At 46.6% G+C, this 1153433-nt stretch overlaps 1 protein-coding gene across 1 annotated transcript; it reads right to left on the bottom strand.

Annotated features, from left to right (window-relative positions):
• Positions 1–249955: 249955 nt before the first annotated feature.
• On the bottom strand, positions 249956–1048131 carry BMS1 (BMS1 ribosome biogenesis factor). The gene is made up of 23 exons (XM_069611034.1): positions 1047848–1048131; positions 999635–999845; positions 969499–969689; positions 905385–905464; positions 888280–888468; positions 850810–850952; positions 806917–807038; positions 806472–806668; positions 801041–801180; positions 799627–800390; positions 736322–736423; positions 704871–705022; positions 657486–657567; positions 612180–612256; positions 588120–588299; positions 587455–587643; positions 536041–536221; positions 432463–432521; positions 398269–398391; positions 359661–359808; positions 319112–319287; positions 253138–253299; positions 249956–250790 (listed from the first exon to the last, which is right to left on the bottom strand). Exons 2-23 carry the CDS (start codon positions 999808–999810, stop codon positions 250566–250568), a joined length of 3858 nt encoding a protein of 1285 aa, XP_069467135.1. The 5' UTR covers positions 999811–999845; positions 1047848–1048131; the 3' UTR covers positions 249956–250565.
• Positions 1048132–1153433: the final 105302 nt, after the last annotated feature.

The raw sequence follows: 1153433 nt of genomic DNA, 5'->3' as shown, positions 1-1153433 counted from the left end.
CCGGTGGGTGCACTGAAATTGGAACGCTTCGTGCACCAATAAAAAATGCAGTTCTGATCATTAAGATAGCAAGATAATGATAAACACAACGCATAACCACATGATGGTACGGTAGGTCAACCGGCAGCACTTCCTTCCAGAGAAGCGGGGGTGCCCCTCTGCATGTGGGAGGGTCAGGTTACTGTTCTGGGTCTCCATCTCAATCATAACAAAATGTCAATCTTTTATTCTTTTCACTCACTCCATTATTATTTCTAGAAAAGATTTGTATCATAAAGTGTCTGGTGCTTCGCAAGTGTCCCCCCTCTTGCGGGTGACGATTGTCTCTGGATACGGGATACAGTTCCCTTGCTAGACTATGGAAAATAGATTAGACTAACAAACTTTGGTGAGTCACATTCATTGTGCATATTCAAAATAGGTGAGTTCCCAGTCCACCCCCCGAATCTTCTTCAGTCCTGAGGACCTGCTGGAACCTGTTCAATGTGTAGAAATGGAAAAAATGGCAATTAATCAAAATCAAAAAATAAATAGGTGAAGTTCTTGTTTCTGCTCCCTCGATCTGTCCCTCGGCAGAAAGATGAAGTATTTTGCCTCTGTCTCTTCGATCTGTCCCTCGGCGGAAGGATGAAGTCTTTTTTGCCTCTGTCTCTTCGATCTGTCCCTCGGCGGAAAGTTTTGTTGGAATCTCCTCATATAATCTCTATGAAAGTTGGACAGCTCCACTTGCAGCATGATTCCATGGAGGAGCGTTCCCATATGAGCAACATTAGCTGGATCTCTGATGAAGGTGATGACGTCAACCTCGATAGGTCTCCCCACCATTTCTGGGAAGTCAGTGACTAGACGAGAGAGGACGTTGTGTGCCAGTCGGCTGTCCTCGGGTGACAGGGATATTTGTCCTGCCTTGGGTTCTGGATCACAGGCCCTTCGCTTGGCGTGAACAGTCCTTGCACTTTCCTGCTGCGTGGATTGCGACTAAGTAGCTTAGTTTAGACCACAGCTGGCTTAAATGTTCAGAGTTTGCTGGATCTCTAATAAAAGTGAGCGTGTCAGTGGTTCTCCCAACCATTGCTGGGCACTCCTCTATGATGCGAAAGAAAAGCGTATTGGTGAGTTCATCTACTATTGCCTGTGGTGGAAGCATTTGTGTCCTTATCACTGGTAACACAATGAAGGCTTCCGCGATGACAGCAAGCAATTGCCGGATTACTTTCTTGTTGGCAGGATCTTGGATAAAGTCTGTGACACTGGTGACTCTCCCTACAAGTGACGGATATGAAACTAGTACTAACTGGAAATAGGTTAGCACATCCCTTGTGATATTTCTGCTGGGAGACACCATAAAAGCTGCAAAGCGACGTCTTGATCTTTGATGATTCAGGATGCTGTGTTTAGCTCCTTAGGGCAAAATTCCTTGATCACAGTCTATTTGAGTCTTGTTTCTCAACAACGCTTTAGTGTGATTTGATTTACAAGTTCCTGTCAACAAACGTGTTGTGGCTTAGATGCGCAATTTTCTTCTTCACCCTGCAACTAAGATGCACAGAGTGTCCGTTATGTCCTTATCCCCTTTTTTGCTTAGAGTAAATGTCCTGTTTAAGCCACGACTTAACAGGTTCTTTTGTCTTGGCTTTGCTGCTCATGCGTCCTTCTTCCTCGTCATGGATCTCGTCTGCAGGTGCTGAGGGTCTTCCCCGTTGTCTGTAATTTCTTCAAGGTGGGGTGCAGCTTGAGGGTTTTCTCCGATATAGGGCTTAATGTCATTGAGAAAAATCCATGCTCTCCTGCCTTGCAGTTTCAGAGCTGAAGGAGTGCAATCCTCCACGATGAAAGGACCATTGAATCTTGGCTCGTCCCACCTTTTCCTCGTGTGGTTTTTCACCAACACAGCGTCTCCAGGGAAGATGAGTGGAGCACGTAGACGTTGGACTGCGTCTGTTTCAGCATCTCCTGCTGTGTTTTGTGCTGCGCTGCCCCCTTTTCGTCATCGCTGTAGTTGGTCTGAAATTACTGTAAGGCTGGATGTCATGCAGTTCAGATATTCTTGCAACTCGGTTCCAATGACCTCTCGGGTTGACTGGACATCACATCTAGCTCTGTCTCGGGGGTTAAGGGGGGTATTCATTCTCCTTCCTGTGACTATCTCGTGCGGCATAAGATGATGGTCGGAGCCTGGTTGGTTCCGAAGAGCATACAATGCCAGTGGAAGGCAATGTAACCACCCCCTCTTTAGAGTAAGCTTCAACTTGGCTATCCTTTCCTTTAACAAGCCGTTGTGCCTATCACAAAGACCATTACCTTCTGGATGATACACAGATGAGAACTTGTGCTTTATACCAAGCAGCAAGCTAATCTGTTCAAAGACTGTATTTACAAAATGAGCCCCATTGTCTCATCTCATCACCTCACACACACCCCATCTAGGGAACACTTCCCTCACCAGAAATTTGGCTGCACAGGTAGAGTCTGGGTGTGTACATGGACCTGCTTCTATCCATCTAGAGAATGGACACACCACTACAATTAAGTACCTGTACCCGTTACACACTTGAACCATGTCGACATAGTCGATATGTAAGTGCTGAAAAGGCCCATTTGGCCTGGGGAGGACTCCTCTCACTACTTTTAATGTGTGCCCAACGGTGAATTGCTGGCAGATTATGCAGTTCACCATAAAGAATGCAACATGCTGTGCTAAATTCGGTATAAACGAGTCTTCTGCGAGCGTTGCTGCTAGATTCTCTTTTGACATGTGAAATGGGTAATGCAATTGCTCCAATGCTATTTTTAGTGGGACTAAAGGTATTACTGGTTTACCAGTGTTGTCTTGCCGCCACAGGCCGTCAGAGGGGCTTAAAGAACACTCTTGACGTTTCCACAGGTTCTTTTCGTCCTGCGGTGCCTCCCCTTGAAGCTCAATTAGTTGCATCTGCCCCATATTCCTATAGGTTTCGGGTGTGGTTCGTGCCACCATCATTCTCTCATGGGTACATGCCACTTCTACTTCCATGATCGTCTCACTTTTGGATGCCATACGCTTGGCTTCCGTGTCTGCTGCATGGTTTCCGCGTGACACGAAATCTGTCCCTTTGGTGTGGGCGGCGCATTTCACGACCGCTATGCCCACTGGGAGCTGTAGTGCCTTGATCAGCCTGTCCAATAAGGCTGCATGTTGCACTGGCGTGCCGTTCGCTTGGAGGTAGCCCCTCCTTTTCCAGCGTGCTAGTCCTGTGTGCACTGTAGACGTCACATAGGCGGAGTCACTATACACTGCAACCTCCTGGTCTGTGTGATTCTCAATGGCGAGTATCAACACCAATAATTCTGCAGCCTGTGCTGAATAATGAGATGGTATTCGTGCACTGACGAGTACTTGAACTTCTCTGTTTGCTATGTGTTTCATTACGGCAACGCCTGTATATCTTTGTCTGTCTTCTCGGTTGATTCTCGAAGATTCGTCAATAAAAACGATCTCTCCTCCCACCAGGGCATTTTCTTTTACCCTGGGGATTTCATCATAGAATTATTCATAGTTTGCACAGTCATGTATCGGCTCTCCTTCAGTGACTGGCTCAGCTATGAACGTTGGTGGGTTTACTATTTTACATCAAACTATTTTGATTGATGGATTAGATATGATCACTTCATAGGCAGAAGCTCTTTGAGATGTCAACGTACCCTTTGGTTTCTCTGAAATGGCAAATAATGAGTGCTCGACATATAATGTCATGGAACATCCCATTACAATGGTTGTCGCCTTCACAAAGCTTAGCTGCGGCAGCTAAGCTTTGATCGCATGGAAAGTGGCCTCTCATGACTGGGTCCAGGCTCCCACTGTAATACGCCTGGGGCATGTACCCCAACGAGGTTCTTTGAGCGAGCACTGCCGTCATAACGCTGCCATCTGTGTGTGAGAATAGGTAGAATTCCTCTGCATAATTAGGAATCCCGAGAGCTGGTGCCGTACAAATCGCTCTCTTGAGTTCTGTAAACCCCTTTTCCATTGCCTCGGTCCATTCAATCTTTTCCTTTGTCACCTGGACCTTCTTTAAAGCCTGGAGCAAGGGCTTGGCATACGAGCTGTAATCGAAGACCCATGCTCTAACATAATTGCACAGGCCTAAAAAGCTCTGCATTTGCTTTATCGTGAGTGGCTTTGCCGTGTTCATGATAGCTTCAGCCCTTTCTAGGGTCACCTTTTTCCCCTCATGCAAGATGAGTTGGCCTATGTACAGCACTTCCTGTTGACAATACTGTAGCTTTTCCTTGTCAACCTTATATCATTTCTCAGCCAGTATAGACATTAGCTGAACAGAATCGCGCCTGCATTGCTCTTCAGTGGTGCTGCAGATTAGGATGTCATCCACATACTGCAAGACAACACTATCTAATGCAATATTGCTTAGGCCCATCCGTAGGACTCTGTTAAATATGGACAGAGACTCACAGTACCCCTGTGGCAACCTTGTGTTTTTCAGACGCATTTGTCTGAATGTAAATGAGGTCAAATCTTGAGAGTCACGGTGCAATGGGATTGAGAAAAAGGCATTTTTCAAGTCAATCACCGTGAAATATTTTGCCTCAATGGGTATGTTACATAGGATTGTAGATGGATTAGGGACTAGAGGGAGCTTGGCTTCAACAATATCGTTTAATGCTCTTAAATCTTGGATTAAACGCCAAGACCCTCCTTTTGATTTCTTGATGGGATAAATCACTGTATTACAGGGTGACTCTGACGTCACTAGGATGCCCTGATCCAACATGGTGGAAATTGTCTTCGCAATCCTTTCATCCGCCTCTCTGGACATGGGATATTGTCGCGCTCTTGGTAAAATTGCCCCTAGTTTCAGTTTAATTTTCACTTCTCCCAACCCCTTCAGGAGACCTATGTCATATGGTCCTGTAGTCCATACTGAGACAGGCACTTGGGCCATGTCGTCATCAAAGTATTCCGGACATACCAGTGCCAACATCATTCTCTGAGGCACTTCTCTTTTAATCATTTTTAACCAAAATATGAGACTCACTTCCACCCTCGTCTCTTCTGAGTCTGGTTGCTCTTCTAACAGATCATCATCGGTGACGTCAGTCACTCGATACCCTTCTTCAATGGTAATAATCGCACACCATTGTCTGCCTTCATCATCGTATTCTTTGACCAATGCTACTTTCCCTCATACTGCTGCAGCATGTATCATCAAGGGAAATACCTGTCCCTCCTCTTCGTGCATAGGTATTCTTGGTCTGAATAGAAACTCATCAGGGGTTCTCATAGCTCTATCTGCGAAGCCTGGCAATCCTGCCATAAGCACACGCATACCATATGCGAAGACCTCTGGCTCTAGAGGCACGGCCCTCATGGCTATGTGTCCTAAGTATGCCCTGATTATTTTGCACACGTTTCAATAATGTATTCCTGGAGTGGAGCATACTATGCCCTCCTCCGTAAACGAGATTGTCACATTCAATTTTGTCATTAAGTCTCGACCCAAAATTTTTTACTGAGGTCTGACTTGAATACAACGAAGGCACATTCATTTCGTACTCTCCTACGGAAACTGGGAGTGCGTCTGTAAAGGGAACTCGGCTGTGAGCTCCTGTAAAACTCTGAGTATCTATGGCCTCGCCGGACAAGGAAAACTTGCCTTCTCATATGCACGAGCGTGTTGCACCCGTGTCAACTAAGAAGGAATATTCTTTACCCCCTATGATGACATTCACCCTTGGTTCCCTGATAGGGTCTGGTGTCACTGATAGGATAGGGCACATCAGGGTTCCCAGTGAGCTGTCCTAGTTCATATATAAGTTCGGTCCACTGTACACTTGTGGATTCTCTCCATTCCCAGGGTTGCCTCCCTTTCCAGAGTTTGTGCCCTGAGAAGTTTGCGGTGGTGCCTGTTGGAATTGCCCTTGCAGCAAGTTCCCCATGTTCGGGGGTTGAACCCCTTGTTGCGCACCTTGCTGCATGCCTGGTGCCTGCTGCTGCACTGTGTGATTCTGTGCACCGCCCTGTTGTGAGATTGAAGGCGGATTCACCATGCCTGCTCCTATTCCTTGGCCATTTTGCCACACGCCTTGGTTTCTGCATGAGCGTGCCAGATACCCTGTCATTCCACATAGCCAACACACTGGCGGCGGTCGGACTATTTGTCCATTTCACATATCCGGATTGCCCATTTGCATGTTTTGAAAGCCTCCTTGATTACTTTGGAAACCTCCCTGATTATTCTGCCATCCTCTTCCTCTAAATCCCCTTCCCCTTGGGTACAATCCTACGTTACCCTGGTTGTTCTGCTGTGGGTTAGCCACCTGTTGTACGTTCTGTTCAGCTGAGCTAGTCAGCATGGCTCCTTCAAGAGCATACTTTGATCATTTCTTTTGCACCAGCTTTGCTTCCTCACCCTTTCGAGTAGCCTCCTTTTTTTGATTCTTTTCTTGCAACAATGTACAGTAATGTGCAATAGTGAACTGTATTTCGGCCCAGGGTTTAGCCTCAACTCCTACCAATTTCTTAAGCTATTTTTGTACTGGCTCTGGTAACCCCTGGCACAATATGTGATAAAATACAGGTATAGATTTCGTCCAAGATTCATGCGTTTCGAGCACCCACACGTCTTGGAAATTCTGGATATAAATCAACGGATCTTCTGACTCCTTCATTTTTCGAGTCATTATAGCTCCTATATCGGAAGTGTCTGGGTAAAGCACTCGTAGCGCTTTCCATACTGCTGCTCTGCAATTATTAAATGTCACTTCGTCGTGTGTAGTGCTAATTATGGTTACACCAGGGTACCCTGCCAATTTCCACACATCGTCTGCTCTTTCACCAAGTATGGCGATCAGGAAACCTTTAATGTCCTCTATAGCTAACGTGACACCCCCTGTCATTTTTTCTAACTTGTGTATCCACTTCCCGGCTCCCGATGTCAGCATTGGAAGCTTGTTTTTCAGGTTTTCCGGATCCATGTGTGGCCATGGAATATATTGCGGTCTTGCTTCCCCTTTTCTAACAGCGGAAATTGGAATGTGCAGCCTTCTTTCTCTTTCCCCAGAGCTCTTCTGTCTATCGCTGGGGTAACATTCCCGCATCGCCGTCTGCCTGGCAATGTCCTCAACCTGTCTACATAGGCGGGTGCTGACACCCCCCTCTGACCATCGGGTGTTCCTTCTTGCCGGTCAGACTGTGTGGCAGACTCTGATGCCCTCGGTGCAGACTCGCTAGCATCTGACCATCGTACCCCTTTGTCCCTTGGGAGCCACTTTTCGAGCCGTCTCCCTTCTTCATTTGTCTTGCACTCCGTCTCCTCTCCGGAGTCGGACATTGATTGTTCCCAATTCACACAATTCCTTGCGTCATCGTCGTTCTTACTGATTTCTAGCCTATCCAGGGAAAGTCTCCTGCTCCCACTACTTCGGGTGACAGCCTCAGTGTCATACAGCTGAGTGCTTTCCAAGCGCTCGTCTTCCCCTTGGGATATTGGTTCTAGCCCCACTTCATCATATATTTTATCGATCGTTTCCCCGATGCTTCTGGTGTCGAAGTCATCTTCAATATTTGCCCCACTCATGCCTGGTACTGAATCGTAAGCAGGAAAGAATTCTTCACTGTCTTCCCATTCTACAACAGGATCAGGTTTTTTAACAACCCGCTCCAGATATTCGAGATCGTATGCCCTCTGTCTACACTTACGTTCAATATCGTCATCAAATTCTTTGTGCTTCCTCGCCTCTTCTCTGACCTTATCTTCTTCCCTTCTCCTTTCATTTCTACGTTCATTTTCCTTTTCGAACTTCCTCATCTTCTCGTCTCTTTATCCTTTTTTCATGTACTCTTTGCTCTTCCTCCAACCTTTGCTGATTCTGTCTGTACTGGTCATAGGCTGCTTTCTGTTTGCGATCGAGCTGCTTTTCTTGCTCCTCCTGATATAGCTGTTCTCGCCTTAGCCTATCTTTCCTTCTTATCCTTTCGTCCCTTACCTCCTTTTCCTTCTCCCTTCTCCCTTCTCTGTGCCTCATCAGACTTCTCTCTCTGTCTCACATCATCACTTCCTTTTCCATCGAGTTTCAACAATATCTGTCCTCCCAATCATTCATCTTTTGCGAATGCTCTCTCATCAGTTCTGTCTTTACTTCCTTTCCATTTCTTTCCCTCTCTCTCTTTATCGAGAGGTGCACCTGTCTGTGCCTGATCCTTACTCTCATCATTGCGTCTCTCCTTGTCCTTCGGGACTGCGGAGGTAAGATTCTTATCCTGATCCTTCCTGTTATTGTCGTCACTACTGTGCGTAGATGACTCATATGCGGGGTTGCTGTACCCCGTGGCTGCCTTAAGCTCTCGTAATGGGTAGAGTCCCTCTGGCTTACTTCCCTTGGTTTCTATTTCAGGTGGGGAAGGTGGTGCGGTAGGCGTCTCACCCCTCTCCGTGCATACATTTTATATCCAGTCTGCGGGTGGCTCTTCCTCCTTCGACTGTTTGAACATTTTCCAAAGTTCTAGAACAGCAAGGCGTTTTTCTAGTTTTTTGCCTGAATATGTGGCATATAAGTAAGTCGGCCTATGTTGTAAGACGGCTTTAGATAAGGACCCATTCTGTGGACACGGCATAAACATCTTGTGGGCGGGAACCTTAACCCACTTGGTACTGTATTTCCTAAGCTTGGGTGCATGTTTAGGCAGTTGTTTACATAAGTGTGCTAATGGAGTAATGTCTTCCATGCTTCAATCTGTTTCTAACAATACTTTCATATAACTTCACCACTCCCAACAATATGAGCGAGCACCAAATATCGCAAGCTCCAATCCAATCTTTTCCCACCAAAACCTTTGTTTCACCACTTTATTCAAGAACATCAATTCATGTGCGATTCTCTCTAAACTATAGAACCGCGTAAAACCCCTAATCAATTTCAAACAACAAGGAGACAAATTTCCTTACGTGTGACACATTAACAGAACATGTATGACAAACATTAAACAGACTAGACAGACACCAGCTGGACACAGATATCCCCGCCTTCTAATCAATACCCCGACATGGAGTCGAAACAAACTCCTTTTACGACGTCTTTAACCGTCATAGTAGCCTAGTCGTTCCCTATTATGTGGGACTATGAGTTCACGTTTCTTCTGACCGCTATATTAAAGCGCTGGAACAAGGCGAATCCTCTCACTTTATCTCAGGTGTCCGCCCTAGTATCCTCTGTTTTCTCTCGGGTGTCTACTCCGGTAACCTATGTTTTCTCAATTATTCTCGAGTTATTATCCCCTTAATATATACAGTGTTCTGTACTTCTGACTATTTTGTTTTTCCGCCTCCCTCCGTTATCTTTCCCTTACTTGTTCTAATATAACATTTGCCAAAGCATTCCATTTTTTGTTTCACCCACTGCTCGCATTGTTCCTCTCTCGATCCTCAGGATCACCGCCTCCGTTACCGCCTCTTTTAGTCTTTCTCCTGATCCACTGCCCGTAGGAAAGGAAGGGTTTATGTTTGTAAAACGGGTCCCTTCAAACCCACTGCAGTTTTTTGGACAAGTTTAAGCTTTCATTGTCCACGGTAAGCTTCACGGTCTACTCGGCCAAATGGCGAAGGACTTGTGATATTGCCAAAGACCTAGAGTTACTTTGTGTCGATGGTCAATAGGTGTCTTATCAATAATCATTAATCAATAGTTGATGGTCAAAACCATCCCCTGCTACCAAGTGTACAGGAGGGCGGAGCAACCTCTGACGGGCCCATGGGATCAGAGCTCACCCTTGAGTACTTTAAGATGAGATAACTGCACCTTGAGGAGGATGGGGTGCAGGATTCTCTTACTCCAACACCAATCAATAAGGACAACTCAATGGTTTGGCAAAGGGACGTCCGTTTAATGACAAGTACAAAAAACGGGGAAACAATGGAAATCAACAGTGATGCGATCGCCCGTCTCGCTTCAACTCCCAAAATCTTCATTCAGACAGCAATAGTTATAGCAAATTTTCGTCATCGTTGACGTGTTACACTCAAAGTTTGTCATGCAATTCTATTGGTCAGAAAAGGTAACTTAAGTATAGGTGCTATATCTGTATATGGTAACAGATCTACGCCCATCCCTCTACATCACTTGTGATAGACGTCACTACAAGTACGACGTCTCATTGGTTCTACTATCTATAGGAACCTAGATTATTTGTTCCATTGTGATTGGGTAGGTTCACCCCTAGACATAAATCTCTACTTTAATTAGCAGCATGCAGAACGGACACCCAGATGCAGTGTGCCCCAAGATTCACCCTGCCTCCCTTCCATCAATCAGTACCTTAGGGCTATGTGTCAATTAGTTGGCTGAGGATGGCATCGAAACTGTAGCTTCTTATCAGGAAAAGTTATGGCATCCTCGGGTTCTGGGTGACCTCAGACGTTGGTACCTCTTCGCGCTTGGCTGGTCACGTGTTAGTTCACCGTGAATCTGCTACATTTTCCTTCTTTTTGTGTATTTGATTCCCCTTCGGCCTTGCCACCTGCCTGAGCCTCCTTATCTCGACCTTCACGGGGCAGGCTGCTACACTCTTAAGTTTCGATTCTTCGAAGTTGCTGCTCTCCTCCCTTTCTGGAGTTCACCTCGAATTCCCAGGCATGAGCTGCTTCTTGCTCAGTTTTGATTCCGTCATTCTTTCTAACTTTAGCTGGAATATGAATCTTGGCCTGTTTGACCCCTAGCAGCCTGGGCTTAATTCTGCTTTTGTAAAATGGAGTCGCACTTGTATAATGTGCTTCGTTGAGGTAGATATATAGTTGCCGCTTGCCGCTCTATTCTTCTACTAAGCTTAGCAGGCCGTACTGTTTTCTTAGCTTCTTGCGTTCCAAGCCTATTTACAGGCGTTTCGCTAGTTGCATATTTTCATCCTTCTTTCATGGTTACGTTCTTTGTGTTGCAACATCGTTTCTTCTTTTAAGTCCATTACACCAGTATTCCTTATATTTTGTCTTTACGTGTCGTTCTTTGCTTGTCGTTTTGTACATTAGTACGCCTGTCAAGGCCCTTGGGTCGTCACAACTAGGAACTAGAAAACCCTATTTCACCTCCAGACACTTGTCTGAAAGACAAATCCTGGTGCACCAGCATCCAAAACGCCCTCAACAATAAAATCTCTGGACTCCAAACCAAAATTGAGGACAAACGCCAACAACTCTCCAATAATAAGGTCACCAACCCTAGTCTACCCACGCCTAACAATACTAGTTTGGGCTTCTCGTTTAAGAAAGTCACCATTACGGAAGTCCAAAAAATCATCATCTCCTTGAAACCTTCAAACTGCAAAGGAGACAGCTGTCCTGCCCAGATCATAAAAGATGCAGCTAGAGAGCTCTCCCCCTTCATCACCAAACTTATCAACCTATCCTTCACCAATAACTCGATCCCTAGCAACCTAAAACAATCATGGGTTCTCCCACTCCTGAAAAAACAATCCCTCGACCCAGCCATACCCACCAACTACAGGCCCATCACCACAGTTCCCTTCCTACTAAAAATCCTGAACAGAGTTGCATACATCCAAATTCAGGAATACTTGGAATCCAACCAACTGCTAGGAATACGTCAATCTGGCTTCAGACCTCAACACGGAACGGAAACCGCCCTTGTTGATCTCAAAAGCCAGATTGATGAAATTAAAGACAAAGGCAATGCCGCAATCTTACTCCTCATAGACCTCTCAGCGGCCTTTGACCTGGTCAGCCATGAAATCCTTTGTAGCCACTTAGCCACTGCAGCCCACTTCTCCTCCTCTGCCATCACATGGATACAATCCTTCCTGGCAAACAGAACCATGCGGGTTTTCTCAAAAACAGCTGCAGCAGACCCCATCCCCATCACATGCGGGGTCCCACAGGGATCCTGTGTATCCCCCACTTTGAACAATAAATTTACAAAGTCTCTATTTGACCAACTGGATCGTCTGGGTGTCACCTACACAAATTACGCTGATGACACCCAGATACTCCTCACCATCACAGGCAATTACCAAGCAGACGTCGCCCGAATCAACAAAATATTCTCCATCATTCAGGCATGGATGGACTCGCATGGCCTCTGCCTGAATAATGAGAAGACAGAGCTCCTCATCGTCAACTCCCCCAACACCCTAACTAAACTCAATCCTAGCTACAATAACATCACGATCGATGGTCACACCATCCCCATTGCCAAAAGCGTGAAAACCCTTGGCTTCTATCTGGATGCCAACACCAACCTCTCCAAACACACCAATATGACCGCCTCAGCCGCTGCTTACACCGGAAAGCTCATTAGGGCCAGTAGACCATTCCTATCACCCAACAGCTGCCTCACCCTCGACAGAGCCCTCATACAATCCAAATTGGATTACTGCAACAGCCTGTACATAGGTGCTAACCAATCCGTATTCAACAAGCTGCAGGTACTACAAAATAATGCTCTGCGCGCAGCCCTCAACATTCCTAGACGAGAGCATATCTCTGCTACTAGGAAAGCCTGGAAATGGCTCTCCATACGCCAAACAAATGACTTAAAAACCATCTGCCTCACGTACAAGTCCCTCAATCACCTAGCACCACCATACCTAGCTAACAAATTCACCATGAAACCTGCTACCAGATCCACCAGATCCTCCAACACTCTATGTTTGACAGTGCCCAGATTCCACCTAATAAGAGCTGGAGGGGCAAGCTTCACAGTATTTGCCCCCCAACTCTGGAACACCCTACCTCTCAACATCAAAACTATCAAGTCCTTCCAGATCTTCAGGAAGCAGGTCATCAGCTGGCTCCTAAACAAAGAGTAGCCCCACTAACACCAGACCTCACACCCCCTGCGCGGTAACTGGCTCATGTACTATATGTATATTGTAACTGTATATTGATAAATGTATATATATGTATGTATTATAAGTATGCACGAAGTATGCAACACAAAGATACTTCTCAACGCTGTAACCGTATTCTTAAGCGCCCTTCTACCCCTGGGTTTGGAGCGCTATACAAATAAAATAAACAAACAAATAAACCATTCGCCTTCCATTAAGGCCCTTTGGGTCTCTTCGGGGACACTGTTAAAGATGGCGTCTCTAGGGCGCAGAGTACCTGAACTTCCGGTAGTTGATCGTGGTTAGGTCGCCAGGCTGTCCGACAGATGACTGCAGAAGGTGTAACGCGAGAAAGCGGTGCAGCCCTCTCCCTGGTGTCAACAGGGCTAGGGGTGGACCAGCTCCCAACGCCACAAGTGTGCACCTCCCTGATTCTCGTGGCGCCGGGGCAGTCTAGAGGGCCGGTGCTTGCGGACTGTATGCTGGAACCTACTTCTGAGAGGACCCCAAAAGTAGGCTGAAGATTTAAGGCTAATGTCCACAAAAGAAGTAGCAAGGTTCCAGGAAACGGCTGGGGACCAATAGTTGAGCTGAGTAGATAGTCCAAGGCAGTGACTGCAAGGCACAAGGAAGGCAGCAGGCAAGTTGGCTGGTCTGAGGAGAGTAGTCCAAGGCTGTAGCTGCAAGGCTCAGGGTAGGCAGCAGGCAAGTTGGCTGATCAGGAGTGAATAGTCCATAGCAGGGTGTGGCTAGGCTACAGGAAAGGCTGCAGCAGGCAAGGCTGTAGAGAAGCAAGGCTGAGAGGGAAAGAGAAGAGCTAGGCAGCCTGAGGGTACCAAGGGAAGGGAGGACCAAAACCAAGGAAACAGAAGGGAACAGGAGGAACAGGAATCCAACAAGGAAAATGGACGCAGCGGAAGGCTGCAGGAGCGAAAAACACGATCCGGAAACAAACCGCGTTGAGACGCGTTGAGTCTCAAGATTCCATCCCTTAAATAGGGCTGGCAGCACCCGGGAGGCTTGGAACGCAAGCCGTGCTGTCCCCGAGTGCTGCCGTGCCCAGAACGAGGCTTGGGAAGCAAGCTTGTGGCTCCCCAAGCGTCTCGTGGACTGCGCATGCGCGAAGAACAAAACGCGGCCTTCCGCGCATGCGTGAATCCCGAGACACAGAAACCCCGGAAGCGCTGAGTGCCGCAGAAGACCGCGGTCCCCCCAGCCGGTATCGGGGATAGCAGCGCCAGGATGGGGCGCGCCGGGACCCATAGTTGCGCCCCCTACCCCAGGTAAGTGAAGAGGAGCACCCCCTACGACAGGTAAGTGATGTGGTAACAGACACTTTGTAAGTAGTCTTCATTTCGTGTCAACTGCTGGTAAGGTTGTCTCAAAGGGTACTGTGCTGCCCACGGTTGTCTGGTTATAGGCACGTCAACATGTATTGCTCTTCTGATGGGCACTGGGCTGAGCCCTAGCGCTGCTCTCTGTTGGTTTATTTGCTCTTCATACGTCACATATCTTGGCGAGTATGTTCCTGGTAAAAATGGGTGGCTGGAGTGCAGGCCATATCTGGGACCTCCTCTACACTTTAAAGCAACTATTTGCAGTTTCCGGTACTGGAAACATCAGTTATATGTGAATTTACCGAAGACAATTTCGAGTGGTTTCACCAAACATATAATACCGAAAAAATACCAATTTTCTTTTTTTTATTGGGGGGGTCTCCCTCCAATCCGCCCGTTTTTCGATCCTTGTAACCCCGCCACTACCCCCATCCTCACCCATTTTAACACCTTACCCCACTCCCCATATATATTTCATTAAAATGTTCGGTATTTTTTCGGTATTATGGTTTTCGGTAAAACCTACCTCTCTGTTTTGTTTTCGGTAAAATGACTGGGTATCGAAACTACTACTCTCCTTAATTAGTTCATCATGTTATCAAAATACTTTAGCGTATTTCATGCACTTATTATTTACTCGGAGGGTAGCTCAGGGGTAACACAGTGCGGAGCAGTACAGGTTCGATACCCAGTACCTGCTTACAGGCTGGACTCTGGCATTAAGCCCGATATAAAAAATCAATTTACTAAAATAAATGGTGTTTTCAAATTAAACCTTCACTACCGATAGGACATATGCATATATGTCTTAATAGCCATTGTAAATCCCTAAGACCAGGTGGTGAAAGGAATAAAATAAATCTCTCTGAAGACCCAAATTAAATTAGTATACACATGACGTCAAAAAAAGATGTCATGTTAACTATTGTGTAAATGTATAATAACCTTGCTTCGGCAGTTATGTTTTGGAAATGGGAGATTGGGAAATGGGAGATGTTTAGTGTTAAATTCCGTTAATGATATATGGCTTAGTAGAGGTATGCTTTCATTAGAAAAACTTCAGGAAAAACGATCATACCTCATGAAGCCTTTTGGAAATATCTCCCGTCATCACCTTTACAGGTTATTGACTTTATTTTTAATCCAATGCAATAACAGCATAATATCATTCACCAGTGCAGAGTGCTTCTACTGATTTAGGGATCATTATGGAGAATTGGAAGACTGAGCTGGAGGATAGTTTGACAATCCGGGACAATGATATTTTGAAATACAAAAACAAACATTTAACGCCAGTGAACAAGCAATCATAAAGTACATCGATCTAAATATAGGGTACACAGAGTGACTCTTTAATAGAGGACAGATTCTGGCATCTGCATGCATTATAGGCCATCCTCCAAACACAAACAGCACCCATTTGCAGTAACAGCTCTGCCCTGACTCAATGCCGAGGGGTTTCAAAGCTTGCTGGGGGGGGGGGAAGGGGAACCATATAATTATGGTACAACTGACCATGATCCAAGCATAATATATCCAGTACGTTTGCACACTTTAGAATTATCAAGATGACAGATGCCAGACTTGCCCTGGCTCAGCCGTTGATTGAAACTACAGTTCCATTGGCTGATCAATGGTTCCCAGAAATAGTGCAGACCTACTATAGGGAGAAAACGGTAAAGCAGGCATGGATTGCACAAGAAATATCAGCAGTATATATGACCACCAGTGGACAGACTGGAGAAACAGTGATAAGCTCAATCAACCTGGATTGACTGAAAACACTATTGCATGTGCAAACTTTATTTGGCTGTGGTTGTATTCTTCTATGGTATTTTTTAAATATATTTCTTATTGATGTGGTTAAAATAATTCAACGTTTCAATGTAATCCTTTCAATGCAGTTAAAATTAATCAGTTACAAATTAAACATTTACAAAATGAGTTACAAAGTTAAAAAAGAGAGACTTGAGGACACCTTGAAACAGGTCTCTTTTGGCAATCATGATTTATATTTCCCAGGGTTTGATCGCATCCTACATAATGTTTTGAAATGAAAGCAATACAACAATTTCATATCGTTTTTATTTTTTTAAAATTTCAAATACACGTGAATAAAAAATTCGATTTATCTTACTTTGTGAAAATTCATCATTTAAAAAAAAAAAAAGGAAAAACGGCAAGCATTAATAGGCGCTATATAATTGTAACTGCTACGATATTTGTAGCTATATTACTTATTAGAAATGTATTATTTATACATGTGCCGCTTATGGAGCAATACATAAACATTGAAATAAAGTTCTCAGGAAAATTAAACAAGTAATAGGGAATGAGGTCATTCACTGCCTACTGGCAGTACAGGGGCACCCCTTACCTGATAACAGTAGTCAGAGACATAGAGGAGGCTGATGTTATCGGGCAGGTGGTTTTGCACAGTCAGGAGAGCCCGGTCAAGCGTCAGCTGAGTACCTAAGAAAAACAGAGACATTATACCAGACACCTTAGACAGAAGCTTTTCAAACAAGCATTGGCAAAGCTAATCGGATTGGCTTTTGCGTGGTGGACATGTCTTCTGTGCTGACAGGTATTGACATCTTACTACCAAATACTCACACATGTTGCAAGTGATTGCCATTACATGCCAGGGCAGTGACAACATGTGCTAGTAGTATAATGATGCAATGATGAACTGACATGAAATGACAGGTATGGCCATCATTATCCTGGTATTGCTGTGATATTGCCAGGTACTCGGATCATTGCTGGGTATTAATATTATTTTTTCTACAGGTACTTGCAATATTTTCCGTTTTTGGCATCAGAATCACAAATGCTCAAATAATTTTGGAACTATTTCTTTCAAAGAATATATCGCCATGTACTCCTACTGTTTTCCAAGTATTGCCACTGTATGCAGAGACCCGTGCATTTGCCGGATATTGGAAAACGTGAGTACTGAGAGCATATTTGCAGTTATTGCTTGCAAATAGGTAGGGACACCATTTGGCATGCATTGCAATCACATGCACAGTTAATCATAAAGTATTGGCATCATGTGCCACGCACACGCACTACTTGCTGGGTATGTGCATAATGGAAAGATTTGCAAGTTGTGGATTCGATCGTGACCACTCTTAAGTTCAATATGCAAAATGAATAAGACAATATAATTTGTCGTAGAGAAAACCGACAGCGACCACTCTTAACCCTCCAGCTCATCCACCAGAGTTGGAAAAAGATCATTCACATTCAGATTGGTTATAAAGGAATGAATAATAGGCCTTGAGAACGAACCGTTGGTCGAAACACGTGTCGGCTGTCCAACCTTTTGAATACATTTCTTCATTGATGGAATCTTTTCTTGTGGAAACATTCATATTGGGACTACACTTGATGATTATTGAATGACTTATTTCTCAACTTGAGCGCAACCCACCTTCCCAATACAACTACTCTGACTATGTGCATCAGATAATCGCAATGTGTCACCAGCAGGAGCTAATCGCTGTGTGGGAGAACAGTGACCCGCATTCCACCAACTTTCCTGCCTCCCTGCTCTCCCCACCCTATCTGACTCCCCTACAAAGGCAGTGTGTCAAGATTTGACGAGAGACAGATGAAAACGTCATTCATAGCAACTGCCCCTCCCCCGCCTCAATATTGCAAAGGATATAAACGCTACTCACTGAGACAGCCGTAACCCAGGGATGTACAACAAATGACAAAATCAATGTGAGCTTAAGAAGATGGTACAAGAAACCAGACATGATAGAAACATACATGCATCCATTGGCCACGAAGCACACATGCACTCTTCATGAAGACATTAGGTCATGAATGCATTTAACATAAAGAATATCGCTTGCAACCATATAGACATGAAGAACATAGCATAACCAATGTATACGCTGAAATATAACACGAACGGTACACGTATATAGCTCATTCATGAGAAAACGCAACAGTGATGAGCGGTCATCTTTTACAAAATGGAAGTCGCAGCAGCATTGAACTGAATGGGATGCTTTGAGATTGCATAGTAGCTCAAATTGCTGAAATACAGACCTGTGCAGGACAGGCAGTAGCTGAGCCGCCCCTTTCCAAGGTTACGAAGATATTAGGGAGTGCATGGATGGTTCAGGAAAGAACACGAGATAATAATTCACAAAGCATAAGACATATTTCTCTTAGATTAATTGAAGAACAGCAAGCCTTTGAATGCGAGGTGTCTTCATTATATGCTCCAAACTGTATATGAGACAACTCGACTGAGTCCCCAGTGGTTGAGAAGGTAATAATACTCATGCTCAAATTAGCTAAAATCCCAATAGGTGCAGATTAAAATGATTAAAAACATGGTCTCCTCACACATGACCTATAAATGTAAGACACTGGGCCACATTACAACAAGGGCGGACCCGTAATTAACGGTGCCGGTAAGGGACCGGCACCGTTCATTACGGGGCGCCTCATTACGAGGTCTGCAACGGCTCCCGCTCTGGAACGCCTGGTAAAACCAGGCGTCCTTAGTGGGACCCGCTAGCAGACCAGGATGCTAACAACGGGCCCGTCATTAACAGGCCCGTTGCTAGCATCCTGCCCTCTGGGGGCTCAAATGGGAATGGGGATGTACCGGGTCCCAGGAAAGGGAATTACTGGACCCTCCAAGGTCGGAATGGCCCGGTAATTGCCTAATCCTGGAACCCGCACCCGGTGCACGGTATGGGGTAGCCATGCCGCTAAAAGCGGCATGGCTACCTCCATACTCGTAATGAGGCCCACTGTCGGTTCACTAGTTCCAGACAGTGATAAGAATCTGCATCGACTCCCTTAACATTCCCAGAACAGAGGCCCCCAGCAAGGCCAAATACAAAGCTAAGTGCCCTGGCTGATCGCCTAAGGATAGAGGGAGGTATTTTCTTTAATTGAATAAAGACAGTCTACTGACCTTCCTCGCTTCACTCCCATTTTGGTTCATGTGTTGATGACCTGTCAAATGCTCAAGGTTGGTAAGACAGATGCTAACCAATCAGAGCTCTCAACCTTATGTCGCTCAGTATATGTTGTACTAGCCAATCACTTTTTCCAAAGATTATGTCTTTTTACCTTTATCAATTTAGGTATGGTCTGAGGTGGAGCCATCAGACATTTGTAACCAATGAAAAGACTGACCCATATATTTTCTATATGTAGACAATTCCCCTAACCAATCCCTAAACCCTGTAGACCTTTGTAACCAAGATTGTAGCATGATCTCAGCAATGATGTGTTTCTCCTTTATAATTTGTTGTCCTGTATGAGAATGTGCACTAGCACCTTGGAGCGTATCTCATGTGCAGAATAGAATTACCATAATACATGACCTCAGACTCAAATAACTAGACAGCCTCAAAGAATATGGAAAAGTACTACTTTATTATTAGCTCGAATAAATTAGGGAAATCTGGCAAGCATAACAAGTCGCAGCTCACACACTCTCAAAATATTTCTGTTACATGAAAAACATTATACCTTGATGTATGTCAGCTATGACATCATCCTACATGGCAAACAACAAAACCTATCAAGGGGAGGGATTATTTAGGGGAACATATACACCTATAGTATGTGTAAGTGTTAACATAATTGGCTGCCCCATATTTAGTGGGCACGCCTTGAACTACCCCTAAAATACGTATAATAATGATTATAATGGAATTACTAACAGAGGATTGGCTTCTGCAACACCGTACAGCATGCTGCTCCATGACCTCTCGTGATTGGTTAGCATAGTCTCCCAACCATGGACATTAGGCTCGCTAGCAGCACGTGAACAAAACGAAACCCAGGTGCCAAGAACGACGTCAGAACACTGCCCACTTTGGTCAATTAGCCTACCGTCTCTCATCAGTTAGGCCACAAGCCAAGGCTTCTCCTTTATAGTTGACCTTGCTGACTGTTTTCTTCTCTGGAAATTTTAAGGCAGTCAGGTTACACCACTATCCTTATCTGAGGCTTAATCAATAAACTGTCTTCAAGTTCCGAATCAAGTGTTAGTAGACCATGAATATGTCCACTTCGTCCTTCTATTTACTGCTATTTGATTTAATTGTGCTGGGTGCTATTACACTTCTTGGCCTCTGGAGACTTGGCCTTCCATCTTGCATATGCTTTTCGTATACTTGATTGTCCAATGCTTGAAGATGTTTTTGCTTCTGCTTAATCTAAGAGAAATGTGTCCTTCATTTATGGCATATCCTGGTTAACTCCCTTTGTACTTTCCAATTATGCCTTGCTGTGTCATCCTTAGTTTTAGCAAAACAGATATTCTTTGTTTCTTGCAGGAAGCTGTTTTCTGCATCGTTTCTGATCTGCAGCCCTGGTTTGTCTCTGTGGTAGTTTCAACATAATTTGACGTCCATCTTTCCGTCATGGCTGCTTTACTCATGTTATCGTTTCTACTGCAGTAAGCTTCTATGTAGCTCATCTACTTTGCGTTTCTGCCTATATACATTTGTTGAGCTTCATCTTACTTGTCTTTTTGGCATAGATGATTTTGTAATCTCTTTATACCCGATTACTTCGTTACTTGGAATAAATCTTCATTTTATAAGTATCTGCATATCGTTTTTGTACAGCCTAATATCTTCCTTTTATGACATCACTATACTCATGTCAACTTGCACTTACAGCTCTTCTATGTCCAATGCTGCATGTCGACATCCTTCCATCACTTCAGTACGCGGATAATTCGATACGGTTGTCGGTGTGCATAACATCTCTCAAACACTTGATGCAGCACTGGGACAGTACCTGGTGTCACACATAAAGCTCTTCTACTGGTGTTTGCCCAGAATGATAGAGGTGAGGGGGTGGGAACTAGGGATGATGTCAGCTTCTCATTTACAAGAACCTCTGAGAGCTCTTGACACTTGTGTGCTTATATGCGGTCCATGCTTTATGTGGATTGTTAATAAAGCAGGCTTTGCCATTTACTTTGACTATTTCCATTATTGGGTGTGAGATTTCCCAGTCTCCAGTTCCGCTTAGACTGGGACTTTCCAGTCTACCATTACATATGGTTGCGGTCTGGGTGGTTGGACAGCACACTCCGATTGGTGAAATTCCCTGCTGTGGCCAGAAAGACTGCAAGCTGACCTGTGGAGACTGCTGAATCATGTGTGAACTGAGAAGGTCAACAGGAGCACCCTTGGAGAAAATCCTGCCCGATCCCCACAGGGTACCCCGCAGGAAGGAAGGAGACTGGCTGATTGGGGGCAGATTAATACCAAAGCCTCGGCTGATCCACATTTGTAAGTATATCATTGATTTGGCAAAACAGAAATGGGGGTGGAAATTGTTTATATAGTGGGGAATTGTGAAATGATAAAGGATTGATGTATGAAAGTATACCTGTAGCCAGATTACAAAAGGCAACACGTTAAACCCTGTGATGAGGTATTAATGATAGATTACCTGAGATAAGGTTGAGGAAGAGCATATTGCAAACAGGAGCTGTGATAACATCAGATGGTCAGCTACGACCAAGCTCAGATTTTTACTTGGAGCTATTGTGTAGAGGAGATGCAATCTTTTTAAGTACATGGGAGCCTGTTATTCATTGTCCTGGGAAGTCCAGCCATCTGGTACATTCAGTTTGGGAGCAAGTAATAAACAAGGTGCAAGGGATGCTTAAGAGCAGAATTGACAAATAGTTTATGGGTTTTCGATCAGGTTCTCAGAATGTTCCCAGAGGCCATGCATGCTCAATTGGTAGTTGCATAAATAAGTGTGAAATAAGGATGATAGCAACTCTGGGTGGATAAGATGTTTATCACCAGTTCAAAGGGAACTTGTTTGTTCCTCTAAACCCTCCTCATATTGTTGAAGTGTCCTTGCAAAGACCATGTGCATCACATTCGGGGTTAGAGGTTCCCGGCCAGTTGGAACTTGTAATGAATTATATTTGTTGTGTGAATGTGTAACTATGGGACGACGTCATGACCTACCACAGAAAGATCCCAAAAAAGGTGTGTGCTGTAAATATGAGCTGATGGAGTTGGAGGAAAGATGTGTTGAAGGAGGTTGGTAGTTAGATAAATGTGTCCAATGAGAGTGTGGGAATTAAAGGAGATTACATTTCTTTGTATAGGTTTTGGCCAATCATGTGTATGGGATGATTTGTAATAAAGTATGTGGCAATGTTTTAACTGTTGCAAAATGTGTAAACGTGTGCAGTTCGAGGAGACTCGGGTTAGTGTGACTCCACAGCATCTTCCAGCTCCTCCCGGCCATTTGTACAATAAACTTGCTTTACGGACAAACATGCCCTCACTTTTTAATAAGCGGGCCTATTTTGGGATAAGGTGATCAGTGGTTCATCCACACATTTGGCATCCTGGGGTAGGACCCAGGGTCTCTGAGATGTTGGGGGTTTCCTGTCCGCACAACTCGGCTGCAGTGCTTCTCTGTGGGGACCAGTCTTCTGTGCATGATAAAAAGAGAGGTCCACTGGTGCCATATTGGTTAAAGGCCTGTCTGCTTCCTGTTGGTGTGATGCCATGGTCCAGACGTGCAGGGCATATTGAAGGAGCACCACTTCAGAGCGCTTCGGGAGTCATTTTCACATGAGTGCACTTTGGCAGTTAAAGCAAGAAGGTAACAGGTGGAAAAATAGGGTATTTCTTTGAATTAAGGGTTTTGGTAAGTGTAGAGTAGGCATGTATGCGTGGAGTTAGACTAGGTTAAATGGGTTGAAAGGGTGAGTGTTTTGGAGGAGTGAAGGAACTGTTTCATGTCGTAAGTGTTTTTTCTATGTATTTTTTACCTAGTATCTTCCTGTAGTCAGGGAAAGACAGCATTGTGGTAAAAAAATGCTGTACTAGTGATGAAAAGAGGGAGAAAGCAGTGTTGTAGTGAAAAACATTGCACTCCGTGGTACTTGAGTGAAGGAGACATATTGATGAGGAAAAGACGATTTGGGCCGGCATTGTGTTTTTCATAATATGCTGTCTTTTGTGTAAGAGTGGGAAGTATAATTAAAATGAATCAACAAGTGAGGTGATCGTGGTGAAAGCGAACGAGGTGAGTGATTGTGGGGAAGATTAAGAAACTGGGAAGGGAAAAAAGGGGTTCCTTAGGTTGACGTTTTGTGCTGCGTTTCAGCTTCCATGTCTTAGGTTTTTCGATTTTTGAAGTAAAATTGTTACAGTTAGATTGGGTTTGGAGTATGGAGACCCCACTGAATCACTTGTGTCAGGTACTTCCTGACTTTTAGGTAAAGATTTTGAAGTACCATTCAAAATGGCTGCGGGAAACTAAAGGTAAAATGCACCATTTTGGGCCTAATGGGGGGGACCTATGATAGTGAATTTCGGAAAACCTGTATACTTTCTTAATCCCATCAGGCATAAGGGATCAAAGTTCTGAAGGATACATGAGAAGGGCGGGAAGGCCCATGATGTTAAAGTTGCAGAAGAAGGCCCGAGAAAGGAAAGTGCAGGAATTCCTTCCGCATCACCCCCCATCCCATATGTGTGCTATGCTTTATTTCCCACAGAAAAATACACCAACCCTGAGTTTGAACCTCTATTCTCTCCAGCTGGCCCTCCAGTGGTTGCGGGATGGACACGGGGGATGCCTCCATAAGCGCCTATTTCTGAACGATGGGATACCAAGGAAAGTGGAAGGGTAACTACGTCAATGGTCAGGACCATGGAAAGACTGAGAATGGAGAGCGCAAAAAGACTAACTCCCCCGACTGCTAGGTTAGCAGAGAGATTAAGGGTGGAGAAGCGAGAGAGAGTGAGACCAGCAACTGGAAGACTAGATGAAGGGCTGGGAATGGGCAAACAAGCGGAGACTGTGCTTTTTACCACTAGGATAGTGGGCAGGTTGCAATTGGCAGTGGAAAAGCAGGAGTGGAAAAAATTAGAAGAAGGATTGAGGCTAGTGGAGGAAGAGGTAGTGCTGTTTCGACAGCAGAGAAGTGAAAAGTGGGAAAATGTGAATAGGCAGGTAAAGGACGTAAAAGAAGGAAGGTGGAGTCATTGACAAGTTCTTGTTAGATTGGTTAGGTCAGTTATCAAGGAGGTCAACATGGTCCTTGAGGACGAAAGTGTCACTACAGGTACAGGGCTTAAGCAAGGAGAGTGCTGAGTATGTTTCCGTACCCATAGAAATGCCAGGGGATGTGATAATAGGAGCAGGAGAAGAGGATGAATGGGAATGAGATGTTGGGCAGGGAGAACAGGGTGTGGTTCTCCCACCTTCTGCTCCAGTAGCAGTGACAGAGATCATATCCTGGGGTTATAGGACATGCTGTGGTACTCGTATGGCCGTAGTGAGCAGCAAGGGAAAGACGGTTAGAGCCCCAGTAAAGGCGAGTATGACTCCATTTCAATTGCTCTTTAAGGGTCAGGGAATGGCGTATTATGTCCCGTGGTCACACACGGACCAGAATAATTTGATTTATGCATTAGAGAAGTACACTGCCAGTGTCATGTTGGCCGTAGGGGACAGGAAATGCGTATTCACGGCTTTAATGGGGGAACAGTCAGACGAGTTTGGGAGGCAATCAGGGTATTCGGGAGTTAAATACGAACACCCATGATGGATCAACCTTCAATAATTACAGGGCAGAGATATGTGGGGGCCCTGCAGGTTATGTATCACAATACACGAGGGGACTCATCACGAGTTTGGCGGTTACCCTTAAATGCGGTGGTAACACAATTATTGCCGCATTTAAGGGTCAGCCAAATCACGGACATGGCAGATTTTCCCCCAGCTCTGAGCAGGGAGCAAATCCGCTGATTTTTGGGGGTAGAAAAATCCACAGGAAAAGGGATGGGTTATCTTGGCACAAGAACAGTCATTTAAAAGGAGGCCATAACACCATTCAGCAAGATTGAATGGGACGGGGATGAAGGGAATCCCTCCAATGGCATACATAGGAGTGTGGGAGCATATCAAGCTCTCAGAGGCATTTATTAGGTCCGCATAGGCCCGAGAAAAATTGAGACAGGTGTGAGTGTCTGATTGTAAGATGTTGGATGAAGGATGACGCATAATCAATACCATGGTAATGAACAGAAACATGGTGCAAATACTTCACATTTAATAAGGCAGTAGCAGCACTATTCCTAGATTTAGCAGTCCAACCCTATGCTGATTAGGGCCTAAGTCCCAAAAGTTCCAAAGAGTGTCAATCATTCCAGGAAGGGGTAGACAGGAGGGACGATGATGCAAAAGTTCAGGATCCCTGCCAGGATGATGATGACAGATGCGTAGAGCTGGAAGAAATCAGCTGCAGTGCTGGTCCCACCTAGCTGGCCTCCAAAATCCCATTTGGCTGGAGCACGTATGCGCAGCGTTACTATGGCTGCTTTGTGGTTCTGCTCACATTTGAGAGAGGCAGGGAGGCTGTTCCAGAGGAAGGCTCCAGCCGAGGAGCTAGATCTGCCACCAACTCTCTGCTTGGAGAAGATTCTGACCCTCAGAGAGTTGGAGGTGGATGAGCGCAGAGCACGAGAAGGAAGATGTTTTGGAAGGGAAAGTTGGAGGTAGAGTGGCCCCAGGCCTAAGAAGACCTTGTGGACGATGCAGAGGGTCTTGAACTTGATCCTTGCAGCCACGGGGAGCCATTGAAGAGATTTCAGCGCTGGAGAGATACACTCCCTGGGCTGGAGGGCAAGGACAAGTCGTGCAGTCCTGTCCTGGATAATTTGTAAAGGTCGAAGAGTAGAGGCAGGAAGATTTAGAAAGAGGCTGTTGCAACAGTCCAGCCTAGAGAAGACCAGAGCTCTGGAGACAGTTAGCTTTTGGGGTAAGTGAGAAAAGGAAGGATACCTCTGAAGAGGTGCAGCTGATAGTTTGACTTCTTAGAGACATCAGAGATTTGAGGAGAGAAGGAGAGGGTGGCTTTGAAGACGACACCCAGGTTCTTAGCCTCACAGGAAAGAGCAGGAAGAGGGCCCAGAGTGGGCAGCCGGAGAGAGGGAGGAAAGGAGGTAGCGGGTGTCCCAATGAGGAGGATCTGAGTCTTACTGGCATTAAGGCAGAGATCATTGGTGGCGCACCATTTCTGAATTGCGGCCAGACTGTCTGGTATGAGAGAAGAAGCAGAGGTGGCTGATGGGAGTCTGAAAGAGAGCTGAGTGTCATCTGCATAACATTGAAAATTGGAGCAGAAAGTAGCGATGCAGTGGGCAAGATGTGTCAGGTAGTGGTTGAAGAGTCAGGGAGAGAGGTTAGACCCTGGGCAACACCAGAAGTAGAGAAAGAGAAAGAAGAGAGGAAAGACCCCAGTTGGTCCTGAGCAGGTCAGTCGGTGAGGAAAGAGGTCAACCAGGCCAGGGCCTAATCAGTAATACCAAAGTTGTTGCGGAGGCAATTGAGCAGGGTGGCATGGTTGACTGTATCAAAAGCAGAGGATAGATCGAGGAGAATGAGGACAGAACAGAGATTATAGTCATGATTGGAGAGCAAGTCTTCACAGGTGCTCAGTAGAGTTGTTTTCTGTGCTTCTGGCAGCTCTGAAGCCAGACTGGTGGTCATGGAAGCAACCAACAGATTCAGTATATAGATTAAGCTGGGAGATGACCAGCTTTTCCAAGAGTTTTGAAAGAAAGGAGTGATGGAGATTGGCCGATAGTTAGCCGGAGAGGAAGAATCAGTCGAAGGCTTCTTCAGAAGGGGTTGCACAAGAGAGTGCATAAGGGGAAAGGGGAAAGTTCCAGTGGCAAAGGAGTGATTGAAGAAATCGGCCAAGGCTGGAGCAAGGGTGTCAATGTGGTCCTTGTTGGTTCTGTATGAGCTGGGGAGAACCTGCTTTGACAAGTCTTTCATAGATCAGACTTGTCTAGAAACATCGTCAGGGATGAACAGGTGCAAGGAGGAGAAAGGAGGAGGAGAGACAGCCTCAGGCAGGCCAGGAGTGGTAGAGGAGGAGGAAGAGCAGGAAGAGACGGTGGACAGGATGTGCTGAGTTTTAGTAGTGAAATGAGAGGCCAACGCAATGCAGAGGGTCTCGGGGAACAGGAGAGGTAGAGACTGCAGCAGGATTGGCCAGCTCCTACCAGATTTTGAAATGTTCGGCTGAGTTTCAGATGCTGCAGAGATGCGCAGAGATGCAGACTTGGATGTAGGCTCACATTGAAACATTTATTCTTGAAGTTGTTGCAATGACCAAAAGAACAAGCATTACCCAAGCCAAAAGGTGAACCCTTTCCATAGTGAAACCTGCCCTATTAAGAACTATCCATCTGGTTTACGAGGTTGTTAAAGGTCCAGTATTATCTGATACAAGTGTGGCATCATTACCTGAAGCTGGAAGAGTGGCAATACAGTTTAAGGTTAATTACTGGAACCAGGAAGGTGTAAACAAATCTAGGGAAGGGAGCAGGGGGCTTGTAAAGACAATCAGATGTACCTAAGTGGCAGTAAGGCAGACAGAAGAGGCAACAAGGCTGCCCTTTTCTTGAAGTATAGGAAAGAAGAGTGCCTTGCCTACTGGTAGAGTTTGAAGGGTCTTGTCTTTATATGCCTAATCATTCTGAAGTACACAATTGTAGAAGGAGAAGCAGAAGCACCTAAACTGTGGTGGTGTATTAACTGCCAGTGGATGTCAAATTGAAGTTGGTTGAAGTAGTAGTATATTCTGTAACAAAGGAGACTGCTCCCACTGTACCAGTAGTAGATTGGTGGTTGTCAAGTGCAAGGCAACAACCCAAGGAGAAGCATCCTGACAATCATACCATAGTGCATAGTCTTAATCAATTGTAAAGTTGTCAAAGAAAAAGTTGTTAACCTAATCTTTGAACTGGGGCTAATAATCTTGGAACAAGATCATCCAGGATTACCATTCATGCTATTTTCTTGGCTGATCTTGGAAGGGGATATTTTCAACTGAAAGCTAAAGAATTGTTACCAATGGATTTTTCTTTGATGGACTTTTGTATTGACTTGGAACTCATAAGAACTGTTTCAAGACTTTTCTTTTCATTTGAACATTTGGAGAACTTACTTTGAAATATCTAGGGATCTACCTAGGACAGGTGAAGGTCATCTGAAATACTAGTTAAATATTGTTTATTCTTTTATGTTATTTATGATTGTCTTTGAATGTTCTGTTGTTTAGTGTGAGGGCCAGTTTGTTTATGTTAGGAGTTATTCCCTTAGCCTTTAGACCAGGTAAGGAATTCCCTGATAGAGTAGGATTAATGAGGATTTTTTTGCCAATTTGCTTCTTAATAAAATGTGTATTCTTGAGAAAAATGTAAGAAGGTGTCTGCCTCGCATTACTGACCCCTCACAATACTCAGACTGAAGCTGTCTTATGTGCTCCACCAAAATAGGATGTTTGTGTGGCGCAGCGGGTAGATTGCGGAAAAGGCGGGTGGACGAGTTGAGTTTGTTCTGTGGAGGAGAATGCCCATAGTGGGACCGATGTGAGAGATGGTTGTAGGTTTTTATTCCCCGGGAAGATGGTTTAAAAGAACAAGAAATTGCTTTATTAGTTAATGTATTAACTAAAGGGGGAGAATGTTGGGTGGTCAATAAAGGTCCCAATGAGAAAGAGGGGTTGTGCGCCACATTGGTGACTGGGGTGTCAGAGATGTTGACGACATGTTGTGATTTAGCATGTATCTAGTGTAGTTAATAAGGAAGGTATTAAGAGTTACTTTTATTTATTATTTTTATTTTTTTATTATGTTACTATGGTTAAATAAACCTTTTAACACATACATAAGAAAAAGATAAAAACATGATGTATAAAAATATAAAACATAAATTGCATTATTATCCTTACTGTTACATACATTTAAAATACAATACAAAATCTAAATAAAAGAGATTCAAGAGTAGTGCTTACAACCAGATCAATTTAACAACCACATTTGTTTATATGAGATATATTCAAACCCATCAAGTACAACAATCCAAAGGGTCCCTATGATACCTAGAGCATATGTATTCCAACATCCATGCAAGGGCTCTAGACTAGTTATACACATTTTTTTTCCTCCAATAGATTCTGTATTTTCATCCATGCATGAGATCCTGTGAAATTCAGCATTGTTGAGTTACCCAAAAATATTAGGCCCCAGGATTGGTCCGATGCAAAACTCTTTAGCTCATATTTCATCCTAAGTTATCCCCTATTATATATTACACCCAATTCAAAACAGCCAGTCAATAGGTGTTTTTTGGTCTCAATCTCCACCTTACAAAAACTACATAGCCTTTTTGGATACTCAATACCCTTCTAAGCTCAAATTCTCTATAGTGTGGGTAACATGTCAAGTCTCAACATCATAAGGAACCTCCCCTCCCGAAAATGATTGGTAAGGTGCAAGCAGCAGGAATTTACCGTGAATCCTTGTTTAAAATAAAGTACATATTTTTGATGCTTAGCAAACATTATAAGATTAGCAGCCCGGTTCCAAACATGACCAAATTTCATAATTTGTTTTTCCATCACAGCAATCTGCATTTCCTTATCCATCGTAAAACCAATTTTGTTAAAAAACAAAAAAATATTATATCATTTTTTCCATTCATTCAATACACATCTATTATATTTTTTGTCAACATGGAGAAAAGATCTGAAAAGAGTGACTCATGGTCCTCACATTTAAATAATATTCGTACATAAAAGACCAATACTCTGGTTACCAAGTGTACCAAAAGGAGTCAAGAAATGTGGATTTTGCAGCATGTGTAGATACGCGCACTCTGACACAGATGTTTTCTTGGACTCAAGGGGAACGACTACCTCAATCAAAGACACTATCAACTGTCGCAGCAAATGCGTTATATATGCCATCATATGTATATGCAAACGTATATACATCGGAAGCACCATATGTGAACTTACATTCAGAATACGAGAACATTTTCATGGATTTGGCAAACTGGATATGACTGTGCCACTGGCACAGCACTGTCAGAGGAAACACCAAATGGATGATAAAACACATTTGAGATTCATTGGCCTTAAAGAGGCTCGTCTGGGAGAGAGAGGAGGAAACAGAGAAGTCCTCCATCGCCAGTTGGAAGCCCGTCTTATTTGCAAGTTTAGAGCGACTGAGTTTGGACTGAATCAAGAACATGAGATGGGCCATTTTCTCTAATTTATGGCCATCACAAACTTAGCATGTGCATGTCTTATATTCTTTAATAATTCACAAATGGACTTGTATATTTGTGGTTACACCAACCTATGTATTTTGGATGTATGTAATGTTCGCTAATATCTTTTGGACATAGTTATGCCACTATCTTTAATGATTATTGAAACAACAAAAAAACAAAAACTGTGCCTGAATAGGACACTAGATATATGCGGGGCTTTTTCACCACGTTATGGGCATTCCTGCACTGTGATAATTTGTGGTCACACCAACCTATATATTTTGGATGTATCTAATGTTTGTTTTTGCCTTTTGGACATAGTCATGCCATTATTTGTATTGATAATTTGTATTGATAATCGAAACAAAGAAAAAAACTGTGCCTGACTGGGGCACCAGATATGTGCTAGGGTTTTTCTACCCCTATGTTATGGGCACTTTCGTTCAAGTTCTACTATGTGTAATATATTGGTAAATGGGACCTTACATTATCATCCTTCATTGCGTGTAACTTTTAATGCAGCAAACGTTAGTTCAAACATGGCGCCCACGGTGCCATAACCGAGGAGTTAACTTTGACTAAAAACAAACGAAGGACTGGAGTTGCCACAGCAACTTATGTATACACCAGGCAGGACAGCCGGTGCAAGGACCAGACGGCAGGAGACTTTGAGTGAGACTGAGGTGAGCACAACTAGCATTACATGCAGGAACTGATAGAATTTGTGTTTCTTATCATTACTTGACAATACAGGATCGCGGGTGGGGGTGCATCCATATGGCGGTTGTGCAGTCGCACCCGTAGTACTGTTTTGTGCCACGGCTGTGGCTGCGCGAGTGCTGTGTGGGTTTACTCACTGCACGTGGACCTTTTGAGAGACTCTAACCACGAGGACAAGTGATAAACAAATCACATACGGAGTATCAATGATAGTGCATGTAGGGAAGTTTGCAGATTATTTTAAATTCGGTTTACCCGCATATTCATAAACAATAAATGTATGACTTAAGTGGCTATACGAATAGAAACACATTAGATTTTTTTAACTTAATACCTTTACTTCAATTATTTCAGGTAATTGAATTTTTTGAAGTGCCATTATATGTCGGGTGTCTGACTACCATGAGGTAGCTTGCACAGTGTGATAAATGGTCTCTAATCCATGACTTGTAATCTGACTTTACATATAGGGATTTATCCCGTGACCTTTCTTGTTGCCATCTTGAATTGAAAATCTAGATATGGAAGATAGGTAAGGTTCCCATAACCACAATTACAAACAATCATGTTAAACAAATGAAAGACATATTATACAGAGATGATACGCTCGTATAACTTGTACTAATTGGATGTACTTGTCCACTCTCCCCCTCTCCTATATATATCCCTTAAACCTCCACCTCCTTCACCCCTCCTTGTTTCTCTGTGATTCGTAAACTGTATTTTGGCAATCCCCAACATTATTTTCTTCTTGTTATATTTAATGTACTCATGGATGCTCAATGGTTACCATTTCTTTGCTTGTGAATGTTCATAATTTATATAATCTTTTTTTTGGACAATAATTGATATTTGATTATGTCAGTCAAGACTTGCCCTGATTTGAAGAAGACACGTGTGTGTCGAAACACGTGTTATCTGAAAAGGGCAACCTATTAAACGCATATGCTTTTCACTCAAATTACAATGTGCAGCTTTCTGTTTACCATTCATTTGGGTGTTTAACGATATCAAACCAAGTTCATGAGCCAATCCCTCAACTGGGGTGCTCTTCCGAAGACACAGTGCTCTACACCATATCTTCCTTTCTATCTTTTTTTTAACCAAGAACACTCTTTTACAGTAAGCATCTCTAAACCATACGACATACAAGGGATAAGGCATGTTTTATATAATGTAACCAGACCTTCCATAGAGAAACCACTCTTACATCTTATACAATTAGATACTGCTAGGAATCACTTTTCAATTTTTTGATGTACAAAAGTTTCAATCACTAAGACATTCAAGGTATCCGATGTGATCACCCCTAAATATATGTATCTATGGACAACCTCAATTCACACATCACCATTTTCCAACATCTTTTAACATGTTATTTCCTATGAGGACACATTTCCATAATTTTTGTTTTGCTATGATTTACTTTTAAATTATTATTCTTTGAGTATCGAGCCAGCCCATGCATACAACGCTGCAACCCAATCAGCGTTTGATCCAACAAGGGGGTGTCATCTGCGTAAGCAAGTCAGCTTACATGTTGATGTCTAATTCTGGGCAGAAAATTGGGGCATTCTTTAAGAAAAGAATCCAGATCTGAAACATATAAATTATATAATGTGGGAGCCAAAAAACAGCCATGCTTAAGGCCAAAGTTAGTTGCAATTCTTTCGCTCAGAGTACCCTCCTGGTTTAAACATTTCTGCACAACATTATCTGAATATAGCTCCTGAATAAAGTGTAAGAACAAGGCATTTAGATTCCATCTTCTCAATTTATTCCAAAGAATCTCTCTGTCCAAGTGTCAAATACAGCCTTAATATCTATATATATATATATATATATATATATATATATATATATATACATATATACATAATGATTTATCTCTATCTTTAAGCCTCTCACAAACTAAATACCATAGTGTCCATACATTAGATAGCGTGCCAATACCTTTTCTAAAACCTGTTTGTTGTTTAGGCAACAAATTACCCCTTTTTATCCAGATATTTAATTAAGTCAATAACACTTGAGCAAACAATTTTGAGCAAGCGTCCGACGTAGCTAGCATTCAATAATTATTTGGGCTATCTCGCACTCCCTTTTTAAATACCGGAATAAGTATAGAGGCTTTCCAGCTGATAGGCATAAAGCCAGTATCGACTATCTTGGTAAATAGGTCAGAGAATAGTCTTGCCCAAAATAACGGCCTGTGTATACTAGATTAAGGATCCCATCCAGGCCTGGTGACCTAGCGGGATTCAGTTTGGCAAATATATTACCTATTGTTTCAATATCCAAATTTAGGATGTCCAAATCATCCTCCTAAATAGTGCAGTGCCTCCTTTCGTAAGCAAAATCTAGTTAGTAATATAATTGACCAATATGTTCCATCCATATTGATTTCCTTAAAGGGTTAATTTATTTTTCAACAACATTACAGTTATTGCAATGAGATTAATATAGGTCCCAAAATCTGCATCCATCAGTGTGTTTAAGTATATTACGAACATAGAACTAATTGACTGACAATGTATAGGATCTATGCTGCATTTTTATATCTAGTTTTCAAATTAGCTATGATTATCTTCATTTTGCATTCATTCATAGTATCCCTCTTGACCCTTTTAATTTCTAAAATGAGGTTCTTCTTATTCCTCGCACTCCATGTGTATGAAACATTAGCCAACTCAGACTTTTCAATATACAGTTGGCTTAACTGGTTCATATATACAAACAGGCCGTCTAGATACTTAGGCCTATCATTCTCTTCCAGTTCTTGCAAGAGAATGGCACCCAATTGTTTTTTTGACGTGGCTAGAGATAAAGCTAAATTGGGATCACCCTGCCCAAATCATGCATAGTTAAGATCCCTCCTAATAATAAAGTGGGAGTTAATATTGTCCCTAGTCCACTCATCAATCATTTTCTCCAGAACCTCAATGACCATAACCGTATGTTGGGTTTAAGTATTACTTTTTGTTTAAGTTGATATATTTTAGATTTGCACGCGTACAGCAAGATGTCAAATCTGCTGATGCAATATAAATGCAATGAAGGTGTGTGGTGTGCCACGTAGCTCCTAAAGGTGGGCAGTGAGGAGCTTCATATGCGCACGTGAGATAGGATATTTGTAATGGAGAAACCACTGTGAAAGGAGGTGGTATTCTTGAACAATCATGCACAAACATACATACAGGGGGGTCTTTAGGGAAATGTGTTTGGGTACATGTTGAATATACAAATCTGTATGCCGCAAGTCTTCTCACAGCTAGGGATTGTGCGGGGCCATAAACCTGGGATGGCGAGATGAACTGTGTGACTGGGAAAACTGGTTGAGAAAGGTTGAAGATTGAGGAAAGCCAGCAGTAGCTGTGATAATATCAGATGGTCAGCTATGGCCAGGCACTGATTTTTACTTTGTACTATTGCGGAAAGGAGATGCAATCTTTTTAAGTACATGGGAGCCTGTTTTTCATTGTACAGGGAAGTCCAACCATCTGGTAGACTCAGATTGGGACAGAGTAATAAACGCAAGGGCAGAATTGACAAATGGTTTATGGGTTTTGATCAGGTTCTCCGGATTTGCACAGGGGCCAGGCGTGCTGATTTAGTAGTCATATAAATAAGTGTGAAATAAGGACGCCAGCAAGTCTGGCCGGATAAGATATTTATCGCCAATTCAAAGGGAACTTATTTTTTCCGTCCCCTCCTCACATTGTTGAAGTGTCCTTGCAAAGAACTTGTGCATCACATTTGGGGTTAGAGGTCTACAGTCAGTTGGAACTTGTAATGAAAAGGGGTATGCTGTAAATATATGCTGATTCAAAGATATGTTGGAAGGGGATTTGAGTTAAATAAATGTGTCCGATGAGAGGGTGGGAATTAAAGTAGATTGCATTTCTTTGTATAGGTTTGGCCAATCACGTGTGAGGAGATGATTTGTAATAAAATATATGGGAGTGGTTAAACTGTTGCAAAATGTATAAGATGTGTAAAAATATGTGGTTTTAGGAGACTCAGGTTAATTTGACTCCACAGCATCATCTAGCTCCTCCCATCCATGTGTACAATAAACTTGCTTTACAGACAAATGTGCACTTGCTTAAGAGGTGGGCCTACTTTGGGTCAAGATGATCAGAGGTTTATCCACAAACTAGATTTTGAAGATAGAGAAGATGATGAACGCAATGAAAGTGATGATATGATGCCTATAGTTGAAGAAAGGGAAGAAGCTGGAGAGGAGGAGGAGGAGGGGGAAGAGGCTGCACGAACCCCCTCCACAGGCCCAAGAGCAGGGGGAGAAAGAACATGGTTAGGTTTCGGGGACAGAGAGAGAATGCCAGAGGCTGTAAAAGCTCTGGGCTACTGAAAATGTGATCAAAAAGTCTAGAAGAAAGAACACCTTATGTGCATAGGTTGAGAAATGTATCGGGATGGAAGAAAGTAACTTAACAGATGTCATACCTAAGTTATGGGGACTGGCTGCAGTTGGGCAGAATATGGAGCTCACACAATTCCCATTGTTAGAAAAGGGGGGATGAAGACCACAATACATACCATGGCCACAAATGGACAAGAATAATTTAGTCTGTAAACTGCCAACTTTGACCTCAGGAGTGGGCAAGTGGATTTATGAATTAGAAAGAATGACAGCAGGGATGACTCTAGTGATAGGTGACATAAAAAGCTTGCTGCCATTGTAGGGGACAGTGCTGATGATATTTGGAAGTGAGCAGGTTATCCTGGAGTAACAGCCCAGAACACCACTCATGATGGAGCACCATTTCACAATTGCAGGCCAGATGCATGGAAAGCACTCAGGGTGCACTATCCCGATTCACCAGACACAGAGGCATTGCTAGGGGGGCTAAGGGGGCTATAGGTCATGGTCTTTTGGTTGTAGCCCCGGATAGAATCTCAGGAGATACCACCAAAAGGCTAGCTAGCCCCCCAGTCCAGACTGTTCCGAAATTAGCATAGCCCTGGGTCTTTTCCAGACCTAGCAACACCGATGGTCAGACATGAGGTCAATAATGATGCGCAAAATGTGTGATGGCAAAGATACAGTTAATTACATTCAGGATATTCAAGAAAAATTGTGGCTTGAGACGAGAGAGCCGTAGGACAAGATTATGGGCCTAATTCACAGACACATTTCATAATGGTAAAACCCCTTGGAAAACGATCTGTGAATCAGGCCCTATATCTATTTTATCATCACATATTGTGTCAGGGATTCCCTGCGCCAGTGAAGAGACAAGTGAAAAAGATAGTGGGATGGAAGCAAAAACCATGGCTAGAAATTAAGTTGACTATAGTACACCATTGCCGGCTGAGGCAAGAGAAAATCAAAAAGAAACTTAACAAAAGAAAGCTGGAGGAACCAAAATTAGTTCAGAAAAAGTTATCAAAGTTTTCAATGGAATGTGAGGGGTCAGAAATGTGAGGCAGACAACTTTGTAAACAGACATTTGGTAGTTTTTCACTCCTCAGAAAAGTGTTCTGCGGAAAAGACATGTGTTTGTCTATTCTGACAACATTATTCGATGAATGAGACGTTTTTGCTTTGCTAACCCAAAGAGACATTTTCATTTCATTTGAACAATATATCTCCAATAGGCCTCCTGAATTGGTTCAGGGGACACGAGTCAACTCTTGAATACAAGAATTGCTTTACTGGAATCACCTGTTTGAACTTTCACACTCTTTCTTTTGTTGGGTTGGAACTAGAGACATTTACCTTGCACAGGTTTGTATATGTTAGTGTGAGGGTCAGATACTATTTGGACACAAGTCCAACTTGCTTTAGCTTTAGTTTCACATGTGGGGGTATTCCCATTAGGATAGGGACAGATAGGCCTTCATCCTACCCCTTTTTGTTTAATAAATGTGGCGAATGTTGAGAACCCTACAACTTTGTGTCCGTCTCTCATTTCAGGCTCCTCACAATACACACTTTTGTGTGCGTATGTATGTGTTTTGCTAGCGTTTTCTTTGCATTTACAAAGTTGTCATCAAAAATTCGGAAAGTCCATGCAGGGGTGGCTACCTTGATATTTTGCTGTAGAATTTCTTTCCTGACCCTCAATGTTGGCAAAGTTAAAAAATGTGAAATCCTAAGAAAGGAGTGGTATGACAAGGATTGCTTCAAAAAGAGAAATAACGGCTTTCCTTCTGGACAGAACAACTGTAGATAGGCAGCGGCTGCGGGAACTCCATTATCATTACAAATTGTTGCTCGAGAATAAGAAAAAGTCTTTTGAGCAAATTCATTGGGACAAATGATTTGATGCATTGAGTCTGGGGAGGATAGCTCAGGTGCAACATACTCGTCTTGGAAGCAAGATGATGCGTAGCAACACAGGTTTGGAAGCAACATGATGCGCAGCAAAGCAGGTTCGATCCCTGGGTCCACGTTAAGAAACCTCTGAGTAGTAAGCATGTTATAAATAACCAATTATAAATATAATGCAGCGAAAAGGTGGTGCTTCCACAACATTTTGGAAACTGGTGTCGGGAAAAGAAGTGAATGGGGATGAGGCACTGAAATATAGTAGTGGACATCAGGAATGGAGGAGCATTTTAGGGGGTAATATAATGCTCTCGAAGTAACTTCTATTGAATCTCTCTCCCTGATTTCCAATGGTGAAGATACTGTGGCACTAAGTCTGGGAAATGCCTTGACTTAGCTGGATTTAGAGAGGTTTTGGATTCTTCAAAGTCCAATAAATACCCTGCCCAAGACCATCTACCCGTGGATCTCGATAAGGATGAGCCCTTAGTGTGGGTACCCATCTTGTGCAGGTTTTTTAATGCTGTGATAAGTCCCAGCACTATCCCCCAGTCATGGCTCTGGGCGGTTGTAGTCCCAATTTGTAAAAAGGGAGGGTAGAGATTTACCAAATGCTTATTGCACGATATCCTTACTGGACACCGCAGATACACTTTTTGCCGAAGTTATTTTTAATCATCTGAAACAATGAGTTAACTCTAATGGGATAATTTGCCATCTCCAAGCAGGGTTTCATCTGGGAAGGAGTACAATCGAACAAAATTGTTGCTTTTTCCTGATTCTCAAATGTTACACTGCCTTGAAAAAGGTTCTGCAGTCTTTGTAGATCTCAAGACCGCATTTGACAGTGTCCCCCGCAATGAATTATGACACCCTTCAGTAGGAAGGGCACCCGGAGTATATGTAGTATATTGTCATTGCTGCCACAACTAGAGCAGGTGCTCAGTAACAGTCTAAACAGTGGTAAGGTGAGAAAACACATATGAACATATGATGATTGACACAGCACCCTGTGTCACCAAACCTGGTAAAGTAGTTCATACTGGAACTGTGAAACAAGCAAAATGGTATGACAGTGAATGTCACCATGTCAAAGCTGAACTTATTAGGGAATTGAAAAACCCCTCTGCTAATGCAAAATACGGGGCTGAGAGAATTGAGATCATCCTACAAGAAACTGGTGAATAAGAAGAAGGCTGATTTTATAAAGAATGATTGGCAGGAGCTCCTGGATGCTGTTAACTTGCTAGCAGAACTTGAGAATCCCTTATTCAGGTGGCCAGAAAGGGATGGCACTCTCAGATCCCAACACTGGGGGAGGACGATTGAGGGAGGATCACCTGGGTAGGGGAATCCGTGGTTCTGGCCGGGGAAATGTCCCAGGTAAGACGCTGTATTATACCAGGGAGGAGGATGAAGTCCTTGAAGCCTTTATAGCCTATTCCAAATTAAACCCCCTTCCTCACAGTCATTCTCCCTTATCAAAATCCAACAACCCCTCCTTGTCTGTGAAACCAATTAGGAACCTGAACAATGTTACTGTGTGGCTACATCTCCTAGAGTCCCTATTTTCCAATTACCTACCTGAGTACTCCCAGTCATTCTTCTCCCCCTCCCTCTGATTATCATTTTCCGAGCTCCCAGTCGACGGTGAAAAAACACTATAGATCCCACAATCCCCCTACTCATTTCACAGATCCTACAAAACCCACCCTTCTGAGCTCACCACAATGACTAGAATGAGGGATATAATTTCGTATGATACTTTTTTTCCCATCCTGCCCAGCAGTTATTTAGAAACTCTACTCCTCCCTGTTCCGACACAAACACTTTCTCATACCGTGAAAGACAGCAGATGAACCACAATGCTGTTTACCTGACATGTCCCAACACAAGGGTCAGGCAGAGTCAAGCAATTGCCAACAATTACACCCACCTGACGGCCCTTACTCTTCCCTATAGGGATAAAAGGTGAAGCATGAAAGCACATACTTAGCAAGGCCGAACGCATGAGGAAACAGCTACACCGGACCAGCAGTTCAAATGGAGAAGAAAGGTGGCGTGACCTGGAGGGGCGACGAAGGGGTAAGTGCTCTTACCATTTTCCATTCAGACCTGCAAAGACTCTGAAAGGGAAATCATAAGACCAGGAAGTCCAGCTGGCGCGTGGTGTGACAGGTGTCAATGGCACACAGGGCTCCTCCTTGCTGATAGCCAAAGCCGTGGTGCCGTCCTTGACTACTGAGACAAGAAACTCTCAGTTCAGCAGAGCAGGTAAGTCGAAGAAGGCAGATACTAAAACCGAACTGTGCTGGGCCCAAGGTTGCAGGTGGCAACCTTGATGAACAAAGACTTGTGTAACTAAACTTTAAAGAAGCCCTAGTAGAAGGTTCCAGAGCAGAGTGGTCAGGTATAACGGGGCGCTCATTCGAAGGACTCCGACTGAAGTCTTTGTGGGTTGTGTTGTTTGTTGAGACTACGAGAACCAAGAGGCCTTAGGAGACGCCATTGTGGAATGCCAAAGTGGTCCAACGGGGGTCAAGCATAACCCTTTGTACACTCGAAAGTCCTTGACACATTGGAGAAAACTAATGGAACTGTAAATTGGTGCAGCGTGACTGGGGGCTAAGAGAAAGCCTGACTTTGGGCTGGAAAACAAATGGAAGTGAATTCAGAATAATGGTAAAGCACCTATGATATTTGTGGTGACAAATGTGAACCCAGTCAAGGGATGCCCACAATGACAGAGGGATGCCTGTGAATTGAGGGTAAACAGGGATATACCCTTGAACATTGTGACAACAAGTGTGAACCCAGCTGGGGGATGTCCACAATGGATAGTTGTTGAGAAGGACATTGAGATTGTTTGAATGCTATGATTTTGAGTGAAAGGCCATAGTGAACCCAATTGAGGGAGGCTAACTTTACAAGAAGGATCAGAGCCTGGCTGAGGGAGATCCAAGGGGCGAAGAGCAATCACCCAGCGTAAAGGATTACCAAAGGAACTTTTCTTTCATTTATTGTTTATTGCTCAGCAGGCCTTCTAATGCAAGAGACTTTGCAGGAAAGAGACTTAGCCCTAGAAGGTCCTGGCATTGTTGAAAGGGACCTGTAACCTTGTGCTGGTGAAGCCCAGGAGTGTGCTCTGCTCAAAGGTCTTGCCTTGTCCCGTACTAAAAACGTGGAGAAGGGAGACTCCAGCCCTACCATCCTGACTGATCATTTGGCGAACACTTCTTTCTTTTCTTGTGAACATTATCCCACACTACTTTGTAATTTAGTTGTAAGGATTGGCAATCGTTGTTTTAGTATAGGCCCTTTTTTATATAATAAGACGACACTAGGACTGCCTTATTATTATTCGATGGTCGTACATTTCTCCCATCTTAGATTTAGGTTTAGATTAGGCATTTTTCTCACCAATTATACAGTTTAATAAACACCCTTGAACTGTGATCACTTGTGTCTGTCTTTACTATTGCCACCATGTATTCCTTACAGTAGGGACAATGCAATCTTCTGGAAAAAGGTAGCGGGAGCAACCAGTGAGAAATGTAACACTATAAATGGGAGTATTTCCGAAGAAGCATGGCTAAACCATTTTGTGGATCTCTATTCCTTCGTTTTTGCCCACCCCTATATTATGTGGCTTTGCACTGCCGACACAGAGCCTGATTCATGGAACTGTGCAAAGTGTGTGCTTGCAGTGCAAATTCAGTGCAAAGTCATTTTGCACTGCAAAAATACACTTTGCACAATTCCATGAATCAGGGTTTGCGTCGGCAGTGCAAAGTCACTTTTCAGCAGTGCAGTCACTTTGAACCGTGCAAAACATTCCATGAATCGGGACCTTATTAATGACCGTGTTTGCCTGAGAAGCCAGTAGCCAGCCGTCAACCAGTAGCTACTGACAAGATAAGTGTGGTCTATGTGGGGAGTACAACAATCACTGTATTCCAAAAAGCACTGCCTCTCTTATTACCCACACAACATAAGGATACCAAAATCAGCCAGCTAGTAAAGAATACCCCTTCACTGCTGTGTAACAAATGCTCAATGGTATTATTCACTATTGTGTCCCATACTGAGGCGTTCTCCATTTATTCACATAACTCAACTCTAGGTGTTTGCACTTCTGCTCTGCCTCCAATTTTATGCATTCAAATTCTGGCCTGTTGAAGTTTAGACATGTGTTGCACCCAGATAGAAGAATTGTGAAGATTAGCCTTGAGTCACATCCAGACAACTGTAATACTGGCTAGCGTCACATCAAGACAGAATTGTGAGGGTTGCCATTGCATCACACCCAGACAGCTGTGATATTAGCTTGCGTCACATCTAGACAGAATTGTGAAGATTGGCACTGCGTCACATCTGGACAGAATTGTGAAGACTGGCATTGCGTCACATCTAGACGGTATTGTGTGGTTTGCCACTGTGTCACATATAGACAACTGTAACACTAGATTTCCATCTTGCAACCTTTGACGTCATGTCACCCTATAGTAGCATACTTCACAACAAAGGAATGGAAACCACACATCATTTTATGAAAACCAGATCCATCTCATACTATCAACAGTACCTCATGCTATCGGAAATGCTCAAATTTACACTCAACAATAACATATTTACTTTCAACAACCACATTTATAGACAAACCCAGGGGACAGCTATGGGTGCTAAATTTGCCCTAACCTATGCCAATATCTATATGGGTCATTTTGACCTTTATCATGCATGGAAACACACTCTCTTTACCGACCACAACTGTGTAGTGTACTGGGGACGGTGCATGGATGACATCCTGATAATCTGGATTGGCACAAAATCTCAACTAGAAGGATATCACCACCATCTCAATAACAACAATTACAATCTCAAACTAACTATGCAGGAGAGTACTACCAAAATCCAATTTCTGGACCTTGAGCTATATGTTGAAAACAACACAATCCAAACAACACTGTTTGTTAAACCAACAGCAGGCAATAGCATTTTACAAGCCAACAGCAACCATCCTCAGCATATCATTAACTACATCCCAGAATACCTGAGAATAAAAAGGAAATGCACATTGGAATCTGAATTTAACAAACATGTGACTGAGGCAGAAAGCAAATTTAAATCAAGAGGATAGAAAAAACAATTACTCAAAAAAGCTTGAGACAAAACCACCAACATATCTAGACCAGAACTGCTCTGAAACAAAACTATCACTCAAGACCCAAAGTGAACTCCACCAAGATTCATAACTACCTAAAGTAGTGAAGCTCTGAAACTAAGAAACATTCTTTCCAAACATTGGAACATTCTCAAAGCAGATGAAGATCTACTAGATCACCTGACAGATACACCCAATTTAACGTTCTGGAGAGCACAAAACCTTAAGAACATACTTTGCCCTTCTCATTTTCAACAGGATCATAAAGAATCAGGTCTTGCACAATTATGGATCAAGAAAGATTACTAGGCAACTACAAATGTGGGACCTGCAATATCTGCCAATTTGCAGAAGACAACAAAAAAACGACCAAAAAAACTATCAAAATGCCCAATGGCAGAGACTTCACCATACGAGACTTCATCAATTGAAACACCAAATTTACAGTATATGGAATCAAGTGCCCATGTCACAAAGTCTACATAGGCAGCACAATAAGGAAACTCAAGCACAGAATAGCAGAACACATTCGCTATGTGAAAAACCATGACATGACATCACCACTGGCATACCATTTCTATACTGCACATCTGAAGGAAACAATTGAGGCAATAAGATTCTTTGGGATCCAAAAAGTTAACAGACCCCAAAGAGGGGGCAACTGGGAACAACGACTACGACTTGGATTGTTGCCACTCTGGCTTAAACTCAGACAGCGAAATGGCACATTTCTTCTAATCATTTAACTTGCTTTAAGATCTTAACATAAATTGTGTTATAGGTAACATCATTAGATTCAAATCTGTCAAATGATCAACAGTGACTCAATGTTTTCCTCTTACCAGTCTATTTGACTGCATACATTACCTCTTTACCTTACAACTGATAACCTATATAAATACTATTGTGGCCAATACATGCCTTTATGGATGCCATACACTCTGTTAAATAATTTCTGTGGCAAATGTTACCACTATCCGCAAAACTATTGACATAAAGGTTCCGCCAAATCTAAATGTCAACTCTAACCCAATTCAAAAAGGTGATTTTTATGTGATCCATGCCATTAGGCTAACCAACACCGCGTAACGTCATCACGTAATGTAAAGCGTCATTACGCTATTTAAATTCCGCATAACGTCATCTCGTAACGGAAAATGTAATCACACCATTTAAATATGACTAGCGCAATTTGAAATGGCATCTCAGCACACCGCGGCTATCATACCGATGTTTGTGTGCCATGAAACTGAAGGTAAGCAGGAGCGCAGTACGAATGCTTGCCCAAGAACCCCACTCTACCTGCTCCAGAAATAGTAGATTCCGCTAAAGAACTAAGTAGACTGGTATATGTTATTTCTTCAGGACCAACTCATCAAGTCAAAGGTCCGTCTGGCAACGAAAAACGAAAATGAGGCCAAGTAAATTTTCACCGCAGTGGTATCCTTGTGCCTCACCTTATTAAGAATTAAGGTAAGCTTGATACTCATTCCTAACTGAGCACAAACATTGAAGCCTCTAGAAAATATAATCCAGTTCTCAATAAATGTAATATGTCACTTTTTCAAACTAGGGTGCATCTCTTTAAATAATTGATAACAAGTATTAGCACATTTGAATGCTTTGGATACAAGAAGGCGCAAAACCCAAAAGGGAAATATGAATTAGCCCGTGTGTTATGACTAAACATGACCAGTAAGTACCTCAACTTCTGACTATAATCTATTAGCTCCTGAGAACCAAAACTTGGCATTCACCAATATTAAACATAAAACTTAGAAGCCAGGCAGTTTTGTTTGTTTAGTCGTTCAGCCCAACTATTAGTCTCACCTTAAATGTGAGTAACAAGCAGAGCACATATGCTTTACAGATAACTAGTCGTTTTCACGGTATTACCCAAATTGTTCGAACACAATTGTTCGAATTACCTAATTGACCGAAAGTCGAGGGTCCGAATTGACCGTTGCACAATTGGCCGCACATATATATATATATATATATATATGTATATATATATATATATATATATATATATATATATATATATATATATATATATATATATATATTGGTTTGGTTATATATATATGTATATATTTATATATATAATGGGGGGTTGCGGGGGGTTTCCCCCCGCATATATGTAACAATTGACCTTCACAATTCGGTCAATTGTGCAAAGGTCAATTGTAATTCGAACAATTGTAGTTCGAACAATTCGTATACATCCGTTTTCACAACTTACCATGTCTCATTTCTATTTTCCTTATCAGCAATCTACTGAACTGTACTTCATCTATGTGGTACAATGAACAAGACAAAGTTCCAACAGAACGAAAAAAGATCCTAAAACAAATAGACAAGCAATCAATTACCCTCCTGAGGAACCAATACAAAGCCATTGGAGAAACATGTGTCGAGGGAATTAGGAAACAAGTATTCTAAAGGACACTACTAAGAAGCAATACTAAGGACCCCAATCTTGTGGGCAAAAGCAACACCAAGGACCTTTTTGTGAAGCAACACCAAGGATCCCAATTTTGGTCCACGTTACTACAGCAAATCCAACCAAGAGGACACATATGATTTGAGGACCTTCATGTGAAGCAACATTAAGGACTCTAATTTGGACTCAAATTATTAAGGAACATTTAATCAAAACAATAATCAAAAATAGTTAAATTAACACTTTGTAAACTTCCCTTCTGTGAAGCAACAATAGGGACTTGAGAAAATACTTTTCGATTTTCAAATCAATGAATACTCTACTAAAGAGTGATTATTGTGGAAAGATTACACATCAATACTGTGCATTTGCATGTTATTCAAAACCTTTGGAAACAGTAGGCGCAACACAAAAGGTAATATATTCATCTCTATAGTATTTCTTTCAAACATTGGGCAACCTCAATGATTTTATTACCATGCAGCCACAGATACCCCACCAGAAATTATTGAAAGCTAACAATAGTCAGCTCGCTTTTAAGATTGCGAAAAGGTTGCAAATCATTTAAACTGTAACACTAGCTTGCCTCACATTTAGACAGAATTGTGGAGATTAGGTCTGAACATAGTGACCAGCAATCTCTGTCCCCCATTACGTTGTCTGGCCTTATCATATCTCCTGTCTCCAATAGCATTTAGCCTCACTGTGCCAGATATCCATACCTCGTATTTAGCCTGATTGGGCCAGATAGCCATACCTCGTATTCAGCCTGATTGCGCAAGATAGCCATACTTCGTATTTAGTCTGATTTTTGTAAGATTGTGCCAGGCAAGTCTCAGACTTTCGCTCCAGAGAGACCACAAATAACAAGACCATGCCGTCCACATTGGACAAAGAAAAAGAACGCTGCAGCTGAACTACATCAAAGCATATGGTACGTATACCTTACACCATGTTTGTGGACACAGGCTGCAGCACGGCCATCCATGCACCATAGAATGCAGCTATGGCTATGCCATTCCGGTCTAGCAGCGCACATAGCCATCCACACTGAAACCCCTGATGTACCTCAACACTTCTGCCAGTAGCTTACAGCGACTACCAACGAAAATAAAATTTGGTATAGCCGGGCACACATCGAATCTTCAGCAATAGCACTCTATCCTAAACCACCAACAACACCCAGCCACATGCCTGACCTCTGGGCTGCTTACTGGAGCCACCTAAGCCGGCAAAAATGCACACAAACATCTCTTAATCTAAACTCTTAGAACTTCCTACACATTGACTGGGGTCACCAAGGGCGTTCCAACCACAAAGCCCATTGAGGCCATACAAATGGGGAAAGAGAGCTACATAAATAATTAACACAATACAATGTCCTGATTCGCAATGTCTAGCACTTTGACATGGGGCTCTGTTGGTGTCTATGACTTTGTAGATTAATACTTTTTCAGGGATCAATAGAAATGCATCTATAAAAGGGACAGCTTGAATTGTGACAGACTGATCACTTTTCTTTTCCCTTTGGATATCTTACAGAGGACAGCGCAGGGACGAGGTATCTTAGCTAAGAGAGGCAGCGACCCCAGGAGAGGAGCTAAGCAGTGTACTGCAGTTTACACCTTAATTAGAATATGTTTTCTTCCCAGCTAACTTTCATTCAATTCATTAACGTGTATGAAGGGCATGCATTCCATTAACTCTTTTACAAAATTCTAACCCAACGTATTTCCTCAAAAGCCACATTTACAACGGGTTGTTGTAAACTCTTCATAGAATGCAGTGGGGAAAGGTGACAGCTATAACCTTCAGGGTACAAAAAAAGAACACAAATTATGCTTTTATTTATTTATGCATTTGTAAAGTGCACAAAACCCCACTGGCATTGCAGCGCTGGTTACATGGGCGGGGTGGGAGGAGGGGAAAGGGCGCCAGTTTACCAGTCAGCACTGATTACTGGAGGGGGAGGGGGTAGGATAAAAAACACTGTCACATTTCTAGATATGATATGATAGGTTATTCATAACGCGCTAAAGACACAGAGGTTTCTAAGCACGGACCCCGGGATCGAACCAACCTGTGTTGCTCCGTGTCGTCTTGCTTCCAAGGCGAGCGCGTTGCCGCTGAGCTATCCTTCCGAGTCTAGAGAGTTACATAGCTCAATTGTCCTAGTCATTCAGAGAAAGTCTGGGGTATTAGTCGCTTCAGCTACATTGACAAGGTCGTTTTAAGGTCGTCTATTAAGGTCAGATAACCGTTCTCTGAACTTATAAACAGACGCAGTCAATAACAATAAAATAACATAGCATTCCACACTTCCAAATCTCCATTGATTCATTGGCGGGGCGATATGAGTGCAGATTTCATGCTGTGCTATTTTTTGGACTTCCTTTAGGCGCCACGTGTGTTTTCGGACTGACTTATGTGTGCGTTTACTTGGAGAAAAAAAAAGTCCTGCCATTCGAGCAGTCGAACTACCTGCTTTCACACGTGCCTACCTGTCAGAAATTCTCCTCATGTCCTTGTTGGCTAATCTGCACGCGCTCCTAATAGAATCAAACATCCAAAGTGCACTTTTCTATCCTGTGAATGAGTGTTCTGGAATGTGTGGCAAGCCTGCATGGGAGGTTGTGGGTGCTGCTTGGCGTGAGACGGAGAAGGTGCCTGGGAACTGAGTGTGGTGGTGTTTTTATTTATTTATTTATGTATTTATTGTTTGCTTGTTCAGCGCTTATACAATAAAAAAAATATATTGTTTCAAGCACCCACAGGGCAGGGAGGGAGTGAGGGTGGCAAATACATTACAACACAATATTTAAGAGCAGAGGGGGAAGAGATAGAGGGACGAACCTACCATGCCTTGTGAGTATGCAGAACGTGCAAGTGCAGAAAGGAAGAGGGAAGAGGTGGTAAGTGCTGGGGAGTCCAAGCTCGTGGGTGAGTCATAGATAAGGCCTAGGAATGTTGAATGCTACACGGCCTGGGCCAGAGGAGGTGTAAGTGCGAGCCTCCAGAGCAGAGGGTGTGCAGATGCAAAGTGCTGTGGATAGACAGGAGCTGGGAAGAATTGGCGTGGGAGGTGAAGGCCCTGAGGATGCATAAGGACCAAGGACACCGATTCAGCAACTGTGGGATTAGCAGAGGAGAGAGGAGGGAAGGAGGAGGAAAAGAGGAACTTCTTAAGGAGCTTTGGGAATTTGTGAAGATCCTGCTCAAGGCGCAGGGGCGCTGGGGGAGGGGTTATTTTTGGTGGGTGCTCTTCACTGTGTACCCTGGAACCTAAGCTCTACCTAAGAAGAGGATACAGCAATGTGAGACTTGACCTGAGGCTCCTGCGTCATCCGTCAAACCTGCTACTAGATGAGTTGTGAAAGAACCCATATATCAGCACTCAAAAACAGTGCTGTGAGAGGGGGCAGTCAGGAACACTCACTGTCCTTCAAATATTACAATTCCATCAATTCTCATATTTAAAAAAAAGGAAATGATTTTGACACCAATTGACCAACAAGGCAGCTCTGCACAAAGAGAAAGCCCTCCTACCTGCACAGCAACTGTTGCCGGACATGTGACACGTGTCAAAGAATGTCCACCATTCTGTTGCTGATCTAAAATCTAATGTTGTATACCTTCAAACACATTAAACAAGTGAAAGAACACTCTCTGAAGCATTGTGGGATATTATAAGTTACATTATTTCAAAAACTGAAAGGAAAAATAACTCCTGTTTTTGGATTTGAACCCTAGCATGTGTGCGTCATGGTCCAAGAGCCTACCACTGCACTACTATTATCTTTCAGAATGTGCCTCTCTGTTCGTTGTGTGTGCAGGTGGGAGCATGGGATGTGTGGCAGGCCTGCATGGAATGTTGTGAGTGTTGGCAACACTCACAGCACTGTGATGGTGTGAGCTGAATGTGATGGTGGGTTTGCTGGGTGCTCTCTTCTGTATCCTGTAACTTAAGCTCTACCTAAGAAAAGGAACAAAGCAACGTGAAACTTTACCCAAGGCTCCTTTGTCATTCTCATACCCACCACTAGACACACATCTATCATAGCCAGCCCTGCTGGTGATTGGGTTCAATGTGATCTGATCGAAAAGTTTTCATCAAATTTCTTTTTTTTACTTGTCGATTTTGCCACAAATATGTGTGGGAGGGGACCCCCCCAGAACAGGCCACCACCCTATCCCCCCCCTACATTAGTTATTTGCCTAAACCAAACCCCCAACAAATATATTTGGGGCAAAATCTGTTGTAAAAAATTAGATGAATTCTTCTTTGACAAAATCTTCTGCGGCCAAAACTCCCTATCCCGTTGATTGACATGGGAGGAAAACACTTAAGCAACTGTGTCCAGCTGAAAAATAAAAGAGGAACGTATCTCCACAAAAAGCATGTTTCAGAAGGTCAAAAGCAAGACTGAAAATAATGCAAAATCTGAGATCAAACAAGGCAAGATATAGGCCGGTAATGCTTCAAATAAAACATTTAAAAAATGTAATGAAAAAAGTACACAGGTGTTCTGCGGATACTGGTCCGAACGTTTTCTCTGGGGTGGCCATGAAGGTTTCAGGCCCCATGATTAGTGACCTGCAAGGTTTTTCTATGAATCTGGAGCACCAGACTGACTGATACCTTAGTATTCTCTCATGGGGGACTCCAGGTAGATCCATCCCCATGCATCCAAAATCAAAAAGCGTCCCCAAATGTTCCAGGACTGGATTTGGAATAGTAAATTACCCTTCTTAGACCATTTAGAGGACAGTACTGATATATCCAACATTTGTCATTTCCACTTCTCCCTTCAGTTTCAAGCAGGGAGGACCTCCCGCCAACTCCCAGATGTAAAAGGAGTCTGCTCACAGTAGGGGCACTACAGTGTGATATGGACGGTAGGCCTCTGTGGTCTTATCTATACGGTCTCTATCACTCCAAAACACCAACAGCACTCCCTTAGTGCCTGCAGTCAGAAACCCCTAGCTGAGCAGCCACACTGACGGATCCTCTCATCCAGGGCAGGGGGTGGGAACATTTACTGTCAGCAAAACAAAATCAGGCATATTCGCCCTCAATTTCGCTACACTGGCAGGGTAGATATTTGGCCCAATTCAACACCTGTGGGCAAATTTCGTTTTAAGATGATTTTGTCCGAATATTTTGGGCGTATTAGTGGCCAAAACATTTTGCATACCCCTAAATGGTTGAAATTTCAGGAAATCCCACCCAGAAATGCAATTTCGTATCTGAAAGAACCTGAAATGGTCAATTTCGCTCCACTGGAAAACTTGGTGAAGCAGGTGGATTATTCCCAATGTTGGACAATTTCTCTATGTAGCAAAATCTGACCATTTCAGCCACCCCTAGTCTGGGGGACACATACAAATCACATGTTCTCCCTCCTCCAATTAGTTTCTATTTCACAGATTGTTTCACTTTATCACACCTATATCCCCACCTCCAATTGTTCTCCGTCTTTCAGTGCAGATCTTTCTTCCTTCATCTCCCTTCACACTCCAGGTCTTTGCCTGAGGGCCAGGCTGAATGAAAATATGCCAGTGCTCGTGGGGACCCATTTCAGTGATGTTTGGAGGGCCTCTTGCCTAAAACCAGCCGTGAGGCAGCCATGGTGTGCTTAGATAATAATGCAGACTTGAAGAAATGCAGCAACTGGGTTAATAGCTGCAGATTATCATGGGACAGCCAGCCAATAGGGAGCTGAAACACTAATAATGTCCACTGAAAATCTATTAATCAATCTTTGACAACTGTGTGCTGGACTAAAAAGGCAGCAAGGTGATAAGAACATTGCTGGATACTGCAAGTGGCTGGAGGGAGGTGACAGACTGAAGTGGGGCAAAGGCAACCTGTAGCATACACGATGGAAACTGCACATTTCATGTACGTTTTCAAAGAAGTATGTTAGTTTGTTGCAGGACTGCCAACCTTGGACAGCTGCTCGGGGCCCCTATGAGGCCCAATTCAACAGAGAAATCTGAAGTGCCTTGACGTCCTCCCCCCTTGGGGGCCGCACCTAAACATTATTATTGAATGTGTGCTATTCGTGCAAGAAAAAAACAGGCGAAAGTGCATAACATCAGAAATGAAGGAAGTACAGCAGCAGATCATTTCACAGTAATGATGAGGTATTGCTGTCGCAGAGATCAAATATTAGCAGCCACCACACAAGCAATACCCAGTGATCCTGGTCCAACAGCAACTCTGCATGCCCCAGATTGGCTACCGGCCTGCTCCCCTAAACTTCTCATTCGGCCAATATGCACCTCCTTGTTTTGCGTCATATGCGTCATTTGCGTTAACATTTAACATATGTCCCATAACATTTTAACAGGCATACCATCTGAAGCTCTGTTGGCAGCCATCTCAGATGGCAGTAACTGGGTGAACCCCACATCTGTATGCATATAGGCATGAAGTGGTTTGCACTGGTGTGAAGAGGTCATGACCCCAGTGCCCTCAAACGGGCACGCTTCACAAGAGCCAGCTCCACATCTCAGTCGAGATGCGAACCAACTCGCAGGTACTGCTGGATAAAATAACGAAATGGTTGTCCAAAATGCTGTGTTTCCTGCGGGGTGCAAGAATTGGCATGGCAAAAAGAAAACAAGTAAAAAAATAAATAATATTTTTTTTAAAACAGCCATTTTTCGATGGCTCGAGTGTTGCGCAGAGTACATTTAAGGCTGCAGGTAGCAGTCAAAGGTTTGGCACAAGTTCTAATTCGGCGCGGACTACCCCTCTCTCTGAAGTGCACCCCCACCCGGCCCCTGCCCTTGTCAGCGTCTCACCTGCCCCAACGCCATGTAAAGACGCCATCATCAGCGTCAGCAGGGCTGCGGCCCGTAGCTCCTCCATGATGGCGGCTGTTATCAGCACTGAACCTTAGCCCTCCAGGGGCAGGCCCAGAAGCCAGCGGCCGCCTTGGAGAGCGAGAACGCTTAGCGCAGGTGAATGACAGGGCAGAGCCATAGGAATTCGGCTCACCCTCAGCGACTCCAGCCAGCCAACCTTAAGCAGATAACAATGCATTCTGTTTCTCTTTAATGACTAACCAGCGACACATCAGATGGTGTGCTCGTAGTTCATGGCCAGAAGTAGAGTAGCCCCCCCCTTCATGGAGCTTTTTTTTGTTATGACATCCAGGCTTCTGAAAAGCTTATAGAGTTAATCACTTGTCAAGAGTAGACTACAAGGAACTTGCCGCCATGAGGAGTCCAAGGGGTCACGTGGCGTCCTTCCCATCCATGATACTACTCTGCAGCTGATCAACATTCTCTAAGGAAAGCACCCATGGTGGACCTCCATCAAAACCCGGAGGAGTTGGTGGGCATTGCCTTTGGATGGTTACGGCAGAGGCATGGACTTGGTATGCATCAGGCGGCCTCCATGAAGCCTCCCAGACCAGAAAAAGACCTTTGTAAGGAACGGCCTGATTAGCTCATTACTCTGTCTTCTGCTTCCTGCTTCCACTATGTATCCTGCAGTGGTGTGCCTGAACCTGACACAGGCAACCATTGGTGCAAATGAGTAAAGATGCACATTTCCCCTTTCTCGTCCTCATCATAAAAAGCCCACGCCCAAAACTCCTCTTGCCCCTGCCATCGGGGCCAGTGGCGTCGCCAGGAATCAAATTTAGGAGGGGCACAGAGGGGGCCACAGACAAAAGTAGGGGGGGGCATATAAGGGCAATGTGTGACTTCAGACGAACTCCTGCAGATAATCTATTGTGCACACCAACTACCACACCCCACTGCACCTCCACTTCTATCAGAATGTAGGCACTAAACCATGAAGTCACTACATTCTGATTGGAGCGGCTGCTCTTGGCTGGGGGGGACCTTAAAAGCTCTTCAGTGTTGTACGGCAGCATTGGTTGCGGCCCTGTGTGTGTACTGTGCTAGTGGACACAGCACAGCAGACAGTGCAGAGAAATTAGCCCAGCTGAGGTAGGAGGGGCACAAGGGCGGGGGCAGGATTTCAGAGGAGGGGCCTGGGCCTCCACCGCCGCCCCCACCGCCGCCCCCACCGCCCCTCCAGCGACACCACTGATCAGGGCCAACCCTAGGATTTGGGGACCCAGGGCGACAACAGATTTGAGGCAGGGCAAGTGGGTGGACGGTGTCTCACCACTTTTTTCAGCGGGCACCTTGATATGCTAATTTCTGGTGACGCCACATTCAAAATGTATGTAATGATTCCCGCCTCTTTTTTTTAGTACTTGACTCCTGATTTGAGTAGCCCTCCTAATTTGCATGTGTGGTGACATCACATCTCAGAATTAGTCTTTGATACTATGGGGGATCATGAGAAGTTGCATTAAAAGAAGCTTCCGGAAGAAGTACAAGTGGCAACTACATTTATGTAATTGGTCACTTATTATATAAAATGCAATATCAGGAGTCAGGCTTTTTTGAAGTACAGGTCAATGTGCGTTGGAAATAGGGTGCAGGCACCACCAGGGCTCAAGTCGAGGGTAAACGCGGGGGTGGACAGAGTCCCCCAACTTTTTTCAGGAGTCCCCCCCATTTTGTTTCAGATGGCACCTTGATATGCTCAGGACTGGGCACCCCTATGTTCTCTATCAAAGTACTAATAGTCAAATGCAATTTAAGGTGTCCTCCAGAAGCTGAAAAGCACTATTCCAGAAACAACAGAGGAGTAGAGTAAACTCTGATGATCAGAATACTACTGCAGCTTAAGCATCCTTAACAGGTAAATACAAACGCAAAACATGAATACATATTTTTGTAGCATCTTTTATTGGTGCATCTCTTGATGTTTCAATTTTGAAGAGGCAGCAACAGCTGATGCATTTCGGACACACGCTTTGAATGTCATAGGGTGTTCGGCCAAATGCCTGCAGGGCCATCTTCATTTATTCAGGTAGGGGTGAAATCTTAAAACTTTGATACTCTATTATGTTCGTGATCAGATGTATACATCTTGTATATTACATATTCACATGTGCGATGAAGTTGCACGCTTGGTTCACTGTGCCGATGCAGCGCGAGCTTGCTTACGGTGGCTTCTCCTTTTCCAAAGAGGGATGCCATTTTATGCAAGATTGAATCCAGGGCAGTAGGAAGCAGTTCACATCAATTAGGAAGCGACTTTAATTAGCACACTCACAATTAGTCATAGTCTGATATTTACTTTTGCATTTCATACTTACTTTTGCAGGCCCACAGTTCATTCCATTTTACGTGGGAGACAGGTACAGAGATCCCCCCAAATTTTCTGTCATTTTTTCATGACTAGTGGTTTGAGATTTAGCACAGAGTAAGAATGACTTCCTGCCTTGCATGTTTCTCGAGCGTGACAATAAACACCACCAATTCTGCTGCTTGTGCCGAAAAGTGAGACGGTAGTCTTGCACATGCTACCACTTCAAATTTTCCATTAGCTTTGTGCCTTACCACAGCTGAACCTGAATGCCTTTCCCCATCAGTTAAATCCATTTTTTAAGACCCGTCAATAAAAAGAACATCCCCCCCCTGCTAGCTCATTCTCCTTTACTCTTGGGATATCATCGTAGAACTCCTCAGCTATGAACATGGCAGGTTCACTATTTTACACCCGACTATTTTAATTGCTGGATTTGATATAACTACCTCATATGCAGAAGCCCTTTGAGATGTCAATGTACCCTAAGGTTCCTCCAAAACATCAAACAAAGCATGCTCAACAAATAATGTCATAGAACACCCCATCACAATACTTGTGGACTTCTCTATCGCAAATGCAGATGCTGCCTGCAATTGTTCAGAAGGAAAGTGCCCTCTCATAACTGGATCTAAAATCACACTGTGATATATATGCCAGGGGTTTATACCCCAATGTAGTACTCTGGGTGAGTACCGCTGTCATAACTATCCATTTTGTATGTGAAAACAGTATGAATTCCTCATCATAGTTGGGAATTCCTAAAACTGGAGCTCTACAAATTGCTTTCTTCAATTCTTCAAACTCTCCCTTCATTTCCTCAGTCCATTCTATTTTTTTCTCATTCACTTGTGCTTTCTTCAGAGCCTGCAAAAGGGGTCTTGTGTTTGAACTATAATCAAATACCCATGCTGTAACACAGTTGCACAATCACAAAAACTGCTGCATTTGCTTTTTTTTAATTATTTGATTTAGTTGACAATTCAACTTTACAAATATGTTAGAAAAAAAGAATTCAGTTATTAACAATATAATACATTGTACACTCATAAATGCATTCACAAAGTGTTTAAAAAGATCAATGTGGCAACATTCACTTTTAGGTTGCATTCAAAACAGAGCAGTAGATGTTATCATTTATCTACATTATACATCAAGTTAATTATGTAGATACTTCCTTAAAAAAAACAAGAAGAAAACAAGTTAGCAAACATGTAATACCCTTTAGCACACACATTCTAATTGCTATCAAGATTCACTACCTTGTTACCAATTTATGAGTCTTAAAATCTTTCTGTTCATATGGAAAAGCAGCATCCAAGATGTGAATCGTTGCAATTCTGACAGATATTTTAGTAGTGTCAAAGATTTCCGTCCAAATTTCAGCTTCAGATCAATCACAATATTTTGGGGTCATGCATTTGACAAGTTTGACACGCTGAGATACAAAAGCTTTACATTTCAGAATAATATGATGCAGAGTTTCTTTGATGGATGTGTCATCGCAAAACCGACAATAGCTTAGATGTATTTTAACAATGCCTCGTCTTACCAATATTTAATTAACTGGCCACACATTCAGGCGTAATCTTAAGATTTTTGTTCTTAAACTTGGGGAGGGGCATTTGACAAGATAGTCAGCCATTGTACGTAGTCGCTTATGACAGAAAAGGTCTCTATCAAAATCTTTAAGCCTCAGACATTTTTCTTGAGTCATTAGCCAATCCAGTTGGTAAATTTTGACCTTAGCACGATTGGGATTTGTTACCAGCAAATCAATTGAAATGTCTGCATCTGCAAGGGCATTTACAATGTGTGTTCTCCATTTCAGAGGAATTGAGTGATTAGAACTTAACAGATATTCAGCTAAAATAGCTAAGCTATCTCTTTTGGAGAAACCCATGATACATCTGAACAGTGTGCCCATTTTCCAGGTTACTTGAACTTGGATTGACAGAAGACCTAGTTCATATCTTAATAACATATTGGGTGTGCTTTTAGGCAGATTTAAAACCGTTTTCCAAAATTTAGCTTCGGGTTGATTCCAGAATTGTTCAGATTTAGGTAACATAGATTCCAACCCATACGTAATAACTGGTACTACCTTATGCTGGTAGAAAGATATTATGGGAACACACGTAAATTTGCCAAATTTGGCGTGAACAATTTTAGCCTGCGATGTCAGCATCATTAGTTTGGATCGTGTTGCTGTTTCAAGAGATTTTTCAGATGTTGCATTGTTAAAATTTATTCCCAGATATTTATAGTCTGAGACCACTTGTAGTTTGTGGCCGCATATTATCCACTGGAATCTATTTTGGGAGGTTGTTTTAGATCTGCCCAAGATAACAATTTGTGTTTTGTTTTGATTTACAGTTAGATTATTTTCCGAGACATACTCATCAAGTACGTCAAGCAAAGTCTGTAGCCCAGTTGGAGTTTGGGAAATCAAGACAAGATCGTCCACATAGAGGAGCCATGCTATACATTGATTCCCTAACTTTGGGGCATCAGAGCGAGCTGAGGCAAAAGCATCAGCTATGTCCAGTAGAAATAAGTTAAACAGTGATGAGGTCAGTATGCAACCTTGTTTTAAATCTCTGGTTGTTGTGATTTTCTTAGAGAGAAGGCCTTCGATGTTCAACTTAATTTGTACTGAGGTGTTTGAGTGCAAGAGGCTCACAATTTTTATCAGAGATTTTGGACAATCAAATTTCAACAATTTTCTGATAAATAGATCTCTATCAATTGAATCAAAGGCCATGCAGAAGTCAACAAAGGCAACATATAGAGGTTGATTCCGCATGGCATATGACAACTTTAAAGCACTCAGAATGGTGAGATTTATCGATGTCCCTAACCCTGATACGAACCCAGTTTGAAACGGGTCTCGCCGCTGATTTGAGAGTGACCAAGAGTTCAAGTCGCGTAGGACTATTCTGCAATTTTTTTTACCGGGAACATCCAAAAGGGCAATCGGGCGGTAGCTCATGGGGTTTTGTCTGTTTCCTTTTTTGTGGATGGGAACAATGATAGAATGTGTCCACAATATCGGACGTTTTTGATTGCGGATAATTAACCTAAACAAGGTGTATAAAATAGGAGTCCACAAATCAACATTCTTTTTCAAAACAGCATTAGATAGTCCATCTGGTTTGCAAAGGTAGTGGGCGCCCCTCTCTCGACAGAACAGCATTTGATAGTCCATCTGGACCTGGTGCATGGGACATGCTGGATTTATTGATGAGATATCGAATGTCGTCGTCATCAAACTCAAGGCCGAATACAGTATCAGGCATGTCCATGGTCCCATGCGCAGATGGAGCAGCATATAGATTTGAGAAATGTAATACCCAGTCATTCTCGGATACACCATTTATTTGGGTGGTAGGTTGTGGTGTTACAGAGACTGAATTGAGCATTTGCCAAATTTGAGATGTATTCTTGTTTTGTAAGTGGTTTATCATGGCTTCACCATCCTTTTGATGTTTAGTGAGCTTATATTCCCACATCCAATTTTTGTAAGCAGTTTTGATGTTTCTCAATGCTGTCTCTTTCACTGCCAATGGTAGATGTTGAGCATGTCTTTTTTGTTTTCTGAACAGAGCTTTCCTGAGACAAATTGCATTGTCAGATGCTTGGTTTAGTTTCCCATGGGGTTTCTGCTTAGTGGCATACAATTGCATTAGATGATAGGGTGCCAGGTTATTTACATTGGCAAGGTCATAATCTCCCTTCTCATACATTTTTAGATGATCACTATATTGAACTAATGCTTGTTTGGACCATTTTAGCCGGTTTAAAGAATTGTTAACATTGACTACCCCCTTAAAAGTTTGCCTTTGTGGAGCTGCAGCATGGGTCAACATAAGCTTGAAAGTCAATGGCCGATGGTCACTGTGATCAGAGGTTTTTACTGCAAAATCCTTTGTATGTTGAAACAGACTTCTAGATACAAAAATATAGTCAATGATGGCAGACTGTTTCCTACTGCACCAAGTCGCTAGAGGGGGAGAATCAGCCATACTCGTACCATTTAACATGACCAAGTTCCAAGCTTTCGAAAATGTGTTCCATAATCCCACCCGTTCTTGTTTTCTCACTGTGTTTTCATTCAATAGATGTAAGTTCAAATCCCCAGCAATAATAATATAAACAATGCCATGTATCAGGACAACGTTTTCCAGAGTAGTAGTTAAGTTTTTAAAACACAGTGCAGTTGTAATTCCTAAAGGATTCAAATAAACATTGATGCAGGCAATTTTAAAGGCGTTAATGTTAATGATGGAACATTGAATAAACGGGTTAATCGCAGGTAATGGAACAAGATGTATATTGGCTAATGTGTTTATGGCAGTAAGTAGACCAGACATAGGCCTCCCTTTTTGTGGCTCGTAGAGCTGGTTCAAGGTGTGTGTCATAGTTGTTCCAATTAGGGGGCGTAGAGAGCCAAGTTTCTTGCAGGAAAATAATATCATAATCACGCAGAATACTCTTAGGATTATTAATATGGTGGCTATGACCTCGCATATTCCAACTTAATACAGAGACACACACTTGCTCTTTTGTCTGTTCTAGTTATACTCTCGTAATCTGGGTATAGTCTTTCTGTTCAGGCGCATTCTCTCTATCTAGCGTTATAAGTTGGTATATAACAGTTTTCTTTTGGGTGTTTTAAGGCATGATTTTAGTGGATATTTTGTATATGAATTCAGTGAGATCACAAAGCCCAAAATGAACAACACCTCCCGAGCAGCCCAAATGATGTTGTGTATGATCAAAGAGCGAGTCCAAACAAGGGCTATACTAAGGTTAACCTTGTCTGGAAACGCAATCTGATCAAGGTCATCCAATTCAATTTCTCTGAGAATCACTAATACTCTGACAGTTCATTATATATTGACGGTCTTGACGACAAGTCAGTAGCAAGGAGTGTCTGTTCTCAAATTTGGGGTTTATCTTATTTGGAATCACTTTCGGTTGTCGTAAAGGCAGGGTACCAGGAGGAGGAGATGCATGTCTATGCATAACCTGTATATTTGTGGTGTTCTTGTTGGGATTTATTTTTGAAGGCACAACATCATTTGTTTTTGAGTTTAATAACCAAAGACGAGCAATTGAGTTTTTAATCTCATCAAGATCATTTTGGAGCATATTACCATCATTTCTCATACCCTGAGCCACACCTTGGGCAGATGGAGGCTCAGCTAGAGCAAAGGAGACTCGTTTTGAGCTGACATTCTTACATTCAGCGACTGACGTTGCTGACAACGGTATAGGTGCAATGGCAGAAGTACATTTGGCAGGGCCATTTGCTACAATGGGGAATTTGGGAGGCTCAAAGCTTCGACTCTCTAGATAACGATCAATCTCTCGTCTTCGGTTTTGTCTTGATACTACTGCAACATCAGAATCCTCACTGTTGTTGTTTCCTATTGCAGGTGAAGACTTTAGCATTCCGGTTGCAGAAGTATCTTTATGGGTGAGTTGTTTAGTAGGTTGCTGATCTTCAGCTAGTTTTATCAGTTCATCAAGTGGAGGGTGATCTATGATATGTATGATCTATGATCACCCTTGGTAACTGGCACGAGTCAAGAAGTTTATTCTTTCTCAGGTTGGTCAGCACTGCATATTATTTTGCTATGGATCTCGAGACCACCTGTGTTCGACTATTGGCACATGTCAGGTTGTTGATGAATTGTTTTGTTGACAATGTAACCACCATCTTTGAAGATTTCACATTCTTTGATTTTTTTATTTGGGTTGGAAGTTTTTTTGGCTTTGATTTTGGTGCTGACGCTTGATTAGCAGCTTTCATGTCAAAAACAGAGTACGTGGATTTCGGTGTTTGCGTCAGCCGTGATGTTTTATCCACAGGGGTCAAGTGGGGGTCAACAAGTGGGATGGAATTAGAATTTGTCGCTGTACATTTTTCTATTATGATTACAGCCACGAAAGGAACAGATGTTTTCATTTTATGAGACTGTACTTCTGCTGGAATTTGTTGAGTAGTTTGAGAATCTGGAATAAGTTCCACAATGTAACACTCATCTTCCTTATCTGTGTGTTTGTAAACATCTAGACAGGCCAAACCTTTTCCCACACTAATAGTCTGTTTCTCAACCAGAGATTGTAATATTCTCTTTTGCATATCAAGAACATTATTAAGTTTTTCATTAGACTCACATCTCAAACATGCTACATCAATAATTAGTGTCCCTTGCTCAGATTTAAGTGAGTCAAAATTGTCTGTCAGCCCTCTGAGTGTACCGTCAATGGATTCAAACAATTTAGCAAGTGACATTAGCGCGATGTTCATAACTTTAAGCGTTAGAAAAGAGGTTTTAGGAGTATTGGGGGTTTTTGGCGGGACCTGTGGATCATCATTTGTCCTACGAGGGGACGGAGGAATAAATGAGATATCTAACAAAGATGCATTGCAATTAGATCGTTGGAACATGTCAGAAGATTGTGACAAACTGGAACCTTCTGTGCTCGCTGAAAAACAAGTTATTTAAGTTCAATTCAATTACTGCCTCGTTAGGGTCTCTAGTTGCAGTTGAAATCACTGGGAGCGGAGCTCCTGATAAAGCATTTTTCAAAAGCATGCTGTCTGACATAGAACTGGACATTTTGTCATTTTCAGCCGTTTGAGGACCGTTAGTTCGAGCAGGCAGACCAGATACACCAGACATTTCTTCAGAATGAGTAGTTGCCACGTCATTTGGCAAAGTTATGACAGGGGCCTTTATAATAGGGATTTCCACTGAATTAGCAGTTCCTACTACTCCAAATCTGTATTTACAAATGTCCACGTTATTCACATTTGATATTATTTTCTTGTTCAGCGCTTTAGTTTTAGGTCGCGCAGTTCGCTGAATTGATGTAGAGCACATGTTACTAGGCGCTACATCTGTTTGGATTTCTTCATGAAGGGACTGGGACTCAGACATGATACGGTGCCTAATGTTATCAGGCATGGCTGTTGTGAGACGATAAGGACCATTAAAACGCGAGGCCATGGTCCTAAGAAAGCACTGGAAAATGCCAACGTTATTGAGAAAAGGATGTTCACACTAATAGTTTTTTACACTTGCAGAGGCAGGTAAGAACCAGGATTGGAAGAATAAGCGGTCCCGCGGAGGCCCCGGATGCCGCGGCAAAGCGGCACTCCACAGGACTCGCTCGGGTGCGCTGCATTTGCTTTATCGTGTGCAGTTTTACTGTTTTCATAATCGCCTTAGCTCTTTCAGGTTTGACCTGCTTCCCCTCATGTGAGATTAACTGACCAATATATAATACCCCTTGTTGACAATATGGCAACTTCTCCTTATCCAATTTATATCCCTTGTCTGCTAGAATAGTCATTAACTGAATCGAATCCTGCCTGCACTCATATTCTGTCGTGCTACAAACCAAAATATCATCTACGTACTGCAGCACAACACTTTGCAAATCAATATTGCTTAGGTCCATCTGCAGGACCCTATAAAAGATTGATGGAGACTCACAGTAACCTTGGGGCAAACAAGTGCTCTTCAGCTCTGTTTGACAAAATGCAAATGACGTAAGGTCTTGGGAGTCCTTATGCAGCAGGATTGAGAAAAAGGCATTTTCAAGTCAATCACCGTGAAATATCGTGCCTCTGCTGGGATACTACATAAAATTGTTGCCGGATTCGGAACCAAGGGAAACTCTTTATCTACAATCTGGTTAATTGCCTTCATGTCCTGAATGAGTCTCTATGACCCTCCCTTTGATTTCTAGACAGGGTACACTGCAGTATTACACAGTGACTCTGACCTCACTAAAATACCTTGTTCTGTCATGGCTGATATGGTCTTAAAAATGCCCTCATTTAACTCTCGAGACATTGGGTACTGCCTTGCTCGAGGTAAAGTTGCTCCTGGCTTCAGTTTAATCTTAACCTCCCCTATCCCCTTCAATAGGCCTACACCATAGGGGCCTGTAGTCCATAAAGAACTTGGTACTTTTTCCAAATCTTCATCAAAAAATGCTGGGCGCTGCGCACTATCACCATTCGCTGTGGGATTTTTCTCTTCTCCATCCTGATCCAATAGTAATACTCATCTCAAATACTACTTCATCATCAAATGGATCATCTCTGAACATATCTCCGTCTGTGATGTCAGTCAATCTATACCCTTCCCCAATGTCAATCACTGTTCTGCATGGCCTGCCCTAGTCATCTGTTCCTTCGAGCATGGCTAATTCCCCTCGCACTATGGCTGCATTTAACTCTAGGGGGCTAGTCTGTCCCCCCTCTTCGTTCATAGGTATCTGTGGCCTGAATAAAAACTCATCAGGTATTCTCATAATCTTTCCTACTAGGAAAGTAGCCTCGTCAATAAAATGCATACGCCATAAAGAAAGACATTTGCCCTGTAAATATAAATTTGCCCACATTCATATAACGTATCTCTGGAGTAGAACACACTCTGCCTTCATCACTAAAAGAAATCGTTATATTTAGCTTCGTCATTAAATCCCAGCCCAGAATATTAACCAGTTTCTGCTTTGAATGCAATAATGGAACAGACATGTCACACTCTCCTATGGAGACTGGTAATTCATCAGTAAAAGGAACTCTGCTTGTAGCTCCAGAGAAAGCTTGCGCATTCATGATATTTCCCGACATTGGATAATTGGCCTCTCGTATACATGAACGAGTAGCACCAGTGTCTTCTAAAAAAGAATAAGATTTGCCTCTTATGGTCACATCAACCCTTGGTTCCTCTTGGGGGTCTGTTGTCAACGGAAGTACTGAACACATCAAGTCACCATGTGAGCTGTCCTATTGTGGGTACATGCTTATCCCCGTACCCGTAAAAGGGCTTTCTCCCACCACAGTGACACCCCCTACTATATGTGTCAATAACTGTCCCATGTTTGCATTCTGCTGTATCTGCATGGGTGCGTGCTGTGACTGCCCTTGCAGCAGATTCAATGGTACTTGCTGTGGTTGCAATGCCTGTTGTATTTGCAGCACTTGTGCTTGATAAACTCTCTGATCTTGGCCAAACCGATCCCTATTTTGTGAGTGATATGCTGGAGGGTAAGCTATCCCCCCTCTTGAGAAGTTCCCATTCTGTACAAACTCTTGGTTTCCACATGTTCATGCGATGTGCCCTGTTATTCCACATGTCCAACATACAGGAGGAGTTCACACATTTTGATTATCTTTCTACATATTCTGAAACCCGCCTTGGTTATTTTGAAAGCCACCCCTTCCTCTGTAGCCCATTCCTCTGCCTCACAGCATAAACCCATTCCCTCCTTGGTCCATTTGATGTTGATGCACCCACTGCTTGCTGTATTCCTAATCCCTCTCCGCTTGTCAAACCCGCCCCTTCCATGGTGTACTTTGACAATTTCTTCCGAACTAACTTGGTTTTCTCAGGTTTTCTAGTATTTTAATTCTTATTTTTCTCTTGCAACAGCTGACAGTGATGCACTATAGTCAACTGTATCTCTGCCCATGGCTTCGCTTCCATTCCCACTAATTTCTTGAGCTGTCTCTGTACCTGTTCTGGCAATCCCTGACACAGAATATGGTAAATACTGCCACTGATTTCTCCCATGGTTCCTCGTTTCCAAAGTCCAGCGTTCCTGAATACTTTGAATGTAAGCAAGCAGATCTTCGTCGTCTTTCATTTTATGTGCCATAATTGCACCCATATCTGATGTATCAGGATACTGTACCTGAGTGCTCTCCAGACATCTGCTCTACAATTATTAAATGGCACTCCATCGCTTGCTGTGTTCCGTGCTTTGACACTTGGGTAACCTGCTCTCATCCAAATGTTACCAGCTTTTTCCCCAAGAATGGCTGCTAGGAGATCCTTAATGTCCCCTATTGTCAGAGTATCCCCTCCTGTCATCTTTTCTAGCTCACAAATCCATTTCCCCTCCGCTGCCATTAAACTGGGAAGTTTACATCTTAGGTTATCCTTATTGATCTGTGGCCAGGGAATATACTGAGGTCTGGCCCCTCCTTTCTCCAATAAAGAGAATTGTGTGAATACAAATCAGCAATCGGCTCCCATCATCTACCTATCCATAGTAGAGACAATGGTTCCTGATCGCCTTCTACCTGGCAATCCCCTCAGCCTGTTCACATATGGTGGCGACTCTCCCTTCTCACTATGCAATCATCCTTTACGTTGCTCTGGATACGCCATGGGATCTGGCGTCCTATTCTTAGGTTGTCTAAATCAACCCATTTTACTTCCTTGTCTGTCTGCAGATATCCCTCAGGACCACATGCACTTTCTCCCTCCACCCCTCGGAAGGCTTCTCTGGCTTCGTCTGATATATCTAGTCCCCAACTAGTATGGCTTTCTTCTCTTTCACCCTTTTCTAAGGTCAGCCCATCTAAGGACAAGGCTCTATGCTCAAGACTAAACAGGCTTCCTTCATACCCTGTGGTTGGGTGATTTTAGATCAATCTTATTTTCCTGTATGTGTCGTGATTTTCCTCTTGCTCTCATATCTTGACAGGCTCTATTGATCCTATTTCCGATACTCCCTCGAAATTCTTATCTAATGTAAATTTAGATGGCTCTGATGTTGCTCCCTGCGACGAGAGGCACTTCTCTATGTGGCTCCATGATATTACTGGATTCAATTTCATTAACTCTTTCTGAATGCAATCAATATTGCGTTCCCTTTGTCTCCTTGTTTGCTCTTTTTCTTCATCTAATTCTCTTCACCTTCTCGCTTCCTGTCTAATCCTTTCCTCTTTTTGTTTTTTCTCTTCCCTTCTTTCATTCTCTCTACGCCATGGGTGCAAAAATTACAGCCCGCGGGCCAGTTGCGGCCCGCCACGCCAGGAACAAAGACTTTCCTAAGCCAGCGAGCAGCATCGGCCGCCATCCATTACGAAAAGTCTTTGTAAGCCTTACGGGCCGGACAAAACACTGACCCTCATTGGCTCAGTGCACACACACCACGTAGCTCCTATGAATCACATAGTGCGTGTGTGCTGCACCAATGGAGGGCCAGCACTATGGCTGGCGTGGTCAATAAGGCTTGATGCCGCAAGGCATTTCAACCTTGCCACACCAGCCATAGTATCAGAAACCTCACCAGCGTTCCAGCTAGCCTGCCTTCCAGCACGTCCATCATAAGCACATATTTTGGAAGGCGGGGGGTGGGGGGGGGGGAGGGGGGGGTTTAGGTCAGATCTGTCCTGTCCTGCCTGTATGTTTCTGTGTGTGTGTATGTTGAGAGGCAGGGGTGGGGGGATGTGTCGTGTCTGCCTGCATGTATGTTTGTGTGTGTATGTTGAGATCAGCGGGTGGGGGGGTGCGTCAGGTCGGCCTGTATGTTTGTTTTTGTGTGTATGTTGAGATGCAGATGAGGGGGTGGTGTCGGGTCTGTCTGTATGTTTGTTTTTGTACGTATGGGCAGTGGATGTTGAGATGCGGGGCTGGGGGTTGTCGGGTCTGTCTGTATGTTTTTGTGTGTCTGGGCAGTGTATGCTGAGAGTGTGCTGTGAGCTGTGTGTGTATGCATTTTAGTTTGTATGCTGAGGTGGGGGTTGGGGTTCAGGTCTGTATGGTGGAATGTATGCACGGTGTATGCTTGTTAGTTTGTATGCTGAGATGGGGTGGGGTTTCGGGTCTGTATGGGTGTATGTATGCATGGTGTATGCTTGTTACTTTGCATGCTGAGATGGGGGTGGGGTTTCGGGTCTGTATGGGTGTATGTATGCATGGTGTATGCTTGTTAATTTGTATGCTGAGATAGGGTGTGGGGGGTTCGGGTCTGTATGGGTGTATGTATGCATGGTGTATGCCTGTTAATTTGTATGTTGAGATGGGGTAGGGGGTTCGGGTATGTATGGGTGAATGTATGCATAGTATATGTTTGTTAGTTTGTATGTATGCTGAGATGGGGTGGGGTTTAGGTCTGTATGTATGCTTGTTAGTTTGCATGCTGAGATGGGGTGGGGGATTCAGGTTTGCGTGGGTGTATGTATGCATGGTTTATGCTTGTTAGTTTGTATGCTGAGATAGAGGTCGGGATTCGGGTCTGTATGGGTGTTTGTATGCATGGTGTATGCTTGTTCGTTTGTATGCTGAGATGGGGTGGGGGTTCGGGTCTGTATGGTTGTGTGTATGCATGGTGTATGCTTGTTATTTTGTATGCTGAGGTGGGGGTTCGGGTCTGTGTGGGTGTATGTATGCATGGTGTATGCTTGTTTGCATGCTGAGATGAGGGTCGGGGGGTTGGAGTCTGTTTTATAACAGACTATTTCAGCACTATTTTATAGAGAGGACTTGAACCATGCTTAAATCATATACCATCCAACCAGACAATATATGAATGGGTGGCAACCTGCTCCCATCTACCCATTAAAAGGGAGATGGTAGCCTAGAGTAAAAAAGTAGAACAGTGCACAGAGTGCTGTCCTTCCATGCTGGAATAACGCATTCTGGTGCAGGAACGTGCTTGTACATACAGCCATCCAATACATATTGGTGCCGCCAGCATTACAAACATGAGTTCAACTTACAATGATGACATATTGTGGGCAATGGCATTAACAACATGTGGTAGTGCTGGCAAGAACTAGCGAAAAGGTGTAGACAGTGTGATATTAAAGACTTTATAACAGCATAACTGAAAAAAGCAAAGAGTTTCAATCATTCTCTGGAAGGGCCACACAACATTTGTAGCAGTAGGGGAGGAAAGGAATGTTGCTCTGCTAAGGTCCTACCAGCAGAGATTACATTATTCGCCCTGGACCACACACCTCGTTAAACAGTGAATTTGAGATGTTAAGCTATTCTTGTCATGCACCCACCCTCTGGGACTCAATCACAGTGTCAGCAAAACATATCCTTTTCAACAACACCCAACCATCAACTAATTCCAATGCATGCACAGTCCACAACTCAAAAGATGCCAGCACAATTGCTGGCTACCCACACTGTACCCACACACAAGTACTTCCAAGGAGTGCTGACAATGCACTGTGGTGAGGCAGTGCGATGGCATTGTTGTGTTATGTTATGCTATGTTAAACGTTCTTGTACCGCACACTGTTGCCACCTGTATGGTCTGTTGGCACTCTGGTGGATCTGTAATGCAAGACGTAGGGCAGGGTTTCTTAGTAGGACTGAGCGGGAGAAGAGCAAGAGAACTGTGAATTTCTGTTGGCTGCATCAGTTCAGAGAAACCGGCCACTTAGCATAGGTGCGTTTTCAGTTGATAGCCGTCATGTGGTGTTGGGTGATGTTTTGTAATGTTGCGATCTCATCTCCCAATTCCAGATAGACAATGCAGCAGACAGGGGAACGATCAAGAAAGTGCTTGGATCCACCTTCATGCAGACAGCCTAGAAACTGGGAACAAACATAGACTTTAGGCTCCCGACCAGGTAAAAACTGTTTCTTATTACATTACAGTAGCTGTACCTCCACCTCCTTCGCCTTTTGTTGAAACGTGACCCAATGAAAGCTATACTCCCAAGAGTATGGCTGACCCAAACAGAAAAGTATAGCGGTCCAAAATACTGTTCCCACCACTGCCCTCCTACATTGAGCACTAACTTTCCAGGGCATGCACATCTTATGGCAGTTTTAGTTTTGCAAAAATGATTTTTCTAGAAAGATGAGGCTTCTGACAGTGCATTTGTGCCGGTTTCTACATTTTGTGCTCTGGCTCAATGTTTGTTTCAAAGGTGGGATTTGTACGGTGCAGCTCTGCCACAATTTCAAATGACCACTGTAGTAGGGCCAGCCAATCCCTCCATTCACCACCTTAATCTCAAACATAGCAGTTTGATATGCTATGCAGCCTGCTATTACTGCAGGAAGTATCCATCAATAAGTGCATTAAAAGGTATGCTGGCAAGGCTATGTACTTTATCTGAACTTGTTCTTTTGTCGCTTCTAAGCTTGTCTAAAAAGTATACAATTTGTATATACTCTAGACTTGGACCGTCATAGTGGGAGCATAACAGTGGAGTTTGTGTCTTCACTGAAGTACCATTGAACCTGCCCTTTACTGTTGGTACTCCATCTCAGTACACAGGCCCCAGGGAGCATTGCATCACTGTTTGTGCTCCAAAGATGCCCTGCCAATGTCCAGTGCAGTTTAAAAAAGAAAGATTGATGACCAGGAGCAGCGTCAATTTAAGGATGAGTGGACTCAAGATTTTTTTCATCGAGTCCAAACCTAATGTGTGCTCGTCTCTCATTTGTCACGAGCGCATAGCAGTCCCCAAGGAATATAATATTCACTGCCATTGTGAAACAAAACATTCACAATATAATGATTTGCAGGGGGAAGCGAGAATTAAGAAACCTGGGGAGCTAAAACACAGCTGACTAAGCAACAGGGTGCTTTTGTCAAGAAAAAAAAAAGAAACTGAATGGGCCACCTTTGCGGGTTATAAGGTTGCAAAGATTATTGCAATGTCAGCACGGCCTTTCACAGATGGGGATTTCGTAAAAGACTGCCTAATGGAGATTTGCGAGGCAGTGTGTAAAGAAAAAAAAAGATGCTTTTACAAATGTTCACCTTTCACGGATGAGTATTCAGCGGCGTATTGTAGACATGGCTGACAAATGTTACAGCCAACTGAAAATGCAATGTAAGGATATCCAGTTCTTTTCAGCTGCCCTTGATGAGAGCACAGATGCAAGTGACACAGCCCAACTCTTAATTTTCATTCGGGGTGTCAATAACGAATGCAAAATATTTCAGGAACTGGCTTCCCTGGTATGTTTGCCTGGCAGGACTACTGGTGCTGAAATTTGTATTGCCTTTCAAAAAGCCATTGATGATTTAAAGTTGCCATGGGATACTCTGGTGGGCGTGACCACTGATTGAGCGCCAGCCATGGTTGGGGAGCAAAATGGTTTTATTGGCTGCTTGAAAAGACACTTGGACGAGAAGGCTGCCCATAAAAGAAATTATCACTGCATCATACATCAGGAGGCATTATGTGCAAAACATTTGAAATTCACAGAGGTCATGGACTTCATTGTGAAAACTGAATTTTATCCGTGCACGCTCTTTAAATCACAGATTGTTTCAGGCGTTTTTAGAGGAGGCAAAGGCAGATTATGGTGATGTCTTATATCACACTGATGTTCGATGGCTTAGTCGTGGAAATGTTCTGATACGATTCTTTGCTTTACGGCAGGGAATAAAAGCATTCATTGATGAAAAGGGAATGGACACTTCTGTCATGCAAGATATTAACTGGGTAGCTGGCAGCTTTTCTGACAGGCCTGACATGCCATTTCAATGATGTAAATTTAAAGTTGCAAGGAAGCCAAGATCTAATATCTGATCTGTTTGAGGGAGTTTGTACTTTCGAAATAAAGTTAAGACTTCTGACAGCCCAACTGGAGAAAGGGATGCTGGTACACTTCCCAGCATGTGCAGAGGTGTTCCCCCATGAAAAGTATGTAGGGTGTTATCGGCATGTGAAGGTCCTGAATGAACTACAGAATGTTTTTGAGAATCGGTTCACACAATTCAAATCAAAGTGAGCCACTTTTAAACTTTTTGCAGACCCTTTCTCTGCTGATGTTGACAGTGTGCAACCTGAACTGCAACTGGAACTGATTGAACTTCAGTGCTGTAGTGCCCTCAAAAATAAGCACAGAGAGATGCCTCTATTAGCCTTTTATCAGTCTCTGAACACTGCTCAATTCCCCCAATATGTCACGCGAGGCATTAAAGATGGTGGGCCTCATTACAACCCTGGCACTCACGTAAAGAAGGGTGCCGGTACGGGACTGGCACCCTTCATTACGTGAGCGCCGATTACGAGGTTCCCTTTGCCGGACCCGGACCAGACGTCTGGTAAAACCAGACGTCCATTACGGGTCCCGCGAGGGGAAGAGGGAGGTAATAACAGGCCATTTGTAATGTGCCCGTTATTACCTCCCTCCCCATTCCCATTGAGCCCTATGGGGGCTCAAATAGAAATGGGGAATGGTTCCTTCAAGGAGGAATAACCGGGTCCTCCAATGTTGGAATGGCCCGGTTATTCCTCATTGAGGGAACCCAGTAATGGAGCCCGGTTTGGAGGCAGCCATGGTGCTAAATAGCACCATGGCTGCCTCCAAACTCATAATGAGGCCCGGTATCTATGTTTGGCAGTACTTACATTTGTGAGCAGGTTTTTTCGCAAATTAAACTAGATAAATCCAGCCTAAGGACAAGACTCACTGACCAACATCTGCATGCTATCCTGAGAGTAGGAACAACATCACTGGAGCCCCAGATCCAGAAACTGACAGCTGAGAATCCCTGCAATGTTTCTCACTGATCAATTATGTCTGGTTCACTGTTCATAATAGTTCATTGCTCACATAAAGCCGTGCCAGTTGTTGTGAAAACTGGTAGAGCTTTTGCCTTCCAAATCTAAACCAACCTAACTTGTGAAATGTTTGAGCGTACTCTTTTTATCCTGTATGATTTGCATATTTATTCTAGTGACAATATGTTCTTTGCAAAGAAAGAAACAATAAAAGTGGAATGGAAAATGTGTACTACAAAATGTACGTTTAAAATACAAATAAAGACCGGTACACCTCCAAAACAGTGTTCTTTTTCTGTGTGTCTAATAAAAATTGGGGGGTTTTCTGTGTGTCTAATAAAAATTGGGGGTTGAAAAGGCCTCCCGCACACCCCCTGCCCCTCCCCGACTCCCACCCCTACCACATTTACCTTTCGGCCCACTATGGGCAGCATGTAAGGTATATTCGGCCATCGGCCAAAATCAGTTGTGCACCCCTGCTCTACGCTCTTCTTCATCCCTTTGTCTTTGTAATCTTTAATCCTGTAATTTCTGTGCTTCTTCCTCTTCTCTCTTCTTTTCTTGCCTATCTCGTTCTTCGATTGTTCTCTGCCTGTTGTTATACTTCCTTTGCACCTCTGCCCTTTATTCCTTCTTTTCCTGCTCCTCTTGATACGTCTGTTCTCGCCTCTGCCTATTCTTTCTCTTATGTCCATCCTCTTTCAATCTTTTCTCTCCTTCCCTGTCTTTTCCATCCTGTTCGTCTTAATCTTCCCTTTGCCTAACTTCCTCAATACTTTTCTCATTGAGCTTGAGCAATGTCTCTCCACCCATCCACTCGTTCTGTAAGAGCGTTACCTCGTCAGCTTTCTCCTTTTCTCCTTTCCATCTCTTAATCTCTGTTCTATGTCTGCTGATATATTGGGTCGTCCACTTTTCTCCTCCTTGTCTTGTAAGACCTTAAAGATCTCCTCTTTTCTCTTACTTTCCTCTAGAAAAGGCAGGCGGTTCATATATCGGATTACTATATTCCATTGCCTCCTTTAGTTCCCTTAACGGATACAATTCTACATCTTCTGTATTATCACCATTTACCATTTACTTTGAGCAAGATAAGGGGAGCAGAAGGCTCAGCACCTTCTTCCCTACACTGATTAAGCCTCCAATCCTCAGGAGGCAGGTCTTCCCGTTCATCTTGGTACATCTTCCAAAGCTCTAAAATAGCTAACCTCTTTTCCAATTTCTTCCCTGTATACGCAGCATGCAAGTAGGTGGTCATGTGTTGCAAAACCGCATTTGACAGTGATCCCCCTTGAAGTCATGGCATGAGCATTTTATCTGCTGTGCCCTTTACCCAGTCCACATTATACTGTCTGAGCTTAGGTGCATGTTTTGGCAGTGTCTTGCACAGGTGCATCAGTGGAGTAACATCCCCCTTTGTAACATGTCTCAATTGACTGTCAATTACACAGATACGTTTCAGAACAAATATGAGCGTTCTCCAACCTCGCCGCTCAAAGCCTCTACTTCTCAATTATCTCAACCTATCTGTTCAGTCGGCACCGACAATGACTAAAAGATAGAACACAACTTTTTATCTCTTCGTTAACCTTACAGTTTTACTCTTGTCACTCTTCGATACCTCTTTTCAACTTCAAAATACACAGACAGACAGACTAAGGCGCGATAACTTCAGATGATTCCTGACCGGACATCTCCTCATTGATATACAACAGGAGCTCTACTAGAATCCCATCACACAGGTGTCGGCCCACACGGCAAAACTTCAATCCTAGGAAGGAACTTCTGCTAATATACCGCAAGTTAGCGCCATAGCCTCCGCTTCATCTCTCAACACCAAACTCATCAACACCATTAAACCCTACCTATCCGCTCCCAACTGCTTGGCCATAGCTAGAGCAACCATAGGCGCTAAACTCGATTATTGCAACGCTCTCCTAGCTGGCACCTCCGCCAAGAACATTCATAGACTGCAAACCACACAAAACAATAAGAGCCACATTGAGCATCCCAAGAAGAGACCATATATCCCATGCCAGACTTTAAGCACAGTGGCTACAGGTCAAAGACTGTATTACGCTGAAAATCCTTACCATCACACACAGATGCGTTAACAACACTGCTCCCACCTACTTATCCGAAGCTATATCAAGGACCACTTCCACTCGCCCCACCAGAGCTCAGTACACCAACCAGCTACACATACCGCGCATCAAGAGAGCCACAGCTGAAGGTCTTGGCTTCTCATATATTGCACCAAAACTTTGGAACTCACTCCTTGACACCCTTAGAGCAGAAACCTCCATCTCAGCCTTCCGCAACAACCTCAAGACCGCTTTCCTCAACGCGTAATGCCTTATTCCTGTGATGTATATTGTAATAAAAACACAAATGTAATATAACTATATTGTAAATTGTGTATATATATATATTGTATCACTGCTCAAACTATTCATTATGTAACATATGCATGATTCATAACTCTGTAACTAAGCACTGTACTGTAACAAGTGCCACGATGTCCTCGGGCTGTTGTGTGCTATATAAATACGAATAAAACAAACAATATATATTGTTACAAGCAATTCAATTATAAATCAGTGCGTGACTTATTGGAATCAGCCAAAGCACGGGATTGATACAGCTTTGGTTTATGCCTTGATAAAGACAATGTGACGAAAAAACATTTAGGCTGTTCAAGACTGACATGTCTAACAGACTGTTCTAGAGAAGTCAGACTACAATAATAAAATAACTTCTTTTCCTAGCGCATGTTACTAGTATTCACTTGTGTTAGTTTATCTTCAGTGGTATAGGGTAAAACCACTATATTAGCCTGCAGCTAGCATACAGATTGACCTTTCGTTGGTGTTTAGCGCACTGGGATTTCAGTTTACCCATTCTTGTAATTTATGTACATTACACATTTTGTAGACATTGCCCCGACGATGACAAGTTGCATGAAATGCATCAGCTGCTGTTTCTGCCTCTTCAGAATTTAAACAATAAAAGATGCTACAAAGGATCCGTTTATGTTTTGCCTTTGTAGTTACCTGTTAAGAATGTTTAAGCTGCAGAAGTATTTCCTACACATATGGCGCATCCAGATCTGATGATTCTGATCATCAGAGTTTTCTCTAGTTGTCAATGTGCGCTGAATCACTTATAGGGCCTGATTCATGGAATTTGTTGAACAGTTCAAAGTGACTTTGTACTGCTGAAAAGTGACTTTGCACTGCCGACACAAACCCTAATTCATGGATCTGTGTGAAGTTTTTTTGTCAGTGCAAAGTCCGTGCAAAGTCAGCGCATAGTCATTTTTGCAGCACAAAATGACTGCAGAGACTTTCCACTGCATAAAATATACTTTGCACAGTTCCATGAATCAGGGTTTGTGTCGGCAGTGCAAAGTCACTTTTCAGCAGTGCAAAGTCATTTTGAACAGTGCAAAAAATTCCATCAATCGGGCCCAAAGAGACTTGCAATTTTAGCAGATAAGTAATAGTAAGATAAAATGATTTGTCCTGGAGCACACACTTTGGTTAAGTGGCAAAGCCGGGATTTTAGACCCGTCTGTAACTCAGGCACTTCAACACATTTTACCAGCTGAAGGTAGTATAAACAGACGCCCTCCGAATACACTGGACCGACCACTGCCTAATTAAATTCATAATAAAGCTAGACACTGACCGCAAAACCTTAAGCTGCAAACTACCACCCATACAGGTCAGAAATATGCATAAGCTCACACCAGAAAACTTAAACCCAGTGCTCAACAATCTACTCATCTCCAAACCTCAGGGCAATACCAGCCCAGAAAGTATTGCTAAGCACGATCACCAATGTCTAAAAACAGCAATTGATGAAGTAGCATGGCTCAAAACCAAAGTGCCCAAAGCTAAACGCAGCACCCCTTGGTTTAATGATGAACTCATAGAAGTCAGAAGAGAAAAAAGAGCATTAGAACATATAACCAGAAAAAAACAACTCACCAGACTTACAAACCAAACTACAAAAACTATCCAAAGCCTACAAACTCAGTGTACTCTCCCACAAAGCGGAATCACTCAATGACTGAATAGCAGCCGCAGCCTCCAACACCAAAGAGTTAATTACTATCATCAGAGAACTAGAAGCACCCATTCTCCCCACCAACCCCATAGTTCGTAGCAAAGCCTGGTGCACCACCATTCAGGATGCCCTATCCCTCAAAGTGACCACACTCCAAAACAAAATAGCCTCACAAAAAAACCTACTAGATCGTATCACCACGCCCCCCCCACCCCACCCTTTGACAAACACCACCTGCTCTGACGTACTGGAATTCCACTTCACGCAAGTCACCACTGAGCAAGTCCTTAAAACAATAGCGTCCCTCAAGCCTTTGAACTGCAAAGGCGACAGCACCTCAGCTAAAGTAGTCAAAGACTGCGCCACTATACTAGCAACTACCATCACCAATTTCGTGAATGAATCCTTCATTTCCAGTGAAATACCAGCATCCATTAAGGCAGCCTGGGTCACACCATTACTCAAAAAACCTTCACTAGACCCTAAAGTCCCTACCAATTACAGGCCGATAACAGTACCATTCCTCCTCAAAATCATCGACAGAATAGCCTATACCCAAGTACAACAACATCTTGAACAGAATCACCTACTAGGGGAAAGACAATCAGAGACTGCCCTACTAGACCTCAACAACCAGATGGATCAGGGACTCCGGCAAATTGTGTATCCTTCTACTCATAAACCTGTCAGCAGCTTTTGACCTGGTTGACCATGACAAACTTTGCCAAACATTATCTACTAACTTCCACTTTTCACATAAGGCCACCACTTGGATAAAATCCTTCCTCTCTGACCGTACCTCAAGAGTTTCTATAGGGGAAGTTGCAGCAGATCCCATCCCAGTACCATTAGGTGTACCACAAGGATCCTGTCTCTCCACCACCCTCTACAATGCCTACACTAAGTTACTATTTGCAGCACTAGATGCTATGGGAGTAATCTACACAAACTTTTCTGACAACACACAGATCCTCATTCCCATCACAGGCAACTTGGACCAAGACACGGCCACCATCAACACAATTTACTCACGCATCCAAAACTGGATGGCTTATAACAGCCTCTGTCTTAATGGAGACAAAACTGAGATTCTCATAGTTGGCTCACCAAACAAACTCAGCAAACTCCACCCAGACTACACTACCATAATGATTGATGGCACACCCATTAACATCTCCCATAAAGTAAAAACACTGGGAGTGTACCTTGACTCGAATCTTACCATGAACAATCATATTAGCGCCCTCACTTCTTCAACAGCATACAACGCTAAACTCATCACACTTAGCAGTCCTCTCCTATCTTCCGTCAACTGCTTGACACTTGCTAAAGCCCTCATCCTAACAAAAATAGACTATTGTAACATCTTACTGTTAGGTACCTCTAAAAAAAATCGAACTAAACTCCAACTCCTACAAAACAAAGCCCTCAGAGCAGCCTTGGGCATTAAGAGAAGAGAACACATCACACAACATAGAAGAGAGGCACACTGGCTCCCAGTACAGTCTAGAATCCTCCATAAAACACTCACCATCACCCACAAATGCCTATCTGACACTGCCCCTACCTACCTTAACAGCTGCATTGCACGCAAAGCCACACCTAGATCTCTCAGATCCAACGCAAACATCCAAATGCACATACCCCGCTTCACCACCACAAGAGCAGGTAATGCCAGCTTCACTATTGCAGCCCCCTGCATCTGGAATTCTCTCCCACCCCATCTATCCAATGAAACCTTGGTACCTAAGTTAAAAAAATAACTCAAAACCTAGTATTAATATTCCTTAAATACTCTTTACACCTAGACGGTAAATCCCGGGCAACACTAGATCACTACTATGGCATATGATAGACTATATTTATATATGCTTGTTTTACTGCTGCAACCTAAAATGTATGTAACCCGGATTTGCTAACAAAGATATATGTAATTCACGCTGTGATACCCAAGGGTTTGGGCGTACAACCAAATGCAATAAATTAAATAAATAAAAACATTGTTGGCTGCAGTTCTTGTTGCAACTTTTTTTGAAAGCACCAACAGGAATTGGATTGCATAGCAGAAAACTATTGTGAATGGGATTTGCTAACTGAAGTTAAAAATTGCTTTTATTTCTATGGTTTACATATTTGTTCATATAGTCCAAACCAGTAATATGCTTTTTTCCACATTGAAATTTATTGGTTTTCATTGCAGCTAGCAGATACAAAGAAAAAACACTTCAGACCATACATGGAAGGTACAACTTCAAATCAAAACATAATTTCACTGCAAGAACTCTTCCAATACTCAAACCAGCCCCCTTTACCAACTGCCTTCCTCTCCCACCCTAAGACACCAGGAAGCCATTGTACACAAATGTCACACACAAGTAGTAGTCTGAATTCCACTACATTGAGCCGTGCTGATCTCCTGTGCCCTTCACTTGCGCTGAACATTTCCTCTTCCTCCTCCCTAATCCCCCTGGCATATATTTTGTGGTGAATGGAAGCCAGTCCTGCTACACCTCTGTGCCACTCTCCTTGACCAGTTCTGCAAGTTTCTTCATTTCATATATGAGCTTAGCCCCCGATGCCCACTCCCTCCTTCTCGGCACTCTAGAGGTCTTCCATACCCTAACCAATGCCACCTGGGCTGCCAAAAGAAGGCTACAAACGATATGATTGACCCGCCCATGCCTGCCCTCATCGTCCTCAAGCCCAAAGAGAATCAGGAGTGGCGTCACTGGTCTGGACACTCCATCCAATTCCTGAACCCAAGATAAAACCTCCCTCCAATACACCTCTACCACTGGGCAAGTCCACCATGCATGCCAGTATGTGCCCTGTGCCCCACAGCCCTTCCAGCAATGGTGGGTCCACACCCGAGTGCATACGCGCCAGATGTACCAGCGATAAATGCAATCTGCAGAGTGTTTTGATGGCATTCAATCTGTGTCTGGAGGAAATAGAAACAGGGGCATCATTTCACCAAAATGCCTGGGGTAGCGGAAGTGACATCACACGACACTTGACCTCCGATTACATCACAGGAAGTGATGTCATGTGACCCCATCACAAAGTGACATCACAGGAAGCGATGGAGCACATTTCACCCTTTGACAAAACCGTAAGTGAAATCACATAGCATTGTTCCTAAGTACACTACGAAAAATATGGTTACGATATCTCTGTAATGTGATATACATTTCATACAAGAATGGATCACCATATGTATCGCTAATATCTATGTGTAACGTCCCATATTACCAAATTACTGTGAATCCAAGCAGACGCCCAAGGTCAAATTATAATGATGGGTTATTATACAGCACTTACGCTTAATATAGATATATAGAACATATATACATACAATATCACCCAACCTGTGATCGTAAGAGATACAATGGCAGAAAAAAACATGCTATAACTGCAACTTGCGAAAAGCAAAATACATAGTCCGGAATTGATGCTTATTCCACTCTAAATGCTTTTTGGAAGTTTTTGTCTGCATTGTGAATTTGCGGTGTTTAAGAACAGATTAAATCAGTGACTCACCTCATGAAGTGTGTCTGAAATGAACCTTTAATGAGTCTAGCAATTATTTTATAGAATTCCAGAAAGACACATGATTTGTTATTCCTATTCTTTCTTATTTAGCGTCACTGCTCAAAGTGTTACACTTGTGAAACCCCCTGTTTTTTTGAGAGGTATGAACTAGAATTCCTGTCACTCTAGACATAAAGTCACATGCCACAGCCCAGGAGCTTCCATTTTTTGGTAACAAGGGAGACCACAGGGGTACCAAAATTGAACTCAGGGGTCGAGGGAGCCACCCCTGGCGACCCCCAAATGACGTCCCTGAATAGAAACCCACTTGGTGGATGTACACATCGATCACCATAGTTCATATGGTATTTCCATACAGAGGTCTCTTTCCCACTGAGATTTAATCCTGAAAACCTCTGGGGGACTAGCTTCCCTCAAGGCATGATATGATTTAGAGATCCTTCCCTTTCTGGGTCCCCTCTCCACCAAGTGTTTCTCAAAGAACGTGAGCTCACTTGCTAAATTCGCATCACATCTCGCATCAGTCAGAGCTCCTTTTAACCTTAAAAATAAGAAGGGGGATAGCGGCCCAATACCCAATAGTTCCTCCAACCATTGAAACCAAGAAGGTGTCTTGGTCTGATGAGTGTGGGAAGGCCTTTCAAGGGCCCCTGACTACAAACATTCTTTTATTGTGCAGACAGATGCCTCTGACACTGGGATAGGTGCTGTTCTATCACAGGTAGATGAGAAAGGCAAGGAACACCCAATTGAATTCATTAGCCGCCAGCTTAAGAACAGAGAGCTCAGGTGGTCAACTGTAGAGAAAGTATGTTTCTCTGTCATGTGGGCCCCAAGGAGGCTGAGGCCTACCTCTATGGGACCCACTTCACTGTGCAAACTGACCAGAAGCCCCTAAAGTGGCTAACGAACATGAGGGGAGAGAATCCAAAGTTGCTCAGGTGGTCCATTAGCCTGCAAGGCTTTGACTTCACCAGTGAGCACAGGCTAGGTGTCCAACATAGCAATGCTAATGGGTTGTCCAAAATGTTTACCCGACCTGAACAAGAGACCCATCTAGAGATGGATTAGATCCCCCTTGTCCTTGGTCTGGGAGTGCGAGTGTTTGGAAAGATTTCTCCAAGTGCAATTTTCCCTCCATGTTATGGACCCCCACCAAACATTTTGCTTTTATTTGGCTGACCTAACCTGACTTTTTCCAGTGCAGCACAGCCTTAAGCTGCGCTCCCCAGGGCATTTGCTCAATTGTTATGGGGAAACTGACACGTCCTTTAGTCTGTCAATACTGGGAAACTATGTTTCCCATAGTCGTTGACTTTGTTGCCATTTCTTGGTAACTTTTCATCCGTGCGGCAAATACCTTAATGTACCACACACAGGGGTCTTTTCATTTTATGGCCCTAGACATCATCTATGGAATTTTTGGTGGTGAGACAAGTAGGGCTAGGAAGAACTAGTGGCAGCAGTTTACTTTACTGGTATTTGTACTTCTTTTTATCGTAGCATACCGTTGTTTATCACATTTGGTCCATGACAGTGGGCAGTGCCGAAAATGGCCGTGCCACAAAGTCTTTTGTTCTGTCCTTTGGTCCCTTAACCTTCCCCCAGGTCAAGCCGACCTGGGACCTCCTTATTTGGGTATGCAGCCTCCTTCAAAATCCCCATTTTTCACGGGCTCCTGCATGCCACGTGTGCTAGAACCCAGGAAGAGGGTTGGGACTGTCTGGTTCCAATCCACACTACTGGTTCCATGATATCTGGTGCACCTGAATGGCTGAGACCACAGTGGGCCATGATTGGTCCATGCCTGGTGTGCATGCAAGAGAGCAGATCTTCCATTGGATGTCCAAATCTGAGCATGGCTCAAACTTTGAATAAGAGAAGGGGTTCTGCATACATTCCAGGTCGAGCTACCGTGGTTCACACTGAATTACGAAAGCCGAAGCAGACAGTGGACCCAACGTAGATGCGCTGGAAAGTTTAGTACCCTGAGCCCGCTACTGTCCTGTCTGACCCCTTCTTTTTCATTGATTTTAGAAGGCCTGCAAGGGAGCTTTGACCCTTTGGAGAAGTGGGAACAACTACTCTCAGCACCTCCCATTTCCTGCAAAAAGAGCCTTCTTGGAAGTGTTCCTGGGCCATCCAGTGAACTGACCAGCTCTACCCTGGGATATTGCATAGGAGTGCTGCCGTCCCGAGTTGCAACTCGAAAACTGGGGAATCGCTTGCTTGGGGTCCTCTGCCCTCTACCGCCAAATTTCATAGGCCTAGCTCCTCCGGGTCATGAATTAGGAGAGTGCGCCACGCTGCAAGCCTGTGCAGTCCTTTGGTCACTACGCCGTGGTGATGATCGCTGCGGGTGTCTTGCATGCCTGCTCCCCTGAGCCATGAGCCCTGCTGCACTGGAATTTTCTTCGCCCTCCCTTCGTGAGCAGATTAAAGAATGCCCCATCACGGATGACTGTCCTGCCCCACAGCCCCTGAGAGCCGGAACGACGAGCAACGGCAGGGTTTGAACCTACCAGAAACCTCGACTGAACTGGTGAAGTTTGGTCTGGAGTGTGCAAGGGGTAGTGACTACTTGCTTAATTTACTGATGACCCCTGGTATATTCATTGTACTTTTACACATGAGTATTCCTTAAAGATCTTCAATTTGTCTGGGATAGCCTAAGCTCCCTGGCTATACCTGAACATGGAAGACGCTCTGCCTGCAGGGGCAGACCCTCCTCAAATAGAGGAACTTCATTCTTCATCACCTCAAGCCCCTTCCTGAACTACTACAGCCCCCTGAAGAGGTACCGGTTTCGCTCCTTACTCATGACCATCTGTTGTAAACTCACTGCTGTGCTTTTGAGCACAAGGCTCCCCACTTCGTAGGGTTGGACTGCTTAAGTTAGGGTTTGGATTCTGAATTCTGCTCAATGCAATAACTGTGTTAACCCCCCTTCTGTCACAGGTTGTGGATCTGTTTTCCCCCCCATCTTGCATTAGGCTAAAAGTGATTGTATATATGTTAAATAGTGATACGCTTGTGTGGTAACTGTTTCTCTATTACTGTGGTTATTCATATTTGATTATAAAGCCTATTATAAATGTATATGTATTTTTGATATACACCTGTCTAAGAGTATTCTGTGGCTCAGTACTATGTGTGCTCATTGTGAGCTTCCAATCACTCTCACAACTCCCGAGACCTAGTCTTCATCACCCACCAAGTTACCTTGATTGGTCTGGCTTGTCCAGAACGTTCCCCTGTTCCACTAAACTAAGGTGGCCTCCTAACTTTCTGCCCAGCAGGTCAGAGTTTAGAAATTCATCTTAACACCCGTGCACAGGGGCTCTTATCCAACAACAAGTACGCTCATTATGTTTGCTGCTCTGCATCAATTCCTTCATCCTCCTAATCTCCATACTTAGGTGGTTGTGGGAATTGAAGTCCATTGATGGTTTCTGATGCATAATACTTGGAGGGTCTTTTCCAAAGATTCCACATGGAATATCAGTTCTACCTGAAGGAGGACTTGCATGGCAATAGGCCATTAATGCATTGGGCAAAAGGGTGTTTCCCTCATGGGAAAGTGGGGATACAGCGCCTCAGCCAATGAAGCCATGATATCTCCCTGGTGGCTATCTCCTCCCATGTGATCCTCCCTCATATAGCCACCCCCAGGGTCAGGCTCAGGCAGCGGCTGCCATCCCCTGGCCATATGGGAGGAGTCTACCGCCGGGGAATCCGTGCTGACTCCATTGGATTCATCACATCTGAAATATGTAGAGGATCAAGGAGTAAAATATAGTTTCACCAAGATGTAGAAAGTGTCAGCAACATTTCACACCTGTATTTTCTGTTGCAAACATGAGGTGTGGAGAAAGGATCTGTTTATACTGGAAGTCGCCCCACTCCAGTTTGGGAATCATTGGTAGGCAGATTTCCCCAGAAGGAACACCTAGGATGGAGGAAACCCCTGCAGGTAAAAAGCCTCCCAGAAGCTCAAGCATTGGTCTCGACAGGCAGCAGGGTATCAATGGGTAGCTTACATGAGCATGGCAGGCAAGTCGCGGCAGCGAGATGAAAACCATGGAAGGGCCAGAAGAGCATCAAGAAGGAAGGAGATCAACAGGAGAACCAAGAAAACGAAGAGAGAGAAAGCAATGAAAAAGGGGAAAGCCAACACCAAGTTAACCGATTACCTGGGTACGGCCAGTGACAGAGCCAGACGAGGAGCAGAGAGTGTGGACACCCCTCATAGATGCTCTTTTTCATTGCAGTGCACCCCTCTGCAGTGCCTGTACCAGTAACACAAATTAAAAGGAATGTGTTGAGCAGACCTGAGAACAGCTCCATGCACAGACGGCTCAAATAACAAGTTAAGGTCAGATCCCGGGCACTGTGCACATATGTACTTCTGTTTCCATATCTGCTGGCTACTTGGAAGGCCTGATTTCTGAATAATGCTTCAGAGCCATGTGCAGGCTGCCAATGATGGTCACGTGGAAAGGTAATTCACTTTGTGCTTGTGCCTCTGTGTGTGGGAGTATATAATATATATTCAGTGAAAACATGTTTGTTACGAGAGAGTTAAGGAAATCTGATTGTTTGCTACAAAACCCTTGAAATTCAGCAGGTGTGGGAAAGGATGACCATCTTTACTCTATGTGCCCCTGTTTTGTACCTCATTTTGAATATGTTCTGCGATATGTTATGATGTATGTGCCCATGGGCTCATCACCTCCCTAAGGCAGAACTGGTGCAAGAGTTAAGTATCTCTGGTGGAGGAGGTACTGTTGAAACAACAGAAAAGAAGGCCACTACATGAGAAAATATTAGATAGGAAATAGCTTTGTAGGATTATCTGATTCTCAATCACCTATGATTCTTAAGATGGAAGGCTTATTCGAGGCAAAGGGGGGCTGAGGGAGAGCGATAGATTTCTAGGTTTGCCAAGTTATGCTTTATATTTGCATGTATGTTGTGGAAATGTATTGAAATGTGAATAAAAAGACAATAGATGGAAAATCATATTTTATTTGATTTAGCAAAAGAAAGAACAAACAAATGATACATCAGAAGTTGGAAGGCAAGTGCAGCAAGAAATCTTTCTACACTGATAATGTCCTAAACAATTTGGGGGGTATGGCATGTATGGGAAGGGTGAAAATAATATACTATGCAGGACTTGCAAAAACTACTAGCCCACTAGCATTGGCTAGTCGTCTGTTATGAAGGGCGAGTACCATTTGCATGATACTCGACCTTGCTGGAGAGTATGGGGATGTTAGAAACTTATTTTTCATTTACTGCAAACATACTTATTTTGCAGTAAATGGCAAATACAAGTTTCACTGTGCATGCTTGACAGCATTGCACCAAATATGAAGTGTGCTTATGACTACATGCACCATTTTACAAAAAGCACTGGTAAATATTTTGTCAACAGTCCCCTTAGGGCTAGTGCATTTCTCTTAGGTTGAGTATGTAAAATAAGGAAATCAGCCTGCAGGTCTAGTGGGAGTTTTAAGAATTTGCAAGGCCTCCTACTATTAGGAAAGATTACAAACTAGCTATAATGCAAAACAATCATATTTACTTCCTCTAGTGAGTTAGCCCATTAATTCTTCTAAACCTATTCTCTTGACTTTGCATTGTTAGAGAGAAAACCTTAACAGTGTCCTTGCACTCTATAACTTCAGATTCAGATTGGCTTTGTTCCTTGCAGACTGTTTATAATATAATATAGCCAACATAAACATTCAAATTGGTGAGATCGTTGAACTACACTACAGGGATGTACTGCTTCCTGTCCCCCACCGCCCCCAATTATGCCCTAGCTGATCCAGACTTATATTTAATCCTAGTAATCAATTTTAAATTGTTTTCTGCACAGGAGTTCTATGACATTCGTCACATCATTAAGCCTTATAAGCACATGCGGGCGAGACAAAGACTGATGTGCAAATGTATATTTCTCTTCTGTGAAAGGTACAGTGAGCTAAAGTGCGGCTGCAAATTCTGGATTGGGTACCTTCCCAGAGAACAAGTCATTTAGCAGTGTTCATTCTCGAACAGGGGCGCCTATGAATATTTATTTTTTATTTTTTAAGGGACTTGGGTTTAGTCACCCTAGGTTTACTAGGGTCATTCAGATGTGGGTCCCTTGTTTACTGTGCTCAGAGAGGCACAGCTCCACCTCACTGATGAGGCCCAACAAGGCTGAAACATGTGTCTGGGGTTGCTATTGGTACTCTTGTTCAGAAGAGAATTGTCATAGCATTTTGGTGCTGGACTGCCCATGTGGGCGGGACAAAGACTTATGTGCAAATGGATATTTCCCTTCTGTGAAAGGTACAGTGAGCTAAAGTGTGGCTGCGGACTCTCGAGTGGGTACCTTCCCAAAGAACAGGTCATTTAGCCGTGTTCCTTCTAACAGAGGGGCGCCTATGACTAATTTTTGAAGATATTTATGTTGATTCACAGAAAAATGCCCAAGTAGGTCAAGTGGCCATCAGCCCATTCCAGTGTCAGAGACTTGATAGAGCCTTAAATGTTGTCTTTGTTAGGGGGGCATGATTTAGGAGTTAGACAAACTGATCTTGTAACAGGCGAGAGGCTCAAAAGTATCTATGAGAAGTAACTTTAGGATTGAGGTAAACTGGAGAACATACACAGTTGGTCATGTTGCCAACAAACATTAACAGCTTATACTCTTTCCAGTGTAAGACATCTCTGCCTCATTACATTCATGATGCAGATCAAGATGGATGTCACACCATTTGTGCAAATTGTGGCTAATGAACCAACATACAAGCTTTTTAATGCTTCACAAAACTCAACTGGGAAGCTCATATTTCTAAGTACCTCAAAAAACGATGACAATTAGACACTGTCAAATGCTTTCCAAGCCCCACATTATTTTAGATATCATACAGCATCCCCATTTAATGCTATTTTGTCTTTGTTTATAAGTGTTGCAGTTACGCTTCTGTTAAATGGGCCTTTAATTGCAGCTCTCTTTCCAATCTGTGGCTTATTTATGTAGCACAATCATGTTCAATGATTTCATAACATTAGAAAATCTTTCATTATTGATGTTGAAATGGTAGAACATGTGAACAGTGCAGTTCATTACTTAAGCATTTAAAGAAGTTGCTAGTGAAGCATACTGTTTGTAGCTTTGCCTAGGTATAGAAATGTAATGACGTTGCCAATCTTGTGATCGATATGGTCTCTACGAGTAGATACATGTTTTCTTGGGAAGCGTTAAGATGGATTTTCAGATTCAGCCCTTGAGTACATATTCTGAGAGGCCACCCTATTATGGTGAGCAGGGAAAGACACTAATGTCTAGCCACATTCTATCAAGTTAGTGTGACGGAGCATTAACGCTTAGACTTAATAGTGTGTTGAAGTGTTCAGTTAATATCACACAGAGCACTCAACACAATTTAGGGAGAATTTACAAAAATAGAGCTGTATTTATTCAGTCCTTGGACAACTCTCATCAATCAAAAATCATAGATCAGAAATGTGGCTTCAAAAATGTATTTGGCCGAATTCCAGCTGACAATTAGATATTCGGTTGAATACCTAATTTTCACTTGAAGTCGAATAGATTTCCCTAAACAACAAACTGTGTGCCTGGAACCATTCAGTCATGTCATGTCAATCCTTTAAAAAGATCATTGAACACATGCAGGGTTGTGAAAGTGCAAACAAAGTCTCAGCCCTTCATGTGCTGGACATTGTGGCAGACCGGAAGGAGTAAGATGCACTGCAGCCATTTTCAAGGGTTTTATTAAATAATAATGTAAAAATGCCTACCTTGCCCTATTTCTATGGGGATGTTTCCTGCCTAACAACACTACCTACGGATGCTTGTTTGTCGTCAAATGTTCAAAGAAAATATCCTCTGTCCAAAACCTACTTCTAACTAGCCCTACCACCGTAACTAACCTTCTTCTTCCTAAGATATAAGATTTATTTTGGTTAAAAAAAATACCAGAAATCAGCAACATACACACAATCAATATCACTGTCACATAAGAAATACTTACAGACCAGTTTGAGCATCCAATTAGAAAACTCAAAACTTAAAAAGAGGTTAAAAGGGCTTCCATACAAGAGAGATATTTAAAAATTCATTAAATGCTTTTATGTACTTGCTAATGCTGACCTAAAAAAACAATAGCATCCAAAAATTCAAAGTAGTGTCAGCAAAAAGAATAAAAAGCATTGCAGGCCTACATTGTCAAAAGTTAAAATTGCGTAGTGAGGCTGATATGGTGCATTTGTGAGCATGGTTGTGCATTGTGCAGAAAAATCACAGATGCAAAAGATCATCCAGATCATTATTACACAAATGTCACTGACTTTAGAGTTCACTAGACCATTCTTTGATTTGTGTTGATCTAAATGTACCTTTCTCCTCTGTGAAAAATAAGGGACCGTGCGATGTGACTGTCAGCAATAGTGGAACAAAATTAAAATGGACCATGCCTAACATCAATAAAAATTGTCGTCGAATTCGACTTTTAGCTGAAGACACATATAATGATATTAATGTGCTGAATATCGAAGACATTGAACATCTAATTAAATATACATCCACTCATATTGCTGCATCCAAATCAGCCCCCTTGACTGTCACACAGAAAAGGGCTAATTAAATTTATGATATTGAATTAGTAGAAGCCAAAAGACTTTACTGGAAAAATCTGCGAAAGATAAAAAGTAAGAACATGTCCGATAAAGTATATGTCGAAAAACAAAATGTATTAAACAACCAATATAGAAATTGGCACAAATGGAGGAAAGCAGAGAAATTAAATTCCCAGTGGCAACTGATGATAGGTGTCTTGAAAGAAAATAACACCAGCTCCATATGGAAATTATTAAATAAATTTAGAGATGACTCTTCCCCCCAACCCTTGAACACTATTAGTGAGAGAAGTGGGTATCCTATCTCTCCATTATTATGTATGAGGACAAGCCTGAAATTGACACAGAGTGAACTGAAAGCATGGCCTCTGAAATTCTCAGTGAACATGATAAGAGGGATAATAATTAAGGCAAAACATTCTAGAGCCTCTGGCTCAAATTCCTTGCCACTATGTAATCAAGCAAGAACCTGAAAACTGGGCCGAAACTCTCTATATCCTCTCATGAAAGTATGTAATGAAATGCACATACCTGCATCGTCAAAAAACATCTATATTAATACCAGTGTAGAAGGCTGGGTATAGGCTTGCCTTTCAGAACTATCGCCTATTATCATTACTAGATACTACCACAAATTATATTAGCCATGTGTCAATCCACAGATCCGCAATACCTGAACGACTTGTATAGTGAGTGATGTCTCATGGCCCAGGAGAGTCTCAACCAAGTCTTTAGCTCACTTTTCCTTTCACAGAGGAGAAATATCCCTGCATACCAGTCGTTGTCCTGTCCAGGGCCAGTCCAGCATCGGTGCTAGGCAATTCTCCACTAAAGAAGAGTACCAACAGTAACCCCAAACAGTTCACTCCAATGCTTTCTTTACCTTCATTGGATTGTTCAGAAGTGTATTGACATCACTGTTGCATTCTACCAGTATTGTAAGTACTAGCTCTTTCAGGTTAGACAAGAACACTGAAGAGGAATGCTCCAAATGTGTGTGTATGTCTTTATAGAGCGAATTGGCTTGTAGAGCCAATATCAATCGGTATAAGGAAACCATCTTCCATTCCACGAGTGATCTGAGTGTTCTTAAACCTAACTCATATCTTAAACTGGCCATTGGAAGGCTCTGAGACAGGCCAATAACCTTTTTCCATATTCAGCCCTCCATTCTGGACCAGTTCATCTCCCAAGCCAGAGGTTTAGCTTCTAGACCAGTAACCGGGATCACTTTGGTTGTGTAGATTTTGATCACAGGAGTTATTGACAAATTGCAGTATGTCACGAGTAGCTTCCTCATTTGGGAGGTCAATTAGGAGATCTTCTCAAGGAAGTCTAGGTTTAATGTGGCCCAACTTCAGAGAAGCATACAATAAAGAGCCCAGGTAAACCACTTCTTTTTCCATCGGAATAGTTTGGTCTCCCAGGATTCACTTGTATTTCGCTACCTGTATACCTGGTCTCTTGAAGATCACTATTTTAGACTTCCTCTGGTTAATCAGCAAGTCATTCTCTCTTGCATAAGTCCCCAGTGCATTCAACAGGTGCTGGATCCCAACTGCCATATTGTCCAAAAGGATGATGTCATCAGCATAAACCAGCCATCTCATCAGACAGGAGTCCATTTTAGGGCTGGCCAATGCTGATGTATCCAGCGCCTTTCCTAAATCTGCTAGATAAAGATTGAAGAGGAAGGGGGCCGCCATGCACTCCTGTTTTACTCCCCTCTGCACCCTCACATGCTCTGATAAATGGCCCACACCATCTAATCTGACTCTTACTGTTGCGTCCTTGTTGAGACTGGCCAACAGAGGTTTTGGTATCCCCCACCTCTCCAGCTTCTCCCAAAAATGTTCCCTATTGACCAAATCAAAAGCTCCATAGAGGTCTATCCAGACCGGTCCCCGCATTTACCCAGGTTTTTTCACAGAGAATCCCCAATATTCTTCCATTCAATGCTGTGGAAAGGCCCTAACGGAACCCTGTTTGGAACTTTGGTAAGATATTTCTTTGTCTAACCCAGTGGTCTAACTCCTTCAGTACTAGTCCCACAAATATCTTACTTTGTACATCAAGGAGGGCAATATGGGGATAATAATGGAAGTCTTCCAGGATGGGGGAAATTATCTCCTCTCCAAAATTTCTCGATACAACAAGGCCAACAACCTGGACCATAGGCTTACAATTCCTTTAAGTACCTTGTAGTACCTTCTAGGAAAAGTCATTTGGTCCTGCTGCCCTAGAAGAGGTTGCTTTGAGTATTAACTCAGATATGGCACTATCTCAGAGGTCTAACTCCCAGGCTGTATTTAGAATCTTAAAGCAGCAGTTTATAGATGGATTTTTGTATTGGGAGCTCGGATAGTTAATCCACTTTGTTTCTGCTACCAAATTACTTTGAGTGCTCTTTTGCGGGACCTCCAGATGATTCACTAGTGCTCAAAAGGTATGAGAATTGTCATTACACAATGCTCCTAGCATCAACTCCCCATCTTTTAGGAGGTAGAGTATTTGACGATCCCGGGACCAATTTGTGTACCCTCTCTTAAGTTTGTTTGCTTTTTCTCTATAAACTTCCTGCTTCAAGATTTTACACCCCAAGTCCCTCAATGCCTTGCAAAATTCTTTCATCTTTGACCATGTTTCCTCATCAAACACACCTTGATATGATCTCTGCTTATGATTATTTGTTCCTGTGATCAGTGAACCATAAACATGTCTGGAAATTCATTAGGCTGCATCTATGTTTCAAAGCCTGTTCAGGCATCCACTGACAAACCATTTGCAGCTCATCATTTAGGTGTGCACCATCCCTTCTGTACTTTACCAACCTATGTTTACCATTGTTTATGGACAGTGGTTGGTATTGATATTCCACATTCCTAGAGAAATCTCAAGACATTGTCGCCTCGAGACACTTATGGTCACTTGTGCCCCCAACTGTAACCAGAAAGCTCTTACAGATTTCAAGTAACTGGGGAGAGAGGAACACATGGTCAATGGCAGAGTTCTAACTTCCCTGTCTCCATGTCACTGCCTGGGGAACATCTGCCTCTATTAAACCATTAATCATTTTCAAGTTCCACTCTGAGAGGAATGCTACCCATCCCCTACCTAAGGCAGTGGTGATTCTTGACAGTCAACCTACCCTCACTGGCCAGGGTGGCATGTGTGTTAAAGTCTCCTGCTAAGAGGACTTGTATCCCCATATGATCTAAATTTACCCAGGTCCGGAGATCTGCCAAAGATTCTAAGTAGGCTGTGAGGTAGATACAGGCAGGGTTCCAATATATATTTATGGCAATTAATGTTCGCAGTTGATTCCTAGTTTGTATCCCCAGTTTTACTGCTAGAATTCCTTTTGTTATAGTGGGTATAACTTCTGACTCCACTATTATGGTATTTCGGGTGGCGATAGTAAGGGCCCCCAACGGTCTCCCCCTCCCCTGGAGTAATGCTATCTGGTGAAACATTGTGAAGCCCTCTAATTGAAAGGAATTTAATAGCCATGTTTCCTGGAAGAATACCAAATCATTGTTTCCAAAGATGGCTTCCTTCATTGTTGTGGTTTTAAAAGAATTGGAACCCTGCGTATTCCAACTCATAAATCGCCATTCCTTGCAATTAAAGAGGCTCCATTCCTACCCATAGCTTCTGAAAAACCTGAGTTAAGAACTCTGGAAGTAGAGACCAAACATTCTTATATGAATCAAGAAGCTTCCATTAACAGTTTCTGAGTCCGTCGTTCCCCTATTGTTATTGCTCTCACTCAGTTTACACTCACCACCTTGTGCTTGCCCCCTCCCCATTTTTATCCCCGACTCCATTTTGGGCAGAGCTGTATAGACATCAAAGCCATGTTTATGCATGTCCTTATTAGCTGTCCATATGGCCGTTGCACCCACCCTAGATTTTAACCCCACCTCTGCCATGAAAACAGTATCCTCTAGTGGGAATCAAACAACTCAATAGCCTCAGAAGAGAACAAATATAAGTCTGGGATCTTCTTGAAGAAAGCCAAAATGGCACCACAATTCAAAGATGTATGCTTCATTGCCTTTGCTGTATTCCTAAACCAAAGTCTTGGTATGGTGAAAGGAGCTATGTCCTCACCTTGACATATTATCTCCTGGTTTGTAACAGCCTCCTCCTCCTCTCGTATCTCCTTGGATGGTGCAATGGTCTTTTTCTCATTTACCAGGGTGTCTGGTGCGATGTGAGGTTTTCTATCTTGTGCAATAGTCCTTCTGCTTTCCTAACTCCCCAGCGATGCGACTCCAAGGGGGCGACACTATGCTGGTCTCCTGGCCCATCTGTTGAAGTTGTTTCTTTCCTTGCAAAACGATTGGAGCCAATTTTAGCAATTTAGGTTTAGGTATTATGGATGCAACACTCTGATTACCCAATTGCTTTAGTACCTGCTTTTTCCCCTGCAGGAATATGGGAGCCCATTTTATTGGGTTTGACGCTGTGTTATTATGGGTCGCTCCAGAGTTAACACAAGATTGTTGATTAATGGTCCTTTTGTCCTTGCCATTTTCACTCCGGGGGCAATCCGTTGGTACATTCATTGGGTCATCATTCCTTGCCTCTGTTTGTATGCCTATACTGGCTCTGACCACCTGTACAACAGGAGTCTTCTGGAACTTGCCTTTCTTTGTTGGTTTCTTGCCCCGAGTAACCAGGTTTTTAATCCTCTATCCTTATGGAATCTTTCTCCCGGATTTTCAGTTCTACTGCATCAATGGGCACCTAGAAGCTGTCACGTCCGTTTGAGTCTGCTAGACTGGGGTCAGTTAAGGCCTTAATGAAACTTGCTGTGCCTGTATTCTTCGGCTTCCTAGATTTTTGGTTCTTTGATTTCTTTTCCATGCTATCTATTGGGGGGTAGACTCCAGTCTCACGTTTTTCAGCCCCTTTCTTTAGGCTTTTCTCCTCCTGCGATAGTTCAGGTGTACAATCACTATCCAAACTTTTTCAACAGATTCTTCCACTAAGACAGGTTCAGGGTGCATATCTAAGTGTGTTTCTGCTGGTTCGGCACCTCCACCCTCTGCTACTTGTGCCATTCTTCGAAACTCCTCCAAGGTCGATTCTGAGAGGGGAACATCATCGAATGTCAGACCCAGCCTATCATCCAAAGGCGCAATCTCCTCTTCCTTCGCTGAGTCACTATTTCTAGTGGTGCAATTTAATAGTTCAAGAACCATTCTCTGGAGCTCCTTCTTTTCATTCTTTGCTTACTGTACAGCCCCATAGATCATGCTTATATCAAACCTGAGCTTTGTGACCTCCTACGTCCGTCTTTTTTTAATGATGGCACTATGATGTGTTTAAAGCATTTCTTAGATCTACCATTGAGGATTCACATTGACCCACTTCTTTAGTGAGTTCCGGCAGGATTCCTGAATGAGCCTGCACTTCACCTTTCACCCATTTGAACATATTTACCAATTAGTTCAATACAAAGTTCAAGGCTGATAGGGTAACATCGCTTGTTCATAAGCCCTTCAAGACCTCACTTTGAATCTGCTGTTCTCGTGCATCCTGGCTTTCCTGACCTGATCCAGGTATATCTTGGGGAGATTGCTCCATAATTACTCTTCCTGGGGAAGGTCTATTTGGTGCATTTTTTTTATTAATGTCGAATTCCCTTCCCGGGAAACACCTTCCCCTAGATTAGGATTCACGTCCGGTTCAATATCCGAGAGCCGGGAGGCTGTTCAATCTTAAATCTAAATCTCCTAAACTCTGATGCCTTCTCTTTGGAAAAAAATCCCTGTTTTTTCTTTTTAATGTTTGTCGTTGTCAGTGTGTATTCCAGTCCGGATTCCAATAACTGTTCGGAGTTCATAATGGCAATTGGGCCCCTTCCTCAATCTTGGAATTCCTGGGTATGTTCAGAGGCATGGATTTGGGCACTCACTGTTAATTCCTGCCCAGTCTGTAAAGGTTGACCAACATTTGATAACTGAGAGTCGCCTATGTTGTTGCTTCTTACTTCCATGAATGATGCGTCCCACTCTGGTGCTCTCGGATCATCCGCCAGGGCTCCACTACATAATATTTCATCAGCGTAGTTAACCTTTGTCTCTCTCCTTTATATGATTCCTGCTTCAGTTACCTGTGCTTGTGTACAGTTTATAGGTCCTTTTTTATCGTGCAGATAATTTGAATACTGTAAGTATATATACTGATGATAAAATCCCTTGCTACAGTTTATTAGTTGATTTCACATAGAAAAGAGCATTTCAAATGATCTGTAAGCTCGGTTTCAAATTTCTGAGACGGCTTTGAGGTGCTAACTTAGTTAATAGTCACTCTCCGCCAAGACCGAGTTAGGTGTAAACATCACACACCTTGGAGGGACAGCTTCGAAGATTCAGCCCACTGAGTTACAGAAAACGCGGACAGCCAATATTCAATACTTTAACCACAGCACAGCAGTCCAGCCGACCAGCAAACATGAACACAAAGCTCGCATGACACGTGCGATCCACGCTAACAACTGGTTTTTATGTGCTTGTGCTGAAGGTTTGGTAGCTCCTCCTCCACAGTAGTCGCCAGGGAAGACAGTCTGCAGCGAAACCATCACTCCTCTCCACAGGTAACACTCTCCACAGGAAACAGGTAACACGAACACAAAGCTCACGCTCCGTGCGAACAACTGTTGTTTATGTACTTGTGCTGAAAGTTTGGTAGCTCCTCCTCCACAGTAGAAACCAGGGAACACAGACCGCAGCCACACCACCACTCCTCTCCACAGGTAACATGAACACACAGCTTGCAAAATGTGCGTGCTCTGTGCTAACAACTTGTTTTTATGTGCTTGTGCTGAAAGTTTGGTAGCTTCTTCTCCACAGTAGTCACCAGGGAAGACAGACTGCAGCCACATCACCACTATTCTCCACATGTAACACAAACACACAGCTTGCACACTGCTGTTGGATTTTTGGTAACCCCCCTGAAGTAACATCCCCTCTATACAGGAGTCCTTTCTTTAGAAAGAAAAATGGCCCCCTCCCTTCCAGCCCTCAGACTCAGGTATAACTTGTATGAGGGCTTTAGCTAGCAAAGGATAATTTTGCTGTGCAAAGCCCCAGTCAGGGAGTGTGTCAGAGTTTTCATCACTGATTGGAGCGGGTCGGGAAGAACTAGGTTGCGCATCAACTTCCCCAAAGCTGAAGGCACCACTCTCAGTGGTATCTTTCTCAGCCTCCTCTTTGAGGATAGGTAGCATCATCCTCTCAAGTATCTCTTGGGCTATTTGATCTCCTGCCTCAATCTGAAAGCTCTCCTCTCTGTGATTGTGGAGTAGTACCTTCAAGTCCCCTCTAAAATCCAGATCAATCAACCCAGCGAGGATATTGCTACCAAACTTCCAGGCGAGTCCTGACTTGGGTGTCAACCAGATATAGGGTCCTGGAGGCAGTATAATGACAACATCAGTAGGGCTAAGAGGTCTTTCTTTTGGCGGGATGGTTTCTGACCACATACAGCAAAGGTCAAACCTAGCAGAGCCTTTAGTGGCACTGTGGGGTTGGAGGCTCTACTGCTTGGTTTTTCGTGTTTCAAGGTCCCCCCAACACATTTCGGGAGAGTTGCATCTCACTTCTGACACCATATGCAAGACAGGCATGTTATCAAGAGAGACAAAGACTCAAAAGTAACAGTTTGAAAACCTATATTGTCAAACTTTCTTGGGTTGGTGTAATGCCTAACTGGCCCTAACTCTAAAGGTGTTGTTCCCTCAACTGATGTTTCTAAGGACAATCGATGTCCGTAAGTCCAAAACCAAAGTATGGCTGTGTCAAAACCTATGCTTGCCCTCACTCCTAAACAAAATGTGTCTAGGGTCTTCTTAAAGAAAAATGGTGGCTCAAGAAATGTAAATCAAGACTGGTTTTAGGTAGCCTTACCATCAGGTGTAGTTCTGGCAAGAAAAAACAAATAGTTCAACTCAGAAGAGTTGCCCTCAGAACCTTCCACGTAGGGCTCTTGTAGTGGTCAATAAAGTTCACAATGTCTCTGGGTCGCCTGACGATCCCTTCCCCAAGCTTTAATCTTTCAGCTCCAAACAAAAATACACAGTTCTTGTCAGGTCTGTCTGGGTTTCCTTCCCCAAGTCTAGACCTCTCCTGCAAAGGTCAAAAGTGTCTCTGTGGGCCTCTCAGGATTCCCTTCCCCAAGCTTAGGCCCCTCTGGTCTCAAACTAAAGTTCACACAGTTCCTTTCATGAGGCAATGTCAGAGACTTTTGAAAATGCTGGGCTTTTACTCCTCCCCTGCGTGACCACTCTGACTTCTGACCCTTCTCCTTACACTTTGTAGCTTTTCTTCAGGCACCTTTTCCCTCTGGTACTTCTTCCACTCTGTTCTTGTTTTACTTTCTACTTTCTTTCCACTTGGCGGTGCACTCCTGCATCTTCTTTACTTTTAGCTGTGCTTCTTGCTCACTCCTCTTGCTTTGTCGTGCCACTGGCATACTCTTTTCACTTTGCTGTGCACCCTTGCACCTTCTTTTCCTAATTTCGTGTCACTCGTACCCTCTTTCTTGCTTTCGTGTCCTTCGCACCCCCTTTTGGCTTTCTGCTGACTTTAAATGCACTTTGTCTATCTTTCGGGTCTTTCGGGTCACTTGCACCCTCCCTTCAGTTTTCGGGTTGTTCGTGAACTCTCTTTCCATCCTTCTCTATCTTCGTACTGCTAGCACCCCTTGTTTTTTTGCTTTCCTTCTGATTTCTGCTTTCCGTGCTGCTTTCAACTTTCAGATATCTGCTCCGGCTCCTGCCACACAGACACCACTGGGTTCCTCTCTTTCTCCTGCAACGAGACTCGCCCATATAGCGCGGCACTGGCGAACAGCTTCTTGTGATCTCTGGGTCCAGTTCAAGATCTTACCACCTGCACCTCAGACACCTCTGGGACCGGTACACGTTTCAGGGGAACAAGCACTCACCTGGACACGGCCAATTATATGCAACTCGCCTCCATGGAGACACGCTGCAACCATCCAGCCACACGGGGTCAGCATGCTGACGTCTCGCTCTCCTCCTGACTTTCCAGGCTTCTCTTGCAGTACTCTCCACGTTTCAACCAGCAACCCCAGCTCGCTCCTTTTCTTAGGTAGAACCACACCTTTTATACCCCGAGAGTCAAGTGGAGTCAGTTGTGAATCGGTAAAGTAAAGTGCCTGACTCTATTATTGGAACAACCGAGTAGTGAGATGTAGTAGGCCTCTCTCTACCTCCCAATGTTATGTCTATGGGTAATTTTCACTGCTCTCGATCGCCTCTTCCTCGTCCCAGTACTTGTTGGAAATTGGGTGGGGGAGATGGAATGGGATTGGAAATATCCTACAAATGCTGAGGGAGAGGGATTTGAGGAGGAATGGGGAAATGGGGGTTACCATGTCTCAGCCTTGGACATTCTCCTCCCAATCCACCGTGACCCTCCACTCAGGTGATCCTCCCTCACTTGTCCACCCCCAGGGTCATGACTCAAGAGCGATGGCCCTTCCCTGGCCACCTGAATGGAGGATCCCAGGGGAGTAGGTGGGAGAATACCGTCAGGTTTCTCACAATTAATATAACGGCTGCAGAGATCCCAGGAAGTTCCAAACCCGGAGTAAAATAGCCCAGGGGTTAGTGTGCATGCAGCAAAGAAATGCATTCACCTGGCAGGCCAAGGTTATAAAGGAAGTAAGATGGCTCCGCAGGAAGCATGTGCGTTCAGCAGAGCTATGCTTGTAATATCAAAACATTGGTTGCAATTCCTGCGCTCCAACTTTCTCGTGTTGCCAAAAGGAGTTCTTTTGAATTGGATAAAAGTGACAAATGTTACTAAAGAATGTGGGTAGCCAATAGATTGAGAGTTTTACCAAAAAAAACATTATTTAACAAAAAACACCCTAGTCTGTGCCAGCAGAAATATTCCTCCCAATATGAGAGGGATATTTTTGTAATAAAGATGAGGAGATACAAGTTTACAATTTAGAATCATTGGACCAAATGGATGTACAGGTGAAGAAAATAAGTTACAAACATACACATGTTAATTAATTATCTGAAAATGAGCCCTGTCCCTTCCCTAGAGGGTCAGCAGAGAACCATAGAGGACTCGGTTTTCCCTATATTTTTTTGTCTGGTGTCTTTTACCATGTTCCAAAACACCACAAACATAACCCACCCAAAAAACTAAGAATACTATCTATTAATGAAAAGACATTTTTCAAATGTTGCATCTCCTCTCAGTATCACAGGTGGATGGAAAGCATGGCTTAAGCATCCTAAAGGTTTGTATTCAGTAACACTTCAGCAGTCAGCAGGGTGCTAATTGATGTAATCACTCCCTCTGTGTTTCAGTACCTTGCTGGAGAAAGGCGGCTAAAGATGGGCAGGCCCAAAAGGAACATTTGAAAGTACAAGTTGACACATCTCAGTCTCCCCGTCACTGTGATTGCATACATGCATACAATAATTTTGGGCTTGTCTTATTTACTTGGATCCTTCTCAACAAGTGTCATCTATGAATGCACAAAAATACAAACTGTGCTGTTATTGAATTGTTTATTTTTTGCAATTGTATTCCCTTCATGGTTTCCCCAAACATTTTCTGCAGACAACAAAGCAGAGAAATGCAATAATGAATGGATGTACATATTTTAAAGTGTGTTTTTAATTTACAAAGTGTTTTTCTTTTCTACATACACTTATTAAAAAGGCAACCATTCGGGTCCGTATTCAGCTTCGGTGGAATACTTGTCCAACTAGTCCGTATTCGGCCGAATATTAAAATCTACTATTCGGTACTCCTCTACTACCAATATACGTATTCACGTTTGGAGTGCTTTGGCTACAGAGCACCACCACTCTAGCTTTAATCAGAGTTCAGATCAGCAATACAATACTGCAATGTAGCAAAGTATGCAAAGAAAAAAAAAAATTAAATCAATTTGAAAATCTATAGACCAAAAATAAAGGAGTTAACACACAATAGACAGCCTTATAAATATAAGGCCCTACACTTCGAAAGTCCTTCCCTTGCTAGAAGAGATGAGGCATAGTGCCCTTAGTCACAAGATCCAATTAAACCCTTTGCAGGAGGCTAAGAGTCTATAAAGTAGGATGAACAAGTGAGAGCAAAGCCAACAGGCATTTTGTGAGTGTTTCAGAAGTTAAGAACAGTAGAAGTAAAGTTCTTTAGAGGCCCAAGCCTCATCCAGCCACCTTAGGTAAAGCCTGCAGGGAACCCTACACCGATCACGGTCAAGCAGGGGAGAGGCAGGGCAAGGACATTACACCAGTTAAACCATATTGAGGTAGGGGGTGTAGAAACAGGCATGTTAACTCACCACCTGTAGTCTAATTTTCTCAGGGGCCAATTCTGGGGCTCATGAATTTGCTGGGCCCACTTACATCATGCTTTTGTTCCGTCTGAGGAAACCCAGGGGTTGCTGGTGTAGAGGTCACTTTCAGGTTTTGGATTTAGGTCCGGCTAGTCAGTGGTTCCAGGCTCTGGCAAGATGGTCCTAGACTGGTCAGCTGGATGACCCTTGGCACGATGAAGAAAGGACCACAGCATCAACAACCTCAGAGGAACCTCTGGATGTGATGCAGGGAGAGAACATTGATGGCCACTGCAATCAAATGGTGGAACTCGACCCTCGTGTCCGAAACAATGAAGCTGGTCCTGCAAGGCACCTCTTCTTGCTGAGAGCTGCAATTGCAAGCAGAGGACTCTTGTTTCACAAGTCTAGCATCTGCGTGACAGTTGAAGACTATAGACCGGGGCTTCTTTCGATAAATAATCCAAATGGTACAAAAAAAAGTAATCCAAAGAAGAGTGTGCACAGTGCAAGAAGGAAGACTTCTTTATTGCATGATCAGCTGGGAGAAGACAGACAGCTCTGTGGACCAGAAAGGTGTTCTCAACTCCACCCGTGGCAGGCTTCAATATTTATTCAACTACACCCGTGACATTTTTGGGACAGTTTTAATATATGATTGATTGGATACTCATTATTACAGCCCTAGAAATTCTGTACATTGTGCACTGTGAGTGGATAAAAAATGTCCTAAAACAAAACCCCTTTGTGGCACCATAGAGCTCGACCGAGTATGGAGGACTCCATGTGAGCTCCGAGAACCAGCCCATATTAAACTTATTCAACTGCATGTCTGAGTCAGCATGAGCCCATCAGAAGGTGCCTGTGCTAGTTCGAAGGTGTTGGGACCCTGGGGGCGATGTTTCTTCTTGATCTGTGGAACCCTATGCTCCTGTCAGACCCGACTCGGGCGAATGTGTGGAGGGGCTTGTGTTGCACTTGCAGAACCCGGCCGGCCCGCTATACTAACATAGAAGATAGGTGGCGTCCAGAAGGGCTGCCGCGCTGGACTGAGGGCTGGTCCGCGGAGTCTGCCGACAGCCTAGATCCAGAAGCCGGGTCAGTGAGGAGGATCAGTCCAGCCACTGCGCAGCCGGCCAGGGGTAGGAGCGGCCGGGGCAATGAGATCCTGGCCTTTGACTGGCAGTGGAGCCTCCTGTGCCAGAGAGGAGCAATGGAGTAAGGGAGTGGTCTGCAACTAAGCGGCTCAGACCTCCATGAGTGTATGAGCGGCGTTAATTTTCAAGTTCACTGTAACCAGAATTCCATGGTGGTTTGGCGGATCAATGGATTGGTGGGGGTTGGCTCCCTCATCTTCTTTGGCGAGACGGCTGACTCCCTTATATGCTGATCCTGTTTGGGCCAGGCACCCTCGGACAATTAGTGGCTCCCCCTCTACATACTACAGTGACCTTGATAGGTGAGGAGGCTGTTGTCATGATGCCTACCCCCGGGCATCCGGATCGAGTCCATCAGCCCCGGGAGCAGGCATCCAGATACTCATTAAAACCCCAACAGCCCCGGCTAGGGGCTGTTTGGATTTAGTCCTGGCGCCTTAGGCGCCAGGCTCATCATAGAAATCAGTCCTTGCGCCATAGGCGCCAGGCTCATAGACTTTACTTACCTTATGCAGACCATGCTGCAAATGAATCCAAGCCAACGTGAGGCCTGGATGGGACTATTTTATTACAGGGACTATTTTTTACTCGGGTGTGGTTCTGGGGAACTTCTTACCTGGAACTACTTTGCAGGCTATTTAAACCACGCCCGAACAGCAGCTCATGCTTCGTGTTATTCTGCATCCAGCAGCGTAACGCTCACTGTGTCTGCAAGTCAGCACCCAGTCTTCTGCCACGCCCGCCTCGAATCCGGAGCTCCTAGACAAAAGGAAAAGAAAGGAGAAGAGGTTAGATCACAGACATTATTTGATTCCTTACTCGATTCGAGACCCAGCACATCTCCGAGCCTGGAAAGGAAATTATTTCAGCACGCGTCGCTTCGCCAGCAGCAGCGCCGCGTTATACTCACCAGTCCACCGCATCTTTCAACTCGGCACTGCCTCCATCATTTTCTTCATCGAAACCCAGCACCTGGGGGGAAAACAAAAGGAATAACAAGGTGAGCCGAGAAAACCGACAAAGACAATTTCTTTGCCACCATAGGCTTACCTGCTTTACCACCGGAGGTATTATCCTTTAATTCGCCGCATCTTTCTATGCCACACCTATAAAGGGAGAGCAAACAGCAAGTTAAACTCATGCAACTTTTACCGGACAGTGTTTGGTAATACAGACTCTTACCTGAACGCCATCAGCTGCCTCCAGGCAATATTCTTTTGGACCCAGCTGCAATCTAACCAGGGAATGGAACAAGAGTGAACATCGGACATATTGAACTCTTTGAACTTTATAGACACTGGAGTCAATATTCCTCCGGAACTCCTCCAGTACCTTCAAACCAGTGAAGTAACTGGTATCTACGCACCCCTGCATGCCATGCAGGATGGAGAGCTCATCATTTAAAAACATAAGGTGAGGTTACCAAGAGGGGATATCGGAGGTGATTAGTGGGGAGAACGAGATCAGTTGGGGGGCCATCACTAAAATCCACGGGTGGCTAAATCCCTTTCTCCACTTGCAGGAGAATACTTCTATGAGTCCAGCAGACAAGATTAGGTGGGCCAGTCCAGACTGTCATCTCTTCACTACGCATCACGTTGGTGGAGACCGCAGCTGTCCGGGTCCGATCGACGCCCCTGTGGGAACCAGGTGAGCGTAACAGCTGTGCGGAGTTGCAGCTGGAGTCGCTGGGGCATTGGGCAACCGTTTTCCCAGGTAATTGCACTTGGGCTGGTGGCTTTTGGTGCATGTACCTCACTCACAAGGAGAAGTGGTGGTGGCTTGTGGTTGGCAGGTTGCACTGAGCCACCTCAGTGAAGTATTACAGTCTAGATTATGGTGTGCAGCAAGTGTGTGAGCTGTGTTGGGCTTCCTTATACATTAGTACCCCTGCTGCGACATCTGTGAGGGGCCCTTTGGGCTTGACCTTTTGTCGCTCTTCAGATCCAGATATGGGGTAAGATGGAAAAAGTTCAGAAAAAGCTCTCCTTCGACTTGGGCTCAGCCGCCAAGACTCCCCGAGCTTTGTCGCAGAAAATGGACCAGGGCCCGGACGGGGCTGATCTTGCATAGGTGATCCTGGAGCGGGACTCTGACATCAAGGTGATCCTGTTGCAGCTCAAGGCCGGATTAGGCAGCCTGGGCTCCAAATTGGGCTTCCTTTCATCCAAGGTGGATATGTTGCAGCACCTCCTGGATACACGTAGCGACCGCCTTGACAAGGTGGAGCACAGAGCTGCGAGTCTCAGGGACAATACTACATCATTGATGACTAGGGTATCAGCACTGGAAGCTCTACTTAAGACAGTATCAGCCGGACCACCAGGGGGCAAAGAGGAAATGGCTGCCTAAGCCGTCTTCTCCCTTAGCCCTCAGAAGAATAATGGAAGTGTAACATGCAAATATTAAGCACATCCAGACTAAAATAGCAGGAGCATGTGGCGGAACACAAGGAGCATCGGAGACCCGAAGAGTGAGAACTACAGCACGGCAGAGAATTGCGATGCGAATGGCCCAGCAGGACAACATTATGAACACGCTGCACTGACCTTCCCCCTAGCCTCTGGCCGTAACAATACAGAACGGATCATATCAGCCACAAGGTCAGGCATCAGGGCCAAGTAGACACAGGACTGGCAGAGGAAGGAGCTCTGGAGGCCACTGTGAGGCGACAACCCTCAGCGCATGACCAAGGGAGTCGGAGTGCGAGGTGAGGTGCCAGCCGGGCCTCCAAACCTGGCTCAGCAGTAACAAAGGTGCGGAGAGAAAGAGGGATAGAGCGGGCTAGTGAGCATCAACGGCATACTGTGTGCATCCCCAGCTGCTACACCATAGTGAGGTGGCCTGTAGACTGCACACGCCGCGTGACGTAGCCTGGCAGTGGCGGCCCAGTAGGGGGACTGCGGGCGAGGAGCCGGGTCTGCGCCTCCCCTACAATGAGGGACCGAAGGAGAGTGGGGACCGGCCTGTGGAGAGACTGGGGAGCATCAATGAGTACCTGATACCACCGGGAGAGGTGGGCAAACCAAACGTAGAGACGTGAGATGGGGGAGGTCGCGAGAAGATGAAGGACCAATAGCGGGCTGAGGAGTCAGAAGGGCATCAACACCCTACCAGCCTAATGCGCTTGCACTCTCTAGATCCTGACAGGCCATTAAGACTCAATAACAGCGCTGTAGCAGAATCCTGCTGATAGTCAGACAACAGTACTCACACCTCGCTCTTCACAAGGCATTCTAATACATGGGATGGAGGTCAGCAACGATAAGGGGCATTGATGCAGGACCTTGCATGCTGCTAAACTAGCAGGGTTACCCAACTGAAGTGTGAAGAGACAAATCTAAGGAGTATAAGCAGACAGAAGAGCTCCTGGAAAGAAGATGTCGAAAGGAGGAATGAAACCTAAAGCAGCAGCAGGAAATATCAAAACATTACTAGGCATGCAAAATAAAGAGAAGGAAAGGGAGATAAATGACAAAGAAACACAGGTGGAGGTCCACCCACCACCTCTCGGGACAAACACGCTATCCTCATTTACCAACGAGGATCTCATGGAAGTGCTCTCCATGCTGAAGCAGGATCTCAATAAGGAAATTAAAGACACCAAAGAAGCAATGGTCAAAACCGTTGCAGAGTTGAAGTCCCACATGATGGGATTAGAAACAAGAATGAACGAAGTCGAAAACAAATTGCGCAAACAGGTCCATGACCAGGCGGTGCTCAGCAATAGAGTGCTGGGCATGGAGGAACAACTAGAAATGATATGGACGAAGCAGAAAGACCTTGAAAATAGAGCCTGTAGAAACAATATTAGGATACGAGGAATACCGCATGATGTTCTGGATCAGGATGTAGCTGACTATGTGCGGGAGATGTTTTGAATGCTCTTGGACCTGCCTGACTCTGCAAAGATCGAACTAGATAGGACACACCAAGTCTATGCAGCGATGCAACAGCGCTGAAATCTCTTGCCGGATGTACTGTCCAGGGTTCACTTTTTTCAACAGAAGGAACAAATCGTGGCAGCAGCCCGAAAGAAAGAACCAGTGCAATTCCGAGCCACACACATCGCTATATCAAGACTTAGCGTCTCACACATGCGAGTGTGAACAGACGGAAACTACATGTAGTAATGGCTTGGCTACAATTGCAGAAGATCAGATATCGTTGGGGGTTCCCCTGAAAACTGCTATTGAAAGTTCAGAATCAAAGATACGCAATTGGGTCCGAAGAGGAAGTGGCAGAGCTGATGAGCGGGACCCCAGGGAACCCAAGCAAAGAAGGACCACAACAAAATCTGGACCGGACCGACAGTAGCAATACAAGGAAACCAAGAAGGAAAAGAATCCCAGAGAGATCATCTGCTGGAAAGGGGGAGTGACTAGGGGCAAGCGCAATGAAGGTCAAGCTACAGCTCAACTTGCCTGACCTACTATCCCATCATGCGGGAACTGAGATTGTCTGGAAAAGGTGAGAAGTCACTCGCACGTTACTATAGAGGGCACACATCGTTGGGGGGGTTTCGTCATGAGGGAATGGTGCCCACTCAAATGTCATTTCGAATGACAAACAATTGGTCTTTTTTGGTTCGAGAAGTTAGGCCCGATAAAAGATTGTGGCAGTTTTGGGGGGTTTGATTTTTGTTGTCACTTTTTGTTCTGGGTTCTATGTGCTCCATGTATTTATGGCTTCCCAATCACTATGTCCTCCAACTGTTTCTGGAAGAAGCTTTTCCAGTCTCCCAATTGGGCTGGATAAAGGAACCACAGCTTAATATAACTCATGGCGGAGGCTCCTGACAACGTGCCTTGCCCTAAATGTGCGGGTCTAAACTCACCAATAAAACTGAAAGCCGTACTACAGAGGGTCTCCTCCTTAGAGGTGGACTTTGCATTCCTACAAGAGACCCATGTATTAAAGGAGGATGAAAAGCATCTCATAAGTAAAGGGTACCCCCGAACATATTTCGTGACTAGTGGCCTCAAAAAATGGGGAGTAGCCATTATGGTCCGCAAAGGTATCCCATTACGAACAATGGAAGTCCTGCGAGATGCACAAGGGAGATATCTGCTAATTAAAGGGGACATGGGTTCCGCAAAATCACACTGGGGGTAATATATGGACCTAACGAGAAACAGCCAGAATTTTTGTGGGGACTCTCAGAGATACTTGTTAAATTCAAAGAAGATGAGACAATTCCAGGGGGATCTTCAATTGTGTGGCAGACCCAACTGTGGATATAAAATTGTCCCTCACTACTAATGACAGAAACAATTATTATGCTGTGACAACACTGTTGAGGGAATTATCACTGATAGAGATGTGGCGCTTTATTCACCCAGGAGAGAGGGGATACACCTTTTCTCGGCAGTACATGGGGCTTCTCGAGGATAGACATGTTTTTCGTCTCCTCTACCCTTATCCCGTCGGTTAAGGAAATAGAAATTCTACCAAAAACACTCACAGATCACTCCCCTGTAAAACTAGAGCTAGACCTAGGGCAGGGCACTCCATGACCACTCACAGATCACTCCCCTGTAAAACTAGAGCTAGACCTAGGGCAGGGCACTCCACGACAGAAAGCCCCTTGGACATTCAATGAGGCTATTTTAATGGACATAACCCACTACTTTCAAGAAAATCTGATGAAGGGCATGGATACATTCAATATATGGGACGCAGGGAAGGCAGTCTACAGAGGAGTTATCATAGGGCAAACAATAGCCTGGGGTAGAAATCAACATTTACACCAGAGTGAGCAAGAGACGGTAGTACAAGAGAAAGAGAAGGCACATGCAAAGAAGGGAGGTAGGCGTACACTGCAAGACCTAAGGATAGCTAGAAAAGCCCTGAAAACTTGCATGATGGGGAAGGTGGCTCAATCATTACTCAGGACAAACCAATATTATTACTCCAGGGGTAACAAGGCAAATAATTTACTGGCGGTGAAACTTAGGAAGGTGGAAACCTGTAATTACATTAGGGCTTTGAGAACCGAAGAGGGGAAGAGGGAGGTCAAAGAGGCAGGGAAATTGAAGATTATGGAAGATTGTTTTAGTAAAGCCTCCACCCCACATCAAGAGAATATTAACCAAATCTGGAATTTCATAGACCAGGCATGTCTTCCCCAAATTGCTGAGGCAATGAGGGAAACATTAGAGAATCCAATATCAACCCAGGAAGTCGCCCAAGCCAAACGTTCCCTTCTAGCGGGAAATTCTCCAGGTCGAAATGGGTTCATCAATAGATTTTATAAAGCATTTGCAGGACCCTTACTTCCCCAACTCACCACCCTATTCACCTCTTTCTCCAAATCAGGGAAAATAAAGGAATCAATGGCAGAATCCACGACCACACTGCTTTTGAAACCTGAGAAGGATCCCGAGAACTGCACCTCCTATCGTCCCATAGCCCTTTTGAACACCAACCCCAAACTCTATAGTAAGATCCTAGCAACATGATTGAGCAAGCTCCTCCCTCATATAATCAATGAAGACCAAACAGGGTTCATTAAAAATAGAGAGGCCAATAACAACATTAGAAGAGTAATAGATGTAAAAGCACTGGCTCCGAAACTCCCAGGGGGATTATCGCTCCTTTCCCTCGATGCCCACCAGGAATTTGACAGCATGTCGTGGGACTTTCTCTAAGCTATTTTACCATCATATGGGTTTGGGCTGGTCATTAGCAAACTAATACTGGCAAACTTTCAAATACCGTCCACCATAATCAAGGTTAATGACACCAAGAAAGCCCAATGCCTTTAGGCAGGGGAACGAGGCAGGGGTGCCTGTTGTCTCCCCTAATCTTTGCATTGGCCATAGAACCCCTTGCACAAATGATTCGGAATGGCGCTCTCATAACTGGCCCGACATATGAAGGCAAAACACAAAGTGGCGCTCTACGCTGACAATGTCATATGCTTTCTTCAAAAACCCATACAGTCAATCTCACCTCTGCTGGATCTCCTTGACAGATTCTATACAGTCTCGGGATTTCACATTATTCACCAGAAATCAGTGGGAATGGCAATTGGAGTATCACCTGAAATCCAATTAGCAATGCAATCAGCCTTTCCTTTTAAGTGGGTGGATGACGATTTTGTACATCTGGGAGTGCACATCACCAAATTGTATAAAACCCTCATGGGGGCTAATATCCCAAAATTATGGAAAGAGACAAAAACCACCCTGTAAAGTTCGGAAACTGAAGAAATGTCATGGCTGGGAAGCGTCACTGCAGTTAAATTGGCAGTTCTGCCTAGACTCTTACTTATCTTTCAGGCTCTACCGATTATTATCCCTGAAAAAGAGTTATTAGACTTATAGAAAGCAATAAGCTGAAACATCTGGAAAAAGAAACCATCCAGAATTTTGCATCACACGCTCCTTAGATCGAAAGAGATGGGAGGAATGGGGGTCCCGTCAATGCGGAGGTACTGTTGCGCAGTCCAGATTGCGGCAATGTTCCAATGGGCATTGGTGGACAGGGGGCAAAATGAAAAACGGTAGAGCAAAATTGCAGCCGTGTTCAATTGGCCCACCTGCCGTTCACATTGAAAGCTGCCAGGGTTGGCTTGCTAGAATCCACGCGAGCTTCTCTCTGTATCTGGGATAAGGCTTGTGCACAACTGGGGATTAAAACAGGACTGGGACCATTGTCACCGATATTACAGAACCTGGAATTCTCTCCAGGTATGACAAAGGAGATATTTATATGATGGGAATCGCTAGGGATGTTAAGACTTAGGAATCCCTACAAGGATAATCTTCCCCTCACATTTATAGAATGCAAAGAAAAATGTACTGTACCTGAAACAAAATGCTTTAGGTACTTCCAAATCAGACACTGGGTTTCCAACTACTGAGTAATACAGGCGGGCACACGGCTTCCCATAGGAATTGAACTCCAGCTCTCAGAGGGACAAGGTACTCCGAAAATATCCCACTTTTACTACCTTCTGGAGAAGGCCCATATTGACGACAAACTCCCTTACATGAGGCGATGGGGGAAAGATATAGGGGCAGAGATACCAACAGACTCATGGCAGAAAATAAGGCCCCAAACCTCCAAAAGCTCGAGATGCACTGTGTTTAAAAAATGTGCGATCAAACTGTGCTACAGATGTTACATGACTCTGCAAAGATTACACGCAATATCATCAGACTACTCAGACCGCTGCTGGCATGGATGTGGCTAGCTGGAGGACTTTGCACATATGTGGTGGCAATGTCCCACGATACAGACTTATTGGCAAGAAATCAAGTCAAAGATAAAAGATATCACCAGAGCCTCACTACCTATGTGTCCTAGTATCTTATTTCTAGGAGAGGTGCCGGATGATGGCGTGTTCCTGTCATCAGAACCCAGGGCAGATCTAATAACATAGATGTTATTGCCAGCTAAACTGAATAGAGAATGCTTCTGGAAAATGAAAGAGGGGCCGATCTTATCATATTGGTGGGCTAAGATTTGGGAGATCGTGGCTATGGAAAAACTGACAGCACATATAACTGAAAACGTGGTGTGATTTTCCCAAATCTGGGCCCCATGTTGCGAGTTCGTACAGGACAAGGAACACATGTTTTTTTAGACCACAGATTCTGAAACATCGCTTACAAAACAAATGTACTGAGCAAACTAGAGACATAGGAGAGAGAGAGGGGTATATTAGAAGAAACGTATGCTGAATAGAGGCATAGTCTGGGATACATAAAAGCATTTTGGGACACTTAAGGAACCAATCATTATTATTTATTACATTTCATATTATTTGTTAACCTTATTATTTAACACTTTTGTTGGGGGAAAAGACGGTTTAAAAGAAAATCTAAAATTAAGCTTTGGTGCTTCTACAATGAAGGTTATGTTAATGTTGATACAATGCTATGTTCATTGAGTTTTCAATAAAAGATATATTTGAAAAAAAGACAGTATCAGCCAAGAGCGAAGATTAGGAGGGTCGGGCTCGCATGAATAACATCAGGCTAGTGGGGATAAGAGAACGCCAGGGTTAGTCTAATATGGAATAATTTGTGGAATCCCTTTGCAGAACAGTCTTTGATGGAAATGACCTGTCCCCCCTGTTGTAGTCGAGAGGGCACACCCAATTCCAGATACAAGGCCTGTGCTGGGGGCTCCCCTGCATTCCATAATAGTGTGCCTTCTGAACTACAGGTATCGCAATACCATCCTTCGATTAGCATAGCAGAAGGGGGAGCTGCACTATGATGGAGATACATTTCATGTTTTGCCGGACTTCTCAGAGAATGTTCTGGCATCTAGGAGATCATTTGTGGGGGTCAAGCGCAGACTCTGTGACAACAATTTACAATATCCCATGCTTTTCCCCGCTAAGCATCGAGTCCAGATTGAGGGGAAAAAAATTTATTTTTGTCGCCGGAGTCTGCTGGCTCCTTCCTTGATGGGGTGACAGGGCGTCATGACAAAACAACCGACATCCTAGGGACGGTGCCAGGAATCAAGGCTTGGAGGGCCAGGTGGACCACTGAATACCTAGTGGAGCCAGGAACTGGGTCGCACCTTGGTAGTCACTACACTTGTGTCATGATGCCTACCCCCGGGCATCAGGACCAAGGCCCTCAGCTCCGGGAGCAGGCATCCAGACATTTGTTTAAACCTCAGCAGCCCCGGCTAGGCGCTGTCTGGGTTCAGTCCTTGCGCCTTAGGCGCCAGGCTCATTGACTTTACTTACCTGATGCAGACCATGCTGCAAAAGAGTCCAAGCCTACATGAGGCCTGGATGGGACTATTTTGTTACAGGGACTATTTTTTACTCGGGCGTGGCTCTAGGGAACTTCTTACCTGGAACTACTTTGGAGGCTATTTAAACCACACCCGAACAGCAGCACATGCTTCGTGTTATTCTTCATCCAGCAGCGTGACGCTCACCGTGCCTGCAGCCAGCATCCAGTCTTCTGCCACGCCCGCGTGCCTGCAGCCAGCATCCAGTCTTCTGCCACGCCCGCCTCGAATACGGAGCTCCTAGAATAAAGAAGAAGAAAAGGACAAGGTTAGAAAACAAACTTATTTCAAATTCCTCAACTAATTCTGGAACCATTTCATCTCCGGACCTGGAAAGTACATCAGTCCTGCACGCGTCGGTTTGCAAGCTCCAGCACGGCGCCATACACAGCATCACAGCATCTTTCGATCCGGCACTGTCTCCATCATTTCTTCGCCGTAATCCGGCACCTAGGGGACACAAGAAAAAACAAGGTGAGCCAAGGGAATCAACAAATACAACCTCTTACCACCATAGACTTACCACCAGCGGTATTATTCCATAACTCTCCACATTTTCATATGCCGCATCTGTAAAGAGGGAGAAAAACAACACGTTAACGCATGCAATAGTTACCGGACAGCGTTGGGTAACACAGACTCTTACCTGAACGCCAGCAGCAGCTACGAGACCTTCTTCTCACAAACTCAGTTGCAACTTAAGGAAGGAAGGGGACAAGAGTGAACATCGGGCACATTGAACTCTGAACTTGATACTTACCAATCCCGCCAGGGACTTCAGAGTCAATACTTACCGGAACTCTCCCAACGCCTTCAAACCAGTGAAGTAACTGGTATCTACGCGCCCCTGCAAGACACGCAGGATGGAGAGCTCATCTTTTACGAACACAAGGTGAGGTTACTAAGGGGATATCGGAGGTGATTAGTGGGGGAGAGCGAGAACAGTTGGGAGGCCATCACTAAAACCCACAGGTGGTTAATCCCTGTCTCCACTTGCAGGAAAATACTTATTCGGGTCCAGCAGACAAGACTAGGCGGGCCAGTCCAGACAGTCATCTCTGCACTACGCATCACGTTGAAGGAGACCGCAGCTGTCTGGGTCCGACCGACACCCCTGTGGGGTCCAGGTGAGCGTAACAACTTGATACTAAAACAATGGCAAACTTTGATCCTACTGACTTGGGCCACTCAGTCTCTGCCTTGTTTTTTTTTTTCATCCTGTGTTGGTCTGGGCTGGCCTGCACTGGGTTGGGCACTAGCACCGCGAGCACAGCACTTGTTCTACATTAGGACCCAGGATGAGGGGGTGCATTTTGGGCAGATTGGGGTTGCCTGTGTGAGTGGGAAGGGGGAAATCTGTTTGGGACAAGAGGTGTTGTTTTTTTGGAGTCTGAGAACCACTACAGTGATTTACCTGTGTATTAGCTTTGGAGACTTTCGTAATGAGTTGTTGAAACCCTGACTTTTTTTTGATCCGATAGCCCAGCCTCTTCTAGGCAAGGGTTTCTTTGGCCTTGTTGCGGGCTCTGGAAGAGTCTGTGTGTCATCCATGTCTACTCCTCGGCCTCTGATTGCAGACGCTGCAAGACACCCCTAGCTTGATCATCCAAGACTATCCGATACTCCTTGTTAGCGAGTTCAAAGTTAAGCGAATAAGCTAAGCCCCACCTGTATCGGATTTTCTGTTCTTTCAGCCATGTCGTCAATGGGCGACATTCTTTGCGTTAAGCCAGGGTGGTTGCGGATAGATCTGAATATATTCGAACCCGCAAACCCGCAAACTCAATGTAATCCTTCTCCCTCGCCTTCTGGACAATCTGCATCTTGTGCTTAAAGTAGTGGCATTTCACCAACACTGAACATAGTCCGTTGGTGGGCCGCCCGCTCTATGATTTTTGTCAAAGTCTATGCTCAGGGCTGGGGGGGTTGTCGTATAATTGATATGGGCTTTCACTTGCCTTTCTAATGACACCAGGGTTTCTCCTGCTGTCTCTTTAAGCCCCATTATCTGGATGTTAGACCGCGACTCCCGATTTTCTAGATCGTCAGTTTTCAACGGCAAGTACATTTTTCTCTGTTCCAGATCAAGAAAGCGACTTTCTGTCTCCATCCCCATCAGATCCTCAGACAGCTGAATGTTTGCCAGAGCCTCTACTTTGGCTCCTACTTTCGTCATCCTGGCCTGTAAATCTGTCACTGCCGTCAAAATACTGCTCTTCGTTGATCTTGTTTCATCCACCAGCAGTTGAATGTCGCCTTTATAGATGCTTCATGGTCTTCACCTGGGATGCCCAACGGGTCAGGGTGGCCGATTTTGCTCCATGATTACAGACCTATGAGACAAGCTCTGCAGACTTGGTGCTCTGTTGGGTTCCAGCTTAGGAGGCAGTGCTGCCCGGCTGCGCGAGAGTCTATCTGGGTGTCTGTCTGTACTTCACTCCACTGCGCACAGCCCTGGATTAATGGGTGTGACGTCTGAACAGGCCGTGCATCAGTGTCTGGTGGGGACACTCCCCATAATTTCGCCTCCCGCTACCACAGAGTGAAATGTAGCTCTGATTGCATCCAGTCTTTCCCCAAACACCTGGAGCTATTTTTAATAGTTTGGGTTAATGCAAGAGTAGTGATCTCTGCATTTTGACTCAAAGCACCGAGTGGTACCCTTGGCTTTGCCTGGCAGCGTAGTGCAGTTCAATTAAGGCCCCTCCAAATGGGTACATGTGGCTTGCGCTTATATTAATACAAGTGTGCTTGCCACCCTGTAAAAAGTATGTTTAGTGAAGGAGGGCCGCAAGCTTGCTCTTGCGCTCTTCTCTTGCCACATTTCACCACACACTCTCCCTTGTTTACCGACCAATTGGCTGTTGCACTATTCTGAGTTCTGTAAGAAGATTCAATTCAACACTACAGCTAAGTCAATGCCTAGTCTGGGATACTGAATGGAAACCCTTATTGATATATCTTTATGTCCAGTTCATGAGTTCTGGATGACTACCCCTATATAACACCCCTCTCTTAGAATCCCCCTGACCCCACTGAGCCAAGAAGTAGTTCTGTTTTGCAAGTTTAAAAGGTTTATTTGAGAATTTAAACAATATATATATATATATATCACACGTTATAATAAATTAATATCTGATAGTACACTTAGACATATGATGTTGATCAACAATGGGTAATCTGGCACTAGCACACTTCTTTACAATCAATGAGGAGTTAGTATAGGATGGATAAAGTAGCAAAACTACTTTTATGATTTCAAGGGAAAAGCAATGAGGAATAAAATGCAGTACAGAAATACTTGATATGATTTTAGCAAAAGATAAAATAATCACTTTTTCTCTGGCAATTCACCCCCCTCCCCTATGCAATGTAAGAAATGGAAGGCGATGGAAGTAACACACACAGTCCTTAGGAATGCAATCAAATATAATTCAGTTCACCCCAGCAAGCTTAGACCACAGATAGAAGTTTGAAACACAGGCCCAAAATGCTTTTAAAAGGTGATGGCAATGAAGTGATAAATATGCTGAAAATGGTTTTAATTCCCTTTAGGAGGTTCAGGGGGAGTGGTAGCTACTTGGGATAAGTTCAGGCTCACTTTAGCAATGATTCAGAGATGGTGATTAAGAGGCAAACGAATTTTTAGCAAGGAAAGAAATGACTGCTGATGGTTACACGTGGCTGGATTTTTAACCAAATCGCGGTAAAATTCGCGAGTGCGTGAATCGTGATTACGGCAAAAGTATAAGGAGTAGCTAGTCGGTTCTAGGCTTGTTGGAAAGCTCTCAAATGTCTCAGTTGTCACAGAAGGCGGATTGGCTTCTGAAGTAGCAGTTCTCCTGTCAGAGTTTAGACCGCCAGCACCGCCTTGAGGTATTTATCGGTACTGCGTCCATTTTTTGGATCAGTCTTGAATGAATGCCTTCCAAAAAAGAGATTTTACATGTAAGTATATTATCCAGGTTCAGCACATGGCACTGGTGTGGTTCTGCAGTAAAATAATTTTGTGCCCATAATTTAGCCATGTTTGACCTGAAGAAAATGAATTCCCAATAGTTATGGGTTGCTTTTGGCAATCAGCATTGCCCTTTTTGCAATGGTTTTCAGGCTGCTGTGTGTAGCTCAATGGTGGCTTTAGGCAGTGCCCTCCTGTGCTCACAACATAGGCAAAAATGGGTGGCACCTATTCTTCATAGATTTTCCTGAGCATTTTCTGGGAAGCTCTGGCCATCATGATGTTTTCAATGCCAGTAATGCACAGTTTTTGTGGTAGGGCTCGGATGCATGGGTAAAAACATCCCACAAGCCCCCCTCTTGCGATGGCCATTCTGTTTCACTGATGGAACTCGCAAGATATGGGATGTTCTCCTCATCTTCTTCCGGTAGATGGCACAGTTCAGCATCTTTTTCTCCATCCGGTCGGATCGATCGGTTCTCCTCGCCGGTCCTGATGGGAAGATTGGGCGGTACCCCGGACCCCTGGGTCTCTGCTCCCGGTCTCCGGATCGTCCTCCTTGGCCAGTCTCCAGGTTTTCTTTCTCCTAGGACGACAAAGGAAAAGCGGCAATACCTATTCATGGACATTTCTCCCCCACCATTGATATAGTGGGGTGGCATATATATTTTAGAACTCAACAGATATGAACATGCACATTTTTTTTAAATTAAGCGACAGAAACACAAACTTGAGAAACACAGAATTTGATAGGCTATATGTAGGATATTTTAGGGTTGGAATTGAATTACTCTGGAGCGGTACCCTCTGGGATTACAGAGGACTCCTCCAGTTGCTGCAAAGTGTGCCTGGGATGGCAACACTTCAACTGGTTTATGTGGACCCACTTGTCTTCCCCCTCTGCCAAACCGCCTTTGGGGATGCGGATCTTGTAGGCCACAGGGGAGATTTTGTCTATAATTTCAAACGGTCCCTTCCATGTAGGCAAATATTTTCGCTGTTTGGCCTGGTTCCTTTGGAAATCGTATAGATAGACCCGATCCCCCACCTGATATTCCTTCCTGGAAGTTTTCAGGTCATAGTGGGTCTTCATACTCCCGGCTGATCTTTCTAGATTCCGCTGAGCATAGGCAAAAGCATGTTGAAGGTGTTTCCTTAAATTCTCCGCATACTCATGAGTTGTGGAGGCATTTATCAACGTTTGCTCTTGGGTTCTGTAGAGCAAATGCTGGGGAAGCACCATCTTGCGTCCAGTCATCAACTCAAATGGTGACATTTTGGTTGCAGATGAAGGGGTAGATCTGATGGCCATTAGGACAAGAGGTAATTGGATATCCCAACTTGGCCCAGAATCTGCCACAAACTTCTTTAATATGCTCACAATGGTTCGGTTATATCTCTCTACTGCCCCAGAAGAAGCTGGCCGGTAAGCAATATGTAACTTCCTTTTGACCCCCAGTATCTCCCACATCTTTGTCATTACTTCACTGGTGAAGTGGCTACCCCTGTCTGACTCAATCCTTTGAGGTAGACCAAAACGGGAAAAGATGTGGTTAATCATCAGGGCAGCTGCAGTTTCTGCCTTGCAATTTGGGGCTGGGAGACATTCCACCCACTTGGTAAACAAGCATGTCACCGTCAACATGTACTTATTCCCCCTAGCAGAGCGAATCACAGGGCCTACAAAGTCAATTTGCAAATCTGACCATGGGAGTGTCATTCCCCTCTTTTGGAGAGGTGCCCGGTGTGTGAGGGATGTTGGCTGAAATTGTGCACACACAAGACAACCCTTCAAATATTGGTTGAGGTCCTGGCCCATGTGTGGCCAGTATGCAACCTCTCTTAAGATTTCCAGTGTTGTGTGAAACCCCGTATGACCGGCGGTGGCCGCATCATGGGCGTGACTTAACATCAGGCTTCGGAATGAGGTAGGAACCACCCACTGATCATGGCCAGCTTGGGATTTCCTTAACAACAAACCGTCTTGGATTCGGAACATTTTTGGACATTTCATCAACACTCTTAGGTCCTCTTTCCCAATGTAATCGGTATCCGTCAGGGGAAAGTTCTCAGGGTCCTCAAGGTATTGGTAAAACTTACCAATAATTGGATCCCCCTTCTGAGCTGTAATCAAATCAGCATCAGGGGTCTCCTTGCTCCATTGGGCAGTTGAAAGATCATTGTGAGCATTTGTCTGGGACCTAGTCATAGCAGTGACCTGGATTTCCCCCAACAGGGACTCTATTACGATTAGATCCCCTTGGATGGCCCCGGTTTTGGCCAGCTGATCAGCTAAGTCATTTCCAGTTTTGTCTGGTCCCTCTACTTTGGAATGACCCTTGATCTTTTTCCAGTAGATGGTCATCCCATTCGATGTGACCAGATCATCAATGTTTTGGATTAACTTCCCATGTTTCAAGGGTTTGTTATTAGCACATAACATGCCTCTGGTTTTCCAATTAACCAGGTGCTCCACGAACCCGTTCCGTACATAATCCGAATCGGTGATTATGACCAGTTCGTGGATTTGATGTTGGACAGAAGTGAGGATGGCCTGATGCACAGCCATCAATTCTGCCACCTGACTACTTCGGGGACCAATTTTGTATCCAGCGGAGGGTTCTGTGAACTCCTTCACCCATGCATTCCCTACGCCAGCCACCAGTTCTTTCTCCCCGTCGTTGTCAACATGGTAAGAGCATCCATCCACATAAACAGTGGGCATTCCCTCACACTTGTCTTCTTCAAAGACTTTGTGTGGGGAATTAAGGTATGCCTCCATGTTGTCCTTGATTTTTAGACTTTCGTCCTCGAGACAGTTTTCTCTGGCACAATCATGCAAGTCAGCCAGACCTTGCGCGAGGGGACTCTTCTTGTTTTGGCCATATCTGACCTCCACAGGAAAGCCTTGCATTGACAGAATCCAGGAAGTAATTCGGGAATTACTCACATTTCTGGCCCGGATTCTGTCACTTTGAAGATATTGCAGAGGCTGGTGTGGAGTCTCCACTATGATCTGTTCCCCATGGATAAACGGGCAGTAATTCTTCAATGCCCACACCGTTGCCAGGAGTGCCTTCTCACAATCGTTGAAATTTTCCTCCACAGAGGATAAAGTTTTGCTCGCATAGGAGATTACTTTATTGACCTTGTCATGCTTTTAGTATAATACTGCCGTCAAGCACGTATTAGAGAACCCTGTCTCCAGGAAGAACTTGTTTCTGACAGGGGAAGCTAGGCAGGGCGCTTGTGAGAGGCTTCTTTTGAGTTGTCTTACTGCCTCGGCTTGTTCTGGACCCCATTCCCAATTGACCCCCCCCTTCAGGAGATGAATCAGGGGTCTGGTGATCTCTGCGTAGCCCTCAATGAACTTTCTGCTGTAATTAGTCAGTCCAAGGAGGCTCCTTAGTTCCCGCAGAGTTGTGGGGTCTTTCAGTTTCTGAAGTGCTTCCACTTTCTTTTCCTGGGGACAGAGACCCTGAGGAGTAATCTCATGCCCCAAGAAATTAACACGGGTTATACACCACTGTGCTTTCTAAAAGGAAAGTTTTGCTCCGACGGCCCTCAACTGGGTCAGAACATAACAGATCTCCGCTATGTGTTCCTCCACAGATGAACTTTTGATGAGGACATCATCTACATAAGCCAGGTTACCCCTTGCACCCATGCCGGGCATGGCCTTGTGTAGGAAAATGTTGAATTAATTGCCGGAGTTGAGGTATCCGAAGGGAGTCCGCGTCCATGTGTACTGCTGGCCCCCAAAGGTAAAAGCCAGCTTGTATTGGTCCTCCCTACTGGCAGGCACAGTCCAGTATCCATTGGTCAGGTCTATTGCAGTGAATACCTGTGACCCCTGGATCTGGGCCAGCCCTTGGTCAATGTAGGGCAGAGGCCATCGGGAAGTATGGACCCGTTTGTTGAGCTCCCTGAGGTCGGCGCAGAGTCTCCACTGGCCGTTTGGCTTCAATATTCCCAGCACCAGGTTATTGAAGGTGCTGTGAACTGGACGGATTATTCCCCGGGACTCCAGGTTCTTAATTATTTCAGTAAGGGACTCCATTGATGCGAGAGGCAAGCGATATTGCTTCACAAACACTGGAGTCATGCCAGGGTCCGTGGGGATTGTTGTTGTGTGGATGTCGGTGCGACCACAGTCATATGAGTCTACCGCAAAGAGATCTTGGAAATCCAAGAAAACTTGTTTCAACTTTTGCTTCTGTTCCAGAGTCAGACAGGCATCAGCTAGGTTGACTCTCTCTTCCACCATCTGCCTGAAGCCTGGAAAGACTTCTGGTTTGGCTATCTCAGCGGCCTCCTCCAGCTGGGTGGAGAAGTCCCTGGTCAGAGTGCTGATTTGGACTGGAGGCTTCAGGTGGGAAAGGCAGCCCTCATGGACCTGGAAAATCACCTCATCCCTCCTGAAGTCACAAGTCACATCTTCCTTACTATAAGGGCAAGACGTGCACACCAGGAAGTTCCCCCCATGCCGGGTGAAAATCCTGTCTGGTGTTGTATTGTCCTCACTGTCACCGTCAAAACAGTCCTTGGGGATTGGTCCTAACAGTTCATTTCCTAAATCAATGGAGAAATGTTGGTCATCAATCGCCATTCCAATAATGGTGCCTGCAGCTAGAGTAATACTCTTTAAGTTGCTGTTATCCACCTCTATTGGAATGGTGTCATGTTCTATGTTGACTAATGGAGTTGGGTTTACCCTCAACCCTTGCTGTTGGAGAGAAGCGTTTAGATGTATGTAAGCATCAGGGTTTTGCAATTTTTGTCCTCTTGTCCTCTTTTAACTTTCACTTCCAGGGAGAATTGTCGGGTCCTTTCTGGGATGGCGACTTCCTCTTTGATCTGAATTTCAACTGCATAAGGTAGCAATTGAGCTGACCTAAATGCTTTTTCTGGATCATCAAAGCCCATGGGATTATCCGCTAATCGGGACCAAGCTTTGAAGTTTATTAGGTCCAAACTAATGGCAAAGCGATTGAGAATGTCACTGCCTAAGTAAAAGGCGGCAGTGACGTCTCGTACGACCCAACAATTATGGACTATGCTCTTGTTGCCAATGGAGATTTTGAGCATACACCTGCTTGGCAGGAGATGTTTGGAATTAGGTGTTTCCAGGTCCATTTCCCATTTGTCTATCAGTTTGAATGTGGGAATGGCTGGATCTTTTGGGAGTTGGCGGAACATGGCTTCGCTGATGAAGCTCTTACCGTTGTTCACACACACTCGAGCGAGAACAGAGTCCTTCCCATCATTTAACTGGACAGAGATGAGCAACTGCTCTCCAATTTGCTGAATATCAGCCAGGCTCTGAGCTGATTTCACATCTTTATGGACTATAGGAGTGGGAGTTTCTGATTGTGGATTAGTAAAGAATTTCAGGGTGTTTCCTTCCAGTGTGGAATACCACCTTAAACTGGAAGGAAGGTTGATTTTCATGAATAGAGAGGACCCCCCATCACCAGTCTGTTGTCCTACTGCTATTACTGTCACGTCTGGAATTTGGTTGTTCTGGAAGTGAAATTCTACTTGGTCAGATTTTTGTTCAACCATGTGGCATGTGCCGTTTAAACTAACATGGTTGACACTCTGTTTTAATTTTATTGGTCGGCTAGTCTGGGTCCAGAGGACCTTGTTTACGCAATCTATTAGGGGTGACAACCTTCTCAGGAGGTCATTCCCTAGTAAACAAGGGGTGCCCTCTGGAGTCACTACTATGACCGGGTGTTTCACCTTGTGTCGCCCAATTTTAATGTCCAAGTCTGCAGTCCCCTCAACGGGAATTTCCTTCCCGTCAAAGTTCTGCAGTTGTCCAGGAAGAGAGGTGAGAGGAATTCGATAATTCTCCCCCCTTCCTGCATTTAGTTCCTCAAAAGCCCTTTTGGATAGAAGGGTAGCTTGGGATCCAGTGTCCACCAGTGCCAAAATTGTACCCTGCCCCTGTACTTGTACCGGGGCAAAGTATCTTCCCTCCTTCTCCTCAAGGGGGCACAGTTAATGCACATTTTTGGACAACTGGTGGGCTAACTTTCTGGTTTTGGACATTGCTAGAGAAGAGATTTGGGCAGAATTCTGTGGAGAGTCTTGGGAATCTGAAAGAAAAAGTTGGCAACTGGAGATCAGAGCCATTGTGGGTTCCCCTGGTTCCGGCTCTGGGCCGGCCGCCCCTTTTTGGAGGCAGTCACCAGGATGGGTTTGAACCAGGGGATTTTGGTATTGTCGGTTCTGGGATGAGATGATGGGCGGCGGTAGCTCAGTCTCCACATCTCCCCAGTCTGAATTGGCCTCCCTTGGGACCCATTTTTCTTTGGGAGGCGTTCCCCCATCTCTGAAGGAGAAGATCCTTTTCCCAGGATCTTCTGAGGATCCCTCTCCCTCAAATTGGAAGACCTGAACCTCCTCCACAAAGTGGGTCTGTTTGGGTCCTTTGTTTCTCCTACCTCCTCTCTGCTCCTTGGGTGGCAGACTTTCAGGGGTAGGAGATTTTATTTCCGGTTCCTGGTTTTCCAGGGGCTGTTTATAAGTTGGGAAGGAAGCTTCCTCCAAGGCTTTACACCCCCCTTCTCCTTGTGCCTCCTCCCTGGGAACCGGTGGGTTATCGGGGTGCTGCCCCTGTCATTGTTCTGGAGCACCAGGTCCCGAGTTTGGGGCATTCTGCGGTGGCATGCTCAGCTGAGGGTTCTGTTGAGCCCTCAGTATGTGACCCAGATCTCGTGCCATATTTTGGACCTGGCACTCAAGTTGTGAAACCCGCTCAGGCTGATACGGGGCTCTATTTTCTCCCCTGGGCTGATCCCGGGAAGAGTAGCTATCCCTTCTCTGGTAGTACCCATGGTTGGGAAGATTTTGGTACCCCTCCACCCTTGGCCTCTCCACTCCCGGATTAGGTTGTCTGGGCTCAGGGAATTGGGGAAAGAAGGATGGATGATTTTGGGGCTGGAAATTGGGTGGATACATGGGGAAAAAGTTCTGCCCAGGATTTGGAAAATTTCTGCCCTCCTGGGGGAAGTTAGGAGGGAAGTTCCCCGGGTCAGGTGCTTGGCTGGATCCCCCCCTTGGCCTGGAGGAGTCCACACATAACCCAGGATTGGTCGGTTTCCCTTGTAGCGGGGACTTACATAGTCAGGGGAGCGGGGGACCCCATTTGTGGGACTACCTCCTCGACTCCATGTCGGTGACTGGCCCGAGGGCCTTCTGGGCTGTGAATTATTTGGTGCAGGCAGGTTTTTAGGCCCCCCCATCTCCAAATCTAAAACGGGGGCAACCTTTACCTCTGCCACCTTGGCAGCAGCAGGGGTGCTGTTGGTTTTGGGGTTTTTCGGCGCGTTATTTTTATTTTCGATAGGCTTCTGCACCTCATAGATCCGAGTAGCCTGTTCAATGACCCAGTCTAAAGATCTTTTCTCATGAAAATCTCTCACGAGCTGGATCATTATATATTTAGGGAGAGCATGGAAAAATGTATTGACAAACTCTTTGCTGTCTGTGAGCACCCTTCTGGTGGTCTGCGCAAAAGCACACTTTAATTCTTGCACAAACTCTTGTGGGCCTGATCCTCCCCACATTGCAAATTGTAGGCTGCCTTGCGAGCCTCTTGAGGATTTCTGTGAACAGAAAAATGTTTCAAGATGGCCGCCTTATAGGTGGACCATCTTAAATGATTTTGGTCCTCCAGCCCCGCAAAGAAACTTGAGTATTCTGGGGAGAATGTCCATTTGAGGTACTGGATGCAGCTACTGCTGTCCTTCAAATGGAAAGTCTCCATCATTTGCTCATAGAGCTTCAAGTGTTCCCAAACGGAATACTTGGCGTTCTTATGATAAGGCGTGATGACACTCCTTATTGCCTTTATTTGCTCCAATGGGTCCTTAAGCAAGGCCCTTTTTGCCTTATTGGCCTTTTTGGTTCGGGTAACCCTGGTCCATTCATCCTCTGACTCAGAGGCACTGCTCCCAGAGGTTCCTGTCTGCTCTTCCAGGTTTTCCCGGATTCTGCAAGCCTGGGAATGGCTGGCAGAATGTGGGGACCTGGTCTCCTGTGTCCTGCGCCGTTCAGAGGAGTCTTCAGATTCCTCCTTGCTGCCAGGATTTGATGGGTACCCCCCCCACTGACCTAACTGGGCAGACGTTTTCAGGATGCCCTTAATGAGCCTACTCTCCTGGGGTTCCCCACTAAATTGCACTGTGCTTGGGTGCCCATACCCGGATGCCCGCCCCTCCATTCCTGGGAGGTACTGGCCTATGAGCCCCATACTTCTGGTTGGATAGTAATCTGCCAACCCCGTGGCCCTGGGCTCATGTGCGCGAGGGGACATGGGGGTGGCAGAGTCCAGGGACTGAGAGATATGAAGGCCTCTGGTACTAGGGCTCCTGAGGTTATGCTCAGGAGTCTCCCTCTCCCAGCGAACCTGGTCTCTATCCGCCCCTGCTCCCTGTTGCAATGCAAGAGCCTGCGCTTTCAGTTCCTCAGTTAAGGCCTTACTAGACTATCAGTCTCTCCTGCATCGCTACCTGTTGTTGGAGCCTATCATTGTGCTGACAGAGAGCCTCATTTTCTCTCTGTGCCTCCTGATTGGTCCTGGAGTACTGGGCCAGTCTTTGCTGCAGGAGGGTTACCTCCTGAGTCCCTTCCCTACTGGCCTGCTCCTTTCTTGCCAGAGCCTCCTCCACCCTCCTGGTGTGCTCTAACAAGTTCTGGTGTTCTTTTTGGAGGTCACCCAGTCCCTGGAGGGCCAGGTGACTTTCTTCCATTTTCCTTTTTAAATGGCAGACTTCCTAGCCTAAGGTGTCCCTTTCCTGACTAAGAGTCTGCATCTGTGCCGCCAGGTCGTCCCTTTGCCTTGGAAGGCACCAGCTCTCTGGCGCTCCTGATCAAACTCTGCCTGGGTATCCAGGTCTTTCAGAATCAATTTATTGCTTTTTGCCTTTTCCCTATCTAGGTGGCTTTGCAGGGTGACTACCTGCTCAGCACATACCCTATTGAAATCTAATTGTTGCTCCAGCTTTTTCTGGCTCTGTAGTAGGGAGTCCAAACCTTCTTGGTACTCCTTTTGCAAGGCCAGAAATCTGGTATCCTGGTCAGCCGTTTCCTGTTGCAGGATGTCCATATCCTCTTTTATTTTAATGATATACTGCCTACTATAATTTTCTAACTCCTGGCTCCCCTGCAGCCTCTGCTCAGAAGAGACCAGGTCAGATTGGACCTTCTCTAACACCATCTGTCGCCTATTTGCCAGATCTTGGCTTTCAGTACATTTATCCTGCATGTCTCCCATATATAGGTACAGGTATGCCGCTATCCTGGCAATCTTATTGTGTTCATCTTTGGCTTTAGGAGCCATATATAGTTCACTCAGGGCCACATGTAATGGACCCTGATCTCTTCATATGTCTGACCCTGTTTCAGTGACCTGTTGCGCAATGGCCTGCAACCAGACCGTTTGGTCCTGGTGAGTCCACTCACCTCTCACAAATAGCTTATGTAAGAGGTGCTCCCTCGCTATTTTCATGTCTACCAAGGTCGTCATTCTAGAGATTGATCTCTGTCCTGATTTACAGAAATTAGTATTTTATTTTTGCAAAACAGACCTTTTCCTTAGAGTGTCCCTTTGAAGAGTGCTTTACAGCGTAAAACAGCGTGGTGATCCGACCGGATGTATGTATCCCGTCAGGTAGCACACTGTATTAAGCTGCACAAGTGATAGATCTAACCCAGACGTCCGGCTCGAGCCCCCAATTTGTAAGAAGATTCAATTCAACACTACAGCTAAGTCAATGCCTAGTCTGGGATACTGAATGGAAACCCTTATTGATATATCTTTATGTCCAGTTCATGAGTTCTGGATGACTACCCCTATATAACACCCCTCTCTTAGAATCCCCCTGACCCCACTGAGCCAAGAAGTAGTTCTGTTTTGCAAGTTTAAAAGGTTTATTTGAGAATTTAAACAATATATATATATATATCACACGTTATAATAAATTAATATCTGATAGTACACTTAGACATATGATGTTGATCAACAATGGGTAATCTGGCACTAGCACACTTCTTTACAATCAATGAGGAGTTAGTATAGGATGGATAAAGTAGCAAAACTACTTTTATGATTTCAAGGGAAAAGCAATGAGGAATAAAATGCAGTACAGAAATACTTGATATGATTTTAGCAAAAGATAAAATAATCACTTTTTCTCTGGCAATTCACCTCCCTCCCCTATGCAATGTAAGAAATGGAAGGAGATGGAAGTAACGCACACAGTTCTTAGGAATGCAATCAAATATAATTCAGTTCACCCCAGCAAGCTTAGACCACAGATAGAAGTTTGAAACACAGGCCCAAAATGCTTTTAAAAGGTGATGGCAATGAAGTGAGAAATGCTGAAAATGGTTTTAATTCCCTTTAGGAGGTTTAGGGGGAGTGGTAGCTACTTGGGATAAGTTCAGGCTCACTTTAGCAATGATTCAGAGATGGTGATTAAGAGGCAAACAAATTTTTAGCAAGGAAAGAAATGACTGCTGATGGTTACACGTGGCTGGATTTTTAACCAAATCGCAAATCGCGGTAAAATGCACGAGTGCGTGAATCGTGATTACGGCAAAAGTATAAGGAGTAGCAAGTCGGTTCTAGGCTTGTTGGAAAGCTGAGATTCTAAGCTTCCAGAGGAAAGTTAAACCAAGTTCCTATCCCAAACGGTTCCAGAGATACGGACGATTAAATAAAGGTAGTTTTTCGGATTTAAAGTAAACTCAAAATGACAGGTGACAGCTTGCAGCTTCAGAATTGACAAGTGGCAGTGGTGCAGCTTTACAAAATGACAAGTGACAACTTCTAGGAGGCAGTTCTGGTTAGATTAAAATAGTTTGGACTAGATTATTTTAAACTAAGAGTTTATTTCTGTCACAATCTGACCTAAGTACTCACAAAATATTTTGGAAGGACTGGACCTCGTCACAGATCTGATCAATCAGGCTAGCGGCACTTCACAGCGATCTGGTCTCTGGGTCTGCGGTTCTGCACGGTCTGGTCTGGTCTGGTCTGGCACTGGTCTGTCCGGATACAGCGGTCTCTGCACGGCTCCTGGATCTCTGCACTGGTCCTGGCAAAAGTTCTTGTCTGTCCGGATACAGCGGTCTCTGCACGGCTCCTGGATCTCTGCACTGGTCCTGGCAAAAGTTCTTGGCAAGGGATTCAAGCAGCTCGCCCGGCTGTGAGTAGCTTGCAATGATTTGAGGCCTGCTGCAGAGAACTCAGCTTGTGGTTTTAGGCCTCTGATTTAGGTTCTAAAGTATAAGTCCTAGGTTCTGGAGTATGTAGCTGGAGTCAGTCTGGAACTGGTATCTTCTGGATGTTGTGTGGTCCGGCAAAACGCTCCACAGCAACTGGATTTGAATGTCCTCTCTAGCTTCCAGTGGCTCTTTTTATGTCTTTTGAAAGTGGGTGTGTGCGCAGCATCACTAAGCCAGCCCCTCTCTCAACTGATCATTGGTCAAGCTTTTCTCTCTTCCTTGATAGGGGAAAGGAAATGTGAGTCATGGTGATGCTGTTTTATGGCCTGCAGAAAGGACACTCCCCTGTCAAATTGCACATAAATCTATATTTGACCCAAATACATATTGCACAGATACACAGTTGTTTAAAATTACATGCACCCATCACATATCACATGAGGTATACTCTGTTCAAACTCTGCTCTTCCTGGGGGCTTGCATTCAGAAATGGCAACATTTTGCGCTTTTTAGTAAGTTATGCAACATTGGGTATTTCATTAAAATTTATACAAATGTACACCGTCCTACTACACATATCTCAGTAACTTTCCAGGTCGCTAGCTTAAATACAGTGTCTACAATATCAATAAATAGTGGGGTCTTGCCCCAGAACATCACACAAATTGGAGTTTGGGCTTGAATTGAGGCAAAGTTTCCATTTTAAGGTTCCCCACATTTCACATTTCTGTCATCCGGTTACCAAGAGTTATAAGTGTTTCTGTAAAATATATATTTTGCTTTCAATTCAGTTCTCAGAGTGTTGGAGTCCGCCTCCAAGACTTGGGTGGGTCAGTGATCACATGTGTCTCCTGGCCGGCAGGTCTTTGTTGACAGGAAACAGTCAAAATCAACATATTCTATTCAAGTGCAAGAGCCTATTGTGTGGTCTCCAGGAGGCTGCCAGCCAGTCTGCCTTCTATCAATCAAGAGGTCATGTGAGATTCTTTGTGAATCTCTGGAGGTGAGAGGTTTCCCAGCCTTTTGGCCTGTTAATCAAATCAGATTGTCTCTGGGAACAGCAAGTGGTTACGTTTTTAATTAAATGCAGTCTTTTGATGTCTCAGTTGTCATAGAAGGCGGATTGGCTTCTGAAGTAGCAGTTCTCCTGTCAGAGTTTAGACCTCTAGCGCCGCCTTGAGGTATTTATCGGTACTGCGTCCATTTTTTGGATCAGTCTTGAATGAATGCATTCCAAACAAGAGATTTTACATGGAAGTATATTCTCCAGGTTCAGCACATGGCACTGGTGTGGTTCTGCAGTAAAATAATTTTGTGCCCATAATTTAGCCATGTTTGACCTGAAGAAAATGAATTCCCAATAGTTATGGGTTGCTTTTGGCAATCAGCATTGCCCTTTTTGCAATGGTTTTCAGGCTACTGTGTGTAGCTCAATGGTGGTTTTAGGCAGTGCCCTCCTGTGCTCACAACATAGGCAAAAATGGGTGGTACCTATTCTTCATAGATTTTCCTGTGCATTTTCTGGGAAGCTCTGGCCATCATGATGTTTTCAATGCCAGTAATGCACAGTTTTTGTGGTAGGGCTCGGATGCATGGGTAAAAACATCCCACAGTTCAGCCACAAAAGCAGCCCTATGTTTTTTTTTTTTAAACTTTAGTTTTTATTTGCATTTTCATATAACAAACAACAAAAAGAACTGGTCAACCCCTCTTTCCCCCCTCCCTTAGTAACCCCCCCCGAACCCCTCCCACCTCCCCGTGTCCATTACAGTGACTTATTCATGGGAGACTCCCTGTGTTGGCTCCGTCTCCTGAGCCTCGAGGGCGATGCGATTCGTGACCGTGTCTTCAGCTGACTTAATGCCTCCGTTCCCCAGGTCGTGGGGACCCAGTTCGTGGTGTCCTGTCTTGCGGGGCTAAACCCGTTCCCCTATGGATGGGCACCTTCCCTTAAATTCAATGAACGTCCCATCCCCAAGATTGCTGCACCCCGTACCAGTCTGTGAGGAATGAGCCAGTGTCATTGTTCACCATGGCAGTTAGTCAGAAACATGTTTTTTACTTTTTTCAGCCAGTCTTCCTTAGATGGGGCCTCCGGACTCTTCCATTTCTGGGCCAGGGCAACTCTGCCCGCTCTCAGCATGGTTTCCCACATCCTTGGGTATCGGTGAAGCTCCGTTTCCTCCGGGGGGAGGCCCAGCAGCATCGTTAAGGGGTCTAGCGGCAGGCTGTCCTCTGTTACTTCCGCTATCCAGTCCCTCACCGACTCCCAGTAGGTCTGTACTTTCGGGCAGAACCACCACATGTGGCTTCTAGATCCCAACTGCCCACAACCTCTCGGGCACCTTGGTGACACCCCTGAGAACATTTTGGACAGTTTTACCGGGTCTCTGTGCCACCCCTGTAATATCTTAAAGTTGTGCACCATGTCCGAGGTGAATAGGTTCCCGTGAAATGCTATCTTGAATATTTTGGCCCAGGCGTCCTCAGAGATTTCCTCACCTGCCAGGTCGTTCCAGAACGAGCGGAAGCTCCTTCTTCCTTGTAAGTTGTAGGTATATAATATTTTATACATACTAGACACCGCCCCCTTCCTGGACGTCGCTGAGTCAAGGAGCTTCTCAAAGGGAGTCATCTGCCTCCTCAGTTTTGGGCCCCATGATTGGTCGCAGAGGATGCCCTTCAGGCGGAGGTATTCGAAGATGGAAAGTGATTCTTGTCCGAGAGCATCTTTCAGGTCCTCATAAGACAGGAATTCGCATTCTCTGAACATCTGTCCAGCCCACTCCAGTCCCCTATCTGACCAGATCTGAGAGTGCCTGAACCCCTGCCCTCCCAGGTTGATAGGGTGTAAGTGGTAAGGTGAGCGGTGCAGGGGCCCTCTTTCCAGATGTCCCAGAGGACTCCCAGGGTCGGATGGGATCTTAGGTGTTTCGGAATCGTCCTGTGTGGTGCCCATAGGAGGTCTCGGACCTTTAGGGGGTGGGCGTCCATGTCCTCTAGATAAGACCAGTACGTTCCCAGCCCCTCTTTCATGTGCTCCAGGAGGACACGCAGTTGGGCCGCGCAGAAGTAAAGGTGGAAGTCCGGTAGCCCGAATCCCCCCTCCTCCCTTGGCAGTGTCAGCGTGGCCCTTCCGGTTCTCGGGGTTTTCCCCTGCCATACAAAGTCTCGTACCCCCTTCTGTAGATCTCTGAAGCTCTGTGCTGGGACTTTAGTCGGGAGTGCAGTGAAGAGGTACAGGAGCCGTGGGAGCACGTTCGTTTTAACTGCAGTCATTCGGCTGTACCAAGAAAGGATCATCTTCCCCCATCTCCTCAAGTCTGAAGTGATCACCGCAATCATGGGGTCGTAATTAGCTGCTCCCAAGTTCGTTAGGTCCCTGGTGAGAAGTACCCCCAGATACCTTATGGCGACCTTCCCCACCTTAATCCCGTGAAACCTGTCCAGAGGGTCTAGCACTGGGTCTATTGTTCTCATTGGTAGCATGACAGATTTCCCAGTGTTTATTTTTAGGCCAGAAAAGCGTCCAAATGCCGAAACCAGGGCCAGGAAGGGGGGGAGCGAGGAGCCCGGGTCCACCAGGTAGGCCAGGACATCATCCGCAAACAGGGAGAGCCTGAATTCAACTTCACCCCTTTTAATACCCTTGATATCCGGGTGAGCTCTAACCGCTATTGCCAACGCCTCCATCGTGAGGACGTATATCAGGGGAGAGAGTGGGCATCCCTGCCTCGTCCCGCGGGAGAGGGGGAATGATTCGGACAATATCCCATTCACCTGTACCCTTGCCGTTGGGGCTCTATAGAGGGCAGCTATCCAAAGCATGATGTGAGTTCCAAAACCCATCCTGCGGAGGAGGAGTTCCATGTAGCGCCACTCCACCCTGTCAAAGGCCTTCTCCGAGTCCAAGGAAAGGACACATGCGTCCAATTCCGACGACTGAGCGAAGTGGAGCAGGTCTATTGTTTTGCGGATGTTATCTGACCCCTGCCTTCCTCTGATAAAGCCCACCTGGTCTCTGTGGACTAACTCCGGCATTATACCTTCCAGCCGCCTCCCCACCACCTTGGCCAAGATCTTAACGTCAATGTTTAATAGTGATATGGGGCGATAGGAAGAACAATCCGGTGGGTCCCTTCCCTCTTTGGGCAAGACCGCTATCACGGCTCCCATCATGGATTCTGGGAGGATGTCCCCCTCTAGCACCGCGTTGAAGACCCTCGCTAGGTATGGGGCCAGTGAGGAGCGAAATCTCTTGTAGAAGAGAACGGAGAAGCCGTCCTCCCCCGGGGTAGTTCCCACCTTCATCCCGCTAATCACCTTGTCCACCTCATCCTCGGTTATCGGGCCCTCCAACCCCTCTGTCATCTCCCTGGAGAGGGATGGAATCTGTATGGAGTTCAGAAAGTTTTCTATCTGGGTGTCGTCCCCATCGTATTCGGAAGAGTAGAGGGTTCAGTAGTATTGTCGGAAAGCCTCTCCTATGTGGGGAGAGTCGCAGCCAAGGAGTCCCCGGGTGTCCCTCACCTCCTTCACCCTCCTGCTTCTCTGTACCTCCCTCAACTTCCAGGCTAGGATCCTGTCCGCCTTGTCCCTTTTCTCATAATATTTTTGTTTTACCATTTGAAGGCTCCTCTCCGTTTTGTGTAGGAGGAGATCTTTTAGCTGGAGCCTATAGTCCTCCAGTGCGGCCACCCGGTCACGCTCTAGGGGTTGTGTCAGGGATCCACCCGGTTGGAGACGGGCTATTGTTTCTCGCAGGGCTTTCTCCTGGGCCTCTCTCTCCCTCTTCTATTTTTATCAGGACCCCTCGTAGGGTTGCCTTGAAGGCATCCCAGAGCGTATACGTGGCCACCTCCCCGTTATCATTAAGTTCAAAGAACTCTGTTATGGAGTCCAAGACCTCCTGAGCAATGACCTCATCTTTTAACAGGGCATCGTTGCATTTCCAACGCCCTCTGCTTTCCCTATTCCAGCCCATTGCGATGGTGACTCGGGCCATGTCGTGGTCTGACCAGGGGACTGGGTCTATCCTGTAGCCTGCTACGTACGGACGAAGAATTTCGTCCGTTAAGATGTAGTCTATCTTGGAAAACGAATTATGTATGGCTGAGTAATAAATAAAGGAGGGGAATCCCTGTTCTGGGGGTCGGGATTGTATCTATCAGGCCCAGGTCCTCATTCACTCTCCGAAAGCTCTGAGCCATGGCCTCTTCTGTGGGCCTGGGGTTGAGGGGGCCCATCCACTTGCTATCTATGGAGGGGTCCAGGAACATGTTGAAGTCACCCCCCACCACCAGCTGGCTCTGCGTGAATAGTCTGAGCTTGTCCCTGGTTTCCTCCCAGAATTGGGCCTGGCTCTCATTCGGGCCATACACCACCGCCAGGGTAAGGGGGGACCCCTGTAGGGAGCCCCGTATCAGCAGGTAACGGCCTTCGGGATCTTTTAGGATCGCCTCCTTCTCGAACCCTACGTTCCTTCATATCAGTATGGCCACCCCCCTTTTCTTAGTCCTGTGGGATGCATGGAAGACCTCCTCGATTCCTCCCCCCCGCAGCCTGGGCTCCTTCCCCCTTGCCCAGTGTGTTTCTTGCACAAATAGTAGGTCTAGTTTCGCCCGCTTGAACTCTCTACAAATCAGAGATCTTTTCGTGGGGGTGTTTAGCCCCCGCGCATTTAGGGTACCCACTCCCAGGGCCGGGCGGCTGTCAGCCATAATCAGTGTTTCCTGTCCTGCTGGTCAACAACTTCGCATCGATTCTCCCTTCTCGCTCCCCTTGTTTCACCTGTTGGACGCTATTGAAATGTTCTCCCAACTGCCCCCAAACCCTTTCCCTAAAAAACAAACTCCAACTAGATCGTGAACCCCCACCCCCTGCCTCGGCGTCCAGCCAGATAGGTCCACCATTGCTGGTATTTTGGCCGGACCATCAGCCTGCCCCTCTCGGCCAGGCGATCATTGCAAAACCCCCTTCTTATGAGCCCCCCCCTGATTTCGTCCCCGTAATTGCCCCCATTTTACTTGCTGTTCAGCGGGATTCTGGCACCATTCTTGCCTTTCGATGTTCCCCGGATTACCGCCCTGTAGGTAATTAGCTAACTTCGGTCGTCCCAGAAGACCACTCTTTTGCACCAGTGCTGGCTGGGACCCCTTGGTGGTCATCCCTCCGAGTCATTCCGCTCTGCCTCTTTCGCTGGTGAGGGTGTGCTCATTTTCCTAAATTTCCGTGCCCCAGATTTCTTTCTTCTTTCGCTCGACGGGCCCGGGCCACTTGCTCTGCCCGTTGCCGGCCCTGATGGCCCCCTTCGGGGGGGTGGGTCCACCACGTAGTCCTGGATGGCTCCCTTGATGTCTTCCTCCATGATCAACGTTGTCCGTTGGCCCTGGTATTCGAAGGTTAGGGAGAAGGGGAAGCCCCATCTATATCGTACTCCCTTCTCTTTCAGCAGCTGTGTGAGGGGGCGGCACATCCTGCGTTTGGATAATGTGTATGCGGAGAGGTCTTGGAAGATGGAGACCTGTGAGTTGTTGTACGTAATCTCTTGGGCTCTCCTGGCTGCTTCCAGTACCCGTGTCTTCTCCAGATAGTAGTGGAACCGGACCAGAATCGATCGGGGACCCCCTGCTCGTCTACCCGCTCTGTGTACCCGATCAAACGTGAGCTCGGTGGTCATCTCCTCTTCAAAGAGGAGGGCGATTATGTTCCGCACCATTCGGGTGAGCTCTCTCTCCGTTTCCCCCTCCGCCTCCGGGACCCCAAAAAACCTGAGGTTGTTTCTTCGTTCCCTATTCTCAAAATCGTCCATTTGTCTCGACCTCTCTTCCTCCTACTTCTCCAGGGCTGATAACCTCATATTAGTCTCTATCTCTAGGGTCGCTCAGGAGGATTGATTGGATTCGACCTGGAGGAGTCTGTCCTCAACTTTATCGACCCGTTGGTCCATCTTTTCGAACTTCTGGGCAATGTCGGAGCGCATGTCTCTAATTTCTTGCAAGATGGAAGCAAAGCCCATTTCCATTGCCTCCATTGAGGGGGCAGCGGCCCCTGACTGGGCCATCTCTCTGACTTGGGCCGGATCTTTTTCGTAGGGGCCTGGGTCTCGGTAGCAATATTTCTGCAAGTTCCTTTGCCAGTCCATTCGGTCCCCCACTGGGCTCTCCGTTGGGTATGCTTTGAGTGTGGGGGGCTCCTGGTTTACTTCGCGGGTCACTTCGCGGGTCCACCTGTGCCCCACTGGCGGAAGGGTGGGCACACGCCCCGCCAGCCTCAGGCGGGGACCTCACACCCGGTATCCTCGGGGCCTTCCGTGCCCTTCAAGTCCTCCTTGAAGGGGGGAGGAGTGCTTGGTTGCCGCGTTGGTGGTGGGCCGCGGCCAGTGTGATGCTTGCGCCCGAAGCCCTCTCCGGTGGTGGGGTTAGGGATCCGGGGGGCTAGGCCGCCTCTCTCTCCTTTCACGGGTCTTCGCTGTGCCTGGGGGACCGCTTCTGGGCGGGCACACGCCCCGCCAGCCCCCGGCGGGGGCCTCGCACCCAGTGTCCTCTGGGCCTTCCGCGCCCTTTGTGACTTCCTTGACGCGGGAGAGGTGCTCGGCTGCCGCACCGGTCACCGCGTGGTGGCGGGCCGCGGATGTGACCCGCACGTGTTAGTTGTGGGGGCACCTCCCCGCTGCCTGAGGCCCACTATGGGGGCGGAAGAGCTGCCGCCCGCCTCGCGGGCAACCCGCTATCCCCCACGGGGGGGCCCCTGGGTCTGCTCCGGATCGCCGCTCTCGCCTCTCCAGTGGCCTATCCGGGCCGGCGCTCCCGTCTCTGGGTCGGGCGCGTCTCACACGAGGTCTGCGCCGTCTTCGCCCGGGAGGCACAGGCAGATCGCCTCCCAGGGCGAGTTCCCCAGGTCCCAGCTCTATGTGTCAGCGCCGTGGAGGATGGGTGTCCGCCGCGGTGTAGGAGGACGGACCCTCCCGTCCCGACCTCCTGTGTCGGCGGGCTGTGGCTCTGTCTTTCGGCTTCGCGCCGCCCGGGCCCTCTGCGGCGCTCCGGGATCTCTGCTCTCCGGGGGTCCTCCAACCCCGCCGTTTCGCTCCGTGGGGGCACCAGGGGTTCACCCTGCTCTTCGGCCCACACTCTCGCCGATGGGGGGTGTCGGGGGGGGCTCAGTCCCGGTTAAGACCTGGCCGTTGGCGGAGCACGGGAATCAGGCAGCCATTGCCTGTGCGCCCCCTGGTGGCCTCAGCCCTATGTTTTTAATGTTTGGGCTCACCTTCCTTTGCCAGTGTGGCTTGCAATGTCCCCTGCGGTGCTTCACACTGCTTGCTCTTCTGGGGGTACATTGCTATCAGTGCTCAATGATGCTGCCACAGTCCTGTGGCACTTCTACGGCTTGGATATTTATTTATTTATTGGTCATTTGTTAGGCGCTTATACAATTAGCAAAAACTGTTTCAAAGCACCCACAGGGCAACAGGGTGGGGGCAGGAGAAGGTAGAAAATGAATTACAACCAAGATAAATAATTGAATGAATAGTACACACAAATAATGAGAATAACAGGGGGGAGACAAACCCACTATGCCTTGTGAGTGTTCAGAACGTGCAAGTGCGGAGGGGATGGGTGTAAGCGATAGGTGCTGTGGTGCTCGGAGTGAAGTGCTTAAGAAGAGAAGAACGTAAGTGTAGCCTCCCGTGAGAGCCTAAGTGCAGTAAAATAGTCAGCAGCAGGGATGAGAGATGTGGGGGGTCAGGGCCCTGAGGATACATAAGGGCCCTGTACATCAGTCACGCTACTGTATGATTAGCAGGGAAGAGGAGAAGGAAGAGGTAAAGAGAAAGGTCTTGAGGCTTTTTCGGAACTTAAGGAGGTCCTGCTCAAGTCACAGAGGGAGAGGGAGGCTATTCCACAGAAGGGAGCCCGCCGAGGAAAGTGATCGACCACCAGCTCTCTGTTTAGCAAACCGCTAAACCAGCAGGGAGTTGGTGCCAGAGGAATGGAGGAGTCTAGAAGGGGGGGTATTTGGTCAGGAAGCGTTGAAGATAGAGTGGCCCCCAGCCCCAGATAGCATTGTGGATGATACAGAGGGATTTGAATTGAATCCGTGTTGAGACTGGGAGCCAGTGAAGGCTTTTCAGGGCAGGAGAGATGAAGTCCCTGGGCTTGAGGGCAAGGATAAGTCTCGCTGCCCTTTTCTGGGTTAGCTGGAGGGGTTGCAGGGTGGCCAAAGGAAGATTAAGAATCGGGCTAGTTCAATAGTCTAGCCTGGAGGGGGCCAGAGCACGGGTAACATTGAGTCTCTGGGGGAAGGTGAGGAAGGGTAGAGTTCCTTTGAGAAGGAAGAGCTGAAAGTGGGACTTCTTCACAATGTCCTGAATATGAAGGATGAAGGAAAGGGAGGAGTCGAAGATGACTCAGATATTCCTGGTTTCAGAGGACGGGGAGGGAGGAGCCCATGTAGGAAGGCCAGAGTGAAGGGAAGAAGTAGGGTTCAGGAGACCCAATAGGAAGAATCTCTGTTTTGCTGGAATTGAGTTAGAAGTCATTAGCAGTGCACAAGGCCTGGTTAGCAGAGAGGCAGTCAGGGATGAAGCAAGGTGCAAGGGAGTCAGCAGGAAGTTTGGAAAAGAGTTGGGTCATCAGTGTAGCACTGGAAGTTGGGGGAGAAGGAAAAAATGAGGTGTGCCAGCAGAGAAAGGTATATGTTAAAAAGCCAGGGCGAAAGAATGATGGAGCCCTGGGGATGCCACAAGTGGAGGAGGAAGTAGAAGAGGAGAAAGAGCCCAGAAGGGAAAGAGGTAAGCTAGTCCAGTGCCCGCTTCGAGATAACAAGGGTATCATGGAGCCTTTTTATGAGGATGGAATGGTTCACTGTGTCAAATGCAGAAGAGAGATCAAGCAGGATGAGGACAGCAAGGGAGTTGGAATCCAGGGATGCGAGCAGTTCTTCAAGGATGTTCAGAAGAGCAGTTTCCATTCCTCTGGATGTTCGGAATCCACACTGGTGGTCATGTAGACCTCCAACAAGTTCGGTATGAGAGCTGAGTTGTAGGAGGGCCAACTTCTCAAGCAGTTTCCCCTGGAAGGTGTGATGGAAATGGGGTGGAAGTTGGCTGGGCAGGAAGGGTCTGCAGAAGGTGTTTGAAGGAGGGGGCACAGAAGGGAGTGCTTGAGGGAGGATGGAAAAGAACCAGTAGCAAAGGAGTGGTTGCAGAGATCAGTAAGCGCAGGGGCGAGAGAGGAGATGTTGTCCTTGATGATTTTGGAAGAGCATGGGGAAACATGTTTGGAAAAGACCTTCACGAAGTTGACTACTTTGGTGACTTCTTCTGGGAGAGCGGAGGAGGTGAAGGAGGAGGATGAGTGGTAGGATGGGGTAGTTGGGGGAAGGTTGGGTTGGAAGAGTGCGTGACAAGGCTGTTCAGTATGTCCTGGATTTTTTTAATGAAGTGAGAGACGAGTGCTTGCAAAGGTCCTGGGAAGGAGTAGGGTCAGAAGATACTGCGGACGAGTTGGCAAGTTCCCTGCAGATTTTAAAGCGCTCAGCCGTGTTGTTAGACGCATTGGACACTTGTGCCTGAATGTGTTTTTTTTTCTGGCATGGATGGAGAGTCTGTAGTTTCTCTGGATCAGGCAGGAGGGTAATAATATCCCCATATATATGGTTGCCGCAAATAATATCGCCAGGAAAATGTCGTGGCGATATTATTTGGGTTACCATATATATATATGGGGACAGAGGCAAAAAAAAAAAAATTGAAAAAAAAGGTTTGGGGTTTGCGGGGGTTCCCCCCGCATGTTCCATGCAATAATGTCGCCACAAAAAACGGCCATTTTTCGGCAATATTTTTGCATGGCGAGATTTTTGTGGCAACATTGTTACATGGAACCGGCAAGAGGCCAGTTTGTCAGAGGGTGAGCCTGAAGTGTGCCACTTCCATTCAGCAGCCCTACACTTACGTTTTTGGTCTGCAAGTACAGAGTTGTACCAGGTGTTATGCTCAGAGGCAGGTTTCTTGCGGATCCTCATGACTGGGGCAAGGATGTCAAGGGTGTTGTTAAGGACAGAGGTTGCCGAGGGCAGAATCAGTGGCAGACTCTGGGTTGGGTGGGAAAGTGGGAATGAAAGTGGACGAGAAGGCAGCAGCTGACACTCGTTTCATCTGACAGATGTTTGTGAAAGAGGTTGGCAGAGCTTTATGAGGAGTTGTCACAGGGCCATAGGAACTCAGATGAGAGGTGAGGAAAGAGTGGTCAGACCAGGAGAGGGGAGTGACCAGGGGAGAAGACACAGTGAGGTTGGAGTGGATGATGGCATCTAGCGTGTGTCCAGCAGAATGGGTAGGGACAAAGGGAAGAATGGAGAGGGATAGGGAAGAGCATAGGCCAGTGAAGAGGGTGGTTGCTGTGCAAGGAGAGTCTAGGTGAAAGTTGAAGTCACCTAGTAGTAGCAGGTTGGAGGTGGTAGAGAGTAGGGAGGAACAGAAGTCTGCCCACTCAGAGAGAAACAGAGAAGAAGTGCCTGGGGGCTGGTAGATGGTAGCAATGGTGAAGGTGGTGGAAGGGGAGATGACCAATTTGCATACTAGTCTCTCAAAGGGCAAATAGGGCTGTGTGGGTAGGATGGAAGAAGGAATGCACTCTGGAAAGATTAAGGCAAACTCTCTGCCAGCACAGTGGGTTCGAGGCTTTGAGGTGATCTTAAAGCCGTCTGGAAGGAGTGAGTCAAAGGAAGTAACTGAGCTGGCCATTGAATCAAGTTTCAGTGCATGCAAGTATGTCCAGGTCAGTGTCTTCAAGAAGCAGGCAGATGTCAGCAGAGTGTTTGATGGCTGAGCGTGTGTCGAGGGTCGCCAGGTGGAGATGATTGCTGCATTTGAAGGTTTTTTTAGGCAGAATGTCAGGGCATGGGGCTTCCACCAGAAGTGGTGGAGCAGAGAAGGTGAAAGGGGGAGAGGTAGGGTAAGGAAGGAAATAGATGAGAGATGGCAGGATTTGGTCAAAGAGAAAGAGGTTGGCCTGAGGGCCTTGTACCAGGACTGTGCCCATGAGATAGAAATTGATGCAGCAGCAAGATGAGAAGAAGCCTGTAAGGAGGACTTCCCACTTGGTGCTGCCATTAATGGATGTGGAAGAGTAAGGTGGGAGGGTGGCAGTGAGGTGAGAGATCCATAGGTCAGGAGATGGGACAGAGAAGAGGGTGTCAGTGAACATTTCTCTTGAGGATGCACGGACATAGGTCTTTGTAATTGGGAGTCAAGGGTTTGCAGCAAGGATTTCCTTTTTATGTTTTTTCCGTCCAGATTTTGTGAGAGAGGGAGGATAGGTGATGGTGTAGCAGTTGGAGTAGATTGGGGAGATGGAGAGTGCCATCTCGGAGCTAGAGGAGGTAGTGAGAGGCAGAGAGAAAGCGAGAGGGACGTGGGTGTGTGTGCTGCAATGCACAGTTCTGAACACGATACACAGTTTGTTAAGAGTATAAAAACAAAACAATGTAGAATGAAGGCACACCTAACCCCAATTTTTAAACTAACAGACAAATGCAATGCATGATGTTGGCACACCTAAATTAGATTTTTACACCAAAAGACAAATGCGATGCAGGATGAAGACACACCTAAGTTCGATTTTTACACTAACGACAATTGCAATGCAGGATGAAGGTACACCTAAATTCGATTTTTACACTAACAGACAGATGCAATGCAGGATGCCACAAAGAATTGCAGCACAGCAATACAGAGTACAGTGGAAATGCAGATCAGGGAGTGAAAACAGAGAGAAGGTTCACCATAGTACAGGGGACATCTGCAATGTGAGTAACTGGAGAGGCAGAGGGAGGTGAGTCAAGCAAAGACAGAGCAGCCACCAAAACACAGTCAGAACTCACGTGATGGCAGGAGGGGGAATGTCACAGACCAGAGGTGTGTAGTTGGAGTATCCAACATGATGGAACATCTTTGGCTGTAGTTGTAGGAGAATAGAGCCCGGAAGCCTGATCAGGCACTGACAGGTAATTACACAGATGTGGGGGGATTTACGCTCAACTCCACGGGTGGTTAATTCCCTTTCTCCACTTGCAGAAGAATATTCCTATGGGCCAAGCAAACAAAGCTAGGTGGGCCAGTCCAGTCCGTCATCTCGGCCTTACGCGTCACATTGGTCGAGACCGCAGCAGTCCAGTCCCGATCGACGCCTCTGTGGGAGCCAGGTGAGCGTAACAGAACGCAAAGACTACCCACAAATTCCCACCCGGGCGTTTTGGATACCTCAGAGACTGACCAATTGGCCCAATTACTAGGGGAACTGAGGGCTGAAGTGCATTCCGCCCGTCAAGAAACCAATGCTCTTAGGAGAGAACTGATTTTGTCAAAGGAGCGAACTGATGATCTTGCTAGGCAACTATTGCAAAGCCAGGCTGGACAAGCACCCCTACCTGGTTCTGGGGGAAATCCAGCTCCTGTGTTATCGAGTAACCCTGTGCAAATAATCCTACCAGGACATATTCCATTAGCCCCACCCGAACGCTTTGCCGGAGATCCCAAAAGGTTCGCCGTGTTTATGAACCAATGCCGCTTGCACTTTTTATGCAGACCTGGAGCCTTCCCAAACGATCAAGCCAAGGTAGCCTTTGTATTGTCATATCTCAGCGGCAGTGCAGCTGATTGGTCAATTCCACTAGTTACTCAGGATGACCCAATTCTTCGGGATTTTCAGGGCTTTCAAACTAGCATGGAAAGACTATTTGCCCGGCACTCCCAAGGACAGGCCCTGGATAACGAACTTTTGTCCCTACGACAGGGTAACCAGGACCTTCTATCCTACATCGCGACCTTCAATAGGTTAATAGTGGAAACTGGATGGCCTGAGGTAAAACGAATCACGTTATTTCATCGAGGGCTTCGAGGAGAATTCAAGGATGTCTTGGCTCAAGTCGTGAACCCGCCTCAAGACTGCGCTGAATATATAGACTTAGTGGTCCAGTTAGTTCACAGACTTCAGAACAGAAAAGCTGATCGAGCCAAGTTTGAGAATCGGGTGTTGGTCAAAACCCACGCTAACCCCAAAGGAGCAGATGCTTCAGAACCCATGCAAATCGGAGGGGTGAAAGGACCCTTAACCCGGAAGGAAAGAGAAAGGAGACGGCAAATGCAATTGTGTCTATATTGTGGAACTTCTGGACATTTTCTACGGGATTGCCCTGTAAAACCACCCAAGAAGGTGGTAGGAGCTGCTAATAAAAGACATATGGAGTCAGACTCGGGAAACGACCACGCCCGACAAGCGTAGAGGTCCGCTTGCCGAGCTTGAAGAAGGACACTCAGACCTCACATTTCATCATACCAATGGTCCTCGTAGATCCAGAGCAGCCATCACGTATGCACGCAGTAAGGGCATACATTGATAGCAGGGCCATAGGAAACTATGTGGACTATGAATTGGCTTCCAGGATGAATCTACCTCTCTGCCGAAAAACCACCTCAGATGTCATCACCACAGTCGATGGAACTGAAATTGCCTCTGGGCCTGTAACTCATTCCACCGCAGAGATGACACTATTGGGTCAGGATGGGCATCGAGAGACTATTGTGTTTGATCTAATAAAAGCCCCACAGTTCCAAATAATACTGGGGATACCTTGGTTAGAAACACATAATCCTTGTATTGATTGGCGAGAGAAGAGAATAACCTTCCCGGATTGTGCACAAACATGTTACCCAAAGAAAAATCAGAACGCAGGCCTGGCCACAGTAACCACAGCAGTCATGCAACTACCTCCAGAATACCAAGAATTCCAGGATGTCTTCCAAAATTAACAGGCAAATACCTTACCTCCTCACAGATCGTACGATTGTCAAATCGATCGCATACCCGGTGCACAACCCCCTTGTAGCAGGATCTATGCCCTTACGGAACCTGAGAACCTTCACCTACGACAATACTTAGACCAGTACCTTGCTAATGGCTTCATTCGCCCATCCAAGTCCCTTGCATCTTCAGCTTTGTTCTTCATGCCCAAAAAGGAAGGTGACCCAATTCCTTTATTTGTTTCTTAATATTCCTCTATTCCTTTCTACTGGCTTCTTTCTCCGCTTACAAGGGATTATTGTAAATGTTATCTGGGCAGGGAAACAAGCCAGAGTATTTTATGCCACGTTGACACAGCCTTACAAAAACGGGTGGGAGGGGGGGTCTGGCATTACCAGATTTGAAACGGTGCTGGCCTGGCACAGGCCCATTATTTAGCATTTTGGTATGTCACACACTTAATTCAACCACGCATCCAGGTGGAAAGGGTGCAGACTGCCCCCAATCTTCTACATTCAGTGATCCTTGATGCTTCAAGGGCGATGATGGGATCCATACCTATTTTAAATGCTACCTGCGCTATTTGGCGCAAAGTGGTTCATAGAAAGTGACATGAAGTCCCTTATTCACTGCTACTTCCTGGCAGTCATGTAGCCGGAATGGCGATTGCAAGGTAGAGGGCCTTTATACAGTGGTTGGAGAAAGTTGGTATGTGAACTTTCAGCAATTATTTTGTGGATGATATATTTATATTGTTGCAAGCGAAAAACAGGGGTGAGACCACTTCACTAGACCTGTTCATGTACTTTCGAGTGCAGAATGCTCTAGAAGCTGCATTACTTTTGTTCCCAAAACAGCCAACTACATGGGTATTACTGCACGGACTGATATTGTCACAGTGGGAGGGTCGTTTGGTCTCTCGATTCTATCGCAGCTTTATGTCTCATACCCCTTGGGAAGGTGATACGTCCAGGCAGTGCTGGCTAGAGGTTCTTGGTAGGGTGTTACGCTCCGGCAGCACGACTTGCCCTCTGCCTCACTGCAGACTCACACAGCCCAGGGAAAGGCATCTGTGTGGCTGCGTTACCGGTTGCCATGGAGGCTGTATGGACGCCGAGCTCGGCAGTGTCAGCTGACACGTTCCTTGCGCACAATACATACGCTAAGGCTCCGCCCCAGGCTTACATGAATTCTGTTCCTGTCGGGGGCTCGTTGCTGCTAACTGTAGCAAACGCATATCCCTACGTGTTTAGCCTCCGTGCTACTTTTCTCTCATCACTCTGTGAACTTCCTCCTAGCTACTTGATTTCCTGGTTCCTCGATCTTGGTTTGCCTCACAGGCTTCCTTCGGATTATCCATTGTCCTTGGTTTGACATGCCGGTTTCGATTTGGCACTCTCCTTGGATTGCTGGCGGCTTCCTGTTAGAAGCCTTCCTTCTCCGCTGCTCCTTTTCCTTTGGTTCCATCCACAAGGACGGCGGAGGATAGAATTACTCTGGGCAGTGTGTGTACACCTGAAAGCGTGAGTGTACCCCAAGGGTGCACAACTGATTTTGACAGAGGGCCGAAAGTACCTTACATGAGGGCTATAGTGGGCCTAAAAGTGGGCGGGGCGGTAGGCGGGACATGTGAGGAGGCTTTTTCAACCCCCAATTTGTATTAAACACATGGAAAAAGATATGTTTTTGAGGGGTAACGATTTTTATTGCATTTCAAACTTACATTTTGTACTACACATTTTCCATTGCTATCATTTATTTCGATTTAGTTATTGTATATCGTCTGTTTAATTAAATTATATATATTTTATTGACCCTTGATTGGACATTCCGTTATTTTGGACTGCTATAGTTTGCTGTTTGGGTTACCCAAGAGGAGTATGGCCTTCGTTGAGTCAGGTTTCCTCAAAAAAGCAAAGGATGTACATCTCCTAACTGTGCCTGTTTTAGCTTTATTATTGAGTTCACTCTTGGAGTGCAACACTATGCCCCATGGTCCCCTCACCCCCAACCAAACACTATGCCCCATGGCTCCCATCCCCAACCAAACACTATGCCCCATGGCCCCCTCACCCCCAACCAAACACTATGCCCCATGGCCCCCTCACCCCCAACCAAACACTATGCCCCATGGCCCCCTCACCCCCAACCAAACACTATGCCCCATGGGCCCCTCACCCCCAACCAAACACTCTGCCCCATGGCTCCCACCCCAACCAAACACTATGCCCCATGGGCCCCTCACCCCCAACCAAACACTATGCCCCATGGCTCCCACCCCAACCAAACACTATGCCCCATGGCCCCCACCCCCACCCAAACACTATGCCACCTGTCCCTCACCCCCAACCAAACACTATGCCCCATGGCCCCCTCACCCCCAACCAAACACTATGGCCCCTGTCCCTCACCGCCAACCAAACACTATGCCCCATGGCCCCCTCACCCCCAACCAAACACTATGCCCCATGGCCCCCTCACCCCCCTAACCCCCAACCAAACACTATGCCCCATGGCTCCCACCCCCCAAGCAAACACTATGCCCCCTGTCCCTCACTCCCAACCAAACACTATGCCCCCTGTCCCTCACCGCCAACCAAACACTATGCCCCATGGCCCCCTCACCCCCAACCAAACACTATGCCCCATGGCCCCCTCACCCCCCTAACCCCCAACCAAACACTATGCCCCATGGCCCCCTCACCCCCAACCAAACACTATGCCCCAAACACACTCAAGCATGCACCCATACAGACCCGAACCCCCCACCCCCCAAATCAACACACACACAAACATGCACCCATACAGACCCGAACCCCCCACCCCCAACTCAGCACACACACACACTCAAGCATGCACCCATACAGACCCGAACCCCCCACCCCCCCAACTCAGCACACACACAAACATGCACCCATACAGACCCAAACCCCCCACCCCCCAAATCAGCAAACTCTCAAACAAGCACCCATACAGACCCGAACCCCCACCCCCCAACTCAGCACACACACAAACATGCACACATACAGACCCGAACCCCCCCACCCCCAACCACCCCCAACTCAGCACACACACAGACCCGAACCCCTCACCCCCCCAACTCAGCACACAAAAAACATTCAAATCAAAACATTCATACACATCCGACACCCCCCCCACCCCCGCATCTCAACATACACTCAAAATACATTCAAACACAAACATTCATACACATCCGACACACCCCCCCACCCCCGCATCTCAACATACACTCAAAATACATTCAAACACAAACATTCATACACATCCGACACACCCCCCCACCCCCGCATTTCAACATACACTCAAAATACATTCAAACACAAACATTCATACACATCCGACACACCCCCCCACCCCCGCATCTCAACATACACTCAAATACATTCAAACACAAACATTCATACACATCCGACACACCCCCCACCCCCGCATCTCAACATACACTCAAAATACATTCAAACACTCAAAATACATTCAAACACAAACATTCATACACATCCGACACACCCCCCCACCCCCGCATCTCAACATACACTCAAAATACATTCAAACACAAACATTCATACACACCCCCACATCTCAACATACACACAAAATACATTCAAATACAAACATTCACACACACCCCCACATCTCAACATACACACAAAATACATTCAAATACATTCATACACATCCGACACACACCCCCACCCCTGCATCTCAACATACACTCAAAATACATTCAAACACAAACATTCATACACATCCGACACACCCCCCACCCCCGCATCTCAACATACACTCAAAATACATTCAAACACAAACATTTATACACATCCGACACAACCCCTCACCCCCGCGTCTCAACATATACACAAAATACATTCAAACACAAACATTCATACACATCCAACACACCCTCCCACCCCCGCATTTCAACATACACTCAAATACATTCAAACACAAACATTCATACACATCCAACACACCCCCTCACCCCCGCATCTCAACATATACACAAAATACATTCAAACACAAACATTCATACACATCCGACACCCCTCCCACCCCCGCATCTCAACATACACTCAAAATACATTCAAACACAAACATTCATACACATCCGACACACCCCCCCACCCCCGCATCTCAACATACACTCAAAATACATTCAAACACAAACATTCATACACATCCAACACACCCCCCGACCCCCGCATCTCAACATACACTCAAAATACATTCAAACACAAACATTCATACACATCCGACACACCCCCTCACTCCCGCATCTCAACATATACACAAAATACATTCAAACACAAACATTCATACACATCCGACACCCCACCCACCCCCGCATCTCAACATACACTCGAAATACATTCAAACACTCAAAATACATTCAAACACAAACATTCATACACATCCGACACACCCCCCCACCCCCGCATCTCAACATACACTCAAAATACATTCAAACACTCAAAATACATTCAAACACAAACATTCATACACATCCGACACACCCCCCCACCCCCGCATCTCAACATACACTCAAGATACATTCAAACACAAACATTCATACACATCCGACACCCCCCCACCCCCGCATTTCAACATACACTCAAAATACATTCAAACACAAACATTCATACACATCCGACACCCCCCCGCCCCCGCATCTCAACATACACTCGAAATACATTCAAACACTCAAAATACATTCAAACACAAACATTCATACACATCCGACACACCCCCCCACCCCTGCATCTCAACATACACTCAAAATACATTCAAACACAAACATTCATACACATCCGACACCCCCCCAGCCCCGCATCTCAACATACACTCAAAATACATTCAAACACAAACATTCATACACATCCGACACACCCCCTCACCCCCGCATCTCAACATACACTCAAAATACATTCAAACACAAACATTCATACACATCCGACACACCCCCTCACCCCGCATCTCAACATACACTCAAAATACATTCAAACACAAACATTCATACACATCCGACACACCCCCCCACCCCCGCATTTCAACATACACTCAAAATACATTCAAACACAAACATTCATACACATCCGACACACCCCCCCACCCCCGCATCTCAACATACACTCAAATACATTCAAACACAAACATTCATACACACAAACATAAAGCAAAACAAACCCGACACACAAACACAAACAGACCACTTACCGGAGACGTGCTGGAAGGCAGGCAGGTAAGCTGGAAGTCGCTGGAATCGCACTACGGCTGGCGTGGTCCAAGGCTGAAATGCCTTCCGGCATCAAGCCTTATGGACCACGTCAGCCATAGTGCTGGCCCTCCATTGGTGCAGCACACACGCATTACGTGGCTCGTAGGAGCGACGTGATGCGTGTGTGTGCTGAGCCAATGAGGGCCAGTGTTTTCACCGGCCCGGAAGACAACAAAGACTTTCCTAATGGAGGGCGGCCGCGGGCCGCCCTCCATTAGGAAAGTGTTTGTGCCTCGCGGGCCGGTCAAAAGGGCATGGCGGGCCGCAACTGGCCCGCGGACCGTATGTTGTGCACCCATGGTGTACCCCCTTAAACTGTGCCTTTCTTGCTATTTTTTCATTTGTTTCTTTTGGACAACAAAGTGCTGCCATACCTTGCCCATGCATTAATTGATACGACTCTCTAGACTGGAACTTTTTCCCTATATTGCTGGATTTGGATTACCTTGCCAACTAAGTGCATTCCAGGACGTTTTCCAGTTCATGCACCAACCCGTTCCTAGCGTGTCCCTCGTGCCGTTCGGGTGTACTTTACCATACTAATATCCCTGTTTATTATTTTCTCCTGACGTTGTGTTCCGTCCAGCTGGGATTTCTTTTGCTCCAATTTCATACCCTTTCAGGTTAGTCCTTGCATCATATAATTAATAAGGGGAGGGGATTGATAAGTCTGCTAGCTTCTCATTGTTTTTTGGGATTACTCTTTCAGGCACAGAACCTGTTCTCCTAGTCTAACTCCAACTGCCTATATTATCAGGTACATATTGTGCTTCAGTGTTCTGTAATTTATTGATTACATCTGTACCTAACCCTTTTTTGTGGTTCTTTTTCAGCAATTGGCTTAGCGGTGCGCGTATTCCCCGCTCTTTTATTTGATTGATACCTCTGTCTGTCATATACCCACACAGCAGAGTGATACATCATAGAAAAGAGCCCCTCTACTTGAGGAAGCCTGATTCATTGAAATCAGGGTAGCTGGTGCATAGAAGCTGATTGCTCCGAGATTTCAACCAACACTGTATCTACAAGATCAGACTCCATCATTCCGACCATTTGCAGTGTGGCGAGTAACATAGGGGAATTGAAAATGACGACAAACTATGTAATGATTCAAACCCAAAAGGTTGCCCTGAATTCAAAGCTTAAGCCGATTCATTTTAATTTTGTGCACCAGGTTTATGGCACCCCGGCAAGACTCCATAAACACTTCCCGCGCACTCCAGACATGTGCACCAGATGTGGTTTCAGTGTAGCTGATTTCATGCACTTGGCCTAGGACTGTCTGCATGTATACTGATACAGGGGGTGGCGGGTGATGTCCAGGGTTTTACTTATTGTCGGTGAACATCTTGATCAGGATCCCATGGTAGTTCTTTTGGTGCTGGCCTGTAGAAGGGTGGCTATGTCATGGTGGAAGGGCCCGCCACACCCAACATGCAAACTTGGCTGGAAGATGTGGCATACTGCCATGATATGGAAACAGCTTTCATCCACACTATCCCCTTGCATGCCCATCCACCAGCCGTATTGGCACCATATGTACAATACTTGCTTTATGCTTGATGACTACCTTAAGTTATAATTGAATGTCTCTTATCCTTCAAGCTATGTATCATGATTACTGTGGGTCACTGTTTGTTCTGGTCTCCTCTGTTAGGTTGTTTGATATTGTAAAACAAATAAACAAATGTTTTATTAAAAATATGTTCACACCCTTCATGACGCAATGATCCTTTCCCCCACAACCCTTCAATTACATCATTTAGATGACCAGCAGAAAAACTCTTAGCTGTAATTGGCTGCCACAGTTCAACATACAAATGTATAAATAGCTGCAAGCTAATTGGACCCTGTGTTTGGAAATGGCGCAAGCAACGTCATCCCACTGAGTCTGACCTATTAAATCATGAGGGAACAACAACAACAAGGTCAGAGACATTGCTACAACTCATGGAACACCATATCCCAGTCCCCTGATAGTTTCCCCTTTTCCCTTGCCACCCTGTACCCGTCAGCCCCGTCCCTTCCCCGGCATCGTGCTAGCTCTAGTTAGAAAAATGTTTGCAAGTGTCACGACCCTCGCCCAAAACCCCCTCTGGCAAACCCATTGGCCAGGTGGAGTCAGGACTCGGGCCTCTAGAGCCTGGCATCCTCTTCAAAAGCCCCCATGGGGCCCGTCCTGGTGACAAACAATGTGCTTGGGAACTACTTTATTGTATTGTCAGCCAACATGGAGGCATCCACATAGCTTGGTTCCCAAGAACCAAGCTATGTGGTCTAGTGTTTTGGGTGTGGTAGCCTAGGGACTACTTTACCTGGACTATATTGTTGGGGCTATTTAAACCACACCCGAGCAAGACAACACGCTTTGCGTTACTTTGCAGCTTGCAACGTGACGCTCACCGTGTCCAGCTATTCCCTCGAACCTCGGAGAAGCAGAACCTGCAAGGAGACAAAAGGAACATCATTAGCAGCAGCATCTTACCTGCAGTCTTCATCTTTAAACACTCGCAGCTACTGAGAACAGCTTCCTCGAATCTGCACGCCTCCCGGACAGAATGACCTGAAAGAGGAAGATAGATGCAACATTAAAGAAAGCAGTAGAGACATTTACAAATTACGAACTGCTCAAAAGCCTTACCTGGCTGGTCGCCTTTCGGCTGGCACCACTCCGGACATTCCACTCACGCTGAAGAACACCACGACCTACAAGGAAGGAAAACACAGGTTAGCAAAAGCAAGACTTCGCAGCGCTGCGCATAGCGCTTACTTACCGCATCATAGCGCTCTTAATGCACCATCATTTACCAGCGGGGCTCAGCCAAGCCAGTTCGCTGCGCTGAAGCTCCGCATACCTAAGGGAGAAAAGAGAGACATTTTAAAACTAAGAAAGGCTTGCAGGATAGCAACAAAACTACAGAACAGCAATAAGACCTACCTGAACAATATCAAACGGGCCGGTGTCAGTGAAGTAACTGGACCGCACTCACCCATGAAAGACAACGCGCCCCTGCAAAGAAGGCAGGACGGAGAGCACGTCTAATTCTACCACAAGGCACAACCTTTCCCCACAGACCACATCAGGGCAAAGCTGAGAAGCATACCAGCGAGTAACCCGGCTAGGTGGCGTCCCTGTGGATACCAGGTGAGCGTAACAGCGAGGTACCGTTGGTGAATTTCCATTTCATTCTATTTTACTATTCTACTCGCTGCGAGGGCCCTTGGTACCCACCAAAGTGTCTTTGAAACTTCATGTGAGTCTGCAGCAGGGGTCTGGCTAGGAGATCTCCTCCCATGAGAAACGTCTCTCTTTCCAACAGTTAATTAGATACTGTGGACTTTTTTTTGTCTCGACCTTAGTGAGCTGTCTACTGCTCCTTCACGTGTGAGCAGAAATTAAATTTTACTGTGTGCTGTGGCCTTTTAAATAACTAATCATAGCTTCTGTCTGGTCTACCCGGAATCGTATCATTACTGCAACTCTACAATGTCGCCCGGTACCAAAACTGCACCTTTGCGCACTTCAAAAATCCTGACCCCCATTACTGTGGCCAAGCGGAGTGGTGTATCACCTGCTCTCCCTGGTCGCAGAAAACGGGAGTCGGGGGTGTTCCCTGCTTACCATTACGGTAAGGGGGGACAGGAAGAACAAAAATAAAGGACCCAGCGGCATCAGCACCGCCCAACGTAAGTGGGAGGAACTGACTCTGCGGGGGCACAAGCGAGTCGGCGGCACACACATAAGTGTAAGGTGGTCAAGGTAAGTGGGTGGGCGTTCTAGAATTGCAGGCAAAAGCAATCTATCTGATCACTGCGCCGCCCCATAATTCCCATTGACATTTTCATCAGCTCAAACCTGCCCGAACTGTTGTTCATTAATGTACCTAGCCCTTAACCATAATGCTCTTCGATTTTACTCCTAATACTACCTCTACCTATCTCAATATAATAATAGAAATGTGGTTACCTTCATGTGTTAAAAACAATAAAATATATATGTAGTTAATAGTTGCTAACAGAATGAAAATACAGACAGAAAAGACCTGTGTGCACGCATAACAAGAGCATGCACGAAGGTGCTCTAAAAATAAAAACAAATTAGGGAAAATGTAGAGATGTTGCTATTGCTCCATGTGTGCCTTTATCTTTGTGACAGCTGTGCTCACCTGTCCCTATTCATCTACAAATCGGAAACACATCTACATTCATGTACTTACCTGCGCAGCTCCCCGATGTGTGGCACACTAGTTGTAATGTATGTGCGTCATGACATCACCCTCCAAGTTACTTTTTGGCACTACTGTGTTACTTCTTTAGCTTACACGTGCATCACGCCTTGTAGGTATTGTATCTTCATATTCACTCTCTCCCCTTCGATCAATTTATCGATCAATAAATCCTCCTCCTTCCTCCGGTCCTACCCCTCTTTCTTTATCCAGATCATTGACACCCCATGCATGCTGCCCCCTCCTTTGCTCACCATAGAACCTATTGTGCAGTGTATTTGTCCTATTCTGGAAGGGGCATGGAGAGCATTCCTGGAGGACCAACAGCATCCCCAACCATCTTGTCTGCCTGTGTTTGTGTATGTATGTTTCTGGTGAGGGGAGAATCCTCACTGGCCATTTTAACAAAAAGTGTCATCAAATACTTCCTACTTTTCCCACGTGCATGCGCAAAGAGTGATCAGTGCCACTGCGAGAAATGGGACTCCTTTTCAACAAAGTTAGACAATCATGTGGGGACACAAGCAAAAAAGATTATGGAACCAAATATCAGCAACCACTTTGCTCTGTTCTTGTATCATAGTCTCATCGTTCTTGGAGACTAGTTATCCGATATGCCCGTAACTCCACACCCATAACACTCAGCCTTCTCCTGGTCCCACTCGCCAGTTACCTGGTGCAAGAAGTGAGGAAAAGAAACTTGCGGCCACCTTGCTGAAGCTCCGTTGGAACAGCAGCAATTCTGTCAGCCGACTACTCATTCTTCTGAGCGTTCATGTTCATGGACCACTTAGTGTGTATGTGTGTGTGTGTGTGTGTGTGTTTGTGGGCCCTACTTCGAAAAGTTGGATCTTGAAGAGCAGGATGGTCAGCCAAGGGGACAATTTATTTATTTTTAAAATTGCAGCAGCGCGATAAACCCAGAAAGCATCAAGGTGCTAGTTGCAAGGCACAAAAGACAGTGGCAAAGCATGAATGAGCGAGAGGATAAAACCTCTAGGTAAACAGACGTTTTCAGATGTTTTCTCAAGGTCCAATGTGATTGTTCTGAATGCAAAGACAGAGGCATGGAGTTCCAGACCTTAGTCACAGTGATTTTGAAGCTGTCTATGCCCGCTCTGGTGCATCAAAATCTGGGAAGAATGACTCGGTGGGTGTATGCAGAGCGTGATGGGCTTGTGGAGCAGGCTTTTTCACATGTTTGTGAGAGGTACAAGGGCAGAGTTGGAGAGGCTGTGGTGGGTGTTGTAGAAAGACTTGAAGGTGATGCGTTCACATATAGGGAGCCAGTGAAAATGTCTTCTGGCATCTGAGATGTGCTGCTGTTTGGGAATGATTAGTGCAGTGTGAAGAACATTGTTTTGGATGACTTGTATTTTAATTATGTTGCGCCGGGAGGTACCTGCAAATAGAGCATTGCAGTAGTCAAGTCTTGAGCCTATGACAGCTGATGCAATAGTGAGGCAACTATTGGTGAAAAGAAAGAGCCTACTTGCGCATTGATAAGGTTTGTTGTGTGGGCAGCTGAAGATGCGAGAGCACTGACCTGTCCAGTCAGAGTAAGGGTGACATCACAATTTACCCCAAGTGTCTTTACTGTAGGGGAGACAAGGATGGAGATGCTGTCAATGGTGCAGGAGCGGTATGCAGGGTTCAGTTTGTTCAGTATGGATTGAGAGCCAATGAGGAGAATTTCCATTTTATCATTGATACAAAGTAGGTGTGAAGCCATCCAGGACTGGATGGTTGGGTAGACTTAATGAAGAGTAGCAGTCTCTTCGGTGTAGCCTCCTGTGAGGGGGCGGAGGATTTGCGTGTCATCCGCATAGTTGTTGTAGGAGATACCAAGGGCATCTAGGTGGTCAAAGAGGGGTTTGATGTAGATGGTGTAGAGTGTAGGGTAGATGGGTGAGGTGGGCAGGCTGAGGCGATTTCTGTGAAGACTGCCATTGTTCAGTCAGCAAGGAAGGAGAAGATCCAGTTAGTTGCTTCAGATGAGAAGTTAGCAGCAAAGGAGCAATGCTGGCATAGGGTTTTATGGTCTACCAGGTCCAATGCAGCAGAGAAGTCTATCAAGTATTAAGAGGGCCAGGTTGCCTGTGTCCTTGATCTCATCAAGCTGATTTTCTTTTAGATCGAGTAATGCTGATTCTGCGCCTTGCCCAGGGTGGAAGCTTGACTGGTGGGTGCCTAGGATTTAGTTGGACTCGAGGTGGGGTTGGATCTGGAGGTAAGCTGGACGGTCCAGTATTTTTAGAATGTACGGGACAGTGGTGATGGATCTGTAGTTGGTGGGGATCGATGGGTCCAGTGAGGGTTTTTTGGAGGAGGTGGATGACCCAGTCTTCCTTAAGGTTAGTGGCAACAGAGCAGGAGGTGAAGGATGCATTGATGATGGCGGCAATGAGTGAAAGAGCTTCTACGCAGTCCTTAATGACTGGTGCTGGGCAAACATCCCCGTTACACCAAGAAGGCTTAAGGCGGGTTGTGTCTGCCTCAGAGATGAGGTGGAAGTGAAAGGGGGGGGGGGAGTTATAACTGGGTGAGGGATAGTTTGTGTGTGATGAGGAGCAATACTAATATCAGCTTGTTTTAGCTAGATTTTCTTTTGTAGTGTCATGATTTTTCTAGGAGGGAGGCTGGGATGTTGGTCCACCAGGCCACGTCTTTCGTGATTTTGGATAGGGTTGAGGTGGGTGATTCCAATTCTCACATAATGGTGAAAAGCTCTTGTGTATTGGATTTAGCGTTGGTGATTCTTGCATTGTAGGAAGAGGCTTTGGCGTTGAGTGAAGCCTGTTTATACTCTTTCGCTATAGACGAGAAGTCTTAGTTACTTACTTGTAACTGTATTTCTCCAGCATTGGTATCTTTCATAGATTCACATGATTGAATATTCCCCGTCGTTAGCCCGGGACCCCTCAGTGATTTCAAATAATTATTAATAATTAAATACATATGTATTATTTCCATAGAAAAATGTAATGGCAATAGCCCCATTCTACCCAATGAGGCATTGACTTGTGTAGTCCCTCCACCTCACTTTGGTCCTTTATGACCCTAATCAATGAGGTGGCAGGGCTTAAGCTCTGCCTCAGACAGCCATCTTCAGATTTTGAGCCGTGAGTAGACTTACATGTATGATGACTGCCGGGCCTTGGAGCAGCCTCTCAGGGTAGGCAGGTGGGCGCATGTGAATCTGTGAAAGATACCAATGCTGGAGAATACAGTTACAGGTAAGTAAAGTCTTCTCCAGCATTGGATTTTTCATAGATTCACATGCTTGAATAGAATACCAAGCAGTTAAGCATGCCTACATTATCCTGAAGGTTAGTCTTCAGCATGCCTAGTATACAGCACTCAAAATAGGTCACATTTACTAGGGAAAGGCGGGAAAAGGCTGCTCCTACCTTACACAAAGAGGTGGCGGAGGACCGCATGTCCATCCGCCGAGTCCTTGTTGGCATCTTCAACCAAACAGTAATGCTTGGTGAATGTGTGGAGCGTGCTCCAGGTAGCCGCTCTGCAGATGTCCTTTATCAGTACTCCCGCATGGAAGGTGGTTAAAACTGCTCTTCCTTTGGTGGAGTGAACTGAAGGAGATCTGGCGAGTGGATTGCCTTTAGACTGATGGCAGTGACTACTGCACTGAGTCATCCAGCGTGCAAGACTCGGTTTAGAGATATGTTGTCCTTTCTCGAGACCAGAGAATGCTATGAAAAACCTTGTGGAGGAGCGGAATTCCTTGCTGCTTTGAATGTAAAATTTGAGAGCTCGCACCACATCTAGCGAGTGCAGTGTTCTTTCGGCATTTGAAGTGTGATTCATGAAAAAAGGTCGGAAGTACAATGCGCTCCGAAAGCAACATTGCCGATAGAACCTTGGGTAGGAATTTGGGATGCGTTTTAAAGATGACGCGATCCCTTTGAAACATGGTGAATGGTGGTTCTGATGAAAGAGCTTGCAGCTCGCTGATCCTTCTAGATGATATGATTGAAACCAGAAAGGCGGCTTTCTAGGATATAAATCTCATGTCGCACCTATGTATGGGCTCATATGGTGGTTCCATGGGTGCTGCCAGAACAGTGTTCAGGCTCCAAGAGGGAACCAGTGCTGGTGGCCATGGAAAGGTGCGCAGCAACCCCTTGAAAAGATTTTGATCGCCGGGTTGGTGAGTAAAGATGGCTGATTTGGGTTTGTTGTACAGGCCGATATGGCGGATAAATGTACTTTAATGGAAGGCAGGGAGAGACCCTCCTTAAGCCAGGTGCAATAGGTATGGTAGCACCTGTTCCAATGACATAGTGAGTGGGTTCACAAATGAAGTCGCACACCATTTGGTAAAATGAGTCCATTTCCAGATGTATGTGGTCCGAGTGGATGGAGCTCTTGAGCTCTGGAGACTTTGATTATGTCCCAACATTCTGGTGGAAGAGTTAAGTTGGCTAGTTTTTGCTGCTCAGGAACCACGCCTTGAAAGACAGACTTGCTGGGTGATGGTGGAGCACCTTCTGGTTCTGCTGTGTCAAGAGGTTCTGGTGAGCTCTGCGGTGAATCGGAGGCCACTGGGAAAAATGTCAGAGGATCGGATACCACACCTGCCGAGCACATTCCGGTGCTATTAGTATCATTCTGCACGGTTGCTCCTTCAACCTGCGTAGTACTTGCACTATCAGTGGAATCGCTGGGAAAGCATACAGAAACTTGCCTGTCCAGTCTACTGAGAAAGCATCCCCTACGGACAGATCCTCTGGATATCTGGAGGCAAACCTGAGACATTTCTTGTTGTCCTTTGTGGCAAAGAGGTCGATGTCCGGATGCCCCCACTTGTGGAATATCCGTTGAGCTTCTGCTCCGTCCAGTTCCCATTCATGGGCGGTCGAGAATTCTCTGCTCAGCTTGTCTGGTAAGACATTGTCCACTCCCGGCAAATGTTCTGCTTTGATGTGAACTTTGTGCTGTAGCGCCCAATCCCATAGCCTCTGTGTTTCCTTGGACAACATCTCTGATTTCGTGCCTCCCTGCTTGTTGGTATAATGCATGGAGGTTGTGTTGCCCATCAGGATCGTTACTACTTGCCCTGCTAGACTAGTACAGGCAAGGAAGCCTTCAGCACCCAGCATATTTCTCTGAGTTCCAGAACATTGATGTGTAGTTAGGACTCCTGGCATGACCACATGCCCTTTGTTTGCAGATCTGCCAGGTGCGCTCCCCAGCCTGATAGAGATGCATCTGTTCTAAGTATAAGGTTTGAGGTTGGAGCCCGATATGGCATTTCACGGGACAGATTTTGTGGTGTGTTCCACCATCAGAGTGCCCTGTGTAAGCTTGCTGGGAGCTGTATGATGTCCTCCCATGACCAGAGTGCTTGTCTCCATTGGTGGTCCAAGGTCTCTTGTATTGGCCTCATGCGAAGTCTGCAGTTTGGAATGTGGAATATACGTAAGGACATCATGCCCAGGAGTGATTTGAAAGATCGTACCATGGCTGTTATGCTGTCGCGGAACCATGAGGTCAGTTGCAGAATTGTCAAAATTCTGGCTGGTGAGGGATGTACCCTGGGAATACGGGTATTGAGCTCTACTCCCAGGAAGATCACCATTTTGGCGGGTATTGGGCAGGATTTGGCTTCATTTATGGAGAAGCCTAACCTCTTCAGAAGGTTTGTTGTCTTTGTGACCGCTGAAGTAGCACGTTTAAATGAACTTGCCCATATTAACCAACCATCCAGATACAGAAACACCTACGTTCCTGTTTGCCTGAGTTTTGCCACCACCGGTACCAGACACTTGGTAAAAACTCTTGGTGCTGACCTTAGGCCAAATGGGAGGAAACGGAATAGAAAATGTGACTCTCCTATTGCAAATCTGAGGAACCTTCTGTGCGCAGGATGAATGGGAATATGAAAGTAGGCGTCTTCCAAGTCGAGGGTGGCAAGGAAGTTGTGTTTGTTTAACCAAGGGAGCGTATTTTGCAACAATGTCATATTGAATTCGATGCGCTTGATGAATTTGTTGAGCGCTCTTAAATACAATAATGGTCTCCACTGGCCGTTCTTTTTTCTTACAAGGAAAAAACAGGAGTAGAAGCATCTTCCCGATTCCATGGTGCAGGCTCTATGGCTGCTTTCTGGAGCAGCTTACAGATCTTAATCGTCATATGTTTCATGAGGTGTACCTTGCGCAGAATGGGTTCAAGGGAAGGAGGTTGGTCCAAAAATTCGAACGTGTGACCCTCGCGAATCACTTGCAACACCCACTTGTCCGATGTTATCTTTCGCCAGTGTTGATAATGGTGGATCACTCTTCCTCCCACCGTGGTGTGCTGTGGGTGGAAAAGGTACGGGTTGTCAGTTTTGTTTTGCTTGCGTTTTGGCCTGGTTGGAACCACGTCTGCCCCTTTTGTTGTACCTGGCCATAGAATGATGATATCTGTTATCTTGGAAGATATTGCTCTGTGTTTTTTGACTGTAAGTTGGATGGTTTAAACCTCTCTACTTGGAGGATGAGCCTCGAAAGGATCGAAAGGAGCGGCGATCCTTGTCCTTTTCCTTGAGAGAACTAATAGCTCGAGCTGTATCCGTGTCCATCTTAATTCCCTTAAGATGATCATCAATCTTCTTGCCAAAGAGATCATGCCCATCAAAAGGCATGTCCAGTATTTGAGCTTGGACCTCTGGCCTGAAGTTTGTTGCTTTCATCCAAGCTTGTCTTCTTAGGACCGTAATGTGGGCCATTTGACGGAAGCCAGATTGTGCTACGTCTACCGCTGCATCAATCATATGAATGGATGTAGCTTCCCCATCAGTTATTATTGCCCTCGTTTCGTCTTGGAATTCCACCGGTAGATGGTTGGTTAGCTTCAACTTACGAAGCCATAATTCCCAGTCCAAGCGAGCTGTCATAGCCAGAGCGTTGCCTTCCCTGATGGTAAGGGAAGCTGATGAAGATACTTTCAAGCCCATAGCTTAGAATTTTCACCCTTCCTTGTGAGGATGAGCTGACAAAGGGGATGAAGAACTCGCCAGTTTCTTTCTGGCTTCCACAGTAATCACAGAGTCTGGATTCGTATGTCCTCTTAACCAGAGTGCATCCATGTCCGGGGCCTTGTATTTCTTTTCTGGCCTCAAGACTAGAACAGGAGTGGACAGAGGTGTAGACAGTATCTTTACCTAGGAGTCCCATATTGTATCTAATAGAGGGATAGTAGTGATTGTTCTCCTACGTTTATCCCTATTCTCTTCTAGAACTGACTTCTTCTCTTCAGACGTTACCTACAGCTTGAAAAGATCTGCCGCCTTGCTGATAATTGTATGGAATGATACCAAATCGTCTGGTGGCAAAGTCTCCCCTGGAGGGTCCTTTTTCCTAGGTTTCTCTATGACGTAGTCGTCCCATTCGCTTTGTAAGTCAGCATCATGCATAATCTCCCCTTCTTCAGGATCTGAAAAATCTCTGAATGGGTCCTCCTGCCAATCAGAGACCAAATCAGTTGATGGCACTATTCTAGGGTCCCTTGTGGGTGAAAGTGGTCTTGGTCTAGGTGAAGATCAGGGTGGAGAGACTCTTGTCGGTGAAGCACTATGTGTTCTGCTCCCCGGCCTGTGGGGCAGGTCCGGGGAACGCGGCCTCTTCTGAGGTCTGCTCTTGGTAGGAGAGATTCTAGGCGTGCTATAATGAGGCAATCTGTCTTTCCAAGGGGATCTTGTAATGTTCGAGTTAGCAGACAAATTCCTGTGCCCGATGGCATCTATGGTTGTGATCTCTGGCGCCTGTTGAACTCAAAGATTCTTCGCATTGACTCCATGATCTCAGGGTCATATGGATCTGTGGTCTCCTACGCGGTGGGGTGCCAAGGTGGACTATTTTCCTTAGGGGTAAGAATAGGTTGTTCTCGTGTGGATTCAGTGTCCGAAAAGTCCTCCTGTAGAAAGACATCTGGCAGTTCTGTCATTTCTCTTAAAGGGGACAGCTGCATTGCTATTGGTTCCTCTTCGACTTCCGGAGTGACTGGGGCCGTGTCAATTGGCTTATCCGTGTTGCTCTCATTGGATTGCTTCGCCGTAACTGGGATGACTGTGGATGGCATTTCAGGCTTGTTTTTACGTGTCGACGTGGAAGTTGTCATCGTCGACGACGATGACTGGTGCTTCGTCGATGAGTGCGGAGATCTTGGTTCCGTCGACAAAACCTTTGTGGACGAGTGGTGGGTCTCCTTTATTGACGACTATTCGTAGACGACTATTTCGACAGCGTAGACTTACTCGTCGAAGATGAGCTTTGGAGAGTAGACATCATTGCCTTCGTTGACGTTCTGGTCATCGATGAGACCTTATCACTGGTACCGCTCGCAGGCGGTGGTTTTGTGGATGGCCGCCCCACTGACAAATTTCTTGAAAACACCTCATTACCTTTTAGAGGTAGTTTTTTCTTCAGAACAATTTTTTCTCTGGTCCACAGAGCTCAAGGAAGGTGTGAGGGAAGTCTTTTCTACTTTCCTTTTGCTTTTATGCAAGGGGCAGCGGTGCTCCTTTCCAATGAAGAGGCCCTTCTCTTAGAAGTTTGTCTCTCACATGGTTTTTGAGCTAGAGCAGGAGCTGTCTTGGCAGATTCCTCATCCGAGGAGTGGCACTTGGATTCTAGAAGTAGTAAAAGTCTCCTGTGCCTGTCCTGCAAGACTTTATTGGTGTAGGTGTTGCAAAATTCACATTTGTGGATGTCATGAGTGTACAATCAGTAGATAGACTGTTCATGAGAGTCCCTCATATATACAAGTTTCTTCTTCCATCTGGTGCAGTCCCTGAAAAGGGAAGTCTTCCTGCCAGTTGGTGTCTCCTCAGCCATGGTGTGAAGTAGACATTCATGTGATGAAAACGAGTTGAAATTTTGCGTTTTCTGGTCTCAGAAATGCACAACTGATAGATCTTGACCAGTAGATCAAAATAGAATAAGTTCTGGAAAAATAGCTAACAGCTAAAATAGATAAAAAGACGAGAGTGGGAGGATTCCCTCGGTCTGTTAGACTGCAGTGAAAAGTCTGAAGCTGGCTGCCTGGGCGGAGCTTAAGCCCTGCCACCTCATTGGTTAGGGTCATAAAGGACCAAAGTGAGGTGGAGGGACTACACAAGTGAATGCCTCATTGGGCAGAATGGGCTATACCCATTCAATTTTTCTATGTAAATAATATATATTTAATTATTAATAATTATTGTAAATCACAGAGGATTCCAGGGCTGACAACGGGGAATATTCAAGCAGGTGAATCTATGAAAGATCCAATGCTGGAGAACAAGGCTTTGTTGGCGTCTGAGGCAGTTTTCCTCCATCTAGTCTCAGCGGCACATTTCTTGGAGCAAAGGGCTTGAAGGTTGGTGGAGAACTAGGAGTTGTGGTGAATGCACTGTTCAGGCTTGTGCTGGACGCAATGGTGTCAACTACGACTGTGATTGCCTTGTTGTAATGGTAAACTAGGATGGCAGGGTTGATGTTAGGGAGTGATATTGGTTCAAGATCGCTGAGCAGTGGGACAATGACAATGTGAGGGACAGAATGGTGTGAGAGTACATGGGGCACATTCCGCCCCAGTTAGGAGAGGGTCGGGCAGATACTTGGGCCCCACAGGCCCAATAATACTTTTATTAGAGCCATCATCACTGCTCTCAGGATTGGTGGCATGGTCACTCGCTGCACATGCCCTGTTGCTGTCCAGGATGACCGTCCCCTTCCAAATAAAACAAAGAAAATTGGGTCAATGTCTTGATGCAAGTTTCTTTTTATCATCACTCCAGTCAGGGCCTGGACATCATTACTCCACATTGTTGATAAGGAGCACTGCTACCACCTCAACAAACCCCACTAGCCCATCTGCCTTTCACCTAATCTCCCCTTCCACCCACTCATTGTTATAAACCCTGAACCTTCAAATCCACCCCTGTAGCTTCTTTGCGCACCGTGGGAATGCATGCACTATCTTCTTTTTATATGATAACGTGTTTTCTGTGGAAAATAGTTTCTCCGCCCTTCTGGTGCCATCAGTTACTTATTTTAGTATCATTTTTGTTTTCCTTTTGTTTCCTACTGGTCAGCCATCTTTTTAATGTAATATACTTATCTATTCTAAAACAAGGAACTCCCATGGAATACCATAGGAATGTCCTCAACCTTTCAATCTCAACAGGTAAAGTACCACAGGCCTTCAAATCGTCGTACATCAGGCTGCTACTTAAAGACACAGCAGGAAACAGAGGACTTATCCAACTACAGACCCATCTCCAATATCCCGTACATAGCCAAGCTGTTAGAAACATATGTCTACAAAATAACACAAGAATTTATAGAAGAGCACTGCCTACTAGACCAGCCACAAGTTGGCTTCAGACCAATGAGAGGAACAGAATCAGCTCTCCTTTCAATGTGGGACGACCTAAAAGCAAACGCAGACTCAGACACCAGTACCGTCTTGAAACTTCTAGACCTATCCGCAGCATTCGATACAGTCAACCACGACATCCTCATAAAGAGATCAGAAGGGCTGGGAATAACAGACACCGCCCTACTATGGATCAAATCCTTCCTAACAAATAGAACGGAAACCGTATGGATGAAACCTTTCAAGTCCAACCCAAGAGGTTCCACATGCGGAGTACCACACAGATCATCTTTCTCCCCGCTTTTATTCAACATCTACCTGTATCTATTCATCAAAATCATTAGAAGACACAAACTCACATGCTACAACTACGCCGATGAGACACAAATAATCTTTAAAATACAAGACACCAGAGAAGAAAACCCAACACTAGAAAACTGCCTTCGTGGTATATTCAATTGGATGAATCTGAACCACCTCAAAATAAACCCAGACAAAACAGAGATAATGATTGTCACAAAAAACAAAGGAGACATCAACTACATCCCTTGGCCAAGACAACTCAGCACGACCCCAGCGCCATTGTCGGTTGTAAAAACCTAGGGGCCCTGATGGACAACAATCTCACTCTAGAGCAACAAGTAAATGCTCTACTCAAGAAATGCTCCTTTCTCCTGCGAGCGGCAAAAAGAATCCTACCGTTCTTGTCATTCACCAACAAAACACTTACCATCATCGCTCTGGTCATGTCCAGAGTAGATTATGCCAAAAGCCTATACCTGGGTATGCCTGAACGACTTCTAAAAAAAGCTACAACACATACAAAATGCAGCAGCTAGACTCCTTCTCAAACTAGTCTGAAGAGAACAGCTCATACCCGCACTAAAAATACTACATTGGCTACCAATAAAACAACAAATAAAATTCAAATCAATGTGCATCATGCACAGAGCAATACACAACCAAGGCGCAGAATTCCTGAGAGATAAATTACGCCTACACCAGCCAACAAGAACGCTCAGATCAAGCATCATCATCTGCCTGGAAGCAAATCCCTACAACAGAAGAACATTTGAAGGATCCTCTTTCTCTCACCAGGCACCAGAAACTTGGAATTACCTACCAAATAATATACGGAACACAAGAAACCACCTAGTATTCAGGAAACCACTCAAATCCTGGCTCTTCACTGCATAGCTAGCAGACCATCCACAAGAATGCCCACACCGCTAAAATAACGATGAATAAAGATACCATCCCAGGTTCCCACCAAACAAACGAACACAAACAGAATCCAAGCACTCCACGGCATACTATAAAAGATAATGAGAGATGACCATAAGAGGAGTACACTAAAGACTGAACACATAGACAGGTCAAGACGGAAGCACTTAAACGACTCACCCTTCGCATCCCGCTTGTGCCATACCGGAAGCACCAACAGACAAATTCACTCAGATAGTAGGGAATGACGTCACCACAACTCCAGCTGCAACATCCAAGGAGAAAAACAGACACTCAAATCTCACTATACATAGTTCATTAGAATACTACTCTACACAAAGGTCATTAGAAACAACAGGAAGTCGTCAGCGCCAAAACCTTAATTGATTTATTGGGCATAGGCCTTCCTCCCACTGTACAAGACCCACAGATCTAGCTGTGTCCTGGGATTGTACTGAAATGCTCAATAGTTTCTTAGATCCGGCGGTGTGTGGTACTGTACAGTGTTGCTCTGCTGGGCTTGGGCCTCTCTCCCACTGTGTAGGACTCTCAAATCTAGCTGCTTTTGCGTCATGCAGAATTCCCAAAGTCTAGGCATCTGGCCATATTGTGAGAACTAGCTGCAAAACTTGGCCCACTAACCAATAAGCTCAAACTTTCTGCATACATAACGAACTCAAAAAATGCACACTACCACCTCTCGCACCGCAAGCAGCACGCATTTCACCACACTGCAACAACACATAAGCCGCACCAACTGCACACAAGGTCCGACATCACTCCCATACTTGCACCAAAACTCAGTGCACGGTGTATACCGAGATAAAGCTGCCAATAGAACACCACCCCTCTCACTATCCTACTCCCTTCTTCACCCTACTAACCCATCCCACCTTCTCGTTTGGAGATCCGCCTGAGCGCCTGGGGACCAACTCCGTTGGCGACGGTGCGCAGTACAAATACCCCTAACATTTAACATTTATCTGTGTGGACAATCTCCTCCTCCGCCCAGTGCAAGTGGGCCGTGTCCCTAAAACAGCCCTCCAACTCTGCATAATGCCAAATGTACCAAGCAAGTTCCCATCTGCACTGGGCTTGGGCGTGCCTGTGACATGTGGGATGAGAGAGCGCACATACAACATGTGTTTTGCCCTCTCTCGCATCATCTCCTTCACATATTCACACAACATGCTGTCTTACTCAGTACTGTGCTGACCTCGAATGCCAACTCCAAACAACTCAAAAAATCATGATCACCTGTAATATTACCAGGGATAAACGGTACTCTTTTTTCTTTAAACAAAAATAAAAGGAAAACCAAAAATAAAAGACATTTCTCCTTCTAGAACACTCCTGATATTTCTTGCAGCTGCATCCGTGGGGGAGTACTTACTGGTTACTTGTAGAGGCGAAATGAGGGCAAGAAAAGTCATGGTAAAATGGCCTATACTTCCCATTAGTCCTTTCTTCTCCTATCAGGAGTGTGCCGGCCTTGTCCCGGCGTACATCTGTATGGTGAGAGGGCCGGTAAATCTGTGCTCTGTCCACGACCGGGTGACATTTCTGATCACTATTCATTCGCCAGGAGTGGCGAGGGTAGTGCAATGTCCTCTTTCTCTTGTGGGGCTGAGCAGTCTGTCTCCAGAAGGGATGGCAGGCCTGCTTTGAAGATGTTTTATCTGTTGCGAAAAGTTCTTTGTGCTGTTCTCTTTAGCTCTTCTACAAATGACGTTGGATCATAATCTTTTCTCTTCCTGCTGTGTCAATCCTGGCGAAATATACATCTTATTAAGTTCTGTTATTGCCCTGAAACTTCCCTAACACTTTGCATCTAACACTGCAGCTGTACTATGCACGTTTAATGTTCTGCGTGCATGCTGGTGCGAAACATGTTCACATTTGTTTGCCTGTTACGTATCCCTACACTACAATAATTACCTGTCCCTAGCTAAAACACAAACAATACATAATACCATTTTTGATCTATTAAACATATATGCATGAAATACTCAACATAAAAACAACATTAAAAAAAAGGTCACTACAACTTTTATTCGTGGGACTCCCCTGTGTTCTGCATGCAATCACAATAATTCCCCTAAAATGAAATGCCATATGGCCAAGCTAAACATAAACGACTTCACTTATAAGACTGATAAAATGTGCTAAAAATGCTGTTAATCTAAAACAATTATAAATATATTTCCACACTTCACTACTTTACCTGCACTTACCTGTACCTTCTTCCCTCCAATAAAGGTCAACAGGGGAACTCACACACCATCTTCGTGCCCACAAGTACTTACCTTTCCTTTCTAGTCTCCAAAGAAAAACATTATGGGAAATTAAACCTCCCCTTCATGTCCAACAATAGCTATTTTCTTGTGTGGCTCATTGCTACTATGTTAATAAGCTCTATACAGGTAAGGCCCCATGATACGCAAATTAACAAGGGGGGTCCTGGGAGTCCCTGAGCTAAAGACTCTGGGTAAGTCTCTCGTAACCAGGACTAATGTCTGGCAGAGGGACTCCCAGGACCCCCCTTGTTAATCTGCATATTTAAGTAACTTTGGGTCTCACCCTAAGTTACTAGGGGAATCCAGACGTGGACCCCTTGCTCACTATTCTTAGAGAGGCACAGATCCACCCTACTGATGAGGTCCAACCAGACCGAAACACGTGTCTGGGGTTTCTGTTGGTACTCTTGTTCAGAGGAGAATTGCCCAGCATTTCGGTGCTGGACTGCCCCAGGGCAGGACAAAGACTGATATGTTTGGGATATTTCTTCTTTGTGAAAGATAGTGAGCTAAAGACTCTGGGTAAGTCTCTCGTAACCAGGACTAATGTCTGGCAGAGGGACTCCCAGGACCCCCCTTGTTAATCTGCATATTTAAGTAACTTTGGGTCTCACCCTAAGTTACTAGGGGAATCCAGACGTGGACCCCTTGCTCACTATTCTTAGAGAGGCACAGATCCACCCTACTGATGAGGTCCAACCAGACCGAAACACGTGTCTGGGGTTTCTGTTGGTACTCTTGTTCAGAGGAGAATTGCCCAGCATTTCGGTGCTGGACTGCCCCAGGGCAGGACAAAGACTGATATGTTTGGGGTATTTCTTCTTTGTGAAAGATAGTGAGCTAAAGACTCTGGGTAAGTCTCTCGTAACCAGGACTAATGTCTGGCAGAGGGACTCCCAGGACCCCCCTTGTTAATCTGCATATTTAAGTAACTTTGGGTCTCACCCTAAGTTACTAGGGGAATCCAGACGTGGACCCCTTGCTCACTATTCTTAGAGAGGCACAGATCCACCCTACTGATGAGGTCCAACCAGACCGAAACACGTGTCTGGGGTTTCTGTTGGTACTCTTGTTCAGAGGAGAATTGCCCAGCATTTCGGTGCTGGACTGCCCCAGGGCAGGACAAAGACTGATATGTTTGGGATATTTCTTCTTTGTGAAAGATAGTGAGCTAAAGACTCTGGGTAAGTCTCTCGTAACCAGGACTAATGTCTGGCAGAGGGACTCCCAGGACCCCCCTTGTTAAAAGGCCCCATGATACTCCTTTTGGATCTAAAATAATGATCTTTTGGAATGTATGATACAAATCCCTGGTTCTGTCAGCGTCACAGTGCTCACTATTTATAAACAAAACACTTATTTTGTTACTCTAATACGTTGTTCACTGTGCTTTATTTCTTGCAACCCCTCCTCTGTAGTTCTGAAAACCCCAAATGCACTATGGATGTGACATGCTCAGTCTGCAGACACTCCTGTGTTTACAGTATGACCTCCTACACTATTCCTCACTCTGGACCATGCTCTCATCTTGTATATTTATTTACAATACCCTGGTGGTAATTTTGAGTTGCGTATTCTTATGCCCTCCAAGTGAATGTGATGAGTTGCTGTAATTCTAAAAGCAGGAAGTGCATTCTGCATAATCTATGCTCTTTCAGAGGCCAAAGACCTTGAACACGGTTCACATCTTTGGTAATGTTTGTGCATGGGTCACCATACAGCTGGTGATGAAAGCTCTGTGCATTTTGCGTTTTGCTACTGTCTGGGATAAAAATAACTGGTTCTCATCTAATTTCAAGTACTGGGAATGGCCCATTCGTACATCTTTGACAAAAAAAACCCATGTTTCCTTGCGCGCTGACCTTGGCTGCCAAGCAGGACTGAGGAGTCCTTTCATAACATGAACAGATCTCAACAATGTGACTCAGTAATTTCGAATACCACGTTGGGCCGCTTCTAACTGTATTTGTATTTTGTTAATTTGTATTGTGCGCCTGGCCCATAGGCATCTGGGCACATTTCTTACAGTTACAGTTTACAGGTAAGTAGGTCACAATAGGGTTATTAAACAGAAGATAAACTTAAGGTAATGTACACATCAATGCAGGGTGAACGGAACCTAGGAAAAACAGCAATACATTTACAAAGAGTTATGCAGTATTATTACAATATTTACAGTATATTATGCAATATATTTACAAGATTTGAAATAAATGATGCCAATAATTGCACAGTAAAACACAGATTTAAGTGGGGGGTCAATCGTTCCGAATGACTAGCCGTCCGGTAGCCAGCGAGCGATTAGTTATTGTAGACATGGGTCCACTTTATCCTGTTCAAAGAGCCACGTTTTGGCTTTTCTCTTGAAAGAGTGATAAGACGGTTCAGCTCTAAGTGGGTTGGGAAGTGATATCCATAATTTGGAGGCTAGGACTGGGAAGCTAGACCCACCTAGCTTCCCAAAAACTGGGTTTTTGTCTCAAAAACAAATAGTTAACAAACCTACTATTTGTATATATAATTTTCAACCATCTACAATATATCGATTGTTACATGTGGCTATAAGAGTGTTAGTACCCAAGCTCTATTTCACATTCTACACTATGCCATGCAGTGTTTTCTATATATATATATATATATTCAGTAAAAAAACTTTGTTAAAGGGACGTTATGGTTCCAAATAAAACTGAAAACCCCCTGAAATTCGCCAGTTATGGTAAGCTAAGCAACCATAACTCGCGCCACCACCGTGCACTGCTAAGACTAACACCCAGGACATCAAAGATAAGTTTTTAGTAGCGCAACTTAACCATAACGTTCCTTTAACAACGTTTTTTTTACTGAATTTCATAGGTTTTTAGTAGCGCAAATTAACCATAACATCTCTTTAACAAAGTTTTTCTTTTTACTGAATATACATTTTCATAGTGTAAATTTGATAGATGTGTACTAGGGTTCCCTTACTTTAAATACAATTAACTTAGAACATACCGAACAGCCCGCTAATGATTTGAATGTCCGCCGACGGTCACGGACGACACCAACACTACCCAAACATGCATGGGGTATCTGAAATTGTTCTATCATACCATATAAACACTACGCAAGTTGAAAAAGCAGCACATATACACATTACACGGCCACGCCAGTGGCCGTGTAGTTATGGTTAAGTTGCTGTTTCCATAGGAAGAGCACTTTTTGTGTGGCTTATAATGCCATCCCACTGGACAAATCCTCACCAAACTTTGCAAAAAAAGTATATGGCCCACTCTGAATGTGTATGCAAAGTTTGGCGAGGTTTGGTCCAGAGGGGGTAAAGTTATAGGGGGGGGGTCCCAAAACTTATTTTTTTCCCATAGACTGAATGGGGGAAAAACTTTGCGCACGGCTACAGATCAAACCGCTGGACGGATTTTCACCAAATTTGCAGCAGGAGCAGCGGTTCGGTCCCAAAAGAGTGCTTTTGTAAATTTGGTGAAAATCCGTCCAGTAGTTTTTTTTTAAACGATCAAAAAGTAGGTCTCAAAAAATTAGTGATATCTAGGTCTGCTCCGCGGAGACACTTCCCTGTACGCTCTGCGGGCAGGACACTGATTGGGTAATCGGGCACGTCATGTCTGAGGACACGTGACGCATTCGCTCATTGGATGGTGAAGTACGTCAAGTGCGTCAGATTGTTCCGATGCGCCCCCATCTTTGATCCGTGTTTTGGTGTCCGCGGACATCGCTGCAAAAACATATAAAAAACCACAACATTGCACTTGTTAAACTTATCAAATACTGTCTGGGGAGGAGAGGGTTGATGAGGATGGGACGGGATGCGGCAGCAAGAAGCAAAAAAGTGGTGTTTTTTTGTCACAAATGTCATGCCGCATATTTGGAGGTAAGGTGAGCAACTGTCCCGTAATTTGCGGGATGGTCCCGCAATTGGCGCCTGTGTTAGGCAGTTTGCTGAGTGGCTCTGCGGGACGTGGTTTGTCCCGACTTGCTCTGTTCGAGCACAATTTGTGATCTAACATAGTAAGTTAGGAGTCACAATTAGTCATGCTGGGGTTGGGGCCGAGCGGGGAGGCGGTCATATACATACCTATCCCGTGAATGGGAATAAGAGTGGCCGGCAAGTGGCAGCTAATCAAAATAAGAGTCCTATTGTATTGCACTGCAACCGTAGCTACTGACGTGAAAGGCTTGCAGGCCGGTCATGTCAGTAGCTTCGAGTGCAATGCATTCATTCTGCCAGGTGAATGACGCTGTGACATCATCGCCACCTTTTGTCCCGCAAAGGGATGTGACAAAGTTGGCAACCCTATTTGGAGGTATTCCTCAATATATTGTGCGTCAACTACCAGTGAAGGAGTAATGTGTCTGTGTTACAATCTATGTAAAATAATATTGGCGTCACATTGGTGCCCCCTAGAGTTTGGCATCTGAGGCAGCCACCTGCAGTGTTTGATGGAAACAGCAGCTGTGCACATGTATGACAATACGAGTTCTCATGGGTGCGTTGAGCCGTGTGGTTGCAAAGTGGGAATGTATTTAGATTCTGAGTGAAGGTCAGCAACTTTCATTTTTTGGTTGCGATCTATGCCTGCCAACGCATGGGACAGAAAGTAGAAAGGTCAATTGTTTTTTGACCTTGAGAGAAAGGGATTTTTTCGTGAAGAGTCAGTGAGAGGAGGTTTGTATGAAAGAACATTTGATAAGGTTATGCATTCCAAAAGTGTGTACGGAACATGTGAATTCAGTTCATAAAGATTCTTTGATGCAAGCGGATTGAGCATTATGGACTGATTTTCACAAATACAATGGAGACGGTGAATATTATGTAAGTTTGCTTTTGACAACTGTATACCGGAAACAAACTTTAACCTATTATTCTCTGAAAATGTATTTGGCAATGTAACTCAAAGTACTATTTTTCTGTGTGGTTGTCTTTTTTATGTGGTTATGGGAAGTGCAGAATGTAGGCGTTTGTCGACTATAACTAGATTCACCAGGTTCAATGCTAATATTTCTTTAAGATGTCATGTGTGCCTATATGGAATTGTGTATCAGTTTCTAGGTTCTTTTTGTATTTTTTGAGATTGTTTGATGTGTGTGCTAATCATTAGTTTAAACTCTATGCCGAATTAAGAAAATAATACATATATTGCAATAGAGTGTAATAAAGGTCGGGGATTGATACACATGTTCTGTTATGTTTTGTTTTCCAAATAGGTACATGCTTCCTTACTGCGATTGCCATGGATTCCAGATGCAAACTGATGGGTTCTTCATTCGTCAGGTGCACGTACTAATGAACGGGTGGATTACTGTGACTGTTTTGTAGGACGATCAACCAGGGTCCATGAGTCCGTACGCTGCACTAGCAATTAGGAGTAACATAACATCTTTTATGGTAAGTTGATGCAGACGCCCTGGAATTCACTGTGGGACCCAAGCGGTTCCTTCATCAAAAACGAACACTTTGTGCATGGAAAAAGAAGAACGTGTGTCTCACAATTAACATTTTCGATCACGAGCGAAGAAACAAATTTGCAATTTGATTGAATATGGGAACAGTCGGATGTTCTCGGAGAGTTTATTGTAAAATAAAAGTAATTTACAAATTGTATACTGTTATTGTTTTCTTTTAAAGAGGGGTTTAACAATTTGAATTGGGACGTGGTGTGCTGTTAGTCGCTGTGTGTTGATTTTTGGGTTCTGCGTCACGTCACGTAGGTGGTTATGAGCGCATTAGGCTATGCTGAAGAGGAACGTCACTGAGAAAGGTGTTCATTATCACTAGGGTTGGTTATGTGAGGGTCAGGGGCGGGGCATATGATTTAGTGACGTTTGGCCAGTTTACCTTAGGCCGATGCAGCAATGGTTAACAATAGCACAAGATGGGCGTGCCCTGTTGCCAGATTTCATATGTTTCTCAAAGAGGACAAAGGCGGTAAACTGATGTAAAAATGTTTGCGATAAATGAACGTATGTACAAAAATACATGGTCAAACCCTTGGGACAATAATATTTTGTGAGCATTACACTTGTGAAACATATGCATGTTTTTTTTAGTGCCTGAGGGGTAGGCTGTAGTCATGGGCAGTGGCGCGAATGTTGGGGTAATGGTATAAGGTTAAGATCTGGACAATGTGGCTACTGGCCATGAACAGAAGGGACAAAACATAGTATTAAAGTGGTCATGTCCACCTGGAACTGGCTTTGTCGTAAAGTTATTCGCAATTAGGATAGATTTGAAAGGGAAGAAAAATGTGCTTATGTTAATATGGTTAGAGGCATTGTTTTTGCCTTTTGAAGGTTGGCATGGAATTGGAAAATGGGCCCTGTATGGAACTGGCACTTTTCCTTTCCATGGTGGCCATCTTGGAAAAGGATTTTATTCCTAAACCGAGACGCCACGTCCCAATATAGGACGAGAAATCCTATTTTTTAGTAGCACGGGTTAGCGCTTTGGAAACCTAGGCTGGTAATGGCATTCATCTCCCATTTTAGGTGCTCAAATGGGGGGTAATGGTCCAGAGACCTCGTTATCCCCCTTGCTTCGCTTCGGCTGATTACTAGGGCTACTGGGCCGTTATCCACCGTTCCAGTCCCTGGAACGGCGCATGAACGCTACAATATTCAAATTACTATAACAAAAAATGCAAATGGGAATGTTGGAAAATCTTATTGCGTCTATGTATTTTACTGAGAAATACAAAGAAGATGGAGTCTATGTGTTTTTTTTTACTTCTGTTTTTTAATTGTGATAGGTGGTTCCTAAAGGAACATTTATTTTGTTTTTGGATGGATTTTGTTTGGCAGGAGAGCTAAGAACGAAAGGTGGGGACGGAAATGAGGGAAGAGGCACCAAACACTAATATGGAGGGGCAGATGGAAAAGGGGGAAATGTTGTGTGTGTTATTTCTAAGGTAGGGGGTAGTATGGTGGCCAAGTGTATCTGATTTTGCTGGATTGTCCCGCAATTAGGGACTCCATCCCGCGGTTAGCAAAGTGGCTGTACGGGACGTAGGTTGTCCCGACTTGCGTCGGACAACCTGCCTCCAGCACAGCCACTCTGCAAACTGAAGTGGCCAGCTGCTCAGCACGGCGCTGCCGCCTGCTGCTTTCTTTCTCTGGGCGCCTCTGCAGGCCTGGGTCCTTTTGAGTCTACAGGTCGAGCTGTAACGCTCGGACACCTGCCTTAATTCAAATGCTAATGCTTTGTTCCTGGTGTCGTGATGGTTATGTTTGCAGTTGAAAACGTGACCATCACCTCCACAGGACAAAGCATTTGTATTTAAATTAAGCCAGGAATTAAGAGCCATTAAAAAAAAAAAATCAAAAAGAGGCGGGTCAAACGGGAATGAAGTGACGTCATCTCCGCCTTGTGGCCAAGTGTCCTGTGACAGACTATCAAAGAGTTGGCCAGCCTAGGGGGCAGTGTTTCTCATGCTGCTTGATTACAGCAGTGGTGGTGTCTCTTGGGGAGGAGTGATGGTGTTAGCTGGTGTCATTTTAACGTAAATAGCCGTTTTGCCAAAAGTATGTACTGTGTACTAGATCGTTAATGGATGAGTACGAATAGGTGTTGGAGCTGTGCAAGGGAAATGTTGAAGTTGCAAGTTCCTACACCAGTAGAAAATGTAGTTCCAAACTGTCCATGAGGCAAAGATGTTATTGAGAAGTGAGTATGGGTTCTCGGTCACGTCATCATGCTGTGCACAAGCATATGGTCATTTGGCATTCTCCGGAAGGTGTGCAATGAAGTCAGATGTTCGTAGACATTATGGTTAAGTTGTGCTACTAAAAACCTATGAAATTCAGTTAAAAAAAACTTTTTTAAAGGGACGTTATGATTCAAAGTAAAACTGAAAAACCCCTGAAATTCGCTAGTTATGGTAAGCTAAGCAACCATAACTCGCGCCACCACCGTGCATTGCTAAGACTAACACCCAGGACATCAAAGATGACATCACAAATGTCATTGATGACATCACTGATGACATCACATGTTCATTTACTTTTCATGAAAGTCTGTACAAGGGATTCATATAATATTGACAAACAAGGGTCAAGGATCATTGGAATAAATATCATGAGCTATGTAGTACATTAAGCAACGCATTGATATAAATAGCATTCTATTATGAAGTTCTTTGCAGTACAGTAAGCCACTCATGTATAATCACAAGCATTGTGTGCAGCATACATGATGGAAGTGCAATATTCATAATCTTCCCATGTTGAATAGTGAAATGATAAATGCTTTCTTATTAGAGTTTTGCGTACTGCGCAACATGTAATAAGTATCTAATAAAACCCACTTACTACATAATTTCATTATTACATATAAAACCCAAAGACAGTACAATACATACAAATTTGAGTATATAAAGGGAAAGTGAAGTATGCAAAAAAAGCAGCAGTAGAAACAAAGTGTTCATACCCTGATTATCTTTATGCACAGAAATGATTGCGCTGCTTCAAATCTACTACTTCCATATGTACAACTATCACATGATCTGACGGCACCCTAAAGAAACAAAAGCGAGAAAAAGAGGATCCAAACTGGAACCCTCCCGTCCCCTGCACACCTTTAAATTGCGTCGAAGAGACGCCTAAATAACAATTCAAATAGAGTAATTCACAATATACAATCAGAATATTCAATTGTAAAGCAGATTTAGCCAATGAATGTAATACAGTCCATAGTTTAGGTATAAAAAACAAGTATTGTTTATTCGAAACGCAAATAGCAGAGAAGGTTCAGTTCATTGAGGGTGGCTGACGCGTTTCGAGAAGCAAAATCTCTTCTTCATGAGCCAAAGACCATGCAAAAGAACTAAATGTAGAGAAATATAGAGAAAATATACAAAATGAAAATTAGGATTGTGTAACTATCACGTCAATTCGACAGCCTGCGTTGTATTTACAATTGCATAGTTGTATTCTAGCATTAGGGTGTGTATCACAGTCTATCTACAATCACATTGGAAAGACGACCATAAGCAAGTTCAATTTTTACAATTTTAGTTTAAGCTATATCCAAAGCCACTGTCAACTAAATCTTGAGCGGCCATAGCGGTCAATTACCAGAAAATAATCAGAGTATTATAGATAGGATGGCAGAATATGTCAGAAACTTAAGGGTTAAACATACGCTCACCATGAATCTGAAGGCCCTGGGTGCTGCAATGTTTGGTGGTGTCTCTAAGAGACAGAGGTTCAATCATTCAAGGAGCACGTAACAGATCAAAGAAATGGAGCGGTAGCCCGGTGCACCTTAAAAAACAATGCAGGTCTTAAATTGTGTGCATGATCCTACGGAATAGTGACAGAGTAAACACGGATTAAGTAAAGTCAAGAGAAAAGGTAGGAACTCACCCTAGCGAGGTGAATTTCCATCAAGGTGCAATTGAAACCTGTGGACTAGATGCCGGAGACAGCGTGTAGTCACTGCTTGATGTTGGCTGAGACGTGGTAGCGGAGTCTATAAATGGCTTGAAAGAGCTACGGGTTAGAGTAGGTAAACGAGTGAGGCAACATGTATCAATTATCTATGGCAGTGTGAAAGTAGAGCGACTTACTATAATGACAACATAGCGCTGACTCCAGTGACAGAGATTTGTGCTCGTCGTGAAATGATATCCAGGACATGTCATACAACCAAGCCCAGGGTACTCGTGCATTGGATGGACAATGTTGTTAGGCGAGGGACGTTCACATCGGAGCGAAAGACCCTCCTATGCGTGACCGGCTGCATGTATTGCGGAAATCGTAAAAATAGAGACGGACTATCAACACGGCTCATGTAAGGCTCTCAGGAGCCTGTGCCAAATGGCGGCCATGTTTAAATGAATGTTCGAGATGGAATTTGAATGACCTGGAATCAATGAAAAATAGAAAATCAATTACCTGATGGTAAAAGTCAGGTCATTCGTTTACCTACTCTAACCCGTAGCTCTTTTGGGCCATTTATAGACTCCACTACCGCGTCTCAGCCAACATCAAGAAGTGACTACACGCTGTCTCCGGCATTTAGTCCACAGGTTTCAATTGCACCTTGATGGAAATTCACCTCGCTAGGGCGAGTTCCTACCTTTTCTCTTGACTTTACTTAATCCGTGTTTACTCTGTCACTATTCCGTAGGATCATGCACACAATTTAATACCTGCATTGTTTTTTACAGTGCACTGGGCTCCCGCTCCATTTCGTTGATCTGTTACGTGCTCCTTGAATGATTGAACCTCTGTCTCAGAGACACCACCAAGCCTTGCAGCACCCAGGGCCTTCAGATTCATGGTGAGCGTATGTTTAACCCTTAAGTTTCTGATATATTCTGCCATACTATCTATAATACTCTGATTATTTTCTGGTAATTGACCGCTATGGCCGCTCAAGATTTAGTTGACAGTGGCTTTGGCTATAGCTTAAACTAAAATTGTAAAAATTGAACTTGCTTATGGTCGTCTTTCCAATGTGATTGTAGATAGACTGTGATGCACACCCTAATGCTAGAATACAACTATGCAATTGTAAATACAACGCAGGCTGTCGAATTGACGTGATAGCTACACAATCCGAATTTTCATTTTGTATATTTTCTCTATATTTCTCTACATTTAGTTCTTTTGCATGGTCTTTGGCTCATGAAGAAGAGGATTTGCTTCTCGAAACTTGTCAGCCACCCTCAATTAACTGAACCTTCTCTGCTATTTGCGTTTGGAATAAACAATAATTGTTTTTTATACCTAAACTATGGACTGTATTACATTCATTGGCTATATCTGCTTTACAATTGAATATTCCCATTGTATATTGTGAATGACTCTTTTTGAATTGTTATTTAGGCGTCTCTTCGACGCAATTTAAAGGTGTGCAGGGGACGGGAGGGTTCCAGTTTGGATCCTCTTTGTCTCGCTTTTGTACAATTAGGTGACCCTGTGCCAGGGCCGCTTTTCCTCCCCCGCACCCAGAAGTCTCAAACTTATTTCGCTTGAAGCTTGTAACCCCTTAACCATAAAATTAAGAGTGTGCACCTCTATATCTCTTTGTTCTGGCACCCTAAAGAAAGTAATCTGAATACAAATATGACCATATCCTGAGACAGTACAGTAATAAAAAATAGCAAAACAATAAACCTTACTAATTCTCTTCATACACAGAAAGTATTGCTGTCTTTCAAGTGTGTATTTTCCTTATGTATATGTTTCATATGCTGTGAGTGCACCCCAAGTGAATTATTGTAAGAACATACTAGAAGTATAAGTGTACAAATATAGTACTTTTTGAATTTTTTTTCCCTAACTATTACTGGCCAAGATATATCACTACAGGAAAAAAGAGCGAGTCAGACATGTGATGTCATCAGTGATGTCATCAATGACATTTGTGATGTCATCTTTGATGTCCTGGGTGTTAGTCTTGGCAATGCACGGTGGTGGCGCGAATTATGGTTGCTTAGCTTACCATAACTAGCGAATTTCAGGAGTTTTTCGGTTTTACTTTAAATCATAACGTCCCTTTAACAAAGTTTTTTCACTGAATTTCATAGGTTTTTAGTAGCACAACTTAAACATAATGTCCCTTTAACAAAGTTTTTTTTTTTATTGGTTTATATATACAAATAAATAAGCAGTGGAACCTACATATTTAACACATCAGCCAGCCATTGAAATACGATATGTAATAAAAATGGATTATACCATAACAAAAAGATATACCTCCAACATAATTACCTCACAGAAACTGCAGAGCTAGAAGCAACGGTAGACCTACACAACACAACAAATACAACTTACCAGAAACTAGTAAGTAAACTTCATTTTATGTATATATTGCACTGCTTTTTGTGTGAGGTACAGTATAATTCATATATTTTTGTTTTTCACACAGAAATGTGCAGTACTTTGGAGTGGCTGGAAGAAAATTTTCCATATGAGAAAATGTCTGAAGACAGTGATAATAATGGTAGACACTTGTCTATACAAGGAAATTAATAATCATTACCTAATGTGTACTTAACATATATATGTTTATTTTTTGCAGACCATACAAAGATTGAAAAGGTGACTCCAAAAGACACAATGGAAAAGACTCTCAAACGCATTGAACAGAAAGTAGACATTCTTAAGGAAAATTTCAATAGTTTGAAACAGTTGGTGGAGGACCACATCAAAGAAAAAATTAAGTACCATTGTCCCACCTGTACCTGTGCCCCCTCTCCATGTCCCAGTGAACTATTCCCAAACTGTGAACAAAATAAACGTTTTGATCAGATTTCCATCCCTTCATCCCCTCCCATTCATCCTCTCCAAACCCGAATTCCCCTATTTTTGTATCAGTTTCTGCTTCCCCCTCTCTTTCATAATTTGTGTATATGTATATAAATAAAAAAATGTTATGTTTCTTGTAAAGAAATTCTTTGTATCTTATTTTTTTTTTTTTAAAGCAGTTAAAATGTCCACGGATAGCGCGCCTGTCCGGCCTGTCTGTAACTAACAAAATGTGGATGTCCTAAGGACACTACATCTCTCTGTACCATTCGCAACCAAGATGAAACTGTTCTTAGAACACACCAGGAGTCCGGGTTGTCCGTAAATTAACAAAATAGAGGTGTCCTAAGGACACTATACCTGTCCGTACCGTTCGCAACCAAGATGGAACTGCCGTAGAACAGGCGCGGTGTCCGGGATGTCCCTAGTCAAACAAAATGGAGGTGTCCTAAGGACACTATACCTGGCCGTACAGTCTGCAGAACATCTACGCACATGCGCACCATACCCGTAAATCCTGCGAACATCGCGCCTGTACGTAACTGTCCTTCTCACTTGTGTTGCACTTTTAATTAGTTTCAGGACCCGAACACTGTCCGTAGAACACCCGCACGCATGCGCACGACTGCTCCTGCACATTTGCTGTCCTGTGGACACCCGTTCCCTTCGCAGACGTGTTCCCGACGTCATCATGTGACCGCACCCACGCTGAGCATGTGTCCTAATTTGCGGACTCTGTCCGGATGCCCAACATTTTAAAAGAACTTATGCAGACAATCCAAATTATTTTACAGTAAAAAAATCACCATTTCACATGGCCCTGGCTTTCCACATATTTTTTTGTAACTTTATGAAAGCTTTTGAGTGTTTGTTATGTTCTCGAGGCGCTCCTCTCCTCACCTATAAAAAGGCACACCGCAGAGCTGATCTTCATTGTACTTCTGGCTATTGCAGATTGACTTTTGCTGCCTTTGGTGATCTAGCTGAGACTACCTCATCAACCCTAACGGCATCCATGACTGCTGTTGCTACATCAGCCTCAGCACCACCCCCAAACCCTCCACCACCACCACCTCCCCAAAGGCCTGCAGAAGGGAACACGCATGAGGATGTAGAGAATGAGGATGAAGAGGATGAAGAGAATGAGGTGGAGGAACGCCCTACTACCAGCACTCGCCGGGAGTCTTGGGTGTGGCGGTTGTTTACCGTTTATGGTAACGTACCAAAAGCACGTGCAGACAAGGTAACCTGTAACCAGTGCAAATTAGTGCTGAGTCGTGGGAGACATGGTGCATACAGCTTTAGTACAATATCCATGAAGTGACACCTAACTTCATTCCACGGTGCGGACATTCGCAAGGTTGTACCTTGTGATGAACGTAGTAGGTTGACTTCCTCCACAGCATCCTCCGTTTCCGCTCCTCTCACCACAAGAGACACTCCTGTGGGAGAGTGCATCCCTTCAGCTGCTTCACAGGCCATTCGCAATGCTGTTGACCCTTACCTTTCGAGGGTCACAATATTGTGTATGTACTGTGACGCAGTACTCTGCAGGGGGGAGAGTCTTCGAAGTGCTTTCGAGATTTTGGTCACGGACCACCAGCAGACCTATCATCTACCTAAATAAGACCCACCCTACATCTTCCTCTCCCCACCTGCCCTTTCTTATCCCCGTGGTTGGTATCCCTTCCTTACCCTCCTTTCCCCTCCTCTCCTAGTGTGTCGTGTGTAAAAAAAACAAAGAATATAAAACAACAAAAATCCCCCCTAAAAAAGGGTCTTTTCAGAGCCACCTTTCTCAGTTTAAAAATAGATCTATCAAACGAACAGTGCAGGTCCTTGCGCATTTTTTAAAAGTCAGCGGGCAGTCTTAGGACAGATAACATTTTGGGGTGCTACACTAGCAAAACCAATGCACTTTTCTCTGGGAGTAAGTGGTGGCTCTGAAAAGAGCCTTTTGTTGGTGTTTTGTGTGTTTGAAAAACCTGGATTCGTCACCATCTAATGCAAAATAGATGACTATAATTCCAGAAAAGGTTGCAATGCATTTTGTACATTTCTAAGAAAAACCTGATTGCCAGCATATGTAAGATGGACTCCATCTCTGCGAAAAATGAATGTGCTACGAAACATAATATTTTCATTGTGAAAAAGAGGACATGCCAACATCTTTTAGAAAGGCACAAACAGCCTTATTAACATTGCACCTCGTTTTCTCCATTTGGGGACCACATGAAGAAGAACGCAGCCACATTTGTCTTTGCGCAATACGAGAAAAAATTACTTGGGAATTTGGACACATGTCCAGGACCTTCTCAAGTCCTTCTTTCATTGCAAATTGCAAAGAAATTCCAGACACATGTCCTAAACTGTTCCCTCCACAATGAATTATAATTATGTCAGGATGACGCTCTGTCTGTAAAGTAGCACAGAGCGGTACCAAATCCAGCCACTTCATTCCACGCACTCCATGCCAGTACACTTCCACATGAGGGAATCAAAGATCTGCAGATACACCACAAAGTTCTGCATGCACCTCCAACCAATGTACCAATGAGTATCCCAAAATCCAGATAATGTGTTTTCGAAAACACACAGCCATAGCTATCTGTTCTTCTCTCAGGAAAAATACGTCCTCGCTAAATCTCTCCTTACACAACACACCCACTAAACTTTACTGATTAATCCCTAGCTCTGCTCATTCTCATTTGCATACCTCTCCACCCCAGAATGCCCATATGTAATACGCGCTGTCCGCAGAATACCGCCATATCCGCGGACATGTAGAAGATCTGAGCATGGTGAATGTACATTTAAATAGTGTTCCCCACTTCCCCTTTAAGGTGGGCTCTGAAAAGAGCCGTTTTTTGGGGGGTTTTTTTGCAGATGCCTGACAGACACCTGTTATTTTGTATTTTTTGGTTTTTTTTTTCTTCTTATTTTACAACTAAAATCTTCACATAACCTGTTCCAAAGCAACCCTTACATTCCAAAAGAACATGGCATTTCCCAAAAAAGATAAAGAAACACCATCTGCTTCAATATAAGCAGCATTACTCGAAACAATATTCTCGTTGTTACAGAAAAACATACCAGCTCTTAGCAAGCATGAAAGCACGCATGCCTCGATTGATTGCACACCTAGCAATGTTTTGCTGAGGACAAAAAACAGCACGGTTGTCCCATATTGCTCAACGTAGTAATCCAGCAAAAATTACTTTCGCATTTGGAAGGATGTTGATTACTGCTTGAACCAACTGTTCCAAATCTGCCAACAAAGTAGGGGAACTCACGGAGCCCAAATGGAAACCACCATAGTGCAAAACTACCACATGGGGACTTGTTCATCCTAGGCATATCTCTCCAAACTTGGAGAATTGCCTCTGCATTGCAGTCAGTCACAGTGTTCCACACCACCTGCACTCCTCTAACAACGAAATTGTTTGCCACATGCCTGCATTGAGAATACTGCTGTAAACCATGGACAAACATATCTCCGAGCACCAACACCCTGACTTTCTCCACCTCTGCCATCTTCACTACACACACTCTCTTTCTACACAAATCAACAACGTCAACATCTGATTGGCTGATCCCTACAGTCCCCTTTCCATGCTGGAAAACCCTGTATGTGGCACACCCTACCCGCGGACAGCTGTGGTGTCCGCGCGGCATGTAACTCTTAGCCAGCCCTTCTACCCTTTCCACATCACTCTCGGTTCCATTCCCTCATTGGATACAGCTAAGCAGTCACAAAACCATCCACCAATCACATCCAAGACCTCTACATCGAACTCCATCATCAGAGTTCCGCACTTCAAATGTACTGTTGATCACTCTGAATACAAGTCTCATATCATTGGAAAGCACCTACTACAAAAACTACTGTACAAGTCTCGAAGATGTCTACTTACAGCTCCATGCATATCCACATGCATGATTACAAAGTACAGGTATGCATATTTTATTCAGAGTACATGTACAACTCTTATGATTCCATATAAACAAAGTAATGCCACTAAATCTGCATAGCCAATATATACATGCCAACGCTCCCGATTTAAGCGCGAGACTCCCGATTTTTCATTGAAAAATGTCACCATTCTTTACTGTCTCCCGCCTAAATTAATGCTAATCCCAATGCAATCGCATGAGAAAAATAAATGTTCCCGATTGCTGTGGTGAAATCTCCATCTCAGGTGCTCCCGATTGTTTGCATGTCTAGATATAATATGAAATTATTCAAATTTTTTCCCATCTACTATAATGATCACTTCCAAACCTCTCTGCTATCTACAACACAGCTGTAAAAAACAAGTGAATTTCATGAACTTAAAAATTCTACTCATTTGCGAAGCATGTTGAACTAACATACTGTAAATAACAAAGGCTGCACATAGTGAAATGAAATGCATGCATACACTATGTAAAGATATCAAACAAGAATACTACCACAAAAACAAAAATCAACATGTACATTAACATCAGTTCTACAAACACACAAAATTACTAACTTCTTCCTTTTACAATTGCAGTGAAGACCACTAAAAAAAGTAAGTACAATACTACCTTTATATTCTTACTGTTCCTCAAAGACACTGTGTGGTTCATTCATGTAATTTGAGCACCATAAAAAAAACATCAATTTCTGAACCATTCTGCCCACAAATCCCCATTTATTAAACAGAGATTAGCAGGCAGAATGGCACACAAATCCCCGTTTTTTTGGAACACAAATAACATACTCAACCCTTAGAATGTTAGTACTACAAAACAAAGAACTGTTTTAATTTTATACCATTACGTTTACTATTAATGCTTCTCCTCACCACTAGCTGACTTTCTACTCTCATCTGAACCGCAGTGTAGTAACATACAAACAGAATAATAGCCTTAACTGCCCAATGCACATTCACACACCACCACATACATCTTTCCCATCAAACTCATACACGCATGCACACAGCACACATACATTGCAAAACAGACCGACCCATGCCTTCTTTTTTTTTCAACAGACCCCAAAGAATGCCTACCAAAAAGCAAGTCCGTAGAAAGCAACGCAGTAATAGAGCAAATGAAAATAAAAGTGTCCAAAATAAGCATCCATCTCTACCAGAGTTTGTACAAAACGTTCAAACAAAACAGCTAATGCAGCCATTTAGCAAAACAAAAGAAGCTTCTAGTACAGAAACTTTGCCTCCTTTATCAAAATGTAAAAGGAAACAGAAAGTGATTAACAAGAATTCAGCTACCACTACTGCTAACACTGCACCTATACATTTTGATGTAGTGGCAAGTAACCATACCAAAAAAAGTATTTTAGCAAAAATTTTCCGCCACAGAATCTTATAAAAACAGGAGCGAAATCATGCACAACCCTTAAAACCTACCGTAGAAAATTAGTTCTAGAAGCTCTCGTAGACAGTGCAATCCTTCTCAAAAGGAAGTTATTTATTTTAGTTTTAAACAGGATGAAACCACTAACAAAACTAAGTACTAAACTACAAAAACACTTCTCAATAAATGCAATGTCAACAAAAATAACTTCTTAAATATCTGTGGAGGTGAATGGAGTAACACCACAATCACAGAACCATATTTTATTGAAGAAGCATACAAACAAAACCAAACAATCACAATTGCCATCCATATCAGTGGACGAGGTTATGAAAAAATTAATACCACCATCATGGAACAAGAAACATTGCTTACAAAAATATCCACAGAAAACTCAGAATTACCTCTCCATTCGAATGAACCAGAACGTCCAGTATACAAATGGCCGTGCACGTCAATGTGTAACATTCCCAACAAATCTTTTAAATCTTTATGCCAGTTCCTCAATCAGTAGGTGAAAGGTAAAGACAAAATCAAAATCAAAATGCTGCAAAATATGGATACCTGTCCAGTGCGCAAATACACAGGACTACAAGGACATTCATTAGCCTGCATTTCAGGACCTATTTGCAAAAGCACCTTCCATGATAACAAAATGATATCAACACATCATTCAACTGTAAGAAATCTAGTCCATAAACTGTACAATGCTAAAAGACCTGCTTTAGAACTAGCCAATTTAAATAACACTCTTCTACATGGTGCACCCAAAGACCTACAAGAAGAAATCAACCGTATCCAGAGAAAATATTTTGGAAGTGAAAGCCACTTACAAAATGCAATAGCTTTAGAACAGACTAGCAACAATTCTGCACATGGCAATCTTCTACTACACAAATACAAAAAAGAAATACTAACATTTAAAAGTACATCCGCTAAAGTACCAAACCATGTGTGTGTGTTGCCGCAGAACATTTTTAAAAAGTAACACAAAAACTATAGACATAACATACAAAATAGAAGACAATGAAGATTTCAAATGGTTTGAATTAGCTCTCTACCTTTTAGCAGAAAACAAATACGAAATAAGTGACACCTTAATACTTTGCAGTTACTACACTACAATACTTGACAACAACCAAACTCCTTCACGTGCTATCACAAATAACTTGGAATTATTCCCACTACCAAAACCCCTACAACTCAATTTATATGAGAGCATCATAATTCAAACAGTACACCCATCTCAAGCAATAATACACCTTCAACCAAAAACAGCAAAATTACCTCTCTCTGAATTGGTGAAAGGCATTTGTGGCAAAGTAGTTTATTTACCATTCGATCTGACAGAAAATGTGCACACTCTAGGAGTGCAACGTACAATAGAGCAATCATTAACTGTCTTAGTAAATGGTGTACCAACAAAAGACAAAACAAATTGGCAACAACTTGTGGACTTACATAAAGTTAGACAAGCCTTGCAATATCTAAAAGACAATAATGAATACTTCAGAGAAATAAATATTGAAGAAAACTTAAGGGAAACACCTGAAATAATTCAAGAGTCACCAGAAACTGGTCAATTTGAACTTCTGGATCCTACTGCAGTATCCAATATTTTAGACCATTATACAGTTCATCCATTGCACTCTAATGACAGCATAGATGATGCACTAGAAATGTACCAAATGCGACAAACCAAAGGATCACCAATGAGCAAATGGGAAAAAAGTATAGAAGCACATGCTTTTCCTCTACTATTTCCTACTGGCAAAGGAGGAAGGTACGATGATAGACCCACTCAGATAACAGCATAAGAATACCACTCATTACGAATGTATTCTGAAGATTTCAGATTTAGACAAAATGTGGAATACATATTCCACCTACACTTTGAAAGTGAACTAGCAACTCTATGCTACGGAGTTGCACACATATTGAATTCGGGAACCCACTTTCAAAATATGTCAGCTACGCAATTAATACAAAAAGTGCAAGAAAAAGATGAGGTTTTACAATCAAGCATTACAAATCTGTTTGCAAACATGCATGGTACGAAAGAATACTGGTTCCGACGTCACGGAGATGTACGTTGTATGATCAGAAACCTTGGACCACCCACTTGGTTTGTTACATTAAGTTGTGCAGAATATGCATGGGAAGATTTACATGATTTCCTACGCATATCAAACAAAAAGAAAAAAAACATAGATATACTAACACCTGGAGAACTTTGCTCTCTAGATCCTGTTAATGTTTCAAGATATTTCCACCATCGTTTCATTGCTATGTTACACTTTATTTGTAATAAAACTGTTCCTCCACTCGGAGAAGTGCAACACTTCTTTTGGAGAAAAGAATACCAAGCCAGAGGAGCATCACATATCCACATGCTTTTATGGATTAAAGATGCTCCTAAATTTGGTCAGGACAGTGATGCCACTGTTTTGCAGTTCATCCACAAATATGTCACTTGTGAAATCCCTTCACAAACGAGACAAAGTGACCTTCATGCACAAATTGTACAATTTCAAAGACACAAATGTGCAAATATTGTCGTCGAAAATACAAAAACAAAGGGAAATACTACACCAAATGCCGCTTTGGTTTCCCTAGACCAGTTACAGAAACAGGTGAAGTGAACAACTTCATGTCTTCAGTGTTAAAGGTAAATCACCTAAGAACACGTACTACATAAAAAGAACAGAAGAATCAAAATATTACAATGCAAACATTGTACAGCTTAGGCATAAACATGCTCTCTCATAGAGAATGTGGCGCCTACGAAGTTTCAGATCGTTTAACCGGTACTGCTTTGTATGGAAAATCTGAAAATATAGTATGGCTAAGTCTTGGTCCTGCTAAATGTAGAAAAAGAGTTCTCAAATCATATGAGGACATAGAAACAATAGCCAAAAATGATCCCAACAGCTAAGACATTTTGAAAAACATACTAGACACATACTACCCGAACAGGAGCACCACTTTGGAAACCATCAGGCCGATTCATGGAATCAATGTGCGCCGAAAAAACAGCGCACGTGTGCGAAAACGTGCGATTCGCAGTGAAATAGCGAAAATCGCAGTGCAAGTGCGATTATCGCACAGAAAACATCGCACATCAATTCATGTAAGTCCGTGCACGCGCAAAATGTGGGATGTGCGCTGAAAAAGTGCGCGGCGCACGCTGGCGCACAGGTCATCGAACGCTGTGCGATAAAGGCCAGAGCAAATTCGCACATAGCGCGGCGCACATAACAAAAGTAGGCGTAACACGGGGCGTCACACGCAGAATGGGGAACAACTCGTGAAAATGTGGGCGTCACGGGGGAAGTACAGGAGGCAAGTGCGCAGAACGCCCACACGCTCGCCTGCAACACGTATTCATGGAATCGAATAGGGAAAAACAGCGCACGGCCAAAGACGCGCACAGGCCCATCCATGTCCGCCACACGAAAGCAGGCGGTAGCGTCCGTGCGCAGGAATAAAATGTGCGCCAGAGAAGGCCCACACGCGATCGGGCCTGGGGGAGTGTGTGCGTGTATCTCAGAGGTGCGCGAGAAGTTTCACACGCGATCGGGCCTGGGGGAGCGTGTGCGTGTATTTCAGAGGTGCGCAAGAAGTTTCACACGCGATCGGGCCTGGGAGAGCGTGTGCGTGTATTCCAGAGGTGCGCGAGAAGTTTCTCACACGCGATTGGCCTGGGCGCGTGTATTTCAGAGGTGCGTGAGAAGTTTCACACACGATTGGCCTGGGCGCGTGTATTTGAGAGGTGCGTGAGAAGTTCCACACGCGATTGGCCTGAGCGCGTGCATTTCAGGGGCTCGCGGGTGTTTTTACACTCAATCGGGCCTGGGGGAGCGGGGTACGTGTATTTCAGGGGCTCGCGGGTGTTTTTACACGCAATCGGGCCTGGGGGAGCGGGGTACGTGTATTTCAGGGCTCGCGGGTGGTTTTACACGCAATCGGGCCTGGGGGAGCGGGGTACGTGTATTTCAGGGGCTCGCGGGTGTTTTTACACGCAATCGGGCCTGGGGGAGCGGGGTACGTGTATTTCAGGGCTCGTGGGTGGTTTTACACGCGATCGGGCCTGGGGGAGCAGGGTACCACTCACCGTCTGCCTTGCGTGTAGAAGGACGCGTAGCCAACACCCACCCGCTGTGAAGTAATAGCGTGTGAACCCCAACGCCTGCAAAACACATGCACCGCACCCCACGAAAAGCAACGCCCGTGCGCGATACGTCACAGACACGCATACGCGCTAAGGGCCTTTGGTCCAATGGAATCGCGTATGCGTGCTGACGCGCTAAGGGCCTTTCCTCGATTCACACGCTGACGTGCAGAATTTTCACGTGCCAAATCACTCCGTATCAAGCTGGCCACGCGTAAGCACACGGAAGACCACGCTCCTGCCCAAAAGGCCGAATTACTGCCCCCCCCAGAGCCCCGAGAAGCCTCCCACGAGCCATCTGCTGCTGCCTGCCTGCCTGCTGCCACCGTGCCCTGCCATTTGGTGCCTGCACATCAGCCATCTGCAGGGGTCCAGTTGCTGTGTCCACCCCTGCTGGAACAGAACACTCCCGACTGGGATACCATCGCTCCACAGCCCAGCCCCAGGACCCAGTTGCCCACCCACACCTGCCTCGGGGGTCGCCATGTCGGGGCAAACACCATCCGAGACCACTGGCGACCCCCAGCCAGAGGGGCAGAGGGCCACCAGCTTCAGTCAGAAGGAAGTTGGTGTCCTGGTGGAGCTTGTCCTGGGGCATTATGATGCCCTCTTCGGATCACCATGCGCCGACAAGGAAGGACGGGACAGGATCTGGGACGACTTTGTGGTTGCCATCAACGCGGAGGGGGTGGCAACCCGCAACATCAAGCAAGTCAAGAAGCGCTGGGAGGACTTCAGGTCCAGGACCCTCATAAAGGCCCGGCGCCTCGTGGAGGGGGGCCGGGGCACCATGAGTATCATCCAGCTGAGGGTCCTGGAACCCGTACGCCCAGCGCTCCATGCCCAGATCCTTGAGAGGCAGACCCGTCTGGAGTCGAGCGGTAAGTGGCCAAGCATTGCTGTGTGAGACAGGGCATGTTGCAGCGTGCTGGTTGTCTGATACTTGCCTGTATGTGTGACATAGGCCATGTACGCGTGTGTGTGTGTGCAGGGACATCATGGTCATGCATGTGAGACCAGTAATGTGTGAAGCACACGGTTGGTGTATGTGTTTAAATGTAACATGGGGAGCCCTATGCGGAATGGACACATAAGAGCATGCCAGTCTCTGTTCCTGGACATGGGTGTGGGTGAGGGATGGGTGCTGATGCCATGTACATGTATGGTGTCCATGTCTGTGTTTCTGACCTGCATGTCTGACTTGTGGATGCCATGGATGCATGACACATGTCTGTGACAATGTTCAGATTCACTGATGCAGCCTAGTTATCCTTGCATCCACTGTGTCTGGGGTGTACGAGTCCAGATGGATGAAAGTACGTTGAAGTGTGTGCATGTGATAGGCATGACCCATGATGCATGTGAGTCCAAAAACATTATTGTATGCTTCAAGAGTCCCTTGGACATGTTTGCTTATGTCCATAGCATGCGCCATGCCTGTTACTGCATGTGTTTTGCCTGCACTGACCCATGTGTTGTGGAGGGACATGATGGAAGTGATCTTTGACAGTGCCACTCATCTGCTATTGCTTCCTGTCTAGGGGACCATTGTAGAGTACCCTGATGCGTGTGTTCTATGTCTCCCTCTACACAGCGCAAAGTGAAGAAGAGGGCGGAGACGGCGCTGTGGAGCTAAGCGGCGGGGATGCCCCCACGGCTGCAGCGCAAGGGGTGGGTGAGCCCCCACAGGGGCTTGCAACGGTGGAAGACGGTGTGGAGCCATCCAGGTTGGTGGTTTCCACAGAGGAGGAGGAGGCCGCTACTGAGCCGCACATGGGGCCTGGTGGGGGCATCCCTGCTGGTGCAAGTGGTGCAGTCCAGGGGCAGGGGTAGGAGGCAGCACAGGTCGCCGTGGAGGTGCCTGTGCATGTCACTGTCCCTGACACTGTGACTGCACCACCATGCACCAGCAGGGATGCCCCATCCCAGGCCCGTCCGCAGGTAGGGGGGATGTCCATGTCATCTGAGAAGGTCCTGATTGGTGTCGCGTTGCGCACGGCTGTCATTCATGATGAGGTGCGTGCTTCCCGGGGGGAGCACGCACGTCATCACGGAGAGCACCGTGCCAACGTGGCCCAGTTGGGAGCGGTCATGGTCGGGGGTCTCGTACATGTGTCGGGCACTCTGGCGACCCTCTCCTCCTCTGTGGAGGCTATGCGCCAGTCGTACTCCATGCCGTCTTCTGGCCCAGATGCCACCAGGGCCCCCTGTGGACCTGCCCCGACCAATGCAGCCACCTCGGTGGGGATCCCATCCCTGCCACAGTCGGGAGTCGGAGGTCAAGCAGGGGTGGACACACCAGCAACTGGACCCCAGCAGATGGAGGATGTGACGGCATCATCGGGCAGGGCACGTGCACGACGGCGTCGTTGGTTTCCATCAGCCTGGATGCCGTCGTGCTGGCACAGGCAGTTGCGTCGGAGGAAGCGGCAGGCTCGACGTGGGAGGCATCATGGCTCGGGGCCATCAACATCAGGGGTGCAGGCATCGGCCGGAGGGCAGGAGAACCCTGGAATGGGAGTGGCTTCCGTGACTAAATACCTTAGAAAATTCTATCTCCAACACAACTGGGTTGGAGAAAATATTAAAATTATCCTTAAACTGTAGAGTAATGCTTAAACGTAACCTTGATGTGGAGCAAGGACTAGTTAATGGAGCACTGGGTACAGTTGTTGGCTTTCAAACATACCCACGTGACAACAAAATTCAGTTTGTCAATATTCTCTTCGACAAACTTTCAGAAGTAAAAAGGATAGGGCGCTCAACAGCTCAATTCCTTCTCTTCAAAGATGTATGTACATAGAGAACAATTTTCTCTAACTCTTGCATATGCAGTCAACATTCATAAATCCCAAGGTCTTACCCTAGACAAAGCATTGATAGATATTGGTTACACAGTCTTTAAAGAAGGCATGAGCTACGTAGCACTATCACGCTTATGTACATTTGACGGTCTATTTCTAATCAACTTTGATGCAAGTAAAGTAAACGCTGATATTCCTTGCATTTTAGAATACAATAGACTACGTTCACTGTCCACCCCCCACCTAAAATCATATTCTGTTCCACAAAAAGGAAAACGTTGTAAAAGAAAACTAATTCAAACTGAAATGCAACAGGATCTGACTGCAAATCCTCCAAAGAGTAAAAGAAGGTAATACTTCATCAATTACCACAAAGTAACTCAGGTACTTCTTCAAAGAAGCAACACACACTCCGAAAAAATGACTTGGACACAGAACTATCTGGTCCATTCAAATTTTCAAATGTAACTGGTGCAAGTTGCTAAGCAAATGTAGCAATGAATATTCTATTTCAATTGCCACCAATTGTTGACAACATTTACTTACACAGTACAGACCAATTGTGTTTGCAAATGTTAGTCCTTCATAGAAACGCAACAAACAATCCTGACAACACGTATAGTGTTCACAGAATAAGACAAGAATTGGACTACTGTGCTGGAATGGTGAAATTCACTATAAACTCACAAGAAGATCCACAAGAATTTCTAATATACTTACTACAAGTACTGGAAAACAAAAACATACCTATAAATGAAATCTTCCAGATTTCATACATGTGGAAACATACATGTACTCTCTGCAACAATTTGACACAGGAACAAATCCCTAATGAGCGCTTCATGTATGTATCCATACCTAATGGTGAATCCATTCCATTTCAGCAACTTGTACAAAATGCAAACCATGGCAGATTATGTACTACCTGCAATTCAGATAATCACTCCACCTTACAAACACATAGGGCCTCATTACAAGTCAGGCGTTAAGGGTTTAACGGCGCCGTGGGCGCCGTTAAACCCTTAACGCCTGATTAAGAGGTCCCGGGTTTTAACGCCTGCTTTTTGCAGGCGTTAAAACCCATGCCGCAAAGTGACCTTGGTGCTAAGTACGGTGCTGCAATTTGCGGCACCTTACTTGGCGCCTTTCCCCATTCCCATTATGCCCTATGGGGCAAAAATGGGAATGGGGAAGGGCAAATGGTGAATGGGGAATTACCGCCCCACTCACCTTGGAATGGGGCGGTAATTCCGCCATCCACCATGCAAGAGTCCGGCATGGACCATGGTGCTAATAGCACCATGGTCCACCGCCTGACTCGTAATGAGGGCCATAGTAACTATGTAATACTAATGCTTCTACTTTACAATGCAGATGGTACCAAAAACAACTGCAAGCTGACTGGATTCAGACATGGTCAAGTATCACTTGGTAAGAAAACCTTCACAACAATAGGTATAATCTACCAGGCAGGAGCCACAACCAATGCAGGTCACTACACTGCATATATTAAAAAGAAATCTGGATGGTTCGAATGTAATGATAGTACCATTACTCTCAACCAGAGATTACCAGCAAATCTTACAAACTCTTATTTAATCTTCTTAAAACCAAAATGTAATAACTAATCTGTACTTCAACATTAACAAAAAATCAATTAAAAAACTAGGAACAGTTAGAATACGCCAACAGGTATCTAACTGGCCCAAGATTCTATAACAACCAAACAGATAAATGAATACCACTAAATTGGAACACAAAATAGACAGTTAGAATACGCCAACAGGTATCGAACTGCTTCAGAAATCTGCAACAAGCCAACAGATAGAACATTAACCAGAAACAACAGGTGAACACTGAAAGGAAACAAAGACTGTAGCATAACAAAAAAAAGTTTTTTTTAATCCGACAAGGATTTTTTTGTCCTACAGACCCAATGATTTGAAAAAAAACCCACAGAAACTGAGCAAAATGCACAGTACACTGGTTTGTAAACCAAATATGAGGGTCCAAAAAAAGCTGAAATGTCTATTATGCAATGTAATAAGTATTTACAGAATACATATACTAACATGCTCTTTTCTTTTATCACAGAAATTGAAATAGAATATTTCCTCCAGGTACCAAACTCATGTAAAAAATATATTGAATCTCAACCAATCAAATAGTAAGTATAATTTCAAACATTTGATAGATATTCGATTCTATAGGTGTGATCTATGGCTGTGATATGGTGCGGTGGTTGTGGCCAGGGCCTAGAGTCTTGGGTGTATAGCCTACAGCCTACGGCCATGCACCCAAGACTCTAAGCCCTGGCCACAACCACCGCAGCATATCACAACCACAACCACTGCACCATGCTACCTTATAACTTCAGTACTTATAACTTAAAAAAAAGTTATGCACCCAAGACTCTAGATCCTAGCCACAACCACCACAGCATATCACACCCATTGTGGCTAATAACTCATTATCACACCCATAGAATCAAACATTTTAACTGCGGCATATACTCAATTTGCACCCAAGACTCTAGTCCCTGCCCACAACCACCTAATAGATATTCGATTCTATTGGTGTGATATGCTGTGGTGGTTGTGGCCAAGGCCTAGAGTCTTGGGTGTATGGCCGACGGCCTGCGGCCATGCACCCAAGGCTCTAGGCCATGGCCACAACCACCACAGCATATCACACCCATAGTAGCTTATAACTCATTATCACACCCATAGAATCAAACATTTTAACTGCGGCATATACTCAATTTGCACCCAAGACTCTAGTCCCTGCCCACAACCACCTAATAGATATTCGATTCTATTGGTATGATCTATGGGTGTGATATGCTGTGGTGTTTGTGGCCAAGGCCTAGAGTCTTGGGTGTATGGCCTACGGCCTGCGGCCATGCACCCAAGACTCTAGGCCCAGGCCACAACCTCATTTTCAGTAATTACGAACATCCCGGACAACGCGGGCATGGCTAATACATCAGTATCACCTGCCACCTAAAGAAATACAGTATTCACCCATCTCTTCCTCCCTAAATCTCCCCAAGCACCCTTGCACACCAAAACACTCCCCAAAACTGCATTTCGCCGCTGTTCACCACCGCGCTGTTGGTGGATCCAAGATGGCAGGCGCATCAGAACAATCTGACGCACATCATGCCTCACTCCAGCCAATCGACGGACACGTCGCGTGTCCGAGGACATGACGCAAGCCCATTGGCCAATCGGTGTCCTGCCCGCAGAGCGATCAGGGAAGTGTCTCCACGGAGCGGACATAAATATCACACATTTTTTTAGACCTACTTTTTGATCATTTTAAAGAAAACTACTGGACGGATTTTCACCAAATTTATAAAAGCACGCTTTCGGGACCAAGCCCCTGCTCCTGTCGCAAATTTGGTGAAAATCCATCCAGCGGTTTCGGCTGTGGGCATGCGCAATTTTTTTTCCCCCATTCAGTCTATGGGAAAAAAAAAGTTTGGTAAGGATTCATCCAGGGGGAGCGGAGTTCTAAGCCACCCAAAAAGGGCTCTTCCTATGGAAACAGTAACTTAACCATAACTACACAGTCACTACCGTGGCTGTGTAATATTCAGCAGCCTAAGCTCTCTAAAGTATGGCCAACCTAATAGTCTGATATGTGCACTCATCTTTTCTCTGTGACCTTTGGCACTGTCTTACTCTCAGTATAATGACACCTTTCTTCAATGTTGTATCTACCATTGTGATATTTTTCAAAGGTCCCACATTATGCAAATGACTTGTCTACCAATGTGCAGGCACTTTCAATAGGTCTTCTCTGTCATGATGTGTGCTAAAAGCATGGTGGAAGGCCCCTCTCTGTTTTCAATTGCTTTCTAGCGAGGTATCTGAACTTCAAAAAGTATTTCGCCGGCTTCATCTGACATGTCTCGACAGCTATGTGCACGCTCAAGGCCAAATGCAGTGTACCCTTTGATGTGATCCTCACCTGTTGCTGATCAGTGTAGTTTATGTGCTTTGGAAATCAATTCTTCAATGTATACCATCATATTAATTCCTGGTACTCGGTCTACTGTTACTGTCAGTCAAAAAAAATCTCTAAAATGGATACTTCAAAAATTCTACACTAACCAAACATATGCCCAAAATACTCAATGTTTGAAGCATTAATAAACAAACTCCTTATTTCATCTTCTGTTAATGTATCCAAGCAAAACCCTCCCTCCCACCAACCACATGTTTTTTGTTGTATTGGTAATTAGTTTATTTCAAACTTTCGGTATCCCTACAAAATATCCCCACCAAAAATATTGCCGTACATATGGCCGTTTGTCTCGCCATAGGCGACATTTTTTGGGGGGATAATTTGTGGAGCGGGGGTTGCGTGGGTGTCCCTCGCACATTTTAAAATAATGTGGAGGTTGCGGGGGTGTCCCCTGCAGGGTCCATGGGTCAATATCATCGCAAAAATATGGCGATATATTTGTATCACGATATTTTTGTGGGGATATTAACACATGGAACTAAACTTTCACCATCCATTACTGTATCAATATATTACAGTCTAGGCCCATATTACACAATTCAACCCATCAACAATTAAAATCACTTAATTCATCCTTGATTTGTTTACTATCTAAAAAAAAAAACGAATTCTCACAGCCCGCCACAGTAGTTTCAGTGCTTCTTTTTTTAGCGTGTTTTCAAACACATCATTGAGGTATGCAGGTGAATGCAAATGTCATTTTGAAGTCTTCTCCCCCACACATATACTGCCACCATTCATTAGGAGTTAAGGGTGGTTTTCCCATTTAAAGTCCTCTAAGTAAGTTGTTCTTAGATCTCTCAGGGCTGGGAAAAATAGGGCTAGGTGCTGCATGGTCTCCTTGTCTTTACAAAAACTACATCCTTTGTCTGTGAAACCCCCTTGTTTGCGAGATATTAAGACTTTTGTGCACATTAAATTCATTCTAAACTTCAAAAATAATGGTTGATGATGTGGGCTGGGGTATTTTATAAGATATCTTGGGAGCCCATTCATACATTTAGGTGGAATGTCTGGCTATCTGAATATTTTAAGTTTCTTGTTTCTGGACTCTGTAACCTGCCAGTCTTTACACCATAGCTTCTTTTTTTATGGAGTCCGGGTTAGTTATTAACAACTGTTCTGATGTGCCCAGACTTCTTAATATCCCACTGCACTGTTCCACCCATGCTTTCAATACACCAGCGAGGGGGACCCACTTCTCCTTTAACACAAGTAATTGCGGAGGACTGTCCTCCACAATTTGTTTTCGGAACACCGCTAGGGACTTCCAGGTCACCATTGCTTTGATCCAAAGAAGTCCCAATTCATATCTAATAATTAGGATCGGAGTACTATTTGGCAAACCTAGAACTCTCCTCCAAAAGAGACCTTCTAGTGTTCCCCAGATTTCACATGATAGACACAATGCTGACTCCGCCCCATATGATAGGGCCGGAATAACCTTCTGTTTGAAATGTTTTAGCACTGGGATTAATGAGAATTTTCCAATTTCTTTGTGAATCACCACTCCTTGGGCCAATCAGCTCTTTGCCTTGGCCCTTAACTCATCCGCCCACCAGGAGGTGTTCACACTCGGACTTACACACATTTCCAAATATCTTAGAAGTTTTACTGTTCTTATCGAATCCTGTCCCACAGACCATTGAAAGGAACTCTGTTTGCTTCGTGTAAGCGTCTGCAGCACCAAGAAATCTGATTTAGCTCCATTTATTTTTAAGCTATTGGAATTAACATAGTCCGCCAAGATCTTTAACTTCCTCTGAAGTATGACCAAATCGTCCGCATACAGTATTTAACGGAATACAATTTACCTTCGGCGGAAAAGCGTTAAGCAGGTTTATAACTTCTTTTAGGTCTGAAATGTACATGTTGAACAAGGGGCCAAAGGGCACCCCCTGCTTTAATCCCCTATAAGTGTTAATCTTTCTAGATAGAAGGATCAATCTATTCAGTCGCACCTGAATTGATGTATCTCCATAAAGGGCCCCAATTGCCAGGGTCAAGTCCACTGCTCTAGCTTCCTCAGCAGCAGATCTCAATCAACACTGTCAAAAGTCTGCTTTAGGTTGATGAAGGTCAGATAAAGCTTGATCTCTTCCTTTAGTGCCCGTATTTTCAATAAGTTTAGCAAAAACAGGTTAAGGCTACATCCAACTTCCTCGCCAAAATCCGTTAATCGATGGTCGGGTTGTTCCGACCTCAACGTCCACTCTTGCAATCTAGTATTCAATAGTGAGGCAAATACTTTTCCCAAAATATCCAGAAGGTCAATAGGGAGATAATTTTTCAGGTACGCCCTGTTGCCCTTCTTGAAAATCAGGACCAGTACAGCTGTTTTCCTTGAGACTGGGACTGCCCCAAGTCTCATGATCCTGCTAAACAGGATTTAACAAAACTCAGCCCATTCCGTCGGAGCTTCTTTCAGCATACTATTTGTCAACCCATCCGGTCCAGGGGCAAGGGAGCTGCTAACCTTTTCAATCAAATGCATTATTTCTTCTTTATCAAAATGATTTGCCCATTCTCCCTCTTCCGCCAAGGGCAAGGCTACTTTATTAGTGTTCAAGGCTTTAAAGAGGGTTCCATAGTGATCCGCCCATTTGTCCTCAGGCACCCGATTACTTTGGAGCACTAGTTGTTGCTCCCCTGTTTCGTTTAGTACCTTCCATAGGTTACTTGCATTATTTGCTACTAATCTGAGCATTGCTTCTGTGTCATGTTGCAGGACAATACTTCTAGGCGAGGTCAGCCAGTTCATATATTTCTGTTTTCTTTTTTACAGCAACCTACTCTCACAGAGCAAGGGAGACTTTGCATCTTCCTAAGGTACCTGTGTAAATTTCGCTTTTGCGCCTGAATGTGCATCTTCCTAAGGTACCTGTGTACATTTCTCTTTTGAGCCTGAATGGCTTCATCATACACATGTTTCCAGGTTAAACTGCAGTTTACCCCCTTTGGGTCAGTGTTCAGTGAAGTCTAATAGTAGGTGCGTATACTCCCTCCCAGTGGATTGAGGGCTTGTCTCAGCTAGAAGTCTTTTTGTCAGCTGTGGTACCTCAGCTGGGCCTATCCTCAGACTATTACAGTCAGGCTCCACCTCCACGCTCTATACCCATGTCTCTTGGTTTCTCATCAGGGAGAGACACCATGTCATTTTTACTAGGTTTTGATCACTTCTTCGAATGGTAATTACATCTAACGATCTTACAAAGGGACCAATATATTGAGAAACCACAGAACAGTGCAATGTGGACTTTTGGGGTCCTATGTGCCAACTGGGTGCCCCCAGTATGTCTCCTACTGATTTACCATTCAGTATTAGGACATTTTGTTTACAAATTTCCCTTAACCACATGGCCGGTCTGCTTTTCTTCCCTTGCCATTCCCTCCCTACGTTTGAACCTTCTCTTTGCTCATATGCCAGACAATCAATGTTCAGGTCACCACATAGTATAATCCATGGGTCAGGCAGCAATATGTTGAAGTCATCAATCAAGAACATCACACAGTCCACAAAGCTAGTTTTCTTCCATCCAACAGGTTCCAGTATAGGTTGATAATCACCAACACCCCAGCACTCTTAATAGACTCCACCTTGATTGTCATTGTTTGTATATATGGATTAGGGTTAAGTTCTCTCAATACCTTTAACCCACTCCCAATTTTTTTTTTTGTTGCAACGTTCAGGTGAACACTAAAATCATCCAGGATAGGAGTATTCCTCAGCTAAGTTTCCTGGAGGCATACAATTCAACATTTCCAGTTACATCGTTATCCTTAATGAACAGATGTACACACCCCCTAGTGTTCCATGATCCCATTGTGCTGCTGTCTTCCCGCACCAGAACTTGGCATTGCATATTATGTTTGTGTTGTCAGGGCGCTAATCAACCAGTCCAATGATTCCACCTTCTCCATATGCGACTGGTTTTTCCTTTCTACTACAATCATTCTTTCAGCGCTTTCTCTTTTAGGGTTAAATGTGATCTTTAGCGGGTTCCTAAGTCCTTCCATCATCTGCCTCTCTACTGACAGTATTAGGCGGGTATGTCCAGACATGGGTCCTGTGCCTGCTGGGCCTAGAGATCCAAGCTACTCCTCACTGATGAGGCCTAAAAAGCCTGAAACATGTTGGGGATGCTTGTGGTCTCGTGCAGAAGGGATATGACTAAACAGTTTGGGCTGGACTGCCTTTTGGGGTGGGACCAAGCCTGATTTGCATATGGTCTTTCCCCTTTTGTAATGGCTTGGCAGGTGAAGAACAATGGTCTGGAGGGTTGCCCGGAGCAATGCCAGAGGTTAGGATTCATTCCAAACCTTCCAGCCATCACCTCTTTTGTTTTGCATAAGTCATCCCTTTGTTTGTGCCCTGCCGGATCTTCTGGTTCTTGCCGACTTACTCGGAATATATGAGGGCTCTGAAGATGAAATTTCCAAGTTTGATGATGATGTTTTGCCCCCCATCCCCAGCTTTGACGTCATTCTCTAGTCGCAAGGACTTTCACTGGGGTGAAAGGAGTAGTATTCACATTGTTGTTCACTGTCCAAAGTGGTGTGGGGGGTTATGGAAGCGATCATTCCCCACTTTCAGGCGTGAGCTAGTTCAATGTTCTTCCAAACCTCAGCTCTGCTATTTTCAAGCTGATTCAAAAGATCTTCTATATCTCTGGATAATTTTGCCACCAAGCTCGCATTACCAGATCCTCCACCCACTGGGTCAGACATATCCAAGGAGTCTGTTTGAAGTTGGTTCATTGTTCACCTTAAAAGGTTACCTATTCGGGATGTGATTGGCAGTGATGATGCCACAATCAATTGGTCTTCTCCAGTATTCAAATCTGTGTTCAGGTTTAAGTTTGTGGGCATGGAGGGTAACAAAGCCGTACTCAGGAGGGTGGTGACCGCTAACAGGAGGTCTTCATCAGTTGGCTCCCCCATATGCCTCTGGCCGAATGCAAGTTTGGCAATAGCCCCCACTCTGTGTGAATGATTGCCTTTGTCACAATGAGGTTATCTTTAACAGTTGCTCCATTTGTTATGGGGTTACTCCCCACTTCCCTAACTAGGTCTATTAGCTATTATTTGGCTGTTGGCTTGTCCCCCATGGTTGTCACTCCCTGCACCTTGTCAGGGTCTCTGACTTCCAAAGGGGGGGGTTCTATTTATGGCAGTGCTGTGGTTATCTATGCAATCAAAAACTCTTGCCACACACAGAATCAAGGGGGTGCTTTGGGGGTTGGGGGGGGCTAGGATAGGGGAAGCAATAAAAAAATTACTTTGGGTGTCCTTTCCGGGCTCCACAGATGCCAGGGGAGCATGCGAGGAATTGTAACCTCGCTTGGCTTCTTGTCCTCTGCCGGACGCCCTTGACCGTGTCCGTGTCCTGTTATGTTCTCTCTCCATAGCACAGGCTTAAGTCTTAACTCTAAGTTTCCCAGCGGGTTCCAATAGGTTTTCAATAGGCAAACAGGAAGGTCAGGGGAAGCACGAAGAACACGGGAAACGCTCTGCGCTCGGGTTCAGGTTTTATCAGCAGCTCTTCCTTTGCAATGAAAATGGTGAAGACACTCCGCTCTGGCAAACAGTCCTGCTGCACTCCATACAATTCTACTCTCCCCATGGACATCCACACTACACCCCCCCATTCCTCAAAACCAAATACCAAAGCCCTGGACCCACTACCCAACTGTCGAAGGTATCAATGCGCCCTCCCCTCCACCTCAAAAAGCGTGCGTCTCCCATATCCATTTCTCTCATGCACACGCTTTGTGCCCAAGATTACACAATTAATTAACAGAGACCCATTTGCATTAATCAATTTTTCTATGTAGTTCTCTTGCTTTCGACATCCATGGTGTGCACCTTATTAAAAAATATACCCACACCAGCTGCTATCTAATTTGTTTAAAACCAACTGTAAAATGCAAAGCTTTCCAAAACCCCACCTCTGCAACACTGCCCCTTCCCCACTCCTCCTCCAAACCTGCCATCCCACTTCTACAGGCGGCAGCCAATCCCTTGTATAATTTACCTTTCCCTGTGTGCCTCCCAAATCAAACTCTCCCATTAACACACCCTGTGCCCAGGATGACACCAATAGTAAGAATTAAAAAAGACAGTCATCTTCTAATCAACTTCCCCATCCTTCTCTTCCCCTGCATCCACATTAACAACCAATACCTGCCAACTAAAAAGAAAAGGAGCATCTCTTTCACATTATATTTCAGCATTACTCAATATATAAACTACACAAAAGACTTCTCCCTTAGTGTATCAACATGGGTGAAAAGTGTTGTGCTCTTAGGTGTGTGTCTGTGCGCGTGACTTCTCAAATATCCCAGCTTCTTTCTCATGTGGAATTTCAGGGCACTTATACTCATAATTTATATTATTTCAATTTGAAAATATGAAACTGCATGCAGCTGCCAAAGAGCTATTATTTAATCACAATGTGTTGAAAGTTAAGAAAACCAGGTCAGGTTTAGTGCCAACTGTAAAATGGTAGACTGTTATTGCAGCGACAGAGTATGCGCCGCCTGTGCCACTGCAAAATGAAAGGGAGATTAAGCATGTTAAAATTAAGAGTGGTCGGGATGGGTGCTTACCTAAAGCTTTAAATTTGGATGATTGTATGATTGTGGCTTTGAGTCCCCCCTTGGGCACCTTGGATTGTTCTATCTTAGAGGTGAATTGGACGGATATTGGATCATCGCCAAAACCTCCTCAGTACTCAGAGATTGTTTAGCTGAGGTTGTTCATTTGACACCCAATACTCCCTCTCAGGGGACCACTTTTGGATTTCTCATGCACCAATTGTAAATGCTGTCAGAGCCAAGAGGCGCACTTAAAATAAAACCTAAAAAACGGCAGTACCCCAAAGAAAAATAACCTGGTACCACGCCGCTTGTTTGGGATTCTGTTGTCCCAGCCCTCAGTCAAGGCGCTCTTGGCTAATACTACAGCAAAAGCTAAGTTGGAGGATCCATCTAGAAGCCTGGTGGATCATCCTATTGTACAACCATTCGGCAAAGATAATGCCACTAATGGTTCACTACTGGAATGCATTCCTCATTTGGCCTTCCAACAATCAGCACTGGTATTACCAACCACTTCGGTGGAGGGCATGCCCATGACACAAGGGCCAGTTGCATTTCAGAGGCATTGAGGGCCACTCTAATTAACACACTGCTTTGTCTCTTGCAGACAGTCCCAGCAGCGGGCCTATAACTTGGCATGGGAAATCCCCTTTTGGCTCAGTCTCTGGGGCTGTTGACTCTAGGTATATCGCCCAATCAACTCACTTTACATCTGATGGCAAACGGTGGGTGAGTCTGGGGGGGGAAGAATTATATCCACAGGGCACGTGGCACCACGCAAATGGAAAAAACAGTTATGACGGTTGGGGAGCATAACCAAATGCTGGTTGATAAATCTGGCTTAGATGATCATGATGTGGGGCATCTGCACGCGATATTGTTTGAGTGTGACATTTGTAAATCGGTCCTTAAGTTTAAATCAGTCAACAATCTTACAACATCTCTCTGAGATCCCAAGACCAAGAGATCGCTCCTGTGGGGATATTCTGAGAGTTGATTTTGTGGAATCGTGTACTTTAACTCTAAACTGATATTTGACTTGGTGTTACAAGAATGGGATAGCATGAGACCTTCTGGCTTTGACTTAATGCACCATAAGGAAACTTTGATGATATGTAATACTGTTAGTGATGTGGGAAACAATGCTGCTCTAGGGAATGAAACATACACACTAAAACAAAAAATGAAATCTTCTGAAGAGACAAACGATTGGTTGTGGCTCTTAAATGCGATGCATAGCATGTAGTGATCAACCCTTTTGTTTCATCTGCTCCTCGAAATGCCTTTTTAGCAGTGTTATCTTGGAACACCCCAGGGCATTCACACCTTTTTATAAATCTAGAAGTGGGAGCTAAATTTAGGATATATGGGATAATTTCCCTTCAGGAAACATGGCTAAAAACCTCTCCATCATTTGACGAATACGGCGAGTACTGTCAGGCGGCAAAACAAGGGGCCTTGGGTCGCCCGTACGGGGCCCTTTTGACCTTAGTGAAATCTTCTCCAAACATCTCAGTAGTGGGAAGTGTGAATATTTGTTTCGGGGTTCTTGCAACACACGTTAAATGTACACACAAAGTACCCCTCGAAGTCCTGGTTATTAACATATATTGGCATGCAGGTATGAATGACTTGGGAAATGAGCTTGAGCTCGTTGGTGAATGATTGGCTTGAAAATGTGGAAAGAGGGCATTTTATGCTTATGGGAGTTCTGAACTCCGATTACCAAACACCAGATTATGAGGCTCACCCTGATTAAGGTGGAGTAAGGATTAAAAAATAAGAATATACATGGTCAACAATGGAGGAAAGGGTTGGGGGGCGGGCCTGGCCTTTTTAAATATTTAATCTGTGACTGATGCTGTAGCCCCTACTTGCATTTGTATTTATTAGGCTTCTATAGCGCTTTATTCCAAAGCCACTTGGTCCAATGGGAACGTCCGCTCATCCATAGATTACATCTTCACAGCTAGCTGGCTATATTTTAATTGTATCAATTTTAGCATCACCATAACTAGACCAAGTGATCACTCAATGCTGGGGGCCTCATTCTCTGTAAATTGGGACAAGGAGCCCACAGGCAACCAGACCGTGTCTGATGTAATGGTTAAAACATCCGGCACTAGGATATCGTGGAATGCTGCTAAAGCCACAAAAGTGTATGACTTGGTTGCTAATCTTATAATGCACTCCTCTGAGAAATGGATATGTAATACTTTTTCAGTGGATCAATTTGGCTCATTAGTTAAGAAGGTTCTTAGTATTGGTGAGGTGTTTAGAAAGAAGGGAGTGTCAAATTTAGTCTCAAAGCATCTGCATGCTTATGAGGATTTGGTTAACCCGAAAACGAGAAATGCGAAAGAAGCTTAGACTCTTGATATCACCAATGATGTAAAGAAGTCTATGTGTGGGAAATTGCAACAGTCTTATCGTGATGGGCTACATCAGACTTGCATCAATAGATCTCCAGAGGATGCAGAGCTGAAGTACATTTTGTGTAATAAAAACACCTCTGCTTTCTGGTGAGTGATGAATGAAATAGACGCCTCTCAAGTGGAACAAGTTAATGCTATCAAGGAGGCCGACTTGGTGGTGTATTTCTAGGAATTATTTTCGTTACGCAACAGAGTAGATCCCTTCCGTCCCCAGGTTTTCCAGGATACAAATAAGACTGGTTTAATTGATTTTGGTTATGAGACATCATTAGATGTTATTCATCATCTTAGTTCTTCCAGAGCCCAAAGCCCTAATGGATTGTCGATTTTTTTTTGTGTAAATCAAATCCTGCAATGTGGGCTTCCACTTTGTCCTACTTGTTTCAGAACATCGCCAAACTCAAATTCTTCCTGGATAGTTGGTCCACTGAGTATATTATTCTCATCTATAAAAAGGGTGTGAGATCAGACACCCTAAATTATAGGCCAGTAGCAGTACTGGATGCTGACAATAAGGCTTTTGCCTCAATTTTGCTGCCTCATGTGGAACTTTGGGCGGTGGAAGCGGGAAGACTTGAAAAATGGCAAATAGGGTTTAGAAGAAATATGGGAACATTGTTAAATGGCCTCCTACTTAACTGTAACCAGCACTTGGTTGAGAGTGGGAAGTATGAATCGGTGTACAAATGATAGTTGGTACAAAGGATATTTGGTTTATATTCTAACTCTAAGATCCAAGTTTGCCTTAACCAATCTGGCCATTTATCTCAACCTGTAGCCTCCTTTCGGGTGACAGGCAGGGATGCGTCTTGGCTCCCTGCATGCTCATATAGGAAAAAGCTTACTACCAGCTGCTTTTGTCACCGCCAAATCACATAATATACGGCCAGTATGGTTGGCATACACGGATAACTACCTTCTCCTTGATTGCATCCTGTTGGGCCTTCAACGTTTACTTAATGCCTTCTCGGACTTTGAGACTAAACACTCAAAGTGTATCCTTTCAAAACTAAAATAATTCAGTGTTCAAGGTCTAGGAAAAAAAAATGGATATACATGGCGACTTGGTTCTGAACCAGTGGGGAAACTTGGGAGCTTGATATACTTGGGTTTTTTAATTTCCTCCAGGACCAGTGTTCCCAAGATCTGCTCCTGGATTAAATGTCGGACGGTTTCATGGCTGCGCAACTTCAGAGGGTGGACTCTAAATACAGTAAATTCACCTTGAGGCATGCAATGCGGTACTACGAAGGGCAGATAGTCCCTTAATTGCTGTATGCGATGGGAGTAGTTTCTTACCTGTAACTCCATTTCGCCAGCTTTAGTATCTTTTATGGATTCACATGCTGTGAATATTTCCCGTCGCCAGGCTGGGAAACCTCGGTAACTTTAACCTAGCATTTTCCTATGGAATACTTTGATACCTTAGTGTCTTATTGATGTCTTTTTGGGTGCTTTAGGCTACACCAATAGGACGTCTGGAATAAATAGCCCCACCCCTGCAGCTTCCCTTCAGATTTTAATCACCAAAGTAGAGGAAAACCAGAACCAAGGTTTGCCTGCAGGGGCGGCCGGCGGGCGCATGTGAATCCATGAAAGATACTAACGCCTGAGAAATGGAATTACAGGTAAGAAACTACTCCCTTTCTCCAGCATTGGATCTTTCATGGATTCACATGCTGTGAATAGATTACATAGCAGTATGAAAAATCTTAGGTGCACGACAGGCAAACCAACCCCATGCCCAGGCCACAGCCATGAACACAAAGAATGACATCCAACAACATGTATGATAACAAAACCAGTAAGTGATAGTGTAAAACAAACCCTGGAAGCTGCAGGGCCTACGTTATTGAAACAGGCGTTGGAGGACCACCCGTCCCATCTGCACATCTTCCACATCTTCAGCTATACCTCCCCCCCTCTCGAGCCCTTTGCTCCTCTACCTCTAACTCTCTCAGAGTCAGTTGTTTTTCAAAGAAACAAGCTCGGGGTAGATCTCTATCTTCAGCTGGGGCCTCCCTCTGGAACAGCCTCCCTGCCACTCTAAAACTTGAGGAGAACCATCTCCGGCTCCGGAAGCACCTCAAGACCTTCCTCTTTTCTTCTGCCTTCGCTCCCCCTCTCACCTGCTGATCTGTTCTCTCTTGGCACCTGGCCACCTTCTTTCCTCTGGGCCCAGGTACCTGCTCACCCTGCCACCCTCCCGCACTACCTCCGGGCCACCCCTTGCACTGGGGTCTGTATCTGTACCCATACAGCCCCCCCTTTTTCTGCCTGCACTCATCATACCTACCCTGTCTGCTGCCTTAAACCTAGCACTTGCAAATTGCTGGCTGCACTACCACTGTTTGTTGCCTTCATTATTTATTTATTATTATTTATGTGTTTCTCTTCTGCTTCGCACTTTCCACTTCTCCCCCCTCCCATGCACTTTTCCCCTACCCCTCTCCCATGCACTTGCGGTTCTCATTTTCACTGGGCCTAGTAAGATCGATGTTTTGTTGCCCCCTGTTCCCCTCCCTTGTCTTGTCGCGCTCTGAAACACTTGTGTACGAGCGCAATAGAAATAAAATATCAATATCACATGTTGCTGTCCCAGACAGTAGTGTCCGGTGAAGGTATGCGGCACTGCCCAAGATGCTGCCTGGCAAATGTCACTCAGCAGTACACCAGCCCATAGCGTCGCCGACGACGCTGTGGACCTTGTAGAATGGGCCTTAGGAGTGCCCCTCAAAGGCTTGCCAGCTTGCCTGTGACAAAAGGAAATTGTAGATGAGACCCAACAGGAAAGTCCTTGCTTGGAAATAGACTGCACCTTGTTGGAGGGACCAAAAGCCACAAACAGCTGTCTCGACTTCCTGAAGCCCTCAGTACGGTCAAAATAAAACTCCAACACCCTCTTGATGTCTAGTGAATGCAGAGCTCTTTCCGCCGGCATGGTCACCGTAGTGAAGAACGAGGGCAAAGTATTCGTAGCCTGTTTGTGAAACTCCAAAGGCACTTTCGGGATAAAGTGAGCATTAGTAGACAGGAGAACCTTGTCCCTCATGAATCGCAGAAACAGTGGCTCAATGACCAGCGCCTGGAGTTCCGATATCCTTCTGGCAGATATGATCGCAACTAGAATGCAACTTTCCACTAGAGGAACTTCAAGGACACCGTCGACATGGGCTCAAACTGTAGCTTCATGAGAGCAGAGAGAACCACATTGAGACCCCATACCGAAGCAAACCTTTTCTCCAGGGAAATGTCAGAAAATGTCCTTTTAGAAAATGATTAACCAACCTGTCACTAAACAGAGGAGTAGCATGGCGCTGTATTGTGAACCTGGAAATGGCAGCCAAATGCACCTTGATCGACAACGCCAGGCCCCCCTGAGCCAGCTGCAGCAGGTAAGGGAGAATCTGGGCCGGAGAAACTTCCAACAGCTGCACGCCCGGTTGCGTTGCTCTTCACACCAGGCACAGAACCTCGCCCATTTTCTACTGTAAGAGATATTGGTGGAAGACAGCCTTGCTGCGGCCAGGATCCGACGACACTCCTGCGAGATACCTAGATTAACCAACTCGGAGTGGTCAGGAGCCGCGCTGCCAGGCTGAGAGATGCCGGATCATGAGGCCACACCCTTCCTTCATCTAGTGACAGCAGCTCCTGCTCCGACCCCAGCCGAAGCAGCTCTTCCACCGCGCATGAAGGAGATGCCTGGGCAGAACAGGGCTACTTGTGCACCAACGGGATCGTTCACCGAAACGGAGGAAACGCGTACACGAACAGGCCTGTCTGCGGGAGCGAGAATGCGTCTCCCCTCGATTCCGGATGAGCCACCCTGCTGGCAAACAACAGGCAGTGCTTGTTCTCCGGCGTGGCAAACAAGTCGGGAAAGACCTTTGTCACCTGTTTTTCCTTCAGCTTCCACTCGTGCAACTGACCTGCGTCTCTGCAGAGAGCGTCTGCCTGAACATTCTGAAGCCCCGGCAAATAAGCGGCAATGTGAATCCTGTGAGCAATGGCCCAATGCCAGACCTCCTGACCCTCCCTGGACAGGAGCTGGGAATGCGTTCCGCCCTGCTTCCTCAAATAGAACATCGTGGTGGTACTGTGTGTCAACATGCAACCCACTGCACCTTGAATGAGAAGTAGAAAGGATTTCAGAGCCAAGTGCACCACTCTCAACTCCAGAACGTTGATGTGCAACGACGCCTCCTCCTGGGACTATAGGCCCTGGACTTGCGACTGGTCTAGGTGTGCCCCCAACCCACCTGGGAAGCGTCTGTCACGATCGTGAAGTGAAAGTCTGGCTCCAGCAGGGGCATACCCTGTACAAGATTTTCAGTGCAAGTCCACCACCGCAGGGCCGCCACCAGAACACAGGAGATGACCACTTTGTCTGACCATAACCCCCGACTCTGCGACCACCGGTCAGTGAGAAATTCCTGTACCGGTCGCATGAACAGGCGGCAATTTGGGATGAGTGGAATGCAGGATGCCATGGAGCCGAGAAGTGACATGTACCTCCCGACCGAGACCGTAGTACCTGGACCCCACTCGCCTGCCTTGGACTGCAACTTCTCCACTCTTTCGCCCGATGGCTTCACCAGACTTTCCTGCGTAAGAAACTGAGCAACGAGAAAAATCAACTCCCTGGATGGCGTCAGATAGGATTTCGCAAAGTTGACGGCGAACCCCAGCCATTGTAACAGGCACATGGATGCCTGGAGAGACTCCAACATCCTTTCCGGCGACAGCCCCCGGACCAACTAATTGTCCAGGTACGGGTACACATGATGCCCCTCCATGCAGGGGAAGGCAACCACCGGAGCCGGGCACTTTGTGAAAGTCCTGGGAGCCGACTTCAGCCCAAACGGGATGACACGAAACTGGTAATGATCGTCTCCGACCATAAAGCGCAGGAACTTGCGATGTTTTGGCCGCATCAGGATGTGGAAGTAAGCGTCCAAGATCTTGCGACGCCAGGAACTCTCCAGGCTGCACCGAGCGCATTACATCCTGCCACATGAGCATCTTGAACTTCAGGCATTGCAGATTTTTGTTCAACGGCCAAAAATGAATAGGCCTCCACTTTCCATTGGGTTTTTTTTTTTTTTAAATCACAAAAAACCTGGAGTACATCCCCTGGCCCGTTCCGACACCGGGACTGGTTCTAGTGCCCCTTTCGCCAACATGAGCTCTACGTCTTGCCGCAAGACTGGGAGATACGGCTACACCTCCTGCACAGGCGGAATAGGGAGTTGAGGACACCGAAACGCCAATGAATGGCTGAGTCGTACTGTATTCAGCACCTAGCGGTCCGTAGTAATAAGATGCCCTCGTCAAAGTGTCTCGACACCCTGCCGCCTAGTTGACTGCCCACATGGGAGTCATCGCTGAGACTTAAACTGCCGGCCCTTAGCAGCCGAGGTGGACGGACCCTTCTTGCATTGCACCCGATAGTCTCTGCTCTTCTGCGAGACTGGAACGAGCGGCTGAAGCCTTGGTAAGAGTAACTGGAGCAACCGTAGCCTCTGTTGTGGGAAGCAGCAAATCTGGCATTACCAGAAGCCCCTGGAAATGCCTGAAAGGGGCGAAAAGAACGGCCACTCTGCAGTGTACCCAGGGACTTCACTGTCTGAGTCTTCTTTCATCCCTTTCAGTGCCTCGTTGATTTTTTTACCAAAGAGCTGGTCACCCTCATAGGGCATGTCCACTATCTTATGCTGGACCTCTGGACGAAAGTCAGTGTAGCACAGCCATGCCTGTCTCTAGAGAACAATCCCATTATTTATTTGTTTGAACCTAGCTTCTCACAGGCATCCACGGAATGATTGGGATACAGACAATACAGACAATCTGCATGGATTTCCCCCTCAAAGACCTTCTTTAGGCCGCAGGTTGCACAAGGCCTAAACAACGATTTCTTCGGGGCCCACAAATGACATGATGGACCAAGGACGGAAAGCACATGTATAACACGAAGAGTAACTCGAGAGCAACACAAGGTGATTCCAACTATGGAGATGGTTGAAATCTGAAAGGAAGCCGCAGGGGCAGGGCTATTTATACCAGACGTCCTATTGGTGTAGCCTAAAGCACCCAAAAAGACAGCGATAGGACACTAAGGTGTAAAAGTTTTCCATAGAAAACGCTAGGTTAAAGTTATTGAGGTTTCCCAACCTGACAACGGTAAATATTCACACCATGTGAATCCATGAAAGATCCAATGCTGGAGAATAATACGTATCCCATGGCAGCGATTGGTTATCTGCCTATGGTTGAGGCCTTATTGTTGGGACCTGTTTTAAGGCTACTATCCTCAATCCCAGTTACATCTATACGGTACGAGTTGGGTGTGGTATCATTAAAAGCCAGATCTTATTGGAAAATTGATCCCTCCTTTTAAAATTCTATGTCCGCCCAATAATTAATTCTATATAGGTTTTAAAATGATGCTAGAGGCAAGAGGTAATACTTAGTTGTTGGAAATTCATGACTATTGTAGTAGCTTTCTGGAGGAGACAGGGAAACTGGATTCAAGATCCAATTTATTATCCAGCCCAAATCGAATGTAAACCATGCATGCTTATTACTCCCTAGATAACCTCAGAGAGGAACATAAAAAGAATTGGGGATTCTAGCAGCATTTTTGGCAATTTACCATGACAGATCGACCAGGTCAAAATGACACTGTTTTCGGTGGAACCTGATCCTGACCAAATCAATTCTGGCAGGATATGGAATGTTATTGGATGAGAAAATCTCCTGTATATTTTGTAATGAAGATCATACTTGTGAAACTTAAAACACATATTACTAATTTGTAATAACCTTCCAGGGATTGAGATGGAACTATCTAAAAAAATACAAAATAAAATTCCCGTCTTCTGGCACAGTGTCACTTGTCAGTATGTTTAGCTGGATGCACCACCTCAGTCGTAGTGGCAGTTACGGGTTTTCTTAAAGCTCTGAAGTTAAATGTGAATCCATCTTAGTTAGATGGTCACGCTTTAGTATGGTGGTGCTCTCTCTTCAATGAATTTAATTTTAAATGTTTAATGTTGCATGAAATACGATGTTGGATTGTGCTTTACTCTCAATTTTAATTTACTTGTATTTTTGTGATTGATGTATAAAAATGTTAAAGGTTGATTTTCTTTTTTGACCAGATAACATTAAAACAAATAATGTGTGAGTGGGTGGGGCTAGAATGGAGATTGGAGGAACCCTCCCATAAAAAAAATTAATTGAAAAACATATCGAGCAAAAGAGCACGAACAAGGTGCACATGATTAAACAGACAGCGAAAATAAAACATAGAACACATTCTGAGTGGCTAACTCTTGTATGATTGGGGACAACCTAGTTGCCACCCAGGTGGGGATTCCAGGCAAAGATCTTCCTTTATTTCATACATGTCCTTGTTGGGATATAAAACATCTTCTACATTCCACAAAATGGATAGGGACCAATGTCCAGATTTCTTGTAAATATAGGAGCAATATTCAGTAGTGGGTTTATTGCTCGACCAACAACTGCTCTAATTTGTTTCCCTTGTTTTTTCTTTGACTTACCACCAAAGAGTAGAAGATGGGTTGAGCTCAGGCAATATTGGTGGGAGAGTGGGTAGGGGTAGCGAGAAGGGCTATGAAGGGTCTTCCCCCACATTCTGTGGGAAAAACTTTGAGCAACAGAAATGTGGGCCGATTTCTTTTATGCACAATAAATATACCTAACAATATTAATTTTACTAGAATTGGCTGCTGTCTCAGGCCGGTAGCATAGAAGTGTCTTGGATGGGGATAATACACTGGGGAATACTTAGTTGCATATCCCCTGCAGCAACTTTAAGATCTACCTGAGCAGCTCCATCCTTCAGTAGAGACAAGGGAGGAGAGTAAACCAGCATATACCCAGGATATGAATCCTATTGGCATGATTTACCCTTTGGTAAGCTTGAAATAACAGATGTCACACTTTTTGGATGATGACAATTTTGAAAGAAGCACTCCCCATGTAGATCGACTTTTTTTTAACCGAAGACCAAAAACCCACCCAGTACCAATTTCTATTGCAATACATGGCTTAGAAATGTGTTTCTTTTTCATTCCTTTTTGTTTGTCAGTACTGCAAAACAGGGGACAGTTACAGAAATGTAGGCATGTCTTGACCAATGGTTGTATTTTTTTTTTTTTTTTTTTAACTAATTTGCCCGAGCGAGGTAGGGCCAAAGGGGACAATGTGTCACCCTTAAAACTGAACACAGACTAACAGTTAAGTAGCCTAAACAGGGGTCATATGTTCACCGACTCACATTGGACGTTGCCCCTTTATGAGCCACCCCTGGATGTTCTCAGAGCTCCAGCCCATGACAAACAGAAAGAAGGTTCCAGAGACTATGGCTTAAGAGGGGGTGGCTATTGAGTGCAGTGAGTACATGTGATCAGGTTCCAGATGGGAAACTTAGAGAGCATATTTCAAAAGGCATTGCTTAATGTAGATAATAGGTTTTGCTGGCCCCATTGGTTATGTGCAAAGATCTGGGCTATGAGAATGCACTGCGGATGCACAAGCACACTAATAGAGTGATTTTACTCTTTACAGACACACGCAATGTCTTACATCCTGTAGAGCGGGAATTTCTAAATTTCACTACGCTAAGAACCAGAACCAGCATGCAGGACAACCAGAATTGCATTTACAAATACTGAGATAAGATCATGTGAATATGGACCAACTTTATATATAAAGAAGGATATGACGGAGGTCTAAGTAAGCACTCTTTTACCCACAGAACATGACTACATGACGGGAAATTGCCACAACATCTAGGGGTACAGACAAGATGCAGGCACCACACGTCTGTTGGACAACAAGTTCACAAAAAGAAGGAAGACAGGTAACATTGATAAACTTTAAATAAAAACCAATAGCAGTGAAATGTATTGATTCAAGCCTGAATAATAACACTGGGCTTGTAATCTACAGAGTTCGCAAGATAATGGCAACCATGAATGCACGTACCAGTATTTCAAGACAGGTAAAAACTAGCTCTTTTTGGGCGGCTTATAACTTTGCTCCCCCCTCGACGAATCCACACCAAACTTTGAAAAAAAAGTATATGGCCCACTTTTTTGCATAGTTTGGTGAGGTTTTGTCCAGGGGGGGCAAAGTTATAAGGGGGGTCCCAAATTTTTTTTTTTCCCATAGACTGAATGGGGGAAAAAAACTTTGCTCACGCCTACAGCCCAAACCGCTGGACGGATTTTCACCAAATTTGCGGCAGGAGCAGCGGCTTGGTCCCGAAAGTGTGCTTTTGTAAATTTGGTGAAAATCGTCTAGTCGTTTTTTTTTTTAAAAACAACCAAAAAGTAGGTCACAAAAAATTAGTGATATCTATGGCCGGTCCGCGGACACACTTCCCCGATGGCTCCGCGGACAGGACACTGATTGGTTAATTGGCTTGCGTCATGTCCGCGGACATGCGACGTGTTCGCTGATTGGATGGTGAAGAGAGTGAAGTGCGTCAGATTTTTGGAAACGCCCGCCATCTTGGATTCACGGACAGCAGCCGGTGTCATTTTTTTTTTTTTTTAAATTTGCTTTTATTGGTTTTATCATATACAACAAAGAAAAGAAACAAGAAAGAACAATAAAGAAAAATCAAGATACATACCAAATAATGCACCGATTGACACATTTAGTTACAAAACAAAAAAAAACAAAAGCTTAATATCAGCTCACAGTGTCATACAGTTATCTTAGTTCTCAATGAAGGTGCATTTCCTGATACTCAAAAAGAAAAAGAAAAAACAACTCCCCCCCCCCCCCCTCTCCCTTAATTTGGCACCAGTTTGTTTTTCGCAATTAGAGCACCGAAACGTTGATAAGGCATTGTTCCTGACTCCAGTGTCTGATCACACAGTGGTCGCTTGTATCAAGAGATTTTTCTTTTTTTTTTTTTCTCAATCACTGCTACCTGAGCATTGGATTTCCATTAGGTCTCCTCAGGTTCGTCTGATAGGGACTCACTATCTGGCGTTAGGTGTCGACTTTTAAAGTCCATCCATAGGGTTTCACATTGGGCTGCCCTTCCGTGCAGAGTGGCCGTTATGGTTTCCATCAGATAGATGTTGGTGGCTAGGGCAATCCATTCACTCTTCCTAGGGACACTACCGGATTTCCATTTGATCGCCAGGAGGGCCCTGGCGGCAAGGAGTAGATAGGGGGTCAGGCCTTTCACTCTGTTCCATTCGTCCGCGTGTCTCTCTAAGGCAAAGAGCACCAGATAGGGGTCAGCATCTCTCTGAATACCATCAATTTCCTTGATCCACCTCTACTTCGTTCCAGAATACTTTGATGCGCGGGCAACCCCACCACATATGCCAGTAGTTAGCCGTTTGACCACATTTCCTCCAGCATGTCGGGCTCATTGACAGACATTTTGGATAGTCTGAGGGGGTCGTATTGCCACCTGTGGAGGAGTTTGATGGCATGCAATTTGTACTGACACAATAGCGATGTTCTAGAGGAGGCCCTGCACATTAGGTTCCATTGCTCGGGGTCTATTTTTTCCCGAAAGTCCTTTTCCCAACTAGACCTCAGAGGCTCCGTGGAACCGTCTCCCGCTGCTATTAGTTCCTGGTACATTATTGATATGAGACCTTTCCTCTCCACTCTAGAGTCCAATATCTTCTCAAATGGGGTCAATTCTTTCCTGTTTGTCCTTCCATTCTGCCTTCGTCAGGACCCCTTTCAGTTGGATGTACTGAAATGTGGATAGTGTGCCTATGCCCAATTCTTCCGTCAGTTCCGGAAGAGTGATGTAGGAGTCCTTCCCTCTGGAGCTGGCCCACTCTCTCCAAGCCAGCCTCATACCAGGATTGGTATCTGCCCACCTCTGGTATGCGATCGTTCATGCCAGGAGACCATAGATGGCTGAGCGGGGATGGCCAGGTGGTGATCCCGCGCATCTCCCGATTTGCACGCCATACACTCCAGATCGTGCTCAGTATAGGGTGGCCCTTGATTTTCCGTAGTACCCTTTTGTGCTGGGTCCATAGCTATTTTGATACTGTGGCGGGTGCAAAATATTGGTTGTCCATTTGGATCCATTGAAGGTCATGGTGTTCTCTGAGTTGGGGAATCATGACACGTAATTGGGAGGCAATGTGATATGATCTCAAGTCCGGGAGCCCAACCCCTCCTCTGTCCTTGGGGAGTATCAACGTGGTGTATGCAATTCTAGGTTTCTTACCCTGCCATATAAAGCTCATCAAGATCTTTTTAGCTTCACTGAAGAACCCTTTGGATATTTCGATTGGCAGCATTTGGAATGGGTACAGGAAGCGTTGGAGGCATGTCATCTTAACCGCGTTGATGCGGCCAAGCCACAAGATCGTAAGTTTACCCCGTTTCTTAAGGACCGCAGTAAACCGCTGGAGGAGTGGAGGGAAGTTAGCTTTCAATAAGTCATTCAGGTTTCTAGTAATCTGTATGCCCAGGTATTGTAGTGTGAGGTGTTCCAGCTTAAGGCCTAGTGGAAGAAACTTAAGATCATTTTCTGTCCTAGTTCCCTGAAGGGGGAATAGAATGGATTTTGCCTTGTTTACTCTAAAGCCAGAGAATTGGCCATACTCTGTTACGCTCACCTGGACCCCACAGGGGTGTCGATCGGACCCGGAGAGCTGCGTTCTCCGTCAACGTGATGCGTAGTGCAGAGATGACTGTCTGGACTGGCCCGCCTAGTCTTGTCTGCTGGACCCGAAGAAGTATTTTCCTGCAAGTGGAGACAGGGATTAGCCACTTGTGGGTTTTAGTGATGGCCTCCCAACTGTTCTCGCTCTCCCCCACTAATCACCTCCGATATCCCATTAGTAACCTCACCTTATGTTTGTAAAAGGTGAGCTCTCCATCCTGCGGGTCTTGCAGGGGCGCGTAGATACCAGTTACTTCACTGGTTTGAAGGCGTTGGGAGAGTTCCGGTAAGCATTGACTCTGAAGTCCCAGGCGGGATTGGTAAGTATCAAGTTCAAAGAGTTCAATGTGCCCGATGTTCACTCTTGTCCCCTTCCTTCCTTAAGTTGCAACTGAGTTTGTGAGAAGAAGGTCTTGTAGCTGCTGCTGGCGTTCAGGTAAGAATCTGTTACCCAACGCTGTCCGGTAACTATTGCATGCGTTAACGTGTTGTTTTTCTCCCTCTTTACAGATGCGGCATATGAAGATATGGAGAATAATACCACCGGTGGTAAATCAGGTAAGTCTATGGTGGTAAGAGGTATTTGTTGATTCCCTTGGCTCAACTTGTTATTCTTGTGCCCCTAGGTGCCGGAATACGGCGAAGAAATGATGGAGACAGTGCCGGATCGAAAGATGCTGTGAGAACTGGTGAGTATGGCGCCGTGCTGGAGCTGGCGAAGTGACGCGTGCAGGACTGATGTACTTTCCAGGTCGGGAGATGAAATGGATCCGGAATCAGGTGAGGAATTTGAAATAAATGCATTTTCTGACCTTGTCCTTTTCTTCCTCTTTATTCTAGGAGCTCCGGATTCGAGGAGGGCGTGGCAGAAGACTGGATGCTGGCTGCAGGCACGGTGAGAGTCACGCTGCTGGATGCAGAATAACATGAAGCATGTGCTGCTGTTCGGGCGTGGTTTAAATAGCCTCCAAAGTAGTCCCAGGAAAGAAGTTCCCCAGGACCACACCCGAGTAAAAAATAGTCCCAGTAGTAAAATAGTCCCATCCAGGCCTCACGTTGGCTTGGATTTATTTGCAGCATGGTCTGCATGAGGTAAGTAATGTCTACGAGCCTGGTGCCTACGGCGCCAGGACCGAACCCAGACAGCCCCTAGCTGGGGCTGCTGGGTTTTTTGTAAATGTCTGGATGCCTGCTCCCGGGGCTGATGGGCTTGATCCGGATGCCTGGGGGTAGGCATCATGACATACTCGTCCATTAGTCTAAGGACTTGGGGAATTGACTCTGCAGGATTGGTCATATGTAAGAGAATGTCATCCGCATATAGCGCTATTTTATATTCCACCGGGCCTAATCGGATCCCTTCTATCGCAGTGTCGGCTCTTATCCTTTGTGCAAGTTGTTCTAATGAAAGGGCGAAGAGGATCGCGGAGAGGGGAACATCCCTGTCTAGTCCCTCGTTGTAATTCAAACCAACGGGAATATTCACCATTTACAAATATCAATGCTGTAGGAGATGTATATATTGCCTGTACGCCCCTCCTAGTTTTGGGGCCTATTCCAACCTTCTGCAGGACGGCTCCCAGAAAATCTGAATCGACTCTATCAAAGGCCTTTTCGGCATCGATTGATAGCAGGACGGGGTCCCCAGGGAGGTCACGTGCCACATGAATGAGGTGCAATGTTTTGCGCATGGAGTCAGCTCCCTGTCTCCCGAGTATGAACCCAACTTGATCTGAATGGACCAGGCGGGGCACTAGCGTTTCTAATCTAGCCGCCAATACCCTGGAGTAAATTTTGGCGTCAAGGTTGAGAAGGGAAATAGGGCGATAAGATCGGCAGCTTTTGGGGTCCCTTCCCTCTTTGGGAATCACCGTTATCAAGGATTTTTTAAAGGAGTCCGGGGCCTGTCCTGTCTCTAATATTTCATTAAATAGAACCGAGAGGAAGGGGGCTAGTTGTTTGGCAAGCGTCTTATAGAAACCGGCGGTATAGCCATCTTCTCCCAGGGATTTACCTAATGTTAGCCTTTTGATCGCTTCGTGCGCTTCCTGTTCATTAATCGGGGAATCCAGAAACTCAGTTTCTGCGTTCGTTATCGTGGGCATAGGGATTGATGATAGGTAGGCTGATGGGTCAGGTTGGCCGGGAATTATCTCAGAGGTATAGAGTTTCTCATAAAATTTGGCAAAGGATTCTGGGATATTGCAGGGGGTATGGGGAGGAGGGACAGGATCCCCAATGATTTCGTTCACTCTACGATCAGCTCTTTGTTCCCTAAGTCTGGCCGCCAATAAGGCGTCGGCCTTATCTCCTTTCTCATAAAATTTCTGTTTTAAAAATTGCAATTTACGCACCACTTGATCGTGTTCCAAGAGCCGCAATTCTTCCCTTTTCAGCTGCGCAGTTTTCACTTTATCGGGGTCAACTCTATGTTCTTTTTTCGTCTTCCAATAGACCTATATCGGCCCTCGACCTTTGCTCTATAATTTTCTGTTCCCTTTTCTTTGCGGCCCCCTCCCGTATTAGGGTCCCTCGCCATGTGGCCTCCCCTGCCTCCCAGACCACTTGTTTGGAAACCTCCCCATCGTCATTAATTTTAAAGTACTCTTCGATTTTGGTCTCCATAGTCGTCTTGAAAACCGGGTCCTTCCAGAGGGTTTTGTTGCCCTGCCATTTCCCTCCCATGGTGGGTAGGTCCACCCAAGAAATGTCAGCCAGAACCATGTCGTGGTCCGACCAGGTTATTGGAATAATGTCTGAGTGTTGTGTAGTTGGAATGAGGTCGTTCGACATGTATATATAGTCAATGCGCGTAAAAGTGTGGTGGGGATTTGAATAGAAGGTGTATCCAGCTACAACAGGATGCATTATTCTCCATATGTCACTCATGTTGTACAGATCCGTTATCTCGACAAGGTCGGTACGTCCCTCTTTAATCTGATTCCTTGTCTCTGGATTCCCCGGTTTCCAGTCAATACCTGGATCAGCCCATTGGTTGAAGTCACCCACCAGGATTACGTGCCCCGTTGCCTCCATCATTATTTTTGGGATTACTCTCTGGAGGAATGCAGTCTGACCAATGTTTGGTGCATATACAGTGGCAATAGTCACTTTTACTCTGGCTATTTTCCCCGTGATCAGGAGGGCCCGACCTGCCACATCAGACCATGTCTTTTCTACCTCAAACTGGATGCCCCTCTTGAACAGGATACCAACCCCACCTTTTCTCAGCGGGCCTGAGCTCCAGAACTCCAGACCCCGCCGCTTCCCGATGATGCTTCTTTCTTCCCCTTTGGCAAACTTGGTCTCTTGCACAAGCATTATGTCAATGTTGGATCTGCGGAATTCCCTTGCTACTAATGACCTCTTAGTTGGAGAGTTCAGCCCTTTTACATTGATGAACGCCACTCTGAGTGAGTCTTTCTTTTTTGGATTATCAAGAGATGCCATCTTCGAATGTCTCTGGAGTGTCTTTCAACACTGTCGGCCAGACAATTGCTCGCTTCTCAAGGCCCATATCAACGTTGGTGTTGCAAACAAATTCAAATGGTGCTTTCATTATTCCCACACCCCTTTCCCTCAAAAGTTGCTGAGGCTCAAGGAAGCCCAGGAACCGAGGGTGCTGCATTAGCAGCTTTTGGCGGCATCCGAAACGGACTTGGTATTAGGGAGAATTCTCTCTTTAGGCTGAATTTCCTAACCTAGTTAGTCCCCCAGCAGGATTTCTGGAGTTTATTTTTTTCTCCTGCCAAGAGTGAGACTCTTTCTTCCACTCTTGGACATGATTTATGGTGTTCCTTTGACTGTTAATGTGTTTTATGGGCTATGGGGTCCTTTACTCCATAGGGAGTCATGTGTTTTTACTATGTGTGTTACACAGCACCCTCCGTGCAGTGACACAGGGATGTCATAGTGGCCCCCCACCATAGACTCCATACCCTGGGACTGACTACTGTCTCCCAGGGCATGTAAAGTCACCATTGGCTTTACTAGTCCCAAATTATTAACAGAAACCGGTACAAACCATCATATTGTGGACGTACTGGTCGGGGCAATTCGATTGCCCCGGGGTCTGTTAGTCGAGGGGGCATGTCTCCGTCCCCCCTGATCGAGTTTTGGCTGGTGGCAGTGGATACTACTTTTTATATTCGACCGCAAATGTATCCCTATGGGATTTTCCCATTGTTCGAGGCTACCATCTTTAACTATTTAATTCTTATAGCCTCGAATATACCGCCGGTGTATTTATTTAATATTAATTCGCCGGTTGGTATTTTTTGCCAGGACTCGATTCTAAAATGGCGTTTGTGTTCTCTTCTGTGACTCCAACCCAAGTCGAGCCCTTTGTTCCACTTTTTGGCGGGCTTCTCCACAGAAGCCTCCAAAAGTGGTGCCACTCTGTCTGGGTAACACAGAGGGTGTGGGAGGGGGTTTAGGCACCCTGGACTGAGTTACGCTGGTAACTCAAGTCGCACTCTTGTGTGATTGGCCCAAGTGGTGAGCCGGCCGGCTCACCACTTAGCATGTTTGATTGCCAGCTAGGCTGAGTGAATGGGGGTATGCTGCATAAAAGCAGGGCTTTGGGGACTGGGAACTTCAGAAGTTGCCACAGGACCTGAGAATCCGACGAGGGAGAAGCTGAGCCGACCTACCACGACACCACCGGTGGAGCCCTGCGAAACCGACTCACCACTTCCCGACGACAGAGAAGATCTCCCGGCTGGAGAGGCTTCTTCCCCTGACTGGTGGGCACAACCAGTTTACCTTCTCTTCGCACCCCAGACTGGCTTATGGTCGAATTGCCCGTGCCAAGCACCCCGGCAACCGGATAGCCACTTACCACTGGACCGCGAATTGCAGGACTGCTCCTTTTACCTGAGAAACTCCATGACTGGTTTCTTCCCTAGCAGTGCAACGGACTCCTGTCTTCCTCCCCGATAAGATCTTCTCTTCCCCCAGACGAAGCACTGACTTGCATCTGCTGCCAGGAACAACTGCCCCCGCTGGAGTATTCTCACTACTTTAAGGTACCTTGTCCGCCAGGCCTCCCTTTCTAAAGATTGCTACAAGGTAATAATAACCCCTTAACATTCTGGACTGGGCTGGCCGCCTTAACCTTCTAACTGGTCCCTTTCTTTGGTCCAACTCTTTTTGAACCTTTTCAAGACTTTTGTGCACTGCAACCGTGTGACCTTGGACACATTATGTTTGATCCTTTTAAACTGGGAACTCTAACTTCACGGTTTTACTTTGCCTACCTCTCTTGTTGTGTTCGTGAAAAATTATTGGGATCTGTTTCGAATTATTCTCTGCTTTTCTCTCCCTTTTAAAAACGAATTATTAGAGTGCCATCTACGTTAAGCGCTCACCGCTGTCTGAAAATAAGTGGGGCTTTACTTAAGACTTGTCTAATATTCTGCTAACGGAGTGTATATCTTTTAGTGACCATGTTTTTGAATTGCTTACTATTAGTGCCTGTGTGTTTTTCTAGATGTGGTTTTAAATAAATAATTATATCTCTTTTACAACAAGCCCTGGTCAGTGTTTACTTGTTCTATTGTGTTCTTTTGACCTATTGTGAATACTCTTTATACTGCCTAACTCTTCTTGAGGGAAGTCTGACTGCTCAGCCACAGCTACCAAGTGAATCTGTGTGGTACAGACTGCTACCAAGTGGGTTTACTGCCAAACACCTGTAGTCCTAAATCTTTTGCAGTGGTCCCAGAGGGAACTGCACAGGTTTCTGCCTAACACTTGGTGACAGTGTTCCGTCCATTGTCGGACCATCAAAGGGGACCGTTATCTCACGGTCCCAGTCAAATTTTACATCTCAACATAAGGGTGAGCCCCTGTCCCACCCACCCCCCAACCCCCTCACTTCTTGTAATACAACAGTGGTAACAATAATAATCATACAAAAATATAACAATATAACATTACGTGCATTCCCTGGGTCGTCTCACTCTGGTTCCTACCCCCTCTTACTTCAGAGGGGTGTTCTACTTCCGTCGTCCCCCGAGCACTTGACGTCCAAGCTCTCGGTCTCCATGTGACCAGAGTCCCGTGCTTCAACCATGGGTACCAGTGCTTCTGGTCATGGCATTCAGGAGGAACATCCTCATTTTCCATTATCGGGTGTGTTATTGGGGCGTCTGTATTTTCTGGATCCTTTTACTCTTTTGCGCCTAGGTCCCTGTTGTCCCCATTGCATTCCATCTTGTTCGTTATCCCCATTTTCGTTGTCTTTCGGGCCTGTACTCAGAAGGTCAGCAATGCATTCTTTTATGTCATCCTCTGATCTAAGGACAATTTTCCTACTTCCAAGTTCAAAGGTTAGTGAGAACGGGTAACCCCATCTGTATCGTTTCCCCTGTTCCTTGAGCCATTTTGTCAGGGGACTGCAAAGGCGTCTAAGCGCTAACGTAAGCGCAGATATGTCCTGAAAGATCGTAATTTGAGCTCCTCCCATCGTGAGTGGGCCTCCGGATCTGGCCTTCTCAAGAATCCTAGTCCAGTCCTGGTATCTATGGAATTTGGCCAGGACCGAGCGGGGACCACCAGGGGGTCCACCAGCTCGGTGTATTCTTTCGGTTTTGGGCTCATCGATTTCTTCATCGGCCGTTAGAATTTTTACAATATCCTGGATCGTGTCCTTGAGGTCCTTTTCGGTTTCCCCTTCACATCCCGGGATTCCAAAAAAGCAAAGGTTATTCCTTCTTTCCCTATTTTCTAAATCGTCCATTTTAAGGCGCATCTCCTCTTCCTTTTTCTCAATGTTCCGTATCCTCATGTCCATTTGTATCTCAAGTGTATCGATCGACGTCTGATTGTTTGACACCCTCCAATCTCTCTTCGAAGCTGTCCATTCTCTGGGAGATCTTATCGATTTGCCACCAAGGTTGGAGCCCATGCTTTTAATCTCACTTAGTAGGGCCGCAATGTCCCCCCTAGTGGCCGCGGCTCTTGCCTCCGAGGCCTCCAGTGACATGGTGGAGATGTGTCGAGCAGTCGGAGAAGATGGGGTGTATGCGAATCTGGAAAGTCTATGTTGCACGTTCATAAAATGGGCCCACAGTCAGAGGAGGCACACGCCCCTGGATCGGGGGCCTTACCCTCTGCGGGGTCGCGTGGGGTCCTAAGAACAGGACAAACTCGAGTGCTTCGCTGGTGATGTCGGGGAGGTCTTCAGTGGGGATTCCGAAGAGCCGAGGGGCATCAAGACGTGAGCGCCGAGGCTGTGCCGGCCTACCCCGGGTTGGGTTTTGCGTACCACAAGGCAGCAGTCCCTCTTCCTCAGTTTAAGGCCGTTGACTCAAGCGGAAGGGCGCTCTGAGCGCGTATTCGATACGGGGTCTAGTAGTCTGTGGGTTCGGTGGTCTAAGGCACGATGGTAGTGTAGTGCCGGAGATTTTCGGGCTTACCGATCGGGGAGTGGATCCGGGGTGAGAGGAGGCACACGCCCCTGAGTCGGGGGCCTTACCCTCTCCAGTGTAGCACAGGCGAGTAAGTTCCGGGGGCGCTCATACACGGTTACAAGGCTGTCATTCTAGGTGGCTAAGCAGGGCGCCAACGATTGTCTCGGATCCTCACAATGTGGCCTGATGTTAGGGCCACAGTCTATGGCTGGCACAAATGGGGGTTTCTGCTCAGGATTCTGGCGGCGCGGTGTTCCTGAAGAACGAGTGCGCAAAAGTGGCTGGGCTCTCCTTAATTACTACGTTCCGTACCCGAGGGGCTCAGCCCATCCACATTCAGCAGGGGCTGAGAAATTCGCCTTCCAAGCGCCGCACACACGACTCGCGGGTGCAGGATGTCTTCTGCCGGATTGCCGCAATGCGAGGGCGCAGTTTCACGGTCGCTGCTGGGCCACCACCGAGCTTAGATGTTCACACAGTGATATCTCCACTTCTACCTGTCCGATTATGACCGCGTTTGCTCCCAGGTGAGGGTGGGGGGGGCCCTCATACAGCTCCTCAGCACTTCTCAACTGGTGGGGGGGTCGTGAGACGGGGGCTCAGGTCGCCTCAGGGACCATGGGTGCTAGAGCTCACGTGGAGTCAGTGTTTATCCGCGCGCCCCCTGGTGGCCAGTCCGGTGTCATCTTTGATGTCCTGGGTGTTAGTCTTAGCAGAGCGCGGTGGTGGCGTGAGTTATGGTTGTTTAGCTTACCATAACTAGCACATTTTTCACTTGAAACCATAACGTCGCTTTAACAAAGTTTTTTCTTTGAATTTCATAGGTTTTTTATTAGTCCAACATAACCATAACGTCATTGTAAACTATGCCCGTTTTTAAGTACAGGTAAGAAGGAGATTCTATTACCAAATGGTGAGACCAAGAAAATCAAACAACTTATCAATTGCAATTCAACATATGTGATTTATGGACTAGAATGCATTTGTAAAAGACTATACATTGGAAACATTGGAAGCACGATACGGAAGTTGAAAGTTAGGATGTTTGAACATTTGAGAGCGATACAAAATAAAGATTTGAGATCCCCCATAGCAGCTCATATCATAGCAGCTCATATCTTGGAAAATCATCCAATGTTGGAAATCACATTTTTGAACATTTTTGGCTTGGAGAAAATTTCTTTACCACCAAGAGGAGGAAATAAGGAAGAGAAAGCAGGAATGCAAATGGATATGCATTATGGACACATGTACAACTGGTTTGAATAAGGATACTGAGATGTACAATTGGCTTTGATTTAACATTTTTAAATGTACAACAGTCTTTGATTTATCATTTTGAAAAAGAGATATATAATTTGCTTTAATTTTGAAAAAGTGATCTATGACAATATATAGTCAAGATAACGCCAACTCAGTAATTGATGATGGCTACAATGTGTTCTTTAACTGTGGTTAAAACTGGATTTAAAAATAAGGAACAAACACCCTAGTTTTGAATATTTCTTATAGGTTTATACCCCGAACTAGCAAATACTTAGATAATAGAAGTAAAACTTAGTTAATCTCATTTGGTAAGGAGGAAGAACGGTTTGTTTATAAGGAAATAACATAATACTTTATACCTCAGCAGTAACTAGTAATCTATAACAAATCGTTTGAATATTTAAAGGATTAATATGCAAAAAATGCAAATAACAAACCAAAATGGCCGCCAAGCGCGAGGGCACGTGATGACGTCATCACGCTTCAACTGGTAACGTGGAGCGCGACGTGATGACTTCATCGCGACCCGCGCATATAGTAAAAATAGAACGCGAAGATACAGAGGAGCTGCGAAAGTATTCAGCAGCACTCTGTTGCGTAAACCAATACCAGGAAGGACGAATTTATACTTCATCAGTACCTAGTAATTTAAAACAAATTGTTTGAATATCTAAAGGATGAAAATACAAAATAATGAAAACAACAAACCAAAATGGCCGTTAGGCGCGAGGGCACGCAATGACGTCATCACATTGCATTTGGTAACGTGGAGCGCGCCGTGATGACGTCATCGCGACCCGCGCATACAGTATAAATAGAATGTGAAGGCAGAGAGGAGCTGCGAAAGCATTCAGCAGCACTCTGTTTAGTAACCGGTACCAGGAAGGACGAATCTTTGCAGTGAAAACGTTTGGAAACCAAAGGTAAGAGCATTTAGCCTAGTACAGTTTTAGGAGATATTGATGGTGCTAATTTTAATTTAAACCCCAAAGCCATTATTTGAATCAGTATAAGATTAAGGAAAATTCTATAAATAAATTAAGCCTTCTCTGTCCTTTCAGAACAAGAAATGAGTCAGTAACAGAGAGCTGATTTCAGCAAAATATCTTGCATTAAGGAACAGCCAATAGAAATAAAGATTGTATCACACAACTAACTTGGATAAAGTGGAATTACCATTAATAAGGTTTATTTGAAGGATCTATTTAGTTTTTTTGATCTACTCTCCTGAAGAACCATTGTAAAGCGATGGGGAAACACGTGTAGAGAGTGAAAAATAGACATTGGAAATTGGAAATTAAGAAGATATTTTTGTTTACTAAATCAACAAGCAAGTGTGAGATGAACATTTGGATAATACATGCACACAAATGATAACTCGTGGAACTGAAATGAACATTTGGATAATCAATTCACAAATGTGATGATAGCATGTGGAATTTGAAATAAACAGCACAACAGAAAGAGCATTGGAATGTGGAAATTATTTTTTGAATTTGGTCTTTATTAAATTTAATTTTGAATACTGACCGAACTTAACTCAACTAATTAACTTGTCGCATTGGAGTAAAAATATATATCTCACATCTTTTTTGTTTTATAACCATAATGTCCCCTTAAAGTTTTTTCATTGAATGAAAATATATATATTTTATATATATCTTTCATTGAATGAAAATATATATATTTTCATTCAATTAAAAAACTTTAAGGGGCCGTTATATATATGGCTTGTTTTGATACATACAGGCCTCACAAGTCTAGACACTCATGGTGTCTCCCCCTCTTGTATTTTTCTCCCTTTCCTACAGGCCAGTGAAAGGAAGCAATCACGTCCGGCACAGAACTGCTGCAATGCTCTCCCTAATGAAAAATTTGGATTAGACATACATCAATATTGTCTTTTTAGACTGCGCATGCGCGAGCCGCCTATGTGGACGTGAAAGGAGTCCCTCTAGGCGGCCCCCGACAATCTCCTTAAGTATCCTGATCCCCCCCTGAACAGATTTGGGGGAAAAAGCAACTACCTGCATGCCGGACCATCCCGGCTATGAACAATCGGAACCCCAGTGGAAATAGGAGGTGGAAAGTGGACAAAAGCGCTGTGGGCCCTCTAAAGTGCCGGAGGTGCCATCTTGATGGGGCCATACGGCAGCCAGCCTCGTTACCCGCCCACCATTGAAGCCCGGAAACTGCAGCAGAAAACGCCCCAGCGGGCCTGGACACGGGTGAATGAGAGGGACAGGGGCCACCCACACCCGGCAATCAGGCGTCCCGCCAGTCGCTCACTCTCCAACCATTCAGCACGGACACAGCATCAGCCGTATGACAATTCTGGTGTGGTGCATCGCCCTACTGCTGCCTGGCCGACACGTGTCTCCCGGCCCATCACGGAACAACTCCACTTCCGGAACACTAGAGCAGCAGCACCACCAACCGATCTGCCCGTGTGCAGGACCCACATCTGTGGGCTGTAAAGAGGCAGCACTTCCCCATGGCAACAGACTTCCACCACCACATGGCCCTGAGCCTGCGACCCACAGACACCGTCAGCCCACACAGCACCCACATCCCCGGAGGCTGCCAGGCGCACGACCCCGAGGAGCACGGCCCTTGATCCATCCTGGAATATCCCTGGCCTGCTGTACCTCACGCCGGACACAAGGTAGGCGCCACCCGAATTTACAGAGGCCGAGCGGAGGCAGCCCGCGCCCCCCCGACCACAGATACAGGCCCGGGAGGACCCACACAGATATCGCCCACTAGAGGCAGAGGACCCATTGAGGGCACCGACACACTGCCCTGTGCGATGGCCCACTCCAGCTCGCATCTCGCCCCCACCCTACGCGAGACGCCAGAGGGCCGGCGGTGCGGTCAGCTTTCAGCAGAGGGGACCTGGGGCAGCCCCTGGAACTGAAGGAAGACATTGCTCCTCGCTGCAGGGCCCGGCCCTGTCACCACCAACTCTACCGGTGCAAAAAGGGACAGGACCTGGGCAGTACTAGGCCCCCCACGGGGGACCACTTTACGATGGGGGCCTGACCCCAGAACGCACCTAGCTGCTTAAGACACCACCTCATAATCCAGCCCCAGGCCCAAGTATGTCAGAAGTGGGGGACTACTGACAAGAGAGAGCCACATGGGAACTAAGCCAACTGCTGCGGCCATAGCCTATAGACACAAAGGCGCCCACTGGGTACACCAACCTTTTGTGACTACCCTGTGGCATTGCTCTGACACCGGCTTCTGCGTGACAAGGGCCCGCCATCTACCTAGTGGGGCACTGCGGACCGCCCATGACCTACCCAGCAACAACTGGAGGGGGATTTAGGAACACCGGAACCGCCACAGTGCAATCCCAGGGACCTTGTGACCCGCAAGATACCCTCCCCCTTCCTCCGACACCACCACTCAGACCTCCTTTGCCGGATGCTGGGTACTCCCGGGACACTTGGGATTGCCCGTCATATGAGAGGCCGGTCCATTACTGGTATTTCAGACAACTCATCCACGACTTTGGCCGCACTGCCATAACCACTACCCAGTGGCACGCTGGCAACCACCAGATACGCCAATACCACTGCATCCACCCTCTGATGTGGCGCACTGCACCCAAACACACCGCGTGCAACGACCAGCCCTGTTGGTGCCACCGGACTCAGAGTGAGCGACATACCCTGGTGCAAAACCAGACTGGTGGGAAGGGCCAGCTCCACACCCTAACAGTGGCCCGCACATATTAAAGAACACCACCGGCACTGAACCAGAGACTGAAGCGGTCACACTAGCTGATATCCGGCCAGACTTCGACAAGAGTATGATGGGGAAGGTTAAGAGCAAACGACAGACCCTACAGAGCAAAATGGACCTATTCATGGTTGGCATCCCCCCTAGCTCTGCACAGCAACCCCGGGGCGGTGAAGATTCAGAAGAAGGGGTTCAGGAACCTACCATTTCCCTCATGGACATCATGAGGGCGATTGGCGACTCAAGAACATCCTTGCAACAGAAAATAGGGGGCTTAGCCGCAGATGTCGCCTTCCTCCGCCAGGACCTCCACAAACTAACATCTAGAGTGGGGGAGTGGGAGCAAAGGATATCTGACACTGAAGATGCACTCAGACAAATGGAAAAAAAACTGTTTACAAAAAGGTGGAACAACTTGAATATCATGCTGAAGATAGCGAAGGAAGGGCGCGACAGAACAACCTGAGGATTCTCGGGATCCCCGAAAAAGAAGGCCATAGTGTGGAACTCTTCCTCGAGGACTGGATCACCCATATCTTCGCTCCCAAAAAGCTCTCAAAGTTTTTCTCGATTGAACGAGCACACCGTGTCCCCACCAGGCAGCCGGTGCCGGGGGGCCCAATCAAGAACAATCATTGCACGCCTCCTAAACTTCAGAGATAGAGACGCCATCCTTCAGATGGCCCGTACCATGGGGCCTATTACTTATAACGGATACCGCATTGGGTTCTACCCAGACTATACCAAGGAGGTCCAGAAGGCCAGCCAGTCCTTTGACTCGGTTAAGAAAAAACAGCATATACCGTCCATCAAATATGCACTGTTTTTCCCGGCATTACTGAATAGTCCGCCACGAGGGCACCACCCACTAGTTTGACACACCTAAGGAAGTATGGGAATGGTTAGAAACTCAAGTCCTGTAGATCGCTGCGAGGAATAGTCGGGCGGTCACCAAGGTCGGAGCAAACTTTGTCCCTCCCACCATTCTTGGACCAGGACTCTACAACCTTGCCCCATTGCTGAGGATACCGCAAACAACGGATGAACGCTGCTGCGCCCTGACTTCTGGAATTTGCCCGAAGGTATAAACAGGGAATGAAACCAGCGGCCGTCTTTCGAAGGTACTCTCCACTGACACGGCTTGGGCAGCCACCCACGATTTCACTTATATTCAGTGGTACTCCAAGCCACAAGAGTTTGGGTAGAGGGTCCTCCTGACAACCCACCCCTCCACCCCCGAGTTGGGTTTTTCCTTTTGATGGTTCGATTGGTTAGGGGAACCAGTGCTTCTGGTGGGAGGGTGGGGGGGGATGCAGGTTGGTTTTTTTTGGGTGGTTTCAGTTGTTAAGGGGAAAGGCTTAATGATACAAGCAATAGCATCAAAGGCCAACGGAACAAAAGACTGGAGAAATCCTGGCGCTAGACACAAGGGGGACCGAAACATCTCCCCAGTGGCCCGCAGATTCAGTTATATAGACACAGCCTATGTTTCACAGTTTGGGGTTCTAGGGTTTGCACATGTAGTACACAAAAACGACCCTACACCAAGAGGGATAGGTGGACACCAGGGCCTGTAGTACCTCACGGCAATAGACACGAGGGGGACACAGGAGATACATCACATCCTCCCAAACAACTCCAAAATAGGAGACACGCAGACGCAACACTGTTGAGACAATTTCCCTGCTGACCTGGAATGTGAATTGCTTGGGGACAGGTATAAAGCAGAAACTGGTACTTCAATACCTCAACTGACACTCCCATGATGTCGCATTTATCACAGAAACCCACCCGATAGGTACCAATAGTGGACTCTTCAAGAAATCTAATAACCCGCACACATACCTTGCAGGGTTTTCTAGAGGTTCCAGGGGAGTCATGATCCTTTTGCATAAAAGAGTTCCATTTAAAACCAGACAGGTGAGGGTGGACCCTCGGGGCAGGTTTGTGATGTACTCAGGGAAATGTGGGGAGGGACCTGGGGCCTCATAGCAGTGTATGCGCCCACCACGCAGACGGTGGAACTCCTTACCGAGCTCTAAGTCATGTTGTTGGAAGAGCGAGCGAACTTGTGGGCAATAGGGGGGGGGGACCTTAATGAAGTCATGGAGGTAGCCAGATATAGAACACACATGGGCAACAGGGCGGCGGATACCCCGATCAAGCTGTGCACCTTCGCCGAGGCAATGGGGCTATATGAAACATGGAGGGCAATCCACACATTAGATGGGGGCTACTCATTCTATTCCAACACACACAGGTCCCTCCAGACTCGATTACATCTTCACTCCAAAGAACCTGGCCCACCGACTATTATCTGCAGAATTCCTGGCAAGGGGGATTTTTGACCATTCCCCCCTGCTGATTAAACTCAAGGGTCTAGTACACAAACAGGAACCCACCTGCCACTTGAACGCCTATTATTTGGGCATACCGGAAATACTGCAAGGGCTCTCGAATACAACATCGGAATACTTTGACTTAAATGAAGGGGCAGTGGACTGCCCAATAAGGTGGGAAGCATATAAGGCAGTCATAAGGGGGGGAGCAATATCCTTGGTGGCTGCCCACCGCAGGCGGCACATCAAGGCCATCACTGAAGCAGAGGCCCAAGTAACCAGGCGAGAAGAACAACTGCGACAGGAGGGGACTCGTGAGGCGCAGGATGCCTTAGTGACAGCACAAGCAATTTTAAATGACAGGACCCTAGATAATGCTCAGACCGCCCACTGGCGGGTCCGTGGCCAGATATATGAGCAGGGGGACAAAGCAGCCAAGACCCTAGCCTGGTTGCAAAGACGGGAGAAGAGTAATGGACAAGTGCATGCTATCCAAACTCAGAGTGGGGAAATGCTAACGGGCGACTACGAGATCGTGGAGGCCTTTGCAAAATACTAGAAGGAAATATACTCCCCACCAGTACAGGAACCCATAACAAAAACCCCATGCTTTTTAGACCTGATCACAATCCCCCAACTCTCAAGGCTACAGTCAGAACAGCTATACGCAGTCATTACTGAAGACGAGGTAGGGGAAGCCCTCTCACAATTACAGACCGGCAAGACCCCTGGCCCCAATGGTTTCCCGGTAGAGATGTGGCAAAGACTGGGCAAAAAACAAAGCACATGCACAGCATGTTCCTCCGCAGTAGAGAACGAGGCAGCCTCCCCCCGGACCTCCGGAAAACAATCATTGTGGTGATCCAAAAAGCAGGGAAACCCCCAGAACACTGTGCCTCGTACAGACCCATATCTTTTATAAATGGAGAGGCCAAAATATTAGCTAGAGTCCTCGCAAACAGATTGCTTGGAGTGATCGGGTCCCCAATTCACCCAGACCAGTGCAGATTTATACCGGGTAAATACACACAAATGAACCTCCGTAGGGTCCAGGTCACCTTCGACAGGGCAGCTGAGATTCCATCTCCGTTGGCCCTCCTCGCGGTCGACTTTGAGAAGGCCTTCGATTCGGTGGAGTGGGAGGCTCTTTGGGCCATAATGGAACGTATGGGCTTCGGACAACATTTTATGTCACGGGTGAAGCTCCTTTACACCCTCCCCGAAGCATCCGTAAGAGTCAATGGGAAGACATCCAGGACATTCCTGCTGCCCCTGCTATTTCTCCTGGCCATCGAACCTCTTGCGATCAAGCTATGAACAGACAAGTTGGGCGGGGTTCGCCTGGCCAAAGAGAGGGTAGGAACGCGTCTCGCTATACACAGATGATCTCCTGTTATACCTCAGCAATTCCAAAACCTCCTGCCCGATTGTGACCAGAACCCTGGAGGAATACCAACACTTCGGGGGACTCCGGGTGAACACACAAAAAGCTATCTACTTCCCAATTCAAGGGGGGGGGGATGAAGCAATTCCAGAACCCTGCCCATACACCGTTTCTGTACTAAACTTCACCTAGCTGGGTATACGGGATACCGTAACACGGGAAAACTTCCTTACACTGAACTTGCACGTTGCACCCGATAATCCAAAAGTTCGAGAATGATGTCACCCATTGGCACTCTCTCCCACTTTCAATGCTCGGCAGGGCGGCACTGTAAGATGCTAGCGCTCCGGAGATTCCTTTATGTCCTCCAGAATGCCCCACTTCCCATCCCAACTGCAACATTTGCGGACATCGATAGGACTCTTCGTACGTTGCTTGGGGGAGGGAAACAGCCACGCGTTGCTTTAAAAATGCTTCACCGCTCGGTGTGGGAGGGGGGTATCGGTTTGCGCAACATCCGCACATATTATTGGGCTGCACAGGCAGGACTGGCAAACGAATGGCTACACGGGGACCCACTGCTCCCACATGTCCGAGTCGAAACAAGGAATACTGACTCCCCTTCCCCCCTACACATACTAGATGATGACAAAAAACCTAGGAGGGGTACCGAGCGGGTCCCTCCACATCCATCGAGTCTGGAGGGAAATACACAAACATCCGCTGGAGAGGCAAACCAACCCTGATCCAACCCCTGTGGCATAACACACCTCCCCGAAATCCAGAGAATGGGACACTTTGAAACCTGGGAGAGGAAAGGGATATCCACTCTGGCAGACATCATTCATGAAGGGCGATTGATAGACTTCGAAACTCTACAAACAAAACACAGATTGTTGCCTATTGACCGCTTCAGATACCTCCAACTTACCCACGCTATCAACATCCATTTCCCGAACCTCACCAAAATATCCACCTGCTCCCCCCTGGAAACAAATGTCCTCCCACACCGTATTCCTTCCAAGGTAACCTTCTTTGGCTCGGGGGGGAACTTGCCCACCTCAGAGGAAAATGGAAACAGGACCTGGGTGCATTGGAGGTGGAAGATTGGGTGGTGGCCCTGATGTCCCCAAGGGAAATCGGCATTGATGCTAAACTCAGACTGATACAGCTGCAAATCCTACACAGGTTTTACTATTCTAGAACGCAAATGGCCAGTTGGGGTGGAGAGGCAGATACAGAATGTCTCTGATGCAAAAGGACAGAAGGCACCTTCTACCACATGGTTTGGGAATGCGGGGTGCTGCAGGAGTTCTGGACAGCATGTTTACTGCGCCTCTGGGCGTCACAATTCCGCAGGAGCCCAAACTTATTCTGTTGGGAATTAGGGGTGAAACCGACCTCACCAAATATGAAAAGAAATTTCTGGGAGTAGCACTAGGAGTGGGTAAGAGACTAACGGTGGCCACCTGGGGCTCGTCAGACAAGATAAATATAGATCAGTGGTCCAATGAAATGAAGAGATGCGCCTCCCTAGAAAGACAAATTTACAACCAAGTGGGTGCCCCCGGAAGTTCCATAAAATATGGGGGAAGTGGGATGAATGAACACTGAAACCAGGGAAAAGGGAGAGCTCAACCACCTGTGCGCCCACCCGATGGGTGGTACAGATCTTCTGCCCCCATTGTGTCACTCACTGTCAAATGTTATGCTATGTGCTGCATCCCTGATGTTAAGGTTCGTAGTGTCGTCGTGTACTCAAGTAGTTGTGCTCTTATTTTTCTTTCTGTTTGCCAAAACCTAATAAAAAGAATTGGAAAAAAAAATATTGTCTTTTTAATAACCGATAGTGTTTGTACTATATATGTCCTGAAGAAAGCGGAAAAGGTCACAAGTCCCGCTGAAACTGGTAGACAAAGAACAGGCTTGGGCATGCTGGCCCCAGCCCCGAGACCCACACAAGTGCTTAGTGTGAGCTCAGTGATAATTAACCTACAGCAGACTCTTTTTGGAATATTACAGGCATATATTACTAATATAACACACCGTAATTGGTGGAATAGAGTTGAAAAGAAAAGAATTCCTCTAATAATTTTAGAGTACTAAGACACACATACTGGAAGCGATACGTATAAAGCTATTTAGTCGACTTCCAGTGATTGCGTACATTTTTTTAACATAGTGAACGTAGTGAGAGTTAGGGCAGTCTCTCTTTTATCCCTCACCCTAGATAGGTGTCACACACAGCGCTATCTAGGGATAGAAAACTCTTTGAGGGAATGACAGACTCATTATAGGGACGTGTACTTAGTTGTAAGGGAATCCAGTATTAGGAATCATGGCTACCGCATGACGCTTCTTTGTTTTATACAGGTCCCTAAGTGGCCAAATCAAGCTGAGCTAGGGGAGTGTGGCAAGACTGAAGGGCAGGGGCCAAGATATTGAAATTGAGGTGGACAAAAGGATTAAGAGAAGATCAAAAAAAAGAAAGGGAGCAGTTAGTGAAAACAGTGGTGTGCAAACAGTGTCAGTAGAGCTGCACTGCCCTAGAACCATAATTGGTGAGATGATCTTTACTATGGTGAAAGGGGGAGCAAGGAGAATGTAAGGTTATGTTTGAAATCTTTCATACTGCACCAAATCACCAACGTGACCGCACAGTGCTGAGGGGCCAACTAGGCATATTATACTCCCTGTCCACGTATGCAGACCATAGTCTGTGGAGGAAAGGAAAAAGGGACGAGGTGCAGCGTTGGGGAAGGTGGACACAGGTTAGGCAAACCGGATTATGCATAAGGAGGTGAAGCTGTTTATAGGAAGCTGGATTGGTGTTAGTGATAGCTTGTGTCTTTTGAGGCAGCCAATGTAGATCATAGACCAGGACTGCCGAAACCAGGAGGGTAAGTTGTAAGGTGTCTGAAGGAGAAGGAAATGTTTATGCGAGGGTATTTTCCAAGGGTTAGTCATTACTAAAATTAATGTGTGGCTGTGTGATGGGATTGAAGCTGACCCAAGGAGTTTGTTAGCTTTCCCCAGCAGTACATTTAATTTTTCCCACAGAAACTCCATAATAGTAGTTATGGGTCTGCTAAACTTAGTGGCCAAGTCAAGAATACACTGTGCAAGGTGCAAATGCAGATGGAGACAAACAGGATAAGCCGAGAGGGATGTGTCAGACGCCTAGCCTTCTGTCTGTAGTGACGGTATTGCACTATAATGTGAAACTGTTCGTGAATTCATTATGTCATTGACTCACGGGTGGCTATGTGGTGAGACATTCTGTAAAGCCTGGGACATAGAACCATGCACAAAGTAACAGGGTGTGTTGAAAGTATGACCACTCTTAAATTAGGGTCGGTTTTGAACTGCGGTTCTTCAGGTATTTACACTTGAGACTTGCTTTGAGATGGAGGTATATAGACGTGCGAGAGGCTGGACACTTAAGGGCGTTAATCTGCACTTACCTTGTCCTTTTGTGAACTAAATTCTGCTTACGAGTTTCATTAATTTGTTTGGGTGTTTTGTGGAGTGCTACATGTCAAATTTGGGCTTGTTGAAAGTGCTTGGCTCTCTTGTGCCAAGCAACATGATATACGTGTGAAACTAGGAACCCTGTTCTAGAAAAGTCTTGCAAGCTGGTTTCAGGGACTATTGCAGGGATTGGTAAACATATGGAGGAGCCCAGCTGGAACGATTTTATAAGGGGTTTCCAGGTGATTTTCTTCCACGAAACATGGGCAACAGAGGTTGTAGACTTACAAAGCTATATATCATTTCAGATCCCAGCAAGGAAAAGTCCTAAGGGTAGACCATGTGGTGGCTTACTTATCTGGCTTGACTCAGCTTAAACTGAGATATTGTGGCCCAGCAAACAGGATCACCAGATTGAAAACATTTACTAGCACATACGTCACAGGGCGCTCATATACTTTTGTTTAATGCTTATAATAGACCAGGTGTGCCTTTTGTGGTCTCCACTGTCAACAAAATCCACGACCCGATTGTTTCTCAGGAGGAGCTTGACCCTGTAAATAACAATATTGCCCTGGCTGGAGACTTTAACCTCCAATTTGAGCCTCTAAGAGAATTGTAAGGGTTGCGAGAGGATCAAGATAGTGCTTGGGAGATAGCTCCACTGGTGGCCACATACCCGAGGAGGACAACGTCAAGTGATTGACACTGCCCGCGGGCGTCCAGTCATTTGGTCGACAGACAAATGGTCGAATTATTTTTTTATTTATATATATATTTTTCAGGTTTTCGTTTAGGAAAAAAAAAAGGTTTTTTAGCAAAAAAAAAGGGGTTTGGGGGACCCCCCCCCCCCCCAAAAAAAGTGTGAAAATAAAAAAAATAAAAATTCGACCATTTGTCTTTCGACCAAATTGCGTCTACTATTTGTCCTGTAGACCATTTATTTTCGACCAAATGACCTGTAAATCTGCCCGCGTCATTTATGGTCTAGAATTAAGAGCATGCAATGGCCAATTCCCTAAGGACCAACCAGCTAGAAAGACATGCCGGTTACAATGGTTCTTCTAATATCGATTACATACCAGTTATGGCTAAGGATTGTGAAGGGGTCTCAGACTTCGAAGTGATGGACAGATTAGATAGTGATTATAGGACAGTCCATCATTTTCTCATTGAGAATGGGTGTCCATCTGTCTCTTATGGCCTGCAATCGAGCGCAGGCCATCTACCTGACGGGTCATGCACGTAGAACATTGAGGTGGTCCAAATTCGTGGAGCTGGAGCAGACACCTGCTATATATATATATGCGGTCATATCGAATCCCCTTGAAAAGATTGGCAGGGGGGGGGTTCCGGATTCTGAGATCTTGAGTGAATTTGGTAATCTGATTGAAAAGCTGCTTCTCTTTTTCACTAGTTCAAAGTTAATAGTTAAAAGGCATGCTCTCAAGAAAGTAGGTTGGTATGAAGAGGAATGTAGAGCTGCCAAACAACTGCTTATAGCTAGTTTAGCTTCGGCCAAAAGCAGAGAAGGTCCAACTCTGTGCCGATAGGCATTATTATAAGAGAATTAATTGGGAGAAAAAGAAGCATTGGTTAGGGTTAAATGGGAATGGCTCACCAAGCTTATGACGAAGGCGATTGTACATCATTCTGGAAATTAGCTTCCATCGCAGAATGGGAATTTGGCTCTTCAATGTAGCATTACTGCCAATGTTTGGGGGAATACTTTTTCAGAATTGTAATACACCGTCCTCCCTGGCTCGATCGATTAACTGATGCCCTTGGAAGAGGGCCATTGGGGAGTGTGAATTACACATTGGCCTGGAAGAAACCTGTAAAGCAATAGTCTCAAAAGGGTGGGACAGATTCTGGCCCTGATAGGGTGCCAATCGATCTTTATAAAGATGAACCCTCTATATGGGCTCCAGTTCTGTGTAAACATTTTAACGCTACAATACATCTTAACGTCGTGCCTACCTCTTGGCAACAAGCCGAGATAGTTCTGATCTACAAAAGGGAGGCAGAGGACCATCTAACTACTGCCCAATCTCGCTTGGGCTGATGAAAATGAAATTATCAGTGATATCCAGGCTGGGTTTCAGAAGCGAAAAAGTACCACTGATCAAAGTCTGTTTGTTCTTGCTGGCCTAGAAGTACATTGTATTGAGAAAGGTCGAATTATATGCTATATTTGTGGACCTTAAAACAGCATTTGACGGGGTCTCCCATGAAACACAATGGCAGGTTGGTTTTAAAAAAATAAAAAAAATAAAATGCCCCTGCACCCGATTTCAGGAGTGCAGGCATTGTACACTAACAATAAAGCAGTGGCCCGTTATGGTTTAGCAGGCGGGTTAACAGATTATTTCAAATTCACTAAAGGTGTGAGGCGAGGCTGCTTTCTCGCCCCCCTCCTGTTCTGTATTTACATCGAAGAAATTATTGATTTATTACTGCTAGAATGCCAAGACCTTCCTAAAATGGGCCTTGACAAGTATGACATACATTACTTACCGTCATCGTATTTCTGGTGCTTGTATCTGCTTAGATCAGTGGTCGAAGTGGGCAGGAGCGGTGCTCCTCTACTTTTATTTTTTAAGTTTTACTGTTCCTATACTTTTATTTGAAAAGAAACCCTTCCAGAATGGTTTCGTTTTAAAATAAAAGTGTAGGAAGAAGTTGAAACTTACAGTTCAGTGCACTGCACTGAACATTTTCTTAAACAGCAGGTGTGTTTGGGGGTTCGGATTGCGCGTGGCAATGGGGTTTGTGGAGAGCAGGGGGACCCAGCAGGGAACCTAATTCCACTACTACTTTTTGTGCATTTCGACCACTGCCTTCGATTCACATGCTGTGCATATAGTCCAACATCTAGTGGTAATAGCAGAGTATTGCATCTTTTTTTCTAAGATTGAAAAGGGACGTCTACCTGGGAGAATTTGTAACGCTATCCCTACTGTGACGTGTAGTGTACCCATGATCCTTCATGCGTCAAGGTCCCCCCCGCCTCCCCTGTTTTTGTTCTGCCATGAGGGAGCCTGAAGAGAAGGTGCAAGTTAGAACAGAAGGATAGAAAGTTGTAAGATGTCTACGTTCCTTAAAGTACAAGAGGGGAGGAATGGTGGGCGCATTTGAATCTAAGCAAATACAAGAACCAGACCTACGATTACGTTAAGTAATGTATGTCTTCCGATGCTTGTGAATCTGCTTAGAATCACAAGCAGTGCATAAACGAGTAAGCATTACCAGGAGATGGTGGTGGGATGTTTGAAGGAACAGTAGCAAAGCGATATCTTAACACTGCCTGACACACCTGACGATCAGTCTTAGAATGTGTATCTAAACATTAATGTTGTGTAACAGTGTTAATGGAACTCTTGGGAGTTGCTTTGAAAACAGCACCAAGAGGAATATTTGCAACGAAAGCCATAGTAGCCCCTATTTCTCCAGTAGAATGTGCTCTAGGCGTAAAAGCTAAAAACTCTCTTTGATTGAAAGTAACACATCTGGATACATTTAACAATCCATTTTGAGATTGAGGACTTAGAGACAGGATCCCCTTCTCTACCAGTGGCAAAGGAGACAAAGCATTGACCTGTCTTCGAAGTGGTTTTGTTTTTATTGAGGTAGTACATAACTGCTCTCCTAACATCCAGTCTATGGAGACTTCTTCCAGCTGAATTGGTTGGGTTTTGAACGAAAGAAGGCAGCTCTATGGATTGAAATGTGAACTTCTTGGAAAAACGGCCCAATATTCGTGAATGCGCATGACTAGAGTAGAGAATTACCTAATATATAGTGTGATTGCATAAGTAGCTGCAGCCGTGTGGTTAGTCTGGTGATCTTCCACTATCACCTATGTAAAGTACGTGTGAGAGAGGTGCTAACCTTACAGACTGCGCTCAAGAAAACCTAATGTTCTTCCACATTTGGGTATGGGCTTTAGTTTAATTGAAAAGATTACAAGTTGGAGCCAGAATAGTTAAATAAGGTTTTGTATTGACATGCAGACAACTGTCTGGTGAAAACCACAAAAAAAGGGGGAATAGTATACAATTCATACATTTGAAATATTCCTGATCATAGTAGTATTTAATTCATACACATCTGATCATAAACTGCTTAATGGCTGTGTTGTTGTAACACAAACGTCTTAGTAACTGCATAGTCACAACCCGAAACTGCATTGTCACAACCATGAAATAAGTAACACATACAACTGTGAATTTCCTCATTGATCACAAAGAAAACTACCTCACGCCAACACGTGTTTCAACCTGACTAGGCCGTCTTCAGGGCGTAAAGGTAGTACTGTATTCATACAACAATAACATTAATTTTATCAATAGTGCTCGTTAGCAACTCCTGAATCAAAGTTGTCGTTCTAAAGGTTGTAGGGAATCTGCCATGAATAGGCAGCAAAGTTATTGCTTCTTGAGTATTAACACCGTCATCGGCAGAATTCTACAATACAAGTGTAATGGTGGGCGCTGGCGGCAGGTCTGCTGCATCGGCAGACAAGGTCTGTCACTATAGAAGTGACATTAAATACTACTATGATCAGGAATATTTCAAATGTATGAATTGTATACTACTCCCCCTTTTTAGTGGTTTTCACCAGACAGTTGTCTGCATGTCAATACAAAACCTTATTTAACTATTCTGGCTCCAACTTGTAATCTTTTCAATTAAACTAAAGCTCATACCCAAATGTGTAAGAACATTAGGTTTGCTTAAGCGCAGTCTGTAAGGTTAGCACCTCTCATACACAGTTCTATGGATTGGTTTACATGGAATTTAGAGATACATTTAGGTGCAAAGCGTTGGTGTTTGCGCAAAACCACTTTGTCCTTATGAAAAGTAACTAATGTGTCTTGAACTGAGAGATCCTGCAGTTCACTTACCCTCCTAATAGAAGTAATAACCACCAGAAAAGCAGACAGAGGCGAGGAGCTTAAGACTAGCTTTGTGTATTGGTTCCAAAGCAGGGCCCATAAGTTTAGTAAGGCGACATTCAAGTCTCATCTGTGAGTTGGATTAGAAATAGGTGGGTGAAGTCTTTTCACCCCTTCCATAAAAGCTTTGATTACAGGGACTTTCCACAAGGAAACCTTGTTTTGAGAACTGGTGAAAGCAGAAAGGGAAGCAAGGTGGACCTTTAGTGAGTTAAAAACTAGTCCTGACTCTACACATGTTTGAGGAAGTTGGAGATGCCCAAGCTCTTTGACCTCAGGCGCTAAGCTGCTAAATTGAGAGTCTGAGGGCATGGGTATAGTGTTGTCCCTTGATCCTGGGGTAGCATGTTGTGGGGGCAAGGCAGTTTAACTGGAGGGCAAAGTGACATTTTCATGAGACGTGAGAACAGCGGTTGACGAGTCCACATTGGTGCTATCAGGATTAGTGTACCTTGTTCCTGGTACATCGTGTGAATTATCTTGTTGAGAGCAGTTGGGTTTTGGGGGGGGAAGCGTAAGCAAATCTGCCGAACCATTTGATACAGAGACTGTTCCCCTTGGACATTTTTTGGGGATACATGGAGGTGAAGTCTGGCCATTGTGCATTCTCCAGTGTTGCAGAGGTTGATGTCTGGATGACCACATTCTACAAAGACGTTGTGCAAAATATGATGGTGTAAACACCACTCGTGTTTTACGGGTAGTTGAACGTTTCTGCTGAGCATGTCTGCAAGAAGATTGTGTTCCACTGCAATGTGTTGTGACAGGAGGAACATGTGTTCAGTGCCCACTTCAAATGCTTTGTGCCAGTTTGGACAGCCCTGGAGTGCGAGTTCCCCCTGCTTGTTTATGTAAAACATGGCCCTGGTGCTGTCTGTTGGGACTAGAACCGTCTTCCCTTGCAGTTGTTCAAAAACGTTTAGGGCTTTGAACACTGTTAGTAGCTCTAACAAGTTCATATGTTTGCTTGCTATTAATTGTGACCACGTGCCATGCACTGTCTGGTGGAGAAGGTGGGCTCCCCACCCTGACAGGGATGCATCTGTGCTGAGAGTGGCCTCTACTGCAGGGATGGTGAACAATTTCCCTTTTACAAGGTTTTCCCTTGTCCACCACTGCAATGATAGAACGAGGGCTTTCGAGACAACCACTAGATTGTCCCCACTGACCGCTTCCTTGGCACCATTGGCTCGAAAGTGACTCTTGCATAGGAAGCATGCACAGACAGGCATGTGGCACCAGAAAAATGCAGGAAGCCATCATTACTATTAGCTGCATGGATTTCCGTACAGTTATCTGATAAACGGCTACATATTTGGGGATTTGGAACATGTTTGGACCCTCTCGTTGGAAGAGAAGACAAGGCCGTCTTTTGTCTGAATCAGAGCTCCCAGAAATTGTTTTACTTGGCTGGGGACAAGGCTGGACATCTTTTCGTTGATAGAGAACCCCAGTTGAAAGAGTAGGCCTACAGTCTTATGGGTGTTCTCTAGACACAGATATGTGTCTCCTCTTATCAGCCAGTCATCTACATAAGGGTACACTGGAACAAACTGTCTGCAGAAACCCACAGCTGATCCTTCTTGTCCAGCTAATTATCGCCCAATTTCCATTACTCCCTTTCTTGGCAAACGCCTGGAAAAGTTGGCCATCTCTCAGCTTAAACTTCATTCCAATTCTGTTGGCTGTCTGTTACGCTCACCTGGTATCCACGGGGATGCCACCCAGCTGTGGGGACTCTGGTACCCTTCTCAGCCGCTCCCAGGTATAATCAGCGGAGAAGTTCTGCCTGGAAAAGAGGTGGGCAATGTTCAAGACTGGGCAACTGGGGTAAGAGCCTCCCAACACCCCGTATGCCCGCAGCCCCTCCCCGGACCTTTCCTCACCTTATGGGTTTTGGCGAGCTCTCCATCCTACCTTCGTGGCAGGGGCGCGTTGTCCTTTTTGGGCGAGTGCGATCTAGTTACTTCACTGATGCAGGCCGTTTAGAGTCTTTAAGGTAGGTCTTATTACTGTTATACTGTATGCCTTTCTTGGATTTCAATAATGTCTTTTCTCTCTCCTTAGGTGCGTGGAAGTTCGCCGTGGAACGTTGGCTGAATTGGGACTCGCCGGCAGGCGATGGTGCTTCGAGAGCGCCTTGATGCGGTAAGTAGGCGCTATGCGCAGCAATATGATGCCTTGCCTTTGCTAACCTGTTTTCTTTTGTTCCCAAAGGTTGCGGTGCTCACCCGGAGCAAGAAGTTCCAAGGCGATGCTGGTCGATGGGCAACTCGTGAGGTAAGCTGCCGGCACAATTGTAAAATGTCTAATGTCCTGTTTCTCTCCTCTTTGCAGATCCGACGGTCCGGGAGGCTCACGGTTCCTTGAATGCTGTTTCCAGGAGCGAAGGGCAGCTAGCGGTGGAATAACAGGTAAGATGGTGCTATTAACAATGTCCTTTGTTTTTCCAGATGCTGTTCTTCCAAGGTTCGCAGGTGCAGCTGAACACGACGAGCGTCACGTTGCAGGATTGCAAAGTAACGCAAAGCGTGGTATCCAAGTCGGGTGTGGTTTAAAGAGCATCAAGAAAGTAGTCCAGGTAAAATAGTCCCTAGGCTACCACACCCAAAACACTATACCGCATAGCTTGGTTCCAAGGAGCCAAGCTATGTGGATGCTTCCATGTTGACTGGCACTGAAATAAAGTAGTTCCCAAGCACAAGTCTTCATTAAGTATGACCCTGACGCCAAAGGATGCCTAAGCTTGTTGGGGGCCCGAGCCGAGACCCCTCCTGGCCCATGGACCTGCCGGGGGGGTTTCAGGAAGTGGATTGTGACACTGTCTCCCTGACCACCAGTCTGGCTTCAGAGCTGCCAGAAGCACAGAAACTGCTCTCCTGAACATCCGTGAAGATCTGCTCTCCAACCTTGACTCTAACATTCCCTCTGTCCTCATACTCCTCTATCTCTCTTCTGCCTTCAACACGGTCAACCATACCATCCTGCTCAACCATCTCCGTGAAAACCTGGGTATCACCGATCAGGCTCTGGCCTGGCTGACCTCTTTCCTCTCAGATCGACCCTCCCAGGTCCAACATGGGTCCTTCCTTTCATCTATTTTCATCTCTCTACCTGTGGTGTTCCCCAGGGGTCTAACCTCTCGTCCTGGCTTTTCAACCAATACCTGGCAACTCTCGCCCACTGCGTTGCCATTTTCTGCTCAAATTTCCAGTGCTACGCGGACGACACTCAACTCATTTTCAGGCTGCCCTCTGCCACCTCCTCTCCCTCTCTCATCTCTGATTGCCTAACTGCCATTCAAGATTGGTGTGCTGCCAATGATCGTTGTCTGAATGCCAGCAAGACGGAGAACCAGCACACCTTCACCATCCTTTCCCCTCACTCTCTGGCCAGCCTCCCTTGGCCCTCCTCCTACCCCCACCTGCGAGGTTATGAACCTCGGGGTCATCTTTGACTCCACCCTTTCCTTCTCCGCCCACATCTGAGGTCTCTAAAAAGTCAAATTTCCGACTGCACCTCCTGAGAGGTACTCTGCCTTTCCTCTCCTTCCCCCAGAAGCTCATGGTATCCAAGCTCTGGTTCTCTCTAGCTTGGACTAAGGTAGCAGCCTCTTTCTAAATCTACTTGCCTCTACTCTCCGCCCTCTGCAACTAATCCAAAACAGGACTGAGAGACTTGTCCTTGGCCTCAAGCGCTGGGATCGTATCTCTCCAGCTCTGAAATCTCTCCACTGGCTCCCAGTGGATGCAAGGATTAAATTCAAAACCCTCTGCATTGTCCACAAGGCTTTCTGGGGCCTGGGTCCAAAATACCTTAAGCTATCCCTCCGCAAATACCTCCCCTCTCGAGCTCTTCGCTCCTCTACCTCCAACTCCCTCAGGGTCAGTTTTTTTAAGAAACGAGCTGGGGTTAGATCTCGGTCTTCGGCTGGGGCCTCCCTCTGGAACAGCCTCCCTGCCACTCTAAAACTTGAGGAGAACCATCTCCGGTTCCGGAAGCACCTCAAGACCTTTTCTTCTGCCTTCGCTCCCCCTCTCCCCTGCTGATCTGTTTTCTCTTGGCACTGTGCACCTGGCCACCCTCTGTCCTTCGGCCCAGGTACCTGCTCATCCTGCCACCCTCCCGTACTGCCTCCGGGCCACCCCTTGCACTGGGGTCTGTATCTGTACCCATAGAGCCACCCCTTTTTCTTCCTGCACTTATCAGACCTACCCTGTCTGCTGCCTTAAACCTAGCACTTTTGCTGGCTGCATTACCACTGTTTGTTGCCTTTATTATTTATTTATTGTTATTTATCTGTTTCTCCTCTGCTTCGCACTTTCCACTTCTCCCCCCTTCCATGCACTTTTCCCCTCCCCCCTCTCCCATGCACTTGCGCATTCTCAATGTCACTGGGCCTGGTAAGATCGCTGTTTTGTTCTCCCCTGTTCGCCTCCCTTGCCTTGTCGCGCTCTGAAACACTTGTGTACGAGCGTGATAGAAATAAAATATCAAGCATAAGTAAGCTGCTGCCACTGCCAGAACTTTAGTAAAAACCCTTGATGCTGAGGCAATGCAGAGGGGAGCACTTGGAATTGATAGTGAGTGTCCCCTTTTGTGAACCTCAGATATTTTCTGTGCGCTGGCAGCATTGAAATATAAAAGTATGCATCTTTCATATCCACAGTTGCCATGTAATCCCCATGGTGCAGCAGAGGAATTCTCTCCCACAGAGTGGTCATTCTGAACCTTTGAGGGTTGACATACTTGTTTGCAGGACGAAGATTTAATACGGGGCGTATGGTTAGATCATTTTGGGTAGAAGGAAGTATATTGAATAGATATCCGTAGAAAAAAATGAATTAGAAAATAATGAAGTAGAAATGACTGAGTTTTTTTGTTCAAATTCTTTCTAAATATTTACACATGTTCTAAAGAAAATAGATGGGGGTGGGTAAGGGTATAATTTGAGCTAGGGGTAAGTGGGTGACAGGTGCAGGTGGTCTTCCCCTGCATTATTGAAAAAAAGTGCAAAAACCCAAAAGTAATTTTAGTTTTTCGACCAAAATAAAAAAACCTGTCATTACTATTTTGTTCCTTTTTCCCCCAATTAGTTCACATGCATCCTATTAAATAGATACCCCTATCAGTCCCTTTTGCAGCAGGGCCTCCACTTTTTCTCGAAGGATAAGGAGATGGTCTGGAGACATTCTTGTAGTCTTTGCCGGGTGGTACCGAGGTGTCTGGAGAAACTCGATACAGTATCTCTCGCTCGTTGTCTTGAGCACCCACTTGTCTGATGTGATCCCCTCCCATGCATGGGTGAAGTCCGTTATCCGAACTCCTACTGGAGATTCATGGGAGGGGATTCGGACCAGAGAGTCATTTGTTGGCTGGGAAAGGGGAGCCACTGGCGGCTACATTCTTACCCCTTCTTTTGCCAAGCCAAAAACCCTGCTGTTGAAGGGCTCGATAGGTGTTTGGCGACCTTTGATTCGAGTACCAGGGTGAACCTCCTGTGCTGTATGAGGCCTATGTGGGGTTTGAAAAAGACTGCCCTCGAAAAAGGAGCTGCTGGTGTTAAACAAACCCACACTGTAGGTAAGGCTTGCTGGATAACTGGTTTAATGACTTTAGAGTCTTGTGCTCTTTTGTTGCCGTCTCGAGGACATCCGACTGCTTTCCCAAATAAAGACTCCTCTATCGGTTTGTTAATAGGGGAAGCCTGTGTCTCGGGTTTGAGTTTTGTAACCAAGTGTGGCACTTCAGAAGAGTTCCTTCAACTAACACCTGGCCAGCTGTCTTGGCGCAGTACAAGGTGCTCTTTAAAATATTTTGGATGACTTATCGGCCCTCTTAAACAATAGTGAGTAGCTGCGACTTGGCTGGCTCAGGAACGCTTTCCAGGCCTTTCTGTACAAGACCCCGTTCAACGTCACTAAAGCTGGCAAGCAAAATAGTGTTGTTCGCAATGCAGGTAGTATCGGCTGCTGAAGCGTAATCCTTTTGCCCAAGGCATACCATTTTTTACATTCCTTGTTGGGAGGAGTATCACCTGAAGACAAGAAGGACTCTTGCACATTTCCTGGTTGTGTCGACCACCAGAGAATCAGGAACAGTGTGTTCCCGAATGTAAAGTGGATCTGAGGGAGCAGGACTGAACATCTTCTCAACCATCAGGGTTGACTGCTCATGTCAGGGAGGGCGTGAGCAGAGAAGGGGCAATCCGCTTCTTTATAGAATTAAGCAGGGGAATCGATTGACTCACTAGTTTTTTGTCCTTAAGGATATCCTCCACGAAGTCGGAATCAAGCACTGCCTCCCGAGTGTGTATTTCAAAATGTTCTGCTGCTTTTTTGAGAATATTAAATAGCAGCTGGTCATCAATAGGGAAAGAGTCTCAGGTTGCACAACAGGTGTGGCATCTGCAAAAATGTTGTCTGGCTGTGCCTCATGAGTGCGGGTAGTAGGCCAAGGTCCCTGGTCATCGGCGACATCAAGCCATGTGTCTGGGTCCTGGGAAGTAGGATTCTGTGATTCGTCTCCATGCCCTCATCTTGATCATATTGATCATCCTGAAATATAACCCCTGATTTATCTGTTTAGGTACAGGAGAGGTAGTGTGAAAAACCAGGGACTCAAGTCTAAGTTACTTGAATGGCCTAGGCTCCTCACCAAAGGAAGAGATCTTCCAGGGAATCTGTCTGAGAAAGAAATAAACTCAAACACCTTCTCCATACACTCCTCAAATCTTTCCCTTGTCCAAATACCTGTATTAGGAGTTTCAGCCAGTGGAAAAACTACCTCCTCTTGAACAAGACCTTTGTGATCCTGTAAGGACTGAGTTAAGGTGGAACAGGCTTGGATATACCCTTGAGGTAAAACTGGAGGAGCCTAGGTGCCAGAACTATAAGAATCAGATTGTTTAAGTGTTTTTGGACAATTTTTCTTTCAATTTAGGGTGAGTTTTAACTGTTGACATGCGTTTCGATGTGTCTGAAGCAGCCGTCGAAGATTTAGGGGGAGCCCCCTGAGGAGTGGGAGACTTCGAACCATGCACTAATGAAGTGCATCGGGTTGAGAGCCGGAAGGTTCTTCAGGTTTCGCTCAAGATTTTGACATACCTGTAGGTGCAGCTGGCTACTTCGACGGTACCATTGAGGAATGCCTGTGGGACGTGTGCTTAGCCTTGGTGGGTGTGTGTGCCCTGTTCACCAGTGGGTGGGACCCCGTAGCAGTGCATTTGGCATACCCAGTGGGGGTGGGGACGGGCACGCGGGAGTCTGAAGACTACACTGCAATGTCTTCGGTATCTGAACTGGAGCTGTGGCTGCTGGATTGTTACTCGTCTGATGTGACAGTGGGGGAATGGGATTCGGCCTGCATGGTCTAAGTCACCCCGATTTGAAAAGCCTTGCAAAATTGTTTGTCGTGGTCAGGAGGCAAGCAGTTGTTACACTCTTTATGAGTGTCCTGCCAAGGCAAATTCCTGTTACAGGAAGGGTAGAATTTAAAGGAGTGCTCTCCATTATTAAATATAAAGAAAGGAGCAGCAAGACAAGGGAAAGAAAAGGGAAGGACAAGAAAAGGCATTATCCAATGGAGGAGAATTTCGAGAGAAACCCCCACTCTCCCTACTGTCAAAGGCCAGTCGCTGAGAATCCAGGAAGTCTTCATACGGCTTAAGGGAACAGTCGACGGGACGATGAAAGGGTATCAATAGCTGGACCAAGTTTAATAAGAACTAGAAATATATTCATAGCATGCATTTACGCGACAGACCAGTATGGTGGACAAAACCAATCTGGGGGGACCTTGACACGTGTGGGATAATGGGTACACTACACATCACAATCACACCCAGGTCGGCGTCCATTTTCAATCTTAAAAAAAAAAATTGAATATTCAACGTTTACCACTAGGTTTCGGACTATATACACAGCATGTGATTTTAAGCAGATTCAGAAGCATCAGAACCAGCATTACCACATCTCCTCAGGGGCTTAAAACTACTTTGGCTGTTTTCTTGAGTAACTATGAGTACCCAAGCCTAAATTCGAATGTTGGGAAAATGAAGGTTGTGGTGCTTAAACCGAAGTTTGCTAAGCACTGTGGCTTGAATATTAATGTAGTGGGTTGCAGGCAGGAACAAGTGGCATTCTACGACTATCTGTACATTAGATTCCACGTGTCCGGCCATTGGTCTGTCCAAATGGGTAAACTCTGCATCAGTTTGGAAAATCCTTTGAGCTATATCAAAAACAATCACTGGAGCACTGTTTAGTGCAGAACTTTAATGCCCAGAATGTATCCACGGTGGAAAACAAGTTTCTGAAGAATATTTTATGTTACCAGAGGGCTCACCCAACAGAAAATACATCTAGAGGTCAATGTGCAACCCATTGGAGAATTAGGGTCTAGTTGTCCAGTAGTGTATTGTATTAAGTTATGGAGTGTTGGGGGCCTGGATAAATACAGCAATGCATTGATTCACCTACTGGGCCTAGAAGGGGGCAAACGCCTCCCCTGGGTAATGCAAGTGAAAACATCTTTATTAGCCATCAAAGAACCCAGTCTGTGGGAGAACCCAGCTAGCATTGATAAAACTGCACAAGGTAGAATAAAAAAGGCATCACCTGCTCTGACCAGTAACAATATGGATTACAATGCCAACAGACTAGGATTAGGCCCAGAATATCTCCCCGCTAAACCAGATTTTTGGTATGAAAGATATCTTGTCATAAACCAACCGTACGCTCATGCATTGTTCCTTGGTTTCAGGATGGGTACTCTTAGAACGGCCCAATTCACTAAATGATGGGTAAATAATGGCTCGGGAACTTGCCAGTTGTACAGCTCGGGTGATGCACATTTTATGTGCATCTGTGACGAGCAGAGAGCGCTGAGATTATGTCATCTGAGACCTCTCCTCAGGGCAGTGGATGCACGCTCAACAGCAGAAGCTCTGTACTACTGCAAAAGAAGTGTGAATAAGAATATTATGCATTGTGTAGCCCGTTACATTCAACGGATGTGGCTCCGTAGGACAAAATTGTTAAAGCACCCCGATTGCGAAACCCTGACGCTTATGAACAGCTCAGACGGATAATACCATGAAAATCCACTATTAGGAAAAAAATGTGTCTAGTAACCCCCACGTATTATAGGGCAGCGAGGCTTCTTCCCTCTTTTGGGAGTCTGGACCGCTAGTTATGAATTTTTGAATGTCGCAAATTGTTTGGAAGATAAAATACATGAGATCTCTTTCTTTGCGATTGCTTGTGTCCATTAGCTTATGTATTAATGGGATTGCAAGGTTTCTCTGCCACTCCTTCTAGCTATGTGGTCCACTCGGTTTTTAGAAAACATCCAGATGGTTATTAATTTAATTTCTTTAATAATATGAATGACTTAGTTGTAGATAATCTTTTATGCAGGCTATTCTTGTTTTTATTGGCTGGAAATGCTGTTATTATGTGTATTTGATCTGTTTTAGGAACTGTCTATTTTATTTTTTTTCTATTTTTATCTGTGTTATTGTCTCATGAACTTTATGGGTTTATGCCCAATAAAGTTCATGATTGATGTGAAATGTCATAAAATTATTAAAAAGATGCCTCGGAGGACAGTAGAACAGTAACGGGAAGTAAGAAGACTCTGAAGGGTACACAAGAGACAGATTTGGGGGTAAGGAAGATAAAAAGGATAGTATTGTTACAGATAAAAATCAGAACCATATGCAGTGAGGAGTGACATTTTCTCCAAACAGAGTGAGAGAAGTTGCAGATCACCACGTAAATCAAAAACAAAGAAGAAAGAGGGATTGGGGGAAAAACAGGTGGCATAATAAATATCACCTATTGAATAGCGACTTTGAGAATGTGTACGAGTTGGTTTGGGGGCTCAGTTTAGATTCCGGAATGGATACAGAAAAGGACTGGTTTACATAACAACCTCTTGGGCAAGATGGTGTATGAAAGTTAAACTGACAGCGCTCGTATGAACCAGACTGATCCACGCGACTTAAGAGTTTACTGGTCAAAAGTGAGAATTAGTTACTTTACTGGTCAAAAGTGAAAATTACTAACAGATACCGGCTGGAGATCTAAAAACATGAAGGTCATATTAGATTATCTGATATGGTTCTATCGAATTGAAGAATTTTGCAAACAAGTCTCAGAAAGGATTGATATTCTTAACGAGAAAGAAGTTCTACATTTTTATATTTGGCACCAACAAAACATTGAATTGACTAGATTGAACCAGGATATCGTATTTCACTGGAATAATGGTATCAAAAGTTTATTTCGAGACTTTTACCACACCAGGTGTTGTATAGACTGGATTAACGAGTTGCCCTCCCCATTAATCAGTGAACAATATGTAAATACCAAAATAACCCAGACACCTTCAATTGATCTTATCCCGCTTTCTGGATATGAATAGATAAGGCAAACTTGCAAATTGCTGTATCTTTAGGTATTTAGAGGTTTGATGGTCATACACAGTTTCATTAGGTCTTCTGCAAACCTCTACGCCTCAAATTTCACTTGGCCCCTCCCTGATCCGTCCATTTGGGGTCTGAGCATTTCAAATATAATTATTCTAGACCTTTGGAAAGGTTTTGGACTACAAACCGTAACGGCCACAGCCAAAATAGCCAATGGCACAGGATCACAGGAGTCCATCCAAACCAGCAAGCGAGCTACAGGTTGCAGACACATGGACTATTAGAATTATTTAAATTGAAGGGTTTCTTATATCTTTTTGGTCAGACTGGTGATTTTGAGATTCTGCCATTATAATCAACAGTTTGTGGCAAATTTGAGTTGACATGTTTTACCATTGAATAATCTCCCAAATGGTGTATCATCGCTTCGATGGAGATCTTAAAAAACAGACATACCATTCATCAGACCAACCTGGCCTAGGTAACAAGGTCCTGGCTCACATTTCAAGTCATCCACTTGTCTTGTAGGCATAACAGTTGGAGGTCCTATGTAGTAGGAGTAGTAGTACTAATAGGATGCTGACCAGCCAGCTGAGCGGTCATTGGGGATACCACCAGAAAAGAGGTGGGTTGGTGGGTATGGCGAGTCAACATGATGTTTCAGCCCATCCTGGCCACCAATAATCCAAAGCTGGTGAAGGATCTAAACAGCTGCTACTTGGTCACGTGAGGGGGATCCTAAAGCTTGCTTGGATATAAAATCTCTTGATACAAGCAGTTTTCTCCTTCCCACCCAAGAGAAAAAAACACCAGGAGACGATAAGTAGACTTGTACTTGTAGCCCAAATGATAGGCGACAACCTCTCTTGCGAGCCACTGCACTGTTAAGAAACCCATGTAGACAAAGTTCTGTCGTTAGACCTGGTATACCCTGAAACCAATGCTGGGCAAGGGTGGCAGTTTCTCCTTTGCAACAATACCTTCCTTTTCAGGATAGGTAAGCTGTAGTCATTCCATTGCCAGAAAGATTTGGGACCAAAGAGAAGGCAAGTAAAGGTCCAGATGCCCGGAGCATTACTATGAAAGAGGACATGATTGAGGCTGTTTTCTAAAGTCACAGAACAGGGCAATCAACATATCTAGGCTAGTAAGGGCTCTGGAACCGGTCAGTGGCATTTAGAGTCTCAGAGCCAGGAAAGAGGAAAATCACATCCTCACCAGAGTCTTCTCGGAGCAGGAGGAAAGGGGGCACAAATGTTGGACCCCACATCTCCGATCCACACAGTCAGTTGAACACAAAATGATACATAGCACTACATCGTCACGGTCCTTAGGTCAGCGAATTGTCTTAGTATGGGTGAAGGGAATGCGACTTGGGCTTTTGCCAACTTAGGGCTGGGCTGGAAGCCTGTTATTACTTCCACCACTTGATATCAGGAGGATGACTCCCTCCTCCTGATGCTTCTCATCGCAACGTGCCTTTCACACTAGACCGAGGGGAATTACTCCCTCCCCCTTGTCACTCCAGTGTCTCCTCTGTTCAATACCATATAGAGTTCCAACTGTGGTTGGGTCCCAGACCCAGGTTCTTCTATGACTCGGCAGACCTGGCTCACTAACCTGCAAAGTACTGCCACAAGGAAGGTGACTTGCGTCTCTCTCAGGACCTGCGTCCTCAACACCAGGTTTCTCTTGAGGACTCGCATTATTCTCTTGGTTAGGGTTACTGAACCTCGTCTCCCTTATTCTTCTTGGGTAAGGGTCCTCGACCCTTCTCTGGTGGTCAGTGGGATTCCACTGACACGAAGAAGAGGAGCGTTCAGTTAGGTCTGATGCACTTATGATCCAATCTGGGTGTCCCAACTATTAAGCCAAGGGAGAGTCTTTAATGCCTGCCTACCTTCTAACCTCAAGTCCCGTCTGGGTCTCCAGTACCTTTGATTTCATCGGGATGTCAGTATGTTACCAGGGCTTCCAAGGACAAGTGTTTGCCTCTCTGCTGCTTCAGGCTTCTCTCTGCGTTTGCGACAACAGTGCAGCGGTGTCCCTCTACGCACCTCGGCTTCTCTACGCAGCTCGGCTTCTCAGCGGTTCACTACCGCAATGGCAGCACAGTCTCCCTCTCTGCAGCTCGGCTTCATTGGGTTTCTCTCAACGTCAGTAACGTCAGCATGGTACTTCCTTGCGCAGTTCACCTTCCCTCTGGGTTTCGGGACCGCTCTTGTGGCACCCAAGAAGAAAGGCTGCAGCGATTCTGCAGCGTCCTCCATGCTAGCGCTTCTCTGGTGCTCCAAGTGGCTTTGAAACTCTTGAGCCTGAGAGTTTCCACAGCTGTCTGTCTCGGCTGGAGTAGACCGGTATTGTTGTCCCTCTTTAGTTTTTACACAATGTAGCAGGTTCCCAATCGACTTGTTGTATAAGTCCTTCATCTCTTTTGTTGTTTTGTTCTTGATACTGGCACAGGGCCACCTCATACCAGTACTTGTGTGGCAGGTGATCTTCAGGTTTCCTACACTCTTCCTCATCATAGTACTTTCAGGTTCCCTATAGTGCTCTACCTGATAAGAGTACATAGGTTTACTCTCTACAAAGAGGTTATTCGAGGAAAGAGGTTGGAGTGTGTATGGGGTGTGCTGATGTTACAAGTGATGCACCTTCTGCCAACCGGCAATCTTGATTTCTCTGGGGCAACTTCCCGTAGACATACCTATTTACACCTGCCTTGAGAAAGACCCTCCGGGGTCGAAACACATGTCAGCTGGCCACTCTTAGACCATGTGTCTACACTATGGACAATAAAAGCACACAATAAGACACAGCAACCTGCGTGAGATCCTTCTTATTTACAAGGGTCGAAACATTAAACCTCTAGTTGCAAGGAAACCAGGACTTTCGGCAATTTTCCCACAAGAGGTTTTGGGTTTACCTCTTCCAACCTGTGACCTTGCAGAGAACAATTGAAAAACAGCAAAACCTAACAAAGAGCTCAGCACAGGAGTGTTAAGTATATAGAAAACACTCACTACCTCATTAACCTTACCTCCCTGGCCTCATGGGAAGGGATGACATCTAGTAAATCGTCAGTGTGTACACGTAGGTACATACAATGAACATGAAGTCCTGAAAATCTATTAATAGTGTTGATTGACAGTAAAATAAATTAAAATGGTGAAGTATTCCATGGGACGGGAAACGAGGCAAACACAAAGGCCTGACAAGTGGGAATAATTGTCACACAAGAAATCCAAACAAACCGCTTTATTGGAAGTTTGCAGAGCACCGCTCTTTGGGCTGTTCTTGGGCACTACCGTGTGTCAGCGCACTTTTACTTAGAAAGAGCCCTTTGTGCTTGATCACAGATGTTGAATTTCCCTTGAGAGTCAAGCTTTGCTCCCAGCTGAAATCGGAGTCCGGTTACTGTGCTAAGTGTTTACTCTGGGTCATTCCAACAGTGTGTACTGCAACTCGTTCACTAATTTGTCCAGCTCCTGCATCCTGCTGACTGGTTTGCCAATGAAAAAAAAATGTTTTTAAAATAGCTGAGAAGTACCCTTTCTTTAGTGGGTGGGTTCCTCGGTTCCTCTTGAGTGCACACTTCACTTGTGTGTGCTTCATTTGAGCCACCTCTTTCCAGCTGAAGCCTTTGATGACAGTACATAAACAGTCTTGTTTCCCATATGCTATAGGGAAGGCTGTGGCGATGCAGCATGCGCATCCGAGAGTGAAAAAGGATGCTACAAAATGAAAGGAAACCCTTAAGTGATTCAGAATGTACATACATATAGGGTTTGTGTGGTAAAGAGGATGCGGTCATGAGTCCCTTGACTGTGTCCCTGGTTTCACGCAGGACTCATCAACTTTCCTCACCCCCCTTCAGGCTGGATTTCTGTTTCTTCTTCTCCTTCTGCCCCAGAACCCTGAAGATCTTCTTCTGCGCTTCCTTTTGCCTCTTTAGCTTTGCTTCCTCTTCTTTTTGCTTGACTTTAAGGAAGCTCTTGTGCTCTAAGCGGTTTTTCGTCTGGGCCTTTTTCCTCTTGTAACTGTGCACAGCACCCAGGGCAGACAGCAAGGCTGATATCTACAGGGAAAGAGGAAAATAAGAGGGTTGTAGAGGACAAGCTTTGCAAGAGTGTTGTGTGTGTGTGTGTGTGTACTTCAAAGAGATAGGACATCCAAAGCATTCCATTATGACAAATGTGATTCTCAGAATTGTTAACAAATATACAGTGATATTTAAAACATTCTCCCAGTAATTGAAAGCTTCCTCTGATGGAACAGAGGCTTCTGCTATAGATGACTCAATGTAACCCCATTTATGGAGATCATGATTCTCTAGCAGGCCAACTGAAAAACTCTGTAGCCTCTCGGACACCATGCCAAAGATTAACGTTCATATAGGGCCATTTCCCGATCTGTAAAAAGTGGTTGATGGCTGTAAAATAGTACTTTTTATGAGTTCAAACCGGCACGCTTCTGCTCAACTCAAATAACCCAATATCCAATTTATGAATAAAGAGAGAAAAAAGAAGGAAGAGCCCTTGGGGAAACTGCTGGCGAGGCTTTTGTCAGCCTAAAGGTCAAAACTCACTCAAGTGTACTTTAAATAATAATCTTATGTTGGAGAGATGATGCCACCTGCACTGACTCTGCTTGACCTTTGTGCATCATTTTCAAGTGATGCTGGTGGATTTCATGGGAAGGAAAACAGATTAACGTATTCGAATTTCAGTTCTTCCTTTGAGAAAAGGGGCAGCATGTTAAAATGTTAGGGACAGTGATTATCTATGGTATGAGGCATGAAAATGCTCTCTCCACTCCCAGGCAACTGCACTTGGTTGCCGTAATATTCACAGACCATGAACTCCATGGTCAGATATATGCACCTTAGGCTATGATCATACTTATCTTCACAAGGGCCTGATAATTGAGAAATGCTTAGCTAGAGTGCAAGCTTGTCTGAATGAATGCCAGCGGCTTAACATCTTTGTCGTGCCCAAACCAAAACTGCATTTACATGATCACTCGCATCCCGATTTCAAAGTATAGGGTACATAACCTGAGCTTATTTACTAAAATTCATCTGTTCATGCCAAGGTTCCAATGGTTGCTAATGCATATATAACCCAGCTTTCTGGCTGGCATCTTCGTTTACAGGAAGTATGGTCGAGATCACTGTTCCATCTCACTTACCATGTAGAAATGTGACTTATTGGAACCGTTTTGGCCTTTTCAGATCAAGAGCATTAAGCAACTATAGAAAGTGGAACATGAAGGTCTTTTGCCTAGTTCTTTATGTACGTCATGCAAGTCTGAACATGTAATTTTCACATCACTGAGACTGGTGGTTGTCTGGGACCTAAGCAGCCGGCATTAAGGTTTTAAGCAGGTTATTGGGGCACTGGTCAAAATAATGTCATAGATGACAGCACTATACTCCTGCTAGGTGTTTGCAGCATGCCTGACTTATTGAAAGTTCAAAACGCCTAAAATGGATGTCAAGGATTCAATGGTACAGGGGTTGAGGAATGCTCTTCCCCTCAAATTCCATTAAGGAATGTTTAACTTTTTGAGCAGACAGAAAAGATGCATTACACTCTAGTGAAACTGTTGGGATTTTTTCTGCAGCGTCCTTTAGGAACTAATCAAACAGAGGATTTATTTTTAAATCTAAAATGACATTCCGACATTGCTTAATGTTATATATTACATCATGGATGCATTATCTGAGTTGTGGCACAAGAAATATTAGGAGCCTTTGAGATGCATTATACACGCAATACAAATGCAATGGTGAGCCTGTGCACATGGATTGAGCAATGGTGCATCTAGAAAACGTTCAAATGTCCCTCTGTCCCATGAATCAGTATCCCACCCCACAATTATTACTTCTGGAATAAGACCAGCCAAAAATAAACTACAAGAGTAACTGTCCCTTCACAATAATGATGAGAAAACTAGCACAGAAATCCCAATTTATAGGGGCTATTCTCATGATACATGTACAAAAAGGTAACAATCTTCTGCTATAGAAATCCTTTTGGGGATTTTTTCTATTCAGGGTAAGTTATCAATATCGAGTATACTTCACTACAGTCCAATCGATGCCTGTGATTTTGTTGCCACACATGCTAGTTCTATGTTCTGATTGTCTGCTTATAGCCCCTAGAGCTTGCTTCAAAAGACAAAGCATAAGGGTACTGAACAAACCATTTGGAGTGCATAACAGTGCCTCCGTGCAGTTGTTTCTGCAGTATCTTGAACCCAAACAAACTAAAAAGGTCTGCATGAAGGAGTGATAGTCAGCACAAGAGGCTGATTTCTTAGACAGAACTAATTGGTATGGATGACACATGTGCCTTAATAATACAAAAGTTGACACCTAGGTGTTTGCTATTCAGAAACAATGTATCCTTTAATTAATGCACCTTTCGCTCGTGAGGTTCCTTGATAACTGCCGGTCTCCTGCGATCCTTTGCCAATTTGGCTTTCTTCTCCATCATCTTGGGCTTGCTCTTGAAGGGAAGAGCCTTTTGCAGGGCTCGGGGAATGTGCAGGGGGTTAAAGTGCCTCTGTTGTCTGTTTATTGGCTACAGAAAGAGAAAAAAAAACAGAATATGTTTAACAAAGGAATAAAGGTCTAATTTATCAGAACAAGCCAATGTCTTAATTCCTGTTAACATTAGTAGTTAGTTGAATATTCACATGTCTACACAAGAAAGGAGGACTGACGGCATATCAAGAACTTCACATTTAACCAGCCCCTGCAGCGCAACAGACAAAAGGTACAATTAGTCCACATACTTATCCATAGAAAAGCCTGATGTGCAGAAAAATAAGTACTGCGGTTATAATACACAGTATTAAAAAGATATCAAGTAGATTATAAATCAGAAATGCACATACATGGATTATCCTAACCCCGATGTCTATAGGTGGGCCCTCTACCAGATGTCAGCACCTAACATAAAATAACATGGAGGTGGGGGAAACCAGGACATCAGAAAACCTAGCATGCAAGAAAGTCAACTATGGGCCTGCACAATAATGTAGATACAAACCAACCGTAGTATATGCGGAAGGCCCTAGATCTGGCAGTCAGCACCTATCACATATGGTAGGCAATGGGAGAAATGGAGGAAACCTATTTTACCAACAGCAAAAATATGTTAAAAATCCGTATGGCCTAGAACATTCATCCCCAATTATTTAAACTCCCAGGGCATTATGTATTAATGCACAGTCACTTATATTAATTTTAATTGTTTATTTGTAAAGCGCTGATACACAAGTGAAGTGCTTCAAATCGCTTTAAGGCGGGAAGGGAACAAGGGATTACAGTAGTCATTCTTAGGCCTTGAAGATTCTGAATGATCAAACAACAACGACTAGCATACTAAGCGAGAGGCATATCTACTAGTGTAAGTGTGTGACAAGTGAGGAGGGAGGGGAAGGGAAAGGAACGTATAATACAATAAACTACAGTACTAGGCCTTGCTAGGGAGGGGAGACAAGGGAGGACCGGACAGAGACTTGCTAGGCCTAGTACATTCAAGGTCGTGAAGTGCACAGAGACAGGAAGTGCGAGGGAGGGGGACAAGTGCACCCAGTCCAGCAGGGGTGAGGGTTAAGTGCAGAGTGGTTGTCCCTCTAATGGAGCACAATGCAGTAGTGCCAAGCAAAGTGCAGAGGCCCGGAGGCAAGTGCATGACTAGCGGGGGAGCCTGGGACCAGTAGGGCTCTGGAGGTGCACCAGGCGACCAGTCAGCAAGCTGGGCAGGTTGGGGAAGAGAAAGAAGGAGGGAAGGAAGCGAGGAGAGAGGAGGTTAGCGGGTGAGAGGGAGAGAGAAAGAGGAAGAGAAAAGGAAGGTCTTGAGGAGTTTCCGGAACTTGAGGAGATCCGGTTCAAGACAGAGAGAGGAAGGGAGGCTATTCCAAAGGGAGGCACCTGCAGAGCATAAGCATCGACCCCCAAATCTCTTTTTGGAGAAACAGCTCATCCGCAGAGAGTTGGAGGAGGCTGAGCGGAGGGCTCTAGAAGGAGAGTATTTTGGAAGAGAGCGTTGTAGATAGTAGGGGCCCCGGCCCCAGAAAGCCTTGTGGACTATGCAGAGGGACTTGAACTTGATCCTTGCACCCACGGGGAGCCAGTGTAGTGATTCCAGCGCCAGAGAATAGCGGTCCCTGGGCTTGAGGCCAAGGGGAAGTCTCGCGGACTTGTTCTGAATAAGCTGAAGAGGTCGGAGAGAAGAAGTAGGAAGATTGAGAATGAGACTGTTGCAATAGTCCAGTCTGGAGAGGACCAGGGCTCTGGAGACAGTGAGCCTCTGGGGGAAGGTGAGAAATCCAAATACAACAGATAGTTGAAACCCATAACTCGATCCCAGACAATACCAAGTTTTATTTCAAGGGTAGTGTCTTTATCAATGGCCAGGAAGACAATGACATTAGAAATACTGTAGCAAAGTTAGTGCACTTGTTCAGACAGCAACATATTAAAATGCCAGGGAGGGTTCCGTTTTATAACGCGAGGAGAGAGTCTTGTCAAGCTATTCAAAGGTCTTAACTAGTAGAGTTGCTAGTTATAAAACTGTAGAAAAGAGCAGAGTTAAGTGCTCTGTGTCAACATGTACATTCATCATTTGAGTTGTATGTGTCACTATTCAGGAGCACAGTCACTTCATTGCAACCCGGAGGAATGGGAAAGGAAACAGGACATCTGAACTTCACAGACTCTGGGAACATTCAGATCAGTGAAGTGTGGGGGATGGGTGAGGAAAAGCAGGGAGGAGGAGAACAACTGAGTAAGTGCTGGACAAATTCCCACAAAGTGCCATTCATGACATGTGGTACAGGTGCAGGCTATAAATACAAAATGCGGAATATATCATAGTGCTTACATAATAGCTTCCATGTCTCCAGTGGTGATAAGGAATGAAGTCTTAACGCTTTCCTAAAAGGATTGTTTTCTGTTTTTCTTCTTACACTGTGATATGCACATGTGAATTATTGCTTGGTGTTCTATTGTGTTTGCTGTTTATGATAGTACTTAACTTATCTGAAGATTTATCTTTGCCTTGTGTATATATAGAATAAACCATTATTTCATATAACTCTAGTGTGTAAGTCTTTATTTGGCCAATGTGTATTCTACAAGTTCTTTGTACCTTCCTACCGCACTCTCTCTCCCTCCTAAGATAAGCCTGGCTGCTCTGCTACCTACCAGTAACTTGAGTGGTACAGGCCTATACGAAGAGTTGTATTCTCCAAGGGATAGTCTTAAAAAGTCTTTGCATATATAGACTTTAGATAAAAAAAACGTTCCCAACAGAGCCATAGATCACACTTTTTGAAAATGGTCAAGTTGAATAATTTTCTTCTAGTGACATCAAGTTGGTAAGATATTTCCAATTTGAAAAGAAAGTTATTTTTTACAGATATGCAAAACTATGGATTCCTGTATTTAAGCAGGGTACACACAATCAAGTTGCAAGCAGACATAGAAGTCACTCACCACCTCAATTCTATACATGTACACAGCACACCATTTCTTACTCACCAATAGACGAATATCACTAGCGAATGGCTAGTGCGAGCATTGCACCACGTGGTATTGTATACATTAGTTTCTCTTTGGCAATGTAGCCAACTTACACATTCTAAAGCCCTGTGTAAGGGAGTTTTACACAAGTTACTGTCTGTGACAGAACTTAGAAAAGTCCACCTTGGATGTGCAGGGTCCGAACTATATTTGGCTTGAACCACACAAAGGTTTGGTAGAATGGCTGAGAAGCCATGCTTAGTCTCGGAGGGAAGGAGGGCTGTAGGAAGGTACAAAGAACTGAGAATAAACTAATTCAGGGAAACACGGATACACTTAAAGTTATAAAACAAATAGTAATTTATCATATATTGCAAGTTCCTCAAGTAATAAGCCATAGGTATAATACCTTTTAGAATAACTTGTACAGTAACAGACCTCTCAGTAAAACCATCTGAAACATATATATGCACACTTTTCCAATTTATGACTTTTTATAACTTTGTTCTAGCCTATTTTAGAGAGTCCAACCCTATCTTATGAGAGTCCCACAATGTTCAGAGGGGCACTAGGTCTCCAGGGGTTAGGAAATGAGCAAGATAGGCAGGATACAGTGTTCAAAGTTCAAAAGTGGCAGTCAAGCAGGGTCTCTTCTGAGTTTGCAGGTAAGCAAAGTTAGTTTGTTCTAATCAGGTAAATTAGGATGTTCCCTTGTAAAGTTGCCCCATCGGGGTTGTACTCTACCATGAGCTCTTTTGAGGAGGGAATAGCTATTAAGACCATTCGAGTAGGCCAGTTTTGCCAAAACTTCCCTTTCCCATCTTTTGGCATATGCAACTTTCCATTTCTCTTTGAAATTAATGGGAACAGATTCAGGCGTGTGCCAAAGGTTTTCACACCTCTTGGTGGTTAGTTCATTCTTAATTCCCACAAATCAGACAATATTCGTAACACCGTCATGGGTTAGTAGGTCCCTAATCGCCTCTCTGAAATTGCCAAGTTTGGGGTTGCACCATATACGAGCCCAAACAAACACGTTTTGCACAGCAAATATATCCGATACTTGTGTGTTAGTATCCAGGAAGATGGGGATGATAGGTGCATTTGCACGTAGCCCCAAGGTGGATTTTGAAATAAAAAAAAAGTCTTTGCAACCTGCAGTTTGCCAATGCTACTCATACTCCAGTGCTCGGCTCTGTATAGTGCAGTCTGCCTGGCTTGGGCCTTCTATATTGTTATTAGGCATTTATATAGCAGCCTATATATCACTGGTATGATTCTCAAAGCGCTTGTGGGTTGAATGCCCTTGGGGACCGTAGTCTGGGTCAGTCGAGAAAATAGTGTAGTAAAGGGTGCTTGGGTGCACTCAATATGTGTGCAGCTAGTGTGATTTGGCTGATGGTAGCTGCATCTTAACATTAGGAGATAGTGAGAGATCAGTCGAATGTGTGCAGTCAGGTGATTGGTCTCCGAGACTGCATTCTGGCTGCATTAGGCCGGTTTGGGACGTTTATGTATGCAGCTAGGCTGATTTTTTCGTGGGGCATAGCTATGTTCTAGCAGGATGTTTGTTTGTGGAGTATTGTTTGTATGTGTGCAGCTAGGCCGAAATTGATCGAGGGGTATAGCTGTGCTCTATTGTCTGTTGGTGTAAAGTCGAGAGTGGGCATAGCGGTAGGAGACAGGAGTGTCTGGAGCGGATGATTTCCTCTTAGGAACTCACGGTTTCTGGGCCTGGACGTGCTGGCAGCGGTCGTCCTCCTGTTTTGCGGTAGTGGCACTCCAAGGTAGATTCACAGGTAGGTCTGGGGCAAGTTATGTTTTGTTCGGTCAGTGGGTCATTATTCTGTTTCTCAGCACTATGACTCAGGAGCCCATTTATTCGGGTCATTGGTTGTGATTTATGGTGGGTTGCAGGGTAGGTCTAAGCAGAATACTTGGTTATAGGACAGGAGATATCTTGCAACAACCTGGTCACACCGAGGCAGTGATGCTTAACGACAGGCTCAACATTTGCCGGCCGGCTGAATTACTTTCCAGAGTAATGTCGTTGAAATCATGAATTCATAATGTTGGTGGTTCCAGTGGCCCTAGGTGGTCCTAATTATGGTTTAGGGAAAGAGACAGGTTTATGGAGTTTTGTGGAAGGGTATGTAGTCTTGGGTGTGTCGAATGTGCGGAGGGAGCGAGTTCCACAGAGTTGGAGCCAAAGTTGAGTAGGCGGACCCTCCAATCCTGGCTGAATTGGAGGCTGGAATCACTAGCAAGACGGCAGTGTGCTTGACCTCAGGGTGCGTGATGGGTGGTACAGTGTAATCTTCTCTTGAAGGCATGCTGGGCCAGTTGTGTGCACTGCTCTGTGGGTAATGCATAGGATTTTGAAAGTGGCCCTTCGTCCAACAGGGACCCAACGAAGGGTGCGGAGCACGGGGGAGATGTGATCCCTGTATCCCAGAGCAAGGAGGAGTCTGGCAGCAGCGTTTTGGGCTCTTTGGAGTTTGTTAAATTGGTATGCCGGTGCACCGAGGTATAAGGAGTTGGCATAGTCCAGTCTCAACATCATAATGGACATAATAGCGGCTAGTCTGTTTGGGTAGGTGAAGTAAGGGAAGATGAGTCTCAGGAGTTTGAGGTAGTAGTGACATGATTTTGATACAATATTGATCTGTTGGGAGAGTGTTAAGCCCGAGTCCATAGTGCAGCCAAGGTTTTTGACTATATTGGATGTAGGAGAGGGAGGGGGTTACAAGGGAGGGGGCCGTGGGTGGGGTTGCGGGAGTAGGGCAGTGTTGCCCACACACCATGATCTCAGTTTCATTTGTGTTCAGAAGGAGGTGGTTCCTTGTCATCCATGGGTTAATCTCTCTGAGGCAGGCTTCAAGGTAGGGACGTGGGTTAGGACTGGTTTTGGAATTCTCAGGATAATTTGGGTATCGTCACCTTAGTTGTAGTATGTGAGGTTGTGCGCGCAGATGATCCTTGGTAGAGTGGTTAGATAGAGGTTGAAAAGGAGAGCAGAGAGGCAGGCGCCTTGGGGTACCCCAGTGTTCATGGGGCGAAAGGTTGAGACAAAAGGGGAGAGGAAGGTGATTGTTTTCCTGTTGTTGAGGAAATGGAGGCAATCCATTTGAGTGCCGAGCCTCGGATTCCTAGGGAGTGGAGTTTGTCAAGGAGGGTAGAATGGTTAACCGTGTCAAAGGCTGACAGATCAAGGAGAACCTGCGCTGCACAACCCTCCGAGTCAGCCGCAACCTTGAGGTCATCCCAGATCGAGATCAGAGTCGTTTCTGTTCCATGGCGCGGGCAGAAACCTAATTGAGGAGGGTCGAGTAGTTTGTTGGATTCTACAAAGCGGTTGAGCTGAGAGTACAGAACGCGGTCAATCGGGTGCTGGAGATAGGCCTTTAATTCTTAGGGTCAAGGGGGTCAGAAGATGCCTTTTTTAGAAGCGGTTTGACATGCGCTATTTTAAATGCCTCAGGAAAGATGCTAGCGGTGAGGGAGTGATTAAGTATGTACCTTGCTTGCTCTCCTGCACAAGTTGAGGAGAATATTTCTTTCAGAAGAGAGATGGGAAAGGGGGGGGATCTGGAGGGTCTGCTGTCGGATAGTAGATCAAGGAACTCATCTCTCGAGATGGGGTTGAAAAAGTCGAAAAATGACATTGTGGTATTTGGAGCAATGGAATCGAGAGGGGCAGGTGTGGGGCATGGGGTGAGGGTGGAAAGTTAAGTATTAAGGGTTGCCATCTTGTCTAGAGAAGTGTTGTAGAAATGCAGCGATAGGGAGTCGCAGAGCGTTTGTGTCGGGGTGTTCTGGTTAGAAGTGCAGGTTGGTTTCACAATTTCAGAGATGAGGAGCTCTTTGCTGCTGCTGCGAGATTTCAGGATTAGTTTATTGTAATAGGCTTTTTTGACTTTTCTGATCTTGGATTTGTAATTATGATGGTGGTGTGCGAACATTGATCTGCTGAGAGTGGTTTTAGATGTTCACCATTTGCGCTCAAGAGAGTTATTTTGGCTTTTGAAAGTCTTCAGGTGGGGCGTGAAAGATTTGGGGGACGGTCCATTGCGAGAGGCTGAGAGTATTGAGGCAGTGAGAGGAAGTAGTGATTCATTAAGCCAGGAGTCAAAGGCATTGATGGTTAAGGGTCTATCTGAGGTCGATGGTGTGGGGAGACTATGCAGCAGGGCTTCAGCTAGGTCAGGGAGTACCTTGACTTTGTTCTCGCATTTGTGATCATGATTGAGGGTAGGGAGAGCCATGGGTGCAGGGGGTTGTATGTGGGCAGAGAAAGGGATGGTGGAGTGGTCCGACGAGATGAGCAGTTGGGGACTAGGTACAGAGACTAGGTCATAGGTGCTGAAAATTGCATCAAGGGTCTGACCACCAGAGCAGGTTGGACCTGTAGTATGTCGGTAGAGGTTGAGTGCCTCTAGACGGTCGACGAGGGGTTATGGGGTTGTTGGGTGCCTCGAACCAGATATTGAAATCCCCCAGTAATGCGAGTGTTGGGTGGTTTACTCAAATGGTAGCTAGTGGTAGAGACTGTGGGCAAAGTGTCTGTCATATCCAGGGAAGCTGTGAGTAAGTGTTGATGGTAGAGAGAGTTTTACTAGAAGGGATTCACAGTTCGCATTGCATGTCTGGGTTTTGGTGAATGAGATGGAGAGATGAGGTTTGTAGAGGATTGCTACTGCGCCACCTCTGGAAAGTCTGTTGTGCAGGATAAGCGAGTAGCCAGGGGGGAAAGCATAGTACGAGACCGGTGCAAGTAAACTGAGAACCAAATTTCAGTGATGAAAATGAGGTCAGGATTGTCAGAGGATAAGAGGTCGAAGATGTCTGTTCCTCGCCACAGAGCGGCACTGAAAAGGAGGTAGGAGATTTTAACAGGTGTGGTGGTTTTTTTGATGCTCGTTGCTGAGGGACTTGGTTGGATTGAGAGGCAGGGGGTAAGGAGTCAGTTGATGCGATGGAAGGTGCGCTCGGATCGGTCTCGGTGGAGGAGACTGACCGAAGGGTGGGGGTGGTTGGTGACGCAAGCGCTCTTTGAGGGGGGCGGGGGGCAGAGGGTTTGTTCGATGTGGAGTGGGACGAGTAGGCGGGCAGAGGTGTGTATGTGAGCGTTGTGGTGGGAAGGATCAGGGGAGAGAGGGAAGGAGGGGGGGGCAGTGAGAAGTGCACCTGTGGTGTGTGGGGTCAGGCCAGTTGTTGATTGTGGTTCAAGTCTGGAGGGCGCTAGTGGTTTAGGTGTACTGGGTGACAGGCCGAGTTCAAGTAAGTGGAGCCTCGGAGAGACAAGAGGGGAGGGCGTGATGGCAGGGCTGGAAAAGGATGGGAGGTTGAACCGATTAAGAAGTGGTGAGGTATGGAGAGGATCGGTCACCCTTTCTGCATTTTGTGCATTTGGCTGCAAGGGGGGTGTGAGAGACGGTAGGATGGTCTGAGGGGAAAGGGGATGAAGCGACAGATTTAGAAAGGGCAAGACGTGCTACTTTGAGAGAAGGGAAAGGGTTTGAAGGGGTAGGTCTGGGGATCGTAGTCGACCAGGAGCTGGGGGTGGGGTAAGGGGTGTGAGGGTGGTAGGGCGAGAGGGTTTCACAGGTGAAGATGGGGGAGTTGACGAGCTGTGTGGGGTTCGGGGGGTGCAATTGTCTTTGTGGGTCTGTGCTGTCAGGGAGAGGCTGGGTTTTTTCAAAGGAGTGGTGTTGGTGGAGAGGAGGTGTGGGACTGATGTGGGGGGGATGGATGGAGTGTGTTGGTGGGGGGTTGGCGATGTTGGTGTGGGACTTTACATGAGTGGGAGGGTGTTGGTACAGAGGTCAAAAGGGTTACGTCAGAGGCAGGGAGGGCCGAGGTCGGGCAAGGGGCATCTTCTTTGGATTCTATACAAGAACACTGGCTGAGCCCACCAATAACATCCCATGCAACATCTGAAACTTGGGGATGGCTGTCTAATAGGGACAGCCAGACTCCCAGTCAGAACTGGTTTCTCTCAGACACTCTGCAGGATAAAGGACGGGGGGGGGGGGGGGTTCGGCTGACCCTCCCCACTTCCTGTCCTGCCAGTCACTCAAAGACCCTTCACAGGCTTTCCAAGGGAAGCCCAGCAAAGACAAAGGAACTAGGGGAATGTCCCCAACCCAGGTAGGTAGAAGACCTAAGAAAGGACAAGCAATCTTGTTCAGGGCTTCAAAAAATACAGCCACCATTTTGGGTCAATGGTGACCCTTGTCACCCCCTACCACAGCTGCAATGACAGCCTGTGATAAAAGTGCACAAAAAGTTGTGTAAAAGGTACACTGGCACCAGCCTGAAAAGTGTGACTTGTCACAGTAACCAAAAGATTACTGGAGAAGTGAGAAAAGGGAGACAATCCTCAGCACTCCACATGAGGCGCGGTATGCTGATCTCACGAAGTTAAGTACAGGCAGGATAAAAAGTATCCCCCTGACTTGGTAACAGGGTGTTAACCAAGGGAAAATAAAGAAACATTACAGTAGAAGCTCAAGGAACTTCCAGTAACACTGCACAGAAAGTGCTACTTAAGTAAAATGTGGATGTCAGAAAGCAGGACTCCATTAAGAATTACAAAAAAAAAGAGGTAAATAGGATTCCCAAGATCAGGGTAAAAGTAAGCGTGGAAAAGGGGTCCCACTCACTCAGGAGAATCATTCAAAAATCTAAGGGTCCAGCCAAAAGTGCTAGGGGACTCGCAGGTGGAGAGAATTTCACTCAAGAAGGAAAATCTACCAACACCCTGAAGAAGGCTTGGCTCGGAAAAAAGGCAAAATGTAAGTTTGCTGATATTGAAGAGACTTGGTTGATCATAAATGGGTTGTTTTCAGATATTAAAATTGAATTGATGGAAAGGAAAGAACCAGAGCGTTGCAATGAACATTATCAAACCATTGGGCCTCATTACAACCCCAGCGGTAGCCGTGCCTGTAAAACAGGCACGGCAGCCGCCGGAGTTGCATTTTTTCCGGCCCCTGGCAGCGGGGACGTACAGGGCCATTCTGACCTTGGCAGACCCTGTATGTCCCCATTGCCAGGGGCCGGAATCCATTACTCCCCATTCCCATTTGTGCTCGCGGATGCCTTTCTACCCGCAAGGTCCCACCTGGTGGGCAGAAAGGCACCCGCAAGCACAACTCGTAGTTTGCCGGTCCGGGAACTACGGTACCGGCATGCTTACCGGTACCGTAGATCCCAGACCGGCAAACTTATAATGAGGCCCATTGTATTGTAGGTCATTGATTTTCTGTGCTGACGTTTGAGCACAAGAGTGAGCAAAGGAAAATTGTAGATTAGGTTATATTGAATCATTGTTACATTTCTGTTCACGCATATTTGGTTAGTTTTAATTGTGATTTAATCTTCTCTGTGATTACATCTGTCATTACACTTTTCTTAAGGGTTAAGTCAAATGGGCTTGTGGGGCACCCACCTTGTGTTTGGGATTTGTTTTCATACATTTTTATTATATTCAAGATTAGTGGTTGAACATGGTTTGTTGAAATAGTTTCACTTCATGGAACCTCTTTGGTTGTATACTGTATCCTGAGATCCCAAAGGGAGATTTCTTGTAAATTGTTGGGAAATGTCCCTATCCATTGTAGGGTTAAGGTAGGAGACAGAAGTGGGAAGCGGTAGAGCTAGGGGTGAAACCCTGGGGAGCTGTTCATGAAGGTAGATAGGGCAGAAGTTTTGGGAGGAGGGAAACATGGGGATGTTCTTGTGACTACTCTGTGACACGATAGTGCAGCTCTTGTAAATATAGATGACAAGAATCAAGCAATGTGGAGAGTTGTTAAGAATACTCCATCTTTTACGCTCATTTTTTCGCAATATATCCAATAGGGAGCAGAACGATATGCATGTGTTCTTCGCAGGCTAGTGAGTTACAGAAATAAATGAAGATGACAGGAACCTTGGAAGAAACATTAAGAAAGGAGTCCCCAATACAGCGGCATGGGTTATATTTCAACTGTGTTTTTTTAAGGGTTTATTTGCAGTCTTTGTAAAAATATCAGAGAAGGTGTTAGTATAACAATTGGAGAAAGCTTTGAAACGCATAGTGAACTTGAATGGCTTAAGAAGAGATGAGCTGCAGGATGCCTGTAAGTGAACAGCTTTGGGCGAGAAGCAGTGGGGTGGAGGAGTGGAATAGAGGAAGGTCACTAATGAGTACAGGAATAAGCCTGCTACGAGAATAATGTAGAGAGAGGAGGCAGTGAAGGGTGCCAGGACTGGAGGAGAATGAGGAGAAGAGAGGCTGGATAGTGGAAAGGGAATAAAGGGGTGAAAAAAGGAAGGTATCCAGAAACAGTGGAGGGAGTTGGGTGTCTCCGCCAGTAGGACTGGCACAGGGTTAGGCCAATTTTAGTCACACCAGAAATAGGGTGCCTCACAACAAGACAAAGACTTGGCAGAAGTGAGGCGCATGGGGAGAAACAGGCTAGAAGTAGGTAAAAGCAGAACCATAATAGGTGAGAGAGGAGGAGCGCAAATGGGCAGCGAGCACTCCATGGAACGGGCATGGAAGAAGGCGAGGGCTGAGTAAAGGGTGATGCTGTAGCTTAGGTTGAGGGCTGCATTTGCAATGTACTGGAATGTGGTGTGTGCTGTGATATCAGCATGGACTGTTGGGTGTCAGAGAGCTGCAACTGGCTGGAGTGAATGTACCAGTGTTCTGTCCTGTCCATATATCTTAACTTAAGGCAAAAAAGGGGAGGATCAGCCACATATTAGTTTAACATGGACCTGAAAAAGTGGCATCCGAAACAGAACACCAAGAAAGGAGAACAGGTCCAGAATTCGACAATTTCAATAAAGTAGCAAGTGCTGGTTGGGTCTTTTTAAAAATGTGATTAAATGCAACACCTACAATTTGAAATCATATTTTTAAAAAAAATTGAGCTTGTAGGAAACACGATTCCTGCTAATTAAGATACGGGCTGAGTGCGGTGGCACCGGCGTGTGGATGCAAGCTGCGCTGTGAACAAGACGTGCAGCGCCCCATTACCCCCGCGGGATCTGTGAAGCCTATCATTTGAATTGAACCTGGTTCATGGCAGCCCTGCTATATTTTCCATGAAGTGTTGGGGACCCAGGCCTCACTGCAGATGCGTGCCTGGATTTTTGTTACCGATTTGAAAAAGAAACAAAAGGAAAAACAGCATTTAATTAAGAGTCTAGCAGCACCCGCCCAATTGTGCATTCTCCTCTCTTTCTGCCCCGAGTAAGGCTTGGCCTTTGGAAATACCTCTGGCCGCTTCAAGCCGAAATTCGAGTTGGCATTCGATACATGACATCTGTGTTGTGCAAAACAGGATGTTGGATTTTAGACACCTATACAGGTGCTGGGTAAACACACAAGTGTGGCTTAAGGTGCATTTTTTGCCAGATGTTTCATATTGTGATTTTCTTTACACATCTAAATCTCCAGCTTGTCTTTTCAGTACACAAGCATCTGTTGGTACCTTGGTGGTAGAGACTGCTTTCCTATGGTTTTCTCTGGCTTGTTCTGGTCCGAGTTCTGTTTGGCTGTGTCTTGCACCACGCTTGGTGCATGTACTTGCTGTAGATTAATGTGCATTGTCTGTTTGTATCTGCATTATTTAATATGATTCAAAATACTAGGTGTTGCATTTAAATACATATTTAAAAAGACCGAACAGCACTTGTTACTTTGTTGAAATTATTGAATTCTGGACCTGTTCTCTTTTCTTTGAGTTCCATATATCTTACCTTGTCTGTCACTTACCTGGTGTGTAGGTCAGGTACGGTGCCCTGAAGGTGCTGTTAGGTGATCAGGGCCCAAGCAGAACGGCCCTGAAAGTTGCCGGGCGGGTGTTTCAGACCTGTGGCAAGGAGCCTGAAGCCTGCAGGACAGAGCCAGTGGAGCCGGCGTGGCAGGAGCCGGATGGAGGCAAGGACCCAGTAGGAGGAATGGTCCCTGGGCAGCTTGCGGGCTGGGTGGAGCAAGTGTTGGTCAAACGAGTGCAGACGGATATGGTCGGTGCCTGGACAGTGGCGAAGGGGAGACTCCATATTCCAGGGAATTGTGGAGAGAGCTGTTGGAACTTGGGCCTGACGGTTGGAACCTGAAGATCTGTTTGTGTTCACGGCAGTGGGCAAATGATGTTGCCCAATGGGAATGTACACGCGTCGTCGTGCATGGACAGGATATCAAAGACGACAGCCTTATGACATCATCCACTGAGGGTGCGGGCACCTCAGGAACTGATCTGGAGTCTTCAGATGGTTATAGGGACGGTGCATTTATCGGCGCATGAAACATTGTGGGGACGACATAAGAGCTTGGATGGCAATGTTGCATTTTCTCCTGTGGCGCCTAGTGCTATCAAAAGTTGTTGGGTTGTGGACACTGGGGGTAACCAAGGAAAAAGTGTTTGGCCCACCGGAAACAACTGTGCAGTGTGTGATTCAATACTGGATGGCGGAAGAATCCCTGATGAGCCAGGCGGGTTATGTATTTTATGTGTCAGGGATCGAAATTAAGATGGGAGAAGCAGGAGCTAAAAGCAGCTCCTGGGCAGCCTGAATTAACTAGTGACCAAGAGCTGCCACTGGGGAACAAAAAGCTAATAAGTAGCGGTCCCCAAATCTACCTTCCACATAAGATGCAAACCTATCCTTTTGTCCATTATTTAGCACCCTTTATGTTTTAAATGTCTTATATATGTTTCCTAATGCTTATTTATAGATTGTCCCAAACACACACTCAATCTCAAATGGGTGTGTTAGTTCAGCATTAGTTGGCCTGGGGAGCCTAAAGTAGCCCCTGGTAGCGGTTGGTATCAAACTAACCAGGCTCTTCTAGGCTACAAGCAGGCGCTAAATAGCTCCCAGTTCCCCTCAATTTCGAGCTCCGAGCATGAAGTGTGGAAATTCTTCAAAAGGGCCATGGATCTGCAAGTCGAGGAGTAGTTGGGCACGTGGTGTTTGGCGTCTGAGGCCAGTTTTCTTTTCGGCTGTGTTTGTATTGTGGCCTCTACATAGTCAGATTAGGACAGTTTAGATTGGTTGGTCCTCGGAACATGGCAATTTGAGGCCTGTATCATTTCAGTGATGTTGTGGCCTAAGGGGTGTCCCAATTAGTTTTTGTGGGCAGTACTGAATCTTAAGTGCAGGGTGGCATGGCACATGTTGTATTTGGGACTTGAGGGTGCGAGGAGCACAAGTCGATTTGTGGTCAATACTTCCCTTTCACAATCAGAAGGGTCGACATGTGTGTGCAGGCCATGTTCTATGCGTTGTTTACACTGGGGACAGGTTACCTTTTCCTGGGACATTTTTGGACTTGCAGGTGTTGGGTGGTGTTTAAGACTTTTCATAATGTCCATTGAATGTCTCATCTGTTTGTCATTTCTTGTTCGTGTATTTGGTATTAACTGTTGGCTACAGTCTAGGAGTGTTTTGACTGTTTTATTACAGTGTTTTGTTGGGCCAGACTGTTGATTACGGTTATGGCTGGGCTGTTGGTTCGAGTGTGTGGTTGGAGTCACTGTTGGTCAGAGTGTTCTGGTTGGTTGGGAGTGTTGTGCGTAAGTGGTGGTTTACCCTGGTTGCATGTTTTTGTTGGTACAAATGTTGTTCTTGTCCAGAATGGCCTGATACATGGAAGTCATTTTCGGGGATGGGGGCAAGGGTGTTTGTCCCCCCCCCCCCCCAACCTCTGAGGCGCACCATTTTGTCCCACTCATTTGACAGGGGACCCTTTCATTTAGATGTTATGTCCTCCGAACCCCCTCAACATTTTCAGCAAAGTAACTTCACTGGCTGGGCGGGTTCGGTGTGGGTGTGTTGACTGTTGCTTACAGTCGGAGGAGCGGGGGGGTGTTTTGGCTGTTGGCTACAGTCATGGAGCTTAGGGCCTGTGCTCCAGAATGGCCGGGTGGGTTCTGGAATGGTATTTTCAACTGTTGGTTACAATTGTGTGTGTGGTGTTTTCAACTGTTAGTTGTGGTTGGTCAGGCCGTGTGTAGTCCATGGTATGATGTTTCAACTGTTGGTTACAGTTGGAGTGTGGTATTTTCAATCTGTTTGTTACAGTTGTGGAAGTCTTTTAAGGTTGTTGTCTGGTGATCACAGGCATGGGAGTTGCCCGAGGTTGGTACTGCCATCTGGTTTGATCTCTATTCAATTAGAGAAAGAAGAGTGGAGTTTGTTTCCTAGCTATTTTTGGAGTTTTCCTTCTAGAGGAATGGAGTTATGTCTTCTAGCAGCTAGCGGTCCCATCTGGGATTTAGATTTGCAATGGGTTCTTTTGGTATGTTCTTCTGTTGTGTCATCTGGTGCAGTGGTCTATAATACACGTGTATAAAAGGAATTATCTGCTGAGTGTTTTAATATTTTCTCTGCTGGTGGTTTGCTGGGCGCATCTGCAGGGTCGTGGGTTTGTTTCTCCATGTTACTGCGGTTAACGCTTTATCCTTTACAATTTCTTTTCATGATTGCACAGGTGGTTATTTGGTAGCCCTTGTCCCAGCGGGGTTCCATCTGTGCTGTCATGGTACTACATTTGTATGGTTTTCCTTTGTGGTTCCTTATTAGGTTTGTGTGCTGGCCACATGTAGATATGGCAAGGGACTTGGGTACGTCTCTTTTGCATTAGTCTTGTCTCTTTGTGAGGGTTGTGTCGATGTTGACAGAGGTAGAGATGTGGTAGTTTAGGCTGATCTCTTTGTAGGTTGTGTTGTTTGACAAAGGGAGAGATGATGTAGCTTAGGTTGAGGGCTGCATCTGCAATGTATTGGAATGGTTTGTGTGTACTGTTATGCAAGCATAGAATGTTGAGTGACCGTTAAGAGTATTCTGAATGTGTCAGAGAGCTGTAGCTGGCTGGAATGGATTTACCAGTGTCCAGTCCTGTCCATGTATCTTACCTTATAAGCCTACTTACATGAAACTTGGACTAAGGTGTTCCTTAACATACATGTATGTTCGTTGAGAGTCAGAAAGGGATGAGATGGGGAGAACAGCTCTGCAAGAAATAGAAGAAGGCAATGATGGACAGTGGAGAGCAGGCAATCGGTAACTAAGTAGATGAGGGAGAAGAACAGTTCAAAAGTAAGTGGAGACTACGATGAAGGCCACACCTGGCACTGGGGACATCTAGTAGGGTGACTAAGGGGTACATGATGAGGATGAGGATGATGGGCCTGGATGTGGGAGAGCGAATCTGTTATATACTTAATATTATGTTTTAATCTATCACCCTGCAACCGCGTTCAGCCTGCATCCGCGTGTCTGTATGGTGTATTAGAATGTTTGGGTTCGAATGAGGGAAGCTCGAGAGAAAGGAAGCGTTGGGAAAAGTGAGTGGTTGGCTGAAGCATGCAGGGTGGATGCAGGCGGGGCGCCGGGTCTGATAAATAAACTTACCAGTGATTCTCAAGAAAGTGTTGGACTTATTTACTCCATTTGGCGACGAGGTCACCCGGCGCGGACACCCATGCAAGGAAAGAGAGCAGGAGCTCCGGAGAGAGGCAAACGTCATTCCTCTGTGCATATTTCGCAGCGGTAAGAATTGTTCCAAGTGTTTGGGAACTGGATCGCAATTTTAGAGTTGAACAGTGAGAGTGAAAGGGGCCAAATGATCGACACATCACGTTACGTGATAATACAGATTTCCCAAGTATAACGAGGAAAGATTAGAGGAAGGGACATAAAGAATACTGTGAAACACGTGATTCTGCAGTCAGAATAAGGAAGTCAGGCAATGAAATGAATAGCAGATGAATAAATCCTCTTTCCACTCGTCACAGTAAAAGAAAACAAAAAATCTTTTACCACAATTACATTCTATATTTCTTCAGTACTTATAAAACAAATGGTTATAACAAATTAAAACTTTGCCAAGGGAAAACAGAAGTAGATAAAGACAATAAGGCCAAAAGACACCAGGAGAGACTATTCAGAATCGTAGAAGATAGCCAAACCACAACATTTACAGGTATAAATATGCAAGGAATAAGCATACAGCCACCAGCAAATGTTTTGCCTGGTCCAGTACAACCAATAGTTACCTGGGCAGAATGGAGAGAATTCTGGGTAAACTACACAAAAACTGTGGAACAAGGACTGACACCTCAGAAGAAAATACTACTATTATTACATGCTTTATGATTAGAAGGACAAAGGAAGTATAGAGAACTTCCTGATTGGACTGTTGATGATGCAGGAGACAGTGATGAACATGAAAAGGCTTTGAGACAGTTGGATAAGTATTATACACCAGAAATCAATGTAGCCATCAACAGGTACCATTTCTATACAACAGCACAAAAAGAGCATGAAACTATGGAAGAATATGTATCAGCTTTAAAGACGTTACCGAGAACATGTCGTTTTGGGAATGGTATTACCCTAGAAGAACTAATAAGAGATCAAATCATAATTCATGCCAGAGATCCATTAATCCAAGATAGATTATGGATGGTGGGAAATCCATCATGACATGAGACCCTGGCAGTAGCAAAAAGAGTGGGACACAGTCATTTGTGCTCAAAGGAAATGAAAGCCAAGAAGTTTGAAGCATTCCAATGTACTGTACAGAACGACATTAAGCAACCAGTAGAAACAGAAGGACAAGGATTAGTAAATGCGGTACGTGCTAAAGAGAAAACGGATTAAGGCACAAACAAGTTCAACAGAACCAAAAGTTGGAATTCAGGACATGAACATAAAGAAAGCAGAGGGAATTAAAAGAAACCATGGACAAAAGGAGGCGACTCAAGGATGTACTCGTCACTGCACTTCAAAGATGGGGACAGATGTTTCAACTGTGGTACGTTGGGACATTACTCAAACTCCAGAAATTGTCCAGTGATTGGACAAAAGTGGGGAAATTGTGGAGAATAAAGGACATTTTGCAGTCCTGTGTAGACGCAAGAAAAGAATATCAATAGTAGAAGAAGAAGATGAACAAAGTTAGTGATTCGAGAAACTCCTGGAGAAGAGCTAAAGTGCCCATGTTGTGAAGTTATCCTGGATAATTGGAAAATAATGGTCATGGTGGACAGTTGTTCACTGTATGCAATCATCACGAAAGGAACTTGCCAAAGATTAATAAGTGAAGGTTTAAAAACGTACTTTTAAAACCCCAGGAGGATATGAAAGGTCTACAATCCACATAAAGGGATGGTTTACCAGCATTGTGCAGTTCAAAGGTCGCCAGGCCCAAATTCAGGTTTATGTGGCAGAGAAGGGAGTGAATGTAATTGGATGGAGAGATCAAGCAGCACTGCGAATCAGATTAGAGCCATGCTAAAAAGTCAATTTTGCTAGTAAAAAGCAACAACGAACAGATTAAAGGAGAAGATGAAGTTCTGGGAGATGTATTCCAAACAAAATTGGGATTACACAAAAATGTCATACACAGAATAAAATTAAAAAGGGATGCAATACCAGTGGCTCACAAGAAGGCCAGGCCGATACAGATTGCTTTAATTGGCAAAGTAGAACAAGGATTGCAAAGACTTGAAGGTGAAGATAGAGAGAAAATTGATGCATCACAATGGATAAGCCCCATAGTAGTGGCTTTGAAGAAAAACAGCAAATTGAGAATATGCGTGTACTTAAGAGATGTGAATAAGATCATCATTGTAGACGTGTAACCGTTACCCATAATTTCAGAAATGTTAAATTGCATTGAGGGTGCAGATACTTTCACCACATTAGATTTATCTAATGCCTACCATCAAATTGCACTGACTGAGGATGGCAGAGACATCACGGCTATCATCATGCCGATTGGTTTATATTGATATAAACGAATGCCGTTTGGATTAGCGTCAGCAGCTGCTGTTTTTCAGAGAACTATGGCACACACATTGAAGGGACTGAGGGGAACGTTGGTATATCAAGATGATATTGTATTTGGGAAAGGCGCTAAGGAACATAATAGATTGAATGATGTACTGGATAGATTGAATGAAAAGGGTTTGACTGTTGAGAAACAAAAATGCAAATTTAAAGTTAGTGAAGTTGAATATTTGGGACATGTGGTGAATGGAAAGGGAAACAAACCCAAAGTAGAAGCTATGAAAGCAATCAGAGAATCTCCTGACCCAATCAATAAGGATGAGTTAAGATCATTTTTAGGATTATGCGAGTATTACAAAAGGTTTGTGCAAATTTTTGCTAGTATAACTGAACCATTAAGGAGGTTGATGAAAAAAGATGTAACGTTTTTATGGGATGAACAAGGCAAAAAATGCTACAAATTTCATAAGGAAAAGTATTAGTGAGACAGCGGAATTAGGAGGTTTTGTTTTTGGCAGACAAACTAAGCTCACAGTAGATGCCAGTGGGACGGGGTTAGGTGCAGTACTATCCCAAATCTCAGAACTGGGACAAGAAAAAATCATAAATCATGCATCTCGTGCGATTACAGATACGCAGAGTAGATAGTCATAGAAAGGGAACTACTGGCCTGTGTGTGGGCGATTGGATATTTTAGAAAATATTTGCGGGGAAGCAAATTCGTAGTGCAAACTGATCATAAACCATTAGTAGAGGTTTTATCAGTCAAGGGCATGTGCAAGTCATCTCCAAGATTGGCCAGATTATTATAGGATTATAATTTTTGGGTGAGATATGTTCCAGGAAAAAGGAATGTTGTGGCAGATTTTTTAATCAAAGTTACCTTTGATAGATTCAAATAAAGAGACTAATGAAGAAATGGAGGTAGTAGCTGCTGTATTTGAAGTGACCTCTAGAGAGGAGTGGTTAGAAGAATTGAGGAAAGATTAGGTTTTGTCTAAAGTCATTGAATATAACAGGTCAGGATGGCCGGAAAGGAAAAGGTTGGATGAAGAATGTTTAAAGTTTTGGGAAGTGAGAGACGAATACTCAATAGATGATGAATTATTACTAAGGAGTGAAACTAATTCCTCCTCAAACCTTGCGGATGGAATTAATTGAGAAAGCACATCAAGGGCATCCTGGCATTTCAGGTACCAATGTTAATGTTAGAACCAAATATTGGTGGCCAGGAGTAGATTTGGCAGTGGAGAGATTTGTGAGAGGTTGTTGGCCATGCCAAAATAGTGATGAGTTGCAAGAGTTTCAAGAGTGTGCCCATCAAGACACCTAATGTGGAGTGTCCATGGGAAAAGTTAGGTATTGATATAGTACGACCATACGGGAATTTAATGCAAGGAAAGAAATTTGTAAATGTACTGGTGGATTACTGCTCCAAGTGGATGGAGGTGAAATTGGTGGATAAAATTGATACCACAGACAATAACATTTCTACTGTACATTTTCAGAAGGGAAGGTTTTCCAAAGTCTATAATAAGTGATAATGGAGTACAATTCAAAAGCAAAGAAATGATGGATTTTGAAAAACATTTAGGAATTGTATGGACATGTTCATCTTTATAGCATCCCCAGACCAATGGGATGGTCGGGAGGTGTAAGAGTTGTTGTAGAAACTATAGAATTGGCTTTGCGCAACAATATGTCTGCAGAAGATGCTTTGAGAGATAGAATTTGGAGTAGTATAGTTTCTATTAGGAGAGAGTTAGGCAAATCCCCTTTTGAGATAATGAGAGGCAGAGTTCCAAACACTTTATTAAACCCAAGTTGGGTTAACTATAGAGGGATTAGAAAATGTCAAAAGAAATGATAGACGGTTTCAGGAAAACAGGTTAAAGATTGTCCCAAGTGATTTAGTGAGAATAAAGAAAGGACATGTGGTAAGGAAGGGAGCATCCAAATACTCTGACCCGGTAAAAGTGAGAGCGGTGTTTGGACGTGCAGTCAAAATTCAGCATGATACTGTTTGGAACATGGATAGATTCAGTAAATGGAGATGGTCAGGTAAATGTACAATGGACAGAGTAACGGAAAGAAGGAGATTGAGAGCTTTTGAATTGTTTGATGAAGATACTCAAGTGAATTCCAGGGAGGGAAGTGTAAGTGATGTTGTTAATGAGGTAGAACTAAATATTGGGGATTTCACACAGGAGGAGAGTGAAGACTATGAGAGTGATGAGAGTGCACATATATCTCCACATGCCGCTTTCTTACAAAGAGGTAGGGTTAAGATACCTCCCGTGTGGTCGAAGGAATATATAATGAATTTATCTATATTTGGAATGTTGATGAAAGTTTTAATGTTTTTGGTCATAAGATGTTTAATTGTTTTGTTTTAATTACACTGTAATATTATATTACAGGTTGTTTCTTTTTCTATTTAAGGAGGGGGATGGTGTTGTATGCTTAATGTTTTGTTTTAATGTATCACCCTGCATCCGCATTTAGCCTGCATCTGCATGTCTGTATGGTGTATTAGAATGTTTGGGTTCGAATGAGGGAAGCCCGAGAGAAAGGGAGCGTTGGGGAAAGTGTGTGGTTGGATGGAAGTATGTGGAGTGGATGCAGACAGGGCGCCGGGTCTGATAAATAAACTTACCAGTGATTCGCAAGAAAGTGTCAGACTTATTTATTACAGAATCCCCTCATCACACTTACTTAGTCCTCATCATAAGCTCGAAGACATTCACATGGGTCACCTTCCTGAGACTGGCCCTTTAGGAAGGGTTATTTGCCATTGGGCAGACCGGTTTCTCAGTAGTAATATCAGTGTAGACCCTGCCACCAGGTGAAAAACATTAGGGGAATGTACCCAGAACCCTTACCAAGACAGAATAGAGGAGGAAGCAGGGTGGAAGCTCACTACGGTCCATTTGAGAGTGAAAAACGGAGATCGCGAACACAGCTCTGCTGCTAGGGCCCAGCCCTAAAACACATGCACGGCTAGGAGGGGTCAGTCAATCCAAGATGGCAGGCCAGGCTTTCAGAGTCTCGGTCCTCTCTATACAGAACACCCACCCACACACAACAGTTCACCGGACATAGAAAGCCTAACCTGGAACAGCCAAAACCAAACCAAGGAGGTAAGGCCATGAAATGGCGAGCCCACCCCAGGTATTAAGAACTACAACTCCTGCTCCCAGCCTACACACCCAAATCAGAAAAGGTAAGGAACCCTCCTCAGGGGTGGAGCTACGGGAACATTGGGGGTTAGGAAAACTTGGCAAATCACCCCCCTCCCCCCACAGCCATTTCTATTTTGGCACAGGACACCCCAAGAGGAGGAGTCAAGTCACTAAAAAAAGGGCCTGGATTTTGAGAATGAGGATGCTGTTTGGGAAGCCATGATTTCTTTTGGAGTAGGATGGTGGAACATGAATTAGTGTTGGGGGAATTTTCTGAAAGCCGAACTTGGAGGTAAGACTTTAGTAAGCTATCCCAGTGGTTTGTAGATCCCCAACTCTTAGTATCAGTCTGTACTAGCTCAGGACTTTGGTAGAGTGGCAGAGGAGCAGTTAGGCTCATCTTAAGAGGAAGATGTGAGCTATAGGTTTAAGTACACTGAACCCAGTAAGTAAAGCACATCGAAGAAACACTTACACATAAATCTATATTAAAATATATATTTATTATATTTACACAAGAGTCACTGTTAAATACTTAGCACAACACACCATCACACATAGCTATACTTTTCAATACTTTCAAAATGTCACTTCTTAGTTGGTAGTTGCTGAACGCATACAATTGTTACAGGAGTTTGCCAGTTCTATCAGTAATACTGCATACCCATAAAATAATAAGGTTAATTGTATTTAGTCTGCACATATAAGATCATGATTTTTGGGGAGGAAAACTATTGGTTAGTATTATCCTAGTAGAGCTTCAGGTTCTAGAGGCAGTTTTGCAGCACAGCAAGTCTTTCAAAGTCAAAAACCCAACCCTAGCAAAAAGGCAGCGTATCGGTGTAAAGTCTTTCAAAGCAGAAGAAATCAAAAGTTCCTGTGGCTACTTTCTAGTCCCTAGGAATAAAGATATAAGAAGGCTTAACCAACGCTGGAGACACTTTTAAAGCACTCACTAAAGGGACTCAAACCCGTGGACTCAGATGTACGAGGGGGTTGCCCTGGACACCTATGTGCACTCCAACGCTCTGGAGCAACTTTCTGGAATTAGATAAGCAATACCTTTTTCCCCCACAGTAACTTTGGATAGAAGAAAATGTTTGTGCTGCATGCTCCACGATGTTGCAGCTCTGGATCCGACCTCTGAATTCCATGATCCGATGACTGAAGCAGGACAATGGGGATCTCTCAGCAGCAGTCTCGAGGGAGGACCTGGGGCACGACTTTCAGCAACTTTTTGGTTTACTCTGCGGTTTTGGCACCTTTTCTGCAGCACCAACAAAGGATGCGATTCACTCAGTCAATCTTTGCTTCCTGCAGCCCCACACTCTGATGGGGGGTCTGGGCGAGTTGGATCGGATCTCTGGAGTGTCCTTGAGGGCTCAGCAAAGATTTGTACGGATTCAGCCTTTCCATGACGATGCACTCGAAATGGGCAGCAGGTCTCCTGGTACTGGAGTTCCGCAGCTCTGGAATCTCACAGGACTTTGGGTAGATGGCTCAAATCTAAGCTAGTCTTGGGACTGGTCGTTCCCACCAGCCAAAGGGAAGGGGTTCTCCTCTTCGGAGCTCCTCTGTTGCACAGAAAATGGGGTCAGGACAGCAGTGGTCGCTTCACAGGGTTGAAAAGGGTCTGCAGGCATCTCTGGTCGTCTTCTTCAGATACTTCAGCTTCTAGTGCTCGACTTGCTTTTCACTCCAGGAGCCTCACCTTTTATACAGTTCCAGCACACACAATTCTGCAATCTCGCTCAGCAGTTTACAGAAAGGGGCGTTTGGCTGTCCAATTAGGACAGCCAGACCCCCAGTACGAGGTTGTTCTATTCAGGCACTCGGGCAGACAAAGGACAGAGGGGTGGAAAACTCTTACCCCACTTCCTGTTTGCTCTGACACTCTGGAGCATAAGCGGGGACACCCAAGGAAAAGCAAAACACACACACTCACCTCCCCCTCCCAGAATAGTAGAAGGGCTAACAAAGAACAACCACACTAGTAATAGCAAAAAAAGAAGTTGGTACTTGGGTGACCCTATTGTGCATTACCGGGGCTATGGACAAAAAGGACAATAGTTGGTCAAACACGTCAACTGCCACCAGCCATAACTAGGAGATTGTCTATGTGACTAAAAAGTCACAGGAGCAGAGAAAAGGGGGATACTAGGTATCCCTTTGGCACTCCACATAGGTGGTGTGTGCCAATCTCTCAGTATCTCTTCCAAAGCTTTATAGTCTAAGTATCTCTCTAGCATTAAGAACTGTAGTTACTCTAGGATAAATAAGAAAATCTCAAAGGAGGACCTCAAGTGTTCCCAGCAACACTGCTCATAAGGAGCTGTGTGCTGCAATAGTAAAATACAGATGCCTTTAAGAGCTATGGAACAGACTAGACTCCATAGTACAGGTACAATACAAAGAATAGGGTTCCAGAAGACAGAGCCCATAAGAATGAATAAGTGGAAAAAGGCTCCACTCATTCAGGATTAAAGAAAAAGTTGCAGAAGTCCAGCAAAACGTACTGGGGGTCTCACTAAGAGAAGGGATGAAGTATACAAATGACAAATCTCCCTAACAAGGAGCAGAACCATAACCTACTGACTTAGGAGACTGGGTGACATTCGAGTATCAAAGCTAGAGAAGACTCCCATGAGACTGGAGGAAGCCAGTGGCTATCAAGCATGTAGAGTGTTGTGGTCAAAGTGCCTAAGGAGAGCGATAGCAATGGAGGTGCAAGGTGATAAGCCCAGAGATACCCACACAATTGAAGGTGGTGAGGAATTATTGCCTTGGATGGGGGTTGTGTCCAGAGAATGGAAGGAGGAAAGTGCGACAGGAAACTGGTATTGGAGAGTGACCACAAGGGTGCCAAGATACAGAGCTGCCCAAAGGAGTGAAGATGGAGAAACTGAGATCATTGTTTGGGACATGGGAGGCGTCCACAGGGGTGGAGTGAGAGATCGGAGAACCGCAGAAGGGACACAGGCAAAAAGTATAAGAGCACGCTCTGACTAGCACATAGGGCAATTTCAGAACACCTTGCGTGACAAGTCAGTGGGGGCCACTTTCCCGGGCCAGTAGGGCCTAACTTTATGAGCCAGTGTGTCCCTCTTTAAAAACCATCGGCAGCAGAGTACATTAAGTAATTAAACAATGTGCTTTAAAATGCACAATTTGCTACACATATTCACACAAACTCCACCTCATAATTCTCAACTTATCCTAAGAAATTGTGAATTGTTATTTGTGCATGTGGGTCATTTTTCTGTTGCTTAGGACTATTTTTAGTTCCAATCCCACGCTGTAGGAGAGAGGAGCACGTTAAGGGGTGAAGATTAATTTGAACGTATCCAGCGGGGTGAACAAGGAACAGTGAGAAAGAGGTGAAGTTGTTACTTGATGGGGGACAGCTGGAAACTTGGAGTAAAGGTTGAGGAGGAAAATATTGCGTAAAAAGAGTATTACCAAAAATAGTTTTGAACATAAGTGGTAGAATGGAGGAGGAGTGTGGAAGGAACAGAAGTATGATGTGAAGGCTGAAAGGAGGCTGAGAGTGAATGGAGAAAAGGAGGGGAAAGCAGAGCATTCAGGTAGAAAGCAACAATGGGATGGACTAAATTATTGGTGGAGAATCAAAGGGTGGGATTTCTGGGAGGAGAACAGAGGAAAAGAGGCAACAGTTGAGAGATGGAAGAGGAAAGACAAGGAGTTAGAGGAATGAGAAAGGCAGTTGGTACACAAATTAATTTGAGAGGTGGATGTGCGGAAGAGCCAGAAAAGTGAGATTGGCAGAGGCAGATGTGGACAACCAGGAGGTGGAAATAAATGGGCGGGTGGGCGTCTTCCTCAAAGACTCAGGATATCTTGAAGAGCTAACAAGGGGGAGATGAGGAGGCAAGTAAGTACATTTCTGTGTCTCAGTGCTAGGTTACCATCAGTGGGACCCTGAGGCAGGGAAGTTGTCTATATCCACCCAGAGTGCTGGAGTTTTAAAATGGTTTTCTAGAATCTGGCCTGGATGACAGATTTTAGGAGGTCACCCTAGTTATGATGAAGAGGGAGAGCTCGGAGAGGTTAGCCAAAACCCAATCAAGGTACATCAAGGATTAGTCTCAAGGGAGTGTGAGTGGGATTAGGTGCCCTCAATGAGTCCAAACAGTATAGCACACAATAATTCAATTCAGACAGTTATAAAAGAAATACTGTTATTTATTTAAGGCCTTAGATACTCACCGGAAAATATCGTACAACACTCTATTATTCAAATATATACAATCACCAAAGGTTGACTTTACTTAAACATAAGATAACAAGAAGTCCAAACCCTAAAATGAATGTGGCCTTATGCCTAAATGTCAGAGTCCAACACAATGTTTCTCACTAGTACGAGTTCTCTTTTGAAAGGATGCAATGGGCTTGTGGTGGTGATTAGTTTAACCCTTTAAGTGCCAAGGACAAGCTATCTAGTCCTTGGCATTACCTCTGTGTTGCCAATGACGAGATAGCTCGTCCTTTTTGGCACTTCATTTTAGATAGGAGCAGATTTCTGCCCCTATCTGCCCCCAGGGAGGGCTACATGAGATGCTCCCCCATCCATTTGGGGAGGGAGAGGGCCACCAGAAATCTTGGTCCAGGTCCCCCTGCCCAAACATGGGGGCAGTATGTTTTGCCCACCCTGGGGGCAGATGGGCACAGTAATGTGGCCATCTGCCTCTAGGGTAGGGGCAAAAATAAAAAAAAGAAACATGTACATTGTTGGTGGAGAGCACCCTAAAACACCGGCGACTGATATAATGAAAAGGGGGTGCCCCTCTCCCCCCCGACCCCAAATGGATGGGGGGCTCTCATGTAGCCCTTCCTGGGAGCAGATTGCTAGTGCAAGCTTGCAATCTGCCCCTAGGAAGGGGCAAATGTGTTTTTACTGAGGGGTGAGGATCAGTAGACCACCAGGGATGGCTTGAAAGGGGGGCCGTGATCGGAGAGGAGTAGTTATGATTTGTTTTTGCTGGGGGTGACCATAGGTAACAAATGTTTTTTGTTTATAGCTTTTTCTACGTGAGCAGCTGCAATGTTATGCGAGTACTGTTTTTTATTATTCTACTGTTTGGTCCCATTGTCAGTGGAATGGGTGGGACTGGGGCTGGATTGCTGGTGGTGTGGGCGGGAGTGGGCCGTCTGGGGAGATATTTTGGTGGGCTGGGACACAATTGCAGAGTCAGGCCACAAATTGTGCCCCATGCCAGCATAATATTGGTGTTTCCCTGGGAGCGGCTGTCTCCCATGTGGGTTGACCATCTGCAAGCCCAGGCTGTACCTCTGGCTGTGCTGCATTACAGATGTCACCTCTGGGGAGGAATGGAGATCCTGCCCGAGTTCCCCGAAACTGCCACGGGACTTGGGGAAGGTTGACCCACATGGGAGACAAGGCGGCCAAGGCCGGAGGCATAACCTCCGACCATCCTTGAGTTCTGGCTGGCCTGCGTTACATCTTTTCCCTCTGGGAAAGGATAGGGTCCCTGCCGGGGCTCCCTGGAACTGTAGCTGCACTTGGGGTTGGTCAACCCACATGGGAGAAAGCCGCCCAAGTGTGGGGACTTATCCTGGAGATCTGGCGGGCCTGCGGAACAGCTACTCCCTCTGGGAAAAGATGGGGAATCTGCCGGGGCTCCCTGGAACTAACGCTGTGATAGGAGATGGTAGACCCACATGGAAGACTGATGCCCAAGGCCGGGGTCATCACCTCCAACCGTCCTGGAGTTCTGGCTGGGCTGCGTTACAGTTTTTCACCTTCGGGGAGGTATTGGCACGCTGCCGGGAGTTGGGGGGGGGGGGGGCAGCAGGGGGTGGGGGATGAAGCTGTAACACAGGCCAGCAAGAACTCCAGGATGGTTGGAGGTGAGGCCCCCGGCCATGAGCATCGGTTTCCCATGTGGGTGTATGGTCCCCACGCACAGCGGCAGCGCCAGGGAGCACCTGCAGGGTCCCCTTCCATTCCCAGTAGGAAATTCTGTAACGCAGCCCAGCCACAGCTCCAGGATGGGCAGGGGTGATGTCCCTGGCCTTGATGGGGTATCAGGTATTAATATCCCCAACAAAAATATTGCCGTAAATAGGGCCGTTTGGTTTGGCATAGGCGATATTTTTATTGGGAGCGGAGGTTGTGGGGGTTTCCCCTGCACATAAAAAAATGATGCAGGGGTGTCCCCCGCAGGGTCCATTGTGAATTTTGCCACAAAAATATGGCGATGATATTGAATCGCGATATTTTTGCGGCAGAATTATCACATGGAACCCTTGGCGGGCTGTCTCCCATATGGGGTGACCATCCTCAAGTGCAGCGGCAGTCGCAGGGAGGCCTGGCAGGGTCCCCAACCTTTCCCAGAGGAGAAGCTTTAACGCAGCCCAGCCAGAGCTCCAGGAAAGTCGGGGGTAATGTCCCTGGCCTTGGGCCGCTGTCTCCACTTTGGGTTGACCATCCCCAAATGCAGCGGCTGTCCCAGGGAGCCCAGCAGTGTCCCTCTCCCTTTCCAGAAGTAAATTCTGTAATGCATCCCAGCCAGACCTCCGGGATGGTGGGGGGCGATGTCCCTGGCTTTGGGCACCCGTCTCCCATGTGGGTCAACAATCCCAAAGCACAGCAGCAGTTCCAGGGAGTCCCGGCAGGGTCCCCGGCCTTTCCCAGAGGCAGAAGCTGTAACGCAGCCCAGCCAGAGCTCCAGGCTGGGCTTGGGGATGGTCAACCCACAAGGGTGACGGGTGCCTAAGGCCTGGGACATCACCCGACCATCCTGGAGGTCTGGCTGGGATGCGTTACAGAATTTACCTCTGGGAATGGACTGGACCCTCCCGGGGCTCCCTGCGACTGCTGTTGGACTTGTGGACAGTCAACACTTTCTTTTCCGCCCAGGTAAGTGCACCCACACGTGAGGTACTGTTTTCATCCAAACACCTGTGGGAATGTGGGAAGGTAGGAAATGTGTTGTTGGCGGCGTGTTTCAGTGGGTGGGCAGAGGGAAATGTCTGAAAATTGTGTTTTTTTTGCCCAATTTCGGACTTTGCCTTGGATTGTGGGTAATACATTGTGGGGCGATTCGTGGAAGTCAGGCCTCTGTGGATTCCCACGGGTGTCTTCCTTCTGGAAATGCCTGGGGTTCCCCATCTTCCATGGTGGCTTCGACACCCTAGGTCCAAATCTGTAGGTTGTCCACATGAGCAAAATCTGCTCTGCCAAAATAATTGGGGTTACCAGTGGTTTAGCCTTTTCCCTTTGTGCCCAGGTAGGTGCACCCACACATGAGGTACCATTTTCGTCAGGACACCTGTGGGAATGCTGAAAGGTAGGACATTTGTTTTCTTTACTTACACATGCTAAGTGCGTCTGGTTAGGCCATAAGCATAAAAAACCTGTTTACCATGGCTCCGTTTTTGGCTTGTGGTATTGCTTCTTTTGTGAAACATTACGAAAAATGTGTGATTTCCTAACTGGAAGAGTTGGGGGGATGTACCGGGGCATTGTTTTTCTCAAAAACCACAGAAGCCATTGCCGTACCGGGCCAACCATGTCCACCACATACCTTTTTTCTGTCATTTTCCTGATTATTTTCCCCAAACTGTGGAATTTTTCCCTACATAGTTGCCTGACCTGCGCAAATCACCCCTTCCCAAACTTGGAATTTTGTCTACTTTTCATAAATGTATGCCTTTCTGTCTTCCCATTCAGCTTTCCTACCCTCCTCTTCCATTCCGTCCACGCATGTCCTATTGGAAAAAAAGGGCAAAATCTTCTACCTCTCACAAAATGGCTGGTAACCATGTCAAAATATGTTTTTTGGGTTTCCACTCAACCTGTTCTTAAGATGCTGGAAAATGGCGAATTCAGCACAGCAAGCCATTTATTCCAAGCTTTTACAAGGAAAAAAAAACACAGGCTTCTTTGTACATCATTTTATTGGCATTTTCTGAAAAACCCCAACATTATCTCCTTTTTTGGTTATTTTCGTTTACCCCCCCATCCCCCCACCCCTACAGCAAACTAGGATTCCTTGGTGGCACTACATGTGGGGAAAAAAGGGGCCAAATTTGGATGAGATATCTCATGTAACAAAAATGTTACAAGGAATTGAATGGCGACATACTGAAATCTCCAAAAAAGGCCTTGGCACTGGGGGGAGGAGCCTTGGCAGTTAGGGGACTAAAACCATTTCAAAGTTATTCAACTATTTACTAGAGAAAAGATCAGCTTTCTCCTCTCTTCCAGAGCCAAGGTTAGCCCAGGGGCAGGATAAACGACAGAGGTTCGACAACCAAAGGTGAGTGGAGACAGGAGACAAAGGAACTTGTCCCCAATGCTGTCTTATAAAGGACAGGGGGGTGGGGGGGACAGGTACACTGTTGCTTATTTACCCCGACTCAGATTTTCCCAGATGTCTTTGTGGATCGTCTGGAAAGGGGGGCAGGGGGTGAGGGTGGAGCACGCTGCAGGCTTGATCTTCCGCCATTGGTTCCAGTGAAAGGTGCCCAGGAGTTGCGGGTTCAAGGATTCTTCCGGTTGGCTGGTTAAGCAAGATGCATCCCCCCATCGTGAAGGAATGCATAATCCAATGATGCCGGCCTCCTCTGGACCCTCACTGGATGGAGGAAAGCAAGTTCCAGCGATAATCACTGTTTGCAGGTGATGACAAGCATCCTTCCAGTCACGGCCACACCAGCTACTCCAGGATAGGTTCCCTTGAAACTGTGAAGCTAGAGTTGGGGGAGAATGCGACTTGTGGCACAAGCTAGCGACCACAAAGGATTCTGGACTCAATCACAGAACAGCGATGCTTCCGACGAGGGAGCCCACGAGACAGCTGGTCAGGCCACTGTGCAGCCCAGGGACACTTCTGAAGGGCTGGCTCCTTGAGAATGCATTGAGACTAGTTGGTCCCACTAGTCCACGGGCTGAAGCACTATGCAGGGTCTTCGGAGATCAGGCTGAGGAGCAGGGCTTCATTGGGCCGGACACAGGAAGGGATGCTGGGACACTTCCGGAGTTCTCTTCAAGTCTTCAGTGGGCTGCTTTTCTTTGAGGGATGCTGGACTACAAAGTAGATCTCAAGAATAGCTGCAGAAGTCATCCTTTTATTCAAGATTTGAGCTGGAAGCAAGTCCAAGCCCACAGCACCATTCCAACAGGCAGTAGTACAATCAGGGACAACTACTGGTTTCACATCCGCCCCAGTAGCAGACTCTTTGGCACCAAGGATGTGGACTAGGACTATCTCCCTTCCCATGCCACACAAAAAATGCTCACTAACCAGTAAAAACAGCACCTTTCATGGTCAAGTGCAAGACCTTATAAGGACTTTCCGGACCCGAGAAGGCAGGAAATGGCCCAAACTCCAATATGGCCACAGAATAAGCGAATATCTTGTGGCACAGGCATTTTAGGGCACTAGCCACATTTAGTAGCCATACGATGTAAACGTGAAAGAGCACACCAAAAAAATGCAAAAACTTAAAGAATTTAACTGCTGCCACCAGCTTGTCTTTAGGCACACAAAAGTAACCCAAAATCCCATGTGTAAAAAGGAAGTGAAGCTGTAGGCTTTTACTTCCATTCAAAAAGTCAGGACACTATCAAAAACGGAAAAAAAAAATGGAGGGAAAACTGCAAAGACAGTCTTTCCTAACAATATGAAAGAACACAGATAGGGAGTGGATTGGGGCTTAAAGATTATAGTAAGGAAATCGAAGGGGAGACGAGAATAGAAGGCTAGGTATGAGATGGACATAAGTGATGAAGAGATAGAGGATCTGGAGGTAGGGAGAAAAAAACCTTTATAGAAGAATTAAAGACTGAGGAGATTGGAGCGAGGTAAGAAGAGGGACAACCCACAAGGAGGGCAGAGCAGTAGTCGGGAGAGAATAGAACTATGAATATGTTTAGCAGCGTGACAGGAGTGGAAAGGACATATGCAATGCAGAATAGAGATGGTAGGGACAGATACGGGCATTAGTGTAAATATGTTGTGAGAAATAAAGAGATGAGTACGAGGAAAGAGCAGACCTGGGGGAAAGCGGAATGGGGAAGACCGAGGGAAGAAAAGAATTTCAGTCTTGGATGGTGAAAGGTGAAGAAAGTGAGAAGACATACAAGATTGGACAGTACAGAGACAGGTTGAAACAGTCGACTGGAGGAAGTGAGAGAGGTAAAGGAGAAGAAAATCTGAGAGTTGTCGGCATAAGAGTGTCATTGTGATTGAAGGACTGAATTAGTGTTGTAAGGGGAAGGGGAGTATAGTGTAGTTTGAGACAAGCAGTGGCCCAAGAACAGAACCCTGTGGGAGTCAGTACAGGAGGGGACGGGTAATGGGGGCAAGTTCAGCCCAGGATACTGAGTAAGTGCAGAAGGATAGAAGATGGGAAACACTCAGGAGCACTGCCAGAGAAACCAAGAGAGGTGAGGTGGGGGGGGGGGGGGGGGTGTAAGATGATCAACGGTTTTGAAGGCAGCTGAGAGGCCAAGGAGAAGAAGAATAGAAGAACGCTTATTATGATGAGCAGAGAGTTAGAGACATGTAATAAAGTAGTTTCAGCCGAGTGTCACGGGCGAAAGCCAGATTCAACTAGTGGTAGCAAAAAGTGAGAGTTAAGATAAGATGAAACATAGGTAGACACCTCTTTCGATTAGTTTAGAAAGAAAGGGGAGACATGGGATGGATGTGAGAAAGAGAGGAGCGGCCAGTGATGGTTTCTAAATAGATATGATGGTAGCATGTTTAAAATAAGAAGAAAAAAAAGAGTGAAAGATTAAGAATAGAGATAAGATAAGGAATGATGGAAGGTTGTATAGAAGGGATAAGGGATGCAGGGATGGGATCAGATGGAGATGCCATAGATTGGGCATGGGCAAGGAGGGAGGCAATGTCAGAATTGGAAAGAAAAGTAAAGGGCAAAACAATAATGAGATGGGAAATAGTGGGGCGTAGGTTGGAATGGGCTGAAATGAGAAGGGAGTGCAAGAAGACAAAAACAGAGTGAAGAAACACTTTTTTATTGTCCAATTTGTTTATTACAAACCTTATACACATACTTTTAGATCAATTACAAGATCCAATACAAATATATTACCAAGACATTTACATAATTTTCACTTTCTTTAAAAATTGAATAGTACTAATTAAAACTGGTGTTGGCCTACTCATTAGTACAAATGTCACACTACTTAATTGCTTAAAAAATTGGAATAAAATAATCAACTGAAATGTTTTCTTAATTTCCTGCAAAGGAATGCACTCCGTGACCAGATGTCTTAATGATTATACACACCACAAAACCCACATATAGTACTATCCCTCATACCTCGTGTAAATAATAACTCTGATGTGGTGTGAATAAGGTTAAATCTAACTCTAATAAAGGTATACCTAAAATGCTCTATCTGGACACTGTTAGATATTTCACAAGGCAACCCCTTTTTTTGGATTCCATGAGATTGCACCATAAGATTTATATTTTTTTCTCTTTTCACAAGTCGAGATCCAATCACTATCCAGTAGTTTTTTTTCACCTGTTCAGGATTATTCAACAAGACTTAAAAAGTCAGATCATATTTCTCCAGAATACTTATACATTTTTCCTTAAAGGCGGAAACCAGACCCCCCCCCCCCCCCCTTGGATTCAAATGGGCACCCTCCCATCAGCAAATACACAGTGTTCCCTTTAGCAATCAATAGTTTGAGATACATCAGCGATCTCAATTCGACCCGGGCAGTCATTGAGTTCAATACCAGCTCTTAATGCAGCATAACAATCAGTACGCATGAAGGCAATGACAAAGCCTTTCTTCAGATCAAGCCCTATAATCTATTCAGGTCCAAATTCTCGTGTATTGAGGTCATCTCTAGTCCATACAATAGAGCATGAGTGACTTTTCACTTGAAAAAAATAGATTAACAGGATAATGGTAAATCGACAATGTTTCCTACAAATAATAAACATCTGATGCAAATTGGTTACCTTTGGCCCATCACAATATTTTCGCCTTCGAATGTTCCGATGGACTAAACAGAATAAACCCCAAGTATCTAACTGAACAACCCCCAATGCAGAGGAATTCATAGTCCATTTATAGTGTCAGCCTGAATTTCCTTCTCTTATAACCCAGAATACAGAACTTGTTTGGATTCACAAGCAAATTATTTTCTGCCACATGTTCCCCTAAGAAGCTAAGGAGTCTCTGCAGGCCTATTTTGGTCCTATAGAATAACACAAGGTCATCTGCATAGGATACCCAAAAACAGCGCTCCCCTTTTATCTTAGGTGGCACAAAAGAGGAACTCTAGATATTCATCCAAGTCGGAAAAGTATAGATTGAAAAGACATGGCGCAAAGACACAGACCTGTCGCAATCCATGCTCTGTTTGTATTGGCTCTGTGACCTCCCCATTTGTGTTTAATCTTACTCTCACAGAGGTATTGGTGTGTAGTTCATCAAGATGTTCACCAAATGTCTAGGCATACCCCAACTGAAGGGTTTGGACCAGAGCCTTGCTCTGGCAACTTTGTCACAAGCAAGACCCAGGTCCACGCTTACCAGGAACAATGGGTAATTTCCTTCTCTGCTTGACTGATCTATCAGGGACAGAATAAACAGCTCACTGGAGTCCGTGCCCATCGACTTCCATAATCCGGTCTGGAATTTAGATGCACGACCAGTGGCTTTGATCCAGTCCTCTATACTCATTAAAACACACTTGGCAAACATTTTACTCTACATCTGTTAAGATGGATTTCTGAACTCTAACCTGGTGGGCAGAGGTTCAGAAGGCCAGCCTAGTTTCTTGGAACAGGGTAACCTTCTGGACAAGCCAGACCAATCAAGGTAGCATTGGTGGTGGTCAAGACTAGGTCTCAGGAGGGGCGAGGGTGACTGAAAGACTTCAATGAGCACGCAGAGTAAAGGACACTTACAAATAACTCCCAGTCAGGTGTATATATAAAAGAAAAATACAATACATGTATTCAAGGCCTTTGAAGTTCAACACACAGCAATATTCACAGTAATACTAGAAAACCAACACAATCCTATCAAAATACATATATACAAGACCAAGTGGCCTAAAAGATCCAATGCACAAAATGGGTCCATAACCTAGAAAAGGGAAGGAAGCAGGTAGTGCAAAGAGTCTTTAGGCAGTTCTGCAGTGATAATAAACCTAACTGAAAGGCAGCCCAATCCCTATGATGAGGAGCCTATTGCTCAAATGTACTTGCAATGCTGGCGCACACGGTAGTGCAGATGGGCGAACCAGGGTCTCTTGTAGAGTCCGTAGCAGCTCAGGAAGGTGGGTGAGGAGATGCAGAATAAGTTCCCACTATTTGCAGAGGGTCTCCCCATCATGGCAGAGCAGTTTCCAGGAGTTGGGAATAGTTTGCACTAGCAGTGGAAAGGAGAGGGGCCCTCAGGGACCACTCGTGTGTAAAAATGGATGGATGCGCTAGGAGCCACTGGTAAGGGTTGTTAGTACTCACTGCCCCTAGGCACACTCCGGACCAAACTTCAGCAGCCAAGTCCACTTTGGGTGCAGGTTCAAATGCGGCAATTTCAGCGTCTCTGCGGCTTCCAGCGGCGAAACTACAGCGTTTATTCCCAAATGGGACAGTGCCGATTTCTCTGCTCCAGGTGGATTGATCAGGCCAGTTTCACTGCAGCAGGCTTCAGGGGCAAGAGAGGCACAGTAGCAGCGCACCTGCAAAGTTTGTGAACGCGGCTGGGTTACACGGTAACTGCGTGTACTCTGGTTCGGTCGCACTCACTTTACTCCAGACCTGGGAACGCCAAGTGTATGAAATTCGGTGTGTGAGAGCTGTGAACACAGAGCTTACAGGATACCAAGCTTCGAGGGCCTCCTCAAAACAGAGCAAAGGTACTGCGCAAGCTGGTCAGCCCACTGGTTGGTCCAGGGACACTTCCGAGAATGCTTACTTGCAGGGCTGGATGAAGGTGCCGAGAATAGTCACACTATTCTAATGGGTCGAAGCGTCTTCGCAGACCATCTAGTTCGATCAGATGCAGAGGGGTCCAGCGGGACGACAGCGGGCTCAGGGTGTCAAACCTTCCAGCAGGTCACCAGCGGTTCCTCGACTCGGCTTCGTAGTTTCAGGATACTTGGATCCTATCCTTCGTTCAGTGAGAACTCCAGAGATCGACATGGTATGGGTGTTTGGGGCCTTCTCTTATCCAGAATCTCCTTCGCGCCAAAACGAAGAGGACCCAATAGAATATCTACTCACATACAGCACACCATACGTGGACCAATCACGGAGGTCCCAGGCATTCGGAGCACACCAGATCTCTGGCACCCAGGATGCGGATTGTAGCTAGACAGTCCAGCCCACATCCTGGGGGCGTGCACACAAGACATGCAGAAGCCTGCGAAAGCTGAGCGCCTCGCAGGAAAATGCATGCACAAATGAGAACTGACCCGGGCCGACTCGACCTGGGGAAGGTGAAGGAGCAAGATGGCCAAAGGACAGGACAAAGAACCTCGTGGCATGGCCATTTTGGAGCCAGGCCACCTATTTGTGCCAAACGCGGTTAACGCGGTTTGCCTGTCAAGAAATGGTTAAAAATACATGAAAAGATAAGCTGCCACCAGCCCTGTCCAAGGCACATCCGTGCTTCTCCGGAAAATCCCTTGAGTGCGCCTACGGCCCTTTGAAATGACTAGAGGACCCAAGCGCACTGTACTGTAAGGTACATTGTGCACTTGTAACATGTTGCAGAAAAGTTGCAACATTAGCAAGGACTAAGGGAAACAAAGTCTTCCAGTACTGACGGTCTTTAGGGGCATGTCAGTTTCCCCATAACAAAGTGAGCAAAATGCCTAGGGGAGTGCAGCAGAAGGATGTGCTCGTCTGGTAAAGTCAGACTATGGGGTTTAAACAAAGCAAAAAGTGGGGGTGGGGGGTACACAACTGGGAGGGAAAATTATGCATGATATGGAAATCTTTCCTAACATCGAGCAGAGCTATTGGCCTATAATTTGATGGCTCACTTCTATTACCCTTTTTATATACTGGCACAATGATCGAAGTACGCCAGGATTGAGGAATTGTTCAATTATTGAGCACGTCCTGAAACCAGATAGCCAACATATTCGCCCACATGTCAGGGTACTGTTTTAATGTTAAAATTACACAACCCATTCGAACCAGGGGGCCGAGAGTTAAATCCTGCTTTGATAATTGCACATACATTTTTCTTGGAAATATCTATATCCCATCTACAGTCATCAACCATTGTGATATTACTGATAGTGGCTGGTTTATATAGCTCTATGTAGTACCGCTTCCAGTCATCTTCAGTAACAGGGTTTATTAATTCTGGAGCACCATTATACTTTCGCTCATTAATGATACTCCAGAAATGTTGGGATGATTTGAATAGGATTGCTTTTAGCATCCTTTCCCCCTCCTTTTGGGCCAAAAGGTACCTATGTTTTTGAATCCAGTTTTTATAGGCTTGCTTTAGCTTTCTAATTGTTTTTTCTTGTGCTACTCAGTCCGTGAAAGATCAGAGATCCTTTATTTTCCTTCGCATTTATTTTTCCTGCCCAGGATTTCTTTTACATATCCGTTGTGCCGGCTGAGGCGGAGGCCTGTCCCGTTATTACACATTGATTTGTTAACCCTATCTTTTATAAATAACGGGAAGGTCACTGCGCAGGCTTCTTAATTTTTGTGGGAAAGTATCACATCCCAAAATTCCCTAATCAGCTTACTGATATTTATCAGACTTCGCTGATTCCAACTAAGTCTGTTTTTCTGCTGGTTTATCAACTAATTTCTATTAACCACTTGTTACGGTATTTTTGTCTGAAGCTTAAATTTAGAGACCATCATGTCATGGTCACCTACATTGTTTCCTATCACTTCCAGTCCCAAGGTGTCTGTTAAAAGACCCCCAGTCACCACGACGTAGCCTGTCCAAGAATAAAGATCTTTTCTGTGCCAAGTGGGTTTTGGTGGACGATCCCCTGGAGCGGCCCTATTGAGGATATACATTCTCAAGCCATCCCAAAACTCCCTTAGACATTAATCCTTGCTTGATCTGCGAGAGTCAATACTTGTTTGAGGTATCAATGTCTTTGCTCAGTGAAATTGAAAGTGGGAGCCAGTGTGAATTTAAGTCTCCTACCATAATATTTTCCAGTTTGTCAGATTCAACCATAAAACTGCTGAGAATCTTTCCTTCATGTTCTATAAACAAGTGCAATTCAGCATGGGCAGGATGCCAATAGACATTTATCATCAAGATATTTTTTTAAACTACATTTTCTACCAGGTCTCTAGCCACCATCAGCAGGCCCCTGAATTGCTAGAGATCAAGCACCCTTTTATTCCTATATCCTGCATAGTAGCAATACAAAGACCACCTGAAGGACGACCCCCATGTATTCAACAACTTTTGCTGAAATAGGAGATGTCCATCCGTAACCAATTTTTGCAAAGTACATGTTTCCTGAAGGCATACAATTGAATAGGTATTTAACGCCTGCAGCGTGCTTGAGACTTAAGTCAATTTTGCAAAAGCCCTCACATTCCAAGAGGCCAAGGTAAGCATTTGGGTGCTTAGATCCCCAGCCACATGCAATGCTGTGGTAGTCCTGTTTGCCTCATAAGGGACTCCTTCACCCAGTCGCCATTTTCTACATGATGAGATAACGGCAGGCCAATTTACCTTATTTTTTCATATTTAGGTATGTGATCAAACTCAGTCACATTTCTTAGATCTGACTTTTTCTGGCCATCGTTTGATTTAGGGTGAATAGGTCCAGAGCCGTTTACTACAGAAGCACAGATGGGGCAACCATGAAACCTAAGTTATGGAAATTTTTCGACAGAACTCACTCAAACCAATTTAGAATTAAAACTCATAATACAACAATTGGCATCACTTATCTGGGAATTCAATTCTATCTATGTCCACAGAAGCCAATGCATGCTGCTTTGGAATTTCAGCAAGTACCAAAAGCACAATTGTTCTGTTTAAACATAACAAGAAGCTCTGCCTCATAGTGTGTGACAATTTGGGTTCCCCCTTTTTTTGCCCCGTTGATGATAAATAAGAGTTTCTTCACATCAGGGGGCGATACATACGGCTAAGTAGGTCCGACGACTGACTACCCTTATCATCAGTATGCCCCAACCCAGCGTACTTAAAGGGGGAATGGCAGGTGGGGAGCAGGTGCAAGTGGATCTAGGTCACCTGGCCTAAGCCCCGCCCACCCAATGCCTTCCTGTTTGCCACTCTTTCGGCCTAAGACTCGCCCACCTGATGCCTTCCTGTTTGCCACTCTTTCGGCCTAAGACTCGCCCACCTGATGCCTTCCTGGTTGCCGCTCTTTTTCCCCTACTTAAGTAGCCCTCCAGCCTCTTTTCCTTTGCAGGTGGGGACCAAGTGCAAGTGGATCTAGGCCACCTGGTTTAAGGCCCGCACACCTGATGCCTTCCGGGTTGCCACTCTTTTGGTCTTAGCCCCGCCCACCTGGTGCCTTCCGGGTTGCCACTCTTTTGGCCTAAACCCCGGCACCTGGTTTCTTCCTAGTTGCCACTCTTTTGGCCTAAGCCCCAGCACCTGGTGCCCGCTCTTTTTCCCTACTTAAGCAGCCCACCAAGCCTCTTTTCCTTTGCAGGTGGGGAGAGAATGGATCCAAGTCACCTGGCCTAAGCCCTGCTCACCAATGCCTTCCTGGTTGCCACTCTTTGGCCTTAGCCCTGCCCACCTGGTGCCTTCTTGGTTGCTGCTCTTTTGGCCTAAGCCCCACCCACCTGGTACCTTCCTGGTTGCTGCTCTTTTGGCCTAAGCCCCACCCACCTGGTGCCTTCCTGGTTGCCGCTCTTTTTCCTCTACTTAAGCAGCCCTCTAGCCTCTTTTCCTTTGCAGGTGGGGAGCAGGTGCAACTGGATCTAGGTCACCTTGCCAAAGCCCCCACCCACCTGATGCGTTCCTGGTTACCACTCTTTGGCCTTAGCCCTGCCCACCTGGTGCCTTCTTGGTTGCCGCTCTTTTGGCCTAAGCCCTGCCCACCTGGTTGCCACTCTTTTTCTCCTACTTAAGCAGCACTCCAGCCTCTTTTCCTTTGCAGGTGCGGAGCAGGTGCAATTGTATCTAGGTCACCTGGCCCAAGCACCACCCACCTTCTTAGCCTTGCTGCTTCCATTTGCTCTGAACTCTTAGATCAAGGGCGTCTCTCACCCGGGCGTCCAAAGTACAGACAAAGAAAAGGGCAATTCCTGTTTGGGCCTGTTTGGACCAGAAGGACCCAGGGCTCGAACCCCTGCCCAGACAGCCGGTAGGCATGCACCAACATGTGTTAATTCCCTCTGTCCCCACAGGCCATCCCCACCTCTGGTCCCCAGTGATGTTCTGTTGTGCCCCCTCCCTACTCGCATACAGGAATTGCCTGTTTTACTTGATTCTTCTACCCTGCTTCTCCCCCCCCTCCAATCCTGTCCCCCATACATCCTAGCTAAGCAGGAGTCTGTCCTGATCCATTCTGGTTTCACCATCAACGCCTTTCGCCAATGCTTGGATTTGATTTTTATGGATTTCATTGACTCACGGTGTGTCACCCTCTCTCAACTCTCATGCTGGACTTCCCCTGCAACTTGTACTCATGGTGGCCCTTGAATCCTGCGGTTCCCATTTTCATCTAGAATCTTGGCTTTTATTTGCGGTTCTCTCACAACATTATGTGTTACTACTGACTTCTGCAATTGTATTCACTCTCCCCTCTTGCTTCTCCACTTTTTCAAAGCTCACTCTGTTCTCTCCTCCTCTCCCTTTCCCTATCTTCTCCCCTTACTTTCTTCTATACACTTACTCTATCAGAATTGTCCTTGACCTAGTATGATAGCAACCTTGTTTGGCCCCCCCTCCCCTGCCCTCCTCTCCAGCACTATCTGAAATGTGGGGGCCATGTACTTTAGTCGCTTGTTTTGTTCCTCCCCTCCCTTTCTACATCCCTCTCCATCACCTTTTGTTAATCTCCGGCTCTACCAGAAATGTCGTCAGCCCTAGTACGGTAGTCGCCTGTCTGTTTCCATTTCCTTCCCACTCTCCCCCTCCCTTCCTTATCTATGGCTTAGCTCTTGCACTATCTGAAATGGCTGAGTACGATAGTTCCTTTCACATTCTTATTGTTCATGGCCTGTAAGAATGTCATTGTATTTTCCCTTGTTCCCGCCCTTTCCTTGAAGCGCTTTGAAACACATTGTGTATAGGCGCTATATAAATAAACTATCATATCATGGCACTTGTAAAGTTGCTCCTCATTTCAGAAGACACTTTAGAAGTGAACTATTCCATGAAATCAGTGGAAGAAAGTTTGGAAGAAGTTGAGGGGTCAGGAAGAGCATTTTATTGAACAGCGAAAACAGACGGCAGCGATGATGGAATAAAGATGAAGTGAGAAATGAGAAGGAAGATTTTTTGAGTGCTGAGAAGGGGGAGTCATATGAAGACTGTAAAGAGGAAAGTAGTGGGATAAAAAAGGGAGTATGTTTTCTTCCAATGTCGTTCTGAATTATGAAAAGAAGAGCAGCGATTGTAGGGTAGGTTGTGGGCGTTTACGAGAGAGAATAAAATAGCCAGAAGGATAGTGGGAATTAAAGGTGGAGTGATCATATAAAGTAGAAGCAGCTGGTCAGAAGAAAGAGGAAAAGTGTTGAATGGAAGGTAAGGAGGTGGAAAGAAGAAAGGTAGGTGGAAGGAGTATGAGTGGAGGTCGTGGGTGTGTGCATACATTCGGTGTGTGCATGCATGCACAGTAAATTCATTTTGCAGACAGGAATTCTGTCGAAGTATTTTACTTGACGAAAATTCCGCTGACAAAACTCATAAAAAAATAAAGGGGGTGGGTGTTAAGGGATTTAAAAGGGTGGGGAGGGGTTTTGGGAAGGGGGAATAGTGTAGGGAAAGTGAGGCCTGGGGGAACCCAAATGAAACAAAAAACACAAAAATCAATCCATTTTTTCAGCGGAATTCCAACAAAGTCAAATATTTTGCCAGAATTCCTGTAAAAAAAAAAAAAATACTAAAACTCTAAATAAAAAAAAGGAGATCTGGAACTGCATGCACACGGGTGTGTGCATGTATGTGGTTGTGTGGAGGATGTGTGTGTTGGGGGGTGTAAACGGGAGTGTGTATGTGAGGGTGGTGTTCAGGGAGGGGTGTGATGAAGCAGCCACGACTCCTGCCATAAAACTGGCTGGCCTGGGATCCTTCTAATGTCGCCAGATAAAGGCAGTTTCTTCCTGATCCCGACACTGGGGGTGGATCACTGCAGAAGGATCATATGGGGTGGAGGGGGAGTACAGGCCAGGAAGATTGGGATCCCCCCTCCCTCCTTTAACATTCCCCGCAATCCCACACTTTTGATGGCTGATTGCCAAACAGCAGACGGTGAAAGAACCAACTGTTGTTGGGAACTCAAGAGTCCCATAATCGCATGAGTACTGGGATGAGGAAGAGGACTGAAGAGGCATGTCGTAGCAGTCGTCAGGCAATTAAGCCTAAGAGCCCACACCTGAAGGAACCTGGGAGGCATAAAAGGCCTCCTCAATTGCAGGCAATAAGAAGGTGCTGGAACTGTGACTGGAGTGCGTGCTGTAGTAGCAGAGGCAGAAAGAAGAAGACAGTGTTGATATCTATGCAGAAGTGGGAGAACCAGAGGGGCGACGGAACGTTGATACAGCAGATTTCCCCTGCTTCTTCCGTGAGGGTCATGTTCCCCCAAACTCCGAGTTACGAACATTAAATGCTTAATAAAGAAGTCAGGCATTTATACTTTATATCTACAATTGGTGAGTGCAAGCATTGCCCAAGCAAAGAGTATTCCCCTATTAGGACTGGAAGCAGCCTTTCTTAAAGCTAGAAAACCATCCAACAAAGACTGAGCCCACAGAGAGTTTAACGTTGCTTAAGAAACAAGTGTGTAAGCATTACCTGGAGCCAAGAGAATGGTACCAAGACTTCTGGGTAATTATTTCAGCTAACAGTTGGCAGAGAGATGAAGGCAAAGTTAGGGAAGGGGAAAATTGCTGCTCATGATTATTATCTGAAGTTCACACCATCCAAATTGCCTGTTGATGAATATTATATGAAGTTGAGACAGAAGAGGCAAACAGGATGTCCCTTTTGAAGATATATAATTCAGAAGTGTGCCTTTGCCCGCGGGAAGGTGTTGAAGTTCCTTAACCAAAATCTTGTCAGAACTAAAAACTGTTTTGAATGACTAAGTACTGAGACTGTGGTGGTATATCTAATTGTCAGTAGATGCAACATTTCAGAAGTTGTTTCCAAATGAAGTGGAGTACTATGAGACAAAGGGTAATGCTCTCATAGTAAACTTGAGTAGAGGTGAAGTTGTTGAAGTAGAAGCATCGGCACTGTGAAGTCATCCTGACAAATCTACCGGTTGTGAATCCTACTCTTGGGACTAATGACATACTAACTTAACCAAGAACTATGTTTCACTGATAGTTGTAGAAGTTGCATGTCTTCTGAACTGTGGCAAAGCTTCGTGGATTACTGGAAGTGGTGGTAACACATTGTGGCTGGGAATACCATTGGTGCTGTTCTGAAGTAGTGGAAAGTCCATATTTCACCAAGAAGAGATTTGCTATTGTTGGAGTTTTGGTTAACAAAACCACCTTGACAATGAAACATCAAGAACGGATTTGAGAACATGTTACCTACTAGGATTACCTTGTTTCATTATTTTGTTAAAAATTGGAGTAGAATTCACTTTGAATCCTAGGGAAGGGAACTCGCCCAGGTTATTGAGAGGTTATGAAGAAACTGAAAGTTGTTGATGCTATTGGAACAGCCATATATGTTTCTTTTGTATTTGATGTTTAGTGTGAGGGAAAGACATCCTGTGTTCCAGTGTTTCCCTTTAGTTTTGGTTACGCAGGGAAATCCTCAGCATAGTAGGGATAGTGAGACATTTAATATCATGTATACTTTAATAAAATGGCATGTTTTGAACAATAATCAAGTATGTGTCCGACCTCGCATTGCTGTCCCCTCACAGGGGTCTGCAGTGTTCACAGTGGTTTGTGCAGTGTTCAGGAGGGGGGGGGTGTCTTTGTCAGCAGAGGTTGAGGTTGAGCTTGAGTGATCAATCCAGATTGGGTGGCCTCCAAACCCTTGAAAGGTGAGAACACAGCTATGGATTGGGGGGCGAGGATTAGACCTCCTCCGTACCCTAATGTTCTCATCAACTAGAGACCCTGGGCCATTTGTGAGACCTAATCCCTAAAATGCACTTAGAAGAAACTAGAGAGGTGGGACATTCCATCGGATCCTAGAGTTGGTTGGACTGCTATACATCTAATCCTCCATTATCTAACTTTACCTCTCCTGCTGGGGAATCTTGTTCCAAGTTCTTGCTCACCTTCCATCTGACAACCATTCCTAGAAAGTACATGCTTCTGGTGGTCTCTGGACCTGTAAAATTCACGTGGCCTGAAGTGGGAGCTGCTACCCTCGCCCCTTCTGCCTGGCAGGAACCAGAGTAGCATGTTGCAACTAAGCTAAATTCCCCAGATCCTTCCTCTGCATCTGCTCACTACCCTGAAATACTTTGTCCTCACCAGAGTAGTCAGGGAATGGTCTTAAAGGGTAACCCTTGTTTCCTCCTTGTTTTCTCTTATGGCCGCTTCATGAATTGCCTGAAGGGGTTGTGACTAATGCAGAGTATGCGTCCCTTCTCCCCTAGGGGAGCCACCCCTTTTGAGGCTAGAGAGCAGAGCCCACACAGTCAAACCCTCCCTAAGGGTTTGGGCAAGCGAGACCTTACTGGGAGTGAATCCCCCTTTAGGGGACAATGACTCCCATTCCTATTGTGAACTCCCCATAGAGGAGATATCTGCTTATATGGGAGTACGTAATGTGGGTAATACTTCCATCTATTTTCCTCGAGATAATAGTGACAAAATATCCATGTGTGTAACTTCCAGATAATATAAACTTTCTATATGCTTGACAACTTGTGCTGAACAATAACGTCCCCTCTCGTTGCAGATAACAGACTAAGGGACCAAGGACACTTGAGTGGAGAAGAAGAAACCCAACGCTGAGGCGAGTCTCAGGTGTGAGGACGTTGGCAAGGGGCGAAGTGCAGAAACAGAGCCAGCTGTAGCAGGGAGGGAAGTGGACACACCAGAGAGAAGCCGTGCATCCTGTACAGCAGCACGCAAGGACTAAAAAGCAGAGCCTGCGCAAAGCAAACTGTACCCGGATTGGAGTCCAGGGATGAAGGGAGGACTGGGTCATCTGTTCTGAAACCCAACAGTCAACAAGAATGGGAGAGAAAACCCCTACACAGGGAGAAGAGGGAAACCCATGCAGAGACAAAACTCTGTAGAAGAGACGATTTGGCAACGCAGAGCCATGCCAGACCATGGAGCCGGCGGTGGTGTGGGAAGCAAGCCTAAAGCTAGCTGAACGCTGGAAGGCTGGCGTCCCGTCCGACTGAGCAACCAGGGTCAGAGGCAGAGACGAAAAGCCCTGTTTCCTCTGGTGGTGTGACAGCAAGGAAGTCGCGGTAGAGCCGAGACCTAGCAACCAACGCTGAGACCAGATCGTCGGGGAGGACAAATCCCTGAGCTCCATATCCAATGGACGCGAACTGCAGAGGGACGCAGTACCAGGGAAGCAAACGCTCCCACAGAGTGAACGCTGTTGAGAGAAACTGACACTTTGAATCAAAGTTAAGAGAACCTTTCAGGGTACAGAAGCCTAAGAGGCCTTAACGAGTGAGAACTCCATCTAAAGAAGAACAAGAGTAATACAAACAATTTGTGCATAGGTTGGAAGAACCAACAAAGCAACGGTAGCCTGAGAAACCCAAATGGACAAAAGCCCCTGTGAATCTGATCGACAGAGGAACTCTTTGCATATAAGCAAGGACAACTGACAAGGTTATGGGAGCCAGAGAAACCCAAAGCAGCAAGCGGCCTGTGTGAACCAAATTGAATACGAACATTTTGCATCCAAGCTGGGGAAGCCAGCGAGGTTATGGGAACCTAAGTAAACAAACGCCCTGTATAAAGTTCATACCCGAGAGTGAAAAAGACTCCTAGAGAGCCATAAAACTTCGGGGAGTCGGAGGGCCACAGACTTGTTCTCAAGAAACTTGTTGTAAGCGAAAACGTATTGAAGATTTCTTTTTTGAATTAAGGTCTGCAAGAAAGATCTGAACTATTGGCAAACTTTATGAACTATTGAGATTACTGAAATGTTATTCCAGGCAGAAGTCTAACCCAGAGACTATATTGGTCTCCTCCTTTCTGTTTGTTTTTCTAAAGTAGCAGGGCCAATTGGCGATTAGGATTCATACAGAGGATTTATTTCAGATTTTGGCAAGCATGCTTAGGTTTTAGTTTTTATAGGTAGGGAACTTCTCTTGTAGACTTAGGGCAAGATGGCAAGTTTTCATTTTTTATTTAAATCAAATTAAACATGTCACCAAATAATTTGACACTTATTGGTTCGCCACGGGGTTCAATTAACATTGCCTGCTTTCCTCATCCTGCTACCATCTGGAGCTCTGTTTACACAACCTGCATCTGGGAGCGGCAATGGGACCGAAACTCCTTTCCACTCTGGGTCTTCTGACCGCCTCCAACCCCCGAAATCCACCACTGGTCCCCTTCATCAAGAACCTTCTGAAGCCCACCCTCTCCCTAACAGTTTTCTTCATAGGGCTTGTTGTCCTGCTCTGTAACCATCTGTTAAGAGATCTATGGCTGAACGTTGGTCTGCATTGCATTTGGTGGAATGCCAAAACTCTACAGTGTGATGAATCCAAAGAAGTCAACACGGATCCCTCGGCGGCAACCGTCTCCAATGTGGCCAGAGGACGCCAGCCGCTACCTGATCCTGTCCCTAGGGGCGGCTACATGAGGGAGGATCACATGGGTGGAGACAGCATCTGGGGAAATGTCATGACTTCATTGGAAGAGGCATGTTATCCCCCATTGGCCCATAAAGAAGACCCCTTCATGCCAATACCCTAATGGCCTATTGCCATGCATCTATACCTCCTTTTAGGGAACATAAGAGAAACATTTTCCCGAAACCCCTTTGGGCCAAACTTCGATCTCTGAACTAAAGGGTGAAAATCCTAAGACAGTCTTTTCCAGTTCTAATTCTCATCCATGTAGAACTGGTTCATCATTTGAAATCATTGCAAGTAATTCCCCCAAGTAATCTGCATCAGTTTACATCTGTGAACTTCATCTCCCACAATTAGTCAAGCACTTGGACAAGGAAGAAATAGGGAATGATGCAGAGCTGACAGAGCCTGAAGCTGACTGTACCTGCTAGTTGTTTTGAAAATGCACCTCTGCGCGGGACATTTAAAGATCGAAAAGCAACTGGAAAGGGAGACTGCTATGTCGGCTGCTGTTTGGGAGAAGTCATCACGCCGCTCTGTGAGGCTTGGAAGCACAAGCCGGTGTGGCAGAGCCGAGGGGCCCACCAACAGAGAGGCAGAGGAACGCTGTGCAAACAGAACAGCCCGCAGACACCCCAGGAGCCAAGGGAAGACTCCTAAGCATTCGGCAATGGGAGAAGGCAACATGTTACCTACTTGGCTCTGAAGCAAGACAGGCATGCTGGAGTGGAGCCGCAAGAGAAACTGGAAAGATGTGGAAGCAGTCCAGAGCGGAAAGCGGGCGGAAAAGCGTGGCCACATAAGCACAAAGAGGACAGAAGGCGCCATACAGAGCCGATGAGTCAACCCAAGCAAAGTGGAGACCCAGGGTGTTTTCGGCCACCGCGCCAAATACAAACTGAACATTGAAACTACAGAGAAAGAGGCATTAAAGAGACAGATGGTAAATCAATGAAACAGTCTAAAAATACAGTCCCTGGCCATATGATTGTGGAAGTGAAAGCGGAACGGTTACTTATGAATGTTAGAAGTCCTGGCAGGCGAGCAAACCAGACATTTGCAAACCTACAGGAAGTCCAAAAGAAGGATATGAACTGTGTTTGCTGAATGAGAAGGAACCTTTGAAGCGAGAAGGAACTTCAAAATGGAGTATCTTTTCAACTAACAGGATTGTTGTGAACTATGACAAAGATAAATAACTTGGATCAAGAATTCTTGACCATTAAGGAAGAATCCAGAAAAAAGGAATCACCCTCTGGGAAATAGGGCAGTTTTACTTTGGAGAATATTTATGTTGGGACTTTTCTATTTTTTCTTTCTTGTTTTTGCAATCACCAGGTTAAAGACATTCTCCTTTTCACCTTATAGTTTGATTTGTAGTGCTAGGGTGGTCAAGATAGAATGTTTGGACACGAGGACAGTTTATGATTTGATATCCTGACACAGACAGATCCTTGGTTTAAGGTAGGTGAATCCTCTTGCAGCAGGGACAGAGGCCCTTTACCAACCTTCTTTGTTTTAATAAGTCTTTCACCAAAAACATGACAACTTTGTGACCGACCTTTATTTCTGACCCCTCTTCAGTACCTGTGACCTGAAAGCATACAGTACCTATATTATTGCAATAACAGGAGCTGGCCTACAGACTATGTAAAAGTCAGTCATTGAGTTTAACCAGACAGTCTGAATTCCTTTAAAGTAAATGTTAGGCAAGATTGTATGTAGTAACCCTGTGGGAGACTACACCAGCCTTGTCCTCTTGGCAATAGGTAACCCAACCTTTGGTATAGGGCTGTACTACCCACGTTGGTAGAGTGACTGAGGAGCCAGGCTTATCTCAAGAGGGCTCAATGTGAGCTGTAGGCTTGTAACAGTTTCACAGTGACGAGAATTCAAATAACACTTATACTCAAGGTTTCTTGATTAAATCATTATTAATTTAACAGTCAGTTTTAAAATAACCCTTCTTTATAAGGGAGCAATATGCAATACTTACTGCAGTTCAGTAAGTAAATACCCCTATGGGATGGCACATAGACACTTCCTACACCCTCAGGTGTCTTCAATTTCTAGGACACTGTGGACATTAATATATCACTTTTTACACTTAAATGTTAATACTGAAGTTGTGGCAAAAAGGAAAGGGCTAGGGAAGGAAACAATGGTTAGCACGTTTCTCAAACAGGTAAGGACTTTAGAATCCCCCAATGCAATATAGATTAACCCTTTTCCAGCTATACAAGTAAGGTATGCATGACTTTTTGGACGGATAGTTAAACACAAAGTCAGAGGTTAAGAAGAGTCCTCAGGGAGCAAGGACAGCAAATGTTAGTTGAGCAAAGTCTGGGGGAGCTGAGGCACTTCTTGAAGATAGGCAAAAGTCTTGCACAATGTTAAAGATAGTTTTGTTGTAAAAAAAAAAAAAAAAAATCACTGCTGGGCCACAAGCTGGGAAGCTTGTGGAGGGGAACGCTGCAAGCAACTCTGCAAAGGGCAGCCAATGCAAGTCTCCACTTAGAAAAAGCAAGCTACATACAACAAGAGGTAAGTACCCCTTAGTTCACAGTACCATAGGTCTGAAGAAATTGTTCCAGCTGGCTTCTGTTCCTGTTGTAGTCCTGCAGATCCTGTTGCTCCTGGGCCTCAGTTGTGGGGACAGGAGGGAGGACGTCTGGGGACTCCTGCACTACAGTTTGAAGGTCGGCAGCAGCAATGGGCACAATTCAGATCAGCAGCACTTCGCAGTTTCAGCTACTCGCAAATAGCATCACTGTGGTTCTTGGACACCTTGTGGACTTTCCTTGCTTTTGGGGTCCAGCATTCTGTTGAGGTGGCTCATGCTTGGTTAGTCCTGCTTTGAGGGAATCTTGAAGATCTTCCTAGAGCTTGGGTCTGGCTTAAATTAGATGCACTCGATTTTGGTGTTCCTGCAGCAGCAATGGAAGTACAGCCAGCAGAGAGAGGGGTTTCCAGTCAAGTTCGTCTTGGGGTCAATTGGATCCACCAACCCAAAAGGGAGAAGTCGTCCTTTCTGGGCTTCTCTAGTCCATGTCGAAATTGGAGCATCAGCACTGCAGCAGGGCTTCACTGGGTAAACCAAGGGTCCAGGAGGTGCAGCAAGATTCTCTTCCCGTTTCTTTCTTTGGTTCCTTCATCCAGTATGCAAGACATTCCCATTCATTAGTAGCCTAGCTGTCCCTCACACAGCAGGGTGGGCTGCCGTTGAAGGATAGCCAGCCAGCCAAGCACCTTTGGGTGCATTCCTGTAGCCAATGAGACCAACCACAGGGAGTTTCGGGAAACTCCCTTGCTTCCTGCTCCTGCCAGACATGCTGGAGGCAGAGGCGGGCTTCACCAGTGAATCCCGGCAAAGACAAAATGAACAAAGGGATCAAACCCGGTTTGGCGCGCAGAGTAAATCTCAAGAAGGACCTTTCCAACAAGAAATGGCGAATAAAAGACGACTGGGGCCATTTTGACAAAATGGGCACCCATGGTGCAATGCTGCAGCTAAGGATTCAGTCTGCGGTAAAAACGCACAATAGTAGGAAAAAGTAAACCAATGCCACCAGCCATTAATTGTAGAAAGATTAATATAAAAATGTTGCATGAGAAGATAGACAAAAGGGATACGAAGTAACCCCTCCAACACCCTATTGTAAGATAGTGAGTGCTGGGTTTATAAAGACAAACATGAAGTAAAGAATTTCACTTTACTACTCTTGGAAACAGTAGTTATCAAAGAGAAGGTATTTAAACCTTAGTAGAAATCCAAAGGATTTCTCAGTGACACTGCATTGAGGGTGCTGTGTGAGACAAGGTAAAAAGATGATGCCTATGGAGTTTGTCAGACTCCAAAACCAAAAGAGACACAGGGTTCCAATCAAAGTAAAATACATGAGTGGGAAAAAGGTCCCACTCTCCCCAGGATAAAAATGAAAAGTCCTAAAGTCCAGCAAAAGAGCTGGGGTTTCTAAGGTGGAAGGGAATTAGCACATTTCTGAGAAGTCTCCCTAACAGTAAACAATGACATCAGGTAGTTGGGTAATTTGTAACAGGCATAGATGTTCGATATTATGATTTTGTTTGGATTTTATCTTTAACTGTTGATTTTTAAATCATGTGGTCCGCTTTAGCAACCACTTCCCACTTTAACGCCCTTGAAACAGCCCATGCATTTCTCTCTATGATATAGGTATATGCTACCAATTCTATAGGTGTTGGGTCTCTTTAGACCCTGCTTTTTGGACATACGGTTATCTCTTTAAAATTACTTAGCTTTCTGTGGATATCTGTTAATACATGGCTATCATAAAGAGTATTTCTTTTAGCAAATACACTGTGTGGAAGTTTATTTCTATACACACAGGAGGAATAATGCTCTTTCGATCACAAAACAATGCACAATAGATAAGAAATCAGATTTGACCACCTTACCATGGGGCGAGTTTGAGGGATATTTTGGGCAGGTTGTGAAGGGGAGTAAATGGAACAGTCACTTGGGACAATACATAAGTGGACATAAATAGATTAAGGACAATAAATATTTGACTTTTATTAAAACCTTTAACAGTAGGCAGCGATGTTACATCAAACAGCAATCAGACTACAGTACGATCATGGTATAGTGCACTTAAAACATGACATTAGTTCTCTTTACCCAGCTTGTTAGTCCTCCCATGAATGTCTTGTTGACATAGACCCTGTGGTATATTTTAGGAAACCACATCCTCCGCGCTCCCTGCCCTGCTGGTACTCTGTGCGAGGTACACCCAGATCCTCATCCCACTCTCAGGGAACTACACGCAAGATACCCTGACATCAACAAAATCTACGCCATAATGCAAAACTGGATGGCATTGAACAGCCTCTGCCCCAATGATGAGAAGACAGATTCTCATTGTGGGCCCCCAATCCAAAATAAACGCTCTGCATCTAGACTATTCTGCCATCAACATAGATGGCACCATAATACCTGTACTGAAACATGTAAAAACGCTAAGCGTCTACTTGGACACAAACCTCTCCATGACCAAACCCATCAACGCCCTCTCATCCTCCACTTCATATACCTCTAAACTTATCTCTCAGTCGTCAATTCCTGACCCCTACCAATTGCATCACATTAGCCAGGGGCTTGATTCAATCAAGGCTGGACTAGTGTTACGTACTATTACTTGGTACCTCCACCTCCAATAAATTACAACTTATTCAAGACAAAGCCCTTCGAGCCGCCCTCCGAATAAGAAAAACTGAGCATATTTCCAAAACCAGAAGAGAGCATCACTGGCTCCCCATCAAAGCTATAGTAATCTTCAAAACCCTGTGTATCGCTTTCAAATGTCTCCACAAAAATGCCTTCATCTATCTAAACCATGCCATTGCCAAAAAAGAAATCATCAGATCCCTAACATCTAACAACCATTCGCCATTAGCTATACCCCGGTACAAAAATTCCAGAGCAGGAGGCAGTAGATTCCAATACCTCGCCCCTAAACACTGGAATTCCCTACCGCTCAACATCAAAAATGAGGAAACTTTAACAGGCTTCAAAAAATTGCTAAAAACATGGCTATTTAATCTATCCTAAAAATAATAGCTAGCATAACAATTGTAAATATTCTGTATTTACATATACCTCTCTGTGTTGTAAATAACTTTGTACTCTCATTTTTATACACTGTTTTTTCTAATAGCCTTAGTGCAACTGCGCCAGAATGGCCGACTGAATGTATGCTCTATTAAGCTGTCTGTAACCTCGCCGTGATACCCAAGGGTCTGGGAGTGTAACAAATGCAATAAATAATAATAAAAAAAGGTAAAGGTCCCCATATATCTTTTGGCCAGCATTTCGATATCACCTTTGCAATATAGCTCTCCTCCCTTTCATAGATAAAAGTTAATGTCTTGAGCCATTCTGCGCAGGTGGGAGCCATCTTGGACTTCCAATATTTCAATATATATTTTTTAGCGATTATGCCACTCAAATAAAGAATCTGCGAACCAGCAGAGACTTTCCCATTATCTCCCAGAAGATATTTAGGAGGAGAGCGCACTGGGGCTATCTGCACTACATCATATAAAACATCAGCAACTTCCTGCCAAAATTGTGAGAGCAGTGGGCAATGCTAGTACGTGTGAAACAAATACACTTGTGCATTTAACATTTATTTCTAACGTTCAGGGCAAACTTGGAGAAGATACTGTAAAGAACTCATGGTGGCAACAGTAAAGACAGAAACAAGTGATCAGAGTTCAAGGGTGTTTATTAAACTGGATATGCAAGGTTGCAAAAACGCCTAATGTAAACCTAAAGCTGAGATGGGAGCAAGCTACGACCATCAAATGAAAAATAAGGCAGTCCTAGTGGCATATTGTCAAATAAAAGGGCCTATACTAAAAAAAACTATTGCCAGTCCTTACAATTAAATACAAAAATAGTGTGGGATAGGCTTCACAAAAAAGAAGTGTTCAAAAATGCTAAATCAGTATGTGGTAGCCAGAGGTCTCCCTTCCCCATGTTTTGAGCACAGGAGAAGGTGGGACTTCTGAGCACTGCACACTCTTGAGCTTCCCCAGCACGAGACAACAGTTACGTTCTCAGCTATCAGGACCGTCGATGGTCAAGTCTCTTTTCTCTTAAAAGTCTCTTGCCTCAGTGGACCCGATGTATTAAAAAATAAACAAGTTCCTTTTTGTTTCGACGATGGGTGATGACTTTTCACCCCACCCCTGGGCCCCCCTCTTCCGGGCTCAGATCCCTCTTGAACGCCAGCCTCCTTCCGTAGAGTTCACTTTGGCTTTCCTTGCATTGACGAGTCTTAATGTCTTTAATAGTTCCCTGTGGACATCCCTCTGTCGGGTTCACCTCTGTCAACACACCATTCATTGGGAATTTAGGATTCGCCCCTTTCCATCGGGCTCACTCTTACCAACTTTTGCCCATCACACAATTTCTTCTACTTTCTTACAATGAGGGATTCACTTCCCTTAGCTTTACAATTTTCTGCTGGTCAAAAGACTTTCGACTGTACAGAGGATTTTGCTAGACCCCTGTATGACCACTTAGACCCCTTTCTCGCCCCGTTCCCAAGGTCTTTTGGTAATGGAAGTTTCGACAATAGGGTAATCGCCCAGAGTTTCTCGAGTGAGCATCCATGTGGTGCCAGACTCCTCTGTAGCTGGTTTTCCCCTCTCGTATTAACAATTCTTTGTACCTTTCTTCAATTAGCTGTTTGCTATCTTTGTTCAAAGCAGTTTGGTTTCTTATCGGCTCTCCCTTCGACTCACCGGCTGTGATGAACCACTTGGCTTTTCTCGTCTCTGGAGTCAAGGATGGTACCATGGTGGCAAGCAGCTCTCCCCGGCTTGGTTATCAGCGGAGGAGGGCCCTGTGTACCGTTGAAATCTGCTGCAACGCACACTGGCTATTGTTCGTGGTCTTACAATTCCTTCCATGGAGGCTTCGCGGGCTTGGCCTGGAAAGGGAAAGGTCGGTTCTCTCCTGGTCACACCTTTCGTTTCTCTCCCCCCTTTCTCCTCCACTTGCACTGCCGTACTTGGATAGTTGAGCCATCGTGCGGTCTGCCTTGCTCGTCCTGTGCTCTCGTGCTCCACCTTTTATCCCTGCTGGGAAGGGAAAGGGCTGTCAGGTAGGTGCGTGTGTGATTCTGGTCAATTGCCTGACTTTGCCTGACCCTTGTAGCTCTGGTATTAGTCTGTTGTCTTTTGTGGTGTGCAAAAGTGTTTGTGTGGAAAAGGGGGGGCGGGGGTAGTCTTTCTGAATATCCTACGTGGTAGGATGGGGGAAAGGTGCTGGATGAAGGGGATAACATCTCACCAGTCGGTGTCACACTTCCACTCCCAAGGACCCCCCATCCAAGTGACCCCCCGCCCCCACAGGAACTGTATCCAATAACAATGGCCGTGTCCTGGCCACCTGGATGACAGATCCCTGGGGACTAGGCAGGGAGACACCTTCAGGTTTCTCACAATACGCTCTGGTGTTTAGTGGAGTTGATTGAACACTTTAAATTGTATCAGTCGAAACCTTAAATTTAGTGATATATCTTTGATTAATCTGTACCATCTCTGCCATTGGTCGTCTCTATTTCAATATTTAGAGCGGCTTCCCACTTTTGCCATGTCCCATTTACTGTATTCTGCCCTTCTTGACCTACTCGATATAACCTAGATACCATCCTCCTAGAATCTCGACTTGATGCCACTGCTTCCAAGCAGACAGTCGTGTCTGGCTCCTGCAGGAACGACGGCCATCGCCGGAGGACCGCAGCCTTTACCCTGTAATACTGCAGCATCTTAATAGGACCTCCTCCTAACTTTGCTATAAACTCCTCTGGCGTTATAAATCACCCTTTGCGGAACAGGTCTCGTAGGACCAAGCACTTATCAACATCCCACACCCTTTGGATGTCTAGGTGGAATGTCGAGGGGAGCCCTGAGCAATTCCATAAGGGGCTCACCCTGCAGTGACCCCTAATCTCTTGAATAGTCTCAACCATGCATTCACTGTTGTGCGGACTTGATCGAAAGGGCATGCATCTGCATGTCTGTCAGAAAGGATGATCGAGTTAAGATTCGTCAGTGCTGCACTGAGGGCATGTTGTATCTGCCCGGGAGACGAGGTATACCAATGTAATAGAACTCAAAATTAGGAGCTGCGAGGCCCTCTTTGTTATATGGTTCCACTAATCCCTCCAGGCACATCTGAGCCACACCCTTGCCCCACACACTCAATAGCCAGGGATCGCAGCTTAGTGAAAAATGCTCTTCCGGGCCATATCGGGATGGTGCTAAAGTAATATAATAACTTAGGGACTGCCAGGAGAGTAGAGACAGCCTCCCGTACAATGACATTGGCGATCAGGCCTATAGTTGTAGTTTATTAGCTAGAGTGTCAAGCTAAACCCCATGATTATCAACGTATAGGGATCGGTGTGAGCGAGATACCATCATGTCCAAGTATTTAAACCTGCTAGGGACCCACCGGAACACCAGCAAATCTGTAGGTTCTGCCAGAATAGTGAGCAAATTTACAGACCTCTTCCAGTATTGGTCCCATATTCCTCTGTGGATCTCGGATATATAGTAGCGCATCATCAGCGTATAACAATATAATTTGTGGCGGAACCTGCTATTCGGATCCCTCAATGACGATGTCGCTCACGCATCAAGGGTCTCTATTGTTCACGCGAATAATAGGGACAGAGAACACCCCTGCCAAGTCCCACGCCCCAGTCGGAAGGCTGCTGACACTCTGCCGTTAGCAACGGGGTCCGCATACAAAAGCTGCACACACTCATTGAAGTATGTACCCAACCCCATGTGTCGCAGAAATCCAAACAGAAATTTACAGGACACAGAGTCAAATGCCTTTTTGGCGTAAAGGGAAGCAGCTACTGCCCTGGAACATGGGTTAATCTGCAACATATGCCAAACAGCCTCCCAAGGTTAAGCGCAGTCGAGAGGTCTGGGATAAATCCCGACTAGTCCGGATGCACCAACATCGACATGTGCGGCAAGAGTCGAGTGGCCAATACTTTCGCGAATATCTTAGCGTCTGTATTGAACAAAGACAATGGCCTGTACGAGGCCATGTCCTGTGGCCGTCTGTTTGGCTTGAGCAGCACTGTGATGATGGCCTCGGACAATGTTGGTCGGAGCCTACCCGATTCCAATGATTCTTCTCATAATTTAAGCATTTGTGGTGCAAGAATCAACCCAAGTTCTTTATGCAGCTCTACGCCCAGGCGGTCTGAACAGGGATCTTCCCATTGCGTCTGCAACCTCCTCCACTGTAATTGGCAAGTCCAGGGCAGCGCGCACCTCCACTGACCGAGCTAGGAGAGCAACATCATGGATATACCGATCAATCTCGTCCTCAGAGCATCGGTCAATGTTAGCATAAAAGGTCTTGTAATAATCTCGGAATTCCCAATTAATGCCCTCGACCGTGGTCTGTATGTCCCTGCACATCCCTTAATGGCAGAAATATGTTGTGTAACTCTCGCCCCGAACATCCCCGGCTAAGAAACAACCTGGTCTGTCTGCTTCTCCATAACTGCATGCCTGGGAAGGTCTTGCCATGCATCGGATCTCTTTGTCTACTAGATCACAGAACTTAATAAGTTTCCTTTGATCAAGCATAAGAGTGCCCTATCTTTTGTAGTACCATACTCATTCTCTGATCTTCTCAGCTCTATCTCAGTCTCATTAACTATACGCCAGACTTCCCTTTAAACCCTGGCGGTCGTGGACATCATTTCCCCCTTCATCCATACCTTTAAGGCCTTCCACACCACAACGTAATGAGGCACTGATCCCCCCCCCACCCCCATTACCCTCAAAGAAACCCTCAGTTTTGTCCTGTAATGAAAGTCGCAAATCAGCGTCTTGCATTATTGAGGGGGCCATCCTACACAGTGGCCGAGGTACAGCAGATCCCTTCCATCGTATTGTTATCTCAACAGTTCAGTGAATCTCAACATCTTGCACCCGTGTCACCCATGCAATGGACAGTAACCAATTTATCCTGGACTGTCGGTCATGGACCGCCGAGTAACAAGTGTCCTCGGCAACCCCTGGGTTTCAATCTCTCCAGACATCTACCAATTCAATTGGAGCCATAAGCTGGGTGACCATAGGCGCTGCCCCGATCAGACTTAGCTGAGTGGTCTTGGATCGGTCCAGTACATTGAGTATCTCAGCCAGGTCCCCGTAAAAACCTGTGTCATCTATATTTGGGCTGTATGCGTTTACCAATACTACCATCATGCCAACAGTCTTCCCCCTACTATCACATAGTGACCGTGTGGGCCGATGCTCCCCCCCCCCTGAAAGCGCAATGCCCAGTGTATCAAGGTAAGCACCCCCTGGAATGTGTCGAGTATTCTGTGTAACACCGTTGATTCTCCCATCTGGGTGCAAACTCCCTGTTGAAAGGCCCTTGAACGCGCATTTCCTGTAGCATTACTACTTTGGGCCAGTGACGGTCCAAATACGATAGGACCTTTCATGCCTTAATGGGGTTAAGGCAACGGATACTGCAGGTCATTAATTTTACCTTTTCACATGTGCCTAATTTTCACATGCCACCCTTCAATTACCGTAGATCGAACCGCATATGTCAAACTAGTATCATCACTGACAACTTTTTTTAACATAACTCCCTCCGCCCTTTGATGCCCCTTCACGTAAACCAGATGCTCATAACCTTTCACAGCACTGTCAGCCCCCACCTCCCCGATCAACTCCCCCAACTGGTTGATACTCCTCTATCCCACCCTCATCTCCCCCAACATGATGATGCCATCCAAATTCAACAGTGGAAGACTCCTGGGGTGCGTTGGGAGCAGCAAAGTCTGGCATATGGCAGCCATCTAGCCTTGCGTCCGGCATCACCTTAAAACAATAGTCCTGTGTTATGTTGCATTATTCAGTTTTAAACAAGGATATAGACATAAGGATTTCCAGATCAAACTCCTCCAACTGCCTGTGCATTTCCCTCTCCCGGATCTGGGCTACGGTTGTTTCTACAATCCCGTGGTGGGATGGGAATTGATGACTCAACATAGGCAATGGCATCAGAAGGGTTTTCAAAAAAGTGTGCGTGGCCTCCATGTTGTATCCGTAGCATGGCTGGAAACATCAAGCTATATGGGACGTGTCTTGCTCCAAGTAGCCTTTTCACCGGGTCATACGATCTCCGAAGGACCTGGACCCCAGCAGCAAAGTCCGGGCAGACATGTATATCGTTGGTTTCAACACAGAGTGTACCCTTATCTCTGGATCGCTTCAGGATCAAATCTGTCCCTGTAGTTAAGCATTTTTTGCTATAATGGTACGTGGGGTGGGCTCCAGGCTTGGGCGCTGGGGCCATGATACAATGAGCACGCTCCACTAAAATGTACACGTAGAACACTTCCTATACACACACTTTCTTCAATAAAACCTCTATGAACTCCTCCATAGGCCCTTTGCATGACGACTGGTACCCTCAAGATAGGTATATTGCATCGGAAACGTGATTCCAGATAACCGCCATTGCCCTTCGTCTTGCCCAGTTCCGAGCTCAGGTCTGCTATGGCTCAGTCGCGTCGGACCACCTTGTCCTCCACCCTCCCCAGTCCTAGTCTCGGCTTCGGTTATACAGCCATTTTTCTTTTTCAAATTTGGATTTCAATGAGCTGATGCTTGAAACACTATCGTCCAATTTGATATTAACCGACATGAAGCCATTTTGCATAGCAGCATTCAGTTGGTCGCCCCGAGTGTCTCCTGGTGTTATACTGGACTCTCCACATGTAGCAAGGATGCCAAACCCCGAGGCTCTGGGTGGGGAGATAGTAAATGAGTCCATAGGGCCACGTTTCTTGCTGGCTCCCTTAGTCATGATGTTTCTTCAACAGAAGCTTGCTGCAAATGGTCTTGGCCAGGGGACATTTTTCCCAGTCGGTTTCTCAGCCTTACACTAAAATATGCCTTATTTCACATGAATGTTGAATAAATGTTATAGGGTCCCCCTCAGATACAGGTCACAGTGGTTGTGTCCCGCCTCTCAGGAGCTCACCGGCAGTGCTGGAGTGGGCCGGCCACCCACAGTTCCAGACAGAGTCTCTGTGCAGGATCACAGGTCAGCTCCTTCTACGCGCCGGCAGCTAAATCAGCAGAGCGGGTTCCACCGTCGTCCCACGGAGCAAGGCGATATTTGGCCCTTCCGTGCGCCGCACCATCTGCTGCCGCAATCTTCTGCAGATATCAATAGCAGCAGGATCTTTAAGCAATAAATATTATGCCAGGGCCAGATTCCCGACTCAAGCCGCCATTTTTCTTCGCTGCTCAGCCGACATTTTTAGTACGGCCTGCTGTGCTCTGGAATGCAACATGATGGGTGAAGTGCTAGAGTGGAGGCAGAGGAAGTGAAGGACAGGGGCAGGTTAGAGGCGAGGGAAAATGTTAGCTAGCAGGCAGATGAAAAGGTTAACTCTGAGGCGAGGAGGTAGGCTTTTAACTTTGTTTAGAACAAATCCATATGGACACTTTCGCTGATGTCCTGGGTAAGAGCATTCCATGCAAGTGGAGCAAGAAGAGAGAAGGAGCGGAAGCGAGAGGAAGCACAGGTAGGGCGAGGAGCCACAATGTCCGTCTAGGAGGCAGAGCAGCGATTACAAGAAGGCTTGCAGAGGTGGATACATACAGTGGTGCCTTGCCGTGGAAAGATTTAGGAACCAGGAGAAGATCTACAAATCTGGCCCTGTATTGCATCAGCAGCCATCCAGCCCGGTGACGGACCGGTAGCAAAGTTAATGATCATTTCGAGAGGACACAACACATAGTTGGGGAGACCAAAGAGGATGCTGGCTCAGTAGTCCAGTTTAGAGGAGACACAATGGTTAAGAGATGCTTGGTGTTGTTGAATAGAAGGAGGTACTTGATTATCCTAATATTTAGGAGGTTGAGGCAAGCTGCTGTTCCAGTTTAGAAGATGAAAGTAGAGAAGGATCATAGATGACACTGAGGTTTCTAGCTGAAGAAGAGTAGGGGGGTGTGTCAGATGGGAACTGGAAAGGCAGAGGAAGAGATGAAAAAGCTTTTTGCAGGGAAGAAGAGCACCTATGTTTTTGTAGAGTTTAATATCAGAGTGTGAAGCCATCCAATATTTAATGGCAGAGCCAGTTGGACATTTAGTTAGAGAGATCAGAGGAGAGTTCAGGAAAAGAGAAGAATATCTGGGTGCCATCCGCGAGAGATAGTATGAGAACCCAAGGGAGGAGATTAGTGCCCCAAGAGCAGAGGCGTAGAGTGTAAATAGGAGTGGCCCCAAGACACAGCCTTGTGGAACACCAACAGAGGAGTGAGTTGAGAGGTGGTGTTGCTCCAGGCGACAGAATTGTCGAGGTGCAAGGTAGGATTCAATCCAGGCAAGGGCTTGATCACAAATCTCAAGAAAGAATATTAAGGAGAAAAGGGTGATTGACGGTGTCAAAGACAGCAGACCGGTCAAGTAGAATTAGGATAGAGGATAGGTTGGAGTTCTTAACAGAGGTAATGAAGTTGGACACATTCATGAGAGGAGTTTCCGTGGAGTGACAGGAGCAGAAACCTGCTTGTAGGGGTCTCGAAGGTTGTGGATGTGTAAGAAATTGCTAAAACGGCTAACACAACCCCTTTGAGTACTATAGTGCGAAGGAGACATACAGGGAGAAAGCTAGCCGGTAGGTTCAACTCAGCCCCTTGCTCCTTTAGGCGAGGGATGACCGTGGCTGTTTTGAAAACAGAGGGAAAGCAAGCAGAGTCAGAGGACAGGTTTAAGACAGTCCATATATTGTGTGCTTCTATGGACTAGCTGCAACTTAGTACCAACCACTCTCTCCTCCCAAGAGTAAAATCCCATAAGTTTACCATTGTGGGAGTTTAGTCTACCATGGTGGAAACCTTGCACCCTGTGGTGGTCTTGGATCCCCAAAGAGGACTTCAGAAAAATGTCCCCTCCCAGCTGTTAGGACAGTTTTTCTGAAGTCCAATTAAGGGCTTAGTAAAACTTTTCAACTGAGACAGCACAATACTCCACTCTTAGTATAAGGCTGCACACCCGAGTAGGGGTGCATAGACAGAACAGCCAGGCTTATTTTAGGAGGGAGAGAGGGCTGTAGAATCAGTACAAAGAAATGGTCCAAAGAAACACTGAGGCACTATGTATTGTAAAAATAAAGGGTTGATTTAAATACACATTATATATAACCACAATTATAAAAACACAACACTATGCTTTAAAGTACAAAGACCCAAGCATAGAACCTTATTCAAAACACTTAACAGTAGTTCTAGGGAAGCCAAAACCAATAGTTACTTTTGGATTACTTACAGTAATACAGGGTAGTAGACCCTAGCAGTGGTACCGTGACACTCAGCAAGAAATCACATAGTAAGTTAACTGGAATATGTACTTTTCAGAAAAGTGGAAAACTTATTTAAGGAACAGTAATAACCTATAGCTCTGGTTAAGGATAACAGTTATTCTAGGGGAGTTGGACCTTCTGACGTAATAAACAATTACACTTACCTTTTAGCTCAGTGAAACAGTCTCTAAGATCAGTAAGCACATATTACACTATTTTAGGATGGCTCAAGGAAGACCAAGGTTAGCTACACCCAAGAACAGTTTTCAATGATGGCACACAGCTGTTCTAGGCAGATAATACCTAATAATGTAATATACTATTACAGTTTGCTTTTCAGATCTGTTCAATACAGATTACTGTAAGCAATAACTAACTTGTTTTAGGATGGCACACAGCCAACACAAGGTATGTTAATGTCTACATATCACATGATTCACATGAACAGAAAATAAACCACCGTGTCTCAATACTTTAACACGCTTATACAGTGAGTGGTTATTACTTATAGATTCACTCTTTGTATCTCGCACTTGGGAGACCAACCTTTGAAAATCCTTAGGACAGGCTGAATTATTGATCTCTGTCCCCCACAGATACCAGACTGTGTACAACAATCTTTAACCAGTAAGGGTACAGACTTTTGTTTACATGTTAATGTTAAAGGTCATTAGTTATGTTAAAGGACATTTGTACCACGCACCATCACCACCGGAATGGTCCCCTGGTGCTCCGGCGGCTCTGAAAGAGGAGGGGAGGTTGAGTTAGTGGGAGGAAGCGAGCAGTGATGTGCTGTTGGCGGCCTCAGCCCGGTGGGTCAGTTGGCTGGCCCTGGGTTGTTTGTAGCTGGTAGTCATCGTTTACAGTTGTGCAAGTCTATGTGTGTTTTTGTTTTGTTGTTGCAATGTAGTGAAATTTGTGTGGTTTGTTGTGCTGTAGGTTTTGGTTGTGTTTGGTTTGGAGCTTGAGAGGTGTACGCAGAAGGGGAAATTGTTAGTGGGGTTGGTTAGATTGCATCTCTATCCTGAATTGAGGTGCTCGGCTTGCGTAGTCTCCCCTGATGCGGCTCTGTCCTGATCTGGGTCCGTTTGGCATACAAGCTTCCTTACTCCTCTGGCCCCCACCTCTATCATCCTCCCTTCATACTCCTGTGGAAGTGCGCCTGCCAATGTCAACATCTCAGATAGTGTGGTGATTGCCAATATCTCGACAATTCTACAACACTGGTAAAACCTATATACTTTTTAAAGGGACTATAAGCAACTTAAAAGGTAAGTATAACCTAAGGCAGACTTATTCTGGACAGGCTAACAGCAAGTCACGGTAAGCAAGACCCAATTGGGGACACTCATACATTTACCCTAACAGGAATAGTAAAGTAACCAACAGCATTACTTTTGGAGAAGAGGCACAACCAATTCACAGATTAGTAATTTAACATAATATATACACTTTTCAGAATAGTGGAACACACATTCAAGGTAAGTAAGAACTTTTATAAATGTTCACTCTCAGAGTTACAGTTATCAACCAACTACTTTTACACTTGTTATTCTTTTCAAGGCAGAACCCTTTTCTTATCCAGACCTTCCCTTATTCTATAGCATGAGTTCACTCAGAGGCAGTAGAGGGACCCCAATGGCCTAGGTGCCAGCTGTGGGCAGGGTGAGATAGGGTTCAGTTGCAGGCATAGTCAGAGTTCCAGAGGAAGACTGTTCAATCAAGTAAGTATTTCACTTTAACATTAGTTGAGGGTCCAGGGACTTGAGAAGACACCCTAGAAGGATTCCGCAATGAACTGGATGAGTGGCTTACCAATCACAGAAAACACCTCAAAGCTATATACAAATCACAAAGGCTTAAGGTAGGTAAAATACCCGAGTCAGCACAGAAGAAGAGTTGCAGCAGGAAGACTTCAGTATCTGCAGCCAAAAACCCAGTCGATGGATTCCTTTGTCAAGAAGACGGAAGACCGGACTTTGGTAGGACCTTTGCAGCAGGGATCCCGGGAGAAGGCTCCAGGCAAGAGTTTTCTCATGGCTGGATGTGGCTCTGTGGATTTGGTGCCTTTTCCTTTTTAGGAGAACAGAAGATGACAGAATATCACTGGTCGGATTCTCGCTGTTTGCAAGGTCCAGCACTCTGAAAAGGGGACTTTTCAGACTCTATTCATGTCTCTGGAGGTCAGCAGGATGCCCACAAAGTTTCAATAAGATTTGGAAGGATGTGCAGAGTACAATGGCTCTAGGTCCCAGGGTATTGGGGTATTGCGGCCCTGCAGGGTCGCAGCACGATGTGGGATGGCTCAAATGCAGGTCTTCGAGTCTAGTGGGTCTCACTAGGCTCTGGATTGGGGATGTCGTTCTCGGAATCCCCAGGTCGATTGGAAGGAAGGGTAAAAGCAGGCTCTGGTTACACCATAGGCTCTCCGTTGGCTGGAAATCATTTCAGCCGTGTTGAAATCATCTCAGCAGTGTTTTCTTCATCATCCTCTTCGGTTTTGGTCACAGTAGTAGACTACCTCCTTCAGCTTCCAGGATTGGACTTCTAAGCAGGAACCCAGCCAATCAAACAGCCATGCAACATTCAAACTTGGGGAGTTGGCAGTCCTTTCGGGACAGCCAGCTGCCCAGTTTTAACTGGATTCTCACAGGCAGGCTGGAAGACAAAGGGCTGCATAGTTTTGGACTCCTCCCTTGCTTCCTGCATTCAGACACTGTGGAGCCTGGACAGGTTTGCCCAAGGTCTCCCGCCGAAGGTAAAATTAACACAAAGGAATTTCCTGCCCTGGATGTCAGGGGAAGGAACAAGAAAGGAAAAGGAATGCTGAAATGGCGCAAAAAGAAGACCGGGCCATTTTGGTAAAATGAGCACCCATTGGTGCCTTTATCGGGCTGTGGAAACAGCCCCTGGTAAACGTGCACCAAATTAATAAAAAGGTTCACAGCCAACAAGCATTAAAGGTACGTATGTCCTTGTAACATAAATGTTACATTGAGAATGAGAAAGGGATACCCAGTATCCCCCAGCACTCCACGTAAGTTGGGGGGTGCTGGTCTCACCTAATAAAAAGTAAAAAGGGAACCTAAAATCCTTAATACCCTTGGGAACTGTAGTTCTCACAAGGTTAGCCAGAGAGAGTAAAAGGGGAGCCCCGAGGGCAACCAAGAGGTACTATGTGCGAAAAGTTGTTAGAGGATAAAATTAAAAAGGCACTATGAAGAGTCTTAAAAATGACACCCATAAAAAGAGTAAAAGACTCGGAGGGTGGAAAAAGTTTCTCGCTCACTGAGGTATAGGGAACAATAATCTACCAGTCCAGCAAAAAGTTCTGGGGTTAACAAAGGTCAGGAAGATTTATCATGGATATGAAAATATGAACCAACAGCACAAAGTCACGCAGTTGCTCCCAAAGATCCTGCCTACCCACGCTGATGGAATGACTGGCAGTTGGGACCAAAATCAGATGCAAGGGAAGTTTGCAAAGGGCTGTGTCTGCATACGCGCCATATCACAACAATTGTTCAATGAAAATGCTACTTGGAATCATGCTGTGGTCCTAGCTCCTTCCCAGGGACGATATCCCATAAATATAGAGAAAAGGAGACAGCAGATACAAGTACTTATTTTTTTATTCTTTAACCTCTCCAGCCAACTGTTATTCTCATAATAACTCAGTGTCACAATTCCACTGGAATATGCTTACATCTAGGATTGTATTTATACATTTAAAGGGTTGAAATGTTTCAGAGCATAACTTCACCTCTCTTGCAGACTACTTGGATTTCAGCTATTCAGTTATATGATTAGGAGAAAGAGTGGTCTCCAATCTATTTAAATTGATGCAGAGATATGCCCTCCAGAACTGAACACCATGCACATGTTGTAAGAGAAAGGATGCTACAATAATGCATTACTCAATTTGCGCTTCATGTTCATATTCTAAAATGCTCAGAACTGTATACTGAAAATACCATTAGAAGTCAATATAAAAAAAAAACATGGAAACAACATACCTTGTACAGTGAATCCTTGTTCTGCTGCAGCTTCACACCCAGCTCATTCCGCAGCTGTCCGGTAGTCTTCATGCCCACCCAACTCTCCTTCTCGCCCGTCGGTTTCAGGAGTGAGGTCACTGGGTTGTAAAACTTTGGCACAGAAACTGGGTACCAAGTACGAATGAACACAATATCTGAGCCACAGAAAAAGGAACATGGATGAGTACATCTTTGACCATGATAGCTAGTCACACTGTTCATTTATTGAAAATGTTCTTAAGATGCCCAGGGGCTCTACAGAAAGTGATTACAAGCGTCAGCAGATTCAACTTTTCAAAATTAAATCAAGCCAAGTGATTTGTACCGGACATGGCCATACTTTTTTCCTCTCTCTAATGTGCCTGTTGGAGGGCTTTGCTATCTTTTCATAAATACATTCAAGAAAACTGAAAGTAGTCTCTTGTAAGTGAAATACATTATATACAAATGTACACTAATTAAGTAGATGCGTTGGCTCCAGTGGCTATTCCAAAGACTGGCGACTACTGGTTCTAATCCAAGCTTCTCCGCTGACCCCAATGCTATTCTGTGAAAAAAATCATTTCACATATCTGTCAATTGTTAAAGTTAATACAGTTGGCTAACTGCTAGTACTGAGTGTTACATAGATCTATAGATAATCAAGCGACCATCAACAAAAAAAGTCAATGCCTTTTGTGCATTTTAAGATGTATTTTCCAATTATGGTGAACAGGAACAGCACTGATGTCTAGCCAAACCCAGTGAAGGTAGAGTAGCAAGGCTTGGACTTAGGAGGGTGCGAGAGTGCTATAGGGTTTCTAGGGTTACAATTAATCACACACAGCACTCCAAATAATTCCAGTTATACAGAAGAGTACAAAAATACACAATTTATTAGGCCTTTAAGATACAATATACGCAAATGAAAACTATAAGTATCATCACACAACTACTACCATATAGATATATGCATTCATCATTGGGGATTCTACTAATAGAACACCAACACTTTACCCTTAGAGCCAGTTCTGCAATAGTTAGTCAAGTTGGAAACAATACTGTAAATAATGGTGTGTGGTAAACAAGTGAAAATTAGAGAAACAGTGCATTTCAGTACCATTAAACATAGGTAAGTACATTAGGTAGACCAATTTACAGATCAACCTAGGGCAGGGTCCCTAGTAATTAAGACCAGCCCAATGGGAAATGGGGCCTATTACCCAAAAGCCACCAGTTTCTCAAGTTACACTGCTGAGGTGGGTTTACTATTAGATTGCAACAACAGCTACCCACAAAGCACCAGCTGCAGGCAACTGTTCCAAACAGTAAGTAAAGCTCACATAGGTTTCCCTCCCAGACCCACCACTAGAGACACAGCCCCGGGCAGATTCTTTACGAAGCCACCACAGATCTTAATCAGGCAAAGGAGAGATAGGGTGAGGACTTTATACTCATGCAAACCTATGGCGGGAGAGGGCAGGAATATGCATGCTAAACTCTCCCCCTCCCACTCTCCCCCCCACACAGGTTTCTTCAACAACCACTTCAGGGGTTCCTGAATCCACTGAGTCCACTTACTACTAGATTTTGTCTAATCGATGGAGTTTTCAGGGGCAGCGGGTGCAGAGGTAACTTTCGGCGTTGGGATTGTGTCCAGCTAGTCCACGGTCAATGGCTCTGGTTATACTGTTCTGAAGACTGGACACTTGCACAAAGAGGTCTCAGAAACACGGCACAAAAAGTGCTTTGTGCTGCAATAATATATTGCAGATGCCTTGAAAGTTGGGGGGAAAGCATGACTTCAAAAAGATGCAACAAAAAGGGCTGAAAAAGGTCCCCAACGGTAGAGTTAAAGAATGAGGGTGTGGAAAAAGTCCAGGCCAAAATGTTGGGGGTGAATTACACACAAGATGAGAATTCTACATAACAGTCCCCCATTGCTGATTTTTAGGAAAGAGATTCTTTTCCCTCCATAGTTTCCTATGGAACCCCATTCTTTTTGCTCCATGTTTGATACTGTTCTGACTTTTTGAAGGGAAGTAGAGCCTTCAGCTTCACTTCCCTTCCCTTGCATTTTGCTCACATGTTATGGGGAAACTGATAGGTCCTTCAGACTATAAGTACAGGGAAACATTGTTTTCATTTTGAATTCTTGTATTTTAAAATATCACACAGCATTTTACAATGCAGTGCAAGGGGGATACTTTGTAGCACCCTAGCTTGTTACTGTGAGAAACCTGAAGGTGTTTCCCTGACTAGTCCCCGGGGATCTGTCATCCAGGTGGCCAGGACATGGCCATCGCTATTGAATCCAGTTCCTGGGGGTGGACCAGTGCGGGAGGATCACCTGGATGGGGGGTCCTTGGGGAGTGGAAGTGGGACGTAGACGGGTGAGACGCAGTAGCCCCTTTCCTATGACACCTTTTTCCCTTCCTACCCCATAGGATACTTAGAATCCCCCTCCCCCTTTTTGGCATTTATATAGCGCTACAAACCCTCGGAATACGAGCGCTGATTATTACCCACAGTGTGTTAAATTAAGACTGACACAAGTGATCACAGTTCAAGGGCGTTCATTAAACTGTGTAAATGGGTTAGAAAAAAAACACCTAATCTAAACCTAACTCTAAGATGGGAGCAAGCTACGACCATCAAATAATAAGGCAGAATAGCACAGAATCCCTCTAAGCAGAGCAGCCTGCTGAAGATCTGAGAACGACTTGCTATGTGTCCCAGCATCCCTTCCTGTGTCTGGCCTGGTAAAGCCATGCTCCTCTGCCTGATCTCCGAAGACCCTAAACAGTGCTTCAGCCCTTGGACTAGCGGGACTAACTAGTCAATGCCTTCTCGAGAATCCAGCTCTTCAGAAGTGTCCCTAGACTGCTTGGTGGACTGGACAGCTCTCTCATGGGCTATCTCACCGGAAGCGTCACCGTTCTGCGAACGTGTCTGGAATTATGGTGGTGATCAGCTTGTGCCAAAAATAGTCTGCTCCCTGAATTCCAGCTTCCCACCTTCAAGGGAACCTGTCCTGAAGCAGAGGCTGTGACCGCAACTGGAAGGACACCTGTTGTCGCCTGCAAACAGTGATCGTTGCTGGAAGTCGCCTTCCTCCATTCAGTGAAGTGTCTGAAGGAGGCCTGCATCGTTGAATTCTGCATTTCTTCAAGGAGAGGGGATGAAGCTTGCATTACCAGCCGACCGGAAGCATCCCAGAACCCACAACTCATGCATAAGATTGAGCCCCCAGATGATCCACAAAGTCAGGGGGTAAGCAAGCTATGTGCCACCCCCGCCCATCCCATTCTCCCATAAAGTAACATTGGGAACAAGTCCCTTAGTCTTCCGTCTTCCACCCTCTCACCTAAACTCTGGTCATCAAACCCGGGCCAGGTATCCTGCCCCTGGGTTAGCCTTGGAACTGGAAGAAAGGAGAGCACTTACTATCCTGAGTACACTGTTGTAGAACCTTAGGAGTTTGAAACTAATTACCACCACAAGCCAATTTTATCCTTTTTACATGAATAACTCAACTGTGACTTTTGGGCACAAGGCACGTTTAGCTTAGGGTTTGGACTACCTATAATGTTAGAATGTTGAACTTGTGACAGATTTCCATCATGTTAACTGCATCTACAGTAGTTACTTCCTTTGCATTATAAGTAATTTTCTGATGTCCATTTAGTGAGTCTAATGATGATAGTATATTTTTATATTATAGAGTATTGTGTACTACCTGCTAATTTAATGTTTTACTGTGTTCTAAATGCCTTAAGTAAATAACTATTTGTATACAACCGAATAAGTGTGCTATTCTCTGTGGACTCAGAGGGCCCTTGACCCCACTGACACTTTCCTGAGATTAAGCCTCGACTGCTCTCCATTGCGACCTTCATTGGGTTTAGGCTAAACTCTCCGAGTTCTCTGCTCACCATAATTGGTGTGGCCTCCTAAAATCGGTTCACCAGGCAATATTCTAGATATCCATCTTAACAGCATGTTTCTGCTCTGACAAGCCTGTTGTCTAAGTAGGGATAAATGTGGATTTCCCTTTGTTCTGAAGTGCACTGCTATGAGAGCCATCAGTTTCTTAAATACTCTGGGTGTGACATTCAGACCGAAGGGGAGCACTGGGGACTGAAGGGAAATCCTGAGCAATTGCTTGTGCGCAGCATAGATGGGTACATGTAGATATGCGTCCTTCAGATCCACTGCGCACAACCAATCTCACCATTTCAGAGCATTCCGAATAGCATAATCATAATTTCTAGGGGAGGGAGAGATTTAGGTAGGAAAGATCAAATACTGTCTGCAGGCTTGCCTGGTTCTTCTTGGGTACAGTAAACAGGGGAGAGTAGAACCTGCGCCTTCTTTCCAGAGGGATAGTGTCCTCCATTGTTCTGATCTAAAAAATTTTGGCAATCTCCTGAAAGAGAATGTCTGATTTTAGTTGAATCAGCGGGAGAGAAGGCCCGGGGAGGTTTATTGGGGGTGGAGGGAATGGGTAACCAGTAACCCCAGTTGACTACAGAGAGGGTCTAGGAATCCTCTGAGATGTACACCAGCTGTGTTGGAAGTTCAGAATTCTGCCTCCCAAAGGGTGAGGAGTAGATCCGGACATATACATAACTGTTTCTTCATATCTGTAGAAGATGTTGAAGCGGCAGAGAAGAATCCTCTATTAGAGGTTCTCTGCAGTTTTCTTCTTTGAGAGCTAGGCGACCGGTCAGGCTGCCCACCCTTTCTCTCATGGTAAGGTCTTGTTTTTAAAATCACAGCGTTGTTGCCTGTATGCTTGAAAAGGCGTTTGGGGGCTTTTAATCAAAACCATGAGCGACATGGTTTAATTGTGGAGGTGGTCTTTTGTTCAATTCATAGTCCATTGAGAAGTGAAACAAATCATTCCCCTCAAAAGGCAAGCCTAGAATGTTTTCCTGAACATCCTTATTAAAATGGGTAGCCCTCGCCCAAGCTCTCTGTCTTAAGTCGACACCAATACTTATGGCCCTAGCTGCTGTATCAATGTGATTCACTGTGGTTTCTTGTAAATCTTGAGCTATCCGTTTAGCCTCGACTAGTCTGAACTTAAAAACCACTATTTTATCCTGAGGCAAATATGGTTGATCATCCTTGATATCCAGCCATAAATGGTAATTGGCTGCTGCTAGAAGAGCATCAGAGTTTACCTGGTGTAAATGGAGAGCCACATTGGCATACATGTTCTTGCCATAGGCAGCCAACACGTTTAACTCCTTAGAGAGGGAACCAGAACTTTGGTTGCCCAACGAAGTAGACTGAGCAGACTTTGAAAACACGTCACTGAGAAGACTGTGGGTTAGATGACAGGCTTGGGGAGTACAACTCTCTGCAACAAGCTTGAATCCTCTTTCTGGTAGATTCTTCCAAAAGGACTTGGCCTTGGCTAAAACATCCTTCTGTATAGGAATCCCAGACTGGTCTGTCTTGCTGAGAGACAAAATGTCCAAAAGAACACAGGCTTTGCATCAGAATTTTCCAGTACTGGGAAACCTAGGCAGTCTTGAAATCCTACCATTCTGGGCCTTTACAGCTAAATAAGCCTCTTCCTCGTCCCTCATCAATAGTGTCCCTCTATGTCCAAGCCCCCTCTACCGGGTCCTGAGGCAACAGTACTGATCCTGGAATGGGATGAGCCGGTTGTAGCGGCTCTGAGGTAGATGTAATAGGGGCCGGAACGCTTGGTGAACCAGAAGTTCTATGGACTGTCGGAAGTGTCATAGGGGGGCCCTGTCGGCGCAGATGGATTATGTGGTGTAGGTATGGTCTGATGTACTACCTCACTATCAGATTCTTTAACTATAGGGTCAGAGAGCATATTCCTTTGACATTTCTCAAAGAACCTATCCGCTCAGGAAGCAGGGTGTTGGAGTCCAAGAGGATGAAGCTGACAGCGTCAGATAAGTCGTTGCCCGACAGGAGGCGGCGCCCCAAATCTGAGGGATAAGGAATATATGGGGTAAGATGTCAACCAAGTTGATACTTGCGATCATTCGGCCTTCAGAAGATCCACCTCAATGACTGTGGGAGAAAGCAGAATGTGAGACAATACTATGGCAATGGAAGGCACAGATTCCGGGGCGAAACCTCTGAAATCTCCTATGCTGAATGGGATTCCAAAATTGAGGAATCTTTGCGTCTGTCCTGGTCCTTGGCAGCAATTTTAAAGTAAGTCTTTTGCTGTCCCTTTAACAGCGTCACACTCTTAGAAGATTGTAAAATTGCCTCACAGGTCGTGCGGGTTCTGAAAAGGGGAGCTAGAGACACAGTCTTGCTCATGGCGGAGCCCTTTTTCTCTCAAGACCCTATGCGGGTCCTGACAGTAGACCCCAGTGAAAACAGGAAAGCTCTGGTAGATAGAGGACCCTCAGCCCCGGTAGACTTTCGACAACGAGTACTCTTTGTTTCTACCGGTAACTGCCCGAGAGGCCTTGGTGGCTGATCCGATCAAAGTTCCTGGGTGTACCTCAGTGTTTAAACTGGTATAAGTTGACCTGGCCTTGGAGCAGACACCAGTGATGCAGTGGCTAACCGCTGCAGGACTTGTGTCCCTCCTACTTGTGTGGGGTGCCGGACTTACCTGGTATCTCGAAGCCGGTGATGTCACAAACTCGTTTAGGTGACCATGACGCGACAAACGGTCTGTATCCACCGGGTCAATCTTCTACGAAAGATCCGGGGCGACACCGCTTCATAGGTGGAGTAGGCTCCCACCTGTGGGCAGGGCCTAAGCAATCCAGGCAGCGCACATGGAAATCAGCCTCCATGTAATGCCTGCCACAGGAAAACCTTGAACACCATTCATAAGAAACCGACTGATGTTGCCTTGAGGTGAAAAAGATGAAATTGAAAGAAACAAATTGTCTAAGGGAAACAGTTGCGCAGAAAACAACGTGCATGCACCGTGCAAAGCGTCTAGTCCTGCTGACTCTGACAAAAGGACTGACGGGTGTTGCAGTTAGGTGCCGTCAGCAGGGCAAGCTACGCCCACGCTGCTGCACCTCCCCGTTAGGAAATATTTTCATAGAAATGGTAAATCTTCCTGATCTGGGTCAACCCCAGAACTTTTTGCTTTTATGCCTCTGAGTAGGAACCTTTTTCCACACTCGCAGAATCTTTACTCTTTTTATGGGTGTCATTCTTTGACTCTCCATAGTGGCTTTTTAAAGTTATCCTCTTGAACAACTTTTTGGAAATAAGTGCCTGTTGTTGCCGAGTTGCCCTAGGGGCTCCCCTTTTAACTTTCTGTGGCTAAACTATGAGAGAACTACAGTCCCCAAGGGTAGAAAGGATCTCTGATCCCCTTTACATTTTATTTTGTGAAACCAGCACACCGCGCTTATGTGGAGTGCTGGGGAGATGAAATGTATCCCCTTTCACACTAAAACTAACAATTCTGTTACAGGGACAAGCCTACCTTCAGTGGCTGGTGGCAGTGATAACTTGTATTAATTTGGCGCACCTTTCCCACGGGCTGAGCTCCCAGCTGCAGTAAAGGCACCTAGGGGTGTTCATTTTACTAAAATGGCCCCAGTCTTCTTTTTTCGCCATTTTAGTGTTTCTTGTCCTTTCTTGTTCCTTCCCCTGACATCCAGGGCAGGAAATTCCTTTTTGTGATTTTCATCTTCAGCAGGAGTCCCCTGCACTCCCCGCCCAGGCTCCAATCTGTCTGTGAAGGTAGGAAGCAAGGGAGGAGTCCAAAACTCTGCAGTCCTTTGTCTTCCTCCTTGCCTGAATGGGCACACATTCCAGTGGGGGGTGGGGGAGAGGGGTGTGGCTGTCCTGATTGGACAACCAGACTGCCCCTTGTTGTAAAATGCAGGGAGAGAATGCAGAGCGTTTGCTGTAGTTCCTATTAAATACTGCATTTCTGGAAGCTGAAGACCAGTCGACCTCTGGAACCGAAAAGGATGATGAAGGAAAAGCGGCAGAAATGATTTCCAGCGACCGGAGAGCCTGCTGTGTAACCAGAGCCTGCTGTAACCCTTCCTTCCAATCGACCTGGGGACTCCAAATAGGAGACCCTGACCCAGGACCTGGTAAGACCCATCAATAATCAAGACGACCTGCATTTTGAGCCATCCGCCGCGTTGCTGCGTCCTTGCGGGGCTGCAATATCCCAATACCCTGGGACCTCGAGCCATCGTCAGTGAACGGTCTTCCGAATCTCGCAAGTCCCACTGCTAGAAACCTGCAGGGGTCTCTTCTGTGAAGACCCTGGGCCCTCTTCTAACTCTAAAGTACTCACCTGTTTGCCCAGTCTTCCTAAGGAACTCTGACTTTTGCAACTTGAGAACCTATTCTGACACTGTTGGTCACTAGTCCCTAGTGACCCACCTTCTGCTTCTGAGAACGCTCATGCTCCAAGAACCAGGGAAAGACTTTAAGTGAATGGGCTTTTTGCCTAGAAAAGAAAATAAGTGTTTAAAGGTTACTTACTTGTAAAGAGTTGGGTGGTAACTGTAACTCTAAGAGTGAACAGTTACAAGTTCTTACTTACCTTGGATGTGTGAGGCACTATTCTCAAAAGTGTGGTTAACACATTTTCTTCCTTAGAAACTGTTTTGCCATTCTAATAGAAAGTAGATGTGAAGGTATATTACTCTCCTGTGATTAGGTTGTGCCTCTTCCCAAACGTAATGTGTTGGTTTCACCAGATTATTCTTGCAGGATAATTGTATGAGTGTCCCCCAACTGGGTCTTGCTTCCCCTGACTTGCTGCTAACCTTTTCAGAAGAAGTCTGTATTTGGTTGTTGCCAACCTAGAATAACCGAGTCATTCAGTAAAGTGTAACATTAGGGTGTACTTTCCCTGTGATATCTAACACAGAGTATGTGGTTCCAACTGTCCCTTATAAGGTATACATCAGTTACTTGTATAGATGGGAAAGATCTAACCTGGATTCCTTGTGAGATTGAAAAAGTAGATGGGTTTTACTTAACTTGAGTTAGCTGTGTGCCATCCAAAAATAAGTTACAAGAGTTACTGCTTATCACTGATCCCAAAAGCACCTGTAATTGAATATTACATCCTTAGATTTTACTCACCTAGTATAACTGTATGTTATCACAAAAGTAGTTATAGGATTTTACTGCATAAGTGTTACACTATTCACAAAAGTATTTTGTCCAGTTGACTATGCGATTTGTACTCAGAGTCACTGTACAACTGTTAGGGTCTACTGCCCTTGCATTACTGAATGTAATTGTGAAAGTAACCATTGGTGTTTACTCCCCAAGAATAGGTGTGACCTATACTGAATGTGTATGAAAAGGTTTGACTTCCCTAGAACTACTGTTTGGTGTTCCAAATAAGGTTTATGCTTTGGTCTGTGCACCTTCAAGCATAGTGTTGTGTTTTGATAATTGTGATTACATATACTGTGTAATAGTACTTATTTACCCCTTGGATGAGCTAGAATATTTACACACAGTCAATTTAGCCCACATAACTGTAGAAGAGAACGAAACTCTAGAACGAGACATCACGGAGGACGAAATCAGGGCTGCAATCAAATTTCCTACCTACCCTTAAATCGCTGGTCCGGATGGTTATGTAGCAGAATTCTATAAAACCCACAAGGAATTATTGATTTCAAACTTAACCACCCCTTTTAACCAAATAGGTAGCGACAGTGCCATTACAAGATCAATGGAGGAGGTGAAAGTCGTCCTTATCCACAAGAAGGATAAAGACCCGACCGAATGAGGAATCGGCTGGGGGGCCAGAGGCAAAGGCTGCGCCGGCAGAGGAGCCCGAGGTGCTGGAAGCATTGGAGGGAGCACGTCCCCGATGGCGTCCCCGAGGATAACCCCCATCCGAGCAGACTTCATGAGCCCGAGTAACCTCTCAAAGAACCTGTCCTCACAGGGTGGAGGGGAGGTAGGGGGTATTGATGGGGTAGGGGGAGGCTGCGGGAGCAGCTGCATGCCCTGCCCATACAGACGCAGAGGGAATCTGCCCTGCGCAAATGAGGGATAGGCTGTAGACCACGTATCTGGTTGAGGCCAGTCCCACCTTGACACTCGTTCCTCCACAAATTCCTGGAAGGGCGGACGGGTGCCGATGTCTGGCACGGCGGCCATTTTGTCGAGCTGCCTGCGTCATGTTGCTCGGCTCGCTGGGCCCAGCCTCCTCCAAGACTCTTGAGTGTGGATCACGAGGCCTACCCTGGTCCTTGGGCCTAGACCCCGGTAGGTGTGACACCCTCGGCCCGGACACCGGAAGAGCCACGTTTAGGCACCCCTCGGACGTATTTCTGGTACAAGGGCGTGGCCCCTCGGACATAATGCCGGTACAAGGGTGTAGCCCCTTGGGTGAAGACCCGGTACAAGAACCTTCCGGTCCCTCAGCACTGACACCGGGAGGATCCGAGGATCCCTCGGCCCGAAGGCCGGTAGCTGAAGCAGCCTCTGTGCACGTGCCGGTGCGAGAACCTGAACGGTCCCTCCCGCGCAGGCAAGTCTTTGGAAATGAGTCTCCCTTGCGGGGTGCGATGGATAGTAGATGCCCTACCTTGGGCCTGGATCAAAGTTTGCCCAAGTCCTTGAGGTCCTCTGGAGGAGACTTCTGGAAGGGCTCTCTCCATCTGTCTAGTCTGTTCTTCAGAGACCTCAATGACAGGGCGTTGCATGCTGTACAAGCTTGCCAACCGTGGTCTGGGCCAAGGCAACGTAGGCAGAGGGTATGGGGGTCTGAATTTAGCAAGAGCCCGTCGCAGGATGCACACCTGCTGAACCCTGTGGAAGTCGACATGCGCCAGGGAGGAGCGTGACGCCCGAGGATCGAGTACCTTCATGATAAAATACAAAAAAGACAGAAGTATCCGCACATGGAAATACATGGCCAAAGCCAAACCCAGGAACGCTGGTGAAATCGGCCCGTTCCTGTAGATGCGGAAAAGGGGACGGAGGTGTGGCGGGACAGTCAGGGCAGCGCATGCTCCAAGGGCTGCACCCCGGCGCGCCTCTAAATTTAAATGAGCAGAGAGAAGGGAGATACTAGGCATCCCCTTGGCACTCCACATAGGGTGGTGTGTGTCAATCTCTCAGAATATAATGTTTTAGGAGAGATACTAAGTATCTAAGAACTGTAGTTACCCTAGGATAAAGAAAAACATCTCAAAGGAGAACCCAAAGGGTTTCCAGCAACACTGCCCATAAGGAGCTGTGTGCTTCAAATGTAAAATACAGATGCCTTAAAGAGATATGGAGGAAGGTAGACTCCATAGGACAGGTGAGTTCCGAAAGACAGAGCCCATAAGAACGAATGAGTGGAAAATAGCTCCGCTCATTCAGGATTAAAGAAAAAGATCCAGAGGTCCACCAAAACGGACTAGGGGTCTCACTAGGAGAGAGGATGAAGCATAAACATGATAAATCTCCCCAAAAGCACCCACCCTTCCTCCCCTCTTGGAGTTGAAGGTACGTAGACAAAGCATACATATTTCATATATCATCTGTACTTTTCTGAATACTCACACATGCTTCATGTCAGAAACAAGATAATCTGAGGGACCTAGAAGCGTGAAGGATCATAGGTACAGTACACGTCACAGTAGGGATAGTATTACAAACACGCGCAGTCGACGTCCCTTCTTGAACTTTGAAAATAAACTGTGCAGTACTCGCAGTTACCACCTGATGTCAGTCTATGCAAAGCACGTGAATCTAAGCAGATACAAGCATCAGAAATACGATTACGGTAAGTAATGTATGCCTTCTGAAGCTTGTGAATCTGCTTAGAATCACATGCTTTGCATAGCTTAGCAAGCAGTACTTGGAGAAGGTGGTGGGTTTGAAGGTACAGCGGCAAAAAGATGTTTTAACTCTGCTTGACCCACATGTGTGCCACCTTTTGAATGTGTATCTAGACAGTGTTGTGTGAGAAGGTGTGAACTGAACTCCAAGTAGCAGCTTTGCAAAAAGGCAGCTAAGGGTACGTTTGCAATGAAAGCTAGAGTTGCTCTTGCGCCCAGAGGTCAATGTCCTCTGGGCTTGAAAGGTAAAGATTTCTTGGAAAGAGTCACATAGTTGGATGCATCCGACAATCCATTTAGAGAGTCAATTTAGAGATAGGGTCACCTTCTCTCCCTGGGGAGACACAAAAAAAAACAGTCTGTTTTTCTGAGTGGTTTTGTCTTTTGTAGGTAATGCATGGCTGATCTTCTGACATCTAATGTATGGAGGCTCTTCTCTGCTGAATTGTTTGGATTTTGGAAGAAAGCTGGAAGTCCTATGGATTGATTGACATGGAATTTAGAGATAAATGTAGGTGAAAAACATGGATGTGTACGTAACACTACTTGGTCTTTGTGAATAATGACAAAAGGATCTTAGAGAGCATGTAGCTCACTTATTCCCCCCTATTGATGTAGTTTAGTTTAGTTTATTATTTGTATAGCGCCGCCTGGCCCTGGGGCATCCAGGCGCTTGCGATGAATACAACAAGACTAATACAACAGTAATGTATAGACCGATTTACATATTTACAAATTTACAGTCTTGGTGCATGCTAGTAAGGTAGGGCTAGGCAGTTTACGTTTCTTTGGATAGAAGCCATGTTTTGGTGTTGTGTCTAAATCTGTGAAAGGACGGTTCTGATCTCAGCCTGAGTGGAAGTGAATTCCAAAGTTTGGAGGCAAGCACGGGGAAGCTGGAGCCACCTGCTTTTTGGAGCTTAAATCTTGGGATATTTAAGCAGTGTGTTTGAGCTGATCTGGTAGGGCGCGATGGGGTGCGGTGAGTGAGGTTGTCAGATAGGTATCTGGGTGCTTGGTTAGCTAGGCATTTGTGTGCGAGTGAGATGGTTTTATATTCAATTCTTTGTGGTATGGATAGCCAATGGCAGGAACGTCTGGCGTCCGAAATGTGTTCATGTTTGGGTATGTTCAGGGCTGCTTGCAAGGCGTTGTTTTGTATGACTTGTAGTTTGTTAATGTTTTTCTGACTGGTGCCCAAGTATAAAGCATTGCAGTAGTGGACTTTGGAGAGGACTAGCGCTCTGGCTAAGGTGGTGCAGTTGGATGGTGAGAGGTAAGGTCTGCTGGCATTGATGAGCTTACAGGTGTAAGCAGTGGCGGATGAGATGGAATTGATCTGTCTTGTCAGTGTGAGGGAGGAGTCGAGGTAGATTCCTAGGGTTTTGACGCTGTTAGAGACGATGATGTTATTGCCGTCTATAGTGAATGCCTGATAGAGTTTGTCGAGTTTATTAAGTCTGGGTTGGGAACCTAGGAGAAGAAGCTCGGTCTTGTCGTCATTGAGGCATAGGCCATGCTTGGCCATCCATTCTTGGATAATGGAGTAGATGTTGAGAGCAGTGAGGTCGGTGGAGTGGTCGCCTGTTAAAGGGATCAGTGTTTGGGTGTCATCTGCGTAGTTGGTGTAGATGACACCCAGGCGATCCAATATGTCAAAGAGGGGTTTCGTGAACACATTGTATAGAGTGGGGGAGACGCAGGAGCCCTGGGGGACACCACAAGTGACTGGGGCTGGGTTGGCAGAGGCTGTGGGTGCGAAGACTCTCATGGATCTGTTGTTAAGGAAGGATTGGATCCATGCGTTGGCATTATCTGAGAATTTGTCTGCTGAGGATAGATGTTTGCAGAGGATGTCGTGGTTGACCAGGTCGAAGACGGCCAATAAGTCAAGAAGGAGAAGGAGGGCCAGTTTGCCATTGTCTTTAATGTTGTCCATCTGTGTCGTAAGGTCAATCAGGGTGGTCTCAGTGCCGTGTTTGGGGCAGAATCCTGATTGTCTGAGTCCTAGTAAGTTATTTTTCTCAAGGTGGTTCTGTATCTGGAGACAGGCAGCTCTGTCAAGGATTTTTAGTAGGAAGGGTACAGTCGTAATGGGTCTGTAGTTGGTGGGGACATTTGGGTCAAGGGTGGGCTTCTTAAGTAAAGGAAGAACCCAGGAGTCCTTGAGGTTGTTGAGCACTACGTTGGATGTGAAAGATGAGTTGATGAGGGAAGTGATGAAGGGAGCAAGTTGTTTGGCTGCATCTTTAATGACTGGGGCCGGGCAAGTGTCACCTTGGCATTTGGACGGTTTAAGAGAGTAGATTATTTCTTCAACCTCTTTGATGGTTATGGTGGAAAACTCAAAGAGGTTGTCATCATTTTGGGGGGTGGTGTGGGTGTATGTAGAGGGGGTGATGTTATCAGTGAGGGTGAGGCTTTCTTTCTTTGTCAGGATTTTGGCTTGTAGCGTGGCAATTTTGCCTAGGAGTGCTTCATGAATGTTCGTGCACCAGTGGATGTCTTTGATACAAGTGTCTGGAATGGGGGAGGGTGATTCGAGTTCTCTCAGGATATTGAAGAGCTCTTTGGTATTGGATTTGGCGTTGCAGATTCTTTCATTGTACATGTTTTTTTTAGACTGGATGATGGCTGACTTATAGATGTTCGAGGCCAGTGCGTAAGATGTCTTATTAATAGTGGATGGTGACTGTTTCCATGCTAATTCAGCTTGTCTTTTGGATTTGCAGAGTGTTTTTAGTTCGGGGGTGAACCAAGAATTGAGGTGTGCGCGTGGTTTGGCTTTCCGAAGCTTGAGTGGTGCTATGGTGTTTATGGCCTTAAGGATGGTTGTGTTGTATAACTCTACTAGTTCAGTAGGGTTGGTCATGGTGGGTGAGAAGTTGATGATGGGTTGGAGTAACGGGAGGAGTTTCTCTACTGTGATATTTTTGTTGTTTCTTGTGAGTGTGGGTGGGGCATTGGGGGAAGGCCCTGGTGTTTGAATGCCTTTGTTGATGGTGAAGGTAATGAGGTGGTGATCGGTCCAAGCGCATGGAGTGTTGGAAAGGATGGTAGTGTTGCAGTTGAGGTCAGCTATCCAGTCAAGGATGCGGCCTTTGTTGTGTGTGGGTTGTGCGATATGGTGGGTGAGTCCTAATTCTGAAATGGTGTTGGCGACAGTGCTAGCTTTGTCATCTTCCTCATCATTGAGACCTAGATTAAAGTCTCCTAGGATGAGTAGTCGAGAGTTAGGTTTGATATTGTTAGAGAGTAAAAGGGCTATGTCGTCATTAAAGGGTAGTATAGGGCCTGGCGGTCTGTAAATGAGGTGGATGGCGATTGTGCTTGTGTGCGTTGTGGATAGTTTGAGGGTGAGTAGTTCTGCTGATGGCAGGGATTGGTTTTGTATGTGTCTTATGTTGATGGAGCTTTTTGCAATAATGGCTACTCCACCACCTTTAGCTGTTTGTCTGTCTGCACGGTAGATGGTATAGTCATTGGGTATAGCAAGTGATAGAGAGGGGCCAGACGCTGGGTGGAGCCAGGTCTCTGTAATAGCTATGAACTCGGGATCATTGATGGAGATAATGTTGGCTATGTCTAGGGCATGGGCGACTACAGATCTTGCATTGATGAGTGCACCTTTGATGGTTTCGGTGGTGGTGCATGGTTTTTTGATGTGGGTGCGGGGGGAGGGTGATATCTGGTCTGTCGGAGGTATAGGGCGTGTGCAGGGAGGGGCAGATTTGGTTAAGGTTATATTTTGTTTGTTGCCTAGATTGAGGAAGGACGCGGGTGTGTGTGTTCTGGATCTGAGTCGGGTGAGTCTCGACGAGCCTGAGCAGGGATAGGATTTGCTGGTAGTGAGGTTTGTGATGGTGGACGGGGCGATGGGTGTAGTTTGTGATGCTTTTTGGGGGCTGGAGGTGTCTGCTATGCGGTGAGAGTCGATGGAGGAATGTATGCTTGAAGGGGTTGATGTTGGGTAGGAAGGGGGTGGGGCAGGGTATGGGATAATGTCTGGGGCAGGCTAGTCTGCTGAGGCCATTGGGGTGTGAGCGAAAGTGTAGCCCTGTACAAGGGATGTCATGGGGGACCAGGCAGAATGGGAACATAATGAGGAAGGTCCAGGTTATCATATCTGATTTAGAGGGTACTGGCGCACAAAATCATCAGAGAAAAGCTAGTACACAATGCTAATGCACAATGGTGCTGCAGTGGGGGTACTAACGCAGAGAATCAGAGAAATGCTAATACACAATGTTAATGCACAGTGGTGCTGCAGTGAGGGTACTAACGCAGAGCATCAGAGAAATGCTAATACACAGTGCTAATACACAGTACTAATACACAGTACTAATACACAGTGCTAATACACAGTGGTGCTATGTTGTACAATCAGGTATGTGGCTGGGTTAGTAGTTGGTACGCAAGATGCTAGAGCATGGTATAAGCAAATCAACATGCTAGATATTACTTTTAATGTGGGGGATACACTTGTAGAGCGTTGTTCTGCGGTGGTGGTGTTGGCGAAGGTGGCTGGTGGAAATTAGTGCTGGGAGGTAGAGGGCAGAGTAAGGCAAGTGCCTGTATGTATGAATTGAAGAGGGAGTATGCGCATGTGATAGGATGATACATTACATTTGAGCAATTAGAGTCATAGTAATGTGATCAGCTGACCAACTATGGTGAATCAAAGAAGTGTCCTCGGGTGCGCTGGTTTGCAAAGTTCCAGGGATATGGTAATGGCTAATGAGGCTTGCCCGCTATTCAGCAGAGATTAGTGGCCAAGGCCTCTGAAGCCTCCGCATAGGCTCCAGACAGGAAGTGCCCCTTGTGGAGGAGCTCCTTAGGGAGGAAGCCGGCGTTCGCCTGCCGACACGTGGTAGGCCCTGATGAGCAGGGGCTGGCCCAATGGGATCAGCTGGGTCGAGTCAGGTGGTCGCAGAGAGGGTGCCTGCGGCCATCTTTGGCTACAAGGAAAGCAGACTAATAAGTGAGATGCTTAAGACTGGCTTTATGCCTCGTCTCGAAGGGGGCTCCCTTGAGCTATGCGAGACAATATTCAATTCCCGGCCGGGAGTTGGATTTGAAATTGGTGGGTACTGGCACTTTCCAGCATGATACCCAACTTTGTGTAAAGTTGTTTAAGCTGAGAGTGCTGCTAGGTGTACTCGTATAGAGTTTAAGGCTAACCCCAAATTCAAAAACGCACAGTAAATATTGTACAATGTGGGAAGGTGAAATGTCAATAGGGTTGACTTTGCGTGTCTTGCACCAAAAGACAAAGTGCTTCCATTTTGTTGAAATAGCAGTGTCTTGTGTTTGCTTTACGTACTTCTTTTAAAATGTCCTTACATCTTTGGTCTAGATTTAAATGTCCAAATTCTATGACCTCAGGAGCCAAAGCTGCCTAGTTCAGCGTTTGAGGGCATTGATGGAGTGCTGTCTCCCGATTTTGTGACATGTTGTTAAGGGCATGGTAGCTTGATTGGTGGACAAAGGCATTTTCAACATGTGTGAAAACCACGCCTGACATGCCCACATAATGGGCTATCAGAATCATGTGGACATGTTCTTGATGTAACTTGTGGACTTATCCCATTGAAAAGTGGGTTGAGGGAAAAGCGTAAACAAGTTTCCCTAGCCACTTCAACAGTGCATTCCCCTTAGACTGTTTATGGGGGTACCTAGATGTGAAGTCTTGGCATTGTGTGTTCTCTTGTGTTGCAAAGCGATCTAGGTCTTGATGTCCCCAATGTTAGGACAGTTTTTCTGAAGTCCAACTAAGGGCTTAAAAAAACCATTCAACTGAGGTAGTACAAGACTCGACTCATAGTATAAGGCTGCACCACCTGAGTATATGGTAGTGTAGACAGAGCAGCAAGGCTTATTTTAGGAGCGAGCGAGGGCTGTATAATCAGTACAATGACATAGTACACATATGGTCCAAAGATGCACTGACGCACTAGGTAATGTAAAAATAAAGGGTTTATTTAAATACAAGCAGACCAAGGTAATGCTTGAGTAAATAAGTACGATCACATATCTAAACCCACTATAAAAACACAACACTATGCTTTAAAGTACACAGACCAAAGCACTGACCCTATTTAGAAAAACAGCAGTATTTCTAGGTAGGTCAGACCTTTAGTTACTTTGAGATTACTTTCAGTAATTCAAGGGTACTAGACCCTAGCAGATGTACCGTGACGCTCAGCAAGGAATCACATAGTAATTCAACTGGACAATGTACTTCTCAGAATAGTGGAACACGTATTCATTAATTTATTTACTTTACTGTGATGTAGTTTGATACAAACATTTCACACAGAACAAATCATCATATAAATATCATTAGAAAATGCCATTATGACTTGGAATCATCTGATGAGTTGTCAGTAGATGTACTAAACAGAGCTGCAGAAGTTGCCCTTGATCAGTAAGCAGTTCATCTACTGATTTCCAAAATCAATGCAATTTTCCTCGATAAAATAGTGTAATATATTGTACATGCCTCGTTCTTCCCACTAATAAAGAGGTCCCATTCATCCTTTCGGCATCGGTTAAACCCATGGCTAGCTGTGTGGTGTGTCTCAAAGTCAGCAACGCTTAAACGAACAAAGGATATTTTACAGTCTCAAGAATGCCTGCCCCACACAATCTACATTCCCTGTTTTCCCTCTGAATTCTATGGCATGCATCCTCTCCCTGGTCCGGACAGTGTTACATTTTTGTTTTATGTAGTCCCAGGTGAGTGAGTTGCCTATAAAGTGTTGAATATATAGTGGGTAGGTATCTGATCTTGAATGAGCATAAGAAATTCAAGTGCAAGATTCTTGGTAGCTAAATTAACCATGGACTGTTCACGACTCACTACCTCAATGTGGCTTTTAGTGATTCCTGAAAATGCTTAGAGACACGGCCAGAGTGTGACCACTTAGTTCTAGACAGTGATCGGCAAAAGTGTTAATTTTGGCCAGATTACTATGTGGCATTAGTGATATTCTAGTGGATATCACTTTTTCCGTCAGCTCATTAGAGTCTGGGTAGGAGCATTTGCAAGTTTACATGCTGTAACCAGACAACTGAATTGAATTTTAAGGTCAATAGGCAGTGAATTGAATTCCAGGTGTATCATGGCAATGGCAGTGCTTTGAGGAAGTCTCAAAACTTCGATTGACCTTAGTAAGATTTTGTACGGCCCACAGCTCTGCTACTTATTGAATGATGGACACCTATTCCAGGAACAGTAAAAACCTACAACTCTGGTTCAGGATAACAGTTATTCTAGGGGACCTGGACCTTTTAGTGTAATTAACAATTGCACTTACTTTTTAACTCTGTGAAACACAGTGCAAGGTAAGAGAATGTATTACACTATTTGGATGGCTCAAGGCAGACCAAGGTTAGCTACACCTAAGAACACTTTTTAAGAATGGCACGCAGTTGTTCTAGGCAGGTAAAACCTAATTGTTAGGGAGAATTCTCAGAAATATGCTACTTCCTCTCTACCTTTCAGACCCCCCAGCTCTTTTGCTGAACTTTGGGACTTTTTACTTTTAATTCCATTTGTTTTCTGTGTTTCTTTTGGTTTTGGAGTCTGACAAACTCCATAGGCATCTTTCTGCATTGTGTCACACAGCACCTTCAGTGCAGTGAAACAGTGAAGTATTTCAGATTTCCCAAGGTTTTGATACCTTTCTCTTGGATCAACTGTTTCCAAGAGCAGTGAAGTGAAATTAACTTTACTTGCATTGTAACTTTCTAGACCCAGCACACACTATCTAACAATAGGGTTCTGGAGAGGTTACTTAGTATCCCCTTTTTCTAGTTTCTCATTTAACAATTTTATGCTACCCTTCACACGGTTTATGGTCTGTCCATCTAAAACTTTCCAAAGAAAGTTTCTGCATCAAAGGCATTTAAAAATAAAAATGTTGGGGGCCCCCGTCGCCAACCCTTTGTTTTTCACCCTTAAACATCCATCCCACCACATATATTTTCAATGGAAAAGGTTTTGTTGGAAACCTTTTCAATGGAAACACTAGATACCCCTTTACACAATTAATGGCTGGTGGCAGTGGTTTACTTTTTAGTACCGTGATGTGTTTTCACTGCGGGCTGTGTTCGCAGCGGCAGTGAAGCACCCATGGGGGCCATTTTTGTGAAAATGGCCCTGGTCGTCTTTTTTCACCATTTCTTGTTTAGGTCCTTCTTGAGATTTACTCTGTGCGCCAAACCAGGTTTGGTCCCTTTGTTCACTTTGTCTTTAGCGGGCTTCACAAGTGAAACCCGCCTCTGGAGCCAGTGTGTCTGGTGGGGCAGAAAGTGAGGGAGGTGCCCGAAACTCCCTGTGCTTAGTCTCCCAGGAGACAGGAATGCACTCTTAGGTGATTGGCCGGCTGGCTGGCTGTCTGGCAAGGACAGCCGCCCTGCTCGGTGACTGACAGCTAGACTGGAATGAATGGGAGAAACCTGCATAAAAGGCAAGGCTTTTTGGTTTGGAAGGCAGAGTCGACCACTGGACGAAGGAATCCGAAGAAGAACTTGGGAGAGACGTCTGCTGCAACTCCTGGACCGTTGGTTTGCCAGGTGAACCTGCTGCTCTGCTGAAGCTCCGAATTCGCCTCGACTAGAGAAGCCCTGCATGGACGACTTCTCCCCTTGAGTTGGTTGGACCAATCAACTCCAAAGTAAGCCACCTGGACATCCTCTCGGAGCTGGCTGAATTTCCACTGCAGTCACTACTGGAACCAAATAGCCAGGGAGAGGAACACCAGATCATGAGCATTGCTTTTAAGCTGGCCAAAGCTCCAGGAAGATCCTCCGTAGTCCCAGGAAGCAAGACTGACCGAGCCTGAGCCACCTCAACAGAGAGCTGGACCCCAGAAGCAAGGAAAGCCCAACTCGACAGCCAAGAACCACGGTGTTGCCATTTGTGGTAGACTGGAGCAGCTGAAACACTGAAGTGCCACTTGTTTGAAGATTGCAGTCGTCGTCGGTGACCGTCCCATTGTGCTGCAGGAGTCCCCAGAAGTCCTCCTTCCAGTTATCTGGAAAGAGTGGCTCAACAATCCAAGCTCCACTAGTACCACTCCCAGTTGTGGGGGTACCATTAGAGAAGGTAGGGATCGACATAGTTGGTCCCCTTACCCCCGAAACGTCCTCAGGCAATAGGTTTATCCTGGTACTGGTCGACCATGCTACCAGATATCCTGAGGCCATCCCATTTAAGACTGACTGCCAAGTCAGTTGCAAAAGCTTTACTTGGCATATTTACTAGGGTTGGCTTCCCTAAAGAAATTGTGTCTGATAGGGGCAACAACTCTATGTCAAAGTATATGCAGGCCATGTGGAAGGACTGTAGTGTCACCTATACGTTTTCCTCCGCATATCACCCACAAACCAATGGTCTAGTTGAAAGGTTTAACAGAACCTTAAAAAGCATGATTGGGGCTCTGGAAGAACTCCAAAGAAGAAAATGGGATCTTCTGTAACGATGCTTACCGTTTGCCTACAGAGAGGTACCACAGGAGGATGTTGGCTTCAGCCCCTTCAAGCTTCTGTTTGGTCACTCTGTGAGGGGACCCTTGGCCAGAGTCAAGGAGGGATGGGAGATGCCCACTCCCCCATTACTACCAACGTAGTAGACTGTGTGCTAGGGCTCAGAAAAAGGACGGTACTCCTGATGGGTCTGGCTACTGAGAAACTGAAGGCAGGGCAAGCACTGGTGAAACATTGGTATGACCAGAAAGCTTCCCTCATCAGCAAGTCCTGATCATGAATCCTATAAGACCTAGAGCTTTAGAGGAAAAATGGTCAGGCCCTTACACAGTGTTGGAGTCACTGGGTGGGGTCAACTATTTAGTGGACCTTTGAAGGGCTGGTCAGGCTCCAAAAGTGTTCCATGTAAATAGGCAAAGCTTTCATCCCAAGAGTTGAAATTGCTGCACTGCTGCTGGCTTCAGATGTTGAAGAGGAGCCATAACCTCTCCCTGGCCTGTTCCAGGGCAATCCTTCAGACAGTTCCATTGAGGGTGTTCAAGTGGCCCCTCACCCGACTGCTGATCAACAAGCAGAGGTGAAAGCAATTTTCCCCCTTGTACTCACAGTCTCCTGGTTTGTCAACTTGGTGCAAACATGACATTGACACAGGAGACAGTGTACCTACCAAAAGTAGGGTATACAGGATGTCAGACAAAGTAAGGTCTTACAAGACAGAGGTCAACAAATGTTGGCTCTTGGGGTGATTGAACCCTCTAGTAGTCCTTGGTCCAGCCGTGTGGTTTTGGTTCCAAAGGCAGGTATCTCACAGTTGAGGTTCTGTGTGGATTACAGGGCACCTTAGGATTGTGCTGCAGGCTCTTCAGAAGGTCCACATGACAATAAAGGCTAGTAACTGTCAGATTGGACAAGGCTCAGTGGTCTACCTTGGACATGAAGAAGGTGAAGGGAGGATACAGCCTCTATCCAGCAAAGTACAAGACTGGCCTATCCCCATTACTCAGACCCAGCTGAGAGCCTTTTTCGGACTCACTGGGTACTACAGGTATTTCATGGCAAACTATGGCACCATAGCTGCCCCTCTGACTGCTCTCACCACTCCTAAGAAACCCAAGAAGGTAACGTGGTCTGAAGAGTGTGGGAAGGCCCTTCAATGGCTAAAAAGACTCCTTGTGCCAGGGCCCCTGTTCTCAGGGCCCTGGATTACCAACGGCCTTTTATTGTGCAGACAGATGCCGCTGACACTGCGATAGGAGCTGTACTATCACAAGTAGATGAGAAGGGTAAGGAACACCCTATTGACTTCATTAGTCGCCAGCTCAAGGACAGAGAGCTCAGATGTTCCACAGTAGAGAATGAAAGTTTCTCTGTTGTGTGGGCCCTAAGGAAGCCGAGGCCCTACCTCTATGGGACCCACTTCACTGTGCTAACTGACCATAAGCCCCTAAAGTGGTTAATAAACATGAAGGGAGAGAATACAAAGTTGCTCAGGTGGTCCATAAGTCTGCAAGGCTTTGACATCACTATTCAGCATAGGCCAGGTGTCCAACATAGCAATGCTGATGGGTTGTCCAGAATGTTTAACCGACCTGAACATGAGACTCATCCAGGGGTGGATGAATTCCCCCTGTCCTTGGTCTGGGAGGGGCGAGTGTTAGGAAAGATTCCCATTTATGTGTAATTTTCCATCCAGTTGTGTACCCCCCAACTTTTTGCTGCTGTTTAACACCATAGTCTGACTTTACCAGCAGAGCCCAGCCTTCTGCTGCACTCCTATGGGCTTTTCGCTCACTTTTAATGGGGAAAATGACCTGCCCTTAAGACAGTCGGTACTGGGAGACTGTTTCCCTTAGTCTTTTCTAATGTTGCAACTTTTCTGCAACATGCAACGGGAGAAGTGCAGATGTGCCTTGGACAGGGATGGTGGCAGCTTATTTCGTATATTTTTTAACCGTTACCTGCCAGGTAAACCGCGATTATCGAGTTTGGCACAAATAGGTGGGCTGGCTCCAAAATGGCCATGCCACAAGGTTCTTTGTCCTGTCCTTTGGCCAGCTTGCCCCTTCACCTTCCTCAGGTCGAGCCGACCCGGGTCAGTCCTTATTTGGGCATGCATTTTCCCGCAAGGCGCTCAGCTTTCACAGGCTTCTGCATGTCTTGTGTGCGCACCCCCAGGATGTAGGCTGAACTGTCTAGCTACAATCCACATCCTGGGTGCCAGAGTCTCTGGTGTGCTCTGAATGCCTGGAACCTCCGTGGTCCGCGATTGGTCCACGTATGGTGTGCTGTATGTGAGCAGATCTTCCATTGGGTCATTTTGGCGCAAAGGAGATTCTGGATAACAGAAGGCCCAAAACACCCATACCATGTCGATCTCTGGAGTTCTCACTGAACTAAGGATAGGATCCAAGTATCCTGAAACTAAGAAGCCGAGTCGAGGAACCGCTGGTGACCCGCTGGAAGGTTTGGCACTCAGCCTGCTGTCTTCCCGTGGGTGCCCTCTGCATCCGGTTGTCCTCGAAGGTCTGCGAAGATGCTTCGACCCATTGGAATAGTGGGACCAACTATTCTCGGCACCTTCATCAAACCTTGCAAGTAAGCCTTCTTGCAAGTGTCCCTGGGCCAACCAGTCAGCTGACCAGCTTACGCAGACCCTTTGCCCAGATACCGCTGCTGTTTTGAGGAGGCCCTCGAAACTTGGTATATCGCTAGCTGTGTTCACGGCACCTTCACACCGAATTTCGTACACTTGGCGTTCCCAGGTCTGAAGTGAGATGAGTGTGCCAGAACCCGAGTATACGCGGTTACCGTGTCGCCCAGCCATGGTGACGAACTTTGCAGGCGCGCTGCATTTGTGCCCCTCTTGCCCCTGAAGCCTGCTGCAGTGAAACTGGTCTGGATCCATCCACCAGGAGCGTAGAAATTGCCACTGTCCCGTTTGGAAATCATTGTTGTATCTTCGTCGCTGAAAGCTGCAGAGCCGGCAAAATGCTGTACTTGAACCTGCAACCGAAGTGGACTCGACTGCCGAAGTTTGGTCCAGAGTGCGCCAGGGGTCGGTGAGTAATCGCAACCCTAACCGGTGGCCCCTAGCACCTACATCCATTTTTACGCATGAGTGGCCCCTGGGGGCCCCTTTCCTTTCCACAGCTAGTGCGAACTAGCAAACTACTCCCAACTCTTGGAATAGACTCTACCCTCAAGTGGAGACCCTCCTCGAATAGTGGGAACCTATTCTTCATCGCCTGACCCACCTTCCCGAGTTGCTACAGACCACTTGAAGAGACGCCATTTTGCCCATTTGAACTACCGCGTGTGCTGGCATTGCATGTACATTTGAGCATTAGGCTCCACTCTTCTTAGGGATTGGACTGCCTCTTAGTTAGGAGTGTGTTGGATGCAGAAGGGACTAAAGACTATTTGCACTGCCCGTTTCCTTCCCTTTTTAGGCTGTGGACCCATTTCGTGCATTAACACTTTAGACCCCAATGGTCTTGTATGCATGTATTTAGGTAGGATTGTGTTGGCTTAATAGTATTACTGTGATTTGATTTGTGTGTTGAAACTCAAAGGCCTTGAAATAAAGGTACATGGATTTTTAATATATCTACACCTGACTGGGAGTAATTTGTAAGTGTCCTTTACTCTGTGTGCTCATTGTGGTCTTTCAGTCACCCTCACCCCTCCTGAGACCTAGTCTTGACCGCCGCCAAGCTATCTTGATCGGTCTGGCTTGTCCAGAAGGTTACCCTGTTCCAAGAAACTAGGCTGGCCTGAACCTCTGCCCACAATGTTAACCAACCACCTCTGCCCCCACCCCCCCACAGGCAATCCCTCCCTTCTGTACTCCCCCACAGGCAAACCCTCCCTTCTGTACTCCTCCTGGAGTATTCCTCAAACTTCCTGGTCAATGTAAATCCAATAGCTTAAGTCTTTGCGGGCACCATTGTAAAGTCGCCTTTCAAGAAGGTGAGTGTCTCACCCCAGTCCACTGCAAATTGTTGCAAGTTATTTGCGGCAGACGTAGCCCATTCCAACGCCACCAGTATACCCATTTCTCGGTTTACATTCTAGGAAGGATTTAATCCCATTCCCCACAAACATATCCCAAATCTTCCTGCATCCCGCTATCTTCCACAGGTCAAAGGCCCCAGTCTCCCTCCCCGGATGGAACTCCTTGTTATCGCATATTGGGGTGAACGGTGATGGGTATGTCGTGAATCCCTTTTCTTTAAGGAGACTACTGAATAACAGTTGATCATCAAGAGGTGATGTATGACTTGCTGCAAAGTATCTGGGTCATAGCCAGCAGAGTCAGGAGGGTCATCATACCAAGTGTATTGATCACATCCCCCCCGGTCTTGAAAATAAAGTATCTAGAGTATGCAACCTGGGTGATTTTGATCGAGGTTCACCTGCTTCCCTGTCTAATGTCTTTGGTTTAATAGAGTGGCACTCCATGAAATCGACAAAAGAAGATACTTTGTTCATAGTGTCTTCGAAGCATTCCCTGGTCCATGACCCTGTTTTGGGAGTGTCTTTAAGGGTAAAAAACGACTTGCTCGGGATCAAGCCTCTGACTCTTTTTCTGAAATGAATAAGAAAGGTGAGAGCTGGCCCTAGTATATTGTAATTGGCATATTTTCCCCTTAGAAAAACCACCAAGGCTCAGAGTACCTCAAAAGGACAGGAAGTGGGGAGGTGACCGAAACTCCCCTAGTCTCTGTCCTGCAATGTGCCTGCCTAGAATTAGTTTGAATTGGGAGGCTGACTGTCCCCTTTGACAGCCACCATCCAGATTGGCATGAAAGGTTTGTATGGTGATTGGTGGGCTCAGACCGTATTCTTATATAAAAGGAGAGGGTCCTGCAGCTGAACATCAGAGTCGACCACTGGACTGAAGATCTGAAGAGGAATTTGTAGGACATACAAGCAACTTTCAAGTGACCGCCAGAGCCATTGAGTGCCACTGCAGACCTGACAAATTCCGAGCGACAGGGGAGATTTCTTGAAGTCGACTTCCTTCGCTGAACTGGTGGGCCTAACCAGTCTCAAGACCACTTGCATTTTGCACCATCCCATGAAGAGCTGCAACCGCCCGGGCTGCAAACTCCAAATACCCTGGGACCTGTGCCATTTTGTGGTTCAACATCTTGCTGAAACCTTGTGGGCATCGTTCTGAGTAATACTCAACCAATTGTGAATCAGTTTACTTGCCTGAAATCCTAGTACTGTTAGTTGGCTTAGTGTTTATAATAAACTAGCAGGTGCATTTGTGCTTCGCACAGTAATTTCCACTGCATTCCTTGAACGCATGAATCCTGTAAATTGATTCCAGCTACTTCGAGTTGGAGCGTTGAGATTGCGCAGCAACATTATTGGTGTCCCGATTGTTATGGAGAATTCTCATTTGTGTTAATTCCCTTCTAACTTAGAGACCGCCCCTCCCCCCATCTCTTTTGCTGGACTTTAGGACTTTTAATTTTAAACCTGGAGTGAGGGAGACCTTTTCCTCACTCATGTATTTTTCTCTGGTTTGGGCTCGGTTTCTCTTTTGGTTTTGGAGTCCGACAAACTCCATATGCATCATATTTTTGTATTGTGACACAGCACCCTCAGTGCAGTGTCACAGATAAGTCCTTTGGATTTCTCTTAAGGTTTAAATACGATCTCTTGGATAAACTATTGTTTCCAAGAGAAGTAAAGTGAAATTGACTTTACTTACCTTTTTCTCTTTGTAGACCCAGCATAAACAGTGTTGAATGGAGTGCTGAGGGGATACTTAGTATCCCCCTTTGTCTACTCTTTCATGTAACAATTTTATGTTACCCTCACTACATTTAATGGCTGATGGCAGTGTTTATTTTTCCTACTAATGTGCGGTTTTACCGCAGGTTGCGTTCGCAGCTGCAGTATTGCACCCATGGGTGCCCATTTTGTCAAAATGGCCCTGGTCGTCTTTCTCGCCATTTCTTGTTTGTGAGGTCTTCCTTGGGTTTTACTCTGTGCGCCAAACCAGGTTTGGTCCCATTGTTCGTTTTGTCTTTGGCGGGATTCGTGGGTGATGCCCGCCTCTGGCTCCAGCATGTCTGGCAGGACAGGAAGCGGAGGGAGGTTCCTGAAACTCCATGTGCTTAGTCTCCTTGGTTACAGGAATTGACCCAAAGGTGATTGGCTGGCTGACCTTGGAGGACAGCCACCCTGCTGTGTGGGTGACAGCTAGGCTACGAATGAATGGGAGAAACTTGCATAAACGGCAAGGTCTTTTGCAAGGAGGGCAAAGTCGACTATTGGGAGAAAGGAACCGAAGAAGAAACTGGAAGAGAAGCTTGCTGCACCTTCCTGGATGGTTGGTTTGCCTGGTGAAGCCCTGCTGCAGTGCTGAATCTCCAAACTTTGAATTGACTATAGAAGCCCGAAAGGACAACATCTCCCCTTGGGTTAGTGGGACCAACTGACACAAAGAGGAACTTGACTGGAACCCCTCTCCCTGTTGGCTGTACTTCATTGCTGCTGTTGCTGGAACTGAGTGCCAGGGGACAGGTACACCAGGAACGAGTGCATTGCCTTTAAGCCGGACCCGAGCTCCACGAAGATCCTAAGGACTCTCTCGAAGCAGGACAACCCAAGCCTGAGCCACCTCAACAGATTGCTGGACACCACAAGCATGGAGAGCCCACAAGGTGTCCAAGAAACATGGTGGAGCTGAAACCGCGAAGTGCCGCTGATCTGGAGTAAGCCCATTGCTGCTGCCGACATTCAAACCATAGTGCAGGAATCCCCAGATGTCCTCCCTCTTGTCCCCACGACTGAGGCCCAGGAACAACAGGATCTGCAGGGCTGAAGCCACTGGGACCCTTCTTCAAATGCAAGGTAGTGTCTAAACTAGGGGTACTTACCTCTTGTTGTGTGTAGCTTGCTTGCTCTCACTAGAGACTTGCATTTGCTGCCCTTTGCAGAGTTGCTTGCATCTTTGCTTTTCACAAGCCTCCCAGCTTGTGGCCCAACAGTGACTCTTTTCTACTAAAAATATCTTTAACACAGTGCAAGACCTTTGTGCTAGCTTCAAGAAGTGCCTCAGCTCACCTAGACTTTGTTTAATTGACATGGGCTGTCCTGGCTCCCTGTAGACTCTTCTGACCCTCTGACTTTGTGTTGATCTGTCCCTCCAAAAATCATACATAAGTAACTTGTAAAGCTCGGAAACGGTTAACCTATATTTCACTGGGGGATTATAAAGTAATTACCTGTGTGGAAAAACTTGCTAACCATCGTTTCCTTCCCTAACCTTTTCCCATAACTCCAGTATTGCATTTAAGTGGAAAAGTGGTATATTAATGTCGACAGTGTCCTAGCAATTGAAGTCACCTCAGGGTGTAGGAAGTGTGTGTGTGTGACATTCCAAAAGGGTATCTACTTACTTAACTGAAAGAGTGTATTTTTTAAGTGTATTTTGTTGTTGCATCTTGCCCTTTCTAAAGAAGGCGTATTTTAAAACTGGCTGCTAAATCAATAAATTATTTTAATAAGAAACCTTGAGTATAAGTGTTATTTGAATACTTGTCACTGTGAATGCCTATGTTACATCTCTACAGCTCACAATTACCCCTCTGAGATATGTCTGGCTGCTCAGTCACTCTACCAACTTGTGTAGTACAGACCTATTCCAATAGTTGGGTATCTATTGCCAAGAGGACATGGCTGATGTAGTCTCCCACGGGGTTACTACATGCAATTGTGCCCAACACCGATCTACAGCCGAAGCAGCAGCGACCTCAACATTCATCAACTTCCGAGCAAAATGATGTTTCTGTAAATATCATATGTGATTTGCCACGATGTGACAGACATCAGTGCAGACACCATTGAAGAAACATGCACCACTTCCCGTCACCCGCATTACTACAAAAGCACTGTTTTGTGTCACCCGCATTACGTCAAAAGTGAGTGCGCTGCATGTTTCCCCGTAAAAGCATTCTTAATCAAAAAGGAAATGTTCCGGCAAGATTCTGATAAGGTGTAAATGGCGCCACTCGCAGTCTACGCCACCCCCCCAGCATCTTTCCTGCTTCCCTAGCTGTCTGCTTTCAGTTGCTGTGCTGTGGAGGTGGAGTGACACAGCCTACATAAACTCATTCTCACCGCGTAGTGGCCGCGGAGCTGCTCCCTGAGGTGCTCGCAGTCTACGGCAGCCCGCGGCCGCTCCGTGCTCATTTGGCCTCGTCATGCAAACCGGCGAAACAGCCCGTGAGGGGCACTGGCTCCGGAGCCAGAGGACGAGAAGCGAGGACAGCGGCTTGGAGAGGCGGAGTCCCCTGAAGCGGTCGAACCATGCCAGAAAACTGCCCCCCTTGAAGGAGCCCGTCGCCCTGCAAAAACGTAATCTTCTCGAAGGCAAGGCGCCACCGGCGCTTAGCAACTGCACAGAAGTCCTGGCAAAAGACCCATTCGGCCTGAAAGTCCCCCCCCCAGCCTCACCGTTAGCGAAATCGCTCTCCCGGGGGGCGGGGAGGGTACCCAGCCAGACGCGGCAGTACTGAAAGAGGTTACCTTCAAACAGGCCCCTTTGGAGGACAGGAAGACCGTACCCATTCCATCCCGCGTTCCAGAAAACAAGCTATCCGGACTTACCAGCTCTTACACTCTCGACAAAGACGACCCCGGCTGCGCACACACCAAGCAGCGCCGTCGCAGAGAGAGAAGCTCCTGAAGCTTCTGAAGACGAACTCGTGGACAGCTTCGCCTGGGGGGACCCGCCCGCCGTGACCGACCGTGGAACGCCTCCTCTCGCGGTCGGCGCCACCCCCAGCTGGGATCTCGTTGCGGAGGCGGCGAGCCCTGTTGCCGACGAGCCGCGTCCTGAGCCGAGTGAGCCAGAAAACACAGGAGGGACCGGCGAGGCGGAATAAGCTCTCCCGCAGAGCCTGCAGCTCGTACAGCCCTTGCATGAACAGAGGATTGTAAAGACTTTATCGACCTCCACGCAAGGACAGGAGGCTCCTGAGAGCCCGAAACCACCAAGGAGCTCAGAACCGAGCTCCCCCCCAGCCGAGAACCAGGAGAACCCAATAAAGAAGGTTACTTCCGAACTGGGAGTGTTTAACCCAATTACCACCCCACTGAAAACATTAACCCTACCCAAGCCTTTTGGTAATCACCACCTCGTCAGCGAAATTAGCAGATCTTCTGAACAACCAAGTAACCAAAGTGAAAATCCATCATCCACTTAAACACGAGGACTCTCCCAGCCCCGTAAAAAACAGAGGGGCGGTCAAAAGCACTGAAGACTGCTTGTACTCTACCTCTGAGTACTCTGAAGACGAGTTAGATGAGGTAACCAAATCCTCATCGATGCCCTTTAAGACTCAACTTTTCTGACCCACATTCCACGCCGACTGAAGCAGTACTCACAAGATGCCTTAACCCTATGAGTGCAAGCCATACCAAGCGGCAGCCACAACTAAGTACAAGGACTCCTCCTAAGGTCACTATGCAGCAGCCTTGCAAAACACCACTGACGAAAGGAAAAATACCACCACGGTCCGGCAAGGCAAAAAAAAAAAACAGCAAAAGGGACCCATATCCAACTTCTTCGTGACCAAAAGTAAATTCCTGCCAGAAGAAGACAAAGCCGAGATATCGGACACCGAACTCCTGGAAGGAACCCATCAAGACCAGAACCATGAAAACGACAAGGACTCCCTGCGTAAACTCGCTTTCTTGAAAAGATGGCACCTAAAAGTGGAAAGACCTGGCCCCGAAACCCCTCCCAATGTTGCAGATCCCAAGCTGATACAAAAGACCAGCTCAACTCTCATTGACCAAGCTCAGACTTCACACGATCTGGTCATAAGCAAGCTAGCTGAGGACTTGGCTCCACGAGGTCTGGAAACTCACACGAAGAACACTCGTCATACGGAACCTCCGTGTAAAGCCTCCAAAAACTCAATTGATCAAGAAGTAAGGAAGGAAGTCCTACCCTCTGATAGGCCCACTCAAGAGATCTCCGCAAGTGACACCCCCACCTGCAATTCACGGCAACATTTGCCGAAAAGCCGAGACCTCAACCAAACACCGGTCTCGCAAGCCACATCTGGCTCCTCATCCTCATCACCAAAAAGAAAAACTGACCTCTTGGCCCTCATGTCGTCCCTGACTATAGCCCTGGCGCCCTTTACCAAACTGTATGAAGCGCTCAACGACTCTGCTAAAGACCAAGTAACTTTGCAGGCTCATATGCAAACGCCACTTGCTTTCATTGAAGGGTATATTACAGCCAAGGACCACAACAACCCACCTCCAGGAGCAGTTCAATCGTCACTGGGTCTCCACGCCGTCCGCTCCAAGAGTTCGAGGTTCACCCAAACCGATGAGCCAGTAATTAAAATCTTCAATTTCACAAGGAACTCTGCCAAAGAAGCCGCGACAGTTCCTACCAACCAAGGTATCAACGTTCCACCTGGCATGCAAGCAGGGTCAACAACGGAAGTCCTTCCAGCTAAGCAGACCACACTGAAACCAAAAGAAAAGACAAAACCTCTAACCATTAAACCCTTGCGGCCACCGCAAACCAATCTGAACAAAACATTACAGAAAACGGGGACTAGACCCCTATTGAAAAATGGATGTGCATCCTGTTCTGTAGACCATTCCATCCAAAAAAGATGATCCCAACCTGAGAGGGCCCTCAAAGGCGAAGACGAGCAAACCCCCAACCAGACTCAAAACCAACGAAGATAGTCAGGCTCCCTCACTTAAGCAATCCTGCCTACTTTTCAAGCCTAAACCCAACGACCCAACCCTACCTCCCCAATCGAAGCCCCCCCGCACAACTACTAAAGAAAAGAGGGACATGGACGACACCATTTGGTCAATTACGGAAAGTGAACTGATGGACGCAGCCCTGAACGAAACAGAAACTTCAGAGGATTGGGATGAGGCCGACCGAAATCCGCCTAAAAAAAGGAAGAGAAACGCAAGCAGCCAATCCCCTGCGTCATCTGCCGAACGCTTCAACCCTAAACAAAAATACGAAAAAAAAATAAAAAAATAAAAAAAGTCAACAAGCCCAATCTTCCTGACACTGGAAGAGAAGAAATGAAATCTCTTGGCAAAAAACAAAGACAGAAGATTGTCCCAGGCCACACCCTTTAAATGAGACTCAACCATCGAGAAGTGACTCTGAAAAAGTAAGACAGGAACGACCAACCGAAACTAACTCATTGGCGCTCCAGAGCCCATAGAAGTGGCCACAGAGCGGAGTGGGGACCTTCCAGAAACCGGAGCACAAAAAGACATCAAAAACCAGATCATATAGAGAGACCTTCGTCCACATCAAACCACCAACGAACGTCAAAACCTAGAGGGCCTTGAAAGTCTAAGCACTCTACTACACCTAGAGAAAAAAGCAAAGACCGTCAAGCAAAAAGAGAATTCATAAGACGCTCGGCCAGGACCACCAAGACCCGCTCTTTTACCTTGAAAAGCATCTGGAAAGAAGACTCCTCTTTCATCCTTAACAGGAAAACCATTTTAAAAATCCTGCACCTGGTCCCAGCACTAAAAACTCTATCTACAGATGACCTTACAATTGTGGAATTTCGAGACAAAAAGCGTGTAGACAGTGTCTACTTACACATACAGTCCGAAACCATAAAATCCACCTTAACAAGACAAAAAACAAACTGAGAGCCTTAGGATACGACCTCAGAGATTACATAAGCCCTGAAGGCCACAATCCCAAAGACTACTCACCAAAATGCTTGGAAAGACGCTCCCGAGAAAAAAAGACAAAAGCCCACGGTACCAACGATCCCGCATACAGGAACGATTGGGTGTCGTCACCACCAAATAGACGCCTTTCAAGATCCACCATGCAGAAACAGAATGAGGGCCTCCGCCCGTGCTCTTTAGAATTGGAGAAAGTGCCGCCTGGCCCCCAGAAAAACTGGAACATCACCATTGAATAAGACACTTCAACAAAAGGAAACGAAAAGCTAAATCTGGACAGGAAGCAACCAAAGGAAGATGCAAACCGCTGGGCTTGGTTGCCTAAGGCCCTATCAACAAAACACAGATCTTAGCAACTAAACAAAAGCCAGACAAACAAGGGGCACTCTGGCCACCCACCGATCACGGAACCAACCACCAACCTAACTTTGGGTTCCTGGAATACCTGAGGCTTCACGCACCTGACGCACTCCTCTGACGTTAACCTGGGATCATCTGACATCTGGTGTTTTCAAGAAACATGGATCCAAAATAAACCATCGATAGAGGGCTACGCAATCACCTTTTCACCAGCTCTGAGAGGAGCCTTAGGCAGACCAAGGGCGGGATTACTGACAGCGCTGAGAATTGGATCCAACTTCCACTTCATCAAAGTTATAAAGGCGGAACCGCATATTTTGGCAACCCTGATCCAGCGAGGGAGCAACCAACAAGGGGCAAATAAATAGAAGAAAACGACTTACCTACTAGTAAATCTGTATTGGAACCCGCAAGAAAGTGCAACAGAGCTCTTCCTATCAAAAATTGAAAACATTCTGAAGGACGCCTTATCAAATGATCTAGTTGACAGCATAATCATCTGCGGTGACTTAAATGTGAGGATCAGGAGGAAAGAACACGAAAACTTCCAACCAAAACCAAACACGCTACAATTGCCAGAAAACTCCCTAGAAAGAGGAATTAAATGGGCTAACCTGATGGATACCTTCGACCTTCACAATGCCCACTTCTTGGGCAAAGTTCCTCACCCGGTAATCCCGACTTGGGAACTAGCAGGAAGGCGCGCTACCCTAGATCACGTCTACCTCTCTAGAAACCTTCTGCCACAAGTCACAGGCTTCGAGATCATTAGAACACGCAATAGCGACCACAACCTCCTGAAAACGACGTGGTCGGCACCAAGTCACGGAGCTCACGAGATCTCGAGCGCCTTGAGTACGACCAATATGGAGACCTACGCAAACGACACCCGCCTAAGGTTGAAAGCCTCACTATTACGACACTAATTTCAAACTACTGTCAAGCAAAAGCCCAGGTCAACTCAAAAGAGGGAGGCCTCCTCACGGACCACTGCCCTCTACTTCAACCATACCAGATAAGGAAAACTGGTAACCAAAACAAAGCAAAGTCTCACCACCATAACAACCTGACTCTCAGAGAAAAAAGGCTGGAGATGAGACGAGCCAAAAGAAAGGCCAAAAGGTTTCCCCCAATCGCCAACATAGAAACAGCCTGGACGGTTAATAAGGCCTACAAGAACTGGCTAAAAGGCTTCAAACTCCAGCTATACCAAGACGATTCTGAGCAAATGCTGAGAGTACTGGCTGGTAAGCAAACAAAGGCATTTTTGGCTCTGGTTAATTCTAAAAGCTCAACATGCGAGGACACCTCATCATACAGCGTCCCAGAAGAAGCCTGGATCATGCACTTTTCCGCCCTCTTCGATCCATTGGTCAAAGGGACAGAACCTGGGAAACACCGAAGCAACCGGTGGGCCATAGATCCTGACCCAGCCTGCATCGAAGCCAAAATCAAGAAACTCAAAGCATCACGAGCACCAGGCCCCGACGGTGTGTCAAATATGGACCTAAAATCTAATCCAGAAAGCTGGTCAATCTTGATAGCAGAAATCTTCGAATCATGCACGGCAACAAGATCCATTCCGAAGTCCTGGAAGACAGCTAATGTTGTGCCAATTTACAAGTCAGGAGACCGAAGCGATCCAAACAACTATTGCCCGATAGCACTCCTTGACTGTATTGGCAAACATTTTGGATCCTTACTACTTGACAGTTTCAAAGCCTGGATGCCCTCATCAGAAGGGTGGGACAACTTCCAAACCGGCTTAAAAAAACTTGAACACCATGGCAAACATTTTCACCATCAACATCTTAAAGGCCAGAGTCCAGGAAGGGGCGCCGCCCCTATGCATGGCCTTTATCGATTTATCTAAAAAGCATTCGACAAAGTAAACGGAGAGAAGCTTTGGTCAAAACTTGCAAACTGGAACTGTCCCTTGCCCTTGTTGGATCCCATACAAGAACTCTACTCGGAAACATCAATGAGAGTTAGACTCAATGGCACAGGGCTATTGTCCTTTGCAATCGACACAACTTGTGGAGTAAAGCAGGGATGCCCTTTGGCACCTTCACTTTACAACGCCTACACCGGCGACTACCAACAAGCCGAAAGAAAAGTAAAAGCCTTCCCGCCCTCACTAGGGTCTGAAAAAGTCAGCAGACTACTTTACGCTGACGACATCATCCTAATCGACCAAACGAAGATAGGGCTCCAGCGAAAACTGGATAACTTGAACAAATTCCTTTATACCAACGACCTGGAAAGCAACGCATTGAAAACCAAAGTGATGCGACTGACAAAAGCGGCCAAACGGAAAGAGGCATGGTTCTTTAACAACACCCGCCTTGAAGAGGTGGACGCCTTTAGATATCTGGGCACCATGTTCAGTAATAAAAGGAACGAGCAACCAATGTTAGACCTCTTGACAAACAAAAATAAAATCCTGTCAAACCAATTGATCATCATGGACAAAAAATGTGGCCGCTTTTCAGTAAAGGCGGCCACCAACTTTTACAGGATGAAAGTGGTACCAGTGCTTACGTATGGCACAGCCGCTATGTTTGGCATTCCAGACTCAACTTGGCCGAAACTGGAGGGTTCACTTTGGAAAAAAGTCCTTCAACTGCCCACTTCGACCCCAATAACCTTGATAAGAAGAGAACTCGGACTCACCTCACTTCAAGGCACAATATCCATCAATAGTTTAATGTTCTATAGAGAAGTGCGATCATCTGTGGAGAAAATTTACACATTGATCCAGGAAGGAATTGAGAAAGGCTCAAACAAAATGACCAAAACCTGGATACAAAAAAACCAAGCCCTCCTAAAATCAATAGGTAGCTCAGAGGACGAGCTTCTTACTAACCCGGGAAACTCGGCAAAAAAACTGAAAGAAGCAGACTGGTGCGATACCCAACAGACTGCAACTAACTACAAATCTGTGGCCCATCTACCACCCTTCGCCCAAAAACTAAATGAGCCCATCAGTTACCTACTGAAGTTTCCCGAACAAGACATACTGCTTGACCTTTCTGAGAGCAAGATTGAACATCTTAAAGACAAACGAGGTCTTGAAAACCCGAGGCAAATCCGCGTCTGACTCCTGTCGCTTCTGCCTGATTCAAAACTCAAAGGAGAGCCTGAAACACCTGATCCTGCAATGCCCAGGAACTATGGGTAACAGAGACACTCACTTAGGTCACCTCTACTCAAACTTTTCAAGAATGGACGAGGACGGTGGTCATATTTAATGAACGGGCTAAGTCGAAGACCAGTAATCGCAGTGGTAAACTTCCTACACAGTTTGAAGCTGGACGCCATCTGCGATCGACTAGAAAGTCCCTGATAGGACTTAGCCCTCCGGGACAAGCATCTGGAAAACGCACTTGGAAAAGGGATTTCTCCTCTTTTTTTGTTTTAAAAACTGCTAACAGTTAAACACAATAAAAAAAATTTTTTTTTCAAAAAGTGAGTGCCGCTAAAGTCAGCTAGAATGCTGGTATTGTGGAAAGTTTAGGAACATTGAACTGCTTAAGTTTACGTAGAACTACAGCGCGAAGACCCATATGGCAGAGGTAAACATTGCAGAACTGTAAAAAAAAAAAAAAAAAAAAAAAAAAGGAAAAAAAAAACCATGTATATTTTATACTTTTTACATTATCTACACCATGGAACCTACCCACATGCCACATTTCAGGTTGGTACCATGTTGGGAATAGAAGTGTGCTGCAGGGTCTTTGTACTTAGCTACAATCCTTCTCCCCTCCTAGACTAAGCCTGACTGCTCAACCATTGCTACCAAACCTTTTGAGTAGTTCAGGCCGAACCTAAGAGTTGGAGTTATGTACTCCTGAGAGTGAGTCTTCTACAGTCCTACCACAGGTGTACTTTAGTAAAACTCCATAATGGGATGGACTTTTAAAGATGGTTGACCGAGAGTTTGCTTATTAGTTTCTGTAGTTTCTCTCACTTTGTGTTGCTTTACATTGATTTAAAGTGTGCTACCTTTTAATTATACTGCGATATTACTGTGTGAATAGCACTTTATTTACTTCTGAAGTCTTAGTGTATATAAAATAAATCCATATTTTTATATATCTTTTAGTGTGTCAGTGTTACCTTGAACTAATTGTATACTCCGAGCACTGTGTGCTTCACTACAGACTTTCTCCATCCTAAACTAAGCCGGGCTGTTCATCATTGCTTCCAAACCTTTGGGCGGTTCAGACTAAACCTAAGGGCTAAACCATTATTATTATTATTTGTTTATTTATATTGCGCCGACTGCTCGCAAGCATCGGGGCGCATACGAAAAGACAAGGACAAACATAGGGACAAGACTGTGGACGGGACAGGTCAGCAAAAGAGAGAATAAACCAGAAGTGGAGAAGGAATTCTTTCTGGGATTATTTAAAGAGCATGGTTTTAAGTTTTTTTACGAAAAGAGTAGAGGTTTGTTTCCAGTCTGAGGCATGTCAGTAGTTTGTTCCAGAAGGCTGCCGCACGAGTGGGGAAGGCTCTTCCTAGAACAAGTTCTTTTTTAAATTTTAATGTTATCAAGCCCTTGGCTTCAGATCTTAATGTTCTGGTTGTATTGTAGGGCGTGAGTTTAGTCTTTAAGTAGGCGGGTGTTTTTCCATAAAGACATTTATGGGTTAGGCACAGGGACTTGAATTGTACACAGTCTTCCATTTTCAACCAATGTAGGTCGCGTCTGGCTTCGCTAATGTGATCTCTCCTAGATTTATGTTTGATAACCCTTATCGCCTGATTTTGAATCAGTTGATACTTGTGTAAGCTTTGCTTGCTGGCACCAGCAAGGAGTGTGTTACCATAGTCCAACCGCGATAAAATGGTGGCTCTGGCAATAATGGCACAATTCTTTTCATTGAGAAGGGGTCTAATTGCTTTAAGGAGTCTAATGTAGTAGTTGCAATTTTTGCTAACATACATAGCTTGAGCATCTGCGTTGAGTGATGCTTCCAGAGTCATGCCAAGTGTTTTAACCTTGCCAACTACTTCAATGCAAGATTCCTTGATTTGAAATGCCTTGTAGTCGGATGACAGTTTGGCGCGCGCCTGGGTGGATCCAAATACCATTAACTCGGTCTTATTGCTGTTAAGGCACATCCAATTGTTGTTCATCCACTCTTCAATATTCTTGTAGAGGGTGTTCAATGTAATACTGTCCTTAACATAATTGCCGCTCAATTCCATGACTAGCTGGGTGTCGTCAGCATAGTTAGTGAAAAACACTTGGAGTTGTTCTAGTAATTCACACAGGAGGCATATGTAGATATTAAAGAACAGTGGTGACAGGCTAGCTCCTTGTGGAACTCCACACAAGATGTTATGTTCGGTTGAAAATTTGTCACCCCAATGGACACGTGATATTCTATTCTCGAGGAAGGAGGGGAGCCATCTTATTGCTTCATTGGAGCAATTTGCAGTTTTAGCTAGTGCTTTTTGTTAAAGCTGGTGGTCTAACGGGTCGAACGCGGCACTTAGATCCAAGAGCACTAGTAAACTGGTTTTGCACTTGTCCATGATTTCCAGCATTTTCGTTTGTAAATCTAGCATTGCTGTCTCTGTGCTATGTACTGCTCTAAAACCAGATTGTTGTGGATGTAGTAACTCGTTTTTATCTACGTATTCCTGTAATTGAGCTGTAGCGATTTTGTCCATGACTTTAAGAGTGAAGTTGCAATTCGAAATAGGCCACAGGTTGTTTGGGTCGCGTTGGTCTAAGTTCTTTTTTTTTTTTTTTTTTTACAAGTGGGGTAATGGTGACTTATTTAAAATATTTTCCGGCACCGTTTTGTCTCGGAAAGAAGAGTTTACAATTTTAGTAAATAAAGGAGCGAATATGTCAGGGTGTTCAAGTATTATTTTAGGGGGAAGCTTGTTTTCCACGCAAGACGAACCATGGCACCGACGGTGGGCTTTTCCAAGTTCTGTCACAGACAGCAACTTGTGCAACACTCCACAACGTGCTGGATTTGGACATCTTTGATTATTATGTATTTAAGTTCAATAGCATGCACTAATTACATATAACTCCATATACTGACGTCCTTTATTGGAAGCCTAACCTATAGCTAATTTTTGAATTGTCATTGATTTCATCTTCCACCTTTATGAAAGGTGCCAATAGTATTATGATTTGCCAATTTGTCAGTTCACAGCATCAATAGCATTTAAATTGATCTGGCACCAGCTTTGTACATTTAGGCACTATGCTAGGACTGAGTTAAATTATATATCTAGTAATAACTGCATTCTATAGTAATAATTGATCTGGTAAGCCAATTTTGAGGTTATCCTAGAAACATCATGTCTACTCTCTCTTACCAATCTAAGGGTATATTGGATTTATCATTTAACATTTTTGATTAAAGTTTGCACCGTCTTAAGACACTACAGCTTAAATTTGGCTGTGTCCTCAAAGACTTTTTTTAAGATTCCATATATTTCTGGAATATCATTTGTGTATCTTTAAATAATGAACATTGTTTTACCTGCATTGTGATTTATGAAGCTATCCTTCTTACTGTTTAGAATTTAACACTAAATAGGTTGCTATCGTTGACAATGTAGACATTTGTATTGCCCTCTCTTTAGATTTCATCTATATTAAACGCCAATTATTTCTAAAAGAAGACTGCAGCTAGGAATTGGCAACAATTAAGAACACTACTTTTAGGTTTGTAGTTCACTAGTTAGGAAGCCAATATATATAAAAAATAAAACATAGTAGTGGTAAACCCATTTTCTTCAGAACATAGTCCCGCTTTTCTTTTGCAAGGTCAATACATTAATATAGCACAAAATGTAGGTGTCTGATTTGACCCTTTGGATGTTATGGGAACGTGATGCATGTTTTGAATACAATATTATATACCAGTCATTGTATCTTAGGTTTCACCTCAACTATGGGATAATGACTACCGCCCTATAAATAAATCTGGTCCGGGCACCTAAAAACCATATGGACATGAACACACACACAAATAACAACGGCCAAATAACAATGGTCAAATAGCTGTGATGTCAAAAGATAGACTTCCTAGGGATGTCATAACGATGAATTAGTTCCAGTAATGCAGGAAATTGACGCCATTTCCTTGAATTGGAAGAGTTCAACCAATAGTCTCGAGAGTCCCACTTACCACTCATCAGTAGTTTGTCCTCAAATGTGGCACGGAAACCTCCTTCTGGAGTGCGGAGAGCCTTCTTAATCTGACCCCGGATGCCGCTTACACTGCGGATGGCAGAGCCCTCAAACTTGGCCACCTCTAAGGCAGAGTTGAACATCCCCTGTAGGGAACATAAATGCAGTATGAGAAAAGTATTCTGACCTTGTCATGTAACATTTATGTATGAACTTCTGAAAAAAGCTGAGGGCAACACCCTAGTTTCAACATTACCACAGGTGCCTTCAATAGTCACATCTCAACTCATCATTTTGTCCTCTTGCCTTTGTTGATGTTTTTACATTTTATTTTATCTCGTACTTCAACAATGCATCTAATACTTCAACAATGCCACATTAATTGTTAATGTTAAAGGATATTTATACCGCGCACTATCACCACCGGAGTGGTCCCCTGGTGCTCTGAAAAAGAGGAAAGGGAGGGCGAGTTAGTGGGAGGAAGCTGGAAAAGTGCAAGAGAGCAGTGATGTGATGTTGGCGGCTTCAGCCCGGTGGTTCCGTTGGCTGAGCCTGGGGTGTTTGCGGCCAGTAGTTGTCGTGTACTGTTGTGTGGTCTATGTGTGTATTGTTTTGTTGTTGCAGTGTAGTAAAGTTTGTGCGGTTTGTTGTGCAGTAGGCTTGTGGTTGTGTTTGGTTTACAGTTTGAGAGGTGTATGCAGAGGGGGAAATTTTTAGTGGATTGGTTAGTTGTCTTTCTGTCTTGAAGTGAGGCGCTTGGTTTGCGTAATCTCCCCAGGTGGGTGTGGGAGCATTTCTGCACCCCTCTCCTGAACTGGGCTTGTCTGGTACTCACTGTCCCTTTCAGATCTGGCCTCGACTTTCATCGACTTTTTTTTCCTTTTCAACTTGCCTTCCTTTTCAACTCATACGGCCAGTGTACATGCTAATGTCCACAACTCAGTTCGAGTGTGGTGATTGCTAACATTTCATATAAATCCATAACAGTGTGGTACCTGGTAGCAATTATGGGGAGAATGAGGAAGTTGGCAGGGATTGGTTGGGGTGTTGATTCTGTCTTGATGGGTGTCGCTTCTGTTCTATTTGACTTAGCGTTACCCGTCTAGTTGTGGTGGGACTTTCTTGGTCGGTTCTGGATGTTGTCAGTGTCCTCTTAAGTTTAGTCATCCTTTTTCCTTTCTGTTTCAGTTTTCAGTTTGAGTCTGATTTTGAAGAGCCCGGTTTTTAGTAATTTCCTTAATTGTGGGTGATCTTTGGTGTTTCTTATTTCTTTTAGGATGTTGTTCCAGGTTTTTGCGCTAAGTGGGAGAAGGAGGTGCCTCCAGGTTTTTTTTTTTATTAAGGTATGGTTTCTGTTCCAGGCGGATTTCGTTGGTTGACCTGAGGAGTCTCGTTGGCTTGTATATTGTTATTTTTTTGTAGGAATTCTGCTCCTTCTCCAACGATTGCCCTGTGTGGTATGCACATTGTTTTGAAGGTGATGCAATGTTTTACTGGGAGCCAGTGTAGTGTTTTTTAGGACAGGAGTGATGTGGTCTCTTCTGGATAGTTTGAGTAGTCTGGCTGCTGAATTTTTGATCCCTTGTAGTTTCTTCAGGCGGTATTCTGGTATTCCGAGGTAGAGGCTATTTGCGTAGTCGATTCTTGACATGATGAGGGTGACGATTGTGAGTGTTTTGTGCGTGAAGGAGAGGAAAGGTAGGATTCTTCTTGCCGTGTGATGATTGCATTTGATGATTTGATGATTGCATTTATATGTGGTTCAAAGGTTAGGGTGTTGTCCATCAGGACTCCCAGATTTTTTAATACCTTAGATGGTGATGGTGTGGTTCCCATTTCCGTTGGCCACGGTATGGCGGTTTCGTTCTCTTGGTTTTTGGATATGATCATGATTTCTGTCTTTCCTGGGTTGATTTTCAGATTGTCATCATTCATCCAGTTTAAGACTTCTTTTAGACACTCAATTAGGGTTGAGCGATCAGCTTGCTTGCTTTGATTTTGTAGATTTGAGCATCTTCTGCATAGTTGTAGCATGTAATGTTGTATTTTTTGAAGATTCTGATAACTAGAGACTGGTAGATGTTGAAGTACAGTGGTGATAGTGAGGATCCTTGCGGCACTCCACAGTCGTAAACTCGTGGGGTGGATTTGAAGGGTTTAATCCATACGGTTTCTGTTCTGTCTGATTTAGTCCAGAGTAGTGCTGTGTCTGTTATGCCTATGTCTTCTTGTCTTTTGGCTAGGGTGTCATGGACAACTGTCGAAGGCTGCAGAGAGGTCGAGCAGAATAAGGGCTGAGATTGTGTTTGAGTCTGCGTTAGTTTTTAGGTCGTCCCAGATGGATAGTAGTGCTGTTGCTGTTCCTCTTGCAGGTCTGAAAGCAACTTGAGCTTGGTCTAGCAGGTGTTGTTTTTCTACATGTGATTGGGTTAGTTTGTATACATAGGTTTCAAGGAGTTTTGCTGGGTAGGGAATGTTTGATATTGGCCTGTAGTTGGAAAGATCGTCTACGTCGCCACTTGTGTTTTTTAAAAGTGGTTTGATATATGCTGATTTGAAGGATCTTGGTACATTTCCTGTTGCTAGTCATAGATTTAGAATGTTTCTGTAATATTCCGCTGGTGTTCCTTGTGCGAGGATTGATTTGTAGATGTGGGGACAGGGGTACAGGGATCCATCAGTAAACCTGCTTTCTTGCTGCGTTTTACCAACATGGCGAATGGCGCTGCTGATATTTCCAGAAAGTTTTGGAGTTTGTACTGTGGTTCTGTGTTAGGTTCTTTTGGTTGTATGTTGTGGTTGGTTGGTCTGTTTTATATGATTTGTCGGATGTCATTAATTATTTTCTTGAAGTGGCCTGCCAGGTCATTGCATAGTTTCTCTGATGGGTGTGGGGTGTTGTCGCAGCCTGGTGGGTTTCTCATCTCTAATGATGTTGAACATTTCTTTTTGTGTGTTAGAGGCATTGGTGATTCTGTCATCATAATGCCTTCTCTTCGCCTTTTGAATTTCCTTCTTGTATGCGCGGATGTTTCTGGAGGAGTTTTTTTGTCTGGGTTGTATTCTTTCCTCCATTCCAGTTCCATCTTTTTGTTTTCCTTTTTCATGGTGCTTAGTAGTGGGGTGAACCATTTTGCCATTTCTCTTTTTTTGATGGGGTGAATGGTTTTTCCGGGGCGATATTGTCAATTGTATCTGCAATCCATTTGTGTAGTAGCTCCGCTTTGCCGTCTAGGTCAGCTAGCTCTATTTCTGCGTTTGAGGATTTGGTCATCTCCAGTTGTTCGAATAGGTTGTTTTCTTTGATGTGTTTTCAGTTTCTTTTTGTGATGGTTGTGAGTTTTGGGGGTTGTTTGTAGACTTGAGTTGGCAGAGAAATCACGAATGGGATGATGAGATGGTCGCTCCATAGTATTTGTATCGGCAGTGCCGTGGTGATGAGTTTTTCCTTGGCAAAAATTGCGTCGAGGGTGTGTCCTGCCGAGTGTGTTGCCCCTTTGACTAGCCGTCGTAGTTTCATGGTAGTGAGTTGTCCGATCAGTGAGTTTTGGGAGTTGGTGTGACTGTCTTCAAACCAGATGTTGAAGTCCCGCAAGATGATTAGAGGTTTGTGCTTGATGGCTGTATTGGTGATGGCTTCTATGAAGTTGTCGACGAAGGTTGCATCGTATGTTGGTGGTCTGTACACCAGAATGAATGTGATGTTGGTTTTTGGGCTCGATGTTAGGTGTATTACCATGGTTTCACAGTTGATGATGATGAGTGGGTATTTTTTTTTTAATTTTCAGGTGTTCTTTTTTTTTTTTAAAACTTTTATTTTTTGTTGCACACAGTCAGTACAGTTGCTTAGCTATATCATTGACACATACACAAAATGCACAGTTACATTAACAGTTTCTATTCGTGATCGGGGCTAACTTTCTCAAACCTCCCCGCCAAGTATGCCTTGTATCTGTCCCATATATTCTTGGGCCTTGAGCTGGGAAGCACCGTGTCTATATACAGTTCCTCCATATCGTTTGCCCACGCCATGTCCCTGATCCAATCAGCTTTAGTTGGGGGATTAGCACTTTTCCACTTGAGCAGAACCGCTCTCTTGGCCAATAGTAAACTTAAGTTCAGTAATTTCCGCCATATCGGGTTCATTTTCTCACAAGTCTCCAGCAGGCACATTCGTGGGGTCCACTCAATGGGGTGGTCCGCCATCTCATCTAGTACCCGGCATACTTCCTCCCAGTATCCCCGCAGTTTAACACAGGCCCATAACATGTGGTAAATGTCTGCGTTGTCGGCGTGGCATCTCGGGCATTTCCCTGTCATTGCCGGGTATATGTGTTTGAGTTTCATTGGGGTGTAGTGTGTTCTTTGTAGTATTTTATAATGAATCAATCTGTATTTGGAGTTGCAGGAGATCTGTTTAACAAGTGCACAGTGTTGAGACCATTCAACATCTCCTATCTCCTCCCCCAGGTCCTGTTCCCATTTGGCCTTAGCTGTACGTTGCTCTGAAGGGCGTGTCTGGAGTATAATTCTGTACATACCCGATGCCGTTATCCTATGAGATCCCCCTGCGAACACGTATCCCAGTGCCATGTTGAGTGGAGGTTCGTTGGGAAAGGTTGGGTACACATTCTGGGAGGCTGCCTGCATACGGATGTACTGATGTCTGGTCCCAGGTGTATTCCCCACTATGTCCCTGATATCTTCCCATTGAATGAAGTGCCCGTCGGTTAAAAGTTGGCCCCATTGTGCTATGCCCCTAGATGTCCATTGGTGGGCTGCTTCTCCCTCAAGGCTGAAAGGAGCCTGCGGGGTACCCCAAAGCGGCATACTCGGGTGATATATCTTGTTAGTGCCGTATATCTCAACTATTTTGGCCCATGTCGTGATCGTCACTTTTGACGGTTTCAGTGAGTTATAGTGTTTGCAGGTGGAACTCGTGAGTTGGTGGAGCGCTAACATGGCCTCTTTCTCAGGTTGAGTTGGTGTAGGACCCACCGGATTGATAAATGTTGTAGCCCAAAGGGAAGCATATTGTGCCTGTGCAGTCAGATAGTAGAGTTCAAAGTCTGGTGCCATCAAACCGCCTTTGGAGTATTCATTGGTCAGTACCCACCAGCCCACCCTAGGGTGACCGCCCCAGACAAATGAAGCGCACGCTCCCGTGATCTTAGTAAACAGAGCCCGACCTGGCCAGACCGGCACCGTACTGAATAAGTAGAATAGCTTTGGGAGAATTATCATTTTCACTAGGGCGATCCTACCCATCATGGAAATAGGGAGAGCCCCCCAACGTTTCAGTTTCAGGCACAGTGAATCCCCCAGCTGGTTATAATTCAGTGCCCGCGACAACTGTGCCGTCCTGGCTATACACGCTCCCAAGTACCGTATATGCGTCGGGCACCACTGTAGGCCATACAGGTCTTGGGGTTTGACAGTGGCCTCAGTAATTGGGAACACTTCTGATTTGTTGGGATTGAGTCGTAGGCCCGAGATTCTACCAAATTGTTCCACCATGGACAGGACCCTCCCCAATGTTCTGTCTGGTTCTCTCAGATACAGCAAGATATCGTCTGCGTATAGGTTTATGATGTGTAGTGTGGCGCCCATTTTTAGCCCGCATGCGCCGGGGTGGATCCTCAGAATATCCGCCAAAGGTTCAATTATCAATGCAAACAGTAATGGCGATAGTGGGCAACCCTGTCTGGTGCCCCCCCGCAATTCAAGTTTTTCTGTTAGTGAACCGTTGACTCTAATTCTGGCCTGAGGGGACGAGTATAATAACTATCCATTTCATGAATTTCGGCCCGAACCCGTAGTTGCGTAGCACCCCGAACAGGAATGGCCAGGACACCGTATCAAAAGCTTTACGCATGTCTAATGATACAGCTATCGCCTGCAGGTCCGGTGGTGCCGTGGTTATGACCTCGTGGCATCTTCTGATGTTGGAGGCTGTGGACCTGCCGGGGATGAATCCAGCCATTTTCAGGTGTTCTTTGAATGCTATTGCGATGCCTCCTCCTTTTTTGTTTTTCCTATTTATTTGAAGGCATTTGAAGTTGGTTGGAAGGCAGCTTTGGAGTGTGATTTTGTAACTGTCGTCCAACCATGTTTCTGTGATGAATAGGATGTCAATGCCGTTGTCATGGAGTCGGTTGAAGATCTCTGTTGAGTGTTTTGACATGGATCTTGCGTTTATTAGATTGAAGTGGAATTTGGAGGTGTAGTTTGGTTTGGACTTTCTTGGTGGGGTGGTCTTCTGATCGGTGTAAAGGTTTCCTTTCTGATCGATCTCTTGTTGAGGTGTAGGTGCCGGGGGTGTCAGTGTCGTCGAAGAGTTCTTCTAGGTTCTGTCTTGGATTTTTCTTTTCATCAGGTTCGTCTTCCAGGGGTTGTGGGCGTCAATTGGAAGTTCCTCTTGTTTTGCATTTGGGCATTGGGCCCTTTCAGACTACCATTGTCCGCAAACTAATAAAATACAACACTTCTCGTATGACTTCAAAACGGATGTTGGAATTTAGAATTGTGAAAATATCGCACATTTTTTTTGTTAAATTGCACTGCCCTGCACTGCCTCGACTATTTCCCTTACCCCACCCATATATTTTTTTTAAATGTGCCCAAGAATGGAGAAATGTTCGCAAAAAACATGCAATAATTTCTCCATTCATTATTTTTCCGACAAAGTTTTAGAAGGGTACCCTTCAAAACATCAGATCGTCCGTGAAAGAACATTAAATAGAAAAATAAACATGCCATATGGGACAGAAATAGACAAGGCTGTCAAAAATAAATTAACTTAGAATTAGTAAGGCCCACTTACTAATTCTAGATGCAGCAGGCATCTCTTCCAAGTTCTTCTTCGGATTACTCAACAGAGTGTGCATTACAAATCCATAGCCCAACTCCCTTCCTAGTAAAAGGATATTTGTCCAAAAACGAGGACCAAGGCACCCTTGCTCAGCATACATGTCCACCTTAATGTATGACATGTGTCACACACACACCTCTATTGACTCCCTACAAATGCCAATTAGATGCCCCAATTCGAGTGATTTAAACACAAAGGTTAAGCCCTAATTTTGCTTTAGGGCATTATCTAGGTCATTTTTAAGGACCCCTTGCCTTTTTTGCTTTTTCTCTTTATTTTATTGGATCTCTGATATTTGTGTGGACAAAGGGACTTCAATCGAAGTCGCTGTAAGGCAAGATTGTATGCAGTACCCTTTGGGTGCACTACAATGACCCTGACCACCTGGCAATAGGGACACAAACGTTGGTATAAGTCTGAACTACACGGGTTGGTAGTGTGGTTGAGCAGCCAGGCTTATCTCAAGAAGGGTCAATGTGAGCAGTAATGCTGTGACAGAGTTTCACAATACAGTTATCCAAATAAACACTTATACTCAAGGTTTCTTGATAAAACAATTATTAATTTATTTCACAGTCAGTTATATAAGCCTTCTTCAAAAAGGGAGCAATATATGTAAATTAAAATACACTTCAAAACACACTTAGTTTCTTCAAATCAGAGGACACCCATTACGGATGGCACACAGACACTTCCTACACCCTCAGGTGACAAATAGCTAGGACACGGTGGACATTGATTTATCACTGGTAGATTTGAAGCATTACTGAGTTAGGTGTAGAAGATCAAATAGAGGAATAAAACAAAAGGTTAACAAATAATTCATCAACAGGCAAGTACTTTTTAGAACCTCCCAATGCGGAGTAAAGTTAACCCATCCCTGGGGGAAAGGCCAAAGCACAAAGTCAGAGGTAACAAGGAGTCTCTCAGGGCACCTGGACAGCCAATGTTAATAGCACAATGTCAAGTGGAGCTGAAGATCTTCTTTGCAGGTAGGTAAAAAGTCTTGCACAATGTTTTTAGAAATGTTTGTAGAAAATAGAACAATTGAAGGGCCACAAGCTGGGAGGCTTGTGAGGGCAAAGCTTTAGCAACTCTGCAAGGTAACCAAGACAGGTCTTAACTGAGAGCAAGTAAAGGTACACAACAAGAGGTAAGTTCTTAGACTTTACAGTACCTCTAGTTAGAAGAAATGGTTCCAGCTGGCCTCTGTTCCTGTACAGCTCTGCAGATCCTGTTCCTGTGCCTCAGTCGTGGGGACAAGAAGGAGGGCGTCTGGGGACTCCTGCTCTGCAATGGGAAGGTCAGCAGCAGCAATGGGCAAACTTCAATTCAGCGGTTCTTCGATGTCTCAGCTCGTCGCGTCTGACAGCAAATAGCAACACCACGGTTCTCGGATACCGATTCAGACTTTGCTCGCATCCTGGGCCCAGCACTCTGTTGAGGTGGCTCAGGCTTGGTCAGACCTGCATCAGGGAAGTCTGAAGATCTTCCCAGCGCTCAGGTCTGACTTCAAAGCAACGCACACAATCTGGTGTTCCTCTCCCTGGCTCTTGGGTTCCAGCAGCAGCAACAGCATTGGAAAGGCAACCAGCTTCGAGAGGATGTCCAGAGAGGCTTACTTTGGAGTAATTGTCCCACTAACTCAAAGGGAGAAGTCGTCCTTGCAGGGCTTCTCTAGTTGAGGCAAATTCGGAGCTTCAGCACAGCAGCAGGGCTTCACCGGGCAAACCAACGGTCCAGGACTTGCAGCAGGCATCTCTTCCAAGTTCTTCTTTGGATTCCTTTGTCCAGTTGTCGACTCTGCATTCTAAGCCAAAAAGCCTCGCCTTTTATGCATGTTTCTCCCATTAATTCCAGCCAGCCAATCACCTTTGGGTGCATTCCTATAACTAAGGGGATTAAGCACAGGGAGTTTCCGGCACCTCCCTCACTTCCTGCCCCTGCCAGACATACTGGAGCCAGAGGCAGGTTTCACTCGTGAAGCCTGCCAAAGACAAAACGAACATAGGGACTAAACCTGGTTTAGCACGCAGAGTAAATCTCAAGGACCTTTCTGACAGAAAAAGGTGAAAAAAAAGACGACCAAGGCCATTTTGACAAAATGGGCACCCATGGGTGCCTTACTGCAGCTGCGAACGCAGCCTGCGGTAAAAAAACAAACAATGGTAATAAAAAGTAAACCACTGCAAACAGCCATTAATTCTAGAAAGGGTAACAAATATTACATGAGAAACTAGACAAAGGGGATACTAGGTAACCCCTCCAGCAGCCTATTGTAAGATAGTGTGTGCTGGGTATAGAAAGTTACAAATGTAAGTAAAGTCAATTTCACTTCACTGGTAATGGAAAAAGTAGTTTCACCAAGGAAAGGTATTTAAACCTTTGGGAAATCTAAGAGAGTTCCCTGAGCCACTGCACTCAAGGTGCTGTGTGACACAATGTAAAGATGATGCCTATGGAGTTTGTCAGACTCCAAAGTCAAAAGAAACAGAATAAATCACATTAAAAATATATGAGAGATAAAAAGTCCTAACGTCCAGCAAAAGAGCTGGGGGTCTCTAAGGTAGAAGGGAATAAACACATTTCTGAGAATTCTCCCCAACAGTCGCCCTGACACTGCCAATGCTTTTTGACTTACTAAGCTCTATCCCAACCGCAACTCTGTTTTTTACTATCCACAGACTGAGGTCTGGTGACACACTGGCACGATCACAATATGCTTCCTATTGAACACGGTTCAGGAATCGTAACACCACTACAGCAGTGATGGGCTTAGTATAAAAATTTGTTAGTCAGTCAAAGAACACTTTATTCAGCAAAAAGCCTTAAAAGTGTACATAACATATATACATTATTAAAAGCAACGGAATACAAAAATTAAGATGTATAAAACACAGCATACATTTCTTAAGTTGCACTAACATTCCCAAACCATTAGTTTGATTAAAACTTTGTATTTCATTCAAAATTATACATCCACAAGCTCACAAGTAGACATACACAAAGAGGATATCAAGCCCTGAAATCCAGTTAGTATAAATTGATCTTCATAAAATATAATAAACAATAGACAACTAATGCCATAAAAACAAACGTCATAACATATTACACGGCGAGGGCGCAATCAGAATGAAACAACCATTCTGATTGGCCCTCGCTGAGGAATTACCCGGCCCGGATTCCACGGCCATTGTACCCTGCGGAGGGCGTGGCAGCCCCTCAGCCAATGAGAAGGCTCGAAGCGGGGCCATCCCGCTCCGAAACTCCCCACGGCTGAGAGGCTGCCTTTGCCCCCCGCTGGGGACTCAGGTAAGGCCCCCCCCCCTTTCCTCCCTCTTCCCTGCCCTCCCCACCCCACTTAACTTCTGCCTCCTTTGTCCCTGGTGGGGGACAATGGCAGCCTTCAGCCGTGTGTAGGCCGAGAGTGGGGCCATCCCTGCTCCATGCCTCCACACGGCTGGAGGTTTCCATCATCCCCCGCCGACGACGCAGGTACGTTTTCTTTTTCTTTTTTGTTTCTTTCCTTCCCTCCCCCACTTACCTTCTTCTCCGTCTTCTTTCGGGAACGGACGCTCTGGGAACACTTCTGTTTCCAGCACGTCCGCTCCCGATGGCTGCCATGGAAAGGGAAAACTGACTCCGGGGGATACTACAAGCAATATGACCCTCGCAGCGGGGGCATTACCGACTCAGGTAATGCCCAGGGGCCCATAGTTATAGGCCCGAGCGAAGCGGGCAATCGGTAATGCCCCCGCCGCTTGGGTCATATTGCTTAAAAAGTGATACAAGTGGAATCTAAAAGCGGGGAATGAAAAGAATACTCAAAGCCCCTTTAATGCACAAACACCTTACTGGTATCCCTTTATACCTCAAATAAGGATTTAAAACCGAGCTACAGACAGGCCAATTGCATATGATCTGGCACATGAACCATCAACACAAAGGAAAAAACAATTGTTATCCCATCGTTCCACATCTCTAGGTCATTATTTTGTTATCCTGCCTAGCTATGCCTGATGGGTATGTCTGGCTATGCAGTGCATGACATCCAGGTCTGAGGTCCCTCTGCAAAAGGCTACAGCTTCTGAAATTGAGCCGTTGCTCTGACAATCGGTTTCAAGTAAAGGGTTCCCAGAACACTTAGTTGATTACTTAAAAACATGAAATGGACTGTTGACCACACAGAGGGCAAATACCCATACTGGTATCACCCCATGACTTTGTAAATGAGGCTGTCCTAAGATTTCTCATCCTAAACCCAAGCTATAACGCTTGTGAATAGGGGGGATTCACGTGTCAATAAAACAATCCAAGCTGAAATCTGGTTCATTCAGAAGGTAGCCTGGTCCCAACCTCAGTCTATAGCTGGCTTCCTACCCGCTTTTCAAAATATAGTTGAATGCAGCTTTTTTAAACTTTGATCGAAGCAACTTATTCACACTATGGGGGCTCGGCCATAAGCCAGACTTGCAGAGCACATAGGGCACTTTCACATGCGTTCCCCATGGGAGACGCATTCCTCCTTCCAGACACATTGAATGAGTCCATGCATTTTGATATTTCTCAACACCCAGAGAATGCCAACCACTTATTCAATACACTACTGGTCTCATGAAGGCCCCTCTCCTCAATAGGGCATACATCAGTCTCCATATGGATAAGTGCATTTGGTAATCTCTGCGGGAGCATGAGCAAGTTCAAGAATTTGTTTTCCTCTTTTACCAGGCTTGAAATATTGGCATAGCCCCATAATTCCACCCCAAACAGGGAGGATGTAATGGCCTGTATTTTATACAATTGAAGAGCTCGTGAAATAACACCTCTTTGGTGTCTGTGAAAGAAGCCCCTAAGCGCACCACTATTCTTTTCCAGGGTGGCGCAGGCTTTACCACTTGGGCGGACCAGCAACCATTCTCATGAAATCCAATCCCCAAATCATAAAATGGGACTTGTTCAAGCCTACACCCTGCTACCTTGATATCTAGGTCATACCATTAGGAAAACGTTGGCTTAAAAACCATGATCTTTGTTTTCCCAATATTTAAAGTGAGTTTTAGATCCTCACATTTCCTTACAAAGGATTCCATTATAATATTAAGCCCCTCGGGTGAGGTTGACAAAAGAACGGCAGTGTCCGTGAAGAACAGTGCCAAGTATCTGCCATAGCCCAATTTAGGGGGATCTGAGTGTTATGAGGTTTTTCTAAAGTCCAGCTATTACCTGGTAATACAGAACTCCAACTTCTAGTATAGGCCTGTACCACTCAAGGTAATGGTAGCAATGACAGAGCAGCCAGGCTTATCTTAGGAGGGAGAGAGGGCTGTAGGAAGGTAATTTTCGGCACAGCACCATAAAAGCATACAGATTCATAAAACAAGTTCATTTTGCAATTTCAATCCTTAGGAACAGACCTGTCTTAGAAAAATACATTAAAACAAAGTTGGGTTCCATATAAATACAGGCATTTACAGTAAAAACACTTCTACTTAAAATACCTTGAATTTCATTATATTAAAAAATAAGATAAACACCGCAGGGGCGTTAATAACCATGTTAAAAAAAAAACTAAAAAAAAAAAGAGTCTTCTCAGTGCATACAGAAATGTAAACCGTTTCTACGGTGTCATTAAAGTGCTTTTGTCTCCTAGGCCTGAGTTTCCACCTTCTGTAGATATACTGTGCAGTTGCGTGTACCACATGGGGGTGAGTGGACTGTTTACAAAGGGTTAATGCCTAATTGATTTGACGAAGGCCCTCATTTGTAAAAATTGGGCTAAGCTATAAACATTGTAGCTTGAGAGTGTTGTGGCAGATCAACAAGATGTGAATAACCGACTCCTCCTTAGCCCCACATAGTGGGCATTCATCAGTCTTATTTTGGTTCCATATTTTGGTGATGGGTGCCAGGGGTAGTATACCCAACCTAAACCATAGATACAAAGCTCTTTCAAATGAAGGGCAGATCTGATCAAGATACTTTTCAAAACCCACTACTGTTTTATGTAGGAGGTACTCCGGGCCAATTTTAGTCTGTTTGCTGCTTCTACCAAGCGGCTCCTGGATGTCACATGCATCGTATCTGACTCTTATGCAAGTCTGGCCAGTTCTGCTAAAGGGGGTCTCCCACAAGCTACTTTCGCCCAGAATCATTAGAGTGTTCTTTATATGACTCACCCATCCTCGCCCCCTCCTCTACTGACATCAGCCCTATTAAATTCTTGCCTATGCAGCTCCAGGCTGTCTGTATACCACAGCCTTAGCCAGTGCAATACTACAAAATCTAGCTCCATATGGATGCATGCGGATGGCACGCTCAGAGGGAGTGCCAGAAGTGGTTTTAAAAATGTTGCTTCTGTGACATCCAGTGCTGCTATGTTTCCACAGTTCCAGATTTCCACACCATACGTTGCATCTGGGATAGCCTGTTCATTGTGCAGAATTACAGCCGAGGAGTCTGCGCCGCTCCCTAGCGTGTGAATATATATATATTAATATATATTACAGGGCCTGTGGTAGTGGCCCTGTAGCTTAAGTTGCTCAACCCATAGGCAGAGCACTTTGAGTGGCTTATAACTTCGCCCCCCCAAACCCCCCTCAAACGAATCCTCACAACACTTTGCAAAAAACATATATGGCCCCGTCAGATTGATCTTGTGAAGTTTAGTGAGATTTCATCAAGGGGTGGGGGGGGCAAAGTTATAGGGGGGGGGGGGGTCCCCAAGTGTTGTGGCATTTCCCATACTCAATTGAAAAATAAAATGCTCACGCCTACAGCCCAAACCGCCGAGTGGATTTTCACCAAATTTGCGGGAGGAGCGGGCGCTTCGTCCCAAAAGTGTGCTTTTGTAAATTTGGTGTAAATCCATCCAGTAGTTTTTGGGCTGATAACTTGGGCTGGCGGGCAGTTAGCCCCCGTTCCAGTCCCTAGAACGGGGGATTAATTCCACATTATTTCCATTAGCATAACACAAAATGGTAATGGAAATGTTGGAAAGTCTATAAAATTTACTGAGAAATGTAAGTAGATGGAGTCTATAAGATTTGTTTTTTTTCTATTTTTTAACTCTGAAAGGTGGTTCCTAAAAGGAACCTTTTTGTTTTTTTATTTCTTTTTGCAGGAGATGTTAGAATGTAAGGTGGAGATGGAAACGAGGGAAGAGGCACCAAGCACTAATATGGAGGGGCAGGTGGACAGGGGAAGATGTTGCACGTGTGTTACATCTAAGGTAGGGGGCAATGTTTCTCATGATGTTATGTTATTTTGCATTTATATAGCGCCTTATATACCATTGGTATGGTCTGAAGGCGCTGGCTGGTAGGTTGAACACCCTTGGGAACCGAGTTCAGATCAGTAGAGAGAGGAGAGAGTCCAAGGTGCGTGTGAGCACCGGGTATGTGTGCAGCTGGTGCAGTATTCGTGTAATAGCCGCTTCTTTAGTGGTAGGTGTGGTGGTTGAGAGATCAGGAGTATGTGTTTGTTCTGGCAGGATTTATCCAGACCGAATGTGGCTGCATTAGGCCTGAGGAAAACGCCTGGCTGGGGGGTGTGTGACAAGCAGTGTTTACTTAGAATGATGGGTAGTATGCGGCAGATGTTGGTATGAGAACAGTTATACCGAATGGTGTCATAGTATCTCTGTGTTCTATTGAGTGGTGGTGTAAAGGGGAGAATAAGCGTGGTGGTGTGATATGATGGGTTATGTGCTCTATGAAACGTTCTCTGCATTTCAAACCATACTATATACATCACGCAATTCTATGCGCTCCAGTCCTTTACATGCACTCCTATCCGCCCCATGCACCCGAGTCTGCTCACATACTCCGGTCAGTCGACGCTCTCATGCACTCAGTCCGCCCTGCATGCTCCAGTCCCCCACGCGCGCTCAAGTCTGCACACAAATGTACTCTTGTCTGCCCCACGCATGCACTCTTGTCTGCCCTATGTATACATTCCCGTCTGTCCCTATGCATACCATCTTGTCAGGCTCATGCACGCACTCCCGTCCGCCACACACACTCCCGTCCGCCACACGCACTCCCGTCCGCCACACGCACTCCCGTCCGCCACACGCACTCCAATGCGCTCTATTTATTCCGATCCGTTTTGTCTCTTCTAAGTTGTTTTATGCACTCCATCCACATATTTCGCCCGTAACATCTTCATACTTCATCCTTTCCATCCACCTATTTCACACATTTCATCCACTTGCGTCACCCGTTTCGTCCACATACGGCATCCGATCCATCCATATACGGCACCTGTTCTATCCACATATGCCAGCCGTTCTATTAATGTACATCACCCGTTCTATCCACGTCCGGCACCCGTTTGATCCATATATGTGATCGATTCCATTCACATTTATCATTTGTTCTGTCTATATAGATTCCATAAACATGCTTCACTTGTTCCATCAGCTCTACGCATTCAGTAGCTCTACGTACTCATCGATTCTACGTAATCATCAGTACTGCATGCCATCTGCGTTTGTTCGTTCTACGTACTCGTCCGCTCTAGGCAACACGCCCGCTCTAGGCAACTCGCCCGCTCTACGCACCCCTTTTTCATAAGCACTCATTTGCTCATATGTACTTGTCTGCTCTATATACTTCTACCCACTAGTCTGTTCTATGCATTGCTCCACTCTACACATTCTTCCGCTCAGCGGATCCATCCCGCTCCGCTCATCCATCCGTTCCCGGCACTCATCAGTTCTACGTACTCATCAGCTCTGCATGCATTCTGCACTCATCTGTTCTACATGCTTATCCGTTCTACGCACTAACCCGGACTATGTAACTCATCCGCTCTAGGCGTTTGTCCGCTTTATCCCCTCGCATGCACTACACCTTCATCTGCTCTATGCAACCACCCGCTCTTTTGCACTCATCCGTTCTATACATTCGCCAGGTCTGGACATTCGTCTGCTCCAGCGATCTAAACACTCTCTGCACTTCCATACTCATCCGCTATACACACTCATGCGGTCTACATGCTCTTCGCTCTACATACTCACCTGTTCTTCGCATTCATCCGGATTATGCTCATCCGTTCCACACATTCATCTGTTCTATGCACTCCTTCGTACTACTCGCTTCTCTCAATTTACGCACTCATCCGCTCAACACGCTCGTCCGTTCTGCACACCCAACCGCTCTACACACTTATCCGCTCAACATGTTCATCCGTTCTATACATTCATCCAATCTCCATACTCATTCGAACTATGTAGTCATCTGTTCTTCCACTCATGCATTCTTCCACTCAGCACATTCCTCTGTTCCACACGCTTCATCCAGTCTAACTATTTCATCCACGCCATTCTCTTCGTTCACTCCTCATGCATTATGTCAATTTCAGGAGTTTAAATCTCTTTACTGTTTCCGTATGATTTATTCTCATTAACCACTTCACTGCTTTGATCTAGTTTACTCGTTTAATTCTGTTTGTCCTTCTATTTTATATTAGGGGTTATTAGCTGTCAATTTCTCGCATCAGGTAGTTTGTTGGGTTGGTGTCATTGAGATGATGTTAGTCTGTTTGGGTTAGTTTGGTACGGGTTAGTTTTAGGGGAAGAGCCAGGTTTTTAGCAGTTTGCGGAAAGACGTTATATCCTCAGTTAGGCGGATGTGGGGTGGGAGTGAGTTCCACAGCGTGGGGGCCAAGGCTGAGAATGATGATCCGCCTAACCTGACCGAGTTTGTCCTTGATTACAGCTTCAAAAGCACTTCAAAATTGCTCCCCCCTGCAGAGTGGTGTGTTGCAGTATATACAGAGGTCTGTTGGCTTCGAAAGATATGGATCAACAGCCTCTTTTATTGCTTGCAAGGTAGATGGTGGTATTTTGGGTACCACAGAAGTAGGCTGGATAGTTACAGTATTGGCTGAGGAAGATGAGGTGGAGGAAGACCGCCTACTTCTTGCTAAGACAGGAACAGTCTTTCTGAGAGCATTGCGGTGGTTGAATTGGCTCTGGTGGCGCATGGAGGTGCTCCCATAGGAGTACTGTCCAGGTAGTCCGCGACTAAGTCAGCGCATTACACTTTGGTAGCTTTAGCCTTTGGTACATTCCCAACAGTGGTAAAGAAATGGTGCACCCATGATTCTCTCTTGGTGCTAGAGGTAGGCACTTGCTCTACCTCATCTTCTTGGTCCTCTTTATAGTCTTTAGAAGTACTGCGCTTTTTTGTTGTATAGGTCCTGTGGTGGTGGCGGCTCTTTGGGAGGAGGGATGGCAATAGCTGATGTCATTTTTAATATAAATAGCCGTTTTTCTAATATTCTTCAAGTATGTGCTCTGTACTAGACTGTTAATGAATGAGTAAGAATAGGTGCAGGATCTGTACAAGGGGTACATTTTGAGCTTGAAAGTTCCTAGATCAGTAGAAAGTACAGTTCCGAACTGTCCGGCAAGCACGGAACCGATCACATGCCATCACGTCACACTGTCCGAAAAGTCTGTCGTTGACATCAGAAATTCGCAAACATCGACGGACACAAAAACAGTGGAAAAAGTTGCAAAAAGTGTTTAGAAGTGTTAAAAATGATGCCAGAAGGTGAAACTTTGTAAATTGGACACATATTTTGCTATATTGGGGTAAATATGATATTAGTAAATTGCAGGAAATTAGCATGCACTGGTAAAAACCCATGAAATTCACTGAAAATTATGGGGATTTTATAGTTACGTTGCACTAATAAAAACCTATGAAATTCACTGAAAAAAAACTTGTTAAAGGGACCTTTATGGTTACAAGTAAAAACCGAAAACCCCAGAAATTCGCCAGTTATGGTTAGCTAAGCAACCATAACTCGCGCCAACACCATGGGCTGCTAACACGCAGGACATCAAAGAGTACATCACAAATGTCACTGATGACATCACAAATGAAAGTAATTTTGGCCACAAAATCTGGCCTGGAAGTACGGCATAGGATTTCTTAGTAGGTGTTATAGATCCAGACTTTCGGGGAGACAAAGGTTCTCTTATAGAACCATTGCGAAACCCGTTTGAAATACACTCTGGGGACAAAATTGCACAGGGAATTCTTGAGAAGGCTCTATTTCCACATTCTAAGGAAGAAAATGAACCAGAGGAAACAGAGGAAGCTTAGGCTTTGGAAAGGCCGATGAGACACATGGCCCGGAGGTAAAAAGGGAAGAAGAACCTATCATCCTTCCCGATGTAGCCTTCACCCAGCTAAATGATCCAGCACTCGCAGAGGCCTTCTTACAAGTGAGTCCTGAGGAAGAAGGACAATGACAGGGGGACATTTGGGACAGTCTAAAATCTTAAGCTCACATCAGTGGGAAATTGTACTGGCCAGGTATCCATGCTGACAAAACTTTATTCAGACGTGAAATATGCCAGAAAAACAGCTCAAATATTCCCTTACCTGCCCCTCTAAATCAATTACCGATTCGGGAGAGGTCCTTTTCGCCCGAATTGGGATGCATAGCATTGCACCATTGGAAGCTTCTAGAATGGCGAATAAATATGTTCTTGTAATCATTGATTAGGTTATTCGTTACCCAGAAGCCTTGCCATGCGGAACACCACAACCCAGCACATTTTAAAACACCTACCACCATTCTTTTCTAGGGTTGGTTTTCCCAAGGAAACTGACAGATCAGGGATCCAATTTCACGAGTAAGCTTATGGGTGAAGTTAAGGAATTACTACACATCGCCACCTTTGGAACCTCAGTTTACCACCCCCAAATGGACGGATTGGTAGAGATTTACTGTTAGGCAAGAATGTAGATAGTAACCCTGTGGGAGACTACACTAGCCTTGTCCTCTTGGCAATAGATAACCCAACCTTCGGTATAGGCCTGTACTACACAAGTAGGTAGAGTGACTGAGCAGCCAGGCTCATCTCAAGAGGGGTCAATGTGAGCTGCAGGGTTGTAACAGAGATCCACAGTGACAGGTTTTGTGTGAACTTTGTGTTTGAAGAGGTCTGAGCCCAACAGAGGGGGACATACGTGAACCTTGTGTTGAAATATTATTTGAAGGTCTGAAAGAGACTTTAACGTGGAAGGCCAGGCGGGCCTCGATCCATGTTTTGGAACTGTTTATTGTACTAAGAACCCAAGCGAGTGTGCGTTGTCCTGCCTCCAAGGACCGCCTTACTCCATGCGGTCTAACGTAGGGAGGAGAGCTGATTTAGCCACCTTTATTAATTTGAACACTGATTTTTCTTTTGCATACATTTCTCCTTTATACACTTTTTGTACAAGAGATAGGGCAGGCATTAGGTTTTGTTAGAGGCCATTTTGATTTGGTGGACTCTACTAGGACCGTTTTGTTGATTGATCGTTTGATTGTCGAGACTACCCCCATCTTAGTTAAAGGGCAGAGTAGGAGTTTTCCAACGCCAGAAACTTCAAAAAAGGTTTTAAAATTTGTACCTAATGTGTCCGTGTCATACTTGTGATACCATGCCTCCCCTACAGATGTGAGCTGTAGGCAAGTACAGTGAACTCAGCAAATAAATAGGCCCAAAGAAACTCTCACACACTTGTAGTTATTGTAAAATATATATCTATTGTATATAACAATGCAAACGGTAAGTAAATAATATGTAAACTAACCAACACAAATAGAAAACATAAGCAACGCTTTTTCAGGTGAATGCTTCAATAGTAGTGGCTTGCACCCGTCATAAAAACAGTTCAATGATCATTTACTTTGTAAAGTCACTCAGATAATGTTCTATTGTAAGGAAAACATGTTATTCAGCACAAGCAACAGCAATATACTACATTGTAATATTTTTCAATGATTCCAATACTTTAGCAGTCCATTTCCCTAACTAGTTAAGAGTTCTTCAAAGTCAGTTGAGGAGTGGTGGGGGTGGAGGGGGGAGTGCTAAGTCATGTACAGCAGAAAAGGCAAGTTACTTGAATTATTTTCAGTTAGGGTGCTTTAGTGGAATAAAAAAGGTTAATAGGGACCTTGGAAAGGACTCCCTATAGGTGCACAAGCTGTTAGGCCTGGGCAATGGATATGGGTTAACACCCAAACTCTGGAAACAGCACTGCAGTGGCAAGGGAGTGATAAATTGGATTGAGGCAAGTACTACCTTGAGCCCCAGAGTACCTTAGGAGTATTGAAGAAGATGTAGCTGGATTCTTTCCTGTGCAGCAGCGGTGGACCCGGTCTCCTGTTCCTTGGTCGTGGTGACAGAAAGCAGGACATTCCTCTGCAAACTCTCCCAGCAGTTTACAGAAGTGGGCTGTTCAATCAGGACAGCCAGTCTCCCAGTGGGAACTGGTCCCATACAGACACATCAGCAGACAAAGGATAGGGGAGTTTCGGGTTCTTTCCCTGCTTCCTGTACTCTCAGACACACTGGAGCCTTGGCAGGCTACACAAAGGGTTCTCGCAGAAGATATAACTCACATCAAGACCTCCCCCTCAGGATGGAAGGAGGGCTGGCAAAGAACACCCACACATGAAAAGGCAAAAAAAGAAAGGATCCACCATGTTGGAACATAGGTGACCCTCTTGTGCATAATCGCAGCTGTGAATACAGCCTGCGGTGGAAAATTGCACAAAAGTCGGTAGAACACAACCACTGACACCAGCGATAACTATAGGGTTGTTGCTGTAACCAAACAGTTACAGGAGCAGAGAGAAGGGGGATACCAGGTATCCCCTTAAAACTACTCCACATAAAGGTGGGGTGTGCTGATCTCTCAAAAGTAACAGTTTTGGAAGGATAAAATGCATCACTCCTTCCTTAAGAACAGCAGTTTTTAAGAAAAATTCAAATCTAAAAGGAGAACCCAAGGAGCCCCCAGCAACACTGCACCTAGGGTGCACTGCAAAAGTAAAGCACAGATGCCTTTGAAAGGTATGGAGGAAATAAAGACTCCATAAAAAAGGGTAAAACATTGTTAGGGAGTTTTATCATTTTTATGCTTCGTGCCCCTCTCCTAGTGAGACCCCCGCACCCCACCCAAGCACTTTTTGCTGGCCTTCTGGACCGTTTTCTTTAATCCTGAGTGAGTGGAGCCTTTTTCCACTCATTCATTCATTCTTAAGAGCTCTGTCTTTTGGAACTCTATTCTTTGTATTCTATCTGTACTATGGAGTCTTTCTGCTCCATAGCGCTTAAAGGAATCTGTATTCTCAATTGCAGCACACAGCTCCTTATGGGCAGTGTTGCTTGGGACCTTAGGAATCTCCTTCAAGATCCTTTTTCTATATCTTCAAGTAATTACCGTTCTTAAGTATAGTATTTCTCCCAAAACACTATAGCCTGATAGATTGGCACACACCACCTTATGTGGAGTGCCAAAGGGATACCTAGCATTCCCTTCTCTCTACTCCTATGACTATTTAATCACATTGACAATCTCCTAATTATGGCTGGTGGCAGCAGTGATATGATAGGTTATTTATAATGTGCTTAATACCTGGAGCCTGCGTCGCTCCGTGTCGTCTTGCTTCCAAGGCGAGCACGTTGCCGCTGAGCTATCCTCCCAGGACCCAGTATCTCCAGTGGACGTGTTCTACCAACTATTGTGTAGTTTTTGTACTGCAGGCTATGTCCATAGCCTCAGTAGTGCACAATAGGGGCACCCAAGTACCAACTTCGGCCATCCCTTCGTTTTTCACCATTACTAACGTGGTTGTTCTTTGTTAGCCCTTCTACCATTCTGGGAAGGGGAGGTCAGTGTGAGTGTTTTGCCTTTGGCGGGAACCCTTGGGTGTCCCTGCCTAGGCTCCATAGTGTCTGGGCATGCAGGAACTGACGAGACGTTTTCCACCCCCCTTGTCCTTGCCAGAATGCCTGACTAGGACCATCTCCCACAGGGGGTCTCTGGCTGTCCTAATTGGACAGCCAAACGCCCCATTCTGTTAAATGCTGAGAGAGATTGCAGAGGAGAGTGTGCTGCAACTGTATAAAAGGTGAGGCTTCCTGAGTGAAAAGCAAGTTGACCATTGGAAGCTGAAGTAACTGAAAAAGACAACTACCAGAGACGCCTGCAGGCCATTTGCAACACTGAAGTAACCACTGTTGTCTTGACCCAGTTTTCTGTGGGACAGAGGAGCTCCGAATAGGACTCCTTCCCTTTGACTGGTGGGAACAACCAGTCCCAAAACAAACTTTGAATTGAGCCATTTTCCTAGGTCTTGGGGGTTTCCAGAGTTGCAAAACCCCAATACCAGGATACCAGCTGCCCATTTCGAGTGCATCATCATGGAAAGGCCGAATCCTTTCGAATCTTTGCTGAAACCATAAGGACACTCCAGAGATGTGATCCAACTCGCCCAGACCCCCTGACCAGAGCACGGGACTGTAGGAAGCAAGGAAGATTGACTTGGCGATCTGCGTCCTTTGTTGGTGGCTGCAGAAAAGGCACCAAAACCGCAGAGTGAAACAAGAAGTTGTTGAAAGTCGTGCTGCAGGTCCCCCTCGAGACTGCTGCTAAGAAATCCCATCCATTGTCCTGCCTTGAGTCATCAGACCAAAATATCCGGAGGTCGGGTCCAGAGCGGCAACATCGCAGAAAATACAGCACAAACATTTTCTTCTAACCTAAGTTACTGTGGGGAAAAAGGTATTGCTTACACGATTTCAAGAAGTTGCTCCAGAGAATTGGAGTGCATGTAGAGGGGGATCCAGGGCAACCCACTCTTACCTCAGACTCAAGTTGCTGCTGGTGTCCCTTCATCGAGTCCTTAATAGGGTCTCCAATGTTAGTTAACATGCTGCTTCTATAACACTAGAGACTTGAACTCCACAGGAACTCTTTGTATTCTGCTGCTTGTCAAGACTTTGAAACCTCTCCAAACTGCCATTAGCTAGGATTGCGTTTTTGGATTTAAGACTTGCTGGGCGAAGAAATCCTCTCTAGAACCTTGAACCAAACTAGTGTTACTCTAACCATTTTCCTTCCTTTAGGTTACTTGCTTGTATATGTTTGCAGAGTAAATGTCTTACCGTAAAACTGCTAAGAACCGTATGTGCGTGTAATACTGATAATACGGTAGCATTGTCTTTTCCCTTTCGAACGAAGAAACAAATCAGTGTTCTAGTATAAACGTCTGAAGTATTTAAAGTGATTCTAGTGTAAATATAATAAATATATACTTTCTATATAAATAGAAGTGTAAATGCTTCTTTGTTGTGGCTGTCTAACTAAGATTCAGTGTACTTACCTCCAGCTCACATCTTCCTCTTAAGATAAGCCTGACTGCTTGCCACTCTACCAAGGTCCTGAGCTCGTACAGACTGATACTAAGAGTTGGGGATCTACAAACCACTGTGATAGCTTACTAAAGTCTTACTGCCAGTAGGAGTTTAGGACAACTCCCCTAACAAACAGGAGGACCAACTTCATTTCCATCTATAGAGGCCATCTGGAAGAGTGCATGTGTGACACATTTTCAACAGCTTACCGTTAACAAACCAATTCTTTAGTTAACAGAATCATCAAGAGCAGATGGGTATTTTGGATGATCCTTTGAAAAGGAAGTGAGGTTTCCTTGTGTTTGAGAAGTGCCTCAAAAGGGTGTTTGTATAAGCCCCTTCGAACTACTCTTTGGCCATTCATTAAATGGCCCAATCGTTCTGATTAGGGAAGGTTGGGAATCCTCTTCTCCCACATCCCCTTACATTCAGAGGACTGTGTGTAAGGCCTTAAGAAAAAGATGGCACTCACGATAGCTGAGGAAATGAAAATCTGAAGGCAGGTCCAGCACTGGTATGAACATAAGGAATCTCAGATTGATTTTACTGGACAAGTGGTACTGGTCATGGACCACAAAACCTAGACTTTACAGGATAAACTGGCAGGACCTCTCATGGTCGTGTCAAAACTTGATGAGGTGAACTATTTAGTGGAAAGTGCAATCCCAGTGGGGCTCCAAAAGTCTTCCAGATACATAGACTGAAGTCTTTCAACCCTATGATTGAAATGTGAGATTCTTGTACTATGACGGAAAGGAAGGGGTAATGGCACCTCTACCAGAAACTCCCCAGAGTAGCCATTTAGATGGCTCAATAGACGAGCTAATTATCTGACAGTAGAGCAAAAGCAAGAGTGCAGAAGTATGCTGAGGCAATTTTCTTACTTGTTTTCACTAACCCAGGATCGACACCCAGGAGTCAACATAACATTGACACCACAGATGGTGTTTCTGTTAAAAGCAGGGGCTGTAAAATTGCAAAGAAGTGCCCACATCAAGGATGAAGTGAACAAGATAATCGTCTTTGGGGTGATTGCGCACTCCAATAGTCTTTGGTCTAGTCCTGTGGTTCTAATACCCAAAGCATGAACAAAACATTTAAGATTCTATGAAGACTGTAGGGAGACTTGCCCCCCGATCCAATTGGGGGGTGGGAGGAGGGCTACCAGGATTTAGTGTGCAGGCCCCCCAAAGGATGGGGCCTGGAGGTTAGGACCCCCCCTGGGGGCAGCTGGCTGTTCATCTGCCCCAGGAAAGGGGGCTAGAGCAACAAAAAAATGAAAATTTCAAAGGGGAATTTTGGGTGGGATGGGGGGGGGCACTAACCACCAGGGATAGATTTTACAGAAATGGGGGGTGGCCCTCTCCCCCTCACCCCAAGGGCAAATGGGGGCACCCCTTGTAGCCCTCCCTGGGGCAGATATCTGCTCCTAGGAAGGGGCATCTGCCCCCAGTGAGGGCCGAATGAGATGCCCCCCTGCATTTGGTGTGGGGGGGTAGAGGGTCACCCCCCATTACATTAGAAAATTACCTGGAGGTTTAGGGTGCCCCTCAGCCCGCCCTAAAGTGTAGAGTACCATTTTCCATTTTTTTCTTTGTTTACGAAACTTGCCTTGGCGCAGAGGGTCACATTGGTGTGCCAATCTGGCGCCGGGTGGCCCCAAACCTTACTGCCCCACCCACTGGTGGCCCTGTCCCTCCATTTTTGGGGTCCTCTCACCCCCACCCCAAATGGAGGGGGGGAGTGTACCTCACGCAGCAGTTTGTAGGAGGCCCAGGGAGGCATGCATGAGGTGCCCCCGCCACCCATTTGGGGTGAGGGGGAGAGGGCCCCCAAAAATGGTGGGACAGGCCCCCCAGTGGGTGGGGCAGTAAGGTTTGGGCACCCCGGCGCCAGATTGGCACACCAATGTGCCCCTCTGCGCCAAGGCAAGTTTTGTAAACAAAGAAAAAAATGGAAAATGGTGGAACGCATTTTAGGGGGGGCTGTGAGCCACCCCAAAGGGACAGGGAATGTTCCAATGGGACGGGGTGGTGACCCCGTCTCCCCCAACCGCAATGGAGTGGGTGCCATGTCATGCAGCCCTCCCTGGGACCAGATATCTGCTCCTAGGAAGGGACGCAGAGCCCAGGGAGGAGTGCAGGACAGCCCTGAACTTACCTGCCCCCGGGGAGGGCTACATGCGATGCGCCACCCCTCCAATTGGGGTGGGGGTGGAGAGGTGCACCCCCCTTCACAATAGAAAATTATCCGGTGGTGTAGGGGGCCCCTCTGCCCCCGCTAAAGGTCAGCCTGCCATTTTGAATTATTTTCTTTGTTTACTAAACTTGCCTTGGCACAGAGGGGCACATTGGTGTGCCAATCTGGCCCCGGGGTGCCCAAACCTTACTGCTCCACCCACTGGAGGGCCTGTCCCACAATTTTTGGGGGCCCTCTCCCCCCCCCAACCCCAAATGGAGGGGTGGTGTACCACACGCAGCAGTTTCTAGGAGGCCCAGGGAGACCTACATGAGGTGCCCCTGCCACCCATTTGGGGTGAGGGGGGAGAGGACCCCCAGAAATTGTGGGACAGGCCCCCAGTGGGTGGGGCAGTAAGGTTTGGGCACCATGGGGCCAGACTGGCACACCAATGTGACCCTCTGCACCAAGGCAAGTTTCGTAAACAAAGAAGAAAATGGAAAATGGTGGAACGCTTTTTAGGGGGGGGGGCAGACCTCTGGATTCCCACGGGTGTCCTCTCATGGGAAATGCAAGGGGTTCCCCGTTTTCCTTGCTGGCTTCGACAGCCTAGGCCCAAATCTGTAGGTTGCTCACATGAACAAAATGGGAAGTGTTGAAAGGCATGGGGTTACCAGTGTGTTACCCTTTTCCTTTTGCACCCCCGGTAGGTGCACTCACACATGTGAAGTACCATGTTCATCGAGACACGTGTAGGGACGCGGGAAGGTAGTCCATGTGTTGTTGGCGGTGTGTTTCGATGGGTGAGCCGAGTGAAATGTGCGTAAAATGCGTTTTTCCCCCCACATTTCGGATTCAGTAATAAATTCTTGACCGATGTGCGCAAATCAGACCTCTGCGGATTCCCATGGGTGTCCTCTTTTCGAAAATGCATGGGGTTCCCTGTTTTCCTTGGTGGCTTGGACACCCGAGGCCCATATCTGTTTCTTGCACTTGTCTGGAGAAAGTGTCAAATTCAGGTGTGGAAACAGAGTTGGGGTTACCTGTGTTTTAGGCTTTGCCCTTGGCGCCCAGGTAGGTGCACCCACCGTTGTGAGGTACTGTTTTCATCAGCACACCTGTGGGAAGATATAACATTTGTTGTGTTTGTATGGTTTTCATAACGTTTTGACCCATCTGCTGGTGCCCTTTGTCACACAACCCTTTCGTTTCCCAAATGTGACCTACATTTAGTCGCTGCTTTAGGCACCATACACTTTTGTAACCTGCACAAGTCACCTACCTTTGAAAAGGTCTGCCAGCCGTTCCTCACCACATTGGTTTTCCCGATTTACACATGCAAAGTGCATCTGTTCAGGCCGTGAGCGTAAAATTCCTGTGTACCATGGCTCAGTGTTTGGCTTGTGGTATTGCTTGTTTTGTAAAACACTACAAAAAATGTGTGCTTTCCTAACTGCAAGAGTCGGGGGAATGTAGCAGAGCATTGCTTTTCTCAAAATTCATAGAAGCCAATGCCGTACCAAGCCAACCATGTCCAACACTTACCTTTTTTTCTGTCATTTTCCCGCTTTTCCCCCAATCTATGGCATTTTCCCCTACCTAGTGTTTGGCTGACCTACGCAAATCACCCTTTCGTAAACTTGGAATTTTGTCTACTTTTCAGAAATATATGCCTTTCTGTCCTCCAAATCGGCTTTTCTACCCTTTTCTCCCATTCCGTCATGCATGTCCAATTGGCAAAAATGGCCAAAATCGCCTACCTCTCACAAAACAGTTGATAACTACATCAAAATATTTTTTTTCCGTTTCCACTCAACCTGTTCTTGAAAGCCAGGAAATTGGGGAATTCAGCACAGCAAACCATTTGTTCCTTGCTCTTACAAGGAAAAAAAACAGGCTTCTTTGTACATCATTTTATTGGCATTTTTTGAAAAAACCCAACATTTTCGCCCTTTTTGCTTATTTTCTCTCACTCCCCACCAGCAACCTAGGATTCCTGGGTGGCGTTACGACCGCCTACATGTGGGAAAAAAAAGAGCCATATTTGGCCGAGATATTTCATGTAACAAAAAAGTTACAAGCCATTGAATGGCCACATACCGACATCACCAAAAAAGGCCCTGGCACTGGGGGGAAATACCCATGGCAGTTAAAGGGTTAAAGAAAGGAAAGAAGTGTTCTCAAATAATATGTCAGGAGGCAGTAGCTTGATTCTCCCGTCTCCCACGGTTTGAGCAGGGGGTAAGGTTGGAGCTTGGAGCACAGTATGGTCCTGGGCTTATACATCACAAGACAACCATTCCAATGGCAGTTCTCAAGACCGTCGATGGCAAAGTCTTTTTTCCTCTGAAAGTCTCTTGCCTTCGAGGGCTTGATGTGTTTAAACAACAAAACAAAAGTTCCTTGAACAAATGAAAGCTTGCTAGGGTGATAACGGTCCACTCCTGGGCCCCCCCCTCTTCTAGGCTGACCCTTCTCAATTGTCCATTAACAAATGAAGGTTGGTTAGGGTGATAATGATTCACCACAGGGTCCCCCCTCTTCTGGGCTGACCCTTCTCAATTGTATTCCTTAGTTCAAATAGGGTGATAACTTCACCCCTAGGTCCCCCTCTTCTGGGCTGATCCTTCTCGTATCGCTTTCCACGTATAGTTTTGATGGAAGTTTTGCCCTTGGATCTCCCTCGGCCAGGCTCGGACCTCTCTCGACTGCTAGTACTCGGGTGATAGCTTCATCTGTTTCTCAATAGTATTTCTTTGCATCTTTTATTCTTTTCGCATTAAACTTTGGGTGATAGCTGAACTCCTTGGATCTCCCTCATCGGGCTCAGACCCCTCTTGGCTTCAACGGAAGTCAAAGCAATTCCCTTGGTTTCTCAGTGTTCACTTTTACTGTGGGATGCACTTCCCTTTCTTGAACAGTGCTTGTAGTTCAAAATCTTGATTGTACAGGGATTTTGCTTGACCCTCGGTATGACCACTTTGACCTATTTCGCAGGCCTTCCTACGGCCTTCTGGTAGTTGTAGTTTTTCTCAAATGGTGCTCGACCAGTGTCTCTCGAATTAGCATCCACATGGTGACGCTTTCCCTCTGCAGCTGGCCTTCCCTTCACACTTAACAGTTCATTCAAAGTTCAATAGCTTTGGTTCAAAGCTTGCCACTCCTGTGATTGTCACTCAGCACAGCTTGGTTCTTAACGTTTCTCCCCTCAACTCACCGGTTCTGATGAACCGCTTGGCTTTTGGCTACTCTGGAGTCAAGGCCGGCACCACGGGCGCAGGAGCTTCCCTCGCTCTGGCGTATCAGCATAAGGCTGCCCCCGTGTACCGCCCAGATCTGCTGCAGGACACTTGTGCTATTGTTCATGGTCCTAGGCTCTCCTCCATGAAGGTTCTGCAGGTCTGGGACGAAAAGGGCAAGGTCACTTTCGGCCTTGTCACCCTCTCGCTCCTTCCTGCCGCCTTCCTCTTTCTCTTTAACTGCCGCTTGGTAGCCGCGTCGTTGTGATCTCTGCTGTACCCGCCTTGCACATACTGCACTCTCCTGCTCCACCTTTTATCCCTGTGGGGAAAGGGAAGGGCCGTCAGGTGTGTGTGGTTCAGTTTAATCGACTGACTTTGCCTGACCCTTGGGTTGGGACAGGTCAGGAACAGAGGCTTAAAAGTAGTCTGTTTGTGGTGTGCGCGAGTGCCTGTGTCAGAAAAGGGGAACGTATGAATGTCAGAGCATCCTACAGAGTCGGAAGGGAAAGAAGTTTTGTATGGGATCATCTCCTTCGTATTTGGGTTTGGGGTGCTCTTGGAAGGGTACATTTTGGAGGGTTTGGTAAATGGGCGATAATGGCCAGGATGAAGAACAGAACATAGGAGATCATGGGGACGACAGGGCTCCGTCATGGTAGGTTGGGACTTTGGAAAATGACAATCAGGGGGACGAGATTGGTAGGGTTTGCAGGATAGGCAGACATAGCTGGGGTCGTGACGTGAACAAAGGGGATTGTGGGAATCGTAGTGTTTTGTCTGATCAAGTAGGGAATGCAGAAAATGATACTTAGGAACCAAAATCAGAAGGATAGGGAGTATTCGAATGGAGACCGGTGAAACAAAGATTCTGGGAGTTCTGCTTTTTGGATGCAACGGTTTGGGGCCTTAGAAGATTTATTATGTATGGAGGGTTTGTTGGATCTGGGCCAGAGAGATCCAACATGAGGAAGGGAGGCAGATGTAATGCAGCCCACTAAAGCCTCCAATATCTCGCCTTTCTCTCCTTCTCTGGCACAATACTGCGTCTCACTTGGGACATTCCCCTGAGCATGACCCCGGGTTCCCCTACCCAGGTGATCCTCCCCCAGTGGTCCACCCCCAGGAACTGGATCCAACAGCGATGGCAGTGTCCTGGCCACCTGAATAAGGGATTCTGGAGGTCTTGCTGGGCAAATAACCCTCAGGTTTCTCACAGCGCCTTTTGGGCTTTAACGGGTATTAGTTACTTAATGGCAGACTAAGTCACCGTAGCATCCCCCCTTACTGCAATTACTTGCACAAGCACCTTACAAATGTGGCATGGATTGATGAAGATATAAAAGGTCTTTCAAGGACTTCATACTGCCTACAAGCACCTTTTCTAAGAGTGTCTGATTATCAGAGAACTTTCATTGTTCAAAAAGATGCTTCTGAAGCAGATATTGGCACACTTCAACTAGATGAGAAGGGCAGGAAACACCCTGTATGTTTCATTAGTAGACAGCCTAAAGATGGTGAATGGAGGTTTTCCACTGTGGAGCAATAATGCATTTCCATAATGTGGTCATTACATTGGTTTAGACCTTACCTGACAGGGTCTAACTTTAAAATCCAAGCCACCCATATATTCCCCTCAAACAGCTGATACACATTACGTGGAAGAATCCTAAATTGCATGGGTGCTCCATAAATCTTCAATGGTTTGACTTCACCATAGAACAAATGCCAGGGTCTAAGATATAATGCTGACGGGCTTTCTAGGAAGTATAACTGACAGGAACAGGAAATCCACCCAGTGGAGGATTAGATCCCCCTGTTCCTAGTCTGGTGTTGGGAGCGGGGCGTTAGGAAATCTTTTGTTTTTCTGTTCTTAAACAACTATTATAAACAGAAGTGCACAATGAAGAAGGGGAAGTAGTAAGAGGCTTGGTTGCATACCTGTTCTAGCACGTCCCTGATCCCCCATCATTCTCTACCAGTGTTAAATCCACTCCTGCAGCTACCTGGGCCCGACTTTAGTTGGTGGAACCGCAATCTATTCATCTTACCTGTGGTCCACCCTGGTATAATGGAATAGGTAGCTGCCCCTTCACCACAAGGGAAATCGGACTGAGTTTTTGGTCTGACTCTAGGACTTCTACGTTTGCATCAACCCCTTTACTTCGCAATGGGAGAACTAGAAGTACTGCTACAATTACCCTTTAATGATCCAAGAAGTGACTTACATACCAAAGATCAAAAAACACTGATTCCAGGATAGGGATTGGGCTGGTGAAGGTTAGTGCTAATGTATTGATTAACTTTATAAAAACATAAGGCCCATCTATGATTTCTAATATCTCATCATTTTTTGATGTGTTACATTATTAGTTTAATTGTGAATTGGTTTAACATATAAACCTTTCACAAGTAAAAAAACATTTTCCACAATATTTACAATATACAAAAAGTCAAACCAGATTCGACCCCATAAAGATCCACTGATGGGGTGCCAAAATATGACACAAGAGAACAAAAGAAAAGATAAAACCAACACTAATTTTATTACACTTACATTAATTGTATAAAATCTTCCTAAAACGATCAGTGTTTACTCATTAATTGATTACAAATTTAAAAGAATCCTTTTGGGGATAACCAATTCCACTTTCAATAAATCCAATTTTTTTTAAAAATCTTAAGACCGTAATTATGTATTTAACCAAGCTCCCCTCAAAACATTGCCATTGATATTGAGGTCCGAACCAAGCATTCCTGTATGATGCTCTCCCCCACCATCACCAGTACCAAGAACAAGCCCAACTCGCCTTCTTCAGATCCAGACCAGAAGCTCTGGACCCCCCGTGGGTCAAAGGAGCAGCACTCCAACTACTCCAGTGGGAGCCAGGTAAGCCTGCAGGCTTAATAAGAAGCTCCCGCCCGTGCAACAGACATTTCTACCTTCTACAGCGACAATCTGCCACTTGATCAATCATACCTGCCTTAAGAATCTAAGTAGCGTTATTGCATTTTACTACTTTTGAAAACCACAAGTTTTTCTACTTTAAGATGGCCGGCGCATTACATGTCCTTACCTGACCACAGCATAACTTCCTCAAAGTCGCTGCCTTTGGATTGGTCAGGCACTAGCCTATAGCCTATCACGGGGCAAAGGCAGGCGATAGCCGGCCCCCACCAAGGCAACCACAAAGGCTCCGAGCCTGACAGAGCACGACGAGTGCCGTGCACCAGTGACTCTGCTTCTTCTAACTGCTTCTACTTAGCAGCATACTAACCGAAAGGCACCTCGATGGTAGTGACTGATACTTCCTTGTGCGTCAGAGTCCAACCTTCCGCCGATTCACTATAGACTAATACAGAGCTTGTTTTTGACTTCTCATGACATATTTATCTCCGTTCCCTTACGGGTTCCCCGTGAAAGTTTTTATCTTTTTATTGCATACGATTAATTGTTTCCATGTATCATGTAGCTCATAGCGAACTTCTTGCACAAGCGCATACCTATCATACCATGCAGTTTTTGCCATCGGTTATCACCGCCTATAACTAGCCTTGACAATTGCGCATTACCACCCTGGTCTTGATATCGTTAACCGTCATTCGCCCTTCATACAAGTAACATACACTGCACGAGTATTGCGAGTACTGGTAGAACAGATCGCCATGTTACCGCTTGCTTTGTTTTTTTTTTACCCCCGGCCTAAGAGCACATTGGTAGGATCGTATTTTCGTTCCGCGTCAAACTTGGATCTGCCAAACCTTCGCTACAATCACTGTATACTGCACTATTAAATACTCTAGGCATGACCGCCACCTGTCTACGCCCACTTGCTGCTTTCTGATGCTCTCCACATCTCCACATGATAATAGGCAGCGTTACTACCGCATGACTTTTTGCTTTCATTACTGCATGATATCTGATATTCTGCATGTATCCACCCGTCTCTCCGAACAAATAATATTGTAAATATGCTCTAATGTAATGGTTCTGTTATGTACCAGCGAATCTGGAGACCCACTGTCAAGGTTTTGACATTATTACTGCATGCTGTATTACTGTTTGCCTTTGCTTACATTACGGTAGGTTACCAGTCAATTGGTCGAAAACCAAATGATCGAATGCCATTTGATCGAGCGTCAAATTGTCGAAAAAAATGTCAAATTTTTTTTTTTTTTTATGGGGGTGTCCCCCCCCCCCCCCCCCAACTCCCCTATTTCTATATTATTTTTTTTTTAACCAAACAAAAAAAATATATAAATAAAAAAATGCGACCATTTTTTTTTCGACCATTTGACTTTCGATCAAATGGTCATTCGATCTTTTATTTTCAACCATTTGACCGGACACCTTACGGTATGCGACTGAATTTTTCACATGCATTGTTCTGTCTTTCATGATTGAAACGTTGTAATTCTCCATACTGCATTCAGGCTTACCTGTATTTTTGTGCATGTACCAGCGAATCATACAACCCGTTGATTGCTTAGGCCTGCAGCATAGTCTCTAACCCCCATCTTGACTGACTGCTCAGTGTCTTACCAGCTCCTTTAGAAGGCCAATCAAGGCCTACCCGTGACAGCACAAACTATAGCATGTTGGCTACGAAATCTCACACGGTGTGTTACTGGCCTCTTAATTGTGAGCCACCTCACTGCTATACTAATGGGCCCGGTTCAGCTGGAATTGATTCACTGTAGTCCAAATATGAACCTACCTCTGTCCACTAAGATTAAACCTACTAAATTTCTTCCGCCTCTAAAATATAGTTTAATTGACCCTCACATTAAACCTGCCTTATTCCTCCCGAACCTTACACCAAGCACCAGTAGCATCTACTATTTTAACCAAACAGACTTTCCCATCCCCAGCCAATGGATTAAGTTATTTGCGGCTAAACCAACAGCTAATCAACCATGCAGCGGGGACCTCAGAAAAGAATAGGCTCTAGACTTACTAGACTGTCAATACCAGCTGAAGCACCTGTTCAGAAAGATATTATACCACCCGGCTCCAACAAATTTACTCTGAGCTCTGCATCGCCCCAACGACTTCCTCGTTCTTCATCCAATATACCCAGACTAAAAAATCCAACAGGAACTCAGAAAAGAACACCACAAGCCCTCCCCAGGCTTCAAACTCTTACATCAAAGGCGCTCTAATTAACGCCAGACCCATTATCGCGCATGCCACGGACATAGCGGATGTGATCAAGGGAAAACTAGATTTCTTAGCTATCGCGGAGACATGGCTCCATGCGGCTGCAGGTCCATCTCTCCTTCTGGCTATTCCCGATTCTTACACCACTGTAAGAGCGGATAGAGAAACTACAAAAGTTGGCGGCTCGCCTTCATCGCCAAGGCAAGCCTAGCTATGAGAGTAACCACTGCCCCCTTGGTCAAATAATGCAAACTTCCAAGTTAAATTAGCCACCTCTAATACCAGCACCTTAACTATCCACTTAATATACCGACCTCCCGGCCCCATTGGCTCATTTGAGGAGGATATAAACACCATACTGTCAAACACCGAATCCACCTCTAAAATATTACTGGTAGGCAATTTTAATCTAGGATTCCTAGACCCTAATGATTTTCCTGCTAAATTACTTGCCGACTCACTAACTGACCTAAACTTCACACAAAGAATTGTCCAACCGACCCACGAGAAAGGCAGAATATTAGATTGGGTGGCCGATCACAACTGTGAAACCTCCATCACAGCCATCGAACCCCAGACCTGGTCAGACCACTTTCTAATTTCATTTACCATCCCCGTCAATCGGCCAACCAAAAAATCTAAAATTATGCTCCCACCTCCTCTAACTAGAAACAAAAGAAATATCACCACCGACAAGCTGATACCTATCGTGTGCCTACTCTAAATATTTCCAAATCGCAAGACCCAGCAGAACTTGTCGACCTGTACAATAACACCATGACCCAAGCCCTTGACTCCATCGCTCCACTTAAACTTCGAAACAGTAAACCAAAAGCTCATCTTAATACTTGGTTCACCCCTCATCTGGAAGCCCTTAGACTAGAAAAAAGGAAAAAGGAAGCCATCTGGAAAATCCTACCCTCTAAAGAAAACAAAAATAAGGTGAACGAACAATCCACTAACTACAAAGCTGAGATCATTAGAACTAAACAAGAAACCTAGAACGATAGGATTCAGAAGGCCAGTTCCAACCAAGGAACTGTGTAATCCTGAGGGAACTAGAATCACATATAGCCCCTGATGACTCTTGCCTAAAAAAATAAAAGAATGGTGCACAGACATCCAAAATGCTCTCTCTAATAAAATCACTACCCTCCAAAATAAAATCGCAGTCAAAAGAGACAACCTTCCCAAATCGGACGTTTCCCCAGAGACCCTTGCCATAAACTCCAAGAATTCAAATTTGCCCAAGTTACTATCACAGAGATAGAAAATAACATTGCCTCCCTTAAACCATCAAGATGCAAGGTGACTCATGCCCGGGCCAAATAATCAATGAAGCAGCTAGAGATCTTGCCCCATTTATCACTAAACTTATAAATGCTTCATTCGGAACCTGGCAGGTTCCAACTAACCTCAAAGACGCATGGGTTCTGTCCCTACTCAAGAAAGCCTCACTAGACCCAACTATCCCCACTAATTAAAGACCTTTAACGACCGTTCCCTTCCTTCTTAAAATTATCGATAAAACGGCTTACCTCCAAATACAGCAATACCTTGAGATTAACAATCTCTTAGGGTTTAGACAATCGGGCTTCTGGCCGCTTCACGGAACTGAAACTGCCTTGATCGATCTAAAACTGCAAATTGATCAAATGAAAGATAATAGACCATGCGCACTACTCCTTTTACTAGACCGCTCGGCTGCCTTTGATTTGGTAGACCATAACATTCAGTGTGAACACCGCTCAACAGCAGCAAGCTTCTCTCAAGAAACTGCCGACTGGATTAAATCCTTTCTAAGCAACCAACCAATGAGCATCTTCTCTCAGTCTGCGGCTGCAGATCCTACCCCTATAACATGTGGAGTTCTGCAAGGCGTGTGCATCTCCCCGACCATGTATAATGTATTTACCAAGCCTCTGTTTGACAAATTGGATCATCTAGGTGTCATCTACACAAACAACGCAGATGACCAGATACTTATACCACTCTCAGGGACCTATGATACTGACCTTGCCCTACTAAACAAAATCTATCCCATCATCCAGACATCGATGGCAGTTCACAGCCTCTGCCTGAATGATGAGAAGGCCAAAATCCTAATACTAGGCGCCTCCACAAACTTCAAAAAGCTCTACGCCCAATACTCTTCCTTTAGTATTGATGGCAACATTATCAAAACTGCTAAGGAAACTAAAACTCCTAGACTCCACTTTGATCCTTCGAAAACAAGTCAATGCGACAGCCTCGGCCACGTCCTACACTTGTAAGCTTATACATGCTTGCAAACCTTACCTCTTGAAAAATAGCTGTATTATTCTAGCAAGAGCGTTAATCCTGTCTAAACTGGATTACTGCAATGCATTATATGCAGGTGCTAACAAACAATTCGTAAATAAACTCCAAATACTACAACATAATGCTCTCAGAGCCACCTTGAGCATCCCAAGGAGAGATCACATCTCTGAAAGTAGAAGGAATCACAAATGGCTCTCCATCAAGGATAGTATTCTCTTAAAAATAGTTTCAATAATGCATAAATGCCTCAATAATGCCCGCTCCACAGTACCTAAAAGACAAATCACAAAAACGTCATCTCGACCCACTAGGGCCGCCAACTCCTTCTGCATCACAGTCCCACAATTCAACCTAAAAAGAGCTTGGGGCATCAGCTTCCCTGTCACAGCGGCCCAAGCCTGAATGCCCTCCCCCTTCACTTACGGTCCACTCAGACCTTTCAAAGTTTTAGGTCCAACACTAAAAAATGGCTATCCATGCCCTTCACCGAAGCGTCTAGAGTTCCTAGATCCTGCTACGTATGTCTCTCTCGATTATGCACTTGTCCCTCAAACTATGTAAATTCTGTGTTCTACATATGCTAGTTTTCCTTTGTTATTCTGTTTAACTTTCTTTTCTTTATAGCCTAGCCACCCTCTCTCGTGCCTTTTATGTAGGCTTCCAGTTCACACTGTTATGACCTTATTATATGTATCAAATAGTTTTCTGCATCTAAGCGGTCTTGTAATGCGCCCAGATACCCTAGGGTGTGGCGTGCTTTATAAATCAATAAAACAAACAAATTTCATGAAGGGCTGGGCAAACACTCACTATATGCCTCAGTGTTTCATTAAACCTCTAGATTGTTGCAATAGTGGCATGTAGGCCCAGATAGTCCTTCCTGTTCTTCGTGTACAGTACTTCTCTCAAATCTATCTCTGGAATTAAGGAATTTCTCTAGGTTAATACCTAGAGAAAGTCCTTAATTTATCTAGGTAGGTAGATTAATGTGCTTGTTTTTGTGTTCAAGCTTTAGGTCTTCAATCTGCTTGCATTTCCCTTAACTCCATACAGGTAACTGCCCAGTCCATGTCCCATAACCTCTGTTTCGCAGTATACATATTCACCTCCACTTGGTCAACAGTGCAATTCACTTCCTCCAAAAGCATGTGACATTTGCGGGCCCAAGTCCTTGCACTCATTTTTCGCTAGTGCATTCAGAACACAAAACAGGGAATTCTGTGGTAGCCATCTTATTTTCCTCAACAGAAGTGCATTCCAGCGCATCCTACATTTCAGAGAAGTAAGTCCCAATACAAAATGTACAGCAACTGCTGCCAGACCCTCGGGCAACCTGAGCACCTTACGCCACAGACCTGCTTCCAGGGCATCAAACATCCACCAATCAAGATCCAACTTAGTCTGCATGCCATAGGTTATACCCGGCATTACCTTAGTTTTGTAATATTGAACCATTTGGACAAGCGAGAACCTTCCAAATTTGCATAAAATATTTCTCATTTGGGGCACAAAATAATCTCTTAGCACGAAAACTGATGGCATTGGCTCCCTTACTTTTCCATACAAAAAGCAGAATCCCTAAATAAATTAAATCATTCCTTACTTCCAGGGGCTCATTATCAAAGCACCATTTGAACCCCACATTCTTATTCCCTGCAGAGAATTTGATCACCTGGGATCTGGGAGTTATTTAATTCTGCATAACTCTATAGTGCCTTGAGCATTCTTTGTAGGCCGATTTGGGTAAGATCTAATAAGATATCGTCTGCAAATGCCAACCAATCTTGGGCAAGCCAGACATGCAGTCTGAAGGGCTGTACCCATATCAGAAATAATCATAAAATCAGGATGTGTTACAGTATCGTTTTCTTGAACATATTCTTTGCAAGTGTGTTGATTCTAAAGAGGAGAGAGTGATTCCATTTGAGATACCAAACTGTATTTTGCAAAAGTATATATTTCTTTACTTAGAGTATTTTACCTAATCATAGGTCTTGTACATAAATGTAAGCATGTTTATACTTACTTGTATTTTAAGGTCTGTCAAGCTATGGTGTGTGCTAATTGAACCTTGCACCAAACTCAGACTGCCCACGTCCCAGCCTAATTGCACGTCTGCGCTACAAATGAAAAGTTTAGACTTCTACATAAACCTGTGCAGAGCAATTGAGATTTTCTTCCCAGCACCCTACATCAGTAGTGGATCTATATAAAAAATACATTTTAAAAAAAAGCCTTTCAGGTTTCCTTCACATTTTTGAACAGCATCTGCAGTTATACTTGCTTTGGTCATTTGTTGTCCTCCATGATCATCTTTATGACCAAGTCAAAACAAACTAGTCAGATAATCATTTCAAGTGGTGTGGATGTTTGGAAGGTAAGCAATCAAACTGACATGATTTTAAAAAGTCCTGCTAAGTATCCATAAGGACCACATCCCCCCCTATATCCCTTTTGAATATTTTGCTCAAAGCTGGCTGTGGTAGCTTTGTACGTCTTGCACTCAAATCTTGCTTTCACACAAACACTGCAATTGTGGGCATCTTGTTTTATTTTGCTGCAACAGTGTTACTACAATATATACAGAGCACACCAATAACAAAAGCTTTCCTCTCATGCAACACTATCATGGTTATAACAACATACCTTAATGAAGGCAGTATTCTTGTAGATCTTGCATGGGTAGCCAATGAGTTTCAGCTTTTTCACCACGTTTATCGATTTGTCCAAATCCAGTACTACGCCAGTGGCAGCAATACGAAATTCAGGCTGAAATGTGAAAAGATACACATTACATCATTTGCATTATAAAAAAAGGCAATTGTGAGCACCATGACAACATGGTAGTTGAATGGTTTCCCTTCTGTTTAAATTACCAGATCAGACAACAGGTCTTTCTGATGAAAGGCTTCCCTTCTCTGGGGATTATGAGTGAAAGGGTATCCTCATCACCCAATACACTGAATGTACTTTAAGCCCTGAATCTTGGTTGCTACAGAACGTATAATCCAAATATTCAAGTAGTTGGGTATGGTGGGGGGAATTTAGAAGTGGGAAATGTTTGTATTGATATAAATAATGCTTAGGTCTGTTGAACTTTTTGTTTCTCAGATCAGACTTGTACTGATGCACAAAGGCACAGTAGGTGTAATAGCCGCAGGGGTTTCAGGAACAGTTAAGCCGTCAGGCCTTTGTCTGGTTGATCAACATAATGTAGTTTTCCTGAAAAGTTCACAATTTTAATACATTTGAAATTTTAGAAAATAAATTGGCATTTGCTTTCATCAATGAGAAGGAAAGGTGCAAGGACAATTGGGTAGGCCAGTAAAATGCATAAATATCATACATGCTGGAACATTCTCAGTCCATCTTTAGGGACTGGAGCCAATCAATGCATGAGCTCCTACAGAAAAAGCTGGAGCACCAAGCACCGCCTTGCTTGAAAGTGTTAACTGATAATGCAGTAATTATGAAGAGGTGCTTGATGAAGGATACATCTGAACACCACCTCTATGGTAGTGCTGCTGCTCTTACCATGCACTAAGCCCGAAGTAAGGTATGGTCTAGAAGGTCCTGAAAGTTTGACCATAGTTCAGACAGCATAGTCTATCCTAATGCCAAATGGTTTATTACATTTCTTTTTAAAGTGGCAACTGCTGCACACCATAATTTTGATTTGTGCTGTCCCACTGTTTTCGAATGTGAAAGAGGAACTAAAGACAAAAATCGCCAAACAAGGGAATACAAATGAAAAACACACTGACACAAGATAATGCAAAAAATAGATCACCATTCCTGGATGCGATGCTGCAAGCCATACCAAATTAGTGGAAAAAGAAATTCTTTGAAATCTCACATAGAAGGGGAAACAACCACCCCCCTCCATCCCCATCTCCTCTAGAATACATTCAAGATCTACAGACAGCACCTGTGAAACTATGTTGCCACTTAAGGAAGATTTATTGGGAGTACTTGGAGAAAGTAACATGTTCAGCACTCACTAGAGGGGTATTCAACTGCTAAATATACAATGTCTTCATAACTCTCCTCTCACATATAACACCACACTATGTAGACATTGAGCAGAGTAGAGTAATCAATTCCAATAAATTCCAATGAAATCAGTAACCCGTTTACCTCAATTAAATGCCTGTTAAGGAACATTTTGCACAATGCTCTGGGGAGGTTCTGCGCAACCATCTAAACTAAAGGTCAAATCTTGTTTAACCCAAAAATGAAATACCAGCCTCTCAAATGTTCATTGCTGTGGCAGAGCAGTCAGGCTTAATTCAAAGATGCATGCGTGCTGGTAGTGAATTACACTAATTGCTGAGTTATCCAAAGAAAACACCCTTCTAGTATATACTGAAAAACACACATTTTTATAAAATTCCACATAGAATCTCCATCAGGTACAAGGAGTACTATACATTAAACAAAACACATGGTAAAAGATCAGCTTTTCCCTTTTGTAATGGCTTGGCAGGCGAAGAACGATGGTCTGGAGGATTGCCCAGAGCATTGCCAGAGGTTAAGATTAAGTCTAAACCTGCCAGCCATCAGCTCTTTTGTTTTGCAGTTAAAATCCAACCCACTCCTATACTACCTGGGTTGCCCAGAACCTGGTGCTAAGCCCAGCACAGGGCTAAGGGGTGGAAGAAAATGGAACTCTAGACACAGCAGAATACATTCACATTCTTATTCAGGACCCAAAATGCAAATGCCAGAAATAGTCATATTATTCCTAAACCTCCAAGTCGCATTATAAATAACAAATGCACACCTCATGGTAAAGATAGTAGATAGAGAGAGGAGAGGGCTTGGATACTTGTAAAAACAAGCCAGGGGACACCAAATGTAGGTTTACAGTACCGCTCTCATTACACTCCTAGAAATAAATGTACACAATGTAGCCAGGCATTCTTTATAGGCAGGAAAGCAATGCAACAGTTTAAAATAGAGATACAATCAGTGGTACTTGCTAAAATTCTATTTAGTCTAAAAGCTCCATGTATCCAAGTGGGACCCAACAAATACGCCCAGAGGCAGTCATGTACCTATAATGTCACTATAGGAGAGGTTCAAGTGAGTTCAAATGTTCATCATAGGAATTAACGGAAACAAAGTCAGACAGCACAGCTACAGGGAAAAGTAGGGTATGTTTCAATTCTACCCCAAAGGTGCGTAGAAGAAAGCAACCAGCACCAGATCTCAGAGGAGACTCCCTTTAAGAGCTCCAGCACCAAGTCCGAGACCCAGGAGCCCCAGAAATAGATGCAGCACAGCAGTAATCAGGCAAATAAGTCAATGGCACAACATCGTTAAAGGGGGCCTGCAGAAACCTTCACCAAGTACGATGGAGATCCGTGAGGGAAAGTTGCGTCAATATCCCACCACCCTACAGTTCAGAGGTAAGTACTCATGGTTGTGGCTATGTGAAAAATCTGATCAGGATCGCCAAAACAACCCATTGAGTACAGAGCATTTTTAAAGCTGCAGTTTACAGGACCTAGTCACATAGGGGTTTGAACACTCGACCAGACAGCCAAAAAGAAGAAGCATCAGCCAGGCTGGTGGCAGGCAAAGGCTGCCTGCCAGCAGCCACTAGTGAAAGGAATGGCAAAGGTGGTTTCTAGAAGACTGAGGAACCCAGCCAAGTAGATTCAGACGGCTCTGTGTACACAGTGGGTCAGCTAGCAGAATACAGTCTACGATAAAGAAAACTGGAGGCATCCATGGGCAGCCAAAACTAACAGGGGCAGTCAGTTCTGGGCAACGTCAGTTTCCTACACCAATGCAAATGATCATGGCAGTAAAATGGAAATGGTATGGTTCAACAGTGAGTAGGACTAGGAGGGAGGATGAAGGCAGCACTGGATAGACGTCTGCAAGCCAAAAATTGAAACTGGTGCTAAATGAATGAGACCAGCCTAACAGGCATTAACAAGTTGTTCATGAAACTGCAGCAACAACTTTTAGGTGCAATATCCTCCAGCAGGAAAAGTAAACCTGCAATTGGTGTCTCTCTTAGATAAACCTATACAATCATGGACTAGGGCGGCCCTCCAATCACACACCAGAGCACCTAAAGAAAGGGTTTGGTGGCCAATCACTCAGGTTTGTACCAAAAACTGCAGAACACTCAGGTTCACCCACACATGATGTGTAACTGCCTACCTCATGTTAAGCACTGATCAACACCAGTCCATAACACAAGAGTATGTAGGCTGGATTCAGAGTGATCCCATGTGTGCACACCAACCAAACCATTTAAACCTGCCAGGTAGCTTCCCAAACAAAGAAATGGCTCAAAAACAAAATGACCAGGACTTAAAAGACACAAGCATCTCAGATGTTTACCAATGAGATACATTTGGCTACTACTGCAGTAAATAAGCTTGCAACCCTGGTGAAGCCAAACCTAAAATTACAGCTGCCACCAGCCTTCTCCCTAAATTCAGGGCCAAAATAGGGTGCATAAAAAACACCCCTGTCCTAGACGCCATATACAAAAAAAAGGGTTGCAGTTCTAAGGAGACTTCAATAGAAGTCCCTCTGAGCACAAAATTACTGGAGACCCTAAAGTTTATCAGACCTCTACAATGGACAGCAGAATCCCCCAGCAATTGGTTTCTGCCGCAATGCCATCTCTGGTGAAGCCTTTCATAGAGCTTTGAATTCTGTTTTGATTTATGTGCTTTGCTTGTAGTACAAGAAGTATCATATGTAAGTGTAATTCTATGAATACTACTCCTGGGACGATGGATACAAATGAGCATATGTTTATAAAGAAACCATTCCTTTTCATTGAACGGCAATATATCTCATCACTTGATGCAAACACAAAGATTTCGCCAGTACAAAATAAAGCACATCAATTGGCATTGAGGAGGCTTTTCTTCCAGTCTTCCCCTGTCAGACAATATCACATCACGGAAGAGAACACCCTTCAGCTGGAAGACATCAGATCACCTGCACGACTGAATACTGAATAATTTAGAAGGTCCTACACATCACCTACAAATGGATCATCCAAACCCTTAGCTGCCAAAACACACCATATCACTCGGATGTAATGTGAGAAACCTGAGGGTATTCTCACTCCTATTCCCCTTGAATCCGCTACGCAGGTGGCTAAGGAAAGGCCATCGCTTTTGGATCCTGACCCTGGGGGAGAAGCGAGGGATCACCTGGGTTGAGGCTCGTTGAGGACTGGAATGGGGTGCCCCCATGGGCGAGACATGTTATCCCCCTTTGCCTAGTGACAACCAACCTAACTCTTCCCCAACGTTTATGGGCTATTATAAGCTAGTTCCCCTCAACCTTCCACATGTAACATGAAAGTAGTGGGACAAAGACCATCAAGAGCAGTGAAGATTACCTCTTTTTACCACTTTGTTACTGGGACGAGGAAGATTCCTACTAAGAGTTCTGAGGGTCAGGCATGTCCCTTTGATTCCGTTCAGGCAGGGCTAATCTCAAACACACCTGCAGCCTGTCAAGGGACTGTAGGTGTATAAAAGGAGATCAGTCAGACAGAGAGAGTAGGAGTGCGGGAGGAGGCAGCCGTGGTGGGACTGGAACAGCACAAGCCAGGACGCCGGCAAAACACCCAGCAGACCTGGGGGACCTGAAGCAAATGGGCCATGTAGCAAATGGGCCATGTGACTTCCCCAAGCCTGGTAGCTTGCAAAACCCTGGACGCGCAACAGGAGCTGCAGTGGAGCCGAAACCGAGAGGACACTGCCCGTTTGCCGACAGGCACGTAAGCTGCCCAGGTGCAGAGAGAAGTAAAAGGCAGGCGAGCTGGGCTCGCGCCGGGAAAAGCACAGAAGGCTAGTGAGTGTTGGGAAGTCAGAGAAGCTCTGGGGTGCTCCAATAATAGCGTAACGGAACACTGGTCTGCAGTACAGAAAGAACGACGTGGTTCACGTGACTCCCAAGGACTTCCTGGCTTTTCCACCAGCCTGCCGCCCTCATCTCTCCAGAACTGGCTGACTGGTGTTCTCTGCCCGAGGTGCCAAATACAGAGGAGCTTCCTACCGGTGGCCCTCTCCTGCGCCCTCACCCGATAGGCACTGTCTCTCCATTGCAGTGGGGACACATGACCATTACTGCTGCCCATATACCCATCTTTGCTGAGTTTCCATTTAAAAGGGTGTCCATCTCTCCCGGTTTGCCGCATTTCATGCACCCTACTCATTTGCATTGCAGCTTTCTTCTTGTCTCTTTCCCATTTTTGCTTTCTTTAGTCACTATGCCTTCTTCTGTTCCTGACAGTCTTAACAGACTCCCACTCCACCGTTCCCTACTGCTCCCAAAATACCTGTAACCTTTGCTACCGACACATCCATTTGGACTCTCTCTTTCCATCAATTGTGAAGAGCCAGGAATGAGACACAGACACATAGGGTTTATATGTGTGGCTAGACTTTTATTGAAACAAAAAGGGTGTTTGGAAAATGTCTCACTATAACTATTCTCGGAGGTATTTCCCTGCCTAAAGCAAAACTTAAAGTGTCTGTCCAATGTCAAGCTTTCCAGAGCAAAAATGTCCTGTGTCCGAAATTATATTCTGTCCCTCACATTTTAAATATTACCTCTAAGGTGAAAAGGGAAATGTCTTTGGCCTTGAAAAGTGTACAAATGTTCAAAAAGGAATGGTGTAACTCCAACACAAACGTTCCAGATGGATAAAGTTCACAGTTCCAGAGGATGACTGCCGTCCCCTGGATTTCTCTTCACTGGTCTTTTTACTTTATAGGATAGTTTTCCTGGGGGGGTTTTGATCCAAAAATTAACTCGTATGTAAAACAACTTTGCTGTTGGTCTCAATTTTGGTTGGATACCTGGTGTATTCTCCTGCCCGGTTTCTTCTCCTCTTTAGTATATTTCAGCACAGACTTTGGCAATATCTGATATATCCTTATCAGGACTCAGTCATGTGATTTATTTTACATAATGTCCAACTTGACTGCATGGTGTACTCTCCTGCCAAGGCATTCTCATGTTTCATTGGGCACACTTGCAAACATGACAATATTTTGTATTCCCTCCGTTTTGTCTCACTGAGAAATATTGAGTCTCCCATTCTCTCTCATAGGCTTCATTTACTATTATTTGCCTTCGGTAGGGTTGCCGACATGTCCTGGTGTACCAGCTTCCCTTGGGTGGACTCACTGGCTCTCTGTGGCATTTCTCGGTTCTCCCGCGGTAAGCATGCAGGTGCTCATCGGTGTCCCATTCCTTCTTCCCGAGTTCACTGCCTCTGCTTCGTTGCTTCTGCAACCCTCGCGGGTCCTGCCTAACAGCTCTGAGTTTCTAAGTGCTAGAGCGGTGTGGAGGCTGCTTTTCGGTATCTGTGTACGCCAGGAAGTCTTTCCTTCACTCGCTCTTGCGGCATCCTCGCAAAAGACTGGATCCTGCAGTCTGTTCTCCTCTGCCTCTTCCGTGAGCCGGTTGGCTCCACCGACTTCTCAATAGTTCCTCCAAAACAAGGTCACATGCTACCGCCCCACCCAAATCCTCACTTCAGGCTTTGCACACCTCCTGGTAGTTCCCCTTTCATGTTCTCTAGACTAGGAGGTGCCCGTTTCTCCATCCTTGCAACCACCTTCTGGAACTCCCTCCCTCACACACTCCATCTCAGAGGAAAGCCTGGCCTTTAGGAAAGCCCTAAAAACCTGGCTGTTCCCACCCACATCCTGATTCCGCCTCTGTCCCCCCCCGCCCACTCCCCTACCACTCATGCACTAGCATCATCTAGTAGCCACCTGCCCCCCGCCCTCACACTCCCTCCCACGTATCCTTCTTTCAGCTACCTGCCTCGCGTCTCCTTCATTTTCTGTGCTCCACCAACCCCATACGGTGGACTCATGAAAGTAATCAAGTAACTTGCAGATAAGAATCCTGACAGTGGCCCGGGTATTGCACCCATATTGGCTCAGAAGGTGGGCAATGCATAGCACCATAGCACTTAAACTGCACCTTAGAACTATCACTCAGATCCTCAGGGACGACGACAATCAGGCACCTCAGATCCCCCCTTCATAGTCGGCACTGTATGTAACTCGCAAGCACATGATGGGGCCGGGGGAGAGGGTCTGGGGGCAGGAATGCCGCCATAAGAAAACATGAATGGGGGCCTTGTTCGCACTAGAAGGAACCAGGGTGAGTATCATGTATTCATTCAGTACTTCGATCATCTCTAAAATGTAGCACTGCTCTTTGTACATAGATGGAACCCAGGATGTAGATTTTGGTACAGCTAACCCATTTTCTCCCCTCGCACACCACACCTTCGTAGCTTAGAAGAAGGCGCTAGCTCATTCCACACACCTTGCACTCACATAACACAAACACTACTGCACAACACCTCTGCCATTAGAATGACTCTACCTCTAACACAAATTCAAACTGTAGCTTCCACAAATCTCCATCTCCGTAAACACAACCCACCCTTGTTTAGTTCACAGTTTAACTCTGCTGCACCCATCCACACGCCATTCAGACATGGGTGACTAGTAGGGTATTGGCCACCCTAATATAACTAATGGCGGAAATGAACACACGCATAATAGCACATCCCAACTTTTTCCCAAATTTGGACTCCGGTCCCTCCGAGGGCGTGCAACCTTTAAGGCGTTGGGACCATAATTATGGTGAAAGGTGCTATACAAATGAGAAAATGAAAAATAAATAGCACAGTTGTCCCTCGGTCGATACACAGGACGAGCTTCTCCCAGCTACGGTCTTCCACCTGTCAGTTAGCTCTACTGTTTAAAAGTCCCAGCATCACGTGTGCATTTGCAAGCACTAGAGCACAGCTTGTGCTTCTGTCTTCCATTGATCTTCATTACTTCGCTCAGCTTCCTCGTTACAGTACTTTTACATCCAGGGAAAGAGCAGTCAGTTCTTGATTACTTGTATAAAGAGTATGGGATAGCATCTTCAGTGGTTTCCAAGGAGGGGCGTTAAAGGAGTCATGACAATATGCCATCAAGGCATGGGGAATGCAGGGAGTATCCCTAAAAGAAAAAGGGGGGATACCATATCTCGTCTGATGATGTCATGTCACTCCCTTGAGCTTTGTCTCCCCCCCCATGTGATCCTCCCTCATATAGCCGCCCCAGGGTTAGAATCTGGTAGCGGCTGCTGTCCCATGGCCCCATGGGGAGAGGTCAACGCTGGAAAAGGAGTGAAGACACCATCGGATTCATCACACAATCATATCCTTTTAAATGCTTGATCTGTTTGCAACAAATCCCAATCTATTCTTTCTATTTTCTTTCATCGAGACTTGCAATTTTGCTGGCTGACCAAGACCTGGATTGCTACGCGGCTTCTTTCCACACTTCTACCACAAACATTTTTCCACACCCCTTGCACTTCCATCCACAGCGGTGGTGGTACAGGGATTCTCCATCATTTGTCCTGGGCTCCTACTTCTTTCCCTTCGCAGCTCCCTCTTCTCCCCTCCTTTGAATAGCACCTCTTTTTCTAAACCGCAGAAGTAGGAGTCTAACACAGAGGCGGTATATTAGTTGGCAAATACTTTTAATAATGACAAAGGAAAAGAAAAACTTATCTGGCTGTATTTCTAAGATCGGTTTCGCAAACTCAACAAAAAGACCAAGGACTCTGTCAGGATGTCCAAAAATGTAATGTCCACCTTCATGTGTCCAAACCCATTTCTGTCCCTTTTTACACTAAATTAACTAAGAAAAACTGGGGTCGGCTTAATCCAGAAGGAGGCTTCTCTCATTCTGGACTCCAACTAGAATGTTAAATTCTTAATGTTCAATTCTTGGTGATAAAACAATTCTCAAGTATCAAGAAGGAAAGGGGGGGGGGGGGTGTCCCTTCCCCTCGTCTTCCTTTACTTCACAAGTGTCCTATCAAGTCTGGTTCACTATCCTGTCAGACTTGACTGTGGTTCTTCTCTTTACCTGAAGTTGTATTTCACAAAAAAACAATTGCCAAAAGCCACAAAAAGTTCACAAGTCTAGCCTCAAGCCTGGTTTAGTATCCTGCCAGACTTGAATGTAGCTCTTGTAGTTGCAGAAAGAATATCGTCTTTTAGCAAGGGGTCGGTCCTCAACACTTACTCTGTGCTTCTCATATTCCTTTTTCTCTCGTGTGGGGGCTCCAGACCCTTCTGTGATATCTTGGGAGTCTCCCAGACTTGCTCTGCATCTCTTCTCTCTCCTTTCATGTGGGTCCCTGGCCCTTTTATGCTGTGGCCTCAGCCCCTTGTTTGCATGCTTCTTTAAACTGTAGTGGGTCCTTGACTCTTCTGTACGGTTTTTTCCGGTGCTTCTCATATTCCTTTCTCTCTCGTGGGTGAGGTGGGTGGGGGGGATCCCTCTCGGCTCCCTTACCTCACCTCCCTCAGCTCTGCCAAACTCGTTCTTGGACATTCACCCGAGATGAAACTAATGTCAGCTGCTGCTTTTGCATCTAACTTCATCCGCCCCTCTACTCAGACTGCAGACTCCACTGCTGACATGGCTATTGGCAACCTGGAGGTTGGTGGACCTCACCAACACCCTCGATATCCTTGCGCCAGTCATGAAGATTCGCCTGAAACATGCTACCAGGCATAACACTAGGTACGATTCTGATCTAGAAGCCCTGAAGCGTAAGTGCAGAGCTGCAGAACGGAAGTGGCAGACCTCAAGCTCATTCTCTGACAAACTGGCCCGTCGTCTTCTCCAAAGGCAGTATCGTCTCTCCATTCGCTCCACAAAGAGGGCCCACATCCAGGCTTGCATCTCTGGTGCATCCAACAACACGGCTGAACTCTTTAAAATCTGCAAGGAACTAGCCAATCCCTCCACAGTCTCCACCACACCTCTTCCCTCTCAGGCCCTCTGCACTGCATTGGCCTCCCACTTCACTGCAAAAACACAGGACATCCTCAGCACTCTCTCTTCCCTCCCTTTAACCTTCCCCCCCCCCTCCCATCCTACCTCAGCCTTCCTCTCCGCCTCGTATCACATCAGATGAGGTCACTAGAGTTGTCTGCTCTATGAAGGTCTCCTCCAAACAGGCCCCCCCCTGTTCTTCCAGAACTATTAAAGACAACATTGCCTCACTTGCCCCTGCACATGCCGATTTCTCCAATCACACTCTTGCTACTGGGTCTTTCCCCTCTTCCTTGAAGCACTCTCTTGTGCGCCACATCCTAAAAAAGCCTTCTACCGACTCATGTCCTGTTAACTATCGCCCTATCTCTATCACGCCCTTCCTTGGTAAATTCCTGGAAAAATTGGTCCTCCCACAACTGACTGAGCATACTGAGCTTGTTGGTTGCCTACACGACCATCAATCTGTATTCCGAGTATCCAGAGGCATGGAAACTGCTCTCCTGAACACCCATGAAGAACTGCTTGCATCTCTAGACTCTAACTCTCCTGCTGTTCTCATTCTACTTAATCTGCCCTCTGCATTTGATACGGTCAACCACTCCATCCATACAAAACGGCTCCATGATACCCTTGGTATCTCAAGAGTGAGCATTGGAATGGTTGACCTCCTTTCCTCACCGACTGCCCCTCCCAGGCTATCTTGGCTCTTTCTCCTCTCCTACCTCTATATCTCTACCTGTGGTGTACCCCAGGTCTGCAACCTCTCACCATGGCTCTTTAAACGTCCATCTCAGTACACTTTCTCCCCCCACTTCCAGTATTATGCAGTTGACACCCAACTATTCTTTAAACTTCCCTCTGACCCTCTTGCTACTTGATTGATTATTTATTATGTGCTTATACACAAGTGTTTCAAAGTGCAACCATGCATGGGAGGGGAAGTCATAGGGAAGACAAGACAACCCATCTTAATAGGCATGGTACATTCAGATTATGCAGGTGAACACAAAAGGAGGTGTATGGGGCGGGGAGGGACAAGGTGCGCCTAGTCCCGTCAAATGCAGAGAGATACCACTGTCATGGGTCGTAACCAAAGTGCAGTAGTGCTGCGGCAAGTGTAAGGCCCGGGGCAAGTGCAGGAGAATGGTGCAGAAGGCTTGAGACCTGTGAGGCTCTGAAGGTACACTATGCAGCCAGTCAGCAAAACTAAGCAGAAGTAGAGGAGAGCGACCAAGTGAGCAGGAAGAGGTAGTTAGCAGGGGAGAGGGAGAGAGAAGGAGGTGGCAAAGAGGAAAGTCTAGAGGAGTTTCTGGAATTTAAGTAGATACGGCTCAAGACAGAGGGACAGGCAGGTTGTTCGAGAGGGAGACAACTGCAGAGGATAAAGATCTCTCCACCCCCCTCCCCCCCACCCCCATGTCTCTGCTTGGAGAAGCGGCTCACCCACAGAGAGTTGGAGGAAGACGAGCGGCGGGCTCAGGAAGGCGAATATTTAGGAAGAGAGAGTTGCAGATCGAGTGGTCCCAGACACCAGAAAGCCTTGTGGACAATGCAAAGGGCTTTGAACTTAACCCTTGCAGCCTCAGTGAGCCAATGAAGGAATTTCAGCACTGGAGAGATGCGGTCCCTGGGCTTGAGGTTAAAGGTAAGTCTTGCGGTTCTATTCTGGATAAGGTGAAGAGGACGGAGGGTGGAAGAGGGCAGGTTGAGAAAGAGGCTGTTGCAGTAGTCCAGCCTAGAGAGGACCAGGGCTCTGGAGATGGTGAGCCTCTGGGGGAAGGTGAGAAAGGAACAAGTTATTTACTTGTAACTGTTTTTCTCCAGCATGGGTCTGGCATGGATTCACATGCTCATGAATATTTCCTGTCGTCAGGCTGGGAATCCTCGGTAAAGAAAAAATCAGTATCAGTTTTGTTTCTGATCTGTCTTTCTTAGTAGTAACCAATCACTGGTCTCTGGGTCATACTGCCCCCAGCCAATGACTGCCCTCTCCCAAAGCCCCGCCTCTAGCAGCCATCTTCAGATTTGGTAGCATGTAAAGTGGCAGTATGACCAAGTGAAGAGCTGCAGAGGGGTAGGAGGAAGGGTTCGCATGTGAATCCATGCCAGACCCATGCTGGAGAACAACAGTTACAGGTAAGTAACTTGTTCCTTCTCCAGCATGGGGTCTGGCATGGATTCACATGCTCATGAATATAAGAATACATAGCAGTACACACATGCACAACCACGGGAGGTGGCAAAGGCTCAACATTAAACATTACATCAAAACTCAACATTAAGCATTTCTTACCTCTTCACCAGGCTCACCTTAAGCGAACAGGTTGCGCAGCACTGCTTGGCCGAATTTGGACTCCCGGTCGACACAGTAGAATCTCGTGAAGGTGTGAGTCGACCTCCACGTAGCAGCCCTGCCAGCAGGGGCACACCAGACAAGAACGCTGTGGTAGCAGCGATCGCTCTGGTCGAATGGGCTCTCGGACGGCCGGGCAACGGTCGGTTTGCCAACCGATGACAGTGCTTGATGTGGCCGGAGAGCCATCTGGAAATGGAAGCCTTCGAGAGAGCCTTCCCTTGGTTCACAGGTCCAAAGTTCACAAACAGCTGTGATGTCTTCCAAAAACTCTTTGTTCGGTCCACGTAGAACTTCAGCGCTCTACCTGCATCCAGCGAGTGCAAAGTCCTCTCGGCCGGCGACGGGAAGAAAACAGGTAACACCAAGGGCTCGTTCAGATGGCAGCCCGACGGCACCTTGGGCATGAAGGAGGGGTGCGTCCTCAGCACTACCCTCGTATCGTGAAAGGTCAGGTATGGAGGCTTGCAGGATAGGGCCTGAATCTCTCCCACACATCATGCGGCGGTGATGGCCACAAGGAACGCGGTCTTCCACAACAGAAACTTCAATGGGGCCGAATGCAATGGCTCGAATGGCGGACCCATGAGCTTGGTCAGCACCACGTTGAGCTCCCACGCCGGGGCTGGCACCTTCACCATCAGGAATGATCGAAACAGTCCTTTCATAAATTCCTTCACCAGGCGATGAGACCACAGGGATGAACGCCCTGTAGTTCTGGTGTATCGGGAAATCGCTGCCAGATGCATCTTGATTGAAGCATGATAAAGTCCATCTTTGGCCAGCGACAGTAGGTATGGTAGCACTTGAGGGGCTGCAATCCTGAGAGGTTTAATCTTCTGTGCACGGCACCAGAGAACCGCTTCCACTTGTGTCCGTAGCACTTGAGAGTTGAGGACGCCCTGGCCTTTGCAAGGACCCCTCTGCAGTTAGCCGGGATATTGTATCCTCCAAACTCTAGTGCTGCAGGAGCCAGGCCTGCAAGTTCAGCGACTCCGGGTCGTGATGAAGAATGGCGCCTCCTTCTCTGGAGAGAAGATCCGCGTCCATCAGCAGTTTGACTGGTGGGGACGCTGACAAGTCCAGAAGGTCCGGGAACCACATCTGTCTCAGCCACATTGGTGCGACGAGGATCATCCTGCACCGGGACCTCTTGAGTTGGTTGATGAGCCTGAGCAGCAACGGCAACGGAGGGAACGCATAAAGGAACAGGCTGTCCAAAGGGAACGAGAAAGCATCGGCCATGCTCCTCGGCTGGGGGAACCTGCTGGCGAACCTTTGGCACTTGGAGTTAGTCGATGTCGCGAACAGGTCTATTTGGGGTTTGCCCCATCGCTGGAAGAGTTGATCCACTTGATCCTGGCGTAGTTCCCAATCGTGGCACGAGCGCAGCTCCCTGCTGAGTGAGTCGGCGATGGTGTTTTTTTATCCCTGCTAGATGAAAGGGTACCAGGAACATCCCCTGGGCAACGGCCCAGTGCCACAGGTCCTGTGCTTCTTTGGACAGGGCTGGGATCTGGTTCCTCCCTGCTTCCTGATGTAGAACATCGTGGTGGTGTTGTCGGTGAAGATCCTCACCACTTTGCTCTTGAGGGACGGGAGGAAAGACTTGAGAGCCCAGAACACCGCCCGGAGCTCCAGTATGTTGATGTGGAGCGGCCTCTCCTCTGGGAGCCATAGGCCTCTCGCGTGAAGATCCCTGGTGTGTGCTCCCCATCCTTCCAGGGAGGCATCCGTCGTCACCGTCACCTGATATGCTGGGGTCTAAAAGTCTGTGCCCGCCGCGAGATGCGTGCGGGTGCCTCACCATCGAACAGCTTGGTGGAATACTTCGTTGAGCGAGATCGTGTCCTCGAAGCTGCCCGTCGCTTGCATCCAACGGGCGTCGAGAAACTCCTGTAAAGGACGCATACGAAGCCTGCACAGACGCACCAGATAGATGCAGGAGGACATCATCCCGAGAAGGGATTTGATGGACCTCACTCTGGCCACGTCCGTGGCCAGCAGACGCTGTGCCTTGCACAGGATGGCCTTCATACTTTCCTCTGACGGCGAGGCCAATTGCGCCACTGTATCGAGCTTGGCTCCCAGAAACAGTGCGACCTGCGACGGGACCAGGTGGGATTTGGGGAAGTTGATGGAGAATCCCAGGTCCGTGAGCAGCTGGACGGTCTTCGCCGTGTGTTCGACGGCAAGCTCCCTTGTTGTTGCCCGGATGAGCCAATCGTCCAGGTAGGGGTAAACGTGGATCCCCTGCAGGCGCAGCCACCGGTGCTAGGCACTTGGTGAACACCCTGGGAGCCGACTTCAGTCCGAACGGGAGGGCCTTGAACTGGTAGTGCAGCCCTTGGACCACGAACCTGAGGAACTTTCGGTGCCTTTTTAGAATGGGGATATGAAAGTATGCATCCTCCAAATCCAACGACGATAGAAAGTCGCCTTCCTCCAGCTGTCCCAGCACGTGCTGGAGGGTGACCATCCGGAACTTCTGTGCCTTGATGTACTTGTTCAGTCGACGCAGGTCCAGGATGGGGCGCCATCCGCCAGTCTTCTTTCTGACGAGGAAGTATCTTGAGTAAACTCCGGAGCCCAGAAGCCTCTTTGGGACGAGCTCGATGGCACCTTTTTTGAGCCTCGCCTTTACTTCCAACAGTAGTTGAGGGACGTGATTTTCCTTCCTGGCAACGGCTGGAATGCAGGGACACTTCTTTAGGAATTCCAGTGTGTGCCCCTGGGCCAGAGCATCGAGCACCCAACGGTCGGTGGAGATGGATTTCCACACGTTGACGAACCTCGTCAGCCGGCCTCCCACCGGGATGCCTAGGTGGGGGCCCGACACCACGGCCGGTTAGGTCTTGCTTGGCCGCCGCCTTGGCCTCCTTAGCGACGACGGCGAGGTCCTCTGGACTTGCCTCGTCCCCTGTAGGCTTCTTGCGACGAGGAGCGGGCCGCTTGACGGTACGTTGAGGAGCTGCCGCCAAATCCCTTGGAGGCACCTTGCTTGCCCCCGGAGTTCCGAAAGGGCGGACGTTGTTGTAGCACTCGCAAGGCCCGAGCGGTCTCTGTGTCGGTCTTGATGGCCTGAAGGGACTCATCCACTGTCTTTCCAAACAGGTTGTTCCCGTCATAGGGCATGTCCAAAACCTTGGCCTGTACATCCTGGCGGAAATCCATCGCCTTGAGCCATCCCCGCCGTCAAAGGCAAACACTGTTGCCCAATTGGCAGAAACCGGTGTTGGCAATGTCCGTGGCCACCGTTATGGCATGGTCAGAGGCCACCTCACCCTCCTGCAGGATTGCCAGGGCCTCTGCCCTCTTATCATCTGGGAGGAAGTCCAACAGGGGGGCAATCTTGTAACACAACTCCCCGTCGTAGCGGGCCACGATCGCTAGGGCGTTGGCCGCCTTAATCGTCGTCGCCAAGGTGACTCGTCGTCCCATGGCATCCAGCTTCTTTCCCTCGCCGTCCGGTGGGGAAGTAGAGGTTGAGGCCGATGCCCCCCCCCCCCGCTATCTTCTTGGCCGCTGCTGAAACGACCGAATCCAGGGTCGGTTGCGCTCTAAGGCACAAAGGGGCGGCGTCGGGGACCCAGTACTTCTTCTCGTACCGGTCCCTCTTAGCAGGTGTCGTGGACGGGTTCTTGAGGAGGGCAAGTCCCTCGTCCCAGATGTCATCCAACAACGGCACTGCGAGGAACATTTTCCTTTTGGCCTCACGCCGTTGGTAAAGGAAGCCTTCCTTCTTCTCTTCGGGTCAGAGCTGAAAAAGCTCGGATGCCCTGGCGATCATGGCCTGAAACTAGCCAATTTCGTCGGGAGGAGATGCCCGAGGAATCGGTGACGGGAGATCAGTCCCGTCGTCCCCACCGTCGTCATCCATCCATCCCCATCGTGGCCGTATCGTGGCCGTATCTGTCCCAGTGTCCTCCCTCGGGGTCGGAGAAGGAGACAAAGGCTGAGAGGGCCGTGAGGGCTGAGAAGGCGGGGTTGGATGGATCCTTCTCCTCTTGTTAGTGGGGCTTCCTGACGGACTCGGCTCTGTCGGGTCGTCCGTCAAAGGCAAGGGCAACCTGGTCCTTATAGGCTGTGCATAAGGCCTGGATTGCTGTCAAAATGGCTGCCGAGTTGTCTTGTGGCCCGGGCTGCGACGGACGCAACGGTTGCTCCTCCTCCACCAGAGCCTCGTCGTTAACCACGCTCTCGTCGTCCCCCTCGTCGGGATCCCTCCCGTGGGGACGGGCCTCCTCTATGACTTTGACCAGTTCCTCGTCAGAGGTCGTGTCTGTTAAGGAGACTATCCCCCCCCCCCCCTCTTTTTCCACTGGGGTCTTCACGGGGGTCTTCTTGATGGGCTTAAAAGAGGCTTCCCTCTGTGGGGGCAGGGAAACTCTGGGCCCCCGAGGTCGCCTCCACAGGCTTCCCAGGGCTGTAGTGATACCCTCAATAGAGGCCTTGGCCGGGTAAATCAAGGCCTTCACCACCTTGGGCACGCTTGAGGCCTTCACTTAGGGGGAGGGTCACCGCCTCGTACCCCTTCGACCGGTTCCTTTGAGATCGACCAGGGCCTCTCCAGAAGCTTAGCCGGGTTCTCGGACTTTCTCTTCCCTGAGCCAGAGTTTTGGCTCGCGGTTGATGGCGTCGGTGAAGGTGCGCCCTGCCTGGCAGCCGAGGAGCCCGACCGTTCGGCGCTCCCGGTGCCCGCGGACTCGCAGTGCTTTGCCTTCTGTTGGGCCCCCTTCGCCGGGGCGTCCTCCCAGGACTTAGAAGACCGCTCGGGTTTCTTCTTCTCACCTGCTAGGCTCTTGCTTTCCAACCAGTTAGCGAGACGGGTCCGACGGTCCCTCATGGTTCGTTCCGACATGTTCATGCAAAACACACAGTCCTTCTCCACGTGCCATTTGTCTTCATGAAGGCAGTAGAGGCACTTCGAGTGCTCATCCTCCTTGAACAGGTTCTGTAGCTTGCATCCAGGGCAGTTCCTGAACAGCTTGCCCGATGTCGAGCTTCCTTTCTCCTGGGCCATGTCCACGAGGTAGGCCTCAGAAAACATCTGGAATCCTCCAAGAAGCGTAGCTCGACGAAAACTTCACCCTTGAGGGGCGTAGAAGATTCCGAAACGGGTCCCCGTTGATCGGAAGGAGAAGCGGTGGAGCTTGAGGCTCTATTTAACCGAAAAAATGAGAAATCTCTTTGAAAAAGCATGAAACGCAGAAAAAGCTAGAGAGCTATAGCACGAGGACTCCCAACACTTGAACGCGCGGTAAAAATCTAAAGATGGCTGCCAGAGGCAGGGCTTAGGGAGAGGGCAGTCATTGGCTGGGGGCAGTATGACCCAGAGACCAGTGATTGGTTACTACTAAGACAGACAGATCAGAAACGAAACTGATACTGTTTTTTTCTTTACCGAGGATTCCCAGCCTAACGACGGGGAATATTCATGAGCATGTGAATCCATGCCAGACCCATGCTGGAGAACAACAGTTACAGGTAAATAACTTGTTCCTTTCTCACCTGGAGAAAGGAAGAATACCTCTGAGAAGGTGCAGTTGGTAGTGGGACTTTTTAGAGACGGCCATGATGTGAGACAAGAAGGAGAGAGTGGAGTCGAAGATGACAGCCAGGTTTTTTGCCTCGCTGGTAGGTGGAGGTGCAGGGGACGTCGGCCAGATAGAAAGAGGGAAGGCAGGAGCAGGGGCCCGGGTGAGGATAATCTCTGTCTTGCTGGCATTGAGGCAGAGGTCGTTTGCAGCACACCACAAATGAATTGCGGACAGACAGTCGGGTATGAGTGAGGAAGAAGCCAAGGGTAGCCTGAAGTAGAGCTGTGCGTCATCCCCATAACACTGAAAGTTGGAGGTGAAGGTGGCTATCATACTGGCAAAGGGGGCCATGTAGCCATTGAAAAACCAGGGGGATTGGTTAGATCCATGGGGGACACTGCAAAAAGATCGAGTGATAGGGGAGAGGAAAGACCCCAATTTCACCTGCAATGGGCGGTCAGAGAGAAAGGAGCTTAGCCACGCCAGGGCCTGATCAGTGACGCCGAGGGTATAACGCAGACATGCAATCAGGGTGTTGTGGTTCACCGTATCGAAGGCAGAGTAGAGGTCGAGTAGAATGAGGACAGAGGGAGAGTAAGAATCAAGATTTGAGAGCAGATCTTCACAGGTGTTCAGAAGAGCAGTTTCTGAGCCTCTGGATGCTCTAAAGGCAGACTGGTGGTCATGGAAGCAGCCAACAGATTCAGTGTGAAGGGTAAGCTGGGAAATAGTCAACTTCACCAGGAGTTTGCCGAAAAAAGGAGCGATATAGATCTGGCGATAGTTTGCCGGAATGGAAGGGTCAGCAGAAGGTTTTTGGTGGAGAGTGAGCACAAAGAAGTGCTTAAGAGCAGTGGGGAAACCTCCAGTGGCAAAGGAGAGGTTGCAGTGGTTGGCCAAGGCTGGGGGCGAGAGAGTCAATGTTGTCCTTGATGGTTTTGGAGGGTCAGGGGGACACCTGTTTGCAGGAGGCTTTTATAGACCAGACTTTTCTAGTGACCTCATCAGGTGTGATGGGGGAGAGAGGAAGGGGAAGGGTGGAGTTGGCCAACGGTGTTACAAGAGATGTTGGTGAATGAGGTGGTGAGGAAGAAAGAAAGGATAGCATATCCTGTTTTTTTAAGGTGAAATGTGCAGCCAGGGCCGTGCAAAAGGCCTGGGTGGGTGCAATGGTGGAAGAGGCTGTGGTAGGGTTGGCTAGTTCCTTGCAGACTTTCAAAAGTTCGGCCGTGTCATTTGATGCCACAGAGATGCAGGCTTGAATAAAGACTTCTTGGAGCAGATTCATAGTCTATACTGCCTTTTGAGGAGGAGGCAGGGCAGCTTGTCACAGGGCGCGTCCGAGGAACCCCATTTCCGTTCGGCTGCACTGCACTTGTGTTTAAGGGCAGCCAGTTCGGAGTCGTACCAAGAGTTGCACTTTCAGTCGTACCCTCATGACAGGGGCAAGAATATCAAGAGTGTTGGAAACTGAGAGGTTAAAGTTAGAGAGGACTGTGTCAGGGTGGGAGTCAGCCCAGAGACTTCTTTATGGGAGGGCGAAAGGGGCACGTGCCCCGGGCTCCACCCTTGAGGGGGGCTCCCACCCTTGAGGGGGGCCCCCGCATGGCTGTCTGATTGAAATCAGTCAGTGCCCATTTGTTTACCAAACCTAAAATAACACATACCATATTTTATGGTGTGCTGCCGAGGTGCCAAACCTGCAGCCAGGCTGTTACTGACCGGTACATTTTCCTTGGATCAATTAATCCTATAAAGCTTTTGTACTCTGTTTTTCCAGTCATGATAGCACAACTGTTGTAATAGTCTCCCCCTTCTGTGGGTTATATATAGATCATGTGCCATACTGAAAGTTGAAATTCATTATTGATCAATTTGAGTGCCATGATTGCTCAGAAGATAGCTCAGTTTGTTAGGTAATGGTTACAGGGATTTGTGGGGGCAGTGACCAGGGATTTTTTAATGCCGTAATTTCTTTGGTTTAGAGGGGGGCCCCAAAGGAGTCTGTGCCCCAGGCCCCAAGGTTCCTTAAAATGGCCCCAAGTCAGCCGCAGGAGTGGAAGGAGCAGGGTAGGTGGAGGCAAAGGCAGCTACTGACACTTTTCATGGGCTGATCTTGTAGATGGGAGGCAGTGTCGGGCTTAGCGATGCAAGAGGAGAAGAGAGATTCAAGTGAGAAGAGAGGAGAGAGTGATCAGTCCAGTAGAGAGAAGTAGTGAGAGGGATAGATAAAGGAATGTCAGTTGTGATAAGAGCATCCAAGGTGTGGCCAGCGCTGTGCGCTGGACCAGAGGGTAAGATGGAAAGAGAGTCATAAAGGTTGCGGAAACGTCCTGAAGAATCAGGTGAGTCGAGATGGATGTTGAGATCACCGAGTACGAGGTGTTGAGAAGAGGAGGAAAGGAGAGAGGAGGTCAGGTCAGCCCATTCCGAAAGAAGAGGGAGGGCTGACCAGGTGGCCGATAGAAGGTGGCCAGCAGGAGTGAGGAGCTAGAAGCGAGAGAGCATACAGACCGAGCACTCAAAGGATGAGTAGGCCTGAGTGGAAATGACAGACACAGGGATCCACCCAGGGAAGATCAATGCTACTCCCTCACCTGGTCTGTTGGGTCTAGGCAGAGAGAGTATCTTGTAGCCTTCTGGGAGAAATGTGTCAACACTAGTGACAGAGATATCCTTGAATCTGGTTTCAGTGAGGGCAAGAACATCAAGATCCAGGAGTTCAATGATGTTGCAGATGTCAGAGGAGTGTCGACATCGGAGCAAGTGTTTAGTGTGGCAATATGGAGCAGATTGCCATCAGTGAGAGACTTGGGGGTAGGGGGAGGGGTGGCAGCAGGGGACAGTGGTCCACCCGTTGGGCAGGATTTGGAGCAGTACCCTTGGGGTGCACAACAACAACCTTGGCCTCCTGGCAATAGGAACTCACCCTTCTGTATAAGTCTGTACTACACAGGTTGGTAGTGTGGCTGAACAGCCAGGCCCATCTCAAGAGGGGTCAATGTGAGCAGTAGGGGAGTTACACAGAGATTCACAGTGACAAGTATCCAAATAAACCCTTACTCTCAAGGTGTCTTAATTAAACAATTATTAATTTATTTAAAAGTCAGTTTGAATAAGCCTTCTTCAGAAGGGGCAACATATAGTAACACACAAGTGCACTCCAAAATACACACTCTTAGTTTCTCTAAATCAGCAAGTACCCCTTTGGGATGGCACTCAGACACTTCCTACACACTCAGGTGACTTAAATAGCTAGGACACTGAGGACATTAATTTATCACTGGTACATTTAGAGCATTACTTAGATGAGTGTCAAAGAAAATAAATTTCAGGATAAAACAAGAGATCACACAAATATTCTGAAGCAGTGAAGTACTTTTGGACCCCCCCCCTCCCAATGCAAAGTCAGTTAACCCTTTCCTGGAAGGAAGGTAAAACACACAAGCAGGAGAGAAGAGTCATTCAGGGAGCCAGGCCAGCCAAAGTCAATTGGGCAAAAGTCTAGGGGAGCTGAAACACTTCTTGTAGTTAAGTAAAAGTCTTGCACAATGTTTTAGGAGTCTTTGCAGAAAAAGAATCAATGTAGGGCCACAAGCCGTTAGGCTTGTGAGGGGTAGAAGATGCAAGCAACTCTACAGAAGAAACCAAGACAAGTCTCAACTGAGATCAATTAAGGCTACAACAAGAAGTAATTTGTCTTAGACTGTACAGTACCTTTGGTGAGAAGAAATCTGGCTTCTGCTCCTGTGCAGATCTGCAGATCCTGTTGTTCCTGGGCCTCAGTCGTGGGGACAAGAGGAAGGACTTCTGGAGACTCCTGCTCAGGAATGGGACGTCAGAGACAGCAAAGGACAAACTTCTATTCAGTGGCACTTTGCGGTTTCAGCTCCTTGCGTCTGAGCAAATAGCACCACCGCAGACTCTCGGATACCACTCTGGACTTTTCTCGCATCTGGGGTCCAGCACTCGGTTGAGGTGGCTCAGGCTCGGTCAGTCCTGCTTACTGGGAGTCCGGAATATCTTCCACAAGTTCGGGTCCGACTTAAAAGCAATGCACTCAATCTTGTGTTCCTCTCCCTGGCACTTCGGTCCCAGCATCATTAGCGGTGGAAGAACAGCCAGCTTTTAGAGGATTTCCAGACAGGCTTACTTTGGAGTTAATTGGTCCCACCAACAAGGGGAGAAGTCGTTGTTGCAGGGCTTCTCTAGTCGAAGCAAATTCAGAGCTTCAGCATAGCAGCAGGGCTTCACCGGGCAAACCGACAGTCCAGGAGTTGCAGCAGGCGTCTCTTCCAAGTTCTTCTTCAGATTCCTTCCTCCAGTGGTTTTGCCTTTTATGCAGTTTTCTCCCATTCATTTCAGCCTAGCTGTCATTTACACAGCAGGGTGGCTGTCCTTGCCGGACATCCAGTTGGCCAATCACCTTTGGGTGCATTCCTGTAACCAAGGGGATTAAGCACAGGGAGTTTCGGGCACCTCTCTCACTAACTGCCCCTGCACTGGAGCCGGAGGCGGGCTTCACTCATGAATCCCACCAAAGACAAAACAAACAAAGGGACCAAAGTTGGTTTGGTGCACCTAGTAAATTTCAAGAAGGACCATTCCAACAATCAATGGCGAAAAAAGAAGCCCAGGGCCATTTTGATAAAAATGGCACCCACGGGTGCTGTACTACAGCTGCGAACGCAGTCCGCTGTAACAACACCCAACGGTAGTGAAAAGTAAACCACTGCCACCAGTCATTAATTGTGGAAAGGGTAACATCAAAATGTTACATGAAAAACTAGACAAAGGGGATACCAAGTAACCCCTCCAGCACCCTATTGTAAGATAGTGTGTGCTGGGTCGAGAAAGTTACAAATATAGGTAAAGTCAATATCACTTCAGTGCTTTTGGAAACAGTATTTATCCAAGAGAAAGGTATTGAAACCTTCGGGAAATCTGAAAAGACTTCCCTGTGCCACTGCACTAAATGTGCTGTGTGCCACAATGTAAAAAGATGCCTATGGAGTTTGTCAGACTCCAAAAGCCAAAATAAACAGTTAAAATCACAGAAAAATACATGAGAGAGTGGGATAAAGGTCTCACTCTCTTCAGGTTAAAAATTAAAAAGTCCTAGAGTCCAGTAAAAGTGCTGGGGATCTCTTAAGGTAGAGAAGAATTAGCACATTTTTGAGAATTCTCCCTAACAATATCTCATCCTCAAGAGCCACGCACGTAGGTAGAGGTATTTCGAGGTCGGGTGGAGTATCCAACCTTCCAAGTCGATTAGGAGATTCAGACACCGAAGCAACCAGTGTGGTGGACAGATGGACAGATCCAAGTGGTCAGAATACCACGTTCTACTCGCCCAGTCCGGGGCGATCAAGATCATGGTTGCTCGTAACCTTTTCAACCTCGGGAGAACCCATGGAATGACGGGAATCGGAGGCAACGCGTAGTGGAGAAGGAAGATCCAATCCACCAGAAACGCATCCCCCAGTGCACCATTCGCTGGGAATTCACTTGAGCAAAACTGTTTGCATTTCCTGGTGGACTCGTTGTGAACAGATCCACTGCTGGGGTACCCCAGAGAGCCAAGACCTCCTCTAAGACTTCCTGGCACACTTCCCACTCATGCGAGACTGTGCTCAGCCTGCTCAGAGCATCCGCCAAGTTGTTCTCTGCTCCCACCAGTTGAACTGCCGAGACTGAGATCCGGTTCTCCAGCAACCAGAACCAAATCATCATCGCCTCCGTGCAGAGGGGGCGGGAGTGCACACCACGTTGCTTGTTGAGATAGTGCATTGCCACTGTGTTGTCCGTCAAACCGAGGACATGTTTCCCCTGCAGGGATGGGGCAAATGCTATCAAGGCAAGCCGATCGCGCGCAACTCCAGCCTGTTGATGCGCCACCTGGCTTCTGTCGCTGACCAGAGGCTGCACTTGCAAATCCTCGCAGTGAGCGCCCGAACCCTTCAGAGATGCATCCGTGACCACTCAGGTCTGAGGCCAAGGAGACCAGAAGGGTTCCCCCAACAAGAGACTGTTGCGGTCCACCCACTGGGACAGGTCGTTGACCACTGATGCAGACACCCTGAGGAGATCCGAGGTACTGAGACCACTGACCCCTCAGGAGCCATTGTAGGGATCTCATGGGCAACCTGGCCTCTGGCACCAGAAAAAAGCAGGCGGCCATGAGGCCTAGGAGGCGCAGAAAGGAAGACGCTGGTAGAATGGCATGGTTCCGGAACACATATACCATTTTTATCAAGCTGACTATACTTTCCTCGGGAGGGAAGGCCTTCACCACCCGGGTATCTAGGACTGCTCTGATGAACTGGAGCCTCTGCACTGGTGTCATATGGGACTTCCTTAAATTTAGGGAGAAGACCAGCTTGTGCAACAGCAAGCAGGTGTCCTCTAAATGGGACAACACATGCACTGCAGACTTCCCTCGGATCAGCCAGTCATCCATATATGGAAATACATGGACCCGGATCTCCTGAGGTGAGCCGCAACTACCACAATGAGCTTGAAGACCCTTGGGGCTGAGGTTAGACCAAAGGGAAGCACCTTGAACTGATGGTGAATATCTCCTAGGGTGAACGTTAGTAACTTCCTGTGCTTTCAATGGATTGGCACATGGAAATAAGCGTCCTGTAGGTCCATCAACACCAGCCAGTCCTGTAGTTCACCATCCTGAATTGGTCTTTCCTCAAGAACTTGTTCAAAGCCCCGAGGTCCAGAATGGGACGGAGACCTCCTCCCTTCTTGGGTAGCAGGAAATACTGGGAATACCAACCCGATCCTCTTTGCTCAGGGGGTACCTCTTCCACGGCACCCTTCAACAACAGGACTCTCAGTTCTTCCTGGAGCCCCTGTCCTGATTGATTGGGGGTGGGGCGGTCTGTCCGGTGGTTTTCTTACAAATGGCAGACAACGCCACTGAATGAGCTGAAGAGCCCAGGCATCGGAAGTATTTTCCTGCCATGGAGTAAATGCTCCGTCAAGGGTCCTCCAACCAGTCCGCTTTGAGAGGGGAAAATCAAACGGCTTTGGAGGCTGAGTCGGCTCCACCGCTTACGCAGAGGGTTGGCCTCTAGAAGCCCCTGTGGCCGTTTCAAGGCAAGAGAAACGCTTCTGCCCTTGCCTGGCCGGTGGGAGCTGTGCTATACTGCCATAAGGAGCATATGTCCTGTAGCCCTGTGCCCTAGAAGCGAAGCTAAATGTAGGTTTGGCCAGCTGCGCAGCTAGGCCCAAGGACTTAGCAGCGATTTTGGATTCCTTACATTTTTCTAAGGAATCGTCGGCTTTCAGGCCGAATAGAAGATCGCCCTCGAAGGGCATGTCCAGAAACTTGACTTGGACATTAGGTAAAAAATCAGAAGTTTTTTTTAAATAGGCCTGTCGTCTTACTATTATGGATGCCACCATAAATCGGCCCACACAGTCGGCGATGTCCATGCCTGTTTTCAGCGAATGTCCAACTCTTTACCATCCTTCACTAGCTGTAAGAAGCCCTCACGCATTCTTCCTTCTGGGACATACCGAGTAGCATTTTCAACTGCTGTCCATAGACCAAAGGACTACTTGGCAAAACTGCTTGCCACATTTGTAGCTTTTAGGGCCATGCTGCCTGAAGTAAATGCTATCTTTACTAAGGCATCAACTTCTTTTTCTTCCCTGTCGCGAGGTAGAGTGGAGGATGCAGGTCTAGACAAGACAGAAGCAGCCTGCATAACAAGCCCTTCCGGGGAAGGGTGAGAGGAGAGGTATTAAGGGTCTGCCCTAGCCGGCCTCTATTTCCCAGAAATGGTGGAGCCAACAAAAGGAATGGAACAAGGGTTTTGCCACATATTTGCCAAAGGATCGGCAATGGCAGGGTTTAAAGGCATATTGCGTTCTGTGGTGAGGCCTTCATCTAAAATATCAGTAATGTCATAACCTTGCATGGGCGCCAGTGATTATTGCAATTCTAGGGTGTCAATAACCCTTTCTACTAAAGCCCTGAAATAAGTATTATGAACATAGGGCTGGGATTGCTGAAATTCAAGTTCTGGAGAGGTGTCCAGACCGCTGGTGTTATGGAGGCCTTGAGCCAGCTGAAAAAGCTGATTTTTGTCGTCAAACTATCAACCCCACCTGAACCCAAGTAAATAGGGTCGACATCACCTCAATCATCAGTGTCATTACTGCCGAAGATGCCTGCCATAGTATCGAATTTGGAACAGGGTTGTGGGGTGAATGTTTTCTAGACAACCGTTGATGTCAATTTGTATCCGGGTGCCGATATGGTGGATGTCTGTCGATCGGGATCAAGATGTCTTAGCGTCGACAAACTTGGATGCACAAGGTTGATCCTGCTTCCACTGAACCTCTTTTGGTGTCCGACAACGACATTTTTGGTACTGGGGCACTAGAGAGGTTGGATATGCCGAGCTGCGCTCTCGGCTCCAAAGCCTGCCACTCTTGGTGGGTGGTAGGCCCAGCCAGCCAACGGCTTACCTTTACCCGTCGCTGAATCAGAGTCCTGACGCTGGCAGCGATGCCTTTTCTTCTCTTGGGACGAGGACGAGTGGCTCCTCGAATGGGACTGTCTCTTCTTCCACCTATGTTCTTTTTTCAGGGGTGTGCCCCTCAGTTTCAGCCTCCAAGAACGAACCGTCGACTGCACCAGTGATTTTGAGGGTGGTCGACCACACGAGTCTTGCAGCTCAATAGCGTAAGGATTTCGGTTTCATTTTGGTGCACAACGGACACCAGTCAGTCCTGTGACGAGGCACCAGAGACACAACTTGTGTGGGTCAGTGATTGACATCTTGGTGCCACAATCGGAGCACCGCTTGAAACCAGATACTCGAGCGACTGACATCTCGCGTCGAGGAATTGAAAAAATGACAAATATTTACTGATTAAAACATTGCGTGTTTGCGCGCGGAAAAAAGGTACTGAGGTTGGGGCGTAGAGATGTGGTATTTATAAGACGCCTGAAGTCACATCCGGAGGCGACGACCAGACGCCAAGCAGGACAGATCGACGGTCGGTCAAGATCCACTAACGCCCCCTGTGCAAACATTTCTGAAGCAGCAGAGCTGGAGGGAATATCTATCAGATAAGGTATCTGCGGGAGAAAGGGAGTCCATTGAAAGTAGTTGCTACACAACTACTCGCCAGAATCAAACAATTCCACCTCCTAAATGATTATCAGTCAGGGTGTAGCATCGAGACAGCCACCATCCAGGTGGTGGATGATGCTCTTCAAATCATGGATAAGGGCAACTCGTGCCTCCTCATCCTCCTTGACATCTCGGCTGCAGTCAACATCGTCAACCAGACCACTGCATCCTTCTCTCCCTCCTTGCCGACAGGATGGGATTCTCTAGCACTGTCCTGAATTGTTTACCTCCTACCTCTCAGGCAGACACCAGGCTAGATGAACATGTCCAGGTTTCTTGCGGAGTACCCCCAAGACTCCATCCTCTCACTAATCCTGTATAACCTTTACATGGGCGCACCCCTTAAAGATCCCAATATAGCCGTCCACCAATACGCAGATGATACTCAGTTGTACATCAGAGTAAACAGCGCACAGGACATCATTTGTCTCAGTGATTACCTAGCCATCATCCAGTCCTGGATGTCGACTGCGTACCTCAAACTAAACCCATCCAAGACTGAATTCATCCTCATCGGTCAGCCCACTAAAACATCTTGTACAACAATGGCTCAATGATATGCACCTAGAAGGATTTGATCCATAAATGTCAGACTCGCAGAACCCTTACGCTTCACCATTGATAGCAATTTGTCCTTCCAGAAACACATAGCCAAGAAGGCCCAAATAGCCTGACTCAGAACCAGAAAAATAAAATAAAAAAATCAAGCCTTTCATCCGACTGCAGTACTTCAGGACCATAGTGCAGGGCCTTTCACATCGATGGGGGAAATGCTCTCCTGACAGGGTTCCCAGCTGCTCACTTGGCTCCGCTAAAAGCAGTCCACCGTACTGCAGCACATCTTATTGCAGGACCACGGAAATTTGACCGAATTATCCCATACTACACAAACTACATTGGATTACACTCCAAGCCAGGATACTGTTCAAGACTGCATGCATCATCTACAAAGCAGTCAAACGTAGCACACCAGCGTACACAGCGGCTAAGCTCCACTTATCTGCTGGCACACACTCCTCATGCCGCAAATCAACCAACCGGCTTCAATCACAACTCGTCCGCAAAGAGGACCTGCAAACAATCCTTCCCTTGCCATGCACCAAGCCTCTGGAACTCGATCCCGGTGTTGGCTCGGTATGCCCCCACAAACCTCCAATTTCGCAAATCTCTCAAAAAATTGCTCTTTCAACGCCACCTCGCCAAGGACTAATTTCAATGGACACACATACGATGCACAGACCTCACTGTACTGAGCTACTGTTAAAAGATGCCAGCCCAAATACCGGCTAACCACACTCTGTACAGCGCTCCACTGATCTCGAACAAGGCCCGCACTTTAAACAATATACAAATAAATAAAAAAGGGTATCCCACAGAAGTCTTAAGATGGATTTCTAGAATTTGGCCTGGCAGGCAGATTTTAGAAGGCCAGCCTAGATATAGTGAACAGGGTAACTGAGAGGTTAGAAAAACCCAATCAAGGTAGCAGAGGAGAGTAGTCAAGGCTATTCTCAGGAGTGCGTGTGAGAGTGCGCGTGAGTGTGCGTGAGAGAAAGAGAAAGAGAGAGGTTGGGTCAGGGACCCACAAGGAATCCGCACATTGAAGCACACAATAATTCAATTTAGACAGGCAAGTATAAAAATACTATATTTCTTGTAGGCCCAACACACACTAGGAAAAAAGAACAAGCAGGTGACAATATAACACAACATATATACAGTCAGTCACCATAGGCTCTTATGAATGCAGTCAACATTCAACAAAAGAAGGCAAGTTATTGATGCAGTAGAATGGAACAAAGTCACAAGAAAAGTACCCTAACTTCAGAAATCTAATCCCTATGAAGAGTGAGGCCTTGTGTCCAAAGGTCACAAAGATTCACCCCCGAAAGTGTCTTAAGTAGGTAAGGTTCTTGTGTTGGTTAATGTTCCAGAGAAGATGAGCAAAATTGTTACTGGTAGGTAAAATTATGTTTCTTTCTTTTGGGTACAGCTACTTTCAGATGAGATTATCAAAAAGAGATTGAATGGAATAACCAAGGTTTATTCTAAGGAGAATGGGGGCAAGGGGCAAACAAATGCTTTGCGTTTACTTACCCCCTGACTCAGATATTCCCACATTACTAGGTTGGGCGACTTGGGGTAGAGAAGGTGGGGGAGGTGTCACTCGAGGTAGGTTTTCCTGACGTTGGTTCTGGTGAGAGGTTCCCAGGAGCTGCATTTGCAAGAATTCTTGCAGTCGGTTTCAGGAGCAGAGTGCAACTCTTGCCGATGAAGACATGCAGAAGGCACCAATGCAGACCTCTTCAGGACACTTCACCAGATGAGGAAAGGCAAGTTCCAGTGACGGCCACTGCACAGAGGTGACGGTAGGCGTCCTTCTAGTCGTCGTTTAAGAAGACCTTGCTGAGCAGGATTCCTTGAAGCTAGGATACGGAAATTTGGCAGGAAGGCGACTTACACCACAAGATGGCAACTACCGAAGATATGGGGACAGTTCTAGCAATTTAGCCCACTTGAGAGCTGGCTAGTCCACAGGGTGGTTCCGGGACACTTCCAAAGGCTCAGGACGACTGGATCCTATAGAGCACCGAGACAGGTTGTTCCCACCAGTCCAAGTTTTGAAACATTGCTTGGGGTCTTTGCAGATCAGGTAGACCTGCAGGGCTTCCCCGGGCCAAATGCAGGAAGGGATGCTGGGCCTCTTCGAGTGTTATCCACAGATCTTCATATCGGCTGTTCTTCTACACAGGATACTTGGCTCCAACACTGATCTAAAGAAATGGCGGCCAAGTCCACCAATGGTAAGGATCTGCATCATTCAAACAGCCAGCAGTGGTCCATTCAGGGACCACTGTGGGTTTCACTCATCACACACCTAGCGTTACAGGCACCACAGATGTAGAATGGAATCAGACAAGTGTACCCCCTTCCGGAGCCACACACACAAAAGCATCACTAGCCCACGCAAGTAGCACCTTTCACAGGCAAGTACATGACCTTGCATGGGATTTCCTGACCTAGCAACGCAGGAAGAAGGTCAAACAACATGGCCAGCAAAAAGGAGAAATTCTTGTGGCCTGGCCATTTTAGGGCACTAGCCACATTCAGTAGCCATACGTGGTAAACACGAATGTGCACACTACAAATAATGTAACAATATGTTTGCTGCCACCAGCTTGTCTTTAGCCACATATATAAGAAACCAAAAATCCCAAGTTTAAAAGACTAGGATGATACAAAGGTGTTGTGCAAGATTGCGTGCAGTAACTTTGGGAGACTACAGCAAACTTGAACTCCTGGCAATAGGAACCCAACCTTTGATATAAGTCTGTACTACAGTTTGGTAGTGTGGCTGAGCAGCAAGGCTCATCTCAAGAGAGGTCAATTTGAGCAGTAGTGTTCTTACAGAGGCCTACAGTGACAAGTATTCAAATACATTCTTACACCCAAGGTTTCTTGATTAAACAATTATTAATTTTACAGTCATTTCAATAAGCCTTCTACAGAAGGGGCAATATATAAGTAACACACAAATACACTTCAAAATACACTCAGTTTCAGTAAATCAGTAGATACACTTTGGGGATGGCACACAGACACTTCCAACACCCTCAGGTGACTTAAATAACTAGGACACTGTGGACATTGATGCATCACTGGTACATTTAGAGCAATACTGAGTTAGGTGTCAAAGCAAAGGGTTTGGGAATAAAGCAAAGGTTAAACAAACATTCTTAAACAGGTAAGTACTTTTGGACCCCCCCCCCATGCAAAGCAAATTAACCCTTGCCTGAAGGAAAGGGTTAGGGAGAATTCTCAGAAATGTGCTAATTCCCCTCTACCTTCGAGACCCCCAGCACTTTTGCTGGACTCTAGGGCTTTTTAAATTTTTAACCTGGAGACCGTGAGACCCTTTTCCCCACTCTATCATGTATTTTTCTGTGATATAGGTTTACTTTTAACTACCATTGCATGTTTTTACCGCGGGCTGCGTTTGCAGCTGCAGTACAGCACCCCTGGGTGGCATTTTTGTCAAAATGGCCCCGGTCTTTTTTTGCCATTTCTTGCTGGAACTGTTTTTCTTGAGAAACCAAACCAGGTATGGTCCCTTTGTTTGTTTTGTCTTTAGCCGAAACTTATGTTCCTGTGCAGCACTGCAGACCTGGTCGTTCTTGGGCCTCAGTCATGGGGACATGAGGGAGGACGTCTGGGGACTCCTACACTACAATGGGAAGGTCAGCGGCAGCAATGGGCAAACTTCAATTTAGCTGCACTTTGCTGTTTCAGCTCCTCGCGTCTCGGCACATAGCACCATGTGGTTCTCGGCTACCACTATGGACTTTCCTCACATCCGGGGTCCTGCACTCTGATGAGGTGGCTCAGGCTCTTGGTCAGTCCTGCTTCCTGTGAGTCCGGAGGATCTTCCTGAATCTTGGGTTCGACTTGAAAGCAATGCACTCAATCTGGTGTTCCTCTCCCTGGCACTTCGATTACAGCAACAGCAGTACATCCAGCTCCGAGAGGATGTCCAGACGAGTTCACGTTGGGGTCGATTGGTCCCACCAACCCAAGGGGAGAAGTCACCCTTGCAGGGCTTCTCTAGTCGAGGCGAATTCAGGGCTTCAGCACACCAGCAGGGCTTCACCGGGCAAACCAACGGTCCAGGAGTTGCAAAATGCGTCTCTTTCAAGTTCTTCTTCAGATTCCTTCATCCAGTGGTCGACTCTGCCTTCAAAGCCAAAAAGCCTTGCCTTTATGCAGGTTTCTCCCATTCAATCCAGCCGAACTTTCAATCACACAGCAGGGTAGCTGTCCTCCAAGGACAGCCAGCCATCCAATCACCTTTGGGTGCATTCATGTAACCAAGGGGATTAAGCACAGGGAGTTTCGGGAAACTCCCTCACTTCCTGCCCCTACCAGACACTCTGGAGCCAGAGGCGGGCTTCACTCGTGAATCCGCCAAAGACCAAATGAACAAAGGAACCAAACCTGGTTTGGCGCACATAGTAAATCTCAAGAAGGACCTTTCCAGCAAGAAATGGCGAAATAAGACGACCAGGGCCATTTTGACAAAATGGGCACCCATGGGTGCCTTACTGCAGCTGCGAACGCAGCCCGCGGTAAAAACACACAATGGTAGTAAAACGTAAACCACTGCCACCAGCCATTAATTGTAGAAAGGGCAGCATGAACATGTTACATGAGAAACTAGACAAAGGGGATTCTACGTAACCCTGCCAACACCCTATGGTAAGATCATGTGTGCTGGGTCTAAAAAGTTACAAATGTAAGTAAAGTCAATTTCAATTTACTGCTCTTGGAAACAGTAGTTTATCCAAGAGAAGGTATTTAAACCTTTGGGAAATCTGAAAGACTTCCCTGTGCCACTGCACTGCAAGATGCTGTGTGCACTGTTAAATTTACCAAAAAAAAGGCAAAGGTAAAAAGACAAAAGAGAAACATACTTTCCCAGTACTGATCAATTTCCTCCTAATAATGTGAGCAAAAGAATTGAAGTTGAAGACTTCACTTCTCTGTAAAATGTCAGCAAAGGTTCAAACAGTTTGGGGGGGTCAAAAGAAATGTTGAGGGAAAGTTGCTAAATGAGAAAACGTTCCTAACAAAGTCTATGGGAGGAAAGCAGCAAGAAGAAAAACACATCCTCTGGATACAAGAGACATTAACAGACAATGTTTCAAAAACAATTGTTGGGTGGACTCCTAGAGGTCATTGGCTCTTTATTCCTCGGGGTCATCTTCGACTCCACACTCTCCTTTTCTCCGCACATCTCCGACATCTCTAAGAAGTCAGACTACCAGCTGCACCACCTCACAGGTATTCTTCCTTTCCTCTCCTTCCCCAAGAAGCTCACTGTCTCCAGAGCTCTGGTTCTCTCTAGGCTGGACTATTGCAACAACCTTGTTCTAAATCTGCCTGCCTCTACTCTCCGCAACTTATCCAGAACAGGACTGCGAGACTTGTCCTTGGCCTCAAGTCCAGGGATCATCTCTCTCCAGGTCTGAAATCTCTGCATTGGCTCCCAGTGGCTGCGAGGATTAAGTTCAAAACCCTTTGCATTGTCCACAAGGCCTTCTGGGGGCTGGGGCCATAATACCTTCAACTCTCTCTTCCTAAATATCTTCCTTCTCAAGCTCTGCGCTCATCCGCGTCCAACTCCCTCAGGGTCAGTCGCTTCTCCAAGCATCGAGTTGGTGGTAGATCTCTCTGTTCGGCTGGGGCCTCCATCTGGAACAGCCTCCCTGCCTCACTGAAACTTGAGGAGAATCATTTCCGGTTCCGGAAGCACCTCAAAACCTCTCCCTTTACTTCTGTTTTTTCTCCTCCTCTCCCCTGCTGAATTCCTGGCTGAAACTGCACTGGTTACCTGGCCACCCTCGGATCTCGGGCCCAGGTTCCTCCACCGCCAGTCGCACACGTGCACTGCCTTCTTGGCAACCTCCCGCACTCAGGACTTTTGCTGTATCCCTACAGTCCCTCTACCAGCACTTGACACCGGATGTCTGCACTTGACACCAGCTGGCTGTACTTATTTATTGTTATTAGTCTATTATCCCCATGTACTGCACTGTCCCCTCCCCCTCGCACTCTCCCCCTTCCGCCTTCTCATGCACTTGTGCAATCTGAATGACACCTGGCCTAGTAGGATCGCTGTCTGTCTTCCCTCTGTTCCCCCTGCCTTGCCTCGTCGCGCCTTGAAACACTGGTGTATAGGCGCATTATAAATGCCATATCATATAGCAGAACATAAGCTAAGGGAGTCACATTATCAAAACAAAGTTAACTAACCTGCACATGTGGAGGTAAGAAATTGTCCACATACATCTGTAATACCAACAAGTGAAGCTAATCAGTAGGAAAACAATGTCCCACAAAAACTGCTCCTCCCGACTTACCGTTTTTCCACTCACTGACTGAACCGCCAAGAAGCCAGTGCCTTGAGGCGTGATAGGACCTGCAGAGTGGAACAATAGAAATATCACATTATTTATTATTTTATTACATTTATTATACGCCCAGACCCTGAGGTATCACAGCGTAGTTACAGACACAAGCAAAATACAATCTTGATGAACACAGCATTAGAGCAACAGATACAAATTACCTTTTTACATTGTATATATTATGGAGCAAGCTTGGAATACGTGTTTGACATAAGACAAAATAACAGACAGAATAAAGGGATAAAAAACGAATTTTCACATGCCGCATGGTCAAGGTGTCTGGGCTTTAAGAAGAATTGGGCATTCCTAATAAAAGACCACTTTGTGAACGAGATGAAACAGGGACATAGCATGCTTTAACCTATGTAGATATCTTTGTAAATGAAAATGGCAGTTCGGAGTTAGATGGGGAATTTAAAGCAGGGCTATCAAATCCAGCATTTTATCTCTAGAAATTTCAGATAACGGCAACAATATGAATAATGATGGAAAACATTTAGAAGCACACTGAACAGAATCAATTAAGATGTATATAAATGAAAATCAAAAGATACTCCCTAAAGATATGCATCTAAAAGTGTGGTAAAACACGTGTTGGGGATTACAACAGTGAAAAGAATAGCAAATGGGGATTTCAACAGTGTAAAGAATAGCAAACAAACTTAAGAAAAACATTATATATATATTACATGGACACGGTAGCGTCCATGTATTTCTGGCCAAGTTGGTGTTTCCATAGGAAGAGCATTTTTTGGGTGGCTTATAACTTCGCTCCCTCTGGACGAATCCTCACCAAACTTTGCAAAAAAGGTATATGGCCCACTCTGAATTTATTCGCATAGTTTGGAGAGGTTTGGTCCGGGGGGGGCAAAGTTAGAGGGGGGGTCCCAAAACGTTTGTTTTTTCCCCATAGACATAATGGGAAAAAACTTTGCGCACGCCTACAGCCCAAATCGCTGGACGGATTTACACCACATTTGCGGCAGGAGCGGGGGCTTGGTCCCGAAAGTGTGCTTTTGCAAATTTGGTGTAAATCCGTCCAGTAGTTTTTTTTAAATGACCAAAATGTAAGGCAAAAAAATTAGTGATCTCAGTTCGCTCCGCGGACGGACTTCCCGGTTCGCTTCGCGGACAGTGCCCCGATTGGCCGAGCGGCATGCGTGATGTCCGCGGACATGCGATGTGTTCGCTGATTGGACGGCGTGGTGCGTGAAGCGCGTCAGATTTTCTGTGGTGCCCGCCATCTTGCATTCGCCGACGACCGCGGACAGCGCAGTGAAACTTGGATTAAAAATTGTATTTAGTGGAGTGTGTTGGTGTGTAAGAGTGTTTGGGGAGGGTGGGGGAGTCTGAGATAGGTTCAATGTTCTGTTTTTTTTATGTGCTAGACACTTTTGTTGTGTTCGATTTCTCTGCAGACAACACGGCTGTTCTGAAATGTTCGTAAATAAACAGAATGGATTCGGTGTCAAGTTGAAAGTGTTCTAAGACGACTGGTGGGGTCTTGGAATGTTCGCAGGGGGTGTTCTGAGGACGTTGTCTGTATTGTTCGCTGGCAAGTTGAATGTGTTCTAAGAACACTTGCGGTGTCCTGAAATGTTCGAAAATAAACAAAATGGGGGTGTTCTGAGGATGTTCTCCGTATTGTGTGCCTGGTTAGCTATATCCAATGAGGGAATGGCACAGAGAATGAAGTGGAAATGGTAGAAGGGCTGTCGAAGAGTTATGCGGTCTGCGGACAGGGCGTGCTACATCCAGGGTTTTCCAGCAAATCCAGCATGGAAAGAAGACTGTAGGGATCAGCCAATCAGATGTTGAGGTTGTGGATTTGTGTTCAAAGAGACTGTGTAGTGAAGATGGCAGAAGTGGAGAAAGTCAGGGTGTTGGTGCTCGGGGATATGTTTGTGCATGGTTTACAACAGTATGCTCAATGCAGGCATGATGCAAAGAATTTTGATGTTAAAGGAGTGGAGGTGGTGTGGAGCACTGTGCCTGATTGCAATGTACAGGGAATTGTACAAGTTTGTGAAGATATGGGCAGGATCAACAGTCCCCATGTGGTAGTTTTGCACTATGGTGCTTTCCATTTGGGCTATGTCAGTGCCCCTACTTTGTTTGCAGATTTGGAACACTTGGTTCAAGCAGTAATGAACATCCTTCCAAATGCCAAAGTAATTTTTTCTGGATTAGTACCTAGGGCAATATGGGACAATAGTTCAGTTTTTTGTCCTCAGCAAAACAATGCTAGGTGTGTAACCTTCATGCTTAGAGCTGGTATGTTCTTCTGTAATAATGAGAATATTGATTCCAGTAATGCTGTTTATTTTAAAGAAGATGGCATTTCCTTATCTTTCATGGGAAATGCCATTCTGTTTTGGAATGCAAGGGTTGCTTTGGAGAAGGTTATGTGAAGATTTTAGGAGTAAAGTAAGAAAAATAATATAAATACAAAAGAACAGGTGTCTGTCAAGCATCTGCAAAAACCCCCCAAAAAAACAGCTCTTTTCAGAGCCAACCTCAAAGGGTAAATGGGGCACACTATTTAAATTTACATTCACCACGCTCAGATTTTCGATATGTCAGTGGACATGGCGGTAGTCCGCGGACATCGAAATCACTAGCTAGGGGTTCAGTATGCTCTATGTTACATGTATATAAAGTCAGGGACGTTATGGTTAAGTTGCGCTACTAAAAACCTATCAAATTCCGTAAAAAAACGTTGTTAAAGGGATGTTATGGTTCAAAGTAAAACCGAAAAACCCCTGAAATGCGGCAGTTATGGTAAGATAAGCAACTATAACTCGCGCCACCGTGCACTGCTAACACTAACACCCAGGGCATCAAAGATGACATCACAAATGTCATTGATGACATCACTGATGACATCACATGTGCATTTACTTTTCATGAAAACTCTGTAGGAGGGATTCTTATAATGTTCACCAAAAAGTGTGAAGGATCATTTCAATAAATATCATGAGCTAATTAGTGCATTAAGCAATGCATCGATATGAATAGCATTCTATTATGAAGTTCTATCCAGTATACTAAGCAACTCGGCACTGTGTGCAGTATACATGATGAAGGTGCAATATTCATAATCTAACATGTAATAAGTAGCTAATAAAACCCACTTAATACATAATTGCACTTAATACAGACAAAACACAAAGAGACAACACAAATATGAGTATATACAGGGACAGAAGTAAGCAAAAAAGCAGAAGTAGTAGCAGAAAGAGTTCATAACCTAACTGATTATCTTTATGCAGAGAAATTATTGCTCTGTTTCAAAGGTGCTACTTACTGTATGTATGTGTATCAAATGATGTCAGTGAACCCTAAGGAAAGGAGTGTGAGTACAATGTATACAAATATGAGCATATACAGGGAAGGTATAGTAATAAAAATAAAACTATGAGAAAGTGCTGATAACTCTAATGATTATCTTCATGCACAGAAAGGATTGCTCTCTTTCAAGCCTGTGTCTTCCGCTATATATATATATGTTTCATATGATATGACTTGACTAAGTCTACAAATATAGTACCTTTTCAATTTTTACTTCCTGACTGTTACTGAAGAAAACTATGTGGCTTAGATATGTCAGTAAAGGAAAAAAAGGGAGAGCCAGCCATGTGATGTCATCAGTGATGTCATAAATGACATTTGTGATGTCATCTTTGATTTCCTGGGTGTTAGTGTTAGCAGTGCAGGTGGCGCGAGTTATGGTTGCTTATCTTACCATAACTGCCGAATTTCAGGGGTTTTTCGGTTTTACTTTGAACCATAATGTCCCTTTAACAAAGTTTTTTCACTGAGTGTATATATATATATATATATATATATATATATATATATATATGATACATTACTCACCGTAATCGTATTTCTGATGCTTGTACCTGCTTAGATTCACATGCTGTGCATAGGCCGACATCTAGTGGAAGCTGCGGAGTATTACAGTTTGTTTTTCGAAACTCGAAAATGGGCGTCGACACAGGGCGTGCCAGTAATACTATCCCTAGTGTGACGTCCACTGTACCCAAGATCCCTCACGCGTCTAGGATCCTCAGATTGTATTTTTTCTGACATGAGGTAGCATGAGGAGTAGCGTGAGTACAGATAATCCAAACAGATAGACAGAAAGGTAAGACTACAAGCAATCATGCACCTTCTCTCGGAGGGGAGGAAGGGTGGGTCGCATGTGAATCTAAGCAGATACAAGCATCAGAAATACGATTACGGTGAGTAATGTATCCCTTCTGAGGCTTGTGGAATCGGCTTAGATCACATGCTGTGCATAGATTAGCGAGCAGTACCAGAAGAAGGAGGTGGGATGTGAGAAGGGTCATGAGCAAATAAGTGTCTTAGAACCGCTTGTCCCACTTGTGTATCTGCCTTGGAATAGGTGTCAATGCAGTAATGCTGAGTAAAAGTGTGAATAGAGCTCCAAGTAGCTGCTTTGCAAATGGTGTCAAGGGGTACATTTGCAATGAAAGCCAGAGTGGCCCCAATGCCTCTAGTAGAGTGGGCCCTTGGCGTAAAAGGCAGAGTCTTTTCAGAGAGTGAGTAACACAGCTGGATACAGTTAATAATCCACTTCGAGATGGCACCTTTAGAGACGCGATCCCCCTCTCTGCCTGTAGCTACGGAGACAAACAGTTGATCTGTTTTCCTTAGCGATCTGTTTTTATTTACATAGTAGAGGACCGCCCTACGCACATCTAGGGTGTGTAGTTTCACCTCAGCCGAGCTTTGCGGGTTCTGGAAGAAAGCCGGAAGCTCGATGGACTGGTTTACATGGAATTTTGATATAAATGTAGGTGAGAACCTAGGGTGTGTGCGTAAAACCAGTTTGTCTTTATGGATAGTAAAGAAGGGATCCTGCACTGACAGAGCCTGAATTTCACTGACCCTTCTTATAGAAGTAATAGCTACTAAGAAGGCCGTTTTATAAGTCAGGTGTTTGAGACTGCTCTTATGCATGGGTTCGAAAGGGGGGCCCATTGCTTGGCTAGCACCACATTAAGGTCCCACCCTGGTGGTGGGTTTGAAATAGGAGGGTGAAGTCTCTTTACTCCTTCCATGAAGGCTTTAACTACTGGTACTTTCCACCACAAAACCTTGCTATGGGAAGTGGTGTAAGCCGAGAGGGCTGCCAGGTGTACTTTTAGTGAGTTAAAAACCAATCCTGCATCTAGCAGGTGGAGCATGTATGTAACAATAGTGGAAGGAGTGCAATCAACTGGGTTGATTTGTCTACTCTGGCACCAGATAACGAACCTCTTCCACTTGTCAAAGTAACAGTGCCTTGTGTTTGGTTTCCTAGATTCCTTTAGGATGTCCATACACCTCTGTGGTAAATTGAGGTGTCCAAACTCTGACCTCAGGAGCCATGCTGCCAGGTTCATTGATTTGGGTTGCTGGTGCACTGTTTGACCTTGGTGTTGGGACAGTAGGTTGTACCAGGTTGGAAGTTTGATGGGCTCGCACACCGCCATCCTGCGTAGGTGTGGGAACCACGGTTGCCTCGCCCACATGGGAGCAACTAGGACGAGCGTCATCGACTCCCTGTTCATCTTGTTCACCACTTTCCTGATGAGAGGAATTGGTGGAAAGGCGTACGCAAACATCGCTGACCAGTTCATCCACAGGGCGGTCCCCTGAGAGTCTGGTTGGGGGAACCTGGATGCAAATCCTGGGCATTGTCTGTTTTCGCTTGTGGCGAATAAGTCTATAGTGGGGAAACCCCACTGAGAGAAGAGATCTTCTACGACCTCTCTGTGAAGAACCCATTCTTGTTCCTCTGGGAGGGAGTTTCTGCTCAGAGCATCCGCTAGGGAATTGAGCTCCCATGGAACATGTGATGACAGGAAGATGTTCCGTCTGAGTGCCCATATCCAGATTTTTTGGGCAAGCTTGGACAGATTTGGCGAGCGAGTCCCTCCTTGCTTGTTCAGGTAGAACATGGCTGTAGTGCTGTCCGTCCGGATTTGCACTGGCAGGTTTAGTAGGTGGGGCTCGAACGCCTGAAGCGCTCTGAATACTGCCAGAAGCTCTAGCAGGTTGATGTGGTTCTTGGCCACTGAGTGAGACCAGAGACCCTGAGCTGTGTGGTGGAGATGGTGAGCTCCCCACCCCGTCAGACATGCATCTGTAGTGACTACTGCCTGTACTTCGGGATCGTAAAAGGGTTTCCCCTGTGCGAGATTTTCTCTTGTCCACCAGTGAAGGCTTTGTACCAGTGTTGGCGAAACGACCACTAGATCGTCCCGCTGACCACTTGCCTGAGACCACTGTTTCGCCAACCATTCCTGCATGGGACGCATGCGCAGGCGCGCGTGGGGGACCAGGTAAATGCATGACGCCATCATGCCCAGTAAAAGCATTGCTTTGCGTACCGTTATTTGTTGACCAGACTGATAATGCGGAATTTGCAGTAGTATATTCCGAATTCTTTCTTCTGAAGGAAAGGTCAACCCCTCCTGGGTATCCAGGATTGCTCCTAGGAATTGTTTTGAGGTGCTTGGCACCAGGCTTGACTTCTTCTCGTTGATAGAGAAGCCTAACTCGTGGAGGAGGTCGATAGTCCTTTGAATGTTTGTCCTGCAAATTCCTGGGGTTTCCCCCGTTATGAGCCAGTCGTCCAGATAAGGGTACACTGGGATTGCCTCCCTGCGTAGGTGTGCAGCCGCCACCGCCAGTACCTTGGTGAATACCCTTGGTGCTGAAGCCATCCCGAAGGGCAGTACCTTGAATTGGTAGTGGCGACTGTCCACCTTGAAGCGCAAGTACTTTCTGTGCGCTGGGAACATGGAAATATGAAAATAAGCATCTTTCATATCCAAGGTTGCCATGTAATCCCCCTTTTTTAGGAGGGGGATTACCTCTTGTAGCGTGGTCATACGAAATTTTTGGGGCTTGACATACTTATTGGCAGACCCTAAGTCCAATACTGGGCGCATTGTCAAGTCTTTTTTTTTTGGCACAAGGAAGTAAGTTGAATAAATACCCTTGTTTACCTGGTGTCCCGGGACGAGTTCTATCGCGTCCTTTTGTAGAAGAATGGCGATCTCCTCGAGGAGAATCTTCTGATGTTCTAAGGAGTGTACTCTTTGTCGTGGAGGATGGTTCCGGGGACGCTGAAGTAACTCTATACAATATCCCGTGGATACTGTTGACAGCACCCATCTGTCTGATGTGATCCCTTCCCAAGCCTGGGTGAAGTTTGAAATGCGTCCCCCTACTGGGGTTGCGTGAGAAGGGACCCTGAACTGAGCGTCACTGCTTTGGTGGAGGCGTGCCGCCTCCCTTGCTGGGGCTGCCTCTGCCTTTACCACGACCTCTCTTATTACCTCTGCCGTAACCCTGGGTAGACTGTTGGTTGTTCCACTGTGTACCCTGCCCCTGGGAATAGTTAAATCCTCTCTGGGAATTTTGGCCGCGTGGGCGACGAAAATTACTATTCCCTCTCTGGTTAGGGGGTTTATTGGTTAACTGGCCAAGGGATTTGAGTGTCTCGTATTCGTCCTTGCCATTTTTCAGTGCGTCTTCGACCGCCTTACCAAACAACAGATCGGCTTCCACCGGTTTGTCTAACAATGATGCCTGAGTTTCTGCCTTAAAACCAGACTGCCGTAACCACGCATGTCTCTTGATAACAGTACCTTCTGCTATCAATCTGCCTGCATTGTCCGCGGCGTCGAAGGTTGCTTTCAAAATGCAACCAGACACGGCTGTACCCTCTGCGGAAATCCAAGCTAATTGGCTCTTTAATGGTTCAGGAGCAGAGGCTATGAGAGCCGTGACTTCTTCCCACTGATGGCAGTTGTAGCTGGCCAACAGGGTGGTGGAGTAGCAATGCTTGCTTGATAGGCGGACGTTGAGGCTACCTTCCTGCCGAAACCGTATAGTTTTTTGCTCTCCTTGTCGGGAGGAGCTTCTGACGAAGACAAGGGTGTGCCAGCCCTCTTACGAGTGTTGGTGACAACTAGGGAGTCTGGTTTCAGATGTCCTCTTATATAGAGAGGGTCAGACTGTGCTGCCCTGAAAAGTTTTTCAACCCTGGGATTGACTGCTCTGGTGAGGTTTGGGTTCACCAGGGACGGATCTATTCTCCGCTGAATGGATTTAAGGATAGGGATGGTCTGGGCAACAGGCCTCCTTTCTCCCACTAACTCTTCAGCGAAGTCCCTTTCCTCCTGTACACCGTGGGTGTCAATGTGGAAATGTTCTGCTGCACGAGCGAGAACCTCATTTAGGAGGGGTTGGTTATCGACCGGGGAGTCGGTAACCGGGGCTTCGTTCTCTACCGGGGAATCTACTCTGTATGTTTCCGGGTCATCCTCTTCTTCCTCCTGGTCCTCATCATCCCCATAGTAGCCCGTCCCGGTTTGCTCTTCTATCAACCCAAATTCTTGGTCTTCACAAAAGGAAGCCTCTCCTTGATACCGTGAGTATGGTCTTGCGTAAGGCTGTACCTCGAAGGGTTCGGAACTCATCGGAGTTTCAAACCGGGCCTTCTTACTCGGGGGGATAGGATCAGTAGAGCCTGAGGGTGTGGCCCCTTGTGGATCATACGAGAGGAAATGTTCTGGATTTTTATCATAAAAATCAGCCAAAGAAGACATTCTTGACATGACCCTATCTATGTCTTCACTGGACCATTTTTTGGAACTGGGAATGACTCTCTCAGCAAGTCTATGGGATTTATCTTGAGTAGCTTTGCTGGTTGTGGACCTATCAGCAGACCTGGGCTTGTCTGTCTGTTTAGGGGGGTGGAGTGTTTCACAGGTGTGGAAGAATGTACAGGTACTTTCTTCTGCTGTTTTCCCCCCTCCCCGTGCGTAGAAAAATGTTTTCCCTGTCCCTTAGTGGCTCCGGAGTTTTTCGACGCGTGGCGTCGAGGATCGGGAGAGGTGTCCCTGTCCTTCGAGCGTGGGGCCTCGCTGGCTTTAATTGCGGGCTCCGACTCATGGAGCGCGGCCTGGGGGTGGAAGTCGTCTTCATCTTCCGACGATCGAACTTCTGTTAGCCTAGGGAGCAAGGCACTCTTGGCAAGAGTGGATGATTGCCTGGAGTCATGCGGCGATCTTGATCGAGAGCGCCCAGAGGACACCGAATCTGTCTGTGCCTCTTTCCGAGAACTCGACGTTGTCGAGTCTCGGTTGGACTTAGTGTGTTTAGTGTGTGTAGTGTGTGTAGTGTGTGTAGTATGTGAAGCGCTTGTGTCGCCGGGGGTCTTCCCCATAGCCGCCCTGCCGGACGACCTTCCGAGGTCAGGGATCTGCGCTCGGCTGTCTTTTGACGCCGTAATGCCCTCGCCGTCCGAAAGTACGGCGTCGCTGCCATCGCTGAAGGCGCCCTCCGCTGCCATGGCCGCCTGCCTGGCGTGGTGGGCCCAACGCTTCGTCGAACGGTCCTTAAGTGTCTTAGGTTTAAACCTACTACACGCTCTGCAGTTCGCTTCGGGGTGGTCCCTCGGCAAGCAGAGATTGCACGTGGCGTGCCTGTCGACCCAAGGGTATTTGCGATTGCACTTGGGGCAGAATTGAAAAGGGGTACCCTCCATACGCACCTTGAGGCAGCGGGCTGTTAAGTGTAGGAAATGTATAAGGTGTACCTATATACCAAGAGTGTAGAGTATGTACCACCCCCCACTCTCCCTACTTGCAGGGCCGAGACCAGCGGACTACCAGGCCCGGGCCGAGGCCAGTGGCCTTCCGAGGCCCAAATCCGTCGTGCAGCAGCCGACGGTCGATTTCTTCTCCAGCCGGCGTCGAGTGTCGAAGTTCGACGTTGGGGTGGGGAAGGATGTCAATAGATTATTATTTTAAATTTTAGCAAAAGTATGGCTAAGGCCAGGGGACTCCGCAAAATGCTTCCGACCAGTATCGCGGAAAAAAACAATCTGAGGATCCTAGACGCGTGAGGGATCTTGGGTACAGTGGACGTCACACTAGGGATAGTATTACTGGCACGCCCTGTGTCGACGCCCATTTTCGAGTTTCGAAAAACAAACTGTAATACTCCGCAGCTTCCACTAGATGTCGGCCTATGCACAGCATGTGATCTAAGCAGATTCCACAAGCCTCAGAAATATATATATATGCATATACATATATATATATATATTGATACACTGAACACTATAAGGAGACAAACCAGAGGAAATAGAAGTCGGATTGAATGTTCGAAGATTACACATGTACAGAAGACAATGGATAGCAACCAAGGACCCAAGAAATAAGTGAAAAAATATTAAGTGTATTAAACCTGGAACCAAAAAGTTAAGTTAATAAATAGTAATTAGACTAACATTTGTTGAGCATTATTTTTAGCTATATACTCACCCCTTATGATAAACCGAGCGCAGAAACATGACCCTGCACTGTCCTCCTGTTCAAAGGATTGTTTACATTTTAGTCTATTTTAAAACATGTTTTTATTAAGCTGGAACGTACTACAGTACAAGATCACCAAAAAAAAGTTAAGAAACTACCACCCTTTCTTTAAAAAAAAAAAAAACACCCTGTGATGATTCAGAGTTGATCATCCCAATGAATGACCCTGGGACCCTTCTTGTGTGGCCAGGGAAAGGCAGACACTCCTGATCCTGGAGGTGGTGTGCTGTGGGAGAATCACATGGGAGGGGATTTAGGTCAGGAAAATTGTGAGGACCCTCTAACCAACTTCCCTAATGATCCCACGGTTTGAATGGCCTACTGTAAAAGTGAAGCCTTTGATATGAAATGGAACAAGAACATTACAGTCTTCCAGTCCCATAATGCTTTAAGTACTGGGACGAAGAAGAGGGGCTCAGAGGTACAGAACTGCAGTATGCAGTCTAGTGGTTCTAATGACCAACACCTGAGCAGGACTTTTCAACATTTGAGGCCCCTTCGGATGCAGGCCATTAGAAAAAGTAACCAGCAGCAGTGGGAGCGTGTAACGCAGGGAGAAGACGCTACAGCCTGCTGCTATATTTGCAGCAGATTGCGGTGCTGATAGAGTCGTAGAAGTCTGAGCATTGAAGTGCAGAGGTCGAGCAGCAGGAAGCAATGCTGTGACAAGCTGTCCCGTGGGACAGAGAAGTTCTAGTTCTGCTGTGCCTTACTCCGGAGCTGTCGGACGTCTTGGGCCCGAAAAGAAGTAGTTGCCGCGAGTCGAACAGACACGCAGTAAGAAACCAGTGAGTTGGCCTTTGTTAGGTGACCCTGGGTGATGCACAATAGACCTCTGGCTGCCAGCAAGCCTTTTTGAAAACTAAACTAATGAAAGAAAGCAATTTTGGCCTAATATTAACATTGAGAGAAAGCCAAAGGGGAGAGTTTGTAACCCTCATTGCCAAAGTACAGAGAGGGTAATATTTGAAGAAGAATGTAACCACCATTGCCCAAGTAAAGAGCGGGCCATATTTGAACAAGATGATAACCAGAATTGCCTAAGCCTAAGGAGGACAATTTTAGCTAAAATGGGAAACTGTAATCCTAAAGAGAGAAACATGAACAAGAGACATTACCAGCAGTTACCTGGTGTGGTAAAAGGAACCCAAAAGGTGGCAGGAGAGAAGCCCCTTTGTAGAAATCAATCAAGTGGGAGAGTAATATAACTGGCATTGCATGTAGCAAATAAATCTGTGGAACAAACAGTGTCAATATATGTTGCACCCTTACGGAAGAAGTTGTGACCTCAATGTTGTTGAAAATCAAAAAACTTTTCTATAGTTTGAAGCAAGCTTCAGGACAGAGTACTTTTAGTATTAGTAGTAGGAGCAGGGGTTTTATCCTGGCAGGCGAGTATACCAGGAAAGGGATTATTAGAGGCTTGTCCTGGCAGATTAGTGGACCAGAAAAAAGACATTGCAGTACTGCACTGTGGTGGTAGGTTGCAGGGGAAATAAAGTGGCAAGTCCACTGTGTGGTGATGAACTGTGGTAAAACCATTTTGCCGAAACATTGTTTGTGGAGAAGAAATGTGAAAGTAGTTGTTCAAGAAAAATACCTTATATTGAAATACTGACTGGAAGTATGAAGACAGTCCTTTTGGTTTTGTGGAAACATTGGAAAATCATTTTGAAGGGTGATAAATCGGTTCAGCAATAAGACAATCCAAGAGCCAAGTGAAAGACTTGTGGAATGAAAAACTGTTGCATTTGGAACAGAACTTGGCCATTGAAAAGAACTTTCTTGATTGGAACGTTAAGGTTAAAAATCCTCCATTCACCATGGGGAAGGGGATCTGACCATGGTTACAAGGATACATGGTTACAAAGTTTATGTTTGAATATAACGTATTTTGTTGAATAAATGGCCATATGATATCTGTATGATTTTGTTGTATGTCTAAGTGTGAGGGACAGATTCATTTTATTACAGTGTGTTCCTTTAGTCTTAGTTCGATCGGGAAGTCCTCTTGAGGTTAGGAAAGTTAGGCATTTATCACACCATTATTTAATAAAACGGCTACTTGTGATAAACCTCTATCTACTTGTCTGCCTCGCATTTCTGACCCCTCACACACCTTCCATCAAAAAAGTATAACTATAGCCCCATTCAAAGTAGGAAGGGCAGGCAGGGAAAAGGGGTGACGGAGGGGCAGAGAAAGCAGTGGGAAATATGGGAACAAAAGGGGTCATGCAAACATATGATTGAGGCAGGGTAGCCACTGGAGAAAAAGACAAATCGGCAACAGTAGCCTCCTCAAATGCACAGTATAAAACAGACTGTCTAGCATTTCACTCTCGCCACACCCACCCTATCTAAGACCGCACTACTGCAACAAGGCTAGATTCCCCAGAACTCTAAGCCTAGAGTTGCTTATGAAAGGTATAAAAGACTTTCTTTTTGCTATTTTCCTCCCGTAAACTTCTATGGGGCACCCTTTATTTCTGATTGTTTTGACTACTGACCTGCCTTTTTGAAGATAAGTAAAGCATTCTACTTTACTTTCTTTGTCCTTTAGCTCATTTTTGTGGGGCAACTGATTAGTCCTTAAGACTATCAGTACTGGGAGATCGTCTCCCTCAGAGAATTTCTTGTATTTTTCAAACTGCACACCTCACCCTAAAGTGAAGTTTGGTAGGACATGTTGTACCCTTAAAACCTTTTCTTTTGTGGCTTTTTGGTTAAAAGTACAATGTGTCCAGGATGGGCTGGTGGCAGCAGATTATTTTTTTCCTTCTTTTGAACTTTTTAGTCATGCACTTTTGCAACTACCTCAAATGGCTACTTAAAGTGGCTAGTACTCCGTGCCAGAAGGTGTTCGCCTATCCTTTGACTATATAGTTCTTTGCCATTCTTCCTGCACTTCAGGTTGGAATTTCCATATATGGGAATCCCTTTCCCAGGGTGATTCCCCAGCACTTTTTGCTGGACTATTGGATTTTTGTCTGACTCTCCTGAGTGATTGGTATCCCTCCTCGCACTCACTATTATTTTCTATGACTCTGAGAACCCTTTTTGGTTTCTCTTGGAGTCTGCCTTCCTTCATCTTTTTATGGCATCTGTATTTCCCTATTGCAGCACACAGCACCTTCTGTGCAGTGTTCCTGGAAAATCCTTCAGCTTCCCTCTTTAGTTTTCTTTTATTTTCCTGTGTTAACTTAAGGCTACCAGGATGTTTTATCCTACATATTTTTTTCTTTTTCAAGATCCGCACACACCACCTTATGTGGAGTCCTGAGGGGACACGCATCAATTTTCTCACATCTCCTGTAACTTTATAGCTAGAGTGCCATGTCCGAGTTGCTGGTGGCAGAGGGCGGATGATGTTCTACTAATTTTGTGAAACTTACATCACAGGCTGTATTTGCAGCTGCGGTAAACACGTGGGGTACTGTTCCAAAATGGTGCCGGTCTTTATTCACCAACTCACAATGACTTGTCCTTTCTTGAGCCTTCTTCTGCCGACCTGTGTGTGTGGGGGGGGAGGGGAAGTCCCACTCACTGTTTTGTCTTTGCCAGGCTCCCACTGGGAAGCCCGCCTGAAGGTGCCACCGTGTCTGGGAGAACAGGAAACTGGGAGGGCAACAAAACTCCTCAGGTCTTTGTTCTTCAGTGTGTCTGTTTGTATCGAGTTCTGACTGGGTGTCTGGTTGTCCCCTTGGGATATCCCCCACCCAAAGTCAATGTAGCTTGCATGCCGATTGGCTGGGTTCCTGCATAAAAGGCGAGTGTCTTGATGCTGAAGCCAGAGTCGACCAGTGGAAGATCCATTCCGAAGAAGGAAGCCTGCAGCCACCTCCAGTGACCGCCAAAGCTGACTGAGTGGCCGCTGTAGCTCCAGCCCTTTCTTCTGTGAGACAGGGAAGATCCAGACCAGACGGCTTCATCCCTTGGACTGATGGGCCTAACCAGTCTCGAGGACAGCCACTGTTTGAGCCATCCCACAACGAGCTGAGATCTTCCAGACCTGCAATATCCGAATATCCTGGGACCTCTGGCTCTGCACCGATGCATCGTCTAGTCAAGCGTGGTTCCAGCTGCAAACTTGTTGGCATCTGTCTGGGCCTACAGAGACTCCATCCTGATCATAGCAGTCCCCTCAGCTGAGTCCTAGACTAAGAGAAGGAAGAAAGTCAGCCGGGTGACAACTGTCACTGCTACAAAGCCTGTGATGAGCCTCCACAATTTAGTGCCGCAAATATAGTCTGCTGGCATCCCTGTAACCGAGTTTGACCGCCTGCTTCCGCCTAAGGTTCTTTCTCCAGCTGCCAATGTCAGAGACCTGAACCAGAGCTGCTGTCTTAACGTGGAAACCCGCCAGTGACATTACTGTTCTTGTACTGTAATGAACTGTACTGTCTCACTCCTGTATACTTCCCTAGGCAGTTTATATTTTGCTGTTGAATCCACCTGAGCTTTTTGAGTCACGTTGAGGTGGACGACCCAACCGTATTCTCTCGTGACTAATGGAATCCATCCTAGAGGCAGAAATCCTTCAGGTGGCCCTACCTAGCCTCCCTGAAACCTTTGAATCCGATTTCATTACTTACTTACTACAAAAAGCATCATCTGTGAATTTGACAACTTTGACAATGTCTGCCTTTATTTGTTCTGCCACCCACGGGTCACTGTTCCCCCAGTGCCTCCATCAAATAACCCTATTTTTTTTTATAGAACTACAGAGTGTTTCCTTGACTACAAGGATACTCAAAGGTCTTCGTACTCAACTACAGCCCTCCTCATTCCTAGACTAAGCCAGCTGCTCGACTATAGCTATGAAACCGTTTGGATAGTTCAGGTCAAACCCGAGAGTTGGAGATCTGCACATCCAAGAGTGAGTCTTCTACAGTCCTACTACAGGTGGACTTTAGTAAATCTCCCCAACACAGGGAAAGCTACTGCTGTCCCAGGAAGAATGGTGGTCTGTTTAAGCCCAGCTGTGGGGACAGGGACTGCGTTTCTGGGTAAATGGTATGTCCAGTGGCTGTCCATGATTGTATAGCCACTACCAGTTTGAATGGTGCATATCCTCACCATTGGTGGACCTGAGCGAGCTTCCATTCGAAATCTTGGATAAAAAGGAGGACTCCTGCAGTCATTCAACAGATCGTCTGAGCCAAGATCCCTACCAAGAATTGCAGATCAGTGATGACCTGAGGACAATAGTTTGAGGAGCAGCATTGCCTACATCCTTGTTCTCTTGAAGCCCTGCTCCTGTATCATAATCTAAAAACAGGCCCTCATCAGTGCTTCGACCGGTGGCAACAACCAATCATGGACCCTGCTTGAGGATCTGTGCTTTGAGCCTTCAGAAATGTCCCTGGACCAACTAGTGGACTTATCAGCTCTCTCGCTGCAGCCATCACTGTTCTGAGTGCATCATTGGAACTTGGCAGGGGAATGAGGGGAATCTTCAAATAGTGCTACAAGATGCCTGCTATTGCATTTTCACCCTTCTAGTTCCAACAGAATATCCATGCAGGGCCTGCTCCTTTGTTCGACCATTGAAGATCGCCTGCCACAAACGGACTGTGGTGACTCCCGTTACAATTGGTCTTCACTCCCTGGAGTTGTACCTGCAGTTGTCTTTTCCACAGAAGTCTTTCATTTTGTCCCAAACGAGATCAGCTGGGAGATGCCTGGAACTGAAATTCAAGCAGTGCAGCTGACTGACCACTGGGGCTGCCTCGACCGGACCAAACACAGAAGACCGTCCCCAACGGAAACCAGAACCTCAGCAGTGGTCAATGGAGAAATCGGAGTAAAAGGGGGGGGGTTACGGGGAAGGAGTTAGCATGATTACATTGGCATAAAGTCCAATCACTGTCTCTCTTTCGTGACTTCGATCTGGCCAAGGATCCCCTCGAGGGCTTTTCTTAGTGTAGTGGGATTGAGAGAAATATTTACCTGAACTTTTGTAACTCTGAACATCAACTACTGGCATCATCCAACCACATAATAAACCTACCTGAAATGTTTATCTTTTGGAAGTGATGACTAAGAAACTATGTCCCAAAGCATTTCAGGACTGCACACATTAAGTAAAAGGCAACCATTTTATTGTTGATCTAACCTGTTTCTACTGTGATTACCGCAGACTACTTTGCCTTTATTGCACTGGATTTGAATCATAAGCTTTTCTATTTTCTCACAAGAGTGAATGTATGGAACAAGTTACTTACCTGTAACTATTGTTCTCCAGCATGGGTCTGGCATGGATTCACATGCTCATGAATAAAGAATACATAGCAGTAACCACATTACACAACCACGGGAGGTGGCAAGGCTCAACAGAAGCAAAACTCTTACCTCTGGAACAGACTCGCCTCAAGCGAACAGGTTGCGTAGCACTGCTTGGCCGACCCTGGACTCCCCTCTGGAATCCCCGTCAATGCAGTAGAATCTCGTGAATGTGTGTGAAGACCTCCATGTAGCAGCCGTGCAGATGGCCAGCAGGGGCACACCAGACAGGAAAGCCGTTGTCGCAGCGATTGCTCTGGTGGAATGGGCTCTCGCAGAAGCAGACGGTTGGCCAACCGATGACAGTGTGTGATACATCTGGAGATCCACCTGGAGATGGAAGCCTTGGACAAGGCCTTCCCATGGTTCACAGGACCAAAGTTCACAAACAGTTGATACTTCTTCCGAAAAAACTCATGTCACATAGAACTTCAGAGCACGAGCAACATCCAGCAAGTGCAAGGCCCTTGCAGCCGGTCAAGGCGGCTTTGGAAAAAACAGGTCTCGTAGAGGGTGAATTCCAACAGAACCTTTGGCATGAAGGAGGGGTGCATCCGTAGAACCACCCTCGATTTGTGGAAAATCAGATTTGGCTGTTTGCAGGATAGGGCCTGGATCTCACCCACCCTCCTGGCAGAGGTGATGGCCACAAGGAAAGCCGTTTTCCACGAGAGTAACTTGAGAGGGGCCTGATGCAAAGGCTCGAAGGGGGCTCCCATGAGCCTCGTCAGCACCACGTTGAGTTCCCAGGCTGGGGCAGGAGCCTACACTGGCGGGAAAGATCGAAACAGCCCTTTGAGGAATTCCTTGACGAAACAGTGGGACCAAAGAGAAGATCTTCCAAGAGACCTGGTGTAGCGGGAGATAGCCGCCAGATGCACCATTATAGAGGTGTGCGCCAGCCCCGCCTTAGCCAAGGACAACAAGTATGGAAGAATCTGCTGGATCATGACCCTGAGAGGGGTGATCTTCTGCGACCGGTACCATGTAGCGAAACACTTCCACTTGTGACTGTAGCACTTAAGAGTTGACGATGCCCTGGCCTTGGCAAGCACCTCTCTGCAGTCCGTCAGCAACTCGTATCCACCAAACTCTAGGGCTGCAGGAGCCAAGCCCTCAAGTTGAGGAATCCTGTGTCATGATGCAGGATTGCAGCTTCTTTGGAGCGCAGATTTGCAACCACTGGCAGCTTGGTCGGAGGCGACGCAGACAGGCTGAGAAGGCCCAGGTACCAAATCTGCCTCAGCCACGCGGGGGCGACGAGTAACATCCTGAATCAGCCCTGTTTGAGTTGACGGATGACAAGCAGCAGGTGAGGAAACGGGGGAAACGCATACAGAAATAGGCCTTCCAACGGGAAGGAGAACGAGTCCCCCATGCTCCTCGGCTGGTGGAACCTGCTGGTACATTTCTGGCATTTGGAATTTGCCATGGTCACAAACAGATCGATCTGGGGCCTGCACCACTTGTTGAAGATGCGGTCCACCTGCTCCTGCCGAAGTTCCCACTCGTGGAAGGAGCGCAACACCCTGCTGAGGGAGTCAGCAATGGTGTTCTTGACTCCCGCGAGGTGAAAGGGGAATGAGGAACATGTTTTGTCTAACGGCCCAGTGCCACAAGTCCTGCGCCTCTTTGGAGAGCACTGGGGATCAAGTGGCCCCTGCTTCCTGATGTGGAACATCGTGGTGGTGGTGTTGCCCATGAAGATCCTCACCACCTTGCCCTTTATGGACGGAAGGAATGACCTCAGAGTCGAGAACACTGCCTGCAGCTCCAGGATACTGATGTGGAGATCCTTCTCCGTCAACCACAGGCCTCTGGCGTGCAGATGTCCGGTATGGGCTCCCCAGCCACCCAGGGAAGTGTCTGTGGTGACCATCTCCAGGTATGGGGGTTTTTGAAACCCTGTGCCCTGGGCGATGTTGGAGTCTATGCCCCACCCCCTCACAGCCCGAAGAAATTTCACGTCGAGAGTGATCTTGTCCGCAAAGCTTCCGGACACTTGTATCAAGCGGGCATTCAGTAACTCCTGAAGAGGCTGCATCCGCAAGCTGCATAGCCGGATAAGGTAGATGCACAACAACATCATGCCAAGCAACGGCTTGATGGTCCGCACAGTGGCGGTCTTCAGTGACAATAGCCATTGTACATTCCCCAGCACGGCCGCTATGCTCTCATCAGAGGGCGACGCTAGGCAGGCGACAGTGTTGAGCCTGGCTCCTAGGAACAGTGCGCTCTGCGAGGATGTCACGCAGGACTTCGGATAATTGACGGAGAACTCAAGATCTGTCAGCAGCTGGGCGATAGTCTGTGTGTTCGGTGGCTGCCTCTCTTGAATTAGTCCGGATGAGCCAGTCATCGAGGTACGGTTACACGTGTATCCCTTGTAGACGTAGATGGGCCGCCACTGGTGCTAGGCACTTCGTGAACACCCTGAAAGCTGACTTTAGGCCGAAAGGGAGGGCATTGAACTGGTTGTGCCTTCCCTGCACCACGAAGCTTAGGAACTTTCAATGCTTCCTGTGAATGGGGATGTGGAAGTGGGCGTCCTCCAGATCCAGCAACGTTTCGTTCCTCCAGTTGGCCGAGCACACGCTGAAATGTGACCATCCTGAATATTTGGGACTTGAGGTATGAGACGCTACATGTCTATAATGGGCCTCCAGCCTCCTGTGTTCTTTTTGACTAAGAAGTATCTGGAGTAGACTCCGGAGCCCCAGAGTCATGCTGAACTAGCTCTATCTGAGGGAACTGCTGCTCCTGCCGGGTCCGCAGACACTTTTTTTGAAACTCCAGGGTATGTCTGTGGGCGAGAGAGTCCAACACCCATCTGTCAGTGAAGATCTTTTCCCACTCGCTGATGAATCCTGTCAGCCGGCCTCCCACTGGGGTGTGTGGTGCCCGACATCCTGGCCGGTGTAGTCCTGCTTCGGCGCCTGCGTCCTGCCTTGGGGGCGACTATCGCGCTGACCACCGCAACCGAAAGCCTTGGAACAGCCTCTGTAGGCCTCGTGGGTCTTGGACCGGGAGGGCCCACAGTACGACGAGGAGCCTCCACCAACAACTTTCATCAATCTGCCCGAGACGCGAAAGGAAGAGTGCTGCAGTTGGAGAGTACCCAGGGCACGAGCCGCATCTATATCCATCTTGATTGCCTGCAAGGACTAATCGACGGCCATCCCGAAGAGGTTATCCCCAAAGGGCATGCCCAATACCCTCGTCTGGACCTTTGGGCGGAAATTGGTGGCCTTCAGCCAGCAATGACGGAGGCAGACACTATTCCCCATCTACCAGAAACCTGTGTCGGCGATGTCCAGGTCCACCGTGATGGCATGGTCTGATGCCACTTCACCTTCATGGAGGAGTGTGATTGCCTCCAACCACTTATCGTTGGATAGGAACTCCAGAATCGGGGCCAGCTTGTACCACAGTTCCCCGTCATACCTGGCCAGGATTGCCAATGCTTTGGCTGCCTTGATGGTTGATGCTGGAGTAAATGTCCTTCGTCCCCGTGGTGTCCAACTTCGTCCCCTCGTTGTCCGGAGGGACTGGACTATGATGAGTGGTTAGACCTCGCAGCTGTAGAGACCACCGAGTCTGGCGACCCAGTACTTTTTCTCCCACCTACCCTGGTTGGCCTGGGCCAAGCAAAGATTCTTCAGGAGGGCTAGGCCTTCCTCCCTCACGTCGTCTAGGAAGGGCACTACCACAATGGTCTTCCTCTTGGCCTCGCACCTCTGGTATAGGAAGCCCTCCTTCGTCTCTTCAGTCAGCTGGAAAAGCTTGTAAGCTTTGGCGACCATGGCATGAAACGACCCCACCTCATCCGGTGTGGACGCCCTTGATTGCGGCGATCCACCCGCCGTGAGGATATCATCATCCGTCGTCGCATCCGTCCCTGTGTCAATCGGTGGGAAGGCACCTGGCACCGGTGTGGAGGTTGATGCGGGGGCGTCGGATGGCACTTCCTCTTTTTAGCCGGAAGCTGATCCGGAGCCACCAGGGCCAGAGCATGCACCATCCTCTTCTGGATTTCTGACACCAGCAGTGTAGGGTCGAAAGGATGTCCAGGGATACATCTCTCGGCTGAGCAGGCGTGGCGGGCACATTACTAGGCCCCGCACTGTCGTCACCATCGGCGTTGCCGTCGTTGTCCACGCCATCGTGGACCCTGTGCAGGGACTCCCAGTCGTCATCGTCCAAAGACGAAACATCCATGTCTTGGGGTACGGCCTGTGACTTCATTACCCCCCTCCCCCTTTTTGCACCCCGAAGGGTCTGAACCGGGTTTAGCGACTGCATCCTTTTTTCCATTGTGCCAGCAGACTTCGCCACTGCCCCGGCTGAGGCCTCCTGCCTCGGGGGCAGGGACACCCTGGGTGCAGTAGGGGCTACCTTCACGTGGACAGCCCCTTTGGCTTTCGAGAGAGCAGCCGCCATCAGCTCAATTGTCGACAAAGTTTTTGCCTGCGCCGCCTGGGCCTTCTTGGACAGGTCGTCTGCTTTTCCTCCATCCTAGGCTTCTCCTGCGGGTTAGCCGGGTAGGGCGACTTCCTTTTTGAGGAGGCTGGCGATGGAGACTGGTGGTGACCTTGATCGCTCCCTGCCCATTGAGGGACCCGCTTGCCCGGCAACCCCAATGGAAGCAGACTTGCGGTGTTTGGCCTTGTCTTGGGCCCCCACGGATGGAGCGCCCTCAAAGGACTTAGAAGCCTGCTCTTTGGACCGGCAGGTCCTGGGTGAGGCATGACCCTGCTTAGGGCAGATGCCTTGGCACTCAGCCACGTCGCCAGTCTACTGTGTCAATCAATCATCATTCTCTTGGAGAAGCCGAGGCCGATTTGCAATCGCCTTTGTGGTCTGGGAGAAGGCAGAAGAGGCATTGAAGGTGTTCGTCCTCCACAAACACGTTCCGCAGTCCGCATCTGGTGTGGGTCTTGAAAAGGGCACTGCCTTCCTTCGCCTCGGTCAGGGTCAGAGATGCGGAGTAGGCCTGATGGCCTTTCTGGAAACTTCAATGAAAACTTGACGATCCATGCCCTTGGGGGGCGTTTAAATCATAGAATAGCTTACAGAGCAAAACTCGAGGACTCCCTAACACTTGAACGTGCAGTAAATATCTCAAGATGGCTGTCAGAGGAGGGGCTTAGGAGACAGAAGTATGACCCAGAGTACAGTGATTGGTTAAGAGGAGAAATACAGTTTGTAAGTGAAACTTTTTTCTTTTACCACGGATTCCCAGCCCGACTATGGGGAATATTCATGTGCATGTGAATCCATGCCAGGCCACATTGATAACCAGAGGTCAAAAGCCAAAAAGCCCTCCAACTGATATTTGTCAAAAATGAGACAAGTCGAGTGGATTGTGGTATGCCACATGCAAGGTAACCCAGATGTATTGCAATGTAGACTAGGGGAAAAGCAAGATAAAAAGCCAAGCTCTCACTCAAGAATTTCTCCACAACTCAACAGGAAACATGTTTTAAAGGCAATATGATGCCAGTTATGAAAACCTATCGCTCCTGGTCATTGGCTCCCTCTACTAAGCTACATATATAATTCTATATGTCCACAACTAGTGATTGTACACCCTCATCTAAGATCCCACCCATAAACCTTCCCATAAATAATTTGCTACTCATACTTGATTAGTATACTGAATATTATTGGTAGGTCCTAAATTACTTCTGCATTGAAAAAAAGACATGTGCTCACCAGTTAACAGGCAATCACACTCTCCATGAACTGACTGCATGACATTTTTTTTATGTAGATGGGAGGGGAGAGAGAGGACAAGCGTATAGCCTTGTTCTTGTTCTTAAATAAAGTAGCTCATATTATCTCCTGCCATGTTGTAGCCAAGTCTCAAGGACCTATTCTCGCAACAGTAACCGCCATCCTGTTCTTGACACATTTATGAATAACTATTTTGTGAGTCATGTTACTTCCACCCTGTTAAGATTTCATCACAGCAATTAGTTGTCTTTTTAGTCGCATCAAGTTCCTCTGTCAAGCCTAGCTGATCACAGAAACATTAACCTGCCAACTACTTATGACTTCCTGGGATGTTCAGTATGTCCTATAGCCATGAAATGATCTGCTGTGTTATTGTAACTTAATTTACCTTGACAGTTGGATTCACACAACGGTATCTTGTTGCCGCTATGTAAGCCTCCCCTTCGAAGCGTTGGGTTTTGACATTCCTTTGAGGCAGCTACCCTCTAGCAGGCCAGAGCAATTTTAAGTGTATTTGTTCAAGCGTGCTCAACTGGGGCTTTTTTCTTAAAATGCAGAGCTCAATTCTCTGCTGTGCTGGTGCAATTTAAAATGGCAGCTGCTGGTCACGTTCTGTTCCTCTGCGGGACACACTTGCTCCGCATTTATTTTCCCATCTACTGAGTCCTGGTGCATGCATGGCACATGATGCCTCTACCTATGGGTAAGCTGCAACCTCATCCTACCTATAGACCTGCTGCCGTACTTGTGTAATGAGCCCCTATCCTGGTTACACGTCTCCCTGTCACCTAGTCGATTCTATTTAAAAACACACTAATTGTGCAAGCTAATGCCTTATCTGCCCCCTACTTGTGTAGCGAAACAAATGATTCTTTGTGCCAGCCGCATTTCCAGGAGAATTTAAAGTGCAGTTTCAAAAGGTGTCCTTTCTGATTTCATAATTCTGTTTCTTCTGAGGAAGGCAGGGGGGGGTGGTACATGCTCTAGTCAACAATTGCCACTCTACACCATACTGGAGAAATATGTATTTTATAGTGTGTATCGATATTTGCCTAGAGGTTTCATTGCTTAGTGTGTATTTTACAAAGGTCTAATATATCATTATATATTTCTGCACTTGCATGTAACTGGAATGGTTGTGTTGCTCTGTGTAGACTCATTGTAGCAGTAAACTACTCTCACACCTATAGTGAACCAGGAGGAGTACTAAAGTATGTCAGGTTTAGGATGTTCTATTTAAATAAAAAGAAAATCCTACTGTTATTGCATTGTATTGGTCATTTATATAGCGCCCTTTGACCAATTGTATGACCTCAATGCGCTTTGTGGTTGGAACGGCCTCGGTGACCGGAGTCCATGTGTGGGAGGTTCTAAGAGTTAAATTAAAGATGCATTTGTGCATGTATCCAGGTTAGGACTTAGGTGGGCTGGCTAGGCTCCAGTTAGCAGCCCGGAGGTCAGGCATGTGGGCGGGTGCTCTTGGTGGTTTAGGATAGAATGCTAGTGCCAGAGATTCGATGTGTGCCCAGCTCAACCAAAATATTTTTGTAGGTTGTCGCTGTAGACTAATGGCAGAGGTGTTGAGGTACGTCAGGGGTTTCAGTAAGGGTGCTTGTCAAAGTCCAAAAGAAATGGTGCTTAGTTCAAATGCTATTAGCCAACTAGCCCCTACCACTTTAGAAGAAAAATAAACAAAAATAAAGAAGGCAGGGCAAAGGACTATTTCTTTGGGCTTCGACCTGGCCCAATCGTTTGGATCGCTTTTCAATAGTTTTTAAATGTTTGTCAGTTTCTCGTAACACAGTTCATAACCTTTCTGCAGATTCTATATTCCAAATCTCAATTCCTTATGCTTCTCTCTTTCCAAGAAGAAAAGGTTTTCTTAATCCAATAAGGTCTCTTTTCTGGAAAAACGGCTTAATACAATACCCCCATTTCCAACTTGGTGCTTGCCAATGTTCGAATTCAATGCTTAATGTCTGGAACCCTCCAGGTTCTCGTTTTCCAGTTCGGACTGTCACTGCTTTTCAGGGCTCTCAGGGCTCTCCAAAACCCTCTGGCCCTCTGCTAGATTTGCTTTACTTTGGCTTAGATAGAGCACCTGCCCGCACAGGTTTATCATGCTCCTGTAACCTTTATGGCTTTCCAAGCCTCAAATAATTAATGTCTCTCTATTTCTTAGGACTCTCCAAAGCCTTATGGTACCCTGATAGACTTGCCTTCAATCAAATTTGGTAGGACGACTGCCTGCTCGGTTTTATCAGGCTCCCGTAACCTTAGTGGCTTCTCCAGCCTCGAATATCTCTGTTCGCCGCTCTCAACGGTGTTACCTCTTCGGGAGCGTTCGCTTCCCTTCCACTGCTCGGCAGCTAATTAACTTCTCATGTGGAGCTCGAGGTTCCAGTCTCTCTGCTGCACTCTGGTCTCTATCAGTTAACAGGCCCACCACATCTTTGATGGGGTCGCGTCAACAGACGAGACGGTTGCTTTACCATCCCAGTCTCCTTCTTGACACAGGCTTCTTGGCTGATCAGTACGACAGCATTTTGGCATCTTGCGAGGGTTTTGTTTGCTCTGCATGCTACCGCTGGCTCCATGGTCTAGTGTGGCTCTACCCCTCCAGGATGTCTTCCCGTCAAAGACTCTCGTGTATGTAGGATTCAATCGCCTCCATTCAAAGTTCCTCATGGCTTTATGGCCATTGTCATAAATAAAAGGGGTGTGTCTTTCTTCTTTGACTGTGGCATTCAGGCGGAGCCCAGCATTATCTGAATTCAAAGAAATTGAAGAAATTGCACTATTCAGTAAATCCAAAACAGGGTTAACAGTCTTTGCATTTCCCCATACAGGTGGATATAGTTCTGGATTGGGAATTCCTTGCAGGAAAGGAGTCACTCCCAGTGCTGTCCCACTTATCCAGACGCCTTCGGAGGGTCTTGCTGAGCAGGCTCACCTCGCTAGCCTCAAAGGGGGTGACTGTTATAGACAGTTATGATTTTTATGCTTCATCCCCTCTCCAAGTGAGATCCCCCGACCCCATCACCTTTTGCTGGACTTCTGGACTTCCTGGTTATCATGCCTACTCTATTTCAATGTGGATAAACAGATAGACAGCAAACTAAAACAACCCAAAAAAACAGGATCAGCTTCAATGCAATTTGGGCTTTTTTCCTTTAAACACACACAAGGAACAGCACTAACTTTTAGTGAATATCTGTTTCAAATCTACAGAGCTCAGGGATTTAAATCTATCACCCTCCTGAAGAACTGCTGCAATCCTCAGCAGTGAAACACGTGTCAAGGACTTTGTGAGGACTCTGTAAATCAAAAAGCAGACTTTTGCGAGTACCCTGTAAATCAAAAAGGGCACAACATTGCCAAACTATGCAGGATACTGTGAGGACCTTATGAACTTAAAAGATAGCACAACAGTGCAATGAGGACTCTGTAAACTTAAAAGGGCATATTGCCAAACTACTGAGGACTTTAGTGAATGGGAACTTAAAAGATAGCACAAAAGTGCAACAAAAAAACGAAGCAATTCCATGAAACATTTCGTCTATGCAACCCAATAGAGGGAATCAAAAGGAACTCCGTTTACTACGCACTGAAACAGAAGAAATTGTATACAGACACACACAACTATTACAAATCTATAAAAATGGTATCGCCATTAAACATTTTATTGGCGATCTCCACTTTTCTAAGTGTTAAAATATTTTGATACTGATCAGCCTTAGCATTAGGAGATCAGAGTGCTGCCTTGTAACCTTTACCTCTTCACTTTTCAAATTAGTCTAATTTTGCAAGGTATCGCTCTAAGTTGCTTCAAGGCTGACAATTGCATACTTTTACGGACCTTTTTTTATATATCCTGAATGAATGGAGCCTTTTTCCACTCATTCATTATACGTGCTCTTTCTTTTGGAACACTGTTCTCTGTATTTTACCTTTACTTTGGAGTCTACTTTGCTCCATATCTCTTTTAAGGCATCTGTGTTAAACCTTTGCAGCACACAGCTCCTTATGGGCAGTGTTGCTCAGAACCCTTTGAGATTCTTTATCCTTAATTAGTACTGTTCTTAGGGATACTTTGTATCCCTCTTTAAACTTTATACTCGGAGATTGGGACATACAAGTTTACGCAGAGTGCCAAGGGGATACCCAGTATCCCCCCCTTCTCTCTGCTCTTGTGACTTTTTAGTCACATAGACAACCCTCTAGTTATGGCTTGTGGAGGTGTTCTACCAACGATTGTGCTCTTTTTTTTTTACCACAGACTGTATTCATAGTCTCGGTTGTGCACAATAGGTTTGCCTACGTTCTAACACGGTGGCTTCTTTCTTTTTTAGCATTGCTAGCATGGTTCTTTGTTAGCCCTTCTACCATTCTGGGAGTGGGAGGTCTGTGTGTTATGCCTTTGGCAGGAATTCTTGGGTGCCACTGCCTAGGCCACAGTGTGCCTGGGCAGACAGGAAGTGGGTGGGTGGAGGAGTTTTTCTCTCCCCTGCCCTTTGTCTGCCTGAGTGCCTGAATGGAACCAGCTCCCACAGGGGGTCTGGCTGTCCTGATTGGACAGCCACTCGCCCCTTTCTGTAAACTGCTGAGAGAGATTGCTGAAACTGAATAAAAGGTCAGGCTCCTGAGGTGAAAGACAAGTCGACCACTGTTAGGGACAATTCTCACAAATGCGGTAACTCCCTTCAACCTTAGAGACCTACCAGCACTTTTGCTGGACTTTAGGACTCTTAATTTCTAACCTGGAGAGGGTGAGCCCTTTTTCCACGCCCATGCATTTTTTATTTAATTTGAACTCGTTTCTTTTGGTTTTGGAGTCTGACAAATTCCATAGGCATCTTTTACATTGTGGCACACAGCACCTTAAGTGCAGTAGCACAGGGAAGTCTCTCAGATTTCACAAAGGTTTAAATACCTTCTCTGGGTCAAACTAATGTTTCCCAGAGCAGAGAAGTGAAATTGACTGCTTACATTTTGCATCTTTCTAGGCCCAGCGCACACTATTTTACCATAGGGTGCTAGAGGGGTTACTTAGTATCCCCTTTGTCTAGTTTCTCATGTAACATTGCTATGTTACCTTTTCTACAATTAATGGCTGGTGGTAGTGCTTTACTTTTTACTACCATTGTGTGCTTTTACCGCGGGCTGCACTCGCAGCTGCAGTTGGGCATCCAGGGGTACCCATTTTGTCAAAATGGCCCCGGTCTTCTTTTTTCGCCATTTCTTGTTGTAAAGGTCCTTCTTGAGATTTACTCTGCGCGCCAAACCAGTTTTGGTCCCTTTGTTCATTTTGTCTTTGGTGCGATTCACTAGTGAAGCCTGCCTCTGGCTCCAGTATGTCTGACAGGGGCAGGAAGTGAGGGAAGTGCCCAAAACTCCCTGTGCTTAATCCCCCTAGTTCCAGGAATGCACCCAAAGGTGATTGGGCGGCTGGCTGTCCTTTTAGGACAGCCACCGTGCTGTGTGATTGACAGCTTGGCTGCGAATGAATGGGAGAAACCTGCATAAAAGGCAAGGCTTTTGGCTTGGAAGGCAGAGTCGACCACTGGACGAAGGAATCAGAAGAAGAACTTACAAGAGACGCCTGCTGCAACTCCTGGACCGATGGTTTGCCCTGTGAAGCCCTGCTGCTGTGCTGAAGTTCCGAATTCGCCTTGACTAGAGAAGCCCTGCAAAGGACGACTTCTCCCCTTAGGTTGGTGGGACCAATCGACCCCAAGACATCTGAACATCCTCTCGGAGCTGGCTGTACTTCCATTGCTGCTGCAGGAACCGATTGCCAGGGAGAGGAACACCAGAATCGAGTGAGTGCCTAAGTCGGACCCAAGATCAGGAAGATGGCCAGACTCCCATGACGCAGGACAGACCAAGCCTCAGCCACCTCAACAGAGTGCTGGCCCCCAGATGCGAGGAAAGTCCATAGTGGTATCCGAGAACCGCGGTGGTGCTATTTGCGATAGCAGCAAGAAGCTGATACCGCGAAGTGCTGCTGAATGGAAGTTTGCCATTGTTGCCGCTGACCTTCCATTCGTAGTTCACGAGTCCCCAGACGTCCTCCCTCTTGTCCCCATGACTGAGGCCCAGGAACAATAGGATCTTCAGACCTAAACAGGAACAGAAGCCAGCCGGAACCACTTTATTCTAACCAAAAGTACTGTAAAACTAAGGGGTTGCTTACCTCTTGCATGTAGCCTTACTAGCTCTCAGTTGAGACTTGTCTTGATTGCTTTTAGTAGAGCTGCTTGCAGCTCTGCCCCTCACAAGCCTCCCAGCTTGTGGCCCTACAGTGATTTCATTTTCTACAAAGACTTCTAAAACATTGTGCAAGACTTTTGTTACTTACCTGTAAGAAGTGCTTCCGCTCACCTAGACTTTGCTTGATTAACATTGGCTGTCCTGGCTCCCTGAAAGACTCCTCTTACCTCTGGCTTTGTGCTTTACCTTTCTCCCAGGAAAGGGTTAATTTACTTGCAATTGGAGGGTTCAAAAGTATTTACCTGCTTAAGAATATTTGTTAACCTTTGTTTTATTCGCTAAACCTTTTCTTTGATACCAAAATCAGTATTGCTCTAAATGTACCAGTGATATATCAATGTCCACAGTGTCCTAGATATTTAAGTCACCTGAGGGTGTAGGAAGTGTCTGTTTGCCATCCCGAAAAGTTATCTACTGATTTACTGAAACCAAGTGTGTATTTTTAAGTATATTTGAGTGTTACATATAATTACCCCTTCTGAAGAAGGCTTATTCAACTGACTGTTAAATTAATAAATAATTGTTTAATCAAGAAACCTTGAGGAGTGTTTAGTTGAATACTTGTCACTGTGAATTTCTGTCTAATAACCCTACTGCTCACATTGACCCTTCTTGAGAGAAGACTGGCTGCTCAGCCACACTACCAACCTGTGTAGTACAGACTTATACCAAAGGTTGGGTTACCTATTGCCAGGAGGACATGGTTGGTGTAGTCTCCCAAAGGATACCGCATACAATCTTGCCCAACAACCAATGTAACTGAAGACGACTACCAGAGACGCCTGCAGACCCTTTGCCACACCGTGAAGCGACCACTGCTGTCCTGACCCTGCTTTCTATGCGACACAGGAACTGGGAAGAGGACTCCATCCTTTTGGCTGGTTTGACCAACCAGCCCCGAGACGAACTATAATCTAAGCCATCTCACAAGGTGCTGTGCCTTTCCAGCACTGGACCGCGAACACCAGGAGACCTCTGACCCAATCTTAGTGCATCATCTTGCCAAGGCCGAATCTATGCTAGTCTTTGCTGAGCTCCAGGTGAACCTCCAGAGCCACAATCCGACTCATCCAAGTGCCCTCATCAGAGTGCAGGACTCCAAGAATCAAAGAAGACTGACCGGGCAAATCGTGTATTTTGTTGGTGCAGCAGAAAAGGAGTCAAAAACACAATGTCCAGAGAAGCTGAAGAAATCTGTGCCAGAGGTATTTTCTTGAGAGTGCTGCTAAGACATCCCGCTTATTGTCCTGTCTTTCGTCACCAGACCAAGGAATTCAGAGACCGGGTCCGTTGCTGCTGCACAGAGGAGAGTCCAGCCACAAACATTTTTTCTAACCTAAGGTAATGTGGGGTGAAAAGGTATTGCTTACCTTAAACCAAGAAGTAACTTCAGAGTGTTGGAGTGCATGTAGTGGTGTCCAGGGTATCCACTCTTACCTCTGACCCAAGCTGTCGGCTTGTGCCCCCTTTGCAAATCCTTTAACAGGGTCTCCAACACTGTGTTAATTCTTCCAGCATCCATAATTAGAGACTGAAAGTATCCACTGGAACTTTTTCTGTTCTGCTGCTTCGTAAGACTTTGAGCCCTCTCCAAACTGAATTTTGCATACAGTTAGGGAGACTTTTAAAGTGTTAGAGTTCCGAGAAAATGTCTCTAGAACCTTAAGCTCAGCTACTGTTTTTCCTTCCTAAAAGACTATCTTATGTGGTTTTGCTAACTAAATACAATTACTGTATCTCTTTGTCTACGGGCAAGTGTGCGATTATACCAATAATACGGTAGAACTGTCATTACTATCAAACTAACAATTGTACCACAAGCAACTACCAACTATGCAGTGGCCTTTGAAAAGTATAAGTAATCCTATGCGTGATGGTCAAGTGCTAAACATTGTGTAAATAATACATATTTTCATATAAATTTACAAGTGTTTCTTCGGACTACTGTACTAACTGGGTTCAGTGTACTTACCTACAGCTCACATCTTCCTCTTATGATAAGCATGACTGCGGTGGATGTTAGGAAAACTCCCCCAACAGTGGCTCCCCCCTTTGGAGAAGGAACAAATTGCCCAGATTCATCACACACACAACCTGAGTGTAAGCCTTGCTGCTCGGTCTCTTACCTTGTCTGGATTTGACTAGACTTCGCCTTTCCTGTTCCCCATAATAGGTGGACCTCCCAAAATCCTCCCCAGAGTTGATTTTAGAAATCCAGCCTAACAATAGGATTAAGGGAAGTTGACAAAAAGAAGACCCACAACACCAAGTTCAAGTGAGGTTAAAGGGTGCCCAAACCAATCTTGAGCAGGCAACTCTTGGAACGTGCTGCATCATGTTTCACAACCACAAATAGCTTCTCCCCGTACAGTAGTTTAAATTTCACCAAATACCACATAGAGGTCAGCACTATTAGATCCATTAAGTACCTATGAATCTCTAATCTGATACACGCCTTCTATCAATCGAGGATGTTCTTCGATTTGAGAAAAGAAAAATCTTCAGGCCCTCCATCAGAAAAGTTTGCTCTTTCAACACTTTACCAGTTTCCCTCTAATAGCAGCTTTCGGTGAAATCAGCACCACTATACATCTACCGACCCAGCAGGTGTCACAGAGGTTCTCGATGGGAGCACATATGGTTACTGGATAAGAAAGGCCTCACCATGTGCTGAGTAAAGTTAAGATGGATTTTCAGACTCAACCCTGTGGGAAGATTCTGAGAGGCCACCTTATTATAGTGTATAGGTAAAAGACACTAAGGTCTAGCTGTTACGACCGTTTTTCTGAAGTCCAAATAAGGGCATAGTAAAACCATTCAACTGAAACTATACTAGACTCCACTCTTAGTATAAGGCTGTACCACCTGACCTCATGGTAGCATAGACAGAGCAGCCAGGCTAATCTTAGGAAGGAGAGAGGGCTGTAGAATCAGTACAAAGAAATTATCATACAAATGGTCCAAAAGAAACACTGGCACACTATTATACAAATAAATTGTTTATTTAAATACAAGTAGGCCCAGATACATCTTGGGGAAAATAAGTACTATCACATTATATACAACCACAATTATAAAAACACAACACTTTGCTTGAAGGTGCACCGACCAACATATATAACCTTATTTGGAACACCTACTGGCAGATCTCAGGAAGTCAAAACCAATAGTTACTTTTGGATTACTTACAGTAATACAGGGTAGTATGCCCTAGCAGTTGTACCGTGATGCTCAGCAAGAAATCACATACTAATATCAACTGGATAATATACTTTGCAGAATAGTGACACTTATTCTAGGAACAGTAAAAACCTATACCTTCTTTTGAGATAACACAGTTATACTCGAGGTAAGTAAAACCTATATACTTTTGTACGGAGCTACCAACAACCTAAAAGCTAAGTATGACCTAGGCAAACTTATTCTTGTCAGGCTAACAGCAAGTCAGAGGAAGCAAGACCCAAAGGGGGACACTCATACAATTATCCTAAAAGGAATAATACAGGGAAACCAACGGCATTACTTTTGGGAAGAGGGGTACCCAATTAACAGGTGAGTAAGTTAACCTATCTACTTTCTGTTAGAATGGCAAGACAGTTTCTAAGGAAATTAAGACTTTGAGAATACTTATTTAAGGAGGCACACAGCTTACTCAAACCAAGTACATCCTATATATACTTTTCAGAATGGCAGAACATATCTGAGGTAATTAATAACTTTTTGTAACTATTCACTCAGAGTTTAGTTAGCAACTCCTTCACAAATAAGTACACTTATTCACACTTGGTTTTCTTTTCAAGGCAGAACCCTTAAAGTATCCAGTGCTTCCCAATTCTAGTACATAAGTTCTCTCAGAGGCAGAAGAGGGACCCTAGCGGCCAGCTGTAGGCACGGTGAGATAGGGCTCAGTTGCAGGCGAAGTTCAGAGTTACAGAGGAAGACTGTTCAAACAAGTAAGCATTCCACTTTAGAGTTAGTTGAGGGTCCAGGAACTTCAGAGAAGACACCCTAGGAGGATTCCAGTAGTGGGCCTGGGTGAAATGAATGAGAGACCTCCCAATCACAGAAAAAACCCCAAAATTACAAAGGAATCACAATGGACTGAAGGTAAGTAAATACCCAAGCTAGCACAGTACTTCAGCAAAGAAGAAAAGTTTGCAGCAGGACGTGATCGGGATCTGCTGCCAAAAACCTGGTTGTTTACTTCCTTCATTAAGAACACATGACACTGGAAGGACCTTTTCAGCAAGGATCAATGGAAGGCTGAAGGCAAGATTTTCCTTGTGGCTGGATGCAGTTCTGTGGATTTGGCGCCTTTTTTGTGGAGCCAGAAGAAGACAATTTCGCTGTTCGGATTCTCATCATTTGCGAGGTACAGCTCTCTGGTGAGGGGACTTTTCTTCGGACTGCAATCGTGCCCATCGAGATCCAGCAAGATGCCCATGAAGTTTCAGCGAGATTTGGAAGACTGTGCACTGCACAATGGCTCAAGGTACCAGGGTTTTGGGGTATTGCAGCCCCACAAGGTCACAGAATGACCTGGGATAACTCAAAATGCAGGTCTTCTTGAGTTTAGTGGGTCCACCAGGCTGTGGGTCGGGGTTGTCGTTTTCGGAGTACCCAGGTGGATTGGAAGGAAGGGCAACAGCAGGCTCCAGTTACACAGCAGGCTCTCTGGTCGCTGGAAATCGTTTCAGCCGCAAATTCTTCATCTTCCTCTTCAGTTCAAAGGGTACACTACCTCTTCAGCTTCCAGGATCTGACTTTTATGCAGGAACCCAGCCAATCAAACAGCCTTGCAACATTCACACTTGGTGGGTTGGCAATCCTTTCAGGACAGCCATCCTCCCCATTTGAAAAGGATTCTCACACTCAGGCTGAAAGACAAAGGACTGCAGAGTTTTGGACTCCTCCCTCGCCTCCTGCCTTCACAGACACTCTGGAGCCTGGGCAGGGAGTCCACAGGACTCCCGCCAAAGATAAAAATCATACAAAGGAATTTCCGGTGCTGGAGGTCAGGGGAAGGAACAACAAAGGACAAGAAATGCTAAAATGGTGGAAAAGACAACAGGGGCCATTTTGGTGAAATGGGCACCCATGGGTGCCTTTACCGGGGTAAATAGCCAGTGGTAAAGGTGCACCACCAAATTAATAAAAAGGTTCACTGCCATCAGCCATTCAAGATATGTTTGTCCGTGTAACATAAATGTTACATTTAAAATAAGAAAGGGGATACTCTGCATCGCCCCAGCACTCCATTTAAGGTCATGGGGGGTGCTGGTCTCACCTAATAAAATGTAAAAGGGATCCACAGATCCTTTCTACCCTTGGGAACTGTAGTTTTCACAGGGTTAGCCTGAGAATATTAAAAGGGGAGCCCCTAGGGCAACCCAGCAAAAATAGGCACTTATTGGCAAAAAGTTGCCAAAGAGGATAGGTTTTAACAGACCGTATGGAGTCTTTAAAATTACACCAATAAAATGAGCAAAAGATTCTGTGAGCGTGGAAAAGGGTTCCCACTCACAGAGGTATAAGGAAAAATATATAATCCACCAGTAAAGCAAAAAGTTAAGGCGTTGACACAGGTCATGAAGATTTATCATTACTATGAACATCTTACCCAACACTAGCCAAACTATCAAGTTTGGTCACACCCAATAGGGTGAACCTAAAAGGGACCTGCGCCCAAGGCGCCGCACCTGAACAGCCGGTGCAAAAAGTGCTGTGCCAAAACACAGCATACCAGAAGGACAGCTGTCAAAACAAGCATCCTGAGCCGATTTAGAACGTGCAAAGATGCCCATGTAGCTGCTTGACAACATCCAAACAGGAACGTCACGCTGCAGAGCCAAGCTGCCGGCCAACCCTCTGGTAGAGAGAGTCCTGTGACCCTCAGGGACCTCCTTGCCAAACAATTTGCACTCGGAGAAGCAGAGAATGATCAAATGAGGCAGGGTCTGTTTGGTCACAGCCCTGCCAGCTCGGGAACCAGAGTAACCAATGAAAAGCTGGTCATCAGTTCTAGCATCCCTTGTCCAAGAGATGTAGAACTTGAGGGCCCACATCGGATCCAGCCGATGGATACGCTTCTCTGCAGGATGACGCAGTGGCAAGAAGACAAGCAGGTGGATCTACTGAGAGAGATGGAAGTCCGAGACCGCCCTCAGAAGGAAGGAGGGGCTAACTCTCAACATTGCCTTTTCTTTGGAGAAAACCAGGTAGGGAGGTTCAACTGCCTGGAGCTCACTTGCCCATCTAGCAGAAGAGATAGCGAACCAGGAAAATCACCTTACGTGTGAGCAGTCTTAACAAACAAGAATGAAGGGGCTCAAACAGAAGGTCCATTAAAAACATTAACACTAAATTTAAATCCCACGCTGTGACAACAAACTGGAATGGGGGGCAAATGTTAGCCACAAAGACCCCTGAGGAACTGCATGACCATGGGGATTGTGAAAAAGGAACCTTGTTCTGGGGTTCTATTGAAGACCGAAATGGCCGCAAAATTCCCCTTCCCCGTACCAATCTGCAGAACCATCTGGGCCAATGAGAGAAGAAATTCCAACACAGGATGCAGAGTAAAGGGGTCCAGATCTCTCTTCCGGCACCAAGCTGGAAACCTATGCTACCTGTAGTCATAGATGGACTTGGTGGCAGATCTAGCAGAGAGGAGCATATCCAGAATGTCCTCCGACAGACCCCATTCCTTATACCTTTGCCTTTCAAGCAGCCAGGCATGAAGGTTCAGGGTATAGAGGTATGAGTGCAGAAGCCTTACACCCGTCCAAGAGGTAGACGGGGACAGTTTGCTGTGGCAGACACCAGGGAGGGCAAATGACCATGTAAAGAAGGTCGAATACCCACCCGACTGTCGGGGAGGGAGGGTCCTCCAGAGCTCCCTGACGCAAAACCACTTGCATTTTCTGTTCCCAATGGAGGAGTACCCCGATGGGAGAAAATCTCCTCCAGAACTTCCTGGTAGAGCTGTGGGTTGAAGACTAACTGCTCAGTGCATCAGTCAGCACATCCTCCTTGCTAGCCAGATAGGCGGCAGTCAGACCTGCTGTTCTCTGGAAACGAGACCCATAATCATATTGCCTACACAGCCCTGCTTGTTCGGCAACGCATGGCTACAGTGTTATCCATCAGGACCAACACCATCTTGCCGTTCCATGGATTTGAGCTGCTGTTAAGTTCTTGGTGCCTCCATACATATCAATGAAAAACGATAGTTCTCTCAAAAAGCAAAAAGGGTAAGCTTTTGGAGCCTCTGCCATCAAAAATGCAATTTAGTGCGTCAAAAATCCAAGGTTAGTTAAAGGAGCAATGAGTACCCCCCACCCCCATTCCTTCGCCGTGAAGTACAATGGAGTCTTCCATCCAGTTTCCTTTGGTCCTCAGCTCTGCCCCGCTAGTATTCCGTGATGATCTCGAACAGCACTTCATCAACTCCTCCCAGAAGCGCTCTTTTATAACTTCAGGATTGTTTATCTTTTATATTCCACTAGCTACATCAACATATTCCCTGATAATCTGTTTTCTTATTCTGTAGGAATATCAAAACATTTCGCGAGAATACCCGACCTTGGCCGTGCCCAGATGCCATATTAGGAGTACATCAGAACATTATTCTTTATGGGAAAATCGAGGACTATTTGCATAAACTAACAGCCAACAGATGCCAGCCCAGAACCTGTTGTCTGCAATATACCTATGGCTAAATTAAATATGATTACATGGGTTGTGAAATTGCTCATATCTCTTGAATGTATTTTTTTGCAGTTCAGCTAAAATACATGACATATCATTGCAGTTCTCCCAACACACGCTGTGAAACCAGTAGAAGGTCTGATGTATGTCCCTGAAACTGAAACCACTGAGCTAAGAAGCCACTGAAGCGACCTCATGCACAGTCGGTCTCTGCCACCACAAGGATGCAGAAGGTCATGAGACCCAACAAGCGCAGGAAAGCAGAGGCTGGATCTTTTGTCTGTGGCTCAAAAACCTGGATCAACGCGTAGATGTTTGCCACACTGTCCTCGGGTGGGAATCCCCAGCCCAGGCAAGTGTCCAAGATTGCTCTGATAATTCAGCGAATCCCAGGACTTCCTCAGGTTCAGGGAGAAGCTCAAGCTGTGCAATAGGCTACATGTCTGGTACAGGTGTGCCGACGCTAGTGCTGGTGAGCCAGCTCGGGGTCGAGCCTGTAATACAGAAAGTGAAACTGCCTTTCCTCCGGAGGTGAGCCGCCACCACCGTTAGCAGCTTGGTGAAAACCCTGGGTGCATAAGAAACTCTGAAAGGCAGGACCTTGAACTGGTAGAGACAGTTCCTTACCTTGAATCTTGGTATTTTCTGGGTCTCTTGTGGATGGCCACATAGAAGTAAGTCGCCTGGAGATCCAGGGAGACTAGCCAGCCGTTAAGGGCCAGGGCCTGGAGGATCCGAGCTAGAGTAACCACCTCAAACCTGTTCTTTTGTAAGGACAAGTTCAGCAGCCGGAGATCCAGGCTGGAGTCTCAGACCTCCATCCTTCTTTGGCCCCATAAAGTAGATAGAGTACTAACCCCTGCCTCGTTCTGAGTGGGGCACCAGTTCTATGGCCCCATTTTCCAGAAGCTGGATCTCCTCAAGTAGAAGAGGATCCGACAGCAAGGGTTGGTGGAATGGAAGGACAAAAGCAGGCAGTACTCCTGTTGTAGGACCTGTAAGGCACAGGTGTCTGAAGTGGTATGTTCCTATTCCTCGCCAAACAGGGATATCCTGCCCACTACCTGGGGCTGATGGTGGCGGTCTACTTCAGAGAGGCTTCGCATAAGGGGCTGCAATTGGCACAGTGGAGGCGGAAAAGCCTCCCCCGGGCACACCCTGACCCCTACCCCTGCAGGGGCGATACTTTCCTTTCTTGCCCGACAGTGCTTGCCCGCTACCTTTTTGGGCATAAGTGGTGAAGGGGCAAAAACCACTGCCCGCTGATCGTAGGGCTTACAAGTCGCTGCTGGACTGTTAACCCCAGCAACTTATGAGTAGGCTTAGATGTTTGGAACTTCTCTAAGGACTAATTGGCCTTGGTGCTGAATAAGTTCATGCTATTTAATTGCATATCCAGAAGCTTCTCTTGGACGTCAGTAGCAAAGTCAGATGTCCTCAGACAAGTAAATCTGTGCAGGACTGTGCTTGTGGCCATCATTCTTGCTACGCAGTCTCTGGTATCCAGACCAGACTGCAGTATATGATGGGAGGCGTCCTTGATGTCCTTAATAAATGCAACCCAAAAGAGGTAATGGCTGGAAGGTTTGGAATCGATCTTAGCCACTGGCATTCCTCCGAGCAACCCTCCAGACCATCGTTCTTCAGCCTGCCAAGCCGTTATAGAAGGGGAATCATCATATACTCCCACTGGTGGCAGAACTTTGGCTGGGCCCCTTTTGCAATCGCGCAGACGGGCTAAGAAATGGTGGTGTGGAAGGTTGCTGAGAGCAATGCGCCAGTGGTACAAATGTACTCCAAACCTTACACCCTTCACCGTTTTGGTTATAGTTTGCCTCTGTGTGAGAGAGGGTATGCCCAGACGTGGGTCCCTTGCTCACTGCATCATAGGGAACCAAGCTGCATCTCACTGATGAGGCCCAACAGGCCGAAACATGTCTGCGCTTACTTGCATTTCTGTGAAAAGGGGACCTGGCCCAGCAGTTCGGGCTGTGCTGCTCCCATTGTTGGCAGTACCTTACTGATTTCATATGGCTGCACCCCGTTTGCAATGGCGCAGACAGGCTAATAAATGGTGGCGTGGAAGGTTGCCCAGGGCAGTGCCAGTGGTTCAGATTTATTCAAAACCTTATGCCCATACCTTTGCCGCGATAAACAAAATAATAGGTGGCCACTTTGTTTATCGCGGCAAATACACTGCGAAAACAAGACCGGGACCATCGTATCCATATTCTGAACTTTTATGGTAAGCACTTAAGTACTTTAAACCTCTGCTCTGCACATATGTTGTCCCCCCTTCCATTTATAATTTTGTTCTAACTTTAAGCATCACCTTATTTAGACTGCACTCATAGCAACAATACTCGAGTATTAACACACGTGTTCCCCTTATCTATACGACAAATGTGTGCCATAATAAGAATTCGAGCAACCTCTTAAGAAACAAGCCTACACCATCAAGTAGGGGAACTAGTCTTCTTGAAATCTCAGTAACTGAGTGAGTAACGTTTCAAATCCTATTTTCGATTTTCAAATTTAATAATTTTAAAATTACTTTTTTCTTTAATCTAGATTTGGGAACTTGCCATTTTCTCTTTTCTTTTTAGTTACTGATTTTTGACTATACATGATAAATCCTCCTGAGGAACCACTATATGTCAAGTGGGGTAACACCTGTCGAGGACTAAGAAATTTCAACACGGTCTTTTTGTTTCACTACAAAATAAAAATCTACTATAAAACAATTGCAAATTGACAAGTCTATTCTGTTGGCGCAATTTGGATTCCAGTCTCTAATTTACATAACTTTACAAGTATTGGGCAGTCTCAATACTAGGATATTCCAATTTGTAGACAACTAGATAATACCAAACCAAGCTACCATCAGGACTTGCCATCGGTTGTTCTAAGACTGCAACCTTCAAAGCAAGAGACACTGGAGAGTGACCAGTGGTTTGTCTCGGGTGGCAGCAAGGAGCATGTCCACCTCTCCCAAGGTGTCTCTGCAAGTCAAAAGCAAGGTCTACCAAAGCCCCTTATTCCCCATAAAACTCTGGGAAATCCAAGACTTCCATAGGGTGGAGGGGCTCCACCACTAAAAGGACCCATCATAAATGTCCTCCAGATGAGACATATATGCTCTCAGGGGAGTAGGGCTCTAGTGTTGCAGCGAAAGAGGGACCTGAGGTCTAAGGACCGATGTCTGGAGATGGAATAGGGTGTGTGTGACCCTTAGACATGACCTTATCAGATATGCTTGCGTATTCCCTGCTGGTTTGTCCGAGCACAGATGGAGGAGATGTCAAGCATATCTTCTTCCTGAATGCCTCGTATTCCTCGGGAGTGTAGGACTGTGGTAAAAGTTAACTACAGGGCCTCTTTCTCCGGAACGTCCTTGGAGTGGTGGCTCCTCTTCTTCGATGACTAAGATGATGCAGAAAAGTGATACTGTGTTTCTTCTTCTTGTGCTTTCGGACTGGAGACTGTCCTCTGTGCCACGCTCGGTGAACAGAGACCTAAAGCGAGTCAGTTTATCACCTCAGTCATTGCGGAGGAAGGTAAAAAGTGTTGCATCGCGTTCTCGAAGCGCCTTCGGGTGTATCGATTGCATGGACGCGCAGTCTTGTGTTTCATAGCTTTAACCAAAACAGAAAAGGCAAACATTGTGTGGGTCCGAAATTAACATTGGACGCCCTCAGTCCACGCAGTTTGAAACCCGAGGACTTTGTCAGATTCAGCATCATGACAAACAATAAATGGAAGGGAAAGATTTGAAGAACTAATCATAACATTTAAGACTGGTGTTCCTAAAGTGAGCAGAGTGCACCAATAAAGGAACTAAGGGCACAACGCCTCTATATATACTGGCCACAACGTCATGTCCGGTGCCAGGTGAATAGACACGTTGGGCGGAGCTGACACAGAGCAGCGCTGTGCTCCCTGGTGACAGAAAAGTTTACGAAGAGCAGCTACTCTGGGAGATGGATATCAAAGATGAGGGATCCGTGAGAGGATGGAGGCAATTAAACACCCCTTGACATATCTACATCAAGTGGAGAATCCCTTGTCTTGATGTTCCATTTGCTAGTGTGGTGGGGATGGGGTTGGGGCTAAAAAGTGCTCCTTCACAACTGAAATGCACAAGGAGACTGGCCGATACAAGAAACCTGGTGCGCTCTGCTTAAGGAGCAGTCACCTCCCAACTGGTGTTAGTGCTCTGTGCTTCCTCAGACCTAATTGCCTTTTCGTCAAGGTAGCTGTGGCACCTCAATAAGATCAGTGTATAACCAGTTTGTCACCCAACAGGAAAGGCCAACCTCTCTTATGGTAAGTGTTAAGGCAGTTTGTGTACAACCTGTTTGAGGGTGCTACAGCCACTAACCCTAATGGGAGGCTAACACAACGAACAAGAAAGGGGAGCCACATTTCTCCTAAGGCAGGTAACATCAGAGCGACAAGGCTTTATCCTCAGATAGGGACAGTAGGGTGACACAAAGCAGGGCTTTCGGCAGGGCGAAAACCAGGTAGTCTCCAATAACTTCCCATGTGCTAGTCGCTACCGGGCTCCCCCAACCACCTCAGATTGAGCACCAGCACCCTAGCGTGTGCTGGGGAGACACAAGGTAGGGATGGGTGGTTATGATAAATATGTGCAGGCAAGCCAACACCTGTCTCCCAAAGGCAATAAGTGTCCAAATGGTTATATAGGACTCGTGGTTTGTAGTACTCACTGTTATCATGCAAGAAATAAGCAGGAAGTCCAGTGCACATTATTGGCTCAGAAGGTGGTTGCAGGCTTGAATCACAACCATGGACATGTTCCATTTAAGATTTTGCGTTTACTCTTATGCTCCCAAAATGCCAGTTGAAATTATGCAAAACAGCTAGTAGCTTTGATGCTCTCTCATTGGTAGTTTCAGGGCCAGCTGAAGATGCATGTGCGTCAGTGGTGACCAAGCCCTTACTACGCCCAGCACAATTTTTGCACAGCCCTTTCCAGAGCACCCCTCAATTTCGTATCCCACTTAAAGCACTGATACAAAAAGGTACAATTAGTCCACACCCTTATTTTTAGCAAATACACCACATTGATAAACTCAAACATATTGTAAGTCACAAACAAACCTCTTTCAGGTCAAAAAAGGACTTGGGTAATAATATACAGTATTAAAAAGACACCAAGCATGTTATAAGAACAGAAACATCTACAAAAAGGTCTCCTAACCCCACAGTATGTAGGCCCTATGCCAGACGTAGTCACCCAAAATAAATAAAAGGAGGGTGGGGAAGACTAATGAAACTATAAAACCTACCAAGCAAGCCCTTATGGGCCTGCACAAAGACGCAACCCAATTCGAGTATGTGTGGAAGGCCCTAGACCTGGTGGTCAGCACCTAACATGGCTGTGGATAGGAGTAAAAGGGAAACACAATTTTACCAGTTAGAAAAAATATGCTAAAAATATCTGAGGCCTAGAACAATATTCCTTCCACATTAATCGGGACTCCCTATGGTGTCATATTAAAATTAATGCAAATGCACCCATGTTAATAAAACAAAGCCTTAGGCGGCGAGAAAACATTTTAAACCAAAATGAAATACGTTCAGGAATTATAGGTACATTTTAGAAACAGTTGCTTTTTTCACATATTTCAGGGAAAATAGAATTTCTAAGGTTGGTCATAATGTTAAACATACAATCCCATTGAAGAAATACAGAGCACAAATTTAAAAAGGAATTAAAAAATCAACAATAAATACTAAAATTATAAGACTTGGTCCAGAGAACACCGAACGCTAGGGGATCTGAGAAAAATGTCCAGGGGCAGGTAAGTACCCCAGAGTAAATTTTTCAGAGTTTGAGAGCAGGTTAATAGTGCAATTGGAAGTAACGGGGGAAGAGTGGGTATTTAAATCACTTTAAAATACCTATTTAACTAAATCACGAAAATTACATTTAGTTTAGAAAAATACGTTATCACCCTAATCTCGTCTTTCATCACAAACGTATCAATTCGGTTTCATTTTAAATCCACATATTTCTGTCTTGCTATGCCACCTAGTGGAATTTGCCAGCATAACAATAGTTAAGCAATATGCATTATGTAATTTCCCATACATATTGATTTGCCTAAAGTCTTGCATTGATATTTCATTTAAGGGGGCAGCCCCGATCCCACCCTACGTTTTTACTTTAGAATGGTATCCAGTCATATTATCGCTGCTAATCACTACGATACAATGTTTTTGACAACGAAATTTAAACTTTTACACAGCACTATGACTGGATACTGAGAAAAGTCAACGGTCCATCAGATTTAGTGGAGGTAAATCCGTTTAACCCCACAGGTGTGGACAGCGCAGTGAGCAACCCCAGAGAAGGACATAGACCTCAACGAAGTTTCCCGAATGTCGGAAGATGGACGCACAGCGCCCAGAGGAATAAACAGAATCACAAAATGTCACACAATAGTGATAAAGACTCACCTCCTAGGAATCTGCATCCCAAATCAGAGCGTCACCTCAAGGGAAGTATCTCGAATAATAGCCCACTGCAGGACTCAAACGGTAGGTTCTCAGGTCAGTGGATGTGGCAGAAATGGTTCCAGCAGCACGAAACAAGCTAGTGGGTAAATGGCTCTTTTAAAAAAGTAGTGGTTTTCAGGATTGGGCTCCAAGGGACTTGCACCATGGGCAAGAGACGATCGCAGTGACACAGGAAAAGAACAAATGCTCTGCCACCAACCTACTTCCTAAAACTGGTGCAGTGTAATAAAACCGAAGGCAAAAATCGGGAGCTTGACGCGCATCCCTGGGCCTGGCGCCTGTGGAGCACCAGAATATCATATACCGTATGTAAGGGACGTGATGGCACGGGATTTAAGGAGATGGTCCACTAGCCACCAACAAGGAATCAAAGAACCCAAAAAAGGGGAATGGGGGGCAAAAAGTTGAGGCGCCACAAACACTGGCCTCATAGTCCGCAAAATGGAAACTTTGCTTTAACAGTAAGTGTAGCAGAGCAATCGGGCTTAACTTCAGGGGAGGTGAAGACACGGAGGGAAGTACAATTATCCCCAGTAGTCACCACAAAAAATACACCATATTAGAATACCGAAATATACACACTTATTACAAGGTCACACATTTACTATCTATGTTAGGAAAAAGAGGCACTCAGGTGAAACATAACACAGCAGAGTATAGTGTAAAGATAACAGTACATAGTCAAGGCCCAACTCACTCCTTAACTACAAAAGGAAAGTCCCATTACTGGTGACAGTACACATGTCTATTTTCAGAGCTAATCCCTTGACAAAATTACACACAATCACCATCTTGTTCAGGATCCAGGAGTACCACACACAGTCTATACGCTGACCTGTGGTTAGGATGAAAAGCCAGGTAAGTCCCAGTTCCTTTCTACAGGCACCCACAAGAAAGCATTCAACCCCAGAGGACACTAGTAGCGATACAGAAGCAGAGATCCTTTGGCGGGTTCAAGACCCAGCAGTACCAGGAGCATAGAAGCAGAACAGGGTGCAGCCCCAATGTAAACCAAAGGGAAAATGCAGCTGAAGGAGACCTGCAGACCACAACACACAGGAATCACTGGTAACCTTGAGGGCGAGTATTATTAACAATCCACCAACCCAGGACCCAGAAACAAGTTTCCTGAACACACTTTTCAGGGAAAGCAGAACTGGTAAGGAAACGTTTTTTAAGTGGGGAAAAAAAAAGTATCCGGTAGCCCAGAGACTTGAACTTTGAGCCTATGACAACCCTGACAGCCCAAAAGAAGAACAATCATCATTAACAGGAGTTCAATCCACCATCCAGAAGTGGAATCAGTGATGGAGATGGCGGATGGAGGAACCTGCACACAGCAGACCCTTGCAGTAACCAGTGGTAAAATGACCATGAAAACTGTGCAAAGATGGAAGGCCTGGCCCAAGCAGATAAGGACCAGCAAGATGAGCGAGACCCCAGAAGGGTGCCTACCACCCAAAAGTGTGAACCGGAGCACAGGCAAGAAGGCATCAGTCCCAGCAGTATGGCCACACTAGGTCTCATCAGCTACAGCAGTTTTCAGCAGCAAAATCCTCCAGCAGGAAAGCTAACTTGAATATCTTCCAAACATCTGGAAGAACAGAGTGTGGTAACATGTTTTCCCACATATGTCCCTTCACTCAAAAAGGCTGGCCTTCTGTCAGCCCACCAATCCCATTACAAGATTTAAAACCAAGGTTTCAGTGGCCAGCCAATCCGGTTGGCTGCAACAAACACCAAACACCCATGCTCACCCCACAAGAAGCCCAGTAGCCAGCCCAAAGCCAGGATTTCAGGTCAGACATTTCAAACCACAATAGAAACATGTTCTTGTTGCTGCTTTCCTCCTATAGTCTCCTATAGGACACCGTTAGGGAGAAGTATAATTGTTATGCTTCGTCCCCTCTACTAGTGAGACACCCCCATCACTTTTTGCTGGACTTCTGGTATTCTTCTTTATATCCTGAATGAGTGGAGCCTTTTCCCACTCATTCATTCTCATGGCTTTGGAACTCTGATTTACTTTTTCTATGGAGTCTATTTTCCTCCATCTCTCTTTTAAGGCATCTGCATTTTATCTTTGCAGCACACAGCTCCTTAAGGGCAGTGTTGCTGGGAACCCTTTGTGTTCTCCTTTGAGATTCTTACCTTATCCTCAATTTTTACAGATCTTAAGGATAGAGAGATACTTTGCATCTCTCCTGAAACCTTATATTCTGAGAGATTGGCACATAGCACCTTATGTGGAGTGCCATGGGGATACTTAGTATCCCCTTCTCTCTGATCCTGTGACTTTCAAAATCATAGACAACCTTCTAGTTGGGGCTGGTGGCAGTGGGCGTGTTCGACTATTGTGCTATTGTTTTTACCGCAGAGTGTATTCACAGTCCCGGTTGTGCACAATAGGGGCACGTAAGTACTTACTTGGTAGCTTCTTTCTTTTATCGCCATTTCTAGCGTGGGTGTTCTTTGTTAGCCCTTCTTCTACCATTCTGGGAGGGGGAGGTCCGTGTGAGTGTTTTGCCTTTAGCAGGAATCCTTGGGTGTCCCTGCCTAGGGTCCAGTGTGTCTGGGAAGGCAGGAAGTGCGGGGCGGGGGGGCTTGCGAGTTTTTTCACTCCCCTGCTCTTTGTCTGCCAGAGTGCTTGAATGGAACCAGCTTCCACTGGGGGTCTGGCCATCCTCATTGAACAGCCACAGGCCCCTTTCTGTAAACTGCAGAGAGATATTAGAGATTGCAGAGGAGTGTGTGCTGAAACTGAATACAAGATCAGGTGCCCGAGGTGAAAGACAAGTCAACCACAGAAGTAACCGAAGAAGACGACCAGAGACGCCAGTAGACCCTTTGCAACACTGAAGTGGCCACTGCTGGCCTCACCCCGTTTTCTATGCGATAAAGGAACTCCGAAGAGGAACAACCAGCCCCAAGACAAACGACAATCCGAGCCATCACCCGAGGTGTTGAGGCATTCCAGAGCTGCAGACCGCGAATACCAAGAGACCACAAACCCAATCTTAGTGCATTGTTTTGCAAAGGCCAAATCCGTCCAAGTCCTTGGTGAGCTCCAGGTGAACCTCCAGAGATGGAATCCAACTAATCCAAGTCCCTTCACCAGAGTGCAGGACTCCAGGAATCGAAGAAGATTGACAAGGAAAATCGTGTCCGTTGTTGGTGCTGCAGAAAAGGCGCCAAAACCGCAGACTGACCAGAGAAGCTCATGAAATCCATGTCAGAGGTCCTCCCTCGAGACTGCTGCTGAGAGATCCCATCCAATGTCCTGTCTTTCATCACCAGATCAAGAAATTCCGAGGTCGGGTCCAGCGCTGCCACAGCGAGGCTTATACAGCCACAAACATTTCTTCAAACCAAAGGTACCGTCACTCTAGCAGGTGGGCTAAAGGGGCCAGTCCCCCACCCCGCCCCCCCGCTCTCCAAGGCTACCCTCTGGCCCTCCTAGAAAGTAGGCTATGCTAGTAGGACCTGAGGGAATATGGGTATGGGGGGTGGATTTCATTCTACACATGTAGCGGCAAGGATTTGTTTTCATGCCCTAGACAATGTATGCCCCACAGTCATGACACGACCAGGGAGATGGAGGGCTAGTCACACCTATACGTGAGGTAGCATACACATTCAAGATGGCTGCCCACAACTATTTTCTGAAATCTAAAATCAGAGTTTTGCTTTCTGTAATTTAAAGCATATTTAGTTTTTGGGGGAATATAGCGGTTTTTAGCATCATGCTTAATAAAATGGTTAACTATATCAAACAATAAATGACAGATGTTCCTTGAACACAGATTTCTGCAGAAGTTACATCATCTGACTGGGGGACCTTAAAAATTACATTCAAAGTATTTATTCTGCTGCATTAACTACTTGAGTATAAGTAAAAGATATGGTTGATAGATGCAAGGCTTTGAATGAAACATTACCACTACCTTTATCTCCACTACCTCTTTCCCTCCTCCCTCCAGCCCCCTCCCTCCCTCTCCCTTTCCCCATCTCTACCTCCTACCTTCTCCCCCTCCCCCTGGAAAACTCTGGCACTACCCCAATTGCCGTCCGGCATAGTAATTGTAGCTGCTTGTTTTTTACCAGCGTGCCCTATCCTACCCTCCTCCTCTTCCACCCCTGTTTCCCGTTGATGGTCGGCACTACCCCAATTGCCGTCAAGCATAGTAATTTGTAGCTGCCTGCCCTCTGCAGTTATACTCCCCCCCCCTCCCTTTTTCCTTTCTATTTCCTATGCATTTACTGTTATCACTGTCCCCTAACCATGAAATGAGCTTGTCTGTCCCCTTTGCCCTCCTTGTGCTCTCCTCCCTCCCCCCAGTACTACCTTGATCAGACGCTGACCCTTAAGATAGTCACTTGTTTTGTTCCTCTCCTCTTCCCTTCTGACCCCTACCCGCCTCCTCCCCCTCCTCGTGTCACTCTTGCACTGCAACAATTGCTGTTAGGCATAGTAATGCTACTGCTAGTTATGTCTCCTTTTTCTCCCTCCCTCACTTCTCCCTAAATGTTTTTCACACACTTGTACTATCTGTTTTGATATGATAGTTATTCTCACATTCTGTATTTGTTTCAAGGACCTTTAAGAACGTAACTGTATTCTCCCATGTTCTCTCCCTCCTTGAAGCTCTTTGAAACACATTGTGTATAGGCGCTATACAAATAAACAATCAATCAAAACCGTTGCTCTGCGCAACATTCTATGCCATAATTCTGTAGTATGTCTTAGCCATTACAGAAGGGGACAAGCCATTAGCAAATGACTCTTGGTGCTGCCACCAAAAGATGCAGTCCATTCTCAATTGCTAGGCCATGACCCCTCTGCACAGAAACACAGCAACCACATGCATTTTTAGGCCTTGTGGTCTAGCAGTTTGGGACGGGCTTCTCGAATTGGTGAATGGGCCAAGGCTGATTTGCAAACAATGGTAAAGAAGACTGGCCAGTGCAATGCCAATGGTTACCATTGATTCAGTCTTTTTCCTATTGGGTTCAAGACAGAACTCATGCAGTGGAACACAGATAAAATGGAGATAAAATGTAAGGAGAAACCCACTTCCTATGGGTCTATTTGGTCATTTACCCACCCAATGACTAGCTATGGCTATGTTAGAGCCCATGGCATTACCAACAACTACCTGCCTCTTGCCACCAAAATGTAACCTTTCTGGAACTCTTTGAGCAAGCTCTATCACAAAGTAACACCAAACGTGTTGCTATTTAGGGCCTGCCAGTGTTCGATCTAAGCATTCTTACTTAATTGCCACCGTCAATGCCTCTGCCTGAAGTACTGTTTTAAACAAGCAATTGCAAAGCCAACAGTTTGTGCTTGTGTATAGGTATTAGACATTTGCCAAGCAATGCCATCATACGCCCAGGTTCTCGCACCATTTTCCAGCATATTATGGCCAGGTGATTACCTTATGGCAGTGCCTGGCAAATGCCTATCCATGCCTGATCGAAAGCCTAAGCTGTTTGCTTTGTCAATGCATGTTGGTTTCAGTTTGTCTCCCAAAGTGAACATGGATATGCCCAGATGTGACTGCCGTGCTTGCTATTCCTAGGTAATCAAGCCGCACCTCACTGAGTTGGTCCAACAAGGACCTACCTGAAAATAATAAGGCTATGATGGCAAGTATGGACCAGTTTCAGATCTTCTCATGCATACTTAACAGTGGGGCTCCGACCTAAATAGAATGTATCTTTGTCTGTGTGGAAGCCTAGGCTAGTCTGCCAGAACGTTTCATGATTCAAACTAAGTACCGACTTGATAAGCTCATACTGTTTGAGTAACTTAACAGAGTTTGCATTCCAACAGAATACATCATGTATATTGTGGGTCTTGTTTGGAAAGTATAATGTAAATCCTGGGTGCTGGGTGTTGAGGCTGTGCCGGAATCCCTTGAACAGCACCTTTAAAATAACACTGGAGAAGAGCCTTTCAAATAATGTTGCGTGCAAAGTATAAAAGCTGTACATCTTTTAAAACTAAAAAGCAGTATTTAAATATTTCCTAAAGAGGGCAATCAGAGGTGGATTTAACATTTGGACCTGGGACAAATCCCCCTGCCCCCCTTCTCTTCCTCTCTCCCCCAAATACAAATAGGCAGGGCTGCACAGGCCCTCCCACTAAGGTCATATCTTTTTAACGTGTCTCAGAGGCAACTTATTTACTCCAGGAAGTGATTAATAGAATGTAATTAGAGATGAGAAAAGGTAACAGGTAGTGACCATTGCTGTGGCCCTTTTTTCTTTAAATTATATAGGGTTTTAACAAGCTATTGATTGTTGGGCAATTAGGATACAGAACTAGAGGTGTGAAACAATGATCTTGTCATGCTTTTCATTTCACTGTGTCTGTATGAGATTTTTTGTAAATTCTAATTAATGTCTATACTGGAGCCTATATGCTTCCATTCAGGATGGGGAAAACAAAGCTACAATCATAGGGGGTCATTTTCCAAGCAAAGCGAAGTGTAAGAAGTGGTGATAAATGCATGTATCTCCACTTTTTATGACTTGCAGGATTTTGTATGATTTGGCATGTGAGGTTGGAGACCAGAGGTCCTCCTGCCAAATCAGATTGGTTTTACACCAGCATGTATTTTTATGTTGGCAGAAAGCCAATGGATTCCTCTGGGATTGGTCTGACATTTACACCTGGTAAAAGCAGGCAGATTCCAAAGGAATCCATTGTGGTTGGCTCCCACAATCATTAATTGTGGAAGTGATTTACACTTTCCCAGACACGTAGTGGAAATGTAAAGAACAAAGGCGATTTTCGCCTGCGTTTTACACTTTACTTTTCCAGTACTTGGTTGAAACAATGACAATGAATTGCCCCTTTTGCAAAACGTGCAAACAGGAGTGGTCCCTTCCTGTGCAGATTAGGATTCAAATCAAAATGGCCCTCTTATTCTTTTCATCAACACGTTTCTAGAATGATGAACACATTGTCAGGTTGATTTATCATTTGACTTGTGCATTTTTAAAGTAAACTGTATACAATTACGTATTATTGTAGGTATTCAAAACCATACTTCAACACATATTTCTACCAAGTTGAGCTTGAAAGATGCATGGTCAAGTACCTAAATTTCAGGCTAGGCTCCTGTCTTTACCACTCAAAGTGTGTGATCCTGTTCAAATCATTTAATTTCACTATGCCGTAACTAAAATTAGGTGCCCCTAGAAGTGATTCATTTTGCATTATAAGCTATTCTAAACACCCCACTCATGGTTTAATAGATGGGCAGCACAAGCATTGGAACCCGCCAAGAAAACAGCCACACATCTTCCATAAAAAATATCAGGCTGAATTTATTGAACAAAATTGTGTTATTCAATAGAAAATCAAAGAAAACACAAACAAAAAGTAATCATGGACAATTGCATATTATAACCAGTATGTACCAAACAATGATGTACTGGGGCAAGGCAGGGAAGCAAGGCCCTCTCCTCCTCCCTGCCATACCCACCAGGAGTGATACCATGAGGCCGGAAACCCCCTCAACTTGCAGTCTGCCTTCTCATGCAGCACTCCCAGCCCTAGCATTCTTTCCTACATGCTAGCACTCCCTCACACCCTCAACTCAATTAAAATGTGCTTCAAAAATGCAACATAATTTTCTAAGAAACACAATCTCCTATTCCTTACTTCATTATACTGGGGTTTGGGGGGGTCTATCTTTCACATAAGATGGAGGAACCATACGCACCTCCACTGGGGCCTCTTGGGGGTAGACAGTGTTCAGGAAGGCATTGTTGGGCGAACACCATCATCTGAGATGGTACACAGACTGGGGGCCTCACTGCTCAGCCCTCTCAAAGGAGGTGGAGAATGCATCACCCTCCATGTTCCCCAGTCAGGGTAAGAAAGACATGCTGGGGGCTGGTCGGAGTAGGTGGGAGTGGAGGTAAATGGGAAAGGTAATTAGGGGAGCTGAAGGAAGGTGACTGGGGGTGAAAGGTGGAGGAGGATAGGACATAATAGAAAGGGAAGATCAGATGGGAAGGGGAGATCGGTAGATTGATTTTGCAACACTATTTTCCTTGCTTCTCCTTTTGCTCTGTACTGTTTGGTGCAAATGTATTTTTCCAGATATGGGAAGAAGTTTTTGCAGGATCAAAGATCAGTGAAATCTGGATCGACGCAAGCACTTTCTTTAGGGTGCTCCTAGACCCAAACCCAATGGAATTTGGTCCTCCCTTATCACAAACCTGGCCCACCCAGATGAATAGTCCTGAAGCCGGGAATGGGTACTGTTCGGATTAAGGTAAGCAATGGCTTTTTCCTCAAAGTCAGTCCATAACATTATAGTACACAAAGTGGTGCCCAGGGTAAACCCCTCTTTTCTCTGACCCAAGTCGCTGCGTGTGTCCCTTTAGCAAGTCCTTTAACAGGGTCTCCAATGTTGGTGCGATACTCTTGCATCTTTAAGACTAGAGAATATCCACAGGAGATTTTGTTGTTCTGCTGCATTACAAAATGTTGAGCCTCTCCGAACTGCCTTTTAGCTAGGGTTGTGTTTTTGACTTTAAAAGCCTTGATTTGCGAAGAAACTGCCCTTAGAACCTTAAGCTCTGCTACTATTAACCGAATAAACTTGTTTTCCTTCCAAAAAGCATACATCTTATGTGGTTCTGCTAACTAAATACAATTACAGTACATATTTGTGTGTGCTGAAGCGCGCGTTATTACAGACAATATGGTAGAACTGTCATTAGTCTCAAAAAGCTGCAGCAATTGTAACGGCAAAAGTATCTACAAGTATTCTAATGCGTTTTGTTTTAATGTACTAAATATTTAAAGGAATATCCTGTGTAAATATAATAAATCTATATTTTAATATACATTTATGTGTAAGTGTTTCTTTGAACAGCATTACTAAGTTCAGTGTACTAACCTACAGCTCACATCTTTCTCTTATGATAAGCCTGACTGCTCTGCCACTCTACCAAGGGCCCATGAGTAGTACAGACTGACACTAAGAGTTGGGGGATCTACAAAACATTGAGATAGTTTTGTAAAGTCTACCCCTAAAGTGGACTTTAGGAAAACTCCCCTAATATGCACTTTTTTTTGCTGTGTACCCTGTCCTGACTTTTTGGAGGCAAGTAAAGCCTTCTGCTTTACTTGACTTGTCTTTTTGCTCATTCTTATGGGGAAACTGATCAGTGGAGAACGGTTGTTCGTAACGGTCCAGAGGTTGAAGCACCCTAGATCATGAGAGACATGGTTTGAGGCAATGCTGGTCAGCTGCAACGGTCGTCAATAGGCTGCACTTCTTTGTAGGGGTTTGCCCTCAAACGATGATCTGTTAAATGGTTGCAGGAGTCCTCCTCGTACCCAATATTTGGTTTGAAGTGAGCCTAGGTCCACTAATGGTAAGGATCTGCAACATTCAAAGTGAGTCCAATCATGGACAGTCACTGGCCAAACATTGTGCACAGCATCAGGCACTCAGGCACAGATGTGGACTGGGACTAAACAGTCCCAGCCCACACATCCGGCCACATACAGAGACTGACCGCCACTTTGCTGGGAAAGTATAGTATTGCTTGGGAAAGTGCTTTCCATATTTGGCAGTGCCGGTGTTAGTGGAGTTTTCCTAAAGTCCCACTTGGAAGTAAGACTTCAGTAACCCATCCCAGTGGTTTGTAAATCCCAAACTCTTAGTATCAGTCTGTACTACTCAAGGACCTTGATACAGTGGCAGAGCAGTCAAGCTTATCGTAAGAGGAAGATGTGAGCTGTAGGTAAGTACACTGAACCCATTAAGTAAAGCACATCAAAGAAACACGTGCACTTAAATGTATATTAAAAATATATGGTATACATTACTCACCGTAATCATATTTCTGATGCTTGTATCTGCTTAGATTCAGATGCTATGCATAGGCAGATATCTAGTGACAGCTACTGAGTATTACATTTGTTTTTGAAACTCGAAAAGGGACGTCGACAGGGCGTGCCAGTAATAATATCCCTAGTTTTTACATGTAATGTACCCATGGTCCTTCACGCGTCGAGATTGTTTTGTTTCTGACATGAGGTAGCATGAAGTGTAGAGTGAGTACAGATGAATAAAGCAGATAAGAGTAGATAAAACCAGAAAACATATGCACCTTCTACTCCACAGGGGAGGAAGGGTGGGCACATGTGAATCTAAGCAGATACGAGCATCAGAAATACGATTACGGTGAGTAAAGTATCCCTTCTGAGTCTTGTGGATCTGCTTAGATCACCTGCCATGCATAGATTAGCAAGCAGTTTCTAGAGAAGGTGGTGGGTTGAGAAGGTACAGCAGCAAATAGATGTTTTAGCACTGCTTGTCCCACCTGTGAATCTGCTTTATAATGTGTGTGTCAATGCAGTAGTGCTGAGTAAACATATGTATGAAATCGATGTAGCTGCTTTGCAAATGGTGTCCAATGGGACGTTTGCAATAAAGGCCAAAGTGGGTCCTGATTTCCTGGTAGAGTGAGCTCTTGGCGTAAAAGGCAGAGTTTTGTTTGATAGGGAATAGCAGAGTTGTATGCATTTCACTATCCATCTGGAGATGGCGTTTTTTTAAACTTGATCACCTTCCCTGCTAGGTGCTATTGACACAAACAGTTGGTCTGTTTTTCTTAGTGTTTTTTTCTTGTTTACATAGTAAAGAACTGCCCTCCTTACATCTAGTGTGTGGAGGTTTTCTCAGCTGAGTTTGAAGGGTTTTGAAAGAAAGCAGGTAGTTCAATGGACTGGTTAACATTGAACTTTGATAAGAACTTAGGTGAAAACATAGGGTGTGTTCTTCATACCAACTTGTCTTTGTGGATAACAATGAAAGGGTCTTGAATTGACTAAGCTTGCAGTTATCTGATTCTTCTCATGGATGTGATGGCCACCAGAAAAGGCGTTTTGTATGTTGGGTGTTTAAAGCTGGATTTGTTCATAGGCTCAAAGGCTCAACCATAGGATATATGAGCTTTACGAGTATCACATTGAGATCCCACCCTGGAGGCGGGTTTGAAATGGGGGGGTGGGGAGGGGAGGTAAAGCCTTGCACTCCGTCCATGAACAGCTTTACAACAGGGAATTTCCACCAGGACACCGTTTTGAGAAGTGGTCTACGCAGATAGAGCCGCTAGGTGAACTTTGATGCAGTTGACTTAGTAGGCTAGTGTCTAGTAAGTGGAGCATGTAATGTGTGATGGGGTACACTCGATAGGATTTACATTTTTTGACTGGCACCATATGACAAATCTTTTCCATTTGTTAAATTAATAGTGCTTGGTTTTCGTGCCTCTGAGGATTTCCATACACCTTTGAGGTAGTTTTAAATGACCAAACTATGACTTGAGGAGCCAATCTGCCAAGTTCATAGAATGTGGATGTGGGGGTAAATTTGTCCCCCCGTGTTGGGTGAGCATGTTGAAGGGGCACGGAAGCTTGATTGGATCGCACATCGGCAGTTTGCGCAGATGCAGAAACCAAGGTTGTCTCGCCCACCTAGGAGCAACCAGGATTAGAGTAAATTGTTCAAGGTGCATCTTGTGCATTATCCAGCTCAGGAGCCGGGTGGGGAGGGGAAGCGTAAGAAAGTTTCACTGACCAGCTCATCCACAGGGCGCTCCCCTCGGATCTGGGCTGCGGAAACCTGGATGCAAAGTCTGGGCACTGTGTGTTTAGGCTTGTGGCGAACAAGTCCAAAGGAGGACAGCCCCAGAGGGAAAAGATATTGTTTCAAATTTCTCTGCTGAGCTGTCACTCGTGCTCTTCGGGAAGGGGACCTATGCTTAGCGAGTCTGCTAGAGAATTGAGATCCCCTTGAATGTGTTAGACACTAGGAACATGTTCCGCTTGAGTGCCCACTTCCACATTTATTGGGCTAGCCTTGACAGACTTCGAGAGTGTGTGCCTCCCTGCTTGTTTATGTAAAACATGGCGGTGGTCCGGTCTGTGAGGACTTGTACCGTTTTACCCGTTAGATGCACTTGAAAGGTTTGTAGGGCTTTGAGCACTACTAGCAGCTCCAAAAGGTTTATGTGATTCTGGGCTGTAATCTGTGTCCGCTGTGTGGTGAAGGTAATGGGCTCCCCAGCCGGAGAGTGATGCGTCTGTTGTAACAATCGCTTTAACTGTAGGTTTGTGAAATGGTTTTCCCTTTAACAGAGTTTCCTTTGTCCACCAGCGTAGTGCTTGAACTAGGGTTAGTGAAACAACCACTAGATCGACCAGGGGCCGCTTGCCTGAGACCACTGTTTCGCTAACCACTTCTGCATTGGGCACATGCTAACCCGTGCGTGCAGAACCAGGTAAATGCATGAAGCCATGAGCAAACACATTGCTTTGCGTACGGTTATTTGGCAATTGGCTAGATACTGAGTGTTAGGCAAGATTGCGTGCAGTACCCTTTGGGATACTACTCAACTTTGACCTCCTGGCAATAGGAACCCAGCCAGGCTTATCTCAAGAGGGGTAAATGTTCCCAAAAAGTCTTACACTCAAGGTTTCTAGATTAAACAATTATTGATTTATTTAACAGTCAGTTCAATAAGCCTTCTTTAGAATGGAGCCAATATATGCAACAAAAATATACTTCAAAATACACACTCTCAGTTTCAGTAAATCAGTAGATACCCTTTGGGGACGGCACACAGACACTTCCTACACCGTTAGGTGACAAATAACTAGGACACGGTGGACATTGATGTATCACCAGTACATTTAGAGCAATACTGAGTTTGGTGTCATAGAAAAGGGGTTTGGGAATAAAACAAAGGTTAACAAATATTCTTAAGCAGGTAAGTACTTTTGATATGATATGATATGATATATGATATGGTATTTGTAACGCGCCTATACACAGGTGTTTCAAGGCGCGACGAGGCAGGGAGGGGAGGAACAAGGGGAGACATACAACGATCCTACTAGGCCAGGTGTCATTCAGATCGCGCAAGTGCAGGGGTGGGGGAGGGGGAAAAAGTGCAAGGGGAAGGGGAGGGGGGGAAGTGCAGTAAAGGTAAGTGGCGTAAAGTAATAAATAAAAAGGGCCAGCTGGTGGCAAGTGCAAGGTAAGTGCAGAACAAGTGCTGGGGAAGGGGGGGGCTGTAGGGATACAGAGACAGTCCCGCAGTGCAGAGAGGTTCCAGGGGATCAGTGGCTGGGCCCAGGACCGAGGCCGTTTAGAGTGGTCCAGTTGCAGGATCAGTGCAATTTAGTGAAGAATTAATTAGCTGTTCAGCAGGGGAGAGGGAGAGAGAAAGCAGAAGCAAAGAGGAAGGTTTTGAGGTGCTTCCGGAACCGGAGGTGGTTCTCCTCAAGTTTCAGGGAGGCAGGAAGGCTGTTCCAGAGGGAGGCCCCTGCCACGGAGAGAGATCTACCCCCAGCTCGTTGCTTCGAGAAGCGGCTGACCATGAGGGAGTTGGAGGCGGATGAGCGAAGGGCTCGGGAAGGAAGATATTTGGGAAGAGAGAGTTGAAGGTATTTAGGACCCAGGCCCCAGAAGGCCTTGTGGACAATGCAGAGGGTTTTGAACTTTATCCTCGCAGCCACTGGGAGCCAGTGTAGGGATTTCAGTCCTGGAGAGATACGGTCCCTGGGCTTGAGGCCAAGGACAAGTCTGGCAGTTCTGTTCTGGATGAGTTGCAGAGGGCGGAGAGTGGAGGCAGGCAGATTAAGATATAGGCTGTTACAGTAATCCAGCTTCGAGAGAACCAGGGCTCGGGAGACAGTGAGCTTCTGGGGGAAGGAGAGGAAGGGAAGAATACCTCTGAGGAGGTGCAGCTGGTAGTGTGACCTCTTGGCGACGTCAGAAATATGAGGAGAGAAGGAGAGTGTGGAGTCGAAGATGACCCCAAGGTTTTTTGCCTTGCAGGTAGGAGCAGGGAGGGGGCCAAGGGAGGCAGGCCAGAGAGCTGCAGGGAAGGAGGGAGTGGGAGTACCGATGAGTAGAATCTCAGTCTTACTGGCATTAAGGCAGAGGTCATTGGCGGCACACCATTCTTGGATAGCAGACAGACAATCAGAGATGAGGGAAGGAGAGGGGGAGGCTGAGGGTAGCCTGAAAATGAGCTGGGTATCGTCCGCATAACACTGGAAATTAGGGCAGAGAGCGGCGATGCGGTGGGCAAGGAGTGCCAGATACTGGTTGAACAGCCAGGGAGAGAGATTAGATCCCTGGGGGACACCACAGGTGGAGAAAAAGATGTCGGAGAGGAAGGACCCCAGTTGGACCTGGGAGGGTCGATTTGAAAGGAAAGAGGTCAGCCACGCCAGAGCCTGACCAGTGATACCCAGGTTTTCCCGGAGATGGTTGAGCAGGATAGCATGGTTGACAGTGTCAAAGGCAGAGGAGAGATCGAGCAGAATGAGAACACACGGAGTGTTGGAATCGAGGTTCAAGAGCAGGTCTTCACGGATGTTCAGGAGAGCAGTTTCTGTGCTTCTGGCAGCTCTGAAGCCAGATTGATGGTCATGAAGACTACCAACAGATTCAGCATGGAGGTTAAGCTGGGAGATGGCCAGTTTCTCCAGGAGCTTGCCCAGGAAGGGAGTGATGGAGATAGGGCGATAGTTAGCCGGGCAGGAGGGGTCGGAAGAGGGTTTCTTGAGAAGAGGGTGCACAAGGGAGTGCTTGAGAGGGGAAGGGAAGACTCCAGAGGCGAAGGAGTGGTTGCAAAAGTCAGCCAGGGCAGGAGCCAGGGAGTCGATGTGGTCCTTGTGAACCCCCAATGCAAAGTTAATTAACCCTTTCCTGCAGGAAAGGTAACATACAAAGTCAGAGGTAAAAAGAGTCTTTCAGGGAGCCAGGATAGCCAATGTTAAGTTAGCAAAAGTATAGGTGAGCTGAAGCCCTTCTTGCAATGTTTTAGAAGTCTTTGTAGAAAAAGTAGAATCAATGTAGGGCCACAAGCTGTTAGGCTTGTGATGTGCACAGCTGCAAGCAACTCTGCAAAGCAACCAAGTCAAGTCTCAACTGGAAGCTAGCAAGGCTACACAACAAGAGGCAAGTCCCCTTAGCTTTACAGTACCTTTGGTTGGAAGAAATTGGTTCCAGCTGGCTTATTTTCCTGTGTAGGTCTGCAGATCCTGTTCCTGGGCCTCAGTCGTGGCGACAAGAGGGAGGACGCCTGGGGACTCCTGTTCTACGAATGGAAGGTCAGGGGCAGCAATGGGCAAACTTCAAATCAGCGTCACTTTGCGGTTTCAGCTCCTTGCGCCTCCAGCTAATAGAACCACTGCGGTTCTCAGATACCACTATGGACTTTCCTCGCATCTGGGGTCCAGCACTCTGTTGAGGTGGCTCAGGCTTGGTCAGTCCTGCTTCCTTGGAGTCCGGAGGATCTTCCTGGAGCTCAGGTCCAACTTAAAAACAAGGCACTTAAACTGGTGTTCCTCTTCCTGGCACTTCGGTAACAGCAGCAGCGGTGGAAGTACAGCCAGCTCAGAAAGGATGTCCAGACAAGTTCACTTTGGTGTTGATTGGCCCAACCAACCCAAGGGGAGAAGACGTCCTTGCAGGGCTTCTTTAGTCAAGGTGAATTCGGAGCTTCAGCACAGCAGCAGGGCTTCACCAGGCAAACCAAAGGTCCAGGAGTTGCAGCAGACGTCTCTTCCAAGTTCTTCTTCGGATTCCTTCGTCCAGTGGTCGACTCTACCTTCCAGGCAAAAAGCCTTGCGTTTTATGCATGTTTCTCCCATTCATTCCACCCTAGTTGTCAGTTACCCAACAGGATGGCTGTCCTTGCCGGACAGCCAGCCAGCCAATCACCTTTGGGTGCATTCCTGTAACCAAGGGGATTAAGCACAGGACGTTTCAGACACCTCCCTCACTTCCTGCCCCTGCCAGACACTCTGGAGCCAGAGGCGGGCTTCACTCGTGAATCCCACTAAAGACTAAACAAAGGAACCAAACCTGGTTTAGCGCACAGAGTAAATCTCAAGGAGGACGTTTCCAACGAGAAATGGCGAAAAAAGATGAACAGGGCCATTTTGACAAAATGGGCATGGGTGCCTTACTGCAGCTGCGAACGCAGCCTGTAATAAAAACACACAATAGTAGTAAAATGTAAACCACTGCCACCAGCCATTAATTGTAGAAACGGTCCCATAAAAAAGTGTTACATGAGAAACTAGACAAAGGGGATACCAAGTAACCCCTCCAGCACCCTATTGTAAAATAGTGTGTGCTGGGTCTAGAAAGTTACAAAAGTAAGTAAAGTCAATTTCACTTCACTGCCCTTGGAAACAGTAGTTTATCCAAGAGAAGGTATTTAAACCTTGGGGAAATCTGAAAGACTTCCCTGTGCCACTGCACTGAAGGTGCAGTGTGTCACAATGTAAAACGATGATTCCTATGGAGTTGGTCAGACTCCAAAACCAAAAGAAAGAGTTCAAATCACAGAAAAATACATGAGAGAGTGGGGAAAAGGTCTCACTCTCTCCAGGTTAGAAATTAAAAGTCCTAAAGTCCAGCAAAAGTGCTGGGGGCCTCCAAGGTGGCAGGGATTTAGCACATTTCTGAGAATTCCCCCTAACACTGAGGTATTTGCAGCATTATGTTTTATACTCTTTCGTTTGACGGGAAGACTAGCCCCTATTCCGCCTTTATGGTAGCTCCTAAGAACTGTTTGGTTTTGCTTGGAACGGGACTTGATTTTTTTCTCGTTGATTGAGAATCCCAGATGGAACAAAAGATTGATTGTTCTTTGGGTATTTTTCTTGCAAATTTGAGGGGATTTCCTCGTTATCAGCCAATTAATCAGATAAGGGTACATTGGGATTGATTCTCTGCGTAGGTGTGCCACTACCGCTAATACCTTGGTGATACCCTTGGAGCGGAGGATATGCCGAAGGGTAGCATCTTGAATTAGTAGTGTTGATTCGCAATTTTGAAGCGCAGGAATTCTCAGTGCACTGGGAACATTGAAATATGAAAGTAAGCATCTATCATGTCGAAGGTTGCCATGTAGTCCCTATGTTTAAGCAGTGGGATTACTTCTTGTAGCATTGTCATGCAAAATTTCTGAGGCTTGACATAAGTGTTCGCAGGGCGCATCGTTAGGTCTTTCTTTGGCACAAGGAAGTACATTGAATAGATACCCTTGTTTACCTGGTTTGCCAGGACGATTTCTATGGCGTCCGTTAGCAACAGTGCTTTGACCTCTTCCAGGAGAATGCGCTGTTCCTCCTACGTTGTTTGTCTTTTTCTTGGCAGGTGGTTGGGTGGCATTTGTTTGAGTTCTATACAATAGCCTCCCCCCCACAGTGTAAAGTACCCACTTGTCTGATGTGATCCCCCTCCAATGCGTGGGTAAACTGAGAAATGCAACCTCCTGGAGAGGCATGGGAGGGGACATGTAGCAGGTGGTCATTGTTGCCGAGTATTACATTTTTTGTTTTCGAAACTCAAAAAGGGACATTGACGGGAGTGCCAGTAATACTATCCCTAGTGTGACATCTACTATACCCATGGTCCTTCACACGTCGAGATTGATTTGTTTCTGACTTGAGGTAGCATGTAGTGTAGCTTGAGTACAGATGATTAAAGCAAATAAGAGTAGATAAAGCCAGAAAACATATGCAGGTGAGGATGGGTGGCACATGTGAAGCAGATACAAGCATCAGAAATGAGAAACCTGAAGGTGTTTCACTCGCTGGTGCGCGGGGATCTATCATCCAGCATCCAGGATCCAGGTGGCCAGGACAGGGCCATCGCTTTTGGATCCAGTTCCTGGGGGTGGACCAGTGTGGGAGGATCACCTGGATGGGGAGACGCAGTATCCCCTTCCCTGTAACACCTTTACCCCATCCAACCAGGTACGAGACTTAGGGACTCAACCTCCCCGCCCCCAACCCCCATTCCGATACGAATACTTTCTCACAGCCAACTTACTGTGAGGGAAAACGGACTGACACCTGAGCCGTATACCTGACATGTCTCACTACAATGGTCGGGCAATTACTGATCATTACACAACTGACTTCCATCCCACTTCCCCAAACAGATAAAGGCAGAGCACATAAACGCACTCTTAGCAAGGCAAAGCACACAAGGAAATAGGAGTTCCAAGATAGCAGTGACGGAAGACGGCGAGACCGAAGAGAATTGCAAGGAGGGAAGTGCCCTTGACCTTTACACCTAAAGACCTTATCTTTCATGAGCCTTCGAGAATAGGAAACCGAAGATGTGGAATTAAAGCTGATGAATCATGCATTGTGTGTCAGATGTACCCAGGACTCTCCTGCATCGATAGTCAAGGCGGGGAGAGGCGTTTGCTGCCGTGGTACTGTCTTTGGCTCCTACAACAAAGCAGCACCAGTGAAGTCAGCACAGCCGGTGAGTTGGGGAGACCGATACCAGACCGGTCTGTGTGGAAACCAAGGGTGCAAGAAGCCACATTGTATAAAGAAAATTGGAGAACAGCGTATGAAGTATACGTGGCAAGCATTGGAAATATAATTAAAAACAGCAAAAGAGTGAATGAACTTTCAAGCTAAGATACAAAACTGTAGACAGAGTGGTCCGGCATCAGGTGGATGCTCATTCGAAAGTCTCGGTTAGGTATCCAACTGAAAGGTAACGAACGTTAACAGAAAAGGAAAGATGAAATGGAGGTGGTTCTGCAATGGGTCAAGCCAAACCCTGTGCACATTCGAAAGTCTTCGATACTTGATGTCAAATTGACATTGGTCCGAGCCCGGCTGAGCGAGACTGTGTTAAAGGATCTGAGCCCGGCTGAGGCGGATCCGGGGTGAATAGTGAATCAACTAAAGTGAATACTTGTGAGACTCTAAAGAGGAAAGGACTTATTGTTTATTTTGTTACATCAGGCCCTCGAGGTGAAGAGACTTTGAGAACAAGGAGACTTGTGCGTAGAAGGCCCCGATTCCATTGCTTGAACTGTTTCCTTGTGCTAAAGAAGCCAGAGATTGCGCTACGCTCAAGTGAACCGCCTTATCCCATGTTGAAAACATGGGAAAGGGAGGCCAGCGGCCTGGACATGCTGACATATCATTTTGACCACTTTTTTCTTTTCCATAACATTGTTTCCCACACTAATTTTATGTAGAGGTAAGGATTAGCAATTTTTTGTTTTTAGTATAGGCCCTTTTATTTTGACAAGGCATGACTAGGACCAAGTTATTATTTGATGATCGTAGCTTTCCGCCCATCTGTAGATTTAGGATTAAATAGGTGTTTATCAGAGCCTTATTTGTAGTTCAATAAACACCCTTGAAATGTGGTCACCTGTGTCTGTCTTCCTGTTGATGCCATGCCTTCCTTACACTGCCCTTGTCAGATTGGGGGTAGGTAGAGAAGGCTGAATGCGCCTTTGGATAGATTAGAGCAGTGGAATGAACTGTGATGCAGATCTCTTATTCCTGAGGATGTCCTCTACGAAGTCTTTATCGACTTATGCCTCCTGGGTATTGATTTTAAAGTGTTCAGCAGCTTTTAAAAGAAGATGATTATACTGCAACTGGTTATCAACAGGGGAATTAGCCCCTGGTTGATCAATGTGGTATAGAGATTGAATGATGTATACATCATCGTCATATTGGTATGTATCCTCCATGTCTCCTTGGTTTGCTAATGAGCCAGGATTTTGCAAACCTGTAGTGTCATAATAGTATAGGTCATCAAACAAGTCTTGATAGGTAGAGGTACTATGTTGTGTCATGTCCAGGTGGGCTCTTTTGGCGTTGGGCTGCTTATTAGCTACTTTGCCTTGCGGGGGGCCCCTCGAGGTTGGTAACTTGTCAGGGTGATCAAGAAAGTCAACAAAGCTAGGCATTCTCCTCGTAGCTCTATCCAACTTGGTAGAGTGTTCCTTATCCTTTGTAACCTGTGATTTTGAGGATAGGGACAAAGATTTTGAGTTTTACGACATTTTTGCTTTGAGGAGTGTTTGAGACATGTTTTTTTAATGAGTTTGCTCATTTTTTAACCTTTCGCAGGGGCTGTCGGCCCATCTTTTGACGCATGTTCGCTGGAACCCAAGGACTTTCCTGATTTGTTTGCGGTGTCGGAAACAGATTTTGGCTTCTGTTTCGGGTGCCTGTCATGTGGCGAGCATGATGGCACAGAGAACAGGGATTTTTCAGACCTTCTCTTTGACACTACGTGTGGCCTATCGGTCACCTGTCGGCCATGGGGGGTGTGTTTAGTGTGACGCCACACTAGCCTGAGCGGCTGGGTGTCAACTCCATAGCAGAACAGCCGACCAGCCTGTTGGAGTCAGGGGCTCACACACGGGAATCCATTGGGATGAGGAGACACCTCATGCCTTCCTATAAATTCACCTTGTAGCCCTTAACCCACCAATCTACGTTTTTCGGGCTATCACACACCCAAGTGGCCCACAAGTTACTATCTCTCTTCTTGTGATCCCTAAACCATTTTAGGTATTTAGAAGTGTTAGGTAAGGTTTTGTATAGTCCAACTGGTGTGGGACTCCACAAGACTTGTCTCTTGGTATTAGGCAGACGCACCTTTTAATATAGGCCTGTACTACACAAGTTGATAGAGTGACTGACCAGCAAGACTTATTTTAGGAGGGGTAATGTGAGCTGTAGAGCAGCACAATTAAATCAGTAAAAACAAGGCTCCAAGATAACACTTACATACTTCGTTATATTACATTATTTATTTATATATACACAAGGCAAATTAAGCATTCTTTAAAAAGCAAACTAAGAGTAACATTCAATGTAAGATGGAATCCATTTAAACAAGAACCAGTAATGCAGGTGAGTAATTCTGTTCTACGCTAAACATGTTCCAGTGCACGTAGTCAGTATTAGCACTTATTTTTGTTCACCATTACAAAAATGAGATTGGCAGGGGTGAATGGTTAGAGTTAAAGTAGGCCACACTTTCAACTGGTTCAATAGTTAGTTACTCCCAGAGGGATGTAGGCAGTCTTTAATGCCAGCGTTAGGGAGAATTCTCAGAAAAGTGCTAATTCCTCTCTACCTTATAGACCCCCAGCACTTTTGCTGGACTCTAGGACTTTTTAATTTTTAACCTGGGGGGGAGGGAGAGAGAGAGAGAGAGAGAGAGAGAGAGAGAGAGAGAGAGAGAGAGAGAGAGAGAGAGAGAGAGAGAGAGAGAGAGAGAGAGAGAGAGAGAGAGAGAGAGAGAGAGAGAGAGAGAGAGAGAGAGAGACTTTTTTCCCACTCTCTCATGTATTTTTCTGTGATTTGAACTCAGTGTTTCTTTTGGTTTTTGGAGTATGACAAACTCCATAGGCATCTTTTTACATTGTGGCACACAGCACCTTCAGTGCAGTGGCACAGGGAGTCAGATTTTCCAAAGATTTAAATAAATTTCTCTTGGATAACTACTGTTTCCAAAAGCCATGAAGTGAAATTGATTTTACTTACATGTGTAACTTTCTAGACCCAGCACACATTATCTTACAATAGAGTGCTGGAGGGGTTACTTCGTATCCCCTTTGTCTAGTGTCTCATGTAACATTTTAATGTTGCCCTTTCCACAATTAATGGCTGGTGGGAGTGGTTTACTTTTAACTACTGTTGTGTGTTTTTATCGCATGAATCGTTCGCAGCTGCAGTACACAGGGGTCAAGTCCTAAAAATTAAAGTGGGGGGACTCATCAACAAACGCAATAGGATGGGACGTCACCAGAAATTAACATATGAAGGTGAAATATGCACATTTCATAAAATTGTCTTTGCATAACCACCCAAATTGCACAGGACGAATGGCATTTGCCTTTCACAAAATCAACACACACAAAACCAAGAGGATATTTTCATCTAATAGTGTTTTTGAAAATGTTAAAAGGTGTGCATCTTTTAAACTCCAAAACCAATACAAATGTTTTCCCTGGAGTTTGCAGTACTGAAATGGGACATTTCACCTTTAGGTTATTTTTCATCAGGTTATATGGTGCAGTGGTGAAGTGTCCGGCCTGCAAAGCGGATGACCTAAATTCAAAGAGGACATTCAATGTTTTCTCATTTTAGCTAGGGGGACGGAGTCTAACTTCTGGAAAAAGTGGGTGGACTGTCCACCCACATGTACCCTCGACTTGAGCCCTGGCAGTACAGCACCCATGGGTGCCATTTTTGTCAAAATGGCCCCGGTCGTCTTTTTTTGCCATTTCTTGCTGGAACGGTCCTTCTTGAGATTTACTCTGTGCACCAAACCAGGTTTGGTCCCTTTGTTAGTTTTGTCTTTGGCAGGATTCACGAGTGAAGTCCGCCTCTGGCTCCAGTATGTCTGGCAGGGGCAGGAAATGAGGGAGGTGCCCGAAACTCCCTGTGCTTAATACCCTTGGTTACAGGAATGCACCCAAAGGTGATTGGTCAGATGCCTGTCTGGCAAGGACAGCCACCCTGCTGTGTGATTGACAGCTAGGCTGGAATGAATGGGAGAAACCTGCATAAAAGGTGGGTTTTTTTGGCTTGGAAGGCAGAGTCGACCACTGGATGAAGGAATCCAAAAGGAATCCAAAAGAAGAACTTGGAAGAGACGCCTGCTGCAACTCCAGGACCGTTGGTTTGCCTGGTGAAGCCCTGCTGCTGTGCTGAAGCCCTGAATTCGCCTCGACTAGAGAAGCCCTGCAAGGATGACTTCTCCCCTTGAGTTGGTGAGACCAATCAACTCCAAAGATAGCCTGTCTGGACATCCCCTTGAAGCTGGCTGTACTTCCACTGCTGCTGGAACCGAAGTGCCAGGGAGAGGAACACCAGATCGTGCGCGTTGCTTTTAAGTCAAACCCAAGCTCCAGGAAGGTCCTCCAGACTCTCAGGAAGCAGGACTGACCAAGCCTGAGCCACCTCAACAGAGTGCTGGACCACAGATTCGAGGAACGTCCGAAGTGGTATCCGAGAATCGCAGTCGAAGACAAATTACCTCTAGTTGTAGTCTTACTTGATCTCAGTTGGTTGCTTCTGTAGAGTTGCTTGCATCTTCTACCCCTCGCAAGCCTAACAGCTTGTGGCCCTACATTGATTCTAGTTTTTCTACAAAGACTTCTAAAACATTGTTCAAGACTTTTACTTACCTGCAAGAAGTGCTTCAGCTCACCTAGACTTTTGCCCAATTTACTTTGGCTGGCCTGGCTCCCTGAATGACTATTCTCTCCTTTGCTTGTGTGTCTTTTTGCATTGGGCGGTTCAAAAGTACTTACCTGCTTCAGAATATTTATGTGATCTCTTGTTTTATTCTAAAACCTCTCTTCTTTGACACTCATCTAAGTAATGCTCTAAATGTACCAGTGATATATTAATGTCCAGAGTGTCCTGGTTATTTAAGTCACCTGAGTATGTAGGAAGTGTCTGTGTGCCATCCCAAATGGGCACTTGCTGATTTAGAGAGACCAAGAGTGTGTATTTTGAAGTGTATTTGTGTGTTACTATGTATTGCCCCTTCTGAAGCAGGCTTATTCAAACTGACTGTTAAATAAATTAATAATTGTTTAATCAAGAAACCTTGAGTGTAAGTGTTTATTTGGATACGTCAATGTGAATCTCTGAATCTCTAACTCCCCCACTGCTCACATTGCCCCCTCTTGAGATAAGCCTGACTGCTCAGCCACACTACCAACCTGTGTAGTACAGACTTATACCAAAGGTTGGGTTCCTGTTGCCAGGTGGTCAAGGTTGTTGTAGTGCACCACAAGGGTACTGCTCCAAATCTTGCCCAACACCCAGCTATAATAGCATCAAATTAAAACCTGTAAGGGAACAAGCACTGCCAAAGCCAGTAGGGTTCAGAAAAGGAGCCTTTAGGAACCAAGACAGGCGAAGTCAATGGGACCGTTCCAATTCTGATGCAACTTTTCTTAGGACATTTTTTAGAAAACAGTCAGGATTTCTTTGAAAGAAGTCACTGGAGCTCATGGGGCGTCCACTTGATGGAGCACAGGCTGGAAGGCCTGCAAATGTGAGTTGAGGTCAACTTCAGAGGGGTTAAAATAGTACTTCCCAAGCAAGGAAGTACTACAAATGGCAAAAGGTAGTTATACCCCAACCCCACAGTACCTAAGAATTGAAGAGGTTCCAGCAGGATGCCTTCCTGATGCAGACCCTTGTTCCTGGTCTTTGGTCGTGGTGACGAAAGGGAGGACGTCTGGCGGGTTTCTGTGGCCGCACTCTGGAGAGGGACTCAGCAGCAATGGATTTCAAACAATTCAGTGGCTCTTTGTGGTTTTGGTGCATTTTTCTTAGCGCCAAAGAGAAACAAATAGCTCTGGTTGGAGTTTCCTTGGTCCTTCAGTTGTGGACTCTTGTGAGGGGACTCTGGACGAAGAATTCCTGCTTCTGGAGGTCCTTGAAGGTGCCCACGAAGTTCTGGCCTGTTTCGCTCTCGGGAAGACGATGCACTCTATAATCGTCAGGGGTCCCTGGGCATTGGGATTCTACAGCCCAGGAAAGTCGCAGCAAATGCGGGTGGGGGTTTGCCAAAATGAATTAGGTCTCGAGGCTAGTTGGTCCCACCAGGACAAGGGAGGAAGTCGTCTTGCACGGAACTTCCTTGTCAAAATGAAAACGGGGTAATCACAACTGCAAGGTTTCACCAGTGCTTCTGCGGTCCAGATGGGTGCTGCTGGCGTCTCTGCTCGCCCTCTTTGTCGAACATGATGTTCCACTGGTCGATTCTGCCTGTAGTCCAAAAAGCCTTACATTTTATGCGAAATCCCATTCATTCACAGCCCTACGGCTGTCAATCATACAGGGGGTTCGTCCTATAGGACAGTCACCCGCCCAGTTGGAACTGGTTTCAGCCAGGCATTCCTACAAACAAAGGTCATCAAGGTTTTGGGCTCCTCCCTCACTCCCCAGACACACTGCAGCCTGCCAAAGGCAAAACACACAAAAGACTCAAACCTAGTTTAAATAACAGAGTAAAAGCCCAGAAGGAACTAACAAACAAACTATGGAAGAAGAAGACAAGGGCCATTTTGGAAAAATGGTCAGCCATGTGTGCGGTACTGCAGCAGAGAAAAATCAGCCTGCTAGTACCCTGAACAAAAGGTAGTCAAAAGAAACCTCTGCCACCAGCCATTCAAATTAGAGTAACACAGTTACATGAAAAGTGGGATAAGGAGTTACTATGTAACCCCCAGCACTCCACATAGTGTGTTGTGTGCTGGACCCACAAAAGAAAGGTAAGAAAGATAAAAGTTCTCTCACTGTTCTTGGTAACGACAGTTCACCCAAGACAATGTATTTAAACCAGGGACTTCAGTGGCACTGCACAGAGGGTGCTGCGTGTCACTATGCAAAAAGCAGATGCCTATGGAGTTTACCAGAATCCATTAAACAGTTAAACATCCAAGTCAGAGAAAAACACATGATTGAGGGGCAAAAAGTACCACTCAATCAGGAGGTTAATAATCAAAAAGATCCCAGATTCTAGCAAAAGAGATGAGGGTCTCTAATGTTAAAGGAAATTAGCACAGACGCTGAAAATTCTCCATAACAGGAAGGCGTCTTCCCAAACCTGGCTATCGAGCAGTTTTTAACCAACTGGTAATCTGGTCTATCAACATCATTCAACTCCATCACAGCCATTCTGGCAGAGCCTAGAGATTACTGATGGAATAAACTCACTTTCACATATACCCTGCACTTCACATGCACATTCAAATGTACTCAGCCAATCAAGAATATCGGTTTTTACATCATACACGCTCACCAAATCTTTGGGGAGACTAGGCTGCCTGCTCTTGGAGTGGTGTGGCAAAGAGGACACAAGCAGAAGTGCAATCAAGAGACAATGTTTTCATGTCTAGCTCAAGCTGCATCTCTTTTACCCCTGAATTGCAGTTCCTTCATCATTTCTTTGTCTCATTTCCGACTGAATCACCAGTTTTCTAAATTCAAGCTGCATTTTCATTTTATCCATCTCTAGAACCAGCTCAACTGACATGATAGATACAGGTAGGGGGGAGGTCAGTGGATTGGAAGGTGAATCATCACATTAACATTCATATCATCATCATCATCTGCCTCACTTTCTGGAAGCTGAGGGCTAAGAGTCAGATTTTGACCATTATTTTCCAGATCAATTCTGGGAGTAGGGGTTACAAGCCTACTCACAGTTTGGTAATCCAATAACATTTGGAATAACTCAGATCTTTTTTATCTTTGGTTGAACAAGTTACTCACTTTCCTGGTAATGTTCTTTCGATGGGATGGTCTGACGATGTATTCCATATCTATCACAGTAATCACCACAGCTGTGCTGCTTTGGAAAATCTTTCGGCGTCTGCGTCCTGCGCCGATACGCTGTCCGAGGGCCTCCGTCAAGCCGACATCACCGGATGTTATAGGTAGGACGCACGACGCACGTAGCCTCAGTTGTAGTTTTTTCCCCCAGAACGTGTGGCACCAATATTCTGCCATTATGACCACAGAAAGCCTTGCAGAAACGTAAGTTGCAATCGCATAAGAAATTCTGTAGCGGGGTAGGCAGGGAGGGAGCGATATGGAATACGTCGTCGGACCATCCCATCGAAAGAACGTTACCAGGTAAGAGAGTAACTTGTTCTTCGAGGGGATTGGTTCCTCCGACGTATTCCATATCTATGACAGACTCCCAAAGCAGTAACAACGTATGGAGGAGGGAAAAGAATTTTAGAATATAGAAATTTAGAATGCCCAATCAAATTGCAGAGTAAAGGACCGCTTTGCCAAAGGCCAGATCCTGGCCATGGATAGAATCGGTGTCCGGACATTTCGTCGAAAAAAAAAAAAGGTCGACAGGACAAATGGTCGACACCATTTGGTCGAAAACCAAATGGTTGAATTTTTTTATTTATTTATATATATATATTTTTTAGGTTTTCGTTTAGGGAAAAAAGGGGTTTTTTTTAGAAAAAAAAGGGGGGGACCCCCTCCCCCCCCCAAAAAAAAAGTTAAAATAAAAAAAATAAAAATTCGGCCATTTGGTTTTCGACCAAATGGTGTCGACCATTTGTCCTGTCGACCTTTTTTTTTTCGACCAAATGTCTGGTAAACGATAGAATCTAGGGAGTAGTGTCATACAAAAGTATGGACCGAAGCCCAAGTGGCTGCTTCACAAATGTTACGAATACGAACACCCCTCTTCAGGGAAGTAGAGGCAGCCATACCCCTAGTAGAATGGGCCCATAAGCCTACCGGTGGGTCCTTACCCGCCAAGCGGTAACATTCAGAAATTGCCAAGATAATCCATCTAGACAAAGTCTGCTTAGTAACCGCTTGTCCCAAACGCCTTCCAGCGTAACCTATAAAGAGCCAATCGTCCACTCTGACCCGGGACATGCGTGAAATGTAGAAACTTAAAGCTCTCCTAGGATCTAACCTATGGAGCCTCTCCTCGTCCTTACCAGGATGCGAAGGAGGATAAAATGCCGGAAGAATGACCTTCTGGCTTAAATGAAATTCTGACACCACTTTCGGAAGAAAGGAAGGAAGGACGAACTCCAAGGACAACCCTGTCCATATGTTTGTTTGTTTATTTATTTGTAATGCGCGCCAGACCCAAGGGTAACCGGGCGCAGTGAAGAGAATATGCAAAGCTTACAGTGTTACATAGAATTAGTGTTACAAAGAGTTACAATGTTACATAGGATTACAATGTTACATAATTTACAGTGATAAGGAGAAGGTATGTACAGACTTAGCAGGGATCGTATCTAATCAAGAGGTTGGGGCATTGCTATAAGGCGAGGCGATCAGTTATATACAATGTTGATATAATTATTTACAATTGTAATATATCTCTAATACATATATACATTCAGATAAAGTAGCATAACCCAAGTGTCTATCAGTACCTTACATGTTTTTGTCATTGAGGTGTTTGATAAGATTTATTCTAAAGTGTGAGAAAGGTTGGTCATATCAAACACAGTGAAGGGTGGCTTAACTGAAAGTGCCTGTAAATCACTCACTCTGCGAGGAAGTGACCAACTAAAAATACAGTTTTAAGGGTTAACAGTCTCAAAGGACAAGAATGTAAAGGCTCAAATGGAGCACCCATTAGAAACTTGAGAACACGGTTCAAATCCCAACCTGGCACCTGGAAAGGTGACGGAGGGAACACATTAGTGAGCCCTTTCAGAAACTGAGAAATTAAAGGGATTTTAAAATAAGAACACTCCTCAGACGAGCGCTTAAATATGGACAGCGCCGCCAGGTAACCTTTAACGGTACCCACTTGCAGGCTCTTGTCACATGAAAAAGAATCCACATTCTTAACCCTGCACCAGTCGCAGAACTTTCTCCAACGGCAACGGTACAGGGATTTTGTTGCCGGCCGTCTGGCCGAAAGCAACACCTCCATCACATCTTCATGGAGGTCTCAATCCTTATACCTCAGCCTTTCAGAAGCCAAGCATGAAGGTTGAGGGATCTGACCTCTGGATGGGGAACCTGACCCCCCCCTCCCGTGAGAGCAGATCGTCTCGGTAGGGAAGACGACGTGGAGGGCAGATGGACAAGTCGAGAAGGTCCGGGTACCACGTCCTCTGGGCCCATGCCGGAGCAATGAGGATCATCCGGGAACCGAACCTCCGTAACAACCGCAGCACTTGCGGGATTGGAGGAAACTTGTACAGCAGTGGGAAGGACCACTCCACCACAAACGCGTCTCCCAAGGCTTCTCTTGGAGGAAATTCCCGCAAGCAGAACCTTTCGCACTTCCGGTTGACACTGGAGGCGAAGAGATCCACTTGAGGGGTCCCCCAAAGGGCGAAGATCTCCAGGAGAATCTCCTGAGCCAACTCACACTCGTGAGAGATTGCGCTCTGCCTGCTCAGAGCATCTGCCGTCTCGTTTTCGTCTCCGGCCAGATGAACTGCCGAGATCAAAATTTCCTGCTGGATGGCCCAGAACCAGAGCTGCATCGCCTCCCTGCACAGAGGAAGTGACCCTGCCCCCCTCCCCCTTTTTTGTTGAGGTAGTGCATGGCCACTGTGTTGTCCATCAGAATCAGGACATTCTTTCCTCGCACAGTCGGCAGAAAAGCCTTCAAGGCAAGCCTGATGGCCCTCCGCTCAAACAGATTGATATGGACTCCGGCTAGGGTAGCCAAAATGGAGCCCCCCTCATCTGTGTGCCTTCGACGGCCCAACACAGAAGGTCCTGAGCGACCAAGGGCGGCACCTGAACGGGGTCAGACATCCTGCCAGAGGACTGTGACCACTGCATCTTGAGAGCCCATTGCAGAGATCTCATCCGCAACCTGGCCTCTGGCACCAGAAGAATGCAGGATGCCATGAGAGCGAGCAACCTCAAGAACTCCAACGCCGGGAGACTCTGGGCATGTTGAAACTTGTGTACCATCTGCTGAATGTGATGAGCCCTCAACTGGGGAGGAAACCACTGCCCCAGGGATGTGTCAAGCATTGCTCCGATGAACTGGAGCCGCTCAGCTGGCGTCAAGTGGGACTTCTTTAAGTTGAGGGAGAAGCCCAGCTTGTGAATGGAGTGGCAGGTGACAGACAAATGATCTAGGACTTGCTCGAGAGAGCGCGCCCTGATCAACCAATCGTCCAGGTAGGGGTAGACGTGAATCCCCCCTTTCCTGAGATACGCTGCCACCACCACCATGAGCTTGGTGAAAACCCTCGGGGCGGAGCTCAATCCGAATGGCAGGACCCGGCACTGAAAGTACGAGTCGCCAACCGCAAACCTCAGGTACCTCTTGTGCTTGGAATGGATCGGCACATGAAAGTAAGCGTCCTTTAGGTCGAGAGACACCAACCAGTCCTGAAGTTGAAGGGCCTGGGGCCTGGAGGACTTGAGAAAGAGTAACCATCTTGAACTTGTCCTTCCTGAGGAGCTTGTTCAAACCATGCAAGTCCATGATGGGTCTCAAATACCCCCGTCTTTCTTCGAAATCAAAAAATAAGGGGAATACCATCCCTTGTTCCACTCCGCTACAGGCACCAGTTCTATGGCGCCTTTCTCCAGCAGGGCTTGTATTTCCTGCTCAAGGAGCGGATCCGGACTCTGCAAAGAGATTCCCTGGTGGATTGTCGTGAGGCCTCTGCCGGAAAGGAAGGCAGTAGCCGTTGGCTATGATCTCCAGAACCCACACATCTGAAGTAATGGCACACCATTCTACAAGATGCTGCGCCAGCCTTCCCCCAACCGGCGAACCATGGGACATGGCCTCATGACTGAGCTGAAGCGGCTGCGGCATTGCCTGAGGGTAAAGAGGCAACTGCCCGAGCGGCCTTGGCACCTCAAGTACCCTGTTTTCCACCACTGGCACTCCTAGGGCGGCCCCTTTGACTTGCAGCTCCTCTCGATCTACTAAAGGATGAATAATATCGAAAGGAACCTCCCCTCCATTGGTGTCCCCTAGGACGAAAAGGAGGAGGGTGGCGAACTGCAGCGCTCAACGACTTCGCTGCAGCTTTGGAAGTCTGCAACCTCTCAAGGCTCTCGTCAGCCTTGTTGCCAAAAAGATGTTCACCATCAAAGGGCATGTTGAGGAGCCGGGCTTGCACATCAGGAGCAAATCCCGACTTCCGCAACCACGCATACCTGAGTATTACAGTGCTCACCGCCATGGACCGGCTGACACAATCTGCCATGTCCAGACCCGACTGAACGGACTCACATGGCATCCTTGCCATCCTGCACCATAGCAAGAAAACCATCCCGTTCCTCCCCTTCGGGAATATGATCAGCCACTAACAAAATACAGTTCCACAGAGTGTGCGTGAAACGAGACAAAGCACACACGGAGTTGGCTGCCTGTAAAGCCATACCCCCCTGAAGAAAACACTTTCTTCGCCCAGCCATCAAAACGCTTGTCGTCCCTATCAGGAGGGATGGTAGGGTAAGATGCCTGCTTTGCTAGGGCCGTAGCCGCCTGCACCACCAAACTCTCCAGAGTGGGGTGTGTGGTCAAGTAGCAGGGGTCGCTACTGGCTGGACGGTATTTTTTGTGGCAAAGACTTGCTCAATGCCGGGAGACTCTCCGGGGCAGTCCAAGCCACTGCCACCCTTCTTTGCAAGGCCATATGGAATGGCAGTACCAGGTCAGTTGGCAGACCTGGTCAAAGATATCCGTCAGGTCATCCTGCAGAAAATCCACTGGTGGCGCAGACCACCCCAAGTATTCCGTTACCCTCGACATAAGGCGCCGGTACGAGGACTCAGCATGGGTGCCAGGCTCAGGCCTACAGAACTCCACCTCCGGAGCGGAGAGGTGTCCAGACCACTGGTGTCGTGCAACGACTGGCGCAGGTCTTCAATCCAGCTATGACCAGACAAAATCTTGTCTGGTACCGTATCAGGAACCAACCCTTCCTCAGATCCTTCATCCACCTCAGAAATATCATCAAGGGGCTGGAATGAGGGCACAGAATAAGGGACAAAGACATTTTTAGCCTTGGCCAGAGCCTTTCTAGGGGGTTCCACTGTGCCACGGGGTACCTCTGACAAAACAGCCTCGAAAGGCGTCGATGGAATCGGCGCAGACGTCGAGTGTGGCGCCCCAAGCGTGTCCCTCGACGACCTCGGCGCCGACGTCTTCTTCTTCGAAGACTTCACAGGCTCCGACAGTCTCAAGGGCGCCTAGGACCGGGACCTGGAACGGGCATGTCTAGAGCGACCATCCTTGTCTAACCGGGACCTCGAAGGCGTCCGGTGATCGCGACGACCGCACGAGCCCGAAGGCGTGCGAGTGGTGTCTCTAGCACGGTCACGGCCGGCGTCCGTCGATGGCGTGGACGGACCGGAGCCCTGCGACTGAAAAATCGGCATCATCTCCTGGCTAAATGAATCCCATTCGGCAGGAGTGGAATACTTGTTGGGACAAGCAACCCGCCGACGGGTGGAGTCCTCGGACGAAGAAGGCGACCGGTGCCGGAGCTTCCGTGAGTGCCTCGAAGAGGCAGAGGAATGGCAGGACCTACTCCGGGACAGAGACCCCCCCGGACCGACGACAACGATGCAGAGAGTCGCCCCTCGAATCGTCAGTCGAAAGCCCAGTGGATCTCTACTTCCTAGGCTTGGCCAATTTACCTACAGAAAGCTTCTTCTTACGCTCCTGCAAGGCCTTCGACGTAAGCGACTGGTAGTCTACACAATCATCCATGTCGTGGTCCTCACCGAGGCACCAGAGGCAGGCATCAACGACATCTTGGACCCGCAGTCCCGACACTTAAAACCCGGCCGCGGGGTAGAAGAAGACGAAGACATCATGGATCTTCACAAACAAACAGGTTCGAGGAACCAAAAGAACAGAAAACAGAAGAACTGAGGCGCGCCGAGATCTCCGAAGCAAACACGTTCGCGGAAAAAAACGGAACGGAGGCTACGGGCGTCGTGCGTCCTACTTATAACATCTGGTGACGTCGGCTCGACGGAGGCCCTCGAGGACAGCGTATCGACGCAGAAAGATTTTCCGAAGCAGCACAGCTGTGGTGATTACTGTCATAGATATGGAATACGTCGGAGGACCCAATCCCCTCGAATTAAGACATTTATCCTTACACATTTCTTTGTTTTTCAAAAGTAAGAGTTATAAGAGCTTCTGCCTTATGGTTTCCCATAGTGGACATGGTTTATGTTGGGACAGTTTTTGTGAAGTCCTCCAAAGGGCTTAGTAAAACTATTCAACTCAGACAGTACAAGACTCCACTCTAAGCATAAGGCTGTACCATCTGAGTATATGGTAGCGTAGACAGAGAAGCCAGGCTCATTCTAGAAGGGAGACAGGGCTGTAGAATCAGTGCAAGGAAAATGTGGTACACAGAGGGTCCAAAGAAACACTGATACACTATGTATTGTAAAAAATAAACTGTTTATTTAAATACAAGTAGACCAAGTTAAATCTTTGGTAAATAAGTACGATCACAGATCATAAACACATTATAAAAACACAACGTTAGGGAGAATTCTCATTTATGTACCAATTCCCTTCAACCTTAGAGACCCTAGCTCTTTTGCTGGACTTTAGAACTTTTTAATTTTAACCCTGGAGTGAGTGAGCCATTTTTCTCACTCTCGTGGGTTTTGACCCGATTTGGATTATGTGTTTACTTTGTTTTTGGAGTCTGACAAACTCCATAGGCATCTACCTTTTGTATGGTGACACACAGAACCTTCAGTGCAGTGTCACAGAGAAATCATTTAGATTGCTCATAACGTTTAAATACCTTTTCTTGTGTGAACTACTGTTTCCAAGAATAGTAAAGTGAAATTAACTTTACCTACCTTTTCTCTTTGAGGGTTCAGCATACGCCAGCTTATGTTGAGTGCTGGAGGGTTACTTAGTAGCCCCTTATCCTACCTACACATGTAACATTTGTTATGTCACCCTCACTACTTTAAATGGCTGGTGGCTGTGGTTTAATTTTTCTACCATTGTGCTTTTCTATCGCAGGCTGAATCCTCAGCTGCAGTATAGCACTCATGGGTGGCCATTTTGTCAAAGTGGCCCGGGTCTTTTTTTCACCATTTTCTGTTTGTGAGGTCTTTCTTGGGTTTTACTCTGCACGCCAAGCCAGGTTTGAGCACTATTTTTGCCTTTGTCAGGCTTCAGTAGTGAAACCTTCCTCTAGCTCCAGTGTGTCTGGAAGGGCAGGAAGTGAGGGAGGTTCCTGAAACTCCCCTGTCCTTTGTCTTTAGGAATGCCTGAATGCACCCAGTCCTGACTGGCTGGCTGTCCTTTCAGGACAACCACCCTGCTGTCTGAGTGACAGCTAGGCTGTGCATGAATTGGAGAAACCTGCTTTAAAGGCGAGGGTTTTGGGACTGAAGACATAGTCGACCACTGGGAAGAACAACCTGACGAAGAAACGTGAACGAAGCTTGATGCATCCTCCTGGACCTTTGAATTGCCTGGTGAAACCCTGCTGCTGTGCTGAAACTCCTTTTTCTGATCAACAAGAGAAGCTCCGGAAGGGACGACTTCTTCCCTTGGGTTAGTGGGACCGACTACCCCAGAGACGAACTCCACTGGACCATCTTCCCTGACTGGCTGTACTTCTTTGTTGCTGCAGTAACAGAGTGCCGGGGTCGAGAAATCTGTAGTCGAGTGCAACATCTGCAATCCAGCCAGAAGCTCCACAAGTCTCCCCAGGACCCTCCAGAAGCAGGACGACCAGAACTCGAGTCCCCTAACCAGAGTGCAGGACTCAAGGAGTGAAGGAAGCCCAACCGGTGTCCAAGAACCACGGTGGTGCTGTTTACCGAGCGCTGAAACCGCAAAGTACCGCTGATCTGAAAAGAGCCTGTAGTTGCCATCAACCTCCGAATTGCTGCTGCAGGAGTCCTCCAGACGTCCTCCATCTTGACCACACGACTGAGGCCCAGAAACCCAGGACCTGCATCGCTACAACTAGACAGAAGCCACCTGGACCACTCTTCTTCCAACCTAAGGTACTGTTCTGACTTGGGGTGTCTGTTGCTTTGCTGTTCTCAGTTGAGACTTGCAGTAGCTACTTTGCTAGAGTTGATTTCAGATCTACTCTTCACAAGTATAACAGCTTGTGAGCCTACAGTGATTTTCTTCAAACAAACTTGTGCACGACTTTGCTATCCATGAAGGGCCTCAGCACCATACACTGTGCTCCAATTGCCTTAGGCTGTCCTGGAACCCTGCAGACACTTCTAGTCCATTTGACTTTGATATTTACTGTCCCTCAGAGGTGATAACTTGGTTTTTACCAATTATTGCTGGGAAAGGTTTTTGTCTGGACTTCATTGGGAGATTTAAGTGCTCACATGCTCCGAGAACCTGTTTAACCGTTTTCCTTCCCTTAAACATTCCTTTCTGCAAACCTCAGAATCCCCTACGTGTACTAGTGATACATAAATGCCATTGCTGTCCTAGTTAGTGAAGTCACCTCAGGGTGTAGGAAGTGTGTAAAAAGTATCTCCAAAGATTATCTACTAGCTTTGTGTTGATTCTGGATAGGTATTTTGAAGTATATTTGATGGTTACATATATTGCCCTTTTTAAAGAATGCTCATTTAAAAACTAATGTTAAATAAATAAGTACTTATAACTAAAACCTTGTGTGTTACTTAGCTACTAGTATTTGTGGATTTCATTGCTAAAGCACTACAGCTCACATTTACCTGGCTGCTCAGTCACACTACCAACTCGTGTAGTACAGGCCCCCACAGGGTTACAACATCAATTATTGCCTAACACACAAGACTATGCTTTACCCTTAAGTGCAGAGGACGAGGTATCTCGCCCTCTGCACTAAGTTTCGAGTGCAGGTGACGAGATAGCTCATACTCTGCACTGCTTACATTTGGGGGAGCAGATTTCCCCCCCCCCTCTGCTGCTGCAGCGATCCTCCTAATCCCCAGGCAGTGAAGGGGAGGACTTTCCCTTCCATCCTTCCATGCCTAGGGGTCGGGGATGCCATGATGACGTCGGCACACACTACGTCCGCTGACATAATCAGGAAATGAAATTTACATGCTGAAGCTGTAAGGCTTCAAAATGTAAATTCCGCAGATGCATTGGTGTCCTGCAACTGCATTTTTTGCCCGATTTGGGCAGTGAGAGCTCCGACCATCCTGGAGCTCTGGCTGGCCTGTGTTACAGCTTTTCCCCACCAGGGAGCCCCGGCAGTGTGCCAATACCTCCCCGAAGGGAAAAGCTGTAACGCAGCCCAGCCAGAACTTTAGGACGGTCGGAGGTGATGTCCCTGACCTTGGGCTTCCATCTCTCATGTGGGAGTACCGTCCCCAAGCACAGCAGCAGTTCCCCCCGGCAGGGTCCCCATACATTCCGGAGGGAAATTCTGTAATGTAGCCCAGCAAGAGCTCCAGGATGGTCTGGGCATGATGTCCCTGGCCTTGGGCACCCGTCAAGCATGAGGGTCGACCATCCCCAAGCACAGACAGGGCTCTGACCTTTACCGGAGGGAGAAGCTGTAACGCAGGCCAGCCAGAGCTCCAGGATAGTCAGGGATAATGCCCCTGGCCTTGGGCTGCTGTCTCCCATATGGGGCGACCACCACAAAGTGCAGCAGCTGTTGCAGGGAGCCCCGGCAGGGTCTCCATCCCTTCCCCAAGGGAAATTCTATAAAGCAGCCCAGCCAGTGCTGCAGGATTTGTCGGGGGGGAGGGGGAGGGTGTGATTTCTTTGGGCGGCTGTCTTCCATGTGGGTTGATCGTCCGCAAGCCCATGCTGCACCTCTGGCTGGGCTGCGTTACCGATTTTCCCTCCGGGGAGGAACGGGGACCCTGGCGGGGCTCACCTGAACTGCCGCTGGACTTGGGGACGGTCGACCCACATGGAAGACAGGCACCGAAGGCATCACCTCCGACCATCCCGGAGTTCTGGCTGGGCTGCGTTACAGCTTTTCCCTGCGGAAAGGGATGGGGACACTGCCAGGGCTCCCTGGGACTGCCACTGTGCTTTGGGATGGTCGACCAACATGGGACACGGCTGCCTGAGGCCAGGGACATTACCCCAGACTATCCTGGAGCTCTGGCTGTGTTACGTTGTAGGAGACAATAACTTCAACGATACACTATAGAGAGACATAAAAAGGTCACCCATAAAAAGAGTAAAAGACTAGGTGAGAGGGCAAAAAGATTCTCCTTCACCCAGTGACAAGGTAAAATAGTTACCTAGTCAAAGCAAAAAGTTCTGGGGTTGTCACAGGTCAGGAAGACTTATCATAGAAATGAAAGTCTTACCTAACAGTTTAGTAATTTGCAATATAGTAGCTTTGAGGAGTGATTCTTTGTAATACAATACAACCTGGAGTCAATGTAATCCAAACTACACAAATTCCACCAGCTGTAACAACAGTGTTAGGGGAGTTTTCCTGAAGTCCCACAAGGAGGTAAGAATTTAATAAGTTATCCCAGTGGTTTATAGAACCGCCAACTCTTAGTATCAGTCTTTAGAACTACTACTCAGGGACCCTGGGTAGAGTGGCAGAGCAGTCAGGCTCATCTTAAAAGGAACAATGAACCCAGTAAATAAAGCACATCAAAGAAACACTTAAATGTATATTAAAAATATATATTTACTATATTTACCCAAGAGTCACTGTTGAATACTTAAAACCATAAAGCATCACATCTTAGTCTGTAGTTGCTGAACAGGTACAATTGTTACAGGAGTTTGACAGTTCCATCAGTGATACAGCGCATCCACAAAGTAATAGTATTTAGTCTGCATACACATACAGGATAGTGATTTTTGGGAAGGAAAACTGTTGATTAGTGTTATCCTAGAAAAGCTTTAGATTCTAGGGGCAGTTTCGCGGCACATCAAGTCTTTTAAAGTCAAAAATGCAACCCTAGCTAAAAGGCAGTTCGTAGTGGCTTAAAGTCTTGCAAAGCAGTTGAAATCAAACGTTCCTGTGGATACTTTCTAGTCTCTAGGAAGGAAGATCCAAGAAGGCTTAACCAACATGAGAGACCCTGTACTCCAAGCGGACACAAGCAGTGGTTGAAACAGAGGTAAGAGGGGGGGGGTTGCCCTGGACACCTCTACGTGCACTCCAATGCTCTGGTGCGACTCTCTAGCACCAGGTAAGCAATACCTTTTTCCCCACAGTACCTTAAGTTAGAAGAAAATGTTTGTGGTGGATGCTCCGCGATGTTGCAGCTCTGGACCAGACCTCTGGATTCCTTGGTCTGATGACTGAAGGCAGGACAATGGACGGGATTCAGCAGCAGTCTTGAGGGAGGATCTCTGACACGACTTTCAGCAACTTCTCTGGTCACTATGAGGTGTTGGCACCTTTGCTGCAGCACAAACAAAGGACCCGATTTGCCAAGTCAATCTTCTTCGCTTCCTGCAGTCCTGCACTCTGATGAGAGGGGTCTGGGCTAGTTGGATGAGATCTCTGGAGTGTCTTTGCAGGCTCAGCCAAGATTTGGACGGATTCCGCCTTTCCACAAAAAGGCACTTGAAATGGGCAGCAGGGCTCCAGTATTGGGGTTCTGCAGCTCTGGAAACTCACAGGACCTCGGGAGATGGCTCAATTCAAAGTTTGTCTTGGCACTGGTTGTCCCCACCAGCCAAAGATAAGGAGTAGTCCTCTTCGGAGCTCCTCTGTTGCACAGAAAATGGGGTCAGAAGTGCAGTGGTCGCTTCACAGTGTTCCAAAGGGTCTGCAGGCATCTCTGGTCGTCTTCTTCAGTTACTTCAGCTTCCAGTGGTCGACTTGCTTTTCACTCCAGAAGCCTCACTTGTATACAGTTCCAGCACACACTCCTCTGCAATCTCTCTCAGCATTTTACAGAAAGGGGCGTTTGGCTGTCCAATCAGGACAGCCAGACCCCCGGTGAGAGCTCCGGCTTCAGGCTCTCTGGGAGGCAAAGGACAGGGGGTGGAAAACTCCTCCCCCACTTCCTGCCTGCCTGCCCTGACAATCTGGAGCCTACGAGTGGGTACAAAAGGGTGCCCGCCAAAGGCTAAACAAACACACAGGCAGACAGACCTCCCCCTCCCAGAATGGTAGCAGGGTCGCTGACAAACAACCAACACGCTAGTAACAGTGAAAAAAGAAGGTGGGTCCCAAGTTGGTGCTTGGGTACAATTATTGTGCACTACCGAGACTATGGACATAGCCTGCAGTACCAAAAATACACAATAGTTGCTAGAACACGTCCACTGCCACAGTCATAACTAGGTGATTGTCTATGTGACTAAAAAGTCACATGAGCAGAGAGAAGGGGAATACTAGGTATCCATTTGGCACTCCACTGAAGGTGGTGTGTGTCAATCTCACAGTGTCTAAAGTTTTGGGAGAGATACTAAGTAGCTCTACATCCCCAAGAACTGTAGTTACTTGGGGATATTTAAAAAAAAAAAATCTTAAAGGAGGACCCTAACGGTCCCCAGCAACACTGCCCATAAGGAGCTGTGTGCTGCAGTAGTAAAACAGAGATGCCTTTAAGAGCTATGGAGCAGACAGACTCCATAGCATAGGAATAATACAAAGAATAGAGTTCCAAAACAACCATATTGGATATGTCAACCCGTTTGAAAGTTGTAGCAACATCTTGTCATGCTGCGGCCGTGGAAGCATTGGCACAGGTGGAGGTTTCCGCACAGCACAGTATTATTTACAAAAAGCTGAATCTGCGGTCGAGTCCTCACTCAAGATGGCCGCTGCATGTACAACGTACCGTGCCGTAGGCACGGTGTGTTGTTTCTGTCTTCCTGGAGCTCGCTGCTGTGTTCCACAGTTCTCTGCATTGCTACCTTGTTAGCCTAGCTACCTTACCGGTTCTCGGCGGTCCCTACTCTGTCCTTCCTTCCCACTCCTTCTGTTCTCCCTCACTCGCTCTTTTCAGCTTTTTGCTGTTTCACCCAGAGTTCGGCTCCAGGTAATCACTTGCGTCCTCTCCCGCAAGTACACTCCTTTTCCCTGATCTTCGACCGCTAGCCTTTCTCCTTCATGTTCTAGCTCGGCAGTCCGCTTTAGGACAGCCTGACTCTCCTTATCTATCCGCACCCCCTGCGCGTCAACTCTGCCTCTCTGGCTTGCACTTTGATCTCCTGCACTTCCTGCAGCTTTACCGATACTCAGTCTGTTTTCCTCTCCTTACCTGCCGGGTCTCTTGCTCCTTCCAGCAGTTATTCCGCCTGCATTTTCTCCTCTCTGCCTGCCGGTTCTCCCAATTCCACTCCGGCAGAAATCCGACTCCTCCCTGCAAGATCCTTTCAACACAGGGTTTCCCGAACCACCATTCGAAGCTGCTAAAACACTCAGTGAAGACTCCCAAGGGTATTGGTGATCAGCATTCTACCCAATTACTCTTCCTTCTTCATGGACTTGGAAACTAAATACCTGCATTCCAGACTTTAAGGATCCATCCATCTCAGACAGAAGTTTCTTATAACACTTCACAAAAATCTGTTCACGAGACATTCTCAATCTCATCTGCTAGGGTTTTTTGGTGCTTCAAGGCTTTTTCCCTGGTTTTGGGCGGGCTTCCCGGGGTTCCCATTGGTGTGGGTCCTCGTCAATGTGGCCTCCGGGGGGAGCCTGTCCCTATTTGCACGACAAGAAAGAAAAGAAAGTCAAGGAAAGAAGGACTAAGGAGGTTAAGAAGTCCAGGCAAAAGGAGTCATCTAAGACCCGAGACAGCTCATCTGAAGAAAGAGGTGAGGAGACGTCTCGGGAGGGTACAACAGAGCATGACATCTCCACTGAAAGTAATATCTTCTTTCCCTATTATTAGAAGTGAGCGTTCACAGAACTCTAATCGCTTATCTTCTACTGTTGCCAACAAGGCAGAGACATTTCCAGATGACACTCCTAGATCTATGGATATCCGATCCAAACCAGCTAATCTTTGGAGTTCGCAATTAAAGTCTCTCATGACAATGCCTAGGGAAGACTCTATTAGCAACCTGGTAATGGATCATAGGAACTGTAAATTCACAAATGTGGAAAAAACGTGCGAGCACACCTAGAGAAGCTTTACAAAACAAAGTACTGTCATGGCTTTGCTCAAGAACTGGTCCTGGGGTAGTTGGAAGCTCTGATTTTAAATACTTGCGCAGAATAGAACTTGATTGGTGCTCCTTGAAGAACAGGGATTGTATTCTGGTGGGTTGTGGAATAAGCAACCTTATCAGTTTTCTAAATATATGTAAATACCTGGCCATAGGTTTCTCGATTCAAAGACTTGTCTGATATTTAAAGTGTCATTGCTGAAAGATTTTAATTTTCAATTGGGGTTATATATGGTTCCCTCCCTCATGTTGCTTTATTTCCTATATATTTGTTTATTTTTTTGTTATGTTTGTAAGTTTTGTTTTTTGTAGCGCTCGGAAAAAGGCTCCACTCATTCAGGATTGAAAGAAAAAGGTCCAGAAGTCTAGCAAAAAGTGATGGGGGTCTCACTAGAAGGGATGAACCATACAAATGATAAATCTCCCCAACACCCTCCAAAGGCAAAACACACACACAGGTCTCCCCTTCCCAGAATAGTGAGAAGAGCTAACAAAGAACAACCATGCTGGTAACGGCAAAAAAAGAAGGGAGGCCCCAAGTTGGTACTTGGGTTCCCTCATTATGCACTACGGAGGTTATGGACACACAGTTGGTAGAACACGTCCACTGCCACCAGCCATAACTAGGAGATTGTCTATGTGACTAAAATTTCACAGGAGCAGAGAGAAGGGGGATACTAGGTATCCCTTTGGCACTTCATATAAGGTGGTGTGGGACAATCTCTCAGACTGAAGTTTTAGTAGAGATACTGTGCATCTTTCTATCCTTAAGAACAGTAGTTACTTTAGGATAGATCAAATAATCTCAAAGGAGGACCCTAAGTGTTCCCAGCAACAATGCTTATAAGGAGATGTGTGCTACATGAGTAAAATACAGATGCCTTTAAGAGTAATGGAGCAGAATAGACTCCATAGTACAGGTAGAATACAAAGAATAGAGTTTCAAAAGATAGAGCTCATAAGGATGGAGGAGTGGAAAAAGGCTCCACTCATTCAGGAGTTAAATAAAATGGTCCAGAGGTCCAGCAAAAATAAAGATATATCTCCCTAACAGCCGGGAGAGAGAGAGAGAGAGAGAGCGAGAGAGAGAGAGAGAGAGCGAGAGAGAGAGCGAGAGAGAGAGCGAGAGAGAGAGCGAGAGAGAGAGCGAGAGAGAGAGCGAGAGAGAGAGCGAGAGAGATCAAAGAACAAATAATATGGTCAAAGGACAGCCGAAAATCTCACGGCTATTGGAATATATGGCACTCTTTAAGGCATTATGTGGTAAAATGCAAACGTGAACTAGTAAAAAGTATAAAATACTAGAAAAATATCTGCAAATATTGGAAAGGAAAGTTAAGGACACAAAGTATCCTAGCCACACTTCACTGTAAAGTGATGTGTGCAGATTTAAAAATACAAGTAATCTATTAAGGGAGACATGGTCTCCCAGTACTGATAGTCTAATGGACTGATCCATTTCCCCATAAGAATGAGCTAAAAGTAAAACATTGCTAATAAAAGAAGGCTTTGCTTACCTCAAAAAAAAGTCAGGCCAGGAGTAAAAACAGATAAACAAAAAAACACTAGAGAAATATTTGCTGCCACCAGCCCATCTTGGGCACACCATGCAAGTAATCACAAGGTTACCAAAAGCAAAGATAAAAACGCACACAGTATACCTACTGCACCTCACTGTAAGGGGAAGTGTGCAGTATAGAACAAATAGAGAACAACCCCTGCCCGGATAGACATAGGGACTGATTAGTGCCCCAAAACAGATGAGGTTAGCAAGGCAAGTGAAGTAAGAAAGCTTCAAAAGTCCAAAAGAAAGTGCAATCAACTAAAACTCAGGTTTGAAACAGCAAACTGTTCCAAAGATGTCTATAGATGGGAAGCAGCACAAAGAAAATATTTCCAAACAGTGCCCCACTACCCTTCCAGAAGACAGCGGCAACCACAGCAAGATGGAAGACCCAGACTGAAAACGTCAGGAAGCGGGGGTAAATAGCCTAAAAAATGGTCCCAGGGTGGGATGCTCAACTACACACCGATGTGGACGCAGGAAGCCTGGATTGGACTTTTATCACCATAAAGCCCTAAACGGGATATGCCCAAACCACTACATCTAGCCAGTATGGCCAGACAAGGGCTTAAAATTGAATCACCAGCCGGTGCAAAGCTCCTCAAGCAGGTCAGCAGACCTGCTTCTACCAAGTTTCAGAAGCATAGCAGCAAGAGACAGCAACGTGAAGGGGGAATCAGTAAAGACCCTTTGAGGATGGCACACAGACAGTTCCTACACCCTCAGGTGACTTAAATAACTAGGACATTAATATATTACTGTACATTCAGAGTAGGCTTTGAGAGTGTCAAAGAAAAAGGGTTAGTAGTACAAATAAGAGATCACAAATATTCTTTAAGCAGGCAAATACTTTTGGACACACCCCCTCCCCCACACCCCCAATGCAGAGTAAGTAACCCCTTCCAGGAAGGATAGGTGCAGCACAATAACAGAGGAGAGAAGAGTCATTCAGGGACCTAGCTGAGCCAAAGTAAATGGGCAAAAGTCTATGTGGACTGAAGCACTTCTTGAAGGGGAGTAAAAGTCTTTGCACAATGTTTTAAGAAGTCTTTGGTGAAAAAGAAGAATCAAATGTAGGGTCACAAGCCGGGAGACTTGTGAAGTAGAAGAGCAAGCAAAAATACAATGAGAGGTAAGTTCTCTCAGGCTTTACAGTACCTTTAGGTTTGAAGAAAAGATGCAGCTGATGACCTCTGTTCCTGTGCAGCTCTGCAGATCTTGTTGTTCCTGGGCCTCAGTCGTGGGGACAAGAGGGAGGACTTCTGCGGACTCCTGCACCACAACGAGACGGTCACCGACCGCAACCGGCAAACTTTCAAACAAGTGGCACTTCGGTGTTTCGCTTCTCGTGACTACCGCAAACAGCAACACTGCGGTTTCTGGCTGTCGAGATGGGACTTTCCTTGCGTCTGGGGTCCTGCACTCTGTTGAGGGAGCTCAGGCTCGATCAGTCCTGCTTCCTGGGAGTCCGGAGATCTTCCTGGAGCTCGCGGCCAACTTAAAAGCAACGCACACAAACTGGTGTTCCTCTTCCTGGTTATTCGGTTCCAGCCGCAACTACAATGGAAATTCAACCAGCTCTGAGAAGGATGTCCAGGCGCTTATGGAGTTGATTGGTCCCACTAACTCGAGGGAAGAAGTCGTCTTTGCAGGGCTTCTCAGTCGATACGAATTTGGAGCTTCAGCACAGCAGTGCTTCACCGGGCAAACCAACGGTCCAGGAGTTAAAGCAGGCATCCTCTTCAAGTTGTTCTTCGGATTCCTTCGTCCAGTGGTCAACTCTGCCTTCCAAGCCAAAAAGCCTTGCCTTTTATGCAGCTCGCTCCCATTCATTCCAGCCTAGCTGTCAGTCACCCAGCAGGGTGGATGTCCTTGCTGGAAAGCCAGTTGGCCAATCACCTAGGAGTGCATTCTGGTCTCCCAGGAAACTAAGCACAGGGAGTTTCGGGCACCTCCCTCACCTCCTGCCCCCACCAGTCACTTGTACAAAGGGACCAAACCTTGTTTGGCGCGCAGAGTAAATCTCAAGAATGACCAAAACAACAAGAAATGGCCGGGGCCATTTTGACAAAAATGGCACCCATGGGTGCTTTACTGTGGCTGCAAACGCAGCCCGCGGTAAAAACACAACACGGAAGTAAAAAGTAACCACTGCCACCAGCCATTAATTGTGTAAAGGATAACAATAATTTTTATATGAGAAGCTAGACAAAGGGGCTACTAAGTAACCCCCTCCAGTACCCTATTGTAAGATAGTGTGTGCTGGGTCTAGAAAGTTACAACGTACAGTAAAGTCAATTTCGCTTTACTGCTCTTGGAAACAGTAGTTCATCCAAGAGCAAGGTATTTAAACCTTGTGAAATCTAAAAGACTTCCCTCTGTCACTGCACTGAAGGTGCTGGGTGACAATGCAAAAAGATGCCTATGGAGTTTGTCAGACTCCAAAAAGTCCTAGAGTCCAGCAAAAGTGCTGGGGGTCTCTAAGGTCGAGAGGAATTAGCACTTTTCTGAGAATTCTCCCTAACACTGGCATTAAAGACTGCCTACATCCCTCTGGGAGTAACTAACTATTGAACCAGTTGAAAGTGTGGCCTACTTTAACTCTAACCATTCACCCCCGCCAATCTCATTTTTGTAATGGTGAAAAAAAATAAGTGCTAATACTGACTACGTGCACTGGAACATGTTAAGCGTAGAAAAGAATTACTCACCTGCATTACTGGTTCTTGTTTAAATGGATTCCATTTTCCATTGAATGTTACTCTTAGTTTGCTTTTTAAAGAATGCTCAATTTGCCTTGTGTATACATAAATAATGTAATATAACTAAATATGTAAGTGTTATCTTGGAGCCTTGTTTTTACTGATTTAATTGTGCTGCTCTACAGCTCACATTACCCCTCCTAAAATGAGCCTGGCTGGTCAGTCATTATCAACTTGTGTGGTACAGGCCTATATTAAAAGTTGGGTCTGCCTAATACCAAGAGACAAGTCTTGTGGAGTCCCAACCCAGTTGGACTATACAAAACCTTACCTAACACTTCTAAATACCTAAAATGGTTTAGGGACCACAAAAAGAGAGATAGTAACTTGTGGGCCACTTGGGTGTGCGATAGCCCGAAAAACAGATTGGTGGATTAAGGGCTACAAGGTGAACTTTTAGGAAGGCATGAGGTGTCTTTTCATCTCAATGGATTCCCGTGTGCGAGCCCCAGACTCCAACAGGCAGGCCGGCTGTTCTGCTACGGAGTCAACACCCAGCCGCTCAGGCACTCGCTGCACGCCACACTAAACACACCCCCCATGGCCGACAGGTGACCGATAGGCCACATGTAGTGTCGAAGAGAAGGTCTGAAAAATCCCTGTTCTCTGTGCTATCATGTTCGCCACATGACAGGCACCCGAAACAGAAGCCGACACTGCAAACAAATCAGGAAAGTCCTTGGGATCCGGCGAACATGCGTCAAAAGATGCGCCGACAGCCCCTACGAAAGGTTAAAAAATGAGCAAACTCATTAAAAAACATGTGTCAAACACTCCTCAAAGGAAAAATGTCGAAAAACTAAAAATCTTCCCCCCTATCCTCAAAATCACAGGTTACAAAGGATAAGGAACACTCTACCAAGTTGGATAGAGCTATGAGGAGAATGCCTAGCTTTGTTGACTTTCTTGATCAACACCCCGACAAGTTACCAACCTCCAGGTCCCCCCCCTCCCACCTCCCCCCCGCAAGGCGAAGTAGCTAATAAGCAGCCAGACGCCCACCTGGACGTGACACAACATAGTACCTCAACCTATCAAGACTTGTCTGATGACCTATACTATTATGACACTACAGGTTTGCAAAACCCTGCCTCATTAGCAGACCAAGGAGACATGGAGGATACATACCAATACTAAGTCGATGATGATGATGTATACATCATTCAATCTCTATACCACATTGATCAACCAGGGGCTAATTCCCCTGTGGTTAACCAGTTGCAGTATAATCATCTTCTTTTAAAAGCTGCCGAACACTTTAAAATCTATACCCAGGAGGCCCAAGTTGATAGAGACTTCGTAGAAGACATCCTCAGGAATAAGATCTGCAGCACAGTTCACTGCACTGCTCCAATCTATCCAAAAGGTGCATTCAGCCTTCTCTAGCTACCCCCAATCTGACAAGGGCAGTGTAAGGAGGGCATGGCATCCACAGGAAGTCAGACACAGGTGACCATAGTTCAAGGGTGTTTATTGAACTACAAATAAGGCTCTGATAAACACCTATTTAAGTCTACAGATGGGCGGAAAGCTATGACCATCAAATAATAACGCAGTCCTGGTCATGTCTTGTCAAAATAAAAGGGCCTATACTAAAACAAAAAAGAATTACTAATCCTTACCTCTAAATAAAATTAGTGTGGGAAACAATGTTATGGAAAAGAAAAAAGTGTTCAAAATGATATGTCAGCATGTCCAGGCCATTGGCCTCCCTTTCCCATGTTTTCAACACGGGATAAGGCAGTTCACTTGAGCGTCGCACAATCTCTGGCTTCTTTAGAACAAGGATACAATTTTAAGCAATGGAATCGGGGCCTTCTACGCACAAGTCTCCTTGTTCTCAAAGTCTCTTCAACTCGAGGGCCTGATGTAACAAAATAAACAATAAGTCCTTTCCTCTTTAGAGTCTCACAAGTATTCACTTTAGTTGATTCACTATTCACCCCGGATCCGCCTCCGCCGGGCTCAGATCCCTTTAACACAGTCTCCCTCAGCCGGGCTCGGACCAATGTCAATTTGACATCAAGTATCAAAGACTTTCGAATGTGCACAGGGTTTGGCTTGACCCATTGCAGAACCACTTTGATTTCATATTTCCTTTTAATGTTTGTTACCTTTCAGTTGGATACCTAACCGAGACTTTCGAATGAGCACCCACCTGATGCCAGACCACTCTGTCTACAGTATTTTATCTTAGCTTGAAAGTTCAGTCACTCTTTTGCTGTTTTTAATTATATTTCCAATGCTTGCCACGTATACTTCATACGCTGTTCTCTTAAATTTTCTTTATACAATGTTGCTTCTTGCAACCTTGGTTTCCACACAGAGTAGTCTGATATCGGTCTCCCCAGTTCACCAGCTGTGCTGACTTCACTTGTGCTGCTTTGTTGTAGGAGTCAAAGACAGTATCACGGCAGCAAACGCCTCTCCCCACCTTGACTATCGATGCGGGAGAGCCCTGGGTACATCCGACACATAATGCATGATTCATCAGCTTTAATTCCACATCATCCCAGAAAAACCGTTCACCCCATCAACAACAAAAAAAGAGCAATGGCAAAATGGTTCACCCCACTATTAAACGACATGAAAAAGGAAAACTGAAAGATGGAATTGGAATGGAGGAAAGAATACAACCCAGGGAAAAAAACACTATCAAAAACAAATCCGTGGATACATGAAGGAAATTCAAAAGGCAAAGAAAAGACATTACGATGACAGAATCAACAATGCCACCAACACACAAAAAGAAATGTTTAGCATCATTGAAGAAATGAGAAACCCACCAGGCTGCGATAACACCCCAACCCCCTCAGAAAAACTATGCAACGACCTGGCAGATCACTTAAAAAAAAATAATCTATAACATCTGTCAAACCATACAGAAGCGACCAACCGACCACAACATATAACCCAACGAACCCAACTCGGAACCACTACACAAACTCCGAAGCTTTCCTGAAATATCAGCAGAGGCATTCGCAATGCTGGTTAAACGAAGCAAGAAAGCGGGATCACCCATGGACCAATGTCCCCCAGACATCTACAAATCAATCATCGCGCAAGGATCGCCAGCAGAACACTACAGAAACCTTCTAAATGTATCACTTTCAACAGGGACTGTACCGAAGATCTTCAAATCAGCATACATCAAGCCACTCTTAAAAAACACAAGTGGTGACGTAGATGACCTTTCCAACTACAGGCCAATCTCCAACATCCCCTACCCAGCGAAACTTGTAGAAACCTACGTATATAAACTAACCCAAGAACATGTAGAAAAATACCACCTGCTGGACCAATCTCAAATTGGTTTCAGACCAGCGAGAGGAGCTGAAACAGCACTACTATCCATCTAGGACGACCTCAAAACTAACGCAGACTCAAATACTACCTCAGCCCTTATTCTGCTCGACCCCTCCGCAGCCTTTGACACAGTTAGCCACGACACCCTGACAAAAAGACTAGAAGACATAGGCATAACAGACAGCACTATGCTGGACCAAATCATTCCTAGCAGACAGAACAGAAACCGTAGGGATAAAACCTTTCAAATCCACTCCACGAGTCAACGATTGCGGAGTACCACAAGGATCCTCACTATCTCCACTATATTTCAACATCTATCAGACTTCGGCCATCAGAATCTTCAAAAAATACATTACATGTTACAACTACGCAGATGACACTCAGATCATCTACAAAATCAAAGACACTGATACCGACCATCCAACCCTAACTGACTGTCTAAAAGAAGTCTTCAACTGGATGGATGCCAACAACCTGAAAATCAACCCAGGAAAGACAGAAATCATGATCGTATCCAAAGACCAAGAGAACGAAACCACCATCCCATGGCCTACGGAAATGGGAAACGCACCAACACCATCGAAGGTAGTAAAAAATCTGGGAGTCCTAATGGACAACAACCTAACCCTGGAACCACAAATAAATACAACAGTGAAGAAAAGCTATTTCCTCCTCCGCACGGCAAGAAGAATTCTACCTTTCCTCTCCTTCGCACACAAACACTCACTATCACCCCCCTAATCATGTCTAAAATCGACTATGCAAACAGCCTCTACCTCGGAATACCAGAATACCTCCTGAAGAAATTGCAATGGATCCAAAATGCAGCAGCAAGACTACTCCTCAAACTATCCAGGAAAGACCACATCACTCCAGCCTTAAAAACATTACACTGGCTCCCCAGTAAAACATCGCATCACCTTCAAAACAATGTGCATAATGCACAGGGCAATCAGCGGACAAAGAGCAAAATTCCTACAAAAGAAAATAACAGTCTACAAACCAACGAGACCTCTCCGATCAAGCAACGAAATCCACCTGGAACTCAAACCATACCATAAGAAAAAACTTGGAGGAACCTCCTTCTACCACTTAGCCACAAAAACCACAAAACAACATCCCAAAAGAAATAAACACTGAAGATCACCTACAATTCAGGAAATCGCTTAAAACCTGGCTCTACAACACCACAGACTAAACCAGGAAACCAAAACTGGAAAAGGATGGCTAAACCAAAAAGACAGCCATCCCGGACCCAAGAGAGCAACGCCCAAGACACCTGGAGGGGGACACCGGATAGACTGGAATGCAGGCGGTACGCACGGAGACTGAGTCAACTACCCCAGACAATCCCACCAACACCTTCGTCTGCCCCTTAATTAATTACTACCAAGTACCACATGGATGTGGAATTATAGAGATATTGGCAATCACCCCACCATCTGAGAGGTTGTCATTGGCAGGTGCAATGGCCACAGGAGTATGAATGGAAGATGAGGGGAGCTATGAGAGAGCATGTTAGAGGCGGGGGGCTAGAGGAGTAAGGAACCTGTATGCCAGTCAGACCCAGATCAGGACAGAGCCGAAACAGGGGAGACTATGCAAGCCGAGCGCTTCTATTCAGGATAGAGACGCAAACTAACCAACCCCTACTAACAATTTCCCTTTCTGCATGCACCTCTCAAACTCCAAACCAAACACAACCAAAACCTACAGCACAACAAACCGCACAAACTTCACTGCAGTGCAACAACAAAACAAAAAACACAGAGCCTTGCACAACAGTACACGACGACTACCGGCCGCAAACACCCCAGGCCCAGCCAACGGACCCACCGGGCTGAGGCCGCCAACAGCACATCACTGCTCTCGTGGACTTTTCCTGCTTCCTCCCACTAACTCAACCTCCCCTCCTCTTTCAGAGCCACTAGAGCGCCAAAGGACCACTCGTATGGTGATAGTGCACGGTACAAATGTCCTTTAACATTAACATCTTCCGTTTCCTATTCTCGAAGGCTCATGAAAGATAATGTCTTTAGGTGTAAAGGTCAAGGGCACTTCCCTCCTTGCAATTCTCTTCGGTCTCGCCGTCTTCCGTCACGTATTACACTGCTATCTTGGAACTCCTATTTCCTTGTGTGCTTTGCCTTGCTAAGAGTGCGTTTATGTGCTCCGCCTTTATCTGTTTGGGGCAGTGGGATGGAAGTCAGGTGTGTAATGATCAGTAATTGCCTGACCATTGTAGTGAGACATGTCAGGTATACGGCTCAGGTGTTAGTCAGTTTTCCCTCACAGTGAGTTGTCCGTGAGAAAGTATTCGTATCGGAATGGGGGTTGGGGCCGGGGAGGTTGAGTCCCTAAGTCTCGTACCTGGTTGGATGGGGTAAAGGTGTTATAGGGAAGGGGATACTGCGTCTCGCCATCCAGTGTCCCACTTCCACTCCCTGAAGACCACCCATCCAGGTGATCGTCCCACACTGGTCCACCTCCAGGAACTGGATCCAAAAGCGATGGCCCTGTCCTGACCACCTGGATCCTGGATGATAGATCCCCGGGGACCAGCGGGTGAAACACCTTCAGGTGTCTCATTTCTGATGCTTGTATCTGCTTAGAATCACATGTGCCCACCCATCCTCACCTGAGAAGGTGCATGTATGTTTTCTGGCTTTATCTACTCTTATCTGCTTTAATCATCTATACTCACGCTACACTACATGCTACCTCAAGTCAGAAACAAATCAATCTCGACGTGTTAAGGACCATGGGTATAGTAGATGTCACACTAGGGATAGTATTACTGGCACTCCAGTCAATGTCCCTTTTTGAGTTTTTGAAGAAAAAAAAAAATGTAATACTCGGCAACAATGACCACCTGCTACATGTCCCCTCCCATGCCTCTCCAGGAGGTTGCATTTCTCAGTTTACCCACGCATTGGAGGGGATCACGTCAGACAAGTGGGTACTTTACACCGTGGGGGGAGGCTATTGTATAGAACTCAAACAAATGCCAGCCAACCACCTGCCAAGAAAAAGACAAACAACATAGGAGGAACAGCACATTCTCCTGGAAGAGGTCAAAGCACTGCTGCTAAAGGACGCCATAGAAATCGTCCTGGCAAACCAGGTAAACAAGGGTATCTATTCAATGTACTTCCTTGTGCCAAAGAAAGACCTAACAATGCGCCCTGTACAAGACCTGCGCCCTGCGAACACTTATGTCAAGCCTCAGAAATTTTGCATGACAATGTTACAAGAAGTAATCCCACTGCTTAAACATAGGGACTACATGGCAACCTTCGACATGAAAGATGCTTACTTTAATATTTCAATGTTCCCAGTGCACTGAATTCCTGTGCTTCAAAATTGCGAATCAACACTACCAATTCAAGATGCCACCCTTCGGCATATCCTCCGCTCCAAGGGTATTCACCAAGGTATTAGCGGCAATGGGATACCTACGCAGAGAATCAATCCCAATGTACCCTTATCTGTATGACTGGCTGATAACGGTGGAATCCCCTCAAATTTGCAAGAAAAATACCCAAAGAAAAATCAATCTTCTGTTTCATCTGGGATTCTCAATCAACGAGAAAAAAATCAAGTCCCGTTCCAAGCAAAACCAAACAGTTTTTAGGAGATAGAATAAAGGCGGGAAAGGGGCTAGTCTTCCCGTCAAACGAAAGAGTACAAAACATAATGCTGCAAATACCTCAGTGTTAGGGGGAATTCTCAGAAATGTGCTAAATCCCTGCCACCTTGGAGACCCCCAGCACTTTTGCTGGACTTTAGGACTTTTAATTTCAAACCTGGAGAGAGTGAGACCTTTTCCCCACTCTCACATGTATTTTTCTGTGATTTTAACTCTTTCTTTTGGTTTTGGAGTCTGACAAACTCCATAGGAATCATCGTTTTACATTGTGACACACTGCACCTTCAGTGCAGTGGCACAGGGAAGGCTTTCAGATTTCCCCAAGGTTTAAATACCTTCTCTTGGATAAACTACTGTTTCCAAGGTCAGTGAAGTGAAATTGACTTTACTTACATTTGTAACTTTCTAGACCCAGCACACACTATTTTACAATAGGGTGCTGGAGGGGTTACTTAGTACCCCCTTTGTCTAGTTTCTCATGTAACACTTTTTTATGGTACTGTTTCTACAATTAATGGCTGGCGGCAGTGGTTTACATTTTACGACTATTGTGTGTTTTTATTACAGGCTGCGTTTGCAGCTGCAGTAAGGCACCCATGCCCATTTTGTCAAAATGGCCCTCTTCATCTTTTTTCGCCATTTCTTGTTGGAAACGTCGTTCTTGAGACTTACTCTGCGTGCTAAACCAGGTTTGGTTCCTTTGTTTAGTCTTTAGTGGGATTCACGAGTGAAGCCCGCCTCTGGCTCCAGAGTGTCTGGCAGGGGCAGGAAGTGAGGGAGGTGTCTGAAACTCCCTGTGCTTAATCCCCTTGGTTACAGGAATGCACCCAAAGGTGATTGGCCGGCTGGCTGTCCGGCAAGGACAGCCATCCTGCTGGGTAACTGACAGCTAGGCTGGAATGAATGGGAGAAACATGCATAAAACGCAAGGCTTTTTGCTTGGAAGGCAGAGTCGACCACTGGACGAAGGAATCCGAAGAAGAACTTGGAAGAAACGTCTGCTGCAACTCCTGGACCTTTGGTTTGCCTGGTGAAGCCCTGCTGCTGTGCTGAAGCTCTGAATTCACCTTGACTAAAGAAGCCCTGCAAGGACGACTTCTCCCCTTGGGTTGGTGGGGCCAATCAACACCAAAGTTAACTCGTCTGGACATCCTTTCGGAGCTGGCTGTACTTCCACCGCTGCTGCTGTTACCGAAGTGCCAGGAAGAGGAACACCAGTTTAAGTGCCTTGTTTTAAGTCGGACCTGAGCTCCAGGAAGATCCTCCGGACTCCAAGGAAGCAGGACTGACCAAGCCTGAGCCACCTCAACAGAGTGCTGGACCCCAGATGCGAGGAAAGTCCATAGTGGTATCCGAGAACCGTAGTGGTTCCATTAGCTGGAGGCGCAAGGAGCTGAAACCGCAAAGTGCTGCTGATTTGAAGTTTGCCCATTGCTGCCACTGACCTTCCATTCGTAGAACAGAAGTCCCCAGGCGTCCTCCCTCTTGTCGCCACGACTGAGGCCCAGGAACAACAGGATCTGCAGACCTACACTGGAAGAGAAGCCAGCTGGAACCAATTTCTTCTAACCAAAGGTACTGTAAAACTAAGAGGACTTGCCTCTTGTTGTGTAGCCTTGCTAGCTTCCAGTTGAGACTTGACTTGGTTGCTTTGCAGAGTTGCTTGCAGCTTTGCACATCACAAGTTTAACAGCTTGTGGCCCTACATTGATTCTACATTTTCTACAAAGACTTCTAAAACATTGTGCAAGACTTTTACTTACATGCAAGAAGTGCTTCAGCTCACCTAGACTTTTGCTAACTTAACATTGGCTATCCTGGCTCCCTGAAAGACTCTTCTTACCTCTGACTTTGTGTGCTACCTTTCCTGCAGGAAAGGGTCAATTACCTTTGCATTGGGAGTTAAAAAGTACTTACCTGCTTAAGAATATTTGTTAAACTTTGTTTTATTCCCAAACCCCTTTTCTATGACACCAAACTCAGTATTGCTCTAAATGTACTGGTGATACATCAATGTCCACCGTGTCCTAGTTATTTGTCACCTAACGGTGTAGGAAGTGTCTGTGTGCCGTCCCCAAAGGGTATCTACTGATTTACTGAAACAGAGTGTGTATTTTGAAGCATATTTTTGTTGCATATATTGGCTCCATTCTAAAGAAGGCTTATTGAACTGACTGTTAAATAAATCAATAATTGTTTAATCTAGAAACCTTGAGTGTAAGACTTTTTTGGAATACTTGTCACTGTAGACCTCTGTTTAAGAACACTACTGCTCACATTTACCCCTCTTGAGGTAAGCCTGGCTGGGTTCCTATTGCCAGGAGGTCAAGGTTGTGTAGTATCCGAAAGGGTACTGCACGCAATCTTGCCTGACACTCAGTATCTAGCCAATTGCCAAATAACCGTACGCAAAGCAATGTGCTTGCACAGGATGATGGCTTCATGCATTTACCTGGTTCTGCACGCATGGTTTAGCATGTGCCCAATGCAGAAGTGGTTAGCGAAACAGTGGTATCAGGTAAGCGGGCACTGGGACGATCTAGTGGTTGTTTCGCTAACCCTAGTTCAAGCGCTATGCTGGTGGACAAAGGAAACTCTGTTAAAGGGAAAAGCATTTCACAAACCTACAGTGCAAGCGATTGTTACAACAGACGCATCACTCTCCGGGTGGGGAGCCCATTACCTTCACCACACAGCGCATGGCCTGTGGACACAGATCACAGCCCAGAATCACAAACCTTTTGGAGCTGCTAGCAGTGCTCAAAGCCCTACAAACCTTTCAAGTGCATCTAACGGGTAAAACGGTATAAGTCCTCACAGACCGCACCACTGCCATGTTTTACATTAACAAGCAGGGAGGCACACACTCTCCAAGTCTGTCCAGGCTAGCCCAAAAAATGTGGAAGTGGGCACTCAAGCGGAACATGTTCCTAATGTCTCAACACATTCAAGGGGAACTCAATACTCTAGCAGACTCGCTAACCATAGGTTCCCTAACCGAAGAGCACGAGTGACAGCTCAGCAGAGAAATTTGAAACAATATCTTTTCCCTCTGGGGCTATCCTCCTTTGGACTTGTTCGCCACAAGCCTAAACACACAGTGGCCAGACTTTGCATCCAGGTTTCCGCAACCCAGATCCGAGGGGAGCGCCCTGTGGATGAGCTGGAATTAGCACATTTCTGAGAATTCTCCCTAACAAGGACCAAGAGAAGAGCTGCAGAGGGGCAGGCGGGAGGGTTCGAATGTCAATCCATGCCAGAACCATGCTGGAAAACAACAGTTACAGGTAAGTAACTTGTTCCTTCTCCAGCATGGGGTCTGGCATGGATTGACATGCTCATGAATAAAGAATACATAGCAGTACACACATGCACAACCACGGGAGGTGGCAAGGCTCAACAGAAGCAATTACTCTTACCTCCTCACCAGGCTCACCTTCAAGCAAACAGGTTGCACAGCACTGCTTGGCCGACCCTGGACTCCTCCCTGGAATCCCTATCGACGTGGTAGAATTTCGAAGGTATGCGTCTACCTCCACGTAGCAGCCCTGCAGATGTCCAGCAGGGGTACACAGAGAGGAACGCCGTTGTGGAAGCGATCGCTCTGGTAGAATGGGCTCTCGGACCGCCAGGCAACTGTCAGTTTGCCAACCACTGACAATGGGTGATGCAGCCGGAGAGCCACCTGGAAATGGAAGCCTTGGACAGAGCCTTCCCATGGTTCGCAGGACCAAAGTTTACAAAGAGCTGAGAAGTCTTCCGTAAAATCTTTGTGCGGTCCACATAAAACTTCAGCGCTCTAGCCACATCCAACGAGTGCAAAGTCCTTTCAGCCGGGCGACAAAGGCGTCAGAAAAAACACAGGAAACACAAAGGGCTTGTTTAGATGAAAATCAGACGTAAGGAGGGGTGGGTTCACAGCACCACCATCCTCTCGAGGAAAGTTAAGTAAGACGGCTTACAGGACAGGGTCTGGATCGCACCCACTCGTCGTGCAGAGGTAAGGGCCACAAGAAAAGCCACGGTAAAAGCAGTCTTCCATGACAGGAACTTGAGTGGAAAAGAATGCATAGGCTCAAAAGGAGCTCCCATGAGCCTAGAAAGTACCACATTGAGTTCCCACGCCGGGGCCGGAGCCTTCACCAGCGGGAACGAACGGAACAGTCCCTTGATGAATTCCTTAACCAGACAGTGCGACCACAATGAGGAACATCCCGGGGATCTGGTGTAGCGGGAGATAGCCGCCAAATGAACCCTGATGGAGGCGTGAGCCAGCCCCGCTTTAGCCAACGACAGAAGACATAGAAGTACTTGAGGGGCCATGACCCTCAGAGGCTCGATCTTCTGCGAACGGCACGAAATCGCGAATCTCTTCCATTTGTGTCCTCAGCATTTTAAGGTAGACAACGCCCTGGCCTTGGCGAGCACATCCTTGCAGTCTGAAGGAAGATCATGACCTCTGAACTCATGCTGCAGGAGCCAGGCCTCCAGGTTCAGCAACCCTGGGTCGTGGTGCAGTATTGAGCCTCCTTCACTGGCAAGCAGATCCGCGACCACTGGCAGCTTGATCGGAGGGGGCGCTGAGAAGGACCGGGTACCAGATCTGCCTTGGCTACGCTGGCTGGGAGAACCTGCAGGCGAACCTTCGGCACTTGGTGTTCGTCACCGTCGCAAACGGATGGATTTGGGGATTGTCCCATTTGCCGAACAGGCTGTCCACTTGGTCCTGCCGAAGTTCCCACTTGTTCTGCTTAGAGAATCGGCAACTGTGTTCTGTACTCCCTGCCAGGTGGAACAGAACGAGGAACATTCTCTGGCAACCGCCCAGTGCCACAGGTCCTGCACCTCCCTGTAGAGCGCTGGTGATCTGGCGCCCCCCTGCTTTCGAATGTAAGACATTGTGGTGGTATTGTCCGTGAAGACCCTCACCCCACCTTGTCCTTATGGGGCGATAGAAATGACCTGAGGTCCCAGAACAGCCCGTAGTTCCAATACGTTTATGTGCAGACCAGCAACTTCAGGCCTCTGGCATGAAGACGTCCTATGTGGGCTCCCCATCCTTCCAGAGACGCATCGTCATGACCGTCTCCTGGTACCGGGGGTGGGGGGGCCTGGAAATCCGTGAATCTGTGCCCCGGTGATATTGGAGCATATGCCCCACCATTTGATCACTTGTCGGAACTCCTCATCGAGCATGATCCAGGTAAATGCACAACAAAATCATGCCGAGCAGCGACTTGATGGTCCTCACCGTGGCGATCTTCAGTGCCAACAGCCGTTGCACCTTGCCCACAATGGCCGATATCCTTTCCTCTGATGATGACCCCAGGCATGACACCGTGTTGAGCTTGGATCCCAGGAACGGAGATAGTTTTGCATAATTCACTGATAACCCCAGATATGCCAGCAGACGGATGGTCTGCTCTGTGTGTTCGACAGTGATGTCCCTTGACTTGGCCCGGATGAGCCAGTCTTCCAGGTAGGCAGACTTCAGTCTGAAAGGAAGAAAGTTGAACTGATAATGCTTCCCTTGAACAACAGAGCAGGAACTTGCAGTGTCCTTCGTGTATGGGGACGTGGAAGTACATGTCCACCAGATCCAACAACGGCAAAAAGTCCCCCTCCTCCACTTGGCCTAGTGACCATCCTGAACTTCTATGACTATGTATTTGTTGAGCCGTCGTAGGTCGAGAATGGGCCTCCAGCCCCCGGTCTTCTTTCTTACAAGGAAGTACCTTGGAGTATACTGCGGAGCCCCGGAGTCACTGTGGAACAAGCTCCATCGTCCCGAACATGGCCCGAACTTCCCGTAGAAGCTGAGGGATGTGGTTTTCCTGTCGAGCCACTGTTGGCATTCTCAGGCACTTTTGATGGAAATCCAGGGTGTGCCCGTGGGCGAGAGCGTACAGCACCCATCTGTCGGTGAAGATGGTCTTGCTGGTGACTAAGTTCACCAGCCGGCCTGCCACCGGAGTGCATGGGTGGGGGGCTCGATGTCCTGGCTGGTTCAGTCTTGTTTGGAGGTCGACGAGCCACCCTGCGGTCCCAGACGACGACGTACACCCCCGAAGGCCTTGGATCAACCCCTGTTGGCTTTCTGGGTTGAGGAGCGGGAAGGTTGGCGATAAGAGGAGGCGGCCCAGCCAAAACCCTTCGATGATCTGAAATACTTCCCTCCAGAGGAACGAAAGGATGCTGGTACAAGAAGCCTTCCTTCTTTTCTTCTGGCGTGAGCTGTAACAGCTCTGATGCCTGGGCAATCATTGCATGGAAAGATCCCACCTCGTCCGGCGGGGATGCCCTGGGCTGCAGCGATGGGAGGTCCCTGATCCTGCCGTCATCCATCCCCGTTGGCGCCATCTCCAACTCAGTGTGCCTCACGGGGGGGCGGGGGGAGGAGAAGAGAAAGAGAAAGAGAGAGAAAGAGAGAGAAAGAGAGAGAAAGAGAGAGAAAGAGAGAGAAAGAGAAAGAGATGGTGGAGAGGGGGGCAATGGGTGGCATGGAGGCGTTCGGTGCCTCCTTCTCTTCTTGGCCGGCGGCTCCCCCGGTGTCAACAGGGAGGCCAAGACTGGGGTCGCGAGAGGAGCAGGTGCCAGGAACGCCAAAATCCTCCTCTGTATCTCAGACACCAGCCTGTGGAGGGTCGAGAGGATGTCCAGTAAAAGGTCTCTTGGCAGTATCTGGGGTGTAGGGACACTGGGACCCGGGGCCTCGTCGTCCCGGGACCCCTTGTTGTCGCCCTCATGAACGGTAACCCCCTTCATAGTCGTAGTCACCTCCGCCCTGCGGTGAGCCTCCGACGTCTCCCTCGTCATTGCCCTCCTGGACGGTGTGGACGGAGATGATCTCATCCTCATCAACCGAAGAAATGTCCGTTCCCTGTAGGCCTTCAACGCCCCCCTCCCCGTTTCTTAGGGTCCAGAGGGGTCTGTCTCGGGCTGAGGTCCGGCATCCTCTTCTCCGGGGTCTTCTCAACAGGCATGCTCGAAGCCTCCCTCCTGGGAGGAAGAGACACCCTGGCCGTTGACGGGACACCCTGCGGGTCCGCCCCTGCGCTCTTTGTAAGCAACGCCACCACCACCTCGAGGGAGGGTGACAATCTCACCTGGTAATCCTGGGCCTTCACGGAAAGGCTGGATACCTTCTCCAGTTTGGCCTTCTCCTTCGGGCAGCCTCGGACACCTTGTCCTGGCTGGCCTTCTCCATCGCGGGCAAGACTGTCACTGTACCTTTTCAGGCCTTCTCCTGCTTGGCCTTCTCTGGATTCTCTCTGAGCTTCCCCGGGGTAGCCAACTTCCTCTTGGAAGATGATCCAGAGTGGTGGCTGGAGACCGATGCCGATGGGGATGATGATCGCACCCTGACGTCACAGTACCTGTGGTAGCGGTGACCCCGACGGAAGGGGATTCGTGGTGCTTCTCCTTGTGTTGGGCCCCCACTGGGGGGGCTGCCTCAAAGGACTTAGAAGCCCGCTCAGACTTGCTGGATCCAGAGGCATGACCCTGGGAGCTACCCGGGGCAGAGACCTTGGACTGTAGCCATGACTCCAACCATTGGTGACCATCTTTCAATGTGCGCTTCATGAAGCCACAGCAAATCACACAATCTTCCTCATTGTGTGTGGGGTGCAGGCAGTACAGGCACTGAGAATGCTTGTCGTCCGTGTATACATTACGCAGACAGAGCAGAGCTTGAAGAGGGAAGTGTGGTCCTTCTCGTCCGACATGATCCACGCAGTGTAGGCCTGAAGAATCTTCTGGAAGCCTCCAAGAAGAAAACTCGACTAAAAACAGCCCTTGAGGGGCTTTGAAAATTCTGAAAAACGGGTCCCCGTTAGTCAGAAGGGTGATCAATGGAATGCAAGGGCTCGATTGACTGAAAAATAGAATTGAATCCTCAAAAAAAGTGAAAAACATAGCAAAAGCTCAAAGAGCGAAGCATGAGGACTCCCAACACTTCAACATGCAGTAAAAATCTTAAGATGGCTGCCAGAGGAGGGGCTTAGGTGGAGAGCAGTCATTGGCTGGGGGCAGTATGACCCAGAGCTCAGTGATTGGTTTATAGGAGAAAGACAGTTCAGAAACTAAACTGATTTTTCTTTTACCGAGGATTCCCAGCCTGACAGGGAATATTCATGAGAATGTGAATCCATGCCAGACCCCATGTTGGAGAAAAAGAAATACAATGATGCCCCAGTAGCTACTGAAAAGGTACATTAGGCTACCAATGTGGTAAGATGGCTTGCGCCCCTTGTGAAAGCAAAATTAAATTACAGCTGCCCAATAGCCAAATTGGGGTGCCCGAGAGGGGGCCAAACACCATATATCTAAAGTAAGGCAAAAAGGGTTGCAATTGAGGGAATTTAGGAGAAGTCCCTGGAGCCACCAGAAATACATCAATGATTCAAACAAATAGGTGAGAAGACGCAAAACGTTGTGCAAAATAATGCATCAGAGAAAGGAATAGGTCAGCTAGTCTCACAAGGTATTCAACGTTTAAGCTTTCATGGACACATTGCGCAGAAACCCCTGGATGGGGGCTCGCTGGAGAAAAAAAAAAAAAGGTTGGTGAACCATGAGGGAAGGAAACATTTCAGAGGATGAACTGCGAGTCACTGGCTTCCATCCTAATATGTTTCTTTATATTTATGTATTTATTACTTTAAAGATTTCGATTTTCTGTCGTTTTCCCTATTTTCTAGCAAAGGATTTTGTTTAAAATAGAAACCAGAAATCATGGGTTTAAATATTGGTAGAATGTCATTAATGAAAGAAATTCCTATATAAAGGTGAAGGCATATTTACAACCATATCGCATACGACGCCTGCTGGCTGCAGTGCTTACCCCAGATGGTGGCTCCACAGTGCATGTGCTCAGGTGTGTACTTCAGCAGACGGTGCCGGCCATTGTGGTCTTCAATATAGTACATGGGAATCGTCTGGAAGCGCCGCCAGCCAAGGGAGAATATCAGAGGATCACGGGTCTTCAGAATCTTACGGTGCCAGCGATGTTTCTTGAGACGCATCTGTGTGTGGAGTTGGGTTAAATGATAGACAATTTACCAAAAGAGTAACGAGAGCAACGAGCACTGGGGTACCATTGATTCTGCCACATCAAAAAATCCCATTGCATTACTGGCTATCAGAAAAAATACCCTTTGTATCAAGGTGCCAAAGGTTAACATTTCTCATGAGCTCCCGATATACTACTGCTGCCAAGGTTGGGAGACCGAATAATATTATTGTGTCTATCCCAATGATTCAACAGTTCATTAGAAGCACTTTTCTGTGTAAGTAATTATAAAAGACCCTGACAAAAGGGGTAGCATGAGGTCAGACTATGACAATGATTTACATTGGCTGGAAAAATGTCTAGGATTAATCACTTTATAGGAGTATAGTATTTAGATTACACAGAACATACGGATTCCGAAACAGATTTCATTTTTTCAAATGACCCTGTAACTTCTGGCTAACCTTCACACAACTACCCGTCCCTTAATGCATAACTCTTGAGCATGGCTTCACCAGTGAAACAAAAAGTAAAAGTCCAAACAAATGCACAATAGTGGGATATAGACCCATATATAATGAAATATAATGGAATAAACTGTGTAGTCTTCAAACAAGCACTTGCATGTCCCAATAGAAAACCCCTGAACATGGGCCCACCAGAAGGAGTCATCCTTGAACAGAGGACCAAGCCTAATTCATAATACTTGAGATCCAGATCCTAAATGTGCAATACTCAATGGTCAATTTAGTATGAAATACTCAAACATGGCAATGATAACTAAAATCACTATTCACAACTTGGAATACTTTGAAATGTTCTTAACTGCTGTAAAACTGTTGCCAGGAGGGGTTACAGGTCATTTGGTCGAAAAAAAAAGGTTGACAGGACAAATGGTCGACACAATTTGGTCGAAAGACAAATGGTCGCATTATTTTTTGTATTTTCACTTTTTTTTAGGGGGGGGTCCCCCTCAACCCACTTTTTTTGCTTAAAAACCCTTTTTTTTCCTAAACGAAAACCTGAAAAATATATATATAAATAAATAAAAAAATTCGACCATTTGTCTTTCAACCAAATTGTGTCGACCAATTGTCTGTCGACCAAATGACCGCACAGCGCCAGGAGGCAGTGTGGATCAATGGAAATTAATTCTCAAAAGATAACAATTGCTACATTGGGCGAGGAGAAAACCCAAAATGCTGGATATTACTGCTATAAAGTTGGCCTGGAGAGACAACCTCTAGAAAGAGCAGAACATGTTATCTCTCTGCCCATTCAATCACTTGGCCTATTAGCTAAAGGTGCAAAAAGAGTCAGGTGGACGCTGCAACTGGATAGAGACAAAGTCTTTTCATAGTGCCTCAACCATGTCATCTCACCCCAGTAAAGAATAACCATTATTACTTAAACAAATTACCCACCCCTGGTAATGTTCGTTCTACTTGATATTCCTCCTACGTATTCCGCGTGTGATATTATCCCCATCTAGCGTTAGCTGCTTTAGAACAATGTTTCACAGCAGAGCAAGCTGTGCGTTGTCAATCTTGTGTCCCTCAGTGGCCTTTGTCCGCTCTGGAGTATGACATCAACGTAGATCAATGCGCCCACTACGCAGTTCTTAGTTTTTCCCTCTCGTACGCAGACGTCCCTACGCCACAAGATGACCAGACGTTGGAAGAGAAGAAGGTGCAAAACATGAAATTCTCCTGAAGGTAGATGAGCAGGTTGGGAGGGCGATGAGGAATACTTGGGAGGACCATCCAATCGAAAGAACATTACCTGGAGTAAGTAATTTGCTCTTCGAATGAATTATGTCCTGCCACGTATTCCTAATCTTTGATAGACTCCCATAGGCGTATGTTGCAGTGAGAGGTAATTGTTTGGGAGAATTCTCAGAAATGTGCCAATTCCCTTCTACCTTAGAGACCAGAGCAGAGAAGCCCTGCAACGGATGACTTCTCCCCTTGGGTTGGTGGGACCGATCAACCCCAAGATTAACTCCTCTGGAAATCCTCTCAAAGCTGACTGTACTTCCATTGGTGCTGCAGGAACCGAGTGCCAGGGAGAGGAACACCAGAATTGAGTGCATCGTTTTTAAGTCAGACCCCCAGCTCCAGGAAGATCCTCCGGACTCCCTCGAAGAAGGACTAACTAAGCCTGAGCCTCCTCAAAAGAGTGCTGCCTTTTGCAGAGTTGCTTGCAACTTTGCCCATCACAAGCCTCCCAACTTGTGGCCCAACAATGATTTATTTTTCAACAAAAACTAACATTGTGCACGACTTTTTACTTACCTTCAAGAAGAACTTTAGTTTAGACTATGCTCAATTGACATTGGCTGTCCTTGCTCCCTGAAGACTCTTCGAACCTCAGACTTTGTGCTTTGATCTGTCCCTCAAAAAAGTTATACAATCTTTACTTGTATAGCTGGGAAAGGGTTAATCTACATTGCACTGAGGGGGTGGGGCGGGTTCAAAAGTGCTTACCTGTTTGAGAAACTTGTTAACCATTGTTTTTTCCTCTAACCTTTCCCTTTTAACACCAAACTCGGTATTACTCTAAATGTACCCATGATATATCAATGTTCACAGTGTCCTAACTATTTAAGACACCTGAGGATGTAGGAAGTGTGTGTGCCATCCCAAATGGGTATCTGATTTACTGAAACTGAGAGTGTGTATTTTATAAGTATATTTAAGTGTTACCTATCTGCTCCCTTGTAAGGAAGGCTTATGACTGTTAAAATAATAAATTATTTAATCAAGAAACCTGGAGTAGAAGTTTTATTTGGATATTTGTCACTGTGAAACTCTATGTTGCAACCCTACAGCTCACATTGAACCCTCTTGAGCTAAGCCTGGTTGCTCAGTCACTCTACCAACATGTGTAGTACATGCTTATACCAAAGGTTGGGTTAACTAATACCAAGAGGACAGGGCTGGTGCGTCTCCCACAGGGTAATGCATACAATATTGCCTAACAGGAACAGAGAATTTACTTTCATTAATGCTGCGCAACAGCTTTCCCAAACTTTGCCTCGTGATCCGATGTAGAATCCAGGCAATAATGCCTTGTGAAGGTATGAATAGAAGACCAAGTTGCAGCACTACAGATGTCCTGCACTGGTACCCCCATTGCAAAGCCCAAGAAGAATTCACACCTCTGGTAGAATGAGCTTGTAAGCCAGCAGGGCCATTCTTGCCTGCCAAGTTATAGCATTCAGAAATGCATAAAATAATCCAACAGGATGATGTTTGCTTGGTTACAGCTTGACCCAGCTTGCGAACAGCATATCCCACAAAAAGCTGATCGTCACGTCTGAGTTTTGCTAGTCTATTGATGTAGCAACTGAACACCGTTTTTGGATCTAGGCGATGCAACTTCTCCTACTCTTTGGAATGATGGATAGGCGGATAGAAAGTATGAAGCACAATATTCTGTAGCAAATGAAATTCAGAGACCACCTTCGGTAGAAACGAAGGGCGAACCCTCAACACAACCATTTCCTTGTAAAAGGTGGTAAACGGAGGATTACAAGGTAAGGCTTGCAACTCTGACTCTACGAGTCAATGTAAAAGCCGTTAAAAACACAGTTTTAAGGGTCAGCATCCTTAAAGGACATGAATGGAGAAGCTCAAATGCAGCTCCCATGAGAAACTTTAGCACAAGATTTAGATCCCAGACTGGTACAATGACTGACGGGGGGGGGGGGAACGTTAGTTAACCCCTTTAGAAACTGGATCACAATAGGGACGTCGAAATACGATTCCCCGCTTTGGCGAGCGCTTAAAAACTAGACAACGCTGCCCAGAATCCTTTTGAAGTCTCAACTTGCAACCCCTGATGGGTTAAATGAAGTAAGAATGACAGCACCACCAATGTGTCACAAGAGAAAGGGTCAATATTCTTAGCTCTGCACCAGCTGCAAAACATGTTATAACAGAGTCTTAGTTGCTGGTCTTCTGCTCGAAAGCAAAACATTAATTACGTCTTTCGGGAAGTCCCAGTCCTTTTATCTTTAACCTCTTAGAAACCAAGCGTGCAGGTTCAGGGTCCAGATTTCTGGGTAAAGAAGCAGACCTCCCTCGTGCAAGAGCAGATCTTCCCTTTGGGGAAGACGGATTGGAGGGCAGATGAACATGTCCTGAAGGTTTGGGTACCATGTACTACTTGCCCAATTGGGGGCACTGAGGTTCATGGGCTTCCCAAACTTCCACAAGCTCCTAATGACATGAAGAATGACAGGGACTGGAGGAAACTGGCACAGGAGTGAAATTCCCATGAGCAGAGCAGGTTGCACTTACTATTGACACTGCATGCAAACAGATCCACTTGGGGTGTTCCTCAAAGGGCAAAGATTTCTTGAAGGATTTCTTGAGCCAATTTCCACTTGTGGGAGACTGCTCTGCCTGCTCAGAGCGTCTGCTGCCGTGTTCTCCTCTCCGGCTAGGTGAACAGCTGAAAGAGAGTCCATCTTGCAGTGCCCAAACCTAGAGGTGCATTGCCTCTCTGCACAGTGGTAGTGACCCCACACCACCTTTCATGTTGAGGTAATGCATGGCCACTGTGTTATTATCTGGACATTCCTTCCCCATACAAAGGACAGAAGGGCCATCAGCGCTCGTCTGATCACCCTCAGCTCCAAAAGGTTGATCTATAGTTTGGACTCGAATGGAGACCAGCGACCGCTGATTGCCAGATCGTTGGCATGAGCCCTCAAACCTGTGAGGGAGGCGTCCCTAACTACGGTCATCTCTGGCCATGGATGCCAAAAGGGTTCCCCTTCAACACGTTCTCTTTGCAGGCCCCCCACAGGAGATCCTGCATGACCTTGCACTGGAGCTGAAGTAGATCCATCATTCTGCCGGAGAACTAATACCACTGGGATCTGAGGGCCCACTGAAGAGACCTCATTTTCCGACAGGGTTCTGGCATCAGAAAAATGCAGGGTGCCATGAAGACGTTGCACATTTTGAAACTTCATGACAATCTGCTGAATATGCCTAACCCTCACCTCGGGTGGCGAGATTTTACCAGACGAAGCATCCAGGACAGCTCCAATTAATTGAAGCTTCTGAGAAGGTATCATGTGGGACTTTTTTTTAAATTGAGGGAGAAGCCAGTTTGTGGATAGAGTCTCAGGTGCTGCTGAGGTGTTCTAGGACCTGTTTGGGAGAACGGATCCTGATCAGCCAATTGGCCAGGTGGGGGTAGATGTGAATCCCTCCCCTCCTCGATTTGCTGCCACTACCGCCATCAACTTGGTGAAAACCCCCTGGGCAGGGGTGAGCTGAATGGTGAACCTCAGTTAATTCATGTGCTTGTGATGAATAGGCACATTAAAGTAAGCATCCTGAAGGTCTAATGATACCATCCAATCCTGGATCTGAAGGGCCTGGAGGATCTGAGAAAGAGTGATCATCTTGAACTTGTCCTTCCTGAGGAACTTTCACAAGCGTCTCAAGTCCAAGATGGGTCGCAGTACTCTGTCCTTTTAAAATCTTAAGTGCTGAGGACGAGGTATCTCGTCCTTAGCATTCCCTCGCTGTTGTCAAGGACGAGATAGCAAAGCAGGGATCGCACAAAACAGTAATCCAACCCCCGGGCTATGCGAGGGGAACGTCCCTCCTCGCGGCCCGGGGGTTGGATTACCTTCAGTTTCAAGTCAGTGTGCGTAATGTATGCTGACATGAAACTGATAGTAATTTCACTGCAGCAGCCATTTTCGGCTGCCAGTGAAGAGAGAAGGAACAAGTTACTTACCTGTAACTGTTGTTCTCCAGCATGGGGTCTGGCATGGATTCACATGCTCATGGATTCACATGCTCATGAATATTCCCCGTCAGGCTGGGAATCCTCGGTAAAGAAAAATCAGTTTCGTTTCTGATCTGTCTTTCGTAGTAGTAACCAATCACTGATCTCTGCGTCATACTGACCACAGCCAATGACTGCCACCTCCCTAAGCCCCGCCTCTGGCAGCCATCTTCAGATTTGGTAGCACGTGAAGTGGCAGTATGACCAAGTGAAGAGCCGCAGAGGGGTAGCCGGGAGGGGTCGCATGTGAATCCATGCCAGACCCATGCTGGAGAACAACAGTTATAGGTAAGTAACTTGTTCCTTCTCCAGCATGGGGTCTGGCATGGATTCACATGCTCATGAATAAAAGAATACATAGCAGTACACACATGCACAACCACGGGGGTGGCAAAGGCTCAACATTAAGCATTACATCCAAACTCAACATTAAGCAATTCTTACCTCCTCACCAGGCTCACCTTAGGCGAACAGGTTGCGCAGCACTGCTTGGCCGACCCTGGACTCCTCCCTGGAATCCCGATCGACGCAGTAGAATTTCGTGAAGGTGTGCATCGACCTCCACGTAGCAGCCCTGCAGATGTCCAGCAAGGGCACACCAGATAGGAACGCCGTGGTAGCTGCGATCGCTCTGGTGGAATGGGCTCTCGGACGGCCAGGCAGCGGTCGGTTTGCCAACCGATGACAGTACATGCTACAGCCGGAGAGCCATCTGGAAATGGAAGCCTTCGAGAGAGCCTTCCCCTGATTGACAGGTCCAAAGTTCCCAAAAAGTTGTGACGTCTTCCGAAAACTCTTTGTGCGGTCCACGTAGAACTTCAGCGCTCTAGCCACATCCAGCGAGTGCAAAGTCCTTTCAGCCGGTGATGAAGGCGACAGGAAGAAAACAGGCAACACCAAGGGTTCGTTGAGGTGGAAGTCCGATGGCACCTTGGGCATGAAGGAGGGGTGCGTCCTGAGCACTACCCTCGTGTCGTGAAAAGTCAAGTACGGGGGCTTGCAGGAAAGGGCCTGGATCTCTCCCACCCGTCGTGCGGAGGTGATGGCCACAAGAAACGCTGTTTTCCACGACAAGAACTTCAACGGAGCTGAGTGCAGAGGCTCGAACGGAGGTCCCATGAGCTTGGTCAGCACCACGTTGAGCTCCCACGCCAGGGCCGGGGCCTTCACCGGCGGGAACGATCTGAACAGTCCCTTCATTAATTCTTTCACCAGACGATGAGACCACAAAGACGTCCGTCCCGTGGTTCCGGTGTATCGGGAGATCGCAGCAAGATGAATCTTGATGGAAGCGTGCGCCAGTCCAGCCTTGGCCAGCGTCAGCAGGTACGGCAGTATTTGAGGAGCCGCAATACGTAAAGGGCTAATCTTCTGTGCGTGGCACCAGACAGAGAACCTCTTCCATTTGTGTCCGTAGCATTTAAGAGTTGAGGACGCCCTGGCCTTTGCAAGAACCTCTCTGCAGTCGGCCGGTATGTCGTAACCTCCAAACTCTAACGCTGCAGGAGCCAGGCCCGCAAGTTCAGCGACTTCGGGTCGTGATGGAGGATGGCGCCTCCTTCCCTGGAGAGAAGATCCACGTCCACTGGCAGCTTGATTGACGGGGACGCTGACAAGTCCAGAAGGTCCGGGAACCATATCTGCCTCGCCACGCCGGTGCGACAAGGATCATCCTGCACCGTGACCTCTTGAGCTGGTTGATGAGCCGGATCAGCAGCGGCAATGGAGGGAACGCATATAGGAACAGGCCCTCCCAGGGGAACGAGAAAGCATCGCCCATGCTCCCCGGCTGGGGAAACCTGCTGGCGAACCTCCGGAACTTGGAGTTTGTCGCCGTCGCGAACAGATCGACCTGGGGTGTGCACCACCGTCGAAAGAGGCGGTCCACTAGATCCTGTCGTAGTTCCCACTCGTGGCACGAGTGCAGCTCTCTGCTGAGCGAGTCGGTGATGGTGTTTTTTTCTCCCTGCCAGATGAAACGGCACCAGAAACATCCCTTGGGCGACGGCCCAATGCCACAGATCCTGAGCCTCCTTGGACAGGGCTGGGGATCTGGTACAGCCCTACTTCCTGATGTAGAACATGGTGGTGTTGTCGGTGAAGATCCTCACCACCTTGCCCTTGAGGGACGGAAGAAAGGACCTGAGGGCCCAAAACACTGCAAGGAGTTCCAGGACATTGATATGGAGGGACTTCTCCGTCGGCAGCCAAAGGCCCCTCTCGCGTGCAGATTTTCGGTGTGTGCTCCCCACCCTTCCAGGGAGGCATCCGTGGTCACTGTCTTCTGGTGGACCGGGGTCTGGAAGTCCATGCCCGCCGTCAGATGCGCGCGGGTGCCCCACCACCGGATCGCTCGTCGGAAGCTCTCGTCGAGTGTGATCCTGTCCTCGAAGCTGCCCGTCGTCTGGATCCAGCGAGCGTCCAGGAACTCCTGTAACGGGCGCATCCGAAGCCTGCACAGGCGGATGAGATAAATGTAAGAAGACATCATTCCGAGGAGGGACTTGATGGACCTCACCCTGCCCGCGTCCGCAACCAGCATCCGCTGCACCTTGCCCAAGATGGCCCTCGTCCTTTCCTCCGACGGAGAGGCCAGAAGAGCCACTGTGTCGAGCTTCGCTCCCAGAAACAGTGCGTCTTGAGCGGGCACCAGGTGGGACTTGGCGTAGTTTATGGAGAATCCCAGGTCCGTGAGTAGTTGGACGGTCCTCGCCGTGTGCTCCGCGGCGAGCTCCTTTGTCTTTGCTCGGATGAACCAGTCGTCCAGGTCAGGGTAGACGTGGATCCCCTCCAGGCGCAGCCGCGCCGCCACCGGTGCGAGGCACTTGAACACCCTGGGTGCCGACCTCAATCCGAAGGGAAGGGCTCTGAACTGGTAGTGACGCCCTTGGACCACGAATCTGAGAAACTTTCGGTGTCCCTTTAGGATGGGGATATGGAAGTAGGCATCCTCCAAATCCAACAACGACAGGAAATCGCCCTCCTCCAGCTGACCCAGGACGTGCTGGAGGGTGACCATCCGGAACTTCTGTGCCTTGATGAATTTGTTCAGTCGTAGGTCCAGGATGGGACGCCATCCTCCCGTCTTCTTCTTCACGAGGAAGTATCTTGAGTAAACTCCGGAGCCTCGAAGCCTCTTTGGGACGAGCTCGATGGCGCCTTTCTTGAGCATCGCTTTTACCTCCAAGAGAAGTTGAGGGACGTGATGTTCCTTCCCGGCCACGGGGGGGACGCACGGGCACTTCTTTAGAAACTCGAGTGCGTGACCCTGGGCCAGGGCGTCCAGCACCCAACGGTCGGTGGAGATGGACTCCCACACGCTGACAAAGCTCGCCAGCCGGCCCCCCACCGGGGTGCTTCGGTGGGGGCCCGACCCCACGGCCGGTTCAGTCCTGCTTCGACGAGGCTTTGCCGCCTTGTCCTCCTTGGCGACGACGGCGGGGTCCGCCCGACTTGCCTCGTCCCCTGGAGGCTTCCTGTGACGACGAACGGGCCGCTTGACGATAGGTGGAAAATCCGCCGCCGGAACCTTTGGAGGCACCCTGCTTGCCTCCGCCGCTCCGAAAGGGCGGCCGTCGTTGCTGGAGAACACCAAGAGCCCTGGCCGTCTCCGTGTCCGTCTTGATGGCTTGTAGGGAATCGTCCACTGTTTTCCCAAACAGGTTGTTCCCGCCGAACGGCATGTCCAAGACTCTGGTCTGCATGTCCTGACGGAAGTCAGTTGCCTTGAGCCATCCACGCCGTCTAAGGCACACGCCGTTGCCCAACTGGCAAAATCCAGTGTCAGCGATGTCCGTCGCTATCGTAATGGCGTGGTCCGACGCCACTTCTTCTTGCAAGATCTCTAGGGCCTCCGCCCTCTTGTTGTCTGGTAAGAAGTCCAGCAGGGGGGCGATTTTGTACCACAACTCCCTGTCGTAGCGGGCTACGATAGCCAAGGCGTTGGCAGCCTTAATCGTCATCGCTGCCGATAAGATGACTCTGCGTCCCATCGTGTCCAATATCTTTCCCTCGCCGTTCGGCGGGGAGGTTGACGTAGAGGCCGAGGCCCCCCTCGCTTTCTTCCTGGCCGCCGCGGAGACGACCGAGTCCAGGGTCGGCTGTGCCCGAAGGCACAAGGGGGCCGCGTCCGGGACCCGGTACTTCTTCTCGTACTGATCCCTTCTCGCAGGCGTTGTGGATGGGTTCTTGAGGAGGGCGAGACCCTCATCCCAGATATCGTCCAGTAGAGGTACAGCGAGGACCGTCTTCCTCTTGGTCTCGCGCCGTTGATAAAGGAAACCTTCCTTCTTCTCTTCTGGGCAGAGCTGGAAAAGCTCGGATGCCCTGGCGATCATGGCATGAAACGATCCAATCTCGTCGGGCGGGGAAGCCCGGGGAGGAGGTGACGACGGGAGATCCTCGTTGTAAACCTCGTCTGTGCCCGTTGCGGCCGTGTCAGTCCCTGTATCATCCCCACGGGTCGTGGACGGGGAGGAGGGCTGAGCAGGGCGCGATGGTTGAAAAGGAGGTGGAGGATGAATCCTTCTTCTCTTAGGAGGAGGGCTCCCAGAAGGGCCTGGCTCCGGGTCGCCCGTCGGGAGAGGTTCCTCCCTTGGTGGTAACGGCAATCTCGTCCTTATCTCCGAGCATAAGGACTGTATAGCCAACAAAATGGCCGCCGAGTTGTCTTGCGGCACTGGTTGAGGGGAGTCCGACAGGCGGACAGGAGCCCCGTCGGCACCCTCGACGTTCTCGTCGTCTCCTCCGTCGGGGTCCCTCCCGACGGGCTGGTCTTCTTCCACGCCAACCCCGTGGCTTAAGACTTCGATCAGCTCCTCCTCAGAGGTTGAGGCCGAATCCACGACGACCTCCTGCCCCCCCCCCTTTTTCTTCTCCGTTGGAGGTTTCACGGGGGTCCTGTCGATGGGCATGAAAGAGGACTCCCTCCGCGGTGGCAGGGAGACTCTGGGCCCCGAGGTCGCCACCACTGGTGTAGCCTCCACAGGCTGAGCCAGGGCCGCCGCGACTGTCTCGAAAGAGGCCTTGGCCGGGTGGATTAAGGCTTTCACCACCTTAGGTGCGCTCACCGCCTTCTCCTTGGGGGGAGGGTCACCACCTCGCTCCCTCTCCGATGGGGCCTTCGAGCTTGACCGGGGTCTCTCCAGGAGCTTCGCCGGGTGCTCGGCCTTCCTCTTACCCGAGCCAGAGCGTTGGCTTGTGGTTGATGGCGCCGGGGAGGATGTGCCCTGCCTGGCGCCCGTAGAGCCCGACCGTTCGGCGCTCCCGGTGCCAGCGGACTCGCGGTGCTTGGCCTTCTGTTGGACCCCCGTCGCAGGGGCGCCCTCAACGGTCTTAGAAGACGGCTCGGACTTCTTCTTCTTCTCGCCTGATGGGCTCTTCCCTTCCAGCCAGTTGGCGAGACGCAGATGGCGGTCCTTCATGGTCCGCTCCGACATATTGCCGCAAAACGCACAGTCCTTCTCCACGTGCGTCTTGTCCTCATGCAGGCAGTAGAGGCAAAGGGAGTGTTCGTCCTCCTTAAAGACATTCTGAAGCTGGCATCCAGGGCAGACCCTGAACAGCTTTCCGGGCGTCGAGCTTCCCTTCTCCTGGGCCATGATCGAGATGGGTCTGAGAAACTTCTGGAGTCCTCCAAAAGCGTGGCTCGACGAAATCTTCACCCTTGAGGGGCGTAGAAGAATCCGACACGGGTCCCCGTTGATTGGATAAAGAAACGGTGGAGCTTGAGGCTTTTTTGACCGAAAAAGAGAAAATGTTCCTAAGAAAAAGCGCGAAAAAAGCACTAAAGCTCGAGAGCAATAGCACGAGGATCCCAACACTTGAACGTGCGGTAAAAATCTGAAGATGGCTGCCAGAGGCGGGGCTTAGGGAGATGGCAGTCATTGGCTGTGGTCAGTATGATGCAGAGATCAGTGATTGGTTACTACTACGAAAGACAGATCAGAAACAAAACTGATACTGATTTTTCTTTACCGAGGATTCCCAGCCTGACGAGGAATATTCATGAGCATGTGAATCCAGGAGCATGTGAATCCATGCCAGACCCCATGCTGGAGAAGGTAAGAGCCCTTGGATGGGTGATCATCTGCCCCAGGAAAGGGGTTACAAAAAAAATATGAAATGAAATTGAAACAGAGATTTGGGTGGGGGGCCACTAGATACCAGATATTTCTTTTCTCCATCAAAACAGGGTGACCCTCTCCCCCCCCACCCTAAGTGGAAGAGGGGGCCACCCCTTGTAGCCCTCCCTGGGGGCATATTTCTGCCCCATCTGCCCCCAGGGAGGACTGCACTACATTCAATGACCCCCCCCCCCGCTACACTCATGTCCGTTCATGGTAATGTATTTCAAATATTAATTTTCAATCTTTCCAAGCTTCATGATTTGCGGTGGGAAGTTTTTTGTTTATTTTCAACATGTTACATTCCATCTCTTGCCATTCAGCAAGGAACATATCATTTTAAATCATTTGTCATCCTTATGTGATCACGTTCTCACTATTTATATCTATACCATATATGGACGCATTCACATGGCGCGTGTAAATATAAAAAAAAACAAGTTACATTTCGCATCTTGCTCCTCAGCAAGCATAACTAATTATATGCTTAGCTTATTATTTTATCTCATTTTCCTTCGTGAATACTAACCTACCTGCAATTCATATGTGATCATGTCTCCTATGTTGTTTACACAACATAGTGACGCTCTTGCGCGACGCGAGTGACGTCACCCGTAAAACATGCGCGTGACGTCACACGTGCGTCGCAGCTTTTACGTAGTAACGCGACCAGCGTTATACTTGGCTTCTGTTTTACTCATTAGCTACGAACTGGGCGCACACACTTCTTTCCATATGGGGATTGGGCCCTTTTACTGAGGAAAGCATCTACGCTATACAGGTATATATTTTTTCTTTTGCTTTCAATGCCATTTAACCATTATACTTCCCATATATGGCTAGATTTAGCCCTTACATTTGGTTATGATCCTTTTTTCAGAATTGAACACATACTAATTCACCTATGACTTGATGGTAAGTCGGTTTGCCATTTTAATCAATTTTCACTTCTACAACCACATATCACCCCTTCATACTGATCTTAGGGTTTTCTCAATTTTCTGTAGGTGACCATCCTTTATCACCATCCTCCCAGCATTTGATGTATTTGATCCTCACCTACTCTGGATACACAGTATGTCACAACTTCCCACATGCACATTTTGAACCTTGACCACATCATTTTCCACATATTCTTTGACATAAAAGTTATCACTAACCCAGTTTTACTTTCAAATTGTCTGTTTTTTTGATCATGACCATTGCCCTCATTCTCTTCAATCAACTACTATATACTGGTATGCCATTTTATTTACCTTCAATTTTGGATGTGATTTTTGTTTTCAATGCATTGTCCAATTTGCATATATGCTTTGAATCCTTTTCTGTTTTTTTTTTTTTGCAACTGATTGTACCTTTTTAATGCAAATGTTCATATTGTTATACTAGAATACCATCTCTATAAATGTACAGCTTTGATAACGACTGGATAGGTCGAAACACGTGTCGGCTGTTTTATAATCAGATGTTCCATGATCAATAAAATTCTGTAACTGAGAACAGGAATACTCTTTGTGAAAGGAAAAAATTGAAAATAGTAGGTTGCATTTAAGGGGGGGGGGCTGAGGGGCACCCTAAACGACCAGGGAATGTTGAAATGGAAAGGTGGTAGCCCTCTCCCCCCTCACCCAAAATTGAGTGGGGGCCATCTCATGCCGAGTGAAATGTCTGACAATTGTGTTTTTTTCCAACAAATTTCAGAGCCATTTCCCTCTGCCCACCCACCGAAACACGTTGCCAACAACAGATGTCCTACCTTTCCGCGTTCCCAGAGGTGTCCCGATGAAAACGGTACCTCAAATGTGTGGGTGCACCTACCTGGGCGCAAAGGGAAATGGCTAAACCACTGGTAACCTCCCCAAAGGGTTTGGGCAGTCAACCTACAGATTTGAATTCGAAAAGTATTGGCTTTGGTGGTCCGTTTTATCAAGGCGACATAAATAAACTTGGAACAAATAGTAAATTGTAGAATTTTTGGAAAAGTACTGTACCGAAAGTCGCGTCTTACTGAGTTGTGGTTAACAAAGCCAAAGAAACCACTAATAAGAATAATTGTTAAAAAATGACTCAGATAGAAGACAGCACCAAAGAAGTAGTTTTGCAAAAACAAAATAATTATTTTATTCAGACAAATTAGCCCTTGTAGATGACACGTGGTTCGGCTGTACATAAGGCCTTTCTCAAATCAGGGCACTAATATTGGTCATTCACGCAAACGTATGCGTTTCTTATACATTTTATGCCCCCACATTATTTTCTTATCCGTGCTCCTCAATAATTGGGTTCAATCCCTTAACTGGTTGCATATAGCATCCTACTCGCGTGTGTCTATTATCTCGCGGGATACGTGTCATCTACAAGGGCTAATTTGTCTGAATAAAATAATTATTTTGTTTTTGCAAAACTACTTCTTTGGTGCGGTCTTCTATCTGAGTCATTTTTTAACAACCTACAGATTTGGTCCTAGGGTGTCAAAGCCACCAAGGAAAACAGGAAACCCCACGCATTTCCAAAAAGAAGACACCCGTGGGAATCCACAGAGGTCTGACTTGCGCAAATCGCCCCAGAATGCATTACCCACAATCCCTGACAAAGTTTGATATTTGGTGGGAAAAAAAATTCTATTTTCACTTCGTTGTGGATTGTGGGTAATATATTCTGGGCTGATTGGCGCACGTCAGACCTCTGCTACCTCATGGGAGAAAAAAAGACAATCTGAGGGACCTCGACGCGTGAAGGACCATGTGTACAGTGGGCGTCACACTAGGGATAGTATTACTGGCACGCCCCGTCGACGTCCCTTTTTTGAGTTTCGAAAACAACTAATTCTCTGGAGCTTCCACTAGATGTCGGACCACGCATAGCATGTGAATCTAAGCAGATACAAGCATCAGAAATATGGTTTCGGTGAGTAATGTATCCATATATAGCATGCACTGCACCGGTTGCATCTGTTCCGTTTTTCCACATGCACAGCGCGCTTCGGATGGTTCATTTCTGATGCATATTAATTGTTTTCTTCTAAAAGATCTACTCCTTAAACAGGCTTCAATAGGTGTGCAGATTGTGGGCTGAAGATGTCGATCACTGACCCATACCGTATTTGCCCTTGGTGCTTTGGAATCGAACACAAAGTCGATGACTGCAGTGCTTAATTTGACAGGAAAGGCCTTGAAGGAGAGGAAGGGGAAACTCATGCTGGGTAGGCCCTCTTCGAAATCATCTCTGACCACTCCTTCCAGGAGGTGGTCTTTGGATGAGAGAGTTCTAGGGCCATTTCATCTCTTTGTAAGCACTCAAAACACTCCAAGCGCTCTTCATCCAGAAATAGTTCCCATCAAAATCTTGAGATAAGCCGAAGGTTAAGCCTCACACCTCCACTCTTTCGATGGGACTCGAGTTCCTCGATGTCAAAGCCATTGGCGTCTTCGACAGTGTGAATGTTTTCAAACCTCTGCCTAAAATAGACTTTCAAGTCTCTCTTATATTTTTGAGGAAGAGGATCTTCGGACAGTGTGTTTAAAGACCAACTAAGGGCTTAATAAAGCCATACATCTGAGACATGCTAAGAGTGGAGCTTATGTACTAAGGCTGTACCACCTGAGAATGTTGGTAGCATAGACAGAACAGCCAGGCTTATCTTAGGATGTAAGAGGACTATAGGTTGGTACAAAGAAATTGTAGCATACACATGGCCCAAAGAAACACTATGTATTGTAATAATAAAGAGTTTATTTAAATACAAGTAGACCAAGATCATTCTTGGTTAAGTACTAGAACATCATATTAACACAATCATAAAACCAGCTCAATACCTATGATATGCAAACCAAGGTATAACCTTATTTAAAGGAGCAAGAAGCAAGTCAAGGTGAGTCAAACCTAAGGTTATTCTATAGACAACAGATAACCACACACTTGTGGATTTCTCCCGTCCCCTGTACACCCAAAAATATTGTAAACACAACCAATTAGTAAATGATTCCTATATGTTCAATTCTGTAATTCAAAAATAACACTTTGCTCATAACTCTTGTCTTATAAAAATTCTTTACTCAAAGAAATGTATATATACACACTTATTCATTTATGTTAGACCATACATAATACCAAACTGTTGAATTTCAAATATAACTTTGTTGATCATTTCACAATTCCAAATAGACAATATACAGTATGACGTTTGATTATTCAATAATAACCCGTCTGGGCAATATTTTCTAGAATAACAATCCGTTAACTTGTGTCTCTACGCGTTTCGGGGTTTGATGCTCCCCTTCTTCAGGAGTTGTCTATTTTCTTCAAAATTCTTGTAGTTCCATCTATAATAAACAATTTAAATGTATAGGTTTTAAATTTCATTATTCTTATGTTTTTACTGTCACTGTAATTATGATCTCATAATTAACTAGGTGATTTTGACTAATTCAGTACGGTTTCTCACTCATTTTCAGAATTGCCTGTTCAACTTAATGCCAACAATACCAAATAAATAAGAATCGTTCAATCCTTTTACACTAATACAGTTAAAAATGTACCCAGATGGGGTGTCCAGATTTTAGCATGTTAACTTCTTTAGTTAGATCCATTAAAATATTCACCTGTGTGATACTTCCAATGGTGTCTCCCACTTCTTTTTGGAATCTCACCACTGCTTGTGCAGTAAGCTGCCCTTGGTGATGCAATTAGGTCCCTCCTAATGTCAATGATGCCCTTTTGATTACCTCTATGTGTAGACCGTTCTGTGGATAAAAGTTCACAATTTGTGGTAAACTGTCTCACCAGTTATTGTATTGTAGAAATTGTAGAGACTTTATTGCTTACTTATCTACTTGGTTGTTGATGAATTAATGTTGGCTGAATATTGCCCTTCGTGATCACTATTCGGAATTTGGTTCATCTGAATACTCCTTTAGTTCTAAGGGAAAAAAATCCTTTATCACTATATCGTCCTCTTAAAAATGGGGGGGGTTGAACTTAAGGTCAATGGCATCATACATGTAAAGCTCTATTTTCTATCTCCAGTATTTACCTTGTCAGACAGAAATCTGTTTCTCTCACTCCTAAGCGCCAAATTCTGCAGCTTCGCGTGCGAACGGCCGCAAAATGGCCGCCATTCTATTTATTTACGTTCTATGTGTGACGTCATTACGTGATAACGCGATGACATCATACGCACCATTATACTGTCTTAGTTCGATGTGTTCGTTTGATGTGTTCATTGTTTATATTAATATCTCATGGTTTTTCAACCTGCATAGGTGATACCATCACATGCGGCTGTTCTTAGTTGTGGCTTTGTCCTTTAAGGATGGTTTAGAAAAGGCCTTTGTGGTGTCATTAGGCAAATTACTGTATGATGGGTAATACCATATTTTATCACCAGGGGTGTCTCAAGTTAATTCTGAGATCATAAATGTGCTCACAATTTGTTTGACCATTTCTTGACAATGAAGATGAAAGTATATCCAATCATTAGACATTAGTCATAATGTGTTCGTTCTCTTCTGTACATTCTTAATTGTATATATAATATATAATGTATTCCCGGTCATCTCCACGATGTTATCACATTTCAATATAAATCGTGTCCATTTTTTCATTTGAACTATACTTTTTTCATAGATATTATGTACAGTCAGAATAGATACACATTTCAGTACTTGATACTTTCTTGGTGTTCACAGAAATACCCCAAGGTTGTATTCTTCATTCATACCCCTAGGTGACATGGAGTCCAATATATCTCTCTCTGATTTAATTTTTTAGTATGATTTCCCCCACGTGGAGATCTTTTTACTACTTCCAAAATGATAACCTTTAGTTGTGAAATGTTATGTTTGTTCTCATTGAAGTGGCGTGCAACTGGTGATCGTATATTCTTAGTTCTAATGTTGCTCTTATGTTCATGCCAACCTTCCTTGGCTTTTCTGTTCGTTTGACCAATGTAAAATATTCCACATGGACAACTAAGTCCATAGATCACAGATTTCGTGTCGCATGTGGCATAATCCCTAAATTTAATCCTCATACCATTGTATGGATGTCGTACATGGGTGCCTTTGATCATGTTGTTGCAATGTCCACAATTTAAACACGCAAAGGTTCCTGTTTTTCTTGTTTGTAGAGACATTTTTTAAGAGGACAATATAGTGATAAAGGATTTTTTTTCCCTTAGAACTAAAGGAGTATTCAGATGAACCAAATTCCGAATAGTGATCACGAAGGGCAATATTCAGCCAACATTAATTCATCAACAACCAAGTAGATTGGTAAGCAATAAAGTCTCTACAATTTCTACAATACAATAACTGGGGAGACAGTTTACCACAAATTGTGAACTTTTATCCACAGAACGGTCTACACATAGAGATAATCAAAAGGGCATCATTGACACTAGGAGGGATCTAATTGCATCACCAAGGGCCGCTTACTGCACAAGCAGTGGTGAGATTCCAAAAAGAAGTGGGAGACACCATTGGAAGTATCACACAGGTGAATATTTTAATGGATCTAACTAAAGAAGTTAACATGCTAAAATCTGGACACCCCATCTGGGTACATTTTTAACTGTATTAGTGTAAAAGGATTGAACGATTCTTATTTATTTGGTATTGTTGGCATTAAATTGAACAGGCAATTCTGAAAATGAGTGAGAAACCGTACTGAATTAGTCAAAATCACCTAGTTAATTATGAGATCATAATTAAAGTGACAGTAAAAACATAAGAATAATGAAATTTAAAACCTATACATTTAAATTGTTTATTATAGATGGAACTACAAGAATTTTGAAGAAAATAGACAACTCCTGAAGAAGGGGAGCATCAAACCCCGAAACGCGTAGAGACACAAGTTAACGGATTGTTATTCTAGAAAATATTGCCCAGACGGGTTATTATTGAATAATCAAACGTCATACTGTATATTGTCTATTTGGAATTGTAAAATGATCAACAAAGTTATATTTGAAATTCAACAGTTTGGTCTAACATAAATGAATAAGTGTGTATATATACATTTCTTTGAGTAAAGAATTTTTTATAAGACAAGAGTTATGAGCAAAGTGTTATTTTTGAATTACAGAATTGAACATATAGGAATCATTTACTAATTGGTTGTGTTTACAATATTTTTGGGTGTGCAGGGGACGGGAGAAATCCACAAGTGTGTGGTTATCTGTTGTCTATAGTATAGTTTATACAACCTAGTGTCAGGCTTGGTTTTCTCCCCGGCACCCCACTACTAAATATATACTTTATCAAATTTTAGGGAATAAGAGGAGTGCACTGTGATAAATTGGCTAGAGATTTCATGTAAATCCCCTATTTATAGGTTGTGACACTATAATCTCAGTAGCACCCACAGAGCCAGAGACATCGGGAGATGTCATTTTCCAAAATCAACACATTAACAGAAAAACATGCTACCACTCTAGCATTCAATGAAGAAGAAGCCAACCGGATATTAGGCCTTTTGAAGGACCTAGAGACCAGTATACCAACAACAAGCAATCCAGAGAAATAAATCAGTTGGAACGTACCATTAGAAGAGAAATATCTCAAAAACTACATGCCACCACGCTAGCCCAGTACTTCCGAGCCCAACGTATACCAAGAGGACTTCGTGTATATCTGAAACCAACCCTTTGCAGAGAGAATGCTGAGTTTGTGAAAAAATGGGAACAAATTTTAAACAAAATGTTCACTGGATCTAATTCTCTTGACGATTGAAGAACTATCGAAATCAGTCAATATTTTGGACAAAGAGATTGAAGATCAGAACAATTAAGCAAGTTCAAAAACGAGGAAGATTTGAATAAAATTCTAACAGAGGTCAATGAATCCCTAGAGAATTATAAGAAAGAAATAGAACAATGTAAAGTCCGTAAATTCAGGAGAGATACTTTGGACTATTTACAGGACATTGTATATACCTGGCAGGAACACTATGCTCAACGAAGACCCATACCAGAGAAGAGACAACCATCGAACCCGAGGAATACTGAAGACAACACTAGTGATCTGAGCAGTGAAGCACCTAAAAGTGGAGAAGATCGTACCAACGCAGAGAACATTCCGAGACAAGCTCTGAATCTACACACATCACAAGAAGCGACAACTTCAAACACCGAACCGCCTCCTTTTTTAGAAGGAAGACAGCGAGAAGAGGCAAAAAGAAATCCAAGACCCAAAAAGAAACCGAACAACTAGTGATTAATATTTCGAGCAAACCATTAACCAAAGAACTAGACATTCTCAATTTAGGATTGTCCTTTATACCCACACAGAACTCTAGTTTATTAGAAGAGAAGGTCAATTTACACAGATTAACCAGAAAAATTAGATTGAAAGTATTTTTTGATACTAACACGATGATGGGGGAACCAACGGTACCACACGAATATCTGGACATAAAACCGAAGAGTACCTTCGACCCACAGGTGAATAGCATTGGAATAAGAATGTTCGAGGAACAAATGCAAAAGGACCTAAAGATGGTCAGCTTCAATAAAACTAGAAATTACAACATCAGAAGACACCAAAGCCAACTAATTAAAGAATTAGCAGATGATGCGAGTTTAACTCTGAAACCAGCTGATAAGGGCGGGGCAATAGTCATAATGCATACAAACCTTTATGATAACGGAATTAAAGAACTACTAAATGACGAAGGAACCTATATCAAGGTTACACAAGACCCCACTAAACAAATAAAGGACGTTATCGAAACAACATTGGAGAAAGCTACAGAGGAGGGATGGATCTCTGAGAAGACCAAGAAATTTCTCACCAAAGAATTTCCAATAACACCGGTATTCTACGAATTGCCTAAAATACACAAGAACCAACAAACACAACCACTACGTCCAATAGTAGCAGGAACTGATAGTATTTTTAACCCCTTGGCAGTCTATGTAGATAAGGCCTTACAACCATTAGTCCAGACCACTACGACATATTTGAAAGATACCACGGATTTCCTAAACATATTGAAGAACTTACCAGAAATCAGGGAAGACGATACACTATTATCTTTTGATGTACAAAGTCTATACACCTCGATTCCCCACCAAGATGGACTGGAGGCGTTAGAATGGATGCTAGTTAACACCAACGAATGCACAGCGAATAAAGTCTTCCTATTGGAACTAAGTAAGATCATACTTGTCAATAATTACTTCAGATATGGTAATCAATTTTACATACAAGCAGCAGGCACTTCCATGGGGTCATCAATGGCACCCGCATATGCAAACTTATTCATGTACTTCTTGGAGAGCACTCGAATATTAACTGAACAAAGATGGATGTCAAACCTGGTAATTTGGAAGAGATTTATAGACGACATTTTTGTGGTCTGGAGAGGAACAAGGACAGATGTCGACTTATTTTTAGACTTCCTGAACTCAATTCACGATAGAATAAAATTTACCATGGAAGTGGGTCCACCCAAATTACATTTTTTGGACGTTGAATTGGAGATAGGACCACAAGGCATAATAACGAACATATACCATAAGAAAACAGATGAGAACAATTCACTACATTATCTGAGTCACCACCCAGAACACCTACGAGACAATCTACCATACAGCCAATTTCTACGCTTGAAGCGTATAATATCGACACCTACAACATTGGAAGAAGCAAATCTCACCATGACTGAGAAATACAGAAAACGGGGATACCCAAACAATATCATAGAGAGAGCCAGAGAGAAAACAGAGATTAACAAGAGAAGAATTACTCACTCCAAGAGTGAAATCAAATGAAACACCATTCATATATGCCTTAAGATATTCGGGACAAAGCCATCATGTCGCCAGGATGATCAAGGAGAATTGGAGAATTATTAAAATGGACCAACAGTTGAACAAATTGTTCCCTAAACCACCAATCATAGCATACAAAAGAGGCCGGAATTTTAAGGATCAGCTAGTACATGCAGAAAGACCACCGAAAGAGAAACAGATGTCTCTACAAACAAGAAAAACAGGAACCTTCGCGTGTTTAAATTGTGGACATTGCAACAACATAATCAAAGGCACCCATGTACGACATCCATACAATGGTATGAGGATTAAATTTAGGGATTATGCCACATGCGACACGAAATCTGTGATCTATGGACTTAGTTGTCCATGTGGAATATTTTACATTGGTCAAAAGAACAGAAAAGCCAAGGAACGTTGGCATGAACATAAGAGCAACATTAAAACTAAGAATATACGATCACCAGTTGCACGCCACTTCAATGAGACCAAACATAACATTTCACAACTAAAGGTCATCATTTTGGAAGTAATAAAAAGATCTCCACGTGGGGGAAATCATACTAAAAAATTAAATCAGAGAGAGATATATTGGATTGAGAAATTGGACTCCATGTCACCTATGGGTATGAATGAAGAATACAACCTTGGGGTATTTCTGTGAACACCAAGAAAGTATCAAGTACTGAAATGTGTATCTATTCTGATTGTACATAATATCTATGAAAAAGGTATAGTTCAAATGAAAAAATGGACACGATTTATATTGAAATGTGATAACATCGTGGAGATGAACGGGAATACATTATATATTATATATACAATTAAGAATGTACAGAAGAGAACGAACAACACATTATGACTAATGTCTAATGATTGGATATACTTTCATCTTCATTGTCAAGAAATGGTCAAACAAATTGTGAGCACATTTATGATCTCAGAATTAACTTGAGACACCACTGGTGATAAAATATGGTATTACCCATCATACAGTAATTTGCCTAATGATACCACAAAGGCCTTTTCTAAACCATCCTTAAAGGACAAAGCCACAACTAAGAACAGCGGCATGTGATGATATCACCCATGCAGGTTGAAAAACCATGAGATATTAATATAAACAATGAACACATCGAACTAAGACAGTATAATGGTGCGTATGACGTTATCACGTAATGACGTCACAAATAGAACGTAAATAAATAGAACGGCGGCCATTTTGCGGCCGTTCGCACGCGAAGCTGCAGAATTTGGCACTTAGGAGTGAGAGAAACAGAGACTTCTGTCTGACAAGGTAAATACTGGAGATAGAAAATAGAGCTTTACATGTATGATGCCATTGACCATAAGTTCAACCCCCCCATTTTTAAGAGGACAATATAGTGATAAAGGATTTTTTTCCCTTAGAACTAAAGGAGTATTCAGATGAACCAAATTCCGAATAGTGATCACGAAGGGCAATATTCAGCCAACATTAATTCATCAACAACCAAGTAGATAGGTAAGCAATAAAGCCTCTACAATTTCTACAATACAATAACTGGGGAGACAGTTTACCACAAATTGTGAACTTTTATCCACAGAACGGTCTACACATAGAGATAATCAAAAGGGCATCATTGACGCTAGGAGGGACCTAATTGCATCACCAAGGGCCGCTTACTGCAGAAGCAGTGGTGAGATTCCAAAAAGAAGTGGGAGACACCATTGGAAGTATCACACAGGTGAATATTTTAATGGATCTAACTAAAGAAGTTAACATGCTAAAATCTGGACACCCCATCTGGGTACATTTTTAACTGTATTGGTGTAAAAGGATTGAACGATTCTTATTTATTTGGTATTGTTGGCATTAAGTTGAACAGGCAATTCTGAAAATGAGTGAGAAACCGTACTGAATTAGTCAAAATCACCTATGAGATCATAATTAAAGTGACAGTAAAAACATAAGAATAATGAAATTTAAAACCTATAAATTTAAATTGTTTATTATAGATGGAACTGGAAGAATTTTGAAGAAAATAGACAACTCCTGAAGAAGGGGAGCATCAAACCCCGAAACGCGTAGAGACACAAGTTAACGGATTGTTATTCTAGAAAATATTGCCCAGACGGGTTATTATTGAATAATCAAACGTCATACTGTATATTGTCTATTTGGAATTGTGAAATGATCAACAAAGTTATATTTGAAATTCAACAGTTTGGTATTATGTATGGTCTAACATAAATGAATACGTGTGTATATATACATTTCTTTGAGTAAAGAATTTTTATAAGACAAGAGTTATGAGCAAAGTGTTATTTTTGAATTACAGAATTGAACATATAGGAATCATTTACTAATTGGTTGTGTTTACAATATTTTTGGGTGTGCAGGAGACGGGAGAAATCCACAAGTGTGTGGTTATCTGTTGTCTATAGTATAGTTTATACAACCTAGTATCAGGGTTGGTTTTCTCCCCGGCACCCCACTACTAAATATATACTTTATCAAATTTTAGGGAATAAGGAGTGCACTGTGATAAATTGGCTAGAGATTTCAAACCTAAGGTTATACATTCAGGATATTAATATAATATTCTTGGGGAATAACACCAGGTTAGATATACTTTTAGAATATTTTGACGGTAGTTGACCGACCGCAGTTAAACTCTTATGAAATCACATAATAAACCAACCCTGTTAAAAGTATACTCCTTGCAACATTACTTTTAAGAACTCAGTTGAGAGCTAGTAAATTAACTCTTGTACTTTCTGGAGGGGCCTTAAGTTACTCTGAGAAGTATGAACACACAATAACTATTTTAGAACGCACTAAGCAATTCAAGGAAAGCAAAAACTTTAATTAAGACACAATGCTTTTCCAGGTAATTAATGAACCTATTGGTACATAAGTAACTGTTAGGGGAGTTTTCCTAAAGTCCTACTGGCAGTAAGACTTTAATAAGCTATCACAGTGGTTTGTAGATCCACCAACTCTTAGTATCAGTCTTTACTAGCTCAGGACCTTGTTAGAGTAGCAGAGTAGTCAAGCTTATCTTAAGAGGAAGATGTGAGCTGTAGGTAAGTACACTGAATCTTAGCTAGACAGGCACAACAAAGAAGCACTTACACATTTATATCAAAAAGTATATATTTATTATATTTACACGAATCACTTTAAATACTTCAGACATTTACGTTAGAACACTTAGGAATATGTGATACACTTCAAAGGGCACTTTCACTTTTGTGTTTGTTCGCGGTTACATTTGTAGCAAGGTTGGAAAGGGAAAAGACAATGTTATGGTATTATCGGTTATTGCGTACTCATGCGGTTTTCAACGATTACGGTAATACATTAACTCGGCAAACACTTTAAATCTCTTGTAGGGAGGAAAATGGTTAGTGTAGCATGAGCTTTGTTCAAGGTTCTAGAGATGGTTTCTTCGCCTAGTAACTCTTTTAAGTCCAAAAACGCAACCCAAACTAAAGGCAGTTTGGAGAGGGCTTGAAGTCTTGACAATCAGCGAATTACAAAGAGTTCCTGTGGATTTCTTCCAGTGTCTAGAGTTAATGAAGCAGCAAGTTAACAACTAACAAATGAGACCTTAAAACAGACTCAAGAAGGCGAAACAATCAGTGGCTTGGGTCGGAGGTAAGGGGGGGTTGCTCTGGACACCTCTCTGTGCACTCCAATGCTCTGGAGCGACTTCTTGGAATCAGGTAAGCAATACCTTTTTCCCCACAATACCTTAGGCTAGAAGAAAATGTTTTTGCTGGATGTTCCACAATGTTGCAGCTCTGGACCAGACCTCCAGATTCCTTGGTCTGGTGACTGAAGGCAGGACAATGGACCTGTGGCACAACTTTCAGCAAATTTGTGGTTTACTTGGTGTTTTTGGCATCTTTTCTGCAGCACCAACAAAGGACACTGCTCGCCCAGTCAATCTTCTTCGATTCCTGTAGTCCCATACTCTGGTGAGGGGGTCTGGCCTAGTTGGATCGCGTCTCTGGAGTGTCCTTACGGGATCAGCAAAGATTCCGACGGATTCGGCCTTTCCACAACAATGCACTCAAAATAGGCAGCAGGTCTCCTGGTATTGGGGTTCTGCAGCTCTGGAAACTCATAGGACCTCGGGAGATGGCTCGTTTCAAAGTTCGTCTTGGGACTGTTTTTTTCCACCACCCAAAGGGAAGGAGTCCTCTTGGGAGCTCCTGTCGTAGAGAAAACGATATCGGCAGCAGGTGTCGCTTCACTGTGTTGCAAAAGGTCTGCAGCGTCTCTCTGGTCATCGTGTTCTTCAGTTATTTCATCTTCCAGTGGTCGACTTGCTTTTCACTTCAGAAGCCTCACCTTTTTTTGAAATGTATTTTTTATTTTGTTTTATTAAGGTTTACATTACACATATGAGGAAAATGTTACTTAAAATACAATGAGCGTAAACTTTTTTTCTGATGTTTGGCAATCTGCTTAGAATCACATGCTGTGCCTAGTCCGATATCCAGTGGTAACCGCGGAGTATTGCATCTTGTCTTTCGAGAATCGAAAGGGGACGTCGACATGGCCGTGTCTAACACTATCCCTACGTGACGTGTAGTGTACCCAAGATCCCTCACGCGTCGAGGTCCCTCAGATTGTTTTTTTCTGCCCAGCGAACTGCTTTTGTCGAATAATTCTATAAAATAGTTAAGATCACCCCTTCTGACCCTTATCTTGACGGCTGTTCCAGTCTCCGCCGAAGACCTGTGAGAACTTCGACGGACGGCGATTCTGTCGGCGTCACCGACCATGTGGCCGGGCCTTCCGCCGGCCTATACAGTAGGGAGAGTGGGGTCGGGGTGGGCATTTCTTTTCAAACTGAAAATGCCTTTCCCTTTCATTCCTCTTTCCTGTTTGGTCTTAGTCACTCTGTGTACCCTCAGCTATGGAGAGGACTCCATTTAGATTTTGCCATATTTGTAAGAGCAAATTCCCATGGAAGGATAAGCACAGACGGTGTCACCAGTGATTGCCCCTCGATCACAAAGAGGAAGGGTGTGCGCCTTGTAAGCTCCTCCGCCCCAAGACCTTAAAGGAGCGTAGGGTGGGCGGCCTACGGTATGTCCAAGACCAAGGTTTCTCCGACTGCCGCTACCACCGAATGTGACGACGGCGAGAGGGACTATCGGACCTCCGAACCAGAGGTTGTTGACCTTTCGACAGAGCGCTCGCGTTCCACATCGTTTGACCCCGGCCCCGATAAGCACGGCATAAGCTCTGCTATGGGGAAGTCACACCCCGGCGACAAAGAGACATGTGCACGGCACTAAAGACACAACCCCAAGCCTTACTTCGACTATGTCAAAGAAGACTTCGGCGCTAATGGGTACACTGGTAACTCCGGCGATACCAGTCGATCGCCGGGATCGGCAGCCCTCCCTGCAGCCGCATATGCGACTGGGCCATCCAAGACAAAGGGCGCTACCCCAAAAATACATAGTTCCGTCGACATGCATCACAAGAAGGTGTACGGCAACGATAAGGTTTCGGCTCCGCCGAGGACTGCGATAACTCAAAACAAGGCCTTACCACCGCCGAAAATTACAGCGCTACCGGAAAAGGTGGCCGATAAAGGCAAGGCCCCGGCTCTGCCGAAAAAGACTCCCTTACAATCGCCGGCTGTAACTGCGTGCCTCTCGTCTGAGGAAGACGTCGAAGACAGCCTGGCAAGAATCGTATTCGCCGATTCTCAAAGACGGCAGTTTAGGGACTCTTCGAAAATTTCCGAAAGGCCCAAAGATCTGCCGAGATCTAAGGAGAGCGTTCATAAGTCGAGAGAAAGACACAGGGATACCCCACCTTCATCGGTCCCGCCAGAGGAACTCCCTGAAGGAGAAGAAGGACTTTCTTCGACGTTAAGGCAAAAATGTCTACAGTTTTCGACGGAAGAGAGTGCTAGAGACACTTTCACCTCTAGGTCCTCGGTCTGGACTAGAGAAAAGTTTGAGGACTGCATGGAAAAGCTGGACCGGTTTGTTTCACGTTCAGAACAACCTACACCAAGAAGGCCACGGGATGAAAGCCCGTTTAACCCTAGAGCTAAATTCCCAAGCCTTTTTGACCCCTCTTTAGAAGAGGATATGTATAATTATGACCTTACTGAGAAGGACATTCCACCAGTTACTGTAGAGGAAAATTCTTTCTCTAACGAAGAGGAACATGAGCCCATTGAACATGAGCCCATTGAGGGCTGGGGGAGGACCCAGATATGGGTGACCCTCAACCATGGAAGTCCCCATATCCACAAGATCCAGAAATTCTGGCTTTGGACTCCCCTCAAACCACCCCTACAAGAAACCCCTCTCCAATTGATGATCAGTTGACGTTTAACGTAATGTTACGTAAGGTAGCTGAACACTTTAAAATTGCCACTGAAGAGGCAGCCCCTTAAGCCGACTTTGCTGAGGATATACTCAGAGAAGCCGCCAGCCAGCCAGGCTATCCCCATCCTCAATTCGATAAAAAAAACGCCTGGCTCCCTCCTTAGCAACACCTGCTCTCACAAGAGGTGTAAACCCAAGAAATGAAAACTCTTTTGCCCTTCTCCCTCGGATCCTCTATATATTAGAGGTCATTCCACCCCAGATTCTTTGGTAGTCACTACCAAGAGAAAAAGAGCAGGGTTCCCTTTGTCAATCAGCGAGGCACCCCCTGACAAAGAAGGGAAAAGACTTTATGCCCTTAGGAAGAGGGTTACCACAGCAGCAGCGTACTCTACATGTATTGCCAATAACACCACTTTATTGGCCAGTTACGCCAATGTGCAATGGGCTTTAATACAAGAGGCTCCAGAACCTCTACGAACCTGTCTCCTCACCACAGTCTCTGAGGGTAGGCAAGTTAACCAGAGCATTTTAAAGAACACTTTGGATTCTGCCGAGACGGCCAGTCAAGCCCTGGCTCAGGGCATACTCCTCAAAAGACACGCATGGCTTCGGAACTCAGGATTTAAACCTGAGACGCAAGCGTCGCTTATAAACAAACCTGTGGAGGAATCCAACATGTTTGGGAAGGCGGTCGACGAGGCCCTAGAGACCGCAAAAAAGGAACACGACACCCTAAAGAGTCTGGACCAAATTACTCAGAGACCCTCCATAAGACGAGGATTTGGAAACCGAAGGTTTTTTCGTGGCCAACGCTTCACTCATCAACAATACTCTTCAGGAAAACACTGGAACTCTCCACAGGGAACCAACACTTCCACCACCCCGTTCCCACCAAAGGGGACAGTGCTGTGGTAAAGGAAGGGGCAGGAACCCTACCCCCAGAGGTTCTCCAGCCTCCGGTTCCAAATGACCTGAGGATTTGTGTCCCCTCCCATGCCTCCCCGGTCGGGGGCCGGCTTACATCGTTCCTTCAGGCATGGGAGGGAATAACCACGGACCAGTGGGTGCTAAAAACCTTAGCCCACAGGTACTGTGTAGAGTTCAACCCATCCCCAAAATACAGACCTCCAAGACGACGATGACTAACACCAGAACATCTTTGCATGCTTCTTCAAGAAGTCGAGATACTGGAACAAAAAGGATCCATATCAATCATACCTCATCACAGGTAAAAGAAGGTATTTATTCAGTGTACTTCCTTGTACCCAAAAAGGAACTAACCATGCCCCCTGTTCTAAATCTGCGCCCAGCGAACAACTTTGTAAAACCACAAAAGTTCTGCATGGTCACCCTGCAGGAAGTAATTCCCCTGCTCACACAGGGGGATTACATGGCAAATCGAAATATGAAAGTATGCATCTTTCATGTCCAGATGTTGCCAGCGCACAGAAAATACCTCAGATTTATGATACAGAACAAACACTATCAGTTCAAGGTACTACCCTTTGGCATAGCATCTGCACCAAGGGTATTTATAAAGGTACTAGAAGTAGCGGCAGCACACCTGCGCAGGCAATCCATTCCAGTATATCCTTACCTCAACGACTGGCTCGTAACCGGGGATTCTTACGAGAAGTGTCTGTCAAATACCCAAAAGACGATAGATCTTTTATTCAGTCTGGGATTCTCGATCAACGAGGAAAAATCCAGTTTAGACCCCAGTCAAGTCAAAAATTCCTAGGGGCTCTAATTCGAACAAAGGACTGCCTCATCTTCCCCTTCAACGAGAGGGTTCAAAACATGTTATTTCAAATCCCTCACTATGTAGCCAGTCGAGAGGTAACAGTACGCAAGGCTATGCGTCTGCTAGGAATGATGGCGTTATGTATCTACTTAGTTCCTCACGCGCGCCTGCACCCAATGCAAGAGTGGCTAAGCAGCCAGTGGTGTCAGGCCAACGGACAGTGGAAGGATTTAGTAGTGGTCTCGCCGGCCCTAGTTCTCTCGCTGCGGTGGTGGTTGAGGGAAAACCTCTTGAAAGGGAAATCCTTCACCACCCCCGCAGTGGAAGCCACTAACTACAGACGCCTCCCTCACAGGGTGGGGAGCCCACCTGCTTCAGCAAACAGCAAACAGAGTTTGGTCGCCAGACATAGCATCCAACCACATAAACCTGCTGGAACTGCTGGCAGTGTTCAAAGGACTAAAAGCTTTCGAAACACAACTGCAGGGAAAGACGATCCTAATCCTCACAGACAGCACCACAGCCATGTACTATCTGACAAGGAGGCACTCCTTCTCCAGGGCTGTCCAAACTGTCTCAGAACATTTGGAAGTGGGCTCTCAAACGGAACAGGTTCCTGTTATCACAACATGTTCCAGGAGAACTCAATCTTCTGGCAGACGTACTGAGCAGAGACTGTTGCCCAGGGAGTACGAATGGCGATTACACAGAGACATCATCGCCAACGTTTTCGCACAATGGGGCTTTCCAGAGATCGATTTGTTTGCAACTCTGGAAAACGCTCAATGCAAGATTACGCCTCCAGGTATCCCCAGAACCGCTCCAAGGGGAATGGACTCTGGATAACATGGTCAGGGAAATTTGTCTACGCTTTTCCCCAGACTCCCCTTCTCAACAAGATTGTGCACAAGATGCAGCAGGAACCAGTCACCACGATATTGGTGGCCCCGCCAACCCTAGTTCGCTCATCTGATGGATGTCCCTATCTCCTCCAGTCAAACTGCCTTGTCCGTACAACATGTCGCAAGACAGAGGGGAGACGCTTCATCAATGCCCGCAGACATTGAACTTAAGCGGCCTGGCTCCTGAGGCCATAGAATTTGGACACCTGCAGCTCCCTCAAAGATGTATGGACATTCTCAGGGAAGCAAGAAAACCAAACACTAGATATTGCTATTCTAGTAAACGGAAACGGTTTGTCATCTGGTAAAACTCAAAGAGCATCAACCCAATCGACTGCTCTGCCACTCGCATTGTTTTATACCTAACTCACTTACTTGACTCAGGCCTAGTCTTCAACTCAATAAAGGTGCACCTAGCTGCACTTTCAGCATACACGACATCTCAACAGAAGGTGTCATGGTGGAAGATACCAGTGATTAAGGCTTTCATGGAAGGAGTAAAAAGAGTTCACCCTCCCATTTCTAACCTGGCTCCCGGATGGGACCTAAATGTGGTGTTAACTAGGCTTATGGGAGCTCCTTTCGAGCCCATGCACAAAGCAAGTCTTAAAAACCTCACCTTGAATACTGCTTTTTTAATAGCTATTACCTCCATTAGGAGGGTAAGTGAACTAGATGCACTCTCTATTCTAGATCCCTTTGTAACAGTTCACAAAGATAAGGTGGTTTTGCGCACTCACCCTAGATTTGCACCTAAATTAATATCCAACTTCCATGTGAACCAGTCAACAGAGCTACCAATGTTCTTTCAAAATCCTTCAAGCCTGGGGGAAAGAACCCTGCACACACTGGATGTACGCAGAGCTGTCATGTTCTATATGGAAAGAACTTGTCCACCAAGGAAAACAAATCAGTTTTTCGTTTCAGTGGCCACAGGAAGAGAAGGAGACGCAGTCTCCAAATCTACTTTCTAGATGGATTGTCAATTGTGTTACACTCTGCTACAATCTTGCTAAGAGAGAACTTCCCTTCAAGCCTAGAGCACATTCCACTCGAGGCACTGGGGCATCCATAGCATTCATTGCAAATGTTCCCCTTGAGTCCATTTGCAAAGCGGCAACCTGGAGTTCTGTACACACACCTTTACAAAACACTATTGCATAGACACTCATTCTAGACCTGATTCTCAGGTGGGACAGGCAGTATTAAGACATCTTTTCACTACTGTTCCTTCTCACAACCCATCTCCAACTCCAGGTACTGCTTGCTAGTCTATGCACAGCATGTGATTCTAAGCAGATTGACAAACATCAGAAGACATGCATTACTTACCGTAAAAGCATTTCTGATGGTTGTATCTGCTTATATTCACATGCGCCCACCCTTCTTCCCCACTCGGATGGAAGGAACATAGACTTCTTACTACTTTCTCTCTCTTTTCTGTTCTCACTCAAGAAAGTCATGAGGCTCCCTCTTGGCAGAAAAAATACAATCGGAGGGACCTCGACGCGTGAGGGATCTTGGGGGGTACACTACACGTCACGTAGGGATAGAGTTACAGGCACGCCCATGTCGACGTCCCCTTTCGATTCTCGAAAGACAAGATGCAATACTCTGCGGTTACCCTTGGATGTCGGACTATGCACAGCATCTGAATCTAAGCAGATACAACCATCAGAAATGCTTTTACAGTAAGTAATGCACATCCATCCCTCTTTTCCCTGAGCAAAACCTTGTTACCTTCATTGCATCTCCCCTCCCTCCCTTCCACACCTCTCCCCCATCGAACAGAGTCTCCTTTTGCGCTTGGCAATTTCCAATGGCTTCACAGCCATGGTGTGTGGGCCGATTGATCTTCTGATGTCCATCAGTGGTTTAGGCTGCTTCCTTGAGGTCAAGTTTTATCTTTATTTCGATTCTACTCGCGTGAGAGTCTTCGAGAGTGCGTTAACAATTTTTGGGCATCGGCCAGCAACCACAGTTTGGGTACCAATTGCATATACCCAGAAACCTCCTAGGTGTTGATCACATATTTATTCAAGAATTCTCCCCATAGAATTTCATACGGAGCAGATTTCCCATGAAGAGCTGCGGTTATCCTTTCCATTGTACAAATATTGGTGGCAACATTAACCCATTCTTTCTTCCCCTGCACCTTAACCCCCTTCCATTACATCAGAAGGCAGGCCTGTGCCGCTAGTAGGAGTGATGCTGCCACCCCTGTCAACCTTATGTGCTCCCCCTCAAATTCCTCCATCCCAAATAGTATGAAGTGTGGTTCATTAGTACGTTGGATCCCACCCAGTTCCCTGATCCAACCCAAGACTTCATCTCACAATACCTTAATACGGGGGCATCCCCACCACATATGCCAGTAATCCGCCCTCTCGCCACATTGGCGCCAGCACAGGGGACTAGTCGACTGAAACATCTTGGATAATCTATGGCGGTCGTATTGCCACCTGTGCAGCAGCTTAATAGCATGTAGCTTGTAATGGCTTGCAATCGACGTTTGTGAGGGCCCCTTTGCAGATTTTCCCCCACAGGTCGGGGTCTATTTCAGATCCGAAATCACTTTCCCATCTGAGCCTCAGCGTTTCAGTTGATCCCTTCCCTGCATCTATCAAAGCCCTGTACATGGCAGAGATCAGGCCTATTGAGTCTCTCCTTTTATCTAGAAGCTCTTCAAAGGGGGTAAGATCCCTCTGGATCTTCTCCCTCCATTTGTCCCTCGTGAAGATCCCTTTGAGCTGAAGAAAGGGAGAGACCGGAAGAGGGCCCATCCCTAGTGCCTCCTCCAGTTCTGTGATCGTAACAAAAGTCCCTCCCCTCCAGAGTTTCACACTCTCTCTAGACCTGCTTCAAATCAGGATTGGAATCTTTCGTGATCAGGAATGTCTTCTTGGACCCGGGTGCCCAGATGTCAACCCCCTCCTGCCAGATTTCCCATATGGTACCCAGTATTAGGTGGTCTCTAATCCTACGTGTGAGCTTGCTTCTCCGGACCCATAGCCATTCTGCCAATGTGGCTGGGGACAAGCTAACATTATCTAGACCTGTCCATTGAAGTGCTTTCTGCCCTCTGAGGTGGGGGATGAGGACCCTTAACTGCACCGCCTCGTAGTACTTGTGGAGATCTGGGAGGCCCACCCCACCCGTCTTTGGGTAGTGTTAAGACCTCATATGGTACTCTCGCCTTTTTCCCCTGCCACAGAAACATCAGGATAGGCCTCTTTACTTCACAAAAGAAAGGTTTCGGAAGACAAATTGGGAGCATTTGGAACAGATTTAGGAACCTGGGCAACCACACCATCTCCACTGCATTTAGTCTCCCAAGCCTTCTCCCATTTTTCTACGTCAGCTCGGAAGCTCGAGATAAGGGAAGGGAAGTTGGCATCATATAGGGTGTTTAGGTCCCTTGTTAGGTTTATCCCCAAGTACCGAAGTGTGTCAGCTCCAATTATTAGACCGAGTGGGGCAAATCTGCCAATCTCTGTCTGGTCGGGTTTCTGGAGCTGGAATAGAATAGACTTGGCTATATTGATCTTAAAACCGGCTAATGCCCCATACTGTTCAATCATGTGGATCGCCCTAGGTATGGATGTTAGAGGGTTTTGGATGTATACAGCAGGTCATCAGCGTATAAGGCAACCTTGTATTCTCTCCGGCCCACCTTCAGTTCCTCCACCTGTGGGTCTCCCCCAAGTCTCAGATAAAGGCTCAAGAGAGAGACCAAACAATATCGATGAAAGGGGCAACCCTGCCGTGTTCCTATGCCCAGTTCGAACCACTGGTAATAGTCGCTGTTAACTGCTACTGACGCCTGAGGGGGTTGGGGGGGTGTGATCAGCCTTCACTCCCCTTCTAAACCTTGCACCCAGACCAACTTTGCCCAGGACTGCTTCCAGGAAGCCCCATTCCTCCTAATCAAACGCCTTTTCCACGTCTACTGAAAGGAGGACAGGGTCCCCTACCATGTTCCGTGACTCGTGAATCAGATGTAGCGTCTTCCGCATTGTATCTGCGCCTTGTTCTCCCCATTACAAACCCAACTTGGTCCGAATTTATCAGCCGAGGCATATGCGTTTCAAGCCTCGCTGCAAGTACTCGTGTAGATCTTGGAGTCAAGGTTTTGCCCTCTTTGGGGATCAGTGATGAGTGCATGCGAGAAAGAGTTAGGGGCTATCCCCGTCCAGAGAATGTTATTGAACAATTCAACCAAGAAGGGGAGGAGAGAAGGGAGGAAAGACTTACAGAACCCCGCCGTATAACCATCTTCCCCCGGGGCCTTCCCTAGCAACAGCCTCTTTGCAGCTTTCTCGATTTCTTCAGGAGTAATTGGGGCATCAAGTTAATCGGTCTCCTCACAGGATAATTTGGGCATCCGTACGGTCCCTATGTATTCATCCATTTCCGACCAGACTTGGCCAGTCTCAGACTTATAGAAGTTCTCATAAAATTTTGCAAATGCTTCCAGGGTTCCCCCTGTCCCAGAGTTGTGAACACCTTCCCTCTCTTCTATGGACGCCACAGATTGCTCAGCGCGCTGTCCCCGCAATCTGGCAGCCAACAGTGCGTCTGCCTCATCTCCTTTCTCATAAAACTATGGTTTAAGAAGCTGTAACTTCCGGAATATCTGGCCATCCTCCAAAATACGCAGCTCTTCCCTCTTATGTTTGGCTTCCTGGACCTTGCTCTCCAGCTCATCCGTGGCATTTCGCGCTGCTCTATCCAGGTGAGCCATCTCCTCTCTCAATTTGTTTTCTATTAGGGCCCTCTCTCTCATTTTCCTGGCACCTTCCCTGACCAAGATTCCTCACCATGTTGCCTTTCCTGCCTCCCACACCTTTTCCTTTGAAACTTCTCATGTGTTGTTTGTTTTGAAGTATTCCTTTATTTCCCCCTCCATCTCTGCTCAGAAAACTGGGTCCATGCACAGTGACTCATTGCATTTCCACTTTGATCCCTTATGTGGAAGACCTGCCCAGTCAAAGTCTACTGTGACCATGTTGTAATCGGACCATGTGATCGGGGAGATCGCTGCACGCATTGCCACCTTCCACAGCCCACCCGTGATGTTCTGGTGAATATCCCATGAGGTGTTGAATAAAAGGTATACCCTTTCTCGTTAGGGTGGAAACCTCACCATGCATCTCTTAGCCCATAAGCATCAAGCATTTCCATGACCCCTGCCTGACCCCCATCCAGCGGGTCTCTCGCTTCAGGATTGCCCACCTGCCTGTAAAGTTGGTCTGCCCAGAGGTAGAAATCCCCCCCAATATTACATTTCCGGAGGCCTCCAACATAATTTTCGGAAGTGTTCTTTGCAAAAAATGGGATTGGCCCGTATTCGGGGAGTACACTGTTGCCAGTGTGAATGTAACTTTCTGTACGGTGCCCACATACTTAAGAGCCCTACCTTCTACATCTGCCCATGCCTTGATCACTTCAAAATTCAGACCTTTCCTGACAAGAATCCCCACACCCGCCTTCCTCAAGGGCCCTGAGCCCCAGCATGCTACCCCTGATCTTAGACCCAGGATCCTGTGTTCGTCTCCTCTTGCATATTTGGTTTCCTGCAGAAACAACACATCGAGTCTCGCTCTTGTGAAACTCCCTGGTTACTAGAGACCTTTTCGTAGGAGAGTTCAAACCCTTAACGTTTAGTGTCCCCACACTGAGGAGGCTATTCCTCTGAGAGCCTAAATCTACCGCCATTTATTCCTTAGTGTATCCGTTGGGGTCTTGTTAAGCCCCAGCAACCAAGCCCATAATTCAGCACACACACCATCATTTGTAGTTCGAAGAAGACCCTGATTGTGCCCTGTTTCCCCCCCCCTACCCTTTACCCTCCCCTTCCCCAAAAAAGCATCCGATACTGCCAGGTTATACTGCCAGGTTAACATCACTGGGCTGAGTTCGGACCACCAGCGGGAACCAGATACCCCTCAGTCCCATCGTATAACAACCTCCTTAACATTAAGCCCCCTCTGTCCCTCTCCCCCCCCCCCAGATAACATCAAAAAACAGCACACAGATTCAGAAGTCCCCAACAATTCTCCCAGTGGTCTTACTCCCTCTGCCATTACCTCGACAGACCCGGTATAGTCCAGGGCTCCCCATGCCTAGATTCCACAATACAACTTTAGTCCAAAGTTACCATAAGAACATGAGGTCTGGGCATCAATACTCAAATCGCCATTTGTGCAGCCACATTTTTCTGGGTCAGATGAGACTCTCCATAGTATCCCAAGGCCCAATCTTTTCTCAGTGAGTCTGGGGCTTTCGAAAATTAGTCACGCCCCAAGGTTCGCACCATGAGACTGATGCATGGTCCTGCGCCAGCAAGTTCCATTTACCTACAAGGCACCAAGGTTTTTATGATCAGGGCTCGGCTACTTCCAGAGACTTTTAGCCATCTGTCCCATGGGAGGCATTCATTCTCCTGTATTTTCTGGATCCCGATATGCGTCTCCGTCTTGGCCCTGCCATTGCCTGTCTCGCCTTCCGTCTTGCTTCTGCTCGTTTTCCTGGTTGCCCAAGAGTTCGGCCATGCAGTTTTTGATGTCCCTCTTTGTCCTCAGTCTCTCCTTCCGTCCCTTCAGTTCAAATGTTAGAGAGAACGGGTACCCCCATCAATAGCAGACTCCTTGGTCCATCAACCATTTTGTTAGGGGCATGCACATTCATCTCATAACCAGGGTCAGGGACGACGGGTCTTGGAAGATAGTCACCCTGGCTACGTCAAGGGTGACTGTGCCACTGCGTTTCGCTTTTTCCAAGATTCTGGCCCTGGCACCGTAATTGTGGAACCGAACCAGGACGGTTCTTGGGCCACCGGCAGCTCCTCCTGCTGTGTGAAACTGCTCGATTTTTGCCTCATCGATGGAGTCCTCTTCACACAAGAGCTTCATGATGTCGTGGAGTGTCCTTTTCAGGTGTTGTTCAGACTCGCCCTCTCGCTCTGGAAAGCCAAACAATTTAGGGTATTCCGCCGCTCCCGATTTTCCAAATCATCCATCTTTAAGTGGAATTCTTCTTCCCGGGCCTCTGTCAGCTATCCTTCGGCCCATCTGTGTCTCGAGAGTGTTCAGGTGGTCTGATTGTTCTCAACACCATCGAGTCTCTCTTCCATTTTATCGATCCTCTGGATGATTTTGTCAACCTTTCCCCCAATGTCTGCTCTCATCTTTTTGATTTCCTCTACCAAAGCTGCCATATTTCCCTTAGTTGCGGCGGAGTCGGTCCCTGATGCCGCCATGGTGTGCTTATGCAGGATCTCGATTACTGGTCGAATTGGGGTGTACCTGTGTGTGGCTAGCTTCTCTCTTATTTCCATGCACTTGGATTCTGGCGCATGTGCGTCGCCCCTTGCCCTCTGTGTATTTTTGCTTCGTCCTTAAACAGTTCTGACCTCCACAATATGATGGTTCAAACGGTGCTCATTTTGAGTGTTCGTTCTAGTGGTCTTGTGGCGGGCACACGCCCCTACGTGGGGGCCAACACCACAAGAGGGGTACCAGGCCAAGGGGTGGTAAGTTTCTCCATTACAGTGATGCAATTGCAGTTTCTTTAATTGTTCCTCGCCCCAGAATCCTGAAGGAGGGCACACGCCCCAGTACTGGGGGCCCAACCCTTCAAAGCGTCTGTCCAGCTCAGGGAGGTAAGTCCTCATCCCGGCACATGTCCGGGTCCTAGAGAGGCCACATTGCACTTGGGAGAGTGGGTGGCAAATGGCAGATTGCGTTGTTCAAATTGGGGTATTTCGGGGTTAATAGTGGTCCCTCGGGCAGGGGAGCACACGCCTTGACGTAACTTACTGTGGGGGTTCTGTATCCTCTGTGTTTGGAGCCGTACAGTCCTGGAATTTCGGTGACTGGGTCTCAACTGCCTTCACCTGGTCTCTGGTGCTACAAAAATTCAGACCCGCTCACTCGGGTGTTGTGTGGGTTCTGACCAGCACTCTTCTCATGCTTCTTCTCATAGGTCCGCCGTCGCCCAGTCACCGTTCTTCATTGTGTTTTCTTATTCCAGGGGAAATGTAGCGCTGGAAGGCTCACTCCCCTCTTCCTGGGAGGCGCTCTTATTCACTGCTATGCTCCCTCTCAGGAAGCAGTGTCCGAGGGGGGCACACAGCTTGAAACTGCAGGCTCAGCCCACCCACCGGCCTGAATTGCTATGTGGTGTTGGTGGGCAGTAGGCTCATCTCCTCTCCATTTTTCCATGCAGCGTTTCCCTGGCTGTGGGGGTCCCTTAAGTAAGGGGCCCTTGCCTCTCCTGGGGTGCGGTGCCTGGTCAGGAGGGGCCCCACTAGACACTCATGTCTTCCCACATATTGTGGGCTTATGGGCGTTGTTGAGGGGGCAGTGATGAGCGTCAGCAATGGGCGCAGGCACAGGGTCCCCTGCTCCTGAGGGTGCCTGGTTCCAAATTGGGGGGGGGGCAGAGAGGGCCCAGCTACCGTAGTGCCCTTCCGGGTGCCGGACCGTGCCCAGAGGGTTAGCGAGGATCTAAGCGGGCTGCTTTCACTCCGTTATAGTGGGTTCAATCTCGCATAAGCCTCAGTGCGCACGTGTTGTGAAAGTGCGTAATCCCTGAGTTCTAACGGGTGCACAAGCCTCATCTTTTATACAGTTCCAGCACACACTCCTCTACAATCTCTTTCAGCATTTTACAGAAAGGGGCGTTTGGCTTTCCAATCAGGACAGCCAGACCCACTGTGGGAGCTGGGTCTATTCAGGCACTCTGGGAGAGACAGGACAGGGGGTGGACAACTTTTCCCCCACTTCCTGCCTGCCCAGACACTCTGGAGCCTAGGCAGGTACACCCAAGAGTTCCCGCCAAAGGCAAAACACACACAATGACCTCCCCCTCCCAGAATGATAGGAGGGCTAACAAAGAACAACCGTGCTACTATTGGGGAAAAGAGAAGGGAGGCCCCAAGTGTCACGACCCTCAGCCCTGACCCCCACTGGCAAGCCCACAAGCCAGGTGGGATCAGGGCTCGGATCTTTAATAAGGCCAGACTTCCACTTTTCAAGCCCTCTTGGGGCCAGTCCTGGCGCCTTTGACGCCAGGCTCACCAGTTGGGAGAGGCATCTGCTTAAGGGACTATTTTATTAAGGCTTTCAGCCAACATGGAGGCATCCACATAGCTAGGTTCCTAGAACCAAGCTATGCGGTCTAGTGTTTTGGGTGTGGTGGCCTAGGGACTACTTTACCTGGACTACTTTACAGTGGCTATTTAAACCACACCCGAACAAGAACACACGCTTCGCTTTACTTTGCATCTAGCAACGTGACGCTCACCGTGTCCACCTTCTCGCGAACCCGACGAATTCCGGACCTGCAGAAAAAACAAAGAAACTTTGTTAGCAGCAGAATCTTACCTGCAATCTTCATCCATCGCTGCTCACAGCTCCTGGGCATCTCTGTTGGAGGAGTTTGCCGCCCGAATCGAGGGACCAGAGAAAAGGAGAAAGACATTAACGGAGGTACTAGAGACATTACAACCATAAAAGCGCTTAAGGACTTACCTGACTGGCTACTTCTCGACCGGCACTGCTCCGGAAACCCCATCTGCGCTGGGTACTCTCTGCGACCTACAAAAGGGACAAAAACAGGTCAGTGAGAACAAGGCATCGCTGCGCTACGCAAAGCACCTCTTTACCGCATCATTGCGCTATAGCGCGCTATCACCTCCCAGTGAGAACCAACACATCCCGTTCTCCGAGTGGACACTCCACGCCCCTAGAGGAGATAAAAGAGACATTAGAACAGACAAAAGGCATGCAAGAAATACGACACCATTAATTGCAATAAGACCTACCTGAAAGACACTACAAGGGCTGCAGTCAGTGAAGTAACTGGACTGCCAGCGCCCACAAAAGCCAACGCGCCCCTGCCCAGAGAGCAGGACGGAGAGCCCACCGATTCCGGCAACCAGGTGAGAAGGAAACCTGGAGGGGCTGGAACTATAAGGAGGTAGGGGATTAAACTTCTTACCTCGGTCGCCCAGTCCTTACATAGTCTTCATTTTCCAAGCAGAATTCCCTCGACACCGAGGCCACAGGGGAACCATCAGGCAGGGCATCAGCGACCAGCTGGCTGGGTGGCATCCCCGTGGATACCAGGTGAGTGTAACACCAAGTTGGTGATTGGGTGCCCTTATTGTGCCCTTATTGTGCACTACCAAGGCTATGGACATAGCCTGCGGTATAGAAAATACACAATAGTTGGTAGAACATGTCCACTACTACCAGCCATAACGAGGTGTCTATTTGACTAAAAAGTCACAGGATCAGAGAGAAGGGGGATACTAGGTGTCCCTTTGGCACTCCACTGAAGGTCGTGTGTGCCGATTTCTCAGACTGTAGAGTTTTGGGAACTGTAGTTTGAGGATATAGAAAAAGGGGGTCCCCAGCAACACTGCCCATAAGGAGCTGTGTGCTGCAGTTGTACAAACACAGATGCCTTTAAGAGCTATGGAGCAGACAGACTCCATAGTACAGGTAGAATACAAAGAATAGAGTTCCAGAGCAGCTCACTCATTCAGGATTAAAAGAAAAAGGTCCAGAATTCCAGCAAAATATGCTGGGGGTCTCACTAGGAGAGTGGATGGAGCATAAAAATCATAAATCTCCCTAACACTATCAGCTGTCTAATACCTAGTTATACCCGGTATACTTTTAAGAAGTGTACAATACATTTTCTAAGGCAAGTAAGAACTTAATGAAACTATTTTAGAATAGCACTAATGCAATTCAGGGAAAGCACAACCCAGTGTTAAAAGTTTAGAAGAGCAGCAGCTACTTTTAAGAGGGGCTACAAGCAAGTCATGAGACAAGTATTAACTTCCATACTGTTCTAGTGGTGCTGGCTGCCACTTCAAGGGTAGCCTATCCTACAATTCCCCCCCATAGGGACGATAAAATGTTACTCTAGCAAAATTAGTATTCTCAGCCAGCAGTATAGCATTAAAATCCATCAATGCTACGTGTGCATTGGCCAAATTTACATTCACGTTTTGGGAAGTGGTGGCTATGGCTGCTGAACACAGCCCGGATGGTGAAGAAAGGGAAGGATTTTTAAATATTTTAAAGGATGGCAAGGACACAATGTGCTAGTTGATTCAGCCGACCGTGTCAGCCGAGCGATGGCAGCCAGTACTGTAAGTCTGGCTTTGCACAAGATGTCCAGGCAAGGCTACTGACCAGGTCTTTCGACGAATCCACTTTGCTTGGCGCCAAGGCTGATGAAAGCTTGTAAAATCTTCAGCCCTCAAAAGCAGCGGAAGAATTGCTGGGCGCAGCAATAGGACAGCCGCAACAGCACACCATGGCATCTCAAGATTGGAAGGGCGGTCCTTTCACTATTTTTCATTGGTTGGAAGGACACGATGTCAGAGCACACAAAGGTGCCACAGGAGATTTCCTTGTAGTGGACGATGTAGTAAGTCCGCCCAAGCAACTGCAACCTCCTTGCAATCAGCACCCACCACTGCTACACCAAAACCTCTTTGAGGCCTCGGTTCGTAGGCTGACTCAGCATTTGGAAGAATGGCGAGGCATTCCTTCCGATGCTTAGGCCCTGCAAACTGTAGCCCAAGGTTACTTACTCTTATTCTTGAATAGGCCTCCCAATTGTCCACCAGGGAGTCAGTCCTTCACAGATCCATACCAGGGATGGTGGTACTCTTACTTCTTAACCCCTTAACTGCCATGGGTCTTCCCCTCCGCCCCCCACCCACCCACTCCCCTCCCCTCCAGTGCCAAGGCCTTATTTGTTGTTTTCGGAATGTCGCCATTCAGTGTCTTGTAATTGTTTTGTTATATGATATATCTCTGCCAAATGTGCCCCCTTTTTTCGCATATGTAGGCAGTTGTAACCGCACCCAGGAATCCTAGTTTGCAGTACGTGGGGGGGGGGGATAGGGGGGGTGAGAGAAAATAACCAAAAAGGGAGTAAATTGTGGGGGTTTTCAAGAAATGGAAATAAAATGGTGTACAAAGAATCCTGTGCTTTTTCCTTGTAAGAGCTAGGAACAAATGATTTGCTGTGCAGAATTTCCCATTTTCCTGGCTTTCAGGAACAGGTTGAGTGGAAACGAAAACATATTTTGATACATTTTGTGTACGTAAAACCGATGTGTCTTTGTGTATGACAAAGAAAGGGTCCTGCACTGACAATGCTTGCAATTCACTAACTCTTCTTATGGAAGTAATAGCCACTGAGAAGGCAGTTTTATGCAAAGGCTCGAATGGGGGTTCCATGAGTTTTGCAAGTACTACATTGAGATCCCAGCCTGGCTGTGGGTATGAAATGGAGAGTGGAGTCTCTTTACTCCCTCCATGAATGCTTTAATAACTGGACATTTCCACCACGATACCCTACTGTGAGGTGGTGTATGTTGATAAAGCCGCCAGGTGGACATTTGCGGAGTTGAATACTAACCCCGAGTATAACAATTGGAGCATATAATTTAGAATGTGAGATGGATTACATTCCACTGGGTTTATTTGCTTGGACTGGCACCAGATTACAAATCTCCTCCACTTGTCGAAAAAGCAGTGTCTGGTGTTTGATTTACGTGCCTCCTTGAGGATTTCCCTACACCGTTGTTGTAGATTAAGATGCTGAACTCTATGATCTCAGGAGTCATGCTGTCAAGTTCATTGAGTGTGGTTGAGGATGCACTGTTATTCCCCCGTGTTGGGTCAAATTGGTTTGGCATGGGAGCTTGTTGGGATCGCACATCGCCAGTTTGCGCAGATGTGGATACCATTACTTTCTCGCCCACATAGGAGCAACCAGGATGAGAGTCATCTGTTCTCTGTGAATCTTGTTCACTACCTTGCTCATTAAAGGAGTTGGGAGAAAAGCGTAATCAAATTTCACTGACCAGCTAATCCATTGGGCGTTCCCCTTCAAGTGTGGTTGGGGAAACCTGGACACAGTCTGGCCATTGCTTGTTTTCTCCTGTAGTGAACAAGTCTAGCGTGGTGTAACCCCACTGTGAGAAGTACCCCTGGAACATGTTTGGAGTATAGGTACATCCCCCGTTTCAGTGCCCATTTGAGTGCCCACCTCCATACTTTGTGCCAGCTTGGACAGATTTGGAAGGTATGTGCCCCGCTGCTCGTTGATATAGAACATTGCAGTGGTGCTGTACGTTAGGATTTGAACTGACTGGTTTGTTAGCTGTGCTTTGAATGCTTGAAGCGCTTTGAATACTGCTAGGAGTTCTAGCAGGTTGATGCATGTTAGGGAGATTTCTCAGAAATGTGCTAATTCCTCTCTACCTTGGAGATCCCCAGCACTTTTGCTGGACTCTAGGACATTCATTTTTAACCTAGAGAGAGAGACCTTTTTCTCACTCTCATGTATTTGTCTGTGACTTGAACTCTGTTTCTTTTGGTTTTGGAGTCTGACAAACTCGATAGGCATCATTTTGCATTTTGTCACACAGCACCTTTAGTGCAGTGGCACAGGGAAGTCTTTCAGATTTTCCAAGGTTTAAATACCTTTCTCTTGGGCAACTACTTTTTCCAAGAACAGTAAAGTGAAATTGACTGTACTTACAATTGTAACTTTCTAGACCCAGCCCACACCATCTTACACTAGGGTGCTGGAGGGGTTACTTCGTATCCCCTTTGTCTAGTTTCTCATGTAACATTTTTATGTTACCCTTTTCACAATTAATGGCTGGTGGCAGTGGTTTACCTTTTACTACCAGGATTTGTTTTTACCGCGGGCTGCGTTCGCAGCTGCAGTGAAGCACCCCAGCGTGCCATTTTTGTCAAAATGGCACCGGTCTTTTTTGGCATTTCTTGTTGTTTAGGTCCTTCTTGAGATTTACTTTGCGCGCCAAACCAGGTTTTGTCCCGTTGTTCGTTGTGTCTTTGGCGGGCTTCATGAGTGAAACCCGCCTCTGGCTCCACTGTGTCTGGCGGGGGCAGGAAGTGAGGTAGTTGCCCAAAGCTCCCTATGCTTAGTCTCCTAGGTGACAGGAATGCACTCTTAGGTGATTGGCCGGCTGGCTGTCGGCAACGACAGACACCCTGCTGGGTGACTGACAGCTAGGCTGGAATGAATGGGAGAAACTTGCATAAAAGGCAATGCTTTTTGGCTTGGAAGGCAGAGTCGACAAATGGACGAAGGAATCAGAAGAAGTTGGAAGAGATGCCTGCTGCACCTCCTGGACTGTTGGTTTGCCCGGTGAAGCCCTGCTGCTGTGCTGATGCTCTGAATTTGCCTCAACTAGAGAAGCCCTGCAAGGACGAATTCTCCCCTTGAGTTAGTGGGACCAATAAACTCCAAAGGAAGCCACCTGGACATCCTCTCGAAGCTGGTTAAATTTCCACTGCAGTCGCTGCCGGAACCGAATAGCCAGGGAGAGGAACACCAGATCGTGTGCGTTGCTTTTAAGCTGGCCAAGAGCTCCAGGAAGATCCTCCAGGAAGATCCTCCAGACTCCCAGGAAGCAGGACTGACCGAGCCAGAGCCACCTCAACAGAGTGCTGGAGCCCAGAAGCAAGGAAAGTCCAACTCGACAGCCAGGAACCGCAGTGTTGCTATTTGCGGTAGATGCGAGGAGCTGAAACACCGGAGTGCCACTTGTTTGAAGATTGCCGTTTGCGGTCGGTGACCGTCCCATTGCAGTGCATGAGTCCTCCCTTGTGTCCCCACGACTGAGGCCAAGGAACAACAGGATCTGCAGAGCTGCACAGGAACAGAAGTCATCTGCTACACTTTTCTTCAGACCCAAGGTACTGTACAGTCTAAGAACATACCTCTTGTTGTGTAGCCTTGCTTGTTCTCAGTTGAGACTTGTCTTGGTTGCTCTGTAGAGTTGCTTGCATCTTCTACTACTCACAAGCCTAACAGCTTGAGGGCCTACATCGATTCTTCTTTTCTACATAGACTTCTAAAACATTGTGCAAGACTTTTACTTACCTGCAAAAAGTGCTTCAGCTCACCGAGACTTTTGGCCTGGCTCCCTGAATGACTCTTCTCTCTGACATTGTGTTGTGCCTATCCCGGCAGGAAGGGGTTAACTTACTTTGTATTGGGGGGTTCAAAAAGTACTTGCCTGCTTCAGAATATTTGTGATCTCTTGTTCGTTCTAATAACCCTTATCTTTGACACCTATCTGAGTAATGCTCTAAATGCCACAGTAATATATTAATGTCCACCATGTCCTAGCTATTTAAGCCACCTGAGGGTGTAGGAAGTGTGTGTGTGCCATCCCCAATGGGTATTTGCTGATTAGAGAAACTAAGAGTGTGTATTTTGAAGTGCATTTGTGTGTTGCTATTATATTACTCCCTTCTGAGGAAGGCTTATTCAAACTGACTGTTCAATTAATAATTGTTTAATCAAGAAACCTTGAGTATAAGTGATTATTTGAATACTTGTCACTGTGAATCTCTGTGTAACTACCCTACTGCTCACATTGACCCCTCTTGAGAGAAGCCTGGCTACTCGACCACACTACCAACCTGTGTAGTACAGACTTATACCAAAGGTTGGGTTCCTATTGCCAGGAGGTCAAGGTTGTTGTAGTGCACCCTAAGGGTACTGCCGCAAATCTTGCCCAACAGTGGTCATGCGCTAGACACAAGTTGCACACGTGGTGCTGGTCTATCCATGGACATTTTTTATTGCACGTGGGGCAAAACTTAAATCGAGTGTTCTCCACGTTTATGGGGAATGGCAGGCAGGCGAGAAAGAGCATGGAGGGGAAAATGCATTCTACAATGACCACCCCCCACTCTCCCTACTGTTAGGGCCTAGGCCCGGTGCAGCCTTCCAAGGCGGAAAGGATCCATTGAGTCTGGAATTTAGTCCGACGGTCGTCCTTTCCACCGTGTTAGGCAAAGTTTGAATGCAGTGCCCTCTGGGAACACTACAAACAACTAGGACTACAGGTATGGGCAACCCCAACCTTTGGTATAAGCTTGTACTATACAGTTTTGGTAGCGTGTTGAGCAGCCAGGCTCATCTCAAGAGGGGAAATGTAAGCTGTAGTGGAGTTACACAAAGATTCACAGTTACAGGTATTCAAATAAACTCTTACACTCAAGGTTTCTTATATAAACAATTAATTTATTTATCAGTCAGTTATAAAGCCTTCTTTAGAAGGAAGCAATATACTAGTAACATACAAATACACTTCAATACTGTACACTGAGTTTCTGAATCAGACAAGACCCTTTGGGATGGCCCACAGACACAAACTACACCCATAGGTGACTTCAATGACAAGGGTGCTGGGGACATTAATATCCTACTGTTGGCATTCAGAACACTCTTAAAAAGTTGGTAAAAGGCAAGGGTTATTAGAACACAAGAATTTACAAATATTCATAAGCAGGGCAAATATTTTCAGATAGCACTTAGAAGAGTCATTCAATTCAAATAGGCTAAACCAGGGGTGCACAACTGATTTTGACAGAGGGCCGACAGTACCTTATGTGAAGCCTATAGTGGGCCGAAAGGTAAATGTGGGTGGGGTGATAGGCGCTGCGGGTCGTGGCGTGGCAGGCGGCTTTTTCAACCCCCCCTTTTCATTAAGCACATGGAAAAAGAATACGTTTTTGAGGTGTAACTATTTGTATTTCAAACTTACATTTTATACTACCCATTTTCCATTGTTGTTTATTTCTATTTAGTTAAAGCATATCGTCTTTAATTAAAGTATATATATTTTATTGACCCTTGATTGGACATTCCGTTATTTTGGACTGCTATACTTTGCTGTTTGGGTTGGCAAAGAGGAGTTTGGCCTTCGTTGAGTCAGGTTTCTACAAAAAGCAAAGGATGTTCATCTCCTAATTGTGCCTGTTGTAGCTTTATTATTGGGTTCACTCTTAGAGTGTGACACTATGCTCCATTGCCCCCAACCAAACATTATGCCCCATGGCCACCACCCCTCAACCAAACACTATGCCCCATGGCCACCACCCCTCAACCAAACACTATTCCCCCATGTTCCCACCCCACAACCAAACACTGTGCCCCATGTCCCACAACCAAACACTATGCCCCATGGCTCACACCCCCCAACCAAACACTGTGCCCCATTGCCCCCACTCCCCACCCAAACACTATGCCATATGGCCCCCGCCCCCCACCCAAACACTGTGCCCCATGGCCCCCACCCAAACACTATGACCCATGGCCCCCACCCAAACACTATGACCCATGGCCCCCACCTCTCAACCAAACACTATGCCCCATGGCCCCCAACCAAACACTATGTCCCATGGCCCCCAGTTCCCAACCAAACACTATGCTGCATGGTCCCCAGTCCTCACCAAAACACCATGCCCCCTCTCCCAAACCAAACACTATGCCCCATGCCCCCCACACCCAACCAAACACTATGCCCTGTGGCCCCCAGTGCTGGTTGTGACAGGGTTTGGATGCATTGGGCACCTCTGCAGGTGGGTAGCACTGGATGCAATGCCTGCTGCCAATGCGCAGGATCTTACTGATATAGGGCATGACGTGTGACCACCTGCGCGCGCCTCTGCCAGCCTCGGCCACAGCACTGGTTGTGACGGGGGTTGGATGCATCGGAAAGGCTGGCACCCGCAGAAGCTGGATTCAAATCGCAATTCTTGCAATGATTGTTTTTTAATGGCCTTGTTTTTATCTTATTTTAGTTCCCGTTCGCTTCTGAAGATTCTAATGTTGCCTCTCTATTGAGACATCAGCGAACTGGACTGCATAGGTTAAATGCCCTACATTGGCGCACAATAAATAATACACAAGGGAGACTGCTAGCTCCCCTTCTTTTGATAATTAGCGACTATTAACTGTATCTTTATCTCCATTATCATGTATGAACCCCCTGCCCCTCCCGCCCCACTCACTCAGACTGCTTTTAATTCTAAACAAAGGAGGGGGGCATACATTATAAAGGAGATAAAGATCATGTTAATAGCCACTTTGGGTAGAGGTGCAGACAGTCCCGGTCAACAGTTTACTAATGTAATGAAATGCGGCCAACTGCTTGAAGTGGGCCGTATCTCATTACAAAAGTAAACATTGTTGGCGGGCCGCATTTCGCGGGATGGAGGGCCGCATTTGGCCCGCGGGCCGTATGTTGTGCACCCCAGGGCTAAGCCAACGTCAATGGGCAAATGTCTTTGTATAGGATGCAGCACTTCAGGTAAGTAAATGGACAAGTCTTTGCACAAGTTCTTGCGAGTCTTTGATAAAAAGAAGAATCAAATGTAGGGCCACAAGCTGATTAGACTTGTGAGTTGTAGAAGTTACAAGTACTTCTTCAGTAAGTGGTAAGTTCTCTTAGACTTCTTGGTAAAGAAGAAAAGATGCAGATGACTTCTGTTCCTGTGCAGCTCTGCAGATCTCACTGTTCAGGGGCCTCAGTCGTGGGGACAAGAGGGAGAACGTCGGGGGACTCTAGCAATGCACTGGGACTGGCAAAAACTGGCAACTGGAAAACTTCACTTTCAGTGGCTGTTTTGCATTTCAGCTCATTCCGGTACAGCAAATAGCAATAAGCGCGGTTCCTGGCTGTCAAGGTGGACTGTCCTTACTTCTGGGGTCCCCCACTCTGCTGAGGGGGCTCCGGCTTGGTCAGTCCTGCTTCGTGGGAGTCCAGAGGATCTTCCAAAAGCTTTAGGCCAGCTTAAAAGTAACACACACAATCTGGTGTCCCTATCCCTGGCTATACGGTTCCAGCAGCAACTCTGAGGAAATTCAACCAGCTCTTTTATGGGTGTCCAGGTGGCTTACTTTGGAGTTGATCGGTCCCACCAACTCAAAGGGAGAAGTCGCCCTTACAGGGTCTTCTCTGTCAATGCGAACTTGGCAAGTAGTCACTGCAGCAGGGCTTCACCAGGCAAACCAACCGTCCAGGAGTTGCAGCAGGCATCCTCTTCAAGCTCTTCTTTGCTTCCTTCGTCCAGTGGTCGACTACCTGCCAAGCCAAAAGATGTGCCTTTTATTCAGATCTCTCCCATTCATTCCAGCCTAGTTGTCACTCACCCAGCAGGGTGGCTGTCCTTGCCGGAGAGTCGGCCAGCCAATCACCACAGAGTGCATTTGGGTCTCCTACGAGACTAAGCACAGGGAGTTTCGGGCACCTCCCTCACTTCCTGCCTACCTCAGACACTCGGGCACCAGAGGCGGGTTTCTCTCAGAAACACTGCCAAAGGCTAAATGAACAAAGAGACCAAACCTGGTTTGGCGTGTAGAGAAACTCTCTAGAAGGACCTTGCCACAAAGACCTGTCGAAAAAAGAAGACCGGGCACCATTTTAGCAAAGATGGCTGTACGATATTTTGAAAAAGATGGCTTCCGCGGTTACTTTAATGCAGCCGCGAACGGTCGCGGTAAATGCAAACCAAGGTAGTTCAAAACAAATCCACTGCCACCAGCCAGTCAATTGAGGAAAGGGTAACATAAAATATGTTACATTAGCATTTAGACACAGGGAATACTAAGTAACCCCTCCAGCACTCTATTGTAAGTTAGGGTGTGCTGGGTCTAGCAAGTACAATGCTAAGTAAAAGTCAATTTCACTTTACTGCTGTGGGAAACAGTAGTTGATCCGAGAGAAGGCATTTAAACCTTGGGAAGTCTGAAAGACTTCCCTGTGCCACTGCACTGAAGGTGCTTTGGGACACAAATGGAAAAGATTATGCCTATGGAGTTGGTTAGACTCCATAACCAAAAGAAACGCAGCGTATAAAATCACATTAAAAAACATGAGTGGGAAAAAGGGTCTCACTCTCTACAGGTTAGAAAATCAAGTCCTCAAAATCCAGCAAAGTTGCTGGGGGTCTCTAAGGTGGAGGGAATTAACACATTTTTGAGAATTCTCCCTAACACACCGCATCGATGAAGAAGTCGAAGTTGGTTCGGAAAAGCACAGAAAGAGTAACTAGTCTTAATTTTTCATAAGCAAATGGCGTTAGCCGAAATGAACTCTGCGATATGTGTCTGTCACGGTGGCGGATAAAAACAATCTGAGGGACCTCGACGCGTGAAGGACCACGAGTACAGTGGACATCACACTAGGGATAGTATTACTGGCATGCCCTGTCGACGTCTCTTTTTGAGTTTCGAAAACAACTGTAATACTCTGCAGCTTCCACTAGATGCCAGCCTATGCATAGCATGTGATCTAAGCAGATTCCACAAGCCTCAGGAATATATACATACTAACATTGATGTCATACTCTAGAGCGGACGGAGACCACTGAAAGACACAAGATCGATGATGCACAGCTCCCTCTACTGTGAAATTCTTTTCCAAAGCAGCCAACGCTGGACGAGAATATATCAGAGGAGGAATACGCGGGAAGACACAATCCATTCGAAAGGCACATATGACCTGGAAATAAAATGCACTCACAACACAGTCCTATATCACTAGGCCATGCACTCACAAACTATTCATCAAACAGTGTCTGCTATCGTATCAATCATCTCTGGGAAAAGGAAGCACATTCTGCACAAGCACCTTAGCACAGGGCACACATAATTTATGCTTACCTGGATGTAGCCAACGTTGCCCTCGCTGTTCCCCAAACCACCTAGGATTACAGGGTAATGAGGATCAAAGTTCACTACAAATTCACAGGGGACGCTCTCAAGCTCGATGCGGAGGTACATTCCTGGCCGAAAGCCTTCATATTGTACCCGTATATCATCCTCCTGGTCTTCAAACTCAGCACGGTTCAGCTGAAAGTGAAAATAAGGAGAAACACAAGTGAAAAGCTGTGATAAACTTCGAAGCAGACCAATAACACAGTAGTCTACGAAATTCAGATACATGCGAGTTCCCCAACATGTGTGGGAAAATAAACGTGCTAAAACAAAAACTGATCTATTTTGCCTGCTTGCAGACGTCCGCCTTCTAAGATCTCCATCAAGGGCACAACATCTTGAGAACCGATTTAAGGTTAATACGTGGGTGAAACTGTGTTGCAGATTGTGGTTTGCAAAAACACTAATGGACGGTACAAAGGTACTTCTAAACTAAAAGAAAGTTATTAAATACCTCCTTCTTTGATGTCCTCCTATAAGTGGTCCCAGAAAACAGAAATTCTGTGCATTTTGGGGATTCCTCAATTCACTTCAGTGTCTATGGATTAAGGGCTTAGGCGCCCATACACTACTGAAAATGACAGTAGAAAGCCTGCAAAACTTCCACTCACCTCAGCCTGCTTCTGCATCTCACCCTTCAAGTCATCAAAGTAGGTGGCTTCTCCATCATCATACTCTGCATCGAAGCGTTCCTTCAGCTTTCTTTTCTTTTCCATGCGCTTTTTCTTGCGGTCTTCCTCTTGTGGGGCTGCACTGGAGTCAGCATCCTTATCCTCTCCCTCACTCACCATCTGAGAAGAAATAAACAGATTATCAGATTTCTATTGCATTCCTCGGTTTTCCTCACTAGTTTTTTTGTTTATTTATAATGCGTGCCAGACCCAGGGGTATCAAGGCACAGAGGTTAAACGAAGGCTTACAGCTTAGTTACATGTGGCATGAGGTAAAGTAAAGGTACACAAGCATGATATACAGAATGTACAGGCAAAGTAGCTACAATAGAAAGCATTTAATAGGGTAAAACACAATACAGGCAAGAACGTAATTTACAGGCAGTTTACAATTTACAAAGCTAGATTGCTAATGGCCAGAGTATTACTTGTCATCATCTTTGAACCAGTTAATGAGATTCTGTCTGAATTTAATGAATGTTTGATCAGCTCTCAGTGGGGGTGTCAGCAAATTCCAAAGCTGTGCTGCTTTGACCAGGAAGCTACTGCCCCCGATTTTGGATAGTTTGAATCTTGGTACACAAGGAGACAATTGGTATTGACTGTTATAGTGGGTCTACTTGAAGATTTTCTATTAATTCTTTCTGTCAGGTAGCATGGTGCCCTATTATTTAAGCATTTGTGGATGAGAGATGCCATTTTCAATCGGAATTTGTCATTGGTCGATAGCCAGTTGTATTGTCTCCTAGTATAAGAAATATGCTCTTTTCTTGCTATACTTATCGGAGCTCTGAGGACATTGTTCTGGAGTGTCTGTATTCTCATGATAATGTATGTGTTGGCACCAATGTAGAGGGTGTTACAGTAGTCCAATTTGGACAGGATGAGGGCTCTAGCCAAGATAATACAGCTGTTAGAGGTTAGGAAATGTTTGCCAGCTCTAATTAATTTACATGTATATGCAGTGGATGAAGCCAAAGTGTTTACTTATTTGGTAAATGAGAGGGTAGAGTCAAGGTAAAAGCCTAAAATGTTTACCTCTTTGGCAACTTTAATGGGGTTCCCGTCAATGGTGAAGGATGAGTAATCGGGTCCTAATCTTGTGAGATGGGAGGTGGTACCGAGGATGATTAGCTCAGTTTTATCATCATTCAAGCAGAGCCCATGAGAGGCCATCCATGCCTGAATGATGCTGTAGATTCTATTCACCAAGGCCAAATCCTTATCATAATCCCCAGTAAGTGGTAAGAGAATATGAGTATCATGTGCATAGTTAGTGTAGGTGATACCAAGATGGTCTAGATAATCAAAAAGGGGCTTGGTAAATATGTTATACAAGGTCGGAGAGACACATGATCCCTGGGGCACCCCACAGGTAGTGGGAATAGGGTCTGCAGCTGCTGAAGGAGAGAAGATTCATCGTCCTGATGCTGAGGAAGGTTTGTATCCAGACTATGGCCTCCTTGGAAAAGTGGGCTGCTGAGTCCAAGTGGTTACATAAAACCTTGTGGTCCACCAGGTCAAATGCAGCAGAGAGGTCAAGAAGGAGGAGCAAGGCTAATTTTCCATCATCTCTGAGCTCGTCAATTGGGGCCTTGAGATCTTGAATGAACTTGGTTAACTGATGATACCAGAGGATGCTGAAAGCCAAGCTTCAGCAAGCTAAGGCAGCGGAGGCAGAGGCTCCTAACACAGCCGGAGGCAGATTGCAGGCCTTGGCTAACCCAGTAAATTCACCTTAACCCAGACATGCTGTAGAGAAACTTAACAAGACATTTGTCCCAAAGCACAGCTAATTAAACATTAGTCCGAACTTGTACCACCTGATCAATCAGTCATGTCTGTGTGCCTCAAATTTGATCTACAAACTCGTTTTTTCCAATTCAAGGCTCATATGTCCGCTAAGGCACCCCCCCCCTTCACTGGCGAGCAGCAACATGCGTCTTATCTGAAATCCAAATGTATTTCTATTAAAAAGCACCTCAGCCTTACGCTGAAGCTTTTTGCAATAGCAGCCTTTGGTCCTCAATCCAAAAAAGGAGTGTTGGGGAGATCATTTGTATGCTTCATCCCCTCTCCTAGTGAGACCCCTAGCACTTTTTGCTGGATTTCTTGATCTTTTTCTTTAAACCTGATTGAGTGCAGTCTTTTTCCACTTATTTATTCTTATGGGCTCTGTCTTTTGGAACTCAATTTGACCTGTACTATGGAGTCTAGGACAGTTTTTCTGAAGTCCAACTAAGGGCTTAGTAAAACCATTCAACTGAGGCAGTACAAGACTCCACTCTTAGTACAAGACTGTACCACCAGAGTTCAGGATAGCGTAGACCGAGCAGCCAGGTGTATACATATACATGTGTATGTACAGGCATGGTTAGTCCTGCTTGGAAGGAGTCCGGACGATCGTCGTGGAGCTCGGGTCCGACTTAAAAATGATGCACTTATTCTGGTGTTCCTCTACCTGGCACTCGGTTTCTGTAACAGCAATGGAAGTACAGCCAGCGTCGAGCGGATTTCCAGATGAGTTCGTCTTGGGGTCGATTGGTCCCACCAACCCAAGGGGAGAAGTCGTCCTTTGCAGGGTTTCTCTAGTCGAGGTGAAATCAGAACTTCGGCACTGCAGCGGGGCTTCACCGGGCAAACCAACAGTCCAGGAGTAGCAGCAAGCTTTTCTTCCAAGTTCTTCTTCGGATTCCTTCGTCCAATGGTCGACTCTGCCTTCTTTGCAAAAGACCTTGCCTTTTATGCAAGTCTCTCCCATTCATTTGCAGGCTAGCTGTCACTCACACAGCAGGGTGGCTGTCCTCCAAGGTCAGCCAACTGGCCAAACACCTTTGGTTGCATTCCTGTAACCAAGGAGACTAAGAACAGGGAGTTCGGGAACCTCTCTTGCTTCCTTCCCCTGCCAGACATGCTGGAGCCAGAGGCGGGTTTTACCAGTGAATCCCACCAAAGACAAAACGAACAAAGGGAGCAAACCTGGTTTGGTGCGCAGAGTAAATCTCAAGAAGGACCTTTCCAAGATCCTGAAGTCCTCCTGCTGCAAAATCTTCTGTGATAAGGTACTGTACTGGCTTGGGTATTTACTTAAGTCTCTTCTGATTTCTGTGTAGTTTTGGGGTGTTTTCTGTGATTGGGAGGCCTCTCGTCCAGTTCACCAAGGCCCAATGTTAGAATTCTCTTAGGGTGTCTTCTCTGAAGTCCCTGGACCCTCAACTAACTCTAAAGTAAAATACTTACTTGTTTGAACAGTCTTCCTCTGGAACTCTGAACGTTGCCTGCAACTGAGCCCTATCTCACTCTGCCTACAGCTAGCTCCTAGACCACTAGGGTCCCTCTTCTGCCTCGGAGAGAACTTATGTACTGGGAAGGGCTGGATAATTTAAGGGGGTCTGTCTCGAAAAGTAAAACAAGTGTTGAAAAGTTTACTTCCTTGTGAATAAGTTAGTTGGTAACTTTAAACTCCAAGTGAATATTTAAAAAAATGTATTACTTATCTTAGATATGTTCTACCATTCTGAAAAGTAAATATAGTATTCACAAAGTCTTACTTTCCTACTGCCAATGGAGCCACTTCACCATTGACTCCATTAAAATTCCGGTCTCCGATTCTGTCAAAACTCTGGGAGTCTACCTGGACTCCAGCCTATCCATGGATAGACAAGTCAACGCAATAGCCTCCGCAGCTGCATATCATGCCAAACTAATCAACGCAGTCAGACCCTTTCTCTCCAAAGAGAACTGCACCAACATAGCCAGAGCCATCACCGGCTCTAGGCTAGACTACTGCAACTTACTCTTTCTAGGAACCTCCAACAAAAACCTAGAGAGACTACAAGTAATACAGAACAATGCTCTCCGTGCAGCCCAAGGCATTGCTAAAAGAGAACACATCTCTGAAGCCAGAAAACTAGCCCACTGGCTCCCAATAAAGGAAAGGATCGTATTCAAAGCCCTGACACTGACCCACAAGTGCATTCACCTCACTGCTCCAGCATACCTCTCTCAAAGGATCCACCCCGTCTCCACTACAAGGCCAACCAGATCACCGTACACCAACATGCTCTCGGTGCCACTAGTAAAAAGAGTAAAAGCGGGCGGATCCAGCTTCCCCTATCTCGCGCCCACTCACTGGAATGCCCTACCTCCCACTATCCGAGGTGAGGCCACCCTCACCACCTTCCGCAAAACTCTGAAAACTACCCTCTTCACATAAGGCCCGACACACCAGCACGAATACTTATCATATATGTTGTAATATACGTCCCAATGCAATATCTGTAACAACAGTATGATATCTTGTAGTATTCATAATGTGTTAACAATCACCATCATGCCTGTACCATGTAACTAAGTTATTGCAAGTAACAGCGCCTCAATGCCCCTGGGCTGCTTGCGTGCCATATAAATAAATAAATAAATAAATAAATACTGTCTAACAGAAAGTAGATGGAAGAACAAGTTACTTCTTACCTTGTAACGTTCTTTCGACGGGATGTTCCTCTGACGTATTCCTCATCTTAGATATCTCCTTCCAGCTCTGCTGGCCTCGGAAAATTTCTCTCTCTCTAGAGGGCGCTGCGCGTCGACGTCCTTCGAGTCGATGTCCCTCGACAGCCGCCGTATCGACGCCGACGTCATCCTGGCTATAAAGGCCGCGCGCAGCGCCCGTTGCTCAGTTCCGTTTTGTAGCCCACAAATATGCTTCCTGGACTAAACTAATCACCCTGAAGGAGCGTAAGCTGCAACAACAAGGGAAGTAGAACTGCGGGGATGGATGGGAGGGTCGATGAGGAATACGTCGGAGGAACATCCCGTTGAAAGAACGTTACAAGGTAAGAAGTAACTTGTTCTTCGAAGGGATTGTGTCCTCCGACGTATTCCTCATCTTAGATATGCTCCCATAGCAGTATTCTATTATTGGAGGAGGGAGTACTGACTTTATGCTGTCTTCTATTGATGAATAGAATGCAGTACAGCCCTTCCAAACCTAGTCTCTTGACTGGAGGAGGAATCCAAATTGTAAAATCGTGTAAAGGTATGGGCAGACGACCATGTAGCGGCCGCACAGATGTCTTTAACCGGCACACCTCTTTTGAGGGCCGATGAAGCTGCAATACCTCTGGTCGAATGAGCCCTAAGGTTTTGAGGGGGCTCTTTTCCTGCCAATTTATAACATTCCAGAATGGCTAGGATGATCCATCTGGAAATGGTCTGCTTAGTTATTGGTAACCCCAGCTTGTGACCTGTGTAACCTACAAACAGCTGGTCTGCCTGTCTTATCCTGGCTAGTCTACTGATGTAAAAAATTAAAGCCCTTCTAGGGTCTAGCCTGTGTAACCTCTCTTCCTATTTCCCCGGGTGAGGAGGAGGATAGAAAGATGGTAGGGTAATCTTCTGAGTGATATGGAATTCAGAAACCACCTTTGGGAGGAAAGTAGGCTTCACTTGCAGGAAAACTTTGTCTTTGTGAAAGATAGTGTGAGGGGGTTTACAAGAAAGAGCTTGTAATTCGCTCACCCTTCTAGCAGATGTAAGTGCTATTAAATAAAACAGTTTTAAGGGTAAGGAATCTTAACGAACAAGAATGGAGTGGTTCGAAAGGTGTGCCCATCAGGAAAGTTAGGACTAAGTTTAAATCCCATAGGGGAACTTGGAATGGTCTTGGGGGATAAACATTGGTTAACCCCTTAAGAAATTGTATTACCAAGGGTAACTTGAAATAGGATGGTTCTTCCGCAGTGCGCTTAAAGATGGATAGCGCTGCGAGATAGCCTTTAATGGTGCCAACTTGAAGGCCTGAATTTGCCAAATATAGTAGGAAGGACAAAACCATTGGTGTACCACATGAAAAAGGGTCGATATTCTGTTCTCTACACCAGCTGCAAAATCTGTTCCAACGGCAGCGGTATAAAGACTTTGTTGCTGGCCTCCTTGCCGAAAGCAACACTTCCATAACATCATCAGGGAGGTCCCAATCCTTGTACCTCAGCCTTTCAGAAGCCAAGCGTGAAGGTTGAGGGTTTTGATGTCTGGAAGGAGAACCGGACCTCCCTTCTGTGAGAGTAGGTTCTCTCTGAGTGGAAGTCGAATTGGAGGGCAGATGGACAAGTCTAGAAGGTCCGGGTACCACGTTCTCCTGGCCCAATCCGGGGCAATTAGTATCATGGTTCTCCGGAATCTTCTCAACCTCCTGATCATTTGAGGAATGACAGGGACTGGTGGGAACGCGTACAGAAGCGAAAACTCCCAGTCCACTATGAACGCGTCTCCCAGAGCTCCTCTCGGGGGAAATTCCCTTGAGCAGAACAGGTCGCATTTCCTGTTGAGGCTGGTGGCGAACAGATCTACCTGAGGGGTTCCCTAAAGGGCGAAGATCTCTTGAAGGACTTCCTGAGCTAGCTCCCACTCGTGGGAGACTGTGTTCTGCCTGCTCAGAGCGTCCGCTGTCAAGTTCTTCTCTCCGGCTAGGTGAACTGCCGATAGAGAGATTCCTTCTTGGATTGCCCAAAACCAGAGCTGCATCGCCTCTCTGCACAGGGGTAGTGATCCTAGGCCTCCTCTTTTGTTGAGGTAATGCATGGCCACCGTGTTGTCCGTCATTATCAGGACGTTCTTCCCTTGTACAGTTGGCAGGAACGCCTTCAGCGCAAGTCTGATGGCTCTCAGCTCTAACAGGTTAATATGTAGTCTGGACTCCGATGGAGACCAACAACCGCTGATGGTCAAGTCGTTGGCGTGGGCTCCCCACCCCGTGAGTGAGGCATCCGTGACTACTGTTATCTCCGGCCAGGGTTGCCAAAACTGTTCTCTTTTCAGAATGTTCTCCTGACAGGCCCACCACTGAAGGTCTCGAGTTACTCTGTCGGGAACCTGAAGAAGATCTGTCATTCTCCCTGAGAATTGTGACCACTGAGTCCTCAGTGCCCACTGGAGGGGTCTCATTCTCAGGCGAGCGTCTGGCATCAGGAAAATGCAGGATGCCATGAGGCCTCGCAAACTCAAAAAGTCGAAGGCTGGGAGACGTTGGGCATGTTGGAACTTGGTAACCATCTGTAGAATATCTTGAGCCCTCACCTCTGGTGGCGAGGCTTTTCCCAGGGAAGTGTCCAGGATCGCTCCTATGAACTGGAGTCTCTGCGATGGTATCATTTGCGACTTCTTTAAATTGAGGGAGAAGCCCAGTCTGTGAAGGGAGTGGCACACGTGATTTAGCTGGATCTGAGCTTGTTCCGAACAAACAGCCCTGATCAACCAATCGTCCAGGTACGGGTAGACGTGAATCCCTTCCCTCAGACTTGCCGCCACTACCGACATTAACTTGGTGAAGACCCTCGGGGCGGAGGTCAGCCCAAATGGCAGCACTCGAAATTGATAGTGAGAGTTGCCAATTGCGAACCTCAGGTATTTCCTGTGTTTGAGATGGATAGGCACATGGAAATAAGCGTCCTGAAGGTCCAGAGATACCAACCAGTCCTGGAACTGAAGGGCCTGGAGGATCTGAGAAAGAATGACCATCTTGAATTTGTCTTTCCTGAGGAATGTGTTCAATTCTCGCAGGTCCAAGATGGGTCTCAGTCCTCCGTCTTTCTTCGGAATGAGAAAGTAAGGGGAGTACCAGCCCTTGTTCCTCTCCGCTACAGGTACCGGTTCTATGGCACCTTTCTCTAGCAGGTCTAAAATGTCCTGCAAGAGGAGCGGATCTGGAGCTTTCTGAGAGCTGGTCCCCGGTGGATGACTCTGAGGTATACGTAGGAAAGGTAGGCAGTGACCTTGGGCAACTGTTGCCAATGCCCAAGCATCTGACGTGATAGCCTGCCATACCGCCAGATGTTGAGTCAACCTGCCTCCTACAGGTGTCCTGTGAGGGAAGTCCTCAGAGTGGTTTTGGGGCGGCTGATGCAGATGCCGATGGTAAAGAGGCACCTGCTGTTGCTGCGGCTTTTGAATATCTACCTCGTCCACCTAGGGTAGTTCTTCTTTGTCCCCTTTGAGCCGGTCGTCCTCTACCTCTTCCGAATGCGGAGTAGAAGCGAAAGGACTTGCCCCTCGCAGAGGTTCCTGTGGGATGAAAAGGTGTCTGACGGATTGCAGCTCCTAGGGATTTTGCTGCTGCTTTTGAAGTTTGCAGTTTCTCTAAACTGTCATCCGCCTTTTTCCCGAACAAAGAAGAGCCATCGAATGGCATGTTCAAGAGCCTGGCTTGCACATCTGGGGCAAAACCAGACCTTCTCAACCAAGCGAATCTCCTGGTTGTTGTACTTGCCGCCATTGCTCTGCTGATACTGTCAGCTGAATCAATGCCCGTCTGGAGGGATTCGCACATAGCGTCTTTACCGTCCTGTATAATATTCAGGAACGCATCCCTTTCTTCTCCCTCCGGGATGCAGTCAGCCGCTGTAGAAGCACACTCCCAAAGTGTATGGCTGAATCTAGCAAGGGTGCAAGTAGCATTAACAGATTTTAACGCCATGCTACATGCTGAAAAGACTTTCTTTGCCATAGCATCATATTTTTTATCGTCCCTGTCCTGTGGGACGGTAGGATAAGCCGTCTTGACATCGGTAGAGGATGCTGCCTGTACCACCAGACTTTCTGGGGTTGGGTGTTTAGACAAAAACTCCGGGTCTGTAGAGGATACCCTGTACTTTGTAGACAGTTTTTTATTTACTGCTGGTATGACATCTGGGGTTTCCCAGTTTGTCATGATCTTCCTCTGAAGAGCTTTATGAAAAGGCACCACAGGATCCTCCTGTGGGCCTTTGTCAAGAATATCCGTGAGGTCATCTTGTTGGAAAGATTGTGAAGGTGCAGACCACCCCATAAACTCTGTGATCCTGGCCATTAAGGCTCTATAGGGGGTTTCAGCATGTTCCCCTGGGTCTGGCCTAGCAAACTCCACCTCAGGGGATGTGTCTAACCCACTTGCCTCATGTAAGGAATCATGAAGCTCCTTTAACCTGCGTTCTTCAGAGGAAAATTCCTCTCTAATTGGGGTTACAGGTCCCTGCAACTCAACTGTGTCTTCCTGTTCAGACAATTCACCCTCTTCCAATATTGAGGACATAGTTCTCAATTGTTCTGAACTCAAAGGGTGTAAACCCCATTTCCAAGGCCGAGGGTGGCGAACTTGTCATAATCGGCCTCGAGAACGTCGATGCCGTCGACGCCGAAGGCTTCGAGCGTGGCGTCGAAAACAAAGGCGGAGGCCTCGAAGACCTCGACAGAATTGGGATTCTACTCGACAATCTCGAAGCCATCGACGTCGAGGACCTGGGGATAGACAATGGGTGTGTCGTAACCGTGACTTTTCTTGGCGTTGACACCGGTGTCGAAGCTGGCGTCGAGTCGACAGACTCGTGTGTCGAAGGACCCTTCGACAACGGCGTCGACGGAACCTTCGAGGAAGGTTTGGAGGTCATAGTCCTGCTCGAGGGTTCGTGACGCGCTCGAGAGGTTTCCTTCGCCGGGTACTGCGACTCGCGGCGTTTTTGACCTTCGGGTCTTTCGACCAGAGCATCGCTCTCGGCAGTCTTCGAGGGGGTCGAGGCCGCTTTCTCGAAGACGCTCATATTTTTGCAGAATTCCTCCCATTCAGCCCGGGAACTATGTTTCGTGGGGCATGGGATTCTCTTTGGCGAAACAGAGGAAGACGGAGAAGGGGATCTTAGACGTCTCCTCTTCGAGTGCTTCGATCTCGAGGAGTGATGAGACCCACTCCGAGATCTGGAGCGCGAATGGTGACGAGGAGACGAATGTCTCGACTTCGTCAACGAAGAAGAAGCTTTAAAAGTCTTACCTTTCTCCAGCTTCCCCCTATGCTCCTTCAGGGCCTTACCTGTCATGGACATACAGTCCTCGCACTCCGAACAATGGTGTTCAGCTCCCAAACACCACAGACAAACTCTGTGAGGGTCAGTCAGCGACATCTTTTTCCCACAATCTCGGTATTTTTTGAAGCCGGATCGAGGAGTTGTCGGTTCCGACGAAGAAGCCATCGAGTACGGATCGAATAACTCGAGGTAAATAGGTTTAACCTGACAAAACTGAGCAACGGTATTCCGAGGCACTGAGTACGCGCGGAAAAACGGAACTGAGCAACGGGCGCTGCGCGCGGCCTTTATAGCCAGGATGACGTCGGGGTCGATACGGCGGCTGTCGAGGGACATCGACTCGAAGGACGGCGACGCGCAGCGCCCTCTAGAGAGAAAAATTTTCCGAGGCCAGCAGAGCTGGAAGGAGATATCTAAGATGAGGAATACGTCGGAGGACACAATCCCTTCGAAGGTTAATTTACCTGTGAATTGAGTTCCCCTCTTCCCAAAAGTAATGTTGGTTTCACTTTATTATTCCTGTTAGGATAATTGTAGGAGTGTCCCCAATTCGGTCTTGCTTCCCCCGACTTGCTGTTAGCCGGTCCAGAATACGTCTGCCTAGGTCATACTTACCATTTAGGTTGCTGATAGCTCCTTACAAAAGTATATAGGTTTTACTTACCTTGCATTGCTGTGTGCCATCCAGAAATTAGTTAACAAGTTATTGCTTCCCTTAGTCTGAACTGAAATTAACTGTAGTTGAATATTACACAAAAGGGGTCTTACGAGCCTGGTATAACTGTTATCCAAAACTTAGTTAAAGGATGATACTGTTCCTAGAATCTGTGTTTCACTAGTTCAGAAAAGTATACTTGTTAGGAAGAATTCTCAGAAATGTGTCAATTCCTCTCTACCTTAGAGACCCCCAGCACTTTTGCTGGACTCTAGGACTTTTTAATTTTGAACCTGGAGAGAGACCTTTTTCCCCACTCTCTCATGTATTTTTCTGTGATTTAAACTCTGTTTCTTTTGGTTTTCTGGAGTCTGAAACTCTATAGGCATCTTTTTGCAATGTGTCACACATCACCTTCAGTGCAGTAGCACAGGGAAGTCTTTCAGATTTCCCAAGGTTTAAATAACTTACTCTTGGCTTAACTACTGTTTCCAAGAGAAGTAAAGTGAAATTGACTTTACTTGCATTGTAACTTAACTATTTTACAATGGGGTGCTGGAGGGGTTACTTAGTAGCCCATTTGTCTAGCTGCTCATTAAACATTTTTCATGTTACCCTTTACACAATTAATGGCTGGTGGCAGTGGTTACTTTTTACTACTGTGTTGTGTTTTTACCGCAGGCTGCGTTTGCAGTCACAGTGAAGCACCCAACGGTGCCGTTTTTGTCAAAATGGCCCGGTTGTCTTTTTTCGAGATTTCTTGTTGTCTGGGTCCTTCTTGGTATTTACTGTGCACGCCAAACAAGGTTTGGTCCCTTTGTTTGCTTTGTCTTTGGCGGGCTTCACAAATGAAACTCGCCTTTGGCTCCAGTGTGTCTGGTGGGGGCAGGAGGTAAGGGAGGTGCCCAAAACTCCCTGTGCTTAGTCTTTGAGGAGACAGGAATGCACTCTTAGGTGATTGGACGGCTGCCTGTCCGGCAAGGACAGCCACCCTGCTGGGTGACTGACAGCTAGGCGGGAATGAATGGGAGAAACCTACATATAAGGCGAGGCTTTTTGGCTTGGAAGGCAGAGTCTGGACGAAGGAATCAGAAGAAGAACTTGAAGAGGACGCCTGCTGCAACTCCTGGACCATTGGTTTGCCCGGTGAAGCCCTGCTGCTGTGCTGAAGCTCTGAATTTGTATCGACGGGAGCCCTGCAACGACGACTTCTCCCCTTGAGTTGGTGGTACCAATCAACTCCAAATTAAGCCACCTGGACATCCTCTCGGAGCTGGCTGAATTTCCATTGCAGTCACTGCTGGAACCGAATATCCAAGGAGAGGAACACCAGATTGTGTGCGTTGCTTTTAAGTTGGGCAAGAGCTCCAGGAAGATCCTCCGAACTCCCAAGAAGCAGGACTGACCGAGCCTGAGCCACCTCAACAGGGTGCTGGACCCCAGAAGCAAGGAAAGCCCAACTCGACAGCCAGGAACCGCAGTGTTGCTATTTGCGGTAGCCACGAGAAGCTAAAACAACGAAGTGCCACTTGTTTGAAGTTTGCCGGTTGCCGTCGGTGATCGTCCCGTTGTGATGCAAGAGTCCCCAGAAGTCCTCCTTGTCCCCACGACTGAGGCCCAGGAACAACAGGATCTGCAGAGATGCAGAGGAACAGAAGTCATCTGCTGCATTTTTTCTTCAACCTAAAGGTACTGTAAAGTCTGAGAGAATTTACCTCTCATTGTAGATTTGATTGCTCTTCTACTTCACAAGTCTCCCGGCTTGTGGCCCTACATTTGATTCTTCTTTTTCACCAAAGACTTCTAAAAACATTGTGCAAATACTTGTACTCACCTGCAAGAAGTGCTTCAGTCCACATAGACTTTGGCCCATTGACATTGGCTTGACCTGGTTCCCTGAATGACCCTTCTCTCCTCTGTTATTGTGTTGCACCTATCCTTCCAGGAAGGGGTTAACTTACTCTGCATTGCATTGGGGGGTCCAAAAGTATTTGCCTGCTGAAAGAATATTTGTGATCTCTTGTTTGTTCTAATAACCCTTTCTTTTGACACTCTCAAAGCCTAGTCTGAATGCAACAGTAATATATTAATGTCCACAGTGTCCTAGCTACTTAAGTCAACTGAGGGTGTAGGAATTGTCTGTGTGCCATCCCCAATGGGTCTTTACTGATTCTGAGAAACCTAAGAGTGTCTTTCTGAAGTGTATCTGAGTGTTGCTTTTATATTGCTCCCTTCTGAAGAAGGCTGGTTTAGAGGACTGGTGAATAATACATATATATATATATTTTTTTTTTATCAAGAAACCTTGAGTATCAGTGTTTATTTGAATACTTGTCACTGCGAACCTCTGTGGAACTGCCCTACAGCTCACATTGACGCCTCTTGAGATAAGCCTGGCAGCTAGACCTCACTACCAGCCTGTGTAGTTCAGACTTATACCAAAGGTTGAGTCCCTATTGCCAGGAGGCTGAGGTTGTTGTCGTGCACCCAAAGGGTACTAACCCAAATCTTTACCCAACAATACTGTCCAGTTGAAGTACTATGTGATTTCTTGCTGTGCGTCAAGGTACAACTGCTCGGGTCTAATACACTTCAATTACTGACCGTAATCTTAAAGTAACTACTGGTTTGACTTTGCTAGAACTAATGTTAGGTGTTCTGAATAAGGTGTTCTTCTTTGGTCTGTGTTCTTTAAAGCATTGTGTTGTGTTTTTATAACGTGTTCATATATAATGTGATATACTTATTTACCCAAAAGTTACCTTGGTCTGCTTTTATTTAAATAAACCATTTATTTTTACAATACATAGTGTGTCAATGTTTCTTTGGACCATATATGTACCGCAATTTCATTGTAATGATTCTACAGCCCTCTCTCCCTCTTAAGAAAAGTCTGGCTACTTTGTCTATGCTAACATGAACTCAGGTGGTACAGCCTTATACCAAGACTTATACCAAGAGTGGAGTCTTGTACTGTCTCAGTTGGTTTTACTAAGCCCTTTGACTTCAGAAAAACTGTCCTAACGAGGATCTGGTCACAGAGGGACTTGAACCCGGAGCCAGCAACAAACCAGATGGCCCAAAAGAAGAACAATTGTCCTTCAATTGTCCTAATCCACTGAAGGATTATGACCCATCCCATAATCCTTCAGTGGAATCAATGACAGATGACTCGAGGAGGATTGAGGAACCTGCGCACTACAGACCCGGATGGCTCAGCAGGCAAATACGGGAGGCACACTAACAAAATGGCAGCAGGACATAAGTGGTGGCAAACCAGAATGGCCAAATAAAGCAGATTTGGTGAGTTGATGGGGTCCCAACATCATTCCAGCCAGTGCAAGCTTACAGCACCAACATGGGAGACCTTGGTGGTAAAATAGTCTGGAAAATAGTCCCATGATGGCAAGCCTGGCCCAAGAAAACAAGGAAGACCAACAGCATGATGAGGACGTCCAGGGAAGGAGACGGCATCAACAATGCAAACTGAAGCACATGCAAGAAAAAACAGTCTTACCAGTATGACTTGACAGGGCCTCAAAATCAGCTACAATGGTTTTTTAGTGTCAAAATCATCCAGCAGGTACGCAAACCTGCTTACTATCAAAAAATCCAACAGAACTGATTGTAGGAGCAAAGTTTCCCAAATAGGTATCTTCACTCACAGGGGCTAGCGTCTGTCAGCACACCAGTCCCATTAGGAGATTTAAACAAAGGTTTTGGTGGCTAGCCAATCGGGGTGGCTCCAAAAACTATATCCAGGCCCAACCCTGCAGGAATGGTAATGGTCTGACCAAGGCCAGAAACAAGGCTAGGCCAGTTCAAATCAATATGGAAGCTACCTCACAGGATATACACAGTTCCCACTTTGCCGAACAGCCATTTTAGACCTGCCCCAGGGCTGACCTGAATCAAGGAAGCCCCTACAACAAAAAAACACCATTTCCCCAATGGCTATGATAAAGATAATTGAGCTACTAATGCGGAAAATATGCTTGCACCCCTGGGGAAGCCAAAACTAAATGTTAGCTGCTACGAGATTACCCCTTAAAACCATTTTAGAGTGATAGAATTTCCCTAGGGCACAAAGGGGGATGCGTAAGAGACCCCCTGCATCTGCGAGCCTTCTTCCCTTAAGGAGTGAAAGAGGTATGTAGTGGCAGGGAGACATCAGCAAAAGTCACTGACCACTAAAATAAATTAGAAGACCCACAAAGCAAAGGGGAAAAAATGAAAAAAGGAGCTGTAGTCCCATAAAAAAAAAAAGACTACAGAACCCCAAAATGGAGTTCTGCCTAACATACAGGATTGGTCCCATTGTTTTCTATGGACAAGTCGAGATACAAGTTTACACATTTCTGAACTCTTACAAACTGTTGGAAAATGTGTATTTTATTTCTTGACTCCTTGGAGCCCTGTAGTGCCCAGCCAAAAACTGGCTTTAGAAGGTACCCGTGATTCAAAAGGGAATTCAATATAATAAAATCATGCAATTAACATTTTTCCATAAAGTAGAATAGAATGTTTTTTAGCAATGATTTCATTATGTTTCTGAATGTGTCTCTGAGTGAATTGGGACTTAGTGTAACGCTCACCTGATTCCCACAGGGGCGTCGATCGGAACTGGACTGCTAAGGTCTCCACCAGCGTTATTCGTAGTGCAGAGACGGCTGACTGGACCGGCCTTCCTAGCTTTGTCTGCTTGATTCGTAAAAGTAGTTTCCTTATTGTTTGTAATGATGAGCTCTCCATCCTGCACCGAGCGCAGGGGCGCGTAGAATCCCAGTTGCTTCACTGGTTTGAATATTTTGGGCGAGTTCCAGACGTGTTGGACTCCGTGGTAAATGGCAAGGAGCCGTAAGTATAATGTCTATAGAGTTCAATTGTCTGTTATTCACTCGTTTTTATCCCTTTTGTATTGCAGCTTAATCAAAGAAGAGTTCACCTGAAGTGCTGCAGGTTGCGCGTGGGTAAGAGTCTATTACCCAGCGTTGTCCGGTAAAAGCGAAACAAATGTCTAACAAGTGTTCTTTCCTCCCACAGGTGCGGTGTTAAAGAGGTGGGACGCCGATGAAAGATGCCTAGGGGAGCGGTAACTCTGGTGAGTATATATGGTTGCTTTGATTGTCTTCGTTAGCACACGGCTCACCTTGTTCTCTTTGTCCCTTCCAGGTTCCACGGATGCCGTGATGAAATGATCGTTGGAGCGCTGAACCAGGGAGATGCAGACTGGCAAGTATGGCGTGGCGCGCCTGCTAGCGATGCGATGCTTTCATTTCCAACGTGTCTTTTCCAATTCTGAAGTGCGGCGAATTCGGGAACAGATGAAGATTAAAAGGTAAGTTCTTGTTTTTATTTCTCTTTCTTCTAGGATGGTGTCCAGGTTCGAGGCGGGCGTGGCAGAGGACTGGCTGCTACAGGCACCGTGGGCGTCACGCTGCTGAAGTGCAGAATAACGCAAAGCAGCCCATGCTGTTCGGGCGTGGTTTAAATAGCCTGCAAAGTAGTCCCAGGTAAGAAGTTCCCAGAACCACACCCGAGTAAAAAAAAAAGTCCCTGTAAAAAAAAAAGTCCCTGTAAAAAAATAGTCCCATCCAGGCCTCAGGTGGGCTTCGATTCATTTGCAGCATGGTCTGCAGGAGGTAAGTAATGTCTATGAGCCTGGCGCGCCTATGGCACCAGGACTGATGTCTATTATGAGCCTGGTGCCTAAGGCGCCAGGACTGAACCCAGATAGCCCCCAGCCGGGGCTGCTGGGGTCTCAATAAATGTCTGGATGCCTGCTCCCGAGGCTGCTGGGCTGGGTCCGGATGCCCGGGGGTAGGCATCATGACACCTAGATAGTCCCAGTACATTCCATCTAATTTTAATATACCTTTGGGTCACACTCTATGGACAGTTTCTAAATGCGCTTTAACCATTTTACCCCCTCTTTGAATTGAACTACATTATAGGAATCTAATATTTTGCCTTTCAGTTGTGCATGTGTTGGCGGGATTTTGAGGAACAACTGTACAACCCATGTACTGGCATGGTGATTCCAGCATATGTGGGGGGTATTTACTTGTCTGTAGTAATCTCTTCTCTTCCCACCCTTAGCATCATATTGTATAGGTGATGCCACTAGGTATGGGCCTTGCATTCAGCTCTATGAGTGGGAAGGGTGTATTGTAGGGTCTTAGTCTTTTTTTACATCTACACAGTGTGTTTATTACTTACCAACTGGTAACGTTCTTTCGACTGGATGTTCCTCCAACGTATTCCACATCTTTGACATGTAATGTCCACAGTTGTGCTACTTCGGAAATTTTTCGGCAGAGGGTGTCCTGCGTTGATGAGTCGGGTCGATGTCCCTCGCAGGCCTCCGTCGAGGGTTATGTCACCGGATGTTATAAATAGGACACACGGCACCCGTAGCCTCAGTTTATGTTTTTTCCTCCATAACGTGTGACCTGCTCGTACACAATGCCTGCTTGACTGCACATAGCCTTGAGGGAACGCAAGCTGCAATAGCACAGGAAATTCTCCAGAGGGGCAGGCCGGGAGGGCGATGTGAAATAGGTTGGAAATAGAACATCCAGTCAAAAGAATGTTTCCAGTTGGTAAGTAACTTGTTCTTCGAATGGATTGTGTCCTCCAAAGTATTATACATCTTTGACAGACTCCCAAAGCAGTACCAGAAAATGGAAGAGGGTGAAGAATTTAGAATACCCAATCAGGTGGCAAAAAAAGAACCGCTTTACCAAAGGCCATATCTTGACCATGCAGCGTATCCACAGAGTAATGTTTGACAAAGGTGTGGAAAGAAGCCCATGTAGCTGCGTCACAAAATGAACTCCCCACTGCTGGGCTGTGGAAGTAGCCACACCCCTAGTGGAGTGAGCACGCAAACCCTCAAGAGGGTCCTTGCCTGCCAATCTAACATTCAGTAATGGTGAGGATAATCCACCTGGACAAGGTCTGTTTGGTAACAGCCTGGACCAATCGGTGTCCAGTGTACCCCACAAAGAGTTGATCAACCACTCTGACCCCGGCCATCCTAGAAATATAAAAGCTCAGAGCTCTCATAGGGTCCAACCTATGGAGTCGCTCCTCTTCCTTACCAGGATGAGGAGCATAGAAAGCAGGAAGTACAACTTTCTGGCTTAAATGAAACTCAGACACTACCTTAGGTAGAAAGGATGGACGTACCCTCAGTACAACCCTATCCTTGTGGAACACAATAAAGGGTGGCTTATATGAAAGTGCCTGCAATTCACTCACTCTGCGAGTGGATGTAAAAGCAACCAAGAAGACTGTCTTGAAAGACAACAGTCTCAATGGACAAGAGTGCAAAGGTTCAAACGGAGCACCCATCAAGAATTTCAAGACCAAATTCAGATCCCATACCGGCACCTGAAACGGGGACGGTGGGAACACAGTGAGCCCTTTAAGAAATTGGGAAATGAAAGGAATCTTAAAGAACATTCTTCAGACGAGTGCTTGAAGATAGACAGCGCCGCCAGGTAACCTTTAATGGTACCTACTTGAAGACCCCTGTGGGCCAAAGAAAGCAAGAAAGACAGAAACCATGGGAATGGAATACTGAAAAGGATCGACATGGTGTCCTCTGCACCAGTCGCAAAGCCTATGCCAACGGTACAGGGACATTTGGTTGCCGGCCGCCTGGCCGAAAGCAACACCTCCATCACGTCATCCGGGAGGACCCAATCCTTATATCTCAAACTTTCAGAAACCAAGCTTGAAGGTTGAGAGTCTTGACCTCTGGCTGGAGAACCCGACCCCCTCCCTATCTGAGAAAGAGAAAGACAAAGAGAAAGAGAGAGGGACATCTCGAGAAGGTCCGGGTATCCTCGCCCAATCCGGAGCAATGAGGATCATGTGGGATCCGAACCTCCGCAACCTCCTTAGCACTTGAGGAATGACAGGGACCGGAGGAAACACGTACAGAAGTGGGAATGACCAATCCACGACGAACGCGTCTCCTATAGCTCCTCTCAGAGGAAATTCCCTTGAGCAGAATCTCTCGCACTTCCGGTTGGCACTTGTTGCGAACAGATCCACTTGCAGGGTTTCCCAAATGGTGAAGAACTCCAGAAGTACTTCCTAAGCCAACTCCCACTCGTGAGAGATCTGCCTGATCAGAGCGTCTGCCACTGCATTCTCTTCTCCAGCCAGATGAGCTGGCGAGAGGGAAATTCCTTGCTGGATTGCCCAGAACCAGAGCTGCATTGCCTCTCTGCACAATGGGAATGACCCCCCCCCGCCCCCTTTTTTGTTGAGGTAATGAATGGCCACTGTGTTGTCCGTCATGATCAGGACACTCTTCCCCCGCACAGATGGCAGAAAAGCCTTCAGAGCCAGCTTGATGGCTCTCAGCTCCAACAGGGTGATGTGGAGTTTGGACTCAGACAGAGACCAATGACCGCTGGCGGTCAGATCGGTCAGATCAGATGTGAGGGAAGCGTCCGTCACCACCGTCACCTCTGGCCAAGGTTGCCAAAAAGGCTGCCCCTTCATCAGATTCCCTTCGCTGGCCCACCACAGAACATCCTGCAAGACCGAGAGTGGAACCTCAAAAGGATCCGACATCCTGCTGAGAATTGGGGCCACTGCATCTTGAGGACCCATTGCAGGGATCTCATCCGCAGTCTGGCCTCTGGCACCAGAAAAATGCAGGATGGCATGAGGCCAAGCAACCTTAAGAATACGAAAGCCGGAAGACTCTAGGCATGTTGAAATGTGTCCACCATCTATACAATGTGATGAGCCCTCACCTTCGGAGGCAAACACTTTCCCAAGGACGTGTCCAACACAGCCCCGATGTACCGGAGCTGTTGAGACGGTGTTGGGTGCGACTTCTTGAAACTGAGGGAGAAGCCCAGCTTGTGGAGGGGGCGGCAGGTGAGACAGATGATCCAGAGCTTACTCGGTAGAACGTGTTCGGATCAGCCAGTCGTCCAGGTAGGGGTAGACGTGAATTCTCCCTCGCCCGAGATACGCTGCCACCACCACCATTAGCTTGGTGAAGACTCTCGGGGCGGAGGTCAATCCAAATGGCAGGACCCCAAACTGAAAGTGCGAGATGCCAGCCGCAATCCTCACGTACTTTATGTGCTTTGGATGAATCGGCACATTCACGTAAGCATCCTGTAGGTCCAGAGACACCAACCAATCGTGAAGTCGAAGGGCCTGAAGGACCCGAGAAAGAGTGACCATCTTGAACATGTCCTTCCTGAGGAACATGTTCAACCAACGCAAGTCCAAGATGGGTCTCAGTCCCCCGTCTTTCTTTGGAATAAAAAATATATGGGGAATACCATCGCTTGTTCCTCTCCGCTACAGGCACTAGTTCTATAGAGCTTTTGTCCAGCAGGGTCAAGATTTCCTGCACAAGGAGCAGATCCGGAAGCTTCAAAGAGAGACTCCCCGGTGGATGGTCGTGAAGTCGCTTTATGAAGGGAAGGTAGTAGCCGTGGGCTATTGTCTCCAGAACCCACGCATCCGAAGTAATAGCTTGCCCTTCTTCGAGATGCAGAGACAGTCTGCCCCCAACCGGCGAACAATGGAACATGGCCTCATAACTGTTTTGGAGCAGCTGTTGCAGCGCCTGAAGGCAAAGAGGCTGCTGCTTGAGCGGCTTTGGCACCTTTATTTCCCCGACCACCACGGGTACTTTTTCTTTGACCCCTTTGATTGGCGGCTCCTCGCGTCCTACCAAAAGAGGAGTAGTAACAAAAGGAACCGCCCCTCCATTGTTGTCCCCTAGGACGAAAAGGCGGAGGTTGACGCACTGCTGCACTCAAAGATTTAGCAGCAGCTTTGGAGGTCTGCAACCTTTCAAGGCTCTCGTCAGCCTTGCTGCCAAACAAATGAGAACCATCAAAGGGCATGTTCAGAAGACGAGGCTGTACTTCCGGAGTAAAACCCCGAACTTCCACAACCATGAAAACATGCGAATAACGGTACTCGCAGCCATGGGCCGGTTAACACTGTCGGCCGTGTCCAACCCAGACTGAAGGGATTCACACATGGCATCCATGCCATCCTGCACGAGAGCAAGGAACCCATCCCTTTCTTCCCCCTCAGGAATCTGCACAGCCGCTAGAGACGCAATTCCACATAGTGTGTGAAAATCTTGCCATGGCACAGGTGGCGTTGGCAGACTTCAGCGCCATACTCCCTGCAGAAAACACCTACGTGCCCAACCATCGAAGCGCTTGTCGTCCCTATCAGGAGGGATGGTAGGGTACGCCGCCTGCCTCGAGGTGGCCGTAGCCGCCTGAACCACCAAACTCTCGGGAGTGGGGTGAGAGAATAGGTAGCTGGGGTCACTACTAGAAGGGCAGTATTTTTTAGTTACCGACTTGTTAACCGCTGGAAGAGACTCCGGAGGTCTGCCAAGCAGCCACCACCCTTTTTTGCAAAGTCAAATGAAAAGGTAACACAGGGTCAGTGGACGGACCTTGATCCAAAATATCAGTCAAGTCATCCTGAACAAATGCATCCGGAGGACTAGACCAAGCAAGATACTCAGTAACCCTAGCCATCAGTCTCCTATAAGAGGACTCAGCATGAGCCCCGTGCTCAGGCCTATCAAACTCCATCTCAGGAGATGTGTCCAAGCCACTGGCATCATGTAGTGATTGACCTAACTCTTCCAACTGACTGTCCCCAGGCAGGAGCCACATCAGGCTCAACAGGGTCAAACTCCAAATCTGACCTCTCATCCTGAAAGATATCATCCAGAGGAAGAAAGAACTCCTGCCTAGGGACAGAAGTGGGTCTGGAAATCTGAACAGGCTTCACAGACTTGGATTTAGCCTTCCTTGGAGGATCCACAGTACCAGGGACCTCGATTGGCAAATTTCAGTCAAATGGCCCCAAAGACGTCGAGGGCACCAACGGCATTGACAATAGCGCCGACGGCTGGAGCGAAGGCAAAGCACCGACCTCCATATCTGATGGACACAGCGCTGACAGAGTCGACGCCAACCTCGAGCCCTTACCAGATTTCTGCAGTTTCCCCGGGGACGAAGACCGAGACCTGGACTTGGCACGTCTCTGGCAATCAACCTGAACCTTGTCCAAATGGGACCTCGACGGTTCTTGAAGAATATCGCGCCAAGCACCCGGGGCCGAAGGCGCGCAAGCATCCGACCGAGACCGCTCCCTGCCGGCTTTTCTTACGCAGGTGCGGACGGAACTGTGCCCTGGGGTTCAAAAATCGCCAGCATCTGCTCCCGGAAGGCCTCTCATTCCTCAGGAGTCGAGGATTTAGTGGGACAAGCCACTTTCCTTGAAGCGCCATCATCCGACGAGGACGGGGGAGGCGACCAGTGACGCTGCTTCCGGGAGTGCCTAGACGAGGACGACGAGTGGCCGGACCCACTCTGGGATCGAGATCCCCAGGACTCCTTCCGACGAGGAGAGTCACCCCTCGAATCGTCGGTGGACATACCTTTTGCAGCTTTTTGGGACTTAGTGGGTTCAGTACCCCGACCTACCTGTAACTTCCCCTTATGCTCCCGCAAGGCCTTAGCAGTCAGCGACTGGCATTTCGAACAGTCGTCGGTGTCATGACTCTCACCCAGACACCACAAACAAATGCGGTGCGGGTCTGTAATCGACATCTTAGACTTACAGTCCCGGCAAGTCTTAAAGCCAGACCACAGAGTCAGAGGGGTAGACGAAGAAGACATTCTCGAAGAATACACGAGGTGGCGAGTTCTCGAAGCAAACACGTTTGCGGAAGAAATGGAACTGAGGCTACGGGCGCCGTGCATCCTATTTGTAACATCAGGTGACGTCACCCTCAACGGAGGCCTTCAATCGCCATCGACCGAAAAATTTCCGAAGTAGCACAGCTGTGGACATTACATGTCAAAGATGTGGAATACGTTGGAGGACACAATACATTCAAAGAATGGTTCTCATTTGAACTTTAAGTAACTATGTAATAAAGTGTACACTTTTTCAGTATACCTGTGCAGTGTTTTCTTTTAGGCTGTCTCTTGAGACTAACTGCAGCTATCCACCAACCCTCTGGCCTCCCCTGATTGAAGTGAAGACTGTGCTGCTGCGTCTCCAAATACCTAGAGATTGGACCTTTTTTGTGGTTACCTTGTCTTACCCTGATAGATGGTTTCAGAAGTCTCACCAAAAGGAAGTGGAAAAACCTCCCCAACAACTACGCAACGCATTTGACTGATATCAAAGGATATCGTTTCCACTCACCCCTTCATAATGTATTTGGCTTGCCACCAGGTATGAGTTTTACATTTAACTTTAGGAGTGGAAAGGGTGTATACTAAGGGCCTTATCTGTTTTCATACCTACAAATGTTTTTACTCTGACTTGTTCTACTCTGAAGTCGTTATTTGAACTTCTAGTTATTTATTGTAGCAAACATCACCAAGTTATGGTGTTTTTAAAAGCCTTGAATAAACATTCCAGCTGAAATATGAAAACAGAATAAGCCATTTGAGCAAAGTCTCACATGCCAAAGCACCGCCCAGTAGCCATCACTTGAATTTAACCTCCACTACAGAGCACCATGAGCAAAGCATTGTGGTTGTGCAAAAGTAGGCCAAACCCTAGCCTTTAGCTCCAGAAAAATAATAATTTGGCATTTATATAGCACTACGAACCCTCAGGTATCCGAGCGCTGCTTATTATTACCCACGGAGTGTGGTGCTCATTTATCGACCTCGGAAGGATGAAAGGCTGAGTTTGGCCCCGCCGGGATGCGAACCTGCGTTAGCAAGCTCTGAACGGATGCCAAAGCGAGCACTCTACTCGCTGTGCCACTTGACCGGTGTGTTGGTTTTATAGGTCAGTGCTATTATATACATAGTTCCTTCACCCAAGAGAGATATTGTGGCTGCAAACAACTGTATACTGGTTTAACACTTATTAGGGACCTTTATTACAGTATAGTCTGGCAGCTTTGTGGCTGGAGCATTGGGCATGTGTAGAAAACACTAGCAACGTGGGTTTAAAAAGGCTTGAAATAAACCCTTACACCTGAAACGTTGGGCTAATTTGCACACGCACAACTGGAGCTGAACTTCAAGTGGTGGCTACTGGGTGGCTCTGTGGCATGTGCAATTTGGCTCAAATGACTTATTCTACAATTACCGATTGTATAATTCTAGAAGGCGTGTACAGTTTTCAGTATACACGTTTAGCAAAAACTCTCGAGTTATCCACTGGGACCAATTGTACCGACCCACCAACCTTCTTCCAAGGTGAGAAATAGTACCACTATTGTAAGTGTATTGAATAGGGATATTCGAGTCTACCTACTCTTCCAGAGCTACACACATCACTGCACACTGGAGGCTATAAAAAAAAGTACTCATTTTACAGAGCTGCCAACTATTATTTGTATACAACTATGTATACAAGAGAATATAACCAATCTCCTCCTCCTGAGCTGCACACTTCAAATCATGCACATGCTCTCAGTAAAACACGCTCCTGTGTGTCCAGGACAGTGTTAGCACCTACCTCATCTTCAGGAACTTGAGCTTTCCCTTTATGAACATCTCCAGTCTCAAGGTCCTCAAAGTCACCAAACAATTCTTCTACAAGAAGGAAGAAAGCAGTTTTGAAATTAATAATATTAATGTATCAGTGGGAATGATTAAGGGCACATTTCTTCTATTATTGCAAGCTTGCAAGCAGTATAACAACTTCTTGAAAGCCTGTGGAGACAGGATAGACCTCTGAAGTGCACCAGACAGTCTGCATAAAGAACATACACGGTCTGAAAATGGGCCGATCTTGTAGGCCTTAAGTATTGGTACCTTTAGTACATCTTTAACATCAGTCACAGGGCCCTGATCCTCATCCTTGGGTTAACATTAAGAATATTTTGACATGCCACCTGCATCCAGAACGCTTCCAATTGTTGGGTATATTACCATCTCACACATGGCAGATTTCAGCTTCCCTATGGCACCAATTCCTTTTAATCGAGGAGATAGCCGCAGTGATTAGAGATTAATCACCTTGTTCAGATCATTATTCACAAACTGGGTTTTCAGGTTTTCCAAATTGTCCTCATCCAGACCAGCTTCATAAGAAACCTGCTACAATTCAACTATCTTCTCCTGCCGAAGGCTTTCTTGGTTACACTAATCAAGGTGCGTAAATCATGGGTATTGTTTAGATGGAATTCTAGAATCTGGTCTGGTAGACAGATTTTAGGAGGCCACACTGGTTATAATGAACAGTGGAACTCGGAGGTTAGCCAAAACACAATCAAGGTAGCAATGGAGAGTGGTCAAGGCTATTCACAGGAGAGTTGAGTGGGGCCAGGGTTCCACAATGAGTCGACCCAGTGAAACATAAAATAGACATGTCAGTACAAAAATACTTGATTTATTCTAGGCCCAAAACTCACTAGAAAATGAAACATGCAGGTGACAATATCACACAACACTCAAACATATATACAGTCACTATAGGTTCTAATATGAAATTCAATTACTTAAGTTAATGAAACAAGTTAATCAAAAGAAAGTTTATTCGGATAAAATCCATAAACCACAACAAAGACAATGCAGCAATACAAAAAATGTTCTCAATTACCTCAATGCACGTTACTTTTTTATTTCCCCACAATGCTGCCCCATAATTAGTTGCAGCTTCGGCTTGTACTCTATACACCTGCCATAATGAGGTTAAGTGGTTGGCCCCCAACACATGTTCCTAAAGCGTGAAATACCCTTTCCCCCAATATCTGTCCGTTTCATGCTCTGTTTCTGCACATGAGACAGCCCCCGACAATTTTCAGTAAAACATATTCCCAAGTAATCAAATTTAGACACCTGTGGGATAATGGCACCATTTCTTAACATGTTGTGCGTTTTGATCTTTTTACCCCTCCTTTGGGTGCATGCCATCAGTGCTGACTTGCTGGTGTAACTGTTACTTCAGATCGAACATAAAATGAGTATAAACATCTATTAGCTGCTGGAGGGCTTTCGGGGTACGGGCTATTAAAACCAAATTTTCTGTGTATGCCAATACTGGCAGTGCTTTAGCATCTACCCCAGGATAATCTTCCTTGGACTCCACCAGACTCCTATACAGAACATTAATGTCATCCACCAGCCCAGTCTGGGAGCTCGTTGCTCAGCTTGGGCTGGCTCTGCTTGGCTCATTACCCAAAATACCAGGAAATAAGGGGAAGTGAAGGCTTAGAGACAGGCAGTTTGGATCAAGGATCAAGGTGTGGGCGAGTTACCTATTGCAAGATCCTTTTCGTTTGGAATTACCGCTGCAACTCATTACTAGTGGCATCTAGGAAGGATTGGCCTCGCCTCAGTTGTCCATTTCTAGTCATTAAAAATGGGTCCCAAACTTCGCTCCCAAAATATAAAACGAAAGAAGTGTAACCGCAGTGCAACCCTGACTAGCTCTCCCTCTTTATCGATGTGTACAAAGGCAGATCAAACATTGTGGGCTCTTGTAAGGAAGGAAAAGCTTAACCTACAATGGAACATACAAAAATCTCTGGTTTGACTGCACTCCAGGAAAAAGAAACTCAAGAAGTTATTGAGGTTTTTCAGGAGGGAGGGGCAATACCTTAATCAACAGTTCCATGGTGGATAACAAATCACTACTCAACTTGTGTAAAGAATTTAGACTACAATTTCTAGGGATCCCATCAGCACCTGCGAATGATTTAGGCATGGCGGTGTTGGAGAATAGGGACAATGTTATTGGATTAAATCTATCAGGCATACCAGATTTGTAAAATTTGGTACAAGACTCTTCAGATCTGAGTGATGAGAATAGCCTGTGGGAGGTTTCGGAAAACATACAGGAAGGGACAATGAACACAGCGAACAAACTGGTGGCCATTGCAGTGACATTGGATGCAGTATTTGGCCTATGCTCCTCCCTTGGACTATGCTTCCCCATTATGAAGGAACGTCAGGAACTACATATGGTAGTAGCTAAAATTGTTGATGTTGTTCTGCATAATGTGGTGAGAACAATTGGTGAACAATGAAGTTAACGCAAGTCTATATGCTCTGAATGATCTCAGTACAGCGATTGAAGAGGATGAATTAAGGGGAGTGTATGTTGTAAGAGAGTAACAAATATCTGGTGGTATCTCAGAGCACCCGAACACACTTGTACGTGAGGAAGGCTCTCTGGAAGGGAGTTAAAAGGCAGGTGAGGAAGGCTCTTCGCATGGGAGCAGAAAGTGCCCTCGACGGAAACGCAATAAGAAATGGGCAAGGAGAAAAGCACATAACAGGGTTACTTTGCCGATTTGAACCAACCTCAAAAGAATAGTGCTTCATTGGCTGATATACAAAAAAGGATGTCATATGTGTAACTGATGGCAATACGTTTCAATTAAGGGCTGGATCTAATAATGTAAAAAAAGGCAGGCGATGGAAATAAATGTGGGACCTATGGATAAATGGTTGGAGGGCACAGAGAAGGATGACAACAGGAATGTTACAATACCAGAGATTTATACAGTAGATAGCCTAGCTAAAGAAGCAATATCGGGTAGACAAGTGAGCTATGTTAATACATCTACAAACAAGATTATAGAATCACTGTCTTAGAGGGAAACGTGATTTATTATGATGAAATAGAAAGATTGGCTGTGTGCAATATGAATAACGAAGGTAATGAATTAGATTTGCCTGGAAATGAGATAGGCGAAGCTAATGGTTTCAAACTGGGTAAAACAAAGATCATTGAGATCATCACATCGGAGGAGAGCCCCCATCTAAATCAAAATTGGCTATTAAAATTGTTACACGCTGTTCCACAACTATGAGATATAACATTGACGGATATTTAAACCGTAATACTGCCCGAATTAGGTAGCCAGGATAATTGGGTGATTGCACAGTTTGTTCCGCCCATTATTGTACAGCTTATTAGAGTACACTCTGAACCATTACTGAGAAAGTGCTATACAATTGTTATTTGTAAATAAAATCTTAAATCGAAAGGCAATTTATGGCCGAGTCACAGAGGACAGTATAGCATGAACATAAGTAAAGAGTGGAATAAAGGGAGCAGGGATATGTGGAACCCGGATGTTGGGGAGAATTCTCAGAAATGTGCCAATTCCCTTCTACCTTAGAGACCCCCAGCTCTTTTGGTGGACTTTAGGACTTTTAATGTTTATCCTGGAGGGAGTGAGCTGGAGGGAGCGAGACCTTTTTCCCCACTCATGTATTTTTCTTTGATTTGCACCCTGTTTCTCTTTTGGTTTTGGAGTCTGACAAACTCCATAGGCATCATCTTTTTACATTGTGACACACAGCACCCTCACCCTCAGTGCAGTGTCACAGAGAAGTCCGTTGGATTTCTCACATGTTAAAATACCTTCGCTTGGATAAACTACTGTTTCCAAGAGTAGTAAAGTGAAACTGACTACTTAACTTTTTCTCTTTGTAGACCCAGCACACACTATCTTACATAGAGTGCTGGAGGGGTTACTTAGTATCCCCTTTGTCTACCTTCTCATGTAACATTTATATGTTACCCTTTCTACACTTAATGGCTGGTGGCAGTGGTTTACTTTTTCCTACCATTATGCATTTTTACCGCAGGCTGCACTCGCAGCTGCAGTATTGCACCCATGGGTGCCCATTTTGTCAAGATGGCCCCCGTCTTCTTTTTTTGCCATTTCTTGTTGGAAAGGTCCTTCTTGAGAGTTACTCTGTGCGCCAAACCAGGTTTGGCCCCTTTGTTCGTTTTGTCTTTGGTGGGATACACTGGCTCCAGTCTGGCAGCGGCAGGAAGCAAGGGAGGTTCCCGAAACTCCCTGTGCTTAAGTCTCCTTGGTTACAGGAATGCAACCAAAGGTGATTGGCCGGCTGGCTGCCCTTGGAGGACAGCCACCCTGCTGTGTGAGTGACAGATAGGTTGTGAATGAATGGGAGAGAATTGCATAAAAGGCAAGGTCTTTTGCAAGGAAGGCAGAGTCGACCACTGGACGAAGGAACCGAAAAAAGAAACTGGATGAGAAGCTTGCTGCAGCTCCTGGACCGTTGGTTTTCCCGGTGAAGCCCTGCTGCAGTGCTGAAGCTCCAATTTCGACATCGACTAGAGAAGCCCGGAAAGGACGACCTCTCCCCTTGGGTTGGTGGGACCAATCAGCCCCAAGACAAACTCGATTGGAACCCCTCTCTCTGCTGGCTGTACTTCCAGAGTGCCATTTAAGTCAGACCTGAGCTCCTCGAAGCAGGGCTGACAGAGCCTGAGCCACCTCAACAGAGTACTGGACCACAGAAGCAAGGAAAAGTCCACAAGGTGTCAAAGAACCGCAGTGGTGCCGTTTGCAAGTAGCTGAAACTGCAAAGTGCCTCTGATCTGGAGTGTGCCCATTGCTGCCGCCGACCTTCAAACTGTTGTGCAGGAGTCACTAGACGTCATCCCTCTTGTCCTCATGACCGAGGCCCAGGAACAACAGAATCTGCAGGACTTCAACAGGAACAGAAGCTAGCTGGAACCTTTTCTTCAGACTCGAGGTACTGTGTAACTAGGGGTACTTACCTCTTGTATGTGTAGCTTGCGCATTTGCTGCCCTTTGCAGAGTTGCTTGCATCTTTGCTTCTCACAAGCCTAACAGTGATTTCTTTTTTACAACAAAACTATCTTTAACATTGTGCAAGACTTTTGACTATCTTCAAGAAGTGCCTCAGTTCCCTTTGCTCAATTGACATTGGCTGTCCTGGCTCCCTGAGGACTCTTCTTACCCTATGACTTAGTGTTGATCTGTCCCTCAAAAAGTCATACATACCTTTCCTTGTATATCTGGGAAAGGGTTAATCAATATAGCATTGGGGGATTCTAAAGTGCTCACCTGTTTGAGAAACTTGTTAACCATTGTTTCCTTCCCTAACCTTTTCCACACAACTTCAGTATTACCTTTTAAGTGTGAAAAGTGATATATAAATGTCCCCAGTGACCTAGCAATTGGAGTCACCCGAGGGTTTAGGAAGTGTCTGTGGGCCATCCCAAAAGGGTATCTACTTAACTGAACTGAAGGAGTGCATTTTTGAAGTGTATTAAAGTGTTGCATATTGCTCCCTACTAAAACATGCTTATTTTAAAACTGATTTAAATTAATATATTTTTTTTAATTATTAAATGATATAGTTTAATTACAAACTTTTTCATTATTTGTTACTCCTAAAACATAAAAATAATACAACAAGAGTAGCCTGGTCTTAGTATTCAGTGCTACCCATAGGGAGTCCTTTCAAACATTGATGGTCTTTAAGTTGGAGTCCATTATGCTCACCCAGAATGGAATGATTCTAAAAATGAGGACTGTCTCTGAATAAATATTGCTTGTCAGTCAGTGCCGCGCAATCCATTATGATATGCTGTATTGACTATTTGATCTCCTGCTTACAAAATCTACAGCATATCATTGACTCTGGTAATTTTTTCATCTTGACCAGAAATTCCCGAGTTGGGAGGAGATTTAGACGCAGGCGCAAACATGTATCGCTCATGAGGCGATCAAGAAATATCTAAGTATTGAGGCAATTGATTCAATGCTCTAACTTCTATTTCACAATTGAGTGTAAAATGATAGCAGGCTTTTCTTTGCGTAGTTCGGATCCAGTCATTTTGTTCGATTCCTTTTTTCACTTCCTGTGGACGATGGACCAGCAACTCTATTGTTGCTTCTTTCTCCAGAATCTGCATACATGCAGTTTTCCATAGGTTTAATGCTATAGATTGCCATTTTGTTCGTAATATGTCAACTGCTAGAACGTTTTCTCCGATCAGAGTTTTTCTGAATAGATCCAGATCTTTCCAATTCTTGATAGACTCAAAGGATTGAATTGCTAATTCATAGCGGATACGAGGAATTGGATAGGACGGTGGAAGCGACACAATCTTACGCCATACCATACCTTCCAGTTGTTGCCAAATTATAAGCATCAGATTTTACATAGCTTTGCTGCCGTATGTCAGGATGGCTGCAATTTTCTGTCTGTTAAAGGCAACATTTGGCTTCATTGAGAATTTGCCATACTTATTATGAAGTAGCAGCCCTTGTTGTGCGAGTGATCGAGCTTTGGCTTTTAGGTCCGCCCATTCCTTTTCGGATTCTGACTGGTTCAGCCAGAGACCCAGGTATTTGACTGATTACACTAGTTGTAGATTTTTTCCCTTCCAGAAAAATCCTCAAAGGTTTGGATTTTGCTTTTTGTTGGCATGTCAAGCTCGAGTTGAGATTTTCTAATATTAATCCTAAATTTGTTCGTCACTACATACTTTTCCAGTTCCTTCAATCTTTTTTGTAATCCGACTTGTGTTTTATCAAGTATGACCAAGTCATCAGCATACATAATATATGGAAGGGGCCTGGCATTCAATTTCGGGGGATTTGATAGTATGGAGAGTTGACTGTCCACTATATCGGATATATAAACTAAAAAGCATGGCTGCCAACGGACAGCCTTGTTTTAGACCATTCCGGGTTTGGATCTCTTTAGACAACACTACATTTTGTGATAGTCTGATTTTAATCGTTGCGTTTTTGTAGAGGGCTATAATTGGTTCGAGAATGTCAATAGAACATTGCCATATCATTAGTTTATCCCACAGTTTTAATCTATTAACTGCACCAAAAGCAAGTTGTAAATCGATGAAAGCCTGTCTTATGGCTTTCAGTTTTAAGATATTCAGGAGTGCCAAGTCGATGTTCGTGCCTATGATTTTAATGAAGCCTGTTTGCCTGGGATCTTGTCTTCCATTTGCTTGGGCCCAGTCTGATAGTTTTCCCACCAATAGGGATGCCAATAGCTTCCCTAAGGAGTCCAATAAGGCTATCGGCCGATAATTACTTGGATGTTTACTATCAACATGCTTAAAAATGGGTATAAGAATTGCAGTTTTCCATGATGATGGGATAATTCTACGTTTGGCAATAATCTAGAATAATTGCGTACACAAATTCATCCACACTTCCGGTTTCTGTTTCAAAACCGCATAACTTAAGGCATCAGGGCCGGGGCACTTGATTAATTTAGCGGTTTAATATGAGTCAAAATGTCTTCATATAAAAGTTCAATTTTTTGATTTTTGGTTAATGGCCGATCTTTCTGCTGGTCATTTCTTCGCTTATATATATCAGAAAAATAGGCTATCCATTCTAGCTCTGGCACATCTAGTATGAGGCGGTCTTGCTGTTGCGGATTTTCTTTCAACAGGTTCCATAAATCTCTGGTGTTTTTGTTTTTTAATGCTAATAGAATGTGTTCAGCATCAATCTGCAAGATGGTCGCTTTTGTTAATTTAATCCAATTTTTAGAACGTTGTTTGATAAGTTTGGTACTTTTCACTCTTCAATTTTGTTGCTAATTTTAGGTTTCTCTGCAATTCCTTTTTTTTTTGCTGCTTTTTGAATTTTATAGACGTGCGTAAATTTCCAATTTTTTTTAACGTCTATTCCGATTTGTTTGTTTAAATGGAAGCAGCAGCCATTCATACTCCAATTTCTCCATCTCAGTTAGAGGTGTATTTTGAAATGTTTCTTTTAGCCCTGCTAGTTGATCATCCGAAATCTATTTAGACCAGAGTTTAGTTCAAGTGCTGAGTGCTGGCAATAAATCTTTAGCTGCACAATGAAGATTAGACAAACATTCGATTGACATTTTATGATGGTCACTATTTTTAGATGGCTTGGTGGTTGTTTTTATAATCTCACCCTTAAATCCTGCGGATGTGTAAATATAATCCAGCACTGCGCTTGAATTACCCCTCGACCATGTTGGTTTTGGTGGATTGTCTTCTATCAGGGAACTGTTAATTAGTACCAAATTTATTTTGTCCATCTCTTTAATCCATATCTGTGCTCGCATTGGAAGCTTTTCGCGTGTTTTTGATTTTCCCTGCCAATCAAACAAGTGTGTATTTAAATCTCCGCAAACAATGAATTTGATCAATTTTTCTTTCGCCCGTGCAGCATCTATTGCTGAAAATACAGTATCAATGAATAAAGCATCATTGATGGCAGCTGAGTTCCAGTAGAGGTTGACATCATTTGTCAGATGGACATTCTTAACTTTATACTCCACGATAGTGAGTTGACTCCAGGGATTAAGATTCAATGCCTCCACTAGTTCCAGGTTGCCATCTGTCTTAATTAGTGTTAATAGGCCAGAGGATATCTTATTGCATGCTTTATTGCAGGATTCATACGTCAGATAGCCCTCGCAGATTGGTTGATTAACTAGCCACGTTTCTTGTAGACAAATAATTTGATGATTCGCCATGTCATTTTCACTTTCATGCAGGTGAGCAGAACCCCTGGAATTCCATGAACAGAGGCTCAGCTTTGTTGATATTGATAGTTTATTTGTATGGCGCCTATACACAATGCGTTTCAAAGTGCTTCAAGGCGGGAGGGAACATGGGAGAATACAGTTACATTCTTACAGGTCCTTGTAACAAATAAGAATGTGAGAATTAACTATCATATCATAACAGATAGTACAAGTGCATGAAACAATAAGGGAGAGGTGAGGGAGGAAAAAAGGAGACAATACTAGCAGCAACATTACTATGCCTGACGACAATTCTTGTAGTGCAAGAGTGACAAGAGGAGGGGAGGAGTGGGGGAGGGGTGAGAAGGGAAGAGGAGAGGTACAAAACAAGTGACTATCAAAGGGTCAGCGTCTAATCGAGGTAGTCCTGGGAGGGAGAAGACAAGGAGGAGAAGGGGGGACAGACAACTCATATCAAGGTCAACCGACAGTGATGGGAGTACGTTCTTAGCTTAATAGAAGGGAAAAGGGGGAGGGGAGAGGAGGATAGCTGCAGAAGGAAGGCAGCTACAATTACTATGCCTGGCGGCAGTTGGGGTAGTGCAGACATTAAACAGGAAGAAGGGGTGGGAGAGGAGGAGGGTAGGGTAGGGCAAGCTGGTACAAAGACAGGCGGCTACAATTACTATGCCTGATGGCAATTGGGGTAGTGCCAGAGTTTGCCAGAGGGAGGGAGAAGAGGGGAGGAGGTCAAGGTGAAGTAAGGGAGGGGGAGGAGAAAGAGGGGGAAGGCATAGGATGAGTGGGACAAGCAGGGGATGATAGGGGGCAAAGAGGCCAAGGAAGACAAGGGGTAGGAGGGAGAAGGCCATTGGAGACGAACACAGGGGCAGAGGGTGAGGGGGAGACAAGGAAAAAGCAAAGTGGGGGCACATAGGTTGACAGGGTAGCATGGGGCAACACAGGTGGTCACAGGGGCAAGGGGGGCACCAGGTTGACACGGGGTAAGGGGGCACGCAGATTGACATAGGGCAAGGGGGCACAGGTTTACAAGGGGGGCACAGGGTGGCACAACAGGTTGACAGGTTGACACAAGGGGCACAGGTTGACACAGGGGCAAGGGGGCACAGGTGGACATGGGGGGAAAAGGGGGGCAAAAGGCGGAACACGGGTTGACACTGGGGGCCACAACAGGTTGACACGGGGACACAGGTTGACACGGGGGGGGCACATATATCTCAAAATGGAACTCCATGCGGCATACTGTGGTGGACAGGGGTAGACAGGCCCTTTGAAGGGGCCTTCAATGGTGTGGCCGGCTCCCGCCTCTCGGTTGCAGACACTGGCTACTAGGGGCCAAGGTAACCAATGGGAGGAGAGGCAGGGGCTGGCGCACACCAAGAACAAACAGTGTGGCAACAACAAAGAGGACACGGCCATCTTGAAATGGCCTAACAGGCATGGAGTCACGGCAACATTTCAAAAATAAGATAATTTAGTCCCAGTGTAAAGTGATAATAACGCACCATGGTGCTCACACCAGCCAAGGCAAGCGCTGCACAATTGGAGGTGCAAATTCCAAATGAAAACAGGGTCCCTGGCAAAAGCGGTATTTTGCCATCAAATTGTTCCGTTCCTTACCCCCAGCAAATGCGCATCATGATGGTGGTCCAGGCGCGATGGAGGGCCGGAGAGTAGAGGGAAGAAGGCTCCATCAGGTTGAAGAGGCAGTGAGAGAAGAGAGTTGTGCTGGTTTTTGTAGCTAGTTGTTTAAGATGACTTTTTGGAGCTTTCACAGCCTCGGATTGTCGTATTGTTTGTTTTGTTGAAGGTATTGTACTGTCAAATTTCCTTTCAATTTCTCTTCAAATAATTTGGGCTCGGCTCCAATCTTTTTTCGGAATATTAAATTCCCAAAGAACAAGTTACTTTCTTACCTGGTAACGTTCTTTCGATGGGATGGTCAGACGACGTATTCCATATCAATGACATGTAATCACCACAGCTGTGCTGCTTCGGAAACTTTTTTCGGCGTCTGCGTCCTGCGTCGATGACGTCGATGCGTCGATGACGTTGATGCGCCGTCGTCGAGGACGTCCAACGTCATCCGATGTGATAAGTAGGACGCACGACGCCCGTAGCCTCAGTTGTAGTTTTTTCCCCGAGAACGTGTGACATAAGTCAACTGCCAGTCAGACACAAAGCCTTGCGGAACGCAAGCTGCAATCGCAAAAGAAATTCTGCAGCGGGGAAGGCAGGGCGGGAGCGATATGGAATACGTCGTCGGACCATCCCATCGAAAGAAAGTTACCAGGTAAGAAAGTAACTTGTTCTTCGAGGGGATTGGGTCCTCCGACGTATTTCATATCAATGACAGACTCCCAAAGCAGTACCAGAGCAAGGAGGAGGGAAAGAATTTAGAATCAAAATTTAGAATCGCCAATCAAATAGCAGAGCAAAGGACCGCCTGGCCAAAGGCCAGATCCTGCCCTCGGATGGAATCGAGGGAATAGTGACGTACAAATGTATGTACTGAAGCCCAGGTGGCTGCATCACAGATGTTGCGAATAGGAACACCCCTCTGCAGGGCAGTAGATGCAGCCACGCCCCTGGTAGAATGGGCCCGCAAACCAGCCAGTGGGTCCTTACCCGCCAAGCGGTAACACTCCGAGATGGCCAAAATAATCCAGCGAGACAAAGTCTGTTTCGTCACAGCTTGCACCAAACGCTTCCCAGCGTAACCAATAAAGAGTTGATCGTCCACTCTGACCCGGGACATGCGTGAAACATAAAAGCTTAAAGCTCTCCTAGGATCAAGCCTATGGAGCCTCTCCTCTTCCTTACCAGGATGCGGGGGGAGGATAGAATGCCGGAAGAACAACCTTCTGGGCCAAATGAAATTCCGACACTACCTTCGGAAGAAAAGAAGGACGAACTCGAAGGACAACCCTGTCCTTGTGAAATACAGTGAAGGGTGGCTTAACTGAAAGTGCCTGTAACTCACTCACTCTGTGAGCGGAAGTAACCGCAACTAAAAACACAGTTTTCAGAGTTAACAGCCTCAAAGGGCAAGAATGTAAAGGCTCAAACGGAGCACCCATAAGAAACCTAAGAACAAGGTTTAAATCCCAACCGGGCACCAGGAAAGGTGACGGAGGGAACACATTAGTGAGCCCTTTCAGAAACTGTGAAATTAAAGGAATTTTAAAGTAAGAACACTCTTCAGACGAGCGCTTAAAGATGGACAGCGCCGCCAGGTAACCTTTAAATGGTACCCACTTGCAAGCCCTGTGGGCCAAAGAAAGTAAAAAGGACAGAACCATGGGGATGTCACATGCAAAAGGATCCACATTCTGAACTCTGCACCAGTCGCAGAACTTACGCCAACGGCAACGGTACAGAGACTTTGTTGCCGGCCTTCGGGCCGAAAGCAACACCTCCATCACGTCTTCAGGGAGGTCCCAATCCTTATACCTCAACCTCTCAGAAGCCAAGCGTGAAGGTTGAGGGATCTGACCTCTGGATGGAGAACCTGACCCCCCCTCCTGTGAGAGCAGATCGTCTCGGTAGGGAAGACGACGTGGAGGGCAGATGGACAAGTCGAGAAGGTCCGGGTACCACGTCCTCCGAGCCCACACCGGAGCAATGAGGATCATCCGGGAACCGAACTTCCGTAACCTCCGCAGCACTTGCGGGATGACGGGGACTGGAGGAGACGCGTACAGCAGCGGGAAAGACCACTCCACCACGAAGGCGTCTCCTAAGGCTCCTTTTGGAGGAAATTCCCGCGAGCAGAACCTTTCGCACTTCCGGTTGACACTGGAGGCGAAGAGATCCACTTGAGGGGTCCCCCAAAGGGCGAAGATCTCCAGGAGAATCTCCTGAGCCAACTCCCACTTATGAGAGATCGCGCTCTGCCTGCTCAGAGCGTCCGCCGTCACGTTTTCGTCTCCGGCCAGATGAACTGCCGAGATCGAAACTTCCTGCTGGATGGCCCAGAACTCGAGCTGCATCGCCTCCCTGCACAGAGGAAGTGACCCTGCCCCCCCCTTTTTGTTGAGGTAGTGCATGGCCACTGTGTTGTCTGTCAGGATCAGGACATTCTTCCCTCGCACAGTCGGCAGAAAAGCCTTCAGGGCTATCCTGACGGCCCTCAGCTCCAACAGATTGATATGGAGTCTGGACTCCGACGGAGACCAACGACCGCTGACTGTCAGCCCGTTGGCATGAGCTCCCCATCCCGTGAGGGATGCATCCATCACGATCGTCACCTCCGGCCAGGGAAGCCAAAATGGAGCCCCCTTCATCAAGTTGCCATCGACGGCCCACCACAGAAGGTCCCGGGCGACCGAGGACGGCACCTGAATCGAGTCTGACATCCTGCCGGAGGACTGCGACCATTGCGTCTTGAGTGCCCACCGCAAAGATCTCATCCGCAGGCGAGCCTCTGGCACCAGAAGAATGCAGGATGCCATGAGGCCGAGCAACCTCAAGAACTCGAACGCTGGGAGCGTCTGGGCATGCTGAAACTTGTGCACCATCTGCTGAATGTGAAAAGCCCTCACCTGGGGAGGAAAACACTGCCCCATGGAAGTGTCGAGCACTGCTCCGATGTACTGGAGCCGCTGTGTTGGCGTCAAATGGGACTTCTTTAAATTGAGGGAGAAGCCCAGCCTGTGAAGGGAGTGACAGGTGACGGATAGATGATCCAGGACTTGCTCGGGAGAGCTCCCCCTGATCAACCAATCGTCCAGGTAGGGGTAGACGTTGAGTTTCATCAGCATAGCACTAGAAGTTTGAGCAGAAAATGGAGATGTAGTAGGCGAGAGTTGCCAGGTATTGGTTAAAAAGCCAGGGTGAGAGGTTAGACCCATGGGGAACACCACAGGTAGAGAGGGAGATGGATGATAGAAAGGCCCCAAGTTGTACCTGGGAGGGTCAATCAGAGAGGAAAGAGGTCAACCAGGCCAGAACCTGATCAGTGATACCCAGGTTGTCACGAAGACGGTTGACCAGGGTGGTATGGTTGACCGTGTCAAAGGCAGAGGAGAGATCAAGTAGGATGAGTACAGAGGGAATGTTAGAGTCAAGGTTGGAGAGCAGATCTTCACGGATGTTCAGGAGAGCAGTTTCCATGCTTCTGGCAGCTCTGAAGCCAGATTGGTGGCCATGCAGAGAGCCAACAGAATCAGAATTAAGGTTTAGCTGAGAGATGGACAGCTTTTCCAGGAGTTTACCTAAAAAGGGAGTCATGGAAATTGGGCGATAGTTAGCCGGACAAGAAGAATCGGCTGTGGGATTCTTGAGCAGAGGATGCACAATAGAGTGCTTCAGAGGGAAAGGGAAAGATCCAGAGGCAAAGGAGAGATTGCAGAAATCGAAGATACGCTGCAGCAAAATATATATTAAGATAAATCTAAAACAGGAAAGTCTTATGGGTATGATAGCCCTGACCATGGACAAGGAAAAGGAAAAGGAAAATCAGTTCATGTGGAGCTTACAAACAGTACACTGCTTCCTACAGGTTATCCATTTGAACATGCCACAGGAAGAGAATGAAATACCCAGATTCCATGTTTAACTTAAAAGAAAGGCAATGGAGTGGGATGTGTATATGAAGTTAAAAAAAATATATGAATACTATATTATGCAAGGTTTTAAAATAATAAAATATTTTAATTATTTATTAAAATTGTGGAGTCAGGATTTTTAAGATGTATACTATTCCTCCGATTTAACATATTACCCTGCTAGGAGTATGTGGGGGCCTGGTCCTCAGTACCATAATGAAGATAGAATCTGTTGATTCTGTAGATATTAAGTGGAAACGATCAGACACAGCATCTGATCACTTACAGTCTTACAATCATAAGGGGTATAGGGACCAGGTCAGTGGTATTAGAATGATACACACTGATCAATTCTGGGCAGTCATTTATGCAGCAGAACCATTGATATATGTAGGAGCAGCTAATTATATTTCAGAAATAATCCTCACAATGGCATAATGATGAATTTGTACACTCTGCAAACTGAATTACTTGGTGTCTCTAGTTTTTTAGTAGGAAGACTTTCATAATTCTTTACACTGCAACAATGAGTTTTACAATGCAATAATGATGAAATATTTGCTGTTTTTAGTGATTAGTAGGATGAATTTTGCTTTATTTGTATTTAACTATTCTGGGATGCGACTGTTGCATATTAATTATGTGGGGCTGCTAATGGGAAAGATGGGAAATTATGTGTTATTGTGGGGATTTCTTAGTATGTAATGTATAAGATGTTTAACTGTTTCGAATATTCATGTATAAGGTTTTAATTAACCAATAAGCATGTTAAACAAAATTTAAAAAATAACTTTTTGCATGTAAACATGAGGTTATTAGCATTGTATTTTGGAATAATAGGAGCGCTTAATATTTATTGACATATTACTTTGCATTATACAGTGGTTCTGGTCAGGACTGGAAATCCCCCAAATTGCTAAATGCAGAATGTGTCTCCTTCTGGTCTAATTTTTTTGAACTTGATAAATACAATGGGGTGAATCCAGACCACATCTTTGTCAGCGTTGGGTGGGGGAAACACAAAGTGGAGATTACATTTTATCCAGGGAATCAAAGTTAAATGGCCCGAATGACTAAAAACATGCAGACTTTGTGTAAAAGTGTTTTAACTCATGTGTCTTAATATGTCTCTTAAAAGAGAATTAATATGATTAGAGATATTTTTTTCTCTCCCAGACCCCAGGCCTTTCAACCCTCGCTCTGGTGGTAATGCCAATATCTCACTTTTCCATTGCATCCACTTACATACTGTTAGGAAAGTTTTCTTGTTGCTGCTTTCCCTCCATAGACGTCAATGGGCCACCCTATCTTTTGCTATTGTTTTGAACCTTACATGACTTTTGGAGGCAAGTGAAGACTGCTTGCTCTTTGCTCCACTTCCTTTGCTAAGCGCATCTGCTCATTCCATAGGGCCATCAGTGCCGAAGAACTCTGTTCTCCATAGTAAAATTCTTTTATTTTTACCTGTACACATCACCTAATATGAAGTGCGATAGAGGGAGTGTCTCTAAACCTTTATTTTTGCTAATTTTGTGGTTCCTTGCATTATGTGTCCAGGATGGGCTGGTGGCAGCCATTTTCTTTTTTAGTCTTGTGCATTTTGTATTTCACAGCGTAATGCCATTTAGAGTACCATATACTAAAAATGGCCATGCCACAAGATTATCGCCGTCTTCTGGCCCTCTTGTAGCCTGACCTCCTTAATCTGGAGTGGCTGGACTTTCCAAATATGTTAAGTCCTTTCCAGGGCAAAGGGGCAAAGTTTGCCACTGGTGGGATCTTGGCGACTCCAGCCTGCATCCAAGATTATGGGGGGTACTCTGGCAGCCATTCTTCAGATCATCATTAGAGCTAAGACCCTTAAGAAGGAGAGCAGCCTGCTGACGACCGATCTGAGCACTTTCTGCATTTTCCCAGCATAGCTCTGACACTCTCTGCAGATCCCCCGAACACCTTCATCAGTTCTTCGACACTTGGACCAGAGGGAAAAAGTCTAGACATTTTCTCAAGGATCCAGCTGTTGGAAGCACTCGGAAGAGTCCCTGAATCCTCCTATGGACTAGCCAGACGTCGCCCTGGGCTACTTTGTTGCACCAACCACTGTTCAGAGTTAAACATTTGGACTTTGCAGGTCCTCAGCTTGTGCTTGTAGAACAAGAAGCATTACCTTGAAGTTACAGCTCTCTGCCACGAAGAGGGGCTTGCAGGACCAGTTTTTGTTTCTGCCACAAGGGTAATTTCCAGTTTTTTCTTACAGCGGCCATCGTATTCCCCACCTGCATCCCATCCTGGGAGTACACTGAGATCGATAACAGAGTGGTAGTCCAGTAGTCGGTGTGTCCCGAATCTAGTCCATCAGAGCCTAGAGCCGTGATCTAACTGGACCCAAAAATCCAAATCCTGAAGTGACTTCTACACCCGAGGCCCCTGGATTTCTTACAATGGGACCAAGGCACAACTCCAGATGGCCGAGTGATTTCAGGAACTCTTACAGTGGCCCCTGAGTGAATCAGAGTACAGGGGGTGAGTAAACAACCATTTAGGCCTCCCTGTCTCCATAGAGTTGTATAGGTGTGAAGTCCTGGCCCTACATCTCCCTTGCCCAGCCTTAAACTATGGTGCTCTGGTCAGTAATCCATCCCTGTGTCTCTCTTAAGGTGTTAGGATTGGGATAGGGTCTGGGAAGAACTTTACTTTTTGACTGCACTTTGGAACACCTACAAACTACTTGTTGGCTCAAGCCAACACTTGAATTGATAGTACCTTACCTTTAAAGGTTTTCTATGGCGTTTGCTATTTCCTTTATTTTCAGCCTACTAGTTCTCAAATTGTTGATTACTTAACCGGTTTTATTCCTTTATTCACTTGCTTTGCTACACTTAAAAGTATTCTGAAAACTGATTCCAACTATTAAAAGTGAAGTATTAATGCTCTTAGAAAAGCATGCCACACAAAACTTCACGGTGCACGGCAGTTAGGGAGGGCGCTCTTAAACTATGCTACCACTGGTACCTATCTCCGCATAGACTCCATGCAATGAACCCTGAGATTCCAGACACGTGTTGGCATGGATGTGGGGAAAGGGGTGACTTAGGCCACATTTGGTGGCATTGCCCAACTATACAAACATTTTGGGTGGAGATACGATCCAAAATAAAAGACATTTGCGACACATTACTTCCAATGGACCCGCAAATTCTGCTGTTGGGCGACGTTCCTGAGGATGGCTCGTATCCAATGTCGGGCCCCATCGCCGAACTAGTCTCCCATCTTCTTATGGCTGCTAGGCTCACACTAGCCCGATTGTGGAAAGAGGTGGAGGGCCCAAACACAGCATACTGGTGGGTAAAAATTTGGGAACTACTTGCCATGGAAAATTTCTTCTTCTTCTCTGCCCTTTCCCCTCTATTGTCGTGGAACAGTGCGTAAACTTGGCACCAATTGATTTTCTTTAAACTGTTTCATAAGAAATTACTAATGAGTGTAAGAGCAACAGTTGTATTGTTAAACCAGACAAAAGGAAGTCCCGATACATGAAGGTTAAGCAGCTATAATGCTATATGATTGATTGTTATTGAAGTATACTTTATGTGATCCGAGATTTCAATAAAAAATACATTTGAAAAGAAAAGCATGCCACAATTAATGTGTATATATAATAGTAGTTAATGTTGGGGCGTGGCCTGGAGCTCATGGCGAGAGGAGGCTAAGCCGCCGTGCTCCGACCGAGACGCTGCATCTCGATCCTTTTTGCCCGATTTAAGATACACCTACGGCAGGGAAAAAACAGAGCTGAGTGAAGCAGAACCGGTTCCCAGCAAAGTTCTGCAGTTTTCCGCCTGATTCGGAGACCCTGAATCGCGGGATCTCCACTGTAACGATCCCTCCCCCTGTCGCCGGCGAAAAACAAGATGGCGTCTTCGCGCTGAATCCGGCCCCGAGAGACGCACTGAACCCTCCTGCACCCGCTCCAGCCCATAATTTCGTGGGACACCTCTATGGCGGTTCACGGCCGTGTAGGTGCCCGGTCTTCTGCCCGGGCTTCCTCCTGTGAGAAGCAGCATCCAACCCCGGCGACCCACACAACGCCGCAGCGGCAACCAGCCTCCGACCCCAGCGAGGACAGAGCATCCAGTCGGGGACACAAGCGGAGGACCCGACCCAAGCCGGGGTCCGCTCGCCGACCCCGACTGCAACTGGGGAGGTCCCCCGATCCACGTCCGGATCGAGCCCCGCAAACCCGGAGTGCCTGGGAGCCGTGTCGCAAGGCAACACGCAGATCCTGCGCAACTGGAGGAGTCCTGCCTCCGGCGCCCGCACGTGTGAGGGGGCCCGGAGACCTCGAGGCCGCTTCCAATAGCGACCCGCACACCGCAGCAGCATCAGGGCACTGACCTCGGCGAAGGATGAACACCCAGTCGGGGGTGTGAGCCGGGGGCCCGACCCGGGCTGAGAGTCGCTCGTTGGTCCCGACTTCATATCAATCAGGAACCTGGTTACAACTTGTGCGACGTACTGTGGGTGACGACAGCCACGGGAACAGCTCCCACATACAGTGAACTGGCCTTACACCTAACCGCACAACCCTAAGACCGTCCCCCCTGGGCTGCACCGTGGACCAACACTGATTATTTCTGGAGCGGTTTGTGTAACGGTTTTGTGAACTCCCCACCAAGGCTGCCAGAAACAAGGGGAAAGGGACTACCTTGGACACTTATGTATCCGCCAAACCAAAGACCCCCCCCCCCCACAACCACGCTCCTCCACCCCCGAACCGACGCATCCAAAAGATGGAGTCCCCTCCGAAAACCAAGCCCAGGTACTAGAAGCTATTGCATCACTACGAACATTCATAGACTCCAGAATAGATGAGTTCAAGTCAGAAATCCAACTTATGCGTCAGGACGCTCGCAATTTAAAATGAGAGAGTGACGATTGCTGAGGTGACCATAAAGGAAACACCAAGGAACTGAAAGCCAAGGTTGCAGACCTCGAAAAGAAAGTAGCCGTACTTGAGGCAAAGTCTGAAGAGGCCGAGGGCCGCGCCAGACGGGGCAACGTCAGAATCCTTGGGGTTCCAGAAGGAAGTGAATGTTCGAACCCGACGGCTTACATAGAGTCCCTGATACAGCAAGAGGTTGGTGCTGAAAGGTTAACACAGGGTTTCTCAGTCGAAAGGGCGCATAGATCCCTACAAAAACGACCCCCACCGGGCTCACATCCTCGCCCTATAATAGCTAAAATACTCAATTTCCAGGACAGGGAAACCATCCTCTGGTACTCTAGGGAAGAGGGACCCATTGAACGAGGGAACTCCAAGATAGCCATCTATCCCGATTATACCCAGAAGGTCCAGTGAGAGAGAAACTCATTAGTGCCGATCAAAGCCCGGCTCAGGCAATTGAACCTGAAATATATGCTGTTATACCCCTCCAGACTGAAGGTGATATACAAGGGCAGGGCGATTTTTTTGGAATCCCCCGCAGCCGCCAATATGTGGTTGGAGGACAATTTAGGAGAGGGTAAAGACACCCAACTCATGGAAAACTGAAGAATCACCTCCGCCGGCCCAGACATAAGGCAAATAAACACCAAGAAGGTAAATCACCCAACAGTTAGCTCCACAGATGCAGCCCTCGCTTGGCCCACGCCAGGCACAGAGTCCAACCCCCACGAACAGTTCGGGACAGGCCAGTTGCCTGACCAACCTCACCCGTGCCCGACACCCGGATGGGTTCAGACGGTACGGGAGCGCCTGAGCATCAGAAGGAACATGTAGTTGCTGGGCGCACCAGTTCTAATTTTGTTATTTGTTTTGTTTGTTACACAGTCTTCAAAATATCAAGAAGGGGGCGGCACGAGACCAGCAGACCTCGGAATCCGGAGAGGAGTAGACACCGGTACCCAAGCACAGACTTTCATCACCTGGAGAGGTGTCCACCCCGCATCACCCGGGGCGACCACAATGAGTCCGAATCACCAAAGCAATGGCGGTCCAACTCAGGGTGTTAACGTGGAATGTGAGGGGAATGTGCACATACTTGAGGAGGAATCGGATCCACTCTTACCTACGCAGGAAAAAGGTCTCGATAGCAATGCTTCAAGAGACCCATCTCACGGAAGAATCCACAGCCAAGTTATCCGAAAGATGGGGAGGGACCGGGAGAGGAGCACCTTACTCCAAGTTTGCTAGAGGAGTGTTCACGTGGGTAGACCCGATCGTGCCCTTCCGATTACTGGACTACGAAGTCAACAAAGAGGGCAGATATCTCATAATGTGGGGAACTATCGAATGCACGACAGTTTGCCTTGTGAACTCATACTTACCACAACATGGAATACCCTCACACCTCAAAATGTTGAGTACCAAAATGATCCTCCGCAGGGAGGGAGCATTTATATGGGGAGGCGATTTTAATTGTATCAGGGACGGAGCTATGGACATTATCGGATCCCCCCGCCTCCCAAACAACGCCACAACCAACGTGCTAAACACCACAATTGAACAACTCGACCTGGTGGACATATGGAGGGAACAACACCGCACTGAAAGGAGCTATTCCTATTACTCGGCCCCACACAAGGATAGATCATCTGTTCACGGACCGTGCACTGGCCCAACAAGTGGATTACACAATATATCTGGGCAGAACCATATCCGACCATTCTCCGCTGATGATGCAATGGACATTCAGAGGACCCAGACCGCCGATCCCGTTATGGAGAATGTCGCCGGCAGCACTCACAGACCACGGAACTCGGTACCAAGCTGGAAGAATATCTAGATATTAACAAAGGCTCAGTGGCAAGTTGGAGCACACTATGGGAGGCCATGAAAATTGTGACGCGAGGAGAGGTCACATCCGGAGCAGGTGGCATCCGCAGACATCTGAAATCAGAACTGGAAGTTCTGGAAAATAAGATTGCACGTCTGGAATCCGAAATTGACGTCACGCCGGATGTCGAAACTGAGCTGAAAGGAACCCGAGAGGAATGCCTCTCGGCCTGGAATAGACTCTTCAGATTTGACTACACGACTTACGTTGCTAAGGCACATAAAGAAGCGGATAAGCCTGGTAGAATGCTGGCCTGGCTATGTAAACGCAAGTTTCCGAGGCACCTCCCAACTGAGATAGTAGACGAAAAGGGGACGGCCCACAGGACGCAACAGGCTATCAATTCCGCATTTGCAGACTTCTACTCCAAATTATATGGACATGACACCAAAATACCGGTGGAGGATATAAGAGCTACCCTGGAGGAGATCGAGCTCCCAAGACTGACGGACGACCAGAGAGCTTTTGGACACGGAAATCACTGCAGAAGATGTGACAGAAGCGATCAGATCGCTAGCTACATGCAAAGCCCCCGGGAGTGACGGGCTCCCGCCAGAATTTTATAAAGCATATGAAGCAACCCTCACCCCGGTACTGCACGAGGTGTATATGGAAGCATATGAAAATGGAATCCTACCCAACTCCATGAAAAACAATTATCATCCCTATACTTAAGCCCAACAAACCCAGTGACAATTGTGACTCATACCGCCCAATTGCCATGTTAAAATACGATTGCAAGATCCTGACCACAATCCTAGCTAAGAGGTTGGCGAGGGTGGTGGGAACTCCGATACATGAAGACTAGAACGGTTTCGTCCCTGGACGGAATACTACTGTAAATTTGAGGAGACTCCAGCACATCATGGCAGAGACCTATGACAGGGACGAAGACCTAGCGGGGCCATCACTGGACGATATAAAGCCTTCGATTCCATCTACTGGGAATGGCTGCTGGAGGTGTTGAGGGAATTCGGCTTTGGTGAAGGCTTTGTGAGATGGGTCGAGGTGTTGTACAACTCACCAGTAGCGAGGGTGAAGACCGGAGGGACGGTGTCCAAACCGTGGGCAATACAACGAGGCACTAGGCAGGGATGCCTGCTGTCCCCGATGTTATACATTCTGGGCCTCGAGCCAGTAGTCGCATACTTTAGGAACCAGCACTTCGACGCGGGCATCAGACTGGGCAGGGACCACTATATAATATCCTTATACGCGGATGACGTTCTTCTGTACCTGAACAATCCTCAGCTCACTGCTCAAGTTGCGTTAGACATCCTGGATAATTATGCTCGATACTCCGGGATAACATTCAGCAAGCTAAAATCATGTGCGTTCCCGCTGGCTAGACTCAGGGGTCTGGATAAACAGCCAGCACAACTATTGGAACTCTAGCATATCTCAAGGCAAACTACAATCATAACCATAATCTCCTTAAGACCATTAGAACATCAAGAACTATCTAAAAGAGGGGTTGCTCTTTATGCACCCTTTCTTTCCAACCAAACCGCAACAAGTCTGTTACATCCCTGCTTAAACAAGCATTCTAGGAGATGTTATTTCACCTCAACATTGTTAACCAAATCTGTCTATTTTATGCAGCCATTTTCCTGTGCTTTTTTTCTTCCCTTCATTTGCTTTTCCAATTTTCCGTTTATCTTACAACACCACGGTCTGGTATGACACCCTGTGCAGGCTAAAAATTCACTCAGCCGCAGACAAGGACTTAATGCGCTAAGACCACCAAGTTGGTGACCCACGATGTATATATATAAAAAAAAACATGTTCTCAGCTATAGTTGATACAGATATTTATTACGGTTTAGATTTCATGAGCTAATACTCTGCTTTACAAAGAGGACTTTAAAAATGTGCAAATCCCATAATGAACCATCCTGACAATATATTCATTATAGAAACACATTGAGAAGAGGAGTATGGTTGTGGCTTTATTTTGCAATTCTGAATGGAAGACTACAGGTAACAGCTGACAAAGTAATGGAACCCTAAACAATATCATCTGTATCAAGTGGCCTTTCAATACCTAAAGACAATAAAGACAATAAATGAAAATGCATGAGGTCTCCTACTTGTACTCATTGGTTCCCACAGCATTATATTTAAAAGCCTGCAATCGCTCTGTGCTCCTTGTGTGCTCTGCCTGCAGCTGATCTAGTAGAGACCTATAGTATTTTAATCTCCTGTGTTGGCTGCTTGAATGGTAGATGCTGCTGTCCCCAACAAGCGCATGTTTCTCAGTTAATTGGCAAGTTGCAGAAAAAAGGGTATTTCTAGTTTAGGGCTATAAGGAGTGCACCAAGCCCATTCAGGATGATGCTGTGTGATGTTCCGATCACTGCACTGCCTTAAACAAAAGTTTCTTAGTTCAATATGAGAAGTTTCATTTCCCATACGACCATAGGCAGACTTAACCCGAGACCAGGTGCTAGACCCAACAGCTCGAATAGGCAACTTGCAAGCTCACCCCTCAAAGGTTAGGATTCAGTGATGGTATTGTCCACGTTTGCCTTTCGATATTATCCACAACACCGCTCTGTAAATGGTGACAAAGTGTTGATTACAATATTATCTGAACTGCTCCTCGCTTTGGCTAATTTAGCAGTGCAGTTGTAACCGTTTGATGTACGGCCAACTTTCGTGTATTACTTGATATTAAACGGACGACTGGCTGTTGGAATCGTCTTCGTGTCGCGTTCGCGATGCAAAAGTAGACGTTCCAATGTCTACTCAAACCAAGAGGGACCCAGTTCGTTATTCGTTGTTACCGCAATCTTTCTCGTTAATTTCTTCGTGACCCGAGAAGACGCGTGGGCGTTTTCGCTGTCTATTAGAGTAACATTGTTGGCTAGGCAATCGCAAGGGTTGTTGGGCAATTTTGCATCTAACTACAAATCCAGTCGATGCAGGTCGCCATTTTGAAGTGTCATGCCACATAACAGAACTCAATGTGTTATAAATATTCAATTGCGTTGTGATTAATTAGTTAGCAAAAAGCGCACTGAATTCAATATTGTAAATTTCCATCACATAATTGTCCATACTGGTCAGGTTTCACTCACAATAGTTGTTATACAGTTTCAAATATATGGCTTTAATTGATTTACAGATGACAACTCATGTCCCAATCAACGTTCATTCCTTTTGGGTACATTGATTCTAATTTGTCAATCCAGAATAGTTCACGTTGTAACAGAGTTTTTGCCAGATTACCACCTCTCCTTGATAGAATTACCTGCTCCAAGATGATAAATTTGATTTGGGCAATTGTATGAGATTCTTTTACAAAATGTTGTGCTACTGGTGAATGTTCATTTTTAAGTACTTATGCTCGGACCAACGAGTTTTTGCTTTTCTCGTTGTCATCCCGACGTAGAATATTCCGCAGAGGCATTTGATGCCATAGATGTTCTTTGAATCTCATGTGGTTGTGTGGCGTAACCGAATCTTGTATCCCTTATGGGGATGATTTAAATATTCCCTTTTATCAAGTTATTACAATTGTTGCAATTATTGCAAGGCAGGGTTCCCTTGAAATTCTGCTTCGTTGTTCTTTTGGCTGAAAAATCCGCTTTGGTCAAATTATCTTTTATTGATCTGCTTTTACTGTATGAGAACAGAGGCGGAGATGGAAAAAGTTCTGCCAATGTTGGATCTAATGATAAGATTTTCCAATGCTTTTTGACGATGTTCTTGATTTTAACACTCTGATTCGAGTAAGTGATCACATAAACCAGGCTTTCTGATTCTCTCTTTTGTTGTGGTTTGAGTGCTTCCTGTCTTTGGATCTGTATGGCTTTGGTTGCACTTTCCTCTACTTTTGTTCGATCATATCCTCTGTTCGAATTTTTTGGCCAAACCTTGGGACTTATTCCTGTAATCCGTTTCATCTGAGATAATTCTGCGATATCTTAAGAATTGGCTCAACGGAATACTTGAAATTGTGTTTCTTGGATGAAAACTTCTTGCGTGTAGCAGGCTGTTTCTGTCAGTTTCTTTTGTAAAAATCGTTGTAAATAGGTTCCCATTCTTTATGTAGACTCTTACATCAAGAAAGTCAATCGATATCCTACTCATTTTTGAGGTAAACTTGATCCTTGGGGCCATTGTGTCCATGAATCCAAAGAAATCGTTTAGTTCTTCAGTTGAACCTTCCCAGATCCCAAAAAGGTCATCAATATATCTCGAAGATTTTCAAATGTTGGTTCCATTTATTGTTGTTAATCACGTTTTTTTCTTCCAAGTATGCCATATAGGTGTTTGCATAAGTAGGCGCCATGGATGCCCACATAGAAGCACCAGAGATCTGGACAAAATATCTTTTCTCAAACATGAAAATGTTGTTATTCAACACGATGTTCAGTAGTTTCAAGGCAATCTGCAGGGCATGTTTCTGACGTATTGAGAAGTAGCCATTCCATAGCTTCAAGTCCTCCCTGATGTGTGATGTTTGTGTAGAGGCTAGCTACGTCCATAGTAAACAGAATGTTGGTTGCTTCATTGAATTGAATGTTCTGTAGTTTGATTAAGAATTAATTTGTATCTTTGATAAATGTTGGGAATTTTCGTGTTAGCGGCTGTACCACTCTGTCAATGTATTGGGCCAAAGGTTCTAGCAAACTGTTAGTAGCAGCTATAATGGGTCTCTGTGAAACTGGAAACCCCAGTGCCCGTGGGGTTGGCGGGCAATGGCCAGGAGAAACAGAAAAACCACAAGGAAACTCCAACCAGGGAGTTAAGTCGAGTAATCCTGAGTCACCAAGAACAGTTACTCCCACTAACAAAAACACAAGAAAGGTCAATATGTCACTGGTAGGAATTACAAGAAGTTTTCCAACAGGGGATGTCGGACCACGGACTACATCTCCCATAATGCCTCTGGGTCAGCACAAATATATTCCTTTTAAACCAAAAATGAATAAAAGGGGGTTGCATACCAGGAAGGAAAGGTTCCCTTTTCCCTATAGCCATGGCAGGAAGAGATACGAGGTGGGTAAAGTACGGGATATGGAAGTTGCACTGAGCCATGATAAAAACAAAGAAGCAGAAAAACCAACGCCTCGGGAGGTGGAGAGGGAAAGGGAGGGGCTGACTGGGGAAAGGTGGAAGGAATTGCGCACACCTGAAGGTGAAGAGGGTGGAGGGGAGGTGCGGTTAAAAACAGCCACCTGGAACTCATTAGCTCTCCCGATTCTTTCATCTAGGAGCCGAGTGCAGGCGCAGAGGAGCGGAGCCCGGACGTCAGTGGATTCGAGTGGGCATACTAGGTCAATCTATCCCTGGGACCGAGGAAGCCCCTATAGCCGCACATTCAAACCAGGGATCCGGACAACCACAGCGAAGACAAAGACGGCAAGGAAAGAGTGCTCTTGGAACTCCTGTGACATTTTACGACCAGAGCTCTAATTGCGAGAGCACAACGCCGTCTGGGAGGAACGTTCGTGGTTTTGTTTTCTTTATTTTCCTTCTTTGATCAAACACGGCTCACGAGGAAAAGCCGGCAGCAAAAAGGGGAATGTTCCGTGATATGGCCAGGGCAAGTGAGGTGCAGGACTGAAAAGCCGACAATGAACACTTGAAGTTTGTTTTGTTCCTCGCCAAGATTTATACCTTTCTTCCACTGGACACTTGAACTCTGATTTAAAGAAGGCAAATCAGAGGCGGGACCTTTCTTTACTTTAATTCTAAATGCACAGTGCCAGCAAGAAGCCTATTTACTTTGCATTATTGGTGATTTAAGTTCCAAAAGCTGCAATTTCGTTCTGAATGCACAGTGCCAGTGAAAAGCCTATTTACTTTGCATTATTTGTCATATGAGATAGAAAAGCTGCAAATTCGGTCGTAAAGCCTGAATAAACCCCCCTTCTTTGATTTAACCTGAATTACTGACTCCTGCCTGCTATTTAACAGTCTCCCTGGTGGATCCAAAGGGTTCTTGTGCATCTTTGGAAGAGTGTAAATTACTGGCATAGATGGATGAAGGTTGGCGAGAAATTGTTTAGTTCGATAGCTGATGTAATTTTCAGTTACTGCTTCTTCCAGCACTAATGAAATAATACTGTGCACAGCTTCAGTGGGGTCTGTAAAGACTTCTAAGTATGTGTCTGAGTCCCGTAATTGATTTTCAATTTCCATCTTGTATTTGATTGTATCCATAACAAGAGCTCCGCCTTTATCGGCTGGTTTAATGGTTAAATCAGGATTACTCCACAGACGATCTAATACTTGTTGTTCTCTGTGTGAAAAATTAGTATGAGATCTCTTCCGGAAGTTGATTTTGGATAAATCATTCAACACTTGTCTTTGAAATGAGTCTAGAATGGTATTTTGAATCAGAGGTATGAAAGTGCTGGTTGGTCTCATTTCGATATATCCTGATTCAGTTGTCTGTGTTTCTTCCACTACGTTGGATTAAAAAAAGACTTTCATTTTTCCTGCTAATTTAAAGAAACTGATTTTTTCTTTCAACAAGGTGCTATTGCGGTACAAATGACAAACCTTTCTGTAGTGTCTGTTTCTCAAAATTAGTCAAAGTATGATTTGAGATGTTAATTACTAAGTTTTCTTTGGACGGAATGTCTCTTTCCTTGGAAAGTTTTTTCTTTTTGCTTCTTCGAGTCGCACCTGTTCTAAAAAAGATGTTGAGTTGGTACAATTGCGCTTGATGAACTTGCAACTTGTGAGTCGACTACAAGATTCGACGATGGTTCTGAAGCTCAAATGTCCGCTTCTCCACTTGAAGCGTCTGATTATGTGTTTTCTGGGTTTTGAGGCCTTTTGTTTCTTGGGTACGAGGGACCACCCGTCTTGAACTGATCCTCTTTGATGATAGTACTCTAACTGTAAACAATGTCCAATTTGTAATCGAGGGTGTCTCGCCTGAATTTCCGAATTTTTTTAGATTCTAATTCACTTTTATAAGTGTCTAATTTAGAATTTGTTTCTTCTAATAGCAAAACTAATTTCCTTTGTAATGAAAGTTGACAACTGGGTTTTGATGATTTCGATTTAAGGGATTTCGAAAGTTCTTCTATTGTGAGAATAATCAAATCAAGAGAGCATTTGTTAAGGATCTTTCTCCATCTTTTAACAAACTCAGGGCTGTCTTTACAAAGCGTTGGTTCCAAATCAATGCGTAACCCTCTGGGAATCCGTTGAGCTCTATAATATTGGGATAGGGTGGTAGCATGGAGTTTTTGACATAAAGACCTTCCCCAAACAGGCACGTAGAAACAGGCTCAAGTAAGAACAGGTCATCATGAACATGGTTTAAAATAGTACTAACTATTTAGAGCTAAGGTAAAGGAACTACTCACCTCTCAGCATTAGACTCATCGACACATAGCCTAAACCAGCACTTGTCTTACTTGATCCTATTGGGTCCTTAGTATCAAAGATGCAACGCATGTACTTGTAATCTAATTTATGCCTCGTCAAGGACCACCTTGTAACCTGGTCCCTCATACCTTCCTCTGTACTGTTTCATCTGCTTTCACATTATGTATGTGCAAACTTCTGTAACTACTGCCGTTCTACCGATAAAAGTGCCTAGTTACCCCAGGGTTTGGCTGTGCTATACAAATAAAACAAACTAAACTAAACAATATGCACTTCTTTATTACACCTTGAAGATGCACTCAAATCAACTGAAAACTTCAGTTAAGTATTGTCACACAACTACCATCATATACACATATACATTCACCATTGGGCGTTGGCTTTCAGTACACCAACACTTTACCTTTAGCAAAAGTTCTGCAAAAGTTAGCAAAAACACTGTAAATAACAGTTGTGAGGGGTCAGAAATGTGAGGCAGACTACTTTGTAAAGAGTTTTTCAAATTTGCCATTTTATTAAATCAAAAAGGTTGAACGCCTCACTATCCTTACCATAACAACGGTTGCCCTGCCTAAAGTAACTAACGGAAACACACTAATAAAGGATATCTGTCCCTCCCACAAACATTCAACAAAGTAATAAGGAAATACATGTCAATTCAACATATCATAATTGAACCTGTAATATGTGTAATAGAACATCTAAGTATACGTTCTATATAGCCAAAGGTTTATAATTGGGTATCTAAGTCAGGTGGGCATCTAAGCCCATTCCCAATAACTAGTCATCACCATTGTCACTAAATACACAACGATTAATTGGTTCTTCAAACAATAGGGCTCTTCATTATACGACCATCTATAATTGGTTGGGCACCCTTCTAGAATGTTCCTCACGCTAGCAGCACGCAGGCTACCATCCCAGGTGCATGAAGGCTCAGCGTGATCATGTCACCCCTCCAATTAACCCACTATCTATCATCACTTCTACCATGTGACAGGCAATTAAGCTTTTGAACTTGGCCTTGGAGCTGTGGACCTCGTCTGGTAACTAAAGGGAGTACAGCTTCACTGTACCTCCTATTTCGGTACAGCTTGACCGAGGCTATTTCGCTCTCCCCCATGTGACTAGGAGACCACTCTTTGAGCCTTTGCAGCATTTAATCCTTATTAAATGATGAACTCTAGAAGCCTTCATTGTTTTTTCATATTGTTTCAAACAGAAGCGTGTTCCCTTCGCACATTCGTTGTAGCATTACCTGACAGGCTTCCATTCCACCATTGTTTTATCTTCTTGGTTCTAGGCCAACACAATCTTCTGAAACTTGCCTCGCCATCAGTAGTTTCCAGCTGCACCACTCATTTTGAAAGACTTTTCTTGTTTCATAGAGTTCACGAGCCTGCTAAAGTGCGTTACAGGATCATCCAGATTCTATATATTCCTATGTATATACATTGGCGCATTGCTGCAATCTAATTTACTACGTAGCAAGCCTTTATGAATACTTTTCCCTGCTTGCATTTCAACATCTGTACACGTGTAAACTGACATATATTCTTCAATGTTTCTGTAGCATAAGCAGCTGCATTTCAAGCCCGAGATGTTGCTCATCTTTACCATCTGTTCTCCAGTACTTAGAGAATATTTACGTTACTATTCTCCATTCGACCTTTGGCCATGCCAGCTTCGCATTTCTTACGTCAGGCTTCTTTTTCTACTCAGATACACATGTCTTCTGGTACTTCATCCCTCCACTGTACAGCGCCTTGGTATAAAGCGCTATATAAATAAATCAAAAGAATACTATGTCTGTGGGTATTTAGGTATGATTTCCTCAATGGGTATCTTGCTTCAAATATCTTCTGTGATATTGGCACTCTTACTGGGACTGCACATGTCGTCATCTCTGGTTCCCAGCATATAGGCAGAATAGGGGTGGAGCTTAGAGTGAGGATGTCCGATTGCACCGCCACAAACCAGTCACAGGACCACTTCGATTCACAATTCTTTGCCTCTCTCACTTTCTCCACTTCACAGTTGGATACCTTACAGAGACCCTCGAATGAGCACACGTTGTGCCGGACCACTCTGTCAAAGGTATCGTATCTTGGTTTCAAAGTTTATTCACTCATCTGCAGCACAGCTTTACTCGTGCTTCTTATCACACGCGTTTAACAATGTTCGTTCCAGCACTCGCCATACAATGTTGCCGCTTACAAGCTTGGCTTCAACACAGAACAGTTTCGTATCGGTCTCCCTAACTCACCAGCTGTGTTGATTTTGCTGTGGCGTTGCTTGTTCTTGGAGCCAAGGACAGTACCACAGCAGCTACCGATTCTTGATTATCTACGCTTGAGTGCCATGGGTACCTCCGAGACACAATGCAGGATTCTTCAGCCTGGTTTCCTAGTCTTAAGCTTTCTATTCGAGGTTTCACAAAAGTGGCGGTTCCTTGTCGAAAAGGTCAAGGGAACTTCAACTCCTTGCGACCCCTTTCCATCTTGCCATCTTGCCATCTTTCTTCTCTCGTTAAACTGCCATCTTGGAACTGCTGTTTGCTTGTGTGTTTTTCCTCGTTCAGAGTGTGCTCTGGTGCGTGTGCGTGTGTCAAGATTGTATGCAGTACCCTTTGGGAGACACCAACCTTGTCCTCCGGGCAACAGGTAACCCAACCTTTGGTACAAGTCTGTCCTACATAAACTCTTACACTCAAAGTTTCTAGATTAAACAATTATTTAACAGTTGAATAAGTCATCTTTTGAAGGGAGAAATATATGTAACACAAAAGTATTTTGAAAATACACACTCAGTTTCAATAAATCAGTAGATATCCATTGGGCATGGCACACAGACACTTCATAGACCCTGAGTTGACTTAAATAACTAGGACACTGATATATCACTGGTACATTTAGAGCAATACTGAGTGATGTCAAAAGGAGGTGGTTTGGGAATAAAACAATGGTTAACAAAAACAGGTAAGTACTTTGAACCCCCCCATGTAAAGTAAATTAACCCTTTCCCAGCTACACAAGTTCTCGAATGTGTGACTTTTGTGAGGGATAGTTAAAGCACCAAGTCAGAGGATCGGAGAGTCTTTCAGAGAGCCAGGACAGCCAATGCCAATTAAGCAAAATCTAGGGGAGCTGAAGCACTTCGTGAGGTAAGTAAAAAGTCTCACTGTAGGGCCACAAGCTGGGAGGTTTGTGAGGGGCAAAGCTGCAAGCAACTCTGCAACAGCAACCAAGACAAGTCTCAACTGAGCGCTAGCAAAGCTACACAACAAGAGGTAAGCAACCCCTTAGTTTACAGTACCTTAGGTCTGAAGAAATTGGTTGCAGCTGGCTTCTGTTCCACTTGTAGGTCTGCAGATCCTGGTGTTCCTGGGCCTCATTCGTGGCAACAAGAGGGAGGACATCTGGGGACTCCTGCACTGCGGATTGAAGGTCAGCGGCAGCAATGGGCAAACTTCAGATCAGCTGCACTTCGCAGTTTCAGCTTCTCGCAAATAGCACCACTGCTGTTCTTGGACACCACTATGGACTTTCCTCGCATCCGGGGTCCAGCACTCTGTTGAGGTGACTTAAGCTTGGTCAATACGCTTCCTGGGAGTCCGGAGGATCTTCCTGGAGCTTGGGTCTGACTTAAAGACACGCGTTCGATTCTGGTGTTCCTCTCCCTGGCAATTGGTTCCTGCAGCAGCAATGGAAGTACAGCCAGCTCCGAGAGGATTTCCAGATGAGCTTGTCTTGGGGTCGATTGGTCCCACCAACCCAAGGGGAGAAATCGTCCTTTGCAGTGCTCCTCTAGCCGAGGCGAATTCAGAGCTTCAGCACTGCAGCAGAGCTTCACCGGGCAAACCAACGATCCAGGAGTTGCAGAAGGCGTCTCTTCCAAGTTCTTCTTCGGATTCCTTCGTCCAGTGGTCGACTTTGTCTTCCAAGCAAAAGACCTTGCCTTTTATGCAGGTTTCTCCCATTCATTCGCAGCCTAGCTGTCAATCTCAGAGAAGGGTGGCTGTCCTTCAAGGACAGCCAGCCAGCCAATCACCTTTGGGTGCATTCCTGTAACCACGGGGATTAAGCACAGAGTTTTGGGCACCTCCCTTACTTCCTGCCCCTGCCAGACACGCTGGAGCCAGAGGCAGGCTTCACCAGTGAATCCCGCCAAAGACAAAACAAACCTGGTTTGGCGTGCAGAGTAAATCTCATGAAGGACCTTTCCAACAAGAAATGGCAAAAAAAGACGACTGTGGCCATCTTGAAAAAATGGGCAACCATGGGTGCTATACTGCAGCTGCGAACGCAGCCTGCGGTAAAAACACACAATGGTAGAAAAAAGTAAACCACTGCCACCAGCCATTAACTGTAGAAAGGGTAACATAAAAATGTTACATGAGAAACTAGACAAAGGGGATACTAAGTAACCCCTCCAGAACCCTATTGTAAGATAGTGTGTGCTGGGTTTATTTATTTTATTTGCATTTTTAAAGCGCTCACACAGCCCGGGGCATCGAGGCGCTGTTACAGGAATATGTCTTAGTTGCGTATTTATAACGTGCTTAATACCCAGAGGTTTCTAAGCGCAGACCCGGAGAACGAACCTGTGTTGCTTCGTGTCATCTTGTTTCCAAGGCGAGCACTTTGCCGCTGAGCTATCCTCCCGGGATCTACTCAAACAGGTCTATGTCCTTTTACTATTTAACTGTTCTCATGAACTAAGAAAATAAAGTAAATGTCCAGAATCGCAACGCTGCGTGACAAGTTCTGTAATGGGGCAAATATTATAAACATGCAAATGCCGTTTTTAAATTTTGATCAGCATTTACCGTTTTGGTTGTATGTAATGAATAAAATGTATGTGGCTTTTTAAAAAAAAAAAAAAAGAAAAATATGCATTTCATTGCAACAGAAAGATCACTAAATATCCATAAAATTGGGCTACAGTGCACACACGGATGTCACATTTATGTTATTGCAGTATGCCCAACAGCGGCAACGGTGGAAAAAGATACCAATCCTTGAGAAATTCTGTAATAAAATATAAATTATCTAATAAAGACTATTCTATATAAACAAAATTCTGCTGTTTTGTTGAAGTACCCAATTGGGCATGATAAAAACAGGCATATTGTACTGAAAAATAACTTGGCAGTAGCCCATGCTGCTGTAATGCGAGGGGCCAAAAATTAGAGTATACTGCAGTTCGTTTGTTAAATGGATTTCAAGTGAATGTTTTTGCTATAGGTGGGCAGTTTCCTCAGCAAACTTGCCAACGCAGTTTATTTCACACCTTAAGCCTCATAAAAGCCTAGAAAATATTTAAATATCAAAATGTTCTAGCAAATCGGTTTGATGGACTAAACTGGGAATCATTTCTTCTCAGAGACTAAGAAGGGCCAAGAAAGGATATGGTGCAGATCTTGGATGGTTCCCGAGGTCATCATCAGGAAAGGACCCGAGGGGACCTACAGAACACTGTTCTGGATGAGACCGATATCTGGAAAAGTATTTACACATAGTTCCTGGCCATTGAAACACTTGTGTATAGGTGCGTTCCAACTGCCATATCATATCATATCATGTGGTCCACAATAGGGGCTGACATACCAGGCTCCCTGGCCACAGTATTTTGGGGGCAACCTTTGAGCGCAGTCTTAAAATTTTTTTTTTTATAATTAGTCCATTACTACCTTTGATCTGAATTATACTAACTTCTGCCCTCCCTTGTCACAGTCATCATTCCATAGAGGCGCTTGGAAACAAGCAACCCCATTAGCCCTTAAAGTGCAATAAAATTGTTTAGAGCCTCTCCTTGCCGTGAAGAAACCTTTGCCTGACTTCACATCAGGAAACTCCGGCTGGAGATCAAGCATTATGATGCTAGTCAGAGAAAGATTGCAACGGTGGAAGAAAGGAACTGTGACAGCGAAAAGTAGGACACCAAGGTAATGAACATTACTGGTAGATCCACTTATGCATTACCATTTATTCTTTTTCCTCATAATTGCCGTTACTACATGAGGACCACCCAATTGTGGCAAATAGTCTACCCTTCGGTATATTCCAAGACTGCATATGTCACATATATGTGATTTCTGTCCTTCACGGCCTGTGCTTGGAAAATAGAGTGAGAAAGAGCTGCAATATATTTAATCCAACATCCTTTACAGAGTTTTAGCACAATACAAGGCCCTCAAAATCTACTAGCCCACTCACATTGGAGGGTATTAAGTAAAGTCAATTTCACTTCACTGCTCTTGGAAACAGTAGTTTATCCAAGAGAAGGAATTTAAACCTTTGGGAAATCCGAAAGACTTCCCTGTGCCACTGCACTGAAGGTGCTGTGTGTCAATGTAAAAAGATGATGTCTATGGAGTTTGTCGGACTACAAAATCAAAAGAAACAGAGTTCAGAATCAAAGACCAAAACACATGGGTGAGTGAGAAAAAAAGGCTCACTCATTCCAGGTTAAAATAAAATAAAAATCCCAAAGGCAAGCAAAAGAGCTGGGGGTCTCTAAGGAGGGAGGAATTAAATTAGACACTAAAATGAAAATTCTCCCTAAAAGTGTGTGATGATCAGTAATTGCCTGACCATTGTATTGGGACACGTCAGGTATGCAGCTCAGTGTTCGTCTGTTTTCCCTTCGAGCGGGTTGTCCATGAGCAAGTGTTTGTGTTGCAAAAAGGGGGTCAGGGGGTAAAGTTCCTACGTATCCTACTTGGTATGATAGGAAAAGGTGTTATAGGAAAGGGGATACCGTGTCTCACCATCCGGTGTCCCACTCCCCAAAGATCATTCACCTAGGTGATCCTCCCGCACTGGTCCACCGCCAGGAACTGGATCCAAAAGCGATGGCCGTGTCCTGGCTACCTGGATGACAGATCCCCGGGGACTAGTGGGTGAGACCTTCTGGTTTCTTACAATTCCCACCGAAGACAAAACTGCCACTGAGGTTGTTCCCACCTAGACTGGCAGGGGAAGACCTCAAACAGCAAGCACACAAGAAATTGCAATGGTGGCCCTTCAGTGCATTACTGAATTAACAGCCTGCGAGTTAATAAAGTCTAAAAGTCAAGGGTAAAACCACTGGCAACAGCCATTCATGTAGAACTTGCAATTGTAACAAAATGATAGCATAAGGTGGGGTGTGCTGGCTCATTATATAAAATGTAAGGGGGGATGAAGATCCCTCTTTACTACTTGGGAACTGCAGTTCACCCAAGTCCAAAGAGAAATGAACAGGGAAGCCCAAATGGGCAACCCAGTCTAAGCCCAAAAGTTGTAGTAAAACTATAATTTCAACCATACACTATGGAGATTGTCTATGGGTCACCTATAAAACATTTTTTTTTTTTTTTAAATAGTAAAATACTAGGCGAGAGCGGAAAAAGAGAATCGTTATCTAATCAAAGCAACACGTTCTGGGATTGGCACAGGTCAGGAAGATGTATCATTAATATGAAAAATTTACCTTACACTATGCCATGCGAGCAGCGTCCCAAAATCACTTTCCCACAGTACACTCACCAGTCGGTTGGTTACCTCTGATCCTCTCTGCGGTGGCAGGTCCTCTGCTGCTGTGGCTTCCAGTGACTCTGCAAATACTTTCTCTGGTTCCACCTTGATCGCACCACTTGTTGCAGGAGCCCACCTGGCTCCTGAGAGTTCCTGGTGCATGCAACCCACCAGTGACCTCTCCAAATTGAACACTTCCCTTGCTGCTTTCGCCTTCCGCTACACAGTCGCTGCAGAACTAGCCTTCACAGGGACAGCATTCCATCAACACGCTTCCCGCTGCAAGACCTCTGTACATGAGACCTCTGGATACACAGACCCTCTCTGGACAAGCCACAATCTCTGGGTTCACAACAGTCTCAGCGTTTGCCTTCTCTAGTCCCGACCTCGGCTGCATACATGGTCTGCATGGCTTCTTCTGCTCACACTGCTCTCCTCCTGCTTTCTCCTTCTAGCCCATTGCCTGCACCTGAGGTTGCCTTTTAAGCCTCCCAGCCTACTTCCGGTGTGGGTCATTTACATTAACGGACCACTCCTGCATGTCTTCAACCCTCTTCCTTGCCCCAGTACTTAAGGAATTATGGGACTTGAAGTCCCCAAGACAAAGTTAGTGTTTCTGGCTTCTGTAACTTTGCAGTAAGCCATTAAAAGATCAGGGTTGCAGGGAAAAATAAATAGGGGTGGTTTCCCATTCTTCCAGACCTGCCTCCCGACCCATGTTTGTTTGTTTTGTTTGTTTATTAATTTGTATAGCGCACCTGACCCAAAGGTATATGGGCGCTTAATCTTCGAGTTACAGGCAAGGTAGGGTACAATTATACAGTGATGAAGCAAAGGTATACAAGACAGGATAGCAATTCGTGCATAGACAGTAATATAGCAATTCGTGCATAGACAGTAATATGCTGGCATGGTGCAAAATACAATCAAGCAGGAGGTATGCATTCAATCATGGTAGGTTAATTGTTGAGTAACCAGGTGATGACCTTAGTTCTGAAAGGTTGGAAGGTGGGTGTAGATTTGATATCCAATGGAATGGTATTCCAAAGTTGTGAAGCCAGAACTGGGAAGCTGGAACCACCAGCTCTTTTGAGGGAGAATTTGGGCACAGTCAATTGTAGTGTATTAGAGGATCTAGTGGTTCTAGTGTTCTGTCTTAGTGTGAATTTGTTGGTGAGATAGGGCGGGGCAAGGCCGTTGAGTGCTTTATAGGTGAGGCAGATAGTTTTTAGATCTATTTTTTGTTGGATGGATAGCCATTTGCATGCGATTCTGGTAGCCGAAATATGTTCACTTCTGGGAATATTCAGGGAGGCACGGAGTGCATTATTTTGTATAACTTGCAGTTTATTGATTACCGTTTTGTTGGCACCTACGTAGAGACTATTGCAGTAATCTAGTTTAGATTGTATAAGTGCTCTGGCTAAGGTGAGGCAGTTGTTAGGGGAGATCAGCGGTCTACAGGCCCTGATTAGTTTGCCTGTGTAGGCCGTGGCTGAGGCAGTCATATTAATTTGTTTGGCTAGGTTAGTGTTCGTGTCGAGGTAAAAACCAAGGGTTTTTACACTCTTGGCGATAGTGATGGTGTTGCCGTCAATGGTAAGGCTAGTGTAGCTAGGACTAAGTTTCCGAATGGTGTTGGGTGAGCCGACAAGGAGCAGTTCAGTCTTGTCATCATTCAGGCAGAGGCCATGTGTGGCCGTCCATGCCTGAATGATGGAGAAGACTTCATTGATCCAAATGGCGTCCGAATTATAGTTGCCGGTTAAGGTGAGGAGTATCTGGGTGTCGTCTGCGTAGTTGGTGTAGGTGACACCCAGATGGTCCAGCTTGTCGAATAGGGGCTTTGTAAAAATGTTATACAAAGTGGGTGATACACACGATCCTTGTGGGACACCACAAGTAATAGGAATAGGGTCGGCCGCTGCTAGGGGTGAGAAGACCCGCATGGTCCTATTGTCCAGGAAGGATTGGATCCATGAAATTGCGGAGTGGGAGAAGTGTACTGCCGATGACAGATGGTTGCACAGGATTTTGTGATCAACCAGATCAAAGGCAGCGGATAGGTCAAGAAGAAGAAGGATGCCAGCTTTACCTTTGTCTTTGAGGTCGTCTATCTGGCACTTGAGATCGACCAGGGCCGTTTCTGTCCCGTGTTGTGGACGAAAGCCGGACTGGCGAATTCCTAGTAGGTGGTTTGTCTCAAGGTAATCCTGGATTTGTAGATAGGCCACTCTATCAAGAATTTTTAGTAGGAATGGGACAGTGGTGATGGGTCTGTAATTTGTGGGTATATCTGGGTTGAGGGTAGTTTTTTTTAGTAGTGGTAGGACCCAGGATTGTTTTAGATTACTAGGGACCGAGTTATCAGAGAAAGACAGGTTTATTAATTTTGTGATGAATGGGGAGAGATCCCTTGCAGCATCTTTTATAATCTGAGCGGGACAGCTGTCCCCCTTGCAGTTCGAAGGTTTCAATGACGCTATGATTTTCTGTACTTCGGGTATGGATACCTTTTTGAAGGTGAATCCTGGGCTGGAGGCTGTAGGAGGGGGGGGGTGGCACTGGAGGTCGGAACATAGGTGAGTTGTTGTTGTTTATTATCAATTTTAGACTGGAGCCCTGAAATTTTGTTAACAAGGGCATTCTGGATCCCTCTGCACCATTGTTTATTTTTAGTGCAAGTATCCGTGGGAGGAATGGGGTTTTCTAGTTCCTTTAGGATCTTAAAGAGCTCCTTTGAGCTGGAGCTTGCCTCCGAGATCCTGGAGTTGAGCGATTCTTTCTTTGCGCGTATAATCTCATTTTTGTAGAAAGTGGAGATATTAGTGAGATTCGTTCTGTTAATTGCAGAGGGCGCTGATTTACATAGTGCTTCAAGTTTACTTTTTTGTTGCCGGAGGGATTTAAGTTCTGGGGTGTACCATGTATTCAGGTGCGCTTTTGGTTTCCCTTTGCGCATTTTTAGTGGGGCAATAGTGTCAACAGCTATGGCCATGGAATTATTGTAGACGTTGACTAATTGGTTCAGGTCGGTTGTGGCTGGTAGTGCGTTCAGGATAGGGGTTACCAAGGGTATTAAGGCTTCCGCTGTGATGTTACTCTTTTTCCTAGTTAGGCAGGCTGGTGCGGTAACAGGCTTGTTATGCACTAGGCTGCTAGTGTTAATGTCAAATGGGAGGAAATGATGGTCAGTCCATAAGAGCTGTATGGGATCCTTCATGGTAATGTTGCAGTTAAGGGCGGTTACCCAATCGAGGATTCTGCCCTTCGAATGGGTAGGTTTGGAGCAGAATTGTTGGAGGCCATGCTCCTCTAATGCTGTGGCCAGGGCAGTGGCTGGGACGTCGAGCGGGTCATTAAACCCAAGATTGAAGTCTCCAAGTATAATCATTTGTGCTGAAAGTTTGGAGCTTTCGGCAACTAGTGAGGTGATGTCTTCCTCAAAGGAGCCTCCTGCAGAACACCACCCCGAGGGTCGGGATCAGGAAGCGTCTGCCTTCCCCATGCCACATGAGAAGGGTCCCAGGCCAGGTTTTCTGGGGTAATCATTGCCGATTCATCACATTGTGTGTGGTGAAGTGATAAAGGAACAGTACATTTCAGAACCAGTAAAAACAAGTAAGTAATTTAATACAACACCTACAGATCAACCTAAGATAAGGTCCCTACTTCTACTTAAGTCCAGCCCCGATATCGAATGGGACCTCTTGCTCAAATGTCACCAATTCCACAAGTCACACTGTTCAGGTGGGTTTATTAATGGATTGTGACAATAGCTATCCCAAAACCATGTGCTGCAGCACGTTTGTGTTCCAAACGTTAAGTACATCCAGAAAGGTTCTCCTAATCCCACCTCTCTAGGGAGGGCACGGGGCAGAGGGATGTTTGTGCAGAACATCCCCAATCATAGTTGGTCAAGGGAGAGCTAGGGCGAGGTCTTAACCCCAGTGCAACCCAGTGGCAGGAAGAAGGGCAGGAATAGGTATGCCAACTTAACCCCCCCCTTACTCAGATTTCATCAAAATCCACTTCACGAGTTCCTGGATCCACTAGGACTAGGACCGCTTACTACTAGACTTTGTCCGGTCGAGGGAGGTCCAAGGGCCAAGACCAACTTCGGCATCAGGATTGAGTCCAGCTGGTCTGCAGTTCCAGGATCCGGTGTTACAGTTCTGAATTTTGGACAGCTGGACACCCTTATCACGACAGGATGCAGACCTCCACTAGACAGGCAACCACAGGAGCACTTCAGAACACTAAGTAGTATGGATTCGGCCGAGTCATCGGGGTCAGGCAGTGATGGACTAGCTTTGTGGTCCGAACAAAGGAACAGGCCATGCACGGCTTCTCGTCTGTCAGGAAGGCTGAAACTGCAGGAGCTGGAGTCTTGTTACACAAGTTGAAGTTCCAAGGATGAACTCTGGTAAAATGGATTTCTAGAATCTGACTTGGTGGACAGATTTTAGGCAGCCACTGTAGTTATAGTGAACAGGGAACTCTGAGACGTTAGCCAAAACACAGTCAAGGAAAACGTGTAGAGCAGTCGAGTTTGTGAGTGAGGTCAAGGGCCCGCAATGAGTATATATATTCTACGCCCTCTACACACACTGAAAAATTAAACTTGCAGGTGGATGCTATTGCACAATACTCAATAATAAACAAAATGTAGTAATGATGGAACCAAGTCACAAGAGAATTTTCTTAAAATCAGCAGTCCAATCCCTAAGAAGAATGGGGCCTTGTGCCCAAAAAGTCACAGGAGCCACAATGCTTCTCACCAGAATGGAATATCTGTAGATCCCTTCTATGTTTGATAGAGAGAGGTGCCCAGGAGCTGCAGGTGCAAGGTTTTTTTTCCAGTCAGGTCCAGATGCAACACGTAACTCCTGGCGATGAAGAAATGCTAGATCCACCGATGCAGGCCTCGTCAGGACACTTCACAGGACGGGGGAAGGTGAATTCCAGCAACGGCTACTGCACACAGATGATGGCAAGCATCCTTCCAGCCACAGTTGAATAAGCTTCTCTAGGACAGTCTCCCTTGGTGCTGGGATGCTGCAATTCAGAGGGAATTCGACCAACCACCAAAATTCTGGGAGCAACCGCAGAATGGCAACACTTCTGGCAAGGTAGCCCACGAGAGCTGGTCAGCCCACAGAGTGGGTCCAGATACACTTCTGAAGGCTCAGGACGGCTGGCTCCTAGAGAAGGTGTTGAGGCGGATGTACGTTAGAAAACCGTAAATGAAAAGATCGAATTACAAAACTACGGACACCACTAGTCCGTATTTTGTAATTCAAACTTTTTTTTTGTATTGTATGCGGGGACCCCTCTGCATCCCCTACAGACCGTAATACAGAACTAGGGGAGCGGGGGACACCCCCGCAACCCCTGCTTCCCAAGTTCGGTATTTTGGTAGTAGGTATTTTATACTAGACCGAAAGCACACTATTTGTGCATTCAGTCTTTTAATATACAATATTTTCGTCCAATCCCGTCGAGGCTAGTTGGTCCCACTAGTCCGTGGGCTGAAGCACAGCTCAGGCTCTTCGGAGATCAGGTAGTCCAACAGGGCTTCACCAGGCTAGACGCAGGAATAGATGCCAGGCCTCTTCGGGAGTCTTCTTTTGATCTTAAGCTGTTCGCCTAGAAGGGATTCTTAGCTCCAACAGTGATCTGAAGAAATGGCTGCAGAGATTAACCAAAATCCAGCCACCTGGAAGCAAGTCCAAGCCCACCCATGGTAAGGATCTGCACGATTCAAACAGCCAGTAGATGTCCAACTATTGGTTTCACTCATGCTCCAACACCATCAATTTCTGGTCCCACAGATGTGGAAGGGGCTACGAAGCCCCACCCACTTCCTGGGCCAGACACGCACAAAGGCTGCACTAGCCCGCAAAAGCAGCATCTTTCCCAGGCAAAAATCCTTAGTGTAAAAAGCTAGGGTGGTACAAAGGTATCCCCATTGCAGTGCATTCCCATTGCAGTGCATTGTAAGATGCTATGTGCAAAGTTAAGACATTACAAAAATGTAAGAGGTAAAAAGGGAAGTAGTTTCCCAGTACTGATGGTCTGAAGGACTGATGGTCTGAAGGACTGATGGTCTGAAGGACTGATCAGTTTCCCCATAACAAATGAGCAAAAGGCAGGGGAAGTGAAGCTGAAGGCTTTACCTGCCCTCAAAAACTCAGAACAGCTTAAAAAAAGAGCAAAAGGATTGGGGATCCATAGAAACTATGGAGGGAAAGGAGCCAAAAGAGACATCTTTCCTAACAAGTTCGGAACTGCGATAGGTGCAACAAGGTGGCCCAGTAGAGAGTTGGTCAATCAACCGGGTGGTCCACAGACACTTCTGAAGTCTGCAAGTATGGATCCTCGAGCAGGGGTCAGGACAGGTTGTGTGCCCCAGTCCAGGGGTGGAAGCACCAACAAGGGCCTTCTTGAGATCAGGACAGAGGAGCATGGCATCAACGGGACTTGGCTGGAGGCAATGCTGTTCAGTTGCAACAGTCGTTCTCTGGTCTTCAGCAAGCTGCACGTGTTTGAAGGGGTCTTGGCTCAAACGAGGAGCTAAAGTATGGCTGCAGGAGTCCTCCTTTTATCCAGTTGCTTCCAAGTCCACCAATGCTAAGGATCTGCACCCCTCAAACTGGTAGGGGCTGTCCAACCATGGATAGTCACTGGCCAACAGGTTTTGCCTAGCAACAGGCACACTGTGCCACTTTGCTCGGGAAAGCAGGACCTTCGCCCAGGATAGAGCTTTCCATATATGGCTATTCCGAACATGAGAGGGCAGAAAGAAGACCAAAATACAAAACAGCCAAAGGACAGGTAACATGTCATGGCAGTGCCATTTTAGAGTACATGGTACTCTTCATGGCATTAGGCAGTAAAATACAAAAGTGCACAAGTAAAAAGTCAAAAAAATGGTAGAAAAATGTCTGCTGCCAACAGCCCATCCTGGGCGTATTGCATTTGTAACCACAAAGTTACAAAAGAAAAGGTTATAAGGATACAAAGTGTCCTAACCTTACATCACTCTAAGGTGATGTGGGAAGCTTTAAAAATACAAGAAATCCACTAAGGAAGACAGTGTCCCAGTACAGATAGTCTTACAGACTTATCGGTTTCCCCATAAGAGTGAGCAAAATGCAAGAGAAGTAAGGCACATGACTGTACTTGCCTCCAAAAAGTCAGGTCAGAAAGCAAACAATGGCAAAAAGATAGAATGTCTCACATAAGTCTATGGAAGGAAAGCAGCAAAAAGAAAATCTTTCCCAACATGAGGGGAGAAGAAAATGAAGGAGACAGATAATATGAGGAACGATGGGAGCAAAGATGAGGAGTGGAGATGAGGCGAGAATGTTGGTGAGAGGACAGAAGCATGAAGGGGATATTAAAGTGGGGAGGTGAGAAAAGATTGGGTGTCAAATGTAAGATGCTCCGTAGAAGGTCAGTGAAATTAGGAAAAGTGGAGAGGGGCAGTGTGAGGCAAGGTGCCACAGAGAGGGAAGGTAACAGAGGGTGTTGATGGTTATGAGAGAGAGAGAGGCAATGCGAGACAGAAGCCCCACAGTGCAAATGAGCTGCCTTGCTGCTGCAAACATCAGTTGACTGCTCTCCCACTAGGTTCTCCTCATATTCCTCGTCCGGACTCTAGGCACTAACCACAGGAACAAAGGTGGCAATGGACAGTGCCAGAGCCTGTGTATTGAGCAGGCAATAACATTATAATGTATTTGTTATAATGCACTTAATACCGGGGACCAGTTTAAGCACGAGACCATGATTTGAATGTGTGTTTGCTATGAGTTGTCTTTCTTCCAAGACAAACGTATTGCCCCCGAGCTATCCTCCCGGCCCGGCATAGCAATGCCCGTGGCCTCTCACTTAGCAATGCGCAGGGGTAGCCAAGGAAGTGCTTGTGCCACACCGTGACCCTCACACCATTCCCCAAGTACTCAGCTAGGGGGAGAGATTGTATCTCTAAAAATGGACTTCCATTTAATGTAGCCCACAAACCGTCATTGAAAATTGTGCAGCACCATCCGGTGTATGCATACATCTGCAACTATATCTATCCCTCGCCACACAACCCCTGTGCCCTCCAGCTCTACCCCCCTGGCTTGGGTCAACTAGGATACTACCTGCAATCCTGGAAGGTCAGTAGCTAATGTAATTCCATTACCAGTACAGTATTACTACAAGTAGTAATCACAGTAGAAGTGCTACTTCTGATATTGTTAGTAGTACTAGTACTGTTATTACTACTATTGGTAGTAATAATGGTACTACTAACAGTAGTGGTAGTAACCCTAATGGCTTTACTACTACATGCTAGTAACTGTTAGCAGAAGTATCAGAGTATTTACTACTACCAATGTGATTACTACTTCCTTAGTAGCAGCCACACTATGGGTACTTATAATAACAGATTTACTATGCCATCAGTAGTACTAGTACCACTGGTAGTACAATTGTGATCACTACTGCCACCACTGGTAGTAATAATAATATTCCTGTAACAGAACTACAAACAGTACCGGAAGTAATACTAATATTTCTAAAATAGCACTACTGTCAGCAGCAGTAACATTACAGATGTTAGTTGTGGTATTACTGTTTCATGGTATACTATTAATACGCCTATTGGTGGGATGGGATTAGTATTGTAAGTAAGCTTGTTCATACTCTATAAAAATAAATACAACCTTTTATTTTGCCCCTTTGCTGCTATAAAGCTTCTGCGAACTGAATGTGTTACACGCCACTGATTTAATTTCCTCTTTAAGGGCTTCAAGGTAGTCACGAAATGGTGGACAAAAGGAGCAAGAACATGCTTAAGAAAATGTTGAAAATATGACAGATGGGAAATGTTTTCAGTGGAAAATAGACAGAAGATAAAAGATTACCCATTTGTAACATCATACTGTATTTTTGTAAAACGTGTATGTGTCCTTCAAAACGTCACCATTTGCAGAATCCTTTGCAAAGGTTTGTGGGATCACCACCTTTCAAACGCAATTATTTTCCTTTAAGTAAAGAACCTTGACTAGGTTTGTTAAAAAGTAGATTTTATGTATCTGCATCTCCAGCTTTTTCGGATTTCATTTATCCTGGGAAGTTTGCACAATCAATGAGAGACTCTGTTTCTGAGGACCACTGCCCTAGTGTCAGATACTAAATACAATTTAGGAAAACTGTAAGAATGTAAAATCATCACTAAGCATTTAAACCAAATCGTGCTTACCATCTTCTTCTAAGAGTTTTGCAGCATCTTTATCCGCCTCCCACTTTCCAGTTACAAAGCAGTCTCGAACGCTGTTCATAACCTAGTGAAAAGGATAACAGAATGTATCTCAATATGTACCATTAGTGAAAAGACAAGCCTCACAAAGCTGTTACTACTTGAAAGGATTGACACAGCAGTTGTATAAATATTCAGAAACAAAATGGGAGAATGTGCACACTGAGGGGTAGCAGAGACTACACAATATTACTTGCTGAAATGTGTAGGGATTGAAAATCAAAGTAGTCCTGACAGAACAGTCAGGGGACATTGGAGATTGGGGCTGTGACAACAGAAGATAAATGGGGAAAGTAATAAGCAACATAGGAAGTATTAGGCAATTTTCAGATGAATTTCTCACTAAGGGAATATGGCATACATTACTTACCGTAATCTTATTTCCGATGCTTGAATCTGCTTAGATTCACATGCGTTGCATAAGCCGACATCTAGTAGTTGGTCCAGAGTATTGCATGACTTGTTTTCAAAGTTCAAAAAGGGACGTCGACTGGGCGCGTTTGTAATACTATCCCAAGTGTGATGAGTACTGCACCCATGATCCCCCACGCGTTGAGGTCTTTCAAATTGTTTTGTTTCTGGGATGTGGGAGCATAGAGTATGCATGAGTAGTGGGAAGCAACAAGCTATAAGAGGTCTATATATCTTCAACCACAAGACGGAGCATGTGTATCTAAGCATGTACAAGCATCAGAAATATGATTACGTTAATTAATGTATGCCATCTGAGGCTTGTGGATCTGCTTAGAATCACATGCTTTGCCTAGACTAGTGAGCTGTACCTGGGGAAGGTGGTGGGTTGCTATAAGGTACAGCGGCAAAAAAATGTCTTAACACTGCGGGCCCCAGCTGGGAGTCCCCTCTTGAACGTGTATCTAAGCAGTAGTGCTGTGTGAAGGTGTGAAAAGAACTCGAGTAGCTGCCTTGCAAATGTCATCTAAAGGTACATTTGCTATGAATGCTAGAGTAGATCCTGTGCCCCGAGTTGATTATACTCTGGGCGGTAAAGGTAACATTTTCTTGGACAAAGAATACAACAATTGGGCGCATTTTACAATCCATCTGGAAATAGCAGATTTAGAGACCTTGATTCGTGGTGCATCTTGTGGATTATTTTGTTCATAAGTGGAGTTGGCGGAAAAGCGTACGCAATTCTTCCTGACCTATTCATCCATAGAGTGTTCCCCTTCAACCCTGTCTGGGCATACCTCAGTGGGTGGGCAGTCATAATTTCGAGAAAAAAAATGTCGACAGACAAAAATGTCGAAAAAAAAATGTCGAAAAAAAAAATGTCGACTTTCGTTTTTTTTAATTATATATTTATTTTAGGGGTTCGGGAGTTAAAAAAAGGAAAAAATTTTTAAAAAAAAGGGGGTTGGGGGCAACCCCCCCATTTCGAAAAATAAATGCATTGAAAAAAAAAGTCGACTTTTTTTTCGACATTTTTTTTTCGAAATTTTGACTTTCAACATTTTTGTTGTCGAAATTATCACTATGAACCACTCTAGTATGGGCATTGTGTGTTCTCTTGTGTTGCAAAGACATCTAGATCTGGTTGACCCTATTGTGTGAAAATTGTGTGTAAAATAGCTGTGTATTTGCCACTTGTGCTCTGCAGGTAGCTGCAAACATCTGCTTAAGTTGTCTGCCAGAGAGCTGTTTCTCCCTGGAACATTTTGAGACATGAAGAATATGTTGCGGCGGGGAGACCGGTTCGAAATTATCTGAGCTAACTTGGACGGTCTTCAAGAGTGTGTTCCGCCCAGCTTCTTTATATAGAACATGGCAGTAGTGCTGTCTGAGGTCTAGAACCGTCTTCCCTGCTAGCTGATGTTGAAAAGCTTGATGTGCTTTAAAGACTGCCAGCAACTCTAGTAGCTTCATGTGGTTTTTTGACATTGACTGTGTCCACATGCCATGTGCGGTTTGTTGGAGATAATGTGCTCGCCACCCTGAGAGTGAGGCATCTGTTGTAAGAGTGGGCTGAACTGCTGGGTTGCAAAAGGGTTTTCCCTTCAACATGTTTTCTTTTGACCACAACTGCAGTGCTTGTACTAGCGATTGCAAAAATTACCACTAGATCGTCCCACTAACTGCTTACTTGAGACCAACGTTTCGCTAACCACTCCTGCACTGGAAGCATGCACTGATGTGCATGTGGGACAAGGTATATGCGTGAAGCCATCATCGGACGACCGGCTACAAACTGAAGGATTTGAAATGGCATGTTGTGTACCCTTTCGTGGACGGGAAGATTAAGCCTCTGTGTTTTCGGATAAACGTGCCCAGGAATTGTTTTACTTGGCTGGGGACGAGAACCCAGATCAGAACAAAAGGTTGATTGTGGCTTGTGTGTGTTGTTGAACCATTTGTAGCATGTCTCCGGTTAGTAGTCAGTCGCCTGGAATGGATTGAGGTCAAGTGTGCTGCAACTACCGCCAGTACCTTGGTGAAAACCCTTGGCGCTAAGGAAATACTGACGGTGAGGACCTTGAACCTATAGTGTAGGTTTTCTTTTTAGAAGCTCAAGTATTTTCCGTGGGCTGGCGATGCTGAAAAATGAAAGTATGCATCTTTCCTATCCAACGTTGCCATGTAAACTTCCTTGTTGAGGAGAGGAATTATTTCTTGAAGAGTTGTCATTCGAAACCTTTGTTATTTGACATGTGTTGGCTGGATGTAGGTTTAGCACAGGGCACATAGTTACGACCCGCAAATTTGTGAATGTAACGGTTCTGGAACAGTGTCAAGTTGGTCGTGGACACTCTCAAAGTGAACTATCGTAGCTAGCTAATGTTGTATCGTTAGCGATGAGTACTTAATAGGCTGGAAGTGGATTTTTTTTTTTTAACCTAGAGAATATAATTTTTGCACTCCTTTTCAGGTGGTGCCTCAGCAGATGCTAATTGAGTGACTGCCCTTTTCCTTGTGGTTGTGGCCACTAGAGAATCTGGTTTTAAAGATCCCCTAATGTCAGTAGGCACAGGTGAACCCTCTTGGTCTTTTTAATCGAGGTAGCACCCCATAGAAAGGAAGGGGATGAAGAATAACTCGTACACCAAATAACAGACTATTAAAGTCAAGCTCAAATCATTATCCTTTGCCCACAAATGCCTATCCAACCTAGCACACAAATATCTAATGGATAAATTCACCAGAAATACATCTGAACTTCCCATTAGGACCTTGCATACCAACTGCCTCAGGGTCCCGAAATTCAAACTTAAGAAAGCAGGGGGAAGCAACTTCCCAGTCAAGGCGGCCCAGTTGTGGAACTCCATGCCTGAAACATTAAGAGCAGCCCCTTCTCACTACTCATTTAGGAAAGAAACCAAAACGTGGCCGTTCTGCCTCGATAGTTAACTTCTCCACATCTACCATTCTGTATTTCACATCCTGAACTTTCTGCTTGACTGTATATATTCTTGTAAAATATCCTGTACCTGTAATGTATTGGAAACTTGGTCTCATGATAGCGATTAATGTTGTATATTATTATTACCTGCTATTTTGTCAGATATATCTGGAACCATGTAACATGCAATGCGCCCAGATATCTCAGGGTTCGGCGTGCAATACAAATAAACAATAAGGCCGACTCAAGTTGGCAAAGAGACGGTTTTAATTTCAATTGTCTAAAACAGGGAATTACAACGGACACCAACGGATATCATGCAGCATAGTCTCCTTCCGCTCAACTCAACAAATTTCATTAAAAATCACCCTTTTATAATGCAAAATCGTCATTTGTGACATCATACTACGTGGCAAACTACGAAAACCTAAGTGGGATTGTGATTAGACTAAGGGGAACATTAACTATAATTTCTATAAGGGATTGGATTGTAATTGGGTCTCTACCGTCAGGTGGACAACTTATGCCCACCCCTAGTGCAAGTCATCTTCAACCATTATTAAGTACAAAGCATCTCAATGGCTTGAAAACTATTGGGCTCTTCATTATATTGCCCTCTATAATTGGTTGGCAGGTTTGTACCCTTGCAGAATATTCGACTCACTAGCAGCACGTAAACTGGTACCCGAGGTGTCAGTGGGTGGACTTGACCCGGCCTTCCCACACAATTAGCCCAACATCCATCATCACTCATGCCTTCTGTCATTTGAACTGTCTTTGAACTCGGCCTTGCAAAGTATCACCGCTCCAGAGAATAAAAGGGAGTGTGAGCACTTTCTTATCTTCAAGTCTGGGGCTGCATGCCCAGTTTCTATTTCCATCTAACTCATGTGACAGGAGGCCATGCTTCAGCTCCTTTTTCGTATTTAATATTAAACTAATAAAACTTGGCACTCACGGTGTCTTTTCTTCGCACCTTAACAGGGGCTTGTCTCGCATCTCAAGTTCTCTGCATCTTCAAAGATCGATAACCAGTTCTTGGCTGCCCTAACCCTTTGGCACTGGGCCAGACAGTCTTCTCAATCCCTCCTCGATATCCAGCTGCTTTCTTTGCTGCACCACACTTTCAGCCATTTCTACTTATGGGTCCTGGCTTACTAAAGTTGCAACATAGAATATCCAGATTCTATATAGTGGCGGCACCGCCTGCAGTCCATTCACTACGTATAGCCAGCCTTTACGATTAGTCTGCTTGCGTTTCAGCATCTGTACAGTTCTAAAACTCTCCGCACATGCAATCTTCATTCCGCACATGAAAGGTTACTCAATTTCTTTATTTTGTCAGATTCTACATGAACTGTACATTCTCTTCAGCCATTCTTCTCAGTGCGTCACCTTCAGTTTGTGTGACATCACCAATCTTTTTTCACTCATCTTCATATTCCTTCGGGGATTTCCTACAGGAGATCGTCAGTTCTCTGAGGATACATCAGATAGGCTTTTCTCAATTAATACCTTGTCACAAAGGCTTTTTGTGATATAGGACATGCATACTCACCGTAATAGCATTTCTAATGATTGTATCTGCTTAGATTCACATGCTGTGCATATGGTCCGACATCCAGTGGTAACCGCAGAGTACTGCATCTTGTCTTTCCAGGACCGAAAGGGGACACCGGCATAGGCGTGTCTGTAACACTATCCCTATCGTGACCTTTAGTGTACCCAAAACCCCTCACGCGCAGAGGTCCCTCCGATTGTGTTTTGTCTGCCATGAGGGCGCACCAGGCTATTGTGAGTGAATACATAAAGAGAGAAAGTAGTAAGACGTCCATGTTCCTTCCACCCCGAGCGGGGAGGCAGGGAGGGCGCATGTGAATCTAAACAGATACAATCATCAGAAATGCTATTACGGTGAATAATACATGTCTTCTCATGCTTGTTAATCTGCTTAGAATCACATGCTGTGCATAGACTAGCGAAAAGTACCCGGAGTTGGAGGTGGCTTATGACAAGGACCAGTAGTGAAAAGATGTCTTAATACTGCCTGTCCCACCTGAGAATCAGATCTAGAATGAGTGTCTAGGCAATAGTGTTTTGTAAAGGTGTGTAGAGAACTCCAGGTTGCCGCTTTGCAAATGGACTCAAGGGGAACATTTGCAATGAATGCTATGGAAGCCCCAGTGCCCAGAGTAGAGTCTGCTCTATGCTTGAAGGGCAGTTCTTTCTTAGCAAGAGTATAACAGTGTGATGCATTTGACAATCCACCTTGAGATAGCTGATTTAGAGACAGGATCACCTTATCTACCAGCTGCCACTGAAATGAAAAACTGGTTTGTCTTCCTCAATGGTTTCGTTCTTTCCGGGTCAAACATGACTGCACTAGGCACATCTAGTGTGTGTAGGCTCCTTTCGGCCATGCTAGTGGGATTCTGGAAAAAAGTGGATAATTCGATTGATTGGTTCACATGGATCTTCGAGATGAATTTAGGCGCAAATCTGGGATGAGTGCGCAGAACCACCATATACCTGTGGACTGTAACAAAAGGGTCTAGAACTGAAAGGGCCTGTAGTTCGCTAACCATTCTAATAGAAGCGATGGCCACTAGGAAGGCTGTCTTATAAGTAAGGTCTTTTAGACTTGCTTTATGCATTGGTTCATTGGACCCCTGAGTCTGGTCAAAACCACATTTAGATCCCATCCGGGAGATGGGTTAGAAATGGGGGGGGGGGGAATTCTCTTAACCCCTTCCATAAAAGCCTTAATAATAGGTATTTTCCACCACAACACTTTCTGTTGATAGAGCAGCTAGATGAACCTTTATAGAATGAATAACCAAACCTGAGTCTAACAAATGAGTTAGATACAACACCATGTGGGTAGGCGAGCAGTCAATGGAATTGACGCTTTTGGTCTTACACCAGATGACAAAGCGTTTCCACTTACTGGAATAGCAATAACGTGTGTTAGGTTTTTTGGCTCCCCGAGTATGTCCATGCATCTCTGAGTGAGTTGAAGGTGTCCAAATCTATGACCTCAGGAGCCAGGCCGCCAAGTTCAGAGTTTGCGGGCATGGGTATAGTATCTCCCCCTCCATCCTGAGACATGTTGTACGGGCAAGGTTGTCTCACAGGGGGCCGGCGGGGTGCGGGGGGTGGGGACATGTCCATCCGAGGAGTGAAGCAGGGTTGTTGCGGGCCCACATGGGGGCCACCAGAATAATGGTAACTGGTTCCGGGTGCAACTTGTGCACTATCTTGTTGAGTAGGGGAGTCGGGGGGGGGGGGGTTAGCGTAGACATTTCCTTGACCATGTTATCCAGAGTCCGTTCCCCGTGGAGCGGTTCTAGGGGTACCTGGAGGCATAGTCTTGGCATTGGGATTTCTCCTGAGTTGCAAACAGGTCGATCTCTGGGAAGCCCCAATCTGCAAAGACGTTGGAGACAATGGGCCTGATCACGACTTGGGCGTTACCGTCGGCGGTATTACCGCCAGCGGTAATAGCCCTACCGCCGAACTCCCCAGCGCTAATAGTGCCGGATCACGAGTTCGGCAGTAAAGTAATTCCCCATTCCCCATTGAGCCCATTCGGGAATGCCCCATTCCCCATTGGGCTCAATGGGGAAAATTCGCGCTCTTATCGCTGGCGGATTTCCCGCCGGCGGTAATGGCGCGAATTTCCAGTGGTTTTCCCCCCAGCTAAGAGCTGGGGCGAAATCCGCCGAAGTCCTGATTTGGCGGACCCTTAAATCCGGCGGTATTAGCGCTACCGCCGGATTTAAGGGTTACCGCCAAAGTCGTGATCAGGCCCAATGTCTTTGTGCAGGCGCCATTCGTATTCTACGGGCAGCGGGAAATCTCCGCTGAGCACATCCGCTAGAAGATTGAGCTCTCCTGGAACGTGTTGGGACAGTAGGAACATCTTGTGTCTGAGAGCCCACATCCAAATGTTCTGGGACGGCATGGATAGCTCTGGAGAGAGTGTGCCCCCCCCCCTGTTTGTTTAGGTAATACATGGCTGTGGTGCTGTCTGTCAGGACCAAGACTGTTTTCCCTTGTAGCTGTGTTTGAAAGGCCTTCAGTGCTTTGAACACCGCTAGCAGCTCTAACAGATTTATATGGTTGGATGCAACTTGAGGGGACCACACTCCATGCACTGTCTGCTGAAGCAGGTGAGGGCCCCCACCCCGTGACAGAGTCTGTCATGAGAGTGGCTTCTACTGTGGGGGTGGTGAAGGTTTTCCCCTTCAAGAGGTTTTCCCTCGACTACCACTGCAGAGAGAGAATGAGGGCTGGCGAGACAACTACCAGATCTTCCCATTGTCCCCTTGCCTGACACCACTGGTTGTTGAGCCACTCTTGCATGGAACGCATGCGCAGCCGTGCATGGCGAACTAAGTAAATGCATGACACCATCATACCTAGCAAGCGCATGGCCTAGCGTACCGTCACTTCCCGACTGGTAACATATTGAGGGATCTGAGAAAGCATGTTCTGAACCCTCTCATTGGAGGGGAAGACGAGGCAGTCTTGTCAGAATTAGAGCCTCTAGAAATTGCTTGACTTGACTGGGGTCTAAACTGGATTTCTTCTCGTCGATGGAGAATCCCAGGTTGAACAGGAGGTCTATTGTCTTCAGAGTATTCAATAGGCATGTTTCATAAGTGTCCCCCCGTTATGAGCCAGTCGTCGAGGTAAGGGTAAACTGGGATGGATAGTCTGCGCAGGTGTGCTGACACTGCTGCCAGGACCTTTGGAAACACCCTTGGCACTGAGGCAATGCTGAAGGGGAGGACTTTGAATTGATAGTGCTTGTCCTCCATCACGAACCTTAGCTATTTTCTGTATGCTGGCAACATTGAAATATGAAAGTATGCATCTTTCATGTCCAGTGTTGTCATGTAATCCCCTTGTTTCAACAGTGGGATTACTTCCTGCAGAGTTACCATATGAAACTTTTGAGGTTTGACAAATTTGTTTGCTGGGCGCAAGTCTAGTACAGAGCGCATAGTGAGGTCCTTTTTGGGTACAAGGAAGTACATTGAATAAATACCCTTATTTACCTGAAGAATAGGGACGGCTTCTATGGTGTCCTTTTCCAGCAGTGCTTCCACCTCTTGTTTCAGGATTCGAAGATGGTTTGGCATCAGGCGTCTTGTCTTGGGCAGTCTGAATTGTGGGGGGGTCAGGTGAATTCCAGACAGTACCCGTGGGCGACCGTCTTTAGAACCCACTGGTCTGATGTAACTCCCTCCCATGCCTAAAGGAAAGATGATACGCGGCCCCCGACCGGGGTGTCGTGGGAGGGGACCTGAATCCGTAGTTCATTTCTGACCAGAGGCTGTGGCTCCCCTGGAGCTGGGGCCTCTACCCTTCCCACACCGCTGACCCTTAAGTGGATGGTTGGCGGGGGTGCTGGATGCTTGCCCCGAGTTCCAGTTGTTTCCCGTATTGTACGTGTTCTGTGAGGAATGGGATTGGCCTCGAAAGGACCGGTGGGAACCGCTTCCCCTCTGGGGGGGGAGGGCTTCTGAGTGATTTGTTGATGACACTTAAGACTATCATGCTCTTTTTTTTGGCAGTCTCTAGTGCATCATCGACTGCTTTACCAAAGAGGTTTGATTCCTCGATAATTTTATTTATAAGGGCTGCTTGGGTCTCCGGCTTGAAGCCTGAGTTTCGGAGCCAAGCGTGCAGTTTGAGCAGGGTGCCCTGAGCTAGGGACCTTCCTGCAGTATCCGGGGTGTTCTTTATTACATTTGTATGGACCTGCCTGCCCTCGGCGACGATATCAAGTAATTTGGTTCTTGCGGGTTCAGACACTTCCTGGAGACCTTCTTGCAGCAGGTTCCACTATGCATCGGCATAACTAGCAAGCAACGTAGTGTTTGCTATGCACGTGGTAATGAAGCTGCCATGGTAATTCGCTTACCCAAGCCGTACAGTCTTTTAGACTCCTTATCGGGAGGTGCCGCTCCTGTAGCAAGGGGTACTCCTGTCCGTTTCCGGGTGGTGGTAACCACTAGGGAATCGGGGGTGGCGTGGCTTTTAATATATTGAGGGTCGGAAGCGATGGCTGAAATAATTTCTCCACCCTTGGATTGACGGCCCTGGTCTGGGCTACTGTGAGCAGGGAAGGAGCCAATCTCCTTTTGATGGAATTTAGGAGGGGAATGGCCTGGCTTGAGAGGGGTTTCCTCTTTGAGAATGCTCTCCACAAAATCTTGTTCAGGTATGGCCTCCTGGGTGGCAATCTGAAAATAATCGGCTGCCTTTCTTAGGATGACATTGAAAGCCATATGATCATCTACTGGTGAAGCCTGGCGTGTCGGAGGGGAATCCACACATAGGACATCTGTGTCCTGATTGCGAGTAGGGAGCGCCCATGGCTCCGTCTCAACTTGAGTGGCCTCCCAGTCTTCCATGGCATCCGCCTGGTCATCTTCAGTGTAGTCCTGTAGGAAGGTAGTATCCCCTTGATCGTAAATGTCTTCATAGGTTTCCATTTGAATTTCATCTTCAGGGTGGATATAAGTGAAATGTTCCTGAGAAGGTTCTAAATTTCCAGGAAATCTTAAGGGTAACACAGAAAGGGGATCCTCCCGAGGTCTCTGGGTTGTACGGTGCTCTGAAAGCAAGACAATCCTTTCCAAGCGGTCCATGAACCCTTCAAATGTTTCCCTGGTCTATTTAGACGAACCAGAAGGTACAAAAAGGTGGAAAATCTTCGTTTCCTTCCCTTTGGCGCCGAAATGTATTACTAATAGTGCAAGACAAAGGCTCCCGACTGTCTTCATAGTTCTCGCAAGCATCGGGGTGCTGTGGCACGTCCTTAGACGTGTCCGTGGCACGCTCCTTGCGTTTCGTCGACTCCTTAGGCATCAGTCCCACTGCCGAAGTAATCCTCGCAATGCTTTCGGCGATGTCTGGCGAATCGGGGCGTGCCATAAAAATAGGAGGCCTAGCGGTCGATTTTCCGCCTACCAATTGACTAGGAGGCCTAGCGGTAGATATATCACCTACCGATTGACTAGCAGTAGAGTATTGTCCTACCGGGGCCTAAAGAGGCGTTGCGTCAGCTGAGCGCTCTTCCCTGGCCAAATGTGATATTGAGGTAGCGCCCTTAATTTTCCAAGGCCCAGTCGCAAGCCGCTGCTGCGGATGCAGGAAAGGCTGTTGATCTTCAAGATCAGAGTATTCTGATGAATTTTTCGGCGGTCCTGTTGGCGCTTTCACCCGTTTCTGCAGAACCGTCGAAACCGGGGAAGTGGTTGTGTGTTTAATGTGGGTCTTTCGAAAGCCCCTGTCGCCGGGTGTTGTCCCCGTAGCGTGACTTGCGTAAGGCCTAGAGGGGTCGGGGATGGGCGTGGCAGACCTAGAGGCATCCGTCGTAAGGTCGATGGCATCCAATACGGATGCTTGGTCATCACTAGTGCCCACGTCACTTTCGGTGGGTGCGGCGGTGGGGGAAGAAGATCCAGCCCGCGACATGCCGTAGGCGGCCTACCGCTTAATGCGGCGCTCCTTAAATGTTTTAGGTCGAAGGTCAAGGGGCAGACAATGATTGCACTTATCATGCTTTGTCTTTCCACGGGTATCTGACCCTGCAAGAGGGGAAAAACCTAAATGTGTCCTTTCCATAATGAAAGGTAATGAAAATGATGACCAGACCTAGAGGGTAAAGCCGGGGAAAGAGGAGAGACATAGCGAAAGATATGACCACCCTCACCCCACTCTCCCTAACATGTAGGCCAGCTAGAAGGCCCAGGCACATGGAAGACTGTGCTGCCGGATCTTAGGCGTCGAGGTCCACCGCCGTTGAAATTTCCCGCAGTCTTCGTCGTAGTATTTGAAGCACCGAAGTGACTTTAGGGGAAATAACTGAAAAGTCGGTAAACAAGGATAAACAATGTCTCTTATGAAGAGCTCTGCAATGGGCCGACCAGCTATCTGGGTGAAAAAAAACAATCTGAGGGACCTCAGCGCTTGAGGGATTTTGGGTACACTACACGTCACAAAAGGGATTAGTTACAGACACGTCTATGCAGATGTCCCCTTTCGGTCCCCGAAAGACAAGATGCAATACTCCACGGTTACCACTGGATATCGGACCATATGCACAGCATGTGATTCTAAGCAGAATAACAAGCATCAGAAGCACCATTATCAGCGTTGTACATGTCGCAATTTCCAGGTGGCAACATATAAGTAAAATGGGGGTGGGACATCCCGTAGAGGGATTCAACTGCTCCTCTACACAGGTTTAAAGGTTTTCTCAACATGGGGATGGACTGCTCTGGTTAGGGAAGGAGTAGACAAAGAAGGCTGCATACATTTAGCAACTGACAAAGGAATAAACTAGCCAACAGACGACTTCTCCCCTAAGAGGTCGTCGACAACATCTGTGACTTGCAGGGCTTCTTGAGTTTGAATTTTAAAATGATCAGTTGCTTTGATGAGCAGTTCATTGTATTGAATTTGGTCGTGTATTGGGGAATCTGCAACCAGCTAATCTTGATATTGGGGCGATGGCAACACAAATGTCAGGATCATCATCAGCTTAATCCTGGGTATACTGATCATCAAACTGACCTTATTCAGTATCAGTGTAAACACCATCTCGTAATGCTTGGTCAACCTAATGTTGATCCAGTTGGTCATCTGGTATGGAGAGAACTGTTGTGGGCTGGGTAGAAGACTGCAACTTTTGAGATTTAGTAGGAGGTTCTGCCTCTTCTAAATCAAAGTATTTTGTTTCAGTGTGTTCTTTTCTAGAAAGTTTACACAACATGAAATTGTATCCATAGTCTTTCCAAACTTTTCTTTACTCCAAGGAAGTCAAAGTCTATAGAGTCATCCATGTTAGGACAGTGTTTCTGAAGTCAAACCAGGGCTTAGTAAAATCATTCGCCTGAGAAAGTACAAGACTCTACTCTTAGTATAAAGCTGTACCACTTGAGTATATGGTAGCATAGGCAGAGCTGCCAGGATTATTTTAGGAGGGAGAGGGCTGTAAAAACAGTACAAAGAAATTGTAGTGCACACATGGTCCAAAGAAACACTGAAACACTATGTATTGTAAAAAAAATAAATGGTTTATTTAAATACAAGCAGGCCCAGATAAATCTTGGGGGAAAGTACTATCACAGATCATACAAACGCATTGTAAAAACACAACACTACTCTTTAAAGTACACAGACCAAAGCACAGACCCGATTTAGAAAACTAACAGTATCTCTAGGTAAGTCAGACCTTATCAAACACATTTAGTATAGGCCAGACCTATTCATGCTGAGTAAAACCATAAATTACTTTCAGATTACTTTACAGTAATTCAAGGGTAGTAGACCCCGTGAGTCATGCAGTGACGTTCTGTTAAGAAATCACATAATCAACAAACCCTGTTATCAGGATACTTTTCTGAATAGTGGGACACAGACTCAAGCAACAGTATATACCTATTATTATAGTTAAAACAAACAGGTGAGCAAGACCTTTTGGTGTAATATTCAATTACAGTTGCTTTTCAGATCAGTGGAACACAGACTAAGGTAAGCAGGAAATCTTTACACTCATTTAGGGCGGCACACAGCTATTCTAGGCAGGTACAACCAAAATGTTGTAATGTACTAATACAGTTGCATTTCAGATCAGTGGAACACAGACCGAGGTAAGCAATGCATTTATTTTAGGATGGCACACAGCTAACTCAAGGTAAGTAAAACCTACATACTTTTAAAAAGAGATATTGGCAACTTAAAGTTATGTATAGACTTAAGCCTGTTTTAGCATCTGTATAAAACAGACCAGGGAAAGCAAAACCCAATGTTACACTTTAAAAATGACTCAATGTTATTTAAGGTAGGTAAAACCCAAGAAAGACATTTTAAACAGGCTACAGCAAGTTAGGGGAAGCAAGACACAGTTGGGAAACGTATACACCTATTCTCTGAAAGAAATAGTGAAGTCAACAGCATTACTTTTGGGAAAGGGGCACAACCAATTAACAGGTGAGTAAATGAACCTAATATATACTTTTCAGAATGGCACAACACACATTCAAGGTAAGTAAGAACTTTTGTAACTGTTCACTGCAGTTACCAACTAACTCTGTCACAAGTAAGTACTTTTAAACACTTGTTATACTTTTCAAGACAGAATCCGTTACTTATCCAGTCCTTCCCTAGTCTATTGCGTGTGTTCATTCAGAGGCAGAAGAGGGACGCTAGTGGTCTATGTGCCAGCTGTAGGCAGGGTGAGATAGGGTTCTGTTGCAGAAAAAAGTCAGTTACTGTGGAAGACTGTTCAAACAAGTAAGTAGTTCACTTTAAAGTTAGTTAGGGTCCAGGGACTTCCGACAAGACACCCTAGGAGGATTCCAGCAGTGGGCCTGGGTGAACTGGATGAGAGGACTCCCAATCACAGATGACCCCAAAGCTTTACAGAAATCACACAGGCTTAAGGTAAGTAAATACCCCAGCCAACACAGTACCTCAGCACAGAAGAAAGGATGCATCAGGATCTGCAGCCAAAAATCTGGTCAATGGATTCCTTTGTCGTGAAGACAGAAGATAGGACTTTGGAAGGGAATTTGCAGAGGGGAACAACGCAGAAGGCTCCAGGCAGGAGTTTCCTAGTGGCTGGAGGTGAATCTGTGGTTTTGGGATGCTCGTCAGGAGCCAGAAAACTACTGAATATCGCTGGTTGAATTCTCGTTGTTTGCAAGGTCCAGCACTCTGATGAGGTGACTTTACGTACTCAAATCCTGTCTCTGAAGTTCCAGCAAGATGCCACCAAAGTTTCAGCTCAATTCGGAATTTGGAAGCCTGTGCACTGCACAATGGGAGGGTTCCTAGGTTATTGGGTTATTGCAGGCCCGCAAGGTCACAGCACAACGTGGGATGGCTCGAAATGCAGGTGTTCTTGAGTCTAGTGGATCTCACAAGGCTCTGGGTCGAGGTTGTCAGTTTTGGGATCCTCAGGTCGATTGTAAGGAAGGGTTACAACAGGCTCCAGTTACACAGCAGGCTCTCCAGTCGTTGGAAATCGCTACGTCTTTCGTTTCTTCATCTTCCTCTTCGGTTTCAGCTCCAGTGGTCGACTTGCCAGCAACTTCCAGGTTCAGAGTTTTTATCAGGAACTACAGCACAACCTCTGCATTCTCTACCTGCATTTTACAGAAAGGGGCGGCCCGGCTGTCCAATCAGGTCAGTCAGCCTCCCCACTGGGAGTTGTTCCCTTTCAGGAAAGGTGGAAGACAAAAAGGCTGCAGAGTTTTGGACTCCTCCCTTGCTAGCTGCCTTTCCAGACACTCTGGAGCCCGGCCAGGGAATCCACAGGATTACTGTCCAAAGACAAAACAGCCACCAAGGTCGTTCCCACCTATAATGGCAGGGGAAGACCTCAGAAGCAGTAAGCACACAGTAAATGGCGAAAAACGAAGGAGCCCACCATTTTAGAAAAACGGGTGGCCATTCTATGCATTACCGAGGCTGAATTAACAGCCTGCGAGTAACAAAGACAAAAAGTCAAAGGTAAAACCACGGCCATCAGCCATTCAGGCAAAACTCGCAATTGTAACACTAGGTTACCAGGTAAGAAAGGGGATACATTGTATCCCCCAGCACTCCACATACGGTGGGGTGTGCTGGCTCACTATATACAACGTAAATAGGGGATGAAGATCCCTCTTTACTACTTGGGAACTGTAGTTCACCCAATTACATGAAAGAAATGAATAGGGAGCCCATAGGGACAACCCAGCTTAAGCCCAACGTTGTAGGAAACTTAACTTCAACCATACAAATGTCACCCATAAAAAGAGTAAAAGTCTAGGTGAGGGGAAACGATTCCCCTTCACCCAGGGACAAGGTAAAATAGTTAACTAGTCAAAGCAAAAAGTTCTGGGGTTGAAACAGGCCAGGAAGATTTATCATAAATATGAAAATCTTACCCAACAAGCTACAGCTTGAAAAGTGTGTTATGAATGAAAAGCCTCTGAAACTGGAGATGAAGCAAATGTATATAGTGCGTGTTGAAATGTACCTTCTAAGGAAATGGACACTTGTTTGGAAACTTGTTTTGAAACAGGTTTATGATGTGTACTTTTGACATACCGTCTGAGGCTGTTGTAGATTTACTTTTCAACACTTGTTGTTCAGGATGCGAGTGAATTAACTCTTTATGCACGGTACTGGAATTTGTTACGCTATAAGTCTGTTTAGGGTGTTTGTCTTGTGGCGAACGTGAAGACGAGTGACCAGAGGACAAAAGACTCTTCCGAGCCAGAATTACCAGCAATGCTTCTTTCTAATACTGCATGGCCGTGCCTCAACCTTTTAGTCATGGAACAGCTAGGGGTCGAGTGTTTAGTGTGGGAGTGTTTATGTGGGCCCTTGTCTCTGAGAGTAGTCTCCATCACATGACGACTGGCCTGTTTCTCAGAGGCGGGCCTGGAACGTGGGATTCGGCAGAACCCATGTTGTCTTTGGCGCCACTTTGTGCGCCGGAGCTGCCTTGCTCTTCCTCTAATGTATCCTATATATAATATATATACACGCACTCACCGTAATCTTATTTCTGATGCTTGTATCTGCTTAGATTCACGTGCTGTGCATAGTCCGACATCTAGTGGTAGTCGCAGAGTATTACAAGATTTGTTTTCGAAACTCGAAAACTAACGTCGACAGGGCGTGTTAGTAATACTATCCCTAGTGTGATGTGTACTGTATCCATGGTCCTTCACGCGTCGAGGTCCCTCAGATTGATTGTTTCTGATATGAGGTTGCATGAAGTGTAGCGCGAGTACAGATGTGATAAAGCAGAAACAGTGATAAACCAGAAAACATCTATGCGACTGCGACTCCAATAGGGGAGGAAGGGTGGGCGTGAGAATCTAAGCAGATACAAGCATCAGAAATGCTATTGCAGTGAGTAATGTATCCCTTCTGAGGCTTGTGGCTCTGCTTAGATCACATGCTCTGCATAATTAGCGAGCAGTATCTGGAGAAGGAGGTGGGATGTGAGAAAGTACAGTGGCAAAGAGATGTTTTAGAACCGCTTGTCCCAAGTGTGAATCTGCTTTAGAGTGAGTGTCAATGCAATAATGCTGTGTGAAAGTTTGAATGGAACTTCATGTAGCAGCTTTACAAATGGCACCTAGATGGACGTTTGCAATGAAGGCTAAGGTAGCTCTGGTACCTCTGGTAGAGTGAGCCCTGGGAATGAATGGTAAAACTCTTTTGGATAGGGAATAGGAGAGCTGTATGAACTCGACTATCCATTTGGAGATGGCGTTTTTTTGATATGTGATCACCCTCTCTCCTAGGTGCTAAGGAAACAAAGAGCTGGTCTGTTTTCCTTAGGGGTTTAGTTTTGTTCACATAGTATAAGACCGCCCTCCGTACATCAAGTGTATGGAGGCATCTTTCAGCTGAGTTGGATGGATTTTGAAAGAAAGTAGAACGTTTTATATATTGATTAACACGGAACTTTGAAATGAACTTCGGTGTAAACCTAGGATGAGTTCTGTGGAGAACCTAGTCTTTGTGGATTATGAAGAAAAGGTCTTGTACAGACAAAGCTTGTAGCTCACCGACTCTTCTTGTAGAGGTACTAGGAATGCAGTTTTGTAAGTGAAATGTTTTAGACTGGCTTTGTGCATAGGCTCAAAGGGCGGACCCATGAGTTTGGAGAGCACATTAACATCCCAACCCGGTGGAGGGTTAGAGATGGGAGGGTATAGCCTCTTTACACCTTCCATCAATGCTTTAATGACAGGAACTTTCCACCACACCACTTTGTTCTGTGAAGTGGTGTAAGCTGACAGAGCCTGTTAGGGAGAATTCTCAGAAATGTGCTAATTCCTCTCTACCTTAGAGACCCCCAGGACTTTTAATTTTCAACCTGGAAAGATGGACACCTTTTTCTGCCTCTCTCGTGTATTTTTCTGTGATTCGAACTCGGTTTCTTTTGGTTTTGGAGACTGACAAACTCCATAGGCATGATCTTTTTGCATTGTGACACACAGCAACTTCAGTGCAGTGGCACAGGGAAGTCTTTCAGATTTCCCGACGGTTTAAATACCTTCTCTTGGATAAACTACTGTTTCCAAGAGCAATGAAGTGAAATTGACTTTACTTACATTTGTAACTTTCTAGACCCAGCACACACTTACAATAGGGTGCTGGAGGGGTTACTTAGTATCTCCTTTGTCTTGTTTCTCACGTAACATTTTTATGTTACCCATTCCACAATAAATGGCTGGTGGCAGTGGTTTACTTTTAACGTTCACAGCTGCACATTTTGTCAAATGGCCCGGTCTTCTTTTTTCGCCATTTCTTTCTGGAAAGGTCCTCCTTTAGAGTTACTCTGCGTGCCAAACCAGGTTTGGTCCCTTTGCTTGTTTTGTCTTTGGCGGGATTCACGAGTGAAGCCCGCCTCTGGCGCTAGAGTGCCTGGCAGGGGCAGGAAGTAAGGGAGGTGCCCGAAACTCCCTGTACTTGATCCCCTTGGTTACAGGAATGCACTCAAAGGTGATTTGCCGGCTGGCTGTCCGACAAGAACAGCCACCCTGCTGTTTGATTGACAGCTAGGTTGGAATGAATGGGAGAAACTTGCATAAAAGTTGAAGCTTTTTGGCTTGGAAGGTAGAGTCGACCACTGGACGAAGGAATCCGAAGAAGAACTTGGAAGAGACACCTGCTGCAACTCCTGGACCGTTGGTTTGCCCAGTGAAGCCCTGCTGCTGTGCTCAAGCTCCGAATTCACCTCGACTAGATAAGCCCTGCAAGGGCGACTTCTCCCCTTGGGTTGGTGGGACCAATCAACCCCAAAGTGAACTCGTCTGAACATCCTCTCGAAGCTGGCTGAACTTCCACTGCTGCTGGAACCGAAGTGCCAGGGAGAGGAACACCAAATCGAGTGCATCACTTTTAAGTCAGACCCGAGCTCCAGGAAGCTCCTCCGGACTCCCAGGAAGCAGGACTGACCAAGCCTGAGCCACCTCAACAGAGTGCTGTACCCGAGATGCGAGGAAAGTCCAAAGTGGTAGCCGAGAACCACAGTGGTACCATTTGCTGAGACGCGACGAGCTGAAACCGCGAAGTCCTGCTGAATTGAAGTTTGTCCTTTGCTGCTGCTGATCGTCCCATTGCAGTGCAGGAGTCCCCAGAAGTCCTCCCTCTTGTCCCCACAACTGAGGCCCAGGAACTACAGGATCTGCAGACTGCACAGGAACAGAAGCCAGCTGGAACCATTTCTTCTAACCAAAGGTACTGTACAGTCTAATAGAACTTACCTCTTGTTGTGTAGCCTTACTTGTTCTCAGTTGAGACTTGTCTTGGTTGCTTCTGTACAGTTGCTTGCAATCCGAGGGATTTAAGAGGGTCATACTCCTTCCTTGCATTCTTGAGGGCGTCTTTCGACAGCCTTACCGAAAAGTGCGGGCGCTGGCCTGAATAATTTTTCGATTCCAGAGTTAACTGCCCTTGTGAGGTTAGGTGCAAGCAAGGAGGGCTGTATACCTCTTTGTATAGACTGTAATAGTGGGATAAACTGAGTGGCGAACTTCCTGTCACCAAGAACGTCCTCCACAAAGTCCTCGTCTCCTTGTGCCTCTTGGCTGTCAATACTAAAGTGTTGGGTAGGCTTCAGCAGCGGTTCATTCGATTGGAGTTGATTCTATACAGGTGAATCTGATACCGGCTGGTCTTGGTGGTCAGGTGACTGGATGACAGATGTCATTGTAGTATTGGTCCTGACTGAATAGGTCCCCTTGAGAGCCGGGGTCTTTCGACTCAGAGATCCACACCATGCATGTCCTGAGAAGGGCCTTGGTAGGTGGAGGCCGGGGGGCTACAGCAGAAGTGCTTGGCTGTGGGTTCTAGTTGCTTGTCTATGAAGTCAACAAAGCACGACATCCTTTTTATAAGAAGCAGGACTGACCAAGCCTGAGCCCCCTCAACAGAGTGCAGGACCCCAGAAGCAAGGAAAGCCCACCTCAACAGCCAGGAACCACGTTGTTGCTATTTGCAGTGGTCGCAAGGAGCTGAAACGTGAAACAGCCACTGAAAGTGAAGTTGCCGATTGCCAGTTTTTGCCAGTCTCAGTGCATTGCAGGAGTCCCCCGACATCCTCCCTCTTGTCCCCACAACTGAGGCCCAGGAACAGTGAGATCTGCAGAGCTGCACAGGAACAGAAGTCATCAGCTACATCTTTTCTTCTTTACCAAGGTACTGTTAAACCAGTCTAAGTGAACCTACCTCTTACTGTAGAAGTGCTTGTAACTTCCAAAACTCACAATTCTAATCAGCTTGAGGCCCTACATTGGATTCTTCTTTTTATCGAAGATTCCTAAGAACGTGTGCAAAGACTTTTCCATTTACTTACCTGAAGTAGTGCATCCTAAGGACTTTTGCCTATTGACTTTGGCTTAGCCTATTGAATTGTAGGACTCTTCTAAGAGGATCAGAAAGTATTTGCCCTGCTTAAGAATATTGGTGATCTCTTGTGTTCTAATAACCGTTGCCTTTTACCAACTTTTAAGAGTGTTCTGAATACCAACAGTAAGATCTTAATGTCTCCAGGACCCTTGTTATTGAAGTCACCTGTGGGTGAAGGTTGTTTCTGTGGGCCATCCCAAAAGGGTCTTGTCTGATTCCGAATTTGTGTTACTGTTATATTGCTCCCTTCTAAAGAAGGTTTTATAACTGACTGATAAATTAATCATTGTTTATGCAAGAAACCTTGAGTGTAAGAGTTTATTTGAATACCTGTAACTGTGAATCTTTGTGTAACTCCACTACTGCTCACATTTCCCCTCTTGAGAAAAGCCTGGCTGTTCAACACGCTACCAAAACTGATTCGTACAAGCTTATACCAAAGGTTGGGTTGCCTATACCTGTAATCATAGTTTTTTGTAGTGTTCACAGAGGGTACTGCATTCAAACTTTGCCTAACAAACACAATGTTCCGAGCTCCGTCCAACTCGCAGCTTCCTTTCAGCTCCCTTCCCCAAGTATAAAACAGTTCCAACAAAAGTCTAAGAATTGCCTTACGTAAGTTCAGGATGATACAGTTTTAACCAATAATTGGGTTTCCCTTACACAAGTTCCAAATAACAAAGTTCCAAACACAAAAGAATCTTGAGACTCAGTCTTCAAGTCAATAAATGGGTTAAGCCTCATGATTCCCTTCCCCAAGACTCAGATTCAATGTCACAACAGTATTTTCAGTCTTCTTAAAGTTGTGCGCTACACTTGCACCCTCTTGGTACGATTGGTCTTTGTACAAATATATTGACTGTTAGTTAAACTTCAGAGTTGCAGTTCATTCAGCTTTCAAAGTATATTTTTATTAGGTACAATGTTCTCCCATTTTGTTATTTAATATGTCTTTCTTTGATTCACTGTTAAAGTTCACCTTCAAGGTTCCAGGGACCCTAAAGTTCAGCATATAGTGGGCTCACTTGCACTGTTACAGTCCCAAAGTTCAGTAAGTATTCACTTAAATTCGAACCTCGGTTCACTTGAAAGTTCAGCATATATGGATTTTACTTGTATTATAGTTTCATTCATTTCTGAGTTCGACACATGGTTTTATTTGACTTTAAAACTCCATTAACCTTTAATGCCCATATGTAACAGTCCTGCTTATTTATTAAGTTTTCATTCAGTTCGGACTTCAATAACCATAAGGTTGCATTTGCAAAGGCTTACATTCAGTTCAGAATTCAATAACCATGAGGTTGTGTTTGTTAAAGTTTTCATTCAGTTTGGCCTGTTTAATATCTTTGTAGGTTGCCTTTAATGTAGTACCCAGCACTCAGACTTTCAAAAACGTGCTTTCTTACACACGCGACTACTCCGCTACAAAGTATTCTTAATAGTTCAATAGTTACCATGGATTAAAATCGGAGATCTTCGAAAACGTGTTCTGTCAAACACGCGACCACTCCAAGAGACAGTAATCCTTTATAAGAGTTCAAACACTCACATACCGGGTTTCTCCTTTGATAGAAACTCACTGGTTGCTGGTCAGGTTTTCCAGCAGTGCAGATTGCTCAACCTTCAGCTCTCCGCATCAGGGTTCCACCTCCTGCTCCTCAGGAACTCCTGTGACAGCTTCTGTCCACACGAGAACAAGCAGTGTGAACACCAGAAAAAGGGTCAGCCTCTCTGTACGGCTCCCGTCCCAGCGTTCAATCGGTCCACTGAGCCCCAGCTCCCAAGCCGCTCTTCCATGAACCATCAGCGTGCGTCACAAACATGTTCCCTGGCTGCTTCTCTTGGTCTCTCTGCTGCGTCAACACCACTGCCTCTGTCTCTTGATTTGAGCTCCTTTTATACACCTGCAGCCCTGTGACAGGCTGCAGGTGCAAATATCCAATTGAACCTGCCGGACCATAATCAAAGGGACATGCCTGACAGACAGTTCTCAGCAGGCCTTTTCCTCGTCCTACTACCAAGAGATAAAAGCACCTAGTCTTCATTACTCCTGGATGCCTCTTTTTCGTCCCAGTACTGTCAATGGTCATATAAGGAAGTCTCGGGAGCTGACTCACAATAACCCATGAAGGCTGTGGAAGGACTGGGTTAGTCATTAGTAGAGAATGCGGATACCATGTCTCTCCCAAGTGCATCCCACTCCCAGTTCCCAAGGACCCTCCACCCAGTTGATCCTCCCTCGCTTGTCCACCAGCAGTGTCAGGATCTAAAAACGATGGCCTTTCCCTTGACACCTGCACAGAGGACCCATGGGGAGTAGGATTCAGGTTTCTCACATAGCCTTCCCCAGTGAGGGTTGAACCGGGGTGCTTCAAGGTAGCAAGGCAGTGGTCCAGGCTACGTCTCAAGACGTGGTGAGCTTGAAAGGGGTCCACAATGAGTACAAACAGACAAGTAGTCAAGGGACACACTTATACAAACTGGTATAAAAAGACTTCTTTGCTTATGGCCAAACTGCACAGTGAAAAACGACTACAAACGGGTAATAAAAGTCAATACTAAATATTAGATACAGAACTACAATTACTGGAGTAGGGCAAAATACTTTTCAAACCCCTGAAAAGAAAGGCGCAGATTAGTAGAAGCACTACTAGTCCACAGAAAATCACCCCTAACTTCAGAAGTCCAACCCTAAGTTGTCTTGAACCTTGTGCCCAAAAGTTCAGCAAAGTTTCCACATTGTTTGTAAAGCTAGAGAAAAAAAAAAAGAAGGTAGGGTCTCTGGGGTCCAGTGAACAGTTCCAATGTTTAGGGGACAAGTTAAACTAGATATATGTTCTCCCAACTTTCGTAGTGCTTGTGTGAACAAGAAATAGCAAAGCCAAAGTGTTAGAAAGGTTTTGTAAAAGTTAGCAAACTACTAAAAGGGAGTTTTAGGGGCAGGTAATTAACGCTATACCTCACCCCCTGCACTCCGATTCATGAGACTTGGCAGGTTGAAGGTGGTCTGAGGTCGGTTTTCCCTCCGTCAGCCTCAGCCCCTGATCCCCAGGGGTTGCAGGTTCGAGCAGATCACTAGTCGGTGTCTGATGCTGGTGCAAGGACTCACACTGGAAGAATGCAGCAAAACTCTATGCAGGGCCCCTCTCAGGACAGGAATGGACACATGCAAGCAATTTGTTGCGGACAGACTGTACCTCCTATCTCTAGTCCCCTTGATGCTAGGGCTACGAATTACTCAGAGGTGCTTCTTATAGGACGAGCTGAGGATCCCTCAAGTTCCAGGCCCCAACTCAGAACGGTGATGTCTGCAGCACGGTAGCCCAAACTCGGAGCTGGTCAGCCACAGGGCGGTCCTGGGGCACTTCCGAAGGCTGTTCTTCGTAGCACTCTGAGCTGATGTTGAGAATGAATGTTCCCTCCACTCCAAGGGTTGCAGTTCCTTCGCAGGACTGCTGGAGATCTTCTACAGGGCAGGGCTCTAACAGGGCAACAGCAAACGTTGGCTGGCAAGCCTTCATCCAATGGGTCCGTGGTCTCCTTGCACGTCTTGTAGCTGGATAGGAGTCTTGGCTACATCAGTTTCTTCGAGGATCTCTCTAGAGTGGGTGCAGGGGTCCTTCTTATCCCAAAAGCCAGGTAAGATCATCAGGCCCCACTAGCCAATGACAGATATCTCACACACACACACACACACACACGCACACACCCAACCCCCGACCCCCCCCCCCCCACCGGAAGTGTTCCAATCAGGATCACTGGCGGCAAAACTCATTCATTCATTCCACCCAGACACACTGGGCACCAGTATGTGGATTGGGACCAGCAAACACACATATCCCTCATGTAGCCTGTAAAAGCCTGGGATTTTGCCAGGCACTGAAAGTCCATATAAGGATTTTCCTGGCCTCATGGGCCAGGAAGAAGGCTAAAAAACAAGATGGCCAAAGGATAAGTGAAAAATATTGTGGCATGGCCATGTTTCACCATTAGCCACAGTTCATACCCAAACGCAGTAAGGCTAAAACGAAAAGTGCCAAAAAAATGGTAAAAAGTCACTGCTGCCACCAGCTTGTCCATTTAGTGCACCTAGAGTAACCAAAAATCCTCTGAGTGCAAGTTTAGGGCAAAACAAAATATGTACCCTATTGTAGTGCTTTGTAAGAAAAGTTAACACAAGTGGTAACAAGACTAAGGGAAATAATGTTTCCCAGTACTGACAGCATGAAGAACTTGTCAGTTTTCCCATAGCAGATGAACAAAAGCCAGTGCAGTGAAGCTTAAGCCTTCACAGAACTGCCAAAAGATCAGCTCAGATACAAAAATAAAAAGCAAAACGTTTGGGTGTCCATAGAAATGGAAGAAAAGGTGCATTAAAGAGGAATTGTTCCTAACAGTAAGTATTTCACTTTAAAGTTAAAGGTCCAGGGATTTCTAAGAAGACACCTTAGGCGGAGTCTAGCAGTGGGCCTGGGTGAACTGGATGAGAGGACTCTGAATCACAAGAAAGACCCAACCAAAGCTACACAAGAATCACAAAGGCTTAAGGTAGGTAAATACCCAAGCCAACACAGTACCTCAGCACGGAAGAAGAGTTGCAGCAGGGGAGACTCCAGGATCTGCTGCCAAAAACCCAGTCGATCGATTCCTTTGCCATGAAGACTGAAGACAGGACTTTGGAAGGGATTTTGCAGCAGGGATCAATTGAGAAGGCTCCTGGCAAGAGTTTCTTTGTGGCTGAATGCAGCTCTGTGGTTTTGGCTCCTTTTTCAGGAGCAAGAAGAAGACTGAATATCGCTGATTGGATTCTCGTACATCGTAAGGTCCAGCATTCTGGTGAGGGGACTTTTCAGACTATTCACGTCCCTGGAGGTCCAGCAGGATGCTCACAAAGTTTCAGAAAGATTCGTAAGACCATGCACTGCACACTGGCACACATGGTATTGGGGTATTGCAGCCCAGCAAGGTCCGAGCACGTTGGCTCAAAATGCAGATCTTATTGAGTCTTGTGGATTTTACCAGGCTATGGGTCATCGTTTTCGGAGTCCCAAGATCGATTGGAAGTAAGGCTAAAGGCAGGCTCCAGTTACACGGCAGGCTCCAGTTACACGGCAGGCTCTCTGGTCGCTGGAAATGGTCTCAGCTGCATTTTCTTCATCTTCGGATTCAGCCTCAGTGGTCGACTTGTCAGCGGCATCCAGGTTCGGAGTTTTTATCAGGAACTACAGCACACCACCTGCTTTCTCTCCCTGCATTTTACAGCAAGGGGTGGTTTAGCTATCCAATCAGGACAGCCAGCCCCCCACTGGGAGTGGTTTTCCTTCAGGCAAGGTGGAAGACAAAGGGCTGCAGAGTTTGACTCCTCCCTCCCTTCCTGCCTTCTCTGACACTCTGGAGCCTGCGCGGAAAATCCACAGGATTCCCACCAAAGACAAAATATCCACTGAGTTTGTTCCCACATAGAATGGCAGAGGAAGACCACAGAAACAGTAAGCACACAAGAAAAGGCAAAAGGAGCCCACCATTTTAGCAAAATGGTGGCCCTTCTGTGCATTACTGAGGCTGAATTAACCGCCTGCAAGTAATGAAGACTAAAAAGTCATAAAAGTAGTTACACTGCCACCAGCCATTCAAGGAAACCTGCAATTGTAACATGTTACCAGGTAAGCAAGAAAGGGGATGCATCGTATCCAGCACTCCACATAAGGTGAGGTGTGCTGGCTCAGTATATAAAATGTAAAGGTGGATGAAAATCCCTCTTTACTAGTTGGGAGCTGCAGTTCACCTAGGTTATGTTACGTTACTTTGCATTTATATAGCGCCTTATGTACCATTGGTATAGTCTCAAGGCGCTGGTAGGTTGAACGCCCTCGGGAACTGAAGTTCAAGTCAGTAGAGAGAGCAGAGAGTCAAAAAGGTGCGTGTGAGCACCGGATGTGTGTGCAGCTGGTGTGGCATTCGTGTGATAGCTGCTTTCTAGCGGTAGGTGTGGTGGTTGGGAGATCAGGAGTATGTGTTCGTTCTGGCAGGTTGTAATCCAGACCGATTCTGGCTGCGGTAGGCCAGAGGAGAATGCCTAGGCTGGATGGTGTGTAACCAGCAGTGTTCAAATAGGGTGATGGGAAGCATGAGGCAGATGATGGTATGAGAACAGCTATACCGAATGGTGTCATAGTATTGCTGTGTTCTATTTGAGTGGTGGTGTAAAGAAGAGAGTAAGCGTGGAGATGTGAATATGGTGGTTTACTGTAGGTGCTTGAGATCAAGCCCACTCCAATAGTTCCATGTACTCCATCCATTCCATGTACTCCGACTGTTCCGTGCATTACGACTGTTTCAAGCACTCAGACCGTTCCTTTCAGTGCTCTTTCAAACGTTCCATGCCCTCCAAACCATTCCATGTACGTCATGCCATTCTGTGCACTCCAACCCGTTCCATGCACTCCAACCCGTTCCATGCACTGCTCCATTTGTTCGTTCTACCCACGTTATCCTTTCTCCATGCATCATCCATCCACATACGTCATCTTCACACGTTCCATCCACTTAAATGAGTTCCACCCATTTCACACGTTCCATCCACTTCACCCATTCCAAACACATCATCCGTTCATTCACCTACTTCACCCGTTCTACCATTTCACCCGTTCCACCCACATGAAAGAAATTAACAGGGGACCCCATAAGGGCAATCCAGCCTAAGCCCAAAAGTTGTAGGTAACTAGGACTTCAAACATAGACTTGAGAGACACAGAAAGGTCACCCATAAAAAGAATAAAAGACTAGGTGAGAGGGGAACAATATTCCCCTTCACCTACAGACAAGGTAAAATAGTCACCTAGTCAAAGCAAAAAGTTCTGGGGTTGACACAGGTCAGGAAGATTTATCATTGATCTGCATATCTTACCTAACACCATCTATGTGGTTTTGCTAACTAAATACAATTATTGCATATCTTTGTTTTCATGCGGTAGTACCGATAATACAGTAGAACTGTCATTAGTGCAAACTCAAACAATTGTACCGCGAGCAACTATAAGTGAAGCAGTGGACTTTGAAAAGTGTATTCAGTATTCCTAAGTGTGTTGGTTAACTGAACTAAGCATTTTACTACCTTCCTTGAATATATTATAGGGTCCTTGAATAAGGTGCTGGTTAGCCTCACTACCGATCGACGTGAGCCTGAAGAGTACGCAGAGGGGGTCCCCCCCCCCACCGGGCTCCACAGACACTAACCAGCACCTTCTTCAAGGACCCTATATAGCATTACACTAATCCACACAGCCTTGATAAAGACCCATGGTTCTGCCATGAGGGAGCCTTATGACTAACGTGAGTGAGTACAGAAAAGAGAGAAAGTAATAAGACGTCTATGTTCCTTCCATCCGAGCGGGCGCATGTGAATCTAAGCTGATCCAACCATCAGAAATGCTTTTACGGTAAGTAATGCTTAGAATCACATGCTGTGCATAGACTAGCGAGCAGTAGCCGGAGTTGGGGGTGGGTTGTGAGACGGAACAGTAGAAAAAAGGTGTCTTAGTACTGCTTGTCCCACCTGGGAATCAGATCTAGAAAGAGCATCTAGACAATAGTGTGTTGTAAAGGTGTGTACAGAACTCCAGGTTGCCGCTTTGAAAATGAACTAGAGGGGAACATTTGCAATGAACGCTATGGATGCCCCAGTGCGTCATGTAGAGTGTTCTCTAGGCTTGAAGGGAAGTTCTCTCTTAGCAAGAGAGAAACAGAGTGATGCACTGGACAATCCATAGAGAGATAGTGGATAGGGAAACTGCATCTCCTTCTCTTCCTGCCGCCACTGAGACAAAGAACTGATTAGTCTTTCGTAGTGGACTTTTCGTAGTGGAGTTTTTTCAATATAAAACATGACTGCCCTGCGCACATCAAGTGTGTGCAGGCTCTTCTCCCCCAAGTTTGAAGGGTTTTGAAAGAACGTTGGTAGTTCTATAGACTGGTTGACATGAAAATTCGAAATGAATTTCGGTGCAAACCTAGGGTGTGTGCGTAGAACCACCTTATCTTTGTGAACTGTTACGAAGGGATCTAAGATAGAGCGCGCTTGTAGTTCACTCACTCTCCTAATGGAGGTGCTCGATATCAAGAAAGCAGGCTTAAGAGTGAGATCTTTAAGGCTTGCTTTATGCATGGGCTCGAAGGGGGAGCCCATTAGCCTGGTTAACACGACGTTCAGGTCTCATCCGTTCAGGTCTCATCCGGGAGCTGGGTTACATATAGGAGGGCGAATTCTTTTCACTCCCTCCATGAAGGCTTTAATAACTGGACCCTTCCACCATGACACCATATGTTGTGACGTAGTGTAGGCGGAGAGTGCAGCTAGGTGAACTTTAATAGAATTAAAGACTAAACCAGAGTCCAGTAAGTGAGGCAGGTATAAAACAATATGTGTGGGAGAGCAGTCAACAGGGTTGAAGCTCCTTGAGTTACACCAGATGATGAACCGTTTCCACTTACTAGAGTAGCAATAACGAGTGTTCGGTTTCCTAGCCTCCATGAGAATGTCCATGCATCTCTGGGGGAGCTGCAAATGTCCAAATTCTATGACCTCAGGAGCCAGGCTGCCAAGTTCAGGGTCTGCGGGCATCATGGATGCAGCGTTCGGCTCCTGTCCTGTGACATGTTGTACGGGCAGGGTAGTTTCAGTAGAGGAGACAGTGACATCTCCATCAGATGAGCGAACCAGGGTTGGCGGGCCCACATGGGGGCCACCAGTATCATGGTAACTGGTTCCTGGTGCATCTTGTGCACTATCTTGTTGAGAAGGGGAATCGGGGGGGAGGGTGGGAGGGGGGAAGCGTAGACAAATTTCCCTGACCATGTTATCCAGAGGCCGTTCCCCTGGGAGCAGTTCTGGGGGTACCTGGAGCCGTAATCTTGGCATTGGGTGTTCTTGTTACGCTCACCTGGCTCCCACAGGGGCGTCGGTCGGACCCGGACTGCTGCGGCCTCCACCCACGTTATGCATAGTGCAGCGATGACTGACTGGATCTGCCCTCCTAATCTTGTCTGCTTGGCCCGTAGAAATATTCTCCTACAAGTGGAGAGATGGATTAAGCCACTTGTGGATTCAAGTGATAGCACCCCCACTGTCCTCCCCACTAATCACCTCTGAAGCGCCCTCTCAGCAATCTCAACTTATATTCTTGAAGGATGAGCCCTCCATCCTGCGAAGCACGCAGGGGCGCATTGATGACCAGTTACTTCACTGGCCTGAAGATATTGGAAGAGTTGTAGACGAATCCTGACTCCAAAAGGTCCTGGGGAGAGCCGTAAGTATATAGTTCGTAAGAGTTCAAAATGTCTGGAATTCACTCCTGTCCAATTCCTCTTTTATCTTGCAGCTTTGACCCAATAAGAAGATTGACAGCTGAAAGCGCTCCGGTAAAAGTCTGTTACCCAACATTGTCTGGTAAATAATGCCAAGGGTTAAACTTGCTGCTTTCTCCTTATCTTACAGGTGCAACATAAGAAGATGTGGCGTGCTGATGACTTATACCTCCGGCGGTAAAATCAGGTAAGCATATGGCGGCTAAAGAGATTGTCTCTGTCTGTTCGCTCTGCTCACCTTGTTGTTTCTTGTCCCCCTTAGGTGCCCGGATTTGGCGATGTAAAGATGGAGACAGCGCCGGATCGAAGAGATGCTGCGTGGAATGGTGAGTATGGCGCGGCGCTGCTGCTGGCGATGCGACGCGTTTAAAACAAAGTCTTTCCTCTGGTTTGAAGATGCGATGAATCCGAAATCAGGTAAGAAATCAGGTAATACTCTTGTTCTAACCTTTGCTTCTTTCCTTCTTTCTAGGTGCTCCAGGTTCGAGGCAGGCGTGGCAGAAGGCTGGATGCTGCTGCTGGCACGGTGAGCGTTACGCTGCTGGGTGCAGAATAACGCGAAGCGTGTGCTGCTCTTCGGGCGTGGTTTAAATAGCCTCCAAAGTAGTCCCAGGTAGGTATTCCTCCCCGACCACACCCGAGTAACAAAATAGTCCCTAAGGTAAAGTAGTCCCTTGCAGGCCTCACATAGGCTTGGATCTTCTTGCAGCATGGTCTGCATCAGGTAAATGTGCACCTATGAGCCTGGCGCCTATGGCGCCAGCACCGATGTCCCATATGAGCCAGGCGCCATACGCGCCAGGACTGAACCCAGACAGCCCCTGGGTTTTCTCAAGGCGACATGATGCCTGCTCCCGGGGCTGATGGACGTGGTCTGGATGCCCGGGGGTATGCATCATGACAGCACTCCCCCTCAAGGCCCCTCCTAAAGTCATTCCTCCCCTTGGTCCTGGTTTGTCTGGGAAGTCCCGATGGAATCTCTTCACTAATCGTGGTGCATGAACGTGGTCACTAGGCTCCCATGAACTTTCCTGTGGCCCGTAACCTTTCCAATCGATTAAGTAAAAAAGTTTTGATTTAACCACCTTGGAGTCCAGGATGTTTTTCACCTCGAATTCAGGTTCTCCATCTATCAAGATAGGATCTGGTGGTTTGGTTAATCTTGTTCCTGGTTGAACTGGTTTTAAAAGTGAAACATGAAAGACAGGATGAATTCACATATTGGAGGGTAATTCCAGTTTGACGGCCACCGGGTTGATAATGGCCTTAATGGTGTAAGGTCCCAAATATCTAGGATTAAAAGTCAGAGTTCCTTTCAGAGGTATGTGTTTTGTAGCTAGCCAAACCTGATCTTCAACTTGGCACTGTGGAGTTTCACTTCTATGTAGATCAGCATTCTTCTTCTAGTTCTCTTTTGCTTGCTTCAAATGTTCTGTTGCTTCCTTGAAGGCTTGTGTAATAGTAGAATGTAAATTACTAACTGCAGGCATTTCTAAGTGCTGAGGCGAATCGAGTTCTGAGGTTCGAGGGTGGTGTCCATATATGGTATAAAAGGGGCTTTGTCGGTTCCTGAATGTACAGAGTTATTGTATGCATATTCGGAAATCCATAAAATATCTTTACAATTACTTTCGGTCTGGTGAAGCATGCAACAAAGGTACTGTTCAAGGGTCTGGTTGGTCCTCTCCGTCTGACCATCGGTCTGGGGATGGTGACTGGTTGATAACCTTACGTCGATTTGCGCCAATTGGCAACATTTCTTCCAAAGATGTGAAATTAATTGACTACCTCGGTCAGAGAGCAATACAGAAGGAAACCCGTGTATTCGAACGATGTTTTCGAGGAACTCCTTGGCCAGGACTGAAGCAGAAGCTAATCCCTTTAAAGGAATAAAGTGGGCCATCTTGGAAAAAAGATCCACGATAACTAGAATGGTGTTAAATCCATTACATGGAGGTAGATCAGTAATAAAGTCTAAAGATAAGGTGTGCCATGGTGTAGGTGGAATATCCAAAGGTTGTAAAAGGCCAGCTGGTTTTTTCTTCTGACTCTTGTTTTGGGCGCAAATGCCGCAAGACATCACAAATGACTTTATATCTTTTCGCCAGGTGGGCCACCAGAATTTTCTCTTAATTTTGGCTTCGGTTTTTGCGATACCTGGGTGACCTTCCATTAGGGTATCATGATAATTGGAGATGACAAGTTCCTGTAATTCCTTGTGTGGTAGAAATAGTCGTCCTTGATAATAGGGTAGGTCATTGATGACTGAGTAATCCGGGCCTTTCTTTACCCATTCCTGCAGGGCTGCTGGATTGAAGAGTTGTTGGATTTTTAAATGAATTTCTTCTAGTGTCTGTAAAGTAGTTATGCCAATAATTCTTTGTTCAGAAATTATAGGCACTGGCTCCGGGTTCGCATATGCTTCTTCCATTCCTATTCGGGATAAGGCATCTGCCTTGCCATTTTTACAGCCTGGTCGATAAGTGATCACAAAATCGAATTCGGCAAAGAACAATGCTCATCGAAGTTGGCGCGATGACTGGGCTTTGGCTGTTTTTAGATACTGCAAGTTCCGGTGATCGGTGTTTACAGTAATGGTATGCCTGGCACCGAGAAGATCGTGTTGCCAAGCCTTAAAGGCAGATTTGATGGCTAATAACTCTTTATCGGTAACCGCATAGTTTAACTCGGGTGCCGAGAACTTTCTGGACCAAAATGCCACTGGGTGAAGTTGACCAGTTTCAGGATCCTTCTGGGACAGGACAGCTCCCATGACTAAATTGGATGCATCAGTTTCCACTATGTATGGAAGCTCTGGGCGTGGATGCTTTAAAACAGGCGCAGACGTGAATTTCGCTTTCAGCACTTGGAAGGCCTTTTCAGCCTCTTCGGTCCACAAGAAACGTTTGTTCTTTCGCAAAAGTGCTGTGATGGGATGTACAACATGTGAGAAGTCTGGAATGAATCTGCGGTAGAAATTGGCAAATCCGAGCATGCTTTGCACCCCTTTAACTGAACTAGGTGATGGCCACTTGAGAATTGCGTCCACCTTTCGTGAGTCCATTCGGACTCCTTTTGGAGTCAAGATAAATCCAAGGAATTCAACTTCCGTAACATGAAAAACACATTTTTCCAATTTTGCATATAACTTGTGCTGCCGTAGTTTCTCAAGGACTGCACGTACGTGCTTAACATGGTCTGATTCTGAGGAGGAGTACACAAGGGTATCGTCTATGTATACGACAACACAGCCGTCAATGAGTTCACAAAAGACATTGTTCATAAAATACTGGAAGGCTGCTGGTGCATTGCACAACCCGAAGGGCATCACTTGATACTCGAATAAACCGTACTTGGTGCGAAAGGCCGTCTTCCATTCGTCTCCTTTCTTTACATGTACCAGATGATATGCCCCTCGGAGATCTAACTTAGTGTAGATACAAGCATCCTTTACTTGGTCTAGTAATTCGGGGATCAGAGGCAATGGGTACCGGTTTTTAACCATAATCTGATTTAGTGCGCGGTAGTCTATGCACGTTCTAAGGTCACCTTCCTTTTTGGGCACGAAGAACAAAGCTGAGGATACAGGAGACTTGGAAGGGCAAATAAAGCCATTGGCAAGGTACTGGTCTAAGTTTTGTCGTAGGTGAAGGTTCCCAGGTTCCGTAAGGGCACAGATCCTGCTACAAGGGGGTTGTGCACCGGGTATGAGATCGATTTGACAATCGTACGATTTGTGAGGAGGTAAGGTGTTTGCCTGTTCCTTTTGGAAGACATCCTGGAATTCTTGGTATTCTGGAGGTAGTTGCATGACTGCTGTGGTTACTGTGGCCAGGCCTGCGTTCTGATTTTTCTTTGGGTAACAGGTTTGTGCACAATCCGGGAAGGTTATTCTCTTCTCTCGCCAATCAATACAAGGATTATGCGTTTCCAACCAAGGTATCCCCAGTATTATTTGGAACTGTGGGGCTTTGATTAGATCAAACACAATAGTCTCTCGATGCCCATCCTGACCCAATAGTGTCATCTCTGCGGTGGAATGAGTTACAGGCCCAGAGGCTATTTCAGTTCCATCGACTGTGGTGATGACATCTGAGGTGGTTTTTCGGCAGAGAGGTAGATTCATCCTGGAAGCCAATTTGTGGACCATATAGTTCCCTACGGCCCCGCTATCAATGTATTCCTTTACTGCGTGCATACGGGAGGGTTGTCTAGGATCAATTAGGACCATTGGTATGATCAGATGCGAGGTCCGAGTGTCCTTCTTTAAGCTCGGCAAGCAGGCCTCTACGCTTGTCGGGCTTGGTCGTTTTCCGAATCAGGCTCTTTAGGACTTTTATCAGCAATTCCTACCACCTTCTTGGGTGGTTTTATAGGGCAATCCCGTAGAAAATGGCCTGAGGTTCCACAGTACAGACACAATTGCATCTGTCTTCTTCTTTCCCTTTTGAGTTAAGGGTCCTTTGACCCCCCCCCGATTTGCATAGGTTCTGATATATCTGTTCCTTTGGGGGCAACGTTGGATTTAACCAATACCCGATTTTCGAACTTAGCTCGATCAGCCTTTCTATTCTGGAGTCGATGATCCAGCTGGACCACTAAGTCTATAAACTCTGCGCAATCCTGAGGTGGGTTCACAACTTGAGCCAAGACGTCTAAGTTCTCCCCGAAGTCCACGATGAAGCAATGCAATTCGTTTTTCCTCAGGCCATCCGGTTTCCACTATCAATCTATTGAAGGTTGCGATATAGGTTAGCAGATCCTGGTTACCCTGTCGTAGGGACAAAAGTTTGTTATCCAGGGCATGTCTTTGGGAGTGCGGGGCAAATAGTCTTTCCATGCTCGTTTGAAAGCCCTGAGAATCCCGAAGAATTGGGTCATCCTGAGTAACTAGTGGAATTGACCAATCAGCTGCACTTCCGGTGAGATATAATACAAAGACTACCTTGGCTTGATTGTTTGGGAAGGCTCCTGGTCTGCATAAAAAGTGCAAGCGGCATTGGTTCATAAACACGGCGAACCTTTTGGGATCTCCGGCAAAGCGTTCGGGTGGAGCTAATGGAATATTTCCTGGTAGGTTTATTTGCACAGGGTTACTCAATAACACAGGAGCTGGGTTTCCCCCGGAACCAGGTAGGGGTGCTTGTCCAGCTTGAGTTTGCAGCAGTTGTCTAGCGAGATCATCTGTTCGCTCCTTCGATACAATTAGTTCTCTTCTGAGGGCATTAGTCTCTTGGCGAGCGGAGTGCACTTCTGCCCTAAGTTCCCCCAATAGTTGGGCCAGTTGGACGGTTTCTGAGGTTTCCATAACGCCCGGGTGGGGATTTGTAGATGGGCTTTGCGTTCTGTTACGCTCACCTGGCTCCCACAGGGGCGTCGGTCGGACCCGGACTGCTGCGGCCTCCACCCACGTGATGCGTAGTACAGCGATGACTGACTGGATCTGCCCTCCTAATCTTGTCTGCTTGGCCTGTAGAAATATTCTCCTACAAGTGGAGAGATGGATTTAACCACTTGTGGATTCAAGTGATCGCACCCCCACTGTCCTCCCCACTAATCACCTCTGAAGCGCCCTCTCAGCAATCTCACCTTATATTCTTGAAGGATGAGCCCTCCATCCTGCGAAGCACGCAGGGGCGCGTTGATGACCAGTTACTTCACTGGCCTGAAGATATTGTAAGAGTTGTAGACGAATCCTGACTCCAAAAGGTCCTGGCGAGAGCCGTAAGTATATAGTTCGTAAGAGTTCAAAATGTCTGGAATTCACTCCTTTCCAATTCCTCTTTTATCTTGCAGCTTTGACCCAAGAAGAAGATTGACAGCTGAAAGCGCTCCGGTAAAAGTCTTGGTTACCCAACACTGTCCGGTAAATAATGCCAAGGGTTAAACTTGCTGCTTTCTCCTTATCTTACAGGTGCGGCATAAGAAGATGTGGCGTGCTGATGAATTATACCTCCGGCGGTAAAATCAGGTAAGCATATGGCGGCTAAAGAGATTGTCTCTGTCCTCTCTGCTCACCTTGTTGTTTCTTGTCCCCCTTAGGTGCCGGGATTCGGTGATGTAAAGATGGAGACGGCGCCGGATCGAAGAGATGCTGCGTGGAACGGTGAGTATGGCGCGGCGCTGCTGCTGGCGATGCGACGCGTTTAAAACAAAGTCTTTCCTCTGGTTTGAAGATGCGATGAATCCGGAATCAGGTAAGAAATCAGGTAATACTCTTGTTCTTTCCTTCTTTCTAGGTGCTCCAGGTTCGAGGTGGGCGTGGCAGAAGGCTGGATGCTGCTGCTGGCACGGTGAGCGTTACGTTGCTGGATGCAGAATAACGCGAAGCGTGTGCTGCTCTTCGGACGTGGTTTAAATAGCCTCCAAAGTAGTCCCAGGTAGGTATTCCTCCTCGACCACACCCGAGTAACAAAATGGTCCCCAAGGTAAAGCATATGATATGATAAGGCATTTGTAACGCGCCTATACACAAGTGTTTCAAGGCGCGACGAGGCAGGGAGGGGGGAATAAGGGGAGACAGGCAACGATCCTACTAGGCCAGGTGTCATTCAGATCGCGCAAGTGCATGGGTAAGGGGGACGGGAAAAGTGCAAGGGGGAAAGGGAGAGGTGAAAGTGCAGTACAGGGTTAGTAATGAACAAGATAAATAATAAGGGCCAGCTGGTGGCAAGTGCAAGATAAGTGCAGACAAGTGCTGGGAAGGGGGGCTGTAGGGATACAGAGACAGTCCCGCAGTGCAGGGGTTGCCAGGAAGGCAGTGCAGGTGAGAGTGGATGGGCCAAGGACCGAGATAGGCGAGTAGCCCAGTTACTGATTCAGTACAGTATCAGTGATTTAGCAGGGGAGAGGGAGAGAGAAAGCAGAAGCAAAGAGGAAGGTTTTGAGGTGCTTCCGGAACCGGAGATGGTTCTCCTCAAGTTTCAGGGGGGCAGGAAGGCTGTTCCAGAGGGAGGCCCCTGCTGCGGAGAGAGATCTCCCCCCAACTCATTGCTTGGAGAAGCGGCTGACCCTGAGGGAGTTGGAGGCGGAAGAGCGAAGTGCTCGAGAAGGAAGATATTTAGGAAGGGAGAGTTGAAGGTAATTTGGCCCCAGGCCACAGAAGGCCTTGTGGACAATGCAGAGGGTTTTGAACTTAATCCTTGCAGCCACAGGGAGCCAGTGAAGCGATTTCAGTCCTGGAGAGATACGGTCCCTGGGCTTGAGGCCAAGAACAAGTCTTGCAGTCCTGTTCTGGATGAGTTGCAGAGGGCGGAGAGTAGAGGCAGGCAGATTTAGATAGAGGCTGTTACAGTAGACCAGCTTCGAGAGAACCAGGGCTCTGGAGACAGTGAGCTTCTGGGGGAAGGAGAGGAAAGGAAGGATACCTCTGAGGAGGTGCAGCTGGTAGAAACGTTCTTAGAAACGTCAGAAATGTGAAGAGAGAAGGACAGTGTGGAGTCGAAGATGACCCCGAGGTTTTTTGCCTTGCAGGTAGGAGCAGGAAGAGGGCCAAGAGAGGCCGGCCAGAGGGCTGCAGGGAAGGAGGGAGTGGGTGTGCCGATGAGTAGAATCTCGGTCTTACTGGCATTAAGGCACAGGTCGTTGGCGGCACACCATTCCTGGATAGCAGAAAGACAGTCAGATGAGGGAAGGAGAAGAGGAGGCCGAGGGTAGCCTGAAAATGAGCTGGGTATGATCCGCATAGCACTGAAAGTTGGGGCAGAGAGCAGCGATGCGGTGGGCGAGAAGTGCCAGATACTGGTTGAACAGCCAGGGAGAGAGGTTAGAACCCTGGGGGACACCACAGGTAGAGAAAAAGATGTCAGACAGGAAAGATCCCAGTTGGACCTGGGAGGGTCGATTTGAGAGGAAAGAGGTCAGCCAAGCCAGAGCCTGACCAGTGATACCCAGGTTATCACGGAGACGGTTAAGCAGGATGGTATGGTTGACAGTATCAAAGGCAACAAGGAGTGTTAGAGAGCAGGTCCTCACGGATGTTCAGGAGAGCAGTTTCCGTGCTTCTGGCAGCTCTGAAGCCAGACTGATGGTCATGAAGGCTACCGACAGATTCAGCATGGAGATTAAGCTGGGAGATGGCAAGTTTCTCCAGGAGCTTGCCCAGGAAAGGAGTGATAGAGATAGGGCGATAGTTAGCTGGGCAGGACGGGTCGAAAGAGGGTTTCTTAAGAAGGGGGTGCACAAGGGAGCTTGAGAGGGGATGGGAAGACTCCAGAGGCGAAGGAGTGATTGCAGAAGTCAGCAAGGGCAGGAGCCAAGGAATCGATGTGGTCCTTAATAGTTTTGGAGGAGCAGGGGTGGACCTGTGTTGACGAGACTTTCATAGATCGGACTTGTCTCGAAACCTCATCAGCAGAAAAAAGGGGAAAGGCAGAGAAGGAGAGAGGAGGGGTGGCTGCAGAATGGCCAGAGGATGGGCAGGGAATAGAGGGGGGGGGGCGATGGGAGGAGAGTGAGGACAAGATGTCCTGAGTTTTTGAAATGAAGTGAGAGGCCAGTGCCGTACAGAGGGCCTGGGAGGGGACAGGAGAGCTAGAGACTGCAGCAGGGTTGGCCAGCTCCTTGCAGATATTGAAGAGTTCAGCCGAATTGTTAGATGCCATAGTGATGCGGGCTTGGATAAGGGCTCTCTTCTTGGTGAGAACGGAGAGCCGGTATTGCCTTTGGAGCAGACGACAGGCCAGTTTGTCAGGCCAAGTAGTCCCTTCCAGGCCTCACATGGGCTTGGATCTTCTTGCATGGTCTGCATCAGGTAAATGTGCACCTATGAGCCTGGCGCCTATGGCGCCAGCACTGATGTCCCATATGAGCCTGGCGCCACAGGCGCCAGGACTGAACCCAGACAGCCCCTAGCAGGGGTTGCTGGGTTTTCTCAAGGCGACATGATGCCTGCTCCCGGGGCTGATGGACGTGGTCTGGATGCCCGGGGGTATGCATCATGACAGTTCTCCAGAGTTGCGAACAGGGCAATCTCTGGTAAGCCCCATTCTGCGAAAACGTTGGAGACGATGTCTTCGTGTAATCGCCACTCGTACTATACGGGTAGAGGGAAGTCTCTGCTGAGTCCGTCTGCCAGAAGATTGAGTTCCCCTGGGTCATGTTGTGATAACAGGAACATGTTGCGTTTGAGAGCCCACTTCCAGATGTTCTGGGACAGCTTGGACAGTCCTGGAGAGTGAGTGCCCCCTTGCTTGTTCAGGTAGTACATGGCTGTGGTGCTGTCCTGGAGGATCAGCACTGTCTTTGTAGGTGTGTCTGGAAGACTTTCAGTGCTTTGAAGACTGCCAACAATTCCAGCATGTTTATGCGTTTGGACGCCACACTTGAAGTCCAAACTCTGTGCGCAGTCTGATGGGACAGGTGAGCCCCTCCATCCTGTGACGGATGAGTCTGTGGTTAGAGTGGCTTCCACTGCGGGGGTGGTCAAGGATTTCCCCATCACGAGTTTCTCCCTCGACCACCACCGCAGCGAGAGAACCAGGGCTTGCGAGACAACCACTAGATCGTCCCATCATCCCATTGTCCGCTGCCCTGACACGACTGGCTCTTGAGCCACTCTTGCATTGGGCGCATGCGCAGGCACGCGAGAAACCAAGTAAATACATGACGCCATCATTCCTAGCAATCGCATGGCTTTGCGTACCGTCACCTCTCGACCGGCTACATATGGAGGGATCTGAAACATGTTTTGGACCCTCTCATTGGAGGGGAAGACGATGCCGTCCTTTGTTCGAATTAGAGCCCCTAGGAATTGCTCGACTTGGCTGGGGTCTAGACTGGACTTCTTCTCGTTGATGTAGAAGCCCAGGTGGAACAAGAGGTCTATAATCTTTTGGGTATTTGAGAAGCACATTTCGTAAGAATCCACTTTTATGAGCCAGTCGTCGATGTAAGGATATACCGGAATGGACAACCTGCGCAGGTACCACCGTCACTGCCAGTACCTTTGTGAATACCCTTGGCGCTGAGGCTATGCCAAAGGGTAGCACTTTGAACTGATAGTATTTGCCTTCTATCATGAACCTGAGGTATTTCCGGTGTGCTGGCAACATTGAAATATGAAAGTATGCATCTTTCATGTCTAGTGTTGCCATGTAATCCTCCTGTGTGACCATCCGAAACTTTTGAGGTTTTACAAATTTGTCAGCTGGGCGCAGATCTAATACAGGGCGCATGGTTAGATCCTTTTTGGGTACAAGGAAGAACACGGAATAAAAACCCTACCTTTACCTGTGACGGAGGCACGACCTCTGTGGCTCCTTTTTGCAGCAGCAATTCCACTTCCTGAAGAAGGATGAGAAGGTGTTCTGGTGTGAGAAGTCTTCCCTTTGGAGGTCTGAATGTCGGGGACCGGCTGAATTCGATACAGTAACCGTGAGCTATTGTTGTCAATACTCAACTGTCTCTGGTAATTCCCTCCCATGCTTGCAGAAATGAGGTTAACCAGCCCCCGACCGGAGAATGCATGGGAGGGGACCCGAATCTTCGGGTCATTTGGTGGTGGTAGCCGGGGAGCCTCTAGGAGTAGGGCCCCAACCTCTTCCCTTGCCACAACCTTGTCCTCTTTGAGCATACTGCGTGTTATAACCACTGGTTCCCTAAGGGGAGGACCAGTTGCTGCCTGAGGTGTATTGCTGTTGAGTTTGTCATAGGCCACGAAAAAAGCGCCTATTGTTTGTTAATGAGGGACGCCTGTGTCTCTGACTTGAACTCTGAGTTCCTAAACCATGCATGCCTTTTAAGGAGTACGCCCTGGACTAAGGAACTGCCAGCCATTTCTGCAGCATCTAAAGTATTTTTAATGATGCTCTGGTTCACTCGAGTGCCTTCTGTAACAGTGGCCAAAAGACGGGTGCAAAGAGGTTCAGGGACTTCCTGTAGGCCTTCTCGCAACAGGCCCCATTGGGCAACAGCGTAACTGGCCAACATGGTGGAATTGTTGGCAATACGCGTAGCGAATGCCGCTGAGGCTGTAATCCTCTTAACAAGAGCATAGAGCTTTTTCCCTTCTTTATCAGGGGGTGCTTCACTGGTGGACAGAGGAACCCCCGCCCTTTTCCCCGTGGTGGTCACCACCAGAGATTCTGGGATGGAATGACCCCTAATGTACAAAGGATCTGAGGGTGAGGGGCTAAAAAGCTTCTCAATCTGTGGGTTAACACCCTTGACTAAGGCTGGTGTGGACAAAGAGGGAATGAGGCGCCTCTTGATGGAGGCGAGGAGAGGAATGGCCTGGCTAGCAGGTGGCTTTTCTTTGATGATTTTTTCAACAAAATCAACCTCTGGGGTAGAGTCCCCCGTATCGATTTGAAAATGTGCAGCCGCCTTTCGTAGCATGGCATTAAACGTGGGCTGATCGTCCACAGGTGAAGGCTCTCTGACAGGAGTAGTCTGTGGAGACGCCAGATCTAAAGCATCAGGGTCAGTTGATGCCCCAGGGGACTGCCATGGCTGTGGGTCACACATGCCGGGGTCTTCTTAAAAGCCCCCTACAGGATCTTGTAAATCCTCAGTGTTTATGAATTCATCATCTTCCTGAGTGTGAACATGTGGGTCCTCTTCAGTGAGGTCATATGTGTATCGTTCTTCTTCCTGGGGGTCAAAAAGTCTTGAAACTTCGGCTAGAGTGTCTAGAGGCAATACATCCCTTGGCCTTTTAAGTGTGGTGTGCTCAGAAATGGACACAAACCTATCCAGCCTGTTCATACAAGTCTCAAATCTCTCCCTGGTCCAGTGGGAAGACCCAGAACGGTCTAGTGGCGGAAAGGATTGCTCCTCCGCCTCCAGGTTTCGAGAAATCTCCCACAAAGTGGAGGAAATCCCCCCCTCCCCCTCCGAGAAACCTTCCCGTGGGCCAGACGGTGGAGTAGTACCTCTGGGTCTCTCCTTCGACCTAGGGGAGGGTTCCGGCGTTCTCATCGCACCTTCGCTAGGTCTCGGCGTCTCCTTGACTTTCTCAGCCGGCTTCGGTGACTCCTTCTCCAGCCGTTTGAGTCTCTCCGGAGACTATCCTAGCGATGCTCTCAGCGACCATCCTCTCATCCAGGGGATGATCGTGAGTAGTTGTTTTCGGCAGAGCTGGAACCTTGCCGTCGCTGGACGCCTTCTTGCGATGCGTCTCGACGGATGATAGTTTAGGGGTTGCGCCCTTTGCATTTGACGGCCCGGTCGCTAGGCACGAATGCGGCTGCGGGGAGGGCTGCCGACCCTTACTGTCGGCGGGGACGTTCGGCTGTGTCGGCGGGGACCTTGGCACAGAGGCCTTCTTCAACTTGCTCGAAGAATGGCCGGGGGTTGTGTTTTTTGTGACATGTTTTTGTCTGTCAGCGTCGCCGGGGTGTACATCCCCAAAGCAGGGCCAGAGCCGTGCCTGTCGGGCCGGGGACAGACACCACGGAGCAAGAGTGCTCCGTTGGGGGGGGGTCAACCACCTCCGTTACAGAGGTCGGGTCATCACTATCACCCTCGTCACACTTGGCGGCAGCGGTAGCGGGCAAGGAATCAGCCTTCGACATCCCGTAGGCTTGCCCACCTTTTAACTCTGCGCTCCTTCAAAGTTTTTGGGTAAAGGAGCTTACAGGCCGCACAACCAGCTTCGTCGTGCTCGAGGGGCAAGCAGCGGTTACACCGCGTATGCTTGTCCTTTGATGGAAATTTGCCTTTACAATTTGGGCAAAATCTATAGCCGAGGACGTAACCAGTGATAATGACCCGGAAGGAAAGGGGGGAAGAAAGGGAAAGGCATTCTAGTATGAGACAGAAATGTCCACCCCGACCCCACTCTCCCTACTGTGTAGGCCGGCGAGGCCGGGCCACGTGGTCGGCAGCGCTGATAGGATCACCGTCCGTCGAAAACCACTGTCCGTCAAATTTCTGGTCTTGGCGGAGATGTGGAATGGCCGTCGAAAGAGGGCTGGAGGTGATGTGAGTTAACAATAAACAAAATCGACCAAGGGTCGAGCAATGGCAATGTCTTTTACGAGCTCCGCTTAAGGCAACCAGTATTCTGGGCGGAAAAACACAATCTGAGGGTCCTCGACGCGTGAGGGATTTTGGGTACACTACACGTCACTATAGGGATAGTGTTACAGACATGCCTATGTCGACGTCCCCTTTTCGACGAAAAACAAGATGCAATACTCCACTGTGACCACTGGATGTCGGACTATGCACAGCATGTGATGCTAAACAGATTAACAAACATCAGAAATATATTTTCATTCAGTTAACGGGACGCCACGTGCGTCCCGTTGAACTAAGGAAAATACTTTACCAAGATGGCCCCCATGGTTATAGAAGGGGGTGCTCCGTACAGAGCCCAATGAAGCATACTCAATCAGGGCTCTTGCACCAGGAAGATGGAAGATGCCATGAGGCCAAGCAACCGCAAGACGTCTAGGGCTGGCACATATTGGGCGTTCTAGAATTTGGTGACCATCTGTAGGATGTGTAGGGCCTCACCTCGGGAGAGAAAGCCTTGCCCGAAGGAGAATCCAGGATCACTCCGAAAGCGTTGCCCGAGGGAGAATCCAGGATCGCTCTGATGAACTGGAGTGTTTGAGAAGGTGTCAGTTGAGACTTCTTTAAACTGAGGGAGAAGGCCAGTCTGTGAAGGAGGTGGCAGGTGCGATTGAAATGATCTAGGGCTTGATCCAGAAATTGTACCCTGATTAATCAATCATCCAGGTAGGGAAAGCCATGAATCTCTCCTTTCATGAGACTCGATGCCACTAATGCCAACAGCTTAGCGAAGACACTCTGGTGGATGTAAGCCTGAAAGGCAGAACTCAAAACTAATAGCGAGCGTTACCTATGACGAACATCAGGTGCAGCCTGTGCTTCGGATGTATTGGCACATGGAAGTGTCCTGTAGGTCCAGTGACACCAACCATTCCCAAAAGTTATAAGGCCTGGAGGATCTGCAATAGTGTTACCATCCTGAGGAACCTTTTCAAGTGCCTCAAATTCAAGGTGGGTTGCAGACCTCCTTCCTCCTTTGGGACCAAGTAGTAGTGGGAGTACCACACCCTGTTCCTTTCCTGTACAGGTACGAACTCTATGCCACCCTTCTTCAGAAGAGAGGAAACCTCTTGCAGGAGCAGTGGGTCTGGAACAGGTGGTGGTCTGGCCAAAGGAGGGCACTTTAAAAAGGGGAGGCAGTAACCATGAGAGACTACCTGAAGCACCCATAATGGTGCAGCATTCTTGTAAATGGTGCACCAGATGCCTCCCCCCCCTACCAGTGACGCATGGCAAAGTCTTTAAAGAGGTTTTGTGGCAGGAGCTGTGCTAGAGGGGACAGATGTGGAAGCGGTCTGTGCCATACCTCCTCTACTTCTGGAAGGAGAGAAGCGTTTCTGACCCTGGCGGGCAGCAGGTTGTTTCACTTTCTGTCCAAAATTATAATAACGAAACGGGTGAGGGCTGTTTGCCTTATTGGATAACCTAAAGGCTTTGCCTTAGACGCCTTTAATTTTTCAAGCCCGTCATCTGCCTTTTGGTCAACAGTCAAAAGGCATGTCGAGCAGCTTTGCCTGGCCATCCTGCACAAACCCACATTTTCTGAGCCTGGCGAATCTTCGCATTATGGACTCGCCGCCATAGATCTCCCAACACAGTCAGCCATGTCGAGTCCTGACTGAAGAGATTGACTCATGGCTTCCTTTCCATCTTCCACTATGTTAAGGTAGCCTTTCCTCATTCCTCCCTCAGGGATGTGCTCAGCTGCCTCCACTCTCAGACCATAAGGTGTGCCTATTCTAAGAGTGCAGAAAGAGGAGGAGACTGACACACAGGTGGCATGCGTATTGGCATACACTTTTATTTGATCAAAATACAGAGGAAACCTAGCTCTCCCCAACTTTAAGAGGGGTTTCCCTGCCTCCACTAAGGAACTAAGGATTCTGTCAGAATGTCCAAGTAAATGAAGAGTCCACGGTTGTGTGTCAAAATGCCTACTTCTGTCCCTCACACTTGTAACTAAACTAAAGAAGTAGTGGATCGTCTTGGTCTAGAAGAATGGCTACCTTCATCTGGACAACGGATCATAGTTTCAATTGGCCGGTGAGAACTTCGCCTGAGAGAATTACTCTCTTTTCCAGGTCTGAGTTCCATTCCAAGATACAAAAGTTCCATCTTCTGGTGCTGTAAAGTTCTCAGTTCAAAGTCCCAACTCAAACATCGTTCCGTATCGCCCAAAGTCTTCTTCACTATTGGACTCCAGGAGAAGGTCTCCCTTCTCCAGGTATCTTGCTCTGAATACTTTTCACAGTGCCAGGGGAATGAATCCCTTCCTCTGCTTTGCTTCAGGGTACACAACACCAGGGGGCATGGCTTCCTTCCCCTGACATCTCTTAGCCTTGTAGTAGGTGGAATGTCTCCCTTCTAAGGCTCTTTACCACAGTTCACGAAGGCCGATTGATTGTTTTCCTTCCCCCAGGCCCATATCAGGCTTTCTGAGGCAATTTGCAATGCCAAGTGGAATGACTCCCTTCTCTTGGTACTGTATTCTCACAGTTCTACCTTCAGCAGGGGGTTATGCTTCTCTTCCCCTGGTCTTCCTTTCACCTTAAGTTACTAGCCTGTAGTTGTGGGTCCCAGACCTGTAGGATTCTGCTGCTTTCCTTTGGCAAACCTGGTTCACTTTCCTGCCACGTACTGCGCAAAAGAGGATTTGTGATACTCTTCTCAATTGGGTGTGGGTCCCAGACCTGTACTTCTCTCCTACTGCTCTGGTAGTCCTGGCTCATACCTCTGCCAGGTACTGTGCCAAAGAAGATAATTTGTGCATCTCTTCTCAAATGGGTGTGGTCCCAGACCTGTGCTTCTCTCACTTTTACAGCCCCACCAATCGTCCCGGTAACCCAGGTACCTTTAGGGTGTTTGCCAGTCCTCTCTGGATGGTCTTGGGCTTTCCTTCATGCTTCTCTGTGCTCTTTGCGGGTTCCTGTGGCTCGCTGGGGGCTGCAGCGACTCTGGAGCTGTGCGGCTTCCCTCGGCAGCACACCTGCACTGCTGCTTTCATCTCGACGTGGGGCTTCCCCGTTCGGTCCTTCCTCGCTGGATCGATTTGGAACCCATCTGGCCTGTCCGTCTGGATTCCAGCTAGCAACCCTGTTGCTTCTTTGCTCCGGTCGGCATCTGCACTTGCAGTTCCTCCTGGGCAGGGGTCTCTCTGCTTGGTTTTCCCTCTTCTATTTTCCATTTGTTCTGGCCAATCAGAGCTTCTAAAACACTAGACTGCTCAATAGTGTTTGGAGTACCGCTCTTCAATCCTCCACACGTCCTCCTCCTCCCCCCACTATTTCCCCGAGAGCTCTCTCTTTGGTCGACCTGACTCCTCTTAGTTGCAGTAACTCTACCATAGATCTCCCTTTGGTCGACCGTGTTCTTCATCATCCCAGTACTGTTACGACTATATACATGACACATGTACATGGGATGGCAAGGTAAAGGAGGGTTAGGTGAGGGGGAATGAGGTGAAGTATACTGCATTCTCCCTGGATAGTCGTCCCTAATCCCATGGGGGTGGGGGAGGTCCCTCCCCATGAGATGCTCCCGCTGAGTACCAACCCCAGGGGAAGTATAGGGTATCGGCCTCACCTCTCTGGCCTCATGAGAAGGGGCTCCCCCTCAGGAAGAAGTGACAACATCCAAGGATTCATCATAGTAGATTTAGACAAGGAACATGAATCATTAACCACCTTCAGTGCCATACTTCCAGAGCAATTTATTTTTTGCTAGAGCCTCATAACGCTGGTCATCCCTGTCAGGGGGTAAAAATGGGTAGGCGCTTGCCTTGTCACCCAGAGTCACAGCCTGTACTACCAGACTATCATGATGTCGAGGAAGACCCATAGGCTCAAACCAAAAGGGAACCGGGTCATCATCCTCGTTGAAAATGACCCGGAAAGAGAACATAAAATCCCTCCTAGACTTGGAGAAAATCTACTTGAGGGAGCTTCAACTGTCATTGATGACTGCTTTTTCAATGACGCAACTGATGAAACGTTAAAGAAGAACACATCAGTCGCCAATGTTGGTGGTGGCGACAATCCTTGTATCAAGGATTTCACTAGTCTCAGGCACTTTAGCGCAAGAGGTGGTTGGTGAACCGAATCCCTGCCAGCCTTGTCAGGTGTAGTGGGCTTGTTGGTCTTTTTCCCAGAGGAAGAAATCATGGGCGGGCCCGCTTTCTCGAAGATCTGCATCATTCTTCCAACTTCTCCACAGAGGCAGATTTAGATGGGAAACATGCCCGTCTTTCTGGAGATGAGTCTGGACAAATGCTTCCTTCATTTTTCTTCGTCGATGAGGAAAAAGATGAATGTGAGTCGCTCCTTGAATGAGAATTCTTCTAGTGTTTTTTCAACCATTTTCTCGGGCAATTTATCGGCCATGAGATTTTTTTGTCGGGTCTGTACATTGAAGATGTCGACTTTTGGGGACTCTGAAATGACCTAGGGCCAATTTGGATACGCTCTACTTGAAGGCCTTAGGTCACGAGTTACAATTCGCCACGATGTGGTCGAAACCGAGACACCACAGACACACTCTGTGGATCCGTGAGCGACATTTTTGCAATGCAATCACAGCACTTTTTGAAACTGAGGGTTTCGGAGTAGGCAATGGGAAAATCTACTAAAATGCTAAGGGATTTTTGAAATGCGGCAGGTAACGTCTCGGAAGCAAATTTACTGAGTAGCATGGGGAAAAAAAAGGAACTGGGGACACGGGGCGCAAAGTGCGTTATTTGTATTTGTACGTTATTGTATTGTACGTTATTTGCGTTATTGTACGTTATTTGCGTTATTTGTGCAATGCAATCACAGCACTTTTTGAAACTGAGGGTTTCGGAGTAGGCAATGGGAAAATCTACTAAAATGCTAAGGGATTTTTGAAATGCGGCAGGTAACAGCACCTGCGTCAACATCACATCTGGTCACGAAGATGACGACTCAATGACCATCGGCGCAGGTGCGCACAAAGGGCACTACTGGAAAAAAGTTCCCAGAGCTGCAAAGCAGGAGAATAAATATGTAAGATGAGGAATCAGTCTCCTCCCTCTATCAAATAGAAATACAGGCTCCATTTACTAAAATCTAACAGTTAAAACCTCTGTACACATTGCTACCAATATGCTGATTTTCAGCACTGTATAGTACCTCTTCGATGTCCCAATCTTGGATATTCTCCACAGGGAATTTGGAGCAGTCCAATGCATTGGCTTTACGTCTTGACTCCTTGTCTGGACGGCTGACATGGAAGAGTCCTCCCAGTTCCTCGTCGGAGTCCCCCTCCTCTTCTTTCTCAGCCACTGCAAGAAAGACAAGTAATCATCATAAACACACATTTTGTAAGGTACATAGGTACCCCAACAACCTGAGTCATGGACAATCATGAAACTATAACTAGGTGATGTGATCCCACATTGAGGTGTATGCCTCATTATCAGAATACCTTCTCACAGGACGAGTCTCCAAGGGTGGACTCAATTTCTTCACCTGGATTACCCTGATGGCTCAATGCATCCAAATTGTAAGCGATTCATGTGTTTTCACACAAAGAATAAGGTGCTGACCAGTAAGAGTAATTCTTCAGTATAAATGTATTTATAGATTCATATACTTTGAATATTTCCGTAGCTCCAGCCGGGGAAAGCTATTCATCATAGCAATTACTGTACTAACAGTCCATTGATTTCTATCCTCCATCCTTAAGGGATGCCAACCCCGGGAAAGTGGATGGGTACGAAGGTAGAATTACTATTTTTGGGCATTATTTTAGGGTCACCTTTTGAGGGCCAAGATGGATTTGCAAAATCAGCCATTGGGAAGAATTTTGGGAGGCCACCCTATTATGGTGAACAGTGAGACACAGAGTTCACCTAAGCTCAATGAAGGTAAAATATAGTGGCAAGGCTTACTCTCAGGAAGGGTGTGCGAGGGGTCTAGGGCTACTATGAATCTACACAGAGCAACACGAATAATTCCAGTTAGACAGGAAAGTATACAATGATACAATAGATTATTAGGCCTTTAGAATACACACCAATGCTTATAAATTAGATATATAAATTCACATTGAGGAGAAATAGAATAACATTTGATTCAATAAGAAGCAGTGTAACAGAGTGAAGTACTCCGATGCATCAGAAATAGGAATAAGTGTTGCTCAGTGACTGTAGTCGGCAGTCTTGTGCTGGCTAACTGCAGTGAACTACAACTTTGGTTGAGCTGCGAGGAACACTGAGATTAGGCCCTGGCTCCTGGGACTTAGAACGGGGATGGGGGCGATATGCAAAGCATCCGCAAAATGTGGCTAAGTTACTTCAGTCAGGATCTGCAGAAGGCGGCCGCCATTAGAATTGCCTCATGTTACATGTATTGAATATCTAGCCAGCTTGTCACCTGAGAAAGCCGTACATGTAAGGAACGTATTCTTACTGTGTGGCACTCTATCTAAGGTGTCGTCATGAAAATAGGAACATAGCCTGCTGTAATATCTCGGAAGAACGGTGTGAAATTATTCCTTTATGTTGGAAACTTGTTTAAGAGTTTGCCCGGAAGGACGGTTTAGTGCCGGAAAGTTTGTTTCTAGAATGCCTGTTAAATACGGACTATGCATCAAGGCACTGGGTTTGCAGCCTCTACATATCAACCTTCTTGGAATGGCAGGGGCGGAGGTGCCATCTGGAAGGATTCTCCCTGCTGATTCCGAAGTTCTGGCTGAGTATTGCAGGCTTCCACCAAATTCAATCTGTAAATGAGGTACCCGAGTAACCCTCGAATTCTGGTAAATCGGCAACACCGCTAAATTATAAAATCACCTCCTTTTTCAGGACTAAACCCTTCTATTAATCTATAATCGAGGGCCTCCGTGAACAGGAGCAGTTATCTACAATACAGGAAGAAAACTAAAATGAAAGAAGCGCCTGAAATTCAAGATGCGCTTATGATGAACTTTAACCACATTCCTAATTTAAACAATATGGTTCCACAGAATATGGGTGCAACTCATGAGATCATTTTGCCATCGGAAAAACTGGAGGCACTTTCGCCTGTTTTAGCATCAGCTAAGCGAAGTGCTCCTCATCACCCCCCCTCCCGCTCTATCGTCCATCTTCCACCCTTTCCTTATTCTTGAATCCAACACCCATGCCTCCCCTTCGTGCCCAAACTATTTCACACTAAATTATGTTCTAAACTTGCTTGTTAAACTCTAAGAGAATATTAATGTCAATTTGGTCGAGCGCCGAGCGATGATCATTTCCAGTAATTCAAAATGAGCCTTCCTTGAAGACTATATTAAGGCATCAAGACCAAATGTCAATGCAGAAAAATCCTGGGAGGGTGGGTGCTCACAATGCTGAAAATAGATCCAATTTAAGTAACTCTCGGATTCCTAATGTCAAAAAACACAATCAATTGTCACCAGGTAACGAGCATAGTGGTGGGGAAGGAGCTCATTCCTTGGGTAATCATATTGCGCCCTTGATTCTCAAAGATTCTATAAATAATGGAGAAAAAATAAGACATATTGGAACAACCATCTTTTGCCTCCTCCACTGCTCCAGCAAGGTGTTCTGCCCAGGATCCCAATAGTTCAATCTTTTACACAAGGAAAAAGAAACACTGTTTTAAGAAGGTGACCCTGCAGGAGGAAAATTAAAAAAGGCTACGATGCAACTAATAATTGTAGCTTGTGAAAATTCCTTCAAAATCAAAGAAGTAATTTTGTCCCCCTTATCCAACAATACTAGTAACCAGGAAGAAAAAGAATAGGAAGTCTGCCACTTCGATACAACCTACAAGGCTAGACCCCATAAAGGGTGTTATGGGACCAAAAGAACGGTCCCTTTGACTGCAGAACTATTGTGTATATCCTATTTGTTACAGAACATTTCTATGTACTTGGAGCCTCCTGCATTCCTGCCACGGTCTGAGGTCTTTACAGTTATGTCTCAGGGCATGACTTTCCTCCACCATGGTTCTAAGCCTTCTGTATTGCAAAGGGGATCAAGTCTACTATAGCACCAGTCAGCAATCAAAAGAATGTTAACGACCGTGCCTTTAGTACTCTGGAAGACAAAAGAAAGGAGGTGCAGCGGCTCTCAATTCCAATTCCACCCAGCTGTGCCTATGACCCCCCCCCCCACACCCCTATTATGAACTTAGAGGAAAGGCTCTTGCCCGTTATGCCACTGATCAGCACGTTTCTCCCACAAGGCAAGTGCAAGTGAGAAACTCAAACCTTGTTTATTGCCTGCTTCCGGATAGACGCCCCACTTTATAAAGCCCATAATATTCTTAATAAATTGAACATTTTATACTTATTCTACTCTATTGATCTTTTAACCTGCAAATGATATTGATCAAGTGGCATTTTTAAATGGTTAGGAATTGGATTGTCTTCATATGGGGTCATCTTTGGTTTTCTACACTATTTTAAAGGCAGCAGGGATACGACTTATCTGTGCTTTTAGAAAGAGCTAGAGCTCAGATATCAGTCATAATAATGGTCTGTATAAGGGAAATAAAATTCCTTCTTCATAGGTCATGTTTTCAAATGCAAGTTTGAATGATCAACCGATTTTAATGAGAGAGCCTGAAATTTAGAAGGATGATCCTTTGGGAAATAAATATGAGCGAGGGACCCAAACTAAGTTCCAAATTACATGCTTTAATGGCCCTTGTCAAGACAGAAAAGTTTCACTTGATGAGCCTCTGAGAGGGGCTATCTTAGAAAACGATCACTGGTTATGGTTACCTCGTGTACGCTTCAGTCCAAGACCAGATAGAAATGTAAGCAGATCCTGGACGAACCATCTTTCCAGTTACAAATGTTGTCATGGAACTCTAGAAGTTTCTCATTTGTCGGTTAAGGGAACTGAGATTGTAAGGCAATTTCATTTATTTGCCTTACAAAAGGTTTGGCTTACAGAAACACCATTTCTAGACAGTTAAACATGGTTCTTAAATCCTGTTATTAAGGGTCAAACCTGCTGGGCCTAGCTACTCCTCACTGATGACGCCCAATGAGGCTTAAATTTGTCTGGGGATGCTTGTCGCGTGCAGAAGGCATGTGACCAAGCAGTTCGGGCTGGTCTGCCCCTTTAGGGGTGAGACCAGGCCTGATTTGCATATAGTCTTTCCCCTTTTGTAGTGGCTTGGCAAGCGAAAAACAATGGCCTGAAGGGATGCACAGAGCAATGCCAGAGGTTAAGTTTAATTCTAAGCCTGCCAGCCATCCGCTCTTTTTTTTGCTGTGATTGATAAGAGTCAAAAAGATAGTTAAAGTTCAGGAAAGCAGAATCGCCCAGTTCTTAGGATAGTCCAAGGAAGGGATCCTTGAGAGGCCTTCACCGACCAAAGACAGGAAGGAACAAGTTACTTACCAGTAACAGTTGTTCTCCAGCAGGAGTCTGATGTGGATTCACATGCTCATGAATATTCCCCGTCAGGCTTGGAATCCTCGGTAAAATAAAAACAGTTTCACTTTAGTTTATAAACTGTCTTTCTCCTATAAACCAATCACTGTGCTCTGGGTCATAATGCCCCCAGCCAATGACTGCCCTCTCCCTAAACTTCTGCTCTGGCAGCCATCTTCAGATTTGGTAGCACGTAAAGTGGCAGTATGACCAAGAAGAACCACAGAGTGGCAGGAGGGAGGGTTTGCATGTGAATCCATGCCAGACCCATGCTGGAGAACAACAGTTACAGGTAAGTAACTTGTTCCTTCTCCAGCATGGGGTCCGACATGGATTCACATGCTCATGAATAAATGAATAAAGAATACACAGCAGCACATAATTAAACAACCACGGGAGGTGGCAAGGCACAATGGAAGCAAATACTATTACCTCCTCACCAGGCTCACCTTCAAGCGAACAGGTTGCAAATCACTGCTTGGCCAATTCTGGACTCCTCCCTGGAATCCTGATCGATGCAGTAGAATTTCGTGGAGGTGTCCGTAGATCTCGACGTAGCAGCCCTGCATATGTCCAGCAGGGGCGCACCAGACAGGAGCGCCATCGTCGCAGCGATCGCTCTGGTAGAAGGGGCACTTGGACGGCCCAGTGACAATGAGTGATGCAGCCTGAAAGCCACCTGGAAATGGAAGCCTTGGACAAGGCCTTCCCATGGCTCACAGGGCCAAGGTCCACAAAAAGCTAAGAAGTCTTCAGGAAACTCTTCATGCGGGCCACATAAAACTTCAGCGTTCAAACCACATCCAGCGAGTGCAAAGTCCTCTCCGCTGGCGTCAGAAAAAACACAGGCAACACCAAAAGGTATGTTGAGATGAAATTCCGACAGAACCTTGGGCATGGTCCGCAGCACCACCCTCGTCTCGTGGGAAGTCAAATATGGCCGCTTGCAGGACGGGCCTGGATCTAACCTACTCTCCTGGCAGAGGCGATAGCCATGAGGAAAGCTGTCTTCCAAGACAGGAGCTTGAGCGGAGCTCGATGCATAGGCTCGAATGCGGCCCCAATGAGCTTAGTCAGCACCACGTCGAGTTCCCACGCCAGGGCCGGAGAGCCATCACCGACAGGAACGATCGGAACAGTCCCTTGGTGAACTCCTTGACCAGGCAGTGCGACCAAAGCAAAGACCGTCCTGGAGACATGGCCCTGACTTAGCCAACAATAACAAGTACGGAAGGACTTGGGAGGGGGGTGGGGTGGGGGTAGGGAGGTGGCTGTGACCCTCAGAGGGTTAATCTTCTGCGACGGGCACCAACTTGTGAAACGCTTCCAGTTGTGCCTGTAATATTTTAGAGTCGACGACGCCCTGCCTTGGCGAGGACCTCCCTGCAGTCCGTAGGCAGCTCGTAGCCACCAATCTAATTGCTGCAGGAGCCAGGCCTTCAGCGATCATCCGTCACTGTATCCCTAGGGCGGGAGGGCATGTGAGGCGGTTGATGAGACGGCGTGGGATGCTGCTTCCTCTTTTTTGCCAGTAGGGAGCTTGGTGTCACCGGGGTGCCGTCAGCATCCTCTTCTGTATCTCCAACACCAGCATGTGGAGAGTGGACAAGATGTCCAGCGACACGTCCCTGGGAGCTAAAGGGGGAGTAGGCATACTGGGCCCAGTGCCTATATAGTTGTTGCCCTCGACAATTTCACCATTGCTGTTCCCAATGTCCTCCAGGACCGTGTGAACGGACACCATGTCCTCTTTGTCCGAAGATTAAATATCCGTGCTTTCGAGCGTGGTAGGGCCTCAATTTTTTTTGCATTCTGACGAGTCGCAGCCAGGCTCAGGTCTGGCATTCTTTTCTCCAGCATTTTCTTCCACTGGCTTGGCCGAAGCCTCCCACCTGGGAGGAAGGGCCACTCTGGATGTCATCGGGATCTCCTGGACGGGGTCAACCCCTTTCGCCTTCTAGAGGGCGGTTGCCACCAGCTCGATCATCGAGGAGGACTTCTCCTGTATGACCTAGGCCTTCAGGGGTAGTTCTGACACCTTTGCAGCGCCTTGATCTTCTCCGGCTTCTCCTGCAGTTTCCCCGGTTTAGCAGATTTCCTCTTCGAGGAGGAGCTGGAGCGATGGCTCGAGATGGAGGCTGATGGCGATGATGAGCGTGCCCTACTCATCATGGGACCCGCTTGCGCAGCGACCCTGACTGAAACAGACTCAGGGTGCTTGGCCTTGTCTTGGACCCCCACGGATGGCGCTACCTCAAAGGACTTAGAAGCCTGCTACTCAGACCGCCCCGGTCCTAGGTGAGGCATGCCTCTGCTTGCCGCACGGAGTAGAGACATGGGCGTTGAGCCATGGCGCCAGTCTACTGTGTCGATCGTTGGAGCGTTTGGTGAATCCAAGGAAAATCTCGCAATCCGCTTCCTTGTCATCCTGATGGAGATCGTAGCGGCACTGGAAGTGTTGGTCTTCCACAAACCCATTCGTTCATCTGCAGCTGGAACAGAGCTTGAAGAGAGAACCTCCGTCCCTCTCCTCCAGCATGGTCTGGTGTGCGGTGTTAGGCCTGATGGCCTTCTGGAATCGATGAAAACTAGATGATCCTTGCTCTTGAGGGAGCAATGAAGACTCCGACAAACGGAGCTCCGCTTGCCAGTTGAAGAAACAAAAGAGCACATGGGCTCTATTTTACAAGAAATTAAAAAAACTAGAAAATGCAGAAAAACTCAGAGAAAAACACGAGGCCTCAAAACTTGAACGTGATGTAAAAATCTGAAGATAGCTGCCAGAGGAGGGGCTTAGGGAGAGGGCAGTCATTGGTGGGGGCAGTATGACCCAGAGCTCATCGATTGGTTTATAGGAGAAAGACAGTTTGTAAGTGAAAGTGAAACTGTTTTCTCTTTTACCAAGGATTCCCAGCCTGACGACAGGGAATATTCACGGACATTTGAATCCATAGCAGACCCCATGCTGGAGAATATTCCAAACCTGGAAGCTGCTGACAAGTCGACCACTGGAACCAAATCCAAAGAGGAAGATGAAGATGAAGAAAACGCGGCTGAGACAATTTCCAGCAACTGGAGAGACTGCTGTGTAAGCGGAGCCTGCTGTCGCCCTTCCTTCCAAGCGACCTGGGGACTCCAAAACTACTCCAACCCAGAGCCTGGTGAAATCCACTAGACTCAAGACCACCTGCATTTTGAGCCAACCCACTTCGTGCTGCGAACTTCCGCGGCTGCAAAACCCCAATAACCTGGGACCTCGAGCCATTGTGCAGGACATGGTAACTTTGGTGGTATCACCACCAGACACTATTTGAGTCCTAAAAGTCCCCTCATCAGAGTGCTGGACCTTGCAAATGGCAAGAATCCGACCAGCGATATTTTGTCTTCTTCTGGCTCCTGAAAAGGACACCAAAACCACAGAGCCGCATCCATTCATGATCAAACGTTTGCCTGGGGCCTTCAATATTGATCCATGCTGCAATATCCCTTTCAGAGTCCCGTCTTTTGTCTTCAAGGCAAAGGAATGCATTGACTGGGAGTTTGGCTGCAGATCCTGAAGTCTTCTTGCTGCAACTCTTCTTCTGTGCTGGGGTATTGTGTTGGCTGGGGTATTTACTTACCTTAAGCATGTGTGATTTCTGTAAAGCTTTTGGGGCATTTTCTCTGATTGGGAGTCTTTTCATCCAGTTCACCCAGGCCCACTCCTGGAATCCTCCTAGGATGTCTTTCTCTGAGGTCCCTCGACCCTAACTAAGTTTAAAGTGAACTGCTTACTTATTTGAACAGTCTTCCATAGGAACTCTGACATTTGCCTGCAACAGAACCCTAGCTCACCCTGCCTAGAGCTGGCAGCTAGACCACGAGGGTCCCTCTTCTGCCTCAGAGAACTCACGCAATAAAACAGGGAATGACTGGATAATAAAAGGGTTCTGTCTTGAAAGGAGAACAAGGGTTTAAAAGTTTACTTACTTGTGAAAGAGTTAGTTGGTAACTAACTCAGAGTGAACAGTTACAAAGGTTCTTACCTTGAACGTGTGTTGTGCCATTCTGAAAAGTATATTTAAGGTTCATATACTCAACTGTGAATTGGTTGTGCCTCTTTCCGAAAAGAAATGCGGTTGGCTTCGCTAATTATTTCTTTCAGAGAATAGGTGTATAGGTTCCCCAACTGGGTCTTGCTTCCCCAAACTTGCTGTATAGTCTGTTTAGAATACGTCTGTCATAGGTTTTACCTGCCTAGAATAACATTGAATGATTCATAAAGTGCAACATTGGGTTTTGCTTTCCCTGGTCTGTTTTATACAGATGCTAAAACAGTCTTAGGTCTACACATAGCTTTAAGTTGCTGATAGCTCATTTAAAAAGTATATAGGTTTTACTTAGCTTGAGTTAGCTGCGTGCCATCCTCAAATAAGTTCAAGAGTTATTGCTTACCTCTGTCTGTGTTCCACTGAGCTGAAAAGCAACTGTAATTATATATTACACCAAAAGGGGCTTACTCACCTGGAATAACGGGGTTATCCTCAAAGTATTTCTAACTAATGGTTTTACTACCCATGAATAGGTATGTCCTATACTAAATGTGTTTGGTAAGGTCTGACTTATCTAGAAATACTGTGTTTTCGAAATAAGGTCTATGCTTTGGTTGGCGTACTTTAAATCATAGTGTTGTGTTTTTAGTGTTCATATTATCTGTGATTGTTCGTATTTCACCCAAGATTTACCTGGGTCTACTGGTGTTTAAATAAACCTTTTATTATTACAATACATAGTGTTTCTTTGGACCTTCTGTGTACTACAATTTCTTTGTACTGATTCTACAACCCTCTCTCCTTCCCAAGATAAGCCTTGCTGCTTGGTCTATACCACCATATAATCAAGTTGTACAGCCTTATACTAAAAGTGGAGTCTGGTACTTTCTCAGTTGAATGGCTTTACTAAGCCCTTAGTTGGATTTAAGAAAAACTGTTCCAACACTCACCATCTGCAGAGCAACAGATAGTCCCAGTCCTTCCTTTGGCCACACACAATAACCACCTCTTAGTCCGTGAAAGCCACAGCTTTCCCCAGGAAAGGCATTTCCTGACATGAGAAGACAGGAAACGTCCAAATAACAATATGGCCAATCCACCTTTGGTAGCCAATCGCAGTAAACGCAAAAGTGCATGGGTAAAATGTTTTAACAATGGTAAAAATATTACTGCTGCCACCAACTTGTTATAGGCACATTGTAAAAGTAACCAAAGAACAAGTTACTTTCTTACCTGGTAACGTTCTATCGATGGAATGGTCCAACGACGTATTCCATATCTATGACAGGTAAGGTCCACAGCTGTGCTGCTTCGTAAAATCTTCGGCGTCCTGCGTCGATGCGCCGTCCCCGAGGACCTCCTCCGACGGCCGACGTCACCCAATGTGATAAGTAGGACGCACGACGCCCGTAGCCTCAGTTGTAGTTTTTTCCCCCAGAACGTGTGCCAGCAGTTTTCTGCCAGCCAGACACACAAGGCCTTGCGGAACGCAAGCTGCAATCGCAAAAGAAATCCTGCAGCGGGGAAGGTAGGGAGGGAGCGATATGGAATACATCGTCGGACCATCCCATCGAAAGAACGTTACCAGGTAAGAAAGTAACTTGTTCTTCGAGGAGATTGGGCCCTCCGACGTATTCCATATCTATGACAGACTCCCAAAGCAGTACCAAGCAAGGAGGTGGGAAAAGAATTTAGAACACAAATTTAGCATGCCCAATCAAATTGCGGAATAAAGGACTGCCTTGCCAAAGGCCAGACCCTGCCCTCGGATTGAATCGAGAGAGTAGTGACGTACAAAAGTATGTACTGAAGCCCAGGTGGCTGCATCACAAATGTGACGAATAGGAACACCCCTCTGCAGGGCAGTAGACGCAGCCACTCGCCACTCCCCTGGTAGAATGGGCCTGCAAGCCAGCCGGAGGGTCCTTACCCGCCAAGCGGTAACACTCGGAGATAGCTAAAATAATCCGAGACAAAAGTCTGTTTCGTCAAAGCTTGTCCCAAACGCTTTCCAGCGTAACCAATGAAAAGTTGATCGTCCACTCCGACCCAGGACATGCGCGAAATATAAAAGCTCAACGCTCTCCTAGGATCAAGCCTATGGAGCCTCTCCTCTTCCTTACCAGGATATGGATGAGGATAGAACGCCGGAAGAACAACCTTCTGGCTCAAATGATATTCCGAAACCACCTTCGGAAGAAAGGAAGGACGAACTCTAAGGACAACCCTGTCCTTATGAAACACAGTGAAGGGTGGCTTAACTGAAAGTGCCTGTAACTCACTCACTCTGCGAGCGGTAGTAACCGCAACCAAAAACACAGTTTTCAGAGTTAACAATCTCAAAGGGCAAGAATGCAAAGGCTCAAACGGAGCACCCATAAGAACAAGGTTCAAATCCCAACCGAGCACCAGAAAAGGTGACAGAGGGAACACATTAGTGAGCCCTTTCAAAAACTGAGAAATTAAAGGAATCTTAAAATAGGAACAAATTTTCAGACGAGCGCTTAAATATGGACAACGCCGCCTGGTAACCTTTAATGGTCCCCACTTGCAAGCCCCTGTGGGCCAAGGAAAGCAAAAAAGACAGAACCATGTGAATTTCTACACTCAAAAGGATCCATATTCTTAACTCTGCATCAGTCGCAGAACTTTCTCCAACGGCAACGGTACAGAGAATTTGTTGCCGGCTGCCTAGCCGAGAGCAACACCTCCATCACGTCTTCAGGGAGGTCCCAATCCTTATACCTCAACCTTTCAGACGCCAAGCATGAAGGTTGAGGGATCTGACCGCTGGATGGAGAACCTGACCCCCCCCCTCCCGTGAGAGCAGATCGTCTCGGTAGGTAAGACGACGTGGAGGGCAGATGGACAAGTCGAGAAGGTCCGGGTACCACGTCCTCCGGGCCCACGGCGGAGCAATGAGGGTCATCCGGGAACCGAACCTCCATAGTACTTGCGGGATGAAGGGGACTGGAGGAAACGCGCACAGCAGTGGGAATGACCACTCCACCAGAAACGCGTCTCCTAAGGCTCCTTTTGAAGGAAATTCCCGCGAGCAGAACCTTTCGCACTTCCGGTTGCCACTGGAGGCGAAGAGATCCACTTGAGGGGTCCCCCCAAAGGGCGAAGATCTCCAGGAGAATCTCCTGAGCCAGCTCCCACCGTGAGAGATCGTGCTCTGCCTGGTCAGAGCGTCCGCCGTCTTGTTGTCGTCTCCGGCCAGATGAACAGCCGAGATCGAAACTTCCTGCTGGATGGCCCAGAACTCGAGCTGCATCGCCTCCCTGCACAGAGGAAGTGACACCCTGCCCCCCACCCCTTTTTGTTGAGGTAGTGCATGGCCACCGTGTTGTCCGTTAGAATCAGGACACTCATTCCTTGCACAGTCGGCAGAAAAGCCTTCAGGGCAAGCCTGACGGCCCTCAGCTCCAACAGATTGATATGGAGTCTGGACTCCGACGGAGACCAACGACCGCTGACTGTCAACTCGTTGGCATGAGCTCCCCATCCCGTGAGGGATGCGTCCGTCACGATCGTCACCTCTGGCCAGGGCAGCCAAAATGGGGCCCCCTTCATCAGATTGCCTTCAACGGCCCACCAAAGAAGGTCCTGGGCGACCTAGGGCGGCACCTGAACAGGGTCCGACAGCCTGCCGGAGGACTGAGACCACTGGAGCTTGAGTGCCCACTGCAAAGATCTCATCCGCAGACGAGCCTCTGGCACCAGAATAATGCAGGACGCCATGAGGCCGAGCAGTCTCAAGAACTCAGACGCTGGGAGATTCTGGGCAAGTTGAAACTTGTGCACCATCTGCTGAATGTGAAGAGCCCTCACCTGGGGAGGAAAACACTGCCCCAGGGATGTGTCGAGCACTGCTCCGATGTACTGGAGCCGCTGTGTTGGCATCAAATGGGACTTCTTTAAATTGAGGGAGAAGCCCAGCTTGTGAAGGGAGTGGCAGGTGACGGACAGATGATCCAGGACTTGCTCGGGAGAGCTCCCCCTGATCAACCAATCGTCCAGGTAGGGGTAGACGTGAATCCCCCCTTGCCTGAGATGCGCTGCCATCACCACCATAAGCTTGGTGAAAACCCTCAGGGCGGAGGTCAATCCGAACAGCAGGACCCGAAACTGAAAGTGTGAGTCGCCAACCGCGAACCTCAGGTACTTCATGTGCTTGGATGGATCGGCACATGGAAGTAAGCGTCCTTGAGGTCGAGAGACACCAACCAGTCCTGAAGTTGAAGGGCCTGGAGGACTTGAGAGAGAGTAGCCATCTTGAACTTGTCCTTCCTGAGGAGTTTGTTCAAACCGCGCAAGTCCATGATGGGTCTCAATCGCCCGTCTTTCTTCGAAATAAAAAAATAAGGGGAATACCATCCCTTGTTCCTCTCCGCTACAGGCACCAGTTCTATGGCGCCTTTCTCCGGCAGGGCTTGAATTTCCTGTGCAAGGAGCGGATCCGGACTCTTCAAAGAGAGGTTCCCAGGTGGATTGTCGTGAGGCCTCTGCCAAAAGGGAAGACAGTAGCCGTGGGTTATGATCTCCAGAATGCACTCATCTGAAGTAATGGCACGCCACTTTACAAGATGCTGTGCCAGCCTTCCCCCAACCGGCGAACCATGGGACCTGGCCTCATGACTAAGTGGTAGCGGCTGCAGCGTTGCCTGAGGGTAAAGAGGCAACTGCCCGAGCGGCCTTGGCACCTCGAGTACCCTGTTTCCACCTCTGGCACTCTTACAGTGGCCTCTTTGACTGCTAGCTCCTCTCGTTTTACTGAAGGACAAGTAATAGCGAAAGGAACCTCCCCTCCATTGTTGTCCCCTAGGACGAAAAGGCGGAGGTTGTCGAACTGCAGCGCTCAACGACTTCGCTGCAGCTTTGGAGGTCTGCAACCTATCAAGGCTCTCGTCAGCCTTGCTGCCAAAAAGATGTTCACCGTCAAAGGGCATGTTGAGGAGCCGGGACTGCACATCAGGAGCGAACCGAGACTTCCGCAACCACACAAACCTGCGTATTACGGTGCTCGCCGCCATGGACCAGCTGACACAATCTGCCATGTCCAAACCCGACTGAACGGCCTCACATGGCATCCTTGCCATCCTGGACCATGGCAAGGAAACCATCCCGTTCGTCCCCTTCAGGAATATGTTCAGCCGCTAATGCAACACAGTTCCACAGAGTGTGTGTGAAACAGACAAGGCACATATGGAGTTGGCCACCTGAAGCGCAATACCCCCTGAAGAAAACACTTTCTTCGCCCAGCCGTCAAAACGTTTGTCGTCCCTATCCGGAGGGATGGTAGGATACGACGCCTGCTTTGCCGGGGCCGTAGCCGCCTGCACCACCAAACTCTCCGGAGTGGGGTGCCTGGACAAGTAGCAGGGGTCGCTACTGGCCGGACGGTATTTTCGCGACAAAGACTTGCCCACTGCCGGGAGACTCTCCGGAGCAGTCCAAGCCACTGCCACCCTTCTCTGTAGAGCCATATGAAACGGCAATTCCGGGTCAGTTGGGGTACCAAGATCAAGGATGTCAGTGAGATCATCCTGAACAAACTCCCCTGGGGGAGCTGACCAACCCAAGTACTCGGTGACCCGAGACATAAGGCGCCGGTATGAAGAATCGGCATGAGTGCCAGGCTATGGCCTACAAAACTCCACCTCCGGAGAGGTGTCTAGTCCACTGGCATCATGCAGTGACTGCCTCAGGTCATCAAACTGGCTATGGCCCGAGATAAGCTCATCTGGTACCGTAACCGGAACCAAGCCTTCATCACCCTCTGAAATGTACTCCAGGCGGTGAGAGAAAGACACCTGGGGACCAAAGCTATGCCTGACCTTAGCCAGAGCCTTTCTAGGGGGTAACCCCGTGCCACGGGGCCCCTCCGACACCACCGCCTCGAAAGGCGTTGAGGGCGTCGAACGAGTCAGAGTCGAGAGAATCTGCGTCGACGTCAGCTGCAGCGCCGCCAGCATCGACGGCGTCGACACAGGCCTCGAAGCCGGAGCTCCGAGCGTGTCTCTCGACGACCTAGGTGCCGACGACCTAGGAGCCTCGAGAGAAATAGTCGACGACCTTGGCGCCACAGGCGTCGACATCTTCGTCGAAGACGGTACAGGATCATGCGGTCTTGAGCGCGTTGAGGACCGGGACCTGGAACGGGCATGGCGAGAACGGCTACCCTTGTCCGAGCGGGACCTTTCCCGCGAGCCGTGCCGACCACCCGAGCCCAAAGGCGTACGAGCGGTGTCTTTCGACCTGTGCCGACTGACCCCACTCGGAGGCGCAGACAGACCGGTGCCCTGCGATTCAAGTATCGCTAACATCTGCTTCCCGAAGGAAGCCCATTCCTCCGGTGTCGCTTGCATGGTGGGATAAGCGACCCGCCGACGGGCGTAGTTCTCGGGAGAGGACGGGGAAGGCGACCGATGCCGGCGCTTCCGGCAATGCCTCGAAGAGGCGGAGGAGTGGCGAGACCGACTCCTGGAAGGAGATCCACTGGACTTCTGACAATGACACGGAGAGTCGCCTCTCGAGTCATCCGTCGAAAGCCCCGTAGACCTCGACTTCCAAGGCTAGAAACCCGACCTACCGACAGCTTCTTCTTGCGCTCCCGCAAGGCCTTGGCTGTGAGCGACTGGCAGTCGACACAGTCGTTCGTATCGTGGGCCTCCCCGAGGCACCAGAGGCAGGCGTCGTGCGAGTCCGTGACCGACATCTTGGACCCACAGTCCCCGCATTTCTTGAAGGCCGGACGCAGGGTTGAAGACGAAGTAGACATTGTTACGAACAGGTCTTCACAAAACCGAACAGGTTCAACGAACCGAGAAGAATACAGCAAACTCCAAAGAGTCGAGGCGTACCGATATTCACAAAGCGAACACGTTCGCGGAAAAAACGGAATTGAGGCTACGGGTGTTGTGCGTCCTACTTATCACATCGGGTGACGTTGGCTGTCGGAGGAGGTCCTCGGGGACGGCGCATCGACGTCATCGACGCAGGACGCAGACGATTTTCCGAAGCAGCACAGCTGTGGACATTACCTGTCATAGATATGGAATACGTCAGGACTCAATCCCCTCAAAAGGTTGCTATATAAAAGGTTGTCAGGATACTAAGTATCCTAACTGCACTTCACTGTAAGGTGATGTGTGCAAATGTAACAGTACAGAAATTCATAAAACAGTCTCATTACTGATGGTCCTAGGAATGTTTACCCATACGAATGAGCAAATAAGCAAGGGTAGTAAAGCAGAAGGCTTTACTTGCCTCCAAAAAGTCAGGACAGGGTTAAAAACAAAGCAAAAATGGAGTTCCATAGAAGTCTTTGGATGGAAAGCAGCAAAAAGAAAACCTTTCTGGATATTAGCACTCACCAGACTAGGGACAGTGGGATCTAATCCATTCGATTCCTGTCACAGTCAAGTGTACATCCTGGACAGCCCCTCAGCATTGCTATATTGAGGACCTGGCCTAATAGTGAAGTCAGAACCATGAAGACTTATGGACCACATGAGCAACTTCGGATTCTCGCTCTTCATGTTCATCAGCCATTTTAAGGGCCTATGGTCAGTTTGTATGGGAAGTGCGTCCCAAAGAGGTAGGGTATCTGATTTCTAAGTGTGCACACAATAGCAAAACGTTGTTTCCACTGCAGCCCTCAACTCGGTCCTTAAGCCGACGGCTGACAAAGCATGTATGGTGTTTCCTGCTGGAGCATGACCTCTCTCAGCTGAATGACAGAGTCATCAGTTTGTAAAACAAAGGGTCTCTGGTAGTCAGATGCCCTGAGAACAGGGGCCTTGCTAAGGGAATCCTTGAAGCCCAGAAAAGCCTTCTCACTCGCCACGGACGACCAAGTAACCCTCTTAGGCTTCTTTGGAGTGGTGAGTGACGTCAAAGAGGTAGCTATCTGCGATGCGATGAATCGTGAGATTCAGTCACGTCTCCCCACAGGGGAGCTTTTCCTTGTGAGAATAGGGAGGTGAGCCAGCTATGGAACAAGTTACTTACCTGTAACTGTTGTTTCTCCAGCATGGGTCTGGCATGGATTCACATGCTCATGAATATTCCCCGTCGTCAGGCCGGGAATCCTCGGTATAGAAAAAAATCAGTATCAGTTTCGTTTCTGATCTGTCTTTCTTAGTAGTAACCAATCACTGGTCTCTGGGTCATACTGCCCCCCAGGCAATGACTGCCCTCTCCCTAAGCCCTGCCTCTGGCAGCCATCCTCAGATTTGGTAGCACGTAAAGTGGCAGTATGACCAAGTGAAGAGCCGCAGAGGGGTAGGCGGGAGGGTTCGCATGTGAATCCATGCCAGACCCATGCTGGAGAACAACAGTTACAGGTAAGTAACTTGTTCCTTCTCCAGCATGGGGTCTGGCATGGATTCACATGCTCATGAATATAAGAATACATAGCAGTATACACATGCACAACCACGGGAGGTGGCAACAGGCTCAACATTAAGCAATAGGTTGCGCAGCACTGCTCGGCCGACCCTGGACTCCTCCCTGGAGTCCCGATCGACGCAGTAGAATCTCTTGAAGGTGTGTGTCGACCTCCACGTCGCAGCCCTGCAGATGTCGAGCAGGGGCACACCAGATAGGAATGCCGTGGTAGCAGCGATCGCTCTGGTCGAGTGGGCTCTCGGACGGCCGGGCAGCGGTCGGTTTGCCAACCGGTGACAGTGCATGATCCAGCCGGAGAGCCATCTGGAAATGGAAGCCTTCTAGAGAGACTTCCCTTGATTCACAGGTCCAAAGTTTACAAACAGCCTTGATGTCTTCCGAACTCTTCGTGCGGTCCACGTGAAACTTCAGCGCTCTAGCTACGTCCAGCGAGTGCAGAGTCCTTTGAGCCGGGGACGGAGGTGACGGGAAATAAACTGGCAACACCAAGGGTTCGTTGAGGTGGAAGTCCGACGGCACCTTGGGCATGAAGGAGGGGTGTGACCTCAGCACCACCCTCGTGTAGTGAAACGTCAAGTATGGTGGCTTGCAAGATAGGGCCTGGATCTCTCCCACTCGTCGTGCGGAGGTGATGGCCACGAGAAATGCGGTCTTCCACGACAGAAACTTCAACGGTGCCGAATGCATAGGCTTAAATGGGGCCCCCCCCATGAGCCTGGTCAGCACCACGTTGAGCTCCCACGCCGGGGCGGGGGCCTTCACCGGCAGGAATGATCGGAACAATCCTTTCATAAATTCCTTCACCAGTTGATGAGACCACAGGGACGCGCGCCCGTCCCGTAGTTCTGGTGTATCGTGAGATGGCGGCCAGATGCATCTTGATGGAAGCGTGAGCTAGTCCAGCCTTGGCACCAGACAGAGAACCTCTTCCATTTATGTCCGTAGCACTTGAGAGTTGAGCATGCCCTGGCCTTTGCAAGAACCTTTCTGCAGTCAGCTGGGATGTCGTACCCTCCATACTCTAGTGCTGCAGGAGCCAGGCCTGCAAGTTCAGCGACTCTGGGTTGTGAAGAATGGCGCCTCCTTCTCTGGAGAGAAGATCTGCATCTGTCGGCAGCTTGACTGGTGTGGACGCTAACAAGTCCAGGAGGTCCGGGAACCAGATCGGTCTCGGCCACGCCGGTGCGACTAGGATCATCCTGCACCGGGACCTCTTGAGCCGGTTGATGAGCCGGAGCAGCAATGGCAGCGGAGGGAACGCATAAAGAAATAGGCCGTCCCAGGGGAACGAGAAAGCATCGCCCATGCTCCTCGGCTGGGGGAACCTGCTGGCGAACCTCCGGCACTTGGAGTTTGTCGCCGTCGCGAAGAGATCGATCTGGGGTTCGCCCCATCGTCGGAAGAGTCGATCCACTTGATCCTGGCGTAGTTCCCACTTGTGGCACGAGCGCAGCTCTCTGCTGAGTGAGTCGGCAATGGTGTTTTTTATTCCTGCCAGATGAAAAGGCACCAGAAACATCCCTTGGGCGACGGCCCAATGCCACAGATCCTGGGCTTCGTGGATAGGGCAGGGGATTTGGTTCAACCCTGCTTCCGGATGTAGAACATCGTGGTGGTCTTGTCGGTGAAGATCCTCACCACCTTGCCCTTGAGGGACGCAAGAAAAGACCCGAGGGCCCAGAACACTGCACGGAGCTCCAAGATGTTGATGTGGAGTGACTTCTCCTCCGGGAGCCAAAGGCCTCTCGCGTGAAGAACTCCGGAGTGTGCTCCCCAACCTTCCAGGGAAGCATCCGTCGTCACCGTCACCTGGTGAGCTGGGGTCTGAAAGTCCGTGCCCGCCGACAGATGAGAGCAGGTACCCCACCACTGGATCGCCTGACAGAACGTCTCGTTGAGTGGGATTCTGTCCTCGAAGCTGCCAGTCGACTGGACCCAGCGGGCGTCGTGGAACTCTTGTAAGGGGTGCATCCGAAGGCTGCAAAGGCGCACCACATACATGCAGGAGGACATCATCCAGAGGAGGGACTTGATAGATCTTACCCTGGCCATGTCCGTGGCCAGCAGACGCTGCACTTTGCCCAGGGTGGTCCTGGTCCTTTCCTCCGACGGCGAGGCCAGCCGCGCCACTGTGTCGAGCTTGGCTCCCAGAAACAGGGCGACTTGCGACGGGACCAGGTGGTATTTTGGAAAGTTGTTGGAGAACCGCAGGTCCGTGAGCAGCTGGACGGTCTTCGCAGTGTGCTCCACGGTGAGCTCCCTTGTCCTTGCCCGGATGAGCCAGTCGTCCAGGTAGGGGTAGACGTGGATTCCCTGCATGCGCCGCCGCGCCGACACCGGTGTGAGGCACTTGGTGAACACCCTGGGTGCCGACTTCAATCCGAACGGGAGGGCCTTGAACTGGTAGTGCCGCCCTTGGACCACGAACCTGAGGAACCTTCGGTGTCTTTTTAGAATGGGGATGTGGAAGTACGCACCATCCAAGTCCAACGACGACAGGGAATCGCCCTCCTCCAGCTGTCCCAGCACGTGCTGGAGGGTGACCATCCGGAACTTCTGTGCCTTGATGTACTTTTTCCGTCGTCGCAGGTCCAGGATGGGATGCCATCCTCCGGTCTTCTTTTTTACGAGGAAGTACCTCGAGTAAACTCCGGAGCCCCGAAGCCTCTTTGGGACGAGCTCAATGGCACCATTCTTGAGCATCGCCATTACTTCCGACAGTAGTTGAGGGACGTGATTTTCCTTCCTGGCCACTGGTGGGACGCAAGGGCACTTCTTCTGGAACTCAAGGGCGTGCCCTTGGGCCAGGGCGTTCAGCACCCAACGGTCGGTGGAGACGGACTCCCACACACTGACGAACCTCGCCAGCCGGCCTCCCACCGGGGTGCTTCGGCGGGTCCCGACCCCATGGTCGGTTCAATCTTGTTTGGAGGCCGCCTTGCCTCCTTGACCTCCCTGTCGACGACGGCAGGCACCACCTGACTTGCCGCGTCCCCTGTAGGCTTCCTGAGACGAAGATCTTGCCGCTTGGCGGTACGTCGAGGAGCCACTGCCGGATCCCTTGGAGGCACCTTGTCTGCCTCCGGAGCTCCAAAGGACGGCCGTCGTTGTTGGAGCACTCCCAGTGCCCGGGCAGTCTCCATGTCTGTCTTGATGGCCTGAAGGGACTCATCAACCGCCTTCCCAAACAGGTTGTTCCCGTCGAAGGGCATGTCCAAAACCTTGGTTTGTACGTCCTGGCGGAAAACCGGTGTCGGCGATGTCCGTTGCCACCATGATGGCGTGGTCCGAAGCAATCTCACCTTCCTGTAAGATTTCAAGGGCCTCAGTCCTTTTGGCGTCCGGAAGGAAGTCCAACAGAGGGGCGATTTTGAACCACAACTCCCTGTCGTAGCGGGCTACGATAGCCAGGGCATTGGCCGCCTTGATAGTCGTCGCTGCGGATGAGATGACCCGTCATCCCATCGTGTCCAGCTTCCTGCCCTCGCCGTCCGGCAGGGAAGTTGATGTCGAGGCCGATGCCCCCCCCCCAGCTTTCTTCTTTGCCGCCGCCGAGATGACCGAATCCGGGGTAGGCTGCGCCCAAAGGCACAAGAGGGCAGCATCGGGGACCCGGTACTTCTTCTCGTACCGGTCCCTCTTTGCAGGCGCTGTGGCAGGGTTCTTGAGGAGGGCGAGCCCCTCATCGCAGATGTCATCAAGAAGTGGTACGGCGAGGACCGTCTTCCTTTTAGCCTTGCGCCGTTGGTAAAGGAACCCTTCCTTCTTCTCTGGAAGAGCTCGGATGCCCTGGAAATCATGGCATGGAAGGATCCAATCTCGTCGTGCAGGGACGCCCGAGCAGGGGGCGACGGGGGACACGTCCCGTCGTCACCTCTGTCGTAGCTGTGTCCGTGCCTGTATCATCCCCGTGGGTAGTAGACCGGGGGGAAAGCAGAGCAGGCCGCAGAGGTGGGAGAGGTGGCGGAGGATGCGTCCTCTTCTTATGCGGTGGACTTTCCGAAGGTCCCGGCTCTGGTTCCCCTGTCGGGTCTGGCTCAGGTACCTCCGTCGGGGGGGGGGAGGTGCAACCTTGTCCGAGCATAAGGACTGAATCGCTGACAAAATGGCCGCCGAAGTGTCCTGCGGCACCGGAAACTACGGGCGCGAGGTCTCTTGAGGAACCTCGTCGGCGACACTGTCGCTCTCATCGTCGCCCTCGTCGGGATCCCTCCCGATGGGCTGGGCCTCCTCCACGACTTAGATGAGCTCTTGCTCAGAGGTCGTGTCCGTATCCACGATGGCCACCTGCCCCTCCCCCTCCTTTTCTAACGAGGACTTCGTGGGGGTCTTCTCAATGGGCCTGAAAGACGACTCCCTCCGCGGTGGCAGGGGGACTCTGGATCCTGAGGTCGCCTCCACTGGCATAGCCTCCACAGGCTGAGCCAGGGCCACTGCGACATCCTCAATCGAGGTCTTAGCAGGGTGAATTAAGGCCATCGTCACCTTCTGTACGCCTGGGGCCTTCACCTTGGGGGGAGGGTCCGAGCCTCACTCCCCCTCTGCCGGAATCTTCGAGATCGACCGGGGCCTCTCCAGAAGCTTCGCCGGGTTCTCGGACTTCCACTTACCCGAGCCAGAGCGTTGGCTCGTGGTTGATGGCACCGGAGAGGATGCGCCCTGCCTGGCAGCCAAGGAGCCGGACCGTTCGGCGCTCCCGGTGCCCGTGGACTCGCGGTGCTTGGCCTTTTGTTGGGCCCCCGTCGCCGGGGCACCCTCACAGGACTTAGAAGACCGCTTGGACTTCTTTTTCTTCTTCTCGCCCGACGGGCTCTTCCCTTGCAGCCAGTTGGCGAGACGGAGGTGGCGATCCTTCATGGTCCGCTCCGACATGTTCCCACAAAACGCACAGTCCTTCTCCGAGTGCGTCTTGTCCTCATGGAGACAGAGGCATAACCAATACTCGTCCTCCTTGAACACATTCTGAAGCTGGCATCCAGGGCAGGTCCTGAACAGCTTCCCGGGCGTCGAGCTTCCTTTCTCCTGGACCATGTCCGGGGTAGGCCTCGGAACTTCTGAAATCCTCCAAAAGCGTAACTTGACGAAATCTTCACCCTTGAGGGGCGTAGAAAACTTTGAAACGGGTCCCCGTTGATCGGATGTAGAAACGGTGGAGCTTGAGGCTCTATTTAACCGAAAAATGAGAAAAATCTCCTGAAAGCGTGAACACGCAGCAAAAGCTTGAGAGCTACAGCACGAGACTCCCAAAAAGGACGTGCGGTAAAAATCTGAGGATGGCTGCCAGAGGCGGGGCTTAGGGAGAGGGCAGTCATTGGCTGGGGGCAGTATGACCCAGAGACCAGTGATTGGTTACTACTAAGAAAGACAGATCAGAAACAAAACTGATACTGATTTTTTCTATACCGAGGATTCCCGGCCTGACGACGGGGAATATTCATGAGCATGTGAATCCATGCCAGACCCAATGCTGGAGAAGCAATATTCCCCATAGGGGTGGCGATAAGATGGACCTCAGAGGGACTACTGGGGAAAAGGACTCCTGCACCGGTGAGGAACTCCCTTTCCATCTCACTCAGATATATTCTGAACCAACCTGTTGACAGAAACCTTTGAGAAACCCTTTTCCTTTGCTATTGTGATGTGTCAACAGAAGACAAATATCTCTCCAATACTGAGACAAGTAAAACTTATGGAGAAATGCAGAATAAGTACCTACCAGGTACTGGGACTAAGAAACCCAAAGGAGTCACAACAAATATGGCTCCAACACCAAAAAAAGGACCATCACCAGAAGCTGGGGAACCCCAGAACTGTGTCATAAAAGAAGAAGGGTTGAGAGAGTGTGAGAGAAAGACCCAGGAGTTTCAAAGCAGCATTGTCAGGAAGACAGAAAGCCTGTACAGAACGCTGCTAAAATTACCGAAGAACATTTGTGAAGAAAAGCCGTCTGAGTCAGACTGCAGAAGGAGCAGACTATTGAGAGTGTCGGGCAGAAGAGGGTCACAAGAGCCGTTGAAGGAAGCCAGAACGGTGAAGTGCCCAAGCTGCACGGCACCAGCACTAGACCCGTGGGGGATCTGTTCATTGAGAGTCCGGGAAGTGGACACAAGGGCAAAGCAGTAGCCAGAAGGGGGAGAGAAAAGAAAACCCTTTCCGTGTCGATACTGCAATAGAAAAGAAACACCAATGCAAAGGTGGAGAAGGAGACGTGAGCAACAGAGCAGTCCTGACAGGATACGGAACCCAAGAAGAAGAGAATGCCGACCCGGTGGCGCAAACCCATCACATTGCTGGTAATGGTGAAAGCGGAAAGCGGGAGACATGGGAAATGCAGCATTTAAAACAACTGGCATAACCATATCCGTTAACCACGAAAACCTAATAGAACGATCAGAGCACTCTTACTCATCACAGTAAATGGCGAGAAGCGACGAACAGTGAGAAGTCGTCCTGGGGTCAGCCTACTCATACCAGTGAAGAGCCAGATAAAGACTAAGAATCCTTCAGGGACACAGCCTCCTGGTCCCAGCGGAGGACGACATAAGAAAACAGAAACCCTAAGGGACTCATCCTCTTCGTACCAGCAAAGAGCCAAATACTAAGAAGAGTGAGAACACTTTAGGGACTCTGGCTCTTCCATCCCAGTGAAGACCCAAATACTAAGAAGAGAGAGAACCCTTCAAGGGCTCAACCTACTCGTCCCAGTGGGTGGACAAATCATAAGAAGAGTGAGACTAATCACTGGGTCATGACAGATCCCAGGGAGGAAATTAATAGTCAAATATATATCAAGTGCTAAAAGGAGAACTGTCCAACTGGTGAAAGAAATTACCGAATGGGAAAGTCTATCCCTTGCTATTTAGAATGACGGAGTAAAGGTTTACCGATACCAGGGTACCTAGAAAGAGGTGTGATGGAGTTAGGAGTCAAACAAAGGGGTCACCCCAAAGCAGTCACCATCACGCCCCTTATAAAAAGGCCCACCAAGGACCCGGGGAATTTCCAACCTATTATGAACTGCAATTTCCTGTTGAAAGTCCAGGATAAAATAGCGACAGCTCAACTACAGAAGCACGTGGAAGTTAATCACATCCTGCATGACCAACAATCTGGCTTTCGAACCGCACATATTACAGAGACAGCCATTTTGGATCTGCAGACCTACATGCTCAGGCAAGACAGGGTTGCTTATGCTGCTGGATCTGAGTGCGACATTCAATCTAGTAGACCACCAATTGCTCTAACTGGTCCTGGAAAAAGTGGCAAACTGTTCTAAGGAAGCATCCGAATGGCTGGCATATTTCCTGGCTGACAGAGAAGCCAAATTTCATTGGGGGGAAAAATTCTCCAAGGGAGCACTCAGAGTACGGAGTCCCACAGGGGGAGAATCTACCCCCACTCATTTTCAATGTGTATAGAGATGCCTGTGCGAGGTACTGGAAGTGTTTGGAGTGTTTTTCACAAACTACACTGATGACACCTAGTCAGTGATTGAGCTGTGCGGTGACTACCTGGAGGACAGCACTAAAATCACAATGCTATATAACATCATAGAGAACTGGATGGAGAGTAACTGGATGTGCCTCAACAGCAAGAAGACTGAGATGATGATATTTGGCACTCATCAAGCACGAGCCAAATTAGGGCCAGATTATGAGGCCTTTGTCATCAAGGACACCCACATTCAGGAGTTGGGGCACGTAAAAACTCTTGGACTCGTCATGGAAGCCTCATTGGGAGCTGATGCGCAGGTACATCATCTGCATAAGAGCAACTCTTATCTCTGCCTACTCAGAGCCATTCGCCCTTTCCTGTGCAAGAAGACCACAGCAACAATTGCAAGAGCCACCATTTTGTCCCGTTTGGATTACGGCAATGCTCGGGCCAGTAAGAACTGCCTGGAAAAATGCCAGGTCATGGAGAACAACGCCATTAGAATAATAAAAGGAAAGTCCAAAAGTGAACACATCTCAAAGGACAGGATAGCACTGCACTGGCTAAAGATTGAAGATCGGATTCATTTCAAATCCTTAACTCTGGTGCAGAAGTGTCTCTTATGGTACTGCACCAGAATATCTAAAGAAAAAGATTGCACAATATCACCCAAATTGAGCCTTGAGATCAGAGGCTTTGGGCAGGATCATAGTGCTACCGCACAGACGAGCAACAGGGCTGGGCAGGGCTTTTCCCGTTCTGGCAGCAAGGGAATGGAATAATCTCTCCCTTGTCCTTATACTCGAGCCCAGTTAGAGGGTCTTCAGAAGGAGCCAAAGAAAATTCATCTTCAAGTAAATGAGGGCCATCATGAGTAAGGTGATCAGTTCAGATTAGGTTATATACGTCTTATATAGTAACCCAGTTTTTTATGATGCGCCCCATGCCTGCAGGCTTTCAGCGCTTTATAAGTACATAAATAAATAAAATAAATGCACCTTGAGATCAATAAATCAAAAACTAAAATAACGATTTTTCAAAAACCAGGAACCAAAAAGAAAGAGCCTTCAATGGCACCTCAAGGGGACAAGAATTGAAGTGGTTGACTCATTTAAGTACCTTGGAGTACAACTTAACAGCACCAAGAAAGCCCGCAATATGCAAGTAGTATTGTGGTCTAAAGCAAAGAACTTAGCCGCCCAACAGAGCAGTCGATCGAAAATACAGCAAATTTTCACTCCAACCGGCGATCAATTTTTACAAGGCCAAGATCATTCCTTCACTGACATACGGCATGGACGCTACACCCTCAATTCCTCCTCTACTTTGGCAAAAACTCGAAGGTTTCATTTGGAGATCGGCGCTGGGCCTACCTAATTCCACAGCTGTAGCACCGATAAAACGGGAACTTGGCCTTGTCTCCTTGAAAGCAGTGGTGGATCACAGCACTTCTCAGCTATACAGGAAAGTCATCCACCCGAAGAGCCTGGAAATCTACCGCATGATAGCAGAAGAATTTGAAAAAGGCAACAATCATTCCATGAAGGAGTAGGTCACGGACCAAAACCTAAAACTTCAGACAATCGCTTGTACTGAAGAAGAACTGATGAACAACCCGGTCAGGATAAAAACAAAATTGGAATGTTTGGATTGGATTAATACTATGAAAAAAGCAAAGAGACTGAATCCATTAGACACCTGCTGATGCACTGCCCTGTACCAAGCCAGGGTCGCCTTTTTTAGTCCCTTGACAGCAAACTAATTTGCAGGCAATGAAGCAACTTGGTGGAATCGCCTTATTACAGGCGCTAAGACCCCGATGGCATACGGCGGCTGCTAAACTTTTGAATTTGGCAATGGACAGAACAAAATTGAGCACTGCCATCGAGAATTTGCCTGTCTAACATTAAAAGTCTGCCGGCCAAACTACAGATCGGCGTCTTTCGGGATTTCATGGTGAATCTTTTTGTAAAAATCTTATTGATTATATACAAATAAATAAAAAAAATAAGAGGTGACACGTTTTTAAAAGTTTTATTTGTAAAGATAAAGAAAAGGCCCTACGTCTCCATATTTCTAAATCCCTACCTAAACAAATATCAACTCTGTGGTCGTCTTTATCTAAATGAAGTGTCCGTCTTCTGTCCAAAAACCTACTAAGCCCTACCACTAGTTTACAAAAAGAGTTCAGTATCCAAATGAAAGTAGTACCAGGAGAATGACTCCCTTCCCTTGGTAACTTGGCTCAGTCTATCTCTTTACCAACAATCTTTTGCATTAGTTTCTGATTCAACAAATACAGGGTGTCTGGAGACTGACTGTCATGATGCCTACCCCCGGAGCGCCAGGCCCAGCACCCCCGGAAGCAGGCATCATGCCCTTGGGTAAAAGCCCAGCGGCCCCTTATAGGGGCTCTTTGGACTCAGTCCTGGCGCCAGGCTCATGTTGGACATCAGTCCTGGCGCCATAGGCGCCAGGCTCATAAAGGGAGGTGTTTTGTGCACTTACCTGATGCAGACCATGCTGCACGCTTCAGGCCTCCCTGAGACCTGAAAGGGACTATTTTTTCATAGGGACTATTTTTTCACTCGGGCGTGGCCAGGGAAGGATACATACCTAGTTGGGGAAGGATACATACCTGGGACTTCTTTGGAGGCTATTTAAGCCACGCCCAGACAGCAGCTCATGCTTCGCGTTGTTCTGCTTCCTGCAGCTTAACGCTCACCGTGTCTGCTCCTGCTCCTGGACTCCAGCCACGCCCGCCTCGAACTTGGAAGACCTGCAAGGAAGGAAGAGAAGAGAAAGGTGAAAACCAAGGACTATTTCAAACTTCTTACCTGCATCTGGAATCTTCTCGCCAGCATCCCTGAAGAAAGACTTCCATTTAAAAGCATTGCGTTGCTCGCTGCAGCGCCACGCTTCACTCGCCTGTCCTCGAGACATCTCCCGGCTCCATCGCGGCTGTCAGCATCGGACGCCACATCTCTGCACCTAGGGGAGAGAGGAAGAAACAAAAGGTGAGCAGAAGGAACACAGAAGGAAAGCCTGATTAACAGCCATAATACTTACCGGCTTTTCTTCCACATTTCGGGTCGGCGCCGCCCCGTTGGCAGGTACCGTACCCCGGCCCCTATGGGGAAAGGACAAGAGACATTTCTGGGGAATGATAAGGACATTTAGAGGGATCGCCCTCATCACTACTCACCTCGGCAGTTTAACCCCTCGATGCATCGCCTTCATTCTGCACCTGAAATAAAGGACAGATCACAGGTTAGAAAGACAACATAAAGGGGGCCTCACTTGAACTTTGAACTTTCATACTTACGGCGCATCGCTCAGGAAAGTCAAGTGGATTTTGCCAGCGCCATTCTGAAAACCAGTGAAGTAACTGGACGAACGTGCGCCCCTGCACCAGAAGCAGGATGGAGAGTTCATCCTTCCAAACCATAAGGTGAGCTTAAACCGGGGTTTGGAGGAAGTTAGAGAGGAACGAAGGGGGAAAGGGGGGAGCTAGCACACTATTCTGCAGACTGTTAATCCCCTTTCTCATCTGCAGAAGGATATTCCTACGGGCCAGGCAAGCACGATTTGGAGGCCTTGTCCAATCGGTGTTCCGGGTCCTGCGCATCACGCTAGAAGAGGCCACAGCAATCCAGACTAGACCAGCGCCCCCGTGGGAACCAGGTGAGCGTTACAGACTCCTTTTCTCCTGACCCAGCGCTAACATACTAGAGGGCCGTCTTGGGATATACTTTAGCAATAGTCCTCAAAAGTCTCTTTACTTCTTCCCAAGGGCTTCTGAAAGCTTGCTTTGAAATTCCAGCAATTCTTTCCTGTCCTCTGACATTATGAAGATTATCTCAAGATAGCTCTTGTTGTTTAGTGTCTTCATTAATCTTAACTAGATTACCACTAGGATTAGGGCGAATCCTCCCGATACACTTGTGATCCTCTGATTATCACTACTGTGATGAGGGAGATTTCTCCTGATGCTTTCTTGACTCGTGGTTCCCTGGGTATCACTACTGTCATGAGAGAGATGCATCCTGAGGTTTTCTTGGCTCTTGGTTCTCAGAATGTCACTACTGATTAAGGAAATCACTCCTGAAGCTCACTTTTGGAGCTGCCCCAATCCCTTAGCAGGTGTCCCACTACTCCAGTTACCTGTTGTGTGTCCGGATTACAATGCCGGTTCTTCCCGAGGTGATGGGCTGCCTCGTGTTGCTTCACTGCTTCGTGCCTTTGTCACTCCGCTCCCAGCTCCGTCCTTGCTGCTCTGCAAAGACCTGTGCCACAGGGCTCTGGTGTAGTTACAGGACGACACAGTCCACCTCCCAGAGGTCACGCCACTGCTGGCTTCTCTTCCTTCCACTGGGCAGGAGCTTGGCCTCGACCACAGAGCTCCGTCGACCGTTCCTAGATGTCCCCGCCACCGGGGGTCAGTATCTGCAGCTTTGTGTTCCCAGGTTCACACTTCCTGTGCTGGGCTGATTTCACGCTGGCTGTTCTCTCCATTTGCCAGTCCTTTCTCAATCTTTACTGCCTGTAGCTGGATCCTCAAGGCCCTGCTGTATTGTTGGTGCTGTAATCTTCATGACTCCTATGGGCCAACTCTTCTCAGTAGTATGGTCAGGCAACCTGTTATTACTCAAGTTTCCTTGGCTCTTCTTCATCTAGGTTATATTAATTGGTGAATCAAAGACTGGAGACATTACCATAACAGACAGTATTATCGAGGAATTTCTGACTGTGATTTGGTCCCAAGGGAACAGAGTTTAAGGAGTTCCTTCACGGAATGAGAGTCCAGTCTCTCCCAGTGAGGTCAAACTTCCGACCACCCCTAGAAGACTACTGGGTAGTGGCCTCACCTCTCTAGCCTCACAGGGAAGGGCTCCCCACTGGGGAGAAGTGACGCAATCTACCGAATTGTCAAAGAGGACTATAAGAAATCAAGGCAAGGTAAGGTAAAGAAAGGGATGTGGAAAAATCCCAGACGAGAACTGAATTAACTGGTACAAGAAATAGCTAAGCGCCATTTGTAGATCCTATACTGAAAAGGACATTGCTGGAAAGCAAGCCCCAGGAGAAGGACGTCATTCTCCTTGTCTTAAATTGTTCGATATAAGTGGAAGGGTCAGCATTGACTAGTTTTGGACACAGTACAGATTGTTACTTTGGACTATAGAACGGACGGCGAGCAACCTAGTTTAGTTTTGTTAGGTAGAAAAACTCTTGAGAGTAGGGAAAGTCAGGCATTTACTTATTTAGGTTAAATAAATACTTGTTGAAATGGCAAACTCTAGTCTGTCTTCTGATCGACCACATTTGGCTCAATCTGCCATAGAAAGCTCTCGCCAGGGTTTGGGTTGTGGGAGATGCCCTGTTTTGTATAGCTTGGCCCAGAGAACAGTGTGACCCAGAGACCAGCGATTGGTTATTAGGAGAAAGACAGTTCAAAAATGAAGCTGATTTTGTTCTTTTTTCTTTTTACCGAGGATTCCCAGTCTGACGATGGGGAATATTCCTGAGCATGTGAATCCATGCCAGACCCCATGTTGGAGAACTACAGAATCTCTGTCTCTGGATCAACACCCAAAATCGTTTTTTAAAGTTCACATCGAGCTTCAGTAGTGAAGCTCTTAACTTCCTGGACGTTACAATCTCAGTTGATTCGGTTAATCAAATCCTGTATATAAAACCTTTCAACAAGCCCACAGACAAAAACTCTGCCTTACATTACAGCAGCTTCCACCCTCGCCACGTGAGTGACAACCTTTCCCTGGGTCAATTCCTTCATTTAAAAAGGAACAGCACTAACAAAATGGACTTTAAAAGAGAGGCTCTGAAGATGAAACAACGTGCGTATCCGGATACAGTCACCATCCCAGCCCTCAAAAGGACTAGTAACAACCATAGGGAAGCTCTCTTGGAACATAGAACGCACTGAGGAGAAAAACGACAAAGTAACAAACTAGTTTTTGTTAATACCTACAGTCAGCTATCTAATCGAATCAAGAAGATTATCGTTAAAAACTGGAATATTCTGGAGAAAAGAGCACAATTCCTACATAGACCCATCATAGCGTTTAAAAGGAGTAGAAACCTGAAAGAACACATCACCCGGAACGACATTAGCACAAGGCCAATGAAACAACACACATTTCCCCAGCAACGGGGCTTACCAGATATCAGTGGACACCATCCGTGTGGCCATTGCACATGCTGCCCTTACACCTTCAAAAGCACAGAAATCAATATCGGTTTAAAATCTCCATGGAAAGAAACACAACATACGAACTGTAACTAGTGGTCAACTACCTCGTTAGCTTCCAGGTTCTGACTTTTAAGCAGGAATCCAGCCAATCGAAAAGCCTTGCAATATTGAAACTTGGGGAGTTGGCAATCCTTTCAGGACAGCCAGCCTTCCAGTTTAAACTGAAATCTCACACTCAGGCTGGAAGACAAAGGGCTGCAGAGTTTTGGACTCCTCCCTTGCTTACCGTCTTCACAGACAGTATAGAGCCTGGGCATGGAGTCCACAGGACTCGCGCCAAAGATTTAAAAATAAAAAAAAAAAAATCACACAAAGGCATCTCCCGCCCTGGAGGTCAGGGGAAGGAATAAGAAGGGACAAAGAACACCAAAATGGCTAAAAAAAAAAAGATGAGGAACATTTTGGTAAAATGAGCACCCATGGGTGCCTTTCCCGGGGATGTGCAAACAGCATGCGGTAAAGGTGCACCAAATTAATAAAAAAAATGCACTGCCACCGCCATTAAAAGGTAATTTTATCCTTGTAAACATAAATGTTACATTTAAAATGAGAAAGGGGATACTCAGTATCTCCCCAGCACTCCACATAAGGTGGGGGTGTTGGTCTCACGTAATAAAATGTAGAAGGGATCCAAAGATCCTTTCTACCCTTAGGAACTGTAGTTCTCACAAGGTTAACCCGAGAAAGCTAGAAGGGGAGCCCCTAGAGAAACCCAGCAACAATAGGCACTTATTGGCAAAATGTTGTCAAAGAGGATAACTTTTAAAAGACACTATGGAGCGTCTTAAAAATGACACCTATAAAATTAGTAAAAGATTCTGTTGAGTGTGGGAAATGGTTCCCACTCAAGAGGTATAAGAAGAAATAATCCACCAGTAAAATCAAAATGTTCTGGGGTTGACTGTGGTCAGGAAGATGTATCATTACTACGAAAATTTTACTGGACACTTATCAATCCAACCAAAAATCTCTGCTTCCAGAATTCCAGAAAGCAGTGAACTTTTCTTTAAACTGATGATCTATCCACCTTACCTGTTCCATAAATGAGCTTGCGAAGGTTGGGTGTGGACTGCTGCTGCCGCAGAAAATTTTCAGCTGCCCTCTGGGCTAACCCCTCCTTCCACTTCAGTGCCCCTAAAAGACAGAATGGGAGAATTAGAGTTAGTTGAGAGTAGCAACGTATGTTTTCAGCACGTTGTGGTATGTTGCAGCACCAAATGGTGTCAGAAAGTCAAAGGATTACTGGGATGTAAGAAAAACAAACATGAGCTAAGTTTGCATTGAGTCAAAGGGGAGCATGGTAAACCCCTCGACTCTAAACAAACCCTTTTCACTGTAATCACATTTCTTTAAAATTCAACCAAATGTACACTCCAAAATAAGTTGACTATTAGTATCACCAGCTCGTTCACAGAACATAGGACAGAAGTGGACAACCTGCAGTTCTCAGATGTTTTGGACAACTGTGAAGGTGTTTTTGAAGTCCATAGTTGTGGGCGGTAAAATAATCTATCCCAAGGGTTTTAAGTTTCCCATTCAAAAGATATATCAGACTCTCAAAATGAGTAGGTACTGCAGAAGAGTCTGGCTTCACACATTGAATGCAAGAAGGCTTGCCGATGGGTACAGATGGGTTCCCAAGAGACATACCAGCAGTACACCATACAGATACTGAAAAACATACTTCTTAATAAAGGATTACACATATAGACCAAAAAGGTACTTGAGCTGTGAAACAGTAACGCATTATATATATAAAACAGTAAAGGGGCCCTCAACAGACCCTTCCCACTACTAAGCCAAGTGTATGACTTAGACCTGGGGGTAAACTCAGTACTTTTGTAATGGAAAAAAGGAAAAAAGGAGAAAACGGTATCTCAGAACACCAGCAAAATTCATTATTGAGTCATTCACGATCCACAAACATACATGGATAGTCACAGTAATTTACACACCAAAACAAGACAGTAAAGTCACTTTTACAGATGTACACCATATGCTCAATGTAGGGCGTAGAAGAAAATGAGGGAACATCAAATCACAACAGGACCCAGAGGACCAACCAAGATTCAAAATAGGCTTAGGCTTACAGTATCAAACCTAATAGGTCCCATTTCAGTCCCAACACACTTTTGGACACAAAGTAACCACAGTAGCATACTATGCTTCTATATGTCATTAGGCAGCAGTGGATTACAAGGATTTAAAAGTCACTAGGAAAAATCAAGAATACAAGCTACAATTCTAGTTCTCAGCAGTACATTTCAGGGACCAAGGTCACTATTCATGTGATAGCCTTTAAGAGTCACCGTTTGAGCAGCTTAGTAGCTGAGAAAAGGTTCCCCACAGAAAGCAACAAGGCAAATCAGATGGGTAGAACTGCGCTTATAAAATAAAATCTGGCAAGTCTGTGGTCCACCCTGCAGGGTGCAGTGAAAATTAAGACCCATCCCATAGGACTTCAGAGGAGATCTTCAAAAAGAGCGCCAGTTCTAGGTTCGAGCACCAGAAGATCCAGGGAAAAAGGAAGTAAAGCAGGATTCAGTTACACTGGAAGCCAATGGAGCAGGGCAGTTGAAGGAGGCCTGTAAACCCAAGCGACCATGGACCACTGATCCCCACAGATGGTAAGGATCATGAATAACCCACAAGCCCAGAACACAACATATGTGCTCACACCGACAGATCTCGAAAAGAAGATCCAAGAAACAGTGAAGTAACTTGATAAATACAGGTTTTCGCTACAAGTGCAATTTGCCGGATCCAGTCATCCAGGGACTTAAACTCTGGACTAACAATGACCCAGATGACCCATTAGAAGAACAATCAGCTTTTAAAAGGAGTGTAGCCCACCAGCCAGAAGCTAAATCAATGACCGGTGGCATTCCAGAAGGTGCACAAACCAGACCAAGGAGTTTTGATCGGTTTGAAGGGCAATATGGGGTAGCTAGCAAGTCAAAAAAAGGCCCGCTCATGGGGGTCAATGGTGGAGATGCTCAAGGATGGCACAGATGAACAGCAGGTCATGGGTAATGGTGTTCGATAACCCTTTTGGACGATTGTTGCATACTATTCCAAAAGGTGTATGACCCATGCAGTAATTCGGGGGAAGCAGCAGGAAAACAGCCCAGAAACCGTTCCAGCACAAGGACCCCTGTGCTCACCAGCCAGGAGGACCAGAACAGCCCGGGAAGAAAGGCAAACAACTAAGAAACAAAACCAGAGATAAGGGGAACCTGCATAAAGTCCAGTAGAAACTAGCAGAATTGAGCAAAGTTGAGGAAGAGACAGAGCAAAAGCCAGACGTTCAAACACTCAAAGGGGACTCAAACAAAGGTTTTGGTGACCACCCAATCAGGGTGGCCCCAAAACCCATGACAGCCCATACAGCTTGTGGATTGGTAGGTCTGTAACTAGTGTGGCAGGGCAGAAAAAAGAATTGGACTCACGGACATTAAAGGCATGGTCTAGTAAAACATTTTATTTAAAAAATAGATAGGCAACATAAAAAAAAAAAAAATACTAGCATTCTCTTTTTTAAAACTTCCTATGTAAAATTTTGAGCTATTCAAGCTCAAAATTCGCAAAAGCAAGCACATGGGCGCATCCATTTTGTGAAATGGATGCCCTCCCGTGCTGGCTTTTGCGGCACTAATGAAGGAAAAGCCAGCCAGCTGTAGTAAACAAAAGCTACCGCTGGGTGGCTTTCCCTTCATTAGTGCTGTACGCGGAGGACGGGGACCGGAGACCAGAGCAGGAAAGCTGCAGCTGAATCTCGGTAGGAAGTTTTAAAAAAGAGAATGCTAGTATTTTTTTTTATGTTGCCTATCTATTTTTTAAATAAAATGTTTTACTAGACCATGCCTTTAACTTAATAGGCCCTATTGCTACAAGTTAAAGATTTTGCTTATAGGAGACTTTCCCTCCATATTCTATGGACCCCCAAACATTGTGCTTTTGTTTCACACCTTGTCCTGACTTTTTGCAGACAAGTGAAGGCTTCACTTCAATGGCCTTCTGCTAATTTGTTATGGGGAAACTGACTAGCCCTTCAGACTGTCAGTACTCCGAAACTAGGTTTCCCTTTTTGTCTTTTGACATGTCACCTGTTTGGGTAACCTTTTCATATTGCACACAGAATCTTTCAATGCAGTGGGGATACTTTTGTTATCACCCTAGACTTACACCAAAGGGAATTCTAGATACTTTTAAATGTGCCTAAAGAATGTGCTGGTGGCAGCAGTTCCATTTTTACAATTTTAGCTGTATTTTTAATTAGTAGCCAAACGCAGTAAATGCGAATGTGCTAACAGTAGATAATGGTCCAAGATGTCCGTGCAAAGAGATGTTTCACTTGTTCTTTGCCCATTTTGTTCTTTGGCCTTCTTCCTGCCTTCTCGGGTCAGGAATTCCCTTTTATGGTCATGCATTTGCCCAAGCAAGCTGCTGTTTTTGCGGGCTAGTGCATGCCATGTGTGCATGGGCACAGGAAGCGGGCTGGGACAGTCTAGTTCTAAACCACAAACTGGTGCCAGTGAGTCTAATGTGCACACATGAGTCAGTTCCACGGTGGTCCCCGAATGGACCATTGCTGTTGTGAACGAGTGGTGAAGATCCTTTCGTGTGATGGGCTCGGTTTGCTCATTCACCTGAATTTAGGATAAGGAGGAGTCCTGTAGCCATTCCAGCATTTCAGAAGAGGAGCCAAGTATCATGTGTAGCTGTGCGGATGGCGGAAGACCTGCTGACTAATCCTGAAGAGGCCTGGGGACCATTCTTGCTGCTGTTCGGTGAAGCCCTGCGCTTCAATACTTTGGAATGGTGGGACCAACCAGTCTCAACTCACGATCCAGGAGCCTTCGGAATTGTCCCTCGCCCACACAGTGGACTGACCAGCTCCATTTTGGGCTACCATGTGTGGCGTACTGGAGTAAGGAGTCGGAAAAAGGAGTTGTAGAAGAGGAGCCAAGTACCCCCACTTTAAACGTCTTGCTGTGTTACCTATAGATTGGAAGCCAGATTATGTGACGTACAGGGGGCAGCTGAATTGTCAAAGAGCAGAGTATGGACTCGGCCTAACAGTGAAAATGCCAGTACCTAAGAAAATCGGGGAGCCAAGGTAACCATTGAGAAAACCATATCTACATACAAGAAAACATGGTCATTTGAATGAAATCCCTGAAGAAACAGAGCCAATAATTGTCAAGGATGAATGGTAACATCATTTACCGTTGTTCGTATATGTTACATGAAGCTGAGATGACGTACATAGAAGAGATGCAGTGACGAGAGAATGTGGATATTCTATAAGGCATCAAGAAAGTATCAAGGATAAGTGGCATCTTGGGATCAAGGTGAAGAAGCTTATGCCACAGAAACAGATGAAGATATCAAGTTATTTTAAACGTGTACAGATGCAGAAGAAACGCAAGCAGCAAAGCAATTGTGAAGTTAGCTTTAAGCTTATAGTGAATAGACTGCAGCAAGCACCAACATATACATATATAGGAACGAGAGAACTAGGGATGTTTCCACTAACATATTATAGCAGGTTGGACAGTACCAAAAGACCTCAGTTCAGTGTGTAGCAGTTAAAAAGCAGAACAACAAGTTACTTTCTTACCTGGTAACGTTCTTTCGATGGGATGGTCCGACGACGTATTCCATATCTATGACAGGTAATGTCCACAGCTGTGCTGCTTCGGAAAATCTTCGGCGTCTGCGTCCTGCGTCGATGACGTTGATGCGCCATCCCCGAGGACCTCCTCCGATGGCCGACGTCACCCGATGTGATAAGTAGGACGCCCAATGCCCGTAGCCCCAGTTGTAGTTTTTTTCCCCCCAGAACGTGTGCCACCAGTTTTCTGCCAGCCAGACACACAAGGCCTTGCGGAACGCAAGCTGCAATCGCAAAAGAAATTCTGCAGCGGAGAAGGTAGTGAGGGAGCGATATGGAATACGTCGTCGGACCATCCCATCGAAAGAACGTTACCAGGTAAGAAAGTAACTTGTTCTTCGAGGGGATTGGGTCCTCCGACGTAGTCCATATCTATGACAGACTCCCAAAGCAGTACCAAGCAAGGAGGTGGGAAAAGAATTTAGAACACAAATTTAGCATGCCCAATCCAATTGCGGAATAAAGGACTGCCTTGCCAAAGGCCAGATCCTGCCCTCGGATGGAATCGAGGGAGTAGTGACGTACAAAAGTATGTACTGAAGCCCAGGTGGCTGCATCACAAATGTGACAAATGGGAACACCCCTCTGTAGGGCAGTAGACGCAGCCACTCCCCTGGTAGAATGGGCCCACAAGCCAGCCGGAGGGTCCTTACCCGCCAAGCGGTAACACTCAGAGATAGCTAAAATAATCCAACGAGACAAAGTCTGTTTCGTCACAGCTTGTCCCAAACGCTTTCCAGCATAACCAATGAAAAGTTGATTGTCCACTCTGACCCGGGACATGCGCGAAATATAAAAGCTCAACGCTCTCCTAGGATCAAGCCTATGGAGCCTCTCCTCTTCCTTACCAGGATGTGGAGGAGGATAGAACGCCGGAAGAACAACCTTCTGGCTCAAATGAAATTCCGAAACCACCTTCGGAAGAAAGGAAGGACCAACTCTAAGGACAACCCTGTCCTTATGAAACACAGTGAAGGGTGGCCTAACTGAAAGTGCCTGTAACTCCCTCACTCTGAGAGCGGAAGTAACCGCAACCAAAAACACAGTTTTCAGAGTTAATCTCAAAGGGCAAGAATGCAAAGGTTCAAACGGAGCACCCATAAGAAACTTAAGAACAAGGTTCAAATCCCAACCGAGCGCCAGAAAAGGTGACGGAGGGAACACATTAGTGAGCCCTTTCAAAAACTGAGAAATTAAAGGAATCTTAAAATAGGAACATTCTTCAGACGAGCTCTTAAATATGGACAGCGCCGTCAGGTAACCTTTAATGGTATTTGTATTTGGTATTTGGTATTTGGTTTATTTATAAAGCGCAACCAGGCCCGGGGGCATACGGGCGCGTACGTTTTTTGATCATGTTACATAAGAGTACAGTTACATTAGCAAGCAGTAGGCAATAGTTGCGGTTACAAATAAATACATACATTGGTATTACAGGTACAAGCATACATGTTGCAATTAAGGCGGTGGGCAGAAGGTGAGAGATCGTAATATTATTTACAATATGTACAGTAGGTAGGCAGTAAATCTAAGCTCTAAGATGTTAAGCTGTCAATGTGTCCAGGCCATTAAGCCAACGTTTGGTGTTGAGTTTAAATATGTTGAAGGAGGTTACAGACCTGATTGGACCAGGTAGAGCGTTCCATAGCTTTGAGGCTTGTACAGGGAAACTAACTCCTCCCGAGTTATGGAGTTTGAATCTTGGTATAGACATAGTGTTAAACTTGAGCTGTTCCAAGTGGTCTTGTAGATGTGTGTGGGGTAAGTTGGTTAGAGATGTAGGATGGTGCGAGGTTAGCCCTGGCTTTGTGGGTAAGGGCCAGAGCTTAGAGGGATATTCTGTGCTCTATAGGAAGCCAATGCAGATTACATCTAGTCTCAGAGATATGCGACTTCTTAGGGATGTTGAGGGCTGCCCTAATGGCGTTATTTTGAGTTACTTGTAGTTTGTGAATATTTTTGCGGCTAGTGCCTAAGTATAGGGCATTACAATAATCTACTTTGGGCAAGACTAACGTTCTAGCAAGAGTGATGCAGTTGGGAGTGGAGATAAACGGCCTACAAGCGGTAATAAGTTTACATGTGTAGGCGGCTGAAGACGCTACTGCATTGGTTTGTTTGGTGAAGGATAATGTGGCATCGAGGTAGATACCAAGGGTTTTAGTATTATTAGAGACAGGGATGGGGTTACCATCAATAGTGAACGATTTGAAAGCAGTATTTAGTTTTTTTAGTTTAGCGTGAGTACCAAGGATAATCAACTCAGTTTTTTCATCATTGAGACAAAGTCCATGGTGTGCCATCCACGCTTGTATTACTGCGTATATTTCATTGAGGGTTTTGCTATCAGTTTCATAGTCGCCAGAGATAGGAATGAGTATCTGGGTGTCATCCGCATAATTAGTATACGTGACACCCAGATAGTCAAGGATATCGAAAAGGGGCTTCGTAAATACATTATAGAGCGTTGGGGACACGCAAGAGCCTTGCGGGACACCACACGGGACTGGTGAGGGTTCAGCCGAGTCAGTAGGAGAATAGACCCTCATGGTTCTGTTAGCCAAGAAGGAGATGATCCAGGCAGTGGCTGCGTCGGAAAAGTGAGCTGCAGATTTCAGGTGGTGGCAAAGCGTTTGGTGGTTGACCAAGTCAAAAGCTGCTGACAGATCAAGCAATAAGAGCAGTGCTAGTTTTCCATTGTCTTTTAAAATTTGAATCTGAGTAGCGAGATCTATTAGGGCAGTTTCTGTGCCATGTCTAGGTCGGAAGCCGGATTGCCTTATTCCCAGAAGATTGATTGTTTCTAGATAAGCCTGTATTTGCAGGTAGGCTGCTCTATCTAGTATCTTTAGTAAGAAGGGTACAGTTGTTATCGGCCTATAGTTAGACGGGTTGGCTGGGTCAAGAGTGGGTTTTTTGATTAGTGGGATGACCCAGGCGTCTTTTAGGTCATCAGGCACTACTCCCGTTTTGAAGGAGGCGTTGATGAGGTTAGTAATGAATGGTGCCAGTTCATGAGCTGCTGCTTTGATAATCGGAGCAGGACAAGCGTCGCCTTGGCAATTCGATGGTTTAAGTTTCCTAATGATGTTTTCTATTTCCCAAATTGAGAGGGGTGAGAAACTAAATGGTTTACATGTTGGCACAAAGGTAGGTGACTTGTTAGGAAGTTGTTTGTGATCAGGGTCAGCGAGTAACAGGTCTTTTTTCGCATTGATTTTAGATTGTAAACAGGCTATTTTATCTAGAAGTGCCTTCTGGATGTTGCTGCACCATAGTGGATCTGTGACACATTTATCAATAGGGGCAATCGGGGATTCTAATTCTTTTAGAATCTTAAAAAGTTCTTTTGTTTTAGATTCCGCTTGTTCAATCCTTTTGTTATAGGTGTCTTTTTTGGCAAGTATAATAGCTTGTTTATAGCTAGAAGTTGCTAGAATTAGTTCATTTTTATTATTTACTGAAGGGCGCTTTTTCCAATGTGCTTCTGCAGTTCTCTTAGTTTTACGTAGTTCTCTAAGATGCGGCGTGAACCATGTATTCAGATGACGTTGTGGTTTAGGTTTCCGCAATTTTAGGGGGGGCGATGGTATTCAAGGCTTTCAGTATTGCCTGATTGTAAAAGTCTACTAAGACTGTGGCGTCGGAGGTGGCCACATTGTCAAGAAGGGGAAGTAATAGCGGTAGGAGTTTATCTGGTGTAATGTCTTTCTTATTTCTAGTGCGGGTGGCTGAAGCAATGATAGGAGCAGGGTGTTGTGTGTTGGCTTTGATGGAAAAGGTTATTTTATGATGATCCGACCAAATATATGGATCATTGGAGAGAAGATCGATCGAGCAGTTAAGGTTGGTGAGCCAGTCCAATGTGCTTCCTTTGATATGTGTGGGCTCATGAATAATATGGGTATGACCCAAGTCTGATAGGGCGTTAGCTAGATCACTGGCATTATTATTCGTGGGGTCATTAAAACCAATGTTGAAGTCCCCTAGTAGGATAGTTTGTGAATTAGGTTGAGTGTTGGTGGATACAAGGGATACAATATCCTCTATGAATGAGGAAATGGGTCCTGGTGGTCGGTAGATAAGGTGCACTGTTGCTGTGTGGTTAGGTGATAGTGGCAGTTTGATGGACAGGGATTCGGCAGAGGGAAATTGAGCATCCTGAATGACTAATGTCGTAGGTGTTTCTGAAGATGAGGGCAAGTCCGCCTCCCTTCACTTGGTTGGTGTTTCTATCACCTCTTGGTATGGTTCCCCTCTTGCAAGCCCCTGTGGGCCAAAGAAAGCAAAAAAAGACAGAACCATGGGAATGTCACACTCAAAAGGATCCACATTTTTAACTCTGCACCAGTCACAGAACTTTCTCCTGTCTATCAAAATGAAAAAAAGAACCAGGGGGAGTAGCCTGAACCACAGTACAGAGACTTTGTTGCCGGCCGCCTGGCCGAGAGCAACACCTCCATCACGTCTTCAGGGAGGTCCCAATCCTTATACCTCAACCTTTCAGAAGCCAAGCGTGAAGGTTGAGGGATCTGACCACTGGATGGAGAACCTGACCCTCCTCCCGTGAGAGCAGATCGTCTCGGTAGGGAAGACGACGTGGAGGGCAGATGGACAAGTCGAGAAGGTCCGGGTATCACGTCCTCCGGGCCCACGCCGGAGCAATGAGGATCATCTGGGAACCGAACCTCTGTAACTTGCGGGATGACGGGGACTGGAGGAAACTTGTACAGCAGTGGGAATGACCACTCCACCACAAACACGTCTCCTAAGGCTCCTTTTGAAGGAAATTCCCGCAAGAAGAACCTTTCGCACTTCCGGTTGACACTGGAGGTGAAGAGATCCACTTGAGGGGTCCCCTAAAGGGCGAATATCTCCAGGAGAATCTCCTGAGCCAGCTCCCACTCGTGAGAGATCATGCTCTGCCTGCTCAGAGCGTCCGCCGTCTTGTTGTCGTCTCTGGCCAGATGAACAGCCGAGATCGAAACTTCCTGCTGGATGGCCCAGAACTCGAGCTGCATCGCCTCCCTGCACAGAGGCAGTGACCCTGCCCCCACTTTTTGTTGAGGTAGTGCATGGCCACCATGTTTTCCGTTAGAATCAGGACACTCTTTCCTCGCACAGTCGGCAGAAAATCCTTCAGGGCAAGCCTGACGGCCCTCAGCTTCAAAATATTGATATGGAGTCTGGACTCCGACAGAGACCAACGACCGCTGACTGTCAACTCGTTGGCATGAGCTCCCCATCCCGTGAGGGATGCGTCCGTCACGTTCGTCACCTCCGGCCAGGGCTACCAAAATGGGGCCCCCTTCATCAGATTGCCTTCGACGGCCCACCACAGGTGGTCCTGGGCGACCGAGGGCGGCACCTGAACAGGGTCCGACAGCCTGCCAGAGGACTGAGACCACTGGAGCTCGAGTGCCCACTGCAAAGATCTCATCCGCAGACGAGCCTCTGGCACCAGAAGAATGCAGGACACCATGAGGCCGAGCAGTCTCAAGAACTCAGACGCTGGGAGATTCTGGGCAAGTTGAAACTTGTGCACCATCTGCTGAATATGAAGAGCCCTCACCTGGGGAGGAAAACACTGCCCCAGGGATGTGTCGAGCACTGCTCCGATGTACTGGAGCCGCTGTGTTGGCGTCAAATGGGACTTCTTTAAATTGAGGGAGAAGCCCAGCTTGTGAAGGGAGTGGCAGGTGACGGACAGATGATCCAAGACTTGCTCGGGATCAACCAATCGTCTAGGTAGGGGTGGACGTGAATCCCCCCTTTCCTGAGATGCGCTGCCACCACCACCATGAGCTTGGTGAAAACCCTCGGGGCGGAGGTCAATCCGAACGGCAGGACCCGAAACTGAAAGTGCGAGTCACCAACCGCGAACCTCAGGTACTTCTTGTGCTTGGGATGGATCGGCACATGGAAGTAAGCGTCCTTGAAGTCGAGAGACACCAACCAGTCCTGAAGTTGAAGGGCCTGGAGGACTTGAGAGTAACCATCTTGAACTTGTCCTTCCTGAGGAGTTTGTTCAAACCGCACAAGTCCATGATAGGTCTCAATCCCCAGTCTTTCTTCGAAATCAAAAAATAAGGGGAATACCATCACTTGTTCCACTCCGCTACAGGCACCAGTTCTATGGTGCCTTTCTCCAGCAGGGCTTTTATTTCCTGCGCAAGGAGCGGATCCGGACTCTTCAAAGAGAGGTTCCCAGCTGGATTGTCGTGAGGCCTCTGCTGAAAGGGAAGACAGTAGCCATGGGTTATGATCTCCAGAACCCACACATCTAAAGTAATGGCACGCCACTCTACAAGATGCTGCGCCAGCCTTCCCCCATCCGGCGAACCATGGGACCTGGCCTCATGACTGAGTGGTAGCGGCTGCGGTGTTGCCTGAGGGCAAAGAAGCAACTGACTGAGCGGCCTTGGCACCTCGAGTACCCTGTTTTCCACCTCTGGCACTCTTACGGTGGCCTCTTTGACTGCTAGCTCCTCCAGCTTTACTGAAGGACAGGTAATAGCGAAAGGAACCTCCCCTCCATTGTTGTCCCCTAGGACGAAAAGGCGGAGGTTGTCGAACTGCAGCGCCCAACGACTTCGCTGCAGCTTTGGAGGTCTGCAACCTCTCAAGGCTCTCGTCAGCCTTGCTGCCAAAAAGATGTTCACCGTCAAAGGGCATGTTGAGGAGCCGGGGCTGCACATCAGGAGCAAACCCAGACTTCCGCAACCACGCAAACCTGTGTATTACGGTGCTCGCCGCCATGGACCGGCTGAAACAATCTGCCATGTCCATACCCGACTGAACGGCCTCACATCCTGAACCATAGCAAGGAAACCATCCTGTTCATCCCCTTCAGGAATATGTTCAGCCGCTAATGCAACACAGTTCCACAGAGTGTGTGTGAAACGAGACAAGGCACATATGGAGTTGGCCGCCTGAAGCGCCATACCCCCTGAAGAAAACACTTTCTTTGCCAAGCCGTCAAAACGTTTGTCGTCCCTATCCGGAGGGATGGCAGGATACGACGCCTGCTTTGCCAGGGCCGTAGCCGCCTGCACCACCAAACTCTCCGGAGTGGGGTGCCTGGACAAGTAGCAGGGGTCGCTACTGGCCGGACGGTATTTTCGCGACAAAGACTTGCCCACTGCCGGGAGACTCTCCGGAGCAGTCCAAGCCGCTGCCACCCTTCTCTGCAGAGCCATATGAAACGGTAATACCGGGTCAGTGGGGGGACCAATATCAAGGATGTCCATGAGATCATCCTGAATGAACTCCCCTGGGGGAGCTGACCAACCCAAGTACTCGGTGACCCGAGACATAAGGCGCCAGTATGAAGAATCGGCATGAGTGCCAGGCTCAGGCCTACAAAACTCCACCTCCGGAGAGGGGTCTAGTCCACTGGCATCATGCAGTGACTTTCTCAGGTCATCAAACTGGCTATGGCCAGAGATAAGCTCATCTGGTACCGTAACCAGAACCAAGCCTTCATCAGAGCCTTCATCGCCCTCTGAAATGTACTCCAGGCAGTGAGAGGAAGACACCTGGGAACCAAACCTATGCCTGACCTTAGCCAGAACCTTTCTAGGAGCTAACCCTGTGCCACGGGGCTCCTGCGACACCACCGAACGAGTAGAGCGAATCGGCGTCGACGTCAGCTGCAGCGCCGCCAGCATTGATGGCGTCAACACAGGCCTCAAAGCCGGAGCTCCGAGCGTGTCTCTCGACGACCTAGGCGCCGACAGCGTCGACGACCCCCTCGGAGGCGGAGCCTCGAGAGAAATCGTCGACGACCTCGGTGAGAAGCTAAAGTTAAGGTGACCTCACCAGCATCTGAATGGCCAGCCTGCAGGCTGCTAACGTAGGTGGAAAAATACTGAGAGGGTAGAGTGCCAACCAATTGTAGAGGACCTGCGTATTCAGTGGTCCTGTAGTTGAATAAACCAATGGGACGTTGTGTATTTAGTGATGTTCATAGTAGTCGTTTGGAGGGGAGGGCTTAGTTGCCCCACCTAATGTTAAGTAATCAATCACATAGTTACACTTTTTTAGACTAGTATGGAACATATACTTAGATGTTCACTCAGAACCAATAGCCCATGCTTATAGGTTTTTGTAGTTTGCCACGCAGGATGACGTTAGTACACATGTGGTTTAATCGTCATTGACGACACATATTGCTTATAAAAGCTCCGTTTTTTATTTAAGTACTTTGAGTTTGAAGATCGAGCGATTGCATTGATGTTCGTTATGCTCCCTGTGTGAGATAATGGATATTAAAACAGACTTCCTTTTGTCAACTTCCTGAGTCGGCTCCATTATTGATGTATGAGTAAGGACTGCATCCCCATCCATCTCGAGGGCAATTGCTACCCATCAAAGGGGATGGGTTATCCAGTTCACTTGGTAGCAGAGAGAGGATGGTTAGAGGGCCATCAATTTGAGTAAATTTTTGCGTTTCTGAAATATCGGACAACGTTTGCCGTTCGGCTGAAAGGACGTGAAGCTCCACGTAAATAGTGGTTAGTATAATGTTAAAGAAATCTTGCAAGACCGCGTGTGATGGGTCTCCTAGTTTGCATAGAATCCCCCTCCCACGCGAAGCGGATCGATCGGAATGTTGGAGCAATAAAAAAGATGGACGATCCCGAGAGTCAGAAGACAAAAAATGATGTCTGTGTGCTAAAATTGAGTGAGTTGACAAAAACATGGGAGATGAGTGTAACGGAGGGTGGCGGGATAAAATATAATGTAAGAGTGTTATATATGTGGGGAATGAGATTTTGACTTGTGTGGCTGAGCAATATATAATCTTGAGAGAGGCCACGATAAGAGAATACACCCTGTCCTGCGTTTTTACAACGCAATAGAAGAAGTTTGAACCCAGAGTCCCATAATGGAATTCTAGGCGATGAATCAGATTAACGACGGTTCCAAAGGGGTTAATTTACATTTCGTTTGAAGTATTTTTAGAGGGCAAGATGAGTCTTAGAGAGAAGATCGTAAGAGATTTATGTAACCGGTTGAGTTTGTCTGTTTTATGTGGTTTTATAAACAATGACGTCATAAGTGGAAAACATTATTTGATTGGTTAGAATTTAATCTGATGGTTGTTTTTAGCAAGATTAAAGTAAAAATTGTGGTCGCTCATATTATATTATTTTTATGAAATGTACCTTTTTAAATCTTTGAGAATAAACAAAGTTAAAAGTAGACGAGTTAAGAATGGAGGATGTTACTCCACTTGTGCATCTCTGCAAGCAGTTGCCGAAGCATGCATCTAAGCTCAGACAGTACAGTGCGGAATGGGTTAAAAGAACCGCAGATAAAATGTTTATGCCGTGGCCTCAAGGACTGTCACTATCAAAGTCAGTTCTGCAGCATATGACGACATATCAGCATGCAGTGTATACTGGAAGTAGCTAAAGAAGCTATTAGCTACTTTAAAGCTTTGGAAAATGTACCTTGAAGAGCGGAATGAAGTGCCTTTTATAGATTGGATACTTAATGTATGCAAAAAGGGGGGTGAGGAGCCCTTTGCGCTCCCCTGACCAAAATAGACGAGAGCAAGAAAGACAATGGATTATACCCATTAAGGGAGTTTAAAGCAGCGACAGGGTATAGCAACCGGGCATATGAGTCACCTGTGCAAAGCAGTGACGAAGGCACAGAGAAAAATATTGAGAAAGAGGTCATCTCTAAGGTCCCGAGGGACAAGGAGGGACGCGATCAGGCAAGTACATCTCTAGACATAGGAAGAGAGATAAAACGATGGAAAGGAGAAAGACAAGGCTGATGAAATAGCGCTTTTACAGAACGAATGGATAGGTGGTCAGATTTTATTAAAACTTGATGGTAAAAGCATTGAGGATGTAAGACAACGGGAAGATCAAGATGAGCAAGATAAGCAAGATCAAAACAATAAGGAAAGAGGAACGAATGAAAAACGAAGGAGCAAAAAGGAAGTATAGGCAAAGACGGGAGCAGTTATACCAAGAAGAGCAGTCCAGAAAACAAGAGAGCAAAAGAACAAAGAAAACGCGATAACAGACAGAGCGACTGAGGAGCAGGAAAGCTTAGAACAAAAAAGAATTGAAGCAGAGCGAGAATACAGAGACAAAAGGATGAGGAAATCCGCAGGGCAAACGAGAGAAGGGCTATGAAGATAAAAGAAGACTGAGTCGGAGAGGAAGCAAGGAAACAAAGAATTTGACGACTATGTGGAACATAAAAGAAGGCAGAGAGCACGTTTGATCTCCTAGAAAAGGAGATAAGATATCCTGAGCCAGAAGTAGCATGGAAGGACAGATGTTCTTCCCAGAATACGAGTCATTACCAGGCCCGTCTAGAGTAAATCTAGAAGACAAGTTTGACTCTAGAAGCATTGGGGAAGCGATCGATAAGTATATTATGACATGAAAACTCAGAAAGAGTTAAAGGGGAAGGGTAAAAACGATCGACTTGAGAGCACTCAGTTGTATGATCCAGAGGGAAGCTCATGTAGTATGAGGCAAAAAGAGCGGTCTCTAGATAGACTGACTGAGCAGAGATGACGAGAGAAGTTGTACGAGTTGGGCACAGGAAATGTCAGACAGAGACACCATCCATGGGGAAGAGAGGGAACGTATGTGGTCTTGAGGGATGTTTTTCAATGGAGAAAGAAGTCAGATGGTCAGATTTAAACGCACCTGTAACTAAGGCGTCAGAACCACTGACACTGTTAGATCAACCTAAGGGGCAACTATATAGTGAGAGGGGGGAGTTGCAGCCTTATGTGAGCAGATTAAGATCACTACCAGGTAGAAGACGATGTGGCAATATCGTTCCTGCATTAGATAGACAAATGATGAGATGAAAATTAGTTTGGGGCGTCACAGTTTCCCTTGTTACAGAAAGGAGGGGCCAGACCACAGCATATACTGTGGCCCCAGATGGACAAGCATAATTTAAGATGTAAACTCCCCAGTTTAACTTCAGGCGCTGGGAAATGGATACATGAGTTAGAAAAAATGAAGGGCGGAACCTCATTGGCTATAGGGGACATTAAGGGTCTCCTAATCGCCATACTTTGTGATAGAGCTGATGACGTTTGGTCGAGAGCAGAGTACGCTGGTGTGACTACAGTCAACACTGCTCATGATGGAGCACCATTCAATAACTCTAGGGCGGCAGTCTGGAAAGCACTTAAGAGTACTATATCCAGACACGTCCGATATGGGAGCTATAATGACGAAAAAAGATGAAGGACTGAGATGATCCGCCTGGTTACATTCAGAATTTTCAGGAGGCTTGGAGTCTGGAGACACGGGAGGCTTGGGGAAAATATATACCTGTGTTTTATCATATATTGTGCCAAGGGATGCCAGAACCTCTACAGAAGCAGCTCAAGAAGTTAGTGGGTATAGAAGACAAGCCATGGACAGATTCAGCTGACCATTGCGCATTATTGCAGGCACTTGCAGGAAAAGAATCTCATAAAAAGACGATGCCCGGAAAGGCGAAGAGGCAAAATTAGTGCAGAAAAAACAGTAAGTATGCCAATGAAGGGGCGATGTTGACTAGTGTAGATGGATCGAATTCTCAACAGATTGCAAATATGCTGCAGGTGAATAACCAAAAGCAGTTTGACCAGAGTAATAATGGGTGTATTCCGCGCGAAAGGGGTGGATTTCGAAGAAGAGGTTTTCAGAATAATCAAGGAAACTGGCAGAACAATTGGGGAAGCTTTCAGAACAATCAAAGTGGGTTTCAAAATATGTAGAATGATGGTCAAAACATGCAGGATGGGCAGATTAGGAGGCCACCTATATGTTGGACATGCAGGATGACAGGGCATTTTGCTCGCATGTGGATAAGTAAAGGGTTTGTGCAAAACGACCAGTTTTCAAGAGGGGGGATTCCAAACCCACCTGCATATTCGCAGCAGTACGGTGATGGGTTTTCTCAGAATCAAACGATGCAGCAAGCGCCAAGAGTGCAGCAAGGCTTGCAGACACAGCCGGTAGCAGTGGCTCTGCCACAAGTTCAGTCGCAGCACGCGCCCATGCAGATTCAGCAAAGCACAAGTACAGGACAGTTAACGACACCTAGGATAGGGAGTGTCAGTGGAGGGAATCCTTTTGCAGGTAACAGAAGGGAGTAGTTTCTTACCTTTAACTCCATTTCTCCAGTGTTGGTATCTCTCATGGATTCGCATGCTGTGAATATTTCCCTGTCAGGCTGGGAAACCTCGGTCACTTTAACTTGGCGTTTTCCTATGGAAAACTTCGACACTTTAGTGTCCTATCAACGTCCTTTGTGGGTGATTTAGGCCCCACTAATAGGACACCTGGTATAAATAGCCCTGCCCCTGCAGCTTACCTTCAGATTTTAACCTCCAAAGTAGAGGGAACTCGAAATCAGGTTTGCCTGCAGGGGCGGCTGGCGGACGCATGTGAATCCATGAAAGATACCAACGCTGGAGAAATGGAGTTACAGGTAAGAAACTACTCTCTTCTCCAGCATTGGATCGTTCATGGATTCACATGCTGTGAATAGATTACATAGCAGTACAACCAATGCGTGTCACAGGCAAACCAAAATCAGTACTTAATCACATCCATGAGATAACAAACCCAGTAAGTGCTATAGGACACTGAAAACAAAAACCCGAAGTTGCGGGGCCTACCATATTGGAACAGGTGTTGGTGGACTGCACGCCCCTCTTGCACATGTTACTGCCCCAGACAGTAATGCCTGGTGAAGCTATGCAGCACCACCCAGAAGGCTGCCTGGCAAATGTCCACCAGCGGTATCCCAGACCACAACGAGGAGACAACGCAATGGACCGCGTAGAATGAGCCTTCGGAATCCCCCTCAAAGGCTTGCCAGCTTTTGCGTGACAAAACGAGATTGTAGAGGAAACCCAGTGGGAAAGTCCTTGTTCGGAGATGGACTGCCCCTTGTTGGAGGGCCCAAAAGCCACAAACAGCTGCTTTGACTTCCTGAAGTCCTGTGTGCGAGTCAGATAAATCCATAGCACCCTCTTAACGTCCAGAGAATGTAGGGCTTTTTCCACTGGCGTGGATGCATTAGCAAAGAACGTGGGTAATGCAATAGAGGCACGTTTGTGAAATGCTGATGGCACTTTCGTAATAAAGTGCGGGTTAGTGGCCAGGAGAAGCTCATCTTTCAGAAACCTCAGGTAAGGCGGGTCAATGACCAGTGCTTGTAATTCAGACACCCGCGTGGCCGAGGCGATTGCCACTAGAAAAGGCACCTTCCATGAGAGGGACTTCAAAGGAGCCGTCTACATGGTCTCGGAGGCCTCATCAAAGCCGAAAGCACCACATTACGGCTCCACACCGACGCAAACTTTTTCACCGGAGGATATGTCCGAAACAACCCCTTCAGAAAATGTTTCACCAAGCAATCACAACAGAGGAGCAGCATGGTGCTTTCTCGTGAACCTAGAAATCACAGCCAAATGCACCTTAATGGATGACCACGCCAGGCCCCCTTCCACCAGGTGTAACAGGTACGGGAGAACCTGCACCGGAGAAACGTCCAAAGGCTCAACCCCAGGATGACCCTTACACCATTCACAGAATCTCGGCCATTTAACACCATACGAGACATTCGCGGACGGAGCCCTCGCTGCCTCCAAAATCCTCCCGACACTCGCAGGGTATTCCTAAGTGACCGAACTCTGAGTGGTCAGGAGCCACGCTGCCAGGCTGAGAGATGCCAGATCATGATGCCACACTCTGCTGTCGTCCTGAGACAGGCGATCTGGATCTGCTCCCAACCGAATCGGCTCCTCCACCGCCAGATGATCTGCAAACCACGTCTGCCTGGGCCAGAAGGGTGCCACCAGAATCACTCAACACTGGTACTTCCGAATCTACTGGATGGCCCTCCGAATGAGCAGGGAGGGGGAGGGGGCGAAGCACATACGCAAAGAGACCAGTCCATGGGAACGAAAACACGTCCCCCCAATGATTGTGGATGATCCCCTCTGCTGGCGAACTCAAGAAACTGCTCGTTTTCCCTCGTAGCAAACAGATCCAACGGAGGATGCCCCCATCGCGGAAAGATCTGTGCCACCTGCTGCTCCTTCAGCGTCCACTCGTGCAGCTGACTGGCAGCCCTGCTGAACGCTTCCGCTTCAACATTCAGAACTCCGGGCAGATGGAAAGAGACAATGCTGATCTCTTGAGCTAAAGCCCAATGCCAAATGTCCTGCGCCTCCTTCGACAGGTCTCTGGAATGTGTGCCCCCGTTTCCTTAAATAGAACATGGTGGTGGTATTGTCCATTAACATCCTCACCACAGATCCGCGGGAGAAACTACTTCAGGGCCCAGTGCACCGCCCAAAACTCGAGCACATTGATATGTAACAAAGTCTCCACCCGAGACCATAGGCCCTGCACTTTTGACCTGTCGAGGTGGGCCCCCATCCTACCTGGGAAGCATCCGCTACGATCGTAAACTGGAACTCCAGCTCCAGCAAGGGCATGCCCCTCACAAGATTGACCGTGCCCATCCACCAGTGAAGGGCGTTCACCAAGGTTTTGTCGACCACCAACTTGTCGGACCATAATCCCGAACTCTGCGAACATCTGACTGCGAGGAACTCCTGCACCGGCCTCATAAACAGGCAGCAATTGTGAAGACTAGGGATACACGATGCCATGGCCCCCAACAGCGACATGTAACCTCAGACCAAGATCACCTTGCCCTTCAACTTGCTTGCCTTGGCCTGCAATTTATCCACACGCTCGCTGGACGGCCTCACCAGATTTTGCCAGGTAAGAAACTGCACCCCAAGAAACACCAACTCTTTGGACGGCGTCAAATACGATTTTTCGAAGTTGGCGGCAAATCCCAGCTGTTGCAAAAGCCGCATGGTCGCCATGAGAGACTCTTGTGCCCTTCCCTGTGATGAACCCCTCACTAACCAATCGTCCAGGTAGGGGTACACATGATGACCTTCTCACCGGAGGAAGGCTGCAACCGGAGCCAGACACTTTGTGAATGTCCTGGAGGACGACTTCAGGTCAAACGGAAGGACCCGAAACTGATAAGTGTTCCTCTACGACCACAAAACGCAGGAACCTGCGGTGCTTCCCCCGCATAGGGATGTGAAAATAGGCGTCCTACAGATCCAACGACGCCAGGAACTCGCCCGGCTGCTCCGACCGGATATCTTGCAAAGTGAGCATCTTGAACTTCAGGCGTTGCAGATTCTTGTTCAACACCCAAAGATCTAGAATAGGCCTCCACTTGCCACTGGGCTTTTTCAAAACAAAGTACTGGGAGTACACCCCTTAGCCCCGCTCCGCAACCAGAACTGGTTCCATCACCCCTTTATCTAGCCTGAGCACCACCTCCTGCCGTAGGATGTGAAGATGCGGCTGCAGCCCATGCACCGGCGGAATAGGAACCGGAGGACGCGAAACTCCAATGAGTGGCCAAGATGCACCGTGTCCAGCACCCAGCGATCTGATGTTATCTTCTGCCACTCGTCGACGTGGATGGCGTGCCTGGCCAGCAGCAGATTGTCCATATGGCAGTCATTGTTAAGTTTTAGTTTGTCGCCCCTAGGACGCCATTGACTGCGAACCCTTCTTTCGCAGAGCTTGGAAGTCCTGGCCCTTCTGCGCCTACTGGACAGAACACGGATACCCTTGAGAAGAGTAGCTGGAGCGCCCGTACCCCCGATCTCTGGAGGAAGCAAACTGGGCATTCCCCAAGGATTTAGCGGTTTCCGTATCCTCTTTCATCCCTTTCAGGACCTCAATTTTTTCGCCGAACAAGTGTTCGCCTTCACAGGGCATGTTGATGACTTTATATTGGACCTCCGGGTGAAAGTCTGTGCACTTCAACCAGGCCTACCGTCAGAGCACTACTCCGTTATTAATCTGTTTCAAACCAGACTCCAACAGGTGCACAACAATATTGATGCTATGGTTGGAGGCCTCCCCCTCTCGAACCAACAGCATTGCTTCTTTTCGGTGTTGCTCTGGCAGATGTTCCAGAATCGGGCCAGCCAATGCCACATTTCACGATCATATCTATCCATAATCGCCAAGGAATTTGCAGCCTTCACAGTCATAGCCCCTACTGTTAAGACCTGTTTCCCAAAAGAGTCCTGCTTCCTGGCCTCACTGTCCGGAGGCGTCACACATTTATGTTGGCTCCTGGCCTTATGGCTAGCAGCCGCCGGCACCACAGACTCAGGCGTGGGCTGCGACACCAGACATCTAGGGGTAGACTCCGGAGCCTTGAACTTCTTTTCACAGCGACATTTCACAGCTGGCTCTGAAAACGGGTAGCGTATCGTGCACAGGCCCTCCTGCCACACGTGGTTGAGTATCGGTAACCGAGAAGACCGCCCTTCCTCTGCTTGCCCATATGGTCGAAGAGGAAGCAGTCCTTGGGTTCCTCTTCAGGCGTCAGCCCAAACTCCAGACATGATTTCGACATCATGGAGTGGAACGCCCCAATGTCATCCGGAGGCAATGTCCGAGCCGGACTACGGGGCTGCTCCACCTCCGTGTCCGTGTCCATGTCCCAAGTGTCACCCCTCGTCGGCGACGACAGTAGACAGGGTGTCCCACGGAACTCAGAGTTCGAATCAGGTAGCTCGCCTTCTGCATGATGAGACCGTGGACGACCCAACCCCACCGGCATCGCCAAGGGCAACCGGAGGAGACTTCCTCGACCACCGGCACCGCCGGACTCGGAGGAGGAGGCAACCTCGCATCAAGCTTCCCCAACAAAGATTGAAGTATAGACAGTACTTGCAGCGACGGCAGAGACTACGGGTTAAACAATGGATAAAGGGGCGGCCCAGACCCTACACCACTCGACGTCGAAGGCCTCACACTCTGCAGACCCAAGGCTGACAAGTCAAACACCGGCTCCTGTTCCTCCTCCATTCCTGAAGAAACAGAAAACGTAGCAGGATCTTGCTGCAAAATGTTCTCAGGAAGGACTGAGTCAAAGGCGGCGGACAGCCACGCCCCACCCGTCGTCAACAACCCTTAAGATTCCATCTGTGAAGACAACAGCAGTGGACCACTATACGTCAAAGTCATGGACATCGCCAATGACACCACCATCGAGGACGGGATCGTAGACTGCAGCACTACTGTCGACGACGGAACAACAGTCGACAAGCTAGTCGTCGGAACCACGTCCCATGGCCTCGATTTTACCGGAGCTCTGGATTTCTTGGAAGAACCGGAACGATGCTTCGAACACCCCCGGCTGGACAAAGACTTGTGATGGTCCCTGGACGACGAGTGCTTCGACGAAGACTACCTCGGCTTTGCAAGGTCTTTCTCTGACACTGTAGACTTCTCGGGCCTACCACCAGACCCCTTGAACTTGTCCGGCCGACCATGCTTGCACAACCAAGAACCACTCGCCCCCATCGACTGATGCAGCCTCGACAAAGACTTGCTGCCACCCCCACCGCAGGCACTGCGGCCCGATGCTTCTTAGCAGGGGGTTCTGCCGACGCAGCTGGTGGGGCCTAAAGCACCCAAAAAGGATGTTGATAGGACACTAAAAAGTTGAAGTTTTCCATAGGAAAACGCTAAGTTATTGTCATGATTACGGGGTTCCCTCGCAAAAGAATTTCCAAGAGTTCCTGGTTGGCCGCTTACAGTTGCTGGTCTAAGAATAGGTAGGTTGACTCTTCCTCATCACCCAACATGGCTGCCTGTAGTTACAACCTCTAGTTGGGCCAGCAGTCTAGTTTTCTGTCACTCGGGAGTATTTAAGCCCCTCCCCTTTGCTCAACGGCGCTTCGCGTCTTCAGCTGTCTCAGCGAACGCTTACCGCGGTTCAGCCCTCTGACAGGAATTCCTCAGCTTCCCTAGTATTCCATAGAAACCCTTTCTGTAGTGCCCTGGAATAGCTATTTCCGTCCAGTCCGCTGTCCCTAGTTGTGAATTCTGTGTAAAGTTGGCGTTCTTCAGTGCGGTGCTGGCGGTTACGCTTTTCCATTTGGCGTTTATTGTGAGGAGAGTTTTCGAGGCGCTCCTCCCAGTTCTGTCGCCCCTTTTATTTTTTCACAGCAAGTATCTTTACCTTTTAGTTCTCGCTATAGATTAATGGTTCCAATAGTAGCAACAGCTTTTCACACATTAGTTCTTTCGCGCAAGTGAATGTTCAAACCATATTTACCTCACAGAAGTTAAGGGGGTTGTGTGGAGAATTGTTTCTAGGAACAATAGTGTTCGTTTTTTCTGTCGTCATCAGGTACACTAAGTTTACGCATTTTGGAACCAAATATGTTGCGGGTTGTGCACTTCAGTTTTTAGACACATTAGGGTGTTTCTGCAATTAGTGGGTTAGTGACACCATTCCTGTTTGACACTGTTAGGAAGTGTACCCTTTTAGACATTTCTGGAAGTTTTAGGATAATTCCTCTCATCTCCCGCTACAGTTGTTAGTTCTATTTAGTGGCATTTCCATATTGGGTAGTTTCATTCCTCTCCTCACGTCCCTTCTTCAGAACACGCACCCCTGCGCAGAAGCAGGATGGAGAGCTAACCAAATCACCATCTAAGGTAACCGCAGAATACAGTTTATTTTGAAGGTGATTCTTTTTTCCCCTATTTAGGAATCACTTAAGTTATTGAGTGTGGTAATTGTTTTTCATGTATAGATAGAGAGTCCAATTGGGATAAAGATAACAGCGCACCCTGAGAAGTTTCCGAATATCACGTGGTGTCCCCGAGGAGTCTAAGGTAAGCGTTACAGTTATAGTTACTGAGGTTTCCCACCCTGACGACGGGGAAATATTCACAGCATGTGAACCCATGAGAGATCCAATGCTGGAGAATGAGTCTGTACCCGTAATAGGACAGCTCACTGGGAGACTTGATGTGTTCAGTCCTATCTGTGACGCCGAATCCTCACGAGGAACCGAAGGTAGACGTCAATATAGGGGGTAAAAGTTGTTCGCTTTAGTAGACACGGGTGCAACGCGCTCATGTATACGTGAGGGAAAGTTTGTAATGTCTGGCACTGCCATGGATACTCAAGGATTTTCAGGAGCTACAAGCGGAGTTCCTTTCACTGAAGAATTACCAGTCTCTATCGGAGAATGCGACATGCAGGTGCCTTTGCTATATTCGAGGCAGACACCCGTCAGTATATTGGGTCGATTTGAATACAAAACTCAATATGACAATCTCGTTTACCGATGAAGGCATAGTATGCTCGACACCAGGAATGCATTATTTAAACGTGTGCGAAATTATTAGAGCAAAGGACAAATAGCCATGAGAGCAATACCTTTAGAGTCAGATGTTTTGCATTATGGAGTACGTGTTCTACTGGCATATCTGCCAGGGCTAGCAGGCAGAGCAATGAGAATGCCTGATGAATTTCTGTTTAGGCCAAAGATACCTATTCGTGAAGAAGGGCAAGTGTTTCGCTTAGAATTACAAGCAGCCATAGTGTGAGATGAAATGGATTTGCTTGTTGGGAATGATGACAAAGGCAGACAATGGTGTGCAGTAATTGCCATTGGGGAAGGTTCTAGATTAACTGACGTCACTGATGAGGGCATATTTGGCGATCATTCATCTGATGATGAAGTGATATTTGAGATGAGTATTACTTATTGGGTAAAAGCAATCAAATGAGAGGTGCCTCAGAAAATGATGATAGCACAACAACGTCCTGAGTATTTTGATGACGACATGGCAAAAGTTCCAAATTCTTTACAGACTACAGGCCCCTATGATGTAGGCCTATTGAAGGGGGTCGGAGAAGTGAAGATTAAACTGAAAACGGGAGCAATTTTACCTCTACCATGACAATATCCCATGTCTCGAGAAGCAGATGAAGGTATTTTTAAGACAATTTCCGCTATGATGGAACAGGTGGAGAAATTATTTTTATTGACGGTTCTAAGAATCGATCAAAATGATGAACAGAGATATACGGGTGCTGCTGTGGTAAAACACACAGCCAATGGGGAGTTTTAGACACTGGTAAGTGCACGACTATTGTCTCACTATTCAGCACAGGCTGCAGAGTTAGTGGCGCTGATAGTCACGCTCGAGAATCATGCAGACCAGGAAGCAACAGTGTACAGCAAATCCACCTATGTGACATCAACAGTGCACGCAGGATTAGCAAGCTGGAAAAGGAGGGGCTACCTCAGAGCAGATGGCACCCCAGTGCAGCACGCTGACTTATTGGACAGACTTAAGGCACTGCAACTCCCAGTGGCCATCACGGTCATTAAATGCGCAGCTCACACTAAAGATCAGACTATTTCACGCGGAAACTATCCAGCAGACGACGAAGCGAAAATCTCTGCATGTTCAGAAAACAATGTCTTTTGAAGCACTCAATGTAAAAGAGATAATGGTTGTGTTGATGAACGTGGTTGAAAAATATAGTGATGTGTCAAAAACGCAGTTTATGGAGGTTCACGGGGAAGCACCTCAAGATGAGAAGAATTTGTGGACACAAAGAGGGCGTTCTTTAAACCCTTTTGAAGCATTGTGACCTGTAGCCTTATTAAGGGTGGCGCTGGAGCAGCCACACTACCCCGAGCACACAACTAGGGAGAACCTTGCTGCAACAATTGCTGAAGATTGGTTTGTACCAAATCTGTTAAGAGCATGTTGCATTTTTTTAGGACAAATTGTATAGTCTGTCAAAAATTCACGGCTGGACAAACACCACGCACAGTTGGGGGGTTTATTGCGAGACCCACTGGCCCCTTTCAGCATTTGCATATAGACTATGTTGTTATGATACAATATGTAATGGATATAGATATGATTGTTGTAGTGTGTTCCTTTTCAAGGTGGATTGAAACAGGTCCCTGTACATACCCAGATTCCATCTGTGCAGCTAAATTCTTAGTGCAGGAAGTGTTTCCCAGATGGGGAGTATGTGAAGTAATGAGGCCAGACAATGGCCCGCAATTTGTAAATCAGACATTTGAACAGATCAGCCTGTTGCTTGGCATAAAGCACACGTTTTCTTCAGCTTATCATCTGCAAAGAAATGGGATCTGTGAGAGGCTCAACGGCTTGCTTAAAGAAAGAATGGCCAAGTTGAAGCTTACCTTGAAGAAAGGGCGGTTGCATTGCCTACCACTGGCATTATATGCTTTAAGGAACCAACCGGGTTCTGACCACCATCTCACGCCTCACGAAATTGTGACTGGGAGGTGAATGAGAACACCCCTAATGACTTCATCCAGAGTTAGAAGTAATGCCCAACCAATTGCAGATTTGTTTGGAATGAAAATGCTTGAGTATTTGAAATGTATGACTTCCAGTATTTCTGTCATTTCAGGACAGTTGCAGTGACAAGGGTGCAGGGCAGTACAGAACACAGAAGATGCTTCAACAAATAAATCTCTAATATTTCGTCTTCCCCAACTATTCGCCGGAGATGAGGTCCTAATACGTAACCACACAAGGAAAAGGTGGGACGAACCCCAATTTAACGGTCCGTTCATTGTGAAAGACGTCACGCCGTCTGCTGTCGTTAAGATTTTTGCTGGAGAAACCTCTCTGCCTGATCCCCAACGAGAAGCAAGTACAAGGATCGGGGAAAAACCACAGCACGTACAGACGAGATCTATGACGAGGAAGGATGACGCAGAAGCTGACAAGTAGAAAGACAAAGAATTCATTGGACTGTGGCTTGGTTCGGGACACTCTGTTAAGCCAACTTTGAAAGGGTTAAGGGAAGCTGATGCAAAAACTCTGTGCTGTCATTTCAGGGTGAAAGAAAATTGTTTTTGAGCCACAGAGGAACTTGTTAAAAAACTTTCGACTGAGGCATGCTTAAGCCTTGATAAGAAGAGAAATATGCCAGACTCTGATCGTGGCTTTGACAATTGGAAAAGAGTGCAGTATCCCGACTCGTTCCACACTGAGTTTTTGTTTGGATTTGCCCATGGTGTTATCCAATGACAATGTTTCAAGGATCATTTTTGAAGTTTTTCTCTATGTGCTATGCATATATCCAGCTATTGAGGGGAGAACTATCATTTGTACTTTTTTGCAAGATCCTAAAAATGGCCCAATTGTGAGGAGACTACTTGCAGCCATTATCGAGCAAGTGTTGCAGTTACCCGAGTACAGTGGGGATAGCACAAATGCCCCTATCACCTGATGCTGCACGCAGACTTGTCAGAAGGGTTTTCTTTCGTCTAATTGAAGAGTACCCACACCTTGTTGGCAGACGCACGGATGTGCTCACATTTTTAAGGGATCCTAGAAACACTGCAAATTAGAATGTGATCTTGGAAGGAATTATAATACAAGTGAGCCTATACTCTGAGAACCCACAGGACGGTGGTGTGAAACTTTCCTTCAAGGGACAGATCGAGAAGGTTGCTGATAAAGATAGACTCTTGGTTCATGCTGATAGAACTTCATCATGTCGTCTGAACTGAGGCAGATTCGAGGAGTTGATTGGGAGCTGGTGTATATCGTCAAACTGGTCTAGACATACTGAAAGCAGTTTTCTTCTTGCTGGAGACATCTGTATTTCATGTGGTTAAAAACTGGTTCCAGAAAGAGGGATTGAGAGTTTGTTCTCATCATTCAGTAAGCAGACAGTGAATCGAGGACGAAATTGCAGAGGCAAGACAGCAGCTTCCAGAAAAAGTGCATAATCCTGATGTATTAAAGAATACTTTTTCCTTCCTTAGGCAATAAAGATGGGCAGCATTAATAGTAATTTTGTGATACCTGATGCAGAAAGACATTCACGATGTGTGGGACCGAGGTGCCAACAGGCCCCACTCTGCCGTCACTTCTCAGTACAAAACTTGGACCAAGTGCCCCCAGTAGTAGGTACGCCCCTCGCCCTTATGCAAGGTTGACTTTGGGTTACATTCGCGTAGATGGGACCACTGAGCAGGACACAGGTCATCCATTTTTGTACCCCCTTTCGACTCCATCTTGGTGACCAGGCCTCACTGCGATAGTACAAAATGCCTCTCTCCCTTTCCCCGTCGCAGCAGCTCAGAGCACATGGCCCCCACCCTCGTTCCCACTCTGACTGGAAAACTCTGCAGCTCCATTCTCACGCTGAAGCCGGAGATGCTTGCAACAAATAATAAATGTAACACATCCCTTTTCCTCTGAGATCACTGTCCTGCATGTGAACCAACATGAGCCAAGCACATAGCTCGTCCATCTCCACAAAAGTATCCATGCCTTCTTACCCTCGCCAGTTGAAACTTATTGCCATTCTAACCCTGTGTCCCTGCAAGATATTCCTTTCATGTGCCAGACCGCTGACCATGCTATGAAGCCCACCCAACAAACCCCCAACTAACAGACCCCTGCTGCAGTATATCGTGCCCAATACTAACAAATGCCACATACCTGAGATTCTTGTGAGACTAACCCCACAGTTCAATGAGTATTATAGTGGTCAAGACCCGTAACCCAAATGTTACAGATGATATAGATACCTGTGTGATTTGTATAGTGACATGATAAACTACCGAGTGTCTTTTTGATCAACCATTATTTAGTGCATGCATTATTTAGAATGCATTTTCTTAGCTTAGACAGTGACCACCGTGTTTCGCAGCGACCTGACCTTCACCCATCCGGAGCACAGATGTCTGACGTCAATCCTCCCGCCAACCAAGCAACCAACCCGGAGGAAGAGATGATGCCCACACCCAAGACACCACCCTGGCTGACCAATCCGGGTCCAACGTAGCATCATATGTTAGATATGTCAATGTGCTTATATAATGTGTTGTAACCTTGATGTGGTCAGAGCATTCTCAGATATCTAGATAAACTTTTCCTTGAACTCTCGCAGCCTGCTCTTTTGTGCCTTATTCCCTTGTCCAGGGAGCGTCGGTTTTATTCATTTTACACGTTTAAGTCAGGGAGGGCACAAACATTTGGTGACCCCCTGCAACGTGATCGGAGAGGTGCCTCGAGGCCGGCGCTGTGCGGCGAGATCCAGGACGCCCACCAGCAAAACCATCGCCTCCGCGGCCGTCCAGACTGTGCGCACTACGAAGAAGGGTCAAGGGTTCCCGGTTGACGAATACCCGACTGAAAAGCTGCTCGCCGAGGCAGGCCACGGACCTGACTAGGGTCGGCTGCGAGCGGTGACCCTCGAGTCACCTGACTTAACACGTGAGTGCCGGTTGCAAAGGTTACCAAGGAAAGGTAAGGGGGGAAACAGGAGGGAACAGGTGGTAATGGGTTATAGGGAAGAGTAGGGCCTGTGTGAGTGATGATGTGGCTTTTCTGATCTATCCTTTATATGGCCATTAGGTTTTTGTGAGAAGTGAAGAGAAGAGGAGAAGTGGTATCCTGGCTTGAACGGGGTAGAAGGCGGCGCCGCGTAGCATTGTCTCGTCCAGTGCAGAATAAATAAGTGAAGATACAGAGAAAATAGTAGGAGTCTCGTATATTGAGTAGACTCGGAGTAGTTATTTAGAACATTCTTTTTCTGGGTACGAAAGAATTCTTGGAAAAGAGTAAGAGGGTGTAAGAGGTGGGGAGTGAATGAGAAGAGTAGGCGAAACGGGGAAGGGGTGATAACAAGGACAAAACGGGAAGTAAAAGCGCGCAGGTGGTGCATGTGCATGATGTGTTATATGTCCTTTGTGTTCTGTCCATTTTTGTCAAGGATATCCAAGTACTGTGATTGATTTGTGGGTAAAGTGGCAAAATATGCAAAAATGAACTGTTGAATTTGAACATGCAACAATCATAAGGTTAACATTGAAAATTGATATATATATATATATATATATATACCATAGAGACTGGTTAATTGTTTGTAAACATATATTAACACAGTTGGTTGTGGGTTTCACTTGTACGTGAACAAGCTGTGAGTAGGCGGCGAAACGCGTTGTACCGTGCACTTTTAAATCTGGCAGATGCCTAATAAAACTGGATAATGAACTTAACCCTACACTGCATTGGTTTTTGATTCGAGGAAGTAACTGACACCAGCGTTTTGTGTGTTTCCGCGAGTGCCATCCCTCCCTGGGAGAACTGGAAATTCTTTTTCCCGGCTTTGCAAATATATATATATATCTTGATACACATGTGCATACAACCTACAAGTAATTAAGAAGATTCGTGGTATATTGTCCAGCTAGAAGGAAAGAAAGGCAAGTGGAGAAGTGATTAGAGGGAAAGAGACTGAAGGGCACGTACAGACAAAGGGAAAAATATCGTCATGGGGGGGGAATAAAACCACTAGCTCATATTTGTCAGCACCTTCCGTTATACAGTGAGAAGATACAAAAATACCACGATCAGTGGTTGACGGAGATAAAAGGAGACAGTGTGACGCCAATTTGGCCAGAAGGTGGGTCATTTGATAAAAGGGTGTTAGATTTAGTGTCCACACACTTGTTGGCAAGGTATAAGGGGAAACAGTTACAGAATAGAAGAGAAGAACAAGTTACTCCTTACCTGGTAACATTCTTTCGATGGGATGTTCCTCTGACGTATTCCTTATCTATGATATTTGTATCTCCAGCTTGCTGGCCTCGGAAACATTTTTTCCCAGTAGAGGGCGCTGTGCGTCGACATCCGTCGAGTAGGTGTTCCTCGACAGCCACCGTATCGACGTCATCATGCCTATAAATGGCCACGCGCAGCGTCCGTTGCTCAGTTCCGTTTTGTAGAGTAAGGTAGTTATTGCATGAATGGTTACTACCCTTGAAGGAGCGTAAGCTGCAACCACAAGGGAAATGTTACTGCGGGGATGGATGGGAGGGGCGATAAGGAATACGTCGGAGGAACATCCCATCGAAAGAACGTTACCAGGTAAGGAGTAACTTGTTCTTCGAAGGGATTGTGTCCTCCGACGTATTCCTTATCTATGATAGACTCCCATAGCAGTGGTATGAGATTGGAGGCGGGAGTAAGAGATGCCATATTACTCTTTAAGAATGAACAGAGTGTAACACAGCTTTGCCAAATCTAGTCTCTTGACTAGAGGAGGATTCCAGGCTATAAAATTTGGTAAAGGTATGTGCGGACGACCATGTGGCAGCCGCACATATGTCTCAAATTGGTACCCCTCTTTGAAGAGCTGAGGAGGCTGCGATACCCCTGGTCGAATGAGCCCTTAGATTTTGAGGGGGCTCTTTCCCTGCCAGTTTGTAGCATTCCAGAATGGTTAAAATAATCCATCTGGAGATGGTTTGTTTGGTTATTGGTAATCCCAACTTATGTCCTGCGTAACCTACAAAGAGTTGGTCTGCTTGTCTAATTTTAGCAAGTCTACGGATATAAAAACTCAAGGCTCGCTTAGGGTCCAGCCTGTGTAGTCTCTCTTCCTCTTTCCCCGGATAGGGAGGAGGATAGAATGAAGGTAAAGTAATCTTCCGAGTAATGTGAAATTCAGAAACTACCTTTGGGAGGAAGTTAGGCTTCACCTGTAGAACGACTTTGTCCTTGTGAAAAATTGTATGAGGAGGTTTACAAGATGGGACTAACCCTTCTAGCAGATGTTAATGCTACCAATAAAACAGTTTTGAGGGTGAGAAACTTCAATAAACAAGAGTGGAGTGGTTCAAATGGAGCACCCTTTAGGAAGTTTAAAACTAGATTTAAGTCCCATAAGGGAACTTGGAATGGTCTTGGAGGGTAAACATTAGTTAGACCTTTCAGGTACTGTATTACCAATGGAATTTTGAAATATGATGGCTCCTCTGCAGTGCGCTTAAAGATCGATAGCGCTGCGAGATAGCCCTTAATAGTGCCAACTTGAAGGCCTGAATTTGCCAAATAAAGTAAGAAGGATAACACCGCAGGTGTACCACATGAAAAGGGTTTGATATTCTTTTCTCTGCACCAGCTGCAAAATTTATTCCAACGGCAGCGGTATAGAAGTTTTAGTTGCTGGCCTTCTGGCTGAAAGCAACACCTCCATGACGTCATCTGGAAGCTCCCAATCCTTGTACCTCAACCTTTCAGATACCAAGCGTGAAGGTTGAGGGTCTTGATGGCTGGATGGAGAACCTGACCTCCCTTCTGGGAGAGAAGATCCTCTCTGTACAGTAGACGAATTGGAGGATGGATGGACATGTCCAGAAGGTCCGGGTACCACGTTCTCCTGGCCCAATCCGGGGCAATTAGGATCATGGTCTTCCGCAACCTTCTCAACCTCTTGATCATTTGAGGAATGACAGGGACCGGAGGAAATGCGTACAGAAGTGGGAACTCCCAGTCCACTACGAACGCGTCTCCTAGAGCTCCTCTCGGGGGAAATTCCCTTGAGCAAAATCTGTCGCACTTCCTGTTGATACTGGTGGCGAACAGATCCACTTGAGGGGTTCCCCAAAGGGCAAAGATCTCTTGAAGGACTTCCTGAGCTATCTCCCACTCGTGGGAGACTGTGTTCTGCCTGCTCAGTGCGTCCGCTGACAAGTTCTTCTCTCCGGCTAGGTGAATTGCCGATAGAGAGATTCCTTCCTGAATTGCCCAAAACCAGAGCTGCATCGCCTCTCTGCACAGTGGCAGTGACCCTACGCCTCCTCTTTTGTTGAGGTAGTGCATGGCCACTGTATTGTCCGTCATTATCAGGACGTTTCTCCTCCGTACAGACGGCAGAAAATCCTTCAGTGCCAGTCTGATGGCTCTCAGCTCCAACAGGTTGATGTGTAGTCTGGACTCCGATGGAGACCAACGACCGCTGATGGTCAAGTCGTTGGCATGGGCTCCCCACCCCGTGAGTGAGGCGTCTGCGACTACTGTCATCTCCGGCCATGGTTTCCAAAACAGTTCTCCTTTCAAGATGTTCTCTGGATAGGCCCACCATTGAAGGTCGTGGGATACCTTGTCCGGAATCCGGAGGAGATCTGTCATCCTCCCTGAGAATTGTGACCACTGAGTCCTCAGTGCCCACTGAAGGGATCTCATTCTCAGACGAGCCTCTGGCACAAGGGATATGCAGGATGGTATGAGGCCTAGCAACCTCAAAAAGTCGTAGGCTGGGAGACGTTGGGCATTTTGAAACCTGGTGACCATCTGCAGAATATCTTGAGCCCTCACCTCTGGTGGCGAGGCTTTTCCCAGGGACGTGTCCAGGACTGCTCCAATGAACTGGAGTCTCTGTGATGGTATCATCTGTGACTTCTTTAAATTGAGGGAGAAGCCCAGCTTGTGAAGGAAGTGGCAGACATAATCTAGTTGGATCCGAGCTTGTTCCAAAGAAACTGCTCTGCTCAACCAATCGTCCAGGTAGGGGTAGATGTGAATCCCTTCCCTCCTTAGACTTGCAGCCACAACCGACATTAGCTTGGTGAAGACCCCCGGGGCGGAAGTCAGCCCAAATGGCAGAACTCAAAATTGATAATGAGAGTTGCCAATTGCGAACCTCAGGTACTTCCTGTGCTTGGGATGGAGTGGCACATGGAAATAAGCATCCTGAAGGTCCAGAGATACCAACCAGTCCTGAAGCTGGAGGGCCTGAAGAATCTGAGAGAGAGTTACCATCTTGAACTTGTCCTTCCAGAGGAACTTGTTCAATTCTCGTAAGTCCAGGATGGGTCTCAGTCCTCCGTCTTTCTTTGGTATGAGAAAGTAGGGGGGAGTACCAGCCCTTGTTCCTGTCCGCTACAGGTACCGGTTCTATGGCACCTTTCTCTAGCAGGTCTACAATTTCCTGCAAGAGGAGCGGATTCGGCACTTTCAGAGAGCTGTTCCACGGTGGATGGCTCTAAGGGATGCGTAGAAAAGGCAGGCAGTAACCTTGGACAACTGTCTCCAATGCCCAAGCATCTGACGTAATAGCCTGCCATTCCGTCAGATGGAAAGTTAACCTGCTCCCTACAGGTGTCTTGTGATGAAGACCTCAGAGTGGTTTGGGAGCGGCTGATGCAGTTGCCGAAGATAAAGCGGCTCCTGCTCCTGCTGATGCGGCTTTCTTTCCTCTACCCCATCCACCACGGGTACATTTTCCTTGGCCTCTTTGAGCCGGCCGTCCTTTGCCTCTTCTATATGAGGAATAATAGCGAAAGGACCTTCCTCTCCAAGAGGATCCTGAGGGACGAAAAATTAGTTTGGCGGATTGCAGCTCCTAGTGACTTGGCTGCTGCTTTAGATGTTTGCAGTTTTTCCAAACTGTCATCCCTGTTTGGTAAAAAGGCGGAAGAGCCGTCAAAGGGCATATTTAAAAGTCTGGCCTGTACGTCAGAAGCAAAGCCAGACTTATTCAACCACGCATGCCTGCGGATTGTGGTACTTGCCGCCATGGCCCTGCTGATACTGTCAGCAGAATCAATGCCAGTTTGAAGGGACTCACACATTGCATCTTTACCATCTCCGATGATATTTAAAAATGCGTCCCTTTCTTCTCCTTCCTGGAGGCAGTCAGCCGCTGATGAAGCACACTCCCAAAGAGTGTGGCTGAACCTAGCGAGCGTACAAGTCGCATTAATAGATTTCAAAGCCATGCTACAGGCCGAGAAAACTTTCTTAGCCATGGCATCATATTTTTTATCATCCCTATCCTGTGGAGCAGTGGGGTATGCAGATGTACTGCCTGATGAAGTTGCAGCCTGGACCACCAGACTCTCTGGAGTAGGGTGCTTAGATAGGTATTCAGGGTCAGCAGCAGATACCCTATATTTCGCTGACAACTTCTTGTTAACCGCAGGGACAACTTCAGGAATTTCCCAGTTAGTTAAAATCTCTCTTTGTAAAGCAGAATGAAAGGGAACCACAGGATCCTCCTGTGGACCTTTATCCAGAATATCTGTGAGGTCATCCTGTTGAAAAACAGGTGAAGGCGCAGACCAACCCATGAACTCCATAATTCTTGACATTAGGGTTCTATAAAGGGGTTTCAGCATGTTCCCCTGGGTCTGGATTGACAAATTCCACTTTTGGGGAAGTGTCTAGGCCACTTGCTTCCTGTAATACATCCTGAAGGTCTTTCAACCTTCTTTCCTCAGAGGCAAAAGTCTCTGGTTCCGGTGATGTGGTCCTCTGCAGCCCAAAAGGCCTTTCTTGAACAGAATCTTCCCTTTCTTCATAAAGTGAAGTTAAGGGGGGATGCTCTGGCCTGTGAAATGGTATAAAACCCATCTCTAAAGCAGAAGGAGCCATCATCAGTGGCCTTGAAAAGGTCGATGTCGTCGACGCCGATGTAAAAATCCTCGAAGGCGCCGACAAAGGCGTCGAGAAAACTGGAAGAGGCCTCGAAGAACTCGAGAGGATCGGAATCCTGCTCGAGGATGTCGACGACGTTCTCGACGTCGTGTCGGAGGCTCTCGGTGTAACCGTTGGCTGTGGAGTAGCCGTGGGTTTTTCCCTTTATCGGCGCCGACTCGATCGACAGATGCGTCGAAGAACCCTTCGATAACGGCGTTGATGGCGCCGATCTATGCTTCGAAGGGGCTTTCGACGATGGCGTCGAAGATGCCTTACTTCCCGATGGCTCATGGCGCTTTCGGGTCGACTCTTTTGCCGGGTGCTTCGACTCGCGGCGTTTAGATTTTTTGGGCTCTTCACCCGGGGTATCACCCTCAGCTGACTTCGAGGGGGTCGAGGCCGCTTTCTCGAAGACGCTTAGCATCTTTTTTCTGAATTCCTCCCACTCAGCCTGAGAGCTGCGTTTTGTGGGGCAATGTACTCTTTCAGGGGAACTAGAAGACGACGACAAAGGAGATCTTCTACGTCTCTTTTTCGAGTGTCTAGACCTCGACGAGTGGTGGGAACCACTTCGAGACCTAGACCGAGAATGCTTTCGACGGTGAGGAGACGAATGTCTCGACTCTACCGCGGAACTTTCGAGGAAGTTAAAACTGATTTACCTCTCTCGAGCTTCCCCTTACGGTCCTTCAAGGCTTTCGCCGTCATGGATAGGCATTCCTCACACTCCGAACACTGGTGTTCGATTCCCAAACAACACAAACAGATCCTGTGAGGATCCGTCAATGACATTTTCTTCCCACAGTCTCGGCATTTTTTGAAACCGGACCGAGGCGTCGTGGTCGGAGGAGGAAGCCATCGAGTACGAGTCGGTTTTCTCGAGGAAATATGAATATATTTCGACTGACGAACTGAGCAACGGTATTCCGAGGCACACGAAGCGCAGAAAAACGGAACGGAGCAACGGACGCTGCGCGTGGCCATTTATAGGCATGTCGATGTCGAAACGGTGGCTGTCGAGGAACACCTACTCGACGGACGTCGACGCGCAGCGCCCTCTACTGGGAAAAAAAATTTCCAAGGCCAGCAAGCTGGAGATACAAATATCATAGATAAGGTATACGTCGGAGGACACAATCCCTTTGAAGTACTAGATCTGTGACAAATGTTTGAATAAGTTACGCCTACAGCAGAGGTAGGTAAAGAAAGAACGAAAACCAGAAAACGCAGGAAGAGGTAAGCGGAACGCCAAAGGGCGAGTGCACAACCACTACAGCTGAAGGCGATACAACGAAAATATATCCCTTAATGTCAAGGCCAGCAGTAGGATACAGCGAGCCCCTGTACACACCAGAATTTCCCACCCCCACACCCTCAACCGGAGTAGTCGCCACGGCACTGCCGCCCTATGATAAAGGTGGTTTTGTGGTCCGACAAGTGCACCCTCCAGTGAATTTGGCACACTTAACTGGAAAATTAAGCCGCCAGCTAGCGCATGCACAGATGGAAATAACGTGGCTAAAGGCATTGTGCGATAGAGGCCAAATGCTGCCAGGGGGAGGAGAGGTGCCACCGTTATCCATGGCAGATCTCACGCCATCATTAAGCACAGCAGGGGAAGTGGCGCCAGCAATCTCAGAGCCAGCGCGATCAATATCACAAGGAACACACATACCACAAGGGCGAGAGAAAGAGTGGCAGTCAGGGGAGTTCCTGTTTCATCTAAATGACAAACCCATGAGGATTATACGCCCGCCCACCCCAGAAAGTGAGAAAGGGGAAGGACGTGAAGAAAACAATGAGCAAGAATCAGAAATAGAAGAGGTATGGAGTGACTTCGACTAATATGAAGAGGCAGCTGCTGAGGCCGGGTCCCCACTGCCAAACCGCTGTTACCCAGATACACCATCACCACCACTATGGAAGGGTAGATTAAGACAGCGAGGAGGGAATATGCTGGTAAGTAAAATAAAGAAAGGTGCGGTAAGTAAGGTAGGAAAAAAACACAAGTCACAAATGCCATTGATACATAAAGGAGCAGGTAGGCCACACTACATTCCATGGGCTCAGATGGATAAAAACAACTTGCTGAAGGTCCTACTCCCACTATCGGGAGGGGCTGAGAAATGGATACACGCCTTTGAGAAAAATACGGCAGGAGTGCCACTAGCAATAGGGGATGTGAAAAGTTTATTAGCGTCAGCAATTGGTGACCAAGCAGACGCAGTGTGGGAAAAGGCCGGATTCCCCGGAGTAACGATGAGTTGTGACTGCCACGATGGGTCGGCGTTCAACAACGTTCGAGCACAAGTGTGGGATGCATTGCGGCGCACCTTTCCAGATATTCCAGATTTACATTTAGTGATGCAGTGTACAATGGAGGAGAACAAGGATCCTACGCAATTCATACTGCGGGTACAGGATTTGTGGAGACGCGAAACTGGCACGGCGGGAAACCAGTCCACCGCCTTCTATTTTATCATCAAAAAGGGGCTCCCGACGGAGGTACAGAAGGCCTTGGATAAAATAGCTGGGATAGAAGCCAAGGGTTGGCCTGAAATACAGAGTATAATTGTGCACCACTGCAGGAGGATCAAAGAGCGAGAAAAGGCGATAGCACAAAAAAGGCTGGCAGACGAGGCGAAGCTGGTACAGAACAAATTAGTGAAGGTCGCCGCCATCAACGCCAGCATAGCCACAGATAGAGAAAACGAGGGGGATGAATGAGCGGGAAACAGTCCAGTCACAATAGCAGCACTGCGGGGAACAGGAGGACAAGGACCGTGGAACGGAGAAGAGCAATACGGCGGACAACAGTGGCAAGAAAGACCAGGAAGAGGTGGGTACCATGGCCAGAGAGGGGGGGTTTGGAGGTATGGGGAATAGAGGATTTGGTGGTCAAGGAATGAGAGGCGGATCATGCTGGAATTGTGGGAGATGGGGACACTATTCAAGAGATTGTAGTATGCGGCCTTCAGGGTATTTCCAGGGGCAACAGGCCATAGCGAACGAACAAGGCTGGGGGTGCCCACACCCAGGTAGCCCCTATGGACTACCGATGGGAGGAGGGAGACGGCAGGACCAGTACTACAACGAACCACAAATGCAGCAAGGACAGCAACCACCGCCACAACCTATGGCAAGACAAAACGTGGTAGGAAACGCAAACAATAATTGTTTTGCAGCAGCTGCAAATGGTGCGCCCGCACCGTACAGTGGCGTGACAGTGGTTGGAGACAATGTCTTTTCAGTTCCAGGACAAGAAAGACATTCAGATTAGGAGAGCGCACAGGGAACACTTGCGTGTCCAGTCCTATCCACCACCCTACGTGCAGAAGAGGAACCACTAGTGGGGGCAGAGATAGGAAATAAGCAGTTTATCTTTATGGTAGACTCAGGAGCAGAGAAGTCATGTCTTATGGAAGGGTGGTTTCCGCTCTCGGGCAGGAATTTGGAAACTCAGGGGTTCTCTGGGGCTATTTTAAAAGTTCCTTACACTAAAGATCTTGATCTAACGGTGGGGGGAAAAACTGTGCGCGCACCCTTACTCTACCACGAAGACGCGTCAATCAATTTGCTGGGGAGGGATTTGTTAAGTAAATTAAATATGAAAATCTCGTTTACAGAACGAGGAATAGTATGTTCAACGCCAGGAGTGTGCCCAGTACGAGCCATGTTGATGATCAGCACAGTGATGAATGAAGTTGTGGTGTGAGGAATACCCATTGACATAGGCATGTTTATTTATGGCATCAAGGTATAAGCACAAGTGGTACCAGAGATAACGAGAAAAGAAGGAGAACACCATCAGATTTCATATTCATGCCCAATTGCACACACACACATGTCGTGCCAGGCACAATCATGTCCATAGACATCGAGGCAGTTCAGGTATCCAGCAAACGTATTGTGGTCATAGGACTGGACGCGCATGGGTGCGAGTGGAGAACTGTGTTATGCATAGACCCAAACATAATGCTAAGAGATATAACTGATGAGGAATTATTCACTGATAGTGAAGATAACGGAGAAATAATAATGGAATAAGTATACCATGTGATATTATGATCCAGTACAGAGAGGTACACAACCCATTCATGGCTAGCGTTAATGCCCCACCGACTATATTTGAGGAAGACCTGGCAAAGGTAGCACCTGAAATTTGGACCACAGGGCCCCACGATGTAGGGTTAACTACATGAGGTAACACCAATAAAAATAAAACTCAAGCCAGGTGCAATACCGCCGAGGGTAAAACAATATCCCATATCGAGAAAAGCAGAGGAGGGAATTAGGGAAACCATAAATGCATTTCTAAAACAAGGTATCATAGTGCCATCAAACTCCCCGTGTTGTACGGCAATTTCCCCGATCAAAAAAGCAAAAGGAGGGGCGTGGAGGATGATCCAAGATCTCCACCCACTCAATGACTTCATTCAAAAACAGTTCCCATTAGTGCCTAACCCGGCATCAATATTGTGCAGCGTACCGAAAGAATCAACCTGTTTTACTGTAATTGATTTGAAGAATGCTTTCTTCTCCATACCACTCGACCCAGGATCTCAATACCTGACAGCGTTCACATTAGGGAACAACAAGTATGAACAACGCAGACTCCCACAAGGGTATTGCGAGAGCCCCAGCATTTTTAACAGGGTACTACGTGAAGACATTGGAAACATAGATGTAGAGAGCACCATTATTCAATACGTAGACGATTTACTCGTCTGCAGCCATACAGAAGAAAAGTGCAGAGAAGACTCGATAGCACTACTGAATGTGCTATCTACCAAGGGTTACAAGGTGGACAAAGGAAAATTGCAGTATTGCCTTGCCGAGGTTGTATACCTCGGACAGTTAATATCAAAAGATGGGAAGCGGATACTCCCAGACAGAACAGCTGTTTCACGCAACATAATAATCCCAAAAACTGTGAAAGACATGCAAAAGTTTCTTGGCATTTGTAACTATTGCCGAGCCTGGATCCTTGATTACGCGGCATACACACGTGCCTTACTACAAGTGTTAAAAGAAGCACCGAAAAATAGAGCTGCAATAAAATGGACACATGAAATGATGACAGTATTTTAAACTAAAGGTCCTCATTGCTGATGCCCCAGTCCTTGTGAACCCAGATTATGAGAGGGAATTTTTCTTGTTCTCACACTGTAATGGAACACTGATGACAGCAGTACTGACACAAAAAACATCTTTAGGTCACAAACCATTGGCTTATTACAGTGGAACACTAGACCCAGTAATGCAAGGCCATTTCGCGTGCGGACAGGCTCTCACAGCTGCGGCCTTCGCAATTGAAAAGAGCGCCATCATTGTCATGGGATGTTCAGTAACGCTATATGCGGAGCATTCCCTATTCGCCATTCTTGAGCGATGAAAATCAACACTAACACAGAGAGCAACAGCATATGAAATAATAATTTCGAGCCCCAACGTACACGTTGTAAGGTGCAAAAACAGTAAACCCAGCAACATTCATCACAGAGCCATGCACGACAGAGGACATACAGGAACACTATTGTGCCACATATGAGGGGGAAGGTGATGACATCCCAAAAGCAAGTGAAAATGCCCTAAAGGAGGGAGAAATATATTTTATAGATGCGTCAGCATCAATAAACCCCCGAAACAGGGGAAAAACACATAGGGATGGCGGTAGTGCGCATGGAGGAAGATGGCTATGAGACGATTGTGAGCACCTCCCATCCCATTACTCTGCACAGGCAGCCGAACTAACTGCGCTGATCGAAGCACTACACACAGCTAACGGATGTGCAGTGACAATATACTCAGACTCAGCATATGCAACTATCACAGTCCACTCAGGGTTGTCACGGTGGAGTAGACAGGGATTTAGGAGGGCAGACGGTTCTCCAGTACAGCATGCAACATTGTTGAATGAGTTAATAGATGCATTAGCAGTACCATCGGTAGTGGCAGTGGTGAAATGCCAAGCCCATACCAGCAACACAGATACAATCTCATTGGGAAACGCGGCAGTCGACGCAGCGGCGAAGGAGGCCTCGTATTTCAATGTAACACCAACACTCAAATGCGTTGTAAAGGCAACAATTACAGAACCACTAGAAGAAGCCTACAGTAATACACCAATAGCGCAGATAATAGAGTTACTAAGAAGAGCACCACAGGAGGAACAAGAATTGTGGAACAAACAGGGATGTAAACAATCAGCCACAGACCTCATTTGGAGGCAGTAGACAACAGGAAAGGTAGTAATGCCCGTAGAATTACTAGAAATAGCATTCCAACAGCTGCATTTCCCCGGCCATGTAGCGAAACACATTGCCGCAGACATCCAGGAACATTGGTTCGTCCCTAATTTACAGGAGCACTTGTCAAAATTCATTGTAGAATGCATAACATGCCAAACATATAATTCAGGGATGACATTAACACTGCGCGGTACCCTGCCCCTACCAACAGGACCATTTAGAGAGCTCCATATAGACTATGCTGATATGGGAGAGCGGTGTAATGGAGCAAGATATTTGATTGTGGTGGTATGCCCCTTTTCAAGATGGGTGGAAGCGGGCCCATGTCCCCACCCAGACGCGAAGTGTGCAGCAAAATTCCTTGTTCGGGAAGTGTTCTCCCGATGGGGAATATGCGATGTGATAAGATCAGACAACGGTACGCACTTCGTGAATTACCTCTTTAAGGAAGTAACGTCACTGTTGGGGGTAAAACACAAGCTATGCTCAATTTATCATCAGATGGCGAATGGGGTGGAAGAAAGGATTAACGGATTGCTGAAGAGTAAGCTATCCAAGTTATGTAATACACTGAAGAAGAACTGGGTGTATTGCTTGCCCCTAGCACTGTTCCAACTCAGGACGCAACCATGTAAAGACCACCATCTGAGCCCCCATGAAATTGTTACTGGGAGGCGAATACACACACCAGTATCCCCGATTAGAAGAGCATCGGACGCGCACAGGGCTGCCACAGTGCTGGGGGAAGAGCTCAAGGAATACCTAACCCAGTTGACACGCGGAGTACGCAGCATAGCGCGACAAATAGCACCGCCTTTTACTGAAAATGTGGCGACTGATACTAACACACCGGCCACAGACAGTCCAAGCGGGCCACTGATGCCAGGAGCACAAGTGTACGTCCGCAGCTTTGTAAGGAGGTGGAATTCACCTAGGTTTCATGGCCCTTACGAGGTCATCTATAGTACACCCACTGCAGTGAAGGTGAAGGGATTGAAGTAGTGGGTGCACTTATCAGATGTGAGGAGGGCACGTGATAGTACAATCCCCCAGGAGGAGCAAGATGGTGCCACTGGTACCACAAATGAGGTTGAAAAGGGATAACAAAATTGTCGGTAAAGAGAACCTGCAGAGATAAAAGTTATGATATGCATCTTGTTCTGCACGACTTATTTCCTACTTCCTTTTTTTCCATTTTTCCTTTTTTCCCTTTCTTGGTTGTTCGATATCCTCTCCATACCTTTCGTCGGTGTGTCTGTCGGTCTCTCTCTCGGTCGGTCTCTCTCTCGGTCTGTCTCTCTCTCGGTCTGTCTCTCTCTCGGTCTGTCTCTCTCTCGGTCTGTCTCTCTCTCGGTCTGTCTCTCTCTCGGTCTGTCTCTCTCTCGGTCTGTCTCTCTCTCGGTCTGTCTCTCTCTCGGTCTGTCTCTCTCTCGGTCTGTCTCTCTCTCGGTCTGTCTCTCTCTCGGTCTGTCTCTCTCTCGGTCTGTCTCTCTCTCGGTCTGTCTCTCTCTCGGTCTGTCTCTCTCTCGGTCTGTCTCTCTCTCGGTCTGTCTCTCTCTCGGTCTGTCTCTCTCTCTCGGTCTGTCTCTCTCTCTCGGTCTGTCTCTCTCTCTCGGTCTGTCTCTCTCTCTCGGTCTGTCTCTCTCTCTCGGTCTGTCTCTCTCTCGGTCTGTCTCTCTCTCGGTCTGTCTCTCTCGAACATTGTTCCACGCTTTTCTCCATCACTCTTTCACTCTCCTCCTCTCCATAGTAAAAGCAAACGTGTAATAGAGAAAATGAGCAAACATGACTAAAAATGATGATTAAATATGAAGTTGAACAAGAAATATAAATACATGTATATATTGTAGTGACTTAACGAATTCATATCGCCCCTCCAGGTGACAAATGGGCCAACGAACCACAATCGCGCAGAACCAAGTAATGCTAGATAGTGATAGGGACGCCATTGGGGCTAATAGGTTCAGTAATGTTGAATGTGTTTTAAAATGTTCTGCAGTTTTGTTGTCAGTAATGTTTTTTATGGCTTGGTATTATACCCTTCAATCTTTGGTTAAGGACATGCACAAGGGGGGGTGGGGAGCGGGGGGGGGGGGACGGAGCGGGGCTAACCTGATACGAGAAGGATCGCACTTGATATGGACTGAGGTAAAGACTATGTGGAAAGAATCACATGAGATTAACATTAACGATACAGATGTGATGCAACCTTCGGAACACGCCACTGTAGGACCAACAAGGGTGTCATTGTTACGTCTGAATATAAATATGAGTGAAGCTTATGAATATAACGAATACGATGGATATTATTGGCCAAATGATTTAACTAACACTAGTAGACGTTCACAGACAACCATACACCCTACCTCACGGCTTGGAGCTCCAGGATGTTGATGTGAAGAGACATCTCCTCCAGGAGCCAAAGGCCTCTTGCGTGGAGATCTCCGGTGTGGGCCCCCCAACCCTTCAGAGAGGCGTCCGTAGTCACAGTCTCCTGAAACGCCGGGGTTTGAAAGTCTGTGCCTGTAGTGAGGTGAGCCCGGGTGCCCCACCATAGGATCGCCCGACGGAACCCCTCGTCAAGAGGGATCCTGTCCTCGAAGCAGCCCGTCTGAAGCCAGCGGGCGTCAAGGAACTCCTGTAGCGGACGCATCCGAAGTCTGCAAAGGGGCACAAGGTAGATGCATGAGGACATCATCCCGAGAAGGGACTTGATGGACCTCACCCTGGCCACGTCCGTGGCTAACAGGCGCTGCACCTTGCCCAGGATGGTCTTGGTCCTCTCCTCTGAAGGGGAGGCCAATTGCTCCACTGTATCGAGCTTCGCTCCCAGAAACAGTGCTACTTGCGATGGAACCAGGTGGGATTTGGGGTAGTTGATGGCAAACCCCAGCTCCGTGAGCAACCGGACGGACCTCGCTGTATGATCGACGGCGAGTTCCCTTGACCTTGCCCGGATTAGCCAGTCGTCCAGATAGGGGTAGACGTGGATCCCCTGCAGGCGCAGCCGCGCCGCCACTGGTGCCAGGCACTTGGTGAAAACCCTGGGTGCTGACTTTAATCCGAACGGTAGGGCTCTGAATTGGTAGTGGCGTCCTTGAACCACGAACCTGAGGAACTTCCTGTGCCCTTTTAGAATGGGGATGTGGAAGTAAGCATCCTCCAGGTCCAACGACGATAGGAAGTCTCCTTCCTCCAGCTGTCCCAGCACGTGCTGGAGGGTGAACATCCTGAATTTCTGCGCCTTGATGTATTTGTTTAACCGACGCAGGTCCAGGATGGGGCGCCAACCGCTTGTCTTCTTTCTGACGAGGAAGTACCTTGAGTACACTCCGGAGCCTCCTGGGGACGAGCTCGTTGGCACCCTTCTTGAGCATCGCCTTTACCGCCAACAGCAGTTGAGGGACGGGATTCTCCTTCCTGGAGGAATGCGAGGGCAATTCTTTTGGAATTCCAGCGAGTGCCCGTTGGCCAGGGTGTCCAACACCCAACGATCGGTAGAGATGGACTCCCACACTCTGACGAACTTCGTCAGCCGGCCTCCCACCGGGGTGCTTCGGTGGGGGTCCGACAACCCGGCCGGGTCAGTCTTGCTTGGAAGCGGCCTGGCCGCCTTGGCGATGACGGCGGGGTCCCCCTTGCTTGCCGCGACCTCTGTAGGCCTCCTGGGAAGAGGAGCGGGCCGCCTGGCGGTAAGTGGAGGAGCCACCGCTGGATCCTTTGGAGGCAGCCTGTCTGCCTCCGGGGCTCCGAAAGGGCCGTCGCTGCTGAAGCAGCCCAAGGGCCCGGGCCGTCTCCGAGTCGGTCTTGATGGCCTGTAGAGACTCGTCCACCGCCTTACCAAAAAGGTTGTGCCCGTCGAACGGCATGTCCAACACTCTGGTCTGGACGTCCTGGTGAAAGTCTGTCGCCTTGAGCCATCCTCATCGTCGGAGGCAAACTCTGTTGCCCATTTGGCGAAATCGGTATCGGCAATGTCCGTTGCCACCGTTATGGCGTGATCCGACGCCACCTCGCCCTCCTGCAGAATTTCTAGGGCCTCTGCCCTTTTGTCATCAGGCAGGAAATCTAGCAGGGGAGCTATCTTGAACCAGAGCTCCCTGTCGTAGCGGGCCACGATCGCTAAGGCATTGGCCGCCTTAATCTTCGTCGCCGCCGACGAGTTGACTCGTCCCATAGAGTCCAACTTCTTGCCCTCGCTGTCCGGCGGGGAAGTGGAAGTTGAAGCCGCCGCGCCCACTGCCGCCTTCTTAGCCGCTGCCGAGACGACCGAGTCCAGCGTGGGCTGGGCCCTGAGGCACAAGGGTGCGGCATCGGGGACTCAGTACTTCTTCTCGTACCTGTCCCTTTTGGCGGGTGTCGTGGAAGGGTTCTTGAGGACAGCAAGCCCCTCGTGCCAGATGTCGTTGAGTAAAGGCACTGCAAGGACCGTCTTCCTCTTAGCCTCTCGTCGTTGGTACAGAAACCCCTCCTTTTTCTGTTCTTCAGGGCAGAGCTGGAAGAGCTTGGATGCCCTGGTTATCATGGCGTGGAAAGAGCCAACCTCGTTGGCTGGGGACGCACGCGGGGGCGGTGACGACAGGATGTCCACTGTGTCATCGCCGCCGTCATCGTCCGTCCCCGTCGCCGTATCCATCGCCGTATCCTCTCTAGGGTCCGGCGAGGCGGATGAGGGGTCCACCGGTCTCGCAGGCACAAAGGGCGGAGCGGGGTGGACTCTCCTCCGCTTGTTGTGAGGGCTTCCTGACGGGCCTGGTTCTGGCTCCTCCGTCGGGGTGCGTGGTAATCTCGTCCTTATCTCGGTACTTAAGGATTGGATTGCCAACAAAATGGCCGCCGAGCTATCCTGGGGCTCGGGCAATGGCTGCGACGGATGGGATGGCCGCTCCACTGGGCCCTGTTCGTCGTCGTCGCTATCTTCGATCACGTCAGCAGGGACTGTCCCCTGGGATCGAATCTTCGCGAACCTCTCGTTGAGGTTTATGAACCTCTCGTTGAGGCCTATGGACCTTTCGTTGAGGCCCTTCTCGGTCTCCACCAGTTCCTCCTCAGAGGCTGATTCCGAGTCTGTAATGGCCACCACCCCCCCCCCCTCTTTTTCAGCCGGGGGCTTCACGGGGGTCTTGGCGATGGGCTGGAAAGAGGATTCCCTCTGCGGCGGCAGGGATACTCTGGGCCCAGAGGCCGTTTCCACTGGCGTAGTCTCAGCCGGCTCTGCCAGGGTCACAGCAACCACTTCGGTAGAGGCCTTAGCCGGGTGGATCAAAGCCCTCACCACCTTAGGTGCGTCCTGGGCCTTCACCTTAGGGGGAGGGTCAGCGCCTCGCTCCCCCTTCGAGATCGACCAGGTCCGCTCCACCGGCCTATCCGGGTTGTCGGACTTCCTCTTCCCCGAACCAGAACGCTGGCTCGTGGTCGAACGTGCTGGGGAAGTAGCGCCCTGCTTGGCAACCGAAGAGCCCGACCTTTTTCGGCACTTGCGGTGCTTGGCCTTCTGTTGGGCCCCCATCGCCGGGGCGCCCTCAAAGGACTTAGAAGCCCGCTCAGACGACATCTTTGCCTTCTCACCTGCTGTGCCCTTCTCCAGCCAGGTGGCGAGGCGGGAACGACGATCTTGTTTGGTCCGTTCCGAAAGGTTCTTGCAGAACGCACAGTCCTTCTCCACGTGCGTCTTGTCCCCATGGAGGCAGTAGAGACATCGCGAATGCTTGTCCTCCTTGAAAAAGTTATATAATCCACATCCAGCGCAGTTCCTGAACAGCTTGGATCCGGGCGTCGAGCTCCCCTTGTCCTGGGCCATGTCCGTTGAGGTAGGCCGCAGATCTTCCGGAATCCTCCAAGAAGTGTAAACTCGACGAAAACTTCACCCTTGAGGGGCATAGAAGAATTCCGAAACGGGTCCCCGTTATCGGAAGTAGAAACGGTGGAGCTTGAGGCTCGATTTAACCGAAAAAATGAGAAATGCTCCTGAAAAAGCATGAAAACGCAGTAAAAAAACTCGAGAGCTAAACACAAGGACTCCCAACACTTGAGCGTGCGGTAAAAATCTAAGGATGGCTGCCAGAGGCGGGGCTTAGGGAGAGGGCAGTCATTGGCTGGGGGCAGTATGACCCAGAGATCAGTGATTGGTTACTACTAAGAAAGACAGATCAGAAACGAAACTGATTTTTTCTTTACCGAGGATTCCCAGCCTGACAACGGGGAATATTCATGAGCATGTGAATCCATGCCAGACCCCATGCTGGAGAACATTTATAACGCGCCTATACACAAGTGTTTCAAGGCGCGACGAGGCAAGGGAGGAGGAACAGAGGGAAGACAGAACGATCTTACTAGGTCAGGAGTCATTTAGATCGCGCAAGTGCAGGGAAAGGGGGGAAAAGGAAAGTGCAGGGGGGGGGAGGGGAAAGTGCAGTACAAAGGATAATAAATAGCAAGATAAATAAAAGAATGGCCAGCTGGTGGCAAGTGCAGGGGGGGACTGTAGGGATACAGAAAACAGTCCCCAGCTGCAGGGGTTGCCAGGGAGGCAGAGCAGGCGTGCATCTGGCAGGGCTTGGGCCCGAGATCAGAAGGGTGGAGAGGTAACCCTGCTGTATCAGTATCAGCAGGACTTGAGCAGGGGAGAGGGTGAGAGAAAGCAGAAGCAAAGAGGAAGGTTTTAAAGGTGCTTCTGGAACCGAATATGATTCTCTTCAAGTTTCAGGGGGGCTGTTCCAGAAGGAGGCCCCAGCCGAAGAGAGAGATCCATCACCAACTTGTTGCTTGGAGAAGCGACTGACCCTGAGGGAGTTGGAGGCAGATGAACGAAGAGCTCGAGAGGGAAGATATTTAGGAAGGGAGAGTTGAAGGTATTGAGGGCCCCAGAAGGCCTTGTGGATGATGCAGAGGGGTTTGAACTTAATCCTCGCAGCCACTGGGAGCCATTGCAGAGATTTCAGTCCTGGAGAGATACGATCCCTGGGCTTGAGGCCAAGGACAAGTCTTGCAGTCCTGTTCTGAATGAGTTGCAGAGGGCGTAGAGTAGAAGCAGGAAGATTTAGAAAGAAGCGGTTGCAATAGTCCAGCATAGAGAGAACCAGAGCTCTGGAGACAGTGAGCTTCTGGGGGAAGGAGAGGAAGGGAAGAATACCTCTGAGGAGGTGCAGCTGGTAGTGTGACTTCTTAGAGTCAGAGATGTGAGGAGAGAAAGAGTGTGGAGTCGAAGATGACCCCAAAGTTTTTAGCCTTGCAGGTGGGAGCAGGAAGAAGGCCAAGAGAGGCCAGCCAGAGAGCTACAGGAAAGGAGGGAGTGGGTGTGCCGATGAGGAGAATCTCAGTCTTACTGGCATTAAGGCAAACGTCATTGGCGGCACACCACTCCTGGATAGCAGACAGTCAGATGGGGGCAGGAGAAGAGGTGGCCGAAGGTAGCCTGAAAATGAGCTGAGCCTTATCCGCATAGCACTGAAAGTTGGGGCAGAGCGCAGCAATGCGGTGGGCAAGGAGTGCCAGGTATTGGGTGAACAGCCAGAGAGAGAGGTTTGACCCCTGGGACACCACAGGTAGAGAAAAAGATAGAGAGGAAGGACCCAAGTTGGACCTGGGAGGGTCAGAGAGGAAGGAAGTCAGCCAAGCCAGGGCCTGACCGGTGATACCTAGGTCATCACGGAGACAATTAAGCAGGATGGCATGTTTGACAGTGTCAAAGGCAGAAGAGCGATCAAGCAAGATGAGGACACAGGGGGGTGTTAGAGTCAAGGTTGGATAGCAGGTCTTCACGGATGTTCAGGGGAGCAGTTTCCGTGCTTCTGGCAGCTCTGAAACCAGACTGATGGTTGTGAAGACAACCAACAGATTCAGTGTGGAGATTAAGCTGGGAGATGGCCAGTTTCTCCAGGAACTGCCCAGGAAGGGAGTGATGGAGATTGGGCGATAGTTAGCCGGGCAGGAGGGATCGGCAGAGGGTTTCTTAAGAAGATTGTGCACACGGGAGTGCTTCAGGGGGGTTGAGAAGACTCCAGAGGCAAAGGAGTGGTTGCAGAAGTCAACCAGGGCAGGAGCCAGTGTGTCAATGTGGTCCTTGATGGTTTTGGAGGAACAGGGATGAACCTGTTTTGATGACTTTCATAGATTGGACTTGTCTAGAAATCTTGTCAGCGGAGAACAGGGGGAAAGGCAGAGAAGGTTGGAGGAGAGGTGGCTGCAAAAGGGCCAGAGGAAGAGCAGGGAGTATAGGGAGGGAGGGGAGAGGAGAGGAGGAGAGTGAGGATAGGATGTCCTGAGTCTTCGAGATGAAGTGAGAGGCCATTGCCGTGCAGAGGGCCTGGGAAGGGACAGGAGAGGTAGAGACTGCGGCAGGATTGGCCAGTTACTTGCAGATTGTAAAAAGTTCAGCCGAGTTGTTAGATGCGGCCGAGTCGCAGGCTTGTATATGAGCTCTCTGCTTGGTGAGGACAGAGAGCCGGCATTGCCTTTGGAGCAGGCGGCAGGCCAGTTTGTCAGAGGATGTACAAGAAGCACGCCATATTCTCTGGGCCACCCTGCACTGGTGTTTTAGGGTGACGAGGTCTGAGTCGTACCAGGAGTTGCACTTGGCTTTGGGCTTCAGGCGGATCCTCATGACAGGGGCAAGAATATCAAGAGTATCAGTAATAGCAGCGTAGAGAGGGCTGTGTCAGGGTGAGAGTCAGCCAAACGGGGCCAGGGGATGAGAAAGTGGCGGCAAAAGCCTCAACTGATACGCGCTTCATGGGTCGGATGACCGAGAAGGTGGGTGGCAGTGATGGAAGTGGCTTGGCCTTAGGGGTAGCAAGGGTGAGCTGGGAGGAAAGGAGAAAGTGATCACTCCAGGAGACAGGAGTGGTGAGAGGGACAAAAAGGGGAAGGTCTGAGGAGACCAGAACATCCAGAGTGTGCCCTGCAGAGTGAGTTGGGCCAGAGGGGAGAATAGTGAGTGAGAGAGAGTCGCAGAGGTTGCAAGTCCAGAGGGAGGACAGGTGGATGCTGAAGTCTCCAAGAAGAAGGACTTGAGTGGTCGAGGCCAGGAGTGAGGAGGAGGAGGAGGAGGAGCGGTCCGCCCACTGAGAGAAGGGGGAAATCTGACCAGGTGACCGATAGATAGTAGCCACAGTAAGGGAATGGCTAGGGGTGAGAGAGAGAGAGAGAGCCTGCAGATGAGGCATTCAAAAGAGGAGTAGGCCTGCGTAATGACAGAGGCAGGAATCCACTCGGGGAAGATCAGGGCTACACCTCCTCCAAAGCGGTTGGACCTTGGCGCGGAGAGGATCTTGTAGCCATCGGGGAGGAGCGTGTCAAAGCTTGTGACAGAGCTGGCCATGAACCATGTCTCGGTGAGGCCGAGGACATCGAGGTCAAGTTCTTCCAGGAGGCGGCAGATGTCGGTGGAGTGTTTGACATCTGAGCGAGAGTTAGAGTGGCAATGTGGAGAATGTTGCCATCCTTGAAGGACTTCCGGGGAGGGGTACAGACCAGTGGTATGCCCTGCAGAAGTGTGGAAGGAGCCCAAGGGGGGGGGGGGCCAGAGAGGGAATGAGAGGGCAAGGTAGCCGAGGAGGAGGCAGTAGGGGAAGGCGAGGAGGAAGAGGGGACAGCAGGAGAAGAAAGGAAATTGTTGAGGTGCGGGAAGCAACTATCAAAGCGGTGAAGGTTGGCCTGAGGGCCTTGGACCAGGACGGTCCAGTTTGAATAAACAATAATGATGACCTCAGAGGAATGGAAAGAGGACAGGAGGGCATCCCACCGGGTGCCACCATTAATGGGAGAAGAAGAGAAAGGAGAGAGCACAGAGACCATATGTAGGGTCCATAGGTCTGGCGAGGGAACGACAGAGGATGTCAGTGAGAGTTTCCTTAGAGGAGGCACTGATATAGGTGTCCGCAATAGGGAGGCCTGGGTTGGAGACCAGGGTATACTTTTTAAACTTCCTACCAGATTTCATGAGGAGGGCTTGATAGTCAATAGAGAAGCAGTTAGAAGAACAAGTTACTTACCAACTGTAACGTTCTTTCGACTGGCTGTTCATCCCACGTATTCCTCATCTTATGATCGACTCCCATAGCAGTGGCAATTTTGGAGGTGGGAGTACTAGATACTGTTTTCATGGACGGAATGAAGTACCACCTTGGCAAATAACCCCTCATTGGAAGAAGCAGCATCTAAGCAATAATGCTTGATGAAAGTATGCATCAATTTCCATGTTGCAGCTTAACAAATATCCGCTGCAGGAACTCCCCTCTTCAAAGCCGCAGAAGTGTCATGCATGCTGGACGTGGTCCTACCTCCTACGCTCGTAGAACAGCTAGACCGTTCTATTCCAAATGGCGGTTGTTCGATACGTTGCCGGGAAAACGACGTTTGCACTTTTCACGTCGCTAACTTCACGTGTATTCTGCTTCGTCACGTGAACTACGGCATTACGTATTTAAGCAGCGTGGAAACTTCACTCGCTGCTTCTGATCGAATCATTTGGCGTTGTGTAGCTGAACCTCCGGTCTGCATCCTTGCAGGTTACTACAGCTACTTTTTGGGCCTTCTATAGCGTGTTTTCCGTCACACGCTGATTCCTGGAGCTGTTTGGTTGCGTGTAACTCCACACGCGCACGCTATCTTCAAGCGCTGCTGGCCTGGGCTGCGTGAATCCTGTTTGCGTGTCAATCCACATGCGTACGCTATCTTCAAGCGCTGCTGGCCTGGACTGCGTGAATCCTGCTGGCGTGTAAATCCACACGCGCACGCTATCTTCAAGCGCTGCTGGTCTGGACTGCGTGAATCCTGCTCGCGTGTCAATCCACACGCGCACGCTATCTTCAAGCGCTGCTGGACTGGACTGCGTGAATCCTGCTCGCGTGTAAATCCACACGCGCACGCTATCTTCAAGCGCTGCTGGCCTGGACTGCGTGAATCCTGCTCGCGTGTAAAATCCACACGCATATATAGCTCGCGTGTAAAATCCACACGCATATATAGCTCGCGTGTAAATCCACACGCGCGCGCTATCTTCAAGCGCTGCTGGCCTGGACTGCGTGAATCCTGCTCGCGTGTAAATCCACACGCACACGCTCTTTTCTTCGCGGCTGTACAGAACCGCGTGAACTTTGTTTATACCTCAAAAGGAGTGCTATTTCCAACTCGTGCACCTGTGATATTAACAGGGGGATTGATTCATTTCTATATTTTACACTAGGTGGGAAGGAAGCTTTTCAAGGATAATTGGAAGGTGACAGTGAACAGTACTTTGGATGCTATCCTGTGGTGCATCAACCCGGTATCTAGCGTGAGCCTCGTTCCGTTCGGGATAAGTCTCCCTTACTAATCTTCCCTTCCTTGTCGTTTGTTCTACCTTGGATTCCTCAAGAGACTCTGCTGGATTCGTCTGCCCTAGACTCAAGGTCAGTGTGTGCATTCATGACATTTTCTATTCCATCATACCCAGGTTGGGGCAGTTATTCATGATACTTTATTTTGTTCTAGGCTGACTTCCTATACCTTACCCACGCCCTTTCCAGTGATCCATCGCTCTGCCTGTTTTACCGGTCAGAGTGTTGTATCATTTGGAAGGTCTTAAACTTGACTTCACAACTATCAAAACGCGTGAACAGGGATCCGGAAGACCCTACCACCTGTATCCTTTTGAGTACCGTATCCTTTTCGGTTAATACTTTGGTGCTTTCTGACAAGAAGTAGCCATCCCGCTAGTAGAATGGGCTTGCAGCCCATCTGGGGGGTCCTTTCCCGACAATCTTCAGCATTCAATTGTGGCCAGAATGATCCAGCGGGATTTTGTTTGCTTTGTCACTGATAATCCCAATTTTTGACCTGTATAACCTACAAAGAGTTGGTCATCTTGAAGTAATTTTGACATTCTTGAAATGTAAAAACAGAGCCCTTTTGGAGTCTAGTCTATGCAGTCTCTCCTCTTCTTTGACCAAATGAGGAGGAGGAGGATAGAATGTTGGTAATATGATTTTTTTGTGACAGATGGAGGTCAGAAACTACTTTTGGTACAAAGGAAGGTTTAACTTTAAGAACTACCTTGTCCCTGTAAAAAGTAGTATATGGAGGTTTACATGAGAGAGCCTGTAGTTCACTAACCCTGCAGGCTGATATTAAGGCCACAAGAAGGACAGTTAATGTTAGAAGCCACAAAGGACAAGAGTGTAGAGGCTCAAAAGGTATACAAGTTAGAAACTTAAGTACTAGATTTAAATCCCAAGTTGGGACATGAAAAGGTACTGGAGGGTATACGTTAGTAAGCCCTTTCAGGAATTGAATGATTAATGGAATTTTGAAGTAGGAAACCTCTTCCGAGGAGCGCTTGAGAATGGACAGCGCAGCAAGATATCCTTAAATTGTTCCAATCTGGAGCCCCTGATTGGCTAGATGTAATAGGAAAGAAAGCACCATTGGGGTGCCACATTGAAAAGGATCCACATCCTTATCTTTGCACCAGTAACTGAACTTGTTCCAACAACACCGGTACAAAGATTTCGTTGCTGGCCTTCTGGCCGAAAGCAAAATCTCCATAACGTCACCCGGAAGATCCCCAATCCTTGTATCTCAACCTCTCAGAAACCTCTCAGAAACCATGCGTGAAGGTTGAGTGTCTTGACCTCTGGATGGAGAACCCGACCTTCCTCTTGCGAGAGAAGATCCTCTCTTTGCGGAAGACGTATTCGAAGGCAGATGGACATGTCCAGAAGGTCCGGGTCCAACGTCCTCCTGGCCCAATCCGGGGCAATTAGGATCACGGTTTCCCTGAACTTTCTCAACCTCCTGATTACATGAGGAATCACGGGGACTGGAGGAAACGCGTACAGAAGTGGAAACTTCCACTCCACTACGAACGCGTCTCCTAGAGCTCCTCTCGGAGGAAATTCCCTTGAGCAGTACTGTTGGCACTTCCGGTTGATCGCGGTAGCGAACAGATCCACTTGAGGGGTTCCCCAAAGGGCTAAGATCTCCAGAAGGACTTCCTGAGCTCGTGGGAGACTGTGCTCTGCCCGCTCAGAGCGTCTGCCGCCATGTTCTGCTCTCCGGCTAGGTGAACTGCCGATAGAGAGATTCCTTCTCATATTGCCCAGAACCAGAGCTGCATTGCCTCTCTGCACAGTGGTAGTGACCCTACTCCTCCTCTCTTGTTGAGGAAGTACATGGCCACTGTGTTGTCCATCATTATCAGGACATGCTCGCCCTGTACAGAGGGCAGGCAGGCCTTCAGCACTAGTCCGATTGCCCTCAGCTCCAATAGGTTGATGTGTAGTTTGGACTCCGATGGAGACCAACGACCGCTGATTGTCAGATCGCTGGTGTGTGCTGCCCACCCCGTGAGTGAGGCGTCCGTCACTACTGTTATCTCCAGCCATGGTTGCCAAAAAGATTCTCCTTTGAGGATGTTGTCGTTGCAAGCCCACCATAGTAGATCCTGAGCAACTGCGCTCGGGACTTGCAGAAGATCCGACATATTCCCTGAGAACTGGGACCACTGAATTCTGAGTGCCCATTGAAGGGATCTCATTCTCAATCTGGCCTCTGGCACTATGAAAATGCAGGACGCCATGATGCTGAGCAACCTCAGAAAATCGAAGGCTTGCAGATGCTGGGCATTCTGGAACTTTGTTACCATCAGCAGAATGTGGAGAGCTCTCACCTCGGGAGGCAAGGCTTTGACCGAGGAAGTATCCAAGACTGCTCCGATAAAGTGGAATAATGTGGAATAATGTGGGACTTCTTGAAATTGTGGGAGAAGCCCAATTTGTGAAGGAAGTAGCAGGTGATCAAAAGACGTTCCTGAGCTTGTTCGGGAGAACGTGCTCTGATCAACCAATCGTCTAGGTAGGGGTAGATGTGAATCCCCCGTCTCCTGAGACTCGCTGCCACCACCGCCATTAATTTGGTGAAAACCCTTGTGGCGGAGGTTAACCCGAATGGCAGAACTCGAAACGGATAGTGAGAATTGCCAATCGCAAACCTCAGGTACTTTCTGTGCTCGAGATGGATTGGCACATGAAAGTAAGCATCCTGAAGGTCCAATGATACCAACCAGTCTTGGAGTTGAAGAGCCTGAAGGATCTGAGAAAGGGTCACCATCTTGAACGTGTCCTTCCTGAGGAACTTATTCAAGTTTCTTAAGTCCAAGATGGGCCTCAATCCTACGTCCTTTTTTGGGATGAGAAAGTATGGGGAGTACCAACCCTTGTTCCTCTCCGCTACAGGTACTTGTTCTATAGCAACTTTCTCCAGCAGGGTTAAAATTTCCTGCAACAGGAGCGGATCTGGAATTTTGACATTGTTGGTTCCCAGTGGATGGTTCTGTGGCCTTTTTAGGAAGGGGAGACAGTAACCTTGAGCTACTGTTTTCAGTGCCCAAGCATCTGAGGTAATGCCCCGCCATTCCTTCAGATGCTGAGAGATCCTGCCTCCCACTGGGGTTTTGTGTAACAAGGTCTGAGTGATTTGGAGGCGGCTGCAGGGCAAAGATGCTGATCCTGAGCACCTCTTCCTCGTCCAACACGAGGGACATTCCTTTTCTAGGGGTATCCGACTTTGTCGGGCATCGTACCACTTCGGCCGATGAATCGGAAGATGACGAAGGAGATCTATGTCCCCGTTTCACTTTCTTAGAAGAGGAAGATGAAGAGCGCCCCGATCTACTACGAGATTGAGAGCTCTTAGAGTGTCTATGGCGATCCGATTCTTTCGAATCGCTCGATTCTTTATGTTTTTTAGACGAAGCCTTCGAGGAGGCCTTTGAAGCTTCCCTCCCCACCGCAAGTTTACCTTTCCTCTCACGAAGGGCCTTCTCCGTCATTGACGGGTAAGAGCCACAGTCACTGATTCGATGATTAGAACCAAGGCACCAGAGACAAACGCAGTGAGGATCTGTGATCTTCGATCCGCAGTCGATACACTTTTTAAACCCAATCTTGGGTGTTGAAGATGACATTTTCAGTAGAAAATTTCTAAGCGCGCCGTTCTCGAGAGCGAAGCAATCGGAAAAACAACTGAATCCAACGGGCGCGGCTCGAGCCATTTATACCATTTAGTGACGTCGACAAGATACGCGGTACGTTGAGGGACAATCGACGCCACGACCTCAAGCACAGATTCCTCTGCAAAGGCTTTCCAGATTTTTTTTTCGAAGCAGCGAAGCTGCCGATAACGAATTATCATAAGATGAGGAATACGTGGGAGGAAACAATCCATTCGAAAAGATAGGAGAGACAGAGAGCACCATAGTGTAGGAGGGGAGAGGAGAGAGGTGGAAGGGAGAGGGGAACACTAGGGAAGGACAACGGGCAGGGTGCAGGCAGACGAGACAGCGAGAGGCAGGGAGGTTGAGCAATAGGACAAGACGACAACACTCAGGTTTAAGAACTATCATAAATTCACGTTTTTAGACAGGGGGAAAACCACCCAAGTTTGAGAATCATGAATAGCAGGAGAAAGGCCTAGGTTTCACTATGCAATTTTAGGTACTGATACAGTGCAAATTAAAAACAACAAGTGGAAAAACCATCTACTATCTCTAAAGGGTTTTCCCTAACTAAAGAAGAACTTTGGTGCTCATCGTCAGGGTGGTTGTCAAACTCAAATGTCTGTCCCCTGTCCAAACTAACCTGCTCTAGCCCTACCACTAACAAAAGACTAACATAAACGGCTCCACGAGAAGGACTCTTCTCCTGGTGCAATGGGATTAGCCATAGAGGCGTATTTCGATTAGTCTCTGATAATAGTTAAAGTTCTGCACTTGTAGAGAATACCAGGAGAATGACTCCCTTCTCCTGATCGCACAGTTCAACAACTGCTTATCTCCTCCTGGTCGACTTGGTCAGCCCCCAATCCGCTGCTTAGCAACATTTTGCTTTGGTTTTGGATTCAAAATTTTAGGTGAAGGAACCAGGAGAATGACGACTTCTCCTTGCTCAGATGATTCAGCCACTGGCTAAAATTGGAAAGTTTCCTGCAACAGTTATCAACCTTTGACCTTCTTGCCAGGCTTTTCTTAGGGCTTGTTTAAAAGTCAAACATCGTTTACAACACACATTTATTTCTGGTCTTCTTTTCTTTACCCTCTTGTCAGTGAAAATAAGGGAAAATGTTCCTGTAGTGTCCTCAATTTCTTCGAACACTCCTACACAGGATATTGTTCTTGTGGTACTCTCTAGAATGAATGTCTAGTTTGATGAGTATTGAGGGAAAGTACTCCCAATATGTTCTTTTCTTTCAGCCACTTTGTCACAACTGGGATGAGGAAGATCACTAATGATGTTATCTCCACACTTGATCCTTCTGTGGAAGAGGGAGATTACTCCCAATGCTTTCTTTCCTTTCAATACCATTGATAGAATTACTGAGACGAGGGAGATTACTTCCAATGCCTTTTTTTTTACCTTCAGTACTTTTGAGGCAATTACTGAGGTGAGGGAGATTTTTCCCAAGGCTTACTTCCCAGTCGATATTTTTATACAGTTACTGAGATAAGGGAGATTACTCCTTGTTAGGCAAGATGGTATGTAGTACCCTTTGGGAGAGTACACCAACATTGTCCTTCTGGCAATAGGTAACCCAACCGTTGGTATAAGTCTGTACCTACACAGGTTGGTAGTGTGGCTGAGCAGCCAGGCTCATCTCAAGAGGGGTCAACGTGAGGTGTAGGGCTATCACACAGAGATTCACAGTGACAAGTATACAAATAAACACTTGCACTCAAGGTTTCTTGATTAAACAATTATTTATTAATTTAACAGTTGAATAAGCCTTCTTTAGAAGGGACCACATATATTTAACAAAAACATACTTCAAAATACATACTCTTAGTTTCACTAAATCAGTAGATACCCATTGGCGATGGCACACAGACACTTCCTACACCCTAAGGTGACTTAAATAACTAGGACTCTGTGCACATTGATACATCACTGGTACATTTAGAGCAATGCTGAGTTTGGTGTCAAAGAAAAGGTTTTAGGGAATAAAGCAAAGGTTAACAAATATTCTTAAGCAGGTAAATACTTTTGAACACTCCAATGCAAAGTAAATTAACCCCTTCCTAGGGGAAAGGTTAAGCACAAAGTCGGAGGGAAGACGAGTCTTTCAGGGAGCCAGTGTTTATTAAGCAAAAGTCTTAGGTGAGCTGAAGCACTTCTTGTAGGCAAGTAAAAAGTCTTGCAAAATATTTAGAAGTCTTTGTAGAAAATAAAATCACTGTAGGGCCACAAGCTGAGAGGCTTGCGAGGGGCAAAGCTGCAAGCAACTCCCCCAAAGCAAGCAAGACAAGTCAACTGAGAGCTGGCAAGGCTACACAACAAAAGTCCCCTTAGTTTTACAGTACCTTTGCTTTGAAGCAATTGGTTCCCCCTGTGTAGGTCTGCAGATCCTGGTGTTCCTGGGCCTCAGTCGTGAGGACAAGAGGGAGGACATCTAGGGACTCCTGCACTATTAATGGAAGGTCGGCGGCAGCAAGCAATGAGCAAACTTCAGATCAGCGGCAATTCGCAGTTTCAGCTCTTCACGACCCTCGCAAATAGCACCACTGCGGTTCTCGGATACCTTAATGGACTTTCCTGCATCTAGGGTCCAGCACTCTGTTGAGGTGGCTCAGGCTTGGTCAGTCCTGCTTCATGGTTGTCCGGAGGATCTTCCTGTAGTTCGGGTCCGACTTAAAGACTCACTCGATCCTGGTGTTCCTCTCCCTGGCAATCGGTTCCTGCAGCAGCAATCGAAGTACAGCTAGCTCCGAGAGGATTTCCAGATGAACTCGTCTTGGGGTCGATTGGTCCCACCAACCCAAGGGGAGAAGTCATCCTTTGCAGGGCTTCTCTAGTCTCTAGTCGAGGCAAATTCTGAGCTTCAGCACTGCAGCACAGCTTCACTGGGAAAATCAACAGTATAGGTGTTGCAGCAGGCGTCTCTTCCAAGTTCTTCTTCGGATTCCTTCGTCCAGCGGTCGACTCTGCGTTCCAAGCAAAAGCCCTCGCCTTTTATGCAGGTTTTTCCTATTCATTCGCAACCTAGCTGTCAATCGCACAGCAGGGTGGCTGTCCTCCAAGGACAGTCAGCCGGCCAATACGCTTTGGGCGCATTCCTGTAACCAAGGGGATAAAGCATAGGCAGTTTCGGGCACCTACCTCACTTCCTGTCCCAAATCTGGTTTGGCGCGCTGAGTAAATCTCAAGAAAGACCTTTCCAACAAGAAATGGCGAAAAAAGACGACCCGGGCCATTTTGACAAAATGGGCACCCATGGGTGCTTTACTGCAGCTGCGAACGCAGCCTGCGGTAAAAACACACAATGGTAGGAAAAAGTAAACCACTGCCACCAGCCATTAATTGTAGAAAGGTCAACATAAAATGTTACATGAGAAACTAGACAAAGGGGATGGGAGTAGTTTCTTACCTGTAACTCCATTTCTCCAGCATTGGTATCTTTCATGGATTCACATGCTGTGAATATTCCCCGTCGTCAGGCTGGGAACCTCAGTCATTTTAACTTAGCGTTTCCCTAAGGAAAACTTCGTCACTTCAGTGTCCTATCAACGTCCTTTTTGGTTGCTTTAGCCACCACCAATAGGACATAGGGTATAAATAGCCCTGCCCCGCGTCTTCCCTTCAGATTTTGACCTCCAAAGTAGAGGCAACCCGAACCAGGTTTGCCTGCAGGGGCGGCCGGCGGGCGCATGTGAATCCATGGAAGATACCAACGCTGGAGAAATGGAGTTACAGGTAAGAAACTACTCCCTTCTCCAGCATTGGATCTTTCATGGATTCACATGCTGTGAATCGATTACATAGCAGAATCCATTATGTATGGCAGCGTACAAATGCAAACCAATATAGAAACAGAATCACATACATGGGACAAGAAACCCATCAGTAATAACGTTCAAAATAAACACCCCGAAGCTGCGGGGCTTACCTTATTGAAACAGGCGTTGCAGGACCGCACGTCCCACCTGCAAATCCTCACCATGCTGGTGTCCCAGACAGAAATGTCGAGTAAAGGTATGCAGCACCGCCCAGGAGGCCGCCTGGCAAATGTCCACCAGCGGAATCCCCGACCATAATACCGCCGACGAAGCCGTAGCGCTCGTCGAGTGCACCCTCGGATTCCTCTGCAAAGGCTTTCCAACTTTAGTGTGGTAGAATGAGATAGCAGATGACACCCAATGAGAAAGTCCTTGCTTGGAGATTGCCCGTCCCTTGACAGATGGTCCATAAGCCACAAACAGCTGTTTAGAAAGTCTGAACTCCCGAGTACGATTCAGATAAAATTTCAACGCCCTCTTCACATCCAGCGAATGCAAAGCCCACTCTGCAGGCATGGAAGCTGAAGAAAGGAACAATGGCAACACAATAGAAGAGAGTTTATGTAATGTGGTTGGCACTTTTGGGATAAAGTGCGGATTAGCAGCCAACACCACCTTGTCCTTGAAGAACCTCAAGTATGGAGGGTCCACAACCAAAGCTTGCAACTCAGACATCCTTCTGGCTGAAGTAATGGCCGCCAGAAACGCCACCTTCCAAGACAAAAACTGCAAAGGCGTCGATATTGGTTCAAACGGTGGTCTAATCAGACCTGACAGAACAACATTAAGGCTCCACACTGGCGGAAACTTCTTGACTGGAGGAAAAGTTTTAAACAACCCCTTCAGGAAATGCTTGAGACGATCACTAAACAGAGGCGCTGCAGGCCGCTTCCAAGTGAATCTAGAAATTGCTGCCAAGTGTACCTTTATGGAGGAGAAAGCCAAACCCTTTTTTGCCAACTGCAACAAGTAGGGCAGAACTTGCTCCGGTGAAATGTTCAAAGGGTCCACCGCAAAGGGTTCAAAACCTTTTCCATTTACATGCATAGGAGACATTCGTGGACGGAGCTCTTGCCACCTCCAAAATGCACAGACAGTCACCAGAAAGCTTTAGCAGGCCAAACTCTGAGAAGTCAGGAGCTAAGCTGTCAGGCTGAGAGTCCCTGGATCGTGGTGCCAGACAGCGCCCTTGTCCTGAGACAGAAGGTCCAGTGTGACTTCCAACCAAATCGGCTCCGCCACGGACAGGTGAAGTAGATCCGAGAACCACAGCTGTCTGGCCCCGAACGGGGCCACCAGAATCACACGGCATGGGTATCTCCGAATCCACTGGAGGGTCCGTCGAATGAGCGGAAATGGGGGGGGGAATGCATAAGCGAACCGGTCTGTCCAAGGGAACGAGAACGCATCCCCTAGGGACTCGGGATGAGCCCAAATGCTGGCAAACTTCTTGCACTGCTTGTTCTCTCTCGATGCGAAGAGAGCCAACGAAGGATGGCCCCGTTTCCGGAAGATCATGGACACCTGTTGCTGCCATTCGTGGAGCTGGCGTACCTCCCTGCTGAGCACATCTGCCTGCACATTCAACACTCCCAGCAGATGGAACGCCACAGTGCCGATGTCGTGCAACAGAGCCCAATGCCAAATTTCTTGTGCTTCTTTCGACAGCACCCTGGAATGCGTGCCCCCCCTGTTTCCGGAGATAAAATATTGTGGTGATATTGTCCGTCAACACCCTCACTACCGAACCGCGTATGCTTGGCAGAAACTATTTCATGGCCCAATGTACCGCTCTGAACTCGAGCACACTGATGTGGAACCGTGACTCTACTCAAGACCACAGGCCATGGACCTGCGAGCCCTCAAGATGCGCCCCCATCCTGTCTGAGAGGCATGTGTCACAATTGTAACTTGGAACTCCGGTTTCAGCAACGGCATGCCCCGAACCAGATTGTCCAAGCACTGCCACCATCGAAGAGCTTCCACCAGGCCGCCGTCGATCACCACCTTGTCGGACCACGTTCCGCGACTCTGAGCCCACCGGTCGGCGAGGAACTCCTGCACCGGCCTCACAAAGAGACAGTTTTTCACCAGCGGAATGCAGGGTGCCATTACCCCCAGCAGTGACATGTAGGTCCGGACCGACACCCTTGTACCGATCTTCCACTCTGCCGCATTTTGCCGGAGCTTCAGAACCCTCTCGCCCGAGGGCCTCACAAAACCTAGCTGAGTCTGAAACGCTTGCCCCCAGAAACACCAAGTCCTTGGAAGGCAATAGAAAGGACTTCTCGAAGTTGACGGCAAAGCCTAGCCGTTGCAACAGCTGCATGGTAGTGCCGAGACTTTCCTGCGCCTCCCCCGGGGACGAACCACATACCAGCCAGTCATCCAGGTATGGGTAGACGTGATGACCTTCCTGTCGGAGCTACGCCGCCACCGGCGCCAAACATTTTGTAAACGTCCAGGGGGACGACTTTAAACCGAACGGGGGAACTTGAAACTGGTAATGATCTTCTCCTACGACAAACCGCAGAAACTTGCGGTGCCGTCGACGCATAGGAATGTGGAAATATGCGTCCTGTAAATCCAACAAGGCCAGAAACTCGCCCGGCTGTACAGACCGAATGGCTTCCTGAAGCGTGAGCATCTTGAACTTCAGGCGTTGCAGAGTCTTGTTCAACGCCCAATGTTCCAGAATAGGTCGCCACTTGCCGTTGTTCTTCTTCACCATAAAGTAACGGGAATAAACCCTCTGGCTTTTCTCGGCCGCCGGAACCAATTCTATAGCCCCTTTCTGTAGCATAAGTACAACCTCCTGCCGTAGGATGTGAAGGTGAGGTTGCACGGTATACACTGGAGGAATGGGAACCGGGGAACACTTTAACGCCAGCGAGTGGCCCAAACGCACCGTGTCCAACACCCAAGAGTCTGATGTAAGCTTGCACCACTCGTCCACGTGCAGTGCTACCCTGCCCCCCAGCAGATTTACCCGATGACAGTCATTGCTGTGGCTTAGCTGGTCTTCCCTTGGAGGAAGAGGCTTGCCCACCTCTTTTCCTGGAGGCTTGAAAGTCCCGACTCTTCTGCGTCGACTGTGCCAACCTCCTATACCCCTGGGAGGAGTAACCAGAACGACCGTAACCCCGGTAAGCAGTATGAAAGGAGTACTTCTTTAAGACAGTTTTTTAGATTTGCAATGGTCCTACAGATATTATTTTGATGGAATAGGTTTAGTGTTTTTACCAAGGGGAAAAAACTGCATCTATTGGGAAACATTTATTTTTAACTACAAAATATATGTAATACATTAGAGTTATTCCAGTTATAAATATATAACAATTACCAAAACTGAAAAGCGCAAATGCCAAAAGCATACAGAAGAAGCATTCAGTGGCACCAATAACTACACAGATGGTAACGTGAACTAAATTACGATTTTAAAAAGAGTGTGCAATGCAAGTCGGACCCACCTGCTGTTTCGGATGCAGAGAGTGCTTCCTCAAGATGATCATCTTTAAGTAGCTCTTCCACATCTTCATTTTCACTTCCAGTCTTTGTTTTCAACTTCCGCTGGCACCCAGCACTCCCTGGATTGACAGACTTTTCTTCGATATCTAATTCAGAACTTGCTTCTTCCTCTTCCAATGAGGTTTTATCAGCATTGTCTAGGTCAGAGGAGGGATCATCCCCTGTACAGTTCCCAGAATCAGGATTAGCCAGCACTTTACCCATGGAGCTCCCTCTTACACTCTTCTGGGACTTTTTGGCCATACTAGATTTCATTTGGTCTGCTGTTCGGACTTCGATGTCTGACAATTCTTGCTCATCCTCACTACTACCCAGCTCCATATTTCCTTCCTCCACAACATCATCATCATCACTGTCAGTGTCAACTTCTTCACTCTCTTCTTCCGTACTTTGCCCTTCCTTCTCAAGATCATCTTCGCTGTCAGCAAACGCTGGCAATTCCATTTTAGCTTTGTCGTTGACTTCCTCCAGTTTTAAACGTTTGGGAGCCCGGATTTCTGGTTTTAATGATGGGTCTTCTGTATCTGTTTCTTCGTCGTCCTCACCACCACTTTCACAGTCGGGCTCGGATCCATCATCATCACTGTCCTCCACATCTTCGTCATCAGTGTCATCCTCTTCAGCCTCATCTCCATCAAAGACTGCTTTGCGACGTACACGGCCAGTTTTGGAATCCACAATTATTTCTTCTTTAGGCATTGCCAATCTGGAGCAGAAAATAAGGTGGAAAAACAATCACATGTCAATTAAAATATTGCAGAGATAAAAACAGAGCCAGGTTCATTCAGATGGTTACTTTTGACCCCAAGTAAAGGAAGCAAGAAATCATCCTTTAAATGGAATCCTAAAAAGGTTTTTGAGAAGTAAAAATATGCTCCAAGCTACCACATCAAGTATTTAAGCAACATAGGAATCCATGCATACTTTTGCCCTCATTCAAGGTCATAACCTACTTAAGAAAAATGTACATGCTTCACGAGAGATAAGTGCCAATGCAAAGGGGAGTAGTGACAGTAAGGGTGGTAGAGGGGTAGTGGGGGTAATGAAAGAAAAGTGAAGACAAAAAGGAACAGAAATCCTCAGAGAATGTAATGCGATAATAGGAGAAATTAGGATATTTATCATGTATCACAAACTACCCAAGATGGATTCCAACTGGTTTCTTGTGGTTTCATACTAAAAGCCTGAAAGGTCAAGGATCAGGCCATTGTGCAAGAAGGCTTGCAAGAGAGAAAGAGGGGAGAACAGTCTTTGAACTTTGAAACCGTGAATAGGGATGGCAACAAAAAAGAATACGTAGAAAGGATTTCAATAGGGTGTCATAAGTAAACAGCAAATACTTCTGAATCCACTTACTGTGGGTCTGTCACCTCCTCGGATCCCAGTGGTTTGGAGTCCATGAAGAGCGATACTTTGCTTGAAGACAGCTTAGAGTCAATCGTGGCATGGGTAGCGATTAGGCCCTGAACCAGCTCATGGGAAGGTTTCTTGGCTCGCTGAAATATTTAAGCAAGAATCAAAAATTAAATTACAGGTAGGACTTGTACAAGCAGTGTATTCGTTTTAAAAATATAGATTCTCAACTGGATGCAAATAGCTTGTCTAATGCATTTAGATGCCTTGTTTAAAGCATGCGATAGTTCTCTACTTCAATAGATGTTTGTAGGGTCCGTTTTCATTTGTAACTGAAAAGGTTCTAATTACATTTTTTATGCTGGCCAACAACCATATGCTTTACCAAGACTCTGCTCCGTCATCCATGAGCAGTAAGACGGTTTATGGTTTTGTAACTGAGCAAATTAAGAGGGCCTGCATTCTCAGGTTCATGAAAACTTCTTTAGCGTACTGGGATACACAGTTTGTTGAGTTGGGTCACACATTAAATGTTAGTGAGGGGTCTGTATACTGTGTAGACAGGTGACAAAATAGTAAGAGGTATCCCTCCGGATTAATGCACAGAGTGGAATATCCAATGTTAAGGTGTGGAGAGTTACAGGGAAGAGGAATAAGATGCTTAGAGAAAGGGTCTGGAGAAGTCATTATGGTGTATCATTTGGTCTACAAAAAGCACATTAACCAAAATGTGGCCCTTTTGAACATTTTTCTCAACAGCTTCACCTGTAGATTGCCGTCTGCTTGCATTTCAGTTGTACCTCAGATTTTGGGGTAAATGGAGATCAATGCACTTTCCAATAGTAGAATAGCACTCCATGCTTTTTGCACATCTCAAATGTGTCGAAATACACTAGCAAATGTTCATAACATCAGTTGTTAGCTTAAAAGAATACAGGCTTACTGAGAGGCGCAAGGCAAGTGGGGAACTATGTGTTAGGCCTCAGACGGAGGATGAGACAGATGGGCCAAGCGACAGCAAATCTTAAGGCTAGCCAGGAATTGAATAAGTATTGGCATGACCTTAAAGCATCACAAGTGGACTGGACTCAAGGACAGGAGATCCTTGTGATGGAGCCTACCAAGCCTAGAGCTTTGGCAGGTAAGTGGACTGGACCCTTCAGGATCATCGGCAAAACGGACAAAGCCAATTATGTGGTTGACATGCGATCCATGGGGTCGCCCCTCAGATATTCCACGTCAACAGGTTCAAGCCTTTCCATAGAAGTCTCATGCCTCTTGCTAGCTTCAGAGCAAGAAGAGGATGAGAACGAGCCCCTTCCCCCTTGCTCCATAGCAACCCTCAGGATGGCTCATTGGAGGGAGTGCATCTCTCCAGATCTGACTCCAGAGCAGCAGAGGGCCTACAGGGCTTTACTCCAGCAGTAAGCGCCTCTGTTCTCGCTGACACCAGTCCTCACCCCATGGTGCAGGCACGAAATTGACACTGGTGACAGCGTATCTGTCAAAAGCAGATGCTACAGGATGTCAGACACTGAAGAACCACATCCAGGCTGACGTCGCCAAGATGTTGGATTTGGGTGTTTTTGAACCCTCAACCAGTCCCTGGTCCAGTCCAGTGGTCCTTGTCCCCAGGGCAAGTTCCCAGGCAGGTATCAAGGATTGGCGGTTCTGTGTGGACTACAGAGGAGTCAATGCAGTCACCAAAACTGACGTGCACCCATTGCCCAGGCCTGATTAGCTCGTGGACACCATAGATGCTGCCAAATTTGTGAGCACCTTTGACCTTGCCTCAGGCTATTGGCAAACTCTGACGGACCATGCCAAGGAAAAGACTGCATTCTCAACACCTGAGGGGCTCTACCAGTTTAGAGTCATGCCGTTTGGGTTGAAAAATGCACCTGCCACCTTCCAGAGATTGGTCAATCATGCGCTCAGTGGGTTGGAGGCCTTTTATGTGGCCTACCTGGACGACATTGCTGTTTACAGTTCCACCTGGGAAGAGCATTTGACTCAACTGGATAAGGTGTTGCAGGCCTTGAAAAGGGCTAACCTCTCTATCAAGGCTACCAAGTGCCAGATGGCTCAGGGGAAAGTCATTTATCTTGGTCAGGAGGTAGGAGGGGGTCAAATCCAACCTCTCCCAAGTAAGGTACAGGATGTACATGACTGGAATACTCTCACTACTCAAAACAAGGTTAGAGCCTTTTTGGACCTCACTGGGTATTATCGCAACTTCATGGCGGACTATGGAACCATAGCTGCCCCTCAAAGCTCTGATTTCGCCCAAACAATCGAGGAAGGTTAATTGTACCGAAGACTGTCAGAAGGCCTGTATTGGCTTCAAGGAAAGTCTGTGTAGGGCACTTGTGTTGTGTGAGCCCGATTACAGCAAACCCTTTATCATCCACACGGATGCCTGCAACACCAGAATTGGAGCGGTCTTGTCCTAGTTAGATGACAAAAGGGAGGAAACATCAGATCATATTCATCAGTAGACAACTCAAGGGTAGAGAACTTAGGTGGGCTACTGTTGAAAAGGAATGTTTCAGTATAATCTGGTGCCTTAGGCGTTTTAGGCCCTACCTTACGGGGTCTACCTTCAAGGTCCAAACAGACCATAAGCCCCTGAAGTGGCTTATGCAGATGAAGGGTGAAAACCCAAAGCTGCTCAGGTGGTCCATTAGCCGGCACGGGCTAGGCTTCACCATAGAGCATAGATCAGGGAAGAGTCACGATAATGCAGATGGCCTTTCCAGAAGGTATGTTGAACGTCTGGATGAGGGTGTCAATTTTGTGGGAGATTAGACGCCCTAACCTCAGTCAGGTGGCGTGGGGGGGCGTCTGTGATGCTGGAAATGCATCGGAGGGACAGGGCCTCAAAATCCTTGTCCTTTATTGCTTTATTATGTACGTTCTGTCTTGTTTTGTTTTCTGTGCAGGAGTTAATGTGGGACTCCTGGCGGTGCAGCTCTTCCTCTTTTTGGTTTTGTGAATAGACCCTTGCGATACCCTTTTGGCACCCAAGGGTGAGAGTAAGACCCTGTATTCCTAGTGCATGTTTTTGGGCACCTTTGTATGGCCCACAGAGCACGGTACAGGCTGGTGGTAGCTCTGATGAACTGACAGGTGCCCTGAGCCTCTTCCATTTTGGGATGCCCAGGCCCCGTCATTGTAATTAGTGGATTCCAGGTGGAGACAAGATGGCCCCCGTGGCCTCTTGCTTTCCATCACCCGTTACCTTGTTTTTCCCGAAGTCCCGGGAAGCCCTGACTGTCCCTTCCCCCTGACTGGCTGTTGGGTGGAAGTTCCATATATGGTATTGTGGGGAAGTCCAGGCCAGACTGGCTGGAGCCTTCCCAGTGACTTTATGTTGTGGGTACACCCTTGGGGTGGGACCTGTGTGAATGTAGTGTGTGACCAATATGCACTTCTTGTTATGGGCGTCTGGTTTCTGGTATGTGACACAAAGACTGAGACAGCCCTGCCCAAAACTGGTATGGATGCAGTGTTAAGTGCTGAATAGCTGGGTACTTGTCCCAATACACATTTCTTGTTGCGAGTGTCTGGAGGAAGGAGAATTGCCTGAATGCACTGTGAGCCTGATTGGCTGCCTGCCTGCATGAATGCCCTTCTAAGTGATTGGTTGCCCGAGTGTGACCAGCAAAGTGAATGAGAGACCAAACAGTATATCTGGGGACCGCTCACTGATGGAAACTGTTCAGAAGCTGAAGTTGATACTTGATGCTTAACCTTGAAGCCCACTGGAAGAAGAAGAATTGCTGCTGCTGTCCTTCGCCAATCTGAAAGCTGCTGTGCCTTCAAGCAACTGTTCCAAGAGATGACCTGCTTAGGAGACCTCTCCCCGATCAATGAGGGACCATCGTGCACCAGCTGATCTTTGCCATCACGAAGCAAAACGCCCAGACATTGTAGTCCATCACAGTCGACGACCGTCATCGCTGACCAGAGCCCCCATACTCCCCTGCCTAAGAACACTTTGAATGAAGGACTCCCTCGCTCAGCATCAACAACCGTTTTGCCCGCTGGAGAAAGTCAAGGCCTTTGACACGCCGAGGAGAATCCGCCGGTGGGTTTCCCACCACCCGAAGACCGCAGAGACACTGACAACTCGACGCCCCTTGCTGGGCCAAAGTTCTTCAGTAACTCTTTGCGGCAAAGAAATATCGTCGTCGAGGTGCACCGCACGCCTCATCTTTGCAGGACGTACACGACTGATCGTCGACGAGCACCGCCAGGACCGAAGCTGCTGCCTAGACCCCTTCGTTCACCATTCCTCCGAGGGATCTCGACCATCCGTGGCTCCTGCCTTAAAGGGAGCCGCTCAAGAAGGATCCGTCGACAACCCGATGTCGAACTCTGCTATTCCAGGTACATTGGGGTGGTAGAACTTTTGTAGAAGGAAATAAGACTCACAGAAACAATATATGGACTGGGCTTGTTTTATATCTTTATTTACAGGTTGCCCAGGTGGGGTGATACTTATACAGAACTGTGCCTGGTGGTAGGGGCCCAGCATTCTGCCAAATGTTTTAACCAACCTGCTTTCCTCCTATGCCTATTGTTGGTTCACTCTACAAAATGATTTGTATGACATTTGAACCGAGTACAGTTGATGCATTTTAATGGATTCTAAGGAGTATAATTGTGGTACCAGATAGAAACTGTATATATTTACCATTTTAGATAAACTTGAGCACAAAGTGCGTTATTGTGATTGTGTACATAACTTAAGCCTATTTATATAAAGAACTGTGTTTTTACTAACAGTGTGTGGACATTCCTTTGTGGGTGCTTGGGGACTACACTGTACTTAAGCAACAGCCTGCATGACCTCCTAAGAGCTTAAGCCTTGAATGCTCGTCCACGTTTAGCAAATATAGAATCTTGGCTGGGGTGCTCTGTGCCTCTCCTCTGCCATATAGAGAGCAGGAGTACAGATACCCCCCGCCTCCACTCTTTGCACTGGGAAACTAGAGTCATTTCCAAGGATAATGGTGGCTTATCTGAGCAACAACGCCTTAGGGTGATTTATGTGACTGTTCTCATCAATCACCAGGCAACCAGCATTTAACCAAGTAAACAAAATATTTCAAGAGAAATGTGGCTTTTACTTTCACAAGTGTGCCGATATAGCTTTTAAACCCCCTCTCCCCCACCAACTGCTTACCCTCGCACCACATCCCCAAGTTGAAACTCATGTATTTGAAGGCCTTATATAGCACCAGTAATGTTGGGAGGCTATGCAAGGGTCCTTATGGGAATGGGAACAAATAAGGAAAAATACAGTGTAGATCAGGATGCAGAATAAGAACAAAGACAGTCATGGTCTGTGTGCATAACTTGTATTTTAATTATATTTAGAACTGCAGGTGGTCATCTTTAAGTATGTGCATGTCCGATTCTCCCTCACCATTTCTTCCTGCTGTGCATGGTTTGTTCCAAGGTCAATATATACAGCATCCTTGTCGTATACCACACCGCCAACTCCTGAGAGTGGGGCATAGATCATTTTCTCCTTCTCTGAGAGAGAGCGCTTCTTCTGCTGTTCAGGGAGAGGGCAAGGGTCAGGGAGGAAACTAACATCACTGACCGTGAAATCCCCTACACCTAGAAAAAGAAAAAAAAATCAATTTCAGAGGTTAGTGCATTAAAAGACGGACGCATGGGAACAAGAGTACAGAGCAAAAAAACAGAACACTAGAGCCCATGCATGATCCTGCTGTGCAACCTGGATTAGTCTAGTGAGACTCAGCAGAAGACAAATGTTATGGTTTGTTGATCAGAATGTGCACAAGATGTTCTCCTACACATGGTATATGCGTAACCTATCTTCTGAACTTTGTTGAGTAACTTACCTGGGATATGAACTTGGATCTTGTTCTTTAGATATGCCCCCCTTAGATACCCATACAAAGACACTTTCCGGTCACACTTCCCATCCAATCGGATATCTTCTGGGTCAGTCAGATCTTCCATTCTAAAGACAGGAAAAAGAAAAAAAATATTAGAGGCATTCTCCCATCATTGGGTCTACACTCAAGACAACAACATATCCCATTAAACTGGACTTGCTAAACACAAAAAAAACTATTTCAAACATGACTTAATGCTTGCAACAAGTAGCATAACATAGATGCAACTTCAATCAAATGCAGAACAGTCCCCTTTTCCCTGTCAATTTGCTGCTCAAAGGGATAAAAGCACAATCTGCTCGCTCACAGAGCGAGCCATCTAAACACGTGTGTGAGATAGCTGGACAAATACGGATCATCAAAATGCACAATAACAAACGAACAGCCAATGCAGTTCCTGCCTACATGTTGCATAACTATATTCAGAGAACATGTGCTTCAATAGCTGTTGCTATTCAAATTGAGCAGGATGCCCACCAGGGTGTGGAACAATGTTGTGGAGTTTTACAAATGTCCACCAATAGTAGGACTTGTGAAGATTTGCACTGGGGACACAGGGCTCCAACTGTTAGTATAGGCCTGAACCACACAGGTTTTGTTGGTAGCAAAGGCTTTGCAGCCAGGTTTATCTTAAGATGAGAAATAACTTAAGAGTATACGCAAAGGCCAAAGAAACACTAACCATTCTATACAAATATTGTTTAATTATTTGTATACACTAAAGGAAAGATAAGTCTTCAAAAAAGTAAATACTATAACATTCAATAAGTAACTTAGAACAACTAATGCAATCTTAACAGTAAGTAAATCACATAATACTTTTAGAATGTCAGTATGCAATTCAAAGTAAAACCTTTGTAATAACTTTCAGAATCTCTGTTTTAGGTACAAATGGATGAAACAAAACCAACATAAAGCAGGTAAATGCTTGTACTTATTTCAGAGAAGCCCAACACTTTAGAAGTCCATCCCTGTCTAGTTAGGAGTGTCTCAGAGTCAGATTAGAGGGCAACCAAGTAAGGCACAAGCTTTAGAAAGTTCAAAAGTTCCAGAGGAAGTCTTCTGTAGCAAGTAACCCTTTTTGGTTTGAAAAAAGTGTCATGGGCAGAAGGTTCCCTGCAAGCTCACAGGCGTTAGACCTGGGCAAATGTGTATGGGCAAGCTCCCAAACACACAAATCGGCACTGCAGTAACACAGGGGCAGCAAAACAACTCTAGGTAACTTCTTCCAAAAGTCTCTCAGTACCTTAGGAGTGAAGAAGCGGACGCAGCACGATGCCTCCACGATGCAGCAGCAGTCCCCGGATTCTTGGTCAGGCAGACAAAAGAAGGGACACTGGAATGGATCTTGCAGCAGCAGTCAAATAAAGAGGCTTCAGACAAAGGATTCTACAGGGTTGTGTGATTTTGATGCCCTTTTGAAGACACCAGTGAAGAAGGATTACCGCTCGGTCGATTTTGTCTCCCTTTCTCAGTCCAGCACTCTGGTGATGGGACTTCAAAGAGCGTAATCTTGTCTCTGGTGGTCCAGAAGGAGTCCACCAAAGTTTCGGGAGGATTTAATCTTCGGAAGTCGATGCACAGGTCCCACCGTATTGCCAGTTTGCAGCTCGTCGTGGGATGCCTCAAAATGCAGGTAGTCTTCAGGCTGATTGGACCCACCAGTCTAAGTGAGAGTGTTCTTCTTTTCGGGGCTCTCCTGGTGCTTGTAAGAAGGGTTCTACAGCAGCGATTACTCAGAGGGCAACTCCAGTCCTCTGGAAGTGACTGCAGACATCCCTCCTCTTCCTCCTCGAGGATTCTTCTGTTGCAAGGGTCAGCTGGTTGGCATCCTCAGGATACATGCCTCTTATGCAGGAGCCCAGCCAATCAGCACCCATGTAACATTCCATAGGTACATTGTTGCAGGGGCGCAGGACTACCATTGGCCCATGCAACAGTTTATATTTTCTCATGAAGGGAACTTCTTGATTGGTTAGTGCAGGTCCTCCCAGGCCTGGGGCCCTGGCTGGTCACAGAGCTGAGTGTACCTTTCAAGGCAATGGGAAAGGAACATGGGGAGCTATGTACTTTAAATTGTTACCACTGTCTGATCGCCGAAGCCGGTGAGAGTGTGAGCAGGTCGCAGCTTGGTGGGCAACACTTATCTGTTCTCTTCATGTCTTGCTGAGAACAGCTTCTCTTCCCACCCAGAGTAAATGGGCATTGTCTGGCTCTGCTGTGTGTGAGAGGACCACAAACTGGAGCTTTTCTGTCGTTAATTATGATGCTTTTTAGCCTGAATTCCTACAGGTGGCTTGCTGTCTTGGTAACCAGGTACTTTCCATCTGCCCGTGGACTTGGCTGCGCAGCAAGCCGCAGGGATCATGTCTCCCCTTCCATGTCCTTTCAAAGCTTGCTCCGCTTCATTAGCAGCTCCGGTGGCCTAGTGTCCCTATGTGTACTAAAGGCTTCCTATACCGTTGCAATAAAGCATGTGCAAGCTTGGTCCACGTATACTTCTGTGTCTTGCGGGTTTTGCCGTAACGAAGACCCTATCAGCATAAAACATTAAGTGTAGCAGTATCTAGTGCATGTTTATGTAACTTCATGAATGGATGCATAGTTGCTTCATGTCTAAACGTAACTATGTCGCGATATCACCGACGTCATCGATATCTGGTTTCACAGTCTTGATCGACTGATGAGACTTCTGTCTTCTTAAGCCCTTCAACTGGATATGGTTTAATTGTTTGTCTGAGCAAATATTGCTTCCCATAGGTATGATACATTGGTGTTGGCGATTGGCCAAACAATGAGTTACATCTTTTATTCTTCATCCTGCAAGTTCACATTCGCATAGGGGTCAGAAGAGCCATTCCTGAAACACTCTTCAATGGAAACCCTGTTCATTTTGTTTTTATTTCGCGTTATGGAGTCTTGCCTTCCTCCAAAGTGTCTTTCACTTTTGCAGCATACAGCACTTTGTGCCCAGCATTGCTGGGAGCCATTTGGGCTCATCTTTCTGCATTCTTTCATTTTCCTTAGGAACTACTGTTCTCAAGGTTAGAGGGATACTTTTTATCCTTCTTAGCTTTTCCTTATGTGAGATCAGCACACATCACCCTTTGTGGTGTGCTTTGTATTCCCTTTCTCACTGATCCTGTAATATTTCTGTTACAGTGACAGGCAGACATTTATGGCTGGTGGCAGTGGACATGTTCTACCGACTTTTGTGCAATTTGTACTTGTAGGCTGTCTCCACAGATGCAGTTACGCACAGAAGGGTCACCATTGACGCATAATTGTGGTTTCTTTGGTTAGTCACCATTTCTTGTGTGCTTGTCCTTCTGCCATTCTGGGTGGGGGACATCCTGGACTATTGTGTTCGGTGGGGGAAATCCTTTGTGAAGCCTGACGAGGCTCCAGTGAGTCTGAGGACTGGAAACAAGGGAGGATGCCAAAAACTGGTGTCCCTCGCCAGAGTGCAGGACGAAGAATCAAGGCACATTGATGGGCAGTAAACGTTCACTCTTGGAGTCTGTAAAAAGGTAGCAAAAGAAACAAGTTACTTACCTGTAACTGTTCTCCAGCATGGGTTTGGCATGGATTCACATGCTCATGAATATTCCCTGTCATAAGGCTGGAAATCCTTGGTAAAAGAAAAAGCTGTTTCACTTTCGTTTATAAACTGTCTTTCTCCTAAAAACCAATCACTGAACTCTGGAACATACTGCCCCAGCCAATGACTTCCCTCTACCTAAGCCCCTCCTCTGGCAGCCATCTTTAGATTTGGTAGCACGTAAAGTAGCACTATGACCAAGAAGAGCCGCAGGAGGGAGGGTTTGAATGTGAATCCATGCCAGACCCATGCGGGAGAACAACAGTTACAGGTAAGTAACTTGTTCCTTCTCCATCATGGGGCCTGGCATGGATTCACATGCTCGTGAATAAAGAATACATAGCAGTACATACACAACCACGGGAGGTGGCAAGACTCAACAGAAGCAATTACTCTTACCAGGCTCACTTACAAGCGAACAAGTTGCATGGCACTCCCTGGCCAACTCTGGACTCCTCCCTGGAATCCCTGTCGATGCGTAGACCTCCACGTAGCAGCCCTGCAGATTTCCAGCAGGGGCACACCAGACAGGAAGGCCGTTGTAGCAGTGATCGCTCTGGTAGAATGGGCTTTTGCATATCCAAGCAATGGTCGGTTGGCCAACCAGTGATTAGTGATGCAGCTGGAGAGCCACCTGGAGATGGAAGCCTTGGACCAGGACTTCCCATGCTTCACAGGACTAAAGTTCACAAAAAGCTGAGAAGTCTTCCGGAAGCTCTTCATGCGGGCCACATTAAAGTATAAAACTTCAGCGCTCGAACCACATCCAGTCAGTGCAAAGTCCTCTCCGCCGACGAAGGCGTCATAAAAAACACAGGCAACACCAAGGGTTCATTAAGATGAAATTCCTACGGAACCTTGGGCATGAAGGAGGGGTGCGTCCGCAGCACCACCCTCGTCTCGTGGAAAATCAAATATGGCCGCTTGCAGGATGGGGCCTGGATCTCACCTACTCTCCTGGCTGAGGTGATGATCATGAGGAAAGCGGTCTTCCAAGACAGGAGCTTGAGCGGAGCTTGATGCATAGGCTCGAATGGGGCCACCATGAGCCTAGTCAGCACCATGTTCAGTTCCCAGGACAGGCGCCTTCACCGGCTGGAACTAGCAGAACAGGCCTTTGATGAACTCCTTCACTACATGGTGCGACCAAAGAGAAGACTGTCTCGGAGACCTGCTGTAGCGGGAAATATCTGCTAGATGTACCTTGATGGAGATGTGAGCCAGCACCGATTTAGCCAACAATAACAAGTACGGCAGGACCTGGGGGGCTGTGACCCGCAGGAGGTTAAGCTTCTGTGACCGACACCAAGTCACGCAACGCTTCAATTTTTGTCCGTAGCACTTCAGCGTCGACGATGCACTGGCCTTGGCAAGGACCTCCCTGCAGTCCTCAGGCAGCTCGTAACCACCAAACTCTAATGCTGCAGGAGCCAGGCCTTCAGGTTCAGCGATCCTGTGTCGTGGTGCAGGATTGCGCCTCCCCCCCTGGGAGAAGATTCACGACCAATGGCAGCTTGACTAGAGGGGACACTGAAGGTCCAGGTACCAGATCTGCCTCGGCCACGCTGGCGCAACGAGGATGATCCAGCACCAGAAACATCTGAGTTGACTGATGACTCGTAGCATCAGCAACGGGGGCTGGGGGGGACGCATACAGAAACAGGCGAATGCGACCCCCATGTTCCCCGGCTGGGGAAACCTGCTGACAAACATCAGGCACTTGGCATTTGTCGCCGCTGCCAACAGATTAATCTTGGGACTGCCCCACTTGAGGAAGAGTTTGTCCACTTTATCCTGGCAAAGCTCCCACTCATGACAATAGCGCAGCACCCTGCTAAGAGTCGGTGATGGTGTTTTTTTATTCCCGCCAGGTGGAAAGGAATGAGTAACATCCCCCTTTGCGATGGGCCACTGCCACAACTCCTGTGCCTCTCTGCAGAGCGCTGTGGATCTGGTGCACAACCTGCTTCCGGATGTAAAACATTGTGGTGGTATTGTCCGTGAAGACCCTCACCACCTTGTCCTTGACAGATGGAAGAAATAACTTGAGAGCCCAAAACACAGCCCGTAGTTCCAGTACGTTGATGCATAGCATCTTCTCCTCCGGTAGCCACAGGCCTCTGGCGTGGAGACACCCGGTTTGTCCTCCCCACCCTTCCAGGGAAGCGTCCGTCATGATGGTCTCCTGGTATGGAGGGTTCTGGAAGTCTGCCCCCGGCGATGTTGGAGCGCACCCCGACCACCTTATCGCCCGACGAAACGCCCTGTCGAGCACGATCCTGTCTGCAAAAGTTCCGTACACTTTGATACAACGGTAGTCCAGGGACTTCTGGGGTGGTCACATGCAGCAACCTGCAGAGCCGGACCAGCTACATGCATTTCGACATCATGCCAAGCAGCGACTTAATTGTCCTCACTGTGGCGATCTTTAGTGCCAACAGCCGTTGCACTTTGCCCAAAATGGCCGCCGTCCTCTCCTCCACTGGCGCCGCTAGACAGGACATCGTGTTGAGCATGGACCCCAGGAACAGCGCGTTCTGCGGTGGAGTCCAGCAGGATTTCGCATAGTTCACTGAGAACCCCAGATCCGTCAGTAGCCGGACGGTCCTCTCTGTGTGTTCGACGGCAACGTCCTCCGACTTGGTCCGGATGAGCCAGCCGTCGAGGTATGGGTACACATGGATTCCCTGTAGTCGCTGATGGGCCGCCACCGGAGCCAGGCACTTAGTAAAGACTCTAGGCGCAGATTACAGTCCGAAGGGGGAGAGCCACAAACTGGTAGTGCTTCCCTTGTACGACGATGCGCAAGAACTTGCGGTGCTGTACGTGAATGGGGACGTGGAAGTAAGTGTCCTCTAGATCCAACAACGACAGAAATGTTCCCTCCTCCAGCTGGGCGAGCACGTGCTGTAACAGGACCATCCTGAATTTCTGGGACTTGATGTACTTGTTGAGTCGTCGTAGGTCGAGAATGGGCCTCCAAACCCCGGTCTTCTTTCTTAACAGAAAGTATTGTGAGTAAACTCCAGAGCCCCGGAGTCGCTTCGGAACCAGCTCTATCGCCCCTTTTCTTAACATGGGCCGGACCTGCAGCAGCAGCTGAGGGATGTGTTTTTCCTGCCGGGCCACCAGTGGTATTCGCGGACACTCTTGCTGAAACTCCAAGGTGTGTCCGTAGGCGAGAGCGTCCAGCACCCATCGAGCGGTGGACACGTTTTCCCACATGCTGATGAAGCTCGCCAGGAAGCCTCCCACCAAAGTTCATGGGTGGGGCTTGACGTCCTGGCCGGTTCAATCCTGCTTGAGGGTTGGCGGTAAGAGAACGATCCACTGCCGAAACTCGAAGACCTCCCAGACTTTCCTCCTGAGGGACGAAAGGACGGACAATCCTGCTGCAGCGTGCCTAGGGCACTGGCCGTCTCTGTGTCGGCTTTGATAGCCTGAAAAGATTGTCGACTGCCTTGCCGAAAAGATTGTCACCTCATCTGGACCTCTGGTCTGAAGTTGGTGGCCTTCAGCCAGCCACGACGACGGAGGCAAACACTGTTCCCCATCTGACAGAACCCTGTGTCCGCAATGTCCAGGGCCACGATAATGGCGTGGTCCAACACCACCTCACCTTCCTGAAGGATCTCCATTGCCAGTACCTGCTTGTCCTCGTTGAGGAAATCCAGCATTGGAGCCATCTTGTACCAAAGCTCCCGGTCGTACCTGATCAGGATCACTAAGGCGTTGGCCGCCTTGACCGTAGTCGCCGCCGAGTAAATGACTTTCCGTCCCACGGCGTCCAATTTCTACCCCTCACCGTCTGGGGGCACAGATGTTAACAAAGACAGGCTGGACGATTTCCGTCTTGCCGCAGCTGAAACCACCGAGTCCGGCGATGGTTGCGACCTCAGACACTTGGGTGCAGACTCCGGCACCCGATACTTCTTCTCAAGTCTGTCTTAGCCGGGGCCGCGGAGGGATTCTTCAAGAGCGCCAGCCCCTCAGCCCAGATGTCGTCCAGGAGTGGCATCGACAGAAATGTCTTCCTCTTCGCCTCCCGGCGTTTGTACAGAAAGCCTTCCTTCTCTTCCAGAGTGCGCTGAAAAATTCTGACGCACGGGCAATCATTGAATGAAAAGATCCCACCTCGTCAAGTGGAGAAGACATTGGCGGTGGTGAGAGGCCACCGTTGTCCGTAGTCGCCATGTCCGTCCCCATATCCCTAGGGGTTGGGACAGTGACGGGTGGAGAAGAGGCGTAGTGTATCTCCTCTTTTTTTTCAGTGGTGGTGGCCCCAGTGTCAACGGGGTCGTCGCCGGTGGTGTCGCTGGCGGTGCCATAGGCATACTCTTCTCTATCCCTGACACCAGTGTGTGGAGGGTCGAGAGAACCTGAGACAGATCCCTGGGTGGTAGCAGGGGGACAGGATCGCTGGGCCCAGAACCTGTATTGCGGTCCCCTGCCCAGTCGTAGTCATCGCGCCACCCATCTCCTCCAGGATGGTGTGGACAGAAACAGCTTCTTCCTCATCGGATGATGAAATGTCCATGCCCTGAAGTTGTTCCACCTCCCCCTTCTTTGGGTCCTGAGGGGGTCGGCCTAGGGCTGAGGTCCGGCATCCTCTTCGCCAGAGTCGTCTCCACCGTTTGACCGAAGCTTCCCACCTGGGAGGGACATCACTCTGGCCGCCACCGGGCTACCCTGAGCTGAGAGGGAGAGCACCAGCATCTCGATGGAAGAAAACATCTTGGCCTGCATCACTTTGATCTGCGCCATTACGATGGATTCCTTGTCCTGTCTGGCCTTCTCTGGCTTCTCCAGCAGCTTCCCCGGGGTAGCCAACTTTCTCCTCGAGGAAGAGTCGGAGCGATGGCTGGAGATCGAAGCAGACAGACGATGAGCGCACCTTGGCCGTTGCGGGACCCGCTTGCGCGGTGACCCCAGCGGAAATGGATTTACAGTGCTTGGCCTTGTCTTGGGCCCTCACGGATGGAGCGCCCTCAAAGGACTTAGACGCCCGTTCAGGTTGGCCGGATCCGGAGGAGGCATGCCCCCCGAGGGTAGGGGCCTTGGCCTTGAGCCACGTCGCCAGTCAGACGTGTCGGTCCTTCATCGTGCGCTTGGAGAAGCCACGTTAAATTTCACAATCTTCCTCCTTGTGCATCGGGTGCAAAGAATAGAGGCACTGGGAATGATTGTTGTCCGTGAAAACATTCCGCAAACAGCAGCTAGATCAGAGCTTGAAGAGGGAAGTACAGTCCTTCTCCTCCGACATGATCCGACGCAGTGTAGGCCTGATGTACTTCTGGAAGCTTCCAAGAAGAAACACTCGACGATTTAAGCCCCTGATGGCCGAAAAACAAAGCCGAAAAACAGGCCCCCATTGATCGGATGGATAATGGATGGAGCACACTGGCTCGATTGACAAAAAATAATTTTCCTAAAGAAAAAGTGCAGAAAAACGCAGAAAGCTCGAAGAGCAAAACTCAAGGACTTCCAACACTTGAACGTGCAGTAAAAATCAGAAGATGGCTGTCGGAGGAGGGGCTTAGGAAGAGGGCAGTCATTGGCTGGGGACAGTATGACCCATAGCTCAGTGATTGGTTTTTAGGAGAAAGAGTTTATAAATGAAAGCGAAACTATTTTCTTTTAACGGGGATTCCCAGCCTGACGACAGGGAATATTCATGAGCATGTGAATCCATGCGAGGCCCCATGCTGGAGAAGTGCAGACCCACGTTGGAGCATGAGGAATCCCCTTCTGGGAGTCCCTTCTATCGACTGCTGCGGCATCACTGCCAGAGTCCCTCCTTTCATGCCCACAACAAAGGACAGGGTTGACCGCTGCTGCACAATGAAAGAATCCAGCTACATCTTCTTCACAATTCCTAAAGGTATCTGCTACCACAAGTCCCACGGTATCAGAAATTATGTCACTTCTTTTGTTGCTGGAGTGCTGATTTCGTTTTTTGGGTGTGTGCCATACTGTTTGCCCAGTTCTAAGCCTTTCCCAAGGTCCCTGAAACCTTTTTGTTCAACAAAAGTCATATACTTACTTGTAATTGAAGAATCCTCTGGAACTTTGCCTTTTCTGCATTTGTGCCTTATCTGCTTTATCTCCAATCTGACATTGAGGAACTCATTCCTAGATAGGGATAGACTGCTGAAGCCTTAAGGCCACTGAAAAATAAACTATTTTAAAAAGTACTGACCTGTTATTGTTGGAGTTGCTTAACCTTTTTATTCCTACAACAAAACATTTTCAGAGTTGCTATAACAAGTGATTTTACTCACATTTGGACTGTGTTCAAATACATCTATAATTCTTCACATATGGGTTACTCACCTGAAGTACTGCTTTGTATATTATGTTGCATAGTTTGAAATAGTACTTACTTACCTGAGATTTAACTTTAACCATGTGTATTTCAAATAAATAACAATTGCACTATAACTGCAAGTGTATAAACGTTTCTTTGGGCCTATGTATTTACTGAGTTCATTGTACTTACCTACATCTCGCATCTCCCTCTTAAGATAAGCCCGGCTGCTCTGCCATACTACCAAAACCTTAAGTGGTACAGACTTCTACTAGAAGTTGGGGCCTGTATGCCAAGGGATAGTTTTATAAAGTCTTACCCCAGGTAGACTTTAGGAAACCTCCCCCAACAATGGTATTGCCACTGGTGGGATTGAGTAGTATGGGATTACATTGACTCTTGGATGTACCTGTGTCCAGAGATTCCATCCACAAGGCTGGTGCTACCTATACAGTAGATACTAAAACAGCTGTAAACATGAAAAACTTTAAAGCAGAGGCTTTTGTAACTCTTACAGTACAAAAATGTAAAGATGTGTAAAGCAAGAGGCCTCAGTTGTAAAGGGAAAAAAGTTAATTGATCCAAATCTTGTTGGATCGCCAAACCTCAATGAGTATGCCAGTCACCCCAACTCCCAATATTGATGTGTGAAGATAGCACAGGTCAAGATATAGACCATAGTCTTCATCTACCCGAGGGTGAAGAAGAGGAGGGAGTTAGCAATTACTAGTAGTCCCCCTCCAATTCACCCCCCCTACCTACAACACCTTCTAACATATCCTCTGAAGTCCTTCTAGAGATTGATAAAATTACTCCAGCTAGAAATCAGGAAACTGGAACTGCATTCAGAAATGGGAGAAAAAGAACTGCAAAAGGATCTTAGGCTCAGAGAAAAGGAGGTAGAGCATGAGTATGAAATGAATAAGTTGAGTCCTCTTCCCTTTCAGGGTCCTCTATGTCTGATGCCTCCAGGGTCAGAAAATCACATCTCCCCAAAGATTTGGTAAAGTGTCCATTATCTGAAGAATGATATTCTTGACTGGTTAGAAACTTTTGAGTTTACATGTAAAGTGCAAGGTATATGTGACAGCGAGTTAGTCCCCTAGGTCATCTCTAGACTCCCCTACAATGGTTGTGAGGCTGTGATGGAGGTGAATAATGCTGATAGAGAAGATTACCAGTTGGTTAAATTAGCTCTCATAGGATGTTGAGTTGTGGGCAACTTGGGCGTGCGACAGCCTAAAGATGGGTGGATTAAGGGCCATAAAGTGAGTATTTTTGATGGGATGAGTAATCTTGCCATGCTAGAAGGTATTTTTGATGCCTGTTCTTCAGAGCTGAGACAGCACCTGGATGACTTTAAAGAACTTGGCCCCAAGAAGTTAGCAAAAGCTGCCATCTTGTGGGTAGCCAACAGGGCTAGTCTGAAGGATTCTGGGGCTCCTCGCAAGAAGGAGGCGAGGAAGAAGCATAACAAAGATGGGAAAGAACTCAACAAATCCACCACCAAAAAGGCCACCAAACATCATAAGGGTACATCCTCTCAAAGCTCATAGTACTAGTAAACCATCTGAAGCCAAACCAGAGGCTGGTTACCAGAAACCCCCTTCCAAAGAACATTTGGCAAATGTGTGGTTTGTGGGTCTGGTGAAGGGGGATCCCAGATGTAAGGGTAAACCGCCAGGGATCCCATCTGTCTCAGCCTTCACCCATGAGGGAGGAGCTACTATGACAGGTGCCAGGCTTCACACTCCACCTGACGAACCAATTGGTGTTCAAGATAGAGTTTCTTCAGTGTCCCTGGGTCTGTGGGAACAACAGAATATAAATGTTTATAACACCACCCCTGATAACACCAAAGAATACTTTAAGGAAAGTACTTGTAAATGGCTAGGACAACCCTGCTATCAGAGACACTGGGGTTAGTAATACTGTGGGGATTAAAAGGTTTTTCAACCCTGAGGATGTAGGTAAGGCAACCAAAGGGCCCACCAAACTTGCATGAGACCCTGTCCAGATCTGCCCTATAATGCCAGTCATCATTAAGTGCAATTATATGACAGTAAGAATTCTTTCAGTCTGAAGTGCCCGGTAGGGTGCTCTTACGAAATGATCTGAAGACCCTGGGTGTAGACTCCAGCACACACTAGCCCAGTGCAAGAAGAAAAGGGAGATGACCAAAAAAAAGACAGGGAGGTAACCTTAAGAGACCTTCCCACTGAGACAAAGGAGAAATCCAGAGTCTCAAAGAAGAAGGGCCTCAAACCCAAACCTTCCTCAAAGAAAAGAGCTTCTGTAAAAGAAAAGCTACAGGTCACCCCAGTGACCTTATTCCCCCCCCAACCCCTAACTGAGGCTGAGTTGGTGGAAAAAGAATCAGCCGAAAACCCACCCACTGATGAAACAGAGGTGGTGGAGATTCTGCATTGTATAGAGGATCTGGATTCTACAGACAATCCTGATCTGCAGACTTTACTTGCAGAAGGTGGACCCTGTATAACAGACTTTAGCAGGGGACCTTCTCTTGAAGGTCTGCACCAGAAGGCAGCTTCCCAGGTTGACGTGCAAGATCCAGGGAAGCATAGACTCTACTGGGAGGATGGGCTTCTCTACAGTGAGCCTATGGAGTTTAATCCAGGGGACCTCAGGAGACTGGTGGTATCCCACGAAGTAAGGCCAAAAAGTCTGCAATTGGCCCACAAGGTCCCTCTTGCTGGGCACTTAAATACAAAAAGGACCAAAGAGGCTCTCACTATTTATACTGGCCCAAGATGGGTGCAGAATTAAATATGCATTGCAGAAGCTGCCACACTTGCCATTTATCTGGCAAAATTGGAATCAAGAATGTGGCACCCTTAGTTCCCCTCCCAGTTGTGGGAGTCCCTTTTGAGAGGCTGGGGATGTTGGACAGTGTTGGACCTCTTGACCCTCCAACCTCCTCAGGCAACCTGGTTTATACAGGTTGTAATGGACCATGCAACTAGATACCCTGAGGTCATACCTATGATAACTGTTAATTCTCAGGCAGTTGCTAAGGCCCTACTTGGTAGTTTTAGCCAGGTAGGTCTTCCTAATAAGGTAGTGTCCGACAGGTTTACACTTTAAGTCCCACTACATGCAAGACATGTAGAATACCTGTGTGGTCTCCTACAAGTTCTCAACATCCTACCAACCCCAAACCAATGGGTTTTGGAGAGGTTTACTAGAACCACGAAGAGCCTGATGGGTGCTTTAGAGGAACCCCTTACAAGAAAGTGGCACATTCTACTGCAATGCCTTCTTTTTGCTTACAGAGAGGTGTCCCAAGCTGGAGTGGGTTTTAGCCCCTTTGAGCTCCTTTAGGGACATCAAGTCAGAGGCCCCTTGGCTTAATCCTTAATCTTAAGGAAGGCCTAGAAAGTGCTACGCCTTCAAAGCCAGTACACATTACTGACTATGGGCTAGTTCTCAGACAGAGGATGGCACACATGATGACTGAAGCTTCTGAAAACGTGAAGGCTAGCCCTGGTCATGCATTGGCATGACCAGAAACCTAACATGGTGGATTTTACTCCAGACAGCTAGTTCTAGTTATGATCCAGTAAATAGTTTTACGGGACAAATGGCCAGGACCCTTCAAAATTGTAGCCAAACTTGGAGAGGTCTATTATCTGGTGGACTTTGGACTAGGGTCTTTCACACCAATCGCCTAAAGGCGTATGTCCCCAGACCAGAAATAGGAGCTTTGCTTCTAACATCTGTTCAAGGAGAGTGAGCCTCTCCCTGATCTTCTAAAAGGACACCCTTTAGATGGGTCTGTAGATAGAGTTCAACTTTCTTCTAAGCTGACACTCCCTCCCCCCCCCATTCATTCACTTTCCTCCCTCTAATCTCCCCATCTCTCTCCAAGCTCGTAATTTAGGCATCCTCTTTGATTCCTCTCTCTCCTTCTCCCAACACATTCCCCTCACTTCTCGCACCTGTCGCTATCACCTCTTCAATATTCGCAAAATCCGTCCCTCCCTCACGTTCCACGCTACCAAACTCTTAATCTCCTCCCGCCTCTTCTCCCGCCTCTTCTATTGCTCTTCCCTATTCTTTGGATTACCTACATCTCATCTTGCCCCCCTTAAATCCATCTACCACTCTGCTGTTCGTACCCTATGTCTCCTTACCTCCCGTGACTCCATCTCCACCTCGCTATCCTGCCTTGGCTGGCTACCATTCCACTCAACTTAAATTTCACTTTCTATGCCTTGTCTTCAAATCCCTCCATGATCTTGCTCCCCCTTACCTCTCCTCCCTTCTCACCTTCTACTCCCCCTCCCGTTCCCTTCGATCTGCTGACCATTTCCTTCTCACTGTTCCTCCTCCCCCCCTGCGCCTCCTCCTGTTTCCGCTCCTTCCAACTCCTAGCGCCTCTGCACTGGAACTCCCTTCCTCTCGCAATCCGCTCCACCCCTACCTTCTCCTCTTTTCGCACTTCCCTTAAATCTCTCCTCCCCCATTTTCCTCCTTGAAACCCCCCTTCCCCCTCTCCATCCCCTCCCTCCTCATTCTTTCCCCTTGACTATCTCTCTCTCCCTTCCAGTTCCCTCCTCCAACTCATCACCACTACACCCCCCCTTTTCCCCTTTAGCTAATTGCTCTTTTCACGGTTTTGTTGAATGGTTCATATTGTAATTTTGCTTCTACCGTTATATTGTTTATGTCTTATGTACTAAGTTGTTCCACTGTACAGCGCCTTGGTGTAAGGCGCTTTATAAATCAATAAATACAAATAGAGCGGGGGATTGCAAAGCTCTTAAGTCAGTTTGCCCCTCTGTTCTCACTGACACCAGGCCTGACTCCTTGGGGTCAGCATATTGACACTGGTGGCAGTGACCCTGTAAAAAGCAGACTCTACAGAATGTCAGACCATGTGAGGAATCACATCAAAGGGGGTAAATAAAATGGCTTGACCTTGGAGTTATTGAAAACTCCACAAGCCCATGCACTAGTTCAGCTGTACTAGGGCCAAAAGCAGGGGCCAAAGAATTAAAGTTCTGCGTGGACTATAGGGCCTTGAACTCACTAAGACTGATGCCTGTCCATTACCAACAACAGATGAACTGGTGGATAAACTTGGAACAGCCAAGTTCCTCTGTACATTTGACTGGACATCTGGTTATTGGCAAATAGCCATAACAGACCATGGCAAAGAAAATATAAAAATAAAAAAAAGTGTTTTCTACCCCAGACGGCCTGTATCAATTTAAGGTCATGCCCTTTGGACTGAAAAATGCACCTGCCACTTTTCAGAGAATGATAAATCATGCTCTGAATGGGCTAGAAAACGTCTGCATGGCATACCTGGATGACATGGCAGTGTTCAGCCCCACTTGGGACAAATATCTTCTCCATCTGGAACAAGTGTTGCAGGCTTTCCAACAGGCCAATCTGACCATAAAGGCAAGCAAATGTCAAGTTGGTCAAAGCAAAGTGGTCTACCTTGGGCCTGAGATAGGAGGGGGAAGGGGGGAAATAAAGCCCTTACCAGCAAAGTACAGGCTGTAGAAGACTGGGTCACCCCAACCACTCAGAGCCTTCTCAGGCCTCACAGGATACTACAAGAATTTGATAGCAAACTATGGGACTCTAGCCACACCCCCCCCTTTTTGAATACCATATATTCTCCAAAATACCCCAAAAGGGTGAAGCGGAATGAAGACTGAGTAAACATTTCAGGGGCTGAAGGATGACCTCTGTAAAAGCCCCAGTGCTGAGAGCTACAGGTTACACTCAGGCCGTCTAAGTGCAGACTGATGCATCCAATAAAGGAATTGAGTCAAATGGATGACAAAGGCAGGGAGGACTCCATCTGCTTTATCAGTAAAAAATTAAAAGAAAGAGAAACAAGGTGTGCAACAATTGAGCGTGAATGCTTGGTCATTGTGTGGGCATTGACGAAGTTTAGACCATACTTGTATGGATCTACTTTTAGAAGTAAAACCGACCACCAACCTCTGGAGATTAATGCAGATGAAGGTAGAAAATCCAAAATTGCTGAGGTGGTCCATTAGCCTTCAGGGCTTTGACTTCACCATAAAGTATTGGTGAGGTACCCAACATAAGAATGCTGATGGTCTCTCCAAAAAGCATGACTGACTGGAACCAGAGATCCATCCAGGAGTGAATTAGATCCTCCTGCCCCTTAGTCCTGGGGAGGGGTGGCTGGGGGAGGATGGGAGGTGCAGGGGAGAGGGGAATATTAGGGAGAATCTATCATGTGTATGCGAGACACCCAGCATGTTTTTCTTGACTCAGACCTTTTTCTTCATCTCCTAAATGAGGGGGGCCTTTTTGCCCCCTCATTCATTATTTTTGCTCTGACCATGGGAACCCTGTTAATGATGTTTTTAATTTGTTTAATTGAGTCTTGCTTTCCTCCATACTTTTTAAAAAGGCATCTGCATTTCACTTTGGCAGACCATAGCACCTTTTGTGCAATGTTGCTGGGAGCCCTTTGGGCTCTCTGTTCTAAATTCATTTATTTTCCTTAAGAACTAGTGTTCTTGAGGTTGGAGGGACCCTTTTTATAAAATTCTTATCTTTTACTTTTATGAGATCAACACACACACCACCCTACGTGGAGTGCTGAGGGGTTACCTTATATACCCTTTTCTCACTGCTTCTGTAACATTTCTGTTACGCCGACAGGCATACATTTATGGCTGGTGGCAGTGGATGTGTTCTACTGACTTTTGGGCAATATGTACTCGTAGGCTGTCTGCACAGCTGCAGTTATGCACTGAAGGGTCACCAGTGACTAAAAATGGTGGCTTCCTTCTTTTATCAACATTTCTTGTGTGCTTGCTTGTGCTTTCTTGGTCCTTCTACCCTCCTGGGTGAGGGAGGTCCTAGATTGACTTTTGTGTTCGGCAGGCTTCACAAAGGATTCCTGCCGAGGCACCAGTGTGTCTGCGAGGACAGGAAACAGGGCGAGATCATGAAACACCACTGTCCTTTGTTTTTTGATGTGCCTGAGAGAAACCAGTTCCTACTAGGCGGCTGGCTGTACTGATTGGACAGCCACCTGCCCCTTTTCGTAAACTGTTGCATAGGATAAGTGTGGGTTCCTGATAAAAAGCGAGGATCCTGAGAGAGAAGGCAAGTCGAACACTGGAACTGAAGAACCGAAGACGACCAGAGAAATGCAGCACCTTCCAGAAACAGCGAAGAGAGACTACTGCTGTCCTGACCCCGTTTTCTAACGACTCCTTCCCTTTGGCTGGTGCAACCAATCAGCCATAAGACTTGCAAAATGAGCCATCCCATGACATGCTGCGATCTTCCTGAGCTATAAACCGCCAATACCCTGGGACCTCCGACCGTATTGCAGTGCATCTTCTTGTGAAAATATACTCCGGCTTGACGTCCAGAGGCAAGATCCTCCTCCTTAAAGTCCCCTCACCAGAGTACAGGACCCAAAGAACCAAGGCGGATTGACAGGGCGGTAAAAGTTTACTCTTCGAGTCTACAAAAAGGCGCCAAAATTGCAGACAGACAGAGCATGAATAATCCCTTGCTGGGAGTCCTTTCTCTAGACTGCTGCTGCGACATCCCTTCCAGAGTCCCCATGACCAAGGAACAGGAGACCGAGTCCACCCCTGCTGCAACATGAAAGAATCCAGCTGCATCTTCTTAACTCCTCAGGCACTGTGGGACCCTGCGGTAGTACATACCTTGAGTCATTCTGTCGCTCATTTGTTGTTGACCGGCTATTGTTGCTTAACCTTTTTATTCCTACAAAAGAACATTTACTGAGTTGCTATAACAAGTGATTTTACTCACCTTCAAACTTTTTTCAATTACATGTATAATTCTTAACTTCTGGTTTACTCACCTAAAGTATTGCTTTGATTTTATTTTATGTTGCTTAGTTTGAAATAGTAATTAGCTGAGATTTAACTTAATTGTATATATACAAGTGCGTAAGAGTTTCTTTGGGCCTATCCATTTAATGAGTTCATTGTGCTTACCTAGACCTCACATCTCCCTACTAAGATAAGCCCGACTGCTCTGCCGTGCTACAGAAACCTTGAGTTCCTACCCCAGGTAGAATTTAGGACAACTCCCCTACTAGTGATGTATTTTGATAAGTAGCAATATCAGCTATTATTTTGAAGGTAAAATGCAGTTAGCGGCTCAGGCCCTTGGCCCCAACAAGCTCAAACAGGTGAGGTCCTTGTCTTCCCCCGTCCTTTGCGGAGGACACCGGCGAGGAGGACTGATAAAATAGGTGGTGGGAGGAGCAACTGAGTGGCAGTGACCAGCAGCCTACTCATTACTCTTCGAAGAAAAAAGGTATTTAGAAAACTTCTATTTCCAGTAGCACCAAAACAAATTGGTATCTAGGGGACTTTATCTCGGAGGCTAATGAATGTGTATTGCAGAGATAAGCTGCCATATGTATTGGGCACACTGCACAGGCAGCATCAATCATTACTACAGAAGTAATGAATGTGTATTACAGAGGTAAACTGGCATAAGTACTGGGCACACTGCACATGCTCAGGCAGCATCAATCATGCTTTGTAAAGGACAATGTTGGCCTAAATTGGGAACAGCCAGGATAAACATGTTACTACAGAGGCATATTGTGGGCACAACCAGCATGGGAATGTGTGACAGTGCTGTCTTACACTGTGGACACACAGATAATTAAAATGTGTTGTGTTGTAAAATGTTCTTGTCTGCTGTTGGTGACATGGAATTTACATTTTCCCCTTTAGAACTGATTATAAACGTATGGCTTTTTGGTCAGTTTTTCTGCTGTAAAATGCACCATTTCAACCCCATATTTGAAAAAAAATTCTTGGAAGGGGAATCCCCCCAAACCCTCCCTAGAACCTTGTAGCTCCCTCGCTATGCTCGGTCGCCCCCACTATTTCAGGAAAATATTAACACATATACACTGAAAGAAATCACAAGCAACTGACCTTGGATCGTTTCATGGAGGGGCTTCCTTAGGTACTCACTGCCCCTGACACAAATAGCTATCTTTGGGACTGCATGGCACCTGTGATGCTATTCTGTCAAAGGTCACACAATATCGCTTTTTAATATACTGCTTTGGGTGAGGTTGTTGACTTTTGGCTCACCGGCCCACAGGGTGACAAAAAGTTCATGCTTCGGCCCCGCATTCAAAAAGGTTGGACAAGCCTGATCTAGACAATAGTGTTTTGTAAAGGTGTGTACAGAACTCCAGGTTTCCGCTTTGCAAATGGACTCTAGGGGAACATTTGCAATGAACGCTATGGCAGTTCTCTCTTAGCAAGAGTGTAACAGAGAGTGATGCACTGGACAATCCATCTAGAGATGGTGGATTTGGAGACTGCATCCCCTTCTCTTCCTGACGCCACTGAGACAAAGAACCGATTTGTCTTTCTTAGTGGACGAGTTCTTTCCATATAAAACATGACTGCCCAGTGCACATCGAGTGTGTGTAGGCTCTTCTCCCCCAGGTTTGAAGGATTTTGAAAGAACGTTGGTAGTTCTATAGACTGGTTGACATAAAACTTTGAAATTAATTTCGGTGCAAACCTATGTTGTGTGCGTAGAACCACCTTATCTTTGTGAACTGTTACAAAGGGATCAAAGATAGAGAGCGCTTGTAGTTCACTCACTCTCCTAATGGAGGTGATAGCTATCAAGAAAGCAGTCTTAAGAGTGAGATCCTTAAGGGTCGCTTTATGCATGGGCTCAAAGGGGGAGCCCATTAGCCTGGTTAACACAACGTTCAGGTCCCATCCGGGAGCTGGGTTAGACATAGGTGGGTGAATTCTTTTCACTCCCTCCATGAAGGCTTTAATAACTGGAACCTTCCACCATGACACCTTATGTTGAGACGTAGTGTAGGCGGAGAGCGCAGCTAGGTGAACTTTAATAGAATTAAAGACTAAACCTGAGTCCAGCAAGTGAGTCGGGTATAAAACAATATGTGTGGGAGAGCACTCAACGGGGTTGATGCTCCTTGAGTTACACCAGCTGACGAACCGTTTCCACTTACTAGAGTAGCAGTAACGAGTGTTCGGTTTCTTAGCCTCCCTCAGAATTTCCATGCATCTCTGAGGGAGCTGCAAATGTCCAAATTCTATGACCTCAGGAGCCAGGCTGCCAAGTTCAGGGTCTGTGGGCATGGATGCAGCTTTTGGCCCCTGTCCTGTGACATGTTGTACGGGCAGGGTAGTTTCAGTGGAGGAGACAGCGACATCTCCATCAGATGAGCGAACCAGGGTTGGCGGCCCCACATGGGGGCCACCAGTATCATGGTAACTGGTTCCTGGTGAATCCTGTGCACTATCTTGTTGAGAAGGGGAGTCGGGTGGGGGGGAGCGTACACACATTTCCCTGAGCATGTTATCCAGAGGATAATTGTATCATCCCAGTCCTATCCTCAGTCAAAACACTGGGGGTTCACATAGACGCAACACTATCCATGGACAAACAAGTCAGCGCCATAGTCTCGGCTGCAGCACTGAGTACTAAACTCATTAATGCAATAAAACCTTTCCTAACCAAGGAGGGCTGCCTCTCCATCGCCCGAGCAACTATAGGAGCTAAACTAGACTATTGTAATGCGCTCCTAGCCGGCACCTCCCAAAAAAACCTATCTAGGCTCCAAACAACCCAAAACAACGCCCTCAGAGCAGCCCTTAGCATACCAAAAAGAGAACACATCACACAAGCCAGAAAGGCAGCTCACTGGCTCCCAGTCAAAGACCGGATCTCCTTCAAAATTCTCACAACCACCCATAAATGCATCAACCTCACAGCTCCCTCTTACCTATCTGACACGATAGGTAAATATCAATCCACAAGACCAAGAAGAGCTCAATACACAAACCAACTAGCAATACCTTGCATCAACAGAACCAAAGCAGGAGGCATAGGCTTCCCCTTCCTGGCACCTAAGCTCTGGAATTCCCTACCTATGGAGCTCAGAGCTGATGCTTCTCTCTTCTCCTTCCGAAAAAAACTCAAAACTACCCTTTTCAACTAGCCCCATTCTCACGTGTCTTTATGCTGATCTTGCATGTCTGTAAAAAAAGTATATCTCGTCCAATTTAACCACACGGACATGAACTGTATGTAACCAAGTATAAGCAACACTGTAACTAGCGCCACCATGCCTTCAGATAGATAGATAGATAGATAGATAGATAGATAGATAGATAGATAGATAGATAGATAGATAGATAGATAGATAGATAGATAGATAGATAGATAGATAGATAGATAGATAGATAGATAGATAGATAGATAGATAGATAGATAGATAGATAGATAGATAGATAGATAGATAGATAGATAGATAGATAGATAGATAGATAGATAGATAGATAGATAGATAGATAGATAGATAGATAGATAGATAGATAGATAGATAGATAGATAGATAGATAGATAGATAGATAGATAGATAGATAGATAGATAGAGGCTGTTCCACTGGGAGCGGTTCTGGGGGTACCTGGAGGTGTAATCGAACAGGTCGATCTCTGGGAAGCCCCATTGTGCAAAAACGTTGGAGGCTATGTCTTCGTGTAACCGCCATTCGTACTCTGCGGGTAGAGGGAAGTCTCTGCTGAGTCCGTCTACCAGAAGATTGAGTTCCCCTGGTACATGTTGAGATAACAGGAACATGTGTTTGAGAGCCCACTTCTAGATGTTCTGGGACAGCTTGGACAGTCCGGGAGAGTGAGTGCCCCCTTGCTTGTTCAGGTAGTACATGGCCGTGGTGGTGTCTGTGAGGATCAGCACCGTCTTTCCTTGTAGGTGTGTCTGGAAAGCCTTCAGTGCTTTCAAGACCGCCAAAAATTCCAGCAGGTTTATGTGTTTGGACGCCACAATTGGAGTCCAAACTCCGTGTGCAGTATGATGGGATAGGTGAGCCCCCCTTCCTGTGAGGGATGAGTCTGTGGTTAAAGTGGCGTCCACAGTGGGGGTGGCGAAGGATTTCCCCAACACAAGGTTTTCCCTCGACCACCACCGAAGCGAGAGAACCAAGGCTTGCGAGACAACCACTAGATCGTCCCATTGTCCGCTGGCCTGACACCACTGGCTGTTGAGCCACTCTTGCATTGGGCGCATGCGAAGGCACGCGTGAGGGACCAAGTAAATACATGACGCCATCATTCCTAGCAATCGCATGGCTTTGCGTACCGTCACCTCTCGACCAGCTACATATTGAGGGATCTGAAATGAACAAGTTACTTTCTTACCTGGTAACGTTCTTTCGATGGGAGGGTCCGACGACGTATTCCATATCTATGACATGTAATCACCACAGCTGTGCTGCTTCGGAAACTTTTTCGGCGTCTGCGTCCTGCGTCGATGACGTCGATGCGCCGCCGTCGAGGACCTCCTCTGACGTCCGACGTCATCCGATGTGATAAGTAGGACGCACGACGCCAGTAGCCTCAGTTGTAGTTTTTTCCCCCAGAACGTGTGACACTAGTCAACTGCCAGTCCGACACAAAGCCTTGCGGAACGTAAGCTGCAATCGCAACAGAAATTCTGCAGCGGGGAAGGCAGGGTGGGAGCGATATGGAATACGTCGTCGGACCCTCCCATCGAAAGAACGTTACCAGGTAAGAAAGTAACTTGTTCTTCGAGGGGATTGGGTCCTCCGACGTATTCCATATCTATGACAGACTCCCAAAGCAGTACCAAATCAAGGAGGAGGGAAAGAATTTAGAAACAAAATTTAGAATAGCCAATCAAATAGCAGAGCAAAGGACCGCCTTGCCAAAGGCCAGATCCTGCCCTCTGATGGAATCGAGGGAATAATGCCGTACAAATGTATGTACTGAAGCCCAGGTGGCAGCATCACAGATGTTGCGAATAGGAACACCCCTCTGCAGGGCAGTAGATGCAGCCACGCCCCTGGTAGAATGGGCCCGCAAGCCAGCCGGTGGGTCCTTACCCGCCAAGCGGTAACACTCCGAGATGGCCAAAATAATCCAGCGTGACAAAGTCTGTTTCGTCACAGCTTGCCCCAAGCGCTTACCAGCGTAACCAATAAAGAGTTGATCGTCCACTCTGACCCGGGACATGCGAGAAACATAAAAGCTCAAAGCTCTCCTAGGAACAAGCCTATGGAGCCTCTCCTCTTCCTTACCAGGATGCGGAGGAGGATAGAATGCCGGAAGAACAATCTTCTGGGCCAAATGAAATTCCGTCACTACCTTTGGAAGAAAAGAAGGACGAACTCGAAGGACAACCCTGTCCTTGTGAAATACAGTGAAGGGTGGCTTAACAGAAAGTGCCTGTAACTCACTCACTCTGCGAGCGGAAGTAACCGCAACTAAAAACACAGTTTTCAAAGTCAACAGCCTCAAAGGGCAAGAATGTAAAGGCTCAAACGGAGCACCCATAAGAAACCTAAGAACAAGGTTTAAATCCCAACCGGGCACCAGGAAAGGCGACGGAGGGAACACATTAGTGAGCCCTTTTAGAAACTGTGAAATTAAAGGGATTTTAAAGTAAGAACATTCTTCAGATGAGCGCTTAAAGATGGACAGCGCCGCCAGGTAACCTTTAATGGTACCCACTTGCAAGCCCCTGTGGGCCAAAGAAAGCAAAAAGGACAGAACCATGGGGATGTCACATGCAAAAGGATCCACATTCTGAACTCTGCACCAGTCGCAGAACTTACGCCAACGGCAACGGTACAGAGACTTAGTTGCGGGCCTTCGGGCCGAAAGCAACACCTCCATCACGTCTTCAGGGAGGTCCCAATCCTTATACCTCAACCTTTCAGAAGCCAAGCGTGAAGGTTGAGGGATCCGACCTCTGGATGGAGAACCTGACCCCCCTCCCGTGAGAGCAGATCGTCTCGGTAGGGAAGACGACGTGGAGGGCAGATGGACAAGTCGAGAAGGTCCGGGTACCACGTCCTCCGAGCCCACGCCGGAGCAATGAGGATCATCCGGGAACCGAACTTCCGTAACCTCCGCAGCACTTGCGGGATGACGGGGACTGGAGGAAACGCGTACAGCAGCGGGAATGACCACTCCACCACAAACGCGTCTCCTAAGGCTCCTTTCGGAGGAAATTCCCGCGAGCAAAACCTCTCGCACTTCCGGTTGACACTGGAGGCGAAGAGATCCACTTGAGGGGTCCCCCAAAGGGCGAAGATCTCCAGGAGAATCTCCTGAGCCAACTCCCACTCGTGAGAGATCGCGCTCTGCCTGCTCAGAGCGTCCGCCGTCACGTTTTCGTCTCCGGCCAGATGAACTGCCGAGATCGAAACTTCCTGCCGGATGGCCCAGAACTCGAGCTGCATCGCCTCCCTGCACAGAGGAAGTGACCCTGCCCCCCCCTTTTTGTTGAGGTAGTGCATGGCCACAGTGTTGTCCGTCATGATCAGGACAGTCTTTCCTCGCACAGTCGGCAGAAAAGCCTTCAGGGCTAGCCTGACGGCCCTCAGCTCCAACAGATTGATATGGAGTCTGGACTCCAACGGAGACCAACGACCGCTGACTGTCAGCCCGTTGGCATGAGCTCCCCATCCCGTGAGGGATGCATCCGTCACGATCGTCACCTCCGGCCAGGGTAGCCAAAACGGAGCCCCCTTCATCAAGTTGCCTTCGACGGCCCACCACAGAAGGTCCCGGGCGACCGAGGGCGGCACCTGAACCGGGTCCGACATCCTGCCGGAGGACTGCGACCATTGCGTCTTGAGTGCCCACTGCAAAGATCTCATCCGCAGGCGAGCCTCTGGCACCAGAAGAATGCAGGATGCCATGAGGCCGAGCAACCTCAAGAACTCGAACGCCGGGAGCGTCTGGGCATGCTGAAACTTGTGCACCATCTGCTGAATGTGAAGAGCCCTCACCTGGGGAGGAAAACACTGCCCCAGGGAAGTGTCGAGCACTGCTCCGATGTACTGGAGCCTCTGTGTTGGCGTCAAATGGGACTTCTTTAAATTGAGGGAGAAGCCCAGCCTGTGAAGGGAGTGGCAGGCGACGGACAGATGATCCAGGACTTGCTCGGGAGAGCTCCCCCTGATCAACCAATCGTCCAGGTAGGGGTAGACGTGAATCCCCCCTTGCCTGAGATGCGCTGCCACCACCACCATGAGCTTGGTGAAAACCCTCGGGGCGGAGGTCAAACCGAACGGCAGGACCCGAAACTGAAAGTGCGAGTCGCCAACCGCGAACCTCAGGTACTGCTTGTGCTTGGGATGGATCGGCACATGGAAGTAAGCATCCTTGAGGTCGAGTGACACCAACCAGTCCTGAAGCTGAAGGGCCTGGAGGACTTGAGAGAGAGTAACCATCTTGAACTTGTCCTTCCTGAGGAGTTTGTTCAAACCGCGCAAGTCCATGATGGGTCTCAATCCCCCGTCTTTCTTCGAAATCAAAAAATAAGGGGAATACCATCCCTTGTTCCTCTCCGCTACAGGCACCAGTTCTATGGCGCCTTTCTCCAGCAGGGCTTGAATTTCCTGCGCAAGGAGCGGATCCGGACACTTCAAAGAGAGGTTCCCCGGTGGATTGTCGCGAGGCCTGTGCCGAAAGGGAAGACAGTAGCCGTGGGTTATGATCTCCAGAACCCACACATCTGAAGTAATGGCACGCCACTCTACAAGATCCTGCGCCAGCCTTCCCCCAACCGGCGAACCATGGGACATGGCCTCATGACTGAGTAGGAGCGGCTGCGGCGTTACCTGAGGGCAAAGAGGCAACTGCCCGAGCGGCCTTGGCACCACGGGTACCTTGTCGTCCACCTCTGGTACCCCTGCGTTGGCCCCTTTGACTGCCAGCTCCTCTTGCTTTACCAAAGGACGAGTAATAGCGAAAGGAGCCACCCCTCCACTGCTGTCCCCTAGGACGAAAAGGCGGAGGTTGGCGAACTGCAGCACCCAACGACTTCGCTGCAGCTTTTGAGGTCTGCAACCTCTCAAGGCTCTCGTCAGCCTTGCTGCCAAAAAGATGTTCACCATCAAAGGGCATGTTGAGGAGCCGGGACTGCACATCAGGAGCAAACCCCGACTTCCGCAACCACGCAAACCTGCGTATCACGGTGCTCGCCGCCATGGACCTACTGACGCATTCAGCTAAGTCCAAACCCGACTGAACGGACTCACACATGGCATCCTTACCATCCTGGACCATAGCAAGGAAACCATCCCGTTCGTCCCCTTCGGGAATATGTTCAGCCGCTAACGCAACACAGTTCCACAGAGTGTGCGTGAAACGCGACAAGGCACAAATGGAGTTGGCCGCCTGAAGCGCCATACCACCAGAAGAAAACACCTTCTTCGCCCAGCCATCAAAACGTTTGTCGTCCCTATCAGGAGGGATGGTAGGGTACGACGCCTGCTTTGCCGGGGCCGTGGCCGCCTGCACCACCAAACTTTCCGGAGTGGGGTGCCTGGTCAAGTAGCAGGGGTCGCCACTGGCTGGACGGTATTTTCGCGACAAGGATCTGCCTACTGCCGGGAGACTCTCCGGAGCAGTCCAAGCCGCCGCCACCCTACGCTGTAAAGCCATATGGAACGGCAGTACCGGGTCAGTTGGGGGACCAACATCAAGGATGTCCGTCAGATCATCCTGCACAAACTCCCCTGGGGGAGCAGACCATCCCAGATACTCAGACACCCTAGCCATAAGGCGCCGGTACGAGGAATCGGCATGGGAGCCAGGCTCAGGCCGACCAAATTCCACCTCCGGAGAGGTGTCCAGTCCACTGGCATCATGCAGCGACTGCCTCAAATCGTCAAATTGACTATGGCCCGAGACAATGTCATCTGGCACCTGACTAGGAACCAGGCCATCCGAATCCTCATCCGCCTCTGAAATATAATCCAAGTGGTGGAAAGGCACCCGAGAGTGCCTGCTCTTAACCAGAGCCTTCCTAGGGGGAACACCCGAGACACGGGGCACCTCCGACACGAAAGGCGTCGATGGCGTCGAGCGAATCGGCGCCGACGTCGAGAAAACCGGCAACGGCGCCGAGAGGATCGGCGTCGACGAAATCGGCGTCGACGTCAGATGCAGCGCCTCCAGTATCGGCGGCGTCGACACAGCCCTCGAAGCCGGAGCCCCGAGCATGTCCCTCGACGACCTGACCGTCGACGGCTTCGACGACTTCCTCGGAGCCGGAGCCTCGAGAAAGCCTGTCGACGCCCTCGACGCCTCAGACGTCGATGTCTTCCTCGAAGACATCACAGGTGCACACGGTCTCGATCGCGTCGAGGACCAGGACCTGGAACGGGTACGGCGAGAACGAGCCTCCTTGTCCGAACGGGACCTCTCCCGTGACTCGCGCCGACCACTCTTGCGAGCGGTGGCTCTCGACCTCACACGGCCGACCCCACTCGGGGGCGCGGACGGTTGAGTACCCTGCGACTCAAGAATCGCCAACATCTTCTTCCCGAAGGAAGCCCATTCCTCCGGCGTCGCACGGCTGGTGGGGTAACCGACGTGCCGGGCAGAGTCCTCTGAAGAGGACCTGGAAGGCGACCGGTGTCGGCGCTTCCGAGAATGCCTCGAAGAGGCTGAGGAGTGGCGAGACCGACTCCTAGAAGAAGACCGACGAGACTTCCGACGATGACGCGGAGAGTCACCCCTCGAATCATCCGTCGAAAGCCCCGCCGACTTCGACTTCCGGGGCTTGGACACCCGACCTACCGACAATTTCTTCTTACGTTCGCGTAAGGCCTTGGACGTGAGCGACAGGCAGTCGACACAGTCATCCGTGTCGTGGGCCTCCCCGAGGCACCAGAGGCAGGCATCGTGCGAGTCAGTCACCGACATCTTGGACCCACACTCCCCGCACTTCTTGAAGCCCGGACGCGGGGTTGAAGACGAAGTGGAAGACATCGTCGATTTTAGGAATATTCACAAACGAACAGGTTCGAAGAACCAGAAAGAACAGAACTCCAACGAGTCGAGGCTAGAACCGAGAAACACGAAGCAACACGTTCGCGGAAAAAACGGAACTGAGGCTACTGGCGTCGTGCGTCCTACTTATCACATCGGATGACGTCGGACGTCGGAGGAGGTCCTCGACGGCGGCGCATCGACGTCATCGACGCAGGACGCAGACGCCGAAAAAGTTTCCGAAGCAGCACAGCTGTGGTGATTACATGTCATAGATATGGAATACGTCGGAGGACCCAATCCCCTCGAAAGCATGTTTTGGACCCTCTCGTTGGAGGGGAAAACGAGGTTGTCCTTTGTTCGAATTAGAGCCCCTAGGAATTGCTCGACTTGGCTGGGGTCTAGACTGGACTTCTCATTGATCGAGAAGCCCAGGTGGAACAAGAGGTCTATAGTCTTTTGGGTATTTGCGAAGCATGTTTCGTAAGAATCCACTTTTATGAGCCAGTCGTCGAGGTAAGGATAGACCGGAATGGACAATCTGCGCAGGTGTGCCGCTGCCACTGCCAGTACCTTCGTGAATACCCTTGGCGCTGAGGCTATGCCGAAGGGTAGCACTTTGAACTGATAGCATTTGCCTTCTATCATGAATCTGAGGTATTTCCGGTGTGCTGGCAACACTGAAATATGAAAGTATGCATCTTTCATGTCTAGTGTTGCCATGTAATCCTCCTGTGTGACCATCCGAAACTTTTGAGGTTTTACAAATTTGTTCGCTGGGCGCAGATCTAATACAGGGCGCATGGTTAGGCCCTTTTTGGGTACAAGGAAGAACACTGAATAAATACCCTACCTTTACCTGTGACAGAGGCACGACCTTTATGGCTCCTTTTTGCAGCAGCAATTCCACTTCCTGAAGAAGGATGAGAAGGTGTTCTGGTGTGAGAAGTCTTCCCTTTGGAGGTCTGAATGTCGGGGACCGGCTGAATTCGATACAGTAAACATGGGATATTGTTGACAGTACCCAACGGTCTGTGGTAATTCCCTCCCATGCTTGCAGAAATGATGTTAACCGGCCCCCGACCGGAGATGCATGGGAGGGGACCCGAATCTTTGGGTAATTTGGTGGTGGTAGCCGGGGAGCCTCTAGGAGTAGGGCCCCAACCTCTTCCCTTGCCATGACGTTCTCCTCTTTGAGCATACTGCGTTATAACCACTTGTTCCCTGAGGGGAGGACCAGTTGCTGGCTGAGGTGTATTGCTGTTGAGTTTGTCATTGGCCATGAAAAAAGCGCCTATTGCCATATCCGCGCTCATTAGGGGGTCTCGTGATTTGGTCCAGGGTCTTTAATGTTTTGTGCTCCTTCTTAGCTCCTTCTTTGTGTTTCCAGTGCGTCATCAACTGCCTTACCAAACAAGTTGGAATCCTCAAGGGGTTTGTTGAGGAGGGACGCCGGAGTTTCTGGCTTGAAACCTGAGCCATGCATGTCTTAAGGAGTACGCCCTGGACTAAGGAACGGCCAGCCGTTTCCGCAGCATCTAAAGTATTCTTGATTATGCTTTGGTTCACTTGAGTGCCTTCTGAGACGGTGGCCAATAAGCGGGTACGAAAGGGCTCAGGGACTTCTTGTCTTCGCGCAACAGGCTCCATTGGGCATCAGCTAACTAGCCAAAAGAGTGGTATTGTTGGCAATACGCGTGGCGAAAGCTGCAGAGGATGTAATCCTTTTCCCTAGAGCATAGAGCTTTTTCCCCTCTTCATCGGGAGGTGCCTCACTGGTGGACAGCGGAACCCCGTGCTTTTTCTTGTGGTGATCACCACCAGAGAATCTGGTATGGAATGACCCCTGATATATAAGGGATCTGAGGGTGAGGGGCTAAAAAGCTTCTCGATCCGTGGGTTCACACCTCTAACTAAGGCAGGTGTAGATAAAGAGGGAACGAGGCGTTTCTTGATGGAGGCGAGGAGAGGTATGGCTTGGCTAGCAGGTGGCTTTTGTTTGATTATTCTTTCAACAAAATCAACTTCTGGGGTAGCCTCCCCCGTATCGATTTGAAAGTGTGCTGCCGCCTTCGTAGCGTGGCATTAAATGTGGGTTGATCGTCCACAGGTGAAGTGTCTCCGACAGGCGTAGTCTGTGGAGAGGCCAGATCCAAAGCATCAGGGTCCGTTGACGCCCCTGGAGACTGCCAAGGCTGTGGCTCGCACATGTCGGGGTCTTCTTCAAAGTCCCCTACAGGGTCTTGTATATCCTCAGTATTGAAACAAAACAAGATGCAATACTCTGTAGTGACCACTGGATGTCGGACTATGCACAACATGCGATTCTAAGCAGATTAACAAACATCAGAAATATGAATTCCAAAATAGTTCATACATTAGATTCGTCAGAACTACAAGACAAGACAGTCCTGAGCAGATCCAAATTGGCCCGGCACCATCGCCAGTACAAGGCAGAAATCCGGAAAGCTAAAAAGCCCATTACAGCTCCCGAATCCTTAACTGTAAAAACCCCAGCAAAGAACTTCACAAAATCATCGCTGAATTCACCAAACCATCATGCACCACCACCCTTCCCACCCCCTCACAATCACTGTGCGACTTGCTCTCTCCACTTTTACACCACAGCTCTCGAAAGAACAAACTCTAACCAACAAACTAGCTCTCTTACACCCACCACGCAATTCACCCACCCTACCTGACATCCCACCGCCTGCTACCACTACCCAACCGACTTTCGACTCCTTCACTCCAATATCAACTAACCAATTTCTCAAACTTCTCTCTGCCCGCAAACCATCCGGCTCACAGCTTGAACCCTGCCCAGCCACAACCCTTAAAGAAATGTTCGCATCTACCTGCGCAGGAGAACACGCAAGAACCATCATAAACAACTCCCTCTCCTCGGGAATTTCCCCCCCCCCCAGACGCTTTCAAAACTGTTCATGTCAAGCCCCTTCTAAAAAAAAATCTTCCCTCGACCCTCTCAGGCCAGAAACTACCACCCCATCTCAAATACCAGGTTCCTTGCCAAACTCATTGACCGAACGGTCTCCTCCCAACTAAATGCCTTTGTCGAAGCCAACAATCTCCTTGACCCCGCTCAGTCAGGTTTCAGAGCCCGACACAGAACCGAAACCACTCTAACCTCAATCTGGGATGACCTTAAAAACACTGCAGACTCGGCGGGATGCGCCGCACTAATCCTTCTTGACCTATCCGCCGCCTTCGACACAATCAACCACTCAATCCTCCTTGACCGCCTCCACTCCCTGGGAATCTGTGGAAATGCTCTCAAATGGATAGCATCCTTCCTCAATAATAGGAACCAAATAACCCTACTCTCTGCCTGTGCTTCCCACACCCGACCAGTCAACACTGGAGTTCCACAAGGAGCATGCCAATAAGCTCTCCTGTTTAACCTCCATTTGTCCACCCTCCCACGATCCGCTCGCACAATATCCTGCGCTACAACTACGCCGATGACACACAACTAATCCTAAAACTCCTGAATTCAAAACGCAAATGCCAACCCAACCTCGCTTCCTGCCTCCTCGACATAGATCAACGGATGACCACAAACCACCTCCTGATAAACCCCTCCAAAACTGAAATCATGGCATGTGGCAAAACCGAACTGCTTCCACACCCGCTACCCTGGCCATCTGCCATGGGCAATTCACGGACACCCTCCAACTCAGTAAAAAAACCTTGGATGCACCCTAGACTCAGACCTAACCCTCTCACTCAAGTCAACAACGTCTCCAAATCCTGCCACTATCACCTTAAAACGCTTAGGCACATTTTTCCATACCTCTCCTTTCCCATTAGACTCTCTGCGGTCCAATAAATTGTTATGTCAAGACTGGACTATGCCAACCCCCTCTACCTAGGAATCCACGCATACCAACTGACTGAACTACAAAGAGCACAAAACGCTGCAGCCAAACTGCTACTATCATTTGGCCCAAGAGATCACATCTCTCCAGCCCTCAAAACGCTGCACTGGTTTCCGGTTGCCCCGAAGGGTGACCATCAAGACCTTATGCATCTCTCACCGAGCAATGCACAAAACCCGACATCAATATCTTCAAGAAAAACTAAAACCCCATCATCCTCCACGTACCTTAAGATCAAGCTTGCCGGCTTCCTAGTCATACCAAAAACCAACTCAGTCAGGTTAGGAGGATCATCATTCTCAGCCTTGGCCCCCGCTCTATGGAACGCACTTCCACCCCACATCCGACTCACAGAGAACCTCATGTCGTTCCGCAAACTACTGAAAACATGGCTATTCCCCCTAAAATCGACTCTTAACTCAAACTAGATAACAGCAACTCAATTACCTTAGCCCAAAGCCGCTATATCATAAATAACAATCCAGCATCATGATCCGAGTGAGAAATCGAAAACTAATAAGCGCTAATGTAAATTTAAACAGATAAACTTAATAGAACGAATGAAGTGGATGAAAGTACTGAAGTGGATGATAGGAATAATTTTGATGAAAGCAGTGAAGTAGTTGAAATTAAGAAAATGGATGAAATGGATGAAACGGGTGAGAAGAACGAAGTGGACAAGAGGAATAAAAAGTGGACGAGAGGATGGAAACGATGAGTACATGATACGGACGGAGTGCACGGAATAGATAAGAGTGCATGGAATGGATTGATGGCATGGAACGAATGAAATAGATGAGTCAAGTGCATGAGATGGATGTAGTGCATGGGACTTAGGTGGAACGGATGAAGAGTGTAGAATGGATGATAAGTATAGCGCGGAAAGGATGGAGCGTGCGCAGAAAGGATGGAGCGTGCGCAGAAAGGATGGAGCGTGCGCGGAAGGAATGGAGCGTGCGCGGAAGGAATGGAGCGTGCGCGGAAAGGATGGAGCGGGCGAAGCAGATGGAGCGCATGGAAAGGATGACGTGCACGGAAAGGACAAAGAGTGTGCGGAGCGGATGAAGCGTGTGGAACAGATGACTTGTGAGGAAAGGACGAAGCGTGTGGAAGGGATGAAATTTGTGAATGGATGACGCCAATAGAACAGATGTAGTGGGTGGAACGGATGAGGCGGGGGGGAACGGACGAAGCGGGGGGGAACGGACGAAGCGGGGGGGAACGGACGAAGCGGGGGGACGGGTGTACGGATCATATGGAGTATATGGAACAGATGGCGTAGATGGAACAGATGGAGTGCATGAATCAGACTGAGTACAAGGAAGAGGTGACTGCATTCGATAAAGTCCATGGAACGGATGGAGTCCATGGACCTGATCGAATGCATGGAGCAGATGGAGCGCATGGAACAAATAGAGTGGATAGAACGGAGGGAGCGGATAGAACAGATGCAGTAGATGTTACGGATAGAACTGCTGGAGTACATATAACGGAGGCAGATCATGGAACAAATGGAATGCATGAAGTGCATGGAGCGGATGAAGTGTGCCCAATAGTGTCACTGTGTTGAATTTCGAAGTATGCACTAATAGTGTCACTGTAGTAGAAATGAATTTAGTAGGTATTCCCAACTTTTACTGAGTGTACCTGGTCGCAAACACTTTACGGATTACCACAATATCCCACTACTATGCTTACTCCCTCCTATACACCAGCATTCAACTAGAACACAGCAGTACTATGACACATTCGGTAAAGCTGTTCTCATACTAACATTACCCATCAAACTACCCATCATCCTTATAAAACAGATAGCTAGCACCGACTGGCTAGCTTAGGCGTCTCCTCGGGCCTAACGCAGCCAGAACTCGGTCTGAATGTCCACCCTCCAGAATGAACACATTCAATTGATCTCCTCTGCTCCACACCTACCGTTAAGAAGCAGCTATCATGCAACAACCACACCAGCTGCACAAATACCTGGTGCGCCCACGCACTTTACGACTATCTCTCTCAACTGACTCGAACTGCAGTTCCCGAGGGCGTTCAACCTACCAGCGCCTTGAGATCATACCAATGGTACATAAGGCGCTATACAAATGCAAAACAACATAACATAACAGAACTCTTTTGGCCCATGAGGTTTGACCTCAAACCACTCTGCAGTGAGTTCCCCCGACACCTCACGAGACAACATATCATTATGTCATAAAGTCCCTTAAATCGGGAGACAGAAGAACAAGTTACTTTCTTACCTGGTAACGTTCTTTCGATGGGATGTACTTCCGACGTATTCCACATCTATGACAGTAATCACCAGGGCTGTGCTGCCTCGGAAAAAAGCGTCTGCGTCAATGACGTCGATACGCTGTCTCTCGAGGGCCTCCGTCGAGCGCCGACGTCACCGGATGTTATATGTAGGACGCACGACACCCGTAGCCTCAGTTGTAGTTTTTTCCCAGAACGTGTGGCACCAATCTTCTGCCAGTATGAATAGAGAAAGCCTTGCATAAACGTAAACTGTAATCGCATAAAACAATTCTGTAGAGGGGCAGGCTGGGAGGGTGCGATGTGGAATAAGTCAGAAGAACATCCCATCGAAAGAAGGTTACCAGGTAAGAAAGTAACTTGTTCTTCGAGGGGATTGTGTCCTCCGACGTATTCCACATCTATGACAAAAGCAGTACCAACTTATGGAGGTGGGAAAAGAATTTAGAATTTTAGAATACCCAATCAAATTGCAGAATAGAGGACCGCCTTACCAAAGGCCAAATCTTGCCCATGGATAGAATCCAGGGGATAGTGTTTTACAAAAGTATGGACAGAGGCCCATGTGGCTGCTTCACAAATATTACGAATGGGAACACCCCTCTGCAGAGCAGTCCAGGCCGCCACACCCCTAGTAGAATGAGCCAGTAAGTCCACCGGAGGGTCCTTACCCACCAGACGGTAGCATTCAGAGATTGTCCAGATGATCCAACGGGACAAGATCTGCTTAGAAACAGCTTGACCCAAACGCCTTCCAGTGTATCCTACAAATAGCTGATTGTCCACTCTGACCAGAGACATGCGTGAGATGTAGAAACTTAAAGCTCTCCTAGGATCCAACCTATGGAGTCTCTCCTCTTCCTTACAAGGATGCGGAGGAGGATAGAAAGCCGGAAGAACTACCTTCTGGCTCAAATGAAATTCCGACACAACCTTCGGAAGAAAACAAGGACGAACCCTAAGGACAACCCTGTCCTTATGGAACACTGTGAAAGGTGGCTTGGCGGATAGTGCCTGCAGCTCACTCACTCTGCGAGCGGAAGTAACCGCAACTAAAAATAAAGTCTTAAAGGACAACATTCTCAATGGACAAGGGCTCAAACGGAGCTCCCATCAGGAACTTTAAAACTAAGTTCAAATCCCAACCGGGCACCTGGAAAGGTGACAGAGGAAACACATTAGTTCGCCCTTTCAGAAACTGAGAAATCAAAAGGAATCTTAAAATAAGAACACTCCTCAGACGAGCGCTTAAATATGGACAGCGCCGCCAGGTAACCCTTAATGGTACCCACTTCCAGGCCCTTGTGGGCTAATGAAAGCAAAAAAGATAGCACCACAGGAATTGAACACTGAAAAGGATCCACATTCTGTACCCTGCACCAGTCGCAGAACTTTCTCCAACGGCAACGGTACAGGGATTTTGTTGCGGGCCTTCTGGCCAAAAGCAACACCTCCATCATGTCTTCAGTGAGGTCCCAATCCTTATACCTCAGCCTTTCAGATGCCAAGCATAAAGGATGAGAGACTTGACCTCTGAATGGAGAACCCGACCCCCCCCTCCCGTGAGAGCAGATCGTCTCGGTAGGGAAGACAGCTTGGAGGGCAGATGGCCATGTCAAGAAGGTCCGGGTACCACGCTCTCCTGGCCCACGCCAGAGCAATGAGGATCATTCGGGAACCGAACCTCCGTAACCTCTGCAGCACTTGCGGAATGACGGGGACTGGGGGAAACGCGTACAGCAGTGGGACTGACCACTCCACTACGAACGCGTCCCCCGGAGCTCCTCTTGGAGGAAATTCCCGCGAGCAGAATCTTTCGCACTTCCGGTTGACACTGGTGGCGAAGAGATCCACTTGTGGGGTCCCCCAAAGGGCAAAGATCTCCAAAAGAACTTCCTGAGCCAGCTCCCACTCGTGAGAGACCGTGCTATGCCTGATCAGAGCGTCCGTCGCCGCATTTACGTCTATGGCCAGATGAACTGCTGAGATCGAAATTTCCTGCTGGATGGCCCAGAACCAGAGCTGCATCGCCTCTCTGCACAGTGGGAGAGACCCAGCCCCCCACCCCCTTTTTGTGGAGGTAGTGCATGGCCACTGTATTGTCCGTCATAATCAGGACACTCTTCCCCCTAAGAGACGGCAGAAAAGTCTTCAGGGCTAACCTGACGGCTCTCAGCTCCAACAGATTGATATGCAGTCTGGACTCTGACGGAGACCAACGACCGCTGACTGTCAACTTGTTGGCATGAGCTCCCTTATTCCGTGAGGGATGCAGTAGAATGCAGGATGCTGTGAGGCCGAGTAACCTTAAGAACTCGAACGCCAGGAGACTCTCAGGCAGAGGTCAATCCGAACGGCAGGACCCGAAACTGAAAATACGAGTCGCCAACCGCGAACCTCAGGTACTTCCTGTGCTTGGGATGAATCGGCACATGAAAGTAAGCATCCTTGAGGTCGAGAGACACCAACCAGTCCTGAAGTTGAAGGGCCTGGAGGACTTGAGAGAGAGTAACCATCTTGAACTTGTCCTTCCTGAGGAGCTTGTTCAAACCACGCAAGTCTGTGATGGGTCTCAATCCCCTGTCTTTTTTCGGGATCAAAAAAATATGTGGAATACCATCCCTTGTTCCTCTCCGCTACAGGCACCAGTTCTATGGCACCTTTCTCCAGCAGGCATTTGATTTCCTGCGCAAGGAGCGGATCCGGACTCTTCAAAGAGAGCTTACCCGGTGGATTGTTGCGAGGCCTTTGCCTGAAAGGAAGACGGTAACCGTGGGCTATGATCTCCAGAACCCACACATCTGAAGTAATGGCACGCTATTCTACAAGATGCTGCGCCAGCCTTCCCCCAACCGGCGAACCATGGGACATGGCCTCATGACTGAGCGGAAGCGGCTGCGGCAGTGCCCGAGAGCAAAGAGGCAACTGTCCAAGCGGTTTTGGCACCTCGAGTACCTTGCTTTCCGCCTCTGGTACTCCTACGTTGGCCCCTTTGACTCAAAGCTCCCCTCGATCTACCCAAGGAAGAGTAGTATCGAAAGGAACCTCCCCTCCATTGCTTTCTGATAGGACGAAAAGGCGGAGGTTGGCATACTGCAGCGCTCAACGACTTCGCTGCAGCTTTGGAGGTCTTCAACCCCTCAAGGCTCTCGTCAGCCTTGCTGCCAAAAAGATGGTCACCATCAAAGGGCATGTTGAGAAGCCAGGACAGTACATCAGGAGCAAACCCTGACTTCCGCAACCACGCAAACCTGCACATCACGGTGCTCGCCGCCATGGACCGGCTGACACAGTCTGCCACGTCCAGACCCGACTGAACGGATTCACACATGGCATCCTTGCCATCCTGCATGAGTGTAAGAAAACCATCCCGATCCTCCCCTTCGGGAATATGTTCAGCCGCCAAAGATACACAATTCCACACAGTGTGTGAATCTTGCCAAGGCACAAATGGAGTTGGCTGCCTTTAAAGCCATACCTCCAGATGAAAATACTTTCTTCCTCCAACCGTCAAAGCGCTTGTCGTCCCTATCCGGAGGGATGGTAGGGTACGCAGCCTGCTTAGCTGGGGCCATAGCCGCCTGCACCACCAAACTCTCCGGAGTGGGGTGCGTAGACAAGTAGCAGGGGTCGCCACTTCCGAAGCAAACACGTTTACGGAAAAAACAGAACTGAGGCTACGGGCATCGTGCGTCCTACATATAACATCCGGTGACGTCGGCGCTCGACGGAGGCCCTCGAGGGACAGCGTATCGACGTAGGAAAACATTTTTAAAGCAGCACAGCTGTGGTGATTACTGTCATAGATGTGGAATACGTCGGAGGACACAATCCCCTCGAAACAGACTTTCTCGTGCCTCGGAAATAGTTAACTTGCAAAACCCCAATGCTACACAGCAAGCTCCTCTACTAGATCAACCAAGTGGGGAAAAATCTAATTCCAAATTAAGATCAAATGTCAGGATGATGCCAAGGGAATACACAATGCCAGCCCTGAACCCCAACTATCCAGAGATAATCTGAATTGGGGCTGGTTAGCCGAGGCACTGAACACAAACAAACCACAATACCAGCCATTGAACAGAGATGAAGAGACAACCACCATTGCCAGCCATAATACGAGAGGCTACAAGCACCCGTTTTACAATGATAAAAAAACCTGGGGGTCCTGATGGACAACAATCTCACTCTAGAGCCACAAGTCAACCCTCTACTCAAGAAATGTTTCTTTCTACTGCAAGCAGCAAAAAAGGATCCTACCGTTCCTGTCATTTGCCAACAAAACACCATCATCGCTTTTGGTCATGTCCAGAGTAGATTATGCCAATAGCCTACACCTGGGTATGCCTGAGCGACTTGTAAAAAAAACTACAACGCATACAAAATGAGGCAGCCAGACTCCTTCTCAAACTACCCCGAAGAGAACACACCACACCCGCGCTAAAAGTACTACATTGGCTACCAATAAAACTACTAATAAAATTCAAATCAATGTGCATCACGCACACAGCAATACACAACCAAGGCGCAGAATTCCTTAGAGATAAATTACACCTACACCAGCCGAATAGAACGCTCAGATCAAGCAACGACATCTACCTGGAACCGAAACGCTACACAGAAGAAAACTCGGAGGATCCTCTTTCTCTCACCAGGCACCGAAAACTTGGAATGACTTACCAAATAATATACGTAATACAAGAAACCATCTAGTATTCAGGAAACTGCTAAAATCCTGGCTCTTCACTGCGTAACTAGAAGACCACCCACAAGAACACCCACACCGCTAAAACAACGATGAAGGAAAATACCGATCCCGGTTCCCACCAAGCAACCGAATACAAACAGAACTCAAGGAACGCACTCCACGACATACCATAAGACATAATGAGGGATAGCCACAAGAGGAGGACACTAAAGACTGAACACATGGACAGACCAATACGGAAGCACTTCGACAACCCTTCCATAGCATCCAGGCCCTGTACCACACCCGAAGTTCCAGCTGACAAATTCACATAGATGGTAAGGAAAGAGGACACCACAACTCCCGCTCCAACACCCAAGGAGGAGAATAATCTCACTTTACATTGTTCATTAGAATACAACAGGGAGGGCGCTGCGCTTAAACCCCAACAACCAGACGGTCAAAAAGGATAGTAGCAACTAATCCCACCGGTAGTAATATAATTTAAACCAAACAAGATATGCCACAACCATTATTCTCACCCCACCAACCCTACCTTCAAATCTCTGCATACCTAACTCAACTGAAAATTCACACAACCTACTCTTGCCCAGCAAACCACACGCACTTTATGACACTGCATCAACAACAAACTAACAGATAATCAACAGCACACGTGGTCGCGCCCCGGTCCAATACTAACACCAAAGCGCAGCACACGGTGTACACCGAGCTGAAACCGCCAACAGCACATCACTTCTCTCACTCTCCTACTCCCTTCTCCTCCAACTAACCAAACCCAACCCCCCCCCTTCTTGATTACAGATCCGCCACAGCGCCCGGGGACCAACTCATTTGGTGACGCTGCGCAATATAAATACCTTGAACATTTAACAAATCTGCACTAAATAAATTTGACATTCTTTGCTGTCAAGAGACCTGGCTTTCTAAACCTCCTGTGATAGACTGCTATTCTGTGTTCCTAAATCTAGTAAGCAAAGGCTCCACAGGCCACCCAACCTCTGGCCTATTGACACTAATAAAAACTAGCATAGGCCTGAAAATAGCAAACAAAAAGAACCTCAACCATAACATGCAAATTACGATACTAGAGTTGATGAAAGACACGATCAATACGTCCCACGTTCTTATGGTTATGAACTTATACTGGAATCCAGTTGCATGGACAAAAAATGCTTTGTTGAAGCTTTGTTGAAGGCGTGATGGCATCAATCGCCAAGAGTATCCTTGGATTTGATAACCCTATGATAATCCTATGCAGAGATCTCAATATAAACTACATCGGAGAATCGTTGTACAACATACAAACACAGATTGGAGCCAAAACTCAAGAGCAGGACCGGCAAATTGTGGAAAAGAGAAATCGACGAACAGAATTTCAATTTCCTGAATGGACAGACTAGGTGATATTCCAGCTGCGCTGACCTGGAAAAGGGGTGAGCAAGCCTCAATTCTAAACTACTTCTTCGTGGTATCTAACCTGCTGCCACTTGTAAAATCCTTAATAGTGACTCTAATGTCACAAAGTGATCACGACTTGGTCGAAGTTATTCTTCAATTTTCTTCTGAGAAAAGTGCCACCTGGTGGTGCCATAATGTGGCCCTAGAACGTGGTAGAAATAGACTCCATCTTTTGCCTCTTGATATCAGGCAAATAAGTACTAATTATAAAGAGGGCGCTCGCTGAGCACAGCATCGATGCCAACTATGAATCCCTCTTCAGGGATTTCTTTAGATCAAAACCATCTAGTCACAAAATGCACTTCAAGCCCACCCACATGTATGACGCTGAAGGCGTTGAGAGGAAACGGCAGTTACACCAGGACATTAGAATAATGAGATCAATGGAAGGTAAAAGGAAGGTAAAAACATGAGAAAAGACATCAAAAGCTGTGACAACAGTACAAGAACTGGATATTCAGAATTATAATGCTCCAGAGAGATGCAGAACAAATGCTGCTGAGTCTAGCATCAAATAATTCAAGGTCTTTGTGGACACTACTGAATAAGCTAGATGGAAAACAGATACCGCAGTTGAGTAACGCTGTTCTGGAGGTTCAATGGATTCAATTCTTTGGTGCACTATAGCAACAATCTGAATGTGAAAAGAGGTCAAGTAAAAGCAACTCTACTGTACTCTGGTCTTTGGCCTTCAAGACTGATGAGATTGAAGAACTGATTCTTGTGCTCCAGGACTCGATGGTCTTTCTAATGTAATGTTAAAGAAAGCGCCCGGAGAATGGGCAGTTTTCTGCATGACCCTCTTCAGTCTTATAGCTGAGACAAAACAAGCTCCGGACTCGTGGAAGATGGCTCTGGTAATGCACATTTTCAAAAAGGGGAATAGAGCAGAACCAAAATATTACCGACCCATCGTCCTTCTAGACATTCTCATCAAAATCTTCGCAATGTGAATCTTGCGAAAGCTAAAAGGAGTGTTTAAAGTCATCTGGCCACTTCGATGATAGGCAGACGGGTTTGTCAAAGGAGTGGGATGCTGTCTAAACCTATTCACACTGAACATTCTTAGAGTTCTGAAAGAAGGTTCAAAAATCTATATAGCAGCAATCGACCTGGCTCAGGCATTTGACAGCATCAACCAAGAGCCACTATGGACAAAAATGGAAAAATGGGATTGCCCACTGGAGATATTGGAACCAATAAAGGCGCTATAGACAGCAACTTCAATACAGATAAGACAAAACATCGAGGGCCATCTCAGCAAAAGCATACCAACGTTCAGAGCGATAAAACAAGGCAGCCCTCTTGCTGCTGAACTATTCAATCTTTTTAAAGATTCAATGTCCTCCGTCAACTCATTCTGGCCAAAACTGAATAACATCCCTGTCTGCTGGATGTTATATGCGAATGATCGGCTCATTCTGGACCAAACTCCAATTGGTCTTCGGAGAACATTGGACAATCACCATTCCTACATCAAAACAAATGGGCTCAAGATCAGCACTTCTAAAACTGTAGTTTTGGTATTGCAGAGATCCAAAGGTAGGAAGATGAAGCAACACGTTCAATGGCAAATTGGAAGAGATACATTAACCCAAGTCCAGAATATGAAGTACCTTGGGATCAATCTAAATCCGAGTGTAAATGATGCGCCACGAATAAGTGAATTGAAATCTAAAGCAAATAACCTAGCGACTCAAGCTGCTATCATACACAACAAATTTGTAAAAATCTCATTTATGCCAGTACTGAAATTCTGCAAGCAAAAAGTAATACCCATATTGACATACAGTGCGTAGGCTCTGTGCTTCCCTTGGGAAGTATGGAGTACCCTTGAAAGTGTCTTTTGGAAGAAAGTTTTTAGGTTGATGCGTACCTATTGCCATTATAAGACATGAACTAGGACTAACCTCGATCTATGCGGCATATGCATTGAAATATTTCAGCTTGTGCAGAAAGCGGTCCCTGGGCAATCAACCACCTCAATTTACACTCCACCTAGACAGTTCTCCTAACCAGGATTGGGACTTCTTCAGTGGTCTATCCACTGTTTACCAATTTTAGCTGAGGCCGATATATAATTAGATATCCTCTTGAACAACCCGGATGCAACAAAAAAGAAATTATGGAACTGGAAAAAAAACTAAGACGACAAAGTCAAATGTAAGCTGTATGACTATGTAACAGATGACATTAAAGCAAGGAATGTCCTCCCAAAATATTTGACTACATTTCCAAGTTCCCGGCATAGAAGGTTTAGGTCGATTTGACCGAAGACAAATGGTCGAAACGACCAAATGTTCTAAAAATGCTACCACCAAAGGATCGAACACCAAAAGTTCGATCCTTTGGTGGTAGCATTGGAAAAAAAACTGGGGACTGCGGGGGTGTCCCCCGCAGCCTTCCGTGTTAACAAAAAGAAAAAGACCCTGCAGCGCTGGTTCCCTTTCACAGAAGTGAAAGGGAACTGGCGCTGCAGGAACCCAGTGTGAAGACAAGGTGTGTGTGTGTGTGCGTGCGTGTGTGCGTGTATATGTGTGTGTGAATGTATGTGTGTGAATGTGTGAATGTGTTTTTTCAAATTATCGGGCCTGAAATGACCGAAAACAAAGTGTTTGAACTTTTCGTCATTTGAACACTTTGTTTTCGCGCATTTCATTTTCGATAATTTGACATTCGGTCAAATCACTTGGATTCGGCATAGAAATGTGTTTTTGCGGATCAGATTGAATCTTCTACCAACGTTGCAAGTGCTTTCTGCAAAACATATGACCATTGATGACTCAGACGTATAGACTGCCACCTTCAGCGAGAAACATTAATGCACCTGGTACCATGCTGCCCTGATCTGAGAAAACGCAGAACTAAACATCTAGGTGCTTGAATAAATGCCTTGCGAATACAAGATGCCAAAACCTGCTGGTCCATGCTATGTGGGAATGAGAATTTTCAACTATCGATTGCTCTAAAAATCTTTGTAGAGGATTTCTAAGATCCAATCTGGAGCTAAAGGGAAAGGCATTGCTAATAAATTCAATTTTAAAATGACGTGTCATTTTATGTTCTAATGTAATGAATTGGTGAAGGGTTTAATTAAACCATATGTCAAATAAATAAAAAATAATACATTTCTGTTTCTTTTTATACTGGGTTCCACTTATTTGACAAGTCGTGCTTAAAAATGTGGACGCATTACACATTACATGTAAAACAAAGGGTTAACAAACATGGCCCTGCTTGAAATGTAATTTCTCTGCTATGAGAACTGCTTCCCAGTGTTTGAGTAAGTGTCAGTTTAATTTCAATTGTATTGCTCTTTAAATAAAGAAGCCGTGTACGAATGAATTCCTTGCATACTTCTTCCTGCAGCTAATGAAGTTTAAAGTGGGAGAATTCCTTGTCTTTTTTCCATACAAAAGTGATGACCAGCTTGCGTGTGCGTTTTTCTTTGTTGCTCATTTATCGTGTGACCTCCTTAGGATTAATAAGTCTCTGGGACTTCGAAAGCTAATGGAACTTCCATCTCAGCAGAATACTTTTCTTTGGTCAATAAAAGGCATCAAAACTTGGATTATGTTTGGTTACCAAAAAGAAAATGTTCCTGACCTAGAAAAGCTAACAACAAAACTGGGGGAATGAATGGGGTCTCAATATGTGACTAACAAGCAGCAAAAATGAAAACCTGTCCTGATAAGTGGAAAGATAGCTTGAGCCTCAGCATCACCCCTGCCATGCTTACCTGTCTGCCAAGACGTAAGGGTGAGATGTCTGCCACACCAGTGGCCGGAATTTCATAACGGAGATGAAGCGGCCCAGATTCCGGATCTCCTGCTTCTGGTACTCTGCATACACCATTCCAGAAAGGTAGAACAGCTTGGCCCCCTGAGCATGATAAACAGAAATAAAAATGAGCAATTACTTGACGGACAAACTTTTCGAATTCAGGACCCTTTACAGTCACTGCTCAAGTTCCACATGAGGCACTCAAAGTGGAGCTGCTTTTTGTAAATCAAGAAGAACATGGAGTAATAATGAACACAAGCCACGCATCAAAATATAAATCAGAGTTCCAAGTAACTTGACTAGAACGCCCTATGGCAACTACTACAACATTGGATGATCATGTGAGAAAAACAATTGGAGGTATTTAAGACCTTTCCATTTATCAGAGAACAAAATCCATTCCAGCCGAGCTGTCAGTCACCGAGCAGGGTGGCTGGCCTTGCCGGACAGCCAGACAGCCAATCACCTAGGAGTGCATTTGTGTCTCCTAGGAGACAGAGCACAGGGAGTTTCGGCACCTCCCCCACTTCCTGCCCCCAGCAGACACTCTGGGGTCAGAGGCGGGTTTCACTCGTGAAGCCCGCCAAAGACAAAATGAACAAAGGGACCAAACCTGGTTTGGTGCGCAGAGTAAATCTCAAGAAGGAGCAAAACAACAAGAAATGGTGAAAAAAGAAGACCGGGCCGTTTTGACAAAAATGGCACCCATGGGTACTTTACTGTGGCTGCGAACACAGCCCGTGGTAAAAACACAACAGGGTAGTAAAAAGTAACCACTGCCACCAGCCATTAATTGTGTAAAGGGTAACATAAAAAATGTTACATGAGAAGCTAGACAAAGGAGCTACTAAGTAACCCCTCCAGCACCCCATTGTAAGATAGTGTGTGCAGGGTCCAGAAAGTTAAAATGTATAGTAAAGTCAATTTTACTTTACTGGTCTTGGAAACAGTAGTTAATCCAAGAGCAAGGTATTTAAACCTTAGGAAATCTAAAGGACTTCCCTGTGTCACTGCACTGAAGGTGCTGTGTGACAATGCAAAAAGATGCCTATGGAGTTTGTCAGACTCCAAAAAGAGTTCAAATCACAGAAAAATACACGAGAGTGGGAAAAAGATCTCACTCTCTCCAGGTTCAAAATTAAGCTAGAGTCCAGCAAAAGTGATGGGGGTCTCTAAGGTAGAGCGGAATTAGCACATTTCTGAGAATTCTCCCTCACAGTAGCAATGAAATCCACAAATACAAGTAGCCAAGTAACACTTAAACTCAAGGTTTGTAGTTATTATTTAACAGCAGTTTTTAAATAAGCATTCTTTAAAAAGAGCAATGTATGTAACAATCAAATATACTTTAAAATACTTTTCCAGAATCAACACAAAGCTAGTAGATGCTCTTTACAGATGCTTTTTACACACTTCCTACACCCTGAGGTGACTTCACGAACTAGGACAGTAATGGCATTTAGATATCACTAGTAAACTTTGTAGATTCTGAGGTTTGTAGACAGGAAAGGTTAAGGGAAGGAAACCGGTTCTCAGAGCATGTGAGCACTTAAATCTTCCAGTGAAGTCTAGACAAAAACCTTTCCTAACAATAATAGTTTAAAACCAAGTTATCACCTCTGAGGGACAGTAAATATCAAAGTCAAATGGACTAGAAGAGTCTGCAGGGAGCCAGGACAGCCAAAGTCAATTGGAGCACAGTCTATGGAGCTGAGACACTTCTTAGATAGCAAAGTCTTGCACAAAGTTAGAGAGTTTGTTGAAGAAAAATCACTGTAGGGTCACAGGTTGGTACACTTGTAAGGGGTAGAGCTGAAAATCAACTCTAGCAAAGTAGCTACTGCAAGTCTCAACTGAGAAGAGCAAAGCTAAAGACACGGAGGTAAGTACCCCAAGTCAGAACAGTACCTTTGGATAAAAGAGTGGTCCAGCTGGCTTCTGTCTGGTTGCAGTGATGCAGATACTGGTTTCCTAGACCTCAGTCGTGGGGACAAGAGGGAAGACGTCGGGAGGACTACTGCGGCAGCAATTTCGGAGGTTGGCAGCAGCTACAGGCTCTTTTCAGATCAGCGGCACTTTGCGGTTCCAGCGCTCGGTAAACAGTACCACTGCAGATCTTGGACACCAGTTGGGCTTCCTTCATTCCTTCAGTCCTGCACTCTGGTGAGGGGACTCAAGCTCTGGTCGTCCTGCTTTTGGAGGGTACTGGGGAGACTCCTGGAGCTTCTGGCCAGATTGAAGACGATGCACTACACAACGGATTTCTCGACCCCTGGCACTCGGTTCCTGCAGCAGCAAAGAAGTAAAGCCAGTCGGGGAAGATGGTCCAGTGGAGTTCGTCACAGGGTTAGTTGATCCCACTAACCCAAGGGAAGAAGTCGTCCCTTCCAGAGCTCCTCTTGTCGATCAGAAAAAGGAGTTTTAGCACAGAAGCAGGGCTTCACACCGGGCAATTCAAAGATCCAGGAGGATGCAGCAAGCTCCGTTTACGGTTTCTCTGTCTGGTTGCTATTCCCAGTGGTCAACTGTCTTCAGTCCCCAAAACGCTCAAGCAGGTTCTTTCCATTCATTCACAGCCCAGCTGTCACTCAGCTGTCACTCAAACAGCAAGGTGGTCGTCCGAAGGATAGCCAGCCAGCCAATCAGGACTGGGTGAATTCAGGCATTCCTAAAGACAAAGGACCGGGGAGTTTCGGGAACCTCCATCACTTCAGTACTGAAGCCCGCCAAAGGCAAAACGAACAAAGGGCTCAAACCTGGCTTGGCGTGCACAGTAAACCCCAAGAAAGACCTCACAAACAAAATGGCGAAAAAAGAAGACCGGCACATTTTGACAACAAATGGTCACCCATGGGTGCTATACTGCAGCTGAGGATTCAGCCTGTGGTAGAAAAACACAAAGGTAGGAAAATGAAACCACTGCCACCAGCCATTTAAAGTAGTGAGGGTAACAAAACAAAATGTTACATGAGTAGGTAGGAAAGGGGGCTACTGAGTAACCCCCCCCCCCCACCCCCAGCACTGCACATATGATCGTGTGTGCTGGACCTACAAAGAAAAAAAGGTAAGTCAAGTCAATTTCACTTTACTATTCTTGGGAACAGTAGTTCACACAAGAAAAGGTATTTAAATCTTATGAGAAATCTAAAGGATTTCACTGTGACACTGCACTGAAGGTGCTGTGTGTCACCATACAAAAAGTAGATGCCTATGGAGTTTGTCAGACTCCAAAAATAAAGGAAACACATAATCCAAATCAGGTCAAAACACGAGAGAGTGAGAACAAGGGCTCATTCACTCCAGGGTTAGAATTAAAAAGTCCTAAAGTCCAGCAAGAGAGCTGGGGGTCTTTAAGGTTGAAGGGAATTAGCACAGAAATCAGAATGTTCCCTAACATTTATTTGTAGCAATGAGTAGATCAACACCACTGTGTGCTACAAAGTGACCACAAAGCAGACTGTCACATTATGTTTGCGCTCAAAAGAAGCCAAAGAATGACCAACAGGTTTGACAGCATCACTAAAATCCCTTAACAAGGTCACCAAGCTGATCTGGCAAAGAGGCTAAAAATGAAAGACAGTGAATTCCAAATCTTCTGCCAACACTCTCTGGGCCTAGCTAAATAAAATGGGTCATTTTTTATTATGGTTCTTGTAAAACAAACAGACTCGCTTGCAGTGCTACATTAATAAACTTCCAGTCTTTCTAGACATCACAGGGGAAGTCACCAGCTACGTCCTACTGCAGCCAAGCACAGCTAAGGCAGTGCAGACACATTCAGCTGAACTGACAGAGAAACCAATGTGGTTCATCACTGCACACAAACAGAGCTATACAAATATGCTAATATTGCACATATATCCCATGCGTAGGAAGTTATCTTTTCCTTTGGCTTTCACCATCACCTCTTTACAGACAACGCTCACATCTTTCTCCTTTCCCTCCTTCACCCCAGCCATCTCAGAACGTATTACCAGCTGCCTCAGTGCAATACATCACTGGATAGCACTCTGGTGCCTCATTCTGAATGCTTCAAAAACAGAAGTAATATTTCTACAGTCTTCCAATGCCATCTCTACTCCCTCCCCTTCACCCATCTCCTTCAAGCCTGAGCTTCTTGCTCTCTCTTCACAGGCTCGCAAGTTTGGGGTCTTCTTTGATAGTGAACTACGGCTGCAACAATTCATCATCACCACTGGCTCGTCTGCATGTATTAAACTTCGGCAAATTCATCCATTTCATACTCGCTACTCTACAAAAACTCTGATCACTTCCCTCATGCTAAGACAATTCAACTACTGATCATGCCTACTCCTACCCCTCTCTAGAAACAGTCCTCACCTACATGCTACCCACACTCTCTACTCTCATATGCTGGCGTGGCTTTCCATGCACAACCGCTCCTTTTCCAAATTTTCGCGCTTTGAAACACTTGTGTATAGGCGTGTTACAAATGTCTTATCATATCATACTCCTAAGCTGTCAATGTTGCTCCTCGGTAGCCCCTCTTCGACTGTATGTCTTTCTACTCATCTAATTTCTTGCGCTCCACTTCTGCATTCAACGGGTGTCCCATGCCGCACTGCGAGGGGTCAGAAATTAAAGGTAGACATAAAGTTGAAATGTTTTCAACATCAGACTTTTTACATTAAAATTAAAAAAAGGATGGATAAAGGCATTTCTCTCCCGATCCTAAGGAGAGTTTCCCTACCTAAAACTAAAGAACAATCTGTCTCATTGTTAAAACATATAAAATGTCCTTGTGTACAAAACATATTACTCTAACCCTCACACTAAGAAATTAACTACGAGTGCAAGGAAATGTATTACTTATATTTTGGCTAAAAGTGTTCATAAGAAAGAGATAAATCCAACAGACAGTATTTTCCAAGTAGGAGTTCTTGGATCCAGAGGGTGATTTTTCCTTCTCCTGGATATTTCAAGTGAGATGGTAAAATTGTCTCTTTCAAATAATAGCTTCTTAATAATGGCACAAATGTCTCTCCCAAACAGTTCTTTGAAGATGGCAAAGTTGTCAAAATTATCTCTCTCAAAAAATAGTTATTAGGATGACAAAAATGTTTCCGATATTTTGTTTTACAAAGTGTATGATTAAGAAGTACATGTAAAAAATAATTACGTTTCCTTATACAACTCTAACGGACCTCCTGGTATACTCAACTGACAGGCATCTTTCCTCTCTTAATACAACCTTACAGGACTTCCTGGTATACTCTCCTGCACAAATACCTTTCTGGGTCTTAGAGATCACCTGGTGTACTCTCCTGCCAGGTATCTTGAATCTCAATGTTCACTGCCTGGTGTGTTCCTTTCCTCTAGAATTTCTTCTTGAATTCACTGTCCTTTAATTCAGCACAGTTGTATTACTGAACTGTGTTCCAGTTCATTGATTTTAGGTACTACTTGTTCCAACTTTCCCCACACTGACATCTCACGTATGGAGACGTGTTTCAGTTCCATCACTTGGTCTTCATTCACCTTTAACTGCTCATATGCCTGTCAGTACACCCCGGGGACCCCAATGGTTCTGGGTAGATTCACTGGTGTACTGAAGCGTCCCCAACCCGTGGCACGTTGCTGCGGTGAAGCTACCAGTTCAGAACAGGCTTTCTCACCTCTTTCCAGCTCTCTGAACAGCGTTGCATTCACCCACCACTTCTCTGCACAACCATGATCCCCGACAGCTCTATTCCAGCCACCAGCTCCTGGACAGTACTCTATTGGTGCCTGCGGTGTCCCTTCCGGCCTCACGCCACACTGGTATGTCAATCTTGGGAGCGGCGGATTAGAAGTGCCTGCTTTCACCCAGCACAGCCCTTCCCCGTACTTCGGTCTGCTGTCATGGTTCCTACCCCCGGGCATCCGGACCAGGTCCATCTGTCCCGGGAGCAGGCATCCAGATACTTGGGGGAAAAACCCAGCAGCCCCGGCTAGGGGCTATCTGGGTACAATCCTGGCGCCAGGCTCATAGATGGGGTCAGTCCTGGCGCCATGGGCGCCAGGCTCATTTGCTTTCACTTAAGACACTTCCTACACCCTCAGGTGACTTAAATATCTAGGGCACTGTGGACATTAATATATCACTGGTATATTTAGAGCAATACTGAATTTGGCGTCAAAGAAAAGGGTGATTAGAATAAAACAAGAGATCACAAATATTCTGAAGCTGGTTAAGTACTTTTGAACCCCCAATGCAAAGTAAGTTACCCCTTTCCTGGAAGGAAAGTACAATCAGAGGGAAGAAGAGTCATTCAGGGAGCCAGGCCAGCCAATGTCAATTGAGCAAAAAGTCTAGGTGAGCTGAAGCACTTCTTGCAGGTAAGTAAAAGTAATGCACAATTTTTTCGAAGTCTTCGTAGAAAAAGTAGAATCAATGTAGGGTCACAAGCTGGGAGGCTTGTGAGGGGTAAAGCTGTAAGCAACTCTACAGAAGCAAACAAGACAAGTCTCAACTGAGAACAAGTAAGGCTACACAAGAGTTAAGTCCCCTTAGTTTTACAGCACCTTTGGTTAGAAGAAATGGTTCCAGCTGGCTTCTGTTCCTGTGTAGCTCTGCAGATCCTGCTGTTCCTGGGCCTCAGTCATGTGGACAAGGGGGAGGCATTCTGGGGACTCCTGCACTGCAATGGGACAGTCAGAAGCAGCAAAGGGCAAACTTCAATTCAGCGGCACTGCGCTCCTCAGCAAATAGCACCACTGCGGTTCTCGGCTACCACTTTCAACTTTCCTCGCATTTGGCGTCCAGCATTCTGTTGAGGTGGCTCAGGCTTGGGCAGTCCCGCTTCCTGGGAGTCCGGAGGATCTTCCTGGAGCTTGGGTCAGACTTAAAAGTGATGCACTCAATTTGGTGTTCCTCTCCCTGGCAATTCGGTTCCAGCAGCAGCAGAAGGGCAACCAGCTTCGAGAGGATGCCCAAACGAGTTCACTTTGGAGTTGATTGGTCCCACCAACTGAAGGGGAGAAGTCGTCCTTGCAGGGCTTCTCTAGTCGAGGCGAATTTGGAGCTTCAGCACAGCAGCAGGGCTTCACCAGGCAAACCAACATTCCAGGAGTTGCAGCAGGCATCTCTTCCAAGTTCTTCTTCGGATTCCTTTGTCCAGTGGTCGACTCTGCCTTCCAAGCCAAAAACCCTTGCCTTTTAGGCAGGTGAACTCTTACTCCTAAGAGTCCTTTAAGATTAGGAAGCAATACTCAGAGGTGGATGGGTATGCAGAAATTACTAAAAAAAAATCAATAATCTAAACTACTCAGAGATTGGCAAAATGCTTTGTTTTAATACCAATCATCTAAAACAGGGAGTACAACGGGCATCATCTGACACCGCACACCTCAATCTCGGTGCATTTTAGAAAAAACTGTTCTTTTATAACAAAAACACATCACTGCCGACGTCATGTTACTTGGCAAACTACAAAAATGTACGAGTACCCGTGATTGGCTATAAGTGAACATTTAAGTTCTATATAGCCAAAAGCTTATGATTGGGTATCCAAGTCAGGTGGGCATCGAAGCCCATCCCAAATGACTGATCATCACCATTGTCACTAAATACATGACGATTGATTGGATCCTCAAACTATAGGGCTATTCATTACATAACCCTCTATGATTGGTTTGGCACCCTTGTACTCTTCTAGAATGTTCCTCATGCTAGTAGCATGCAGGCTACCATCCCAGGTGCATAAAGGGCTCGGCACGATCCTGTCTCCCCCTCCAATTAACCCACCATATATCATCACTCCTGCGATGTGTCAGACAATTACGTTTTTAACTTTTCCTTGGAGCTGTTGACTTTTTCTGGAAAATAAAGGGAGTACACCCTCACTGTGCCTCCTAGTTTCGGTACAGCCTGACTCAAGCTATTTCTATCTCACCCATGTGACTAGGAGACCATTCTGAGCCTTTTGCAGTATTTAATCCTATGAAATGATGAACTTTAGAAGCCTTCAGTGTTTTTTCATACTGCTTAAAAACAGAAGCGTGTTTTTCTCACATTCGTTGTAGCCTTTTTGACAAGCATACATTCCTCCGCGGCCTTATCTGCTTGGTCCTAGGCCAGCCCAACCTTCTCTGAAACTACTTGCCTTGCCATTAGTGATTTCCAACTGCGCCAAACATTTTGAAAGTCTTCCCTTCTCAAAATGTTCAAGAGCCTGCTAAAGTGCGTTGTGGAATCATTCAGATTCTATACATTGGCGCATCGCCGCAATTTAATTCACTACGTAGCCAGCCTTATGATTACTTTTCCTACTTGCATTTCGGCATCTGTACACGTGTAAACGGACATATATTCTTCAGTGTTTCTGTAGCATGAGCATTTATATCTCAAGCCCGAAATACTGCTCATCTTTACAGTCTGCTCTCCAGTTCTTAGAGAATATTTTCGTTACTGTTCTTTATTCATTCTCTGGATACGTCAGCTTCTTATTTCATATAACGTCATCAGGCTCCTTTTTCTGTTTAAATGCACATTTCCTCTGGCACTTCATCCAAAAGAGCACTGTCAGTGTGCATTTAGGTAGGGTTTCCGCAATGGGCGTTTTGAGTGAGGATGTCTGACTGCACCTCTACACTCCCCCCCCCCCCCCCACCCCTCCTCAGGGCGATTCATCAACCACTTCATTATCAATCTTTACATCAAGACATCATCGCCTGTAAAACTGTTTCTTTGGGACCCAAATCTTCACAACTCCTTTCAGGCATCCTGCTGATTTCACACGTTCATCAACACTCCAGGTAATAAGTGTGCAGTGTCCACTGGGGGTGCAGTAGATGCATCTTCCCACATACTTCTTCCGGTGTTGTGGATACAGAAACTTTGTACCTTCAGGTGCATGTATGCTGGCTTTCACGTAGTCTCTGATCTCAGCTGACAATTCTTTGAGCTTTCCTCCAGATTCAACATCAATTATAACCTTCATTCCCACCGCTTTCTTTGCAGTCTTCATGCATCGAGTGATTATAACTCTGATCACACAGAATCCAAGCAGGATCATCACCAACAGGGCTCCAAGAAACTTGAACATATCTGCCATCCATTGTGGAACCCATGAGAAAACTGCTCCAAACCAACTGTCATCAACAATGTCTTCCACTTCGTCAATCATCTGGACGTGCATGTCTGTCAACATTCATATGGCCTCTGTCAAGGTGCCATTCTAGTCGTCATGAGAAGGTGTAAATGTGCAACATGATTCTCCAATTTTGGCACACACCTCCATCCATAGCTGTAATCATGTACAGGACATAACTATTCTAGAGAGTCTTTAATCGTATGCCCCTCAGCTATTCCTTGATGGCATTGAATCCCTTTACGTTAGTGTTAATCGTTTGCAGAAGCTCCCATCTGGTTTTCTGTAACCACTTGGTATTTGCTGCAGTCTGCATCCTGGGCATGAAGATTGCCATGACTATTCATGAAGTCTGACTATACAGTCTGTGCTCATATGCAATAGAATCAAAATCCTCTATTGATTTCGCTGAGAAATAGTTCTCTCTTTTCAATCGACTCAGATGCCTTGCAGATCTCTTCTTCCTAAAGTGTGCATCTGCTTTCTGGAATTCACCAATGTTCAGATCACTCATTGGAATCACCAATGCTGGAACATGAACAATTGCTAATGAACATAGTCCTCCCCAATCTTTGAGTAGCCTCATATAAACTTTGGATCTACAGGCCCAATAGTGATCCATTATTACTGCTGTTCCAATGCTCATTCCTGGTACATCAAAGATTTGACCATAATTCTGATTTTCTCCCATTTATCTTGTGCCATTATTTCTGAAACGTAGCTTTGCATTCACTTATTTGCAAAGGCCCTCCGTTATCTTCGACCCACGTCAGTAGTTTTGCAAGCCTTGGCCATAATGATTTATAGCCATGTTCCACAATGCCAATAGTTGATTCAGGGCGTCCAATCATCACCCATGCTCTGCAGACAACTATGCCTTCTTCCCATCCATCTGGAGAGAGTACTGACCCTCAAATCCGCTGTTTGAAAGGAGTCCGGGAACTGCTCTCTTTTCCAGTCGTTGGAACTCAAAATCCAGATCTGCCATTTCTCTGCTCTTTCTTTTGCAGTCCAAAGTCAAATGTCAGCACACCTCTGTGGCTTAAGAACAATGTTTTTTTCACTTTCTGCTGTAGCAAATGCAAACAGTGTTTTCCAGGAGAGCCACAGTCCAAAGTACTCTTTGTCTATCCTTACATAGTCTCTGCGTCCTTCTTCCTCGTCATTGATCTTGTCTGCACGTGCTGAAATACTTCTTCTTGACTTGCTTCCGAATGGTGTGCAGGTGGTCTCTCCAAGGGAGACTTTCACATCACCTTGATGAATTCACGCTCTTCTTCCTGCAACCTTTACAGCCGACTGTAGTAATTCTGGGCTCGTGCCACTTTCTGGTGAAGTTTCGGATTAGTACCGGTCTCCTCAAAAGACCTTTTGTACATGAAGTTCTTGCACTTAGGTTTTTGTATGGTCTTCATCTGTCTTCTGAGCCTGACAACCCGCCTGCTTGACTTGGTCTTAAAGGACAGAAATACTTGTGGTCATACATGTTAAAATAATTATGTAACTCTGTTCCTAACAATTCTGCAGTTTCTCTGGACATCACTTCTAATTCTCGATGGAGAGGTTAAAGGAGTTTCATTCCACTTCCAGTGACTAATTTGTGGGGCGTGAGGTGGTGGGCTGAGCCAGGTTGACTCCCAAGTGCATATAATGCAAGGGGTAGGCAAGGCAGCCACCCCTTCTTCCGGGTCAATTTGAATTGGGCTATTCTTTCTTTAAGCAGACTGCTGAGTCTCTCGCATATCTCATTTCCTTGCGGGTGATAAACTGAAGAAAATGTATGCTTTAAGCCAAGCAGCAAACTAATTTGCTAAAATACTTCAGTTACAAAATGGGGGCCATTATCTGATCTCAGAACCTCACATAATCACCATCTTGGAAATACTTCTAGGACTAGAAATCTTTCAGCGCAAGTGACATCAGGATGTGTGCACGGGCCAGCCTCGACCCACCTCGAGAAAGGGCACACCACCACTATCATATACCTATACCCATTACAGACTTGCAGCTTGTCAACATAATCAATATGTAAATGCTGAAATGGACCATTTGGTGTAGGAATGACTCCTCTGACTGTTCGCAGAGTGTGTCCAGCAGTAAACTGGAGTACATATCTCCAAGAGCATAAGGTGAAAATTGGGCACTCTCAATAATAAACCAATTGGGAACATAATTGTCTACTTCAGTAGAAGTAAAGTCAACTTTTCAGAACACAACCAGTGCAATAATTTATCAGGTTTGGATACCCAAACCCCCCGTCCTTCACCGGACATATCAAGATGTATTTAGGTATCTTCGGCCTATTTCCCCTCTCCCCAAAGAAATTCCTGAAAGGCTTTGTCAACAGGAGGGATGACCTTTTTTGTGAATTTCAGAGGGATGGATTGCATGACAGAGAATCTTTGGCAAAAATACAATTTTTATGGCATTAATCTTGGCCCATACCCCCATCTTTAATTGGCCCCACTTCAATATGTTCCTTTTGATAACCTCCAATATTCGATACATTAAACTCAACCATCCTTTTCAAGTCCCGAACCAAGTAGCTGCCCAGATACTTCACTGCCCCCATTTCCCAGTGACAGTTCCAGGAGTCCAGACCACTACGTGGAGTACTAGCATCCAAAGGGAAGACTACTGTCCCCCCCCCCCCCCAATTAATCTTGTGGCCTGAAAGCTGACCCCACCTCCTCAAACATACATTTATGTTTCTCACATCCCTCTGCTGGATTGGATATAACAATAGTCATGTCATCAGTGTAACAAAATCTTTACCTCACTATCCCCAAACCGAAGGCCATGAAGACTATGCTCCTGTTTAAGGTATAAAATGAGGGGTTCCAGCAGTAAACCTTTGACATACGATGCAATTTACTACATAAAATGCAACGTGTTCTAACAGTTTCGGCATGAACTAGTGACATGCGCAAGGTAGTGTAGCTGCTCTAACGCCACCCTTAACAAAGCAACAGGCATCACTAGTTTACCAGTCCTGTTCTGTTCTGTCGCCATATTACTTCGGTGGGGGATAAAGAACACCCCCTCCGTATCCATAAATCTTTTTCTTCCTGAGAAACACCACTTTGAATTTCCATGAGCTGTGTTTGACAAATTATAAAAACTTTCATTTACAATCATCATCAGCCCAATCTTCTCTTTCACATAAGCATTTCAAAAGTCATATCTAAATGAATATGCAACTCTTTTTGCCTCTTCGTCTGTAGCTTGATTTTTTGCACGAGAAAGTCTGTTCTCTTGGTGTGTGCTTTGCAATGGCTACTGAGGGTTGTAGTGCCCTAATAAGCCTTTCCAATAGACCAGCGTGTTGCCCTGGAGTACCGTCCGCTCCGAGGTAGCCCCTCCTTTTGCAGCGTGCCAATACTGCATGCACGTTCAACGTCACATAAGCAAAGTCACTATACACCGTCACTTCCTGGTGTGCGTGGTTGTCAAGTGCAAAAATAAGCACCACCAATTCTGCAGGTTGTGCCGAGAAATGGGATGTAGTCTTGCCTTCACCATTACCTTAAACTCCCCATTAGCCTCATGCTTCACTAAAGCAGCACCTGCATATCTTTGCCCGTCAGTTTGATAGATTCTCGAGGAACCGTCAAAAACAATTTCGCCCGTGGCGTGAGCATATTTTTTCACTCTCGGGATATCATCATAACATTCTTTATAATTCGAACAATAATGCACTTGTTCACCCATCCGTTAATGGTTCAGCAACAAACATGGCAGGGTTCACTGTTTTACATCAGACAATTTTGATAGTTGGATTTGATATTACTACTTCATACGCAGACGTTTTTTACGATGTCAAAGTACCCTTAGGTTTCTTCAAAACAGCAAACCGAGCATGCTCAACAAATAACGCCATAGAGCACGCCATCACTCTGCTAGCAGATTTTTCAATAGTGAATGCGGCAGCTGCCAGTGACTGTTCGCAGGGCAAATGACCCTTCATTACTGGGTCTAGAATCCCACTATAATATGTCAGGGGCTTGTACCCCAAAGTGGTCCTATTCTTAAGCATTGCTGTCATAACTACTCCATTTGTGTGCCAAAACAAAAGGATGTTTTTTTTGTACACTGGAGGTGTACAAATAGCTTTTTTCAACTCATTAAATCCTTCTTCCATTCCCTCAGTCAATTCAATCTTTCCTAAGCATTTTTGTGCCTTCTTCAGGGCTTCCAACAATGGCTTTGTATATGAACTGTAATCCAATACCCATGTTCTAACATAATTGCACAGTCCTATAAATTGCTGCATTTGCTTTATGATGTGCAGTTTTGCCGTTTTAAAAATCGCCTCAGTCCTTTCTGGTGTGACTTTTTCCTTCATACGAAATTAGCTGTCCTACGTATAGCACTTCTTGACAGTACTGCAATTTCTCTATCCACCTTATATGCTTTCTCTGCAAAAATAATCATCTGAACCGAGTCTCGTCTACACTCTTTCTGACGTGCTGCAAATTAAAATGTTATCTACGTATTACAACACTCGGCAAAGCTATATTGCTCAAATCCATCTGCAGCACTTTATTGAAAATCCTTGGGGTAACCTTGTGCTTTTCAGTTTAGTCTGACTGAACGTAAACAAGGTAAGATCTTGTGAGTCTTTGTGCAATTGGATTGAGAAAAATTAATTTTTTTAAGTCCATCACCATGAAATATTGTGCCTCAACCTGGATATTACATAGGATCATAGCTGGATTAGGAACTAGAGGAAACTCGGCCTCTACAATCTGGTTAATCGGTCTCATATCTAGAATTAAACGCCACAACCCCCCCTTTATTTTTTTTGATCGGATACACTGCAGTATTGCATGACGACACGGACGTCACTAGAATGCCCTAATCCATCATGGCTGATATAGTCTTAAAAATCCCTTCATCTGCTTCCCCAGACATGGGGTACTGTGTCACTCGGGGCAGAATTGCTCGTGGTCTAAGCATAATCTTAACCTCACCTACCACCTTCAATAGGCCTATGTCATAAGGACCTGTTGTCCATAAAGAAATTGACACCTTTTCCATGTCCTCATCAAGATATGTGGGACGTTGTCGCATGATCACCATTTGCTGTGGGATCTCGCTCCATTCTGTTATAATCCATTATGTGATTAATATTTCAACCACCACATCATCATCGTCCAACAGATCATCTTTAAACATATCCTCGTCAGTTAATCTGCACCCTTCCTCATTGGCAATCACTGTTCTCCATGGCCTGCCTTCGTCAAAGAATCCTTCGAGCATGGCAACTTCTCCTCGTACTATGGCTGCCTGTAATTCTAAGGGGAATTTCTGTCCCCCTTTCCTCATTTATAAGTATCTGCAGCCTGAATAGAAATTATCAGGTATTCTCATTGTCTTGCCCACTAATCCAGGTAGCCATGTTAACAAAATACGCACTCATTATAAAAAAAAACCTCGGGCTCCAATGGCTTCCCTCGCAAGGCTATCTGCCCTGTAAATGCCATAAATGTATTCCTGGTGTCGAGCACACTATGCCCTCATCAGTGAAGGATTGTCATATTTAACTTGGTCATTAAATCCAGACCAGTATATTAACTGGTGTCTGTTTCGAATACAATAATGGAACAGACATGTCACATTCTCCGATAGAAACTGGCAATTTCTCAGTAAAAGAGCTCTACTTGTAGCTCCTGTGAAACCTTGAGCATTCATGGCATTTCCTGACAATAAAAATGTTCCCTCTCGTATACATGAGCGAGTCGTTCCAGTGTCTACTAAAAAAAGAAAGGATTTGCCTCCTATTGTGACGTCAACCCTAGGTTCCTCATTAGGATCAGGCGTCACAGATAGTACTGAACACATGAAGTCCCCCAGTGAGCTGTCCTATTGTGGGTACATACTTATCCCTGTATCTGAAGGGATTTCCACCTTTGACAGTGACACCTTCTACCCTGGGATTGAGTAATTGTCCTGTGTTTGCACTCTGCTGTATTTGCATGGGTGTGCGCTGCGATTGTCCTTGTGGTGGATTCAATGGTGCTTGCTGAAATTGCAAAGTTTGCTGTATTCGTGGTGCTTGTGTCCGATACACTGATCTTGGGCAGACCCATCTCTACCTTGCGGGCAATATGCTGGAAGATAAGCTGCCGCCCACCCTCTTGAAAATTGCCCATTCTGTATATCCCCTTGGTTCCCATATGTTCGCGCTATATGCCCCGTCATTCCACGTGTCCAACATACAAGAGGGAATCTCATGATTTGCCCATCCCGCATACCTTGATTGCTACCTTGGCTATTCTGAAAATGTCCTTGATTGTTTTGAAAGCCTCCTCTACCTCTTGACATAAATCCATTTCCTCCTTGCCCTGGCTGCCATTGATTATTTACCTGCGGCATACCTGCAGCAATCCTAAACCCTCTCCACTAGTTACCATCGCCCCATCAATAGCATATTTAGATAACTTCTTCTGTACTAATTTGGCTCCCTCAACTTTTCTAGTATCCTTTTTATGCTTCTCTTGCAACAGTGCGCAATGGTCAGCTTTATTTCTGGCCATGGCTTTGCTTCCATACCCACCAGCTTCTTGAGCTGTCTCTGTACTTGCTCAGGCAATCCCCGAAATAAAATATGATAGAATACTAGTATATATTTCCCCCACGGCTCCTGTGTTTCCAAAGACCACTGCTCTTGAAAACTTTGAATGTAAGCAAGCCGATCCTTTCCTGCATCTTACTTGCCATTATAGCTCCCATATCCGATGTATCAGGATACTGTACTCTAAGCGCTTTCCAGGCGGCCGCTCTACAATTATTAAACGGCGAGCCATCATGCACTGTGTTCTGTGACTCCTGCATATCCTGCCCTTGACCAAATGTCGTCAGCCCTTTCCGCAAGGATGGCTGCAAGGAGACCTTTAATGTCCCCATGGCTAATGCGTTACCTTCTGTAATTTTTTCAAATTCATAAATCCATTTTCCGGCACCCAACGTTAAACTGGGCAACTTACATCTTAGGTTGTCCTTATCCATCTAAGGCCATGGAATATATTGTGGTCTGGCCCCTCCTTTCTCCAATAAAGGAAAACTGCAAAATCCCCAAATCGCAATCTGCTTCCATTGGTTGCCCATCCATAGTAGGGATGATGGCTCCCGACTGCTTTCTTCCTGGCAACGACCTAAATCTATTTATGTATAGTGGCGACTCACCCTGCACACTTTGGGATCACCCTGTAGGTCAACCTAGCCGCGCCACTGGGGCTGGCGGCCTCGGTTAAGGTAGCTCTAGGTCCGACCATCTAACCTCTGTCAACAAACATTCCACAAACCCACATGTCTTTGACATCTCCTGTCCCCAACTCGTGCGACTCTCTTCCTTCTCATCCCTATTTAATGTTAGCCTGTCCAAAGATGCTCTGAACTAAACATACTTCCCTCCTTGCCTCGTGATTGGGAAATCTCAAATTGGTCATCTTTTCCTTATTTTTCAATTCGCCTTTTGTCTTTAGTTCGTGATATGTTTTTGCGATTCTGTCATCGATAGTTTCTGCTTCAAACTCCTCCTCTAGATTTAACCTAGAGGGCCCTGTCATCGACTCTTGCGATGGGAAGAACTCCTCTATGTCCTCCCATGCTACTACTGGATTCGGGTTCCTCAACTCTTTCTCAATGCGATCAATGTCACGTGCTCTCAGTCTCCTTTTTCATTCCATTCCTCATTAAATGCCCTTCGTTTCTTCGCCTCGTCTCTAATCCTTTCTTCCTCCTGTCTCTTCATTCCTCTTCTCTCATTTGCCATACGTATTTCATCTTTTTTCTCCTTTGCATATTCTTTTCTCTTAACTTTTCTTCCTCTTCTCTTTATTTAATTTATCCTGTTCTTCGATCGCTAGCTGCCTATTGTATTTCCTTTGTTCTTCCTTCCCTCAGCTTCTCTTCCTGACACAGCCATTCTCATCTTTCTCTGTCCTTCCTTTTAAGCTCTTCCTCTTTTACTCGTTGCTCTCGTTCCCTGTCTTTTTTAATCTTGTTCGTCCTGATCTTCCTTTTGCCGTACCTCCATAATGCTTGCTCCATCGAGTTTGAGCAATATTTTACCTCCCATGCACTCATTTTGTATGAGCACTATCTCGTCAGTTTTGTCTTTGTCTCCCTTCCATCTCTTATTTTCTCTGTCTATATCCAGGCATGCCTGGTCCCTCGCTTCTCTCTTTGCCCCATAGGACTGTAGAGATCACATCCTTTTCTGGAGCTTTCTCCAAACCTTTGTCACTGCTATAAGCAGGAGGTTCATACGCTGGATTACTATATCCTGCCGCTGCCTTAAACTCTCCGAGTGGATACACTCCATCTTTTGTACTATTGCCTTGCATTTCAGGTGCGGTGGGGGGGGATCTGAAGGCTCCTCACTCCCCCCCCCGCCGCATTGGTGAAGCATCCAGTCTTCAGGAGGTGGATCTTGCCGTTCCTCCTGGTACGTCTTCCAAAGCTCTAAGCTTGCTAACCTTTTCTCCAGCTTTTTTCTTGTGTATGCTGCGTGCAATTATATGGTCCTGTGTTGCAAAACCGCTTTTGACAGCAACCCCCCTTGTGGCCACGGCATGAACATGTTATTCACCGTGCATTTAACAAGTTCTGTACTATACGGTTTGAGTTTGGGTGTGTATTTCGGCAACTGCTTGCACATATACATAAGTGGAGTAATATCCTCCATGATAACAAGGCCCACTCGCCCGTCGATACTCATGCTTCACACAAACAATCACTACAATATGAGCGTGCACCAATCGTCGCAGCTCCAAACCTCTATATTCTGTTTCACTTCAATTCTCTTATTTAATTAATGCTTCTTTAAACAACAAAAATAAACACTTCTCTTTTTTCCGTTTAAACACAATTCTATTCTCTTGTCGCCCTTCGACAATTCACCTCGACTTTGACTCACATACATAGAACATACATAACATAGAACATACATTGGCCGGCACACAAAATTCCCAGCTGACGCGCCTTGCGGCTTTCTTATTGTCCCCAATATTACTCCTGATGGGGAGTGTAAAATATCTTCCTTAACAGACCGGTCTATTCGTCTAGTATGTATTTACTTTAGTTGAAGATATTTTCTTCTGTCATTCCTGAATGCAGGCCGTCTGGGCTACTCTATGGAACACTCCTTGTCCATATACCTCAATTCAATACTTCTCATTTCTTATCCAAATACCCAACCAACCCTCCATTATGCTTTCCCCTTGTAAGATTCCTCATGCATACAGTTTGCCACTTTTCCCCCAATCTACTCACCATTGGGTTTTTTCAACTTCAGACTCTCAGGATCGCCTCCTCCTCAACAAGCTGCTTCAGCCTTCAGTCCCACTCAGCTTCTGTAGAAATCAGGAGGGGTTTCTGTTTGAAAACAAGGGTCGCGTCCTACCTAAACTAAGCTTTTGTCTTTAAACTAACCGCTATCTAAAGGGAGCTTAATGTTCTTTCAGCTAAATGGGGGAGGATGTGCGATATTAACGGGACCCAAGAGCTTACTTAATCGATGGGCCTTGTAACCATCATCTGCTACCAAGTGAAATGTTACTTCTGTGAGACCTTTAAGACGAGGTAGCAATATTCAGGATGGTGATGCAGAAATTACTCAAACATCAATAATCAAAACGACTCGGAGTTTGGCAAACTGCTTTCTGTTTTAATACCAATCATCTAAAACAGGGAGTACAATGGGCATCATCCGACGCCGCACAGCTCGATCTCGGTACATTTTAGAAAAAAACAGTTCTTTTTATAACAAAAACTTATCACTGCTGACGTCCTGTTACGTGGCAAACTACAAAAATGTAAGACTACCCACGGTTGGCTCTCAGTGAACATCTAAGTATACATTCTATATGCCCAAAAGCTTATGATTGGATATCCAAGTCAGGTGTGCATCTAAGCCCATCCCAAATGACTGATCATCAACATCGTCACTAAATAAACGACGATTGATTGGATCCTTAAACTATAGGGCTCTTCATTACATGACCCTCTATGATTGGTTTGGCACCCTTGTATCCTGCTAGAATATTCCCCACGCTAGAAGCATGCAGGATACCATCCCAGGTGTATGAAAGCTTAGCGCGATCATGTCTCCCCTCCAATTAACCCACCATCTATCATCACTCCTGCGATGTGTCAGACAATTAAGCTTTGAACTTGGCCTTGGAGCGGTTGACTTCGTCTGGGAAATAAAGGGAGTACAACCTCACTGTACCTCCTAGTTTCAGTACAGCCTGACCCAAGCTATTTCGATCTCACCCATGTGATTAGGAGACCACTCTGAGCCTTTTTCAGTATTTAATCCTATTAAATGATGAACTTCAGAAGCCTTCAGTGTTTTTGATACTGCTTCAAACAGAAGCGCGTTCTTTTTCTCACATTCGTTGTAGCCTTTTTAAACAGGCATCCATTCCTCCGTGGCCTCATCTGCTTGGTCCTAGGCCAGCCCAACCTTCTCTGAAACTTGCCGGGCCATCAGTAATTTCCAACTGCGCCAAGTGCGTTGTGGATTGGGGCATCGCCACAATCTAATTCACTACGTAGCCAGCCTTATGATTACTTTTCCCCTACTTGTATTTCGGCATCTGTACACGTATAAACTGACATATATTCTTCAGTGTTTCTGTAGCATGAGCATCTGCATCTCGAGCCCGAAATGCTGCTCATCTTTACCGTCTGCTCTCCAGTTCTTAGAGAATATTTTTGTTGCTGTTCTTTATTCGTCCTCTGGATACGTCAGCTTCTTATTTCGTATGACGTCATCAGTCTCCTTTTTCTGTTTAAATGCACATTTCTTCTGGCACTTCATCCAAAAGAACACTGTCTGCGTGCATTTAGGTAGGGTTTCCTTAATGGGTATCTTGTTTCAAATGTTTTCTGCGGTATTGGCACCCTTACTGGGACTGCACATGTCGTCATCTCTGGGTTCCAGCATATAGGTAGCATAGGGGCGGAGTTTTGAGTGAGGATGTCTGACTGCACCCTCTACACAGGTTTCTCCCATTCATTCCAGCCTAGCTGTCAATCACAAAGCAGGGTGGCTGTCCTTGGCAGACAGCCAGCCACCCAATCACCTTTGGGTGCATTCCAGTAACCAAGGGGATTAGGCACAGAGAGTTTCTGGCACCTCCCTCACTTCTTTCCCCTGCCAGACATCCTGGAGCCAGAGGCAGCCTTCACTCGTGAATCCTGCCAAAGACAAAACGAACAAAGCAACCAAACCTGGTTTGGCGCTCATAGTAAATCTCAAGAAGGACCTATCCAGCAATAAATGGTGAAAAAAGAAGACTGGGCTATTTTAACAAAATGGGCACCCATGGGTGCTGTACTGGATCTGCGAACCCTGCCCGCGGTAAAAGCACACAATGGTAGTAAAAAGTAAACCACTGCCACCAACCATTAATTGTAGAAAGGGTAACATGACATGCATTCCTCACCGTAATAGCATTTTTGAGGATTGTATCTGCTTAGATTCACGTGCTGTGCATATGTTATGTTACTTGGCATTTATATAGCACCTTATGTATCATTGGTATGACCTCAAAGCACTGGTAGGTTGAACGCCCTCGGGAACCGCAGTTCAAGTCAGGGGAGAGAGAGAGAGAGGGGGAGAGAGAGGTTCGTATGGTGCGTGGGCACACCGGATGTGTGTGCAGCTGGAGTGGTTGTTGCATGATAGCTGCTTTTTAGCAGTAGGTGTGGTGCTGAGGAAATCAGTTGGATGCGTTCAGTCTGGAGGGTGGACACCCAGACACTGCGTTAGGCCTGAGGAGACGCCCAAGCTAGCCGGTATGTGCTCAGCTGCTGTGTTTTATTAGGATGATGAGGTGTTCATGGGGTCATGTTAGTATGAGAACAGCTAGGCCGAATGTGTCCTAGAATAGCTGTGTTCTAGTTGAATGATGGTGTATAGGAGAGAGTAAGCGTAGCAGTGTGATATGGGGGTGACAAAACGTTTCCACTTACTGGAATAGCAATACCGGGTGTTAGGTTTCCAAGCTTCCCTAAGTATATCCATGCATCTCTGAGGGAGTTGAAGGTGTCCAAACTCTATGACCTCAGGAGCCAGGCCACTAAGTTCAGAGTTTGCGGCCACGGGTGTAGAGTCTCTCCCCCGTCCTGGGACAACATGTTGTATGGGCAGGGTAGTTTCACAGGGAGGGAGAGGGACGTCTCCATTAGATGAGCGAACCAGGATTGGCGGGCCCACATGGGGGCCACCAATATGATGGTTACTGGTTGCTGATGCATCTTGTGCACCATCTTGTTGAGAAGGGGAGTCGGGGGGCGGGGGGGTGGGGAGGGAGCGTAGACAAATTTCCCTGACCATGCTATCCAGAGTCCGTTCCCCTCGGAGCTGTTCTGGGGATACCTGGAGGCGTAGTCTTGGCATTGGGCGTTCTCCTGAGTAGCGAACAGGTCTATCTCTGGGAAGCCCCATTCTGCGAAGACGTTGAAGACTATGTCTTCGTGTAGACACCATTCGTATTCTAAGGGCAGTGGGAAAACTCTGCTGAGCATGTTCGCCAGAAGATTGAGTTCCCCTTGAACATGTTGGGACAACAGGAACATCTTGTGTTTGAGAGCCCGCATCCACATTTTTGGGACAGCTTGGATAGCGCTGGGGAGTGTGTGCCCCCTTGTTTGTTTAGGTAATACATGGCTGTGGTGCTGTCTGTCAGGATCAGAACTGTCTTCCCTTGTAGTTGTGTCTGAAAGGCCTTTAGTGCCTTGAACACTGCTAATAATTCTAACAGATTTATATGGTTGGATGCTACTTGTGGGGACAACACTCCATGCGCTGTCTGCTGAAATAGGTGAGCCCCCACCCCGTGAGAGATGCGTTTGTCGTGAGAGTGGCTTCCACTGCGGGGGTGGCGAAGGTCTTCACCTTCAAAAGGTTTTCCCTCGACCACTACTGCAGAGGGAGAACGAGGGCTGGCGAGACAACTACCAGATCTTCCCATTGTCCGCTGGTCTGACACCACTGGCTGTTGAGCCACTCTTGCATGGGACGCATGCGCAGCCGCACGTGGTGAACTACATAAATGCATGACACCATCATAACTAGCAAGCGCATTGCCTTGCGTGCCGTCACTTCCCGACTGGCTACTTATTGGAGAATCTGATGTTCTGAACCCTCTCGGAGGGGAAGACTAGACCCTCGTTTGTCTGAATCAGAACACCTAGGAATTGTTTGGCTTGACTGGGGTCTAAACTGGATTTCTTCTCGTTGATGGAGAATCCAAGACTGAATAGGAGGTCTATAGTCTTCCGAGTATTTCCTAGGCATGACTCGTAAGAGTCCCCCGTTATGAGCCAGTCGTCGAGGTAAGGGTAGACAGGGACGGATAGTCTGCGCAGGTGTACTGCTGCCACTGCCAGGACTTTCGTAAACACCCTTGGCGCCGAGGCGATGTCGAAGGGGAGTACTTTGAACTGATAGTGCTGGTCCTCTATCATGAACCTTCGGTATTTCCTGTGCGCCGGCAACATTGAAATATGAAAGTATGCATCTTTCATGTCCAATGTTGCCATGTAATCCCCCTGTTTCAACAGTGGGATTACTTCCTGCAGAGTTACCATACGAAACCTTTGAGGTTTGACAAACTTGTTCGCTGGGCGCAAGTCTAGTACAGGGCGCATGGTAAGGTCCTTTTTGGGTACAAGGAAGTACACTGAATAAATACCCTTGTTTACCTGAAGAATAGGGACGGCTTCTATGGCGTCCTTTTCCAGAAGTGCGTCCACCTCTTGTTTCAGGATTCGCAGATAATCTGGCGTCAGGCGTCTTGTCTTCGGTGGTCTGGCAAATTCTATGCAGTACCCGGGGGCGACTGTTCCTCGCATGCCGAAAGGAAAGATGTTAAGCGCCCCCCAACCGGGGTGACATGGGAGGGAACCTGGATCCGTAGGTCAGTTGCCCTTACTGTGTCACTGAGCCCTAGGTGGATAGATGGCGGGGATGCTGGACGATTGACCCGAGTTCCAGTTGTTTCCAATGTTGTACATGTTTTGGGCGGAACGGGATTGGCCTCGAAAGGACCAGCAGGAACCACTTCCCCTCTGTGGGGGGGGGGGGGGGTTTGTGTGATTTGTTGCAGGGACTTAAGAGTCTCATGCTCTTTTTTGGCAGTCTCTAGAGCCTCGTCGACGGCTTTAGCAAAGAGATTTGACTCTTCAATAGGTTTGTTAATACGAGCTGCTTGGGTCTCCGGCTTGAAGCCCGAGTTCCGGAGCCAAGCGTGCTGTTTAAGTTTGAAGTTTTGTTTATTTATAAAGCGCAAGCCAGGCCCAGGGGCAACCGGGCTCATACTCTTACAAACAGATTACAGTAAACAGTACATACACAGTAAATTTACACAAATATACAAAATGTAAAGAAATAGATACCATAAGCAGATTCAGATACAAATACAATAAGAGGTGTATATACCCATAACTTATATTACACGTGGCAGGCAGCTCTGAGAGAGGAGCTTCATCGATCATGAGATAACAGCCAGAAGAAGCAGTGTACCCTGAGCCAGGGATCTTCCTGCCATCTCTGCAGTATCCAGAGTGTTTTTAAAACATTTTGGTTGACCTGCCTACCCTCGGCCATGTTGGCAAGTAATTTTGTCTTTGCTGGTTCGGGTACCTCCTGGAGACCACCTTGTATAAGGTTCCATTGCGCATCGGCATAACTGGCAAGCAACGTGGCGTTTGCTATGCGTGTGGTAAAAGCAGCTGCCGTGGTAATACGTTTACCCAAGGCATATCATCTTTTTGACTCCTTATCGGGAGGTGCCTCTCCAGTAGCCAGGGGTACTCCCGCCCGTTTCAGGGTAGTGGTGGTGGTAACCACTAGGGAATCAGGGGTGGCATGGCTTTTAATATATTGAGGGTCAGTAGGCGATGGCCGAAATAATTTCTCCACTGTTGGATTTACTGCCCTGGTCTGGGCATGACAAGAGAAGGAGTCAATCTCCTTTTGATGGAGTTTAGGAGAGGAATGGTTTGACTGCAGGGAGGGGGTTTCTTTAAGAATGTCCTCCACAAAATCTTGTTCAGGTATGGCATCTTGGGTGGCAATCTGAAAGTAATCGGCTGCCTTCCTTAAAATTGCATTAAAGGCCATCTGATTGTCTACTTGTGAAGCCTGGCGGGCCGGAGTGGAAGGAGGGGAGTCCAAACACAGGACATCTGTGTCCTGATTGTGAGTAGAGAGTGCCCATGGCACCGTCTCAGCTTCATGAGTGCCCAAATCCCCACCCCCCCAGATGTCCGTGGCATCCGCCTGGTCATCTGCAGTGTAGTCCTGTAGGAAAGTAGTATCTTCTTCCTCATCATAAATGTCTTGATATGTGTCCATTTGAATTTCATCTTCAGGGTGGATAGAAGTTAAATGTTCCTGAGAGGATTCTACATTTCCAGGAAATCTTAAGGTTGACACAGAAAGAGGATCCTCCCGGGGTCTCTTGGGTGTAGGGTGCTCTGAAAGTGACAATCCTTTCCAAGTGGTCCATGCACCCTTCAAATGTTTCCCTGGTCCATTAAGACGAACCAGAAGGTGCAAAACCTTCATTTTCTTGCCTTTGGTGCCAAAATGTAGTACTAATAGTGCTAGACAAAGGCTCTTGACTGTCTTCATAGTCTTCACAAGCATCAGGGTGCTATGGTGCGTCTTTAGACGTGTCGACGGCACGCTCCTTATGTTTCGTCGACTCCTTATGCATCAGCCCCACTGCCGAAGTAATCCTTGCGATACTTTTGGCGATGTCCGGTAAATCGGGGCATGCCAGACTACTAGGAGGCCTAGCGGTAGATCTTTGTCCTACTGGGGTCTTAGGGAGCATCGGAGCATCAGCTGAGCGTGCTCCACTGGCCAAATGTGATTTTGAGGTAGCGCCCTTAATTTTCAAAGACCCAGTCGCAAATCACTGCTGCGGATGCAGGGAAGGCTGTTGATCTTCAAGATCAGAGGATTCCGTCAAAAATGTCGCCCCTGTCGCCGGGTGTTGTCCCCGTAGTGTGACTTGCATCAGGCCTGGAGGGGTCGGGGATGTGCGTGGTGGACCTAGAAGTGTCCGTTGTAAGGTTGATGGCATCCGATATGGATGCGTGGTCATCGCTAGTGCCCCTGTCACTTTCGGCGGGTGCAGCGGTGGGTGGGAGTTAGGGGGAGGGAGAAGATCCAGCCTGCGACATGCTGTGGGCGGCCCGCCGCTTGACGCAGCGCTCCTGTTTTAGGTCGAAGGTGTTACAAGCCGCACACCGCGCTTCATCGTGGTGAAGGGGTAGACAATTATTGCACTGATCGTGCTCGTCCTTCCACAGGTATCTGATCCTGGAAGAGGGGCAAAACCTAAATGGTGTCCTTTCCATAGCAAAAGGTAGTGAAAATGATGACCAGACCTAGAGGGTGAAGAGGGGGAAAGAGGAGAGACATAGCGAAATATATGACCACCCTGACCCCACTCTCCCTACTGTGTAGGGCGGCCAGAGGGCCCGGCCACATGGATGACTGCCGCCGGATCTTAGGCGTTGAGGTCCACCGTCGTCGAAAGTTCCCGCAGTCTTCCCCGTATTATTTGAAGCACCGTTGAAGTGACTTTAGGGGAAATAACCGACAAAGACGGTAAACAAGGATAAACAATGTCTCTTATGAACAGCTCCGCAATGGGGCGACCAGGTATCTGGGTGGAAAAAAACTATCTGAAGGACCTCGGCGGTGAGGGATTTTGGGTACACTACACGTCACAATAGGGATAGTGTTACAGGCACACCTATGCGGATGTCCCCTTTCGGTCCCCGAAAGACCAGATGCAATACTCTGCGGTTACCACTGGATGTCGGACCATATGCACAGCATGCGATTCTAAGCAGATTAACAAGCATCAGAAAAAAATGTTACATGAGAAATTAGACAAAAGGGATACCAAGTAACCCCTCCAGCACCCTATTGTAAGATAGTGTGTGCTGGGTCTAGAAAGTTTACAAATGTAAATAAAGTCAATTTCACTTCACTGCTCTTGGAAACAGTAGTTTATCCAAGAGAAGGTGTTTAAACCTTTGGGAAATCTGAAAGACTTCCCTGTGTCACTGCACTGAAGGTGCTGTGTGCCACAATGTAAAAAAATGATGCATATGGATTTTGTCAGAATCCAAAACCAAAGGAAACAGTTCAAATCACAGAAAAATACATGAGTGGGAAAAAGGCCTTGCTCTCTCCAGGTTAAAAATTAAAAGTCCTAGAGTCCAGCAACATAGCTGGGGGGTCTATAAGGTAGAGAGGAATTTGCACATTTCTGAGATTTCTCCCTAACATTTGTTATGAGTTTATGAGGTATGAATGATGTTTTGCCTAGTGATTTTCGAAAAATAGTTTTTGGGGTTGACGGAAGGACTTGCATAGTGACAACAAGCCATCAAGACTTTAGGACTGATGAAGTTTTCTCTTGGAAGGGAAGAATACTGCATACCTCCAGATGGGCTCACCAACTTTCCCGGACAGCCGTCTCCCCTTCCATGTGATCCTCACTCAACTCCACCACCAGGGTCAGTATCCGGTAGTGGCCGCTGCCCCCTGGCTACATGGGAGATCTTTGTCAGGGAATCGGTGATGACTCCACTGGATTTATCACACCACCCAATGCCACTTCCGCTCATTCTCTGTACCCGCCTGCTATTTGGGAGCCCACAGCCGATCACAATCAAAGCCAGACTGACTCTTGATCCCTTCAAAGATTAAGCCACCCCACTTACTTTCCAAAGAGTGAGTTTCCTCCTGCCCTCTCCCCATCCTCCCAATCTGACCCTACCGCTTCCACCAGTGCTGTGTAATAATGGAATTTTTGTTGTTATTTGTACAATACTCCTCTTTAGAATGAAGCATGTGCCTCCTCTGCCCCCAAGTTAGGGAGTTTTACTAAAGTCCACCTATAGTGGAACTTCAGAAGACTCACTCTTTAGGTGCACCGGGCTGCAACTCTTAGGTTTGGCCTGAACGACTTGTATGGGGAGTTTTCCTAGAGTCCCACTTGGAGGTAAGACTTTAGTAAGCTATCCCAGTGGTTTGTGGATCCCAAACTCTTAGCATCATTCTGTACTCTCCTTGCTCCTCTCCTTGCTCCTCCTCTGTACTCTTCATGACCTCTGCGACTCCCTCTCCCTGTTCATCCTCCCCTCTGGCCTGACTCACTCTGCAGGGCACACACTCGATACCTTGATCTCCTCTGACCTCCCCATCCCCATCCCTCTGACCACTCCTCTCACCTGGAGCGATCACTCCCCCCTCTCCTCTCATCTCCTCTCATCTCATCTCATCTCATCTCATCTCTCCCTCTCCCTCTCCCTCTCCCTCTCCCTCTCCCTCTCCCTCTCCCTCTCCCTCTCCCCCCCCCCCCTCAAGCCAAGCGGTGTCCAGTCAAAGGATCGAAAACAAAGGATCGAATACCCTTTTGTTTGAAACCAAAAAGGACCGGAATTTTTTTTTCAAATGGTTTTATATTTATTTACATATGGTTTTGTTTAGTATGCATAAAAGTTTTTTTTAAAAAAGGAAAACGGGGGGTTGGGGTGGGAACCCCCGCCCCATTAAAAAAAAAAACTAAAAAAAAAAAAAACTAAAAAAAAGCATTCGAAACTTTTTTTTCCGGCACTTTTGGTGTCGAAAAAAAGGCATTTGATCATTTCGTTTTAGATCCTTTCACCTACAACCAACCCAAGCCTACCCCAACACTGCCCCCTACCTTCTCGGACATCCAGCCCATGAAGCGTGTGTCAGTAGAGGTTTTTGCCGCCACTTTCTCTCTCCCCCCCACCTTCCACCTTTGGCTGTCGCACATCCTGACACAGCCCTGTCTCTGCTCTACTCTTCATTTCTGATACGCTTGATGCTCTTGCCCCTGTCATGAGGATCCGTTTGAAGTCCAAAGCCAAGTGCAATTCCGGGTATGACTTAAACGTAAGTGTAGGGCGGCTGAGAGGAAATGGAGGACTTCCTGTTCATCCTCTGACAAACTGGCCTGTCACCTTCTACAAAGGCAATACCGACTCGCTGTCCTCACCAAGAAGAGAGTCCACATTCAAGCACGTGTCTCTGCGGCATCTAACAACTGGGCCGAACTCTTTAAAATCTGCAAGGAGCTGGCCAACCCTGCTGCAGTCTCTACCCTCCTGTTGCCTCCCAGGCTCTTTACAATACCCTTGCCTCTCACTTCATTTAAAAAACCCAGGACATCCTGTTCACGCTCTCCACCCACACCCCTCCTCTCCCCTCTCCATCTGTGTTTGCTGTCCCTCCTTTAGTTACCCCCCCACCTTCCTTCTCATCCTTTCCTCTTTTCTCCTCTGACGAGGTCACTAGACGAGTCCGATCTATGAAAGTCTCGTCAAAACAGTTTCATCCCTGTTCCTCTAAAACCAACAAGGACCGCATTGACACCCTCGCTCCGGCCCTTTCTGATTTTTACAACCACTCCTTTGCCTCGGGATCCTTCCCCTCCCCTCTGAAGCACTCCTTTGTGTATCCTCTTCTCAAGAAACCCACAGCTGATACTTCTTGTCCAGCTAACTATCGCCCAATTTCCATAACTCCCTTTCTTGGCAAACTCCTGGAAAAGTTAGCCATCTCTCAGGTTAACCTTCATTCCAATTCCGTTGGCTGTCTCCATGACCGGCTGTCTCCATGACCGGCTGTCTCCATGACCACCAGTCTGGCTTCAGAGCTGCCAGAAGCACGGAAACTGCTCTCCTGAACATCCGTGAAGATCTGCTCTCCAACCTGGACTCTAACATTCCCTCTGTCCTCATCCTCCTCTATCTCTCTTCTGCCTTCGACACAGGCAATCATACCATCCTGCTCAACTGTCTCTGAAAACCTGGGTATCACTGATCAGGCTCTGGCCTGGCTGACCTCTTTTCTCTCAGATCAAGCCTCCCAGGTCCAACTTGGGTCTTTCCTTTCATCCATCTTCCTCTCTACCTGTGGTGTTCCCCAAGGGTCTAACCTCTTGCCCTGGCTTTTCAACCAATACCTGGCAACTCTCGGCCACTGCATTGCCACTTTCTGCTCAAATTTCCAGTGCTACGCTGACGACACTCAACTCATTTTCAGGCTGCCCTCTGCCACCTCCTCTCCCTCTCTCATCTCGGATTGCCTAACGGCCATTCAAGATTGGTGTGCCGCCAATGATCTTTGTCTGAATGCCAGCAAGACGGAGATCCTCCTCATCGGCACACCTTCACCATTCTTTCCCCTCACTCTCTGGCCGGCTAAGAACCTCGGGGTCATCTTTGACTCCACCCTTTCCTTCTCCGCCCACATCTCTGAGGTCTCTAAAAAGTCAAATTTACGACTGCACCTCCTCAGAGGTACTCTACCTTTCCTCTCCTTCCCCCAGAAGCTCATTGCATCCCAAGCTCTGGTTCTCTCAAGCTTGGACTATTGTAACAGCATCTTTCTAAATCTACCTGCCTCTACGCTCCGCCCTCTGCAACTAATCCAGAACAGGAGTGCAAGACTTGTCCTTGGCCTCAAGCCCTGGGATCGTATCTCTCCAGCTCTGAAATTTCTCGCTTGGCTCCCAGTGGATGCAAAGATTAAATTGAAAACCCTCTGCATTGTCAACAAGGCTTTCTGGGTCCAAAATACCTTCAGCTATCCCTCTGCAAATACCCCTCCTCTCGAGCTCTTCGCTTCTCCAACTCCCTCACGGTCAGTAGTTTTTCAAAGAAACAAGCTGGTGGTAGATCTCGGTCTTCGTCTGGGGCCTCCCTCTGGAACAGCCTTCCTGCCACTCTAAAACTTGGAGAACCATCTCCGGTTCCAGAAGCACCTCAAGACCTTCTTTTCTTCTGCCTTCGCTCCCCCTCTCCCCTGCTGATCTGTTCTCTCTTGGCACCGTGCACCTGACCATCCTATGTCCTCTCGGCCCAGGTACCTGCTCACCCTGCCACCCTCCCGCACTGCCTCCGGGCCTACCCTGTCTGCTGCCTTAAACCCAGCACTTGCAAATTGCTGGCTGCACTACCACTGTTTGTTGCCTTTATTATTTGTTATTTATCTGTTTCTCCTCTGCGTCACACTTTCCACTTCTCCCCCCTTTCATGCACTTTTTCCCTCCCCCTCTGCCATACACTTGCGCGTTCTGAATGTCACTGGGACTAGTAAGATTGCTGTTTTGTTCTCCCCTGTTCCCCTCCCTTGCCTTGTCGCGCTCTGAAACACTTGTGTATGAGCGCGATAGAAATAAAATATCAATACTACTCAAAGACCTTGGTAGAGTGGCAGAGCAGCCAGGCCTATCTTAAGAGGAAGATGTGAGCTGTAAGTACACTGAACCCAATCAGTAATGCACATCAAAGAAATGCGTACACAAATATATACAAGAGTTACTGGTAAATACTTAGCACAATAAACCAACACACTTAGGTATACTTTATACTACTTTTAAAAGGGCCACTTCTTAAAATCGGTAATTGCTGAACGCTTGCAACTGCTACAATTTTGATAAGACAGGTTTACTGTAATATGGTTATAATGCACACATGGGTGCTGTTTCTATTCAGGCACTCTGGCAGACAAAGGACAGAGGGGTGGAAAACACCTTGACCACTTCCTGCCTGCCCAGACATACTGGAGCCTAGGCGGGCACACCCAAGGGTTCCCCGCCAATGGCAAAACACACACACAGACCTCACCCAACTAGCATGGTAGAAGAGCTAACAAAGAAAAACCACTCTAGAAATGGCAAAAAAAGAAGGGAGCCCCGAGTTAGTACTCAGGTGCCCCTATTGTGCACCACCGAGGCTATTTTTATAACCTGCAGTAAAAAGAAGAAAGAAAAAGAAAATATAAATAAAAATCACACAATAGTTGGTAGAACATGTCCACTGCCACCAGTCATAACTAGAAGGTTATCTATGCGACTAAAAACTAACATAAGCAGAGAGAAATGGGGATAATGGGGATCCCTTCGGCACTCCACATAAGGTAGTGTGGGCCAATCTCTCAGACTATGAAGTTTTAGGAGAGATACTAAGAACTGTAGTTACTCTCTAGGATATAGAAAAGCATCTCTACGGAAGACCCAAAGGGAACCCAGCAACACTGCTCATAAGGAGCTGTGTGCTGCAATAGCAAAATACAGATGCCTTAAAGAGGTATGGCGAAAATATGCTCCATAGTACAGATAAGAAACAAAGAACAGAGTTCCAAAAAAGACAGCGCCTACAAGAATGAATGAGTGGAGGAAGGCTCCACTCATTCAGGATTTAGTCCAGCAAAAAGTGCTTGGGTTCTCACTAGGAGAGAGGATTAAGCATAAAAATGATTAATCTCCCAACAATACCCAAAAGGTTTGGTAGCTATTGTCAAGGACCCAGGCGTAGTCTAGGAGGAAGAAGGGCTGTATGTAAGTACATAGACCTCAGAGCGCACTTATCGTCAAGAACACACTTACAAACTAGTTTTATAAAAATATGGTTATTTATTATAAACACTAACACAACTAATACAATACTAGGATTGTAGGTAAGTAAACTTATTCACAGATATACAATAATAAATTGGTTGAGCCTTACTCAATTCACTGGTAGACTTTAGATGATATACAGGAAAGTGGTCAGAGTAACATTCCAGTTAGCAAATCAATTGTTTACACAACATTCAATGTAATGCAACAAGGATACTGGTAAGTAATTTCTAGCAGCCTGCACTTTACGAGGTCCAGCCCTACCAGATGCTGTTGTACTGGGGAGACCCCCGGCCGGCCCATAGAGTCAGGGTTTGCTCCGCAGTACTTTAAGACGAGATAGCTGCACCTTTGAGATGGATGGCAGTGCAGGTATATTACTCCAACACCAATCAATAAGGACAACAATGGTTTGGCAAGGGGAGTCCGTTTAATGACAAGTACAAAAAACTGGGAAACATGGAAATCAACAGTGATGCGATAGCCAGTCGCGCTTCAACTCCCTCGAACTTCATAGAAACAGTAACATTTATACTCCATAATGTCATCATCGACGTGTAACACTCAAAAGTTAACATGCAGATCTATTGGTTAGGAAAAGGTAACTTTACTCTAGGTACTATATCTGTATATGGTAACGGAGTGAGGATTGGATAAACACTATCAGGTGGGCGTCTAAGCCCTTCCTTCTACCATTACTATTGTGGACGTCATTAAGAGTACGACGTCCCATTGGTTCTGCTATCTATAGGACCCTAGATTATTTGGTCCATTGTGATTGGGTTGGCTTCAACCCCATGCATAAATTTCCACTTTACTTAGCAGCACGCAGAATGGTCAGCCAGGTGCAGGATGCCCCAAGTTTCACCTGGCCTTCCTTCAATCCATCATTACTTTAGTGGCTATGTGTCAATTAGTTGGCTGTGGTCGGCCTCGAAACTGTGTCTTCTTGTCAGGAAAAGTTATATTTGTCTGGGCGGCTGCCAAGCGTAGGTGTGAACCTGTGCTCCTTCTCGCTCGGATGGTCACGTGCTACTCACACCGTAAATCTTCCAAGTTTCCCTCAATTTGTGCATTTAGTTCTTATTCGGCTTGCCACCTGCCTACGACTCCTTATCTCGATCTTCCCAAGATAGGCTATTCTGTTCTTAAGTTTTGTTTAAGCTACTGTTCGGTCCTTCCATTGGTCTGACCTTGGCTCTTCCTGGCTCATGTTGCCTCTGCTGAGTTTCGATTCAGCCATCTCTTCTCATTTTAGCTGGAATATGAATCCTGTCCTGTTTGGCCTCTAGTAACCTAAGCTAATTCTGCTTTTGTGAAAGCGGACTTACACTTCTATAATGTGCTTCGTTGAGGTAGATATGTATAGGTAGTGCTTGCCACGGTCGATCTTCTACTAAGCATAGCAAGCCGCACTGTTTTCTTAGCTTTCTTGCGGTTTCAAGCATATGTACAGGCGTTAGCTGGTTGAATGACTTCATCCTGTTTTACATCTTAAGCTTCTTTATATTTCAACATCGTCTCTTCTTCTAGGTTCACGATATCCTTATTCATGACATTTCGTCTCTTGTGCCATCTTTGGGTCATCTTATCTTCTACCTGCAAGTCTGTCCGGGCCTTCGTGACATCACCATTAGTCTTCAATTAAGGCCGTTTGGGTTTCTTCCGGGACAGTGTTTAGGCCATCTTCATTTCGTCTTATTTGTTGGTAGGGTTTTCCCAATGGATACCTTACTGTCCATGGTTTTCTAGGTATCGTTATTTCGACAGGTGTTGTTCTCATGATAGGCACTGGGTAGAGCCCTACTGCGGCTCTCTGCTGGTTTATTTGTTCATCATACGTCACATATTTTGGTGTGAACATTCCTGGTACTTCGAAATGGGCGATGGGAGTGCAGGCTTTATCTGGGACCTCCTCTACACTGTCAGTTAAAAGATTAGCAGGATTCTTCAATGTTGCAAGTAGGTACAATGTTTGTTATAAAGAAGGTTCAGGGAGGCCTAGCAGACGATCTTCGCAATGCTGGCTAGTTGGGACTCAGCACAGGCTTTGGAAGAGCGAAGGTTGTCACAGCAGACTTATCCTCCCCCCCCCCCCCCCCCCAATTCCTCTGTCCCCGATTTGTAAGGGGATTTGTAAGGGGAGACATCTCAGCCGAAACCGCAGGAGAGAATGCACAGCAAAATGGTCCAGGTCCCAGAGTATTAGCAGATTGCAGCCCAGGGCGGTCACAGCTCTTTGAGGGGTAGCTCAAAATGCAGTTTGTCTCGACACTGGTTAGGCCCACCAGTCCAAGGGAGGAAGTCATCCGGTTTGGATCTTCCCTGTCGAGCAGAAGAGGAGGTTGGAGAAGCAGTGGTTACTCAGCCGTCACTGGAGGTGGCTGCAGATAGTCATAGTCTGTGTATTCTTCTTCGGATTCTTCGACTCTGCCTTTCTGCTCCAGGACCCTCACCTTTTATGCAGGAAAACCGTTGGGATTCACAAATAACCATTCAAGCCTTCATGCAAATCGGTGGTCTGGCTTGTACAAAAGGACAGCCAGCCTCCCAGTTCGAACTGGATCAAGGCAGACACACTGCGGGACAAAGACATGGGTAGTTTCGGTCACCTCCTCCACTTCCTGTCCCTTCACCTCCCCCACTTCCTGTCCCTTTCGGGTACACAGAGAGCCTTGGCGGGCTTTACTGAGGAAACCCGCCAAAAACAAAAAGACCTAGCAGGACCTCCCCCACCTTAGTAGGTAGAAGGCTCAAGAAAGACAACTCATGAGTTGGCGAGAGGAAAAAAAACAAAAAAAAAAAAAAAGTACAGCCACCATTTTCTGGTCGATGGCTCACGTGTCCCTTACGGCAGCAGTTATAGCCTGTGTGTCAAGTTCGTGAAAAATGCGGTATAAATCATCCACTTCCACCAGCCACTTAGACGAACTTGTCACTCTAGCTAGTAAATTACAATAGAAGTGGAAAAAGGGATAGATTGGCCCTCATTAAGAAGTTGCCGGTAGGCTGCCTTACCGGCAACCTCGGCTTACCGTTTCTGCCACCCGATATCCCGGGAATACTGAATCACGGGCACCGTTAGTAACAGTGCCGCTGTTTCAGCGAATTATCTGCCGGTAGGGGCTTAAACTAACAGCAGGTTAAGCCTGCCAGTAGTTCACAGCCCCTACCAGCAGACTTGGAGTGACCCAGTCTGAAAAAGGTGCCGGTAACAGTTGTTACCTGCACTTTTTTTCAGGACCGGGTCACTCGTAATGAGAGCTATTCTGTCCTCTCAGCACTCCACAGAAGGTGTTGTGTGCCGATTCCACAATATAAAAGTCAGGTAGTATAAAAAGTATACCCGTGTCCGTTACGCTCACCTGGTTCCCACAGGGGTGTCGATCGGACCCGGACAGCTGCGGTCTCCACCAATGTGATGCGTAGTGAAGAGATGACAGTCTGGACTGGCCCGCCTAATCTTGTCTGCTGGACTCGTAGATGTGTTCTCCTGCAAGTGGAGAAAGGGATTTAGCCACCCGTGGACTTTAGTGATGGCCCCCCCCAACAGTTCTCGTTCTCCCCACTAATCACCTCCGATATCCCCTTTTGGTAATCTCACCTTATGTTTTTAAATGATGAGCTCTCCATCCTGCATGGCATGCAGGGGTGCGTAGATACCAGTTACTTCACTGGGTTGAAGGTACTGGAGGAGTTCCGGAGGAATATTAACTCCAGTGTCTATAAAGTTCAAAGAGTTCAATATGTCCGATGTTTACTCTTGTTCCATTCCCTTGTTAGGTTGCAGCTGGGTCCAAAAGAATATTGCCTGGAGGCAGCTAATGGCGTTCAGGTAAGAGTCTGTATTAACAAACACTGTCCGGTAAAAGTTGCATGAGTTTAACGGCATAGGAAGATGCGGCGAATGAAAGAATAGTACCTCTGGTGGTAAAGCAGGTAAGCCTATGGTGGCAAAGAGATTGTCTTTGTCTGTTTTCTCGGCTCACCTTGTTATTCCTTTTGTTTCCCCCCAGGTGCTGGATTTCGACGAAGAAAATGGAGGCAGCGCCGAGTCGAAAGATGCGGTGGACTGGTGAGTATAACACAGTGCTTCTGCTGGCGAAGCGACGCGTGCTGAAATAATGTCCTTTCCAGGCTCGGAGATGTGCTGGATCCGGAATCAGGTAAGGAATCAAATAATGTCCGTGATCTAACCTCTTCTCCTTTCTTTTCCTTTTGTCTAGGAGCTCCGGATTTGAGGCGGGCGTGGCAGATGACTGGATGCTGACTTGCAGACACGGTGAGCGTCACGCTGCTGGATGCAGAATAACGCGAAGCATGGGCTGCTGTTCGGGCGTGGTTTAAATAGCCTGCAAAGTAGTCCCAGGTAAGAAGTTCCCCAGAACCACACCCGAGTGAAAAATAGTCCCTGTAATAAAATAGTCCCATCCAGGCCTCACGTTGGCTTGGACTCATTTGCAGCATGGTCTGCATAAGGTAAGAAAAGTCTATGAGCCTGGCGCCTATGGCGCCAGGACTGTTTTCTATGATGAGCCTGGCGCCTAAGGCACTAGGACTGAATCCAAACAGCCCCCAGCCGGGGCTGTTGGGGTTTTAATGAGTATCTGGATGCCTGCTCCCGGGGCTGATGGACACTATCCAGATGCCCGGGGGTAGGCATCATGACAATGTCCTTGGTAACGTTTGTTAACACAAGAAAGATAGAGAGGGCAGCTCAATGAGCTCCCCGCAACACTGTAGAGAAGCGATGTGTGCTGGAATAATAAATTACAAATGCCTTAAAAGTTGGAGGACAAGCATGACTCCAAAAAGATAGAACAAAACGGGTTGAAAAAGGTCCACAAAGGTAGAGTAAAAAACTGAGTGGGTGGGTAGAAAAAAGGTTCCCACTCACTCAGGAGAACTGGTCAAAAAAATCCAAGAGTCCAGCAAAAGGTGCTGCAGACTCAAAAGTGGGGAGAATTACACACAGAAAGGAAATGCTACCTATAAATGTTACCTTACATAAGGGCAATGCCTCCACATCTGTAAATGTGCTATTCTAAACAATTTCTGATTGAAGTGGACATCCCTGTTCTTCAAATAAATGCAAATGTTACAAATGTAGAAAATTCACATTGTTAACTTTATTTACAGCGCTAAAACACACACATGCCGAGATGTACAGAAATAACTTATTTTTTAGGTTGTTTTTAACCTATCTGATCTGACTTTTTACAGAGAGGTACTTTAATGAATAATTATTGTAATAACATGGAGGTCAAACTTTGAAAATGTGAAACCTACAAACAAATTTTCCAAAATGCTATCGGCAGGCCAGAAGCGATAATGGCAGAAAAATGTTTGCATTCTGCTAGGCCAATGTAAATAAATGGGTGGCAAAAAGGATCAATGCAATGACCAATGCAATTTCAGGAAATATGAACTTCCGGGCCCTTTTTTAATTGCTCCTTTGCCAGACATGCAGTTGGAAGCACCAAGAGATAAAAGGCCTGCACTCATTTTAAGTGGACTTGCTCTCCATGTTGACAAAAACAAATCTGCTTAAACAGGGCATACCCCTTTTAGGGAGCTAATGACCTTTCAGAAGAAAGTGACTAAAAGCAACAGATACTTTTAACACTCAATTTGTAAATAGCCATTTCTCGAACGCCAATGGTGGGAGTGAGAGGGGATTATGGTTTATTGACTTTGAGAATATATGTTCTCAGACTTTAAAGTTACTACAGCCAGTAGTTTGGCATGCCTACTCTTCTAGGAAGATATTCACAAGACATTTTAGACAAGAGCTCCTTTCCATTGTCAATACTTAGTTTTCATAGTTAAATCCTTTCTTCATAAGTTGCCCACCTGGTACACTTCTGTCCAGAACCTGTGTTTCAACGTTTTCTTGATCTTCCGCAACTGCTTATTGTTTCTAAAGGTGTCCAGATGGGTAAGGACTCCCATAATTTTGGGGAAGCCATGGACCTGGCAGATGTTGAGGAACTCAAAGGTTTCCATTTCAAACCCAAAGCTGGCATCAATCAGCATCAGAACCTGGATGGTGAACAAACTATTATTGTGGGTGTTCATAGTATACTCAACGGCTGTGATTTAGCAAGTAAGAGTTGCAACTATACAGTACAGTATTAAAGACAAACGTACAGCCATAATAATCCAAACAATGTGATTCATATGAACAGAGCTCACATACAAAAAACAGTCTTATACTTTTACTAGCACTTACACATCATAATAGATCTCTTCTCAGCCAATCAGAATGTTCATGATGCAGTCAGTAACTACTGGTATGAGCTGCATTCCAGACATTCCGACTTCAAAAGCACCCAGGTAAACAGAAACATTCCTCTTCGTTCAAGGATCAGCAAGCAATTTCACTGAAAGATTCATGCAACAAGACACTCCAATCTAATATAACACACCAAGTGAAAGCTAAAATATGGAACATGCGCTAGGTCACATTTAGAGTTTGGCAGTATTACTGTGGAAATACCTACTACCGCCACTTGGTCCGGCAGAATTACCTTTGGATTCTGAGTGGTGGTATGACTGTTATCCTCATTTTCGGAGTCCATAGGTCTCCAATGGAAATGTGTTGGATTTACTGTGGGCAATGATTCCTCCCACGTTAAATCCACCACTTTTTGCCGCAGGAGATACCTCCAGCCAGATTTGTTATTTATTGGGTATTTATAATCTGCCTGCGCCTATACACAATGTGTTTCAAGGTGCAACAAGACAAGAGAGTGGGGGAAACAGAGAGGACAAAAAACAAACAATCCTACTAGGCCTTGTGACATTCGGAACACGCAAGTTCAATGAGAGAAGTGCAGGGTGCAGTGGGGGGGAAACGGGGGGAGGGGTGGGGTGGTGTCGGTCAGGGCAGAAGGGTTTGTGAGGAAAAGCAAGTGCCAGGGGAAGCCAGGTGGACAAAGCCGGGTGAAGCAGAGTGGGAGTCAGGGGAGACAAAGTGAAGGGGTAGACTGGGGGGGTGAAGAACTCTGAAGGAACAAGGCAGCCAGTCACACAAGCAGACAGGGACATTAGCAGGGGAGAGGGAAGGAAGAAGAGAAAAGGAAGGTCTTGATAAGCTTCCAGAATTTAAGGCGATCCGGCTCAAGAGTGAGAGGGGCAGGCAGGCCATTCCAGAGGGAGGTACCTACAGAGGAGTTTCCCCCCCCCCCGCCCCCAACACTCTCTGCTTGGAAAAGAGTCTGATCTGCAGGGAGTTCGAGCTAGATGACTGAAGGGCTCGAACAGGGAGGTATTTAGGGAGAGAGAGTTGATGTAGAGGGGTCCCAGGGGCGCTGGCGGGGAGGCAGGCGTGCCGGTTGGAGTCGAGAAGACTGGGGAGCCCCCAGGCCTGCTCACCAACTAACAGACCTGAAGGACCGGAGGGACGATCCTGGTGCTCCCGGAGGTCGTAACCCGACGCTGTATACACCAGTCCGGAAGTGAAGGGGAGAAGGGCCCACGGCATTCAGGACTGCCCCGAGACCTACAAGTAAGAGCGTGGGTCGCCTGCCTCGGGCGGTCTAGCCGAAAGTACCCTATGGACGTGTGCAGCAGGCCATGGGGGGAGGGGGCTATGGGGGACCCACAGCAGATGAGGGGGCCGTTTTACGGGCTACCCTCCAGGCTCGATAGCCCCTTCCCCCCCACTACCCTTTCTCAGTGACATTAGCAGCGTGCCCAGCCGTGTTATATCTGGTGCGGGCAAAGTCTCGCCGGCGACGTGGTGTCTGGCCCCTATCGTACAGTGCCTTACCATCTCCACAGGCATAGAAGCAACAACAAAAGGGTGCAATCTCCTCTCCTGCACTGACCCTGCTAGCGGATATACCTGCTCCACTGTAACCAGAAGGGGACCGCATTCGCTGGAGGGACAACAGCGCCTATCGGTTGAAAAGGGGGCACTGACAGCCACAACAACTGTGGGGGCGGCACAGGCTCCTGGTACCATCGACAAGCAATAGTGGCCTGCGTCGGCGGGAGGAGTACTCGCAGTAACAAACCTCTCCCCCCAGATGAATTAACGGCAAAGCAGTGTAACACCCAGATACTTTGTGAGTGAGAAGGGGGTGCAGCCAGACACAGAGACAACATTCAGAGTTGGCCGACACATGATACGGATGTCCCCCCCCCTGTTCCCGGACTGGTGGCTCTCCCCAAGCTAAGCCCGACTGCCCCCTGTACAAATCTACGGAACACGGGTGCTGCCAGAGAGCCCAGCAGTAGCCGTCTTCACCGGTTGGAAGAGGCAGGAGGATGCGCTAAGCCTGGTGCACTGCCTATTATTTAGGTATAGGCGCAGGATTGGCGACAACACCACTCTCTCCCTGTCACCAGGCTGATGTCGTGATGGCCCCACTACACTTCTCATCTCATCTGCTCAGATTGAAGTGAACAATAGAGAGACACGAAGGGGGTGTGGGGGCTAATCCTGTCTCAACCCACCACGTCTGTGCCAAAAAACAACTACAAGCCGCGAAGCCCAGGTGCGCCCCCAGAACATTAACTCCTATGAGCGGCGGCCTAACACACCTAGGAGTGAGGACCACGCCGGGCATACGGCGACTGTGCACACATGCAGAGAGTGATCCGATCAACATAGAAGTGCTATGGGGAACCAGCGCCGCGTCTGCCCACAGCTAAGACTCCATACGGGGCATCACGGAACGCAATCAATACAGATGCATAGATTCCAGATACGAGGTAGGGCCAACAGGGATTCACGAAACGTAACCAATACAGGTGCTTAGACTTCGAAACGAGGCAGGGTGCGCCTCACAAACTCCCACTGCACTGCTGGACTGTGCTGAGCAGCACCATGGGCAAGGGTAAGAAAACTATGCAAAGTACCATGGACCAATACGCCACAAGTACACTCACGGCACTGAGTGACGTGAACCCAGAGGCGACCTCCTCACGACCGGATGAGTCCTTGACGTTGAGGGATGTGATGGCCGCTATTATCAGCTCTCGCTCCTCGATGGAGAAGAAAATGGACGGCATCTCAGCTGAGGTATCTTTCCTTCGCCACGATCTTCAGAAACTCTCGTCTCAGACTGGGGAAGTTGAACGAGTATCCGGGGTGGAAGACGATCTCGGAGGAGTGCACCAACAACTCTCACAGGCGATAACCCGATTGAAGACCCTGGAGGCGGGGTTTGACGAGGGAGAAGGCAGGTCCTGTTGCAATAACATCCGTATCCTTGGCTTGCCAGAACGAACGGAGGGACCTAGCATGGAACTCTTTCTGGAGCAGTTGCTGGCCGATCTCTTTGCGCCAAAAACATTTTCAAACTTCTTTTCCGTGGAACGTGCACACCGAATACCAGCAGGTCGCCCGACCCCAGGCGCATCCCCAAGAACAGTCATTGCTAGGCTTCTCAATTATCGAGACAGGAATGCGATTCTACAAATGGCCCGAACAAAAGGGACTGTCACATACACCGGAGCCAGAATAGCCTTCTTTCCAGATTATACCGCGAGGTCCAGAAGGCCAGACAATCCTTTGAACACTCAAAGAAGAAACTCCACTCCAGGAACGTGAAGTATGGGCTACTTTTCCCTGTACAATTGATGATCCAGCACAACGTCAAAACTGTCTATTCTACTGATCCACAGGAAGCCTGGAAATGGGCAGAGAATCACATTGACGGGGACTGGACCAGGACGGACCCAAACTCCAGGGGAAGAACGGGACCCCGGCAGAGGGGAGAGAGACCTGCCCGGCAGTCTATACCGGGGATCCAGGTTGAACCGGACGGAGACCCAGACCCCTAGCAGCTTTAAGGACGACACTCATCGGACGCAAGAACAGAAGTGAAATATTGGCATAATCCGAGGCCTGTTCCCTTTTCAGCAATTACTCTGCAACAATGCACCTGTCCTGAACGAGATTAACGGGGGGCCGCCTCGGACTGATGATCAGGAGGGACATGCGTCCTCTTCGCCAACATGCCATGCAATTGGCGGACACCAAGACCCCCGGACCAAGACACTTGACCCACAGAAGGAGCAGTAAGCCTGTGGGACATCAGAAATAGTTTATACCACTTAAGTTGATCTGGCGGCATAGTTTTTCAAGCGCCAGTAAAATTTAGGCGACAGATACTTCACGTTGGGGAGGAGTAGGGAAGATGTTTTACACCATGTATTTTTTGGGATGCTACATTGGTTTGTTGCCAATCAAGATGCCACTACTCACACTGCACTTGCTGCTCATACTCCCATATCGTGAGACCACGGGGTCTCCATCTGCAAACACACCAGTCACTTACCAGATACAACATGTCACACTCTCCGACACTAATGTCACAGTACCAATATAGAGGACTCCAGTGACATCCACTGAACGCTACAAGTCCCTTAAGCTTCTCGCATGGAATGTAAATGGCATGGGTTGGAGTATTAAACGCTGCCTTATTGTTCAGTTCGTCAACAGGCATTCCCCTGACATGGCCCTCCTCACTGAGAACCAATTAGCAGGCTCAACCTGCCAGTTCTTCTGTAGAACCAATTATCGCCTAGCGTTTCACGCAGGGTACACCATGGGATCCCAGGGAGTTTTGATCCTCTTACACAAGCAATTCCTGTTCAAACTGCGTGCAGTGGAGCAGGTCCCTATTGGTCGATTTGTGATGTTGCGGGGCACGCTTTGGGGGGGGAGATATTAGTCATACTAGCAATATACTCCCCGCCAGGGCTGGGGGAGGGTCTCTTGGGAGAGGCGACTACATTACTAGCGCAACAACCGGATTTGTGGATTCTGGGGGTTGGCGGGGGGGGGGGGGGGTTCAATGACGTAATGTGTAATGTACGAGACCGGACCCACACCCGGAATCGTAACCCAAATAAGCCCACAAGGCTGGCAACCTTTACATCAGCGTTCGGCTTGAGTGATGTGTGGAGGCAACTCCACCCCACAGATCGAGGCTTTTCCTTTCATTCGGGTGCCCATGCATCCTTGTCCAGGCTAGATTATTTATTTCTTCCGACCGCCGAGGCGCACAGGGTAACCAGCGCAGAACTGCTCCCCTGTGGTATCTCCGACCATTCTCCCATAGAGGTGGTGCTTCGCACGGATCAGCCTCTACTTCCCAAGACATGGCAGCTGAATAACTACTACCTGGGTCTTCCCGAATTCGTAGAACATGCTCTCCATTTTATAACAAACTATGTGGATATTCTCCATGAACTCAAATTGTTATGATTCCAGTATTTTCCATACTCTGCAAAGCCATAAAGTGCTAACTACTAACATTTCTATTGCCCTCACTGCCCTGTAGCTATCCTGTAATCCTCCATTCTTTTGTCATTAAGGCAAAGCATCTCCCTTCCTTAGAAAGGTTGGCTATGAGCAATTTATCTGTGAAAAGGCAAGCTTAATTCAAGTCTCAGTTGGTAAAAGCAGAGCATACACCTTTAGCACAAGTTATCATCTACTTCACTAGTCTGTTCTAAAATTTATAAAAAGGGGTTTCAATTTACATTAGTATTAAAGTGGTCATGTGCACAGGGTTATATTTTTACCTGCCAATTAAGATCTGCCAGTACACAAAGAAGCTAACTGGCTGCACTCAAATTACTGTTTGCCTAATTACAATAAGTGGTATTATCCCAGGGAACGTAAAGTTGAGTTTTATCAACATGGTGGACCATGGGCCTAGTTTTGAATAGGCGACTGCATATAGCTCAATCATTGTATTGCAGTATGTAAAGACTGGAGGGGGTGGGGGGGTATCTGTACTCCTGCCCTATATGTGGCAGAGTAGAAGCACAGAGCACCCCAGCCAAGGTTCTCTATTTGGTAATGAATGGACGAGCAACCAAAGCTTAAGCTCTCAGGAGGTGATTCTGGCTGGTTATTAAGTACAGCATAGTCCCCAAGCCCCCACAAAAGGAATGTCCACACAGTATATGTCAGAGAATTCTTCCTCTGCTTGTGAAGAGTCTGATCCCCTGTCCTCCCCTTCCTCCTCACCTCTGATCTTTCGATGTGAAGCAAGCTTCGGATTGTCTTGTGTGCGATTCTTTCCCTTTTTTTTTGCAGGGAAGGACGACCGTGAAAGGACGCCACAGTGACACCCAATGGGTGAACTGTGGCTACCCTCCTCAGCCGTAATACAGTGGGGAAAAAGCCGGCGGCATAAAAAACCCCAGAAAGGAATGTTTCAACTGAAGAGATGAGTGAGGTCCAGTAGTAGTAAGTTTGGATCGCCACAACAATGTACAGGAAAAGGCAGGCAGTCCGTAGGCAAGCAGGAGTCGGTGCACAGGAAGAACAACAAAGTCACTGGGATAAGGCAAGGCAGTCCGTTACACAGAATGTGGTCGATACACGGGTAAACTCGTAGGTAAGACTGGAAGGAGGAAATGGAGGGAGGTAAGGCTGAAGTAAAGGAACACCAGACGGGAGGACGGGACAGGAGGAAGAAGGGAGCGGAAGGTAGAAGGATAAGGGTAAGGAAAGGAGGCGAAGAGAAATGGTGGAAATACCAAGGGCAAGGACGGGAGGAAAGCGAGGCGAGAAAGAGAGGGCAAAACTCTGAAGGGCGAGTACAAGGAGTACGAAAGCGCAGGCGATCAGGAAAACTGTTCGTTGCAACGCATCCGACCCCGGAAGTGAGCGGCTTATAAACGGGCGTCGGAATGCGTTAAAAAGACTAGACTCGTACTCTGCGTTTCGTTGTACGTAAAGGAACCAGTAATGGAGGACGCAGCTTCCATTTAGTCCACAGCCGCCAGGTTCCTTGAGGTATGACAGTATGCCCCCTCCTAAGGTCCACGCCTCCTGGCTTGCTCGGATTATTGCGATGGAACTTGAACAACAGCAAGGGGGTATTCAAATGTGATCTAGGTTCCCAGGTGTTTTCTGAAATAGGGTATCCTTTCCAACGAATCAAGTATTCTAAGCGTCCTCTATGATACCGGGAGTCACATATCTGGGCCACCTCATAGATATCATTAGAAGGGTCGTTGGGTACAGAGTTGCGGCTTGTCTTTCGGGTCCATCTATCTTCAACAAAAGATTTTAGTTGAGAAGCGTGAAATACCGGATGAACGCGGCGTAAGCTTGATGGTAGCTGAAGACGAAAGGCCACAGGGTTTATAACCCGAGAGATTTTGTAGGGCCCAATATATCTCGGGGATAGTTTTGAAGGATGTACCCAACGTGGTAGGAATTTGGTTGACAGGAGTACTTTAGAACCAACACCCCATTCTGGAACTGGTCTGCGGCGTTTATCTGCTTGGGTCCTGTTTCTTTCTTGGGCCTCCCTCAATCCCAGCCTAGCTTGGTTATGTGCCTCTCGGATAGTTGCCAATGAGACCTCGGCCGAAGGAACAGAACCCTCTATGTCAACTAATGGAAGTAAGGTGCGGGGATGGTAACCATAAGTGCAGAAAAAAGGGCTGATTCCGAGGGCAGAGTGTTTGGCGTGATTATAGGAAAATTCTGCCATAGGAAGTATCTGGACCCAATTGTCTTGCTGTTGGTTAACGAAACACCGGAGATACTGTTCTAATGTCCCGTTAAGGCGTTCCGTCTGTCCGTTGGATTGTGGATGGAATCCCGAGGTGAGGGCCCTCTCTATACCCAAACCTTTACAGAGAGCGGACCAGAAATGGGATGTATACTGGCTGCCTCTGTCCGAAATGATCTTAGTGGGTAGACCGTGTAACCTGAATATGTCCTTCAGGAATATTTCCGCCATACTGGAGGCAGAAGGTACTTTGGGCAAGGGTGAGAAATGTGCCAACTTTGTGAAAGAATCAATCACCACCATGATACAGGTACAACCTTGTGACTCTGGTAAGTCAACGATGAAATCAGTAGATATAGTGGACCAAGGACCCGTAGGAATGGCACAGGGTTCCAATAATCCCAGGGGTCGTTGCGTGGTGGATTTGTTCCGAAGGCAGGTGGTACAAGACTGTACATATTGTTTGGTATCTTCTCTCATGTTGGGCCAGAAGAAGTGTCGTATTAGAAAATCCTGTGTACAACGAACACCACGATGTCCGGCAAACTGAGTCATGACACCAGGATAACGCTGTCTTCCTTAATGCTGGCGTGGGTACGTACAATTTATCTTTTACCAGATAAAGTCTGTCTTTAATGACATACTCCGACCGGTTGTCATGCATTTCATCCTCGAATCTTCCTCTTGAATTGTCCCTGACACGTTGTAAAAAGGTAGAAATAACTCCAATTCTTTGTGTTCTAGGAAACATCAACTCCTTTGTGGATTCCGATTCAGACAGATAATCACTGCGCCGGGACAGGGCATCAGCTACCAGGTTTTGTTCACCTGGGATATAGGTGATCTCGAAGTCAAACTGGGCAAAGCAATGTGCCCATCTTGCCTGCCTAGTGTTATAGCACTCAAATTGACGTAACACTTGCAGATTTTTGTGATCAGTCCGAAGGGTAAAAGGATGTTCCCCACCTTGGAGGAGGTGACGCCATTCAGCACAGGCTAGTTTCATTGCGAGTAACTCTCGCTCTATAACTGAGTAATTCCGTTGACTGTTGTTCAGGGTTTTGGAGAAATAGGACACCGGGTGTTCCTTACCATGGTGTTCTTGTAGCAAGACCGCTCCTACAGCGGCTGAAGAGGCGTCAGTCTCCACGATGAAAGGACTGTGCTGATCGGGTTGTCTCAGGACAGGAGCTGAACAAAAGGTCTGTTTTAGTTGTTGAAAACTCCTCTCCGCCTGAGGAGACCATTGAAATGGAGAGGAGGATTTCTTCAGAAGAGTGGTCATAGGAAGTACCTGTAGAGAGAAATTTGGGATGAATTTTCGATAGAAGTTAGAAAGGCCAAGAAATCTCTGAATGTCCTTAACCGTCTTAGGGGATGGCCAGTCAAGGATGGAATTGACTTTTTGAGGGTCCATTGCAATGCCCTCTGAGGAAAGGATGTAACCTAAGTAGGAAATGGATTTAGCCGAAAAGACACATTTTTCAAGTTTAACTGAAAGATGGTTTTTTTTGCAACCTGTGGAATACCTCCAGGACGTGGGCGACATGTTCTTCTTGTGTGCGAGAGAAAACAAGGATATCATCTAGGTAGATGAGTACTGAATGACCCAAGAGATCAGAAAAAAGTCTGTCCATGAAGCGTTGGAAAATGGAAGGGGCATTGACAAGGCCAAATGGCATTACTTGATATTCATAAAGTCCAAAGGGGGTCCTAAACGCAGTCTTCCACTCATCTCCAGAGTGAATACGAAGCAAATGATATGCGTTCCGTAAATCTAGTTTAGTAAATATTGTGGCCGACTGAACGGCGTGAATGATTTCTGAGATGAGAGGCATGGGATACCGGTCTTTTGTAGTTACCTTGTTTAGTCCCCTGTAATCGATACACGGACGCAGTTCTAGTGTGTCTTTCTTGGGAATAAAAAATAAAGAGGCACCAGCAGGAGATCTAGAAGGCCTGATCAGGTCATTGGCCAGATTCTTATCAAGGTATTCTCGCAGATATCTTCTTTCTTGGAGTGTCAAAGAAAACATACGACAAAAAGGGACCAAAGCCCCCGGATGCAGATCAATTTTGCAATCTTCAGGTCTGTGAGGAGGAAGCTCAAGAGGTATCTTCTCTGTAACTACATCAGTGTATTCATTGAGAAAGGAAGGTAAACAATGTATTGTTTTTGATTCTGTACCGTTGGTGGTTTGGATAGTAGTAAAGGTAGGTTTGGGCAGACAGTTCTTTTTACAGAAGGTGGAGTGAAAACTTAAAAGGTTACTGGTCCAATCTATAGAAGGGTTGTGTCGACGGAGCCAACCTATGCCCAGAATGAGAGGGAAGTGTGCTGCTCGGATAATGTCAAAGGATAGACGTTCAGAATGTTCCATGATGCACACAGTGAGGATCTCTGTGGAATGAGTAATCAGGCCTGAGCTTAAAGTTTCTCCATCAACACCTTCCACTTTCTGATCTTCGGTCTTGGCTACTCGGATGAGTCCGTGGCTTTCTGCCCACTGAGTGTCTATGAAATTGCCAGCGGCCCCACAATCCAGAAGAGCCTGGGTCTGAATGGAGGTCTTGCCGATAAGTAGGGTAACTGCCATCACCATGAGTCGGTCATCATTACTTCCTTCCAATGTAGTGATTGAAAGGGTCACAAAGGGACTAGGACTCATCCCTCGGTAGTGAGTCCCCAAACTTACCGAGGGTGCCCGTTTCCCGAGCGTCTCGGGGGTACATCTGGGCAGTCTCGAAGTAAATGCGTCGAAGATCCACAGTACATACACAGACTTCCTTCCCGTCTTCTTCTGCGTTCTTCCACCGTGAGAGGGGCACGAGTCGTGCCTATCTGCATAGGTTCTTCTCGCGTGGAGCGTGTCGAGGAAGGTGATGTCAGAGGGAGGGAAACAGGAGGTATAGGGATCCCCATCTTTGTCTTTCGACGCTCTGCTCGTCGTTCGGTTAATCGGAAATCAATTCGCAATGTAGCTGTGATGAGATCTGTAAAGGTGAGAGGTCTTTCTATGCGTGCTAGTTCGTCTTTGAGTTCTTCTCGCAGACCTCTCCGGAATATGGCGTATTGTGCCTGTTCTTGCCAGCCCGCCTCAGCGGCTATTTGTTTGAACAACGTGATGTAGGACATTAAGTCGGAGTTCCCTTGTCTAATGTCCAACAGGTCCTCCGAGGCCAAATACGTACTCTCAGTACGTAGGAAGGTCTGCTTCATCAATGTCTTGAAAGCTTCATAGTCTTGTAACACGGGATCTGCTCTGTTGACCAGTGGGGTAGCCCAGGCCAGAGCATTGCCTGACACGTGAGTAATCATGAATCCGACCTTAGCGTGTCGGGAAGCAAATGCATGGGAACGGAATGAAAAATGTAAGTTACAAGCATCCAAGAACTCCTTCAAATTCTTGGGCGTCCCTTCAAACTTCCCCGAGACTAAGGGCAAGGGAGGAAGATCCGAGGTAGGTGGGTCCCGTTCCGCCATCCTCTGCTGTAAGGCGGCATTAGCGCCCTTAAGATTTTGAACTTCTAAGTTCAGGCTCTGGACCGCTGCCACTAACTCCTGCACCTGTTGTGGAGTAGCCATAGGGATTTGCTGGCGTTGCAATCTGTCAGAGAATTCTTCCTCTGCTTGTGAAGAGTCTGATCCCCTGTCCTCCCCTTCCTCCTCACCTCTGATCTTTCGATGTGAAGCAAGCTTCGGATTGTCTTGTGTGCGATTCTTTCCCTTTTTTTTTTTGCAGGGAAGGACGACCGTGAAAGGACGCCACAGTGACACCCAATGGGTGAACTGTGGCTACCCTCCTCAGCCGTAATACGGTGGGGAAAAAGCCGGCGGCATAAAAAACCCCAGAAAGGAATGTTTCAACTGAAGAGATGAGTGAGGTCCAGTAGTAGTAAGTTTGGATCGCCACAACAATGTACAGGAAAAGGCAGGCAGTCCGTAGGCAAGCAGGAGTCGGTGCACAGGAAGAACAACAAAGTCACTGGGATAAGGCAAGGCAGTCCGTTACACAGAATGTGGTCGATACACGGGTAAACTCGTAGGTAAGACTGGAAGGAGGAAATGGAGGGAGGTAAGGCTGAAGTAAAGGAACACCAGACGGGAGGACGGGACAGGAGGAAGAAGGGAGCGGAAGGTAGAAGGATAAGGGTAAGGAAAGGAGGCGAAGAGAAATGGTGGAAATACCAAGGGCAAGGACGGGAGGAAAGCGAGGCGAGAAAGAGAGGGCAAAACTCTGAAGGGCGAGTACAAGGAGTACGAAAGCGCAGGCGATCAGGAAAACTGTTCGTTGCAACGCATCCGACCCCGGAAGTGAGCGGCTTATAAACGGGCGTCGGAATGCGTTAAAAAGACTAGACTCGTACTCTGCGTTTCGTTGTACGTAAAGGAACCAGTAATGGAGGACGCAGCTTCCATTTAGTCCACAGCCTCCAGGTTCCTTGAGGTATGACAGTATATTATGCGCCAACAGTTCTTTATATACGGTTCACGATATATACACATCAATGAATAACACTTTGTACTCAGGCAATTCTAATATGGCAAATATATACAATTTCTATGTGGTACTACACTTAGCTCTGGACTCCTTTAAAATGCATCAACTGCTGACAGTTATAATGGCATACAAATCATACAGCAATGTGCATCAGCATAGATCATAGGAAGGAAGGCAAGTTATTTTGAACAATGGCAGAAGGTTTTCCACCTCTACCAAGGCACAATTCTTTGTGAGGATCTCCCCCACCTGGGCAACCTGTAATAAAGAGTATTAACATGCCCAGTCCATTCATGTTTAATTAGTCTTGTTTCATGGTTAAAATGTTCAACTACCCCAATGTATGAGAGTTAAGAGTTTCTTCGACGATTCATCGATGGATCCCTTGAGAGTGGACTCCCTTTAAAGCAGGAGCCACAGGACGGCAGCTTCAACCTTTGCGGTGCTCTTCGCCGATCGATCGAGGAAGTCCTGTGAAGATGAGGTGTGCGGTACACCTCGATGCAAAGAGTTTGGTGCCGCAAAGATGACTTGGTGATGGATGTAGGCCCAGCAGCGGGAGTAGTCAGCGATCGGGGCTCGATCACAGGCTGGACTTCGGATCTTCACTCACTGGCGTCTTTGTGGACTTCGGTGGTGGGAAACCCACCAGCGGATTCTCGTCGGTCATCGACGACCTCGACTTTCTCCGGCAGGACAAAGCGGTTGACGGTGATGCCAAGCTAGCCTTTCGTTCAATGTTCTTAGGTAAGGTGGAGCATTGCGTCTCCGGGTGTCGAGCAGCACAGTGTCAAGCTGTCCCCGCTTCTGGGCAACACGCTTCGACTGGCTTCCAGCAGTTACAGAAATCCTCCGAACCCCGGTCGACAGCAAGAGACTTCGATGGCCTCCATGTCTGGGTGCATTACTTCAAGATTCCCGGTGAACCCCTTCTCCGGTCAACATCCTTTCAGGACTGGCTTCCAGGGTACCTCAAAGATCAGCTTCTGCAAATAATTTCCCTCGCAGCTCGGGGAAGAGGTCCCCTAGCCAGGTCCTCTCTTGATCAGTCCTCGACAGACTCAACAGCTTTTAGATTGCCTCGAAGGAAAGCAGCAGCAATTCCTCTTCCAGCTGGGCTTCAAGGATAAGCAGCTTCAAGTTTCAATTTCAGCTTCTGAACAAATTGGGAAGTGAGAGGTCCCCAGACATACACATCTGTCCCTCATTCACTCTGCTGAGCCAAGATCAGTCAGCCAATCAGACAGAAGGCCATTCATGCAGGCAGGAAGGCAGCCAGTCAGGCTGCTCACAGGCATTGAGGCTATTCACTTCCACCCAGACCCCCATAACAAGGAACGTGGATTGGGGCAAGCACCCAGCCTTTCAGCACACCACAATGCATTCATGTCAGTTTCGGGCAGGGCTGTCTCATTCATTGTGTCACACACTGAGAAACCAGACACCCATAACATAGACTGCATATTGGTCACACACTCTATTCACAGTACAACATAGTCACTGGGAAGGCACCAGCCAGTCTGGCCTGGACTTCCCCCACAATACCATATATGGTTCTTCCATCCAACAGCCAGTCAGAGAAGGGACAATCAGGGCTTCCTAGGACTTTGGGAAAACAAGGTAACAGGCAATAGAAAGCTACAGGGTTGTACCCCCACCCATGGGTGCCATGGGAGTATCCCAAGGGTCTCTGTTCACCACAAATAAAAAAGGAAGAGTCCCAACTGGACTCATGTGGAGTACAGGACGACGATGCCCTGTCGCTCCAATGCATTTCCAGTATCACATAGTCGTCATTTATATATATGTTTGTGCCATTTCCCCATTTGTATTGCCTCAATACGCTTTTTGGTTGGAACGCCCTCGGGGACTGAAGTCCAGGTATGGGAGGTTCTAAGAGTTTAGCTTAAGTTGTGTGTGTGTATTCTGTCAGGATTAGGATTTAAGAGGGATGGCTGGGCTCCAGTAAGCAAACCATAGGTCAAGCACGTGGGCGGGTGCAGGAGACTGTGCCCAGCTAGACAGAAATTAGTCATAAATTGTTACTGCATACTAATGGTAGAGGTGTTGTGGCACATCAGGTGTTCCAGTGCAGTGGGCTACGCGTGCAGCTAGACCGGATTGGTCATAGCAGTAGCTGCATTCTTGAGTGCATGGATGGGAGCTGTTCCGGCAGCATGTGTCCCGATACATGGCGAGATTTAAACATACCTTAAACTCGGATAGAGTTCATCTTCAGGGTCACTTTCTTAGGTCCAAAGTGATTGGCGGGTCCCCCAAACTGAGAACTCCCTAGATTTGAGAACTTGAGCAGTGTGAGCAAAAAGGTAGGGGGTGTGCGATGGTCTGTGGGGGGGGAGCGAGAGGGGGTGGAAGAGGCTGAGTTTATCACAGTGTGCCGCTGCGAATACTGAATGCAGCCGACATATGCTGTGGTTAGTGTAAGGGGAGTTTTCCTAAAGTCCTACTGGCAGTAAGACTTTAGTAAGCTATCCTAGTGGTTTGTAGAGCCCCAACTCTCAGTCTGTACTAGCTTAGGACCTTGTTGGTGTGGCAGAGCAGTCGGGCTTATCTTAAGAGAAAGGTGTGAGCTACAGGTAAGTACTCTGAATCTTAGTTGGACAGGCACAGGAAAGAAGCACTTCAACATATATCTTTTTTATAAATATATGTGTATTATATTTACACCAGAATCACTTTAAATACTTCAGACATGACGGTATAACACTTAGGAATACTAGATAATACACTTCAAATGACACTTTCACGTTTGTTCGCAGTTACAAATGTAGCAACGTTAGACAGGGAAAACGCAAGGTTATATCATTGGTAATTGCGCACTCATACGTTTTTCAACAGGTTATACAGTAATGGATTTACTCTGCAAAAACATAGAAAAGTCACTTAAAGGGAGGATAACAAGTTGTTAATGCAACATGAGCAACTAGTTCAAGGTTCTAGGAGAGGGTTTCTTCGCCTGGCAAGTCCTTTAAGTTCAAAACGCAACCCTAGCTAAATGCAGTTCGGGCTGGGTTTGAAGTCTTGGCAAACAGCGGATAAGGAATAGTTCCTGCAGATTTCTTCCAGTGTCTAAAGTTACTGAAGCAGCAAGTTAACAACTAAAAAAGCAGACCGAAAAACAGACTCGCGAAGGGCACACAAGCAGCATCTTGGGTAAGAGGGGGTTGCCCTGGACACCTCTAGGTGCACTCCAACGGTGTAGAACGACTTGTCTGAATCAGGCAAGCAATACATTGTTCCCCACAGTTCAATCGGTTAGAAGAAAGTGTTTGTGTTGGCACCTCTAGGAGGCAGCAGCTCTGGATCCGACCTTCGGATTCCTTGGTCTGGTGACGAAAGGCAGGACAATGGATGGTGTCTTCCAGCAGCAGTCGCGAGGGGGGAACCTGTGCACGACTTCAGCAACTTCTTGGTTCGCTCTGTGGTTTTGGTGCCTTTTCAGCAGCACCAACAAAGGACACGTATCGCCTGGTCAATCTTCTTCGCTTTCTGCAGTCCCACACTCTGGTGAGGGGGTCTGGGCGAGTTGAATCGGATCTCTGAAGTGTCCTTACAGGCTCAGTCCAAATGATGCACTCGAAATGGGCAGAAGGTCTCCTGGGTATTGGGGTTCTGCAGCTCTGGAAACTCCTAGGACCTCAGGAGATGGCTTGTTTCAAAGTTCGTCTTGGGACTGGTTGTTCCCACCAGCCAAAGGGAAGGAGTCATGGTCTTCGGAGATCCTCTGTCGCATAGAAAACAGGGTCAGGACAGCAGTGGTCATTTCACAGTGTTGCAAAGGGTCTGCAGGCATCTCTGGTCATCTTGTTCTTGGGTCGCGTCTGTTTCCAGTGGTCTACTTGCTTTACACTCCAGAAGCCTCACCTTCTATACAGTTCCAGCACACACTCCTCTACAATCTCTCAGCATTTTACGGAAAGGGGAGTTTGGTTGTCCAATCTGGACAGCCAGACCCCCCCTGTGGGAGCTGGTCCTATTCAGACACTCTGGCAGACAAAGGACAGGGGGTGATGGAAGACTTCTCACCCACTTTCTGCCTGCCCAGACACTCTGGGGCATAGGCAGGAATGCCTACTGGATCCCACCAAAGGCAAAACACACAGACCGACCGACCGACCGACCGACCTCCCCCTGCCCCCTCCCGGAATAATAGACTAATGGCTAACAAAGAACAACAACGCTAGTAATGGCAAAAAAAGAAGGCAGGCCCCAAGTTGGTACTTGGGTGCACCTATTCTGTACTACTGAGGCTATGTGGTATAAAAAATACACAATAGTTGTAAGATCACGGACACTGCCACCAGTCATAACTAGGTGATTGTCTATGTGACTAAAATTTCACAGGAGCAGAGATAAGGGGGAAACTAAGAATCCCTTTGGCACTCCACTGAAGGTGGTGTGTGCCAATCTCTCAGACTACACAGTTTGGAAGCGATGCTAAGAACTGTAGTTACTTAAGGCTATAGGAAGAAGAGTCTTAAAGGAGGACCCAGAGGGGCCCCAGCAACGCTGCCCATAAGGAGCTGTGTGCTGCAGTTGCAAAATACAGATGCCTTTCAGAGCTAAGGAGTAGACAGACTCCATAGTACAGGTAGAATACAAAGAATAGAGTTCCAAAAGACAGAGCCCATTAGAATGAATGGGTGGAAAAAGGCACCACTAATTCAGGATTAAATTAAAAAGGTCCAGAAGTCCAGCAAACAGTGCTGCGGGTCTCACTAGGAAAGGGGATGAAGCACAATAATGATAAATCGCCTTAACAGTTAGGAAGAGTAGGTGTATTGTTGGGTTTGAGCCAGTGCTTCTGTGTGTGGGTCAATCATAGCATAGAGTGTGAGAAGATCATTATCAACACTTGCACCTCACATCTTTTTACCCACCCCACAGCAGAGCAGAAAAACATCCCTATTGCAGGGAAGCTACCCCATAAAGCACTCACCAAGTCAGCAACTTTGGCCAAATCGATCATCGTATTGATATCACACCCGCACTCGATAATTGTCAGCCGGCGCTTTTTTCCTGAAAGAGAGAAAACAAAAATTGAAGTAATAAAACAAATTCCAAAAGACACAGTCTTTGCTGTAACTATTTGGGTTTTGTGGGTAGGAAGTGGGTGAAAACAGAAAAGGAGGTCCATCACATAGCAATCCTGAGCGTGGCAGGGAGGTCAGTTTGCATTCAGAGCAGCCTACAAGACCCCAACTGCAGGTTTAACAAGGTTAACAGAACCGATCATTAACGTTTTTGGTCATAAAAGTACATCATGACACAGGTTAAATAACAACAATTACAGATTACATAGTCCGTCAGTCCTAGTTTGCAATAATTTAACTATGAGAATCACCCATCACCCTTTTCCCAAGGACAACTAAATGTCCCAGTGAGTACAGGCTGGCAGGGACTTTCTCCCAGGTAACCACTTGTTTTACCGCCTGGGTAGGCAGTAACCTTAATTACTGTATGGGGGCTGGTGGGCGGGGTGGGGCATCTCTTGGCAAAACCAAGTATATTTTTCCCCCCAAGTGTCGGTCTTGGAAATCAATCTGCACATAATCATAAGTACTATCCACATGGTAGGGCAACCTAGTGCACCTTAATATCGTCTCCCGTGTAATAAAGACATCCTCAGGCCACTCTGAGCCAATGAGTGTCACCAATGCCTCGTTGGATTTTAAACTGTTGGAGGGCAGTCTGGAGACCCTATGAAGGAATACAGACCCTCCCACATAAGGCGCTGTACCCCAAATCAAATTAGACACTTGGTTTAGAGCCAGCTTCAGTGGAGTATGTTCAGGTCTGTTGTATAGTTTCTCCCTGATGGCAAGGATTCTCAAACCGCCTTCTGACCTTTTAGTGGAGGTCAGCACAGGTGGACCCAAGGTAGGCTGTTATGGGTTTAAATTTAATTCCTGCCCTCCTAGGGGGGAGGGGAGAGGGGGAGAGAGAGGGAGAGAGAGGGAGAGAGAGGGAGAGAGAGAGGGAGAGAGAGGGAGAGAGAGAGGGAGAGAGAGGGAGAGAGGTTCCCGTAATCCAAATATCAGTTCCAGCATTAGTGCCCCTCGGGTTGCCTGGTTTCGTGCAATCATCGGGGAGATTGGGTTGGCCAATGGTGTGACCTGGGATCCCCTGTCAGAGCATACATAGGTTCCCAGGGGATCAAACCAGATGAGCCCCCCTGCAGTGCATCATTATGCGATCCAATTGCAGAGCATGGGTACCTACATACCTCCATCGTCATTGTTGGAAGACCTCCCCCACAACGAAGTGCCGCAAGATCTGTGGTGACGGCAGTGCCAGCAGTACCACTGGTGACCGTAGTTGTCCTCTCAGGCTGGTGAGCAGTCAAACTGGCAGACGGTTTAACAGTTGTAACAATGGCCATGGGCAGGTCCGTTGTAGGCCCTGGGGTGCCATTGACAGTAAACTTCTCTATGGTCGCTTGTGGGAAGAGCCATAAGCATTTTACTATTCTGTTCGCTGAACTGTAATTGACTCCAGGCTTAATAAATCCCTTTGACGAATTCTCACTGCCACTGCTGCCTGTGCCAAAGGCTCCATTGCAAACATTGGTAATCTGTTTGGCATCTATGTTCATCCAAGCGTCCAGACTAACAGGAATAACAGTTGGGTTAAGAAATTGCTGAATCTCATTGTTAAGGCTATAAGCCTCCCCCGCTGTGTTTAGAGTAGTATCCGATCTAAGGTCGGCAGAACTTGGAGGTGGAAAAGAGGAAAGGGCCACGGGCAGTTTCTTCTTAACAGTACGTATCTTCCTTTGGGTTGGAGTTGAAGACATGGTGGAAAACGTGTTCGGAAAGCAGAATCCCTAGCTGCTTGGGGAACACTGTGGAGAGACACTACAGGGGGCTGGGGGACTAGTTGAAGCGTTGAAACAAAAGCTCAATATCAGCCCTGGTTATAACTTGGCTAAGTTGAATCAATCGCATCCAAATGAAAGGAGTATATCTGCCAGAAGGATACAGTCATACAGCATACCGTATGGTGGAGCCCCCTGCTCCAATCTCACAGGGTCAAATGAAAGGTGCAGAAGACGAGTGAAAATCCAATGGTGTACCTGCACTTTACATCCTCTTGTTCTCGATTAGTGAACTCATGCAGTGTAGCCCCCTTCAGTAATGATCACCTGCACCCTTGACCCCTGTGGGCTTCGCCAGTGCAGGGAGTGCTCAGGGGTTTTGATCTCAAAATCGCATTAAGACAGGTGGGCAGGGCTTGGCAGCGCCTGCAGGGCAACTCCTCTCCTCCATCCTGCGGGACCGATAACTCGCACCCTTGTATCATGCACTTCCAATTGTACCGACAACTAAATATCACTGTTATTCCCAACATTTGTGTTAGAAAAGACTAACGGCCTCATCATAAATTGAGAAAATTGGAAATTTACCCCTCTGCCAAATTACGGTGCTGAAACTCTTAAGAAAAACAGCCTGCTTTTGTGTGGAGGCAAAAAAACCTGGATGTCTTGGAAGCAGAAGCGTCCTTGGGTCAATTGGGAAAAATCATTGGGGCTATAGACAATTCAGACAAGGGATTGCTGGTTGTCCAGAGGGGAAATGGGTATTGTATTGTGCTTAGCACACCTAGGTAGGGCCAGATGCTCAGATGCAGCAGAATCACTAAAACACAGGCCAAAGTTACAAATAACACCATGTTAAAGACCGACCAATGCCAATTCAGTTCAATGTCAATTCACTTCAGATGTGAGTGAGTGAGCCAAGAGGTCAAAATAAAGTCACCATAAGTGCTTGATGGTGCTGAAGGACCATATCAGGGTGATTTGTATAGAAAGTCAACAGGGGAGGCCAAAAACCTCATCTTTCTAAAATCCAGGAACAATTTCACTGGTAGTAAAGCATTCTCTATTATTTGAAGCAACCGGTAGATGGTACGTCATGCTATTAGCCCTACCACTACATATTTGAGCAGGGCCTTAAGAACTAGCCAATGCACTTCTATTTCATAGACCCATCTTCAACACTCCATCTGCCTACATGCTGTTAAGACCCACCTACAGCATATAGGGTCTTACAGAAATAAATAAAAACTCAGAATTCAGACTGGCCTCATGGAAACATTTGAGCGGATGTTCCCAAGCTTGCTCAGCAATCCAGTGTTCTTGGGGCCCCATGCTGGCGCTGGGTTTTCAGCAGAGATTGATCATTACTAAGATTTTCCATTACAGAGAACAAGACCTAATACTAAAGGCCATCAGAGAGAGGGGGAGACCTATGGTATCAATCATCCAAAACCACATTTCCAAACTATTAAACAAATTATCAATACGAGCGTGAGCACAACATAAAGGTTCATCAAGTAAAAAATACTTGAATACATTTTCAGGAGCAAAACAATGAATACCGATTGCATCTATGCAAGTAAATGCAAACAGAAAAAAGTACCTCTTCCTTAGTACTGGGATGAAACCACTAAAAGTACTTTTAATTTTATTTTTCTTTATTACTTCCACACACAACATATAACAACATTCCCGACATTTGCAGTCACATGTGTTTCACAATATGCATTACCTGTTCGACTTCTATAATGTCTTCCCCTACCTCCCTCCCCAAAAAAAAAAAAAAAAAAAAAAAGAAAAAAAGGAAAACACTCTAGCATTACACATTGTACCTCCGGCAACAGTTACTCAGGGCAAGTCCTCCTCGAGGTTCTCAAGCAAGTCCTCGTCACTGAGGGCACTACCGGTGCACCCATGTAGCGAGGCTATCATTTGTCTCCATTCCAAGAGTGGTCCTACTTCCTCTCTCCCTCTCCTTCGCTGACCGCCTCATACCATGCCATTGTCTCCGCATCTGCCCACTTAAGGAGGTCCTCCCAGCACCTCTCCACTCTAGGTCTGTGAGCAGCTTTCCAGCTCATGGCGATTCTCCTCTTGCCCAGGATACATGCTAAGTCTGAGTTTGCATACAGGTTTCAATTTACGTGGCCTGGTGAATCCCCTAGCATGCATGCATGCCCAGATGGATTCTACGTCTAACGTAATCCCCTTCTCGGATAGCTTGAGTTTCACCTCCCCCCAAAATTTCCCGACTTCCGGGCATGCCCAGAACATGTGGATCATCCCGGCTCTCTCTTCACCACACTTGGGGCATGTTTGTACCTCTGCGTTTCCAAATTTTGCTATCATACGGGGGGTCATATATGCTCTATGAGTGACAAAGTTGGATTTGTTGTAACCTGGCATTTCTAGACACCTTCTTGTGATACTTTAGGGCCCTCTCCCATTGCCCGTCTTGCCAGGCTTCTCCTGCTTCCTCCTCCCAGTCCCGCCTTAGATCAGTGAGCTCTTTCCCCACTTTCAGCATTGCTAATTCGTAAATCCTGGATATTTCGTGCCCCCCCTCTGAGATTTCATACATTGTTTCGATGGCCGTGGTCGGGAGCTCCGCCAACTCTGGCTCGGACCATGTTTCTTTCACTTTTCTGACTAATCTGTTATATGTGATGTACTGTCCAGGCTGTACCCCGGTCTCCTCCACTATTGTTTGGAAATCTACAACCTCTCCCTCCTGCCAAATGTCCCCCAAGGTGGCTAGGCCCACAGGATCCCAGTATTTTCGGATCATTCTTCTGAGTTGGACATCTGCTCCGCATAGCGCCACCAGTGGCGCCTGCGGGGAGCACGGGGCCACGCCCCCCCATGGACCGGCACGCATTGTGCCATACCTCCCACCCCAATCTGAGCAATCCTGGTCTCCCTTTCATCTCTGGTTTGGGAAGCCAGATTAGTCCTCGTAAAAAAGTAAGGGACACTTTCCTCCTTCAGCAGCCTGGACTCTGCCGTCTCGTTTTCCGCCAGCCACCTGGCCACATATTGTAGTTGTGCCGCTAAGTGGTATATCTCAAAGTTTGGTAACTCAATCCCCCCCTTTTTCATATGCGTTCTGAAGCTTCCACAGGGCCACTCTGTTTCTTGTGTTATGCCACAGGAAGCCCCTGCACAGGCTGTGCAGTTTAGTAAAGAAGCACTTAGGCACCATGTATGGGATATTAGAAAAGTAGTGCAGCAGCCTTGTCAGAACCACCATCTTCAGCAGGGTCGCCCTTCCCACCATAGACAACGTTAGCTTGGCCCAAAACTCCATGCTGTTTTTCACGTCTTCCACCGCTTTCTCTGTATTATGTATGTGCTCGGCCGCTACCGTATGATAGATGTTAATCCCCAGGTATCTAAACGTATCGGTCTGCCATGCTATTTGCATGGTGGGCAGGTTAGATTGTGAAGTGTCTCTGTATCTGCCCAGGGGAAACAGTTGGTTTATCAGGGTTGATCTTAATCCCGGAGAAGGCCGCATAGCGTTCCATCACTTCTAAAATGTATTGCAGGTTCTGCTCCGGGTAGCGCAGGTATAAAAGCATGTCGTCTGCGTATAGCAATATCAGGTGCAGTCCCCCTTTGGTGCGCACCCCTATCTCGCCGTATTGTTGTCTGAGGTAGACAGCCAAGGGCTCGAGAGCTAATATATACAACATTGGCGACCATGGGCAACCCTATCTCGTGCCCCTGCCCAGCTGCCAGCTTTCCGATATGATTTTCCCCGTTCTTACTCTGGCAATGGGGGAGCTATAAAACAATCCCACCCACCGCAAGTACCCAGGTCCCATCCCGAATCCCTTTAAGGCCGCCATCAGCCAAGGCCATCGGACAGAGTCAAATGCCTTAACTGCGTCCAGTGAAACTACAGCGATTTCGTCTGAGTCGCCCTCTGTCTGCTCTACGATATGATGGAGCCTCCTGTGGTTATCGGATATGCTCCTACCCGGAACATAACCCGTTTGGTCGGGGTGTATTAGTTTATTTATCATTGGTTTAAGTCTATTAGCAAGTACTGTGGTTAGGATCTTACTGTCCTGGTTCAGCATGGACAGTGGACTGTACAACCCGCAGTCCACACTGGGCTTGCCTGGCTTGAGGAGGGGGGATGATCATTGCTTCTCTCAGGGACTCCGGCAGTCTTCCGATCTCTCATGCCTCATTCAACATGGCCAACAGTGGAGGTAGGATCTCTTGTCTGTATGTTTTATAAAACTCACTGGGGAGCCCATCCATGCCAGGGGCTTTGCACGTGGGTAGATGCCTCTAGATGCACTAGACTGCCTCTAGTTCCGCCAGCATGATCAGGGTTTCTACGTTTTCTCCATCTTCGGAGCTTAGTTGGGGCAATCCTATGTCCTCTAAGACCTCGAGAGTTTCTCTTTCCAAGTCCTCCCCCACATCTACGTAGAGGTGTTTGTAAAATTCGAGGAATTGCTTGTTCACCATTTCTTGGGTATTACAGATCTGTCCCGCCTCTCCCATTACCTCCCTAATCACTGGCCTTTGTTCCTCGTTTTTATACAGCCACGCTAGCAGCCTCCCAAGTTTGTCCCCACCTGCATGTCGTTCAATATATTTCTTATAATTTAAGTTACTGAGCCTGTCCCTTAGCCCCGCCCCCTCCAATTGCAGCTGGCTCGCCCCTTCAGAGTGTTCCTGTGCAGTTCCCTCCTTCCCCATTATTGTTTCCAGTCTCTTTTCGATATCCTGCAACTTCCGCTCTATGCCTCTTTGGAGCCCTTTGGATTTGGCAATGGCCGCCCCTCTGATTACCACCTTGAAGGCCTCCCACAAGGTCCCATCCGATTCCACACTTCCTGTGTTAAGTTCAAAATAGTTAATTATCTCCTCCCGGAGGTCCTCACGAAATGGAGCGTCGCTCCGAGTCTCCATGTGGGAACTCTGGCTCTAGGGGGCTGGTGTCTCCACTCCAGGACCAAGGGGGAGTGATCTGACAGAATCATGGCTTTGTATTCTGAGCCCACCACCTCCCTAGATACTTCCGGGGGTGGTGAACATGTAGTCCAACCTTATGTATAGATTGTGTGGGGCCACGTAGTGGGAGTAGTGTCTCGCTGTCGGGTGCTGCTGTCTCCATGTGTCTTCGAGTCCTAAATCCCTCAGGAGGGCCCGTAATGCTCTCGCTGCGGGTGTGGGTCTATCAAATTTCGTGTCCGATCTATCTAGTGTGGGGTCTAGTGTGCAGTTAAAATCCCCCCGCCCCCCAAATGACCAGCTCGTCTACGAGGGGGCTAATCTTCCTATACAGCGATTTGTAGTATGACACAGTATCCCGATTAGGAGCGTATGTATTGATGATACTTATTTCCTTGTTTTCCAAAAGTCCTCCCATCTGGCTCCGCCACTGCCTGTAATATCTGGAGAGGCACATGAGGTGCCACCCATATAGTCAGCCCCCTGGCCTATACCGAGTAAGTGGCACCCAAAGTAGTGCCCTTCAATTTTTTCTTGATTATCTCCTGTTTATCCTTCGTGAGGTGGGGTCCTTGCAACAGAGCTACGTCTATTTTTTGCCTCCTCAAGTACATCATCACTTTGTTTCTCTTCAGATAAGTATTGAGCCCCCTGACGTTCCAGGTTACCACACTAAGGTCACCCATCCCCCCCTTTCGGTCTCTCCTCTTTTCTCCCACTCCGGAGTTCCCAGCTCGGGGCTGCTCAACCCGAATTACGCACAGAGGCGCGCGGGTACATGCTCGCTCTCTAACTACTACCCCCGCACATATGCCCCAACTCCATCCCCTGCCTCCTCCCGTTCCCACCCCAACTGTTGCCTAGCTCCATCTCAGGCGAACCCTCATTTGGCCCCGTCCGACTAGTCCGGTACCGGGAACCCAGCAGGTGGTTACCGCTCGAATGGACTCCACTAACCTATCTAAAGGAGTATGAGATTGGGTACTCTGTTTCTCCCTTTTATGTGCTACAGCTCGTTTGCTTGCCCTTTGAGTGACACGACTATATTCAAGTCCCATTTTCTCATCTTATACAGCACCTCTTTCGCCAGTGTCTCTGCATCATTTCTCTGCGCTGCTTTTTCTGGCCATCCTTTCCTTCTGGGCAATTTTGTGCGTCCAGCCAATCCGTTGCCTCCTCTGGGGTGTCAAAAAATAGTCCTGTTCTTGTGGAACACCTTCAACCTAGCAGGATACATCAGCATGTATCTATGGCCCGCTTCCCGTAGCCTTCCCTTTATTGCCCCGAAGTTGAGTCGCCGTCGTTGCACCTGTAGTGTGCAGTCGGGATAGGCCGTGACTGAGGCGGATGCCCTGCGGATTGTGCCCCCCTTTGCAAATAAATTCCAGGATCATTTCTCTATCACGGTAGTTTTGTATTTTGGCTATGATGGGTCTCGGGGGTGCTCCCGGGGGGGGGCCTCCTAGCCAAGGCTCTATGCGCTCTCTCCACTGAAAATCCCTGGGTAAGCGTTCCCCCTGCTATTTCTTGCAACAGCATTGATTCAATGTATTCCGTGGGGTTCGATCCCTCTTCTCCCTCTGGGAGCCCCACGACACGTATGTTGTTTCTGCGTGCCCGTCCTTCGCCTCTGCTCTCCAGGTTGTCCACCTGTTGGCGTAGTGTGTGGATTTCTGAGGTGTGTGTGGTGCAGGCCGCTGTGTTGGCCTCCACTTCTTTTTCTAACTCTCCTGTGCGGTCAGCGATTGCTCTTACGTCTTGTCTCAGGAGGTTCAGGTCTATTTGCACTGCATCAATTTTGACTTCCAGCACCACTTTCAGTGTGGCCATGGCCGCTTCCAATTTCGTGTCCCACGCTGCTTTCAAGTCTGCGATGGCTTCAAGGATTTGCTGGTCTCCTCGCGCTGGGGATGCATCCAGCTGGGCGCTTCTGTCTTTACTTCTAGCTCCTTCCGTCGGCCGCAAGGTTTTTGTGAAATCCTCCATCGTAGATTGCTTCCCTTTTGTTTTGTTCATCTCAGTTGCCATGTCTTCAGCGATTCCAGTTGGGCAAGCTTCCTACCTCGGGTGGTGCGTCTCCTTGCTGCTACCAGGCTCTCAGTCTCTCTTATGTGGGCCTGTTACTGTCTCCTTCAGGTGCCCGAGCACCGCTGTCTGTATGCCAGGCTATAGCTCGTGTGAGCTAGTTTGTTTTGGTACCACCAGAGTCAGTCCATCCTGTCTCTAGACCTCATCTGGGACAGCCTACTTGCGCCACTCCTTATGCCTGACCCCGGCCTGGCGCAGCAGGGCACATGTGAGGGGTGCCTCCGGGCAGTGCTCCGAGTGCCGTTGCGTTACTCGGCGAGGTCTTCCCCTCGTCTGCCTCCTGACATTGGGGTAATGCCTCCCCTCCTTCTCGGGCTGTCTGTGGTTATGGTGCTGCTCCAGGTGCTTTGGGTGAGCTAGTCTCTATGCCCTGTAATGTCTGTGTGGGCTTCTGCAATGTGTTACAGTGCAGCCATGCCTCCTCTTACCCATGGCTGATACTTGCTCAAAGACCTGCCCCGTGTCGTGGGTCCTGCGCAGGTTTGTTACCCACTGTGCTGCCTTCCACGGGGTTCAGGTGTTTTTTTAATTTTATTTTATATTTTTACCCCCTGCGGCTCATGGTGGGGTGCCTCCTTTATTTCCTCCTGTCCACCTCCCCTTCTGTTTCCGATGCTGCGGGGGCTGCCACAGCATAGTGCAGTGGGGGACAGGCTTACGCTCCCTTAGCTCTCCACGCCCCCGGATTGCCGTAGCCAGATTGTAAATCCTGCTTCGGAGGCCCTGCTCCGTGGCTGTGGGCACAGTGCGTTAGCGCACCGTCCTTCTCCCAGTGTGCGCCTCGGGTCGGGTCCTATGAGGCTGGCACTTGTGCGGCCGGAGGGGGAGGAGGGGAGGGGCCATCTGGCATGTGTGGCTCCTGCTCACCCACAGGGCTTGATCTCTCCTCGCTGTCCACAGCCGCCTGGGCTCCTTCAGTGATCTCGGAGCGCCCGATGCGAGCTGCAGTGTCCGGGGGCCCTGCTTTGCTTCGTCGCTCTCCCTGGAGTGTCCCGCTCTCCGCCTCCTCTTAGGGTTCACACGTGCTGGCGGGCGGTTCTACGACTTTCGGTTCCCTAGCTCCCGCAATGCTCTGGTCCTCTGGCATACACACAGCGCTTTCCGGGTACATGCCTGCGATGCCCCTCTGCTTGGATAATTCCGGCAGCGTCTTTGTGCCCGGCCCGCCTCTTTGTTCCTCGGAGCCGTGGCCATTTTCAAAAGGGGTGCCCTTCTGGCCAGCGGTCTGTTGAAATTCGGGTTTAACTGTTTCTGGCAAGGTCGGATTTCGGTCGCTTAGTGCGAGTTGCACTCTCCCGATATTCCCACACGCTCATCTAATTTTTCGATGGGTATACTGCATTGGGGAAGCAAATATTCGTAGGATTATTGTCGGATATCTGGGAGCTCCGGAGTTTCCGTCCCTCTACATGGCTGGTAGCCACGCCCCTCTTCCACTAAAAGGAATAGTGCACTCAAAAATGTTATGATCTTAAAAGATGGGCAATAATACAAAATATGCAATCATCATTTTAATGAAAGTTCCTATGTAAAATATTACACAAATGATGTTTAAACCCCTTTAAAATCAAGCACTAGGAGGTGTCCATTTTGTGAAATGGACGAGCCTCCTGTGCTTGAGTTAATCTCTGCCCTTGCGGCACTAATGGAGCAAAAGCCACCTGCTGGTAGCTTTTATTACAGCGATTTTGCTTCATTCATGCCGAAGACGCAAAGAGCAGAGAATGCAGGCAGGAAGGCTGCTGCCTGGTAAGTGCTTATTTTTATATTCAAACCACAGCAATTTTAAATACAACCGCATTGTATTTATAACTGCAGCAGCTTTCGTTTTGAGTCTCCCGGGCTCCTCTGAGCCGGTGGAGCCCGGGAAACTCAAAACGAAAGCCACTGCAATTATAAATACAACGTTGTATTTATGATTTCCATGGTTTTCTAACTACGGCAATCATAAATACAACAACGCTGTATTTATAAAAGCACTTCTCTGCTCTCCAGCACCAATTTAAAAGATACTACAAAAGATAAACAATAACTAACATTCATATCAATCACCAGTACAAGAGAAAATCTACATATCTCTGAAAGCAAAAATATAAAAACGCATGACATGAAACAAAAAAGCTGAATTAAATGTGGATATCATCATGTTGGTTACATGTTATAACTTGCAAAATTTGAAAACTGAGCAATGAAGCATCTTGCCACTGGGGAATTAAGACAATACGCTATACATGCACGCCAATATCACATGTATCACCAGCTCAATAGATTTCCTGTGAATTTCTGGTATTTCAACTCTGAGATTTGATCTCATTCTTTCAATTCAGTGGGGTTGGGAGTGTGTTTTTTTGTCTCTGTCTTTCTCTCATTTTATACACAATTTATATTATGCAATTTGTTCATTTGCGTACATTGATTTCCATTGGTTGTACTAGTTTGTTCTTTCAGAAATTACACAACACAACCTCTTCTGGTAGGTCTACACATGGTCAGGCATTTATGTATGACAAGCAATATAGATGTAAAGAGTGTACTTTAGTTCAGCTTTTTTATTTACATGGTATGCATTGAATTTGTATTTTTGCAATGACAGACCTTTACATTTTCTCTTCTACTGGCGACAGGTATGTTTGCTAGCCATTATTTATCTTTAATAGTTTTATCTTTTGTAGTTATATTTCCAGAATTGATCATTACTCAAGTATTCTTAGATGGATCATAAAAATATTTTAGCCTGTTGGACTACGTGTCCGAAATGCAATGGCCATATTCATGTGGGCTTCCATGTAGTTCATGATGAAGAGATATTTCTACATTAAAGCATCGGATCATAAAACCTCTGATGCAATATGGATTACTTTTTGGCTGTACATCCGAGGACATTATTTGAGCATTTTATAGTTTCTACACCATCAGCGAGCACACAGTACAAAGGAAGTGGTTATTGGTGCTTTTTTTCATTTTTAGACAATAGCCCACATATACAGGGCTCCCAAGAAACCTTTTAACATGTATGCGGGAAGCTTTGAGAAAAAAGTTGGAATACTCTATGCTCTTCACAGCTAAAATGAAGAGTATTCACAACGGCAAGTCCCATTTTCTTTACTTTGACAGGAAAAGCTGATGCTTACATCTATTCAGAGCATGTTACTCGTCCTCCTTGGAGTATCCTATCCAAGCCAGCACACGTTGGATTGAACAAGCCAACACATTTTGGATTGAATTATGATTGACATGTTTATTGTTAACCATTTGCCCATCTGAAAATGGAATTAGCCCTACGTTGAAGATACAATGTTACTTGATTTATTCACAGACCACATCTAGGCTGACAGTGATATGGAGGAGATCACTGCTGGATATCTCCCACATGCCCAGAGCGCCTTGGCCCATGTGCTGGATTCCGATAGTTTTGCCCATACCTCTCACTAGTTCTTTGTCTCGTTTTCTCTTTAATGTTACTCGTTTTTTTCTGTAGGGCTCGAGTTAATGTGTCTGTTAATTTCCTCTTTTCTCGTCTTCACTTGGTTTCTGGGAACACATACTGAAGATTGGAGATGTGCCAGTGTGGGAGAGTGTGGGTAGTACTGCAATTAGATCCATGTTCTATGAAAGGAGTCGCGATCTATTAGGAGATATGCAACACCTAATTAATGCATGGTAGAAGGGTGCAGAAGTAAGATCAACACAATGGTGACATGGCGATTGCTACAAACTTTTTTGTATCCAAAGGAAAATTTGAAACCCTACCTATCCCTAATACTAAGAGGGGTTTCTCTGCTTCAAATAATAAACTATGGAACCTGTCAGAATGTCCAAAATATTAAGTGTCCACCGTCGTATCAACGCACAATTCTTTACCTAACACTTAAAAATAACTAAAGGTAAAAGTGTGCTGGGCCCAGAGGATCTTCTGGACAAAGGGTTTTAAAGTTCCTTTGAAATGGGCCAAGTGGAATATTTCCCTTCCGCTGGTTTCTCGGTTTCACAAAGGTTCAACAATACCACAGGGGATGACTCCCTCCCCCTGGTTTCTCCCAGGTTTTCCGCAGCACCAGAGTTGACAATTCCCTTCCCCTGGTATCTTCTACTTCCTTAGTTGTGGGTTCCTGACCCTGGTTGGTTGACCAGGTACTCTTCCTTGCCAGGTAGTGTGGTGATTAAGAGGTATGATGCTTCTCTTACTTCCCAGCTCTCTGTATACAGTCTACCTTATTTACTTCCCTGCAAAGCACTGTACTTATGAAGAGCCACAAAAATACACTGGGTTGCTTTTATGGGTGCAGGTACAGACTCGCACTTTCGGTGGATGAGGAAGTAATGGGTATTAGAGGGAACCAGCGCTTCATATCTGAGTTCTAAATAAACCAGTGTTGTTTTTTGTGTGGGATCCCAAGAATGAAGGATTACTCATGTTTTTGGTTCTTTTCATTTCGGTTTTTATTGTTGCTCAAGGTGCCGACGCATGTTTCGACCCCACAAGGGTCTTTATCAAAGCTTTGGTATTTGTGAATCATACCGCAATTGACCAGTTTTGGAATTTGTGTCAAGATGTATGCGTAAAATTAAACAAAATCAAAATTGCGGGGTGTAACCAGTGTGGTTAGTGTTTGGTATAAGTGCGGTGACATAACCATAATTTAAAACAAGGTGAGTACCATATGAGGTAAATTATTAATTGCATTGTGTACATTTCAAATGTATTAATTGGCGAGTACCATTTTCAAGTTTGCATGATATGAAGAATATATGCTTACAACAAGTAGAGCAGAAAATGCCCCGGGGGTGGGGGGAGTAATGGGGGTATTTAGAAAAGATATTTGGTTAGATTGTTTGCTCCATTTAACCTGGGTGTTGAGGAGGCTCATATGGGATCTCAAAGGTTAATTTGTCTTAATTGACTTATCAATTAGTTTGGTCTAATGGGCTTGCACCTGGTATACTCTCCTGCCAGGTACTGTGACTATGAGCAGCAACGAGGATTCTCCTCCACAAGTTCTTTGGTTTCCATTGATACAATAGGTTATTTATAATGCCCATAGGTTTCTAAATGCAGACCCGGGGGTCGAACCTGTGTTGGTCGTCTAGCTTCCAAGGCGAGTACAATGCCCCTAAACTATCCTCCCGAGACTATTACAGACCCCTACTCTAGGGCTTTCTTACTTCATGCCTCTCCGCCACTGGCTTAGGGACCAGGCGCCTGCTCCTTCACCCGCGTACCTTGTCTCGTGGTCTGCGGTGGTCCTGAGGGTTTTGCAACACGTGTGGTCTGCCGCAGGGCTTCAACGCCTCTCGGCATCTTCCACAAGATGCCGAGATGAACAAACAAGTTAGCGCCATAGCCTCTGCATCTGCCTCCAGCACCAAACTCATCAATGCCATTAAACCCTACCTATCCACCCCCAACCGCCTTTCCATAGCTAAAGCAACTATAGGAGCCAAACTGGACTATTGCAGCGCTTTCTTAGCTGGCACCTCCGCCAAGAACATTCAAAGACTGCAAACTACACAAAACAATGCAATCAGAGCCGCTATGAGCATCCCTAGAAGAGACCATATATCCCACGCCAGATGTGAAGCACGTTGGCTCCAAGTCAAAAACTGTATAACTCTGAAAATCCTTACCATCACACACAGATGTATACACAAAACCGCCCCAACATACCTATCTGAAGCACTATCCAGGACCACATTCACATGCCCCACCAGAGCTCAGTACACCAACCAATTACACATACCACACAAAGAGCTAAAGCTGGAGGTCTAGGCTTCTCTTACATTGCACCAAAACTCTGGAACTCTCTCCCAGCCACCAATAGAGCTGAAAATTCCATCTCTGTCTTCCGCAACAACCTCAAGGCCATGTTCCTCAACTAGCAGTACCACTCCCCCCACTGCCATCCTTATTGTAATATAATACAAATGTAGAACTTTACTGTAACCTGTACATATGCTACCAATGACTATATAACTATTTTGTACCCTGTATATATATATTGCTAATGACTACCTAACTAAGATTTGTACTGTAACAAGTGCCACAATGTCCTTGGACTGTTGTGCGCTATATAAATACGAATAAAACAAAACAAATAAAACAAACTGCTCTGCTGTGGCTCTGCCGTGCAAAGCCTTCTCCGGGTGGCGTGGCTCCTAATCCCCATGCTCGCTGGTCTTCAGGGACGTCTGGATCTTCTTCTCTGCCTCCCAAGCGGTCTATCCACACCAGAGTTGCTTTGCACCGGCTTGCCCTGTCTCGGCGTCCCAGTCTGCCTTCTTCCTCCTTCTCCAGTGTTCGCCTTTGCGATTCCTCCAGGGAGGGCTTGACAGACTTCTAAGTCCTTCTTTAGTTTTTATACATATGCAATATCCACAATGACTAGCCTCATCTTGTCGGTTCCGCTGGGTGGTGTTCACCACTCCACGCCTCATCTTCATCTCAGTATGATCATGGTTAATCTCCACTGGGTCACAGATGTTCTTCCTTGTCCCAGTTCTGCAGTGGGCCTCACATGGCTAGTCCCTATTCTTCCTCGTCTCAGAATAAGGTAGCGGGATGGAATGGTCAACCCTACAGACATATTGAGGTGTGTGGGACTATGTTACCCTTTACAGAGTCAGAGGGCGAGTGAGGTGATAAAGGGGCAGTTTGGTACTGCATTCTCCCCAAGATATCCTCCCTGTCTCAAATAAGGGGCTTCCCTCCCCATGTTATACTCCCACAATGCATCACCCCCAGGGGGACTATTGGACTGTGGCTGCACCGTCCTGGACCCATGGGAAGGGTCCCACCCATGGGAGAAGGGACGACATCTAGGAATTAATCAAAATGGTCATTTCATGTGTGGGGGGATTATGATGAGCCAATTCTCGGCCCAACCCTTAATTTTCACTGCTCAAAACACTTTCCAGTCTCTTGGAATGTGCTGGGGCTAAATAATGCAATTAAAACACGAAAGATATTAGTACAACTGGGACTACATCAAATCAAGGTAGCCCTAGAGCACACGAAAGATATTAGTACAACTGGGACTACATCAAATCAAGGTAGCCCTAGAGCAGGAAACGCACGCCTGATCTTGGACCTCTGAAGTATGCCAAGTATTGGGGGGTGGGGTGATCTTCAAATGGTACTCAAGCTGCCAGTCCCACTCTAGGGAGGTCTTTCTATTGTTACACAAAAACATACAACTCATTTAATTCAAGCAAGTATTGGTCCTGCTTGCCACTGGGTCGTTGTCAATGGAATTCTTTGGTGTATTCCTATATCCAACATCAATCTTTACACTCCCAACTACGAAGACCCTGAGTTTTCCCAACAGATTTTCTCCAAGTGTCTTGAGTTTCTCAGATCAGAGGTCCTCATACTGTGGATAAAATGGTTATCCTAGCAGATAGGTCCTCAAACACACATCACACAGCTAGAGCCCTTTCGGACAAAAAGTGTACATTTGCCCTAATGGGTACTTCACAGAGATTAAGATACGCATTCAACACAATACACATTTTACTCCTCCATACAAGACAGTTTTTCCTCAGATTTACGTGTGGTTATCCTTGAGACGTTTACTGGCAGCTTGTATGGAACGAGATATCCCTCCCTAGATGTTATCTGATCACTCCCCCACATGGCCAACTCTCTGGTTGTTGACCCCCACATAAGAGTTTCTAGTGGTTTGAAGCAGATGCGTTAACTGATATATTGTTGAGTAATGACATTCAATCCTTTCATACATACACTCAGTTGGTTGCAGATTTTACCTCACTGTTGGAAGCCTTTAAGGTTTGTATAAAGGGTGTGTGCATTGGCAAGGAGGCTGGTGGGCAAGATTTAGTGCAGTCCAACTGGTGTGGGACTAAAGATTTATCTCTTGGTATTAGGTAACCCACCTTTTGATATAGGCCTGTACTACACAAGTTGGTAGTGTGACTGAGCACCCAGGCTCATTTTAAGAGGGGTAATGTGAGATGTAGAGCTGTACAATGAAATCAGTAAATACAAGTATCCAATTAAACACTTACACACTTAATGTTAAATAATACATTATTTATACACAAAGATATTAAAGCATTCTTTAAAAAGCAGTAATTAGCTGTAACATTAATCTCAAGTTATGATTCAATTCAGAAAGTGAACAATAAAGTAGGTGAGTAATTCATTCATATGTTACATGTTCCAGCACCCGGAGGTGACATCATTTGAGGTAGTATATAGCATTATATAGCATCACCTTTGCAATATTGAGTTTTCAAGGAAGGAAAGGTTAGGGTTAGAGCAGAACAGACCGATAGGTTATAAGAACAAGTAGATTCTCCAAAAGGGATGCAGGCAGTCTATTATCCCAGCATTAAAGAGTTGAACATGTAAAACCTGTGCATGAACAAGCACTGCCAAAGCCAATAGGTTCAGAACGAGGCCATTAGGAAGACAGGACAGCCAAAGTCAATGGGCAATGTCAAAGTCCTGATGCTCTTCTTAGAAATATATTAAATAGTCTGTGTTCAAAAGAGAAACACAGCAACTCAAGAGGAGTCACCTTTAGAAAGCACAAGCTGTAAGGCCAAAGCTGGTAAGTTGAGGTCAACTTAGTATAGGGTTAAATTGCACGCCCAAGATAGGAAGCAGCCCAAATGGCAAAAAGGATAAGTACCCCCAGCCCCACAGTACCTTTGAAATGAAGCAGTTCCAGCTGGTTGCCTTCACAATGCAGTCGACCCTTGTTCCTGGTCCTTGGTCGTGGTGACGACAGGGAGGAAGTCTGGTAGGCTCCTGCGGCAGCACTCGAGACAGGGACTCAGCAGCAATGGATCTTTTGTCCATTCAGCAGCTCTTTGTGGTTTTGGCGCCTTTTTCCCAGTGCCAAAGAACAACAAAAAGCTCTGGTTAGGATTTCCTTGATCCCTCGTCCTGGACTCTGGTAAGGGGACTCTGGACGCAGATTTTTTGCTTCTGTAGGGTCCTCGATGCCCACGAACATCTGGCCAGATTCAGACTTTGGAAGACAATGCACTCGCAAGTGGTCACGGTACCGTGGGTATTGAGCTTCTGCAACCTTGGAAAGCCGTATCAAGTTTGGGGTTGCGCAAAAATAGAGTTTGTCTCGAGGCTAGTTGCTCCCACCAGCCTACTGTCTCACCAGTCTAAGGGAGGAAGTACTTTACGGGTCTTCCCTGTAGATTCAAAAACAGGGACAGCACAGCTGCAGGGCTTCACCGGGCACATCACAGTGAAGGAGGTTGCTTCCGTTTTCACTAGTCTTCGATGTCAGATCTTGTCCTCTAGTAGTTGACTCTGCTCTTAATCCCAAAAACCTCACTTTTTATGCAAGTTCCCATTCATTCAAAGCCCTAGGCTGTAATTCACACAGCAGGGTGGCTGTCACCCAGTGTCATGATCTCTGCTTCCAAAAGGTCAGGGTTTTCCCAACTCCCTTGGAAGCAGATCCATAACCCAGGTTCCGAGTGCCAACCAGTCCCAATTGGGACCTTTTGGACCCAGTCCTGGCGCCAGTGGCACCAGGCTCATAAATATGCCCAGTCCCAGCGCTGGAAGCGCCGGGCTCATAATGCTTGGGTGGACTTACCTGCAGCAGACCATGCTGCTTACTTGCCTGCCAGTTGAGCCTCTGATCCTCTTCTGTTTGGAACTACTTTTCCTGTTGGGTGGGGCAGGAGCCACTCCCTAGGTTCAGAACACTGGAACTCTTCTGGAAAGCAGGAACTCTTTTCTTACCTAGGCGTGGCTGTGGAAGGAGACACCCAAGCACTACAGGAGGCTATTTAAACCACACCCGATGGATGAATCTTGCTTTGCGTTATTCTGCATCCTCTGCAGCAGAACGCTCATCGTGTCTTCTGCATCTGATCCTGGGCCTAAGGAAAAAGGCTTACCATCCTGAATCCAGTCTTCAGCAACACCTATAAAGACAAGAAAGAACAGGTTAGCATTACGGTCTTCAGTGACAGCGCTTCACTTACCTGGTCCATCGGCTGTCACCAACGCCTCGCGCTGCATTCCGGCATCTGAAAGACAAAGGCTTACCTACTCTTCGTGCGCTCCGGAGGTCTTCGCACTGCATTCCGGCATCTGAAAGACAAAAGCTTACCAACTCTTCGCACGCTCCGGAGGCCTTCGGCGCTGCATCCCGCATCTGAAAGACAAAACAAGGTGCGTTTAAAGACATTGGGGAACTTTAATACTCACTTGCCATTACTCCTTTCCACATCTAACCCAGTGGGTATTCCGGCACCCTGCAGCCGCTCCGAACTTGTACCTGCAAAATAAAAAGACAGTTAGAGCGCATCGTGAAGCAGGCAACAAGCGCTTACTTACGTGCTTCCAGGCGCTTCTATTCATCACACGGGCTCCATCTTCAACTCACTTCAGCCCGTCATCCGCCATCGCCGGAACCCTGCAAAGCAAGAGACATCATTACTAAAGACTTCTAAAGACATTAGAATTACTCGAAACTTACCGTTCGGGCAGTAAACGACGGACAGCAGTCCTCTGAAGTCAAGAGGCCTGCTCCCCTTATCCAGTGAAGAAACTGGTTACAGCACCCTGCCCCGAGGCAGATGGAGACGGCGTTCACTTACCTAAGACATCTTACCCTTCGAGCCAGACATACAGTGCACAGAGGTCCAGCCCAAAGAGCCAGCCGTGTGTTACACATCACCTTTGAAGATACGGTATACGCCCAGTCAAGACCGGCGCCTCTACGGGAATCAGGTGAGCGTTACACCCAGGACAGCCAGCCAATTGGAACTGGTTTCACTCAGGCACACTTAGAGACAAAGGACAGGCAAGTTTCGAGACCCTCCCTGCCTCACTTGCTGGCTTTCCAGACACACTGGGGCCTAGGCGGGCTTCAGGGCTGAAGCCTGCCAAAGGCAAAACACTCACAGGACTCAAACCTTTATAAAATAGCCTTAACAGTCAGCGGCACGGGTTACAGTGCTGAGGAGTCATCTAGTCATATATGTGCAAGGCTCTGGCTAAGCGGTAGTGTCATCAGCCCTTTAAAGGTTAGTGAGAGTTTTAAGCAAGATTTTGTCCTTGGTAGAAAGCCACTTGTTTGGTTTCCTCAGTTCTGAGATATGCTCTCTCCTTGATATGCCAAGAGCCGCTCTGAGCGCATTGTTTGTGCGTGGAGCCACCCTTATGTAAACAGTCAGAAAACTAAAGACACGTTGTCACACTACATTCTTGGAAATTCCAAAAGCATTACTTAAAAAAGGAATAAAGGGGTGCCTTTAAAAGATTGAAGTGACAATTGGGAAGCAACAATTAGGCTGAAACAGCATCCAAGAAGGTACCCTAAAGAGCAGAAGCAAGTTTGACAAAAGGTCTTTCAGCTAGAAGCAAAGGTTTACAGGTACATCGCAATTAAAAGGGGAGGTATAAATAATACAGTGACAGAAGAAAATAATAATTGGCATATTTTAATCAAACAATATTTGTTCACAGGTTGATCAGTCAGTCTTCGAGTGAAGGAAGGAGTCCGAGAGAAAAGCCGAGAGCTGGTTTGTTATTTTATCCACTTCCCTCCGGAGTTGCCAACTTTGCAATTCAGAACTAAAAGATTGTAGAGTGGGCAAACCTAGGGGGTTTGTAGGATTCCTCATCTGCTGCTGCAGGAAAGAAGTTCTGGGACCTGAAAGAATGAAAGGCCCAAGTATTTAATCCTGCCTGAGGGACGATGAAATCTGAGCCTGAGCTTTCATAGTTCTTTGGGGAGGATGTTGGAGATGAAGGCAGCCAGAAATGAGACTATCTCTGGGGGCTAAAATAGAAGAGCTAAGTGAAAGGGTGCACAAGTCTTCAGATGTAGCTGGGCCATCCTATTTGAGGAAGGAGTTTGAGGACAACCTACCAATATTGTACCCAGAACCTGGAATGGGGTCGCTGAGGAAAGATCAATAAACTGAGGATAGAGTTAAATGGTGCCGGGAATCTCCCTGGTAACAACCCCTTTAGTGTCTCCAGAGAGATTTGGGGAGATTCTCAAAAATGTAAGTCTTTAATGTAATGTGAGTTACACTTTATTTGCCGTCCTGAATCGTTCCCAACAAACTTCAAGGGTGGCTTTTGCAATGTCATACCTGACAGGAGAGACAGCTGCCTTTGGAGGGAGGAGGGGTGTTAGAGTTGCATGATTGGGCTCAGTTTAAGTTCGAGTTTGTAAGATGTTCGACAGGCGCACCCTATCACAGAGTCTGGATGACGAATTATTGGAACGGAAGCAAGGAAATAGAGTTAGTAGCTTAGATTACACAATTCAGGGCCTTGGTTTTAGAAAGTGGTTGGCCCAAGGATAATAGAGCTCCACTCTCTATAAAAATAGAGGGTTACGAGAGGAGTTGAAAGATGCTTTGGCTACAACAGTGGATAGGGTGACCGCTTGCGAGGAATCAATTGCTTTGGTCCTGCAGTTAGATGCTTGCTTGTCGGAGAGAAGGTCTGAGAGAAGAAGAGAAGTATTCCTGAGAGTAGAACCTGGGTGAGAAGTGAATGGCCAAAGGGAGATTTGGTTGCAAGAGAGGTTAAGAGTTCTGGGAGAGAGAGTCAGGGAAGGCCGCCCCTCACTAAGGAAGAAAAGGGACGAAAGGAAATCCTTTGCCTGTACTGCTGGATAGTATGCATTTCGGGGGCAGATGTCCACGGGCTCCAAAATGATTTCCAGTCGATCCCGGAAGCGGTCAGCTGTTGGCGAACACCACTGAGACAGCAGTTCCACACATATATCTGAATGTATCCTTGCATTGGAATGGGAAGTTATGGTGCAGTAGTCCTTGTGTTATAGACTCAGGAGCTACTGGGAATTTCATGGACAGAAAACTGGCAACCAGATTGGGGGTCCCGGTAGTCTTCAAGGATATACCAGAACAGGTTAGGGCTGTGGACGGCACTCCGCTTTCATCTGGGCCAATTACACATACCACCTGTCAACTAGGAATGAAGATAACGGAAGGTCTGGAAGGTCACAGGGAAGAGAGTCTTTGAACTGATATACTCTCCACAATTACAAATCATTTTAGGAATGCCCTGGCTGATTTAACATAACCAGTTGGTTGATTGGGAAAAGGGAACAGTGGAGTTTAGATCTGGATTGTGCAGAGAGCGATGCAGTTCAGTGGCGTTTGAGTGGGAATCACAGCAAGGCAGCGAAGCGTCTTTGGGAAAATTTCGGGCAGGAGGGGCTGTTCAGTAGCATTATGTGGGAGCGAAAGTGGGAATTCTGCCGGATTAGCAAGGGTTTGAGGATGTATTTAGCAAACAAGAGTTTGGTGAACTTCCTCTGCATCGCCCCTATGATTGCATGATTGACTTGGAGGACGGGGCTCCAATTCCTTATGGTAGAATTTACGCTCTGAACGAAAAGGAAAACAAACATTTTAAGGATTATCTGCAAGAGAACCTGGCCAATGGTTTCATCCGACACTCCCAATCACCAGCTACTTTGTCCCCCATGTTTTGTGCACAAGAAAGAGAAATCCTTGAGGACCTGCATAGATTATAGAGCCTTGAACAAGATAACTAACAAATTGTTACCCCTTTCCTTTGATTTCACTAAGGTTGGACAGGATACAGGATGCCAAGATCTTTACCAAGTTAAACCTGAGAAGAGCCCATCATCCAATTAGGATTCGAGAAGGCAACGAGCGGAAGACCGCCTTCAGAACGCGATGTGGGTTATTCGAGTACCAAGTAAGCCGTTCAGCCTTTGTAATGCTCCTGCAGCATTTCAATTCTTTATCAATGAGGTGCTTCAGGAATATTTAGATGTTTTTGTGGTGGTCTACATAGACGGCATCTTGATTATTTGTAAGGAACTAGCTCAACATGGGGATCACGTCCGTAAGGTGCTGAATACATTGAGAGAAAATCACTTGTTAACCAAACTAGAGGAAGGTCAGTTAGGATTTGTCATCTCGCCTGAGGGGTTGGAGATGGACTCAAGAGCGATAAGGGCAGTAAAGGAATGGCAGACGCCAACTAACATAAAAGAGATTCTGAGTTTGATTGGCTTTGCAAACTTCTATCGTCGGTTTATTCAAGATTTTTCACATGAGGTGGCACCAATTACACAGTTGTTCAGAAAAGGAGTGACGTTTGCCTGGAGTGGAGAGGCGCAAGACGCATTCACCTATCTTAAGGAGAAGTTTGTCACATGGCCCATCCTACTTCACCCGGATGTGGACCAACCTTTTATCATGGAAGTGGATGCTTCCGATGTCACTATGGGAACAGTTTTGACATCGGGAGATGGGACAACTTCATCCAGTAGCATTCTTATCCCAAAAATGTTCTTCTGCTGAAAAGAACTATACCATCTCAGATAGAGAACTTCTAGCTATTAAATCCGTTTTTGAAGAATGGCGACATTATTTAATGGGCTCCAGACATCGTGTGACTATGCTAAGCCAGCAACGAAACATCACATTTTTACGCTCAGCCAAGTCCTTGACAACTAGGCAGTTGCACTGGTCCTTGTTGTTTTGCTAAGTATGACTTTGTAATAACGTTTAAGCCAGGGCATCAGAATGGCAAGACAGATGCTTTATATAGAGGTTTCCCGGGAAGTTTGAAGAATGATCAGAATCTTCCTACATCATTGTTGTCTGAGGAGAATTTTGTGGATGCAGAAGTACAGAAGGTGAATGATTTTCATAAAACAATTCGGCAGCAAATGTCAGCTGGGCAGCTTTTGGAATGGGAGAAGGGTGATCCAGTACGGCGAGAAAGGGAAGGCTTGTCATATGTGGGTTCGAGATTGTATTTACCGTCTGAAAAACTCTCAGAGGAGGCTCTGAAGTCTTGCCATGATTCCCCTCTGGCCGGACATCCGGGCAACATAAAGACACTTGAATTATTAAGAAGAGAAATCTGGTTAAAGTGTACGAGAGAGGATGTCCTGAACTATGGCAGAACCTGCGAGGGGCGTGCTCGCGCCAAATCGGAAAATCAGAAACCAGCCGTCTTGCTGGTTCCGCTGCCTGTTCCACCTCGCCCTTGGCACACTGTATGCATGGATTACATAGTCGATCTGCCCCAAGATAAGGGATGTAAGACCATATTGGTAGTGGTGGATGTTTAACCAAGGCTGGGCTTTTTATTCCTGTCAAGGGGGCAGCCACTCCCTCTTCTTTGGTGCAGGCTTTGTAGCAGAATGTAGTCAAACATCATGGACTGCCTAGTCAGGTAATTTAGGATCGGGGAACTTAATTTAACTCCAAATTCTGGCAGGCTTTCTGCAAGGAACTGAAGATAGAGAGCCATTTAACAACTAGCTATCACCCAGAAGCTAATGGTCAAACCGAGAGGGTGAACCAGGGGTTAGAGAAGTATCTGCAATGTTACCTGGGTTATGGTGAGAGTGGTTATGGCTGTGGGAATTCTGTTCCAATAATACCGCCAAAGATTCAACTTCAATGTATCAATTTTTTTTGTTAATCAGGGGTTTCACCCTCAGTTCTTGAGATGAGTAGTCCTGGATGAGGTTGAAGTTCCAGATATAGAAAGCAGAATCACAATTATGGGGCAATGAAAGCATTACAAGGCATGCAAAAAAAAGACGTTTGCGGACCACAACCATAGATGGCACCGCCCACCCCTTCCCCCTCCCCCTCTCACCCCCCCGACTATCAGTTGGGGGATTTGGTGTGGCTATCTAGCGAGAACTTCGCTCTAAAAGGTAAATACAAATTTAGCCCACGTTTCATTAGCCCTTTTGAGATTGGCAAATCCCATCTCCAGTCTCTGTAAAAATTGAGATTACTGCATGGGTAAAATGTTCATCCCACGTTCCATGCGAGTTTATTGAAACCTTGAAGGGCGGGAACTAGATTGTTGGGAGAGCCAGGTCCAGTACTTGTAGATACTACGGAGAATGAATATGAAGTGAATGCAATTTTGGATTCTAGGATTGTGCGCAGATGATTGCAGTATCTAGTGGATTGGAAGGGGTATGGTCCGGAGGAGAGGTCTTGGGTGGTAGCATAAAATGTTCATGCTCCTAGGTTGGTGAGACTATTTCAACAGCGGAAGTCTGAGAAACCTGGCCCTATGACAGGGCATTAGGGAGGGTGTACTGTCAGGTTCCCTTTGGTCTGCAGGCTAAGAAGGGACACTGGAAGTGTAATGAAGGGATGAACGTTGAACTGAAAATGTTGTTCAACAGGAAAAAGTGTTCAAAGGCCTAGTTTTCCTCAAATTTCCTCTTGTAGTAGCCAGAGGTGATCCCAGCTCAAGATGGGGGGTGGGGGAGCGGGGAGAGATTCCCAGAGCGGATTGGTTTGACAGCAACAGTGAAGTAGTTTGTAATTCTCTCAAAGATTCTAAACTGCCTTTCATTCTGCCATCAAGTTAAGGTCACATAATCTAGAAAAAAGAAAAGGTCAATTGTAATGAAGATTAGAACAGAGCAAATGAAAGTCAAGTGAACTTCAGCAACTGCAAAGCCAAGTAAATTGTTTGCCAGTGAACATAGTTGGTTTTATTTAAGAAGCTGTGATGTGGTGTTAATGTACATAAGCTCATTTACTGTTTAAGTTCATCAACTGAGAGAAACAGTGTTGAAAAGTTAGCTCTCCATTCCGTAATTCGCTCACACATCACTGGAAGCAACCGTTTTTAGTTCGAGACCCTGCAGAGAGAAGAGATGTATGCGCGCGCACGGACAAAACTGTTTAGCGTGGTGTGTGGGTATTAACTTACTAAACATTGCACGGCAATCTAACCAGAACTAACAAGCGTCTCACCGTGGAATTACTCAAGGAAGGCACGCAGATAAAGAAAATTCTAAGTAAGGTGACCAAAAGGATATGCCGCGAGTCCCCTAGTAAAGGACCTTAATTTTTGCACGTTCCGGATGCACGCCGGATTAGCGGTTCGTTTTGTTTTCATTACGCGCATCACGGGAGTCGTGCTGGCACCGGAATTCTGTGAAGGAGATGAGCACCAGTAATAGCACAGCCACGCGAGAGGGCAAACGCGGTGATTCAAAGACACTGCGCTTTGTAAAGCGAGTTAGAACTTCTCAGATAACCTTGTACAAGGTAATACGCAGAGACAAACAGTTTTCAGCAGAGAATGTGCAACAAGTCCCTGAACCTTTTCCCCAACATAAAAAGGATACTTGTTACTGAAGACTGCCTCTGGAACTCTTGCTTGTGCCTTGTCCCTTTTGCCCTCCAATCCGACTCAGACTCTCATAACTGGATAGGAATGGACTTCTAAAGTGTTAGGCCTTGAGAAAAGTATTACAAGTGTTAAAACGTATTTACCTGCTTTACGGGTGGTTGTGTCCCATTCATTTTTACCTGAAACAATTATCACATCATTATTTTACTTTCCTTTTGAATTGCATACTGCCATTCTCAAAGTATTACCAATGTGGTTTATTTGCTGTCAATATTGCATTAGTTCTTCGATGTGCTTATTGTGCGTTATAGTACTTACCTTTCTAAAGAATCACTTTTACCTTTACTCTTTGCTGCAAGTGAGACTGCCTCCCTGATGACGTGATGAGCACAGAAACCGGTCAGAGAACATCAGTAGCTGAAGAGGTCAATTGTGCAGGGAACCTAAGTTCGCCCCTTCCATCCAATGCTGTTTATATTTAAGGTACTCTGGAGGGTGAAAGCTCCAGGGTGCTGCACCAGGGTGATATATGCCTGGCTTTCGATTGCCACACTATGGGCTACTCCCCTCCCTCACTGTGGGTGTTTGGGTGTGAACGGGTTCCCTGCAAACCTAATGACTACAGCGACCAAACATCCTTGCAGCAGAATCAACATTGATTGATTACACCTTACCTCCGTTTTTGTTCTTCCATCTGTCTACTTACAGCCTTCAGCAAACAATCAGACCGAGGCATTTGAAACCGAAATCTCCAAGACACGCCCTCTTTGTGCGCGACTTATCACGGTTTCGCCTCACGTTCCCTTGGCAGGTAGACTTTCCATCTAGTTCCATTCTCTTGCTACCAGCCATTATATTTCGGCACGGTTTAAGTATCATACTTGTTATTACAGCTCAGTCCTCTACATTCGAAAGGCCGGTTCTTTGCCTCAGACAGTTGAATGCCTTCATGTAAGGGACATATCTTCTTTTTCTGTCTTATCCTCCTTCAACCTGTATCCCTTCTAATCTTGTGTTTACCTCTACAGTATTGAGAACATACGGACTCTTCTTTCCCTGATGCTAGACGTTTCTGTCTAGAGATTCTTATGGTAATTTCGATCTTTTCAGTACACTAGTACTCCTGGCTGTGTCCTTTTACTCTTTCCATCCTGAAGCTGATTCTTGTGTCTCTATTTTCAATACCTCTTCAGCATCAAAACAGCAAGTAAGGAGACATCAGAAATTCGAGACGGATCTGCAGTCCCTTCCTGCCCGTCTCGGTAAAACAACGCTCCCCAGCAGCTCTTCCCAGGGTTTTTTCCCCCTTGAGGGTTTCCCTGTTATCCCTCCGGTGGCCAAGTGTTTAAACTAGGCTCCGGAGGGGTCTCCAGGGGGACTTCTATAATCTGCTGGGAAACCGATTGATATTCCACACTTCATTCTTAAAACCTCCTATACCTTATTGGAAAGGATTCAACCATTCATCCAGGTTCAGGTAGGAGATTCTACGTTCCATTTTTGTTGCAATATATAAAGGCTGAATCATTTCCGAAAACAAGGTTGTCTTGATTATAACAGAGCATCTAGTTCCCCTGGAAAATGTTGTGATGACAGGAACATTTTCCGTCTGAGTGCCCATTTCCAGATTTTCTGTGCACGTCTGTATAGATTTGGAGAAGGTGTACCCCACCGTTTGTTGATATAAAACATTGCTGTGGTGCTGCCTGTTACAAACTGCACCGACAGGTTTGTTAAATGGGGTTTGAATGTCTGAAGTGCTTTGAATACTGCCAGAAGTTCCAGCACATTGATGTGGTTTTGAGCTGCAGTGTGAGACCACAGACCCTGAGCTGTGTGGTGAAGGTAGTGAGCCCCCCCCAACCCTGTCAGTGAGGCGTCCGTTGTGACCACTGCCTGTATCTGTGGGTCGTAGAAGGGTTTCGCTCTCGTTTTTCTTCTTTCGTCCACCAGCGAAGGTTTTGTACAAGTGTTGGCGAAACAACCACTAGATCGTCCCACTGACCGTTTGCCTGAGACCACTGTTTCGCCAACCACTCCTGTATGGGACACACGCGCAGGCGCGCGCGAGGAACCAGGTATATGCAAGATGCCATCATGCCTATTAAACGCATTTCTTTGCGCACCCTTATCTGGCGGCGGCCTGAAATGTGGTATTTGCAGTAACACATTTTCTACTCTTGCCTCTGATGGAAAGACCAATCCTTCCTCTGTGTTTAGCATAGCTCCTAGGAACTGTTTGGAAGTACTTGGCACTAGGCTTGATTTTTTTCTCGTGAATTTAGAAGCCCAATTGAAAGAGGAGGTTGACTGTTTGGATGTTTTGTCTGCAAATCAGAGACGATTCCCCTGTTATGAGCCAGTCGTCCAGGTAAGGGTACACTGGGACTGCTCCCCTGCGCAGGTGCGCTGCCACTACCGCCAGTACCTTTGTGAATACCCTTGGAGCTGAGGCTATTCCAAAGGGCAGCACTTTGAATTGGTAGTGCTTGTTCGCCATCTTGAAACGCAAGCATCTTCTGTGCACTGGGAACATTGAAATCTGAAAATAGGCATCTTTCATATCCAGTGTTGCCATGTAATCCGCCTTTTTTAGTAGCGGGATTACCTCTTGTAGCAAAGTAATGTTGTGGCTTGACATACTTGTTTGCAGGGCGTGAATCTAATACAGGGCGCATGGTTCGATCTTTCTTTGGCACAAGGAAGTAAGTTGAATAAATACCCTTGTTTACCTGGTTGATTGGGACCACTTCTATGGCGTCCTTTAACCGCTTTAGTGCCAAGGACAAGGTATCTCGTCCTTGGAATTCCCTCCCTTTTGCCAAGGACGAGATACCTTGCCCTTTCCGGCACTCTGTTTTGTGCGATGCCTGCACAGCAGAGATCGCACAAAACTGTAATGCAACCCCTGGGCTATGAGAGGGGGAGGTCCCCCTTCACTGCCCGGGCATTGGATTACCTTCAATTTCACGTCGGTGTGTGCGTGACGCACGCCGACATGAAATTGAAAGTAAATTAACTGCGGCAGCCATTTTCGGCTGCCGCGGTGAAGAGAGAAGGTAAGAGCCCTTCTCCCTCTGCCTCGATCTCCGGCTGTATTTCAAGCCAGAGATCGAGGCAGGTATCGTTGGAAAGGGTAGATTCTCCCCTTTTCAACGATACCTTGTGTGACAGCATTGCTGGTCACGGATCGGGCGTAGAGCTCTATCCGTGGCCAGTAATGCCCACTAGACCACCAGATATCTGTTTTGGGAATGGGGAGGGGGGCTGCTTACTAGGTAAGCAGCCCCCTCTCCCCCAAGCCCCCAAAGCATGGCGCCATAGCGCTGGAGACCCCTGGGGACAGTGATCAGTGAGCATCATTTTTTGCCCCCCTGAAAGGGTGGTGGCCCTCCCCCTCCCACACCAAGTGGAAAGGGGGGGGGGCACACCTTGTAGCCCTCCCTGTGGGCAGATTTATGCCCCCAGGTAGGAGTACATGAGGTGGCCCCCCCATCCAATTGGGGGTTGGGGGAGGCCACCAGGAATAAGTGTGCAGGCCCCCCCAAAGGATGGGGCCTGAAGGTTAGGGCCTCCTGGGGGCAGATGGCTGATCATCTGCCCCCAGCGAAGGGGCAAAATGAAGAAAAGAAAAAAAAATTCAAAAAAAATAACAAAAAGGGAATTTTGGGTGGGGGGGGGGGCACTAGCCACCAGGGATTTATTTTACAGAAAAGCGGGGTGGCCCTCTCACCCCAAGGCGAAATGGGGGAACCCCTTGTAGCCCTCCCTGGGGGCAGATAAGGTATGGGCACACCGGGGGCCGGATTGGCACACCAATGTGCCCCTCTGCGCCAAGGGGAGTTGGGTTACCAAAGGAAAAAATGGAAAATGGTGGAACTCCTTTTAGGGGGGCTGTGGGGCACCACAAAGGGACAGGGAATGTTCTAATGGGATGGGGCGTTGACCCTCCCCCCAACCCCACCCGCAATGGAGTGGGTGCCAAGTGCAGGCTACCATTTCCAATTGTTTTCTTTGTTTACCAAACTTCGCTTGACGCAGATGGGCACATTAGTGGGCCATCTAAATGATACCTGGCCTAGTAGGATTGTTCTGTTCTCCCTCCCTTGGCTCGTTATGCCTTGAAACACTTATGATATGGCATTTATAACGCACCTATACACCAATCTGGCCCCAGGGTGCCTACAACCTATTGCCCAATTCAATGGAGGGCCTGTTTGGGTGGTTTGGTATTTGGGTGGTTTGGTATTTGGCTGGGCTGACACAGATCATTTATGTTTTTTTTTTCCTTCCCTTTACAGGTCTTGTGCAGTTCAAGCTTCTCCCTTGTTACGTACGTATGGACTTTTGGTTATTTCAACATTGTATAGTATGCAGAGGGCAGATTGCTACTGGGTGGGTGGGCACTGGGTCTATAGTGTTGGTGGAGTGAACAGGAGTGGGTGCTCTGGGCAGGTATTGGGATGGCCAGGGACACACTTGCCGGGGTAGTGCACAAATTGCCCCCCAGACCAGCTTAACAGTGCTGTTCCCCTTGGAGGGCAGTGTGCCGCTAAGCCATCTGTACTAGCTTTTGTTTGTGCTCAGGATTGCCATACGCTCATTGGTCTTATTCCCATTTCCTATCAGTGTGCAGTCTAGCCTTCCGTGGTGGTAGATGACTCGGATATGCTATGTATCTGGTGGAAGGAATCGAAAAGTTTACAGATAGCGGGCAGACAATGTGAATGTGTTATTGGTAGGCTAAGTACCGAATGCAATTCTTTTTTGTTTCCTTTGCAGTTGTGGCTACTGGAAAGCATTTGCTGGCTTATGCAAGTACTGCATATGTTACTTTTGTGGATAGCTATGGTAATGTGGGGGTGGATGGTTACTGTGGTGTGAGCACCTATGGCTGCAGCGTCAGTGGTGTGGGTGGGAATGGGTAGTGGGGAGGTCCTGGGGGCAGTGATGGGTGTTCCTTGCATTGAGGAAGGTGGCTGGTTTGCAGAAAAAAAAAAAGTTTGCTAAACATAACTAGCAACAATTTTGCAAAAACTGTGTCTGGTAGTAATGCAGGCGGTCTTTTCTTCTGAGCATGCAATGCACACTTGGTACAGAGCGCATTCCTTTTTTTTAGCAACGGTCACCGTTTCTGTGGTCCAATTCCAACAATGGTCCCAGTGAGCCACGCCAATGCCCCCATCTTTTGCTGGGGCAAAGCAGTAACGCAGGGTAGCTAGAGGGGCAGGACAGTCGAGGGGTGATGTCACTGGCCTTGGCCGCCCATCTCCCATGTGGGTGTTTTGTCCCCCAAGTTCAGCAGTAGGTGCAGGGTGCACCAGCAGGATCCCCATCCCTTCCTGGAGGGGAAAGCTGTAGCGCTGGCCGGGCAGAGCGATACAAGGGTTGCGGTTGATATGTTTGCCCTTGGGTGCCTCGCAGCCTTTTTAGTTGCGTGCCCCCAAGGTCACCAGTGGTCCTGGAGCTGTGGCCGAAGCTCTCACAATGAAACTGTCGAAACTTGCATCCATTTGTGGTGAATGGCGCACATTCTGTCAGGGTGCCAATATTCAGAGAGCATACAAAGCACACTTGCTGTGGAGTTCTTTTCCTCTGTCAGAATACTTACCCTGCCGAAGTCTAACGGTGCTGCATGTGCAAGTCACTGTACCACCGTGCAGTGCAATCTGTGGCCCACAGGAGCACAAACCTTCTGTGATGACAATTGCGCCAGCACAACTGTGTCATTGGCACAAGGTGACATACTGTGTTCTGCACCTCATTCCCCCTAAGAAGAATGTGCCATTTATGTATCAACCTACTGTTCGCACATGAGAGGTGCATGTTAGAATGGGGGGAAGTGTGTGTCTGGGATTGTTACCAGGGCCATTTGTTGACGCAATCGTTGTGCTATTTGGTAAACTGTAGGTCTGGCCATATTCATGTGGGTTTACTTGTTTCCATTTCCTAGTGAGGAGAAGGGCTGTGTAGATAATTGGATACTCTTTCATCCAAAGGGCTGCACGATTTTTCCGAGGGCCAAACACATCTGGGTCTCAAAGGGATGACCTCCCGGGTGCATTAGGTTTGGGGTCAGGAGGAAGCGCTTTCACCAGCTCAGAGGAGCCATCAGCGATGTCCAGGCAAAAGGAGATGCCCCTCCCCCTGATCTTACAGTGGTGCACCTGGGAGGAAATGATTTGGCGTCTGTGGAAAGAGAAGGGATACAGGAGCTGCTCATGGAGGGACTAGAATGGATTGCACAGAGGTTTCCAAACACTGGTGGCTTGGTCCCAGATCATTTCCAGGAGTTGTGTGCTGGGGGATGCCATACGCCAACTGGTCTATTTCCATTTCCAATCAGTGTGCAGTCCAGCCTTCCGTGGTGGTAGAAGACTGAGAAGTGTCATGTAACTGGTGGAAGGAACTGAAAAATTTACAGATAGCTGCCAGACGGTTTGGATGTGTTATTGGTAGGCAAAGCACTTAATGTAATTTTTTTATATGTTTCCTTTGCAGTTGTGGCTACTGAAATGTTATCGCTGACTTATGCAAGTACTACATATATTACTTGGTAATGTGGGGGTGGAGGGCTACTGTGGTGGGAGGAACTGTGGCTGCAGTGTCAGTGGCATGGGTGGGAAATGGTAGTGGGGAGGTTCGGGGGCCAGTGATGGGTGTGCTTTGCATTGAGGAAGGTGGCCGATTTCCAGAAGGAAAGGTTTGGCCGACATAAGTAGCAGCAAACTTTCAAAAATGTTTACGGTAGTTATGCAGATGGTAATTTTTTTCTTAGCATGCTACGCACACTTGGTACAGAGCGCATTCCTTTTACTGCAACGGTCACCATTTTTGTGGTCCAATTCGAGCAGTGGTCCCAGTAACACCCACCAGGGTCCCCATCCTTTAGCTACCCTGCGTTACAGCTTTTCCCCTGCAAGAGGGGCAGGACGTTGGGGGGTAGGGGGTAATGTCATTGGCCTTGGGCGTCCGTCTCCCAGGTGGATATTTTGTCCCCCAAATTCAGCAGTGGGTGCAGGGTGCCCCGGCAGGGTCCCCATCCCTTCCTGGAGGGGAAAGCTGTAGTGCTGGCCAGGCAGAGATTTAGTGTGGTGGTGGTTGAGGTGTGTGACCTTGGCCGCCTCTCTGCCTTGGTAGTCGATGGCCCCCAAGTTCACCAGTGGTCCTGGAGCTGTGGCCAAAGCACTCCCAATCAAAGTGTCTAAAATTGCATCCATTTATGTTAAATCGGGCACATTCTGTCTGGGTACCTATATTCAGAGAGTGTACAGAGCACACTTGCTGTGGACTTCCTCTGGCAGAGTAGTCACCCTGCCAAAGTATAGTGGTGTAGCATGTGCAAGTCACCTTACCACCGTTCAGTGCAGTTGGTGCCCCACATGAATAGAAATCTTCACTGATTACAACTGTGCCAGCACAACTGTGTTATTGGCACAATGTGACACTGTCTTCACCTCTTTCCCCTGAAAATAATGTACCAATTACGTATCGACCTACTGTTATCTCACATGGGAGGTGCATGTCCGATTGTGTGAAGTGTGTGTCTGGGATTGTTACAAGAGCCATGTGTTGACGCAATCGTTGTGCTAATTGGTAAACTGTATGTCTGGCCATTTTCAAGGGGGTTTTCCTGTTTCCATTTCCTAGTGAGGATGAGGGTTGTGTGGATTTCCGGCCACTCATCAAAAGGGCCGTACGACTTGTCCGAGGGCCAACCACATCTGGGTCTAGAAGGGATGCCCTTGCGGTGCATTGGTTTGGGGTCGGGGGGGGGGGGGGGGTGAGCCTTCGTCAGCTCCAAGGAGCCATCAGCGATGTTGAGGTAAAAGGAGATGTCCCACCCCCCTGTCCTTATAGTGGTGTACCTGGGAGGATATGATTTGGCGTCTGGGGGACGAAAGGGGGTCGGGAGCAGCTCACGGCAGAACTGGAATGCCTCGCACAGAGGTTTGCAAACACTGTGGTGGCCTGGTCCCAGATGATTCCCAGGAGGGATTGGAGAACTCCAGGGAATGCAAGGGCTTTCAACTCCTCGGTGAGGAAACTCAATGGGGAGCTTGCCAGACTGACAAAAGGGGAATGAGAGAATTCGCACTATACACCATGGCTTCATCAAAGGGGAAGTGATGTTTCACAGAGATGGGGTCCACCTTTCAAAAAGAGGCATGGACCTTTTCATTGAAGACATTTTGACCTTTGCCCAGACGCTATTGTGCGTGGGGGAGGCCTGTAACTGATGGACTAAAAATGTCAGTAAGTATGATGACTGCGAGACTCCCACTTCCTTGCAATTGATTTCTGTGCATGGCACGTAAATGTATTTTGTATGTCGATTCTGCTTATTTCTTTGCTACCCATCATCACTTTCAACCTAATTCCACTTGCTTGCCCTTGCATTAATTTCGTCCTTGTGACCTTCCCCTTTCCAACACAGAACCTTATGTGAATGTGCAGGTGTTTTTGTCAAAAGTGTGCTAGCAATTGTCTGGAAGGGCCTGCCATGTAATTTTCTTATATTCCCGGTCTTGATTGCCTCCGTCTTTTCAACTCACCCAATCACTTATATGTTGCATGGTTGCTTCTCACCTCCATTTCCCATCCACCAGCATCCCATGGAGGAGGGGATGGTGCAACGCACGTTGGCTGTTTGTGCATTGGTAGTGTGGGTGCAATCTTCATCCCTACACTTGTATTTGTGTAATGTATAGCGCAAGAGTACATCGTCCATAGCTTTTTTTGTGGTCTTTGTTTTAGGTGCAGGTTGTAGTCGTCTACCCACTTGTAGGAAAGCAGTCAGCTGGTCCTTAGCATTTCATGTGAGTGTTTGCAAAATAGTACTCCATTTCTTGTAGCGTGTTGAGAGTACCTCATGTTGCAGAGGGCTGCTACAGTTTGAGCAAAGTCTGGACCTTTTGGCGTACTTGCGTGGTGTAGGTTTGTGGCACTGAATACCACTAACTGTACTACGTTCCATACTTTGAGAAAAACAAGTTACTCTCTTACCTGGTAACGTTCTTTCGATGGGATGGTCCGACGACGTATTCCACATCTATGACAGGTAATCACCACAGCTGTGCTGCTTCGGAAAATTTTCAGCGTCTGCTTCCTGCGTCGATGACGTCGATTCACTGTCCTCGAGGGCCTCCGTCGAGCCGACGTCACCAGATGTTATAAGTACGACGCACGATGCCCGTAGCCTCAGTTGTCGTTTTTTCCCAGAATGTGTGGCACTAATCTTCTGCCAGTATGACCACAGAAAGCCTTGCGGAAACGTAAGCTGCAATAGCATAAGAAATTCTGTAGCGGGGCAGGCAGGGAAGGAGTGATAGGGAATACGTCATCGGACCATCCCATCGAAAGAACGTTACCAGGTAAGAGTAACTTGTTCTTCGAGGGGATTGGGTCCTCCGAAGTATTCCATATCTATGACAGACTCCCAAAGCAGTACCAAGCAAGGAGGTGGGACAATAATTTAGAATATAGAATTTAAGAGTGCCCAATCAAATTGCAGAGTAAAGGACTGCCTTGCCAAAGGCCAGATCCTGCCCATGGATAGAATCTAGGGAGTAGTGACGTACAAAAGTATGGACCGAAGCCCAAGTGGCTGCTTCACAGATGTTACGAATAGGAACACCCCTCGGCAGGGCAGTAGATGCAGCCATACCCTTAGTAGAATGGGCCTGTAAGCCTACCGGAGGGTCCTTACCCGCCAAGCGGTAACATTCAGAAATTGCCAAGATAATCCATCTAGACAAAGTCTGCTTCGTAACAGCTTGTCCCAAACGCCGTCCAGCGTAACCAATAAAGAGTTGATCGTCCACTCCGAACCGGGACATGCGTGAAATGTAGAAACTTAAAGCACTCCTAGGATCCAGGATCCAACCTATGGAGCCTCTCCTCGTCCTTACCAGGATGCGGAGGATGATAAAGCGCCGTAAGAATGACCTTCTGGCTTAAATGAAATTCCGATACAACTTTCGAAGAAAAGAAGGACAGGCTCTAAGGACAACCCTGTCCTTATGAAATACAGTGATGGGTGGCTTAACAGAAAGTGCCTGCAACTCACTCACTCTGCGAGCGGAAGTGACCGTAACTAAAAATAAAATTTTAAGAGTCAGCCTCAAAGGACAAGAGTGTAAAGGCTCAAATGGAGCACCCATGAGGAATTTAAGAACCAAGTTCAAATCCCAACCGGGCACCTGTAACAGTGACGGTGGGAACACATTAGTGAGCCCTTTCAGAAACTGAGAAATCAAAGGAATTTTAAAGTAAGAACACTCTTCAGACGAGCGCTTAAAGATGGACAGCGCCACTTGCAGGCCCTTGTGGGCTAAGGAAAGCAAAAAAAGACAGAACCACAGGAATGTCACATGAAAAAAGGATCCACATTCTTTACCCTGCACCAGTCGCAGAACTTTCTCCAGCGACAACGGTACAGGGACTTTGTTGCAGGCCGACTGGCCGAAAGCAACACCTCCATCACGTCTTCAGGAAGGTCCCAATCCTTATACCTAAACCGTTCAGAAGCCAAGCGTGAAGGTTGAGGGATTTGACCTCGGGATGGAGAACCTGACACCCCCCTCACGTGAGAGCAGATCGTCTCGGTAGGGAAGACGGCGTGGAGGGCAGATGGACAAGTCGAGAAGGTCCGTGTACCACGTGCTCCGGGCCCAAGCCAGAGCAATGAGTATCATCTGGGAACCGAACCTCCGTAGCCTCCGCAACACTTGCGGAATGACGGGGACTGGAGGAAACGTGTACATCAGTGGGAAGGACCACTCCACTACGAACGCATCCCCCAAGGCTCCTCTTGGAGGAAATTCCTGCAAGCAGAACCTTTCGCACTTCCGGTTGACACTGGTGGCGAAGAGATCCACTTGTGGGGTCCCCCAAAGGTCGAAGATCTCCAGGAGAAACTCCTGAGCCAGCTCCCATTCATGAGAGATCGTGCTCTGCCTGCTCAGAGCATCCGCCGTCTCGTTTTCGTCTCCAGTCAGATGAACTGCCGAGATCAAAATTTCCTGCTGGATGGCCCAGAACCAGAGCTGCATCGCCTCCCTGCACAGAGGAAGTGACCCTGCACCCCCTCTTTTTGTTGAGGTAGTGCATGGCCACTGTGTTGTCCGTCAGAATCAGGACATTCTTTCCTCACACAGTCGGCAGAAAAGCCTTCAGGGCTAGCCTGACGGCCCTCAGCTCCAACAAATTGATATGGAGTCTGGACTCCGACGGAGACCAACGACCGCTGACTGTCAGCTTGTTGGCATGAGCTCCCCATCCCGTGAGGGATGCGTCTGTCACGATCGTCACCTCCGGCCAGGGAAGACCAAATGGAGCCCCCTTCATCAGATTGCCTTCGAAGGCCCAGCATAGAAGGTCCTGGGCGACCGATGGCGGCACCTGAACAGGGTCCGACATCCTGCCGGAGGATTGTGACCATTGCATCTTGAGAGCCCACTGCATCCGCAATCGAGCCTCTGGCACCAAAAGATTGCAGGATGCCATGAGGCCGAGCAACCCCAAGAAAAATGCTGGGAGACTCTGGGCCTGTTGAAACTTGTGTATCATCTGCTGAATGTGATGAGCCCTCACCTAGGGAGGAAAACACTGCCCCAGGGATGTCGAGCACTGCTCCGATGTACGGGAGCCGCTGAGTTGGCGTCAAGTGGGACTTCTTTAAGTTGAAGCCCAGCTTGTGAAGGGAGTGGCAGGTGATGGACAGATGTTCCAGGACTTGCTCGGGAGAGCGCGCCCTGATCAACCAATCGTCCAGGTAGGGGTAGACGTGAATCCCCCCTTTCCTGAGATACGCTGCCACCACCACCATGAGCTTGGTGAAAAGCCTCAGGGCGGAGGTCAATCTGAACGGCAGGACGCAAAACTAAAAGTGCAAGTCGCCAACCGCAAACCTCAGGTACTTCTTGTGCTTGGGATGGATCGGCACATGAAAGTAAGCGTCCTTGAGGTCGGGAGACACCAACCAGTCCTGAAGTTGAAGGGCCTGGAGGATTTGAGAAAGAGTAACCATCTTGAACTAGTCCTTCCCGAGGAGCTTGTTCAAACCGCGCAAGTCCATGATGGGTCTCAATCCTCCGTCTTTCTTCGAAATCAAAAAATAAGGGGAATACCATCCCTTGTTCCTCTCCGCTACAGGCACCAGTTCTATGGCGCCTTTCTCCAGCAGGGCTTGTATTTCCTGTGCAAGGAGGAGATCCGGACACTTCAAAGAGAGATTCCCTGGTGGATTGTCGTGAGGCCTCTGCCGGAAAGGGAGACAGTAGCCATGGGCTATGATCTCCAGAACCCACACATCTGAAGTAAAGGCACATCATTCTACAAGATGCTGCGCCAGCCTTCTCCCAACCGGCGAACCATGGGACATAGCCTCACGACTGAGCTGAAGCGGCTGCAGCATTGCCTGCGGGTAAAGAGGCAACTGCCCGAGCGGCTTTGGCACCTCGAGTACCTTGCTTTCCACCTCTGGCACTCCTACTGTGGCCTCTTTGACTTGCAGGTCCTCTCGATCTACTAAAGGATGAGTAATATCGAAAGGAACCTCCCCTCCATTGCCGTCCCCTAGGACGAAAAGGCAGAGGTTGGCGAACTGCAGCGCTCAACGACTTCGCTGCAGTTTTTGAGGTCTGCAACCTCTCCAGGGTCTAGTCAGCCTTGCTGCCAAAAAGATGTTCACCATCAAAGGGCATGTTGAGGAGCCGGCTTTGCACATCAGGAGCAAATCCCCGACTTCCGCAACCACGCAAACCTGCGTATTACGGTGCTCGCCACCATGGACCGGCTGACACAATCCGCCATGTCCAGACCCGACTGAACGGACTTACACATGGCATCCTTGCCATCTTGCACCATAGCAAGGAAACCATCCCGTTCCTCCCCTTCGGGAATATGATCAGCCGCTAACAAAATACAGTTCCACAGAGTGTGCGTGAAACGTGACTAGGCACACACGGAGTTGGCTGCCTGTAAAGCCATACCCCCTGAAGAAAACACTTTCTTCACCCAGCCATCAAAACGCTTGTCGTCCCTATCAGGAGGGATGGTAGGATACGACGCCTGCTTCGCTGGGGCCATAGCCGCCTGCACCACCAAACTCTCCGGAGTGGGGTGCGTGGTCAAGTAGCAGGGATCGTTATTGGCTGGACGGTATTTTCTCACTGCTGGGAGACTATCCGGGGCAGTCCAAGGCGCTGCCATCCTTCTGTGCAAGGCCATATGGAATGGCAGTACCGGGTCAGTTGGTGGACCATGGTCGAGGATATCCGTCAGGTTATCCTGCAGAAAATCCACTGGTGGCGCAGACCACTCCAAGTATTCCGTGACCCTCAGCATAAGGCGCTGGTACAAGGACTCGGCATGAGTGCCAGGCTCAGGCCTACAGAACTCCACCTCCGGAGAGGTGTCCAGACCACTGGCGTTGTGCAACAACTGACGTAGGTTTTCCATCTGGCTATGACCAGAGAAAATCTTGTCTGGTACCGTATCAGGAACCAACCCTTCCTCAGAAATATAATCCAGAGGCTGGAATGTGGGCACAGAATAAGGGTGGTCCTGGTCCTGGTCCACCTCCACCACCACCACCTCCTCCACCTCCTCCACCTCCTCCACAGTCACAGTGGGTGCCTCCACCAATGGCTCAACCTGTTGTGCCCCCTTTTACTGGTATATCTGGGTGCACAGTGATTACAGATGGGTTTCAGCCTATTGATTCGTTCAACCTTTTTCTTGATGATGGGTTCATTGCAGATTTGGTTGAGCAAACCAATTTATAGGCTGCACAGTTCTTGAGGTCAAGGGGTCCCACTCTGAAACCCCAGTTCAGTGCACATGCATGGGTTCCCACAACAAGCTTCACGTAACCCATGCTGAAATGAATTGGGGTTCACACAAGAACAGGGGGCACTGTTGAGCCACCGGCTAATGCCTATGCTGCTCCGCCGGGGCTGCTATAATCCCAAAGAAATATCCTGGTTGCAGCTTTGAAGTTCCAACAATTCTAATGCATGCATCCTGAAAAACTTGTGGCTGTACAAACCTCGAAGCAGCACTGACCGCGCCACACAGATTGCAGATCTGGCATTAAGATCTGTGTGATAAGGCGGGAAGAGGACTGCGGCTACAACGCAACAGGACACACCGTTGCTGCCTAAGAAAGTTTCAAAACGGAGTTGGTCGCCACACCAACAACACCGGTGAGTCTCTACTCGACCCCAGCTACAGGCGGCGGGAGGCAGGAAAGGCCCATAGAAGAACGGGTGCACCCGGGCCTGGAGGCGGAGTGAGGCTGGTCACCCAGAGCCCCGATCGCCAATAGACCAGGCCTGCCAGCAACCCAGTCCCCCCTGGAGGAGGGTACCCGAGAAGGAACAGAGGGAGGGGCTGGGGGGGATATTGGTGGGGGGGGGGGGAGAATCCGACACCACCACAGCAGATATGGCTTGCCTCGTGGTTAAATTGTGTCTTTCCTACACCAACTGCTGCTACAGTGTCGCTAGGTCTCGTGAATCTCCTGAGAGCAAGTTAGCCCGCCAAGGCCATCTCAATAGTTGTTGCACATCGGTCCGCTGCTTCCTGGGAACGCAGCCGATTGCTGTGTGGGATATGGGGAATGCTCCACACCTAGGTCGTGTCAAAAAAGGAGCTTGTTAGGGAGAATTCTCTTATAAGGCTAATTTCCCAAACCTAGTGAGTCCCCCCAGCAGCTTTGCTGGATTTTTGGGGTTTGTTTTTTTGTCCTGCTAAGAGTGAGACTCTTTTCCTCCCACTCTTAGACATGATTTGAGGTGCTTTTTGACTTAGTATGTGTTCATGGGGTATGGGGTAACCTCTTTCTACTCCATAGGGCATCATCTGTTTTTTTATGTGTGTTACACAGCACCCTCAGTGCAGTAACACAGGGGTGTCATAGTGACTCCCCACCATAGACTCCATACCCTGGGACTGACTACTGTCTCCAAGAGCATGTAAAGTCACCGTTGACTTTACTAGTCCTAAATTGTGAACAGAACCAGTACACACCATCATATTGTGGAAGTACTGGTAGGGGTAATTCGATTGTCCCTGGGTCTGTTTCCAAGGGGGCACTGTGCAGTCCCCCGCCTTGTCGAGTTTCTGGCTGGTGGCAGTGGTTACCACACAAAATATTCCTTCGGAATATTCTCTATGGGATTTTCCCATTGATTTTAAACGCACCACTTTTTGGTGCAATGTTAAAGATACCGCCGGTTTATTTATTTAATATTAAATCACCGGTTGGGTCTTTTTGCCAGAACTAGATTCTAAAATGGCGTTTGTGTCCATCTCTAACTCTAACCAAGGTTAGAGTTGTGGCCCTTTGTTCCACTATTTTGGCACGGTTCTCCACAGAAGCCCTCCAAATGGTGCCACTCTGTCTGGGTTCCACAGGAAGGATGGAGGGGGGGGGAATTGGCACCCTGGACCGCGTTGCCTTAGCAACCCAAGTCGCACTCTTCTCTGATTGGCCCAGTGGTGAGCCGCCCGGCTCACCACTTAGCACGTGTGATTGACAGCTAGGCTAATGAATGGGGGTTTTTCTGCATAAAAGCAGGGCCTTTGGGACTGGAATTTCCGAAGTCGCCACAGGACCCAAGAATCCGAAGAGGGAAGAAGCTGAGCCATCTGCAACGACAACACCACCGGTGAAGCCCTGCTGCAGCTACCTCACCACTTTACCAACAACAAGAGAAGATCTTCTGCTGGGCGAGTCTTCTTCCCCTCAGCTGGTGGGTTCAACCAGTTCGCCCTTTTCGCCTTCCAAAGACGTCTCTTGGTCAAATCGCCCGTGCCAAGCACCCCGGCGGCCGGATAGCCAAGCTCACCACTTTTGACCACGAATAAAAGGACCGCACCTTTTAATCGGGTACTCCGCTGCTGGTTTCATCCCTGTGCAGTGCAACGACACCCCGCTCCCTCCTCGACGAGATCTTCTCTTCCCCTGGTCAGAACCACGAACTTCAACCACTGCCAGGAAAAACGGCCCCCGCTGGAGCTTCCTTCCTCTTTAAGGTACTGTGTCCTGCCTGGCCTCCCTTTCTACAGATTGCTAAAGGTGACCCTTAAATCCTTGGCTTCTAAACTGGGTTGGCTCCAGGCTTTCTAACTAGATCTTTTGCATCACCCCAACCTCTTTTCAACACACTGCAAAGACTTTGTGCACTTTAAACCGTGTGATCCTGGGCACATTTCGCTTTGCTCCATTTAAAGTGGGCCTGGCCTATGAACTTTGGCTCTACAGTATAACCCGCCTTTCTCCCCTTGCTCTGAACTCTAAAAGTGTTGGGAACCGTTTTATTTTTTATGCTCTGCCTTTTTCTCTCCCTTTAACTACCTTATCAGAGTGCCATCTTGGTTAAGCACTCACGTCTGTTCTAACAAATAGTAGTGTTTTAACCCTGACTTGTCTGATAGCTATTAAGGGAGGTGTGTATACTTTACCTGACTGTGTTTTAACTTGCTTTTGATTGAGAGTTCTAGTATATGCCATAAAGTGTGTTTTAAATAAATAATTATATACTTTTTATACAAAGCTCTGGTCAGTGTTTGTTTGCTCTACTGTGTTTTGGCCCTACTGTGTATACTCTAATACTGCCCTACTCTTCTTGAGAGAAGTCCGACTGCTCAGCCACAGGTCCAGGTAAATCTGGGTGGTGCAGACTGCTACCAATTGGGTTTACTGCTTACTCCTATAGTCTTAATCCTTTTGCAGTGTTACCCAAGGAAACTGCACAGGATTCTGCCTAACAGAGCTCCAGGACCGACACGGGCTTACAGTAAGCGAACAGACAACACTTGACAACATGCACCATAATGCCTTAATGTCAGAGACTCCAAAGCACAACCCGGCCTCAGAACACACAGTAAAGGGGCAGACCGCGGCTAACCAAGAAAGTACTTTTCTGATTCCGGAGTCTCCTCAGTACACCTCGACATCCAAACCGGACCTCCAGGGTGGTCTGCTGCCCGACCTGCGGTGTGGTGGGGACAGGCTGGGAGAAGCTGAAGGAATCCCACATAGGCTTGTGGTTTCTTAGGGACTCCAACATTTGCAGGCATCTGGGAAAACAAGCAGGCTCCTTCTGGCATCGCTGCGACGCCCCTCTGACCACGGGGACCCTGTGTGCCCCGTACCACACCCCATACGACCCCAGCACCAAGAGAAAGTCCATACGCTTTGCCCTAGGGCTCGAAAGACTCTACTCACCACCCCGCCCCCCCTGCACGCCAAGGTAGGGGTACAAGAGATGATAATCCAGCTAAGGAAACCTGAGCTATATACTAGCTAGGCGACAATGATGAAAAACATACCCGCAAAGGTGCAGCGCAGAACAAGATGGACCGGTACACGAGTGGCCAGGGAACGGTTTCTTCGGTACGAGACAAGCTGGCGCAGGAAGGGGAAAATGCAGAAACAAGCCAGACATTATCACTCACAGACATCATGGCCGCCATCAGCGATTCAAGGACATCGGTCGAAACCAAAATAGATAGCTTGGCCTCCGAAGTCTCCGTCCTGAGACAGGACCTACGCAACTTGACCTCGCGAGTGGGAGAAACTGAACAGCGTATATCAGACAGCGACGACAATACAGAAGGTGGAGGAATCCTCATGTCTCAAAAATTAAGCACCCATGAGAGCTGAGCGGAAGACAGCGACGGCAGATCCTGCTGTAATAACCTCTGCATACTCCGACTCCTGGAGAAGGAAGAGGGACCGTCCATGGAGCAATCTTTAGATCAGTGGCTTTCTGACCTTATGGCACCCAAAACAAAAAAACTCTGAAACCTTTTCTCTATTGAGCGGGCGCACAGGGTACCAGTAGGCGGACCAATACCCGGTGCTCCCCCACGCATTGTTATAGTCCAGCTCATGAACTACAGGGGCCGAGACACGCTCATACACATGGCAAGGGCGACTGGCCCAATCACCTACAATGGCAATCGAATCAGTGTCTTCCCGGACTACACGAGGGAAGTACAGAAATCACAGCAGTCCTTTGATTTGGTGAAGAAAAAGATTGCATCCCTCAACATTAAATATGCACTCTTCTTCCCTGCCACACTTAAGCTCTGCTACAACAACACGGTGCACATGTTCCACTGCCCCAATGAAGTCTCGGACTAGCTGGAGATTCAAGTTCTCTCTGGCCCGCACCCGGGAATACCAATGGATCGTACAGCTCGGGGCGACACCGCCAAAATGATCCCGACCAAAGACACTGGCACCACGCAAAGTAGACTACAATGGTGGATCCACAAGAAGCAGGAAAAATCAGATGAGGGACATAGGCGTATAGCAATGCCCAGATATGATTTTACAGACACCACTAGACTGGCACTCTGGGATTCGAACCCACCACCTTATCTGAATCCTATATCTAGCAGGCCCTAGCGGGAGACAACGAAGAGCAGGGATGGCTCTCGCGGGCTATCCCAAACACGTTTCCAAAAGGTTTAGTTTACGTAAGTTTGGGCGACAGGTACTTCTAGTTAGGGGGGCGGGGTTGTGCAGGGTGAAGGGACATTTCAGGTTGCAGTTGAGAGGGGTGGAAGGGGCACATTGGGTAGCACTGAAGCTCACTGATGAGGAGACTGTTAGGGAGAATTCTCTGTTTAGGCTGAATTTCCTAACCTAGTGAGTCCCCCAGCAGCTTTGCTGGATTTTTTGGTGTATATTTTTGTTTCTCCTGCCAAGAGTGAGACTCTTTTACCCTCACTCTTGGACATGATTTGAGTGTGTTCCTTTGACTCTAGATGTGTTTAAAGGGCTATGGGGTCTTTTTCTCCATAGGGCTTCATGTGTTTTTGTGATGTGTGTTACACAGCACCCTCAGTGCAGTAACACAGGGGTGTCATAGTGACCCCCCAGTATAGACTCCATACCCTGGGGCTGACTACTGTCTCCCAGGGCATGTAAAGTCACCATTGACTTTACTGCTAGTCTTGAATTCTGAACAGAACCAGTACAAACCATCATATTGTGGACGTACTGGCCGAGGCAATTCGATTGCCCCGGGGTCTGTTAGTCGAGGGGGCACGTCTCCGTCCCCCCTGATCGAGTTTTGGCTGGTGGCAGTGGATACTACTTTTTATATTCAACCGCAAATATTTCTCTATGGGATTTTCCCATTGTTCGAGGCTACTAACTTTATTTATTTAATTACGATCGCCTCGAACATACCGCCGGTTTATTTATTTATTATTAATTCTCCGGTTGGTAGTTTTTGCCAAAACTCTGTTCTAAAATGGCGTTTGTGTTCTCTTCTGTGACTCCAACCCAAGTCGAGCCCTTTGTTCCACTTTTTGGCGGGCTTCTCCACAGAAGCCCTCCAAAGTGGTGCCACTCTGTCTGGGGTACTTAGGAGAGGTGGAGGGGGCTTTAGGCACCCTGGACTGGGTTGCCTAGGCAACTCAAGTCGCACTCCGTCCTGATTGGCCCAAGTGGTGAGCCGGCCCGCTCACCACTTAGCATGTTTGAGTGACAGCTAGGCTGAGTGAATGGGGGTTTTCTGCATAAAAGCAGGGCTTTGGGGATTGGAACTTTAGAAGTCGCCACAGGACCCAAGAATCCGACGAGGGAGAAGCTGAGCCGACCTGCTACGACACCACCGGTGGAGCCCTGCTGAACCGTCTCACCACTTTTCCCAACGACAGAGGAGATCTCCCGCCGGAGAGTCTTCTTCCTTTGACTGGTGGGGATAACCAGTTTCACCGTCTTTTCCTCTTCTCAACGCATCTCGTGGCTGCCTTGCCTGTGCCAAGCACCCCGGCAACCGGAATACCATGTTTTACTACGACCGCAAAATAAAGGGTAATACCTTTAACCGGAAAACTCTGCAGCTGGCTTCTTCCCTGGCAGTGCAACGACCTTCATCTTTCCTCCAAGTCAAGATCTTCTCTTCCTCTGGACGACGCCGAGACTTGCACCCGCTGCCAGGAACAACTGCCACCGCTGGAGGATCCTTCCCACTTAAGGTACCGGGTTCCGCCTGGCTTCCCTTGCCACCGACTATACGGGGTAGATTTAGCCCCCGGCTTTCGAACCTGGATTAGCCTGGGACACCCTGGCTAAACTTTTCTGAGCCTCTCTAAACTCTTTTCGAACTCTCTGCAAGACTTTCAAAGCCTAGTGTAACTGATCTTGGGCGCATTTGTGCTCTGCTCTCTCTAAGAGTGGGCCCAGCCTATGGACTTTGGCTCACCAGTGACTTTTGCTCTTCTGCCTTCCTAAATCTTAGAGTGGTGCATCTTCACATATTCTGCCTTTTTCATGAACTTATTGGAGTGCCATCTAAAGTTAAGCGCTCACCTCTGTCTGGAAATAAGTGGTGTTAACTAAGACTTGTCTGAGAAGGAATAAGGGTTGTATATATCATAATAGTAACTGTGTTTAGAGTGTTTTACAATAAGAGTGCTGGAGTGTTTCAAACAGTGTGTGTTTAAATAAATAATTATATACTTTGATACCAAAGCTCTGGTCAGTGTTTGCTTGTGCTATTGTATCTGAGTGCCTATTGTGTATACTTTGCATACTGCCTAACTCTTCTTGAGGGAAGTCTGACTGCTCAGCCACAGCTACCAGGTAAATCTGGGTGGTACAGACTGATGCCAAGTGGGTTTACTGCTAACATCTGTAGTCCTAAATCTTTTGCAGTGTTCCCAAAGGGAACTGCACAGGTTTCTGCCTAACAGAGACTAATCAACCTATATATGCTTAGGACTAGAGGAGGGCCATTAGATTGGGGGAGATTTGTTTCTACTTACTGTTTAGGTTTGTTGGTCACATGGCTTCAGTGGAAGGCAAGGGGCATTGGGACACAGGAAGAAACACACTGGCACATGGGACACCTATGGGGAGGGTGGGGGGGGGGAAATCGGGACACCCGGTACTGCCTCCAATCCCTGCAATACACCACTGGGGTATTAATGACACGTGACAGGAAATATCTCTGTTGGACTGGGCTCCAGTATCAAGCCAAGGCTGGTACTCCAATTCCTCAATCGACACTCACCCGACATTGCCCTCCTAACAGAAACACACCTAGTTGGAACCAAATGCAAGTTTAAGAGATCCAACTATTCGCTAGTATACCACACAGGATTCGAGAGGGGCAAGGGGTACAATGATTCTCATGCATAAGAGGGTACCATTCCAACTGAGGGAGGTACGCGTCGCACGCAAGGTCGATTTGTTGTGGCAATTGGGGAAATGTGGGGTAGTAGCTGGGGCATCGTTGCAGCATACGCACCCCCACCGCTTACGATGGAATTCCTAAACAATCTCCAAGCTGTTAGGGAGAATTCTCAGAAATGTGCCAATTCCTCTCTACCTTAGAGACCCACAGCACTTTTGCTGGACTCTATTTTAACCTGGGGAGAATGAAGCACCTATGGGTGCCCATTAAGTCAAAATGGCCCTGGTCGTATTTTTTCGCCATTTCTTGTTGTAAAGGTCCTTCTTGAGATTTACTCTGCGTGCCAAACCAGGTTTGGTCCCTTTGTTCATTTTGTCTTTGGCGGGATTCACAAGTGAAGCCTGCCTCTGGCTCCAGTATGTCCGGCAGGGGCAGGAACTGAGGGAGGTGCCCGAAACTCCCTGTGCTTAATCCCCTTCGTTACAGGAATGCACCCAAAGGGGATTGGCCGGCTGGCTGTCCGGCACGGACAGCCACCCTGCTGTGTGATTGACAGCTAGGCTGGAACGAATGGGAGAAACTTGCATAAAAGGCAAGGCTTTTTGGCTTGCAAGGCAGAGTCGACCACTGGCCGAAGTAATCTGAAGAAGAACTTGGAAGAGATGCCTGCTGCAACTCCTGGACCGTTGGTTTGCCCAGTGAAGCCCTGCTGCTCTGCTGAAGCTCCGAATTCACCTCGACTAGAGAAGCCCTGCAAGGACGACTTCTCCCCTTCAGTTGGTGGGACCAATCAACTCCAAAGTGAACTCGTCTGGACATCCTCTCGGAGCTGGCTGTACTTCCTTGCTGCTGCAGGAACCGAGGTGCCAGGGAGAGCAACACCAGATTGGAGTGAATCCGTTTTAGGTCAGACCCAAGCTGCTGGATGATCCTCCGGACTCCCAGGAAGCAAGCCTGAACAAGCCTGAGCCACCTCAGAGTGCTGGACCCGCGATGCAAGGAAAGCCCAGAGTTGAATCCGAGAACCCGCAGTGGTGCTATTTGCTGAGACACAAGGAGCTGAAACCGCAAAGTGCCACTGATTTAAAGTTTGTCGGTTGCTGTCGCCGACCATCCCATTGCAGAGCAGGAGCCCCAGAAGTCCTCCCTCTTGTCCCCAAGACGGAGGCCCAGGTACAATAGGATCTGCAGAGCTGTACAGGAACAGAAGCCAGCTGGAACCATTTCTTCTAACCAAAAAGTACTGCACAGTCGAAGATACCTTACCTCTTGTTGTGTAGCCTTACTTGTTCTGAGTTGAGACTTGTCTTGGTTGCTCTGTAGAGTTGCTTACAGCTTTACCTCTCACAAGCCTAAACAGCTTGTGGGCCTACATTGATTCTACTTTGCTACAAAAACTTCTAAACGTTGTGCAAGACCGTTACTTAGCTGCAAGAAGTGCTTCCGCTCACCAAGACTTTTGCAAACTTAACAATGGCTGGCCTGGCTGCCTGAACGATTCTCTCCTCTGTCATTGTGCTATACCTATCCTTCCAAGAAGGGGTTAACTTACTTTGCATTGGGGCGTTAAAAGTTCTTACCTGTTTCAGGATATTTGTGTGATCTCTTGTTCTATTCTAATAACCCTTTTCTTTGATACTCATCCAAGTATGCTCTAAATGTACCAGTGATATATTAATGTCCACTGTGTCCTAGCAATTTAAGTCACCTGAGGGTGTATAAGTGTGTGTGCCATCCCAAATGGGTACTTGCTGATTTAGAGAAACTAAGAGTGTGTATTTTGGAGTATTGGTGTGTTACTATTATATTGCCCCTTCTGAAGAAGGCTTATTCAAACTGACTGTTAAATAGATTAACAATTGTTTAATCAAGAAACCTCGAGTAGAAGTGTTTATTTGGATACTTGTCATTATGAATCTCTGTGTAACTACCCTACTGATCACACTGACCCCTCTTGAGATGAACCTTGCTGTTCAACCACACTACCAACCTGTGGAGTACAGATTTATACCAAAAGTTGGGCATCTTTTGCCAGGAGGCCAAGGTTGTGTAGTGCACCCTAAGAGTACTACCCAAACTCTTGCCCAACACAAGCAATAATACTTACCGAACAGGCAGATTCATGGGTTCTGGGTGGGGACTTCAACAAGGTCATGGAGGTTTGCAGGGGCAATAGGAACCCGGACACCCGACTAAATTACACTCCTTTTTAAAGGCACTAGGGCTGGTGGACACATGGGGGGTGCTGCATGAAACAGAATGTGGGTTCTCATTCTATTCCAATGCACACAGATCACTCTCCCGAATAGGCCACTTTTTCGTCCCTCAGAGCATGGTACACAGGCTGGTGTCCGCTATGTTTCTAGCAAGGGGCAGTTCAGATCACTCCCCCTGCTGCTGGCACTGAAGAACGGGCAAACCATACCCAATACGACCTGGCGCATGAACGCATAATATCTGTGAATGCACAAGATAATGGAGGGCCTATCTAAAAAAACAACAGAGTATTTTACCCTGAACAAGGGATTGGTAGACAGCCCAGCTACGCTATGCGAGGCCTACTAGGCAGTACTCCGGTGGGGGAGGCCATCTCTTTGGTGTCGGTTCACCGCCGACGACACACCCAATAAGTCGTGGAAGCAGAAGAGTGGGCATCCAAGAAAGAGGAGCAATTCCTTGAATCGGGGTTCCAGGCCTCACAAGAGGCTCTAATCACAGCGCAAGAGGTCTTAAGAAACGTGGCCTTAGATAATGCAAGGGTCGCCCAGTGGTCTGTCCGTAGCCAAATATATGAGACGGAGGACAAGGCCGGCAAGACCCTGGCCTGGTTGGAAAAGAGGGACAGAAATAAAAGGCGGGAATGGGCCATTCTGGCAGATGGGATGGCTTTACTAATAGAAGACTCAGATATTGCGGAGGCATTCGTCACCTTTTAAGAAAAAAACTCTACTCTGCCCCCGCCACCCACAGGCGAGAACCACCGAGACAGAAGGCCTACACTTCCTAGACTATTGAAATCTGCAGTCTCTCCGAGCAGCAGAAGGAGCTTGAGACCAAATCAGGGAAAACCCTGGGACCCAACGGCTGGAAATTACTGGGAGAAAACAGTGACGGGACATATGCACTGCATGTTCCTATAGAGCAAAGAGAGAGGACAACTCCTCTCGGACCTTAGGAGGATATTTATAGTAGTTAGCCCCCGAAGCCTGGGAAAACTCCAGAACTCTGTGCCTCTTACAGGCCAATATCAATCAACGGGAAGCCAAGGTTCTGGCCCAGATCCTAGCCAACAGATTACTAGGAGTGAGAGTCCCTTGTACACCCGGACCAAAGCGGGTTTATGCCCTGCAGATCCACTCGGCAATATCAGACCCACTATCACTCTTGGCTGGGGACTTCGGAAAAAAAATATTGATTTTGTAGGTTGGGATGCTCTGTGTGACATAATGGGGCGGATGGGATTCTTGAACTGTTTTATGTCCTGAGTTAAACTGCTCTATGACTCCCCGGAGGCGGTGGTGCGGGTGACTGGGGTATCCTCCAGGGCGTTCACACTGGGACGGGGGAACAGACAGGGTTGTCCCTTTCCCACTCTACTATTTGCACTAGCTATTGAACCATTAGCAATAAAACGCAGGACGAATGGGGACTGGACTGGATTCTCATGGCCAAGGGGAGGGGAAGACCGGGTCCAACTCTATGCAGACGACCTTCTCATACATCTTAGAAATCCAGTAACCACCTGCCCGGTGGTGTCCAGTGTTCTGCCAGAGAACCAAACCTTTGGGGAGTGGGGGGATGGGGGGGGGGGGGGGCTTCGAGTGAACAAACAGAAGAAATGTTTCTTTCCGCTCCAGGGGGAAGGGGTTTGAAACGCTGCAATTCCAAAACAATGCCCATACTCTCGATCCTGGGCTTTGACTACCTCGGTATCCACATTAGCTCGAACCTGGATGATTTCCTGGTTCTCCATGACGTTGAAGCTCATCATACAATCTGCAATAGATGGATTCTCTGCCGATGTGGCCCACTGGCAATCCCTCCCCTTAACACTAATGGGTAAAGCGGCCCTATTTAAAATTTGGACACTCCCAAGATTTTTATACATTCTTCAGAATGCCCCACTACCAATCTCAAACAATTTTCACATCTATAGACAATATGCTCTGTGGGTTGTTGTGGGGAGGGAAACAACGGCGCATTGCCCTTAGAACGCTGCCACGCTCAGTTTGGGAGGGGAGAGGTATCGGTCTACCACGTATCCGTACCTACTATTGGGCAGCACAAACAGGGGTGGTGAATGAATGGCTTCACGGGGACCCTGCGCTCCCACATATCAGGGCTGAGATAAAAATAATGGGTCCGACCACACCCCTTCCGATACTCTATGGCGAAGACAAAAGGATAGCAGACATACCAAGGATGACACTCCACATCCGCCAAGCTTGAAAAGAGGCCCCGCCAGTACATTGGGTGGGAGACCAACACTAGATCAATCCCTGTGGAACAATAGGTACCTCCCTGAAAGTCTGGAAAATGGGGGGCACTTCACAACTTGGGAGGGACATGGGATATGAACGCTTGCAGACATTGTACAAGACGGACACCTCCTAGACTTTTATGCTCTGTGGGGGAAGTTTGGGATCCCACCTAGTGCTTATTATAGACACTTCCAACTAGCGCACAATCTCAACTCTCAGTTCCCCAACTTGGAAGAGATTCCAAAATGATTCCCCCTCGAGATCAATATTCTCCTGGACTGAATCCCAGTGAAGGTCACTTCTAAACTGTACCAGGTGCTTAACGCTTTTGAAGCCCAAGAACTGTCCTGACTAAAAGGTAAATGGGAAAGAGGCCTGGGCCCAGTAGAATCCGAGGAATGGGTAGAAACATTAATGTTCCCATGGGACATAGGAATAGAGCCAGGCTACGATTGATCCAATTCAAAATACTAGACCAGGCATACTACTCCTGCGCAGCGATGGCACGGTGAGGTAGATAATTGGCAATGCCAAAGATGCAAAAGAGCAGAGGGAACCTTCTTCCACATGGTGTGGAGCTCCAATGCAATCCAGAACCTCTGGGGAAGATACATTCGTAGGATCTGAGGTGTTGGGGTACCCTGTTCCACAGGACCCGGAATTGGTATTACTGTGAATATGGGGATTGGGGGGTTGAACTTTACCAATGAGAAAACATTCATAGCCGTGACACTGGGATTGGGGAAGAGACAAACGGCTGCAACATGGGGCTCTGCAGACAGACTGAGCCTAGGCCGTTGGGCCAACGAGCTGGACAGATGTGCGTCCCTGGAAAACTGAATCTACAATGCCAGGAGATGCCCTGGAAAGTTCCAGAAGGTTTGGGGGAAATGGGAGGGGACCATGTGAACACTTGCAGAAGTAGGCACCGATGGACAAAAGGGCTCCATAATGCATTATGTGACCCAGGTTCAGCCACACCACCCACCCAGGGCCGACCTGAAACACTTGCTTGCAAACACCATCTAATGTCGTAACTATGCTATGTGACCCTTGTTGGTTTGTTGATCTGCATTTCTTTTATTGGAAATAAGTTATTAAAACAACAAAAAAAAACAAGAACAAATGTAGGAGGCAACAGAATACGTATTTTTTAGAAAAAGACGTAAGAACCCAGGAGAAACCTCCGCTCAAACTGCCTTCTTCATATACGTTACTACATTGCCACCTCCACAGCGGCTTATGAAGCAGTTTAAATGGTCACTGTTAAAACAAGTCTAAAAAGAAAATGTGATGTCTGAATTATGGAATATCTATGTATGTTTGCATAAACATTTGTTGTAGGTTGTGATCAACCTGGACAATTCGTCCCTTCTCCCGAAAGGGGAGCAACCCCCTGAGGCTAGGAAGGTGAGACCGCCAAGCAAGACCCTACCTAGAGGTCTGAACAAGTGGGACTTCACTGGGAGTGACTCCCCTCATGGGGACAAAGACTACCATTCCAATAAGGAACTCCCAGTCCAAAACACACTTTTGTCCCATGTGTGTGGTGTTGGAAAGACTTTGATATCTCCCACCATGACTATAAACAACAAAGACCCTTTATTCACTCCATCGGTTTCAGGTAATGCTGAAGATCATTTGGAGGCCATAATCAAATACGACTGACACAAGACTTTGTTCCGATGACATGCTTAAGAGCAGCGTGGACTGTGAAACGAAGGGAGACTTCTACAGAGGGAGGAGAGTCATTGCTACGCAGAGGCGAGCAACTGTAGGGCCGACGTTCTGGAGAGGCAGCGCTGCACCAAGCCAAGAAAGCCAGCGGTGGCATGGGAGAAGCAAGACCTGCTAGCTGGAGGCTGAGAAGCGTGTGCTCTGACCGAGCAAGAGGCTCCAGTCAGGAAAGAAACGGAGACAGAAAGAAAGCTGTTTTCCCTGGTGGCGTGACCACTGAAAAACAGTGGTGGGTCTAGCACCCGGCAATCAATGCAGAGACCAGGGAAAGCAAAGGAGCCCAGGTCCCCGTGCTCCAAACAGGGAACACCTTTGACAACAAGATGAGTAGACCTAGGGAAGCGAATGGTCCCAAAGTGAGGACGCCAATTTGTTTATTATTTATTTATTGTTTGCTTGTTAGGCGCTTATAAAGCAAGTAAAATACAGTTTCAAAGCGCCCACAGGGCGAAGGGAGGGAACAAGACAGTGAAATACATTACAAAACACAATATTTAATAAGAGCAGTAGAGGGAAAGGAAGGACGGGCCTTCTATGCCTTGTGAGTATTCAGAATGTGCAAGTGCAGCAAGGAAGAGGGTGTAAGAGCTGGGGTGTCCGGACTCGTGGGTGAGCCACAAATTAAGTGCATGGGTCTGAGTGCTACACAGCCAGGGGCCCCAAACCTCCAGGGTGGAGGGCGTGCTAAGAGTACACGGGAGCTGGGCCGATTGGGTGTGGGAGGTCAGGGGCCCAGAGGATGCATTAGATCCCCAGACAACAATCACAGCAACTGTGGGATTAGCAAAGAAGAGAAGGAATAGGTAAAGAGCAAAGTCTTGAGGAGCTACCCGAATTTAAGAAAGCCCTGCTCAAGGCGCAGAGGCAGGGGGAGGCTCTTCCAAAGGAGGGAGCCAGCTGAGGAAAGCAATCGACCACTTACCCTCAGTTTAGCAAAACGCCTTACACACAAAAGAGTTGGTGCCAGAGGAAAAGTGGTCTAGAGGGAGAGTATTTAGTAAGGTAAAGTTGAAGATAGTGTGGTCCCAGGGCCCAGACAGCATTGTGGATGATGCAGAGGGACTTCAATTTAATCCGTGCAGCAACCGGAAGCCAATGAAGACTTTTTAGGGCAGGAGAGATGTGGTCCCTGGGTTTAAGGCGAAGGATAAGCTGGATTAGCTAGAGGGGTCGCAGAGTGGAAGAAGGTATATTCGGGAAGAGGCTATTGCAATAGTCAAGCCTAGAGAGAACAAGGACTCCGGTAACATTTAGCCGCTGGGGGAAGTGAGACATGGGAGAATTCCTTTGAGAAGAGCTGAAAGTGGGACTTCTTGGCAATAACCTGAGTGTGAGGGAGGAAGGAGAGAGTAGTTTAAGAGGACACCAAGGTGTCCGACTTCAGAAGGAGCAGGGGGAGAGCAAAAGGATGAAGGCCAGAGTGAGGGGAAGAAGGGAGGGCGCAGGGGTCCCGACGGGAATGATCTCAGTTTTACAGGCGTTGAGGCAGAGATCGTTGGAGGTGCACCAGGACTGGATGGCAGATAGAAGTCAGGGATGATGGAGGGTGAAAGAGGGTCAGCAGAAGTTTGAAAAAGAGCTGTTTTGTCAGTGTAACACTGTTGGAGAAGGAGGAGAGAAGGCATGCAAGCAGAGCAAGGTAGATGTTAAAGAGCCAAGGGGAGCGGGACACCACACCACAGGCGGAGAAGTAGGAGTGTATATAAGGGTTGTGTTACTCTTACTAATATCATGCGCCCTTGTCGTATCGTTGTAAGAAAAGATAAATCAATGCTTCTTATACTCCAAGTCAAGTCATTGATTTTTTATTACTCCTTTGGTTCCTTAGAAAAATGCCCTATATGATTACACGTGTTTCGACATTCTATGTCTTTTTCAAATCAGGGCTAGTCACACATTACATAACAAAAATTACCATTTTTATAAATCCAAAAATGCACCCAATCAAAAATTAAACAACATTGATGAATGGCCATTTTGAGGGAGGGGGTAGGGTGGGATTGTTAGGAATGAGAAAAACGTTTTTCAAAATGAAGAAACAGAAATATTTGACAAAACACAATGAGAAAGAAAATTATTGTTAGAAATTGATTGATAAAAGATCGCTTCATAATTGTTTTATATGTTCATCATTGAGTGTGTCGCTCACTCTTATTTCTTACCTAATCTGTTTCGTTCAAAATTCATAAATTGAATGCTTAATTTCAATGGTCATGGGTTAAATCCCTAAAATATAAACATCATAAGACTCATTAATGAGTTTATTTACCCCGCGATATGTCAAATCACTTCAAATACTAAATGGGGCTATCCCTTCCGTTATTTTCTCGGCGGAGAGCGTGAATATCAGTGCCATTAACCGTGTTAAACTGTGTTGATCATTGCAATGCCTCTTGGCATCTCTCACTATTATGACTAGATCCAAAGAGTATTGCCACGTGGTCGCCACGTGTAGTTGGACCGTATAAACAGGACCCCCATTTTCAGAGCCCCCTCAGCACGCTTACCTGCTCCTTGCGAGCGTATTCCGTTTCTAAGAGTCCCCGTGCATTCTGCATCTAGGTACTGATATTATTGTCAGCTTAGTAACGGTACCGCTTAGTCCTACTACTATGTTTATTACTTTCGTCCTAATTCTTGCACAATACGATCAAAAAGTCAATTGTTGTTTTGGCGCAAGTTAAAATACTTCTTTTATATATGTCAGTTATAATTTACTAATCCAAGACGGAGTTTTAAACAAAAAAAATTTTTTGCTCGATAATTTACCAATAAATCACATTTCTTGATTGTCCCTGGTCCAGCACTGATTTAAATTTATCAATAAGGTAATTTTGTCTCTAAGGTAAAATATACATAACTAAGCTACAGTCGAAAAACTGTTCCGATCGTGTCCCTGACAGTCCTTTTTCTATTTTTAAACCCGCGGCCATATTTTGGGAAAATTTCAATTTTGACTTATGGAGATCACGTTCTCCTTGTTTGTTACACTTATCATTACATTGGTTTATGTCCCTAAACATCGATGGCTTATTCAAAGTTAGTTGTGTATGTAAGAAATTGCTTATATGTACCTTTGTACATAGAAAACTGATTCCGGAAAGCTATGTTTTTAGACAGAGCTGTCCCAATTTCTTAACATGCCATTCCAGCATTGCCCTCTGGTTGTTAATTGAAGTTTCTGAACCTGGTGTATAAAATATTATTATATGCTTATTCGACCCTTTCCAAATGGTGTTACCCCGAAGAAAAAGATATAAATTATTATATATACATACACAAGTACTGGAAACAACTATTTTTAAATCACATTATGTTGAACTTGGTTAACCATTATTTTCTTTATTTAAAGAAATGAGGACATCTCATGTTCTGAATTTAAGCCTCTTTCCACTGAACGAAATTTACAAATTAATTTGGCTTCCTCTTGCCTCAATTTAATTTCAAGGTTTCCTCCTCTTGGTCCCATAGTCACTTTTCTGAGTCCAATAAATTTTAGATGTTTCTTATCAATTAGTTGATGTTTTTGTTGCCAATGTTGAGCTAAGGGTAGGTTGGTATCCTGGCTACCAACATATTTACTGCTTGATAGTTAGATGCAGTTTCCTTTGAAAATGTATAGTCTATGGTTTCTATTGCGGTATCATGTCTGATTGATGTATATAAGGACCGTACTGTGCAAATAATAAAATATTGAGAAAGATTTTAAGGAAGAATTGGCATCTTCTGCAACTAGATGAAAATGTTCGGAAATACATCAATGACACACCCACGTTGACGTACAGACGGGCCAAAACTATCAAAAACATTTTAAGCCCTTCACTCCTTCCAGAAGAGAAAGAAACCTCATTGACGTGGCTTCCGCCACCAACAACAGGATTTCGGAAATGTGGAACATGCACAATGTGCAAATATACTCAAAATAACACAGTGACTTTCAAGGACAAATATGGTATATCACATAAAATTGTTGATCAGATTAATTGCAGAAGTAAGTTTGTGGTTTACGCTATTATTTGTCAATGTGAAGATATATACATAGGGAGCACTATCAGGGAACTTAGGATAAGAATAAGGGAACACATCTCAAGTATTGGTAGCCAGGATACCAACCTACCCTTAGCTCAACATTGGCAACAAAAACATCAACTAATTGATAAGAAACATCTAAAATTTATTGGACTCAGAAAAGTGACTATGGGACCAAGAGGAGGAAACCTTGAAATTAAATTGAGGCAAGAGGAAGCCAAATTAATTTGTAAATTTCGTTCAGTGGAAAGAGGCTTAAATTCAGAACATGAGATGTCCTCATTTCTTTAAATAAAGAAAATAATGGTTAACCAAGTTCAACATAATGTGATTTAAAAATAGTTGTTTCCAGTACTTGTGTATGTATATATAATAATTTATATCTTTTTCTTCGGGGTAACACCATTTGGAAAGGGTCGAATAAGCATATAATAATATTTTATACACCAGGTTCAGAAACTTCAATTAACAACCAGAGGGCAATGCTGGAATGGCATGTTAAGAAATTGGGACAGCTCTGTCTAAAAACATAGCTTTCCGGAATCAGTTTTCTATGTACAAAGGTACATATAAGCAATTTCTTACATACACAACTAACTTTGAATAAGCCATCGATGTTTAGGGACATAAACCAATGTAATGATAAGTGTAACAAACAAGGAGAACGTGATCTCCATAAGTCAAAATTGAAATTTTCCCAAAATATGGCCGCGGGTTTAAAAATAGAAAAAGGACTGTCAGGGACACGATCGGAACAGTTTTTCGACTGTAGCTTAGTTATGTATATTTTACCTTAGAGACAAAATTACCTTATTGATAAATTTAAATCAGTGCTGGACCAGGGACAATCAAGAAATGTGATTTATTGGTAAATTATCGAGCAAAAAATTTTTTTTGTTTAAAACTCCGTCTTGGATTAGTAAATTATAACTGACATATATAAAAGAAGTATTTTAACTTGCGCCAAAACAACAATTGACTTTTTGATCGTATTGTGCAAGAATTAGGACGAAAGTAATAAACATAGTAGTAGGACTAAGCGGTACCGTTACTAAGCTGACAATAATATCAGTACCTAGATGCAGAATGCACGGGGACTCTTAGAAACGGAATACGCTCGCAAGGAGCAGGTAAGCGTGCTGAGGGGGCTCTGAAAATGGGGGTCCTGTTTATACGGTCCAACTACACGTGGCGACCACGTGGCAATACTCTTTGGATCTAGTCATAATAGTGAGAGATGCCAAGAGGCATTGCAATGATCAACACAGTTTAACACGGTTAATGGCACTGATATTCACGCTCTCCGCCGAGAAAATAACGGAAGGGATAGCCCCATTTAGTATTTGAAGTGATTTGACATATCGCGGGGTAAATAAACTCATTAATGAGCCTTATGATGTTTATATTTTAGGGATTTAACCCATGACCATTGAAATTAAGCATTCAACTTATGAATTTTGAACGAAACAGATTAGGTAAGAAATAAGAGTGAGCGACACACTCAATGATGAACATATAAAACAATTATGAAGCGATCTTTTATCAATCAATTTCTAACAATAATTTTCTTTCTCATTGTGTTTTGTCAAATATTTCTGTTTCTTCATTTTGAAAAACGTTTTTCTCATTCCTAACAATCCCACCCTACCCCCTCCCTCAAAATGGCCATTCATCAATGTTGTTTAATTTTTGATTGGGTGCATTTTTGGATTTATAAAAATGGTAATTTTTGTTATGTAATGTGTGACTAGCCCTGATTTGAAAAAGACATAGAATGTCGAAACACGTGTAATCATATAGGGCATTTTTCTAAGGAACCAAAGGAGTAATAAAAAATCAATGACTTGACTTGGAGTATAAGAAGCATTGATTTATCTTTTCTTACAACGATACGACAAGGGCGCATGATATTAGTAAGAGTAACACAACCCTTATATACATTTTCGAACGGAGCAAGGGGGCCAGGAAGACTCCGTTGTTACCCAGGCATGCGACCGTAATTGGTGAATAATAAACTATTATCAAAAGGGCGCTGAGGTCCAATTGAGGAGGTACCCTATAAAAAAGGCTCCCCACATTTTCAAGGAGAAGTAGGAGTGGGCTCAGGATGACTTGGGAAGAGTGGTCAGTAAGGAAGGATGTGAGCCAGTCCAGTGCACGGTCAGAGATACCAAGGGTATCGTAGAGCCTTTGTATGACGATGGAATGGTTGAAGGCAGAGAAAAGATTGAAAAGGATGAGGACAGCAGGAGAGTTGGAGTGCAGAGATGCAAGCAGTTCTTCACAGGTGTTCAGAAGAGCAGTTTCCATGCCTCTGGATGCTCGGAAACCAGAGAGATGGCCGTAGTGACCATCAACAAGTTTGGTGTGTAAGTTGAGTTGGGGCAATTCCAATTCCTTCAGCAGCTTCCCCACGAAAGGGGTGATGGAAATAGGGCGTTATTTGGCAGGGCAGGTAGGGTCGGCTGAATGTTCTTTCTTCAGGAGTGGGTGCACAAGGGAGTGCTTAAGGGAAGAGGGGAAGATCCAGTGCCAAAAGAGTGATTGCAGAAATCCGCGAGTGCAGGGGCAAGAGAGACAATGTTATCCTTAATGGTCCTGGATGAGCAAAGGGAAACCAGTTTAGACGAGACCTTCATGGAGTGGACAACTCCAGTAAATTCTTCAGGTTTGACAGGGTGGAAGGAGGAGAAGGAGGAGGATGGTGAGGGGCCAAGAGAGGCAACGGTGTGTGGCCTGAGTTGGGAGGGTGAGTAGCAAGGGTGTTCCGGATGTCCGGAGTTTTGGTGGCGAAGTGTGTGGCCAGTTTGTTGCAGAGGGCCTGGGAAGCAGAAGGGGAGGAGGAGACTGCGGAAAGGTTGGCTAGTTCCCTGCAGAATCTACGTGATCCGACTGTGGCTGATTTGCTTGCGGCCGTAAAGTACGCATGAGAAAGGTGCGAACCACCAAATGTTTGCACCTTTCTCATGCGAACACACGTACATACCCACAAACCCACCCACACCCATGACACACCCCCCACCCACACCCCCAACATAAACAAATCCCACTTACCTTTTTCTTCACACGGAGTCCCTGCGGCGCCAGTTCCCTTTCACTTCCGTAATCGGGAACTGGCGCTGCACGGTCCTTTTCTTTTTTTTTTTTCCTTTCTTTTTCTTTTACGGGGGCTGCAGGGGTTTCCCCCACAACCCCCGCTCACTATACTGTGCATTTTTAGAAATTTTTGTGCGTACAATTGTTTAGAGACGTTTTGTAAAGTTCAGCCGTGTTGTTGGATGCAGCAGAAATCTGTGCCTGTTTGTGGGCTCTTTTTTTGGCACGGATAGAGAGTATGCATTGCCTTTGGAGCAGGCGGCAGGCCAGTTTGTCCGAGGGCGAGCCTGAGGTTTGCCACTTGCATTCCCCTACCCTGCACTTTCGTTTCAGGGCTGCAAGTTCGGAGTCGTACCAGGTGTTATGCTTAGAGGCAGGTTTCAGGCGGATCCTCATGACTGGGGCAAGAAGGTCAAGAGTATAGGTGATGGAAAGGTTGAGTTTGGTGAGAGCAGAGTCAGATGTAGAATCAGAGGTGGGTGGGTGAGAGGGGATGAAGGTGGAAGCTAAGGCAGCAGCTGACACTCGTTTCATCGGGTGGATGTTAGTGAACGAGGTTTGCAGGGCGTTTTGGGGGGCAGGCAGAGGGCCAAAAGGGACCTAGGTGGGGATAGAATGGTCTGCCCAGGAGAGAGGGGTGACTAGAGGTGGGGTCGGGAGGTCAGAGTATAAGAGGGCGTCCAGAGTGTGTCCAGCTGAGTAGGTTGGCCCAGAAGGGAGAATGGAGAGGGAAAGAGGTGCAGAGGTCAGTGAAGAGAGTGGATGGAGAGCATGGGGAGTCCAGTTGGATGTTGAAATCACCCAGGAGGGAAAGGTTGGAGGAGGATGAAAATAAGGACAAGCAGAAATGAGCCCATTCAGAGAGGAAAATTGTGGTGGTGCCAGGAAGCTGGTAAATGGTAGCAGTGGTCAGGGTGGAGATAGGAGAGACGACCAACTTGCAAACCAGGCTTTCAAAGGAAGAGTAGTGCTGGGTATATAAAATGTATGCAGGAACCCACTCAGGGAAGATTAAGGCAACCCCCCGCCAGTGCGTTGAGGTTGAGGCTTGAATATGTTTTGAAGCCATCAGAGAGGAGGGAGTCAAAAGCAGTGACCGAGCTGGCATTGGACCATGTCTCGGTAAGAGCGACAATGTCAAGGTCAATGTCTTCAAGGAGAAGGCAGATGTCAGCAGAGTGTTTGGTGGCTAAGCGGGCGTTAAGAGTCTCCAGATGGAGGTGGTCTCCGCCTTTCAAGGTTTTCTGAGGCGGTGGATAGAGATAGAGATAGATGGGGGCAGGGAGGAGATGCAGGAGAAGGAAGTTAACAAGAGAAGGCAGGATCCGGACAAAGAAGGAGGTTGGGTTGAGGATCCTGTACCAGGATAGTGCCTGTGTTAAAGACCTTAAAGCAACGTGAGGATGAGAAGCCGGCCAAAGAGGACTTCCCACTTGGTGCCTCCGTTAATGTTAGAGGATGTGGAAGGAGAGAGTGGAGAAGCGTTAGGGAGGGGGGGGGTCCACAGATCTGGAGAGGGGAGGGAGAAGAGGACATCAGTGAAAACCTCTCTGGAGGAAGCAATGACGTAGGTGTCTGCGATGGGAAGACTAGGGTTTGCAGTCCAGAGGTCTTTTTTTGTGCTTTTTTCTAATAGACTTTGTAAGAGAGGGGGGCTAGGTGATAGTGTAGCAATTATAGAAAATGGGAGAGATGAGAGAGCCATAGGGGCGGCAGAGGTTAGTCGAGGAATGAAAGAAGAATAGCTGCACAGCTCAGTTCTAGGTAATCTCACAAGGTGGCCCAGTGAAGTAGTCACAAGGCATAAATGCAATCCAGAAAGGAATAGAATATTAAGAGAAAAGCAGGTGCACAGATGTAAAAGTACACAACCAAAATAGCACAGGTTCAATGCAAGATAGGTGCACAGATGTAAAAAGTACACACAACCTAAAATAGATTAATTTTTAAAGAGGCACGGATGCAGTGAGAGGAGATGTAGATTAGTAGAGGCAAAGAAGGCAGAGTAAAAATGTAGAGTGTAAAGGTTCAGGAGGATTGGTGGAGGTGGCAATGAAAGAGCTCAGCCATCACTCACTCACTTCTAGTAATGCAGAGAGCGCAGATGTCCAATGATCAAGTCTGGAGGCATAATTTTTGGGGGGCCCCTCCAGGCCCTAGTCTGCCTGGACAGGTACAGACAGGAGCCTTAGAAGTGGGTTCTTTGGAAGTGGGCCGGCAAGCCTGCCGGCTCTGTGATTGGCCCAGATAAGAAGGCCTCAGCCAATCATAGGCCCTCAAAAGGAAAACACCCACAGCCCTGCGGTGCTCTTCAGGCAGCCGTCTTGGTGTGGCCTACACCAGGCCTTTGTACTGAGAGACGGATGCCCCCCAGCAGATGCAGGCAATATTGAAGCTGTACCTAGCATTTATGGCGAGTGCACCGCCAGTAGTGCTCGGCCCAGGAGGGCTTACCTCCGACGTCAATTCCTCTCTCAGAGGAAGTCTCGTGGTGGGTGAGGGATGGCACTGGGGGTGCCGCTTCCCTGCAGCCCACGTCGATTGTGTCGGTGTGAGAATGAGTGCTATGAACTGTGGTTTCCAAGATTGCCAAAACTGACAAAAGGGCAAAACCCAGTAAAACAGAGTGCAAGAGAAATTAAGATTGTATATCAAGGCTGGAAAAGCCGCTAACAGTACAAGTGCTAAAGACAAACGAACAGGCACACGTCCTATGTAAAAAGGAATGAAAGGGGTGTGTGTGCTTTATGCCAAGGCGGGAAAGCCATCCAACATATTGATAAAGTCAGACAGACATACACCCGACGTGAGCATGAACACTCTGAAGCAAGGCTAGCCAAGCCAAACGGGTAACATGATCCTGTAATACCCAAACGGGCAGAAGCCCTACGTTTATGAATTGGACTGAGAACCAATCACCCTGCCAAAGAGTCACAGGACTTTGGGGAGTCCCAGTGCCAAGAAGGTGGCATACAGAAAAGTGTTTATGAAAATAATCCTTTCACTACTGATAAAAATGTGGAGAAAAATACTATAAGAATTCTTTTCCAAAGGGGGAAGAGAACCCAAGACAGAGGATATTTGCATTTTAATCAACTGTGAACTTTATCAATATACTTCAAAGGAACTTTGATACGGAGAAGTAGTCACATATGAGTTAGGCCAGCCAGAAGCCCATTCCGAGGCTCTGGTGCAAGCCTCCCCTTTTCAGTTTAGTTGGATTTTATAAAGTTGTAGGTCGAGTTAGTCAATTAGGATTTGGAATCAGGACTCATTTTTGGACTTGGCCAAGAACCCTTAGTTTTTGTTTTAGAAGGTAGGGAAGTTACCTCACAGCGATAAGGTCAGATAGGCATTTTTCTTTTAATTTAAATGAATCACATTGAAAACAAGTCCCATTGTAGTCGGAGTCCTTCTTCTGGTTTGCAGCAAGGTATAATGCCTTCTAACAGCAAAGAACTGAATATTTTAGGGAAAAAATACATACTTAATTGTGCTGCTATATAAGATTAACTCACCTGACACAATTGTTACTGGTCCTCTTATCTCTGTCAGTTTTTGCTTGGTGAAGTTGCGCACCAAACATTGAATCAGGGTACTCTTTCCAACTTTGGGAGGGCCCACAACAACCACAACCACAGGAGGTGGCTCCAAAGGGGTGCGATCAACCACTGGGATATGATGCTTCTTTGTCTTCAGATCCTGAGTCCTAACGAGAATAGTGAGAACATCAGTTGGCATCAACAAACTCCTTCAACAAACAAAATGGCAACCAAGTATCCCAGTCATGTACAAACGCGAGACCAGCATGAAAATCCTGAGCCACAGCTAATTTGTACTAGTTTTGGATCAGAACAAACAAACAGTAAGTTTGGCTATCTGGTCAACCAGACTGAAGGTGGTTTCTACTGAGGGATGCCAGTGTTTCAGACAACAAAAGCTGCCTAGTGTTCAACCTTAACCAATGGCTGTCGTTCGCAATTCTAAGTTATGTAGGTCCTTCCCCATCAGGGTTTCTAAGTTCTACTAGCCCACTCGCATTGACTAGGAGATTTTATTAGGAGAGTATCATTTGCATGGTAACTGACCTTGCTGGAGAGTATGGGTAAGTTCAAAATGTATTTGGGGGGGTGCAGGCAACATGGCTGCCTGGTGCGAGACACTGTGCCTGCCCTGATTATTTGTGGCGCGCGCACCAAGCGGAAGTACCGGGAAGTACCTCTTTGCCTCGGCGGCGAGGGGGGAGCTTCCGGGTTGCTTCTGCTCGTTTGGGCGGCGTGGCAATTGGGGAACTGCTGTTGAAATATAGCACTTGCAGTAGGCGGTGCAAAGTTGGGTGGGTTGGCGTTTATTTTTTTTATTATTTTAATTTCTCTTTTTCATAATCAAACAAAGAATTAATCATTATGAGAATTCTATCTCTTAAATCAGGAATGCCAACTAACATTGCTGTTCCTACTGATCTGGAGACATTAAATCAACCCGCGCTTAATTCCACGCCAGTGCGGGGTAAAATAACCGGGGGAGGCTTGCTCAACATGGATATACGCATGTTTTGTAGTGGCTCCCTCTCGGCACATACAGCCAAAATTAGATTGGAAAAAGGCTTGCTCCCGCTTGTTCAGAGAGCGCAGGTTAATGCACCTTCCAACAAGTTAGTAATTACCCAAAAAAAAGATTCAGTGCAAGACGCGGAAACAGATAATGCACAACAATCCATCACGGATACCGCTATGCAGGATTGTATTCCAGCATTCTTCCAACCCAATGAACTTATTCATTTAACATGGTTGAGGATGATGCAGTAATTGATTTAGATCTCAATGATTCAGTATTCTCAAATAAAATGTTATCAGAAAATTTATCGCGCTCTCCAATGATGTTTTCTGAGGCATCACACGCAACAATTGGAACAGACTCGACCATTTCAAGCATAGAAAATAGTAGGTTACAAACTACTACAGATGGCATAAACACACAGGCAAGTACTCACAATATAGAAATGACAATAGGTGTACTCATGCAAGCCATGAATTTAGCTATTCAAACTTTGGGGCAAATATACCAAACAGTCGACAAACGGCTAATGAATCAAGAGACAATAATGCAGCAAGTATTAACAATCTGCGAGCTGACACGGCATGAAGTGCAGCAGTATGTAATATCTAACCCCCCGATTAAGACTCTTGAAGTCGTTTTAAACTCTGCTGCCTGTCAAACTGATGAGGAAGCGTAGCGAGGGACAACTGCATTAATTACGACAAAAAATGGTGAGCTCAAGGGGCTCACGTCAGCTCTCCCGTACATCGGTTCGATCATTTATGATCCATTGGCGAATGGTAGTTGCCCTGCGCATGAGACGAGCACTGGGATGAACGTTGTACCAGTGGCGAGATCCTTGATGAATTTTTATCCCATCTTTACACCTGCTATTGTCCACTCTGGTAAAAGTGCACCGAGTGCTATTGGTGACCAACAGTCAATGAATAAGGGAATTTCAATGAAAAAAATAAAAATAAATAAAGAATCTGACTGCAAATTATCAAAAAACAAAGCTGGCACAGAGCACACAGGAGGTGCATCAACAAAACAGTTTTTTAAATCACTCACTGTACCAAAAAAAAGAAATGGCAATGTCATGGTTTCACAAGCAATTAAGGAAAAATACTGGAGGCAAAAATACACTAAGAAAATAATGGGCCCTCAGAGTTTTCAGCCTGCACAAGCGTTAAATTATCCTCCATTAGACAAACTTCTCCAGATGGCGACGCAGCTGAACACAAATCAATGTAATCCTATCAGCCATGGTGTGGACCTGAGCAACTCCGCACAAGGCAAGACGAAAATGAGTGAACCAAAGAAAGTGCCTGAAGACAGCACGTATATAAAGCAGAAATCAGACATGCGGTAGATACTCATATGTCTGGTCGCACACAACCTCAATTTGAGACTCTAGGGACAGTATGTGATCACACACAATCAGCACCCACATTTAGTTTGGTGATCAATGACGATGCCAGCAGGCAGACGTCATATGTGAAGGCAGGTGCATCAAAAACAGACTTAAAGTTACATAAAGATCAGAACGCCCATGAAATAGGACCGGAACATCTGTGCAGAATGAACATCCTTTTAATAAAACTATGGGCTCGCAAAGGGAAGAGAGTTTACCTATGTATGATCTCTCTGGGGCAGTTATTCGCCTGATTGAGAGTGCTCTGGGAAATCTTCAGATGGGTCGAACCTCTCAACCAGAAGTGATAGAAATGGAAAAGCCCAAGATTGTAACACCAGCTAAAGTGAAATTCATTAATGTAAAGAAAAATCCTGCACCATACGCTTTAATATTAATGTGTAAACCAGCGCCCTGCACCCAATATGATTTAAATAGCAGGGCAGTCATGGCAATCTTCTCTGACATTCAACAGTTAGAAGATGTGGTATCCTCCGACTTGGCTTTGGTCGAGTTTATTAATGAACACAATTTAAACGCAGTAAGAATATGGATAGAGGCTAGAGTCGTGCAGAATTCGATATGGAAAGCAAAGGAATCATTGTACAACTTGGGCTTTGAATTGCGAATTGACCATTCTAATACACAAGTAGTTAATCCTGCAGGGATTCTTAAACAATCAAACATTACAATGGCGACAAAAGGAGTAAATGTAGCATCTATAAAGAAACAGTGTGGCTGCCAACACAATACACAGCAGAGATAACTAGACTTATCTACTAATGCCTGCAACCTAACCCTTGTTAGCTGGAACTCGAGAGGTCATAAGCACCTGTTAAATAATAATCAACATCATCTAAATAACTATGATATAGTCCTTTTGCAAGAGACATGGCTAACTGCCCCTCCAATTTGGGATGGATATGAAGTGTTTATGAATTCTGCCATAAAATCAGCAGTCAGAAGACCTATGGCAGGACTCATAATTGCAGTGAAAAGGGGCGGTGGCCTAACCTCCTCGATGTGGGCGGCACCCAACAAATGTATGATGTTAATCAGAATTGAGTTACACACTGTTGGTTATGCCGTTTTGAATGTGTATTGGAACCCTGCCGCATTGAGTGACAAATGTTTTTTTAAAGATTTAAATCACTTGCTAGATCTGGTAGTGGAAGATCCAGATGTTAAATGTCTTATCCTTGCTGGGGATTTGAACTTAAAGTGCATGGGCCACATGAATAGAAATAATGATCAGAGGCTAACGAGATGGGCAAGTTTAGTTCATTTTAGGGCCTTACATCTTCTTTTTGCACACAACTCTAATATAAAAAAAATGAGATTTATCTCTACAACATACTATTGAAGAGTGATTCCTTCCTTAGCAATGCAGAGTTTGATGATACATGTGGAGGTGTTGTTCTTAGCCTAGCATCCTTGGACCTATTCATTTGTATCTTCCATCTTCTTAATGGAGCCTTCTCCTCAGACATTCCACCTATGCCAACTTGGCACAAAGGCAGACTGGCGACAACCATTGATTACATATATGTGAACAAGGCAATGTGGCCGAGTGTGCAAGAGTTCAATGTTGTACACTCGGACGCCAGTGATCACAATATGTTGTCCATGGAATGGGGCGCCCAGTTTGCTTGTAAATCAATCATAAAAGAACCTATGAAAGGATGCTTGGTGGCAAATACAGGTGGAAACCGTCTCTGATGGTCGGAGGATGCACTATTGTATTTTAATGCTTTATTAGCGGACTCTAATTTGTGTCAGGGTGAGGCATTAGAAAATGTCGGCATTGTATAAAGTAATACAATACAGGCCTTTCGACAAACAAACATTTGGCAGAAAGAGGGAAAATCATTTACATGTATTTGATAAATAATTTTTTTTGATCGAATGAAGTTATCGAGCAGGATTGAGAAAATTGATTTCACTAACCCCGGCCATCAGAATGACTATCCAAAAGGTTACGTAACAACTACACAAACTGGATAAAGGGGCATAGGAGGTTGCTCTATCAGAGAGATGGTTCATCTATGCTAAGCACACTGGCTAATAAGAACATATCTAAAATGTGGGCCGTAATGAATCAGGAATTGGGTCAACGTCAAATTAGTACCCAGACAACAGCGGTTAACATGCATCTCTGGGTCGCATATTTTAGCCAACTTGATGCAGCCCCTGCCAATAGTATCAATGTAGATGATCCTAATGTGCCAGTTGCTTTTGAACTACTCTTTGATGAAAGTGACATCCTACACCTCATAAAAACAGCTAGTAAATCTAAAGCAGCTGGCCCGGATGGCTTGTCAAATTTTGTCATGCAACAACATCCAGAAATTTGGTCTTCGTTCTTATTCCACATATTTACTGCCGTTAATCTCAGTCAAAAGTTGCCACAAACATGGACTCAAGCGATAACTGTACCCATCTATAAGAAAGGTGATAGGCAATTGCCGGACAGTTATCGTCCGATATCACTGTTAGATGCCCCAGCGAAAATCTACAGTAGACTTATACTCAAAGAATTGAATGCCTGGGTTGAAAATAAATCACTGATTCAGTCTGGATTTGTCAAGGGCCTAGGCACTAATCCCAATATATTTGCAATAACAATGATTCAAGCCCATCAACTGTCTCAAAAACGCCCATTGTATATGGGTTTTGTAGATTTTAGAGCTGCGTTCGACTCCGTTGATCGATCTGTATTGTTGATGAAATTACAAAGACATAACTGCCCTGAATCGCTCTTAGGACTAGTGACACTTTTGCATTCTAATACATCAATGCGCGTACGGGTTTCATTGGACGCAACACTATCACCATCCATAGCAACGTATAGGGGCCTGAAACAGGGCTGTGCTTTAGCCTCTTTTTTGTTTAATTTTTACATCTCAGATATAGGCTTGTTCTTGAGAAGTTGTATTGGTGATGCTCCAAAAATTGGAATACAGCAAATTCCATACTTGCTGTATGCAGATGATATGGTTTTATTATCCCAGACGCCAAAGGGATTGCAAAACATGTTGGATCAACTCGATGTGTATGCACAAGCAAATCACTTAAGTATTAATACTGATAAAACTCAGATAATGGTCTGTAATCCAAATCAGAAGGCAAAGGCAAATAGTCATAGATGGCTCTTCCAGCAGTATCAATTTGTGAATGTGCGTCAGTATATATATCTTGGTGTGCAGATACAACACAGAAAAACATACACATGCGAAATTAAGGCAAAATTGCAATCGTTGGTATCACAAACCAAAATACTTGGCAAAAAATTTGGAAAGTTCTCTATGAAACATATTATGTTTTATAAAATGAAAGTCACACCGATTTTACTGTATGGAATAGAAGCCACATTGCCGAAAAGACGCAGTTTCTGGGACAGCATTGAATCCAGTTACTGGAAAAAAAGTGTTACAATTACCGAATTGTACGCCATTAGCGCCGATTCGGCATGAGCTAGGTCTTTGCTCACTCTACTCGCATGTAGTTTGGAAGCAATGCGCCTTTCTTAAGAAAGCCGTAGATGGTTTAGATAAACCGTCAATTCTGCAAATCTTGGCACATAATTTGCTCACGACCAAGAATTCCTTTCCTTTGAAATGGCGTGAGCATGTTATTAGTGCATTGAGTGATGCAGCTGTGATGATAAAGCTACTTAGAGAAAATCCAGGGCGGGCGAAAACAAAAATAATGCAGCATGATTGGGCAGACAACATTGCAAAATGTATGTTACTAAAGGATTTTGATATCTTTCTGTTTGGCCATAAAAAGCATGAAATAGTGGCTGATTATCTTGCAAAATATCCATGCCCGACTTTGCGCCAAAAATATATGAGATTCAGATTAAATCTGTGGAATACTCGCGACATTTTGAATAGGAGAGGACTGATCACTACTGAGTTCAATTATTGTCGCTACTGTCTGAACATGTATCAAGTAGAAACCCTGCAACATTTATTAGTAGACTGTGAAGCGGTGAGAAGTGTGAGAAGTAAATGTTTTAAGGATAAGCTTGTGTTCCAGAATCATTTAACTCCGTATCAAAAATGGCAAATGCTATTTTCTAACCCAAGAGTAGCTATTCAAATAGCAATTGTTCAATTTCTAGACATTGTACTGCCACTGTCAACCTGTGATGATGTAAAATCCGAAACATTGGCGTTTCCCGGTACGGCTAAAGGCCTGGGAGTAGGAGCAGCAGCACCGGAAGCGCTGCCCGCAGGGACAGACCACCCCCAGCTGAAGCGAGGTCGGCTCCTGCGGAATTAAGGGGTGAAGGGGGTTCTGTAGGCACCCACCGGCAGTGCGAGACAGCAGCAGTGTTCGGACCGGGCAGTGAGGAGGAGCCCGGGCGGAAGCTGTAAAGTGGGAGGCGGACCAAATCTCGAAGCAGGCCACCGGGGAGCAGTGGAGAAGGTGCGTTCACCGGTGGGACACCCTATCAGCCTCTGGAGCTCGGTGGAGAGTCGAAGCAGTGGCCTGACTAGCAGGTGAGCTCTGGGAAGACGAGTCAGCCTTGGAACCCAAGAGAGACCGCCTTGCCCTCAGGCTAAAGGTGATTGTCGGAGTGAAGAACCGCTGGCATTGGCCCCAGAACAGCAGCACCCGCAGCAGAGCTACAGCCATTGCGGCATCCCACGTGGAAATCCAGGGGTGAACCCTGGCCCAGGTATGCGGTAAGGGGGGGGGGCAGCGTACAAGTGTGGATGGTGTAGAGGTGGCCATCCCCAGGAGTGCTGAGAAAGCAGTCCCTGCGGGGTCAGGGGAAAGCAGAGTGCCTCACTGGTGACTGCACCTGCACCTGCAGTGGAATCCACAAGAGAGCCAACATCCTGAGTGACTGTGTGCACCCCTAGTGGACTGCCCAAGAGGGCGCAGCTGGGCCCCGGGGAGCTGAAGACAATTAGGAGGGAGGCCCGATCTGCAGTGGGGGCTCTAATAGTGCATGTGCCGCCGCTGGGGGTATCCAAGGACACTGGAGAGACTTGTGGTGGGTGAGAGGCCAACCACCGAAGCCCAGGAGGGGAAAAGAGTGGAGTGGCCCCATGGAGCAGGCTGCGAGGGGAACTCCCCGGCGAACAAAGGGTGGAGAGGGAAGAATCGGACGGTGGTGAGAAGGAGCTGCTGGGGGCCACAAAGCAGATAATGGCCAGTGGAAGTGGGATGGTGGGAAAACGGGGAGATAGGATGACCGCTCCATCCGAGGTGTGTTGAGGCAGGAAGACCACAAGAGTGCAAGGCGCTACCCACACAATCTGGAAGGGCCCCATGTCCGCTGGTGGATAGAAGGCGGTAGTGAATGAGCGGGATAGAAACCCTCACACAGTACCGCTATCAGAACAGCGGGGTGATGGCGAAGGCAAAGGGCAAAGGAGGACCGCACCCATAGATACCGGCACAATCAAAAGCGATATCCAGGCCATGCTGGAGGAGATAAGGGGAATGCGGACAGCAATAGGAGTGAAGGTGGCAGACCTCTCAGCAAGGATGGTAACACTGGGAAGACAGAGTGGAGGAAGTAGAGGCTAAACAGGCCTCGGGGGGGGGGGAAATCGCAGAAGTGCAAACGGAGACACGCTTCTCAGAGTTGGAGAGACATGAAGAGGAGATACGTCTCAAGATAGACGATATTGAAAACCAGGGACGGACGCTATAATTTTTGCTTGGGCTGCGGGAAGCAGAAGGGGAATTATCCGGGGGCCTAGAGCGCAAGAAATAATTGAAATGATCCTGGGGTACAACGAAGGTGAGAGGGTCGAGTGCACCGGGCTGGAGGGGAGAGCAGAGGGCCACAAACTGTCCTGGCCCGGATGCACTACTATGGCAACAAGGTGAAGATACTCAAAAAGGTACGGCGCCTTGGGGACATTGAATATTGAGAATCCAAGGTCTCTGTCTTCCAGGACCTGTCAGCCAACACGCTGTCGAAGCAGAAGAAATGTGGGCCCCTAACCAAATGGCTCCAGGAGAAAGGGGTAAGATATAGATGAAGGTATCCCTTTGCAATGTTGTTCGAGTGGGAGCCTAGTTTTGGAGGAAGAGGTCAAGCGTGCCATGGAGAAACTGGTGGGACTGTAGAGTGGAAATTCCCAAGAAGAAGGTAGGAGCGGGCAGGAATCTCGGCATGAGCTTCGCAGCTGAACTTGTGAAAGGGGTTCAGGATTTTTTCAGTAGTCCCGGTTTCGCACGCCGTCTTCGGCCTTGGACTGAATTCCAGCGCTCCCTCTGTCATGGTTGTATAAGAGGGAAAGAGGTGGGGGGTTGCCAAGTTGTGGTGTTGGGATTGGTTGTGAGGGAGGGAGTTCTCACCAGTGTTCAAGCAGTTTTTTATTTGATTGGACAAGAGGAGTTGTGGGGGTAGGGGGTGCAGGTTAAGGGGCAGAATACCGAGGGGTGGAATTCTGCGACAATGCTGAGAGGGGCTGGTGGGCACTGCAGTGGTTGGTAAGGGATTTAAGGAGGAGGTAGGGAAAACTGAGTGAAGTGCTCAAGGCAGGGACGTTGTCCCTGGTGGTTTGACGGGTGTGACCCAATGGTTGGGACACATGGTTGGAGCCTCAGAGAGGGGGGGGGGACAAGGGGGGGATGGCGAGGGTGGGTCCATGCAGTGGAGGTTACAGTGGGTTCAGAGGGTTTGCTTGGCGGAGGTCCTGAAGGAGGCAGGGCGAACAGGTCCAAAGGACTTTGGCTGAGCTGAGGGTGGCCACACTAAATATGAAGGTAGCAAGAAATTTGGAAAACCTCACTGGCTGCGCTGCCAACCTGTAGCTGAATAAAACCCTGTTACCAAACTTGTAGTAATTATGAAGAGGTCACAAAATCCTTCCTAGGTAATAGTACAAGTCATCAAATGTATGGTTTAGCAGAAGATTTTTTAGAAAGGGTTTTCTGAGAAATGACCCTTCTGGCCTTACGGCTGACGCATACCTCTTAAGAATAACCCCAGAAATTCTCATAAAATCAAAAAGGTACAACTGTGTGTGTGCACCTCCTATCACAGGATAATTTCTCAGACACTCCTTAACTAAATATGAAGGGACTGAACTCTTGTTAGGGAGAATTTTCAGTTCTGTTCCAATTCCCTTTAATCTTAGAGACCCTCCACTGGACTCAGGGCTTTCTAATGTTTAATCCTGAGTGGGTGGGACTTTTTCCCCCACTCCCGCATATGTTTTTCTGACTAGGGTTTTACGTTTCTTACTGTTAAATTGAGTCTGGTAAACTCCATAGGCATCTGCTTTTCACATGGTGACACATAGCACCTTTTGTGCAGTGCCACTGAGATGTCCCTCAGACTTTTCTTAATGTTTAAATACATTTTCTTGGGTGAACTACTGTTCCCAAGTGTAGTAAGATGACTTCTGTTTTAGAAGACCTGAAAGCGCCGAAGGCCTGATAGAGAAAGGTTCCAGGGAGAGATGAAAGGTTCCAGGGAGAGATGAAGGACAAGAGGCAGGAGCTTCGCTCAGTAACAATAAGGGAAGGTGGTAAAGAAATTGGGCTACACGCGACAGAGGTATTACGAGAAGAGAGAGGCGGTGTGCATGCTCCTGGCAAACAGGGTAAGGGGAGACAGGCCAGTGAGGGGAGTGGATAAGATACGAGGAGCTGATAAGACCTGGTAGAGGGAAGAGAAGAGATTACAGCCCAGTTCGCCGATTACTATTGGGACTTACATACTAAGCCGGCAGAGGTGACAAGGGACGAGGTGCACAACTACCTGGCGGGGATATAAACCTTCACGGGCCGAAAAGGAAGCACTCATAGAGGACATCTAACGTGAAGAGGTTATGTTATTTGGCATTTATATAGTGCCTTATGTATTATTGGTATGACCTCAAAGCGCTGGTAGGTTGAACGCCCTCGGGAACCGTAGTTCAAGTCGAGAGAGAGAGAGATCGAGAGAAAGAACCAGATATGTGTGCAGCTGGTGTGGTTGTTGCGCGATAGCCGCTTCTTAGCGTTGGTGTGGTGCTGAGGAAATCAGTTGGATGTATTCAGTCTGGAGGGTGGACACCCAGACTGCGTTAGGCCTGGGGAGATGCTTAAGCTAGCGGTATGTGCTCGGCTAGCTGTGTTATATTAGGGTGATGGGCAGTTTGTGGGGTCATGTTAATATGAGAGCTGCTATACCGAATGTGTCATAGTATAGCTGTGTTCTAGTTGAGTGATGGTGTATAGGAGAGAGTAAGCGTAGTAGTGCGATATGGTGGTTGCCAGAACAGCGCTTGCGACCAGGCGCTCCGTCACTCTAATCGCTCCGTCACTCTATCCGCTCCGTCACTCTATCCGCTCCATCCACTTCATGCGTTCCATCTGTTCTATCTACTTTGTCCCTTACGTTTGCTTCACCCGTTCCCTCCGCTTCACCCGTTCCCTCCGTATTCTGCATCCGTTCCATACGTTCCATCCACTTGGTCAATTCCATCCGTTCATCCCCTCCATCCACTTCATCCTCCATTCTTCTCATCCGTTCCATCCACTCGAACATTTCCATTTGTTCTATCCATTCCATCCTCTCAATCTGCTCCATCCACTCGTCTCCATCCCCTTCATCCACTCAATCCGCTTCATCTATTCCATCCTCCCACTCCATCCGTTCTATCCGTTTGATCCACATAATTCCGTCGATTCTATCCACTCTATCTACTCCATCAACTCAGCCACGTCATCCATTCCATTTTATTACTCTACCATTCCCATCCGTTTCAACCGTTTGTTCGATCAATCAATTCTATCCGTTCCATCCCCTCCAGCCGTGCCGTGCCGTTCCATCCGTGCCACCTCCTCAAAAGCTCAAAGTAGGCAAAGCCCCGGAGGAAGACGGGATCACCTCGGATTTTCTTAAACAGTTTCAATCCCTGTTGGGGGCACCCCTGGCAGAAGCAAAGGGGAAGGTCTTGGGGGGCTTCCAGAACCGGAGATGGTTCTCCTCAAGTTTCAGAATGGCAGGGAGGCCGTTCCGGAGATCTAGCCCCAGCTCGTTTCTTTGAAAAACGACTGACCCTGAGGGAGGTAGAGGAGCGAAGAGCTCGAGAGGGGAGGTATTTGCTGAGGGATAGCTGAAGGTATTTTGGTCCCAGGCCCCAGAAAGCCGTGTGGACAGTGCAGATGCAGAGGGTTTTGAATTTAATCTTTGCACCCACTGGGCGCCAATGGAGAGATTTCAGAGCTGGAGAGATACAGTGCCAGGGCTTGAGGCCTAGGACAAGTCTCGCAGTCCTGTTCTGGATTAGTTGCAGAGAGTGGAGAGTAGAGGCAGGTAGATTTAGAAAAAGGCTGTTACAATAATCCAACCTAGAGAGAACCAGAGCTTGGGAGACAGTGAGCTTCTGGGGGAAGGAGAGGAAAGGCAGAGTATCTCCGAGGAGGTGCAGTAGGAAGTCTGCCTTTTTAGAGACATCAGAGATGTGGGCGGAGAAGGAAAGTGTGGAGTCAAAGATGAACCTGAGGTTCTTAGCCACGCAGGTGGGGTTAGGAGGGCGGCCAAGGGAGGCCGGCCAGACAGTGAGGGGAAAGGATGGTGAAGGAGCGCCGATGAGGAGGATCTCCATCTTGCTGGCATTCAGACAAAGATCATTGGCAGCACACCAATCTTGAATGGCAGTTAGGTAATCAGAGATGAGAGAAGGAGAGGAGGTGGCTGAGGGCAGCCTGAAAATGAGTGGAGTGTCGTCAGCATAGCAGTGGAAATTGGAGCAGAAAATGGCAATGCAGTGGGTGAGAGTTGCCAGGTATTGGTTGAAAAGCCAGGGCAAGAGGTTAGACCCCTGGGGAACACCACAGGAGGGAGATCGATGATAGGTTGGAGGCCAAGATATCCTTTTTGAACTTCTTCCTGCCAGACTTAGTGAGAAGAGAAGGATAGTCAATGGAGAAGCAGTTGGAAAAGATAGGAGAAACAGAAAGCGCCATGGGAGTGGAAAGCGAGGAAAGAAGGGAGAAGCATGGGGAGGGGTTGGAGGGGGGGGGGGGGGGGGGGTCTAGGGCAGGTAGGTGTGAACAAAAAAAAAACAAAGAGTGGCGAGGTCACTGGGCCGGCAAGTTACAGAAGCAACAGTTTACAAGCAAAGTACAGAGAAGTCAGCAATGGGCAAAAACAGCAAAATCTGACTTTCAAACAAGAAGTAAAAACAGCAAAATGTGACTTTCCAATTAGGGATTCAGATGTTAGCAAAGGGTTTTAAGAAGCACTGCGAATCAGAATTACATGGGAGAAACAAGCAGAAAGAACAGTGATAGTCAAAGGTGGTAGGAGTGAGTCCAGAAGGAAGGAACTAACCCATTTCTTAGGAGGAGTGAGGTGGCTGCATCATTGTAGTTAAGGTGCAGGGAGGAGACCTAATAGCGTTCTGGAAGCGGACAGAGCAGACACGGGCCTTAGGAGTGGGGGGGGGCCAGCAAAAGCCTGCCGGTCCCTAGTTTAACAGAAAAGGCACTCCTTCAACCAAAATAGCAGGGAAGAATAGGGCATTGTATAAGAAACTGAAAGATCAGACGGTAACTAGAATTGTTCGCACCAGTAGAGTGGAAAGATCCCTGCTCGGGATAAAACAGACATATCAAGGACACTAAAACAGACAGTTTATTGGCCAAACAGCTGCAAAAGGATGGAGGATAAGCGCACCATTGAACGTATAAGACAGCCGGATGGGTCAATGGCAACGGAATCAGAGGCTACAACGGCAGCCTTTGTAGAGTTTTACAGTGCTCTCTACTCCTCAGAAGGCCCAGATCGACTGGCTATCGAAAATGATCTTCACCACCTGCCCATACCAAAATGATCTCACCGCCTGCCCATACCAAAATGATCTCCCCTAGAAAACTAACGACTAAAAGTATACATAGATACATAGGGGAGGAAGAGGTCGAGGAGATAATTAAATCCCAGCCGATGAACAAAGCGCCAGGGTCGGATGGTTTTCCGGCAAGCTTTTACAAAAAGTATTGCTGAAAGCAGAGTGCCAAACTCGCAACCCTTTTTAACTCGATTGGACGCAAAGAGGGGGTGACACCGACAAATCACAGAGGCAAAGGTAGTCATTTTTCGGGAAACCCAACAAAGACCTGACGAAATGCTGGTCGTATCGAACCATTGCACTGTTGAACATTGACGCGAAAACGTACACTGTCATTCTTGCTGCAAGATTGACGCCCCTACTCCTGAACCCAATTGGGACGGATCAGTCGGGATTTAGAAAAGGGCGACAGATATGTGACCACACTAGACGAATAATTCACCTGGTAGAGAAGGCGCCATACATCAGGTCCCCTTGTGCCGATTTTCGCTTGACGCCAAGGCGGCTTTCGACTGTGTAGAATAGCCTTTCCAGTTTGCAGCTATGGAGCATATGGGGTGGGGCTCCAGATTCTTGCAAATGGTTAGGGCCAACTACAGAGGACCCTCGATGTGCCTTTCAAACAAGTCCCAAAACAAATATTGGGTGGGGAACAAGACATTTGTGCCCCCTGCCCCTGCTTCTATATGAAATATACTTGGAGCCTACTAATTTCAATCAGACAAAACCCACTCATACAGGGCTTACCATTTGGTGGCGAGGAACATAAAATAGCGGCCTTTGCAGATTACATGATGACCCTAACATAACTGGAAACGTCAATTCCCGCGCTGATAACGGAACAAACCACGATGAAAGTAGCAGGACTTAAAGTAAAGATGTCAAAGTCAGACCTGCTGAGTCTAGGACTATCCAGGGCGCAAGTAACAGCTTTACCCGCATAGTCCTCATTCACAATAGCCAGGGATAGCGTTAGATATCTGGTGGTCAACATAACCAGCACAATGCCTAAACTGTAGCAGGAGAATTATCCCACGTTGCTTAGCCAAGCAAAGGCAGACATGGGGAAATCTCCTCTATGGATCTCGTGGCTGGGCGAGATCAATATGATAAAAACGGTAATGCTTCCTTCATTGTGTGAAGTGGATTTTATACCACTTCACACAATGCATCAACGAACCTACACACATCAAGGGCAGAACCCTTGACTGGTAAGCAGACTTAAACTAATATCAATATTGATACTAACCAACCCTTTGCCTGGACTGACCACCACCTAATCAGCTTTAGCATCACTGTAAAAAAACAATGCCTCAAGTTCTCCTCCTACACAGGACATTGCTCCCGCAATATGCACAAGAAATAAGAGACATAACATGTCAAAAACTGTTCCCACTTCTCCCAACTCTAAACGAACACCACTCCTTTTGCACCGATCCGAATGTCCTAGTAAAACATTCGATCAGACCATGCTAAAATCCCTTGACATCGTTGGAACTCTAAATCTAGCAAACCTAAACCACTTGCTCAACTCAACTCATGGTTCACACCTCAGCTGAGAGTTCTTCGGAATGAAAAACGAAACTTAGAAGCCCGCTGGAAAAGCAATCCCTCTCAAATGAACAAAGCTAGCCTCGCCTTAGCCATCCTCCAGGCCAAAAAAGACACGTATAATAAGCAAATCATACAAGCCAAATCCAACACTGAAGAGTTGTTTAAGATCCTAGAAGAATTGGAATCCCCGGTTACCCCACCTGATACGTGTACCAAAGATAGCACCTGGTGTGCCAACATTCAGAAGGCACTCCTTGGTAAAATAGCTACACTTCAAACCAAAATTAACAACAAAACAAATCTCCCTCCAGATGGACTCGCAAAACAAGCCCCAGTATGACAGATCTAAACTTAGCACTCACACTCCTAAGCCATTCAGCTTCTCACCCCTCTCTACTACTCAAGTTGAAAATATCAATAATCTCAAACCCTCCAACTGCCAGGGTGACATATGCCCTGCCCCCATTATTAAGGAGGCCTCACATAGCTTAACCCCATTCATCACTGCCTTTATAAATTCATTATTTAGCACCGGTATTGTCCAAGACAACTTGAAGGATGCTTGGGTCATCCCACTGCTTAAAAAACCTACATTAGATGCTAGCATACCCACAAATTACAGGCCTATCACCACTGTGCAGTTTCTGTTAAAACTCTTTGATCAGGCAGCCTACCTGCAAATCCAAGACTATCTGGAAAATAACAAACTTCTGGGCCTTAGACAATCTGGCTTCTGTCCCAGTCACGGTACGGAAACCGCTCTTATTGACCTCAAAACCCAGATTGAAGACCTAAAAGATAAAAGGCAAGTTGGCCCTTCTGCTCCTTCTCCATCTATCAGCAGCATTCGACTTAGTAAACCACCAAATCATTGGTCACCACCTCAAATTAGCTGCCCAGTTCTCAGACAAAGCCATTGCTTTGATCAGTTAATTCCTGAATAACAGATCCATGAGGGTCTTCTCCCCTACCACAGCTGCTGAACCATCACCAGTACCATGTGGGGTACCGCAAGAATCATGAGTTTCCCCTACACTCTACAACATGTTTAAGAAACCACTGTTCGATATCTTGGATTATCTGGGTGTCGCCTACACAAACTACGCGGATGACACCCAGATACTTATCCCCATTACCGGTGACCACACAGCCAACACATTAGCCGTAAACACCATCTACCAAGTCATCCAAGCCTGGATGGCTCAACATGAACTTTGTCTCAAGAGCGTCTCATCTTGGGCTCCCATCAGAGACTTAACAAATTAGACGCGTCCGTCAAATCTTTCGTCATTGATGGTAATCATTGAAGTTAGGAATGACACCAAAACATTAGGTATATATCGGTACTCCACACTATCCCTCTCTAGACAAACCAATGCAGTATCCTCGGCCGCAGCCTACACTTGTAAGCTCATCACTGCCTGCCGACCTTTCCTCACACCAGCCAACTGCACTACTTTAGTCAGGACCCTAGTTATGTCTAAAATCGATTCCTGCAACACCCTCTATTTAGGCACAAACCAATGCAATCTCAACAAATTACAGATTATTCAAAATAATGCCAATAGAGCCGCATTAAACATCCCCAGGAACAATCACATCTCTGACACCAGGAGGAGCCTTGACTGGCTTCCAATATCACAAAGAGTTTCACTCAAAACACTTGCCCTTACGCATAAATGCCTCGCTAACCAAGCACCCAACTACCTGGCCTGCAGATTTGCTTACCAAACCTCCAACAGACCCCTCAGATCTGCCCAATCCAATTGCTTGTCCATACCTCGCTTTAAGCTACAAAGATCAGGTGGGATCAACTTCCCAGTCCTTGCGGCGTAACTATGGAACTCTCTCCCCAGCCCTCTTAGAGCTGAACCTTCATTGCCTGCCTTCAAGAGCAAGGCTAAAGCATGGCTGTCTGCCAAAGACCTCGCCCGGCACTAATATGCCCGTAGCCACCACCTGTGCTTGCTGTTTCAGTGTATAAAGCTGCTTATGTATATATCCTGCCAACTCGCTTGCCTCATCCTCACTTTAACATACCTGGTGTTTGCGATTGGCTCTGCTTATCTCCACCTTTACGGCTGTAAATTTTGCTTATACTTGCATTTATGTATATTACCCCGTATTTTAGGCCTTGCAAATCTGCCAGTTAACCTGTATATTATGTTTATGTCAATCTGCCATGTAACCGAAGTGATGCACCCAGATGCCCTCGGGCCAGGTGTGCTATATAAATAAATAAAATACAAATACTTTCAGGCACTCCCCATCCCGGTCATGCAGTCTTTCTTTAAGGCTCTTACTAGATTGTTATCGCGTTTCGTATGGCAAAATAAACACCCCAGAGTAGTCCTGGAGACACTGAGGCCACCCAAACAAACAAGAGGTAGGCCTCCCGAACTTCACCAACTATTATGAGGAAGCCCAGCTGCAGGTAGTTCGGGAATGGTTTTCGGGGAACACAACCAAACCTTGGGCAAGGATGGACCGGCGGTGGCAGGGAGACCACTGGAGGGGATCTTATGGCTGCATGGGCGCAACAGACCCCAGAGCACTCGTCTTAGCCAAGTTCCTGCAGTGACCTGTGATGTCTGGGACCGTCTAGTGGATCAGAGAAGTCTTAATATGCGCCCGGCCCCCCTCTACCCTGCTATTCCAGAATCAGCAATTCTCCCCGGGGATGGTGCAGGGCTCTTTTAAAGAGTGGCAAAAGATGGGATCCAAGAAAGTGGGAGACATTTTATCGGGTGCAGACATTAGATAGTTCGAAGAGGGCAGGCAAAAGATTGGGTTAACAGTGAAGGACAGATTGAAGTGTTATCAATTGGGGGACCGATTGTTGCAACCTCCTCATCGGTACACCTTCACCATCCTTTCCCCTCACTCTCTGGCCGGCCTCCCTTGGCCCTCCTCCTACACCCCACCTGCGCGGCTAAGAACCACGGGTCATCTTTGACGCCACCTTTTCCTTCCCCGCCCACATCTCTGAGGTCTCAAAGTCACATTTCCTACTGCACCTCCTCAGAGGTACGCTGCCTTTCATCTCCTTCCCCCAGATGCTCATGGTATCCCAAGCTCTGGTTCTCTCTAGCTTGGACTATTGTAACAGCCTCTTTCTAAATCTACCTGCCTCTACTCTCCGCCCTTTGCAACTAATCCAGAACAGGACTACAAGACTTGTCCTTGGCCTCAAGCCATGGGATCGTATCTCTCCAGCTCTGAAATCTCTCCATTGGCTCCCAGTGGATGCAAGGATTAAATTCAAAACCCTCTGCATTGTCCACAAGGCTTTCTGGGGCCTGGGTACAAAATACCTTCAGCTATCCCTCCGCAAATACCTCCCCTCTCAAGCTCTTTGCTCATCTACCTCCAACTCCCTCAGGGTCAGTCGTTTTTCAAAGAAACGAGCTGGGGGTAGATCTCTGTCTTCGGCTGGGGCCTCCCTCTGGAACAGCCTCCCTGCCACTCTAAAACTTGAGGAGAACCATCTCCTGTTCCAGAAGCACCTCAAGACCTTCCTCTTTTCTTCTGCCTTCGCTCCCCCTCTCCCCTGCTGATCTGTTCTCTCTTGGCACCGTGCACCTGGCCACCCTCTGTCCTTCGGGCCCAGGTACCTGCTCACCCTGCCACCCTCCCACCCTGCCTCCGGGCCACCCCTTGCACTGGAGTCTGTATCTGTACCCATACAGCCCCCGCCTTTTTCTTCCTGCACTTATCAGACCTACCCCGTCTGCTGCCTTAAACCTAGCACTTGCAAATTGCTGGCTGCACTACCACCATGTGTTGCCTTTATTATGTATTTATTGTTATTTATCCGTTTCTCCTCTGCTTCGCACTTTCCACTTCTCCCCCCTTCCATGCACTTTTCCCCTCGCCCTCTCCCATGCACTTGCGTGTTCTCAATGTCACTGGGCCTAGTAAGATTGCTGTTTTGTTCTCCCCTGTTCCCCTCCCTTGCCATGTCGCGCTCCGAAACACTTGTGTACGAGCGCAATAGAAATAAAATATCAATCAGAGATGAAGCAAGCAGCTAATCGGAAATTGACGCCATTCGAGAAGTTTATAACTGCAGATACGGGGAATAAACAGAATGTTTTCTAAGCTTTACACAATCTTAATGGACTTGGAAACTAATCGAACATGGGGGTACATGAAATGGGAGGTCACACTAGGGGAAGAGATTCCAAGAGAACACTGGGAGAACCTGTTGGGGAACATACCCAAGCTAACCAAGTCTATTCAACTCAGAGGCCTGGTACAAGATTATGGTTCAGTGGCATTACACTCCGGAGAGGCTGCAGAAGATGTACTCCAACACCTTGCAGGAGTGTTGGAGGAGGGTGTGCGGGGAGAGGGGACTGGAGGCACATATGGTGGGACTGCCTGCGAATAAGGGGCTTCTGGACAGACATTGAGGCCCAAATACAATCAATGGTCCAGTGCCCCTAGCCACTTACCCCTAGGGAATGGATGTGCAGGCTCTTTGATCCAGAAATCCTGCTACCCTCCAAGCCCCAAAGTAAGGTCTCATGGGAATGCTCATAGCGGCCTTGTTAGTACTAGCTAAGAGATGGAAGCAGAAGGCGCCCCCAACGTGGGTAGAATGGCTGCATAAACTCTGGGGAATGCTAGCAATGGAATGGGTTACCTACAGAGTGCAAGGTGAGGCCGCGAATTTCAGCCAAGACTCAGGGCTGGTCCTGGAATATCTTTGTAGTGACTATATGAAACAGTAGTGCCCTCAAACTAGCGAATATTAGACATCATGTGAAAAGAGGACTTAACGGAATCTCGAAATAAGCTGATGCTGTAGGAGAGATACTTGTTGTTTGTATAAAAGAAATGCCAATAAAAACATGTTAAAAAAGGAAGAAAAAAAAAGGGTGATTGGAAAAGAGGCAATTTAAATCATAAACCCTGGGAATTTCACTGGGCACAGTCCCACGCCATTATTCTTGGGCCACTCAAGAAGGAGATAAAAATAATTGACCTTCCCCGAAAATACAAAGTACAGGACAAAAAAAAAAGAAAAAGAAAAAAAAAGTGATTGGACAACTACTGGCTGTTTGAATGGTGCAGATCATTACCATTGGTGGACTTGGACTTGCTTCTAGGCTGGATTTCGATAAAAAGACAACTCCTGCAGATCATTGTTGGAGCCATGAATCCCTCATAGATGAACAGCCAACTGAAGATCCAGAGAAGACTCCTGAAGAGGCCTGGCATCGCTTCCTGCGTCTGGCCCAGTGAAGCCCTATCATACTACATTATCTCTGAATATCTCCGAAGACCCAGAGTGAGGTTTCTGCTCTTGGACTAGTGGGACCAACTAGTCTCAATGCCTTTTTTCGAGAGTGCAGTAGATCTGAGCCTTCGGTATTGTCCCTGGAACACCGAGTGGACTAACCAGCTCTCTCTTGGACTACCTCACCATCTGCTTAGATTCATACGCTGTGCATATAGTTCGACATCTAGTGCTAATCAGAGAGTATTGCATCTGTCTTTCGAAGATCGAAAGGGGACGTCGACATGAGCATGACAAACACTATCCCTAGCGTGACGTGCAGTGTAAATGAAACAAAACAAAAAATACAGCGATCTTACTAGGCGCAGTGACTATTAAGAAAGCGCAAGTGCGTTGAAAAGGGAAAAGGGGGAAGTGCGTGGAAGGGGGGGATTGGAAAGTGCGGAACAGAGGAGAGAACAGAATAAATACTAAATAAAATAAAGGCGATAAACCATGGTAGTGCAGCCCCCAAGTGGCAGGTGAAAGTTGGGTACAGATACAGAACCCCAGTGCAGGAGGGTGGCAGGGCGAACGGGTACCTGGGCCCGAATGACAAAGGGTGGCCAGGTGCACGAGGCCAAGAGAAGAAACAGATCAATACGGGAGAAGGGGGGCAGAGGCAAGGAGGAAGGTCTTGAGGTGCTTCCGGAACCGGAGATGGGTTTCCTCAAGTTTCAAGGTAGCCAGGAGGCTGTTCCAAAGGGAGGCCCCTGCCGAAGACAGATCTACGCCCAACTCAGTTCTTTGAAAAATGACTAACCCTGGGGGAGTTAGAGGGAGGAGCGAAGGGCTTGAGAGGGGAGGCATTTACAGAGGGATAGTTGAAGGTATTTTGGACCCAGGCCCCAGAAAGCTTTGTGGACAATGCAGAGGTACCCAAAATCCCTCACATGTCGAGGTCCCTCTGGTTGTGTTTTTTCTGCCGTGAGGGAGCATTATAGTCTGCATGAGCGTGTACAGAAGAGAGAAGGTGTAAGAAGTCTATGTTCCTTCTACTCCATGAGGGGATGAAGGGTGGGTGCATGTGAATCTAACCAGATACAATCATCAGAAATGCTATTACGGTGAGTAATGCAGGTCTTCTGATGCTTGTGAATCTGCTTAGAATCACATGCTGTGCATAGACTAGCTAGCAGTACCCAGAGATGGTGGTGTGATGTGTGAAGGAACAGTAACAGAGATGGCTTATCACCACTTGTCCCACCTGAGAAACAGACCTAGGGTGTATCTAGGCAGTAGTGTTATGTACAGGTGCGTACAGAAATCCAGGTTGCGGCTTTGCAAATGGACTCAAGAGGAACATTTACAATGAATGCTATGGTAGGCCCTGTGCCCAGAGGAGTGTGCTCTAGGCATGAAGGGTAAATCTCGCTTGGCAAGAGTGTAGCACAGTGTGATGTAGTTTACTATCCACTTTGAGATAACTGATTTAGAGACAGGGTCCCTTCTCCTTCAGCTGCCACTGAAACGAAGAACTGGTTTGTTTTCCTTAGTGGCTTTGTTTTTTTCCAGATAGTAGATAACCGCTCTCCTCACATCTATTGTGTGGAGGCTTCTTTCTGCCACGTTAGTGTGGTCCTGGAAAAAAAGGTGGGTAGTTCTATGAATTGGTTTACATGGAACTTTAAGATAAATGTAGGTGCAAAGCGTGGGTGTGTGCGCAAAACCACCTTATCTTTATGAATTGTGACGAATGGGTCCTGAACTGAAAGGGCCTGCAGTTCACCAACTCTCCTTATAGCGGTGATCACCACCATGAAGGCAATCTTTTAGGCGAGTGCTTTAAGGCTAGCCTTGTGCATTGGTTCAAAGGGAGGGCCATAAGAACAACATTCAGGTCCCACCTGGGAGAAGGGATGGAAATAGGGGGATGAAGCCTCTTTATCCCTTCCATGAATGCTTTAATTACCAGAATGTTCTACCACGGGCCCTTGCTTTGGGACATGGTGTACGCCAAAAGCGCAGCTAAGTGGACTTTTGGAGAACTGAAAACAAGACCTGAATCCAACAGGTGGATTTGGCACAGGACAATATGTTTAGGTGTGCATTCAATATAACTGATGCCCTTGCTATTAAACCAGATGACAAAGAGCTTCCATTTGCTGGAGTAGCAATGGCGGGTGTTAGGTTTCCGTGCTTCCCTAACTATGTCCATACATCTTTGAGGGAGTTGGAGGTGACCGAACTCTTTGACCTCAGGAGCCAGGCTGCTAAATTGAGAGTTTGAGGGCATGGATGTAGCGTTTCCCCCTGGTCTTGAGGCAGCATGTTGTACGGGCATGGTAGCTTCCTGGGAGGGGAGACTGACATTGCCATGAGATGGAAGAATCAAGGCTGGTTGGTCCACATCAGGGTCACCGGAATTGGCTCTTGGTGCATCTAGCGCACTATTCTGTTGAGCAGGGGAAACAAGAGGATGGGGGGGGGGGGTCAATGGGAGGGGGGAAGCTTAGAAAAATTTCCAAGACCATGTTATCCAAAGACAGTTTCCCTTGCTTGGAGCTGTTCTGAGGGTATCTGGAGGTGTAATCTGGGTATTGGGCGTTCTCCAGAGTGGCGAACAAGTCGACCTCTGGAAAGCCCCAGCCTGAGAAGACATTAAAGAAAATATCCTCCTATAGTCCCCACGCGTGCTCTACAGGTAGCGGGATCTCCGCCAGAAGATTGAGTTCCCCTGAAAAACGTTGTGACAGGAGGAACATCTTGCGTTTGAGAGCCCACTTCCACATGTTCTGGGACAGTTTGGACAAGCCTAGAGAGTGAGTGCCCCCTTTAAGTAATACATGGCCGTAGTACTGTCCGTGAGGACTAGAACCATCTTCCCCTGAAGTTGTGTTTGGAAGGCCTCCAGGGCCTTGAACACTGCTAGCAGTTCCAACAAGTTTATGTGATCAGATGCTACCGCTGGGGACCACACGCCGTGCGCCGTCTGATGAAGGAGGTGAGCCCCTCACCCAGTCAGAGATGCGTCTGTGGTGAGAGTGGCTTCTACTGGGGGGGTGGTGAAGGATTACCCCTGCAGAAGGCTTTCCCTTGACCACCACTTCAGAGACTGAGCAAGGGCTGCTGAGACAACCACTAGAACGTCCTACTGGCCGCTGGCCTGACACCATTAGCTCGAGAGCCACTCTTTCATGGGGCGCAGGCGAGCGTGTGGAACTAGGTAGACGCAGGAGGCCATCATCCCTAAAAGCTGCATGGCTTTGCGCACGGTCACCTTGTTACTGGCTACACATAGTGAGGGATCTGGAACAGCACATTTTTAACCCTCTCGTTGGAGGGAAAGATGAGGCCATCTTTGGTCTGAATTAAAGCCCCCAGAAACTGTTTGACTTGGCTGGGAATTAGACTGGACTTTTTCTCGTTGATCGAGAAACCTAGCTTGAAAAGAAGATCTACCCTCTTCTGAATATTTGTTTGGCATGTTTCGTATGAATCCCTTGTTATGAGCCAGTCGTCGAGGTAAGGATAGACTGGTATGAAATGCCTGCGCAGGTGCACAGATGCACAGCTGCTACCGCCAGTACCTTCGTGAACACCTGTGGAGCTGAGTCAATGCCGAAGGGTAGAACATTCAACTGATAGTGCGTGTCCTCTATCATGAACCTGAGGTACTTTCTGTGCACTGGCAACATTTATGCATCTTTCATATCCAATGTTATGTTAGGTTACTTGGCATTTATATAGTGCCTTATGTATCACTGGTATGACCTCAAAGCGCTGGTAGGTTGAACGGCCTCGGGAACCGCAGTTCAGGTCAGTAGAGAGAGAGAGAGAGAGAGAGAGAGAGAGAGAGAGAGAATGTGGCATCGTGCACGGGCGCACCAGATGTGTGCAGCTGGTGTGGTTGTTGCATGATAGCTGCTTCATAGCGGTAGGTGTGGTTCTGAGGAAATCAGTTGGATGTGTTCAGTCTGGAGGGTGGACACCCAGACAGTTCTGGCTGCGTTAGGCCTGAGGAGACGCCTAAGGTAGCCGGAATGTACTCAGCTAGCTGTGTTTTATTAGGATGATGAGGTGTTTGTGGGGTCATGTTAGTATGAGGACAGCTGGGCCGAATGTGTAATAGCATAGCTGTGTTCTAGTTGAATGATGGTGTATAGGAGAGAGTAAGCGTAGTAGTGTGATATGGTGGTTTATCAGTGAAGCGCTTGCGGCCAGGCATGAGAGCAGGACAGGGGGCGTACATAGCGGTATATGTATATAAAGCGACAGGATGGATAGGGTGACATGGGGATACATGTACAAAGCAGTCGTTCCATCCACTTACGTCCGTTCAATCCACTATATCTACTCCATCATGGTTTTATCCGCTTCCATCGACTATCATCCAAACAATCCATTCCGTCTGTTCCCTCCACTTCACCCACTCGGTCTACTCCATCTGCTCTGTCCACCCATTCCATCTAATCCATCCACAGCATCCATCCATAGTTCCATAGCATCCATCCATAGCTCCATAGCTCCACAGTATCCATCTATCCACAGTATCCATCCATCCATCCATCCATCCATCCATCTATCCACAGCATCCATCCATCCATCTATCTATCCACAGCATCCATCCATCCATCCATCCATCCACAGCATCCATCCATCCACAGCATCCATCCATCCATCTATCTATCCACAGCATCCATCCATCTATCTATCCACAGCATCCATCCATCTATCTATCTATCCACAGCATCCATCCATCTATCTATCTATCCACAGCATCCATCCATCCATCTATCCATCTATCCACAGCATCCATCCATCTATCCATCTATCCACAGCATCCATCCATCTATCCATCTATCCACAGCATCCATCCATCTATCCATCTATCCACAGCATCCATCCATCTATCCATCTATCCACAGCATCCATCCATCTATCCACAGCATCCATCCATCTATCCATCTATCCACAGCATCCATCCATCTATCCATCTATCCACAGCATCCATCCGTCCGTTCCATCCCACTTTATCCGTTCCATCCCACTTTATCCGTTCCATCCCACTTTATCCGTTCCATCCCACTTTATCCGTTCCATCCCACTTTATCCGTTCCATCCCACTTTATCCGTTCCATCCCACTTTATCCGTTCCATCCCACTTTATCCGTTCCATCCCACTTTATCCGTTCCATCCCACTTTATCCGTTCCATCCCACTTTATCCGTTCCATCCCACTTTATCCGTTCCATCCCACTTTATCCGTTCCATCCCACTTTATCCGTTCCGTACACATCAAGCCATCCTATCCACTCTATGCGTTTCATCTGGTCCATCCCCTTTCATCCCCTTCCATCATTCCCGTCCGTGTTATCCGTTCCGTCCATTTCATCCGGTTCCATCTACTCTATCCGTTTGAACATTTCCTTCCCTAGAATTGAAAATGTCCTCCCCTAGTGGGATCCTGGGAAATTTAGTTCCAAGTGGGCTTGTAGTTTGTTTAGGCGGGGTTCCCCCATCAAGGGTTATCTAGATTTAAACCCAGTTTGGGCTTTGCTGTGGCATCACAACGCTCCATCCGCTTTCGGTAGAAGGTCTTCCACTTCGGCGGGTGAGGGTGCTTTGTGTTACAGGAAGCAGCAGCGTTTTGCAGGCTTCCTGGGCTCTCCACCCAGGAGACTAGGCGTTCGTCACATGGTTCATTGTTCTCTCTGCAAGGGAGGGGCTCCCTCCTATGCACTGCTGCATTATTCGCTCTCCGGCAGCTTCTCTCCTTTGGGGTCAGTATGCAGGTGCGTTTAAGTTCCTACGTAGGATGATGCCATTAGTCCAGGTCTTCACAAGAATGTGGTGGCGAATGCAGGTCAGAAACCGAGCCATTCACTTTAATGGGGCCCTGCATAATATCCTGTTTGACCCCATGTAACCAACAAACACTGCAGATTTATATAAAAAGGGAGGATGAATCTTTACTTAGGCTTTCTTTGTGGGGATGAGTGGTGGATTCAACCCCAATGGGATCCCGCTTGCCCTGTCCCCTAGGAAAGGGTTTAGTGTAGTGGGATCGCCTTCCTAGTCCCAAAGGAGGGGGGGGGGGGGTAACCCTTGGGGCCATGTAACAGTGGGAGTACTTCCTGCAGTGTTGTCATTCGGATTTTTTTAAGTTTGACATACTTGTTCGCTGGGTGCAGGTCTAACACAGGGCGCATGGTGAGATCCTTTTTGGGTACAAGGAAGTACACTGAATAAATACCCTTGTTTACCTAGTGAATGGGGACCACTTCTACGGTGCCCTTTTCCAGAAGGACTTAAAACTCTTCCAGCAGGATGTGCAGGTGTTCTGGCGGCAGACGTCTGCTTTTGAGTGGGTGGTATTGAGGTGGTCGATGAAACTCTATGCAGTAGCCATGGGGAGCGGTCTTTAACGCCCACTGGTCTGATGCAATACCCTCCCAGGCATGAATGAATATAAGCGACCCTGACTGGGGAGGTGTGGGAAGGGACCCGAATCGGCAAGTGACTTTTGAGGTGGAGGCCAGGGAGCCTCTAAGAATAGAGTTCCTGTCTCTACCCTTGCCCCTACAAGGACCTCTCTGTTGATACTGGCTGTTACCGGAAGAGCCTTGGCCGGAGGACCAGGGGGTACTTCCTGAGCCACATTGTCCATGGAAAGACCAGGGAAAAGATTGTCCACGAAAGGAACAGCAGGAGTTAGAGCCTTCACGTTGGTGGAAGGGCTTGGCCGTGATCTGGCTGAGTCATTTCAGCATTTCGTTCTCCTTCTTGGCAGTCTCCAGGGCTTCATCAACAGCTTTCCCAAAAAGGTTGGAGTCCTCAGCTGGTTTATTGATAAGAGGCTTGAGTTTCTGGTTTAAAGCTGGAGTTCTTCAACCAGACGTGTCTCTTAAGTAAAGTCCCCTGGGCCAGAGTGCGCCCAGCAGTCTCAGAAAAGACAAGAGTATTCTTTAATATGTTGTTAGTAACCTGTCTGCCCTCAGCTGATATCGTTGTAGCTTGCCAAGAGAGTTGTATTCTTTGCGATCCTAGTAAAATAGGCCTCACAGGCAGCGATTCGTTTACAGAGGGCATACAGTTTCTTACAAGCTTTATCCAGAGGGGCTTCTGCCATGGACAGTGGAACCCCTGCCCTCTTCCCAGTGGTTGTAACCACCAGGGGGACCGGTGTGGCATGACCCTGTATGTATAGTGGGTCGGAAGGTGATGGGTGGAATAATTATTCAACCCAAGGGTTTACCGCCCGTGTGAGGGATGGTGACAACAAGGAAGGAGCTATGCGCTTCTTTATAGAATTGAAGGAGGAGATGGTTTGACAAGTCTTGAGGATATCCTCAACAAAGTCAGAGTCTGGGGCTGCCTCATGTGTTGCGATATGAAAATGATTGGCCGCTCTTTTTAAAATAGCGTTGAATAACATTTGGTGATCTACAGGTGAAGACTCCCTCTTTAGAGGTGAAGGAGGGGGGGGATCTAGACAAATGATGTCTGGGTCAGGGGTATGTGTTGCTGATAGCCATGGGCCCTGATCCACTGACTGATGTTGATCCCAGTCTGTATCTTAATCAGCTGTGTCATGAGCAACTAGATGAATGTCCTTATAGGTATCCTCCTGCTCTGAGACATCAAGATGTCCTCCTGTTAGCCTTGTGCAGAGATGGGAAATTTCTGAAATGTAAGTGAAATGGGGCAGGAGTCCTCTTCCCTAGGTCTTTTGGGAGTGATGCATTTGTCTGAAAAGTCAATAAAATTTTGTCGATAGAGTTTTCAAATCGATGCAGAAGGGTCTGGAGGTGGAAAAGATTGCCCAGAAGGAGGAGATTTTCTTAATAAGGCGTTCGAGAGAGGCTGGGGGGCTTCAGAAATCGACGAGAGGGGCTGCCCTTGTGTTCTGTAGCTACCGAAATAATAGCCACAAGGCTTTCACAGATTTTTGGTGACTGAATGATGGCACCGTCCGGGTCAACGACTCCACCAAGGCCTTAGGTGCTTGTGCGCCCTTGGACGGTGTGTCGGCAACAGTTTTTTTTTTTGGGCGAATGCCTTTTCCAGAGGAATGCCCAGTCGCATGCCGCAAAGACAGTTGCATGGAGGGGGCCGAACCGCGAGGTTCGGGAGGCACCAAAGTTTTTGGCGGCCCCGTTGGCATTTCGCGCTTCGATGACTCAGTCGAGGAGGCCTTAGGGGTTGTGTGTTTAGGTATTTGTGGTGCGTGTGTGCCCTTGTCGCCGGGGTGTGAACTCCCCATAACAGAGCCGGTGGCCTGTGCCGGGGCCGGGCATTTGGGAGCCTGAAGGTTCCCCCGAAAGGTCGATGGCTTCCAATTCGGAGCCATGGCTGCCAATGGATTATTCGTCCGAAACGACGGCGCCAACAGGGGAATAGCTTTCGGCCTGCATAGCATAGGCCACCCACCGTTTAGTCCAACTGTCCTGCAATGTTTTTGTTCAAAAGAGCTTGCAGGCCTTGCATGAGCGCTTGTTGTGGTCTTGAGGCAGACACTGATTGCAACGCCGATGGGTGTCCTTCCAATGAAGCTTGCGTAACACGACAGGCAAAATTTAAAGGGCATCCTCTCCATAGCAGAGAGTGACGGCAGCCAGACCAAATAGAGAAAGAATGGAAAAGGAAATACATTCTTGAAGACTAAACCCAGGGCCCCACTCTCCCTACTGTAAGGGCATGGCCGGAGGGCCGACGCCACGTGGTCAACAGTCGTCGATCAGTTCACCAGTCGATGAGCAGTTGTGGATCTCTTCTGTGGCAGGAAGCCCATGAGGCAGTCATTGAGAAGATTAATCGGGAGACTAGACGACCGTAGGTCGTGGGGTCAAAATAAGCAATATTAACTCTTGCGAGCTCCGTTTTAGGCGACTAACTAGGTCGGCGGAAAAAAACAATCTGATGGACCCCGAAGCATGAGGGATTTTGGGTACACTGCGCATCACATTAGGGATAGTGTTACAGTCACGCCCATGTCGACGTCCCCTTTCGAGCTTCGAAAGAAAGATGCAATACTCCGCGATTACCACTAGATGCTGGACTATGAGCACAGCATGTGATTCTAAGCAGATTCACAAGCACAAGTATCTTTATTATTGCGTATTGTGGGATAATATCACCTGATGGTTTCATTTTTTCATGTGTGTAAATCCCTAGAATATTTGTATTTTTTTATACATTCCTATCTAAATTGAATTATAGTATGCTTCACCGTGCCTAACCTCTCAGAGTTCGCTGTTCACTATAACTAGGTTGCCTCCTAAATCTGTACACCAGGTCAGATTCTAGAAATTCATCTCAACAGTTAGTGGTTTAGCAGAAATATTATTGCCCATGTATTTCAAGGATAGAGATACAACAATTAGCAATTAATATAATTGGACTCATAAGCAGTAGCCAGTGTGGAAGATAAACCAATGAGGACAGCCCAGTACATTGAGAAAGGGCCTCCCAAAACCAAGCTCTCTGCAGAACTCAAGAGCAACACAAGTGATACACAGAAAAGCTCTACAAATATGCGCACCCAATCTCAGTCGTTTACGAAAGTTAGAAATTGAACTGGCAAGTACCTGCCACCTATTATTCAAAAGGTCAAGACAAGATTTTCAACTTGGAAATAGGTAATCGTTAGCCTTAAATCCGAGCCTTGCCACTGAGCAGCGGTGTATGTATTTTATCTTTTAAGGTCGGCCTATACCCTCTGGGTATGAGGTAAATAAACTAAGAGTTGAGGTGGAGGGTGGGGACTGATTTCTTTACATTTGAAAGTGTGGGCGTTTCCTTTTAAAAATGCGAGCCAATTGAGCCTTTGTTATTCGTAGATTCATAAAATGAAGTTGGATAATTTTAAACAGGTCATTTCAGAACTAAAGGCAAATGAACCGATATAACACAAGTTGTTACTAGGTTTGTTGTGCAGAGAAAAAACAGAACTGGTTGGGGGGCAAATAAAGCAAAATATTCCGATACATGAATGTAAATACAACATCCTCGCCCATTTTAAGAGTGTCTCGCATTCAGATTTCCAACAATGCTAATCATCAGCACAATCCTTTAGTGCCTGTCAGATAGAACGGAGCTCATACCTGTGAAAGGTCCTCGCCATCCGCACAGCAGACTGCACAGCAAAAGCACGGGGGTTTCTCTTCCGTGCATCTTCTTCATCACCTAGTCCAAGGTCCTTAAGATGCCTTTGCTTCTTCTTGTCAGACTTTGGCCCGCTGTGCTTCTTACGATGCTTTTTTTGATCCTTTTCCTCCATGTTTTGCTCTCTGCGGTTCCCAGCTCTATATAATGCTATAAAATAAGTGACAGTACATGTTGAGACGTTATTCACATAAACACGAAAACACAGATAATTTATTCTGTCTTGCCATCTGAACTCTCAATATACAGTTCTCTCCATTACTGCAGTTTTTGGACTCTATTCCTTCTCTACCTTCATTCTCAAACCACTGCAGGGGCTTGTTACAAATGCATGTATTATTTTCTCATGTATTCTAAACAATATGATGCCCTTTGGAATGTTTACATATAAAAAAGGTATACTTCCCTACATACCACATTTCAAGATAAATACATTTTGAAATCAATAGCATAATATTAGAACTCCCCATAAAAGTTCAGGAAAGGAGGCAACACGTGCAGCAGGCAAATAAACGTAAGAAGCCTTACTGCCAAGGCTCAAGGCCAAAATGTAGAAAAAGAAAACATGTTTGTCTTGAGACAATTGTTTTCTGATATTCGTTTTTCTTTCTTTTAAAGAAGACACACACGTCTGTTTCGGTTTGTTAATGTCCTCGTATTACACAACTGTAATGTTATTCATACAATAGGTTCTTGTTTCTTAAATTTCAATATGGTGCCTGATAAGAGATAGCGTTGCAGTTTCTTCAAATGAAACTTTAATGTCTCAATGGACCATACCTTGTCGAATTTTACACATGTAACCACAGCTTTAACAGGGGGTAACAAGATGTGTTGTAAAGACTTAAGGTGGACAACTGTATTCCTAAATGGTCACTGTTTGAGCCAAAGTATGAAAATAGATTGAGAGGTTGCTGTGAAATTATATTCAAAGACGACAGAGGCTCCAAAAAACATCCTCCCCAAATCAAACAACGCCTTAAAATTATGTGGTTTTCTTGTTTTCGGTGTAAGAAAATAGTAGTCGTTTTCATAGTGTGCTACATACGTCGCAGTACCACTAGTTAATTTTTAATTTAAAATGTATAATTTTGTTCAAAGGAGCCTCGTGGATTTTCTTTCTTCTGATAAGCAAGCACTGCCCATTTTCCAAATCACAGCCTAGATGATACACAGATACACAGAGATAAACGGTCTGGGGCTGTACAGGCAACAACTTAATGACATTGCAAACTTAGGTTATCGACAGAGCAGTTGTTACACGCGATGGGGTATGTCCAACTGTAAGGCCGGACACAGCTCCAGTGACCTTGAAATCTTTGACAGTTATAAAGCTCCCTTTTAGAGATTAGTTTACATCCCATTAGGTCTACTAGCTTGACATGCAAAAAAAAGTTTGCTTTTCTGTCGATAGTCGCATGTTCTTAACATCATGCACAACAAAGAGTGTGAAGCTAAGAATCTCCTTACCAGAGTTAATTATACAACTTCTTTGAGCATGCGTCTAGAAGTGAAGTGGTTTGAAATTGAGATTTTTCAGGCTTGCCTTATTTTGCATTCTTTTATTTACTGTGGAAAATAATGCTAAAATGATATTCTTTGGGCAACGTTCCTCTAACTATTTTCTGCTATTTGTGCATTTTGCAAGTAAGCTCGATAAGAGAGCATTATTGTAGGCATTGGAATCCAAAAAATATTTTTACCAAGCCAAGCTTGGAAAATAGGGGCATAAACAGCAGAGTGGATAGAAATCACTGCTTAACTGTGTAGCCAAGTGTTTGATCCTGAGCAAATAATGTCATTTTCCCTCGGATTCAACTGCAGAAATTGGAGTCATTGTAATTAAGTTAATACTATAAAAAAATAGATGCCCATGGAGTCAGCATATTACATGATTTAGAGACAAAATGATGCAACCCCGTGCTCCTCTGTTAGTGCCCACCCCCCGCCTCCCAAGGCATTTAACCATGAATTGCTTTACTGTTACCACTGGCCCTCCCTCAATCACATATAAGTCTCACCAGCCAGTCAGTGGCACAGATTTGAGTATAGTGGGGGGGACCGTATCAGAACCAACATGAATTTCCTCCACTGTTGCTGCCAATCACCAAAGTTGTTTGAGCTTCAAAGGTAGTGAAACTTAATAAAAAATTCTGCAATTGGGTATGGTTTCAACCAGTGGACAGGGTGCCATTCTGGTACCAGTATATAAGAAGGGGGACTAAAATTTACCACAAAACTATCGCCCTAGCTCATTGCTTAGGCAAAAAAGTGCTGAGTACGCCAAAGATTGTTTTGGTTACGTTTCCTATTTAACTTTTATTATCAAATAATGTGTACCCATCTTGTTTGACACATGTTTCGGCCAATGCTGCCTTTTTAAAAAAAGGGGGCTATTCATGAAATGAAACGCACTCAATTGGAAAATACAGAAACTTGTATACAAGGGATAAATCCCAAGCAGCTTACTTGTTTGTCCAGCTTCGCGGTGCACGGAACCACCGCTCCTACGCTTCCAACTGAGTGCGTTTAATTTCATGATTATCACGGTTTTTGAAATAGGCCGCAGTGTGACGAAACACGTGTCAAACATGACGGCCACCCTATTTGATAATAAAAGTCAAATCAGAAACGTAAAAACAAGCTTTGGCGCACTCTCCAAGTACTTTTTTGTCTTTTGCTAATAACTTTATTAGGGTGTGGGTATACCCTAGGGTTAGGGCGAATTCTCATAAATGTGCTAATTCCCTTCTACCTTAAAGACCCCCAGCTCTTTTGCTGGACTTTAGGACTTTAATCTTTATCCTGGAGAGAGAGAGACCTTTTTCCCCACACTCTCACGTATTTTTTCTGCGATTTAAACTCGGTTTCTTTTGGTTTTGGAGTCTGACAAACTCCAACTCTTTTTACATTGTGACACACAGCATCTTCAGTGCAGTGGCACAGGGAAGTCTTTACGATTTCCCAAAGGTTTAAATACATTTTCTTGGCTAAACTACAGTTTCCAAGAGCAGTGTAGTGAAATTGACCTTATTTACATTTGTAACTTTCTAGACCCAGCACACACTATCTTACAATAGGGTGCTGGAGGGGTTACTTAGCATCCCCTTTGCCTAGTTTCACATGTAATATTTTTATGTTGCCCTTTCTAGAATTAATGGCTGGTGGCATTGGTTTACTTTATTCTACCATTGAGAGTTTATACAGCGGGCTGCAATTGCAGCTGCAGTAAAGCACCCAAGGGTGCCCATTTTGTCAAAATGGCCCGGTCTTCTTTTTTCGCCATTTCTTGTTGGAAAGGTCCTTCTTGAAATGTACTCTGTGCGTTAAACCCAGTTTGGTCTCTGTTTGTTCTGTCTTTGGCAGGGTTCTCTGGTGAATCCCGCCTCTGGCTCCAGCGTGTCTGGTAGGACAGGAAGCGAGGGAAGTACCCGAAACACCCTGTGCTTAGTCTCCTTGGTTACAGGAATGCACCCAACGGTGATTGGCTGGCTGGCTGTTCTTGGAGGACAGCGACCCTGCAGTGTGACAGACAGCTAGGCTGCGAATGAATGGGAGAAACCTGCATAGAAAGCGAGGTTTTTTAGACAGAAGGCAGAGTCAACCACTGGACGAAGGAATCTGAAGAAGAACTTGGAAGAGATGCCTTCTGCAACTCCTGGACTGTTGGTTTGCCCAGTGAAGCCCTGCTGCAGTGCTGAAGCTCCGAATTCGCCTCGACTAGAGAAGACCTGCAAAGGACGACTTCTCCCCTTGGGTTGGTGGGACCAATCGACCCCAAGACAAACTCATCTGGAAATTCTCTCGAAGCTGGCTGTACTTCCATTGCTGCTGCAGGAACCAAATGCCAGGGAGAGGAACACCAGAATCGAGTGCATCGTTTTAAAGTCAGACCCGAGCTCCAGGAAGATCCTCCGGACTCCCATGAAGCAAGACTAACCAAGCCTGAGCCACCTCAACAGAGTGCTGGACCCCAGAAGCAAGGATAGCCCACAAGTTATCCAAGAACCGCAGTGATGCTATTCGCGAGTGCCACTGATCTGCCTATTGCTACCGCCGACCTTCAAAGTGTAGTGCAGGAGTCCCCAGACGTCCTCCCTCATGACCCCACGACTGAGGCCCAGGAACACAAGGATCCGCCATACTAAAACAGGAACAGCCGCCAGCTGGAACCAATTTCTTCAGACCTGAGATACTGTGAACTAAGGGTTACTTACCGCTTACTGTGTAGTTTGCTTGCTCTCAGTTGAGACTTGCATTTACTGCCTTTTGTAAAGTTGCTTGCAGCTCTGCCTTTCACAAGCCTCCCAGCTTGTGGCCCAACAGCGATTTCTTTTTCAACAAAGACTCCATATAACATTGCGCAATACTTACTTAGCTTCAAGAAGAACTTCAGCCTCCCCCTAGACTTTGCTCAATTGAAATTGGCTGTCCTGGCTCCCTGATAGACTATTCCAACCTCTGACTTTGTGCTTTGATCTGTCCCTCTAAAAAGCCACACATTCTTTACTTGTGTACCTGGGAAAGGGTTAACTTACAATGCATTGGGCGGTTCAAAAGTGCTTACCTGTTTGGGAAACTTGTTAATCATGGTTTCTTCCTCTTACCTTTTCCTTTTTTAATACCAAACTCTGTATTGCTCTAAATGTACAAGTGATACATCAATGTCCACAGTGTCCTAGTTAATGAAGTCACCTGAGGATGTAGGAAGTGTCTGTGTGCCATCCCAAATGGGCATCTACTGATTTGTTGAAACTAGTGTGTATTTTTGAAGTGTATTTTAAGAGTTACATATTTGCTCCCTTCTAAAGGCTTATTCAAACTGACTGTTAAATAAATAATTGTGTAATCAAGAAACCTTGGGTGTAAGTGTTATTTGGATACTGGTCACTGTGAAACGCTATGTTGCAACTCTACATCTCACATTGACCCCTCTTGAGATAAGCATGGCTGCTCAGTCACTCCACCAACTTGTGTAGTACATGCTTATACCAAAGTTTGGGTTAACTATTACAAGAGGACAAGGCTGGTGCAGTATCCCACAGGATACTGTATACAATCTTGCCTAACACCTAGGTACTCGCTTGAGTTACGGCTAGCCACATTTTGGACAAGTGGTGAGACCTGCCTCACATGCGGATCTGGTGGCGCGGGGTGACCGCTTTCTTACCCATCGGTCCAATTCTGCATCCAATTGCACTATCTCATTGCTTGACTGGTTGGGCAAAACATTTGGCAAGGTGCTACAGCCAAGACTGGGAGGTTGGTGCAACGTGCAAAAAGCATCCGATTTGCATACCAGACCAAGTATTTCCCCCAACTCTTGTTCTTTATAAATTTGTATCACTCAAAAGGCAACCAATCTATCTAGCCTTCATTGACCTGCAAACAGCGTTTGACACAGTAGCACGCCCCAAACTATGGAGCCGACTGGAACAGAAGAAGTTCTCTCAAAAATGTTGTTATTGTTAAAAAATGTTGGCAATAATACAAACGTATATACAAACCATAAAAAAGTTCCAATGTAAAGTGAGCAATAAATCTGCTCTGAAGTCCTGCTTTTTTTAAGGTTGTATACTAACGGACCTTTTCACAATTGACCTCGGGAGAATTGACCCCCCCCCCCGCAAACCCCCAGCGAATTCAAAACTCCCCGGAAACCCCCCACCCAATCCGCTTATATTATTTATAATCCAAAAACAACCCAATTCATATATAAACTAAAATAATAAGGTCAATTGTGCAGAAGGTCAATTAGGACCACTATAGTTCGGTCAATTAGGACAAAAAGGTCAATTGTAAAAGGTAAATTTGGGTAATACCTTTTTTTAAGACCTTACAGGCATCCCACTTAGCATACACAGACAGTGCAAGCTGTTTCTTTGATTCTTTGTTCTGGCAGCAATAAATGGTTGGTGACAAAGGTGATCCTATGTTTTAGGCTATATTCGCAAAGGTGGGAATGACTCAAAAAATGGTTGGCCATTTTAAATAAAGTCGATTAGTTCTTGCATTTGCGATAGTCAGTATTGGCATGGAAGATGGTATTATGCATCATGTTCTCTTAATTTTCAAATAGCATTAAGACAAAGAAAAGGAAGGATCCAAACCACTGCTCCAGTAAACATGCCCCAATACTGTGCATTTCGTCCTGACGAATCCCAGCCCCCCAATGTACCCTGAGAGGAGCCAGGAATGAGACACAGACGTAGAGGAGACATGACAGAGGAGTTGGAAAATGCCTCACTATTCCTAATATGGGAGGAATTTCCCTACCTCAACCAAAACTAATGGGTCCGTCCTGTGTCGAGATGACCAAACAAAACCATGTCCTGTGTCCGTAATCCTATTCAGGACCTTACACTCTTAAAATGACTCCAAGGTGAAAAGGGTATGGTCTCTTCATTTCTCAAAATTCTCAGAAGTTCAAATTCAAAAAAAGGGTTGCAAATGTTCCCAGTCCCAGGGTATAGCTTCCTTCCCCAGACTCCGTGTACCAATGCAACAAGTTCAAAAAGAAAAATCAGTTTTCCAAAAGGATTACTCTCGCCTTGGTGTATTCACTTCCTTCAGGGAAATAGTTCCCTTTCCCAAGCTTTCTCTTCACTTCAAAATCCTAAGGGTATCTTTCTAGGGACTCTTTTTCCCTTTTGCACACTTTTATAACAGTTCACAAGCTCAAGGGCATTGCCTTCTACGAGATTCTTCCTTCAACAGTTCACACAATAGTTCATACTCTGAAGGGCATGATCCTTCTTTGCTTGAGACACAGTACAATATGCATCCATATTGGTCTTCGCCCGGTATACTCCCTTTCAGAACTTTATTAAACAAACACTTACTTCACCTGGTATATTTATACACGCTCTCTTTAAGGTAAGGTTTTTACAACCCATTTCTTAGTTGGTCTACAAATACTTTCACTTCTTAAATGGCTTTGTTTTTGGTCTCTCGCTGCATATTTATGAAGCGACACACTCAGACAACTCAGTAACCCACTTGTGTTCTTTGGGTTTACCGGTAGTCTCTGGCGTCCCCTCGCTTCGATTACTTACACTGTGTTATTCCTACGAAGCAGCATATGTTCGCCAGCAACCTGGTAATCCACTTGTGTTCCATGTGCTTACCGGTTGCATGCAGCGTTCTTTCACTCGGGGCTGCTTCGGCACTTTGGCTCAGCGTGCGCCGCATTAAGCACTGCACCCTCACTGTGCCATCCTTCTCGGTGCATGGTTCCCACTGTTTTCTCCGCTTCAGCAGTGAACCATCTGCATCTCCACCTCTTCTTCCTGTATTTGGGTCTGCCTTCACATTGCCTGCCGAAAAGGGTTTCCCCTCCAACGTGGAGTTTGGCTTTGTTTCGGGTCACAAGGTAGACCAGGATCTGCAGCTCTCTCCTCTCCTCTCCTCTCCTCTCCTCTCCTCTCCTCAGCTGTAGCCGCACCGTATTTAAACATCCCGACTCGATTATACCTTTTCCAACAACTAGACTGCTGCACTGGACGCCCGGTCCTAGTGATCTCCATTACTCTGTCCTTACTCGTGTCAGTGGTTATGGGAGCATTTCTTGAATGGAGTTGAGGAGTGGACACTGAACTTCATTGGAAGCAATCATCATTGATCCCTGCCTCTTCCTCATCTCAGTTGTCAATATATTATCCCAATGGGAGTTTAGTTAGGGGAGTTTGGGGAGTAACCAAAGTAGATCGACCAAGAGTTTGGGGAGGAGTGCTGTTCTTCCTGGAGGGGACAAAATTTGAATTTTAGTGATTAGCAGGTTTGGTTGGAATACCGCTACCATTTGCTCCGGTGTTCCACTCCAAGGGAATAGAGTGGCATGCTCATTAACCGCAGGTTCCATTTCTTGAGGGGAGCAGTTTTTCGAAGACACTAAGTCCTTTGAAAGTTGGACATTATCCCATAAGGACTCACCCTTGGTCTGTTCACAATCAACTGTCTCTTCTAAGGAATAAAGAAGATTTTTGGGGGTTCCACTTTTCCCAGATGAACTTTCAGGAAACATTCTCTCCTTCACTTTTCCATGGATCTCATTAGAGAGATGTTCCTATAGGTTTTCATAATCCAAGCTATCCACTAACTCACCTCTTCTGATCTTAACTGGGGTTGAAGAGAAGTTTAAAAGAGCCCATTTCAGTTTGTCTCCACAGGAGAGGAGGGGGCATATCTTTAACTCTTTCGCTATGGGACATAAGCTTCCCCACCAGCTTTGCTGCATGTTATCTGCAAATCTAAAGAGATTATTGCGTAGTCCATCACCTGCAACAGCTATTCCCACGGCCAGAAAAGGTGAAAGTGTTTCCATCCACAGCTTCCTCACCTGTGAGGTCAAAAGATGGAAGGTAACCTCCAGCCTAGGTGGCTATGGGGTTCATGGTCTCTTAATCGACTCGGACCTTGTGGTCTTGACCCAACGAAGTGGGGTTGATCGGTCTCGGTCTCTGGGGTAAATGACCCATTGATGGAAAAGATTATGTTACTTCACTCTTTTCCAGATGTTACCACCGTGGGGCTAGAGTTTACATTATCCAGCATACTAGTTATGTGGGATCCCCAGTTTTGGTCAACTGAGCCCGATCCCACTTCTGAAATCATAGATGAGGAGCCAGGAATGAGACGCAGACACAGAGGAGACACGTTTGTGGCTACAGACTTTTATTAAAACAAATGGGGTGTTGGATAATGCTTCACTATGCCTAATCTAGGAGGAATTTCCATACCTCAACCTAAACTAATGGGTCTGTCCTGTGTCCAGCTGTCCAGAACAAAAGTGCGTCCTGTGCCCGTAATCCTACTCTGGCCCTCACTCTAATATAACTCCAAGGTGAAAAGGGTATTGTCTCTTGATTTCTCCAAGTGCTCAGATGGCCAAAGTTAAACACAACGGTTCACATCCAATGAAAAGGTTTCCAAATGGACAATGTTCACAGTTCCAGGGAATAGCTTCCTCCCCAAACTCCTTGTACCAAAGCAACAAGTTAAGGAATAATCAGTTTTCCAAGAGGATCAATCTCCTAGTGTATATTCACGTGCTTCAGGAAATAATTCCCCTTCCCCAAACTTTGTCTGTACTTCAAAATCCTAAGGGTATCTTTCTTCCTAGGGACTCGTTTTTCCATTTGCACACTTTTATAGCAGTTCACAAGCTCATGGGCAGGAACCTCCTTGAGATTCTTCATTCAATAGCTCACACAATAGTTCATACTGTTGAGACACAGTATAATACACACCCATATTTGTCTTCACCTGGTATACTCCATTGCCAAGACTTTATTACACAAACACAGTAAGGTTTACGCCCATTTGTTACTTGGTCTACAAATACCTTCACTTCTTAAATGGCTTTGTTTTTGGTCTCTCGCTGCGTATTTATGAAGCGGCACACTCAGACAACTCAGTAACCCACTTGTGTTCTTTTGGTTTACCAGTAGTCTCTGGCGTTCCCTGGCTTTCAATACTTTCATTTTGTGTCATTGCTAAGTAGCGGCATACATGTGTCAGCAACCGGGTAACCCACTTGTGTTCCATGGGTTTACCGGTTGCCTGCAGCGTTCCTGCACTCCTGGCTGCTTCAGCGTATTGGCTCTGCATGCGCCATGTTAAGCGCTGCACCATCACTGTGCTTTCTTTCTCAGTACACAGTTCCCACTGCTATCTCCCCTCAAGCAGAGAACCATCTGCACCTCAGCTTTTTCTTCCTGGATTTGGTCTGGCTTCACGTAGCCTGCCGCAGCATGTTTCTCTCCAGCATAGTGTTCAGCTTTGTTACAGGTCACAAGGCAGCGCAGCATCTGCAGAATCTCTCCTTCTCATCAGCTGTAGCCAGGCCATATTTAAGCTTCACAGCTTGATTATACCTTTCCCCAACAACTAGACCGCTGAGTTGGTGATGTCCGTTACTCTTTTCTTTCTCAGGTCAGTGGTTATGGGACCGGTGTTGAGGAAGTGGCCACTGAACCTCATTGCTCCCTGCCTCATGCTCGTCCAAGCTGTCAAGATTGTTATCCCTAATAGGAGTTTTGGGAGTAACCAAAGTAGATCTACCAAGAGGTTGGGGAAGTGTGTGACAATATGCCATTAAGGCATCGGGAATAGAAGCAGCATCCCTGAAAGGGAAGGGGGGGGTATGTGGCTTCCTCCACCAATGCCCAATCATCTCCCCAAGGTGTACCTCCCTCCAGGAGGTCCTGCCTCATATAGCCGCCACCAGTGTTGGGATCAGGTAGCGGATGCCGTTCCCTGGCCACTTAGGGAGAGACTAAGAAGTGAGGACATCACTAGATTCCTCACAACCCCCACCCCAGATTGCCTAGAATAGTCCTGCTTTGTCTATAGTCCTTCCTCTGATCAATCTGCTGCTCTTTTTGGCAAGAAGGCCCACCAAAACAGACCATAATCAATGTGAAGGACCAGAAGCATTATCGCAAGTTACTGAAGAAAGTCTTCCCGGCATTGACTCCATCGGCAGCTGTAATAAAAATAAAATAACGAGGACAGGAAGTAGTGGGTGGAATACTACCTGCCTAGATGCCATTAATAGGACCACGACACTGCCCAATAACGCTCTCACTAATCGACATTCAATGAAATAGCAGGAAGGGGTCCTATTATGCAGGTTTCAAAGCATGCTCAGGACGCACCATAAAGTGCTCACAATGGGTTTTCAATAGAACCTATGAAATGCTCCATCATTGGACAATTCCGCTGATCTAAGACTATCCTCCAGCCTGGCTCCAGATCAAAACTCCTTTGATGCTATGGCCTCTAGTAGAATCGGCACCTAAAAGAGAAATGTCAACACCAGCCTGAACCAAAACTGCAGCGCACAGAGGAGCTACCAGACACACGTGAGTATTATCAGCCGAACCAGAATTTAAAATGTCATTGTGGGAGCAAGGTGTGCATGTAGCACACACGCTGGTTTGCCTGCCCAGACCAACCCCTCCAACCCCCAATCGCTTCCAATGCCCGCCCTCAGAGCTGAATTGGTTCCCAAGAGGGTCATGGGGCACGGAACACCTCTACTTACTTACCAAACTCTGGGCCACCGTCAAAGGGTACAAACAAAGTTTGCCTTCCTGTGGGCATTTACAATCCTCCCGTTTGTCTGGTGCCACAGTTTATTGGTCATTGTTTAGGAACAGGAGTTGGAGGACGTCTGGTGGGATCACCTTCATCTAAGTCTGGAGAATGGAGGCAGATGTGAAGGATTGAATGAGAGACCAGGAACACAAATAGACGTATTGGAAATTAACCTACTCTGAGTTGCACTATGAGGAAGCCAGAGGAGTGGGATTGGCAGAAGGCCTACAAGTGAAAAGGAAGGGGTGTTAGTGCAAGTTATTATGGACCTGGCCCCTGGCAGAACAAGGACGCACCCACGACTAATGGAGATCCGTGTTTGCTTGAATACTGCATAGAGTTCATGCAAGTCCAGTGCAAAGCGGAATCGTCTATTCATCTCCCTAAACCAATCCACCACTGGTCAATCCCACGTTGTGATAGCGTGACATGGCCGGGTTCCAAGATGAATGCAATCTAAAGGTAATCCAATCTCAATCCGTATAGTCAGATTGCTGGGTGGAAAATACGGTACCATGTAGCAGGAATCCGAAGTTGGGAACAAAGGCTGGAATCAAAGACGAGGAAGTCAAACAGGAAACTGGAATTCACAGAGTAACTGTTAGAATACCAACTTCAATTAGAAGCACCCGTCCTCTTTTAAAGGAGCACAACGATATGCAAGCATGTACCGCTGCATATCCAGTTTCCTGGACAACGGGAACATAGGTGGTGTGGGCGCAGTCTGGCTAGACGCTCCTGGAATTGAAGGAGCTGCCATGGTAATCGCCAGGAATGCGGAACATAGCATGAAGGGCCACGCTGTCTACATAGCAAAGAGCACACCCTGTGGTGAAGTGTAACATCAAGATACTTCCTTTTTGTGGAATTAGGCAATTGCTATAAATACCTTGGGGTTTACCTTGACAACAAGTGGGTGACACAATGGGATGAAACTAAAACAAAATGCACGAAGATGTGTCATGCTATTAGTCACTTCATTGGTAATCAAGGTTGGTGCTCCATTAAGACTATCTTTTTGCTGTACACGGCTAAGATCGTGCCATGCATGCTTGATGGAAGTGAAGTATGGGGAGCGAAACTTAGTAGAGAACTATCCAAACTAGAGGCTAACATTTTTGTGCATATTGTTTAGAATGTCTAAAGCTCTCCCTATTAAATATTTATCATTGGAATTTAACCTAATGAGCACAGCAGCCAGAGTAGAATATAAGCTTGCCACCAGCTTTGAGACCCCGTTACATCTAGCTAATGATACTATTATGGTAGAAGTAATGCAGGCTTACAAGCTATTAGTACATGTAAAACATTTGGTCGACTAGGTCACCTGTGGGCTAAACACCGCAGCTCGGTGCACCGATATGAGCTTGAGAGCCATGGTCTATTGTCTGCAGCCTGGAAAAGTAAGCATAAAAGGGACGATCTGCTCCCATAAGACAGAATGGGAGCCTGTACAGCTCTCTACTAATAGCAAGGCTGGAGTTTTTATTCAATCCTTGCGAACATGCCACGAAGTTCCGGGACATATCAGTGCCTGCCCTAATAGTGTTACTGTTGGAGCATATATCTTTTGTTTAAATGAATGCCTCAGGAGTATTAGCAATCACATGCGTGAGATTTGGCATTGCCTGGATGGACTGCCTACATAGGCTATGCAGTGAGGATATGATCGAATCTGCAGAACACATTATGATCTACTGCAATAGCTTGACCTATCTTCAAAACCAGTATGTGAAAGCTTATAACAATATGAAATGGGATGAAGATGTCACTGTAAGATGAAATTGATTACTTGAGGGTTTTATTTGCTGTATGTATTGAAATTTTAACCAAATTATCCGATGGGCTATTTCCATCTAAATGTATGGAAGTGTTGCACATTTTATCGTTGAAAGGTTTTATTGTGTTTAATATGTTTACACGTTTGTATGTTTTATAAGCAAAGCTAACAAGCTAGAAGCGTATTGTTAAATAAATAAATGTTATATTGAAGTTGGGGAAGGGAACCCTGAGACCTGCTTCAATAAACTGTATTAAACTTGGAGATGGGAATCCTGACATTTAAAAGGTGTGGAACTGTAGTACCTTAGGTCCAAGAGAATGCAACAAACACTGTGGCAAACTTGTTGGTACTTGGGGGGCGGAGCTTAACAATAAGCCTGAGCTGGAAATGGCTCAGGACTTTACTTTTGGAACACTGTCTAGTTTATGGTTGACATTCCTACACATTGTTTTGTTTTAGTTGCGAGGGCAAGCATAGGTTTTGGACACAGACAGACTTTTGAGTTGAACCTACCGGCACAAACTATCTTTAGTTTGTTTAGGTAGGGCAATCTCACCTTAGCATAGGGCAAGTTAGGCCCTACTCCATCCTGACATTTAAGTTAATAAAGGTATTTTTGTTACATTTAATCTGTTTTCTGCGTCTCCTTCCATGATGCCAACCTCACTACATAGAAGATTACAAATCACTCAATGATCAATCCCATCCACTGTTCCTGATCTACAAATCGCCATACTACAAACCCAAGTTTGCCACGAATCCCACTGAAGCAATTGCAAATCTCTCCAACCATCATGTCAACATAGTCGTCTTGGGGGACTTCAACATCTAGTTCGATAGAGAAAATGAAACCACAGCAAACTTCCTCAGCGCCCTACTGGAAACCCACCACGTTGAACAAATAGCAAATGGCCGCACCCACAGTGCTGGACACACCTTAGATGCAAAGGACTCACGACTGCTGCTGCAACGCTACCAATCATATAGAGCGGTCACCATATGAACCCATTCACTGTCAAATTCCAAGCCGCATGATGCCCGCAAGCATAAAATTCCCTACGACAAACAAAAGAGAGTCTTGACCTGGAAACGCTAACGGATCTACACTGGAATCAACCAAACAGCTCCCAGGTAAATAAAAGGACACCAGACTCTGTGGAAGAGAAACTAGACACCTAGATTACAGACGCCCTAGACCAATTATCACCTGCAAAACTCTTCAGACCCACTTCAGAGAAAATTGCAGCAAGATGGTTCACAGAACAACTGAGGAAATTCAATAAAACAAACTGCAAAAACAATGAAAAAAACACTCAACCAATTGGACAAAAACAAATACTGACAGCAAATCTGAATGTACAAATTAGCAGCCTGCGAGCCAGAAAATAAAAATAAGCATTTTGCACTAAAAGAATCCATTTGGCTACAAAGCCACAAAAATAATTGTTGTAAATCATCAGGGAAATTAAACCTTGTGCAACAAATGCGTCCTACCATCACAATACCTATGTGACACATTCAATGCAAGCCGCACTACCCAAACATGCCCCCAGAACCGCCAGAAACCAGCACACCACAGCCCAACACTCAATCATTTCGAACCTATAAGTATGAAGGCATCACCAAGTAGACAAACAGGTTCAAGTTTGGCTCTCACATTTTTTATTAAATTAAAATGCAGGATGGAGTAGGGCCTAACTTGCCCTATATTAAACTGGGATTTCCCTACTTAAGGAAATCTAAAGATAGTCTGTGTCGGGAAGTCCACATCAAAAGTTGGTCTGTGTCCAAAACCTGTACTTGCCCTCACAACTAACTGTATACAATGTGCAGGGATGACAGCATCAAAATGAATAGTGTTCAAAATAAAGTTCAGAGCTTCGTCCAGTTCTTGGCTTGTAATCCGTTTTCCCTTCCCAAAGTTCAAACAATTCTCAAGGTATCAGGATTTCCTTCCCCAAGAATTAAAATCTTCCAGATTTTCGAAAGAACAGCACAGTTCCCTGGGACACGTCCCAGCTCTTTGGATGTCGCCAATTCACATAGGCAGTTCTCTTTTGCTTCAATATCACACCACAGGTTATTGCCAAGCCTAGGCTTCTTTATGGATAATGATTGACTTCCCCAAACAGAGCACTCAGTCTAGGCGCAGTTGTTGGTCCACCCATTACAGGCCACGCAACCAGTTCCCTTTCAAAGTAGCTTTCCTCCACTGCTTCCTTGCAACAGTGATGGTGAGTTGATTGCACTCTGTGGCTTGGTTAGCCAACATGCACTCCGCTTTCTATGGTCTTCTGACTCTTGCAAATATAGGTTTCCTTTTTAACCTGTAGTCTCTTGGACTTCTAGCTTTAGCTTTGATTAATACTTGACTTCTTATCTTATACCCTTCTTGGTATGCTTTGACTTTGCCGATAATTGTATTTCAACCAATACGGTCTGTGGTATCTGCCACATGCACCCCCTTTCTTTCGCTCCATTCATGAATACTCAACACTTGTCTTTACTCTGTTCGGCATTCAAAAATGCCTAGTATTATTTTCAGTTAATTCAATATTCAAAAGTACTTGTTTCCGCATTTAAAAGTACTCATAATGGTTTTCAGTGCGATAATCGCCAGCACTTGTTTCAGCATTAAAAAAAACTTGTACTGACTTTCCAAAATAATGTTAATGCATTTCCGTCTGCCAGCCCGGTGCTTCCCATTCACGCAGTGGTCGGAGCTTGCGGCGCTGCAAGGTTTCCGTTGCTCCGGATTCTCGTCTGCTCGAACAGGACCTCTCCCTTCTCCGAGTGGCTTTCTGTGGCGTTGCTCCCCAGCAATGCTTTGCCTACAGCCCAGGACTTCTGTGACCGCTTTGCTCGTTCACGCCTGTCTTCCACACACAATCCGTTACTGGCCTCCAGCTTTCCTCAGCGCTGCTTCCTGCTGCATTGGCTAATGGGTCTCGAGCGCTCCACTTGCCACACCACTGCGCGGGAGTAGCTTCCCCAGCGGCTGCCTCGGCCTCCTTGGCTCACACTGCCTCCAGAGCCAACTCCATTCAAAAGCAACGGTCGGGTTTTAATGTGCCCACCAACATCCTAACTACAGGAAATACTAGACCGCTCACCATCAGAAAGGCAGTTCTGTCTCTCCCGTGTTGTCCTCCTCGTCCCAGTACACATCCGAGGCTAATAAATGTTTGTGTGAACAAATGGAGGCTGCCAAATATCTATTACTAAAAGGGGGCGTATATGCATTTGTCTCCTTCAAATGAGGATATTACTTGTCCCATTGTTGGCAGTGTTTCTGGGCGACCGTTTGAAAGGAAGAAAAGTGGAAGGTCTGGCAGCAGCCTACAAAGGCTTGGGGGAATAGAGGGTTCAATGTGAAAAGTGGATACCATGTCTCACCTAAGGACGCCCTCTCCCAAGTTCCCTCTACCCAGCTGATCCTCCCTCGCATACCCATCCCCAGAGTTGGGATCCAAAAGTGAAGGCCTTTCCCTGGCCACCCGACAGGAGGATTCTGGGGAAGAAGTAGTGAGGACGCCCTCAGGTACCTCACATAGCCTTTCCCCGGTGCAGGTTGGACCTAAATGTTTCACAGGGAAACCGGGAGAGAAAGTAGACATGGTCCCGATCTCGACCCTTCCAGTGTTCTACTATGAAACAATATGGGTGAAGGTCCAAAAACCAGCACATAATTCTTGAGCAGGATTCTTTACGCTGGCTGATCTACTCTAAAAGGAGAATGATCAGTAACAAGTCTGAATTTGCACCTAAAAAGATATTTTAGATGGAGTATGACCAACTTGATTGCCAGTACCTCTAGTTCAATAACTGAATAGTTCTTCTCTCAGGGGGAACAACTTTCTAGTGATGTAGAGTATAGAGTGTTCTAGCCCGTCGTGATCTTGAGAGAGGACAGCTCCCAGCCCCATTAAAGAGGCATCTGTTTGCAGAATGAACTCTTTAGAGAAGTCAGCTACCTTTAAAATGGAGCTCTTACAAAGAGTCTGCATTAATGTGGTATATTATCTCATAAGGTCCATAGTTTATCCACTAGCACCCAACTATGCCCATGGTCGGATCATTTCTTTGTAAACATCACGATTAGGCTTACAAACTCTCCTCCAAGACTGGATACCAATTCCTGGTTAGAGATTACTTGACGGAACATTTAGAACGCCTTGGACATTGCCTTCTCCACTCTTCTTCTCAACCAAACTAGGTTATATTGAAGCGTTTGTAAAATCCCCTGTCCTAGCTTCTCACTTATCTACCATTAAGGACACCATGAGAAACCATTAAGAAAACATGGTTTAGTGATGAGATCGCGGAAGAAAAATAAAAAGAGCATTTGAACGAGAATGAAGGAAGAATTTCTGCCCGACTACTTGGAGAATTTTTTTTTAAATGTAAAACAACAAAAATATAAACACACCATTATTGAAGATAAAAAGAAAACCTATAACATACGTATTGATAATGCCAAAAATCGAACTCAAAGTGACTGTTTAAAATTATTAAAGAATTTGAAAGTCACTTATCTCCCTTTTCACCTGTTGCCAAAGATTCTATACGGGGCCAACCCATTCAGGATGAATTTGTGAATAAAATTGCGTGTCATCGTCTATACATTGCTGACCAACTGGCTACCCTAGAAACTAACAACAACCTCACTATTTAAGACAGCACACACTTGGCCAAGCTAGCAACCCTCACTAAATGTATTTTTCATAGCTGTTCGGAAAGTGAGGTCTTAGAAATTGCTACTAACATGAAGTCCACATCTTTTTTGGGGGGACTCATGACCCGCTGACATTCTCAAAGGCTCCCTAGACGTTCTGATACCAGGGATCACAAAAATGATTAGTTTCATTTGAGTCAGGCACTGTACCTGCTGTCCTGAAGGATGTCTGGGTTAACCCTCTTTTAAAAAAGGACACACTTGATCCTGCAGTTCCCAAGAATTATAGGCCAATCACTAATGTTCCATATTTGTTATAGATCTTGGACAGAGTGGCATACTTACAGCTCCAGAAGTTCATAGAAGAAAATAATCTCCTAAATACTTACCAATCTGGTTTCAGATCCCAACATGGAACAGAGACAGCTCTTCTCAATCTTAAATCTAACATCGTGGGAATCATAGAAAGAAGTCACCCAGCCTTACTCTTGCTATTTGATCTCTCTGCAGCATTTGATATCATTGACCACGATGTATCACATAACAGATTGTTAACTATTGACAACTGTTCGGAAAATGCAGCCCAGTGGATTAGGTCCTTTCTTGGTCCTAGAACATCTAGAGTGGCCATTGACAGAGGTCAGGCGAACCCCATCTCTTTGACCTGGGGTGTGCTGCAGGGGTCATGTCTATCCTCTTTGCTTTTTAATGTCTATATCAGGCCATTAATTGATCTTGACGGTCTAGGTGTCCAGTTTGCAAATTATGCAGGTGACACCCAGATCCTGTTCGAACTATCTGGGGATTATTCCAAGGATACTGCCACAGTGAATCAAGTCTATAGCAAAATCCAGGCTTGGGTGGTGCAGAATTCCCTTTCACTTACCACCAAGACTGAGCTGCTCATCATGGCCTCTGGTCCTCGATTGAAGAAGCTCAATACTCAGTATGCACAGTTTGAAGTTGCCGATAGAACAATCAATGCGATTAAATCGTTAAAAACTCTAAGGTCCATTCTTGATGCTGATCTATCAATGAAGCAACTAGTATCACAGTGTTCATCCTGAGGACATGTAATCAAACTGCTCCACCAGATCAGGCCTTACCTCTCCATAGAGAACATATCTCTCCTGGCATCCTCATTCGTGAATTCACGATTAGACTACTGCAATAGTCTACTGATCGGTACTTCACATGGAAACCTACATCATCTCCAGACTACTCAAAATGGGGCTGTGAGAGCAGTGTTTGGACTATCTAGGCGTGATCATACTGCATTGGCTACCAGTCAAGCAGTGAATTAGACAAAATCCAGTCCCTCACACACAAATGCCAGAACCTGTGTGCTCCTCAATATTGTACTAAGAGACTACCATTGAAACCACCCCGCCGGGTGCTATGCTCCTCGGACAATCTTAAACTGAAGCAACCCCAATTTCGCCTGAAAAGATTTGGTGACTCTAGTTTTGAATTCCATGCTCTGTGAGAATTGAATGCCTTGCCCCCTGCTAGTCAATCATCTCAATCACTGACAATGTTCAAGAGAAGGAACAAGTTACTTACCTGCAACTGTTGTTCTCCAGCATGGGTCTGGCATGGATTCACATGCTCATGAATATTCCCCGTCGTCAGGCTGGGAATCCTCGGTAAAGAAAAAACCAGTATCAGTTTCGTTTCTGATCTGTCTTTCGTAGTAATAACCAATCACTGGTCTCTGCGTCATACTGACCACAGCCAATGACTGCCCTCTACCTAAGCACCGCCTACGGCAGCCATCTTCAGATTTGGAAGCACGTGAAGTGGCAGTATGACCAAGTGAAGAGCCGCAGAGGGGTAGGCGGGAGGGTTCGCATGTGAATCCATGCCAGACCCATGCTGGAGAACAACGGTTACAGGTAAGTAACTTGTTCCTTCTCCAGCATGGGGTCTGGCATGGATTCACATGCTCATGAATAAAGAATACATAGCAGTACACACATGCACAACCACGGGAGGTGGCAAAGGCTCAACATTAAGCATTGCATCAAACTCAACATTAAGCATCTTACCTCCTCACCAGGCTCACCTCAGGCGAACAGGTTGCGCAGCACTGCTTGGCCGACCCTGGACTCCTCCCTGGAATCCCGATCGACGCAGTAGAACTTCGTGAAGGTGTGCGTCGACCTCCACATAGCAGCCCTGCATATGTCCAGCAGGGGCACACCAGAAAGGAACGCCGTGGTAGCTGCGATCGCTCTGGTGGAATGGGCTCTCGGACAGCCGGGCAGCGGTCGGTTTGCCAACCGATGACAGTACATGATACAGCCGGAGAGCCATCTGGAAATGGAAGCCTTCGAGAGAGCCTTCCCCTGATTGACAGGTCCAAAGTTCACAAAGAGTTGTGACGTCTTGCGAAAACACTTTGTGCGGTCCACGTAGAACTTCAGCGCTCTAGCCACATCCAGCGAGTGCAAAGTCCTCTCAGCCGGCGACGAAGGCGACGGGAAGAATACAGGCAACACCAAGGGTTCGTTGAGATGGAAGTCCGACGGTACCTTGGGCATGAAGGAGGGGTGCGTCCTGAGCACTACCCTCGTGTCGTGAAAAGTCAAGTACGGGGCCTTGCAGGAAAGGGCCTGGATCTCTCCCACCCGTCGTGCGGAGGTGATGGCCACAAGAAACGCTGTTTTCCACGACAGAAACTTCAACGGGCCGAGTGCAGAGGCTCCAACGGAGGTCCCATGAGCTTGGTCAGCACCACGTTGAGCTCCCACGCCGGGGCCGGAGCCTTCACCGGCGGGAACGATCTGAACAGTCCCTTCATGAACTCTTTCACCAGACGATGAGACCACAAGGACGTCCGTCCTGTGGTTCTGGTGTATCGGGAGATCGCAGCAAGATGAATCTTGATGGACGCGTGTGCCAGTCCAGCTTTAGCCAGCGTCAGCAGGTACGGCAGAACTTGGGGAGCCGTAATCCGTAGAGGGTTAATCTTCTGTGCGTGGCACCAGACAGAAAACCTCTTCCATTTGTGTCCGTAGCATTTAAGAGTCGAGGACGCCCTGGCCTTTGCAAGAACCTCTCTGCAGTCGGCCGGTATGTCGTATCCTCCAAACTCTAGCGCTGCAGGAGCCAGGCCTGCAAGTTCAGCGATTTCTGGTCGTGGTGGAGGATGGCGCCTCCTTCCCTGGAGAGCAGATCCGCGTCCACCGGCAGCTTGATTGGCGGGGACGCTGACAAGTCCAGAAGGTCCAGGAACCATATCTGCCTCGGCCACGCAGGTGCGACGAGGATCATCCTGCACCGTGACCTCTTGAGCTGGTTGACGATCCGGATTAGCAGTGGCAAAGGAGGGAACGCGTAGAGGAACAGGCCCTCCCAGGGGAACGAGAAAGCATCGCCCATGCTCCTCGCCTGGGGAAACCTGCTAGCGAACCTCCGGCACTTGGAGTTCGTCGCCGTCGCGAACAGGTCGATCTGGGGTGTGCCCCACCGTCGGAAGAGACGATCCACTAGATCATGCCGTAGTTCCCACTCGTGGCACGAGCGCAGCTCCCTGCTGAGTGAGTCGGCGATGGTGTTTCTTATCCCTGCCAGATGAAACGGCACCAGAAACATCCCTTGGGCGACTGCCCAATGCCACAGGTCCTGCGCCTGGACAGTGCTGGGGACCTGGTTCCGCCCTGTTTTCTGATGTAAAACATGGTGGTGGTGTTGTCGGTGAAGATCCTCACCACCTTGCCCTTGAGGGACGGAAGGAAGGACCTGAGGGCCCAAAACACTGCAAGGAGCTCCAGGACGTTGATATGTAAGGATTTCTCCGTCGGGAGCCAAAGGCCCCTTGCGTGCAGATTTTCGGTGTGCGCTCCCCACCCTTCCAGGGAGGCATCCGTGGTCACTGTCTCCTGGTGGGCTGGGGTCTGGAAGTCCATGCCCGCCGTCAGATGCGCGCGGGTGCCCCACCACCGGATCGCTCGTCGGAAACTCTCGTCGAGTGTGATCCTTTCCTCGAAGCTGCCCGTCGTTTGGATCCAGCGCGCGTCCAGGAACTCCTGCAACGGGCGCATCCGGAGCCTGCACATGGGAATGAGGTAGATGCAGGAAGACATCATTCCGAGGAGGGACTTGATGGACCTCACCTTGGCCGCGTCGGCCACCAACATCCGCTGCACCTTGCCCAGGATGGTCCTGGTCCTCTCCTCCGACGGGGAGGCCAGAAGGGACACTGTGTTGAGCCTCGCTCCCAGAAACAGAGTGTCTTGCGCGGGTACCAGGTGGGATTTGGCGTAGTTCACGGAGAATCCCAGGTCCGTGAGAAGTTGGACGGTCCTTGCCGTGTGAACCACGGCGAGCTCCCTTGTCTTGGCCCGGATGAGCCAGTCGTCCAGGTAGGGGCAGACGTGGATCCCTTCGCGGCGCAGCTGAGCCGCCACCGGTGCGAGGCACTTGGTGAACACCCTGGGTGCCGACCGTAGACCGAAGGGGAGGGCTTTGAACTGGTAATGCTGCCCTTGGACCACAAACCTGAGGAATTTTCGGTGCCCCTTCAAGATGGGAATATGGAAGTAGGCATCCTCCAAATCCAACAACGACAGGAAGTCTCCTTCCTCCAGCTGACCCAGGACGTGCTGGAGGGTGACCATCCGGAACTTTTGCGTCTTGATGAACTTGTTCAGACGTCGCAGGTCCAGGATGGGGCGCCATCCCCCCGTCTTCTTCTTCACGAGGAAGTATCTCGAGTAGACTCCGGAGCCCCGAAGCCTCTTTGGGACGAGTTCGATGGCGCCCTTCTTGAGCATCGCCTTCACCTCCAGGAGAAGTTGAGGGACGTGAAGTTCTTTCCTGGCCACGGGGGGGACGCGCGGACACTTTCTTTGAAACTCGAGCGCGTGGCCCCGGGCCAAGGCGTCCAGCACCCAACGGTCGGTGGAGATGGACTCCCACACGCTGACGAAGCTCGCCAGCCGGCCTCCCACCGGGGTGCTTCGGTGGGGGCCCGACCCCCCGGCCGGTTCAATCCTGCTTCGACGAGGCTTTAGCGCCTTGTCCTTGGCGACGACGGCGGGGTCCGCCAGGCTTGCCTCGTCCTCTGTAGGCCTCCTGAGATGACGAGCGGGCCGCTTGACGGTAGGAGGAGAAACCGCCGCCGGAACCTTTGGAGGCACCCTTGCCTCCGCTGCTCCGAAAGGGCGTCTGTCGCTGTTGCAGAACTCCAAGGGCCCGGGCCGTCTCGGTGTCCGCTTTAATGGCCTGAAGGGAATCGTCCACCGTCTTCCCAAACAGGTTGTTCCCATCGAAGGGCATGTCCAGGACTCTGGTCTGAACGTCTTGACGGAAGTCCGTAGCCTTGAGCCATCCACGCCGCCTAAGGCAAACGCTGTTGCCCAACTGGCGGAACCCAGTGTCGGCGATGTCCGTCGCAACGGTAATGGCGTGGTCCGAAGCCATCTCACCTTCCTGCAGGATCTCCAGGGCCTCTGCCCTCTTGTTGTCCGGCAAGAAGTCCAGCAGGGGAGCCAGTTTGTACCAGAGCTCCCTGTCATATCGGGCCACGATAGCCAAGGCGTTGGCAGCTTTAATCGTCGTCGCTGCAGACGAGATGACTCTGCGTCCCATAGCGTCCAATTTCTTTCCCTCGCCGTCCGGTGGGGAAGTCGATGTGGAGGCCGCACCCCCCCCCCCGCTTTTTTCCTGGCCGCCGCGGAGACGACGGAGTCCGGAGTAGGCTGCGCCCGGAGGCACAGGGGGGCCGTGTCCGGGACCCGGTACTTTTTCTCGTACCGGTCTCTTCTAGCTGGCGTCGTGGACGGGTTCTTGAGGAGGGTGAGGCCCTCATCCCAAATGTCGTCCAATAGAGGCACCGCGAGGACCGTCTTCCTCTTGGCCTCGCGCCGCTGATAAAGGAAACCTTCCTTCTTCTTCTCCTCAGGGCAGAGTTGGAAAAGCTCGGATGCCCTGGCGATCATTGAGTGGAACGATCCAATCTCGTCGGGCGGAGAAGCCCTGGTGGGAGGCGACGACGGTACATCCTCGTCGTATACCTCGTCGTCCGTACCCGTCGCTGCCGTGTCAGTCCCCGTATCATCCCCTCGGGTGGACGGGGAGGAGGGCTGGAAGGGGCGCGACGGCTGAAAAGGAGGTGGAGGGTGGATCCTTCTTTTCTTGGTAGGGGGGAACACCAGAAGGTCCCGGTTCTGGGTCCCCCGACGGGAGAGGTTCCGTCGGCAACGGTAGTCTCGTCCTTATCTCGGAGCACAAGGACTGTATAGCCAACAAAATGGCCGCCGAGTTGTCTCGCGGCGCTGGCAGAGGGAAATCCGGCGGGCGATCAGGGGCCCCGTCGGTACCCTCGACGATGTCGTCGTCACCTGCGTCGGGATCCATCCCGACGGGCCGGTCTTCTTCCACGCCGAGGCCGTGGCTTAAGACCTCGACCAGTTCCTCCTCCGAGGTTGAGGCCGAATCTACGACGACGCCCTGCCCCCCCTTTTTCTTCCCCACAGGGGATTTCACGGGGTCCTATCGATGGGCACAAAAGAGGACTCCCTCCGAGGTGGCAGGGAGACTCTGAGCCCCGAGGTCGCCACCACTGGTGTAGCCTCCACAGGCTGAGCCAGGGCCGCCGCGACAGTTTCGATAGAGGGCTTGGCCGGATGGATTAAGGCCTTCACCACCTTAGGTGCGCTCACCGCCTTATCCTTGAGGGGGGGGACACTGCCTCGCTCCCCCTCCGCCTTCGAGCTCGACCGGGGCCTCTCCAGGAGCTTCGCGGGGTGCTCGGCCTTCCTCTTACCCGACCCAGAGCGTTGGCTCGTGGTTGATGGTGCCGGGGAGGGTGCGCCCTGTCTGGCGCCCGTAGAGCCCGACCGTTCGGCGCTCCCGGTGCCAGCGGACTCGCGGTGCTTGGCCTTATGTTGGACCCCCGTCGCCGGGGCGTCCTCAAAGGTCTTAGAAGACCGCTCGGATTTCTTCCTTTTCTTCTCGCCGGACGGGCTCTTCCCTTCTAGCCAGTTGGCGAGACTTTGATGGCGGTCCTTCATGGTCCGCTCCGACATGTTGCCGCAAAACGCACAGTCCTTCTCCACGTGCGTCTTGTCCTCATGTAGGCAGTAAAGACAAAAAGAGTCTTCGTCCTCCTTGAAGACGTTCTGCAGCTGGCATCCAGGGCAGACCCTGAACAGCTTTCCGGCCGTCGAGCTTCCCTTCTCCTGGGCCATGGCCGGGCCTGAGAAACTTCTGGAGTCCTCCAAAAGCGTAGCTCGACGAAATCTTCACCCTTGAGGGGCGCAGACGAATCCGAAACGGGTCCCCGTTGATCGGATGGTGAGTCGGTGGAGCTTGAGGCTCTTTTGACCGAAAAAACGAAGTTTTTGAGAAAAAAACGTGAAAAAAATAGCACTAACTCTCGAGAGCAATAGCACGAGGATCCCAACACATGAACGTGCGGTAAAAATCTGAAGATGGCTGCCGGAGGCGGTGCTTAGGTAGAGGGCAGTCATTGGCTGTGGTCAGTATGACGCAGAGACCAGTGATTGGTTATTACTACGAAAGACAGATCAGAAACGAAACTGATACTGGTTTTTTCTTTACCGAGGATTCCCAGCCTGACGACGGGGAATATTCATGAGCATGTGAATCCATGCCAGACCCCATGCTGGAGAAGTATAAAAACTCTACTCTTTAACTCAGCTGATTAACTGTTCCCATCCCTGCTTCTGTCTCTCTGTTGTATGGTTTCCTTGGTGTGCTCTGAGGCCTACGGGCATGCAGCACCTAATTAAGAATAAAAAAAGAAATAACAGATCTCATCTTCCTCATCCCATTTGATCTTTTGGGGATCAGCGTTTTTCAGTTTGTCTGTGAGCCTTGCGGTTCTACTCGAGACGTTTGGGATAAATTAGTGGTAGTAGCTGAGCAAACATAAAAAAGCTTTAAGGTCTTTCTTGGTCTTTGGTTTGGGGGTACAAAGGACAGCCTTAACGTTTTCCTGCTGGGGCTGAAGAGTGCCATTAACCACGAGAAAGCCCAGATATTTGACTGCAGATTGAGCCAATTGAATTTTTTGGGGATAAACTGTTAAGTACGCCTTTCTCAGTACTGGCATGAATGTGTACAGGTGATGTAGATGATCCTTCCAAGTTTTATTGTGTATTACAATATCGTCTACATAGGCTCAGCAAAAGTCAGAAACTGGTTGTAGAATCTTATCCATCAAACTCTGAAACGTTGCAGGAGCCCCCATGTAGTCCGAATGGAGGACTTTAAAATGGAACAAACCTATACGAGTGACCAAGGCTGTTTTTTCTGCGCCAGGACTGTATAACGGAACTTGCCAATAGCCGTTCATAAGGTCTATGGTGGAGAGGTAGACTCAATAAGATAGTCAATACGCAGCATGGGGTATACAAAAGCTCCAGCTCCCATCGGGTTTTGCCACCAACATGATGGGTGAAGACCAGGGGCTAGTAGATGGTTTAAAAGATTAGCCTCAAGCATCTGCTCGAATTCCTGGAGGATGGTTTCTTTTCTATCTCTGAATCTAGCCCAGCCAACGTGAGTGATTTTTCCACATTACGGAAGGAATTGTGGGATTAATCCCAACTATAAGGAATACCACTAACTCAATGAGTTAAAAGACACAATATTACATTGGCACAACTTCACTCCAAGTTGTTAATTCAGCCTTGAATATTAGCCCAGATTTGAGAAAGGCTCTGCCAAGCCGAAACACGTTTTATCATTAAGGGCACATTTACGGAATGAAGTTCAAACAACTGTGACTTACTGGCGCAGAGTCCTGGAGTCATTTTCTACTAACTATTTATTAACGGGTTAGGCTTTATACCGTTGTACTCCAAAGAACTGCAACACTCTTTCACATGGATTTACTACAACCAAGAAAATTATTTTCTATAATTTGAACATTGTGGTTATCAAAGTATTTTGGTTGATTAACAGGTCCCAGCAGACCAGCTGTGTAAAAAGCCAAACCCTTCTATGGTTTCTTTTCTAGCTTCAGGTAATCTGTACGGTTTTAAATGTACTACTTTGTATTCTGGAGTGCGGATATGATATTAGATATCCTTCACTTTCCCAGGTTCTTCTCTGAATACATCAGTAAATTGGCTTATGAGGTCCAATAGATCTTACTTCCGGTTATTACTAAGCTTGGGTGGAATCCGAACTTTATCAGAATCCTCAGGTAACAAAACAGGACAAAATGGCAGCATTAGACTGAAGGATTTTCCTTCCACTCCTTTAAAAAGTGAATATGATATACTTTTGTTTTTAAGCGGCGATCAGGTTGGGAAATGTTGCAATTACTTGGTACTGTCTGTTCCAACACCTCATTTAGTTCATGCCACTCAGTATTGTTATCCACTTCGGAAAACAAAGTAATATCTAACACCTTTTGGCCTACGGAAAAGGATCTCAAAGTAACTTTTCTATCCTTTCTGTTCTTGTGCCATGGCCATATGGGTTTGTACTAAAGACCCAACTACTGTCATGTATTCTTTAAGTCTGGTTACCGTTAGGCAAAGCGGTATTGTGGCTTCCACCACTTCTTCCCAGGTTTCTCTCAGCATATCTAGGACATCTCGTGGTTCCCGTCCATATAGTAATTTGAAAGTAGAGAATCCTGTCAAAGCCTGGGGGCTAGGGGAGGTCTTCCTGACAGCAAATAAAGGCCAAGATATGATTTGATGCCAGTTTCTACAATCATGTTCCACTAATTTCCACACAATAGGGTTCAAGGTCTTGTTAAACCTTTTTACAAGGCCATCTTTCTGTGGATGACATACTGAGGTTCTTAAAGTGGTAATATAACAATTGCTTTAGTTCCCCAATGAGTTTGCTCATAAATGTAGAACCCTGATCTAACAAGGTTTCCTTGGGAAACACTACTCATGAAAAGAAAGGGAGTAGGTGTTTGACGATCTGTTGGGTGGTGTTGGTTCTCAGGGGAAAGGCTACAGGACAGCGAGTGGCATACTCCACTATTATCAATTTTGATATTTCAAGGGGGCCTACAAAGTCCATACCAATTCTTGAGAATGGAATTTCAATGATTGGAAGTGGCTGTAAGGGGACTGGTGGTGGTATATGGGTACTGGTCTTTCGGCAGATTGCCCAGGACTGGACGTTTTTAATGTCAGCATGAATTTGTGGCCAGTAAAATGTATTGAGAATTTGGCCCGAGTCTTTGTTAGTTCTAGGTGACCTACTGTCAGATGGGAATGACTTATTTCCAGGACTACTTATTTATGGCTTTTAGGGATTAACTAGTTGGGTTCTCACTAGGCACTCTGAAGTGGTGTCTACCCGGTACATTAGCCCATGTCTCAAAAAGAAAAAAAGGTCTCTCTCACAGCCCTCTTGCTCAGGTATACTTTGCAAAACGGCTTCAACCAACAATGGGGCGTTCCTTTGGGCAAAGGCTAGGTCGAGAACAGATCGTTTTCCTTTTCCTTGACCTGTGTGGGTTTGGGGTCTTGTGGGGCATCAGGTGCCTCATCAGCCTCCCCAAAGCCTCACGTACCTTGATCTGTCACCTCCTTCCCGGCTTCTTTCTTTAGCCTATGGAACACTGCTCTCTCGAGCACCCCTTGCACAATTCTATCACCTTGATGGACTTGGAAGTGATCTTTTCTATGATTCGGTAAAAATACTTTGATGCCACCTCTGAAGTCTGGATCTATAACCGTAGCTAGTACATACATTCTAAACCTCCATGCTAGACCGGATTTGGGAGCCAGTCCGATGAAGGTATCTGGGGGTGGAATCAGAATCAAGTCAGTGGTGTGGGATGTTTTAACCCACTCTGCTCTGCGGCATCACTGTGTGCTGGTGGCACCAGAATCAGCAAAATGGCTGTGAAAACCCCATGCGTGCCTGTGAGGAGGTGAGGGTGGACGGAGAGCGGGACGCACGGCCAGAGGAGCCCGCTATGCCGCGGGCGTGTGCGACGCTGGGGGCAGCCGCCGGGGAGGCATCCCTGTTGAAGGGAGAGCCTTGTCGGCGGCCCGCGACAGTGCCGGCGTGGCGGCCGCGGCGCCGAGGGTCCCCACAGCCGCAGGACCTGGTACACTGGCGCTGCGGCTGGGAGACCCGCGAACACGGCATGCCTCGGCGGCCTCCGGCGGCGAGCGGCGGCGAGGCTCGGGAATTGGAGAGCCCGGCTTGTGCCGACCGCTCGGCGTCGGAGGTGCGCCAGACAGCTGGGCAGGAGCACGACAAGGGGAACAGAGTAGAGCCCCCTCCTTACCTCAAGCAGGGCAGACCCCTAACAGCAACCTGGGGCCTCGAGCAGGACGGGCCTCCGGGAGGCATGCCTCAGGGGAGACGCCATGGGGGGGGCGGGGCCGAAGGAGAGGGCGTGGCTGACAAAGGGGAGGGGGAGCCGGAACCAGGCAGCCAGAGTAAGGGAGGAGGAGGAGAGGAGGAGGCAGATCTATTCATAGAGGGTGGGTGCCTAGAGTCCCCACAAATCGGAAGGGGGGGGGGGGAGGGCAGTTGTCCCCGATTGGCCCTTTTTCCCTCCAAGCACCAGGTATAAAAGGGACTGGCCTAATGGCATTTTGGTTGCTTTTTGCAGGGAGAAGGAGAGGAGAGTGAGAGCAACTGGTGGGCCTATCCGGGTCCGGGAAAGTAGGAGACACTACAAGAGAAGAGGAACTCCTGGTGCCTTTTACTCACAGTGAAGTAACTGTGGGGTCAACCTGGAGTTCAACTACCGTGGTTAAGACATTACATTTAACCAGTGTGTAATAAAGGTCTACAAAACTCCACATCGGCTACTGTCCTGATTTCTACAAGTGGTGTAGTCGGCAGGATCAAGAGAACGCAATGGAGAAAATAATACAGACACTATCCGAGGGGCAACAACAGTTACAGCAGCTCTTCCAACTTCAGGCCCAGCAGGCGGCCGCTGATCGCCAAGCCTTTCAGCAGGCAATACAATTGCAGGGTAACCTGCAGTCCACCTCTCAGGACCAACATCAAGAGACGATAAAACACCTAACGGATGCGGTCACCGGCGCCCGAAACCAGCCCATGGTCCCTTCCGCAGTGTTGCAGAAGTTCAAGGAAGGCGAACACCCGGCTTTCTTTTTTACCACATTCGAGAGGATCACCCGAAACGCTCAGTGGCCGGTAGACCGCTGGGGCCAGTATGTTGCTCCCCTTTTGTCTGGCATCATGCAAGGTGCCTACCAGGCCGTTAACCCAAACGGAACCACACCTTACGCTGAAATCAAAAAGGCTGTATTGGACCGGTTGGGACTTGATGAAGAGGCCTACAGAATGAGGCTGCGCGACACTAAACTCAGACCAGGGGAGAACCCACGACAACTCTTCTACCGGGTTAAGGACCTCACCGAGAAGTGGTTGCAAGTACCAAGAACAGGCCTCCCAGAAGTCTTAGAAAAAGTTACCCTCGAGCAATTCATTGAGGCCCTACCGCCTCCGATGCAAAGATGGGTCCGACAACATCACAGGCCCACCTTATCTGAGGCTGTGGACATCGCGTCGGCCTACCAAAAGGCAGGGGGAGCGGGTAAACCTTTTGGAGTCGGATCTCCCATTCGCAACCCGATACCACCATTGGAACCCCTCACAACCAAGAGCCTGCGAGTAGGGCCTCCCAAATGGAGAGCAATGGAAGGACGCCCTTCTGGATCCGAGGAGAAGAGGAGCGGACGCGACCCACGGTCCACCCCGTTGTCCACGGGGTACCGGCAACCGCAATGTTATGACTGTGGCGAGTGGGGCCATATAGCCCGGTTCTGCCCCCGGAAGAGAGGCACCGAGCCGATGAAGATCGGATTCATGCGGACCGAGCAAGGACCACGACGCCAAGGTCTCTACGAGATGGACGTCCGGGTAGACGGGAACCAAGCCAGGGCCCTACTCGACAGTGGAAGCAGGCAGACGGCGGTGCTACCAACCGTAAGTGATTCTCCTTACCTCACCAATGTTAGTATCCCAATTCGATGTATACATGGGGATGTGAGAACCTACCCCATGAAATCCATAACAGTAGAAGTGGGCCCTAACATTGCAGAGATGAGAGCTGCCGTCCTCCCCTCCTTACCCGCCCCAGTGGTGATTGGGACCGATCTGCCCCACTTCCACCAGACCATCAAAGCCCTAGACCAGGGATGGTGGGAAGAAGCACCCTTTGCCAGGGAGCCCATCCCCCCGAACACCCAGGGACGAGAGAAACCCTCCAGAAAAAGAAGGGAAGCTCGCCTTGCTCAATGCGCATCCATGTATGCCACCCAACGGATAGCCTGGAACCCGGAGGACCATGAGGATTCCATCCGGGGAGAAACCTTGACAGACCCTACCTTAACATTGGCCCGCGAAAGGGCCATCACAGATGGGGATCCCGACCTGACCAAGGGAGCTGGTTTTACATCTAGACAGGGCCTGCTCTATCGGGTCTACTAAGAGGAGGGAGGAGCACGGAGGGAACAACTACTCCTGCCCAAAACACACAGGGGCATTGTTCTCCAGTTGGCACATAACCACCCGTGTGGCGGCCACATGGCCTCCCTAAAGACACAGCAAAACATTCTAAAACGTTTCTACTGGCCAGGGGTCTATGGGGAGGTGGCGAAATTCTGTAAGGAATGCAAAATCTGTCAGTTGACGAGTGGGGAAAAACCAGCCAAGGCGACCTCTTCAGCGGATGCCCTTGATCACCATACCCTTTCAAAGGATAGGTATAGATCTGGTAGGCCCGCTCGAGCCAGTCAGCCGTGGATATCGATACCTGCTAGTCATTGTGGATTATGCCACCCGGTACCCCGAGGCCTTTCCCCTAAAGGGGACGTCGGCTAACCAAATATGTGACCAACTCATCCCCTACTTTGCACGGGTAGGCCTACCCACCGAACTCCTCACCGATCAGGGTACAAACTTCATGTCGGCGGTTATGCGACAAGTCTGTGAAAGACTACAAATCAGACGGCTGCGTACCTCAGTCTACCACCCCCAAACGGATGGGTTGGTGAAGAGGTACAACCAAACGATAAAGAAAATGATGAAGAGGGTAACAGGCCCGGAGGGGAAGGACTGGGACAGAGTCATACCCCTGATCCTGATGGTATTAAGGGACACCCCCCAGTCCTCGACAGGATTCTCCCCATTCGAGCTGCTGTTTGGAAGACAGCCCAGAACAATCCTAGATCTGGTTAAGGAGGACTGGGAAAACACTAAGGAAACGTCTCTCACCGAGTACGCTGAGGACCTTAAGAACCATCTGTCTACTTTGAGGGGACTAGCAGAATCCCATCTAAGTATAGCCCAAGACCGACAGGAGACGACATACAACAAGGGCTGTCGCCTAAGAAAACTAGAAAAACAGGGGATAAGGTACTGGTGTTACTACCCACCAGTACGAACAAAATGTTGGCTCGGTGGAGAGGTCCTTATGTAGTGAAGGATGTGGTGGGGCCAGTGAATTGCCGGATACACCAACCTGACCGGAGCCCATCACATAAGGTCTACCACATAAACCTGCTGAAGAAATGGACCGAGCCTGCCCCGGTCGATATTCTAGCCACCCAGGATACGGGGTTGATCCACGCAACCGGCCAATTGGATGCGGTACAATGGGGTGAAACACTCACTGAACACATGAAAAACGAGATCCTGGAGACCCTCAAACCATACCGCAACACCTTTTCCCAATTACCTGGAAGGACCGGCCTAATGGAGCATCGTATCGAAACCCTAAACGGACAGATAGTCCGGCTGAGACCCTACAGGATCCCAGAGGCCTGAAGGTTGATCATTAAGAAGGAGATCGAAGAAATGATTAGGTTGGATATTATTGAACCATCAACCAGTGCGTGGTGTTCTCCGATCGTACTCGTACCCAAGCCAGACGGGGCTGTACGATTTTGTATGGACTTTAGGCAACTCAACATGATCTCCCACTACGAAGCCTATCCCATGGCCAGGATGGATGAACTACTGGAAAGGCTGGGTGCTGCCCGGTACCTCAGTACCTTGGACCTCACCAAGGGATACTGGCAGATCCCCCTACGGGAAGCTGACAAAGAAAAAACCGCATTTGCTACACCCCAGGGGCTCTTTCAGTATAAAGTATTACCATTCGGGTTGCATGGGGCTCAGGCCACCTTTCAGAGGCTGATGGACGTCCTCCTACAGCCCCACGACCAGTACGCTGCAGCCTACCTGGACGACATCGTGATATACAGCGCATCATGGAATGACCACCTAACCCATCTACGCGAGGTGGTCGGCACCCTGACCCGGGCCGGACTCCACATCAACCCAGCGAAATCGGTACTAGGGACCCAGGAAACCAAGTACCTCGGACATATAGTCGGTGGCAGCGTGATTCGGCCACAGGTGTCCAAAATCGAGGCTATTCAGGGGATCCCAGTACCAACTAACAGAAAACAAATCAGGGCCTTCTTGGGGTTTATAGGGTACTATAGGCGCTTTATTCCTGGTTTTTCTTGCCTGGCTGCGCCACTGACCGAGGTGTTGAAAATCGGGGGTTCCCCGGACCTGTCAACCAATCACGCAGCCATACTGGCCGTCGAAGGGTTGAAGCGCAGTATATCGTCCCACCCGGTGTTGGTATGCCCAGACTTCCGGAAGCACTTCTTCCTGCAGACGGATTCCTCTGGCATAGGGTTGGGGGCGGTCCTGACGCAGGAGGTAGACGGGTTCCTAAGACCGATCTGTTTTGTGAGTCGGAAGCTCCTTCCACATGAGTTAGCATATTCCACTATTGAAAAGGAATGTCTCGCCATTAAATGGGCGGTGGACTCTTTGCGATACTACCTACTGGGGAGGAAGTTTACATTGTATACCGACCATGCACCACTGCAGTGGTTGGCGAGACACAAGGACTCCAACCAACGAGTTCTGCGATGGTTCCTGTCCCTCCAGCCCTTCGACTTCGTTACCTTACATAGACCTGCCAGCTTCGAGCTGGTGGCGGATTACTTATCCAGAAGTTCGATCCGGCCCGACCGGCCTGGATCCGTAGTGGGGGTATGTGAGGAGGTGAGGGTGGACGGGGTGGACGGAGAGCGGGACGCACGTCCAGAGGAGCCCGCTATGCCGCGGGCGTGTGCGACGCTGGGGGCGGCCGCCGGGGAGGCATCCCTGTTGAAGGGAGAGCCTTGTCGGCGGCAAGTGCCGGCGTGGCGGCCGCGGGTCCCCACAGCCGCAGCGCCGCGTGTGCCCACGAGGACCTGGTACACTGGCGCTGCGGCTGGGAGACCCGCGAACACGGCATGCCTCGGCGACCTCCGGCGGCGAGCGGCGGCGAGGCTCGGGAATCGGAGAGCCCGGCTTGTGCCGACCGCTCGGCGTCGGAGGTGCGCCAGACAGCTGGGCAGGAGCACGACAAGGGGAACAGAGTAGAGCCCCCTCCTTACCTCAAGCAGGGCAGACCCCTAACAGTAACCTGGGGCCTCGAGCAGGACGGGCCTCCGGGAGGCATGCCTCAGGGGAGACGCCATGGGGGGGGCGGGGCCGAAGGAGAGGGCGTGGCTGACAAAGGGGAGGGGGAGCCGGAACCAGGCAGCCAGAGTAAGGGAGGAGGAGGAGGAGGCAGATCTATTCATAGAGGGTGGGTGCCTAGAGTCCCCACCAATCGGAAAGGGGGGGGGGCAGTTGTCCCTGATTGGCCCTTTTTCCCTCCAAGCACCAGGTATAAAAGGGACTGGCCTAATGGCATTTTGGTTGCTTTTTGCAGGGAGAAGGAGAGGAGAGTGAGAGCAACTGGTGGGCCTATCCGGGTCCGGGAAAGTAGGAGACACTACAAGAGAAGAGGAACTCCTGGTGCCTTTTACTCACAGTGAAGTAACTGTGGGGTCAACCTGGAGTTCAACTACCGTGGTTAAGACATTACATTTAACCAGTGTGTAATAAAGGTCTACAAGACTCCACATCGGCTACTGTCCTGATTTCTACAGTGCCAAAACCTAAAGAAACTTGCCTTTGAAAGCACAAAAAAATGGCTGCCAATTCTACCTTGCCTGTGTCAGTGGTGGAACGGAGACCTCACTGCTGAAACATGCCACTGGGCTGCCCACCAAGTAAAAATGGAAACTGCATGCAAGGCAGTGCTTTAGTGAAGAAAACACAGAAATTGTTTTTAAATCCCTTTTCCTTGGTTGCTGAAAATACAAAACACTTGTCCAAAACACCACAAAACATCCAATATCCTTGCTGGGTGTTACCCGTCACCTCCTTTAAGAAATCATTATGAACGTACAATGTCACGGAAAGCGGAATCTGTCATGAAAATATCCACAGTAAAAAGTGTTCCTGCGAAAATCTGTCAAAATATGGGCGCAGTACCAGCGGCCGCCTGTATGACAGCTGTCATTTGTTTGCATCTGAAGTTTAAACTTGTGCAATTGAAATCAAATGTCTGGAAATTAAGTGACCCGTCATTAAGAGGAACCTAGGTTGTAACTATTTAATTTTTATGGTTTAGAAGCTGGAATAAGAGTTCTAGTTGCTTGTGTGAAAATTGCAAGTTTTGTTTTAAACAAAGAAAAATGTAAGAATTTGACATCGAATTTAAGTTGACTCAAAGCCACTCAAACCAGTTCCACAGCGTTTCAACAACAAAAGGCATCCCTCTCCTGCTTCCCACCAAGGCCAGGAAGTCATTCCTTTGTGAGAATTAAATCAGGGGAGGAGATCTGGGGATGCAGCAGAAAGACAATGGACCTTCCTTGGCTGAAAGGATATGCAGATTGTGAAGTGTCAAGAGTGGCCTCTCCCAGAAGGAAGGGGGCGGATTGCTTCAGACCTGCCAGGAGGAAAGGAGGCGGGACAGGCAGTCACTTGTGGATTCACAAGCACAGAAAGCATAGTTTTGAAAAAGACTGATTAAGGACTGTGCAAATTTGGAAAAATTATAGAATAGCATTGTTAATGTGATTTGTGGGTGCACATTTTAAAAGATGTCAGAACTCTGTGCGATGTTCAGAGAAGGTATAGTGAAAATTCTGGTTTTGCAGCAAATGTATTTATGTCAGAAGCATGAAACTTCACACACTTATGCCCATAGACAATGCACACATATGTGCCAATTTTTGGACAAATTAGATATTGTGTCCCGGACAAAAAATGCAAAAGTCTGTCAAATCCAGATCCAAGATCCCACAGCAACGGGGCTTGGAAGAATATTTGCTCCACAAAATGTGATCTAGTTATGCTATTGTTATAAAGTTTGTAAAATTGTAAATATGTATTATATGAAAAGTAGATTTCATGTTCAAAAGGCAAAGGGGAGGATGTTTTGCCTCATAAACCCACATCATCATGATGACACTGTTTTTCTCCTCAAATCAAGCGAGAGAGCAGACTTTACCCTATCGCCAACCAAGGGGGTGTGCTTAGGATAATTCAGCATACCCATCCCTTTATTAAATGGATACATAGAGAGAGCTGAGGGCTTAGAAACAGACACAGATTCACCCACCAACCGATTGCTGCCAACGCACCCTGCCAGAGGACCAGACATCTCCCTTGCTCCAGACTCCAGAAACTTGGCAAGCAGTACTAGCTTGGCCTTTAAAATTCTAGAAACCAGAATTTACCCCAGACCTCTAAGGGGAACCAAAGAACAGCCTGGCTGTGCTGTAACTAATTTCCTGCTAAGAATCAGTGCCAGAATCTAAAGACCCAACCCAGTAGTGCTGTGCCGTGCTGTGACCAAAGAGCCATTGCAGATCCAGTCCAGTCCTACCGTGCGGTGACCAGAGCGCCTCGCTGATTGCAGACCAGAGCGCCTTGCTGTCCAGTCCGGTGTGCCCAGCAGAATTCCTGTGCAGAAATCTTGACTGACCTGAATCCCTGACGGTTCTGTCCAAACCTATGTAGCGAGTATCCGTAGTATAGGACTGTCACTAGCATATGTACTGTCCATAGTCATCCCTATCCAAACCCATCCTCTATTATATCCAGAACTGCATTGTTAGAATACTTTGAACTGCCTGAACTCTCTATCTCATCCCTATTATCTTTTGTACTCGTAGTGTTAAACCGATCTTTGCGCTTCTATACATTTCATCTAGCAAGCATCTCGGCACACAAAACCCATTCAGTGACGTCCTGGGCTGGTGGCTGCGCTGTCGTGTAGTTATCTTCATAGTCCATACCTAGTGTAAGAAATCTTGTTTGTATTTTTAAAAGCGCATCCTTATTTTACAATTTGCCTCCATCTGGAAAAAAACTACCTCCACGAAAACGTCCATAACTTCTCCAATTTTCATGCTAGAAACGATTTAAGTGTCTGCTTGTAGCTAACCTCATAAGCTCTCCAGAGAACCCACAACCGCATCCCAAATCCCTATAGGTTTCCCGTGATAGCGATTACCCGAAGGTGAAAAGTTTTCGTTTTGGCAAACTCTATAACATGTAAAATCGATTTTCATTGCACCTGACCTCAAATTTAAGTTCTCTTTGCTTATTACTCTCATATCATTGCTAGTGTTTGCCTTCAACCATATCAAGCGGCTCCCATTAGTATCTAAACCATTTAAACCATTTCAGTGATTTAAGCCCATATTTAGTGTTTTGCCTATTCCATTCAAAGCCAACTAGTTCTGTTTCTCTCTTGTGTTTGCTGGGGGGAAATTGGGATTGATATATTTGCTTGAATTCTGCATTCCTGAAACCTGTTTTCTCTCCTCCTATATCTCTACATTGCATATTGAGGGGTGTGCAGGGAGAAACATTAACCACATTGCCATTTGATTGAACAAACCCACAAAAGTATTATTTCATTGCTATTTTGTTTGTGCTCATCATTACTCCTCGTGATTCAAGAGATTGTTTAGTGTGACATTACCCCATTGGTGATCATTGTATAACTATTAAAAATAGTGATGTATATTGTGAAATACATAAATAAATATTTTTACTTTGCAAACCAGTCTGCTTCCTGGTTCAGTGTGACCGGGGGATTCAAAGAGAGGGGCGTGATATAAGTGGTACAGCGTTCAGAATAAAAGAACTTATAGACACAAATAAATAATTAAGAGTTTCAGTTGTGCATCCCACAGTAGGCATTGACTTAGGTTGAGTGCCGGATTGAAATCACTTACACTGGGTATTAGTATCCTTTCGTCTGGGGGAATGGTCTCTTCCCTACTGCTGCAGATATCAATCCCAATCAAGCCCTTGGTGGCTACTGAGGGGTCCAATGCTCTGGTACTTAGCTTTCCAAATTTTAGGGTTCCCCAACTTGTATCGGTTGAGCGGCAGAAGAAGAAGACAGAGACAACAGGTTCTAGTTTGGTTCTCAAATGTTTTATTACATTAAAATGCAGGATGGAGTAAGGCCTAACCTGCCCTATACTAAGGTGGGATTTCCCTACCTAAAGAAAACTAAAGATAGTCTGGAAGTCCAAATCAAAAGTTAGTCTGTGTCCAAAACCTGTACTTGCCTTCACAACTAACTGTATACAATGTGTAGGGATGTCAGCATCAAAATCAATAGTGTTCAAAATAAAGTTCAGATCTTCTACCAGCTCTTGGCTTGTAATCAGCTTTCCGTTCCCTGAGTTCAAACAGTTCTCAAAGTATCGGTGGTCCCTTTCCCAACAGTTCAAATCTTCCAGCTTTTCGAAAGAACAGTTCCCTGGGACACTTTCCAGCTCTTTGGATGTCACCAATTCACATAGGCAGTTCTCTTACTTTACTTCAAAATCATACAACAGGTTATTGCCAAACCTTAGGCTTCTTTATGGATGCTTTCATTGACTTCTCCACACAGGGTACTCAGTCTAGGCATAGTGTCAGACCACGCAGTCCTCCCATTACAGGTCACACAACTGGTTCTCCTTTATTTTCTATTTTATTTGTTGGATATAAGGCACCTATACAACTGAACAGTGTTTCAAGGTGCCACAAGGCAAAAGGGGTAGGGAACAAGGAAGAACAAATAATAAGAACGAATAAATAAAACTAGCAGCAGTCCTACTGGGCCTTGTGACATTCAGAACGTGCAAGTGGAGTGGAAAAAGGGGTGATAAGTGCTGGAAGGGGCCCCCGGAAGGGGGGGGGCAAAGTGCAAGAGGTGCCTCTGGGGGAGGCAACAGGTAAAGACAAAAGGATGATCCAGTATGGGGAATGTCTACCGCGTAGCGTCAGGTGTAGGCCCAGCAGGCAGTGCAAGAGATGGTGCTGGTGGCGACTGAGCAGAAGACCTGGCCCCTGTTGGACACAGCAGGGACCAGGCCACCAGTCTCAGCGGCAGTGAGAAGGATTAGCTAGAAAGGGAGCGAGCGAAGGAGGTGGAGAAAAGAAAATGTCTTGATCTATTTGTGGAACTTGAGGAGAGAGTGAGAGAGTGAGAGAGTGAGAGAGTGAGAGAGTGAGAGAGTGAGAGAGTGAGAGAGTGAGAGAGTGAGAGAGTGAGAGAGTGAGAGAGAGGAGGAAGCCAGCCGAAGAGAGATATCTGCCCCCAGCTCTCTGCTTGGAGAAACGTTTGATCACCAGAGATTTGGAGCTAGAAGATCGAAGGAACCTGGAAGGAGAATATTTAGCGAGAGAAATGTGCAGGTAGTGCGGTCCCAGGCCCCAGAAAGCCTTGTGGATGATGCAGAGGGTCTTGAATTTGATCCTCACAACCACCAGGAGCCAGTGGAGAGATTTTAAGGCTGGAGAGATACGATCCCTGGGCTTGAGACCAAGGATAAGTCTTGCAGTCCTATTCTGGATCAGTTGAAGGCGTACGGAGGAAAGGGGCAGGTTGAGGAAGAGGATGTTACAATAATCCAGCATGGAGAGGACCAGCCTGGAGAGGACCAAAGCTCTGGAGACATTGAGCTTCTGGGGGAAAGGTGAGGAAAGGTAGAATGCCTCTGAGGAGGTGTAGTTGAAAGTGGGCCTTCTTGGCAAGCTCCAGAATCTGAGGAGTAAACGAGAGGAGTTCAAGATGACCCCAAGGTTTCTGGCCTCAGTGCAAGGAGAAGGAGGACAGCCCATAGAGAGAGTGGGCAGAGTGCTGGAGAGAAACGAGGAGCAGGTGTCCCGATAGGAAGAATGTCTGTCTTACTGGCATTAAGACAGATCATTAGAGGCACACCAGAGCAGAATAGCAGAGAGGCAATCAGGAATGAGGGGAGGTGGGAAAAGGAGGAGGAAGGCCCTTGGTATTTCGGAGCGGGCAATAGACTGGCTTACCTCGTTCCTAACTGACCGTTCCTCTGAAATCATACTGGGCCCTTTCTCCTACCCCACTTCCTCCTCCACCTGTGGCGTCCAGCAGGGCCCCATTCTTTCACCCTGGCTCTTTAACATTTCCCTTTCTCTGCTTGCACACCTCATATCCTCCTCCTCAACTTCCAGTGCTATGCTGACGATGCACAACTCTTCTTTAAACTTCCTACTGACACACTTGCACCCTCCATCCCTAAATGCCTCGCTGCCATCCAGGCCTGGTGCACTGCTAATGACCTCTGCCTCAATGCCAGCTAAACAGATTCTCCCTAATGGGTCCCCTGCACCCTGGCCTTCCTCCATGGGCTCTCCCTCTACCCCCTCCTCTGAAGAAAAGAATCTCAGAGTCTTCTTCGACTCATCCCTCTCCTTCATCCCTCAAATTCAGGACATTGTCAAGAAGTCCCACTCTCAGCTCTTCCTTCTCAAAGAACTCTTCCCTTCCTCTCCTTCCCCCAGAGACTCAACGTTAACCATGCTCTGGTTCTCTCCTGGCTAGACTATTACAACAGCCTCTTCCTTAATCTTGCTTTGGCCACTCTGCGATCCCTCCAGCTAACCCAAAATAGGGCAGTGAGACTTAGCCATGGCCTCAAGACTGGGGAATGCATCTCTCCTGCCCTACAAAGCGTTCACGATTTTCTCGGTCTCTGCACGGATTAAATTCAAATCCCTCTGTATCATCCACAAAGCTATCTGGGGTCAGGGTCCGCTCTATCTCCAACTCTTCCTGACCAAATACTCCACTTCCACACACCATCGTTCCTCTTGCATCAACTCCTTGTGTGTGAAGCGGTTTGCTAAACAGAGAGCTGGTGGTCGATCGCTTTCCTCTTCGGGCTCCTGTCAGTGGAATAGCCTCCCTCAAAGCCTGAAGACCTTTCTCTTTACAGCCATTTGGTGTACTGTCAATTAAATTATTTATCTTTGTTGTAAATCATGGTCTCCCTGTCCCCACCCTGTTGCCCTGTGGACACTTTGAAACAGTTGCTAAATTGTATAAGCGCCTAACAAGTGACCAATAAATAATTAAGAGGAGAGCATGAAGAAGAGTTGTGTGTCATCTGCATAGCACTGGAAATGAGGAGAGAAGGCGTATATCAGGTGAGCCAGAGATGCATGGTAGATATTGAAAAGCCAAGGTGAGAGTACAGAGCCCTTGCAAACACCCCATGTGGAGAGTGGGAGAGGTGGGGAGGGATAGGAAAAAGAACCGAGGTGCACCTGTGAAGGACCGTCAGTGAGGAAGGAGGACAGCCAATCCAGTGCCCGGTCTGAGATGCTGTGGGTATCTTGGAGCCATTTTATGAGGATACAGTGGTTGACCGCGTCAAAGGCAGAAGGGAGGTCAAGGCGAATGCGAGCAGCAGAGAGTTGGAAATCAAGATTTGTGAGAAATGTTCACAGGTGTTGAGAAGAGCAGTTTCAGTGCCTCTGGATGCTCCAAAACCAGATTGATGGTTTTGAAGACAACCAGAGAGAGTTCAGTGTGATGGTTCTGTGTGGAGAAGACCAACTTCTCTAGGAGTTTCCCAGGCAAGGGGGCAGTAGAGATTGAGCAGTAGTTGGCCAGACAGGACAGGTTGGCTGAAGGCTTTTTTAGGAGGGGGTGTGCTTGAGAGAAGGAGTTTCAGAGCCAACGCCAAGAGAGGTTACAGAAGTCAGCTAGAGCAAGAGAGGATATATTGTCCTTAATGGTTTGGAAGAACAGGGTGAAACCTGTGTGGATGAGACCTTCATAGAGCGACTACTCTAGAGACCTCATCCGTTTTGATGTGTGAAAAAAGAGGAGAGTGGGTGGGGGTGGAGGAGTAGCTGAGGGAGGCATGGCAGCAGAAACAGGAAGGAGGCAGATGAGAGGTCAAAATGGCCTGAGTTTTAGAGGTGAAATGGGTGGTAAGTGCAGAGGGCCGGAGACAGGATGGGCGAGCTAGAGACTGCAGATGGGTTGGCTAGTTCCTTGGAGATTTTGAAAAGTTCTGCTGGGTTATTAGTGGCTCCAGAGATGCAAGCCTGGATGTGAGCCCTCTTCTTGGAGCGGATAGAGAGACATTATTGCCTTTGGAGTAGGCGGTAGGCCAATTTGTCAGAGGATGAGCCCGAGGTCTGCAACTTCCGTTCATGGACTCTGCACTTGAGTTTCAGAGAGGCTAATCTGAGTCGAACCAGCTGTTACGCTTGGGAGCAGGTATTAGGCGGATCCTTGTGACAGTGGCAACAATGTCATGGGTGTTAAGAGATAGCAAGGTGAAGACTGGCAAGGACAGAGTCAGTGGGAGAGTCAATAGTGGTGGTAGGAGGAGAGATGAAGGTGGACAAAAAGGCTGCGACTGACACATGTTTCATCAGCCGGATGACTGTGAAGGAGGCTTGCAGTGCTGGGGGTGGCTGAGTCAGAGGACTGAGAGGCACTCCTACTACTAGACATATCAGCCGCCTACGAAACACTAATAAAAAGACTGAAGGAATGCTGGATACAAAACTCTGCACTCCAACGGCTGAAATCTTTCCTCACCAAAAGAGCAGAGAGGACAAATCTACTGCCATTTACATCCAAAACTAAAATCATCACCTGCTGCATACAAGGACTAAGCCTCATTTTCGCAACATATTCATGTCCCCCTAGCAAAACTCATTCAAAACCAATAACTGACAGCCTACAACTATGTAGTCGACAGCCAAATCATCTTCAAGATAAACCTCAGTCGAAGACCCAAGCAACACCCTCAACAAATGACTTACCGACATACACCTGGATGACAAAACAATCTCGAGCCAAATCTGACCAAAAGAGAAATAATGATATCCCAACCAGAAGAGAATAAAACACAGACAGGTCACTGTTCATGGGAACCTAACAGGAGAAAACGTCAGTGATGAAAAACCTGGGAATCCTCATGGACAAAGGTCTTTCGCTACAACCACAAGTCAATGCAATAGCAAAAAAATGCTTTTGCCTCCTGCGACTCATAAGAGGGATACTCCCCTACCTTAGAATGCGAGAACCCCACAAAAAAAAAAAACTACAACGCATCCAAAATACTGCAGAAAGACTACTCCGGAGATTAAATGGAAGAGACCATATCACGTAAGCCCTTAGAAGTTTGCGCTGGCTACAAATATATTATTATTTTTTTAAACGCATTAACTTTAATGCCCTCTGCATCACCCAAAAACACAAGAACAAGGAGCTGAATATCTCCAAGCTAAAATTAACTGCTACCAACCAGGAGGAAATCTAATATCGAGCAACAACTTCCAAATAGAAACAAAACCCTACAAGCAAGGAATTTCAGAGGAATGGCATTCTCCTATTTGATAGGCAAACTATGAAACTCGGTAGCAAAGGAAATAAGTACTGAAGACCACCTAACTTTCAGAAAAGGACTAAAAAACACTTCTATTCAACTCATCAAGAGAAGCATAAAAATGCACACCCCGACAAACCATACATGTGACAATACAGATTGAAGAACCAACAATAAAATCACCACACACCCAGAGCCAAACAGAAATTAACCAAACCCTCACACCTCTCGTGTACTACACACGGCCAAAAGTGCCAGCAAAACTATACAGCAAAAAATTTTAAAAAAATTATAATGCATACCACACACCCACCACTAACCACACTACAAAACTGTTGCAGACAAGAAACAACCCAGACACTGGATGCTACCCCTCCAGACAAACCCATTGCACACAACAAAGCACACCCAGAAAGCTCACCCGCACAGACGCTAGTGCCTCCTGGTTCTGCAAGCATCAACCGAAGAGCACAACCTCTATCCTATATCTTTTCCCTTAATAACTAGCGCACCTACTTTTCTTAAAGAACCACATGAGCGCCTGGACAGCAGCGGTGCATGGTATAAATCATCATAACATAACCCAACAAACCTACATCAACCAAGTGGGAGTGAAAACGCGATGGAATCAATTGTAGAAGGAAATAGGAGGTGGACTGCATATTTTGTTAAGTCAGCTATTTGTGCCTCATATGCTTACAATCAGTGAGCCATGCAAAGCTTGGGTAATTCCGCAAAAGTTAGGCAACTCAGTAACAGCATGTTTTAGTTCTCCGATAAACATGAAAGTTGGCAACCTCTGGAGAAAGGAATTTATCAGACAAATCCAATGCTGCAATGCCTGCTGCCCCTTGGAATGAAACGGAACACACCAACATAATTAGCTTGGCAGAACGTGCATTAAGAGACAATCGGGTTATCTGGCCACTCCCCAAGACAAAACAAAGTTGACATACCAGAGAAAGGAATACTTGGAAGTAGGAGGATGGTGGGAAATCGTGATGCCACTCAGCAACCTACACCCCAGAAAAGGCTCTCCATGAGGGAAGAAACACCAACCAGGGCATGTCTAGATGAAATTGATCAACTATATGTACTGATTGTTCGGTAACAATATTGAGGGTATCTCTGAAAAAACAATTGACCATCTACATTACTCCAGCATGAAAGGGATCCAGACTCTTCCATATCCACCAGCAGACCAACATTTCATATCAGTACTGGTTCCCCAAAAGTGATGGAGAAGCCCTCTCGGAAACGCCCTCAGCAAATCAGCCTTCCACCGAAATCAACCATGCCATCAAATGGAGGGACCCTTCAAGGATCAAGTGATGTGGCTGAAGAAGGGGATCAAGTAACCGATATATGTAAAGTTGGAGCAGAATTGGGGTTTCCCTGGTAATTTCCAAGGCCAAAGGGTACCATATTTTAGAAAAGGGTGTCATGAGAACCAGCACTATGCACTGCAATTGAGCCTGAAGGAGCATGGGTTCCATCATGCAGAAAGCACATAGTGAATCACAAGGCCACAGACGTAGAAAAGGCACTTGTTGCCTTATCGAAGGGATTTAGCTGGAAACAACCCCACTATTTTTGGGGTCTGAGAAATAGCAACAGGCAGCCTCCATTTGCTTGTGTAGACGAGAACACCAACCGGCTACCTGATTCAGAGAGCCCAGCTAATACTCTTCCTGCACTTAGTACGGAAGCAAAGGAAAAATTATCAAAACATTTTGGCCAGGGAACAAGGGCGAGTCCTTCACAGTTTGTTCATGTGCCAGACCACTGCACTATTGCCCATCAAAAAGCATACCAGGCAGAGATAGAACCTGGCTAAAAAGTATATCGCAAAACAACTGGAAGCATTTCCAAACAATGTGCCAATGAGACTCCTGAAGAGACTGTAGCCCTCCAGCAGGCGCTGGATGTGCCCAGGAGGATTTACACAATATTGGGCTGGGATTATAAAAGTAGTAACTTTGATCTTTTTTGCCACTCCTACTGCCATTTGTAAAATAAGGATAAGATAATAGCAATCTTTTGTGTCATGCAATAGATTTTGCATAAGGAATTTTTAGATTGATAACACCAAATAGAACTTGCTCGAAACTACCCATTTCCTTCGTCGCTGTGTTGGCCTGAATGTGACCATCATGTATGTCATGAGTGAGAACGAGAGTGTTTAATCCATATTATTTATTTTAAAATATATAAAGTGCACAGACCCTGGCCAAAGGCAGTGGGGTGCTGTATAGTTAAACCAGGAGAATGGTAATACTTATAAAAAGAAAGTTAAAAATAACCAAGACAAATTACAACAAGAAATCTGTGAATTAAACTAAACCAGGCATGAAAATAACAAGTGCTGAATAAAACAGTCCAAAAGCAGCAAAATTACATACAACATAAGAATCTAAAATGGATAAGGCAAAGCGGAGGAAGAGTTCAAAGTGGAAGGAAGAAGAAAAACAGAATTAGGTAGCGTCGACAGGCAAGAAATCACCTTTGCTGAGATGCGAAGCTACGGATCCTCAGGAGCGTGTATATCCCTTCAGAACGCTGATGTACAGGATGGCGGCAGCCATCTTCGTAAACACTAGACCACGTATGTGTTAGCAGGCGAAGCCGTAACGGCACAAGGCGGCATGCGCGACACCATCAGTTCCAGGGGCTCTGGAGTCTGAGAAGAATACCCACTCTCCACCCCATATTGCTTCACCCAAATCCCCCACCTCCCATGCATTTTGTGGCAAAATCTCAGTTGAAAAGTGCCATAAAAAATACTGCTGTGATGTTTTAAGGTAATAACACTGGATATTTGGTGAATATATACTGCCTTTAAAAAAGTGCAAGAGTGCAAGCCAGAAGACCCAAAAAAATAGTTTCACCATGGTTGAGGCCAGAAAGAACCAAGACCTGAACAGCAGTGCAAATCCCCAAAGGAAAAAAAAAGATTTTAATTTGTGAAGTGAAGAAAACTTAGAAAAACATGAACGTGAGAGTGGAGAAACACTTGCTTTCAAGTAGAATCAAGAGTAAAACCCAAAGACTTCACAGAAGACACCAGGGTAAAGGTGATGCCCAAAGAAAAGAGTGGAGTAAGCAACTGCTAAAAAGGTGTCCGTGATAAATAACAGAAAGAACCAAAAAGAAACTGTTTTAGATGAGATTTAATCTTTTTGAGTAAAAATTTGTATTTTCACAACAAAAAATAAGAACAAAACATTTCCTTATCTATTAACCACAAGCATAGTCAACCAAAGCAAAACACATTAAACAGATCATAAACTAAGTCCAAATATCAAATGTAAGAGAAAGAAAATGAAACGGAAAGAAGAAGAAAAGGAAAAAAGGAAAAAGAAAGAAAACATTGAAACCAAAGACCGAAAATTACATATGCAGCAAACAATGCAATAGATGGAAGTTAATTACAAAATAGTTTATAAAAATTACAGGTAAGTAATCATAAAAGCAATATTCAAAGTTAGGGATGTATCGCTACAGAATAAAAGTTCAAATTCATCCATTGACCTCAAGAAAACAGCTCCAAATATCCCAAAATTTGTCCATTTCATCTGTATTCTTGTAAATAGCTTTTTCATACGTTAAAACAGTAAGAAGCTCATCCACCCAATCATCAATATTAAAAGGAATTACTTGATTTCCAGGACCTCAAAATGAATTTTTTAGCAATCATACATGCGCCCAGCAACCAAACAGTCTAGATTTTTTTAATCTTGAAAATATGGTCGCCCTACAATTTACCTGTTGTGCAGCAATAGAGAATGGACTTAACCTTACCTAGAGCCTGTGCTCCGATTATTGGAGTCTACCATATATACTTCAATCACAACATGTCCTTGAACAGACAGGAGCCTTGTGACAATCTTTACGATATCCAACACCACCTTTTGCACATTGCTACGCATCTCATTTGGGTAGGAAAGGGACCTGGAAAAGAATGGAGCTGCGCTTTGGCAAAGTTTATCTTGCCAGTGGGCTGTTCCACGCTGAGGCCCAAACCACCAGGCCTAGTCTACCCGAGCCATCGCCCAAATCTGCTCCCTGAGCCCCAGTAGCCCTTACCCACAAGAAAGCTTCAGGGGACTTGCATCATGTGCACAAGTTATCCAAATGGGCATATATGTCTTGTGATGTACTGATATTTTTCTGTTAGGGCAAGTATTGAGGCAAATCAAAGAGTGTCCAATGTACATTACTTGATCAGAAGTTTTTGTTCTGTATCACAGACATATTTCAAATGTAAAATATGGTCATTCTTATGTTTCCAAAATTCTCTTGGCTTATATACAAGTTGCCAGGATTGGGGCCCTAGTTCCTTGAAGGGAAAGGGTGCTTTTCTACTAGGGCTGGGGCTCTATCCCCCATCCCAGAGTCTCCCCCCAGCCCCATTTCCAGCACTGACAGCCTGGATCTCCCACCTGTGCTATTGGACCTCAGATGTGTGATTAACCCTTAGCGCACTAAAAATCCTTCCCACCTCATTACTAGAAGACATAACCTGCCACTCGGACCATATTTCACAAGGGTCCCTCTCCACCTGGCCACAGTGCAAAGGAACTATGCTATTACTGGCGTGGACCGGCAGTCAGTCTATCACTTTACTTATGGACACTCTCTCAACTCCGGATCAATAGTGCTATTCGCCGGACCTTACAACATATCGTTCAACTGACGCACATTTTGAGGGCGTCTTCCTCCTTGGAATCATAGTGATCAAGCAAGCAAGCAAAATGATCCACACCGACTTCAATGGGCTCAGCATTTCCTCCAATATATAGCAGCCTTCAAATAAGCGTTAACTAAAACGGGATCACACTACACATCTTATTTCGCCCTAGTGGAGGACTCAACGGGATTTCACCAAGTAATGTCACATAAATGTTACTTGTTACAAAAACTCAATTATAGTCATGATTTCTGCTTTCGATAATTAATAACCCTCTCGTTCAATGAGTGGGTCAACTGCTGTATGCTAGTACATTGTCACCGCAGGAATGCGCTCCCAAATGCCAGCTTTCCCTCAGAATTGATTCCCAGTCACTCTTACCTTCGCTTTCATACACGCCTACAAACGCCTTCGTTCCACTTTCCACATGCTACTGTAGCCACTTGAGCAAAGGCTCATCCGATAACACATGCCGGTCGGAAACTGAACATGCTATGTTCAGTTCCACTTGCCGGAAGTGTGCGTCAACGTTCATTGTCCGTCAATACACTTTTAAAGAAACCGGAACTGCAGCTTCGATTAAACTGGCTTGGCGCTGAGAGGAAGAGTGGTGACCGTAGCGTCTAGTTCCCATGGACCATAGCAACGCCCCGCCTACTCTTCTTACGTGACTTGCGACGTCACCATTGTGATTTTCGGGAGCAGGAAGGCTGCAGTCGTTGCCAGTGCACAGTAATCTGCGTGCCTTTGCCTTGGTGCGGTTACAGTGGACATTTGACAACCAGATGGAGCCGAGCTGGAACCGGTAAGGCTCTGGCTGCAAGAGCAGCAGGAATCGCGGGAAGGCTTCGGCTGGCGGTGCAAGTGCAACCAGAATCTGCGTGCTTTTGGCTCACAGCGGGTACAATGGGCATTTTATTCGGGATACTGTATCCCGGAAACCGGGAAAGTTTCTGCAAGACACCAGATGGAGGTCCGACCTGGTCTTGTTCCTCATCATGATTTTCGTGATTTTTTTGAGCGGGAAGGCTCTGGCTGCCGGGTTGCAGGAACAGCAGCAATCTGTGTGTTCTTACGTGGCTGAGAATGCAATTAGCATTTTCTTCAGGATACCGTGAACGTTCCTGTAAAATACCAGATTGAGACGGGGGAGCGGAACATTACATTTACTTTGAAATAATGTTAAACTATTCAACGTGAAAGCAGCAGTGCATGGTGGTGTTTAACTGATCAAAGGGGGATAATAGGGTTATGTGTGCTGAATGGGTGGTTTTAGAGGGGGTTGGCTGGGGCTATGCGTGTGTTTCGGGAGAGGCGCGGGGGCTTCTTGGTGTGGGTCTGCAAGGGGGAAGGGGCATCTTGCTATGTGGAGGCAGGATGGGGGATTATGGTGTTAGGGAGAATTCTCTGTTTAGGCTGAATTTCCCTACCTAGTGAGTCCCCCAGCAGCTTTGCTGGATTTCTGGGGTTTAATTTTTTTCTCCTGCCAAGAGTGAGACTCTTTTACCCTCACTCTTGGACATGTTGAAGTGTGTTTTCTTGGTTAAACCTTGTGTTGAATGGGCTATGGGGTCTTTTACTCCATAGGGCCTCATGTATTTTTGTGATGTGGGTCACACAGCACCCTCTGTGCCGTGACCCAGGGGTGTCCTAGGGACTCCCCAACATAGACTCCATACCCTGGGACTGACTACTGTCTCCCAGGGCATGTAAAGTCACCAAAGACTTTGCTAGTCTTGAATCCTGAACAGAACCAGTACAAACCATCATATTGTGGACGTACTGGCTGGGGCAATTCGATTGCCCCAGGGTCTGTTAGTCGAGGGGGCACGTCTCCGTCCCCCCTGATCGAGTTTTGGCTGGTGGCAGTGGAAACTACTTTTTATATTCGACCGCGAATATTTCCCTATGGGATTTCCCATTGTTTTAGGCTAACACATTTAATTATTTATTTACGGTAGCCTTAAACATACCGCCGGTTTATATATTTATTTTTATAACTCCGGTTGGGATTTTTTGCCAAAACTTGATTCTAAAATGGCGTTGGTGTTCGCCTCTGTAACTCTGACCCAAAGTGGAGCCCTTTGTTCCACTTTTGGCGGGCTTCTCCACAGAAGCCCTCCAAAGTGGTGCCACTCTGTCTGGGATACTTAGGAGGGGTGGAGGGGGATTTAGGCACCCTGGACTGAGTTACCTTGGTAACTCAAGTCGCACTCCGTCCTGATTGGCCCAAGTGGTGAGCCGCCCGGCTCACCACTTAGCATGTTTGAGTGACAGCTAGGCTGGGTAAATGGGGGTTTGCTGCATAAAAGCAGGGCTTTGGGGACTGGGACTTCAGAAGTCGCCACAGGACCAAGAATCCGACGAGGGAAGAGCTGAGCCGACCTGCTTCGACGACACCACCCGGTGGAGCCCTGCTGAACCGTCTCACCACTTTTTTCCCGACGACCGAGGAGAACTCTTAACGGAGTGGCTCCTTCCCTTGACTGGTGGGGACAACCAGTTTTCGCCTTCTTTCCGTTCTTTGAGGTATCTCGTGGCCGCCTTGCCTGTGCCAAGCACCCCGGCAACCGGAATACCACACTTTACCCCCATACCGCGAAAGTCGGTACCAACCCTTTAACCGGAGGACTCCGCGGCTGGTTTCTTCCCGGGCAGTGCAACGACCCTCTTCTTCTGCTCTTCAGCGAGAACTTCTTCTCCCCTGACCGACGTCGAGCCCTGCTGTCACTGCCTGGAACAACTGCCACCGCTGGAGGATCCTTTCCGCTTAAGGTACTGTGTTCCGCCTGGCTTCCCTTGCCACCGACTGTACGGGGTAGATTTAGTCCCCGGCTTTCGAACCTGGGAGTGCCTGGGACACTTTGGCTAAACTTTCTGAGCCACTCTAAACTCTTTTTGACTCTTTGCAAGACTTTGAATCTCTAACTAACAGTGTGATCTTGGGCACATTTTCGCTCCGGCTACTCTAAGAGTGGGCCCTGCCTAGTGACTTTTGCTCACCTGTGACTTTATTCTTCTTTAAGCCTATTGCAAGTGTTCTGGACCTTAGAGTGGTGTGTCTAACCTATTTCTGCTGTTTCTCTCCCTTTCTTGGAAACTACTAGAGTGTCATCTAACGTTAAGCACTCACCTCTGTTTTAATTAAGTGGTGTTAACCTAGAGTTGTCTAGATAGGAGAAAGGATTGAATCTACTTTCGTTATAACTGTGTTTGAAGTGTTTACTATATTTTGCTAGAGTGTTTTTAACTTATGTGTATTTTAAATAAATAACTATATACTTTTGAAACCAAGCTCTGGTCAGTGTTTGCTTGTGCTATTGTGTGTTGGTACATATTGTGTATACTTTGCATACTGCCTAACTCTTCTTGAGAGAAGTCTGACTGCTCAGCCACAGCTACCAGGTAAATCTGGGTGGTACAGACTGCTACCAAAGGGGTTTACTGCTCTACCTGTAGTCTTAAATCTTTTGCAGTGTTCCCCAAGGGAACTGCACAGGTTTCTGCCTAACACTGGTGTACAGCGGTGGGATTTGTATTGAGTATACATTTTATTGTGCTTTAGATACCTTAGTGCAACTAACCACAAAGCTTAGCACTGAAAAAGTAAAACCTCTAACATGTCAGTTATAGAAAGCTATAGTCAAGAGTCCCTTGCAGCCAAAACTGCTGATTGTTTAAGAGTGCTCTGTAAACATAAGGATCTCCTGACTAAGGGCAAGAAAATGGAGCTGATTGAAAGATTGTTAGCTAACCAAAGTCTGGGTGATGGTTCAGAGGAACCTACCACTCCAGCAACTGTAGATGACAGTGTTGAAGTTAACATGGAGCAAAATGTTGATGTTTCTGAGGAAGAGTCAGAAGAGGAGGGTGAGGCTGTTGTAACTGCCCCCCCTAGGCCTCTGCCTGCTCTACCTGCTGTGCCTACTGGACCTTTACCAGGTCCCACATTTAGTCCTCAGTACTTTGAACTGGAGAAAATGAAGCTAGAATTGGAGTATAAGAAACTTAATGCTCAAACTGACAAAGAACTAAGGCTAAGGGAAATGGAGCTCAAGTATGACTTAGAAATGAAGAAATTATCTGTTGAGAATGTTTCTCTCTCTGGCTCCTCTAGAAGTTCCAGTCCTAAAAGACCCCGGATGCCTAAAGAATTGGTTGGTATGTATGAGCCTAAGTTGGATGTGTTGGATTGGTTGTCTCTGTTTGAATATAATCATGGGCTCCAGAACATCACAGGAAATGACTTACTCACCTGGTTGTTCTCTAGGCTTCCCCCTGTTGCAACTGATGTGGTAATGGAGATGGGGGAGGAGGATAGGAAGGACTATGAATGTGTGAAACTAGCTTTGATAGCTAGGTTTGGGAAGACCCCTTCCCAGTATCTTAAGAGGTTTAGGAGCCTCAAAAAGCATGATGGTACCCCTTGGGCTACCTGGGTGAGTGAATGTTTGAAAAACTTAGAGGGATGGATTAAGGGTTACAAGGTGAACACTTATGAAGGTATGAAGAATTTGTTTATGTTGGAGACTATTTATGATGCCTGCTCTCCTGAGCTCAGACAACACTTGGCTGATTCCAAGGAATTAGATTCCCGGAAGCTAGCTAAGGCTGCTGACTTGTGGGTTGCCAACAGGGCCACTCACAAGGATTCTGGGGTAACTCAGAAGAAGGATGGGGAGAAACAGTCTAAAAAGGACTCCAAAGAGAATTCTAATAATTCCTATCCCAAAGAGGGCCCCAAACCACAAAATAACCAGGGTAAGCCACATGGGAAACCTAGTCAGGCTACTGTACCTTCTGGCCACAAGCCAGAAGGAGGTCAGAACAAGCCACCCTTCCAGAGAGCATTTGGACAATGCTATGTCTGTCAGGGTACTGACCATATCAAAGGAGATCCCAAGTGCAAGGGTAAACCTGCAGGGATCAGCACAGTCTCCTTAGCCTTCACTCCTGAGGATGAAGTACAGATGGCTAGTGCCCACTTTGAACTCTTTGCTGAAGAACCCTTGGGTCTTCAAGCAACTGTAAACTTAGAGCCTATGGGTCTGGTTAGTCCCCAGAATAGGGTTGTGTATAACTCCCTACCTGTTAACTCTAAGGTGTATTATGTGGACAGTGTTCTTGTCAATGGCCAGGATACTCCTGCCAGGAGAGACACTGGGGCCAGCAGAACAGTAGTGGATGAAAGCTTCTTTCAACCTGAGGATGTGGCCAAAGCACCCAAAGGTCCCACTAAAATGTCTGGAGGCCCTGCCCAAATGGTTCCTATTCTACCAGCCCTCATTCAGTGTAACAACATGACAGCGAGGATCCCTGTCAGTGTTCAGACTGAGGTACCTGGGAAGGTCCTGTTGGGGAATGACCTAAGAACTCTAGGAGTAGTGTCACATACCCCCAGGCCTCCCAGTATGGAGAAGCAGAACTTAACCAAATTGGCTAGACAGGCTACCTTGAAGGACCCTTCTAAGCCTGTGGGACCCTCTACTGAGAACCCCACTACAAGCCCTGGTGTTAGTAAGTTGACCTCTAACCCAGGCACATTTCAGGATAGTATGCTAGGAACATGGGCGCCCCAACCAAGCTCCATCATTGTTCCCCTAGTCTCAGAGTCTCTGACTTCCCCCTGCTTCTGAGGAAGAGGTGGATAGACCAACTAGGCCCCTATCTGGACCTGAGAGAACTGGTAATTCTCAGTGCTGGTGGAAAACCAGAAAAGAAAAGTCTAAGGCCGAAAACCTTCAGACTGTTGGACCTTCTACTGAAGGCCCCAACTCAAATCCTAATATTAGGGGGGAAACTCCTAAAATAGGTAAGGGTAGATCTAAGAGGAAGGGGAAGCAGGTACATTGCCTAACCCCAACCCCTCCAACCAAGAGGCCTAAGACCCAACCTGCTCCCACAAGAGAGGTGGTGAGGAACCTTGGAGGCCCCTCTAGATCTAAGGGAATCCTTTATAAGGACCCCTTCAAAAAGCCTAACATAGGTTCAGAAGTTGTACCAACTTCTGAGGGACTGGTCAACCAGATCCCCTATACCAAAAAGACTGATGTTCCTCAAAGGGTCTGTAGGTCCGTTAGCTTGCAAAAGAAAACCTTTGAGTTCTCCATTGAACATAGGTCAAGGTGTCACCATCAAAATGCTGATGGACTCTCTAGGATGTATATCATCGACTAGAGGTATGAGGTTCATCCAGGAGTGGATTAAATCCTCCTGTCCCTTAGTCTGGGGGGGGCGAGTGTTAGGGAGAATTCTCTGTTTAGGCTGAATTTCCCTACCTAGTGAGTCCCCCAGCAGCTTTGCTGGATTTCTGGGGTTTAATTTTTTTCTCCTGCCAAGAGTGAGACTCTTTTACCCTCACTCTTGGACATGTTGAAGTGTGTTTTCTTGGTTAAACCTTGTGTTGAATGGGCTATGGGGTCTTTTACTCCATAGGGCCTCATGTATTTTTGTGATGTGGGTCACACAGCACCCTCTGTGCCGTGACCCAGGGGTGTCCTAGGGACTCCCCAACATAGACTCCATACCCTGGGACTGACTACTGTCTCCCAGGGCATGTAAAGTCACCAAAGACTTTGCTAGTCTTGAATCCTGAACAGAACCAGTACAAACCATCATATTGTGGACGTACTGGCTGGGGCAATTCGATTGCCCCAGGGTCTGTTAGTCGAGGGGGCACGTCTCCGTCCCCCCTGATCGAGTTTTGGCTGGTGGCAGTGGAAACTACTTTTTATATTCGACCGCGAATATTTCCCTATGGGATTTCCCATTGTTTTAGGCTAACACATTTAATTATTTATTTACGGTAGCCTTAAACATACCGCCGGTTTATATATTTATTTTTATAACTCCGGTTGGGATTTTTTGCCAAAACTTGATTCTAAAATGGCGTTGGTGTTCGCCTCTGTAACTCTGACCCAAAGTGGAGCCCTTTGTTCCACTTTTGGCGGGCTTCTCCACAGAAGCCCTCCAAAGTGGTGCCACTCTGTCTGGGATACTTAGGAGGGGTGGAGGGGGATTTAGGCACCCTGGACTGAGTTACCTTGGTAACTCAAGTCGCACTCCGTCCTGATTGGCCCAAGTGGTGAGCCGCCCGGCTCACCACTTAGCATGTTTGAGTGACAGCTAGGCTGGGTAAATGGGGGTTTGCTGCATAAAAGCAGGGCTTTGGGGACTGGGACTTCAGAAGTCGCCACAGGACCAAGAATCCGACGAGGGAAGAGCTGAGCCGACCTGCTTCGACGACACCACCCGGTGGAGCCCTGCTGAACCGTCTCACCACTTTTTTCCCGACGACCGAGGAGAACTCTTAACGGAGTGGCTCCTTCCCTTGACTGGTGGGGACAACCAGTTTTCGCCTTCTTTCCGTTCTTTGAGGTATCTCGTGGCCGCCTTGCCTGTGCCAAGCACCCCGGCAACCGGAATACCACACTTTACCCCCATACCGCGAAAGTCGGTACCAACCCTTTAACCGGAGGACTCCGCGGCTGGTTTCTTCCCGGGCAGTGCAACGACCCTCTTCTTCTGCTCTTCAGCGAGAACTTCTTCTCCCCTGACCGACGTCGAGCCCTGCTGTCACTGCCTGGAACAACTGCCACCGCTGGAGGATCCTTTCCGCTTAAGGTACTGTGTTCCGCCTGGCTTCCCTTGCCACCGACTGTACGGGGTAGATTTAGTCCCCGGCTTTCGAACCTGGGAGTGCCTGGGACACTTTGGCTAAACTTTCTGAGCCACTCTAAACTCTTTTTGACTCTTTGCAAGACTTTGAATCTCTAACTAACAGTGTGATCTTGGGCACATTTTCGCTCCGGCTACTCTAAGAGTGGGCCCTGCCTAGTGACTTTTGCTCACCTGTGACTTTATTCTTCTTTAAGCCTATTGCAAGTGTTCTGGACCTTAGAGTGGTGTGTCTAACCTATTTCTGCTGTTTCTCTCCCTTTCTTGGAAACTACTAGAGTGTCATCTAACGTTAAGCACTCACCTCTGTTTTAATTAAGTGGTGTTAACCTAGAGTTGTCTAGATAGGAGAAAGGATTGAATCTACTTTCGTTATAACTGTGTTTGAAGTGTTTACTATATTTTGCTAGAGTGTTTTTAACTTATGTGTATTTTAAATAAATAACTATATACTTTTGAAACCAAGCTCTGGTCAGTGTTTGCTTGTGCTATTGTGTGTTGGTACATATTGTGTATACTTTGCATACTGCCTAACTCTTCTTGAGAGAAGTCTGACTGCTCAGCCACAGCTACCAGGTAAATCTGGGTGGTACAGACTGCTACCAAAGGGGTTTACTGCTCTACCTGTAGTCTTAAATCTTTTGCAGTGTTCCCCAAGGGAACTGCACAGGTTTCTGCCTAACATATGGTATTGGTCTAGCGGGAGGGATGGGGCATCTTGGTGGAGTCTGAATGGTTGGATGGGGCACGCTGGTGTGGGTCTGGCGGGATGGGGCACATTTGTGTGGGTCTGGAGGGATAGGGACACACCGGTGTGGGTTTGGAGGGAGGGATGGGGTACATTGCTGTTGGTCTGGGGGCAGGGATGGGGTCCATGGGTGTGGGTCTGGGGGCGGTATGGGGCATCTTGGTGGGTTCTGCAATGGATGGATGGGGCACATTGGTGTTGGTTTGAAACAGGTATGGGGCACTGTTGGTCTGGAGGGTGACATGGGTCATCTAGGTGTAGCTTGGGAGGGTGGGATGGGGCCTCTTTGTATGGGTCTGGAGGGAGGGGATGGGGACATTGATCTGTGTCAGGGGGGAGGGTCGGGCACATTGTGGTTCTGGGTGGAGGGATGGGGCATCCTAGTGTGTGTGTGGTATGGGGACATCTATGCATCTGGAGGGTGGGATGGAGGCACCTTGGTGTGGCTCTGGAGGGAGTGGATGGAGGCACATTGGTGGGGAAGGGATGGGGCACATTGGTGTAGGTCTGCAGGGAGAAGTGGGGCATCCTCGTTTGGGTTGGATGGGGACAACGTTGTGGGTCTGGAGGGAGAGGATGGGAGCACATTGTTGTGGGTCTGGAGGGGGCATTGTGGCATCTTGCTGGGGTCTGCAATGGAGAGGGCACATTGATGTCGGTCTGAAACAGGTCTTTTGGTCTGGAGGGTGGCATGGGTTATCTTGGTTTGGGTCTGGAGGGAGGGGATGGGGCACATTGGTGTGGGTTTGATGGGAGGGATGGGCACATTGGTCTGGAGGAGGGATGGGCATCTGGTGGGGTCTGCAATCGATGGGGGCACATTGGTGTGGGTTTGATGGGAGGGATGGGGACATTGGTCTTTGAGGGATGGGGGCACATTGTGGGTCTGGGGGAGGGATGGTTCATCTAGGTGTGGGTCTGGAGGGCAGGATGGGGCATCTTGCTGTGTGGATGGAGCGATAGTGGCATCTTAATGGGGTCTGCAGTGGATGGGGGTACATTGGTGTCAGTCTGAAACAGGTATGGGGCATCTGTTCTGGAGGGTGGCATGGATCATCTGGGTATAGGGTAGGATGGGGCATCTTGGTGTGGGTTTGGAGCGAGGGGATGGGGCACATTGGTGTGGGTTTGATCAGAGGGACAGGCACATTGGTCTGGGGAGGGATGGGGGCACAGTGGGGTGGGTGTGGAGGGAAGGTTGGTGGCATCTTGGTGGGGTCTGCAATAGATTGGGGCACATTGGTGTTGGTCTGAACAGGTATACGGCATCTGTTGGTCTGGAGGGATAGTGGCGTGGGTCATCTAGGTGTGGGGTCGATGTGGTATCTTGGTGTGGGTCTGAAGGGAGGTGATGGGGGCACATTGGTGTGGGTTTAATGGTAGGGATGGGGGACACTGGTGTGGGTTTGGGAGGGACGGGGCATATTGGCGTGCGTCTGCAGGAGGGATGGGGCATCGGTGTGAGTCTGGAGGGAGAGGATGGGGGCTCGTTGGTGTGGGTTTGATGGGGGATGGGCACATTGATCTGGGGATGGATGGGTGCACATTGGTGTGGGTCTGGAGGGAGGGATAGGGCATCTTGGTGTGGGTCTGGGAGGGATGGGGCACATTGGTCTGGGAGGGATGGGGTAGGTCATCTTGGTGGGTGGAAATGGATATCTTGGTTTCAGTCTGGAGGGCAGGATGGAGGCATCTTCCTGTGTGGAGGGAGGATGGGGCATCATGGTATGATCTCGAGGGGGATTGGTGTCATGATCCCAGCAAAGGAGCACGGTTCCCATTCAGAAATACCAGGGAAGCAAGGAACTTCATATCAATCAGTGGGTCAACAGTGGCTTCAAGCCTGGCACAAATTGCATTTGTCTCATTCATAGCATTGCACCCATAGGCTCACATAGCGCTTACATCGGTTTTTCCTACACTCAACATGGTTGCCGCCAAGTCCATTGTAAACTTACAGCACATACTAGATCTATTGCAGAGGGAGCTACTTAAGCCCCGCCTCCGCTGGAGCACTCGCTTCACGTCTTCTCTGCTGACAGTGGGTAACGCTTCCAGCGATCTCCTGACAGAACCTGTTAAAGAAAAAACGAAGTTAAGAGATATTAGTTACCACAGAAAATCAACAGAATTCCAGTGTTTTAGTTGAAAGACTTACCGAACCGAAGTATTTACGAAGCGTTTCTTCAGTCAGCAGTTTATTTCGCAGTCTCTGCATTTTCTGTCAGAAGTTCCGTCACAGCATCTTCCTCACAGCAGTTTTCATTTGTGGTCGCAGTGCCTTCATCCAGAAGTTTTCCTCAGCAGTCTCTGCATCGTCTGAAGGTATTTCATCTACAGCTTTCCGAAAACCTGCAAAACAAAAGGTATTTTCGTTAATGAATGAACTTTGTGAAATAAAAAAACTTCTTACATATGTTGCTCACATGACGTCCGAGCAAGTTTTTCTTTGCTTAGTTATTACCGCGCTCATCTCTGAAGGCTGCAACTGCTCCGTTAAGACGAACTCACGTTTATTAAACGTTTCTTCAAACCGAGTATAGTTGCAGCCGTACCGCAGCATCTAACCTTTTCTGAGAACCAAGAACCTGCAAAATAAAAGGCAAAACTTTAGAAAGAGAGATCTCTCCAACATAGGGATTGCTCAGAATCTGACGAACTATATATTTTCACCAAAAACTCGCCCAAGATTACTCTAAAGAAAGGCAAGGACATTATTCTGACAAGAATCTTGTGAATACTGCATCCTCTCAAGTAAAAGTTTTCAAACCAACGCGCCCCTGTAGAATACCAGATGGAAAGCGCCACAAAACATAAGCACAGGTGAGAAGGGAGGGGTTTATCAAAGGCACACAGCAATGCAGGTTTTTCCCTGCAAATAGAAATTACAGTAGTTCTATTGTTATTATTGTTGTTTTCACAGAATAAGAGCCCAGATAACAGATCCTCTAGCTGAGAAGGCATTACGCTCCGCGGAGTCCCAGGTTAGCGTTACAATTGGTGGCATCTTGGTGGGGTCTGGCATGGAGGGATGGGGCATCTTGTTGTGGGTCTAGAGCATGGGTGCACAACATACGGCCCACGGGCCAGTTGCGGCCCGCCATGCTGTTTTGTCCGGCCCGCAAGGCACAAACACTTTCCTAATGGAGGGCGGCCCGCAAGCAGCATCGGCCGCCCTCCATTAGGAAAGTCTTTGTTGTCTTCCGGGCCGGACAAAACACTGGCCGTCATTGGCTCAGCACACACGCACCACGTCGCTCCTACGAGCCACGTAGTGCGTGTGTGTTGCACCAATGGAGGGCCAGCACTACGGCTTCCGTGGCCAGTAAGGCTTGATGCCGGAAGGCATTTCAGCCTTGCTGGCCACGCCAGCCGTAGTACCACTCACCTCGCCAGCGTTCCAGTTTACCTGCCTTCCAGCACGTCCGGTAAGTGGTCTGTTTGTTTGTGTGTCAGGTCTGTTCTGCTGTATGTTTGTGTTGTGTATGTTGAGATGGGGGGTTGGGGAGGGGTGTCGGATGTGTATGAATGTTTTGTTTTTGAGTGTGTTGTGCATGTTAAGATGGAGGGGTGGGAGGTTTGGGTCTGTATGGGTGCATGCTTGAGAGTGTATGTGCTGAGTTGGGGGGTGGGGGGGTTCGGGTCTGTATGGGTGCATGCTTGAGAGTGTGTGTGCTGAGTTGGGGGTTTGGGTCGGTATGGGTGCATGCTTGAGAATGTGTGTGCTGAGTTGGGGGGTGGGGGGTTTGGGTCTGTATGGGTGCATGCTTGAGAGAGTGTGCGCCGAGTTGGGGGTGTGGGGGTTTGGGTCTGTATGGGTGCATCCTTGAGTATGTGTGCTGAGTTGGGGGTGGGGCTTATGGGTGCAAGCTTGAGAGTGTGTGTGCTGAGTTGGGGGGTGGGGGAGGTTTGGGTCTGTATGGGTGCATCCGTGTGTGTGCGGAGTTGGGGGGGTTTGGGTCTGTATGGGTGCATGCTTGAGAATGTGTGTGCTGAGTTGGGGGGTTTGGGTCTGTAGGGGTGCATGCTTGAGAGTGTGTGCTGAGTTGGGGGGTTGGGTCTGTATGGGTGCATGCTTGAGAATGTGTGTGCTGAGTTGGGGGGGGGGTTCAGGTCTGTATGGGTGCATGCTTGAGAGTGTGTGTGCTGAGGTGGGGGGTGGGGGGTTTGGGTCTGTATGGATGCATGCTTGAGAGTGTGTGCTGAGTTGGGGGTGGGGGGGGTTCGAGTCTGTATGGGTGCATGCTTGAGAGTGTGTGTGCTGAGTTGGGGGTGTGGGGTGTTTGGGTCTTTATGGGTGCATGCTTGAGAGTGTGTTTGGGGCATAGTGTTTGGTTGGGGTGAGGGACATGGGGCATAGTGTTTGGTTGGGGTGGGAGCCATGGGGCATAGTGTTTGGTTGGGGGTGAGGGGGCCATGGGGCATAGTGTTTGGTTGGGGGTGAGAGGGCCATGGGGCATAGTGTTTGGTTGGGGGTGAGGGACATGGGCATGGGGCATAGTGTTTGGTTGGGGGTGAGGGACATGGGCATAGTGTTTGGTTGAGGGTGAGGGGGCCATGGGGCATAGTGTTTGGTTGGGGGTGAGGGGGCCATGGGGCATAGTGTTTGGTTGGGGGTGAGGGGGCCATGGGGCATAGTGTTTGGTTGGGGATGAGGGACATGGGGCATAGTGTTTGGTTGGTGGTGAGGGGGCCATGGGGCATAGTGTTTGGTTGGGGGTAAGGGTGCCATGGGGCATAGTGTTCGGTTGGGGGTGGGAGCCATGGGGCACAGTGTTGCACTCCAAGAGTGAACCCAATAATAAAGCTAAAACAGGCACAATTAGGAGATGTACATCCTTTGCTTTTTTGAGGAAACCTGACTCAACGAAGGCCATACTCCTCTTGGGCAACCCAAACAGCAAACTATAGCAGTCCAAAATAACAGAATGTCCAATCATAGGTCAATAAAATATATATAATTTAATTAAACAGACAATATATAATAACTAAATCGAAATAAATTATAACAATGGAAAATGTGTAGTACAAAATGTAAGTTTGAAATGCAATAAAAATCGTTACCCCTCAAAAACATATATTCTTTTTCCATGTGTTTAATACAAATTGGGGTTTGAAAAAGCCTCCTGTCCCGCCCCGCCTACCGCCCTGCCCACATTTACTTTTTGGCCCACTATATCCCTCATGTAAGGTACTTTCGGCCCTCTGTCAAAATTAGTTGTGCACCCCTGGTCTAGAGGAAGGGGATGGGGGCACATTGGTGAGGGTTTAATGGAGGGATGGGCACATTGGTCTGGATGAGGGATGGTGGCATCTTGGTGGGGTCTGCAATGGATGGGGGCACATTGGTGTCGGTCTGAAACGGGTATGTGCATCTGTTGGTCTGGAGGGTGGCATGGTCATCTAGGTGTGGGATGGGGCATCTTGGTGTGGGTCTTAAGGCAGGGGTTGGGGGCACATTGTGCGTTTATTAATAGGGATGGGGCACGTTGGTGTGGGTTTGATGGGAGGGACGGGCACATTGACCTGGAGGAGGGATGAGGGCATATTGGTGTGGGTCTGGATGGGGATGATGGCATCTTGATGGGGTCACATTGGTGTCAGTCAGAACACATATGGGGCATCTGGTCTGGAGGGATGGTGGCTTGGGTCATCTAGGTGTGGGGTGTGATGGGGCATCTTGGTGTGGTTCTGAAGGGAGGGGATCGGGGCAGCCTTGAAAAAACACAACCATCAGAACTAACTGTACTAGATACTGAACAAACAGCCAGTCTTCTCAACATTGGAGAAACTTCAGATATCCACACATTGGAAACGGTTGCATCAGATCTTGATATTGATACTGGACAAATTGTAAGTTCAAAATTAAAAGTTAAATCAAAATTCACACCTCAACTAGCCACAGAAAATCTAATAGATATATTTGTACTAGCCGTTCAACAAGACCTAAGGTAAAATTACTTATCTAATAAACAACTAGACTGGAATCTGTATAATTTGAGCATCAAAGAAAGAAATGCAATTAGACAATTGAAAATAAATGATGAAATTACAATTAAATTGGCGGATAAGGGAGGAAAAATAGTCCTTTTGAAAACATCTGATTATATTTCAATGGCAGAAGCGCATCCAAATAACGCTACATGCTATGAAAAGATAGCTGAGAACCCCCCTGCCCCGAATTCTGGATGAATGGAATATTATGAGCACAGATTGGCATGAAAATTAACTAATAACAGATGATGAGTTTGACTTTGTAAGAAATAAACAACCAGTACTTGCTACAATATATTTTCTTTCAAAAATTCAACAGCATATACAAGCAATGGCAACGTACAGCCACGGGGGCAAAGTTTGCCCCTCTTATGCGAGCCTATACATGGAGCACTATGAACTAAAACACGCTTGGACTCATAACTCATTCACTGAAAACAACAATATAATCTTTTGGGGACGTTACATAGATGATATCCTGGTCATATGGAAAGGGGATGCCAAATCTTTGAAAGAGTACTATCAGTTCCTTAACAGGAATGACTACAAACTTCAGTTAACAATGGAAGAAAGCTCACAGAAAATACACTTTTTAGACTTGGAACTTTACATAGACAACAGGAAAATACAATCTACGCTTTACATCAAACCCACAGCAGGAAATAGCATTTTACATGCAAAGAGCAACCATCCTCAACACATCATCCGCAATATACAAATTCATAAGAATCAAAAGGAATTGCACTCAGGAGAGTGAAATGACTAAACATGTGGAGACAGCCATCAACAAATTTCAAGCAAGCGGCTATGAAAAGAATCAATTGACAAAAGCATATGCAAAAACCAAGAAATTCTCAAGAAATTATCTACTACAAAACAAATCGAGAGGAAAAAAGAAACAATCACAAAATATAACGAGATTCATAACAATTTACAGAGCAGGTCATATGATTCTGAAAAGAATTTTGAAAAAACATTGGCACCTATTGAGATTAGACAATGATTTGAGGGGCCATATGGAAGATCGACCAAGCATTACCTACAGGAAAGCCAAAAATTTAAAACAGATACTTTGCCCTTCGCACTTTGTACGTGAATCAGCACAGACAGGAAGACATAAAATGTGGTCAATGTAAAAACTAAACAGCAATTACAAATGGGGCAAATGCAACTTTTGCAAATATTCAGATAATGGCAAAAAAAGTATAACTCTACCAAATGGGAAGAAATATGACATCAAAGACTTCATAAATTGCAACTCCAATCATGTGATCTACGTCATTGATGTCATGATGGCTACCCCCAGGCATCCGGACCAAGCCCATCAGCCCCCGGGAGCAGGCATCTAGACATTTAATAAAACCTCAGCAGCCCCGGCTAGGGGCTATCTGGGTTCAGACCTGGCGCCTTAGGTGCCAGGCTCATAGTAGGAATCAGTCCTGCCGCCTAAGGCTCCAGGCTCATAGTCATTACCTACCTCAGGCAGACCATGCTGCAAATGACTCCAATCCAACATGAAGCCTGAAAGGGACTATTTGTCTACAGGGACTATTTTTTACTCGGGTGTGGTTCTAGGGACTTCTTACCTGGGACTACTTTTGAGGCTATTTAAACCACACCCGACCAGCAACACACGCTTCGCGCTATTCTGCATCCAGCAGCATAACACTCACCGTGCCTGCAGCCTGCTTCCAGTCTTCTGCCACGCCCGCCTCGAATCCAGAGCTCCAAAAACAAAGAGGAAAGAAAGGGACAAGGTTAGAAAACAAACTTATTTCTATTCCACACCTGATTCTGGATCCATCTTGTCTCCGGACCTGTAAAGAACATCATTTCTGCACGCGCCGCAACTCCAGCTACAGCGCCGCGCCATACTCACCAGTCTTCACAGCATCCTTCGGGTCGGAGCTGCCTCCATCATTTCTTCGCCGAACTTCGGCACCTAGGAGACAAAAGAAAACCACAAGGTGAGCCAAGGCAACCAACAAATATAATTCTTACCACCATAGACTTACCTGATTTACCACCGGAGGCACCCTTTTGTGACTCTCCATATTTTCATGTGCCGCATCTGTAAAGAGAGACAAAACAGCACGTTTTCCTCGTGCAACATTTACCGGACAGCGCCGGGTAATACAGACTCTTACCTGAGCGCCACCAGCTCCCACAAGAGCATCTTTTCACGTGCCAGCTGCAAGACAAGAAAGGAAGGGGGGAACAAGAGTGAACATCGGACATATTGAACTCTATGAACTTAATACTTACTGGTCCTCACCAGAAACCTCAGAGTCCATACTCTCCGGAACTCTCCCGAGCCTTCAAACCAGTGAAGTAACTGAAATCGACACGCCCCTGCAAATCCACGCAGGATGGAGAGCTCATCTTTCAAGAATATAAGGTGAGATTGCTGTGAGGGCATTTCGGAGGTGATTAGTTGGGGAGGACTGTGGGGGTGCCATCACTTGAATCCACAAGTGGCTAAATCCATCTCTTCACTTGCAGGAGAATATTTCTACGGGTTAAGCAGACAAGATTAGGAGGGCAGATCCAGTCAGTCATCGCTGCATTACGCATCACGTGGGTGGAGACCGCAGCTGTCCGGGTCCGACTGACGCCCCTGTGGGAGCCAGGTGAGCGTAACAATTGAGTGCATTTGTAAAAAACTGTATGTAGGGAGCACAATCAGAGCACTCAAAATTAGGGTATCGGAACATTTAAGAACAATCAAAAATTGTGATATTAGTTATCCTTTAGGAAAGCATTTTGAAATGGAACACACAAAGGACAGCACAGATGGCCTAAGATTCTTCGCTCTGGAAACTGTCAGATCACCACATAGGGGTGGTAATGGAGAAAAAATTCTACGCCAGAGAGAAGCTTTTTGGATTTGCAATTTGGACTGTTGCAACAGTGGCCTGAATTCTGATACTGAACTAGGACACTTTTTATGATCAATGTCAGATAAATATGGGATGATATATGCAATTTATATATTTTATTTTTGAGTTATTCTATTTAATTGTGAAGCAACACATAATTTGAACTTATGTTTATATAAATATGCAATGATATCTTCAGAGCAGGGCTAACAACCCTTATTACCTTACAAAAGGTAATGGTTTAAAATTGTCGAGTCAAAATGAACGAAAAATTGTCCAACAAAAATGAAAAGCTCTTCACAATAAGACAGGATCAGGCTCCAATTAAGAATATGTTTCTTTTGGCTATTAGTTTCACTATTCTCCGACCACATGCCAATCATCATTATTTACCTCTGTGTCCTTCAAAAAGCCTAATTTAGTGGTTTTCACAAAAAAATGTTTGCGTGCAGCAAGCGGTGATGTCATCACGCTCACGCCGCAAATACAACGGGGCACGTAATGACGCGTCATCGCGCAATTGCGCAATGGCCATCTTTTAAGATCCGCATCGACTACATCGATCGTATCTTACTTGCGGCCATATAAACTAGGAACAGGAACGTTTTGAAGAAATCAAAAACCGGTAAGAAAGGGATGGAGACGCTAGACTCTAAGCTTGTAACTATAGAAGAATTATCATCTTTTCAAAAAGGGTCCAACTATTCTAAGCCCAATCTTTCTTTCCTTTCTCCATTAGTGGGCCATTGATTACTATGACAAGCCTAATGGCATAATAAGGATTCAACCAAATAGAAGGGAATCAAGAACTGACAATTTTGTCTTTCTAAAGTAAGTAATTATAAAGTCACCCTGTTCACAAACTATACTTAATAACATGCAACTGCACCCATAGGGAAATCATTAAAGTCAAATGCTTTTGTTCCCTTCAATTTCAGGTACAATCATGGTTTGAAACCACAACATAACTAAACTTGTTCACCACAACCCTCCTGATGAACCATCCGAAAGGGATGGAGAACACGTGTAGAGGGGACATTGAGTTTACATTGTGAAAAAATTGTATTTTGAATTGACTCAACATTGTTATGAAAAGGGATTTGTCAAAACTTCTCTATGAAAATAATAGAGTGTACACAGATCAAATCTAAGTGAATAAATTATCATTGATATATAAGTATTTGGAGCGCACCAACATCTCTGTTGTTATTTCTAATTTATCTTAAAGCACTGGTCAGTCGCAGTGATTCAGAGATTGGTGCTGCAAACAATGTCATTTAAATACATATAACCACATCAGGAAACTCGCCATAGTTGTTCAGACTGGATCTAACCTATATTTCTGGGGGCACATTGTGGGTTTGATGGGAGGGACTGGGCACATTGGTGTGGGTCTACGGGGAGGGAAGTGGCATCCTGGTTTGGGTTGGGTGGGGGCATTGGTCTGTCGGAGGGATGAGGGCACATTGTGGGTCTGGGGGGAGGGATGGTTCATCTAGGTGTGGGTCTTGCTGTGTGGATGGAGGGATGGTGGGGTCTGCAATGGAGAAGGGCACATTGGTGTCGGTCTGGAACAGGTATGGGGCATCTGTTCTGGAGGGTGGGATGAGGCATCGTGGTGTGGGTGGGATGGGGAAATCTTTGTTCATCTGCAGGGTTGGATGGGGCATCTTAGTTTGGCTCTGGAGGGAGTGGATGGAGGCACATTGGTGTGGGTTTGATGGGAGGGATGGGGACATATTGGTGTGGGTCCGCAATGGATGGGGCACATTATTGTGGGTCTGAAACAGGTAGGGGCATCTGTTGGGCTGGAGGGTGGCATGGGTCATCTAGGTGTGGGCTGGGAGGGTGGGATGGGGCATCTTGGTGTGGGTTTTAAGGGAGGGTATGTGTGCACGTGGGTTTATTGGGAGGGATGGGGATGTTGGTGTGGGTTTGATGGGACGGAGGGGGCACATTGGTGTGGGTCTGCGGGGAGTGATGGAGCATCCTGGTTTGGGTTGGATTGGAAAATCAGTGAGTCTGGAGGTAGGGGATGGAGGGCACATTTGTGTGGGTTTGATGGGAGGGATGGGAACATTGGTCTGGGGAGGGATGGGGCACATTGGTGTGGGTTTGGGAGGGATTGGGCACATTGGGAGGGATGGGGCATCCTGGTTTGGGTGGGATGGGGCATTGGTCTGTCGGAGGGATGGGGCACATTGCGGGTCTGGGGGAGGGATGGTTCATCTAGGTGTGGGTCTGGAGGGCAGGACGGGGGTCCTCTTGCTGTGTGGATGGAGGGATGGTGGCATCTTGGTGGGGTCTGCAATGGAGAAGGGCGCATTGGAGTCGGTGTGGAACAGGTATGGGGCATCTGTTGGTTTGGAGGGTGGGATGGGGACATCTTTGTCCAACTGCAGGGTTGGGTGGGGTATCTTAGTGTGGCTCGGGAGGGAGTGGATGGAGGCACATTGGTGTTGGTTTGATGGGAGGAATGGGGCATATTGGTGTGAGTCTGCAGGGAGGGATGGAGCATCCTGGTTTGAATTGGATGGGACATCAGTGTGGGTCTGGAAGGAGGGGATGGGGCAAATCGGTGTGGGTCTGGAGGGTGGATTGTGGCATCTTGGTTGGATCTACAATGGATGGGGGCACATTGGTGTCGGTTTGAAACGGGTATGGGGCATCCTTTGGTCCGGAGGGTGGCATGGGCCATCTAGGTGTGGGCTGCGTTATCTTGGTGTGGGTCTGGAGGGATGGGGCACATTGGTGTGGGTTTGATGGGAGGGATGGGCACATTGGTCTGGAGGAGGGATGAGGCACATTGGAGTGGGTCTGGAGGGAGGTATGGTGGCATCTTGGTGGGGTCTGCAATGGATGGGGGCACATTGGTGTGGGCTTGATGGGAGGGTTGGGGGTGTTGGTCTTTGAGGAATGGGGGCACATTGTGGGTCTGGGGGAGGGATGGTTCATCTAGGTGTGGGTCTGAAGGGCAGGATGGGGGCATCTTGCTGTGTGGATGGAGGGATAGTGGCATCTTGATGGGGTCTGCAATGGATAGGGGTACAGTGGTGTCAGTCTAAAACAGGTATCAGGCATCTGTTGGTCTGGAGGGTGGCATGGATCCTCTGTGTGTAGGGTGGGATGGGACATCTTGGTGTGGGTCTTGAGGGAGGGGATGGGGGCACATTGGTGTGGGTTTGATGGATGGGACAGGCAGATTGGTCTGGGGGAGGAATGGGGGGACATTGGTGTGGGTCTGGAGTGAGGGATTGTGGTATCTTGGTGGGATCTGCAATGGATGGGGGCACATTGGTGTCGGTCTGAACAGGTATGTGGCATCTGTTGGTCTGGAGGGATGGTGGCTTGGGTCATCTAGGTGTGGGGTGTGATGGGGCATCTTGGTGTTGGTCTGAAGGGAGGCGATGGTGGCACATTGGTGTGGGGTTGATGTGAGGGACGGGGCACATTGCTGTGGGTCTGCGGGGAGGGATAGGGCATCCTGGTTTGGGTTGGATGGGGACGTTTGGTTTGGGTGGGTCTGGAGGGAGGGGATGGGGGCTCATTGGTGTTGGTTTGATTGGAGGGACAGGCACATTGGTGTGGGTCTGGGGAAGTGATGGGGGACATTGGTGTGGGTCTGGGGAGGGATGGGGGCATATTGGTGTGGGTCTAGAGAGAGGGTGGATAGCACCATCCGGGTGCGAGTCTGGAGGTAGTGGTGAACCATGTGGGTGTGGCTCTGGAGACAGGGGTGGAGCATCTTGGTGTAGTTTTGGGGGGGATGGATGTTGGTGTCTTTGTGGGTTCTGAGGGAGGTGTGGTGGCATATGGGTCCGGAGGGAGGTGGCATTTTAATCTGGAACGTGTGTTTGGAAGGAGAAATGGGTCATTTGAGTGTAAATTGGGACATGTAGGGCTGGGGTATCTGCGTGTGAGTGGGGGCATGAAGGATCAGTAACAGCATAGCAGCCAGCGGGAGAGCCGTGGGCCCGGCCTCGGTTGCGTCCCAGACACGCCCACCCACAGCCCGGGGCACCCCTCATGCTTTGGCCCAGCCAGCAGAGCTGTCCGGGGCACGTGGGTGACCAGGTGCCAGGTCTGCGGGATTCCCTTCCACCAGTGGGGGTCCATGACCCGGCAGAAGGACGGGACGCCTGGCAGGGATAGGTTATCCTGCTGGGGATGTCCCCAACCACGCACCGGAGAGGGAGCCATGCGTGGCCATGAACTCTCCTCCCTGCGCCGGCCAAGGGCGCGCATACTCCTCTCTGACCCGTGGTCGGGTGTTGATGGGTGCACCCCAGTCGGCAGGGAAGCCTCGAGTTGGGGCAACCAAGGGAAACCCTGAGCCAGCGCGCAGCAGGCTTACTCGACAGGCGGGCATTGAGGTTCCAGCCTCCCACATGCATATGCGAGGTATGGCCAGGCCCGCTGGTGTAGCGGGTGACCTTCCCTCTTGCCCAGGTAACTGGAGCTAGGCCTGTGTAGCCGGGTTGGGGTTTGAAGATTAGCGGTCCTGCCCATGCTCTCTCTAGCCCGCCTCTCTGTCTCCCCTCCACCCCCATCCCTCTGAAAGGTGAGCAGAGGGGGTTGGGGAAGGATGAGTGGATCGGGCCGGGTGGAACGGCAGCACAGTAGCCTGCCTCCATCACCAATGGAAGTACTTTGCTGCTGCAGGCATTTGGCAGGCTTCCCGGTCTGAGCGCCTGGATTCTTTTTTTTGTTTTAAAAACATGATGGAATCGGCCGACTCCCAAGTGGGCAAGCTAGACGGAGCTCTGGGTTGTCTCGCCGCGGGAGGGATAGGCAGCACTGCCTTCCCCCAGCCTCTCCTGCCCCGGCTGGGTCAGGCCAACGGCTTGAACAAAATAAGTTACCTGGGACTCTTGGCGGTGGATCACTTGGCTTGCGCGTCGATGAAGAACAGCTAGCTGCGAGAATTAGTGTGAATTGCAGGACACATTGATCATCGACACTTCGAACGCACCTTCTGGCCCCAGGTTCTTCCCCTCACAGGGGCGTTGCTGGGGTTGTTGCAAGGACTGCGTTCTCTTCGTCCCCCCTAAGGTCAGACCCCGATCAGCATCATGGCAGGATCCCTGAACCTGGCGTGCAGACTCATTGCCAGGGTGTCCCGGCCCCCCCACCCCGTTTCCCTGCCTCGTGTGGGTTTCGGGAGGGCTGGGCCCCTCGGCGTGCCCTAGGGGGGGTGGTGGTGGTGGCGGTGGTGGCGGTGGCGGCAGTGGGCCTTAAAGCCTGGCGCACCTACCCCGGGGCACCTGGCTGTGCCATGTGTCGCTGCCTGTGGTCTCCCACGGATGCCGGCGCAAGATGGCCCTAGAGTGTGGGCATCGTGACAATATGGGCTTTGGCCACAGATCGGGACAGCTGTAACGCTCACCTGACTCCCACGGAGGCGCTGGTCTAGTCTGGGTTGCTGTGGCCTCTTCGAGCGTGATGCGCAGAACTCGGGACACTGACTGAACAGGACCCTCAAATCTTGCTTGTCTGGCCCGTAGGAATATCCTTCTGCAGATGAGAAAGGGGATAAACAGTCTGCAGAATAGTGTGCTTGCTCCCCCCTTGCCCCCTTCGTTCTTCTCTAACTTCCTCCGAAATCCCAGGTTGAAGCTCACCTTATGGTTTGAAAGGATGAACTCTCCATCTTGCTTCTGGTGCAGGGGCGCGTGTTAGTCCAGTTACTTCACTGGTTTTCAGAATGGCGCTGGCAAAATCCACTTGACTTTTCCGAGCGGAACGCCGTAAGTATGAAGATTACAAAAGTTCAAGTGTAGAGCCTCCTTTTCTGTTGCCTTCCTAACCTGTGATCTGTCCTTTATTTCAGGTGCAGAATGAAGGCGATGCATTGAGGGATTGAATTGCCGATGGTAAACTCAGGTGAGTTAGCGATGGGGGCAATCCCTCTTAATGTCTTTATATTCCTCCAGTAATGTCTTTTGTCCTTTCCCCATAGGGGCCGGGGTGCGGTACCTGCCAACGAAGCGGCGCCGACCCGAAATGAGGAATGGTCCACTAACAGAAGACCGGTAAGTGTTATGGCGGAAAACTAGCCTTTCCTCATATGTTCCTTCTGCTCACCTTTTGTCTCTTCTTCTCTCCCCTAGGTGCAGAGATGTGGTGACCGGTGCAGAGAGTCGCGGTGGAGCCAGAAGAACTCCCGAGGACAGGTGAGTGAAGCGCGGCACTGCAGCGAGCAACGCGGTGCTTTTAAATGAAAGTCTTTTCTCAGGAACGCTGGCGTGAAGGTTCCGGATGCAGGTAAGAAGTTTGATAAAATTCTTGGTTTTCACCTTTCTCTTCTCCTCTTTCCTTACAGGTGTTCCAGGATCGAAGCGGGCGTGGCTGGAGATCAGATGCAGGAGCAGACACGGTGAGCGTTCAGCTGCTTGGATGCAGACCAACGCGAAGCGTGAGCTACTGTCTTGGCGTGGCTTAAATAGCCCCCAAAGTAGTTCCAGGTAAGTATCCTTCCCTGGCCACGCCCGAGTGGCAAAATAGTCCCAATGAAAAAATAGTCCCTTTCAGGTCTCAGGGAGGCCTGAATCTTGCAGCATGGTCTGCATCAGGTAAGTGCACAAAACACCTTCCTTTATGAGCCTGGCGCCTACGGCGCCAGGACAGAGTCCAAAGAGCCCCTATAAGGGGCCGCTGGGCTTTTACCCAGGGGCATGATGCCTGCTCCTGGGGGTGCTAGGCTTGGCCTGGTGCTCCGGGGTAGGCATCATGACAGCACTGTGCCCCCTCCCCCCCCAAGGCCCCTCCCAAGGTCGTTCGCTCTGGAGGTTTCGGTTTGTTTGGGAAATTCCGATGGAACCTTTTTACCAGCCGAGGTGCATGTACGTGGTTGCTGGGTTTCCAAGACGTTTCCTGAGGCCCGTACCCTTTCCAATCAATTAGATAGAAAAGTTTTGATTTTGAGATCTTAGAATCCAAAATGTTCTTCACCTCGAATTCAGGCTCCCCATCTATCTGGATTGGTTCTGGTGACTTTATTAATCTGGTTCCTGGTTGCACTGGTTTCAAAAGTGACACATGAAAAACAGGGTGAATCCGCATGTTAGCTGGTAGATCGAGCTTGACTGCCACTGGGTTAATTATAGCTTTGATCGAGTAAGGGCCCAAATATCTTGGATTAAAAGTTCGAGGTCCCTTGAGAAATAAGTGTTTGGTAGCTAACCATACTTGATCCCCTATTTGGTATGAAGGCGCCTCACTCCGTTGCAGATCTGCATTCTTTTTGTATTTCCCTTCCGCTTGTTGCAAATGTGCAGTTGCGTCCTTGAAGGCTTGAGTTATCGTGGAATGCAAATGGTCCACTGCAGGCATTTCAAGGCTCAGAGGTGAATCCAGGTCTGAAGTACGAGGGTGATGTCCATTTAGGGTATAAAAGGGGCTTTGTCCAGTTCCAGAGTGTACCGAGTTATTGTATGCATATTCGGCCACCCATAAAATATCCTTCCAATTACCCTCCGATTGGTGCAACATACATCGTAGGTATTGTTCAAGGGTCTGGTTCGTTCTCTCCGTCTGACCATCGGTCTGTGGGTGGTGGCTGGTTGAGAGTCTTACGTCGATTTGTGCCAGTTGACAACACTTTCTCCAAAAATGAGAAATAAACTGGCTTCCCCGGTCGGAGACTAGTATGGACGGGAATCCATGCAAACGGATGATATTTTTGAGGAATTCCTTGGCTAGGACAGAAGCTGAAGGTAATCCTTTCAACAGAATAAAATGGGCCATCTTGGAAAATAAATCCACCACAACCAGAATAGTATTGTATCCATTACAAGGGGGCAGGTCCGTGATAAAATCTAGTGACAAGGTGTGCCAAGGTGCTGGTGGAATGTCTAAAGGCTGAAGAAGACCGGCGGGTTTTGTCTTTTGGCCTTTGTTTTGGGCGCAATCTCCACAGGACATCACAAAAGATTTAATATCCTTTCGCCAGGAAGGCCACCAGAATTGTCGTTTAATTTTTTTCTCAGTTTTGGCAATGCCAGGATGTCCTTCCATCAGGGTATCATGATGACGGGAAATAACTAGTTCTTGCAATTCCTTTTCTGGCAGAAATAAGCGTCCTTGGAAGTAAGGTAGGCCATCGTTGACCGAAAAGTAAGACCCCCTTTGGATCCAATCCTGCAAGGCTGTAGAGTCCAAGAGTTGTTTTACCCGTGCTTGAATGTCTTCAAGGGTTTGTAAAGAGGTTATCCCCAAAATTCTTTGTTCGGGAATTATCGGCACAGGTTCTGAGTTTGTGTCCATTTCTCCCATTCTTATTCTATATAGCGCGTCCGCTTTGCCATTCTTACAGCCGGGGCGGTAAGTGATTACAAAATCGAACTCAGCAAAGAACAAAGCCCATCGGAGCTGACGTGACGATTGAGCCTTGGCAGTTTTTAAATATTGTAAGTTTCGGTGATCAGTGATCACGGTGATGGTATGCCTGGCGCCAAGAAGATAATGCCGCCAAGCCTTAAAGGCGGACTTAATGGCTAATAATTCCTTGTCGATGATTGCATAATTTACCTCAGGCGGCGAGAACATTCTGGACCAAAATGCTACGGGGTGCAGTTAGTTGGTTTCAGGGTCTCTCTGAGACAGGACAGCTCCCATGGCTAAGCTGGACGCGTCGGTTTCGACTATATATGGGAGATCGGGACGCGGGTGCTTCAAAATAGGTGCGGACGTGAATTTAGCTTTCAATTCCTGAAAGGCCTGTTCGGCTTCCTCGGTCCATTTGAAGCGTTTATTTTTTTCGCAAGAGTGCAGTGATGGGTTGTACCACACGTGAAATTTCCGGGATCAATCTGCGATAAAAATTAGCAAAACCAAGCATGCTTTGGACACCTTTCACCGAACTAGGTGATGGCCATTTGAGGATGGCATCCACTTTTCGTGAGTCCATTCGGACCCCTTTAGGTGTCAGGATGAATCCAAGAAACTCAACCTCGGTGGTATGGAAAACGCACTTTTCCAGCTTTGCAAACAGTTTGTGCTGGCACAATTTCTCAAGGACGGCCCTGACATGCTTTCTGTGATCAGATTCCGAAGAGGAGTACACAAGAATGTCATCGATATATACGACAACACAAACATCGATGAGTTCCCGAAGGACATCGTTCATGAAGAATTGGAAGGCAGCAGGCGCGTTGCACAACCCGAAAGGCATCACCTGCTATTCGAATAATCCATATTTTGTACGGAAGGCCGTTTTCCATTCGTCGCCTTCTTTTACTCGCACCAGATGATAAGCCCCCCGGAGATCTAACTTGGTGTATACGCAAGCGTCCTTCACCTGGTCAAGGAGTTCAGGGATCAGAGGCAGAGGGTAACGGTTTTTAACAGTTATCTGGTTCAATGCGCGGTAGTCGATACAAGTTCTAAGGTCGCCTTCTTTTTTGGGCACGAAGAACAAAGCCGAGGATGCCGGAGACTTTGACGGGCGAATGAAACCATTGGCTAGGTATTGATCTAAATATTGTCTCAAATGCAGATTCTCAGATTCAGTAAGGGCATAAATCCTGCTACAAGGGGGTTGTGCACCGGGCACCAGATTGATTTGGCAATCGTACGATCTGTGGGGAGGTAACGTGTTGGCCTGTTCATTTTGGAAGACGTCCTGAAAGTCTTGGTATTCCGGAGGTAGTTGCATGGAGACAGAGGTTACAGACGCTAGACTAATCTTCAGATTTTCTGGGTAGCAGGTTTGTGCACAATCCGGGAAGGTTATTCTCTTCGCTCGCCAATCAATTCGAGGATTATGTGTCTCTAACCAAGGGATTCCGAGAATAACCTGAAACTGTGGAGCCTTGATTACATCAAACACAACTGCCTCCCGATGGCCGTCCGGACCTATAAGTGTCACTTCAGCAGTGGAATGTGTTACCGGTGCAGAGGCAATTTCGGTTCCATCGACTGTGGTGATGACATCTTTGCTGGTTTTAGGACGCAGAGGGAGGTTAATCCTAGAGACCAATTCATGATCCACATAATTTCCTATAGCCCCACTATCGATGTATGCCTTTATTGCATGCAACCGCTTAGGCTGTTCCGGATCTACGAGGACCATTGGCACAATGAAATGCGAGGTCTGGAAGTTAGTTTTCAAGCTCGGCAAGCGGACCCCTACGCTTGTCGGGCGTGGTCGTTTCCCGAAACAGAGTCATCATGGTTTTTATCAGCGGCTCCTACCACCTTCTTGGGCGGTTTTGCCGGGCAGTCTCGTAGAAAGTGTCCAGAGGACCCACAATAAAGACATAATTGCATCTGCCGTCTTCTTTCACGTTCTTTTTGAGTTAAAGGTCCTTTAACCCCTCCGATTTGCATAGGCTCAGAGAAATCAGCACCCTTGGGGTTAGCGTGGGTCTTGACCAACACCCGGGTCTCAAACTTGGACCAATCTGCTTTTCTGTTTTGAAGTCTGTGATCCAATTGGACCACTAAGTCTATATATTCTGTGCATTCTTGGGGCGGATTTACAACTTGGGCCAGGACATCTTTAAGTTCTCTGCGTAGACCTCGATAAAATAATGTGATTCTTTTATCCTCTGGCCACCCAGTTTCCACAATTAGTCTATTAAAGGTTGCAATGTAGGATAGGAGGTCCTGATTGCCCTGTCGCAGGGATAGGAGTTCGTCATCCAGAGCCTGCCCCTGAGAGTGTCGAGCAAATAACCTTTCCATGCTTGCTTGAAATCCTTGAAAATCACAGAGAATCGGGTCATCTTGAGTAACCAGTGGAACTGACCAATCGGCAGCACAGCCGCTGAGATATGACAATACAAAGGCTACCTTGGTCTGGTCATTAGGGAAGGCCCCAGGTCTGCATAGGAAGTGCAAACGACACTGATTCATGAATACGGCGAATTGTTTGGGGTCCCCAGAAAAGCGTTCGGGTGGGGCCAGCGGCATGTTTCCAGGTAGATTAATCTGCACAGGGTTACTGGGAACCACAGGAGCGGGGTTCCCCCCGGAACCGGGTAGAGGAGTGTGTCCAGCTTGACCTTGCAAAAACTGTCTAGCCAGGTCAACAGTTCTTTCCTTTGATACAATCACTTCCCTCCTGAGAGCATTTGCCTCTTGACGAGCGGTGTGCACTTCGGCCCGTAATTCCCCCAGTAGTTGGGCCAACTGATCAGTCTCAGAGGTTTCCATAGCGCCTGGGTGGGAATTTGTAGGAAGGCTTCGCGTTCTGTAACGCTCACCTGACTCCCACGGAGGCGCTGGTCTAGTCTGGGTTGCTGTGGCCTCTTCGAGCGTGATGCGCAGAACTCGGAACACCGACTGAACAGGACCCTCAAATCTTGCTTGTCTGGCCCGTAGGAATATCCTTCTGCAGATGAGAAAGGGGATTAACAGTCTGCAGAATAGTGTGCTTGCTTCCCCCTTCCCCCCCCCCTTCGTTCTTCTCTAACTTCCTCCGAAATCCCCGGTTGAAGCTCACCTTATGGTTTGAAAGGATGAACTCTCCATCCTGCTTCTGGTGCATAGCCGCGTGTTTGTCCAGTTACTTCACTGGTTTTCAGAATGGCGCAGGACAGGTGAGTGAAGCGCAGCGCTGCAGCGAGCAACGCGGTGCTTTTAAATGAAAGTCTTTTCTCAGGAACGCTGGCGTGAAGGTTCCGGATGCAGGTAAGAAGTTTGATAAAATTCTTGGTTTTCACCTTTCTCTTCTCTTCTTTCCTTACAGGTGTTCCAGGATCGAGGCAGGCGTGGCTGGAGACCAGATGCAGGAGCAGACACGGTGAGCGTTCAGCTGCTTGGATGCAGAACAACGCGAAGCGTGAGCTACTGTCTGGGCGTGGCTTAGTTCCAGGTAAGTATCCTTCCCTAGCCACGCCCGAGTGAAAGTGGCCGATGAAAAAATAGTCCCTTTCAGGTCTCAGGGAGGCCTGAATCTTGCAGCATGGTCTGCATCAGGTAAGTGCACAAAACACCTTCCTTTATGAGCCTGGCGCCTATGGCGCCAGGACAGAGTCCAAAGAGCCCCTATAAGGGGCCTCTGGGCTTTTACCCGGGGGCATGATGCCTGCTCCCGGGGGTGCTGGGCCTGGCCTGGTGCTCTGGGGGTAGGCATCATGACAACAGCACAAACTCGGCTGCACGGGCTGGGGCAACCCCCCCCCCCCCCCCCATATACCTCCGGGCTCTAGGCTGCCCCACCCACCGAGCTTTCTGCTCCCCCGACTATGGCTTCAGATCAGACGTGGCAACCCGCTGAATATAAGCATATCAAACAGAGGAAAAGAAACTAACCAGTATTCCCTCAGTAACGGCTAGTGAAGAGCCCAGTGCTGAATCCCCTTCCAATTCTCCGGCGTCGCCCAGGGGGTTCAAGTCCTTCTGATCGAGGCTCACCCCGCAGACGGTGATAGGCCAGTAGTGGCATTGGGTCTTCTCAGAGTCAGGTTGCTTGGGAATGCAGCCCAAAGCGGGTGATAAACTCCATCTAAGGCTAAATACGGGTGCGAGCCCGATGACCAACAAGTACTGTAAGGGAAAGTTGAAAAGAGGGCGTGACCATCGAGAGGTAAACGAGTGGGGTCCTTGCAGTCCGCCCGCATGATTCAACACAGCAGGCAGGTTGGCCGCCTGGAACGGCGGATGCCCTCTTGGGACTGCCGCCCGGCACACCTGGCTCTCGTGGGGGTTCATTTCTGCTGTGGCGCTGCAGTGCAACCAGCTGCGGGTCGGCTGGGAAGGCTCCAGGGGGGCCAGGTGGCTCTCTGCTCCAGCAGCCCCTGGCAGCAGTTTTGCTGTGTCCAGGGAGCAGAGGGAGAACCGGCAACCGCCCTGGCACCTCTTGGGGTTCCCAATGCAACTGTCGACTGTGATGGACTGCCCTCAGTGCGCCCTGCTCATGTTGCTCCGCTGGGCGGGGAGGCCCACGAAGGGCGCTAGAGGTCTGCGGTGATGTCGGTTACCCACCCAACCTGTCTTGAAACACAGACCAAGGAGTCTAACAGGTGCGCTTGTCGGAGGGCCGAACAAAACCCAGTGGTGCAATGAAGGGGAGGTAAGGCGTGCCGGCTGGGTGGGATCCTGTCGCGGTGGGCGCACCACCAGCCCGTCTCGCACTCTCTGTAGTGCACCGCCATGTTCTTGGGGAACCTGGTGCTAAATTATTTGTAGACTACCTGATTCTGGGTCAGAGTTTAGCAAGTAGCAGAACAGTGACCTCACTGCAATCTATTGAAAGTCATCCTCTGAGCCAAGTTTTTGTCAAAAGGTGCTTAGGGGGTACCACAAGGGCTTCCATCCTTCCTTGTGCTGTGCCGCAAGGTGCACAGGAAACTCCCACCCAACCCTGGGTGCACACCCATGGGGGGTGCTGGCTGGGCAGGGGGCGCTCTCCTCCCTTCACGATCAGCCTGGCAGACCAGATGGCCCCGGCCCAGCCGGCAGCAGGCAGAGTGGCTCGACCCAGCCCTTGGGAGGCAGGTGGGGAAAAAGGGTGGCAGCTTAAGCCCCTGCATGCAGAGGCGGTAGTGCCTTAAGCCCTGGCCCCTGGACGGTGGCGTCAGGGCAGGTACGGCCCGACGGCTGCCGGGCCATCTAGTTGGGGGCCCGACCGGCCATCTGGTTGAGGGCCTGGGGCAGTTGGACCAGGTGGCCCCAGTGGCAGCTGGCCCCGCTGACGCCTACATTTGTATTCGGTCGGGTTCTAAAAGCCCCCCTATGTGGGGGCTTAATAGTCTATGTGGAAGTGTCTCCCTGCAGAGCGGCTCTGTGGTGCAGGTGGTAGACACCTGCTCCACACCTGCACCGATGCAGGGAAGAGAGTCTGGGCCTTGGTTTGCCAGTGGCAGCTTAGTGCACAGAGGCTGTGTCTTAAGTCCCGGCCCCAGCGATGCTGTTTCCGAGTGCAGAACTTCCACTGAACACACAGATGGATGCTGGAAATGGAAATTCCGCCCCCTATTTCTGACTTGGTTTCAGTGGAGCTAAGGAAAGTGCAGGTAACGGAATTAGCTACCCTGTGGGTTCCCTGTACCTCTGCACAGGGTAGATAACGCACCCCGGCCGGAGCACCAGGGCAGCCGTGGTGCTGTCCCCGTCCTCAGGGGTAATGTCACCCGTGTGTGACCAAGTCCGAAATGCGATGCTGGTGTCAAGGGGCGCCCCGAGCAGGCCCCTTTCCTCCCTGGGGCTAGAACCCCTTAGAGTGGCTGGCCCTAAATTTCATGGCATTCATGGGTTAGTCCCGGTCCCCGTGGCAAGTGTCGCCCACGTGTGACCAAGTCCCCAAGCCCAGGGCAGTCCGAGGAAGGCCCGGAAGGGTCCCCTTCCTGCCCGAAGGGAAAAGCTCTAAAGGCCCACCCCTAGAGCTCCAGGGCGGCCACAGCTCGAGAATGGGTGGGATGCTGCCACCCCTGCCCATGGGTACCTTCCAGTGGGGGGCCAACACCCTTCTTTTCCGGGCCCATTGGAATGCGTTGCACGACCAGATGGCCACTCTGCGAGCCCTGCCATCTGGTAGTTGGCCATAGGAATGAATGCAAGGACCAGGTGGCCGAGTTGCTCTGGTAGTCTGGATGGTCGTCATTTTTCTCCAGTTGGGTCTATAAGGAGCCTGGATGCTTTTGCCAACAGGTCCCTCTCTGTCACTCTTGGTACACAGATTACAAGAAAGCCTAGTCACCGTCCTCCAGATTACTACAGACTGTGTGTGAGGGACCCGTCTCCGCTCCACTTTGTTCTCGTTGCCCAACCCGGGCTCCATGGCGAAACCCCCTCCACCCCCCATTCCTTCCTGGTTTTCGTAGTTTCTTTCTGACAGTCAATTGCCCTCCCTTTTCACACTGCCCGCTGCCTTGACATGTGGAGTCTCCCAGGTTTCCTCCATCTTCCAGGTTTTGTTTAACATGTACATGCAACCTCTTACCAAGCTTATTTGCTCTAACGGCTTCCGATGTTACTCTTAACAGATAAGACAGATTCTGGTCCGTTTAGATCTCTCTCTTGTCGAGACAGGGACCAGATTTAGGGCCTGCTTCGAAGCGGTGGGTGCATGGATGTGTAATAGCTGGCTCAAGTTGAATGGTGAAAAAATTGAGGCGTTCGGCCCTCCTTCCTCTACTTCCTATTGTACTCCCTGTTTTTGGCCATCTTTCTTGGGGGCCTTTTCCTTCTTCTGTTCAGCTAGTGAAGGATTTAGGGGTAAATATGTTAGTCCCTTTGTCTGCGTAATCTCAGATAAGTGCAGTATGTCAAATGGGTAATCTTCAACTGGGTCTTTGTTTTCTTCTTTCTCAATTACGTGCCCCTGTGGTGTCCTCACTTGTTATGTCCTCCATGGACCACTGCAACACCCTATTTCTGGCACAACCTGTCTGCCTTTTCTGGCACCTTCTAGTCCTGTAGAACTCTGCTGCCATAGTATGCGCTTCCAAACCTAGTTGTGTTACCATTACTTTGGTTGTGCACCATCTTCATTGGCTTCGGCAAGCGCATTCAGGTCAAGGCCTAATGTCTAGTTCATCATGCCTTTATATGGAACTGGGGCAGAATATCTAGAGGCCAAATTCTGTCTGTACATTTCTGCTTGGACACTCCGCTTGACGAATGCCTGTCTTGTTTCTGTCCCCTGAATCAAGGCCACTCGTATTGGGGACCTATCCTTTCCGGTCGCCATAGCCCACCTTTGGAAATCTATTCCCGTGCTTTACGTGCCACTGAGAACTATCTCTGATACTAAAAACGTATCTTTTGTAGCTCTTTGCATTCTCATTTCGCTAGCTAGCGCGAAGATGCCCTTGGGATGTATGCTGCAGTTTACAAGTATTGGTAACTTAACCTAACACATGGAAGATATACAGTTAAACCTTGTGAGCCTCTGTTAACAGGCTCGGGTAAAGGGAATAGGTTGTCAGGAATTGCAGGGTTGAATGGAGGGAAGCAATCCGACTTTGCAAATGCCTTTTACCGCTACCTGAGCAAGACCCTTGTGACTGACTCCAGTCTTTCAGGTTCAGGAGCCTAATGCGGCAATGGGAGGTCCATGAACTTGCTAGCTCGGAGGAACAGGCACACCATATAAACTGACTAGCACTCCGAGCAATCTGACATTGAAGGTGTTCTGCACCATCTGGCAGGTCACCACTGCGTGTAGATCTACACTGACAACGCAACAACTCCGTTTTATGTCAGCATGAGGTCTGCAACTCTCTGCATGTTCGCACTCAAGTTGTGGGGCTGGTGCCTGCAATGTTTTCCCAATAGCGTCCCATGTGGTGAAAGAGGAGAATGTATGGGCAGATGTTCTGAGTTGAGTCATACGTACCCCATGAATGGGAAAATAATGTGAAAACATTACAGCCAATCTTCTGAGCTTGGGGTATGCTGACTCGGAAGAAAAAAAGTGAACTCTGTATGCATCTTGGAAGGGGTAGGGGGAGAACTCCTCCCTTGAGATGGCCAGACTCTTTCCACCCATCCCTCTCGTTAGTGCCCTGCACAAATTGAAGCACACAAGCGTCTACCATCTAATCCTGATTTCACTGAATTGACTCAAGAGGTTGTTGTATTCCAACCAGAAAGTTCCGAGTTTGGAAGCCCTGTGGATCTTACTATTGAGGTTGGATCTTCTCAAACATTAAAGGGGGGGGTGTGAGGGTGTTGTACCCAATCACAAATCTTTCCTTGATGGCCTGGTACCTGAGCACTGTGGTGACCTGGAATGAGCAGTCTGACCAAAAGCAGGCATGGTTTTGGTTAAAACATGATTTATGGATACAAGTATGCAAACGCAATCTTGCCCCTAACAAGAGGTGGTTCCCTACCTCCATAAAACTAAAACTTGTGCTTGAAAATCTGTTGTGTCAAAAAGAAAGTATTCCATCCTAGTCAAACTCTTATCACAACCCAGGAGAGTAAAAGTCTCATAATGTTCTGTGTTCACAAAGTTCACACTTGTAACAAAACGTGGAGAATGACTCCCTTCTATCTAATGTCCAGCTTATGCAGATTCCTCTTGTATACATCAGCATTAAATCCTTATGTTTTATTTCCTTCCAGTGCTTTGGTGTTCTCTTTACTTGAACACTGTCTTTCAACTTGGATGAGGGAGAGGCTCCTCCAGTCTTTCTCAGCTACTCAATACCACAGTCTTGTGGAACTGCCCAGGGAATTTCTTTACAAAATGGTTGACTTCTTTTGTCTCAGTTTCCAGTTCCTAAGTTGCCAGGCCCCCTCCTGGACTTATCACTGTTCCGTTTTACCTTCTCTCAGGGAATTCTTCACCGGTTTTGCTAGGGATCATGGGTTCCATCGTCTACTTTCTTCTTCCACTCTTCTTCGGCTGGCTAAACTTTGCGGCCTGTCACTCTGTTCCTCTGTCCGCACAACTTTGTGGTCTGTCACTCTTTTTTGGCCCGCTCAACTTTGCCATCCATCGCTCTCTTGTATTACTCTTTTTCGGCCTGCTTGACTTTGTGGTCCGTTAGTGATCAGGGTGCATGTTTTTGGACAAAAAGTCCATCCATTACAGGCCCCGCAACTACCAGTTTCTTGTACATCCCACGTGGCTCTGCCATTGGCTAGTTCTAATGGTTTGGCTGTCGTTCCTAGATCCTATGATCCACCCACTACAGGTAATGCCACCACCACCACACTGACTTTCGACTTCAGGTTTGCTGGCTCTCCACTGATGGATGGGACGGTGCCCTTGCGTCCCTTGGTCCAACTCCAGCACTTCAGACGGCTGTCTCGCTACAGCCTCGGAACGTGGGCTTTTAGTCGGCATCCTTGCTTTTCGGACTTTCCTCCCAGAGGTAGCTCTCTCTTTGAAGATGGTTTTCCTAGTCCTTCCTTACTGTTTGTCGTAAGTAGCTGGGACTGCCCTAGCGTAACATCAGTCCAATTGACAGCAGGATAGCTTGACTGTAGTGTTCTTGGTTTCTTCTTCGTCCCAGTCCTTATCACAGGGAAACCGTCTGACACATTGCAGTAATAATTGTGTCTGATTTTGATCATGTGTAAGGAAAAGTTGGGTGTTATTACCCCTTGTGTTTGGAGTTAAAGGCACTGTATCCCAAACTCTCATCCTTCTCCCCAGGCAAGGAGTTCCTCCATATGAGGCCCTCCCTCATGTTACCACTTCTAGGGGGACTATCACTTAGCGGCCTCACCCCCTATACTCCAAGAAAGAGTCCCTCTCCCCCCACCCCCTGGGGAGAAGTGACACCTTCTGAAGGATCGTTACAGGATCTAGGTTACAGTCACCTGGGACCCGCTCAAAAGAACATGGGGAGCATTAGGAAGGATTCCACCAGGTCACAGTACACAAGTAAATGGAGGTGTTGTTGCCACTGGTGTTTAGGGAGTGACAAAAACCCACTGCAAGCAAGACTGGATGAGGTCTCCTTCATCACACAATTAGTGGGAAGTGGTGCGTCTGTGGTCTCTTATATAACCTATTTGGCAGCGATAGGGTCATATTAGAACAGCTGACTGTGGATGCTGTCATTTTCAAATCAAATCATTTGGGGCCATGTGAGCGGTCTACATAGATTACCTGCCAAGGAGAATACTGCACAACCAGTTGGAGCTCAATGTGGTTCTGTCGGCACTCATGTGAAAACTGTTTAACGACAACCATTGACAATTGGCGGTTCAAAGGTGGACTTTTTGGTTGCTGTCACCTAGGCCTGCCCGATAAGTGAGCTTCAAGCGCTCTGTGCAGAACAGTCTTCTATTATCGTCTACAGGGAAAAGGTGGTTCTCAGAACGCACCCCATATTACTACCAAAGGTGGATTTCACCTTCCACATCAATGAAGAAATGGCACTACCAATTTCTGCAAAATCTCACTGTCTGCTGTGCAGCAACAAATCTCAATACACAAAGAACTTCATGGGTATAGACTCACTAATTGACTAAAAAAAATTACTAGCTTTATTGAAATCTGCAATAAATGTTGCTAAACAATAAATTGATTTACTTTGAGTAATTTTCCTCAATGCGTCAGACACAGCGTGGAGCATAAATAAGTGCATTGTTTGTGAACAAAATAAAAGCGTAATGCATATAATACATGTAATGGTAGCAAAGTATATGCAGGTGCACGTTAATGTAGAAATACGTAGCACTCATTTTGCCCTGCTCACAATGACTTATTGCAAAACAGTAACTGCATACCTAACACAAAGAGTGCATAAAAAAAACAAGAATACATATATAAATGCATGTTAAATACTGACAAAACTGCCTTGTACATACAAATCCATTATACATCTATATAAAAGTGCTGAGTGCAAAATGCGACATAAATTCAATGCAGAAGTTATATTACTTCACCAAGGCAAATCGTAAATATTGGAAATGCCTGACTAAGGTGCAAAGCATATAACAAAAGTGCCAGGTGCGCTTCATAAAAGTGTCAAATGTTTCTGCGTTCCTTCCACTGTAATCCCATTTTTAATTTTAGGCCGTGTGAGTTGCTTTTCATGTTATTTTAACTCACTGTCATATAAATCAATTTTTCGAGTGAAATTCTTAACTTGGAAATGTTCTTTCTGAGATCTTTAGTTGTCTATAGTCTACCTGTACTTGTTCACACTACAGCACCCTTATTCAAAGCAAATAATGTATAGATCGATGGTTGTGGCACAAACCTCCGGCACTGTGTATCAGTGTGCCCCTGCTGAAGGTGTGAAGTCCCTGAAATATTGTGACAAAAGATTGTGAACATATGCAAAAATAAAGTTTACTTTTTTCGTTATCAAATTCTTGCAGCTTTTCATGTGCACTTATGAGAACCGTTTTTCCACAAATGTTTCACTTTTAGACTTCTTTTTCTTGCAATCCCCCCAGGTAAAGCAGGTTCACTCCATATGGCTCCACCAATTTGATCTTTGGTTTTAAAAAGGCAATTGCCAAATATAATGTGTATGTATCCAGTCTACACATGTATATGTACTATTTGTTTTTTTTACAGTGTAAGCACTTGTCATCATAAAATATTTCCATTACCCAATTGTCTATTTATTTAAGTTAATGTTTGTTATTCTTTTTTAAAGTTGTGTAGATTTGTATTAAGAATATTAGTGAACATAACACCAGTTAACTGTATGATTAAAGATTTATGCATTTCGGTCGACCCTCCCCCTTCCCCCCCTCAATTTCTTTACATTTATTATACCAGCAAAGGTAGATGGTGGGTTGGGGTCAGGCCATTTTGAATTGTGTAAGGGGTGGGGAGGAGGGTGGATGGTGAAGGGGTGACCTACCCCACATTCTGACATTTGAAAAATGAGGTCAAAACATTTGGGAAAAAATGCAACTAGCTCAGGTTCAATTAGAACAAACAGATCCATAATTATGCCAATGGATAAGGTATCTTACACTTTGGTCCAATTAAATGGGTATAATAAATCTTGAATATTTTTTTTTTAATTTGATTTTGATTTTTATTAGATATACGTATAGCACATGGCTTTGTATAACTTTTGATTTACAGACAACTTTAAAACAACATTATCAATAATTATTACAAAACATTCAGGATAAGCATTTAAAAATCTCAACGATCTGAATATAAAATCTAACAATAAAATAGATCAAGTTGATATCATCACCTTGTAAGAATTCATGCCACAGTTGCGGAAAACCCAACATATTAACAGCATTGTTATATGATTTAAAACATTGCAAATGCAAGTAATTCAAGCTTTCACATGCAATTAAAAGATGAAACAATGTTTCTTCCAATAGATTGCCACATAATCTACAGTATTTGTGGTTATATTCAATATTATTCAACCAGCTCTTGGGGGATAGAGCCACAGATCTATTAAATTTCAGGAGAAGATACACCCGAAATGTCCGTGGGCTTGGATGTGCTAACAAATATTTCGGGGTAGTTTTACAAACTCTTCTATATTGACAGTAATCTGTAGCAGATGTCAACAAATCAAGATGGTTCATGTTTTGGTGAAAAGCAGATACAGCAAGTTTCTTTTTGAGCCACAGTTTGATGTTTACGGCTACGCATGGATTGTCATCTTCATATAGCCACTGCTTATAGAAACCTTTTAAGATACTAATGATTCCGATTGGATTAGAGGCATTTAAAGATAAAAAAGCGTGTATGTAAGGAACAATTATTGTGTCAGTAGAAGCTGTGGTCAAACGATGGTATAGCATCACGCATTGAGTGAGATAAACATTCCATATGCCCTTGATGTCAAACTCAAGGTAAATATATTCGACACTTATAGTTTTAGGAAGTCGAAACAAACGCCTCAATAGTTTGGCTTCAAAGCGAATGAGTGCAATTTTAAATTTGTGACCCCAAATCGCTATTGCATATGATAATATTGCAGTGACTTTAGATTTGTATATTGATATGACTACAGTTGCACTGTAACCATTGTTCCTACTAATAAATGCACTTATAACATTAGTAGAAGACTCACATTTCATTTTGACCTCCGCCAATTACAAGTCCCACTTCAACTTGTCATCAATGACAATCCCTAGATATTTATAAGCAGATACTTGTTCCAATCGAGCATTGAATATGGACCAATGTAGTTGCTTCGGCTTCAACTTTTTTGTAAAGACCATGATCTTACTTTTTTGGTTGTTAATAATGAGACCATTGTTGGTCGCATATGTAGCTAACGCATTCAACATAAGTTGAAGCCCCACTGGAGTGTAGTCCAAAAGTAAAAGATCGTCTGCATACGTAAGCCAACCCACTGTCACGTTCTTAATTTTGATAGGGTTGGCAGCATAGATTTTAAAGGAGACAATCATATCGGCGAGATAAAGATTGAAAAGTGTTGCAGCAATCATACAACCCTGTTTTACACCTCGTCTGGAAGGCATAGATTTTGATAATTTGCCCAGGGCATTAAGACGAACACTGACTGATGTATCTGCATGTAGCAGCATCAACATGCGAAGCAAACCATTAGGTATCCCCCATGGAGTCAATTTGCACCATAGCTGATTTCTACAGGTCGTATCAAAAGCAGCAGAGAAATCTATAAAGGCACAATAAACATCGAGATTCCTCTGCTCCCAAGAATGATTAAATGCTGAACTAAGAAATGTAAGATTGTGAAGGGTGCTAGATTTGGGTCGAAAACCAATCTGATTTAGAGGAAGGATCTTATTAGTGTCAATCCAAGAATTTAGTTCATGGAGTAATATTTTTATGAAGACTTTAGATGTTGAGTCTAACATCGCAAGCATTCTGACGTTAGAGGGCTTATCCCAATCATCCTTCTTGTGAACAGTCAGTATATTGCTCTCTTTCCAGGATGGTGGTAACTTACCCTCTTTGCCAATCTGGCAAAATAAAATGTGCAGGGCTGCACCCCATAATGGGGGGGTCACTTTTGATCACCAAATTAGAGATACCGCCCGGGCCTGCTGCACCGGATGATTTTAAATTTTCAATTATAGTGATTATGTCTAACACCGATGCTGTGCAGGCCCAAGGTGAATCTGGCAAAGGAAGGGTTTCAGCGACATTGTCACATCTTCCTATAGTTGAAGCAATGTGGGCTGCCCATGACTCTTCACTAATAAAATTTATGGTCAAGTCCCTCTTTTTGTTCTTGGCAAGGAGATGCCATATTGCATTACCATCACTCACTAGAGACAATTTTGCAATCTTTTTCCATAGTTGTAACTCCAGGTCTAACTTGTGTGTTCTTAGCCAATGTTGGTAGGTTTTCTTTAGAACACGAATCTGAGGGGAGATGGATGAGGGGGTCATAATACCATTTTTGGATTGGAACAGTATTTTTATATTGTGACGTAGTATCCTTTTCTGCATTTGAATGGCCTTATCATTACCAATACGCGCGGGTTTCGATACATTAACTCTCTCTATGACAGATTTATAGTCACGTTGCTCTATAGTAGAGCTTTTTATATTCATCATAACTGAGGAATACTCATCGATTAAGTCTTCATTTGCACTTGATGATATTGAATGTGAGTAAATAAAGGCTGGTAACAATTCACGAGCCTTTAATTTAGCTTGTTCCATCGTGTGAGATTTCATTAAGATATGTTTCTGTCCTTCATTTAGTGATATCAAGACATTGTTGGCATATAATGCTGATGTATGAGTTGTAATCTGACTATTCATAAGGAGACATAAAGGAAGGTGGTCGCTTTCATCACGACACACAATTCCCATATTGTATACAAATAACATACCAAGGGCATTGGAAAATATATAATCAATGGTTACTGCTGTTAAACCTTCGACCCGTGTCGGAGCCATGTTTTGATCACTTAGTAGCACCATTCAAATGTGTTATATTATGATTTTGAAGAAGACTATGCCTCTTTCGCCCTTGAAGATTAGAGGCCTTTTTGATTGGATTTGATTTTGTATTGTCATTTACCAATTGCTCAACATGTAGGAGTTCATCAATTTTGGCATTAAAGTCTCCAAGAAGAAAAATCGTTAAATTATTGGAATCTTTTTTTAATATCACATCAATGACTCTAAGATTTTCTGTTATTAATGACATTTTTGGTGGGTCATAAATATTGACAATGAAAATGATTGTGTCACCCTTTTTAATTTTGGCAACGAATATGTTTGGAGATGATTGGGGGAGTTTTTCAATTGACCATGGACTCTTTACTGATATGAGAAGATCCCCCTTAGGTCTACCCAACGGACCCTTGATAGCCACTTCGTGTACGGTTTGACGATTATCTATTTGAATTGCAGCTGTTATCCATAATTCCTGAAGGGCAACAATATGGAATAAATCAATATTAGCCAGGAGACCATCAGCATCAAACATGTGTGAAAAACCTCTAGTGTTCCAAGAGTAAAGAAAATCGTGTGAATTTTGTCATTGTCGAGACCCAGAAAAATGGTCCTTGAAGGATAGAGGCAACCATTGCCAATAACCTTCAGGAGTGGACTCGCTAGATGAAGAATCTTTTGCATTTCACTGAACAGGTACTGTTTTAACATTAGCACATGGTATCTTTAAATTTGCGACTGGTACTGCGTGGTCAGTGATTGGGCCATGCAACCTTGGGTCATGAGAGGCAGAGCTTCCTGGCATAAGATCCAGGTGTTTCGTAATAGGAATTTCAACAGGCTGAGCAAAATAGCCTAAGTTGAGCAAATTCTCTTCAAATTCAAGCACATAATTCAAGGTTGCATCTTTTTTAAAGTACACATTCGATGAATAATGGTCTCTTAGCTCAATTTGGTCAACTAACTTGATATCATCAGATGTTATAACACGAAGCGGCACTATCTCATGAAATAATTCCAGGATTGCAGCTCTATTTAAGGGCTCACGCGATGCAACACTCGCAATACGGGTTAGCTGAAGAGCTGACGCAAGAGGAGTTCGTGTGTCCAAGCGCTGCCCATGGTCGGTGGTCATAGATGGAGCTTTTTTATTTTTTTGGGTTTTATTTGTTGTTCTTATAGGTTTATGCACCCATTCTTTTGGTAAAGTCATTTGACGATCATCTAGGGGAGTAACTGCGATGGGTTGAGATAGATTTGACTTTCTAGGTTTTTTTGGATCTTTCTTTTTTGGTCGCATAGGGGGACTCTTTTTACAATCTGGTGGTTGGTTCTTTTCGAGAGGGGAATTAAGTATGGTAACAATAGGGTCAACCTGAGACGGCCTGCTAGAAGTAGTAGGTGAGAGCGAATGGACATAAGATATCACCCGACGAGCATGTGGTTTAACCAGATGATGTGGGGTTTTCTTCTGATACATGAATGCTTGATATATTCGTGTTTTCCTCTTACGTTTCATCTGCCGTGGTGGTATGGCAGGGCTTCTAGCACATCGCGCTACAGTCAAAATATTTGGTTTTGGGATGGTACGTGGGATACAATGAGAGCTACATCTTTTTCTCAAACTTGCATGTATGAGCAAGGATTAAACATCAATTTTGGTTTCCAATACATTACATTTAGTAAGAAGGCTGGACAATAGATTTTCTAATGAATCAAATTTTTTGTCGGATGACATGCTTACATCAGCTTCACTATCAGCTAACATAGGCCCACAATCAGTAGCCACACTTTTTGTAAGAGGATCTTCACCCCGACTATCAGACTTGCCTGTTGATTGAAACTTAAATAGAGACAGGGTATTCAACTCAGGGATGGCCTCAAGACAATGCTTTGTATTGGGCAGATGTGGCAGAGGAAATAGAGATAGATCTTCTTTAGGTGGAAATGGAAGAATAGGTTTGGATGGAGGAGTGAAGTAAAGTGGATTGGCAGTAGGCTCACCAATAGACATTTCAAGGTCTTGACCTAAATATTCAATTTCCATTTCCTCGAGTTTGGAACATGGTAAATCAATAGCACCTGTCATGCCAGAGGTGGGCTCACGCGTTAAGTCATGACTAGACGGTGTTATTGATTTAAGTTCTTCCCTATGCAATTCCGTGGTTGTACATACATCATTGTGGGCCTTAATGGGAAGCATTTCATTCAACATGATTACTTGTGGGGGTGAATTAGAGCCACCCAGAATATCATTTAGAAGTTTTGAACTAACACAGCCCAACTCACTAGACAGTTCAGAAACCAATACATCGGTAGATGCACAAAGTGCCATACACGACAGTGGCACTTTTGAAGTTGACGCCATAGCATGAGGCTGTTGCAAAACATTTTTATCAAAGTAATCAGTTATGCAATTGTCTTGAGCCGGTACACGTGATATAACTTTGGGGCTACAGATTCGTCTGTTTCTCAAGGACTTATGCATTTCTAATTCCTGCAAATGTTCAGTCATTTCATTTATATGAAATGCCAGTGATGCTATGGCGCAACAATTGATGCAAGCTTGCTATGGTAAACTAGATTACAAAGGGGTGACCAATGAATCAAATGTTATCCAAAAAACGGCTAAATCAACACAGAGCTTAAATACTAAATATGAGGCGCATTGCAAATGCAACTAGAGAGTCTATGGGAGAGAGATGATCAAACACAACAGAAAGTCTAATTGCACTCCACACCACTTTTCAATGCAGCTGCAGCATTACAATGCAGCAAATCAACACGTACTGGGATTAAAAGATTAAAATGCTAAATCGACTGCATAATAGCTAAGAAATATAAAAACAAACAGTACACATAATACTACAAAACAACCATAGGAGAACAAAGGAGTAGTACGCGAGGTGCTGTCACCGCTGTACCGCGAGCAGCAAACATCACTTAGCTGTACTTCAATGTGCGTGGCGCATGTGCGCCTGGGTGTGGGTATTTGAGGTCGTAGGAGGAGGGACACTCGAGCAAGGAGGCGGAGCCGCCCTCTACGTGCAACACCCTAAGAAAAATAGAAAAGGGGTTTTAAATATGCTACCTCGTTTGTTTTCAACTATTCAACTAGTTTGGATATCATATGGATATCAATGAGCTCTAATGTCAATGAGCTCCAAGTGGACAAGGGTGAGTATCACAAAGTCACCTCCTGTTTCCTCCGTATGGGTCAGGCAAATCACATGCTCCCACTAAAGACGTCCTCCTGCAGCAGAGCAAGTCTGAGCTCTGTGAAGCTGCAGACACAAATGTAGACAAATATGCGTTCATCAGTGTTCCAGGGACAGCAAACAGCACTTAGCTGTACTTCGATGTGCGCCTTGAATATGATAAATGATAAATATGTAGAACCATGAACTGATAACTCTAGTGATATAATAAATGAAAATAAGGCCTACTTTAACAATAAACATACTTTCATGGAATATAAATGATTGAGTACAACAATGCACTGAGTGACAGCATAAAAAAGGAGGTAATTGTGACATGTTTCTAGGTGGACACATGGGAATGGAGCTACGAGACTCTGGGCGGGCCTTACCTTTAGAAAGAGAATAGCCACTATATAAGGTATTCCCAAGGCGTCTACCTATCCACTTTCTCCTTTGCCATGCCAAGTCTGTAATTCAAGACCTGGTAGCGTTTTGAAGAATGAACAACTCTGCATTAGAAGACCACAAGGTCTGTGGGTATCGTCTTTGATCCAACTAAAAGTACATTTGAATACACAGTTTGCAGGATGGACTGTGAAAAACACATACTTGAGCTTCAGGGTATGCAATGAAGTTGACAGATGAGGTTGTTCAAGGTTGGCAGAGTTATTGTGCAGTTACTTGCTGGAGGCACCGTGGTGGGGTCCGGCAGCTACCATGACAGACTTCAAGCTGGCAGCTGATCATTCATAACTGATACAAACCTCTAGATCTGAAGATGAGTTACTCAGAAGAACCAATCCCTTTGTCGCGTACATACAAGGACTTGGGTACATTCATTAACACACTTCCTGTTTCAGTTTCAAAAGGGGCAGGACTATACAGGGAAGCTTGGTTCGAAGGTCTAATATGGGAGTTTGGAAACAAGCGTTGCAGTAAAGAGTGGAGTAAAAGAGGAAGAAGGAAGGTGAAGGGATTAGAAGGAGAGTAACACTTAAAGAGAAGTGGATGGTAGAAAGGTGATTGGAGAGGAAGGTGAAGATGGGTGAAAAGAAAGGAAAGGAGAGAGCAGCATGATGAGGGGGAAAACTAGCAAGGGGGGAAAGGAGCAATGAAGGTGAGACAAAAGAGAAAGCAGGAAATTACTTGGAGAACAGTTTGAAAGGTACAAACAATCGGTGTAGGAAGATAAGGACCACCAATGGAGCAACTTTTTGGGAGAGGTACTGAGGAAGAAAAGGGAGGTGGAGGAAGGAAGAAATGCAGAAGGTGGACCCTGAAAATAAGGTAAATCCTGTGGAAGAAAGTCTGTGTCCATTAAGAAGTATGCTCGCTGGCACCTGGTTGTACATCTTAACCTAACAACTAGCCCATCAAAAGAAGTGAGGGTTACTGGAAAGGTGAGGAGTGCAGCACCCCGGGTAAACCAACTTGACCATGGTTTAACTCTGAACACCAAGGTGAGTGGTGCCTCTCTTTGGTTTCTGGCCCTGCCGATGCATCACATTGTCAGTTTCTGGCCCCTGAAAGGGCCTATCTTTGTCTTCAAGCCCAGGAGTGCCAGCGCATCTTCAAGCCCAGGACAGACAAATGGTATTTCTGGCCAGGAGAGCAAACAAATCTTCATGCCTAATAGGGCTAATGAGTTGTCAATCCTAGCAGGGTCAACCCATGCTCATATAGAGCACTAGACGGGGACTAACTGATCCATTCACACTCAGCAATAGAACTCTAGTTGAGTAATATTAGAATACGGAAAATGGCCACAGGAATAAAGTCCTCTAGAAGAAAGGGGGCCTCCTTACAGTGTTAGAAATGTCAGCAGAGGCAATGTTAACGGTGTGGAATGCGAACATAGAACACTAGAAGAGAACGCAAGGCAAGTAGTATGGGGGTTAGTTTGAGGATGAGGACAGAGAGAGTTGTTTCTGCATAAAGATGAACTAAAAAGAAACAGTCACACATACTGGCTGTGTCCTGGTTCACTTTGGTGATGAGTTGCGGCAATGATAAGAGCCTGCACTTGCCATTGATTGTGGTTGCCCTGGCTGAGCAGGTACAAGGTTAGTTGTGCAGTCGAATGGTGGCTCATTGGGAATCTTCAAGCCTATATTGGCCCGTATCTGGGCTTGGCGTGAGCCAGTGAGGACACAGGAAGCCGCCAAGCAGCATAGGTGTGCATGCATGTGAGAGAACACATGATCCAAGGACACATCGTCTGGTGTTGCCAGTTGATACCTGGTGATTTGAGACCGGATAAGGAGTTGACATGCCTGTTGCTTAGCTATGTAACAAGCTGAAGGCCTTCACTGTGGGCACTGTGCTCTGTGCTGTGCCCTTCCCACTTGCAGTGTAGCAACTGAAAGAAACACTTGCACACATAAAGAAAGGAGCATGCCGTAGCACAATTGTCTGTTACTCTGAGAGGATTTTTTATTCATTGGACCTTAAAAGGGAGATTACAGACATGTGTCCCTGTGAACAAGGTGACCAATATCAAGGGCACGAAAATAGGGAAGCACCAGAAAGGAGTCCAAAGAATATGGCAGACGTACCAGGCACTGGGTTATTCCTTGGTTGTTAAATGGAAAGAAAGATTCCAGAAGTATATGTTGTCAGTATATGGTCCTAATTATTTGAGTAAAAAGAAAGAGGCACTGTTTCATTGTAGAGTTTGGGCTGGAAAACAATTTCTTAAAACTACCAGAATGCATCGAGAAGGGCAACCGACTCAGTTTGATATATGCATAGCCAAGATGGACAAGCATTACAAGGTGAAGGGAAATAACATTTTGGCTTGTTATCAATTTGCCATCACACAACAGAAATATTGTGAGACCATTGAGGAGTTTGTTACAGCACTGAGAGGGTTGGCTATAAAGTGTTGTTTTGAACATTATCCGAAAGAGTACATTCAGGACAAGTTGATGATTCACAGGAGAGCAAGAGTTCCGCTCGTCGAATGGGAACTAGCCTACGCACAGTGAAGCATCTATTTCCCCCTAGAGAAATGGCCCTCCAACCTGGAGAAGCAGAAAGGCCCTCTCGTCTAATGGGAATTAGCGTATTCACAATGAAACATCTTTTTCCCATTAGAGAAACAGCCCTCCAACCCGGAGAGGCAGAAAGGTCCTCTTGTTTAATGTGAACTAGCCTACTCACAAGAGCATCTATTTCCCATTAGAGAAACGGCCATCCAACCCGGAAAAGCAGAAAGGTCCTCTTGTCTAATGGGAACTAGCCTATTCACAATGAAGCATCTATTTCTCGTTAGAGAAACGGTTCTCCAACCTGGAGCGGCAGAAAGGTCGTCTCATCTAATGGGAACTAGCCTACTCACAGTGAAGCATCTATTTCCCATTAGAGTAATGGCCCTCCAACTTTGTGAGGCAGAAAGGTCCTCTCGTCTAGCCTACTCACAATGAAGCATCTATTTCCCATTAGAGAAACTGCCCTGCAACCTGGAAAAGCAGAAAAGTCCTCTTGTTTAATGGGAGTTAGCCTACTCATACTGAAGCATCTATTCCCCATTAGAGAAACGGCCCTCCAACCTGGAGAAGCAGAAAGGTCCTCTCGTCTAATGGGTACAAGCCTATTCACACTTAAGCATCTATTACCCATTAGAGAAACAGCCCTCCAACCTGGAGAAGCAGAAAGGTCCTCTCATCTAATGGGAACTAGCCTACTCACATGAAGCATCTATTTCCCACTATAGAAATGGTCCTCCAACCTGGAGAAGCAGAAAGGTCCTCTCGTCTAATGGGAACTAGCGTATTCACAATGAAACATCTTTTTCCCATTAGAAAAACAGACCTCCAACCCGGAGAGGCAGAAAGGTCCTGTCATCTAATGGGAACTAGCGTACTCACACTGAAGCATCTATTTCCCACTAGAGAAATGGCGCTCCAACCTGGAGAAGCAGAAAGGTCCTCTTGTCTAATGGGAACTAGCCTATTCACAATGAAGCATCTATTTCCCATTAGAGAAACAATCCTCCAACCTGGAGAAGCAGAAAGGTCCTCTCGCCCAATGGGAACTAGCCTACTCACACTGAAGCAACAATTTCACATGAGAGAAATGGCCCTCCAACCTGGAGAAACAGAAAGGTCCTCTTGTCTAATGGGAACTAGCCTATTCATACTGAAGCATCTAATTGCCACTAGAGAAATGGCCCTCCAACCTGGAGAAGCAGAAAGGTCCTCTTGTCTAATGGGAACTAGCCTATTCACAATGAAGCATCTATTTCACATGAGAGAAATGGCCCTCCAACCTGGAGAAGCAGAAAGGTCCTCTCGTCTAATGGGAACTAGCCTACTCACACTGAAGCATCTATTTCACATGAGAGAAATGGCCCTCCAACCTGGAGAAGCAGAAAGGTCCTCTCGCCCAATGGGAACTAGCCTACTCACAATGAAGCATCTATTTCACATGAGAGTAATGGCCTTCCAACCTTGTGAGGCAGAAAGGTCCTCTCGTCTAGCCTACTCACAATGAAGCATCTATTTCCCATTAGAGAAACTGCCCTGCAACCTGGAAAAGCAGAAAGGTCCACTCGTTTAATGGGAACTAGCCTTCTCATACTGAAGCATCTATTTCCCATTAGAGAAACGGCCCTCCAACCTGGAGAAGCCGAAAGGTCCTCTCATCTAATGGGAACTAGCCTACTCACATTGAAGCATCTATTTCCCATTAGAGAAACGGCCCTCCAACGTGGAGAAGCCGAAAGGTCCTGTCATCTAATGGGAACTAGCCTATTCACATTGAAATATCTATTTCCCACTAGAGAAATGTCCCTCCAACCTGGAGAAGCAGAAAGGTCCTCTTGTCTAATGGGAACTAGCCTATTCACACTGAAGCATCTATTTCCCATTAGAGAAACAACCCTCCAACCAGGAGACGCAGAAAGGTCCTCTTGTCCATTGGGAACTAGCATACTCACACTGAAGCATCTATTTCACATGAGAGAAATGGCCCTCCAACCTGGAGAAGCAGAAAGGTCCTCTCGTCTAATGGGAACTAGCCTACTCACACTGAGGCATCTAATTCCCATTAGAGTAATGGCCCTCCAACCTTGTGAGGCAGAAAGGTCCTCTCGTCTAGCCTACTCACGATGAAGCATCTATTTCCCTTTAGAGAAACTGCCCTGCAACCTGGAAAAGCACAAAGGTCCTCTCGTTTAATGGGAACTAACCTTCTCATACTGAAGCATCTATTTCCCATTAGAGAAACGGCCCTCCAACCTGGAGAAGCAGAAAGGTCCTCTCGTCTAATGGGAGCAAGCCCATTCACAATGAAGCATCTATTTCCCATAAGAGAAACTGCCCTCCAACCTGGAAAAGCAGAAAGGTCCTCTCGTCTAATCGGAACTAGCCTACTCACAATTAAGCATCTATTTCCCATTAGAGAAACGGTCCTCCAGCCTGGAAAAGCAGAAAGGTCCACTTGTCTAATGGGAACTAGCCTACTCACACTGAAGCATCTATTTCTCATTAGAGAAACGGCCATCCAACCTGGAAAAGCAGAAAGATCCTCTCATCTAATGGGAACTAGCCTATTCACAATGAAGCATCTATTTCCCATTAGAGAAACGGTTCTCCAACCTTGAGCAGCAGAAAGGTCCTCTAGCCTAATGGGAACTAGCCTACTCACAGTGAAGCATATATTTCCCATTAGAGAAACAACCCTCCAACCTGGAGAAGCAGAAAGGTCCTCTCACTCAATGGGAACTACCCTACTCACACTGAAGCATCTATTTCACATGAGAGAAATGGCCCTCCAACCTGGAGAAGCAGAAAGGTCCTCTTGTCTAATGGGAACTAGCCTATTCACACTGAAGAATCTATTTCCCATTAGAGAAACGGCTCTTCAGCCTGGAGAAGCAGAAAGGTCCTCTCGTCTAATGGGAACTAGCCTACTCACACTGAAGCATCTAATTCCCATTAGAGTAATGGCCCACCAACCTTGTGAGGCAGAAAGGTCCTCTCGTCTAGCCTACTCACAATGAAGCATCTATTTCCCATTAGAGAAACTGCCCTGCAACCTGGAAAAGCAGAAAGGTCCTCTTGTTTAATGGGAGCTAGCCTACTCATACTGAAGCATCTATTTCCCATTAGAGAAAAGGCCCTCCAACCTGGAGAAGCAGAAAGGTCCTCTCGTCTAATGGGTACACAAGCCTATTCACACTTAAGCATCTATTTCCCACTAGAGAAATGGTCCTCCAACCTGGAGAAGCAGAAAGGTCTTCTTGTCTAATGGGAACTAGCCTACTCACAATGAAACATCTTTTTCCCATTAGAGAAACTGCCCTGCAACCTGGAAAAGCAGATAGGTCCTCTCGTTTAATGGTGTCAAGGATGGCGCTCTGTCAAGAGTGGCACAGGGCCCCCAGGGAGGGTTTAGGTGGCTCTGTTGATGTAGGGTGACAGATAAGTACACACACAGCAGGAAACCCATCAAGAAAGAAAAGTAGGCAACTGTAGTTGTGAACAGAAAGGGGCAGGAAATACAAAGATACAAACAAACTGGATTCCCTCTTGGGGTGTATGCAGATATGGAAAAAGAGTGTTCCACTGACCTTTGGAAACTCCAGCCCTCTGCACGGATTACTATTACAGAGGCCCACTCTGTCTGCTCATGGCTGGGAACAACAGCTGTGGGTGTCTGTTAAGCAGACAACGCGACAAGGGAAGGGGCAGAGGTTGCCTGCCGGAAACCAACAGTCAATCTCTGTACAAAGGATCAACATAAGACACAAGAGAGACAAGAACAGAAATAACCAGGGACAATGAAGTCTAAGAGAAATCTAGGAGAAGGGAATGAAGGAAGAAACATTACAATAGAAATGGGTAAACTAAAGGGGAGGACAGAGGAGTCAAGGAAGAGAAGGACAGGGATCAAGAACAAGGGGTTGCAAGCAAGGGAGCAGCAGCCAGGAAAGAGAGGGGCTGCAAACAAAGAAGCAGGGCTGCATTACCAAATGGTACAAGGTACAGAAAAACTGTAGTGGATTGCAGAGGACTGTAGTAGGCTGCTAGGCAGAGAGTCTGCGGAGCAGAGCAGCAAGGAGCGAGCTCAGAGGAGCAGAGCAGCGAGGCAGGGAGCCCGGAAGGCTATGGCTGTAGGCAGTGGAGTGTAACAGGCTGCAAGGCAGAAAGCCCAGAGGAGCAGGGCTGTGAGGCAGGGAGCCAAAAGGCTAGGGCCGTAGGCAGCAGGGTGTAGCAGGCTGCAAGGTAGGAAGCCCAGAGGAGCAGGGCTGTGAGGCAGGGAGCCAAAAGGCTAGGGCCGTAGGCAGCGGGGTGTAGCAGGCTGCAAGGCAGGAAGCCCAGAGGAGCAGGGCTGTGAGGCAGAGAGCCCAAAAGGCTAGGGCTGTAGGCAGTAGGGTGTAGCAGGCTGCAAGGCAGGAAGCCCAGAGGAGCAGGGCTGTGAGGCAGGGAGCCCAAAAGGCTAGGGCTGTAGGAAGCAGGGTGTAGCAGGCTGCAAGACAGGAAGCCCAGCAGAGCAGGGCTGTGAGGCAGGGAGCCCAAAAGGCTAGGGCTGTAGGCAGCAGGGTGTAGAAGGCTGCAAGGCAGGAAGCCCAGAAAGAGTACTGGAACAAAAGCAGGAAAATGCAGCAGCAGGAACAGCATAGAAATTCGAGGCAAAAGGCAAAAAGGGGCTGGAGGGACTCTTGATGCAAGAGACTGAACTCCTGCAGGCAGCTGCTTAAATACCACCCTGCCCTGTACTGAGGCAGTCTAATTGGCAGCACCTGGAGCAGCACACCTGAATACAATCTGCTTCCTCCCTCTCTGGTCCTGAGATGGTGGAAGCAGCACTGATCCCTAGGGCTTCTGGGGATTGTGGTTCCAATGCTGACGAATGGGAATGGCCAGGAATTGATAGCTGTAGCAAGGTGCATTGTGATACATGTAGTTAGTTGAGTTATATAAGAAAGCACCAAAGTCACGCAAATGGGAATTAAGCACCAAAGTGTGAATAGGGGTTGTTCCAAGAGTATTCTGAAGATAAATTAATAACAAATAGTCCATGATGGTTGCCAATGTGTGCGCCCATGGCGCAGGCATGACAAATGGGAGCTAGCCTACTCATACTGAAGCATCTATTTCCCATTAGAGAAACGGCCCTCCAACCTGGAGAAGCAGAAAGGTCCTCTCGTCTGATGGGAACTAGCCTACTCACAATGAAGCATCTATTTCCCATTAGAGAAACAACCCTCCAACCTGGAGAAGCAGAAAGGTCCTCTCGCCCAATGGGAACTAGCCTACTCACACTGAAGCAACTATTTCACATGAGAGAAATGGCCCTCCAACCTGGAGAAACAGAAAGGTCCTCTCGTCTAATGGGAACTAGCATATTCACACTGAAGCATCTAATTGCCACTAGAGACATGGCCCTCCAACATGGAGAAGCAGAAAGGTCCTCTTGTCTAATGGGAACTAGCCTATTCAAAATGAAGCATCTATTTCCCATTCGAGAAACAACCCTCCAACCCGGAGAAACAGAAAGGTCCTCTCGTCTAATGGGAACTAGCATATTCACACTGAAGCATCTAATTGCCACTAGAGAAATGGCCCTCCAACCTGGAGAAGCAGAAAGGTCCTCTTGTCTAATGGGAACTAGCCTATTCACACTGAAGCATCTATTTCCCATTAGAGAAACGGCTCTTCAATCTGGAGAAGCAGAAAGGTCCTCTCATCTAATGGGAACTAGCCTACTCACACTGAAGCATCTAATTCCCATTAGAGTAATGGCCTTCCAACCTTGTGAGGCAGAAAGGTCCTCTTGTCTAGCCTACTCACAATGAAGCATCTATTTCCCATTAGAGAAACTGCCCTGCAACCTGGAAAAGCAGAAAGGTCCACTCGTTTAATGGGAACTAGCCTTCTCATACTGAAGCATCTATTTCCCATTAGAGAAACGGGCCTCCAACATGGAAAAGCAGAAAGGTCCACTTGTCTAATGGGAACTAGCCTACCCACACTGACGCATCTATTTCCCATTAGAGAAACGTCCCTCCAACGTGGAGAAACCGAAAGGTCCTGTCATCTAATGGGAAGTAGCCTACTCACACTGAAATCTATTTCCCACTAGAGAAATGGCTCTCCAACCTGGAGAAGCAGAAAGGTCCTCTTGTCTAATGGGAACTAGCCTATTCACATTGAAGCATCTAGTTCCCATTAGAGAAACAACCCTCCAACCGGGAGAAACAGAAAGGTTCTCTCGCCCATTGGGAACTAGCATACTCACAGTGAAGCATCTATTTCACAGGAGAGAAATGGCCCTCCAACCTGGAGAAGCAGAAAGTTCCTCTCGTTTAATGGGAACTAAACTTCTCATACTGAAGCATCTATTTCCCATTAGAGAAACGGCCCTCCAACCTGGAGAAGCAGAAAGGTCCTCTCGTCTAATGGGAGCAAGCCCATTCACAATGAAGCATCTATTTCCCATAAGAGAAACTGCCCTCCAACCTGGAAAAGCAGAAAGGTCCTCGTGTCTAATCGGAACTAGCCTACTCACAATTAAGCATCTATTTCCCATTAGAGAAACGGTCCTCCAACCTGGAAAAGCAGAAAGGTCCACTTGTCTAATGGGAACTAGCCTACTCACACTGAAGCATCTATTTCCCATTAGAGAAATGGCCCTCCATCCTGGAGAAGCTGAAAGGTCCTCTCGTCTAATGGGAACTAACCTACTCACACTGAAGCGTCTATTTCCCACTAGAGAAACAGCACACAACCTGAGTAGCAGAAAGGTCCTCTTGTCTAATGGGAACTAGCCTTCTCACACTGAAGCATCTATTTCCCATTAGAGAAACGGCCCTCCAACCTGGAGAGTCAGAAAGGTCCTCTCGTCTAATGGGAACTAGCCTACTCACACTGAAGCATCTATTTCCCATTAGAGAAACGACCCTCCAACCGGGAGAAACAGAAAGGTTCTCTCGCCCATTGGGAACTAGCATACTCACAGTGAAGCATCTATTTCACAGGAGAGAAATGGCCCTCCAACCTGGAGAAGCAGAAAGTTCCTCTCGTTTAATGGGAACTAAACTTCTCATACTGAAGCATCTATTTCCCATTAGAGAAACGGCCCTCCAACCTGGAGAAGCAGAAAGGTCCTCTCGTCTAATGGGAGCAAGCCCATTCACAATGAAGCATCTATTTCCCATAAGAGAAACTGCCCTCCAACCTGGAAAAGCAGAAAGGTCCTCGCGTCTAATCGGAACTAGCCTACTCACAATTAAGCATCTATTTCCCATTAGAGAAACGGTCCTCCAACCTGGAAAAGCAGAAAGGTCCACTTGTCTAATGGGAACTAGCCTACTGACACTGAAGCGTCTATTTCCCACTAGAGAAACAGCACACAACCTGAGTAGCAGAAAGGTCCTCTTGTCTAATGGGAACTAGCCTATTCACACTGAAGCATCTATTTCCCATTAGAGAAACGGCTCTTCAGCCTGGGGAAGCAGAAAGGTCCTCTCGTCTAATGGGAACTAGCCTACTCACACTGAAGCATCTATTTCCCATTAGAGAAACGGCCATCCAACCTGGAGAGGCAGAAAGGTCCTCTTGTTTAATGTGAACTAGCCTACTCACAAGAGCATCTATTTCCCATTAGAGAAACGGCCATCCAACCTGGAAAAGCAGAAAGGTCCTCTCGTCTAATGGGAACTAGCCTACTCACAGCGAAGCATCTATTTCCCACTAGAGAAATGGTCCTCCAACCTGGAGAAGCAGAAAGGTCCTCTCGTCTAATGGGAACTAGCCTATTCACACTGAAGCATCTATTTCCCATTAGAGAAACGGCTCTTCAGCCTGGGGAAGCAGAAAGGTCCTCTCGTCTAATGGGAACTAGCCTACTCACACTGAAGCATCTATTTCCCATTAGAGAAACGGCCATCCAACCTGGAGAGGCAGTAAGGTCCTCTTGTTTAATGTGAACTAGCCTACTCACAAGAGCATCTATTTCCCATTAGAGAAACGGCCATCCAACCTGGAAAAGCAGAAAGGTCCTCTCGTCTAATGGGAACTAGCCTATTCACAATGAAGCATCTATTTCCCATTAGAGAAACGGTTCATCAACCTGGAGCAGCAGAAAGGTCCTCTAGCCTAATGGGAACTAGCCTACTCACAATGAAGCATCTATTTCCCATTAGAGAAACAACCCTCCAACCTGGAGAAGCAGAAAGGTCCTCTCGCTCAATGGGAACTAGCCTACTCACGCTGAAGCATCTATTTCACATGAGAGAAATGGCCCTCCAACCTGGAGAAGCAGAAAGGTCCTCTTGTCTAATGGGAACTAGCCTATTCACACTGAAGCATCTATTTCCCATTAGAGAAACGGCTCTTCAGCCTGGAGAAGCAGAAAGGTCCTCTTCGTCTAATGGGAACTAGCCTACTCACACTGAAGCATCTAATTCCCATCAGAGTAATGGCCCACCAACCTTGTGAGGCAGAAAGGTCCTCCCGTCTAGCCTACTCACAATGAAGCATCTTTTCCCATTAGAGAAACTGCCCTGCAACCTGGAAAAGCAGAAAGGTCCTCTCGTTTAATGGGAGCTAGCCTACTCATACTGAAGCATCTATTTCCCATTAGAGAAAAGGCCCTCCAACCTGGAGAAGCAGAAAGGTCCTCTCGTCTAATGGGTACACAAGCCTATTCACACTTAAGCATCTATTTCGCATTAGAGAAACAGCCCTCCAACCTGGAGAAGCAGAAAGGTCCTCTCGTCTAATGGGAACTAGCCTACTCACAGTGAAGAATCTATTCCCACTAGAGAAATGTCCTCCAACCTGGAGAAGCAGAAAGGTCTTCTTGTCTAATGGGAACTAGCGTATTCACAATGAAACATCTTTTTCCCATTAGAGAAACTGCCCTGCAACCTGGAAAAGCAGAAAGGTCCTCTTGTTTAATGGTGTCAAGGATGGCGCTCTGTCAAGAGTGGCACAGGGCCCCCAGGGAGAGTTTAGGTGGCTGTGTTGATGTAAGGTGACAGATAAGTACACACATAGCAGGAAACTCATCAAGAAAGAAAAGTAGGCAACTAGTTGTGAACAGAAAGGGGCAGGAAATACAAAGATACAAACAAACTGGATTCCCTCTTGGGGTGTATGCAGATATGGAAAAAGAGTGTTCCACTGACCTTTGGAAACTCCAGCCCTCTGCACGGATTACTATTACAGAGGCCCACTCTGTCTGCTCATGGCTGAGAACAACAGCTGTGGGTGTCTGTTAAACAGAAAACGCGACAAGGGAAGGGGCAGAGGTTGCCTGCCGGAAACCAACAGTCAATCTCTGTACAAAGGATCAACATTAGACACAAGAGAGACAAGAACAGAAATAACCAGGGACAATGAAGTCTAAGAGAAATCTAGGAGAAGGGAATGACGGAAGAAACAGTACAATAGAAATGGGTAAACTAAAGGGGAGGACAGAGGAGTCAAGGAAGAGAAGGACAGGGATCAAGAACAAGGGGTTGCAAACAAGGAAGAGAGCAAGGGAGCAGCAGCCAGGAAAGAGAGGGGCTGCAAACAAAGAAGCAGGGATGCATTAGCAAATGGTACAAGGTACAGAAAAACTGTAGTGGATTGCAGAGGACTGTAGTAGGCTGCTAGGCAGAGAGTCAGCGGAGCAGAGCAGCAAGGAGCGAGCTCAGAGGAGCAGAGCAGCGAGGCAGGGAGCCCGGAAGGCTATGGCTGTAGGCAGCAGGGTGTAGCAGGCTGCAAGGCAGGAAGCCCAGAGGAGCAGGGCTGTGAGGCAGGGAGCCAAAAGGCTAGGGCTGTAGGCAGCAGGGTGTAGCAGGCTGCAAGGCAGGAAGCCCAGAGGAGCAGGGCTGTGAGGCAGGGAGCCCAAAAGGCTAGGGCTGTAGGCAGCAGGGTGTAGCAGGGTGCAAGGCAGGAAGCCCAGAGGAGCAGGGCTGTGAGGCAGGGAGCCCAAAAGGCTAGGGCTGTAGGAAGCAGGGTGTAGCAGGCTGCAAGGCAGGAAGCCCAGCGGAGCAGGGCTGTGAGGCAGGGAGCCCAAAAGGCTAGGGCTGTAGGCAGCAGGGTGTAGCAGGCTGCAAGGCAGGAAGCCCAGAAAGAGCACTGGAACAAAAGCAGGAAAATGCAGCAGCAGGAACAGCATAGAAATTCGAGACAAAAGAGAAAAAGGGGCTGGGGGGACTCTTGATGCAAGAGACTGAACTCCTGCAGGCAGCTGCTTAAATACCGCCCTGCCCTGTACTGAGGCAGTCTAATTGGCAGCACCTGGAGCAGCACACCTGAATACAATCTGCCTCCTCCCTCTCTGGTCCTGAGATGGTGGAAGCAGCACTGATCCCTAGGGCTTCTGGGGATTGTGGTTCCAATGCTGACGAATGGGAATGGCCAGGAATTGATAGCTGTAGCAAGGTGCATTGTGGTACATGTAGTTAGTTGAGTTATATAAGAAAGCACCAAAGTCACGCAAATGGGAATTAAGTACCAAAGTGTGAATAGGGGTTGTTCCAAGAGTATTCTGAAGATAAATGAATAACAAATAGTCCATGATGGTTGCCAATGTGTGCGCCCATGGCGCAGGCATGACAAATGGGAGCTAGCCTACTCATACTGAAGCATCTATTTCCCATTAGAGAAACGGCCCTCCAACCTGGAGAAGCAGAAAGGTCCTCTTGTCTGATGGGAACTAGCCTACTCACAATGAAGCATCTATTTCCCATTAGAGAAACAACCCTCCAACCTGGAGAAGCAGAAAGGTCCTCTCGCCCAATGGGAACTAGCCTACTCACACTGAAGCAACTATTTCACATGAGAGAAATGGCCCTCCAACCTGGAGAAACAGAAAGGTCCTCTTGTCTAATGGGAACTAGCATATTCACACTGAAGCATCTAATTGCCACTAGAGAAATGGCCCTCCAACATGGAGAAGCAGAAAGGTCCTCTTGTCTAATGGGAACTAGCCTATTCAAAATGAAGCATCTATTTCCCATTCGAGAAACAACCCTCCAACCCGGAGAAACAGAAAGGTCCTCTCGTCTAATGGGAACTAGCCTATTCACACTGAAGCATCTATTTCCCATTAGAGAAACGGCCCTCCAACTTGGAGAAACAGAAAGGTCCTCTTGTCTGATGGGAACTAGCCTACTCACAATGAAGCAACTATTTCACATGAGAGAAATGGCCCTCCAACCTGGAGAAACAGAAAGGTCCTCTCGTCTAATGGGAACTAGCATATTCACACTGAAGCATCTAATTTCCACTAGAGAAATGGCCCTCCAACCTCGAGAAGCAGAAAGGTCCTCTTGTCTAATGGGAACTAGCCTATTCAAAATGAAGCATCTATTTCCCATTCGAGAAACAACCCTCCAACCCGGAGAAGCAGAAAGGTCCTCTCGTCTAATGGGAACTAGCCTATTCACACTGAAGCATCTATTTCCCATTAGAGAAACGGCTCTTCAACCTGGAGAAGCAGAAAGGTCCTCTCATCTAATGGGAACTAGCCTACTCACACTGAAGCATCTAATTCCCATTAGAGTAATGGCCTTCCAACCTTGTGAGGCAGAAAGGTCCTCTTGTCTAGCCTACTCACAATGAAGCATCTATTTCCCAATAGAGAAACTGCCCTGCAACCTGGAAAAGCAGAAAGGTCCACTCGTTTAATGGGAACTAGCCTTCTCATACTGAAGCATCTATTTCCCATTAGAGAAACGGCCCTCCAACCTGGAGAAGCCGAAAGGTCCTCTCGTTTAATGGGAACTAGCCTACTCACGCTGAAGCATCTATTTGCCATTAGCGAAACGGCCCTCCAACGCGGAGAAACCGAAAGGTCCTGTCATCTAATGGGAAGTAGCCTACTCACACTGAAATCTATTTCCCACTAGAGAAATGGCCCTCCAACCTGGAGAAGCAGAAAAGTCCTCTTGCCTAATGGGAACTAGCCTATTCACATTGAAGCATCTATTTCCCATTAGAGAAACAACCCTCCAACCGGGAGAAGCAGAAAGGTTCTCTCGCCCATTGGGAACTAGCATACTCACAGTGAAGCATCTATTTCCCATTAGAGAAATGGCCCTCCAACCTGGAGAAGCAGAAAGGTCCTCTCGTCTAATGGGAGCAAGCCCATTCACAATGAAGCATCTATTTCCCATAAGAGAAACTGCCCTCCAACCTGGAAAAGCAGAAAGGTCCTCGCGTCTAATCGGAACTAGCCTACTCACAATTAAGCATCTATTTCCCATTAGAGAAACGGTCCTCCAACCTGGAAAAGCAGAAAGGTCCACTTGTCTAATGGGAACTAGCCTACTCACACTGAAGCATCTATTTCCCATTAGAGAAATGGCCCTCCATCCTGGAGAAGCCGAAAGGTCCTCTCGTCTAATGGGAACTAGCCTACTCACACTGAGGCATCTATTTCCCACTAGAGAAACTGCCCTCCAACCTGGAGAAGCTGAAAGGACCTCTCGTCTAATGCGAACTAGCCTCGTCACACTGAAGCGTCTATTTCCCACTAGAGAAACAGCACACAACTTGAGTAGCAGAAAGGTCCTCTTGGCTAATGGGAACTAGCCTTCTCACACTGAAGCATCTATTTCCCATTAGAGAAATGGCCCTCCAACCTGGAGAGTCAGAAAGGTCCTCTCGTCTAATGGGAACTAGCCTAATCAGAAGAGAATCTATTTCCCATTAGAGAAACGGCCATCCAACCTGGAAAAGCAGAAAGGTCCTCTCGTCTAATGGGAACTAGCCTTCTCACACTGAAGCATCTATTTCCCATTAGAGAAACGGCCAAACAACATGGAGAGGCAGAAAGGTCCTCTTGTTTAATGTGAACTATCCTACTCACAAGAGCATCTATTTCCCATTAGAGAAACGGCCATCCAACCTGGAAAAGCAGAAAGGTCCTCTCGTCTAATGGGAACTAGCCTATTCACAATGAAGCATCTATTTCCCATTAGAGAAACGGTTCATCAACCTGGAGCAGCAGAAAGGTCCTCTCGTCTAATGGGAACTAGCCTACTCACAGTGAAGCATCTATTTCCCACTAGAGAAATGGTCCTCCAACCTGGAGAAGCAGAAAGGTCCTCTCGTCTAATGGGAACTAGCGTATCCACAATGAAACATCTTTTTCCCATTAGAAAAACAGACCTCCAACCCGGAGAGGCAGAAAGGTCCTGTCATCTAATGGGAACTAGCGTACTCACACTGAAGCATCTATTTCCCACTAGTGAAATGGCCCTCCAACCTGGAGAAGCAGAAAGGTCGTCTTGTCTAATGGGAACTAGCCTATTCACAATGAAGCATCTATTTCCCATTAGAGAAACAACCCTCCAACCTGGAGAAGCAGAAAGGTCCTCTCGCCCAATGGGAACTAACCTACTCACATTGAAGCATCTATTTCACATGAGAGAAATGGCCCTCAAACCTGGAGAAGCAGAAAGTTCCTCTCACCCAATGGGAACTAGCCTACTCACACTGAAGCAACAATTTCACATGAAAGAAAGGGCCCTCCAACCTGGAGAAACAGAAAGGTCCTCTCATCTAATGGGAACTAGCCTATACACACTGAAGCATCTAATTGCCACTAGAGAAATGGCCCTCCAACCTGGAGAAGCAGAAAAGGTCCTCTTGTCTAATGGGAACTAGCCTATTCACAATGAAGTATCTATTTCCCATTAGAGAAACAACCCTCCAACCTGGAGAAGCAGAAAGGTCCTCTCGCCCAATGGGAACTAGCCTACTCACACTGAAGCATCTATTTCACATGAGAGAAATGGCCTTCCAACCTGGAGAAGCAGAAAGGTTCTCTCGTCTAATGGGAACTAGCCTATTCACACTGAAGCATCTATTTCCCATTAGAGAAACGGCTCTTCAACCTGGAGAAGCAGAAAAGTCCTCTCATCTAATGGGAACTAGCCTACTCACACTGAAGCATCTAATTCCCATTGGAGTTATGGCCTTCCAACCTTGTGAGGCAGAAAGGTCCTCTCGTCTTGCCTACTCACAATGAAGCATCTATTTCCCATTAGAGAAACTGCCCTGCAACCTGGAAAAGCAGAAAGGTCCACTCGTTTAATGGCAACTAGCCTTCTCATACTGAAGCATCTATTTCCCATTAGAGAAACGGCCCTCCAACCTGGAAAAGCAGAAAGGTCCACTTGTCTAATGGGAACTAGCCTACTCACACTGAAGCATCTATTTCCATTAGAGAAACGGCCCTCCAACCTGGAGAAGCCGAAAGGTCCTCTCATCTAATGGGAACTAGCCTACTCACACTGAAGCATCTATTTCCCATTAGAGAAATGGCCCTCATATGTGGAGAAGCCGAAAGGTCCTGTCATCTAATGGGAACTAGCCTACTCACACTGACATATCTATTTCCCACTAGAGAAAGGGCCCTCCAACCTGGAGAAGCAGAAAGGTCCTCTTGTCTAATGGGAACTAGCCTATTCACACTGAAGCATCTATTTCCCATTAGAGAAACAACCCTCCAACCGGGAGAAGCAGAAAGGTCCTCTTGCCCATTGGGAACTACCATAATCACACTGAAGCATCTATTTCACATGAGAGAAATGGCCCTCCAACCTGGAGAAGCAGAAAGATCCTCTTGTCTAATGGGAACTAGCCTACTCACACTGAAGCATCTAATTCCCATTAGAGTAATGGCCTCCAACCTTGTGAGGCAGAAAGGTCCTCTCGTCTAGCCAACTCACAATGAAGCATCTATTTCCCATTAGAGAAACTGCCCTGCAACCTGGAAAAGCAGAAAGGTCCTCTCGTTTAATGGGAACTAACCTTCTCATACTGAAGCATCTATTTCCCATTAGAGAAACGGCCCTCCAACCTGGAGAAGCAGAAAGGTCCTCTCGTCTAATGGGAGCAAGCCCATTCACAATGAAGCATCTATTTCCTATAAGAGAAACTGCCCTCCAACCTGGAAAAGCAGAAAGGTCCTCGCGTCTAATCGGAACTAGCCTACTCACACTGAGGCATCTAATTCCCATTAGATTAATGGCCTCCAACCTTGTGAGGCAGAAAGGTCCTCTCGTCTAGCCTACTCACAATGAAGCATCTATTTCCCATTAGAGAAACTTCCCTGCAACCTGTAAAAGCAGAAAGGTCCACTCGTTCAATGGGAACTAGCCTGCTCATACTGAAGCATCTATTTCCCATTAGAGAAACAGCACTCCATCCTGGAAAAGCAGAAAGGTCCACTTGTCCAAAGGGAACTAGCCTACTCACAATGAAGCATCTATTTCCCATTAGAGAAACGGCCCTCCAACCTGAAGAAGCCGAAAGGTCCTCTCATCTAAGGGGAACTACTCACACTGAAGCATCTATTTCCCATTAGAGAAACGGCCCTCCAACGTGGAGAAGCCGAAAGGTCCTGTCATCTAATGGGAACTAGCCTACTCACACTGAAGCATCTATTTCCCACTAGAGAAATCGCTCTCCAAACTGGAGAAGCAGAAAGGTCCTCTTTTCTAATGGGAACTTGCCTATTCACAATGAAGCATCTATTTCCCATTAGAGAAACAACCCTCCAACCTGGAAAAGCAGAAAGGTCCTCTCGTTTAATGGGAACTAGCCTTCTCATACTGAAGCATCTATTTCCCATTAGAGAAACGGCCCTCCAACCTGGAGAAGCAGAAAGATCCTCTCGTCTAATGGGAACTAGCGTATTCTCAATGAAACATCTGTTTCCAATTAGAGAAACAGCCCTCCAACCCGGAGAGGTAGAAAGGTCCTTTCATCTAATGGGAACTGTCAGGAAAGGAAGAATGCGATGGATATGGCAGGGGAAATGTGCACAAAATACACAGTAAACAACCTTGAATCTAACAACGTGCATTCAATACCCAAGACTCGTGTATACCACTATATGAAAAGGAATGTAGGGTAAGCACTTAGAACCTCCTTATGACTGAAAGGAAAGTCGGCAAACTCCTTACCCACTATGCTATTACAGATACTGACAGCGCTAAGCCCACGTAGAGGGCAAGCAGGGACAGAATCTGTAAACTGACACTCTAGACGGTACTGAATAAAGAATTTGGAAACAGTACTCACAAGGACCGGAATGACCACATGAATGCCAGTACTCACGAAGACCGGAAAGACCACTTGGATGTCCGTATTCACGAGGACCGGAAAGACCACTCAAAAGTCAGTACTAACCCTCAACCCTGTAAATCAAACAGGAACTCAGAAGGCAGTAAAGGCAAAGAGTGAGGATAACTAAATACCGAAACCCAAGTCAAGAGGCAAGAAGGAATAGTACAGTGTGGAAAACAAAAGATAATCACACAGGAGCTAGTTACAACAGCTTCCCACACCTAATAATAAAATAGGAAATAAATGTAAAAGTGTAAAGGAAAACATGGCATGGATCCCAATAGAAGGCAAGGATCAGGAGCAGTGAAAACGATATCAAAAGGGAAACCTTCCCACCCATCCAAGGTGAAAAGGCAGGAAACTAAACCTGTAAAGGAAAGATTAATGCAACAAGTCTTTAAGTAGCAAAGGACAATTTCTAGGAAACAGTGAACACAGGCAATTGGGCTACAGCAAAAGGAAAGCTCAGAGAAAGGCTGCCTGCAGACAGAGAAAGGGAGAAAGGGATTTCCAAAAGGCAGAAATCAATTAGGCATACAAATACGAATTCCAGGACAAGGAACAAGAAACACTAACTAGAAACTGGGCACAAAAACTAGGAACCAGGAACAAGGGACCAGTCACGACAGGAACGCTGCAACAATGACCAGCGCTGGACTGAAGCAAACTGAGGCTTTTAAAGCTGCTTAACGAGCACACCCCTCAGGCGTGTCGCCTGCTGCACCTGCAGCCACAGGTGTTGCCTATCCTCCACCCAGCCTTGTCCTGCAAGGGAGGAGGTGAGGCAGTGAGCCAGGCATTCTGGGAAGCATAGTCATTTGATTAAAGTAGCAGTAGCATGCTGGCTGCCAAAAACCTGGAATGGATCCGGAAGGGAAGTAATTTGGGAAATAAGGTTTTAGCGCTCCCAATTCATCAGGACACTGTAGCATAAGGTTCAGAGGAAATGTCCAGTAGGGAAGAAACCCCAAAACATGCCCCCAAGTGGCGGGAACGGGAGCGAAGGGAGCGAGCCTTGACACTATACCCCCTCCCACGGCCGACTCCAGGCGGCCGTTACTCGCACAAAACATCTTCTTTCCATGACAGGAGCGCTTTGTCTTCAGAAGTGGCACTGACGGAAACGATGACCCACGGGCAGAAGCAGAAGGACTGTAATGAATAGAATCAGGCCGCAGTCTATAAGAGCCATAGGCGGGTTTTCGGTGAGGAAGAGACTCATGGGTCGAAGAAAGGCATGAAGGACTTGCAGGACCTGAAGCAGAGTTGGAAGGTCCAGGAAGCTCAGTCTCTGGGAGCGAACACTCATACATCATTGCGGAGGGAGGCAGGCTGGTGCAACATGCTTTGGACAATGATTGATGCTCTGGTAGCCCCCCTGCTGAGAGTGGACACATAGGAGGTGAGAAAACAGCAGGTTTCAGGAAATGTTTATGTTCAGACAAAGAAGGCGGCGGCCGAGGTAGAGGTTCGGATCTTCTCTCATCATCCATTTGATTAAAGGCCTGTGGTTGAGGGTGACCAAGGTTCGACTGCATCTGTCCCACGCCTTGGGGGCCTGGAAGTCCAATGGGTTGTACGAGGTCGGCACTCTTGGTGTCAGTCATGTAGCTACCTTGTTGCTCATGGAATACAACCGCAGGAACGTTTGACATACCGATAGGAGTGACAGACGCAGTACTTGGTACATCAGGCACACTCGCAGCAGGAGCAATAACGGGCACATCTTGAACTGCAGCAGTCATATCCTTCCTTTGGCTACTAGCACCCGAATGGTGCAGCAGTTGGGGGGCCGTGCCCGTCCCTTCCTTCAGGCTCATGTGGGATCCGGCAACAAAAGGGCTGTCAAGCGGCTGATCCAAACCGGCCCCCAAATGTGAACCGTCCAGCCCGTTATCCTGGTTGGCTACTTGTTCGATGTCTGGGCCATGGCGGATGGTATCCGTCTCCCCCTTGTAACACTCCAGGCAAGTCCAACGGCCTTGCATGTAAGGCCCTCCCGAGTCGTGATCCAGCTTGATGTTTCTGGCAGAAGTCTCAGACTCAGATGTAGCATATGCGGGAGGTGCTGATTCTACAGTCAAGCAGTTGGGAGAATTAGCTTGTGTAAGAGGTAGGCCTTCTGGTGATCCTCCTGAAGCATAAGAAGGGCAGATTGGACGTTCATCCGTAATAAATGGTTGGGATTTAGGAGGTAGCTCTGAAGTAGATGAATCTGCAACACAATCAAACCGAGCAGACAGGTGCACCTCCGATATTGGCTTCGAGGCTGAGCAAGATACAGGTCTTTCATGAACTGAAGTCAAACTAGCAGTAGGCTCTGGGACCGAAGACAGGCACTCAGGATGTGCTACCGGAGGTTCCATGGCTGAAGGATAATCCGCTGGATGAGTCACTGTAGCCGAAGACAGACATGCCAGAGGAAATTCTGAGGCTGAGGGCATGCAAGCTGGAGCCATCTTGTTAGCTGAAGACAAACTTGTCAAGGTCTTTGGCTCTGACTGCGTACATGGTGAAGGCTCTTGGGTGACTGGCAGACATAGCAATTTTTTATTGATCAAAGATACGTGTGCCAACGATGACTGCAGAGCTGTGGACAGGATTATTGAAGAGTCAATGGTAGTAGGAGGACAGTCTGAAGTCCCAGAATTCGACAGACACACTTGTGGTTCAGGAATGGAAAGCCCCTTTAAGGCAGTTGACCCCTTGGCACCAGTAACCAAAGTCTGAGCTGTACCCCTGCCGTCCCTCTCCTTAGTGGATGACACAGAGTCTCTTCCTTTGTAGAAGTCAAAATCAACTAGAGGAATCACCATAGTAAAGTCTCTGTTAATCAGGATTTCGTCAATTGACCATTCCTCTGTCTTAGCTTCTGAAAGTGGCTGATTAACAATCAACAGTTCAGGGATCGCCTGCCGGGTTTTTGGTTCAGTAATCTGTGGAATGAGTACATCAAAACATGAATTCTGCACTGTCTTTGACTGCTCGTAGTGACCGAAATTGGCAGAAGGAAGAGCGAACACAGAGGTAGCATCGTTTTCCACATCAGCTTGAATGTCTACTTCAGTCTCAGCAGCTAGATCAAGGGCAGAACCTAAGCCTACAGTTGTGACTGATTCTGTGTATGCCACCATTGTGGATTGTGTTTGGAAATCAGAAGCATGTATGTGTTCAAGCTCAGAGTTATGACAAACTGCTACACAGGAAGCCTCAGGTAAAGGAGTGGCTTGTGAATCTTCAGCTAACAGCAATTCGTGACAAACGGTAGGACAGTTGTCAGAACCTGTGCCCTGAATAAGCGCTGTGCTTGAAAAAAGACTTTCACTCCCAATAGATCTTACATATTGACAAGTATCATGATTTACAAAAGTCTCCGCACTCAGGGACTGAACAGTATTCACTTCATCAACGGATAAAGTTGGAGGTGTATTCAGAAAAGACTGTAACATCTTATTCTCCTCTTTTAAGGAAATGTATTCTTGTTTTAACTCCTCAAATTCTGCTTTTAGCATGTCCCGCATTACCTGTACATCCCTATCAGTAGGTACAGGGGAAGGCATGGTGGCATCAGGGCTGGATCCTGCCCTAGCCATCTGGAAGTGCACTGATTGTATATTGTCATCTACTGCTTGCAGGTCTTGTGATCTATACTCTCTCTTACCGACGTGGTCTGTGTTTCTTTTAAGCAGACTATTGGCATTAGACCCCTTGACATTAGAGACCACAGTAAGAACCTGTGCAGAGGAGTAAGCTGTAGACTGAGGGCAGAAAACAGAAGATATGCAAGGAACCCCTCCATTCTTCATGCTTGAATCATGAAACTGTTCAATCTGAGGTAAAGCACAACCAGAGTCATGGGGTTCAATAACAGAGGTACTTGTGTGTATAAATTCTAGCAGTGTGTTGTTTTCCACTGCTAAGGCTTGTGCGGACTTAGACTCTGGATCAAAATTAAAGACAGAGCTAGGATCAGGCAATGTAGGATGGGCCACCCAGTGGGTAAAGTACTTTGCACGTAAATACCCATTCGTGTCAAGGAGTTCATTTAAGTCAGGAGCAGAGATTCGATTTTCACGGGTAATTGTAAGGGAAGCTTTCTGTATAAGCTTGTTAGAGGCCTTGCTGCCTTTCCTTCGTATTCTGGCCATGTTCAAACGGGAACAACGGCTGGTCATTCTATCAGGAAAGGAAGAAGGCGATGGATATGGCAGGGGAAATGTGCACAAAATACACAGTAAACAACCTTGAATCTAACACCGTGCATTCAATACCCAAGACTCGTGTATACCACTATATGAAAAGGAATGTAGGGTAAACCTCCTTATGACTGAAAGGAAAGTCGGCAAACTCCTTACCCACTATGCTATTACAGATACTGACAGCGCTAAGCCCACGTAGAGGGCAAGCAGGGACAGAATCTGTAAACTGACACTCTAGACGGTACTGAATAAAGAATTTGGAAACAGTACTCACAAGGACCAGAATGACCACATGAATGCCAGTACTCACGAAGACCGGAAAGACCACTTGGATGTCCGTATTCACGAGGACCGGAAAGACCACTCAAAAGTCAGTACTAACCCACAACCCTGTAAATCAAACAAGAACCCAGAAGGCAGTAAAGGCAAAGAGTGAGGATAACTAAATACCTAAACCCAAGTCAAGAGGCAAGAAGGAATAGTACAGTGTGGAAAACAAAAGATAATCACACAGGAGCTAGTTACAACAGCTTCCCACACCTAATAATAAAATAGGAAATAAATGTAAAAGTGTAAAGGAAAACATGGCATGGATCCCAATAGAAGGCAAGGATCAGGAGCAGTGAAAACGATATCAAAAGGGAAACCTTCCCACCCATCCAAGGTGAAAAGGCAGGAAACTAAACCTGTAAAGGAAAGATTAATGCAACAAGTCTTTCAGTAGCAAAGGACAATTTCTAGGAAACAGTGAACACAGGCAATTGGGCTACAGCAAAAGGAAAGCTCAGAGAAAGGCTGCTTGCAGACAGAGAAAGGGAGAAAGGGATTTCCAAAAGGCAGAAATCAATTAGGCATACAAATACGAATTCCAGGACAAGGAACAAGAAACACTAACTAGAAACTGGGCACAAAAACTAGGAACCAGGAACAAGGGACCAGTCACGACAGGAACACTGCAACAATGACCAGCGCTGGACTGAAGCAAACTGAGGCTTTTAAAGCTGCTTAACGAGCACATCCCTCAGGCGTGTCGCCTGCTGCACCTGCAGCCACAGGTGTTGCCTATCTTCCACCCACCCTTGTCCTGCAAGGGAGGAGGTGAGGCAGTGAGCCAGGCATTCTGGGAAGCATAGTCATTTGATTAAAGTAGCAGTAGCATGCTGGCTGCCAAAAACCTGGAATGGATCCGGAAGGGAAGTAATTTGGGAAATAAGGTTTTAGCGCTCCCAATTCATCAGGACACTGTAGCATAAGGTTCGGAGGAAATGTCCAGTAGGGAAGAAACCCCAAAACATGCCCCCAAGTGGCGGGAACGGGAGCGAAGGGAGCGAGCCGTGACAGGAACTACCGTACTCACACTGAAGCATCTATTTTCCACTAGAGAAATGGCCCTCCAACCTGGAGAAGCAGAAAGGTCCTCTTGTCTAATGGCAACTAGCCTATTCACAATGAAGCATCTATTTCCCATTAGAGAAACAACCCTCCAACCTGGAGAAGCAGAAAGGTCCTCTCGCCCAATGGGAAATAGCCTACTCACACTGAAGCATCTATTTCACATGAGAGAAATGGCCCTCCAACCTGGAGAAGCAGAAAGGTCCTCTCGCCCAATGGGAACTAGCCTACTCACACTGAACATCTATTTCACATGAGCGAAATGGCCCTCCAACCTGTACAAGCAGAAAGGTCCTCTCGTCTAATGGGAACTAGCATATTCACACTGAAGCATCTATTTCCCATTAGAGTAATGGCCTTCCAACCTTGTGAGGCAGAAAGGTCCTCTCGTCTAGCCTACTCACAATGAAGCATCTATTTCCCATTAGAGAAACTGCCCTGCAACCTGGAAAAGCAGAAAGGCCCTCTCGTTTAATGGAACTAGCCTTCTCATACTGAAGCATCTATTTCCCATTAGAGAAACTGCCCTCCAACCTGGAGAAGCTGAAAGGTCCTCTCGTCTAATGGGAACTAGCCTACTCACACTGAAGCATCTATTTCCCATCAGAAAAACGGCCCTCCCACCGGGAGAAGCCGAAAGGTCCTGTCATCAAATGGGAACTAGCCTACTCACACTGAAACATCTATTTCCCACTAGAGAAATGGCCCTCCAACCTGGAGAAGCAGAAAGGTCCTCTCGTCTAATGGGAACTAGCCTACTCACAGTGAAGCATCTATTTCCCACTAGAGAAATGGTCCTCCAACCTGGAGAAGCAGAAAGGTCCTCTCGTCTAATGGGAACTAGCCTACTCACACTGAATCATCTATTTCACATGAGAGAAATGGCCCTCCAACCTGGAGAAGCAGAAAGGTCCTCTTGTCTAATGGCAACTAGCCTATTCACAATGAAGCATCTATTTCCCATTAGAGAAACAACCCTCCAACCTGGAGAAGCAGAAAGGTCCTCTCGCCCAATGGGAAATAGCCTACTCACACTGAAGCATCTATTTCACATGAGAGAAATGGCCCTCCAACCTGGAGAAGCAGAAAGGTCCTCTCGCCCAATGGGAACTAGCCTACTCACACTGAACATCTATTTCACATGAGCGAAATGGCCCTCCAACCTGTACAAGCAGAAAGGTCCTCTCGTCTAATGGGAACTAGCATATTCACACTGAAGCATCTATTTCCCATTAGAGTAATGGCCTTCCAACCTTGTGAGGCAGAAAGGTCCTCTCGTCTAGCCTACTCACAATGAAGCATCTATTTCCCATTAGGGAAACGGCCCTCCAACCTGAAAAAGGAGAAAGGTCCACTTGTTTAATGGGAACTAGCCTACTCACACTGAAGCATCTATTTCCCATTAGAGAAACTGCCCTCCAACCTGGAGAAGCTGAAAGGTCCTCTCGTCTAATGGGAACTAGCCTACTCACACTGAAGCATCTATTTCCCATCAGAAAAACGGCCCTCCCACCGGGAGAAGCCGAAAGGTCCTGTCATCAAATGGGAACTAGCCTACTCACACTGAAACATCTATTTCCCACTAGAGAAATGGCCCTCCAACCTGGAGAAGCAGAAAGGTCCTCTCGTCTAATGGGAACTAGCCTACTCACAGTGAAGCATCTATTTCCCACTAGAGAAATGGTCCTCCAACCTGGAGAAGCAGAAAGGTCCTCTCGTCTAATGGGAACTAGCCTACTCACACTGAATCATCTATTTCACATGAGAGAAATGGCCCTCCAACCTGGAGAAGCAGAAAGGTCCTCTTGTCCAATGGTTACTAGCCTATTCAGACTGAAGCATCTATTTCCCATTAGAGAAACGGCTCTTCAGCCTGGAGAAGTAGAAAGGTCCTCTCGTCTAATGGGAACTAGCCTAGTCACAATGAAGCATCTATTTCCCATTAGAGAAACGGTTCATCAACCTGGAGCAGCAGAAAGGTCCTCTAGCCTAATGGGAACTAGCCTACTCACACTGAAGCATCTATTTCCCACTAGAGAAATGGCCCTCCAACCTGGAGAAGCTGAAAGGTCCTCTCGTCTAATGGGAACTAGCCTACTCACACTGAAGCATCTATTTCCCATCAGAAAAACAGCCCTCCCACCGGGAGAAGCCGAAAGGTCCTGTCATCAAATGGGAACTAGCCTACTCACACTGAAACATCTATTTCCCACTAGAGAAATGGCCCTCCAACCTGGAGAAGCAGAAAGGTCCTCTTGTCTAATGGGAACTAGCCTATTCACAATGAAGCATCTATTTCCCATTAGAGAAACAACCCTCTAACCTGGAGCAGCAGAAAGGTCCTCTCGCCCAATGGGAACTAGCCTACTCACACTGAAACATCTATTTCCCACTAGAGAAATGGCCCTCCAACCTGGAGAAGCAGAAAGTTCCTCTCGTCTAATGGGAACTAGCCTATTCACAGTGGAGCATCTATTTCCCATTAGAGAAACTGTTATTTAATGGAATTACGACAGTAATGTCGATACCGTTTTCCACAATAATTAGCAAAATGTGAAAAATCTCACCTTGACAGATCGAGTAGACCGCCAGGAAACAACCAAGTGCAGCTGTGAAAGCTACCCTAGGACAGCCCTGTCCTCTCCGACCCGGAGTGGGATTAACCAGGGGAGAGAACAGGGTAGCCAGGGAAACCCTCGATGGGGAAGAAAACCCTGGTAGAATCTGGAAGTGTTGTGGATCCGGATGGTTGATGACTTCTACGAGTGGTTGTGGGCAGGAAGGCTTCGTCAGCGGAGTGAAGGAGAGGATGATTGATTTAGGGCTTTGAAGGAGAAGAGATCGGGAGACGAGAGCTCTACAAGAAATAGTACTTGGGTCAGAATCTGCATCGGGAGAGACGGAACGGAGTTCCGAGTGTATGGCACTTACAGCTATTGGGTGTTTCAACAAGGATGCAAGCAGGGTTGGCGTAATCATGACGCCGATGGATATCCGGGCTTGATGAGAAATCCCGAGAGATAGCGAGACCGGAATGGGAGCGAGAGTCTGGAGATGAGAGCTTAAGAGACAAAAAAGGTTACAGGGTTAGTCGAAAGGCAAATGGTAGAGGCAGAGATGTTGAAATCCCTAGAGGCGAACTCACGGAGCGTCTGTAGAAACAGAAGCGACGCGAGGAGTTGCCGGCTTCCGTGTTTGATAAAGGATCACGTGAGCAGGCCGGAACGTCTCGGAGAAACGTGAGGAGTCTAGACCGCTACTTTCAGAACAGAGGTCATCTTGAGAAGGATTCTCGGGAGTCGCGTAGAGAAGAGTACCACACAATCGGTTGCGAGCCCATAGTGACCACCTCCCACAATGTGTAACAGCATACCCCCTCCTCCTGGGGGGAGAACCCGGTTTACCTGGGTGAAAAAGAAATAACCGTCGAATCAACTTAGGAGCATGAACACCGGAAGCAGGTTCCCAGGACCGTTCAGCAGGCGAGTAGCCCTTCCAATCTACCAAAAACTGCAATTTACCTCTCCTGTAACGAGAGTCACAAATATCTGCCACTTCATATTCAGATCCAGTAGCAGTGAAGACCGGAGGTGGAGGAGGGTTCCCCGATCTCCGAAAACGGTCTGGAACGACCAATTTGATTTGAGATAAATGGAACACTGGATGAATCCGAGACCAGGAAGTCGGTAGGGCGAGTTTGATTGCAGCAGGCCCAACCCAGGATAAGACTTTAAAGGGTCCAAAATATCTAGGAGACAATTTAGAAGGTACAAGATGCCGGGGAAGGAATCGGGATGCCAGCCAAACAGAATCTCCCGGGATGATAGTAGGGGCTGCCCGACGATGCTTGTCTGCGTTCCTCTTAGCCCGATCTTGAGCTTCTTGAAGAGACAGTCTAGCTAGCTTCTGTCCCTCTTGAATATCCGAGAGAAGACTGTCAACACCAGGGCAACAGGAAGCAGGAATAGAAACGGTAGGTACAAAAGAAGGGTGATACCCATAAGAACAATGAAAAGGACTGGTGTGAAGAGCAGAATGTTTGGAGTTGTTGTAGGCGAACTCCGCAAATGGGAGCAATTCTACCCAATTGTCTTGGGCTGCTGAGATGAAACATCTCAAATATCCCTCCAAAGTTTGGTTTAATCTTTCCGTCTGCCCGTTAGTCTGGGGGTGGTATCCGGAACTTAAGGCTCTCTTGATTCTCAGAATGTGACATATTTTCTGCCAGAAAAGAGAGGTATATTGGGGGCCTCGATCTGATACAATGGTATCTGGGAGTCTGTGTCGAGAAAAGATTTCGGAAAGGAATATCTTTGCCATATCTGCTGCTCCAGGAAGTTTCACTAACGGGGTAAAATGTGCCAGTTTGGTAAAATAATCGATGGTGACCATGATAGTGGTCTTATTCTCAGAAGGAGGTAGGTCCGAAACAAAATCGGTGGAGATAAACTGCCAAGGTCAGTCTGGAATAGGCATTCTAGAAAGTAAGCCCAGAGGAGACATCCGAGGAGACTTAGACTGAGAGCAGATAGTGCAGTCTGCAACATAATCACAGATGTCTGCCTTTACTTCCGGCCACCAAAAATGTCGTTGAACAAGCTCCAAGGTTGAGGCGTATCCTCGGGGGCCAGCTGCTCGGGAGTCGTGACACATTTGTAGAACTTCTTGTTGTAGTGACGGAGTGGGAAGCAGAACCTGAGTTCCTCGAAAATAATAGCCCCTCTCTTCAGTGAGCTGATGAGTAGCGGCGATTTCCTCACATAGGAGTTTGTTCTGATTTGTAGCACTCAGTACTTCTTGAAGAACGTCAGGTAAGACTGCGATAAATCGTGCTGTGGGGAACATCCTTTCAGAACAGAAATTAGAAGTTGGAGAATCTTTCCGAGAAAGAGCGTCGGCCCTTAAGTTATGTTTTCCAGGAAGAAAGGTGAATTCGATCGGAAAGGGAAGAAAGAAATAGGCCCAGCGGGCTTGTCTACTGTTGGTGGTCTGGGCATTCTGGAGTACTCTGAGATTTTGGTGATCGGTTCGGACTTTGACAGGAAAAGAAGATCCCAACAGCAGATGTCTCCACTCTTCGAAAGCCCGTTTAATAGCTAAAAGTTCCTTCTCAAGAACTGAATAATTCAGTTCTGCTGCGTTGAATGTCCTGGACAGATACGCAACGGGTCTTTCTTCCCCCTGGTCAGAGAGCTGTAACAGCACAGCTCCCATAGCGTATTGAGAGGCATCAGTCTCCACTATAAACTGCTTGGTCTGATCAGGGGTGATCAAAATAGAGGCAGAAGTGAAAATTTCTTTCAGAGTTTGAAAGGCACTTTGGGCTGCTTCGTTCCAGAAGAATGTGACGTTCTTCTTTAGTAATTGTGTGATGGCAAAATGATTTCAGAAAAACAGGGGATAAATTTCCTGTAGAAATTTGCAAATCCTAGAAATCGCTGGATGTCTTTGACACAGGAGGGAATGGGCCAATCTAAGACTGCGGACACTTTCTTAGGATCCATAGATATGCCCAGGCTAGATAACACGAAACCTAGGTAAGTAACTTGCTCTTGGTGGAATACACACTTTGAGGCTTTGCAATAGAGATGGTTTGATTGGAGTCGACCGAGAACTATGTTAACATGAGTGATATGGTCTTTCGGGTTGGAGGAATAAACAAGAATATCGTCCAGGTATACGATTACAAAATGAAACAAGATGTCAGCGAACAAGTGATCCACGAATCGTTGGAACACTGCTGGTGCATTCACTAGACCAAACGGCATCACATGATATTCAAAGTGTCCGAACGGGGTGCGAAAAGCTGTTTTCCATTCGTCCCCAGGAGCTATCCTGATAAGGTGGTAGGCTCCTCTGAGGTCGAGTTTAGTGTAAACAGAAGCCCCCTGGACTGCCTCTATAATGTCAGATATTAAAGGCATGGGGTACTTATCAGGAATAGTAATCTTGTTGAGACCTCTGTAGTCAATGCAGGGGCGGAGTTCCTCAGAATCTTTTTTGGGAATAAAAAAAAGAGAAGAGCCCGCTGGGGAGATTGACTCAGAGATTAGACCATTGCGTAAATTGGCCTGGAGATAGTCTTTTAGGACTGCCTTTTCCTTTTGGGACAAAACATACATTCTGCCAAAGGGAATGGGTTGTTCAGGAAGAAGGTTAATATGACAATCGTCCCTCCTATGAGGAGGTAGAGTGGGAAATATGGGATTCTCGAAAACAGACTGAAACTTTCGATGACACAGTGGGATGATCTCTAGTTGGTTTATGGTGGGCCCGGTTGGAAGGTTTGACACTTCAGTTGGAATGTGAACACCCACTGACTCCTGGGACAAACAATGATTTACACAGAACTCCGACCCTAGGAATAAAGTACCCGCTGACCAGTTAATATAAGGGTTATGGAGTCTTAACCATGGGAGACCCAAGATAACCGGGAAGTGAGCGGCTTTAATAAGGTCAAAAACCAAAGTTTCTTTATGATTGGCGACCATACAAGTAATCGGTTCGGTCTGTTCCTTGATCGGGCCGGAGCTCAATGGACTTCCATCCACTCCTTTGATGGGAGTAATGATGGATTTGGAAACAAGTTGTATCTCGTGTTTCGTGGCCCAATCATTGTCCAGGAAATTGCCAGCGGCTCCACAGTCAATCAAGGCTGGTATGCCCGCCAACACTCGTTCTGAAAGAATCATAAATAGAGATACCACCACCATGGTTTGGCAAGTAGCTGTGTCAAGCGACATTCCCATTCGATATGGGGAAATAGGATTTGGAGCCACTACCGTTCTTCCCCTTGAGGTAGAGCTTTGAAGTTTCCCGATTTAGGATTTGGGGTACGTCGTGGAGGAACCAAGTGACAATCCTTCAAAACATGAAGTGAAGAACCACAATACATACACAGTCCACCGGTCTTTCTTCTTTCTCTTTCAGAGGCGGATAGTGGTCCCCTCACAGCTCCAATCTGCATGGGCTCTTCATTTTGGACGTGTGGTTTAGTTCCTGTCGGATAATATTCACTAAAGGGTCGGGTACCCTTGCTCTTTTTCCATTCATAGGATCGTTCCTGCAACCGGTACTCAATTTGCATGGTTAGCGTTATCATGTCTGCTAGGTTGGCTGGGCGAGGAACCTTAGAAATCTCGTCTTTCAGCTCGTCAGTTAATCCCCTACGAAAAAGAGTTAGAAGACCCTCATCCGGCCATCCTAATTCAGACGACAACTGCTTAAATTGGGTGATATACCCTAATAGGTCCTTTCCGCTCTGTTTTAAGTCAAGGAGTCTTTCCTGAGAGGATACAGTGATTTCTTTTCTCCCAAACATGGATTTTAGACTGTTAGAGAAAGCAGGATAAGAATCAAGGATTACATTGTTTGAGGTAACCAAGGGCGTGGCCCATGCCAATGCGGGACCGGATAAGTGAGAAATCACAAACCCCACCTTATCTTTGTCCGTTGGGAAGAAACAAGGTTTAAGTGTAAACTGGACCGTACAGCTATCAAGGAATTCTTTGAGCTTGTAAGGGTCGCCATCATACATTATGGGAAGTAATGTGGACGGGGGAGTATCGGAAAATGCTCTAGTAACTTGTTGCCGTAATCGTACATTGTCTTGCTTAAGTGATTGTACCTCTAAAGACATGGCCTGCATAGCGGCCATTAGTTGCTGCACTTGTTGTTCCATAATGGTCTTCGTCTGTCAATATTATGGGTGTCGCTTACTGTTATTTAATGGAATTACGACAGTAATGTCGATACCGTTTCCCACAATAATTAGCAAAATGTGAAAAATCTCACCTTGACAGATCGAGTAGACCGCCAGGAAACAACCAAGTGCAGCTGTGAAAGCTACCCTAGGACAGCCCTGTCCTCTCCGACCCGGATTGGGATTAACCAGGGGAGAGAACAGGGTAGCCAGGGAAACCCTCGATGGGGAAGAAAACCCTGGTAGAATCTGGAAGTGTTGTGGATCCGGATGGTTGATGACTTCTACGAGTGGTTGTGGGCAGGAAGGCTTCGTCAGCGGAGTGAAGGAGAGGATGATTGATTTAGGGCTTCGAAGGAGAAGAGATCGGGAGACGAGAGCTCTACAAGAAATAGTACTTGGGTCAGAATCTGCATCGGGAGAGACGGAACGGAGTTCCGAGTGTATGGCACTTACAGCTATTGGGTGTTCCAACAAGGATGCAAGCAGGGTTGGCGTAATCGTGACGCCGATGGATATCCGGGCTTGATGAGAAATCCCGAGAGATAGCGAGACCGGAATGGGAGCGAGAGTCTGGAGATGAGAGCTTAAGAGATAAAAAAGGTTAGAGGGTTAGTCGAAAGGCAAATGGTAGAGGCAGAGATGTTGAAATCCCTAGAGGCGAACTCACGGAGCGTCTGTAGAAACAGAAGCGACGCGAGGAGTTGCCGGCTTCCGTGTTTGATAAAGGATCACGTGAGCAGGCCGGAACGTCTCGGAGAAACGTGAAGAGTCTAGACTGCTACTTTCAGAACAGAGGTCATCTTGAGAAGGATTCTCGGGAGTCGCGTAGAGAAGAGTACCACACAATCGGTTGCGAGCCCATAGTGACCACCTCCCACAATGTGTAACAGAAACGGCTCTTCAACCTGGAGAAGCAGAAAGGTCCTCTTGTCTAATGGGAACTAGCCTACTCACACTGAAGCATCTAATTCCCATTAGAGTAATGGCCCTCCAACCTTGTGAGGCAGAAAGGGCTTCTCGTCTAGCCTACTCAAAATGAAGCATCTATTTCTTATCAGAGGAACTGCCCTGCAACCTGGAAAGCAGAAAGGTCCTCTTGTCTAATGGGAACTAGCCTACTCACACTGAAGAATCTATTTCCCATTAGAGAAACGGCCCTCCAACCTGGAGAAGCCGAAAGGTCCTGTCATCTAATGGGAACTAGCCTACTCACACTGAAATATCTATTTCCCACTAGAGAAATGGCCCTCCAACCTGGAGAAGCAGAAAGGTCCTCTCGCCCATTGGGAACTAGCATACTCACACTGAAGCATTTATTTCACAGGAGAGAAATGGCCCTCCAACCTGGAGAAGCAGAAAGGTCCTCTCGCCTAATGGGAACTAGCCTATTCACACTGAAGCATCTATTTCCCATTAGAGTAACAACCCTCCAACTGGGAGAAGCAGAAAGGTCCTCCCGCCCATTGGGAACTAGCATACTCACACTGAAGCATCTATTTCACATGAGAGAAATGGCCCTCCAACCTGGAGAAGCAGAAAGGTCCTCTCATCTAATGGGAACTAGCCTACTCACACTGAGGCATCTAATTCCCATGAGAGTAATGGCCCTCCAACCTTGTGAGGCAGAAAGGTCCTCTCATCTAGACTACTCGCAATGAAGCATCTATTTCTGCCCTGCAACCTGGAAAAGCAGAAAGGTCCTCTCGTTTAATGGGAACTAACCTTCTCATACTGAAGCATCTATTTCCCATTAGAGAAACGGCCCTCCAACCAGGAGAAGCAGAAAGGTCCTCTTGTCGAATGGGAACTAGCCTACTCACACTGAAGCATCTATTTCCCATTAGAGAAATGGTCCTCCAACCTGGAGAAGCCGAAAGGTACTCTCGTCTAATGGGAAGTAGCCTACTCACACTGAAGATCTATTTCCCACTAGAGAAACTGCCCTCCAACTTGGAGAAGCAGAAAGGTCCTCTTGTCTACTGTGAACTAGCCTCGTCACACTGAAGCGTCTATTTCCCACTAGAGAAACGGCACACAACCTGAGTAGCAGAAAGGTCCTCTTGTCTAATGGGAACTAGCCTTCTCACACTGAAGCATCTATTTCCCATTAGAAAAACAGCCCTCCAACCTGGAGAGTCAGAAAGGTGCTCTCGTCTAATGGGAACTAGCCTAATCAGAAGAGCATCTATTTCCCATTAGAGAAACGGCCATTCAACCTGGAGAGGCAGAAAGGTTCTCTTGTTTAATCTGAACTAACCTACTCACAAGAGCATCTATTTCCCATTAGAGAAACGGCCATCCAACCTGGAAAAGCAGAAAGGTCCTCTCGTCTAATGGGAACTAGCCTATTCACAATGAAGCATCGATTTCCCATTAGAGAAACGGTTCTCCAACGTGGAACAGCAGAAAGGTCCTCTAGCCTAATGGGAACTAGTCTATTCACAGTGAAGCATCTATTTCCCACTAGAGAAATCGCCCTCCAACCTGGAGAAGCAGAAAGGTCCTCTCATCTAATGGGAACTAGCGTATTCACAATGAAACATGTTTTTCCCATTAGAGAAACAGCCCTCCAACCCGGAGAGGGAGAAAGGTCCTGTCATCTAATGGGAACTAGCCTACTCACACTGAAGCATCTATTTCCCACTAGAGAAACGGCTCTCCACCCTGGAGAAGCAGAAAGGTCCTCATGTCTAATGGGAACTAGCCTATTCACAATGAAGCATCTATTTCCCAATAGAGAAACAACCCTCCAACCTGGAGAAGCAGAAAGATCCTCTCGTCCAAAGGGAACTAGCCTACTCACACTGACGCATCTATTTCACATTAGAGAAACGGCCCTCCAACCTGGAGAAGCAGAAAGGTCCTCTCGTCTAATAGGAACTAGCCTATTCACACTGAAGCATCTATTTCCCATTAGAGAAACGGCTCTTCAACCTGGAGAAGCAGAAAGGTCCTCTCGCCTAATGGGAACTAGCCTACTCACACTGAAGCATCTATTTCCCATTATAGTAATGGCCCTCCAACCTTGTGAGGCAGAAAGGTCCTCTCGTCTAATGGGAACTAGCCTACTCACAATGAATTATCTATTTCCCAATAGAGAAACTGCCCTGCAACCTGGAAAAGCAGAAAGGTCCTCTCGTCTAATGGAAATAGCCTTCTCAAACTGAAGCATCTATTTCCCATTAGAGAAACGGTCCTCCGAGCTGGAGAAGCAGAAAGGTCCTCTCGTCTAATGGGAACTAGCCTATTCACACTGACGCATCTATTTCCCATTAGAGAAACGGCCCTCCAACCTGGAGAAACTGAACGGTCCTCTCGTCTAATGGGAACTAGCCTGCTCACAATGAAGCATCAATTTCCCATAAGAGAAATGGCCCTCCAACCTGGAGAAGCCGAAAGGTCCTCTTGTCTAATGGGAACTAGCCTACTCACACTGAAGCATCTATTTCCCACTAGAGAAATGGCCCTCTAACCTGGAGAAGCCAAAAAGGTCCTCTTGTCTAATCGGAACTGGCCTATTCACACTGAAGCATCTATTTACCATTACAGAACCAACCCTCCAACCTGGAGAAGCATAAAGTACCTCTCGTCTAATGGGAACTAGCCTACTCACAATGAAGCATCTATTTCCCATTAGAGAAACGGCCCTCCAACCTGGATAAGCAGAAAGGTCCTCTCATCTAATGGGAACTACCCTATTCACACTGAACAATCTATTTCCCATTAGAGAAACAGCTCTTCAACCTGGAGAAGCAGAAAGGTCCTCTTGTCTAATGGGAAGTAGCCTACTCACACTTAAGCATCTAATTCCCATTAGAGAAACGGCCATCCAACCTGGAAAAGCAGAAAGGTCCTCTCGTCTAATGGGAACTAGCCTATTCACAATGAAGCATCGATTTCCCATTAGAGAAACGGTTCTCCAACGTGGAACAGCAGAAAGGTCCTCTAGCCTAATGGGAACTAGTCTATTTCCCACTAGAGAAATGGCCCTCCAACCTGGAGAAGCAGAAAGGTCCTCTCATCTAATGGGAACTAGCGTATTCACAATGAAACATTTTTTTCCCATTAGAGAAACAGCCCTCCAACCCGGAGAGGGAGAAAGGTCCTGTCATCTAATGGGAACTAGCCTACTCACACTGAAGCATCTATTTCCCACTAGAGAAACGGCTCCCCAACCTGGAGAAGCAGAAAGGTCCTCATGTCTAATGGAAACTAGCCTATTCACAATGAAGGATCTATTTCCCAATAGAGAAACAACCCTCCAACCTGGAGAAGCAGAAAGATCCTCTCGTCCAAAGGGAACTAGCCTACTCACACTGAAACATCTATTTCACATTAGAGAAACGGCCCTCCAACCTGGAGAAGCAGAAAGGTCCTCTCGCCTAATGGGAACTAGCTTACTCACACTGAAGCATCTATTTCCCATTATAGTAATGGCCCTCCAACCTTGTGAGGCAGAAAGGTCCTCTTGTCTAATGGGAACTAGCCTACTCACAATGAATCATCTATTTCCCATTAGAGAAACTGCCCTGCAACCTGGAAAAGCAGAAAGTTCCTCTCGTCTAATGGAAATAGCCTTCTCAAACTGAAGCATCTATTTCCCATTAGAGAAACGGTCCTCCGAGCTGGAGAAGCAGAAAGGTCCTCTCGTCTAATGGGAACTAGCCTATTCACACTGACGCATCTATTTCCCATTAGAGAAACGGCCCTCCAACCTGGAGAAACTGAACGGTCCTCTAGTCTAATGGGAACTAGCCTGCTCACAATGAAGCATCAATTTCCCATAAGAGAAATGGCCCTCCAACCTGGAGAAGCCGAAAGGTCCTCTTGTCTAATGGGAACTAGCCTACTCACACTGAAGCATCTATTTCCCACTAGAGAAATGGCCCTGTAACCTGGAGAAGCCAAAAAGGTCCTCTCGTCTAATCGGAACTGGCCTATTCACACTGAAGCATCTATTTACCATTAGAGAAACAACCCTCCAACCTGGAGAAGCATAAAGTACCTCTCGTCTAATGGGAACTAGCCTACTCACAATGAAGCATCTATTTCCCATTAGAGAAACGGCCCTCCAACCTGGATAAGCAGAAAGGTCCTCTCATCTAATGGGAACTACCCTATTCACACTGAACCATCTATTTCCCATTAGAGAAACAGCTCTTCAACCTGGAGAAGCAGAAAGGTCCTCTTGTCTAATGGGAAGTAGCCTACTCACACTTAAGCATCTAATTCCCATTAGAGAAACGGCCATCCAACCTGGAAAAGCAGAAAGGTCCTCTTGTCTAATGGGAACTAGCCTATTCACAATGAAGCATCGATTTCCCATTAGAGAAACGGTTCTCCAACGTGGAACAGCAGAAAGGTCCTCTAGCCTAATGGGAACTAGTCTATTCACAGTGAAGCATCTATTTCCCACTAGAGAAATGGCCCTCCAACCTGGAGAAGCAGAAAGGTCCTCTCATCTAATGGGAACTAGCGTATTCACAATGAAACATTTTTTTCCCATTAGAGAAACAGCCCTCCAACCCGGAGAGGGAGAAAGATCCTCTCGTCCAAGGGGAACTAGCCTACTCACACTGAAGCATCTATTTCACATTAGAGAAACGGCCCTCCAACCTGGAGAAGCAGAAAGGTCCTCTCGTCTAATAGGAACTAGCCTATTCACACTGAAGCATCTATTTCCCATTACAGAAACGGCTCTTCAACCTGGAGAAGCAGAAAGGTCCTCTCGCCTAATGGGAACTAGCCTACTCACACTGAAGCATCTATTTCCCATTATAGTAATGGCCTTCCAACCTTGTGAGGCAGAAAGGTCCTCTTGTCTAATGGGAACTAGCCTACTCACAATGAATCATCTATTTCCCATTAGAGAAACTGCCCTGCAACCTGGAAAAGCAGGAAGGTCCTCTCGTCTAATGGAAATAGCCTTCTCAAACTGAAGCATCTATTTCCGATTAGAGAAACGGTCCTCCGAGCTGGAGAAGCAGAAAGGTCCTCTCGTCTAATGGGAACTAGCCTATTCACACTGACGCATCTATTTCCCATTAGAGAAACGGCCCTCCAACCTGGAGAAACTGAACGGTCCTCTCGTCTAATGGGAACTAGCCTGCTCACAATGAAGCATCAATTTCCCATAAGAGAAATGGCCCTCCAACCTGGAGAAGCCGAAAGGTCCTCTTGTCTAATGGGAACTAGCCTACTCACACTGAAGCATCTATTTCCCACTAGAGAAACGGCCCTCTAACCTGGAGAAGCCAAAAAGGTCCTCTCGTCTAATCGGAACTGGCCTATTCACACTGAAGCATCTATTTACCATTAGAGAAACAACCCTCCAACCTGGAGAAGCATAAAGTACCTCTCGTCTAATGGGAACTAGCCTACTCACAATGAAGCATCTATTTCCCATTAGAGAAACGGCCCTCCAACCTGGATAAGCAGAAAGGTCCTCTCATCTAATGGGAACTACCCTATTCACACTGAACCATCTATTTCCCATTAGAGAAACAGCTCTTCAACCTGGAGAAGCAGAAAGGTCCTCTTGTCTAATGGGAAGTAGCCTACTCACACTTAAGCATCTAATTCCCATTAGAGTAACGGCCCTCCAAACTGGAGAGGCAGAAAGGTCCTCTCGTCTAATTGGAACTAGCCTATTCACACTGAAGCATCTATTTCCCATTAGAGAAATGGCCCTCCATGTTACGCCTCGGCAGGCCCGGAGGAAGATCATTGCCCTCCGTAAGGGTATGCGTCATATTGCAAACCCATTCTACGCCCACTGGCAACTGCCCTGGAAAATAGTGGCTTCGGCTCACTCCGCAGCACTCTGTGGCAAGTTGGACTACGATTCCCAGCCTTCCGCCTCCCGCTGTCAGATGAGAGGCGATGATGCGTGAACCTCGGTTTCGGTAAAGTTCCGCCTTCTCTTTCCCGATTTAAACCTCGGAACCGGGCGAAACGCTGCTTCTGATTAAAGTTGTTTCCCGGTATTTAGAAGTTCCGTCTTTGATCCTACTTTACTTACCTGTGTACCAGACCTGTTTTTTCCTTCACGGACTGCTTTTGCCTGCCGCTTCTTGAAAACTACCTACCCGTGTACCAGACCTGTTTTCTCCTTCACGGACTGCTTTTGCCTGCCGCTTCTTGGAAACTACTTACCCGTGTACCAGACCTGTTTCCTCCTTCACAGACTGCTTTTGCCTGACGCTTTTTGGAAACTTGTGATCACGGCATCGGTAAGACTTTTCTTTTTCACCACTTGCTAACAAGCATATCTCCTGTACTCATTGTACCTTGCCTCTGAACTATATCACCTGCAATACTCCAACTCAATTGTGTCCCTTATTGTTGCTGTTACCAACCTCTCCACAATCAGACTTTACCATCCTCTCCACAATCAGACTTCCATTGGACATACTTCAGTAGTGCACAGGGACGCCTTGCGGATAGTGCACCCACCCAACTCTAGTGCGGCCCTCGTTCCGCCCGGGTTCAGTTCCCTAACTAACCTACCCGTTTGTTATTTTGCACTTCCGTTTTATGAACTCTTTGGGACAACACAGGCTCAACAGTACATCAGTGGTAAGGGTTTTCTATTATATGATTCCATATTCCTTAGCTAATAGACCACTATAGTCAGGATAGGTTACATTCTCCTCTCGTACTTGTAGGTGGGTCCGGTTGCCTTGAAACAAGGGGAGGGCATAGCTCAGGTACTACTAGAAAGAAGTATTGAGGGAAAGGGATCTTTCTTAAATTTGGAATTACTCACCTCTTGTTTTTCCTTTACAGCTGGGTTCTTGGCGGCGTGTCCTCCCCGCCCTTTTGAGCGATCAGTCCCTCTGCCTGGTCCTACCCAGCAGAGGGTCATATCGTTAAAAAGGTCTTGTGCCCTCACAGAGAGGAAGCTAGGTTGGAGGCCCCGACCTAGCTCTTCAATCAATAGTTCAGTCCTGTGTCTTCCGGCCACCGATTTGGTATACTTCCCGTCCGGTGAGTAACAAAATCAGAAGCCATGGAAGAAGCAGATCCGTTGGCCACTCTAGTTCATTTGGTATCCGAACTACGGGCAGACATGACTGCCGCACATGATGCCTTACACCAGCGGATTGATAACATGAGGCCCTTTCCTGCACCCCAGACTCTTGGGATTGATCCGTCCGGTGCTACTGCCTCAGGTTCTGGAGCCCATTCAGCTTCCGCCTCTGGGTTCACCTCGGGCCCTGTTCTGATGGCCACCCAATTCCCATTGGCCCTTCCGGAACGTTTTTCTGGTGACCCAAAGCAGTACCGGACATTTATCAACCAATGCAAATTGCATTTTCTTTGTCGCCCTTCTGCCTTTCCCAATCCCACCACGAAGGCGGCCTTTGTCTTTTCACACCTTGGAGGGACGGCGGCAGCCTGGGCTTATCCCTTGCTTGAATCCAATAGCTGTGTTTTGTATGACTGTGACGCTCTTATCACAGCCATGAATAGGGTGTTTGATACCCGGTAGGAGTCACAGGCCACAGATCTAGAATTCTTAAATTTACGTCAGGGTACGTCTTCCTTGTTTACATACCTCACTAGGTTCAATCAGTTGGCAGCCGAGACGGATTGGCCAGAAGAGAAGAAATCTGCGGTATTCTACAAAGGATTGTCAGAGGAGTTAAAAGACATCCTTGCTACTGTGCCAGTGATTCCTACCACATTCGGGGAGTTTCTTGATTTGGTGTTATAAATAGACGCTAGATGATCTGAAAGAAAGGGAGAACGGAAAAATGTGACTCCAGTACCCCTTTCCCTTGATTCCGTTAATCCTCCTTCCTCTGCTTCTTCTGAACCTATGCAGATAGGGGCAGTGCGTGGTCCATTGTCTCCTGCACAACGTGAACACCGTCGATCCAACAATTTATGTATGTACTGTGGTTCGTCTGAGCACCAACTCAAGGATTGTCCAAAAAGACCCGTTAAGAAGACGGGAAACGCCAGAACCCGGCGGTAGCAGGAGTCCCTACGCTGGGGGTATTATCTTTGGACTCGAATGTGGCAATTACCATACCTGTTAGTCTGCCAGTGGTATTTACCACTACAACTGACTGCTCTTTCTCTTCTCAGGCTATAATTGATTCCGGTGCTACTGGGAATTATATGGATTATGACTATGCCATGAGCAATAACGTTCCTGTGGTTTCTAAACCACAACCTGAAGCCGTACATGCGGTAGACGGCTCTTCTCTAGTCTCGGGTCTGATTACTCAAAGCACGTCTCTCGTCCGTATGCAGACAGGCGATGGACATACTGAAACACTCACATTTGACCTAATTAAGGCCCCTCAGCTTTGTGTAATTTTGGGCATTCCGTGGTTACAACACCACAATCCTGACATCGACTGGGCCAGGAAGGTGGTACAATTTCCTTCCTCTATCTGTAACGAAAGGTGTTTTCAGACTAGTAGCATTTCCGGTACTTCCTGTCAAGCCCTGGTGGCCTCCATGGCCTTGATAGGTGCCATTACCAATGCCATTGAACCTCGCATCCCTGTGGAATACGCTTCTTTTCGGGATGTCTTCGATAAAGGTGGAGCAGATCAGTTGCCCCCACACAGGCTATATGATTGTCCTATCGACCTGGTACCGGGGGCTAAAATACCTGCTGGCAGGGTTTATTCGCTCACACTGCCAGAAGACAAAGTGCTAAAAGAGTACATTGACAAGGCATTGGCTACAGGGTTCATCAGACCATTGAGATCACCGGCAGCGTCTCCTCTGTTTTTTGTTCCTAAAAAAGAAGGCGACCTTCGCCCTTGCATTGATTACAGGGCATTAAACGCAATCACAGTTAAGAACCAGTACCCTCTTCCCCTGATCTCTGTACTCTTGGATCAGCTAGGTTCTTCTATAATCTTTACCAAACTTGACCTGCAGGGTGCTTACAACCTAGTTCGCATAAGAGAGGGGGACGAGTGGAAAACCGCCTTCAAGACCCGGTACGGGTTATTTGAATACCTGGTGATGCCCTTCGGGTTGTGTAACGCCCCGGCCACCTTTCAGGCCTTCATGAACGATGTCTTTCATGATTGTCTGGACCGGTTTGTTGTGGTCTACCTAGACGATATACTGATTTACTCCTCATCCAAGAGTGAACACACCGAACATGTGAGATTCGTCTTACAAAGGCTGAGAGAGAACCATCTCTTCGTGAAAGCTGAGAAGTGTATCTTCAATTCATCAGAGGTTGAGTTTCTAGGTTATGACCTTACCAATCGGGGTATCCGGATGAGCCAGTCCAAGGTTAAGGCCGTTCTGGAATGGCCTGTTCCTACTACAACCAAAGCCCTACAGTCATTCCTGGGGTTCTCGAACTTTTACAGGCGCTTTATCTTTTCGTTTTCTACCATCTCGGCTCCTTTGACGTCTTTAACTAGCTCAAAACAGCCATACCGATGGACACCAGAAGCACAATCCGCCTTTGAGGCCTTAAAAGCGGCTTTTTCTTCAGCCCCAGTGCTGCAACATCCCGATCCGCTCCTACCCTTTTTTGTGGAAGCCGATGCTTCTGGGATGGCCATCGGGGCTATACTGTCGCAACCCTCTCAGGATTCGGGTGAGATTCATCCGGTTGCGTTCTTTTCGAGGAAACTGACACCATACGAACGCAACTATCCTATCACGGAAAGAGAATTGCTGGCAGTCAATGACGCTTTCTCTGAATGGCGTCATCACCTATTGGGGGCCCGTCATCCGGTTACTGTCTTCTCTGACCATCAGAGTCTATTGGCATTCAAATCAATGAAGTGTCTCACTGCCCGGCAGGCCCGCTGGCACCTTTTCTTTTCTCAGTTCAATTTCACCATCACGTATAGCCCAGCCCGTCTCAACGTTTGTGCAGACGCTTTGTCTTGCCTGCCCTCTCACTCAGAGCAAGGCAAACCCAATTGCCCTCTTCTGCTGCCTTCTAGGGTAGTATGTGCATGTACTCCACGCCCTTTTCTCCGTTCTTTAATCTTGGACTGGGTGAATACACATAAAGAGGAATCTGTAGCCCTAAATCTTGACGTGGTACAAGGACTTCCCTATATTCAGGGCCGCCTGTTTGTGCCCCCGGGGAAAGCTCGTCTCCAGGCCCTGGCTTTGTCCCATGACTCCTTGATAGCGGCTCATCCAGGCCAAAAGAAGACTCTGGACTTGCTCCGTCGTTGGGCCTGGTGGCCGTCTATGTCTCGAGACGTGGTTACCTATTTGGCCTCCTGTTCTGTGTGCGCTCAATGTAAGGTCTCCCGGTCTAAACCTGTGGGTTTGTTGCAGTCACTGCCGGTTCCTCACAAGCCATGGTACATGGTCTCTATGGATTTCATTGTGGACCTGCCACCGGTGGACGGTTTTGATACCATCTGGGTGGTAATTGATTATTTCACAAAGATGGCGCTCTTCATTCCTTGTGTGGGTTTGCTCTTCGCTCTGACTTTGGCCTCATTGTTCCTTAAGAACGTATTTCGTTTCTTTGGTCTGCCTTCTATTGTGGTTTTGGATCGCGGACCGCAGTTTACGTCACGTTTCTGGAGGGCTCTGACGGCATCTCTGGGCATTGATGACAGGTTCCGCTCTGCCTTCCATCCACAAACAGATGGGCAAACTGAACGGCTCTACGCTACTCTCGAGCAATACCTGCGCTGCCTCACACTTTGTTTCCAGTCCTCTTGGTTGGCGTTGCTACCACTTGCTGAATTCGCTTATAACAATTCTCTGCACCGCTTCTGGTGTATCTCCCTTTTTTGCACTTTACGGACACCATCCGCGGTCCTTGCCCCTGGATCCTGACGTTCCCATTGACAATCCAGCGGTTCATGCGTGTTCTCGGGACCTCAAGTCCATTCATGGGGTCGTTCGTCAACACCTGCTGCATGCTCAGGCAAAGGCTAAGAAATTTGCTGACATGCATCGGACACCTGCACCCAACTACCGTGTCGGTATGAAGGTTTGGCTGTCATCACGCAACCTGAGAATGCCTGGTAAACGAATGCTCTTACCCAAGTTTGTGGTTCCCTTTCCTGTCTGTAAGGTCTTAAATCCAGTTGCTGTGCGTCTTTCATTACCCTCGTCCTGGAAACAGCACCCAGTGTTTCATGTCAGCTTCGCTGAAGCCTTGTCCGGCCAACATGCGGTTGCCGGTCCGCCCACCCCCGGTGCAGGTGGATGGCAATGATGAGTTCGAGGTGGCTGATATCCTGGATTTCCGACTTCGGAGGGGTCATCCTTTTTACCTGGTTGACTGGAAGGGTTTTCGCCCTGCGGATAGGTCTTGGGAGCCTTTATCTAATATTCATGCTCCGGCCCTGCTTCGCCGCTTTCATGCTCATAGGGGGGTGGTGCCGCCTTTGGGGGTGGATGCTGTTACGCCTCGGCAGGCCCGGAGGAAGATCATTGCCCTCCGTAAGGGTATGCGTCATATTGCAAACCCATTCTACGCCCACTGGCAACTGCCCTGGAAAAAAGTGGCTTCGGCTCACTCCGCAGCACTCTGCGGCAAGTTGGACTACAATTCCCAGCCTTCCGCCTCCCGCTGTCAGATGAGAGGCGATGATGCGTGAACCTCGGTTTCGTCCAGTTCCGCCTTCTCCTTCACGATTTAAACCTCGGAACCAGGCGAAACGCTGCTTCTGATTAAAGTTGCTTCCCGGTATTTAGAAGTTCCGTCTTCGATCCTACTTTACTTACCTGTGTACCAGACCTGTTTTTTCCTTCACGGACTGCTTTTGCCTGCCGCTTCTTGAAAACTACCTACCCGTGTACCAGACCTGTTTTCTCCTTCACGGACTGCTTTTGCCTGCCGCTTCTTGGAAACTACTTACCCGTGTACCAGACCTGTTTCCTCCTTCACTGACTGCTTTTGCCTGCCGCTTTTTGGAAACTTGTGATCACGGCATCGGTAAGACTCTTCTTTTTCACCACTTGCTAACAAGCATATCTCCTGTACTCATTGTACCTTGCCACTGAACTATATCACCTGCAATACTCCAACTCAATTGTGTCCCTTATTGTTGCTGTTACCATCCTCTCCACAATCAGACTTTACCATCCTCTCCACAATCAGACTTCCATTGGACATACTTCAGTAGTGCACAGGGACGCCTTGCGGATAGTGCACCTACCCGACTCTAGTGCGGCCCTCGTTCCGCCCAGGTTCAGTTCCCTAACTAACCTACCCGTTTGTTATTTTGCACTTCCGTTTTATGAACTCTTTGGGACAACACAGACTCAACAGCACATCAGTGGTAAGGGTTTTCTATTATATGATTCCATATTCCTTAGCTAATCGACCACTATAGTCAGGATAGGTTACATTCTCCTCTCTTACTTGTAGGTGGTTCCGGTTGCCTTGTAACAGGGGAGGGCATAGCTCAGGTACTACTAGAAAGAAGTATCGAGGGAAAGGGATCTTTCTTAAATTTCCAATTACTCACCTCTTGTTTTTCCTTTACAGCTGGGTTCTTGGCGGCGTGTCCTCCCCGCCCTTTTGAGCGATCAGTCCCTCTGCCTGGTCCTACCCAGCAGAGGGTCATATCGTTAAAAAGGTCCTGTGCCCTCACAGAGAGGAGGCTAGGTTGGATGCCCCGACCTAGCTCTTCAATCAATAGTTCAGTCCTGTGTCTTCCGGCCACCGATTTGGTATACTTCCCGTCCGGTGAGTAACACTCCAACCTGGAGAAACAGAACGGTCCTCTCGTCTAATGGGAATTAGCCTGCTCACAATGAAGCATCAATTTCCCATAAGAGAAATGGCCCTCCAACCTGTAGAAGCCGAAAGGTCCTCTTGTCTCATGGGAACTAGCCTACTCACACTGAAGCATCTATTTCCCACTAGAGAAACGGCCCTCTAACCTGGAGAAGCCAAAAAGGTCCTCTCGTCTAATCGGAACTGGCCTATTCACACTGAAGCATCTATTTCCCATTAGAGAAACAACCCTCCAACCTAGAGAAGCATAAAGTACCTCTTGTCTAATGGGAACTAGCCTACTCACAATGAAGCATCTATTTCCCATTAGAGAAACGGCCCTCCAACGTGGATAAGCAGAAAGGTCCTCTCGTCTAATGTGAACTACCCTATTCACACTGAAGCATCTATTTCCCATTAGAGAAACAGCTCTTCAACCTGGAGAAGCAGAAAGGCCCTCTTGTCTAATGGGAAGTAGCCTACTCACAGTTAAGCATCTAATTCCCATTAGAGTAATGGCCCTCCAAACTGGAGAGGCAGAAAGGTCCTCTCGTCTAATGGGAACTAGCCTATTTACACTGACGCATCTATTTCCCATTAGAGAAACGGCCCTCCATCCTGGAGAGACAGAAAGGTCCTCTTGTCTAATGAAAACTAGCCTACTCCCACTGAAGCATCTTTTTCCCATTAGAGAAACAGCCCTTCAACCCTGAGAGGCAGCAAGGTCCTCTTGTCTAATGGGAACTAGCCTGCTCACACTGAAGCATCTATTTCCCATTAGAGAAACGGCCCTCCAACCTTGATAAGCAGAAAGGTCCTCTTGTGTTATGGTAACTAGCCTATTCACAATGAAGCATCTTTTTCCCATTAGAGAAACGGCCCTCCATCCTGGAGAGGCAGAAAGGTCCTCTTGTCTAATGAGAACTAGCCTACTCACACTGAAGAATCTTTTTCCCATTAGAGAAACGACACTACAACCTGGAGAGGCAGCAAGGTCTTCTCATCTAATAGGAACTAGTCTACTCACAATGAAGCATCTATTTCCCATTAGAGAAACAGCCCTTCAACCTGGTAAAGCAGAAAGGTTCTCTCCTATAATGGGAACAAGCCTATTCACAATGAAGCATCTATTTCCAATTAGAGAAACGGCCCTCCAACCTGGAGAGGCAGAAAGGTCCTCTCGTCTAATGGGAATTAGCCTACTCACAATAAAACATCTATTTCCTATTAGAGAACAGCCCTCCAACCTGGAAAAGCAGAAAGGTCCTCTTGTCTAATGGAAACTAGCCTATTCACACTGAAGCATCTATTTCCCATTAGAGAATCGGCATGGGAACTGGCCTACTCACACTGAAGCATCTATATCCCATTAGAGAAACGGCCCTCCAACCTGGAGAAGCACAAAGGTCCTCTCATCTAATGCAAACCCGCCTATTCACAATTAATCATCTTTTTCCCATTAGAGAAACGGCACTCCAATGTGGAGAGGCAGAAAGGTCCTCTCGTCTAATGGGAACTAGCCTACTCACACTGAAGCATCTATTTCCCATTAGAGAAACGGCCCTCCAACCTGGAGAAGCACAAAGGTCCTCTCATCTAATGCAAACCCGCCTATTCACAATTAATCATCTTTTTCCCATTAAAGATACGGCCCTCCAACCTGGAGAGGCAGAAAGGTCCTCTTGTCTAATGGGAACTAGCCCATTCACACTGAAGCATCTATTTCCCATTACAGCAACGGCCTCCAGCCTGGAGAAGCAGAACGGTCCTCTTGTCTAATGGGAACTAGCCTACTCACAATGAAGCATCTATTTCCCACTAGAGAAACAGCCCTCTAACCTGGTAAAGCAGAAAGGTTCTTGGGTCTAATGGGAACTAGCCTATTCACACTGAAGCAACTATTTCCCATTAGAGAAACAGCTCTTCAACCTGGAGAAGCAGAAAGGTCCTCTTGTCTAATGGGAAGTAGCCTACTCACACTTAAGCATCTAATTCCCATTCGAGTAATGGCCCTCCAAACTGGAGAGGCAGAAAGTTCCTCTCGTCTAGTGGGAACTAGCCTATTTACACTGACACATCTATTTCCCATTAGAGAAACGGCCCTCCATCCTGGAGAGACTGAAAGGTCCTCTTGTCTAATGAAAACTAGCCTACTCACACTGAAGCATATTTTTCCCATTAGAGAAATGGCACTCCAACCCTGAGAGGCAGCAAGGTCCTCTTGTCTAATGGGAACTAGCCTACTCACACTGAAGCATCTATTTCCCATTAGAGAAACGGCCCTCCAACTTTGATAAGCAGAAAGGTCCTCTTGTGTTATGGTAACTACCCTATTCACAATTAAGCATCTTTTTCCCATTAGAGAAATGGCCCTCCATCCTGGAGAGGCAGAAAGGTCCTCTTGTCTAATGAGAACTAGCCTACTCACACTGAAGAATCTTTTTTCCCATTAGAGAAACGACACTACAACCTGGAGAGGCAGCAAGGTCCTCTCATCTAATGGGAACTAGTCTACTCACAATGAAGCATCTATTTCCCATTAGAGAAACAGCCCTCCAATGTGGAGAGTCAGAAAGGTCCTCTCGTCTAATGTGAACTAGTCTACTCACAATGAAGCATCTGTTTCCCATTAGAGAAACAGCCCTCCAACCTGGTAAAGCAGAAAGGTTCTCTCCTATAATGGGAACTAGCCTATTCACAATGAAGCATCTATTTCCAATTAGAGAAACGGCCCTCCAACCTGGAGAGGCAGAAAGGTCCTCTCGTCTAATGGGAACTAGCCTACTCACACTGAAGCATCTATTTCCCATTAGAGAAACAGCTCTTCAACCTGGAGAAGCAGAAAGGTCCTCTTGTCTAATGGGAAGTAGCCTACTCACAGTTAAGCATCTAATTCCCATTAGAGTAATGGCCCTCCAAACTGGAGAGGCAGAAAGGTCCTCTCGTCTAGTGGGAACTAGCCTATTTACACTGACGCATCTATTTCCCATTAGAGAAACGGCCCTCCATCCTGGAGAGACAGAAAGGTCCTCTTGTCTAATGAAAACTAGCCTACTCCCACTGAAGCATCTTTTTCCCATTAGAGAAACAGCCCTTCAACCCTGAGAGGCAGCAAGGTCCTCTTGTCTAATGGGAACTAGCCTGCTCACACTGAAGCATCTATTTCCCATTAGAGAAACGGCCCTCCAACCTTGATAAGCAGAAACGTCCTCTTGTGTTATGGTAACTAGCCTATTCACAATGAAGCATCTTTTTCCCATTAGAGAAACGGCCCTCCAACGTGGAGAGGCAGAAAGGTCCTCTCGTGTAATGGGAACTAGCCTACTCACACTGAAGCATCTATTTCCCATTAGAGAAACAGCCCTCCAACCTGGAGAAGCACAAAGGTCCTCTCATCTAATGCAAACTAGCCTATTCACAATTAATCATCTTTTTCCCATTAGAGAAACGGCCCTCCAACCTGGAGAAGCAGAAAGGTCCTCTTGTCTAATGGGAACTAGCCTATTCACAATGAGGCATCTATTTCCCATTAGAGAAACAACCCTCCAACCGGGAGAAGCAGAAAGGTCCTCTCGCCCATTGGGAACTAGCATACTCACACTGAAGCATTTATTTCACAGGAGAGAAACGGTTCTCCAACGTGGAACAGCAGAAAGGTCCTCTAGCCTAACTAGTCTATTCACAGTGAAGCATCTATTTCCCACTAGAGAAATGGCCCTCCAACCTGGAGAAGCAGAAAGGTCCTCTCGCCTAATGGGAACTAGCCTATTCACACTGAAGCATCTATTTCCCATGAGAGTAATGGCCCTCCAACCTTGTGAGGCAGAAAGGTCCTCTCATCTAGACTACTCGCAATTAAGCATCTATTTCCCATTAGAGAAACTGCCCTGCAACCTGGAAAAGCAGAAAGGTCCTCTTGTTTAATGGGAACTAACCTTCTCATACTGAAGCATCTATTTCCCATTAGAGAAACGGCCCTCCAACCAAGAGAAGCAGAAAGGTCCTCTTGTCGAATGGGAACTAGCCTACTCACAATTAAACATCTATTTCCTATTAGAGAAACGGTCCTCCAACCTGGAAAAGCAGAAAGGTCCACTTGTCTAATGGGAACTAGCCTACTCACACTGAAGCATCTATTTCCCATTAGAGAAATGGCCCTCCAACCTGGAGAAGCCGAAAGGTCCTCTCGTCTAATGGGAACTAGCCTACTCACACTGAAGATCTATTTCCCACTAGAGAAACTGCCCTCCAACTTGGAGAAGCAGAAAGATCCTCTTGTCTACTGCGAACTAGCCTCGTCACACTGAAGAGTCTATTTCCCACTAGAGAAACGGCACACAACCTGAGTAGCAGAAAGGTCCTCTTGTCTAATGGGAAATAGCCTTCTCACACTGAACTATCTATTTCCCATTAGAGAAACAGCCCTCCAACCTGGAGAGTCAGAAAGGTCCTCTCGTCTAATGGGAACTAGCCTAATCAGAAGAGCATCTATTTCCCATTAGAGAAACGGCCATTCAACCTGGAGAGGCAGAAAGCTCCTCTTGTTTATATGTGAACTAGCCTACTCACAAGAGCATCTATTTCCCATTAGAGAAACGGCCATCCAACCTGGAAAAGCAGAAAGGTCCTCTCGTCTAATGGGAACTAGCCTATTCACAATGAAGCATCAACTTCCCATTAGTGAAACGGTTCTCCAACGTGGAACAGCAGAAAGGTCCTCTAGCCTAACTAGTCTATTCACAGTGAAGCATCTATTTCCCACTAGAGAAATGGCCCTCCAACCTGGAGAAGCAGAAAGGTCCTCTCTTCTAATGGGAACTAGCGTATTCACAATGATGCATTTTTTTCCCATTAGAGAAACAGCCCTCCAACCCGGAGAGGGAGAAAGGTCCTGTCATCTAATGGGAACTAGCCTACTCACACTGAAGCATATATTTCCCACTAGAGAAACGGCTCTCCAACTTGGAGAAGCAGAAAGGTCCTCATGTCTAATGGAAACTAGCCTATTCACAATGAAGCATCTATTTCCCAATAGAGAAACAACCCTCCAACCTGGAGAAGCAGAAAGATCCTCTCGTCCAAAGGGAACTAGCCTACCCACACTGAAGAATCTCTTTCCCATTAGGGAAACAGCTCTTAAACCTGGAGAAGCAGAAAGGTCCTCTTGCCTAATGGGAACTAGCCTACTCACACTGAAGCATCTATTTCCCATTAGAGTAATGGCCCTCCAACCTTGTGAGGCAGAAAGGTCCTCTCGTCTAATGGGAACTAGCCTTCTCATACTGAAGCATCTATTTCCCATTAGAGAAACGGTCCTCCGACCTGGAGAAGCAGAAAGGGCCTCTCGTCTAATGGGAATTAGCCTATTCACACTGAAGCATCTATTTCCCATTAGAGAAACGGCCCTCCAACCTGGAGAAACAGAACGGTCCTCTCGTCTAATGGGAACTAGCCTGCTCACAATGAAGCATCAAATTCCCATAAGAGAAATGGCCCTCCAACCTGGAGAAGCCGAAAGGTCGTCTTGTCTAATGGGAACTAGCCTACTCACACTGAAGCATCTATTTCCCACTAGAGAAATGGCCCTCTAACCTAGAGAAGCCAAAAAGGTCCTCTCGTCTAATTGGAACTGGCCTATTCACACTGAAGCATCTATTTCCCATTAGAGAAACAACCCTCCAACCTGGAGAAGCATAAAGTACCTCTCGTCTAATGGAAACTAGCCTACTCACAATGAAGCATCTATTTCCCATTAGAGAAACGGCCCTCCAACCTAGATAAGCAGAAAGGTCCTCTCGTCTAATGGGAACTACCCTATTCACACTGAAGCATCTATTTCCCATTAGAGAAACAGCTCTTCAACCTGGAGAAGAAGAAAGGTCCTCTTGTCTAATGGGAAGTAGCCTACTCACACTTAAGCATCTAATTCCCATTAGAGTAATGGCCCTCCAAACTGGAGAGGCAGAAAGGTCCTCTCGTCTAGTGGGAACTAGCCTATTTACACTGACGCATCTATTTCCCATTAGAGAAACGGCCCTCCATCCTGGAGAGACAGAAAGGTCCTTTTGTCTAAGGAAAACTAGCCTACTCACACTGAAGCATCTTTTTCCCATTAGAGAAATGGCCCTTCAACCCTGAGAGGCAGCAAGGTCCTCTTGTCTAATGGGAACTAGCCTACTCACACTGAAGCATCTATTTCCCATTATTGAAACGGCCCTCCAACCTTGATAAGCAGAAAGGTCCTCTTGTGTTATGGTAACTAGCCTATTCACAATGAAGCATCTTTTTCCCATTAGAGGAACGGCCCTCCATCCTGGAGAGACAGAAAGGTCCTCTCATCTAATAGGAACTAGTCTACTCACAATGAAGCATCTATTTCCCATTAGAGAAACGTCCCTCCAATGTGGAGAGTCAGAAAGGTCCTCTCGTCTAATGTGAACTAGTCTACTCACAATGAAGCATCTGTTTCCCATTAGAGAAACAGCCCTCCAACCTGGTAAAGCAGAAAGGTTCTCTCCTATAATGGGAACTAGCCTATTTACACGGACACATCTATTTCCCATTAGAGAAACGGCCCTCCATCCTGGAGAGACAGAAAGGTCCTCTTGTCTAATGAAAACTAACCTACTCACACTGAAGCATCTTTTTCCCATTAGAGAAACGGCCCTCCAACCCCGAGAGGCAGCAAGGACCTCTTGTCTAATGCGAACTAGCCTACTCACACTGAATCATCTATTTCCCATTAGAGAAACGGCCCTCCAACTTTGATAAGCAGAATGGTCCTCTTGTGCTATGGTAACTAGCCTATTCACAATGAAGCATCTTTTTCCCATTCGAGAAACGGCCCTCCATCCTGGAGAGGCAGAAAGGTCCTCTTGTCTAATGAGAACTAGCCTACTCACACTGAAGAATCTTTTTCCCATTAGAGAAACGACACTACAACCTGGAGAGGCAGCAAGGTCCTCTCATCTAATGGGAACTTGTCTACTCACAATGAAGCATCTGTTTCCCATTAGAGAAACAGCCCTCCAACCTGGTAAAGCAGAAAGGTTCTCTCCTATAATGGGAACTAGCCTATTCACAATGAAGCATCTATTTCCAATTAGAGAAACGGCCCTCCAACCTGGAGAGGCAGAAAGGTCCTCTCGTCTAATGGGAACTAGCCTACTCACAATGAAACATCTATTTCCTATTAGAGAACAGCCCCCCAACCTGGAAAAGCAGAAAGGTCCTCTTGTCTAATGGAAACGAGCCTTTTCACACTGAAGCATCTATTTCCCATTAGAGAATCGGCATGGGAACTGGCCTACTCACACTGAAGCATCTATTTCCCATTAGAGAAACGGCCCTCCAACGTGGAGAGGCAGAAAGGTCCTCTCGTCTAATGGCAACTAGCCTACTCACACTGAAGCATCTATTTCCCATTAGAGAAACGGCCCTCCAAGCTGGAGAAGCACAAAGGTCCTCTCATCCAATGCAAATTAGCCTATTCACAATTGATCATCTTTTTCCCATTAGAGAAACGGCCCTCCAACCTGGAGAGGCAGAAAGGTCCTCTTGTCTAATGGGAACTAGCCCATTCACACTGAAGCATCTATTTCCCATTAGAGCAACGGCCTCCAGCCTGGAGAAGCAGAACGGTCCTCTCGTCTAATGGGAACTAGCCTACTCACAATGAAGCATCTATTTCCCACTAGAGAAACAGCCCTCTAACCTGGTAAAGCAGAAAGGTTCTTGCGTCTAATGGGAACTAGCCTATTCACAGTGAAGCACATATTTCCAATTAGAGAACCAGCCCTCCAACCTGGAAAAGCAGCAAGGTCCTCTTGTCTAATGGGAACTAGCCTATTCACACTGAAGCATCTATTTCCCATTAGAGAAACGGCCATCCAACCTGGAGAAGCAGTAAGGCCCTCTCGTCTAATGGGAACTAGCCTACTCACACTGAAGCCTCTATTTCCCATTAGAGAAACGGCCCTCCAACCTGGATAAGCAGAAAGGTCCTCTCGTCTAATGGGAACTACCCTATTCACACTGAAGCATCTATTTCCCATTAGAGAAACAGCTCTTCAACCTGGAGAAGCAGAAAGGTCCTCTTGTCTAATGGGAAGTAGCCTACTCACACTTAAGCATTTAATTCCCATTAGAGTAATGGCCCTCCAAACTGGAGAGGCAGAAAGTTCCTCTCGTCTAGTGGGAACTAGCCTATTTACACTGACGCATCTATTTCCCATTAGAGAAACGGCCCTCCATCCCGGAGAGACAGAAAGGTCCTCTTGTCTAATGAAAACTAGCCTACTCACACTGAAGCATCTTTTTCCCATTAGAGAAACGGCCCTCCAACCCTGAGAGGCAGCAAGGTCCTCTTGTCTAATGGGAACTAGCCTACTCACACTGAAGCATCTATTTCCCATTAGAGAAACGGCCCTCCAACTTTCATAAGCAGAAAGGTCCTCTTGTGTTATGGTAACTAGCCTATTCACAATGAAGCATCTTTTTCCCATTAGAGAAACGGCCCTCCAACGTGGAGAGGCAGAAAGGTCCTCTCGTGTAATGGGAACTAGCCTACTCACACTGAAGCATCTATTTCCCATTAGAGAAACAGCCCTCCAACCTGGAGAAGCACAAAGGTCCTCTCATCTAATGCAAACTAGCCTATTCACAATTAATCATCTTTTTCCCATTAGAGAAACGGCCCTCCAACCTGGAGAAGCAGAAAGGTCCTCTTGTCTAATGGGAACTAGCCTATTCACAATGAGGCATCTATTTCCCATTAGAGAAACAACCCTCCAACCGGGAGAAGCAGAAAGGTCCTCTCGCCCATTGGGAACTAGCATACTCACACTGAAGCATTTATTTCACAGGAGAGAAACGGTTCTCCAACGTGGAACAGCAGAAAGGTCCTCTAGCCTAACTAGTCTATTCACAGTGAAGCATCTATTTCCCACTAGAGAAATGGCCCTCCAACCTGGAGAAGCAGAAAGGTCCTCTCGCCTAATGGGAACTAGCCTATTCACACTGAAGCATCTATTTCCCATGAGAGTAATGGCCCTCCAACCTTGTGAGGCAGAAAGGTCCTCTCATCTAGACTACTCGCAATTAAGCATCTATTTCCCATTAGAGAAACTGCCCTGCAACCTGGAAAAGCAGAAAGGTCCTCTTGTTTAATGGGAACTAACCTTCTCATACTGAAGCATCTATTTCCCATTAGAGAAACGGCCCTCCAACCAAGAGAAGCAGAAAGGTCCTCTTGTCGAATGGGAACTAGCCTACTCACAATTAAACATCTATTTCCTATTAGAGAAACGGTCCTCCAACCTGGAAAAGCAGAAAGGTCCACTTGTCTAATGGGAACTAGCCTACTCACACTGAAGCATCTATTTCCCATTAGAGAAATGGCCCTCCAACCTGGAGAAGCCGAAAGGTCCTCTCGTCTAATGGGAACTAGCCTACTCACACTGAAGATCTATTTCCCACTAGAGAAACTGCCCTCCAACTTGGAGAAGCAGAAAGATCCTCTTGTCTACTGCGAACTAGCCTCGTCACACTGAAGAGTCTATTTCCCACTAGAGAAACGGCACACAACCTGAGTAGCAGAAAGGTCCTCTTGTCTAATGGGAAATAGCCTTCTCACACTGAACTATCTATTTCCCATTAGAGAAACAGCCCTCCAACCTGGAGAGTCAGAAAGGTCCTCTCGTCTAATGGGAACTAGCCTAATCAGAAGAGCATCTATTTCCCATTAGAGAAACGGCCATTCAACCTGGAGAGGCAGAAAGCTCCTCTTGTTTAATGTGAACTAGCCTACTCACAAGAGCATCTATTTCCCATTAGAGAAACGGCCATCCAACCTGGAAAAGCAGAAAGGTCCTCTTGTCTAATGGGAACTAGCCTATTCACAATGAAGCATCAACTTCCCATTAGTGAAACGGTTCTCCAACGTGGAACAGCAGAAAGGTCCTCTAGCCTAACTAGTCTATTCACAGTGAAGCATCTATTTCCCACTAGAGAAATGGCCCTCCAACCTGGAGAAGCAGAAAGGTCCTCTCGTCTAATGGGAACTAGCGTATTCACAATGATGCATTTTTTTCCCATTAGAGAAACAGCCCTCCAACCCGGAGAGGGAGAAAGGTCCTGTCATCTAATGGGAACTAGCCTACTCACACTGAAGCATATATTTCCCACTAGAGAAACGGCTCTCCAACTTGGAGAAGCAGAAAGGTCCTCATGTCTAATGGAAACTAGCCTATTCACAATGAAGCATCTATTTCCCAATAGAGAAACAACCCTCCAACCTGGAGAAGCAGAAAGATCCTCTCGTCCAAAGGGAACTAGCCTACCCACACTGAAGAATCTCTTTCCCATTAGGGAAACAGCTCTTAAACCTGGAGAAGCAGAAAGGTCCTCTTGCCTAATGGGAACTAGCCTACTCACACTGAAGCATCTATTTCCCATTAGAGTAATGGCCCTCCAACCTTGTGAGGCAGAAAGGTCCTCTCGTCTAATGGGAACTAGCCTTCTCATACTGAAGCATCTATTTCCCATTAGAGAAACGGTCCTCCGACCTGGAGAAGCAGAAAGGGCCTCTCGTCTAATGGGAATTAGTCTATTCACACTGAAGCATCTATTTCCCATTAGAGAAACGGCCCTCCAACCTGGAGAAACAGAACGGTCCTCTCGTCTAATGGGAACTAGCCTGCTCACAATGAAGCATCAAATTCCCATAAGAGAAATGGCCCTCCAACCTGGAGAAGCCGAAAGGTCGTCTTGTCTAATGGGAACTAGCCTACTCACACTGAAGCATCTATTTCCCACTAGAGAAATGGCCCTCTAACCTAGAGAAGCCAAAAAGGTCCTCTCGTCTAATTGGAACTGGCCTATTCACACTGAAGCATCTATTTCCCATTAGAGAAACAACCCTCCAACCTGGAGAAGCATAAAGTACCTCTCGTCTAATGGAAACTAGCCTACTCACAATGAAGCATCTATTTCCCATTAGAGAAACGGCCCTCCAACCTAGATAAGCAGAAAGGTCCTCTCGTCTAATGGGAACTACCCTATTCACACTGAAGCATCTATTTCCCATTAGAGAAACAGCTCTTCAACCTGGAGAAGAAGAAAGGTCCTCTTGTCTAATGGGAAGTAGCCTACTCACACTTAAGCATCTAATTCCCATTAGAGTAATGGCCCTCCAAACTGGAGAGGCAGAAAGGTCCTCTCGTCTAGTGGGAACTAGCCTATTTACACTGACGCATCTATTTCCCATTAGAGAAACGGCCCTCCATCCTGGAGAGACAGAAAGGTCCTTTTGTCTAAGGAAAACTAGCCTACTCACACTGAAGCATCTTTTTCCCATTAGAGAAATGGCCCTTCAACCCTGAGAGGCAGCAAGGTCCTCTTGTCTAATGGGAACTAGCCTACTCACACTGAAGCATCTATTTCCCATTATTGAAACGGCCCTCCAACCTTGATAAGCAGAAAGGTCCTCTTGTGTTATGGTAACTAGCCTATTCACAATGAAGCATCTTTTTCCCATTAGAGGAACGGCCCTCCATCCTGGAGAGACAGAAAGGTCCTCTCATCTAATAGGAACTAGTCTACTCACAATGAAGCATCTATTTCCCATTAGAGAAACGTCCCTCCAATGTGGAGAGTCAGAAAGGTCCTCTCGTCTAATGTGAACTAGTCTACTCACAATGAAGCATCTGTTTCCCATTAGAGAAACAGCCCTCCAACCTGGTAAAGCAGAAAGGTTCTCTCCTATAATGGGAACTAGCCTATTTACACGGACACATCTATTTCCCATTAGAGAAACGGCCCTCCATCCTGGAGAGACAGAAAGGTCCTCTTGTCTAATGAAAACTAACCTACTCACACTGAAGCATCTTTTTCCCATTAGAGAAACGGCCCTCCAACCCCGAGAGGCAGCAAGGACCTCTTGTCTAATGCGAACTAGCCTACTCACACTGAATCATCTATTTCCCATTAGAGAAACGGCCCTCCAACTTTGATAAGCAGAATGGTCCTCTTGTGCTATGGTAACTAGCCTATTCACAATGAAGCATCTTTTTCCCATTCGAGAAACGGCCCTCCATCCTGGAGAGGCAGAAAGGTCCTCTTGTCTAATGAGAACTAGCCTACTCACACTGAAGAATCTTTTTCCCATTAGAGAAACGACACTACAACCTGGAGAGGCAGCAAGGTCCTCTCATCTAATGGGAACTTGTCTACTCACAATGAAGCATCTGTTTCCCATTAGAGAAACAGCCCTCCAACCTGGTAAAGCAGAAAGGTTCTCTCCTATAATGGGAACTAGCCTATTCACAATGAAGCATCTATTTCCAATCAGAGAAACGGCCCTCCAACCTGGAGAGGCAGAAAGGTCCTCTCGTCTAATGGGAACTAGCCTACTCACAATGAAACATCTATTTCCTATTAGAGAACAGCCCCCCAACCTGGAAAAGCAGAAAGGTCCTCTTGTCTAATGGAAACGAGCCTTTTCACACTGAAGCATCTATTTCCCATTAGAGAATCGGCATGGGAACTGGCCTACTCACACTGAAGCATCTATTTCCCATTAGAGAAACGGCCCTCCAACGTGGAGAGGCAGAAAGGTCCTCTCGTCTAATGGCAACTAGCCTACTCACACTGAAGCATCTATTTCCCATTAGAGAAACGGCCCTCCAAGCTGGAGAAGCACAAAGGTCCTCTCATCCAATGCAAATTAGCCTATTCACAATTGATCATCTTTTTCCCATTAGAGAAACGGCCCTCCAACCTGGAGAGGCAGAAAGGTCCTCTTGTCTAATGGGAACTAGCCCATTCACACTGAAGCATCTATTTCCCATTAGAGCAACGGCCTCCAGCCTGGAGAAGCAGAACGGTCCTCTCGTCTAATGGGAACTAGCCTACTCACAATGAAGCATCTATTTCCCACTAGAGAAACAGCCCTCTAACCTGGTAAAGCAGAAAGGTTCTTGCGTCTAATGGGAACTAGCCTATTCACAGTGAAGCACATATTTCCAATTAGAGAACCAGCCCTCCAACCTGGAAAAGCAGCAAGGTCCTCTTGTCTAATGGGAACTAGCCTATTCACACTGAAGCATCTATTTCCCATTAGAGAAACGGCCATCCAACCTGGAGAAGCAGTAAGGCCCTCTCGTCTAATGGGAACTAGCCTACTCACACTGAAGCCTCTATTTCCCATTAGAGAAACGGCCCTCCAACCTGGATGAGCAGAAAGGTCCTCTCGTCTAATGGGAACTACCCTATTCACACTGAAGCATCTATTTCCCATTAGAGAAACAGCTCTTCAACCTGGAGAAGCAGAAAGGTCCTCTTGTCTAATGGGAAGTAGCCTACTCACACTTAAGCATTTAATTCCCATTAGAGTAATGGCCCTCCAAACTGGAGAGGCAGAAAGTTCCTCTCGTCTAGTGGGAACTAGCCTATTTACACTGACGCATCTATTTCCCATTAGAGAAACGGCCCTCCATCCTGGAGAGACAGAAAGGTCCTCTTGTCTAATGAAAACTAGCCTACTCACACTGAAGCATCTTTTTCCCATTAGAGAAACGGCCCTCCAACCCTGAGAGGCAGCAAGGTCCTCTTGTCTAATGGGAACTAGCCTACTCACACTGAAGCATCTATTTCCCATTAGAGAAACGGCCCTCCAACTTTCATAAGCAGAAAGGTCCTCTTGTGTTATGGTAACTAGCCTATTCACAATGAAGCATCTTTTTCCCATTAGAGAAACGGCCCTCCATCCTGGAGAGGCAGAAAGGTCCTCTTGTCTAATGAGAACTAGCCTACTCACACTGAAGAATCTTTTTCCCATTAGAGAAACGACACTACAACCTGGAGAGGCAGCAAGGTCCTCTCATCTAATGGGAACTAGTCTACTCACAATGAAGCATCTATTTCCCATTAGAGAAGCGGCCCTCCAATGTGGAGAGTCAGAAAGGTCCTCTTGTCTAATGTGAACTAGTCTACTCACAATGAAGCATCTGTTTCCTATTAGAGAAACAGCCCTCCAACCTGGTAAAGCAGAAAGGTTCTCTCCTATAATGGGAACTAGCCTATTCACAATGAAGCATCTATTTCCAATTAGAGAAACGGCCCTCCAACCTGGAGAGGCAGAAAGGTCCTCATGTCTAATGGGAACTAGCCTACTCACAATGAAACATCTATTTCCTATTAGAGAACAGCCCTCCAACCTGGAAAAGCAGAAAGGTCCTCTTGTCTAATGGAAACTAGCCTATTCACACTGAAGCATCTATTTCCCATTAGAGAATCGGCATGGGAACTGGCCTACTCACACTGAAGCATCTATTTCCCATTAGAGAAACGGCCCTCCAACGTGGAGAGGCAGAAAGGTCCTCTCGTCTAATGGGAACTAGCCTACTCACACTGAAGCATCTATTTCCCATTAGAGCAACGGCCTCCAGCCTGGAGAAGCAGAACGGTCCTCTCGTCTAATGGGAACTAGCCTACTCACAATGAAGCATCTATTTCCCACTAGAGAAACAGCCCTCTAACCTGGTAAAGCAGAAAGGTTCTTGCGTCTAATGGGAACTAGCCTATTCACAATGAAGCATCTATTTCCAATTAGAGAACCATCCCTCCAACCTGGAAAAGCAGAAAGGTCCTCTTGTCTAATGGGAACTAGCCTATTAACACTGAAGCATCTATTTCCCATTAGAGAAATGGCCATCCAACCTGGAGAAGCAGTAAGGCCCCCTCGTCTAATGGGAACTAGCCTACTCACACTGAAGCCTCAATTTCCCATTAGAGAAAAGGCATCAGAACTGGCCTACTCACACTGAAGCACCTATTTCCCACTAGATAGACGGCCCTCCTACCTGAGAAGCAGAACGGTCCTCTCGTCTAATGGCAACTAGCCTTCCTACACTGAAGCATCTATTTCCTATTAGAGAAATGGCCCTCCAACCTGGAAAAGCAGAAAGGTCCTCTTGTCTAATGGGAACTAGCCTATTCACAATTAAGCATCTATTTCCCATTAGAGAAACAGCCATCCAAACTGGAGAAGCAGTAAGGCCCTCTCGTCTAATGGGATCTAGCCTACTCACACTGAAGCATCTATTTCCTATTAGAGAAACGGCCCTCTAACGTGGATAAGCAGAAAGATCCTCTTGTCAAATGGGAACTAGCCTATTCACAATGAAGCATCTATTTCCCATTAGAGAAACGGCATCGGAACTAGCCTACTCACACTGAAGCATCTATTTCCCACTAGAGAAACGGCCCTCCTACCTGAGAAGCAGAAAGGTTCACTCGTCTAATGGGAACTAGCCTTCTCACACTGAAGGATCTATTTCCTATTAGAGAAACGGCCCTCCAACCTGGAAAAGCAGAAAGGTCCTCTTGTCTAATGGGAACTAGCCTATTCACAATGAAGCATCTTTTTCGCATTATAGAAACAGCATCGGAACTGGCCTACTCACACTGAAGCATCTATTTCCCACTAGAGAAACGGCCCTCCTACCTGAGAAGCAGAAAGGTCCTCTTGTCTAATGGGAACTAGCCTATTAACAATGAAGCATCTTTTTCCCATTAGAGAAACGGCATCGGAACTAGCCTACTCACACTGAAGCATCTATTTCCCACTAGAGAAACGGCCCTCCTACCTGAGAAGTAGAAAGGTCCTCTCGTCTAATGGGAACTAGCCTTCTCACACTGAAGCATCTATTTCCTATTAGAGAAACGGCCCACCAACCTGGAAAAGCAGAAAGGTCCTCTTGTCTAATGGGAACTAGCCTATTCACAATCAAGCATCTTTTTCCCATTAGAGAAACGGCCCTCCACCCTGGAGATGCAGAACGGTCTTCTTGTCTAATGTGAACTAGCCTACTCACAATGAAGCATCTATTTCCCATTAGAGAAACAGCCCTCCAACCTGGAAAAGCAGAAAGGTCCTCTTGTCTAATGGGAACTAGCCTATTCAGAATTAAGCATCTATTTCCCATTAGAGAAACAGCCCACCACCCTGGAGATGCAGAACAGTCCTCTCGTCTAATGGGAACTAGCCTACTCACCCTGAAGCATTTAGTTCACATTAGAGAAACAGCCCTCCAACCTGGGGAGCCAGAAAGGTCCTCTTGTTTAATGGGAACTAGCCTTCTCACAT

The sequence above is a fragment of the Ambystoma mexicanum genome, chromosome 8 (assembly GCF_040938575.1).
Source record: "Ambystoma mexicanum isolate Mex_15411 chromosome 8, UKY_AmexF1_1, whole genome shotgun sequence".
NCBI classification, from domain to species: Eukaryota; Metazoa; Chordata; class Amphibia; order Caudata; family Ambystomatidae; genus Ambystoma; species Ambystoma mexicanum.
This window is presented reverse-complemented; position numbering and strand designations above follow the sequence as displayed.

What these genes read in the sequence shown, in the direction of transcription:
- BMS1 (XM_069611034.1), bottom strand. Translation starts at nt 999,810, where the DNA reads ATGGAGGAAAAGGATCAAAAAAAGCATCGTAAGAAGCACAGCGGGCCA. An exon ending in CCTTACGTCTTGGCAGACAG is followed by an intron (nt 807,039 to 850,809) that starts GTAAGCATGGCA and finishes TCCTGTCTTTAG; the next exon opens with AATGGAAGATCTGACTGACC. An exon ending in GATCCAAGTTCATATCCCAG is followed by an intron (nt 806,669 to 806,916) that starts GTAAGTTACTCA and finishes TTCTTTTTCTAG; the next exon opens with GTGTAGGGGATTTCACGGTC.